The 1,153,433-nt window shown below is 48.8% G+C and overlaps 3 protein-coding genes across 4 annotated transcripts in view; 2 read left to right on the forward strand and 1 right to left on the reverse strand.

Annotated features, from left to right (window-relative positions):
• The first annotated feature begins 6,270 nt into the window (after nucleotides 1-6,270).
• On the forward strand, nucleotides 6,271-623,008 carry LOC146813699 (uncharacterized). Its single transcript, XM_085610187.1, has 19 exons — nucleotides 6,271-6,418; nucleotides 123,083-123,177; nucleotides 308,690-308,880; nucleotides 322,444-322,691; nucleotides 326,147-326,308; nucleotides 353,128-353,230; nucleotides 370,889-371,036; nucleotides 392,842-393,002; nucleotides 403,044-403,089; nucleotides 407,364-407,503; nucleotides 414,833-414,971; nucleotides 434,528-434,670; nucleotides 444,385-444,542; nucleotides 447,325-447,496; nucleotides 467,319-467,402; nucleotides 542,572-543,481; nucleotides 604,663-604,852; nucleotides 608,794-608,966; nucleotides 620,305-623,008. Exons 1-19 carry the CDS (start codon nucleotides 6,412-6,414, stop codon nucleotides 620,410-620,412), a joined length of 3,378 nt encoding a protein of 1,125 aa, XP_085466313.1. The 5' UTR covers nucleotides 6,271-6,411; the 3' UTR covers nucleotides 620,413-623,008.
• A 13,668-nt stretch (nucleotides 623,009-636,676) lies between these two features.
• Nucleotides 636,677-794,803, reverse strand: AARS2 (alanyl-tRNA synthetase 2, mitochondrial). 2 transcript variants are annotated; one of them, XM_085610188.1, is made up of 22 exons: nucleotides 794,572-794,803; nucleotides 783,219-783,407; nucleotides 779,257-779,402; nucleotides 773,387-773,578; nucleotides 754,032-754,176; nucleotides 753,711-753,856; nucleotides 751,509-751,617; nucleotides 750,797-750,835; nucleotides 739,214-739,325; nucleotides 728,547-728,674; nucleotides 726,455-726,602; nucleotides 725,330-725,499; nucleotides 724,718-724,831; nucleotides 721,812-721,952; nucleotides 718,624-718,761; nucleotides 705,590-705,699; nucleotides 704,726-704,834; nucleotides 699,529-699,651; nucleotides 697,865-697,975; nucleotides 693,997-694,080; nucleotides 661,039-661,149; nucleotides 636,677-637,444 (listed from the first exon to the last, which is right to left on the reverse strand). In XM_085610188.1, the coding sequence occupies exons 1-22, from the start codon at nucleotides 794,767-794,769 to the stop codon at nucleotides 637,265-637,267; spliced, it is 2,943 nt and encodes a 980-aa protein (XP_085466314.1). In that variant the 5' UTR covers nucleotides 794,770-794,803; the 3' UTR covers nucleotides 636,677-637,264. The 2 variants fall into 2 exon arrangements, 1 of the variants encoding a protein (XP_085466314.1); XR_014962889.1 differs by lacking the exon at nucleotides 636,677-637,444 and having other exon boundaries at nucleotides 697,860-697,975.
• Nucleotides 794,804-1,114,241: 319,438 nt separating this feature from the next.
• The window catches only part of NFKBIE (NFKB inhibitor epsilon), a 297,463-nt gene continuing 258,271 nt past the window's right edge, over nucleotides 1,114,242-1,153,433 (forward strand). The window contains exon 1 of the mRNA XM_085610189.1: nucleotides 1,114,242-1,116,823. Coding sequence (XP_085466315.1) covers nucleotides 1,116,441-1,116,823 — 383 coding nt within the window. The 5' untranslated portion in view covers nucleotides 1,114,242-1,116,440. The remainder of the gene's footprint in view (nucleotides 1,116,824-1,153,433) is intronic.

Raw genomic sequence — 1,153,433 nt, forward strand, 5'->3', positions numbered from 1 at the left:
TCGAACCCTGGTTTCCTGCACCAGAGGCGGCAGCGCAGCCGACGGACCTCATCCTCTCCCCTTGCAGTCAGATGGTGTGAAAGGCCGGCTCCTCCGAAGGTCTCCGCTGGACAGAGGGGGGAGGGGGGGGGGGAGGGAGCGCCTGCATGGCCCAGCCAGCCCCCACTGCTTGCAGGGCTCTCCCCAGAACAGTAGGACAGTGTCACTGCGACCCCTTGTGGCTGGTGAGTGCTGTTTGCTCCTCTGGGCGGCAGTGTCTTCGAGGTGCTTTACAAGTCACAGCGGTGGAATCAAACCCTGATTTCAAGTGCCCTGAGGTCAGAATCGGTGTGAGGTAAGACAAGTGAGGGCAGGCAGTGCACGCAGCCCCTGACCCCTCAGTGAGGGAGGAGAAGTGAGGGCAGGCAGTGCACGCAGCCCTGACCCCTCTGTGAGGTAAGACAAGTGAGGGCAGGCAGTGCACGCAGCCCCTGACCCCTCCACGAAGGCAGACAGTGCACGCTGCCTCTGACCCCTCCACGAAGGCAGACAGTGCACGCTGTCTCTGGCCCCTCAGTGAGGACAGAGAAGTGAGCACAAGGAGATGATGGATGGAGCGCTGACACTTTTCACACACTCACCCCCAGTCACAGATCTGGGTTGAATCCATCATCATTCTTTAGCTCACTCTGCCACCCCAGTTCAGACATGGCCATATGCAAATCAGTCTGACCCTGTGCCTCATGGGAACAGTCCAGCCCGAACTGCCAAGCCAAGTCTTTCCTGGACTGGAAACAATCATACTGGGACCGGTTTCGGGGTAACACTCCTCATTAAGGGTGGGCAAAATTTCGCGAAACGGCAAAAAATCTCTGCGAACACGCGAAATTTTGCGTGCTTGCGGAGATTTTGGGCTGATTACTGCGTTACTGAATTTGACCTTCAACTCGGGCAGCTGCTTTTATATCTGTAAGTGCTTCCTGTTGAGGTTTAATTTTTGGGACAGGAGCATGGTGCCAGAAGGAATCCTGCCCTGCATATTTACCCAAGAAGATGCCACCGTTTTGTGCAATACCTCTACTTAACTGGAGTACTTTCTACTGGCTAATCAGTAAGTGCTACCTCGGTGGGTAAATGTATAGTGCTTTCCCTACACTACAGCTGCGTAAAGGGCCAGAACAGTTGTCTCCAGTGACCATGTGTGTCTGTAACTTTTGCCACCGCGCCGATGGGCGCAGGGGTCCCTCGAGTGAGCTGTCCATCATAGTGAGGAAAGGGCGGGAAGCGCTGACACTTTTCAGACACTCACCCCCAGTCACAAATCTGGGTTTAATCCATCATCGTTCTTTAGCTCACTTTGCCACCTCAGTTGAGACCCAGCTATATGCAAATCAGTCTGGACCCTGCGCCTCATGGGAACAGTCCGGCCCGATCTGCCAAGCCAGGTCTTCCCTGAGCCAGAAACATCTTTGGACCAGTTTCAGGGTAACACCCCTCATCAGCCAGGCTAGCTTGAATCCAGTGGCAAAGCGAGCAAGGGACCCATGTCTGGGCATACCCTGCCAACTTAGGGTGAACAAAACAAACACAAGGAGATGATGGACGGAGCGCTGAAACTTTTCAGACACTCAAAAGAACAAAAAAACGATTGATTTAGGCCCAGATCTCTGTACTGGGGTGAATGTATGACATTGTTCAGCATTCTGCCCATCAATTGTTGTTTTTGCATTTGTCACCCCGAGTGGGACGGGTATGCCCAGACGTGGGTCCTAAAATAAGAAATGAAAATGTAAATCTGTATTTGTTTTTTTTTTTTTTTTTTTTTTTTTTTTTAAACCGTTTATTGCAGTTTGAAAAGTTACAGGTATGGGCCTACAACCACACGGCCATCAAAAAAACATATGACATGCATACAGCAAAAGGTCTCACAGCGGTGCAAAGTAGGTAAACAGGAGTAATCAATGGTGCAGGCCTCACGGCTCCATGCCCACAGTACGGTTCCATTTTCTTAAAACAAAACAACATAAACAAACCACAACCGCAAGGCAACCCTCGATCCAAAGTGGCAACACGTGCTCCATAAGTGGGGGATCCAAACCAGCAGCAAAATTCTGAAGAGGGGGACGGGAGTAGATCAGGGACTGGGGGACCGCGCGCCCGCGGCCAAGGGAGGGGGGCCATCTAGGGAGACGGAGCCGGCGAGGCAGCCGGTAGCAGCGGCGGCTCACAAATACCCCCGCGGTAGGCGTTCCAGGGGCCCCAGAGTTTCATCCACGCCCCAGGCTTACCCCTCGCCACATACACCACCTTTTCACGAAACATGCACCAATCCATATGCTCTTTCCAGGCCGACACCGCAGGGGGCCTCTGGGATCCCCACAATTGAGCAATATCGCGCTTAGCTATCATGTATCCCAGAGTCACCCACCGCGTCTGCGGTGCCGAATAGTCATTAGGTTCCCAGACATTCAGCAAGCATCTCCTCGCTTCAGGCAGTAGCGCGACACGCGTAACCACTCGTAGAACCCCATGCACACCACGCCAGAATCGCTCCACCTTCGGGCACTCCCACAGTATATGCATGAAAGTCGCCAACGCGCCACAGCCACGCTTACACATTCCGTCACTGGCAAAACCCATACGTAGAAGCCTTGGCCCCGTCACGTAGACCCGGTGAAGGATCTTGAGCTGGACGAAACGAAGGCGAGCCGGGATGGCCACCTCTTTCGGAGAGGCCACCGCGGAAATCCAATCCTCGTCGTCCAGCTCCAGCCCGTCGAAAATCTGTATTTGTTAAGCACAAACTACTCACCCATACGGGTCTCAAGTCGCCGGGGGCCGTCGTGGAAATTAACTGAACTAGTGCCAGAGTCACATGGTGCTGAGCTGAGATGCCGCTTGATCGAACCGTGAACCCTGTGCTCTGAAGTTAGCTGCCATGGCTGCTGCACCACACCTCTCCACTCTGTGCTCTCCATGCCACTGGAGTCAAGCTATCCTGGCTGATGAGGGGTGAAACCTCGAAACCGGTCCTAGGATGCTTGTTTCCAGTCCAGGGAGGACCTGGCTTGGCAGTTCGGGCTGGACTGTTCCCATTGGGCACAGGATCAAGACTGATTTGCATATGGCGTGATCCAAACTGAGGTGGCATGGTGAGCAAAGAAACACAATGGATTGGAGTGCTACCCCGAGCGATTGCCAGTGGTTGGACTTATTGCAAGCAGCTTCCCATCACCTTTGGTGTGTTTGATGGACTACTTAGAGTGGCCTGGGTATGCCCTGACGTGAGTCCTGTGCTCACTGTGACACTGGAACCAAGCTATACCCGGCGAATGAACTCATAACTAGGCCGAAACCCGCCCTGGGTCACTTAGTTCAGGGAGGACCTGGCCTGGCTGATGGGGCCAGACCGTTCCTATTGGAGGTAGGGTTGAGACTGATTTGCATATGGCGTGGGCCAAACTGAGGTGGAACAGTGGGCAAAATAACTATGGGTTGTAATATTACCCTTGACAATTGCCAGTGGTTTGACTTAGTGCAAGCATTCCTTCCATCACCTTCTGTGTGTTTGATCAAATTTAACTCGCAGGTTTCCGACCACCTCCATAGGAATCAGAGGTGGCCAGGTTCTTTCACCCACCGTGGATCACGCCACGTCTGACCTTTATTTCCAACTATAGGACGTTCAGTTCAAAACAGACGAATGACCATCGGATGACCTTGTAGGGCAGAGATCTTTCTACTCCATAAGCAGGATGATCAGTTGTGTATAATATGATCTCCTTTGAAAATCAAAAGTGGAGCTGAGGGATAGGATGTCCGAGGGATCATATAAATGCTGAAGAGTTTTGTACTCCTAGGACATCCTCAATGACAGCAATTCACGTGTAGGTGACTCCCTTGGGAAGCATCAGCAAGCTACGGCCATCTTTGATCCCACCTCGGCGAGTCTCCAGGGAGGGCGGAATGAGAGACCTGCCAACAGAGCCCGAAGGGTCGGGGCAGCTGGAACCCACTGTCCGGGATGTACTGATGCAGAAGAGAGCGCGCTCTGTACTGTGGGCTGCACGAAAACCATTGTGGGCTATATCTCGGACGTGAGTAGTTTCCAAGTGGGGTGAGGTGAGATACAGGCGTCTTCCTGCAGCCGGCATCAGTCTTTGATTGGCCAGGAAGCCGGAATCGGCTCTCGGTTTCCTGCTGATTGGGGCTTCCTGGGCTTGTGTCCAGTGCACCGGTCCATTCGCAGAGTCATTAGAAGACGGAGTAGTACTGGGGCGATGGTAAGGGCTCCTATGATAAGATTCTGGGGGAGAGCCCGACCTGCATCTCCTCATCAGCATAAACATCTCTCGAGAGTAGAGGGGGGTAGATTCATTTAAACTCTAAACAGGGCCAATGAATAACAAACCGATCATCATAGGGAGATGTAGGGGGACTTTACTCAGGGTCTGGACCGGGTGATCCTCAGAGGGAGACGTAGGGGGACTCTACTCAGGGTCTGGACCGGGTGATCATCAGAGGTAGACGGAGGAGGACTCTACTCAAGGTCTGGACCGGGTGATCATCAGAGGGAGACGGAGGAGGACTCACTCAGGGTCTGGACCGGGTGATCATCAGAGGGAGGCGTAGGAGGACTCTACTCAGGGTCTGGACCGGGTGATCCTCAGAGGGAGACGTAGGGGGACTCTACTCAGGGTCTGGACCGGGTGATCACCAGAGGGAGGCGTAGGAGGACTCTACTCAGGGTCTGGACCGGGTGATCATCAGAGGGAGACGGAGGAGGACTCTACTCAGGGTCTGGACCGGGTGATCACCAGAAGGAGACGGGGGAGGACTCTACTCAGGGTTTGGACTGGGTGATCATCAGAGGGAGATGTAGGGGGACTCTACTCAGGGTCTGGACCGGGTGATCATCAGAGGTACACGGAGGAGGACTCTACTCAGGGTCTGGACCGGGTGATCATCAGAGGGAGATGGAGGAGGACTCTACTCAGGGTCTGGACCGGGTGATCATCAGAAGGAGACGGAGGAGGACTCTACTCAGGGTCTGGACCGGGTGATCACCAGAGGGAGGCGTAGGAGGACTCTACTCAGGGTCTGGACCGGGTGATCATCAGAGGTAGACGGAGGAGGACTCTACTCAGGTTCTGGACCGGGTGATCATCAGAGGGAGACGGAGGAGGACTCTACTCAGGGTCTGGACCGGGTGATCACCAGAGGGAGACAGAGGAGGACTCTACTCAGGGTCTGGACCGGGTGATCATCAGAGGGAGGCGTAGGAGGATTCTACTCAGGGTCTGGACCGGGTGATCACCAGAGGAGTGCGTAGGAGGACTCTACACAGGGTCTGGACCAGGTGATCACCAGAGGGAGGCGTAGGAGGACTCTACTCAGGGTCTGGACCGGGTGATCATCAGAGGGAGACGGAGGAGGATTCTACTCAGGGTGTGGACCGGGAGATCCCGAGAGGGAGACAGAGGATGACTCTACTCAGGGTCTGGACCGGATGATCATCAGAGGGAGACGGAGGAGGACTCTACTCAGGGTCTGTACCGGGTGATCACCAGAGGGAGACGGAGGAGGACTCTACTCAGGGTCTGGACCGGGAGATCACTAGAGGGAGGCGCAGGAGGACTCTACTCAGGGTCTGGACCGGGAGATCACCAGAGGGAGGCGTAGGAGGACTCTGCTCAGGGTCTGGACCGGTGATCATCAGAGGGAGACGGAGGAGGATTCTACTCAGGGTCTGGACCGGGAGATCACCAGAGGGAGACGGAGGAGGACTCTACACAGGGTCTGGACCGGGTGATCACCAGAGGGAGGCGTAGGAGGACTCTACTCAGGGTCTGGACCGGGTTGCTCCTGGCACTGAGGACCTCTATGAGCCCATGTCCTGTGTGTGGACCTTCACACAATGCCGCTGTGTTATATATACCTGCGTAAGGGCGCTTTGTATCGTATCTCCTCAATTCCGTCTTTGGTGGGTACGATGGGAAGACGGGGAGGGTGTCAAGACACCCTCTTAAAAATTCTATCTCTGAACAATGCAAAGCTCCCCTTCGAGGCGCTGTGCATGGAGTGTGGACTGCCGCTCGTGCACGCACACAGCTAGGAAACGAGACCGTGCCCTGCCCTGGCAGGTGAGTGGCCGCGTGCACGGGGGCGTGTGCCAGTGCCCACTGGTGCCTCTATGCCCACTCTGTGAACCTGCTGCTCGTGCACGCGCACACCTTAGCAACGAGGCCGCGCCCTGCCCTGTACCTCAGTTACTGCACAGATGGACGCTCCTGGCTGTACACGCTGCCTCCACCTGCAGGGAAGCACGGCCTGCCGTCCGACATAGGGGGGCAGGGAGAAGGGCCTGCCTGCCTGACCCTATCACAAGGAATACTGGTGCAGGCTAGGGGCAGTGCGAGGGGACCCACAACCATGGCAGGTGAGTAAGTGGCCGCGTGCCAATGCCCACTGGTACCTCTGTCCTCTCTGTGCGGCTGTTGGCGCGAGTTCCCATCCCGGCTTTCACTCACCCAAGTGTGTGATCCTTGGCAAATGTCTGCATCTCTCTCTCTCTCTCTCCTTTAGAAGAGCCCTTCGGCTATGGCAGTAGGCGTTTACACACATTACACTCGGTTACATCCACAGACCTGGCAGCCGCATCGCAGTAACGCCAGAGAGCCGCTCCCTTCGCCTGGTTTTCGTTTTCCACTCACTCCGGACATGTGGTGGCACTGACTGCAAACGTGTGTATTCTCTCTCTCGCGCTCCTACCAACCCTCACCCCTTTCACTGTAAAGCTGTCTGAGGTGTCCCCCACACTCTCCTGTCTTCATCTCGCCTCTCCTTGTGGTATCTCTCGGGCTCTTACTGCCACACATGCACCTGAACTCATGCTCACTCGCAGCTTACCCTCTCTCACCTACAGCATACCCTCTCTCACTCACAGCTTACCCTCTCTCACTCACAGCTTACCCCCTCTCACTCACCGCTTACCCCCTGTCACTCACAGCATACCCTCTCTCACCTACAGCATACCCTCTCTCACTCACAGCTTACCTCCTCTCACTCACAGATTACCCTCTCTCTCACAGCTTGCCCCTTTTACTCACAGCGTACCCTCTCACTCACAGGTTACCCTCTGTTACTCACAGTATACCCTCTCTCACTCACCGCTTACCCCCTGTCACTCACAGCTTACCCACTCTCCTCTTTTTTGTTTTTGTTGTTGCATATTTATATAGCGCTAACTCGGCCCGAAGGTATTGGAGCGCTTTACATGAGCACCGTATTTACATTTCACATACCTCTCTCTTTCTCTTTCCCACGCTCTCCCTCCTGCACTGTCTTCTTTCTTTGATACACACTGTTGGCACTCTCTTCTTCCTGCACTCTCTTCTCTCTCACTCACACTGAGTGCCCATACCACTTCACATTCTTTCACACTTTCTCCATCCTGTACTCACTTCTCTCCACTCACACGGAGTGCCCATACCTCTTCACTCCCTTCAACACTTTCTCACACTGAGTGTTCATGACATCTTTCTCTCTCCCACACACTATCTTGCACACTGTCCTGCACTCTCTTTTCTCTCACTCACACTGAGTGGCCATACCTCTCCACTCTCTTCCACACTTTCTCCATCCTGTACTCACTTCTCTCACTCACACTGAGTGCTCATAACATCTCCAATCTCTTTCTCTCTCTCACACTTTATCATGCACTCTCTTCTATCTCACTCACACTGAGTGCCATATCTCTCCACTCTCTTCCACACTTTATCTGTCCTGAACTCTCTTCTCTCTCACTCAGACTGAGTGCTCATAACATCTCCACTCTCTTTCTCTCTCCCACACTCTGTCCTGCACTCTCTGTCCTGCACTCTCTTCTCTCTCACTCACAATGAGTGCTCATTGCATCTCCATTCTCTTTCTCTCTTCCACTTTCTCTCCATCTACACTCTTTTCTGCCTCCGCACTTGTGGCATATGCCCCGCAAACGTGGGGAATCCCTGCACTCATGGCATGGCCCCGCCGTCGTAGGAGAGTCTCCGCACTCCTGGTGGAGGCCCCTCAATCGTGAGGGAGTCTCTGTACTCGTGGTGGAGGCCCTGCAGTCATGGTGGAGTCTCTGCACTTTTGGCGGTGGCCCCGCAGTCGTGGGGGAGTTTATGCACTCGTGGTGGAGGCCCTGCAGTCATGGTGGAGTCTCTGCACTTTTGGCGGTGGCCCCGCAGTCGTGGGGGAGTTTATGCACTCGTGGTGGAGGCCCAGCAGTCATGGGGGAGTCTCTGCACTCGTGGCAGAGACCCGCAGTCGCGGGGGAGTCTTCGCCTTCCCGACAGAGGCCTTGCAGTTGTGGGGGAGTCTCCGCACTCCTGGTGTAGGCCCTGCTGTTGTGAGGGAGTCTCCGCACTTGTTGCATAGGTGCCACAGTCGTGGGGGAGTCTATTCACTCGGGCAGAGAGGGGACTCCCCCATCATAGAGGGGCCTCTGCCACAAGTGCAGGGTCACTTTTTGACTCAGGACTTGTGTCTACCTCTTACAGTGATTATCCTCCCGTACTCACACTCTTTCTCCTCGCATTCTCTATCACCTGCATTCGGTCTTGTCTATAAAGCATGTGAAGTCGGTGTTTCCGGGAGTTCATCATAGTAGCGGTTCTGTGTTTCCCTGTACCTGGGCAGTGCCTGTCGTGTTCCACAAGTCCCAGTGTTGTTGGATCTGGTCAGGCTCCGTCTTCCTTAAATTAAGGGGGACGTGGGGATGCGCAACCCCCCTCCCCAAGTCCTTTTCTGCCCCAGGGACCCCCTTCCCTGTGGCTCGCACTATTAAAGGTGGGTGCCTTGGTGCCCACCCAGGGCACCCACCATACACTTGGCGGGGGCCCACAGGGGAGCAACAGGACCCCGTGGCCCCAGCCAGCTCTACCTATGCTGCGGAAGCCGGCATTGCTCCCGCCCGCAGGGAGCAGCTACTTATGGAGCTCCCTCCTGACAGGAGCAATATTTTGATCTGTTTCCTTATCCGCTTCAGCGCCAACAAATCAAAAGTGTGCTCTCAGTCGACAGGAGCATTTTTAAAGCTCCCGCCAGCTGGCAGCAGACTTTGGGGCTCATTTACAAGCCTTGTGAGCCACCGGAATGTCCCTTTTTGGGATGTTCCGGTGGCTGACAAGGCTTAGCCATATCTACAAGGCCAGGTAAAGTCACCCTGTTTGGACTTGTAGATATGGAGTGAGGCAATTCAGCGCAAGTCGCTGCGATACCTCACCCGATGTTGGAGAGTTGTGCCAGGGGCGTTATGGTGGGTGTTGCAAATCTGAGAATGCGCCAAAAGCCTACGCCCCCCCATGGGTGGCGCAGGGGAGGCACAACGAGGAGAAATAACATTATTTCTCCTCTTTTTTTCCTCTTTCTATGTGTGCTGCATTCAGCAATTTTTGCGAATTTTATTTTGGTTTTGGCCCTGGGAGGGGGTTTCCCCTGGGCCACCCCATGAGGCCTAGGGGGTCAGAGTATCCCTACTCTGCCATCTTATATTATGTTTCTTTTTTTACTTCAGGACAGGGGGCTATGTCCCCAAGCCTGTAATGGCTGCTAGCAAACTTTTTCTCATGTTGCTGACAGCCACTCAAAGTGCTCACTTACTGGGGGCGTCTGACACTCACAGGAGCGAGAAGGGCAGTGGAAGCAAATCCCCCTGGGCCAATCAAAACTCTCTATTTGCAATTGGCGCTCCTGCTAGAGTCTTCCGCGCCTCTCGTGGACTCAAACCATACAGATAATAATTATTATTTAAATGTTAATTCCTCAAAAACGACTGAATGGATTTACACCAAATCACAAAAAGCACAGTGTGCTTACCAAAATCTAGCTTCCTGCCAAATTTGGTGTAATTCTGTTCTGCAGTTTTTGAAGTAGTCTTGTCTAAAGAAGTCTATGGAAAATGCATGGGGATTTTTGTGCTTTGGGACCTCCCATTTTTTCTCAGCCCGCTTGATGGATCACTCCGAAACTTTCCATGCACAATCTAGTCAAAAAGTAGAACATTTTTGGAAGGTTTTGTGGACAATCATCAAATGGGGCCAAATTTATTAGCAACACAACAAAACGATTTTCCTATGGAGCAGCTGACTTAACTATAATTACCAGTGGCAACAGCCACTGGGTAATATATTTATATACCAACTGCTGCCTAAAAGAACTGTGACATCAACTGTAGAAATAACGAGATTTATCATTTTAACAGCTCTAACATCAAAGTCAAACAAGTAAGAACTAAACATTGGAATATTTTAAAGAAAGACCAGGAACCTAAACATTTTATTCCAGAACATGTAAACATTATATACAGAAAGGTACCGTTGTTGGGCAATCTGTTGACCCAGAGTTATTTTACTAACAAAAATGCCCAAAAGGCTACCTGGCTCACACACAAGGGCTTCTTTAAATGCCCTAAATGCAAAGCATGCAACTTTGGCCGCAACCGAGTGGACATAATAACTCTACAAGGGATCAAGAAACCCATCAACGAGAGGATCACCTGTGAAACCACCTTTGTGGTGTATCTCCTAGAATGTGGGTGTGGTAAACAATATGTTGGAAGTACTGTGAATAAATTAAAATTATGCATTCTCCAGCATTTGCGGGTTGCAACCAACAAGGATTTTACATATGTGATGGCCAAGCATATTTGGAAAGAGCAGGATGGCATTTTAAATAACAACTTTTTTTACTCTGGGATCGAGCATATCCCTGTTAAGATCAGAGGAGGGGATAGAGAACTAGCCCTGAGGCGTGCAGAATCAAGATGGATAGTGACTCTGGGCACAGAATATCCTTGGGGCCTCAATACAGATGCCGAACTTTATACCTTTCTGTAGGGTCTCTTTGTTGTGACTTTTTGATGATTAGATTATAGATAGGATTATCATGATTTCTAATCCATGTCTGTGACAGTCTGATAGTAACATTTGGGAATCAACCTACAGCAGTGGTTGGTTCGTGACTTCTTGTCTATGAATTTGGTGTTTTACTTGTGATTTTTTTGGCTTTCAATTGATGGTGTGTGATAATATGAATTAGGCGTCTGAGTATATGCATGAGCCACTTTTTTCATAATAGGTTTAAAATTGCACATGGCACTTTAATATTGGATGTGCTAAATCTGGAGAGGAGGACGCAAAAACAACCTAGTGTTGACGTTTGCATTACAGCATGATTACTTCTAAATGCACTTTATTCCATATGTTTACAAAAGCATGGGCCACTTTTATCCTAAATAGGACCACAACTGCACCTAGCACTCTCACCTCTTAGATGGAACCCCGGAGAAATTGATAGAGAGGAATCGCTCTTTGAGGGTTCTCTGTACTTTACAGAAATTTCCACAGTGCTCTTTAGTGGATGGATTACAAACATACCTGTTTGTTTTCTAATAAACCTATGTGATATACTTTGAAGGTCAGCTTTGGAATTTAACTATGGACATTTAATACCGGGGCTTTATGCATGGTTGTCTCCCTTTTATGTATAGATTGAACCTTGGCTAATTGCAGTACCTGACAGCTCTTTATTTTCTTTTTATCCATATTGTTCTTTGAATGGAACATGGGTATGGAAACTGGTAGGTGAGGCCTGGTCCGAGTTGTAGGAGGTAATGGGACTTGGGGGCTCATTATGATGGTGGGCGGACTGATGTCCACCCGCCATCATATCGATGCTGGGACCACCCGCCAGACGTGCGGCGGTCCCACCAGTCCAATTAGGATGCGCCCGCCAGTATGGCAGGCGCATCCTGGCCTTTTAAGATTGCGGATGGTGCTGCTAGCTGTAGCACCGTTCGCAATGCCAAAATGCCACGATGTGCATTTCCATGCACAACGTAGCAGGCACCACGCAGGTGCCTGCCACCTTGTGCATGGAAATGTAGGGGGGTACCATGGTACCCCCCCAGGTGCACCTACACCCTCCCCCCAGACTGAGGGGGACCGCAACGGGCCCCCAAACCCAATCCCCGCCAGATTTGCATATGGCTGGGTCCAAACTGGAATGGCATGGTGAGCAAAACAACGATGGATTTAGGCCCAGATCTCTGTACTGGGGTGAATGTATGACATTGTTCTACATTCTGTCCATCAATAGTTCTTTTTGCATTTGTCACCCCAAGTGGGATGGGTATGCTCAGACGTGAGTCCCGTGCTTTCCATGCCACTGGAATCAAGCTATCCTGGCTGAAGAGGGTTGAAACCCCGAAACCGGTCCTAGGATGCTTGTTTCAAGTCCAGGGAGGACCTGGCCTGGCAGTTCGGGCTGGACTGTTCCCATTGGGCACAGGGTCAAGACTGATTTGCTTATGACTGGGTCCAAACTGAAATGGCATGGTGAGCAAAAAAAGGATGGATTTAGGCCCAGATCTCTGTACTGGGGTGAATGTATGACATTGTTCTGCATTCTGTCCATCAATAGTTCTATTTGCATTTGTCACCCCAAGTGGGACGGGTATGCTAAGACGTGAGTCCCGTGCTCTCCATGCCACTGGAATCAAGCTATCCTGGCTGAAGAGGGGTGAAACCCCGAAACCGGTCCTAGGATGCTTGTTTCCAGTCCAGGGAGGACCTGGCCTGGCAGTTCGGGCTGGACTGTTCCCATTGGGCACAGGGTCAAGACTGATTTGCATATGGCTGGTCCAAACTGAAATGGCCTGGTGAGCAAAAAAACGATGGATTTAGGCCCAGATCTCTGTACTGGGGTGAATGTATGACATTGTTCTGCATTCTGTCCATCAATAGTTCTTTTTGCATTTGCTTTTCCATGGCAGCATCGCCGCCATGGAAAGGCATCTTCCAGGACACATCCTAATATGGCGGACGGTGCCTGGTAGGTACCGCCACCGTATTAGGGGCCCTTTTCCGTCCGCCAAGCAATTGGTGCGGTTGCCACCGGAGGAAAAGTGGCGGACGGACTTTGCGCCTGCCGCGATACCCACCGCCATCCTAATTTGGCGGTGGGTAAATCTCAATGTGATGGTGGGAGGATCACCACCGCCAGCCTGTCGGTGGCAGTCCTTCCACCATCATAATGAGCCCCTTAGACCTTTGGTACCTTTACATTGCCCAGGAGGTATAATATAACATGTTGACACTCTATATTTTCCGACCCCACAGGGACAACATTGTATGCACTATATTGACACTTTAATGCTTGATACGGATCCATGGATCCCAGGAATTGGGTGGGCAATAGATAAGTCATCTTGTAAAGGATACCTTGTATTTGAAAGGGACATCTGCACTTAGTATATCATAATATAGTAATAGTTCGACAATTATGATTTTTTGACAACTGATTGTTAGAAATGTGCTCTTATCTTGATCCTCTAATCTCCGTGGTAATATTTCAAAATTTCAAACATTTCAACAACAACAAAAAAAGTTACAAAAAAATGTCAAATGTCAAAGACTCGTTGGAGTCTATCTGCAATTGGTCCTCTATAAACAGTTTTGCACATTTTTGTTTGTTTTGCACAATCTGTATGTCAGATGAATAATGGAAGTCTGAATGTTGTACTCATGGCCCTAAGTCCCCAAAACTTTGTGTACTTTTCAAGGACAAATTGAGAATGAATTGTATGCCAAATTACAGCGCTGCAATGACACTATTTATAATCAAAATGAAGAAAAAAATACTTTTGGTTGTGTCCCCTTTAAAACATATGTATGTTTTTAATTGGTGGTGGGAAAAGGGTAGTGATTTCCCTTTAAATTGACACTCTATGTATCACTCTATGACCCAGTAGAAGGCTCCGGCCAAAACGCGTAAGGTCAGCTTTGGATATTATGCACTCTGCACTTTGCTTGTTTATGGCTCCATGACGTTTGGTTGCTTATGAAACTTAAATAAAGCACCTAGTCGCAAAGGATTCTGTTGTGCCGTTCTTCTGTCCGCCCTTGGAACGCAGTGTGGATTGCAGGGCGTGGGCTGCAGAGGCTTGAAGCAATATATATGTGTATATATATATATATATAAACACACACACACTCACACACTCACACACACTTTTGACTTGCCTATAACTTTGGCGTTGTTAGACTAATCTGCGTGACATTTTCCCCCAGAAAAGTGTCAAAATAGGTTCTGTGTGTCATGGAAAGTTTGGGGGTGATTTGTGCGGTGGAGACCGAGAAATAGAGGCGGGAGGGCTAGAAAAAGTTTGTGACGAGGTGCAGTTTTGTTTCTTTTGTCTAGAGCAGGACTCTATGGAAAATGAAGAGTTGATAGGAGGAGGAGTTGCAGAACAGGACACAGGTATTATAGTTGATAGCTCTGAAGAAGAGATTACAAAATTTAACACAGTGTGCTTTTAACTATCCAGAGTATGTTTGTATATGCTGTTGACACACTCACTACAAGATTGAAACACGGACTGTTGACTTGTATTTAAAACTTGAAAAAAATAATAACTGATAAAAGTTTGCTGTGTACATATTTGTAGAGGAACGCTTTGTCTTGTCCATACAGCAAGTTATATGTAAGTACTGTTGCAATAAATTAGAGGATAATAAAATGCCAGCTAGAGCTGTGCACAACAAGTTAGTACTGATTCCCATTCCAGAACCACTTCAAGGTTTAAATGTTTATGAGTCAATTCTTATCCACAGTATACTTCCATTTCAAGCAATAGTCTGTATGGAGCCAAAGATGTGCAAAACATCACCAACAGAGCCGCAGAAATATTTAAAAAGTAGAGTACTGTACTGGATTACTAGTATTTTCTCAAAATGATCAGCAGGATGTTCAAGAATTTTTAATGGTAATATTAGGACTATTAGAGGAAGAGGATGTGAATATCAATGAATGATATGGTTTAAGTTGTAACTGGAACCATAACTGTGAACATTGTGAATTCACCTCTAGCACTAAAATTAATTTGGAACAATTCCTCTACTTGACGTTGCCAGATTGTAAAGCTGTGGCCTTTGAAAATGTACCCAAAATCGTCCATCAAGATATGACCTGTCCAAACTGCAGATAAGAAATTAGGTGTACATTGTTACTACAACTGTATGAGAAATATGTCAGTCGTGCTACAGCAATGCAGAGTTTATGGTACTAAATTAGAAACTGCAATTACAGTTTTCGTCTTCCGACCTGACCCGGAAGACGTAAGACGTTTGTAGCGAGCAGGGAGGCCGCAGTATTTTAATCAGATTTCTTCCTTTTACTTCGTTGCAATTTCAAGACAGCAACAAAATCAGTTCATTGATCGTTATATGAAACACATACCAAAATAGACTACAGGCACGATCACGGCTCACCTGTACTGTCCATTAAACCACATCGGTGGCTCCTACAAACGCAACTATTATGGAATAGTACCAATTAAGAAAGGATATATCTACCTATATTTTTCACAAGAAGAACGTTAACCTCCCAATTGATAAAGGGATTGGCGATATTTTCTGTCGTTGTGACTACAATAGAAAACTCTGTCTTGAAGAAGGTGGTCGATCCATGTCTCACTGAAACGCTGCGTCGACTGTTTTGTAGTTTTCTTTGTATTTACCCGCATAACGTGTTTTAACTTCATGAATTTGTGACTGTGCACTCAAGTCTATTTATCTGTCAATGTATGAATTTTAACAACAGCACGAAACTCTTAGAGTGAAATTTTAAAATTTTGAAATAAAAATGGAATTATTTTATTTGCTTTTCTGTTTTACTTTTGTTGATTCATGTTGATTCACCATTCTACTGTTTATTGTCTCTATATCATTGTTATTCCTTTGCATCCGGGGTTAAAACGATTGTTGGATTAGAATTAACATTGTGCACTTTAAAGTACAACACACCACAACATATGATCCACAAATAGTTCAAGGTAGAGACCTTTTCATTTTTTTGCTCTTTCTAAGCAGCTACACTGAAACTTTATGTAAAATATGCCTATATTTGTGTTTTACAGTTTGTCAAAAGCACGCATTATTCACGGTGTGTCCTTGGCAATCGCATCATCATCGTGAAAATGTAAAATATCTTGAAATAAAATGATTATTGTACTTTTAAATAAATAGATGGCAAATACAATAAGTGGTGCACCATGTTGATGTAATGGTCAATATCTAACTATAGAAAATAAAATACTGGGACGTTATAGTTACGAGGTAGAATTAAAAAAAATTAGAAATTCACTGAAATAAACCAAAGGTTACATGACAGGGGCAAAAAATGTCAAATGCTGTCGTCAATCCTTTTAATCATAGCATGAATTTGTGCAGGTGAGTACTGCAATACAGCCAACGCATTTCACCCTTGCGGGCTTCTTCAGGGCTAGTGATGGACCAGTACGTACTGCAGGGTATTAACCTGAGCATAAAAGGCAAGGTTTCATGTGAAGTCTTGATGTGTATCTCAAACGGTCAATGAGAACAGTAACAACGTTGAGGTTTAAGATTGGTAAAATCAAAAACCGAAGCGCATAATGTGTCGCGCTAGAAAGCAAGGCTATCTGTAGCTGGCAAAGAATCATTTCCGCGTTCTTTTCAAGTTGAGTTTCCAGACCTACCTGTTGTGCTCATGTTTTTCTGGTGGAGGAGGCACGCACTGGTTCTTGGGCCCCTACTATGGATACCTTCGGTATAGTGACCAGGGGGCCCCCGGCATGGACAAAGGGGGCTTTGACTTGGTCTTTGAGCTGCGATGTAGCTGAAGTGGGTTCTTGAGGTTGCTGGCTGTGGGCTAAGCTGATTTCTGGAAGCAAGGTTGCTGCACGGTTCTTCTTAGGTCGTCGAATCTGAATTCTTGGGTTCAAGGCAGCCCCCTAAATACTGTATTTAGGGAGTGTTTTAGGGTTCTCGAGGTATTAGCCAATGGGCTACTGGCCTTACGGTGACCACACCCTTGGTGCTCTCACCCTAGGTGGGGGAGTGAGCACACTCTCTAACCCTGATTGGGGGATGCCGCCCATCAGCAAGATGGCAAGCACTGAGGAGTGGAATTCACCTCATCTCCCCCACCTGAGGAGTGGAGTTGGCAGAGGTGGGCACACCTCCTGGGTGTGCTAAAGTTTCCCACCTTCTTCCTGCAAAAAGGGGGTGAGAAGGGAAGGGCCTGCTCCTGATAGCAGTAGAGGCTGGGGGTCGTGCTATAAAGGTGGCAAGGCTTTGAAGCTCCCCTGACACAGATGGCTCTTCCTGAACTGGGGGAGGTGTGAACACCTCTGCCCAGGAGAGGCCTTGTTTCTGCTAGCACAGGCTACCACCCCAGGGGTCCAGAAACCTGTCTTGTAGGGGCAGGCTGGGGTTCACTAGTCCGGAATCCACTAGTGGTTGGTTTGGTTCAAGGGTCCCCTCTAGAAGGGACCCCTGAGTGCATGGAATATTGAATCTGACACTGGAGGTTTATTATTCTGAGATATTTGATGCCAAACATCCCAGGATTCAGTAAAGCCATTATTAAACTTGTGAGCAGTTTCTAGACCATATACTCAGTATGGCTTTACTGGGCACTTATAATATCTAAGAATGGCCTTACATGTTATAGGGGCATGTCTACTCATGCAGATAGACCCTCACATGAGGTATAGTGCACTCTTGCCATAAGGGTGACTTATCAATGCCTCATGCAGAGTTGGGCAGGCATGGCACACAGGGATATGTGCCATTGTCGACTCTTCACTTTAAGCTGCATCAAAAACACAGGCTGCAGTGGCAGTGGTGCATGTTTGTAATGAGAGGTCTCTGAGGGTGGCATAATACATGCTGCAGCCCTCAGAGGGCTTTCCCTGGCTACCATGCCCTTGGCACCATAGGTGCCCATTACAAGGGACTTACAGGTAGGCCAGATTCGTGCCAATTGTGGAAACAATGGTACAGCTTAGGGAAAATACACAGGCCCTGGGAACCTGATTGGCAGGGACCCAGGGCACACTCTATCAAAGTGCATCAGAAATGTGGCAAAAAGTGTGTGGTTACTGCAACAGATCCCACTTTCCTACAGCAGGTCTCAGCCCAACTCTTCAGACACCACCAGGCACTACAGGTTGGTTCCTGGAAGGCAAGCTTACTCCTGGGCCTGCCACCACCTGCCTCTAGTTCTATTTACTCTGCCTCATTGTGAATCTTACCTTTCAGGAAATTGAAAGATTGATGGTGCTGCTTGGATACTGAAGCTACAGGCTTGGCAGGGGCTGGGCTGTACGCAGGGCCAGGCCCTGCCTTTTAAAAAAAATGTAAACTGGGGTAAGAAACGGCCAAGATGATGTCTGAGGTCATCTTCAGCAAGGTGCACGCACTGGGTGGAAGCTGCTAACCACTGTTGTCACTCCTCACCCGAGGCCGACATCGAGTTATATGAATATCTCAGTACAACAATCCCGCTGATGTACAAAAACCATCAATCGAAGATTGCAAGCAAAACAATCATTAACCCAGCATTACAAAAGCTAATAAGTCTGGTTTCAATGTTGTTAATATGGATATCGATGCGTTTGTCGACAAAATGAACTATCATCCATATTAATAGAATCACACGTTCTGAACTTCACATCTACCTCAACACACAAGTATGTGGTCAGGCAGGCCTTGCGTCCTAGGCCCGGCATTACTGATTGATGGGTCACAGGTGGGAGGGTGCATAGCTGGCAGACAAATACTTGGGCAGGGAACTCTTGATCAATTCCACAGATAGGCGCAGTGACATTACAATGGTCAGTGGAGATTGCCCCACTAAAGCACACATGGCTGCGGGGAGTACGCACTCTTAAAAACATGATAAAGTTTGATGCCACATGAGCTAGGAAAATATAGCCAATCAGGGCCTAGCACATGTAGAGAAAATGCCCTCCCATGCCCGACATCTGGACATATTCACCACTGGACACACTATGTCCACGCAGGTCAAGACACACCTATAGTAACCATTGACCATTAATTTATGACACTAAAGGCAGCAACCAGTATACCTCACCATATATGGTACACAGGAAACCTTTTATTTCTGTTGTAATATTGTATTTAAAGAAACCTTAAACTCGATGTAAATTGAGGCAGTCCTCAGATCTAGTGCCTGTAACTGTTCTTCCGGCCGAACTGTTTAATTAAGAACTGTTCATGTTTTGCCAAATACCTCTTGCCTTCTGTTTTTAAGGAAATCTGATTCGAGCAACAATGTGACAGTGCCTGCAAACACAGGCAAGCAAACACGTTTTCATGGGATAACACAGTAAAGTCAGACCTTTTTGTGATCGTTTCATTGGTGTTAATGTTATTAGTGGTGATTTTAGTGATGAGGGCGTAACGTTGCTGGTGGTAGTCGTGGTATTGTGGAGGTGGTATTGGTGTTACTAGTAGTGGTTTTGGTGGTGAGGATATAATGTTGCTGGTGATATTGTGGAGGTGGTATTGGTGTCGGTGTTACTAGTAGGGGTTTTGGTGGTGAGGATTTAACGTTGCTGGTGGTATTGTGGAGGTGGTTTTGATGTTGGTGTTATTAGTGGTGGTTTTGGTGTTGAGGACATACCGTTGCTGGTGATATTGGTGTTGGTGTGCTAATTGTTGTTACAATATTCTGGTGATGTGGTTTGGAGTGCTATTGGTGGTGGTGATACTGATGATGGTATTGGTAAGGGTGTTGGTATTACTATTAGAGGTATTACTATTGGTGGTGATGGTACTTGTGCTGGTGGTATTAGCGATGGTGATGTGGTGTTGGTGGTGCTGCGGTATTAATGAAGGTGGTGGTGTTATTAGTGGTTGTATATCATTGGTTGTGGTGTTGCTGGGAGTAGTGTTAGTAGTCACGTGGTGTTGGTGGTAGTATTTACGGAGGTATTGGTGTAGTGGTGGCATTGGTGGTATCTGTATTGGTGTTGATGTTATTGGTGATGTTATCGGTTGAATTGTTAGTAGTATTACATGCAATCAACTAAGAATTGCAGGTGATGATTAAGTGTGCTTTTTAGATGTAAACCAGTCCCTCATGCAATACAATACCAACACTGCCGAGTGAGAGAGAAATACTCCTTTGGGCAGAGCCAAAGCCTTTTAATGTACACTTCAAATAACTGTCAACAAAAGGGCAAGGCGGGCAAGTAACGCTGTCTATAGCCAGACATACAAGATCACAATATGATACAGAGGGAATCCTTTACAAAGGAATAAACACAGTGGAGACGTAAAGTGTTGTTATGCATACTTTTACTTGTGAATCCATGTACCATGTGACTAGCACCCACCTGCTCTCCACTCCAGGACGGAGACAGCGTGACCTGGCCTGGCCACTTCAAGGCATTTAATAAAAGCCTTTCCCACCCCTCTCTGTGTGACGTGCAGTGCAGCAAGACCCATGGAAGGTGGCTCAGTCCATGACACATCTCATCCAGACCCTTGGCATCCCATTCTGTCTTATGTGTATATCTAAATATCTGACAAAGATCCAGCCCTCCTGGGCCCAAGCTGGACACCACTGCTGAGAAGGAACCTTAAAGTCAAGGGAACCATAGGACATCAAATAGTTCTTCAATAAAAAATATGTCAAGATTCGAGCCCCCAAAATATAAATTCACCGTGCAGTGTACCTGGGGAGCTGTGCAACATGCCTAAAGCAGATGTGTGTGTGAAGGTGGCCTGATATATGCTCTTCACTAGTTCTAGTGGGCACCTTGTATCAGTCCAAACAACCCCTTATGGTGATAGGTTAAAGACAACCTTATATGAAAGCTATCTGTTGGAAGGCGTTCCCCGGGGAGGCTGCGGAATGCGTTCCCGACCACCCTGAGGCCCACCTTTCCCAGAATTTAGGCCGAGCAAGAGCAGGGAGGCCCTTCCTGGAAGGGTCTCGCACCTAGGATCGCACGCGCTGCGCTTACTCTCTCTTCGGATAGAGGGACACCACACAGTAGGCAATAAACTTTTATCGGTAGTTGTCAGGGATCTTTATGATCCGGCAGGCAGGTGCAATATTAATGCCACAAGTGGCAGCGATCTCGTGATGGAGGGATAGGGGTAGCGGGACAGTCTTTTCAATCAGTGTCTCTGCGAGGTATCCGGCGCACAGCTCTCAATCCTCGAGCTGAGGGGATGTTGCTTCTCTTGGCAATCTCTGCCGATTCTCTTGGAGGAGCGGGCCGCGAGTCACTCAGCAGGCACCGGAGGTCCGTAGTTCGGGGAGCCGCGACGGCGTCAGCAGGGCTCAGATGGTTCAGATTTCGGGGAGCCGCGACGGCGTCAGCAGGGCTCAGATGGTTCAGAGTTCGGGGAGCCGCGACGGCGTCGGCAGGGCTCAGATGGTTCAGCGTTCGGGGAGCCGCGACGGCGTCAGCAGGGCTCGGATGGTTCAGAGTTCGGGTAGCGTTCTTCTGTTCAGTGAGCGATCGAGCCGCGACCAGGTCAGCAGGCTCTCGTCAGTCCAGGTCTTCTCTGCCTCTCGTCCCTTCAGCACCCCTTGTTATACTCCCCCTCCTCTTTGAAGTCCGGAGTCCTCGCGGAGAGGGGTCTGGTGCCTGGGGGGCGGTGTGTCGGGGTTTCCTGTCGCTCAGCCCCTTGATCTGTTCAGATGTGTCCGGGAGGGACTCCAGACACCCAGCAGGAGAGGCGCCCGCTCACCGGGGGCCTGGTGGCCGATTGAAACCTCCCTCGGGGAAGAGACCAGAGGTGTGACAGAGTCGGCGCCTCTCGGTCTGGTTTGGGGGGGGGTCTCGTTCTCCCTCGGCCTGGCATGCGTGTTGGGGATCTGGTCGGCCCTCGGGATGTTGGTCCACGGAAGCCGGAAGGCCGTGCCCACGAGGTTGGGCGTGTTTGTAGTGTGACTTGCTGGTCGGGAGGGCCCACGCCACGAGGCCGGTCTCACACGTGCCCCCCCCAGCTGAAAGGCGGGGAGAACTACCCATCCACTTGGGAGTTCTCCTCGCTGAAGCGGAAGAATCGGGACAGGCCGTCCGCGTTGGCGTGGTCAGTCCCGGGGCGATGTTCCACAGTGAAATCCATCCCCTGGAGAGAGATGGACCAGCGTAGCAGCTTGGGGTTTTCCCCTCGCATCTGCATCAACCACCGCAGGGGTCGATGATCTGTTTGCACTTGGAAGTGTGTTCCGAACAGGTAAGGCCGTAACTTTTTGAGGGCCCAGACTACGGCAAACGTTTCTCGTTCAATTGTGCTCCACCGCTGTTCCCGGGGCAGCAACCTTCGGCTGATGAAGGCTATGGGCTGATCTATGCCTTTGTCGTCGTATTGTGAGAGGACTGCCCCGATGCCGTGTTCCGAGGCGTCCGTCTGGACCACAAACTCCTGGGCGTAGTCGGGTGCTTTGAGTACTGGAGCCGCGCACATTGCGGCCTTTAGGGTGTCGAACGCCTTCTGGCAGGCGGGAGTCCAGTGTATTTTCTTGGGGTGTTTTTTGGAGGTTAGTTCTGTGAGAGGGCCTGCGATGCTGCCATAGTTTTTAATAAACCTGCGGTAGTAGCCGGTGAGGCTCAGGAAGGCTCGGACTTCCGTTTGGGTTGTAGGGGGTTCCCAGGACAGGATGGCGTCGATCTTCGGCTGGAGGGGGGCGACCTGCCCACTCCCCACCTGGTGCCCCAGATAAGTTACGGAGCCGTGCCCAATTTGACATTTGCTAGCTTTGAGGGTGAGGCCGGCCCGGCGTAGAGCCAGCAGGACTTGACGGAGGTGCTGGAGGTGCTCGGTCCATTGGGAGCTGAAGACTGCTATGTCGTCAAGGTATGCTGTGCTGAACCCCTCTAGTCCGGCCAGGACTCTGTTCACCAGCCGCTGGAAGGTGGCCGGGGCATTTTTCATTCCGAATGGCATCACTCTAAAGCGGTAGTGCCCATCCGGGGTGGAGAAGGCGGAGCGCTCCTTGGCTCCCTCGGTGAGGGCAATCTGCCAGTACCCACTGGTCAGTTCGAAGGTGCTGAGGTAGCAGGCGGCCCCAAGGCGGTCAATGAGTTCGTCGGCACGGGGGATAGGGTGAGCGTCTGCTCGGGTGACCGCATTGAGGCCTCTGTAGTCCACGCAGAATCTCAGCTCGGGGGCAACCCCCGGGGTAGTCGCTTTCGGAACTAGGACTACCAGGCTGGCCCAGGGGCTGTCGGAGGGTTCAATCACCCCAAGGTCTAACATCTTTGCCACTTCGGTCTGGATGCAGGTCCGGACCCGATCAGGGACCCAGTAGGCCCGATGTCTCACTGGCGGGCTGTCTCCGGTGTCCACGTCGTGGACACACCAGCTGGTGACCCCGGGGGTCAGGGAGAAGAGATCCGCGAACTGCCCTAGTAGCTGGCGGCAGTCGTCGGTCTGTTGGGCTGTGAGGGCGGTCGACAGTCTCACCCCCTCCACGGATCCATCGGTTTCCTTCGCCCCCAGGGGGTCTGGGAGGGGCTCGGTGTCTTCTTCGGCCCCATCGTCGGTGGCCAGGAGTAGACTTAATTCGGTCCGCACAAAGTGGGGCTTGAGGCGGTTCACGTGGAGAATCCGGAGGGGGTTCCGCGGGGACTGCACATCGATGAGATAGGTGACTTGGCTCTTCCGCTCGATCACCTTGAAGGGCCCAGTCCATTTATCTTGGAGAGCGCAGGGTCTCACTGGGGCCATGACCCAGACTTGTTGGCCTGGCTGAAACTCGACTAGCGTAGCATTCTGGTCATACCAGCGCTTCATTTCTTCTTGACTGGCCTCGAGGTTTGCTTCTGCGAGTTCCCTGAATTTTCGGGTCTGGTTGCGGAGCGCCAAGATATATCGGAACACGTCCGGAGGGGTCCCCCGGGGGGTGGCTTCCCACCCCTCCTTGACCAGGCTCAGGGGTCCTCGGACGGGGTGTCCATATAACAGTTCGAATGGGCTGAATCCCAGGGATTTTTGGGGAACCTCCCGGTAGGCGAACAGGAGACATGGGAGGAGGACATCCCACCTCCGGCGTAGGGGTTCCTCGAGGCCCATGATCATCCCTTTCAGTGTCTTGTTAAAGCGCTCGACTAGGCCGTTTCCTTGGGGGTGGTACGGGGTGGTGAATTTGTACGATACTCCGCACTGCTGCCAGAGGGACCTCATATATCGGGAGATAAAGTTCGTGCCCCGGTCACTCACGACTTCGCGGGGGAACCCCATGCGGGAGAAGATCCCCATCAAGGCCCGGCCCACCACGGGGGCCGTCACGGTGCGGAGAGGGATGGCTTCGGGGTAACGGGTGGCATGGTCCACCAGGACGAGGATGAACCGGTGGACCTGGGCGGTCTTAGGGTCCAGTGGTCCGACAATGTCGATTCCTACCCGCTCAAAAGGGGTACTGACGACGGGGAAGGGTTGGAGCGGAGCCTTGCGCTTGCCCCCACTCTTTCCGCTGGCCTGGCACGTGGGGCAGGACTTGCAGTGGGCCTCCACATTTGCTCGCATCTTGGGCCAATAGAAGTGGGTGACGAGTCGCTGGTAGGTCTTATCCTGGCCTAAGTGTCTGGCCAGGGGTACATCATGGGCCAGGCCCAGGAGAAGACTTCGGAAGCGTAGGGGTACTACTAGTACTCGGGCCGATCCCAACTCGGCCAACTTCTGTTCACTGTACAGCAGTCCGTTCTCCCAGTATACCCAGTGGGTGCCAGTCCGGTCGCCTGCTGCTTGGGCTTCGGCCTGTTGTCGGGGTCCAATGAGGGACGGGCAGGTGGATTGTTCTTGGCAGAACTCTTCACGGGAGGGGCCCCCTTCGCAGGGCCACGGTGCCAGTTCTGGCAAGTCCCCAAGTGTGGTCAGGTTTTCGGGGTCGGAAGGCCCGGATTCTCCGCCGGGAGCGGTTGGTTCGTCCAGAAGGGGGTCGTTGGCCTCTGGTGGTGTATCCTGGCTCTCGGGGTGGTGGCGGTGTTCAGGGGCATGGCCTCTCCCCCCTCGGAGGAAGGCGCCCGGAGAGTCATCGAGCGTGTGGTGGCGCATACCCACTCCGGTAGGCCCATCATCTCGAGGTGGGCCATCCGTTCCACTTGTCCCCACGGGGAGTTCTCCAGGTCGTTGCCCAGGAGGCAGTCCATGGGCTGGGAGGTTCGGACCGCTACTTTTAACTTGCCGGTGACTCCCCCCCATTCGAAGGGGACTAGGGCCATTCGGCAGAGGCTCTCGGAATTGTCTGATGATATGACGGGGCAAAAGGCGCCAGGCAGGATCTGATCCTCGGAAATCAGGTGACAATGGACCGCCGTGACACTCGCCCCGTGTCCCGGAGCCCCTCGATGCGGTGACCGTTGACCGTTACCTGCTGTCGGTACTTCTTCGTGTTGGCGGGCAGGGGCATTCCGGGGACCATCTCTCGGTCCCCTAGGGAGACCAAAGCCATGGCGGCTGGTTCCCATTCTTCGGAGTCTTCCATCTCTTCTCCCAGGGCTACAGAGGCCATCTGTCGAGCCGGCGGGGTGGTGGTGGCGGTCCGCTGGTACAGGGGACACTGGGGGTTGCTGGCATAGTGTCCGGTCTGTTGGCAGCGGAAGCAGGTGATCCTCACGCGGGGACCCGGCCTCCCTGGTGGCCCGGTGCTGGCTGGAGGCGGAGCTGGAAAGGGCGGAGATTGTCCTCTGGGAGGGCTGAGCGGGGATCCCCCCGGGAGCTCCCTTTGCCGTCCTTGGTTCCCTCCGCCCCTCTGGCGGGGGGGTCCCTGACTGTGGCGACCGTAGTCTCCCACGGGGCCCCGGGAGGTCCGGGTGTTCACCCACCGGTCAGCCTCGACGGCTAGTTTCCGAGGGTCTGTGAGTTTGCTGTCCAGGAGGTGCTGGCACAGCTCTACGAAGCAATTAGCGGCCAAGTGTTCCCATGCGATTAGGTCGAACAGCTCCTCAAAGGTGGAGACCTTGCTGCCCTTGATCCATCCGTCCAAGGCCCGGCTGTAAAAGTTCACGTACTCCACCCAGGTGGTACCGGGTATCTTTTTGCAGTCTCTAAACCGTTGCCGGTACATTTCAGGGGTGAGCCCATATCTGGCTACCAGGGCCTCTTTCATGTGACTGTAGGAGTTCATCACGGTGGAGGGCAGGTCCAGCAGGGTATCTCTCCCCTCACTCAGGAACCGGCCCCACAGCCCAGCCCCCCAGTCTTTCTGCGGGACTCGGTGGGAGGTCATGGCGACTTCGTAGGCCTTGAACCATTGCTGAATGTCGTCGTTCTTATAGTACTCTTTCACCACATCTTTGGGGATGTGGACCTTCGGTTCCACAGTGGAGGAGATGGGTTGGGTTTCTGAGGGTCGGGCTTCCGCCCTCTTGGCCTTAAGCTCGATCTCTTTTAGGCTACGTTCATGCTCCAGTTGGAGTTTCTTTTCTTCGTGCTCTCTCTGTCGTTTCTTTTCTTCTAGTTCTCCTTGTAGGCGTAATTGTTCCACCGCCAGTTTTTTCTCAGCTAGTTTTATCTCTCCTTCGATTTTTAATTTTGCTAGTTCCAGTTCGTGGTTGCGACCTCTTTCTCGGTCCGCTAGTTCCTCTGGAGATAGGCCCCCCTCGGGGGTGCCGCTCCTCCCCGGGCTGCTTCGTGGTTCGTTGGGGTGCTCTCCTTCTGTTTGTGTCCGGGGGGCTTCTGTCTCGACCCAGGTTTTTAATGCCCCCTGGAAGTCCTCTTTCGTGCTTAGTCCAATGGTAGCGATTCCAAAGTCTTTGCAAAATTGTTTCAGTTCTCGGTGCGTATAAGATTCTAACTGGTCTTTTTGAAATGCCGTGCTTGGGTTGGTGCCTGCGGCACCTAGGGAAGTTTCTCCTTCCATTTCTTCTTGGTAGTGCGTAAGCCGTCTACTGCACGATCTCTAGGTGTTGGCTCGGATCCCGTCGCCTGCCACCAAATGTTGGAAGGCGTTCCCCGGGGAGGCTGCGGAATGCGTTCCCGACCACCCTGAGGCCCACCTTTCCCAGAATTTAGGCCGAGCAAGAGCAGGGAGGCCTTTCCTGGAAGGGTCTCGCACCTAGGATCGCACGCGCTGCGCTTACTCTCTCTTCGGATAGAGGGACACCACACAGTAGGTCGTTATAAGGCAATAAACTTTTATCGGTAGTTGTCAGGGATCTTTATGATCCGGCAGGCAGGTGCAATATTAATGCCACAAGTGGCAGCGATCTCGTGATGGAGGGATAGGGGTAGCGGGACAGTCTTTTCAATCAGTGTCTCTGCGAGGTATCCGGCGCACAGCTCTCAATCCTCGAGCTGAGGGGATGTTGCTTCTCTTGGCAATCTCTGCCGATTCTCTTGGAGGAGCGGGCCGCGAGTCACTCAGCAGGCACCGGAGGTCCGTAGTTCAAGGAGCCGCGACGGCGTCAGCAGGGCTCAGATGGTTCAGATTTCGGGGAGCCGCGACGGCGTCAGCAGGGCTCAGATGGTTCAGAGTTCGGGGAGCCACGACGGCGTCAGCAGGGCTCAGATGGTTCAGCGTTCGGGGAGCCGCGACGGTGTCAGCAGGGCTCGGATGGTTCAGAGTTCGGGTAGCGTTCTTCTGTTCGGTGAGCGATCGAGCCGCGACCAGGTCAGCAGGCTCTCGTCAGTCCAGGTCTTCTCTGCCTCTCGTCCCTTCAGCACCCCTTGTTATACTCCCCCTCCTCTTTGAAGTCCGGAGTCCTCGCGGAGAGGGGTCTGGTGCCTGGGGGGCGGTGTGTCGGGGTTTCCTGTCGCTCAGCCCCTTGATCTGTTCAGATGTGTCCGGGAGGGACTCCAGACGCCCAGCAGGAGAGGCGCCCGCTCACCGGGGGCCTGGTGGCCGATCGAAACCTCCCTCGGGGAAGAGACCAGAGGTGTGACAGAGTCGGCGCCTCTCGGTCTGGTTTGGGGGGGGGGTCTCGTTCTCCCTCGGCCGGGCATGCGTGTTGGGGATCTGGTCGGCCCTCGGGATGTTGGTCCACGGAAGCCGGAAGGCCGTGCCCACGAGGTTCGGCGTGTTTGTAGTGTGACTTGCTGGTCGGGAGGGCCCACGCCACGAGGCCGGTCTCACACTATCCTAGTGGTAGCTATGGAGAGCAGCCTTCAGGCTAAGTCTTGAAGGAATGTAAAGCAGCTTGTTTTACCAGTCTATAATCTCTTGAATGATCAAATGAAAAGACAACCACACCAGGTATATATTCAAAATATATGTATTTAAGATAACACACTCCCCTTTAGTCTCTTTATGAGACTGGAGTTCGAAGTACTTTAGTTACAAGTGTTTAAGCATCAGTAAAAGCACAAATACACATTTGGGCCTTGGGGGCGTACCAAACCATATACTAAAATAGTGGTATAAGAACCACAACTGAAATAGGTAGTATGCCTATTGCCTCTAGAATCGCTGGGACCCCAAGGAACCACCCAAGGTAGTGACACAGGGGACCCACGGGAGCCGTATGCAGTGTGGAAACATAACCGCGGGTTCCTATTACTTTCTATGGGGAATGTCGCGGTTGGAATTTTAAAGAATAGGGACACTTCTAATCGAACTAGGACCAAACCCTTTTGGACTTAGACAGTTCTAGGGTTAGCACCCTCGAGAGTACCGGAGTACTTGAGTTACCTCACCCAAGGAAGCCGGGTGCATAGGTGTCTTTTGGTGTCGGGTCGCGTCATCGATTCCAATGGAAGCCTGCAAAGAACTGCTGCTACTGTGAAGAGAAGAGTCCGGAGAGATCCAAGCCTGGATCTTGGATGTAAGGAACCTGAAAGCAGGGGGGACAGAGTCTGGGTCACTTGCCAGTGACCTAGGGCAGGATGGACCAATGCCCACAGACGTTGGGTGCTTCAGATGAGTTGATGGGTGACTTGACTCTTCAGCCACGAGGTCCAGGAGGTGTCGACGAAGTCCATGAGCCGGATTTGAGCTGTCCCACAAAGTCTGTCGAGTGCTGCGGTGTTGGTGACCAGAAAGGACCCTACAAGCCTTGGCAACGGCAAGTCTCAGGAAATCACCTTCATGGGGACCTGCTAGCCTACGGGCTAGTGATCGCGAAGGAGCCTCGAGCGGACGCACTTGGAGCTGGCCCACGGGTCACTCGTGGAGTGGACGCCAACAATCTTCTGTGCAGGAGGTGCTCAAGGCTGGGGATACTCAGAGCCCAAAGCACAACTTCAAGGATGACCAGGAAGGTGTTGTTGCTGCAAAAGTTCATGGTGTCCAGGGGTCACTGTTCCACGTTACCCATGATAGCCACGGGCCTCAGCTCTGCTTTGGACTCAGGGTAGCCTCGGGGAAGTCTGGAAATCTACCTCTGGGGATGCAGAGACTTTGGCGTCCGGCGGGAGCTTCAGTAATGCAGACCGGTCAGTTGCTTCTTTGATGCCTGCCAAGCAGGGTAATCACTCCTTGAGTGGAGAAGTGTGGCTCAATGGTTAGAGTGGCAGACCTCGATGCAGAGCACTGGTCCGGGACCAGGGTTCGGTTCCCGACGCGGCAGGGTCTCGGGCTATAAATTCCGCGGACCTGATATTCTCGCATCAGTGCCTATTCTAATCATGGGTCCCACGCTGCAACTCTGGGCAATAGCTTGCTTAGTCTCCACAACGGCCCCAACAGCGCTGGGATGCCTGGCTTCACCATGGGGGTGCCCAGGAGTGGACACTTCACACGGATAGCCAGGAAGGGTTCCTACAGCGGTATGAGTACAGCGCGGAGATACCCCCAGGGGTGATTCGGCGCTATATAAGCACATACACATTTACATTTACACATTTTACCCCAAGGGAGATTTCTTCCATCTTCTAGTCGTGATAGAAAGTCGAAGGTCCAGGATATAGGTTTCAGAGGTTCGTCCAGGGTTATCTAAAGTCCTTGGGACTGGATTCCTATACTTATACTAAGTTTAGGGGATGGACTAACTCTAAGGCCCCACCTATGGGTGGGCATGGGGTGGGGGTGGTTACACCCATTCCCCTTTGTCCAGTTTCATGCCAGAGCAGGGGCTGAGTGCCCCTGCAACCGGTTTGAACTGGGCTATTCACAGGGACACCTTGTGTGTCCCAGGCAGTGTCTCAAAAGCATTCTCTGAATGCACCCACCCTGCCCCAATACACATCAGCCTGTCTGGGGAGGTGGTTACACCTCCCTGTGTCAGGAAACCTATTGTCCAGGCCTCCCCTGCCGGAGTTTCCCCCAGCTGCAGGAGGCCAGACCCGTGTCTGTAGCAGGGGCATCCATTTTGTAATTCTAGGGCTTTGAAAAGATTTAACCGGGTTAAGCAAGTGTGAACATGTCTCTCCCTCTAGAACGGTGGAATGCTACCCCCGCCACCAGAACTGGTGGGGGGGGGGGGGTAGTATTCCAGAGCGGTTGACACCAAACACAACATGTTTTGATGCAGCCATCCCAAAGTTAGCATTTACCGCGAGGTTATAACGCACTTAAGAGTATATGGCATGGCTGTATCACAGAACAGCCATAAGGAAGTATTTCCGAAAGCTGCAGAGGGGCTCAGCTCATGCTTGGGCACCCTCTCACATAAAACCAAACACTCTGCCTTCAGGATTGTCAAGGCCTGCCATAGGAGTGGCTTATAGGTTTATATGTGTCCATATAAGGTAGTGAAATAGGTAGCCTATACCACAGTAAGGGGTGCAAGCACACCCTTACCCAGGCTGCAGTAGCAGACCTGTGGTGTCATTTTGGAGTGCTTTCCAGGGGTGGCATAATACATGCTGCAGCCCCTGGTAGGCCTCTGAGGTACCTATGCCCTAGGTACATAGTATACCATATACTAGGGGTTTATAAGGCACTCCAGAATCGAATTAGATATGTACCTAATGTACATGGAAACCATTTTAGAGAGGAAGCAGCTAGGCTGGGGTCCTGATTAGCAGGGCCACAGCCAGACTAAGGTCGAAAAACAGTGAAACACCAGCAAAAAGTGGGGGTACCCATGTGAAGCAGATCCTACTCTCCTACAATGTGTATATTTGAGATCACTTGCATTTTGTCTGGTATTACTCATCTCTCATCTTTAGGAACCGTAGAAGGTGATGCACGTCACCATTTTGGTGCTGCTTCTCGTTTTCATTATCTCCTGAGGCTTGAGCCGGCAGAAGGTATTTTTGCACTGCTTGTTTTGCACATATTTATGTCTCCTTGATAGGACTGAACTGAAGCTTCGTTTTTTAGCTTTGATGTTTTATTTTCATTGCTGTTTTTAACCACAACTATTGCTGCTAGCTGAATATGTTTCGTTGTTTTTAAATATAATTTAACGTTTGGGGGACTCTTTTTAGAACTTACCGAAGTCCTGTGAAGCGACGGTGCTCAGCTCGATACCGGATCGCTCCTGGGTTATTCACTGTGGCTGTTGCCTGCATTCGGGTTGGGTGAGGGAGTTGAACCGCCATTTTGGGAGGCAGGTTAGCGGGCTAGTCTTTCTGCTCGGGTTGCCTTGAAATGTGCCTGCAGAGGCGGCCGCGCAGCTGATGACGGCTGATAGCCAGAAACCGGTCCTAGGATGCTTGATTCCGGTCCAGGGAAGGCATGGCTTGGCAGTTCGGGCTGAACTGTTCCCATGAGGCACAGGGTCAAGACTGATTTGCATATGGCCATGTCTGAACTGGGGTGGCGTAGTGGGCAAAAGAACGATGGATTTAACCCAGATCTCTTGACTGGGGGAGAATGTCTGCATTGCCAGCATTCCGTCCATCATTTGTTTGTTGTAACGCTTTTCGCCCTAAGTGGGATGGGTATTCCCAGACGTGGGACCCGTGCTCACTACGCCACTGGTGTCAAACTATCCTGGCTGATGACGGCTGATAGCCAGAAACCGGTCCTAGGATGCTTGATTCCGGTCCAGGGAAGGCATGGCTTGGCAGTTCGGGCTGGACTGTTCCCATGAGGCACAGGATCAAGACTGATTTGCATATGGCCATGTCTGAACTGGGGTGGCGTAGTGGGCAAAAGAACAATGGATTTAACCCAGATCTCTTGACTGGGGGAGAATGTCTGCATTTCCAGCATTCCGTCCATCATTTGTTTGTTGTAACGCTGGCGCGCAAAAGGCACACCTCAGGCAAGCCCGTCTGCGCCCATCCGCGCTCAGACCGAGCTCAGTGTCAGCCCCTATGCTCCTCTCAAACCAGGATCGCCTTGTGTGCAAACCTACACTAAAGAACAATTACTTATGGTAAGATCCACGCTGACATCTTCTGCTTGTCTGTGCCTTAGGTGTGATTCATGTTCTTTCACACCCAAGACTATATGCCCAAATTGTAATTGTACCATACCCAAAATCCTCAACCAAAGCATCAGCCCCTCTATTTTTAAGAGGGTGATCAACACAGCTCCAGAGACTGTAGTTGTTAACTGCATTTTATTGAACGCTAGATCCTTAGTTAAACACAGCACAGAATGTGCTGACTTGATGGTGGAAAAAGGCATTAAAATTGTCTTTATTACAGAAACTTGGACGGATGAAGCATCTGGGCCTGATATTGTTAAAGCAACCTCTCTGGGATATCTCTGTCATATTATGAGTAGATCAGCTAGAAAAGGTGAGGGTTTAGCAATAATCTTTCATAATTCTTTGAGGACAGGTTTCTGTGCGGTGGCAAATTCTTCTTGTGAGGCGCTTTCGTTTAGCCTCTCCATGTCGGACCATTACACTTTCAAGGGTATTTTACTTTACAGACCCCCTAGGCCTAGAAATATTTTTCTTGAATCGATTGTGAATATGCTTGAAGCGGGCTTATGCCTCAATTCCTTTACGATCCTAGGTGATTATAATTTCCATCTTGAGGCCTTGGAGGATCCCGATACTAGGACTCTCGTGGAAACAATGAAGAGCGGTGATCTGACCCAAAGAGTGATTAACCCTACTCACTTAGCAGGCCACACGTTGGCATGCTTCCTTTTACATGGACTGATCATTACGCTGTGTGTTTCGAACTCACCTGTCCAAATTATGGGTTCAAAAAGGGGGACTCCAAGAGACAATACGAGAGTAGATCTTGGAATAAAATTAAGGGGAAAGATCTAGAGGTAGAATTGGAAGCAACGTTGCGTCCGCTTCCCACAGGGGCAGAGGAGGCAACATCCTTTTATACGAATTGGTTAGCAGCAGCCTGTGAGAAATTAACCCCCAAAAAACTGTGTACTCCTAAAAGATTGCATCCTACAGCCCCCTGGTACACTGAAGATCTGAAAACCCAGAAACGTATTTGTAAATCTCTAGAACGCAGTTGGAGAACGAAATATGAGGAGGCAGACAGAAGAAGATACAAACAGAGTTTGGCATTATACAAGGGTTCAATTTTTAATGCCAAGAAATGTTTTTTCACAAATAAAATTGTTCAAGCAAAAAACTCGGCCAGAGAAATATTTCAAACAGTATCTGAGTTGATCTCCCCTCGTACTGGCAAAATTAAATCTACTCAGGAACTCTGCGAGGATATCGCAAGTTTTTTCCTGAACAAGGTGGAGGTTATTTTCTCCGCGTTCAATTGTAGTAATATAGATCATATTCCCCGTCAGGAGGGAGTAGAACTTTTAAAGTATTCCCCCCCCCCCCAGGTTTTTAATACATTTTATGATATTTCCTCAACTGACACTATTAAACTCCTTTTGACAGTGAGATCTGGCTCGCCTTTTGATCCATGTCCGGTCGCAGTAGTTAAGTCTGCCCCAAACCCGGTAGCTCAAGTCCTCACCCCTCTTATTAACAGCATTTTTGACTCAGGGCTCTTCCCAAAAATGTGGAAAATAGCTTCAGTGTTAGGACCCTAATAACTTTCGCCCGATTTCTCGCCTTCCTTTTCCAGCTAAAATGCTGGAGAAGGAAATGAATAGGCAACTAAGTGCCTTTCTATGGGATAACAAAGTGCTGGACTCCACGCAATACGGTTTTAGAGAGGGTCACAGCATGGAGTCAGCACTTATAAAATCAACAGAAGAGATTAGGGGGGCCTTAGATGGGGGAGGGAAGGCTGCCTTGGTTTTGCTGGACTTGTCGGCAGCTTTCGATATGGTCCACCATGGCTTATTGATGGACCGTCTGCCAGATTGTGGCATTCAAGGGAAAGCCTGGCTGCTTTTAAAGTCCTTTTTATCAGATCGTTCACAGACAGTAGCATTGGCCAATTTTCACTCTAAGCCTTTCTACTTGCCTTGTGGAGTGCCTCAGGGGTCGTCTCTTAGTCCCCTACTTTTTAATGTTTACGTTTCCTCTCTTGGCTCACTGATTAGTTCATTTGGTTTCAAACTGACCTCCTATGCCTATGATACACAGATTGTTGTGTCACTACAGCCAGGTCAGGATTTGGAAGTTGGGAAACAATTCCATGATTGCATTGAAGCGGTGGGAACGTGGATGTCTCGTAACTGCCTTAAATTGAATTCAGGTAAAACAGAGGTCATCCTGTTTGGAAATTATGTCAACTTCTGGACTCCTAATTTATGGCCTACCACCCTCGGTTCTCTTCCCACACCGTCTAAAAAGAGCATAAAAAACTTAGGAATCTTGATAGATGCCAAGCTTAATTTTGGTGACCAGATTAATTCTATCTCATCGGCAACCTTTTTTATCCTTAGGATGATCAAAAAGATCCTCCCCTTCTTACCGCCTGAGAGTCAACGTACAGTTGTTACTTCTCCCGTGATGGCCAAGATTGATTATTGTAATGGTCTATATTTGAGCCTACAGGAATGCCATATGAATAGACTGCAAACGCTTCAAAATGCGGCAGCTAGGCTACTGTCAGGTACAGCTAAGTTTGCGCCTATTTCCAAAGAAATTAGCAAACTGCACTGGCTTCCTGTGAGGAAGCGGGTCTGTTTTAAAGCCCTTTGTATTGTGTTTAAGGAACTTCAGGGCATGGACCCGGAGTTCCTGAAACAAAACATCCAATGGTATCATCCTAAAAGGACGTTACGGTCAATGGAAGCCAGGTTGGCGATAGTACCACGGATAAGGAAGGCTTCCTGGGGCGGAAGAAGCTTCATTCTGCGAGCCACCAAGGCATGGAAAGTCCTTCCGCCCTATCTTAGAATGTGCCCTGATCTTCTGGCCTTCAGGAAGAGCCTGAAGACCTGGTTGTTTAATAGGTAGTGTGAAAGCTTTTGTCCCCTCCTTTAGGAATAATGGGTAGCGCCAGGACACCCTTGGGTAATCGCGCGCTATATAAATCCCCGTAACATAACATAACATAAGGGTATATTGTAGGAACCCATATACCACATTCAGTAACACATCCTCTTAGACAGAGTGCAACAGCTGCTGTGGACTCCTAGTGAATGTGGCTGTGTAAATGGTCATAATATCGATTTTTAAATATCGACTGACAACAATATCACATTTTTTATATTGAAGATACCATTATATTGATGTAATTTATATCGATGACAAAAATATTGTTTAAAAAATATATATATATATTTATATATATATCAAAGTATGAAATCTCAAGTTTAAATTTAGTTAGAAGAATTATCGTTTGTTAGTGTTGTAAAAAACTATCGAAAAAAATAATATAGAATGTATAAAATATTGTTTTTTGAAAATGTCGAAATAGTATTTTTTAATATTAAAATATTGTTTTTTTCATTGTATTAATAGTTGTAGTAAATTGTAATAAAATAATAATTGTAATATACATTTTAGGAGCGAGATGTTGGGTTATTAGGGGATAAGGGTGGGGTGTGTTTTAAAAATATTAGTTAAAATTTTTTAATTAAAATTAAAATACAAAATTTAAAATGTTATTTTAGGAGCGGGATGTTGGGTTATTAGGTGATAAGGGTGGGAAATATTTAAAAAAAAATTTAATTTAATATTTAAATTTGAAAATTTGTTTTAGGAGTGAGGTGTTGCGTTGTTAAGGGATAATGGTGGGGAGTGTTTGAAAAATATTCGTTGAAAAGTTACAATTAAAAATAAATTTGAAATTTGAAATGTTGTTTTAGGAGCGGGATGTTGGGTTATTAGTGGATAAGGGTGGGGAGTGTTTTAAAAATATTAATTAAAAATATGAAAAAGTATTTATATTTACAATTGAATTTTTATATTTTGGTTTAGGAGTTGGATGTTGAGTTATTAGGGGATAAGGGTGGGGAATATTTTTAAAATGCAAAGAAATTTGAAAAAAATTGAAAATTGTCATTTTAAATTTGAAATGTTGTAGGTGTAAATTGTTTTATTGTGGGCTAAGTGTGTGGTACTACTTTTTTAAGTATAAAAAAAAATAAAAATTAAAAAAAAAAAAATTTGAAATGAAAATAATTATTGCATTTATGGAGTGGGATGCAGTGTTTTTGGACGATTTGTATGGGGAGTGTTTTTTAAAAAAACCTTCAGAATATAGAATTAAAAAATTAAAAAATGTTAAATATTTTTTTTTTAATTTGTATTTTTAGTGTTTATTATTGATAAATGTAATATTTATTACGGATTTATTTCATTCAATTAAATATTTTTGAAACTTAAATTAAAAATGTAATATAAAAACATTTATTTATATTAAAGATTAGTATTTTTCTAAGCTGTTCAAGTTCTATAAATGGTATAATAATTTATTTAACATTTTTAAAAATACTGTATTAATGCTTTATATTTTTTCTATTTTTTAATATTATGTAAAAGTTTTAATTTTAAATTAATTTAGATAATATAAAGTTTAAAGTCAAACATGTTCCCTGAATTGTTAATAATTGTAGTGGTAATATTGAATTAAATATTTTTTGTGTCCTTTGCCTTACCTCATATAATAGAAAGTAGAGGGTGAATAGTTAATCATATAAGTTTATTATCCAGTATGTTTCCTGAGTTAATAGTGACTGGAGTGGGAATAGTAAATTATATATCTTTACTGTCAAACACCTTCCCTGACTTAATACTGACTGGTGTGGGAATAGTAAATTATATATCTTTACTGTCCAGCACCTTCCCTGACTTAACACTGACTGGAGTGGGAATAGTAATTTATATACTGTTAGTGTCCAGCACTTTCCCCGACTTAGGGGTCTATTAGGATGGCGGTCAGATGGCCGCCGCCAGGCCTGCGGTGGCAACTGCCGGAACGGCGGTGGACATCCCCCCGCGAACGCATCGTTGAGAACCGCCGGTCCCATTAGCATGGCGGTGACGACCGCGGCGGTGATAATCTCCGCCCGCCACCTTTCCGCCGGTACCAGGCCGCATGCATGCCTAGCAGGCGGAACTGGAACTCTACAATGATGCCAGTGCAGGGCCAGGCTCCACCGGCATGACTATGATTCCGGCGGTAGCCAGTCTTTCTGCGGCGGGGGAACCACCATGGAAAGGCATACGGAGAATGTCTCCGGGGACCCATTGCGGGCCCCCAAGCATTGAGGGGTGTGTGGGTGCACTGGGGGTACCCCACTACATGTCCCTGTACCAGGTGGCAGGCACTATTTGGGGGCCGATTCCGATCCAGGTCAGAAAGCACTCTGACCGAGCCGGATCCGGAGTGTTTTCCAACCGAGCCGGACCCCTACAGTCCGACCGAGCGAGTACGATGCGCACGTATGCTGTCGGACTCGGTTCGGTCGGACTCCCATAGAAGTCAATAGGAGCCAGTTGTACGACGCGTACATGCGCTCCCATTGACTGAATGAGTGTGCCCCCCTACAGTGGGTACACGTCGGTGCCATCTGCACCATACATGCCTGTGTTGGGGAGACCCATAGGTCTCCCCCTGTATCCGAGTCGGAGGGCTGCGGGTGTTTGGGGGTCCGAAGCGGACCCCTGAAGTCCGACTCCGGGAGCTTTTGCAAACTGGAGACTCCGGCTCTCAAAGGCTGTCCGACACGTGCATCGTACTGGCTCGGTTGTAAATCACGTCCATTGCACACCACGGTTAGCTTCCGACCGAGACGTAAGGAGCGGTTCGGACCCAGAAACGACTCGGTCGGTGAATCTCACGTAGCTCGCATCGTACTTGCTCGCTCGTACAGCTGCACAAGTCGGCCGCAAAACACGCGTGTGGCTCGTAGTTTTTCCAGCCGGATCGCGTTCGGTGCCCTTCCGTCCCGGATCGGAATCAGCCCCTTAGTGTGCTCAAGTAAACATTCCACCATGGAATGTGTAATTTTGGTAGTCTTCTGTGCCCTGATCTGTGGAGTCTTCCCACCCAGGTATCCTCAAAGTAATCCAATAGTGGGCTTAGTTTTTCTTCATGTCTTTTGTAGTAGGGGCTTTCTATTAGGAGATTATAGTGCTCTGCTACCTCGGTTACTGGAACATAGGCTAGTGCAATAAATGTTTTAACTTGGTATGCAAAAGTACTGTCAGTTGCATACTCAACACTTAGGGGCCCATTAGGATGGCACCGTGGAAAATCCGGCATTCAAATTAGAATCAACCGCCAAAAAACACCGACCGTGGCAGAACGAGGCCAAGAAAAAACACCCGTAGCGGGCGGAGATGGCCAAAACCCGTCCGCGGCAGATGCATTCACAGCGGAAAACAAACAAACCGCCGCCAGGACAGCAGAGACACTGCACGGAAAATTAGGATAAGCCAGATGCCCACGCTGTACGTTCCACATTTTCTGACCGGCGCAGTCGCTAACAGTGATGAATGGGAGAGCCTGCGGAAGAGCTGCAGCACACCCACCGCTGCGGACGATCCGTGACAAATATGGCGGACCAAAAAAAAAAACACAACAAGGCTACAAAGTGCATACAGCAAACTAGCCATGCCCCCCCAAACACAGAACACACCCCAATGACACAACCACATATGAAATACAAAAATAGAAATCCCAGGACAACCCACACAACACACCTGACAGAAATAACCCATTTGGACACACCCACATAGCTGCCTATAAAACCAGCCCCTTCCCAGACCACAATCCTTTGCAAAACTCCAGAAGAGAAGGGCTTAAACCATGTCAGAAAGGAGAGGCAAAACATTACACCACACACACATACATCACCACCACTTCCACACCTGCACCTCCAACCCCACAGCACATCACCCACCATACACCTCACTCCCTCCACCACCCACACCCCTGCACCCACAACCCCTTTGCACATCACACACCATGGCAACACACAAAATGCCAAAATTCACAGACAGTGAGTTGAAGGTAATGATAGATGAGATAGTCAGAGTGGAACCACAACTGTTTGGTGGCCTGGTCCAATAGACACCATTAGCCACAAGAGCCCAAATGTGGGCAAGGATTGTCGAAAGGGTCATTGCAGGAGGGACCACCGAGCGATCCAAAAATGAAATCATGAATCGGTGGCATGACCTGAAGAGGGTTGTCAAACAGAATAGGAGCAAGAACTGTGAGCTGGCTCAGAGGACTGGCGGTGGCCCTCCTATCCCACCAAAAACCTTCACTGCATGCGAGGAGAAGGTGCTCTCCATACTGTATCCAGAGAGTCTCACAGGAGTAGCTGGGGGTGTGGAGGCTGGTAAGTACAAACAAATGTCTACCACCACTCTGATATGTACTGGCTTGCACAACTACAAAGCTACACCTCCTAGGCACAAGTACATTCACACACTCCCCAACCCATGTCTCACAGATCCAACATTCACTCACTCACATCCACCCCAAACGTAGCTAGCAACATTACCATGGGGGCATGTGCACAGGCAGCCAGCACAACAACTCCCACCATGCCCCCTGTCCCACCCCTGAGCAGGATGGAGAACTCCACCTCAACCCAAAAGCATTTGGAAGCCATGGTCCCACTACAAACAAACTAACAGGTAGGTAGCCATCTTGCCATGGAGGCTGTGTGGGGGTGGTAGGCCTACACTACAATTCCCATCTTGCCCCCTGTCCCACCCCTAAGCAGGATGTAGCACTCCACCCCAACCCAAAAGCATTTGGAAACTATTGCAATGTTCACCATCACCTAACAGGTAGGTAGCCTTCTTCTCATGGAGGGCTGCGTGGGGGTGGGAGGCCTGCACTAAAACTCCCACCATGCCCCCTGTCCCACCCCTGAGCAGGATGGGGCACTCCACCCCAACCCAGAAGCATTTGGAAGCCATGGTCCCACTACAAACAAACTAACAGGCAGGTAGCCATCTTGCCATGGAGGCTGTGTGGGGGTGGGAGGCCTGCACTACAACCCCCACCATGCCCCCTATCCCACCCCTGAGCAGGATGGAACACTCCACCCCAACCCAAAAGCATTTGGAAGCCATGGTCCCACTGCAAACAAACTAACAGGCAGGTAGCCATCTTGCCATTGAGGCTGTGTGGGGGTGGGAGGCCTGCACTACAACCCCCACCATGCCCCCTATCCCACCCCTGAGCAGGATGGAACACTCCACCCCAACCCAAAAGCATATGGAAGCCATGGTCCCACTGCAAACAAACTAACAGGTAGGTAGCCATCTTGCCATTGAGGCTGCGTGGGGGTGGGAGGCCTGCACTACAACTCCCACCATGCCCCTGTCCCACCCCTGAGCAGGATGGAGCACTCCACCCCCATTCAGAAGCATGTGGCAGCCACTGCAATGTTCACCATCACCTAACAGGTCGGCAGCCTTCTCATGGAGGGCTGTGTGGGGGTGGGAGGTCTGCACTACAACTCCCACCATACCCCCTGTCCCACCCCTGAGCAGGATGGAGCACCACACCCCAACCCATAAACATGTGGCAGCCATTGCAATGTTCACCATCACCTAACAGGTAGGTAGCCTTCTTCTCATGGAGGGCTGTGTGGGGGTGGGAGGCCTGCACTACAACTCCCACCATGCCCCCTGTCCCACCCCTGAGCAGGATGTAGCACTCTACCCCAACCTAAAAGCAATTAGAAGCCGTGGCCCTACTACAAACAAACTAACAGGTAGGCAGCCATCTTGCCATGGAGGCTGTGTGGGGATGGGAGGCCTGCACTAGAACTTCCACCATGCCCCCTGTCCCACCGCTGAGCAGGATGGAGCACTCCACCCCAACCCAAAAGCATTTGGAAGCCATGGTCCCACTACAAACAATCTAACAGGTAGGTAGCCATCTTGCCATGGAGGCTGTGTGGGGGTGGGAGGCCTGCACTACAACTCCCACCATGCCCCCTGTCCCACCCCTGAGCAGGATGGAGCACTCCACACCACCCAGAATAAATTCCAAGCCATTGGCTTGCTACAAACAAACTAACAGGTAGGCAGACATCTTCCCTGGGAGGTCTGTTTGGGGGTGAGGTGCCAGAACAACAACTCAACCCAGGCCAACTCGTCCCCCAGGCCATCACGATGGAGCCTCCCATCCCACCCAGATGCATGTGTCAGCCATTGTATCCCCACAAACAAACTAACAGGTAGGTTGACATATCATGCTTGCTAGTTACACCCTTGAGCAGGATGCAAGCCTCCACCACACACACACAGATGTGTCAAGCCAAAGCCAAATGGGAAAACAGTACAGGTAAGTAGCCAGTATGTGCACACAGCCAGTGTCCCCACAAAGCATGGTGCCACATGACAACACCAGCCCTCTCATTGCACACACATACACACAGATCCTATTGTCACTCACAGTGTGCACACAGCTAAGACAATGAGACTGTCACAGCAACCAAAGTGTGACACACCAAAGGACATGTAGAAGGAATTCTGGGCACAGTCATGCACAGCATTGAATTCCATATGTAAGTGCCATGGGGCCAGAGCAGCAAAGACCAAATGAGAAACAAGAAAGCATGGTTGGTGGTACAAATCCAGATATGCACATGACAAGAAAAAGGTATGCAGAAGATAACAATGGCCTTTTCATGGCCAGATGTAACGTCTGACAGGGCAGAGTGAGCAAAAAGGAGTCCTCACAGAAATTTTCTCCTGCGCTAGTCCCTAGATGGCAACATGTCCCTGTACTCAGAATTCATGCACGTTGCGCATGGTAGGTGTTGAAAACTCACACCATGGACAAGTAATGCATGTACCACAACACCATGTCAGGAGGCACAGTAGTCCACATTCAACAAAAAGTGATGATTAGTCAACTGTGTTGTGTACAAACAGTGAATGACATACAGCTAACACAAAGCTTTCGGGGTGCACTACAATGACCATCTCCCATCTGACCCAGGGGTGACCAAGAACTCCCTGCAGAGGACAACACCAGCAACCTGCAGAGCCAGTCTCCCCCCACGGTACATGGACTCTCGGATGTTGACTCCCGGGATTCTCTGGACGATGAGCTTGAAGCCGGCCCATCTGGTGTTTCAACATGTTCCAGGACCCCATTGTCCCCCCACCACATCTGCTGCAACAACGTCACTGCAGACCCCTGCTGTTATGGCCTGTGCGTCCTCCGCCACCACCAGCACCACCGCCACCACCACCAGTGCTGCCTGCAACACCCTCCCTGTCCCAGAGGATGACCACCCCACACCACCGACTGAGAAAGGCAGGGAGAGGAGGCGGGTGCCTACAGTGGTGAGGCAACACGTCCGTGGCAGCAGGGAAGGTGGGAGGGGCAAGGTCACCCACAGACAACAAGAGGCTGGGACCCAATCCCTGGACCACATCACCAGAGTCCTTGGGGTATATGAATAGGCCTAGGGACGAACGTTCCGTGAGCGCATCCTGCTGATGAGGTCCATCGACACCCGCATTGGCCAAATTGTGGACCTCTTGGGCCAGCAAGTGGCGGCACAGAGGGACAGGCCTGCGCCACAACCAACACCTCCACCTCCCTCTCCCTCTGGTTGGCCGCAGGATGACAGTTCACCATCCTCCCCTGCGCCCACAGAGAGGGATGAGTCCTCAGATCCCACTGGCCTTACAGCAGAGTCCCCCCAGCCAAGCGACGAAGGGGCCATCCTAAAAAAAACCTCGGAGTATCTGGAGGTAAAGCACCTGCCAAACACCAGTAACGGAGCCAGCCCTGATGGCAACCCTCTTCATCTCTGCATTGACTTTTTGGACTGTCCTTCCCCACACTGCCTCGTAAATGGCATCTGTCTGTTGGACTGGGTCACCACATCAATGTGGTGGCTACTCGATTATCTCATCTACCATAACTGACAACTCACTGCTCCACTAATCACCTCAATGTAAATGTTCACCCCCTCATGTCACCATTGTAAATAAAAAATCCTTACACACATGTTGTTGTGTCTGCTCCGTCTTTATTGCAGGATGTACTGTTTTCAACATGATTAGAAATGTACCAGGAGTATGGAATGTATGTAGGCAAGGAGAGGTTGCAGGCACCTAGGAAAACACAACAGAGCAACATTCACTAGTCTTGCTGTGGCATCACAGACATCACACAACAGCTACCATCAAGATAATCCAACATGCACACATCGCAATGGGCAAGAAGTGCCAACATACACATCCTGTTGAAGTACAAAACTGCCCTGTTCAAGAAACATTGTCAGCCACCACTGAGTTAACAACCAGCTGCAGTCACAAAGCCCACATACACCTTCACAATAACAGCAACATCATCAGACAATGGATCCGTTGTACATTGTCACTCACCTCCAAGTGAAGTAGCGGGTGATGAGCTGTTGACGCAGATCAACACCTTCCTCCTCTCCACTGTCCTCACCACTGGACACGGGTTGGTTTGCAGGCGGGGGCCTTTGCTGCTCATCAGCATCCAGGAGCAGGGGGATCTCCTTGCAAATGGCTAGGTTGTGGAGCATGCAGCATGCCACTACAATCTATCTGACACACCTTCCCGGGCGAGTACATCAGTGCACCTCCAGTCTTGTCCAGGCAGCGTAAACGTGACTTCTGCAGACCAAAGGTGCGCTCCTCCACACGACGTGTCCTCCCATGGGCATCATAGTAGTGGACATCAGCTGCTGTCCTGGGATTCTGCAGTGGGCTCAGCAACCAAGGAAGGTTGGGATATGCAGAGTCACCTATGTCTGACAAACACAGATACACAATGCGCTGTGGCTGGGTCTGAGGACAGCATGTCACACACACAGCATGCTATTTGACTAGGCATACTCGCCCACAATCCATGCCCGCTCGGGAAGCAGATTAGCCATCAGCTGTGGTACAATGCTGTTCCGCAGGGTGTTGGAGTCATGGGCTGAGCCTGGAAATTTGGCACACACTTGCGAGATGATCATGTCTGCCTGGCACACCACCTGCACATTTATGGAATGGAAATGTTTCCGATTCCGGTAGATGTGCTCACATGCCTGTGGTGGTACAAGCCCAACATGGGTGCAATCAATGGCACCAACCACATGGCGGTTGTGTCCAAGGGGAAAAAAATCTCCCTTCACAGCAGCCAATTCCTGCCCCCTGGGGAAATGGATATATGTGTTCTTGTATCTCATCATGGCGGACAGGACATCCCGTAGCACCATGCTGAACATGGGTTGCAACATCCCACCTGCGCTGGACACCGTGTGCTGGAACGATCCAGTGGCAAAAAAATTCAGGGCTGCCATCACCTTAGACGTGGGGGTGAATGCTATGGGATATGTTCATTGAGGCTGCAGGTGGGGCTCCAACTGAGCAAAAAGGGTCTGTAGGGTGGCTTTATCTAGACAGAATTTCCGGATGATCTCCTCATTCTCCATGTCTGCCAGCACCGTAAAGGGACGATGCAGATTTGGTCTCCTCCTAGTTGAGATGAAAGTGGACACATGTCGTCAATGCAATACATCATGAGATGGGCACAGCATCTCACGTTTTGGCGGACACAACGCCAACAGTGACTGTCATCTAAGTTGTGTTACAGAGCAGCTGACATGTAGGGACTCCGTCAGCTACACTGATCGTACCCCTGTCAACTGACACCCAGCAAGTACATACAAATCATACTTGCCATATGAGAATGCACATATGGATATGGCCACATTCACCATGGGCACGCCTGGGAGTATATCATCCAGCATTGGTGTAAAAATGTAACACCACTGTCTCACGCCTAGCTGCTGCACCTGACACACCTTCAGGCGTTAGTCGAACCTGGCACACTTCAACAACACAATGACCACAGGCTCAGCGTACATGACGAGTGTGTGTATGGTCAAACATAAGTGAATAGGCTCATACAGACAATCTTCAACTTGTAACACATCACTGTGATAATCCCTGCACTTTTACACCTTGACATGTGTACACATTGGGGAGTCCATAACAACACTGTCCTGTGTACAGGCACATCAATATCACTAATGACATGTGAGGGAGTACATGCTAATCTAAGAAATCACATACACAAACATGGCATGTGTGCTCGGCAGTGGGGTACATGGCACATTGGCATTGTGTGCACTGTGACGTGTAATCATCCATGGGGACACTGTGCAATGTGGATGACTGACAGATGGCCATTGGCACAGCATGATGTGTCCATTGGTGCTGTCAGTCACCCGCCACCCAAATCCCGGTCGCCCATGTCACTGTATGGCACCCAACTCACGGTAGCTACCTCCTGGTCCCTGTTATGTGTCACTGCCAATGCCAGGGACACAATCGCTGTAGTCAGAGATATATATGTGTGGCCAAATGGCGATTGGCATGCTCTGCCACCCAAATCCCAGTCACCCATGTCACTGTATGGCACCCAACTCGCGTTAGCTACCATCTGGCCCCTGTGGTGTCACCGCCATGGACCATGCCCTTACAGACAATGGGATCCCCCATCGCAGTAGCGTGAAGCAATTTTGAAAATCGCGGTAGGCGTGCTCCACCACCGTGGAGCTGGTCATTGGATGCAATTGAAATATGCACCACCGCGGTAGCGCCTGCCTGGCCCCTGCGGTGTGTCACCACCATGGACCATGCCCTTACAGCCAATGGGATCCGCCATCGTGGTAGCATGATGCAATTTTGAAAATTGCGGTAGGGGTGCCCACCACCGCGGAGCCTGTCATTGGATGCAATTGAAAGATGCACCACTGCGGTAGAGCCCGCCTGGCCCCTGCGGTGTGTCACCACCATGGACCATGCCCTTACAGCCAAGGGGATCCGCCATTGCAGTAGCATGATGCAATTTTGAAAATCGCGGTAGGCGTGCTCTGCCACCATAGAGGCGGTCATTGGATGCATTTGAAAAAGGCTAACCTGGAACACCAATTGCAGCAGCTTAGAACCACAGAAACGACACCATGGGCCTATATATGTGTGGGAGAGAGCCCCACATTTCCACTGCTCATAGAGCCTGCTGCCTGAGACCCCTCACCTGCTGCTGCCTTCAGGGACTGCTGCCTGAGACCCCTCACCTGCTGCTGCCTCCAGGGACTGCTGCCTGAGACCCCTCACCTGCTGCTGCCTTCAGGGGCTGCTGCCTGAGACCCCTCACCACCCACTGCCGCTGCTGCTGTCTCATGTCCACAGTGATGGCAAGGACTGAGAAGATCCGTGCCAGTCCCTTCACAAGCGAGGAGCTGGAGATACTGGTGGACGAGGTGCTCACAGAGTACCCAAGGCTATATGGTGACCCAAATATCGTGGTGAGACTTCAACAATGAGGGTGAGAGTGCAGGGGGGCACAAATGTAGTCGGTCTGATGTAGTATGTGCCCGAGTGTGTGGGGTTGGGTCATGCACTGCCTAACATGCTGTCTCCATGGGTAAGGGGTGTGTAGCCTATTTCACACATTTCTCTGCCTGCACATCAAGCTTGGAGGGCCATGTCTTGTCTTGTCAGCCATACAGTGACGCAGCAAGTTGGTAATGCAGAAGTCAGGACAGTGTTTGCTGGTGTGAATGGCTGTGTGGGTCCCTGTTGTCCATCTCAGTGTGAGCCCACCTGGCCTTCACAGTCACCGCCCAATCTGACAAGGACCCATCACTGAATGTACAGTGTTACATGTGTATTTTTCGCTTGACTCGCCATCAATGAGCTATATCAGCCCTGTAGATTGCACACAACTGGCACTGTGATAAGGGTGTGTGTTTGTGAGATCATGTCCCTCAATGGAACATCCATGACACAGTGAGCTATTCCCAGAGCAAGGCCTGCACATTGTTGGACACAGTGAGTCTCCCCCCAAACACATTTTGACATGTGACGTATGTTTCGCTCTACGTGGAAATGGACAGTAGATGTGGGCAGACTGCACATGGCTTTCTGTGCTAGCATCCTGTTCGTATGTGAGATGTGCAGGTACTGTGTCCCCCCCTCACACCTGCATGCATTTACGTGTGCTTCTCACATGCTGATGTACCCTCTGAGATGCATTCCTTTCTCTGCAAGACATATCTGTGGACTTGGGATGAGTCGATATAATGCTACTGTACTGAGTGATTTTGTTACAGGCTTTATGACGCTGTGTCACTGATGTTTTCCCCCTCTTGTCTCCCATGCCTGCAGCTCAAAGTACACCAGAGTACAGTGTGGAGGGCTATTGTGACCAAGGTGCGGGCCCTGTGTGTGTCAAACCACCAGTGCACATACTGCCACAAGAGGTGGGACGACATTTCACGTCTGGCAAAGAACATTGCGGAGATGACACTGGGGCTGCTCCCTCACAGTGGCTGGTTGGCACAGCGCAGCATGACACCACTAATGTGCCGCATCTTGGCCATGACACACCCTGAGCTGGATGCGCGATTGAAGGAGCATCAGCAGCAAAGTGGGGGTGAGTATTCTGGGAAGGGTGACTTTGGCTGTGTGGGGCTGCATGTGTATCAAGCCTGTGCCAGCGCTGGGCTATGTGATGTTGGTAGTGTGACGCAGTGGCCTGTGAGTGGCCTCTGTGCTGGGTGCAGCTGTCATGCATTTGTCCTACCTATACTAGCTAAGGGAATTCGAGTCATGGGCATTTCAATAGTATTCTGTGCGGTGGGCTTCATGTCTGAGCTATTTCTGTTACTGTTTGAACAGAGCCACATGCATGATGTTGTGCTGTGTGGTCATCACATGGCTCACTTATGCCTGGTTTTCTTGTATAGACGCACTGTTTGAGTGACAGAAGTGTGTTTGCACAATGTTATTGCACAGGTTGGCGTGCAATATGTAGATTTAGTCATCCTCAGTGTTGCTTTGCTTGCATATGTTTGTCCTGTTGCTGCCGCTGAACTGACCCTACATCTCTCTCTGACATGCAGCATCTCCCGTGGTCATGGAGGGACAGGGGATGGACACCAGTGGTGGGGAAACAAGCACAACAGCTGCACAGGAACCCAGTGACACAGATGTGACCAGCGCCTCGGAGGGGGACTGGAGTCTGCTGGAGGAATCACAGGCCGAAATGCAAAGTTCTACCTCATCTGATGCCAATGGTACGCATCCATGTTGGCGGGCACAGGGAACGGGGACTCTGCATCATCTTCCACCACACAGCGAACAGTGCCCACCCTCCCAGCCACTTCCTCTGGTGCTGCACGTGTTCACACCAGGAAGAGGGGAAGAGTGTGCTTCACCCCAGGCACCGCTACCCCTGTCCCCCCTACTGTCATCAGTGTTGAGTCTGTGGACCTTTTGCGCCAGCTGTGTGTAGGCTAGACAGCTCTCCTCAATGCATTCATAGACCACGACACAAAATTGGCACAGGTGGTTGCTTTCATGGACGGCATACATTCAGACGTGGGTGGGCTGCACCGGACTGTCCATTCTTTGTCCTCCGCAGTACCAGCAGCCCTTCAACTGGCACAATCTCGTAGTCCAGCTCCTGTCCTTTTGTCCAGCCCCATGCCTGTGGCCACATCTGACGATAGTGACCACGCTCCACAGACCTCAAGGTCACGATACAACACACGTAGCACCCAGCAGCAGCCCAAGCACTCCAGGCCACAGACACCATCCCCACAGAAAACCAAAGCCAGCCCAGAGCACAAAGAGAAAACCCTGTCAAGCGACACCAAGTCCTAAAAAGCGAAGAAGCAGAACTCAGGGTCACATGCCTCCGAGGCATCCCCAGCCAAGGACTCTCCTGTCCCAAAAGCGTCTTGCAGAGACAAGCAGACAGTTTCCGTGCCCACTGAGAAGGTGGTGCCTGCCAAGGGTACACATAAGAAGGGCTCCAAGTCTGATTGACCTACTACCTCGACTCCCATTCCAAGCCCAGTGAAGCAGGGAAAGGAGGGTACTGTAGGGAGAACACCTGTTAAACAGGGGATGGAGGGGCAGAGGCAATGCCAGGCGAAGCGTTCCGCTGGATCCAGCACGTCCCCAGAGGGAGGGCCAGTGTCTGCACCTGCTTCAGCCTTGATGTTGAGTGTGCCTGTTGTGTCCACACCACTTCCCATTGATCCAAAGTCAGGCAAGCCATTTAGAATCCCCAAGAAGTGGAAAGGCACCGCTCAACAATCTCCCACCCACACTGTGTCTCACGTCAGCATGACTCCTCCTCCATGTGCCACTAAACCACCTGGTCCAAGCAGCCCTCCGGCTTCCCAAGCCACTCATAGCTCTACCTCAGCTGGGCCTCTCACTCCCCAGTCAAGTGCTCCAACTGTGCCCGACACACAGCCAGCTCCCAGTCCGACTGACAGCCAAGTCTGAATGTTGGTCAACCTCACACACCTGTCTCTCCCACAGCGGGGCCTGTGCTGCCCATCGTGACACCCCTGACTGTTGCTGACCATGTCAGGGTACAGTCACACACATTCCCTGTGCAGCTTCTCATGGACTCACTCTGCACTTCATTTCGACCACTGGCCTTGTTGCTCCTTGCTGTGTTAAACTGTTTCCTGTGCAGCTTCTCATGGACTCACTCTGCACTTTGTCCTGCCCACTGGCCTTGTCGTTCTCTGCTGTGTTGGACTATTCCCTGTGAAGCTTCTCATGTACCTCAGCTGCCCCTTGGACTGGCCACTGGCCTTGCTGTTTGCCCCCTGCCTGTGCAGCTTCTCATGGACTCACTCTGCACTTTGTTTTGGCCACTGGCCTTGTTGTTCCTTGCTGTGTTAAACTGTTCCCTGTGCAGCTTCTCATTGACTCACTCGGCACTTTGTCCTGCCCACTGGCCTTGTCGTTCACTGCGGTGTTAAACTGTTCCCTGTACAGCTTCTCATGGACTCACTCTGCACTTTGTATTGGCCACTGGCCTTGTCGTTCACTGCTGTGTGCCCCCTGCCTGTGCAGCTTCTCAGGTACAGGCTCTGCATTTTGTGACATGCTCTTGTCTAATATTGCTGCCTATCTGTGCAATTTGTGAATAAAGACAGTTGCTCCTGTTGTCTGTTTTGTCAGTGTACTTACTGAATAAAGTTTTTCCTGTGTGTATATGGTTTACTGTGCCACATGCCCTGTGTGCCACTTCAACATTGCTAATGGCTTGTCTGACTTGTTCAACTTTGTCCTGGGATGACAAGGACTTCCGTTCTTCCTGACTGTGATACTTGTGGGTGCAATTATGTTGTTTTTAGATGGTACACCGTTGTCATTTTCATTCTTTGTTCATGTTGGATATCTTGTACACATGTCAGGTTTGGGGGCACTGCCAGCACAGTGTGGAATTCTTTCCACAGTATTGCAGGCAGGCTGGTCAGGGTCATCATGTATGTGTGTTCTCACTTTCTGTGTGCCCAGCAGTGTAGGTGTATGGTCAAGTTGTGATGGGCAGTCATCCTAGTCACATGGGTTACTTTCAATGTGTGCACTTGGGTGGTGAAGAAGTGAGCAGTGTGAAAGGGGTGAGTTTGTCGTGGGTGTTGGTGTGTGTGTGCCCATGCAATGTCATCTACACACAGTTGCCTGTTTGGATTATTCAGGCCTGTGAATGTGATTGTTGTAGGAAGGTGGAATCTGACTATATGGTTGCCCCCACTTTTTGCCTGGTGTTTTGCAGGTTTATGACTTAGTTGGACTGGGATCCTGCTATCCAGGGCCCCAGTCTATCTGCTTTCTCTGTAAAATGGTTTCCATGTACATTAGGTACATTTCTAATTGGATTCTGGACTGCCTTATAAGCCCCTAGTATATGGTATACTATGTACCTAGGGCATAGGTACCTCAGAGGCCTACCAGGGGCTGAAGCATGTATTATGCCACACCTGGGAAGCACTCCAAAATGGCACCACAGGTCTGCTACTGCAGCCTGGGTGAGTGACCCGTGGGCCGGGTTCCAGTGCGACTGATCGAGGCTCCTTCGTGATCGCCAGCCAGTTGGCTAGTGGGTCCCCACGAAGGCAACTCCTCTTCTGCTTGGGCTTCCCTGGTTGCTCCAGACGTGCCCTGACATACCCTTGCTGGGTGAGTCCCTCAGACCTTGCTGGTCGGCACCGACGTCCTTCTCTTTCCACAAGACTTGTCGTTGCCGTGGCTTGTTGGATCCATTCTGGTCGCCGACACTGCAGTACTCAACAGATTTTGTGGGACAGCTCGAATCCGACTCGTGGACTTCGGCGACGCCTCCTGGACCTCGTGGCTGAAGAGTCAAGACATCCGTCAACTCACCTGAAGCACCCAACATCTGTGGGCATTGGTCCATCCTGCCCTCGGTCACTGGCAAGTGACCCAGACTCTGTCCCCTCTGCTTTCAGGTTCCTTCCATCCTAGATCCAGGCTTGGATCTCTGGCCCCGTTCACCTCTGATAAGTCTCAGGTACTCCATGGGGTGCCACAGGGCTCGGCAATCAGCCCTGTTCTTTTCAACATCTATTTGCACCCTCTATTCCCCATTATTAAATCGTATGGAATTGATCTGGTCAACTATGCGGATGACACCCAATTGGTGTTTTCCCTTGAGGGGAAACAAGCAATATCCATGGACACTTTCCAGGAGTGTATGCACCAAACCGTGGGTTGGCTCTGAAAAAATTCCTTGCAGTTCAATGGGGGAAAAACAGAGGTAGTGTACTGTCCGGCCACCAGAATATCTCGACCTATACCGGTGGAGTTTAGGCTCACCCCTGAGGATGAACCCCTGATCCCTGTTAAAACAGTGCGCAATTTGGGGATCATGGTGGACGACAATCTCCAAATGGAATCACAGGCCAATAAAACCGTGGGTGTCTGTTTTTCTTTACTATGCATGCTTCGGAAGGTCCTTCCGCTACTACCAGAGGATTCTCGCGCATTTGTAGTAAGGAGTACAATCTCGAGTAGACTGGACTACTGCAACTCCCTGTATTTGGGAGTACCGCAATATATTTTGCAGGGCCTGCAGAGAGTCCAGTCTACAGCAGCCAAGTTGGTACTAAATAGACAACGCAGGTCCTCAATGACTTCGGCCCTGAGAGACCTACATTGGCTGCCCATTAAGGAGAGAATTTGCCTCAAACCTCTCTGTAATGTACACAAAGCAGTACAAGACCTGGGTCCATCTTCCTTGCAGAAGATGTTCACTTGGTATACTCCTGGGAGGACTCTTCGATCCTCAAATACAAATTTGATTACAACCACCAAATTCAAAAAATCTAACATGGGGGGTAGAGCGTTTAGTGTGGCCGCTGCGCGTCTTTGGAATGATTTACCACAGAATCTTAGACAGGCTAGTTCTTTGACCTGTTTTAGGAAGGAGCTGAAAACCTGGTTATTTCCAAAGGGCGAATGATGGATCCCTTCATTGACAACTGGTCTCTATTGTTATAGTGAGTAATCCTTCATCCGAAGCGCCAGGATACCCATAGGGTGACAGTCGTGCTATACAAATTTTTATTCCATTCCATTTGTTGTCATGTGCATATGTTGTGTGTTTGATGTGGCTGTGTTGTTCTGTGATGTTGCACTTCTTGTCTGTGTTGTGGTATGTTGTCTGTGCATTGTTCCTGACTGATGAGGTTGTGTACGCCTGCTGTGTCTGTGCTCCCATTGCCTTCCCACAGTTTGGCTGCACAGGTCATGTGTTGGTCTTGTTGTGGTTCTGTGTGTGTTTCTGTTGAGTTATGTGCTTGGCTGTTGTTTTGGTGCAGACATTAGTTTTGGCATCCCTGTGTGTGAGTGATGTTTGTGGATACCCCCAGGGAGTGGGATTGTTTGTCTGTGTATTGACTGGACATTCTTGACACCCTGAAGGTGTGAGGGGGTATGTGTGGAGAATCCTACTTGTGTTTGACAGTAATGGAGTGTGTCAATGTGCCCTGTGTGTTGTGCTGCTGGCTTACTCATGTGGAATTGTTGTGTACATATGTGTGGCTGTTCATAGTTTGACTTCAGGGCCTTCCTTTCATCCCTGTGCCTATACATGTATTGCCTTGCTGACTCCCTGAATTGTTGCACTGGGGTGACTATGGTTTGTGTTCACTCACTGTGCCAGCCATGTGTGCTTTGATGGGGGGAGGGTGTTGTTCTCTGTTCCTTGTCTTGCATGTGATGTACACATGCTTCTTGGTTGTCTCATTGGCCTCCCATTTGTGTGCACCTCACTTTGGCTTTCCTATATGTTGTGCTCCGTTGCTGGCGGCATTTGGTCTGTGTTTGTGGCTCTGTCAGTGTGGGGTATGTCTGTGTGACTTGGCAGGCTGTGTGTCCAGTAGGATGTTTGTTTAGTGTGTGTGTGTTAATTGTGTGCTTGTACTCAGCTTTCTTGCCATGAATGTGGTGTTGTTGTAGTGTGTGGGTTGCCCTGGGCCTGTGCTTCTGTGCTGTGTGTTCCTTTGTAGCCACTCCTGCTGTGGCTGTCTCCCTAGTTGTTTGTTATGTGGTGCAGGGTGTGGATTCACCTAGCTTGCTGTTGTGCATGGAGGTGCACAGGGGGAGCACATGGGATGTCCCTTCATGTAGGAGGGGCTAGTGTGTGGAAGGTGGAGGTGTGGCCCTGTGTACTTTGTGCCCTGCCCATGCCTGGCGCTGGCCCTGCCTTCTGCATTGTGCGCATGTTTTCCCTTGTCTTGACCGCTTCGGTGACGTGACCAGGACATTACTTGGAGATCGTGGTGATGTGTGACCTAGCTGCGGAGGGGTGACTTGGTGGCAGGTAGGAACAGTGTGGGTACACTTGTGGATGTGTTCCTGTCCCCACCAGGGTGTCTAGTGTGGCCAGGGACCCTGTATCAGCCCATGAGTTGTGTGTTGTGGTCATGTGCGGGATTGTGTAATTGCGTACCTGCGGCGAAGTCCACGACGGTCCATGTCTTGCTGGTGATGTATCAGGTACAGCACTGGAAAGACGTGAAGAGCTGGATCCATACCTGGAAAACTATTGGAGGGGAGGGAAGTGAATAAGATGTATGCTATATTATTGATTGGAATTATAAACCTAATAAAGTTTGCTAAAAAAAAAAAAAGAGCTGGATCCATTGCGGTCTGGACCGGGAATCAGGTTTCGCGCTCTGCTGTCAAGCTTCCGCTGTCTCTAGTTGGGCGGGTTCTCCGCTGTGTTGAAACTGGCTTTTTGTATGGCATCCTGATTTGTACAGCGAACGGGACGTCATTCCGCACGGCGGTAAGTCTCCATTGGCTCCTAACGCCGCGGTGGCACTTTGATGGCGGTGCGTGTCGCACCGCGGCGGACGGGAAATGGGCTATGTTTGGCCATACTAATATGGTGGGCATGAGGCCAGCTGCTGGCGTGCGGAAAAAGGCACTTTCTGCCAGCGCAGGCACCATCCTCATAGACCCCTTAGGGTTGACTTTTGTAGATGTCTTCAGAGACATTGATTAAAGTGGTAATAGCAGCCCTGAATTGTTGTATGGGGGTAGCATTTTAGTATAGTATTGATCACGGCATGCTCAAAATCAATAATTATTTTCTGGGGAAAATAATTATTGGTTGTTGGAGGGAGGACCACCGGAGAGTCAGAGGGACTACTCCGGGCACCTTCCTACCGCTAAGTTATAGCCGAGCGCCGCTGAGAAGCCTCCTAGGAGAGGTCCTTCTCCTATAATCGTACTAGGCCCAGTAACACCACCACACAGGACTCCGTATCAGTTGCTTATCTTGGTTCTTTATATAAAAAAAGGAGCACGTTCAATATGTACAGTGGGATCGAGGGATCCAGTAAGAGTCTCAATGTCTTTGAGGGAATAGGGTAGCGGGACAGTCTTAGTACCAGCCAGGTACGGAAGGGCTCTCTGCCAGACCTTGAGTGCTGGTCTCAGAGCGGCTCGGACGTGGGGAGCCGCGACGGCGTCTGCAGGGCTCGGGTGGTAGTTCCGCTTGGGTCGAGCCGCGACACAGTCAGCAGGGCTCCGGTGATAGGTCCGCTTCGGTCAAGCCGCGACGAGGTCAGCTGGGCTCTGATGGTCTGTTGCAACAAGGTCGGGCCGCGACGGCGTCAGCAGGGCCCCAAAGGTTCGGGAAGGTCTTGTAAACACGATGGAGCCGCGACGTCGTCAGCAGGGCTCAGTAGGTAGGTTCAGGAAGAGTCTTTCTCCGTAGGGTCAGCCGCGATCCGATCAGCAGGGCTCTTGACTCCGGGATACAACTGTCATCTTGTTGTCGGGTCGCCCCAGATATAGGTCTTTAGCCCTTTGATGTCCGGACCCTTGCGCCCAGGAGGGCGGAGAGGCCGGGTAGGGCGCGGCCAGACACCCAGCAGGAGAGGCGCCAGGCCCCAGAGAGCTGTGGGGCGATCGCACCTAGGTGTGGAAGGACGGTTGGGGGTCCCATCGATACTGCCCTCCGCCGGGAGTGGGAAGGGCTCACGTGGTATCCCCCGTGCCAGGGGTTGGCGCCTCGATGTCGGGCCTCGCTGGGACCGAGGCCGGGTAGAGCAGGGTCACGTAGGTGGTCACGTGGAGTGACGTGTAATCCAAAATGGAGGAGCCCCGAGGTGCATGGGACCTCGTGCGGCTGAGCGAGGGGGAACAGGACCACGCCACGAGGCCGGCTCCAACACGCGTCCCCCCCAGCTGAAGGCAGGGAGAGTCACCCATCTCCTTGGGGGTTCTCCTCGCCGAGGCGGAAGAATCGGGACAGGCCGTCAGCATTGGCGTGGTCGTTGCCGGGCCGGTGTTCCACGGTGAAGTCCATCCCTTGCAGCGAGATGGACCATCGCAACAGCTTGGGGTTCTCGCCCCGCATTTGCATGAGCCACCGCAAGGGTCGGTGGTCAGTCTGGACCCTGAAGTGGGTGCCGAAAAGGTAGGGCCGGAGCTTCTTGAGAGCCCATACCACAGCGAAGGCCTCCCGCTCGATGGTGCTCCACCTCTGTTCTCGTGGCAACAGTCTGCGGCTGATAAAGGCCACAGGTCGGTCGAGGCCCTCGGCGTCCATCTGGGAGAGGACCGCCCCGACCCCGTATTCTGATGCGTCAGTCTGCACCACAAATTCCTTGTTGTAGTCAGGGGCCTGGAGCACCGGGGCAGCACACATGGCCGCCTTGAGGGCTTCAAAAGCGGTCTGACAGCGGGGCGTCCAGTGCACCACCTTGGGCTGTTTCTTGGAAGTGAGCTCCGTAAGGGGGCCCACGAGGCTGCCATAATCTTTAATAAATCGCCGGTAGTAGCCTGTGAGGCCTAAGAAGGCCCGGACAGCGGTCTGGGTGTCGGGGGGGCTCCCACGCCTGGATGGCATCGACCTTCAACTGGAGGGGCGCCACCTGGCCACTCCCCACCTGGTGGCCCAGATAGGTCACAGATCCTTGACCGATCTGGCACTTGCTGGCCTTAATTGTGAGCCCGGCCCTTTGGAGAGCGGCCAGGACTTCGCCGAGGTGTCCCAGGTGCGCGGCCCAATGGTCGCTGAAGACTGCAATGTCGTCGAGGTAGGCCGCGCTGAAGGCTTCTAGCCCGGCCAGGACCTTGTTTACCAGCCTCTGAAAGGTCGCTGGGGCGTTCTTCATACCGAAGGGCATCACCCGAAAGTGGTAGTGCCCATCGGGGGTGGAAAAGGCGGATCGTTCCTGGGCGCCAGGAGTGAGCTTGATCTGCCAGTACCCAGCGGTGAGATCAAAGGTGCTTAGGTAGCGGGTGGCCTCTAAGCGATCGATCAGCTCGTCTGCCCCGGGCAGGGGGTGGGCATCGGTCTTGGTGACTGCGTTCAGGCCCCGGTAGTCTACACAAAATCGGAGTTCCGGAGAAGTACCGGGGGCGGCGGCCTTCGGCACCAAGACCACCGGGCTGGCCCACAGGCTGTCTGAGGGCTCAATGACTCCGAGGGCGAGCATCTTGGCGACCTCGGTCTGTATGCAGGCCCGGACTCGGTCAGGTACTCGGTAGGCGCGATGTCGCACAGGGGGGCTGTCCCCGGTATCCACGTCGTGTACGCACCAGGGGGTCACCCCGGGCGTGAGAGAGAAGAGGGCAGCGAAGGGTTGCAGCAGCCTCCGGCAGTCATGGCGCTGTTCTGGGGTCAGCGTGTCAGAGAGGTGGACTCCCTCCAAGGAACCGTCTTGGCCCGAGGACCCCAGGAGGTCTGGCAGGGGCTCGGAGTCGCTTTCGCCCCCATCATCAGTAGCCAGCAGCAGGCTTAGTTCAGTTCGGGCAAAGTGGGGCTTGAGCCGGTTGGCGCGTCGGACCCGGAGGGGGTTCCTCGGGGACTCCATGTCGACTAGGTAGGTGACGGGGCTCTTCCTCTCAACCACCTTGAAGGGCCCGGTCCACTTGTCCTGCAGGGCGCAGGGGTCCACGGGTGACATGACCCAGACTTGCTGGCCTGGCTCGAACTCGATGGTCGAGGCATTTGCGTCATACCAGCGCTTCATGTCTTCTTGGCTGGCTTCGAGGTTGGCTTCTGCCAGGGCCCGGAACTTCCGAGTCTGGTTCCGCAGGGTCAGGAGGTACCGGTAGACGTCGGGGGGGGCACCTGGGACGTTCGCCTCCCAGCCCTCCTTGACCAGGCTGAGGGGCCCTCGGACGGGGTGTCCATACAATAGTTCGAAGCCCAGGGATTTCTGTGGCACCTCTCGATAGGCGAACAGGAGGCAGGGCAGCAGGACATCCCACCTCCTCCGCAGGGGCTCTTCCAGACCTTTGATCATCCCTTTTAGGGTCCTGTTGAACCGCTCGACCAGTCCGTTCCCCTGGGGGTGGTAAGGGGTAGTGAATCTGTAGGTGACCCCACATTGTTGCCAGAGGGATTTCATGTACTTTGAAATAAAGTTCGTACCCCTGTCGCTCACCACTTCTCGGGGGAACCCCACCCTGGAGAAGATGCCCATCAGGGCCCGGCCCACCACGGGAGCTGTCACAGTGCGGAGTGGGATGGCCTCAGGGTATCGGGTGGCGTGGTCAACCAGTACCAGGATGAAGCGGTGTCCTAGGGCGGTTCGGGGGTCGAGGGGCCCCACGATGTCGATCCCTACTCTTTTGAACGGGGTGTGGACGGCTGGAAAGGGTTGGAGGGGGGCTTTAACTCGACCCCCAGTTTTTCCGCTAGCTTGGCAGGTCTGGCAGGACCGGTAGTGGTGGTCCACGTCTCTCCGCATTCGGGGCCAATAGAAATGGGTCACTAGGCGGCTGTAAGTCTTGTCCCGCCCGAGGTGTCCGGCGAGGGGCACGTCATGCGCCAGGTTCAGGAGGAACTCCCGGAACCGGAGGGGAACCACCAACACCCGGCCGGCTCCCAGCTCGGCGACTTTCTGCTCGCTGTATAGTAAGTCATTGTCCCAATAGACCCAGTGGGTTCCCGTGGGGTCCCCCGAGGCCTGGGCGGCCGCTTGCTGTCGGGCCCCCTCGAGGGACGGGCAGGCCTTCTGTTCTTGCTGGAATTGTTCGCATGTGGGGCCCCCATCGTGGCGCCACTGAGCCAGCTCGGGGATCTCGCTGAGGGAGGCGGCCTCGTCGGGAGACAGTTCGGATGGCCCGGCCTCATCGTCGGGTTCCTCCGTGCCGGAGGAGGTTGATAGTTCTGGGCCCGTAGGCTGGTCGGTGGCCGCGGTAGCGGCGGGTTGGGCGGTCATGGACCGGGTGGTGGCGCAGGCCCACTCAGGCAGCCCTAGCATCCCCAGATGCTCTCGGCGCTCCACCTGGGCCCAGGGGGAGCTCTCTAGGTCATTCCCCAGGAGGCAGTCCACGGGGGCGTCGTCGCGGACAGTCACTTTTAGGGTGCCGGACACTCCTCCCTACTTGAAGGGGATCTTGGCCATCCGGCACATGCTTTCGGTGTTGTCCGCGGTCCGGACAGGGCATAGGACATGTGGCAGGATTTGTTCGGGGGTCACTAGGTGGCAGCGTACAGCGGTCACGCTAGCCCCAGTGTCCCGGAGGGCTTCGGCCCGTCGTCCGTTGATGGTGACCCACTGCTGGTACTTCTGGGTGTTGCTTGGGATGGCCGCTCGGGGCACCATTTCTCGGGAGCCCAGGCAGACGAGCGACATGGCAGCGGGTTCCCACTCGGGGGACCCGTCCTCGCTGCTTTCTTCCTCTTCTTCTCCTTCCCCCAGGGCAGCGGTGGCTATTTGTCGGGGAGGGGGCCCAGCGGTCCCGTTTCGTCGGTTCACGGGGCAGGCCGGGTCGCTCGCATAGTGGCCGGTCTGCTGGCAGCCGAAGCAGGTCACTGGTGGTCGGGGTCCCGGTCGGGCGATGGGGGTCCCCCTTCGGCCCAGGTTCGGGGACGTGTGGTTGGCGGCTTGGCCTCGTGGCGGGCTTCTGGGCGGTCCGGCCGGGAATTCTCGGCTGCGGTGGGACCCTCCTCCTCCGCCCCGCTGGCGAGGAGGTCCCATGGTACTCCGTTGGTAGTCCCCCACGGGGTTCCGGGGGACCCTTGTGTTGACCCATCGGTCTGCTTCGGCGGCGAGCTTCCGGGGCTCGGTCAACTTACTGTCCTGGAGGTGTTGCCTTAGTTCCACAAAGCAGTTGTTGGCGAGGTGCTCCCAGACAATGAGGTCGAACAGTTCATTGTACGAGGTGACCTTGCTCCCTTTTATCCATCCTTCAAAGGCCCGGCTGAAGAAGTCCACGTACTCGACCCAGGTGGTACCGGGGAGCTTCTTGCAATCCCGGAAGCGCTGTCGGTACATCTCGGCTGATAGTCCGTAGCGTGTGAGTAGGGCTTCCTTCATGTGATCGTAGGAGGTCATCACTGCGTCGGGGAGTTGCAGCAGGGTATCACGGCCCTCGCTGAGGAACCTCCCCCATAGGCCGGCACCCCAATCCTTCCGGGGTACCCGATGGGAGGTCATGGCTACCTCGTAGGCTCGGAACCACTGCTGGATGTCGTCGTTCTTGTAGTACTCTTTGACGACATCCTTGGGGATATGAACCTTTGGCTCGGTCAGTGGCAGAGCGTCCCGGGCCCTGGGGGTGCTGGTCTCCCCCGTTTTGGATTTTAGTTCGAGTTCTTTGAGGCTCCTCCTGTGCTCTAGGGTTAGCCGTCTCTCTTCGAGTTCTCGATGCCGTTTCTTTTCCTCGATTTCCTCTTGCAGCCGTAGTTGCTCCAGGGCTATTTTCTTCTCCGCCAGCTGGAGCTCGCCGTCCAGCCGGAGCCGTGCGAGGTCCATTTCGTGTGCCCGGACCCTCTCTCGTTCTCGTATTTCTTCGTGGGATAGGCTGGCTTCGGGAATGCCTCGCCCCCCATCTGTTGGGGTTGTGGTCGGCAGGTTTTCGTTCCGGGTCGAGGTCCCTTCGGTGCGGGGTGGAGTGGCCTCGGCTTCGGCCCAGGCTTTCAGGGCTTTCTGCATTTCTTCCTTGGTGCCCAATCCTGTGGTTGGGATCCCTTTGTCCTTGCAGAATTGTTTTAGTTCTTTGTGGGTGTATTCTTCCAGTTTTTCCAGCTGGAAGGTTGCGGCCACGGTTGCTTCTTGGCCGTCCATGGTTCCCTTTTCTTTTTCTGTCTGGTTCGGTGGTGGGTGCGTTACTTGCTTGTACGATTGCGTCTGGCTCGGATCCCGTCGCTGGCCACCAAATGTTGGAGGGAGGACCACCGGAGAGGCGAAGGGACTACTCCGGGCACCTTCCTACCGCTAAGTTATAGCCGAGCGCCGCTGAGAAGCCTCTTAGGAGAGGTCCTTCTCCTATAATCGTACTAGGCCCAGTAACACCACCACACAGGACTCCGTATCAGTTGCTTATCTTGGTTCTTTATATAAAAAAAGGAGCACGTTCAATATGTACAGTGGGATCGAGGGATCCAGTAAGAGTCTCAATGTCTTTGAGGGAATAGGGTAGCGGGACAGTCTTAGTACCAGCCAGGTACGGAAGGGCTCTGTGCCAGACCTTGAGTGCTGGTCTCAGAGCGGCTCAGACGTGGGGAGCCGCGACGGCGTCTGCAGGGCTCGGGTGGTAGTTCCGCTTGGGTCGAGCCGCGACACAGTCAGCAGGGCTCCGGTGATAGGGCCGCTTCAGTCAAGCCGCGACGAGGTCAGCTGGGCTCTGATGGTCTGTTGCAACAAGGTCGGGCCGCGACGGCGTCAGCAGGGCCCAAAAGGTTCGGGAAGGTCTTGTAAACACGATGGAGCCGCGACGTCGTCAGCAGGGCTCAGTAGGTAGGTTCAGGAAGAGTCTTTCTCCGTAGAGTCAGCCGCGATCCAATCAGCAGGGCTCTTGACTCCGGGATACAACTGTCATCTTGTTGTCGGGTCGCCCCAGATATAGGTCTTGAGCCCTTTGATGTCCGGACCCTTGCGCCCAGGAGGGCGTAGAGGCCGGGTAGGGCGCGGCCAGACGCCCAGCAGGAGAGGCGCCAGGCCCCAGAGAGCTGTGGGGCGATCGCACCTAGGTGTGGAAGGACGGTTGGGGGTCCCATCGATACTGCCCTCCGCCGGGAGTGGGAAGGGCTCATGTGAGAAGTTGGCCTGATGTATGATGTCACCAGTTATAGTGTACACCTTATATCAGTCCAAATACCCTTATGGTGATTGGTTGTAAAGTCAACCTTATAGACCAGCTATCCTAGTGGTAGCATGGACAAGAGCAGTCTTAGGCTAAACTCTGAATGGCATGTGAAGCCAGCTGTGATACCATATATAATCCCTTGAATACCAAATGAAAGGACACCACAACAGATATATATATAAAATAAAGTGTATTTATTCTAAGCAAACCCTCAGCACTCTTTATGAGATTAGAGGTAAGTACAACACAGTCTTATTTATGCATACATTAAGTCACACAGGTAAGTAATACAGTTAGGCCCTAGGGGCCACGCAAACCATATACTAAGTAAGTGGTATAAGAACCACTGTCACGGAAGTAGGATAGGCCTAGGCCTAGGGAATCGCTGGGGCTACACTACACTAGCGTTAGTTAGGAAGTGGGAGGCCCACGGGATTCGTGTGCAGAGTGGAAACACTCACGCGTAATGCGTAAAAGTCAATAGCAATAGTACAGTTTAGAAAACGGTAGATTTAGGACACTTCCGGAGTAGCTAGGAAGTTGAGACTTGAAAACTAGACACTAGGATAGTCACTATCCTGATGAGCACCGGAGTACCCAAGTTACCTAGCCCACAGGCTGCGGGTGCATAGGGGTGAAGATGCGTCGTTTTCGTCGTCGACTCCTATGGATGCCTGAAGAAAGGTGCTGACAGGCAGTCAGTGAAGAGTGTCCGGTGGATCCCAAGGCTGGGATCAAGAAGAGAAGAAACCTGCAAGCAGAAGGGACAGAGTCAAGGTCACTAGCCAGGGACCACGTGGAACCAGGAAGGAACCAGGCGATGTCGTGAAGATTGCAGGTGAAGGTGAAGCTTGTCGCTGCAGCCGGGAGGACCAGGAAGCGTCGAGGACGACCAGGACCAGGAGGCGAGCTGTCCCACGAAGGCTCTTGCTGTCGGCGGCGTCGAAGTTGGACTAGGACTCACCAAGCCTTGGCAAGCGGAACCCACGAAGAACGAAGGACTTGCTTCTGGTGCAGACCAGGAAGGTCTGGGGTACTTCTTCTTTGCAGAGAAGCGGGAGCCAGTCTGGAGGAGCCAAACCAGCGCAGAAGATTTCAGGGTGCGTCGTCACAAAGACCACTAGCCAGCGGGCAAGCAACCGGACAGACGCGGCAAGCAGGAAAATGCTGAATGGCCCCACGCAGGACTCGTGGAGTGTGGGGGGCTGATCTTCGGTGCAGATGGTGCTTGGGGTTGGGGCTTCTCAATCCCCGGTGCACAACTTCGAGGGTACCTCAGAAGCTGCGCTTTAAGTTACTAGCCACTTTTTCCAGGTAGCCGGTCCCACGTCGCTCGTCGCCTCCACGGATCTCAGCTCTGCTGTAGATGTGGATCAGGGTCGGAGAAGTCTGGAAGTCAAGGCTCTGGTCAGGCTCTGCAGTCGGTTCCTCGTAGAACGTGGGCAAAGCAAAGGGTAGTCTCTTGATGGTGCCTGTTTGCACAGGGTAGCCACTCCTTGGCTACAAGGGAGATTCTTCAGTCTTCTTCTTTCGTTGAATGTCGAAGGTCCAGAGTTTCTGTTCAGTTTTGCAGGTTCAGGATAATCTAAAGTCTTGAGGCCCAACTCCCACTCTTATACTAATCTGGGGGGCTGGGATACCTGCTAGGTCACGCCTTATGGGTGGGACCTGGGAGGGGGTGGTCACACCCACTTCCCTTTGTCCAGTTTCGCGCCAGAGCTGGGGCTGGAGTGCCCCAGCGCCGGTTTGAACTGGACTATGCAAGGAACACCTTGTGTGCCCCAGGCATGTCTCATTCCTTTCAGCCCACCCTGCCCCAATACACTAAAGGCTGTCTGGGGAGGTGCTAGCACCTCCCCAAGCAGGAAACCTATTGTCCAGGCCTCCCTGGCTGGGATCACTCCCAGCTGCAGGATGTCAGACTTGTGTCGTGGCAGCAGCATCCATTTTGTGATGCTGAGGCTTTGGTCAGAGGCTAACAGTTGAAGTATGATTTTAACAGGTCTTTCCCTCTAGAAGGGGGGACTAATATTCTCATGTCCAGAAATGGCATGGGGGTATTATTCCACAGTGTTAGACACCTTACACGACATGTTTCGATAAAGCCAAACCATAGTTACCATAACCGTCTAAGATTATAAGGCACTTTAAGAGTATATGGTAGGCTATATCATAGAACAGCTATAAGGACAAGGTTCCGAAAGCTGCAGACAGGCTCAGCTCATGCTAGAGCACCATCTCACATGTTACCAAGCACTCTGCCTCCAGGATTGTCAAGGCCTGCCATAGGAGTGACTGATAGGTACACATGTGTCTATATGCAAGTCAGGTATAGGAATACTACACCTAAGCAAGGGGTGATTACACGACCTTGCCCCAGCTGAGTGACCAGCCAGTTGTGTCAAAAATGGAAGGCCAGGCCAGGGGTGGCATAATACATGCTGCAGCCCCTGGTAGGCCTAGGGTACACCTATGCCCTGGGTACCTAGGGTACACTGTACAGGGGCCAATAAGGTGATCCTATCCAAATGGGTTATGCACCTAAAGTACATAGTATTAATTTAGAGAGAGAACAGCAGGGCTGTGGGTCTGATTAGCAGGCCCACAGCCACATCTAAGTCGAAAACCAGTAAAGAAAAAGCAAAAAGTGGGGGTGAACATAGAAAGCAGACCCTACTCTCCTACACAACCCCCCCCCCCCCCAAACTTAGGGACATTAAACTAACCTTGACCAGTTGAGTCTTCATGTTCTAAGTGGAAATATCTGGAGAGTCCATCTGCATTGGCATGGTCAGTCCCAGGTCTATGTTCCACTGTGAAGTCCATCCCCTGTAGGGAAATGGACCACCTAAGAAGTTTGGGATTTTCACCCTTCATCTGATTTAGCCACAAGAGGGGCTTATGGTCTGTCTGAATCTTGAAGTGAGTGCCAAACAAGTATGGCCTCAGCTTCTTCAGGGCCCAAACCACAGCAAAGGCCTCCCTCTCAATAGCTGACCAACGTTTCTCTCTAGGGGTCAGCCTTCTACTTATAAAAGCAATGGGCTGGTCTTGACCATCTACATTCAGTTGTGAAAGAACAGCTCCCACACCTAACTCAGAAGCATCTGTCTGGACAATGAACTCTTTGGAGTAGTCTGGACTTTTCAGAATAGGTGCACTGCACATGGCCTGCTTCAGGTCATCAAATGCTTTTTGACAGCTTACTGTCCACTGAACTTTCTTTGGCATCTTCTTGGAGGTCAAGTCATTAAGTGGTGTCACTATGGACCCATAATTCTTAACAAACTTTCTGTAGTACCCAGTCAGGCCCAAGAAAGCTCTGACCTGAGTCTGGGTAGTTGGAGGAGCCCAGTCCTTTATGGTCTGGATCTTGCTCTCCAGTGGTTGAACCTGACCCCCACCAACTAGGTGGCCCAGGTATACAACCTTGCTCTGCCCTATCTGGCACTTAGTGGCCTTGATAGTGAGGCCTGCCTTTTGCAGGGCCTCTAAAACATTCCTCAGGTGGACCAGGTGATCCTCCCAGGTGGAGCTAAAGACAGCAATATCATCAAGATAAGCTGCACAATAATCATCCAACCCAGTAAGGACTTGATTCACCAACCTTTGGAAAGTGGCAGGTGCATTCTTCAAACCAAAGGGCATTACCACAAATTGATAATGTCCTCCTGGGGTCGAGAAAGCAGTTTTGGCCTTTGCACTCTCAGCTAGTCTGATTTGCCAGTAGCCTGCTGTTAGGTCAAATGTGCTCAAAAACTTAGCAGCTGCCAGTCTGTCAATGAGCTCATCTGCCCTAGGTATTGGGTGGGCATCTGTCCTAGTGACAGCATTGAGACCTCTGTAATCCACGCAAAACCTCATCTCTCTCTTACCATCTTGGGTGTGAGGTTTTGGCACAAGAACTACAGGACTAGCCCAAGGGCTCTCTGAAGGTTCAATGACTCCCAGCTCCAACATCTTTTGTACCTCAACTTTTATGCAGTCCCTGACATGGTCAGGTTGCCTGTAGATTTTACTCTTCACAGGCAGACTGTCACCAGTGTCCACCTCATGGGTGCACCAGTTTGTCTGACTTGGGGTCAGAGAGAACATATGTCTGTAGGATTGCAGAACCTGTCTGCAGTCCTGTTGCTGATGGACAGTGAGGCTGTCAGAAAAGACCACACCATCAACTGAGCCATCATCAGGGTTCTGAGTCAACCGGTCTGGGAGAGGGTCACTCTCTTCCTCCTGCCCCTCATCTGTAGCCATGAGTAGCCCCATGTCTGCCCTGTCAACATATGCCTTCAATCTGTTGACATGAAGCACCCTGTGGGGGCTTCTGGGAGTCCCAAGGTCCACCAAGTAGGTGACTTCTCCCTTTTTCTCAACAATAGTGTGGGGTCCAGACCATTTGTCTTGGAGTGCTGCTGGGGCCACTGGCTCCAACACCCACACTTTCTGTCCTGGCTGGTAAACAGTCAGTACAGCCTTTTGGTCATGCCAAGCTTTTTGGAGTTCTTGGCTTGCCTCAAGGTTTTTAGAAGCCTTTTCATATACTCTGCCATCCTGAAGCGGAGACCAAGTACATAATCCACTATGTCTAGTTTGGGTTGTCTGAGAGGTCTCTCCCATCCTTCCTTCACCAAACACAGGGGTCCTCTTACAGGATGCCCAAACAAAAGCTCAAAAGGGCTGTAGCCAACCCCCTTTTGTGGGACCTCTCTGTAAGCAAACAGAAGGCAGGGTAAAAGGATGTCCCATCTTCGCCTAAGCTTGTCTGGTAATCCTTTTATCATTCCCTTTAGGGTCTTGTTGAATCTCTCAACAAGCCCATTGCACTGTGGGTGATAGGGTGTGGTGAACTTATAGTTAACACCACACTCCTTCCACATTGCAGTCAAGTATCCTGACATAAAGTTGGTACCTCTGTCAGAAATGACCTCCTTTGGAAAGCCCACTCTGGAGAATACTCCAAGCAGGGCCCTTGCCACAACAGGAGCTGTTGTGGTCCTCAGGGGAATTGCTTCTGGGTACCTGGTGGCATGGTCCACTATCACCAGTATGAATCTGTGCCCAGATGCTGTTTGTGGGTCCATTGGTCCTACAATATCTATGCCCACTCTTTCAAAGGGGACCCCCACCACAGGTAGTGGTATGAGGGGGGCCTTTGTGGTGCCACCTGATTTGCCACTGGCTTGGCAGGTGACACAGGAGCGACAAAACTCCTTAGTATCTTCTGACATATGGGGCCAGTGAAAGTGAGGGACAAGCCTGTCCCAAGTCTTGTTCTGGCCTAAATGTCCTGCAAGGGGAATATCATGGGCCAAGGTTAGAAGGAAGCCTCTGAACTTCAGTGGTATGACCAACCTCCTGGATGCACCAGGCTTGGGGTCTCTAGCCTCTGAATACAGTAGCCCTTCATCCCAATACACTCTATGGGTACCTTGAGCATTCCCTGCAGCCTCAGCAGCAGCCAGCTGTCTGAGGGGTTCAAGAGAGGGGCAGTCTAATTGAGCCTGCCTCAGATCTGCCCTTGAAGGTCCCCCTGTCCCAAGAAACTCAACCTGATCAGGTTCAAGTTCCTCTAGGACAGTTCCTTCAGGGCTCTCAGAATCATCCTCCTGGGAGGGCTGATCCACCACCTGAGGCAGGGGGAAGGCACAGCCTTAACCCTACTGCTCTTTCTCTTGGGTTGTGACTGGTCCATAGTTTCAGGATCCAGCACTTGTTCAGTGGTGCACTTTTTGGCCTGTGACCTGGTCACAGCAAGGACATGTGCATCTATCCCCAGCATTTCTGCATGGGTCCTATACTCCACTTCAGACCAAACTGAAGTTTCAAGATCATTGCCCAGTAAACACTCTACAGGAAGGTCTGAACTAACAACAACTTTCTTGAGGCCAGTTACCCCTCCCCAGGAGAAGTTAACAATAGCCACACTATGGGAGGTAGTGGCATTGCTAGCGTTGGTCACTAGGTAATTCTCACCTAGTATGATCTGTCCAGGGTCCACAAAAGCAGGTGTCACCATTGTGACACTAGCTCCAGTGTCCCTGTAGGCCTGAGCCATTCTTTGGTTGATAAAAGGTGTTTGTCTGTACTTGCCCAGGTTACTGGGGCCTACAGTAGAGGACAAAGCTAAGTCCCCATCACAGATCAGAACAGCCTGAGTAGGTACTCTGACTAGGCCAGAATCCTCCTCAGTTCCCAGGGTTAACCCTACTACACCCTTTTGCTGGGAACCACCACTTACAGCTGAACTAGGGGGTACAGTTGCCTTAGGGGCAATGGTGGCTGGGGGCTTATCCTTTTTGGTGCACTCAATAAACCAATGTCAGTTGGACTTACAATAGTTGCACCATGGTTTCTTTTGGCCATCTTTCTTTTTATCCTTTTTGGAACCACCCTCCCCCTGAGCCTTTTGGGGGCCTGGTGAAGACTTCTGGTCTTTTTGTTTCTGCTCATTACCCTTCTGGTCTGCCTTTTTCTGATCACCGCCCTGGTTCTGGTTTTTCTGCTTAACTCTAGTCCTGACCCATCTATCTGCCTTCTTTCCCAATTCTTGGGGAGAAGTCAGATCAGAATCAATCAGGTGTTGATGCAATAGCTGGTTTTGACAGTTGTTAAGTATTTGCTCTCTCATGATCAAATTATACAATCCTGTATAGTCCTTAACCTTACTTCCCATTAGCCAGCCTTCCAGAGCCTTAGTGGCACAATCTACAAAGTCAGTCCAGTCCTGAGTCTGTGTCTTCTGGGTATCCCTGAACAACAACCTGTATTGTTCAGTGGTTAGGCCAAACCCCTCAATCAGAGCACTCTTCAGGACAGTGTAATTATCTGCATCCTCATCACTAACTGTGAGGAGCTTGTCTCTTCCTTTCTCAGAGAAGGAGAGCCACAAGATAGCTGCCCACTGACTTTGGGGTACCTGCTGTACTTTGCAAGCTCTCTCCAAAGCAGTTATCCATTTGTGGATGTCATCCCCACACTTGTAGGGAGGGACAATCTTGCTCAGGTTTCTATTATCATAGTGCCTGTATCTATCTCTAGGAATGTTGCTGCCACCAGTGGGTTCTAACCCACTTAACTTTTGTTCTCTAGCCAGAGCAAGCTTCTCTTTGGCAAGGGCAAGTTCTTCCCTCTGAATCCTCAGATTAGCCTCCCTCATTCTGGCTGCATGCTCCTTTCTCTCAGGTGAAGTCATTCCCCTGTGAGAGGAAGCATTAGAGATGCTAGAGACATGGGAGTGGATGGATTCCCTTGAAGGGGATCTGTCCCTCCTGCTTCTCTGTGTAAGCCTACTTGTGGGTCTGTATGGGGGGACCCCATGCAAACTCCCATGTAAACTTAGGTTAGCCTGGCTAAGTCTTCCTACTTGGCCCTGGCTGTCTACCTCTCCATCTGACGCCCCATCTGACTCCTCTGTGGTGGGTAGACCCTCCTCTGTGCCTAGGGCACCTGCCTGAGATGCCCTAAGAGCATCATACTCCTCTAGGAGTTGTCTTAACTGAAGGAGGGTAGGGTTTGCACCCTGTTTTATTCCTCTGGAGGTACACAAGTGTCTCATCTCCTGGAATGTTAAGGTATCATATCTAGAGGGGATCTTTTGCAGACCTGATCCTCCTGAGAGAGCATCTACTTGATCTCCTCTCAGAGACATGATCTAGTGAGGGTGTGGTGTGTGCACCTACCTACACTAGTTGTATCTACTAAACCTCTCTAGTAGTTGTAGTCAGGGTGTGTTACTCCCTTCAACCTACAACTACAAAGTCCAGTAGGACTTAAGTATAATAATCTATGTTATATGTACCTAGACAATATCTGTGTGATCTTTCAATTCAGTATCTCAAGATTACAATGGTATTACAACAGCAAGCTCAGATCCCAACCGCTGCTCACCAATGTGAGAAGTTGGCCTGATGTATGATGTCACTAGTTATAGTGTACACCTTATATCAGTCCAAATACCCTTATGATGATTGGTTGTAAAGTCAACCTTATAGACCAGCTATCCTAGTGGTAGCATGGACAAGAGCAGTCTTAGGCTAAACTCTGAATGGCATGTGAAGCCAGCTGTGATACCATATATAATCCCTTGAATACCAAATGAAAGGACACCACAACAGATATATATATAAAATAAAGTGTATTTATTCTAAGCAAACCCTCAGCACTCTTTATGAGATTAGAGGTAAGTACAACACAGTCTTATTTATGCATACATTAAGTCACACAGGTAAGTAATACAGTTAGGCCCTAGGGGCCACGCAAACCATATACTAAGTAAGTGGTATAAGAACCACTGTCACGGAAGTAGGATAGGCCTAGGCCTAGGGAATCGCTGGGGCTACACTACACTAGCGTTAGTTAGGAAGTGGGAGGCCCACGGGATTCGTGTGCAGAGTGGAAACACTCACGCGTAATGCGTAAAAGTCAATAGCAATAGTACAGTTTAGAAAACGGTAGATTTAGGACACTTCCGGAGTAGCTAGGAAGTTGAGACTTGAAAACTAGACACTAGGATAGTCACTATCCTGATGAGCACCGGAGTACCCAAGTTACCTAGCCCACAGGCTGCGGGTGCATAGGGGTGAAGATGCGTCGTTTTCGTCGTCGACTCCTATGGATGCCTGAAGAAAGGTGCTGACAGGCAGTCAGTGAAGAGTGTCCGGTGGATCCCAAGGCTGGGATCAAGAAGAGAAGAAACCTGCAAGCAGAAGGGACAGAGTCAAGGTCACTAGCCAGGGACCACGTGGAACCAGGAAGGAACCAGGCGATGTCGTGAAGATTGCAGGTGAAGGTGAAGCTTGTCGCTGCAGCCGGGAGGACCAGGAAGCGTCGAGGACGACCAGGACCAGGAGGCGAGCTGTCCCACGAAGGCTCTTGCTGTCGGCGGCGTCGAAGTTGGACTAGGACTCACCAAGCCTTGGCAAGCGGAACCCACAAAGAACGAAGGACTTGCTTCTGGTGCAGACCAGGAAGGTCTGGGGTGCTTCTTCTTTGCAGAGAAGCGGGAGCCAGTCTGGAGGAGCCAAACCAGCGCAGAAGATTTCAGGGTGCGTCGTCACAAAGACCACTAGCCAGCGGGCAAGCAACCGGACAGACGCGGCAAGCAGGAAAATGCTGAAGGGCCCCACGCAGGACTCGTGGAGTGTGGGGGGCTGATCTTCGGTGCAGATGGTGCTTGGGGTTGGGGCTTCTCAATCCCCGGTGCACAACTTCGAGGGTACCTCAGAAGCTGCGCTTTAAGTTACTAGCCACTTTTTCCAGGTAGCCGGTCCCACGTCGCTCGTCGCCTCCACGGATCTTAGCTCTGCTGTAGATGTGGATCAGGGTCGGAGAAGTCTGGAAGTCAAGGCTCTGGTCAGGCTCTGCAGTCGGTTCCTCGTAGAACGTGGGCAAAGCAAAGGGTAGTCTCTTGATGGTGCCTGTTTGCACAGGGTAGCCACTCCTTGGCTACAAGGGAGATTCTTCAGTCTTCTTCTTTCGTCGAATGTCGAAGGTCCAGAGTTTCTGTTCAGTTTTGCAGGTTCAGGATAATCTAAAGTCTTGAGGCCCAACTCCCACTCTTATACTAATCTGGGGGGCTGGGATACCTGCTAGGTCACGCCTTATGGGTGGGACCTGGGAGGGGGTGGTCACACCCACTTCCCTTTGTCCAGTTTCGCGCCAGAGCTGGGGCTGGAGTGCCCCAGCGCCGGTTTGAACTGGACTATGCAAGGAACACCTTGTGTGCCCCAGGCATGTCTCATTCCTTTCAGCCCACCCTGCTCCAATACACTAAAGGCTGTCTGGGGAGGTGCTAGCACCTCCCCAAGCAGGAAACCTATTGTCCAGGCCTCCCTGGCTGAGATCACTCCCAGCTGCAGGAGGTCAGACTTGTGTCGTGGCAGCAGCATCCATTTTGTGATGCTGAGGCTTTGGTCAGAGGCTAACAGTTGAAGTATGATTTTAACATGTCTTTCCCTCTAGAAGGGGGGACTAATATTCTCATGTCCAGAAATGGCATGGGGGTATTATTCCACAGTGTTAGACACCTTACACGACATGTTTCGATAAAGCCAAACCATAGTTACCATAACCGTCTAAGATTATAAGGCACTTTAAGAGTATATGGTAGGCTATATCATAGAACAGCTATAATGACAAGGTTCCGAAAGCTGCAGACAGGCTCAGCTCATGCTAGAGCACCATCTCACATGTTACCAAGCACTCTGCCTCCAGGATTGTCAAGGCCTGCCATAGGAGTGACTGATAGGTACACATGTGTCTATATGCAAGTCAGGTATAGGAATACTACACCTAAGCAAGGGGTGATTACACGACCTTGCCCCAGCTGAGTGACCAGCCAGTTGTGTCAAAAATGGAAGGCCAGGCCAGGGGTGGCATAATACATGCTGCAGCCCCTGGTAGGCCTAGGGTACACCTATGCCCTGGGTACCTAGGGTACACTGTACAGGGGCCAATAAGGTGATCCTATCCAAATGGGTTATGCACCTAAAGTACATAGTATTAATTTAGAGAGAGAACAGCAGGGCTGTGGGTCTGATTAGCAGGCCCACAGCCACATCTAAGTCGAAAACCAGTAAAGAAAAAGCAAAAAGTGGGGGTGAACATAGAAAGCAGACCCTACTCTCCTACAGCTCACGTGGTATCCCCCGTGCCAGAGGTTGGCGCCTCGATGTCGGGCCTCGCTGGGACCGAGGCCGGGTAGAGCAGGGTCACGTAGGTGGTCACGTGGAGTGACGTGTAATCCAAAATGGAGGAGCCCCGAGGTGCATGGGACCTTGTGCGGCTGAGCGAGGGGGAACAGGACCACGCCACGAGGCCGGCTCCAACATTGGTTTTATCTTTCATTTGGTTTAAAATTTCAAGCCAGGTAGCTTGTTTATTGGGGAGTAGGGTATAGATAAATGGAATATTAGTATTTTGGGAAAAAAACATGTATTGTGTATAACTGATAAAATAGTTTGGGACAAATTTTGAATGTCCCATCCATCATCCAAATATTACATTGCTGTAATTTAAGTAAATTGTTTGCAGTAGCAAACATAATAATTCGTTTGACTTTGCATTCCTTGTCAAATAATATGAATGGTTCATTGCTGTGTGTTACACTTAGCTCAGGGGGAATCTCTACCTCTTGAAAGGTTTTAGGGGCAGGTGTAGTAGTTGTAGTGGCTTTCTTTTGTCTTGCTATTGTTCTTTTTAAGGAATCAATAGATGGTAATTGACTAGATGCATGTTGGGGTACTGTTAGTAACTGCTCCTTCAATATTTCTGTGGTAGGTCTATCTGTACTAGTGCTAGCTTCTTTTATTGTTTCAAGAGCACCTCTAATTTCAATCTCTGTTACATTTGGGGGGTGGTTATGTTCTTTAACGGATGTAATAGTCGTTTCCTGTGTAATAGCTCTTCCATCGCATTTATTAGAATAATATTTACTACATTTCCAAAACACTTTTAAACCACTTTGTTTTTCTTGTGTGTATACATAACACATAGATCACAATAACATCTAACCTGGGCTTCAATTGGAATTCCATAGAGCATATTATCAAGCCCATTATCGCCGTTTTAGCGGCAGTTTTCTGCCGCTAAAGCGGCGATAATTTTATCGCCTGTCTTGATAATATGCCCCCAAATGCGTAAATGTAACACTGAGTAATTACACAGGGTCTTCGAAGGAAAGGGAGTTTAGATGGAGCCCAGCAGCGTAAGAAGAGGAAAGTAGATGAGAAGAGATGGTATTTGCAGACATTATAGGGGACATCTATTAAGGTAGAAGGTAGAAGAGTCATTCTTACCAAACATTGTGGATATTCAATTATATCTGGCTCTAAGTATATGGAGACACAAAATCATCTTGATGACAGGAGAAAATAATCTTAAGAGGCAAGAGTCGCATGAGATGTGATCAAGACAGCGACAAAGGACAAAAGAGGGATATATTGCTCACGTGGGCATGGTTACATGAGGACCCAGGTAAGAGCAACAAGTCGCTGGTTAAAAGCGTTGTTATATATTACATATGCCCCCACTGGTCCCTCTTTCATTGCTGCTTTCCGTTGACCGGAGCATGCAGGCTTTTGTTTAGGGGTCCTCCCGTCCCCAGTTAGCCAGTAGCAAACTCCTGGCTCACCGATCTTTTGGGGGCCTGGGCCTTCCCTCGATTGAGCACTATGGTCTGGCCCTACACTTGGCACAGCTCACTTGCATGCCTTTCGGGAATCCGGATCTGCTGCAGAGGGAGCACGCCCTGCTGAGCTGGCCACAGGGAATGCACCCACTCTTCAAGAGTGGCTCACCTATGCCAAGTCCCAACAACCCAGTGCTGCAAGCCTTGGTCAAATCGGCGGGCCCACCGCTTCTTCAGGGTGGATTCTCTTCTTCCCAACCATGCACCATTATGGGGCAACTCTGGCATACATATAGGTGGTGAGATGTTGAACTGGGAGGCGTGGCATTCTGCAGGCATCTACAGCTTCTATCAAGTCCTCAAAAAGGGTACCCTTAAATCTTTTATTGCGCTTTGTAAAGAATTCGGTCTACCATACCATTTGTCCCGGCGATATTTGCAGCTCTGATCTCAATCGTCTTATGGGTGCGCGACCCTTGGTCCTCCAGTCCTCTCCTGTAATCTCCTACCTAGAATGGGGGATCACATCAATGGGGTGATATCTGTCTTCTACAGCATCATTAGCCATCATTTTTTCTCCCTGCCCCTTCTAAATAGGCTCCGTATCACATGGCAAGCCAGACTTCGAACAGAATATAAATCGGAAGCTTCTGGAGGCATTGGATCGTGGGGCCCGGTAGGCACGACTGAAATTTTGTCTCTTTAAGTAACTGCATAACTGGCACTGGACTCACGTAAAACTGAAGGCAGCGGGTCTGTTACCTCATGCAGATTGCTGGCTCTGCTCCCATGACTGATGTGACCTGATACACATCTTCTGTGATTGCCCCACTGTACAACCTTTTTGTGAGGTAGTTTGCACCATGCTGAGCAAGACCCTACCAATCATGTCACCCCTGCCTTGCCCCAATCCTTCAACATTATCTTGCGACCTCTCCGGATCTTTCCCACCTTCAGGGCCATTTGCTGTACATGGCTATCGCCATGACTAGGATCTGGATTCTCCCACTCCCCCTTCCCATGATGAATGGCTCTCAACGATGTACCAGACAGCCTCCTATGAGTGGGTCATATATTACCTACAGGATAAGATAGAAACCTTCCTTCTCACCTGAGAGCCTTTCCTCCTGGACAAAGCACACTAGCCCTTAATTAGGGGTGTCCCTGTCCCCAAAAGGAGAACCAGATATTATATCACACTGACTCTGCCCGAGTGATCCCATCTGATCATGATCGTTGAGGGTACGTGCCTACTTCCTCCACTTTCCTATCCCGATCCCGCTTTTTTCACTACTCTCTTCTACTTTGCCTCTCCTCTTTTGTCTTTTTCCTCTCCTCCCTATTCTCTCCCCTTTCTCTGCCACTTCCCCCCAAGCGTGTGGATGCGAGTATGGATCCCCTGTTTGCGTTCCCTCTATATGTTTCTTTTTGTCATGTTACAAGCCAGTGGAGCGTCTGGAGGAGCCTGGTGGCAGGAGAAGTGTGGCTCAATGGTTCGAGTGGCAGACCTCGATGCAGAGCACTGGTCCGGGACCAGGGTTCGATTCCCGACGCGGCAGGGTCTCGGGCTATAAATTCCTCGGACCTGATATTCTCGCATCAGTGCCTATCCTAATCATGGGTCCCACGCTGCAACTCTGGGCAATAGCTTGCTTAGTCTCCACAACGGCCCCAACAGCGCTGGGATGCCTGGCTTCACCATGGGGGTGCCCAGGAGTGGACACTTCACACGGATAGCCAGGAAGGGTTCCTACAGCGGTATGAGTACAGCGCGGAGATACCCCCAGGGGTGATTCGGCGCTATATAAGCACATACACATTTACAACAATATTTTGGGAGAGAGAAAAGCAGCTCTTTGTGGCATTCGGGGCTGTCTGAAGTCGTTTTGTCACTGCTTTGTAGGCTCCTAGGTGTAGGACATTGCAGTAGTCTAGGCAGGACAGGATTAGGGAATAACTATTTGGTCTGCCTAGTTTGGGGGTTGAAAAAGCCAATGGTGGGTTTAAGGCTTCTCAAACGACTAAAGCAGGTACCTGTCAGCCATTTGGCTTGGGCCTCGTAGGCAAGAGTGTCGTCCATCCATACTCCTAGGTTCTTAATGACTGGTTTGGGCTTGGGGGTGGTCTGAGACTGACTGGCCACCAATGATCTCCCCAAGTGTGAGTGTGTTTGCCTAACAGAAGTATTTCAGTTTTGTTGGCATTTCGTTTTAATCAATTCTAATTCATCCTCTTAGCATCAGTAATCATTCCTTTCTGTAAATTGGCCATGTCTTGCGTTGTGTTCTCTGAAAGTGAAAAAGTGACACGGCCTGAACTATAATCCCCAGGTGCCCCGGCGCTGGTCTGACGCTACCTACGCGCCCGGAGGCGCATTTAACATCGGCGCTCCCTTGGTGGAGCGGGAAGACGGAAATTTGAAATCCCTCCTGACCGGGTGTTACCTGGATGCTCTGCTGCTGCTGGCCCTGCTGGTGCTCCCTCGGCCCCCCTCGTAGCACTCGGGGCTGCCGCTACATCACGCACGGCCTGAACTATAATCCCCAGGTGCCCCGGCGCTGGTCTGACGCTACCTACGCGCCCGGAGGCGCATTTAACATCGGCGCTCCCTTGGTGGAGCGGGAAGACGGAAATTTGAAATCCCTCCTGACCGGGTGTTACCTGGACGCTCTGCTGCTGCTAGCCCTGCTGGTGCTCCCTCGGCCCCCCTCGTAGCACTCGGGGCTGCCGCTACATCACGCACGGCCTGAACTATAATCCCCAGGTGCCCCGGCGCTGGTCTGACGCTACCTACGCGCCCGGAGGCGCATTTAACATCGGCGCTCCCTTGGTGGAGCGGGAAGACGGAAATTTGAAATCCCTCCTGACCGGGTGTTACCTGGACGCTCTGCTGCTGCTGGCCCTGCTGGTGCTCCCTCGGCCCCCCTCGTAGCACTCGGGGCTGCCGCTACATCACGCACGGCCTGAACTATAATCCCCAGGTGCCCCGGCGCTGGTCTGACGCTACCTACGCGCCCGGAGGCGCATTTAACATCGGCACTCCCTCCGTGTTGCGGGACGCGCGCGGGTGGGCGCCGGGCTAAGCCCGGGCAAAGGGCGGGCCCTCTGTGGCCCTCAGAGGACCGCGTGAGGCCGGGACGGGCCACGTTATTTGGCCGTAAGGTATCTGTCTGACATTTATTGGACTCGGCTCACTGTGTATAACCCTGATTCAAGAGGTGGTACTGCATAGGCTATTGACTATAACCTTGTTGGTATAATTGACGCAGGTGGCCGATTTTTAACGGTCCTGTTGGCGTATGGTTCTTTGTCTTGGTTATTTTATAGCCTGAAATTGTTTAATAATATTTTCTAAATCTTGAGGTATTGATGAAATTGACAAAATCCACGCCAGGAGTCAAGCCCGCCACTGCCACAACATTAGACAACTATCTAGTCAAAGTAGTTTCCAAAATAAATAGTGATAGATGTAAATCACTAGGTCAGGCTTCTACCCCGACCACTATCTCTCCCTTACCGACTAGTACACCTACTACGTTATCCCTGCCATCTCATGGTATGAATTGTAGTAATGAAAATCAGGATCTGGTAACTGTGGGTGATCTAGTTCCCATTTCTTCTGAAACAGAATTGTCTGAAGCTAATAAGGACGTCGCATTAGACATAAATGAGACCCCACTAGAGGAGCCCTCGGTCCCATTAACACAGAGAGTTCTGAGACCCCGTAAACACACCCAGTTTAAACGGTGTGGCACACGAAGTGGCCACAAAAAATCAGGTCCCGTGCATCAAACTGGGGACTATCGGCAGGAAGATTCATCAGATAATCTAAAAACAATGTTTGATTCTGATCAACTTGATTGTCTGGTAGGCACTTTAGAGGCTAAAATCCTAAAGATTGTTGAACCCTTAGTAATTAAAATTGGTGAACTGTCGGCAGAAATTGAAAGCTTACGAAGTCTCTTAGACTCCCGCAGTAACCCATCCGTGAAGACTTGTGGTGCTGGGGGTTCTGGTGGAACTGTTGAGCCACAGAAGTCCCTGAAGGAAGTCTCAAGTTGTGCTGAACCCTCAGATGTTATACCCAGGGTAGAGGCGAACAAAACTACATCTTTAGATAGTGGCCCTAAGAATACGATGGAACCCAGGATCACACGCCCGGGAGGAGCACAACCAGATTTACCCCCTGAATGTGCCCCCTTTGTGGCCGTGTTGACAAATGTTCCACCCTTGATGAATGGTGACCTGTCAAACAAATCAGAATCCCATGAATCTCTCAAGAATAAAACAGTCTCATGGTTAAATAAACAGTGTGGGTTTCCTGTGCAATTATCACACCATATATTAACAACCAGAACAGATTCATGGATAGGGCACTCCCGTAAGATCGCAAAGGGGGATTGCGTTATAATAAACTTTAGTAATCCCTTTTTTGTTAACAATGCCCTTTTAAAAGCTACTTCACTCCCACATACTGACCAGGGGATTACCCTCCGACCACTAGGTTATTTTTACAGACAACTGACATATCAATCCATTAATGATCCTCTGAAGACCAGAGCATTTAGCTCTGTAGGACAGTCCTCTCATGGTATCGTCACTTCTAATCGTTTTCAACCCCTGAGTGATCTAGACTCTAATGATTGACTTCACCTCGTTTGGGTTCCTCCCACAATCATTAGGGCAGTTTCCACTCCGATACTGGAGGGGGAACAGGGGACAACTGAAATTCAGCCTAGTATGGAGGTGGAGGGCACCCTAAGCAATTTGATTATAACAAGGGATGTCAACAATGATAATGTGGACTGTTTAGATGTTGCCAAACCCCAGCCCGTAGGCACAAGGGTTCTTAGCTGGAATATAGCCGGCCTTAATAGTAAAGCGCACGATCACCTGTGGAGGGACTGTTTGTTAGGCTGTGAAATTATTGGGTTACAAGAAACCTGGGACACGGAATGTACTTTTTCCCTGGATGGTTATTGTGCTTTTTGGTTACCTGCAGTGGTCTCTAGTAGGGGGAGAGCAAAAGGTGGACTTTTAACCCTTATCTCTTTAACATTGGAGGGTTCTTATAGTAAGGTGGAGACAGCCTCACCTTATTGTCTTGCAGTGGAAATTCAAACCAATTCTAACGGGAAATGGCTCATTGTTAATTTTTATAATTCTTTTACAAAGACCACGCCAAATGAACATTTAGTCAGTCTATATGATTTTTTAGAATTGTATGATGATATAAATAAGAATCCTTATTCGGTCATAGTGCTTGGCGATTTTAATGTTCATCCTTGTTTAAGTAATTGTTCTATATGGGACAGCTTAGGTCCTTTTAACCAAGGCACCATACATTTTGAGCACACATCGCAGGGTATGTTTCTAGATGAGCTCTTAGTAGGAAATGACTTGGTTTATCCTGATAACCATTTAAATGATACCCCAACATATAAAGGATGTGGTTTGGGCTCCACCATTGATTATATTTTTGTAAGCACTACTTTAATAGGAAATGTAAGTCTGTACAACGTCAACTGGTCTATCTATGGTGACCATAATTCTGTCCAGATGACCCTGTCTGATGACTTAAGGAAAAGAGTTCCTGACAATCTCACTGTCGGAACACTAGATATTAGGCCAACCGATCAAATACGTCGCTTGAAATGGTGCCGAGTGGTACCAAAGGATTTTAATGAAAACCTGATGGAAAAGGTTGGGGAAGAAATGAATATGTGTTTACAAGATGGAATTATTGGTAAAGAGGTCCTGACAGCCTATGGGAAAGTTTGTTCACAGGTTAACAGTGACCTTAAAAAAGTTTGTAAGGCCAAACCCACAAATAGTGAGAAATGGTTTGACCATAGTTGTTCATTGGCCCAACGAAATTTAATGAGAGCTCTGAAAGCAATTCCACCCGATAAAGCAGAAATCACTGTACTTAGGAAAGCCTATAAAAAGGCCCAGATTAAACGTAAAAATGATATCAGGGAAGAGGCTTGGAATGAACTTTTATCTATAGATGTTATTAAAAATAGCGCCAAATTTTGGTCCGTGGTCAATAAGCCGTTTTTTAGCGATAAAAGTAATAATGAGCTTGACTGCGGTATTCAAGAGGAAAAATGGTTTACCCACTTCTCACAGGTATACGATGGAGAAGGTTCTGGGACGGCGCCTACATTGAATCTGGAGAACTACACCCTGTCTTTTACAGAATTAGAGGTAACGCAGGCTATCGTGCAAATGACAAGTAACAAGGCGCCGGGACCTGATGGAGTGCCGGCTGACCTTTTCAAATCAGATTTAATTATTTGGTCCAAAATTTTATTTAATGTTTTTGTCAATGCATGCCAACTGGGATTGCCTCCGACTTGGGCGAAATCAGTCATCATACCTATATACAAAAAAGGCGATAGAGGTGATCCGAGTTGTTATCGCCCTATATCTCTGATAGATTCCTCTGTGAAAGTGCTGGGGAGGGTGGTCCTCACTCAATTGACTGGATGGTTGGAGGAGACAGGAACACTCTCTAAGGCCCAGTACGGATTTAGAAAGGGGATGGGCACCATAGATCAATGCCTAAATTTACAACTATTAATAGGCAAATACACGGTGGCCAAAAAGGGAACTTTATTGATAGCCTTTATGGATCTGTCATCGGCCTTTGACCGTGTAAATAGGTCAAAACTTTGGTCCTTGCTCCTATCCCTTGGAGTAGATAAAAATATTGTCTACTTCCTAGCTGATCTACATAGGGATCTATCAGCTATGGTACGTTATGATCAATTGGGTAAATGTACAAAAGACATACCCATATCTAATGGAGTCAGACAGGGGTGCATTTTGGCACCCCTGCTTTTTACTCTTTATATAAATGACTTAGATAGCGCCTTAATCACCTCATGTAATGACATCCCGCGTGCAGGGAAATGCTTAATCCCAGCACTTTTATACGCCGATGATGCCGCCTTACTCGCTAGAACGGGAGTGGGCCTCCAGTTACTGTTAGATTCCTTTGCGGCCTTCATGAAGGAGCTGGACTTAACTGTTAATTTTGCCAAATCACATGTTATGGTTATTGGTCCGAAATCCTCAAAGACTAAAACCTTCACATGTGGGGGCCACCCTTTATCTAGGGTTTCTTCTTTCCCTTATCTTGGTGTTCTTTTTGATGATCAGGGTTCTTGGGTAACCCAATTAACTGCAAAAAAGATCGTTTTATCTAGAGCGACTGTGGCTGTCTTAGCCTTCGCTAGAAGGCTAGGTGCTAGGTGCTAGGCCAATGAAGGCCCTTATTCAAGTTTATAGAGCCAAGTGCTTCTCTTTGGCAATGTATGGAGCAGAGGTATGGGGCATTAAACATGCTAAAAGCATCCAGATTGTTGAGGATAGGTTTTTAAAAAACCTCCTCTCAGTCCCGACCTCAACTGCCAATTATAATGTCCATCAGGAGCTCGGAATTAGTTATGTAGAAGACAGCATTGCCCTGGCCCCTTTATTAAAATGGATTAGCACTTGGCTTAACCCGGACCTACAACTCAATCATACGATCATGAGAGATTGCACTTCATTAGATTATGGGTCACGTATACCCTGGCTGAAATATATTCAGAACCTGGCCATAAAGCTAGGTAGACCTGAATTATATCAGTCCCCAGAAACCCTAGTTAAGGGCGACATAAAATGGTGTAAAGATTCATTTATGCACATATCTACCATGGAAAGGGAAGGTAATGAGCTGGTAAAAGGTACCGTTAGGGCTCATCAGCTATGCAAAACAACACTGTCCATGGAACCATACTTAGGATATGTTACAAATGTAAATCACCGTTTTTTATTGACTAGGTTCAGACTCAACCAATTACATTTATTGCTTGGAGGAAGGAAAGGCTGGAAAAGGGTTGAGGATCCCGGCCCTTGTTCCTGTGATAATTTCTCACAACAAGATATAATACATTTTCTTTTCTTCTGTGAGCACTTTATTGATATCAGGAAACGTTTTCTATTCCCTATACTAAAAAACAAAGGCTTTGTGCAGGTGAGACCTGCTTTTCTGTATCTTCAGATGTTAAATGATGTATGGGAAACTTTTAACATTGCGAATTTTTCAACTGCTGTAATTAGATTTCTGAGGAAATGAATTGCATCTTTTTTAAACGTAATTTTAACTGATTCGTTGCTCTGTTTTATTAATTTGTATTAATGTTTCTTTTTTACCATTAGTGATCATTTTAAATGAAATTTGTATCTTTTTAAGTGTTTTTTTATTTTTTTTTATTGTAGTATGCTTTTATGGTTTGCACTTAAACTGAATAAAGACTTTTGACTGACTGACATGGGTATCATCTGTGTACGATACCAATGAGAGCCCGAAAGATTTTACAACATGGGCAAGGGGATGGATGTAAACATTGAATAAGGTAGGACTCAATGAAGAGCCCTGGGGGACTCCATATTGCTGGGACTGTTAGTAGGATGCAGATGTTGTTGAAATGACCTCAAATGAGCGCTAACTCAAAAAAGAGGAAAACCAGGTCAGGGCTAACCCTCTGTTCTGCTCGATTTTCCCGGCCTTCTTGTGAGGAACAATGATGGAATGTGACTTCAGTCTCTTATCATTCAAGTCTAAGGGTTAGAGTAGTGAATGGAGCCTATTTACTAGGCACTTCGACATGATTCTGTGCTCTTCCCCATAGATCAGGGCTTGCACACATAGCCTAGGGGATAGATTTGTTAGTATTAGGGATAACCTGTCCTGTAGTGAGGGTATTTCATGGAGCCGTGCTGAATTCAGGCCTGGTAGGCCTCAAACGGGAGAGACTCCATCTTTCTTTCTGCTCCGGCAGCTTGGGATGCTTCTAGGTCAAATGTAATGTTTTAGTTATGAGGTGTTATTCGCTTGGAGAGAACCGGTTCAGGCCGGCCCTTATCGAAGGATTGTATTTTTCTTCATGCCGAAGACACTACATCAGGCCGGCCGGCTGGGAACGTGTCCTTGGTACGGGGAGGTACAAGAATTTGGTGGGCGGCAGGTTACAGGCCGGAATTTTCCATGAGGAAACGCACCTCTATATTAGTGAAAGTCTGAGGCAGTTACATGTTCAGTCCGTAGGCGGCATCTAGCCGTTAGCAGTAAAGCTACTACTTTTTCCAGGGAAGACAGACGCCATCTTGAAGGCGGAGAAGAACCGAGGGACAGATGCTCTCCTAGCAGAATAGCCAGAGAGGAGAGAGTAGCCGATAAGGAAGAGGTCCCAGTGACTCGGAGAAGGGTGATTCCAGGCGAGCCGAGGCACAGACGAGAAGGGAACCTAGATGACCACTGAGTGCAGGCTACATACTACTAAGGTGATGTCGACCCTTTCTTATTAGAGTGTACAACTTAATCTTTCACTTTTCTTTGCAGGTTATGTGTTATATTGTAATGTTATGTGATTGCGTATGTAATGAGTAATAAAGTACCCAGTTTGTAGTGAACCAACATGTGCTGCGTGTTCTTGTATGAGAGGGTAGCCTATTCTTCTAGTCAGCTGCGGCTACATGAACAGATGTTAACCCTGATCAGGTAAGTGGTAACTGAATAAGGGAAAGAGGAGCCCCTCGAACCTGAGAACAGGCTATGCTCGAACTGGCAATCCTTGTGTGATCTGATGAATAGTGAGACTGATTCCCTTTTTGTATGTTATGGTGATCATAGGATGAACTGTCGTATGAGACTGCCGTCTAGGTAGAGAGGTCTGGATTCGTATAGGATCGCGAGGCCGCCACTTGTGATACTGTCGTATGGGCAGAGAGGTCTGGATTCGTAGGGGATTGCGAGGCCGCCGATTGTGCTGAGACTGCCGTCTGGGTAGAGAGGTCTGGATTCGTATGGGATCGCGAGGCCGCCACTTGTGCTGAGACTGCCGTCTGGGTAGAGAGGTCTGGATTCGTATGGGATCGCGAGGCCGCCACTTGTGATACTGTCGTATGGGCAGAGAGGTCTGGATTCGTATGGGATCGCGAGGCCGCCGATTGTGCTGAGACTGCCGTCTGGGTAGAGAGGTCTGGATTCGTGTGGGATCGCGAGGCCGCCACTGGTGATACTGTCGTATGGGCAGAGAGGTCTGGATTCGTATGGGATCGCGAGGCCGCCGATTGTGCTGGGACTGCCGTCTGGGTAGAGAGGTCTGGATTCGTATGGGATCGCGAGGCCGCCACTTGTGATACTGTCGTATGGGCAGAGAGGTCTGGATTCGTATGGGATCGCGAGGCCGCCGATTGTGCTGAGACTGCCGTCTAGGTAGAGAGGTCTGGATTCGTATGGGATCGCGAGGCCGCCACTTGTGATACTGTCGTATGGGCAGAGAGGTCTGGATCCGTATGGGATCGCGAGGCCGCCGATTATAAGAGGTCTTGGTATGTATAGTTGGAATCCCCTGTCCTTAGGTGGTAGATATATGTGGTTGCACTATTGTAAATAGGTTCTAGGGAGGGGGTAACGTTCTGGCTGGGTTAGAGAGGCTCTGATGAGCGGGTTCTATCTGATCCGAAAACCCAAGCAGAACATTTGGCGTCACGAACCGTTTACGAAACCTGTGTGTGTTGTGGTTGTATCGTGTTTGCTTTCGGCGTGTGCGTGGTTTCGTTTGTATATTATTTCTATATAATCGTGAGTGTAGTTTTTTTTTTCTTTTTCTTCTTTCTTCTTTCTCTTTTTCTCTTTTTCTTTCTTTTCCGAGATGTTTTCTAGAAAGTCGAAATCTACTTTTAAGTTGCCCGTTGATATTCCCGGCTGGGATTCAACGCCTTATGAAGCCTTAGCCCGTGAGTGGGCTGATTCTACTGGTTTGAGTGAGAATTGGAATTCTTTTTTGGAGCTGGCGGAGCCGGCTAATGTGATTACTTGTTTACAGAAGGCGCCGGTATCTAAGGGTGATGAGCTTCCCGTTTTGGGGCGCAGAGGTTGGATTGTTCTGTCTGCGTACAGGATTCTGCATGAGAGGTTGTTGAAGTTACAGAACTTGCATAAGGATTTGGAAGCGAACTTTGTTGAGATTCAGAATGCTCATACTTTGTTGCGATGTCAAAATAAGTTGCTTGCTGATAAACTTGAGACGTACCAAACTATTGCCGAGAGGGCGGCTGTGCGAATTGCTCGTTATAAATACAAGAATCGGCGTGGTCGGGTTTCGACGCGAAAGGTGCGTCTGGTCATGGCGAAAGCCGGACTGGATTGGAATCCTGATGAATGGGATGGTAATATCTGGAACTCGAGTGATTCTCCTTCCTCGGGTGAGGAGTCTGCCAAGCGCGAGTCCTCTCGCTCCGGCCGTGATTGTAAGTCTGCTTCTTGCGCCTCTGATGGTGCACCCTGTGGTAAATAATTTTCCTTTACCTGGACTGAATTTGATACAGAAACATAATAAAATAGCTCAGTAAAATGAGAGGCAGAATCCGTGGTATTAGAGGTTCGGAATGGGCTTTATTCCAATAATCGATTATAATCGGTTGCTCCAAGTTCCATCACCACGGGGGTTCAGGAAGTGAAGTACATACTTTATGGACATGAAGTAACCTTTATAGTACATACATTTACAATGAAGCGAATGCAATAGGCGTAACAATTGATAAGGAAAATGACGATTTGTCTGCGTAACCAAAAATGGGTGGAACAAGGAGTAAAAAGGAACATAATTGGTTATGATGTCACCTATAGGTGGATCTATAAGATAATACTTGACATAGATGCGCGCGCAGCAGCATGACGTGTAATTGACGTGTAACTAGGGGGTGAAGGGGACTTGACATTTAGCTCTACATGTGGAGACAAGAAGTCTGGGGGGTCAAGTCAACCTAGTCCCAAATCATATCTAACATCCTATGTTTAAAGAACTATGTTATCCATAAAAGAAGGACTCTCGGACAGAATCTGTTCTATACTGACTGTGTGTGCGTGTACAAGCGTCTAAGTGTCTACACTAAATGCGAGGGGGTAGAAATATTCCATGGTAACAGGACTATGAATTACTTGCATGAGGACAGAGAAGCCGGGCCTTTTGCTTGGTAACTGGAAGAATGTTTACTTAAACTACTAGGCAGGAATGCATCGGCTGAGGGAGAAGCAGATAATTCGAAGGTGAAATACAGTTCTTGGCAGAGAATAGGCTGATGTCAGGCTTCGTGAGCCGCGCAGAGAATGAGACAAAGTTCATGGTCACAGATGCAGGCTCAGACTGGAGCTTTCAGAGGCAGAAAGCAAGAAGAGTTTGATGACAGAATCTGGGCCTACTTGCCTGGACTGTAAAATGGCATAAGTGAACCATATAAAGCCGGTGGCCTTTCGTACTTAGGAATGGAATATCCGGCCTATTCATGGCGGATCTGACAGAGGACATGTTGACGGTGGACGCACATGTATTTGCGTCTTCATAACTGGAACTGGAGGGAACATACATGTACTTGTGACATGCACATAGAACCGTTGGGGTCCAAGATAGGGGACATAACTGACCAGAAAAATCCATATTTCCACATTCCCTCCTTGTCCCCTACTTGCCCGTTAAGAGATATCAATCTTCATCAATCCATTGATCTGTTAATATAACATCATTTGTTCTTCTTTCTTCTTCCGTGACGAATGAAATCTTGGTGGTGGAATACACGATGTGGCACACAGACCACAGATCGCTGGTCCACATTGTAGACATAGACAGCAACTGAATAGTATGAGAAGGCCAATACCTAGGAAGGATAGAACTCTCCATCCCCAGGCTGATATCACACTCCAAAACCAACTGGACCAAGTCCAAGTGCCTGGGTTCTGGTGTATCTGGTTTACAATCTTATGAAGGCGAGTTATGGCTTTATATACTGATGGCGAATTTTCTGGTATGAATACGCAGCAGCTTGATCCGATGACCCTACAAGCTCCGCCCCTATCAGCCAGGATGACGTCAAGGACAAGACGATTTTGAAGCACAACAATCCGCATAGCAGACTGTTCTTCTGTTAAATTGCCTAGGGCGGAAATAGTTTCATTCACTACTGCTTCAAGGGTTCTAGTTAATCTACGTATCAGTTTACTATTAGTAACAGTACCTATATAGGGAAAGATGCCTTTATTGAAATCTGTGTATTTTTCCCATGCTGTTTCAGTGTAATCGACAATTGGGAGATCTCTCCGCTCTCTGTTGTGTACTAAATGAATATTTCTGTAATAATCAGGAGGAGCTAGAAAAACAGGTGGCAGAAGGAATGCAATGTAGCAGGTACCATCCCAATCTAGAGGTAGACGCATATATGCAGTCTGACCACATATAAAGTAGGAGTGGTGATAAGCTCTAAATGAAGATTTGCCTTGATCACTGAATTCTACTATAGTAGTGCATTTACTATGGCCCATATGTATGGAACCAACCTTTCTTACACATAATTCCCCTTTTGCTGGGAATACTGACATGGTGGGTAAGACTAGTTCAACTTCGGATATGACATTTAGAATCATGGGATTAGGTGTAAAATTACCTAATCCATATACTTCATTTTCTAGATTAGTTCTTGTTCTTTTGGGGCGACCCTCCTTGTCAGGGTAGCAGACCTTGAGTAAAACTAGGTTCAGATTTCCCCATACCCACTGACCTTGGTAAACAGCTGTGTCTGAGTCTATGGAATTGATTAAACTAAACCATGCTCCACAGGAGCCGTTATGTGTAAATGGGTGTGGAAAGAATGGCAGGACTCCTTCATAATTCTGATAGGGAGGGAGCCGACCACACACCCAACAATTGGTGGCATTACTAGTCTGATGGGAATGATGTAACATACTAATGAAAGTGTTATTGCGCAGCGCAAGTCTATAAGATAATTCATGCGGAGGTAAGTCACTAAAAGAATGTTCAGCAGTAACATTATAAACATGTCTAGAAATAGGGTAATATATGTGCAACAATATGCTTGCAGTAATTATTAAAAGACTCAAGAAAAACAAGATTATTAATGTCACTATGCAATGGCTACGCAGTGATTTACAATACGCCTGTCGTTTCATCATTTTTCGCGACTGTCCATGATTCAGGTCTAGAGGATACATGTCAGAGACAGATTCAACCGCTTCACCTAGGAGAGGACTTAAACAATCAAATCGTCTGACGTTCTAGGCCTCAATTTAACTTTATAGAGTTCGTTTTCAGTTTTTTCAACCACAGGAAGTTTTGAATCAGTCTGTGAGGGAGTGCAGGGCACAATGTCTATATCCGAGGATTGTCCATGAAATTTCTTGATATGACTTGAATGAATCCAGCCCTTGCGGCCCTCGATCTTCACGGCTGTCCTTGTGGTTAGCAGAACCAACTTGGGTGTCTTCCACCTGGGCTCCAGCTGAGTCTTTCGGTCGAAATTTCTCACAAATACGATATCACCCGGAACTACGTCATGGGGTTTCACCTCAGTGTTGTCGGGAAATGCTGCAGCAACCTGTGAACGACAAGATTGTAGTGCAGACATCAAGGAAGCCAAGTAATCTGTCAGCATATTACAGTCAACATCAGTTATTTTGCGTGGTATGGGCGTCCCCCACATATTTGGTGGTCTGCCGAAGATCACCTCATACGGGGATAGCCCTGTTCGAGAGTGTGCTACCATTCTCATGTAAAAGAGTGCAACTGGTAACGCTACTACCCAGTCGACACCTTTCTCTCTGCATATTTTGGAAAATCTGATTTTCAGTATCTGGTTATGTCTTTCTACGAGACCTGCTGCCTCGGGGTGTCGGACACAGTGGAATTTCCACTGATATCCTAACAGAAGTGAAACATGTTTCATTAATTCGGATGAGAACGGCTGGCCGTTATCTGAGTAGACAACACGTGGTAAACCGTATCGTGGGAAGAATTCTCGAACCAACTGTTTGGCAGTAGTCGGGGCAGTGTAATCTGAAACCGGGTATGCCTCCGTCCAACGGGACAGAGCGCAGACAACTACGAGAACGTATTTGAATCCTCGACATCGTTCCATCTGGATATAATCCATCTGGAGCACTTCAAAAGGGTGATCAGGAGGATGAAATCCACCCTGTTCTACGGGAACGCTTTTTCCTGGGTTAAACTGACAACAGATCATACAGGTACGGACTTTTTGCTTTGCGGCTGCTCGTAAATGTTTATTGAACCAAATGTGTTGAATGCTGTCTAGCATAGCTTTTTCTCCGAGATGTGCTGGACTATGTGTAGTGTTAATTATAACTTGGACCATTGAATCAGGAAGGAACCATACAGACTTTTCCTTCATCATCCATCCCTGGTCCGTTTGGATCCCTCCTAATTCAGTCCATTTCTTTATTTCGTCTTGTGTAGCATGTGTCTGTATGTCAATTACGTCAAGAGTAGGATCTTTAACTGTCATACAATGTGTCGGCATCGGGACTATTGTCTTTGTCATGTCGGGGGTTTGAGTTTGAGCAGTCTGTTTAGCTGTTCTGTCGGCTAGATCATTGCCTTGGGAAATGATATCAGTAACCTTCGTATGAGCCTTACATTTCATAATTGATATTGCAGTGGGTCGATGTATTGCATCTAATAAAGCATGAATGAGGGGTCCGTGCTGAATGTGGGCACCGTGGGAAGTTAAATAACCTCTCTCCCGCCACAGCACGCCGAAGTCATGTACAACTCCGAATGCATAACGTGAATCAGTGTATATGTTGACTTTTTTATTCGTGGCTTGAATACAGGCTTGTGTCAGAGCGATGAGCTCTGCGGCTTGAGCTGACAAAGTATTTATACGATTAGTTTCAATGACTTCAGTATCTGTTGTGACTGCGTAAGCGGCCACTAACTCTCCTGTACTTGTTCTCATACATGAACCATCTACATACAACGTCAGGTCTGGATCTGACAATGGGACATCGGTTAAGTCTTGTCTAGGTTTCGTCGTTATAGTAATAACTTCAATACAGTCATGAGCTAGTGGGTCTGTTCCGGTTACTGGCAAAAGTGTGGCAGGATTCAATGTGTTACAGCGTCTGATTTCTATGTGTGGCTGAAACAATGTAAGTTCGTACCCTGTAAGTCGCGCTATAGTCAAGTGTTGTGTTTGCGTTCTATTTACAAGAACCTCTACTGCGTGTGGTACTTGAACTGTCAATGGATGTCCTAACACTATGGCATCGCTTTGTCTGATTGCTAAAGCTGTCGCTGCCACTGATTTCAGGCACGCAGGCAGAGCCTGAGCTACGGGATCTAATGTACTAGAAAAATAAGCACATGGTTTGTGTGCTCCTGCTTGTTCCTGTGTGAGTACTGACAAGGCAGTACCTTCGCGTTCTGTAACAAAGAGTGTAAACTGTTTTCTGTAACATGGCGTTGCTAAAACAGGTGCTTGACATAAAGCTTTCTTTAGGCTTTCAAAAGCTTGTGTATGTTCCTGAGTCCAAGGGAGAACAGTCGATGTGGCTGCCTCCTGTGTTGTCAACTGAATGAGTGGTTTTGCTAGAAATGCATACTGAGGGATCCACTGCCTACAGTATGAAGTGAGGCCTATGAAAGCCCGTACTTCCTTTTGTGTCTTGGGCATTGGCATGTTAGCTATTAACTGAATGCGGTCGGGTGTAAGCTGCCTTCCCTCCTTGGACAGCGAGTGTCCAAGATAAACAACTCGCTGGACACAGAATTGCAGCTTAGAAGGGGACACCTTGTGCCCCTTTTCGGCTAGAAATTTTAAAACTGTCAGTGATGCTTTTTCACATTCTGGTTCGCTTCTTGCGGTGATCAGCAAATCATCGACGTATTGGAGCAGAGCAGTGTTAACTGGCATGTGGATACTATCTAGTTCTCGTTTCAGTGCTTGGCTATAGATGCTGGGGCTTTCTGTAAATCCTTGAGGTGCGCGTGAGAATTTAAAGCCACGCCCATTTAAACTAAATCCGAACAAATATTGGCTTTCCGGATCTATTGGGACGCTGAAAAAAGCATTCTTGAGATCAATTACAGTAAAGAATGTCGCTTCGGAATCAATAGCTGTCAGTAATGACGAGATATCTGGGACCACAGGGAATTGTGGCACAATGCATTTGTTTAACTCGCGCAGATCAATAACCAATCGATAGACTGGCGGGGCCTTTGGATCTGTTCGTTTAAGAATCGGAATTATCGGTGAATTACATACATTGGAGTCTGTTTCCACAACTACTCCTTGGGCAATGAGCTCGTCAATGATTTGCAGTAAAGCCACTACAGCATCTGGTGGTAACTTGTATTGTCGCATTCGTGGTAGCACCACTCCTGCCTTTAATGTGACTCGATATGGTGTAATATTCATGCGTCCAACATCAGTAGGGCCTTGTGCCCATAGATGTGTAGGTAATGTCTGTAGTCGGGGATCCATGTCTCTAGACACATAATGGCCTTTAAAATCACGTAAAAACAACCTTACTCCTTCCGGGGAACAACATATTATGGCTCCTAGAGCTTTCAACGTTTTTATTCCTAGCAAGTTTTCTGGACATGATTTAGTAAGCAATAAATCTGTAGTTCGGGTCAGAGGTCCTATCGTAAGTGGCAGAGGTTGTGACACTTCATTAACAATAGGTTTTCCTGAAAAACCAAGGGAAATATTCTGTGAGCCTGAGAGGGGTGCCCCTGGAACTTCACTACGTTTTATGGTCGTTCGACTTGCCCCTGTATCGAGTAGAAATTTTCTATCTTGGCCTAATAATTCACTATGTACATAAGGTCCTTCTTGATCTACTGGGATTTCAATAAGGGGTAAGTCAACTTCCCTCTCTAGGCTAGTTCATGCGTAACGCTGATACTCAGGATATTCATACTGTGCGGTCTGATACATTTGTCGTGTTGTTGTCTGTGTGGCAGCAACAGGCAATGGTGGTGCAGCTGGCACAAACTGTACTGGCTGTTGTGCGGCTGGCATGGCCGGGGCATGCTGCGGAGCTCCTTGTTCATTCTGCTCTTGTCTAAATGGCCGTGATCTTTCTTGTGTTTTACCTATGCTGATATTATGTTTCAAAACTGGACAATCGTGTACGTAATGACCTGGCTTTTTACAATAATTGCATGTCCCTTTTACAGGTCCTGCTGAATCGGAATGTGTCATACCCTTTTTATGTCCTTCAGCTGGAACTGTCTGGGAAACTAGCATTTTCATTTTCGTGTCTTTCATGCGTCTGTGTTCATGTTCTTGTTCCTCTCTAATTCTATTGTGATGGTACTGTAACATTTGTATCATTTGTGATGGAGTGTTACCTTGCCAGGTACTCTCGAATTTTAATACTCTATTCTTTACTGGTGGCAGGGCATTTTCTACTAATTTTGTTACAAACAGATGTGGGTATGATTCGCTACTTGCTTTTATGCCACTATTTATACCAAAACATTTTTCAAATCGGGCATAGTAATCACTAGTGTCTTCATCTTGCTTCTGTTTACAGGCTGAAATTGTACCCCAATCTTCCTTTTTCGTAGTTAATAAACGTGGCAGTACCTGTACTAATAAACCTGGTAATGCCTTAGTTTTATCCCCAAGTCCTGCTCCTGCAGTTCGGGCCTTTTCTTCTGCTTCTAACACTGACCATTCTATCTTTTGGTCTCCTACCTCCCACTCTTTTTCCTTGAGTTTCTCATAAATACCAGCAGGCATCAATACCTTTAATATTGTCATAATGTCGGGATAGGTATACTCTCCCATGAGTAACATGTCCTTAATTTCTCGGTGAAAACCCGCTGGATCTTTGTCATGACTGGGTACCACTTTTTTCATTTGTAACAATTCTATTTTTGATATGGGCGTATATACAAATACGCGCTTAAACTCGTTGTCCTCGCCTTTTATTGGGTGCACTTCTCGTAAGGGATTCTGTCTATCCATGTGATACGTGGTTCTTTCCTTGACGGGCAATGAGACACGGTCTGAACATACAAAAAGAATATACTGCTTTCTTGATTCTAGAATTTCTTTAATTAATTTAGTACCTGAACCTCTCCATTTATTCATAAGCAATTCGGTCAATATGTCAGGTAAGGGACCAGGGTCCGAATGCTGACTCCGATATAGTATAATGAGTTGTTGAATCATATAAATCCCAGCTAACCTCTGTTCGTCTGGGGTGAGATTCAAAAATGTGCGTGCTACTGTATCATCACTATATTTTCCGGGACTGTCCACCCAGTGGACAGCTGCCCTGGCTAAATCTTGTTCATCCATAGAATCGAGAAAATGATAACCCCTTCGTTCTTGGAGTAGTTTGTCGGCGGTTTGGAACGAATGCTCGTTAGACCTTATATTAATTATAGGTATTTGGAAATTCCTATTATTATCTGGACATATCGGACGTATCGAGTCAGTAAGACATCTATTACTAGTACAAGATCTTCCTCTACCTACATAGGCTATGGTGTCCGACTGTCCTGTGGGCAGTCCTGACCCTTCTTCCTCGTTTTGTTCGAACTCGTCTACCTCTAATCTCTCTTCGTGTAGGCGTTCTATTTCTTTACGGATCTTTCGGCACATGGCTATTATACAATTCTGTTTATCATGTCTCCCTTCTGATATATTCTGGCTCCATCTTGTAAGAATTTGCATTGCTTCCGGGTCTACCCCCGGTCGGTCTTGATTTCTGATCACACAGTTTATGAGGAAACGTAACAGTTCCCCCTGTATCTCTACTTTCTGGTATTCCATAGCTCTGTTAATACATTCTGGATCTCGCCCTGTTTGGACAAAATGATATATTTTATCTAGATGTGCAGTCATTCCTGGTAACTTTCCTAAATACACTGCGGCTCGTCTGATACGCAATGATGCCAGGGTCATTTCGTCCTCTTTACCGGGCACAGGGTCATATCTGCAATCTATAAGAAGTTCCTTCAGCGTACGGGCACTTATGAGTTTCGGTGTACGTGAATGTGCTGACTCTTGAAAAGTAAGTTTATTTATTCTGGGTGGCGTAGAAAAAATGTTGCTAGCACCTCCCGTAGCCCCATCTGGGGTGTCGGGCGTGAAAGGATTCGTCGAACGTGACACAGCAACTACAGGTGTGGACACAGCTATAGAAGTAGTTGTAGGAGCGGATGCAGAAACAGATGTGCTTGCCGGAACTTGTGACTCGATTTGTTGCTGTAGGGATACGGGCACTGGATCTTGGCGTTGAACCTCCCTGATATGCGGTCTATGTGGGGCGGAATTTGCATACTCGGGAGCTGCGTCATCTAAATATGAGGAAAGAAAAACATCTTCTGCGGTTCTAGGATGCCCCTTAGGATGTACCTTTATTGGGAACAATGGGGGTGGCAAGTCTTTCGGTATTTCTGGAGTAGCCTTAGGTAATCCTTTGGCCAGAAGGGGATACATACCATTCATAAGGGCGTTTCTTTGTCTGTCTACTTGTTCTGATTTCACTCGGATACCTTCCTCAATTAATAGATTCTCTCGAACTTTATTTGAACTTTCTTTATTCTTTTCTTCCTGTCTACGTGCTTTTTCTGTGCGTCTATGAGATTCTTTACGCCATAACTCAACGGCGTCTTTCTGTGACTGTCTGACCTTCCTTTTCCATAACTCTTCCTCAACTTTCATGATGCACTCTGCATCCCAGGTTCCCGCTGTGGGCCACCTCTGACTTTCTGGTAATCCCTTGGTGTAGTCTACCCATAAATCAAGAAATAATATAGCGTCTAAGCCATGTTTGTGATACATAAAGTGCCCTGGAGTGTCCCTAGGAGGAATAGGAACGGCTTCTTCGAGAACCCCTTTTCTAGTAGTGATCTGTCTTAATTTCGAAAAGAGCGGCATATTGAGAACTGACCTTATACTTGATTTTGACCAACTGACCTGATACTTGATTTTGAACAGACTTAATACAATAAACACGATAATGAACAGTCATTCATACCACAATATGCAGGACGTTTTTAAACACATTAAACATTAAACATTAAACCTTTAACTGAAACAACAATGATGATCGTCTGCATAACTAATCACCAAGCTTAATTCTTGACAATAACTAGATACTTCGGAATACTTGATATACTGCTAAACAGTACAGATACACTGCTAAAACAGTGCAGACCGGATTTGTGTACCCAAACCCGTCTTGACCGGCACAACCTATGTGCACGTCAGAAATGCCTCCCCAGCAATGGTACTCACCGGGTAGCTTCGGAAACGGAAGGCCTCGGTAACTTGAACTTGAACCGGACTGGACTCGACTCGACTCGTCGGACACTGGACTTGACTTCGAACTGGTGGGTCTCTGTATACCTCGGATCTTGCTCTCTCAGCTAGGCTCTGGTCGGGATACTTCGCACTTCTCACCGCCTCGTCTGGGTGTTGATCGCAGTCTCAGTCGCCCCCGCTTGACCGGAGGGAGATACAGGAAATCCTGCTGGTACGCGTTATTGTCCGTCCAGCTGTGGCAGGAGACCGGGCCTGCAACTCACCGCCGGCGCGTGAGATGAGAAAGTGTCCCTGTTCGGGCGCCATTCATGTGGTAAATAATTTTCCTTTACCTGGACTGAATTTGATACAGAAACATAATAAAATAGCTCAGTAAAATGAGAGGCAGAATCCGTGGTATTAGAGGTTCGGAATGGGCTTTATTCCAATAATCGATTATAATCGGTTGCTCCAAGTTCCATCACCACGGGGGTTCAGGAAGTGAAGTACATACTTTATGGACATGAAGTAACCTTTATAGTACATACATTTACAATGAAGCGAATGCAATAGGCGTAACAATTGATAAGGAAAATGACGATTTGTCTGCGTAACCAAAAATGGGTGGAACAAGGAGTAAAAAGGAACATAATTGGTTATGATGTCACCTATAGGTGGATCTATAAGATAATACTTGACATAGATGCGCGCGCAGCAGCATGACGTGTAATTGACGTGTAACTAGGGGGTGAAGGGGACTTGACATTTAGCTCTACATGTGGAGACAAGAAGTCTGGGGGGTCAAGTCAACCTAGTCCCAAATCATATCTAACATCCTATGTTTAAAGAACTATGTTATTCATAAAAGAAGGACTCTCGGACAGAATCTGTTCTATACTGACTGTGTGTGCGTGTACAAGCGTCTAAGTGTCTACACTAAATGCGAGGGGGTAGAAATATTCCATGGTAACAGGACTATGAATTACTTGCATGAGGACAGAGAAGCCGGGCCTTTTGCTTGGTAACTGGAAGAATGTTTACTTAAACTACTAGGCAGGAATGCATCGGCTGAGGGAGAAGCAGATAATTCGAAGGTGAAATACAGTTCTTGGCAGAGAATAGGCTGATGTCAGGCTTCGTGAGCCGCGCAGAGAATGAGACAAAGTTCATGGTCACAGATGCAGGCTCAGACTGGAGCTTTCAGAGGCAGAAAGCAAGAAGAGTTTGATGACAGAATCTGGGCCTACTTGCCTGGACTGTAAAATGGCATAAGTGAACCATATAAAGCCGGTGGCCTTTCGTACTTAGGAATGGAATATCCGGCCTATTCATGGCGGATCTGACAGAGGACATGTTGACGGTGGACGCACATGTATTTGCGTCTTCATAACTGGAACTGGAGGGAACATACATGTACTTGTGACATGCACATAGAACCGTTGGGGTCCAAGATAGGGGACATAACTGACCAGAAAAATCCATATTTCCACAACCCCGTGATTGCGCTCGTCCTTCGAGCGGGGTCGATGCTTCTTACACTGATTGTTCCTCTACGTGTACTGGTCGAGCTCCTTGTGATGCTCGTCCCGCGGTCTCGGTGCATCCATTTTTTCGGCGGAAGTTGCAGCAGGCTCCCGGTGCTCCGAATGGTATTGCTTTAGACTCTTTGGAGGATTTTACTCAACAAGAAATTAGTGATATTTTGCAGCGATTTCGGCAGCGAGCTGGTGAGACCTTACTCACATGGATGGTGCGCCTTTATGAACTGGGCGCTGCTGGCATTATGTTGGATGCTGGCGATTGTTTGAAGTTTTGTTCCTTGAGTTCGGATTCTACTGTACAGGATCATTTTCGTAACTTTAATGTTGGTGGTCAAATTTCTTTGCTTCAATTGGCGACTGAGGGTTGTAATCAAAAATATCCTACTGAGTCTGATTGGCCTGTGAATGACAAACCGTGGTATACTTTGCGCGATGCTGCACAACGTCTCAAAGAGGAGGTGATGAAAACGGCAATTTTTCTAAATACTGCTGACAGGTTGCTTGATGGTTTCTTGACATCTTCTGTGCGGAATCGTATTATTCGTTCTTCCCCTGTTGCTTATAAGCAGGTCATGATGACTTTATTGATTAATCAGACTGGTAACATGTTATCTGTGGTGCTGGAATCGGTACGCCAACTCGGTGAGTTGGGTGAGTGGTTTAAACCTGAACGGCAGTCCCGGCCTGACACTCGTACTCCTGGTGACAATAAACTTGCTAGACGTGATATGTTTTTTGGTCTTATGGCCGATGGTGTGCGGAAGGAGGACATTGATGGTGAGACTACTTCTCGTTTGTGGGAAATGTTTCGCAAACGTGGCTTGGATCGAAAGGAGGGTGCCCGGCGTGTTCGGACAACTGAGTGTGATCGTGGTTTTTCTGACGGTAGCGGTGATGACGACCGCCGTGGGCGCTCTGATCGTCGTGATGATCGACGTTATGTACGTGATTTGTCCCCCCGTCGTGAGAGAGACAGGGAGAGAGAGGGGGAAAGAGAGAGGGGGAGAGATGATTATGTTAACAGCAGACGTAGAGATGATAGGGATCAATCCCCTGAGTTGAGAAGGAGAGAGGATCGACACATATTGGCCGATCGAAACCCGCAGTACAATGCAGAGAACAGGAATCCATTTCGTAATGGAGATGGATATGAACAGGAGGTATCGATACCTGGGAAACGTGAGAGTCTTTATCCTGATTTATCCTGGTACACAGAACGCAGTAAAGATGACTAGGAAATAGGTCAAGCTCCAGTACACAGATGGGCTCACAGAGATAATAGACCCTATGTAGATATTGATATTTATTGGAGATATCGTAATATCCAAAGGGCCCGAGCATTGGTAGATACAGGAGCGGAGGCCACTCTTATTTATGGAAAATCAAAGAAGTTTAAAGGTCAGCCTTTTACAATTACCGGATTAGGTGGAAAGGAAACTCCCGCAGTTCAAACTTTACTTGAAATGAGAATAGGTAGAATTCCTAGAAAAGAATACTCTGTATTAGTGGTGCCACTCTTAGAATTCATAATTGGAATTGATATTTTGAAAGGAATGACTTTGCACTTAGATGATGGATGTTACCAATTTGGAACTAAACATTATATATCGTCCAGGCCTGTACGGGTTGGTCGTTTAAGAATGCCCCCCATAAAAGTTCCCCAGGCGACAAAAGTGGTTCGTCAGAAGCAGTATCGTATTCCAGGTGGTCATGAAGAGATTAGTACCACTATTCAGGAGTTGGTGGATGCAGGAGTTATAACCCCAGTTACTTCTGCTTGGAATAATCCTGTTTGGCCTGTACGTAAGAGTGATAATTCTTGGCGCATGACTGTTGATTATCGAGAATTGAATAGACACACACCCTCTTTGACTGTTGCAGAACCGGATGTTATTACCCTAATTGAAAGAATCCAAAAACATCCAGGTACATGGTATGCGTCCATTGATATTGCTAATGCTTTCTTTTCGATTCCGATTGCCCCTGAGTGTCAGGAACAATTCAGTTTTACGTGGAACGGGCGTCAGATGACGTTTAGAAGTCTTCCCCAGGGCTATGTGCATAGTCCTACGATATGTCACCGGCTGGTGGCAGAGCATTTGGCTGAGGTACCGGTTCATCCGCAAATTCAGATATGTCACTATATTGATGATATTTTGATCCAAGGCGAAACACAAGAGGAAGTTCAGACCCAATTGGATAGAGTCATTGAGTGCTTGCGTGAGAAAGGTTGGGAAATCAACCCGGATAAATTACAAGGTCCGTCCCAGGCTGTGAAATTTTTGGGCATTAATTGGCATGAGGGGCACCGAGAAGTGATCCCTCAGGTTAAACAGAAAATTCTTGATTTTGCAGTTCCGAGGAATAGGAAAGAAGCCCAAAGCTTCATTGGCTTGTTTGGTTTTTGGCGCCAGCATATTCCTCATTTAAGTCAAATATTGGCCCCTTTGTACCAGGTCACTCGTAAAAAGAATGCATTTGAATGGGATAAACCACAGCAAGATGCGTTCAGTCTGGCAAAAGAAGCAATTCAGCATGCTCTGGATTTATGGCCTGTATGTGATGGTGATGTGGATTTGAATGTGTCTGTACAAGGCCTTTATGCGAATTGGAGTTTGTGGCAGAAACAAGGCAGGAGTAGAGTACCGTTAGGTTTCTGGACCAAAAAGTTACCTGATGCTGGTGAGCGTTATACACCTTTTGAGAAACAGTTACTTGCATGTTATTGGGCTCTGGTGGATACCGAGCAATTGACTTTGGGACATGATATAGTTTTGCGACCTGAAATTCCTATCATGCAGTGGGTTATGAGTTCGCCGAAAACTCACCGAATTGGACACGCTCAAGAGGCGAGTGTGATTAAATGGAAATGGTATATACAAGACAGTGCACGTGTGGGACAAAAAGGAGTTGCATCTTTGCATGAGCAGGTGGCACGGGAGCCATCGACTGAGACTGAGAGTGAATGTTCCGTACCTTTAGTACAGGAGTCTCCTGTTAAGTGGGGTAGACCTTTTGATGATTTGTCCGCAGAGGACAGAAACCATATCTGGTTTACGGATGGTTCAGCAAGGTTCATAGGGTCGAAACGGCATTGGAAGGCGGTGTCCTATAATCCGATCACACAAAAATTGCTGAGTACAACTGGTGAGGGTAAGAGCAGTCAATTTGCTGAACTCTATGCTGTTTATCAAGTTTTGAAACAAGAGTTACCTGGCACATGTCATATTTTCACCGATTCTTGGTCTACTGCCAATGGATTGGCAGTTTGGTTACCGACTTGGCATTCCCATAGTTGGAAAATCCATTCAAAAGAACTGTGGGGAAAAGAATTATGGCAGGAGATTTGGGAAATGCTCCCACAGAGTACTGTTACAATCTTCCATGTGGATGCTCATACCCCGATAGACTCTCTTGACAAATTCTTTCATAACATTGCAGATGAGAAATCTAAAATTGCTGAGGCAGTGGTGGACAGGCAAGATTCTGATATTGCGGGATTGGCGAAATGAGCCCACCCGAAAGCAGGACACTTTGGAGAGAAAGCCACTAGCAGGTGGGCTGCTGATCGAGGAATTTATATTCCCCTAGATTTAATCAAAAATGTTATTCTACATTGTCCCATTTGTCAGCATATCAGGCAGCGCAAAGTGCCCCAAACTGTTAAAGGTCATTTACATCGCGGGAAATTGCCCGCTCAAATTTGGCAGATTGATTACATCGGTCCACTTCCTATGAGTAGGAATTGTCAATATGTTTGCACTATTGTTGATACATACAGTGGCCTGTTGGTGGCCCTTCCCTGTAAGCAAGCTACCCAATTGAATACTATTAAAACATTGGAATTGATTATGATGTATTATGTATGGTGTGCCATTCCAAATTCAATCTGATAATACATCCCATTTTCGTGGAAGATTGGTACAGGAATTCTGTGTGGAAAACAATATTGAATGGGTGTTTCATATACCATATTATCCACAGGCCTCGGGTCTTGTGGAGAGGTTGAATGGCCTGCTGAAAGACCAGTTACGCAAATTAACAGATGACAAGTATAAGAATTGGCGAGACTTTTTGTCTCAAGCGCTATTAATTTTGAATAACCGTCCTTTTCTAAATGCTGAATCCCCACTTATGCGTTTGTTTCCTCCGAATGTTGATGCTAAGCCCAATGAAATCAGAGAGACTGTGATGTACTGGGAAATTACTCCCGGAGCTTTAGCTCCATGTAGAGCGACCCCAGGGTCGGCAGGTTTAGACTTGCATGCCATGGATGACACCGTTATAAAAAGTAAGGATCGAGTCATCATTGAAACTGGTGTTGGTGTTCATATACCAACTGGAAATTTCGGATTAATCGCCCCTAGATCGGGGCTGGCTGTAAAAGGCATTCAGGTGCTTGGAGGAATCATTGATAGTGATTATCAGGGAGAGATTAAGGTGCTCCTGCTGAATAGCAGTGAGGTTGACTTACTGATACATCAAACTGACCGAGTGGCTCAATTGCTAATAATGCCTGTTTTCAGTGGTGAGATCACAAAAGGCACTGCCCCAACGTTGCTAACTGTACGAGGCCAGAAAGGTTTTGGCTCCACAGATAATCCTGGGGCCAGAGTTTGGGTGCAGTCGCCTAAGAATCCCCCTGAACAAGCAGAAGTCATTGCAACCGGTCAAGACAACACCATTTTAGTTATGAGACCAGGGAAAGATAGCTGGGAAGCAGTCCCGGCTGACAAATGTTACTTACGAGAATGAATAATGCCTGTATTTGATTCTCTTTCAGATCATTCTTTGGACTGTTGCTGCAGGATGTGTCGGCGTTGGACTCCTTTTGGGCTGGTACGACGAGAGAGGAGGGATCCCATCAATCCGGGCTGAGTTGAGAACCCGAGTGTCGCGTTCCTTCGCTGCGTGGGATTCGTCGTCGAACTTTTGGATTACATTAGCCAAACAAGTGACTAAAGCCCCTCATTTCTGCTTGACACCGATGAGATCGGTGACGGACATTCTAGCGACTTGTTTAGTTGCTGTCCCTGCTTCATTGGAGAATTTGACTCATATTTTCAATTTATCAAATGCTCGCCCCAATGTTCTTCTGGGCGATTTTGCCACCCATGAGTATTGCCCCTTGTGTACTGTACTGTCAGACCCGATACCCCCCATCCAGTCCCAAATAGTTACCTATAATATCACACAGGGTGATTTGTGTTTTTTCCTTACTTGTGATCCTAGTGCGATTTCTGAATGTACGCGTTTAAGATTGAAAGGTGCCACTTCATTCACCGCTCATGAACGAACTTTGTGCCTTCAAAGGACACCGAAAACATGTACTTCTGTTCAGAATGACATGACTTGCAAGAGTATGGTAGTTACCCCCAGTCACTATCGCACGATGTTACTACCTGCCGGATGGCTTTTCTCATGTGGTAATACTTCCTGGCCATATATCCCCGCAAATATTTCTGGAGGCCCTTGTGCCATTACTAGACTGAGCTTGTTAATGTTTTCATCACATCCGAATGCCAACTCTCGTGTGATTCGAGATACAGTGAGGTTACAGGAGGATTGTGACTCATCTTTGCATTTATATTCCAAGTCTGAATACCTTAGCCTGGCTATTTCAATTGTTGGTGTTCCTGCTTTGGCAGTTTATAATGCCAAATCTATTGGGAAAATGGCCTGCTGGATGGTAAAATCCATCAATCATACTTCTACAGTCCTGTCTGACATGCTATTAGACGCCCAGGGTGAACGTAGGGCTATCTTGCAAAATCGAGCGGCCATTGATTATCTTTTGCTTAAACATGGACACGATTGTTCTGATTTTGAGGGTCTTTGTTGTTTTAACTTGTCGGATCATACAAAATCCATTCAAGCTCACATTGATAAACTACATGACTTGACAGAAGAAGTTAGAAAACACATTGACCAGGGCTGGTTTGACTGGCTCTTTAATTGGTTACCTGATTTGCATATGTTACGTCAGATATTAGGAGGTATTCTGATTACTATCGGCATTTTGATTTCTATCTGTTGCTTTATTCAGTGTATTCCTTCACTACTTCAATTCTGCACACCTGGTACTAGACATAGATCAGTTAGTCTTGTTTCATATTATTCTTCCACAGATATTAGTTCTGTTTAATGAATGTATAATAGACTGAAGTCAAGGGTGAAATGTTCTGCTCGATTTTCTCGGCCTTCTTGTGAGGAACAATGATGGAATGTGACTTCAGTCTCTTATCATTCAAGTCTAAGGGTTAGAGTAGTGAATGGAGCCTATTTACTAGGCACTTCGACATGATTCTGTGCTCTTCCCCATAGATCAGGGCTTGCACACATAGCCTAGGGGATAGATTCGTTAGTATTAGGGATAACCTGTCCTGTAGTGAGGGTATTTCATGGAGCCGTGCTGAATTCAGGCCTGGTAGGCCTCAAACGGGAGAGACTCCATCTTTCTTTCTGCTCCGGCAGCTTGGGATGCTTCTAGGTCAAATGTAATGTTTTAGTTATGAGGTGTTATTCGCTTGGAGAGAACCGGTTCAGGCCGGCCCTTATCGAAGGATTGTATTTTTCTTCATGCCGAAGACACTACATCAGGCCGGCCGGCTGGGAACGTGTCCTTGGTACGGGGAGGTACAAGAATTTGGTGGGCGGCAGGTTACAGGCCGGAATTTTCCATGAGGAAACGCACTTCTATATTAGTGAAAGTCTGAGGCAGTTACATGTTCAGTCCGTAGGCGGCATCTAGCCGTTAGCAGTAAAGCTACTACTTATTCCAGAGAAGACAGACGCCATCTTGAAGGCGGAGAAGAACCGAGCGACAGATGCTCTCCTAGCAGAATAGCCAGAGAGGAGAGAGTAGCCGATAAGGAAGAGGTCCCAGTGACTCGGAGAAGGGTGATTCCAGGCGAGCCGAGGCACAGACGAGAAGGGAACCTAGATGACCACTGAGTGCAGGCTACATACTACTAAGGTGATGTCGACCCTTTCTTATTAGAGTGTACAACTTAATCTTTCACTTTTCTTTGCAGGTTATGTGTTATATTGTAATGTTATGTGATTGCGTATGTAATGAGTAATAAAGTACCCAGTTTGTAGTGAACCAACATGTGCTGCGTGTTCTTGTATGAGAGGGTAGCCTATTCTTCTAGTCAGCTGCGGCTACATGAACAGATGTTAACCCTGATCAGGTAAGTGGTAACTGAATAAGGGAAAGAGGAGCCCCTCGAACCTGAGAACAGGCTGTGCTCGAACTGGTAATCCTTGTGTGATCTGATGAATAGTGAGACTGATTCCCTTTTTGTATGTTATGGTGATCATAGGATGAACTGTCGTATGAGACTGCCGACTAGGTAGAGAGGTCTGGATTCGTATAGGATCGCAAGGCCGCCACTTGTGATACTGTCGTATGGGCAGAGAGGTCTGGATTCGTAGGGGATCGCGAGGCCGCCGATTGTGCTGAGACTGCCGTCTGGGTAGAGAGGTCTGGATTCATATGGGATCGCGAGGCCGCCACTTGTGCTGAGACTGCCGTCTGGGTAGAGAGGTCTGGATTCGTATGGGATCGCGAGGCCGCCACTTGTGATACTGTTGTATGGGCAGAGAGGTCTGGATTCGTATGGGATCGCGAGGCCGCCGATTGTGCTGAGACTGCCGTCTGGGTAGAGAGGTCTGGATTCGTGTGGGATCGCGAGGCCGCCACTTGTGATACTGTCGTATGGGCAGAGAGGTCTGGATTCGTATGGGATCGCGAGGCCGCCAATTGTGCTGAGACTGCCGTCTGGGTAGAGAGGTCTGGATTCGTATGGGATCGCGAGGCCGCCACTTGTGATACTGTCGTATGGGCAGAGAGGTCTGGATTCGCATGGGATCGCGAGGCCGCCGATTGTGCTGAGACTGCCGTCTAGGTAGAGAGGTCTGGATTCATATGGGATCGCGAGGCCGCCACTTGTGATACTGTCGTATGGGCAGAGAGGTCTGGATCCGTATGGGATCGCGAGGCCGCCGATTATAAGAGGTCTTGGTATGTATAGTAGGAATCCCCTGTCCTTAGGTGGTAGATATATGTGGTTGCACTATTGTAAATAGGTTCTAGGGAGGGGTTAACGTTCTGGCTGGGTTAGTGAGGCTCTGATGAGCGGGTTCTATCTGATCCGAAAACCCAAGCAGAACACCCTCATTTCCCAAAATCATGTAGGCGCAGCAATAGTACTGTATGGGACACCGTGTCGAACTTGATGCTTAGATCCAGCGGGATTAGGGCCAATGAAATGCCCTCATCCAGGGCACTGCAGAGTTTTCTCTGATACTACCAGCAGTGCATATTTGGTTTGATGGGCAGGCCTAAAGTCATTTTGGGAAGAGGCAAAAATATGTTTTTTTCCAGGAACTCTGTCAATACACTGTTGAGAGGTTTCTCTGTTATCTTGGTAAAAAGAAAAGTAGAAGAGAGATGGGGCGATAATATTCAGGCTTTGCCGGGTCCAAGGAAGGTTTTTTCAGTAGAGGGATAACTTTGGCATGCTTCCAGGCACAAGGTACGAAGCAGAGGTTAGGGAGAGATTAATGATTTCTAGAAAGAATAGGAGTGAAAGATCCTGGGATTTTAGGATAAGGTCGGGTCTTATAGGGTCATCAGGACAGCCAGAACTGACTTGTATGCATCAGGCTTGCAGAGAGGTAGGACTGAGTATGGACAGAGCACTGAGTATGGTCCTAGGCCTAAGGGCCTCTTGCAAAGTGGTTATGTCAGTCAGATCGAAAGTCCTATTGAGGAGAAATGTGAGCGGATATCCTCGATTTTACTGATAAAGTAATCTGCTAGCTTGCCGCAGTGTTCTGCCGAAGCTTCCATAGGCTCAGCCCATAGAGGGGGCTTCATTAAGCTGTTGACTAAGTTAAAAATGTCTTTGGTGGTATTGGTACTAAGGGGTATTTTATTGGAGAAAAACTCGACCCTAGCCTTCATTATCAATTTGCGATACCATTTCACAGCTGACCTATAATGTGTGTTTGCATGATTTTAGCGTGTTATTAGTAGCCTGCATGTTTGACGCCAACTGAGGAGAGCTGACCAGAATAAATGTGCTAAGGTCCAGTAAATCTAATTTCTGTTGTGTCAGGGGCTGAGGTGCGGTCCTGGAGTGTCATGTGGATGGACATAGGGACCATGTAGTGGTCAGTCCAGGACATGGGCCAAGGGGTCAAGATATGTAAATGACTCAAATTTGAAAACACTGTGTCAAGAAGGTGGCCAACAGAGTGTGTTGCACCTGCGACTCCTTGAGATAGTTGCATGGCTGTAAGGTCATCCAGAAGGTTGCGAAGTTCAGTCAAGGGCTGAATCGAAGTGAAGGTTCAGGTGAGCAAGTCTGCTAAAACTAGCATGTTTTATAACATACGGGGCCAGGTAATTTGTAAGTGCTTTTCTGAAAGCTTTAGAGGGGCCTGGGAGATGTTAAATTCGCAGCCCAGTTAGAGTGACCTTGTTGTTGAAACCTATTTTGAAAAGGGCGCGTTGACAGTCTTGGAGAGGACACTGGGCCAGACTGCAGCCTGTCGGTGCTTTGTATACAATGGCTCCCGCCTCCCCTGACCGCGGCTCTATTGCAGTCCTTGAAGTTGTAACATGGAGGAGGGGCTAATGCAGGCTCTGCCCCTGCTGGCTGCCCCAGGCAGGTGTCAGGGAGAAACAGTAGATCAGGTGAGCGACCCTGGATAACATCACAATGCCAGTCTGGTGGCGAGCCAGAGAGCGGTAGTTGATTTTGAGTCGTTTGAAGGAGGTGGGGTGTGAGTGGATGTGCGTAGTTGGTGCTGCGGTAGCACCGAGGGCATTTGCTTCGAACCCGCAGATGTTGCATCTGAATGGTTCCTCCCCCGGATCCCATAAGTGCAGAGAGCTATTATGGGGAGACTGCTTTGGAGAGAGAAGCTTAAGTGGGGATTAGACTAACCTGTTTGAATTGGAAGGGGCAGGGCTCCTGGCGCCCTGGTGGCGTCCAGACGGGCTTGCCTTTGGTGCGCCTATGGCGGGCCAGCGGCGCGACCGCTGCACGAATCTGCTGTATCCATGCATCGTGTCTTATTGTATGCTCAATGCCTCGATTCCAAATGTACTTGTGGTGGCAACTGGACTACTAACCTTAGGTAAACTGATGGCTCCACTACAATGGCCAAGCGCGCGTCCACAAACCCAGCAATAAATGCACCGTAGATGAAGTTCGGTTCTTGTCCCAGCAAATCAGAAATAAGCTTATGTATTTTAAAAAATCTAAAAACTATGCAATTTATTGTGGTAAAGCTACAATGCAGAACAAACACACCCATCACCATTCTGCCTATCATTGGAGTAGTGTGGTTAATCTACAGTGTTGAGCCAACCCACTCATCACTGGTGCTGTGTGGTAAATCTACAGTTTAGATCCAACTAATCCTCCATCATTGTGTGCTAAATCCCCACCCATCACTGGGATAGTATAGTAAATCTACATTTTAGAGCCAACCCACCCATCATCGGGGCAGTGTGGTAAATCTACAGTGTAGAGCCAAACCACCCATCACAGCTGTAGTGTGGTAGATCTACAGTGTGGAGACAATCCACCCATCACGGCCGTAGTGTGGTAAATCTACAGTGTGGAGACAATCCACCCATCACAGCTGTAGTATGGTAAATCTACAGTGTAGAGCCAATCCACCCATCACAGCTGTAGTGTGGTAGATCTACAGTGTGGAGACAATCCACCCATCACGGCTGTAGTGTGGTAAAAATACAGTGTAGAGCCAAACCACCCATCACAGCTGTAGTGTGGTAGATCTACAGTGTGGAGACAATCCACCCATCACGGCCGTAGTGTGGTAAATCTACAGTGTGGAGACAATCCACCCATCACAGCTGTAGTATGGTAAATCTACAGTGTAGAGCCAATCCACCCATCACAGCTGTAGTGTGGTAGATCTACAGTGTGGAGACAATCCACCCATCACGGCTGTAGTGTGGTAAATCTACAGTGTGGAGACAATCCACCCATCACGGCTGTAGTGTGGTAGATCTAAAGTGTGGAGACAATCCACCCATCACGGCTATAGTGTGGTAGATCTACAGTGTGGAGACAATCCACCCATCACGGCTGTAGTGTGGTAAATCTACAGTGTTATGTTATGTTATGTTAAGTGTTGCTTATAAAGCGCACTGACACCGAAGCTTCCTGGCGCTGGTAGACAGAACAAAGTGAGGGGGAGGTAGAGGAACAGAGTCTACGTGGGGGTGGGAAAGAAGTACGTTTTTAGCATTTTCCTAAATTTGAGAGAAGAGGAGCAAGATTTAATAGAGGAAGGGAGGAGGTTCCAGAGCCCGGGGGCTAGGTGAGAGAACCGGCGTCCACCGAATCTCTTAGTTTTGCTCCTGGGGGTGATCAGCAAGTCGCGGTGGGCGGATCGAAGATTACGTGTGGGGCAGTAAGGGCGGATGGTAGATTTTAGGAAAGCAGGGGAAGGGCAATGAAGTGCCTTAAAGGTGAGACAAGCCACCTTAAAGGCAGCCCTTCGCTCAACCGGGAGCCAATGCAGGTTCGTAAGCAAAGGTTTAGCTGATTGCCATCTGGGTGTTCCATGGATCAGGCGGGCAGCCTGGTTTTGAACGATTTGAAGGCGTTGAGTCAGGTATTGTGGCAAACCGTGGTAGATGGCATTGGAAAAATCCAAGCGGGAGAGTACCAGCGAAATGACAGTTTGGGTGAGTGCTGCCGGGGGGAGAAGGTGGCGGATTTTGCGGATCCTCCGAAGTTGGAACATACAGGAGGAAACCACCGCTCCCACCTGAGCACTAAGAGAAAGCTCGGTGTCGATAATGACACCCAGACTTTTTACTGATTTTGCTGGGACGGGGGGGGAGCCAAACTCCGGAGGCCAGAACTGTGGACCCCAGTAGGTGGCACTGAGTCCGGGAAGTAGGAGCTCAGTTTTACCGGGGTTCAACTTTAATTGGTTCTGGTTCATCCAGAGTTGGATATGGGTCATGGCTCCATGAAAAGTTGTGATGGCATTAGGTGAATTAAGGGGGAAAATGATTTGGAGATCGTCAGCATAGTTATAGGTGACGATGTCCCATTTCAGAAGCGATTGAATGAGTGGCCGGAGGTAAAGATTAAAGAGGAGCGGGGAGAGGGAAGAGCCTTGGGGCACACCACAGCATGTGAGAGATTTTTTTGCAGTGTAAGGACCAAGGCGGACCGCCTGTGTTCTCCCTGTGAGGAAAGACCTGACCCACTCGAGAGCAACGCCCTGGATGCCCGCCTGTCCGACACGGTGGAGAAGGATGTCATGGTCCACCGTGTCGAACGCGGCCGATAAGTCCAGTAAGACGAGGGCTTGGGGGTTTCCCGCGTCCGCGTTGCCTCTGAGTGTGTAAAGGACTGCCAGAATAACAGCTTCTGTAGAATGGGCGGGTCTGAAGCCGGCCTGGGTAGGTACAAGATAGCCGGAGGATTCAATAAACCCGGACAGGCAGCGAGTGACATGGGCCTCCATGAGTTTAGAAAAATAGGGGAGAAGAGAGATGGGGCCGTAGTTCGATGGCTCCGTCATGTCGGCGCCAGGTTTTTTTAGTAAGGGTACAAGGATAGCTTCCTTGAGAGAAGTGGGGCAAATGCCGCTGCTGAGGGAGCTATTAAGTAGATGTAGAATACTGTCAGGTAGATTAAGACATATGTTCCGCAGAACGGACGGCGGGCAGCAGTCATTTGGGGAACCAGATTTTACGCGAGTGGCTAGTTCCGCCAAAGAAGAGGAGTCTAGAACCGGGAAAGAAGTGAAGGACAGGGGATTATTGAGGGAGTTATCCAGTAGTGGCAGTTGGTGGAGTGAGGAAATGGATTTTTTGATAGTGGAAATTTTTTCTAGAAAGTACGAGTTCAAGGTGTCACAGGCCTCCTGCGTGGGAGTCTGGGCTGGTAGGGTCCTATCATCTGTGGTTAACTCGTTCATAACTCTGAACACCTCCTTAGATTTATTGGCTGCCTGAGATATCCTACTGGCGAAGTGTTCGGTTTTGGCTAAACGAATAGCTATTTTAAATTCTTTGCGAGCGGTCAGATAAGATTGTTTGGCTAGGTCAGAATAATCGTGTCTCCAGATGTGTTCCAGCTGGCGTGTTTTAAGTTTCCGGGCTTTGAGGTCGTCGGAGAACCACCTGTGAGAGTTCCTGTGTTTGGTACAGGGAAATTTGACCAGAGGGGCAAACAAATCGCTGGCCGACTCGAGCCAGGTGGCCACTTTTTGTTCCAGCCCGTCCATGTCGGTGGAGTCAGAAATCACCGGGGAGGAGTCAGCCAGGGCAGTTAGAAATCCCTGGGAGTCATATGAACTCCATTTACGGGCATGGCCGCCGGCCATCAAGGGAGCGGGGGTCTGAGCAGCAACCTTGATGATAGTGTCTATCAAATGATGGTCAGACCAGGCACACGGACGTATGTCTGGTGGGGACAGCTCCAGGTTGCAGGTCCAGATCTGGTCCAAGACGTGTCCCTTGATATGAGTAGGTTGGGAGACGTGTTGGACAAGGTTCAGGCTTTTAAGCGTCTCAAAAAGCTCAGTGGCATGAGAGCCGCCGTGGCTGTCGCCGAACCAGTAATTCAGGTCGCCGAAAATGGCGAGATGGGAATGCAATATAAGAAGGGAGGATAGTTGTTCACTAAGAATGGCGGAAAAAGATGGCATAGGATATGGGGGCCGATATAGTAAAAGAAGAGTGAGGGGATCAACATCCGTCTGCACGTTAATAATTAGGTTCTCCACCTCAGGTAGAGGAAGAGAGTATGAAGATATGGATTTAAGGCGCTTAGAAATAATGGCCGCCACCCCACCACCAGGCCGGTCGCCAGGGTGGTCTGCGCAAAGGATGTAGTAATCGGGGGGGAGGGCTGCCAGGATATCCGGCATGGACTCTGATGTGAGCCATGTTTCTGTGAGTAAAAGCATATCGGGGGTCGAGCTAGTTAACAGGATAAAAATATCCTCAGAGTGCTTCACCAGTGAGCGGGTGTTAAGGTAAGATACCTTGAGGAATGTGGTGCTCGCTGGTGCCAATGCTCGGGGTGTGCAGCCTTTGAGGAGGGGTTGGTTGGGGCGCATGAGGCCCGCCGACATAATGCGATGTAAAGCCATAAGAGGTGGTGAAATTGCAGTGTGCTGAAAGTCCCCGAGTGCTTGGGGGGAATATGAAATAGGCAAAGCGGGATGGCATGCCCTCAGGCCCGTCCTGGCGCTGACGGGCGCAGACGGGCTTGCCTTTGGCGCGCCTGCTGCGCCCGTCCGCTGCGCGGCCGTGGGAGGCACATGGTTTATGTAAGTGAAGAGCAGGAAGAGGCGTGGCCCGTGATGAAGGGGGCGTGGCCTGACCAGGCTTCCCCAGAATGACGTGGCAGTGAATGGCGGCCCGCAACAGCGTTCAGATCGGCTGTGCGGGGGAGGGGAAGTAGCGAGAGTGTTGCCAAAGGTTTAATTTTTAAAAGTACACAAATAATACACCATAAAATACAGATTTCTGCGTGCTCGTTCGTTGCTCCCGGCTTTCCGCCTCAGGAGTTCGGGCTATCTGCCGGCGCCTGTGAATTGGCGCGTTATAAGGCGGGGGGGCGGGGCCCGTGATGAAGGGGGCGAGGCCTGACCAGGCTTCCCCAGAATGACGTGGCAGTGAATGGCGGCCCGCAACAGCATTCAGATCAGCTGTGCGGGGGAGGGGAAGTAGCGAGAGTGTTGCCAAAGGTTTAATTTTTAAAAGTACACAAATAATACACCATAAAATACAGATTTCTGCGTGCTCGTTCGTTGCTCCCGGCTTTCCGCCTCAGGAGTTCGGTCTATCACATTGTCTCCACACTGTAGATTTACCACAGCTGTAGTGTGGTAAATCTACAGTGTGGAGACAATCCACCCATCACAGCTGTAGTGTGGTAAATCTACAGTGTGGAGACAATCCACCCATCACAGCTGTAGTGTGGTAGATCTACAGTGTGGAGACAATCCACCCATTACGGCTGTAGTGTGGTAAATCTACAGTGTGGAGACAATCCACCCATCACAGCTGTAGTATGGTAAAAATACAGTGTAGAGCCAAACCACCCATCACAGCTGTAGTGTGGTAAATCTACAGTGTGGAGACAATCCACCCATTACGGCTGTAGTGTGGTAGATCTACAGTGTGGAGACAATCCACCCATCACGGCTGTAGTGTGGTAAATCTACAGTGTGGAGACAATCCACCCATCACAGCTGTAGTGTGGTAGATCTACAGTGTGGAGACAATCCACCCATCACAGCTGTAGTGTGGTAAATCTACAGTGTGGAGACAATCCACCCATCACAGCTGTAGTATGGTAAATCTACAGTGTAGAGCCAATCCACCCATCACAGCTGTAGTATGGTAAAAATACAGTGTAGAGCCAAACCACCTATCACAGCTGTAGTGTGGTAAATCTACAGTGTGGAGACAATCCACCCATCACAGCTGTAGTATGGTAAATCTACAGTGTAGAGCCAAACCACCCATCACAGCTGTAGTGTGGTAAATCGACAGTGTGGAGACAATCCACCCATCACAGCTGTAGTGTGGTAGATCTACAGTGTGGAGACAATCCACCCATCACAGCTGTAGTATGGTAAATCTACAGTGTAGAGCCACTCCACCCATCACAGCTGTAGCATGGAAAAAATACAGTGTAGAACCAAACCACCCATCACAGCTGTAGAGTGGTAAATCTACAGTGTGGAGACAATCCACCCATCACAGCTGTAGTGTGGTAAATCTACAGTGTGGAGACAATCCACCCATCACAGCTGTAGTGTGGTAAATCTACAGTGTGGAGACAATCCACCCATCACAGCTGTAGTATGGTTAATCTACAGTGTTGAGCATCACAGCTGTAGTGTGGTAAATCTACAGTTTAGATCCAAGTAATTCTCCATCATGTTGTGCTAAATCCACACCCATCACTGGGATAGTATAGTAAATCTACATTTTAGAGCCAACCCACACATCATCGGGGCAGTGTGGTAAATCTACAGTGTAGAGCCAAACCACCCATCACAGCTGTAGTGTAATAAATCTACAGTGTGGAGACAATCCACCCATCACAGCTGTAGTGTGGTAAATCTACAGTGTGGAGACAATCCACCCATCACAGCTGTAGTATGGTAAATCTACAGTGTAGAGGCAATCCACCCATCACAGCTGTAGTATGGTAAATCTACAGTGTAGAGGCAATCCACCCATCACAGCTGTAGTATGGTAAACATACAGTGTAGAGCCAAACCACCCATCACAGCTGTAGTGTGGTAAAAATACAGTGTAGAGCCAAACCACCCATCACAGCTGTAGTGTGGTAAATCTACAGTGTGGAGACAATCCACCCATCATGGCTGTAGTGTGGTAGATCTACAGTGTGGAGACAATCCACCCATCACAGCTGTAGTGTGGTAGATCTACAGTGTGGAGACAATCCGCCCATCACAGCTGTAGTGTGGTAAATCTACAGTGTGGAGACAATCCACCCATCACAGCTGTAGTGTGGTAGATCTACAGTGTGGAGACAATCCACCCATCACGGCTGTAGTGTGGTAAATCTACAGTGTGGAGACAATCCACCCATCACAGCTGTAGTGTGGTAAAAATACAGTATAGAGCCAAACCACCCATCACAGCTGTAGTGTGGTAAATCTACAGTGTGGAGACAATCCACCCATCATGGCTGTAGTGTGGTAGATCTACAGTGTGGAGACAATCCACCCATCACGGCTGTAGTGTGGTAAATCTACAGTGTGGAGACAATCCACCCATCACAGCTGTAGTGTGGTAGATCTACAGTGTGGAGACAATCCACCCATCACGGCTGTAGTGTGGTAAATCTACAGTGTGGAGACAATCCACCCATCACAGCTGTAGTATGGTAAATCTACATTGTAGAGCCAATCCACCCATCACAGCTGTAGTATGGTAAAAATACAGTGTAGAGCCAAACCACCCATCACAGCTGTAGTGTGGTAAATATACAGTGTGGAGGCAATCCACCCATCACAGCTGTAGTATGGTAAATCTACAGTGTAGAGCCACACCACCCATCACAGCTGTAGTGTGGTAAATCTACAGTGTGGAGACAATCCACCCATCACAGCTGTAGTGTGGTAGATCTACAGTGTGGAGACAATCCACCCATCACAGCTGTAGTATGGTAAATCTACAGTGTAGAGCCACTCCACCCATCACAGCTGTAGCATGGAAAAAATACAGTGTAGAACCAAACCACCCATCACAGCTGTAGTGTGGTAAATATACAGTGTGGAGACAATCCACCCATCACAGCTGTAGTGTGGTAAATCTACAGTGTGGAGACAATCCACCCATCACAGCTGTAGTGTGGTAAATCTACAGTGTGGAGACAATCCACCCATCACAGCTGTAGTATGGTTAATGGACAGTGTTGAGCCAATCCACCCATCACAGCTGTAGTGTGGTAAATCTACAGTTTAGATCCAAGTAATCCTCCATCATTTTGTGCTAAATCCACACCCATCACTGGGATAGTATAGTAAATCTACATTTTAGAGCCAACCCACACATCATCGGGGCAGTGTGGTAAATCTACAGTGTAGAGCCAAACCACCCATCACAGCTGTAGTGTAATAAATCTACAGTGTAGAGACAATCCACCCATCACAGCTGTAGTGTGGTAAATCTACAGTGTGGAGACAATCCACCCATCACAGCTGTAGTATGGTAAATCTACAGTGTAGAGGCAATCCACCCATCACAGCTGTAGTATGGTAAATCTACAGTGTAGAGGCAATCCACCCATCACAGTTGTAGTATGGTAAACATACAGTGTAGAGCCAAACCACCCATCACAGCTGTAGTGTGGTATATATACAGTGTAGAGGCAATGCACCCATCACAGCTGTAGTGTGGTATATATACAGTGTAGAGCCAAACCACCCATCACAGCTGTAGTGTGGTAAACATACAGTGTAGAGCCAAACCACCCATCACAGCTGTAGTATGGTAAATCTACAGTGTAGAACCAAACCACCCAACACAACTGTAGTGTGGTAAATCTACAGTGTGGAGACAAGCCACCCATCACATCTGTAGTGTGGTAAAAATACAGTGTAGAGCGAATCCACCCATCACTGGGTCAGTGTGTTAAATCTACAGAGTAGACACAACCCACCCATCACTGGGGTATTGTAGAAAGTCTATATCGTAGAGCCATTCCACCCATCACTGGGGTAGTTTACTAAATCTACAGTGTAGAGCAAATTCACTCATCAGTAGGGTAGTGTTGTAAGTCTACAGTGGCTAGTCAACTCACCCATCACCAGGGCAGTGTGGTAAATCTACAGTGTAAGGCAAACCCACCCACCACTGGGGTAGTGTGTTAAATCTTCAGTGTAGAGCCATCCCACCATGGGATAGTGTGATAAATCTACAGTATAGAGGCCACCCACACTTCAACGGGTCAGTGTGAAAAACCCACAGTTTAGATCTAACTCACCCTTCACCGGGGCAGTGTGGTAAATTTACAGTATAGAGCCAACCCACCCATCACTGGGATAGTGTGTAAAATCCTCAGTGTAGAGCCATCCCACCAATCACTGGGATAGTGTGATAAATTTACAGTATAGAGTCCACCCACGCTTCACAAGGACAGTGTGGAAAACCCACAGTTTAGATCTAGCTCACCCTTCACCGGGACAGTGTGGTAAATTCACAGTGTAGAGCCAACCCACCAATCACTGAAGTAGTGTGGTAAACCTACAGAGGGGAGCAAATCCACCCAGCTCCTGCCTACTGTCAGAGCCTGCACATTTACACAGTTCTACCACAGCACACTGACTGCTGTGTGGAGCCTGCACATTGACGCAGTTCTACTGAAGCACACAGACTGCTGTGTGGAGCCTGCACATTGACGCAGTTCTGCCACAGCACACTGACTGCTGTGTGGAGCCTGCACATTGACGCAGTTCTACTAAAGCACACAGACTGCTGTGTGGAGCCTGCACATTGACACAGTTCTACCACAGCACACTGACTGCTGTGTGAAGCCTGCACATTGACGCAGTTCTACTGAAGCACACTGACTGCTGTGCGGAGCCTGCACATTGACACAGTTCTATTACAGCACAGTGACTGCTGTGTGGAGCCTGCATATTGATGCAGTTCTACTGAAGCACACTGACTGCTGTGCAGAGCCTGCACATTGACACAGTTCTATTACAGCACAGTGACTGCTGTGTGGAGCCTGCACATTGATGCAGTTCTACCGCAGCACACTGACTGCTGTGCGGAGCATGCACATTGATGCAGTTCTACCGCAGCACACTGACTGCTGTGCGGAGCCTGCACATTGATGCAGTTCTACCACAGCCCACTGACTACTGTGTGGAGCCTGCACATTGACGCAGTTCTACTGAAGCAAACAGACTGCTGTGTGGAGCCTGCACATTGACGCACTTCTGCCACAGCACACTGACTGCTGTGTGGAGCCTGCACATTGATGCAGTTCTACTGAAGCACACTGACTGCTGTGCGGAGCCTGCACATTGACACAGTTCTATTACAGCACAGTGACTGCTTTGTGGAGCCTGCATATAGATGCAGTTCTACTGAAGCACACTGACTGCTGTGCAGAGCCTGAACATTGACACAGTTCTATTACAGCACAGTGACTGCTGTGTGGAGCCTGCACATTGATGCAGTTCTACTGCAGCACACTGACTGCTGTGTGGAGCCTGCACATTGACGCAGTTCTACCGCAGCACACTGACAGCTGTGTGGAGCCTGCACATTGACACAGTTCTACCGCAGCACACTGACTGCTGTGCGGAGCCTGCACATTGACACAGGTCTACCGCAGCACACTGACTGCTGTGCGGAGCCTGCATATTGATGCAGTTCTATTACAGCACAGTGACTGCTGTGTGGAGCATGCACATTGATGCAGTTCTACCGCAGCACACTGACTGCTGTGCGGAGCCTGCACATTGACGCAGTTCTGCCACAGCACACTGACTGCTGTGTGGAGCCTGCACATTGATGCAGTTCTACTGAAGCACACAGACTGCTGTGGGGAACCTGCACATTGACGCAGTTCTACGGCAGCACACTGACTGCTGTGTGGAGCCTGCACATTGACACAGTTCTACCACAGCACACTGACTGCTGTGTGGAGCCTGCACATTGATGCAGTTCTACTGAAGCACACTGACTGCTGTGTGGAGCCTGCACATTGACACAGTTCTATTACAGCACAGTGACTGCTGTGCGGAGCCTGCACATTGACACAGTTCTATTACAGCACAGTGACTGCTGTGTGGAGCCTGCACATTGATGTAGTTCTACCACAGCACACTGACTGCTGTGGGGAGCCTGCACATTGATGCAGTTCTACTGAAGCACACTGACTGCTGTGCGGAGCCTGCACATTGACACAGTTCTATTACAGCACAGTGACTGCTGTGTGGAGCCTGCATATTGATGCAGTTCTACTGAAGCACACTGACTGCTGTGCAGAGCCTGCACATTGACACAGTTCTATTACAGCACAGTGACTGCTGTGTGGAGCCTGCACATTGATGCAGTTCTACTGCAGCACACTGACTGCTGTGCGGAGCCTCCACATTGATGCAGTTCTACCGCAGCACACTGACTTCTGTGCGGAGCCTGCACATTGATGCAGTTCTACCACAGCCCAACGACTACTGTGTGGAGCCTGCACATTGACGCAGTTCTGCCACAGCACAGTGACTGCTGTGTGGAGTCCTGCACATTGACGCAGTTCTACCACAGCACATCGACTGCTGTGTGGAGCATGCACATTGACACAGTTCTACCACAGCACATCGACTGCTGTGTGGAGCATGCACATTGACGCACTTCTACCACAGCACACTGATTCTACCACAGCACACTGACAGCTGTGTGGAGCCTGCACATTGACACAGTTTTACCGCAGCACACTGACTGCTGCACGGAGACTGCACATTTGTGCAGTTCTATTACAGCTCACTGACTGCTGTGTGGGGCCTGCACATTGACACAGTTCTACCGCAGCACACTGACTGCTGTGTGGAGCCTGCACATTGACGCAGTTCTACCGCAGCACACTGACAGCTGTGTGGAGCCTGCACATTGACACAGTTCTACGGCAGCACACTGACTGCTGTGAGGAGCCTGCACATTGACACAGTTCTATTACAGCACAGTGACTGCTGTGTGGAGCCTGCACATTGATGCAGTTCTACCGCAGCACACTGACTGCTTCGCGGAGCCTGCACATTGATGCAGTTCTACCGCAGCACACTGACTGCTGTGCGGAGCCTGCATATTGATGCAGTTCTATTACAGCACAGTGACTGCTGTGCGGAGCCTGCACATTGACGCAGTTCTTTGAAGCCCAGTGACTGCTGTGTGGAGCCTGCACATTGATGCACTTCTACTGCAGCACACTGACTGCTGTGTGGAGCCTGCACATTGACGCAGTTCTACCGCAGCACTCTGACTGCTGTGTGGAGTCCTGCACATTGACGCAGTTCTTTTACAGCACAGTGACTGCTGTGTGGAGTCTGCACATTGACGCAGTTCTACCGCAGCGCACTGACTGCTGTGTGGAGCCTGCACATTGACACAGTTCTGCCGCAGCTCACTGACTGCTGTGGGGAGCCTGCACATTGTTGCAGTTCTTTTACACCACAGTGACTGCTGTGTGGAGCCTGCACATTGATGCAGTTCTACCGCAGCACACTGACTGCTGTGTGGAGCCTGCATATTGACGCAGTTCTACCGCAGCACACTGACTGCTGTGTGGAGTCCTGCACATTGACGCAGTTCTACCACAGCATATCGACTGCTGTGTGGCGCATGCACATTGACACACTTCTACCACAGCACACTGATTCTACCACAGCACACTGACAGCTGTGTGGAGCCTGCATATTGACACAGTTCTACCTCAGCACACTGACTGCTGTGTGGGGCCTGCACATTGACACAGTTCTACCGTAGCACACTGACTGCTGTGTGGAGCCTGCACATTGACGCAGTTCTACCGCAGCACACTGACTGCTGTGCAGAGCCTGCACATTGACGCAGTTCTATTACAGCACAGTGACTGCTGTGTGGAGCCTGCACATTGATGCAGTTCTACCGCAGCACACTGACTGCTGTGTGGAGCCTGCACATTGACGCAGTTCTACTGCAGCACACTGACTGCTGTGTGGAGTCCTGCACATTGATGCAGTTCTACCACAGCACATCGACTGCTGTGTGGAGCATGCACATTGACACACTTCTACCACAGAACACTGATTCTACCACAGCACACTGACAGCTGTGTGGAGCCTGCACATTGACACAGTTCTACCGCAGCACACTGACTGCTGTGGGGAGCCTGCACATTGACACAGTTCTTTTACAGCACAGTGACTGCTGTGTGGAGCCTGCACATTGACACAGTTCTATTACAGCACAGTGACTGCTGTGTGGAGCCTGCACATTGATGCACTTCTACCGCTGCACACTGACTGCTGTGGGGAGCCTGCACATTGACGCAGTTCTGCCACGCCACAGCTGAGCACCGCTGTGTGGAGCCTGCACATTGATGCAGTTCTACTGAAGCACACAGACTGCTGTGGGGAGCCTGCACATTGACGCAGTTCTGCCACAGCATACTGACTGCTATGTGGAGCCTGCACATTGACGCAGTTCTACCGCAGCACACTGACTGCTGTGTGGAGCCTGCACATTGACACAGTTCTGCCGCAGCACAGTGACTGCTGTGCGGAGCCTGCACATTGATGCAGTTTTTTGACAGCACAGTGACTGCTGTGTGGAGCCTGCACATTGATGCACTTCTACCGCAGCACACTGACTGCCGTGTGGGGCCTGCTCATTGACGCAGTTCTACCGCAGCACTCTGACTGCTGTGTGGAGTCCTGCACATTGACGCAGTTCTTTTACAGCACAGTGACTGCTGTGTGGAGCCTGCACATTGACGCAGTTCTACCGCAGCGCACTGACTGCTGTGTGGAGCCTGCACATTGACACAGTTCTGCTGCAGCACACTGACTGCTGTGGGGAGCCTGCACATTGACGCAGTTCTTTTACACCACAGTGACTGCTGTGTGGAGCCTGCACATTGATGCAGTTCTACCGCAGCACACTGACTGCTGTGTGGAGCCTGCACATTGACGCAGTTCTACCGCAGCACACTGACTGCTGTGTGGAGTCCTGCACATTGACGCAGTTCTACCACAGCACATCGACTGCTGTGTGGAGCATGCACATTGACACACTTCTACCACAGCACACTGATTCTACCACAGCACACTGACAGCTCTGTGGAGCCTGCACATTGACACTGTTCTACCGCAGCACACTGACTGCTGTGCAGAGCCTGCACATTGACACACTTCTATTACAGCACACTGACTGCTGTGTGGGGCCTGCACATTGACACAGTTCTACCATAGCACACTGACTGCTGTGTGGAGCCTGCACATTGACGCAGTTCTACCGCAGCACACTGACTGCTGTGCAGAGCCTGCACATTGACGCAGTTCTATTACAGCACACTGACTGCTGTGTGGGGCCTGCACATTGACACAGTTCCACCGCAGCACACTAACTGCTGTGTGGAGCCTGAACATTGACGCAGGTTTGCCACAGCACAGTGACTGCTGTGTGGAGCCTGCACATTGATGCAGTTCTACTGAAGCACACAGACTGCTGTGGGGAGCCTGCACATTGACGCAGTTCTGCCACAGCATACTGACTGCTATGTGGAGCCTGCACATTGACACAGTTCTACCGCAGCACACTGACTGCTGTGTGGAGCCTGCACATTGACACGGTTCTGCCGCAGCACAGTGACTGCTGTGCGGAGCCTGCACATTGACGCAGTTCTTTCACAGCCCAGAGACTGCTATGTGGAGCCTGCACATTGATGCACTTCTACCGCAGCACACTGACTGCTGTGTGGAGCCTGCACATTGACGCAGTTCTACCGCAGCACTCTGACTGCTGTGTGGAGTACTGCACATTGACGCAGTTCTTTTACAGCACAGTGACTGCTATGTGGAGTCTGCACATTGACGCAGTTCTACCGCAGCGCTCTGACTGCTGTGTGGAGCCTGCACATTGACACAGTTCTGCCGCAGCTCACTGACTGCTGTGGGGAGCCTGCACATTGTTGCAGTTCTTTTACACCACAGTGACTGCTGTGTGGAGCCTGCACATTGATGCAGTTCTACCGCAGCACACTGACTGCTGTGTGGAGCCTGCACATTGACGCAGTTCTACCGCAGCACACTGACTGCTGTGTGGAGTCCTGCACATTGACGCAGTTCTACCATAGCATATCGCCTGCTGTGTGGAGCATGCACATTGACACACTTCTACCACAGCACACTGATTCTACCACAGCACACTGACAGCTGTGTGGAGCCTGCATATTGACACAGTTCTACCGCAGCACACTGACTGCTGTGCAGAGCCTTCACATTGACATAGTTCTATTACAGCACACTGACTGCTGTGTGGGGCCTGCACATTGACACAGTTCTACCGTAGCACACTGACTGCTGTGTGGAGCCTGCACATTGACGCAGTTCTACCGCAGCACACTGACTGCTGTGCAGAGCCTGCACATTGACGCAGTTCTATTACAGCACTGTGACTGCTGTGTGGAGCCTGCACATTGATGCAGTTCTACCGCAGCACACTGACTGCTGTGTGGAGCCTGCACATTGACGCAGTTCTACCGCAGCACACTGACTGCTGTGTGGAGTCCTGCACATTGACGCAGTTCTACCACAGCACATCGACTGCTGTGTGGAGCATGCACATTGACACACTTCTACCACAGAACACTGATTCTACCACAGCACACTGACAGCTGTGTGGAGCCTGCACATTGACACAGTTCTACCGCAGCACACTGACTGTTGTGGGGAGCCTTCACATTGACACAGTTCTTTTACAGCACAGTGACTGCTGTGTAGAGCCTGCACATTGACACAGTTCTATTACAGCACAGTGACTGCTGTGTGGAGCCTGCACATTGATGCACTTCTACCGCAGCACACTAACAGCTGTGTGGAGCCTGCACATTGACACAGTTCTACCGCAGCACACTGACTGCTGTGTGGAGTCTGCACATTGACACAGTTCTACCGCAGCACACTGACTGCTGTGTGGAGCCTGCACATTGACACAGTTCTCATACATCACAGTGACTGCTGTGTGGAGCCTGCACATTGACACAGTTCTGCCGCAGCACAGTGACTGCTGTGCGGAGCCTGCACATTGACGCAGTTCTTTTACAGCACAGTGACTGCTGTGTGGAGCCTACACATTGACACAGTTCTACCGCAGCACACTGACTGCTGTGTGGAGCCTGCACATTGACACAGTTCTACCGTAGCACACTGACTGCTGTGCGGAGCCTGCACATTGACACAGTTCTATTACAGCACAGTGACTGCTTTGTGGAGCCTGCACATTGACACAGTTCTACCGCAGCACACTGACTGCTGTGTGGAGTCCTGCACATTGACGCAGTTCTTTTACAGCACAGTGACTGCTATGTGGAGCCTGCACATTGACACAGTTCTGCCGCAGCACACTGACTGCTGTGGGGAGCCTGCACATTGATGCACTTCTTTTACACCAGAGTGACTGCTGTGTGGAGCCTGCACATTGATGCAGTTCTACCGCAGCACACTGACTGCTGTGTGGAGCCTGCACATTGACGCAGTTCTACCACAGCACACTGACTGCTGTGCAGAGTCCTGCACATTGATGCAGTTCTACCACAGCACATCGACTGTTGTGTGGAGCATGCACATTGACACACTTCTACCACAGCACACTGATTCTACCACAGCACACTGACAGCTGTGTGGAGCCTGCACATTGACACAGTTCTACCGCAGCACACTGACTGCTGTGCGGAGCCTGCACATTGACGCAGTTCTATTACAGCACACTGACTGCTGTGTGGGGCCTGCACATTGACACAGTTCTACCGCAGCACACTGACTGCTGTGTGGAGCCTGCACATTGACGCAGTTCTACCGCAGCACACTGACTGCTGTGCAGAGCCTGCACATTGACGCAGTTCTATTACAGCACACTGACTGCTGTGTGGGGCCTGCACATTGAGACAGTTATACTGCAGCACACTGACTGCTCTGTGGAGCCTGAACATTGACGCAGTTCTACCGCAGCACACTGACAGCTGTGTGGAGCCTGCACATTGACACAGTTCTACCCCAGCAAACTGACTGCTGTGTGGAGCCTGCACATTGACACAGTTCTACCGCAGCACATTGACTGCTGTGTGGAGCCTGCACATTGACACAGTTCTTTTACAGCACAGTGACTGCTGTGTGGAGCCTGCACATTGACACAGTTCTGCCGCAGCACAGTGACTGCTCTGCGGAGCCTGCACATTGACGCAGTTCTTTTACAGCGCAGTGACTGCTGTGTGGAGACTGCATATTGATGCAGTTCTACCGCAGCACACTGACTGCTGTGTGGAACCTGCACATTGACACAGTTCTACCGCAGCACACTGACTGCTGTGCGGAGCCTGCACATTGACACAGTTCTATTACAGCACAGTGACTGCTGTGTGGAGCCTGCACATTGATGCAGTTCTACCGCAGCACACTGACTGCTGTGAGGAGCCTGCACATGGATACAGTTCTACCACAACTCTCCGTATTGACTTGGAATGTTCACTGCTTGAATGCGTCAATCTGTTTCATAAATGTCTTGTGGCTTCTTCTTGGCCGGGTGGAGCCTGTGATTGGAGCACTCCCACTGATACGTGTTCTGGTTCTCTCTCTGGCCAGGTGCAGGTGCTGCGGTGCAGGACAGCGGCCTAGAGGAGCTGCTCACCTTCGACGACCTCTTCCTGGAGTATTTCAACGCCTTCCTCGCTCTTCCGGTGAGTAACGCATTGTAAAACGGTCGCCATCTTGAACTTGTGAGTAACATGTTGTGAGACAGTTGCCATCTTGAACTGGCCATAGCAAGAGGAGTGTGTGACACGCATCCGCAGGCTCCAGCCTGACTGTAAGTCTGTGTGATGTGATTTTCATCTGCGTGGCAACAACTAATGTCACTGCATGAGTTTAAACCCCTTCCACTGGTGTTCCACCACATCATCGGGGTTGAAATATGAATATCATCGCAGCATAGTTAATTATGGAAAATCTACAATTACACGGATAATATTAGATCCGAATATATGCAGAGGTCGATAATTTGAACATTTGTAATGTGGCATTCAACCCTTGTATCACATCGATGGTGTTGACTGTCGATACAATACTTACATTGACAATGCTAAGGTAGTCGACACTCTAGGTGCAATATTTTTGCACTTCGATATGTTGACACAATATTTTGGCGGACAGCCCGTTCACTGAGGTTTTGGGGATGAACGACCCCTATGACGACGAAGACCAAGCCTTAGTGTTTTTGTGCATTGTTGTTGACGGCATAGAGAAGGCAGCCACTGAGTTCAAGATGTCACTAGCAGGCAGCATGTTCCACCTTTTTTGGTGTCAACAGCAGGGGTCTGGCCACACTAGACTACTTTGGCCTTTCTGTCAAGATCCTGAGCCTACATGTACCACCCAGAAGAGAGAAAGATTGGTTGTCTCTTCCAGTCCAACTGCTCGAATACCTTTAGAAAGAAGGCTCTTGTGCATTCTCCAGTTTTCTATGGTAGGAATTTATAGCACTTACGATCTGCAACCCAGCAATGTATCGACATTCAATGCAATATGTGTGCAAGCAGCATTACATGCCAGACGTAATACTGGTGCATGCAACATTACATGTCAGACCCATTACACACCAGACCTAACACTGGTAAATGCAACATTTCATGCCAGATATAATACTGGTGCATGCAACATTGCATACTAGACCTAATACTGGCGTAAGCAACTTTACAAGCCAGACCTAATATTGGTGCATTCAAAAATACATGTAAGACCCATTACACACCAGACCTAATCTTGGTGCATGCAACATTACATGCTAGATTTAATACTGGTGCATGCAACATTACACGGCAGACATATTACTGTTTCCATGCAACATTACACACCAGACCTAATACTAGTGCATGCAACATTACATCCCAGACCTAATACTGGTGCATGCAACATTACATACCAGACCAAAACTGATGCATGCAACATTACATTCCAGACCTAATACTGGTGCATGCAACATTACATACCAGACCAAAACTGGTACGTGCAACATTACACACCATACCTACTACGGGTGCATGCTACTTTACATGTCAGACCCAATACTGGTGCATGAAACATTACATGCCAGACCTAATACTGGTGCATGCAACATTACATGGCAGACCTAATACTGGTGGATGCAACATTTCATGACAGACCCAATACTGGTACATGCAACATTATACACCATACCAACTACGGGTGCATGCTACTTTACATGTCAGACCCAATACTGGTGCATGAAAAATGACATGCCAGACCTAATACTGGCGCATGCAACATTATATGCCAGACCTAATACCGGTGCATGCAACATTACACACCAGGTCTACTACGGGTGCATGCTACTTTATGTCAGACCCAATACTGGTGCATGCATTACATGCCAGACCTCATACTGGTGCATGTAACATTACATGCCAGACCTAATACTGGTGCATGCAACATTACATCCCGGACATAATACTGGTGCATGCAACATTACATGCCAGACTTAATATTGGTGCAAGCAACTTACAAACTAGACCTACTATGGGCGCATGCTACTCTACATGTCAGACCCAATACTGGTGCATGAAACATTACATGCCAGACTTAATACTGGTGCATGCAACATTTTCATGCCAGACGTAATACTGGTGCATGCAACATAACATACCAGACCTAATACTGGTGCATGCAATATAACATGTCACACCCAATACTGGTGGATGAACCTTTACATGTCAAACCCAATACTGGTGCATGAAACATTACATGCCAGACTTAATACTGGTGCATGCAACATTTTCATGCCAGACCTAATACTGGTACATGCAACATTACACACCAGATCTAATACTGGCGCATGCAACATTACACACCAGACATAATACTGATGCATGCAACATTACATTCCAGACCTAATACTGGCGCATGCAACATTACATGCCAGACGCAATACTGGTACATGCAACATTACAAACCATACCTACTACGGGTGCATGCTACTTTACATGTCAGACCCAATGCTGGTGCATGAAACATTACATGCCAGACCTAATACTGGTGCATGCAACATTACATGGCAGACCTAATACTGATGCATGCAACATTTCATGACAGACCCAATACTGGTACATGCAACATTATACACCATACCTACTTCGGGTGCATGCTACTTTACATGTCAGACCCAATACTGGTGCATGAAAAATTACATGCCAGACCTAATACTGGCGCATGCAACATTACATGCCAGACCTAATACTGGTGCATGCAACATTACACACCAGGTCTACTACGGGTGCATGCTACTTTACGTCAGACCCAATACTGGTGCATGCAACATAACATGCCAGACTTAATACTGATGCATGCAACATTACATGCCAGACCTAATACTGGGAGGGGCGTATTCGTATTTGAACATGAAAAAGTAGCTTAAATGTAGCATATGTCTCAATCAAAAGATAAACAATTGTTCACAAAGACACCACGATAAAACATTGAATACATTAACATAGATGATTTTCCACACAACGAAGACAAATTGACAGTAGAACTGAATCCATGTATCCTTTTAATTTAATCAATAAAGAAAAAAGGCTTGACAGAGCGTTGCTTTTTCTCAGCAAAAAGGTCTGTATTCCCAATTTCAGCGTTTGGGAGACCAGCATTTTGATATTTGGGTCTCGTTATTTTTAGAGTCAGAACGCTGATTACTACTGCAACTGCAGCTTTAAACTTGACGCGGGTTGCCGATTGTGATAACTAATGGAGACTTATTTGGATTATCTACACTACATTGAGATATAGTGTTGGTAAGTTTTTCTTACAATGATTGGATCGGTGTTCGTTTAATTGGGACGATGTTTTGAGGTTTCGGTTTTATTTATTTATTTTTTGCAGCGCAACTTCAGGATTGGTTCAGATACACCTAGTCCTTTGTTTTTGACATTCTAACCGTGTTCTATTCATCGTAGTTTCTTAAGGTACGAACTGTTTCTTTGTTGAGCACATATTGCTTTTTGTAATTAGCACATATTTTAGGCACATAGTGCTTTCACTTTTCGGTTTCTTTTCACAATTCTCGTGGTGGTGGCATTTCGCTTCTGTTGCAAAGACCAGAATGCTATTCCCCTGCCTTTCCTTGACCAGCAGCATTGTACATGTACTGATTATGACAATCTATGATGTTTTTGCCTCAATTGATACAATTATTGTTCGTTTTTATAGATTCCCCTGATGAAGGGCTGAATTGAAAGCCCGAAATGCATTGGGATTTGTTATATGAAATTGGGAATACAGACCTTTTTGCTGAGAAAAAGCAACGCTCTGTCAAGCCTTTTTTCTTTATTGATTAAATTAAAAGGATACATGGATTCAGTTCCACTGTCAATTTGTCTTCGTTGTGTGGAAAATCATCTATGTTAATGTATTCAATGTTTTATCGTGGTGTCTTTGTGAACAATTGTTTATCTTTTGATTGAGACATATGCTACATTTAAGCTACTTTTTCATGTTCAAATACGAATACGCCCCTCCTGGGCATTAGTAGTGCATTTGTTTTTCTAGACATTCGTCTAGATTCTCTCATCGTGTTGTTCTACTTAGGTGGCTGGCAGTGCCACTTCTCAGGTGCACACTAAATTAGTTGAAGTACGTATCACTTTTGAGTAAAATTGAGACAACAGTTGGAGTTTGGTTTAATTGAGTGCATACCTAGCTGCTTTTGTATAAATAGTATATTCGCTTTCACTGCCTTTGCAGCTTACTTTGCACCATTGTCATTAATTTTTCACGTAAAAATGTCGTTTGAAGAGATTGTACACTTAACTGATAATCGAGCTCATACGAAAGCATATTCATCAGCTGAAGCTAGTGACATTTATGGGCTGATCAAGGAAGTAAGGGCATTTGATACATCTTCAGGGTCAACTTTACAGCAACTTCGGCAACTTGAATATCTGATGCGCCGTGAAGTTAATCAACGCCTGCACGCGACGACTCTCGTTCAGTATCATAAAGCGAGTCGGATTCCAAGGGGTTTACGTCTAGCCATTAAGCCCATGCTATTTAACATGAATAAGAAATTCATGGAGAAATGGTACGCCATTCTTAATAATTGCTCCTTGGATTTAATCCTTTTGATAGTGGAAGAATTGTCTCAGGTTATTATTTATTTATTTTTTTTCTTTTTGTTTGAAACCGTTTATTGCAATCTCAAATATATACAAGTATGGGCCTACAACCTTCCGGCCGGCCGCTAGAGTGACAGGAGCATATGACATACATACAAAAAAAGCCTCTTGGCGTTGCAGAGAGGTAAATCAGGAGGTATCAACGACGTGGGCCACATGACTCCGAGCCCGCAATACGGTTTCATTTTATAAGAACACAACAACACAAAAAAACCACACCTGCAAGGCAACCCGCAATCCGAAGTGACAGCACGTGCTCCTTAAGTGGGGGACCCCAACCATCCACAAGAATCTAAAGAGGGGAACGGGAAGAGAACAGGGACTGGGGGACCCTGTGCCCGGGGCCGGGGGAGGGGGTCAACTAGGGGGACGGAGCTGGCGAGGCAGCCGGCAGCAGTGGTGGCTCACAAATACCCCCGCGGTAGGCGTTCCAGGGGCCCCAAACTTTCACCCACGCCCCAGGCTTACCTCTCGCCACGTACACCACCTTTTCTCGGAACATGCACCAATCCATGTGTTCTTTCCAGGCCGACACCGCCGGGGGCCTCTGGGACCCCCACAGCTGCGCGATGTCACGCTTAGCTATCATATATCCCAGAGTCACCCACAGTGTCTGCGGAACTGAGTAGTCAGTTGGTTCCCACACATTCAGCAAGAATCTCCTCGCTTCAGGCAACAGCGCGACACGCGTAACCACTCGCAGGACCTCATGCACACCACGCCAGAATCGCTCCGCCTTCGGGCATTCCCACAGAATATGCAAAAAGGTCACCAAAGCACCACACCCACGCTTACACAGCCCATCCTCGGCATAGCCCATACGCAGAAGCCTTGGCCCCGTCATGTAAACCCGGTGGAGGATCTTTAGCTGGACGAAGCGAAGGCGAGCCGGTATGGCCACCTCCTTCGGAGAGGCCACCGCGGAAATCCAGTCCTCGTCGTCCAACTCCAGCCCATCGGCAACCCAGGCCTCGCGGAGGCCAGTCAGCAGGCCCGAGCGATCATTAATCAGTTTTTTGTATATGAGGGAGATCGTGCTGTCCGGAACATGGCCATCCAGCACTCTATCCTCCAGGGGGGATGACTCCGGAATGGAGGCTACGTCTGGGAAGACGGAGCTCAGTGCGTGGCGGACCTGTAAGTACCGAAAGTATTCACTGCCCTGCAGCTGAAACTCCGTCCGCAGCATCTCGAATGTTTTAAATCCCCCCCTCGTCCAGAGGTCCCCCACTGTACTGATGCCGATCGTGTCCCACTTCTCGAAGCCCTTCGAGGTCCACAGGGAGCCCAACCTCTCAGACGCATATAGCGGTGACGCCCGGGTCAAACGGTCCTTCCACCCCATAGCTGCGTTAGCCGCGTGCCATACTCGCACCATGACACGCGTAGGTCCCGTCAGGCGGGGGTCGGGCGCGCCAGAGTAGAGCGCTCGATTGTAGTCGCCACCAGGCAGGAGCATCTTGTCCATTTCAAATGCCGGGTTTAAGGCGGGCCCGTAAAGGCCATGATTAATTGCAGCTAGCTGGGAGGCCCAGTAATACCGTTTAATATCCGGGAGGGCAACCCCCCCGTCGTACCACGGGAGCGTCAACTTCGCCAAGGCAATACGCGGCCTCCCGTCCCAGAACAAGCGACGCTGTAGACTCTCCACCTCACGGAAGTAGCGCGCCGGGACCAAGTCCATAGTATTCTGGAGAGCGTACAGGAAGCGTGGCAACGACATCATCTTAAACAATGCCGCCCGGCCGAGCGGCGAAAGCGGCAGGCGCCGCCAACGCGCGACGTCCTCCTTCAAGCGCTGGAGGGGGGGAAGCAAATTCCGCTCGTAGCGGGCCTCTGGGTCCAGAGTGATATAGATACCCAGGTACCGGAACCCCTGAGAGGCAATCTGGATCGGACAGTCCCGCGGGAGGACGGGAGCCTTCCCGGAAAGCAAATACACACATGATTTAGCCCAGTTGATGACAAGGCCTGAGTTGCGGCCGAATGAGCGCAAAACATCAACCAGGACAATCAGTGATTTACGCGGGGAGGCGAGGTACAAAAGGATATCGTCAGCGTATAGGGACACGCGGTCCTCATACTCGGGGGTCCAACGGAGACCACGGATGGAAGGGTGCCACCGCAGCCACTCCGCCAGGGGTTCCAAGGCCAGTGCAAACAGGAGAGGCGACAAGGGGCAACCCTGTCGCGTGCCTCGTCCCAGCGCGAATGGGGCCGAGACTCGTCCATTCACCACCACCTGCGCCAATGGGCCCGAATACAACAATTTGACCCAGCTGATGAATCCCATTCCAAATCCAAATTTCGCCAGCATCGCCCAAATGTATGGCCACTCGAGTGTATCAAATGCCATGGTGGCGTCTAAGGACGCCAAGATGGCCGGCTCCCGCACAAACGGAACACGCGCGAGCACCCCGTGCAGGCGCCGCAGATTAAGGGCCGTGTTGCGATGGGGTATAAAGCCGGACTGGTCTTGGTGGACCAGATCGCCCACCACGCCGACCAGCCGGTTGGCGAGCACCTTGGCGAGGATTTTGGGCTCCGCATTCAAGAGCGAGATAGGCCTATAGGATGTGACCCGTTCTCGGGGTCTCCCCTCCTTGTGGATCACTACGATTGTAGCCAGACGCTGGTCCGGCGGGAGGGAGCCCCGCGAGTGGGCCGCCAGGAACATCGCGCGAAGGTGGGGTGCCAGCACATCCGGTCGCAGCTTATACAGCTCGATAGGGATACCGTTTGGGCCCATGGCCTTGCCAGATGCGACCGAGCGTATTGCAAGGGCAATTTCATCCGAGGTGGGAGCAGCCTCCAACGACTCCCTGTCCTCCACCGAAAGGGAGGGCAGCGCGATGTCCCGAAGCAGGGCATGGGAATCCTCCTCCGAGCAGGGAGAAACCGGGGAATACACCTCGCGGAAATAATCCGCGAAGCAGGAGACAATGTCTTCTGGCTCGGTGACACGTACACCATCCATTCTCTCGATCAGCGGGACCACACGGTTCGCTCTCTCCTTTTTATCCAACCACGCAATCAATTTACCAGCCTTATCACCCACATCATACAGTCGCCCCTGTTGCTCTCTACTGAGGCCCCTGGCCGCCTCCGTGACGAGGGCCCTATAGGCCGCCTGCTTAAGGTGTAAAACATGTAGTGCGGCATCCGTCACCCCACTCCCCAGGTCACCCTCTAGTTCAGTAATTTCGGCTTCCACCCGGGTCACCTCCTCCTGTTCGCGCCTCCGGGCATGGGAGATAAAGGAGAGGGCCTCCCCTCTAAGAACTGTCTTGAAGGCTTCCCACAGGGAGATAGTCGAAGGGACAGACCCCACATTCTCCTCAAAATACCGCTGCAAGGATTTAATCAAGTCGGCACGAATAGTGGGGTCGCGCAGGTACCATGCATTGATTGGAGCTACCCTGCCCTCCCCCCTCGGGAAGACATCAAAATGCAACAGGAGCGGGGAGTGATCTGAAATACCCCGCGCCAGATGGCGCACCTCTCCCACTCTCCCAGCATAGGCCGCAGGGACAAGGACATGATCAAGCCGCGAGAGGCTACCATGGGCACCCGAATGAAAGGTGTACTGCAGCTGCGCGGGATGTTTTAGTCGCCAGCAGTCTACCAATCCCAATGTATCTAAGAGGCCGGGCAGCCACGCCTGTGCCCGGGGGAGGTCCCTAGGGGGGTAACGATCCATAGTCCCAGAAGCCACCGCATTGAAGTCTCCCCCAACCACCAGAAGCCCCCCCGGGAGGTCAAGGAGGAGGCGCCCCAGATCCGCAAAAGTGGTAGATTGTAACCCCGGTGGGACGTACACTGATACAAAAACGACTACTTTGCCCTCCATTCTCCCCACCAAGACCGTGTAACGTCCCCTCTCATCATGGCGCACCTCATCTATTTCCAGCGGGAGCGAGTTCTTAACCATGATGCCCACCCCCCGCGAGCCCGACTTGAAGCCCGAGTGGGCCACCAAGCGATAGCCCCGCCGATTCATGGCATAAAAGGAATTACCAATAAGGTGTGTCTCCTGCAGAAAGACCACATCTGGAGAAATTCGTTTCAGATACTGCAGGACCACACCTCGCTTGATCCTATCCCCCAGTCCATTAACGTTCCACGACAACAGAGTCAAATCCCTACCCCCCCATCACATACAGAAGCCATCATTTGTCCCCCCAAGAGCACCTCAAAAACACCAACACAGTAAAGGGTTTGCCTTGCGGTAAAAACGAACAACACCCCACCCCAACCCACCCGTCCCAACAGAACTCCCCCCTCCCTGCACCCCTGCATGAGCCCAGACAGCCCCCCCAAAGTGCAGTGTGCCTGTCGCCCCATAGATGAAAAAACTAACTAGTCCCCCAGAGGAGGAGGGAAAGCCCCCAAGAGACCCCGCACGACCTCCACAGGAGGGGAAAATACACGAGCAGTCAATGATAACAATAATATTGTCCTGAGCAAGGCCTACTATTTGTCCCTCAGTCCTGATCCGGCGGGCCCTCCCCACCAACCGCACCCCCCCCCACCCCCCCGGCCCCGATCCCCGGGCAAAGTGTCCAACCAGTCCCCGGCCGCCTCGGGACGATCAAAAAAGTGCGTGCGGCCATCCACCTCTACCCTCAGCTTAGCTGGAAAAAGCATTGCGTACTTAAGGTTCAGGTCCCGTAGACGACGTTTAACTCAGAGAAAGCTCAGTCTCTGCTTTTGGACCGCCGGAGTAAAGTCAGGATAGAAATTGACGTCCATGTTGTCGAGTCTGACCGGTCCTTGTAGCCTAGAAGTCTGCAGGATAGCGTCCCTGTCCCGAAAATTGAAAATCCGGGCAATGAGAGGCCTCGGCGGGGCTCCGGCCTTAGGTCTTCCTCCGGGGACCCTGTGGGCACGTTCCACCGCAAAGAGTTTACTCAGCCCCCGGGGCTGGAGATGGGTGAGAATCAAGTCCTCCACAAACAGATCCGCCGCCTCCTCCTCTCGTCCCTCCGGCACCCCAATAATGCGGACATTGTTCCTCCGGGCCCGACCCTCGGAATCCTCCAGTCGACGATCCATCAGGGCGCTCGCCTGGCCAAGCCGGCGCACCTCCTTTTGGAGGGCCGCCACGTCCGTAGTGAGGCCCGAGGTAGTGTGGGCCAAAGAGTCGACCCGGTCATTCGTTTTGGACAAATCGGCCCTTACCAGGCCCACATCCACGAGGACCGAGTCTATCTTCTGCGCCAGAGTGTCAAAGCGCTGGTCCACCGAGGCCTTCATTTCGGCGATGGCGCCCATGACGTCTCGGAGGGTCAGATCCGCGGGCAGAGCAGGAGCATCAGTCGGGCCCGCAGGGGACGTACGCGGCGCCTCAGGAGATCCCTTCTGGAGGGTGTAGCGGTCCATGTTGTTGGACTGATGGGCCGTGCCACGGCGGGTCGATTTCACCTTTGCCCGGTCGCCATCTTGTTTTGTGGACATGGTTGCAGTCCCCAAATCGTGCCAATCTCCTCGAAGGGGCCGACAAACCAGTTCACGGGCTCCGGGGGGGGGGCGACCACAGGTCCGCAGGCCGGATCACAGACGGCGGGTCGGCCGGGCACCCGGGCAAGGCCACACCACCGCACACCGCCCCGCAACCCTACCTCGCCCGTCAGCAAGGAGGGCGCAAAAGCGAAAGTGAAAGTGCGGGGTACGCGAGTCGCCCAGCCTTGCCCGCCGCTGTTGTTCACTTTGTCTCCGGATCGCCCCACTACTCCAATCCGGGGGGCCGGCGTGGAGAAGGCCGCAAACCTCAATCGGTGCTCCCGCCGGTGTCCGAGGTCCGATTTGGAAACGGAAAACGGGTGTCACCTCAGCTCGGGCTCACAGACACAGTCCCCTCATCTAGGACAGGATATAGTCAGGATTAATGCAGGAGGTCGCGGAGGTCCTCGGGAGCCTCGCACCTACGCGGCCATCTTGGTTGCGCGCTAGGCTCCTCCGTCTCAGGTTATTATTGAACTGGAATCTGAAATTAAAAATTTACAAGCCACTCTAACAGCACAAATGGCACCGGAGGTATGGTCTAAAACACTGGATGACATCAACCTTAAATTAGATAATTACGCAAAAGAAATTCATGAGCGTAAAATCAGAAAATTTCGTAGGGACACCATCGACTACAAATTAGATGAGGTTTACACCTGGGCGGAAGTGTACGCCCAGAAACGTAACTGGCAGAAACAGGGTACCACTTCATCAGAGGAGAGTCTCGCATCGGATACAGACACTCAGTTATCCCGTCCACCTGCCCCCACCAGTGTACAGCCACAAGAAAGTGAACCAGCCAATGCTGGGCCAAGTACATCAAAAGTGTCTTTTTTAGAGATAAGCCCAGCATCAAACCAACCCCCCGCACTGACAGTAACACCCTCAGCAAAACCCGTCGAGGGCAGAGATTCGACAAGAACAGGATCCACGAGAAGGGGGAAGAAACATTAGTGGTGAACATTTCTTCTAAATCTTTGACTTCCAAACAAATTGCTGTTCTAAACAAAGGCTGTTCCTTTGTTCCATCTTACACAGGAAAGGCTCTTGATTTGCAGGTTGATCTTTTTAAGTTTACTAGGAAGCTCCGCCTTCGATACTTTTTTTCCACTATTGAAACCACTCCCAATCTCACTGTGGATGAGGGTAATCTTGAATTCAAACCTACAAGCTCCTTTTTACCACCTTTCTCACATAAAACCATTGATTTGTTCGAGAATCTGGTCAAACAGGATTTAAAACATATTCCATGTTCAAAATCAGGGTCTTTTAATTTGTCAAAAGGTGAGAAAATGGCATTGAATTCCTTAAGATGCAACACCACTCTACACTTCACAAAAGCGGATAAGGGAGGGGCACTTGTTGTAATGGATCGTACTCACTATGAAAATAAAGTTGAAATAATGTTACAGGATCAGGATACTTACATCCCACTCACTGAATACCCTACGAGTTCTTTTGTGTCCCTATTGAATTCCATTCTACAGAACGCCGTGGACATGTGCTGGATCAACAATAAAACTAGGGAATTTTTGTACACGAGATTTCCGCGTAGACCTTCCCTGTACATGCTACCTAAGATCCACAAGAATGTCAATGACCCCCCGTTGAGACCCATTGTCTCCGGGTGTGGGTCAATCCATGATCCACTAGGACGATACTTAGACACCTTTTTCCAACCAATTGTGCAGTCTAGTCCATCTTACTTGCAGGACACCACGCATCTATTGAACATCATTGCTGGTATGAGTTTACCGCATTCAGCTGAAGTCTTTTTTTGTACTATTGACGTTGTGTCATTGTACACTTCGATTCCTCATATTGAGGGTATTGAAGCTGTTGAATGGTCTTTACTTAAACAGGATTCCATCAGAGCCAACAAAGTGTTTTTACTCGAACTTTTACACTTTTGTTTATTCCACAGTTACTTTCAGTGGAAGGGCGATTTTTTTCTTCAAGCCAATGGCACATCTATGGGCTTTTCTGGGGCACCTAGCTATGCCAACATTTTCATGCTTAAATATGAAACAGAGCATATTCTATCTAATCCATTGTGGTCATCTAATCTCCTTATGTATTGTCGATATATCGACGATATTTTAGTCGTATGGCAGGGGTCTAAAAATGAACTAGTGTCATGTATACAACAGCTGAATGCGATTAACCCTCGAATTCAATTCACATATTCTATTGATTCTCAAAGCATTTCATATCTTGATGTTATCCTAACAAGGATGGGTACCAACATTGAGACTGCGGTGTATAAGAAACAAACTGACCGTAATAATGCTTTGCATTACCAGAGTTTTCATCCTTGGTCTCTTAAAAGACATCTACCTTTTTCTCAACTGCTAAGAATTAGACGTATTTCCTCTGACCCTGAGTCCAGCGTGCAGACCATGCATGAATTCAAAGACAAATTTCTAGCTAGGGGTTATCCCCCCAAAGTGGTGAATGAGGCTGCAAGCCGAGCAATGACGAAGAGTCGTGAATCACTTTTACTTAAGCAGGATAAACCGGTTTCCTCTAGTCGTGAAGTATTTGTATCTACTTTCTCTAGCAATTCCAATTTCATCAAGAAAAGCATCTTACAACGATGGGATCTACTTCAAAATGAAGCTGATTTCCGAAATCTCTTCACTGAGCAACCGCTATTCGCGTACAAACGATCCAACAACTTAAAAGAGATGCTTAATCAGACCATAGTTAAACCAACTACGTCATTCAAAGGCATGACTACTTGCATGAACTGCTCACATTGTCACAATGCCATTACTGGCAGATATGTAACACACCCATGGACAGGCAAAAATATCATTCTTAATTTTGATGCTAATTGTAACAGTCACCATGTTATTTATTTCATTAAGTGTCCATGTGAGATGTTTTATGTTGGTAAAACTGAAAGGTCGATCCGTGTTCGAATTACCGAACACAAGAGCAGAATCCGGAGAAAAACCACAAGTTCACCGCTAGCAGCTCACTGGTCAGATAAAAAGCACTCTATAGCTCAATTACGTTTTGGTATTCTAGAGAAAGTAACATTACGTCCTGACAGAAATACCACTAAGTTTCTGTTACAGCGTGAAGCCTATTGGATCTGGTTCATGCAAAGCCTCTTGCCCAAGGGGCTTAATGATAAGTTCGAATTGGCTTGTTTTCTTTAAAGTTCACCCTTTGGTAAATGCACATCTACCAATGATTATTCATGCACTGTGTTGACTTCATTTTTTTAAATATACCCCTACTTGTTGTAAAGCATTACAGGTTTCTTGCATCAGTGGCTTTTCATCTTTTTCTTCTTTCATTTGCATCTTTTGTTTAATAAATCATGTTGGTTTTTTCCTCTTTTTCTCTTCTTTTTGTTGATTCTGGGTTTCCTATTTCATTAGTTTTTAGCTTTGGTTGAATTTTTAAAGATGGCGGCTTTGTGTCATCATATTAGGATAGTCTACACGCTAGTCCTGTTTCTATGACTATCTTTGTTTTAAACACGCCGACACGGACAGCTTTCTAGAAGCCAGTGTTGGTGGTTAGTTCGGGTGGAATACAGTTGGTTTAGGTAAGCGCTTTTTCCTTATTTCTGAAACCTAAATCTTAAATAGCGTTTGGGAGACCAGCATTTTGATATTTGGGTCTCGTTATTTTTAGAGTCAGAACGCTGATTACTACTGCAACTGCAGCTTTAAACTTGACGCGGGTTGCCGATTGTGATAACTAATGGAGACTTATTTGGATTATCTACACTACATTGAGATATAGTGTTGGTTTTTCTTACAATGATTGGATCGGTGTTCGTTTAATTGGGATGATGTTTTGAGGTTTCGGTTTTATTTAATTATTTATTTTTAGCAGCGCAACTTCAGGATTGGTTCAGATACACCTAGTCCTTTGTTTTTGACATTCTAACCGTGTTCTATTCATCGTAGTTTCTTAAGGTACGAACTGTTTCTTTGTTGAGCACATATTGCTTTTTGTAATTAGCACATATTTTAGGCACATAGTGCTTTCACTTTTCGGTTTCTTTTCACAATTCTCGTGGTGGTGGCATTTCGCTTCTGTTGCAAAGACCAGAATGCTATTCCCCTGCCTTTCCTTGACCAGCAGAATTGTACATGTACTGATTATGACAATCTATGATGTTTTTGCCTCAATTGATACAATTATTGTTCGTTTTTATAGATTCCCCTGATGAAGGGCTGAATTGAAAGCCCGAAATGCATTGGGATTTGTTATATGAAATTGGGAATACAGACCTTTTTGCTGAGAAAAAGCAACGCTCTGTCAAGCCTTTTTTCTTTATTGATTAAATTAAAAGGATACATGGATTCAGTTCCACTGTCAATTTGTCTTCGTTGTGTGGAAAATCATCTATGTTAATGTATTCAATGTTTTATCGTGGTGTCTTTGTGAACAATTGTTTATCTTTTGATTGAGACATATGCTACATTTAAGCTACTTTTTCATGTTCAAATACGAATACGCCCCTCCTGGGCATTAGTAGTGCATTTGTTTTTCTAGACATTCGTCTAGATTCTCTCATCGTGTTGTTCTACTTAGGTGGCTGGCAGTGCCACTTCTCAGGTGCACACTAAATTAGTTGAAGTACGTATCACTTTTGAGTAAAATTGAGACAACAGTTGGAGTTTGGTTTAATTGAGTGCATACCTAGCTGCTTTTGTATAAATAGACCTAATACTGGTGCATGCAACATTACATCCCGGACATAATGCTGGTGCAATCAACATTACACGCCAGACCTAATACAGGTGCATGCAACTTTACATGCCAGACGTAAAACTGGTGCATGCAACATTACATGCCAGACTTAATATTGGTGCAAGCAACTTACAAACTAGACCTACTATGGGCGCATGCTACTCTACATGTCAGACCCAATACTGGTGCATGAAACATTACATGTCAGACTTAATACTGGTGCATGCAACATTTTCATGCCAGACGTAATACTGGTGCATGCAACATACCATACCAGACCTAATACTGGTGCATGCAATATAACATGTCACACCCAATACTGGTGGATGAAACTTTGCATGTCAGACCCAATACTGGTGCATGAAACATTACATGCCAGACTTAATACTGGTGCATGCAACATTTTCATGCCAGACCTAATACTGGTGCATGCAACATTATACACCAGATCTAATACTGGCGCATGCAACATTACACGCCAGACATAATACTGGTCCATGTGACATTATATGCCAGACCTAATACTGGTGCATGTAACATTACACGGCAGACATAATACTGTTTCCATGCAACATTACACACCAGACCTAATACTAGTGCATGCAACATTACCCACCAGACCTAATACTGGTGCATGCAACATTACATGCCAGACCTAATGCTGGTGCATGTAACATTACAAGTCAGACCCATTACACACCAGACCTAATACTGGTGCATGTAACATTACATGCCAGACCTAATACTGGTGCATGCAACATTACATACCAGACCAATACTGATGCATGCAACAGTACACACCAGACCTAATACTAGTGCATGCAACATTACACAACACACATAATACTGGTGCATGCAACATTACCCACCAGACCTAATACTGGTGCATGCAACATTACATGCCAGACCTAATGCTGGTGCATGTAACATTACAAGTCACACCCATTACACACCAGATCTAATACCGGTGCATGTAACATTACATGCCAGACCTAATACTGGTGCATGCAATACTACATACCAGACCAAAACTGATGCATGCAACATTACATTCCAGACCTAATACTGGTGCATGCAACATTACATACCAGATCAAAACTGATGCGTGTAACATTACATGCCAGACCTAATACTGGTGCATGCAACTTTACACGCCAGACCTAATACTGGTATATGCAACATTACATGCCAGACTTAATACTGGTCCATGCAACATTACCCACCAGACCTGATACTGGTGCATGCAACATTACATGCCAGACCTAATACTGGTGCATGCACCATTACATCCCAGACTTAATAATGGTGCATGCAACATTACATCCCAGACCTAATAATGGTGCATGCAACATTACCTGCCAGACATAATGCTGGTCCATGCAACATTACACACCAGACCTAATACTGGTGCATGCAACATTACACACCAGACCTAATAATGGTGCATGTAACATTACATCCCAGACCTAATAATGGTGCATGCAACATTACCTGCCAGACATAATACTGGTCCATGCAACATTACACACCAGACCTAATACTGGTGCATGCAACATTACATGCCAGACCTAATACTGGTGCATGCAACATTACAGGTCAGACACATTACACACCAGACCTAATACTGGTGCACGTAACATTACATGTCAGACCTGATACTGGTACATGCACAGTGCTTAATTTGTAAAATATTAAGTGCAGGGGCTCACATTTTTTTAGGAGGCCACACCCACTTTACTGGCTCCTCCCACTTCCTCCAGATGCTCCACCCACTTCCTTTATTGGTTCCACCCACATCCACAAGCCCCAACACATCGTAGCCACCTCCTCACATCATGAGTTTCACAAGAACCTGAAGACCTGGCTCTTCACATAAGCACCTTGGTGACCTCCCACCTACACACCTGCCCAAGTGCCTGGATACCCTCTTGGATGATTAGTTTTCCTACAAATCAATATAACTTAACATAATGTAACATACGGGAAGCCTGCGACAACAACTTAAAAGTGAACTCAAATTGGAGAATGTGTGTAAATCTCAAAATGCAGCTTCAGGAACGGTCATTACAGGACTTTGAGGTAGATTTGCAAATTAAAGAGAATGTGCTTATACTTTGCTGTTTAAAAGAAAGGAAGAGGTGAAGGAAGGAATACATTAAAGAGGGCAGCAACAAATGCAGGCAGGAAGGGGAGTACTGGAGTGATGATATATATGAGCAATTGATGAAAGTAGGAGGGAATAACAAAAGAATGTGAAAGGAATAAATGAAGGAATAAAGGGAGAAAGGAAGTGAATGATTTGTGATGGATGAAAAGAAAGAAAAAATAAAGGAGCAATATAAGCATAAGGATTGGTTGATTTCAAGAAAGAAATAAAGTAAAGAAGAGGTGAAGAAAGGAGCAGGAAAAAAGTAAGGAAGAATGGAGGAAGAAGGATTAAATGTACCCAGGGAGAAAGTATGGGGAATGAATGAGGGTGTAAGGAAGCAAGAATGGAATGAGGGTGTAAGGAAGCAAGAAGCAAGAAGGGAAAGGGGGCATGGCTGGAGGTGCTGAGGAAGAGAAAAAGGGAAAAGAAGATGGGACGAAGGAAAGAAAGGAGGTCAGGGGAATGAATACGAGTATGAGAGGTACTGGGTCTAGGAGGGACATAGAGAATAATGTGTATGTAATATTGCATAGAAATTGAAAAACAAAAGATTGAAATACATTTGTGTCCTTTACATACCATGTATGTTTGTAAAGCACATATTCACCAAAGGGGGCCTTAACACTTAATTTAAAATGTTATCAAGCTCACTGGCTCACATTTTATCAACCTCAGATATATGAAAGACTGAGTTGCTGCGCCAAGATTTAAATTTATGACCCTGAGAACAAACACGGATTCCTGGAGTGGATGTAAAGAAATGCGCACGAAGGAAAAACACAAAAAGGGAAAGTGAGGAAGGAGGAGAGGCAAAGATAGATACGGTAGAAAACTAATGAGAAGAGAAGTGAGGAAAGCAGAGATAGGGAGTGAAAGATTGGAGTGGACCATGATGAGAATGAAAAAAGGAAAGAGGAAGAAGAGTATACAGCGGGGAGTGAGTGAAAAGAAAGTGGAAGGGAAAGATGAGAAGGTGAAAAATAAAAACGATTAATGAGGGGAGGTGGCGATTAAGAGGAAATGTGGACGTAGGGCAGAAAGTGAAAGAAGAATAGAGAGAAGGGAAGGAGTAAGTTGTGAAGGGGAGGAAGAAAAGCAGATACTGGGGAAGAGCAAGAAAAGAGTACACCATTGCTTTATTAAATATTGAGTAATTAATTATGTAAAGTTGAGGGGTGACAGGGCTGTATCATTCTTGGCCTGTCTCATCAATGCTCAGCTGTGCTGTCCAAGACACACAACAGCGATTTAGGACATCATATCTCTGAGTGGCAAGCTTGGGGGCCTGTCATTTGTGCATGCACTGTGAAAGCACGTACCATTGTTAGTTCATAGGCCTAGTTCTTTCATGTGAACATGGGGCTCCCTCCCACCTCCTCGAGCTTTCTGCATGCGCCGCCAAAAGAGATTTTTGCATCAGGTGCAAGGAGCGCTACAGCAGGCGCTGCCAACACGTTTACTTAGAAACTCATTAATTCAACCACTCACATTGACTTGAGAATAGAAAAATACATCACAAATGAACTAAGGCCGTGTGATGATAGAAACAATGTCATATTTTTAAATTACGGCTTCCCTTTACAATTTGTCCACTCCAGGCATGTTTGCACAGGTCTGTCTGTGTAGTGTATCCTAAACATTCAACATTTTAACAAGTGTGCACTGAATTCTTTGCACAACATGAATGACTCCTTAGTCCTCAAGAGGCAACAGTAGTGGCAGAATGAAAAAGTCATTTATGACTCTTTCAATTTAGCTCCTAAATGATAATTCTTTTTTCAAAACAGTTAACCCTTTCCATCCTATAATAAGCCAAGTACATACAGTGCAGTGGGTTAGGGGTGGCATTTTACCATAAGTGGATTTAATATAGGAGACGGGTAATGGTTTCTGCAGCATACTATTGCTCATTTTGCGTTTGGACACTTTAATTAACAGGCATGTATGTTTGCGTCAATCAGTTTCAGCTGTTGTGTTCATTCATCTAGTAATTGAATTAAAGGTAAATTAAATGAAAGGACACACTTGCAGAGACAATGGTCACACAATGTTTACATGCCAAGAAATCACATATGCCAGTGTTAGCCCCGATAGCGATCTAAACAGCTATGCTAATGTGCTCTTTTATAGCGTACCTATCTCCTGTCACAGCAAAAGCACACAGGTATTCAACATTCTCCCAGCATTGCAGACCCGTGTTCGCATCCTTAATGTATTAAAAAATAAAAAAGGTTAAAAGTGCGCCCATTACAATATGCTTATTTGCCAAACATAGCCTAAATCAATAAAACTGGAACATGATTATGCTCCTATGCCAGACGCACAGAGTAATTCGTGAATGTTCACAAAGATACCATAGGCTTGTCCATTTTTAACAGTTTTATTCAATTTGATCCAGTGTTTTTTTATCCATTCATTGCTCACTCCATTCACGTGTAAGGTTATATGTTTTCCAATTTCTTCTCGTGCAACAGATATGCCTATCCAGGCCTTTCTCTAGGGCACGCGGAAATACACAGTTCATCCTTGGCAGTTTTATCATCTTCTGCCCAATGCATTTCGGGCTCCAATAGCCCTTCTTCAGGGGTAACTATAAATTTTAAAAACTGCCATTCGTTTTGTGTTCAGACCAATATGCGTCGAAATTACTTTTAAACTTATTACGCTATGTGTAAACTCCTACCATAATTTAGACAACACCCTTTCATTGATCTACATTGTCCCCCTAAAGAACGTGTTTAAACTCATCCAAAATGTGCCCGTAAAAACATATTTTAAAACTCTCCCAAAGACTGCCCTCCTATCTTCTACATCCATGTTCATATGCACCCTGACTGAGTGCTTGGGCCGTGAGATCACATCCATTGTGCACAATCAACTGATTAAAAACTAACTCTATAGTAATAACAGACATAGCCACAACCAAAATGAACTGAGCTTTCTTGTGTACCTGCATTCTCCATTTCGCAGTGCATTAACTCCAACCGCTTTCCACATCTTCTGCGTGAAGGTGCTCAATTCACATCTATCACATGATCCTCCCCTTTGTAGCTCACTCAGCATGACCACACCCTGCTGATTAACCAAATGCTTCTACCTGCCCGTTCAGGTCCACGTGCTCTCAAGAAAAAGACAAGTCCCATAAATCACTACATCCTACCCCTCTGTGAACCTACCCACACCTACTAATTAACCCCTGGTTTCTAACTACACATTCAAGAACCCGTGTATTCAAAAATACCTGCCCCATCAAATCCTATGGCTCATCCTTCCAACAACTGGCTAATAGCTACGATTTCCACATTTTTCGATATACAACATAAAAAAAAATCAATTTAGATGTTCTACATAGTATTGATCGTTTGCTGATGAAAAAACATTTTTATACACGCAATGATGATCTGCAATGACAGTCTGTTAGTCCATAATTCTAAACGTGAATTAACACTTGTGGACGTGATGTTACCAAATCACCTTACATGTGACATCATATTGTTTATTCTGCTTAAACTTTCCTGGTGCAAACGATCCACGAGGCAGCTAAACTATCCAAACATTCCAGTTTTGTTGATATCATTCATTCGTGTTACAGGGGCAGAGCACGCAAGAGTCAAATTAGTTTCAAGCAACATAGAATAAATGAATTAGAATGGTGTGCAATGTGCGTTCGATCATCTTTGTTTGAATAAACTTAGCCTAAAGGCATAGAAATAAGCTTTCAACATTCGTAAGCCACCCAAAAAAACATTTTAAGCACTGACCAACAAAAACTGACTTAGGCTAATGAGTGCAGAGCAGCAAGTGCACACCATAGTTAGTGGTGAGCCTTCATGAGCACTTCAAATGCACCATTACAGGCAGCTCCAGGTCAGTGCTGATAAAAATGCAGCATGCTACGCGCTCTTTTTTAATTTCAGAAAGGCAGGGCAGCAAAATAAATCTACGAAGGATTTCCTTTACATGGAATCCTGCTAAATGCTAGCAAACCCAAACTAAAATGAATCTCAAGCAAAGCAGCCTCTGGCAACCATCCTCCGGATTTTAAAAGGCCCTAACTCTGAAGCACAAGCCCTCAGTGAGCACGGGATACAGTAGATTAAAAGAACGTGCCTCAATGCCGGATATTTATTTTTGGAGCAGCTCCTCTCTTGTCCTGTTTTTTTAAGCAAGTAAACTCTATGAATGAAAAATAAATTAAACCTGTATTGATAATGGGCGCTCGTAGATATTCACTTTTGCTGGACTTTGTAATATGTAAAACTTTTATTGGCAGTCCTGCACACTTCCAGCCTGCCTTGCCGTAAATAAACCAATGTTCAGTGAAAATCAGGTGCGACGTGACATCACTAACGTGATGACGACGCTCCTTCAATATGCCTGGACCAGGGTGGCACCTCCGAGGACATACCAGGTAGCCACAAAAGAAGAGCAGTGCAGAAATGTATTTTTAATAATTACTGGGACAGGACTCAGGGAATGATAGTGTAGACCCGGCCCTGTAAAATAAGTGCCGGTGCTGAGCACCGGAAAGCACCGGCACAAATTAAGCACTGTGCATGCAACATTACATGCCAGACCTAATACTGGTGCATTTAACATTGCACACCAGACCAAAACTGATGCATGCAACGTTACACACCAGACCTAATACTGGTGCATGCAACATTACATGCCAGACTTAATACTGGAGTATGTAACATTACACACCAGACCTAATACTGGTGCATGCAACGCTACACGCCAGAGCTAATACTGGTGCATGCAACATTACACGCCAGACGTAATACTGGTGCATGCAACATTACACGCCAGACCTAATACTGGTGCATGCAACATAACATGCCAGACTTAATACTGATGCATGCAACATTACACACCTGACCTAATACTGGTGTATGCAACATAACATGCCAGACTTAATACTGGTGCATGCAACATTACATACCAGACTTAATACTGGTGCATGCAACATTACACACCAGACCTAATCCTGTTGCATGAAACATTACAAGCCAGACTTAATACTGGTGCATGCAACTTTACACACCAGACATAATTCTGGTGCATGCAACATTACATGCCATACTTAATACTGGTACATGCAACATAACACGCCAGACTTAATACTGGTGCACACAGCATTTCACGCCAGACCTAATACTGGTGCATGCAAAATTTGATGCCAGACGTAATACTGGTGCATGCAACATTACATGCCCGACTTAATACTGGTACATGCAACATAACATGGCAGACTTAATACTGGTGAATGCAGCATTACACACCAGACCTAATACTGGTGCATACAACATTACACACCAGACCTAATAATGGTGCATGCAAAATTACACGCCAGACTTAATACTGTTGCATGCAACATTACATGCCAGACTTAATACCGGTGCATGCAACATAACACGCCAGACTTAATACTGGTGCATGCAGCATTACACGCCAGACGTAATAGTGCTGCATGCAATATTACACACCATACATAATACTGGTGCATGCAACATAACATGCCAGACCTAATACAGGTGCATGCAACATTACATACCAGACCAAAACTGATACATGCAACATTACACACCAGACTTAATACTGGTGCATGCAACATTACATGCCAGACAAAATACTGGTGCAAGCAACATTACACGCCAGACATAATACTGGTGCATGCAACATAACATGCCAGACCTAATACTGGTGCATGCAACATTACAAACCAGACCTAATGCTGGTGCATGCAAGATTGCATGCCAGACAAAATACTGATGCAAGCAACATTACATGCCAGACTTAATACTAGTGCAAGCAACATCACACACCAGACATAATACTGGTACATGCAACATAACATGACAGACCTAATACTAGTGCACGCAACATTACAAGCCAATCTTAATACTGGCGTAAGCAACTGTACATGCCAGACATCATACTGGTGCGTGCAACATTACATCCCAGACATAATACTGTGCATGCAACATAACATTCCAGACTGAGTACTGGTGCATGCAATATTATATGCAATACCTAATATTGGTGCATGCAACATAACATACTAGACCTAATGCTGGTGAATGCAACATTACAAGCCAGACTTAATACTGGGGTAAGCAACTGTACATGCCAGACATTATACTGGTGCATGCAACATTACTTCCCAGACATAATACTGGTGCATGCAACATAACATACCAGACCTAATACTGGTGCATGCAACACTATTCTCTAGACCTAATACTGATGCATGCAACATAACATACCAGACCGAACACTGGTGCATGCAACATTACAAGCCAGACTTAATACTGGTGCATGCAACATTACAAGCCAGACGTTATGCTGGTGCATGCAACATAACATACCAGACCTGATACTGATGCATGCAACATTACAAGCCAGACTTTATACTGGTGGATGCAACATTACATACTAGACATAGCACTGGTGCAAGCAACAATACATGCCAGCCCTTATACTGGTGCATGCAACATTACATGCCAGACCTAATATTGGTGCATGCAACATTACACGTGAAACCTGAAAACATATAAACATTCTCATTCTTTTATTACATTTATAATGCAGCACTATTGCTCTATAAAAGACAGACAAGGACAGACCAATTGACTTAGTCAATGATTGTTTTTTAATGCAGTCCTATATCTTAAAGGGTCGCGGACTGACTTTAAAAATAAACGTTGGCATTCAGTGAGTGGCACTGGTGGACAGTCTGCCCCTGGGAGATGGGGGTCTTTGTCCTCTGTGTTTAACCTTCATTGAATAAATACCTACAATCTAATCACATTGGGCCTTATTTAGATCAGGTTATTCAGTTACAACAGTAAGGGATATCCCATCTGCCAAAATATAAATCCCATAGGATACAATGGCGGATACTCTTGTGATGGAGTAACCTGTCCGTCGAGATCCAAGTCAGGCCCTAAGGCTGTTTTGTGATTGGCTGTTCAGGAGACTGGCCATAAAAGTCTCCTCCTTCTGTTGTATTCCGCTTTAGGTGTCCGTATATAGGTTTTCCTGAAACATGTCCTTATATAGGCACAAGATCCCAGTCCTTATTTAGGCATTAGCCATGCTATCCAAATACAGGCATGGTCACCTACATCTGTCCACCCCAACGTCACAAGTTCTTAGAAACCAGACCCTTAAGCTCTTGGGAGTTCCCCTAGCACATGATTATTGATTTCTCCAAGGACTCATTTATTATGCATGGACCGCTATTTCTTAAGGGTTCATTCCTGACGGCTTCCTCGGCCCAACTTTACATCAATGCTAACATTCCAAGGCACCTACCAGGTATAAATATACCTTCACTTGCCCAAGCAAGTTATGTTATGTTATGTTAGGGATATTTATATTGCGCGCAGCTGCCCCAGCTAAGGGGCGTCCTGGCGCATGACAAGGTAGACATAGCAACACCTAACAAAACAAGAAAAACAGCAGAGCATAACATCTAAGGGGGAAGTTAAAATAGAAAGGTTTTTATAGCTTTGCGAAACGGGAGGAGATCCTCCATCAGGCGTATCTCCAACGGGAGAGAGTTCCACAGCAGGGCTGCTTTTAACCGGAAAGACCGACCTCCCGCTCGACTAAGCTTAAACCTCGGAACCACCGCAAGCGCTTGGCCCAATGATCTCAGGGAGCGGGTGGGAACATAAGAGGACAAGAGGTTCGAAAGAATCCGAGGCGCTAGGCCCTTCAGAATCTTAAAGGCCACACATAAAACTTTGAAATTAATTCTAGTTTTAACCGGTAGCCAGTGCAAGGATCTAAGAGTACTGGAAACAGAGCAGGACCTGGGCAAGCCAACTATAGCTCTGGCTGCTGCATTTTGGACCCGTTGGAGTCGGCTAATTTCAGCCTGGTTCATCCCTACCAGGAGAGAGCTGGCATAGTCCAGGCGAGATATTATAGTTGCCTGAACCACCAGCTGCCTGGTAGGGGGGTCAAAGAACTTCAGGACGGGTCGTAGTCCTCGAAGAACACCAAAACAGCAGGCCGCAGTTTTCTTCGAATGCCCCACAAAGCTGAGAGTGGGCTCAAGCCACACTCCCAGATTTTTCAGCTCTGTGACCGGAGTTGGAGCAGGCCCAAGCTCCGATGGCCACCATCTATCCCCCCAGAGCTCCCTCCCCCTTCCGACAACCATAACCTCGGTCTTCTTGGCGTTGAGCTGGAGACAGTTTGCGTTCATCCAGCTCACCACTGCCCTCATTCCACTCTGGAACCTGGGGGTCTCAAGCTCGGCATCCCCGCTGATAGTAACCGCTAGCTGAGTGTCATCAGCATAGGAGACCATGGTCATGCCCCACTGCTTGATGACATAAGCGAGCGGCCTCACGTAAAGATTGAAAAGCGTGGGACTCAGCGAGGATCCCTGCGGCACCCCCAGGCCCAGAGGATGGAATTTGGACTGATGGGGTGGGATTGCAACGCAGAAGGAACGGTCGTCAAGAAAGGAATGGAACCACTGTAGGGCAAGACCGCTGATGCCTGTCTCCTCCAGGCGACGCAGGAGGATGCGGTGTGAGACAGTATCGAAGGCGGCGCTCAGATCTTATAATACTAGCGCCGACGTCTGTCCCTCATCTAGCACCCAACGCAGATGTTCAACCATGGCGAGGAGAGCTGTCTCCGTACTATGCCCAGCACGGAACCCATTCTGGGTATCGTCCAGGATGTTGGCTCGAGTGAGATGGTCCGAGAGCACCTGGTTGACATGGGCCTCCATAACTTTCGCCGGCCAGGGGAGCAGGGAAATAGGCCGGTAGTTCTCCGGTTTGGAACGGTCCAATGAGGGCTTTTTCAAAATCGGAGAAACCACCGCCCGCTTCCATTTAGCTGGAACCATACCCGTCGCCAGCGAGATGTTAATAAGAGAACGCACTATGGGGCGTCCCACAAAAGACTGATCTCTAAAAAGGACTGGTCTTAATGGATCTAGAGGTGACCCAGACTTGATATTGTGAGACACCTTATTAAAATTCCTCAGACGAAAACAAAGGAAGGGACTCCATAATAGGGAGGCCAGGAGTAATCTCCAAGGTCCCCGGAAGTAGCCCCGCGAGGGGAAAAGCCCGATAAATACCTTGCACTTTCTCCAAAAAGAAGGATGCCAAAGCTTCGCAATGAGAGGTAGAGGCCAGTGCAGGAGAGGAAGTTCTTTTGGCCAACAGATCTTTAAGGGCCTTAAAAATCGCTTTAGATGGATTAAAGCTAGTGCGGAATTCCTCCGCGTAGAACGCCGCACGCGCTCTACATATAGCACGATGGTAGGCCTTCACGGAGGCCAAATATACCGCTTTCTTAGTCTTATCATATTCCCTCCGCCACTCTCTCTCCGCCCGTCTACAAGTGCCCTTCAACACACGAAGGGCACTATCATACCAGGGGCTAGATTCTCGAGAGCGAGATTTACTCGCCATAATGGGTATCAATGAATCAAGCGCCCTGGTAATCCACTGACAAAACTGGTCATAGCCCAATTCAACATTGTCCAAGCATCCCAACGGATCAGCGGCCAGGACATTGTGAAGGTCTTCTAGTCTAAGTTTATTCCAGTGTCTTCTAAAAACTGGTTTAGAAGGAAGACTAGCAGGAGTCTCCCGTAGAGGAGCCCGAATGGCCACCAAAAAATGGTCCGTCCACCCCAAGGGTGTTATAGAGGAAACTGTAGCTTCCATGAGGTTCGTAAAAAAGGGGTCCAGCGTGTGCCCTCCTACATGGGTAGGAAGTACTACCTTTTGGGACAGTTGAAGGGCCTCAAGGTCAGCTAAGATATTGTAAACAGCCGGCACGCTCTTGTTGTCAAAATGGAGATTAAGGTCTCCCAAGATAGAAAAGTTGGCACAACCAATTGCCAACGAGCTGACAGCATCCGGGAAGGCTTCTCTGAATGCCACGTCACTACCTGGTGGTTGATAGACCACCATTCCCGAGATCGAAAACTGGGGGCTGATCAAAATCTTAAAAGAAGCACTTTCGCATCCCGCAATGTTCAGTACCTTCCAGCTACAAGGAAGACTAGATCTAACTGCAAGGGCGATACCCCCTCCTCTAGAAGAGTGATTTAGAGTAAAAACAGAATACTCAGGGGGGAAAGCCAAATTGATAATAGCTGCGTCATGTTCCCGCAGCCACGTTTCCGTGATCGCAAATACATCTGGAGACTCCTCCTGTATAAGATCAAAAACGGCAAGATGATGTTGAACCAAAGATCTCACATTCAGGTTAAATATGCGAAGTCCAGGCGTCATATCATCATCTCGGGGGGTTAGAAGAGGAGGCCTCTTAACAATAGATACCGGAGAGCCAAGTGCCCATCTCTGACACGCGCAGCGATAAGGTCCGCTTAACGGGTGAATAAGTGCCTGATCACAGGTGGGAATGGACAATGCGATCGACCGCAAAGTGTCGATGGAATACGTGATCATCCCCTAGCCAAATGCGCAGGGAGACTATATCAGTCCACGGCGCCCCGTGCTTCCTCAGCGCGGACGGGCGCAGACGGGCAGGACTCTGGCACGACTCCGGCTAAGCGACGGCGTCACACTGCGCGATCCCGCTGCGCGGGAAGAGCGACTTTAAATAGAAGTCCCGCGAGGCTGCCCGAGCGCAGGAACGCTCATAATGGCGCCCGTCGGGAAAATAGAAACGAACCCAACCAAAGATGGCGCCCAACCAGGACTACAGACCACCCATGACCCGGACCCACCAAAGCGGCGGTGCTACAAACAATTTTAAGTGCGGTAAGAGGGAGGGGGCACCCTACCTGATCCCAGATTAAAACCAGGGCTAACAAATTATTTTAAACCTAAATACAAAAACGGGAAAATTTGTTTTTAAAATATCACCGCTATCACAGCAGCGCGAGCGCAGCTATCGCAATACCTTGTCAGGAGACAAGTAGGAGGAGACCTCGACTTTAGAGGAGCCCGAGTCCCGTCCTGATGCACTGACAAGACGCTGTCATCCCTGCTCGCAGAGAATCCAGCTTCCAGTGTTCTGACTCCCTTCGCGGGGTGTTAGAGTTCGAGACCCGGAAAGAGATTTCCACCTCTCTCATTCTCAAGGTATGGAGCTGACTAGAACCTAGAGGGACTCTTGGCATACCAGACTTGGCATACCAAACTATAGAATACCATACTATAGAATACATCACCTACTTCTTACCTTGTACTACACTTAGGTTAGGTACACTGGGTTAGATCTAGTTTGAGAAGCATCTTATGAGAACTCGCATATTTAGCCTATGTTATTTATGTATATGAGTATATGTGTCATAGCTAAAGATATTGCTAGCGCAGTATTATTTCTTCCTACTGCTTACGCTGTACGTAATATATCTTGCATACTGTTTTACGATTGTAACAGCTCATATCTCTTACACGAGAAACAATAAATCCTTTTATTGAAACGCCTGTCTAGTCTTTCTGTGTAACTCTGCAGAAACTAAGCATACACGATTAGCTGAGTGAAACTGTTATCTATTGTTTCCATAATTCTGAGAGTGTCTGATTCTAAAGGGAAACAAAGTTGTCATGTTTGTGCGGTTGCCAGAAACTACTCCCTTATTGTTTACAAGGAGTTTCTATTTTCCTCTGAGTTAGCTGGTACAAAATAATTAAGTTTAATATACTTGATAGGGGCATACTGACCTCAGTCCTCTGCCAAATCTATAGGGTATATTATTCCAATGCACAGAGCCTATTAGGGAAATAGGAACTACACTACATGGCGCCCAACGTTTGGTAAGACACTAATTTAACACTAGATACTGAGTAACTCAGTCGTGCTTTTCTCAGAGATCCTTACTCACATACTCCATAAGACGTCTGGAGTGGGTAGGGTTAAGTATCCGCCTAAGCTGAATAGGACAAAAATCCTATATATTAGCTGTTTGATTTGTTCAACGTTGAAGGATACAGTATTCCAAAATATTGTGCACCTTATCTTTGTTTCCTTGAAACTTGTTCTACATTCTTTCTAAAACAATGTCCCTGAATGGGGATACTAACACCGAGAACAGTGTAGCTGCGGCTGACCCAGTCGTAACAGCTTTTAGTTTTACAGGTTTAAATGAAACCGATGAGGGTGTTAGAAACATCCCTCCAAACTTAAGGAGAGCCATCACTCTAAAACTTATAAAACACGGCCTAACACCAAGAGGTGGTAGAGCAGTTTTTGTGATAGAGGCAAACGAATCCTTTCAGACAGAGGTATTCTATTCATGGATTGTATTCCCAGAATCAAATCCAGTAACAAAAGTATTTCACTTCTTTAAAGAAGATGAACCACCGGAGGAATATATTCTTTTCGAGGATATTGAAATTCCACTCACATACCAGGAGCATAATCGCTGGTTTAAAGGCACCCTAAAACATCACAAAAACATTACCAGGCTCGGTCCACTAGGTAGACCAGGAGCAACATGGCCGATTTTAGCCGGCTACACACCTCATCCTGACATCGAAAAGATGTCAGACGAGGAATTACTTACTCAACTACAAGAGTTAATAAAAATTTACAGACAATTAGTCCAATATGTCATGCGGACTTTCACAGTCCAACCACCAATAACCATTCCAAATCAAACCCCTCAACAAGGGTATAAACTAAAAATCACTCCACAGACTCTGCACGCAGTCATGGGTAAAATGCCCACAAAACGTGAACAAATTCCATTCTGGATTGCTAAAAAAAATTACTCAAATTGAAGCAGTATTTCCAAATACTAGCCCTTATGCGAAACACAGAATCCTAACAATCTGTTTACCAATGAGGATCACACCACAACTGGAAGACTGCACCACTTGGGGCACAGTCTTTGCTGCCATCTATACTAAAACCCATGGTGTTCCGTAAATTGCAGTATTATTAGATGTCCTGAAACAAATTCAAAACTAATACGGGGCAGAGCCTGCTCTGAATTTAGATATGAAATTACTAAAAAACTTCGACCAGGTCTCAACAATAATATTATCTAATATTAAAGGGGAGGCAGTATCAGTGGCGATCCGCCAACGCTTAAGGGAATTTGATATGACAGAACATCAACATGAACTACCCAGAATAATAGAAAAATCTTATGCAGAATTAGGCAGAGACAGTTTGGGTGGAAAACCTTTGAAGCCAAAACAGTCTGAGGGTCCTGAGAAGGACTCTAATATTCAAAATCCTACATCTTCTAAAAAGAAGTGGGAAACTAATAAACAAAATCCAAAAGAGAAACGTTCTCAATCCCGAGGTAGGTCTACTCAAAAGGAGCCCTCTGAAAGGAGGTATAACCTCAGGATTAGGGATAATTTAGGAAAAGCTGACAGGTATCGGGATACTGATACACGTTCCTCTCGTACCTTTCAGATATCGTCACAGACATCAGAAAGAAAAGGACGGTCAGATCACAAAGAAGAACGCGTGTAGTCCAAAGACGATCAACACGTTCAGAAAAATAAATCAAAACCTCAATTCACAAAAGAAAAGGTAGCAGGTCTGAAGATCAGACATGTCGAGAATACTGAGAACACAGCTCAAGAACGGAGAATGGGCTCAAACAATGCTGGACAGTGCAGCAGAAGTAACAATAGCTCGCCAGAACCTGAAGTAACTGAGGGACTTGAATGAGTACATCACAGTAGAGACTGTAGACATCAGGGTTAGTACTCCACAAAAGTTATATGAAATAACACTCCGAATGGAGGGAGACATACCAAGAAAAGTGAAAGCACTGTTTTGGGAGAAACTTTCAAGGGGTTATGATATACTTCTAGCAGAACAGGACTGGCCACCAAAATGTGTTAGGAAGTGTCAACATGGCGAGGACATCATTATTCGTTTATTTATCCATCCGGCACTCTTATTAACGTTTTCTGGTAATTTCGTCTTATTTATGGTGTGCTGCTCCCTCTTTTAGTGTTTTGTCTAGGAACACTATTTATGAAACATGAAATCAGGGGAAAGTGACGTCTCTCACTTCCAAGTAGCAGGTGCGCACAATTATCCTTAGACCCGTTAAGGTCTAGTCATATTTAATCTGTTTTATAAAGAAATCCATTTAATCCATTGTGTTTATGTTCATTTCATTTATTATTCTTATTCTTCAAATTGTCACGTTTACTCATTTCTTTAGTAAAGCAACTAAATCTTTTTACATATTCACATGTTCACACTACCCAATGCATTTCGGGTCAATGAAAAAGACCCTTCTTCAGGGGTCTGTAACAGAAAAATAAAGGAAATATAATGAGCAATTCAGTCGTCTAATCATACTCTTTCAGTATTTGACTCTATCTAATATACAAAAATTGTCAATGTATCTCGTTTATAATAAGGTTTTCATTATTCTGTCAGTTGGCGAAGTCTAAAAATCTTTACAACTCTATACCTTGAAAATCCAGTGCCTGTATTACCCCTGTCAATGTTTAAATAAAACACCTGAAAAGATAATCCTAATGAAATAAAGTTCGTGCTAACTACAATTCATTAACATTCAAATTGCAAAAAATATATCTGAAAAATGAAGACTAAAAGCTAACATATCTAAAAGATGAAGGCTGAAAGCTAGCGTAACTATTCTTTGCAAGTCTGCCGGTTACTTACTTCCATGTGCAACACGAAGTTCCCAACTCTCCTTCAATGCGAGTTCAGTTTACAAAACAGCCCTAGTGTGTGATATTTATACATGACTTAATTGGTTGAAAGCATGATGACACATCGTGCCTACAGCCAATCATATGTAGTGGTTACCAGAACCTATCAGATTCTCTTATTCGTGTAGGTGAAGCTCCCGCCTAATTTCAACCTATCAAGAATCACTTGTCAATTACACAAATGTTGTTGTAACTCGGTAGAGGCGCGCTCATTGGTCGCTCCTTTACGAAGTCAAAAACAAATTATACCTATAGTAATGGTGATTCTACATAAAGAATAAATAAATAAATGTTGTGGAAAACGAACCATTATTATAAAAATTAGAATTTAAACATTCTTCAACAGATAATAATAAATTCGAACTACTGATATCTATAGTAAATGACCAGTTTTGTCAAACATCTTCAAAGGTGTTCTCTATGCAGGATGGCAAACAATATATCCTCACAGGTTTTACAAAAAACACGATAGTTCAATTCTGTCATTAATTCCTTCCGGTTGCATGCTCGCCATTTTTCTGATCCAAAAATATTCTGCTCTTAATCTCTGTTTGTGAGTGTCCATCGATGAGTTTGGTTTGATCACTTCTAATATGGTGAATTGTAATTGCGCAATGTTGTGTCCAGCCTCTATCCAATGCATAGCCAATGTGGACTTGCGGTTTTTATTTCTTATATTGCTTTTATGTTCTGTGATCCTGATTTTTATTTTTCGTTCCGTCTGCCCCACGTATAATTTACCACAGGGGCATTTTATTCCATAAATCACTCCTTTTGTGTCACACGTGCTTGAATGTAAGAGTGGAATCATTTGTCCAGTCATCGGATGTCTGAATTGTTGACCAGTTATCACATTATTGCAATGTGTACAGTTCTCGCATCTTTTCATGCCTTTGTGAATCGTCTTAACATCTTGATTTAATTGTTTCTTGATTAATTCTTTTAGATTTTTTGATCTCTTATATGCAAAAGTGATTTGATTGGCTACTATGGGTTGTAAGTCAGGTTCTTCAGTGATGAGTGACCAGTGTTTTCTCATGATGGTGGTGATCTGTTTTGATTGAGCTGAATATTTAAGTACACATACTGTAAGTTTTTTCTCCAATCTTTCTTTTTGATGAAGTAGCAATTCTCTGTCCATGGACTGAACTTTGTTTTTGGTGTGTTGTAATATACTTTCAGGATATCCTCGTTTTAAGTATTTCATGATCTGATTGTCGATGGTGGAGGATAAGTCATTCGGATCTGATGTTATTCTTTTAAATCGAATGAATTGGGATAGTGGTAGGTGTGTCTTTAATGAGTAGTGATGAAAGCTGTTGAAATGTAAACTACTGTTCCTGTCAGTTTCCTTTATGTGAACATTGGTTGTTATTTTGCCGTCTCTAATTGTTATCTTCACATCCAAAAATGCCAATTCATTGGAGTCAATTTGATAAGTGAACTTGATTCTGTCATGTACCTGGTTTAGTGTGTGAATGTTTTCAATAAGTTGATCTTTGGTGCCTTTCCAGATTACAAAGATGTCATCTATGTAACGTTTGAATATCATGATGCCATCCTTCCATTGTGAATTATTCAGTATGTGATCATGTTCAAATTTTGCCATGAAGGTATTAGCGTAGGACGGTGCCCCCGCAAAACCCATGGAAGTTCCGCTACATTGCTCATAGAAACCATTCTCCCATTCTAGATAGCTGTGGAATAACGCAAAATGTAATAGTTCCATCAAAAAGATTTTATCTGTTCCTATGATGTCATTTTCCAGTAATCTCCATTCCATTGCTTCTAAACCCTCATGATGGGGGATAGAGGTGTAAAGTGATGTCACATCAATAGAACATAACCATATTTGCTCATCTTTTGGGATTGTTATTTCATTTAGAAGGTTTAAGAAAGCAGTGGTGTCTTTGATATAGGTGCTCCAATTTTGAACCAATGGTTGTATGAACCAGTCTAAGTATTGACCTAGTGGTTCTGAGATTGATCCACAGGCTGACACAATGGGTCTAAAAGGTGGTATGGTGGCATGTTTATGGATTTTCGGGAGCATATAAAATTGAGGCCTCCGTGGATATTTGATGTTTAAAAAATGAAAAGTCTTTTCGGTTATCCACTTCAACTCTAGTGCTTTTTCCAAAATTGATTTTAATGTTTCTGCGAAGATATCAGTGGGATCCTGTTCAATTTTTCGGTACGTGTTGATGTCTTGTAGATGTGTACGTACACTTTCCATGTAAAAATCAGTGTTCATCACTACTATAGCTCCACCTTTGTCTGCTTTCTGTATTGTGATGTTTGTCATCTCTTTTAAAGATCTCAGAGTGTTCCAATCTTTTTTGGAGAAGTTGCTTTTGTTTCCACTCGAATAGTTAATTTTTTTCATTTCAGTGGTAATTACTCTTTCAAACGCATCAATGGTCTTATGTGATGTAGGTGCACAAAATGTACTCTTGACTTTAAATTCTTTCATCTCGCTTTCAGGCTTATCAATCGATTGAAAATTTGAAAAGAAATTCTTTAATCGCAGATTGCGTAAGAATTTAAAGATTGCAATTTCTGTTTCTTGGGCGTTTGATCTGTAGTGAGGTACGTAAGTGAAACCTTTATTTAGCAGTTTGGTTTGAGCATCTGTTAATTGAATTCCTGAGATATTTATGACAAGGTTGTCTTCTTTTTGGTCGACCGGAGTGCTCTTTCTGTCTCTGTTTCTTTTGTTTTTTCTTTTTCCCCTCCTTGTTTTTGGGGTTCTCCCGTTGTTGTTGAGCCTGAAGGAGCATTGTTGGCGGCCGGGCTGGTCTCTAAAAAAGTCACCTTATTTTGTTGATCTCTACGAGTTGTTTGTAAATTGCTTCCTAAAGGTTTCCTGCTTTGTGCAATTTCGGATTCTGAAATAACACTCTCTTGTGATGAGCTCATTTCTGTTTGTGGTCTCTTCCAATTTCTCTGATGATAAACCTCTGCCCAACTATAGACTTCTTCCAACTTATAATCTATAGTGTCTCTTTTATATTTTTTGATTTTCCTTTCTTCTATTTCTTTAGCATATTTCTCAAGTTTTGTATTGATGTCTTCCAGTGTTTTTGTCAAATCTTCATGAGTGTTTAATTCGCGTTTGATTGTTTCCAATTCTTCTTCCAAAGTCTTTAACTCTTTTGACAATTCCTCCACGATCAGTAAAATCAGATCTAGACTGCATTTGTTAAGTATTTGATACCATTTATTGAGGAAAGTTTTGTTGCTCCTGCATAGCATAGGTTTTAGAGCGATTCTTAGACCTCTGGGGATACGTTGATTTTTATGGTAATGAATTAGGGTTGTAGCATGTAAACGCTGGTTGATCTCTCGTTTACTGACATATTCCAATTGTTTCAGTAATTGACTGATGGTGTTCAACTGTGGGCTGAATGCTCTTGTTTCCTTTATTAATCCATAAATCTGTTCAGCTTCCTCTGTGCTATAAGCCAATGTCTCTGCCTTGTTTTTTGTGATTTGCGCTATTTCTTCAAGATTCATTTTTGATGGTGCTCCGATGGGGGGTAGACAAAAAATAGAATAATTCGTTTATTTATCCATCCGGCACTCTTATTAACGTTTTCTGGTAATTTCGTCTTATTTATGGTGTGCTGCTCCCTCTTTTAGTGTTTTGTCTAGGAACACTATTTATGAAACATGAAATCAGGGGAAAGTGACGTCTCTCACTTCCAAGTAGCAGGTGCGCACAATTATCCTTAGACCCGTTAAGGTCTAGTCATATTTAATCTGTTTTATAAAGAAATCCATTTAATCCATTGTGTTTATGTTCATTTCATTTATTATTCTTATTCTTCAAATTGTCACGTTTACTCATTTCTTTAGTAAAGCAACTAAATTTGTGTAATTGACATTTGTGTAATTGACAAGTGATTCTTGATAGGTTGAAATTAGGCGGGAGCTTCACCTACACGAATAAGAGAATCTGATAGGTTCTGGTAACCACTACATATGATTGGCTGTAGGCACGATGTGTCATCATGCTTTCAACCAATTAAGTCATGTATAAATATCACACACTAGGGCTGTTTTGTAAACTGAACTCGCATTGAAGGAGAGTTGGGAACTTCGTGTTGCACATGGAAGTAAGTAACCGGCAGACTTGCAAAGAATAGTTACGCTAGCTTTCAGCCTTCATCTTTTAGATATGTTAGCTTTTAGTCTTCATTTTTCAGATATATTTTTTGCAATTTGAATGTTAATGAATTGTAGTTAGCACGAACTTTATTTCATTAGGATTATCTTTTCAGGTGTTTTATTTAAACATTGACAGGGGTAATACAGGCACTGGATTTTCAAGGTATAGAGTTGTAAAGATTTTTAGACTTCGCCAACTGACAGAATAATGAAAACCTTATTATAAACGAGATACATTGACAATTTTTGTATATTAGATAGAGTCAAATACTGAAAGAGTATGATTAGACGACTGAATTGCTCATTATATTTCCTTTATTTTTCTGTTACAGACCCCTGAAGAAGGGTCTTTTTCATTGACCCGAAATGCATTGGGTAGTGTGAACATGTGAATATGTAAAAAGATTTAGTTGCTTTACTAAAGAAATGAGTAAACGTGACAATTTGAAGAATAAGAATAATAAATGAAATGAACATAAACACAATGGATTAAATGGATTTCTTTATAAAACAGATTAAATATGACTAGACCTTAACGGGTCTAAGGATAATTGTGCGCACCTGCTACTTGGAAGTGAGAGACGTCACTTTCCCCTGATTTCATGTTTCATAAATAGTGTTCCTAGACAAAACACTAAAAGAGGGAGCAGCACACCATAAATAAGACGAAATTACCAGAAAACGTTAATAAGAGTGCCGGATGGATAAATAAACGAATTATTCTATTTTTTGTCTACCCCCCATCGGAGCACCATCAAAAATGAATCTTGAAGAAATAGCGCAAATCACAAAAAACAAGGCAGAGACATTGGCTTATAGCACAGAGGAAGCTGAACAGATTTATGGATTAATAAAGGAAACAAGAGCATTCAGCCCACAGTTGAACACCATCAGTCAATTACTGAAACAATTGGAATATGTCAGTAAACGAGAGATCAACCAGCGTTTACATGCTAAAACCCTAATTCATTACCATAAAAATCAACGTATCCCCAGAGGTCTAAGAATCGCTCTAAAACCTATGCTATGCAGGAGCAACAAAACTTTCCTCAATAAATGGTATCAAATACTTAACAAATGCAGTCTAGATCTGATTTTACTGATCGTGGAGGAATTGTCAAAAGAGTTAAAGACTTTGGAAGAAGAATTGGAAACAATCAAACGCGAATTAAACACTCATGAAGATTTGACAAAAACACTGGAAGACATCAATACAAAACTTGAGAAATATGCTAAAGAAATAGAAGAAAGGAAAATCAAAAAATATAAAAGAGACACTATAGATTATAAGTTGGAAGAAGTCTATAGTTGGGCAGAGGTTTATCATCAGAGAAATTGGAAGAGACCACAAACAGAAATGAGCTCATCACAAGAGAGTGTTATTTCAGAATCCGAAATTGCACAAAGCAGGAAACCTTTAGGAAGCAATTTACAAACAACTCGTAGAGATCAACAAAATAAGGTGACTTTTTTAGAGACCAGCCCGGCCGCCAACAATGCTCCTTCAGGCTCAACAACAACGGGAGAACCCCAAAAACAAGGAGGGGAAAAAGAAAAAACAAAAGAAACAGAGACAGAAAGAGCACTCCGGTCGACCAAAAAGAAGACAACCTTGTCATAAATATCTCAGGAATTCAATTAACAGATGCTCAAACCAAACTGCTAAATAAAGGTTTCACTTACGTACCTCACTACAGATCAAACGCCCAAGAAACAGAAATTGCAATCTTTAAATTCTTACGCAATCTGCGATTAAAGAATTTCTTTTCAAATTTTCAATCGATTGATAAGCCTGAAAGCGAGATGAAAGAATTTAAAGTCAAGAGTACATTTTGTGCACCTACATCACATAAGACCATTGATGCGTTTGAAAGAGTAATTACCACTGAAATGAAAAAAATTAACTATTCGAGTGGAAACAAAAGCAACTTCTCCAAAAAAGATTGGAACACTCTGAGATCTTTAAAAGAGATGACAAACATCACAATACAGAAAGCAGACAAAGGTGGAGCTATAGTAGTGATGAACACTGATTTTTACATGGAAAGTGTACGTACACATCTACAAGACATCAACACGTACCGAAAAATTGAACAGGATCCCACTGATATCTTCGCAGAAACATTAAAATCAATTTTGGAAAAAGCACTAGAGTTGAAGTGGATAACCGAAAAGACTTTTCATTTTTTAAACATCAAATATCCACGGAGGCCTCAATTTTATATGCTCCCGAAAATCCATAAACATGCCACCATACCACCTTTTAGACCCATTGTGTCAGCCTGTGGATCAATCTCAGAACCACTAGGTCAATACTTAGACTGGTTCATACAACCATTGGTTCAAAATTGGAGCACCTATATCAAAGACACCACTGCTTTCTTAAACCTTCTAAATGAAATAACAATCCCAAAAGATGAGCAAATATGGTTATGTTCTATTGATGTGACATCACTTTACACCTCTATCCCCCATCATGAGGGTTTAGAAGCAATGGAATGGAGATTACTGGAAAATGACATCATAGGAACAGATAAAATCTTTTTGATGGAACTATTACATTTTGCGTTATTCCACAGCTATCTAGAATGGGAGAATGGTTTCTATGAGCAATGTAGCGGAACTTCCATGGGTTTTGCGGGGGCACCGTCCTACGCTAATACCTTCATGGCAAAATTTGAACATGATCACATACTGAATAATTCACAATGGAAGGATGGCATCATGATATTCAAACGTTACATAGATGACATCTTTGTAATCTGGAAAGGCACCAAAGATCAACTTATTGAAAACATTCACACACTAAACCAGGTACATGACAGAATCAAGTTCACTTATCAAATTGACTCCAATGAATTGGCATTTTTGGATGTGAAGATAACAATTAGAGACGGCAAAATAACAACCAATGTTCACATAAAGGAAACTGACAGGAACAGTAGTTTACATTTCAACAGCTTTCATCACTACTCATTAAAGACACACCTACCACTATCCCAATTCATTCGATTTAAAAGAATAACATCAGATCCGAATGACTTATCCTCCACCATCGACAATCAGATCATGAAATACTTAAAACGAGGATATCCTGAAAGTATATTACAACACACCAAAAACAAAGTTCAGTCCATGGACAGAGAATTGCTACTTCATCAAAAAGAAAGATTGGAGAAAAAACTTACAGTATGTGTACTTAAATATTCAGCTCAATCAAAACAGATCACCACCATCATGAGAAAACACTGGTCACTCATCACTGAAGAACCTGACTTACAACCCATAGTAGCCAATCAAATCACTTTTGCATATAAGAGATCAAAAAATCTAAAAGAATTAATCAAGAAACAATTAAATCAAGATGTTAAGACGATTCACAAAGGCATGAAAAGATGCGAGAACTGTACACATTGCAATAATGTGATAACTGGTCAACAATTCAGACATCCGATGACTGGACAAATGATTCCACTCTTACATTCAAGCACGTGTGACACAAAAGGAGTGATTTATGGAATAAAATGCCCCTGTGGTAAATTATACGTGGGGCAGACGGAACGAAAAATAAAAATCAGGATCACAGAACATAAAAGCAATATAAGAAATAAAAACCGCAAGTCCACATTGGCTATGCATTGGATAGAGGCTGGACACAACATTGCGCAATTACAATTCACCATATTAGAAGTGATCAAACCAAACTCATCGATGGACACTCACAAACAGAGATTAAGAGCAGAATATTTTTGGATCAGAAAAATGGCGAGCATGCAACCGGAAGGAATTAATGACAGAATTGAACTATCGTGTTTTTTGTAAAACCTGTGAGGATATATTGTTTGCCATCCTGCATAGAGAACACCTTTGAAGATGTTTGACAAAACTGGTCATTTACTATAGATATCAGTAGTTCGAATTTATTATTATCTGTTGAAGAATGTTTAAATTCTAATTTTTATAATAATGGTTCGTTTTCCACAACATTTATTTATTTATTCTTTATGTAGAATCACCATTACTATAGGTATAATTTGTTTTTGACTTCGTAAAGGAGCGACCAATGAGCGCGCCTCTACCGAGTTACAACAACATTTGTGTAATTGACAAGTGATTCTTGATAGGTTGAAATTAGGCGGGAGCTTCACCTACACGAATAAGAGAATCTGATAGGTTCTGGTAACCACTACATATGATTGGCTGTAGGCACGATGTGTCATCATGCTTTCAACCAATTAAGTCATGTATAAATATCACACACTAGGGCTGTTTTGTAAACTGAACTCGCATTGAAGGAGAGTTGGGAACTTCGTGTTGCACATGGAAGTAAGTAACCGGCAGACTTGCAAAGAATAGTTACGCTAGCTTTCAGCCTTCATCTTTTAGATATGTTAGCTTTTAGTCTTCATTTTTCAGATATATTTTTTGCAATTTGAATGTTAATGAATTGTAGTTAGCACGAACTTTATTTCATTAGGATTATCTTTTCAGGTGTTTTATTTAAACATTGACAGGGGTAATACAGGCACTGGATTTTCAAGGTATAGAGTTGTAAAGATTTTTAGACTTCGCCAACTGACAGAATAATGAAAACCTTATTATAAACGAGATACATTGACAATTTTTGTATATTAGATAGAGTCAAATACTGAAAGAGTATGATTAGACGACTGAATTGCTCATTATATTTCCTTTATTTTTCTGTTACAGACCCCTGAAGAAGGGTCTTTTTCATTGACCCGAAATGCATTGGGTAGTGTGAACATGTGAATATGTAAAAAGATTTAGTTGCTTTACTAAAGAAATGAGTAAACGTGACAATTTGAAGAATAAGAATAATAAATGAAATGAACATAAACACAATGGATTAAATGGATTTCTTTATAAAACAGATTAAATATGACTAGACCTTAACGGGTCTAAGGATAATTGTGCGCACCTGCTACTTGGAAGTGAGAGACGTCACTTTCCCCTGATTTCACGAGGACATCATTATGCCAGCCTTCTCCAACCATATTTCAATTCACCTAAAATGTACTTATGCCAGGAAATGGGTAGTTGCCCAGGCCCCAGCATTATACAAAAATCATGTAGGATGGGATGAGGACTCACCTCACCACAAAATACTGCCAAAAAATCAACGTCCTGCACAAAGGCAGTACCCAATAAAGCAAGAAGCTAAAAACAGGTCAGGGAGATCATAGATCAACTTGAATACCAAGGGGCGATTGAAACATGCACCTCCTCAATGAACAATCCTTTGTTTCCTGTATCCAAACCAGACAATACATATCGTTTTGGATTACAGACACTTAAACAATTGTTCCAAAACATTTGCAGTGCAAACTGCACATAGTACAGCATTAATTAATAACATTGTGCGTAAAACATATAAAACCAAATTGGACATTCAAATGGTTTCTTTTTTCAAAACATAGCACCTGAAAGCAGGTACTTAACAGCTTTCTCAATAATGGGATCCTAACGTAAATTTTGAAGACTCCCACAAGTGTTCAAAAATAGCCCGGGGTTATTCTCAGCAAGGGTAACAGAGTTACTACAAATTTATGATAACAAGGCAGTGTCATATGTCGATGATATCTATCATACAGACGATGACCTAGATAGGCACTTGAACAGGGTGAATACCATTATACTGCGCTTCGCCTCTGAGGGCTGTAAATTCAACTTTAAAAAATCCAGAATTGCCCATCTCAATGTCCTATTCCTAGGATATGACCTTTCAAGTGAAGGCAAAAGCCTGGCACTTAACTTTTTAGAATAATGTGCGCTGCTCCAACCTCCAAAAAATTGTGAAAAATGTACAATCCATCTTGGCTTTCTTAAATTTTGGAAGAACTTACATTCTAAATTACGCAGAAAGGGTTAAACCTCTCTACGAATTAATCAAACCCGATTTTTTAACAACACATTGGACACAGGAACACACAGACATCCTGCGTTCACTCCAAGCTAACATGTTAGCAACGAATCACTTACAAACAACTCGCAAATAAACGCAAGTTAGTGACCCGAATAATTTCGGGTCAATGCGGATTCACCTATTTAACATTTAATGAGGGTGAAAAAGTACCAATGGCATACAAATCGCATTTGTATACACAAGCAGAAATACGCTTCACTTCAACAGAAAACATACTGACAGCAGTTCAAACGGCTGTAGCAAAAGAAAGAGCACTAGCTCAGGGGAAACACATTATTGTCGTGACTCCAGTGCCAGCCTTGAGGCGGTTACAAAATTGAGCATTCCGAATGCAAAACCTTTACATCCTAGATGGATACAATGGGTTAATTCTCTTGCTGCAACAGATGTTGAATATGTTTTTGATCCTGATTTAAAAACACAAGTGTTCCTGCAATATGAACATGAATGTTCTCGGCCCACTGAAATTCTGCCTCTCGATCAGTACGAATTTATAATTTATACTGACGGATCAGCACAACCCGCTTCAGGGAGTAAGCAAGCTTACAGTGCAGAGGCGCAATCGTTAAAGGTTGCATGCGTGATGGTAATTTCCGACCAATGGTCACTAAAATTCAATCTCTAGGAGATTGTACGGGACAGCGAGCTGAACTACAAGCATTCAAACTGGCACTTGCAAAATACAGATCGTGAATTCCCCACACTTGTGCGATTCCTTTTAATGTGTCCAGTCATATAATGAATATTTACTGAATTGGCTTCAAAACGGATTCAAAGATTGAAAAGGTGGCACAATAAAGCATAAAACGCTTTGGGAACAAGTAGTTCAGTTGAGAAACAAACGATCACGTGATACACACACTGAGTCATCAGTGTGATGGCGTTCACGTTGCAGGGAATTCATTGGCTGATGATGCCGCAAAGGGGGATGTTCAGACGGCTTCCACAGCTGCGATCACATGTTCAAAAATAAGAATAGACAGTGAGATATTGTTGGCTGTCAATGCTTCAAGCAAAGGCAGTGGTGCAGCGTTACCAAAGAAATTTCCACTCAAGTACTCTTATGTAATTGATGCGAACAACATTACTTTTGCTCGAATCCCTGGAGTGGGGGATAGGGTAATTCCAAACATGGAACGTAGATTAGGACTGATCCTAGCAGCACATGAAGGGATAGCCTCTGCCCATGCAGGTGTTTCTGCAACAATATCTTTACGAAAGCAAAGATATTGGTGGCCTGGCATCAGGAAGCAGACCAAAAACTATTTTTGGAATGTGAAATTTGCCAACAGATGAAAGTCTCCACAGTGAAACGTCTTGAGCAGACACCCCTGTTCATTTCAGACAAACCATTAGCTTGTCTTTACCTGGACCACTGCGGTACCTTGCAAAGGGACCGTAACTATAAATATGTAATGGTCGTAGTGGATTTGTGCTCAAGGTTCATATGGATGTGGAATCAGTGCACGGCTGACGCTCGAACTGTTATAAAAGATTTGCAAGTCTTTATCAGCACATACGCAATTGGCACACTACATTCTGACCAAGGCCCTGCATTCAGCTCTCGGCCTTACAAAGAAGCCATGGCCAGTTTGGGCGGAGCATTGCGGTACTCATCTCTGTTTCATCCTGAGGGAAATTCTGTTGTGGAAAGGAAAAACTGGGACATAAAGCAGTCTATAACAGCTAGAGTTTTAGGTTCGCGTGATGGGTGGGTCAAACATCTTTATGGGGTCCAACGCTCATTAAATAATTTGCCAAGAAGTTCTCTAGGGTGGGGTCACTCCACATGAGGTCCTTTTTGGGACAAGAATGTGGGTTCCTGATCACGAATGTAAAGGCACAGTTGTGGAAAATAAAACCTCTGATATCAAAGATCGTTTGCCTATTTTACAGGATCTAAATGAACTAAGATCGAAACAAAGCAACATGTTCCTGAAGCCAACCACCACTGGGGAAAATCCGGCAGTCCCAGCAAGGCCTGTCTGGATCCCAAAAGTTGGGGATCTAGTCAGAGAGAAGATTGCAGACAAGAAGGAATTTGGACCTTCTTACAGAAAACCAGTGCCTGTCCTAGCCGTCCACGGAACAAGAACAGTACTTCTGCCGCCCATTGCTGGAAAAAAGGAGAAAAGATTTGTGTCAATCGACCTCATCAAACCACACTATGTGGCCGATACTAAATAGTAGGCCTCGTGGACTCCGACCTAGTAGCAGACGCCCTCCTCTCGCTACTATCCAAGAGGTTCAGATTGAAAGACTCATAACCATCGAGAATTCAGTAGTAATAGATGAAGGACTAAGCAACAATGCTATGGAACTCATCCCTCTTGAAACTCAAGTAACAGTTCGTCCAGATACACCTGTCTACACCAACGTAACACATGATCAACTGGTTCCAGCGATTTTGACGAATCCTGATGCAATTCCAACAATTGACCGAACTGCTTCTGGCTACTTCACTAACTTTGATACGTTTGCTGAGGATCCAAGTGAGCCTGAAACGACCCCAGCCCTAAAAACTTTCAAACAACAAGTACAAGAGTTTTTTCAACTTCTGAAAGAGACTTATATGGTTTCACCATGGATTGAACTATGGATTATTTCTGGAATATTTTTCTTTCTGCTTTGGCTAGCTTTGATAATGACTCTTAGCCTGCTTATGAATGGCAGATACATTCGTTTGGACACTAAAAGTAAAAATGGGAACTTACTGTTAAAGCCACACAAATCTTCCCATTGTGAAACAAGAGATTTGTCAGCAGTGAACATCACAGCTGTTCCCTATACACGATGGTATAGTTTGGGACAAAACCGATTTCAACATATTAGGCCCGACTGAACTTTTGAAGATTCCAAATTTATTAAAAATTGTATTAAGTGACTTTATTACCTCCAGTACCTATTCTGATGATTGGGACTTTGAGACTGTTAATAACATGATGTCGTTATCTAGAAAGATCTGCTGCATTCTCTAACAATGAAACTTAGAGGGTTCAGCAGACTACGAACAGCTTTATTGTTACAACCACTATGGTCATCATTTCTTGCCTAAATCTGCAACTCCAAGAAATGTATTTATGTTTAACCAATGGGAACATTGTCCTACACCACCAAAGGGTAGTTCAAAAACGTTTGCAAATAAGTTTCCATATTTTTCAGGGTACAATACATCTGATCCAGAAACATTTTTCCATAGAAATGTGAACACAACAGGACAGAAAAATATGTTAACTAATAGAAAACAGATTTATTCTGCAGGCTTTATTGCCCAACTGTCTAGACAAGGATTTGACTTTTGGAAAGACACAATCGAAATAAAATTTGTCTGGGGTTCTAAAGTTTGGCAAGTGCAGGGGATAGAAGCTTTGTTTAGAGCCTGTATCATCGCTCAGCAAATAATGTTTTTGAATGACACAGTGCAACAAACGTCTTGCCTTGAATTAGCTAAGATCAAAGACATGAACACACCTTCTGTACCAACTCCTGCTAGTAACTAGTACTAACTAGTACACTAATGTGTCCCTGGAAGTATTCAAATAAGTCTGTTCTATATGAATAGTTCTACTGTAAGCAGATTGATTTGCCATGTATTTTCAAATTTAGAAAAAAGTCAATTTTAGGAAGAGTTCCAAGTTCTGTTCTGTTATGAAAATATGGAGGCCGATTTCATTGCTTTCCTGGTACACTGTGAGCTGAATCAAAGTCAGTGTATGGGTCTGGAGAAAACATGAAATCATCAACTCTTGTAGACAAAAGATCATCTACCGATGTCGGTGACAGTTGGAACACATCGTTTAGAAGATTAACTGCACAGAGATTTGAAGCATCGACTTCAGCATGGGATGCCACAGCAATGTTCACGTCCATTGTTACCTGTGTGCTTGTTGATCTATCTCGTACCTCAACAGCAGCAGGAAGCATCTATGAGATCTCAACGAATGCCGTCATCAGGATTGGTAGCCTCTGGGGACAACACAGAGCATGGGCCGTTATAAGGGTCCAGCAGAATATCGATATCCGTTGGCATGACTGTTGGGGGTGTTAGACAGATGTCTAGCATGCATTCTTCACCGCAAGGCAGGCAGTGTAGAACAGGTAAGATGCAATCTTGTCGGATTGGTCTAAATGACAGAAACCATGTTGTATTAAGTTCCTGTAGACGAGGTAAGCCCAAAAGTTGCACTATGCGCTCACGGCATTTCTGTTCTAGGATAGCTTTCTCCAAGTTGCTGGGAGTGATGCCGTTGGATAGGCTTGCCATAGCGTAGCAGTAGGAATAGAAACAGGATTCCTGCAATGAGTGCTAGAAGTAATGGTAGACCACCAAACACCGAATGCACAAAGTTTGGAATGATTCTGAGGACTGCCTGAAAAGGTGTTAACAGTCCTTAACATATGATTTTAAATACATGTACAACCCCGCTCGTATCAGACATGTTTAAGATACATCCCATCATTTGTACAAAATGTATAGGTCAGTTTGTACGAATTAGAGCCTATATCTCAGCCGAAGTCCTTGCAATTTGTAGATCATAGGTTTTTTTGGCCGAGGTCAAAGGGACGGTCTGTTGCAAAAGCATGGCTTTCATTCTGCTTAAAGTATCAAAACATATAAAAGAAACATTCAATGAAGGCCATAGAGGCGACTCCCTGACTGTGTCTATTTGGGGGAACAATACTTGCATACAACAAGTAACCCTGGAGCTAACCGTTACCAGATATGGGATTCCTGGCAACATGCCACAGGAGCTCTGATCATTCAACATGAGGTAACTCCCGTTAGAAAGTTGGCCAAACGTTGGATTAGTCACAGCAGCTGGTGTACCCTGCAGGTGGCAAGACAAGTTTGCCACAGAACCATTACAAGCCCCATGTAAAGAAATGTCCTGACATATGAGTGAACTGCTCAGTGCATTTTCACAGTGTGAACCGCTTAGAAACACTTCATGATCCCCACTCCAACATCTTTATTTGTAAGGTAAAACCCAGGATGTCTTAATGTATTCTTTACCCAACCTTTCATATTTGCCTGCTTGCATTTGTTTGAGGCAATACTGAAAATGAAAAGTAGTGACAGGCAGAGTTATTTTGCCATGGATAAGCCATTCTGCAGCTGGTTTTTCTTCTACCGTAAATGGTAATTTTTCCAGTTTTTCAATGCTCAGCACTGTATACTTTGCTCCCCTTTGTGCCAGTTCGATCTGTTTATCCGTGAGATTGTATTCTGAAAACAGAGATGACATGTTGATAAAACGTCAAGACACATAGCCTGTATGCAACGATTGCAGCGTCCAGCCTAATAACATAATTGAACGTAACTGAGATTGGCCTTGTTGTAACATGGCTAAATCTTGTTCCAGTAAGTCAATAGCAGAGGATACAATGGTGTCCAGTGAATATATTCTGGATGACAAAGTTTTGAACCCATTGTCGACCACAGTGAGTGATTTCTATAAGGTAATACGATCAAGCTCACGTATTCTTTCTATGGCCTCTGCCTGTGAAACCTTCCATATTTCATTATAAGCAGCATAAATGCCGGCGTATATGAAACGTTTTTGATGCGGTTTTCTCGGTCCTAGCAAGAAATCCCTAAGGTCTGCGTCTTCTTTAAGTAAAGATAAGTGTTGTTTCACATCCTCGAGTGTAGATTTTGTAACCAGTCGAGGCACAATTTTCCTAGACTGTATGTTGTTACTACCCCCCAGATGTTGTCGTTGAACATAACGTGGGTCTGGCCTATGGATAGTAAAGCCCTGTTTTCTATTCAGGAATCTTTCTTGACAGATACTTGTGTCTGTGGGCCAGAGCAACCATTTTTCCCAATCAGGATCTGATCTGTTTTTTTGTAGTATTGTGTCTACTGTGACAGCTCCCTGCAGGAGCAAGTAGGAGGAGACCTCGACTTTAGAGGAGCCCGTGTCCCGGCCTGACGCACTGACAAGACGATGTCATCTCTACTCGCAGAGAATCCAGCTTCAAGTGTTCTGACTCCCCTTCGCGGGGTGTTAGAGTTCGAGATCCGGAAAGAGATTCCCACCTCTCTCATTCTCAAGGTATGGAGTTGACTAGAACATAGAGGGACACTTGGCATACCAGACTTGACATACCAAACTATAGAATACCATACTATAGAATACATCACCTACTTCTTACCTTGTACTACACTTAGGTTAGGTACACTGGGGTAGAACTAGTTTTAGAAGCATCTTATGAGCACTCGCATTTTAGCCTATGTTATTTATGTATATGAATATATGTGTCATAGCTAAAGATAATGCTAGCACAGTATTATTTCTTTCTACTGCTTACGCTGTACATAATATATCTCGCATACTGTCTTACGATTGTAACAGCTCATATCTCTTACACGAGAAACAAGACTGTTCAATAAATCCTTTTATTGAAACGCCCGTCTATTATTTCTGTGTAACTCTGCAAAAAATAAGCATGCACGATTAGCTGAGTGAAACTGCTATCTGTTGTTTCCACGATTCTGAGAGTGTTCCGATTCTAAAGGGAAACAAAGGGGCATATTATCAAGCCAGGCGATACAATTATCGCTGCTTTAGCGGCAGAAAACTGCCGCTAAAACAGCGATAATGGGCTTGATAATATACTCTATGGAATTCCAAATGAAGCCCATGTTACATGTCCTTCACATTTAACATGGGCTTCAATTGGAATTCCATAGAGCATATTATCAAGCCCATTATCGCCGTTTTAGCGGCAGTTTTCTGCCGCTAAAGCGGAGATAATTTTATCGCCTGGCTTGATAATATGCCCCAAAGTTGTCATGTTTATGCAGTTGCCAGTAACTACTCCCTTCTTGTTTACAAGGAGTTTCTAGCGGCCTCTGAGTTAGCTGGTACAAAATAATTAAGTTTAATATACTTGATAGAGGCATACTGACCTCAGTCCTATGCCAAATCTATTGGGTATATTATTCCAATGCGCAGAGCCTATTAGGGAAATAGGAACTACACTACACTTCCAGTGGAGCATCCTGTAACTTAGTTAACCCTCAACTCTCAGCCCAGCCCGTATGTGCTGTGTAAGGGGGTGCACTTTACCAGGCAGCAGTAAAGCCCCATTGGTGTAGAGACCCTTATTTAGATGAGATCTAAGGGAGCCCCTTGTCCTCCATGAGTGAGACCCATTCTGAGGGGTGCACCCACGAGTATATTCAGGGGTGCGTTATGACTCTCAGTAATGAAACCATGAAGTGACATCTTCAGGTGCAGGATTTCTATCTTCAGAAAATATTTGAAACCCTGGGGCAGTATTTATGAGAGTTTAATGCACTGGACGGCTGGACTACGGCAACACCCTCTATGCAGGAACCACAGCCAAAATCCAGAAAAGACTTCAACGCATACAACACACCTCCGGACGCCTCATCCTCGGAATCCCCCGCTGCAACAACAGCACTGCCCACTTGAGAGACCTGCACTGGCTTCCAGTCAACAAGAGGATCACCTTCAAGCTCCTTCCCCACACGCACAAGTCACTCCACAACACTGGACCAGCATACCTCAACAAACGACTCACCTTTCTACACCCCGAACCACCAGCTTCGCTCTGCTGACCTCGCCCTCGCCACCATCCCACGCATCCGCCGAACGACCACCGGCAGCAGATCATTCTCCCATCTTGCCGCCAAGGAAGGGAACACCCTCCCCACCCACCTGCGACAGACCCAGGACCTGCTGACCTTCAGGAGACTTCTCAAGACCTGGCTGTTCGATCAGTAGCTGCTTCCTCTTCCCCCTCCTCTCTAGCACCTTGAGACCCTCACGGGTGAGTAACGCACTTTACAAATGCTTGATTGATTGATTGATTGATTGAATGCACTCAGCACATTTTCGTTCACAATTTATATTGTGATATGATTCTGCCCCAAGTATTTTTGGCAAGAATATGAAAAATGGTGCAGTTTAAAACATGTTTAAAAAACTAATATAATTGTGGACAACCCTACAGGGAAGAAAGGAGTTCACTCTAGGTGTGTTTTGTCAAAAAGTGTGAGAAATGGTGAGCTACAAAGTACACTGGGGCAGCAGCAGTAGTCAAAAGTGGATAAAAGTTAAATACAATTTTACAGTGACTTAGCGATTCTCCCCAAAAAAAATTTGAGAAAGTTGGCTGATATATAGTCAGTAAGAGGTGAAACCTGGAACTGACTAAAATATAGTTTTGCCTGTGGGGAAACTGCCAACCAGTGTTTTGGAAAAACCCATGCAAGTGGGTATGGAGGAAATCCGCCTTTTCTGTGTGACCACCTTGGGTTTTTCACCTATAGCTGGACCCTATATTTCTTCTGGCTCTGGAACTCTGTGCACTTTAACCCAGCTAACCAGTAGTAAAGTGCCTGCGCTCCCTCTTCAAACATGGTTGAATTGGCATACTCCAAACTGATATGTTTAACTTGACTATAAGTTCCTAGCATAGGGTACAAAATGTACCCAAGGGCCTGGAAGCTAAATGCCACTTGTGGACTGCAGCATCTATTGTGCCATCCACTTTAGTGGGAGTGCAAACATGGCATCAGGACTGCCACTGTAGCCTGACTGTAACAGTGCAACACATGCACTGTGACCTGTAAAAATAAACAATTTTTGGCAGATAAAAACCTTCTGCTTAATTAGTTTCTGCTGGGCTTAGAGCCCTGTCCACTTTACAACTGCTAACCAGTGCTAAAGTGCTTGTGCTCTCTCCTTAAAACATGTTGGAATTGGCTTATACACAATTGGCATATGTAATTTAGTTGTAAGCCCATAGTAAAGTGGTATGATATGTATCCAGGGCCTGTAAGTGAAATGCTATTAGTGGGCCTGCAGCACTAATGGTGCCACCCACTTTAGTAGTCACTTAAAACTTGTCTCAGACCTGCCATTGCAGCCTGTGTGTCCAAACTAACATTTTGACCTAGCAAAATAAACCAGCCTCAAACATTCCTTTTTAATACATATATATCACTGTGAGAAAGTGGGTTTCTGTTGCAGTGACCCCCCCCCCTTTTTTTTTTGCCTAATAGCTGATGCACTTTTCCTTGTTGTGCCCTGGGCTCCTGCCAATCAGGTGCCCAGGGCCTATGTTCCTTCCTTAAAACACACAAACTCCCAATTGGCAAACCCTGGCCACATGTCAGCCCCTGGTAAATGGTACCCTAGGTACCCAGGGCCTTGTGACCAGGGAAGGCCTCTAAGGGCTGCAGCACTCACTGTGCCACCCTTAGAGGCCCTGTACCCTTACACACACACACTGCCTTTGCAGGCTGAGTGTCTGGGTGCAGGACAAAACAAAGAGTCGACATGGCACACATCTCTGTGTGCCATGCCCATCACCTACACTGCCAAGGCATATGTCAGCCACCCCTCTGGCTGGGTGCCTTATGCCTATGGTGTGGGCACAGGAGCAGGAGCCCTGTGCCCCTACAGTACCCAGGTCCATTCCTGGGCACTGTAAGTATAGTGCTGCCTCTTACAAGTACATGGTGCTGAGAGCTCGTCAAACACGAGCTCCACAGCACCATAATGGCAACACTGAAGACTGGGAAGTTTGGTATCAAACTTCTCAGCACATTAAACCCACACTGATGCCAGTGTGGGATTTAATGTACTAAGCACCCCAGAGGGCATCTTAGAGATGCCCCCTAACAGGTAACCTACAATCCACGTCTGCTCTGAGGCTGCCCAGGCTGCCACACAACAGACACATTGCTGGACCCCTGGGTGGGAGAGCCCCTGCTCTCCCGGGCCTGCAACAATGCACATCCTGGGTGAGGTGAGAAATCTCCTCCCCCAGGATGAGCAAAGGGAAGCTTCAAAGGCATGCCGCCAGTTGGAGTTTCCCCAGGCCACTGCAACCCCCCACTCTGGCAGGAAGCTTGGCCGGAAACCCCATACAAGGACAGGGGATGTGCCAGCCTGCCCACCCCACCCCTCTGGTGGGGGAGGCGAGGTGAAGCACATCTCCGGGCTCTCGCCATCTTGAAGATGGGAGGCCCTACCCTATCAGGATTAGGCTACTGCCCCCCTCCCACAGGAGAGAGGCAGGATAGGGGGTGTACCCACCCCAGGACAAGGACCCATTGGTCCCTGGCCTTCACCTACCTGTAACGCCCCTAAATCTAGTATTTAGGGGCCCCCTGAACCTTCCTTCCCCAGATCCCAGATTCGAAACTACAAGAAGAGCAAGAAGAACAAAGACCTGCCCTGCAGCTGCTAAAAAGAGGAAGACACCAACTGCTTTGGCCCCAGCCCTACCGGCCTGTCGACCCTCGAACCTGCTCCTGCTCCAGCGCGGCATCTCTTGTGGCCAGCAACCTCAAATACCCCGGAGGACCTGGCTACCTTTGAACTCTAAAGCCCCTGGGACTCCCATGAGTAGAGGCTCTACTCAGAAACCTATCTCTAACCCCTGGCAGCAGCCCGGAACCGCGAACCCAGCACACTCTGCACCAGCCAAGCCTGGCCAGTGCCGGAGTGAACAAAGACCCTGAGGACGACCCCACGGCGACTGTGACCCAGAGTCCGGCACCCAAGGACCCCCCTCGACATTCCGGAAGAAGCCTGCAGCCTCAGAACAGAGTGCCACCCCAACCGCGATCAACAAGAGGGTAAGATTCCCGACCTCAAAAGGCACCCCTGCACCCGGCGCCCTGCGGCCCCCTGTGCCCAATCCCGGGGTACCCACCTAACCTACAACTACCCAACTTACCTCTCGAAGTGGTGGTGGCATCTGAAGCATCCTCGTCCCCGAGCTTGCAGCCTTTTTCCAAACCGGAACATTCCCATTGACTTCCATTGAGCGCCCGAAGGCTCAAAAGCACCCTGCACCCAGCCGCCCGAGTGGCCCTGGCAGTGCACTCTCTACACTAACCTACGTCCCCACTTGCCCTGAGTAAGTGACCAGGAGCCCAGCTCCCACAGCCGCGTGGCTTGCCAGACAGCAGCCACCAACCAAGGCCCCCCTATCCCTCATAGGATAACATTGGGCCTAACTCTCTCTGCACCCGGCCGTCCTGAAACCGCTGAGGGTGAACCAACTGTACCTACCTGACACTGGGGGACCCCTGAGTCTATGCCCGGAATTTCAACTCTGCCAGTCGGGTACTTACCCTTAAACCGCTAACTTCATTTTCCTCATAGGGTAACATTGACTGGCTTTTTCTTGAAAAATCTTCTAAGTGTGAACTTTTCAAAACTGCAAATATTCACTAAAAATCAGCCAAGTGACAAAAACGAATTTACTCACCTGCTCTTATGTGAGCTCCCAGTGCTGGATCTTGGTGCCCAGCCCTGACTCTGAAAAGTGTCCACAACTGTACTTACCTCTAACTCATTTTTCTTCCATAGGAAACCATTGTCTGCTTTTCTGTGAAATTTCTTCTAAGTGTCTATTTTTGCAAAATTGAAATATTCTTTTAAAATCGTACCATTTCTGCAAACAAAATTACTTACCTGTTTCTGATAAGGACCCCAGTCCTGGGTCTAGGTACCCAGTCCTGGATTACTAAACTAACGATAAAGTACTCTACCTGCAATTTGAATTTCTTGCCATAGAGATCCATTGAATGTTTTCTTTGAAATATTTTCTAAGTGCTAACTTTTGAAATAGCTAAATATTATTTAAAAATCATTACAGTTATTAAGTCGACTTTCATCACTTGATTCTGAGTACTGACCCAGAGCTGGATCTAGGAGCCAGACCTGGAATTTCAAAAGTAATCTGAAAAGTAATTTATTACAAGATAACCTGAACTTACCATTGAGCTCAATGCATTGTTATGTTTAGGAAATAGGATTGTTTATTGCAACCAACTGTGACTGTTTACAAAAATCCATTGCTTATTGCAAAAGTATTTATATTCAATCTCTCATTCTGAGAAAAGTATATTTTTATTCCCTTTGTGGTTCTAAAAATAAAACAAGCATATATTTTATATATATAAACCATTGGCCTAGAGTTCAGTTATTGAGTGTGTGAAACCATTTGCTGACTGAGTGTGTACAATAAATGCTTTACACTGTCCTCAGGTACTGCCTTACTGCTCGACCAAGCTACCACTTTTGAGAGTAAGGTCATACCTAACTTTGACCTCTATCAGCCTCTGGGGGACTGTGGACTCTGTACACCCTGTACCCATTAGGGAACAGTATATACAGAGCCACTTTCTCACATTGGTGGATCAGCGGTGGGATACAAACTTGCATTTGTTGGACTACTTGGTTACCATCTGATCACACGACAGAACTCTTAAAAATTGCCTTTAGAATTCTGATTGGTTTTTCCAAAATTACTAAAAGTCTTGCTAGGGCCTTGGTTAAGTCCCATTAGAATTTTAGAAAAATAAGTCACTATAGTCAGGGTAGAGGGTTAGAACTGTTAGGTTAGAATGTCTCAAACAAACCCAGCTATTAGTGATAATAATAACATGGACCTGGTGGAGGAGCTCGACCTCACACCTTACTTACACTTGTCTTTCACAAACTGATATGTTTAACTTGACTATAAGTTCCTAGCATAGGGTACAAAATGTACCCAAGGGCCTGGAAGCTAAATGCCACTTGTGGACTGCAGCATCTATTGTGCCATCCACTTTAGTGGGAGTGCAAACATGGCATCAGGACTGCCACTGTAGCCTGACTGTAACAGTGCAACACATGCACTGTGACCTGTAAAAATAAACAATTTTTGGCAGATAAAAACCTTCTGCTTAATTAGTTTCTGCTGGGCTTAGAGCCCTGTCCACTTTACAACTGCTAACCAGTGCTAAAGTGCTTGTGCTCTCTCCTTAAAACATGTTGGAATTGGCTTATACCCAATTGGCATATGTAATTTAGTTGTAAGCCCATAGTAAAGTGGTATGATATGTATCCAGGGCCTGTAAGTGAAATGCTATTAGTGGGCCTGCAGCACTAATGGTGACCTCGCCCTCGCCACCATCCCACGCATCCGCCGAACGACCACCGGCAGCAGATCATTCTCCCATCTTGCCGCCAAGGAAGGGAACACCCTCCCCACCCACCTGCGACAGACCCAGGACCTGCTGACCTTCAGGAGACTTCTCAAGACCTGGCTGTTCGATCAGTAGCTGCTTCCTCTTCCCCCTCCTCTCTAGCACCTTGAGACCCTCACGGGTGAGTAACGCACTTTACAAATGCTTGATTGATTGATTGATTGATTGAATGCACTCAGCACATTTTCGTTCACAATTTATATTGTGGTATGATTCTGCCCCAAGTATTTTTGGCAAGAATATGAAAAATGGTGCAGTTTAAAACATGTTTAAAAAACTTAATATAATTGTGGACAACCCTACAGGGAAGAAAGGAGTTCACTCTAGGTGTGTTTTGTCAAAAAGTGTGAGAAATGGTGAGCTACAAAGTACACTGGGGCAGCAGCAGTAGTCAAAAGTGGATAAAAGTTAAATACAATTTTACAGTGACTTAGCGATTCTCCCCAAAAAAAATTTGAGAAAGTTGGCTGATATATAGTCAGTAAGAGGTGAAACCTGGAACTGACTAAAATATAGTTTTGCCTGTGGGGAAACTGCCAACCAGTGTTTTGGAAAAACCCATGCAAGTGGGTATGGAGGAAATCCGCCTTTTCTGTGTGACCACCTTGGGTTTTTCACCTATAGCTGGACCCTATATTTCTTCTGGCTCTGGAACTCTGTGCACTTTAACCCAGCTAACCAGTAGTAAAGTGCCTGCGCTCCCTCTTCAAACATGGTTGAATTGGCATACTCCAAACTGATATGTTTAACTTGACTATAAGTTCCTAGCATAGGGTACAAAATGTACCCAAGGGCCTGGAAGCTAAATGCCACTTGTGGACTGCAGCATCTATTGTGCCATCCACTTTAGTGGGAGTGCAAACATGGCATCAGGACTGCCACTGTAGCCTGACTGTAACAGTGCAACACATGCACTGTGACCTGTAAAAATAAACAATTTTTGGCAGATAAAAACCTTCTGCTTAATTAGTTTCTGCTGGGCTTAGAGCCCTGTCCACTTTACAACTGCTAACCAGTGCTAAAGTGCTTGTGCTCTCTCCTTAAATCATGTTGGAATTGGCTTATACCCAATTGGCATATGTAATTTAGTTGTAAGCCCATAGTAAAGTGGTATGATATGTATCCAGGGCCTGTAAGTGAAATGCTATTAGTGGGCCTGCAGCACTAATGGTGCCACCCACTTTAGTAGTCACTTAAAACTTGTCTCAGACCTGCCATTGCAGCCTGTGTGTCCAAACTAACATTTTGACCTAGCAAAATAAACCAGCCTCAAACATTCCTTTTTAATACATATATATCACCACTAAGGTAGGTCCTGTGCAGCCCAGTTGGCAGGGTGTAGTGTTTTAAAAAGTCGTCCATGTGCTTTTAAGGTTGCATGGTATTTGAACTACCTTGCTACATTTATTAACTGTAGGATGCTGGGTGTCTGTTGCAGTACCCCACCACCCTCCATCACACAGACACTTTTTGTCTGGTATTTTGTTGTAACCTTGACTGGAAGTGCACAGGGTCCCTGCCAATCAGATCACCTGTGCCAGAAGCTCCTTTCCTAAACTGTACCTTTTGTTTCCCAAGTGGCACAACTACAGTACCCCTTCTAAGTACCTAGTGGATGGTACCCTCCTGCAGTGGAGGATGAAGGGTGCCAGCAGTGGCAGTGTTGAGAGAATTCTCTGTCTTGCGGCAGTGGATGTTAAAGGCAGTCCCAGTGTTGTACTGTATGTGGGAGAGAGTCCTGCACTGGAGGTGACAGACAGTCCTGTAGTGGGGTGGGAAACAGGCCTGTCTTGCTGCATTGGAGGTTGAAGGCAGCCCCAGTCCTGCAGTGGAGGTGAGAGAGAGTCTTGGAGTGGAAGTGAAAGGTAGTGTATAGTGCAGCACTGGAGGTAAGAGCCGGTCCTGTCTTGCAGCAGTGGAGGGTAAATGCAGCCCCAGTGCTGCAGTGGAAATGAAAGAGAGTCCCGCATTGAAATTAAATTAAGCCACCAGTGCTGTAGTGTAGGTTAGACAGTTCTGCGATGATGCGGTGGAGCTGTGACGGAGTTCTGTAGTGGAGTTTGAAGGCAGCTCCAGGGCTCCATAGGGAATGAGAGAGTCCTAGAGGGCAAGTGCAAGCGAGCCCACAGTGCTGCAGTGGAGATAAGAGAAGGTGAGAGGGAACCCTGAGGTGGAGGTGAAGGCGAGACCACAGTGCTGCAGTGGAGATAAGAGAAGGTAAGATAGAGTCCTGAGGTGGAGGTTAGAGGGAGCTAGCAGTGCTGCAGTAGAGGTAAGAGTCCTGCAGTAGCCGTGAAAAACAGCTTTACCTTGCTGCAGTGAAGGCAGTCACTGTAATGCAGTGGAGGTGAGGGATAGAGTCCTGCGGTGGAGGTAAAAGCGAGCCCACAGTGCTGCAATGGAGGTAAGAGAAGGCGAGAGAGAGTCCTGAGGGGTAGGTCAAAGGGAACAAGCAGGGCTGCAGTGAAGATAACAGAAGGTGACATAGAGTCCTGAGGTGGAGATGAAAGGGAGCCCGCAGTGCTGCAGTGGAGATAAGAGAAGGTGCGAGAGGGTCCTGAGGTGGAGGTGAGAGTGAGCTAGTAGTGCCGCACTGAAGGTAAGAGACCTCAAGACCTGCTTCTTCGACTGAACTGCAGAACCCTCTTCCCCCAGAGCCTTGAGACCCTTATGGGTGATTAGTCGTGCTCTACAAGGACCCTGATTGATTGATCGATTGATTGATTAATTGATTGAAACTTCATGAAACAGAAGCATGTTACATTTTTGATTATCTGCAGCTGATTTCAACTTTCAAATGTTTACAGTCTGTCTAGTAATATTTACTAGTTAAAGTAGAGATGGTTTCTAAGTGATGGTGAACTTTGTACTGCCATCATGTATGACTAACACATGTCCATGGATTACATCAGAGATCCTGATAATGTGTCTCCACCACTGAGATGAGATGTTAGGATGTTCTCTATTTATGAGGCAAACAGGACGACGATTTATTGAGTGAAGTGTCCCCCAGATGATCACTATCACCTTGTGTGAGGCACCAGTGTGAACACTATGATAAGTGTGTTTTGACAAACTTGTGCATCTGGTTACCAAAAATCACCTTCACCTTTGACCCCGCACCGATTATCCGATCCATGGAATCCAAGACCATTTCTGCTAGATAGCCGACTACCCTGCGGGCTGTTAAACATTTTATAAATGAATTACTTTATCTTCTAAAGCCGAGAGGGTGCCCGCGTCCTGATGAAGGCCCCTACACCTCACTTGAGGATGTCACTCTGGCAGAAACATGTTGACTCTTGGCAGCGGGTTGGATTAATCCCCGCACTATTTTTTAACCTACCCTTGGGGACCCAATAAAACATCATTCAGTCCGCCAATAGGTGGTTTTCGTTTATGTCTATTTGCTTCCTACTCCCCTCCATAAATTGGTTCTCTCCCTGGAAATTTCACCACTCATAATTATTAATCCTATTACTCAACCTCCAAACACCTCATAAGATCCAATCAGTCAATCAATCTGTAGGAAGGTGGATATCTGACTATGGTTACCCCAAAATTTTTGCCTAGTGTCTAGCTGGTTTTTCGACTTAGTTGGCCTGAGATCCTGCCATTCAGGACCTCAGCCCATCTGCTCTCTCTTTAAAATGGACTCCATGTACCCTAGGTGCATAACCCATTGGAACTAGATCACCCTGTGAGCCCCTGTACCAGTGTACACTAGGTACCCAGGGCATTGGTGTATCTAAGGCCACCAAGGGCTGAAGCATGTATTATGCCACCCCTGGCCTGGCCTAACAAATTTGACACAACTGGCTTATCACTCAGCTGGGGTAAGTTGGTGTAACCACCTCTTACTTAGGTATAGTATACCTATACCTAACCTTAAATGGGACACATGTTAACCTATAAGTCACTCCTATGGCAGGCCTTAACAATCCTGAAGGCAGAGTGCTTGGTTCCATGTGAGATGGTGCTCTGGCATGAGCTGAGCCTGTCTGCAGTGGTCGGAACAACTTCCTTCTACTGTTTCCAGATATCGTCATACCATATACTCTTAAGTGCATTATGAACCTCGCGGTTAAATGCTATCTTTGGTTTGGCTTTATCAAAACATGTCGAGTAAGGTGTCATACGAATTGGAATACTAACCCCTCGCCAATTCTGGCGACGGGGTTAGCATTCCACCCTTCTAGAGGGACACGACATGTACAGTACCTGAAACCCGGGTAAAATCAGACATAGCCTCAGCTCCACAAAATGGATGCTGCCACCACAGACACAAGTCTGCCCTCCTGCTGCTGGGAGTCCTTCCAGCTTGGGAGGTGTGGACAAAGGGTTTCCTGCCAGGGGAGGTGCGTGCACCACCCCAGACAGGATTTTGTGTATTGGTCAGGTAGGGCTTGAAAGAAACCAGACATGCCGGAGGCTCACAAGGAGCCTCGGTGCATATGCCAGTTCAATCCGGTCCTGGGGCACACCAGTCCCGGGCCTGGGGCGAGCTGGACAAAGGATTGGGGGTGTAACCACCCCCCTTCCTGGTCCCACCCTTAGGGAGGGACCTAGCAGGTAGTCCGGCCCCTAGAATCCGCTTAAAGGTAGGAGCTGTGTCCTAAGACTTCAGACATCCTGGAATCAACTTGAAACTAAGAAGAAGACGGGAACTTCGACGCTCTGCCGCACAGAGGACTGAAGCCAATCTCCCCTGTGGTCAGGGAGTGACCACCTTGCTAACGCAAGCACCATCCAGCGAATCAACGTCTGCTTTGCCGCCGCCTCCCGCCGGAGCCCGAGCCCAGAGACTGACAAGACCTGGACCTCCAGACCTCTCACCGCCCGATCCACAGTCCCTGAGAAGAGGAGACCCGTGGAGGCACCGAGACACGTGGAGCCAGCCATCTTGAAAAGACCACGACAAGCTGCAAGCGCAACAACCGAGGCTCCCTCCAAGTTGTGCTTTGGGATCTGAGAAGCCCAACACCCGAGCAGCATCTGCACCAAAGGTGAGCCCTCCAGCATCTCCACGATCTGCGTGGGGCCCTTCTGCATTTTGCCACTTGACGCGCCTAACCGGTTGCTGGCCCGTTGGCTAGTGGCCATCTTGGCGACGAACTTCAAAAACTACACCACTGGTCTGGTTGCTCCAGACTGGCCCTTGCTCCCCTCCAAAGGAGCAATCCCTCTGACCTTGCTGGTCAGAACCATCAGCTTATTTCGTTTTCCACAACAATTGCTTTTGCCAAGGCTTGTTTGCTTCGATCAAGTCGCCGACACCGCCGACAGCGAGAGCATGCGTGGGACAGCTCGTGAACCGACTCCTGGACGTCGTCAACCTTCAGGGACCACGTGGCTGCAGAGACAAGCTACACCTTCCTTCCTGTTTGCACCCGACATCGCCTGGTACCCACCTGGTGCCACGCTGGTCACTGGCTAGTGACTGTGAACACTGTCCCCTCTGCTTACAGGTCTTCAACATCTCCGATCCACTCTTGGATCCACCGCATCTCTTCCGGACCGGTCGCCTGCAGCATCTTTGACTACAGGCTCCATTGAACAGATAGAAGAAACCCGACGCACTTCGACGCCTATGCACCCGCTTCCTGTGCGTGAGGTAAAGCTAGCACTCCGGTGCCCAAGTGTAGAGAATCATCTCTAGTGTCTGTGTTTCCAATCTTAAGTTCCTAGTCCATCCGGAAGATCCTCTTTGCAGTAACTTTGTACTTTTTACGCACCCATTGAAAACCTATGGGAGCTCGCGTGTGACTATTTGCTCTGCACACGCAACCCGTGGACCTCCTGGTCACTAACTGAAGTTAGCTCCTTGTAGGCCCAGCGATTCTAGAGGCCCTAGGCCTTTTCCCTTTTCTGTTCGTGGTACTTATACCACTATTTTAGTATATGGTTTGAGCGGCCACCAGGGCCTATCCATATAAAGTGCAACTTCTGTGTATTCTACTGTAATCTTGTTTGGCGATTTGTGCTCCAGTGCTCATAAAGAGACTAGGGGTTACTTTGAGAAATAAATACATATATATTTTGAATATATATCTGTGTGGTGTCCTTTCATTGGTATAAAAGGGGGTTGCATTTGGTAAAACAGCTGGCTTAACACGCTTCACGAGTTTAGCCTCAAAGACTGCTTAGCCTACGCTACCACTAGGGCAGCTAGTCCGAAAAGGTTGACTTACAACCACACCATAAGGGTTGCTTGGCATGGTACAAGGTGGTCACTTTAACTAGTGAACATCATATACCAGGCCAACTTCTCACACAATCAATCAGGTGTTTTTTAAGCGCCACTACTCACCTGTAAGGGTTTCAAGGTGCTGGGGGGTGGGGGGTGGTGGGGGTCACAGGTTCCAGTCCATCAAGTAGGGGGTCTGTCAAAGAGCCAGGTTTTGAGGTTTCTTGCGAACATGGGGAGCGATGTTATCTGTCTGAGGTGGAGCGGAAGGTCGATCCAGGCTCTGGCCGTGCGGAAGGAGAAGGAGCGTCCTCCCGATCTAGTCTTTCTGTTGCGGGGGATCACGGCGTAGGAGAGCTGGGCTGTTCGTAGGGTCCTTTGGGGTGCATGGAATTTGAGTCAGCTGTTCAGGTATGCTGGTCCGGTGTCGTGGAGGGCCTTGTGAGCGTGGGTTAGCATCTTGAAGGTGACTCTAGCTTCGATGGGGAGCCAGTGGAGAGTGCGCAGGTTCTGGGAGATGTGACGGTGTCTTGGCAGGTTGAGGACCAATCTTGCGGCGGCGTTTTAGATGTTCTGTAGCTTGTGGGTGAGGTTTTTGTTTATTCCGGCATAGAGTGCGTTGCCGTAGTTCAGCCTGCTGGTGACCAGGGCGTCACTGACGGTCTTTCTTATTCGAGGGGGATCCATTTGAAGGTCTTACGTAGGAGGCGGAGGGTGTGGAAGCAGGAGGACGAGACGGAGTTGATCTGGCGGTCCATTTTGAGCACGGAGTCCAGGATGATTCCCAGGTTGCATGCGTGGGCTGTGGGGGTGGGCGGACTTCCGAGGGCGGGGGGCCACCAGGTGTCGTTCCAGGCATTGGGGTTTGGGCCCATGATGAGTTCTTCCGTTTTGTTGGTGTTTAGTTGTAGGCAGCTGTTTTTCATCCATTTGGCGACGGCCTCCATGTCTTCCCGAAAGTTGTGTCTGGCGGTTTTTGGTTCGTTGGATAGGGAAGAGGATGAGTTGGGTGTCGTCTGAGTATGACACAATGTTGAGTCCGTAGGTTCTGACGATGTGGACGAGCGGAGCCATGTGGACGTTGAAGAGCGTAGGGCTGAGGGAGGACCTCTGGGGGACTCTGCCTGTGGTAGGTGTAGGGTCCGAGAGGCCCGCTGTGTTCTGCCGGAGAGGAAGGAGCGGATCCAGTTGAGGGCTTTGTCTTGGATCCCTGCGTCGTGGAGTCTGCATATTAGGGTGCGGTGAGAGACTGTGTCGAACGCCGCTGAGAGGTTGAGAAGGATGAGGGCTGCTGTTTCTCCTTTCTCCAGTAAGGTACGGATGTCGTCTGTTGCGGCGAGGAGGGCGGTTTCCGTACTGTGAAGCCGGATTGGGAGGAGTCGAGGATGTTGTGCTCTTCGATGCATGTGGCGAGTTGGCTGTTGATGGCTTCCTCGATGACTTTCGCTGGGAACGGGAGCAGGGAGATGGGTCTGTAGTTTTTGAGGTCGGTGGGGTCCGCCGAGGGTTTCTTCAGGAAGGGGTTGATCTCAGCGTGTTTTCAGTCGTCAGGGAACGAGGCGGTTGCCAGGGAGCGGTTGATGGTGTGGCAGAGCATGGGTGCGATGGTGTCGGCAGCTCTGTTGAAAATGTGGTGGGGGCAGGGGTCCGTGGGGGCCCCGGAGTGGATTGACTTCATCGTCTTCAGTGTGTCTTCGGTGGTGAGGGCTGTCCAGTTGTCGATCACTAGCTTCAGAGTGTCGGGGGTGGTTGGTGAGGGTTCAGTGTGTTGGTTGTCTTCGTCAAAGTTGTCATAGATGCTCTTGATTTTGTGGTGGAAAAAGGTGCTGAGTTTGTCACAGAGGTCTTGTGAGGGAGGGATGTCGGTGGTCTCGCTGGTGGGTTGGACGAACTCCTTGATGATGTTGAAGAGTTCTTTGCTGTTGTGTGCATGAGTGGAGATTCTGTCTTCAATCGCTTTTTTCCTCATTTTTCTGATGAGTTGGTGGTGGGCGTTGGTCGCAGCTCTGAAGTTGTTGTGGGCTTCTGTGGATCTGGTGTTACTCCAGGCCTTTTTGAGGCGGCGGCAAGTGCGTCTGGACTCTCGAAGTTCGGTGGTAAACCATCTAGCTTTCTTGGCGTGGGTGTTGGTTTTTTTCTTGAGGGGGGCTATGGTGTTGGCGCTGTCAGAGATCCATCTGTACAGGGTTCGGGCTGCAGTGTTGGGGTCGTCGTTTTACATAATGGTTGGGGTGGATTTGCTGAGTGAGGAGGTGAGCTGGTCTTCTGTGAATCTGGTCCAGTTTCTTCGTGGGAGCGGGTGCTGCTGTCTGTGGATGGTTGGTGTTCTGAAGGCGAAGTGGACGCATCGATGGTCAGTCCATGGGAGTTTGGTGGTGTAGCTGAAGGTGATGGAGTTTCCTGTTGTGAAGAGGGGGTCGAGGGTGTGTCCTGCTGAGTGTGTCTGAAGCATCGACGTTTCCTTAGGTTCAAGGTGGCAGGCTGCCATTACCAATTCAAAGTGCTACCCTTTGATTTAAAGTCGGCTCAAAGAGTCTTCACCAAGTGACCAGTGATCCGGTCACAATGTATTCCCTTACCTGGATGACTGGTTGGTCAAGGCTTCATCCTTCCAAGCCGCCAGGAGATCTACAAATGCCTGTGTTCTGCACTTTTGCTCCCTAGGTCTCAAATTCAGCGAGGAAAAGCCCTCTCTCATTCCTCCAGGTTGCTGGAGTTCCCAGGAGCAACTCTGGATACCACGCCTTCAAAAGCCTTCCACACAAAAGAAAGGATTTCATGCCTCCAGAAGACAGTGCAATCTCTATCAGCAAAAAAAAGTGCCTTTCACTAAGGATATGCAAATCAATGCTAGGGAGGATGTCATAGTGCATCTCGCTCATCCCACACTGTTGCCAAGAGATGAGACCTCTCCAGGAGCAGCTCGATGCTCAATGGACTCAATCTCGGGGCTCATTCTAAGACATAATTTCAATCAAATCAGAGATGACATCAACGATGTCCTGGTGGCAGTCAGAGATAACCTTTCTCAAGGTCTATCCTTCCTTACGACAAAACCGAAGTTGGTAATGATGTCGGACGTTTCCATGAATGGGCGGGGTGCCCACCTACAGGAGTTACAGATTCAGTAAAAAGTGGTCAGCTCAGGAAGCGCAGTGTCACGTAAATCTGTTGGAACTAAAAGCAGTCTTTCAGGGCCTCCAGCCTTTCTTGCCAAGGAAATTGTGGATCCTTGTTCGCACGGACAACACCATCACCATGTTTCTATCTGCTTAAACAAGGTGTTACAATATCTCATGCCCTCTCAGTCCTGGCTCAGCAGATCTGGGAATGGCTGAGAGCCCACAAGATAACAATACAAGTTCAACATGTTCCAGGAGTCCAAAACGAATGGGCTTACTCCCTCAGCAGAGACACCAAACAATGTCATGAGTGGGAGCTAAACAAGGATCAGCTGCAAGGGGTCTTTCGCCGTTGGGGGTATTCGACCCTAGACCTGTTTGCTACATCCATCAACAGAAAATGCAGGTTCTACACCAGCAGATTTCCTCAGTCAAGCTCTCTAGGAAATGCCTTTCATTTCTCTTGGAAGGAAACATTTTCTTATGCATTCCCTCTGTTTCCTCTCATTCCAAACATTCTGCAAAAGATCAAACATCAGCCTTGCCGTATCATCCCTATTGCCCCGGCATGGGCGTGGCAGTACTGGTTCACAGAACTGTATCACCTATCTGGGTCCTCTCTAATCCTGTTCCTGCCAAAGGAGAATCTCCTTTCCATGAACCAGGGCCAAGTGGTTCACCCACAAATCCTCACGCTTCAGTTGTCAGCTTGGCTCCTCGTCACACAGAATTCAGAGCACTAGCAGTTTCTGAAGAATGTTCAGCAATATTGCAGAAACCCCAATCTCCTTCTATGGTCAAGTGCTACTCGGCAAAATGGAAATGATTTTGCTCATGGTGTGTCGAGCACTCTTGTGATCCTCTCTCATCACCTCCTGAAGACGTTTTGCCCTATTTATTGTCTCTCGCCAAATCTGGCCTGGCACATAAGTCCATCAGGGTGCACTTATACAGCTACAGACGACGTTCTGATCACTTGTCCTTGTACTCTAACAGGCTGGTGAAAGAGTATATTATGAAGGGTCTCTTTAGGGCTTAACCTCCGATACGACCTCCTCCGGTGTTATGTCCACTAAACCTTGTCCTGTCACAGCTTATGAGGTCTCCTTTTGAACCGATATATAAATGAGATTTGAAAAACCTTTCATGGAAAGTTGCTTTCCTGTTGGCCATCACGTCAGCTAGACACATTAGTGATTTTCAGGCCTTTACCGCAACAGAGCCTTCCATGCAGTTTCATCAGGATGGAGTAATTCTTCGTACCAATCCTTCTTTTATTCCTAAGGTACCTTCGACTTTTCATCTAAATGAGCCAGTGATTCTGCCCTCCTTCTTCCCTGCTCCATCTTTACATTCTGAAAGAGCCCTCCATTCAATGGACATTAAACATTGTTTAATATTCTACTTGCAAAGGACTCAGTCTTTCCAAAAATCTAGTCATTTGCTCATCGCCTTCTGTGCCCCCAGGAAGGGCCAGCCTTTGACGCAGGTATTGATTGTTTGTTGGGTCTCATTGACTATACTCTTCTGTCATGAGAGGGGTGTCCCCCCTCTGGCTACCAAGGTAACAGCTCATTCCACGCGCAAGGTAGCGGCTTCCTCAACCCTGTTCGCCGGAGTGCCCTTGCCTGACATCTGCAGGGCCGCAACATGGAAGAATGTCCATAACTTCATAAAGCATTATACCTGGATGCATAGCAGAAGGCGGATGTATTAGTTGGGCAAGCTGCTCTGCGACATCTGTTCGCATAAGGTATGAACCTCTTAGTGTCTATTTTTCATATACTATTATTTTATGATTAGTGATTAATACTTTTCGAATACCTTCTGAATATATAGGTTTATAATGCCTGCACTTTATGACTGTTGTGTACATTTTCTGCTTTGGGTGGCATGGTGGGATGGTTCACCTTCCCTGCCACTGCTGACAGTTAAGAACTGCTTACTATTCTGACTCAAGCATGTGAATCTATAAAAGATACAATACAGGGAGAAAAAAGCAAGTTACTTACCTGTACACTGTGGTTCTCCAATATTGATAGCTTTTATAGATTTGCATGCAGCCCTCTTACCCTTTCAGGTTCACCTTCCATACCTCTATTGTTCCTCAAATTGTACTCATGCTTGAAATCTGAGGTATGGTGGCCCTGCAGGGGATGGAGACTCTATGGTCTATTGTAGGAAAATAGGATCCTTCTGCACGGTCACCCCCACCTAATGCTTGGTGCTATGCTGGTTTTTGACTAGTCTGACTGGGATCCTGATAATCAGGACCCCCGTCTATCTGCTTTCTCTCTAATTTCTTGTGCTGAGTACATAGGTACATTCCAAATTGGATACTGGGGCACCCTCATCAGTCCCTAGTATATGGTGTTAAAGTACTCAGGGCACAGGTACCCCAGAGATATTTAGTGGGCTGAAGCCTGCATTATGCCACCCATGAGAGACCAAGCAAAATTGAACTACAGGCCTGCCATTGCAGCCTGTGTAAGTTGGTGCTAGCACCACTTATTTAAGATATAGGTTTCCTATATCTGAGGGTCACAGCACTTAAAACCTATAAGTCACCTCCATAGCAGGCCTTTGCAATCCTGAAGGCAGGGTGCTTGGTTCTAAGTGAAAGGGTCCCCCTGCTGTTGTGTAGTTCCTATAAACCTATATAGGATCTGTGCGTTTAGACTACTTACACTATAGGACTGGTGTTAGACTGATTCTAGACACCCCTACCGGGTATGTTAGCCTGTACACCAGCTAGCTCACAGTGCACTAGAAACCCCTCTTACCAAGGAGAGCATTGCTCTTGGCGACTATCGAACATGATAACCCTGTCCCATCAGGGATCGTGGAAACAATGTACTACTTTTCGCTGAGTCACTCGTGCTCACTTTGACTCAGAGAGACACACGGAATAAACGGTGGGGACGTTTTTCAATAAGCATCTATTGAACCAGCATCATTCTAGTGTAAAATAGATGTGCTGAAAAAGCCACTAGACAGTAACAGATATAAACGATTTTCTGCACTAACAGAGTAAAAGGATGGTAGATTTCTACCATCGTGCTAAAACAACAAATACAGGCAAGTATATAAAATACATGAACGTAGGATGCGTACTCCTACGATGCGACCCTAACTAAATGTACCTATGTGTACCTAGCACGTATGTGGGTGTAAAAGCCAAGACTCCCTCTAGGATAAAGTCAACCCCATTACCTGAAGTGATAGACTGTGGGACCCCGCCTTGGTCTCGAAAAGGACACTCCGCAAAGGATGTCAGACCACTGCGAGCTGGAGCGTCTGCATGCAGGAACCTCAGCATCGCGCGTCAGTGTATCAGCATGGAAGTCCTTTTCTCCTCTGACTCCCTCAGCATGATATGGTGCATATATACCCAAAGTGGTACCCCCTGGGGATATACCTTGCTGTGTCAAGTCGGACTAGGATGACGGAAGGAATGACCCTTATACATAGTTAATATGGACAGTCAGTTGCTAAAACGCTGCCTATTCTTGAAACGCGCCATTAATTTTACCCTAATCTGTTCTTTCCTGCTAACGTAGTTTTTATTGTGACAAAGCTTTTAAAGGTTAATTGATTCTGTGTGTAAATGTCATTTGTTTTTACCTCCCACGTGTCTTTATCTGCACCCTCCGGTCCGCCACGGTCATTCCGATTGTGCGGCGAGGGCTGCCTTCAGGACATAATTGACTCGGGGCTCTCGCTGGAACGGCGCCATCTTGGTGGTGGTTAGCGTTACAGCTGGGGAAAGCCCTCACTTCCGGGTGGGGACCTATAAATCCAATGGAAGGGCGAGCGCGCAGCGGACGCACCGCCAGCGCGCCGCCAGGCGCGCTAAATGCAAACCCGTCTGCGCCCGCCGCGGCCGGCCGGGGCCAGGGGCCCCAAATCTTGCTCGCTCACGGGAATATTCCTCCTCTAATCTCAGGTCCCTTTGGGGAAACTGGGCTTTGGACCCTAATATTCAAAAGTGGTTAGACTCCCTGAGGATTTCTAGCACTACTCGCGCCGATTGTACATTATCCTACACTCCCTCTGTCTTGAATACCCCTAGTATGCCTAACGCACTTCCCATCCCCCTATCCAGTACTATACATACGGGACAGGAGCAGTTGTCTATTTGCTATCTCAATACCCAATCTATGGTGAAACACCAACTTGAGATTTTTAATTTTTTGGATTCCAATAAACTGGATATTCTTCTTTTATCTGAAACCTGGCTGACGGAAGAGTCTAGCCCTGATATTCTAGCATCACTTCCAGACAACTACTATATCCTCCAATCTAATAGGTTGGAGAATAGAACTGGAGGGGGTGTAGCAGCTATAATTTCTCATAAACATAAATGTAATTCTTTTCTTGCTCAGCGTATTCCTTTAGTTGATTATCTTTTGTTTAAATTTGAATCCGATTACTCCTCTTTTGCCTGTGCCGTATTTTATAGGCCTCCTGTACCTATGCCTACTTTTTCGCAAATATTGAGTGACGCAATTGCTGATCTGACCATTAATTATGCAACCATATTGATTGTTGGTGATTTCAATTACTGGCCCAACAATGCTCAGGAAGGCCCTCATTCGCGTGAGTTTACAGACTTGTTGACAGGAATGAACTACTCTCAGCATATCAAAGTCCCTACTCACGCCAAGGGTAATACTCTAGACCAGGTTTGGACTTCTAACTTAGAATTAGCCAACCTAAGTATCTTTCCCTGCTCTTGGTCAGACCATCTGTTTATTACCTTTACCATCTTAAGTTTCCCCGCCTCTAAACCTTCCCCTCCTGTCCCTTTTTCGGCTAGAAATTGGAGTCGGGCCAACACCAAAGAATACAGTACTATGTTAACCGCATCCCAACCTCCTAGCACAGTGGCCTCCCTTCACTCCCAGGCAGAAAATATCAATATCTGGTTAGAATCTGCCAGAGATATAATTGCCCCGCTACGGACAATTAAAAATAAAAGATCCCATGGAGAGCAGCGCTGGTTTTCGGATAATTTGAAGGCCACGAAACTGGCTCTACGTCAAACTGAGCGGAAGTGGAGACAGGATTACTGTCCCCACAAGCAGCTCACATTTACTGCCGCACTTAAAGACTACAAAAATGCTATTATCAAAACTAAATCTGAATACTTCTCTTCTAAAATCTTGGCATCCACTAACGGGGCCAAAGACATTTTCTCAATAGTGGATGAACTCGTCAAACCTGATCGTATTGCCGTCAAACCCACTCCCTCTCAATTTCTATGTGACTCACTCAATAACTATTTTATTGAGAAAATTGTCAACATTAAACTAAGCATTAGTCCACCTCCTGCTTCTGAGGTTTTTTGTGGCCCAATCCTCAATCCTCATTGCTTGGACTGTTTTCCTCTTATCACACAAGAAGCCTTCTTCTCCTTACTCAATAGGGTTAAGTCAGGATCTCCCTCCGATAGTTGCCCTCCTTCCATCCTTCGGGAAGTCTTTCTCTCCTGCCCTGTGCCCCCTATGACTCTCCTTAATAATTCCCTCTCTTTGGGCATTGTTCCCAATCTTTTCAAGTCTGCTGAAGTGGTCCCTATTCTAAAAAAACCAGGCTCTGACCCTTCCACTCTCAGCAATTTTCGCCCCATTTCACTGCTGCCTTTTCTGGGTAAAATTTTGGAAACCCATGTGGCTGACTGTCTCAGCACCTTTGTTGAGCAGTCACTCTACTTAGACCCTCATCAAGCGGGGTTTAGACCCAAACACTCCACGGAGTCTGTCATTTTGGCAGTCCTTGATGAATTGCGCAGAGGGGCTGACTTGAGTTCCACTCAAGCCCTGGTACTTCTAGATCTCTCGGCCGCTTTCGACACGGTCGACCACGATCTTTTGGTTGATCGGGTCGAGAGCAACGGCATTCGGGGCCCTTCGCTGGACTGGATCTCCTCATTTCTCTGTGGCCGCTTTCAAGCAGTCCGTCTCGCCAGTTTTCTGACTCAGAAAAAGAGACTGACGTGTGGGGTCCCTCAGGGTTCTGCACTCTCTCCTCTTCTTTTTAATTTATAAATTCTTCCTTTAATTTCGGCCCTTCAAAAGAGAGATGTGGTTATATTTAATTATGCCGATGATCTTCAGTTAGTTTTCCACATCGACTCCTCTCTCTCTTCTACTGAAAGCTTTCAGTCAACAATGTTATTTATCAGCAACTGGATGAGTGCCAACCATCTCAAGTTAAACCCAGACAAAACCGAGCTGATCCTTACGGGTGGCTTAGGGAATCCCTGGAATTCCAACATCTAGCCCCATTCTCTGGGACGCCCTCCATCCCCTGCGAAATCGGTTAAAAGTCTGGGAATTGTAATCAGTAACGATCTTACGATGAAAGCGCAGATTAATTCTGTGGTCTCTGCTTGTTTTTTTCACCTTCGAAGAATTCGTAAAATAAGCAGATACTTGACCTTTGAGGCTCGGATTCAAGCTGTTCTTGCACTGGTGATGTCGCGTATTGATTACGCTAACTCTCTGTACGCCGGTATCCCGGCCTACCAATTACATCGACTCCAACTGGTACAGAACCAAGTTGCAAGGCTTGTATATGGTCAACCTAAATCTCATCATGTGAAACCCCTACTAAAAAATCTTCATTGGCTCCCCGTATTTCAACGCAGCCTCTTTAAATTAGGCTGCACCGTCTTTAAAGCCCTCTCGGACCACGGCCCGGCTTTCATTATGTCTAGATTGTTACGCTATGTTCCTTTTCGAGTACTTCGCTCTTCAAACATGAATCTATTAACCCCTCGCCCGTTTAAGCGTAAAAAACACAGGGCTCTTTGCTTTTCATTTTTGGCTCCTCAGCTTTGGAATTCTTTTCCTCCTGATCTACGACTATCCTCTTCTTACGCCCAGTTTAGGTCCTCCGTTAAGACCTGGCTGTTCATCCAAGCACACAATTGAACTTTTCCTTTTCTCTTTCTGTGTTATGCAATTGTCTTACTCCACTTAGCGCCAAGAAACCGTCTGGTGAACGTGCGCTGTATAAGTACTTTTTAACATAACATAACATATGCAGGAGATGATAAGCCTGCTGGGATTCCAAGAATCCTCATGCTTAATAAATGAGGCTTAAGCTTTCAGAGAAAACCTCATGTCATCTTTGGACATTACCGTAGCTAGGTAAAAGGTCAGTACTAAGAACCGTTATGCAGTGTAATGGTAAGGGAGAATATAGGTGAAAGGTTAGGTGACCTGAGCCTATATTAAGGGTACCTACATGGAACATAACACTGCATGAGCAGGACAGCCCTGCAGCCTACGCAGTCCATTCTCTCGGGTTGTCAGTGAAGCAGCCATATACTATATAAAGGGGCACCGCATAATTACGCAATGACCATCTCGAAAAGGGCTGCAACGAATCCTATCATGTTTGGTATCAAACATGTTGGAATCATACCTCCACGATGTGGGAGGGATGATTCCAATCACTGCAAGAGCCCTCCGTTAGGCTCTCAGTGTTCCCGTGCCCACCTTCTAGACCCGGACAGCACAAAATGGTTGCTGCTGACCTGAGACACATTTCTGCCCTCCTGCTGCTGAGCCAAGCTCGAGCATAGGAAGGTAGAACAATAGGCATCCTATCACAGGGAGGTGTGACCAGCTCCCAGACAGGATTTAGTGTACTGGGACTAGGTGGGTGTGTAGGAGAGTAGGATCTGCTTCACATGGGTACCCCCACTTTTTGCTGGTGTTTCACTTTTTTTCGACCTTAGTCTGGCTGTGGCCCTGCTAATCAGGACCACAGCCTAGCTGCTTCCTCTCTAAAATGGTTTCCATGTACAATAGGTACATATCTAATAGGATTCTGGAGTGCCTTATAAGCCCCTAGTATATGGTATACTATGTACCTAGGACAGAGGTACCTCAGAGGCCTACCAGGGGCTGAAACATGTATAATGCCACCCCTGGGAAGCACTCCAAAATGGCACCACAGGTCTGCTATTGCAGCCTGGGTAAGGGTGTGCTTGCACCCCTTACAGTGGTATAGGCTACCTATATCACTACCATTGCACACACATATAAAACCTATAAGTCACTCCTATGGCAGGCCTTAACAATCCTGAAGGCAGAGTGCTTGATTTTTATGTGTGCGGGTGCCCCTGCATGAGCAGAACCCCTCTGCAGCATTCGGAGTACCTCCTCTGATGCGGTTTGTGGTGCAGCCTCACCATATACTCTTAAGTGCATTATAACCTCGTGGTAAATGCAAACTTTGGCCTGGTTGCACAGAAACATATCATGTTTGGTGTCAAACGCTTTTGAATACTCCCCCCCCCCCCGCCAGTTCTGACAGCGGGGGTAGCATTCCACCCTTCTAGAGGGAGAGACATGTTCACACTGGTCTAACCCGGTAGGACTTTCTACAGCCATGGCATCACAAAATGGATGCCTCTGCCACAGACACGGGTCTGGCCTCCTGCTGCTGACTAAAACTCCGGCAGGGGAGGCCTGGACAATAGGTTTCCTGTCCCAGGGAGGTGTAACCACCTCCCCAGACAGGCAGATGTGTATTGGGGCTGGGCGGGAGCACTCTCTGGTGCTTTGAAGTCCTGCACTGGGGGCACACTTGGTGTCCCGGTGCATCGTCCAGTTCAAACCGGTTACAGGAGCTACCTGCCCCTGCTCTGCCATGAAACTGGACAAAGGAAATGAGTGTAACCACCCCTCTTTCCAAACCCTCCCATAGGTGGGTCCCTAGAGTATGTCCAACCCCCAAACTTAGTATAAGTATGGGAACCCAGTCCTTGTGACTTCAGATTACCCTGGACGAAACTCTGCAATATATATCCTGGACCTTTGACTTTCTATCCTGACTAGAAGACTGAAGAAATCTCCCTTGGAGTCAAGGCGTGACTCCCCTGCTTGGCAGGCACCAAAGAAGCAACTGTCCGGTCTGCATATCCGAAGCTCCCGTTGGACGCTGAAGTCTCTGCATCACCAGAGGCAGATTTCCTGACTTCCCTGAGGCTACCCTGAGTCCACCGCAAAGCTGAGGCCCGTGGCTTTCGTGGGTGACGAGGAACAGTGACCCCTGGGCACCGCGTACTATTGCTGGTACATCGACTTCTTGTATATTCTTGAAGTTCTGCTTTGGGCTCCGAGTAGCCCCAGTTTTGAGCACTGACTGCACCAAAGATCTCTGGCGTCCACTCCACAAGTGACCCGTGGGCCAGTTTCCAGTGCGAACGCTCGAGGCTCCTTCGCGATCGCTAGCCCGTTGGATAGTGGGTCCCCACGATGTCAACTCCACATCTGCTTGGGCTTTCCTGGTTGCTCCAGACATGCCCTGACTGACCCTCGCTGAGTGAGTCCCTCAGACCTTGCTGGTCTGCACCGATGTCCTTCTTCTCTTTCCACAAGACTTCCCGCTGCCAAGGCATGTTGGGTCCATTCTGGTCGCCGACACCGCAGCACTTGACAGACTTCATGGAACAGTTCGAATCCGGCTTATGGACTTCATCAACGCCTCCTGGACCTTGTGGCTGAAGAGTCAAGGCACCTGTCAACTCACCTCAAGCACCCGACATCTGTGGGCATTGGTCCATCCTGCCCTCGGTCACTGGCAAGTGACCCAGACTCTGTCCCCTCTGCTTTCAGGTTCCTTCCATCCTAGATCCAGGCTTGGATCTCTTTGGACACTTCTCCTCTTCACGGCAGCAACACTTCTTCGCCAGCTTCCATTGAAATCGATGACGCGACCCGACACCAAAAGACACCTATGCACCCGGCTTCCCTGGGTGAGGTAACTCGAGTACTCCGGTGCTCCCGTGGGTGCTAGCCCTAGAACTTCCTAAGTCCAAAAGGGTTTGGTCCTAACTCGATTTTAAGTGTCCCTAATCTTTAAATTTCCAACCGCGACATTGCCCATAGAAGCTAACGGGAACCCGCGGTTGTGTTCACACACTGCACACGGCCCCCGTGGGTCTCCTGTGTCACTACCTTGGGTGGTTCCTTGGGGTCCCAGCGATTCTACAGGCTCTAGGCCCTGTGTCTAGTTCAGGCGTGGTTCTTATACCACTTTTTTGGTATATGGTCTTGGTATGCCCCCAGGGCCCAAACGTGTATTTATGCTAATATTGTTGATTACTAACTTGTAACCTAAGTACTTCAAACTCCAGTCTCATAAAGAGATCAGAGGGGTGTGTTTTATCCTAAATACATATATTTTAAATATATACCTGGTGTGCTTGTCCTTTCATTTGATCATTCAAGAGATTATAGACTGGTAAAACAAGCTGCTTTACATTCCTTCAAGACAGCCTGAAGGCTGCTCTCCATAGCTCCCACTAGGATAGCTTTCAATAAAGGTTGACTTTAACCAATCACCATAAGGGGTTGTTTGGACTGATACAAGGTGCCCACTAGAACTAGTGGACAGCATATATCAGGCCAACTTCTCACAGGGTGTGCTTGTCAGCCCCAGAAATTCTGCATGAGGGGCACACTTGGTGTCCCTGTGCATAGTCCAGTTTAAACTAGTTCTGGTCCCTCATGGGGGTTGCAATAACCAAACCCCTTTGACCCGCTTTCAACTTGCAGTTACAAAGGCTTGTTGGCTTTTTTGCAAGAAGATCCTCAGGCTCCAAGTAGCCCCAACCTCGAGCACCTTCAGTGACCAGAATCTTCAGCCACACCGCATTGTGTACATCGTGGCCTGCATCTTTTGGTGTGCTGCTTGAGAACCTCTCGCGACTCCTGTACCTCCGGCCTGTGGGTCCACTTGAGGGTCACACTAGTTTCTTTTGGGCTCCCCTGATTGCTCGGGGCCTGCCCTGACTCCCCTGCTTGTGGTGAGTCCCCTGGACTTTGCTGGTCCTGACATTAGTCCTTCTTTAATTCCAGCATTGGTTGCATTTGCCAAGGCTTGTTGGTGCTCCAGCCAGACACTGACCCCTCAGCACTTTACATCTTTCGTAGGACAGCGGGTGCATGGCTCCTGGTCTGCCTCAGTGTCACCTTGTCCTCACAGCTGCAGAGTCAAAGTCCTCGTCATCCTTCCTGCAACACCCGACATCGGAGGGCATTCGTCTTCCAATTCTCCTGGTCACTCCTGAGTGACATAGACTCTGTGCCTTCTGCTTCAGGTACCTCTCATCAAGAATCCATCCTCGGATTCCACTGGACACTTCTTCTTTCCTCCACAGCGGCACTTCCCTGAAATCCTCCTTTGGGTTCGACAGCAGTTTCCAACACCACTTCACACACATGCGCCCGGCTTCCCTGGTGTAGGTAACATGGACACTAGGGTATCCACAGGTGGGGTGGCTCTCCAACCTTCTGTCTCCCACAGGGTTTCTTCAGGGTCCACTGGGAAGGTTACTTAATCTTTAAAAATCCACCCGCGACTTGCACATAGAGTTGAACGGAGCACGCTGTCGTGTTTCCACACTGCACACGCTCTCGTGGGGTACCTATCTACTCACCTTGTATGGTTCTTTGGGGTCCCAGCACTTCTACGTCCTCTCGACCCTGTCTTGATCCGAGTCGTGGTTCTTATACCACTTTCTTGGTATATGGATTGTTTCCCCTCATTCCCGGGCCACTGTGCTATTTACTTTGTTTATTTGCTAACTTATTGTGTGCATTGTGTTTATCTCAATGTACGAGATATTGGAACGTACTAGAGAGTATTATACAATAAATACATATTTTTATAAATATTCAGTGTGGTTCTTTTTCACTTCATCTATACTATAAGATTGCATTCTGGTAAAACAAGCTGCTTTACACTCCTTCTGGACTAAGCCTGAAGGCAGCTCTCCACAGCTAACACTTAGAGAACTTTCCAAGTTTATCTAAAAGCTCTTAAATCACCATAAGGGTTGTCTGGACTGGTGCGAGGTGTCCACTTACATAAGTGTACATCCTATACCAGGCCAGCTTCTCAAATCTATGCTCTGATGGGCTGAAGTTTGGATGTTTTAAAATAATGATAATAGGTTACTAAAGGCTATTGAATTTCTATGGCAATTAAATGTTAAACTTTATTACTACTATTTTACTGGTACCGTGGGATGCCCACCATGACGACGGGGAAGATTCAAGCATGTGTATCTATAAAAGATATCAATACTGGAGAACCAAAGCGTACAGGTAAGAAACTTGTTTTTCACCCCTACTGCAGGCCTTTAGCCCCAAGGCAGGGTGCACTATATCCTATGTGTGGGCATATCAGAATGAGCAGACATACTCCTACAATGTCCAATCCATTCTGGGATTTTGTAAGTGCACAGGGAAGCCTTAAAGAGTACATGGGCTGGATACTTGTCAACACGCGTTTCCTAGCCTCATGATGGCTTCATTGATTTCTGTGATGTGTGCGTTGTCTTAATAAATCCTCACTGATGCCAGTGATGGATTTATTAATAAATTCACATAGGAGACCCTTTAAGAGGGTCTCCTGAAAACCTACCAAGCACTTTGTGGTTCCTGGCTTGTTTTCGCTAGCCTGTCACTACCAGACATGTTTCTGACCTCATGGGCTGGGAGCCATCACTCTCAGAGGACAGAGACAAAGTCTGCTCTGGGCAGAGGTGCTTCACACCTCCCCCAGGACAGGATGCCTTCCTGGGCGGGAAGCTTCAAAGGCAATGCTGGCTTTGGAATCCAACCCAGGAACCTCCAGATAGTGGGGGAAGCAAAGCTTGCTTTCCTGCTCCACATTTGGTGGGAGGAAAGACAGGAAAATTAGTTAGATAAGGAGGAGGGTCCCCACTTAGCTTACACCACCCCTAGGGTGGGGCAGGCGCTGTGAACCCCTCTCTTGACATTGCACCATTTTGGAATGGTAGAGAAACCTCCAATAAGGGCTAGGGTAGTGCCTCTTCCCACAGAAAGGCGTCATTAGAGGGTGTAGACACCCTAAAGGTAAGTAGCCCATTGACTGACACCTGTCTCGCCTTGTAATGTCCATAAATGCAGTATTTAGGTGGCACCCCAAGACCTGAACATCAGATTTGACGGACACGATAAGACCAGGACAAAGAAGACCCACTGCTCAAGAACTGAAGCCCTGCTGCAGAGAAAAAGGCACCAACCCCTGCCTGCTGCTCCTAGGACTCGGCGATCACTGCTGCTGTGTCGTTCTGAAACCTGAAAGCACTCCAAGAACCCCAAGCACCACCAGCCTTCAAGAAATCGCTACAAAGCTCCCTTGGAGTGAAAGTATCACTCCCCTGCACACCGCAAGCACCGATCCCGTGAAGTCTGGTTTGTCAACTTGCTGCTCTCCGACAACCTCGACACTGCACCAAAGCAAGAAGAGGTGCAACATCTCCAAAGGATCAGATCTGCCTCGCCACCATGTTTGAAAGCACCAGTACCTACCAGAGCCATGGCATACCAATACCTGGAATACCGGATTCCCAATGGTAAAACCCAAGAAGAAGAGTCCACACCAGACTTCCAAAGCACCAGAAGCAAACACTCATCGAGGGATGTCGAGACACCCGAGACCCACTTCCTGAGTGGCCGAGCTGTCCTGATATCGCCTCTCAAAGTTACCTGCTCCTGACCGTGAGGACCTCAAGACGCACATTGCCCAACTGACCTGTTTGCCCTGCACCCAGCCACCCTGGCCCCGGCATGACCAACCATCCCTGCTCCCATGGTCCCCAGGCCCTTGTGACCTTCTCCTTCCAAGGAGACCCACCTGACTTACCTGTAAGTCTCACTGTGCAGTGTTTTTTCAAGTGGCCCCCCTTCGTCTTTGCGCATCAGTTTCCAAGACCCTCAGCACCTCTGCTCCTGACTGATCCGTAATGCTCCTGAACTTCTCCTGCTGGAAGCTTGGACCTGGTCCCGACATTGACCTAAAACGAGAAGGTGAACTTCGCAAAAGCATTGCCTGAATTTCTAGGCATTTTTCTGCTTTTTCCCCATTGTTTCCTATGGTGGGTAATTGCACATAGAAGTGATATATTTTCTGAACTTTGAAAATCATAACTTTGAAACTACTTACAGTAGAACTGTGTTTATAGTCTTACAAATTAAACAAAAATGTATGTTATTTTTACAAATTGGTCTTAGATTTATTCTTGAGTGTGTGTCTCATTTATTGCCTCTGTGAGTACAACAAATGCTTAGCACAACCCCTCTGATAAGCCTGACTGCTCGCCCACACTACCTCAAAAAAGTGAGTTAGTACTATCTACTTTTGCCTCTACCTGCCTTTTGGGGATCTCTTGCACTCTCTACATAGTGTACATCATTTTAATACACTGTACAGCGAGGCAGTTTTGTATATACAGCCTTGCTTTGCTGCAGTGAGGACTGAAGGCATCCACAGTGCTGCAGTGGAGGTGAGAGATGAAGTCCTGAGGTGGAGGTGAAAGGGTGCCAACAGTGCTGCAATGGAGATAAGAGAAGGTGAGAGAGGATCCTGAGGTGGCGGTGAAAGGGAGCGCGCAGTGCTGCAGTGGAGGTAAGGGAAGGTGAGAGAGGGTCCTGAGGTGAAAGGGGGCCCGCAGTGCTGCAGTGGAGGTATGGGAAGGTGAGAGAGGGTCCTGAGGTGAAAGGGAGCCCGCAGTGCTGCAGTGGAGGTAAGGGAAGGTGAGAGAGGGTCCTGAGGTGGCGGTGAAAGGGAGCGCGCAGTGCTGCAGTGGAGGTAAGGGAAGGTGAGAGAGGGTCCTGAGGTGAAAGGGGGCCCGCAGTGCTGCAGTGGAGGTAAGGGAAGGTGAGAGAGGGTCCTGAGGTGGAGGTGAAAGGGGGCCAACAGTGCTGTAGTGGAGATAAGAGAAGGTGAGAGAGGGTACTGAGGTGGCGGTGAAAGGGAGCGATCAGTGCAGCAGTGGAGGTAAGGGAAGGTGAGAGAGGGTCCTGAGGTGGAGGTGAAAGGGAGGCCTCAGTGCAGCAGTGGAGGTAAGGGAAGGTGAGAGTGGGTCCTGAGGTGGAGGTGAAAGGGGGCCAACAGTGCTGCGGTGGAGATAAGAGAAGGTGAGAGAGGGTCCTGAGGTGGAGGTGAAAGGGAGGCCTCAGTGCTGCAGTGGCGGTAAGGGAAGGTGAGAGAGAGTCCTTACGTGGAGGTGAAAGGGGGCCAACAGTGCTGCAGTGGAGGTAAGGGAAGGTGAGAGAGAGTCCTGATGTGGAGGTGAAAGGGAGCCCGCAGTGCTTCAGTGGAGATAAGAGAAGGTGAGAGAGAGTCCTGACGTGGAGGTGAAAGGGAGCCCGCAGTGCTGCTGTGGTGTTAAGAGAAGGTGAGAGAGGGTCCTGAGGTGGAGGTGAAAGGGAGCGATCAGTGCAGAAGTGGAGGTAAGGGAAGGTGAGAGAGAGTCCTTATGTGGAGGTGAAAGGGAGCCCGCAGTGCTGCAGTGGAGATAAGAGAAGGTGAGAGAGGGTCCTGAGGTGGAGGAGAAAGGGAGCCCGCAGTACTGCAGTGGAGGTAATGGAAGGTGAGAGGGGGTCCTGAGGTGGAGGTCAAAGGGAGCCCGCAGTGCTGTAGTGGAGATAAGGGAAGGTGAGAGAGAGTCTTGAGGTGGAGGTCAAAGGGAGCCAGCAGTGCTGCAGTGGAACTGAAAGAGGATCATGCAGTGCTGCAGCGGAGGTGAAAGGTGGCAGGTGGTGAGGTTCCATGGTGGTGAAACCCCAGTGAGCAGGCTGCAGCAGGGAGCACATGTCTGAGGTTAACTGGCAACCGAGTTATACAGGAAACCCACGGATAGGAACTCATTGCTACCATGTGACAGTCACCATCCAAGGGCACTCAGCGAAACTCTTCCCAAAGGTCACTTTCTAGAGGTATATAGGAATTGTTTGAATATCTATTTTCACAAACATTCTGACACCCACAAAACATCTACAACAAAGGTTATGCCCTATGCACCTGACTAAGAAAGCTAAGAAAGGGGCCACAAATAACAGCACCAGACCCTCTTAGAAACACATCCCAAAGCCGCCTCTGATATGTTAGTGTGTGTTACTGCCATCTCATGCATCACCATCTACATAAATAAAACGACTGTAAAAAATTGGCACCTATTGAATTAAGGAAAATTATCCTTCAGTAAATCTGGAAACAGCGTCACAATCTGACGGTCATGCAGGTATTCACTCAGCCAAGGAATACCACTGCATCCTCATCATCACCAACTACAGTGTGGGGCCTACCGAACCTCACTGCCATCATCCATGCGGCTCTTGTACTGTGCACCGGTCACTGAACCTTGCGCACAAATACTGCTCAATCTGAAGACACCAGCGGACTGTGCCACTTGACACACTGCACCAGTGAAAGGGCTATCTACGTGATCACCTGTCTCCTGTGATATATAGGAATGACGACCAGAAAGGTCCGCATAAGCATTACTGAACACAGAAGAAATATTTGCTGTAAATGTTTTACAACATAACTCACCAGCCTTCCATGCAAGGAGCAGGACCTGGTGCCAGCTCCCCCGCGCAGCTGCATACCGCTCCCCTCCGTCTAATTGTTCTTTCCATGCCACGTTCTGTCAATAGCGTTCAGTCGCTAGCGTTACTATTTTCTTTGCATAGCCATTAGTTCTGCTACTGTTTTCTTTGATGTTTTATTGGTTACTTTGTATTTATTAGACACTAACTATTTTCCTCCTGTTTTTATTGGTAACATTGTATTCATTAACCACTCAATGTTTTCTTGCCGTTTTTATTGGTAACATTGTATTCATTAACCACTCAATGTTTTCTTGCCGTTTTTATTGGTAACATTGTATTCATTAGCCACCAACTGTTTACTTGCAGTATTCATAATATTATACTCATTAGCCACCAACTGTACTCTCTGTCCAACATTGTAATTACTTAGCCCCTCATAGTCCGCTTCATTTGCATTTACTTATCATATTTGCAACTCAACTCTATTGCTTTTTCGCCACATGCCCCACTGCCATTCGATTTTCCTGCAGTTTTCGTCCTCTCTTTTTTCTCCCGCTTCCTGCCTAACAGCTCCTCTCCCTCCTCCCAGGACCTACTTAATAGAGGACGGCGCTCAGTGATAGGAACCCTGGTTCTTCCACCCCACGTAGCCACACTGCAGCAGACCTCCGAGCCCCGGATCCTGGACACATCAACAACAACACCTGCAGCTTCACATCTCCACGCAGCTACAGAGGACCATTCTCCGGCCTGCACCGCCACTTCACCTGCAACACTGAAGCAACCAACAATGCCAGAGACACTGCAAACACAACCACACCCACCATGCCAACTGAGACCGCCACAGCTCAACTCCAGTGCATTCTACTCAATGCAAGACCACTCTGCCCCCAGGCCCCCTCACAACTCAAGCCACAATCACCATCATAAACTCCTTGCACTTGGAAGCACCCATGGACCCCTGTCTCCACCACCAACTTTAACCTTGGGAGCAAGACTATTGGCGACGAGCTCAAGAAAGTCCTGAACGCGTCCATCACCTTGGCCTTCTTTCCTGAAGACTGGAAACTTGAAGAAGTGACCAACCTTCACCTGCACTTCAGGACTGCTCTATAACTTCAGCAATGAAGGGACTCAAGAACTAGCTGTTTGAGTGAACTGATCACTACGAAGCTTTTTGCACCTCCAGTGCCTTGGGACCCTCACGGGTGACATGCCGCGCTTTACAAATACCGGATTGATACAACAAGGCCACAAAGAAGATCAGTTAAGCTGGACTCGATTTCAGTGGTCATCCCAATGACAAATCCAACTTCCTTTTTATTAAAGAGCAACGTTGGATTTTCAAATTGCACACAGGCATATCAGGGCTCAATGAAGCAATAGCTGTCCTTATCTCAGCTGAAAAATGATATTTGAGACCTTCAAGGCACTGAACTGTACGTACCCTGGGATGATGACATGACCTTGGCCTGGTCTAATATGATACTCATTTTAATCACTCAATCATGGGTTCATTAAGCGGGACTACTCACCCGTAAGGGTCTCAAGGCGCTCATTTGACCACTAGGAGTCCTGCAGCACCACAAAGACTACATCACTGATCCTGCCTAGTCAGTCAGATGTGGATCTGGCCAATACCTTGACATGGCCGTAATTCCCAGGTGCCAGATTTTATAACTTCGTAATAACATGATCATTAGGACCACACTACAATCGACTATAAGATGCGTCTGAGATACTCAACTAAGAACATTTAATCCTATACCAGTGGGCTGACTTCAGACTAAGAACTCTCAACATTTCTGTGATGCCTCATGACCTCTCCTGAACTATGAGGCACTTAAATCACTCTCAGTAGCCCCCATTCTTTAATCCCAACTCTAACGTTCACGACTTCCTGATATCTGTAGTACGCTGATATTCAAATTTACTACCTTGGTTGGGAATAATAGGCACTTCCTACTGTGCAATATCAACATGATTTGCTATATTCATATGGCATAAGAAGAATGAATGAGAGTCACACTGATGTTTTGACACAATATACAATCAGGAGCAATTTCATCGAACATGAATAGCAACTAACGAAACCCATACTAACTCACTAACCTGATGCGTTATATGTGGAACGTATGAGAATGTTCAGTGTTATGCCAATTAAAGCCAGTGTTATCACCAGGATGCTCACAACCTCAAGTCACCTGCACACACTACAGTACACATCCACCCCATGCACCCGCTGCCATGATTAGACGTGGATGTCATGAGATACCCACATAATAATAATAATCCACATTTAGATTCCTAGTGCATCCTCCACCTCACAATGCTGCCTTGTTTTAGTCGCAATAGAATAAAAAGACTTAAGTGATGTTCTAATTACTGACTGGCACTTATATTTACTTACCATACCACTTCCCAATAGAACCTGTCAGGACCTACATTATAACTATATACTGCTTACGGGGTCTCTGTTTCTCAGGGTAATTAGAAACCACTTCCAGATCCAGACCATCCCAAGTGACCCGCTACACTGCCCCCTCATCTACAGATCTCCCGGACTCTGTGCTCCCTTCAGCGATTTCATAGCTGACTTCATCGCTCACCACACTCTCGCCTCAACAGACTACATCCTCCTCAGCAACCTCAATTTCAACCTGGGCAACCTTGACAACCACAACACCTCATCCCCACTAGAAAACCTCTCCACCATCGGACTGAAACAACTGGTCTTCTCCCTAACCCACTAAGTAGGACACATGCTTGACTCCGTCTTCTCCACAGACAACAGCAGTCACACCTCCAAATAACATTGGACAGACCACCACTGCATCCATTTCTCCTTTATCAAACTCATTGAACACCACCGTGGCCACTGCACCCTACGTAGAAGCTGGAACAAGGTGTCCGAAGACCAACTCGCCACCTCTCTCAGCAAATCCCACCGCCGACCACCACAAATGGCAACTCCTCAGCACGCAACCTCCACCAATAGATCTCCGACTGCGCTGGCACCCTGGCCCCCCCTTAGGAAGCCCTCCAGCAAGCAACCCTTCTAGCAAAGCCAGCTGGTTCTTCCCTGCCCTCCAAGAGTCTAGGTGCACGTGCAGACGGCTCGAAAGAAGATGTAGGAGCAGCAAGACTGCCATCACCGCACACCATCACCTCATCAGAACCACCAAAAAACCTGCCATACACGAACGCATCAACGCCAATGCACACAACAGCAAAGAACTCTTCATCGTGATCAAAGAATTCGCCAAACCCTGCACAGACACCACAGACATCCCCTTCCCAAGATCTCTGTGACAACCTTGCCACCTTTTTCCACCGCAAGATCTTAGATATCTACGACAGCTTTGCAATACAGGACCCACCCACCCAACAGCAACTACCACACCTGAATGTCCTAGATCCCAGCTGCCACTGCTCAACTGGAGAACCCTAACAGCCGAGGACACCCTAAGGATCATGAGAACCATCCACACTGGGGCCCCCTTGCACCCCTGCCTCCAACAAAATTTCAACCGAGCAGGAGCTGCCATCACCCCCAAACTCTGCTGCACCATCAACTGCTTCAAGTCCACCAACTTCCCTGCAGACTGAAAACATGCGGAGATCAGCCCACTGCTGAAGAAACCCTCTGCCGAACCGACAGACCTCGAGAACTGCAGACCCATCTCTCTGCTCTCCTTCCCAGCCAAGGTCATCAAGAAGGCCATCAATGCCCAACTCACAGAATTCATCAAAGCACACCACACCCTAGACCCCTCCCAGTCTGGCTTCAGGAGCAACCACAGCACTGAGACTGCATTCCTCTCCGCAACTGACAACATACGCACTCTCCTTGATCGCGGCAACACCTTGCCCTCATCTTCCAGGGGCTCCCCGCTGCCTTCGCCATGGTCTCCCACCACACCCTCTGCACAAGACACCACAATGCCGATATCCGCGGCAAAGCGCTAGAGTGGATCCACTCCTTCCTCACTCGCCGAACCCATAGACTCAGGCTCCCACAGTTCTCCTTAGAACCTGCAGAGATCAGCTGTGGAGTCACCCAGGCAGTGGCATACCAGAGGCCCCCGCAGCCTCTGAGCTGCAGGGGGCCCCAAGTGCCAGGGAGCCCCCTCAGCACAGTACTGTAGCTAAGAGCTCCCGATTGATTCTGGAGAGAGCCGCTCCCTGTACCTTTCAGGGGTGACCCCTCAAGCTTCCTTATGCCAGTGCTCCCAGGGATCCTCTCTGAGCCCCACACTCTTCAACATCTACATGGCCCCGCTTGCACCCATCCTCAGAAACCGTGGATTCAACATTGTCTCTACTCCACCGACGGAACACAGCTGATTCTCTCTCTCACCGATGAACCTACAGCCTGTAAGAGTAACTTCTATGACAGCATGAAGGCAGTAGCCGTCTGGATGGAGGAGTGCTACCTCAAACTTAACTCCTACAAAACCAAAGTCCTCATCCCAGGTTGCACTCACTCCGCTTAGGATGACTCCTAGTGGCCAGCAGCACTCAGAACCCTCCCACACCCACTGGCTACGCTCTCAACCTCGACATCATCCTCGAGTCCTCGCTCTCTCAGAACTCCCATGTCAACGCCGTATCAGCCTCTTGCTTCAACACGTTCCCCCTGCTCCAGGAGATCTTCAATTGGATCACCACCGAGTCCAGGAGAATGGTCACCCAGGCAGTCGTTGTGAGAAGTTGGCCTGGTATATGCTGTCCACTAGTTTACAGTGGGCACCTTGCACCAGTCAAAACAATCCCTTATTGGTGATAGGTTCAAGACAACCTTTATTGAAAGCTATCCTAGTGGTAGCTATGGAGAGCAGCCTTCATGCTAAGTCTTGAAGGAATGTAAAGCAGCTTGTTTTACCAGTCTATAATCTCTTGAGTGGCTAAATGAAAGGAGACCACACCAGGTATATATATAAAATATATGTATTTATTCCTAAACACACCCCTCTAGCCTCTTTATGAGGCTAGAGGCAAAAGCACATAAGTTACACCTCAAATATTACAGTAAAATAGCACAATACACGTTAGGTCCTAGGAGCGGACCAAACCATATACTAAGAAAGTGGTATAAGAGCCACGACTTAACTAGACACAAGGCCTAGAGCCTGTAGAATCGCTGGGACCCCAACAAATCACCCACGGTAGTGATACAGGGGACCCACGGGGCTGTGTGCAGTGTGAGAACACAGCCGCGAGCTCCCGTTAGCTTCTATGGGGAAAGGTACTCGCGCTTTGCATCGCGCTATGCGCCTCAATACCGCGCTATCATTTTTAAAGCTACCCTTATAACTATTTGTGTTTTTCTTTGTTGTATTTTGCCCTGATTTTAATAGGATTTATTGTAACCCCCTCACCTGCACTCTAATCGGTTCCTTCACCGCTGTTTTGGCGGGTCCGGTCTCTGGGGTGGGATTGGCTTTGGGCGCCATCTTGGAGTGGTGGTCACTTTGGGCGCCATCTTGGAGTGGTGGTCACTCTGGGTGGGTGTTGCTGACGAGCGGTCTAGCGCTCCGGCTGAGTGGAGGGACGCCTATTTAAAGCTCCCTCCAACGCGCAGCGGTTACGCGCAGTGGGCGTGCCTTCGCTGTGCCTGAGTCGTGCCAGAGTCCTGCCCGTCTGCGCCCGTCTGCGCCCGTCCACGCTAAGGAGGAGCGGCTCGCGGCAGAACTCTGGACCTGGCCATCATGACTACACCTTTGAGAACTTATAGTAGGGCCGATCTACTGGCCCTTCGGGACCGATGTACACGCTGCGAGTTTTCGCCAGTAGTCCCGCTGTGTGGCCCATATCATTGTAGGTGTGGTGCTTGGTCATTGGAACCCCCCTCTCTTATACGCACCTTGGGGCCTGTTATAAAGAGGATAGGACAACGGGACCTGAGTATCTGGAGCTTAAACGTCAGATCTGTGGTAAAGCACCATCAGGAGGTTTACGACCTTCTTATTGATGGTTCGCCGGATGTGCTTTTTCTGACGGAAACGTGGCTCCAGGACTCTGACTCCTCGATAATTAACCTAGCCTTTCCCCCAGAGTATGCTATTTTCACTTTAAATCGTATGACTAGAGGTGGAGGTATTGCGATGGCCACCAAACGGTGTTATCCCTGCGAGTGGAAAGCCGCTGAACTTTTGGGGTGTGAGGGTGCCCTATTTAAATTAGCGTTTAGTCACCAGTTTACCTTCTCTGGATTATTAATTTACCGGCCTCCGGGCTGTGACTCTGTTTTTAGGGCTGCTCTTCCTGAGTATAATAGCATAGAGGCACTAGGATGCGACAATTTTAATGTTGTGGGAGATCTTAATCTCCATTTGGACTGCCCTTCTTTACCCTCTATTAGGAGCTTTCTGGCGGATCTTGAGGCCTTACTGCTCTCGCAGATGATTACTTTCCCCACACATAAAGGTGGGCATATTCTTGACCCGTTCTTCACAAATCTAGAAGGACTCAGAGTTCTTGGTTCCTCTCAGTTGGTCTGGACAGACCACATGCTGGTGAAAACGGCATGCTCTTTGTCTGACTCTCCTTTTCAATCTCAGGATAGACTTGTTCTTAAACGACACTGGAACAAATTAAGACTGGAGGATTTTTACCATCAGCTCGAGAAGGTTCCTTTAGGTCCGCTCACCGAGGTCGATTGTGGATACGACTCCTTCTGTGAGTGGATATCTGGTGCCCTCGATTCTCTGATTCCTATGTGTTGGTCCAAGTGTCACCGGAGGGAGCCGAGCCCTTGGTATGACACTTCCTTGGCATCTCTTAAGAGGGCCTGTAGACAGGCCGAAAGATTATGGAGGAAGTCGTACGACCCAGATCTGAAAATATGTTATCTGGCCAAGGTCAAGATTTATCACAGGGCAGTGTGTCAAACTCGCGCTTCCTTTTATGCTCAACAGTTTCAGAACTCTGCCAATCCATCAAAACTTATTTTTAAAGTATTAAAGGACTTGATGGCGAAGAGAGCAACTGCAGTGGAAATATGCTCGGACTCACATTGTGAGGGTTTGGCCTCTTTCTTCCATGAAAAAGTGCAAGCCATCTATCGCACTTTCCCAACGGGTTCCCTGATGCTAGAGCAGGTTGGTCGCACCTTAGGTGAGGGGGAATGCCTTTCCATCTTACCCCCCTTATCTCTGGAGGTGTTTGACTTTCTCAGCGCCAAAATCAAGTCTGGATCTCCGGCAGACCCGCTGAAACCGGCCCAACTCAAGACCCTGGCATCGGTTTGCCATACCCCGGTGCTGTCCTTGATCAACCTGTCTCTCTCTTCTGGAGTGGTTCCCGTTAGATGGAAGCAGGCAGTAGTCACGCCAATTCTGAAGAAGGCGACCCTTAACCCCCTTAAACCTGAAAGCTACCGCCCTATCTCCCTTCTCCCTTGGGCCACGAAAATAGCGGAGGCCCATGTGAATGCCACTCTTACAGACCATCTTGGTAGGCTTAACATTCTCGACCCTACCCAGAACGGGTTCCGTGCGGGTCATAGCACGGAGACGGCCCTTCTCTCGATGGTCGAGCATCTGCGTTCCGTGCTGGATTCCGGTCGGACGGCGGCACTACTATTATTAGATCTTAGTGCCGCCTTCGACACGGTCTCGCACGGGATTCTGATTCGGCGTCTTGAGGAGGTGGGCATTTCTGGCTCCGCCTTGCACTGGTTTCGTTCCTTCCTTACGGATAGGTCATTCCAGGTGGCGATCCCGCCCGGTAAGTCGTCATCCTACCCGCTAGACCAGGGAGTCCCACAGGGGTCTTCACTGAGTCCCACCCTTTTCAATCTGTATGTGAGACCGCTGGCTGCAGTCGTCAAGCGGTGGGGCCTGACCATGGTCTCCTACGCAGATGACACGCAGCTGGCGTCACACTGAGTGGGGACTCAGACCTGGAGGCTCCCAGGTTCTGTGATGGCCTGCGGGAAGTGGTTAACTGGATGAATTCCAACTGTCTCCAGTTAAACACCAAGAAGACGGAGATTATGGTGGTTGGTAAACAGGTGGCTTTGTGGGATGACAAATGGTGGCCTTCGGAGTTGGGTGTGACTCCCCTCCCAGCGGCAGAGATAAAAAACTTGGGGGTGTGGCTTGATCCTTCTCTGAGTTTCATCTGTCATACCAAGAAGGTGGCGGCTTCTTGTTATGGCATCATCAGAGGACTTCGACCCATCCTCAAGTTCTTTGAAGTTCTTTGATGCACCCACAAGACAGCTGTTGGTCCAAGCATCAGTGCTGTCCAGGCTGGACTATGCCAGCTCCCTACTGGCGGGGATAAACCAGTCAGAATCTCTGCGGTTCCAGCGGGTTCAAAACGCTGCGGCCCGACTGGTGACAGGTCTGCCTAGGCGATGCTCGGTGTCCAATACTCTGCGCTGTCTCCACTGTCTCCCTGTGCAGCAGAGGATTAGATTTAAGGTTCTCTGCTTTGCATTTAAAATCCTAAAGGGTACTCCCCCACACATTTTGGAGAATCTGCTGATCCCCTATGTCCCCTCTCGCACTCTTAGATCGCTAGGCCAGAACTTAGCAGTGGTCCCGCGTTTTAAGTTGAGCAGAATTGGTGGCCGCTCCTTTCGAGTCCTGGCAGCGAGTTGGTGGAATTCTCTTCCTCCACAAATCCGGGCCATTGATGAGCTCCTTCAGTTTAGACGGGCTATCAAGACCTTTTTATTTGTTTAGCTTATCTGTTGTGTCTCGTCTCCTTTTGTCCGCTTTTAGTGCTGTGTTGTGTTCACCTTCTCAAAGCGCCAGGACGCCCCTTTGCTGGGGCAGCTGTGCGCGGTACAAATAAAAATAACATAACATAACATAACATAACAAAGTCGTGGTTAGAATTTTAAAGTTTAAGGACACTTAGAGGTGGACTAGGAACAAACCCTTTTGGACTTAGGAAGTTCTAGGGCCAACACCCACGGGTGCACCAGAGCACTCGTGTTACCTCACCCAGGGAAGCCGGGTGCATAGGTGTCAAATGGTGTTGGGTCGCGTTGTCGTTTTCAATGGCAGCTTGCAGAAAAGTGCTGATGCCGGGAAGAGGAGAAGTGTCCGAAGAGATCCAAGCCTGGATCGAAGATGTGTAGAACCTGAAAGCAGAGGGGACAGAGTCTGGGTCACTTGCCAGTGACCAGGGGCACGATAGACGAATGCCCACCGATGTCGGGTGCTTCAGAATCAATGTGAAGAGGGGAAGCTTGACTCTTCAGCCACAAGGACCAGGAGGTGTCGAGGACAACCAGGAGCTGGATTAGCGCTGTCCCACGAAAGATGTCGAGTGTTGCAGCATCGGTGCCCGGATTGGACACAACAAGCCTGGGCAACAGCAACCCACGCAGGAAGAGAAGAAATACTTTGTTGCGGACCAGCAAGGTCCTGGGGACTCCCCAAGGGATGGAGAGTTAGGGCACATCTGGAGCAACAAGGGAAGCCCAATTGAAGACAGAGTTGCCTTCACAGGGACCCACCAGACGACGGACCAGGGATCGCGAAGGAGCCTCAGGCGAACAAACAAAGGGCGGGCTCACAGAACACTGGTGGAGTGTAGGCCAGCAATCTTCAGTGGAAAAGGTGCTCGGGGTCTGGGCTACAAGTAACCCAACGCACAGCCTCAAAGGACGTCGAGAAGTTGATGCACTTGCAAATGTGCGCAGTGACCAGGAAGTCTGCTTCCACGTTACCCACGACAGCTACGGGTCTCAGCTTTGCTGGGGACCTGGGTCAGCCTCGGGGAAGTCTGGAAATCCACCTCTTGTGATGCAATGAATCCGGAGTCTGGTGGGAGCTTCAGAGATGCAAATCGGTCAGATGCTTCGTTGGTGCCTGCCAAGCAGGGGAGTAACTCCTTTACTCCAAGTGAGATTCTTCAGTCATCTGGCGTCGTGCAGATAGTCGAAGTTCCAGGATTCAGTTTCAGAGTTTCATCCAGGGATATCTAAAGTTTTGGTTGCAGAGGTTCCTTCTTTATACCCAAGGAAGGGGTTGGACTAACTCAGGGGACCCAACTATGGGGGGTTTGGAAAGAGGGGTGGCTATACCCATTTCCTTTGTCCAGTTTCGCGCCAGAGCAGGGGCTGGTAGCCCCTGCAACCGGTTTGAGCTGGACTATGCACAGGGACACCAAATGTGCCCCCAGTGCAGGACTTCAAAGCACTCTCAGAGTGCACCCACCCAGCCCCAATACACTACAGCCTGTCTGGGAGGTGGTAACACCTCCCTGTGACAGGAAACCTATTGTTCAGGCCTCCGCTGCCGGAGTTTTGGTCAGCAGCAGGAGGCCAGACTCGTGTCTGTGGCTGCAGCATCCATTTTGTGATGCCAGGGCTCTTTTAAGCTAGTACCGGGTAACCAGTGCTGTCATGTCTCTCCCTCTAGAAGGGTGCGATCATACTCCCACACCAGTTACTGGTGTGGGGGTATGATTCCAAGGTGTTTGACACCAAACACGACATGTTTCCGTGCAGCTGGTCCAAAGTTAGCATTTACCGTTTGGTTATAATGCACTTAAGAGTATATGGTCAGGCTGCATCACAGACAACCCTGGAGAAGAGATTCCGGAGACTGCAGAGGGGCTCTGCTCATGCATCGGCACGCTCCCACACAGGACCAAGCACCCTGCCTTCAGGATTGATAAGGCCTGCCATAGGGGTGACTGATTTATATGTGCAGTGATAGGTGGGATATATAGTGAACCTATATCTCAGTAAGGGGTGCATGCACCACCTTACCCAGGCTGCAGTAGTAGACCTGTGGTGTCATTTTGGAAGGCTTCCCAGGGGTGGCATAATACATGCTGCAGACCCTAGTAAGCCTCTGGGGCACCTATGCCCTAGATACATAGTGTACCATATACTATGGACTTATAAGGGCACCTCAGAATCCAATCTGTTGTGTATTTAATGTACTAGGAATCCATTTAGAGAGGAAGCAGCTAGGCTGGGGTCCTGAATAGCAGGGCCCCAGCCACACTAGACTAAAGTCGAAAAACAGTGTTACATCAGCAAAAAGTGGGGGTAACCATGAGAAGCAGATCCTACTCTCCTACACTCGTCAGCAGCAAGCTCAACTACGGCAACACACTCTACGCCGGCACAACTCAAAAACTCGAAAAGAAATTGCAATGCATTCAGAACGCCTCCACCAGACTTATCCTGGACATCCCTCACTGAAACCACATCTCCGGTCACCTAAGAGACCTCCACTGGCTTCCGATCAATAAAATAATCACCTTCAAGCTCTTCACGCACGCCTACAAAGCCCACCACAACACCAGGCCTGCATACCTCAACCACTGCCTCTCCTTCTACACACCGACCAGACTTCTCTGCTCCGCCCAACTGGCCTGGCCACTATCCCACGGACCTGCAGGACCTTGGGCGGAGGAAGATCCTGCTCCTACCTCGCTGCGAAGACCTGGAACTCCTTGCCTCTGCACCTCAGGCAATCACCGTCACTGCCTCAATTCAGGAAGGACCTCAAGACCTGCCTCTTCGACTGAACTACAGAACCCTCTTCCCCCAGAGCCTTCAGACCCTTATGGGTGATTAGTCGTGCTCTACAAGGACCCTGATTGATTGATTGATTGATCGATTGATTAATTGATTGAAACTTCATGAAACAGAAGCATGTTACATTTTTGATTATCTGCAGCTGATTTCAACTTTGAAATGTTTACAGTCTGACTAGCAATATTTACCAGTTAAAGTAGAGATGGTTTCTAAGTGGTGGTGAACTTTGTACTGCCATCATGTATGACTAACACATGTCCATGGATTACATCAGAGAACCTGATAATGTGTCTCCACCACTGAGATGGGATGTTAGGATGTTCTCTATTTATGAGGCAAACAGGACGACGATTTATTGAGTGAAGTGTCCCCCAGATGATCACGATCACCTTGTGTGAGGCACCAGTGTGAACACTATGATAAGTGTGATTTTAAAAACTTGTGCACCTGTTTACCAAGAATCACCTTCACCCTTGACCCCGCACAGATTATCCGATCCATGGAATCCAAGACCATTTCTGCTGGATAGCCGACTCACCTGCGGGCTGTTAAACATTTTATAAATGAATTACTTTATCTTCTAAAGCCGAGAGGGTGCCCGCGTCCTGATGAAGACACCTACACCTCACTTGAGGATGCCACTCCGCCAGAAACATGTTGAATCTTGGCAGCGGGTTGGATTAATCCCTGCACTATTTTTTAACCTACCCTTGGGGACCCAATAAAACATCATTCAGTCCGCCAATAGGTGGTTTTCGTTTATGTCTATTTGCTTTCTACTCCCCTCCATAAATTGGTTCTCTCCCTGGAAATTTCACCACTCATAATTATTAATCCTATTACTCAACCTCCATACACCTCATAAGATTCAATAAATCAATCAGGTGATTTTTAAGCGCGACTACTCACCCGTAAGGGTCTCAAGGCACTGGGGAGTGGGGGGTGGGGGTCACAGGTTCCAGTCCATCAAGGAGGAGTCTGTCGAAGAGCCAGGTTTTGAGGTTTCTTGCGAAGATGGAGAGCGATGTTATCTGTCTGAGGTGGAGCGGAAGGTCGTTCCAGGCTCTGGCCGCGTGGAAGGAGAAGGAGCGTCCTCCCGATCAGGTCTTTCAGGTGCGGGGGATCATGGCGTAGGAGAACTGGGCTGATCGTAGGGTCCTTTGGGGTGCGTGGAATTTGAGTCAGTTGTTCAGGTATGCTGGTCCGGTGTTGTGGAGGGCCTTGTGAGCGTGGGTTAGCATCTTGAAGGTGACTCTAGCTTCGATGGGGAGCCAGTGGAGTGTGCGCAGGTGCTGGGAGATGTGACAGTGTCTTGGCAGGTTGAACACCAGTCTTGCGGCGGCGTTTTGGATGTTCTGTAGCTTGCGGGTGAGGTTTTTGTTTATTCCGGCATAGAGTGCGTTGCCGTAGTCGAGCCTGCTGGTGACCAGGGATTGAGTGACGGTCTTTCTGTGTTCAAGGGGGATCCATTTGCAGGTATTACGTAGGAGGCAGAGGGTGTGGATGCAGGAGGCCGAGACGGAGTTGATCTGGCGGTCCATTTTGAGCTCTGAGTCCAGGATGATTCCCAGGTTGCGTGCGTGGTCCGTGGGGGTAGGCGGGCTTCCGAGGGCGGGGGGCCACCAGGTGTCGTTCCAGGCATCGGGGTTTGGGCCCATGATGAGTACTTCCGTTTTGTTGGTGTTTAGTTATAGGCAGCTGTTTTTCATACATTTGGCGACGGCTTCCATGCCTTCCTGAAAGTTTTGTCTGGCGGTTTTGGGTTTGTTGGATAGGGAGAGGATGAGTTGGGTGTCGTCTGCGTATGACACAATGTTGAGTCGGTAGGTTCTGACGATGTGGGCGAGAGGAGCCATGTAGACGTTGAAGAGCGTAGGGCTGAGGGAGGACCCCTGGGGGACTCCGCAGGAGGTACGTGTAGGGTCCTAGGGGAAAGGGGGGAGTCTGACCCACTGCGTTCTGCCGGAGAGGAAGGAGCGGATCTAGTTGAGGGCCTTGTCTTGGATCCCTGTGTTGTGGAGTTTGCGTATTAGGGTGCGGTGAGAGACTGTGTTGAACGCCGCTGAGAGGTCGAGGAGGATGAGAGCTGCTGTTTCTCCTTTGTCCAGTAAGGTACGGATGTCGTATGTTGTGGCGAGGAGGGCAGTTTCCGTACTGTGGTTTTTTCTGAAGCCGGATTGGGAGGAGTCGAGGATGTTGTGCTCTTCGATGAATGTGGTGATTTGGCTGTTGATGGCTTTCTCGATTACTTTCGCTGGGAACGGGAGCAGGGAGATGGGTCTGTAGTTTTTGAGGTCGGTGGGGTCCACCGAGGGTTTCTTCAGGAGGGGGTTGATCTCAGCGTGTTTCCAGTCATCAGGGAACGAGGCGGTTACCAGGGAGCGGTTGATGGTGTGGCACAGCATGGGTGCGATGGTGTCGGCGGCTCTGTTGAAAATGTGGTGAGGGCAGGGGTCCGTGGGAGCCCCGGAGTGGATTGACTTCGTCTTCAGTGTGTCTTCGGTGGTGAGGGCTGTCCAGTTGTCGATCGCTGGCTTCAGGGTGTCGGGGGTGGTTGGTGAAGGTTCAGTGTGTTGGTTGTCTTCGTCGAAGTTGTCGTAGATGTTCTTGATTTTGTGGTGGAAAAAGGTGACAAGTTTGTCGCAGAGGTCTTGTGAGGGAGGGATGTCAGTGGACTCGCTGGTGGGTTGGGCGAACTCCTTGATGATGTTGAAAAGTTATTTGCTGTTGTGTGAATGAGTGGAGATTCTGTCTTCAATCACTTTCTTCCTCGTTTTTCTGATGAGTTTGTGGTGGGCATTGGTGGCGGATCTGAAGTTGTTGTGGGCTTCTGTGGATTTGGTGTTCCTCCAGGCCTTTTCGAGGTGGCGGCAAGTGCGTCTGGACTCTCGAAATTCGGTGGTGAACCATATAGCTTTCTTGGCGTGGGTGTTGTTTTTCTTGAGGTGGCCTATGGTGTTGGCGCTATCGGAGATCCATCTGTGCAGGGTTCGGGCTGCGGTGTTGGGGTTGTTGTTTTCTGCGATGGTTGGGATGGAGTTGCTGAGTGATGAGGTTAGCTGGTCGTCGGTGATTCTGGTCCAGTTTCTTCGTGGGAGCAGGTGCTGGTGTCTGTGGATGGTGGGTGTTCTGAAGGTGAATTGGACACATCGATGGTCAGTCCATGGGAGTTTGGTGGTGTGGCTGAAGGTGATGGAGTTTCCTGTTGTGAAGAGGAGGTCGAGGGTGTGTCCTGCTGAGTGCATGGGTTCGGTCACGATCTGGCAGAGTCCAATGTTGTGGAGGTTGTCCAGGAGGGATGTGGTGCTGGGGATCAGTTGGTTGTTGAGGTGGGAGTTGAGTTCTCCCAGTAGGGTGTAGTTGGTGGAAGCGATGGCATGCGGGGAGATAATGTCCGTGATGGAGTTGGCGGAAAGTCCACGGGGTCCTGGGGGTCGGTAGATGAGGGTTCCTCAGAGAGTGGAGGTAGGGCTGGCCAGTATCTTGAAGTGAAGGTGTTCCATCAGGTCTGTTGGCTCATCGGGGAGAGTGCTCAGGTGGATGGTGGATTTGTGGACGATGGCGATTCCTCCTCCCGGGTGGGTGGGGCGGTCCTTCCTGGAGATCTTGTATCCTTGGGGAATGGCGATGGCGATGTCGGTCCCGAGTTGGTGTTGGTCCAGGTTTCGGTAAAGAATGCTACATCCGGGGTGGTGCTGTCGAGGAGGTCCCAGATTTCGGTGGCGTGTTTGTGGAGGGATCGGACGTTGAGGAGGATGCATTGCAGGGTCTTCGGTTCGGTTGTGTTCTTGTGGGCGGGTTGCGCTGGGTCCATGGTCTTGGCGGTGCTGCAGCTGTGCCGGCAGCGGTGACAGCTGAAGGGTCTGTGGGTGTCGGCTGGTGATGGTAGCTTGCAGTTGTTGTTGCGGCCTGGGTTGAGAGCGTGGAGTACCGCTGGGACATAGTGTTGGCGGTGCAGAGATCGAGGGTTCCTGGCGCTGGTCGCAGTCGGGGCGCGGACGGGTGCAGACGGGCTTGCCTTTGGCGTGCCAGCGTGCGGCTGCGCAGCGGCCGCACAGCGGCCGCCATTAAGTAGGGATCGGGAGGGCTGGACAGCTGAGAGGCGGGGAGGGGAGCTGGATTGGGCCGGTCGCACTGGTCGTTCTGTGTGGAGGAGGGGCCACGGGGGCAGCAGCGGCTGGGAAAAACGGGCTGAAAAAGGCAAAAGGAGAAAAGCAAAAAGAGAGAGAAAAGTGCAAATAAGGCAGCAAAAGTTCAAGAAAGAGTGGAGGAAAGACACAGAGGACACAGCAGGAGAGTGAAAGGGGGAGATTGAGATGAGGGTAAAAAACGAGGGAAAAACGGAGGAAAGACACAGAAGGAGAGTAAAGGGGGGAGTTTGAAATAAGGGGAAAACGACGGAAAATGGAGGAAAGACCCAGAAGGAGAGTTAAGGGGGGAGTTTGAAATGAGGGGAAAACGACGGAAAATGGAGGAAAGACTAGGCCTGGGCTAAATTTTCGTTCCGCTCGCGGAAATTGCGATAATTTGACATTTTCGCGTTCCGCGGAGAGTGCGCAAATGTCAACATTTCCGCATTCCGCAGCTTGGCGATAATTTGGTTCTTGCTCGCACTGTAAAATAATACATTCTCGCGCGCGCGCGATCGCCTTACCTGAATCCCTGCGTTCGCCGACAAGTTTTCCCGATCCGGTCGCGTTCTCCACGAGATGTTGGATTGTTGGTAGCCATTTGCGCTGTCTCGCGACAGTTCGCGCCCGCAGTAACGTCATGCGTCGCGCGATCACGTCTTTCTTCTCGCGATCATGCACCGCGAGAAGAGTGAAAACAAGATGGCCGCGCCCGCAAGCAACCGCATGGGTAAGTTGGCGAGCCGCGAACACGCAGAAAATACCGCGAACGGGCGGGAAAAAAACTTCCGCATCTTCGCGATATTTCCGCGTGTTTGCGGAGATTTTAAACATTTTCGCGATAATTTGCGGAAGTCGCTTTCGCAAATTCCGCCCACCCCTAGGAAAGACCCAGAAGGAGAGTGAATGGGGGAGATAGAAGTGAGGGGGGAAAACGAGTGAAAAAGGAGAGAAAAAGCGGGGCGAGAGAATGGAGACAGAGGTCCACTGGACCACCAGGGATGAGGCGCAGGGAAACCTGCGGGTGGAGGAGGGCCTCGAATATTCGAGAGTGCAGGGCCTCGGGGGAAGGCCTCACTTAATAGTGGAGCTGCGAGGGAGGGAGAGCAATTTCACTGACAATGAGTCAGTGGTCTTGCTCGCCTGTCCTCGCAGCCGCCGCCATTAAGTAGGGGTCGGAGAGGGCTGGACGGCTGAGAGGCGGGAGGGGAGCTGGATTGGGCCACACTGTTCTTGCTGGGAAATCCATGTACAATTGCATGCCACCCGTCGTGTTGGTGAGGGCCTTCCGTACTCCGACCACCGAAGCATCGCTTCTGGCACTCAGGACTCTGCTGTGTGCAGACTGGGGTTCGGTAATGCCAGTGTACACCCTGCACGGGCCATTAACAGCCGCGACGCCGACGAGTGCGGTTTGTGCTCGGTTCTTGTTGACAGCCTTTGAATTCTTGGCCAGGCTCGAGGGCGGTGACTCTCAAATTAATCTCAGATAAGGAGGTCAGAATCTGCTAACAAGGGCCGAGCCTTTGAAGTCACAGACGCCGAAGAGAACACGGGAGATTAGCGCTGCCTCTTGACTCAGCAAACACGGATTGTGAAAGGCGCGCCGTGACAGCTTCCTCGCAGCGACGCTTAGCAACACCCGCCGACAACAAAAAGCGCCCAAAGACTGGGGATTCCATGTGCGGCGCTGTGGAGCCCAGGGCCGGAGGGCAGTGCAGTCCATCCCTGACACCTGATACAGGAACCCCGACATCTAGCGTCCTCCTCCAGTGGAGGACAGGAGAGGACCCTAGAGCCCTCAAGACACTGGCACTGAGCTGAGGGCCAAGCGTACAGGGACCTCACACTGAGCTCCTCCCCTCTAGGGCCCAGGGGTCACAGCCTTCCTGACTCTTGGCGCTGTCCCTGAGTGGAGAGCCAGGGGGCAGTGCCTTACTGACAGTGGGCATCTCTCCCCTGACACTGAGCATCTCTCCTCGAGGACCCAAGGAGCAGTGGCCCCCACACCTGACACTGGGCATCTCTCCTCTGACACTGAGCATCCCTCCACGAGGGCCCAAAGGGCAGTGCCCCCCACACCTGCCTCTGGGCATCTCTCCTCTGACACTGAACATTTCTCCTCAACGGCCCAGAGGGCAGTGCCCCCCACACCTGCCACTGGGCATCTCTCCTCTGACACTGAACATCTCTCCTCGACGGCCCAGAGGGCAGTGCCCCCACCCCTGACACTGGGCATCTCTCCCTTGACACTGAGCATCTCTCCTCGACGGCCCAGAGGGCAGTGCCCCCCACCCCTGACACTGGCCATCTCTCCCCTGACACTGAACATCTCTCCTCGACGGCACAGAGGGCAGTGCCCCCCACCCCTGACACTGGGCATCTCTCCTCTGACACTGAGCATCCCTCCACGAGGGCCCAGAGGGCAGTGCCCCCACACCTGCCACTGGGCATCTCTCCTCTGACACTGAACATCTCTCCTCGACGGCCCAGAGGGCAGTGCCCCCACCCCTGACACTGGGCATCTCTCCCTTGACACTGAGCATCTCTCCTCGACGGCCCAGAGGGCAGTGCCCCCCACCCCTGACACTGGGCATCTCTACCCTGACACTGAGCATCTCTCCTCGACGGCCCAGAGGGCAGTGCCCCCCACCCCTGACACTGGGCATCTCTCCTCTGATACTGAACATCTCTCCTCGAGGACCCAAGGAGCAGTGGCCCCCACACCTGACACTGGGCATCTCTCCTCTGACAATGAGCATCCCTCCACGAGGGCCCAAAGGGCAGTGCCCCCCACACCTGCCTCTGGGCATCTCTCCTCTGACACTGAACATTTCTCTTCAACGGCCCAGAGGGCAGTGCCCCCCACACCTGCCATTGGGCATCTCTCCTCTGACACTGAACATCTCTCCTCGACGGCCCAGAGGGCAGTGCCCCCACCCCTGACACTGGGCATCTCTCCCTTGACACTGAGCATCTCTCCTCGACGGCCCAGAGGGCAGTGCCCCCCACCCCTGACACTGGCCATCTCTCCCCTGACACTGAACATCTCTCCTCGACGGCCCAGAGGGCAGTGTCCCCCACCCCTGACACTGGGCATCTCTCCTCTGACACTGAGCATCCCTCCACGAGGGCCCAGAGGGCAGTGCCCCCACACCTGCCACTGGGCATCTCTCCTCTGACACTGAACATCTCTCCTCGACGGCCCAGAGGGCAGTGCCCCCACCCCTGACACTGGGCATCTCTCCCTTGACACTGAGCATCTCTCCTCGACGGCCCAGAGGGCAGTGCCCCCCACCCCTGACACTGGGCATCTCTACCCTGACACTGAGCATCTCTCCTCGACGGCCCAGAGGGCAGTGCCCCCCACCCCTGACACTGGGCATCTCTCCTCTGACACTGAGCATCCCTCCCCGAGGGCCCAGAGGGCAGTTCCCCCACACCTGCCACGGGGCATCTCTCCTCTGACACTGAACATCTCTCCTCGACGGCCCAGAGGGCAGTGCCCCCACCCCTGACACTGGGCATCTCTCCCTTGACACTGAGCATCTCTCCTCGATGGCCCAGAGGGCAGTGCCCCCCACCCCTGACACTGGGCATCTCTACCCTGACACTGAGCATCTCTCCTCGACGGCCCAGAGGGCAGTGCCCCCCACCCCTGACACTGGGCATCTCTCATCTGACACTGAGCATCCCTCCCCGAGGGCCCAGAGGGCAGTTCCCCCACACCTGCCACGGAGCATCTCTCCTCTGACACTGAACATCTCTCCTCGACGGCCCAGAGGGCAGTGCCCCCACCCCTGACACTGGGCATCTCTCCCTTGACACTGAGCATCTCTCCTCGACGGCCCAGAGGGCAGTGCCCCCCACACCTGCCACGGGGCATCTCTCCTCTGACACTGAACATCTCTCCTCGACGGCCCAGAGGGCAGTGCCCCCACACCTGCCACTGGGCATCTCTCCTCTGATACTGAACATCTCTCCTCGACGGCCCAGAGGGCAGTGCCCCCCACCCCTGGCACTGGGCATCTCTCCCCTGACACTGAGCATCTCTCCTCGAGGACCCAAGGGGCAGTGCACTCCTGACAGTGGGCATCTCATCCCTAACACTGATCATCTCTCCTCTGACACTGAACATCTCTCCTCGACGGCCCAGAGTGCAGTGCCACCACCCCTGACACTGGGCATCTCTCCCTTGACACTGAGCATCTCTCCTCGAGGACCCAGAGGGCAGTGACCCCCACACCTGACACTGGGCATCTCTCCCCTGACACTGGGCATTTCTCCCCTGACAGAGTATCTCTTCTCAAGGGCCTAGAGGAAAGTGCCCGCCTGATACTGAGCATCTCTCCCCGAGGGCCCAGGGGGCAGTTCCCTTCTGGCACTGAACATCTCACCCCTGACACTGAACATCTCTCTACGAGGGCCCAAGGGGCAGTGCACTCCTGGCACTGAGCATCTCATCCCTAACACTGAGCATCTCACCCCTGACACTGAACATCTTTCTATGAGGGCCCAAGGGGCAGTGCCCTCCTGGCACTGAGTATCTCACACCTGACACTGAACATCTCTCTCCTGACACTGAGCATCTCTCAACGAGGGCCCAGGGGGCAGTGCCCCCCAACCCTCACACCGGGCATATCTCCTCTGACACTGAGCATCTCTCCATGAGGGTACAGGGGGCACAGCCTTCCTGACTCTTGGCGCTGTCCCTGAGTGGAGAGCCGGGGGGCAGTGCCTTACTGGCACTGAGCATCTCATCCCTAACACTGATCATCGCTCTTCTGACACTGAACATCTCTCCTCGACGGCCCAGAGGGCAGTGCCCCCCACCCCTGACACTGGGCATCTCTCCCCTGACACAGAGCATCTCTCCTCGAGGACCCAGAGGGCAGTGCCCCCCCCCACACCTGACACTGGGCATCTCTCCCCTCACACTGAGCATCTCTCCTAGAGGACCCAGAGGGCAGTGCCCCCCACACCTGCACTGGGCATCTCTCCCTTGACACTGGGGATATCTCCCCTGACACTGAGCTCCTCCCCTCGCGGGCCCAGGGGTCACAGCCTTACTGGCTCTTGGCGCTGTTCCTGAGTAGAGAGCCAGGGTGCAGTGCCTTACTGACACTAAGCATCTCTCAACTGATCATCTCACCCCTGACACTGAGCATCTCTCCACGCGGGCCCAAGGGGCAGTGCCCTCCTAGCCCTGAACATCTCACCCCTGACACTGAGCATCTCTCCACGGGGGCCCAGAGGGCAGTGCCCCCCAACCCTGACACTGGGCATCCCTCCCCTGACACTGAACATCTGTCCTCGAGGGCTCAGGGTACACTGCCCTCCTGACACTGAGTGTAGGAGAGTAGGATCTGTTTCTTATGGTTACCCCAGCCTAGCTGCTTCCTCTCTAAATCGATTCCATGTACCTTAGGTACACCACAGATTTGATTCTGGGGTGCACTTGTGAGTCCCTAGTATATGGTATACTATGTACCCAGGGCATCGGTACTCCAGGGGGCTACCAAGGACTGTGGCATGTATTATGCCACCCCTGGAAAGCCCTAAAAAATGACACCACAGGTCTGCTACTGCAGCCTGGGTAAGGAGGTGCATGCACCCCTTACTGAGATATAGGTTCACTATATCTCACCCTATCACTGCACATATAAACCTATCAGTCACCCCTATGGCAGACCTTATCAATCCTGAAGGCAGGGTGCTTGGTTTTGTGTGAGAGGGTGCCCATGCATGAGCAGAGCCCCTCTGCAGCCTTCGGAATCTCTTCTCTGGGGTTGTCTGTGATGCAGCCTGACCATATACTCTTAAGTGCATTATAACCAAACGGTAAAAGCTAACTTTGGACTGGCTGCACGGAAACGTGTCGTGTTTGGTGTCGAACACCTTGGAATCATACCCCCACACCAGTAACTGGTGTGGGAGTATGATCCCACCCTTCTAGAGGGAGAGACATGACAGCACCGGTATACCCAGTACCAGCTAAACATATCCTGAAATCACAAAATGGATGCTGCCAGCCACAGACACAGGTCTCCTGCTGCTGACCGAAACTCCGGCAGGGGAGAGCTGGACAATAAGTTTCCTGTCACAGGGAGGTTTTTACCACCTCCCAGACAGGCCTTAATGGATTAGGGCTGGGTGGGAGCACTCCAGGAGTGCTTTGAAGTCTGCACTGGCGGCACATTTGGTGTCCCTGTGCATAGTCCAGCTCAAACCGGTTGCAGGGGCTACCAGGCCCTACTCTGGTGGAAACTGGACAAATGAAATGGGTGTAGCCACCCCTCTTGCCAAACCCTCCCATAGGTGGGTCCCCAGAGTAAGTGCAACTCCTTCCTTGGGTATAAAAAATGAACCCCTGACTACAGGACTTTAGATTACACCTGGATGAAACTCTGCTACAGACATCCTGGAACTTTGACGATCTACACGACTAGATGACTGAAGAATCTCCCTTGGAGTAAATTAGTTACTCCCCTGTTTGGCAGGCACCAAAGACGCATCTGCACGGTCTGCATCTCCGAAGCTCACAACGGACGCCAAAGAATTTGCAACACAGTATGTGGGTTTCCAGACTTTCCAGAGGCTCACCCGAGTCCCCAGCAAAGCTGAGACCCGTAGCCCTCATGGGTACCGTGGAACCGGAACCCCTGGACACCGTTCACATTTGCAAGTGCATCAGCTTCTCAACGTCCCTTGAGGCTGTGCATTGGGTTACTTGTAGCCCAGACCCCGAACGCCTTTTCCACCGGAGATTGCTGGCCAACACTCCACGAGTGTTCCTTGAGCCCGCCCTTTTGTGTGTTTGCTCAAGGTACCTTCGCGATCCCTGGTCTGTTTACTGATGGGTCCCTGTGAAGGAAACTTTGACTGTAGTTGAGCTTCCCTGGTTGCTCCAGATGAGCCCTGACTCTCCATCGCTTGGAGAGTCCCCAGGACCTTGCTGGTCCGCACCGAAGCATTTCTTCTCTTCCTGCATGGGTTGCTGTTGTCAAGGCTTGTTGTGTCCAATCCGGGCACCGACACTGCAGCACTCGACATCCTTCATGGGACAGCTTGAATCCAGCTCCTAGTCATTCTAGACGCTTCCTGGTCCTCGTGGCTGAAAAGTCAAGCTTCCCCTCTTCGCACCTGAAGCAACCGACATCGGTGGGCATTCATCTATCATGCCCTGGTCACTGGCAAGTGACCCAGACTCTGTCCCCTCAGCTTTCAGGTTCTTCACATCTTCGATCCAGGCTTGGATCTCTTCGGACACTTCTCCTCTTCCCGGCATCAGCACTTTTCTGCAAGCTGCCATTGAAAACGACGACGCGACCGACACCATTTGACACCTATGCACCCGGCTTCCCTGGGTGAGGTAACACGAGTACTCCGGTGCTCCCGTGGGTGTTGGCCCTAGAACCATCTAAGTCCAAAAGGGTTTGTTCCTAGTCCACCTCTAAGTGTCCTTAAGCTTAAAAATTCTAACCGCGACTTTCCCCATAGAAGCTAACGGGAGCTCGCGGCTGTGTTCTCACACTGTACACGTCCCCAGTGGGTACCCTGTGTCACTACCTTGGGTGGTTCCTTGTGGTCCCAGCGATTCTACAGGTTCTAGGCCTTGTGTCTAGTCTAGTCGTGGTTCTTATACCACTTTCTTAGGATATGGTTTGTTCCGCCCCTAGGGCCTAACGTGTATTGTGCTAATTTGCTGTAATATTTGAAGTGTAACATATGTGCTTTTACCTCTAGCCTCATAAAGAGGCTAGTATGGTGTGTTTAGGAATAAATACATATATTTTATATATATACCTGGTGTGGTCTCCTTTCATTTAGCCATTCAAGAGATTATAGACTGGTAAAACAAGCTGCTTTACATTCCTTCAAGACTTAGCCTGAAGGCTGCACTCCATAGCTACCACTAGGATAGCTTTCAAATAAGGTTGTCTTTAACCTATCATCAATAAGGGGTTGCTTGAACTGGTGCAAGGTGCCCACTATAACTAGTGGACAGCATATACCAGGACAACTTCTCACATTGGTGTGCAGTGGTTGGGATTCAAGCTTGCCATTGTTTTACCAGATAATCTCAAGTGAGTGACTAACTGAAAACCACTAAAGGTACCTAAGGTACATGTAATACAAGCTTAAACTACAGTACGTTCTACTGAACTTACAATTGTGTGTCAAGGGCTTAGCACACCCTTTCGACTACTCAAGAGAGTTTAGTAGGCCACACTAGAGTAGGTAGTGCATACACCACACCTCACTAGTGATGTCTTCAAGGCCAGGAACCAGTGGGTCCCTGCCAGAAGCCAGTGGGCTTCTAGCCTCCAAATATGATAAACTCCCATTCTTGGAATTGAGAGCATTGTGTAGTACTAGGAAGTTGAAGACAGGCAAAAGTGCAAACACCCAACACCTCATAGAGGTGCTGCTGTTGGATGATCTCAGAAAGACCTCAGAGTCTGAAGGGGTAGACAGAGTGGGTGGGGTAGATGATGAGGAAGGGCCCAGGGGTACAGACACCCCTGACCTGACCTCTGGAGCAGGCCAGGAGGATGACACTGATCCTAACCTGGACAATGCAACTCCTCCAGAAGATGAGGAAGATGGCCATGATGGCCCTCTCTTTACTTCACCTGGAAGAGTTGGGAGTGTGCCTAGAAGGTCCAGATCTCCTTCTCAGGAATCTAACCATTCTGACACCTCCATAGGGACCTCTGTTTCCTCTCATAGGAAGGAATCCTCTCATGAGAGGAAAGAGAGACTGCTCAAGTATGAGGCAGCTCAGTTTAGGATCAGAAGAGAGCAGATAGCCCTAGAAAGGGAGTCCCTAGATCTTCAGAAAACTAGAAAGAAGCTGGGGCTAGAGCCCCATGGTGTCAGTAACTTCCCTATTGTTAGGGAGAGGTCTCATGACGATAGAAACCTAAACAAGATTGTCCCTCCCTACCAGAGTGGGGATGACATCCACAAATGGATAATTGCCTTGGACAGGGCCTGTAAAGTACAGAAGGTCCCTCAAGGTCAGTGGGCAGCAATCTTGTGGCTCTCCTTTGCAGACAAAGGCAGAGATAAGCTCCTCACTGTAAGATAAGAGGATGCTGATGATTACCAAAGTTGAAAAGTGCACTGATTGATGGGTTTGGACTAACCACTGAACAATATAGGGTAAAGTTCAGGGATACCCAAAAGGCACAGAATCAAGATTGGTTGGGCTTTGTACATTGTGCTACTAAGGCTCTGGAGGGCTGGTTACTTGGCAGCAAGGTGTATGATTTCAAAGGATTGTACAACTTAATTATGAGGGAGCAGATCCTTAATAATTTTCAAAATCAGCTGTTGCATCATTACCTGGTGGACTCTGATATGACCTCTCCCCAAGAATTGAGAAAGAAGGCAGACAAATGGGTCAGAACCAGGGTGAAGCAGAAGGTTCAGAACCAAGGTAGTGACCCAAAGGAGCAAGATTCAAAGAACTCTGACAAGGGTAGGGAAAAGGGTAAAGACTACAAGTCTTCTCAAGGTCCCCAAAAATCTACATCTGGGGGGAAGCCCCAATCTAACAACGGTAAAGGCCAAAAGAAGCCATGGTGTAAAATCTGTAACCAGAAAACCCATTGGACTAGTGACTGTACAAAGTCCAAAGACTCAGCTCCAGCCACCATTGCCCCTAAGGCAACTGTTCCCCCTAGTGCAGCTACAATTGGTGGTACTCAGAATAAGGATGTAGCAGGGTTAACCCTGGGTTCTGAGATGGACTCTGGCCTAGTCAGACTTCCAACTCAGGCTGTCCTGATCTGTGATGGAGGCATGGATATGTCCTCCTTTGTGAGTCCCAGTAACTTGGGCAAATACAGACAACAGCCTTTGATAAATGGAAAAGAGGCTTTGAAATTCAGGGACACAGAAGCAAGTGTCACAATGGTGACAAAAGATCTTGTGGCTCTTGAGCAGATTATACTTGGTGAAATGTACCAAGTGACCAATGCTAGCAATGTCAGGACAGACCAGTCCTTGGCAATTGTTAATTTCTCCAGGGGAGGGGTACCTGGCCTAAAAAAGTGCAGACCTCCCTGTTGAATGCTTGCTTGGCAATGATCTAGAAACTTCAGCTTGGGCAGAAGTGGAGCTCAGGACACATGCAAAAATACTAAGAATCCCTGCACATGAATTTGCTGTGACTAGGTCACAGGCCAACATGTCAAACACTGAACAGGCCCTGGATTCTGGAAGAATGGACCAGCTGCCTCCCAAGAGGAGGAACAGTAGCATTAAGGCAGTGCCTTCCCCCATGACTCAGAATACAGATCAGCCTCCTGAGGGAGATGATCTTGGACCTGAAGAAGGAACTGTCCCAGAGGAGGTTGAGCCTGACCAGGTTGAGTTCTTGGGGACAGGGGATGCTTCCAGGGCAGATCTGAGCCAGGAGCAGTTAAGCTGCCCCTCATTTGAACCCCTCAGAAAGCAAGCTGCTGATGAGGCTGCTGGGAATGCTATTGGGTCCCATAAAGTATGTTGGGATGATGGACTCCAATATTCAGAGAGTAGAGACCCCAAGCCTGGTGCTTCCAGGAGGTTGGTAATACCTTTGAAGTTTAGGGGCTTCCTATTTGACACTAGCCCATGATATTCCCCTAGCAGGACACTTGGGCCAAAACAAGACTTGGGACAGAATGTTCTTCACTTTCATTGGCCCCACATGTCTGAAGACACCAAGGAGTTTCGTCGCTCCTGTGTCACATGTCAAGCCAGTGGCAAGGCAAGTGGAACCACAAAGGCCCCCCTAATACCACTACCTGTGGTGGGAGTTCCCTTTGAGAGGGTTGGGATTGATATAGTTGGTCCCATGGATCCTCAGACAGCATCTGGGCACGGATGTAGCCTGGTGGTGGTGGACCATGCCACTAGGTACCCAGAAGACATCCCACTTAGGACCACCACAGCACCTGTGGTGGCAAGGGCCCTCTTGGGTGTAATCTCAAGAGTGGGGTTTCCTAAGGAGGTAGTATCTGACAGGAGTGCAAACTTCGGGGCAGATTTATGTGGGACTTGCGCCCCTTTTACGCTGCCGTTGCGTCACTTTTGTGACGCAGCGGCGGCGTAAACCCTGCGCCACGTTGCGCCCGATTTACATTGTGACGCATCTATGGAGATGCGTCACGGTGTAAAGCCCTGCGCCACATGAAACCTGCGTCAGGTTTCATGTGGGCGTTGCGACACAGGGGGGGCGTTCCGTCGCAGGAACGCCCCTGAAAAGTGACTCAGTGAAATCTATAAGATTTCACGGAGTCACTTTCTAAACGCTGATGCGTCAAAACCCTGCGCCTGCTTGAAGCAGGTGTAAGGCTTGACGCACCATGTTAGGGATAGGGTAGGTTGGAACAGTGCTGGAGTTGCCTCGCACTTGCGACACAACTTCAGCACTGCGCCAACCTTACGCCGGCAGATACGTCATGCATCTGCTTGTCCTTGCGCCACGATGCACCGCATTGTAAATGCGGCACATCTGCGGTGGCGCAAGGGCAAACTTGCGTGACGCCTCTTCCCTGGCGCATCCATGCTGATTTGCAGGGATGCGCCAGGGAACAGAATTCTGCCCCTTCATGTTTAGTCACTTGACTTCAATGTGGAAGGAGTGTGGAGTGAATTACAAACCCACCACACCCTATCACCCACAATGCAATGGTTTAGTTGAAAGATTCAACAAAACCTTAAAGGGCATTATCACAGGACTCCCAGAAAAGCTTAGGCACAGATGGGACATCCTTTTGCCCTCCCTTTTATTTGCCTACAGGGAGGTGCCTCAAAAGGGGGTTGGTTATAGCCCTTTTGAACTTTTGTTTGGCCATCCTGTTAGGGGCCCATTGGGTCTGGTGAAGGAGGGATGGGAGTTACCTCTCAAACCCCCTAAACAGGACATAGTGGACTATGTACTTGGTCTCCGCTCCAGGATGGCTGAGTATATGAAAAAGGCAAATAAAAACCTTGAGGCTAGCCAGGAATTGCAAAAGACCTGGCATGACCAAAAGGTGGTGCTAACTGTTTACCAGCCAGGGCAAAAGGTGTGGGTGTTAGAGCCTGTGGCCCCAGCAGCCCTCCAAGATAAATGGAGTGGCCCCCATACAATTGTTGAACAGAAGGGAGAGGTAACCTACTTGGTAGACCTTGGAACTCCCAGGAGTCCCCATAGGGTACTCCATGTCAACAGACTGAAACCATATGTTGACAGGGCAGACATGGGCTTGCTCATGGCTACTGATGAGGGACATGAAGAAGAGAGTGGCCCAATCCCTGACCTGCTCTCTCAGAACCCTGATGATGGATCAGTAGATGGTGTAGCCTGGGCAGGCAGCCTCACCGTCCAACAGCAAACTGACTGCAGAAAAGTTTCCAGCCAGTTTAGACATATGCTCTCTCTGACTCCAAGTCAGACCACCTGGTGCACTGGTGCACTCATGAAGTGGACACCGGTGACAATCTGCCTGTTAAAAATAAGATTTACAGGCAACCTGATCATGTCAGAGACTGTATCAGGACAGAAGTCCAAAAGATGATGGATTTGGGAGTCATTGAACCCTCAGAGAGCCCTTGGGCTAGTCCAGTAGTCCTGGTGCCTAAGCCTCACACCAAAGATGGTAAGAGAGAGATGGGGTTTGTGTGGATTACAGGGGTCTCAATGCAGTCACTAGGACTGATGCCCATCCCATCCCAAGGGCAGATGAGCTGATAGATACTTTTGCCTCAGCCAAGTTTCTGAGCACATTTGACTTGACAGCTGGCTACTGGCAGATCAGACTAGTTGATGATGCAAAGCCAAAGACAGCATTTTCTACCCCTAGTGGGCATTATCAATTTGTGGTGATGCCCTTTTGGTTTGAAGAATGCACCTGCCACTTTCCAAAGGTTGGTGAATCAAGTCCTTACAGGTCTGGGAGAATACAGTGCAGCATATCTAGATGATATTGCTGTCTTTAGCTCCACCTGGGAGGATCACCTGGTCCACCTAAGGAATGTTTTGGAGGCCCTGCAAAAAGCAGGCAAAACTATCAAGGCTACTAAGTGCCAGATAGGACAGAGTCAGGTTGTGTACCTGGGCCACCCTGTAGGTGTAGGCCAGGTTCAACCATTGCAGAGCAAAATCCAGACCATAATGGACTGGGTTGCTCTCACTACCCAGACTCAGGTGAGAGCCTTCTTAGGCCTGACTGGATATTACAGAAGATTTGTAAAAGGTTATGGATCCATTGTGACTCCCATGAATGACCTTACTTCCAAGAAAATGCCCAAAAAGGTTCAGTGGACAGTTAACTGTCAAAAGGTATTTGATGACCTGAAGCAGGCCATGTGCACTGCTCCCATTCTGCAAAGTCCTGATTACTCCGAAAAGTTAATTGTGCAAACAGATGCATCTGAGTTGGGGGTAGGGGCTGTACTGTCACGGTTGAATGATGAAGGTCAGGATCAGCCAGTAGTTTTCCTAAGCAGAAGGCTGACCCCCAGAGAGAAACGTTGATCAGCCATTGAGAGGGAGGCCTTTGCTGTGGTTTGGGCTCTGAAGAAGTTGAGGCCATACTTGTTTGGCACTCACTTCATTGTTCAGACAGACAATAAGCCCCTCTTATGGCTAAAACAGATGAAGGGTGAAAACCCCAAACTTTTAAGGTGGTCCATTGCCCTACAGAGGATGGACTATACAGTGGAACATAGACCTGGGAGTAACCATGCCAATGCAGATGGACTCTCCAGATATTTCCACTTTGAACATGAAGACTCAACTGGTCAAGGTTAGTTTAATGTCCCTGCATTTGTGGGGGGGAGGGGGTTGTGTAGGAGAGTAGGATCTGCTTCTTATGGTTACCCCCACTTTTTGCTGATGTTTAACTGTTTTTCGACTTTAGTCGGCCTGGGACCCTGCTATTCAGGACCCCAGCCTAGCTGCTTCCTCTCTAAATTGATTCCATGTACCTTAGGTACACCACAGATTGGATTATGGGGTGCCCCTATAAGTCCCTAGTATATGGTATACTATGTACCCAGGGCATAGGTACCACAGGGGCCTACCAGGGGCTGCAGCATGTATTATGCCACCCCTGGAAAGCCCTCCTAAATTACACCACATATAAACCTATCAGTCACCCCTATGGCAGGCCTTATCAATACTGAAGGCAGGGTGCTTGGTTTTGTGTGAGAGGGTGCCCTTGCATGAGCAGAGCCCCTCTGCAGCCTTCGGAATCTCTTCTCCGGGGTTGCCTGTGATGCAGCCTGACCATATACTCTTAAGTGCATTATAACCAAGCGGTAAATGCTAACTTTGGACTGGCTGCATGGAAACATGTAGTGTTTGGTGTCAAAAACCTTGGAATCATGCCCCCACACCAGTAACTGGTGTGGGAGTATGATCCCACCCTTCTAGAGGGAGAGACATGACAGCACCGGTATACCCGGTTCCAGCTAATCAGAGCCTGGCATTACAAAATGGATGCTTCCAGCCACAGATACGGGTCTGGCCTCCTGCTGCTGACAGAAACTCTGGCAGGGGAGGCCTGGACAATAGGTTTACTGTCACAGGGAGGTTTTACTACCTCCCATAAAGGCCTTAGTGGATTAGGGCTGGGTGGGAGAACTCCAGGAGTGCTTTGAAGTCTGCACTGGGGGCACATTTGGTGTCCCTGTGCATAGTCCAGCTCAAACCGTTTGCAGGGGCTACCAGCCTCTGCTCTGGCGCAAAACTGGACAAAGGAAATGGGTGTAGCCACCCCTCTTTCCAAACCCTCCCATAGGTGGGTCCCCAGAGTGAGTCCAACCCCTTCCTTGGGTATGAAGAAGGAACCCCTGACTACAGGACTTTAGATTTCACCTGTACGAAACTCTGCTACAGAAATCCCGGAACTTCGACGATCTACACAACTAGATGACTGGAGAATCTCCCTTGGAGTAAAGGAGTTACTCCCCTGCTTGGCAGGTACCAAAGACGCATCTGTCCGGTCTGCATCTCCGAAGCTCCCGCCGGACGCCAAAGAGTTTGCAACACAGGAGGTGGGTTTCCAGACTTCCCAGAGGCTGACCCGAGTCCCCAGCAAAGCTGAGACCCTTAGCCCTCGTGGGTACCGTGGAACCGGAACCCCTGGACACCATGCACATTTGCAAGTGCATCAGCTTCTCGACGTTCCTTGAGGCTGTGCATTGGGTTTCTGGTAACCCAGACCTCGAGCACCTTTTCCACCGAAGATTGCAGGCCTACACTTCACGAGTGTTCCGTGAGCCCGCCCTTTGTGTGTTCGCTCAAGGTACCTTCGCGATCCCTGGTCTGTTGACTGGTGGGTCCCTGTGAAGGAAACTTTGACTTTATTTGAGCTCCCCTGGTTGCTCAAGACGTGCCCTGATTCTCCATCGCTTGAGGAGTCCCCAGGACCTTGCTGGTCAGCATCGAAGCGTTTCTTTTCTTCCTGTGTGGTTTACTGTTGCCAAGGCTTGTTGTGTCCAATCTGGGCACCAACACTGCAGCACTCGACATCCTTTGTGGGACAGCTCGAATCCAGTTCCTGGTCATCCTCAATGCCTCCTGGTCCTCGTGGCTGAAGACTCAAGCTTCTCCTCTTCGCACCTGAAGCACCCGACATCGGTGGGCATTCGTCTATCGTGCCCCTGGTCACGGGCAAGTGACCCAGACTCTGTCCCCTCTGCTTTCAGGTTCTTCACATCTTCGATCCAGGCTAGGATCTCTTCGGACACTTCTCCTCTTCCCGGCATCAGCACTTTTCTGCAAGCTGCCATTGAAAACGATGACGTGACCCGACACCATTTGACACTTATGCTCTGGGTGAGGTAACCCGAGTACTCCGGCGCTCCCGTGTGTGTTGGCCCTAGAACCATCTAAGTCCAAAAGGGTTTGTTCCTAGTCCACCTCTAAGTGGCCTTAAACTTTAAAATTCTAACCGCGACTTTCCCCATAGAAGCTAACGGGAGCTCGCGGCTGTGTTCTCTCACTGCACACGTCCCCCGTGGGTCCCTTGTGTCACTATCTTGGGTGGTTCCTTGGGGTCCCAGTGAATCTACAGGCTCTAGGCCTTGTGTCTAGTCAAGTCGTCGTTCCTATACCACTTTCTTAGTATATGGTTTGGTCCGCCCCTAGGGCCTAACGTGTATTGTGCTAATTTGCTGTAATATTTGAAGTGTAACATATGTGCTTTTACCTCTAGCATCAATAAGAGACTAGTATGGTGTGTTTAGGAATAAATACATATATTTTATATATATACCTGGTGTGGTCTCCTTTCATTTAGCCACTCAAGAGATTATAGACTGGTAAAACAAGTTGCTTTACATTCCTTCAAGACTTAGCCTGAAGGCTGCTCTCCATAGCTACCACTAGGATAGCTTTCAATAAAGGTTGTTTTTAAACTATAACCAATAAGGGGTTGTTTGGACTGGTGCAAGGTGCCCACTATAACTAGTGGACAGCATATATCAGGCCAACTTCTCACACTGACCATCTCTCCATGAGGGCCCAGGGGGCAGTGCCCTCCTGGCACTGAGCATCTATTCCCTGACACTGAGCATCTCTTTTCAGGGGCCTAGAGGGCAGTGCCCTCCTGAAACTGAACATCTCTCCCTGAGGGCCCAGAGGTCACAGCCTTCCTGACTCTTGGCGCTGTTCGTGAGTGGAGAGCCAGGGTGCAGTGCCTTACTGACAGTGGGCATCTCTCCACAAGGGCCCGGCGGACAGTGCTCTCCTGGCACTGAGCATCTCACCCCTGACACTGAGCATCTCACCCCTGACACTGAGCGTCTCTCCTCGAGGGCCCCAAAGGCAAGTGCCCTCCTGGCACTGAACATCTCACCCCTGACACTGGGCATCTCTTCCCTGACAATAAGCATCTCTCCAGAGGGCCCAGAGGACAGTGCCCTCCTGACACCGAGCATCTCTCCCCTGACACTGATCAACTCTCCCCTGACACTGATCATCTCTCTTTGAGGGCCATGGGGACAGTACACTCCTGACACTGATCATCTCTCCTCTGGCGCCCCGGGGGCAGTGCCATCCTGACACCGAGCATCTCTCCCTGAGCGCCTAGACTCATGTGACCTCCCAGACGAGCAGTGAGTCAATATTGCAGCGGGTGCAGTGGCACCAGGACCAAGTGTTGGGAGGGGTCCACTTCACCCTGATTGGTGACTGTTATTAAAGTCAAAGTCAAAGGTTTATTTAGATAAAAAATCATTATCATAAAAGCAGCTCAGTGTATAAAAAGTTACAGTTAAAAACAACAGTAATAAATTTAAAAAGATTTTATATCTCTGTTCCAACATTTAGGAAGGGCAATAGTTTCAAAAAATGTTTGTTCAGTTAAACTAGCCAACTAGTTGGTTAAATTTTAGAGGTTAAACAATTATGGCAGCATTTTCAGTTTAAGAAATTTTTCTAACAAAGAATTAAACAGATTGTTTTAGCTTTTTGGCTCGGATAGCCCAAGCCCAGGATAGAAACTTGGCTAGGGCGCAAGCATAGAGTACGCTACTGTCCGAAATAAGTATCCTGATTGCCACATCATGACTCCTAGTCCCCAGCTGGCGGCATAGGTTTTTGAGCCAGACCCTCCTTGGAGTAGCATATTCGCCGCACACAAACATAAAATGTGCTAATGTTTCCGGTTTAACAAGACACGATGGGCATAGCTCAGACATTTCCATACAGGATTTCCATCTTTTAGTAAAGGTATTAAGTGGTAAGGTTCCCATTCTAAATCTAAAATACAAGGCCCTATCAAAGGGTTTTCCAATTGCATCCAGGTACAGTTCCCGCCTGGGGCAGTCTTTGAACCTCAGAAAGTCCTCTGTTAGCCTGCCCAGGGAGGTGCTAGAGTTTCTTTGAGAACAAATCCAGTCCCAATAAAGTTTTTTAAGTGTTTGCTTTGGGGGTGAAGTTCTACTTAGCCATGATTCAAGTTGACCCAACTTAATTAATAAGTTTTTCATGTCTTTTAGCCATTTGATTTTATACCAGCTTGGTGATGACATGATTTCCTTGAGGCCTCTGGCATATCCGCTTAGTTCTTCTACCCGCCAAATACGGGCCCATAATAATAAAGGGCGAAATTTCGCGATTTCGCCAATCTGGGTACAGCCAAGGTCCATGAATAAAGGTAGTGTCGGGGTGCCTTGTGGAAGGGACATTATTTCTCTGCAGAATTTGTTCTCAGATCTCTGCAGAGCGTCAGTGGACGAAAAGCCCCAGAGTTCCGCCCCATAAAGGGCAGAGCTAACTCCTTTAGCTGTGTAAATCTCAAGGACTGTTCCTATAGGCCTTGTTGTACTGGAACGTTGCTCTCTTAATAGGGCACCTGTAATCCTTTTGTGGCTCAACAGCATTTTATCTAGGTGTGGCGTCCAGTCCATTTTATCCGAAAGGCGTATCCCAAGGTAATCAAAGACCTTTACCCTTTCCAGAAGCTCAGCGTTTAGGGTGGGAGAACGCACATGTTGTTTCGGTGGATTGAGGACAAGGTACTTCGTTTTGTTAGTATTTATTACCAGACCTCGTTTGGTACAAAATGATTGGAAATTGTCCAAAAGTCTCTGGAGTCCCATTGGGGTTTTGGAGATTAAAAGCGTATCATCCGCGAAGAGGAGGGTCGGTATGCGTTCGCCAGCCAGGGATGGCTCATCAGATGGATGTTTGAGGAGATGCTCAACCACCCCATTGATGTAGAGAGAGAAAAGGGTGGGAGCCAGAACACATCCCTGGCGGACTCCTCTCTCGACCGGAATACTGCCCGTTTTCTCCCCTCCAGGGCCCCACCTGACCTGGGCAAAGCTGTCCTGGTGTAGTCTGACTAATAGGGATAGTAGATAATGTGGCAGCCCCATGTCAGCAAGTACTTTCCATAATAGGTCCCTAGGTACAAGGTCAAAGGCAGTCTTTAAATCGATAAACGCGAGATAAAGACTGCCCTTGCCTATAACCACAACCTTCCAATATACCATCATGAGCCTGAATGCCTGCTCAATCGTTCCAGTACCCACTCTAAAACCTGCCTGGAAGTCGGAAAGGATTTTATTTTCTTCTACCCAATTTAGGATTCTAAGTAACAGGACTTTGCCGACAACTTTTTGGCTGGTATCTAGCAAGCTGATTGGCCTATAGTTAGATGGGTCATCCCTCGAACCTTTCTTATGGATGGGAACCACCTCCGCCCCTTTCCACGATGAGGGAATAGGGGCACCCCTACAGATGGCAACAAGAAGGGAGTGGATCAATTTGCCCCATTTGGTGCTATCGGATTTTAGCAGGTCCCCGGGAATCCCATCAGGTCCGGCCGCTTTTTGTGGAATGATAAAGCTTATTGCGTATTCCACTTCCTTTAGCGTAAAATCAAAGTCAGTGGGGCAGAGTGTATAGTTTGTGGTAGGCAGGGATATAGCAGACCCTCTCCCGTTGGAGCCGTCATGGCAGGAGTAGAGTTTGGAGAAGTGGTCCTCCCACACCTGGCTTGAGATGTTACAGGTTAGCAGATCACTGTCTGGTCTGTTACGTGCCCTTATAGTGTCCCAAAAATATTTAGAGTCTTTTTTCAGGCTGGCTTCTTTAAGGGTTAACCAGTAGGCATCTTCCCACTCCCTTTTGGCCAACCACAAGACCTTTTTATATTCTTTTCTAGCTATTTGAATTGATAAGGGGGACTTCCCTTTAACTGCCTCAATTAGACATGTCTTGGCCTTTCTGCATGATGCAGAATACCAGTCGTGTCTGCCTTTGGGTTTGGTTAGAGGTTTGGTTTTCCCTATAATCCCTTTTACCCAGAAAAGGTCCCCTATAGTTTTTATGGCTACTTCGTAGATAGTTGTTACCTTATCTGCTGCCATAAATAAATCTATGGAGCTGATTACATCTTGTGTGCCATTAATCACCTCTTCAATAGTGGACAATTTATTAGTATTACACAAGATCTTATTCCACTTAAGGCGTCTTCCACAAGAGGAGACAGTAATCTCCTGTGGACAGCTCGGTGGTGCTAGCGGCGCTCTGGTAGACCAAGAATTCATTAGGGTTAGGGAAAGTGAGTTATGATCACTCTCTATGGTAGGAATAACAACCATATCGATGACCGAACTCCAGAGCCCCCGGTCCAGCAGAATATAGTCTATCCTTGTGGAGTGACCAACTCTGTTGAACGTTGGGGCACCCATCTGATCAGAACGTGTGCGGCCATTGGCTGCTCTTAATCCAAACTCTAATGTAAGTGCGTTAAGCTGTATTGCACTGCGAGTCCAGCGCTTAATGGGTGGGATAGAGAGGATGGGAATACCCCACCTACTGTCCTCTTCTCCTAAATCGGGTATTCCTTCTAGGGGGAGTGGCTCATATGTGCAGTTGAAATCTCCTGCTATTATGATATGGCCAGGTTCGTTATGGTCCCCTAATTGTGCCTCAAGTTCCGCTACTGTTGGTGAGATGCACCCATTTTTGGAGCCTCTAACGTAGACATCGTAGAGATCTACAAGTAGTCCCCCACGTTGGCCCGATAGAGAGATACCAAGGATGTCTGGGTTTCCTGCCTTTTTTATGGTTATCCGACAGTTGAGCGAAATGCTTACCCAGATGATAAGCCCCCCTGATGGCCGCCCCTTCCCTGCCTTAGGTTTTACAGCTGGTGTATAAAATGTGACAAACCCGACACGGTGCAGTGGCTCAGTGATCCAGGTCTCTTGGAATACACATATCTTGTGGGCGTCAATCAGGACGTTCCACTCCGGGAGGCCTAATTTCCTAGAGATCCCCGCAAGGTTCCAACTAAGAATTTTTATCTCGCCATGTGTTGGATCACCGTCGGGGATGGTAATAATTTTAGAATTTGGTGGGTCTACACTGTCCCTAGTAAATATGTGGGCAAGTGGTATTAGGGGTGCCTCTGTTGGGGATTCGGAACATATAGGGAGAGATGTGGCTGGCGGAACATCCTCCATATCGTTATCGGTAATAGTGAGATTTATATCTGGACCTTCCATGAAGTTTAGTCAGTCTACCTCATCTAGCACACAGTATCTATTTGGATGAGCGAATTGTGAATACGAGGGGTCGAAAGAAGGGGGCAAGTCCTGCCATGGCTGTTGCCAATGATGGTTAGCGAATTGTGGAGGCTGAAGGGGTTGCTGCCACTGCTGAGCAGCCTGATATAGGGGTGGTAGATGTTGAAAAGGTTGTTGCCACTGAAGACTAGCATGATGTGGGAATAAAGATGAGGATTGTGGTGGTTGTTGCCAGTGTTTAGTGGTATGTTGCGGGGGATACACAGACACTCTGTTAGTTGGAAAAGTAGGCCGATGGGGATTTAGTCTTGGCGCATGGGAAGGAAATAAGACAAAGGGAGTGGATTGATTTGGGTAGCAGGACCACTATTAGGTGTATTGCATATGTAGCTGGCTGCCCCTATATCCCTAAAGTTAACTGTAATTACATCCCCTGCTATTGTTTTCTTACTCCTGCCCACCCAGTCCCCTCTACGCACTGTAAGAATTTCACCACTCATATTGCTAGGTAAAGGTTTGTGTAATTGAAGCCACTGAGCACATTTGTTTTTTAGCTCTACAAAGGTTTCTTTTACTCCCTCCTTCAGTGGGGGAACGGCTGTCAGCACAACCACAAAAGGAGAGACTTCCGGTGGCAGGCTAATTGACTTAAAGCGCGCCTGCTTTGGCTTAGAGCCTTCGGGCTTGTTTGTAGAATGAGGAGCTACAGGGTTAGTAGACTTTCCTGTGAGATCTTTTGCTTGTAAGTTGGTAGTTTTATTTCCACCAGCAGATTGTTGCAAAGCCGAAGTAGGACCCACCGCCTTCGGAGTAGATAGGGGTGGGGATTGAGCAGAAGTATTCCCTGTTTGGGACGGGTGTAATACAGCTGAATCCTTGGTAGCTGATGGTATTTTTGCCTTGTTAGATGCATCTTTAGGGGGCTTGACGCAAGGTGAAGGTTTGGGAAGCGTTTCTTTAATCCCTTGTGACTGAATAGACCCAGGCCCATTCATCTTATTAGGCCATTTCGAAGTTATTAGCGACGTGAGTCTGTCAAGTTTGGAGATTAAAGGCTTTATTTGCGCTGCTATTGTGGCCTCAAGGTCCAGTTTAAGATCTGTTACCATGTTTTCAACCCAGCAGGGTATGCCTGACGCCAGGTGCGGGGTAGGCGATATCAAGTTGTGATTCCTTGCTTTAGCTTTAGGTTTTTCCTTAGACTTGGTCTTGGACGCCACCTTTGTAGGAATAGTAACCCTGCCCCCAGTGTCGATAGGTACAGAAAGTGTTCCTTTGTCCATTTGCCCATCTAGGCTTGGCTTCGTCTTTTCAGATGTCTGGCAGACTTCTAGATCTGGGGTAGCCTCAAGATCAACATAAGACGGATCCGAGTCAGATTGGGTGACTGACAAATCGACAACGTTCGGAACTGTGAATTCGCCAGCGGTGGTCAAGGGTAGGGGTAAGGAACAATTAATCAAAGCTTGCTGGGAGGGTGAATTTGCGTTTGCAAGAGAGCCCAAGGAAGAGCGCTTAGCGTTCATGAGGTCCAAGGAAACTCTTTTTTCCAGCAATATAATACTTTTATCGATGGTCTCATTCACCCGTGAAATAAAAAGATCTATAGGTCCAGTCACTTGTGCTACCGCCATGGCTTTTTTAGTACAGCTTCTAGTTCTATTGCGCATAGTTGACATCTGTGGTGCTGGATCAGATGCAAGAAGGGGCCTCTCAAAAGCGGTAGATGATAGGGCTAGGAGGCGGGCACTATGTGTTTATAAAAGAGATGAAAATCACAGTTCCGCCTACCTTGCCAACGGATGAAGGGCGAGGATACAGGGGTTCAGGGCCAGGCCGTCCTCTGCCTTCCTTGAACGGCCTTAAACGCCCCGGCCTTTGCCCCGCACGCGTCCCGCGTGCGCGTTGCTGCCACAGCTTATCTAAGGAGAGGTCAAGTGGAGGGGGCGGGAAGAGGACCAGCTGTGACCAATCCGCGCCGCTAGGCACGCTGGTCCTCGCAGTCCCGCCTCTGACCTTGGTGACCAGCTGTTGGTTTCCAGGAAGCGCGTTGGTGTTCATGCACGTCGAGGGACAGGAGGCTAAGTCCACAGTAACCAAAATCTTTGCCTACGAGCGGCTCCCGCGAAGCGGGGGCCGCGAGGCGTGGCGAAGTGGCCGGAGTGGCCGAAGAGCAACAGGAATCAGGAGCAGCGCTCCAAACAGTAAGGGACCCTGGATGGCCAGCTGGAGGTGTCTGGGGATGATGCGGGTCTTCTTGTTGTCACGGGCAGCGTTGCCGGCCAGCTCCAGGATCTCAGCGGTCAGCGTAAATACCTATCCAACTCGCTGTTCGGGCGTCTGCTAGGTGCAACCTTCAACCTTCAACGCTGTAAACTGTAAACTGAGCCGAGGAGAGGACGGGGCTCACCCAGAAGGCTCTGCACTACTACTGGTGACTGTTATTACTCCAAAAGCAGTGCTTGAGCCCACGTTTTCTTACATTGCTTGCATTTGGGGCCCAAGCTTTGCTTGCTAGGCTCAGGTGTAGGAGGTGAGCGAACAATGGCACCTCAATGGTAGGGGTGGGCGGTATTTGCAAAATTAACTTTCGCAAACTATCGCGAAAATGCAGAAAATCTCCACAAACACGCCGGAAATATCGCGAAGACGCAGAAGTTTTTTTCCCGCCGTTTGCGGTATTTTTTGCGTGATCACGGCTCGCCAACTTACCCATGCGGTTGCTCACGGGCGCGGCCATCTTGTTTTCACTTGTCCTGCCCTCTCGCAATGCTTTCTTCCTGTTCCGGGTCGCGCAATGCATGTTCGCGCCCATTTGCGGTAGATATTTCCTGTTCGTGACCGCTTTTACTTGATCGCGTTGCTTTTTGCTTGCTCGGGGAAAAAATATCGCGCGAACTTGCGCACGTGGTCGCAATGGGCGCGGCCATCTTGTTTTTCACTCTATTGCATGATTCTGGGGCCTGATTTTGAATCCTCCCTACATCTTTTCAATCCTTTGTTTAAAGCCACTTTTTTTTGATCTTTCTTATTTATTATTTCTCTAACTATTTTCCTGCTTCTATATTTTTGTTTTTTGTCTACTTTTTTTGTGTTTTTTAGCTACTTTTTCTCTCTTTCTATTGCCTGCTATTTATTTCCTTTACTTCTTTAATTTTATTACCTTTTCTTTCCCGCCCCGTCCCAGAACCATGTCAAAGGGTAGGGCTGGTCGTCGCAGCCAGAGCCGCGACCGCCTTCCTTGCGGAAGGCGGTGCCCACAAGGGGTGCAGGCATGGGCCTTATTTGGGGAGGTGGAGTTGGCTGCACTCAACCCTGGCAGCAGGTGGCAGGCCTGGGTCCGGGTACGGCCTCCAGGAGCGTCGGCAGCGGTGGGGGAAGGTGCGCCGGGCAGTGTTGCACTTCTCTGGGGTCCGGCGCACCCAGGCGCAGCTGACGCACCGGTGGTCCGACATCCTGGACCGTGAGCAGGACCTGCTGGACCTGCTAGGAGTGGAGGTCCTGGGGCTTGGTGAGTAACTATTTAATTATTACTACTTTGTGTCTGTTCTTCTGCTCTGTGTTATGTATTGCGAATATTTTTTTTTTCTTCCAACCAGCTAGAATGTTGCTGCTTACATTCCACGTTAATTATGTTTAAAAGTCTTCTGTGATTATGACACAGGTGCTCTTCTGCACTACTACTAATCTTACTTGTTTGCAACTTTGCGTTTGCGCTCGCTTAGCGTGATTCTGTAAGAGTTTATTTTAGAGAAATTAAGTTACGTAATGCTACAGTGACTCTAGTCCACTCCTTACTTTGTCCTGTCACTAAGAGATAGGGGCGGATTGATACTTAGGTTTAGGTACTTTGTATGAGTTTGTAATTTGGTAGTGGTATGCGTGATGCCCCCTCAGTTACGTCACGTGCTGCTAGCACGCCAGTCTTTATTAGAACCTTTTCTAGTTTGTTCAATGAGTGGTGGTAATTGGCTTAGCACTAGCAGAACATCAGCATCCATCAATCAAACCAAAATTTGGTGTATACAAAAAATGTAGTCATGTGTCCTCCATTTGACCATATGCATTGTTGAGGAATAAAAGAAGTGGAAATGCATACTTAATGTACAATTGGCATGCCTGGAATAGGTGGGCTAGGTCGGGTGCTACGTCGTACTTAGGCTTAGTTGTAACTTGGTACTCTGGAATCAGAATGGAAGACTGGATTGCTGTTGATAAATAGTAACTTAAGTAGTCAATCCGCGAATCCCCCGATACTACTTGTTGACCAGATGAGATCGGTCAATTTAGTTATTGCAATTGTTGTTTACATAAGTATTTTTTTACCGTTCTTTAAAAATATTGTATTTGTTTGACACCATCCATCAATGTTTGTCTCTTTCTTATATCTTTCCTGTTCATCAGCACCCAGGGGCAGACAGACAGGGAGTGGGTAGTCGGCGGGAGAACACCACCACCAGGAGGACACCAATGAGGGCTCCTCTGCTGGGCCCAGTAAGTCTTCTTGTTTTTAATAATATTTCTTATTCCATAACTTTTACTGCACCATATTTTTCACGAACTATTGTTTCAGTTTCCCAACGCTATTTTTTACCAACAATTATCCTTCGATCTGTATGGTTTCAAAAATCTTGTTATCCCTGCCTCTGCTATGATGACTCTCAGTACTACTACTACCATCAGTCTGTCTGTACTGTAGTAGCTAAGCTTGCCCAGTTGGCCAGTGCCACTCTTTATGTGAAAGGTTGTAATAAAACTCAGATTCACCAGTAGCTCTAGCCATTGAGTCCAGTCCTTTGGGTCGTCCTCTTGTACTACTTCTAGTCTTATTGATCTTGAGTCTTTGTTAATCTTGAGGCTTTGACAATTCACAGCAACAAATGCCCAACCAGATTTATTACTATTTGGATATGATAGCCTATAGGACATACTACTACTGTTGTAGGGATCTTGCACATACAGACCTTTGCACAAGAAAATAGGATGTTGGTCATGGTAGGTTGGACCTTCCTCACACACCTCAATCAGAAATTCAGAACCCACCACAATCCCCTGCTCGACTATAGTACTGTCTTGTCATAACTATTAGGTCTCCGAACCCTCCCCCCAAGATACCCAACAAGTAGACAACCCAGAACATAACACACCCAACCTCTCAGTCGTGGAAGCAATGCACATACACACCCTTACTTTAATTTGCTCACTCGTGTAAGTTAGTCCACACCAAATACCACCAAGTCTATGTAAGTTCAAAATGTTTATTTTGAATTGAGAAGCTCTGTACATTGTTCTATTATAAAATGCAGCACCAACAGGAAAATCAATAACATTAAAACAATAAACATTGTTATACTTACTTACAGTTGGGAATTAAATCATGATAACTGACCAGTGGTGGAAGGCAGCACCACCAACCCCTAGGAATTTAGTTTATATAAATTTATACATGAAGATCTGAGTGAAGGGACCCCTCACCTTAGAAGAACCTAGTACTGGTAGTTGTTGCATCATTCAGAAGCTCTGCAAAGCTCTGGTTCGTAGAAGGGAATCTTCCGTCTGTAATGCGAAAAATGAAATGGTGCGCGTTAGTATATTGCAACTTGCAAGCATTTCTCAGCCGTGCCAAAAAGTGTAGCATTTATGGATAAGCAATATGGACTAACAGTACACCAGTACTTCATAAAAAAGTGGCTTGTTAATGTTTTTGTTGACCGCTTGTACGCAGCGCGTAGACAGTAGCAGTGTGAGGCAGGTCATGTGGGCTCAAAGGTGTCTTATACAAAAAGCTGCAAGGTAACGTCACATGTGCAAAAATAAAAGACACATAGGTAAAATGGTTGCATGGCTCGGGCTCACTAAGCAAAGGCTAGAATGACCATATATAACTATTAGTGTCTACTCTACTACTACCTGATTTGTACTAGTGATGTATGTTAGTATACTATTAACTCATTTTTCAACCTTGCTACTGATCAATAGGGGGAGGTGTATATGACGCCTAATAAATGTGTAATGTTTTCTAGGCGCACTACCAACCACCATTGCCGGGGCCAGCGAAGGCGACGCGGAGGGAGAGGATGCGGCAGTTGCTGCAGATAGCAACGGAGCGGTAGGGGGAGTGGCAGCACCAGTGGCGGGCGGTGGTAAGTTAGATTCATAATCCTTAACTATTGTTGAACTTGACAGTACACTCACTGCAAGGGTGTACTGTATGTATACTGTACTGTTGAGACTTAGGGCCCCATTAGGATGGCGGGCGTATTGCCCCCGCCGGGCCGGCGGTATTCACCGCCGACACCGCAGGGGCAAGCCTCCCGCCATCCCTAGAGAAAAGAGTCTGACCCCCCACATGTCGACCAGGCGGAAAAGGGTTCAATATGGTGGTGGTGTCTCTCTGAACACACCGCCAGCTAGATAATCTGCATTGCCGTCCGCCACGGAAAGGCATGCAGACATTGCAGAGTATGCTTGGGGGCCCCCATTGAGGGTACCTATGCTTTGGTACCCCCCCTGCCTTTCAAAGCAAAACGTGACACGCTCCGCGCGGGGCCTGTCATGTTGTGCTTGGAAAAGCAGCACAACATGTATTTTTAGCATTGCTTTCGGCACCGCCAACCAGAATGTAAAAAAAAACAGGATGCGCCCGCCACTGTGCCGGGCGCATCCTCCTAATTAATTGTCCCCACGGGACCCCCACCCTAAGGATGGGCGAGATTTAAAATGTTATGTACTACTGTGCTTTATAGTGCTACTCTACCATGCCACTATGTGTATAAATAATTCATTTGTCTTACTGTTTTTCTAAGAGTATATTTTACAATTGTCTTGTTTTTTTCTTTTTGATACACAGCTACTCCTAAACTCGATTGAAAGAGTTGGCCGCCAAGGCACGGCGCCGGAAGCTGGAGGCAATCCAGCGTGAATACCGGCGGCTGGTTGTCTTGGCAGAGGAGGAGGAGGAGACTGCAGCAGCAATTGAAGCCTCCTCTAGTGCCCCGGTCCCAGCACCCGCCCTCCAGCGGTACGGCGCCACCGTCTGGCGGCTGCCCGCCGCCACCGCAGTGCCATCTCTGGTGCCCCCCCACTGTGGCTGCAACTGCCGCACCCTCAGACGCCACATCGCCCGTTTAGAGGAGCAGATGCGTGTCCTCCTTCAGTCCTGCCCCACACCTTAGTCCCTGTCTTCAAGTTCTGCCCCTTTCTTGTTTGGGTGGGTGGGAACTAGTTTGGGCATTAGGTTTTTGCTTTTCGGACTACTATTTTCTCCTGGACTTTCCTATGGACATTGGTTGGGGTTAGGGAGGGGGGTGGGTCAGCTTTAGTGGGTTTTTAGTTTATTATTGTTAGGGTAAATTAAATATATTTTTCTTCGTTACATGCAATGTTGTTAATGTTTTATAGGTGGGGTTACTGTTCTACATCACACTGTTTCCTTGCTGGTGCAAGCCCGCCCATTGATTTAAATAATTGGCTGACTGTGTAAGACACAAACAGATAGATGCAACACACCTCACTGATTGACTTGTCCTACTAGTACTTTCAGTCTCTCCTCTAGTCTATGCATTCTTTATCTGGACTCAAAGGGGTGTGTGAAATTGAATTCATTGAAAACATGTCCATTATTAATTCTGCCCCCCCCAAACTTCTCTCTTACCTGTGCTTGATGTTTAACATAGGCACGGCAATGGCTGCATGGTGAAGATGGTTTCCCTTTTCTAACATGCCATGATTGGGGTGGTGGTGGTATTATAGTAGTAGTAGTAGACACTGGCAGGGCAGCAGCATTTGCAAAAAAAGAAAAGGTGACAGTCAATCGCCTTTGAGAGACTGTTAGAGGAGTAGTAGAATGAAGTACAGTATAGAACTTACCGAGCAACAATAATATGCTAAAATATTTTACAACAAAACATAATGGTGGTTGGGATAGCCTACTAGACAGAGTTACAAACTATAGTTGTGTTGAGTCACTTGACTAGGCCTACAGCCTCACAGTTAGTGCTGTGTATGAGGAATGACAACAAACAAATCCAATCAATGCCGGCAATTAATGCTGAGGTATATGTTCCTTTGTTAAATAAAATAACGTCTAAAATATCCTACTAATGGGTGGGCAAGCAGAAGAAGATCATCGCTCTGCCTTGAAATTGAAGTACTGTTGCTTTCGCCACATCCGCCCCAGCAAGCGTGTGATTAAGTATTGGTGTACATTTAATTTAGTCACACCTCGACAATAAGTCACACACCCCAGGGGAAGAGGGTTAGGGTTTGTTGAATGGATGGGAAGGGGGTTTTGGGAAAGGTTTGACATTGAAAAACAGTATGCATGGACAAACAAACGACAATCTTTGAAGACTACCATATCCATATGTTAAGGGACAAAAAGGAGATGCATGCATGATGATGAGAGACCCGGATTACATACACTTCTTGTTCTGTTGTTCCGGCCTTAATACTTTGACAGATAGCAAATAGAAATTTTAAATATTGGTAGGGAAGAATAGTAAACAGAGAACAAACCTAATGATGATAATAACAACATCAAGAACACACTGTTGTAAAGATTGTATACAAAAAAATTATTCAAATTATTTAAAAGAAGATAAAAGTTGATACTGTTACTGTGTTATCCTGGTAAAAAATGTGGACTGGATTTGCATCTCGGCATTCCTCTTGGTCCTCTCGTCCATCAATCTTGGGTGTGTCGCCACTCGCCACTGCCCGGCTGGAATTTTTTTGGGGATTTATTGGTAAGGTATGTGTGTATTGTTATGTTTTCCAAAGTATAGGGCAAGGCCCGGCCTGTAATTGTAGATGGAAAACCAAAGGGGATATTGAGAAACAAAGTTGAAACAAATGCACAAGTTATGGTGTAGTGCAACAAGAACACTTTCCGAGGTGGCATGTATGCATCATCTCTACTCTAGTCTGTTTCCAGCATTGACCTTCAACAATAATAGGAGAGAGCAGGCCCACAGTGACAGGCCTGACAGCACGTTGCTTAGCAGTAGCACATCCTATGTTTAGACTTTAGAGTACTTTTAAAAAAATTTTTTTTAAAGAGTTGGACAAAGGCAAAGCACATTATCCATTCCAAACATAGCATTTTACAGTTTAAGTTAGTAAAATCAATGCACTGCAGTCATCCCACCGCTACACTCTATTCCACTTCTACACAGACATTTGGGTCTGCTGTGGTTGTTGTTGACGTGTTTACCTTTAGGCTTTTATGTTTTATGCCACTCATGAAACGTCCTCCTGACTTCATCATCATCTCCGATACTTTTACTGACTGACTGTGAAGATCGGCGTGCAGTAGAAGTAAAACTGTTATTACACAACAAGAGTAGAAATATTATTGACTTGAGTCAGTCTTTCGTGTGTACAGAAAGATAGATTACTAGTACACTTTGACTTCACTTTGTGCACAACAAACAAACAACGAAAACACAAACACCAATCGCTCAGAGTCAGGTGTCCAATTCATGCCATTAATTGTCATTACCTGTTCCTTCTCATCTTAAGTTAACGGGCCGTCTATTTCGCCATCATCATCATGGACGGTGCTGTTGTGTCAATCATACTCATTGTGCAGATTGAGTGAGTCCCCTTCCTGTATTGAATTAAAAGCAATGTATCACCAAGCTGCAGGAGAAGTACAAATTTCTTATTTGCAAGAAGGGGAAAATTGAATTCACCTTGAGTTAAGTTTAGAGTGTTCTGTAGAAAGATGATTAGTGCACAATTACATAACTTCATGCACAACAAACACAACAAAATCATTCAGTCTGCGACTCTGCATCCAATGCATGGCATCAATCATTACCTGTTCCATCTTATTTTCAGTTAATGGGCAGTCTCTCTTGGCTCTGAAAGGAGGATAGCTATAGTAGTCATCTCATTCATGCTCGACTTCTTTTGGCAGGACTAGGAAAGTTTGAATTTGTTCTTCTAGTATTTACCATCATCCAATCATCATTCATAAGGGCAATGGATTTGGGCGGGAGATTCAATATGATGGAGCGGAGGAGCTGGATTCGGAGGACTGTACTGTCAAATTGCAGACACTTGAAACTTGTATATATTAAATAAGAAGAGTAGAAGACAGTGGTAATGGATTTGTTGTGATTCACAAGTTTGTAACCGGAACGACAGACACACAAATAAAGGGGGAAAAAAGGGAGGAAGACAGTAAGTGCAAGCCTAATTGTCAGGGAAGTATAGCTTGTCCTCAAACTCTGGGGGGTCAGCCAGTAGAAGGTAATCATCATGTGACACACTACTTATGTCACCTGAGCCGCTGTCCTCATCTTCCTCCATTGCTTCATGTATTGTGTAATTCGGTGGTATGAAGTGCTGATTCATTTTGATCATTGTTAACCTCTCCACGTTTTTGGGCGAGAGACTGGTCCTTCTCAATGTTACAATGGAACCAGCAGCACTGAAAACACGTTCGGAAGAGACACTTGCGACAGGGCAAGCCAGATAGCTTATCGCCAGCCTGCTGAGCAGTGGCCATTCAGACCTTTTCCTATACCAATACTGCAATGGGTTTTGATCAATGTACACCTCTGTTGGGTCGTCTAGATAGGCCTGGACCATCTGCTCAATGTTCAGGGGTGCTGCTGGTAAGCTTTTGTGCTCTTTTCTCTGTGCATCAGCACTGTGCTTAACTGTACATACCAATCGTCTAACGATTGTACTGGGCCTAATGATCCAGTTATTGTTGCTGTTGTCGATAGTGATGGTGAGTGTTGTGATCCAAACGCACTGCCCTCAGCCGACAAAGTTGCACTTGATCCTGCATGCCCTGCTGCAGTACTTCTTGTGGGTTGATCTTGTGGGCTTTTAATTAGCAGCCATTTATTTTCCAACTTACTGGCTGCTTCAGCTATACAAGTTTTGTAGCGGGCAACATCAATCTCGGAAAAAGCAAAGAATGTCTTCAGTCCAAATTTTGCATGTGGATCCAGAATTGTGGCACAAATGTAATGTTCTTGTGACAAAATTTTATTTTGTATCCTTACATTTTCAGCTAAGCGACGGGCTAAGCTCCCCACCAAGTCATAGGCTTCCCTTTTGTCCTCTACACCTTTGTATGATTCAGACACATTCTTCAGCTGATGCTCTAGCATTTTCAATAATGAGATGGCTTGGCCTATTGTACAGTCCCCCTTGCTGACTTCACGTGTGAAGACCTCAAAGGACAAAGCATCTCAGTCAGGCATTTAATTAGGCTCCATTGCTCCATCTCAAGGTTCATGCCTTTAACAGTGGCATCCCCTCTTCTTTTCCAGACATATTCATGGAGTGACCTGTACTGCTCATACAGACGATCAAGCATGTAATACGTTGAGTTCCAACGTGTTGCCACCTCCTGGATGAGTGCCTTGACTGGCATCCTATGTTCACATTGGATGATCCTCAGCTGCTTCCGAGCTTTAAAAGAATAGCTGAAATGAGTGCATATTCTTCGGCAGATGGCCAGTAAATTGCTGACTATGAGTTCTTTTTTCAGAAAGTCTTGAACTATAATGTTTATTTAGTGCGCCAAACACGGAACCCTGAAATAGGAACCAAGTTCCATGGCCTTAAGTACATTACTGCCAGTGTCTGTGGCAACAAAACCAATACTAAGCCCTCTTGGCTGCAGCCATTCCAAAACCTTGCTGCGAAACTCGTCTAAAATGTTTTCAGCCGTATGAGATTTCTCAATGGCGAACATGGCTACAGTTGCATGTTTCCGAGTACCTTTAAAAATGGAAGCTGTGTCAACAGTACCTCGTGCAGATAGCTTATCTCTAACCCCCACAAAAGAGACCCAGTGTGCAGTGATGTACATGTAATCTGTGGCTTGGCAACTGGTCCACATGTCTGTTGTCAGGTGGATATTGTGAACAGCACTCTGCTGCAAAGCTTGTCCAATCAATACCAGCACATCATGATGTAGTGCCGGAACAGCAATTCTTGCGAAATAGGACCGGCTGGGAACCTTCCATTTAGGGCAGATGGCAGACACAAATTCAAGGAAGCCCACCCCTTCCACAATTGAAAAAAGAAGAAGGTCCAGCGCTAACATTTTAGCCAGCTTCGCATTGTGCAACCGTGCCGTTGGGTGGTTGTGTTGGAACTGCCCCTCCAACCTAAACATGCTCTCAATGGTAGGCTGGATTAATTTCCTTTGTGGTGCTGTTTTCATTAACCCACTTAGGCTCAACGACACAGTTTGTCTCATTGCGGTACTCGGTCGCCTTGGTGTCTCAGCCTGACTCTGAGTATGGCTCTTACTGCGGTGCCACTCAGATGTTACTGAGGAGGATGTGGGCTGTACCACTGCACTACTGGGGACAGGGCTAGAAATGCCTCCCTCTTCTTCACCTTCCACCGCAATAATATCGCTCCCTGATTCTTCCTGACCAACTTCAATGGGTTGAGTTTTTCTACTTTCTTTTAACTGAAGTAGGTGATTCTCCCACACAATAGAGTGGTGTATTCTGAGATGACTTGCTTGGCCTCCGGTACCATAGTTTGTACCAAGCTTACCCCGCCGAACACCTTGCCGACAAATTGAGCATATAGCAACATTCTCCTCCTTGGTGCTAACAGAAAAGAAGTCCCAAACTGGGGAGGAGAACTTTCTGGCACTGCTGGATGTGCCACTTTCAATACCAGATGAACTGGAGGGTGTGCTTGAAATGTGACCCTGTGCACCTAGACTGTGACTTTTACTACCACTACCTACTGAGATGGTTGAGCTGGATGTAGGTCCCTGCCGGGCCTTGGAAAATATAGCAGCTGGAGGCAGTGGTGGTGTAACCTGTGTTGGTGATATCCGTGCTACATCCCGCTCAGTAGCAGCTTTTCTGGATAGGGTGAGAATGTTGGTCTCCAATCCCTTTGGGGCGGGAGTAATGTGCGTGATGACTGGCTCGTCTTCATCAACAACATCACCTCCCTCTTCTACATCTACCTCTGGGACCTTCCTTTTCAGAAGCATTGTCTTGTGGCGGATATCACTCTCAGACTGAGCTGGTGGGTGCCAAGTGGCATCACGATCATCAGAAGCGGGGCTTGAAGAAGGAGATGATGGACTAAGCCTCCTTTTCCTTGCTGGCGGTCTGGAAGACAATAGATCTTCTGAAACAGTGGTTTGACTTTACTCCACTTTGTCTGCAGGAAGCTCAATTTCCTGAAATGCCCCTACGTCAGGAGCAACAACTACTATGTTGCGGCTGCTGCTGTTCTTGTTGCGGCTGCTGCTGTTCTTGTTGTGGCCGCTGCTGTTCTTGTTGCGGCCACTGCTGTTCTTGTTGCGGCCGCTGCTGTTCTTGTTGCGGCTGCTGCTGTTCTTGTTGCGGCTTCTGCTGTTCTTGTTGCGGCTGCTGCTGTTCTTGTTGCGGCTGCACACTTATCTGCTGAGTTTGCGCCTGTGTTGACTATGTACTACTTTGCGATAATGACATTGCTAACATCGCTGCTCGTTAGTAGACTGGCTACCTCTGCGACACTAAAGGCCTTGGGCCTAGGTTGGTGGGGTTGGACCGCTGGTGCTGATGTGCTGCTCCCAGCTTGGTTCCCGGACAACGCTGCTGCAGGCATAACTTTTTTGGTGCCAAAAAAAACATTGGCCGGCACACCACCAGTCGTGGTTAATGGCACTTCCTTTTTCTGTTCCTTCTTCTCACCGGCAACTTTCTTGGTATTGGACCTGGTACCTTTCTTTGGGGCCATCTTCTTCAGATGTCAGGCAGGATGCAGATGCACAACAAGTTCTGGTCACACGTGGACGTGATGCGCAGCAGGACTTCTGTCTGGCTGGCAGTACAACGGGGAGCCGGGTGATGCTGATGACACCTCCTCCTCTGGTTTTTTGTGCACCTAAAAGCAAATAAGCCAGGAGAAGAACATCAGTGAAATGTTGCATTTGTTGTTGTGGTTCAGTTACTTACTACTGTACTAGTGCAAACAAAAGATATAGTCGAGCCATTTATGACTTTTTTTGAACAAGGGCTATGTTATACTACTGTGTATAGTCACACACTACACTCTCAGGAAGGATAGGAAAGTTAATAAGAACCACCAAAATAAAAATGTAATGGAAGTGGGGTGGACCCTATTTGCCATTAAATTATTTGAGCATCTCAGCATCCATGGAGCTGCTGCTGGCAAAGGGGGTGGATGGATGGATGCAGTAAGCCAATAGGAAAACCATGCAAATACGAACATTTACAGGCCCCAAAAAGGTCTGCAGGGTGCATGCATTGCACACCAACACACAGCAGACACACACAACAAAAGCATGACTTTAAGACAACCAACATCAGAAAGGCCACCCCAAAAAAACACACTTCCCCAACTCAATCCAATGCCATCCATGCCCTAAATGATGTCTAAATTCAACAGACCACACAGAAAACACTTGATTAATAAAGCTGTGGCTACCTGCTCTGATCCTAGTGGATGAAAAAGCAGGCCTGTTGGCAGACAAGGCCAGGCAAGCTTGCAGGCCTAGGCTTCAAAATGGCCACCAGCCACATGGCCAGGCCCAACAACATCAGAAAGGCCACCCCCAAAAAAACACATTTCCCAACTAATTCCAATGCCATCCAGGCCCTAAATGATGCTTGAAAATGAAATACATTCAAAAAACACCAAAGGAACAGTTGCTTCATCATGCACACACCCATGAGGCCTGCTACTGACTACTACTACCCACAAAATCCAAAGGCAGAATGAGCAGGAGATGGACAAAGCACTGGGAGGAGCCTGCTGCACAGGAACAGGAAGTTGGAGATTCTGTGGCACTTCCTCCCTCTCCCCACCTTTTTAAAAAAGAACTCCTTGCACAAAAAAGGACAGCCAAATGTCAATCTGAGGAGTTGTTTTAATCCAAAATCATCATTTGCAGAAGGTTTCATGCTGCTAGAGCTGATATTCTTCTCCAAATTGAAAATTTTACATGTTCGAGTTCTCGAGCTTCACATTACTTCCGCCGGATGTCGATGGCGTGTCCAAAATGACTTGATCGCGTTCTCTCGCTCCCTGTCGCGTTGGATATGACGTGTTCGGGGTCTCTTTCTCCTTTTCGCGTTCAATAAGACATGCCCGCGTCCTCACGCTCTCGCTCGCGGTAGAGAATGAAGTGTTCGAGATCTCAATCTTCTCATACTCTTGCGGTGCATAATCGCGAGAAGAAAGACGTGATCGCGCGACAAATTACGTGATCGCGCGACAAATGACGTTAATGCGGGCGCGAACTGTCGCGAGACAGCGCAAAATGGCTACCAACAATCCAACATCTCGTGGAGAACGCGACCGGGTCGGGAAAACTTGTCGGTGAACTCGGGTATTCAGGTAAGGCGATCGCGTGCACGCGAGAATGTATTTTTTTACAGCACGAGCAAGAAACAAATTACCGCTAAGATACGGATTGCGGAAATTTTGACATTTTCGCGCATTCCGCGGAACGCGAAAATGCCAAATTATCTCAATTTCCGTGAGCGGAACAGAATTTTGGCCCAGGCCTACTCAATGGGGCCATCTGCCCTGGACCGAGCAGGGACACATGCCACAAGCCATGGTTTGTGGGTTCAAGGACAGTTCACCTGCAGGATTTCCAGACACAAACATTGCAGAGAAGAGGAATCAGCAGACCCGGGCTCTGATGGGAAACAAGATGGCGGGAGACATGCTGCAGGAACATCTCTGTACCACTAGGGATCTGCGGGCTCGCCACGTCTTGCTGGCCTGAAACTGATGCCAACTGATAATATTAGATGCTTGTAATGTTCCCATCCGGTTACAGACTTCCAGAGTTACTCCTGCTTCAAAACTAAGTGACCTCCTCCCCAATGCTGCTAAACAACCTCCAACCCGATGCTACTAACTGAACCCTCCCCGATGCTGCAAAGTGACCCTCTCCCCACTGCTGCCAAGCGACCCTCTCCCCGACGCTGCCAAGCGACCCTCCCTCCGGTGCTGCTAAGCGACCCTCTCCCCAATGCTGCTAAGTGACCTTCTACCCAATGCTGCTAAGTGACCTTCTCCCCAATGCTGCTAAGCGACATTCTCCCCAATGCTGCTAAGTGACCCTCTCCCCAATGCTGCTAAGTGACCCTCTCCCCAATGCTGCTAAGTGACCCTCTCCCCAGTGATTCTAAGCGACCCTCACCCCGACGCTGGCAAGTGACCCTCTCTCCGGTGCTGCTAAGTGACCTCACCAATGCTGTTAAGTGACCTCCTCCCTGATGCTGCTAAGTGACCCTCTCCCCAATGATGCTAAATGACCTTCTCCCCAATGCTGCTAAGTGACCCTCTCCCCGACGCTGCCAAGCGACCCTGTCTCCGGTGCTGCTAAGTGACCCTCTCCCCAATGCTGCTAAGTGACCTTCTCCCCAATGCTGCTAAGTGACCTCCTCCCCAATGCTGATAAGTGACCTCCCACCCGATGCTACTAACTGAACCCCTCCCCGATGCTGCAAAGTGACCCTCCCCAATGCTGCTAAGTGACCTCACCAATGCTGTTAAGTGACCTCCTCCCCGATGCTGCTAAGTGACCCTCTCCCCAATGCTGCTAAATGACCCTCTCCCCAATGCTGCTAAGTGACCTCCTCCCCGACGCTTCTAAGTGACCTTCTCCCCAATGCTGCTAAGCAACCCTCTCCCCAATGCTGCTAAGTGACCTTCTCCCCAATGCTGCTAAGCGACCCTCTCCCCGATGCTACAAAGTGACCCTCTCCCCAATGCTGCTAAGTGACCTTCTCCCCAGTGCTGCTAAGCGACCCTCTTCCTGATGCTGCTAAGCGACCCTCTCTCCGGTGCTGCTAAGTGACCTTCTCCTCAATGCTGCTAAGTGACCTTCTCCCCAATGCCGCTAAGGGACCCTCTCCCCAATGCTACTAAGTGACATCCTCCCCAATGCTGCTTAGCGACCTCCCACCCGATGCTACTAACTGAACCCCTCCCCGATGCTGCAAAGTGACCCTCTCCCCACTGCTGCCATGGGACCTCTCCCCATTGCTGCAAAGTGACTCCATCCTGATGCTGCTAACGTACCCACTCCCCTTTGCTGCTAAGGGACCCTCTCCCAAAGCTGCTGAGTGACCCGCTCCCTGATGCTGCTAAGTGACCCTCTCCCCGATGCTGCTCAGTTACCCTCTCCCCAATGCTGTCAAGTGACCTTCTCCCCAATGCTGCTAAGTGACCCTCTCCCGATGCTGCTAAGTGACGCTCTCCCCAATGCTGCTAAACGACCCTCTCCCCGACGCTGCCAAGAGACCCTCTCTCCGGTGCTGCTAAGTGACCTTCTCTCTGATGCTGCTAAGTAAACTCCTCCCCGATGCTGCTAAGTAAACTCCTCCCCGATGCTGCTAAGTGATCCTCTCCTGATGCTGCTAAGTGACCCTCTCCCCGATGCTGCTAAGTGACCCTCTCCCCAATGCTGTCAAGTGACCTTCTCCCCAATGCTGCTAAGTGACCCTCTCCCCGATGCTGCTAAGTGACGCTCTCCCCAATGCTGCTAAGTGACCCTCTCCCCGACGCTGCCAAGCGACCCTCTCTCCGGTGCTGCTAAGTGACCTTCTCTCTGATGCTGCTAAGTAAACTCCTCCCCGATGCTGCTAAGTAAACTCCTCCCCGATGCTGGCAGGTAAACTCCTCCCGATGCTGCTAAGTGACCCCCTTCCTGATGCTGATAAGTAAACTCCTCCCCAATGCTGCTAAGTAAACTCCTCCCCGATGCTGCTAATAAAACTCCTCCCCTATGCTGCTAAGTGACCCTTTTCCCAATGCTGCTAAGCGACCCTCTCCCCAATGCTGCTAAGTGATCCTCTCCCGATGCTGCTAAGTGACCCTCTCCCCAATGCTTCTCAGCGACCCACTCCCCGATGTGGAAATTTGGCTTGTAACTGAACATTATCTGCGCCATCTTGCCTCTCCCCAGCGCCACGCACAGCGAACGCACGGCCGCCATTTTAGGCACCCCACTCTCTCCCCCGCTCATTGTCGATCGCCAGCGCGTTCCCCTGGCGCTGCAAGCATCCCCCGCGCGCCGACCACCCCCGCTCTCTCATACACGGGCCATAAACCCTCTCCTTCTGCGCGACCCTGCCATGGAATCACACCCCGCGCCTGACCGACATCCCATACATGGTCATGCATCTCTTTGATAACCCCCTTCCTCTGCGCCCCATTGTCTGAACCGATCCCAGGCCATCACCTAGCCCTACGGATGTAGTTCATTGCCCCTGCTGTAAGGAAAACACCCCACATCAAAGGGATTACAGTAGATCAAAGCCCCTACCCCCTGAGACCCGGCCGGTCGCACACACCCCCGGGAATTGGCGGAATGTCCAGCTGTGTGATAGCCATCTCCTACTGTGGATGGGGTGGGGACTTCCACTGTAGATATGTGTGGGAACGAGCTCGAAGTGGGGATTCCGAGGATGTTCTTTCATGTTCCAAGACAATCTCAAGAATGTGCCATGTGTGATAAACCTGCAATAAAGTCATAAACCTGTGTATAAGAGGCCAGGCCTCAGAGATGCAGTTAGAGCACCTCGTGACGATACCTTGCTGTCTGATCTGATGTGTTCTGCTCCGACGGAATAAAACTTTGTTTCCTGCCTTCCAGTCTCCGGCGCCTGCCTCTTTATTGGTTTAACATCGAATGGTATAAGAGGCGATTACCGCCGGGCAATACTTGAAAGGTTATCGACTGAAACTGCCGCTACCGTTTAACAATTGGCGTCCCAAGCGTGGGGCCCATCAGCGACACGTGGATCCAGTGGGAGAGGTCCTGACGACAGAGTGAACGACTGCAACGATCGGGAGAGCTCCTGCCCGATAGACCCTCATCTGGCAGCCGGTCATCCGAACTTCACTGGTTCCGAGCAGACCTCTCTCGAGTGATCTACGGTCCTGACTGGGAACCATCAAGAGTGCCGCGGCAAATACGGAGAGTAGAGGACGATCGGGCGCTGGAGGCGGAAGACGAGAAACTGTCCACGCGGTCCGGGTAAGGTCGTGAAACACGACAAATTGCGAAATAATTGATTGATTGACTGAAATACTAGTATTGCTCATTGATTGTTCTCTTTGAGATATTCGCTGTCTACAAACGGGGAGGAGTAGAAATACTCTCTCTCTCTCCCTTTGCAGATAGTGAAGGGTAGGTAACGCAGACTTTTGTCCCCGTTGTAACCCGTCGTGCCTATCTTTATCTACCCACTGATTGATTGTCCGAACATTGATTGTTTTGAAGAATAGTGCTCTTTGAGATATTCTCTGTTTGCAAATAACGTAGAATAGAAATATTCTGTCTAGTCTTTGCAAATAGTGAAGGGTAGGTAACGCAGACTTTTGTCCCCGTTGTAACCCGTCGTGCCTATCTTTATCTCCCCATTGATTGATTGATTGTCCGAACACTAGTTGTTCGATATTGGTTCTTTGGAGGTATTCTCTGCTTACAAATAACGAGGAATAGAGATATTCTGTCTAGTCTTTGCAAGCAGCGAAAAGATAGGTAGTGCTGACTTTTGTCCCCGTTGAAACCCGTCATGCCTATCTTCTCCCCACTGATTGGTAGTTGGTTCTGCCCGGACCGCTTATTAGAGGTGAACCATCCGGCTCCTCTGAAAGGCACCCCTAATAAGGACATGTTCACTAAAATACAAACTAATCGCCGTAGTTTATAGCAAGCTATGGCATAAAATATACAAAGGGGGACCCCGAGAGTCAGTGGCCACTGGTAGGATCCTTTTTGACCCTACAAAACTAAAGAAACGCTAGGAAATAGCCCTTTGTGGGATATATGGAACTAGGGGAAGGAACCAAGCTCACGGTCAAGACGGCCACGAGGTAGCCCGGCTCCATCGCTCTCGCTGCCTAAACATGTCTGCCCTACCACCCACCCCGCCCAGTAGACACGACCGAAAGCCTGTTGATACCCACCATCGACGTCACCCAACTTGACTAGGATCACGCACAATTGGACTATGCCATTTTCCGATTACACTGTAACTAGATTGCAAATATGTACAACACTCCAACAAAGTAGTATGATTAAACATTTTAATAACTTATAGGTATAACAACATTCCGACAAGATGAACAGGTTAAAACACGTTTTAAACAACTATTTACATGACAGTCTGCTGCGACCTGCATCCCAAAGCATTTACGTCCAAGTGACACCGTCCTCGCCTCTCCTCCCTCGAAGTTGCAACATTGACCTGCTTTGGGCGGTCCTTTTAGTCGGCTTTGGGCTATAAAAGCCATGCAAAATCCATCGACATCAGTGGCGGACGACTGTGCGAATAGGCCGGAGGCTACACGAAGCGCCGAAGCTCTGGCAGCGCCAAGGCGGAGTCTGCCACGCTGTGCGGATCTTCCCATTCTCTTCTTCCTTCAATAACGGAGGGTGCCCTGGCGGGGGGAAGCGACGCGGACGGGCCTCCCCCACCTCCCCAGGTGGAGGCTCGCCAGCAGATGAGGGCACCCCAACCGTCTCTTTCACCGGCCAGCCGAGTTGCACCCTGCCATTTTACTCGCCGGCCAGCTGAGTTGCACCCTGCCATTTTACTCGCCGGCCAGCTGAGTTGCACCCTGCCATTTTACTCGCCGGCCAGCCGAGTTGCGGCCTGCCATTTCACTCGCCGGCCAGCTGAGTTGCACCCTGCCACTTCATTCGCCGTTCAGCTGAGTAGGCGCCCCTGCACTCACCGACCAGCTGCAGCAAGACAGCCATTTACGCCTTGCCTGCCGGACAGCCGCCCAGGCGCGGGTTCCTTTCTGCACCAATATTGCCATTTACGTTCGACTCGAAAGGTGGGTCCCCGCATCAGAATGATCGGGGGACCCACCCCGGTGGCTGTACCGAAGAGCTGCTGCTGCTGCTGCCTTTGGACTCCGGCGGTCGGTTCTTCGGATCCAGGCCTAGCCCACCGTGAGACGGTTCTGGACTCGAAAGCTTGTCTGCTTGGGCGTGGGCCCCACCCTTGACAAAACGCCCCCTCAGCTTTGCAGAGTCTGCGGGAGTCATTGGCACTCGACTCCCGCGGACTTCCGGTGGGGGCAACCGCCGCTATTTGCTTGCTTATTCCACATTAACTCGTCTTTGCCCCGGGCGACAGCCATCTTGCCTCCGTTTGGTGTCGTAAAAGAAAGACTGATTCAAGGCGTCGGCGGAAGAACCCGCCTGCTGCCCCGCCCCAAGAACGGACCACGGCATTGCTACAAGATCGCAGTGACGCCATGCTGACGCAAGCTGACGCTAACGAAAGTTCTCGAACTACCGAAAGGGATTCTGGTCCAGCAGCTAGTTAGTGGAAAGACTTAGACTGTGCACTGGACCCACCCGACCTCGCCCCAAAATGGCGCCGATGTAGGAGAGGCCTACAACTCCTTGTGGCGTTCCAGTCACGTGGCATTTGTGTTAAAAGGATATGTATGTGATGTTTCCACACATGATGAGCAGAGGGACGGGAAGGGTACTGACCGAGCATACGTACAACCTTACTGATTGCTGACCTACCCATTTTTTTATTTAGCGTTTTTATTCTTTTATGCTAAGATAGTGTTGCTCATGATACTCGACGCCTCTCACGCCGTGGCCGGCCTGAACGGTTGTAGGCCCGTATTTGTATACTGACATTGTTTTAAATAAAGGGCTTCTTAAAGGGATTACGGAATCAGTGTCATGACAAATCATCTAGGTTGGTAAAGGTTTTTCTTTTGAATAAACGATTGTTACTCCCAATCAATAGAAAACAGATAATGCAGACCCCATTTGCCTGAATCTTTTTGATTAACGGAATTTGTACCCGTCACACCTGTCTTTTCCAAGAGTTGTCAGAAAATGGTCAACCATAGCTTAAGGTATATGCCGAATGCAAGGTATGGTATCTTGCACCATAATACACGACCGATTGAGAAATGCATGTACGACCAGGGAACCCGAATTTAGGAGATAAATGAAATAGAGCATCTTTGTCTCGGGAGAAAAGAAATAATAGGCCTGTGGTATTACCCACTCCTGCGGCTAGCCTGGTACGTGGTAAGTAGAACTTTTTCGTGTCTACGCGCGCTAAGGTACTTTGAATACTGCAATCCCCTCCCCTCTTTTCCCTCTCTATAGGTCACGACGAAGTTCCGACTGAAGAATGGAGTGGACATGGACCGCACCGTGTTCAATATCGGGAAAAACATAGACAAACGTTGTGGGATAGTGCGTAAAGTGCAGACCACCATTGGGAACATGAAAAACTGTATGGTATGATTGTGCGTGTGTGCTACGATTATACGGTATGAATGTGTATGCATTTCATGCTTGGGTCGCTTGAAGAGAGCGTCATCGTATGATTGAAGTGCTCGTCCATCGATCAAAGGGAGGAGAGTAAAAGGTCCGACACCCCCCCCCAAGATAAACTACAAAATACTGAAAATACGCAGCATGCATAGGAAAGAGGACAGGAAAGGAGAGGTCCCCATACTCAACGTAGCCCTTAGTCTCCGTCTTAAGTTTCTGCGCTTGATGCATGTACTGTCACACCCTATCCGGTATTCGTGTGTGCGTGATCACCAAATTTATGTCTTTCCCCCGCTTGTGTTTTCTTACATAGAACAGACCCATGCTACTCCATGTTGTGTGTGCACCAAGTGGCCTATTATCGTACACATGTCTCTCTCTCTCGTTTTGTGTCGTACATATGCCAAATAGCCTACTTGATGCACACGTCTCCGTCTCTCTCTCTCTCTCTCTCTCTCTCTCTCTCTCTCTCTCACTCTCACTCTCACTCTCTCTCACTCTCTCTCTCTCTCTCTCTCTCTCTCACTCTCTCTCCCTCCCTCACTAAAGGCTTTCTTGCCCTCTTTCTTTTTGAATAAATTAACGACACATACCTCTTCGGTAAGTGTATAATTGGCCTGAAACACGGCGGTGTTCGAACAAATTGGCAGAAACAAAAACCGACCGTACTTTACCACGTTACTACCTCTCCTTTCTGCAAATGTTGAACTTAATTGGCTGAGAAAGAAAGGACAGGTAAGACGACTGATGTCTCCCAATTTGGCCCTCATCACGGGGACTATATGTCAGTGTTTTTTTTTCGTTTTTAGAGCTTTAACAACACCATCTCCACCGCCCAGAATTGCCCCCGCCCAATTACCACGAAATAGAATGTCTAAAGCACCCCGTTCTCCCAAAATAACCCCAGCCCTGTACTAGCCGTCTCAGAGTATTTTGGACAAAACAGCCGATGACCTTATTCTCTAGAAAATACATCGCCTAAACTGATAAGGGTTACCTATTGTCTCCAGCAAGAATAATGTTTGGCTTATGTCCCTCCCCGAAATAGATACCTATGAACCCATGACAGTAGCACCTCGCACTTTTTTCATAAGCTTAGCAGTCCTCGGAGGAAAATGTGTATTAACAGAACTTGTGTTGAGATGAACGAGTCTCTACCGGAGAAGCCGGTTCGAATTTTTTTAATAGACCAGAAGGTTGACAGATGTCAGGCTTCCTGCAACGATTATAGGGCACAGGAATCGACACCTAGCAGGCCAGACGATGAACAGGAACACCCACAGAAACCTGCACCACAGCAATGATTAATAGACTAGTAACACACACCGACATAAGAGTTAATAGACATCAATCATACAGCAACCGATAAAAGCATTTCCGCAACTACTCGGTGGTTGGGAGAGAGTATGAAGTGTGTAAATGTCTTCCCTGCCAACTCTCTAAGATTTTGTTTCTTGTACTCATTTAAAGATAACGTGCAGCCACCGGAAGAGAGGGGTCGGACGTGACGCACAGCCTAGCTGCAGACCATGGAACATCTATGGCGTCGACCAAGGGGGAAGCAACGAAGCAAAAAGGGCGTGAGACAAGGCACCATTATCAGGATGATAAGCGATAGAACGAAGGGCTATATCGAGGCCCCCTGCTCACTGACCAGCGTGCCTGAAGTCCCAACCCGTCGGGCCCGATTGATGGGCCCAGTGCTGGAAGATTCTGCTCTCCTTGGTCCGCATTTTGATCCGATCCCACTCCACCCCCTCTTCCCTCGGCATCCCGAAGCACGTCACACCCTTCTCTCTTTCTCTCTCTCCCTCTTTTATATGGATTTTGAATTTGACTTAACTACCGAAGAACAAAAAGCGGGTACCCCGTCTCAAAGTACCTATGATGAACTGTGTTAGAGAACAGGACTGTGATCGGAGAACAACGAATGGTCACACCCTGCCACGTGAGAAATTGGATTTGAGCTGGACCTTAGCTCCACCGCCGGTGCTCAACAGTGCAAACAAAAGAAGAACAACAACAAGAGCTTACCAGTGATGGCTCTTTATAATAGGACACTGGAAAGAAGAACTCCCTCCCATGACTGTAACTAATGTTAAGTTGAATTCCTCCCCCAACCACCATTTTATATTAACTATCTTCCTATCGAGTTTTCATGATGTTGCGTCAGTCACTTCCGACTGTACACTGAGAAGTTAAGAAAATATAACTTTGTATAATGACATTCATACAACACCAGCCATGCACACGACTATACTGACTATTTTTGATCAACACGAAGTCTGGGCCTTAAGTAATGTACGAAATATCCCTTGTTTTGCCAGAAACGTCTCTCTCTCTCTCTTTTGATCCTGTTTGTGCTCAAACAAGCTCCCCTCCTCCTATCCCTGGGCCTGACATGCGGCGCAGCTGATGTAATTTTGTATGTACTACCTCCTCGCCTACTTTATCAACTGTATGTAACTATGTACAAATGTGTCAGATTGCTCCTGCCTGTCCTAAAAACTCTGTACTTTTAAGGAATGCATGAAAAACATTCACGATATTATAGCTAAAAGGTTAACGAAGGCGAATGTCGGCCAGGCAAGCTGGCGAGATATGTTAAAAGGGAGGACTGTGGAAATTTAGCTTGTAACTGAACATTATCTGCGCCATCTTGCCTCTCCCCAGCGCCACGCACAGCGAACGCACGGCCGCCATTTTAGGCACCCCACTCTCTCCCCCGCTCATTGTCGATCGCCAGCGCGTTCCCCTGGCGCTGCAAGCATCCCCCGCGCGCCGACCACCCCCGCTCTCTCATACACGGGCCATAAACCCTCTCCTTCTGCGCGACCCTGCCATGGAATCACACCCCGCGCCTGACCGACATCCCATACATGGTCATGCATCTCTTTGATAACCCCCTTCCTCTGCGCCCCATTGTCCGAACCGATCCCAGGCCATCACCTAGCCCTACGGATGCAGTTTATTGCCCCTGCTGTAAGGAAAACACCCCACATCAAAGGGATTACAGTAGATCAAAGCCCCTACCCCCTGAGACCCGGCCGGTCGCACACACCCCCGGGAATTGGCGGAATGTCCAGCTGTGTGATAGCCATCTCCTACTGTGGATGGGGTGGGGACTTCCACTGTAGATATGTGTGGGAACGAGCTCGAAGTGGGGATTCCGAGGATGTTCTTTCATGTTCCAAGACAATCTCAAGAATGTGCCATGTGTGATAAACCTGCAATAAAGTCATAAACCTGTGTATAAGAGGCCAGGCCTCAGAGATGCAGTTAGAGCACCTCGTGACGATACCTTGCTGTCTGATCTGATGTGTTCTGCTCCGACGGAATAAAACTTTGTTTCCTGCCTTCCAGTCTCCGGCGCCTGCCTCTTTATTGGTTTAACATCGAATGGTATAAGAGGCGATTACCGCCGGGCAATACTTGAAAGGTTATCGACTGAAACTGCCGCTACCGTTTAACACCGACGCTGCCAATCCACCCTCTCTCCGGTGCTGCTAAGTGACCTTCTCCCCAATGCTGCTAAGTGACCCTCTCCCCAATGCTGCTAAGTGACCATCTCCCCAGTGCGTCTAAGCGACCCTCACCCCGACGCTGCCAAGCGACCCTCTCTCCGGTGCTGCTAAGTGACCTCCCCAAAGCTGCTAATTGACCTCCTCCCCAATGCTGCTAAGTGACCCTCTCCCCAGTGCTGCTAAGTGACCTTCTCCCCAATGCTGCTAAGCGACCCTCTCCCCGACGCTGCCATGCGACTCTCTCTCCGTTGCTGTTAAGTGACCCTCTCCCCAGTGCTTCTAAGCGACCCTTGGTGCAGATCGAAGCTTCTGAATCCCCTCTACTTCCACGGACGAAGTGATCTCGCAGTCACACCCACATACACACATCACACGCTGGTGGGGCCCATTATACCAACATTCATTCCTAACCACTTTATCCGTGCCATGTACAAGGTGAAACACTTTCCTGTTTAACCAATCTGCATATCCTAGAGGTCAATGGCATCAACTTAGTTGCTTATAAATCTGGAAGAAAACTATCATAATATTCTTTACATTTCAATAAACATGACCATAAATACCCACCCGACACAGCGATTCAAACAGAATATTTGTTTATCTAAATTTTTATGAAAAACCAATTAAATGCAAGTTCATTTCTCTCATATTTACCTATTCTGGCTAAAAGTCAGATCCTAAGTCAGAACCGGTCCTCAGCAATTAGAGTTCTAGCCGTCATGTAGAGTCACCGTCCTCTCTCCGTCAGCATCGGGACCTCTGATCATCAGTTCGGGAAGAAGTGGCACTAGACCTCTCTAGTCTACTAATATTTATACGAAAATTACATTCCAGAATGTTGCAATCATATTGTACAAAATGGATAACTGGCGGAAATAAAATCGTCTTGTTACACTGAGTAACATTGGTAAATTTTCACACACATTGATCGTCTCAAATAATGAATAGAAATAAAGAGTCCATAACTAATTCATTACTTCTACGGATGTCTCTTTCAGATAATTTGTATCCTATTCCTGGGATCATGACAAGTTCATAAAGTCAGTGTTTGCGTTTGTATCCAATCTTCATGTTCAGGTGCTTTTGGCAGCCGTCCTAGATTTGTCGTCATGGTCATGGCTTTTCAGTTCATCAAGAAGGCAAGGTCACAGGCAGCACGAAGCCTTCTTGCAAAATTTCCATCAACTCGAATGCAGGCTGCGGGTGGCTGCCATTTTTTTAGCAGGCCACAATGGTCAACTTAAGCGAAAGAGAACACAAAACATAATTACTGCACGGAAATGATTATACAGTGTTATTCCCCAGCTAATACCCTTATGTGTATGTATTTATCTAGCCATTTGCGACATCAGAAGCCATGAATGCATATTAATTATAAGCGCAAATCACAATAACACCACATAAGCAACATCAATTTCTGTCAGTCTGCTCACCAACTTAATTCACTTATTATTTTAGCCATGCAATAGCATTCCCACGTGTAATTCTTCTGTTAATCAGGTTGGTTAGACACAATTTGACAAATCCTTAATGGTTAATAATTAATCAGTAGTACTTTTAATTATAACACACGAAAATGAAACAGGTATTCGGTTTTAAAGTAAAAAACCCTGCTCCATCAATCCCCCCTTTGGTGATATCTTATCACCACAAAATCAAAAACCCCAAAATCAATTTAATTTCCCCTTTTGAAGAAATTCAAAATGTCTTCTTGTTTTGTCTTTAAACCCTTGTTTCCATCTCGTCTTCTCTCTTTGTTTCTATATATATACTTTCTCTTAATTCTTCTAATTCTATTTCTTGTTTATCTCTTTCTTGTTTCTTTTGTCTCTTTTTAACATTTTCTTGTTTTGAAATTTTCTTTTTATTTCTTCTATATCTACAACACATGCACCCTAGTCTAAGAATCAATAATGCAACAATTACACATGTTAGTGGAAATAATATCTTACCAAAAATGGTACTACCTATTTTAGCTACATAATTCTTAATAGCAATCATCTTATTAGCCATTTTAGTCCAGATACTTTCAGCTTCCAGTGGTACTAATTCTTCATGCAAATCAGTAATATTTTTGATATAGACCTTTAGATCTTTGCTTTCGTCAGGAATGTAAGTGCAACAATGTTGAACTTTCAGCATTCCACAGACTCCACCCTCTTTTGCCAAAAGAATGTCAAGGGCAAGTCGATTTTGCATCGCCAGTGAGCGTAAAGCAGCCATTTCAGTATTTACCAAAAGAAAGCCTCCAGCGGTGCTTGTTGACAAGCGATCCACCACTGTTGATAGCTTCCAAATGCCATAGGCATTCAAAGAAATTCCCACTGCAGGAATTAAAGCTCCAAAAGTATCTCCTATAATTTCTGTCCATGTTTCTCTTCTATAGCGTGTTAATGTATTAGTTTGTTCAGCATTGTCTACTCTATCCATGTGAAAAATCTTTGGAAAGACCAGGCCAACATAACATGTACCAAACCAATGGTCAGGCAAACGGTAATAAGCCTTATTCCCACAAATATAATATACTCCCGGAAAAACTGGATCTTCTCCTCCTCTAAATCCCCATCCGGTTGCAATAAAGTATGTATCATGGCACTCACTAGTCCCTATGAAATAATAATCATATTGGGATCTCTTCCTGGTAATGCACAATTTGCCTTTCTGTGGAGCATCTATAGCCAAAGTTGGACTGGCTCCATTTTTCAACTCTTTTCCTTTTTCAATGTCCCACATTGTGTCACTCATTTTATGCCCTTCTGCTTTCTTGTGCATGTTCAACCTTCTTCTCTCAACCATGTCTAGAAAAGTTTTCTCTTCTTGTTTCAAACTGCAGGTTAAGTTATTTCTAAAAATATATTCTAATGTTAATTCTTTAATTTCTATAAAAATCTCACCTAAAGTGTTAGCTTCTTTTGCTGGATCCAATTCTTTATTCATAGGCAGTTGCCCAAGAATATTATCTATGTTAGACATATTATAATCTAATTTCCCTAATTGATAAAATATACTAATCAACACACTACATGAAATTCCATACGTAGCCGGAAGATGATGATAAGTCACTCCCTCCGAAACAGAGGCAGGTAATTGCATGCAAACATAGCAATCCCTTACTTCCATTGTCTTCACGTATTCATTCAACAATTTTGAAAAAACATTGCTAGAAAAATCATTAATTGACCTATCCTTATGAATGTGTACATTACTAGTTCTAGTTGGAACTATTTTCTGTGAACTTTTCCCTATATTAGTCTTGTTCTCAGTGTGTCCTTCTAAAGTGTCTATTGTTACTCTAAAAGAGATCGGTAGAGCAAGCACGCTCCAAAGCAACATTAATAATCCTGTACAGCAGCAGCACATCTTGCACCATTTTCAAAAAGGTACATCTACTTTGCTTATTCTCAGTGTTAGCCATCTTGTTAATTTGACCGTGTCTTTTGACTTAGCCTCTTCTACTCCACTACCGAACCTTTCAGGGCAGCAAGTACCCAACAGATTATTACAATCTATTAGTACTTAATTTACTTCTTCACTTTATTCTTCAAGTGACTTCTTTGGATTTACTCAATTTGGATTTTCATCACTTTTCACTGTTTTCTCATCATCATCGAACTGTATTAGGTCCTGAACATCCGTCTCTTCCCCAATGTCGGACAAGATAACTCTCAGGATTCCCACAGCCTCTTCTTCAGCAACCACTTTCAACAAAGCCTCCTCTGGACTTCCTTGACTGTCTGCCTCTTCTCCTTGTTCAGGCAGTGCCACATACGTCCATTCCGGTGACTTGTATCTTTGGTTTGGTTTTCTTATTCTTTTAGTTCTCTCAGGTATCTTTGTTTCTTCTTCTTTAGTGGGATTCTGACTTGACACTTCGTTCACTTGTTCAGCTTTCGAAGAGTTAACTCGTGTCAGTCTATACCTCAGTCTCTTTATCTTGTTGGGCCAAAGATCTCCTTTAGCATTTCTTTTTGGCCTTCCTTCTTTATTGTTTCTTTCTCCAAGCCAAGTTCTCTTTCTCAGAACTCGTCCTCCATGTATCTCATTGTCACTTTCATCTGATTCTGTCTCAGTTGCCTCTTGTTCATTAACAGTTTTCTTTTCTTCAACAGCTTCTTTTCCTTCAACAGTCTCCTTTACAACCACTTGTGATTTCCCTATCTCTGTCCCTCCTCGGGTCTCCAACACGCAATCTTCTTGCTGTCTACTTGTCCCTTCACCTAGCTTGTTGTTGATGTTCCCTACACCTCCTCGGGGTTTTTCCGCAATCTGTCCCTCTCTTTCTTCTTCTGTCCCTTCTTCTTCAAGGATTATCTCAGGTGGAAATTGTCCAATTGTCTCATTTGATTCAGGGTTTACTTCTGTTGGAATGTTCTTTTCTTTTCTTTCTTTCTTTTTGTGTTGGTCACTGTCAGTTGGAACTTCAGGCACTTCTTCAGAATCTGGACTTATCTCAGGTGTTTGCAATGTTCTCCTTAGAACTTCTTCTGGTGGAATGAAGATTTCTCTTGACTCACCTTCCCCACTTTCAGGATTCCTTTTCCTTCTCACTGCCTCACTGTCTGCATCATCACTGGAATCTGATTCTTCAAAGTATTCTTTCCCAGTGCCGTCTCTTGGATTTGGAACTCTCAGAGTGTGACTTGCATGTATCCAATTTTTCACACCGGCACACTTCACAGCAGTTGTTGTGGTCAGAATGACTTGTCTTGGCCTTCCCCCACCTTGGAACCAGGCAATTCCTTCTTCTGTGGACTTTTATCCTTACCCAGTCCCCTGGGCTCAGATCATGGGCTGGTTTCTTTTCAAGTGTGGTGGCGTCTTCTCCAACCTGGTGAAACACAGAATGAACTGCGTCAGCCAGGCCCTTTGCAGTAATCCAAAATCATGTCATCAGTTATAGTCATCAGTTTGTTGACTGGTACAAATGCATGTCTCATTGCACGTCCCATGATAATTTCATGTGGACTCAAACCTGTTGTTCTGTCTAGAGTAGACCTAATTGTCATCAGGACTAGAGGCAAGACATCGGGCCATTTCATTCCTGTGGCTAGGCACATTTTGCCAATTCTGTTTTTGATAGTACCATTCATTTGTTCAACCACACCAGAAGCCTCTGGTCGGTAAGCACAATGTAGCTTCTGCTGTACACTCAATGCTTCACAGATCAAACCCATGATTTCATTATAAAAATGTCCTCCTCTGTCTGATTCAATGGTCACTGTGAACCCATACCTTGGGATGAATTCTCTTAACAGGAGCTTGGCCACTGTTATCCCATCATTTCTTCTTGTTGGATATGCCTCCACCCACCTGGAGAACAAACAGCCCACCACCAGGACATACCTCAATCTGTTGACTTGGGGCATTTCGATGAAATCTATCTGCATTCTTGTGAATGGTCCTCCCTCTCTGCCTATTGTTCCTAGGCTCACCACTGTTTTCTTCCCAGGATTGAATTGCTGACATGTCAGACATCTCTGACAGAGACTCTCTGCTATCAGCCTGAATTTTGGACTATACCAGGTTTGCTTAAAGGCCCTTATCATAGCATCCCTCCCCAGGTGTCCTTGGCCATGATACATCCTTGCCATTGTTGATAGCATGCTGTTTGGCATGACTGGTCTTCCATCCCTATAGACCCACACATGATCTTTTTCTCTTGGTGCACAACCTGCTTTCACCCAATCTTTCATCTCCTCATCTCCTGCCTCATCCTGCAACTGCTTCACTTCCTCCCATGTTCCCACCGCATTAGTAAACATTAAGGAACAAGAAGACATTGCCCTCTCTTTACTCCGATTAATGGAATGATTATTTCTTGCACAATATTGTGCAATGTCATTTGCAAATTTGTTCCCAACGGTGACAAAATCATCACCTTGACCATGAGCAGCACATTTTACGACTGCTAGTTCTTTAGGCAGCTGTATCGCCTCTAGCAATTTTCCAACCACTTCAGCATTCTTTATGGGAGTTCCACTTGAGGTCAGGAAACCTCTTTGTAGCCATAGCTGGCCAAAATCATGGACAACTCCGAAGCCATACTGGCTGTCAGTCATCACAGTCACTCTCACATTTCTTCCAATCTTGCAGGCTTTTGTCAGTGCCACCAATTCTGCCACCTGAGCGGATTTAACTCCTTTCAAAGGTGATGCTTCTACAACTCCTGAAACTGTACACACAGCATATGCAGCACTCAGTGTTCCCTCATCCGTTCTCAAGCAAGATCCATCCACAAACAACACATGATCACTCTCAGGCAGTGGCAGATCTCTTATGTCTGGTCTTGGTTTTGTACAATAATCAAGCACATCCAGGCAGTCATGATCAACTTCATTTCTCACTCCCACACATTCAGCATCAGGCAATAGTGTCGCTGGATTCACATTCACGCATCTCTCCAGGCTCACATTGGTTGCACCAAGAATGACTTTCTCATATTTAGTCAGCCGACTATGGGACATGAACTGTGTCTGGCTCCTTGTTAAAAGGATAGCCACATCATGTGGTACGAATACCCGTACAGGGTATCCCATTATGATTCCCTCACTTTGTTCCAGACTTCTGCATGTAGCAGCTACTGCTTTCAGGCAACCTGGTAAACCCACAGCTACTGGGTCAAGTGTTGATGAGAAGTATGCAATTGGCCTTCTCAGACGTCCATGTTTCTGGATTAACACTGTTAGTGCACATGCATTTCTTTCACTAGAGTACAGCTCAAACTCTTTTTCGTAATCAGGCATTCCTAGGGCAGGAGCTTCACATAGCCTGTTCTTTAACTCTTTAAATGCAGCCATTTGTTCTGGGTTTAATTCTAATGGGTCTTTAACCTCACTTTTTGTCAATTTGATCAGGGGCTTGGCAATCAGGGAAAAATTACTTATCCACTGACGACAGTAACCAACCATCCCCAGGAACATTCTTACTTCTCTTTGTGTCATTGGGGCTCTCATCCCTCTGATGATTTTAATCCTGTCAATCGTCACTTTTCTCAGGCCTTTCTCAATGTTATGTCCCAAATACTGGACTTCTTTCTTGCAAAATTGCAATTTGGCTGGAGATACTTTTAATCCTCCATCTGCCAAGTGATTCAGTAAAGCAATGGTGTCTACTTCACAGGCTTCACGTGTTTTTGATGCCACAAGGAGGTCATCAATATACTGGACCAAAACTGAATTTTCAGGCATTGTTAGACTTTCCAGAGATTTCTTCAGCAATTGATTAAATATTGATGGGCTCTCTGTATACCCCTGTGGAATTCGGCACCATGCCAAAATCCTCTCTCCAAATCTAAATGAAAAAATTGGCTGGCTGTCATGATGCAACGGGGTTGAAAAGAAAGCATGGCACAAATCAATTACTGTATACCATTCTGCATCATGGGGTATCTGATACAAGATCACTGATGGGTTTGGCACAATGGGACAACATGGCACAACAATCTTATTAATTTTTTGCAAATCCTGTACTATTCTGAACTTTCCATTAGGTTTCTTCAGTCCCATTATTGGTGAATTACATGGGCTGCTCAGTATTTCCCTTAACACCCCCTGCTGGATCATTTTCTCAATTATGGGTGTTATTCCTTCAATTATTTCAGGTGGCAGTCTGTATTGTGGAATGTTTGGATAGACCACTCCCTCTTTTACAGTAATCTTTACTGGATCTACATTTCTCATCAGGCCCACATCTTCTCCAGTAAAATCCCAGACTGTTGCTTTCACTGTCTGTTTTAATTCTAGTGGCAATGCATCTGGATTAAACACAGCATATGTTCCCATGGCCTCACACTCCGTGTTATCCATGGTCATTCTGTATAGGACATCCTCATCTGGTGTTTCAAAGGTTATTCCATCTGGAGTACAGAAAATAGTGCAATTCATCTTGCACAGCAGATCCCTACCTAGTAAGTTCACAGGACTAGTGTCACACACCACAAATCGGTGCATTTCTGAAAATTTCCCTATTCTAACTCTCACTGGTTCAGTAAGATGGGTTTTGATCTGCGTGTTGGACACACCAACTACTTGGATTGCTTCATCCGAGAGAGGAAGATTCTTGATATCTGCTGACCTGACAGTTGATCTCGTAGCTCCTGTGTCAACTAAAAAAGTAACACTCTCACCATTGATTTTCCCATCTACAAATGGTCCTGCCTGGTCTACTTCTAGAGTTGCGCCAAGTACGCACTCTTCCTCCTCTCTTCGGCACCGTCAGAGTTCTCCCTCAGAATCACTTCCCTCGTTCTTTAGCCAATATTGTGACACAGCGCTTTGAGGTTCTGGACTTTTAAGAGTCCAGAGGTGTCAGGGAAACAACACCCAAAGACCCCTGAGTTCCTCCTGTCTCGGTGCACAAATAAACAGAGACACGGGCTTCTCGATGGTGGCGTCAAAGACCAAGGTTTATTTACTGCAGGGACACAGAAGTCATAGGAACCACACAGAGGCAGAATCTACGAGACTGTTCAAATTGCATTAAGTGGGTTGTTCTTTAAATACACGCAAAATGTCTTTAGGCTACATTACACGAATATTTCTCGTGCCCAACCCGGTATCCCAAACAAACAGTAAATAGACATCAAACAATAATTAGTCGTAGGATTTCGGTATTCGATCAGATTCTCTTGACAGTTTTCCATTCTTTGTCCGAACCTCCCCATCATAAAAATCGTAACCTCCCCATTGTAAAAGCCCAGAAGGAGAGGAGCAGAGCCAGGTGCAAAGGATTGAAGAGTAGGATAAGAGGTGTTTATGGATCATAAACGGGCATGGCTACCGTCTTCGGCCTTTCAGTCGGGACAACGGACACGAGAACCAGTATAGCAGGACTGGCCTCAGGCAGGGGAGGCAGCTTGATTCTGCCTAGTCATGTAGCGTCAGCCTTTCTCGGGGCTCGGGCTTACGTGTCCTTAACAAGGTGACTCTGCCGGGGTCATCGGCCGTTCATTGACTATGTGAGGGCAAGAAACAAAATGGATGCCCTAACTAAAATGGATGCCATGACTTTACAACAGAATGCCCTATTTCTCAGTGAATTCATGCTAGTTGCGCAGCGAAAACACTGTTATGCATATAATGGATCATTTGCGGTTCATTGGTACCAAAATCGTGTCAGTACTACGATACCGATTTCACGGGTTCGGATCGCTACAGAACCTCAGACCGTCCTTTTGCTCTTACATAGGCAATAACTCACTCTATGTCAGAATCCATTTCTATGTTCATCAGGTCACTGATATGTTGTTGAAGCATTACTCTATCCCGTGGCGTATCTCTAAAAACAGGTGGTCTTCTTACGCATGTTGAAATGCAGAGGTTACATAAGGCAGGACCACACTGAACAATGAGACAGCACGAAAATAAAAATACTAATGCAACACCAGTGACTATCAGAACCTTCCATCCCCACACAGACAACAGGCTCCAGAACCATCCCATTAATGACCAGTCACCTTCCTCTACATGAATAGAGTCAGAGATCTTATGTAACTTAGAGATGGCCTTGTACACCGTTGGCGCATTATCTGGAATGAAAACACAGCAACTCGATTGGATCATCTTACACACTCCACCTCGATCTGCAAGTAACACATCAAGAACCATACGGTTCTGTAACGTCATGAGGCGATCCGCTTGAAGCTCAGCTGTCAGGTTACTAAGGGCACCCGCAGTTTCGGTGATAGTGGATTCAACTACCCGTGTTAGTTGACGTAAGTTTCTACTGTTGGCCATAGGCCCCCAGAACGGAAGGAAACCTTTGAAGAAGTCTCCTGCTTCTTGGCCAGTAGTATCTTCCTTACTGAAAACACCTCTCACAACTCTAGTTTTGTGATAGTCCGGTGCAGCAGTGTATGTCGGAGGTAGCAGTTGAGCGATATAACATGAGCCTGAGAAGTCAGCAGGCAGCCATGTGTATGCTCTGTCTTGGCAAACAAAATAGGTACCCTTAGCAGCTAAGAATGCAGGGGAAGACTGTGACGGGAAAACATATGTTTCGATACAGTCACTCTTCCCTAGTCGAGCTTTTGGATTCCTCCCATTTCCTTGCAAACAGACCTGACCTTGGTGGGGTACGACCCAGATCGGAGTCGAGCTTTTACGTTTGTTCTCACCCAGAGTAATGCCATATTCCGTAACATTCCAACCCATGTAAACTCGCAATTCATCCTTGGGAATGAACGGAGTATTATTGACATCTCTAACCATGTCAGTGATTCCTTTTACCAAGGCTCTATTAGCAGAGTTATACCGAGTGGAACGCGGAGGTCGTGGAGGATAGGTCTCTAGGGCATAAGCGAACATGGTCTGAAATGCCCAGAATGATCCATTATAACTAAAGGGCAGAACCAGGTAAGGGATGCCCTTGTCCATGGTATGTGGTATCAAACCACACACCCAGCAGTTTGTTGTGTTAACCACTAGTTGATGTTGGTGCAAGAGCTGAATGAAAGTGTTATTTATAAACTCAGAGCGTCGAGCTTGCTCGTGGGCAGGAAAAGGATGGAAAGAATGAAGAGAAACAACAGTCGGAGAAACAGGAACATGGGGAGATACTGTAGATGTAACAGGTGTAAAGATCAACTGAATACCAAAAATAATTCCGCCTACCAAAGTTATCAAAACAATTAGAAGTGTCAGAGTACATTGCATTAGAAAACATTTACTATGTAATATGTCATATAGTTTTGTCTTGTGCACATTTATGACATTAACCCGTCGCAGTTCAGGAAGCTCCATCTTCTACAACCGTTCGCAACGGATGGTTTGTACCTGTTAAAAACTTGCCTCTGTTTACCCTGGGAGTTCCCAAGATAGACAGAAGAAACCGACCTTATGTCTGATTCCCTGCAAATTAAAACAAGGCACACGTTACGACCCTACAGTAACCCAGACGGCAAGGTGAGAGAAACAATAAAAACAAAAAGATAAAAATTTTGAGCAAACTTCCTGACTGAATGGAATGCAGTAAGATCAAAACAGTTTTCAAACAGAAAGGCAATTATGCAATGTCTTTAGTTCATAACATGAGAACGTAGATTATATCTGTACTTTCCGGGTCTTGTCTGATCTTGAAATAGCTGGTCTACAGGTGAGGAAATGTTCGATTCCACAGGTGGCAAATGTTCACTTTGTACAATACTCGGTCCAGGATTCAAAGGAGCGGTTCCTGCTGAGGTGTCAAAGTTCTGTGTTTCAGTTCGTGGGTGGTCCGTTATGTACTCTGCATCACTGAAAGGGATGTGCCTAGGAACAGGTTCTGTCTCGGATACACCAAATCCCTGTCTAACCCAATTGTCATAGGGGAGTGGGAGAGGGACACGCTTCGTATGGCTAGCGTGCACCCAATTTTTCCTTCCAGCTAGGCGTACAGCAGTTCTTGTTGTGAGGAGTACCTGGAACGGACCCACTAATCTTGGCTGGAGGTTCCGAGTTCGTTCGAAATTCCGAACTACAACTTGGTCGCCTGGTTTCAACGTGTGGCCTGGACTCTCTGGCAGTTTAGGCAAGGATTCGAATACCTGTTGATGAATAAGGCTTAATTTAGCAGTCAGATCATAAAGATAATCAATCAACATTGGGTATTCAATCTGTTTGAATTCCTTTGGCCTAGGGACTCCCCAAACATAAGCAGGACGACCGAACACAATCTCATATGGGCTAAGCCCTACTCGAGAGTGTACAGTCGCTCTGGTGGACAGTAGAGCTAAAGGCAGTGCGTCTGGCCAAGAGAGACCAGTGGAAGCTTGAATTTTACCAAGTTTCAGCTTCAGGGTGCCATTGTACCCTTCAACCAAACCCGCTGACTGTGGGTGATTCGCACTGTGGAATTTTTGGTTAATACCCAGACCCGCACACACACTCTTCATAACTTTCCCTACAAACTCACTTCCATTGTCCGACCAAACAATCCGTGGCATACCATACCTGGGGAAGTATTCTTTGAGGAGGATTTTGGCAGTGGACATAGCAGTGTTATCCTTCAACAGATATGCCTCAATCCATCTTGAAAAGGCACAAACTACCACTAGGACGTATTTAAGATTGTTACACCTGTCCATGTGGATGAAATCCAACTGAATCACTTCAAAGGGACAAGAAGGGGGAGCAAAGTGACCAGTTGGGGTTGGGGTTCCCTTGCCAGGATTATGCATGAGGCATATCATGCAGTTTTTCACCACTTTTTCCGCACACTTAGTAATTCCATCGTTCTTCCATACTGGAGCTAACATTTTACAGATCCCTTTCGAGCTGATGTGCGCCGCTCCATGCGCCATCGTGACTACCGCAAGTACATACGCATCAGGTAACATCCAACGTTGCTGCTCAGACAAATCAACCCAACATCCACTTGAATCCATTTTACCCGTTTTCTCCTTCCATTCATTCTTCTCATTTTCAGTTGCTTCATTCTGGATTGCCTTCACACTTTCAATCGTATTCTCACACATCCCTGATTCAGCAATCCATCTTGCAGACGTTGCAACATACATTCGGCTCGTCATGTTCTTGGCCGTCTCTTTGGCGACCTCATCAGCAAACGCATTTCCACGGCCAACATCATCCGTAATCTTCCGATGTGCACTGCACTTCACAATCGCAACTTCATTCGGTAGGGTCAGAGATTCCAATAGATCACTGACTAACTGTCCATGTTGGATCTTAGTTCCATGGGACGTGAGAAAACCTCTTTCTCTCCAGAGACGTCCAAAGTTATGTGATACGCCGAAGGCGTATTGGCTGTCAGTAAACACATTCACTCTCTTTCCCTCAGCTAAAACACACGCTCTTGTTAGTGCAATTATTTCTGCAGCTTGGGCAGAATTCTGACTTATTCTTGCAGTCTCAACAATCGTACTCAAAGTCGTAACTGCATACGCGGCCGTCACATCACCATTCTGTAACTTAAAGCACGACCCATCGACATATAAGGTGCCGTCTGGATCTAGTAACGGAGTATCTTTCAAATCAATCCTACCTTTTGTCTCTTCCTCAGTTCTGAAACAACAGTCATGGGGCTCTGAATCACTCGACTCCTGAGTAGTCGGCAACAGCGTTGCTGGATTCAATATGTTGCATCGCTTGATCTGAATGTGACTTGCCAAAAGCGTCAGCTCATAGCCTGATAGTCTAGCACTGGTGAGGTGCTGAGTTTTCGTTCGATTCATGAGTGTATCCACAGCATGTGGAACCATGACTACTAACATGTTGTTCATGACAAGTCCAGCAGACTGTCGAATAGACACTGCAGCTGCTGCTGTAGCTCTCAAACAACTTGGCAATGCTCTGGCTACCGGATCTAATGTGGATGAGAAATATGCACAAGGCCGCTGTTTGTCACCAAATTGCTGCGTTAAAACACTCAACGCACAACCTTCTCTTTCATGGACATATAGTGTAAACGGCTTACTGTAGTCAGGAGTACCCAACACAGGAGCTGAACACAGCGCATCACGTAAGTCGGAGAAGCTCTGTTGACATTCATCAGACCATGGCAAAGGGCTCGGAACACCTTTTCCAGTCAGGGCTACCAATGGTTTTGCCATGAGAGAAAAATTTGGGATCCATTGCCTGCAGTATGACGTAATACCCAAAAATGCACGCACTTCTCTTTGTGTGCTTGGTACAGTCATCTGCGAGATTGTTTTGATTCTCTCTGGGGTCAACCTTCTTCCCTGCTTTGACAAAAGATGACCTAAGTAGGTCACTTCTTGGCAACAATATTGCAGTTTAGAAGGTGACACCTTGTGATGTAAGTCTGACAAATGACGTAATAGAGAAATTGTAGCTGCTTTGCAAGTTTCCTTGTCATCGGCAGCCAGTAAAAGATCGTCTACGTATTGGATCAGAGCAACACCAGGAGGAAGTACAAGAGCATCTAATTGACTCTTCAATGCTTGGCTGTAAATTGAAGGGCTCTCACAATAACCTTGTGGAGCGCGCTTGAATCTGAAACAGCGACCTCCTAAGGAGAAACCAAAAATGTCTCTACTTTCCTCGGCTATGGGAATGCTGAAAAATGCATTTTTCAAGTCGATAACTGTAAACCATGAGGCTGAGGCAGGAATCAACGTCAATAATGCAGTGATATCTGGGACCACAGGAAACTGTGGAATCACTATTTTATTAACTTCTCTGAGGTCAATCACAAATCTGTAGATTGGAGGTTTGGAAGGGTCAGTACGTTTCAAAATCGGCAGAACAGGACTATTGCAGACATTTCCTCTAGTTTCCTCAATCACATCTTTCTGTATTAAGTCTTTCACAATCAGTAAGAGTGCTCGTTCACCTTCATTCGAAATCCGATACTGTGGTATTCGTGGGAATTTAACATTCGCTTTCAGACTTACCACATAAGGGGGAATTTCCAAGAGGCCTACGTCGTTAGGACCGGTTGCCCAAAGAGTATCAGGGAGAGAACGCAGCTCCGGTGGGAGCTTATCCATCGACATATACATTGGAGAGATGACTCTTTTGCCTAATGTGAGCTGTACTCCCGAAGGAGAACAATACAGTGTCGCATGTAGGCGTTTCAACAGATCTAAACCAAGCAGATTCTCATTACAACCGGTTGTTAGAATAAGGGGTGCTTCTAGTTCGCATGGCCCAACAGATATTGGCAAAGGATCAGAAACAGGGTTGTGAACAGGGGCGCCTGAGAATCCTACCGAAGTGTTCGTTAAGCCAGACAAAGGTGCGCCAGGGAGTTTCGCATGCATAATTGAACTTTTTGCCGCACCAGTATCCAACAGAAACGGTTTCGACCACGCCTGAGGTAACTACTGCGACATAAGGTCCACTCTGATGAACTGGAACTGATACTACTCCCTCTCTTTGCCTGTGGCTGTCCTAGTACTCGCTTCTCTGAATCTCCTCATTATGATCATAGTAATCTTCAACATGATACTGTGGAGATCTACCTGCTTGCGCAGATTGTGCATTTCGCTGATCGAAATAATTCGATTGGCGATCGGCCTGTGGTGTCATAGTACCACGTCCTCTACCTCTAGGAGTTTGCATAGATCCAACATTACCTCTCTGAGCTGGGACACCACTAGTCTGTGCGTGCAGTACCGGACACTCATTCTTATAATGGCCCTCCTTTTTACAATGGGCACACTGATTCCATGCTAACTGTTGTCGGGAAAAACCATAATTAAATCTTTGGGACGTCCCTTGCTGGAATTGTGGCTGTTGCTGAAACTGGGGTCGCTGCTGTGAATCTGACTGATTCGAACGAGGCGGATACGCCTGTTGCAAAAGAACTTTAGTCTTTAAATCTTTTGTTTTCTTTTCTGACTTTTCCTTCTCTTCTTTCTCTCTATTCTCGTAATACTGAGCAGTTGCAAGTATCTGTGCTGTCGTCGACACTGCCCATGCACTTTCAGAATCCTTTAACTTGTTACTAAGTTCAGGTAGTAAATTAAACACGAACTTGTCGACAAACAATCTCTGGCCTCCTTCAGTACTCATATCTTGCCCACTGTGGTCTACGAAGGTCTCTTCAAATCTAGTGAAAAAGTCAGAGACGCTTTCGTCCTTCTTTTGTTTGCATGCCGATAGTTTATCCCAATTGACTCGTAACGCTGGCATCAGCGTTTTCATCAGATTAATTATTCTGCCAGGCAAGGCAGCAATCAGAGGTTCAGGTTTAGCACCGCCAACTTGTTGCGCATCTGCTGCTACAATAACTGGCCAATCACCTCCTAAGGCGACTGGGTGGTTCTCTTGCCGAATCTTGGCCCATATAGGCTGTGGCACTACATTACCAAATAACATTTCAATGTCCGCCAAATTCATGATGCACGCTTGAACTGTCTGCGTTAACTCTTTGTAATAACCAGCAGGATTTTTACGTGGGTCTGGTAACGCTTGTTTTACTGCTAACACTTCGGCCCGTTTCCAAGGGATGTGTATCCACACTCTCTGGAAATGCGCCGGGGCAGCTACAATATTATTAGCCCCATCAGCTTGAACTGCATCACGCCATATCGGCGGAACTTCCCTCATCGGATATTGACCTCGTTTTTTCCTAGTAGTAATCGGTGAACCATCAGGGTCTCTTGTCGCTCGAAGAGGGGAATCATCTCTATGAGCTAAAATCAGTTCTATCGCTCCCCTTACTTCTGAACCTATCACCATTCCTGCGGCGAACTTCTGTTGAATATTTATCAAATCAGAGGGGACGGAATCTAAGTCATCATCTTCCCATTCTTCACGCACAAGAGAACACATCACGTCAAAAACATAACGTTGAGTAGGTTCATTCCATTGCATAAAAGTATCTAACACTCTTTGTGCATCATACTTCACAGCTTTCGACATCCACCTAAGAGCTGTCGAATCTAACATGTCTCGTTCCTGAGGACCAGGAAGCTGGCTACGTCTCTGTATAGAGTCAGAAACGGGGGTCCCAATTAAAGACCTGTAGAGAGGAGTTAAGATATTAGTTACAGAGTCGGTTATTTTCCGACGAACGGAAAGCGGAGTCAGAATGTTCACAGAGTTCGGGGATAGGGCAGCTGGAGCAGATGAAATAGTAAGGGTAGGAGTAGCAGGTAAAGCAGTTTGCGTAACGACAGGCAAAGGCGGAGCAGGCGACCCAGGAAGAGGGGGTGCCGAAGGAACATTAACCACGGGAAGGACAGGAGCCGGAATCACAGGAAGTGGAGCAACTATTCCAGGCTGACCAGCAGCTGGCTGTACAACAGGTAGTAACTGTGGTACTGTAATACCCTGTGCATACGGTGGAGGTGAATTCAACAGGTAAGACAACAGAGGATCCTTCTCATGATCCTCCATCGGCTTAGTAGGACAAGATGGCAATGCAGGGTAACATTTATCAATTGCCAAATTATATTTTCTATTCGCCATCTCCATTGCTTTCTCAGTCTCGTTGACATGCAGCTGCCTAGCGGACTCCATTAAAGTCAACCCTTTCTCTTTCTGTTCTTTCTTCGTCTTCCTAATTTCTCTCTGTTTGGCTTCTTTACGCCATACGCGAAAAGAATCAAACATTGCCGGCCGGGCTTTTCTCTTAAACAACTTCTTTTCTAGATTGTCTAGAATTTCGGTTTCAAAGCTACCATGCGGTGGCCAACTAAGGACACCATCTTTTCTGGTATAACGGACCCATACTTCATTATATGTAATAGGACCAACACCATGTTTACAATAGAGCTCATATGTAGGAGTTCCAATCGGAGGAACCGAACACGAATCCTCCAACCGGGAATCCTCGTTGCAACGTAACCAGGACAGGAAACAATTACTACTGGTAGTCATGACAAACAAAGACAAATTCCAACCAAAATGCGCAAAGAACTTAGGCCTACCAAAATGAACTAATACCAAAACAAAGATTATCTAAACAAGAGCAACCAATGATAATCTACGAATAAACCAGAGCAACAAGGAACAACCAAACTGAACGTAACCCACTTAATACTTAACTGAAATGTGGAAGACGTCACCAAGGAGAACCCGTCTACGTCTCGCCGTACTAAGGTCTGCACCTCAGGTCCAAGACAGGGCGACAGTCAGGGCAGCGGTCCTCTGTAGCCGTCTGGGAACGGGAACCCTCGTGGAAGAGATCGTCGGGCCACTTTTACGACATGCAGGGATCGATGAAGCGGGGTACCTCCCTCCGGAATCTTCACACGAAACTTCTCGAACTTTTCAGGCTTTGGACCGGTACCGGATGACGTCGCCCCACGTTGGGCGCCAATTTGAGGTTCTGGACTTTTAAGAGTCCAGAGGTGTCAGGGAAACAACACCCAAAGACCCCTGAGTTCCTCCTGTCTCGGTGCACAAATAAACAGAGACATGGGCTTCTCGATGGTGGCGTCAAAGACCAAGGTTTATTTACTGCAGGGACACAGAAGTCATAGGAACCACACAGAGGCAGAATCTACGAGACTGTTCAAATTGCATTAAGTGGGTTGTTCTTTAAATACACGCAAAATGTCTTTAGGCTACATTACATGAATATTTCTCGTGCCCAACCCGGTATCCCAAACAAACAGTAAATAGACATCAAACAATAATTAGTCGTAGGATTTCGGTATTCGATCAGATTCTCTTGACAGTTTTCCATTCTTTGTCCGAACCTCCCCATCATAAAAATCGTAACCTCCCCATTGTAAAAGCCCAGAAGGAGAGGAGCAGAGCCAGGTGCATAGGATTGAAGAGTAGGATAAGAGGTGTTTATGGATCATAAACGGGCATGGCTACCGTCTTCGGCCTTTCAGTCGGGACAACGGACACGAGAACCAGTATAGCAGGACTGGCCTCAGGCAGGGGAGGCAGCTTGATTCTGCCTAGTCATGTAGCGTCAGCCTTTCTCGGGGCTCGGGCTTACGTGTCCTTAACAAGGTGACTCTGCTGGGGTCATCGGCCGTTCATTGACTATGTGAGGGCAAGAAACAAAATGGATGCCGTAACTAAAATGGATGCCATGACTTTACAACAGAATGCCCTATTTCTCAGTGAATTCATGCTAGTTGCGTAGCGAAAACACTGTTATGCATATAATGGATCATTTGCGGTTCATTGGTACCAAAATCGTGTCAGTACTACGATACCGATTTCACGGGCTCAGATCGCTACAGAACCTCAGCTTGCGCGTTTTGGCTTGTTTACCTGCTCTTCATCGTAGAACCCCGAATCTTGACTGTACTTCTGGGATCCTCTTCTCTGTGGCAAGGGTGGTTTTGGCACCTGATTCTGCTGCTTAACAGCCTTCTGCTGTTGCGGATGCTGACCACAACCCTCACTCTGCACCTGTGAATTCAATGATGGATTGTCATCATTAGTAGACAGTGGATTCTTACACTCGGATTTCCAGTGCCCTAATTTTCCACAGTTGTGGCAGGGAAACCTTTTCTTGGCTTCCTCAATGTTACCTTTCCCTTTTCCTGGGCCAAACCTGGGTTTATTTCCTGGGTTATTTGCTTGTTCAACCAACTGAGCTTCCTGTCTTTCTGCAACTTTCACCTGTGCCCACATTGCCTTTTCCTTCAGTTTCCTTTGCTTCGCCTCAATTTCATCACTGAAGTATTTTGCATGTCTCAGAATCTCATCAATCTTTTTGCTCTGCCAGTCCACTGTATGCTGCCTTATCATTTCACTGATTTCAGGTCTCAAGCCATAAACAAATCTATATACAAAATGGCTCAGATCCTTGTCACCCAGATGTTCCTCTCCACTGAACTGTTTAAAAGCCAGTATTAGTCTTTCATAATAGGCATGGACTGATTCTTTCACTTCCTGATGTGTTCGATCTATTTTAACCCAGTCTGTTTCCTTGGGGGGTATCTTATTTTTCAGGAACGCCATAACCTGTTCATACTTTTTCATTACCTCCGGGTCTGGAGCTCCTGTCTTTGGATCTCTCGGGTATTCTTTAGTGGGCCAGTCTATGACTATTTTACATTCAGCCCATAGATCTGCTGGCACAATTATGTCAAACAGACTATTCAGGTCAATCCACAGCACTTTTGACAACTTCACAAATCTGTCGACCTGTCTATACCACTCGACGTGCTTCTCCCTTAGTCGAGGGAAGTCATTTGTAAATGACAAAATATCCTGTCTGGTCCATGGGACATGTACGTACCCTCCTCCTGGAATCTCCCTCATGGGATAAGCTGTCATTGCTTTTTCCTTTTCTTTCAGGGGGAATGTTGAATAAGTTCTGTCTGCGGTATCCTCTCGTTTTCTATACCATCTGTCTTTCCATCTCTCCACATCTCCCCATTTTCTCAGCAATGCAATCATCTCCTTAATCTGCCCTGTTCGGCCTGCATTGTTCAGATTCTCAATATCCTTATCTGTAAAATCCACTCTGTAAGGCTTTTGTAAAGATTTTACCTTGTCCATGTCAATCCCCATTTCACTGGCTATTCCTTTCAACCTGTCCTGTATGTTCTTTGCTCTCCATGTGATGCTCTTACATAGAAATAAAATCTCCCCTTCCTGATAATTTTTCAGAGTTTCTGTAGGGATTGTTCCTACAATCAGCTCATCCATTTCCATACGTATTCTAGCTACATCAATTCCCTGGGATTCTTTTTCCTTCTTCTGTAAGGCTTTCAGCCAATCATTCAAATCCTCAGCAGTTATTCCCATAGATTTTTCTGTACCCCCTGGTTCTACCACTCTTTGTGGTTCTAGGATTGATCCTCTGTTCCCTTCCACACATCCAGAGTTCAAACTTGAGTTAGTCTGCACATTCAACTATCCTCCACATATGGTATGTCTCCACTGATTTTCTCCCATTCTCATCTCTGTCTGCTCTGGAGGAACAATTGATCTATTGGCTACATAAGGAACTGTCAAACCATTTTCCCCAACCCTCTGCTTGTCGAACACAGGCATAACCGGACCTATGGTTACAGGCACCGTAACTGCTTCAAGATTTTTCGTCAGCTCCCTGATTTTCTCCGTCAACTCAAATGTGGTCCTTGCTAACTCTCTGGTCTTTTCATCCTCAATTTCATTCTCCCTTTCTCTTTCTCTCTCCTTCTCTCTCTCTCTCTCTATCGGCAAAGGGATTACTGCTTTTTAACTCAGGGGTCATAACCTCTGTTTTTATAATCCGCAGGGTGTCTCTCATTGGTGTAACTGCTGTTCCTACCTCTGGTTCTCGTCTATACGGGGGTGGTCTTTTGTAGAACATGTCATCTAGGACATCGTCATCAGACTCATTTGCCCCATACCTCCATGTTTCTACATTATGTTCTTTTTCTGGACACTTTCTCCCTTCTGTCTCTTCGGCTGTTCTCATAGGATATAATCCCTCAGTCATACTGGCATCTCGCCACCTTCTCATCCGGTCATGATGGGTTTCGCGTTCATGCTTCCGCCCAAACATGTACCTGTAATTCCCTCCACTCCTCTGCTTTTCTCGCTCGTGGATTTCATCTTCCCATTCAGTCAATGCCTCAAATTGCGTAGGCCTAGGCCGAGGCTCTAGGTCCATCATCCTCTCCCGTAAGTTCCTTATTATGGCCAGATTAAATGAGCCATGCTCTGGAAACGCTAACACTCCATCCTCTCTGGTATACTTTACCCAGTTGTCTAGCCAAATACAGGTATGATACCCATACCTCGCAGCCATGAAGGATGCTGGGGTTCTTATTGGCGGAAGTAACTGTCCTTCCCTAGTCACAATATCCTTATCCTTGTCAAACCAGTTCTTAACTTTACTAAACAAGGATTTCTTTTTCTTCTCCTCAGCGTGGTAATACATTTTGTTATTGTCCACAACCCTTCTGTCTATCTACAACTGTACGATCTTCTGTCCAATTGCAGTGCGACTCACACTAACGCACCAAACCTGGAGCGTCTACGTCACTACCTCAGTCCACGAATCCCAGCGCGACTCACACCAACGCACCAATCCTAGAGCGTCTACGTCACTAACTCAATCCGCGAATCCCAGCGTGACTCACACCAACGCACCAACCATGGAGCGTTCTACGTCACCCTGTATGTCTACCAATCCTTGCGCGGCGTACAGTAGCACACCAACCACAGTGCTTCCACTGTTCTAACCCACTGTCCAATCACAGCGCGGTCTTTCTGACGTCAGCAGTCGCTGCAGCAGCTTCTGCTCCTGTCTCCTGTCTCTCTCGTCTACCCCTCCTTTACAAGACTACTCGGTAGACTTTGTTTCAATCTCTACGAGTCTGTTAGTTACAACATACAAACATCTCCATTGTCTGCTTCGCTAGCCAGAGAACAGCAAAAGACCTTTCCCACGAGAATTCTGCCTTTCCCGAGAACAGCGCTCACCTCTGCCCTACTACAGAATTGTTACTTCCGTTGATAAAGTAGCACATCCCTCTACTCTACCCTTCTAGCAAGCACCAATTAACTGTTTTCTCCGGAATGCTCCTAAGAGTTTCACAATTAACCAGAATGCCTTCTCATTCACACACTTTTACACCAGAAAATGTAGTACATTCATACAGAATTCTGTCTTTCCCGAGAACAGCGAACAGTCTGTCCTACTACAGAATTATATCACATCACACGTCAACAAAACAGCGCTTACCTCTGCTCTGTCCTTCTAACAAGCTCAGAGAATACCTATTACCTTTCCAGTGATAAGTGTTAACAGAATGCCATAAGGATCCCTGATACCTAAGACCAGAATCTCACAGATAACCTTCGCTATCACACATACTTCTCTCACACAGAAAATACGTTTCTAATGGCAACACACGGCGATGCCACCTCATCGAACCCAGACAATGCGACGCGCAACTTCAATTGTCACACGTTTTCCCCTGTCTACATACAGGGCTAACAATGCCACTTCTTCCGAGAGCAGCGCTTCCCTTTGCCCTACTACGGAACTGTCACCGACTTCCTACGTCCCAGAAGCCGTTCACACTACACAAAACTCAATACGATTTCAACATATAGTGTTAGTACAAACATCAATATCAATCAATAATCAATAAGCTTATATACACGCAAATTCTCCAGATCAAGACAATAGTTAACCATCATTCTGCTACCATGAAACTGGTGCAGATCTGAGCTTCTGAATCCCCTCTACTTCCACGGACGAAGTGATCTCGCAGTCACACGCACATACACACATCACACGCTGGTGGGGCCCATTATACCAACATTCATTCCTAACCACTTTATCCGTGCCATGTACAAGGGGAAACACTTTCCTGTTTAACCAATCTGCATAACCTAGAGGTCAATGGCATCAACTTAGTTGCTTATAAATCTGGAAGAAAACTATCATAATATTCTTTACATTTCAATAAACATGACCATAAATAACCACCCGACACAGCGATTCAAACAGAATATTTGTTTATCTAAATTTTTATGAAAAACCAATTAAATGCAAGTTTATTTCTCTCATATTTACCTATTCTGGCTAAAAGTCAGATCCTAAGTCAGAACCGATCCTCAGCAATTAGAGTTCTAGCCGTCATCTAGAGTCACCGTCCTCTCTCTGTCAGCATCGGGACCTCTGATCATCAGTTCGGGAAGAAGTGGCACTAGACCTCTCTAGTCTACTAATATTTATACGAAAATTACATTCCAGAATGTTGCAATCATATTGTACAAAATGGATGACTGGCGGAAATAAAATCGTCTTGTTACACTGAGTAACATTGGTAAATTTTCACACTTATTGATCGTCTCAAATAATGAATAGAAATAAAGAGTCCATAACTAATTCATTACTTCTACGGATGTCTCTTTCAGATAATTTGTATCCTATTCCTGGGATCATGACAAGTTCATAAAGTCATTGTTTGCGTTTGTATCCAATCTTCATGTTCAGGGGCTTTTGGCAGCCGTCCTAGATTTGTCGTCATGGTCATGGCTTTTCAGTTCATCAAGAAGGCAAGGTCACAGGCAGCACGAAGCCTTCTTGCAAAATTTCCATCAACTCGAATGCAGGCTGCGGGTGGCGGCCATTTTTTTAGCAGGCCACAATGGTCAACTTAAGCGAAAGAGAACACAAAACATAATTACTGCACGGAAATGATTATACAGTGTTATTCCCCTGCTAATACCCTTATGTGTATGTATTTATCTAGCCATTTGCGACATCAGAAGCCATTAATGCATATTAATTATAAGCGCAAATCACAATAACACCACATAAGCAACATCAATTTCTGTCAGTCTGCTCACCAACTTAATTCACTTATTATTTTAGCCATGCAATAGCATTCCCACGTGTAATTCTTCTGTTAATCAGGTTGGTTAGACACAATTCGACAAATCCTTAATGGTTAATAATTAATCAGTAGTACTTTTAATTATAACACACGAAAATGAAACAGGTATTCGGTTTTAAAGTAAAAAACCCTGCTCCATCAATCCCCCCTTTGGTGATATCTTATCACCACAAAATCAAAAACCCCAAAATCAATTTAATTTCCCCTTTTGAAGAAATTCAAAATGTCTTCTTGTTTTGCCTTTAAACCCTTGTTTCCATCTCGTCTTCTCTCTTTGTTTCTATATATATACTTTCTCTTAATTCTTCTAATTCTATTTCTTGTTTATCTCTTTCTTGTTTCTTTTGTCTCTTTTTAACATTTTCTTGTTTTGAAATTTTCTTTTTATTTCTTCTATATCTACAACACATGCACCCTAGTCTAAGAATCAATAATGCAACAATTACACATGTTAGTGGAAATAATATCTTACCAAAAATGGTACTACCTATTTTAGCTACATAATTCTTAATAGCAATCATCTTATTAGCCATTTTAGTCCAGATACTTTCAGCTTCCAGTGGTACTAATTCTTCATGCAAATCAGTAATATTTTTGATATAGACCTTTAGATCTTTGCTTTCGTCAGGAATGTAAGTGCAACAATGTTGAACTTTCAGCATTCCACAGACTCCACCCTCTTTTGCCAAAAGAATGTCAAGGGCAAGTCGATTTTGCATCGCCATCGAGCGTAAAGCAGCCATTTCAGTATTTACCAAAAGAAAGCCTCACCAATGCTGTTAAGTGACCTCCTCCCCGATGCTGCAAAGTGACCCTCTCCCTGAGGCTACTAAGTGACCTTCTCCCAGATGCTGCTAAGTGATCCTCTCCCGATGCTGCTAAGTGACCCTCTCCCCTATGCTGCTAAGTGACCATCTCCCATGTGACACTTTCAGCTATTTTGAGCCCTTCGGCCATGAGTCAGCTGTATTCCGGGGCTTGTAGCTTCACCTTGTAAGTATTGGACCTTTGGCAGCCATGGCACAGTAGCTCACTCTCTCGCATTGGACTGGATTGCACACAGAAGGCATTGCCACCACTGATGCGCCCCTCAAAGTGCCTTGCGTCCCTTGGTTCTTCTCGCACAAGCGAGGCTTGAAGACATGGCGATGAGTTGTGCGCTCATTGTGTCACCTCTGGTGCTGTAGAGAAGAGCCCAAGGTGTGCATCAGCCCTCATCCTCGCTCAGTGCTTCATTTGTAAACAAACATAAGTGCCAGGGCTCTCGTCAAGAGGTCACTGCAGCGTGCACCACCCATTGCCCCTGGCAGCGCTGCCAATGACAGCACAAACACAACTGCAGCCACCACACTCACAAGTGTGACAACCGAGACCATTCCAGGCTGTAAGAATGGCTTGGGAAGCAGGTAGTTGTCTTTTTAAGGTGGCAGACTGTCATACCCGCCTGTGTTCGCAAATATGTGCCTGCGCAGAGCATCAGAACCCCCCGGTTCAAATTAAGCCCTGGGACTCCTTGGCACTGAGTGCCAGCAGGTCTGTGACGCAGAGGAGGGCCAGACTGATAGATGACCTTTTTACTAAATCCACTCTGTGGTCCATGAGCATGTGATTTCCAGGGTAGGCCCTTACTCTGCACAAGAGACGTGATTACCAGTCCTGGTGCCTTCCTGGAGCCCCAGTTATGACAAATCTCTGGCTTGTTTGTGGTGGTGAGGTGGTGCAGCAGGGGGACAGCCATGTCTTGCATGCTCTTTGTTGCTGGATGGGGCGCAAGAAGTGGGCATCTGAGGGCAATGCTGATGTGGAATGGAGGGATGACTGGGTCTGAGATGGAGGCAGAGCCAGCGAGAGAACGTGGGGGGAGGAGAAGGAGGGTGCTTGAACCTTGCAAAGACTGCTAGACGGAGTGTGACAAAGTGGGAGGAGGGAAGTCCATCTCAGCTTCTTATGTGGAAGGTTAAATTGTGATGGGTTGAGGGGCGGGGATTCTATCTGAGAAGAGGGCACGCATGCAAGATGGTTCACCTTTGGCCTGGACCTGAACGCACACCAGCATCTCATGAACTGCAGAAGCAGTGTTGCAAGCACAGAAGCTGGATACCTGGCAGGTGAGAAGAGCTCCTGAAACACTGTCATATTCCACTGGGAAATGTCTCCGCTGCTACTGCACAGTTCTTAGTTGTAAATCTCACTCCAAAAAGGGAAAAAGTACTTTATTTCCAAGAAACATATTCTTATATGAAATATTACACCCATGTCTAATTCATTAAAGGAAAAGTGTGAAAAAGAACACAAGTTAGTAGTCTAAAATACCAGTGCATGATTGGATCCTTCAACACTGCTTGTAGATTATGCAAATTCAACTATATAAACATAGACAAATCCTGACCCATTTCAATCTATAATCCAAGCCTCACATATATTTAAAATCTTTCACTAAAAATTGACAGCAAAACAATCACTATAAGAACAATGCATTCTGTCCCAATAGCATTTTAAAGTGCAATGAGCGTTTAGCCAATACCAAGTTGTATGTTTTCCCCAATCAGGGATTCCTAGGTGCAATGTGCGAAGCAGCTGTGCACGGCCTTCCTGTTCGGGATCCACCATTTTACTTAAGCTCACCGTGCAGAGTGTAATTACATCCATACAGACCTAGGGCCAGATTCACAGAACTAACTTAAGACAAAAACTTAAACTTACTACCATTTTGGTATTCACAGAAGGCACTTACTCATTTTGGTATTCACAGAAGACACTTACTCATTTTGGTATTCACAGAAGGACTCCTAAATGCCTTCTGTGAATACCAAAAGTCTTAAAATTAGGATTTTTCTCAGTTTAGGAGTAGTAAAGTTAGGACTCCTTCCTTACTTCAGTGAAGTCCACCCAATCCACAAGAAAATGTCTCACTGAATATTTCTCACCCCTCTTACAGGCGCACTGGCTATTGTTCTGGACAACCACGGTTTTTAATCCCTTAATGCGACACCCAGGGTCAGTTCCCACCCTCAAGAGCAAGACTTCTTTCCGCAAGCGCCTGGCTGGGATATGATATAGGTAGTGGAACATGTCCGTGCTCTCCCGTGAAACTAAGAAAGGAATGGATGAGCTCTTAATTTTAAGATAATTCAAATCCTCTACCCAACTTGTTTCTATGGCTCTTTGCCTGAGTGAATTCTTTATCTTCTTACTCAAAACCGCTTCCTCTCCTTCTATAAACCTCTCTGGAACATTCAAGCGCTTTTGCATTATTGTCACTGGATTCCGTTTCCCAGAGGAAATTATCACCATCTCCAGTCAAATTTTCTCCGACAATTTGTCGCATGGGGGCCCATCTTTAAGAGAAAAATAGAAGCGCGAGGCTCTGGCATCAGCCAGCACCCTCCAGGCTACAGTTCTCAACTCTCTCCTTTCAGCTTGGATCAAAGCATTTTTAGGAAGATCAAGAAGTGATTTTATGGATTTACTTTCTATCCCTTCCCATGTGACTCGCCTGTCCAAAGCCAACACCTCTGCTCCATATATGGCCTGCAGTATTAGCTTACCCTGAATAACATTTCCTAGCAGTTTCAAGGTGTGGCTGCCAAATTTACGGTCAAACTGTTTCACCCCATTCACTACAGCAGACAGAGCAAGCCTCCGAGCAGCCATTTGTTTATCCCACCTCAGATCATCCGAAAAGGTTAGACCTAGATATTTGTACTCTCCAACCTGCTCTAATCCTACATCACCAAGGAACCACACAAATGTCCTTTCCTCCTAGCAAAAAACATTGTTTTTTTCTTATCAACATGTATTGTTAGCTTGTCTTTCAGGCAGTAAACATTTAGAGCATTTAATGTCCATGGCAGCCCAATAGGTGTAAGATCCATCACCACCAGACCATCTGCGTACATGAGGCAACTAATGTGCCCACCTCCAACTTTTGAGGAAAAACTGTGTGCAGCACGCGGTATCTGGGGAAGGTCTATGATAAGCAGACTAAAACGCACCCCTGCCGCGAGCCCTTCTCCACTGGAATTCTCCTAGTCAGATTCCCCAGCCCATCAAGATTAATCTGAACCCAGTAACCACTATGGTGCTTCATCAGTCGGCCCGACAGGGCCCCTGGTATCTTCCACTGCTTTAATTTGCATTAAGGCGTATCTCTATCCACTTTGTCGAAAGCTGCTCGGATTTGAACGAAGCAGCAACAAAGGCCACCTACTGACTCCATTGACTTCCTTGTGATGCCCCAGAATGAAGATCAGTGATCCGTAGTAGAGTGCTTCGGCCAAAAGCCTCCTTGCTCCATCTGAATCAGACCAGTATCAAAAGCCCAGGCCGCTAAGTGCTTTAACAGAGTTTGGGCATACAATTTGGACGGATATCTAATAATGAGATCAGATGGTAGTTAGCTGATTGATCCATTTTGTTCTTTTTATGAATGGGCGTCACAATCGCCCCCTTCGAAGACTCTGGAAAGAAGCCCGTCAGCGTTACTTAGAAAAAATCTACTCAGGATGGATCCCCATTTCCTTGGATCTTTTTGGGATATCAAAGATGGGTGTCTAGCAGGGCCTCCTGCCCTAGAGGCTTTCATATTGCAGATTATATTTGAAAGAGTTACCGCCCTCTGAGCATTGACTACCATTTTGATGCCGCCTTCAGAACTATCCTGCATCACTAATCTACTCTCCGTACTTCCACCCCTGTATAAAGCGGAGAAAAACATAGCCCAATCTTCTTCACTTATTTGAGCCTCCAGAGAAGGAGGTGAAGAGAGGGTTACAGAGTTCACTAGCTGCCAGAACTGTTTACTATTCTTGTCAGCCAATGATGCGAACATTGCCTCCCAGCTTAGCCTACAGTACTCCCTCTTTTTATGAGCACATACGTTCCTATAGGCTGCTTTTGAGGCAATCATATCTGTTCTTTGATTATGATCATTGGGTTTTGCGTCCAATAGCCGCATCTCCTATTTACCACCCTACTACCTTCCCGACATTCATCATGAAACCAAGAATTCGTCTTATCCTGTGGTTTGTTACATAGTGTTGAATTCCTTTTACCAGCTTAAATTGAGCTAACAGTTTCTTAATTAACCTGCAATACCAATCCAGTGCATCTTGGCCTACCTTTAAGGGCAAGGGCTCAAAACCCACTGTAGACAGGCCTCGCACTGCATCTTCCGTAATCTGGACTCTAATTCTCGTTTGGTAAACAACCTCCAAACAGGTTGGATCATATGTACGAGGGGGAAGACCTTAAAGTTCAGGATAAGAACAAATTTCACACTTGCTAGCGCATGGCTTCGCTAGACTCCAGTTAAGTTCTAGGCCCTTGACAAAGTAAGAATGCCCAGTGGTGGTAGAGAGTCACTGCCTAACGCTCGCGTTCCTGGTGATGGCCTTGCAAAACTGAGGGGAAGGCGTTGAAACGCATATTTTTGAAATGGTGATATATTCAAAAAGATTATATAGAGATAACTTGGGAGGAGGGCTAGATGTTTTGTCTCCCAAGAGTGCTTTCTCATTGCTCTCCTGCACGCTAGTGACCACTAATGTAAAAGAACCGATTATTAGTCACTCTTTATCTTTTTTTTCACACGTTCTACAGAACATGTTAATTCTATTTCTAGAAAATTGGGTAACTGGTTGGGGGGTTGAAACCCTACTCAAGCAGCAACTACAATCTCTGTCAAGGGGAAACGCATGCAAACTCCTAATTAAACTCTTATTACCCCTCTGATAGTTTGGCACAGAGCAGTCAGGCTTAACTTAGAGGCAATGTGTAAAGTATTTATGCAGCACTTCAAACAGTAATAACGTGAAAACACAACACAAGAAAAGTCCCACACCAATTTAGAACAACAGAGTAAACTATAATAAATTATTTGAGACCAAACGGACAAAAATCCAATCAGGAGAACCTGAGATGTGCAATTTTAAAGATTTAAGTGAAAATAGTGCCTAAAAACACAAAGCACCAAAAGTGATGATCTGGTCCTGCCATACCGGGATAAAGTCACAGTTCAGGCAAACCCTGATGAAACATGGGCCGGCTACAGAGACCAAGTTAGGCGCGGTAAACAAAAGTTCCTCAAATCCTGGTGCGCCGTCCGTGAGGTGTTGTTTTTTCAAGGCTTCACAAAATCCAGAATCGCTTCTGATGAAGTTGTACGGCGATACTCTGCAGGGCTTTCTGTCACTTTGTGTCAGTTCCAGTGAGATGTGCTGCGTAGCTTGGTGGGGCTTTGCGTCGGTTCCGATGGAGCTGGCAGCTGTGCGACGGGGCTTTGCATCACCCGGCGTTCATATCATAGTCCTCTCCAGGTCCAGAGGAGTACTGAAGAGTTGAGTCTGAGGGTCCCTTTACTGCTGCCCACTTTGAAGTAGGAGAAGGTTCTTGAGGTATCCACCCCCAGGGGTGCTTGGTATTTCCTGCCTCCCTGTCCTGGCTCCAGATTGTCTGAGGTCACAATAGACAAGAATTAAACCCTTTGTGAGTGTGCTCAGGCAGACTCTTTGTGATGTGTAAGTGTGGTAGGTTGCAGCTCCTGTCCCTCATCAAGTCAAAGGTGGCCAATCCTGCCCACATCTATGCTTCTTTGTCTCACTGTCTGGGAGCAATATATAAAGAACCAACTGCCAGATACACTTAGTCATATGACCCAGGACACAGGCTGCAGGCATCAAAAGGTTGGAATAAGAAAATGCCAACTTTCTAAAAGTGGTTCCTGTGGAATAATACTATCTGTTTTGATAATAGGATGCGCAATCGCAATGTAGAGGGCTTGAGTAATGTCAGAGGGGGAAGAAACCACATACACCAATGGTTCAGTATATCACAGTTATATTTATATTTTTCAAAAAAGAGAAAAGGATATATACAATGAGAAAAATAAAGAACATTTATGCGAGGTGTCCCAAGTGAAAACAGGAACCTAAGACAATAGTGAAAGTTGTGACAATTTTTACAAGGTTTTCAAAGTTCTAGACAAGTCGACCATTATCACACATATATAGGGTGAACAGCAACTCTATACAATGATATGTGCTGAGTAATGGTTCGCTTTCTCTTTGTTGGTGACGTTTCGACCCTCTACGTGGTGTGGGTTCTCATCAGGCCCTAGGGATGTAGGGACATCTGATGGTTGGAATGCTCAGCCGTGTGAGGAGTGTGTGCCACACGTGAGTGAAAGAACAAATGGTACTCACAATGGGATCCAGCCGGGTACCCAAGTGTGAGTGGGGGAAGGGGCTTGCAGTAAATAGGTAATGCAGCGTTTGAGATGTAGTTGATGGCACACTATAGCGGTAGTAGGCTGATAGTGTTGCAGGGAACTCTGAATCACGGTGTTCATGAGCGATCTGTTGATTCAGTACCGTCTTAATGCAGATGTAGGTGAGGCCATGACCTAATAATCACTTTCAAAAGGGGTAGATGAAAGGTATATTTGCAGCCGTCAATGTTGTTGACAAGATCCCGGATTTCAGTTGTAGAGATCCCCACAGCGCGTGACGGGCCAACGCGGGGATGGTAAAGCAGCGTAAGCAGAAAGAACCAACAGAGGTGGGAAAAGATGCAAGAGGGATGCAGAAAGGGGTAGGAGAGGTGCAGACAGAGGCAAGAGGGGTACAGAAAGAGGCAGGAGGGGTGCAGAAAGAGGAAGAGAACAGCAGAAAGAAGCAACATAGGTGCTGAAAGAGGCACGAAGAGTGCAGAAAGAGTCAAGACAGGTGAAGAAAGAAGGAACAGAGGTACAGAAAGGGGCAAGAGTGGTGCAGAAAGAGCGAAGAGAGGTGTAGAAAGAAGCAAGAGAGTTGCACAAAGAGGGAAGAGGGGTGCAAAAAGAAGCAAGTGAGGTGCAGAAAGAGGCAAGAGTCTTGCACAAAGAGGCAAGAGAGTTACAGAAAGAGGCAAGTGAAGTGCAGAAGGGGGCAAGAGAACTGCAGAAAGAGGCAATAGAGGTGCAGAAAGAGGCAAGTGAGGTCCAGAAAGAAGCAAGATAAGTGCAGAAAGAAGCAACAGAAGTGCAGAAAGAGGGAAGAGGGGTGGAGAGAGAGGCAAGAGGGATGCAGAAAGAAGCAAGACAGAAGCAGAAAGAAACAAAAGAAGTGCAGAAAGAAGGAACAGAGGTACAGAAAGAGGCAAAAAGGGTGCAGAAAGACGTAAGAGGGGTTCAGAAAGAAGAAAATGAGGTGCAGAAAGAGGCAACACACGTGCAGAAAGAGAGAAGAGAGGTGCAGAAAGTGCAAGAGATTTTCAGAAAGAGGCAAGAGAAGTGCAGAGAAAGAAAGAAACGTGTAGAAAGAAGCAACAGAAATGCAGAAAGAGGTAAGGCAGGCGCAGAGAGAAGCAAGAGTGGCTTGCACACCATTAGTACCAATTTAACACCCACATTTAGCAATAAGTAACTGGTGACCATTCTAGGTTTGCAAAGGGCCTTCCACCACGCTGTAACACTTGTCGCTGCATTTTTGGTAAAGTTTGAGCCGTTTGAGCTAGAAACAAGGCTTTTTTTGTAACAATCTGGATATTTGGGAGCAGATGATGAATTATGTGGCTAATGCAGAAAATGTATAATTGTGTGAAAGTCGGTGCAGCCAAACAGTCACATAATTCCAGTGGCCCTGCTCATACCTCTGACTAGGTCCACAAGTGCTCCTCAGTGATTCCTTCTTTTTTTGTCTCACTGAGTTCATATTTGAGCTTCAATGGAAACGAGGAAGACTAAACCTGAGGTTACCACTCCACAACACAGACTACCATACCACATAATTACTCTCCATAACACATAATCCCACTCTACATAATTCCTATTCACTAAATACCACATACTTTCTATCCACATAATCACACTGCACAACATACCACATAATTCCACTACACACAACGTACATTCACTCCACTCCAAAAAACATGAGTAAAAAAGTTTACATTTACAATGCCAATAGCACTAATTCTCACAAATGCGAAACCTATTATATTGCAAACACTTCTTTAACTATTAGTCGCATTTGCAGAGTGGTGGAGAAAGGGTGCTGCACCTCCAACCAGCGCTCAGGAATTCCGCTGCTGTAGAACTTACAGGAGGTACCAGGAGGGCTTCTTGGCCCCCAAAGTCCCCCAGAAGCAAATTGGACTTCATCCCCCATCCCGTAGTCTGCCAGGAGGTGCATTTGCAGAGTGGTGGAGAAAGGGGGCCATGGCCTCAGAAGATGTCTTACCAATCCCACTGCGTGGGACTTACTGGAGGTAACAAGAGAGGTAGTTGGCCCCCAAGGACATCCTTGGGGGCCAACTACCCCTCCTATTGCCTGGTCAATCTTCAAACAATCAAGGTACTATTTTTGTGATGAGGCACAATGCGTTTCAAACTTTTCAGTCCTTGCTTACGGACAAATTAATGACAATCACAGCGTGCCGCGCTTTATATCCATTGATTTGCATAACAATTGGGTTCATGTGAGCGTCCCAATGACTTCCTCATTGCTGCATTCTGGGATTGCGTTGGGCCTCTCAATAGAGCATTTATTTAATTAGTGGAGCTTGATAAAAACCTGACTGTCCACCCAAAGGGGTCTGCTTCCTATAGTACAGCACTGCCTGGAAACTCTCCGCAGCCTATGGGGATGTTGTAGACCAGCAGCAGTAGAATTTTTCACCAGAGAATGAAATCTTCTTGCTGTGGTCTCCTTCCCAAGCAGAAAGCAGGCTTTAATGCACTTTGACATGCTGCTGAGGGGAGTCTCATTGCTGAAATATTGCTGAGGCCGGAGCCCCAAAGCCCCACAGCAGTTGACACCTGTGTTCCTTACCTCCCATCGTTTGCCTGCCTCCTCTTTCTGGAGTATAACCTACACTAAGGCACTTGCCCATCTCCCTTAATCTCTGTTGTTGTATTTGTTCAAATTAACCATTAATCTCAGGGGCTCTGAGTAGCGTGCTACTCACCACGAAGCACTTGAAGGCCTCATGTACAGTAGAAAGCACTATATGAACACAATACAATCCACACACCTCTGGTACCTGGTGCCACTGCTGCTGCTGGACTATTGACAGGTACGGCCCTGCGAACAAGGGTGATGGGTTCACAGTATCACTCACCACGTTGGGTGGAAGGATCTAATTATTGACCTGATATGGTCACAGATGTCGTCGCAGTTGTGCTAATATAGCCGAGCCCGTGACAACCAGGGCTTACAAATTACAAAGTTTGTTAGTCTACTACTAGCCACTGCATGACGTGGTATCTGCCCAAAGGTCTTGGAACAGGTGATACTAACCAATAATGGTGTGGAGAATCCAGTGATAGATCCTCTATGCATTTATCCACGGACCAGGTCATCCCAGGGGATAGGGTGACTATGAGAGGGATGTATGTCGTTACAACGCATACTTTTACAACGCATGCACTTACAACGCATTTTTTACAACGCAACATCCACTACAACGCATTCCATTACATCGCATGACACTACAACGCATTTTTAAAAACTACCTTTACAACACATTCCATTACATCGCATCCTACCTTTACAACGCATACCATTACAACGCATAATATTACATTGAATTTAAGGTAAGTATTGGATAGTATAGGGGTAAAAATTACTATTATTACTCCAGGGGGTGCAACAGTAGGGTAAGTGTTGGATAGTATAGGGGTAAAAAATACTATTCTAACTCCAGGGGGTGCAACAGTAGGGTAACTGTTGGATAGTATAGGGGTAAAAATTACTATTCTTACTCCAGGGGGTGCAACAGTAGGGTAAATGTTGGATAGTATAGGGGTAAAAATTACTATTCTAACTCCAGGGGGTGCAACAGTAGGGTAAATGTTGGATAGTATGGGGGTAAAAATTACTATTCTAACTCCAGGGGGTGCAACAGTAGGGTAAGTGTTGGATAGTATGGGGGTAAAAATTACTATTCTAACTCCAGGGGGTGCAACAGTAGGGTAAGTGTTGGATAGAATGGGGGTAAAAATTACTATTCTAACTCCAGGGGGTGCAACAGTAGGGTAAGTGTTGGATAGTATGGGGGTAAAAATTACTATTCTAACTCCAGGGGGTGCAACAGTAGGGTAAGTGTTGGATAGTATGGGGTAAAAATTACTATTCTAACTCCAGGGGGTGCAACAGTAGGGTAAGTGTTGGATAGTATGGGGGTAAAAATTACTATTCTAACTCCAGGGGGTGCAACAGTAGGGTAAGTGTTGGATAGTGTAGGGGTTTTAATGTAATATTATGCATTGTAATGGTATGCGTTGTAAAGGTAGTATGCGATGTAATGGAATGCGTTGTAAAGGTAGTTTTTAAAAATGCGTTGTAGTGTCATGCGATGTGTTGGAATGCGTTGTAGTGGATGTTGCGTTGTAAAAATTGCGTTGTAAGTGTAGTGCGTTGTAATAGTTGCGTTGTAAAGGTTGTTCCCCCTATGAGAGAGACTACATTCATCAAGTCTTGGGGTCAAGATCAGATGGGGGCTGTAGAGAGAGGGGGTGCTCCAGGACACATTCCTTTGAGGACTTGTACTTTTAGGGGGTTGTTTGAAAAGACTTTGGGACCTTTTGGCTGGGGTGAGTTACAGATGAACTTGCTTGGTTCACTGACACAGTTCTCAGAATGCCCATCACCTGTTCACTGGATCGAGAAACTAACACCACTTGAATATGTCCGCTTGATCTTGGCTCTACTCCTAGGGTGTCTCTTTATTGAGTGCAGTGGGTAATCGTTCAATGTGGGTGGCTCAGCTTAGTGTCCACACACGGTAGTACATTAATAATCCTAGAACATTCGCAACTCTTCACGATATCTTCAGTATTTTTGGACCTGCTTTGACCCTGTCACTTCAGAGGAGATGCCTGAAGAATTTGAGATTTGGTTTCCTCGGCTAATATTCCTTAGACTAGGTGAAAACACAAGAACACACTTGAGGACAGGGTGCACAGTATGGAAAGTAAAGAATCCAGAGAGGATCCAAAGTGATGTCCATCTGGGGAGGAGTAACAGAAACCTGGGAGAGAGAAGGTCACCATGCATAGAGAGGCCTGCAGAAATTAGAAGAAAGGAGAGAGAAGATAGGTGACAGGGCAGTCTTAGTTGTAAGCTCAGGTGTGTTGCTCGAATATGAATTTACCTTATATAAATGAAAAGACAATAAGCATTTGGCAAAACAGTAACATGTTGGTTTAATTAAACGCTGCAGCTCTGAGAGCCTGGAAAGAGTGTGTTGGCTTAAAATCTCTTGGTGTTCAAAGTTTTGGCTGCTGTTACATACAGTTGATGAGGTGCAATTAAACCATTTTCTACATTCAAAAAAACATTTCAGTTGTAAATCAACAAGCGAGGGCATCTGGGGCACAGATGGCTTTCGCCCTCATGGAAAGCTAGCCAGTGTGTATGGGGCCGATTCACAGAACTAACTCAAGGCAAAATCCTAAACTTACTACTTTTGGTATTCACAGAAGTTAGGATTTTGTCTTAAGTTTGTCTTAAGACAAACTTAAGACAGACTTAAGACAGACTTAAGACAGTCTTAAGACAGTCTTAAGACAGACTTAAGACAAACTTAAGACAAACTTAAGACAGACTTAAGACAGACTTAAGACAGACTTAAGACAAACTTAAGACAAAATCCTAACTTCTGTGAATACCAAAAGTAGTAAGTTTAGGATTTTGTCTTAAGTTAGTTCTGTGAATCGGGCCCTATGTGTCCAGATGTCCGGCATGAGGAGCTCATGATCACTACATGTGGTGTGCCTGTCGTGTCCTCATTGGTTGAGTGTACCTATCTATGGGCCCGATTCACAGAACTAACTTAAGACAAAATCCTAAACTTACTACCATTTAGGACTCCTACTTGCCTTCTGTGAATACCGAAAGTCTTAAAATTAGGATTTTTCTCAATTTAGGAGTCGGAAAGTTAGGACTCCTAACTTTAGGACTCCTAAATGCCTTCTGTGAATGCCGAAAGCCTTAAAATTAGTATTTTTCTCAGTTTAGTAGTAGTAAAGTTAGGAATCCTAACTTTACGACTACTAAATTGAGAAAAATTCTAATTTTAAGACTTTCGGCATTCACAGAAGGCATTTATGAGTCGTAAAGTTAGGACTCCTAACTTCTGTGAATACCGAAGTGAGTAAGTGTCTTCTGTGAATACCAAAATGAGTAAGTGCCTTCTGTGAATACGAAAATGGTAGCAAGTTTAGGATTTGTCTTAAGTTAGTTCTGTGAATCAGGCCCTATAAATTTTATGTGGCTTTGTAGTATTTCTGGCGAAAGCAAGCCTTTGGCCAAACGGGTTTTATTGAAGCCAATTATCTCAGACTTGTTTGTGGTACAACTATTTATCTGTAGAATCGATCAGGGTTTTCCCAGGGTGCGTGTTTGTCTTTGGTTTATGGGGGACCCCACCTGTGACCTGCTACTCGATAGGGATGGGCATCAGTTGCAGGACCTGCCTGACCACATATCTCTGGCTTTGGGTTGATGGAGATGTCACCTTGGTTGAATCTGACTGCAATGAAAGATAATATGGCAGCCACTGGTGTCATTGTTATCGACATTATCAACATTACACATACAGTGGTCATCTTGTACATTGCTTCGGTCCAAACGTACATTGTCATTTGTTTTATTGCCTACAATAATATTATCGTACGAGCATGGATTATTACATACAATGGTATCACTATTGTTGATGTCGGCACGGCTGTGCAGGCACTAGTTACGGTATACATTGACATTGCATTGACCGGGAATCTGTGGGCACAAGCTATGGCATGCATTCACATTGGATTTACTGATATTGCCATTGTCGGGCCTTCACATATCATGGTATCACTGTCATCGTATTCACCCAGTCCATCCTTCTCATTGATGGAAACCATTAAAGGGGCATGTGAGGGTGCTGTGCGGAGTGGTTCGGTGGGGTGAAACCATTGTCTTGGGATTTCAGGCTCATATGTTGCATGTTTTGCTGGAAGCCATTGTATAAGGTGTGGGGATCTGGTAAAGCATGTTTCAGTGGTGAACACCATTGAGTGTGGATGAAAGGTTCACACGCAGCTTGATTTATTGAGTGAAATACCTGCACCGGCATGTGTGGCACGGTTCAGTGGATAAAAACATTGCATGTAATTATAAGCCTTGTGTAGCTAAAGCCATTGATTCACCAGGCAATGGGGTTTCGGTAAATCTCGACATCGCCAGGGTTCACCCCTTCGCAGAGAAGGGGAGGTCCACCATTACCAGTGGGACGTGACACGACCATGTGAAAGACACGCTGTTTTCTTATCCTCGGACTCCATCCCCAGGTCCAATTACTGGAGCCTCTTCTGGGCACATGATTAACTTGCAAGGTCTACAGTTTTCTCATTTTCGGTTATTACTGGATAATGAATTGGCACATTTATCTTACTTGAGGCAAATGTGAAGAACTTACCAAATGTTGGGAGGTTACCATGTTGCACGATTATCTTAAAGTAGGAATGATTGTCCACAATCAGGAAATGGAGCCCAGCTCTGTAAGGCCACCTTTTAATATACTAGCAATAACAGCTGTTTCTTGAACTGGGAGATAGGATGCCGATCCTGTGGTTAATGTTATGTTATGTTATTTGGTTCTTGGTATAGCTCTCGACCCCGAAGGGACATTTCAGTGCTGTCACCGGCAGCTAGATGAACCAAGGCAGCATTAAAACAGCCAGGTCTTAAGAAGTTTTTTTTAAATCAGGCAGACTGGTGCATGACCTGTTTTTTTCAGGTGTGATGGTGGCGTGGGCCAGAGGCTGGTTACCCAGTGAAGTGATAGCAGGTACAAGAAGAGGAGATAGAGTTGCAATGATAGGTGGAGGGCACAGATCAGAGTGGTGCGGGAGGGCAGGTTTTGCTCTAGCTAGCACATTAAGCACCTGAGATTGAGAAATTGGCCTGAAACTTTCAAGTACTACCAAAGCAGTATTCATGGTGAGTCAGTTGAGCATGGGTAAGTTAAATAATCAGCCGTGGGAGGAAAGTTACGATAGATGTTCCCTATTTTGGTTTGGAAATGGCTAGCTAAGGTGTCGCAAGGTTAATGCAACCCGTGCCTTGCAACAGTCAGCAGAGAGGGGTTTTATCAAGAGAAAAACATACCATAGGTGCACATTTACTAGCTCTGAAAGTAAAGACTGGCTGATTGTTTTGGTAAAAAGGGATAACTGAGAAAGATGAGGAGATATTTGTGTGAACATAAAAATGGAAACGTTGCGTTTTTAGGTCTGGCACTAGCCGAGACCTTTTGTTTGCACCCCAAAGAATCCTATTAAAACATGTGCATAGAGGGGACTTCATTCACCTCTCTCCATCCATTGGTCTCTTGTATTGTCCTTCACATTTTAGTTCCTCGCACCTCAGTACACAGCATGAGGCAGTCGGCCAGCTACTTCGTCACTGACTCTCCTCAGTATGAGTGACAGCATTGCGTCTCCGCCTCCGCACTATGGGGGTGATTACGATGACGTAACAATCACCACCACCGCCACGGCGGTGGAGACCGTCATGCCATCGTAACGTGAATTACCCACCGCCACATTACGATGGCGGTGGGTATCGCAGCGGACGGAAAGTTCCTCTACCGCTTTTCTGCCGGTCGGCAATCGTTACGATTGCCGGCCGGGCGTAGCTGGGGATCATATATGGTGATGGTGCCTAGCAGGCACTGCCATCCATATTATGATGTGCGTGTTTTCAAAGCCTTTCCATGACGGCGATGCCGCCATGGAGAGGCTGGAGGAGATTTCCTTTGGGGGCCCGTTGCGAGCCCCCGGAGGTGTGGGGGGGTGCACTTGCCTGCCACGTTGTGCATGGAAATGCACAACATGGCAATTTACCATTGCGGCGGGTGCTGCAGCCAGCCGCACTCCACGCAATGTTGAAATGCCAGATGCGACCGCCACGGTGGCGGTCGCATCATAATCAGGGATGTGGGACTGCCGCGTGGCAGGCGAGCGGTCCCATTCCCGCTAGGATGGCGGGCAAACCCAGGTCTGCTTGCCATCCTAATAGGCCCCTATGTGATCTCCCCCGCATTAAGTAGTGCACTTCAGTGCCACTACTTCGAGACAGAGTTGCTCTTTATTAACATTTGTTTTAAAGTTTGTTTTTATGCGAGTGTGGGCACCTCCATGCAGACTGCAATAGAACACTCGTTCACTTTAATGTGCATGACATCCATTGCTTTACTCTTGCGAGAGCAGGTGACGCGCGTGCTCGCATTTGCAAATGTACACAAGTAAGTGAAAGTCACGGCACCAAGGAGGATGGCCTTTCCCAGAGTCCTCCAGGAGCCACTTTGCCCAACATCCCAGTGGTTTCTAGGGTCTCAGAAGTAGATACTGCAGCGGGACAGTTAAGTTGGTGTTTAGGAGCCGGGGTGGTCCTCAGAAGAGGGTCATCTTTTCAAAGGCTGCTACAGAATGGTTGTCGGCCCACATTTTCTTCCTGCTCAGAACTTGCTGAATGTTTTACAAGTATGAAAAAATATAAGCAAAAACTCTTTGTTTCTCTCTGCATTAATAGTGCATCACATGAAAAACATCTGCTTCTCACTAAACCTAAATTACAATTATTTCTTAGTTTTCGTCGTAGAGAAGCGCGTTTGTCCATATTCATTTAATGCCCCATTTGGTCAATATATTTTGAACATAGTATTTCCTGCATCCATTGTTTATTTGTTGAATATCCCAAATTGGTCACAAAATGATATTGCATAAAATGCAATTGACAGCTGCAGAAGACTGAACTAAAGAGGTAAAATATATTGACTTCCATGTTCACCCCCTCTATCCAAGAGCAAAATGATCTGAGCTGCTAATTTCTGACCAGAAGGACTCAGACAGTCAACCTATCTTCATGCTCATCAGAGGCCTGAGAATTCACCTGCAGAGTACATCAAGAACTGTCACTCATCCCCACCCTCTGCTACGTCTGCATGGCCTCACTGGCCAACATAATCCTTGCCCACAACATCAACATCCTCTCCTACGTAGATGACACACAACTCTGTCCCCTTTGGATAAATCCCCCAAAACAAGGAACAACTTCACCACCTGGGTGACCAAAGTGGCCACCTGGATGAAGGCCACCTGTCTCAAACTGTACATCAAGAAGACAGAATAGGCGCTCTCCAGAAAGGAGGCCTTGCTGCGGGACTCCACCTGCAACCTCAGACCAACTCCCACCCCCAGCCCCAACATCAGCATCATCATCGATAAGCTGGACATGACTGCCCAGGTGACACTGTCACTGTGTCCTATTTCCACTGCTGAACTGTCGCACTGCTGTCCACATTTTGAAGATGCTGACAAAAATCTACAAGTGGCTATCAGACAACACCAGAAAAACATCACCCAAGCCATCATCACCAGCTGGCTGGACTGTGACTTTCTTTATACAGAAATCTTCAAACGCCTCCCGAGAAGACGGCAAACTGTCCAGAAAACGGCTCCTGATACACAGACATGCACGGTTCAAGCTCCTCATCCACATATACCAGGCACCACACAACACAGGCCCAGCCTACATGACCAGCCGTATACACTTCATCAACCATCCAGGCATCTCCGCTCCACAGGACTCCTACAAGCACACATCCCATGCGTTCACAGCAGCAGAACCGGGGGTTGAGCCTTTTCTTACATTGCTGCAGGCCTGGCTCTCCACCCGGTCCTATAGGGACCCTCACCCACTTGCACAGTGCCAGCATACCCTCATGAGCTATACAAATACTCATCACATAACATGGATAACAGCGTTAGTTACAGGAGTTTATCAGCCAGTTCTCTTCCTCCATTGGTTGGTTGTTGTGTCATTCACATGTTTCTTTCGCCCACTGCAGCATGCATCATGAGGCAAAGGGTCAGCCCACTTCACCCATTGGCTGACTTCCCTGTGAGTTATGGCACGCTCCCCTTTCACAAGGAGCACTTCCTCACACAAAGTAGTTCCCTTCAGTGCCAGAGACCACTATGCTAATATGTGTTTTTTTAAGATCAAAAAGTATTTTTGCTTTTCAGCATATTTTATTTTTAACTAACGAGGGCGGGCTAATGCTCCAACAGTGAACTTTTGCAAAAACCTTGAGAGAACAAAATACAAATTGCCAAACCCAGACCTTTCGGCTTTGCCAATGCTTGTTTTGCTTTGCTCTCCCACTTCATCTACCTCCTCGACCAAGGTGGCAAGCATTCCTAATCTTCTCCCCTCCTCCCCCTTCTAGTGCAAGTATCCCTCACCTGAGCCTCCAGGTGCATGATGAAAATAAACACACTTCTCCTTCGGGGCAGAAATGGCGGAAGGTATTGTTTTCGAGTCTGACGTGTTATCTGTAGTTCCTCGTTAATGAGCTATCAGTGAGATCGGATGTCTGGTAATCAGGGCCTTTGTTCGCCTCTGCCTGGTGAGTGTGGGATGGAATGGTTGGTCAACATGTACATTTTAAAGGTTATGGCCAGTGCCTCCATTTGGAGTGCTGCTGGCGCCCTACACAGGCTCTACCACACCTAACTCTGAGGCCCTGAGGCTGCACCTCAGAGGTGGGGGCCACCCCTGCCCCTCGGGGATGTGGCCCTGAGTGCACAGTGCACGTGAGGCTCATGTCACATGTGGCACAGCATCACGGCACCAGATGATGCTTTCACTGAGTGGGTCTGGGCACAGCCCTCAACAGCCTGCAGCGATGCCATTGGTCCTACAGGCTTCCATGTTACTTTAAACGCCCACCGCATGTTCATTATATTAACGTGTGATGGAATAGCGCTTAGTGGCCTCTTTACGTCTTCCAATAGCTAACCTGAATATCTGAGGTGTGCAGATGGTCTGGTGCTTGCAGATTCTAACACATGGCTTTTGGTGTTTCAGGCCTTCCCAGTCAGACTGTGCTATGACCCCCTCTTGGGGAAAGTGAAGGAGCTGGACGGGTTCCTGCTAGAGCCGGCTTCTGGGCGCCAAGAGCAGAGGATCGGACTTTCCCATTACTATGGAGCGGGCGAGGTGGAGAGGGAGAGGACGTTGCATTGGCTGAAGAAGGAGCGGTTCCCTCCCTTTAAAAGGTCAGTACACTCATTTGAACAGGCTTTGGTAGCCAGGCAACCAGGTGCTGCACCACCCAATGTACTCACTGTGTTTTCACACCACACTTGCCCACCTCCAATGACTTGTCACCATTTAGTCAAACATTAGATATATTTACACATCAACGAGAGGTGACCAAAAAAGAATATCAGGAGTAATGACAGAAGTCAACATAAACAACACAAACCAATCCTATGCTTGTGTGTACTCTTTTATTTGTGCTTTATTCTTCACCAGTAGGCAGAAAGATGCAGCCAACGCGTTTCGCCAGCACAAGGCTTCATCAGGGCCATGTAAACCGGCAGTGGTCACCAATTTTGGGCCATACAATTGCTAAAACTAATCCTATAGTTTGAAGTAATCTGTTAATGTGACGTGTAGCTCTTGTGATCTGATAGACAGTTGTAGATTCCTTACCTTAGAATTTCCCCCAGACGTCAGTCTGGATCCGGAATATATCTCTTCCAGACACATTGTTACCGAAGTTAAGCAACTTTTGTTCAGCTATACCAGTAAAACGTCAAAATAAAAGTCCAAACAAAAATGTCTCTCAAAATAATCCCATTTTTGAAAAACATGAGATCAGTCAAAGAAGGGTAATTAGTCCAAACATTGAGCAGTAAAAACATTACACCGGGTTCGGCCTTGTAAGGCAGCCGCCAGCCAGGTCGGGCGTGCAGTCAAAGAATGACTCCTTTACTCTGGTTTCTCCTTTAAATTGGGAGGCTTGCGTTTATCATGCTTCTCTCCATTGAGGAGGCGATGCTGGTGCAGATCGGGGTGTACAAATTCTCCCTACTTCCACGGATAGAGTAATTTCACAGATACACGCACATACACTCATCATACACTTGGGCCCAATTTACTAACATACACTCAAATACTCTACCAGCATTGAACCTGTGGAAAAGAAACTCCTAAACACCCTGCATCTACACTGAGATCGATAAGACCTAATTGTAACTGTCCTGAGTCATGATCTAAACAATCTATACAACAATAATCAAAATAGAGTACTCAATAATTGACAAGAAATAACCACCAACACTGTATTTAAAATTATGATACTTTATCTAAAATTAGTCAAGAAATCAATCAGAGTAAATCATTATTCTCATAATTACCTATTCTAGCTAAATGTCAGAATGGGTCAGGACAGGTCTCTCAGTAGAAGTCTCCCGAGTCGCCGTCCTCACTGCATCGATCCTCACCAACGCAGATTTGGGAAGAAGTGGCATAAGACCCTCTCTAGGCTAACAATATTTATAATAAATTTAACAAAAGAAGGCAACATAAAATGTTTTAGATATCCGCTGAACCGCTGAGCAGAGCGAGCAGGAAAGGATGTAGCATCGCTACATTTGGAAAATCTCCGCTCAGAAAAATCACAAAAATAAAAAAGACGGAAGACGGAACTAAAATTTTCAAATGTATCTCTTCATGTTCATATTTCCTCGGAACCAGCATTGTGATCACAAAGTTCATTGTGGCTCCTTTGTCCTCCAAGGTTACTCAGATGCACTTGGATGTTCGCCCAGAGCTGCTGTCCTCACGGAAAACTTTTAAACCAGGCGAAGACTGTGGTCAGATGACTCTCGACCATGTTCAGCAAGGCCTTCTCATCAAAGTTCAGTTACTCGAATGCAGGCTTTAAACGGCAGCCATTTTTTTACTAGGCCAAAACGTACCATCTTAATTAAAAGAGACAAAAACAACGTTACCACAGCATAGTGATTAAACAGTGTTAACCCCACTAATACCCTTATGTGTATGTAATTATCTAGCCTTTGCAACACAGAAAAGCATTAGTACACGACATTTCAAAAGCGTTTTGTGCTTTAAAATAAACAGCACTCAGCAACGTTTATTTAATAAAACATGCACATTATTAGTAAGCAATACGAACGCATTCCCACGTCTCGTTTTCTTTTGTTAATTCGTATTGATTAGTCAGAACATTTACACGAAACGAATAATTAATAATTAAAAATTAATAATTTTATTTTCGACAAATAGACAAACCAGAGCTTAAAAACCCAATAGATTTTCAACGAAAAACTCTGCTCCAGCAATGCAACAAATAATTGTTCTTCCCTTTCTCTAAAAATGCAAATGCATGAACTTAACTCTATTCCCTGCCTTCAATACACGATGAATGTACGGCTGGTCCCTACCTTCATTAAACTTTGAGTGTACGTACCCTGTCCTTACCTTTAATTGAACAGTACCTGAATGTACAAAGAATGCAGAATAGTGGCGCACTCATCATGTATGACTTCCTTCACCCACATCTGTTTGGGTCCGTTTGGTATGTCCATTAACACATCATAGTATATGTAACACTCTTATTACTTACATGGATTAGAGCAGATGCCCCTGAAATCATTAACAACTTCAAACATTCAGGTGATCGATGTTTTATTTTTACTTCAAATCAATATCAGAAAGAATAACTCATCAAATCTTCAATCTACATACAGTCTTGTCAGTCCCTTGATTGCAAGTACAATTGTTTAGCGAGGAATTGTAGATATGTTGCTGATATTTCCTCATGGAGGGTCTCAGCCAACACGTTTCATCCCTTATGAGACTTCCTCAAGGCTAAATTTAGATAGAATATCTCCAGCCAGTAAGTAAGGGTTACGCACATGTTCAATGTTGAGAAATAAGATATCCAGGCTCATTGAAGCTTGTCAATACTGCACATTCAAAAAGAATGATGTAAATTAAACTTTACTAGCTGTGCAATCCAAAAGCACGTACGCAGCTTTTAATAGACTATGAATGTACGTCTGGTCCCTACTGTTAATAGACTACAAATGTACCCGTGTCCCTGCCACTGCAAGATAGTGCTTGACTGCTCCTCTGCTGCCTTTTTAAGCTTCAGACTGTTTGAACCCAGTACTGTGGTGGCAGTGAGAATCAAAGGATGTGATGGTTAGCTGACAGTACGAGATAAGATTGTTGATCTGGACTCAAACAGTCAAGGACCAATTTTTACACAGACTCTTCACAAATGCGTGGGTGCATTCACCCAAGACACCACCTCCATGGAAGCCTGTAGATCCTCTCAGTTGAGAAGCTGCCCTCACCGATCCACACCTTCCTGTATCACAGGGTTTGTGTTGCGTTTTGCTGTAACAATGAACTGGGATGGGGGCGTGGCTTGGCAGCTGACGGGCATGGACGCGTGAGCGACGAGCTCCGCATCCAGCCTAGCAACTGATCCTGAAACGAGTGTCCCCCCAGCGGTCTGACGCTCCCGGAGGGCTCCCCCTGCCACCTCGGGACCCCTGGAGCAGCCGGACGGAGTGGAACGCAGCGCAGTGGGCGGACGCGGCGCCAGAGAAGCGGCGGAGGCGGGCGGCCGCCGGCCATCTTGGGCGGCCTCTGAGAGGACGGGAAGCAGCGGTCCACAGTGCTGGAGGAGCGGGCCGGAAGTGAGGCTGCATCGGCCGTGGGCGCCGGAAGTGCCGGCCTGGCCCTGCTGGTCGGAGAGTGGCGGCGGGGCTCGCCCTCAGAGCGGAGCCCGGGGCTGGGATGCCAGCAGTAGAGTGACCCAGCGGCGGTGGCTGAGCTGCAGGGCAGCGGCGACACGGCGGACGGCACTGGGCTTGTGTCGGTAGAGGAGGGCCTGGAACTGGAGAGCCCGCAGTGAGACGCCACGTGTTTAGTGGGCCAACGCGGTGGGTGCAGTGACCCCTTGGAGGTAGCGGCTTGACTGGCCACAGGCAGCGGACGTGCAGTCCTGGCTTCTGGGTGGTGCGACAGTCCCGACGTCCCTCGGAGGACAGTGGAGAGGACCGGACAAGGCCCCGGACACAGCAGCTCTAGAGACGGCTGGTGGCCCCCCCCGCCGAGGCACCCGGTGAGAGGCAGGAGGGCGCTGGTTCCCTGGTGGACCGAAGGCTCGGTGGAGCAGGCCCAGGAGGCCGATGAGGGGGTGCACTGCCCGCAGGTCTGGTGAGCGGGCCTGGAGGCCGCCTGGGGGGGGCCTCTCGGAAGCACCGCCTGGCCGGGAGCATGGGCAAGCCGCGACTCAAGCCGGGAGGGCATTCGGTGGAGGCGGCGGGGGACCCTACCGATGGCGGCAAGGGTGGCACTGGCGCCGACTCTGCGGCGGGCCTACAGCAGCGACAGCTCGACCAAATCTTACAGGCCATAGCGGACACAAAAACGGCGCTACAGAATGATATCGCCCAGGTATCCTCGGACCTGGGGCTGCTCCGGGCGGATCACAGGAAGTTGGTGGACAGGGTCAAGACCACGGAGGACAGGATGGACCTGGTGGAGCCAGCGCAGAAGGTATTGGAGGATCAGACAGCGGATCTCCTACGGCGGGTGGTGACCCTGGAAAAGAGGGCCGAGGATGCTGAAGGGCGCAACCGCCGCAATAACATTCGCGTAGTCGGGCTGCCGGAAAAGATCGAAGGGGGAGATATGCTAACCTACCTGGAGACCTGGCTGCAAGAGGTGGTGGCGCCCGAGGGACTTACGCGGTTCTTTACTCTGGAGAGGGCGCATAGGGTTCCGGCCCGTCCCCCGGACCCGGGCAGGCCGCCCCGGCCGGTGGTGGCCCGTCTGCTGCATTATAAGGACCGGGATATTATCCTTCAGAGGGCCAGAACTTCGGGACCCTACCAGGTGGAGAACGCTCGGGTCTCTATTTACCCGGATTACCCCATGGAGGTTCAGCGCAGACGTACCTCATTCCTGGCGGTGAAGAGGGCACTGCGGGAAGAGGGGCTGCAATACTCTTTGTTGTTCCCGGCCCGTCTCCGAGTGGTGATGGATGGGGCGGCTTTCTTCTTCACTGACCCTGCGGCAGCCTGGAGTTGGCTGGAGTCGGCCAGACCCCGAGCGGCGGCGCATGCTGCTGGAGAGGGGCCGGGGGGTACCCCGACGAAGGCCCGTCGCAACAGACGCAACAGGATGAGGACGGCGGGGGCCCGATCTCCGGGTGCGTCCCAGACGGCTCTGGAGAGGCGAGCTGCGCTGCGGGCGGTCTCTGTGATTTCCGGGGCCACGGCCTCCCAGCCCAGCGAGGATTCGGGCTCTAGGAAGGGCACGGAGGACTCCCATTCGGATGGCGCTATCGACGAAGCGGAGGTGCTGCCAGATGTTACCCCGGGGACGGCGGATGGAATGGGAATGTTGGACGCCTGAAGGTTTGGGGAGTGCTCGGGCTCTGAACTAAGGGACTTGGGCAGGGAGGACTGGGTACGTGTGGAGAGGGACGCTGATTCGGGCTTGCTGGGGCTTAGGGAGGGCCGGGTACCAGGTGGTGCCCATGGATGGAAGGTCTGGAGATTCTTGGGGACCCCGGGGGTGGGGGTGGGGGAGCTTGCGGGGGGTGGACCGCTGGGGGGGAGTGACAATGACGGAGACTGGGCATGGATGCTTTGGGGAGGACTACCGTCAAACCCGTCAGGCGTAGAGTCACCACCTCGCCCTCACGGACATAGTGAGACCCTGGTGGCTACCAGAGTATTTGGTTTCTGTTTGGGGGAATATTTGGATGGGTGACTGCGGTTTAGAGCCTGTTCTGGGGAGGGGTGGGGAATCGGGGAGTTGGGATGTTTTAGGGTTTCAGGGGGTTGTCAGTGTGCCTTGGAGGGGTAGGAAGGGATGGTTGGTTCGACGATGGGATGGGGACCCCCCTTGAATTGAGAATTGTGACTTGGAATGTGAGAGGGCTCACCTCTATGGTGAAGAGACATAAAATCCATGCATACTTAGTGCGGTGAGGGGTTCAGGTAGCCTTCCTTCAAGAGACCCACTTAGATAGAGAGGAGGGGAAGGCATTGCAGCGGCGCTGGCGGGGCCAATTATACTACACCACCTTTTCGAGGTTTGCCCGGGGGGCTCTGATCTGGGTGAGAGCGGGTGTCCCTTTCCAACCCCTGATGACATTGGTAGACCCAGAGGGCAGGTTTGTAGCAGTGCAGGGGCGGCTGGATGGGAGGGATTTGAGCATGTGTAGCGTATATGCCCCTAATATGGACCAGGCGGCGTTTTTCTCCAGGCTGTCGGGGCAGTTGGCGGCGTATTTGACGGGGCCGGTGGTACTGGGAGGGGACTTTAATTCAGTGACGGATGTGGAGTTGGATAGGTCCCACCCTCCCCTGGCACAGTCGGCGGTGCGTCGGGTGGCCAATACTCGAAGCAGCTGGCAGGACACCTGGGGTCTGGTAGACACTTGGCGTACTCATCACCCGCTGGACAGGGATTACTCATTCTATTCTGCCCCCCATGAGCTGTATGTCAGATTGGATGGTATACTGTGTTCTTCGGACGTCCACTCGCTGATGCGACATAGTGAATATCTAGCGAAAACTCTCTCGGACCATAACCCCTGTATGGGGGTGTTGCAGTGGTCCAGGCAGCGGCAAGTTATTCCCACGTGGCGTCTTAACCCTCTGCTTCTGGAGGACCCGGTCTTCCGGGCTGAGGTTAGTGAATGCTTAACACAATATTTCGAGCGAAACTCGGGCACGACGGCAAGCCGGGCGACGGAATGGGACGCGCTCAAGGCGGTTGTTCGGGGGGTTTGTATCTCGTCCACAGCCGGAGTGAGGAAGTCGCTATTGAAGGAGGTGGATGGGGCGGAGGCTCGGCTGCGGGCGGCGGAACGGGCGCATCAGTCGGGAAGCGGTGAGTTGGCTGCGGTTGCTGAGGCACGTGAGGGTGTGGCGGTGCAGGTGGAGAGGCTCCGCTGCTTCGACCATAAAAGCTACCTAATGCGAGCGCACGCGGAGCGCGATAAGGTGGGATCCCTTTTGGCTTGGTTGGCGAACCCGGCGGCCCGGGGGGAACCGATACTTGCCCTGGCTGACGCGGGGGGTGCCCCGGTTTATTACCAGAAGGGGATAAATCAGCAGTTCGCCGGATACTACGCTGGGTTATACGACAGCACCATGGAGGGGGAGCCTGAGGGCCTAGCGGACTTCTTGCTGGAGGCCCGCCTACCTCGCCTGGACCCGGAGATTGGGAAAGAACTTGGCGGTGCCATATCGCTGGGCGAAATTCGGGCGGCGATTAGACACATGGCACGTCGGAAAACCCCGGGGGCAGATGGGTTGCCTGTCGAGTTCTATGCGGCGTTTCCGGATCTGTTGGCCCCGCAGCTGCAGGCCCTCTACAGCGAAGCCTGGCGACGTGGGTGCTTACCCGCCTCTGCTCGGGAGGCGATTGTGATACCCTTATTAAAGCCCGGAGGGAAGGCCGACGCGCGCACGGCGTATCGGCCGCTCTCCATGTTGACTGTGGACTATAAGATATTGAGTAAGGTACTGGCGTCGCGCCTCTTGGGTCATATGGCCGCCTTAGTCCACCCGGATCAGGCTGGCTTTATTCCTCGACGCAGCACTGCCACTTCCGTGAGAAGGTTACTGCGAGTGATGGAACTGGACCGGGAGGTCTTCCCGGAGGCCTGTACGCTGTCGGTCGACATAGAAAAGGCCTTCGATAGTGTGGAATGGCCTTATTTGTATCGAGTGTTGCGGGAGTTCGGCTTGGGGGAGGACTTTGTGCGCTGGACCACGTTGCTTTATAGCGAGGCTACAGCCCGGGTGAAGACGGGGGTCACCATATCGGCCTCCTACCATGTCCGGAGGGGGACGAGACAGGGGTGTTCCCTCTCCCCCTTGCTGTTCGCGCTGGCCATTGAACCATTGGCGGCTCATGCCCGACGAGGGGGTGCGTATGTAGGGGTTTCCTTGCGGGAAGATACGCATTATATCTCCCTCTATGCGGACGATCTACTGATGTTCTTGGAGGACGCGGCGGGTGCACTGGAGGGAGCGGTTGCCCTTTTGGAGGTGTTTGGTCGGCTGTCTGGGCTTAAGGTCAACTGGCGTAAAACATGTTTGTTCCCGTTGTCGCGAGGGGGACAGCCCCTGCAGGCGTTGGGTCACATCCGCTGGGAAGGCAGCTGTCTCCGTTATCTGGGGGTTAACATCTACCATACCCAGGCCGATTTGCTGGAAGGGAATGTGGGTAGAGCGCTTCGAGGCCTAAGGAGTAGTATGGGATTTTGGAAAACGCTCCCGCTCTCGTGTGCTGGGAGGGTGGCGCTGCTGAAAATGGTGGCGCTGCCGCGGCTCCTTTATTATTTTCGCACCCTTCCAATATGGATCCCAGCGTCGTTTTTTGCGCGGCTGCGGGTATTCACCACGAGCTTCATTTGGGGCTCGGGAAGGCGTCGAGTGGCGCTGACCACCTTGCGGCGGCCGTGGGCGGAGGGGGGCTTGGCGGCTCCGGATTTCGAATGGTACTATCTGGCGGCCCAGCTCCAGTGGCTCACGCAGGTGGTGGCCAGGGAGTACAGGGGCCCGGAAGGCCCCCAGGGCAGACTAATCCCGCGCCACGTGCTGGCCTTTATAGTCCTTCACCAGAGGTTAGACCTCGCCCAGCTCACCATGGAGGAACGTACCCTCCGGTTATGCTGGAACAGATGCCAGAGAAAGGCCGCCATAGTTCACCCCTATGCCCCGGAGATCCCCCTGGGGATGTGTACGGCGTTCCCGCATGGAGGAGATTGGTCGGGATTAGCGGTCTGGGAGGAACTGGGGGTACAGATGGTAGGGGACTTATTTCGAGAGGGAGTACTGCTGCCTTTTCAAGACTTGCAGGACTCTTATGGGCTTCCGCGGGGAGACTTCCTTCTTCATGCGGCCTTGGTGGCGAGCCTCCAGAGGCATTGGAACGTGGGGCTGTCGGAGCCCCCGACTGCCGCGGGTTGCCAATACGTAGTGATGGCGGCGGGGACGGCCAAGGCCATCACATGCCTTTATCGCCGGCTGTCGACGGAGAGCCTCCTCCCCTTGGGCGCCTTGAGGGAAAAGTGGGAGGCGGACCTGGGGAAAGAGATCCCTGAGTCTACATGGTCCACGCTGGTGCGGAGGGCATGGAAGGGGACGAGGAATGCCAGGTTCCAGTTAGTCCAGTTTTTTACATTACACAGAGCGTACCTGATACCGGCCAAGATACTACAATATTTCGGGGGAGCGCACTCTCAGTGCCCGCGGTGCGGGGTGGACGGTGCAGACTTTCGACACATGTTTTGGGCCTGTAGGCAGTTGGGTGACTACTGGGAAGCGGTGGTAGATTGCTTGAACCGGGTCACGGATCGCTCCATTGGTCCGGAGATGGGGACCTGCTTGCTGCTTTGGTTCCCCCACACTCGTCGCACGAAGGTCACAAGCAAATTTTATGATCTAGGGCTGATAATGGCCAAGAGGGAATTGACTCTGCACTGGAAATCCAGGGGGGGACCCAGCTTCCTGCGTTGGAGATCAGCCCTAGTGCGTTGGGCGGGGGCTGAGGGCACGCTCCGGGTGCAACTGGCCCTCCGGCGAGATGACGAAAAAGCGCTAGCGACAGCCCGGGCATGGGAAGCGTTGGTGGTAGAACTCCAGGGGTTGATGTCCGAGTCGGGGGAGGAAGGGAGTGGGTCTGAGGGGGAAGTGGTAGTGGGGAGTGGGGAGTAGTTGAGGCGGGACGGCGGGCCTTGACCGCCTACACTTTGGACTGGGCTAGGGGGAAGGTCCTGTTGATTTAGGGAACGGTGGGGCCCCTGTATTGCATTGACCAGGGGGAGGGGACGCATCGAGAGTGGGACCGGGGTAGCAGATGGGGGCGCACTGACAGAGGGTGGGGGAGGGGGGGGAGGGGCCGGGTGGGACGGTTGAGTGGAAATGCTGGTATATGTGGGGTATTTCCTGAATGGGCGGGGTTTGAGAGTTGATTGTTGTATCGATGTGTTGGAAAACAATAAAAAATGTTTCAACAAAAAAAAAAAACAATGAACTGGGATGCAGCCCGGGAATTACTAGTGTTTGAGATTAATTCAAGGTTTCCATCCATCACTTTTTTGTATACTTTAGTGAGTCATTCTAGGAGGGACGGATATGCCCAGGTCCATGCACACCGTGTCACTGGAGCCTAGCTACAACCTAGCTGATGAACCCTAGCTAGGGAGAAACTGGTTCTTGGTTGCTTATGTCCTGGCCAGGGAGGACCTAGCCTGGTTGTTCAGTCTGGACTGTTCCCATTGGAGCAGGGTAAAGACTGATTTGCATATTGCTGAGTCCAAACTGAGGTGGCATGGTATGGAAAATAATTGTGGACTGGGATGCGGCCTGAGTAATTACCAGGAGATGAGATAAATTCAAGCATTCCATCCATCACTTTTTTGTATCCCGTAGTAAACTGTGTTCTCAGCTCTAAATGGTCAGAGCAGCAAGAACTTAGAGTATTATTATAAATAAACTCTACAGGTAGGCACTTCCCCTCGCCCATTGCCAGACCCTCTGCTGCTGCCCACATAGCGCCATCGGTGTGAAAAAAGGAAATGTGCTCTGAGTCTGTCATCACTTGGAGATTTTTGATTGATTTTGACTTATTATTTTATATAGCGCATTGAATCATCCCCGGGAGGGTATCTCAGCGCTCGGAGGAGGCAGTGAAGCATAGGTCGAGGTTATCAGGCTGGGAACAGGGCGGTTTTCAGAGCTTTCCTAAACTTCCAGTGGTCGGGGCATTGTCTTAAGGCCAGCGGTAGCTGGTTCCAAATGCGAGGGGCCAGGTAGGAGAAACATTTTCCTCCTGTTCGTGCTTTCCTAATCTTGGGACTTGTAAGAGCGATTTGGATCTGGAGCGTCGAGATCGGAGGGGAGTGTAGAGGTGGAGTCTCTCCGCCAGATAGGGAGGGCTGTTTCCCCAGATCGCTTTGTGAGTGAGGCAGCATATCTTGAATTTTACGCGTAGTCGTATGGGCAGCCAATGGAGTTGATGGAGGAGGGGGAGAGAGGCAGATCTGTAAGGTGCATTTAAGATCAGACAAGCAGCGGTGTTCTGTACCACCTGCAATCGGTCAAGTGAAGACTCGTTGGCTGCGATCTGGAGAGCATTGCAATAATCTAACTTACTCAGCACTAGGGTCTTGGTAAGGGTCTTTCTGATGGAGTCGGGGAGATAGGGGAAGGCTTTCTTTAGAAGGCTCAGTATGTGGAAGCATGAGCCCACTGTGTGTGATACGTGTTTTTTCATAGTGAGGGACTGTTCGAGGAGCACCCGAGGTTTTTTACTGAAGTTGCCGGGGTGGGAGGGTGCCCAGTTCTGGAGGCCACCACTGCGGGGTCCACAGGAGAGGGGCATCACCGAAGAGCATGACTTCCGTCTTTCCGGCATTCAGCTGGAGGAAGTTGTTTTCCATCCAGCGAGATATGGCCATCATGCCGGAAGAGAATGTGCGTTGAGCTGTCTGGGAGGTTTTGTTGAAGGAGAATGTGAGCTGTGTATCATCCGCGTAGGATATTGGGACGGATCCATAGTGCCTCAATAAGGTGGCCAGGCGGGCAATGTATATGTTGAACATGGTCGGGCTTAGGCAAGAACCCTGTGGAACTCCCTTGGTAAGGTCTTGAGGATTAGACCAGAAAGGTCAGAGATTGATGGTCTGGGAGCGATTAGCAAGGAAGCTGTTCATCCATTTCAGGGCCGTCCCCCCGATTCCTGCCTCCCTGAATCTTGTGAGCAGAATCTGATGATCGACCGTATCTAACGCTGCCGAAAGGTCTAATAGCACGAGGAGGGTAGGTTGGTTTTGATCTACGGTGCGTCTGATGTTGTAGGTGACGGCTACGAGGGCAGATTCTGTGCTATAGTTTGGGCGGAAGCACGATTGGGTCGGGTCAAGGTAGCCGATTGCTTCTAAATGGTCGGATAGATGTTTATTCACATGTTTTTCTATGGTTTTGCTTAGATATGGCAGGAGGGAGATGGGGCGGAGGTTAGACAAGTTATCTGAGGGTAAGTTAGTGTTTTTCCTGATGGGGATGATTCGGGCCGCTTTCCAGGCAAGAGGTAGATGTCCTTCCTCCAGTGATTGGTTTAGAAGGGAGCAGACGGGGCGAGAGAGTTGTTTTGCTAAGGATGCCATGATCTTGGCCGGCATTGTGTCTAACGGAGAGCCGGAGGTGATTTTGGCCATATGGACTCGGTGTCTTCTTGTGTGAGTGGTGGGAATTTTAGGAGGGTAGTGAGGTTGGGTGGGGAGTGGGGGGGATATCAGGAGTAGTATCTGAATAGGGGAGGTTCTTTGAGGAGATGATTTTGTTATAGATGGTGTCTATTTTTTGTATGAAGTGGTTACTAATTTTATCGCAGAGTGTTTGAGAGGGGACTTCTGTAGTCTCACATACTATGGGATGAGTGAAAGTTTTCAGAATTTGTATATGGCTTTAGGGGTGTTTTTAGCTGTACTGAGTTGAAGAGCTATGTAAGATTTGCGAGTACGTTTAATATTTTTATGATAGAGAGACAAGGCGGCTCTGTACTTCTCGTTGTTGGCTTCAAGATTGGTGCGACGCCATTTCCTTTCAAGGTTTTTACAGCTGGTTTCTTCTACATGGAGTTCCGGGGAGAACCATGCTGCCTTGGGTGATGTGCTTTTGGATGAGCGGATTGATTGAGGTGTGCTAGGCTGTCTTCTAGTTTGTCATGGGGGAGTTTATTGGTGCGATAAAGGTAGCGGCAAAAGTGTCAGGATTGATTTTATACCATTGTCTGTATGAGGGTCGGTTTTGAGTAGTATAACGATGGGTCACATTAAGTTCCTGTAGCTGGAAATTAATGATGGCATGGTCAGACCAAGTGACTGGTTCAGGAGCGTTGCATGTGAGAAGGGGGGAGTTAGAAAAGATGATGTCCAGTGTGTGTCCGGCTGAGTGGGCAGGGCCATGGTTGATTTTATAAAGGTTGAGGGTGGAGAGATCGTTGAGGAAGGATGCGGTACCTGTATTGGCTAGGATTTCACTATGGATGTTGAATTTGTTGGAGGAGATCACATGGGGGGCAAGTAATTCCAGTAACAAGAGAGAGAAGTTAGCTAGGGGGCCCGGGGGGCGGTAGACCAGAGCTCCCTTCCAGTTTATTTGAGGGGAGAGGTCGAGCTTGAATATTAAGATCTCAATCGTGTCATTAGAGTGTTGTTCCAGAATGGACACTTTTGCCCGGTCGTTGTGGATTATAGCAATCCCACCACCGGTTCTGGGCTGTCTGTCGAGCCTAAGGTTTTTTTACCCTTCGGGTAAGGCAATGGTGATTGCTGGAGTGTTTGAGGGTTTTAGCCATGTCTCAGTGATGAGGCCAATGTCGGGTGAGTCGTTGTCCAGAAGATCCCAAAGCTCTACTGCGTGCTTAGGGAGAGATCTTACATTTCCCAGAAAGCCTTTCCAGCTACACCGAGGGGGGAGAGTTTTCCCAGTAAGTGGGTAAGTGCATGTTAAAAAACGCGAAATTTCTAATGAATTAAAAGGCGTAGGCTGCTTACATTATATCAAGCAAGCGCGATTTCAAAATTACCGCTGTGTTGCCCTCGCTGTGTTGCCCTCGATGATATTTCTTTGAGAGCAGGAGGAGGGGGAGGATCAGGGGAGTTTGTCAGCTAGCGCCTGCTGCTCTGCCTAAAATGCAGTCAAAGCATGCCCAATGCTTACGTAAATATGTGTTCTTTTTTTTCTCACATTAATTTCTAGGACCGTGTTGTACCTGGAGTACAAACTGGCCAAGTTACTTGTCCGCCCGCTGCAAGATCGACACCCGGCCACGCGGTTTGACATCCGTGGGTACAGCCGGCAAGCAGATAGTGCTGGTGTGTCCAGCATCCCGTCCACCGCTGGCCTCCCTGTGGCTACTCAGGGTCCAGGAACCCCCTTCCCGAAGCTCAGCGATCATCTGGTCATCAGGCTTCCCAGCCGGACCCGCAGCACCCCAGCCAATCTCGGTGAGACGTGAAGCCCCACTCAGGTTGTACAAATGCGCTTCTTCCAGGCACTCAAGGGTTCATGTCTACCCAGTGCCTGGAACGATCTGGATAGAAAGAAGAAGATACAGAGAGGAAGGATCCTATGGTACCTGAGTGCTAAGGCAAGGTGAAGTTTAGATAGAAGGAAGGACGCTGATCTTAAAGGTGTGTCCGAGGGAAAACGTATACACGTATAGCTACAGCTGGGATTGCCAACCCACCGAAGAGTAAAATCCATTCAGAATTGCAATGTATATGAGAAATATTTACATACAATCAGCACTATTCACACAGGTAACTTAGACTCATGAGTAATTTAAGTACCACTTACTCTTGCACCTTTGAGTAACTACTACTTTTGTCCATTCACAAAATCCAAAGTGTAAAGTTACTCAAAAGTGTAGACTTACATGTCTCAAACCCCTGAAAAAGTGGGTGGAGCCAGATTTATGAGTATGTTACTACTGCCAATAAAGAAACAGTAGTATGTCCATCACCACACATGGCCAACTACTGAGACGTTCTCCTGAACGGCCTCCCATTGAAAGTAATGCAAGTAGGGACTTACAATTGACCTCCATAGAACAGTGTTAAATTAAATTTATTTAAACTATTTTAAATTGTTCAAAACATAAATATAATTTAATGTAAAAAAGTATACAGAAATGTTACATATTTATTAATTATTTTTAAAATAGTTTATAACCTTACTTGAATTAAAAAGTAATGTAATATTATTTGTATTAAATATAATTATATTACGCAGAATTAATTCTATAAATAATTTTTAATATTTTTAATGAATAATATTTTTTAAAACTTTATGTGGACATTTATTAATTTAAACTTCAGAAAAATGTTTTTTATTTATTTAATGTATTTAAATTTAGGAAAGATGTACTTCAAAATTGAGTTAATAGCCCCATAGTATTTTTTATTTTGTTCAACATTTAAAGTAAATATGCAACGTTAATTTAATTTACAGTTATATTTAACACAAAAATATTTTACTAATTCATTATAAAGTTTAATATGCTTTTTTAATGTGACCTATGCTTTATGTTGGGGAAAAGCTCCACCCTGACTGTGGAGTCTCGCTATGGTAAAGTATAGGGAAAAGTAAAAAGGTTTAGTTAACTAAAAAAAATACATTTCTGAAGTGTGCATTTAAAAATAATTTTCCATCTAAAGTATTAAAATTATATTTTTTATCATGCAATTAATATTAAAAATGATGTACAGAAATAATTCAAATTTTTTTTCTATTATATTTTACTAAAAAAGAATGTTACATTCATTTCTAAATCAAAAACGGTTGGTAAAATATTTGTAATGAAATAATAAATATGGTTTTTTTAATAGTTTTTTAACATAAAATTATATTTATTTATGTTTTAAACTATTTTACATAATTTATTATAACTTTATTTCCTCTAGGGTTTCATTATAAGTCTTAATGGGCCATGTGTTTCAAAAAAGAGTTTTGAGATTCTCAAGTTGCGATTTTTAGCGAATCGCAATTAGAGAATCGCAAAATGCAATGTATGTAGGATTTGTTAACAAGTTTGAGAATCCTACATATTCCTTATTTGCGAATTGCAAATTGAGATTCGCGAATAAGGAATACCTTCCCATTCATTCCCATGGGCTAGGAGGCCCATAGGAATGAATGGGAAGACATTCTCAATTCGCGATTACCAATTAGAGAATCGTAAATTGAGAATGCAATTTCAAGGTTGCAAGGGTGCCAAAAGGACACCCTGTTGCACCCCTGAAATTTGCATGTGTGCACACTTTGCGCCCATACATGCCCTAAGGGCATGTCTGTGCGTCATACGGCACTTTTCAAAAATCAAAAAAGTGTTTTTTTAAAGAAAATCGCAAATTACCACCAACTTGAAGTTGGTGGTAATTTGCAAATCCTTTAGGCCAAATAGCAAATTTCTGGTGCTTCCAGATTTGCATTTAAGGTATCGCAATTTGCAATTCCTTAATTGCATTCGCAAAATAGAGAATTGCAAATTTTGCGATTCTCTATTTTGCGATAGCCTTTTGGGATGATACATCCCAAAAGGCTTTTCCAATTTGCAAACGGGCCGATGCTGAGAATCAGCCCGTTTGCAAATGGGAAAATGGCTTGATAAATATGACCCTACGTCTATTATTTTCTAAGGAAGGGTGTTGCAGTACCAGTGGTTGGCTATATGTGGTGCTAGACTTACTCAAGCTCTAAACTGGAGCAAACTACTACCGTTTTTGGCCCCTTTTTGGATGTTATAACTTTACAAGTACAGTTTGTGAATAGCAATGGGATTACTAAGAGTCCTTGTCCCTCCATAAACCCCTTCCTAAGCCCCCTAAGCCCCTTTACTCCTCCCTTAACCCCCCCCAATTTATAGGTAAGTATGTCTGTTTTCACAGCCACTCCCCTGGTCCGACCCACAGTTGCTACTAAGGGGCCGATTCCGATTTCGGCTGGTAGGGCTCCGAACGATGGTCGGAGCCCTTCCGACCGAATCGGAATGTGTCGGCCGGATTTCTTCCAGACCGAGCCATTCCGATGGGCTCGGTCGGAAAGGAATCCGACTCGGATTTCCGCACGGCGGACGGGCTCTCCGAGCCTGTCGCCAGCCATCCGGAAATGCCTTAGTACTCCCCCGGCCGCCTCTTTACGACCGAGGGAATACAATGGTTTTTCCCTGCCTTTTCGTGCCGGTCTTTCCGGCACGAAAAGGCAGTTGGAAACAGTCTTTGGTGGGCCCCAGTAGGGCCCCCAAGGGTGCGAGGCTGCCGAATGGCGGCCTGGGGGCAACTATGGTGCCCCTCTGTGGATCCCTGCACCCGGTGGCAGGTACCTTGGGGTGCCGGCCACAGGGTGCAGGGATGAACTGCACCCCTGCTTTTCACAGTGCTATCATGCATTCCGCTCGGAATGTATGCTTGTATTGTGAAGTATACGAGTGAGACCGAACCCTGTTCAGTCATATCACACTTGCAGGGCTGTAACCGACGACAGCAGGTCAGTCGGTTACGACTCCTGACCGATGTCGAACGGACCTGAGTCCGTCCAACATCGGAATCGGCCCCTAACAAGTAAGCACGACAGAGACCTCGCACCCCAGGGCCCAGATAACCCCACTTAAGGATCGCCCCAAAGGAAAGTTAGGAGAGGTGGGTGTTTGCATTCGTAGGGCTTGTGAGTAGGATGCTGTAGTACATTTATAGTGCTATTGTAAAACTACTAAAATGACTACAAATTGCAGTTTGTGAATAGGCCTCAATGAATTTGAGTGGAAAGTATGTGCACCATTGTTGGATATCCTTAAAGCCCAACTGGATTGCACCATGCAGTAGGTTGTCAAGCTCATCCCTGGTGATACTGTGATGGTGCTGGCTGGATTGTGATTGCTAACGTCTTTTGCTCGTCTCTGCAGGTAGAGGAGCGCGCCGCGTGGAGCTGTACTCACTAGAGTGTAATGGGGAGCTGATGCTAGGGTACTACACTCCATGGGAGGTCTCCGGACACATGATGCTTCCTTCCCTCACAGACCTCTCGCACCTGGCAATGGCAGATCCTGGACCTGGAGGCCACAAAGGTGAGTTTACCCTTTAATGGACTCCAGTGTCCTGGTCACCCCATCTCAGAGAGTCAGGATCCCTGCTGCCTTCTCTGTCATTGGTCAGGAAAGAGAGTGTCTATTTCATCTTCAATGTGCACTTCACTGTATGAATGATCATTTCATTTCCATCACTCACACTCGAGGCCAGTGTAGGAGAGTAGGATCTGCTTCACATGGGTACCCCCACTTTTTGCTTGTGTTTCACTGTTTTTCGACCTTAGTCTGGCTGTGGCCCTACTAATCAGGACCCCAGCCTAGCTGCTTCCTCTCTAAAATGGTTTCCATGTACATTAGGTACATATCTAATTGGATTTCGGAGTGCCTTAGAAGCCCCTGGTATATGGTATACTATGTACCTAGGACATAGGTACCTCAGAGGCCTACCAGGGGCTGCAGCATGTATTATGCCACCCCTGGGAAGCACTCCAAAATGACACCACAGGTCTGCTACTGCAACCTGGGTAAGGGTGTGCTTGCACTCCTTACTGTGGTATAGGCTACCTATATCACTACCTTATACAGACACATATAAACCTATAATCCATTCCTATGGCAGACCTTGACAATCCTGAAAGCAGAGTGCTTGGTTTTGTGTGAGAGGGTGCCCAAGCATGAGCTGAGCCCCTCTGCAGCATTCGGAAATGCTTCCTTATGACTGTTCTGTGATACAGCCAAACCATATAGTGCATTATAATCTCGCAGTAAATGCTAACTTTGGGATGGCTGCATCAGAACATGTTGTGTTCCGTGTCAAGCGCTTTGGAATACTACCCCACGCTAGTTCTGGCAGTGGGGGTAGCATTCCACCCTTCTAGAGGGAGAGACATGTTTACACTGGCTAAACCTGGTTAAATCCTTTCAAAGCCCTGGCATCACAAAATGGATGCCACTGCCACAGATACGGGTCTGGCCTCCTGCTGCTGGGGAAAACTCCGGCAGAGGAGGTCTGGACAATAGGTTTCTTGTCACAGGGAGGTGTTAGCACCTCCCCAGACAGGCAGATGTGTATTGGGGCAGGGTGGGTGCATTCAGAGAATGCTTTTGAGACACTGCCTGGGGCACACAAGGTGTCCCTGTGCATAGCCCAGTTCATCCTCGAATTTGTGCTTTGGGCTCTGAGTAGCCCCAGCCTTGAGCACCTCCTGCACCAAAGATTGTTGGCCTCCACGAATGACGCGTGGGCCAGCTTCCAGAGCGACCGCTCGAGGCTCCTTCGCGATCACTAGCCCATTGGCTAGCAGGTCCCCACGAAGGCAACTCCACTTCTGTTGGGGCTTTTCTGGTTGCTCCAGACTTGCTCTTACTTACCCTTGCTGGGTGAGTCCATCAGACCTTGCTGGTCTGCACCGCAGTCCTTTCTCTGATTTCCTGAGACTTGCCGTTGCCAAGGCTTGTTGGGTCCTTTCTGGTCGACGACACCGCAGCACTCGACAGAGTTCAGGGGACAGCTCAAATCCGGCTCATGGACTTCGTCGACGCCTCCTAAACCTCGTGGCTGAAGAGTCAGGACACCCATCAACTCACCTGAAGCACCTGACATCTGTGGACATTGGTCCATCCTGCCCTAGATCACTGGCAAGTGACCCAGACTCTGTCCCCACTGCTTTCAGGTTCCTTACATCCTAGATCCAGGCTTGGATCTCTCCGGACACTTCTCCTCTTCACGTCAGCAGCAGTTCTTTGCAGGCTTCCATTGAAATCGACAACGTGACCCGACACCAAAAGTCACCTATGCACCCGGCTTCCCTGGGTGAGGTAACTCGATTACTCAGGTACTCTCGTGGGTGCTAGCCCTAGAACTTCCTAATTCCAAGAAGGTTTGGTCCTGACTCGATTAGAAGTGTCCCTAATCTTTAAAATTCCAACCGCCAAATTTCCCATAGAAAGTAATGGGAACCCGCGGTTGTGTTTCCACACTGCATACAGTTCCCGTGGGTCCCCTGTGTTCCTACCTTGGGTGGTTCCTTGGGGTCCCAGCGATTCTAGAGGCAATAGGCCTAGTGCCTATTCCAGTCGTGGTTCTTATACCACTTTTTTAGTATATGGTTTGGTACGCCCCTAGGGCCCAAACGTGTATTTGTGCTTTTACTGATGCTTAATCACTTGTAACTTTAGTACTTTGAACTCCAGTCTCATAAAGAGACTAGAGGGTGTGTTTAACCTTAAATACATATATTTTAAATAAATACCTGGTGTGGTTGTCCTTTCATTTGATCATTCAAGAGATTATAGACTGGTGAAACAAGCTGCTTTACATTCCTTCAAGACTTAGCCTGAAGGCTGCTCTCCATAGCTACCACTAGGATAGCTTTCAATAAAGGTTGTCTTTAACCTATCACCATAGGGGGTTGTTTGGACTGATACAAGGTGCCCACTAGAACTAGTGGACAGCATATATCAGGCCACCTTCTCACAGCCAGGTTACTAATGGTTTAAACCAGGGGGCTCCTCTCTTAATTCCCTACTCTGATTAACATACATAATGCTGTTCTATTAAGATCACCTTGGGGGAAGCAAGTCTCATGTCATCATATTTCAACATAGTCACTTCCTATTTAGTTTTCTGTTCGGCAGAGGAAATAATTGTCACCTGAATGCTAACATAGCATTAGAGCCCCCAGCTGAAGGCTGAGCCTGTCTTGTAAGGGCTCTCTTCGAATTATAGAACCAAGATCAGACAAAGACGTCTAATTAGAGAGAGGGCCTTTAACAATAGATAATATCCTGGATCGAGGGGTTGTGCAGTATGTTGAGTGTTTCCAGCCCCTAAGAGTTGGTGCATGGATTGTTTATCGTATCTTTAAGGTATTTATTGAGTCCATTATCACTGAGGCTTCTTGGCACTAGTCAAGGTTAAGCCAACAATAGAAACCAGCTCTAATGCTAAAGGCAGGTAAAATATGGATTAGAAAAGCAAACTTTTACATTTCTTTTTAACTCTAGCCAGGGAAGATTGGGGGTGTAAGTCTATCCATAAAGGGTTCCTCTTGGTGGGCCCATTCACAAAGGAAAATTTACACCAGTTGTAACAGACAGCACCAGCACTTCGCTTCCGACTGCACTCTTTGCATTAGGACAACACCAGCACTTCACTGCCTACTGCACTCCTTGTAATAGAACAACCCCAGCACTTCACTGCCAACTGCACTCCTTGTAATAGGACAACACCAGTACTTCACCGCCTACTGCACTCCTTGTAATAGGACAACCCCAGCACTTTGCTGCCGACTGCACTCCTTGTAATAGAACAACCCCAGCACAACACTGCCGACTGCACTCCTTGTACTAGATAGACCCCAGCACTTCACTGCCGACTGCACTCTTTGTATTTGGACAACCCCAGCACTTCACTGCCGACTGCACTCCTTGTATTAGATAGACCCCAGCACTTCACTGCCGACTGCACTCTTTGTATTAGGACAACCCCAGCACTTCACTGCCGACTGCACTCCTTGTAATAGGAAGACCCCAGCACTTCACTGCCGACTGCACTCCTTGTAATAGGAAGACCCAGCACTTCACTGCCAACTGCACTCCTTGTAATAGGAAGACATCAGCACTTCACTGTCGACTGCACTGCTTGTAATAGGACAACCCCAGCGCTTTACTGCCGACTGCACTCCTTGTAATAGGAGAACACCAGCACTTCATTGCCGACTGCACTCCTTGTATTAGGACAACCCCAGCAATTCACTGCCTACTGCAATCCTTGTAATAGGACAACACCATCACTTCACTGCTGACTGCACTCCTTGTAATAGGACAACACCAGCACTTCTCTGCCGACTGCACTCTTTGTAACAGACAGCACCAGCCAGTGCTTCATTTGTAAATGAATGAGTGCCAGTGCCCAAACCCCTGCTCTGAAGACCGTGACTGGGGCTATTAAATGTCGGTGCAGAATGAGTGTTCTTGAATACATCTCGTGCATCTTTAAACCACTACCAGGCACACCCTGTCCCTTTATCTCACTCTTGCAGGTCCTGCTTTCTTCCTTTGTGACACTTTTTCTGTCGGTCTCTTCCTCCTTATTTGCACTTCCCTGCAGGACTGCTCTACTTATAATACGACAGCATCAACACTGCTCTGTTGGACTGCACTACTTTCACTATGACAGCATCGACACTTCTCTATAGGACTGCAGTACCTTTACTATGACAGCATCAACACTTCTCTGTAGGACTGCAGTACTTTCACTATGACAGCATCGACACTTCTCTGTAGGACTGCACTACTTTCACTATGACAGCATCAACACTTCTCTGTAGGACTGCACTACTTTTACTATGACAGCATCAACACTTCTCTGTAGGACTGCAGTACTTTCACTATGACAGCATCGACACTTCTCTGTAGGACTGCACTACTTTCACTATGACAGCATCAACACTTCTCTATAGGACTGCTCTACTTATAATACGACAGCATCAACACTGCTCTGTTGGACTGCAGTACTTGTAATAGACAACTCTGCACTTCTCTATAGGACTGCAGTACTTTCACTATGACAGCATCAACACTTCTCTGTAGGACTGCACTACTTTTACTATGACAGCATCAACACTTCTCTGTAGGACTGCAGTACTTTCACTATGACAGCATCGACACTTCTCTGTAGGACTGCACTACTTTCACTATGACAGCATCAACACTTCTCTGTAGGACTGCAGTACTTTCACTATGACAGCATCAACACTTCTCTGTAGGACTGCACTACTTTCACTATGACAGCATCAACACTTCTCTGTAGGACTGCAGTACTTTCACTATGACAGCATCAACACTTCTCTGTAGGACTGCAGTACTTTTACTATGACAGCATCAACACTTCTCTGTAGGACTGCAGTACTTTCACTATGACAGCATCGACACTTCTCTGTAGGACTGCACTACTTTCACTATGACAGCATCAACACTTCTCTGTAGGACTGCAGTACTTTCACTATGACAGCATCAACACTTCTCTGTAGGACTGCACTACTTTCACTATGACAGCATCAACACTTCTCTGTAGGACTGCAGTACTTTCACTATGACAGCATCAACACTTCTCTGTAGGACTGCAGTACTTTTACTATGACAGCATCAACACTTCTCTGTAGGACTGCACTACTTTTACTATGACAGCATCAACACTTCTCTGTAGGACTGCAGTACTTTCACTATGACAGCATCAACACTTCTCTGTAGGACTGCAGTACTTTTACTATGACAGCATCAACACTTCTCTATAGGACTGCAGTACCTTTACTATGACAGCATCGACACTTCTCTATAGGACTGCAGTACTTTTGCTATGACAGCATCAACACTTCTCTATAGGACTGCAGTACCTTTACTATGACAGCATCGACACTTCTCTGTAGGACTGCACTACTTTTACTATGACAGCATCAACACTTCTCTGTAGGACTGCACTACTTTTACTATGACAGCATCAACACTTCTCTGTAGGACTGCACTACTTTCACTATGACAGCATCAACACTTCTCTGTAGGACTGCAGTACTTTTACTATGACAGCATCAACACTTCTCTATAGGACTGCAGTACCTTTACTATGACAGCATCGACACTTCTCTATAGGACTGCAGTACTTTTGCTATGACAGCATCAACACTTCTCTATAGGACTGCAGTACCTTTACTATGACAGCATCGACACTTCTCTGTAGGACTGCACTACTTTTACTATGACAGCATCAACACTTCTCTGTAGGACTGCACTACTTTTACTATGACAGCATCAACACTTCTCTGTAGGACTGCAGTACTTTTACTATGACAGCATCAACACTTCTCTGTAGGACTGCAGTACCTTTACTATGACAGCATCAACACTTCTCTGTAGGACTACACTACTTTTACTACGACAGCATCAACACTTCTCTGTAGGACTGCAGTACTTTTACTATGACAGCATCAACACTTCTCTGTAGGACTGCACTACTTTTACTATGACAGCATCAACACTTCTCTGTAGGACTGCAGTACTTTTATTATGACAGCATCAATACTTCTCTGTAGGACTGCAGTACTTTTACTATGACAGCATCGACACTTCTCTGTGGGACTGCAGTACTTTTACTATGACAGCATCGACACTTCTCTGTAGGACTGCACTACTTTTACTATGACAGCATCGACACTTCTCTGTAGGACTGCAGTACTTTTACTATGACAGCATCAACACTTCTCTATAGGACTGCAGTACCTTTACTATGACAGCATCGACACTTCTCTATAGGACTGCAGTACTTTTGCTATGACAGCATCAACACTTCTCTATAGGACTGCAGTACCTTTACTATGACAGCATCGACACTTCTCTGTAGGACTGCACTACTTTTACTATGACAGCATCAACACTTCTCTGTAGGACTGCACTACTTTTACTATGACAGCATCAACACTTCTCTGTAGGACTGCACTACTTTCACTATGACAGCATCAACACTTCTCTGTAGGACTGCAGTACTTTTACTATGACAGCATCAACACTTCTCTATAGGACTGCAGTACCTTTACTATGACAGCATCGACACTTCTCTATAGGACTGCAGTACTTTTGCTATGACAGCATCAACACTTCTCTATAGGACTGCAGTACCTTTACTATGACAGCATCGACACTTCTCTGTAGGACTGCACTACTTTTACTATGACAGCATCAACACTTCTCTGTAGGACTGCACTACTTTTACTATGACAGCATCAACACTTCTCTGTAGGACTGCAGTACTTTTACTATGACAGCATCAACACTTCTCTGTAGGACTGCAGTACCTTTACTATGACAGCATCAACACTTCTCTGTAGGACTGCAGTACCTTTACTATGACAGCATCAACACTTCTCTGTAGGACTGCAGTACTTTTACTATGACAGCATCGACACTTCTCCGTAGGACTGCAGTACTTTTACTATGACAGCATCAACACTTCTCTGTAGGACTGCAGTACTTTTATTATGACAGCATCAATACTTCTCTGTAGGACTGCAGTACTTTTACTATGACAGCATCGACACTTCTCTGTGGGACTGCAGTACTTTTACTATGACAGCATCGACACTTCTCTGTAGGACTGCACTACTTTTACTATGACAGCATCGACACTTCTCTGTAGGACTGCAGTACTTTTACTATGACAGCATCAACACTTCTCTGTAGGACTGCAGTACTTTTACTATGACTGCATCAACACTTCTCTGCAGGACTGCAGTACTTTTACTATGACAGCATCAACACTTCTCTGTAGGACTGCAGTACTTTTACTATGACAGCATCAACACTTCTCTGTAGGACTGCACTACTTTCACTATGACAGCATCAACACTTCTTTGTAGGACTGCACTACTTTTACTATGACAGCATCAACACTTCTCTGTAGGACTACACTACTTTTACTATGACAGCATCAACACTTCTCTGTAGGACTGCAGTACTTGTACTATGACAGAATCAACACTTCTCTGTAGGACTGCAGTACTTTTTCTATGACAGCATCAACACTTCTCTGTAGGACTGCACTACTTTTACTATGACAGCATCAACACTTCTCTGTAGGACTGCAGTACCTTTACTATGACAGCATCAACACTTCTCTGTAGGACTGCACTACTTTTACTATGACAGCATCGACACTTCTCTGTAGGACTGCAGTACTTTTACTATGACAGCATCGACACTTCTCTGTAGGACTGCAGTACTTTTACTATGACAGCATCAACACTTCTCTGTAGGACTGCAGTACTTTTATTATGACAGCATCGACACTTCTCTGTAGGACTGCAGTACTTTTACTATGACAGCATCAACACTTCTCTGTGGGACTGCAGTACTTTTACTATGACAGCATCGACACTTCTCTGTAGGACTGCACTACTTTTACTATGACAGCATCAACACTTCTTTGTAGGACTGCACTACTTTTACTATGACAGCATCAACACTTATTTGTAGGACTGCACTACTTTTACTATGACAGCATCGACACTTCTCTGTAGGACTGCAGTACTTTTACTATGACAGAATCAACACTTCTCTGTAGGACTGCAGTACTTTTACTATGACAGCATCAACACATCTCTGTAGGACTGCAGTACTTTTACTATGACAGCATCAACACTTCTCTGTAGGACTGCAGTACTTTTACTATGACAACATCAACACTTCTCTATAGGACAGCAGTACTTTTACTATGACAGCATCAACACTTCTCTGTAGGACTGCACTACTTTCACTATGACAGCATCAACACTTCTTTGTAGGACTGCACTACTTTTACTATGACAGCATCAACACTTATTTGTAGGACTGGACTACTTTTACTATGACAGCATCGACACTTCTCTGTAGGACTGCAGTACTTGTACCAGAGAGTACCAACCCTTCTCTGCAGGACCAGATTGGTCGCACACTGCTACACCTACCAGGCGTGTTCCCCCAATGAAAATGGTCCCTGAAGGTCAGCGTCGGCGGATACACCTATGCTCGAGTGTGAATGCAAGTATGCGTGGCGTGTGCCATCCCTGGACACGTGTTTCGAGGTAGTTGCCTCTCGTCAGCAGGTAGTAGGAAAATGTGTGGGGTTGCTGTGTAAGCTGCTAAAATCGTTCAGGTTTAGTACCTCTCGTAGCGCGCAGGTGCGTAACCATGAGTCCGTCGACTCCACCGGCTCAAGGGAGCCTGAATATAAAGTTAAACCAGATTGGTCGCACACTGCTACACCTACCAGGCGTGTTCCCCCAATGAAAATGGTCCCTGAAGGTCAGCATCGGCGGATACACCTATGCTCGAGTGTGAATGCAAGTATGCGTGGCGTGTGCCATCCCTGGACACGTGTTTCGAGGTAGTTGCCTCTCGTCAGCAGGGAGTAGGAAAATGTGTGGGGTTGCTGTGTAAGCTGCTAAAATCGTTCAGGTTTAGTACCTCTCGTAGCGCGCAGGTGCGTAACCATGAGTCCGTCGACTCCACCGGCTCAAGGGAGCCTGAATATAAAGTTAAACCAGATTGGTCGCACACTGCTACACCTACCAGGCGTGTTCCCCCAATGAAAATGGTCCCTGAAGGTCAGCGTCGGCGGATACACCTATGCTCGAGTGTGAATGCAAGTATGCGTGGCGTGTGCCATCCCTGGACACGTGTTTCGAGGTAGTTGCCTCTCGTCAGCAGGGAGTAGGAAAATGTGTGGGGTTGCTGTGTAAGCTGCTAAAATCGTTCAGGTTTAGTACCTCTCGTAGCGCGCAGGTGCGTAACCATGAGTCCGTCGACTCCACCGGCTCAAGGGAGCCTGAATATAAAGTTAAACCAGATTGGTCGCACACTGCTACACCTACCAGGCGTGTTCCCCCAATGGAAATGGTCCCTGAAGGTCAGCGTCGGCGGATACACTACTTTTACTATGACAGCATCAACACTTCTCTGTAGGACTGCAGTACCTTTACTATGACAGCATCAACACTTCTCTGTAGGACTGCACTACTTTTACTATGACAGCATCGACACTTCTCTGTAGGACTGCAGTACTTTTACTATGACAGCATCGACACTTCTCTGTAGGACTGCAGTACTTTTACTATGACAGCATCAATACTTCTCTGTAGGACTGCAGTACTTTTATTATGACAGCATCAACACTTCTCTGTAGGACTGCAGTACTTTTACTATGACAGCATCAACACTTCTCTGTAGGACTGCACTACTTTTACTATGACAGCATCAACACTTATTTGTAGGACTGCACTACTTTTACTATGACAGCATCGACACTTCTCTGTAGGACTGCAGTACTTTTACTATGACAGAATCAACACTTCTCTGTAGGACTGCAGTACTTTTACTATGACAGCATCAACACATCTCTGTAGGACTGCAGTACTTTTACTATGACAGCATCAACACTTCTCTGTAGGACTGCAGTACTTTTACTATGACAGCATCAACACTTCTCTGTAGGACTACACTACTTTTACTATGACAGCATCGACACTTCTCTGTAGGACTGCAGTACTTGTACCAGAGAGTACCAACCCTTCTCTGCAGGACAGAAGACCATGGCTGCCTGACTGTAAGTCATGCTGCTCCCAGGCTCTAACCCTAAAACTCACTGATAAAGCCTAAATAGGGCGAAAGCAGTCTAGGGTTGCTTGAGTTCTTGTTCAGACAGAATCTGGTTGGCAGTTCCAACTGGACTGTTCCTGTTGGAGAAAGGATGATTTGCATATGGCTGGTCTCTGTCTGAAGTGGCACGTAGGGTGAATACCGATGCACTGGAATAATTGATTGTGGCTGAAACCTGTGCAAGCATTTCACCCCCCACCGTTGACATTATGTAATAATGCACCCCACAAGGACACCCTTGGTGCAGCCCAAAGTTCACTTGATGATGTATCAGAGTGGGAGGAGTTACTGCTGGCATTGCATTTCATCCGCTGCTGTTGCCAGCGCTGAGGAGGAAGGCGGTGGCCATCATGGTGAAGTTCCCTTGGTTTGCACGCTTCAAGCATGTTGGCATGTTGACCTTTCTTTCATCGCGCGCATTGCTGGACAGATTTAAATCCTATTAGTATATTCCTGGGCATATTACTTTTAAATTGCGCTGCTTGTAATCGCGCTGTTGTTTTCCTTGCCTAATCATCAGGCGCTTGTCAGTACAGCAACTAGGGGCATAGTTAGGCTTACCTGCATAATAATTGTGTCCTCACTCGCATTTTGCGGGACTTAGGTAGTAGGGTCGTGGTGCTCCGTCCGCCATCTTGGGTGGGTGTTGACGCTTCGGCCACTCTCAGGCGCCATATTGGTCGGGTCTAGAGGCTCTAGCAGCCGGAAGCCCGCGCATTGGAGAGCTTATTTAAGCTGCTCTCTCAACACGCTTTACAGACCTTTCTTTCATCGCGCGCATTGCTGGACAGATTTTAATCCTATTTGTATATTCCTGGGCATATTACTTTTAAATTGCGCTGCTTGTAATCACGCTGTTGTTTTCCTTGCCTAATCATCAGGCGCTTGTCAGTACAGCAACTAGGGGCATAGTTAGGCTTATCTGCATAATAATTGTGTCCTCACTCGCATTTTGCGGGACTTAGGTAGTAGGGTCGTGGTGCTCCGTCCGCCATCTTGGGTGGGTGTTGACGCTTGGGCCACTCTCAGGCGCCATATTGGTCGGGTCTAGAGGCTCTAGCAGCCGGAAGCCCGCGCGGCGTTATACTATAAATAGATATGGGCGAGCAGGCGCGCAGCGGATGCGCGCAGCGGACGCGTGCAGCGGACGCGCCGTAGACGCGCCGGAGGTGCGCCAGAGGTAAGCCCGTTTGCGCCCGTTCGCGTCCCGGGTGCTCCCGGCGTGCTTGCTACCTCTCATTTGGCAGATACTCGTGAGGACTCTTACGATTCATCGTGCCTTACTGCGGCTGGTATTCAATGTTTGTCTATCCCATCTTCCCATAGAACTTTTTCCTGTGGCCTGCTGAATGTTCGCTCTCTCGTTAAGCATTATGCTGAGATTGCTCTTCTAATAGAATCTTTACATCTGGACATATTATTCGTGACTGAAACTTGGGCTTCGGCAGACTGTGGGATGGAACTCGGTTGGGCTTGCCCACCGGGCTACCTCATAAGACACACTCCCCGAGCTTCTGGTAGGGGGGGTGGAGTAGGTTACATTTTCAGAGACTCAATCTCCCTTTCGGAACTGGTGGTAAAAGAGGTGTTAGGGTTCGAGCTCATGGGCTTCTCTATTACGGCCCAGGGCGGAACCTTGATAGCAGGCCTTTTATGCTACAGACCTCCCTCCTCGACCACAACAGCCCTTCAGTCATTGGTCGATTTGATCTATGACCTCTCAAACTCCCATGCTAAATTCTTAGTACTGGGTGATTTTAATCTCTGGCCCTCTGGCCCTCAAGATCCGGCCTATAGGGAACTTTGCCAAGCGTGTAGCAATATTCAACTTGCACAGCTGGTCTTGTCACCCACTCATGTCAAGTGGCACACTTTAGACCTGGTATTTGCTGAGAAGGAATTGGTTGTAGTGAAAGAGGTCGTGGATCAGTGTTGGACCGATCATTCACTGATCAATATGTCTATTGTTTTGCCTGCTTCGCTAAATTCAAGTAACTCGGGCGGCACTAAGTTTAATCGACAATGGTCTTGCCTTTTCAGGGAGCCGATTCGACCCACTCTATTGCCTAGGACTTTTCTGGTGGAGGATAGTGTGGACAAGAGCTATGCTGTCCTTTGCCAGCAAATTTTGACATCTCTGGACGAGTTGGCCCCTTTGCGAAGGGTGAGGGACAGACCTAGAGGAGCCAATGCTTGGTTCACTGATGATCTTGGACAGCACAAGCTCCGTTGCAAACAGGCGGAGCGTACCTGGAGGAGAGGGTATAAGGAGCTGGATAGGGCAGCATATAAAGCGGCCCTGCAGGTATATAAGACCCAGCTAAGAAGCGCTAAAGCAAAGTTCTTAGAAGATACCTTGGCGAAGGCCTCTAATAAATCGCAGACTCTATTCAAGCTGGTTAACAACCTATCTAACCCGTCTTGTATAGTACCAGCCATTCCGGCTTCCCAGGAACTTTGTGATTCTTTGGCCCTCGCATTAGAGGAGAAAATTAGGACCATTCGGAATGGACTTTCAGTACCCGGACAGTCTGTGCCGTCTTTATCCCTCCCCTTGGAATCCCCCTGCCATTCGGTACCCGCATGGGATAACAACAAGGTAGACTCCTTTCAGATGCCTTGTTTTCCTATTCCCTCGCTAGAGGAATTCTGTGTCTTGGCCATGGCGTATCCTCAGGTTCACCACTTGATCCAATGCCTCATAAGATCTGGAAGGCATTCCAAGATGAGTTGTTTCCTCCACTCTACTCCATCTGCTGCCAGTCATTGACTACAGCGCTAGTCCCAGACAGTTGGAAGTTGGCAATAGTAACTCCACTGCTAAAAAAGGCTTCTCTAGACCCTCTATGCTCGGCCAACTATAGACCCATCTCGCTGTTACCATTTGCGATAAAAATTCTCGAGAGGTGGGTCACGAGAGCCTTTTCCAACTTCCTGGAAACAAATTCCTGTCTGGATGCAGCCCAATTTGGCTTCAGACCGGCCCATGGCACTGAGACCGCACTGGTTACCGTGTTGGACGATCTACGAACGCGTCTCGACAGGGGTAAGTCAGCATTCTTAGTGCTGCTTGACATGTCGGCCGCGTTCGACACGGTGGACCATGAGGTTCTTCTGGGCCGTCTTCAAAGCGTGGGAGTAAACGGTCTGGCTCTAAGTTGGTTAACATCTTATCTCTGCAACAGACAGCGAGCTGTGGCGTTACCACCATTTCGATCAGCTACACGACAGGTGAACCATGGTGTCCCCCAAGGGTCGGCAGTCAGCCCGATCCTTTTTAACTTATATCTCCGACCCCTGGTAGACCTGATCAAGTCATTTGGCATATCAGTCATCAATTATGCCGATGACACTCAATTGATTTTTTCATTTGAGGGCACTGAGATAGTTTCGAGAGACACCTTTCACCGCTGTATGTCGGCTACAGCAGAATGGCTGCGAGCTAACTTACTCCAATTTAATGGGTCGAAAACGGAAGTACTCCATTGCTCCCTAGACCGTCTCCCTCGTGTGCTACCGGATGACTTTTGGCCAACCTCTATTCCGGGCTCGGTGGAAGCCGCAGAATCGGCTCGTAATTTAGGAGTTTGGTTTGAACCCAATTTACAGCTGGATGCCTCTGTAAATAGGACTGCAGCGACCTGTATGGGCCTGCTTCGTGCCCTACGTAAGATCCTACCAATGCTCCCCCGGGGAGCCAGAGCAGAGGTAGTGCGAAGTTCTATCCTCAGTAGGTTAGACTACTGCAACGCACTACTTCTGGGAGCTCCTAAGATCCTGATCCTAAAGTTGCAGAGGATCCAAAACATGGCTGCTAAATTGGCTCTATCTCGGCCACGTTCTGCTTCTTCATCTGCAGCACTAGCCGATCTGCACTGGCTACCGGTCCAGCAGAGGATTGCCTTCAAGGCTTCATGCCTTGTATTCAGAGCTCTGCATGGACTAGGACCAATACCCCTCCAAAATCTTTTTTCTTGGCATCAAGCTGCCAGACCTCTGAGATCCTCCTCGGCGTTCCTGGTGAGGATTCTCAGGATTAATAGAGTGAGGATGGGCGGCCGCGCTTTTAGTTTCACGGCCGCCACATTATGGAATACTTTACCTCTGGCATTGAGGAGTAGCCAAGATCTGCCCTTTTTCAAAAGGGATCTTAAGACCTACCTGTTCCCAAGAGCAATGCAATACACCTCACCTGATGGTTAGATACGGTCTCAGCGCCAGGATACCCTTTCGGGTGACAGTTGCGCTTAATAAGCATTAAATACATACATACATACATATTGGCGTGCCATTGTGAACAGTGCCGGGCAGGTGAAGCTGCTGTCCAGCTGTCCCCGCCTAGAAGGGGTCAGTATGGGAAGAGGTACTGAAGACAGAAAAGCAGGCAGAGAATCCTGGGAACAGGGGTGTAACAAAATCCCCTGCCCCCCTTCCAGTGCAAGAGAGCCCCCACTTCTTCAGGGGACCCCAACCCTTCAAGGTCAAATAATATATGGGAGATATGGGAGACTCAGGAGCCCGTGTCACATTCTGCAGGGGGCCCCATCATGTTGCGTTGCACCACAGCCTTGGAAGCTGCTACCTTACACAGGAAGTCATGCTCCCTTGCTTGTAACATTTCCGGTAGAGTGGGTACATCAGAGGCCTGACTGCTAAAAAAGGGCCACAATAAGGGGGTTTCTCTCCAAAAGACAGTGATCTGGCCGGTCCCACCACCCACTTACATAAACTTCCCACCCATGGTGCATTTGTGCGGACAAGAAGTACCACGAGACAAGAGCCCTTTCTCTTTGAAAAGGGGATCTGTTGGGTTACGAGGTCACTTTGAAATACAATTTGAATTGGCAGCATGCACCAATGACGTCATGCAGATTAGAAGTCAGCCGCCCAAAACTTTTTGTAGCAATCACGTTGAGAAAATGATCAACATAATCAAAAGGCAGAAGAACATGTGTACATATATATAGAAGAGAAAGAACATACTGGAGCCAACTGCAGCCTCTGATCAAGGACCGGGAGGGTCCGAAACGTGTTAGGCGAGGAGAAAAATAATTTAAAAAATGTAATGCCAGACCTCCTGCTAAATAACTATTGGAACCTGCTGAGGAGTGCGCCTTGGTTCTTTGGACGAACTCGGAGTGAGATACTACGGGGGTCCTGCCATTCAAGACTGCACCAACACAAAAGTGACAGTGTGGGTCCGCCTTGGCTCTGAGTCAACCGGAGCTGAACTGCGCAGAACAGCAGGTCAGAATGTAAAAAGAATTCTGACACGCCATTTTATGAGACCCACTGGAGGGTTTTAATTTTACAATAAATAGCATTTTGGCAACACACACCCACTTAGGGATAAGAATGAACCTTTCTGGCACTACAATTCCCAACATGCAGCGCAATACGAACACTTACTAAAAAGGATCACCGGAGGGCAATAATTGTAATGAGCCTGAGGAAAAGAGGGCCAGAGAAAGAACATGCTGGAGCCACGCTGCAGCCTGTGATCAAGGACCGGAAGTGTCCGAAACGCGTTAGGCGAGGAGAAAAATTGTTTTTAAAATGTAATGCCAGACCTCCTGTTAAATAAATATTGGAACCAGCTGAGGAGTGCGCCTTGGTTCTTTGGACGAACTCGGAGGGATATATATACACCCACACACTCATCACTAGCACACTTGACTACGGCAATGCACGCTATGCCGGCGTCACACAGAAACTCCTCAGAAAGGTCCATGGAAGAAAATAGAAAATAAAAAACAAAAAATAATAACAAGAAATAGAAATAAAAAACAAAAAAACAAAGCTGAATATATTGTTTTTAGATGCTCCTAAAGACAAGAGAAGCGATTGGCTACTGCAATGGCATAAGAACAATTTAGAGATTGTAGAGGACTGACTTTAATAGTAATGAGGGTGAAGAAGTGGACGCCCCCTATTTTTAGTCGCTCCACCATAACTATTATGTGCAACTTGAGGGACAAAGAGGGTCACCTCATTTTGTATGAAGATAATAATGATGGTACTTCACCAAGCACGCTTCTCTAGTCATCCTCTTGATCCATCTCTTGACTTATTGTTGGTCTAAGAAGAAATATTTGTGCACCATCATTTCCCATGTAAAGAAGCCACTATGTAGAATGTTTGCAATATATGCACTCTACAACATAAGATATAAAAAAAAAAACTGAAAATTAAAGAGCAAGGATGGATGATGAGTCCATAGCAAATGAGCTTGTGATTGGCTGCACTAAATAGGGGAAAATAATGGTGACACACATGCAAGAAAGCAACAAATGTATGTAAATAAATGTTTATATTGATGTTTTGCGCTGGAATAACTGTGGTACAGCTTGCCTATCGAGTAAAACAATGTAAATATGATATACACTTTAAAGGTTATGTTTTTGAAAAAGCATAGTATTTTTTAATGTGGTGAAGGTTGGGGTCTGAGGTCTCCTTTAAAAGGCCACTCGTCTCTATGGCCCTGTGAAAGGCTACGGCTGAAACGCATACGCTATTTCAAGCTGTTCTGATGCATTTGGTGGAATAAATTTAAATTAAGCTAAAGTTCAGATGTGCCGCGGTCTGTTTCTGAGCTAATTTGAATGGTATCAAAGTGCTATTGAAGTCTTGGCTCGAAGTAAACAACAGACTTACCGTGATATATATATATATATATATATATATATATATATATATATATATATATATATATGGGAACCAGCAGATTTAACTATGGCAACGTACTCTCCACTGGCATCGCCCAGAAACTGCTCAGGAAACTACAGAACATTCACAACACCACAGCCAGACTGGTCCTCAACATCCCCCACCACAGCCACATCACCGAACACCTTCAAGAACTCCACTGGCTCCCAGTCAACATAAGGATCACCTTCAAGTGCCTCACGCACGCCTACGAAGCCCTCCACGATGCAGGACCTGCATATCTGAACCACCGCCTCTCATTCCACATACCCGCCAGACACCTTCGCTCTGCCCAACTTGCCCTGGCCACCGTCCCACCGTCCCACGGATCCAAAAGACCACAGCCGGAGGAAGGTCCTTCTCCCACTTCGCCGCCAAGACCTGGAACACCCTCCTTCCCCACCCCAGGAAATCCCCGTCGCTGACCCAATGCAGGAAGGATCCCAAGACCTGGCTCTTCTACTGAACCCCTGCACCCAGATGGATCAGCAGCCCCACCCCCCCCCACCCTCAGCGCCTTGAGACCCTTATGGGTGAGAAGCTGAGCTTTATAAACCCCTGATTGATTGATTGATATATGTATGTATATGGTATTTTTATGGCACAAACCTAGACAAAAGTCAATGAGTGATAGGACAGCAAGCTCTACTGATCATGTATTATCATGATTTTGAGAGGTGCGTCTGCAACTCTTTCCTACATTGGAGCCGCGTCGGGCAGTCCTGGTGGATAGGGAGAGGTTGCTCCAGATCCTGGGTGCGGAGATGCTGCATTGGTCCTGATGGACAGGGAGATGTTGTTCCAGATCCTGGGTGCGGAGATGCTGCATTGGTCCTGATGGACAGGGAGATGTTGTTCCAGATCCTGGGTGCGGAGATGCTGCATTGGTCCTGATGGATAGGGAAATGTTGTTCCAGATCCTGGGTGCGGCGATGCTGCATTGGTCCTGATGGATAGGGAGCTGTTGTTCCAGATCCTGGGTGCGGAGATGCTGCATTGGTCCTGATGGATAGGGAGCTGTTGTTCCAGATCCTGGGTGCGGCGATGCTGCATTGCTCCTGATGGATAGCGAGATGTTGTTCCAGATCCTGAGTGCCGAGGTGCTGCATTCGTCCTGATGGACAGGGAGACGTTGTTCCAGATCCTGGGTGCGGCGATGCTGCATTGGTCCTGATGGATAGGGAGATGTTGTTCCAGATCCTGGGTGCGGCGATGCTGCATTGGTCCTGATGGATAGGGAGATGTTGTTCCAGATCCTGAGTGCGGAGATGCTGCATTGGTCCTGATGGACAGGGAGATGTTGTTCCAGATCCTGGGTGCGGCGATGCTGCATTGGTCCTGATGGACAGGGAGATGTTGTTCCAGATCCTGGGTGCGGCGATGCTGCATTGGTCCACTCCTGATGGATAGGGAGATGTTGTTCCAGATCCTGGGTGCGGCGATGCTGCATTGGTCCTGATGGAAAGGGAGATGTTGTTCCAGATCCTGGGTGCGGCGATGCTGCATTTGTCCTGATGGACAGGGAGATGTTGTTCCAGATCCAGGGTGCGGCGATGCTGCATTGCTCCTGATGGACAGGGAGATGTTGTTCCAGATCCTGGGTGCGGCGATGCTGCATTGGTCCTGATGGATAGGGAGATGTTGTTCCAGATCCTGGGTGCGGCGATGCTGCATTGGTCCTGATGGATAGGGGGATGTTGTTCCAGATCCTGGGTGCACAGATGCTGCATTGGTCCTGATGGATAGGGGGATGTTGTTCCAGATCCTGGGTGCACAGATGCTGCATTGGTCCTGATGGACAGGGAGATGTTGTTCCAGATCCTGGGTGCGGCGATGCTGCATTGGTCCTGATGGATAGGGAGATGTTGTTCCAGATCCTGGGCGCCGCGATGCTGCATTGGTCCTGATGGACAGGGAGATGTTGTTCCAGATCCTGGGTGCGGCGATGCTGCATTGGTCCTGATGGACAGGGAGATGTTGTTCCAGATCCTGGGTGCGGAAATGCTGCATTGGTCCTGATGGATAGGGAGATGTTGTACCAGATCCTGGGTGTGGAGATGCTGCATTGGTCCTGATGGATATGGAGATGTTGTTCCAGATCCTGGGTGCGGAGGTGCTGCATTGGTCCTGATGGATAGCGAGATGTTGTTCCAGATCCTGGGTGCGGAGGTGCTGCATTGGTCCTGATGGACTGGGAGATGTTGTTCCAGATCCTGGGTGCGGCAATGCTGCATTGGTCCTGATGGATAGGGAGATGTTGTTCCAGATCCTGGGTGCGGCGATGCTGCATTGGTCATTATGGATAGGGAGATGTTGTTCCAGATCCTGGGTGCAGAGATGCTGCATTGGTCCTGATGGACAGGGAGATGTTGTTCCAGATCCTGGGTGCGGCGATGCTGCAATGGTCCTGATGGACAGGGAGATGTTGTTCCAGATCCTGCGTGCGGCGATGCTGCATTGGTCCTGATGGACAGGGAGATGTTGTTCCAGATCCTGGGTGCGGCGATGCTGCATTGGTCCTTATGGATAGGGAGATGTTGTTCCAGATCCTGGGTGCGGCGATGCTGCATTGGTCCTGATGGATAGCGAGATGTTGTTCCAGATCCTGGGTGCGGAGGTGCTGCATTGGTCCTGATGGACTGGGAGATGTTGTTCCAGATCCTGGGTGCGGCAATGCTGCATTGGTCCTGATGGATAGGGAGATGTTGTTCCAGATCCTGGGTGCGGCGATGCTGCATTGGTCATTATGGATAGGGAGATGTTGTTCCAGATCCTGGGCGCCGCGATGCTGCATTGGTCCTGATGGACAGGGAGATGTTGTTCCAGATCCTGGGTGCGGCGATGCTGCATTGGTCCTGATGGACAGGGAGATGTTGTTCCAGATCCTGGGTGCGGAAATGCTGCATTGGTCCTGATGGATAGGGAGATGTTGTACCAGATCCTGGGTGTGGAGATGCTGCATTGGTCCTGATGGATATGGAGATGTTGTTCCAGATCCTGGGTGCGGAGGTGCTGCATTGGTCCTGATGGATAGCGAGATGTTGTTCCAGATCCTGGGTGCGGAGGTGCTGCATTGGTCCTGATGGACTGGGAGATGTTGTTCCAGATCCTGGGTGCGGCAATGCTGCATTGGTCCTGATGGATAGGGAGATGTTGTTCCAGATCCTGGGTGCGGCGATGCTGCATTGGTCATTATGGATAGGGAGATGTTGTTCCAGATCCTGGGTGCAGAGATGCTGCATTGGTCCTGATGGACAGGGAGATGTTGTTCCAGATCCTGGGTGCGGCGATGCTGCAATGGTCCTGATGGACAGGGAGATGTTGTTCCAGATCCTGGGTGCGGCGATGCTGCATTGGTCCTGATGGACAGGGAGATGTTGTTCCAGATCCTGGGTGCGGCGATGCTGCATTGGTCCTTATGGATAGGGAGATGTTGTTCCAGATCCTGGGTGCGGCGATGCTGCATTGGTCCTGATGGATAGCGAGATGTTGTTCCAGATCCTGGGTGCGGAGGTGCTGCATTGGTCCTGATGGACTGGGAGATGTTGTTCCAGATCCTGGGTGCGGCAATGCTGCATTGGTCCTGATGGATAGGGAGATGTTGTTCCAGATCCTGGGTGCGGCGATGCTGCATTGGTCATTATGGATAGGGAGATGTTGTTCCAGATCCTGGGTGCAGAGATGCTGCATTGGTCCTGATGGACAGGGAGATGTTGTTCCAGATCCTGGGTGCGGCGATGCTGCATTGGTCCTGATGGACAGGGAGATGTTGTTCCAGATCCTGGGTGCGGCGATGCTGCATTGGTCCTGATGGACAGGGAGATGTTGTTCCAGATCCTGGGTGCGGCGATGCTGCATTGGTCCTGATGGACAGGGAGATGTTGTTCCAGATCCTGGGTGCGGCGATGCTGCATTGGTCCTTATGGATAGGGAGATGTTGTTCCAGATCCTGGGTGCGGCGATGCTGCATTGGTCCTGATGGATAGGGAGATGTTGTTCCAGATCCTGGGTGCGGCGATGTTGCATTGGTCCTGATGGACAGGGAGATGTTGTTCCAGATCCTGGGTGCGGCGATGCTGCATTGGTCCTTATGGATAGGGAGATGTTGTTCCAGATCCTGGGTGTGGCGATGCTGCATTGGTCCTGATGGACAGGGAGATGTTGTTCCAGATCCTGGGTGCGGCGATGCTGCATTGGTCCTTATGGATAGGGAGATGTTGTTCCAGATCCTAGGTGCGGCGATGCTGCATTGGTCCTGATGGACAGGGAGATGTTGTTCCAGATCCTGGGTGCAGCGATGCTGCATTGGTCCTGATGGATAGGGAGATGTTGTTCCAGATCCTGGGTGCAGAGGTGCTGCATTGGTCCTGATGGACAGGGAGATGTTGTTCCAGATCCTGGGTGAGGCGATGCTGCATTGGTCCTGATGGATAGGGAGATGTTGTTCCAGATCCTGGGTGCGGCGATGCTGCATTGGTCCTGATGGACAGGGAGATGTTGTTCCAGATCCTGGGTGCGGCGATGCTGCATTGGTCCTGATGGATAGGGAGATGTTGTTCCAGATCCTGGGTGCGGCGATACTGCATTGGTCCTGATGGATAGGGAGATGTTGGTCCAGATCCTGGGTGCGGCGATGCTGCATTGGTCGTGATGGATAGGGAGATGTTTTTCCAGATTCTGGGTGTGGAGGTGCTGCATTGGTCCTGATGGATAGGGGGATGTTGTTCCAGATCCTGGGTGCGGTGATGCTGCATTGGTCCTGATGGATAGCGAGATGTTGTTCCAGATCCTGGGTGCGGAGGTGCTGCATTGGTCCTGATGGACTGGGAGATGTTGTTCCAGATCCTGGGTGCGGCGATGCTGCATTGGTCCTGATGGATAGGGAGATGTTGTTCCAGATCCTGGGTGCGGCGATGCTGCATTGGTCCTTATGGATAGGGAGATGTTGTTCCAGATCCTGGGTGCAGAGATACTGCATTGGTCCTGATGGACAGGGAGATGTTGTTCCAGATCCTGGGTGCGGCGATTCTGCATTGGTCCTGATGGACAGGGAGATGTTGTTCCAGATCCTGGGTGCGGCGATGCTGCATTGGTCCTGATTGACAGGGAGATGTTGTTCCAGATCCTGGGTGCGGCGATGCTGCATTGGTCCTGATGGATAGGGAGATGTTGTTCCAGATCCTGGGTGCGGCTATGCCGCATTGGTCCTGATGGATAGGGAGATGTTGTTCCAGATCCTGGGTGCGGAGATGCTGCATTGGTCCTGATGGATAGGGAGATGTTGTTCCAGATCCTGGGTGAGGCGATGCTGCATTGGTCCTGATGGATAGGGAGATGTTGTTCCAGATCCTGGGTGCGGCGATGCTGCATTGGTCCTGATGGATAGGGAGATGTTGTTCCAGATCCTGGGTGCGGCGATGCTGCATTGGTCCTGATGGACAGGGAGATGTTGTTCCAGATCCTGGGTGCGGCGATGCTGCATTGGTCCTGATGGATAGGGAGATGTTGTTCCAGATCCTGGGTGCGGCGATACTGCATTGGTCCTGATGGATAGGGAGATGTTGTTCTAGATCCTGGGTGTGGAGGTGCTGCATTGGTCCTGATGGATAGGGGGATGTTGTTCCAGATCCTGGGTGCGGTGATGCTGCATTGGTCCTGATGGATAGGGAGATGTTGTTCCAGATCCTGGGTGCGGCGATGCTGCATTGGTCCTGATGGACAGGGAGATGTTGTTCCAGATCCTGGGTGCGGAGATGCTGCATTGGTCCTGATGGACAGGGAGATGTTGTTCCAGATCCTGGGTGCGGCGATGCTGCATTGGTCCTGATGGATAGGAAGATGTTGTTCCAGATCCTGGGTGTGGAGATGCTGCATTGGTCCTGATGGATAGGGAGATGTTGTTCCAGATCCTGGGTGCGGCGATGCTGCATTGGTCCTGATGGATAGGAAGATGTTGTTCCAGATCCTGGGTGCGGCGATGCTGCATTTGTCCTGATGGACAGGGAGATGTTGTTCCAGATCCTGGGTGCGGCGATGCTGCATTGGTCCTGATGGATAGGGAGATGTTGTTCCAGATCCTGGGTGCAGTGGTGCTGCATTGGTCCTGATGGACAGGGAGATGTTGTTCCAGATCCTGGGTGCAGTGGTGCTGCATTGGTCCTGATGGACAGGGAGATGTTGTTCCAGATCCTGGGTGCGGCGATGCTGCATTGGTCCTGATGGATAGGAAGATGTTGTTCCAGATCCTGGGTGCGGCGATGCTGCATTTGTCCTGATGGACAGGGAGATGTTGTTCCAGATCCTGGGTGCGGCGATGCTGCATTTGTCCTGATGGACAGGGAGATGTTGTTCCAGATCCTGGGTGCGGCGATGCTGCATTTGTCCTGATGGACAGGGAGATGTTGTTCCAGATCCTGGGTGCGGCGATGTTGCATTGGTCCTGATGGACAGGGAGATGTTGTTCCAGATCCTGGGTGCGGCGATGCTGCATTGGTCCTTATGGATAGGGAGATGTTGTTCCAGATCCTGGGTGTGGCGATGCTGCATTGGTCCTGATGGACAGGGAGATGTTGTTCCAGATCCTGGGTGCGGCGATGCTGCATTGGTCCTTATGGATAGGGAGATGTTGTTCCAGATCCTAGGTGCGGCGATGCTGCATTGGTCCTGATGGACAGGGAGATGTTGTTCCAGATCCTGGGTGCAGCGATGCTGCATTGGTCCTGATGGATAGGGAGATGTTGTTCCAGATCCTGGGTGCAGAGGTGCTGCATTGGTCCTGATGGACAGGGAGATGTTGTTCCAGATCCTGGGTGAGGCGATGCTGCATTGGTCCTGATGGATAGGGAGATGTTGTTCCAGATCCTGGGTGCGGCGATGCTGCATTGGTCCTGATGGACAGGGAGATGTTGTTCCAGATCCTGGGTGCGGCGATGCTGCATTGGTCCTGATGGATAGGGAGATGTTGTTCCAGATCCTGGGTGCGGCGATACTGCATTGGTCCTGCTGGATAGGGAGATGTTGGTCCAGATCCTGGGTGCGGCGATGCTGCATTGGTCGTGATGGATAGGGAGATGTTGTTCCAGATCCTGGGTGTGGAGGTGCTGCATTGGTCCTGATGGATAGGGGGATGTTGTTCCAGATCCTGGGTGCGGTGATGCTGCATTGGTCCTGATGGATAGCGAGATGTTGTTCCAGATCCTGGGTGCGGAGTTGCTGCATTGGTCCTGATGGACTGGGAGATGTTGTTCCAGATCCTGGGTGCGGCGATGCTGCATTGGTCCTGATGGATAGGGAGATGTTGTTCCAGATCCTGGGTGCGGCGATGCTGCATTGGTCCTTATGGATAGGGAGATGTTGTTCCAGATCCTGGGTGCAGAGATACTGCATTGGTCCTGATGGACAGGGAGATGTTGTTCCAGATCCTGGGTGCGGCGATTCTGCATTGGTCCTGATGGACAGGGAGATGTTGTTCCAGATCCTGGGTGCGGCGATGCTGCATTGGTCCTGATTGACAGGGAGATGTTGTTCCAGATCCTGGGTGCGGCGATGCTGCATTGGTCCTGATGGATAGGGAGATGTTGTTCTAGATCCTGGGTGCGGCTATGTCGCATTGGTCCTGATGGATAGGGAGATGTTGTTCCAGATCCTGGGTGCGGAGATGCTGCATTGGTCCTGATGGATAGGGAGATGTTGTTCCAGATCCTGGGTGAGGCGATGCTGCATTGGTCCTGATGGATAGGGAGATGTTGTTCCAGATCCTGGGTGCGGCGATGCTGCATTGGTCCTGATGGATAGGGAGATGTTGTTCCAGATCCTGGGTGCGGCGATGCTGCATTGGTCCTGATGGACAGGGAGATGTTGTTCCAGATCCTGGGTGCGGCGATGCTGCATTGGTCCTGATGGATAGGGAGATGTTGTTCCAGATCCTGGGTGCGGCGATACTGCATTGGTCCTGATGGATAGGGAGATGTTGTTCTAGATCCTGGGTGTGGAGGTGCTGCATTGGTCCTGATGGATAGGGGGATGTTGTTCCAGATCCTGGGTGCGGTGATGCTGCATTGGTCCTGATGGATAGGGAGATGTTGTTCCAGATCCTGGGTGCGGCGATGCTGCATTGGTCCTGATGGACAGGGAGATGTTGTTCCAGATCCTGGGTGCGGAGATGCTGCATTGGTCCTGATGGACAGGGAGATGTTGTTCCAGATCCTGGGTGCGGCGATGCTGCATTGGTCCTGATGGATAGGAAGATGTTGTTCCAGATCCTGGGTGTGGAGATGCTGCATTGGTCCTGATGGATAGGGAGATGTTGTTCCAGATCCTGGGTGCGGCGATGCTGCATTGGTCCTGATGGATAGGAAGATGTTGTTCCAGATCCTGGGTGCGGCGATGCTGCATTTGTCCTGATGGACAGGGAGATGTTGTTCCAGATCCTGGGTGCGGCGATGCTGCATTGGTCCTGATGGATAGGGAGATGTTGTTCCAGATCCTGGGTGCAGTGGTGCTGCATTGGTCCTGATGGACAGGGAGATGTTGTTCCAGATCCTGGGTGCAGTGGTGCTGCATTGGTCCTGATGGACAGGGAGATGTTGTTCCAGATCCTGGGTGCGGCGATGCTGCATTGGTCCTGATGGATAGGAAGATGTTGTTCCAGATCCTGGGTGCGGCGATGCTGCATTTGTCCTGATGGACAGGGAGATGTTGTTCCAGATCCTGGGTGCGGCGATGCTGCATTTGTCCTGATGGACAGGGAGATGTTGTTCCAGATCCTGGGTGCGGCGATGCTGCATTTGTCCTGATGGACAGGGAGATGTTGTTCCAGATCCTGGGTGCGGCGATGCTGCATTGGTCCTGATGGACAGGGAGATGTTGTTCCAGATCCTGGGTGCGGCGATGCTGCATTGGTCCTTATGGATAGGGAGATGTTGTTCCAGATCCTGGGTGCGGCGATGCTGCATTGGTCCTGATGGATAGGGAGAAGTTGTTCCAGATCCTGGGTGCGGCGATGCTGCAATGGTCCTGATGGACAGGGAGATGTTGGTCCAGATCCTGGGTGCGGAAATGCTGCATTGGTCCTGATGGATAGGGAGATGTTGTTCCAGATCCTGGGTGCAGAGATGGAAAAAGGCCTGCTGGCTCCTTTTTTCTTTTATAAACTTCTTACGGCCTGATTAAACTCTATGTAGTGTTTATCGCAGCTGGTAAATAACAATAGTCTATGGTTCGGTGTGCGCTAAATAACACCGTTTACAAGTTATTGGGTAATAACATGCAGATTTTGGTGTTTAACACACCAGAATCTGCATGATACGGTAGATACGGTACATATTTCAGCACGTTTGACCTGCCAAAATAGAATGAATGTTAAGCTATTTAACTCATTCGATAATTATCAAATGCGTTAAATAAAACCAAACTAATAATTCCGTCCTGTGCGTAAACAGAGGTTTACGCACAGGACGGAATGAACCTCCCAGAGACGCTGAGCTTGTCTGCCGGGTAGGCGGGGATGCTGGTCGTGCTGGCTTTATAAATGATGCCGCTGGTTTTGAAGATGATGCGGCCTGCAAGGGGAGTCAGTAGTAGTCTCTCGTCTCCTGGTTCTTCTAGTTAGTGAGTAACCAGGTGTGAACCAGTTGTGCCGCTTTGTCTTGACTGGTTCAGAGTTTTGGTGGAGCCTTCGAGGCGCCTCCGCCTCCTCACAGATTATGGGAAGTGCTTGGTTTCAATGCGGACTGCTGAGTTCAGCCTCAGAGAAAGGGATAGGAACCGGTTAAAACCACTTGAATGAAAATGTCAGTTACTTACAGCGCCTAGAGGCGAGGCTCCTGCGTGATGCTGCGACTAACTAACAAGATGAGGCGTGAAGGCGCACCCAAGCCATTAACTGACCAGCTGCTAATGTTTGTGAAGTGCAGCAACCTTGTGTGATGCCTTAGAAATATTAACGCAAGATATTTTTATACTCACAGACGGACGGACCAGTTGGAAAAATGCAGCAAACTCAGGATATTCTGATCTGGAAAAAAATGATGTGTGGGAACACGGCCCCGAAGGAGGAAGCCATTCTAAAGGGTAAGATTGCCCCCGTCTCTGCATCCTTACTCGCCATCTTTGGAGTAGAATGGGTGAACCTTGTCTCTGGTACCCACATCCTGCATGACTGTCTCTGGTACCCATATCCGGCACGGCTGTCTCTGGTACACACACCCTGCACGGCTGTCTCTGGTACCCACATCCTGCATGACTGTCTCTGGTACCCACATTCTGCATGGCTGTCTCTGGTACCCACTACCCACATACTGCATGGCTGTCTCTGGTCCCCATATCCGGCATGGCTGTCTCTGGTACCCACTACCCACATCCTGCATGGCTGTCTCTGGTCCCCACATCCGGCATGGCTGTCTCTGGTACCCACATCCGGCATGGCTGTCTCTGGTACCCACATCCGGCATGGCTGTCTCTGGTACCCACATCCGGCATGGCTGTCTCTGGTACCCACTACCCACATACTGCATGGCTGTCTCTGGTCCCCACATCTTGCACGGTTGTCTCTGGAACACACACCCTGCACGGCTGTCTCTGGTGCCCAAATCCTGCATGGCTGTCTCTGGTACCCGCATTCTGCATGGCTGTCTCTGGTACCTACTTCCTGCACAGCTGTCTCTGGTACCCACATCCTGCACAGCTGTCTCTGGTACCCACATCCTGCATGACTGTCTCTGGTACCCACATCCGGCATGGTTGTCTCTTGTACCCACATCCTGCATGGCTGTCTCTGGTCCCCACATCTTGGACGGTTGTCTCTGGTACACACACCCTACACGGCTGTCTCTGGTACCCACATCCTACATGCTAACTCTGGAACCCACATCCTGCATTGCTGCCTCTGGAACCCACATTCTGCATGGCTATCTCTGGTACCCACATCCTGCATGGCTGTCTCTGGAACCCACATCCTGCATGACTGTCTCTGGAACCCACATCCTGCATGGCTGTCTCTGGTACCCACATCCTGCATGACTGTCTCTGGAACCCACATCCTGCATGGCTCTCTCTGGTACCCACATCCTGCATGGCTGTCTCTGGTCCCCACATCTTGCACGGTTGTCTCTGGTACAAACATCCTGCACGGCTGTCTCTGGTACCCACATCCTACATGCTGTCTCTGGAACCCACATCCTGCATGGCTGCCTCTGGAACCCACATTCTGCATGGCTATCTCGGGTACCCACATCCTGCATGACTGTCTCTGGAACCCACATCCTGCATGACTGTCTCTGGAACCCACATCCTGCATGGCTGTCTCTGGTACCCACATCCTGCATGGCTCTGGTCTCTACATCGTGCATGGCTGTGGCTGTGGTCCCCACATCCTGCACAGCTGTCTCTGGTACCTACATCCTGCACAGCTGTGTTTCTGGTCCCCCCCATCCTGCATGGCTGTCTCTGGTTGCTACATCCTTCACAGCAGTCTCTGGGACTCACATCCTGCACAACTGTGTTTCTGGTCCCCCCCATCCTGCATGGCTGTCTCTGGTAGCTACATCCTGCACAGCTGTCTCTGGTACCTACATCCCGTTCAACTGTGTTTCTGCCCCCCCCCCCCCATCCTGCATGACTTTCTCTGGGATTCACATCCTGCACAACTGTGTTTCTTGTCCCCCCCATCCTGCACGACTGACTCTGGTACCCACATTGTACAAGGCTGTCTCTGGTTCAAGAGAGGGGCCCTGCAGTTTGAGATGTGACCACCTGAATGCAAATGTTAGTGAATTTGCTTTAGTTCCAAAGATGCTTTTTGTTGTTTGAGGGAGCCTTGGCGGTCAAACGTAATGCCCAGATGTTTGCCCGAGTTTACTGTTTCAACTTTTCGCTTCCTAATGGACCCTGCTTGTTTTATTCTTTTTCGATCGATTATCAGGATATTGGATTTGTCCAAATATATTTGCAGGGTGTGGGTGTTCGTGTAAGTCCCCGGCTCGCCCAGTACCCGCTGTAGACTGGTCGCCATTGGGTATCTTCTGCGGATGGTAGAGCGAGTAAATGCAGCTGAGGTTCTTCTGGTGGATGGGAGTTCACTTCTTCTGGGGCCTCTCTCAGATCTGCTGTGAAAGGATCAGACAGGGCGGGGCCGGTTCCCAGTCCCGCTTCAGCCCCTTTGAAATGTGAGTTGTTTGGGGGCCAGCACGCTGGTCCCCAGTTTTTATCCTAACCCATGTGTTTGTGTAGAACAGTTGACCAGGCCTCAGACTCTGGGGAGAGATGGACCTTTGTGATCATGTGGACCATAGCACTAGTCTAGAGACTGTCTCAAGCCAATTTAAAATCGATGGAGCGGTCATACAATGCTGTTTTTATAGTTTTCGACCCCAATACCGATGGAGTGGTGATGCTCCCGCTCCAATCCCACCTCGAAAGCCAGTTTGGGTGGGAGGGATTATCCTCCAATGATGAATCCAATCTACATCTTGCAGGATAGAATTGAAAATATGTGGCCTCACTATGTAGTGAGGCGAGCAGCCTACAGTTTGAGGAGTTAGTAGGACCTCCCTTTCCATAAATAGACTGCGAGCTTCTGCCGCGCCAAGAATCCGGCATTGACTATAGAGGCATTCGCTGAAAGTTTGGCAATCAGGGCTGACCCCAAAAAGGGGTTTATTTTAAAGAGTGCTGCAGTCCTTCTCCCATCTTCTGTGATGGTTTTGATCTCTTTGCCTGGTTTCCATTCCTCTGGTGCTTCTGTCGCTTGATAATGTGTTCATTGGTTGTGGATGGGCGCTTCAGTTTTATTAGTGTTGTGAATGATTAAAGATATCTGATAACTGTCAGAATTAATAGTATATATATTTAGGAGAGTAGGATCTGCTTCACATGGGTACCCCCACTTTTTGCTGGTGTTTCACTGTTATTCGACCTTAGTCTGGCTGTGGCCCTGCTAATCAGGGTCCCAGCCTAGCTGCTTCTTGTGAGAAGTTGGCCTTATATATGCTGTCCACTAGTTCTAGTGGGCACCTTGTATCAGTCCAAACAACCTCTTATGGTGATTGGTTAAAGTCAACATTATGTGAAAGCTATCATTGTTCAAAATGATGCATCTGAATTGGGGGTTGGGGCTGTGTTATCACAACTGAATGATGAAGGTCAAGACCAGCCAGTAGCTTTCATAAGCAGAAGGCTGACCCCTAGAGAGAAACGTTGGTCAGCCATTGAGAGGGAGGCCTTTCCTGTGGTTTGGGCTCTGAAGAAGTTGAGGCCATACTTGTTTGGTACTCACTTCCTTGTTCAGACAGACCATAAGCCCCTCTTATGGCTAAAACAAATGAAGGGTGAAAACCCCAATCTGCTTAGGTGGTCCATTTCCCTACAGGGGATGGACTTTACAGTGGAACATAGACCTGGGAGTAGCCATGCCAATGCAGATGGACTCCCTAGGTATTTCAACTTAGAACATGAAGACTCAACTGGTCAAGGTTAGTTTAATGTCCCTGCGTTTTTTTTTTGGGGGGGGGGGTTGTGTAGGAGAGTAGGATCTGCTTCACATGGGTACCCCCACTTTTTGCTGGTGTTTCACTGTTTTTCGACCTTTGTCTGGCTGTGGCCCTACTAATCAGGGCCCCAGCCTAGCTGCTTCCTCTCTAAAATGGTTTCCATGTACATTAGGTACATATCTAATTGGAATCTGGAGTGCCTCCTTATAAGCCCCTAGTATATGGTCAGAGGCCTACCAGGGGCTGAAGCATGTATTATGCCACCCCTGGGAAGCACTCCAAAATGGCACCACAGGTCTGCTACTTCAGCCTGGGTAGGGTGGTGCATGCACCCCTTACAGGGGTATAGGCTACGTATATCACTACCATTGCACACACATATAAAACCTATAACTCACTCCTATGGCAAGCCTTAACAATCCTGAAGGCAGAGTGCTTGGTTTTTATGTGAGAGGGTGCCCCTGCATGAGCAGAGCCCCTCTGCAGCGTTCGGAGTACCTCCTCTGATGCTGTTTGTGGTGCAGCCTGACCATATACTCTTAAGTGCATTATAACCTTGCGGTAAATGCTAACTTTGGGCTGGCTGCACGGAAACATGAAGTGTTTGGTGTCAAATGCTTTGAAATACTACCCCCCGCCAGTTCTGGCAGCGGGGTAGCATTCCACCCTTCTAGAGGGAGAGACATGTTCACACTGGTCTACCAGGTAAAGACTTTCTAAAGCCCTGGCATCACAAAATGGATGCCACCGCCACAGACACGGGTCTGGCCTCCTGCTGCTGACCGAAACTCCGGCAGGGGATGCCTGGACAATAGGTTTCCTGTCAAAGGGAGGTGTAACCACCTCCCCAGACAGGCAGATGTGTATTGGGGCTGGGCGGGATCACTCTCTAGTGCTTTGAAGTCCTGCACTTGGGGCACACTTGGTGTTCCTGTGCATAGTCCAGTTCAAACCGGTTGCAGGGTCTACCTGCCCCAGCTCTGGCGCGAAACTGGACAAAGGAAATGGGTGTAACCACCCCTCTTTCCAAACCCTCCCATAGGTGGGTCCCTAGAGTATGTCCAACCCCCAAACTTAGTATAAATATGGGAACCCAGTCCTAGCGACTTTAGATTACCCTGGACGAAACTCTGCAACATATATCCTGGATCTTTGACGTTCTATTTCAACTAGAGGACTGAAGAAATCTCCCTTGGGGTCAAGGAGTGACTCCCCTGCTTGGCAGGCACCAAAGAAGCAACTGTCCGGTCTGCAATTCTGAAGCTCCCGCCAGATGCCGAAGTCTCTGCATCCCAAGAGGTGGATTTCCAGACTTCCCCAAGGCTACCCTGAGTCCACCGCAAAGCTGAGGCCCGTGGCTATCGTGGGTGATGTGGAACCGTGACCCCTGGACACCATGATCTTTTGCTGATCCATCATTTTCCTGGTCTTCCTCAAAGTTGTGCTTTGGGCTCCGAGTAGCCCCGGCCTTGAGCATCTCCTGCACCGAAGATATCTGGCCTCCACTCCACGAGTGACCTGTGGGCCAGTTTCAAGTGCGACCACTCGAGGCTCCTTCGTGTTTGCTAGCCCGTTGGCTAGTGGGTCCCCACGAAGGCGACTCCTCTTCTGATTGGGCTTTCCCGGTTGCTCCAGACGTGCACCGACCTACCCTCGCTGGGTGAGTCCCCCATACCTTGATGGTCTGCACCGACATCCTTTTTCTATTTCCTCGTGTCTGCAGTTGCCAAGGCTTGTTGGGTCCAATCCGGTCGCCGACACCGCAGCACTCAACAGATTTTGTGGGACAGCTCGAATCCAGCTCCTGGTTGCAGTCGACGCCTCCTGGACCTCGTGGCTGAAGAATCAAGACACCCGTCAACTCACCTGTAGCACCCGACATCTGTGGGCATTGGACTATCGTGCCCCTGGTCACTGGCAAGTGACCCAGACTCCGTCCCCTCTGCTTTCAGTTTCCTTCCATCCTCGATCCAGGCGTGGATCTCTCCGGACACTTCTCCTCTTCATGGCAGCAGTTCTTTGCCAGCTTCCATTGAAAACAGCGACCCGCCCGACACCAAAAGACACCTATGCACCCGGCTTCCCTGGGTGAGGTAACTCGAGTACTCCGGTGCTCCCGTGGGTGTTGGCCCTAGACACCTCTAAGTCCAAAAGGGTTCATTCGTAGTCATCCTCTAAGTGTCCTTAAACTCTTAATTTCCAACCGCGACTTTCCCCATAGACCTTAAGGGCGATTCGCGGCTGTGTTCTCACACTGCACGTGTCCCCCGTTGGTCCCCTGTGCCACTACCATGGGTGGTTCCTTGTGATCCAAGCACTTCTACAGGCTCTAGGCCTTGTGTCTAGTTCAGTCGTGGTTCTTATACCACTTTATTGGTATATGGTTTGGTACGCCCCTAGGGCCCAAACGTGTATTTGTGCTTTTACTGTTGAATACTGACTTGTAACTTAAGTACTTCGAACTCCAGCCTCATAAAGGGACTAGAGGGGTGTGTTTTATATTAAATACATATATTTTAAATATATACCTGGTGTGGTTGTCCTTTCATTTGATCATTCAAGAGATTATAGACTGGTAAAACAAGCTGGTTTACATTCCTTCAAGACTTAGCCTGAAGGCTGCTCTCCATAGCTACCACTAGGATAGCTTTCAATAAAGGTTGTCTTTAACCTATCACCATAAGGGATTGTTTGGACTGGTACAAGGTGCCCACTAGAACTAGTGGACAGCATATACCAGGCCAACTTCTCACAATATAGAGTGAACAAAGAGAATGCAGTTGTTTTCGTAATATTTTGCTTCCCTAGCGAGAAGTGCTACCGTGCCTCTCGGTCGGAGAGGCTTCGGAACAGATCTGAGTGCCTCACCTGCAGGCATCAAGCCACTGGTTCCAAAGCTTGTTGTGAGCATGTTTGCTTGCGGTCAGCGCTGCATGCTTATATTCTTTAGTAACATTTCTAGTTTTAAACAGCCGTGGTTGATCCCAGGGGCTTCTTGTTAATGATTTTGACTTCGCTTGAGTTACAGGAGTTTGTTGTGATTTTGTGTTACGTACCTTTCTCAAATTGTTTTTTACTTTTAGTCAAAGGTTGAAAAGATAAGTTCTGCACAAAGCAGCACACATTGAAGTTTCAAATCGCCATTTGTGATTGTTTATGTGCAGGAAGGGACACCTTCTGCACATAAACAATTATTTTCTCTATGCAGACACCCTTGACTATGCTGCAAGGGTGCCTCTGTTGGCGCTAGGCAGCTTAGTTTAGCGCCAGCACTGAGAGAACATAGGGATGTGCCGTATCTTTGTAAATACGGCTCATGCCCGTGTTTTGCGAATGGCGGAGCATGGCATTGGCATTTTGTGCTTAATGCCACGCCCTCCTATTCCCTTGTAAATATGCCCCTCAGTGCTTTACCTGATTTGTTGAATGAGGATTAAGGTAGGCCAGGGCGAGTGTGAAGTTTGTCACAATGATTAAAATACGATGCTTGATCCGTATTAGGACAGAATTGTGACTAATTCTCTGGACTTGATTTGACGTCTGTAGAAATGTAGGGCCAGTTGGGTTCATTCGATCGGGGTAGAGATCGTGTTGCCTTTATGTTCAGCTTGCAGCGTTGTGTTGGAAAATTCCTTTGCTTTTTCTGCTGTTGTCGGATTTGTGAGCGACGGGTCTGTCTTTGAGGCTCCAGTTGGAGAAGGCACGTTGCCTCTGGTTGCACCAAGTGGTCCTGGTGGGAGGATTCTTCTGCCGGGCTCAGGTAGAACTCATTCATCTTCCTTGAGCCTCGGTCAGTGACTGATGGTTTGACTATACTTCCTCCCCCAGCTGATCTGCTTGTAGCAATTGTGTTTCCTTTTGTTGCTGAGTAGAGGATTAAGCTCTCAGTTCAAGCGTCCTGAGCTCATTCTTGGTTTAGTAAATTGATAGCTGACTAGTTGTCTTTAAGAGAAGTTGTGAATTATTGGGTGCACAATTAGACACAGTGTTTGCAGCTTCTTTGATTTGCTGCTGAAGTGCGCTCTCTTTTGCTTTGGGCATTGTATGTTCCTCCCCGCCAGCCACCAACACTCCAAGTCCGCTTGTTTGTGCAACCCTCCCCTCGCAATCCTTGGCCACCCCTTGAATCGTCCAACTCACCAGGAGGGGTTAGAATGTTGGTCACGCGCCTATCTTCAAGCTGAGAATCATTGTCACTGCCACAACCTCCACTTCCAGTGAGGTGAACTCCAGTAACACCAGCGCCAATGGTGTGGGCTGCTATAGCATCAGCCTTCTCTTAGGAGTCCTAGCAGGGCCGCAGGGCTGCATGCCACACCAGGGCTGCCTTCCACAGGTGTCTGCTGCCACCACTGTGCAGGCCAGAGCACAATCTCCCCCCCCCCCCCGGAGCTTTGAGCCCAGGAAGTCACCTGACCATCCACCATGAACTCAGGCTGAGACATGGGGTAGGCCGACACCAGGCAGACTGTGGCAGTGTCCTCCCTGAGAACAAATGCACACCTGGCCCCTTCTGCAGCACGACCACACACCCACCACTCATCTGCTAAAGTCCACCTAAGGGTAAGATGACCAGACTCCTTGTGGCGGGCTGCCGACCAGCCGACCATGTATACAGGTCTTGCTCAATAGCACGCTCAGTTTCTCAGCCCCTTAGCGCCCTCTGTGACCATTGGATATTCTTGAGATCCCAAAAGTCAGAGACCATGCTAGAGAGCCGTGCACTGGGAGCTGACACCCCCTCCCCCCCCCCCACTCAACCACCAGGTAAGATGAGATGCAACCAAGCCTGGGTGTAGTGTTAGGCACTGGTCAGGCAGAAAGGTGGCCTCCTCACAGAGCCCCTTAAAAGAGCAGCCAAACCACCAAACTACTGAACTGCCATCACACTGCTTTGCATCCTGCCAAGCTGCTGTTGCACTGCATTGTGTCCTACCGAGCTGCTGTTGCACTGAGTTGCATCCTGCTGAGCTGCTGTTGCACTGAATTGCATTCCGCCAAGCTGCTGTTGCACTGAGTTGCATCCTGCAATCAATCAATCAATCAATCAATCATAACAATTGCAAAGCGCACTACTCACCCGTGAGGGTCTTAAGGCGCTGGGGGAGGAAGAAGCTACTGCTGGAATAGCCAGGTCTTGAGTAGTCTTCTGAAGGCTAGCAGGTCCTGGGTCTGCCGTAGGAGGATGGGGAGGGTGTTCCAGGTCTTGACGGCGAGGTGGGAGAATGATCTGCCGCCGAAGGTCGCTCTATGGATGCAGGGTACGGTGGCGAGGGCACGGTCGGTGGAGTGGAGCTCGTGGTTGGGGGTGTGGAAGGTGAGTCGTCTGTTGAGGTATGCTGGTCCAGAGTTGTGGAGAGCCTTGAGTCCGTGGGTGAGGAGCTTGAAGGTGATCCACTTGTTGACGGGAAGCCAGTGCAGGTCTCTCAGGTGGAGTGTGATGTGGCTGTGCCGGGGGCTGTCGAGGATCAGGCGTGCAGAGGCATTCTGAATACATTGTAGTCGTTTCAGGAGTTTGGGCCGAGGTTCCTGCGTAGAGGGTGTTACCGTAGTCCAACCTGTTGCTGACGAGTGCCTGGGTGACCGTTCTTGTCTCGGTGGGGATCCACCTATAGATCTTGCGGAGCATGCGGAGGGTGTTGAAGCAGAAGGACGAGACGACGTTGACCTGCTTTGCCATGGAGAGAGTAGAGTCAAGGATGAACCCCCGGTTGTGTGCATGGTCAGTGGGTGTTGAGGCTGCTCCCAGTGCGGTCGGCCACCAGGAGTCGTCCCAGGCTGAGGGGGTGGAGCTGAGGATGAGGACCTCTGTCATGTCCGAGTTCAGCTTCAGATAGCTGTTCTTCATCCACTCGGCGACGGCTTTTATTCCTTCGTGGAGGTTGGTTTTGGAGGTGAGGGGGTCTTTGGTCAGGGATAGGATCAGCTGGGTGTCGTCGGTGTAGGAGATGATGTTGAGGTCATGTAGTCGGGCGACGTGGGCAAGCGGTGCCATGTAGATGTTGAACAGTGTCGGGCTGAGGGATGAGCCCTGGGGTATGCAGCAGATGATCTCGGTGGCTTTGGAGCGGAAAGGGGGAGGCGGACGCTCTGGGTTCTGCCAGAGAGGAAGGAGGTGGTCCAGTCCAGGGCCTTGTCTCGGATCCCAGCGTCGTGTAGGCATGTGCGTAGGGTGCGGTGGCAGACAGAGTCGAAGGCGGCTGACAGGTCCGGGAGGATGAGGGCCGCGGTTTCGCCGTTGTCCAGCAGGGCCCTGATGTCATCGGTGGTGGTGATGAGTGCAATTTCGGTGCTGTGGTTGCTGCGGAACCTGGACTGGGACGGGTCCAGTATGCTGTTCTCCTCGAGGTAGCGAGTTAGTTGTCGGTTGACGGTCTTCTCGATGACCTTCGCCGGGAACAGGAGCAGGGAGATGGGCCGGAAGTTCTTGAGGTCCTTGGGGTCAGCTCTGGGTTTTTTGAGCAAGGCGTTGATCTCGGCGTGCTTCCAGCTCTCCGGGAAGGTCGCTGTTTCCAAGGAGATGTTGATGGCTTTACGGAGATGGGGTGTGATGGTGGCGCTGGCTTTGTTGAAGATGTGGTGTGGGCATGGGTCTGACGAGGATCCGGAGTGGATGGTGTTCATGATTTTGATGGTGTCGTCGTCGCTTATTTTGGTCCAGGAGAGCAGGTGATCGGTGCGGATGGTGGCCGTGGGGATGGAGGTCTCAGTGGTTGTCGGGGTGGTCGTGACGTTGAGGCTGTTGTGGATGTCTGCAATCTTGCGATGGAAGAAGGTGGCAAGGGAGTCGCACAGGTCTTGCGAGGGTGGGATGTCGTTGGTGTTGGAGCTGGGGTTGGAGAGTTCCTTCACGATGTTGAAGAGCTCTTTGCTGTTGTGTGCAGTGTTGTCTAGGCGGTCTATGAAGGGGGCCCTTTTGGTGGATCTGATGAGGTGATGGTGTCTGCGGGTGGCGTTCTTGTGGGCTGTGTAGTTGTCCGGTGTCGGTTCACGGTGCCATTTCCTCTCTAGTTTTCTGCATGTTTTCTTGGAGGCCTGGAGGTCCTCGTTGAACCAGCTGGCTTTCTTGCTGGTGTGTCTGTTGGAGGGTTTCTTGATCTAGGCGAGGGTGTTGGCGCAGTCGTCGATCCACTGTCTGAGGTTGCGGGCGGGGTCGGTGGGGTAGGTGGGTGGGCTCCTGGCGAGGGTGGTGGTTAGTTGGTCCTCGGTGACCTTGCTCCAGCAACGGCAGGTGATCTGTTGGGTGCGGTGGTGAGTGGTGGGTTTCCGGAAGGTGAAGTGAATGCAACGATGGTCTGTCCAGTGGAGTTTGGTGGTGTGGCTGAAGGAGACGTGGGAGCTTGCATAGAAGATGGGGTCAAGCGTGTGCCCTGCAGAGTGGGTGGGTGTTGTGACGAGCTGCCTGAGCCCGAGGTTGGTGAGTTTGTCGATCAGGGTGGTGGAGTTGCTGTTGTTGTTGTTCTCGAGGTGGAAGTTCAGGTCCCCGAGGAAGATGTAGTCTGTGGAGGCGAGGGCATGTGTGCTGACGAAGTCGGCGATGGAGTCACCGAACTGTGGCCGGGGTCCGGGGGGTCTGTAGATGAGGGTACCTCTGAGGGTGGTGTTGGGATCGTTGTGGATCTGGAAGTGCAGGTGTTTGGCAGTGCTGAGGGTGTCATCGGTGTTGGTCGAGACTCTGAGAGTGTTCCTGTGACTCCTCCTCCTGTTCCGTTGGTGCGGTCCCTGCGGGTGATCTTGTAGCCGTCCAGGATGGCTATGGCGATGTCGGGTGCCGAGGAGGGGTTCAGCCAGGTCTCTGTCAGGAAGGCGACATCTGGGGTGTTGGAGTCGAGTAGGTCCCAGAGCTCAACGCCATGTTTGCGGGCGGAGCGGGTGTTGAGAAGAATTCATCTGAGGTGGTTGCATTCTTCCCGGTGGGCGGGTTGGGGGGACGGATGCTGGTGAAGCTGCAGTTCCGGCAGGAGAAGGGTCCTTGGGTGCGCTTCGGGGCAGCCAGGAAGCAGGTGTGTGATCGTCCGGTGTTGAGCGCATGGAGGGTGCTGTCATCGTAGCGGAGACGGGCATCATGGCGTTTGCGGGGGCCAGGGGGTCTGGCGCTGGGCAAGGTCCAGGCGCGGACGGGCGCAGACAGGCACAGACGGGCTTGCCTTAGGCGCGACTTCGGCGTGCCAGCGGCGCGTCCGCTGCACGACCGCACAGTGGTCGCCATTTGAAGGGGAGGGGGGAGGGGGGAGGGGGGAAGGATGATCAGCTGGGAGGTGGGAGGGGAAGGGTCAGGGATAGCGGCGATAATGGCGGGAAATACGAGGGGGAGCAGAAGGGAAACAAGGAAAAGAAAAGTACAGTGGCAGACAGGTAGTTAGAATAAAGAATACAATAACCAGAACAGAAGCAGAGAACCAGAACAGAGGGTAAGCAGGCTCGAACCCTGCACAGGAGGGCTGGCTGGGCACGAGGCGGCGCAGATCACCGCTGAGCTGCTGGGGAGCTGGTGGGGGGAGTGAGATCCGTGGACCAAGGTCTGAGGACTGCTGCTGCTGTTGCACTAAATGGCATCCTGCCGAGCTGCCATCATACTGTGTCGCATCCTGCCGAGCTGCCATTGCACTGTGTTGCATCCTGCCGAGCTGCTGTTGCATTGAGTTGCATCCTGATGAGCTGTTGGTGTACTGCGTTGCGACGGCTGAGCTGCTGTTGTAGTGAGTTGCATCCTGCCGAGCTGCCGTCCCACTGCGTTGGGTCGAGCTGAGCTGCAGGCCCACTGCGTTGGGTCCTGTCGAGCTGCCATTGCACTGTGTTGCATCCTGCCGAGTTGTCCTGCCTGGATTCAGTGCACAGCGTACTATGAAAAAACCACAGAGATTCCCCTTGTGGAGCTAGCATTTGCTTGCCCTGCCTGGATCCAGCGCACAGTGTATTATGAAGAGACCACAGAGATTCCCCGGGTGGTGCTAGCATTCTCTTGTCCTGCCTGGATCCCGCGCACAGCGTACTATGAAGGGACCACAGAGATTCTCCGTGTGGTGCTAGCATTCGCTTGTCCTGCCTGGACCCAGCGCACAGCGTACTATGAAGAGACCTCAGAGATTCCCAGCTGGTGCTAGCATTCGCTTGTCCTGCCTGGATCCAGTGCACAGCGTACCAGGAAGAGACCACAGAGAATCCCCGGGTGGTGCTATCATTTGCTTGTTCTGCCTGGATCCAGCGCACAGCGTACTATGAAGGGACCACAGAGATTCCCTGTACAGTGCTAGCATTTGCTTGTCCTGCCTGGATCCAGCGCTCAGCGTACTATGAAGAGACCACAGAGAATCCCCGGGTGGTGCTAGCATTTGCTTGCCCTGCCTGGATCCAGCACACAGCGTACTATGAAGAGACCACAGAGAATCCCCGGGTGGTGCTAGCATTCTCTTGTCCTGTCTGGATCCAGTGCACAGAGTACTATGAAGAGACCACAGAAATTCCCGTGTGGTGCTAGCATTTGCTCGTCCTGCCTGCATAAATGCACAGCGTACCATGAAGAGACCACAGAGAATCCCGGGTGGTGCTAGCATTTGCTTGTACAGCCTGGATCCAGCGCACAGCGTTCTATGAAGAGACCACAGAGATTCCCGGGTGGTGCTAGCATTTGCTCGTCCTGCCTGGATAAACGCAAAGCGTACCATGAAGAGACCACAGAGAATCCCGGGTGGTGCTAGCATTTGCTTGTACTGCCTGGATCCAGCGCACAGCGTTCTATGAAGAGACCACAGAGATTCCCGGGTGGTGCTAGCATTCGCTTGTCCTGCCTGGATCCAGCGCACAGCGTTCTATGAAGAGACCACAGAGATTACCTGTGTAGTGATAGCATTTGCTCGTCCTGCCTGGATCCAGCACACAGTGTACTATGAAGAGACCACAGAGATTCCCGGGTGGTGCTAGCATTTGCTTGTCCTGCCTGCATCCAGCGCACATGTTGCCACTAGTGGTAAACCTGCAGGCGGGTCCCACAGAAGGCGCTGGATTACCCAGCTACCACTAATGTCACTTGAAGGTGAGGTTGAGATTCACCACAGACAGCACTGTCCAGGTCTTCTGATATTGTGCCAGTGCACCAGTAACAAGGTGAGATCTCTTGCAAGCACTTGGGGTTCTTTCACACAGCATCGCAGCAATCCTGCGCACAGGTTCAACAGCACTGTGTGCTGCTCCTAGCTTTTAAGTTAATGCATAAACTATGGATGCTAAAAGCGGTACATCATATGTGCCCAAGGACTGGGCCATTCTCCTGTTGGCACCCCGACAGTAGCTTCTAGACCAATGTGAAGTGAGAATCACCACTGAACCTCAGAGTGATTCAATCATTTACAATGACCTGAGATGTTAAACTCTGAGATTTGGACTTTCTCTGAGTATGAGTCTGTAAGGATGCCTTTAGTGCACGGCGAGGGTAAGTATGTTGTTTTACCTCATCCATTGGAGCCTGAACTCTCCCCTCTCTTCTCAGTCCTGCATCTACCCATGAATAGGTAAGACCAGCGGACACCTGGAGCCTCCCCTCTTTCCTCAGTCCTAGATCTACACAGGTAGGGCTGACAGGCACCTGGACACTCCCCTCTGTTTTGAGCCCTATCTACACACCAAGAGGTAGGACTGACCGGCACCTGGACACTCCCTTCTGTCCTCAGTCTTAGGTCTATACACCAAGATGCAGGACTGACAGGTGCCTGGAGCCTCCCCTCTTTCCTCAGCCCTAGATCTACACACCAAGAGGTAGGACTGACCGGCACCTGGACACTCCCTTCTGTCCTCAGTCTTAGGTCTACACACCAAGATGCAGGACTGACAGGTGCCTAGACCCTCCGCTCCGTCTTGAGTCCTATCTACACACCAAGAGGTAGGACTGACCGGCACCTGGACTCTCCCCTCTGTCCTCAGTCTTAGGTCTACACACCAAGATGCAGGACTGACAGGTGCCTGGAGCCTCCCCTCTTTCCTCAGCCCTAGATCTACACACCAAGAGGTAGGACTGACCGGCACCTGGACTCTCCCCTCTGTCCTCAGTCTTAGGTCTACACACCAAGATGCAGGACTGACAGGTGCCTGGAGCCTCCCCTCTTTCCTCAGCCCTAGATCTACACACCAAGAGGTAGGACTGACAGGCACCTGGACACTCCCTTCTGTCCTCAGTCTTAGGTCTACACACCAAGATGCAGGACTGACAGGTGCCTGGAGCCTCCCCTCTTTCATCAGCCCTAGATTTACACACCAACAGGTAGGACTGACATGCACCTGGACACTCCCCTCTGTCTTGAGTCCTATCTACACACCAAGAGGTAGGACTGACCGGCACCTGGACTCTCCCCTCTGTCCTCAGTCTTAGGTCTACACACCAAGATGCAGGAATGACAGGTGCCTGGAGTCTCCCCTCCGTCTTGAGTCCTTTCTACACACCAAGAGGTAGGACTGACAGGCACCTTGTCACTCCCCTCTGTACTCAGCCCTAGATCTACACATCAAGAGGTAGGACTGACCGGCACCTGGACACTCCCTTCTGTCCTCAGTCTTAGGTCTACACACCAAGATGCAGGAATGACAGGTGCCTAGACCCTCCCCTCCGTCTTGAGTCCTATCTACACACCAAGAGGTAGGACTGACAAGCACCTGGACACTCCCCTCTGTACTCAGTCCTAGATCTACACATCAAGAGGCAGGACTGACATCTCCTGAAGTTGTTTGTCTTCAATCCTTGATCTGGGGGTGCTGTTAGGAACCTTCCAATCTTAAAGGCCAGGCAGACTTGATTACCGGTCAGGACCACTGACTGCAGATTGGTTCATGGAAAACACCTCACATCCAACATCCATCTATTTACTCCATTCTTCAAAAGGGTTCAATGAAGATCAAAAACTGTAAGAATAAGAATGGCTTACTCTCATCCAGAAATATGCCTATTGCCCATCATGTATGAATGCAATACTACCTATGAGGTCTAGTAATGGCCACACTGCACGCAGTAGGGCTGACTAGTAAGTGACACACTGTACACAGTAAGGCTGGCTAGTAAGGGACACACTGCACACAATGAGGCTGGCTAGTAAGGGACACGCTGCACACAATGAGGCTGGCTAGTAAGGGACACACCCACACAGTAAGGCTGGCTATTAAGGGACACACCGTACACAGTAAGGGTGTCTAGTAAGGGCCACACTGCACAAAGTAAGTCTGGCTAGTAAGGTGCACACCGCATACAGTAAGGCTGGCTAGTAAGGGACACACTGCACACAGTAAGGCTGGCTAGTAAGGGACACACTGCACACAGTAAGGCTGACTAGTAATGGACACACTGCACACAGTGAGGCTGACTAGTAATGACCACATTGCACACAGTAATGCTGGCTAGTAAGGGACACACTGTACACAGTGATACTGGCTAGTAAGGGACACACTGCACACAATGAGGCTGGCTGGTAAGGGACACACTCCATACAGTGAGGCTGGCTAGTAAGGGACACACTGCACACAGTGAGGCTTACTAGTAATGACCACATTGCACACAGTTAGGCTAGCTAAGAAGGGTCACACTGCAGAACGTAAGTCTGGGTAGTAAGGAGAACACCGCATACAGTAAGTCTGGCTAGTAAGAACACACTGCACACAGTAAGGCTGACTAGTAATGACCACATTGCACACAAGAAAGAGCACTGATCGAAACAGCCTCCTACATTTCAATAGCCATCATCCCAAATCACTCAAAGAAAACTTACCTTTTGGACAATTCCTGAGGATAAGAAGGAATTGCAGCAGAGTGCATGATTTCAAAGTTGAATCCGAGATCCTTGCTACAAATTTGGCAGCTAGAAACTATCCACCTAAGAGTATTGCAACTGCAAAAAAACGTGCACGCAACAACAACAGAGATGCACTTTTGGAACCCAAAATCGCGAGGGTGGCTGAGACAGAGACACTCACTTGCGTCACTACCTTCACACCCATCTCCAATAAACTTACCAAAGTCCTGAAAAAACACTGGGGCATCCTCAATACAGGGTCTCTCAATCTAGCACAACTACGTTTTGCATTCAAACGTTCAAGAAATCTTAGAGATATGCTTATTAGGACGAGGCCTAAACCCCAACCTACCATTAGACAGACAACACTCTGGCAGCTACCAAAAGTCATTGGTCATTACCCCTGTGGTTCATGTACAGCCTGCGCTTTCACTTCTGTACAGAAGACAATCACACTAAACGGTACATTTTTCTGGGAAACCACACCAATTGCAATACAGCTAATTGTATTTACTTAATCACTTGCCCATGTGAGCTTTACTACGTGGGCATGACTACTCGACCTATCAAGTTACGTAGCTCAGAGCACCGCAGCAATTTTCGCTGCCACAGGAACAACACAAAAATGTGTGCTCATTTTTTGGAAAAAGAACATTCTCCTGATTCCTTGAAATGGGTGGTCCTGGAAACCTCACAGTATTCCGGAAGAAACTGCCTTTTCACCAAAGAACAAAGATGGATACATTGTTTATCCACAGACGACAGAGCGCTTAATGATAATATTCCCTGGAGCACCATCCAGACCTAGGTGTACACACCTGCATACAGTGAGGCTGGCTAGTAATGCCACACTGCATACAGTAATGCTGGCTAGTAAGGGGCACACTGTACACAGTGATACTGGCTAGTAAGGGACACACTGCGCACAATAAGGCTGGCTAGTAAGGGACACACTGCATACAGTGAGGCTGGCTAGTAAGGGACACACTGCACACAGTGAGGCTTACTAGTAATGACCACATTGCACACAGTTAGGCTAGCTAGTAAGGGTCACACTGCACAAAGTAAGTCTGGGTAGTAAGGAGAACACCGCATACAGTAAGTCTGGCTAGTAAGGAACACACTGCACACAGAAAGGCTGGCCAGTAAGGGACACACTGCATGCAGTAAGTTTGGCTAGTAAGGGACACACTGCATACATTAAGGCTAGTACAAGACTGGTAAGGGGCTATTAAGGGACCCACTGCACACAGTTCTGTAGTTCACAGACATCCTTCATGGAGGTAGAATGGATCCTGAGCAACAAACACATTTTTTTGTTGATTGCTTGTTGTAGGTGAGGTGGTCCCTAGTGTGGCCCCCTAAAGTCTTCTTAGGAAATGATTGTATGTGGCTGGACTGTGGGGAGATAAGATGGGTCTGAGTTTCTGTTCACAGACGGCATTCTAACCAGAGTTCACTTCTTCTGTCAGAGACCGGAGTCTCTTCCCTGAGGGCAATGATTCTCTTTTCTGCCTGGAGGAGGAGCTGGAAGAAGTCAGAGACTCCGGGGAGTTCCCGCCACACTACAGCCTCACGCGCTCTACACTACAGCGAATGAAAGAAGAAGTCCTTGGGACGGTGGGTAGTGTCAGCTCCGGGAGCACGTGTCATGGGGCATGGGGCGGCAGGGGATTGGGACACACCATGTGTGTGCTTCATTTGGGATGGGGCACTTTGGGATCCACATTAGATGTGATATGGGACAGTATCACACATGCCAATAGACTCCATCCAGATGGAGACTCTCAGGGGGATATGTACAATGAAGTGGTGGAGCGTGTCATTAGCTCCCTGGGCTTCACGACACGCTCTGCCACTTCAGAAACGAAGGGCTGCACCATATTTACAAGAATGTGGTGCAGCCTTGCGTTTCCCCCTGCGATGGCGCTAAGTTTAACAACTTAGCGCCAACGCAGGCAGCCTTGCACCAGAGTGCAAGGGTGTGTGTGCAGGGGAGGATTGGTTTTGTGTAGGAAGGTGTCCCTTCCTGCACATAACCAATCCTAAAATGTAATTTTGTAATTTTCATGTGTGCTGCTTCATGCAGCAACATGAAAGTTACAAAATTGCATTTTTTGAAGGCTTTGTTTACGTACTACCATGGCATTTTGCTTTCTCCATGTGTGGTGCACAAGGCAGCACACATGGAAAAAGCAAAAATGAGGAGAAATAATGCATTTCTCCTCATTTTGCCAACTTAAGACCAGGATTTTCCTGGTCTTAATTTTGGCACTGCCTCCTATGTACTCCACCCTTGTACATAGGGGGCAGCGTCAAATACAATGGGTGTTATGGTGTAACGCCCACCTACTGCACGCCCCTTTCACGCTAACCATAGCGTGAAATGGTGCCTTATGTACAAGGCTGCGTTAAGCCACGTGAAGTGGCTTAACGCTGCCTTGTACATAAGGCAAGGCCCCTATTGCCACGGGAACGTCACAAAAAGTGAAGTTTCCGTGGTGATAGGGGCTTGTACATATGCCCCTCAATTTTTGAAGCCAAAAAGAACTTTATTTTAGCCGCTTCCCATCTATATTGCCTCTGTTTCAATAGAAGTCAATGAGGGAAATACATTCTCCTGATTATGTTTTTGGAAATCTCCCACTTTTCACTTCTAAAATGTTAGCATGTATGCAGTAGAGCACACAGTAAATCTTGTGCTAGGCTAATTATGCCATGGGAGTGTGCGACGAGGAGTAGTGTGGTGTGACGCAGTTAAGAGCGCAGTAAAAGTTGCATTTTATCTTTTTATTTGTGGTTTTGCATAAAACAGACCAGACCCACTGGAGGTCCAGTACTCTTTAGAATTAAAATATGTACATACAGGTGAGTACATAAATATGAATCCGTTAAGAATACACACTAAACAGTGAGTGAAGATATACATGGGGGGGCGAGTACGGTCCACATAGGTGGTGACTCCTGGAGTTCAAAGAGGGCCGGCCACATGGCTTTTCATTCAGTGGTGTCTGTAGAGTCCCCCCAGCCCAGGAGTATGTAACAGACTACACCACACACGGAGCTCTGGTTTCGCACATCTTTATTCTCCAGCATGCAACTGTTAACTGAACTCACTAAGTCACAAACTTTATTAACCACACCCAGTCACACCCACCAGTTTACGTAATACTTCCAAAGAGTCTGCCAAGCACCACTAGAGGCCTCATACACACAAATACAGGACATGACATCACCCCTATGTTAAATTAAATGTACTAACAAAATACATACACATACACATTACAACTCCTCGATGAGTCGTCGAGGTGCTTGCACCAGTCTTCCAGATCTAGTAGTATGAGGTAGAGGAGGGACGCTTTCAACTGGAATCTCTGGAGCAGAGTCGGATGCTCGATTTGGGCACTCAGGCGGACTTGCCTCACTCATGAGGTCTGGAGATGATGAACATCGTGGCACAGGCTTAAAGTGTGATGAGCCTTTGGTTATGGATTTTCAAATTATACGAGCAGTTACCATATGTCCTTTGCTCGCCACAGCTCTTAGAGGTTCAGCATCAAACGGAGTACCCGTCTTAAGTGTCCGCTTTTGCTTGAAAAGAACTCTGTCTCCTTTCTCAAAGACCATGTCTTGAGTGCATCAGCGCTTGTCAGCGTAAGCCTTCATTTTGCATTTGCGAGAGGTATCAGTGACACGAATCTCATCAGGGTCGATTGACCGGCTAGTGGTCTATTGTGGTATCTTCGTTCCACAAGCTCTCCCCTGAACAGCAAGGTGGCAGGATTTTCTCCTGTCCTGGAATGAGGAATGGAACGATAGGCACGGAGGGCTGGGCGTAAAGCTGACTTGAGGTTGGTGCCTTCCAGCGCAGCACGCTGAACCACCCTTTTCAAAGTACTCATAAGTCGTTCAACAACGCCAGCTGCCTGTGGCCAGAGAGGTGTACTTTTCTCATGTTTGATGTTCAATCGATTAAGAAAATCTTTGAACACTCTGCTATAGAAGCGGGGATCGTAGTTAGATTTGAGAGTAGAGGGAACACACCATGTTGTGAAAATTCATCCAGCCTCTCAATGACTCTGTCATGTGTGGTTGATGATTAGTCTTCCACTAGAGGAAAGCTTGCGTACTCATCGATGACTATCATGAGATGATGTCCATTATTGAGGGGTCCGAAGAAGTCAACCACAATCCTCTCCCAGGCCTACTGAAGGAGATCAGGCATGTTCAGCGGGTGCTGAGTCGTTTTGGGAGATCGGCAGTCGCACAAATGACAAGCTTTAAATTCCCTTTCAACTCATACATCAAGGCGCGGGAACGACACTCAACCCCTGAGGGCTTTTTTAGTTGCCGCAGTGCTTGATGTCCTTCGTGTGCCAGTTCAATGACTTGTTGCCTCTGGCTTCCAGGTATAACTATTCTTGACCCTCTTAGTAAAACACCATCATGTGCAACAGAAAGTTCTTCCTGAACATTCTTCTATTTCTGGTACTCAACATCATCTGTAAGAGGTTGAGTATAATTCCTCCATAATTGCTTTGTGATGATTTCTTTGAGCTTAGGCATGTCTTTGTCAGTATTAGTAGCTGCTAGAATCTGTTCAATAGAAAGAGCTGCAGGTGCACTTGACTTTACTATGAAATTGATGTAGGCCTCAGCGCTTCGGACGTTGTACTATGACGCTGTAGAGGCACTTGTGAAAAGTAACCTGCAGGCTTCCCTGATTTATGCACGATAGTGTAGTCATACTCCTGCAGACGCAATCCCATCTCTCGATGTGAGGGGGCATCTTGGCATTCAGATTCCCAAAAATGTTGAGCAACGCCTAATGATCTGTGACAAGGGTGGTATCCATTCAGTATAGAAACACATTGAATGCATTAATGAATGAAGTAAAATTTGTAGAGCGCATGGCTACCAGGAGGCATCCCAGCGCTAAGGTTGAACCGCAATGGACTTCCTCACTCACTGTGGGAAAAGCCAAGTCTTGAGCCTTTTACGAAAAATGGAGTGATCAGATTATTTACGCAAGCACACACCGATGCAGCCAAGCTCTCTTTCTCAAGCTGAGAGTAGGCACGTTCAGTCTGAGATAGGCTCTGGCCAGCATAGGCCACAATGTGTCTCTGAGTATCTGGCTGTCCATTGTGTTGGGCAAGGATTGCGTCCAACCCCACCAGGCCTGCATCCACCACAATCTCTGTATGCAATTTTGCATCAAAGTAAGCCATTTCAGATGCATTTTAAATGACATGTTTTATTTTCTTGAAACTTCAGTCACCTTCAGATGACCATTCAAACGGAGCATCTTACTTTGTTAGTTCTATTAGAGGAGCGCTCACTATAGCAAAATCCTGACTGTACCTAGAGCGGTAGCTGGTCATGCTTAAGAAGGATCACAGCATGGTCACGTCTTCTGGAGGGCAAGTAGGCGACAATGCTTGTACCTTTTCAGGGTCATTCCCTTTTCCGAGAAAATATGCCAAAAGAATTTAAGTCTGATTTTGTGAAACTCACACTTCTCTGCATTTAGTGTGAGACCTGTATCAGCTAGCAGACGGCATGCTTGTGTAAGTGCTTTATCATGTTCCCTTTGTGCAGGTCCGAACACCAGTATATCATCTCTGTAGTGAAAAGTCTCTGTGACAGGCTGAATTATTCAACAAATGACTTCTAGAAAGAGTTCTGCAGCTGACGACACACCAAAACTGGGTCTTGTATATTTGAGCAAACCAACATTAGTTGCGAAAGTAGTAGTAGTTGATGGTAGCCTTTGTTCAAGTCAAAGCGGGAGAAAACTTTAGGGCCATTCAACTGCATGATCATGTCCACTATGTGAGGACCTGGATGTCTTTCTCTTTCGCTTGCTTTGTTGGCCTATTGCATATCAACACAAATGTGCACAGAACCACCACAGTCCTTTTTTGGCACCACTACAATGGGTGAAACCCACAGTGTTGGACCAGTACAGCGCTTGATGATGTCATGCTTTAATAGTGATTCAAGTTCTTGCTCAATGGCTTTCTGTAAGTGAAAATCAATTTCACAGTGTAGCTTTTCTTCATTTATGTGAAGCTGCACCGTTATTGTCTTAAGTTTCCCAAGTCCATGAAACAGTGTTCGAATTTGACTCACTATTTCAGAATGGGCATTCAAGTTGCAGTTAATAGAGATCAGTCACATGTCAGCAGCAGTATTGAAATGTAATAAGAATGCACTTGACGACCACAAAGGATCCTTTCCTCTGCAAAGGTGGAGAAGCTGCCCAGGTGTACACCTTTTTTCTCGACGGTGTGAGACGTGATTTCGGAGACAGTTCTTTGTACTCTTCTGCCGAGATGATGTTTATCGATTCAGCACTGTCTATAATAAAAGTTGTAGGGCAACTATTGACCTTAAGCGCAATTTTGCGACCATTTAAAAAAAAATATATTTTTATTGAACAAGTAACAATCTTCAGATAAACATCACACTGACATTATACAGTCGCTTAAGTTTACATGTGTTCCCTGTGCACCATGTTACAACATTCAATGTCCTTCACAGTTTTGCTGCTGTCGACAATGCTGTCCCACGGGGCATCGCTCAGCCGTTTAGTCTAAAGAGGCTTGTACGTGGCCCTCAATCCTCCGCCCATAGGCCCCTATATTGTGCTCATGCACCCCATATCTTCTTCCATTTTCCTGGGCAGGCCCTGCTTTGGTAAACTGATTGCTCTGCCCTGTAACACCAATCCATATCTTTTTCCCATGCTTTTACTGATGGGGCATCACCCGCCCCCCCCATGCACGGGCAATGTTTCGTTTGGCCACCCCCTTTGCCAGTGCAAACCAGGTCTTAGCCCATTGCGGCCATGTTGTCTCCCCAGTTACTCCTAAAATATTCCACCTGGGCTCCGTCAATACTGGTTCTTCCACTACTTCAGACATTACTCGGGACAAGCTCTCCCAGTAGTTTTAGATTATGGGGGAGTCCCACAAAATGTGGAAGAATGTTCCCTTTTCTCCACATCCCCTCGCACACTCCTCAGACATACAATTTCCAATACGGAATTGGACCATTGGTGAGGTGTAGGATCAATGGAGAATTTTGCGACGATTTTTAAACGACCTTTGTGTGTTGAACAGACCTTTGGAAGATGACTTTGACAATGATCGAATTCGTTTCCACTTGCCTTAATCGACGTTGCCGTTTGGCCCTATGGGAGTGGTTAGAGTGCTTCTGGAACTTCCTGGAGTCCATCTTCTCGTCTTTCTGTGACGCAGTTTCTCTTTCACTTTGCAAACCTTTACGAAAAGGTTTGCTTCCTTCAGTCTTTGCATATCTGTCCAATGGCAGACATTTACCTTTATGTGAAAAGGAGAATCCACAGCAGAAACACAATTTTCTTTTGGTCAGCGACTTCACTCTGTGGTCTTCTGTCTTGTGTTCCTGCTTACTTCTCATGTTCAATGCTGATTCATTTAGGGTTGTTCCAGCTTCGATATCAGCAGCTTCGATATCATGTTCCTCTGTTCTTGTCCAAACTGAGTGTTTCTCGCAGCATGCGTCATCGGAATTAAACGGAGAGTCAACCATCGATAACTCTAAAACACATGGCTTCTTCATAATTTAATTTATTCAACTTGTAGTGCTTTATAAGTGTATCAAGTCTCTCAGCAAACTCATCCATTGTCTCACTAGTTTGCTGTCTTGCTTGGTTGAAAGAGTACCTTTCATAGTCAACATTCGGCATTGGATTGAACTTGGCCTCCAATGTCTTCTTGATTTGACGGTATGATACTTCATCAGCCTGTGATAGCTTCTTTATCACTTCTTTCACTCCGTCACCTGCAAGGTGCTTTTTGGTGGTATTGAATGGAGGTGGTGGTTTCAGGAATGCAGCAGTGTTGTATATGGTCCTCTTTTCAATAGTCATTGGCGAGCTTCAAAGCTTGAAGATCTTTTGAGTTGTGCTGAGTGCCACCAGCCACCTCTGCGGCCGCTTCTGAGTCGACCATCATCTTTGTAAGCTCAGCCCCCATGTTTACACTTGTGTTGTTGTGGACGCCATGTACTACTTTGAGCGCACCTGCCCCAGACCATGTCTTGATATGAGATTGGGTGGCGCGTTTCTCGTTTGCTCCGGTGAGTACAGTTGTACTCTTTGTACCTGGTTGTCTATAACTTTAGCTTTTCTCTCTGCCTGGTCCTCTTTGCCTTTAGCGCTTTCCTGCACCTGGCTGTCACTGCCTTTAGTGCTTCTTCATACCTGGTTGACACTGCCTTTAGTGTTTCTCAATACTAACACAGGACTGAACGTGGAAAGTACAGCCAAGAAATGTCTATCCGTGGGAAGGGACACTCATGATGTTTCAGATTATAGTGGTCATGGGTGCTGTTTCAGAGACGCTCCTCTGATAAATCACAGGTAAGGCAAATAAAGCTCAGGGATCACCCATGATCTACATACAGGCTGGTGTGTCTCACACCCACTGACATGCACATCACGTACACATGTATCCCCACACAACACCCCTGTATACAGTGCCATACACACATACACCTTCGGAGGACGCTCCGTTGGGACTGTCCACTACCCACAATCCAGTCGGTCTCAAGCACATTGGCCAGGAAGACATTCAAACACCTGATGGTCATGCGAGTCGCACAGTCTGCTAATAACAGTATTCATCCAGCAACTTCCTACAGTGCCAAATGTCCAGAAAAAGGCATGTCACTGTGCTACACAGACACTATGTAACATAAGGAAAGTTAAAGGGTGTGAAACATCCTAAGAGTGTACTTGAGTGGTATTTGGACAAAATATCAGAAAAACAAATTTTGTGTGGACAGATTATCGTGTCAAAAATATTGAGGACAAGAATATTGTGCAGCTCGTTTTCTATGGGTAAGTAAAGGCTTACTATCTATAACTCCACATATATGTACCTTGACGATATATATATATCTTCAAGGTACATTGAGCTGGAGTTAAGAATAGTACATTTATACTTACCTATTTGCACTTACCTTCTCGATATTCGTGTCCTCCATATTTTTGATATGATATTCTGTCCTCACAATATTTGTGTTTCCGATATCCTGTCACTGATCCTAAAGTTAAGACACCTTTCCAAACCCAGGAAGGGACAAGGTTCTTCTTCTGACAATGTAGAAATTAAAAATAAAGGAATAAAGAAGCAAACTCATGTAACTACCAACCCACCAGTTTTTAGTTTTTTTGTAAATTGGAGGCAGGCCCATCTTGTTCATTTGTTTTCGGTCGGGTCTGCGACAGCGCATGGGCTGCACGCACTCTTGCTTGGGAAAGACCATTGTTTTGCTTGAAGCCCCCCCATTGCTGGTGTGTGACTGTCTGCATGGCCAGTGTACTTTAGACAGGTTGGATTGTGTGTAGTGGACAGTCCCAACGGAGGGTCCTCTGAAGGTGTATGTGTGTATTGCACTGTATATAGGGGTGTTGTGTGAGGATGCATGTGTATGTGATGTGCGTGTAAGTGTGTGTGAGACACAAGCCTGTATGCAGAACATAGGTGATCCCTGTGCTTTTTTGCCCATTTGTTGGCTTCTGTGTCACTCTTCTTTGCCGCCTCCTAATTGGCCAGCACGGGCCAAGTGTCACTTCTGTTTCTTTCTGTGGAGCATGAACCAGGCACATAATGAGTCAACTTAATTAGTGCCCACCCGCAGCTCGCACTGTGATTGAGGTACTATGTCTCCTTTTTTATAATTCGTTTATTCATGTTCGATGCTCTGCAGTTGTGTTTTTAAGCTGCTTACATATCAGTATTTTTGTTTAATCTTGCAACACTACTGTCTATTTAAGAACACACTTTTCACTTTGTTTGAATGTGCATTTATTTTTAGTTAAATGTGCATTTCATAATTTTTTCCACTATCTTCTTGGTTTTCTTGGTGGCCTTATGGTAGTCCGTCTTTTCCCGATCTCTAATTCGTCCTTTTCATTTTAGGGTGGTTTGTCGTTTCAGCAGAGCTTTTTTTTGTTTACATTTGTCAGTCTCCTCCACTAGCCTAGCCATAAGCTTGTCAATTTCCACTCCATTGTGCTGTTGAAGGCCTCCCTAACCCTGCCTATCTAGAGGCAGCTTCCCATGCTTTCTATTCTCTATAACCTCCCGACCTTATATGCGGTCTAAGTGTCAGTAATTGAAGCCAAAGGTGGAGGCATGTGTGTGAGCGCCATGCTGTTGATAAAGGGACTTCTTTCAAACACCTTTTGTTGCCATGTACCCAGGGCACCTGTGATGTGTAGAGTGCTTCTGTTTAAGCAGTATCCTAAACCTCAGCCAAGGTAGTACAATCTGGCTCTAGTTGATACCCAGGCACAAGCACTGACAGCTTAGTGCATGCGTGCAGAGGTGTGTAAACCCAGCGCTACGTTGTTGTCACCTCCAGTGAATACTTCAGGACCTGCAAAATGCAGGGCTGACCATCAAGGCCAGCCAGAGCCAGATAGGGCAGGCTTCTGAGGTGTACTTGACACCTTCGAAAGTGCAGCCCCTCCCAGCCAAAATACAGACTGTACTGGCCTGGCAGCCACCCGAAACCCAAACAGAAGTGAGTGCCTTCCTGGGCCTCACTTGATGTTACAGACGATTTGTTAAGGGATCTGGCTCCATTGTTGCCCTCTTACCTGAGCTGACTTCCAAGAAGGTTATCTGGCCAAAGGCCTGTCAGAAAACCTTTGACAACCTCAAACAGGACATGTGTATAGCTTCTGTACTCAAGGCTCTTGAGTTTTCCCAGGAATTCATTGTGCAAACTGATGTCTCAAAGCATGGAATAGGAGCAGTGTAACCACATTTGAATAAGGAGGGCCTAGACCAACCTATAGCCTTTATATGCCAGAGACTACTTCCCAGGAAAAAGAGGTGGAGTGCTATTGAAAGGGAAGCCTTTGCTGTGGTCTGGGCACTGAAGAAGCTGAGACCATACTTGTTTGGGACACACTTTCGGGTTCAGACATACTACAGGCCCCTCAGATGGCTCATGCAGATAAGGGGTGAGAATCTCAAACTGTTGAGGTGGTCAATCTCCCTACAGAGAATAGACTTTACAATGGAACAGAGCCCTGGGGCAGACCACGCCAATGCTGATGGTCCGTTCAGGTTCTTCTGCCTTAGTGATGAAAACTCCTAGTAGGTTGGGTGGTTCTTCCCTCTTTGGCCTGGGGGGGACACATGTTAGACCTTTCAGCCTTAGGCTGGTCTTCCCCCAAACATTTTGCCTCCATCCTCCTAATTTTCTAAATTGCTTTTTGCAGGCCTTAGGACTCTGTGCACTTTGCCACTGCTTACCTGTGCTAAAGTGCTTGTGTATATTCCCTAAAACATGGTAAAATTGGCTCACACCTGCTTGGCATATTTAATTTACTTATAAGTCCCTACTAGAGAGTTATAATATATACCCAGGGCTGGTAAATTAAATGCTACTAGTGGGCCTGAAGCACAAATTGTGCCACCCCCTTTAGTACGTTTTTGAAACATGTCACAGGCCTGCCATTGCAGCCTGTGTGGGCAGTTTTAAACTGCCATTTTAACCTGGCAAAATAAACCATGTGCCAGGCCTAAACCTTCCTTTTTAATACATATTAGTAACCCCTAGGGTAGGCCATAAGCAGCCCAGAGTGCAGTGTATTTAAAAAGTTGAACTAGTACCACTATCATATACATGTACTGGTAGTGAAAAACTCATAAATTCGTTTTTCACTGCTGCAGGGCCTGCCTCTCCTATAGGATAACATTGGATTGCCTTATTACATTAACTAAGTGCTAACGTTTGATTGGGAGAAGGTAGAAAATGTATGTTTGGTTTCTGAGAAATTGTAATTTAAAATCCTCTTTAATGGTAAAGTGGGATTTTAAGTCTCGATTTTGAAAAGGCCACTTTTAGAAAGTTTGTATTTTCCTGCCCTAACTATTTGGCGCCTGCAGCCTGTTCCAGGGTCACATGACTGGGTTTAGTTGGTAGTTGGACTTTGTATATTTTTCCCAGACAGCCACATGATAGAGGGATGAGGTGTGCCTTTATGGGCTATCATTGGCAGGCAGGGGCGGAGCTGGAAACAGCCCTACTTACAAGGTAATAGTCTGTGCCCTGCCTTCACACAAATAACTTTACACTAGCCATTGTGTCTGAAGCCAGTCCGGAGCCATGGTAGAGAAGCAGGAAATGAATTCCAAGCAATTCAAAGGGAATCTCTAGGAACGTAGTCAACTTCTGAGAAGGCACCAAGTATTAAAATAGGACCCTCAGTCCCACTTTTCAGTACACATCTTGACCTGTGGAAGACTCAGAAGAAGGACTGCTGTGCTGCAAGAAGGGTTGCTACTCTTCTGCCCTTCTATTCTCTTGCCTTGCTGCCTGAGTGAGAAGGACTGGACCTGCATCTTGAACCCAGGACCACAAGAGTGACTCCAAGGTTTAGTTGGCTGGCCTCCTGATCATAACCTCAAGGACATAAAAGGTTCCAACCATCTTGAAACCTGCACATGGACTCAAGTGGTGTACCCCAGTCCCGAGCCCTTGAAAGTGGGCCTTGAAAGTGGGCCTGAAGATGCTCTGCTAGCCCAGCTGTGGTCCTCACTGAACCGATGCAACATGATGCATCGCCTCGCAGCTCTGCATCAGAACGACCAGTGCACGACGCATCCCCGATGCACAACCTCACTTCTCAGACCACAGCCCCTTGGAACTGCTGCTATGCGACACATCCTCAGCACAGGACCTCGCATCACAGCCCACAGCTACTTTCAACCGCTGCTGCGTGCTTTATCCTCGATGCAGGACCTCACATCGCAGTTTGCAACACTCCGTAACCAGGATTCACAGGACCTTGTTTGGTGGGACTAACTTGGCCCCTGTGCCTGTGCTCCATCACAGTCAGTCTGAACTTATGACTTTGTCTCAGTCTGTCACAACCAGATAAGCATAGTTGGCGCTTTGTGCTTTTAGGCACTCTTTTTCCCTAAATATTTAAAAGTGCATATCTCCAGTTGTACTGAGTGTATTTTTGTCGTTTTGGTGTCAATTCATTTATTAAAATTTACTTTGATTCTTCTAAAATGGTGTGGGACTTTTCTTGTATTTTCACTTTATTACTGTTTGTGTGCGGCATGAATACTTTACACATTCCCTCTAAATTAAGCCTGACTGCTTTTGTACCAAGCTCCCAGAGTGTTAAGCACAGCTTAATTTAGTAATTTTAGTGGTTTACCTTTACAGGGATTGTGGCTGTTGCTTGAGCAGGGTTTCCACCCCACTTAACCAAAAACCCAATTTCCCAAAGAGAGGTTTAGAGGTGCAACACACAGAATAGAGTCAAAGCCTAGAATATACAGAGAAGTAAAGAATTGTCACATACAGGGCAGAGCCAAAGTGGAGAACAGATAGACAAGTATAGAAATTTCATGTACGGTACAGAGTCAATAGGGGCTATTAACAAAGATAAGCTTACACATGAGTAAATCTACACATGTAAGTTTACTCTGACATTGTGCAGTACATTTAGTACTCAGCACTTAAAAGTGTAAATGTACTACAAACTATAGACTTAAATGTCTCCACCCCTTGAATTCAGGGGGTGGAGACTAGGGGTCCAATTACGATGGTGGTGAGACCATCTGCCACGCATCCAACGGGCTCCTTGAGCCCTACGGACCGTCGGAGGGACTGCAGTCCCTACAACAGTGGGGGTGCCTGGTCAGGCACCGCCGTGGGGATTACATTGTCCCTTTCTGCTGACCGTTCATGGCTGTTAAACCCCAGTCCAGAGCACATGCCACAATACAAACTATACACATTGCGACCGCCGTGAAGGCGGTCGCATTTGTAATGCAGCCAGCAGCACCGCCGACTACTAGTCGGGTGGTCCAGCTTACGCCATGGTGCCAGTCGGACATAAGTCCGACCGGCATCGTAATGGGGCCCTAATTTATGAATGTAAAGTTACTTCTAGTAATATTTCACACTTAGGTGGCAGTCTCTGCCACAGGAGTAGAGATCTCACTATGGTAAAGTATAGGGAAGACTTATAGAGTTTATTGAAAATGTAAAAAATTTGAAAAAATATTTTGTTAAATAGTTATGGCTTATTTTATGTATTTATCCTAAATGTAGAACAATATAAAAAAGTTACAGCATTAATAACTTAATTTAAAATTAAAATTGTACATATTCTGATTATGTTTAATTAAAATAAAATTAGGTTTGAAGTATAAATTAAAATAAATACAACTAAAATAAAATAATTGTATTTTTTATTCTGCATTCAAATTATTAAAACCGATGTGTAGAATTGATTTAGAGGAATGTTAGATTATTTTTAATAAATATTAATCTTGCATTAATGTTTACACTTAGAAAAGGTTAATATAGTATTTTAAAATGAAATAAATATTATGTTTTATTTAAAGACTTTTTTAATATTTTAAATAGTTAAATTTATTTTAACATTAGTTCCTGTGGGGTTTTGTTTTAAGTTCCTACCTCTATTTTATTCTATGGGACGATGTAGTACCAGCTCTGTGCTGGAGTGCGTTTACCATTGTTTTGGGTTCCTATTTGGCTGTAGGAACTATAAAAGGCCAGTTGTGAATAGCTATGGGCTTACTCTTTTGTGGGTGCATTCCTCTTCCAAGCATTCTTACTCTTTTGTATGTATTCCCCCATTTCCAGCCACGCCCCTTTGTCACTTCCACATTTACTACTGAAATGTAGGCACATGTGTATGACGATCACAGCACTGAAAAGCTAGCAGTGGCAAAGGAGGAGACCAGCAAACATAGGTATGTGAATAGCATTTTGTAGTATGTTACTAGTACTGCTGCAGAACTACTAAGATAATAATAACTCCAGTTTGTGAATAGACCCCTTAGTGAAGAACAAATAGAGAGGTTGAGAGGTGTCACACAGAGCAGAGTCGCTGTGTAGCATAGACAGAGAAGTATAAAGCTGCCACATACTGCACAGAGATGACATGTCAAGTCAATATCAAGTCAAGTAAAAACGTGTTGATTAAGACCCCTACAGCGATCAACAATACAAAATAATATTACCACAATCATACTAAAAGTCAAATAGAACACTTACACAGCGATCAACAATACAAAATATTACCACAATCATACTAAAAGTTGAATAGAACATTTACACAGCGATCAACAATACAAAATATTACCACAATCATACTAAAAGTCAAATAGAACATTTACACAGCGATCAACAATACAAAATATTACCACAATCGTACTAAAAGTCAAATAGAACATTTACACAGCGATCAACAATACAAAATATTACCACAATCGTATTAAAAGTCGAATAGAACACTTACACAGCGATCAACAATACAAAATATTACCACAATCGTACTAAAAGTCAAATAGAACACTTACACAGCGATCAACAATACAAAATATTACCACAATCATACTAAAAGTCGAATAGAACACTTACACAGCGATCAACAATACAAAATATTACCACAATCGTATTAAAAGTCGAATAGAACACTTACACAGCGATCAACAATACAAAATATTACCACAATCGTACTAAAAGTCAAATAGAACACTAACACAGCGATCAACAATACAAAATATTACCACAATCATACTAAAAGTCGAATAGAACACTTACACAGCGATCAACAATACAAAATATTACCACAATCATACTAAAAGTCGAATAGAACATTTACACAGCGATCAACAATACAAAATATTACCACAATCGTACTAAAAGTCAAATAGAACATTTACACAGTGATCAACAATACAAAATATTACCACAATCGTATTAAAAGTCGAATAGAACACTTACACAGCGATCAACAATGCAAAATAATATTACCACAATCGTACTAAAAGTCAAATAGAACACTTACACAGCGATCAACAATACAAAATAATATTACCACAATCGTACTAAAAGTCAAATAGAACACTTACACAGCGATCAACAATGCAAAATAATATTACCACAATCGCACTAAAAGTCAAATAGAACACTTGCACAGTGATCAAAAATACAAACTTTTACCACAATCGTACTAAAAGTCAAATAGAACACTTATATATAATCTTTAAAGCAATTGAAAAAAAGATTTAAAACATTTAAATACATTATAAGACAGATATTCATTTGGTGGTGATATTTTAAACAGCGATCGCTGGGGAGATTCCTTGATTTGATACAAGTTCTGGTGGATAGAAAGCTCTGCATTCAATTTCGATATGGCACAGTTCCTCTGAATAAATTTACAAGTTCTTGGCCAGGCAATGCTGCTGCTAGTAAGGGTTGTCCATGCTGCCCTGCCGTAGAGAAAGTATAGGTCATGCATCATTTGGCTGCCCAGCATATACCGTCCCTAGGAGCAGGTGGCTTGTTCCCATATGCAAACAATTGGGTACTAGACATTATAGTGTGGCACTTTGCATCATGGCAACCGATGCAAGACCTTTGTGTGCCTGTGTGACTGCAAAGTTCTTAAGCCACATGTGGCGAATCAGAAGGAAGGTGCAATTGAAACCATCCACCCTGATAACCTGTACCAATGCGATTCCCCAACTCTGGTCAACGATTGGTAATTTCTATCGTTTTAAAGTATATAAGGCACAAATAGATAAAAGTTGAAGGCTCGGGGACAACACTGTACTGTTATATATGTAACTAGCATTACGTTTTGATCATGCATGTTGGCACTTTCTAGGAGTGATGGAAAGATACAGAAGGAAGCTATGAATGGCATTAGTTATTCTGATCAATGGTTCTATTATGTCGTTTTAACGCTGGCTAGTGAACAGTAGTCTGGACTGTACCTAGTGTGCATTGTATTAACTTATACCACTAGAAGGCCTGAGGCTTAAGAACGTATTGCTCTCTTTTATCTTTTTAACTAGAGGATTTTAAATGGATATTGTTTTTTACTATTTATTGTATTTTATATAAAAATTGTGCATGTGTATCAATGAGATTCATAAAACTTTATGTATGTCTCGGCACTTTTTATGGTCAGTTTGACTGAAATAAAGTTTACATTGTATTCTTGCATTTGGTGGTGACATTATAAGTTTAGAAATTTCATCTGTACTTGTTATGCTAAATTTAAAATATAAAGGAGTTATATATCAGCAAAGTGATACTGAAATTAGGAGGCAACTCTCGAGTATGTGTCTTAAGTCTTGAATCCCTCCCTGACACAGATCACAGAAGCATATAGCCTTGTAGGCATTTAGTGGTAGCACCCCTCACCTGATTAGCAGTATAGCTCGCCTAACACCAGGATCTAAATTGAAGGATAAATGCTTTTGCAGATATGTATCATCTAGAATAACCAGCAGTGATTTACATAACTTTAAATTCATACAGTGATTAACATCTTGGGATAGAGTCTTCTTTTTAAAGCTTGCGCCAGGGTCCAAGTGGATAAACATTCTACCTTACATTCCAGTTTATTTAAAAACCAATTGTAAAGTTTTTGTTAAAAGTGTTTTTTTTCAAGTCAAAAACTTTTATTGGTTCAGTTAATTAAAACCATAACAATACAATTACTAAAACAGTGAACTGCAATAAAAATTGTGTTACCTAAAAGTCATAAAAATCTTTTGTTTAACTATTATTACATGTATAGAAATATCATTGTTTAAAAAGAAAAAAAAACGCAGACCATTTCAACGTGCGTGGTTTACAGTAGTGAAACTGGAACGTTGTTGACAGCTAGACCACTATATAAAATTGAATAATGTTCCTCCCGGTGTTCTAATGTTCTTCTCCCTTATGTTCAGAAGTACGATCTGCCTCTGAGCAGTCCGTCTTCTTTGGTGTTGGCGAGCAAGGCACAGGGTTCCTTTTTAACACTTGCGCGTGAACGGAGAAGAACTTTATTAATTGGCAGTTCAATGAAGTATCTGTTGGATCCACGGCCACTATAATTGCCGATCTGCATATCCTTATGCCTCACATGCTCATGGCGTGTTTTAATAAGTTGGCTCGTGCTTGTGATAATTTGGGACAAATGCAGACAAGGTGGACAAGGTCTTCTTTGCTGCTCCCACATAGTCTACATTCTTTCGGCCCGTCGCGGACCCAAGTTGGCTGGTCCATAATAGACGGCAGTTTACCTAGACGCAAGGCCATTGGTTGTAGCTTTCTGTTGGCCGAGAAAGTGATGTTTAAATATGGTGCTGGGGTTAGTGTCTTGTAGTTGGTCATTACCATCCAGGCGTGTTTTCTCGTACTGAAAGTGTTTTTATCAACTAGCAGCGAGTGAAGCTTTGCTGATTTATTTATAATTTGCTTAAAGGCAGAGTAGGGCAGATTGGTTTCCCAAAGCTCTCCTGTGCAGGTATCTAGTAGTGCCTTTTTTAGGTATTGATTATATGGGGACTTTGCATCTTTCTCTAATTCGTCCCACAGAGTCTTGTTTATTTCCGTGACTACTATATTTTGTTTCTATCTGTACCATTGCTTGATGGTTGCGTACATTCTCCCCAGTGTTTCGTTGGTTACCCCAAATTCTAGTCTAGTCTGTGCTGGGGAAGCTCCCTTATGAATTTGAAAGACTCTTTTGTAGATTGTAACTTGTGCTTTGTTTAGCAGGTTAGCGTCTTTCCCGTGTAGAGCTGTACCGCCATATGATAGCGTTGGTAGCATTTTGGCTTTTATTACTGTTAGTAGGGGTTTGAATGATGGCCCCTTAAGATTTTTTGATGAAGACCTGAAGGCGAATGTTAAGGTCTTTGCTCTTTGAGTCATGTAGACTTTTTGCTCCTGATGGTTGTGCCTGTTGTCAAAGTAGAACCCCAGATACTTGTAGCTTGGTACTACTTCTAGCTTTATGCCCTCTAGGTGGAATTGTTGTTTGGATGTCAGACGTCTGCTAATGAGCATTGTTTTGCTTTTTGAAATGTTTATCTCTAGCTTGTTGTTGGCTATAAATTCCAACATTCCTACAAGCGATCTTTGTAGACCAATCTTGGTTAGGCTCATCAAGACAACATTGTCCGCGTATGATAAATGGGTTAATGGTAAGGTACCTAATTTAGGTGGGTGGGATATGAACTTGTTGAGTTTTGGTGCAAGGTCTGCCATAAAAAGATTGAAGAGATGGGAGGCCAGGACACATGTTTTTGTGGATATGTATCATCAAGAATAACCAGCAGTGATTTACATAACTTTAAATTCATACAGTGATTACCATCACTTAAGTGGCTTAATCTTGGGATAGAGTCTTCTTTTTAAAGCTTACGCCAGGGTCCTAGTGGATAAACATTCTACCTTACAATCCAGTTTATTTAAAAACTTTAATCAAATGCTGTCAAAATGTCAATAAAGGCGCTTATAGGATGTTTGATTTCTTTACCACATATTTATCTATTAAAGTCTGGACAATCTTATCCATCACAGAGTGGTTAGATCTAAATCCAGTGTGTTCTCACGGGATGATTCCTTTAGACAATGCCCAATCCTGTATGTGTTCTAATACGTTGACTTCAAAAATCTTTCCTCATGCATCCAGAAGAGCAATCTGGCGATTGTCGGCTGTTGATGTTCTTTTGTGTGGAGTGGTATTATAATACTCCACTTCCAAGCCTTTTATATACGCTATTTGTTTACTTGAAGGGGGCATTATGACTTCAGTATGATTTGCTGGGATATTTAATAGCCATTCATTCGGTTCTGAAGATTAATTTTCCGAATACAATGTGGATACATATTCAATCCAATTGGACAAAGGGATAGGAATAGTTGGTAGAGACTTTTTAGATCCACTGTGAGATAAGACTCCAAAATTGCCTTGGATTTTTATTTTTTGCTGCCTGCTGGAGATCAATACAAATTTTTATCAGCTACCTCCCTTTTCTGATTTTATTGAATCCATTTTCTTTTTTTCCGTAATTTTAAATTTTTATTTTTCCCAATGACAGAGTATTTGATACATTGAAGTTGAGTTAATTTATTTATGGCCACTGAAATTTCCGTTTCTGAGGGTTTTTTTAGCCTATTTTCCATTGTTTTATTTGGCCGATAACTGATCTTCGAGATCTCATTTGTTACTTCCATAATAACATACTCAAAGGTAAATTACTTGCCACATATTAGCTACACCGGTGCTTTAGAATTTCAGATCTCCAATGCCGAATTCGCAGTTTTTTAACCTGTAAATCAAGTACCATAAGTAAAGTTGCGTGGTCACTATCTTGACAAATGTTAACACAGACCTCCACAAATGCACTTTATAGATCATAGGTAGCTATTACACAGTTTATAATAGACGTTCCTACACTACCTTTCCTTGTTGGGGCAGCTGGTACGTCCAGTACCATCCTTCCATTCATTATTACCCAATTTATTACACTCAAAGATTCCAATAGCATTCTGCCTCTTCGGTCCGCCTTCTGTGAGCAGAGAGAAGGAATCGGGTATATTCCATATATCTTCCAGTGCCTTTTTTGAACACTGAGATACCGTAACATTAGAGATTTTGTCATTGAAATCCCACATTAACAACATGTTAACTTTATTTATGTGCGCCAGTATAATTTCAATCGATTCAATATCTTAATTAAGATTGAGTTATTCTGATGTCCGGCAGGTACATATATGTTCAATAGAAGAACAGTTGTATTTTATTGTATTGTATTTTTGGTATTTGTTAGGTGCATATATCACCCGTAGGTCTCATAGCGCCCGCAGATACTCAGAGGAACCACGGGAGGTGACTAGGCAGAGCTAGAAAAGCCAGGTCTTAAGGATTTTGCGGAATCCTTTATGATCAGGTTCCAGTCGGAGATATGGGGGCAGGGTGTTCCATGTTTCAAGGGCAATTTTGGAGAAGGATCTGTCCCCATTTCATACTGTACGGACCTTTGGTACAATTAGAAGTTGTTTACAGGTAGAGCGGAGGGTTGGTATTTTATCAGTTTATTAGCTAGATATTTTGGCCCTTTGCCATTAAGGGTTTTATGGACTAAACAGCATAGTTTAAATGTGATCCTTTTTTTGATGGGGAGCCAGTGAAGGGTCCTCAAAAGGGGTGCGGGGAGGGAGGTTCAGGACCTGCCTGGCCGCAGTGTTCTGTAACACCTGCAGTTTTGTCAGATACTCTTCATTTATGGAGGCAAGTAGTGCATTTCCATAATCCAGACGGCTAATGATTAGTCCCTGTACTAGGGGCATGCGCGAGGATAGAGGAATCCATTTGAAGATTTTCCTGAGATTACGCATAAGCCCATAGCTGGTGCGTACTACATTGTTGACGTGGTCCGCCATAGAGAGTTTATAATCTACGGTTATACCCAGGTTTCGGGCTGCAGTTTTTGGCGGAGGGCAGGGTCCCAAGGCAGGCGGCCACCAGTCATCTGTCCATAGTTTTTGTGCATCTCCGAAAAGGATGATTTCAGTTTTGCTGGCATTAAGTAATAGGTGGTTGTTTGTCATCCAATCGTTTATGGCCGTCATGCACAGCTTGAAACTGAGTTTAGTGTCGGTGGGATCTGGTCCAAGGGTTATCAGCAACTGCGTGTCATCAGCGTATGACACTTTTGCAAACCTGGGTGCTTTGATTATTTTTGCCAATGGGGACACATATAGATTGAAGAGTGTGGGGCTTAGTATGGATCCCTGGGCGGCTCCCTTGTCAATTTTCTGGCTCTTAGAGGAAAGTTTTCCTATTTGGACCTTGGAGAACCTATCTGTCAGGTAGCTCTTGATCCAGTTTAAGGCTGGGCCCTCGACACCAAACTCTGCTAGGCGCTCCAGGAGGATGCTATGGGAGATGTGTCGAAGGCAGCCGACAGGTCGAGTAAGATCAGGATGGCGGATTGTCTAGCGTCAAGAGAGAGCCGGATGTTGTCAACTATCTCAAGTAGGGCCGTTTCAGTGCTATAAAAGGCCCGAAACCCAGATTGGGATGGGTCCAATAGGTTGTTGTCTTCAAGATGTTTATATAATTACTTGTTGACCAGTGACTCCATGACTTTGCCAAATAGGGGCAGGAGAGAGATTGGTCGGTAGTTAGCCAACTGTTTTGGGTCTGCTGTCGGCTTTTTTAGTATTGGTCTAATTATAGCATCCTTCCAGTGGGATGGTACAGTGGATTGCGATAGTGAATGGTTAAAGATTTTGGTCAGATTTGGGAGAAGGGCAGGTGCAATTTTGGATAGAGTCTGAGAGGATGCCGGGTCGGCTGGGGATCCTGATTTATTCGTGTTTCGAGCAAGGCCTACTTCTTCCTCTGTGATGGTGTGAAATTCATTGAGGGCAGTAGTGTGCAAGGGAGGAGGTTTATTAACTGTCTGTTCAGGTGGTGTGTGGGTTGGTTGGGAAAACAGTTTGTGAATGTCGTTTATCTTGTTTACAAAAAAGGCTGAGAGGGAGTCGACCCACTCTTGGGTTGCAATAAATGGTTGCTGGCATGAAGGGGGATTGGTGAATTCCTTTACTATTGTATACAGTTCTTTGTGTGAGTTTGAGGCCTGGTTTATTCTACTTCCCAGATAGACTTTTTTGGCTGTGGCTATATGGTCCATACAGAGCCGATGTGTTGTTTTGTAGTGCTGTCTGTCTGTTACATTTTTTGTATGTTGCCATTTGCGTTCGGCTTTCCTGACGGCGAGTTTGGTGATTTTTAGATCAGCGGTATACCAAGGGGAGAGTTTATTAGTGCATCTTGTTATCTTCCTAGGGGCGATTGTGTCTAGGGTTGTGTTGATTGCAAGTTGACGTGTAGAACTGCTTTTTATTCATCTTGAACGTTTCTGTTCTTGGTTCCTCCTGGCAGCTGGATTTACTTAAAAAATTGAACATAGCATATATTTGTACAGCACATGTACACCTAAGGGTCTCTTGGTACTGAATAACAGATGCTTATTGTTACCCAACTCATTGGTACTCATTTTATCGACCTCAGAAGGAGGGACAGCTGAGTGGACCCACTGGGATTTGAACCTGTGACCATGAGGTCAACCACAGGCCCCTACAATGGGCACTTAGTCCACTAATCCACCACACCCAGCACTGAAGGAAGTGGTTGGGAATTTGATGCAAATAGGGTGCTGGCGAGGGGACTGAAAGAACACCTCAGAGTAGGGTTTTTTTTGGTGGCTGGGTGATGGTTCAAAGAACAAAACTTGGGAGCTGGTTAAGAAAAGAAGAAATAGCCGAGGAGAGGGAAATACATTCTGTTGGAAAGTATGACTTGTCCTTGGGGTGCAGGACGGGTAAACTTAAAGAGTTCAGAGAAACAAGGAGAACAAAAGTTTGTCAAACGTCAGTTTAAAATTGTATGGTCAAGAATAAGAGAGTTGGAAATTATGATATTCTAGCGGCTAGAAACATCCCTTCTTGACACGCAGAGCATCTTAGGCCTTCAGCTCACTGACACCCCTTTGTGTTTCAGCTGGAAGGGATGGAGGAGTTCCAGTCCTTCCTCCAGGGCACCCAAGGAGTACACCTGCTGAACTTCTGGATGGACTGTGAGGACTTCAAGGAGCGCTTCTTGGCGCTGGACGCGAATGAGGATCACCCAGAGGCCCGACACCTGTGCGCTCACCTCTTCAGGTACGTACTCGACACCGCAACAGATACAGCCTCTCAGTGGGCAAAATTCAGGTTCACCCAAAAATACTAAATTTAGGGGCGTTAAAAGGGGCATGCAGGGCAGGACCAATGGGTCCCTTCCTTGGGGTGGGTACACCCCCTATTCTGCTACCCTCCAGTGGGAGTGGGGCATGAGCCTCTTCCTAATTGGCTGGGTCCCCTCATCTTCAAGATGGAGGGGACTGAGATGTGTGCTTCACCTCGCCTCCCCCACCTGAAGCTTGGTTTTCCCACCGAATCTCCCACCCAAGGTAGGGGGCAGAACCAGTGGGAGCCAGTTGCTGGGGGCAGCTTAAGGAAAGGACAGCTTCCAAAGGCAGCAGGCCTTTGACTCTTCCTCTTGCATGAGGCATGACACCTCTGCCCAGGATGGCCTTTGTTTCTGGACCCAGAGAGCGCAGGCTCTGCACCTAGGGTCCAGAAACTTGTCTGGTGGTGTCAAATGGCAGGCAGCCATTCATGAACCACACCAGGGATGGTCGTTTTCAGGGGGCATCTCTAAGATGCCCTCTGAGTGCATTTTGCATGAAATCCCACACTGGCATCAGTGTGGGTTTAATGTGCTTAGAAGTTTGCTACCAAACCTCTCAGCTTTTAGTAAAGCCGTTCTGGAGCTGTGGAGTTCATAATGACCAACCCCCAAACCATATACTCTTTATGGCTTCACTACTCTTACAGTGTCTAAGAATGGACTTAGACACTCTAGGGGCACAGGGCTCATGCCACTGTGCCCTCACCGGGGGGATAGTGCACCCTGCTTCACTTTTTCTGCACCAAAACATGCAGCCTGCAAAAGCAGTGTGTGGGTTAAGGTGAAGGGCCTCTAAGGGTGGCACAATATGTGCTGCTGCCCTTAGAGGTCTTCTATGGCCACAGTGCCCTTGGTACCCATGGTACCTTTTACAAGGGGCTTACCTGTGGCCAGGGATGTGCCAATTGTGGATACAAAGGTCCAGTTTTGGGAAAGAACACAGGCCCTGGGATCCTTATTGTCAGGGTCTCAGGGCACATCAAGTCAGGTTGCATACAATGTCGGGCAAAATGTGGGGGGTAACCATGCAAAAAAAAGGTGCACTTTGCTACACTTTTCCTTATTTCCTGTTTCTGTGTTGTTTGAAGGTGCTTGCGATGGGTGTTGTGCAGAGAGTGAAGAGTTGTGTGTTCTACACAAACCGGGTACATCTTTCAGCAGATGTTAATCATCTATACTTTGGGGTGTACTCCATTGTTGTACCTTGTTACAGAGTAGTCCTTTACTTTCAGTTAGTTGTTAGGTGGGTGACTTTAGATTAATGCGCATCAACATTGCTTGAAGTGCAGTACATGTCACATGACTCCTCCTCATCTGATCTGCGTACGCCTTAAGCTAAATCAAATTTGGACCTTCAGTATGAGATCCATTGCATGCCATACCCTTTTTGCTGACTGGGTATTACCTACTACTGACATTATAATCCGATGATAAATCAAAACCCTAGAGACTACAAGACGGAGGAGTGTTTCTGAAACACCTGGAAGACTTTTTAGTCCTAGAGTTGGTGACCGGCGTGATTGCATCATTGGCGTTTGCTCAATTCAGAATTATGGGTTTTCTCTCAACAGTCCTGAAGATGATCCACCATATGTATTGTTGATAAGGATCGAAACGTTCAGTGTCTGGAGTAATATAATAATATAATTGTAATTTGTAAAAAGTACATTATAAACCCCTTTTTAATCAATGTGTAAGTAATATACTCGTGTCTTAATTTGCGCAGGTGGTGGGCAGCAACACTCGTTTTGGGTACCTGGACTTAGTGTTCATCAGCAGACTTTGTACAAAAGGAAGAGAAAAAAAGGCAGAAAAGAGGAAAAATAGGAGGGGGAGAAAGAAAGGAGAATAGTGGCAAAGAGAGAAAGCAGGAGTGAAAAAGAACCTGCAAGGGATAATTTAAGAGACAGGAAGTGTAGGGTGCTGGAAGTAAGAGGCATGAGGTGGAACTTGGATTTAAAGGGATTTTTTTCACCCCATTCTAAATAATTAGATACAAGGAATTGACCCTTGAGCATCACTCTATGGCCATATGATACCCAGATTCTATGAGGGATACCAGGTTCCCTATTTTATTTAATCATTCACTAGAGTGAGACCGGCCTCGTGGCGTGGGCCCTCCCGACCAGCAAGTCACACTACAACCACGCCGAACATCGTGGGCACGGCCTTCCGGCTTCCGTGGACCAACATCCCGAGGACCGACCAGATCCCCAACACGCATGCCCGGCCGAGGAAGAACGAAACCCCCCCCAAAACCAGACCGAGAGGCGCCGACCCTGTCACACCTCTGGTCTCTTCCCCGAGGGAGGTTTCGATCGACCACCAGGCCCCCGGTGATCGGGCGCCTCGCCTGCTGGGTGTCTGGAGTCCCTCCCAGACCCACCTGAACAGATCAAAGGGCCGAGCGACAGGATACCCCGACACACCGCCCCCCAGGCACCAGACCCCTCTCCGCGAGGACTCCGGACTTCAAAGAGGCGGGGGAGTATAACAAGGGGTGCTGAGGGGACGAGAGGCAGAGAAGACCTGGACTGGCAAGAGCCTGCGGACTTGGTCGCGGCTCGATCGCTCCCCGAACAGAAGAACGCTACCCGAACTCTGAACCACCTGAGCCCTGCTGACGCTGTCGCGGCTCCGCAAACTCCGAACCACCTGGGCCCTGCTGACGCTGTCGCGGCTCCTCGAACTCTGAACCATCTGAGCCCTGCTGACGCTGTCGCGGCTCCTCGAACTCTGAACCATCTGAGCCCTGCTGACGCTGTCGCGGCTCCTCGAACTCTGAACCATCTGAGCCCTGCTGATGCTGTCGCGGCTCCTCGACTCTGAACCATCTGAGCCCTGCTGACGCTGTCGCGGCTCCTCGAACTCTGAACCATCTGAGCCCTGCTGACGCTGTCGTGGCTCCTCGAACTCTGAACCATTTGAGCCCTGCTGACGCTGTTGCGGCTCCCCGAACTCTGAACCATCTGAGCCCTGCTGACGCCGTCGCGGCTCCCTGAACTACGACCCTCCGGTGCCTGCTGAGTGACTCGCGGCCCGCTCCTCCAAGAGAATCGGCAGAGATCGCCGAGAGAAGCAACATCCCCTCAGCTCGAGGATTGAGAGCTGGGCGCCGGATATCTCGCAGAGACACTGATCGAAAGACTGTCCCGCTACCCCTTTTCCCTCCATCACAAGATCGCTGCCGCTTGTGGCATTAATTCTGCACCTACCTGCCGGGTCATAAAGATCCCTGATAACCACCGATAAAAGCTTATTATCTTACAACGATTTACTGTGTGGTGTCCCTCTATCCGAAGAAGAGAGTAAGCGTAGCGGCTGCGATCCTAGGTGCGAGACCCTTCCAGGAAGGGCCTCCCTGCTCTTGCTCGGCCTAACTCTGGGAAAGGTGGGCCTCAGGGTGGTCAGGAACACATTCCGCAACCTCCCCGGGGAACGCCTTCCAACATTTGGTGGCAGGCGACGGGATCCGAGCCAACACCTAGAGATCGTGCAGTAGACGACGTACGCACTACCAAGAAGAATGGAAGGAGAAACTTCCCTAGGTGCCGCAGGCACCAACCCGAGCGCGGCATTCCAAAAAGACCAGTTAGAATCTTATACACACCGAGAACTGAAACAATTTTGCAAAGACTTTGGAATAGCTACCACCGGACTAAGCACGAAAGAGGACTTCCAGGGGGCATTAAAAACCTGGGTCGAGGCAGAAACTCTCCGAACACAAACAGAAGGAGAACCTCCCAACGAACCACGAAGCAGCCCGGGGAGGAACGGCGCCCCCGAGAGGGGCCTATCCCCGGAGGAACTAGCGGACCGAGAAAGAGATCGCAACCACGAACTAGAACTAGCAAAATTAAAAATCGAAGGAGAGCTAAAGCTGGCTGAGAAAAAACTGGCGGTGGAACAGTTACGCCTACTAGGAGAACTAGAGGAAAAGAAACGACAGAGAGAACACGACGAGAAAAAACTCCAACTAGAGCACGAACGTAGCCTAAAAGAAATCGAGCTCCAAGCTAAGAAGGCGGAGGCCCGACCCTCGGGAACCCAACCCATCTCCTCCACCGTGGAACCAAAGGTCCACATCCCCAAAGATGTGGTGAAAGAATATTATAAGAACGACGATATTCAGCAATTGTTCAAGGCCTACGAAGTCGCCATGACCTCCCACCGAGTCCCGCAGAAGGACTGGGGGGCTGGGCTGTGGGGCCGGTTCCTGAGCGAGGGGAGAGATACCCTGCTGGACCTGCCCTCCACCGTGATGAACTCCTACAGTCACATGAAAGAGGCTCTAGTAGCCAGATATGGGCTCACCCCTGAAATGTACCGGCAACGGTTTAGAGACTGCAAAAAGATACCCGGTACCACCTGGTTGGAGTACGTGAACTTCTACAGCCGGGCCCTGGACGGATGGATCAAGGGCAGCAAGGTCTCCACCTTCGAGGAGCTGTTCGACCTAATCGCATGGGAACACTTGTCCGCGAATTGCTTCGTAGAGCTGCGCCAGCACCTCCTGGACAGCAAACTCACAGACCCTCGAAAACTGGCCGTCGAGGCTGACCGGTGGGTGAACACCCGGGCCTCCCGGGGCCCCGTGGGGGACTACGGTCGCCACAGTCAGGGACCCCCCCGCCAGAGGGGCGGAGGGAATCAAGGCCGGCAAAGGGAGCTTCCGGGGGGATCCCCGCTCAGCCCTCCCAGAGGACAATCTCCGCCCTTTCCAGCTCCACCTCCGGCCAGCACCGGGCCACCAGGGAGGCCGGGGCCCCGAGTGAGGGTCACCTGCTTCCGCTGCCAACAGACCGGACACTATGCCAGCGACCCCCAGTGTCCCCTGTACCAGCGGTCCACCACAACAACCCCGCCGACTCGACAGATGGCCTCCGTAGCCCTGGGGGAAGAGATAGAAGACTCCGAAGAATGGGAACCAGCCGCCATGGCCTTGGTCTCCCTAGGGGATCGAGAGATGGTCCCCGGAACGTCCCTGCCCGCCAACACGAAGAAGTACCGACAGCAGGTGACGGTCAACGGTCACCGCATCGAGGGCCTCCGGGACACGGGGGCGAGTGTCACGGCGGTTCATTGTCACCTGATCTCCGAGGATCAGATCCTGCCTGGCGCCTTTTGCCCCGTCATCTCCTCAGACAATTCCGAGAGGCTCTGTCGGATGGCCCTAGTCCCCTTCGAATGGGGGGGAGTCACCGCCAAGTTAAAGGTGGCGGTCCGAACCTCCCAGCCCGTGGACTGCCTCCTGGGCAACGACCTTGAGAACTCCCCGTGGGGACAAGTGGAACGAAGAGCCCACCTCGAGATGATGGGCCTCCCCGAGTGGGTATGCGCCACCACGCGCTCAATGACTCTCCGGGCGCCTCCCTCCGAGGGGGAAGAGCCCCTGCCGCTAGACACCGCCACCTCCCCCGAGATCCAGAATACACCACCAGAGGCACACGACCCCCTTCTGGACGAGCCGACCACTCCCGACGAAGGGTCAGTGCCGTCCGACCCTGAAACCCTGACCCACCTCGAGGACCTGCCAGGACTGGCCCAGTGGCCTTGCGAAGGGGGCCCCTCCCGTGAAGAATTCTGCCAAGAACAATCCACCTGCCCGTCCCTCATCGGGCCCCGACAACAGGCCGAGGCCCAAGCAGCAGGCGACCAGACTGGCACCCACTGGGTATACTGGGAGGACGGCCTCCTGTACAGCGAACAGAAGTCGGCCGAGTTGGGATCGGCCCGGGTACTAGTGGTACCCCTACGCTTCCGAAGTCTCCTCCTGGGCCTGGCCCACGATGTACCCCTGGCCGGACACTTAGGCCAGGATAAGACCTACCAACGGCTCGTCACCCACTTCTATTGGCCCAAGATGCGAGCAAATGTGGAGGCCCACTGCAAGTCCTGCCCCACGTGCCAGGCCAGCGGAAAGAGTGGGGGCAAGCGCAAGGCTCCGCTACAGCCCTTCCCCGTCGTCAGTACCCCTTTTGAGCGGGTAGGAATCGACATTGTGGAACCGCTGGACCCCAAGACCGCCCAGGGCCACCGGTTCATCCTCGTCCTAGTGGATCATGCCACCCGTTACCCCGAGGCCATCCCTCTCCGCACCGTGACGGCCCCCGTGGTGGGCCGGGCCTTGATGGAGATATTCTCCCGCATGGGGTTCCCCCGCGAAGTCGTGAGTGACCGGGGTACGAACTTTATCTCCCGTTATATGAAATCCCTCTGGCAGCAGTGCGGAGTATCGTACAAATTCACCACCCCGTACCACCCCCAAGGAAACGGACTAGTCGAGCGCTTTAACAAGACGCTGAAAGGAATGATCCTGGGCCTCGAGGAACCCCTACGCCGGAGGTGGGATGTCCTCCTACCATGTCTCCTGTTCGCCTACCGGGAGGTTCCCCAAAAATCCCTGGGATTCAGCCCATTCGAACTATTATATGGACACCCCGTCCGAGGACCCCTGAGCCTGGTCAAGGAGGGGTGGGAAACAACCCCCCGGGGGACCCCTCCGGACGTGTTCCGATACATCTTGGCGCTCCGCAACCAGACCCGAAAATTCAGGGAACTCGCAGAAGCAAACCTCGAGGCCAGTCAAGAAGAAATGAAGCGCTGGTATGACCAGAATGCTACGCTGGTCGAGTTTCAGCCGGGCCAACAAGTCTGGGTCATGGCCCCGGTGAGACCCTGCGCTCTCCAAGATAAATGGACTGGGCCCTTCAAGGTGATCGAGCGGAAGAGCCAAGTCACATATCTCATCGATGTGCAGTCCCCGCGGAACCCCCTCCGGGTTCTCCACGTGAACCGCCTCAAGCCCCACTTTGTACGGACCGAATTAAGTCTACTCCTGGCCACCGACGATGGGGCCGAAGACGACACCGAGCCCCTTCCAGACCCCCTGGGGGCGAAGGAAACCGATGGATCCGTGGAGGGAGTGAGACTGTCGACCGCCCTCAGCCCAACAGACCGACGACTGCCGCCAGCTACTAGGGCAGTTCGCGGATCTCTTCTCCCTGACCCCCGGGGTCACCAGCTGGTGTGTCCACGACGTGGACACCGGAGACAGCCCGCCAGTGAGACATCGGGCCTACCGGGTCCCTGATCGGGTCCGGACCTGCATCCAGACCGAGGTGGCAAAGATGTTAGACCTCGGGGTGATTGAACCCTCCGACAGCCCCTGGGCCAGCCCGGTAGTCCTGGTGCCGAAAGCGACTACCCCGGGTGTTGCCCCCGAGCTGAGATTTTGCGTGGACTACCGAGGCCTCAATGCGGTCACCCGAGCAGACGCTCACCCTATCCCCCGTGCCGACGAACTCATTGACCGCCTTGGGGCCGCCTGTTACCTCAGCACCTTCGACCTGACCAGTGGGTACTGGCAGATTGCCCTCACCGAGGGAGCCAAGGAGCGCTCCGCCTTCTCCACCCCGGATGGACACTACCGCTTTAGGGTGATGCCGTTCGGAATGAAAAATGCCCCGGCCACCTTCCAGCGGCTGGTGAACAGGGTCCTGTCCGGACTAGAGGGGTTCAGAGCAGCATACCTCGACGACATAGCGGTCTTCAGCTCCCAATGGACCGAGCACCTCCAGCACCTCCGTCAAGTCCTGCTGGCTCTGCGCCGAGCCGGCCTCACCGTCAAAGCTAGCAAATGCCAAATTGGGCACGGCTCCGTAACCTATCTGGGGCACCAGGTGGGGAGTGGGCAGGTCGCCCCCCTCCAGCCGAAGATCGACGCCATCTTGTCCTGGGAACCCCCTGCAACCCAAACGGAAGTCCGAGCCTTCCTGGGCCTCACCGGCTACTACCGAAGGTTTATTAAAAACTATGGCAGCATCGCAGGCCCTCTCACAGAACTAACCTCCAAAAAACACCCCAAGAAAATACACTGGACTCCCTCCTGCCAGAAGGCGTTCGACACCCTAAAGGCCGCAATGTGCGCGGCTCCAGTGCTCAAAGCACCCGACTACGCCCAGGAGTTTGTGGTCCAGACGGACGCCTCGGAACACGGCATCGGGGCAGTCCTCTCACAATACGACGACAAAGGCATAGATCAGCCCATAGCCTTCATCAGCCGAAGGTTACTGCCCCGGGAACAGCGGTGGAGCACAATTGAACGAGAGACGTTCGCAGTAGTCTGGGCCCTCAAAAAGCTACGGCCCTACCTGTTCGGAACACACTTCCGAGTGCAAACAGATCATCGACCCCTGCGGTGGTTGATGCAGATGCGAGGGGAAAACCCCAAGTTGCTACGCTGGTCCATCTCCCTCCAAGGGATGGATTTCACTGTGGAACATCGCCCCGGGACGGACCACGCCAATGCGGACGGCCTGTCCCGATTCTTCCGCTTCAGCGAGGAGAACTCCCAAGTGGATGGGTAGTTCTCCCCGCCTTTCAGCTGGGGGGGGGGCACGTGTGAGACCGGCCTCATGGCGTGGGCCCTCCCGACCAGCAAGTCACACTACAACCACGCCGAACCTCGTGGGCACGGCCTTCCGGCTTCCGTGGACCAACATCCCGAGGACCGACCAGATCCCCAACACGCATGCCCGGCCGAGGAAGAACGAATTCCCCCCCCCAAACCAGACCGAGAGGCACCGACCCTGTCACACCTCTGGTCTCTTCCCCGAGGGAGGTTTCGATCGACCACCAGGCCCCCGGTGAGCGGGCGCCTCGCCTGCTGGGTGTCTGGAGTCCCTCCCAGACCCACCTGAACAGATCAAAGGGCCGAGCGACAGGAAACCCCGACACACCGCCCCCCAGGCACCAGACCCCTCTCCGCGAGGACTCCGGACTTCAAAGAGGCGGGGGAGTATAACAAGGGGTGCTGAGGGGACGAGAGGCAGAGAAGACCTGGACTGACAAGAGCCTGCGGACTTGGTCGCGGCTCGATCGCTCCCCGAACAGAAGAACGCTGCCCAAACTCCGAACCACCTGAGCCCTGCTGACGCTGTCGCGGCTCCTCGAACTCCGAACCACCTGGGCCCTGCTGATGCTGTCGTGGCTCCTCGAACTCTGAACCATCTGAGCCCTGCTGACGCTGTCGCGGCTCCTCGAACTCTGAACCATCTGAGCCCTGCTGACGCTGTCGCGGCTCCTCAAACTCTGAACCATCTGAGTCCTGCTGACGCTGTCGCGGCTCCTCGACTCTGAACCATCTGAGCCCTGCTGACGCTGTCACGGCTCCTCGAACTCTGAACCATCTGAGCCCTGCTGACGCTGTCGCGGCTCCTCGAACTCTGAACCATCTGAGCCCTGCTGACGCTGTCGCGGCTCCCCGAACTCTGAACCATCTGAGCCCTGCTGACGCCGTCGCGGCTCCCTGAACTACGGCCCTCCGGTGCCTGCTGAGTGACTCGCGGCCCGCTCCTCCAAGAGAATCGGCAGAGATCGCCGAGAGAAGCAACATCCCCTCAGCTCGAGGATTGAGAGCTGGGCGCCGGATATCTCGCAGAGACACTGACCGAAAGACTGTCCCGCTACCCCTTTTCCCTCCATCACAAGATCGCTGCCGCTTGTGGCATTAATTCTGCACCTACCTGCCGGGTCATAAAGATCCCTGATAACCACCGATAAAAGCTTATTATCTTACAACGATTTACTGTGTGGTGTCCCTCTATCCGAAGAAGAGAGTAAGCGTAGCGGGTGCGATCCTAGGTGCGAGACCCTTCCAGGAAGGGCCTCCCTGCTCTTGCTCGGCCTAACTCTGGGAAAGGTGGGCCTCAGGGTGGTCAGGAACACATTCCGCAACCTCCTCGGGGAACGCCTTCCAACAACTAGTGTTAGAAAGCATGCCGCAGACCACTCTAGGCACTTTATGTATCTTCCGTCTGCCAATAGTTCCCTTCATCAAGTAAATAAAGTGCACTGCTGTAAACCAGCACAGACAGTATAGCACACCAACGCCACCCACTACCAGAATGTGGTTCTTACTGATGGCAAAGAAATTAACACTCGTTCACTTTGTCATGTTCTCTTTGAAGGTGCATCCTGGATAAACACAAGCGCCACCTCACAGCCGAGTCTCAGGTGAGTGACACTCAGTGCATCAGTTGGGCAAAGTCCTGAGGCAACACACAGTGCGATCAATGCACCTCAACCTGACCTTCTCCATCACGACAGGTACAGTATTGACAGCAACACACGACTCTGTGAATGCACCTCAACCCTGACCTGCACCACCCCGACAATGAAAGTACTGACAGCAACACACAACTCTGCGAATGCACCTCAACCCTGACCTGCACCACCCCGACAATGAAAGTACTGAGAGCAACACACGACTCTGCGAATGCACCTCAACCCTGACCTGCACCACCCCGACAATGAAAGTACTGACAGCAACACACAACTCTGCAAATGCACCTCAACCCTGACCTGCACCACCCCGACAATGAAAGTACTGACAGCAACACACGACTCTGCAAATGCACCTCAACCCTGACCTGCACCACCCCGACAATGAAAGTACTGACAGCAACACACAGCTTTGCCAAAGCACATTGCTTATGATCTCAGTTTGGGCTGGACTGTTCCCATGAGGAACAGGCTAATGACTGATTTGCGTATGGCTGAGTCCAAGATGGGGTGGCATGGTGGGCAAAAAACGATGGATTGGGATGTGGTCCGAGTGATTGCCAGTGGATAAGATTAATTGAAGCATTCCAGCCATTACCTGGTTGTTGTTGCATTTGATGCCCTACGTGCACTGGGTAAGCTGAGATGGGGTCCCAGGTTCACTGTGTCACTGGAACCAGGTTATATCCAGCATAAGACCCCATAACAAGGGTGAAACAGGTCCTGGGTTGCTTGTGTTCTGGTTCAGGCTTGGAATGCTGCCTAAGTGATTGCCAGTGGCTGAGATTAATTCAAGCATTCCATTCATCACTTTTTTGTATACCTCAGTGCAACCGGTATAAGCAGACATGGGTCCTGTGCTCACTTTGTCACTGGAGCCAAGCTGCACCTCACTGATGAACCTCAATCAGGGCAAAACGGGCCCAGCGTAGTTTGTGTGCTTGTTCAGAAAGGACCTGGCCTGGCAGTTTCGGCTGGACTGTTCCCATTCGAGCAGGGTCAAGACTGATTTGCATTGGGCTGGGTCCAAGCTGAGGTGGCACGGTGGGCCAAAAACGATGGATTGGGATGCGGCCCGGAGCGATTTCCAGTGGCTGAGATTAGTTCCTGCATTCCATCCATCGCATTGTTGTTTTGGCATTCCCATATCAGGAGACACGCACAGCTCTGCCACTGCACCTTGATTCTGATCCCAGCTTTTCAAGTATCAGGGGGGACACACAGCTCTGCCACTGCACCTTGATTCTGATCCCAGCTTTTCAAGTATCAGGGGACACCCAGCTCTGTCAATGCACCATGATTCTGATCCCTGCTTCTCAAGTATCAGGGGACACACACAGCTCTGCCAATGCACCTTGATTCTGATCCCAGCTTTTCAAGTATCAGGGGACACACCCAGCTCTGCCACTGCACCTTGATTGGGACACGCACAGCTCTGCCACTGCACCTTGATTCTGATCCCAGCTTTCCAAGTATCAGGGGACACACACAGCTCTGCCACTGCACCTTGATTGGGACACGCACAGCTCTGCCACTGCACCTTGATTCTGATCTCTGTGTTTCAATTATCAGGGGACACACACAGCTCTGCCACTGCACCTTGATTCTGATCCCAGCTTTCCAAGTATCAGGGGACACACACAGCTCTGCCAATGCACCGTGATTGGGACACGCACAGCTCTGCCACTGCACCTTGATTCTGATCTCTGCGTTTCAATTATCAGGGGACACACACAGCTCTGCCACTGCACCTTGATTCTGATCCCTGCTTTTCAAGTATCAGGGGACACACACAGCTCTGCCAATGCACCTTGATTCTGATCCCTGCTTTTCAAGTATAAGGGGACACGCACAGCTCTGCCACTGCACCTTGATTCTGATCGCTGCTTTTCAAGTATCAGGGGACACGCACAGCTCTGCCACTGCACCTTGATTCTGATCCCTGCTTTTCAAGTATCAGGGGACACCCAGCTCTGCCAATGCACCTTGATTCTGATCCCTGCTTTTCTAGTATCAGGGAACACATGCAGCTCTGCCACTGCACCTAGATTCTGATCCCTGCTTTTCAAGTATCAGGGGACACACACAGCTCTGCCAATGCACCTTGATTCTGATCCCTGCTTTTCAAGTATCAGGGGACACACACAGCTCTGCCAATGCACCTTGATTCTGATCCCTGCTTTTCAAGTATCAGGTGACACACACAGCTCTGCCACTGCACCTTGATTCTGATCCCTGCTTTTCAAGTATAAGGGGACAGGCACAGCTCTGCCACTGCACCTTGATTCTGATCGCTGCTTTTCAAGTATCAGGGGACACACACAGCTCTGCCAATGCACCTTGATTCTGATCCCTGCTTTTCAAGTATAAGGGGACACGCACAGCTCTGCCACTGCACCTTGATTCTGATCGCTGCTTTTCAAGTATCAGGGGACACGCACAGCTCTGCCACTGCACCTTGATTCTGATCCCTGCTTTTCAAGTATCAGGGGACACCCAGCTCTGCCAATGCACCTTGATTCTGATCCCTGCTTTTCTAGTATCAGGGAACACATGCAGCTCTGCCACTGCACCTAGATTCTGATCCCTGCTTTTCAAGTATCAGGGGACACACACAGCTCTGCCAATGCACCTTGATTCTGATCCCTGCTTTTCAAGTATCAGGGGACACACACAGCTCTGCCAATGCACCTTGATTCTGATCCCTGCTTTTCAAGTATCAGGGGACACGCACAGCTCTGCCAATGCACCTTGATTCTTATCCCTGCTTTTCAAGTATCAGGGGGCACACGCAGCTCTGCCAATGCACCGTGATTCTGATCCCTGCTTTTCAAGTATCAGGACATGCACAGCTCTGCCACTGCACCTTGATTCTGATCCCTGCTTTTCAAGTATCAGGGGACACACACAGCTCTGCCAATGCACCTTGATTCTGATCCCTGCTTTTCATGTATCTGGGAACACACAGCTCTGCCAATGCACCTTGATTCTGATCCCTGCTTTTCAAGTATCAGGGGACACACACAGCTCTGCCACTGCACCTTGATTCTGATCCCTGTTTTTCAAGTATCAGGGAACACGCAGCTCTGCCTACGCACCTTGATTCTGATCCCTGCTCCTCAAGTATCAGGGGACACACACAGCTCTGCCTCTGCACCTTGATTCTGATCCCTGCTCCTCAAGTATCAGGGGACACACACCGCTCTGCCAATGCACCTTGATTCTGATCCCTGCTTTTCAAGTATCAGGGGACACGCAGCTCTGCCACTGCACCTTGATTGGGACACGCACAGCTCTGCCACTGCACCTTGATTCTGATCTCTGCGTTTCAATTATCAGGGGACACATGCAGCTCTGCCACTGCACCTTGATTCTGATCCCTGCTTTTCAAGTATCAGGGGACACACACAGCTCTGCCACTGCACCTTGATTCTGATCTCTGCTTTTCAATTATCAGGGGACACGCACAGCTCTGCCACTGCACCTTGATTCTGATCCCTGCTTCTCAAGTATCAGGGGACACACACAGCTCTGCCACTGCACCTTGATTCTGATCGCTGCTTCTCAAATATCAGGGAACACGCAGCTCTGCCACTGCACCTTGATTCTGATCACTGCTTCTCAAATATTAGGGGACACACAGCTCTGCCAATGCACCTTGATTCTGATCCCTGCTTTTCCAATATCAGGGGACACACACAGCTCTGCCGTTGCACCTCACTCCACGCTTCTGATGTCCCATGGAATGCACGCACTTTCACAAGCCCAAACGCACACAGACGCTCCACACAAATGCACAGATCCCTGCGGTGTACCTCAGCCTTGACCTGCTGTGCACTTTGCTGTTTCCAGCACTGAGGCACACACAGCTCTGCCAATGCCCCTCACTTCTGTTCCTGATTCTATCCCCAACACTATAGTTTCCCTGAGATTCCAGCACCGGGGTCCGCTCGCAGCTCTGCTGATGAACTTTAGTCCTTCCCACCTTTGGGCAGGTAATTTGCAAATAGTGGAGCAGGGCATGGACCTTAGGCACAGCCTAGCCACAGGGACCAGGCAGAGTGCGTTTGCAGTCTCCCTCTGGGGTAATGCATGGTCCAGTAACCTGCATTCACGGGGTGACTCCTGCGATGGTTGAAGAGGGCTTGTGCCAACAGTTTCTTGCCACAACTTGTAATCTGTGCCACCTCTGCCCCTTCTGTCTTCTTTCTCCCGTCCCTCTCTAGGTGCAGATCCGTGATGCCCAGGAGAATGTAGGGCTGACCTTCCGAGCCTTCAGCCGACCCCAGTATGACGCGCTGAGGCGCCTGCGTTCCTACTGGATCCCCAGGTTCCTGATCCACCGACACCGGGGCGGCCATCTTAGGTAGGTTGTGTTCAAATCTGCTGGGCAGCTGGTCCGGTCACTCTCTCACTCTGTATCTGCCTGGCCTCCTCTCGGGTTACAAAGCAGGAGCAGCAGTGCTTAATTTGAGTTGGTGGTTTCTGGTGCTCAGCACCAGCACTTAATTGTCACCAGGCGCGCAACGCCCATTGGGCTGAAAGGGCTTCAGAACCTGTCTCCCCCTACCCCATCGTGTGTGACAGCCCAGGCTGAAACAGCTTCCCGGGCACACACACAGCCGCCCCGAGTACTTCACAGGTCTTTAAAAGACCGTTTACTTGCTAATGAGGCTTTGTTGTTTTTCACCCCTTCTCAGAGCCTCTGCACCTCCACTCTGACTATCGCGGAAAGAATTACCCCCGCCCCCCCCCCCCCTCCAGAAATTGTTAGTAGTCTCCTCCCCCCACCCCCCTTCCCCCCAAATGTGGCTCTAGTTGCGCCTCTGATTGTCACCACCGGCACCCAGACAAACAGCGCCACCATGTGGCTGACTTCCCTAATTTAGAGACCAGCACAAAAACATTTGTTTAGTAATTCGAAATACATAAAAATAAATCCTAGTGCCTGTGGCTTTGGGGGCCTAGAATAGTCTGAATTGTCCTAGAATAGCCAGAATTGTCACACTGCTGGGTGTGTGATAGTTTGTAGTTGTGTTGGTACTGGTATTGGCGGTGCTGGTGGTGCAAGCTGCGGTGGCCTCCTGAGGTGGGCTCTGACACTTATTATTGTGAAAATGAAGCACTGAGGAGCAGTGGGCCCCAGTGAAAGAATGAACATCTGTGGAATGCACCTGTCAGAGACGCATCTGTGCCCCACTGCTAGGGTAAAGGACTGGGTCTAATGTATGCTTTTGATAGAGTGCAGAAGTCTTTTCGCTCCTCCTGGAGGCCCTGTGCTCACCTGTGGGTGTCACGTGCCCCACCGCTAGGGTAAAGGGCTGGGTCTAAAGTATGCTTTTCATAGAGTCAGAGTGCAGAAGTCTTTTCGCTCCTCCTGGAGGCCCTGTGCTCGCCTGTGGGTGCCACGTGCCCCACCGCCAGGGCAAAGGGCTGGGTCTAATGTATGCTTCAGATAGAGTCAGAGTGCGGAAGTCTTTTCGCTCCTCCTGGAGGGCCTGCGCTCACCTGTGGGTGTCACGTGCCCCACCGCTAGGGCAAAGGGCTGGGTTTAATGTATGCTTTTGATAGAGTCAGAGCACGGAAGTCTTTTCGCTCCTCCTGGAGGCTCTGTGCTCACCTGTGGGTGTCACGTGCCCCACCGCTAGGGCAAAGGGCTGGGTCTAATGTATGCTTTTGATAGAGTGCAGAAGTCTTTTCGCTCCTCCTGGAGGGCCTGTGCTCACCTGTGGGTGTCACGTGCCCCACCGCTAGGGCAAAGGGCTGGGTCTAATGTATGCTTTTGATAGAGTGCAGAAGTCTTTTCGCTCCTCCTGGAGGCCCTGTGCTCACCTGTGGGTGTCACGTGCCCCACCGCCAGGGCAAAGGGCTGGGTCTAATGTATGCTTTTGATAGAGTGCAGAAGTCTTTTCGCTCCTCCTGGAGGGCCTGTGCTCACCTGTGGGTGTCACGTGCCCCACCGCTAGGGCAAAGGGCTGGGTCTAATGTATGCTTTTGATAGAGTGCAGAAGTCTTTTCGCTCCTCCTGGAGGCCCTGTGCTCACCTGTGGGTGTCACGTGCCCCACCGCCAGGGCAAAGGGCTGGGTCTAATGTATGCTTTTGATAGAGTGCAGAAGTCTTTTCGCTCCTCCTGGAGGCCCTGTGCTCACCTGTGGGTGTCACGTGCCCCACCGCCAGTGCAAAGGGCTGGGTCTAATGTATGCTTTTGATAGATGTATGTCTTTTCGCTCCTCCTGGAGGGCCTGTGCTCACCTGTGGGTGTCACGTGCCCCACCGCTAGGGTAAAGGGCTGTCTCTAATGTATGCTTTTGATAGAGTCAGAGTGCGGAAGCCTTTTCGCTCCTCCTGGAGGCCCTGTGCTCACCTGTGGGTGTCACTTTCTCCAGTATTCTAGTATCATCTTGTTCTCTTCCAGGTCGGGGGTAGGGCTTTTCACCCCCTCCCTGACAAGACAACGAGAAGACAGGCTCTATGTCCAAAATGTTAGTTTTGCCGCCCCACACTGATGTACAGTACTTAAAGGCGATACTCCAAGAGAACTGATTTAACGGCAAGTGCGACGCAGCTCCAGCAAGGTTCGGGGGTGCTCTATCTTTAAAATGCTGCGTCAATCCTTATGCCTGCTTCAAGCAGGCGCAGGGTTTTGAAGCAGCATGGCCTTAAAAGTGGCTGAGTGAAATCTTGTTTCACTGCACCGGAACGCCCCCCCTGCGCCGGAACGCCTACATGTGGGGCAGGGCTTTGCAACGTGACACAGCTCCCAGATGCGTCACGTTGTAAGTACCCCGCACCATGGCGCTGGCTTTGCGCCACCACTGCGTCACAAAAGTGCCCCAAAGAACTTTCTTCAAATACACAGTAAGGGCCCTTACAGCATCCAAAGAAGCCACAGAAGGGTCAGTGGATCCCCCCTACCCCCCAGGGAAGGAAGGACATGTCCTCATTACAGTGAAAAGGAGAGTTAATCTTGGGGAGAAAATCAGGACCCAAAGACAAAACAACTCTATCCTCAAACAAGTAAGGATGGCGGCACTGAAGGCAACCCGACTCGCCCAGTCTCCTGCCCAAGTCACAGCCACCAAGAAGAAAACCTTAAATGAGAAAAATCTCTCTGAGGCCTTCCTCTAGTGGCTCAAAGGGGGACCTTCAAGAAAGGAAAGGACAAGAGGTAAGTCCCAAGGAGGAAAAACAACCTGGCTTTTAGTCGAAGGAGGGAGAATCCTGGAAAGAGCCTACTAACCAAGGCATCAGGAGGCTCCAGCTCACCCCAGGTAGATCTAAAAGCCCCGTTAGCCACCACTGCAGGCTTAAAAAATAAGCAGAAAATGTTTGTCATAACCCTCCTGAAGAAAAGCTTTGGCCTGACACTAAGAGGCCCAATGAAGTCTGCACTAATTCTTGGTAGATTCTCTCCTGGAGGCCTTCAGAGCCCAAGGAATAGACAAGGACAGGCCTTTCTTCAACAGACCCCTCCTTTCAACCTCCAAGCCGACAGCCAAAGAAGGCCCAGAGATGGGAGTGACAGGGCTAGACGAATGATAGAAATGGGGACTAGAGGAAGAATCCATTCGTTGGAGAGCACCAGGGATCGACGAAGGGGGAACCACAGCCTTCTTGGCCAACAAGGGACTAGTAAAATCACATCCGCCTTCTCTTTCTGGACTTTGAGAAGGACATTCAAGATGAGGGGTAAAGGAGGAAAGGAGTACACAAGAGCCTTGGGCCGGGGCTGGAGAAGGGCATCTACCCCTAGAGAATGAATCTCCTGCGTTTGAGAAAAAAACTGAGGAATCTGAGCATTTGAAAAGTCGGCAAACAGATCTATGACAGGAACGCCCCATCTGCTGCACAGATCCCGAAACGCAAGGGGATTAAGGGCAAACTCTAGAGAACAGGGAAAAACCAGACTCAATCTGTCTGGCTGAGGGTTGAGACTCCCCTCAATGTGAACCGCCCTGATTGATAAGAGATTTTTCTCCGACCAAGCCATTATCTGGAGAGCTAACTGATTCAGGGGCTGACTCTTCGTTCAAAACTGGCGGTTGATGCATGCTGTCACGATTGAGTTGTCCGTCTTGACCATCGCGGCTGAGCCCCTCAACTGAGGAAGGAAATACACCAATGCCTCCTGAACTGCCTTCAGTTCCTTCCAGCTCGAAGAATGAGCCCTCTCTCTTGAGGGCCACAGATCCTGAGTAGACATTTCTCCCCGGATCAACTCTCCATCCAGATTTGCTGGCGTCCGTGGTAAGAATCAGGGGTCCAGAGGGGCAAAGGGGACACCCTGCGCCAATGCCGGAGAATTTATCTACCAGCCCTGATGAGTTCTGTTCTCTGGATTGAGTGGAATGAGTCTCTCATAGTCTTCAAAAACTGGGAACCAATAGTGAAGAATATCGTCGAGGTACGGTTACATTTTGATCCCCCTGTCGTGAAAGTAAGCCATCACAGGAGCCAGGACTTTCGTGAACACAGGAGGCGCTTTTTATTTCCCCGAGAGGAGGACTCAAAACTGCCAATGCTCTGTCCCTATACGGAGATTGAGAAACCGTTGGCTCGCTGGTTCTTTGGGGACATGGGGGTTAGCGTCCTGCAGGTCAATTTTGGTTAGAACATCCTCCAGGGAGCTAAGAGGAATGATCTGTTGAATGGAACACATCTTGAAATGTTTTAAATCAATGATCATTCTGTACTACCCCGAAGGTTTCTGCACCAGGAATACCCATGAATACCACCCCTGCCCCTGATGACTTGGTGGGACCGGAACGATAGCCTTCTTCCTGAATACCGCTAACACACTGTAAAGTAAGGCTTACCTCATTGAGCTGTGTACTGGAAGAGGGGCAGGCAGAAAATGAGGGAGCCTCAGGCCAGGAGAAAAAGGAATGGTGCAACCCTTTTTTATAACCTTTAGAACCCACTTGTCCCGGACCCTGGGGACCCAAATGTCCTAAAAAAAAACAGGGACGAACTACAACCAGTTCCCGGCATAGGAACGCTGAGGATTGCCTTTGTTACCTGGAAGATGGCGAGGGACAGCACAATTCCCAGACCTAGGTTGGAATCTGGACCTATTGAAAGACAAAATGGGCCTCTTGTCTTTGTACTTCCCTGGGCCTTTCTTTTTTCTCGTCGAAGTCTATTTGCCTTTATTTCAAAGGCTGCGTATGTTGGTGGTTCTTGAAGGACTTCCACAGCACTTCTTCAAGCTCTTCTTCAAATAATGTTTACCCTGAAAAGGCCATGCGGAGGTGCAAGTCTTTTGAGAAGAATCCGCTTTCCAGCCCCTCAAGTGTAAATGACGTCTGGCCACCACAACCCCTGTGGAGGTCATAGCAGGGGCTCTAAGGCTGTCTGAAACCACATCTGAAAAGAATTTAGCCTGGACCTTCACCTGCGCAAGGAGCTGAGAACCACCTTCCCCCTCAAGAGTGGCAGAGGAGAGGGGTTAAAAGTCTTTCACCAATGACTAGGAAGTGTGTTCTGAATAGATTTCTGACCTTGTAGAAAGACTCAAACCAGCATGTGCCCGCTTCAGAGTCCCCTCAGCTTTTTTATCCACGAGGTCCACCCCCATCACTCTTCACTTAACAAGGCATTATGACTCTCTAAATTACCCACAATAAACTGCAATGTTTCTGAACCATTGTAGTTTATTGTATACATACCCAGGTTCTGAGGGACACAGGGTCGCCCCATTGTTGCCATACCACTAAATTACCCAGCGGGGGAGCAAGAGAGACCCAAAGGAAGTTCCAAACCCCGATACCAAGGGATACAGTCTACCCAGGACCCTGGGACCAGTAACTCTATTCGGACCCCTCCACTCTCTCTGTAACAAACTTTGGGCCACTGGGAAAAGAGGGAGCTTCGGAACCGCAGGTCTCTGGAATTGTCTGAACCAATCTCCCCTGGAGGACGGCTGCTCAGAATCAGCAGGAGCTGCAAGTTGGAACGCAAGTTATCCAGGATGGACTTCATTTCCTTTTAATGAACATGTTTACCTCTTGGAGCCGAAGAGTTATCTGGGAACCCCAAATCTTCTTCATCATATTCTGGAGAGGGCCAGGATGAAACCGAGGAAGGAGAGGACACTGAAAAACAAGAGGAATCAGAACCAGGATGGAGCGATGGCGGGTTTCATCCTACCCCTAAACAGACCATAAGCCTCTGACAAGGACTTCACCATCTCCTGTAAATTCTTGTACGGTTCTGGAGAAGAGCGACCCCCTCACCACGGACAACGGCGGGGAGGAGAAAGCCTCTGTTTCTGCACTGTTTGCCCATCTTGACAGTCAGACAGGAGATCACACAATGGGCCCAGAGGACAAAGACTCCTATATACATACTATATATATATATAGAGAGAACAAAGGACTCCTCACTGGGGAAGCGTTGGTTCATCTTTGGTCATCTCCCACATCAATTATGTCAACTCACTTTATTTCGGCGTTCCGCCATATTTAATCAAAAGACTGCAGCTGGTGCAGAGTCAGGCTGCCAGACTGATTTTCCATCAGCCCAGGTGGCAACACGGTTCCCTCTAATGAGGAAGCTACACTGCCCCCCCTTAACACAACGTTGCGTTTTCAAAATCGGGTGTTTCATCTTCAAATCTCTGCACGGCTCCTGTCCGAAATTCGATTTCAACATCATTCAGAGATATAGACCTGCTCGCAATCTACGCTGAACCCACCTGAACTTCCGGTCACACCTACCTACAAACCAAAGAGACTAGGTGATTGTAGATTCGCGGTTTTAGCCCCCCATTTTTGGAACGCCCTTCCCCCTAACATCAGATCCTGTACAGACTTCCAGATCTTCTGGAGACTTCTTAAGACCTTGCTGTTTATCCGGGCATATGAATAAACTACCAGGCTCCAGGCCACTCCTATAATTAGCGCCAAGAATCGACTGGTGAACGTGTGCTCTACAAATAATTTTAACATAACACAACATAACAAAGGACCCCACCAGGAGACCGCTGAACTGACCAACAGGAAGCAAAAAACGTTTGCTGAAGGCAGAACCCCCTATAACTCATATGTACTGTTACTCTAAAGTGACAGTGCCCTGTAAAGACTACTATGAGGAGGGAAACCAAAGTAAACATCCTTTTAATACCTCATTTGAGAACAGGCAGAGTGCAAGCCACCTTAGGAATGACATAAAAAGAGTCCCTCATTGCCGGTTCACCCCTTTTACCTGTGTGAGGCATAGCGACCATGCTGGGCAGACAGTGCCAAATGTGAGTGTCAAAAAACTTGGGGTCTCATTTGCAACATTTTGGCGCAGGGCAGCACCGCAAGGCTTCCCGCTGCGCTGCCCTAACAGGAAGTGCTGGGGAACAGGGAGGGATTTATGGGAGGAGCTTGGAGGGTTAATAGTAAGGGAAAACAGCTTTAAAGGAGTGTGGGGAAAGGGAGCAGAAGAGGTAAAACCTCATATAGTAAGTACTGGGATGAGGAAGAGGATGAGGATGGTAATCGAGCATCTCCTTGGTAGATTCTGGGGCGGGTGGCTCCTTACACTGCTGCCCTGCAGCTCTCAGACTTCAACTGTAATGTGGTGGCTTCAGGAAATACCTGAAAGAACAGGTCACTTTGTGGCCTGGACTCAATGTCAATCAGATATGTCACCAAGGGCCTGGGGCTGCCCTACCCCATTATTTAATGATATTTCTCCCTGTTGCAGAGGCGGGCTTGAATCGAGGCCCTGGTGGAAGGCACAGCCTGGTCTGAAGGTGGACTTCCTGCCTCAGGTCCTCACAGCCCTCCCCGTCACTGGTGATGGACGGACGAGTTGGAGGAAGGAACGAAAGGATGGCGGCGGCGTGAGTATCTTCATCTTTACCTTGTCTCACTACGAACGCTCAAGCGCATAGAAGGAAGCTGTAGCACATCCTACACACATGTTCATTTATTCACAAGAGCTAAAGATATATGTATGATGCTTGTTAAAACTGGAACCCCGCAGAGCCATGGTTCATTGATAATATCTGTCCCCCTTGGTTCCTTCTAGACCTGAGGGTTAGTCCTGAGTTACATAGCCTCTCAGTGTGTGGCATAGCTCTTTAGAGATGTGAGTCTTATCCTACAGAGGGACTCCTTCCAGCCCCCACAGAAACACAATCATGTGGTATTTTTGTCTGAGTAACATTTATTTTTGTTTAGCCCCCTTCTCGTGAATGAAACACTGGACAGAGTTGAGTTCTTTTATGACCCAATCAAGACATGGACCTATTGTTTAAACTTACTCTTTGCCTTTAATCAATTACCACAATAACTATTTTTGTTGTATTCATTATTTAGTAATGATGCCACCCTTCTGCTTTGTGAAAAGGTTGATTTGTTACACTATTCCTTGACACAGAGCTCCCTGTCTCTCATTCAGTCAATCAATCAGAGGGTCTTGTAGAGCGCAGCTTGCCACACCGGGGGTCTCCAGGTGCTGCGTGGTTGTGCGAGCCTTGGTGGAACAGATGGTGGTCGAAAGGCCAAGTCTTGAGCTGTTTCCTGAAGTCCGTTAGAGATTAGGAGGTGCGCAAGTGGAGCGGGAGGTCGTTCCAGGACTTGGCAGTGAAATAGACAGAGCGACCTCTGCAGCGGCTGCGCGGATGCGGGCCAAGGCGAGGGTGGGATATCGGCGCTCTCTGGTCGGTCAGTGGAATGTCAGGCGGTTATTGATTTAGGAGGGTCTGGTTTTTGTTGAGGGCTTTGTAGCCATGCGTGAGGAGTTTGAAGAGGCATCTCTTCTGGACTCAGAGCCAGTGGAGGGCCCTGACATGGGGGTGGGGCTATTTCTTCTGGGAAGGTCGAGGATGAGTCTTCCTGCTGAGTTCTGGATGGCTTGGAGTCAATTCAGGAGCTGCTTGGTGGTTCCGGTGTAGAGTTTTGCCATAGTCGATTCGGCTGGAGATGAGGACTTGGGTGACTGTCTTCTTGGTTGAGACGGGGATCCATCAGAAGATCTTGTGGAGCATGTATAGTGTGTGGAAACAGGCATAGGAGACGGTGTGTATCTGTTGCTTCATGGTAAGTTGGGTGTCAGGGTTGATTCTGAGGTTGCAAGTGTGGTCAGTAGGGGTGGGTGCTTGGCCGAGAGCAGGGGGCAACCAGGTGTCGTCCCAGATATAGGGCTTGTTCCCGAAGATGATGACCTCTGTTTTGTCAGAGTTGAGTTTCAGGCAGTTGATCCTCATCCAGGGGGCAATGTTGTTTATGGTGGTTTGGAAGTTGATTCATGTGGTGTCTGCGTCTTCTGTGAGGGATAGGATGAGCTGGATGTTGGCGGCGTAGGAGATGTTGTTGAGTCAGGGGGTGCGGGTGATGTGCACCAGAGGTGCCATGTAGGTATTGAAGAGGGTGGGGCTGAGGGAGGAGCCCTGAGGGCACTGTGTATGATGTCTTTAGGTGTGGAAAAGAAGGGTGGTAAGTGGATCCTCTGTGTTTGGCCGGAGAGGAAGGAGGATATCCAGATGAGTGTCTTGGCCTGGATGTCTACAGTGGAGTCTGGTGATGAGGGTGTGGTGGGAGATGGTGTCGAAGGCTGCCGAGAGGTTGAGGAGGAAGATGCTGGCTGGTCCGCCTAGGTCATGGAGGCTCCTGATGTCATCCGTTGCTGCGATCAGGGCGGTCTCGGTGCTGTGATTAAGCTGAAAGCCTGATTGGGAGAGGTGGAGCAGGTTGTTTTCTTCGAGGTATTTCGTGAACTGGCAGTTGATGGCTTCCTCCAAGACTTTGGTGGGGAAGGAGAGGAATGAGATGATTGGCATTAGCTGTAAGTTTCTTCAGGAGAGGTTTGACCTCAGCGTTCTTCCAAGCGTTGGGGACAGTGGCTGTGATGATGGAGGTGTTGAGGAGTCCTGCGAGGGAGCATCCGTTTGCTTCTCTTCCTAGGTTGTAGATGTCGTGGAGGCAGAGGTCCGGGGGAGATCCGGAGTGGATGGAGTTCATGATTGAGATGGTGTCTTTAGTTGAGAACTGATTCCAGTCAGTGATTCGGTTGGGGTGGTAGGCATTGGTTAGGGTGATATGGTGGTTGAGGGCGGTGTGTTGGGTGTAGAAGTTACCGTGGATGTGAGAGATCTTACGGTGAAAGTAGTCTGATAGCAAGTTACAGAGGGTTCTCAGTGGTGGAAGGGTAGGAGAATTCTCAGACGATGCAGAAGAGATCCTTGGTCTGGTCGTCGCTCGCCTCGATGCGGGTGGATAGGGCTTCTTTCTTGGTATTCTCTAAGTTGGTGGTGGTATTTAATGAGGTGAGTCCTGAAGGAGTTAAGGATGGTGGGGGTTTTGTTGAGGCACCAGTTTCTCTCCTGTTTCTTAAAGTGGCGCTTGAGGGTCAGTAGTTCTGGGGTGAACCAGCTGGTTTGCTTGGCGGGTCTTCTGCTGGTGGTGTTCTTCTGGGGGTAATGGTATGGGCGGCTGAGAACATCCAATTGGAGAAGTTTTGGACATCAAGTTCGATGGAATCAGTAGGAACAGGTCTTGCTTCATTGAGGGCGGCGGTCCAGAGGGGTTTGGTGACTTTGCTCCAGTTGCTTCGAGGGAGGGATTGGTGTTTCGTCAGGGGTTCCAGTGGGCTGTTGATGGAGGAGTGAACAATGCTGTGGTCTGTCCTGGTCAGCTCTGTGGTGTGGGAGAACTTGGTGTGGCTGTTGGTGGAGTAGATGGTGTCCAGGGTGTGTCTAGTGCTGTGCATGGGGGTGGTAACAAGTTGTGAGAGGCCAACGATGCTCATATTTTCAAGAAGCGTGGTGGAGTTGGTGTTGTTGTGGTCCTCTAGGTGGAAGTTCAGGTCTCCCGGGAAGATGTAATGGTTGGAGTCTATACCTAGGGGGGGGCGATGAAGTCTGGGATGGTGCTTAGGGAGCTGGAGGGGGGGCCTGGTGTTCTGTCGGCGAGCGTTCCTCTGATGGTGGTTTTGGCCCTGGGGTTTATCTGGAAGTTGAGGTGTTTCATGATTAGTGTTGATTTGTTGTCCAGGGCGTTGCAGCCGAGAGAGTCCTTGTGGATGACGGCGATGCCTCTGCCTGGTCTGTAGGAGTGGTCGTGGTGGATCATCCTGTTTCTGGGGGTGTAGCTGTAGCAATGTTGGGTGCAGACGAGGGGTGAGCCAGGTTTCAGTGATAAACATCACATCGGGGCGAGGGTGAATATTCTGTCCTAGATTTCTGTGGTGTTAGACGGACCGGGAGGGTCGGCCGAGGACAAGGGGAGAGGTCTCCGGGGAGAACCGTCTCCAGCGATCGTACAGCTGAGTAACTTCCCCCCCACAGATATACACCACACAAGGATAGGATTTAACGTTCTTTATAGGCGATTTCTTGAGGTACGATGAAATGGTACAAGGAGGTCTGGACTCAGGGGTCCCCTCGATTCTAGTCTCTTGGTTTGGGAAAAGGGGGTAGCGGGACAGTCTGGTTACCAATCTGGTAGCTGAGATGGTATGGTGGGTGGCTCACAATCCTCTAGCTCGGTGTTCTAGCTTGGACGGGCCGCGGCAGCGCCAGCAGGTCCCGGTGAAGGTGGTCGTTACACGGTCCGCGGCAGCGCCAGCAGGTCCCGGTGAAGGTGGTCGTTACACGGTCCGCGGCAACGCCAGCAGGTCCCGATGAAGGTGGTCGTTACAACGGTCCGCGGCAGCGCCAGCAGGTCCCGACGAGGATGGATGATGCAGAAGGCCACGGCAGCGCCAGCAGGCAGGACGATAATTCACAAGGCAGGGCTACGGCAGCGCCAGTAGTCCGTCAAGGCTGAGTTCTTCTCGGTGTCTCTCGACTCCAGGATACAACTGCCTTCCTGCTCTGGAGCTGCCCTAGTTATAGGTCTGGCGCCCTTTGATGTCCGGACCCTCGCACTGGGAGGTCGGGGGGGTCCGGGATGAGGGAGTCCAGACACCCAGCAGGGGGTGGAGCCAGCGCCCGGGGGAGATGGAGGGCGATCGGCACCTGGCAGGGGAGAGCCATCGACACTTCTTTCTCCCATTGACCTGCCAAGTGGTCCGTTCACCTCCTGGGTGGATGGTGGTGCCGGGATGTCGGGGCCGGGCCAGGCCCAGGGTTAGGGTCGAGCGGAGGCCACGCGGCCTCGTGGCGCAGTGTCCAAGATGGCGGCTGATCCGGCCGGGGGAGCTGGTAGTGGTTCGGCCCCATGATACATGGATGTCCGGGGGCAGGAGTTCCGTCGGGAGACGGGGTGCGGGTTGCCCTTGTGGGTAACACCTGGGAGTCCGGGGCTTGGGCCTTGTCATGCGGGGAGGGAGCAAGCCCTTCATGTGGCCTGTCCAACATGCGTCCCCCCCAGCTGAAGGCGGGGAGAGTCACCCATCCTCTTGGGGACTCTCCTCGTCGAGGCGGAAAAAGCGTGACAGGCCATCTGCGTTGGCGTGGTCTTGGCCCGGTCGATGTTCCACAGTGAAGTCCATCCCCTGCAGGGAGATGGACCAGCGCAATAGTTTTGGGTTTTCCCCCCGCATCTGCATTAGCCACTGCAGGGGTCGATGATCGGTTTGCACCCGGAAGTGGGTACCGAAGAGATAGGGCCGGAGCTTTTTGAGGGCCCACACTACTGCGAAGGCCTCCCTCTCGATTGTGCTCCAGCGCTGTTCTCGGGCCAGGAGGCGTCTGCTGATGAAGGCCACCGGCTGGTCAAGACCCTCGGGGTTCAGCTGGGAGAGAACCGCCCCGATGCCGTGGTCGGAGGCGTCCATTTGCACAATGAATTCCCGACTGTAATCGGGGGCCTGGAGCACAGGGGCGGTGCACAGGGCGGCTTTCAGCTTCTCGAAGGCCGCTTGACAGTCGGGGGTCCAGTTAATCTTTTTCGGGTGGTTTTTGGACGTGAGACCCGTGAGGGGCCCCACAATGCTGCCATAGTCCCTCACGAACCGCCGGTAGTAGCCGGTGAGTCCCAAGAAGGCTCGGACCTCGGTCTGCGTGACTGGGGGTTGCCAGGACTGGATGGCAGCGATTTTGAGTTGCAGAGGGGCCACCAGACCGCTTCCCACCTGGTGTCCGAGGTAGGTCACGGACCCCTGACCAATTTGGCACTTGCCGGCCTTGATTGTGAGGCCGGCCCGCTGGAGGGCTTGCAGGACCTCTCGGAGGTGGTGGAGGTGGTCGGACCAGTGGTGGCTGTATACAGCGATGTCGTCCAGGTAGGCGGCGCTGAACTCTTCGAGCCCCGCCAAGACCTGGTTCACTAGTCGCTGAAAAGTAGCTGGGGCATTCTTCATGCCGAAGGGCATGACCTTGAAGTGGTAGTGGCCATCGGGGGTAGAAAAGGCGGACCGTTCTTGGGCCCGGGGTGTGAGACCGATCTGCCAGTAGCCCGCTGTCAGGTCGAAGATGCTGAGGTAGCGGGCAGCCCCCATGCGGTCGATCAATTCATCCGCTCGGGGGATGGGATGAGCGTCGGTCCTGGTGACAGCATTCAAGCCCCGATAGTCGACGCAAAATCGGAGTTCAGGAGTGGTGCCGGGGGCAGCGGCTTTGGGGACCAGCACGACCGGGCTGGCCCAGGGGCTGTCCGAGGGCTCGATGACCCCGAGCGTGAGCATCTTGGACACTTCCTCTTGGATGCAGGCCCGCACCCGATCTGGTACGCGGTAGGCCCGGTGTCGGATAGGGGGACTGTCCCCAGTGTCCACGTCGTGCAAGCACCAGGGGGTGACCCCTGGGGTGAGGGAAAAACAGAGTAGCAAACTGCAGCAGGAGGTCCCGGCAGCCTTGGCGTTGCTCTGGGGTGAGGGCATCGGAGAGCCGGACCCCGTCCACGGAACCGTCTTTCTCCTGAGTCTTCAGGAGATCAGGGAGAGGCTCGGAGTCTTCTTCCGCCCCACTGTCTGTAGCCATCAGGAGGCTGAGTTCCGAGCGCACAAAGTGGGGTTTGAGTCTGTTGGTGTGGAGGACCCGGAGGGGGTTCCGGGGGGACTCCATATCGATGAGATAGGTGACGGGGCTCTTGCGTTCGACCACTTTGAAGGGCCCCGTCCACTTGTCCTGCAAGGCACATGGTTCGGTGGGGGACATCACCCACACTTGTTGACCAGGTTCGAATTCGACGGAGGAGGCATTTTGATCGTACCATTTTTTCATGTCCTCCTGACTGGCCTCAAGATTCGCTTTTGCCATTTCCCTGAATCGCCGGGTCTGATTGCGTAGTGCCAGGAGGTACTTGAAGATGTCTGGAGGGGTCTTTAGGGGGGCCATCTCCCAACCTTCTTTGACTAGGCTGAGGGGCCCTCGCACAGGGTGCCCGTACAGGAGTTCGAAAGGGCTAAAACCGAGGGACTTCTGGGGAACTTCTCGATAGGCGAAGAGGAGGCACGGAAGTAGTACATCCCACTGGCGACGGAAGGGCTCTTCCAATCCCCCAATCATTCCCTTGAGTGTGCGGTTGAATCGCTCAACTAGTCCGTTCCCTTGAGGATGATAGGGGGTCGTGACCCCGCACTGTTGCCAGAGGGACTTCATATATTTCGAGATAAAGTTTGTGCCTCGGTCGCTGACGACTTCTCGGGGGAAGCCCACCCGGGAGAAGATCCCCATTAAGGCCCGGCCGACCACCGGAGCTGTTACAGTTCGCAGGGGCACAGCCTCGGGGTAGCGGGTGGCGTGGTCCACCAGTACCAGGATGAACCGATGTCCTTGTGCTGTGCGGGGGTCCAGGGGCCCCACAATGTCTATTCCTACCCTCTCGAACGGGGTGGTGACAACTGGGAAGGGTTGCAGAGGTGCTTTGAGCTTGCGGCCGCTCTTCCCGCTGGCCTGGCACGTGGGGCAGGACCGGCAGTGGTTGAGGACGTCGTTTCGCATCCTCGGCCAGAAAAAGTGGGTCACCAGGCGACTGTAGGTTTTGTCCTGGCCCAGGTGTCCAGCCAGGGGGACATCGTGGGCCAAATTTAGCAGGAAGTCTCTGAAACGGAGGGGCACCACCAGCACTCGACTGGCCCCTAACTCCGCGATTCTCTGTTCACTGTATAACAGGTCGTTATCCCAATAGACCCAATGGGCTCCGGTGGAGTCCCCTGCGCTCTGGGCGATGGCTTGCTGGCGGAGTCCCTCGAGGGAGGGACAGGTCCTCTGCTCCTGGCGAAACTGTTCCTGGGTGGGCCCCCCTTCTTGACGCCACTGAGCCAGGCCGGGAAGGTCCTGGGGCTGGGCGACCCCTTCGGGGGTTTGCTCTGGGGGGTCGGTATAGTCGGTGTCCTCTACTGGAGCGATCGGGGGAGGAGGTGCAGGCCATTCTGGTTCTTCTGGTCGGGGGATGGCACGGGCGGCCATGGACCGGGTGGTTACGCACGCCCAGTCCGGGAGGCCCAGCATCCCCAGGTGCTCTCTTCTTTCGACGGCGGCCCACGGGGAACTCTCAAGATCATTCCCCAGGAGACAGTCCACGGGGGCATCATCCCGGACCGTCACCTTCAACATGCCGGAGACCCCTCCCCATTCGAAGGGGACGCAGGCCATCCGACATAGACTCTCGGAATTGTCGGCTGAGCAGACGGGGCAGAGAATGTTCGGCAGGATCTGCTCTGGTTTTACCAGGTGACAGCGGACGGCCGTCACACTGGCCCCTGTGTCCCGTAGGGCTTCGGCCCGGCGCCCATTAATGTTCACCCACTGGCTATATTTTCTGGTGTTGGCGGGTAGGGGAGCCCGCGGGACCATGTCTCTTCCCCCTAGGCACGCTAGAACCATGGCGGCCGGTTCCCACTCTTGTTGTACCTGCTCATATTCTTCTTGCTCCTCGGAGATTTGTTCTCCCCCCAGGGCGGCGGCAGCTACCTGGCGGGGTTTTGGCGTTTGGTTCTGCGGGCAGTTCGGGTCATTGGCGTAGTGGCCGACTCGCTGGCATCGGTGACACGTGACGTTGGCTCGGAACCCCGGGCGCATCGGGGGGTTGCCCCGGCCGGCCGGGGGCGGAGTGCTGGCAGCGGGAGTGGCCGGGACGGTGTCTCTCCCTCGCCCCTCGCCTCCTCCTCCTCCTCGGGGACGGTGCTGACCTTGGTTGTTCCGGTTTTGCTCGTGTGGCCCTCTCCGGCCCACTCGGGTGCTTTCCCACCGGTCATCTTCGGCGGCGAGTTGCCGTGGGTCAGTCAATTTACTGTCGAGGAGGTGTTGCCTGAGCTCGACGAAGCAGTTGTTAGACAGGTGCTCCCACACCATGAGATTAAAAAGTTGCTCGTAGGTCGTTACTTGGCTTCCCTTGATCCACCCCTCGAAGGCTCGGCTGAAATAGTTGACATATTCCACCCACGTTGTCCCCGGGATCCGGATGCAGTCCCGAAACCTCTGGCGGTACATTTCGGGTGTGAGCCCATATCGGGTGAGGAGGGCAGCCTTCATGTGGTCATAGGATGACATCTGATGGTCTGGGAGCTGCAGTAGGGCATCACGGCCTTCGTTGACGAACCTCCTCCATAGGCCGGCTCCCCAGTCACTTCGATCGATCCGGTGGGAGGTCATGGCGATCTCGTAGGCCTTGAACCACTGTTGTATGTCGTCCTCTCGGACATACTCTCGGACAACATCCTTGGGGATGTGGACTTTCTTTTCTGTCGCTCCCGGGGTGCGCGGTCGCTCGGGCACCTCCGGTTCTTTGTTCTGCTTCCGTAGTTCTATTTCCGCCAGTTTGCGCTCGTGTTCGAATGTTAGTCTTTTTTCTTCGAGCTCTCTCTGCCTCTGTTTTTCTTCCCGTTCTTCTCGGAGCCGCAGATGTTCTAGGTTCAGTTTCTGCTCGGCTAATTTTAGTTCACCGTCCATTTTGACTCGTGCCATTTCCAACTCATGTAATCTGTTTTTCTCTCTTTCTTGGATCTCTTCCTACGAGAGGCCCGTTCCTCGCTCCTCGGGAGCCGTGGCGTTCCTCTCCGATGCTGCACCGTTTTGGTCTGGGGATCCGGCGACCCCGGTTTCTGCCCACGACTCAATGGCGTGCTTAAAATCGTCTTTGGTACTCAGGCCGGTGGTAGCAATGCCTAGTTCCATGCAGAATTGTTTCAGTTCAAGATGGCTATACTCTTCCAATTTATCCATCTGGAATTTCTCGGTGGATCCGCTCTCTTTGGTTGACATCGTGGTTTTGTCGTGGGGTGAGCTACTCTCTGTACGATTACGCGTTGATTCGGATCGCGCCGCTGGCCACCAATGTTAGACGGACCGGGAGGGTCGGCCGAGGACAAGGGGAGAGGTCTCCGGGGAGAGCCGTCTCCAGCGATCGTACAGCTGAGTAACTTCCCCCCCACAGATACACACCACACAAGGATAGGATTTAACGTTCTTTATAGGCGATTTCTTGAGGTACGATGAAATGGTACAAGGAGGTCTGGACTCAGGGGTCCCCTCGATTCTAGTCTCTTGGTTTGGGAAAAGGGGGTAGCGGGACAGTCTGGTTACCAATCTGGTAGCTGAGATGGTATGGTGGGTGGCTCACAATCCTCGAGCTCGGTGTTCTAGCTTGGACGGGCCGCGGCAGCGCCAGCAGGTCCCGGTGAAGGTGGTCGTTACACGGTCCGCGGCAGCGCCAGCAGGTCCCGGTGAAGGTGGTCGTTACACGGTCCGCGGCAGCGCCAGCAGGTCCCGATGAAGGTGGTCGTTACACGGTCCGCGGCAGCGCCAGCAGGTCCCGATGAAGGTGGTCGTTACAAAGCAAATGTTCACCATTGCCCTTATCAATGTGCGCTCTCTAGCCAAGCATAGGCAAGAAATAGCAGATGTACTTACTGACAGGAACATAGACATAATGTTCCTGACGGAGACTTGGTTGGATAAAGCTTCCGACCCAGACCTCGTGATAGCCGTTCCTCAAGGATTCAAATGCTATAGACTAGACAGAATTGGTAAAAGAGGCGGTGGGATTGCTATAATTGCCCGTGACTCTTTTAAAATCCGTACTACTGCAATTCCTTCTGCGACATGCGAGGCACTTCAATTTGACATCTATTTATCTCCCTCATATAACTTCAAAGGTGTATTATTATATAGAAGACCAGAAGCCCGGTCGGATTTCCTTACAGAAATCCTCACCATTTTAGAAACCTCAGTCACGGATAAATCTATAACACTGTTAGGTGATTTTAATTTCCATTTGGACTGTAGTGAAGACAAGGACACCATATCTCTGCAATCAGAAATGGAGGTCTTTGGTCTATCGCAGTTGGTAAAAGGACCTACTCACATTGCAGGCCACACCTTAGATGGTATTTTCTCCAATTTGGAAAATATCTTAGTGACCGATGTCTTGCCAATGACCTGGTCCGACCATCACCTGGTATTGGCTACAATACAAATTAATAAAACACCTACCGCTACAACAACCCCCCCCAAGCGAGAATTGTTCAAGGTCTGGAAAGACATTAACATTCCCTGTTTTAAGGAGGCGTTGCACAATTCAATACCCAAATGGGCTACCGACCCGGAAACTGCTATTGAGCAATACTACACATGGGTGGGCCAGGCTGCTAATAAACTGGTACCAGTAAAAACAATGTCCAGGAACAGAAGCTCCCCCTCAGCACCATGGTACACTGAGGAGCTTAAGAAACTGAAACAGCAGTGCAGAAATAAAGAGAGAAACTGGAGGAAAAAGTATGATAATGAAAGTAGGGAAGTGTATAAGGAATTGTTAATTCAATATAAACTTTTAATCATAGAGACAAAAAAGAAGTATTACACTGAACAAATCGAAAGCGCAAAAAACTCGAATAAAAAGCTTTTTGAAATAACCAAACATCTTGCGGGATGTGTTCCAGACCTTAACCCCCCTTGCTCACAAGATGTCTGTGATTCACTGGCATCATTCTTTTTCACCAAGGTGAACGACATATTTTCTGCGTTCAACCTAGGTGATAAACAGGGCATGGATAAAACAAATAGATCATCTTCAAGCAATAATTTTTCCCGCTTCGCAGAGGTCACTGAGGATCAAATCCAAGACATCATTAACACTATTAAATCTGGATCAGCTCTTGATCCCTGTCCTCTGAATACCATTCGTTCATTAATGGACACTGTTATTCCAGTTATCACACAAATAAGTAATGTCATGTTTCGCACAGGCATCTTCCCTAACCAGTTAAAAAAGACCTTACTCAAACCCCTCCTGAAAAAACCCGGCTTAGATAAAGCAGAACTAAAAAATTATAGGCCTATTGCGAATTTACCCTTTCTGGCTAAGATAGTCGAAAAAGCCATGAACATCCAACTCGCGGAATTCATCGAGCAATATCATCTGCTCGATGAATCACAATTCGGATTCCGCAAGTTTCATGGAACGGAAACAGCGCTCATTAAAGCGGCGGACGACATCCGATTAATCAGAGACCAAGGCGGTACAGAACTTTTGGTGCTTCTAGATTTATCGGCTGCTTTCGACACGGTTGACCATAAGATCTTAGTCAACCGTGTCGAAAAAATGGGCGTGCAAGGCCTAGCAAAAGATCTACTGGCGTCTTTTCTGGCAGAGAGATCCCAGGCTGTCATACTGGGCCAGTTTGAATCCGCTGAGCTATCGCTGCCATGTGGGGTACCTCAAGGTTCATCCCTCAGTCCGACACTATTTAATATATATGTGTCGGACCTCGCAAAAACCATCAAAGCGCATGGGATGAACCTTACCTCATATGCAGATGATACACAGCTGATACTGGCTGTCAGAAATGATGGGGAAGCAGTGGCGGAGAGTTTCAGAACAGGTATGCTGGCCATAGGTAACTGGATGTCAGCAAACTGTCTGAAACTTAATTCCGATAAAACCGAGGTGGTCACTTTTGGCCATCTCAATCCTAGCTGGTCCCCAACCTGGTGGCCTTCCTCCTTTGGAGCGGTACCCAAACCGGTCACGAAGGTGAGAAATTTGGGAGTCATCTTTGATGACAATCTAAATTTCATGGCTCATGCCAATCAAACGGCCTCCACGGCATTCCATAAATTACGGCTGGTCAGGAAGATTCTTCCTTTTCTTCCAAAAAATGTGGGAAAGACATTGGTCAGCGCTTTGGTCTTGTCAGCATTGGATTACTGCAATGGCTTGTTCGGCAATGCGCAAGTCAGGATTATTAAGAAAATGCAGACAATCCAAAATGCAGCAGCCAGACTTCTTCTTAATATTCCTAAATTCAAGCCAATAGCTGAGACTTTGAGGAGTCTCCACTGGCTTCCCGTTAGGAACAGAATTAAATTCAAAACTTTATGCATTGTCTACAAGTCACTACACCATCAAGCGCCTCAATTCTTGTGCGACCATTTGGTTCCATATGTCCCCACTCGAACGCTACGATCAGCAAGACTGCATGACCTGGTAGTGCCACGGACTAGGCTGGTCAACTGGGGAGACAGACGCTTCCTAGTAGTCCCACAAAATCTCTACATGAGGGTCTATGGGGGACCAGTTTAACGACTATACTGCCTTCAGTCCCCAAAACACATCTACAAACACTAATAGAAGGCCCTAAGTCGAAAGATAAACAAAATGCCGCATGATGCTGTATGTACTGCCCCTTACGTCAAAGCATAAAACATTACTGCATCACTAGGCGGGAAGATTAAAGAGTCTTTCGGGCCACCCTTAATGGCGGAGCTTCGTCATGTAAGACCCTTAGGGATCAGAGTCAGGGCCCCTACTCTCTTGAGCCACCTGGCTCTACTGGGTACCCGTCCCAAAGATCCCCACCAAAGGAAATCTCCTGCCAAAAGTGTGCAACAATATTTCAAAAAAATATACAAAAAGTGCAGTGCGGTAATGAGATAGTGCTTTAAAAATGACTACGTGGTCAAAAAATCTGTTTAATATGGATTGGCCAGGTGTCATGTCTAAAAAACCAAATTAGTCAAAAACTAATGTATGACTATTTCCTGACTTGGTCTGTCTAGGTCGACATGTTTCAGCCGATCTGGTTGTTTCACCCGGCTTTCTTCAGGACCTAATAATGATGTAAAAAAAGGGGCTACTGCAGGATCAATTTGGTAAACAGTGGTGTAAATCATATAGAAAATTCTCGTAAAAAAGGTTGTGTGGCCATCGCCACCCTACCAGACTAGCATGATTTATGCTTGGATTAGGTGTAATCACCTCTTCTTCTTTCCCAGCGTTCTGTGGGAGAAAAGCCTCACCTCACCTGGCTTGTTCGGCAATGCGCAAGTCAGGATTATTAAGAAAATGCAGACAATCCAAAATGCAGCAGCCAGACTTCTTCTTAATATTCCTAAATTCAAGCCAATAGCTGAGACTTTGAGGAGTCTCCAAGGCTCCACTGACTGCTCAGGGTCCAGTTTGAGGTCTCGACGGATAGAGCGGTGCCTCCTATACTGAGCAATCTGCCGGGTGAGGTGAGGCTTTTCTCCCACAGAACGCTGGGAAAGAAGAAGAGGTGATTACACCTAATCCAAGCATAAATCATGCTAGTCTGGTAGGGTGGCGATGGCCACACAACCTTTTTTACGAGAATTTTCTATATGATTTACACCACTGTTTACCAAATTGATCCTGCAGTAGCCCCTTTTTTTACATCATTATTAGGTCCTGAAGAAAGCCGGGTGAAACAACCAGATCGGCTGAAACATGTCGACCTAGACAGACCAAGTCAGGAAATAGTCATACATTCGTTTTTGACTAATTTGGTTTTTTAGACATGACACCTGGCCAATCCATATTAAACAGATTTTTTGACCACGTAGTCATTTTTAAAGCACTATCTCATTACCGCACTGCACTTTTTGTATATTTTTTTGAAATATTGTTGCACACTTTTGGCAGGAGATTTCCTTTGGTGGGGATCTTTGGGACGGGTACCCAGTAGAGCCAGGTGGCTCAAGAGAGTAGGGGCCCTGACTCTGATCCCTAAGGGTCTTACATGACGAAGCTCCGCCATTAAGGGTGGCCCGAAAGACTCTTTAATCTTCCCGCCTAGTGATGCAGTAATGTTTTATGCTTTGACGTAAGGGGCAGTACATACAGCATCATGCGGCATTTTGTTTATCTTTCGACTTAGGGCCTTCTATTAGTGTTTGTAGCTTCCTAGTAGTCGCCCCAAGACTATGGAATACACTCCCGCAAACCATAAGATCCTGCCCAAATCTAATGTCCTTTAGGAAGAAACTGAAGACCTGGTTATTTAACCTCTAAAAACTCATAAGATCACTCGGGAGAGTAATAACAGTACAGCGCCGAGACGCCTGCGGGCATTTGTTCGCGCTTAATAAATGCTAAAAATAAATAAATAAATAAACGGTCCGCGGCAGCGCCAGCAGGTCCCGACGAGGATGGATGATGCAGAAGGCCGTGGCAGCGCCAGCAGGCAGGACGATAATTCACAAGGCAGGGCTACGGCAGCGCCAGTAGCCCGTCAAGGCTGAGTTCTTCTCGGTGTCTCTCGACTCCAGGATACAACTGCCTTCCTGCTCTGGAGCTGCCCTAGTTATAGGTCTGGCGCCCTTTGATGTCCGGACCCTCGCACTGGGAGGTCGGGGGGGTCCGGGATGAGGGAGTCCAGACACCCAGCAGGGGGTGGAGCCAGCGCCCGGGGGAGATGGAGGGCGATCGGCACCTGGCAGGGGAGAGCCATCGACACTTCTTTCTCCCATTGACCTGCCAAGTGGTCCTTTCACCTCCTGGGTGGATGGTGGTGCCGGGATGTCGGGGCCGGGCCAGGCCCAGGGTTAGGGTCGAGCGGAGGCCACGCGGTCTCGTGGCGCAGTGTCCAAGATGGCGGCTGATCCGGCCGGGGGAGCCGGTAGTGGTTCGGCCCCATGATACATGGATGTCCGGGGGCAGGAGTTCCGTCGGGAGACGGGGTGCGGGTTGCCCTTGTGGGTAACACCTGGGAGTCCGGGGCTTGGGCCTTGTCATGCGGGGAGGGAGCAAGCCCTTCATGTGGCCTGTCCAACATGTGGCATGCTTGCAGAGGGATCTGACGTTGAGTAACGCACAGTGGAGCTGTGGTCTCTGGTAGGGTGTGTGTTGCTGATTGGAGGTTGTGGGGATTCTTACATTGCAGGAGAAGCGGCAGCAGTGGCAGGCGAAAGGTCCTTCGGTTGAGCGTTGAGAGGCGTTGCTGCAATTGTTGCCTTGTGGCTTTGGTTCAAGTTTCAGATTTCTTCAGCATAATAATGGAGTCGGGATGAAGATCCAGGGGTCCTGGCGCTGGGAGTGGGCCAGGCATAGACGTACACAGACGGGTTTGTCTTTGACACACCTTCAGCATGCCGGCGGCACAGCCGCACAGCAGCCTCCATTATATAGCCCTGGAAGGTGGGAGGGGTAGTCCGGGAGGCAGGGGCTGGGCGGGGAGGCAGGCACCGGAGCAAACCAGTTGGCAGCAGGGAATGGAGTGTGGTGAGGGGGCAGGGGAGAAGAGGGGAGAGTGGTAAGGCTGGGGGTAGGAAGCAAGAGAGAATAGGGGGCATGGAGATAGAAAAGAGAAGAGGGCAGAAGTGAAAATAAAGGGCACAGAGAGAGATAGAAAATGGATCAGTAGTGTGAATAAAGGGCACAGAGAAAAATGAGAGAGATAAGAAAACGGAGCAGAAGTAAAATAGAGTGCAATGAGAGAGATAAGAAACAAAAGGTGCAAAGCGCTGCCAGAGGACTGGCGGGACAGGACTCGAACTGCTGCTGCTTAGCCGCCGCACTGGGAGCGGTCACACAGTGCTGTGGCAGGGCTGGGGGGTGGCTGACGAGATCAGGTAAGTGCAAGCACCTTTCCTTCTCCAACGAATGTCACTTGCAACATAAAAGAAACACGCCTCACAGCTCAGCTTCCCACAAGACAAAGTGCTCGGGACAGTTCAAAAGGAGGCACCTGCCAGGACACCAGCATCACCTTCCCACAAATCATTCAACTCCTTTCCTGTCTATGGAGCCACTGTGCACTACCCCTCTTCCCTTCAACGAAAGCACTGTGCACTAAAACACTTCCCTTCAATGTAACAACTCTACAATACCCCACTTCCCTTCAATGGGACTACTGCGAACTACCTCACTTCCCCTCAGCGGAACCACTCTACACTGCCGCACATCCCTTCAGTGGAGCCACTCTACAATAACCCCACATACCCTGAACAGAACCACTCTACAAACCCCGCTTCCCTTAAGTGGAAACACTCTGCACTAACCCCACATACCTTGAACAGAGCCACTCTACATACCCCACTTCCGTTCAATGGGACCACTGCGAACTACCTCACTTCCCCTCAGTGGAACCACTCTACTCTGTCGCACTTCCCTTCAGTGGAGCCACTCTACAATAACCCCACTTCCCTTCAGTGGACCCACTCTGCACTAACACCACATACCTTGAACAGAGCCACTCTACATACCTCACCTCCCTTCAATGGGACCACTGCGAACTACCTCACTTCCCCTCAGTGGAACCACTCTACACTGCTGCACTTCCCTTCGGTGGAGCCACCCTAGAATAACCCCACTTCCCTTTAGCGGAACCACTCTGCACTACCCCACATACCCTGAACAGAATCACTCTACATACCCCACTTCCCTTCAGTGGAACCACTCTACACTACCCCATATACCCTGAACAGAACCCCTCTACATACCCCACTTCCCTTCAGTGGAACCACTCTACACTACCCCACATACCCTGAACAGAACCACTCTACATACCCCACTTTCCTTCAGTGGAACCACTCTACACTACCCCACATACCCTGAACAGAACCACTCTACATACTCCACTTCCCTTCAATGGGACCACTGCGAACTACCTCACTTTCCCTCAGTGGAACCACTCTACACTGCCGCTCTTCCCTTCAGTGGAGCCACTCTACAATAACCCCACTTCCCTTTAGTGAACCACTCGGCACTACCCCACTTCCCTTCAGTGGAACTACTCTACACTACCCCACATACCCTGAACAGAGCCACTCTACAGACCCCGCTTCCCTTCAGTGGAAACACTCTGCACTAACCCCACATACCTTGAACAGAGCCACTCTACATACCCCACTTCCCTTCAATGGGACCACTGCGAACTACCTCACTTCCCCTCAGTGGAACCACTCTACACTGCCGCACTTCCCTTCATTGGAGCCACTCTACAATAACCCCACTTCCCCTCAGTGGAACCACTCTGCACTACCCCTCTTTCCTTCAATGAAATCTCTCTGCACTAAAACACTTCCCTTCAATGGAACAACTCTACAATACCCCACTTCCCTTCAATGGGACCACTGCGAACTACCTCACTTCCCCTCAGTGGAACCACTCTACACTGCTGCACTTCCCTTCAGTGGAGCCACTCTACAATAACCCCACTTCCCTTTAGTGGAACCACTCTGCACTACCGCACTTCCCTTCAGTGGAACCACTCTACACTACCCCAGATACCTTGAACAGAGCCACTCTACATACCCCACTTCCCTTCAGTGGAACCACTCTGCACTAACCCTACATACCTTGAACAGAGCCACTCTGCATACCCCTCTTCCCTTCAATGAAAGCACTCTGCACTAAAACACTTCCCTTCAATGGAACAACTCTACAATACCCCACTTCCCTTCAATGGGACCACTGCGAACTACCTCACTTCCCCTCAGTGGAACCACTCTACACTTCCCTTCAGTGGAGCCACTCTACAATAACCCCACTTCCCTTTAGTGAACCACTCGGCACTATCCCACTTCCCTTCAGTGGAGCCATTCTACACTACCCCACATACCCTGAACAGAGCCACTCTACATACCCCGCTTCCCTTCAGTGGAAACACTCTGCACTAACCCCACATACCTTGAACAGAGCCACCCTACATGCCCCACTTACGTTCAATGGGACCACTGCGAACTACCTCACTTCCCCTCAGTGGAACCACTCTACACTGCCGCACTTCCCTTCAGTGGAGCCACTCTACACTGCTGCACTTCCCTTCAGTTGAGCCACTCTACAATAACCCCACTTCCCTTTAGTGGAACCACTCGGCACTACCCCACTTCCCTTCAGTGGAACCACTCTACACTACCCCACATACCTTGAACAGAGCCACTCTACATACCCCACTTACCTTCAGTGGAACCACTCTGCACAAACCCCACATACCTTGAATAGAGCCACTCTACGTACCCCACTTCCCTTCAGTGGAGCCACTCTGCACAAACCCCACATACCTTGAACAGAGCCACTCTTCATAACTCTCTTCCCTTCAATGAAAGCACTCTGCACTACCCCACTTCCCTTCAGTGGAGCCACTCTACATACCCCACTTCCCTTTAGTGGAACCACTATACACTGCCACACTTCCCTTCAGTGGAGACACTCTACACTGCCCCACTTCCCTTCAGTGGAGCCACTCTACAATAACCCCACTTCCCTTTAGCGGAACCACTCTACACTGCCACACTTCCCTTCAGTGGAACCACTCTACAATAACCCCGCTTCCCTTTAGTGGAACCACTCTGCACTACCCCACTTCTGTTTAGTGGAACCACTCTGCTCTTCCCCACTTCTGTTTATTGGAACCATTTTGCACTACCCCACTTCCATTCAATGTAACCACTCTGCACTACCCGACTTCCCTTCAGTGGAACCACTCTACACTGCCCCACTTCCCTTCAGTGAAACCACTGCAAACTACCTAACCTCCCTTCAATAGAACCGCTCTATACTACCCCACTTTCCTTCAGTGGAACTACTCTATACTACCCCACTTTCCCTCAATGGAACTCTTCTGCACTACCTCACTTTCCTTCCGTGGAACCAGTCTACACTACCTCACTTCCCTTGAGTGGAAGCACTCTATACTACCCCACTTGCGTTCAATGGTAGCACTGCAAACTACTGAACCTCCCTTCAATGGGACCACTTTGCACTACCCCACTTCCCTTCAGTGGAACCACTCTACATACTCCACGTCCCTTCAGTGGAACCACTCTACATACCCCACATCCCTTCAGTGGAACCACTCTACATACCCCTCATCCCTTCAATGGAACTACTCTACATACCTCACTTCCCTTCAGTGGAACCAATCTACATACATCTCATCCCTTCAATGGAACCACTCTACATACCCTTCATCCCTTCAATGGAACTACTCTACATACCTCACTTCCCTTCAGTATAACCACTCTACACTACCCCACATACCTTGAACAGAGCCACTCTTTACTACCCATCTTCCCTTCCATGGAAGCACTCCGCAGTACTCTACTTGCCTTCAATAGAACCACTCTTCCCCCCAAAAAATGTATCTCCATTGACTTCAGTGGGATCGCCTGCCTTAAACACATGCTACGGGGTTCAGAAGTATCACCAAACTAAACATCCTACTTTGCTGTCTCTGTTACAGACACCTCACAGAGTTTTCCTAAATCCCACATTGGATGCTGAGGTAACGCACAAGCTTCCTTAACCTCACTCTTCGCTTCTGATCCAGGTGTTGACGCTGGGCCCAAAAACCCAAGCACTGTGTCCAGACCCCGGCCGATCCCTTCAGAAGACCCAGCTGCTGGAGAAGCTCCTTGTAGCTCTATCGAGAGACCGAGAAGCCGGCAGCCCCTTCCTGCACTACCTGACCAGGTGACCCCCCACTCAAGTTTTATTCCTACCTGTAAAGCCTAGATGGCACGCCAGAGCTGAGTAAATAGACACAAAGTTATGGTTCCACAGCAAAGCCAATAGGTCTGGTGTTGGCCGCCAGCTGTTTGGCGATTCTTGTTTTCTTTTGTCACAATTTTTTTCAAACTTTATTGTTTAGTAAGCTGCCAGGCCTTCACCAACTCCCCCACCCCCCAAAAAAACGATGACTAATGTTTTTCTGGTCTCAAAAAAGTACACATTGCATAATACTCCCTGGCACTGACGGGAGCTACTCTGAGTGAAGGATGCGCTCCTTGTGAAAGGGGAGCGTGCTGTAACTCGTAGTGGAATCAGTCAATGGCTGGAGTGGGCTGACACATCGCCCCTTGATGCGCTCTGGACTTGGTGGAAGAGAAATGTCAGTGACACAATCATGGACTAAGGGTCTGATTTAGATCTTGAGGACAGTGATGGACAGCTAATAATTACAAGATTAGGGAGTGTAGAGGAAAAAGCCCTACACGGGCACTGGAGGTGGATACGTCCTCCACTCAGAATTAGTTACCAAACATAAGGATCCACCTCAGGGAGGAAAACGATAATCCTGTGTTAAAAAAACTGGGGTAGATGAGTGTGCGTGTCCCACAATGGTTGGACACACTGAGTTGTTTAAATACCCCTCACACACCAAGAATGACCCATGGTGTCATGCTTCATCATAGGGGTCTTCCCGCCCCGCTGCGGGACGGGGCGTGCTACGACCTGCGACTACGCGGGAGCACTGACGATAAAGTGCTATGTGTAATGCAAATGGAGGGTCTGGGGTAAGTGTTAATGTGAGATTAAAAAGGACCTGGCCCCTTAAGACAAAGAAACTTTAATATGTCAAGGGGGGGGCTGGTACTAGTAAAAAGGTGGTGCGGAGATTCCCTACTCAATGTGTGGTTACTCCTAATACGTCGACATGTTTCGATGCAGAAGCATCTTCATCAGGACAGGGCTAAGATCCCTCCTATATGGAAAGCGTGTACTTATGAACCGCGGGATAGATGCACATTGAGCTAGTAGCAGTACAAGGGCACCATTGAGGCTCCTTGATTTCTCCACCCGTTCTCAAGGTTCATGAGGCGAAACCTCACATACACATAAAACATACATGTGTACTATTAGGTATCGTATATTTATGCATGACTAGTTGCATTTTCACTTATGTCTATAGTATTTTCATAAGTACACGCTTTCCATATAGGAGGGATCATAGCCCTGTCCTGATGAAGATGCTTCTGCATCGAAACATGTCGACGTATTAGGAGTAACCACACATTGAGTAGGGAATCTCCGCGCCACATTTTTACTAGTACCAGCCCCCCCCCCTTGACATATTAAAGTTTCTTTGTCTTAAGGGGCCAGGTCCTTTTTAATTTCATATTAACACTTACCCCAGACCCTCCCTTTGCATTACACATAGCACTTTATCGTCAGTGCTCCCGCGTAGTCGCAGGTCGTAGCACGCCCCGTCCCGCAGCGAGGCCGGAAGACCCCTATGATGAAGCATGACACCATGGGTCATTCTTGGTGTGTGAGGGGTATTTAAACAACTCAGTGTGTGTCCAACCATTGTGGGACACGCACACTCATCTACCCCAGTTTTTTTAACCCAGGATTATCGTTTTCCTCCCTGAGGTGGATCCTTATGTTTGGTAACTGACAGTGATGGATATCCCGTCCGCCAAAATATAGATCCCATTATATCCTGTGGTTTCTTGTGCCTTGTTAGTGTGTATAGTGCTTGCCTACTCCGTCCATGTAGATCTGTAGCACTTACCTGGTCATTAAGTGGCTTAAATTAGATTTAAGCACACAAAATATTCCATGTAACACAATCTTGTAGAATAGGCAGGGCAGGGCAGGCCAGCTAGGCATATGGCACCTGGATTGTGTCTCCATGTTGATGCATGACATCTTCTGTGATATGCTGCCTTCGGTGTAAAGCACCTAATGTCTTATACAATGGCTGCTAATTTGTTTCCGAGCATCCCTTACATGTAGCCCCGTAATTGTGCCAGATTTGTGTCTCCATATAGGTGTGTATCCCCTTGTATTGACTTTCAGTACATTTACATAAAATAAGTGAAAAACTAGCTGTGCATTGCACATTCATCTGTTTTATACAAGTTCCTGAGCATTGAAAACATCTGAAAATGTTATATTACGTTATGCAGATTTGTAGAGTGCACTGCCACCCGGGAGGGTATCCTGGCACTGAGCTGGTGCGAGTGTAGCCACACCTAGGGTCTAGTGGGACTACAAGAAAAGCAAGGTCTTCTTGAGGAATTCTAGAAGTGAGGAGGAGTCCCTTTTGTGTAGAGGCAGGTCATTCCAAGCTTTAGGAGCAATATAGGAAAATGCTCGACCGCCACATCTGGTTTTCCATATGCGTGGGATTTGTGAAAGCAAGAGTTTATATGAGAGGAGGTGTTTTGAAGGTTTGTGAAATTATATGCGATTGTTGAAGTTTGCTGAGCCGTTGTTATGTAGTGACTGGAAGGTATGTGTGATTGTTGGACCTGGCCCTTTCTACAGGGTTATCCCCAAACTTTTTGCTTTCCTCCACCTATTTTTCTGACCCTTCTTTTGTTAGCTTTAGGACTCTGGGCACTTTACCACATTAATCAGTGCTAAAGTGCAAGTGCTCCCTCCTCTAAACAAGGTATGATTGGTTTACACCTGTTTGGCATATTTGATTTACTTGGTAGCCCCTTGTAAAGTGGTATACCATATACCCAGGGCCTGTAAATTACATGTTTTAGTGGGCCTGGGGTACTGCTTGTGCCACCCATAGAAGTAGCCTTTTAAACCTGTCTCAGGCCTGCCACTGCAGGGCCTGTGTGCGCAGCTTACTGCCACTTGTTGCATTTAAAACTACTTGGCAAGCCTAAAACTCCGCTTTTATTACCCATAGGTCACCCCTAAGGCATCCCTATGGGCAGGGTGCTGTGTAAGTAAAAGGTAGGACATGTGCTTTATGTGTGGCATGTTCTGGTAGTGACAAACAGCCTATTTCGTTTTCTCACTGCTGTTAGGCCTACTCCTCTCATAGGCTACGGAATTCCCTTATATACGTTTGAAGTGGTAATTCCTGATCAGAAAGGAGCGGCGTTGCAATATTTGGTATGTTTAGAATAGTGGTGATAAATACTACTTACTGGTGTAGTTGGATTTTACATTACTATTTTAGTAATGCCACTATTAGAAAGTTAAAGAAACAACACAAATACCAGTACTGATATCTTTTCACACAATCATTCGCCACTGAGATCACACGCACATGTTATGATCATCAGGAATGTATTAATTGTTTTCTTTTTCTTTTAATCTTTAAAACCTTTTTTTAGGAGCATTTTCTATACTCAATTCACATAAACTAGATATACAAACTTATCACTACATAGAGAAAAAATCAATAATATGTAGAAGAAATGAAAAAACCCACGCGGGTAAAAATCCCCATCAGGTCCTTTCCCACTGTGGGTGCAGTGGTGGTCCTCAGAGGGATTGCTTCTGGGTACCTAGTGGCATGATCCACCAAACCAGGATATACCTGTTGCCTTGGGGATCCATAGGCCCTACAATGTCACTGCCCACCATCTCAAAGGGTGTGCCAATGACTGGCAGTGGGTGCAGGGTGGGGCCTTGGGCTTTTTTCCTGTCTTCCTGCTAGCCTGGCAGGTCGTACAAGTCCTACAGAAAGTGTCTGAGGAAGTCTTGATTCTCGGCCAATAAAAGTGTGGGACAAATGTTGCAAAGGTCTTGTCTTGGCCCAGGTGTCCTGTCAGGGGTCTCTTGTGAGCCAACTCCAGTAGGAAGGCCCTGTAGCATCGGGGGACAACTAGGGCCCTTGTCCCATGCACAGGAACCTTAGGCTAACTGTAAAGAAGGCTGTCCTCCCAGTACATATGGTCACTACCAGAGGCATCACCTGCTGCTTGGGCTTAGCCTGTTGCCTCATACCCACAAGGGTTGGGCACTCTGCTCCTTGGGTTTCAGCCTGTTGCTTTAATTCTTCAAGGGTTGGACACTCTCTTTGTACCCTACAGAAATCCTCCTTGGTTGGTCCTCCTTCTGCATGTCATCCAGCAATGCCCTCTTCAGTGGACTCCAGGGCGAACACCTCAGTTGCCCCATCCATTTCACTAGAGGTACATTCAGGGGCAGGTTTCCTACGCCCCCTACCTTTGCCCTTCTTAGCAGCTGCCTGGGCCATTTTTCCAGGCTCCAGCGCTTTTGACTCCAATCCTGGGCAGCCAGGGACCTTGTCATAGCACAGATCCAATCAGGTAATCCTAACATCTCCACATGTTAATAGCCGGAGAACTATATTGGACAACAAGATGGGCTATGGAAGCGGAGTTCCTCTGAAATGCATTCTATTTAATGCCAGATCCTTAGTGAAACACTCTATGGAATGTGCCCTCCTACTGGAGGATAATAATGTAAAATTGGCTTTTATCATGAAGACATGGTCAGAGAGTTCCTCTGGCCCGGACCTGGTTAAGGCAACACCGCCTAGTTTTCATTGTTATACACTTGACCGGCCACAGAAAAAAGGGGGAGGGCTTGCGGTTATTTATCACGAGTCACTCACCCCAAATTTTGTTCCAGTTTCTAATCAGGTATGTGAGGCTTTAACTTTTAATATATATTCTGGACTATATAAACCCTTTAAAGGTATTCTAGTCTACCGCCCACCCGGTTCCAAAAGTGTTTTTTTAGATTCCCTGAGTTCGTTGTTAGAAGAAGGGCTGTGTTTACAGTCCTTCACGATGTTGGGAGACTTTAATTTCCATTTGGAAAAACTCAGTGATCCTGACACGTCTAGATAAGAACAAATCATGGGTATAGGAGGCCTTAAACAATTGGTGATACCTCCTACACACGTAAAAGGTCATACCCTAGATGGCATATATTCTAACAATATTGATTTAGCTGATATTTCAGTTCTTCCAATCGCATGGTCTGATCACTCCGCGATCAAGTTTGAACTAAACAGTTCCCCTGCTCATTCCTCTGGCCCCAGACAGACCAAAGAGATTATTACTAGAGCTTGGGGCAAATTGGATGCCAATAGTCTTAAATCCCCTCTTACAAACTCAATGTATCAGCTTCTGCTGGACATTGAGGAGGCAACGACTCTTCACAACAGATGGCTTGCTAAGGCATGTGAACAATTAGTTCCGCCTAAAAAAAGGACCCCTAAACGAATCTCTCCCACTGCTCCTTGGTACTCAGGAAAGCTTAAGGCGAAGAAATTGATATGTAAACACGCTGAAAGGAAATGGCGTAAATACTATGCAGAGTCTGACAAGGCAGAGTTCAAAATCGCTATCTCCAACTACAAGCAATCTCTTTTGGCGGCAAAGAAAGAGTATTTCTCATTACAAATAACTAAGGCCGAATCCAATTCTAAAGAACTTTTTAAAACTGTTATTAAATTGTCTAGTCCCAATATAAAACATATCAAAAGAGGGGGGGCCAAGGAGCTAATAAAGGTCCTGTGTCCATGCTCCAAATGCTTATGTTTCGTTAACACAAGGGGCACTGTTCCTGTTTGCGGGGTGCAAAAGTCACTCACGCATGAGGGTGCAATTAGTCACCCGTGCAATGAAAAAAAGGGGTGGGGGGATAGAAGAAAGAAATTAAGATATCCTAGGTAAAAATGGGGGCCCATTCATGAAGTGGAACAACCACTTGTACTCTGTTGCCCTCACACACCCCAAGGGGTGTCATGCTTCATCATCGGGCTGTTGCTCCTCGTGGGGCCGGCGCTGCAATTCCCCACGGGTCCCCCGAAGGGTCTCTTTGTCGGAGATCTCTTTAGGCCTGCCGGATGGTGCATGAGGGTGTGTGGGGTATGGGTCCAATTGAGGGTGAAAGTGGTGCGTGCATAGTGGTGAGATGTTTAATAAAGGGTAAACATGCAGCAATGTAGGGATAGTAAACCCTTGGCAGATTGCCTGCTGATTAAAAACTTGCCCCAGAAACCCACTATGTCCGGGTGTCAAAAGGTCATAGGTCGACATGTTTCGCGCCTGTGTCGCCTTAAGGGTCGTTGGCGCTTCTTCAGGACAAGAGCAATGATATATAAAGTGCACGTGATAAAAATTCCAAAACCCTCTAAATCAGAAAAAGGGGCGGGGCAGTAACCTGATTACCATTAGTACGGTTACAGCTGCATGGTGAAAGAACGCTCCTGATAAAAACCTAGGAGAAGGAACAGAAAAAGCAGATAAGAGCATCAGTAACAACTTGATGTCTCATAACGTGACACATCTGTATTCACATCAATAAAAGCAATAAGCAAAGAAACAGGCACAGGGGGCATATAAGTACGTTCAATGGGGCAGTGGCCCAGTTTGGTATTATTAAAACACCATGCCATATGATAATGTCAATATCGGTACCACTCGTAACCCTCCCAAGTGGGGATTATGCCTTACAGTAACAGCAGCTGATAAAACGAATGTTGCTTCGCCTATTGGCGGTGCCGTGAGGTCATTGGTTATAAAAGGGGCTTACCTCATAATGCTATGAGGGTACCTCCGCCGGCAAGAGCAGGGAATGCCCGCAACATTACTGGGCTGTAAAAAAATGAAAATGGACACATAGATGCAGGAACAGAAACCCAGCACAGACTTTCCTGAGCCAAACGCTCACCATGTCTGAATTTTATGCCACGGGAATCTACTTACTGTTTCTCCGGGGGGGCTACCTCCTCTACACCTACCCCTTCCAAGTCACTGCCGGGAGTGAAACAGTGGCCGCGAAACTTGGTGCTAATAAAGAAGTGAGGTCAGGTGTGGGCGTATACAATTTCCTGGTTGTCCTCACAGATCAACATGGAGCGCGCATGCGCACAAGCAGGGGTAAACAGCGCATGTGTGTCACAAGGGAGAAGATCTCTCGAGCACATGCGCAGAAGCTAAATGGACAGCCGCATACCAAACTGGGCTAAGAAGTAGCAAAAAAATTCCTTTTGGCAAAAAAATCCATTTGGATCGTTGTAATAGCGATCACGAAATTGCCCACAAATTGAAGTGCCTGCTGACCACTGCCTTGTTACTCGCGCTAAATATCCTGCCGCAAGAACGCCGCTCCCACGTTGTTAATCCGGGAATACCCCGTGCTGAATAGAGTAAGAAGAAGGTCTGTGTCTAGTCCCAATATGCCCAAGAATCACGATGCTCCTGATTTCTGCAATAAAATTGCAGAATTTTTTAAGTAAAAAATTGAGACTATATTTTCATCTTGACGGGTTTGATTAACAAAAACCAGACCGATCTAAATACAAAAAAATTGGAAAGCCCATGTCCTTCAGACATGATATTTGATCATTTTACCCCTCTGGAGAGGTTAGATACATTGAAACTGTTGAAGTGCATCAAATCTGGTGCTTCAGTGACCCTTGTCCAGCGTGGATTATTAAGCAAATCCCTGATATTATCTGCACTGCACTTACTCCCCTGCTTAATGCTGTCTTCTCATCTGGAATTTTTCTAAAAATATGGAAAAAAGCCTCAGTTCTTCCATTATTGAAGAAACAGACATTGGATCCCAAGGACCCTAACAACTATCGACCGATCTCTAGACTTCCCCTGACAGCCAAACTGTTGGAAAAAGCAATGAACGGCCAACTCTGTGATTTTCTTCTCCTTAATAACTCTTTGGATCCGTCGCAATATGGGTTCAGGGCTTTTCATAGCACTGAGTTGGCTTTGTTAAAATCGACCGAGGAAATCAGAGAGGCCGTGGATAGAGGAGGGAACGCGATGTTGATCCTATTAGACCTATCCGCGGCCTTTGATTCGGTTCACCATGTGGTACTGCTTAACCGGCTATCTGAAATAGGTATAAGTGGTTCGGCCTGGAAATTGTTAAAATTGTTCTTGACGGACAGGTCACAAATGGTAGACCTAGATGGTAACATCTCAGAACCCTTTTCATTGCCATGTGGGGTGCCACAGGGCTCAGCTCTTAGCCCCATGCTTTTTAACATCTATGTGGCACCCCTGGCTGGCATCATTAGGTCCTTTGGGTTCCAGCCCACCTCCTATGCTGACGACACACAAATTGTGTTGTCACTGACGGAGGGAGCGGAAAAGGAAGCAGGCGATCGCTTCCATGACTGTATGGGATCCATTTCAACCTGGATGTCCGCCAACTGTTTAAAGCATAACTCAGCTAAGAGCGAGGTTTTAAAATTTGGCAACAATCCACGGGTGTGGACACCAGAGTGGTGGCCAGAGGATCTGGGCTTGTGTCCCGTACCATCAAGAAAAGCCAAGAATCTTGGTATTGTGGTGGATAATAAAGTCACCATGGGGGACCAAGTGACCATGGTGACGTCGGCATGCTTCATGAGATAATCAAGAAAATTAGGTTCTTCCTGTCTGAAGGGAGTCTGAGGACTGTGGTGACGGCACTCATAATGTTGCGTCTCAACTACTGCAACAGCTTCTATCTTAATGTTCAAAAACAACATCTGAACAGGTTGCAAGTGGCCCAGAATGCGGCAGCCAGATTGCTGACCGCAACACCCGGCTTTGTCTCTGTTAAGGGAGAACTCAAGAAATTGCACTGGCTTCCAGTTCTTTTGAGATCTCGCTTTAAAGCGCTTTGTATTGTCTTTAAAGCTGTGAATGGAACAGGTCCTGAGTTCCTTAAATCCAGGTTTTCGTGGTATATCCCAAACAGAACATTAAGGTCAACTGGCTCCAAACAAGTGAAAATGCCCCCTTTTAAGAAAACAAACTGGGGAGGCAGAAGCTTTGTTCACTGCGCCTCTACGGCTTGGAATGAACTGCCTTTCCAACTGAGAAATGCTCCAGATCTCATTTCTTTTCGGAAAGGTTTGAAGACATGGTTCTTTTCCCATTTTAAGGCCTTACGCTCCTCAGGTAATCAGTGCTTAGCGCCAGGACACCCTAGGGTAATCGAGCGCTCTATAAGCATAAATAACATAACATAACATAACATAACATGAGCCTTGAGCTCCACCTCCTTCCAGGTAGTGTGCTCCATTTTGGCAGCCTGGCACCAATGCAACCACTCTTGCACCGTTGTGCAAAGGGTGCCTGCGTTGTAGGGAGGATTGTTTTTGTGCAGGAAGAGGCACCTTCCTGCAGTAAAACAATCCTGAGAGGCTTTTTTCTCTTTCTATGTGTGCTACAGGATGCAGCTCACATAGAAGGAGGAAGAACCGAGGAGAAATGATATTTCTTCTTGTTACACCTCTCCTTGGGAGGGGTATCTTTTTGGTGAATTCCCAGGTTTGGTAAATCTGGGAATGTGTAAAAAACATGGGAATTGCTTGGGAACACCCAAGCAATGCTCACGGAACTCCTCCCTTGCGCAGAGTATTGCAGTGCAGCGATTTGCGTTGCATTATTCCATATTTGTGAAAAACCTTCAAAGCCACGCAAAGTGGCTTTGCGTGGCTTCAAAAATATTGCTTAGAGGGTTGTGTCACGCAAATAACACGTTGTGTGGTTCAAACATAACGCACATCTCTCAGAAATGTGCATCTGAGTGTTTGCATCAGCGCATTAATGAAGCTCTGAGCCAGCATCAGTCTAAGCACTGAGGCCAGTGAGATGTGCAAGCACTTTACGTCTCCATCTCCTAGTCTTATTTCTCTTTCTCTCATCCTCTATCAAGGTTTGAAAGTGCTCAGATGGTGCACAACTTCCTGCTGTGGAGAGAGCTGGAGGACTACTGGGCAGCTGAGGCCCAGCAGACAAACTGCCATCTCCTGCACCGGGCAGCCTGGGACATCCACCACAAGTACCTGCGGCCTGACGCGCCATGTGCGGCGGGTAAGTCTCAAGGCTGATGCGCCATGTGTGGCGGGTAAGTCTCAAGTCTGACACGCCATGTGTGGCGGGTAAGTCTCAAGTATGACCCAAGAATCCTTTTCCGACAATATGTAATTAGACTTATATTCTAAATAAAACGCTCTAACCTTCCCTCTAGAAAACCCTCTCTGAGTAAGAGGTAAATAAACATGGACAGGAGGCGTGGTCACTGCAGGTTACCTGGCCTTCAATTGGTAGGGCGCTCTAATTCAACCAAGTGGAATATCCAATACCGCGCAGCCTTAGAAAGCATGCTTTTGTCAGCCATGAAGATATTTTCAGGGCATTGAGTCCTGGGCAGTAAAATGGCATATCAACAGTCTTATTTTAGGGACGCGTTGGCTGGGCTGACCATGTATTTATGAAATCTTGTGAAGACGAATGAAGAATAAAACCAGACTATATAATAAATCGGTCATCTGGGATATGCTAATATATTGAATGCAGAATATTCTGTGATCAATCTTGATTGACTTTTCAAATATTGCAATTACTGTGGATGTATTGATAGTAGGACTCACGCAGTTTCTTTGAGTGCTTTTCCCTATGTATGTTGTTTACTAATGTCAGAAAGGAGGTCTTGGCGGTGCTTAATTTGAGCCAGTGCTTGCCGGTGGGGGGCACTGGCACTTATTTTTGGGAACTGGAACTTGTTTTTCTGCATCAGACATTTACAGACGGCAACAGACAGGAAAAAAATAAAAGTGCAGACAGACAGAAAAAGTGTCACTTAGGAAAAATGCAGGCCTGCAGGAGTGAGATGAAAGGGACGAGGGAATCTGGCAGTGGAGGACAGAGGCATGAGGTGGATTTAGGACGGCGCAGCCTTAGTATTCCGTGTGCACCCATTTAATGGCACTGGCCGTAGGTTTCAGAGCAGAGCTTTGGGCACCGGTGCTCTCTCATTTACAAATTAAGCACTGGTGTTTTGGACAGTAGAACCTCAGGGAGTGAGCACGTTTGTTAGCTTACTAGTGGATTTCAGCTGATTCTGTGGGGAAGGACCAGGCCTTTGAACTGGGTAAATGTTCCCTTTACTTAAAGGAATGTACCACACAGCCAAACGTTAACATAACATAACATTAGCATCACCTCACTGACATTGTTCAGCTTCTGATCAGATCCACCGGTTGTGCCTTCTTTATGGAGTGAATCATTTACATAGAGTTTGCATGTTATGTCTGCAGAGGTATCTTTCAGGCCATTTATTTATCTTAGTATTTTATTTAGCGCCTATATGCCATATTTTGGCTGTTTCAGGGTGCATTACATGGAGCCAGAAAGAGACAGGTGGAAAGGAGAGAAGGCGCCGATAGTAAAGTTGGGATCTACAGGACAAAGGGGCAAGCCGGGGTTTCAAAGCAAAGGGGCCGTGTTGGAAGCCTAGAATGGGGCAGGGGTCTCCAAGCAGGGGGCGGCGAGCAGGACGGTAGTGAAGGAGAGAGCAGGAGCAGGGTACAGGCAGAGATGTTTTAAGGCATGGGCATAGTGGGCTCTGGCCCAGGGCCCGGCCTTTCAGGGGCCCGGCCTTTCAGGGGCCCCCTGATAGAGACAGCTCTGGTCTGCAGAGAGTCTTCACCTGATGACCTTGAATAATTCTTACACAGATTGTTTTAAATACCGTTTTCTTTTAACCATTTTTTAATGTGGGTGATGTGTGAGAGTCGATTACAGTCATTTTTCAGAGAAATTTTGTGTTTATGTTTCATGCAACATCTATAAAAAGTTATTTTGGATCAAAGCAGGACCTCAGATATGAGACATGGGAGGGTGTCACAGAGATTATTTGCAGTGATGTTAGTGTGCGGCGGCTGCTGCTGCTGTGGTACAGTATTGAAAACACAGCTCCCTGTCTGTAAAGGCATTTAGGGCCGAATTCACAATGGTAAACATGCACTTTTGTGTAAGTTTACGATTTTTTGCAATTCACAAAGCAATTTCACAAGTAGTATCTTTATGACTGCTTATCTTGTATGTGCCGAGTCTCCACCACGAGTGCGGAGACTCTGCTTTCGTAAAATTCCTTTGAGAATTGAAAAAAATCATTAACTTACACAAAAAGGGTAATTTTACCCTTGTGAATCTGGACGAGTGTGCCTGTGCACTGTCACTGACCCGGCCATAGAGGGCATGAAAGACCTCAAATTGGATCATAAATTCAAAGCTGTTCTTAACAGGGGCCCCCAAAATATGTTTGGCCCAGGGACCCCAAAATACCTAAAACATCCCTGGGTTCAGGAAGCGGCCCTCCTTGACCACTCTCTGAGAAACAGAGAGCTGTGGAAATAGTTGCAGGGGGAGGGAGGTCGCTGCTGATTCACCAAACAACCCCTTATTTCTCTTCTTCTGAGTTCGTGGCATCACAGAGACACAGAAGTAGTGGGAAGACATCCTCTTGTCTGCTGATGGATAGTACCCAATGCTTCACTCTCACAGGTTGTGTCACCATAGGCCAAAGGAGCTCAAGGTTAGACACTAGGATTCTGGGGGCTCCTTCATTGAGGCTCGAGCGATGTTGCGCGCCAGTGAAAGACCGAATATAATAATGTGAATAAAAATGTGCATTAAACCGCATCCCCTCCAGTCTGAGCAATACCCTCTGGGTAAATCTCAGGTGTTGGCGCACACATAATGGTTATGTTGGCATGGATTGTGGGGCTGCATGTAGACCACTAGCTATTTGTGATGGTTGTTACAGTCTGCACTGTGACCCTCTTTATAGCGTGTGTTTCTCTGCGTGCAGGATTATTATTACCAGAAACAGCTCTACACGTTGGCGACCCCGAAGGGATGGACAGCTCCAGCCTTGGAAGTTCATACACATGGTCCTTTGAGGACGCTGCTCACCATGCCCTGGAGGTTCTCCGCATAGCCTGGCTGCGCTATCTCACCTATGATATATCCACATTTCTAGAGTGAGTTTTGGTTCTTTGTGTTTGCTTTAAAGCAGTAAGTTGTTATGATAGCTCATTGGGTTGAGGACCTGCTGCATAGACTAACAGTGTCCTGTAATTCATAGTTCAAGCCCCATCCTTTTATCTCTTCTGAGCTTAATTTGAACAGTTTTTGTTTTACTTCATCTGTCAATACAGCGCCTAAAGTCGTGTGCTTTAATAAACATAGGTTTATTAATTTCCTGAGTTAGTCATCTGATCACTAACACTGTGAATACTGAATGATGATGGGTTCTCCAACCTTACAGACCAGGGCTTCAATGGCTTGCGCAACAGGGGTCTGAAATTAAAAGCCTTTAAATTAGCTAAAAAATATAACTCCATGCTATCAGTGTCTCCATGTTCAAGGTCCTTTTTTACAGATCATCGCCTTCAGGTATGTGAGTTAAAAATTCATAATGTCTTTGCCACCCAGCTGGCAAATTGTGTCACCAATGACATGAAGTCATCTGGTAATCTTACTCTATAATTGTATCAATATTTCTGCCCACTTCGATCCCGTAAAACACTTGTAACTTGAATGGCAGAGGGCTGCGGCCTGCGGGCAGGAGCATACCTTAGTCAGTGAGATCAGGGGTTTTAAATCCCAAATTTCCCAAATAAAATAGCAGTGGGCAGCAGGGTGGAAGAGTGAGATGACCATGGGTTCACAATGGACTGTTTTCAGGAGGACCAGGGTCAGCACTGGACCTCTGCCGAGGTGGGCGAAAAACAGCGGGCTGGAATGCTACCCCGAGGGATGGGCACTGATTGGACTATATGCAGGTACTCATCTATCTCATCAGCTTTTAGGTGTTTGATTACCAGTAGTATGCCTGGAAATCTGAATCTGGCACAGCTTTCCAAGCCTACTGCTGCCAATGCTTTTTTGAATTTTAATAAGTAGTACATTTGCACCGATTCATGGAGTACTTCTATGGGTACAGATTTACAACTTTTTTTTCTAAAACCGGTCACTGTATATATTTAAGATCTTGATCCAAAAAAGGAACAAATTTAAACCTCATAGTCAAATGAGAATGTAGAGAAAAACTATTACAGACATAGCAGACCGGACTCAGGGCTACCAGAACCAGCTACCAAACCAGGAATGTGCTTGAGGGGTGTCATTCCACAAACACCCCTGCTGAAACTACACCTAGTTGGACCTTGTAGTTCTCCCTGGAAACCCATAACATTGGTTACGTACAACAGCCTGGAGTCCCTACCCTGGGATCACTTACTTTAAATGTATTTTCACTCGACACAATTCTCTCATCCGAGCTGAAGAAGCCTTGATGGTTGTCATATTGCTGTATGTGGGAAGAGCTGCATGTTTCTGGTCATCAGGCTTTCCGAATCATTTTATCAAGGGACTGATGGCCCCATGCACTAAGGCCGAGTCGCAAATAGAGAAGGGCGCAAAGGCAAATTAATAGGGTGAGCCGTGCTAGAACCGAACCATGGCTCTAGGAGTCCATGAGAGAGCTGAGCCATGAAAACGCTTAGCATGTATATCATGCAAAACATAATGTAAACATGATACAATCCCTTTAATATTCAGAAAAGTTTATTTTTTTAACATGTGGAAGCGTTTCACCTTACTACATCACATGATGTCACTGCATAGACAGACAACCAGAACTCCCTGATGCTTGGGCAGCAATAGAGCTATGAGCTTTGCCAGCATCTGAGGGACTCCTGCCTCCATCTCACTCGCCTAGAGGAAGCAAGACAGGGGCCATTGACCACAGAGATGGACACCAGCTCTGTAGGAGAATAAGAACGGTCTCTGCCCCCAGGCCCTCACTGGGTGGTGACATGGGTTTCTTCTGAGAGGGTCTCCTTCTCTCCAGAAGAGTTGTGAGCTTGGTCCAACAGGAGCCCAAGGGATTATTTGCAGGAGCAGCATTTCCAGGGGTTCCGGGTTCTCGACCCAACCGAGCAGAGGGTCCTTGGGGTCAGTGAGAGCTGAATAGCCTGCCAGGTCTACGGTCAGTCCCCTGGGGTCACCCCAGGCAGAGCTGCTGCTTTAAAAGGTAATGCACCTGGACCTGTATCAAGCTGGGTCAGAGTTCAGCGTGGTTAGCTCAGGGAGACATTTCATGGAGTTCGCTCACAGGAAGACTCTCTCACTCACTCCCACCAGAACTCCCTCACATCATCTCTGGCATCCAAGACAGTCTTGGTTCCCTAGAGGACGTGCTACACTATGCCGTACAATGGGCCTGAATATGATCTTGGTGGCCAGGGTTACTCCGTCACAAACGTGACTGATATCCTTTCCGTCATATTACAATTCCATTATATTCTATGGAACTCGTATTATGGCAGGCGGGATGTCAGTCACGTTTTTGATGGAGTAACCCTGTCCGCCAAACTTGTACTCAGGCCCTGTGTTTCTTCGCGCCCCCGACACTGCAGGTTCTGATGGCAGTAGAGGGACCAGGAAGCAATGAGGGCCAGGAGTAACTGACCATGATCGGAAGCACAAACAGCAGCAGTAACCAGCACTCACCACCCTCCCAAGGGACATGAGGACGACTTTCTGGGGGGACCCGAAGTCACAAACCTGCCACATTTTTGGGAACTACTTAAAATGGAAGAAGGGGCTTGGAGATATGTCTCTGTTTGTGATAATGTCATTAGATGTGGCTTTTGTGTCATGATTCTGAAATCATTTTAGTTGTTTACTTGTAAGGGAAACAGTCACCTGGGGGCATATGTATGAAACCAAATTTTAGTCGCAAACGCTGCGATTCGCAAAAAATAGCGTTTGCGACTACAATTTCGCTATTTCATATGTATGACACTCATTACCAGTCCAAAATAGGAAATCGCTAAATTAGCGATTTCTTAGGCTGCGAAACTCCAAAATTGCGAATAAGCTTGCAAATCCCTAATTTGCGATATTCTCAATTTACGAAATTCGTAAAAAGGATATCACAAATTAAGAAATCTCAAGCAAATGTATGAAAAAGTCGCTAATTGCGATATCACGAAATTCGCAAAATAAGAAATCGCAATTAACACCAAGTGCATGCAGGTGGTAAACAGGTGCAAGGTACTTAAACCACCCCACAATGCAACAGAACCTTCCACAATGGCAGCACTGTTTGTGATAGCCAGGAGGCTGCGTATTCGGGCTCTCGCACAGAGGAGAATGAGACAGGAACGTATATTCAGGCTGCGCATCACTCTGTTCCAGCAGACTGAAGAGGACATCCATGACAAGTACAGGCTGCACCCACAGGCCATATTGGACCTGATTGAGGAGCTGAAACCCTATTTGGAACACCCTACACGCAGGACACAAACAATTCCCACACATGTGCAGGTCCTGTGCTCCCTGCACCTCCTGGCGTCAGGGAGTTTTCAAGGGGTCATAGCGGAGGTTGGCGGGGTGTCACAGAGTGCACTTTCGCACTTTTTCCATGCCTTTCTAGATGCAATGCTACAGAGGCTTTCACATCACATTTGTGAGAAGTTGGCCTGGTATATGCTGCTCACTAATTCTAGTGATCACCCTGTACCATGCCAAGCAACCCTTATGGTGGTGGTTGAAGTCAACCTTGATAGACCAGCTATCCTAGTGGTAGCGTGGACAGTGCAGTCTGTAGACTAAACTCTTGAGGGCATGTGAAGCCAGCTGTTTTACCATATGTAACCTCCTTGAATACCAAATGAAAGGACACCACACAGATATATATTCAAAATATATATGTATTTATTTACTTAAAAGTATCCCCTATACTCTTTATGAGCACCGAGGCACATTCGTTTAAACAAGGCAGTGTTAAAATATACAAAAGTTGCACAATTATGGATGGGCCAGGTGGCCAGCTAAACCATATACTAAAATAGTGGTATAAGAACCACGAATAGAAAGGAAGGAAGGCCTAGGGCCTTGGGAATCGCTGGGACGACAAGGAGCTAACTGTAGTTAGTGACCAGGAGGCCCACAGGATGCGTGTGCAGCGTGAAAAGTTACACGCGTGCACCTATTGATTTCAATGGGTGCGTAAAAGTCACAAAGTTAAAGAAAAAAGGAGTCTTCCGGATGGACCAGAACCTTACAACTTGAAACCTAGACACTAGAGATGTTTCTCTACCCAGGAGCACCGGAGTGCCAGCGTTACCTCACCCACAGGAAGCGGGTGCATAGGGGTCAAAGTGCGTCGGGTTTCGTCGTACAGGTCTATGGAGCCTGAGGATGAAGATGCTGCAGGCGGCCAGGCAGGAAGAGTTCGGGTGGATCCAAGGGTGGATCTGAAGAGTAGACGACCTGTAAGCAGAGGGGACAATGTTCAAAGTCACTAGCCAGTGACCGGCGTGGAACCAGGAAGGAACCAGGCGATGTCGGGTGCCAACAGGTGAAGAAGGGAAGCTTGTCTCCGCAGCCACGTGGAAGTGAAGGGATCGACGATGACCAGGAGTCACTCATGAGCTGTCCCACAAAGGCTCTAGCTGATGGCAGTGTCTGCTTCTTGATCGGAGCAAACAGGCCTTGGCTAATGCAAGCCACGCAGGAATCAATGAAAGCTTGGTGCTCTAACCAGCAAGGTCAGAGGGGCTGCTCCTTTTCACAGGAGCAAGCGCCAGTCTGGAGCAACCAGACCAGTGGTGTTGTTTGTAGATTTCGTTGCCAAGATGGCCACTAGCCAATGGGCCAGTAATCGGGATGACGCGTCGAGTGGCAAAAAGCAAAAGGACCCCACGCAGATCTCGTGGATGCTGGAGGGCTGGTCTTTGGTGCAAATGCTGCTCGGTGTTGGGGCTTCTCAGGGCCCAAAGCACAGCGTTGAGGATGCCTCGGGTGCTGCGCAGTCAGCTTGTCGTTGATGTTCCAAGATGGCCGGTCCCACGTCTCTCGGTGCCTCCACGGGTCTCTTCCTTGCAGGGACTGTGGATCTGGCTCAGAGATGTCTGGGAGTCTGGGTCTTGTCGGGCTCTGGGCTTGGTCTCCGGCGGGAGGTGGCGGCAAAGCAGTCATTGAGTTGCTGGATGGTGCCTGTATTCACAGGGTGGTCACTCCTTGGCCACAAGGGAGATTCTCTTCAGTCTTCTGTGCAGCAGAATGTCGAAGTCCAGTAGTTCTTCTTGTTTAAGTCGAGTTTCAGGATGATCTGAAGTTTTGGGACACAGCTCCTACTCTTATTCCAAATCTAGGGGCCGGATTACCTGCTAGGTCCCTCCTCTGGGTGGGACCAGGAAGGGGGGTGGTTACACCCCCTTTTCTTTGTCCAGTTTCGCGCAAGGACTGGGGCTGGAGAGTCCCAGCTCCGGTTTGAACTGGCATATGCACAGGGACACCTTGTGTGCCCCAGGCATGTCTCAATCTATTCAGCCCTCCCTAACCCACTACACAAAATCCTGTCTGGGGTGGTGCACGCACCTCCCCTGACAGGAAACCCTTTGTCCACACCTCCCAAGCTGGAAGGACTCCCAGCAGCAGGAGGGCAGACTTGTGTCTGTGGTGGCAGCATCCATTTTGTGATGCTGAGGCTCTGTCTAACTTTACCCGGGTTTCAGGTTGGGTACATGTTGTGTCCCTCTAGAAGGGTGGAATGCTACCCCCGTTGCCAGAACTGGCGAGGGGGTAGTATTCCAAATCGTATGACACCTTACTCGACATGTTTTGATAAAGCCAAACCAAAGTTGGCATTTGACCGCGAGGTACATAATGCACTTAAGAGTATATGGTATGGCAATATCATGGAAACAGCTAAAGGACGTTGTTCCGAAAGCTGCAGACAGGCTCAGCTCATGCCAGAGCACCATCTCACATGAAACCAAGCACTCTGCCTCCAGGATTGTTAAGGCCTGCCATAGGAGTGGCTGATAGGTTACCATGTGTCCATATATGTTAGATATAGATATACTATATCTAAGTAAGAGGTGATTACACCAACTTACCCCAGCTGAGTAATCAGCCAGTTGTGTCAAATAGTGAGGCCAGGCCAGGGGTGGCATAATACATGCTGCAGCCCCTGGTAGGCCTTGGATACACCTATGCCCTGGGTACCTGGGGTACACTGTTACAGGGTTCAATAAGGTGAACCAGTTCCAATTGGTAATGCACCTAGGGTGCATTGGCATTAATTTAGAGAGAGAACAGCAGGGCTGTGGGTCTGATTAGCAGGCCCACAGCCACACTAAGTCATAAAACCAGTGACGCAAAAGCAAAAATTTGGGGTGACCATAGGATAGCAGACCCTACTCTCCTACAACATTCACTTCCCCACCACCCAACAGGCATTACAGTAAACAAAACTTGACTCCTACCAGATTGCACGTTTCCCCCACGTCATTGGCTGCATCGATGGGACCCATGTGGCCATCACACCCCCAGTAGAAACTGAATATGTCTACAGAAACCGTAAATGCTGCCATTCCCTGAATATACAGATTGTGTGCAACGCAAAGTATATCATCACTGACATTGTACCCAAATACCCTGGCAGTACACATGACTCTTTCATCTTTAGACACAGTGGAATACACAGACGTCTGAGTGCTGGAGAGTTTGGGGAGGGATACCTGCTAGGTAAATACATGGCACACATCCAAACATCCACTACATCACTGGAGGGTGGGGACATTGACTTACCTATTGTGTCTATCCCTGTAGGTGACAGTGCCTATGCAGTGCGGGACTTCATCCTGACCCCGTATCTGAATCCAGCCAATGCAAGTGAGAGGAGATACAAAAGGGCACACAGATCTACATGCTGCGTCATTGAGCGTACGTTTGGAATCCTAATGAGCCGGGTCCGGTGCCTGCATAAAAGTGGAGGTGCACTGCAATATAGCCCTGAGACCTGCTGTAAAATCGTGGCATGCTGTGCAATGCTCCATAACATGGCTATGAGGAAAGGCACCACAATTGATGTGACCGATACAGACACATCGGATGACGATTGCCCTGCCCCCCCTGGCAGACCAGCATCAGGAGTTGGGGCAGCTGCTGGACGCCAGAGACGGACTGAGATCACACAAAACTACTTCTAGGTGAGCAATGATGACATGAGACAAGAAATGATTCTAATGTGTGCTGTGTTTATTCACACTTCAAAATCATTAAGTGTTGCTGTACCCAGCACATGTTATGCACACAGTGCAGGTACGGCACAAGTAACTGTGCAATCTGCATTGTTAGGTTACATCACCCATTGATGCTAAATTGTCACTGAACAGTTCACCTCCTTCGGTGACGCATTGGTGCTGTTTGGGTTCCAGGTTGAGTGCCCTCCGTGGTGTTCCTGGGTCCTGCATCCTGTCTGGAACTGCGCCTTCTTTCTCCAGGCAATGTAGGTGTGAAGCTACTCCTACTTGAGGTTTCCTCACTCTCGCCAGAGACCATGAGAGCGGTGCCACCTGAGTTGGCCGTCTGCATTTGCTCCACTGCACTGGTGACCTGTTCTAGCCCTCTTGCTATGTCCTGACAGCAGTGCGACATTTCCAGCTGCATGGTAATGCTGCGACGTGTCAGATTGCTGGTGGTGCTGCAGAGGCGGTTCACGGCCTTAGTATAATTGTGCAGTCGTGCATTGGCACGTCGGGCTGCCCTGTCACTGGCGTCTTGGTTGTGCCTCAGGATGTCACAGAGGTCACGTATGGCACCTGCCATGGCCATGATGCCCTCCCCCATGTTGCGCTGATTTTTGTTCAGTCTGCATAGCTGCCTATTGATTGAGCGCAATGATTTACATTGCAGGCGCTGTACCTGCAGCATGCTGTGTTCCAGCCCTGAAAATATGGTGTTGTCCGCATCAGTGGCAGTGCTGCTCCTGGGCCTTGACCTGCGTCTTTCCAGTGCTGGAATGCTCAGACTTGGTGTTTCCTGACTCGGCATATGTGACACACCCTGACTCTCCTCTCTTCTGTCACTGTCCTCCCCTGTGGCCTGTATGTCATCCTCCAATGGAGGCAGTGGGGGCACATGTGTGCGCTTCCTGCGCAGGATTGTTGTGTGCTCCATATCATCACTGGAGTCCCCATCGTCATGCTGCTCCTCATGATGTTCAGCCTCATCTCCCTCTGCACTGTCATCACGTGCCCTGGATTGTGCTGTGGATGTAAAGGGGACTACATGAGATTGTGTCTTTGTCTGCAATTTGCACTCAATAAAGTTTCTACACTTTGTCTCGGCTAACTTCTGGCACTGTATTATTCCCTTATCCCCAACCCACATGTTGCATTAGATTTCCTATGTCTCATGGACACACTGTCAGACATATTACTACAAGTTCCATGATGCATTGCTGGGTGTGCTGCAAGACTTGGACTGGAATAACATTTGTTTTGTATATTTAACACATTTGGGGAAGTGTGCATGGGATGGGGATCAGTGCAGGTTTATTTGACATGCATCTTACCTTGGCTGCTGGATGCAGGGTCGGAGTTGTCAATGTCAGCCACACCACCGACGCTCTCAGGCAGGAGGGTGGACTACACAAGCTCCTCGTGGGGTGTTGGCTCTGCTGCTGTGGATGGTCCTCCCCCGGTCTTGTTTGCATCCTTGAGTCTGGCTGCCACCCTCTCCTTCGACCTCTGCCGCATATCATACCATCGCTTGCGCAATTCCTCGACAGTGCGATTTGTGACACCCACAGCATTCACTTTCTGCCGGTTCTTTCTTTTTCTTGCTTCTGGGACTCAGTGCCTTTTGCCAAAGAGGAGCTCATGGCTGCAAACCATCTCCTCTATGAGAACCTCCTGCTCCTTGTCAGAGAACTTGTGCTTCCTCTTTCTCTTCTCTGCCTCCTTGCCCTCATGTTGTTTGTGGGACTCCATTGGGGTTTGTTCTCTCCTGGGATGCCTCCTCACACTCTCCAAACAGCCTCTGGGTGTGGCTCAGGTGAGCAGGTGCAGGAAATCACTCCCACTTCCTGGTTGTGATGTCATCAGGCTGCACCTGTATTGCAGATTCCCGTTTTTGCGATTTCTTAATTTGCGAATTTCGCAATTAAGGAATCGCAAATGATGTTTCTGAGACTTTTTTGCGATTTTTAAGAAATCGCTAAACATTTGCGATTTTTTTTTACATCCCGATTTGCGAATCTCAAACTGCAAATCGCAAAATATCGCAATTTGAGATTCGCAAAACGGGAGTTTCATACATATGCCCCCTAGTCCCTTGTCTATTACCGGCCAGGCATGGTCTGTCTCATTCAATGAGTTAAATTCCCTCCTGTCTCCGAGTGCATGCTCTCTGCTTGAGGGAGATGGGAGTTTGTAGGGATATACATATGTGTAACTCAGTGGCCGTCACATATGTGTAGTTATAGTTAGGTCAGAGTTTGACAAGGGAAGAGACGTTTTTGCTTTGCCAATAACTTTGGCGCCAATCGACGATTCAGCATGAAGCATTCCAAAAAAAAGTCATCGATTTCAGTTACTTCAAGGAAAAGTTTGTGCAGATCTGTCAAGCGGTGCTCACGAAAAATGGGACGGGTTCCCAAAATTGAGATTTCCCATGTTAATTCCTACAGGAAACTTAGCTCTCCAATACAGAAATAAAGGGCCATATGTAGGAAGGCAAATTGCGATCGCAAATGCTGAAATTCGCCGAATTTCGGCGTTTGCGATCGCAATTTGGGCAGTGTGCTATGTAGCACACAAAAACCCACATGCAAAATAAGGAATCGCAAAATTTGCGATTCCTTATTTTGCTAATGCATTTAAGGAATCCCAAATTGCGATTCCTTAAATGCAATGTAGGAAGCACCCAAGTTGTGCAATTTTGGCTTAAGGAATCGCATATTACCACCAACCTCAGGTTGGTGGTAATTTGCGATTTCCTTGAAAAATGCACTTTTTTGCATTTTTCAAAGTGCCATGTGGCGCACATACATGCCCTTAGCGCATGTATGTGCGCCACATGTGCACACATGTTTATTTCAGGGGTGCAAAAGGGTGTCCTATTGACACCCTTGCAACCTTGAAATTACATTCTCAATTTGCGATTCTCTAATTGAGAATCGCAAATTGAGAATGTCTTCCTATTCATTCCTATGGGCCTTCTAGCCCATAGGAATGAATGGCAAGGTATTCCTTATTTGCGATTCTCAATTTGGGATTCGCAAATAAGGAATAGGTGGGAATCGCAAAATATATTTCTAATCCTACCTACATTCCGTTTTGCAATTCTCTAATTGCGATTCCCTAAAAATTGCAATTAGAGAATCGCAAAAGACGTTTTACCTACATATGGCCCAAAATGGCTAAACAAAAGTACCTTCAATGGGGCAAATGCATCAAGCTAATTACCGGTCGCAAAGGGGCCAATTCTGTGAACCGGCCCCTTTGCGACCGGTAATTAGCCATTTGGGTTGCATCAAGCCCAAACCCAATCGCACAATAGGTAATCGCAAAATTTGTGATTACCTATTTTGCGAATGCATTTAGGGATTCACAATGCAAGAAGCAATCTGAGATTGCGATTTGGCATTAAGGAATCGCAAATTACCACCAACTTCATGTTGGTGGTAATCTACAATCCCTTAGAAAAATGCTAAAAATGGCATTATTCTAAGTGCCATGTGGTGCACACAAGGGCATGTGTGTGCGCCACATGTGCACACATGCCAGTTTTGGGGGGGAATCAGGGTGGCCTTTTGGCCCCCTATCACCCTTGAAATTGCATGCGGAATTTGCGATTACCTTTTTGGTAATCGCAAACTGCGAGTGGTTTCCAATTCATTCCGATGGGCCTCTAGGCCCATAGGAATGAATGGGAAGGTATTCCCTATTAGCGAATCGCAATTTGCGATTCGCTAATAGGGAATGTGTAGGAATCGCAATTTATTTAGCAATTCCTACTTGCATAGGGAATTGCGAGTCCTTAATAGCGATTCCTTAAAAATCGCTATTAAGGAATCGTGACATCACAGGTCCTTTGATCTTCAATGTCACTCACTCACACATGCTTACACAGACATACATTCACACTTACACTCTCCCTCACGTAAACACACACTCACCTGCAACACGCGCAAAATATACATTTGAAAGCATTGCTTTTACGCACCTCACCTGCTAGGGAAGGCGTATCCCAGCAAACCTGACTCCATTTTTTATTGCACTAATAGTAAATAATGAAACATTATTCACTATTAGTGTCATAAAGAATTGAGAGAAAACAAAGAGTGGAGTTCCAACCGACATCCACAATCACGAGCTGCCACGGTGGTTCTAGCGCTAATTTTGCCACCTCTGAGGCCAGGGGTCGCAATGGGTAAGCCAGGGGTTGCGGCTGTGACCCTTGGCGACCCCTAAATGACGTCCTTGTGCATACTGTAAATTCCAATGTCACTTACCACCCACAAGTCACTTTGGTACATTACAGTTTGGGTTTTACAGCGGCTCGTCCTGCCAGTCTGACCATCAGGACTTATTGGGGTCCCCGGGGGTTCTGGTGTTTATGGCTGCTACGCAGTGACAGGAGAATAGGGTCGCTTTTCATCTTCGAAGACATTTCCTGCCAGACAACCCCAAAGTTTGTGAAACGGACACTTATGTAAAATGCATCAGATGTCTTAAAGGTGACACCAGCGGTGGGGGTGGGGGAGGAGGGGGAGCCTGCAGGGCGTCACCAGATGCTGACTCCTAGACCGGGTAAAGTCTGTCCGAGGAGCTCGGGAGCAGAGACAGGCAGCTCCTGCAGGAGCAGGAGGGGACGGCGAACCCCTGCAGACGAGCTCTCCATGAGGGGGTGAGGATTCCATGGAGGGGGCGCTTCCCCCAGCAGCACCCATGGACCGTTCCCTGCAGCACCCATGGACCGTTCCCTGCACCACCTTCTACTCCATGTCCTGCTGCACCTCCGACTCCATGTCCCGCACCACCTTCTGCTCCATTCCCTGCTGCACCTCCGACTCCATTCCCTGCTGCACCTCCGACTCCATTCCCTGTTGCACCTCCAACTCCATTCCCTGCTGCACCTCCGACTCCATGTCCTGCAGCACCTTCTGCATTCCCTGCTGCACCTCCGACTCCATGTCCTGCACCACCTTCTGCTCCATTCCCTGCAGCACCTCCGACTCCATGTCCTGCACCACCTTCTGCTCCATTCCCTGCAGCACCTCCGACTCCATGTCCTGCTGCACCTCCGACTCCATTCCCTGCAGCACCTCCAACTCCATTCCCTGCAGCACCTCCAACTCCATTCCCTGCAGCACCTCCAACTCCATTCCCTGCAGCACCTCCAACTCCATTCCCTGCAGCACCTCCAACTCCATTCCCTGCTGCACCTCCGACTCCATGTCCTGCAGCACCTTCTGCATTCCCTGCTGCACCTCCGACTCCATGTCCTGCTGCACCTCCGACTCCATGTCCTGCTGCACCACCTTCTACTCCATTCCCTGCAGCACCTCCTACTCCATTCCCTGCAGCACCTCCAACTCCATTCCCTGCAGCACCTCCAACTCCATTCCCTGCAGCACCTCCAACTCAATTCCCTGCAGCACCTCCAACTCCATTCCCTGCAGCACCTCCAACTCCATTCCCTGCTGCACCTCCAACTCCATTCCCTGCAGCACCTCCAACTCCATTCCCGGCTGCACCTCCAACTCCATTTCCTGCACCACCTTCTACTCCATTCCCTGCAGCACCTCCGACTACATGTCCTGCACCACCTTCGACGCCATTCCCTGCTGCACCTCCGACTCCATGTCCTGCACCACCTCCGACTCCATTCCCTGCTGCACCTCCAACTCCATTCTCTGCAGCACCGTCATCTCCATTCCCTGCTGCAGCTCCAACTCCATTCCCTGCAGCACCTCCAATTCCATGCCCTGCAGAACCTCCAACTCCATTCCCTTCTGCAGCTCCAACTCCATTCCCTGCAGCACCTCCAACTCCATGCCCTGCAGCACCTCCAACTCCATGCCCTGCAGCACCTCCAACTCCATTCCCTGCTGCACCTCCAACTCCATTCCCTGCTGCAGCTCCAACTCCATTCCCTGCTGCACCTCCAACTCCATTCCCTGCAGCACCTCCGACTCCATTCCCTGCAGCACCTCTGACTCCATTCCCTGCTGCACCTCCAACTCCATTCCCTGCTGCAGCTCCAACTCCATTCCCTGCTGCAGCTCCAACTCCATTCCCTGCTGCAGCTCCAACTCCATTCCCTGCTGCACCAGTGCAACATCCCTGGCTCCATTCTAGGCAGCAGTGCAGGCACCGTTCTCCAGAGCACCTCTTTGACAAATCGTGCTCCATTCCCTGCAGCACCCATGCACCATTCCCTGCAGCATCACCACTCTCTCCATTCCCTGCACCATCTTCTTCTCCATTCCCTGAGCACCACCACCTTCTCCGTTCCCTGCACCCCATTCTACTCCATTCCCTGAACCACCACCACCCTCTGTATTCCCTGCAGCACCCATGCACCCTTCATTGCAGCACAACCCTCTCCATCCCTGAGGCACCCATGCACCGTTCCCTACAGCACCACCACTCACTCAATTCCCTGCAGCACCACCACCCTCTCCATTTCCTGCAGCACCCATGCACCAATCCCTGCCGCACCCATGCGCTGTCCTTGCAGCACCACCCTCTTCATTCCCTGGAGCACCCATACGCCATTCTAGGCAGCACTGCATGCACCATTCTAAAGACCACCTCTGTGACAAACCTTGCTCCGTTCCCTGCAGCACCCACGCACCGTTCCCTGCAGTACCACACTCTCATTCCCTGCAGCACCCATGCACCGTTCCCTGCAGTACCACACTCTCATTCCCTGCAGCACCCATGCACCGTTCCCTGCAGTACCACACTCTCATTCCCTGCAGCACCCATGCACCGTTCCCTGCAGTACCACACCCTCATTCCCTGCAGCACCCATGCACCGTTCCCTGCAGTACCACACTCTCATTCCCTGCAGCACCCATGCGCCGTTCCCTGCATTACCACACTCTCATTCCCTGCAGCACCCATGCACCGTTCACTGTAGTACCACACTCTCATTCCCTGCAGCACCCATGCACCGTTCCCTGCAGTACCACTTTCTCATTCACTGCAGAACCCATTCAACATTCCCTACAACACTGATGCAACACCGCCTGCTTCATTCTAGGCAGCACTGCATGCACCGTTCTCCAGAGCACCTCTGTCACAAACCTTGCTCCATTCCCTGCAGCACCACCTTCCATTCCATGCGACACCCTCTCCATTCTCTGCAGCACCACCCTCTCCATTCCCTGCAGCACCTCCAACTCCATTCCCTGCAGCACCAGTGCAACATCCCTGGCTCCATTCTAGGCAGCAGTGCAGGCACCGTTCTCCAGAGCACCTCTTTGACAAATCGTGCTCCATTCCCTGCAGCACCCATGCACCGTTCCCTGCAGCATCACCACTCTCTCCATTCCCTGCACCATCTTCTTCTCCATTCCCTGAGCACCACCACCTTCTCCGTTCCCTGCACCCCATTCTACTCCATTCCCTGAACCACCACCACCCTCTGTATTCCCTGCAGCACCCATGCACCCTTCATTGCAGCACAACCCTCTCCATCCCTGAGGCACCCATGCACCGTTCCCTACAGCACCACCACTCACTCAATTCCCTGCAGCACCACCACCCTCTCCATTTCCTGCAGCACCCATGCACCATTCCCTGCAGCACCCATGCGCTGTCCTTGCAGCACCACCCTCTTCATTCCCTGGAGCACCCATACGCCATTCTAGGCAGCACTGCATGCACCATTCTAAAGACCACCTCTGTGACAAACCTTGCTCCGTTCTCTGCAGCACCCATGCACCGTTCCCTGCAGTACCACACTCTCATTCCCTGCAGCACCCATGCACCGTTCCCTGCAGAACTACACTCTCATTCCCTGCAGCACCCATGCACCGTTCCCTGCAGTACCACACTCTCATTCCCTGCAGCACCCATGCACCGGTTCCCTGCAGTACCACACTCTCATTCCCTGCAGCACCCATGCACTGTTCCCTGAAGTACCACACTCTCATTCCCTGCAGCACCCATGCACCGTTCCCTGCAGAACTACACTCTCATTCCCTGCAGCACCCATGCACCGTTCACTGTAGTACCACACTCTCATTCCCTGCAGCACCCATGCACCGTTCCCTGCAGTACCACTTTCTCATTCACTGCAGAACCCATTCAACATTCCCTACAACACTGATGCAACACCGCCTGCTTCATTCTAGGCAGCACTGCATGCACCGTTCTCCAGAGCACCTCTGTCACAAACCTTGCTCCATTCCCTGCAGCACCACCTTCCATTCCATGCGACACCCTCTCCATTCTCTGCAGCACCACCCTCTCCATTCCCTGCAGCACCTCCAACTCCATTCCCTGCAGCACCAGTGCAACATCCCTGGCTCCATTCTAGGCAGCAGTGCAGGCACCGTTCTCCAGAGCACCTCTTTGACAAATCGTGCTCCATTCCCTGCAGCACCCATGCACCATTCCCTGCAGCATCACAACTCTCTCCATTCCCTGCACCATCTTCTTCTCCATTCCCTGAGCACCACCACCTTCTCCGTTCCCTGCACCCCATTCTACTCCATTCCCTGAACCACCACCACCCTCTGTATTCCCTGCAGCACCCATGCACCCTTCATTGCAGCACAACCCTCTCCATCCCTGAGGCACCCATGCACCGTTCCCTACAGCACCACCACTCACTCAATTCCCTGCAGCACCACCACCCTCTCCATTTCCTGCAGCACCCATGCACCATTCCCTGCAGCACCCATGCGCTGTCCTTGCACCACCACCCTCTTCATTCCCTGGAGCACCCATACGCCATTCTAGGCAGCACTGCATGCACCATTCTAAAGACCACCTCTGTGACAAACCTTGCTCCGTTCCCTGCAGCACCCATGCACCGTTCCCTGCAGTACCACACTTTCATTACCTGCAGCACCCATGCACCGTTCCCTGCAGTACCACACTCTCATTCCCTGCAGCACCCATGCACCGTTCCCTGCAGTACCACACTCTCATTCCCTGCAGCACCCATGCACCGTTCCCTGCAGTACCACACCCTCATTCCCTGCAGCACCCATGCACCGTTCCCTGCAGTACCACACTCTCATTCCCTGCAGCACCCATGCGCCGTTCCCTGCATTACCACACTCTCATTCCCTGCAGCACCCATGCACCGTTCACTGTAGTACCACACTCTCATTCCCTGCAGCACCCATGCACCGTTCCCTGCAGTACCACTTTCTCATTCACTGCAGAACCCATTCAACATTCCCTACAACACTGATGCAACACCGCCTGCTTCATTCTAGGCAGCACTGCATGCACCGTTCTCCAGAGCACCTCTGTCACAAACCTTGCTCCATTCCCTGCAGCACCACCTTCCATTCCATGCGACACACTCTCCATTCTCTGCAGCACCACCCTCTCCATTCCCTGCAGCACCTCCAACTCCATTCCCTGCAGCACCAGTGCAACATCCCTGGCTCCATTCTAGGCAGCAGTGCAGGCACCGTTCTCCAGAGCACCTCTTTGACAAATCGTGCTCCATTCCCTGCAGCACCCATGCACCATTCCCTGCAGCATCACCACTCTCTCCATTCCCTGCACCATCTTCTTCTCCATTCCCTGAGCACCACCACCTTCTCCGTTCCCTGCACCCCATTCTACTCCATTCCCTGAACCACCACCACCCTCTGTATTCCCTGCAGCACCCATGCACCCTTCATTGCAGCACAACCCTCTCCATCCCTGAGGCACCCATGCACCGTTCCCTACAGCACCACCACTCACTCAATTCCCTGCAGCACCACCACCCTCTCCATTTCCTGCAGCACCCATGCACCATTCCCTGCAGCACCCATGCGCTGTCCTTGCAGCACCACCCTCTTCATTCCCTGGAGCACCCATACGCCATTCTAGGCAGCACTGCATGCACCATTCTAAAGACCACCTCTGTGACAAACCTTGCTCCGTTCCCTGCAGCACCCATGCACCGTTCCCTGCAGTACCACACTCTCATTCCCTGCAGCACCCATGCACCGTTCCCTGCAGTACCACACTCTCATTCCCTGCAGCACCCATGCACCGTTCCCTGCAGTACCACACCCTCATTCCCTGCAGCACCCATGCACCGTTCACTGTAGTACCACACTCTCATTCCCTGCAGCACCCATGCACCGTTCCCTGCAGTACCACTTTCTCATTCACTGCAGAACCCATTCAACATTCCCTGCAACACTGATGCAACACCGCCTGCTTCATTCTAGGCAGCACTGCATGCACCGTTCTCCAGAGCACCTCTGTCACAAACCTTGCTCCATTCCCTGCAGCACCACCTTCCATTCCATGCGACACCCTCTCCATTCTCTGCAGCACCACCCTCTCCATTCCATGCGGTACCCATGCACCATTCCCTGCAGCACCCCCACCCTCTCCATTCCATGCGACACCCTCTCCATTCTCTACAGCACCACCCTCTCCATTCCATGCGGTACCCATGCACCATTCCTTGCAGCACCACTACTCTCTCCATCCCCTGCAGCACCACCCTCTCCATTCCATGCGTACCCATGCACCACTCCCTGCAGCACCACCACCCTCTTCATTCCATGCAACACCCTCTCCATTCTCTGCAGCACCACCCCCTCCATTCCATGCAACACCCTCTCCATTCTCTGCACCACCACCCTCTCCATTCCATTCGACACCCTCTCCATTCTCTACAGCACCACCCTCTCCATTCCATGCGGTACCCATGCACCATTCCTTGCAGCACCACTACTCTCTCCATCCCCTGCAGCACCACCCTCTCCATTCCATGCGGTACCCATGCACCACTCCCTGCAGCACCACCACCCCCTCCATTCCATGCAACACCCTCTCCATTCTCTGCAGCACCACCCCCTCCATTCCATGCAACACCCTCTCCATTCTCTGCAGCACCACCTTCTCCATTCCATGCGACACCCTCTCCATTCTCTGCAGTACCACCCTCTCCATTCCCTGCAGCACCAACACTCTCTCCATTCCCTTCAACACCCTCTCCATTCTCTGCAGTACCACCCTCTCCATTCAGTGCAGCACCAACACTCTCTCCATTCCCTGCAACACCCTCTCCATTCTCTGCAGCACCACCCTCTCCATTCCATGCAACACCCTCTCCATTCCCTTCAACACCCTCTCCATTCCCTGCAGCACCAACACTCTCTCCATTCCCTTCAACACCCTCTCCATTCTCTGCAGTACCACCCTCACCATTCCCTGCAGCACCAACACTCTCTCCATTCCCTGCAACTCCCTCTCCATTCCCTGCAGCACCATCACCCTCTCCATTCCCTGCAGCACCACCACTCTCTCCATCCCTGCAGCCCCCATGCGCCGTTCCCTGCAGCACCCATACGCTGTCCTTGCAGCACCACCCTCTCCATCCCTGCAGCCCCCATGCACCGTTCCCTGCAGCACCACCACATTCTCTGTTCCCTTCACCACCTTCTTCTCTATTTCCTGCTGCACCTCCGATTCCATTCGCTGCAACACCACTTGCTCCATTCTAGGCAGCACTGCATGCACCATTCTAAAGACCACCTCTGTGACAAACCTTGCTCCGTTCCCTGCAGCACCCATGCACCGTTCCCTGCAGTACCACACTCTCATTCCCTGCAGCACCCATGCACCGTTCCCTGCAGTACCACACTCTCATTCCCTGCAGCACCCATGCACCGTTCCCTGCAGTACCACACTCTCATTCCCTGCAGCACCCATGCCCCGTTCCTGCAGCACTCATGCCCCGTTCCTGCAGCACCCATGCCCCGTTCCTGCAGCACCCATGCGCCATCCCTGCAGCACCCATGCCCCATTCCTGCAGCATCCCATGCCCCGTTCCTGCAGCACCCATGCCCCGTCCCTGCAGCACCCATGCCCCGTTCCTGCAGCACCCATGCCCCATCCCTGCAGCACCCATGCCCCGTTCCTGCAGCACCCATGCCCCGTTCCTGCAGCACCCATGCCCCGTCCCTGCAGCACCCATGCCCCGTTCCTGCAGCACCCATGCCCCGTTCCTGCAGCACCCATGCACCGTCCCTGCAGCACCCATGCCCCGTTCCTGCAGCAGGCATGCACCGTCCCTGCACCACCACCCTCCTCTCCACTCTCTGCAGCACCCATGCCCCGTTCCTGCAGCACCCATGCCCCGTTCCTGCAGCACCCCTGCAATGCTCCCTTCTCCATCACCTGCAGCGCCCTTAAACTGTGCTCCATACAATCGGAGGAGCTGGTTGCCCCCCACAGACAGCCTGACAGACACACTACACTGCCTTTGTAAGATGGACGTCTTGAGGGCTGGGGGAGAGTCAGCAGGGCGGGCTCCGCTCACAGTTTCATTACATATCACTCATTGTGCATTTCTTATTCTCGGCGTTTGTAGCTCTTTAAATGCAGGAGTTAACCGGGTTTTCTTGTGGAGGGTAAAGTTACTGTATATGTGTCTCAGATGGAGTTGTAATGTAGGTTGTCTTGAAGGTACAGTTTAAAATTAAAATAAATAGCACACAAAAAAACATGCTGGTCGCAGATTTTGTAATCGATGTACTGGGTTTGAAATCCACCCACTGGCCGGTGGATTACTGATGCTCAGAGGTCTCTACAGCAAGTGCACTAACCTTCCGAGCTGGATCTCTAGTAGAATTCGAGATTTAGCATTGGGTTTTCGTCCACGTGCTGAGTTTTCTTCCTGGGTTTAGAAAGGGACGCCCTGACCTCAAGATCCCCCCGAGATCCGTGCAGCAGGCGCGCAGCCCACTGAGCTGCCTTGCTACAATAACACCCGCTGTGCCCTCTCTTGCAGGTGCTGTGTGCCAGCCTCCTACTTCACACCCGAAGAAGATGTGGAGGGCGGTGAGGGCAGAGGGGGGAGGCGGAGAACTGACAGGTATGTACACCAGGGGGCGCGGTGGGGGAGTGGGGGCTGACAAGTATGTACAGCAGGGGGCGCAGCACAGGGGGTGGGGGCTGACAGGTATGTACAGCAGGGGGCACGGCTGGAGAGGGGGGCTGACAGGCATGTACAGCACGGGGCGCAGCGGGGGAGAGGGCTGACAGGTATGTCCACCAGGGGGCGCAGCGGGGAGGGTGGGGGGTGACAGGTATGTACAGCAGGCGGCGCAGCACAGGGAGCTGACAGGTATGAACAGCAGGGGGCACATCGGGGCTGACAGGTATGTACAGCGGGGGGAGGAGGCGCAGCGGGGGGAGTCTGACAGGTATGTACAGCAGGGGGCGCGGCGCGGAAGGGGGCTGTACAGCAGGGGGCTGTACAGCAGGGGGCGCACCGCAGGGGGCTGACAGGTATGAACAGCAGGGGGCGCAGCGGGGGGGGGGGCCTGACAGGTATGTAGAGCAGGGGGCGCAGGGGGGTGACAGGTATGTACAGGGGGGCACAGCCGGGGGGGGGCTGATAGGTATGTACAGCAGGGGGCGTAGGGGGGGGGGCTGACAGGTATGTACAGAACAGCAGGGAGCGCAGCGGGTGGGTGACAGGTATATACAGCGGGGCGGCAGGGGGGGCGCAGCCGGGGGTGGGGGTTTACGTATGTACAGCAGAGGGCGTGGGGGGGCTGACAGGTATGTACGGGGGCGCGCAGACGTGGGTCTGACAGGTTTGTACAGGAGGCGGCGCAGGAGGGGTGACAGGTATGTACGGGGGGCGCCGCCGGGGGGGGGGTCTAACAGGTATGTACAGCGGGGGGCGTAGGGGGGGGCTGACAGGTATGTACAGCACGGGGCGCAGCGGGCTGGTGACAGGTATTGTTGGACAGGCCACACGAAGGGCTTGCTCCCTCCCCGCACGACAGGGCCCGAGCTCCGGCCCACCAGGCATAACCCACGAAAAGCACCTGTACCCCGTCTCCCGACGGATCTTCTGCCCTCGGACCTCTACTCATCACGGGGCCCAGCCCCACCGGCTCCCCCGGCCGGTTCAAGCCGCCATCTTGGGCCCTGCACCACGAGGCCGCGTGGCCTCGCCCCGACCCTAACCCCGGGCCTGGCCGGCCCCGACATCCCGGCACCACCATCCACCCGGGAGGTGAGCGGACCACTTGGCAGGTCAATGGGAGGACGAAGTGTCAAGAGCTCTTCCCCCGCCAGGTGCCGATCGCCTCCAGCTCCCCCAGGCGCTGGCTCCACCCCCTGCTGGGTGTCTGGACACCTTCATCCCGGGCCCTCCGACCTCCAAGTGCGAGGGTCCGGACATCAAAGGGCGCCTGCCCTATAACTGGGGCAACTCCGGAGCAGGAAGGCAGTTGTATCCTGGAGTCGAGAGACACCGAGAGAACTCAGCCTTGACGGACTACTGGCGCTGCCGTAGCCCGCTCTTGTGAACCATCGTCCTGCCTGCTGGCGCTGCCGCGGCCTTCTACAACATCCATCCTAGTCGGGACCTGCTGGCGCTGCCGCGGCCCGTTGTAACGACCATCCTCACCGGGACCTGCTGGCGCTGCCGCGGACCGTACATCGACCATCTTTCCGGGACCTGCTGGTGCTACCGCGGCCCGTTGTAACGACCATCCTCACCGGGACCTGCTGGCGCTGCCGCGGACCGTACATCGACCATCTTTCCGGGACCTGCTGGTGCTACCGCGGACCGTGTACCGACCATCTCCACCGGGACCTGCTGGCGCTGCCGCGGCCCGTACCAACTAAGCTCGAGGATTGTGAGCTAACCATCATCTCATCCAAACTACCTGACTGGTAGACAGACTGTCCCGCTACCCCTTACCCTGCTTTGAGAGACTTGAATCGAGGGGACCCCTGAGTCCAGACCTCCTTGTACCATTCAACCGTACCCTAAGAAGTGCTTATAAAGAACCCTGAACCTTATCCGTGTGTGGTATCTGTCTGTGGGGGGGAAGTTACTTGTCTGTACGATCGCTGGAGACGGCTCTCCCCGGAGACCTCTCCTCCTGACCCCGGCCGACCCTTCCGGTCCGTCTACCCTTTCTAACATTGGTGGCCAGCGGCGCGATCCGAATCAACGCGTAATCGTACAGAGAGTAGCTCACCCCACGACAAAAACACGATGTCAGCCAAAGATAGCAACTCCACCGAGAAATTCCAAATGGATAAATTAGAAGAATACAACCACCGCGAACTGAGACAATTCTGCATAGAACTTGGCATTGCTACCACCGGCCTGAGTACCAAAGATGATCTAAAGCACGCCCTAGAGTCGTGGACAGAAACTGGGGTCGCCGGACCCTCCGACCAAAGCAGCATCACACCAGAGGGGAACGCCACGGCTCCCGAGGAGCGGGGAACGGGCCTCTCGCAGGAGGAGGTCCGAGAAAGAGAAAGAACCAGATTGCACGAGTTGGAAATGGCACGACTCAAGATGGATGGGGAACTCAAGTTAGCCGAGCAGAAACTCAACCTCGAGCACATGCGGCTCCGAGATGAACGAGAAGAGAAGCAGAGACAGAGAGAGCTGGAGGAGAAAAAAATAACGCTCGAGCACGAGCGCAAACTGGCGGAAATAGAACTCCGGAAACAGAATAAGGAACTGGGGGTGCCTGAGCGACCACACACCCCGGGGCCAATCGAGAAAAAAGTCCACATCCCCAAGGATGTTGTCCGCGAGTATGTCCGAGAAGACGACATACAACAGTGGTTTAAAGCCTACGAGATCGCCATGACCTCCCACCGGATCGACCGGAGTGATTGGGGAGCCGGACTTTGGGGGAGGTTTATCAACGAGGGTCGCGATGCCCTACTGCAGCTCCCAGATCACCAAATGTCGTCCTACGACCACATGAAGGCTGCCCTCCTCACCCGCTACGGCCTCACACCCGAGATGTACCGCCAGAGGTTCAGAGATTGCACCCGGATCCCAGGTACAACTTGGGTAGAATACATGAACTATTTCAGCCGTGCCTTCGAGGGTTGGATAAAGGGGAGCCAGGTCACCACCTACGAACAACTCTTTAACCTGATGGTATGGGAGCACCTGTCGAACAACTGCTTCGTCGAGCTCAGGCAGCACCTCCTCGACAGTAAGCTGACTGACCCCCGGCAGCTCGCCGCCGAAGCTGACCGATGGGAAAGCACCCGAGTGGGCCGGAGGGGGCCACACGAACAGAACAGAAACAACCAAGGCCAGCACCGTCCTCGGGGAGGAGGAGGGGGCCAGGGGCGAGGGAGAGACGCCTTGCCCGCAACACCCGTGGCCAGCACCCCGGCTCCGGCCGGTCGGGGCAACCCCCCGTGGCGTCCTGGGGTCCGAGCCAACGTCACGTGCCACCGATGCCAGCGAGTCGGCCACTACGCCAATGACCCGAGCTGCCCGCAGAACCAAACACCCAAGCCCCGCCAGGTAGCTGCCGCCGCCCTGGGGGAAGAGCGATCATTGGAGGAACCAGAGGAGTATGAGCCGGCCCAGCAAGAGTGGGAACCGGCCGCCATGGTCCTGGCGTGCTTAGGGGGGAGAGACATGGTCCCGCGGGCTCCCCTACCCGCTAACACCAGGAAATACGGTCAGTGGGTGACCATTAATGGACAGCGAGCCGAGGCCTTGCGTGACACAGGCGCCAGTGTGACGGCCGTCCGCTGTCACCTGGTGAAGCCCGAGCAGATCCTGCCGAACATTCTCTGCCCCGTCCGCTCGGCAGACAACTCTGAGAGTATGTGTCAAATGGCCTGCGTCCCATTCGAATGGGGAGGGGTCTCCGGCCTGTTGAAGGTGACGGTCCGGGACGATGCCCCCGTGGACTGCCTCCTGGGGAATGACCTCGAGAGTTCCCCGTGGGCCACCGTTGAGAGAAGAGAGCACCTGGGGATGCTGGGCCTCCCGGACTGGGCCTGCATAACCACCCGGTCCATGGCCGCCCGTGCCGTCCCTCGATCAGAAGAACCAGAATGGCCAGCACCTCCGCCCCCAGTCGCCCCAGTAGAAGACAACGACGAGGCCAGCCTCCCAGACCCGACGACCGAAGGGGACGCGCAACCCCAGGACCTTCCTGACCTGGCTCAGTGGCGTCAAGAAGGGGGGCCCACCCAAGAACAGTTCCGCCAGGAACAAAAGACCTGTCCCTCCCTCGAGGGACTCCGCCAACAAGCCAGCGCCTAGAACGCAGGGGACTCCACCGGAACTCACTGGGTCTACTGGGATAACAACCTGCTATACAGCGAGCAAAGAATCGCCGAGCTGGGGGCCGGTCGAGTACTGGTGGTACCTCTCCGCTTCAGAGACTTTCTGCTCAACCTGGCCCACGATGTCCCCCTGGCTGGACACCTGGGCCAGGAGAAAACGTACAGCCGCCTAGTGACCCACTTTTTCTGGCCGAAAATGAGGAACGACGTCCTGAACCACTGCCGATCTTGCCCCACATGCCAAGCCAGCGGGAAGAGTGGTCGGAAGCTGAAAGCCCCTCTGCAACCCTTCCCTGTGGTCACCACCCCGTTCGAGAGGGTGGGGATAGACATCGTGGGGCCTCTGGACCCCCGCACGGCACAAGGACACAGGTTCATCTTAGTACTGGTGGACCATGCCACCCGCTACCCCGAGGCGGTGCCCCTACGGACCGTGACAGCTCCGGTGGTTGGCCGGGCCCTAATGGGGATCTTCTCCCGGGTAGGCTTCCCCCGAGAAGTCGTCAGCGACCGAGGCACGAACTTTATATCCAAATACATGAAGTCCCTCTGGCAACAATGCGGGGTCACCTACAGATTCACGACCCCCTATCACCCCCAAGGGAACGGACTAGTGGAGCGTTTTAACCGCACCCCCAAGGGGATGATTGGGGGATTGGAAGAGCCCCTCCGTCGCCAGTGGGATGTACTACTCCCGTGCCTCCTCTTCGCTTACCGAGAAGTTCCCCAGAAGTCCCTCGGTTTTAGCCCTTTCGAACTCCTGTACGGGCACCCTGTGCGAGGGCCCCTCAGCCTAGTAAAAGAAGGTTGGGAGATGGCCCCCCTAAAGACCCCTCCAGACGTCTTCAAATACCTCCTGGCCCTACGCAATCAGACCCGGCGCTTCAGAGAGATGGCCAAGGCGAACCTCGAGGCCAGCCAGGAGGACATGAAGAAGTGGTATGATCACAATGCCTCCTCCGTTGAGTTCGAGCCTGGACAACAAGTATGGGTGATGTCCCCCACAGAACCATGTGCCTTGCAAGATAAGTGGACGGGGCCCTTCAAAGTGGTCGAGCGCAAAAGCCCCGTCACTTACCTCATCGACCTGGGGACCTCCCGGAACCCCCTTCGGGTCCTCCACACCAACCGACTCAAACCACACTTTGTGCGCTCAGAACTCAGCCTCCTGATGGCTACGGACAGTGGGGCAGAGGAAGACTCCGAACCCCTCCCGGATCTTCTGAAGACTCAGGAGAATGACGGCTCCGTGGACGGGGTCCGGCTCTCTGACGCCCTCACTTCGGAGCAACGCCAGGGCTGCCGGAACCTCCTGCTGCAGTTCGCTACCCTGTTCTCCCTCACCCCCGGGGTCACCCCTTGGTGTTTGCACGACATGGACACCGGGGACAGTCCCCCTGTCCGACACCGGGCCTACCGCGTACCAGATCGGGTACGGGCCTGCATACAGGAGGAGGTGGCCAAGATGCTCACAATCGGGGTCATCGAGCCCTCGGACAGTCCCTGGGCCAGTCCGGTTGTATTGGTCCCCAAAGCCGCTGCCCCCGGCACCGCACCTGAACTGAGATTCTGCGTCGACTACCGGGGCTTGAACGCTGTCACCCGGACCGACGCTCATCCGATTCCCCGAGCAGACGAGCTGATCGACCGGCTGGGGGCCGCCCGCTACCTCAGTATTGTTGGACAGGCCTCACAGACGGCTTGCTCCCTCCCCGCTCGACAGGGCCCGAACTCCGGCCCACCGGGCATATCCCCGCAACAAGCACCTGTACTCTGTCTCCCGACGGACCCTCTGCCCTCGGACCCCTACTCATCACGGGGTCCAGCCCCACCGGCTTTCCCGGCCGGGTCAAGCCGCCATCTTGGGCCCTGCACCACGCGGCCGCATGGCCTCCCCTCGACCCTAACCCCGGGCCTGGCCGGCCCCGACATCCCGGCACCACCATCCACCCAGGAGGTGAGCGGACCACTTGGCAGGTCAATGGGAGAACGAAGTGTCAAGGGCTCTCCCCCGCCAGGTGCCGATCGCCCCCAGCTCCCCCAGGCACTGGCTCCACCCCCTGCTGGGTGTCTGGACACCTTCATCCCGGACCCTCCGACCTCCAAGTGCGAGGGTCCGGACATCAAAGGGCACCAGCCCTATAACTGAGGCAGCTCCGGAGCAGGAAGGCAGTTGTATCCTGGAGTCGAGAGACACCGAGTGAACTCAACCCTGACGGTCTACTGGCGCTGCCGTAGCCCGCTCTTGTGAACCATCGTCCTGCCTGCTGGCGCTGCCGCGGCCTTCTGCAACCTTCATCTTCCTGGGACCTGCTGGCGCTGCCGCGGCCCGTTGTAACGACCATCCTCACCGGGACCTGCTGGCGCTGCCGCGGCCTTCTGCAACAGTCATCTTCCTGGGACCTGCTGGCGCTGCCGCGGCCCGTTGTAACGACCATCCTCACCGGGACCTGCTGGCGCTGCCGCGGACCGTATATCTTCCGGGGGCCTGCTGGCGCTGCCGCGGCCCGTTGTATCGACCATCCACACCGGGACCTGCTGGCGCTGCCGCGGCCCATACCACCTAACCACCAAGCTCGAGGATTGTGAGCTCATCATCATCTCATCCGAACTACCTGATTGGTAAATAGACTGTCCCGCTACCCCCTTCCCTACCTTGCGAGACTCTAATCGAGGGGACCCCTGAGTCCAGACCTCCTTGTACCATTTAACCGTACCTTAAATAAGTGCTTATAAAGAACACTGAACCTTATCCGTGTGTGATATCTGTCTGTGGGGGGGAAGTTACTCGTCTGTACGATCGCTGGAGACGGCTCTCCCCGGAGACCTCTCCTCCTGACCCCGGCCGACCCTCCCGGTCCATCTACCTTTTCTAACAAGTATCTTCGACCTAACAGCGGGCTACTGGCAGATCGGCCTCACACCCAGGGCTCAGGAACGGTCAGCCTTCTCTACCCCCGATGGCCACTACCAATTCAAGGTCATGCCCTTCGGCATGAAGAATGCCCCCGCCACGTTTCAACGCCTCGTGAACCAGGTCTTGGCGGGGCTCGAAGAGTTCAGCGCTGCCTACCTGGACGATATCGCTGTATACAGCCGCCACTGGTCCGACCACCTCCGTCACCTCCAAGAGGTCCTACAAGCCCTCCAGCAGGCCGGCCTCACCATTAAGGCCGGCAAGTGCCAAATTGGCCAAGGGTCTGTGACCTACCTTGGGCACCAAGTGGGAAGCGGACTGGTGGCCCCACTACAACTTAAGATTGCGGCCATCCAGTCCTGGCTGCCCCCCGTCACCCAGACCGAGGTCCGAGCCTTCTTGGGGCTCACCGGCTACTACCGGCGGTTCGTGAAGGACTACGGCAGCATCGTGGGGCCCCTCACGGGTCTCACGTCCAAGAACCAACCGAAGCGGATTAACTGGACCCCCGATTGTCAAGCGGCCTTCGAGAAGCTGAAGGCCGCCCTGTGCACCGCCCCTGTGCTCCAGGCCCCCGATTACAGTCGGGAATTCGTGGTACAGACCGACGCCTCCGACCACGGCATCGGAGCCGTCCTTTCTCAGTTAAACCCCGAAGGTCATGACCAGCCGGTGGCCTTCATCAGTCGACGTCTCCTGGCCCGAGAACAGCGCTGGAGCACCATCGCGAGGGAGGCCTTCACAGTGGTGTGGGCCCTCAAAAAGCTCCGGCCCTATCTCTTCGGTACCCACTTCCGGGTACAAACCGACCATCGACCCCTGCAGTGGCTGATGCAGATGCGGGGGGAGAACCCAAAACTCTTGCGCTGGTCCATTTCCCTGCAGGGAATGGACTTCACTGTGGAGCACCGACCAGGCCAAGACCACGCCAACGCGGATGGCCTGTCCCGCTTTTTCCGCCTCGACGAAGAGAGTCCCTGTTAGAAAAGGTAGACGGACCGGGAGGGCCGGCCGGGGTCAGGGGGAGAGGTCTCCGGGGAGAGCCGTCTCCAGCGATCGTACAGACAAGTAACTTCCCCCCCACAGACAGGTATCACACACGGATAAGGTTCAGTGTTCTTTATAAGCACTTATTTAAGATACGGTGGAATGGTACAAGGAGGTCTGGACTCAGGGGTCCCCTCGATTAGAGTCTCGCAAGGTAGGGAAGGGGGTAGCGTGACAGTCTATTTACCAATCAGGTAGTTCGGATGAGATGATGACGAGCTCACAATCCTCGAGCTTGGTGGTTAGGTGGTACGGACCGCGGCAGCGCCAGCAGGTCCCGGTGCGGGTGGTCGATACAACGGGCCGCGGCAGCGCCAGCAGGTCCCCGGAAGATGTACGGTCCGCGGCAGCGCCAGCAGGTCCCGGTGCGGATGGTCGTTACAACGGGCCGCGGCAGCGCCAGCAGGTCCCAGGAAAATGAAGGTTGCAGAAGGCCGCGGCAGCGCCAGCAGGTCCCGGTGAGGATGGTCGTTACAACGGGCCGCGGCAGCGCCAGCAGGTCCCAGGAAGATGAAGGTTGCAGAAGGCCGCGGCAGCGCCAGCAGGCAGGACGATGGTTCACAAGAGCGGCTACGGCAGCGCCAGTAGACCGTCAAGGTTGAGTTCACTCGGTGTCTCTCGACTCCAGGATACAACTGCCTTCCTGCTCCGGAGCTGCCTCAGTTATAGGGCTGGTGCCCTTTGATGTCCGGACCCTCGCACTGGGAGGTCGGAGGGTCCGGGATGAAGGTGTCCAGACACCCAGCAGGGGGTGGAGCCAGTGCCTGGGGGAGCTGGGGGCGATCGGCACCTGGCGGGGGAGAGTCCTTGATACTTCGTTCTCCCATTGACCTGCCAAGTGGTCCGCTCACCTCCTGGGTGGATGGTGGTGCCGGGATGTCGGGGCCGGCCAGGCCCGGGGTTAGGGTCGAGGTGAGGCCATGCGGCCGCGTGGTGCCGGGCCCAAGAGGGCGGCTTGACTCGGCCGGGGAAGCCGGTGGGGCTGGGCCCCGTGATGAGTAGGGGTCCGAGGGCAGAGGGTCCGTCGGGAGACGGAGTACGGGTGCTTGTCGCGGGGATATGCCAGGTGGGCCGGAGTTCGGGCCCTGTCGTGCGGGGGGGGAGCAAGCCGTCTGTGAGGCCTGTCCAACATGCGTCCCCCCCAGCTGAAGGCGGGGAGAGTCACCCATCTCCTTGGGGACTCTCTTCGTCGAGGCGGAAAAAGCGGGACAGGCCATCCGCGTTGGCGTGGTCTTAGCCTGGTCGGTGCTCCACGGTGAAGTCCATTCCCTGCAGGGAAATGGACCAGCGCAAGAGTTTCGGGTTCTCCCCCCGCATCTGCATCAGCCATTGCAGGGGTCGATGGTCGGTTTGTACCCGGAAGTGGGTACCGAAGAGATAGGGTCGGAGCTTTTTGAGGGCCCACACTACTGCAAATGCCTCCCTCTCGATGGTGCTCCAACGCTGCTCTCGGGCCAGGAGACGTCGACTGATGAAGGCCACCGGCTGGTCATGACCTTCGGGGTTCAACTGAGAGAGGACGGCTCCGATGCCGTGGTCGGAGGCGTCGGTCTGCACCACAAATTCCCGACTGTAATCGGGGGCCTGGAGCACAGGGGCGGTGCACAGGGCGGCCTTCAGCTCCTCGAAGGCCGCTTGACAATCAGGAGTCCAATTGACCCGCTTCGGTTGGTTCTTGGATGTGAGACCCGTGAGGGGCCCCACGATGCTGCCGTAGTCCTTCACGAACCGCCGGTAGTAGCCGGTGAGCCCCAAGAAGGCTCGGACCTCGGTCTGGGTGACGGGGGGCAGCCAGGACTGGATGGCCGCAATCTTAAGTTGTAGTGGGGCCACCAGTCCGCTTCCCACTTGGTGCCCAAGGTAGGTCACAGACCCTTGGCCAATTTGGCACTTGCCGGCCTTAATGGTGAGGCCGGCCTGCTGGAGGGCTTGTAGGACCTCTTGGAGGTGACGGAGGTGGTCGGACCAGTGGCGGCTGTATACAGCGATATCGTCCAGGTAGGCAGCGCTGAATTCTTCGAGCCCCGCCAAGACCTGGTTCACAAGGCGTTGGAACGTGGCGGGGGCATTCTTCATGCCAAAGGGCATGACCTTAAATTGATAGTGGCCATCGGGGGTGGAGAAGGCTGACCGTTCCTGAGCCCTGGGGGTGAGGCCGATCTGCCAGTAGCCCGCCGTTAGGTCGAAGATACTAAGGTAGCGGGCGGCCCCCAGCCGGTCGATCAGCTCGTCTGCTCGGGGGATGGGATGAGCGTCGGTCCGGGTGACGGCGTTCAAGCCCCGGTAGTCGACGCAGAATCTCAGTTCAGGTGCGGTGCCGGGGGCAGCGGCCTTGGGAACTAATACAACCGGACTGGCCCAGGGACTGTCTGAGGGCTCGATGACCCCGATCGTGAGCATCTTGGCCACTTCCTCCTGTATGCAGGCCCGTACCCGATCTGGTACGCGGTAGGCCCGGTGCCGGACAGGGGGACTGTCCCCAGTGTCTACGTCGTGCAAACACCAAGGGGTGACCCCGGGGGTGAGGGAGAACAGGGCAGCGAACTGCAGCAGGAGGTCCCGGCAGCCCTGGCGTTGCTCCGAAGTGAGGGCGTCAGAGAGCCGGACCCCGTCCACGGAGCCGTCCTTCTCCTGAGTCTTCAGGAGATCCGGGAGGGGCTCGGAGTCTTCTTCTGTACCACTGTCTGTGGCCATCAAGAGGCTTAGTTCGGAGCGCACAAAGTGTGGTTTGAGCCGGTTGGTGTGGAGGACCCGAAGGGGGTTCCGGGAGGACCCCATGTCGATGAGGTAAGTGACGGGGCTTTTACGCTCGACCACTTTGAAGGGCCCCGTCCACTTATCTTGCAGGGCACATGGTTCGGTGGGGGACATCACCCATACTTGCTGCCCAGGCTCGAATTCAACGGAGGAGGCATTGTGGTCATACCACCTCTTCATGTCCTCCTGGCTGGCCTCGAGGTTCGCCTTGGCCATCTCCCGGAAGCGCCGGGTCTGGTTTCGTAAGGCCAGGATGTATTTGAAGACGTCTGGAGGGGTCGTTAAGGGGGCCATCTCCCAACCTTCCTTGACTAGGCTGAGGGGCCCTCGCAAAGGGTGCCCGTACAGGAGTTCGAAGGGGCTAAAACCGAGGGACTTCTGGGGAACTTCCCGGTAGGCGAAGAGGAGGCACGGGAGCAGTACATCCCACTGGCGACGGAGAGGCTCTTCCAATCCCCCAATCATCCCCTTGAGAGTGCGGTTAAAACGCTCCACTAGTCCGTTCCCTTGGGGGTGATAGGGGGTCGTGAATCTGTAGGTGACCCCGCATTGTTGCCAGAGGGACTTCATGTATTTAGATATGAAATTCGTACCTCGGTCGCTGACGACTTCTCGGGGGAAGCCTACCCGGGAGAAGATCCCCATCAGGGCCCGGCCAACCACCGGAGCTGTCACTGTCCGTAGGGGCACCGCCTCGGGGTAGCGGGTGGCATGGTCCACTAGTACCAAGATGAACCTGTGTCCTTGTGCCGTGCGGGGGTCCAGAGGCCCCACAATGTCTATCCCCACCCTCTCGAACAGGGTGGTGACCACCGGGAAGGGTTGCAGAGGGGCCTTCAGCTTCCGACCACTCTTCCCGCTGGCTTGGCATGTGGGGCAAGATCGGCAGTGGTTCAGGACGTCATTCCTCATTTTCGGCCAGAAAAAGTGGGTCACCAGGCGACTGTACGTTTTGTCCTGGCCCAGGTGTCCAGCCAGGGGGACATCGTGGGCCAGGTGGAGCAGAAAGTCTCGGAAGCGGAGCGGTACCACCAGAACTCGACCGGCCCCCAGCTCGGCGATTCTTTGCTCGCTGTAGAGCAGGTCGTTATCCCAGTAGACCCAGTGGGTTCCGGTGGTGTCCCCGGCGTTTTGGGTACTGGCTTGTTGGCGGAGTCCCTCGAGGGAGGGACAGGTCTTTTGTTCCTGGCGGAACTGTTCTTGGGTGGGCCCCCCTTCTTGACGCCACTGGGCCAGATCCGGAAGGTCCTGGGGTTGCGCTTCTTCCTCGGTAGTCGGGTCCGGGAGGTCGGACTCGCCGTTGTCCTCTACGGGGGCAACCGGGGGCGGAGGTGCTGGCCATTCGGTTTCTTCTGATCGGGGGGCGGCCCGGGCGGCCATGGATCGGGTGGTTATGCAGGCCCAGTCCGGGAGGCCCAGCATCCCCAGGTGCTCTCTTTTCTCGACGGTGGCCCACGGGGAACTCTCGAGGTCATTCCCCAGGAGGCAGTCCACGGGGGCATCGTCCCGGACCGTCACCTTCAGTAGGCCGGAGACCCCTCCCCATTCAAACGGGACGCAGGCCATCTTACACATACTCTCAGAGTTATCTGCCGAGCGGACGGGGCAGAGAATGTTCGGCAGGATCTGCTCGGGCTTCACCAGATGACAGCGGACGGCCGTCACGCTGGCGCCGGTGTCACGCAAGGCCTCGGCTCTCTGTCCATTAATGGTCACCCACTGACCGTATTTTCTGGTGTTGGCGGGTAGGGGAGCCCGCGGAACCATGTCTCTTCCCCCTAAGCACGCCAGGACCATGGCGGCCGGTTCCCACCCTTGCTGGGCCGGCTCGTACTCTTCGGGTCCCTCCGATGATTGCTCTTCCCCTAGGGCAGCGGCAGCTACCTGGCGGGGCTTGGGTGTTTGGTTTAGCGGGCAGTTCGGGTCATTGGCGTAGTGGCCGAGTCGCTGGCATCGGTGGCACGTGACGTTGGCTCGGTAACCAGGCCGCAACGGGGGGTTGCCCCGGCCGGCCGGAGGCGGGGTGCTGGCCACGGGTGTTGCTGGTAAGGCGTCTCTCCCTCGCCCCTGGCCCCCTCCTCCTCCCCGAGGACGGTGCTGGCCTTGGTTGCTTCTGTTCTGGTCGTGTGGCCCTCTCCGGCCCACTCGGGTGCTTTCCCACCGGTCAGCTTCGGCGGCGAGCTGCCGGGGGTCAGTCAGCTTACTGTCGAGTAGGTGCTGCCTGAGCTCGACGAAACAGTTGTTTGACAGGTGCTCCCATACCATAAGGTTGAAGAGTTGTTCGTAGGTGGTGACCTGACTTCCCTTGATCCAACCCTCGAAGGCCCGGCTGAAATAGTTCACGTATTCTACCCAAGTTGTACCTGGGATCCGGGTGCAATCTCTGAACCTCTGGCGGTACATCTCGGGCGTGAGGCCGTAGCGGGTGAGGAGGGCAGCCTTCATGTGGTCGTAGGACGACATTTGGTGATCGGGGAGCTGCAGCAGGGCATCGCGACCCTCGTTGATAAATCTCCCCCAAAGTCCGGCTCCCCAATCACTCCGGTCGATCCGGTGGGAGGTCATTGCGATCTCATAGGCTTTAAACCACTGTTGTATGTCGTCTTCTCGGACATATTCGCGGACAACATCCTTGGGGATGTGAACTTTTTTCTCACTTGGCCCCGGGGTGTGTGGTCGCTCAGGCACCCCCAGTTCCTTATTCTGTTTGCGCAGTTCTATTTCCGCTAGTCGGCGCTCGTGCTCGAGCGTTATTTTCTTCTCTTCCAGCTCTCTCTGTCTCTGCTTTTCTTCTCGTTCCTCTCGAAGCCGCATATGCTCGAGGTTGAGTTTCTGTTCAGCTAACTTGAGTTCCCCATCCATCTTGAGTCGTGCCATCTCCAACTCGTGTAATCTGACTCTGTCTCTTTCTTGGATCTCCTCTTGCGAGAGGCCCGTTCCCCGCTCCTCGGGAGCCGTGGCGTTCCCTTCTGGTGTGCTGCTGTTTTGGTCTGGTGTGACGCTGCTTTGGTCGGAGGGCCCTGTGACCCCAGTTTCTGTCCATAACTCAAGAGCGCGCTTTAGATCATCCTTGGTACTCAGGCCGGTGGTAGCAATGCCAAGTTCTATGCAAAATTGTCTCAGTTCGCGGTGGTTGTATTCTTCTAATTTCTCCATTTGGAATTTCTCGGTGGAGCTGCTATCTTTGGTCGACATCGTGCTTATGTCGTGGGGTGAGCTACTCACTGTACGATTACGCGTTGATTCGGATCCCGCCGCTGGCCACCAATGTTAGAAAAGGTAGACGGACCGGGAGGGCCGGCCGGGGTCAGGGGGAGAGGTCTCCGGGGAGAGCCGTCTCCAGCGATCGTACAGACAAGTAACTTCCCCCCCACAGACAGGTATCACACACGGATAAGGTTCAGTGTTCTTTAGAAGCACTTATTTAAGATACGGTGGAATGGTACAAGGAGGTCTGGACTCAGGGGTCCCCTCGATTAGAGTCTCGCAAGGTAGGGAAGGGGGTAGCGTGACAGTCTATTTACCAATCAGGTAGTTCGGATGAGATGATGACGAGCTCACAATCCTCGAGCTTGGTGGTTAGGTGGTACGGACCGCGGCAGCGCCAGCAGGTCCCGGTGCGGGTGGTCGATACAACGGGCCGCGGCAGCGCCAGCAGGTCCCCGGAAGATGTACGGTCCGCGGCAGCGCCAGCAGGTCCCGGTGCGGATGGTCGTTACAACAGGCCGCGGCAGCGCCAGCAGGTCCCAGGAAAATGAAGGTTGCAGAAGGCCGCGGCAGCGCCAGCAGGTCCCGGTGAGGATGGTCGTTACAACGGGCCGCGGCAGCGCCAGCAGGTCCCAGGAAGATGAAGGTTGCAGAAGGCCGCGGCAGCGCCAGCAGGCAGGACGATGGTTCACAAGAGCGGCTACGGCAGCGCCAGTAGACCGTCAAGGTTGAGTTCACTCGGTGTCTCTCGACTCCAGGATACAACTGCCTTCCTGCTCCGGAGCTGCCTCAGTTATAGGGCTGGTGCCCTTTGATGTCCGGACCCTCGCACTGGGAGGTCGGAGGGTCCGGGATGAAGGTGTCCAGACACCCAGCAGGGGGTGGAGCCAGTGCCTGGGGGAGCTGGGGGCGATCGGCACCTGGCGGGGGAGAGTCCTTGATACTTCGTTCTCCCATTGACCTGCCAAGTGGTCCGCTCACCTCCCGGGTGGATGGTGGTGCCGGGATGTCGGGGCCGGCCAGGCCCGGGGTTAGGGTCGAGGTGAGGCCATGCGGCCGCGTGGTGCCGGGCCCAAGAGGGCGGCTTGACTCGGCCGGGGAAGCCGGTGGGGCTGGGCCCCGTGATGAGTAGGGGTCCGAGGGCAGAGGGTCCGTCGGGAGACGGAGTACGGGTGCTTGTCGCGGGGATATGCCAGGTGGGCCGGAGTTCGGGCCCTGTCGTGCGGGGGGGGGAGCAAGCCGTCTGTGAGGCCTGTCCAACAGTCCCCAAGGAGATGGGTGACTCTCCCCGCCTTCAGCTGGGGGGGACGCATGTTGGACAGGCCACACGAAGGGCTTGCTCCCTCCCCGCACGACAGGGCCCGAGCTCCGGCCCACCAGGCATAACCCACGAAAAGCACCTGTACCCCGTCTCCCGACGGATCTTCTGCCCTCGGACCTCTACTCATCACGGGGCCCAGCCCCACCGGCTCCCCCGGCCGGTTCAAGCCGCCATCTTGGGCCCTGCACCACGAGGCCGCGTGGCCTCGCCCCGACCCTAACCCCGGGCCTGGCCGGCCCCGACATCCCGGCACCACCATCCACCCGGGAGGTGAGCGGACCACTTGGCAGGTCAATGGGAGGACGAAGTGTCAAGAGCTCTTCCCCCGCCAGGTGCCGATCGCCTCCAGCTCCCCCAGGCGCTGGCTCCACCCCCTGCTGGGTGTCTGGACACCTTCATCCCGGGCCCTCCGACCTCCAAGTGCGAGGGTCCGGACATCAAAGGGCGCCTGCCCTATAACTGGGGCAACTCCGGAGCAGGAAGGCAGTTGTATCCTGGAGTCGAGAGACACCGAGAGAACTCAGCCTTGACGGACTACTGGCGCTGCCGTAGCCCGCTCTTGTGAACCATCGTCCTGCCTGCTGGCGCTGCCGCGGCCTTCTACAACATCCATCCTAGTCGGGACCTGCTGGCGCTGCCGCGGCCCGTTGTAACGACCATCCTCACCGGGACCTGCTGGCGCTGCCGCGGACCGTACATCGACCATCTTTCCGGGACCTGCTGGTGCTACCGCGGCCCGTTGTAACGACCATCCTCACCGGGACCTGCTGGCGCTGCCGCGGACCGTACATCGACCATCTTTCCGGGACCTGCTGGTGCTACCGCGGACCGTGTACCGACTAAGCTCGAGGATTGTGAGCTAACCATCATCTCATCCAAACTACCTGACTGGTAGACAGACTGTCCCGCTACCCCTTACCCTGCTTTGAGAGACTTGAATCGAGGGGACCCCTGAGTCCAGACCTCCTTGTACCATTCAACCGTACCCTAAGAAGTGCTTATAAAGAACCCTGAACCTTATCCGTGTGTGGTATCTGTCTGTGGGGGGGAAGTTACTTGTCTGTACGATCGCTGGAGACGGCTCTCCCCGGAGACCTCTCCTCCTGACCCCGGCCGACCCTTCCGGTCCGTCTACCCTTTCTAACAGGTATGTACAAGGGGGCGCTGGCATTGGCAGCGCAGGGGGGGGGCAGCAGGGGTTAGGGGGAGCGGAGAGCTGACAGATATGTACTGCAGGACAGGAATGGAGGCAGCGGGGGCGCAGACGGGGGGGCTGACAGGTATGTACAGCAGGGGGCGCAGCGGGCGGGGGGGGTGACAGGTTTGTACAGCAGGGGGCGCAGGAGGGGTGACAGGTATGTACGGGGGGCGCCTCTGGGAGGGGGGGGGGGGCTGACAGGTATTTAGCAACAGGGGGCGCCAGGCCTGGCATGGGTAGCACATGGGTGGGGGCAGCAGGGGCAGCTGGGCAGGAGTGAGCCTGGGGTAGTGCACGCTGTGTTTACCGTGGGGCACGTTCAGCCGCATCTGGAGAGGCCCCCCCAAAATCTTGTACATGCTGGGGGTCTGGACCCATGCCCAGAAAGCAATGTGTCCCCACAAGTCCCTGAGTGCAAAGACAGAGCCGCCGAGGGGGGCGGGGCTGTGAATAAATACATGAAAAAAGAATGGATGGGTTGATGAACGAATGCTGGGATGAGTGGACTGAATGAAAACAATTTAAAAAAGGCGGAAATAAGATAAAAAGCGGAAACTGAGTAAACACCAAAGGTGCGCTATAAAGGAGGGGCATATCTTAAGGGGGCGACGTAGTAACATGCAAACATCGAGTAGGCGAAAGAATGAATGGATGAATTAATGGAAGCAATACAAGCGCTTTAAGGGTGTGCACGTGCTACACGCGGGCGCTCCACTTCTATAAAGTTGCGGCTCCCGTAGGCCCCGGGGTCGGGGGCCCTGGACCCCTTCTTAGGGCCTCTCTCCCTCGGTGCCCTGACCCGAGGGAGGCCGCAGCTCGTCCCCATCAATAATTCAACACCGTCCTGTCTCCACTCATCGAATGACTTCTTAAAATTCCACCCCGGCCCCCTTGGCACAGAAGGGTATCGGGTTGCACGGTGAGCATTAGTCACCTGACGGGCCGCTCACGTCTTCACTTACAATCACAGCGCCTCCCTCCTTGCCTGTTTTATAACCACCCTGTGACCGTCGGCGGCTCTGTGGCACGAGGCCGCGCACACGAGATCTGCAGAGTGTCCAGTGTGGAGGAGGCGCTGGGCTCGAGACAGCTGTGTTTGGGGCAGGGGTCTTTCACGTGATAGCGTTTTATATACAACATAGTATAGCCAGGTCTGGTGGCTCAGTGGACTAATGCGTCTACTACAGGGGCCTGAGCTCGCCCTCATGGTCACAGGTTCAAATCCCGGCGGGCCTTTCATCTATTTGAGGTCGATAAAATGAGTACCGTTGGGTAACAACAAACATCTGTTATTCATCGCCAAGATACCTGTAGTGGTGAACGTGCGCTTTACAAATACTTATATTATAGTGCTTACTACTTCGGAGAGGTGCTTATCCGCTTGCGCGTGGGTGTGGTCGGGAGAGTGGGATCCGTGCACCCTCCCATGCTGGGAAGTGTTTATGTGTAGCGCCTGGTGAGCACTAGGGCGCTGTTATCGTGTTAATGGTCGCAGCTCGTATCATTGTATGAGGAAGTGTGAGAGACAGACGTGCTTTTTAGGTCTCGCCTGAGCCAGCGCTTTAGCGCTGCTCTGGCGAGACTTATAGTAAGTGAGTTTTGGAAGTGCAAACAGTGGCTTTTCAGGCCTCCAAATACAGTGCATGTGCGCCGTCCGGGCGCGCGCACCATTTGGAGGCCTGAAAGCACTAGTTTGCTTTCACTTTCGCCGTGATGTGATCGCGATCACTTTCAGCGCACCATTTGGCAGCCTGCGTGCCCGCCCCCACTTCCCCCTCCCACTCCCTCTTCGTCAGCTTCAGTGCGCGCTTGTTTTCCATTACGCCGCTGTTCTCTGCACAGTACAGCAAACATGACTCTGGAGCAGCAACCGCAGTCCAACAGGCTGTTAGGGACTTGGCTTTATTATATCAGAACAAAGCGTTTTTACGACTCTCCTAATACAGTATGCACCTCCCATCACTTCCTCCATAGGAGGATAATTCGATGTCTACTCCCGGTGTCCCACATACGAAGATTAACATCAGTATGTGCATTTCGCTACATCAGGGGACCAAGTTGCCACATCTGACATCTGACACCTTGATGGATGGTTCTTCTGTTTTTAGAAGAAAAAAAAAATTGCAGTTTTATATCGCACGAACTCGACCCCAAAGTATTGGAGGGCTTTACATGAGCAGCAGTTACGTTACACAATGACTCATTAATTGTTTTGTTAGAGCCCATGCCCAGACTCGAACTTGGCTCCCTCCCTCTGAAGACGGCAGCTCTGGACATTACGCCAGAAAAGCTCCACAAATGCCCCTCTCCTGACTCCGGGGCTTTATCTCGCCAGGCTGGACACCGCCCTGGGAGGGCAGTCTGCGGAGCTCATATCCTACAGCAGGCATGGTTTATCAGAAGACCCTGATAATTGGCAGTAATACACTCACTCGGCGACGAGCTGCCACCCGCAGCTTCTCTACCCCGTAGTCCCCTTTGAACTCCCAGATTTACATATTGAAGGTCTCATTAGCATCGGTTCACAGGACATTAGCAGGCAAAGCTTCGCTTCACCCGCTGGGGGTACACTTGAGTTTCTTAATCAAGGCTAGATTACATCTCCTCTGCCCCAGACTTTCAAACTACGGCCACACAGCTCTGGGGCGAAGAGGTGGGAGGGACTACTAGGAAGAGTAACCATTTACTTTATCAAGACCTTAGGTACTACCTTCGCTTTACAGTTCGCTACATTATATAAAAGAGCAGTAAGTAGGAGGCCTGTATGTTGGCTTCGGCGATATTTGTTTTCTGAAATACGTTCTTTCGAGATCGCTTCAAAATGTATGCCTTGGTACTTTGCAGAAGAGGTAATTGAAATATCCGCCACGTAGCAAACTTACTGACACATCTACATTGAGAGAAGGAGGTTGTGAGAATTAATTTCCATTGTAAAAGGAAAACATTGACTGGAAAAAATGAAACCTTTCTGCGAAGCTTCCTGGCTGCATTTTTGAAAAACAAGCATTGGCATAGCTAATAGGTCTTGCCTTTGGGACCTTATGAGTGTTAAGCAGGGCTTTAAGTGGGATGAAAAAACTGGGGGTCTCTCAAAGGGGAGTAGCCAATGTAATTAAGGGCGTGGCTTAAAACACTTAAGATAACAAGCATTTGCAATGCAATAGGTCTCGCAGTTACACGAGTTAAAGCTATTGGCATTGTAAATGACAATGCCAATAGGCATTGTTATTTGCAATGTCAATAACTCAAACTCGCGTAAATGCGAGACCTAATGCATTGCAAATGCTTGTTATCACTTGTGTTATGCTGGCAGCTCGGATGAACTCTTTTGGGACCCTTATTGTGTCGATACTAGTATATATTTGATGTTCTTGAGCGTGTTTCGTCTGCTGGCTTTGGCAGGAGGGCGCCTACTCTGTGTCCAGTGCGTCCGAATGAGGGGATAGGAGTGGGGAAAGAGTGAGGGGAGGAGGAGGTGGGGGGCAGAGATCTGCACAGACTGACTATGCTGCTGTTACCACCATGAGGCATCAGGTGCATACATGAGCCTCGAGGCGCTTCACTATCAGCATCTCTTGTGTCACTGTGGGATGTCAGTGCTCAGAGTGTGGGACTATCTGTAAACCTCATTGGTCAGTACCCAACTCCCATCACACAAGTATTTGTCAACTACATCGACATTAGTCAGCACTCAGCCTGCACTCACTCGGCTGTTTGCAAACCTCATTATTCAAGATTCAGCCTGCACTCACTCGGCTGTTTGCAAACCTCATTATTCAAGATTCAGCCTGCACTCACTCGGCTGTTTGCAGACCTCATTATTCAACATTCAGCCTGCACTCACTCAACTGTTTGCGAACCTCATTATTCAACACACAGCCTGCACTCACTCAGCTATTTGCAAACCTCATTAGCCATCACTCGGCCTGCACTCACTCAGCAGTTTGCAAACCTCATTGACCTACACTCAGCATGCTTTCACTCAGCTGTTTGCAAACCTCATTAATCAGCACTCAGCCTGCATGCACTAGGCTGTTTGCAAACCTCATTGGCCTACACTCAGCCTGCACTCACTCGGCTGTTTGCAGACCTCATTATTCAACATTCAGCCTGCACTCACTCGGCTGTTTGCAAACCTCATTATTCAACACTCAGCCTGCACTCACTCGGCTGTTTGCAAACCTAATTATTCAACACTCAGCCTGCCCTCACTCGGCTGTTTGCAAACCTCATTATACAACAATTAGCCTGCACTCACTCAGCTGTTTGCAAACCTCATTCTTCAACATTCAGACTGCACTCACTCAGCTGTTTGCAAACCTCATTATTCAACACACAGCCTGCAATCACTCAGCTATTTGCAAACCTCATTAGCCATCACTCACTCAGCAGTTTGCAAACCTAATTGGCCTACTCTCAGCATACCTTCACTCAGCTGTTTGCAAACCTCATTAATCAGCACTCAGCCTGCATGCACTCAGCTATTTGCAAACCTCATTAGCCATCACTCGGCCTGCACTCACTCAGCAGTTTGCAAACCTCATTGACCTACACTCAGCATGCTTTCACTCAGCTGTTTGCAAACCTCATTAATCAGCACTCAGCCTGCATGCACTAGGCTGTTTGCAAACCTCATTGGCCTACACTCAGCCTGCACTCACTCGGCTGTTTGCAGACCTCATTATTCAACATTCAGCCTGCACTCACTCGGCTGTTTGCAAACCTCATTATTCAACACTCAGCCTGCACTCACTCAGCTGTTTGCAAACCTAATTATTCAACACTCAGCCTGCCCTCACTCGGCTGTTTGCAAACCTCATTATTCAACATTCAGCCTGCACTCACTCAGCTGTTTGCGAACCTCATTCTTCAACATTCAGACTGCACTCACTCAGCTGTTTGCAAACCTCATTATTCAACACACAGCCTGCACTCACTCAGCTATTTGCAAACCTCATTAGCCATCACTCACTCAGCAGTATGCAAACCTCATTAATCAGCACTCAGCCTGCATGCACTCAGCTGTTTGCAAACCTCATTGGCCTACACTCAGCCTGCACTCACTCAGCTGTTTGAAAACCTCATAAGTCAGCACTCAGCCTGCACTCACTCAGCTGTTTTCAAACCCCAATTGGCCTATACTCAGCCTGCACTCACTCACCTGTTAGTCAGCTCTCAGCAGTGCTTAATTTGTAAAATATTAAGTCCAGGTGCTCAATTTTTTTAAGGGGCCCAACCCATTTCCCCCAGCTCCACCCACTTCCTGCACTGGCTCCACCCACTTATTATATCGGCCCCACCCACATCCTCAACTGACACTGCTGTAAGCCAGGTGTAATACCCAATCTGAATTCCAGCAAGGGAGACTTCCTCAAGTAAGTTTCCCGCCACCCCCAAGAAAATGTTGAAAAAAAGGAAAGCAAAAGGGCATTTAAAGCACAATTTTGTAATATATTACCTAGAAAAACTACTGCAACTGATGCAGCTCCTGCAACATAACACAGTGGTAAGGGTTGACTTAACTAATAACAATTTATTTCTACCCAAACAAACCCTTTTTAATAAAATTAGGATACTCAAAGACTGGGAAAAAACCATAACTTTCTAACCTGTACCATGCTGTGTGCATCTAGCGCTTTGATGGCAGTTCATAGCTCACTGTACTAGATCATGAGTGTAACGTATGAATTGCACAGTAATAAAAGGATCTCTGTGGCAAAAGCAGCATCCCACTGAGCTGGGCACTGAGCTGGGCACCTAAAATACTGTTCTGTAATCTGCATAGTACAGGTTCTTTGCAGCAGGCATATTAACCCTCTGCGCTACCTTAGATGAGTCAAAGCTGTCACTAGACAAAACTCCGCCCTCTCTCTGTCAGGTACATTAATCACCAGAGTTATCTTGCCACATTTAGTGTTGCCTGAAAACTGTTAGATATACAAAGAACTGTGCTGTGATTTTAAACCCTCTGTGCAGCTACAAATGTGCCCTCCCCCCCCACTCTTCCAGCTTTCTGATACGGCTTGGCCGGCCTGGATGTAGATCATGTATTAAGGACAGATGCAAGTCTGTGCTAAAGGGAGGTGGCACAGTCTTTGTTTTAAGGACAAGTAGCTCACTATGTGTAGCAAAGAGTCGTCTGCCACCATTTGGTGTTCTGGCAAAGAGGCACAATGTGTGCAGTAAGGACAGCTGACACTGTCTCTGCATTTGAGGAAGGTGGGTGGCCTCTGTGTTAAGGACAGGTAGCACATGCCTTTTTCCTAAGGCTCCTCTTATAACCCTCACCGTCCCAAGGTGTCTCACACGCCATCGTCCTCTGTAACCACAAGGTCCTCGGACCCCTGGCTTATCCACAGACCCAGACTTCTCTATTAGCCGCTTAACCGCGGCGGAAATTCCACCGCAGTGCGGCGCTTTGATCAAGTGGGCGGGGCCGTGTCGGCCAACGGACGTGCACAGCACTACGGAGGTAGTGCTCGCGACGACCATTGGCCGACAGAAGCAGCGAAGGGGTTAAAAGTTCATCAATTTTTTTAAACCTAACGATATTTTTTTATAACATTTTCTCGAACATTTAACGGCACGTGCACCCCCACTCTCTGACAATGCAGCTCCAGAGACCCTGTTATTCAGATATTGTTTACTTACAATTTTTAAAACAGTAAGTGCCAGGTCTCAAAGTTTTAATTAGAATAGAATGGCCAGTGCTACTGAATGCCGATGTGCAGAATGCCAAGGCTATAAACACAACACAAAGGTCCAGCACTCAAATTTCAATCAAGGTACATAGGAAATATTTAAATTCAAGTATGCATTTGTGAATCACATTTCATAAGAGCAAATAACAGTTCAGCAGAATTGTTTTCATCAGATTCTTTATTCAGAACTTCTTCCCAGCAAGCTAAAAAGACCGTAGCCAACACGTTTCATCCTCACAGACTTCTTCAGGGCTACAAATAACATATATATTTACAAAATTATTACACAATATATACATCCTTTGCAATACAAAACTTAACAAAATTGCAATTTAATCCCTATTATTTAAATGTGCTAAATTTCCACAAGATCATAACATTTTGATTTTTAACAGACTTGGTTTACAAAAAGCCACTTTTCCTCCTATAACGATTTATAATTTTTTTTTGTTATACATTTTTTTGAAAATTCTGCTGATTACAGCATTTCCTAATTAAGGTATATACAATTTGTGATCCAATTCCAATAACAAAAGTGTTTTTATTTTTTAACTCATGAGTCTTTATAAATTTGAAGTCCTGGTGGGCCAGAAGATAAGCATTTATAATGGTTTATTACTATGAGTTCATCCTATTCATATCCAGAAAGTTAGCATTTCTTACCAAAAGTTTCTTTTGCTTATCTTCTGGCCCACCAGGACTGCCATATATCGAAGATTACGTTAAGGCTCGCCCAGCATTATTTTGGCTGAGAGTTTGGAGAAATCCTGTGGCCCAACTAACCAGAGAGATAATATCAGACTGTTTGAAATGTGATAAGGGAATGAACATACCTTGGTTGGCAGCGGTACACAAAAGTTTAACCAGTGTAAATTGCGAACGACTTATTTTCAAATCCTTTAGACCTCGGCACTATTAGCAGTAAATCCCTTCAAATGGCTCTCTATGCATCCTATAGGGATGCCAGATTGGATAAAGAGCGCAAGAAAGTGTCAGTCGCTAGATATATGTGTATTGAGAACGTTTCACGTACACCTTCTAGCTATTTATTAAAACCAATTAGTAGCTGGGAAAGGGGGCTACTTTTCCGGCTGAGGACTGACACCATGAAATGTATGCTCTCCTTTCCCGCTGGGTTTACCTCTAACCTTGATCTACTGCCATGTCGATGCAATAGCCAACAGAAACAATCGATGTTGCACTTTTTATTTTTCTGCTGCTATTATTCAATACTCACTAAAAGGTTTTTACTTCCGTATTTTAAAGCCTCACTGGAGACTGACTATAAGGCTGCATATGGGAAGGTCATTGCTTTAAAAGATGATGAGCTAACCTTTCGGGTTTGCTCTTTCTTGAAGGTGGCGGTACGTACTCGTAACTCTATGTGCCCCTGCTGAATCCTTGTATTTTACCTTGATATTTTAACTTTTAAGTTATATGTCATTTTAATGGATTTTGCACTTTCTATCCTGTGTACTGTACTACTGGAGGACTAATTTTAATCTCAACTGGATTCTTTTTAACTGTTCTTTTGTTGCTGATATTTTTCGTTGAATATGCTGTGGAACTTTTATGGATATGTATTTGTATCCGAATAAAGTTTATATTGATTGCTTGATTAGTGATTGATGGGCTGGTCAGGCAAGTCAGTGTACGGGCCTTTTATTTTTGGCTGATTCTGGGAGTGTTTGTGGCCTACTGAGCTGGGTCTTTCCTGTTGATTTCCCTGGTACTGAAACAAAAACTATCTGCAGCAAGCTCAAATCCATGGCAACTTACATAGCTGGAAAAGTACTTATATACCTTTTTTTACAAGCTCAAAGGCTGAGGTTTAAGGCTGCATACTCTTGACTCCACCTCATGTCTTTTTAATCCACCCCAAAAGTCTCCCTGACACTTTATCTCACTCTTGCAGGTTCCTTCTCTGCCCTGATTTTGTTCCATTGTCACAGTTTTTCTGTCTTATTCGTTTTGATCTATCACTAAATCTTTCGATTTCCATGCAGGCTAGTCCACCTCTGGGATCACCTATTCAAGACAATAACATTTTAAAGTGCACTGTTAAATAAAAATGAAAGTGGTGAAATGTAGGAAAGTGGCTCTGTATATACTGTTCCCAAATAGGTACAGGGTGTACAGAGTCCACAGTCGCCAGAGGTTTGGCAGAGGCTAAAGTTAGATATAACCTTACTCTCTAAAGTGGTAGCTTGGTCGAGCAGTAAGGCAGTATCAGAAAACAGTGTAAAGCATTTGTTGCACACACTCAGTCAGAAAATGGTCTCACACACTCAAGAACTGAACTCTAGGCCAATGGTTTGTATAAAAAATATATGGTTGTTTTATTTTAGAACCAACAATAGGTATCAAAATATACTTCCTCAGAATGAGAGGCTTTAGTTAAATACTTTGCAATAGGCAATTGACTTTTGAATGCAACAGTTACAGTTTGTTGCAATAGGCAGCACAATGGAATAATACATTGAGCTCAATGGGAATTTTAAGTTATATGAAATAGATTACTTTCAGGATTACTTTTCTAACTCCGGGACTGGATCCTAGATTCAGTCCTGGGACAGTTCTTGGAAACAAGTGAGTAAATATATTTTAGTTACTGTTGTGATTTTTAAGCAATATTTTGCTATTTTAAAAGTTGACACTTCTACTGAAATCACCAATGTTATCCTATGGAAGGAAATTCACTTAGCAGGTAAGTGGGGTTATTGTTACTTTTTCTAGCACAGTGTTGGATCCTGGATCCAGCACTAGTGTACCACCTGTAAGCAGTTGAGAGAATGTGTTTAGGTTATACAGGCGATTTTTAAAGAATATTTAGAAGTTTGCAAAATCGACACAATCTTTTTCAGCAAAAACTAGGCAATGTTATCCTATGGAAGGAAATTCAAGTTGCAGGTAAAGTATGTTCTCGTTTCTTTTGTAATCCAGTGCTGGGTCCTAGGTTCAGTACTGGGACATCTATCTAAAACAGGTAAGTAATTACATTTTCACAGTTGGTACGATTTTTAAGGAATATTTGTAGTTTGCAAAAATAGACACAAGAAATTTCACAGAAAAACAGTCAATGGTTTCCTATGGGAGAAAATTGAGTTAGCGGTAAGTATGCTTGTAATTACTTTTCAGGGTCAATGCTGGGCACCAAGATCCAGCACTGGGATCTCTCCTAATAGCAGGTGAGTATTTTCGATTTTGTTACTTGGTTGATTTTAGGTGAATATTTTAAAGTTTAGAAACTCCACACTTTGAAGAAATTTCAAGTCAAACCAGCCAATGTTACCCTATGGAAGAAAAGTGAGTTATCAGCTTTTGGGTAAGTACTCGACTGGCAGAGTTAAGGTGCTGGGCATAGACTTAGGGGTCTCCCAGGGTCAGGTAAGTACAGTTGTTACACCCTCAGCGGCACAGGGGCAGCCGGGTGCAGAGTGAGTTAGGCTTAATGTTATCCTATGGGAGGCAGGGGGGCCTTGGTTGGTGGCTGCTGACTGGCAGGCCACGCAGCTGTGGGAGCTGGGCTCCTGGTCACTTGCTCAGGGCAAATGGGGAAGTAGGTAGGAGTAGAAGTTGCACTGCCAGGGCCACTCGGGTGGCTGGGTGCAGGGTGCTTTTTAGCCGTCAGGCGCTCAATGGATTGCAATGGAAAAGCTCAAGGACGAACAAAGGCTGCGAGCTCGGGGTCGGAGATTCCTCAGGTGCGACCACCACTTCAAGAGGCAAGTTGGGTAGTTGGAGGATAGGTAGGTATTCAGGAGTTGGGCACAGGGGGCCGCAGGGCTCCGAGTTCAGGGGTGCCTTTTGATGTCTAGAAATCTTACCCTCTATTGATCGCGGTTGGGGGGGTCCCTGGTTCTGAGGCTGCAGGCATCGTCAGGAGCGTCGAGGTGGATCCTTAGGTGCCAGATTCGGGGTCACAGTCGCCGGGGGGACGTCTTCGGGGTCTTTGTCCACTCCAGCACCAGCCAGGCTTGGCGGGTGCAGAGTGTGCAGGGTTCGTGGTTCCTGGCTGGTGCCAGGGGTCAGTTACTTGCTTTGAGCAGAGCCACTGCTCGTGGGAGTCCCAGATGCTCAGAGTCACAAGGTAGCCAGGTCCTCCGGGGTTTGTGAGGTTGCTGGCCATGGGAGATGCCGGGATTTAGCAGGTGCAAAAACAACAGTTGATGGACAGATGGTGAGCAAAATACCAATGGATTAAACCCAGATCTGTGACTGGGGGTGAATGTTTTGCCAATGTGCAACATTCTGTCCATCATCTTGTGTGTTTTGCTGTTCGCCCTATGTGGGAAGGGTACACCCAGACGTGGGTCCCATGCTCACTACGCCACTGGAGTCAAGCTATCCTGGCTGAAGAGGGGTGAAACCCTGAAACCGGTCCTAGGATGCTTGATTCCGGTCCTGGGAAGACATAGCTTGGCAGTTCGGGCAGGACTGTTCCCATGAGGCACAGGGTCAAGACTGATTTGCATATGGCCATGTCTGAACTGGGGTGGCGCGGCGAGCAAAATAACGATGGATTAAACCCAGATCTGTGACTGGGGGTGAATGTTTTGCCAATGTGAAACATTCCGTCCATCATCTTGTGTGTTTTGCTGTTTGCCCTATGTGGGAAGTGTATACCCAGACGTGGGTCCCGTGCTCACTACGCCACTGGAGTCAAGCTATCCTGGCCGAAGAGGGGTGAAACCCTGAAACCGGTCCTAGGATGCTTGATTCCGGTCCTGGGAAGACATAGCTTGGCAGTTCGGGCAGGACTGTTCCCATGAGGCACAGGGTCAAGACTGATTTGCATATGGCCATGCCTGAACTGGGGTGGCGCGGCGAGCAAAATAACGATGGATTAAACCCAGATCTGTGACTGGGGGTGAATGTTTTGCCAATGTGAAACATTCCGTCCATCATCTTGTGTGTTTTGCTGTTCGCCCTATGTGGGAAGGGTATACCCAGACGTGGGTCCCGTGCTCACTACGCCACTGGAGTCAAGCTATCCTGGCTGAAGAGGGGTGAAACCCTGAAACCGGTCCTAGGATGCTTGATTCCGGTCCAGGGAAGACATGGCTTGGCAGTTGGGGCTGGACTGTTCCCATGAGGCACAGGGTCAAGACTGATTTGCATATGGCCATGTCTAAACTGGGGTGGCGTGGTGAGCAAAATACCGATGGATTAAACCCAGATCTGTGACTGGGGGTGAATGTTTTGCCAATGTGCAACATTCCGTCCATCATCTTGTGTGTTTTGCTGTTCGCCCTATGTGGGAAGGGTATACCCAGACGTGGGTCCAGTGCTCACTACGCCACTGGAGTCAAGTTATCCTGGCTGAAGAGGGGTGAAACCCTGAAACCGGCCCTAGGATGCTTGATTCCGGTCCAGGGAAGACATGGCTTGGCAGTTCGGGCTGGACTGTTCCCATGAGGCACAGGGTCAAGACTGATTTGCATATGGCCATGTCTGAACTGGGGTGGTGTGGTGAGCAAAATAACGATGGCTTAAACCCAGATCTGTGACTGGGGGTGAATGTTTTGCCAATGTGCAACATTCCGTCCATCATCTTGTGTGTTTTGCTGGGATTTACCAGGAGCAGGTTTGAGGGTCGACTGTCCGGGAGGGCTGGGGCCAAAGCAGTTGGTGTCTTCCTCTTGTTAGCAGCTGCATGGCAGGTCTTCTTTCTTCTTGATCTTCTTTGCTGTTTCAGAATCTGAAATCTGAGGAAGGAAGGTTCAGGGTGCCCCTAAATACTAAATTTAAGGGCGTTACAGGTAGATAAAGAGCAGGGACCACTGGGTCCCTGCCCTGGGGTGGGTACACCCCCTATCCTGCCACTCTCATGTGGGAGGGGGGCAGTGGCCTAGTCCTGATTGGGCAGGGCTCCCCATCTTCAAGATGGCGAGAGCCCGGGGATGTGCTTTACCTCGCCTCCCCCACCTGAGGGGTGCGGTTGGCAGAGGTTGGCACACCCCCTGTCCTTCCTTGGGGTTTCCAGTCAGTCTTCCCGCCAGAGAGGGGGTTTAGAACTGGTAGGGGCCAGTTGCTGAGTACAGCAAGTGGCCTGGAGAAGCTCACAAAGGCGGCATGCCTTTGAAGCTTCCCCTGCCCATCCTGGTGGAGAAGACCTAGCACCTCGCCCAGGATGTGCATTATTGCAGGCCCAGGAGAACGGATGGCTCTCTACCCAGGGGTCCAGCAACATGTCTGCTGTGTGGCAGCCTAGGCAGCCCCTCAGACCAGACATGGATTGTAGGTTAGGTTCAGGGGGCATCTCTAAGGTGCCGTCTGTCGTGCATTATACATTAAATCCTGCACTGGCATCAGTGCGGGTTTAATGTGCTGAGAAGTTTGATACCAAACTTCTCAGTCTTCAGTGGAGCCATCATGGTGCTGTGGAGTTCGTGTTGATGATCTCCCACCACCATATACTCTTAAATGGCAGCACTGGGGCACAGGGCTCATGCTCCTGTACCCACACCACTGGCATATGGCACCCAGCTAGAGGGGTGGCTGATGTATGCCAGGGCAGTGTATGTTGTGGGCATGGCACACAGGGATGTGTGCCATGTCGACTCTCTGTTTTGTTCTATACCCAGACACTCAGCCTGCAAGGGCAGTGTGTTTATGTCAGGGTACAGGGCCTCTAAGGGTGGCACAATAAGTGCTGCAGCCCTTAGTGGCCTTCCCTGGTCACAAGGTCCTGGGTACCTAGTGTACCATTTACCAGGGGCTGACATGTAGCCAGGGTTTGCCAAATTGGGTTTTAGGTTTCAGCATAGTTTTTAGGGAAGGAACATAGGCCCTGGGCACCTGATTGGCAGGAGTCCGGGGCACACTCAGTCAAAGTACATTCAGCAATTCAGCAAAAAGTGGGGGCATACCATGCAAGAAAGATGGCACTTTCTCATATGAAACTTTGCAGATTAACTGTTCTCAGGACAGCTGACACTCTTGAGACCTCAATCACTAAGACATGCATGCGCTCAAGGTCAGGGGAGGTTTCAGGGGCCTGGCTTTCAGGGATAATACGACTTTTCAATCACAGAGCAAGGAGTTCACCATTACTAGGAGTTCACCATTGCTCCGTGGCTCCCGGTGCACTATCTACATCTGCTCATATAATGTAACATGTGTAACGTCTACATTCTAGGATTCAGGCTCCGGGTGTTTTCATGCCTTGAGTAGGGGCAGCGCTTTCACCATCTGTGTGCAGACAGAAAGGAGGGAGTTCTGAGCACATTAGCAACAAAATCGGCGCATGTCTCTTCACCCTAAAGAGAGGGGGCGAGCAGCTGGTGCCCGATTGCCGCGAGAGGAACATGTCAATGATGTCATGCCATCCTTCCTGGGCAGAGGTGATGTGCAAGGGGAGATTTGAAACAAAGAGAGGGCCAAATAAATAATGCAGACTGTTAGAGTCGGGGATCTCTGGTTGGCGCAAGGTTGCCCTTGTGTCAAGCAGGAACCCTCTCCTCCACGTCAGGGCGCAGGATAACCCCTCGCGAATGACCCTTGCTCACCCTCTAGGTGCGTGGCGTGAGCAGCCAAGGCGATTCCTCAGGCGTTGTTGGTTAAGCACTTACAATCGTACACACAGTAAATACATCAATCCCCCCAGAAATGGACACCAGACTTGGATATATATAAAAATACGATTCTTTATGTAAAAATAAGGTATATATATCTCAGCAGACTTATCACAAGACCAATAACGTTTTCGCTATGCCACCAGGTTGTACAGCGGGCAAATGTTCGTTGTTCGTAGCTTCAAATGGATACTTTGTAGTTCTCTTGCAAATGTTACTTGTGGTTCCAGTACTCACAGAGATCGGCTCCTGCGAACGGGGAAATAAGGCGTTGCGGGCCCCGAGCCCGATACTGGAACTTCTTTCGTGATGTGGAGAGCCGGCACAGGTCGGTGCGACTCTCAGCTTGGGAAGTGTTCTTGGGTCCTCAATCAGCAGGTGTGGGCACGTAGGCAGGCGCGGCCAGCGACCCTTTAGCACGGCGGTGCAGGAGGGTCTCCACAGCGGGGGCGGCGCGGCCTGAGATGTCCGGGGATAGCGAAGCGGGGTCGCAGGGCACGGTTAGTGCAGCTGGATGACCCGGCGTAGATCACAGTCGTCGGACGGCTTCCGGCGGGAGGGGTGATAGCGCGGTCAGCGCGCTCCAGTAGCAGGCGGTGACAGGGATGCAGGCGGCCTGGCCCGGGGACAGAGAGCGGCTCGGGACGGAGCGGGGCTCTCACGGGTTTGAGGCAGGCGAGCTTCTGAGTGTCACGGCCCTAGGAGGGGCGATGAGGGGCGCAGTCTCTTTTCCAGCGGGATGCCCACACGGCTCGAATTGGAGGATGAGCAAGAAGCACAGAGAACCCACTGTTCCTGGGGTTCAGTTCAGGGGGCAAGCTCAGTTCAAGCCCTTGGAGAATGTTCAAGCACAAAGTAGCAAAGTCTTTTCAGTAAGTCTCTTCCTCTCCTTTCTCAGCAAGGCAAGCAGCAGGCCAGCTCCTCCGGCGTCTTCTTCTCCTTCTAGTCGGGCAGAGGTTCTTTGTGGTAAACAGGATTCTGATTTCTTAGGAGCCAGGCTCCTACTTTTATACCATGATTCTTTTGTTCTTTAGCGCCAGGGGGCCTGGGCCTGGCTCAGTCCAGTTCTGGAGCACTTTGTTATGGTGACTCTGCTCTTTCCTTTCAGCAGCAGGGCAGAGACATCAGCCACCCCACAGGGGGTGGCGCCGGCTTTGTGGTGGCAGAGCACAGGTCTATTCAAGAGCCAAGGTGTACTCCTCCCACCCATCCAGGTGTAATCTCTCTACCCACCACCTGGCAGCCAACCTGTCTCTGGGGATTCCCCAACCCTGCTCCCTACTGTTGCCAGGCAGAACACACACACACACAGCAGAGGCAGACTGAGATGGTCAGGTCAGTAAATACTAACTTTCTAAAAGTAGTATTTACAAACCCAGGATATTAAAATAGACTTGACTACAAGAAGTATTTTATCATCCTGAGTTCAGGCATACTAAACTTGACACTCTACCATGCTCTCTGAGTCCACTGGGGTCACAGCGTTGGTGTGATCCCAGCAGCCCATTCTGGCCTATGGAGAGCAGGTAGCCTTCAATAGTGAAAAACGAAAATGGCTGTAATTCACTACTAAGACATGCCACTCACACCAGGGCATGTCTTACCTTATGCCTACAATGCACCCTGCCCTTGGGCCTACCAGAGGGGTGGCTAATATGTAGGTAAGGGAAGGTTTAGGGACTGGCAAGTGGGGGCACTTGCGCAGTCAGCGCGACGGTCCCGGACCGCGCACAGGGTCTGCGGTGGCAGACCCTAGACACACTTTATAAGGCCGCTTCCGTGGGTGGCGCAACCAGCGCTGCAAGCCCACCAGCAGCATTGGCATTCACAAGCCCTGGCACCCCTGGTGCACTTTACTGGGGACTGACAGTGAATCCAATAAACCAATCATGGACATCAATTACAGGTACACTTTACCTCGGGAGCACTTGCACTGCGGCACGGATTAGCCGTGGCGCAGTGCCCTGAGCGGACAACACCAGCAAAACAATCGAGGCACACCATCAAAAAGTGGAAGGGAAACTCACGCCAAGGTGCCAGGTCTAACACGTGTCCCCTCCAGCTGAAATGTGGGGAGAACTACCCTTGCCCAGGGGGTTCCTCGTCACTAAGGCGGAAATACCTGGACAGACCGTCAGCGTTGGCGTGATCTGTACCAGGACGGTGTTCCACCGTAAAGTCCATACCCTGTAGGGAGATGGACCACCTCAACAGCTTCGGGTTTTCACCCCTCATTTGCATCAACCATCTGAGGGGCCTGTGGTCCGTCTGAACCCGGAAGTGAGACCCAAACAAGTAGGGTCTTAGCTTCTTCAGCGCCCAGACCACAGCAAATGCTTCTCGCTCAATTGCACTCCACCTACTTTCCCGTGGAAGTAACCTCCTACTGATGAAGGCTACGGGTTGGTCCCAGCCCTCCTCAGTCATCTGTGAGAGAACAGCCCCTACACCATGCTCTGAAGCGTCTGTCTGAACTAGGAATTCCTTGGAGAAGTCAGGGGCCAAGAGCACGGGTGCCGTGCACATGGCAGTCTTCAGGGTGTCGAAAGCTTTCTGACAGGTGTCAGTCCAAATCACGTTCCTGGGCTGCTTCTTCGAAGTCAGCTCTGTCAAGGGGGCAACGATCGTTCCATAGCCCTTGACAAACCTCCTGTAGTACCCAGTGAGCCCCAGGAAGGCCCTCACTGCGGTCTGCGTCTTGGGGGGTTCCCAAGCCAGGATGGTTTCAATTTTGGGTTGCAAGGGTGCCACCTTGCCACTCCCCACTTGGTGTCCCAAGTACACCACGGAACCCTGCCCGATCTGGCACTTGCTTGCCTTGATCGTGAGGCCTGCTCGGCGCAGCGCCATCAACACTTCCCAGAGGTGGCGCAGGTGTTCAGGCCAGGTGGCACTGAACACTGCGATGTCCTCCAGGTAGGCGGCACTGAACGCATCCAGCCCAACCAGTACCTGGTTGACCAACCTCTGAAAGGTGGCAGGGGCATTCTTCATCCCAAATGGCATGACTCGGAACTGGAAGTGCCCATCTGGTGTAGAGAATGCTGACCTCTCTTTGGCCCCATCGGTCAAGGCGATCTGCCAGTACCCAGACGTTAGATCAAACGTACTGAGGAACCGGGCAGCCCCCAGCCGATCAATGAGCTCATCAGCTCTGGGGATGGGGTGCGCGTCAGTCTTCGTGACTGAATTGAGTCCTCTGTAGTCCACACAGAACCGGAGTTCAGGTGTGGCTCCCGGCGCAGCAGCCTTTGGGACCAAGACCACGGGGCTGGACCAAGGACTGCTGGAGGACTCAACCACCCCTAGCGCAAGCATTTTGGAGACCTCCTCCCTAATGCAAGCTCTGACCCTGTCAGTTACCCTGTAAGCCTTGTGCTTCACAGGTAAGCTGTCTCCTGTGTCCACGTCATGGACGCACCAATCTGTGACACCAGGAACCAGGGAGAATCGGTCGGAAAATTGTCCCAGCAAGTGGCGGCAGTCTTCCTGTTGTTCGGGCGTCAGGGTGGGTGAGAGGTTAACTCCATCCACTGACCCATCTTTCTCAGAGGCCACTAAGAGGTCAGGAAGAGGCTCGGTCTCCTCTTCCATTCCATCATCAGTGGCCAGCAGCATGCCCACTTCGGTCCTCTCTAAGTGGGGCTTAAGGCGGTTAACATGTAGGACCCTCAAAGGGTTCCTGGGAGTCTGCATGTCCACCAAGTAGGTGATAGGACTTTTGCGCTCCACAACCTCAAATGGACCTGTCCACTTATCCTGAAGTGCACACGGCTCCACTGGGGCCAAGACCCACACCTTTTGTCCAGGTTGAAGCTCTACCAGAGTGGCATTCCGGTCGTACCACCGCTTCATCTCCTCCTGGCTGGCTTCCAGATTTGCCTCAGCAAGTTGCCTGAAACGCCGAGTCTGGTTTCGGAAGGCCAGCATGTAACTATATACATTCTGGGGAGGTTTCCTGGGAGATTGCTCCCAGCCTTCCTTCACCAAACTCAGAGGTCCTCTTACCGGGTGACCATACAGAAGCTCAAAGGGGCTGAACCCTAGAGACTTCTGTGGCACCTCTCGGTAAGCGAAGAGCAGGCATGGCAAGAGGACGTCCCACTTACGCCTCATTGGACCGTCCAGGCCCATGATCATGCCTTTGAGGGTTCGGTTGAATCTCTCAACCAACCCATTTCCTTGGGGGTGGTAAGGAGTGGTGAACTTGTAAGTTACCCCACACTCCTTCCACAGGGATTTCATATACGTGGATATGAAATTGGTCCCCCTGTCGCTCACCACCTCTAGAGGGAATCCCACTCGGGAGAAAATTCCCATCAGTGCCCGTCCCACCACGGGGGCCGTCACTGTCCTCAGAGGGATGGCTTCAGGGTACCGGGTGGCATGGTCCACCAAGACCAGGATGAACCTGTTGCCCAGGGCTGTCTTGGGATCCAGAGGCCCCACAATATCAATACCCACTCGTTGGAATGGCGTACCGACCACAGGGAAAGGTTGCAGAGGAGCCTTGTGCTTCCCTCCGCTCTTACCACTTGCCTGGCAAGTCTGACAGGTTCTGCAGTAGGAATCTGAATTCTTATGCATTTGGGGCCAGTAAAAGTGGGTGACAAGCCTGTCATAGGTCTTGTCCATCCCCAAATGTCCTGCTAACGGCACATCGTGAGCCAGCCCCAGTAGGAAGGTTCTGAACTTCTGGGGTACCACCAGCACACGGGCTGACCCAGGTTCAGCAGCCTTAGGCTCGGAATACAGGAGGTCACTCTCCCAGTACACGTAGTGTGTTTTGGCCTGAACACCATTGGCCTGGTCTGCAGCCTGTTGCCGCATACCCACGAGAGAAGGGCATTCTTTCTGCTCCCTGCAGAATTCCTCCCTGGAGGGACCTCCTTCTTGCTGCCAATGGGTCAGCTCAGGCAGATCTCCCAGTTCGGCAATCTGTTCCCCGGTAGGCTCCAGAGTATCCCCCTCAGGGTCTACTTCCTCCTGGGCCGTGGGAACTTCGGGGGCCGGTTTCCCGCGCCTCCTGCGCCTTCTCCCTAAGGCCGGTTCCTGGACCTCTCCCTCAGGCTCCAGGACCCTCTCAACACCCCTACTGGCTGCCATGGACCGGGTGGTCACGCACGCCCAGTCGGGTAGACCCACCATCCGCAGATGCGTGGTCTTCTCCACCTTTTCCCAAGGGGAACTCTCCAGGTCGTTCCCTAGCAGACAATCTACAGGCATGTCAGTTCTCACAGCGACTTGTAGAGTACCAGAGACCTCCCCCCACTCAAAGGGAACTTGAGCCATTGGACAACGACTCTCTACGTTGTCAGCATTGACAACCCTACAGTAGGCATTGGGTACAATTTGCTCTTGAGACACCAGGTGTTGCCTCACCGAGGTCACGCTGGCTCCTGTATCTCTAAGAGCCTCAACCTTCTTTCCATTGATGGTCACCACCTGCCCATATTTCTTAGTGTTAGAGGGCAGGTAGGTTACAGGGACCATCTCACTGTCTCCTAGCGAGACTAGGGTCATCTGCCCGGGACCCCCACCCTCCTGGACTGCTACTTCCTCCCCAAAGTTAACACTAGCTACTTGCCGGGGTGGAGCACCAGTGGGTGCGGTCTTACCAAACAGGCGACACTTAGGATCAGAGGCAATGTGACCCGGGTCACCACACCTATAACAATTGAAGGGCCCCTTTGGAACAGGTCTACCTGTCGGGGCCCCGTTCTGCTGCGGGGTTGGGGGAGGCTGAGAACCCTTCTGCTGGTTCCCTTGGGAATTACTTTGGGGGCCTTTTTGGAACCCCTTCTGTTTACCCTTGTCCCCCCCACTCTTCTGCTGGGGACCCTGCCCACCTTTGGCGGAGTCTCCCACTTGACCCTTGTGGACCCTGGTGCTGAGCCAGCGGTCCGCCTCCTCAGCAAGCTTCCTCGGGTTGGACAGCTTGCTATCAATCAGGTGCTGGCGTAGCTCAGGAAAACATTGACTGGACAAGTGCTCCCATGCAATTAAATCAAGCAGCCCTTGATAATCATCCACTTTGCTACCCTTCACCCAACCATCCAGCGCTCTGCAGAAAAAGGTCACATATTCCACATACGTACTCTCAGGGATCTTCTTGGTCTCCCTGAACCTCTGTCTATATAGCTCAGGAGTTAACCCATACCTGGTCATTAAAGCTTCCTTCATATGGGGGTATGAGGTCTGGACTTCCAAGGGCAAATCTAACAGTGTGTCCCGCCCTTCCGCAAGGAACCTTCCCCACAAACCCGCTCCCCAGTCTTTCTCAGGGACCCGGTGTGAGGACATGGCCACCTCGTAGGCTCTAAACCACTGCCCTATGTCATCCTTTCTAAAATACTCCTTTACTACATCTTTGGGGATGTACACCTTGGACTCTACCTGCGCTGGTGGAGTGCTGCCACCAGAAGGAGCGGTGTCCAAACTTTTCGCCTTCAGCTCCAACTCCTTCAATCTGATATCATGATCCATTTGGCGTTGTTGTGCCTCCAGGGCCAACTTCTGCTTTTCCATTTCCATTTGTCCGGCCAACTTTGCCATCTCCATTGCATGCGCCCTGTCTGCTGCCCTGTCTGCCAGCTCCTCTGGCGACCGGACTCTGCTGGGCTCCTCAAGATTGTCGGGTGGAACGATGTCCCCCGCATTCCGTGGGTCTCGTGACTCCTTCCAGGCTCTCAGCGCCTTGAGGTACTGGTTCTTCTTCCTGAATCCAGCATGGGGAACTCTGAATTTTACACTGTAGCCTTTCAATTGCTCCGTTGTGTAACCTTCCAGTCTCTCCCAATCCACCTCATCGATTCCAGAAATCACAGAGAGTGCTCTCCCAGCGGAGTGTGAGCCAGGCATGGTTGCAGTAATGGCAGATGTCTCAACAAAGTTCAACAATTACAAACCTGTGGCTGCGTTATTTGGTCTGCTCTCACTATCTGGTGATTAATAATTCACTGTATGCAAATTACAAGTGCAAATCCGAAATCCCAACCGCTGCCACCAATGTTAGAGTCGGGGATCTCTGGTTGGCGCAAGGTTGCCCTTGTGTCAAGCAGGAACCCTCTCCTCCACGTCAGGGCGCAGGATAACCCCTCGCGAATGACCCTTGCTCACCCTCTAGGTGCGTGGCGTGAGCAGCCAAGGCGATTCCTCAGGCGTTGTTGGTTAAGCACTTACAATCGTACACACAGTAAATACATCAATCCCCCCAGAAACGGACACCAGACTTGGATATATATAAAAATACGATTCTTTATGTAAAAATAAGGTATATATATCTCAGCAGACTTATCACAAGACCAATAACGTTTTCGCTATGCCACCAGGTTGTACAGCGGGCAAATGTTCGTTGTTCGTAGCTTCAAATGGATACTTTGTAGTTCTCTTGCAAATGTTACTTGTGGTTCCAGTACTCACAGAGATCGGCTCCTGCGAACGGGGAAATAAGGCGTTGCGGGCCCCGAGCCCGATACTGGAACTTCTTTCGTGATGTGGAGAGCCGGCACAGGTCGGTGCGACTCTCAGCTTGGGAAGTGTTCTTGGGTCCTCAATCAGCAGGTGTGGGCACGTAGGCAGGCGCGGCCAGCGACCCTTTAGCACGGCGGTGCAGGAGGGTCTCCACAGCGGGGGCGGCGCGGCCTGAGATGTCCGGGGATAGCGAAGCGGGGTCGCAGGGCACGGTTAGTGCAGCTGGATGACCCGGCGTAGATCACAGTCGTCGGACGGCTTCCGGCGGGAGGGGTGATAGCGCGGTCAGCGCGCTCCAGTAGCAGGCGGTGACAGGGATGCAGGCGGCCTGGCCCGGGGACAGAGAGCGGCTCGGGACGGAGCGGGGCTCTCACGGGTTTGAGGCAGGCGAGCTTCTAAGTGTCACGGCCCTAGGAGGGGCGATGAGGGGCGCAGTCTCTTTTCCAGCGGGATGCCCACACGGCTCGAATTGGAGGATGAGCAAGAAGCACAGAGAACCCACTGTTCCTGGGGTTCAGTTCAGGGGGCAAGCTCAGTTCAAGCCCTTGGAGAATGTTCAAGCACAAAGTAGCAAAGTCTTTTCAGTAAGTCTCTTCCTCTCCTTTCTCAGCAAGGCAAGCAGCAGGCCAGCTCCTCCGGCGTCTTCTTCTCCTTCTAGTCGGGCAGAGGTTCTTTGTGGTAAACAGGATTCTGATTTCTTAGGAGCCAGGCTCCTACTTTTATACCATGATTCTTTTGTTCTTTAGCGCCAGGGGGCCTGGGCCTGGCTCAGTCCAGTTCTGGAGCACTTTGTTATGGTGACTCTGCTCTTTCCTTTCAGCAGCAGGGCAGAGACATCAGCCGCCCCACAGGGGGTGGCGCCGGCTTTGTGGTGGCAGAGCACAGGTCTATTCAAGAGCCAAGGTGTACTCCTCCCACCCATCCAGGTGTAATCTCTCTACCCACCACCTGGCAGCCAACCTGTCTCTGGGGATTCCCCAACCCTGCTCCCTACTGTTGCCAGGCAGAACACACGCACACACAGCAGAGGCAGACTGAGATGGTCAGGTCAGTAAATACTAACTTTCTAAAAGTAGTATTTACAAACCCAGGATATTAAAATAGACTTGACTACAAGAAGTATTTTATCATCCTGAGTTCAGGCATACTAAACTTGACACTCTACCATGCTCTCTGAGTCCACTGGGGTCACAGCGTTGGCGTGATCCCAGCAGCCCATTCTGGCCTATGGAGAGCAGGTAGCCTTCAATAGTGAAAAACGAAAATGGCTGTAATTCACTACTAAGACATGCCACTCACACCAGGGCATGTCTTACCTTATGCCTACAATGCACCCTGCCCTTGGGCCTACCAGAGGGGTGGCTAATATGTAGGTAAGGGAAGGTTTAGGGACTGGCAAGTGGGGGCACTTGCGCAGTCAGCGCGACGGTCCCGGACCGCGCACAGGGTCTGCGGTGGCAGACCCTAGACACACTTTACAAGGCCGCTTCCGTGGGTGGCGCAACCAGCGCTGCAAGCCCACCAGCAGCATTGGCATTCACAAGCCCTGGCACCCCTGGTGCACTTTACTGGGGACTGACAGTGAATCCAATAAACCAATCATGGACATCAATTACAGGTACACTTTACCTCGGGAGCACTTGCACTGCGGCACGGATTAGCCGTGGCGCAGTGCCCTGAGCGGACAACACCAGCAAAACAATCGAGGCACACCATCAAAAAGTGGAAGGGAAACTCACGCCAAGGTGCCAGGTCTAACACAGACAAAGTGCAAAAGAACATGGGGCTCTCTCTCCTGGCAAATTGCAAGTGAATGAATGGTGAGTCCCACCTACTGCACAATGATGCAACCTGTAACGTAGCGAACATTTGACATTCATTCCATACTTGCGTCACAAATCACACTCTACTAGCATCATGTTACAAAATCACTACTTACTCTGACTGCTGCCTTTCAGTTTTATTTAGTCTGAGGCCTGCTGCGCACCACGCTGCTTGCTTCTTGTGTCATCGGCTGAAAAGCGTTGCGGCTGCGCAGTATGCTAGGGCGGGCCGTTGTGAAAACCGTGATCTCATTGGTCGGACTCAGGACACACACCTGACGATTCCCAGGTAGGTATGAGCAGGTTTATAATAATTTTGTAAGCGGTCTTTATTGGTAGTGCAGTGTCTTTTGGTGTCGGGTCGCGTCATCGATTGCAGTGGGAGCTGGCGAAGAAGTGCTGCTGCTGGGAAGATGCGAAGTGTCCGAAGAGATCCAAGCCTGGATCAAAGATGAGAAGAACCTGAAAGCAGAGGGGACAGAGTCTGGGTCACTAGCCAGTGACCAGGAAGGCGATAGGCAGATGCCCACCGATGTCGGATGATTTCAGGTGAAGAAGGTAAAGCTTGACTCTTCAGCCACGAGGACAAGGAGGTGTCAAGGACAACCAGGAGCTGGATTCTAGCTGTCCCACGAAGGATGTCGAGTGCTGCAGCGTCGGTGCCCGGATTGGACACAACAAGCCTTGGCAACAGCAACCCACGCATAAAGGAGAAAGATGCTTTGGCGCAAAGTCTGTGGGACTCACCACTTGGTTGGGAGTCAGGGCACGTCTGGAGCATCCAGGAAAGCCCAAGGAAAAGCAAAGTTACCCCTCTGGGACCCACCAGTCGACGGGCCAGGGATCGCGAAGGGACCTCGAGAGGAAATACAAAATAGCGGCCCACGGGTCACTCGGGGTGACTAGGACAACAATCTTCGGTGGATCTTCTGCTCGAGGTGGGGGCTACAAGTAACCCTAAGCATGACTTCAGGAGACGTTGAAAAGTCAATGCAGTTGCAAAAGTGCACGGTGACCAGGAGTTCCGGTTCCACGCTACTCACAAGGGCTGCGGGTCTCAGCTTTGCTGGGAACTCGGGTCGGCCTCTGAGATGTCTGGACTGCAAATACTTTGGAGCCCGGCGGGAGCTTCGGAAATGCAGACCGGCAAAATTCTTCGTTGGTGCCTGCCAAGCAGGGTAGTCACTCCTTGACCCCAAGGGAGATTTCTTCAGTCCTCTAGTCTTAAGTAGAGCATTGAAGTTCCAGGATTCAGCTTCAGAGTTTCGTCCAGGGATATCTAAAGTTCTAGTTACAGAGGTTCCTTACTTATACCTAAAGAAGGAGTTGGACTAGCTCTGAGGACCCACCTATGGGAGGGTTTGGAAAGAGGGGTGGCTACACCCATTTCCTTTGTCCAGTTTCACACCAGAGCAGGAGCTGGAAGCCCCTGAACCGGTTTGAGCTGGACTATGCACAGGGACACCAAATGTGCCCCCAGTGCGGGACTTCAAAGCACTCTAAGAGAGTGCTCCCACCCATCCCCAATACACATAAGCCTGTCTGGGAGGTGGTTACACCTCCCTGTGACAGGAAACCTATTGTCCAGGCTTCCTCTGCCAGAGTTTCGGTCAGCAGCAGGAGGCCAGAGTTGCGTCTGTGGCTGCAGCACCCATTTTGTGATGCCATGGCTCTATTAAGTTTCTACCGGGTATACCAGTGCTGCCATATCTCTCCCTCTAGAAAGGTTAGATCATACGCCCACACCAGTTACTGGTGTGGGGGTATGATTCCAAGGGGTTTGACGCCAAACACAACATGTTTCCGTGCAGCCAGTCCAAAGTTAGCATTTACCGTTTGGTTATAATGCACTTAGAGTATATGGTCAGGCTGCACCACTGACAACCCCGGAGAAGAGATTCTGAAGGCTGCAGAGGGGCTCAGTCATGCCTGGGTACCCTCTCACATATAACCAAGCCCTCTGCCTTCAGGATTGTTAAGGCCTGCCATAGGAGTGACTGATAAGTTTGTATGTGCAGTGATAGGTGAGGTATAGGGAACCTATACCTCAGTAAGGGGTGCATGCACCACCTTATCCAGGCTGCAGTAGCAGAACTGTGGTGTCATTTTGGGTGGCTTTCCAGGGGTGGCATAATACATGCTTCAGCCCCTGGTTGGCCTCTGGGGTACCTATGCCCTGGGAACATAGTATACCATATACTAGGGACTCACAAGGGTACCTCAGGATCCAATCTGTGGTGTACCTAACGTACATGCAATCAATTTAGAGAGGAAGCAGCTAGGCTGGGGCCCTGAATAGGAGGGTCCCAGCCAGACTAAAGTCGAAAAACTGTGAAACTCCAGCAAAAAGTGGGGGTAAACATGTGAAGCAGATCCTACTCTCCTACACTCACTCAGCTATTTGCAAACCTCATTAGCCATCACTCAGCATGCACTCACTCAGCAGTTTGCAAACCTCATTGGCCTACTCTCAGCATGCCCTTACGCAGCTGTTGGCAAACCTCATTAATCAGCACTCAGTCTGCATTCACTCGGCTGTTTGCAAACCTCATTGGCCTACACTCAGCCTGTACCCACTCAGCTATTTGCAAACCTCATAAGTCAGCACTCAGCCTGCACTCACTCAGCTGTTTGCAAAGGTCATTAGTCAGCACTCAATCAGCTGTTTGCAAACCTCATTAGTCTGTACTCAGCCTGCACTCACCCAGCTGTGTGCATACCTCATTAGTCAGCACTCAGCCGCCTGCACTCACTCAGCTGTTTGCAAACCTTATTGGCCTATGCTTAGCCTGCACTCACTCAGCTGTCTGGAAACCTCATTAGTCAGCACTCACCCTGCACTCACTCAGCTGTTTGCAAACCTCATTAGTCAGCACTTGGTCTGCACTCACTCAGATGTTTGCAAACCTCATTAGCCAACACTCAGCCGCCTGCACTCACTCAGCTATTTTCAAACCTTATTAGCCAGCAGTCAGCCTACACTCACTCAGCTGTTTGCAAACCTCATTAATCAGCACTCAGACTGCTTTCACTCAGCTGTTTGCAAACCTCATTATCCTACACTCAGTCTGCAGTTTCTCAGCTATTTGCAAACCTTATTGGCCAATGCTCAACCTACACTCTCTCAGCTGTTTGCAAACCTCATTGGCCTACACTCACTCAGCTGCTGGTTGTAAACCTCAATTTCATACACTCAGCCTGCACTCACTCAGCTATTTGCAAACCTCATTGGCTTATACTCAGCAGCCTGCAATCAGCTGATCGTAAACCTCATTTGCCTACACTCAGCCTGCCCTCACTCAGCTGTTTGCAAACCTCATTAGTGAGCTCTCAACCTGCATTTACTCAGCTGTTTGCAAATCTCATTAGCCAGCACTCAGCCTGCACTCACCCAGCTCTTTGTAACCCTCATTAGTCAGCAGTCAGTCTGCACTCACTCAGCTGTTTGCAATCCTAATTGGTCAGTACTCAGACTGCACTCACTCAGCAGTTTGCAAACCTTATTGCCCTATACTTAGCCTGCACTCACTCAGCTGTTTGCAAACCACATTAGTCAGCACTCAGTCTGCACTCATGCAGCTGTATGTAAACCTCATTTGCCTACACTCAGCCTGCTGTTTGGAAACCTCATTAGTCAGCACTGAGCCTGAACTTACTCAAGTATTTGTGAGCCTCGTTGGTTAGCACTCACCCTTCACTTTCTCAACTGTTTGTGACAAGTAGGATCCGTCTATGCAACCTCTTGTGGACCTGAAATTTTAATGGATTTGCATGCTGCCGGCCCAGGACATTTACATTTGTAATATGAACGGAGAAGAGGAGACATGCAGGAGGATATAAAGTTACAATGTTGTAACCAGTGTGTCTGGATTTATCTAGTCAATCTAGATTCAAATATGGGGCAACCCTCTAACCTTGGGAACCCGGGTAATCAATAATATTTAAGAGAACAGTGGTTGTCTCCACGAACAGCCTCAAGTCTTTGTTTCCCTGCCGTAACAAACAACATGCACACAGATCGTATATTGACAGAATTTACTGTCCTTTGGGTGGATAAAACAAATTCCGACAAATATATAATTTATAGGTGCTCAAGTGAATGGCGCCGTGAGAGTGACATTTAGGAATAAATGTTTGCTAAAAATGTGAACAAAGTAGAAATATTGTAGACACATTTGCAATGCAATTTTCATTTTTGTCTCAAAATTAGAGTACCATTCGGACGAATATCGATAATTAGCAGTCTACATGTCTAAGGTGTTGATGTTTCGACCCCTCTCAGTCATTTAGGAGAAGTCTTCATCAGGACTAGTTGGAAACACCAAAACAATTCAGGGGGACTTAAGGGGAGTAACACCCAGTCTGTCGCTCACATACAGTATATTGTTCCTCACATCTGTATGAAGGGCAGACAATCCCCAACCATCCTCAGGCCGATCGGTGGCAAAATGTGACGTTGGCAGAAAAAAAGCAGCTGATTGGATCACAGACTCTAAGCAGTAGGTCATGTTTAATCTGAAAGGCTCTTTGTCTTTCTGAAGAGTTCAGAAGAACAAAACACTGGAGACCAGGGCTAACAGCACTGGCTGTGCTTGAACATTCAAGAGACCACAAGAAAAATTGTAAGTTATGGGCATTCTTAAAGTGCATCTACCTTGATGCACTGGGAGGACTGGGATAGGCTTGTGACCAGTGTACGACTTCACCCTCTTGCCTACTACTGTAATCTGAAATTCCATGTAAGAAACAAATACCTCCCTAATAGCACAATGTAAGAACAACCCAACCTTAGAAGCCTGATGCCTTAACATATGTTTTTTACAACAAACAAGCTAGGACTGTTGGCTTTGTCATAACGTTTCATAATAAAAGTTCAAAGCCATGGAAACTGACATACCTTTTGCATTGAACCAAGAGGGCGCTCTAGCTCTGACCAATGCCTTGTCAGCATTCCCAGCACAGGCCTCCTGAGTGGTACATAAGCTGGCACCCGTCATGCCTCCATTTTTCAAATACAAATATGCACAAAATGACAGTTGGCAAAACAATATACATCCTCTTTCAAGAGGCCCGACAAGGATTATCAAACTGAAAATCTCCTCCGCCCAGGGTATGTCAGAGGGGATGAAGAACATCAGAACCCTGCCATGGTAATTGGCGATATTTCATGTAACACAATATGTCCTGCTTGTATCTCGGAGTGATAACAATCCTCCGTTAAAGGCCTATTGGCTTTAGCATATGCTTTTCACTATAACTGGAGAGGCCTGGTGCCTTTGTCATAACCTTTCATGATCAACAGCTCTGCCCTATGGCATAGGACATAACGTTTCGTAATAACGCAGTCTGGCCTACAGCCTTTTAATTGGCTTATCACCATAACCAAGTCAGGCATACTGTATCGAGTGTAAACGTTCCCACAGCCAAAATCTGCTGTATGGAAGGGAAAGAGTATGAAACATCCCGCCGGCACACGAGAAGACAAAACAAAAACAAAACCCGCCGGCACACGAGAAGACAAAACAAAAACAAAACCCGCCGGCACACGAGAAGACAAAACAAAAACAAAACCCGCCGGCACACAAGAGGACAAAACAAAAACAAAACCCGCCGGCACACGAGAAGACAAAACAAAAACAAAACCCGCCGGCACACAAGAAGACAAAACAAAAACAAAACCCACCGGCACACGAGAAGACAAAACAAAAACAAAACTCGCCGGCACACGAGAAGACAAAACAAAAACAAAACCCGCCGGCACACGAGAAGACAAAACAAAAACAAAACCCGCCGGCACACGAGAAGACAAAACAAAAACAAAACCCGGCAAAATCTTACAAATATGTTATCCTCACTTTACCAGTAAAAACTGCTTCACAAGCATAAGGCTGAACATATTGAAGATGTGAACAGTCCCCTTGTTGCCTAAAGAAGGATATGATAACTTTAAAAGTTTTGTAGGAAGCTGGCTTTCAATATAGTGCACTAAAGCGAGGTACACTGTGCAGAGAGTCCAGTCAGTCCCTTATTGATTGACAGAGGCCAAAGTAGATCACACTAACGCTCTATTTGTGGTAGCGTGGGCGAGCAGTTAGGCTTATCAGAGGGTAGTGCTAAGCATTTGTTGTACTCACAGAGGCAATAAATGAGACGCTCACTTAGGAATAAATCGGAGACCAAGTTATAACAAGCATTTGCAATGCAATAGGTCTCGCATTTATAAGAGTTTGAGCTATTGGCATTGTAAAATTACAATGCCTTTTATTTATGTTTTGGTTTTAAAACAAATAAAAGGCATTGCCATTTACAATGTCAGTAGCATAAACTCGCATAAAAGCAGTGTGTGGAGTGCAGCAGTGTGCGGCGTGCAGCAGTGTGCGGCGTGCAGCAGTGTGAGGCGTGCAGCAGTGTGAGGCGTGCAGCAGTGTGCGGCGTGCAGCTGTGTGCGGCGTGCAGCAGTGTGCGGCGTGCAGCAGTGTGTGGCAGTGTGTGGCGTGCAGCAGTGTGAGGCGTGCAGCAGTGTGTGGCGTGCAGCGGCATGCAGCAGTGTGTGACGTGCAGCAGTGTGAGGCGTGCAGCAGTGTGAGGCGTGCAGCAGTGTGAGGCGTGCAGCAGTGTGTGGCATGCAGCAGTGTGAGGCGTGCAACAGAGACACGTGGAGGGTGAGGAGAGACACGTGGAGGGTGAGGAGAGACACATGGAGGGTGAGGAGAGACACGTGTGGAGGGTGAGGAGAGACACGTGTGGAGGGTGAGGAGAGACACGTGTGGAGGGTGAGGAGAGACACATGTGGAGGGTGAGGAGGAGACACCTGTGGAGGGTGAGGAGGAGACACATGTGGAGGGTGAGGAGGAGACACATGTGGAGGGTGAGGCGGATGGTGAGGAGACACGTGTGGAGGGTGAGGAGAGACACGTGTGAAGGGTGAGGAGAGACACGTGTGGAGGGTGAGGAGAGACACGTGTGGAGGGTGAGGAGAGACACGTGTGGAGGGTGAGGAGAGACACGTGTGGAGGGTGAGGAGAGACACGTGGAGGGTGAGGAGAGACATGGAGGGTGAGGAGAGACACGTGGAGGGTGAGGAGACACACGTGGAGGGTGAGGAGAGACACGTGGAGGGTGAGGAGAGACACGTGGAGGGTGAGAAGAGACACGGAGGGTGAGGAGAGAGACGTGTGGAGGGTGAGGAGAGACATGTGGAGGGTGAGGAGAGACGTGTGGAGGGTGAAGAGAGACGTGTGGAGGGTGAGGAGAGACGTGTGGAGGGTGAGCAGAGACACATGTGGAGGGTGAGGAGAGACATGGAGGGTGAGGAGAGACACGTGGAGGGTGAGGAGAGACACGTGGAGGGTGAGGGGAGACACGTGGAGGGTGAGGGGAGACACGTGGAGGGGGAGGGGAGACACGTGGAGGGTGAGGAGAGACGTGGAGGGTGAGGAGGAGACACATGTGGAGGGTGAGGCGGAGGGTGAGGAGACACGTGTGGAGGGTGAGGAGAGACACGTGTGAAGGGTGAGGAGAGACACATGTGGAGGGTGAGGAGAGACGTGTGGAGGGTGAGGAGAGACACGTGTGGAGGGTGAGGAGAGACGTGTGGAGGGTGAGGAGAGACGTGTGGAGGGTGAGGAGAGACACGTGGAGGGTGAGGAGAGACACGTGTGGAGGGTGAGGAGAGACGTGTGGAGGGTGAGGAGAGACATGTGGAGGGTGAGGAGAGACATGTGGAGGGTGAGGAGAGACATGGAGGGTGAGGAGAGACACGTGGAGGGTGAGGAGAGAGACGTGGAGGGTGAGGAGAGACACGTGGAGGGTGAGGAGAGACACGGAGGGTGAGGAGAGACAGGTGTGGAGGGTGAGGTGGAGGGTGAGGAGAGAGACGTGTGGAGGGTGAGGAGAGACGTGTGGAGGGTGAGGAGAGACGTGTGGAGGGTGAGGAGAGACGTGTGGAGGGTGAGGAGAGACACATGGAGGGTGAGCAGAGACACGTGTGGAGGGTGAGCAGAGACACGTCTGGAGGGTGAGCAGAGACACGTGTGGAGGGTAAGGAGAGACACGTGTGGAGGGTGAGGAGAGACACGTGTGGAGGGTGAAGAGAGACACGTGTGGAGGGTGAGGAGAGACACGTGTGGAGGGTGAGGAGAGATGTGTGGAGGGTGAGGAGAGACGTGTGGAGGGTGAGGAGAGACACATGGAGGGTGAGGAGAAACACGTGTGGAGGGTGAGGAGAGACACGTGGAGGGTGAGAAGAGACGTGGAGGGTGAGGAGAGACACGTGGAGGGTGAGGAGGGTGAGGTGGAGGGTGAGGAGAGACAAGTGGAGGGTGAGGTGGAGGGTGAGGAGAGACGGAGGTGGAGGGTGAGGAGAGACGGAGGTGGAGGGTGAGGAGAGACGGAGGTGGAGGGTGAGGAGAGACGGAGGTGGAGGGTGAGGAGAGACGGAGGTGGAGGGTGAGGAGAGACCGAGGTGGAGAGTGAGGAGAGACCGAGGTGGAGGGTGAGGAGAGACCGAGGTGGAGGGTAAGGAGAGACCGAGGTGGAGGGTAAGGAGAGACTGAGGTGGAGGGTAAGGAGAGACCGAGTTGGAAGGGAATCAGAAGTGGAGGAGAGAGAGAGGTGGAGTGTGAGGAGAGACAGTGGTGGAGTGGGGGGGAGGGGAGGATATCACTTTTACTTCCTCTCCTAGTGTAAGGTAACGCCCCCACCCCACAGGCCCTGCCGGGGCCGAGAGCAGATCACTGTTCGCATCAGCCGTCATCCGAGACCGCTCCGTACTTGTTGGTAAATAGAGGTTCACTATCTGTTGATAATGGGATTCACTTGGGGGGCTGACTTACCTCCTCCACCCCCAGGGCCAACACTGAGAAGGCATCAGAGACCTGGTGCTGCCTATGCTGCAGTACTGCGAGAGAGAGGGATGGGGGGTGCGGGCAGAGGAAGAGGAGTGGGGTTAGAGAAGGGACAGGTGGGGAGAGAAAGAGGAGAGAAGGGACAGAGACAGAAAAGGAGCAAAAAAAGAATTAGAGAGAGTAAAGAGGAGAGTTGGGGAAAATGAAAACATTACGAGAGAACATGTAGCAAAGAGGTGGAGAGAGAAGATGGGAGAGAGTAAGGACGCAGCCAAGAGATAGGGCAGAGACAAAAAGAATCGAAACAATACAAAAGTATTTTCCAAACTCGTAAATAACCACGGGCCAAACAACTGATCTGCAATGAAGCATCCGAATCCGGTATATCATGACGTTAACCATGCAATAAAAAATAAATTTTAAAAAAATAAAAAAACACGTATACACCATGTTGACCCTTTTCCATGCAACGTATTCTAAAACGCCATTCTCATTCATACATTCACAGCAAACCTGTTCACAAGAGTGACAGAAAATGTGGTATTTGTGTTACATTTTTGTTTACATCGATACCCGCTCACTTATGCAATTAAAGGATTCATGACCACACGATTAAACAAAACGTACTGATAGGCCTTGCCATGAAGGAGAAACACGTGTTGACACACACTCCCGATCTGTGAAACGTTCACCCCACTTTCTCGAAATTGAAACCAGTGCATGTGTCCGACGAACTTCCTGCCGCTTATCTGAATGCACCAGTGGCAGAAGATAGTCACCATCTTGCAACAACACAATTAAAGGGAGGCATGTCTGTCTCTCCCCACCGCCACATGTCTCTGAGTCTTACTGTCTCATGCGAGATCTCCCTCTAGGAGACAGCTGACACCGACTCTTCCCCTGAGACAGTACGGGAGATGCGTGTGTGTGTCTATATGTATATATCTGTGTGTGTATGCATGTGTGTGTGTTTGTATGTGTATATGTTTGTGTATGCATGTGTGTGTTGGTGTGCAAGTATGGGTGTGTCATTGTGTTCATTTGTCTTCATGGATGTGTACACATATGTTTGTGTGTATACCTATGTCTGTGTATGCATGTTTGTGTGTATGTATATGTGTTTGAGTATGTTGGTGTGCGTGCTTGTTTATATGTGTATGTGGGGTTGGTGTGTTGGTGTGCATGTGTATGCATATGTTTATGCATGTCTGTGTGTGTTTGTATATGTTCATATGTGTGTGTAGATGCATGTGTGTGTTTGTATGTGTGCATAGTTGTGTATGCATGTGATCAGAGGGAAGAGTGCACTTGAGGGCAAAGAGGAAAACATACAGGGAAGAGTATGTGAGGGCAGAGAGAAAAATACAGAGGGAAAAGCACGTGAGGGCAGTGAGAAAAATACAGAGGGAAGAGTCCATGTGAGGGAGGAGAGAAAAATAGAGAGGGTAGGGCGCATGTTAGACCGGAGATAAAAACATAGAGGGAAGAGAGCATGTGATAGCAGAGAGAAAAATATAGAGAGAAGAACACATGCGAGGGCAGAGAAAAAAATACAGAGCGAAGAGCACATGTGAGAGCATAGAGAAAAAAATGCAGAAGGAAGAGTACATGTGAGGGAAGAGAGACAAATACAGAGGGAATAGCATGTGTGAGGAAAGAGAGAAAAATGGAGAGGGAAAAGCACATGTGAGGGCAGAGTGAAAATACAGAGGGAATAGCACATGTGAGACCAGAGAGAAAAACATAGAGGGAAGAGCATATGTGAGGACAAAGAGAACAAGTACAGGCTATGCCAAGCGGAAGTGATCGCGTTTGCGATCAAACATCAAAGCGGCGAAAGTGAAAGTAATCGAGCAGAGCATCAAAGGGCTGGGTGAGAAGGGAGGGGGGAATGCAAGGGTCAAAGCGGCTAAAGTGAAAGTAATCGAGCAGAGCATCAAAGGGCTGGGTGAGAAGGGAGGGGGGAATGCAAGGGTCAAAGCAGCGAAAGTGAAAGTAATCGAGCAGAGCATCAAAGGGCTGGGTGAGAAGGGAGGGGGGAATGCAAGGAGCAGAGGAGCAGCTGTGCACGTGCACGCCATCGTGCACTCAAGCCCTAGGCCAGCAAAACCATGTGGGTAGCACTTTTGAAAGCCCACTTACAAAATGTCTCAAAGAGACAGCTTTCGCTGTCTCAACAAGACCTAAAAACAGCATCGATTTTTATGTAATTTTTAAAACTAAGAACATCAATCTACAGTAAGTACTTTCAGAGTTGTGATTATTAAGTGTTTGGAAAATATATCACTTTTGTGCGCAATTACGCACCATTGAAGTCAATGGGGAAATGCAGAAAAATGCATATAAAATCAGGCTATGCCATACCTGTATTTTTGAATCAGCAGCCATCAATCGAGGTAAAAATATATAATCTAGCCGAACACACTTGTTATGCGGGGATGAATAAAAAGTATACCCAAGGTCCCCTTCATCATGTTCCCCAACCCTCCAGCCATCAGCTAGTCCATAATTTTGTATCAATTGTTGCAAGGCCCTGAACACTTTGGGCTTACGCCCTCTATAGTCAATAAAGTAAGGCTCCCATGTCTGTACATCCCCATGTATATTAAAGTCCCCAGCTAGTATCAACGGAGTCCCCCAGAGAGACAGCTCAACATTCAAGAACTCCAAGATCTCGGCCTCATCCAGGTTAGAACCATATACAACGCAAATGACAATTTTAACTCCCCCCACGATGCATTCAGTCATAGCCCACCTCCCAAAATTGTCCACCCTCTCTTTACCCGTACTGACTATACCATGGCGTGCCATGATCGCCACTCCCCTGTTCATAGTAGATTGCTTAGAAGTTGATAGTAAATTGTAGCCCAACTCTAATAATATCCTACGGTTATCCCACGGGACATGCGTCTCTTGCAGACAAAGAATATCAGGATTAATCAACAGCAACTCAGCAGCAACTCGCTTCCTCTTTAAGCCATTATTTAGCCCACATATATTAAATGTACATATACGCAAACTCCTATCGGCCATTTCTATAGAAATGCCCCATGGCCATCAAATTTTCCAGAAAAATTAATTCTATAGCTTCTACTTCTCATGCTGCGAACTGAAATTTTACCATTTAACCCCTTCCCACCCAGAACACTACACCCCAAGTGCCCCTCTAAACCTCCCAAGCACCCTCCCTCTAATCCCACCTCCCCAACCCAACCGTGACCCACCCCAAGCAATAAGGCATTAGGGCCAATGGCCCTTATGATGTTTAGTGATTAGCCCATTGATGCTCGCACCCCCCCCTCATCATCCTATAGAACAGCCAAATAAGAAAAACAATGATTAAACACATAGAAGTTTGCAATAGCTACTCCAAAGAAAGACCATCATTCAACATAGTGATCTTAATCAACAAAGTTGATATTCTTTGGCTTCGACATCAGAAGTAAAGTACCGAGTCTGACCTCTATTAACAATCTTCAAAGTAGCTGGCTGTAATAGAAAAGCTTGTGCATTTTTAGCTTGAAAAAGATTAATCAGCTGCCGCAGCTGCCATCTCTTCTCAACAGTAGAATGACAGTAGTCTGGTCTCACAAAGAATTGTATTCCTTTACCAGCTCTCTGTTTGTTTGGCCTAGCCAAATCATATAAAGACTGTCTAGCCAAAAAATTATTAAGAGAAATCAGGATAGCCCTGGGTTGCTGCGGCGCTTGACCACTCCTACCAGGTCGCTGTCGAAAGGGAAACCTATGCGCCCGTTGTAGTTCTTGTGCCCAATTCCATTCTTTCAATTCTGGAAAAGCTTCCTGAAATAACTCAACTACAAATTTTCGGACATCCTGTCCCTCAAGTCCTTCAGGCACCCCCAAAATGCGAAGATTGTTGCGGCGCAGGCGATTTACCAAATCGGCTAGCTTGTCAAGTACATCATCTTTATTTGCTTTAATATCTGCCACTGCATCCTTTTGAGCCACCATCTGGTCTTCAAGCAATGAAATTCGAGTCTCAGCTTCCCCCATCCGGGCAGTAAAATCATTGAAGATTTTGCCAATCGTCTGACTGTATTTTGCAACTTTCGACATGCAGTGTGTGTTTTTAAATTCTCGGCTCGTGTTTCCAACCTATGTGATGAAATTAATCTATGGATCGACTCCAATGATGTATGGCCTTGGCCCTCGTCTGCGACACCCCCACTAGCGTGATCAGATATGTTAAGGCTTTCCAACACTTCACTTGAGGGTTCCCAGTCCAAAGTGTCTATCGTTGATAATCCAGTAGCTCCTTCCTTGACTTTCTTCCGCACAGTTTGTACTGCTATAGGGGCCCCCTCGAGAGAAGGGCTTTCAATGTGGCTTCTGCCGGTGGAAGTTATATCTCCAGGACCTTCGTCGTACAGTTGAATATTTTCTTCTAAGTCAGATTCTTCTGACTCTTCCGAGTGCTCCGAAAGTGAATAAAATTCACTGTCTTTGCTACTGATAATAGGCTCATCTCTGTCCTCCCTTATAGAACCAATCTCACCTAGGAATGCCGGGTCATTAGAGAGATTCGTAGCCCTCTCTGTTACAGCACCATGCTCCAAAAGAATTCCACTCTCAAGGACATAAGGGAGAAGATAAGGAGCCTGGGAGTCTCCCCATTGAGCAGCGTCTCACTAGGGGGAGTGGAAGTTTGCATTCCTGACCTGATACTGGAGTTAGATGTTTCCAACAGGACATAGATATCTGAGATTTTGGCTGACTGAAAGGCTGGATGAATAGATGATGGGGAATGGATAAGTGAAAGGAGGGATGACTGAGTAAAAGGATAGATATGTTTGATAGATAGGTTTGAAGATGATTGGATAGGTTTGGATATGGATGGGCGGACAGATGGATGGAATAATGACAGACTGAATGTTCGATGGGAGACTGAATGGATGACAGAATGTAAAATGAAATGGCTGGGGTGTTGTTAATCACCTACTTTAGCAGATACAGTGGGGTGGGGGCTTTGATGGGCCTCCTCTGTCTACAACTCAGCAGACAAAGGCTCATAATTAATGTGAAAGGGTGAGAAGGTGAGTGAGTGAGTGAGAGGATGGATGCATGGATGTGTGAGTAAGCAAAATGGTGGATGGGTGGGTGAGTGAAAGGGTGTATGGATAGATGGATAGATGCATGAACGAATTTGTGTAAGGGTGGATGTAAGGATGGATGAGTGAAAGGGAGAAAGAATGGATGGATGGATGTGTAAAAGGGGGATGGATGGATGATGAGAGAAAGGATAGATGGATAAGTGAGTGAAAGGATGGATGATGAGTGAAAGGATGGATGATGAGTGAAAGGGTGGTTGGATGGATTGGATGGAGTAAATGGCTATATGCATGGCTGGGTTGAAAGGGTGGAAGGATCTGTGAAAGGATGGATGAGTGGATGGATGGATGAGTGAAAGGGTAAATGGATGAATGAAAGAATGGATGAATGAGTGAGTAAGTGAATGAGAGGACAGAAGTATGGCTGGATGAAAGGGTGAGCAGATAGATGAGAGAAATGGTGAATGGATAGATAAGTGAGTGAAAGGATGGTCGATGAGTGAAAGGGCAAATGGATGGATGGATGTGTGAGTGAAAAGGTGGATGGATAGATGCATGGATAAATGAGTGAGAGGATGGATGTAAGGATGGATGAGTGAAAGGGAAGAAGGATGTATGTATGGGTGAAAGGGTGACTGAATGGGCAGATGAGCGAAAGAGTGGCTAGATGGATGGATGAACTGAATGAAAGGGTGGATGAATGGATGAGTGAAAGGGAGGATAAATGGATGCTGCATGTAAGATGAATGAGTGAAAGGGTGAATAGATGGATGAATGAGTGAAAGGATGGATGAGTGAGTGAAAGACTCAGTAGATGATTGAAAGGTTAAATGGATGGATGAGTGAAAGGATGGATGACTGAGTGAAAGGATGGATGATCGGATAGAGGGGTATGGCAAAGCAAAAGGATAGATATATTTAATGGATAGGTTTGAAGCTAGATGGGTAGGTTTGAATATGGATCGGCGGATGGAACGGTGACAGCCTGAATGTTGGATGAAAGACTAAATGGATGACAGAATGTAAAGGTGAAATAGTGATTGTCAGCATGTGGCTGGAAAGATGAAAAGATGAATGGGAAGATACTTGGATGGAAAAGACAATGTGGGAATGATTGTTGATGCACAGGAAGGTGTCCCTTTCTGCACTTAAACGAATCATTTCATAAATGATGAGTTGCATCTTCTATGTGTGCTGCACAGAGCAGCACATGTAGAAGTTACAAATCGCCATTTAAGACTGCTATGTGCAGGAAGGGGCACCTTCCTGCACATGAATAATCATGAATGGTGTTTTCCTTTTTATATGTGTGCTGCACAATGCAGAAACAGCAAAAACGAGAGGAAATAAAGCATTTCTCCTCATTGCGCCATGTTAAGACCAGATTTTTCTGGTCTTAATTTTGTCGCTGCCCCATATTTACGCCACCCTTGTAAATATGGGACAGCGTCAAAATCAATGGGTGTTTTGGGTTAACGCCAAACGCAAACCCATTGCCCATCCCTTTCAGTATAGCGTGAAAGGGAGCCTTATTTACAAGGCAGCGTTAAGGCACATTAAGTGGATTAATGCTGCCTTGTAAATAAGGTGAAGCTTGTAGTGCCACAGGAGTGTCAAACAAGTTATGTTTCTGTGGCGAAAGGGGCTCGTAAATATGCCCCTTAATGCAGGCTTTTCCTAACGCTTCTTCCATTTTTGCAGATGCACCAAGCACCTGTTTCTAAGTATTCAAATAAACCTAGTCCAGTTTTTGCAGATGCAACAAGCGCATTTTGTAAGTATTATAATAAACGAAGTCTGTGGAAATAAAAATCCTGGCTTCTGGCGCCATCTAGTGGTGTGGACTGGTAAACTGCTTCATCCTTAAAGATGGCAGGTGTCCTTTCATCTACATTTGAGGGAGGTGAACGGGGGCCCTGGATAGCTGAGGGCCTGGTACATAAGGGCCCCTTGCCCCTCCCTGGTGCCCAGAGGCGGCTCTTTAGGGGACAGCGGCCGGGGGAGAAATCATGGGATTGGATGGCACAGTGCTTAAATGGTTTGCCTCATTCCTCTCGGACAGATTCCAAATGATCAATATAGCGAACAGTCTTTCGTCTCCATTGGCTATAGGTCAAGGCGTCCCTCAAGGTTCTATCCTGGCACCAACTTTGCTTAATCTCTACCTGGAACCATTAGGGAACTGCCTAAGTAAATCTGGAATCCATTACCATCTTTATGCGGATGACACTCAAATCTACCTCAAGGTGTCTTCCGCACTACTCTCACTACTCAACTCTACTCTCAACTCTATTCACAACTGGATGTTAGCTCACCAACTCATTCTAAATCCCACCAAAACGTAATTCCTCCTCCTTTCTACCTCTCTCTCCCCTCCTCCTGTTCAATCTTGGATGGATCAGCTGAATTTACTCAACAACACACCCATCATCGTCGACAGCGCTATATCCCTAGGTGTCATACTTGACAAAAGACTCAACCTAATCTCCCACATCAACTCTATTGCTAAGAATGCACGGTACCAGTTGTGCCTTCTGTGGAGGATTCAGCAGTTCTTCCCGGAGAAAGACCTAAAAACTTTGGTACAATCGCTGGTTCTCTCTAGACTGGATTATTGCAATTCTCTTCTGACCGGCCTACCCAAATCCCACCTCTCCCCTCTCAAATCCATCCTCCATTCAGCAGCTTGCTTCATTTCAGGGTCTAAACGAAGCGAATACGTCACTCCTATGGGTTCTGTGAGGGGTTTAGTTGGAGAAGGAAGGATGGCGCTCAAACCTAATACACCAAACGGTTCAGTTCTGAAAAGTAAGTACGGTGCTGCGAGATCAGGGGAAAACAAACCCTGGCAAGAAAAAGAACCCCTGCAAATTGGAGTGTAGGAGACACTCGCTACAAAATAGAAACAAGTTCTGCGCACACGTTATAGCATAAACACAGTGTAGTGATACCATAGGGTATAGTCTGGAATGCACAATAGCAGTCAACACCAGAAATATCTTTGTAGAATTTAATAGTGCGTTTCTTCAAGTGAATTGAAAGGACAAGAAAAACAACCAGCCGACACGTGTTTCGTCACGAGGAAGAATAGTCTCGCGCTCAGGAGACTATTCTTCTTCTTTGCCCGGAGCTTACGATCCCACCGTGGTTTGATTTACCCGTCAACCACCCCTTTTCTTACGGATTACCCGCAATTTCCGTTTCACTTTGATCCTATGACGATCCGACTTTATTCTGCTCATACGATTGCCGTCACCATCAGTACGTTATCACCCCTTCACCGCCTGTGTGGCTGTGGCGTTCCCTTACGCTCCTTTCGGATTTTACCACCGTCCCTATTCTACTTTGCCACAGTCTTCGTCCGTACAGCCCTGAAGAGTCACGGGTTGTTTCCCGTTGATGAAACACATGTCGGCTGGTTGTTTTTCTTGTCCTTTCAATTCACTTGAAGAAACGCACTATTAAATTCTACAAAGACATTTCTGGTGTTGACTGCTATTGTGCATTCCAGACTATACCCTATGGTATCACTACACTGTGTTTATGCTATAACGTGTGCGCAGAACTTGTTTCACGTCAATCCTATCCTGTCCTCTCTTCGATGGCTTCCGATCGAGGCAAGATCTATTTACAAAACTGCCTGCATCACACACAAAGCCTTGCACACGTCCTCCCCTCGTTACCTTGTGAATAAATTGAAATTGTCCGGAGGCTCTCAACCTTCTCGCAATGCGGAAAAGTTTCTGCTTGAGCCCCCCTCCTTCAAAAGGGAAAGATCAATGGCGCAATCCTTCTCAGGCAATGCAGTGAGAATCTGGAACTCACTTCCCCCATTGCTCCGTGGCACCTCCTCTACCCGGATCTTCAAAGCTGACCTCAAATCTCTTCTCTTCCAAAGACACTTTCAGAACTAATACTTTCATTCTCAGGCGCCTTGAGGAAGTTTGCGCATCATTGTAAATTTGTATTTTTTCTTGTACATTCCTCACCCTTGTGTGCTGTGTTGGATTTTGTGTTTGTGTACTCTTCCTTTTAAGTCTCCTGTTTATCTTTGTAATGTTCTATTGTGTAACACTTTTCTCTTGTAACGTAACTGGTTCTATTGTACAGCGCTCTGACACCTTCGAGTAATGTCCGCGCTTTATAAAAATGCACTAAATAAATGTCGCCCTCAGTGAGTAGGTGATGACAATGTGCAGCGCCTGGCCTCTGAACACCTGCATCTCGGCACCTCCCATAACTCATCTGATTCACTCACAGCTTAGCTCCACCACCTGTGGTGCCAGGTGGGTGGTGGGGCTATTAGTGCGGGTCGGCAGGGGGTGAGAGTGTGATGGGAGGGGAAGCAGGGGGGTTAATGAGCTATACAAATGGCACCGAATCATTGGAGCCAATGGCGTGAGGCGCTGCTGTTTGCATGACCTTAATGCAGAGTCCGTTCTGCGCCCCTCTGACGATCGGCGCCCTGGGCCTGCGCCCAGCTCTTCCCTGCCAAGAGCCGGCCCTGCTTGTGACATCACTGGGTGGTGATAAACCCGGAACTCATAACCAGCTTCCTCCAGTAATCAAACACAAACTTAACGTCAAGTCAGAGCTAAATCTAGAAAGAAGAGGCCTTGTTACATTTAGGAAATCTAGGGTCAGAGACACGAAGTCTGTCTATGGTGTTTTATAACTAAGATGTGAATGTCAGTTGCCAGCAGTATTGTGCACATTAAATACCAAATTTTGCAAAAACAAAAACGGTTCGTGAGAGAAATCAGTGACCAGCACCGTTTCACACTAGTATGTAAGTGCCTCTGTTTAAAGGGTGTATTAGTTGTATAGGCTCATTAAGGGGCATATTAACAAGGAACAGGGAAAATTAACGCTAAGGGCGCTTAGCGTTCATTTTTTTAATGACCGCTATCGCTGGATAATATCGCCTGGTTATCGCGTTATTAACAACGCTAACCGCCTAGGCGATAAAAAATCCAGCGATAGCGGCATTTTGGGAGGTTATCGCTGGTAATGCAGCGATAAAACTACAAGGATACGGATATCCTTGTTGATAGCCCATGGTGGATTTAGCCATGTAATCCACCTCCCATTGGATTACATGGCTAAATCTGAAAATTAGCAGACGTAAAAAAGCAGCGTTAACCGTGGTTAGTGCTGCTTTTTTTGTCTCTAACAGGGTTAGCGTGAAGCTTGATAATAGGAGAAATGTCGCTTAGCGACATTTCTCCTATTATTTTGCTCTGGAATGCCCACTTTGCATCTCATTAGAGATGCAAAGGGAAGCGTAGTGAAAAAGGGTGCTAACATGCGATTTTGCATGTTAGCACCCTGTTGTTAATAGGGCAATATTTTTATCTCTGCTTCTTTGGCTTGTAGTGAGTTCTCTCTGAATACGTACAGGCATTGTTGGGTTAGCATGACCACGTTGGATGTTAGAAAGCCATCTTTTTGCTTTTGCACACGGCACTGCGTTTACATGTTATTTCTTAAAACAGACTGTTGACTCGAGACTTGCTTCACACAAGCGCGATCTGTTGTTACTATCCCAAGCTCTGCGCAGCGACCTTGGTCTGTACATGGTGTGACAAACAGTCTGGGGTATTACACAATGCATGTTTTTCACTCTAGGTTGATCGGCCCACTATTTAGCCATAACACACGCGCAGCTGCAAATGCCTGAAAATTAGTGCTTTTAGTATCACAGACATCATGTTTATTATTCAGACCGAAGACGAGCCTTCCTGCGAGAAGTCTCCTGATGCTCCTGTGATGTGATTTCACTAAGCTGATCTTTGAGGTATGGGGTCCCCTATTCAAGCCTAAGAGACCTTCTATTAGCATAATAATAATATTAGCTTCTTAGTAAAGGGAAGGTGGTAGTATCCACTGTCATTATAATATGATCACCCCTTTTATATTCTATGGTATTGTAACTATGTTGCTGGTTTTGATATTAATCATTTGTCTGCTTGTATTAGCCAAAGTACTGCATCTTAGGACACGTGGTCTATAAAAATAAACCCCTTTTATTTACAACGTGTCTCTGTTGATTATTGTTGTGGACTGATGTGAGAATAATATACGAACAGGTATTTCCGATTCCCACCATTCCTGAGTATGTACTGAGTCGCTTGTTCTGGGTTGTCTACACATTGGGACCGCCGAGCTAAATCTCGGATAACGAATGGGACACTTATGCTAGCCGGATACTGGGTTCTGGGTTCTGAGGTGAGTTTCTGGTACACCACAATTCACTGAGGTCCTGGGGTTCTTCGCATAGTTCTGTGTATCAGCAGAATCCCTGCAACATGGCGCACCTAACGTTTGGTCTATGAGTTGAAACGCCTTAGTAGTGCTTGCATTTAGTCCACAGCACCCTCATTCTTGTTTCCGGATAACAAGTCTGACGGATTTCAAACCTACCTAGTTCTATTGATATAGGTTCCTTCAAGCTTGATTATTAAAAAGGTTATTGAACCCTTGTGCTACTGAATACTTTAAGTGTAGCTTGTCCTTATGGCAATTAATATTGCGGCGCATAGCCGTGCAGCCCTGAAACGTCACTTGACGCAGTATGGGGTGCCGGACGCGGGCATGGACGTCATCTTTGTGGTGGGAGCCGATGCGGCTCACCCCTTTGAGTTGTTCTACTCTTGGGTGACGATACCGGCAGTCAGTGGTAATGATAATACATTTCATTCTTACACTGCCACTGCCGTCCCTGCCGCCTATGCGCCTTATAGGACACAGGAGATACCAATATCTGCTTGGCAACATCAGATTTGGTTTAATGGCGCCCTCCCCCATGTGGTTATACCGCCGAGAATGGGCCCTTTATCAATTGCGGGGGCCACTTGGCCGGTACTAGCCGGATTTACGCCTCATCCCCGTTACCTCACGGTGACGGTGGATGAATTGCGTGTACTACACACTGCCCTTATAACAGTATATAGGGCGTTGGTGCAGTATGTGTCGCGCACTGTACAGGCGGGGGCGCCTGTTAGTGCGGGACAACCTAGTGATCGTCACGCGGTGGTCATTAGTCCTGTTATGGTAAATTCTGTTGTGGGCAAGCGCCCCCTCACAAGGGATGATTATCCTTTTTGGCTTGCTGAAAAATTTGACCAAATAGAGGCGGTTTATCCGCATACAACTCCTGTGGAAAAACACAGGATCCTCACCATTAGTTTGCCTAAAGACTTAGTTCCCCATATAGATGACTGTGTATCCTGGGGTAAGATTTTTGCTGCGACGTACGCGCAGTGCTTCGGCACTCCGTCTATGTTACAGCTGCCCTCCATCATTAAACAGGTTCAAGAGGACCATGGAGCGGAATCTGCGATAGAATTGGGGATGCGGCTCCTCGGAGATTTTGGCCTGGTGGCTACCATGATAATGGGAAACCTTAAGGGTGATGCGTTGCACTTTCAGGTTCGTAATGAACTGAAGAAGGTTGCTGAAGAGGACAAGCCGCAGGAATTTGCTAAAATAATCGCAGAAGCATATCGTGATTTGGGTCGTAGCTCTTTAGGAGTTAAGCCTGTGATCAAGAATCCCGATTCTAAGCAGCAGGGTAAGGCAGGAACTTCTGGTAAGGATGAACGTCCCTTTTTTCCAAAACAAAAGTGGCCGTTTAAACAACAGGGCAAGCAGCAGCAGAAACAGGGCTCTCGGCCTGCCTCTCCCGTACAGTCAAGTAGTGAACGCACTTATGATCTGCGAGATCGTGCTACTATTAAGTCTCCTGATAGATTTCAGGTTTCTGAACCGCGCTCTCCTCGTTCTTCACAGGAAACATCGGCTACACAGTCTGGTGGCGGAGGCGGTGGCAAAGGTCGGGGTGCTCCACAACAGCGTGACCAACCCCGACAGACTGAGGGTAAAGGCAAGCAGGACGAGTTTGCTCGACAAAGACCCCCGTTTCAGAAGAAGAAAGTGGCGGCTCTGACGGCAAAATATGCCTCAGATAGTGCGGACACAGCTTCAGAACCGGACATGGGCGCTGACGCTACTAGACAGCGCGGCGGAAATTACCATAGTCCGTCAAGCTCTGCGTCCATTTCTGGCGGCGACAGCAACTGATGTATTGGTTACTGTTGAAACAGCTGACACCAGAGTGGCTCCCCCTGATAGACTTTTTGAAATAGTCTTATTAATAGAGGGTGACATACAACGTACTATAAAAGGGATTTTTTGGGATAATCTGACCACCACCTATGATATCCTCCTAGCGGAGGCAGATTGGCCCCCGGCCTTCATTTTGGAAGCTCCTAGAGGGGAGGAGAAAATCCTCCCGTCCTTTGCGCACACGGTGCCTAAGGACCAAGCTGAAATGTACGCTGGTGAGTGGGCGCTGGCGCTTGCGCCAGCGGTATATCGTACTCAGGTGGGTTGGGACCGGTTGTCCCCCTGCCATGAGATTCCATTGCGGTCTATGCCCCAGCCTCAGCCCCAATATCCCATGCGTCGTGAGGCTAGACCTCACGTCGCGGCGATCCTTGAACAATTGGAATATCAGGGTGTAATTGAAACATGTGTGTCCCCTATGAATAACCCTTTATTCACTGTGACGAAGCCTGACGGCTCGTACCGTTTAGTTTTGGATTACCGGCACCTAAACTCCCATTGCCGGACCTGCGCGGTACAAAATACACATAGTTCGGCTCTAGTCGACAGTCTCGTGCGTAAACGATTTAAAACGACACTTGACATTTCCAATGGCTTTTTTAGCCATAACCTGTCCACACTGAGTAGCCAGTGGACAGCGTTTACTTCGGGCGGTAAACAAAAACAGTTTACGAGATTAGCCATGGGCTACAAAAATAGCCCTGGCGTCTTTTCCGCTCGCGTGGTTTCCCTCTTAGAAAGAATAGACCCCGAGGCATACTCCTATGTTGACGATATCTACCTCACGGATGACGAGCTGTTGCCGCATCTGTCTCGAGTCGACAATATTGTAGTGAGTTTTGCTGACTATGGCTACAAATTCAATTTTGCGAAGTCTCACATCGCGGAATATACAGTGTTGTTTTTGGGCTACGAGCTCAATAATGAAGGAAAGGGGTTAGCTCCCCACTTTCTGGAGAAGTGCGCATGCTTGAGTGCGCCAACGACACTAAAGAAATTACAATCTCTACTGGGCTTTCTGAATTTCGGCCGTACGTACATTCCTGATTATGCCCAGCGTATCAAGCCGCTTTACGCCTTGGTACAACCCACATTTTCGAAGTCTAGCTGGCAGCTGGAACATTCTAAAATTTTACAGTCTTTACAGGCTGACCTTCTTGCTTCACAATATTTGCTGACACGTGATAACCGCACCAACTTGGTAATAAGAATAGTGCCAGGCGCCGTGGGTTTCACGTATTTGACGTTTAATGAGGGCGATACAGTCCCCATTGCGTACAAATCCCACTTGTACACCTCTGCTGAATTACGTTTTTCCGCGGTCGAAAAAGTTCTGACTGCTGTACAGATGGCGATCCTTAAAGAACGCGCACTGTCACATGGGAAACAGATTCTGGTTGTAACACCCTATCCCGCCTTAGAAGCGGTGACAAAGGCAAGTGTACCAAATTCTAAAGCTTTGCATCCTCGGTGGATACAATGGGCCACGACACTGACGTCGCCAGACGTCACCTACATCTTTGATGCCTCATTACAGACTCAAGAGTTCTTGCAGTATGAATTCGTTCATCCGGCTCCTCTGTCTTTGCGCCCGCTCGAAGAATACCATTGTGTCATATACACTGACGGGTCTGCGCAGCCCGCAATTGGATCAAAGCACGCCTACTCAGCGGCTTGCGCAATTGTCGTAGGTACTTTCGTAAATGGTGAATTCCAATCTGATGCAGTGCATACGCAGACATTGGGCGATTGTACCGCGCAATTGGCGGAGCTTCGGGCTCTAGTGCTTGCACTGGAGTTTGCTGATCCCCGAGTCACTACTCTAATAGTGAGTGATTCTTTCTACTGTGTCCAGTCCTATAATGACAATTTACACTTCTGGTCTCAGAATGATTATCGAGACACAAAAGGTGGCACAATTAAGCATAAAACGCTTTGGGTTCGAGTGGCAGACTTTAAAGAACGTCTCCCACTCGTGAATGTAATTCACACTCTTGGTCACCAACGACTTGGTGTCCATGCTGTCGGCAACGGCTTGGCTGACGAGGCAGCAAAAACAGCAGTGGCTACATACTTAGTGGCAGCAGTAACCAGATCAAAGAGTAAGATTGATGATGACATCTTGGCAGCTATTGCTGCTACAGAAAAGGGAGGCGATTACCCGAAGGGTTTTCCTTCTCGTTACATTTACCATTTAAGTCCTGACAATGTCCCATTAGTGAGGATTAACGACGTTGGTGACAGAATTATTCCCAACGCGGACTGCAGACCCGCACTGATTCTGGCTGCTCATGAGGGGTTGGCGTCAGCCCACGCCGGGGTGTCAGCCACTATATCTCTGCTACAACAACGTTACTGGTGGTTCGGTTTATATAAACAAGCGCGCGCTTATGTTCTCGATTGTGACATTTGCCAACAGATTAAACCTTCTACTGTTGCGCGCCCATCACAAACACAGTTGTACATATCCAATAAACCATTTGGTTGTGTTTATTTGGATCACTGCGGTCCTTTTTCTTCTGATACTGCGTACAAGTACATCTTGGTTGCAGTGGATTCGTGCACACGTTTTCTGTGGGTATGGCCACAAAGGAGTGCTGACTCGCGGACTGTCATCAGAGATTTGCGTGTCTTTGTGGGAACTTTTGCGTGTGGTACCTTCCATTCTGATCAGGGCCCTGCGTTTGCCTCTAAGGCTTACAAGGAGGCTATGAGAAATTTGGGGGTCCTAGTCAAATTTTCGTCCCCCTACCGGCCTGAGGGTAATAGTGTGGTGGAGCGAATGAACCGTGACTTAAAGCAATCATTGACCGCCCGTGTTTTAGGCACAGGCCGGAACTGGCTAGCCCATTTGTATAACGTTCAACGTGCACTTAATAATCTCCCTAGAAGGTCTCTGGGTGGGCGGACCCCGTACATGATGCTCTTCGGAATCAGAATGTTTGTACCAGACCTTGATGGTCTAGACATCGCGGCGTCGACCGCACCCTTTGACGTAGATGATCACTGTGCTGTTTTACAGACTCTGCAAGAAGCCAGAGACACTCTATCGAAGGAACACATGCCCTCCACATCTGAAGCTGAAGTTCAGATTCCGGTAGTCGGCTGGCTACCCCGAGTTGGTGATCTGGTCCGTGAGAAGGTGGAGAACAAAAAGGAGTTCGGCCCCTCTTATCGTGCACCAGTTCCAGTGCTTGGAGTGCAGGGTACAAGAACAGTCATTTTACCTCCACTTCCTGGTCGCAAAGAAAACAGGTACATCTCTATTGACAATGTCAAACTTCAGCGAGTGGCCGATACTTCTTAGTGTGACTCCAGCAGTTTCATGCCAGACGATGCAAAGAAATTCAATGTTGACTCTTGCTTCTAACACCTTGCCTGATGTTGCCATCGAGATGCAATCGGTTACTGATCCCTTGTTGATACCGTCGGCTGGTGGTTTGCCCGAAGAGACTGAGTATGCTTATCCTACACGTGGTCCCTCACCTGTTTTACAATCTACGGCGCTTGGACAGTCCCGTTTCTCCTTTGACACTGACTCATTGCCCTCAAGCCCCCCATCGAACATTGCAGTTTTTTTCAGCTGGTTTAAGAGACATTTTTTGATTGCCCCTTGGACATACATTTGGCTGTTGCTTTTCAGTGTTTTTTTGTTTATGTCCATTGGATTTGTAATAGTTTTTTTCCGTCTTGTGGATGGCCACTATCTGAGTGAGAGATCGACAATTAGACTTATCAATGGAACTTTGGCCCCCCACTCCTCGTCCCACATCATGAAGAGGGACCAGACTTTTGTGAATATTACTGCCTGGCCCGTCTTGGATGGAATCGCATGGGATGCTGTTAAATTCCAAATTCATGGGCCTACAGAGGTCATTAATGTACCTAATGTATTTCGTGTTTCTATGGGTGATGTGGTTAGGCAGAACATACGTTCTGATGATTGGGATGTACACGCCATTGAATCACTGTTTTCTGATTTGAAATATTATGCCGCTTTTGATGCTGAAGATTTATACGAAAATGCGGCTAATTATGCGGAACAGTATTGTTTTCAACATTATGGCAATCATTTCCTGCATAAAGCAAATACATTTAGAAATGTTGTAAATTTTACCCAATGGGAACACTGTCCTACTCCCGAATTCGGAAGTTCACAAACACTAGTTAACAAGTATTCATATTTTACCGATTTCAGTGTTTCCAACCCGGCAGCGTTTTATTTTAAGGTGCTGCCTGAGTCTGCCGCAAAGGTTAGACTGACACACACGAAGCTACTTTATTCTAAGTCCTTTATGGACGAGTTGTCAATCAAAGGTTATGATGTATGGAAGGCTACTATTGATCTAAAATCGGTTTGGGGTTCCAAGCCGTGGCAGGTACAGGGTACAGAGGCTTTACATCGTGCCTGTCTTATACCAAATCATATTTTATTTTTAAATTCATCCATCTTCCAAACCACCTGTTTTGGATTGGCTACTTCTAAACAATTAAAGTCACCTTCTGTGCCAGATCTGGGCGCTTACCCCAATTGGGATAACCACACAGATCTGTCCCTTGCTGCTTTGCAATCCTTAGTTTCAAATACATCTTTCAATATTTCGAAAGTTAATAGTGAGGGTTGGTTAATTTGGCAAAGCAGTTCAGATATCTGTCAACGACGTTTTCTGGGGCTGAAACCGGGGTATACTCAGGAACGCGTAGACCCTCGGTTTGAGTCGTCACATACTGTAACTACATACTCTGTGGGAAAGTTATGTCAATCTTGGCTGCGACATTCCACTTTGGCATCTGTCAAAGATCATTTATCACAATTACATGACAAAATAGATTTGAATGATTTTGTTAAGGGTCCTGTGGGTGGCAGAACAAAAAGGTGGGCGTATGCTATTTACAACGAAGTCTGGAAGTTGTCGCAGATTGAGGCAGCTTCCAGGTTGAGAGCTATTGACCAAGCAAACATGGAGAAGGTTTTAGCTGTTATCGATAATAGCATTAGCACTCTCTCTTCTAGGATTTATACATTAGATAATATTGTTTCTTCTGTGGTTGATATTGTGCATGATGATATGTCTGTGTTATATCATGGTCAAAACCAGTTACGTTCTGTTATGCAGTTTGCATGGACATTGCAGACGTTAAAGGCGGGGAGAGTCCCTTGGGACTATCTTAACACTACATCGTTATTTCTTCCCTTTAACCTTACTGACAAGCAGCGATTTATGTCCATGAAGGATGCTACATATTCATTGTTACATATTGAAAAATTAGAACCGTTGCCTTTTTCTGTAGCGGAGATCAATTCAGCTACGTGGTTAGTCCACGGATTGATAACTCTCCCTTTTGCGCTTTTTAAGTTCACTTCTTGTATGAAACATTATGCTTTGGGTAGATATGAACCGCTGGGCACCGCTTTCATACATGAGGTTTGGTCCCTCCCCTTTACGTATAGATGTACTAGGGACGGGACTGAGGTTTATTTGAAAGGCGAGGAATGTACCACGTCACCTGACCATTCCTTGGTATGTAGGCACATTCAATTACACGGCGCATGCAATGTACAAGCACCGAATTTAGCATGCGTCCTACGGGGTGTCCCAGTGCCTGTGATTACGCCTTCTTTCACACTGCTTGCTAACGGTAGTTATTTGATTTTGAATAGTGAAGCTTGCTGTGGGATGTTAGTGGGAATCCCGTATATTGTAACTGTCTCGCAGAAAGTGGTCTGCTGCAATAATGTTCTCTTTCCACCCCCGCATGGGCGGCTGGATGTTTCTATCTGGCCTTCGATTCCAACCTTGAAAGCAGAGTTCAACAAGTTGAGCAGAATAAGAGCCTTATTGTCCCAAAAAGAGGTGTCTTTGACTTCCTCTCGTGAAACATTCGACCTTCACGTTGCTAATACGCGCACAGAGGTACAGGCGCTTCTGAATACTGACCTCCCCCTACATTTCGGCTCTTTGATCCAAACTATTTTCAATGCCTCGTCCACGACCGGCCTGGCTCATTTTTTTAAACTTGTGGGCTCGGGTCTCGTGACCTCTTTCCAAACTATTTTTGGTGTGGTTCCGGGCTTTTTTCATTCCCTTTTCTCGAGCATCTTTGGAGGTGTTCCGCTACTTCTGGCGCTAGTGGCAGGTGTGCTGCTTTTCCTTTTCATACTACGAAATGGCTGCTCCATCTGTGCCACTCGTGCACCTGTCCCGCCTGCAGCTTCTTCGGGATAGGATGCTTGACTTTTATGGAACTCTGCCAATGGCGTCATTAAGCCTGGCGTATGGATTGTCCTTCCGGTATTGCTACTTCACCTGCGTACAGCCTGTGCTACACTGCCTGGATTGCCCCTTTGAATGGCCTTTGGATTTGTGCTTGACCAGCCTGGTGTCTCCGGTGCCGGATTTCGATCGACTAATGAGGCCCTTAGTGTCTCACGAGTTGACCTGTTCTGGTGTCCGGATAATGGCTTGTGGAGCAGCACATGGGATCCTGGGTAATTGGGACATCTCTACAGCTGCCTACAACTTCTTGGCTATGAGCTATTTGGAGGAACATTCCGGGTGCCCTCTGATCGTGCTGGAAGCTCCGCTGATTGAAGAACACGTGTGTTCCTTCTCGTTGATGGATTGGATGGCTGAGACTTTCGCTGGCCCTGCAAATGATTTTTTGTTGGAAGCGGTTGCCACATATGCTGCCTATACATTCATGGATTGACTGAACTATCGTCCTTGGCGCCTGTCGCTCCTGGACAGCACCCTGCCGCGGCATATACACTTTTTTATTTTCTCCCTGATGGTTGTTTTGAGTTTTTTTTTTTTTATTAATTGATTATATTTTTTTTCCGGACTCCACAGTTTCCCCTGTTGCTTTTCAATTTTTTTTCGTTTCAGACTTTAACTCATTCTGAACCTTTGAATTGGTTACGCCTTGTTCTGCTCTGACGAAACTGAACTCTGCGTTCTCTCTTTTCTTGCCTACTAAATAGTGCTTCGATCAAGGGGGCGTGTAGTGAGTTCTCTCTGAATACGTACAGGCATTGTTGGGTTAGCATGACCACGTTGGATGTTAGAAAGCCATCTTTTTGCTTTTGCACACGGCACTGCGTTTACATGTTATTTCTTAAAACAGACTGTTGACTCGAGACTTGCTTCACACAAGCGCGATCTGTTGTTACTATCCCAAGCTCTGCGCAGCGACCTTGGTCTGTACATGGTGTGACAAACAGTCTGGGGTATTACACAATGCATGTTTTTCACTCTAGGTTGATCGGCCCACTATTTAGCCATAACACACGCGCAGCTGCAAATGCCTGAAAATTAGTGCTTTTAGTATCACAGACATCATGTTTATTATTCAGACCGAAGACGAGCCTTCCTGCGAGAAGTCTCCTGATGCTCCTGTGATGTGATTTCACTAAGCTGATCTTTGAGGTATGGGGTCCCCTATTCAAGCCTAAGAGACCTTCTATTAGCATAATAATAATATTAGCTTCTTAGTAAAGGGAAGGTGGTAGTATCCACTGTCATTATAATATGATCACCCCTTTTATATTCTATGGTATTGTAACTATGTTGCTGGTTTTGATATTAATCATTTGTCTGCTTGTATTAGCCAAAGTACTGCATCTTAGGACACGTGGTCTATAAAAATAAACCCCTTTTATTTACAACGTGTCTCTGTTGATTATTGTTGTGGACTGATGTGAGAATAATATACGAACAGGTATTTCCGATTCCCACCATTCCTGAGTATGTACTGAGTCGCTTGTTCTGGGTTGTCTACACATTGGGACCGCCGAGCTAAATCTCGGATAACGAATGGGACACTTATGCTAGCCGGATACTGGGTTCTGGGTTCTGAGGTGAGTTTCTGGTACACCACAATTCACTGAGGTCCTGGGGTTCTTCGCATAGTTCTGTGTATCAGCAGAATCCCTGCAACAGGCTTTTAAAGCCAAAAAAGCAGAGATAAAGCCCTTGTTAATATGCCCCATAGTAACTTACATGAGGAAAAAGATAGGTGCAAGAATATGGCGACCTTGGGGGCATATTATCAAGAAAGACGTTAAAATTATCGCCGCTTTAGCGGCAAAAAACTGTCGCTAAAATATCGATAATGGGCTTGATAATATGCTCTATGGAATTCCAATTGAAGCTCAGGTTAGACGTCCTTCACATCTAACCTGGGCTTCAATTGGAATTCCATAGAGCATTTTATCAAGCCAATTATCGCCATTTTAGTGACAGTTTTCTGCCGCTAAAGCGGCGATAATTTTATCGCCTAGCTTGTAAATATGCCCCTTGGTGCGTTTTGAAACGGAATATATTTTACTGCTCGGCATGGATGGCACTGCACTAATCCAATGCTTAAAGACTTTGATGGAAAAGCAGACATTTGAGGTGAGCAGTTCTAGAGTGTCGCTGGGGTTGAGGGTGCTCCATACAGGAGCTGCATTCCACCTAAACTTGAGAACTACCCGGAGTTCTCTGCTTCTTTTTTTCATAATGTATGCGTCACTCTATGCCTGAAAGGGTTTCCTTTTGACTTATACTGGGTGCTCCCTTGTGTCTGGACAAAGCTAAACCTCTCTGAAGAGCTCTAATGAGAGCGAAACACGTGTCAGGGGTTGATTTTACTCATTTCAGGTTGGCTTGATTGATATTTTACCAACTCAAAGCTGTAGTACTGTGCCTGGAGTGGTAAAAGGCTTTTGTCATTTTGAAAATCGGCTTGGATAGCACTGGCTAATCCAATGCTTAAAGACTACTGTAGTAATGGAAAAGACCTTGTCCATTTCTATTTCCGCATGGATGGCACTGGGCTAATCCTACGCTTAAAGACTTTGATAGAAAAACAGACATTTTAGGTGAGCAAATTAGGAGTGTCTGGTGTTGAGGGTGCTCTACACAGGAGCTGCTCTCCACCTAAACTTGGGAACTACCCAGAGGTCTCTGTTTCTTTTTAGTATATATATATATAAACCAAGAAAGGTGCCTGCTGTAGAAAGACCCCACGACAGGTAAATATCAGCCAACGCTTATTTATTGGAGGGAACAGCATAGATGAAGACCTGCAGCATAAAAGGTACTGTCCAAAATGCCTGACGCGTTTCGTGGAGGAACCACTTCTTCAGAGGCAGCGGACTTCGTATTGCAGAGGCACGGCATTTTCAGACACCACCAATTAAATCAATGATCCTGCCTCTGTGGGCGTGGCCACTCCTGTGGCCCGATGGTACTTGTAGTGTCTTTGTATTTCTACTGTGAGCTGGCGTGCCTCTGTAATCACGATGTTCCAAATAATCCACAGTGGGTAATGCTGACGCCAAACGACGCTGCTGCCAAAGGGACAGGTGCCGGTTGATTGGAGATAATAGTGTCAGCAGTGTGTTGGAGCCTTTCAGCATTACCCACTGTGGATTATTTGGAACATTGTGGTTACAGAGGCACGCCAGCTCACGGTAGAAATACAAAGACACTACAAGTACCATCGGGCCACAGGAGTGGCCACGCCCACAGAGGCAGGATCATTGATTTAGTTGGTGGTGTCTGAAAATGCCGTGCCTCTGCAATACGAAGTCCGCTGCTTCTGAAGAAGTGGTTCCTCCACGAAACGCGTCAGGCATTTTGGACAGTACCTTTTATGCTGCAGGTCTTCACCTATGCTGTTCCCTCCAATAAATAAGCGTTGGCTGATATTTACCTGTCGTGGGGTCTTTCTACAGCAGGCACCTTTCTCGGTATATATATATATATATATATATATATATATATATATATATATATATATATATAATAACACAGAATGGTGGTAGCCCCTCTGCACTTATATTTATGGTTATCAGAGAAAGGAACTCCACAGAATTTTGCCCTCTAATAACTTTGTGTCCGTTTGACGAATCTCCACAAAACGTTGCAGGACTATTCTTCTTTCTATATTGGCAGACGATGTAAAGTTTCACGGTGATTGGTGAAGGGGGGGGGGCAAAGAAAGACGGGTGGGTTCAAAGCAGGTTTTGACCCCAATGCATTTTACATAGACTTCTTGTATTACACGTAGCAACAAAACAGCTGAACACATTTACATGAAATTTAGCAGGATTGCACATTATGGTGCTCAGATTAACCTCTCAGGCACTACAGTTAAAACGGGTAAGTATTTTTTAAGTTATAAGGCATTTTAACTTAGTGAGATCTGTTTTCTCTGTATTTTGCGAAAGTACCACGGTACATAGCGACGGCAAGTCATTAGGTGATTGGCTGATGACTGCCTTTACAAAAGTTAAAGGCAGCTATGTTTTTATTAGGTACAGTTTGGCTGTGTTCTGTGTTATGCCTTCAAATCTAGGTAAGTAGTGATTTTGGTATTTTTCCCCTATCTATTACCACTTCATTAAAGTGGTAATAGGCAGGGAAACATATGAATACATTCCTTTGTATTTTAAATGAAAATACTGAGTACCCCAGTCATACCTTTATGTGTTACCACTTAAAATAGTGTTAATAGGTAATAAACAACAATAGACCCCAATACTTAGCCATATATAAGACCTTAACTTAGAACGCAGTGAAATGCGGAACACAACAAAACTCTGATAAAAACTACATGGTGGCCTTTTGCCTTTGGTATCCCCACAGCCATTAGCCAATCACATACTGACTTCTCATCCATATATACTAAGGTATACCGCAAATGTACTGCTGTATACAATCGCACAATATATAACTACATTTTTTTCAAAATATATAACTTTACCACTACTTACACTATTCACACATGCAACCAAAAAGGGCCATTTACACCTCATAATGTTTATTCTTGCCACATTACGTATACATCCGTTCACACACTTTCACGCTACGTCAGTTTCAAATAACACACTCCACTCCACGCGACTCCATGCTATGCCACTTCACTCTACGCTATTACACTCTACGCCACTCCATGTCACTCCACTCAAAGCCACTTTACTCTACATTAATCAACTGTATGCCACTCCACACCGCTGTACTCTGTGCTATTATCCCAAACGCCACTTGATTCTATGACACTCTAGTCTACACCACTTCACTGTATGCCCCTCCACTGTAGGCTGCTCCACTGTACACAACTCCACACTACACTACACTGTACACTATCCTACTCTATGGCTCTCCACTGTGCACCACTTCAGTGTACACCACTGCACTCTACCCTATTTCACTGTATGCCACTGGACCATACACCACACCACGAAAATCCAGCGTACGCTATTACACTGTACAACACTACATTCTACACCACTCCACTATACGCCACTCCACACTTTGTCACTACTCTCTACGCCATTTCACTGTACAACACTGCACTCTACTCTATGCTATGCCACTATATGCCACTCCACCCTATTTCCCTAGACTGTATACCACTAAACTCAACGTTATTCTACACTACACCACTCCAGTGTACGTTACTCCACTAGATGCCTGTTCTCTCTACGCCATTCCTCTGTGCATAGCAACACTCTACGCTGTTCCACTGTACACCACTCCACTCTATGCTATTCCACTATACACCACTCTACTCTATGCTATTCCCCTGTACACCACTCCACTCTATGCTATTCCCCCGTACACCACTCGACCGTAGCACATTCCACTTTAAGCCACTCAAGGACACTATATTGTATGACAGTAAACTTTACAACACTCACTTCCACTCTACTGTACCACACTCCACTTAATGACAGTAAACGGCACGATTTAGAATATTTTTTAGGTAAAAATAAAAAAACATTAAATTCAATAACAAAACCAAAGGCTAAGGATAAATGTAGTTAGGAAAGCGTAATTTCTTCTTTCTGTGCAAACATAAACTACACAAATATTAAAGTTATATTTATAATTTACATTTATGATTTACGCACAACCTCAAATTACTATAAGTCGCACACTTCGGTGCATACTGTGGTCACCTCACCTCACCCGCTACACTACATTATCTATACCTCTAGGAGTGGAGTGCACTCTATAGGAACACCACTCATTCACTCACTCGCCCCTTCTCCATGTACTAGTTATACCATTGCATACTACATAACGTATAGCATGTGAAATAGCATTCATAACAACACTTATGACACTAACGTGACTTGTGAGAACACAGTGCATGCTAGAGTGGTGAGGTATAGTTAATGTAGGGTGGCGAGTGAGGTGACGACTGTGAACAGAGGTGCGCGAGCTGTAGTAATTTGAAGGTGGTGCGTACATTATAAACAGTGAATGTCTGTGCCAGAGAGTTGGTAAAACCACAGTGAAGGGTGTTGTGCGGCAGGCAGTTTGGCAAAGTACTGTTTGTTGGTAACGATTGCTAAGGGCATAGATCTTGAGATTAAGGGATGTTTTTGTCTTGGTAGTCGGGGGTAGATGTCTATAGTGCTTGCTGATTGGTGCACACATTCTTCCAACCACCAGCGAGTCCAATGACTCTGCGAAGTGACGAAGTGCCTCCACTCTATAGAAAGGGGCGGAGTCTACCACCAACATTTCCACACTATCATTTTTTTCATGCAAGATTGAACACTGAATTAACGTGATTTTCAAAAAGGATCAATAGTTAGTGGCAGAGACTAGCCCAATCTACAATAACGCTTTGGCTGACGTGATGGCGTGTCTCAGTGATGGCAACCGTAGTAATGGTATAGCTAGTGTGACAGCAGGGAAGTTATGGGGCGGGGACTTGGTAACTAAAATGATGGTGGGGTATGTACCTAATCAAATGACCTGTTAACCCTTTAACTTGTGCGTCTACTGGATGGTGGATTTGTTTACAAGGGACTCCATCAGTGCTGGAATACGCTTGGGGTTTCTAGTATCAGGTGAACAAGTTTCTAACCTTCTTCTATTCATTGCAGAGCCGGAAAGAGAAGAGGGACTGTCCGATTCAACATCGAAGGGGGCAGGAGCCCCCACAAAAAGAAGAAACAGAGAACAACTACCTCTTCCATCCAGTGTCCTCAGGTGCAGCCGGACTCTGAGACCCAAAGAGGTCCACCCTTTGAGCTGCTGCAGAGCACGACGGTGTTTAACATCTACCAGAAGGCAGTCCATGACACGGAGGGTGCGGAACTGCAGGAGGTGTTGGAGATGCTTCACCAACTGAACGTATGCAGAGCGGCCAAAGCTGGGAAGAGACGTCTTAGGCTTGTGGCGAAATTCCTGGCAATGGATTGTGCCCAGAGGGTTTGGCCCCTGAACCCAGTTCCAAAAACCCTTATCAAACAGCTAGAAGCTGAGGTGACCCATGGAAAAATCAGTGATGAATGTCTAGAGGCGATAGGGGGCTTTCTTTGCTCCTTGCTGGAAGAGTCGTTCGGCCGCTTTTGGAAGGACATAGCTGAAGGGCTTGTAGCGTGCGGGGTGCAGCCTTCCCAGGTAGGACCAGGAGGGTGGGCCAGGCTGGAGCCACTCCTGCACACACTGGTATCAAAGCTGATCCTCCGACGCTTGAAGAAGAGGAAGGCCAAGATGGTGCACAAGGTCCGGGCCCAGCCAACTTCAGAAGACAAGGACCTGCTGTCGAGATCACTGCAGCAGGCAGCTGAAGGGTGGCCCACACTAGAGATGCTGCATTTTCTGAAATATCTTCAGACCTATGGGCCTATGGAGGATCTCCCCCTGCTGGAGAACCATCTCCGCTTCTGCTTGGAGGTGCAGAAGTTCAAGAATGCCCACCACGACGTCCCCGACAGGGTCCTGCTGAAGAAGAAAACCTGGGTCATAAGAGACTGCTTCCTGGCCTCCCAGGTGGAGCCATCACTGCAGGTATGGCTGGAGCTGTGGACTTCTTAGACGGGAGAAGATAGGCTGCTTCTTGGTCTGATGTGCTTGGAGACGCAGTGGCTAGTGAGTGTGGTGTGACAGTTGTAAAAAGAACTGCAGAAGGATGGAGTTAGAAGGAGATGGAAGAAAGAGAAAAGTGGTGTAATGGGTAGGTGAGTAGACGGACTCAGAGATCGGGGTGGAAGAAGAGAAGGAGAGAGAGGAAGGTGGGGTAGGAGGTGTGAGGGTAAAAGTGTGAGCGGAGCACCAGTGATGGAGTAGTATTTAAGATAGGGAAATGGAAGAAAGGGCACAGGTGGGAAGTAAGGACAGAGAACACATGACTATGAGCACAAATATAATGTGGATCAGGAGGAGGCATAGACAAAAGAGTGAAAGTTAATATATATATTGGTGGTGCTAGTGGGTAGTTGTAGTTAGGACCCAGTTTCCATAGGAAAATAGTTTTTTTTGGTTTGCTTATAACTTTGGTGTCGTTTGACGAATCATCACCAAATTCTGTAAATAAAAGCACCCACCCGTGTCTTGTTGTGCATGGAAAGTTTCGGGGTGATTCGTCAAGCAGGGGGCAAGAAAAGGGGCCGTAAAAATGAACGGGTTTCCGATGTTAATTCCCATAGAGATTTTAGACACGACTACAGTCTGAACCGCTGAACGGAATGACACTAAATTTGGCAGAAGGCTGGATCTTGACCCAGAAAGATCTCTTTTTGTGATTTGGTGCAAATATGTTCAGTAGTTTTTGAAGTATTAAAGGAAAAAGAAATAAAGATATCCAGGGACGCCGATCCTCTGCGGATCTGACAGATCCCATGCTGAGAGCGGATTGGCTGCCAACAATGAATCCAGCACGTGTTGACAGGTATTAGGATATGAAAAGCTTCCTGGAGCGACTCATAGAGTTTTTAAATGAATTTATTGTGTCTACATCTGTTAGTTTGTTCCACGGTCGAAAGGTGGATGCATGTAAGGTGGCCTTAGGTGTGGTGAGTTGTGGTGTTTTGAGTTAGAAGGCTACCAGATGCTAGTCTGACCATGTGACTGGAGTAATCTTTTGAAAGGTAACTAGCTCTGGATTTACAAAAATGACATGTAGGATGTATCCAGCGATGTTTGTGGAAGTTCGTATGTAGGCTTAGTCTGTCTAGGCCAGTGATGATATAATGATAATAAATTAATTTGTACAGCGCAAAGCTACCTCGCTCCGAAGTGTCCCAGTGCTACATAAAGTGACCCAGATCCGCACACAAAAACTAGAGATGAAACCTGGCAGCTTGGGATTACCTAAACAGCCAAGTCTTCAACTTTTTGCGGAACAGTACTTCTGAAGATTCCTGTCTAATTAGCAAAGGCTGGGAGTTCCATCGCTGGGCTGCTAGAAAACGAAAGGAACAACCTCCAACCTACGCCTTTTTAACAATGGGAACCGATACTAGCAAAGACCCGGCAGATCTTAACCTTCTAGTAGGTACATAATGCTTAAAGAAAGGGTGCAAGTAGCCTTGAAATGACCAAGACCTGGACTACTGTCTTTCTGGCAGCCTCAGGGAGGAGTCCAAAAATCTTGCTAAAGGAATTTAAGATCATGAAGCCCCTGCCTGCAAGGGCTGTGATCTGACTATCCAAGGTAAGCGTGGCATTGAAACAGATGCAGAGGTTCTTGACTTTCAGCTTGAGAAGAGGGAAGAGGCTAAAGGCAAAAGGCAAGAGGCAGAGGGCCAAACACGTCAGGCCACCAGGCAGAGGACCAGATAGATGGCTGGTTACCCAAGATAAGGACCTCCATTTTCCAGCATTTCGCTTGAGACAACTGAGGTCCATGCACTGGGCCACCTCCGTCAAAGAGGCCCTTAACAGTGCAGCAGTGTCAGTTCCATTCTGTGACTGGGTGATAACCAATTGTGTATCATCGGCGTATGTAATGATATTAAGCCTGTATCACTCTACGATATTAGCCACGGGGCACAAATACAGATTGAATAATGTAGGGCTCAAGGAAGAATCCTGGGGCACCCCCGCTGCAGTGGGAAAACCTGAGATAGAAAAGGTTTCAATGGCACCTGAAAGGAACGGTCCTGCAGAAAGGAGGCTCACCGCTGCAAAGCAGAATTCCCAAGCCCGCATGCCCACAATCGTTCAAGCAGGAGGCTGTGGAACACGGTGTCAAAGGCTGCACTAAGATCTAACATCAGCACTGCTGCTGTATCACTCCAGTCCATGACTTGACGGATGGACTCCGACGCTAGAAGCAATGGCGACTCTGTGCTATACACGGAGCGAAAGCCCAACTGAGTCCAATGAAGAAGCTCTTTTAAAAATGGAAAGCTGCTGTTGTACCCCTTTTTCAGCCATCATAGAAGCAAAACAGATCAATGATATTGGCCTGAAAGTTTCAGGTTTGAGCGGAACAAGACCAGGTTTCTTTAGAAGAGGCCCACAGTGGCATGGTTCCAGCATTGAAGGACCCTACCTGCCCCTAAGCAGCTGTTCAAAAAGGCACAAAGCATAGGTGTGATCACTGGCATTCCTCCTTCCAGAACCCCTGGATCATCAGGGTCAGAGGGAGAACCCGACTTCACTGCTGCCATCAAAGAAGACTTCTCTTCAAGTTTAATGACTTCATACAAGGATAGCCGTGAGCTATCCGACAGTGGTTCAAACCACACACTGTGGCATGGGGTGTTCCTGGACACCTCAGGGAATGTAGAGTAAACATATGCAACCTTATTAGCACAAAACTGAGCAGTCGCATTACAGCCATCCTGTGATGGTGGAATAGCCGCCGACGCTCGATCCAAAGAGGATAAAGATTTGACAAATAGAAAAAATGTCTCAGTGGAATTTTGGGCCGACTTAACTTTGCTGGCATAAAAAGCAAGGCGAGTCACCGTAATATGTCTGTGGTATCCCTTCAAGGCTTCCCGATAGTTGGCCTTATCGGTGGGTTTAACATTCCTACACTAAGCGCCCTAGGCGTTTGCAGTTCTTTTTTAATGCAAGTAGTTCATCACTAAACCATCCTGCTGAGGGTTTAGACCTTTTAGCAGTATGGTCAACCCTTGGTGCAATTTAATCTAGTGCCCAGTTATCCAATCTTTGAGTTAGCTAAATAAACACCCTGATGCAGGGTAGGGCGAATCGAGACCAGAGCCTGAGTAAAGTGGGCCGTGGTCTCCTTTGCCCATTTCCGAGTCCTTACCGACTGACTTTGGACAGGTATAGATAAAAAGTTAGCAACAGGGACCTGGAGTGGTATAGCAAAATGGTCAGACCGTATAAGGGGCAAAGGGCAACCCAAAATTAAATTAGTTAAGAATTAAAAAACAGGATCTAGATCATGACCAATTGTGAGAGTTGAAGGGCTTCCAAGGCTGCAATTAGAGAACCCACCTCAGGACATGTAATGTCATCAAAGTGGAGATTAAGGTATCCAATAAACTTCAAATTAGAGAAGTGTAGGAAGGAAGATGGCAGGAGTTCTGTTAGAGATGACATAAAACTGGCCACCGAACCTAGAGGCCGATAGATAAAAAAACTGGGTAAGGAAAAATTGCTGGACAACTTAAGAGAGAAGAACCCTGCCTCACTTCCTGAGATGCCAAATCCTGTAACCGTACATCTAGTTGACTTTTCAAAGATAATAGTAATCCAACCCCCTTTCGACTGCCTATCTTGTCTAACAATTGCATAACTTTGGGGGATAGCAGGAAGTACGTCATGCGATGAATTCTCATTCAGCCTAGTTTCTGATAAGAAAATAGGTCTGGGAGATAATCCGTTAAGAAGTTAAACATTTCTAACTTGTGCTTAACAAGTGAGAGACAATTTAAGGAATACAAATGGGCCACCTGAGGGGGACCCGCTGTCACACACCCTTCAATGTCCAACGCCAGGATGGTCAACAGAGAGAATCCACATTGGCTGCAGCAGGGTCAAGTCCAATAAGTGTCTACACTTGATTAACACACTGGGATCCTTTGACCAAAGTTCCCTGGAGGAATAATGAAGCTGACTTGGATTGCCACGACCATGGGTCCTGGTCCCTTGGTGCCGTCCAGACGCGGATGGGCGCAGAGGAGCTCGAGCGGGCCAGTGGCGCATAGTGTGCCGGCATCGAGAGGTACAGCACAGCACTAGTCCACTTACTGGCCAAAATGGCGCCCGTTGCAGCAGAAAACAGCCAATACCCACTCACATAGTGTAAAGAGTGCATGCCACGCAATTCCCACAAGATAGTTCTTGTCAAACCATGGGCCCGATTTACAAAGGTAAATTTACACTTTTGTGTACGTTTACTACTTTTCGATAATCACAAAGGTAAACTTAGACCAAAAGTTTAACTTCACTACTTTTCAGTATTCAAACAGTAAGTTACTACTGGTAAAGTTAGACTTTTGGTCTAAGTTTACCTTTGTGAATACCAAAAGTAGTAAACTTACACTAATGTTTTCAAATGTTTTATTATTATGATTTGGAACTCCAGAGAGTTCCACATAAAAATACACAAAAAAGTAAAAACAACAAATCTTACAGTCATTAATAAACAAGATAAAATGCATTTCAGAAGCTCACAGTATAGGAATCGCACAACTGATTATGTACAAAACAGAATACATAGCAGCAACAATCAGGATAAAAACACACGCCACGTCTGATGGAAGTCCTTAACTTGTAAAGTGCCAGTGCGCTAAAGATATTTGGGATAGATATGAAACCTGACCGACATGCAAAATACAATGGGAACAATTGTGCAATTCTAATACAGTACATCAGAGTAATTCAGTGCAATCAGCTTTAAGCATTATTAACACTATAACAACTTCGACAATGTAATTCTTATAACCCTAAAGATCTACTTATATTATGCAAATTTTATTGCACTGAAGGACCATATTCAACATACCCAGAGATAAAAAACAGTATGGTAAACCTATCTAAAAAATGATTAAAATTGTTTTAAAAAAGTAAGAATTTTTAAACATGCTGATTTAGAGGATGAAGCCAAAAAACAATTCCGGGCCTCCGCTGCCGAAGTAATATTGTGCTGTAAGAACACTGGTCTGAACAGCCTGCGTGGTAGTGCCTGTAATTAGGTACAGACAACACATGAGTTAAATCTTGCACCTGGTTTCCACAAAGGCCACAGAGCCTATCTTTCCTAGCTCATCCTTCCCATGCTCCTGTTATAATTCGTAAGTGAAGCAAGTTCAGCCTTAATAGCAAGATGGTTCTACGCAGGGGCGGCTCCTCCGTTAGGGTGGAGGGGCGTTTTCCCACTGCTTTCTCGCTTTGCGAGAAGCAGAAACATAAAATGGTAAAACGACCAAATTCAAAATTGTTCCTTTCATCCCTATTTGTCTCCCTATCCACTTTTCAAATAGTGTTTTATCCCTTATGGCTCCATATGTCATCTCTGTACGCATGACCCAGTGCCTAAGCTGCATGTAATGCAATCTCTGTGTTTCCCCAGCTCAAATGTATTCTTACGTTGATTGAACGTTTTTATATTTGTACCTTGAAAGAGATCTGAGATTACCCGGCATCCTCGCTCCTCCCACTGTCTATATAGGTTTGGGGCAAATGATCCCTTGTGCTCTGCTTGACTGTTTTTTTGTTTCATTTTGGAACTTGCCTTTCTTTTTTTCCCTTGTGCCCTGCCAGATTGTTCTGCGCGTCACCCGTTCTTTCCCTGCTCTTTCTGCCGCTGCATCCCTATGGCCTGCCCCCTTGTTCACTCATTCGCCGCCCCGCTCCCGCCTCCCAGCTGGTCCTCCCTCCCAACTCCCGCGCTCAGCGGGCGCGCCGCTGGCGTGCCGAAGGCAAGCCAGTCTGCGCCTGGACCGCGCCCAGCGCCAGAAACCCTGGCTCCCGCTACCGCCACGACGCCCGTCTCCACTATGATGCCAGCACCCTCCACTCACTCAACACCGAACGACCACACACCTGCTTCCTGGCCGCCCCAAAGCGCACCCACGGACCTTTCACCTGCCAGAACTGCGGATTCGCCAGCATCCGCCCCGCCAAGCCGCCGACCTGGAAAGAACCCAACTACCTCAGATGCATCCTCCTCAACACCCGCTCCGCCCTCAAACACGCCGTTGAACTCTGGGACCTACTCGACTCAACCTCCCCAGAAGTCGCCTTCCTGACGGAGACCTGACTGAACCCCGCCTCAGCACCCAACATCGCCATAGCCATCCCGGAAGGCTACAAGATCACCTGCAGGGACCGCACCAACGGAGTAGGAGGAGGAATCGCCATCATCCACAGGAACACTCTCAGAGTCTCGACCAACACCAACGACACCCCCAGCACCGCCGAACACCTGCACTTCCAGATCCACACCGACCCCAACACCACACTCAGAGGAACCCTCGTCTACAGACCCCCCGGACTCCACCACATTTAAGCAAATCCATCGCCGACCTCGTCAGCACACACGCCCTCGCCTCCACGGACTACATCCTCCTTGGTGACCTGAACTTCCACCTCGAGAACAACAACGACACCAACTCCACCACCCTGATTGACAACCTAGCCAACCTCGGACTCAGACAACTCGTCACGGTACCCACCCACTCCGCCGGACTCAAGCTTGACCCCATCTTCTCCGCAAGCCCCCACGTCTCCTTCAACCACACCACCGAACTCCACTGGACCGACCATCACTGCATCCACTTCACCTTCAAGAAACCCACCACGCACCACCACACCCAACAGATGCCCCGCCGCTGCTGGAGCAAAGTCACCGAAGACCAGCTAACCACCTCCCTCGCCCAGAGCCCATCCGCCGACCCCACCGACCCAGACACCGCCACCCGTAGCCTCAGACAGTGGATCAATGACTGCACCAACTCCCTCGCCCCGCTCAAAAGACCCCCCAACAGTCGCACCAGCAACAAAGCCAGCTGGTTTACTGCAGACCTCCAGGCCTCCAAGCAAACTTGCCGAAAACTGGAAAAGAACTGGCTCCGGAACAAACAGGGGACAGCTACGCAGCCCACAAAAATGCCACCCGCAGACACCATCACCTCATCAGATCCGCCAAAAGGGCCTCCTTCAAAGACCGCCTAGACACCAACACACACAACAGCAAAGAGCTCTTCAACATCGTGAAGGAACTCTCCAACCCCAGCTCCAACACCAATGACGTCCCACCTTCGCAAGACCTGTGCGACTCGCTGGCCACCTTTTTCCACCGCAAGATCACAGACATTCATGACAGCTTCAATGCCACGACCGCCCCGACAATCACCGAGACCCCCGCCCCACGACCACCATCCGCACCAGCCGCCTGCTCGCCTGGACCAACATCACCGACGACGACACCATCAAGATCATCAACACCATCCACTCCGGAACTCCGTCAGACCCATGCCGACACCACATCTTCAACAAAGCCACCACAGCCATCGCACCCCATCTCCGGAAAGTCATCAACATCTCCTTCGAGTCAGCAACCTTCCCGGAGAGCTGGAAGCACGCCGAGATCAACGCCTTACTCAAGAAACCCAAGGCGGACCCCAAGGACCTCAAGAACTTCCGGCCCATCTCCCTGCTCCCGTTCCCGGAGAAGGTTATTGAGAAGACTGTCAACAAACAACTGACCCACTACCTCAAGGAGAACTGCATCCTGGACCCTTCCCAGTCCGGGTTCCGCAGCAACCACAGCACCGAAACCGCCCTCATCGCCGCCACCGATGACATCAGGACCCTGCTAGACAACGGAGAAACAGCGGCCCTCATCCTTCTAGACCTGTCCGCCGCCTTCGACACGGTCTGCCACCACACACTACAAACACACCTCCACGACACCGGGATCCAAGAGAAGGCATTGGACTGGACCACCTCCTTCCTCTCCGGCAGAACACAGAGCGTCCGCCTTCCCCCTTCCGCTCCGAAGCCACCGAGATCACCTGCAGCGTACCCCAGGGCTCATCCCTCAGTCCAACGCTGTTCAACATCTACATGGCACCACTCGCCCACGTCGCCCGACTGCACGACCTCAACATCATCTCCTATGCAGACGACACCCAGCTGATCCTCTCCCTCACCAAAGACCCCCACACTGCCAAAACCAACCTCCACGAAGGAATGAAGGCCGTTGCCGAATGGATGCGGAACAGCCGACTGAAGCTGAACTCGGACAAGACGGAGGTCCTCATCCTCGGATCTACCCCCTCGGCCTGTGACGACTCCTGGTGGCCAACCACACTGGGAACAGCCCCAACACCCACCGACCACGCACGCAACCTAGGGGTCATCCTCGACTTCACCCTCTCCATGACTAAACAGGTCAACGCCGTCTCTTTCTCATGCTTCAACACCCTTCGCATGCTACGCGGGATCTATAAGTGGATCCGCTCTGAAACGAGAACGGTCACCCAGGTCCTCGTCAGCAGCCGACTGGACTACGGAAAAGCCCTCTACACAGGAGCCTCAGCCAAACTCCTGAGACGGCTGCAACACATCCAGAACGCCACTGCATGCCTGATCCTCGACATCCCTCGCTGCAGCCACATCACACCCCACCTGAGAGACCTGCACTGGCTCCCCATCAACAAAAGGATAACCTTCAAGCTCCTCACCCACACACACAAAGCACTCCGCATCACCGGACCAGTGTACCTCAACAGACGACTCAGCTTCTACACTCCCACCCGCCAGCTCCGCCGACCTCGCCCTCGCCACAGTCCCCCGCATCCGAAGAGTGACCTCCGGTGGCAGATCGTTCTCCCACCTCGCCGCCAAGACCTGGAACACCCTCCCCGCCCACCTGCGGCAGACCCAAGACCTGCTGACCTTCAGAAGACTCCTCAAGATCTGGCTGTTCGAGCAGTAGCAGCATCCCCCAACCCCCAGCGTCTTGAGACCCTCACAGGTGTGTAGTGCGATTTACAAATGTCTTGATTAATTGATTGATTGAGATTATAATAGATAAGAGTATACTGGCGAGTGTATTTATAAGTGGATGTAATGGTGAGGGAAAAGTGGTGGTATTACGTTTCTTGGGTACAGAGTCACAGATTGTCTGGGATGTGCCCAGCAGGGTTGAGAGATTTGTGTTGGTCTGTCTCGTGTTTGAAGCAAAATCAGATCTCACAGGGGTCCACCAACTATTGCATGGCCCATAAAGGAACTGGAATTCTAGAAGTGGGGTAGCTGTATGGTGACATTACCATTGCTATAAATCGTTTGCCAAATTCAATTTTCTCCATGACCAGGTGCATAAACATTCAGATAGTTACATTTAGATCAAAACAGTGCCTCACATACATATGAGAAATGGGAGGGCGTCACAGAGATTGTTTGCATTAATATTAGTGAGCTGCTGTTGTGTTGCAATATTGAAAACACGTCATCACTATCCATGAATATTATAGATGCAAACACATTTAGAATTTTGGAGGAATGGCTGTGCACTGTCAGTGACCTGGTGAAAGAGGGCATGAAACAGCTGAAACTGGACCATATATTCAAAGCTGTTCCTAACAGGGGCCGGGGGCCCCCTAAATATGTTTGGCCCAGGGCCCCCAAAATCCTTAAGAAGTCCCAGTTTGCCCACTCTTTTTAAAAAGATTTCTCGGGGGAGAAGCCCCCGAATCCCCCTTAGGTTGCTCAGGCTCGCTCGCAGCAGTACACTCCCACATAAATTATACACATTACCACTTTCAAATGTCACCAGCCGCCACTAGTTCTACGCACTCCATGGGGAAGGTTCCATAAAACATATGATTGGGGTTTTTTGCGCATGCTATTCTCCACAATTACGTAATTCCTAGTGTGCTGGGAACACAGTACAATATCTCTTTTACGACTAATTTCTTAGATTGTTTTTTTATTTGAAGTTTTTAAAGCCTGCTTTGGAAGAGGGCCTGCTTCAACTTGCGCTATACCAAACATGGCTAATGCCTTCTCGTAGTTTTTAAAAGCAGCACGTTTTCCCTTCAAGCAAGAGAAGATTTCTTGTGTTAAGGCACCCGTATGGAACTCACATCACTATTCAATATACTATTACCCCACCTTAGGCTTACTGCCATAGCCAACAAGATCGAGAGAAGCCCAAATTCCAGCTGGGGGGCTGCTGGAAAAACTATGTGATTCAAGTTACATATTTGGCGCCAAATGCGCCCTTCCACCTTCTCAAAGAAATCCTAGTGCTGCTCATCCACTGTTTCGTAAGCGTAACTCAATGAGGGTGGAATTTTAATCTGATAAACTGCTAAAACATGAGCAAAGTGTCTTTGTCTGCAACATTTATATAGCCTGCCAGTTGCAGAGGCCAGAGATATTGCCTTACGTCTACACTGACTAACATGATCACTGCTAGAGTAGTTGCTTGCGAAACGTCTACCCAAATACGGTTACAACTTCACTGCTTCCAGCTTAGCTTTCTCCAAAAACCAGTGCAACTGTTTCCTGACCCTAACATCCATGAGACCTAAAAACCATGATTTCACTCTTGGAAATGTTTATTTTAAAGAAATGTTCATCAGCATAAGTGCCTAACTTGTTAAGACGCCTTTGTTAAGCCTATTGGAGTTAATTCTAACAGAATGGTGTCATCCGCATCCAGTAAACATCTAAGTTTCATTGTTCCTTGCTTTGATGGGTCCCCCTTGCAATGCCCCACCCTACTAGGCAAGTCATTGTTATAAAGCACCCTTGCTTCAACCCATTATGGGTTTCTACTTTGCTCGACAAACCCTGATTCCTTGCCATGAGTGCCTGAGCCCAAGTAGAAGAGTGCAATGTAATAACTAGCCTAAGCAAATGCGCAGGGATCCCCCTTGCAGTCAATTTCCTCCACAGCGTCCCTCGGTCAACCCTGTTGAACGCTGTGGAGAAATCTTTAAAGACAGCATTATAAAGACATACCCTTGCCTACTGGGTACTTTTCAATCAAGGTTTGCAAAGCTGTGATGTTATCTTAAGTACCACAGTCCTTATCAAAACCAGCATGCTCCGCAGGGACAAGGTCGTTGCCAAAACTCCAATTCTGAAGGTGTAAAAGTATACTCTTGGCAAATAATTTTCCAATCACGTCCAATAATGCGATCTGCCTAAAACTGGCGGGAGAGGTTTTATGACCCTTTTGATATTAAGGTACCACTATGTTTCCTTGCCAAGAGGACGGAATAGTCCCATGTACATAGCAGAATTGAAACATCGGATGGAGAGATATCTTGCTTAGTAAGGGATATCAGGAGATCGTCCGGGCCCATCGCCCGAGTACCTTGCTCCCTTAAGAAAACACGCGATCTCATGGAAGGTAGGGCCATGAACATTCCCTAAAGGGGACTCATCAATTGACTTCAATGGAAACCTGCCCCGAAAATGTAATGCATGTAACTGTGAAATATATTGAATCCATTCTGCTTAAGCCTTAATTCTGCAGTCACAGTATTCGGCTATTAAAGTCCAGTATTTCCGCAAGTCACCTGAAGGTGCAACCTCTTTCAAATTTAATCCATTGCTTGCCTCTTCTACTACATCGCCTGCCCCACCTACCCCTTCCTCCCCTTTGCATCGGGGGTGAGGGGAGTTCCCAGAGTTGCCTTTTTGTCATCTATTATATTTCAGAAAATGTTCTCCCTGCATTCATCGCACTTATCGCCTCACAAGGGAGTGAGTGTCTCATCCTTGGTGACTCTTTGTGTTTCTTTGCCCAATTGTTGAGCAAGGTTAAGCTGGCTGGCTGGTGGAGGGAGGAGAAGTTGACTGGCCTAGGCCACAGCCCCTCTCTGGTGGTGTGCATTGAAGTAGAGTGTGTGGGAGAGATTATGGACAGGGGTTATGAGTGTTTGTATGAGATTTGGTAGCAGGAAGAGGTGATATGTGTGGTGGAGTGTAAGAGTTGTTTGGCTGTGTGTTTTGGCAAAAAGAGGAGGATGGTGTTGTTGATGGATGATATTCAGAGAGAATTGAGTAAAAGTTTGCTAGAGTGAAGTGGAGTCTGTTAGGTGTAAGCAGAGGGTAGAGTTGTTTTTGTGTATGAAATGGGAGGGTGCGTGTGTGGAGATTAAAGTTATGTGTAATGTGGTTTTGTGTTGTGTTGGTGATATGTGGGTTTGATAGCGGTATAGGACAGAGTAGTGGTTTATGTGAAAGTGAAGGTACCATTGTGTGGCAGTCGGGGTAGAAGGGCGTATAGATGTTGTTTCTGTGGTTTAGTGGTTGTTGTTGAGACATCGAAATATGGATAAAGTTTGTTTGCTGTAAAAGAGTAGTGTACATTTGTTTGTATGTTTATATGTATTCCAAAATAAAGGGGAGAGGAGCCAATATGGGGGGAGGGGGTGGTTCTTGGCCCCCCTCCCTGAGGCTTCAAAGGCCCCTGGGACCCCATCCCCTGGCGTCGGTTCAGTATCCCAGGAGCCCACTTCTGGAACACCACAGTTTCCCTGCCTCCACCATCTCAGACCGGGAAACATGTTTGCTCTCGTCTGGCAGGAGCATTTTTTTATTTCCCGCCAAACGGGAGCAAACATGCAAGTCTGCTCCCAGCCAATGGGAGCTTTAAAACTTCTCCTGCTGGCTGGGAGCAGACTTGTGTTTTGTTTCCCTGCCCAAACCGACGTGGGCAACAACAGAACACATATTGCTACCACCTGGCAATAGCTGCTCTCTCCGGTGGAAGCAATGCCGGCTCCCGTACCATGCGGGGTGCCGGCTGGGGCAGCAGGGGCGCTGGGGCTCTCCCCATAGCCCCAAACATGTTGTATGTGGGTGACCTGGGTGGGCACCCGGGCAACCACCTCTGGAAGCGGTGGATGGGGTCCCCAGGGCCTAATGAGGCTTAGGCTGGGGGCTGTGTGGCCCCTCTGCTTTTTAAGTGTTTTTAGCCCCAGTGGATAGGGCCCGAGAAGGCTTGGAGGGGACCATGCCCCTTTTAAATGAGATACGGCCATTGGGAATCGGGACTCCAGGGCCTAATGTGGTTCGGGGAGGTGGCCAAGCAACCCCCTTCGCTTTTTAAGTGTATTTGACCCTGGGGCTTGAGAAGGCTCTTCGAGGGAGGCCATGCGGCCTTTATCAACTTGATAGTAACGTTCAGCCCAGGGGAATGGGTTCCCCAGGGCCTGATAAGGCTATAGGAGGGGGGCTGCGTGGCCCCTCCACTTTTTTATTGTATTCGGCCCAAGGGGATATTGTCCTTGGGGCCTATTAAGACTCAAAGAAGAAGGCTGTAAATTCTCTCCCCTTAATATATATGTTTTGGCCCCAGGCGATAGGGTCCCCGGCCCCGAAATCAACCATATGCCTCATTGCCAAAGGCTTTACGTGGCTTGAGGTTGGCAGCCTAAGGGGTAGTTGGTTGCCTTTGAGTGGGTTGGTCAAAGGGCCTGATCAATTTCTCGCCACCTGAGTTTGGCTGCCTGTGGTGGGGCGAGGGGCGGGTTGGCTACAGATCCTGCGGGTAATCTCACAGCATGGGGTGGGCTGCCTATGGATGGGCACGTTGAGGTTTTGGCTTTATGTATGGTAATAAAATATTACTTTATGTTAAGAAAAACCTAGAAAATTCACTGAAAATACAAAGTAACATTATTGTTAGGAGTATTGTTCAGTAACAATGTAATATTTTATACTAAAAAAACGAAAGAAATTCACCAGTTATAGTTCTAGCTGTATCCAACAACTATAACTTGTGCCCTAAGGTAACTATAACTTGCGCCCTTACCATACACACTTAATTACCCCACATATTACATCACTAATGACATCTTCTAGGACATCATTGATAATATCACTGCAGCATTTGCAATGGAATTTTTGATGAGAAAAGAGTGCATGGTGGGGGCGCGAGTTATAGGTTCCTTTGGGCGTGGATGTGGTTGTGATTTCTGGACGGGTACAACAGAGCTACGATGCAGCTGCAGCCCAAACAAATGACATGGGCACTGGACACATTTTCAGGTGCATCAGAAGCTGGAGGGTTTGGAGTCATTGGAAAGATCAATGGTGCGCTGGAAAATGGCTACAAGCATCGAGGGACAAGCGCCTCAGCATTGCATTACTTGAATTTTACCCCTTAATGCTGGCAGTATGATTGTGGGGAAATGGGTTGAGGAATAAGAAAGTGACATTTGTTTCTGACAGCCGTGCATGTGGTTAACCAGATGACGATGAAAGATGAGGATGTGCTGTGAGTACTGAGAGAGCTGGTATTGCAGTGTCTGGAGAGCAGCATTGTGTCCAGGGCTGAGCATATCATAGGACTTGACTACGGGGTGGCTGATGCGCCATCTTGTTTGTAGTGGGTGAGGTTCAGTGGTTTGGCCCCAGAGCAGTGAAGAAGGGATTGAATGTCCCGGACGGTCTGTGAGAGATGGGGATGTGAAGGCACGGCGGCTTGTGGAGAACTCATTGGCAGAGTCAATGAGAAGGACATGTAAATTGGACTGGAAAGAATTCTTAAAGTCCGGTGCAAGGTGTCGAAGGAACGATAAGGAAGGGCATGGAAGAGAGGAGAAACGATATGCTTCTTTTTTGCTGGGATTTGAGAAAGGCCTGTCTGCAGGGACAATATTGGGAAAGTTGGCAGGAATTGCCTTTTATGAGAATATTTATTGGGGGTAATACCCTTGCGGGGTTTGTTGGAGAAGAGAATATTGGAGGGGCTGGCAGAAAAAAAGGGTTGAGGAGAATGAAGAGGCAACTGGTGGCCCTGATGAGAGGTGTGCGCATCCACCAGAGAAGTGGTGTTCTTTGGGGCGGTCTTTACCTTGATGTTCTTTGGGACATTTCGGGTATCAGATCTGCTGGGGGGAAAAGGTGGCGGGGTCTGCGAGATGGGGGACCTAATTTGGGGGTTCAAGGGGTGGGGATACTGTTGCACAGAACAAAGATGGATCAGAAAGAGAGATGGTGCATGGACTGGTGAAAAGGAGGTTTTCACCACTCTACTGGCTGCGAGTTATCTTGAATGGAAGTGGGGCCGGTGTTTCATCATGAGGACAGGTCTCCAGGATTTTCCAGGCAGGTGCCTGGAGTTATGAGGAAATGCCTGAGACAAGCAGGTTATGGGGTGTGGGATTTTCAACAACAGGACTTTAGATTGGGCATGAGTGAGAAAAAGTTGAGAGGTTTGGGGAGCTAGAGAAGTGATTGTGTGGGGGGTTGTGTTCAGCAGAGGACAGCCAGGGAGTGGGAGGAGCTAATGGTGGTGCTTTAATCCTGCAGGTGTGTTAGAGGTTGCAGGTAAAAGAGCATGGATCTGTGGACATTCTATTGTAGAGCAGGCCAGGGTGCAGTCTCAAATGCAATTTGGTAAAGCTCAACTGGGTTTAGAGAACAGAAAGATGTTGGTGTGTTGGCATGGTATAGGGGGAATGAGATCGGGCTGGTTGGAGTCTGAACTGTGGGAATTTTTTAAAAAAAAATTCTTTTTTTATTCACAACTTGTTGGTCATTTCGATACATAATCACATTCACGTATATTTGCAGCAATTGCAGCCCAGCATACACACATTGCATGTAAGATACTATAGCCTATAACTTACTGATGTTACAAGGGTCATCACTGCGTTAAAGGTTCGTCAATTGAGGGAATTGCAGGGGGTTCACACAGGCGCCCACGATATTCGTTCCAGTTTGAACAAACCGCCACCCATTTCCGGGCACACCCCCGGGCCACATAGACTGTTTTCTCCTGCAGCATACACCAGTCCATGTCTCTTTTCCATTCACTGAGCGTCGGCGGTGTACCCGCTCCCTACCTGCGTGCTACATTACGCTTCGCGATCACCTGTCCGAGCGTAGCCCATAGTTTGCCCATTGCCGATAAGTCCGTGGGCTCCCAGATGTTCAGGAGGCATCTCTTAACCTCGGGCCGCAGGTCAACCTTCCATACCGTACGTATACAAGCATGCACCCGCTGGCAGTATGCCTGTATTACCGGGCATTCCCAAATGATGTGAAGATACGTCCCCACCTCCCCACACTGCCTCCTACACAGCCCATCTGCACTCCTACCCATCAACACCAACCGTGTACCAGAGATGTAGACTCTATGGAGTATATTTAGTTGTATCAGTCGCAGCTTAGCTGATATCTCTACTTCTTTGGGGGATGATAAGGCCTCCCTCCACTCGTCATCTTCAATCTCCAGACCGTCGGCCTCCCATTTCCTCCTAAGTGCCAGCAAGGGGTCTGGAGTGTGGTTGATGAGTTTTTTATATGTGAGTGAGATAGCTTTTTCGGGCAAATGACCATCGAGCAGCCTGTCTTCAAGGGGGGAGGACTCAGGAAGCGTCGTGCCGGGCGGGATATTGGACAGGAGTGAATGCCTGATCTGCACATATCTATAGTACTCAGTTTGCGCTAATTCGTAGGTCTGCTGTAGCGAGGCAAAAGTCACCACCCCCGTGGGCCCCCACAGATCCTTTATGTAGGAGATCCCTATCAGGTCCCATTCACGGAACCCTTTTGTATGTCCCAGCGCCCCCAGTTTTTCGGAGACCCAAAGTGGGGTGGCCAAAGTGAGTTTGTTAGCCCATCCCAGGTTATGGTTCACACTATGCCAGAGCTGGACCGAGTGTTTAGTAGGGCCCGTGAGTGGATATTTATTAGGCTTAGAATAGAGCGCCGCTTCAAAGTTCCCCCCCGGGAGGAGCCATCTGTCCATACTATAGCCAGGATCGTCTCCGCCACTATATGTTCCTTGGTTTATGGCTGCGAGATGTGCCGGCCAATAGTATTTCCGGATATCTGGAAGTGCTATACCCCCATCGTACCACCCCAGCGTCAGTTTCTGAAGCGATATGCGCGGCGTTCCAACCCATAGTAGGTCTCTCTGAGCGGCCTCGATGTCCGCAAAATACTTTTGCGGAACCTGGTCTGGGTAGTTTTGTAAAGCATATATAAAACGTGGCAGGGTCATCATTTTGAACAGGGCTGCCCGACCCAACAGGGACAATGGGAGCCCCTTCCAGTTAGCAGCATCCCTCTTAAACCTCTCCAGCGGCGGCCGGAGGTTCCGCTCGTATCGAGTCTGCACGTTAGAGGAAATATAGATGCCCAGGTACGGGAACCCCTCCTCGGCCCTTTTAATCGGACAGTCGCGGAGTATTAAGGGGGGGGCCCCCTGCAGGACATAAAAGAGTGATTTACCCCAGTTAATTCTGTAGCCCGAATACCTCCCGAAGCTTGCAAATATGTCTAATACGACTCGTAGGGATTTTGTGTGGGAGGCAAGATATAGGAGAATGTCGTCCGCATAAAGCGAAATCCAGTCCTCCCACCCCTCTGCCCATCTGAGCCCCCGGAGTGAAAGGTCTTGTCGTACCCAGGCCACAAGAGGCTCCAGTGAAAGGGCAAAGAGCAAGGGCGAGAGGGGACACCCCTGGCGCGTCCCCCTCTCCAGAGAAAAAACTCCCGAGATCTTGTTATTCACCACCACCTGGGCTAGCGGCTCAGTGTAGAGGAGGCGTACCCATCCGATGAAGTTAGGGCCAAAGCCCATACTTTTGAGGACCGCCATCATATAGGCCCACTCGAGAGTATCGAAGGCCATAGTGGCATCTAAGGATACCACCACAGCATCTTCCTGAATCGTATGGCAGCAGCTCACTACTCCATGGAGGCGTCGCAGGTTGAGCGCCGTATTACGGTGCGGCATGAAGCCCGACTGATCGGGGTGGATCAGCTTTGTGATGAGCGGTTTGATCCTGTTCGCCAGGAGCTTCGCCAGGATTTTGGGTTCAGCGTTGAGTAGCGATATAGGACTATAGGAGGTGCATAACTCTTTAGGTCTCCCTTCTTTAGGGATGGCCACCAGTGTGGCAATACGCTGGTCCCTCGGAAGCCTCCCCCGCGCCTTACTGTCCTCAAACATGTTCTTCAGATGCGTGCCCAGGCAGTCGGGTTTGAGCTTGTACAGCTCAATAGGGAGGCCATTAGGTCCTAGGGCTTTCCCGGGTGGGAGGTCCTTGATTGCTGTGGAGAGTTCTTCAAGGGTAAGGGCACCGTCCAGAGTCTCCCGGTCTTGCTCCGAGAGAGTGGGCAGCCCAATATCTTTAAGAAACTCGGCGGAGGCCTCCTCCGTCTGCATAGATCCCTTGCGGTATACAGTTTGAAAATGTGATGCGAATTCACTAATTATGTCCTGTGGCTCGGTGAGGATAGCGCCTCCATCAGTCCGGAGCTCCGCCACCACCCGCTGCACTTTATGCTTTTTGTCCAGCAAGGCTATCAATTTGCCCGCTTTGTCACCTTGATCATAGAGCCGGCCGGCCCTGTGTCTTGCTACGTTTTTTGCGGCGTCGGTGGCTAGCTTCTTGTACTCGGCCGCCTTGAGTTGCATCTTGTGCAACACTTCCGCCTGCCTGTCAATTTGCGCCTCCCCCTCCAGCACAAGGAGATCCCGTTCGATGTCAAGCATTTGGCTCTCCTTTTCTTTGCGCTGGCCAGAGATTATGGAGAGGGCCTCCCCCCTCAACACCGTCTTAAATGCTTCCCAAAGGACCGCCGGGGAGTCCACCATACCGGCTTTCTCCTGGAAGTATTGGTCAATCGAGCGGCCAATCTTCTTTTTGGTTTCAGGATTTCGAAAGTGCCAGGGGTTGCTGGGCGCCACACAGCCTGCCCTCTGTTCGCCTATGGTAAGGTGTGCCCATATGGGGGAGTGGTCACTAATACCCCTCGCCAGGTGATGAATCTCCCGAACCGTAGTATCGGGTTGCATCAATGCAAGGATATAATCTATCCTAGAGAAGGTGCGGTGTGGCCTGAGAAAAATGTGTACTGCTGTAGGTGAGGGTGGCGCATACGCCAAAGGTCAACCAGGCCGAACGTCTCCAGGAGGTTGGAGAGCCACATTTGTCCAGTCGTCATGTCTCAGGGTGGATGTCTGTCTAGTCCTCCCGACACCACTGCATTGAAGTCTCCGCCCACCAAAAGCTGACTCTCAGGGAGAGAAATGAGCAGCCTACCAAGTTTAGTGTATGACTGTGTTTGGAGACGTGGTGGTATATAAACCGTCACCAAGTTGAGTATGCGCCCCTCCCACCTCCCCGAGAGCACCGCGTAGCGCCCCAGTGGGTCTGTCTCCGAACGTTCAGCGACAAACGGGAGGGTTCGGGGCAACAGTATGCCCACCCCGCGGGACCCTGATGTGAAGCCCGCGTGTACCGCCAGTGTATAGCCCAGTCTATTGAGTGCGTGACAAGTGTTTCCAATGAGGTGGGTCTCTGCAGGAGGACAATATCCGGGCGATGCCTCTTAATAAATTGAAGCACTATACTCCTCTTAAGCTTGTCCCCCAGCCCGTTGACGTTCCAGCTAAGGATCTTAAGACTCTTATCCCACCCTGTAGCCATCCCTGGAGATTTTTTGAGTGTGTAGTACTGAACTCCTGCAACGCCACAAATCCACACCAGTGCGCATCTTACCAGACCAACGCGAACCCCACCCCCCCTAAACTGTGACCAAGCGTCAACAACAAACACGAATACCCCTTACCCCCCACCCTGCAACCCTGCCATGCAGGTTTACAACTACCCACATCCCCAACTAGCAGAGCGCCTTTCACCCTAAAAGGAAGGAGTGAATAACCCGTTCCCCCTCCCTCCCCCTCCCTCGGGAAAACTGTTAGGCGGGGAAATGTGTCGGCGCCAACTTCCTCCGCGACGCGCCCCTCCCCTTACCATCATTTTTTTTTGCCATAGGCACACATATTATGCATCAATTCCAACCCCACCCCAAGGCACAGCCGGTCACCCGATATATACCAGTACAAATGTCCTGGGGCCATGTTAAACGGTGCATACATCTCTCTTCCCCCGGATGACCGCCCTCTTATGGTTCCAGCACCCATTAACAGAATAAAAGTGTATACATTACGGCCCTTCGTGCAGTGGTCCACACATAGTTCCTTCAATCGACATGTCCCCTCTAACGTTCTCTAGCTGCGCCCATGTCTGGGCTGCGGGACCTTGAGCGCCATGAACGCTGGCTCAGTCTTTCAGTGTCCGACATGCCCTCCAGGGAGCCAGGTGAGTTGGCCCGTGCGCCTCTCCTCTCGCCCTCCTCGGCATGCTCCGGCGTCCGCGATGTACCTCCGTCCAGCCAGTCCTGCACCTCCGAAGGCGTGGTGAAGAAGAGGTACTTACACCCAGCAATTATTTTAAGCTTTGCAGGGAAGAACATCATGTATTGGATGCCTTTTTTACGGAGTACTGCTTTTACCCCATCGAAGGATCTCCGCTCCCGCTGCACCTTGAGTGTAAAAACAGGGAAAAACCTGACTGTGCGTTTTCGTATTGGAGGTCTCCCTGCTGTCTGGCGGCCTGTAGGATTGCGTCCCGATCCTTATAGTTGAGGATTCTGGCGATGATGGTCCTCGGTGGGGCTCCAGGTTTGGGCCTAGGGACCGGCGCCCGATGCGCCCTCTCCACCGTGAAGAGTTTGGAGAGTCGCCTCGGCTTGAGGCAGGTGAGGATCAAGTCCTCAATGAAAAGATCCATACTAGGCCCCTCCGAGCCCTCGGGGACCCCAACCAAGCGAATGTTGTTCCGTCGGGCCCTCCCTTCCTGATCCTTGAGCTTCAGGGCCACCTGACGGTGCTGGTAGACCAAGTCATTCACTCTTTGTTCAAGCTTCTTAGAGGAGGCCTGGAGCTCTTTGATATCTGCGTCATGTACCTTGACCTTCTCTGACGTGTTGTTGAGATCCGCACGTATGAGAGTCATTTCAATGGACATCTTGTCAATCTTGGTCTCAAGGGTGGTTCCTAGCGTTTGTATAGCCGCCATTGTAGAGGCCAATGAGGGCTCCGCCGGCGCCTGCGTGCCCCCAGCCTCTCCTTCGCCCTGCTGGGCCGACCTCGGAACCGCATATTTATCCAGTTTGTTCTTCTGGGCAGCTGCCGTACCCCTCGGCCTCATCTTGCAGTCACAGAAGGGGAGTGCGCCGTCCACAGGGCCTCCCAACGCGTCTCAGCGCAGGCGCCGGGTTAGAGTCGCGGCTGTTCCGCTGGCCCACGATGGGACCACCGCACTCTCCCCCACGTCCTCGGCCACCAAGCGGCAAGGCCGCCGCGTGCTCCAACCACAAGGTCCACACCCTCAGTCACGAGTGGTCGTCTCTGGCCAACTTGGACGGTAGCACCACACCACCCGCTCGGCTGCTATGTGGCCAGCAACCGGGGACGATGGATGCAACCAATTCGAGGCCTGATCCCTCCGCGCGAGGAACCGCTCCACCAGCGACGCCCACCCCGGGTTCACCAGGGCCTCCCCGGCACCTCCAAAAGTTGCAAGCTGTGTCTCACTGCCGCCCCGAGCCCAGCAGCAACGGGGACAAACGAACCCCTCTCAGGCCGTGTCCCAGCTATGATCCAGACGCCCAGGGGCCCCCGTCCCCCACGCCAAGTACTGGAGTTCAGCAGGTCCACTCCGCAACTCCCGCAGCCAGAACCAACTGCGCCTGAGGCTTCACTTCCGGCTGTGCCCCTTGAATGAGCCGGATTCATAACACAGCGCCACCTGCTGCCTCTGCCGTCAGAGTCCGCGGTGAGCTAGATGAAAGGGGGGGGGAAGGAAGGGGGCCGCCATGTCCAAGTCCCCCCGCAAGGGCAGGCACCCCCACACAGGCCCCAACTCCGCCGCCCCCGGAATATGGCCCCTGGGGTGTCTAGCAACAGTCCGATGCTCTCCGGCCGCGAGGCGTGGCCGCACTCACGTGCAGGGCGATCTCCAGTCCTTTCACCGCAGCCCGCGGCACAACAGCGGAAGCCGCCTGGGGGGGAAGAAGATTGAGAGAAGAGGAGGGGGGGGGGAGAGTCCCGGGCTCTCAGGAGCTCCGCCGCCCCCGCGATAGATCGACTCCCGCAGGCCCAAGCGCCCGGGAGTCACGTAAACCTCCGGCGGGAATCCCACCACTCGCTGACCTGGCTCCACAGCCACCGCCACCGGCCCCAGGTACCGCCGTGGATCCGAGGCGTCCCTGCACCTCTGCTCCTCGTGTTTCGGCGCCGCTCCCTCCTCAGGCCTCACACTCCCTGTCCGGTGTGCCGTCTGCCAGATTTCAGAAGGATTTCCTCTGGGACAGTTCCTTCTTCAGGTCCAAGATCATCTACCTCAGGAGGCTGATCTGTATTCTGAGTCAGGGGGAAGGCACTGCCTTAGCCCTACTGCTCCTTCTCTCGGGAGGCACCTGGTCCATTCTTCCAGAATCCAGGGCCTGTTCAGTTTTAGACATTTCGGTCACAGCAAATACATGTGCAGGGATCCCTAGCATTTCTGCATGTGTCCTGAGCTTCACTTCCGCCCAAGCTGAAGTTTCCAGATCATTGCCAAGCAAGCATTCAACAGGGAGGTCTGCACTTACCACAACATTTTTGAGGCCAGTTACCCCTCCCCAGGAGAAATTAACAACTGCCAAGGAATGGTCTGTCCTGACATTGCTAGCATTGGTAACTTGGTACATTTCACCAAGTATAATCTGCCCAGGATCCACAAGATCTTTTGTCACCATTGTGACACTTGCTCCTGTGTTCCTGAATGCCAAAGCCTCTTTTCCATTAATCAAAGGCTGCTGTCTGTATTTGCCCAAGTTACTGGGACTCACAAAGGAGGACATGTCCATGCCTCCATCACAGATCAGGACAGCCTGAGCTGGAACTCTGACTAGGCCAGAGTCCACCTCAGAACCCAGGGTTAACCCTCCTACGCCCTTATTCTGAGTATTACCATCACCAATTGTAGCTGCACTAGGGGGAACAGTTGCCTTAGGGGCAATGGTGCCCGGAGTTGAGTCTTTGGACTTGGTGCAATCACTAGTCCAGTGAGTTTTCTGCTTAGAGATCTTGCACCATGGTTTATTTTGGCCTTTTCCTTTATTAGATTGGGATTCCCCTCTGAAGAAGATTTTTGGGGACCTTGTGAAGACTTCTGGTCTTTACCCTTCTCCCCACCCTTGTCAGAGTTCTTTGAATCTTGCTTCTTCTGGTCACCACCTTCGTTCTGAACCTTCTGCCTCACCCTGGTTCTGACCCATTTGTCTGCCTTCTTTCCCAAATCTTGGGGAGAGGTCAGATCAGAGTCCACCAGGTACTGAATCAACAACTGATTTTGACAATTATTAAGGATCTGCCCCCTCATAATTAAACTGTACAATCCTTGAAAGTCATGCACCTTGCTGCCAAGTAACCAACCCTCCAGACCCTTAGTAGCACAATCTACAAAGTCCACCTAGTCTTGATTTTGTGCCTTTTGGGTATCTCTGAACTTTAACCTATATTGTTCAGTGGTTAGGCCAACCCCTTCAATCAATGCACTTTTCAGACTAGAATAATCATCAGCATCCTCCTCTCTAACAGTGAGGAGCTTATCTCTCCCTTTGTCTGCAAAGGAGAGCCACAAGATTGCTGCCCGCTGCTCCTGGGGGACCCATTGTACTTTACAGGCCCTTTCCAGTGCAGTAATCCATTTGTGGATGTCATCCCCACTCTGGTAGGGAGGGACAATCTTGTTTAGGTTTCTATGGTCATGAGACCTCTCCCTAACAATAGGGAAGTTGCTGCCACCATGAGACTCTAGTCCCATCTTTTTTCTAGCTCTCAGGAGCTCTAGGGATTCCCTATCTAAAGCCAGCTGCTGCTTTCTGATCTTAAGCTGAGCTTCCTCATACTTCAGCAGTCTCTCTCTCCTCTCCTGGGAGGTTTCCCTCCTATGAGCAGAGATAAAGGTCCCTATGGATGAACCAGAATTGTTAGACTCCACTGGGAGATCTGGACCTTCTAGACCCACCACCAACTCTCCCAGGAGGGACAAAGAGAGGACCATTGTGGCCCTCTTACTCATCTTCTAGGGGAGCTGGGTTTTCCAGGTCAAGATCATTGTAATCTTCCTGGTCAGCATCAGAGGTCTGGTCATGGGGAATTTCACCCCTACGCCCTTCCTCATCTGCTGCCCCACCCACTCTGCCTACCCCTTCAGACCCTATAGGTCTTCTGAGATCATCCAATAGAAGCACCTCTATGAGGCGTTGGGTGTTTGCACTTTTGCCTGTCTTCAGTCTCCTAGTACTGCATAATGCTCTCAATTCCAAGAATGGGAGATTATCATACTTGGTTGGAAGAAGCCCAGTGGGTTCTGGCAGGGACCCTCTGGTTCCTGGCCTTGAAGCCATCACTAGTGAGGTGTGGTGTATGCACTACCTACTCTAATGTGGCCTACTAAACTCTCTCGAGTTGTAGAAAGAGTGTGCTTAGCTCCTGACACACAACTCTAAGTTCAGTAGAACTTACTGTATTCTAAGCTTGTATTATATGTACCTTAGGTACCTTTAGTGGTTTTCAGTTAGTCACTCAATTGAGATTATCTGGTAAAACAATAGCAAGCTGGAATCCCACACGCGGCACACCAATGTGAGAAGTTGGCCTGGTATATGCTGTCCACTAGTTAGAGTGGGCACCTTGCACCAGTCCAAACAACCCCTTATTGATGATAGGTTAAAGACAACCTTTATTGAAAGCTATCCTAGTGGTAGCTAGGGAGAGTAGCCTTCAGGCTAAGTCTTGAAGGAATGTAAAGCAGCTTGTTTTACCAGTCTATAATCTCTTGAATGGCTAAATGAAAGGAAACCACACCAGGTATATATATCAAATATATGTATTTATTACTAAACACACCCCTCTAGTCTCTTTATGAGGCTAGATGCAAAATCGCATAAGTTACACTTCAAATAAACAGTAAAGTAGCACGAAATACACGTTAGGCCCTAGGGGCAAGCCAAACCATATACTAAAATAGTGGTATAAGAACCACAACTTAACTAGACACAAGGCCTAGAGCCTGTAAAATCGCTGGGACCCCAAGGAACCACCCAAGGTAGTGACACAGGGGACCCACGGGGGCCGTGTGCAGTGTGAGAACATAGCCTCGAGCTCCCGTTAGCTTCTATGGGGAAAGTCGTGGTTAGACTTTTAAAGATAAAGGACACTTAGAGATGGACTAGGACCAAACCCTCTTGGACTTAGACAGTTCTAGGGTCAACACCCTCGGGAGCACCGGAGAACTCGAGTTACCTCACCCAGGGAAGCCGGGTGCATAGGTGTCAAATGGTGTCGGGTCGCGTCGTCGTTTTCAGTGGAAGCTGGCGAAGAAGTGCTGCTGCCGGGAAGATGCGAAGTGTCCGAAGATGTGAAGAACCTGAAAGCAGAGGGGACAGAGTCTGGGTCACTTGCCAGTGACCAAGGGCACGATAGACGAATACCCACCAATGTCGGGTGTTTCAGGTGAAGAAGGTGAAGCTTGACTCTTCAGCCACGAGGACCAGGAGGTGTCGAGGACAACCAGGAGCTGGATTCGAGCTGTTCCACGAAGGATGTTGAGTGCTGCAGTGTTGGTGCCCTGATTGGACACAACAAGCCTTGGCAACAGCAACCCACGCAGAAAGGTTAAAGATGCTTCGGTGCGGACCAGCAAGGTCTGAGGGACTCCCCCAGCAAGGAGGAGTGAGGGCACATCTGGAGCAACCATGGAAGCCCAAAGGAAGTCAGTGTTACCTTCACAGGGATCCACCAGTCGATAGACCAGGGATCGCGAAGGGACCTCAAGAGGAATCACAAAAAGGCGGCCCACTTGGAGTGACTAGGCTGACAATCTTCAGTGGATTCTCTGCTCGGGAGTAACCCAATGCACAGTCTCAGGAGACGTCGAGAAGCTGATGCACTTGCAAATGTGCATGGTGTCCAGGGGTTCCGGTTCCACGGTACCCACGAGGGCTATGGTTCTCAGCTTTGGGGACTCGGTTTGGCCTCTGGAAAGTCTGGAAATCCACCTCTGGTGTTGCAAAGTCTTCGGCGTCCAGTGGGAGCTTCGGAGATGCAGACCGGACAGATGCGTCTTTGGTGCCTGCCAAGCAGGGGAGTAACTCCTTTACTCCAAGGGAGATTCTTCAGTCATCTGGCGTTGAACAGATCATCGAAGTTCCAGGATTCAGTTTCAGAGTTTCGTCCAGGGATATCTAAAGTTCTGGTTACAGAGGTTCCTTCTTTATACCCAAGGAAGGGGTTGGACTAACTCAGGGGACCCACCTATGGGAGGGTTTGGAAAGAGAGGTGGCTACACCCATTTCCTTTGTCCAGTTTTGCGCCAGAGCAGGGGCTGTTAGCCCGTGAACCGGTTTGAGCAGGACTATGCACAGGGACACCAAATGTGCCCCCAGTGCAGGACTTCAAAGCACTCTCAGAGTGCACCCACCCAGCCCCAATACACTAAAGCCTGTCTGGGAGGTGGTGACACCTCCCTGTGACAGGAAACCTATTGTCCAGGCCTCCCCTGCCGGAGTTTCGGTCAGCAGCAGGAGGCCAGACTCGTGTCTGTGGCTGCAGCATCCATTTTGTGATGCCAGGGCTCTTTTAAATTGGTACCAGGTATACCGGTGCTGTCATGTCTCTCCCTCTAGAAGGGTGGGATCATACTCCCACACCAGTTACTGGTGTGGGGGTATGATTCCAAGGTGTTTGACACCAAATACGACATGTTTCCGTGCAGTCAGTCCAAAGTTAGCATTTACCGTTGGGTTAAAATGCACCTAAGAGTATATGGTCAGGCTGCATCACAGACAACCCTGGAGAAGAGATTCCGAAGGCTGCAGAGGGGCTCTACTCATGCATGGGCACCCTCTCACACAAAACCAAGCACCCTGCCTTCAGGATTGATAAGGCCTGCCATAGTGGTGACTGATAGGTTTCTATGTGCAGTGATAGGTGAGATATAGTGAACCTATATCTCTGTAAGGGGTCGAAAAACAGTGTTACAGCAGCAAAAAGTGGGGGTAACCATTAGAAGCAGATCCTACTCTCCTACAGTCTGGACGGGGTGGTGATATACCTGTGAGAGAATGACCTGGTACAATTGACGGGATTGGAACTCCATTCTTGTCATACGTATCCTGAAGTGGGGCTTTGAACCTTCCCACATTACAAAGAGGCAGGTGCCTGCATAACTCTTCACCTGGGGCCACTAATCTGCACACAAAATTCATGTGACTAAGCAATTGTTGCATCATTCACAGCTCGCCTACATTTTCTCTCCCTTGTCTCTTCCTCCAGCAAGGTTTTCAAGTCAGCTTTTTCATCTGGCAGCCTTGATACCATTTCCACCTTGTCCAGTATATTGCCCATAAAAGTCAATCGGGGGACTGGCCCTTCAGAATTTTCAGTTGGCAGCGGTATCCCAAAAGACTCTGTTACGGTCTCCAGTGTTTCTCATCAGCATAGCGCATTTATCTGCAACACCCACCTTGTCTTCCATCAAAAGGTCATCCAAGTAATGCTACACTTGGGCATAGCTTCATGCCGGACCACCAATTCAATCAAACTATTGAAGATTTCAAAAAACGCTCATGCCACCGCTCACCCCGTTGGTATGCACTTCTTCACACATCATTGCCCCTGAAAACGTATCTCTAGCAACTGAAAGTCTGAAGGGTGTACTGGTAGGAGGCAAAAAGCTGACTTGATGTCCACCTTCCCTTTTGCCCTACCTTTCCCACAATTCCTGGCCAACTTCATGGCCGTGTGGACACTGACGTATAACACAGAACAATCTGCATGATTGATAAAGTCATTCACTGAATCGCCTTCCAGCCAAGATAGGTGATGGATAAGGTAGAACTCCCCTGCCTTCTTTTTAGGTACTTGCCCAGGAGGGACACTATGAGGTCCATGATCGGTGGGGAATCAAAAAGACCTGACATTCTTCCACTCACTACCTTCTTGCTAAGTTGGACTGTCACTACCCGTGGGACACCCCTGCATGATTGTAAATTCTGTACCTATCTTTCCCGGCTACTAGCGGATCATCAATGCCCGTCATCTGGAGAATCACCTCACTTAAAGTGGGCACCTGCCAGTCCCGCCGAGGACCCCTCATTCCCCATCTGTGTATCCCCCTGGATTGTCCTTCTGTCCTGTCTGTGAACAATCTTTCATCAAGGTATGCCCTCAGAAGTTTGTATCCCAGGAGGCGTGGCTCTTTCTTGTGACAACCCCTACCCGCTGAGCACTGCTGCTCTTTTGTGTTACGCTGCTGTGTCAGAAACCTTTCCAACCACTCCCACCATGCTTTCTGCAGCACTCAAACTCACTTGTGTAAAGTGTCTGGCCCTAGGCCCCATGCAGTAATAGGAACTATGCAGTGGTATAGTAGACGCAGTGGTATAGTATCTATAACTGGCCCGGGGCACGTGCGCCCGGCACCTTTTATTGGCAGGGTCTCATGACCTGTGACACCTGTGATGGATGGGTGTAAGGTGAGGGTGGAAACCAGCCTCCTGGGAGTGGCTGATGGAAGCACATCCCTTGTAACCACTAGAACGTGATCAGCTGGTCACTACATCCCTCCTAACCTTTATAAAAAACAGGGCAACAAGTCCAACCTGTGTGAGAGAACAAAATAACAAAACAAGACCAACACTCCTCTTTGCCGGGACATCTCAGTATGGGCACTCACAGGCCCCTCACTCACCATCCATATCTCCTTTGCCGGAATGAGGGGGGAAAATCCAGGTCTGCCTTCTCAATCCTGCCGGCTCGCGCTCTCAGCACCAGCGGGCGGGGCACAGTTTCTGAAGGCCACCACTTGGCTACACACGACATAAGACCTCTTGCAGGGCAGCAGCACCTTCTCCTGCTCCCAGGTAAGTCTCCTAATTTCATAACGACGGCTGCCGACCTCTGCCTCACTCTTTTGGAGTCGTAAGCAGCCTTTCTTACTTTCACCTTTAGCCCTTTTGGCCTTCTTATATTGGAGTCACCCCAAAAGAGGCGCTCCCCTCGGAGTAAAATCTGCTGGTGCTGCAGGCCATGCCTTATTTTGTTGTTACGGTGCCGGCAGCAAAACAAGCGGGTCTCTTCTCTTCACTGCAGGCAAGGGCAGCACCGACCTTGTGCAGCGACTGTGAGGTAGGGATTGGTACATGACCAGTTCTTACATTCGCCAGCCGTGTCACTTCACCAGTGTAACGGCCGCAGGAAGCGGGACGCTTTCAGGCTCTTCGCTCCCCTGCAGGCACTACAAGGATGGGGGAGGCTCCTGTCCCTTCAGTGAGGGTTGGCAACCTAAGGAGCACTACAGGCACGGTGCAGGCTGTGACCCCTCACCCTCTTTTCCATCATCTTGCTTGCAGCCTCCCGCTCCCATAACTGTGGCTCAAGCCCAATGAGTCAGCAGCCGCTTTGCCTGTAGGCTCAGTATTCCCAGAGCTCACCACATGCCCAGCAGGCAACCAAGCACTGCTTCCGACCACTGGAAGGGGGTGCACTTACCGCGGGCTACACTTTCCCTCTTGCAAAACTTCAGGGCTACCACTGCACACAAGGGTCCAACCCGCTCATCGCCAATGTAAAGTGTCCGGGCCTTGGGCCCCCATGCAGTAATAAGGTCTATGTAGACGCAGTGGTATTGTATCTGGAACTGGCCAAGGGCACGTGCGCCCAGCCCCTTTTATTGACAGGGTCACATGACTTGTGAGACCTGTAATGGATTGGTGTAGGGTGAGTGTGAAAACCAGCCCTCTGGGAGTGGCTGGTGGAAGCACATCATTTGTAATCACTAGAACGTGGCCAGCTGGTCACTACAACTTGCACCCCTCCTCCAATGGTAATCCGGTCTTCTACCCCACACTCGTCCTCTCTCCCCTCTCACATTCCGCTCTCCCATAGGCGTACAGCCAATCTTCACCATAATCCCATCTAGACTCCCCCATGATGCTTCTCCGGCTCTTTTCTCTTTTTGCCTGCTTCCCTTTGTCACACCTGTGCTCTTCGGCTTGCACTAGCTGGTTGTGCTGTTTCGACATGAACCAATTGTCCCCCACTATCGCTGAAATACTCACTTTGTTCCAATACTCCCCTCACCCCTGCAACACCAACTCAGGCACTTTGCCATCATGCTGCCTCTCAAGGGGAACAAACCCCCCCCAACTCTACACCGCTGGAGCATCTCTCTTTGAGACCCATGCCTTTACCTCACACAGTAACATGCACCAATGTCTCTAAGCGTGTTAATTAAATGTCACTTTCAAGCAGCACAATTAATTGCTGGGAGCAGAAGGAGAAACCAGGGAGACAAGAAAACATTTTGACAACATAGAATGTAGTTTAGTAAATGCATATATTTGTCATATTTGACTTCATATATTCAAACATATGTAAGGGTAGCACTGCGTTACATTAAATGGCATGTAACCTGTGGGATACTGTGCACAAGTGCTCGTGAAATGTTGTGACGGCGCAAGTGACACATGAGGAAGTATGTACAGTGACAGGAAGGGGCGCAACGAAAAACAAGTGATGGTGAAATTTACATAGTTGGGATACCCAAACAATAAATATTAATATATACCAAAGGAGTCAAGATGGGCATCCTTGAGGAAATAGCGCTGACATTTGTGCTGTAAAAGTCGACGGCGTTTCGGCCTGTTGAAGTGTTTAGGCCATCATCAGGACCAGGTTATTGTTATTTCGATAGCAGTGGCGACGTATTGCGACTGAAAGCCCAATCATGGATGGGGGAGTGTCCTGGAACAGTCCAGGACTACCCCCAGGGACCTCCCTTCGTCCCTTCCAGCAGAGGTGTCCCAGGTGAAACCTGGACTGTTCCAGGACATCCACGATTGGGCTTTCCTTTTTTTGTGTGGAAGATCGCCACAACTTAGCAAACCGGTAGTTTGTTGCAGGCCAAACACTTTTTTCCTTGGGCGGACAGGGCCCTTGATGTGAGTAGGAGCCACCACATACATAACACGCCTTAGGCTTTGAGTTGTATTTAGGGCGTGTTCTTTGTCAGTGCTCACAGTAGCCACTGTGTTGACAGGCTCAGTCTTCACCTGTCGTTGCCAAGCCGCTTCCATATGTGCTGTGTGTTGGAGAGTTCTTTGGATGGACCTATCATCAGAATATCAGCTATTTGCAGCCCTGTGACCTGAAGAATGTGTTCCCGGAGCTTGACTGAGAAACAGCCTTGAATAAACGTTGCTCAAATTTTATCATCAGCGTCTGACAAGGTGCAAGTACTGGCTAGGTCTTTAGGTCGAACATAATAGGTGTCCACCGACTTTTCAGGTAACTGACAAGCCTGGCGCAGCAAGAATCTCTCGTAATCAGGATTTGATAAGGGCTCGAAGTGGTCGGTCAAAGCCTGTGTCAATGTTGTATATGTGAAAAGTGGGCCAGCTTCCACTACAGACTTTCCCCAATTTATGGATAGCCGCATCCCTCAAACATAGTAGCTTGGAATGTCGCCTATCATTGTCCAGTACTACGGCTGCAAAATAGGTCACCAGCCGCTCAACCCAATCCTTCCATTTTGCCGCTATGGCCGGGAGAGGCCCATCTATCACAAATGGCTGTAGTGCAGGAATTGAGGCCATGATGGATCAGAGAAGGAATATTCACCACCAACACAGGGTTCTGAGCACTGACTCGGAGCAAAGTCACTTAGGTGTCTCCCCCAATGGTGCAGTAAAAAAAGGAACAGGTGTGAGATGGCGCCAAGGAGTAGTGGTCTGACCTGCAATCAAGTTCACGTGGCCCAGGTGCGCTGTATTGTTGGCTGTCGTCAGTCTATGCACTGCATGGGGGCCTGGTGAATTTTGTGCTGTCTGCTCACATGTCAAACATTCAGCTGGTGTGGCTTGCACACTTATCAGGCAAGCATGTGATGGGGGCACAGGAAACTCCACCTCAGGAAGCCGTAGTAGGCTGGATACCCCGCAGGACACACCTGGTAGCCACTTGTTAGGCTGAAGAATGGGCAGAAAGGCACTCCCTACCTCGAACCGCCACAGATATGGAGAGAATGTGGCCTCCATAGCAGATGGGCACAATGAGGCCACAGCTGCAATACAGGCACCCCTCTGGGCAGCACACAGTGGGGGATATTCTCAAGAACGTGTGATAATTATTGCAAAATTAGCTTCACGCAACTTTGCATATTGCAGTCTATCGCGGGAAAACAATGCCGTGTTAACGTAGTAATCTCAACCCGGTGGCACCATGCGATAGCCTCACGACAACGTGTCAAATGACCGCGTTAAAATCAATGCGACGCCGCAAAAATGCGAAACACGAACGCGAAAAAAGTTGCTATGAGGCCAATCGCGATACAAAAATCAGCGATAACCAGCGACAGGCCTGCAATCCTCACGCCTCATGCGGGTAAATGCACTATAAAAGCAGTTTAAAAAAAATACAAAAACAAATAAACTGCATAGCACCATGGATGCACCCGGACCGAGTGCAGAGGACAACGCGAACCCCACAAGCCCCACAGATAACCAGCAAGGAACCTCGGGGTCGGGGAAGGCCAAGGAGAAGAGGAAGAAGAAGACGCAGTTCAGTCCGCAGGAAAACAGGATCATTGTCACGGAGGTGATAGAACACTACCAACAACTGTTCGTCACCTCCAACGTGTCATTGGCAACAAAGACGCAAATATGGCAGACTATCTTGGACCATGTGAATGCAGATGCAGCGTTGAGGAGGACAATGGAAGAGGTCAAGAGGCACTGGAAGGATGTGAAGGCCAAAACCAAGAAGAAACCGGATGCCAACATGAAAGCAGCAACGCAGATTGGAGATGGGGGTCCAGCGGCACACCAGGAGCTGGATGACATTTAGAAAATGGTGGCCACAGTCATCAGTCGGGATACGGTGCCAGGAGTTGTGGCATTGGACACTGCTCAACATGACCTGACACAACAACAACAGGGTAGGTACCGACCAGTGACTGGGGGACGGGGGAGACGGGCACAATGGCACACATGCACAATTAAGCAGAGCACACTGCACACCCACAATGAGTCTGGATCATGTCTGTGACCCCCGTGGCTCACTGCAGCACACATGCAAACACCAAGTAGGCCCACTTCCACACCGTGCCCAAAGGGGTCCCACCCCACACATCACCAATATCACAACCAACACATTCACACGTGCGAAACACAGCAAAGAATCGTATTTGTGAGCCACACCGACAATGAAAGTGACACTACACGACTATTAGCATGGCTGCAGTCATGACATTGTGCACGCCACGACACTGAGGTGGCTCAGTGTGGACCACATCCGGAAAGGAGCAGGCCACACTCTGACATATCCACATGCACAAACCTCCCCTGACGCAACAAAACATCTGCGGACAAACCATGCCCAAGAGTCATAACTCGACCAAGAGCCCAATACACCCAAGTCCGAAACATCCCAGCACTGTCGAAGCACAGAAGTCAAAGGCACACCGCCTGAGAGGGGTAAGGGGCAGCCAAATCAGAGCTGCAGGGGTGACTCACCCACAATGCAGCACACACACATAGCAATAACAGCACATCAACCTTGATGACAATGTGGTACAAGGTGCAGCACTCCCACGACAGTACAGAGGACACAACTGGTTCCGCCTGGGCGTGGAAACTGGCCAATCACATCTGGCATAGCAGGAAACTGTGAGATGAAAATGTACATGTACAACCTCACATCTGTGATGTAGTTCAAATGTCCACTGTCCCGCATCGAATAGTCAGCTGCACCCAAACTGTCACAATGTACATTGTCATGCATTCCCGATGTAAACATGAACAATGCGTCAACATACATGTCAACACAATGTTAAAATGCATCTCCCCTTCACAAAGCAGAGGGACAATTAACACCACTGGCAGAGCAGATCAGACAACTCATCAGTGATGATGAAGGGGACCGCCACATCTTCGACACCGACGCCCTACAACAGCTCATGGACATCCTAGGCAACCAACCTCAAGGAGCAGGGCAGCCCAGCTGCATCCAGGAGACCCCACCCCCTGCACAGACCACACAGCAGGGAGCACACACCACCACGGATGGCTCCCATCACCTCACCGAAACACACATCGCATTCCACGGCCAGATGTTAGACTGCCAGAAGGAGGTGGCTGAACAGGTGCCGGTGGGTTCGAACTCATGGCAGCCGAACTCGATTACATACGTGGGTGTCTAATTCCTATCAGGGACCACTTACACTCACCAATGGACACACACACTGCGACATAGCCACACGCATTTGCAGTACTGAACCACGCCGAGAGCCCCGGGACAATCATTCACACCTCTACGCTGGACTTGCGTACACCGGCCCAGTCCACTCCTCTTACGTATGAAGTGGGGGACGACAGAGCTACATGTACAAGGTCTTACCCGCTTCCTGGGGTGACATGGTTGAGTCAGCTGTACAACGCACAATGTAATGTGGTAGGGCCCGGGGCCATCATGCATACGTATTGAGCACACGGACACACTTTGATAGTCAGTTTAACTGGCTACGGGCACGTGCGCACGGCAACTCTTTATTACCAGGGCCACCTGAGCAGTGATGCCTTTGCTGGATGGGTGTGGGGTGAGTGTGAGCCAGCCCTCAGGGAGTGGTTGGTGTTGGCAACAACTTGATTAGTGTCCACCATTAAAGCAGAAACAAAAAAAACACCAACATAACACAAACAACTGCGAAGCATCATGTAGGTAGCCGGAGCAAGTACAGAGGTCACCCAATATTCAATTAGAAGGGTCGGTGAGTCACAGTGCACTGAGGTAGGGGCACCAGAGCTGATCTTGCTCATGTGAAGAAATTGTCCAAGATCGTGTCCTTCGGGATATTCCTGCTGCAGCTGCAGTAGGGTGTGCTACACCTGCCACATCTTCCCCATCATCGTCCCAGCTCTTACCCACTGCCTGAGGTGACATAGTTGCGTCTGCAGTCCACAGCACGTTCTTCAATCATAGATCCTGGCGTGTAGCTGGACTACCACCTCCAGTCTGCCTTGCTGCCTTCTTCTTGTTTCCTCCTGCCCTCCCATTGTCTGTGCCTTCACCCCTCCGCACACCGGCCACATCTACCCCATCATCTTCCCAGGTCTTCCCCACTGCCTGAGGTGACATTGTTGAGTGAGCTGTCCACATCAAAAAAGATCTATTGGAAAGGGTCCATGAGTTGTGGTGCTGTGAGTTGGTGGCACCTGAAGAGCTGAGCAGGGTACCAAGCTGATTATGGCATCCAAGACATGTGTGAGCAACTCTGATAGTCTGGCTGTAAGACTCTTTCGACTCTGGCAGTTGTTGGGTGGAGGTGGTCCTGGCAGTGGTGGCGTGTGCATACTGTGGTGATGCGTTGTTCGGGCAGGTCAGGACTCGATTTGATGTGTAAGCCCTGGTGGACCGCAGTTGAGGCTAGAGGCAGCGAACAGTGCAGGGCCACAGACACATGGCGTTGATGACCCCAGGCCATCGACACAGATGCCATCCAATAGTCAATCAGACAGGGTCAACTACTTGAGCTGCACAGATTTAGTGGCCCTGGATGCACTGCGGCCGGCACAGGCACACCGCCACGGGACGGTGACTTGCGGTGCACTGAGGTAGGGCCACGCGAGCTGAGCGGGTCCTCGTTGATGTTCAAGGTGAATGTTGAGTGTTTCGGGGGACAGTGGAAGGTGTCCTCCCAGGGCATGATGCAGAGGGCAGAAGCAAGCCGAAACAGGCAAATGGAGGACTAGAATGCTACAGACTCATTTTTACCACCAAGTCAGTATCAGCTACATGATACTGAAGACAACCCCAGGCCATAGACTCAGACGCCACCAAAGTTCAACCAGAGTGTTGTGGTAAATAATTTAATTACCGGGACTTAATTTGATACAGAAACATAATAAAAATAGCTCAGTAAATAAGAGGCAGAATCCGTGGTATTAGAGGTTCGGAATGGGCTTTATTCCAATGGTCGATTCGAATCGGTTGCTCCAAGTTCCATCACCACGAAGGTTCAGGAAGTGAAGTACATACTTTATTGATAATCAATCACTTTTATACAATAGGCATTACAGTGAAGCAAATACAAGAGGCGTAACAATTGATAGTGTGGATAATATATTCATGCGTAGCAAAAATAGGCGTAACTGGGTGTGATTAAAGAACGTCATCAGATGTGATGTCATAATAGGGTGGTTCCATGAAAGAATTTCGCAATGTCAGCAGAAATACTTGGCAGAAATGCGCGCGCAGCAGCATGACGTGTGATTGACGTGCAACTAGGGGGTGAAGGGGACTTGACATTTAGCTCTACATGTGGCGACAGAAGTCTGGAGGGTCAAGTCAACCTAATCCCAAATCATATCTAACATCCTATGTTTAAAGAACTATGTTATACAAAAGAGAGGTCTCTTAGAGTAGAATCTTATTCTATACTGACTATACTGACTGTTAGTGCGTGTACAAGCGTCTAAGTGTTTACACTAGATGCGAGGGCGGAAATCTTCCATAGTAATAGGGCTATGAATTACTTGCATAAAGACAGAGAAGCCGAGCCTTTGCTCGGTAGCTGGAAGAATGTTTACTTAAACTACTGGACAGGAATGCATTGGATAGGGGGCGGAGCAGATAATTTCGAAGGTGAAATACAGTTTTTGGCAGGCAGCAGGCTGATGTCAGGCTTCGTGGGCCGCGCAGGGAATGAGACAAAGTTCATGGTCACAGATGCAGGCTCAGACTGGAGCTTTCAGAGGCAGAAGGCAAGAAGAGTTTGATGACAGAATCAGGGCCTACTTGCCTGGACTGTAAAAATGGCATAAGTGAACCATATAAAGCCGGTGGCCTTTCGTACTTAGGAATGGAATATCCGGCCCATTCATGGCGGATCTGAAAGAGGACATGTTAACGGTGGACGCACATGTATTTGCGTCTTCATAACTGGAACTGGAGGGAACATACATGTACTTGTGATTCATACATGAAACCGTTGGGGTCCAAGATAGGGGACATAACTGATCATAAAAATCCATATTTCCACATTCCCTCCTTGTCCCCTACTTGCCCGTCAAGAGATATCAATCTTCATCAATCCATTGATCTGTTCATATAGCATCATTTGTTCTTCTTTTTTCTTCTGGGACGAACGAAATCTTGGTGGTGGAATACACGATGTGGCACACAGACCACAAATCGCTGGTCCACATTGTAGGCATAAGCAGCAACTGAATAGTATGAGAAAGCCAATACCTAGGAAGGATAGGACCTTCCATCCAAAGGTAGATAATACACTCCAAAACCAACCGGACCAAGTCCAGGTGCCTGGATTCTGGTGTATCTGGCTTACAATCTTATGAAGGCGAGTTATGGCTTTATATACAGATGGCGAATTTTCTGGTATGAAAATGCAACAACTTGATCCGATGACCCTACAAGCTCCGCCCCTATCGGCCAGGATGACGTCAAGGACAAGACGATTTTGAAGCACAACAATCCGCATAGCAGACTGCTCTTCTGTTAAATTGCCTAAGGCGGAAATAGTTTCGTTCACTACTGCTTCAAGGGTTCTAGTTAATCTACGTATCAGTTTACTATTAGTAACGGTACCTATATAGGGAAAAAGACCTTTATTGAAATCTGTGTATTTTTCCCATGCTGTTTCAGTGTAATCGACTATTGGGAGATCTCTCCTTTCTCTATTGTGTACTAAATGAGTATTTCTGTGATAGTCAGGAGGAGCCAGGAAAACAGGTGGCAAAAGGAATCCAACGTAGCAAGTACCATCCCAATCTAGAGGCAAACGTACATATGCCGTCTGACCACATATGAAATAGGAATGGCGGGAAGCTCTAAATGTAGACTTGCCTTGATCACTAAATTCTACTACAGTGGTGCATCTACTATGGCCCATATGTATGGAACCATTCTTTCTCACACATAATTCACCTTTTACTGAAAATATTGACATAGCGGGCAAAATTGGAGTAGCTTCGGATTCGACATTTAGGATCATAAGATTAAGCGTAAAATTACCTAATCCATACACTTCATTTTCTAGATCACTTCCTGTTCTCTGGGGAAGTCCCTCCTTGTTAGGATAGCAGACTTTAAGTAAAACTAAGTTCAAATTTCCCCATACCCAGTTATCTTGATAAACTGCAGAATTCGAATCTAGGGAATTAATTAAACTAAACCATGCTCCACAGGAGCCGTTTTGTGTGAACGGGTATGGAAAGAGAGGTAGAATTCCTTTATAATTCTGATAGGGAGGGAGTCGGCCACATATCCAACAATTTGTAGCATTGCTAACCTGATGGGAATGATGTAACATACTAATAAACGTGTTATTGCGCAGCGCAAATCTATAAGACAACTCAAGCGGAGGTAATTCACTAAAAGAATGTTCAGCAGTAACATTGTAAACATGTCCAGAAATAGGATAATATATGTGCAACAATATACTTGCAGTAATTATTAAAAGACTTAAGAAAAACAAAATTAATAACGTCACTGTGCAATGACTACGCAGTGATTTACAGTACGCATGTCGTTTCAACATTTTTCGGGTTTTTTCTCTATTCAGGTCTAAGGGATACATGTCAGAGACAATTCAACCGCTTCACCTTGGAGAGGACTTAAACAATCAAATTGCTTGACTGATTAGACCTGAGTTTTAGTTTATAATGTTCGGAATTACTCGTTTCAACCAAAGGGAGTTTTGAGTCAATGGGTGAAGACACACGAGGTGTGGTATTCACATCCGATGGTAGTCCATGAAATTTCTTGATATGACTTGAATGTACCCAGCCTTTCCTGCCCTCGATCTTTACGGCTGTCCTTGTGGTGAGCAAGACAAGTTGCGGCGACTTCCACCTAGGATCCAGTTGAGTCTTTCGATCAAAGTTCCTCACTAGGACCAGGTCGCCCGGAATTACGTCATGGGGTTTCACCTCAGTGTTGTCGGGAAAGGCTGCAGCTACCTGTGAACGACAAGATTGTAGTGCAGACATCAAGGAAGCCAAATAATCTGTCAGCATATTACAGTCAACATCAGTTATTTTGCGTGGTATAGGCGTCCCCCACATATTTGGTGGTCTGCCAAAGATCACCTCATACGGGGATAGCCCTGTTCGAGAGTGTGCTACCATTCTCATGTAGAAGAGTGCAACTGGTAATGCTACTACCCAGTCGACGCCTTTCTCTCTGCATATTTTGGACAGTCTGATTTTCAGGATCTGATTATGTCTTTCTACGAGACCTGCTGCCTCGGGGTGTCGGACACAGTGGAATTTCCACTGATAGCCTAACAAAAGTGAAACGTGTTTCATTAATTCGGATGAGAACGGCTGGCCGTTATCTGAGTAGACAACACGTGGTAAACCGTACCGTGGGAAGAATTCTCGAACCAACTGTTTGGCAGTAGTCGGGGCAGTGTAATCTGAAACCGGGTATGCCTCTGTCCAACGGGAAAGAGCACAGACAACTACAAGAACATATTTGAATCCTCGACATCGTTCCATCTGGATATAATCCATCTGGAGGACTTCAAAAGGGTGATCAGGAGGCTGAAATCCACCCTGTTCTACAGGAACGCTTTTTCCTGGGTTGAACTGACAACAGATCATACAGGTACGAACTTTTTGTTTAGCTGCTGCTCGTAAATGTTTATTGAACCAAATGTGTTGAATGCTGTCTAGCATAGCTTTTTCTCCTAGATGCGCTGGACTATGTATAGTGTTAATTATAACTTGGACCATTGAATCAGGAAGGAACCACACAGATTTTTCCTTCGTCATCCATCCTTGATCCGTTTGGATCCCTCCTAATTCAGTCCATTTCCTTATTTCATCTGGTGTAGCATGTGTCTGTATGTCAATTACGTCAAGAGTAGGATCTTTAATCGTCATACAATGTGTTGGCGTCAGGACTATTGTCTTTGTCATGTCGGGTGTTTGAGTTTGAGCGGTCTGTTTAGCTGTTCTGTCAGCTAGATCATTGCCTTGAGAAATGATATCAATAACTTTCGTATGAGCTTTACATTTCATAATTGATATTGCAGTGGGTAGATGTATTGCATCTAATAAGGCATGAATGAGGGGTCCGTGCTGAATGTGGGCACCGTGAGAAGTTAAATAACCTCTCTCTCGCCACAGCACGCCGAAGTCATGTACAACTCCGAATGCATAACGTGAATCAGTGTATATGTTGACTTTTTTATTTGTGGCTTGAATACAGGCTTGTGTCAGAGCGATGAGCTCTGCGGCTTGAGCTGACAAGGTATTTATGTAATTTGTTTCAATGATTTCAGTGTCTGTTGTGACTGCGTAAGCGGCCACTAACTCTCCTGTATTTGTTCTCATACATGAACCATCTACATACAACGTCAGGTCTGGGTCTGGCAATGGGACATCTGTCAAGTCTTGTCTGGGTTTCGTCGTGATTGTAATAACTTCAATACAATCATGAGCTAGTGGGTCTGTTCCGATTACAGGTAAAAGTGTGGCAGGATTCAATGTGTTACAACGTCTGATTTCTATATGTGGCTGAAACAATGTTAATTCATACCCTGTAAGTCGCGCTATAGTCAAGTGTTGTGTTTGCGTTCGATTCACGAGAACCTCTACTGCATGTGGTACTTGAACTGTCAATGGATGTCCTAACACTATGGCATCGCTTTGTCTGATTGCCAAAGCTGTTGCTGCCACTGATTTTAGGCATGCAGGCAAAGCCTGAGCTACGGGATCTAATGTACTAGAAAAATAAGCACATGGTTTGTGTGATCCTGCTTGTTCCTGTGTGAGTACTGACAAGGCAGTACCTTCGCGCTCTGTAACAAAGAGTGTAAACTGCTTATGGTAACATGGTGTTGCTAAAACAGGTGCTTGGCATAAAGCTTTCTTTAGGCTTTCAAAAGCTTGTGTATGTTCCTGAGTCCAAGGGAGAACAGTCGATGTGGCTGCCTCCTGCGTTGTCAACTGAATGAGTGGTTTTGCTAGAAATGCATACTGAGGGATCCACTGCCTACAATATGAAGTGAGGCCTATGAAAGCCCGCACTTCCTTTTGTGTCTTGGGTATTGGCATGTTAGCTATTAACTGAATGCGGTCGGGTGTAAGCTGCCTTCCCTCCTTGGACAGCGAGTGTCCAAGATAAACAACTCGCTGGACGCAGAATTGCAGCTTAGAAGGGGACACCTTGTGCCCCTTTTCGGCTAGAAATTGTAAAACTGTCAGTGATGCTTTCTCACATTCACGTTCGCTTCTAGCGGTGATCAGCAGATCATCAACATATTGAAGCAAGGCAGTGTTAACTGGCATGTGGATACTGTCGAGTTCTCGTTTCAGTGCTTGGCTATAGATGCTGGGGCTTTCTGTAAATCCTTGAGGTGCGCGTGAGAATTTAAAGCTACGTCCATTTCAACTAAATCCGAACAAGTATTGGCTTTCCGGATCTATTGGGACGCTGAAAAAGGCATTCTTGAGATCAATTACAGTAAAGAATGTTGCTTCGGAATCAATAGCTGTCAGTAATGACGAGATATCTGGGACCACAGGAAATTGTGGCACAATGCATTTGTTCAATTCGCGCAGATCAATGACCAATCGATATACTGTGTCGTACTTTGCTCTTCGGAACCGCGTAGGGAACAGGGCCCTACCCCTGTCTATCTTGGTATTAGCGAACCGCAAATGGTAAATGCGGCACGTACGAGTGCTTTATGTGCCGTTCTAGCTACGAATGCACTGTGTACACGTTATTCTGCTCAACTACGCGGGTTCCATTTTGGAAGCAGTGGCCATCTTGTCATTGCCCTCACATAGGCTATGATGGAGTTAATACGGGCCTCACAGTACATGGGCTCTCCCTCTGACTTCTCTGTGACCTGGGCAGCTGGCTCTGCTGCCCCGGGTCAAACCGGTCTCACGAGCTCCCCTTCCTCTCTCTACCTGTGATTCGTATCAGGGCTTGACCCGTCATAAAACCCTTTCATTCTACACAATCCCCCGGCTAATCTCTTCCACACCTGCTTGTTCCTGCTTTATGACTTGTTTCCCAAAACAGGAGATGCTCATGTTTATTGGGGGGTCTATTTACTTCAAACATGGGATCTGAACCTTCCGGTGTAAATCATTGTGGGCTGGCCAACTGGAATGTGGGATGGTCATCATGACTCTGCTTTTTCGTTTGTAATGTATGCTTTTATATGACCATATCGTAAACCAAGGAATGTGTGCCTGGAGCATGATATTTTGTACTTAAGGAGAAGTCCGTTCCTATGATTTTCAGCAGTCTCCTGAGAACATACACGCTGGTGTACTTCTAGGATACCTGTCATTGGTCTGCAGCCAATAAACGATTCTTTGACTTCACCCAGAAGACTCTGTGTTTCTGTAGGTCCGGAACAGGGTGAAACCCCGAAGTCATAGGGTGTGTGCCCCTGCACCGCTGGGTCTGGAATACCCAGTACTTCAGTTTGGCGCCCAACGTGGGGCCGATTTCAGCGGTACCAGTCCAAGCCAGAGGTTCGTGAGGAGCTTCGTGTGGAAATTCCGGAGGAAGGCCGCCACTTCATCGACCCCTGCATGTCGACGTGGTCCGAAAGTCTTTTCTGCGAGGTTCTCCGCGTCCCGACGGCTACGAAGGACTGCTGCCCTGATTAATCGACCTGTTTTGGACCCTTGACGAGTTTGAGAGAGCGAAACAATCGAGAGAGTCTTCTGGTGACGTCATCGATCAGCAATATTCAGTTAAGTATAAGTGGAGCGTCTCCCATTTGTTTTGGTATCCCTCGGGATCGTTTGGTTTGATTTGGTAATTGGTGATTTGGTGTTTGCAAACCCCAAAGCCAGAGGACTCGTGTATTCACGAGGCTATCGTAATCGATAATCCTCTGACGTTTGGATCTAGACTAGTGAGCGAAGATGCCTGGTTCTAGACTATTTGGTAGATTATTCTGTTTGGGTTGTGGAAAAGATTTCCAGCTAGAGGAATCATGTCCGGTTCCTCCGGTTGGAACTCCAACTTATGAGCTCTATGTGAAACATGGCGTAGGCCCCATTGCATATAACGAAGTGTGGATCCACTACACCAGGAAAGACGGTGTTTTAAAATGGCCCCAAAATGGTAGTTTTGATACCGATATTCTAGATAATCTGGAAGTTAAATTGTTTAAGAAGAAAGCCCGGCCGGCGATGTTTGACTCTTTCCGCTTATGGCGAAAGGAAGCCAAACAGAAGGAAATTAAGCTAGCGAAGAAGAATAAGAGAGAGAGAGGTATGTCAGTAATGCAAGCAGCTGTACAATTTAAAGACAATGAAGAGGAGCAAATGAATGAGCAATTGCACAGGCAGCGTAAGTTAGGGATTGACAAATGTTACCCAGCTTTGCCATATTCTAAGCAGGATGAGTCAGAAGAAAAGGAGAAAGATCCCTTGATGTCACATTTATTGAGTTCGCCACCCCCGTATGCTCAAACTGCCACGGCGCCTCCCCAGCTTGTAAATATGCCGCCTCCAGTGCATATACTGCAAGCCTTGCCGCAACCGCCAGTTGCTTTGCAACCAGTTCCTATTCCTGTAGCGCAGTCTTCTCAAGCGCCTCCAGTAGTGCTCCCAACTACCCCCGCACTTCCTGCGACTTTGCCTAATCCAGTAACTGCCTCCCTTAACACTCTTCCTTCCACCACTCCAGTACCTGTCTCTACATCCTCTTTTCTTCCCTCTGTTTTTCCCCCTGTTCTCGCCTCAGCTTCTCCTTCAGCGCGACAGCGTTTAGCTAATGTGGTTACTACATTAATGTCGCCTCTTTTTGGGTCATCTGGTGCAACTCCTGGTTTACAGCGTAAGCAGTTGCGCAGCCAATTGCCTAACCCCGATGAGAAAAAGGTAATAGATCACATGGCGCGTAGATGGATCGTTTTCCCTTCACTGTATGATGTGGAATCGGTTGTTAACACTTTCCATCAATGGGATGCCCCGAAACAGAGATATGTGTTTGAGAAAATGTGCGAAATTCTCTGTGAAGAATTGGAGGATAGTGGTAGAAATCCAAATCCGCAGGAATTGTGTAGAGTGAGGTGCGATTTTGGAACTGGTATAATTGTGGACCGCGAAGTAGATAAAGCAGTTGCGATTGTATTGTCCTTAAGGAATGACGATTGCCAACAGTCATTGTTTGAACAAGAGGTCCTTGTGGGGAATAAGGCAAAAGCGCGACAATACCCTATGAGAGAAGTTCCCCCGGTATGGAAAGAAGCAGTTGCAGCTGTCGGCAATAATCCTGCTGTGCCAGCGCATTTCCAACGTGTTTGGGTGCATGTTCCATGGAAGCGCTCTGAGGTGTTAGCACTTAAGCAGACATTGCCTGATCCCCGTAAAAACCCAGCAGGTTATTATAAAGAGTTGTCACAGACGGCAGGGTCATGCGTTATGAATCTGGCCGACATAGATATGTTGTTTGGTAATGTTGTTCCACAGCCTCTATGGGGATCAATTCGTAATGTAGATCACAATGCAGAACTAGGGGATACATGGGCTAACATTGTTGCTGCTGATGCTAGACAAACGGGTGGTGCGAAACCAGAACCTTTAGTAGCTGAATTGCCTGGTAGAATCATCACGTATATGAAGACAATAATGCCTGCGATGCGCGTAAATTGGGACAAGTTATCGGCATGCAAGCAGAAGAAAGATGAGACAGTGTCAGACTTCTTTACTAGGTTTGAGGAAACGTTTATTGACCACAGTGGGCAAGATATGAGTACTGAGGGTGGCCAACGGTTGTTTGTGGATAAGTTTGTGCAGAATTTACTTCCTGACCTGTGTAAAAAGTTGAAAGATTCAGAGAGTTCTTGGGCCGTTTCCTCTTCAGCGCAAATACTGGCTACTGCACAGTATTATGAGAATAGAGATAAGGACGAGAAAGATAGGACGGAGAAGAAAACGAAGGAACTAAAGACAAAGGTCCTTTTACAGCAGGCCTATCCACCACGTGGCGGTGGTAATAATTATAGACAACCCCAAGGTGTCTATCACCAACCCCAACAATTTCAGACAAACCAGCAAATGAATGGGTATTATCAACCACGTGTCCCGGTAGGTCCCAACCAATGTTCATACTGCAAAGAGGAAGGTCATTTTAAGTACAGTTGCCCTAAATTAATGCAACGGAACGGTAACACGTATGGCGCCAGAGGTAGAGGTGGTCAGCAAGCTCCTAGAGGCAGAGGGCGTGGAAGTGTTCCCCAAAACGCGCGTCCTCTTCCGCCTCAAAGCGCAATTAATAGCTTTGATCAGCAAGCTAACGCGACTGGTAATACGGCACAGTATTACAATAATGATTATTATGTAGAGGATGGTGATGCAGAAAATAATGGTTACTAGGACAGCCATAGACAGAGAGAGGGAGTTGTTTTAGTGCCAGTGGATCAGAGTGGACCGTATGTTGAGGTGACTACAGCAAATGTAACGGAGCCTTTTCTGCTAGACACTGGTGCTGCAAAGAGTTCAATCATGCATTCAAAACTCCCTGGCGCACCTTTGTCTGGCGATATAAATGTTTCAGTAGGTTTTTCTGGCGCCCCAGTTAGGAACCCGATTTCCAGTCCCATGTCACTTTCTGTTGGACCTTGCGAGCTGAAAGCACCCCTAATCCTGACAACAGGTTGTGGTGAGAATTTGCTGGGATTAGATTTGTTGAAAAGATTGCACGCTACATTGTATTGTTCTCCTTCGGGAGTACAACTTACATTAGGCAAGAAAGTGGTTTCCCCAATGTATTTGTCTAAAAACACGATGCCACCTGAATTGTCATCCCTTCCGGATGCCCTTTGGGCTACTGGTCCCAATGATGTGGGCCTCTTGGAAATACCACCATATGTGGTGACTCTAAAGGCTAATGTCAGACTGCCACGTATTCCCCAGTACAAGATCTCTAATGAAGGGCAGACAGCATTGTTAGATATTGTCAGCGATTTGATTAATAAGGGTGTGATCGAAGAGACAAGAGGCAACGTTTGCAATAGCCCGATTTTACCTGTTTTAAAGCGAACTGACCCTTCACAGCCACCTGTTTACAGATTTGTGATTGATCTTAGAGAGGTTAATAAGATTGTTGTGCCTCAGTTTCCGGTTGTCCCCGATATAACTGCCTTGTTAACGATGATTCCAGCCTCTGCTGCATGGTTTTCAGTGATCGATTTAAAGAATGCTTTCTTTAGTATCCCAATTGCAGAAGAGAGCAGAGACATTTTTGGTTTTAGTTTGGGAGGCCGAAGCTTCCGCTTCAAACGCGCTCCCCAAGGCTACTGCGAGAGTCCATCCATATACAGTCAAGCTTTGAAAGCGCAGCTTGATGCACTTGTTTTACCTGGTGGCGCTATCCTGATCCAGTACGTGGACGATTTACTGATCGCCGCGGATACTGAGAAGATCTGTAAAGAAGCCACATTGTCACTGTTGCGCCATTTATCCGCTTTCCATCACAAAGTGTCTCTCTCTAAGCTGCAATATTGTCGACAAGAAGTGACCTACTTAGGTCATCTCTTATCGAAGGAGGGAAGGAGACTGACCCCAGAAAGAATTCAAGCCATTGCACAGTTGAGTGTGCCGAAGACACAGAGAGAAGTACGTGCTTTCTTGGGCATCACCTCATACTGTAGGCATTGGATCCCTAGTTTTTCTTTATTGGCAAAACCTTTGTTAGCTTTAACATGCAAGGACACACCGAATCCTATCCCATGGTCTGAAGAGTGCCAGAAAAGTTTTGTGGAATTGCGCAATGCGTTGTGTTCAGCTCCTGTGTTGGGCACTCCTGACTACAGTAAGCCTTTTACATTGTATGTTCACGAGAAAGATGGTTGTGCGTTGTCAGTGTTAACACAGCCTTTTGGCGACAGACCGCGCCCATGCGCATATTTTTCATCAACCTTGGACCCTGTAGCGAGGGCATTGCCAAGCTGTCTGAGAGCGACAGCTGCTGCAGCGATGTCTATCCGACAATCTGCTGGTCTGGTAATGGACAACACATTGATCGTTATGGTTCCACATGCTGTAGACACATTATTGAATAGAACCAAGACACAACACTTGACTAGTGCGCGATTATCAGGGTATGAACTCACACTGTTAGCGAATCACATACACATAAAAAGATGCAATACGCTGAATCCAGCCACAAGCCAGAATGTGTAGAATTGTCAAAAGTAAATGTTTTGTCTTTTTGTGCCTTTTTACACTGTGTAGTATCATGATGTTTATCGTAGGATGTGTGTTTTTCTCTGCTCCAAAGCCTATTGCACCCACTCAACAGCCTATACTTCTTTCTACTACCTCCTCTCACTCTTTTCACCCTTTGCCTGAGCACGAACAGACCAGACGATCAGAGTTCGTAAATAACTCGTTTATCCAACTCTTGCACCAGCACCAACTGGTAATGAATACGACCAATTGCTGGGTCTGTGGGTTAATGCCACATACCACTAACAAGGGTATTCCCTACCTGGTGCTACCGTACAGTTACAATGGATCGTCATGGGCATTCCAAACCATGTTTCTCTATGCTCTAGATACATACTCCCCTCGCCCACCGCGTTCCATCAGACCCATCACCAATAATAAGGCTTTGATGAAAGGAGTTGCCGATATGAGTAGAGACATTAATGCATACTCATCCATTCCCAAAGAAGAGCTGAGACCTTATGTAGGATGGAACGCGACGGGGTATAGTACTAGTCTGGGTGAAAGACAGCGAAAAATCTCATCTCCAATCTGGGTCGTACCCCACATGGGTCGGTTCTGCTTACAGGGTAATGGTAAGAACCCTAGGGCTCAACTGGGAAGAAGTGACTGTACTGAAACGTACACTTTCCCGTCACAGTTTTCCCCTGCGTTTTTGGCTGCTAAGGGCACATATTTCATCTGTCATGATCGAGCATATACATGGTTGCCCCCTGATTTCTCGGGCACATGTTATATTGCGAACTTGCTACCGCCGACATTTACTGCCGCCTCTGACTATCACAAGACCAGAGTTGTGAGAGGTGTGATTAGTAAGGAGGACACTGCCGGTCAGGAAGCAGGAGACTTCTTCTTGGGTTTCCTGCCGTTTTGGGGACCGATGGTCAATAGTAGGAACCTGAGACAGCTGACTCGTGTGGTTGAATCCACCGTCAATGTAACGGCTGGTGCCCTTAGTAATCTGACAGCTGAGCTCCAAGCGGATCGCCTTATGACTTTGCAGAACCGCATGGTCCTAGACGTTATTCTTGCAGACCGTGGTGGGGTATGCAAGGTCATCCAATCCAGTTGCTGCATTTTCATACCAGATAATGCTCCAACAGTGTATCAAGCCATCTCCAAACTCCATAAAATATCTGAAGCCATACACGTGGATAAGGGAGATTGGTCACTGATGGGATGGTTCTGGGAATTGATATCTGCCTGGGGTTGGAAAGTTCTGATGGTCATTGGAATGATCTTAGCCATTCTTTTCCTGTTCTGTCTATGCATACAGTGTGCTCCTGCGATATGTGGCCTCTGTACTACCTTATGTGTAAGGAAGCCTGTATCGAGGGACGAGCTAAGCAATAGGATGATGCTACAGCAACATCTCCATGACTTCGTGAACATTGACCTAGACTCGGATTAAGATGAGTATAGTGATTGCCTATGTAAGGGCAAAAGGAGGGTCTGTCGTACTTTGCTCTTCGGAACCGCGTAGGGAACAGGGCCCTACCCCTGTCTATCTTGGTATTAGCGAACCGCAAATGGTAAATGCGGCACATACGAGTGCTTTATGTGCCGTTCTAGCTACGAATGCACTGTGTACACGTTATTCTGCTCAACTACGCGGGTTCCATTTTGGAAGCAGTGGCCATCTTGTCATTGCCCTCACATAGGCTATGATGGAGTTAATACGGGCCTCACAGTACATGGGCTCTCCCTCTGACTTCTCTGTGACCTGGGCAGCTGGCTCTGCTGCCCCGGGTCAAACCGGTCTCACGAGCTCCCCTTCCTCTCTCTACCTGTGATTCGTATCAGGGCTTGACCCGTCATAAAACCCTTTCATTCTACACAATCCCCCGGCTAATCTCTTCCACACCTGCTTGTTCCTGCTTTATGACTTGTTTCCCAAAACAGGAGATGCTCATGTTTATTGGGGGGTCTATTTACTTCAAACATGGGATCTGAACCTTCCGGTGTAAATCATTGTGGGCTGGCCAACTGGAATGTGGGATGGTCATCATGACTCTGCTTTTTCGTTTGTAATGTATGCTTTTATATGACCATATCGTAAACCAAGGAATGTGTGCCTGGAGCATGATATTTTGTACTTAAGGAGAAGTCCGTTCCTATGATTTTCAGCAGTCTCCTGAGAACATACACGCTGGTGTACTTCTAGGATACCTGTCATTGGTCTGCAGCCAATAAACGATTCTTTGACTTCACCCAGAAGACTCTGTGTTTCTGTAGGTCCGGAACAGGGTGAAACCCCAAAGTCATAGGGTGTGTGCCCCTGCACCGCTGGGTCTGGAATACCCAGTACTTCAACTGGCGGGGCCTTAGGATCTGTTCGTTTAAGAATCGGAATTATCGGTGAATTACATACATTGGAGTCTGTTTCCATAACCACTCCTTGGGTAATGAGCTCGTCAATGATTTGCAGTAAAGCCACTACAGCATCTGGTGGTAACTTGTATTGTCGCATTCGTGGTAGTACCACTCCTGCCTTTAGTGTGACTCGATATGGTGTAATATTCATGCAACCAACATCAGTAGGGCCTTGTGCCCATAGATGTGTAGGTAAAGTCTGCAATCGGGAATCCATGTCTCTAGACACATAGTGACCTTTGAAATCACGTAAAAACAATCTTACTCCTTCCGGAGAACAACATATTATAGCTCCTAGAGCTTTCAGTGTTTTTATACCTAACAAGTTTTCTGGACATGATTTAGTAAGCAATAAATCTGTAGTTCGGGTCAAAGGTCCTATCGTAAGTGGGAGAGGCTGTGACACTTCATTAACAATAGGTTTTCCTGAAAAACCAAGGGAAATATTCTGTGAGCCTGAGAGGGGTGCCCCTGGGACTTCACTACGTTTTATGGTTGTTCGACTTGCCCCTGTATCGAATAAAAATTTTCTATCTTGGCCTAATAATTCACTATGTACATAAGGTCCTTCTTGGTCTACAGGGACCTCGATAAGGGGTAAGTCAACTTCCCTCTCTAGGCTGGTTCATGCGTATCGTTGATAATCAGGATAGTCGTACTGTGCGGTCTGGTACATTTGTCGTGTCGTGGTTTGTGTGGCAGCAACAGGCAGCGCTGGTGCAGCTGGCACAAACTGTATAGACTGTGGTGGAGCTGGCATGGACTGCGCATGCTGCGGGGCTCCTTGTTCATTCTGATCCTGTCTAGGTGGCCGTGGTCTTTCTTTTGTAATACCTGTGGCGATATTACGCTTCAGGACTGGGCAATCGTGTATGTAATGTCCTGGCTGTTTACAATAGTTGCATGTCCCTTTTACAGGTCCTGCTGAATCACCGGAATGTGTCGTACCCTTTTTATGTCCTTCAGCTGGAACTGTCTGGGAGACTAGCATTTTCATTTTCGTGTCTTTCATGCGTCTCTGTTCATGTTCTTGTTCCTCTCTAATTCTATTGTGATGATACTGTAACATTTGTAACATTTGTGATGGGGTGTTACCTTGCCAGGTACTCTCGAATTTTAATACTCTATTCTTCACTTGAGGCAAGGAATTTTCAACTAATTTTGTCACAAACAGATGTGGGTATGATTCGCTACTTGCTTTTATGCCACTATTTATACCAAAACATTTTTCAAATCGGGCATAGAAATCACTAGTGTCTTCATCTTGCTTTTGTTTACAGGCTGAAATTGTACCCCAGTCTTCCTTTTTCGTAGTTAATAAACGTGGCAGTACCTGTACTAGTAAACCTGGTAGTGCTTTAGTTTTATCCCCAAGTCCTGCTCCTGCAGTTCGGGCCTTTTCTTCTGCTTCTAATGCTGACCATTCTATCTTTTGGTCTCCCACCTCCCACTCTTTTTCCTTGAGTTTTTCATAAATGCCAGCAGGCATTAATACCTTTAATATTGTCATAATGTCGGGATAGGTATACTCTCCCATGAGTAACATGTCTTTAATTTCTCGGTGGAAACCCGCTGGGTCTTTGTCATGACTGGGTACCACTTTCTTCATTTGTAACAGTTCTATTTTCGATATAGGCGTATATACAAATACACGTTTAAACTCATTGTCCTCGCCTTTTATTGGGTGTACTTCTCGTAAGGGATTCTGTCTGTCCATGTAATACGTGGTTCTTTCCTTAATGGGCAGTGAGACATGTTCTGGGCATACAAAAAGAATGTACTGCTTTCTTGATTCTAGTATTTCTTTAATTAACTTAGTACCTGAACCTCTCCATCTATTCGTGAGTAATTCAGTCAGTATTTCAGGTAAAGGACCAGGATCTGAATGTTGACTTTTATATAGTATAAGGAGTTGTTGAATCATATAAATCCCAGCTAAACGCTGTTCATCTGGGGTGAGATTCAAAAATGTGTGTGCTACTGTATCATCACCATATTTTCCGGGACTGTCAACCCAATGAACGGCTGACCTGGCTAATTCTTGTTCATCCATAGAATCGAGGAAATGATAACCCCTTCGTTCTCGGAGTAATTTGTCAGCGGCTTGGAACGAATGTTCGTGAGACCTTATATTTATTATAGGTGTTTGGAAATTCCTGTTATTATCTGGACATATCGGACGTATCGGGTCAATAAAACATCGCTTACTATTACAGGATCTTCCTCTACCTACATAGGCTATGGTTTCTGACTGTCCTGTGGGCAGTCCTGATCCTTCCTCCTCGCTTTGTTCGAACTGGTCTACCGCTAATCTCTCTTCGTGTAGTCGTTCTATTTCTTTACGGATCTTTCGGCACATGGCTATTATACAATTTTGCTTATCATGTCTCCCTTCTGATATATTCTGGCTCCATCTGGTAAGAGTTTGCATTGCTTCCGGGTCTACCCCCGGTCGGTCTTGATTTCTGATCACACAATTTATGAGGAAACGTAACAGTTCCCCCTGTATCTCCACTTTCTGGTATTCCATAGCTCTGTTAATACATTCAGAATCTCGCCCTGTTTGGACAAAATGGTATATATTGTCTAGATGCACAGTCATTCCTGGTATCTTCCCTAGATACACCGCGGCTCGTCTGATACGTAATGATGCCATGATCATTTCGTCCTCTTTGCCGGGCACAGGGTCATATCTACAATCTATAAGAAGTTCTTTAAGCGTGCGGGCATTTATGAGTTTGGGGGTACGTGAATGTGCTGATTCTTGAAAGGTAAGTTTATTTACTCTGGGTGGCGTAGAAAAAGTGTTGGTAGCACCTCCCGTAGCCCCATCTGGGGTATCGGGCGTGAAAGGATTCGTTGAACGCGATACAGCAACTATAGGTGTGGACACACCTATAGAAGTAATAGAAGTAGCTGTCGGAACAGATGTGGGAACAGATGTGCTTGCCGGAACTTGTGTCAGGATTTGTTGCTGTAGAGATACAGTTACAGGATCTTGGCGTTGAACCTCCCTGGCAGGCGGTCTATGTGGGGCGGGGTTAGCATACTCGGGAGCTGCGTCATCTAAATATGAGGAAAGAAAAACATCCTCTGCGGTTCTAGGATGCCCCTTAGGATGTACTTTTATTGGAAATAATGGGGGTGGCAAGTCTTTTTGTATTTCCGGAGTAGCCTTAGGTAATCCCTCGGCCAGGAGGGGATACATACCATTCATAAGGGCATTTCTTTGTCTGTCTATTTGTTCTGATTTCACTCGTGTACCTTCTTCAATTAATAGATTTTCTCGGACTTTATTTGAATTCTCTTTATTTTTCTCTTCCTGTCGGAGTGCTTTTTCTGTACGTCTATGAGATTCTTTACGCCATAACTCAACGGCGTCTTTCTGTGACTGTCTGACTTTCCTTTTCCATAACTCTTCCTCTACTTTCATGATGCACTCTGCATCCCAGGTCCCAGCTGCGGGCCACCTCTGACTTTCTGGTAATTCCTTGGTGTAGTCTACCCATAAATCAAGAAATAATATAGCGTCTAAGCCGTGTTTGTGATACATGAAGTACCCTGGAGTGTCCCTAGGAGGAATAGGAACAGCTTCTTCGAGTACCCCTTTTCTAGTAGTGATCTGTCTTAATTTCGAAAAGAGCGGCATATTGAGAACTGATCTGATACTTGATCTTGAACAAACTTAATACAAATAAACACAATAATGAACAGTCATTCACACCACAATATGCAGAACGTATTTAAAACATTTAACGTTTAACATTTAACTGAGCAACAATGATGATGACGATCTAAGGAGAACTTAATCACTAAACATAATACTCGGCATTAACTGGATTATTCTGAATTTATATACTTGATATACTAGATATACTGCTAAACAGTACAGATACACTGCTGAAACAGTGCAGACCGGATTTGTGTACCCAAACCCGTCTTGACCGGCACAACCTATGTGCACGTCAGAACGCCTCCTCAGTAATGGTACTCACCGGGTAGCTCGGAACGGAAGGCCTCGGAACGGAACTGAACTGGACCGGACTGGACTGGACTCGACTCGAAAACTTCGGACACTTCGGGACTGCGGGACTTGATGGGCCTCTGTATACCTCGGATCTTGCTCTCTCAGCTAGGCTCTGGTCGGGATACTTCGCACTTCTCACCGCCTCGTCTGGGTGTTGATCGCAGCCTCAGTCGCCCCCGCTTGACCGGAGGGAGATACAGGAAATCCTGCTGGTACGCGTTGTTGTCCGTCCAGCTGTGGCAGGAGACCGGGCCTGCAACGCACCGCCGGCGCGTAAGATGAGAAAGTGTCCCTGTTCAGGCGCCATTCATGTGGTAAATAATTTAATTACCGGGACTTAATTTGATACAGAAACATAATAAAAATAGCTCAGTAAATAAGAGGCAGAATCCGTGGTATTAGAGGTTCGGAATGGGCTTTATTCCAATGGTCGATTCGAATCGGTTGCTCCAAGTTCCATCACCACGAAGGTTCAGGAAGTGAAGTACATACTTTATTGATAATCAATCACTTTTATACAATAGGCATTACAGTGAAGCAAATACAAGAGGCGTAACAATTGATAGTGTGGATAATATATTCATGCGTAGCAAAAATAGGCGTAACTGGGTGTGATTAAAGAACGTCATCAGATGTGATGTCATAATAGGGTGGTTCCATGAAAGAATTTCGCAATGTCAGCAGAAATACTTGGCAGAAATGCGCGCGCAGCAGCATGACGTGTGATTGACGTGCAACTAGGGGGTGAAGGGGACTTGACATTTAGCTCTACATGTGGCGACAGAAGTCTGGAGGGTCAAGTCAACCTAATCCCAAATCATATCTAACATCCTATGTTTAAAGAACTATGTTATCCAAAAGAGAGGTCTCTTAGAGTAGAATCTTATTCTATACTGACTATACTGACTGTTAGTGCGTGTACAAGCGTCTAAGTGTCTACACTAGATGCGAGGGCGGAAATCTTCCATAGTAATAGGGCTATGAATTACTTGCATAAAGACAGAGAAGCCGAGCCTTTGCTCGGTAGCTGGAAGAATGTTTACTTAAACTACTGGACAGGAATGCATTGGATAGGGGGCGGAGCAGATAATTTCGAAGGTGAAATACAGTTTTTGGCAGGCAGCAGGCTGATGTCAGGCTTCGTGGGCCGCGCAGGGAATGAGACAAAGTTCATGGTCACAGATGCAGGCTCAGACTGGAGCTTTCAGAGGCAGAAGGCAAGAAGAGTTTGATGACAGAATCAGGGCCTACTTGCCTGGACTGTAAAAATGGCATAAGTGAACCATATAAAGCCGGTGGCCTTTCGTACTTAGGAATGGAATATCCGGCCCATTCATGGCGGATCTGAAAGAGGACATGTTAACGGTGGACGCACATGTATTTGCGTCTTCATAACTGGAACTGGAGGGAACATACATGTACTTGTGATTCATACATGAAACCGTTGGGGTCCAAGATAGGGGACATAACTGATCATAAAAATCCATATTTCCACATTGTGTCTATGAATTTCAAGGCACAGAGTCAGTGGCACCAGGGCTGAAAGGGGATGCAGTCTGTGATGAGGCCTGTATAATGATATAAACTCTGCCATAAATAAATCAAGGCTCAGATCCAAATGTTTGACCTACTTGACCACAGTGTAGGCCGGAGGCAGCAGTACGCATGGGCCCACAGACACATGTCGCTGGGATGCTATGCACAGAGCTAGCTACTGGCACCAGATCGGAGGGAGTACAGTGAAATAAAGGCTGTCATAAATATATGACCTTGGACATCATGAAATCAAGACTCAGTTCCATATGTGTGACCTACTTGACCACAGTGTATGCCGGTGGAGTACGTCAACGTGAAAGGAGTGCTGGGTGCCTGTGTCGCGGAGGCCGTGATGGTCTGAGGAGGCTGCCAAGGTCACGGGCCTCTGGCTTGGAGCTTGCACAGGCACATGGTGGGCCCTGTTTGACACACGCCGGTGTCGGCAGGTGAGCAGTGTGGCCTGGTTGCGCAGGGGCAGCCAAGACGGGTCTGGGGACCTGGGGCTTGGGGTGCAGCAGGCACACATGATAGCAGGCCCCGCCGCTCATGACTTCGGCCTTGTGGTGGGCTGTGAGGCGCCGCCCTGGCAGACACATTGGCCATTCCGGAAGAGAACCACGCCCAGAGGTACGTGCTTTTTATTCACACCCCTTCGCTAGCCTGGCGTACGCCGGGCCAGCCCACTCCACTCAAGCTTCCTGGGGGCGACATAACAAGCTACTTTTCCGGGATCATCCCCACTGGCTGAGGTTACATGGTTACGTCCACTGTCCACTGCACTCCAGACACCAGCAGTATATGTCGATATGGACATGTCTGTGGTCTGCTTACTGCAGTCTGTCCAGCACATCCACGCCACACTTGGCATTGTGTACATTCTCATTCATGGGTCACTTGCCTCCTTCACACATGCCTGGTTCCCACCTCTCCCCACAATATGCTATTGTGTGGCTGAGGTGGCATGCCGTTGATGGCTCATGTACATGGCTCGCTCAGGTTACCACAGTCAGTTGTGCTGTCGTGTATGGTGGGTGGGCATGTTGTTTGGCATGTTGTATGCAAGTTTGTAACGTGTGCATTCTCATGTGAGTTGTATGATTGTGGAGTTGGAGTATGTGGTGTGTTTATTTGGTACTTACCAACGAGCAGTGCATTTCCGTAGGTGCCATCCTGGTAGCGCTGGTTGATGATGGACTGTCAGAAGATATAGGAATCATGCACACTGCCTGGGTAGTTTGCGACGATATTGGTGAAGAGTCCCCGGTGGTCCACTATTGCCTGCACATTGATGGAATGTGTGTGCTTTCTGTTGCGGTAATTGTGTGCAGTGTCGGCAGGGGGCACAAGTAGGACATGTGTGCAGTCAATTGCCCCAACACGTGCGGGAAGCCAGCTATGGCGTAGATGCCTTGCTTGGTCTCCCGCTGTTCCTGCGCAGTGTGGGGGAAGTGAAGGTGCTTGGGTACCGAGCTGATGATGTCATCCAAGACAGTTGTGATGAACTTTGATAGGGCTGGCTGTGAGACTCCTCCGACTCTGGCAGTTATTGGTTGGAAGGTACCAGAGGCCAACAGATGCAGCACAGCCAGCAGCTTTGTCTGAGGTGGGATGTTGGTTGTCCGCTGTGTTGGTACCATCAGCCTGTGGGCTATGATGTTCAGGATGCGGAGGATGGTTGTACTTTTGAGCCTATAGTGGGCAATGACATCCTCTGGTGTTAGGTCTGTGAGGCTGGTGCATTTTCTGAAGGTCCGCTGTCTTTGTCTGTGCTGCCTCTGTGGTAGTCTGGGGGAGTGGGGCAGGCGGAGTCCGGGGGGTTGCCGGGCCTGGGTGTGGTGGAGGTGGGTGTTGTGGCCCTCTTGGGGCTCCGAGCTGCATGATCAGTAGCTCCATGGCCTCTGTTGTTCTTCTGGTGTGACTCTGGGCTGGGCTCCCTTTTCTGGTGCAGGTTGTCATCCGACTTTACACCAGGTAAGAGCAGGTGTTAAATTCCTACTGCTCACGAGCCTTATTGCCTGTTTTATGATCTTATCGCCGATCTGGCTGGTCATTGAGAATGTTGCGGAGTGATGTTTTTGCTGCTTCACGGGAACGCCTACTCTGCATCTCATTAGCGTTAGTTGCCGGGGTCATCTGTCGCGATATTTTTTGCGGCTTCGATCACAAGGAAACTGGTGGTATTGGCTGTTAGCACCAGCTTGTGAATGGGGCGATAAATTTATCACCACTTTGGCTGCGATAAAGTGCCGATAACTCAGCGATAAGTCCTTGAGAATATGTCCCAGCGTCTTGAATAGGCAGGCAGGGCAACGCGACCTGGAAAAAGCTGCCCGTCGTAAAAAACAATCTCCGTAGGCACCAGAGCGCGCCGGAGATGACGAGGCGTCTCCTGCATGGATGCGGGAAGCAAGCTTGCACAGCTGTGAGCAGGCGCCTAGGAACAGGAGAGCTGGAGAAAATACAGGCCACAAGCATGAGGCGGAGCCACAGGATGCACACCGCAATCAGCAAACAGGAGCACCGGTCACTGCGAAGAGCAGAGGCAGCATGCATAAGGGTGAACAAGAGCCCGCCAGTTGTTACATTTGTGGTTGCACCTCGTGGGTACTAGGACTCACGGCTGGGAAAAGTAAAAGACACCAACACAGCAGTAGTATGGTACTTGAACTGAACCACGAGGCAGACTTCCCGGGCTCTTTTATTCACTATACCCTGACGTCACAACAGGGAACATTGTTGTCGACAGTGCCACAGTCCATTTGTTAAACCCCCTTCCACAAACGCATATCTTGGCATGTCCCATCCCCAACATAGGTGTGAGGCTGTTTCAGGATTGGTTTGTAGGTTTGAGGCGGTTTCAGCATATTAGGTAGCAGGCAGAGGCTGCTTCAGCATCGGGTAGCAGATATGAGGCTGCTCAGAATTGGGTAGCAGGTATGAGGCTGCTTCAGCACTGGGTAGCAGGTATGAGGCTGCTTCAGCATTGGGTTGCAGGTATGAGGCTGCTTCAGCATTGGGTAGCAGGTATGAGGCTGCTTCAGCATTGGGTAGCAGGTATGAGGCTACTTCAGCATTGGGTAGCAGGTATGAGGCTGCTTCAGCATTGGGTAGCAGGTGTGAGTCTGCTTCAGCATTGGGTAGCAGGTATGAGTCTGCTTCAGCATTGGTGTGAGAAGTTGGCCTGGTATATGCTGGTCACTAGTTAAAGTGGCCACCTTGCACCAGTACAATTCGACTCTTATGGTAGATAGGTTTAAGACAACCTTTTAAAGAAAGCTATCCTAGTGGTAGCTGTGGAGAGCAGCCTTCAGGCTAAGTCTCAGAGGAATGTAAAGCAGCTTGTTTTACCTTATAATCTCTTGAATCACTAAATGAAAGGACACCACACAGGTATATACATAAAATATATATGTATTTATTACTAGACACACTCTACTAATCTCTTTATGAGATTAGAAGTCAAGGACATATGCACAAATCAACATTTCACAACAAATTAAGCACTTATATGGCTGGGGCCCTAGGGGCGTACCAGACCATATACTAAAAAAGAGGTATAAGTAGAACGACTTGAGAAGGGAGAAGGCCTATGGTCTTCAGAAGCGCTGGGGCCTCACTAATCCACCCAAGGCAGGTAAGTAAAGGACCCACGGGACACGCATGCAGTGTGAGAACACAGCCGCGGATCCCAATAGACTTCAATGGAGCAAGTCGCGGTTGGAATTTTAAAGTTTTAGGATACTTCAGGAGAGTCTACAACCAATCAGTTACAGGGTAAGTGGTTCTAGAGCCAGCACACACAGGAGCACCGGAGTACTCGAGTTACCCTACCCAGGGAAGCCGGGTGCATAGGTGTCTTTTGGTGTCGGGTCGCAGCGTCGTTTTCAATGGGAGCCAAAGAAGACTTGCTGCTTCTGAAGACATGAGAAGTGTCCGGTGGAATCCAAGGCTGGATTCTGAAGAAAGAAGACCTGAAAGCAGTGGAGACAGTGTTCAAAGTCACTAGTCAGTGACCCGGGGCCAGGAAGCTGGATGCCCACAGATGTAGGGTGATTTCAGGTGATCACGGGTGTCTTGACTCTTCAGCCACGAGTTCCAGGAGGCATCGACGACGACCAGGAGCTGGATTCGGAGTGTCCCACGAAGTCTGCAGCTTAATGAGGTGTCGGCAACTGGATTGGAGTCAACAAGCCTTGGCAACAGCAAGTCTCGTGGAATGTGAAGAAAGTCAGCGGTGCAGACCAGCAAGGTCTGAGGGACTCACCCCGCGAGGGTAAGTCAGGGCAGGCCTGGAGCAACCAGGGGAGCCCTCTGGGTCTGTGGAAAAGCCAACCGGCAAGGGATCGCAAAGACGCCTCGTGAGGATTCACTTCACAGGAGCCCACGGTCACTCGGGACGAGGTAGGCCTCTGATTTTCAAGGGAAATCTTGCTGGAGGCTTGGGTCACACGTGGTCCAAAGCACAACTTCGTAGAACATCGTGAAGGGGTTGCACTTGACAATAGTGCACGGTACCCGGGTATTGCTGTTCCTCGTCACTCGTGGGCTCCACTCGCCTCAGCTTCGCTGGGGACTCACAATGGCCGTCGAGAAGTCAGGAAATCCACTTCCGGGGCTGCAGGGACTTCGGACTCCAGCGGGAGCGGGAAAGTTTGCGACCGTTGATGCAAAGTTTTGGTGCCTGCCAAGCAGGGGAGTCACTCCTTGACTCCAAGGGTGATTCTTCAGTCTTCCAAAGGTAGTGGAACGTCGAAGATCCAGGATTCTTCTTCAGAGCGTCGTCCAGGGATATCTAGTTTGCAATGGCAAGAGTTCCATAACTAATACTAGAAAGAAGGGAGGGACTAGCTCTATGACCACTCCTATGGGAGGGTCAGGGGAGTGGGTGGCTACACCCACTTCCCTTTGTCCAGTTTCGTGCCAGAGCTGGGGCTGGTAGCCCCTGAACCGGTTTGATCTGGCATATGCACAAAGGAGCCTACTGCTCCCCCAGTGCAGGACTTCAAAGCACTCTAGGAGAGCACCCACCCAGCCCCAATACACTAAATCCTGTCTGGAAGGTGGTTACACCTCCCTGTGACAGGATGCCTTTTGTTGGGCCTCCTCCACTGCGAGTTTCGGTCAGCAGCAGGAGGGCAGCCCAGTGTCTGTGCTGGTGGCATACATTTTGTGATGCCAGGGCTCTTCAGGATTCTACCGTGTTTCCACAATGGGTACATGTCTATCCCTCTAGAAGGGTGGGATCATACTCCCACACCAGTTACTGGTGTGGGGGTATGATTCCAAAGCGTTTGACACCAAACACGACATGTTTTGATGCAGCCATCACAAAGTTAGCATTTACTGTGAGGTTATAATGCACTTAAGAGTATATGGTTTGACCGCATTCACAAACAGCCCCAGATAATAGACTCTGAGAGCTGCAGAGGGGCCCTGCTCAGGCAGAGGCACCCCCTCACATGGAAACCAAGCACCCTGCCCTCAGGATTGTTAGGGCCTGCCTTAGGGGTGACTGATAGGTTTATATGTGTGTGTAAGGTGAGATATAGGGAACCTATACCTCAGTGAGGAGTGCTAACACTACCTCAGTAGCAGGCCTGTGCTGTCAGATTTAGTCTGCTTCCCAGGGGTGGCATAATACATGCTTCAGCCCCTGGTAGGTCTGTGAAGTACCTATGCCCTTGGTACCCATATACTAGGGGCTCATAAGGTACCACAGTATCCAATCACCAGTGCATCTAATATGCACTCCAAGTTGTTTAGAGAGAACAGAGAGGCTGGGGCCCTGATTAGCAGGGACCCAGCCAGACTATAGCCAGAAGCCAGTGTAAACATCAGAAAAACAGCGGGGGCAACATAAGTGCAGATCCTACTCTCCTACAATTGGGTAGCAGGTATGAGGCTGCTTCAGCATTGGGTAGCAGATATGAGGTTGTTTCAGCACTGGGTAGCAGGTATGAGGCTGCTTCAGCATTGGGTAGCAGGTATGAGGCTGCGTCAGCATTGGGAGCAGGTACAAGGTTGTTTCAGCAGTGGGAGCAGGTATGAGTCTGCGTCAGCATTGGGTAGCAGGTATGAGGTTGTTTCAGCACTGGGTAGCAGGTATGAGGTTGTTTCAGCACTGGGTAGCAGGTTTGGGGCTGCATATCAGGTATCCTCACTCTAGCAGAAGAGGTGACCATGTCTTCTTCTGCTTGCTCACCAGCTCGACATGGATGAGGACCTGCTGCAGAGAACCATGATGGCGGTAGAGGGCTTGCTGAATGTCGACCTCCCCGAGCCAGGCCTGTTTGATGAGCTCCATGCGGCTGTGTTTACCAGTCTGCTCCCATTCTGGGCAGGTTTCCGGAAGATGTGGGTAACGCGGTCTGCTGCCAGTGCCCAGAGGCCTCCAGGTAAGCATGACGCATGGCAGGTGGGCAACACAGTGAGTGACAAGTTCTCAGAGACCCCCAGGTAAGCATGAGGCAGGGTTAGTCGACAACACTTCAGCTGCAAGCACCCAGAGACATCAGGTAAGGACGCGGCTTGGCTAGTGGAGAATGTTAGCAGAAAATGGTGTCAGCTAGCAATGGCTAGAAGCTGTCATAGAAGGACACCACATGGCTAGGGCACATTGCAGCCAGCTGCAAGTGCCCATAAGCCACAAGGTAAGAACGTGGCAAGACTAGTGGACAGCACTGTTATCTGCAATCTCCCAGAGGCCTCTATATTGGGATGTGCGTGGCAAGTGGACAATGCTTGAGCTGCCAGCGCTCAGGCCTCTTGGTGAAAACGTAGGCGGGCTACTGGACAGGGCAGTCAGCTACAAGCACCCAGAGGGTTCTAGGTAAGGATGTTTCAGTGGGCAATGCAGTCAGATTTGTGAGCCTAGAGGCCTACAGTCAAAGATGATTTAGTATGGCTAGTGGGCAACAAAGTCATATGTATGCTCCTAGAGGCGTCCATGTAAGGATGTAGCAGGGCTAGTGGACAGCGCAGTCAGATGCATGCTCCTAGAGGCGTCCATGTAAGGATGTAGCAGGGCTAGTGGACAACGCAGTCAGATGCATGCTCCTAGAGGCATCCATGTAAGGATGTAGCAGGGCTAGTGGACAGCGCAGTCAGATGCATGCTCCTAGAGGCGTCCATGTAAGAATGTAGCTGGGTTAGTGGACAGCGCAGTCAGATGCATGCTCCTAGAGGCGTCCATGTAAGGATGTAGCAAGGCTAGTGGACAGCGCAGTCAGATGCATGCTTCTAGAGGCATCCATGTAAGGATGTAGCAGGGCTAGTGGACAACGCAGTCAGATGCATGCTCCTAGAGGCATCCATGTAAGGATGTAGCAGGGCTAGTGGACAGCGCAGTCAGATGCATGCTCCTAGAGGCGTCCATGTAAGAATGTAGCTGGGTTAGTGGACAGCGCAGTCAGATGCATGCTCCTAGAGGCGTCCATGTAAGGATGTAGCAGGGCTAGTGGACAGCGCAGTCAGATGCATGCTCCTAGAGGCGTCCATGTAAGGATGTAGCAGGGCTAGTGGACAGCGCAGTCAGATGCATGGTCCTAGAGGCATCCATGTAAGGATGTAGCAGGGCTAGTGGACAGCGCAGTCAGATGCATGCTCCTAGAGGCGTCCATGTGAGGATGCAGCAGGGCTAGTGGACAGCGCAGTCAGATGCATGCTCCTAGAGGCATCCATGTAAGGATGTAGCAGGGCTAGTTGACAGCCCAGTCAGATGCATGCTCCTAGAGGCGTCCATGTAAGGATGTAGCAGGGCTAGTGGACAGCGCAGTCAGATGCATGCTCCTAGAGGCATCCATGTAAGGATGTAGCAGGGCTAGTGGACAGCGCAGTCAGATGCATGCTCCTAGAGGCGTCCATGTAAGGATGTAGCAAGGCTAGTGGACAGCGCAGTCAGATGCATGCTCCTAGAGGCGTCCATGTAAGAATGTAGCTGGGTTAGTGGACAGCGCAGTCAGATGCATGCTCCTAGAGGCATCCATGTAAGGATGTAGCAAGGCTAGTGGACAGCGCAGTCAGATGCATGCTCCTAGAGGCGTCCATGTAAAGGATGTAGCAGGGCTAGTGGACAGCGCAGTCAGATGCATACTCCTAGAGGCGTCCATGTAAGAATGTAGCTGGGTTAGTGGACAGCGCAGTCAGCTTCAAGCACCCAGAGGCCTGCAGGTAAGGACGTAATCTGCTTGTGGGCAATGCTGTTACATGCATGTACCCAGAACCCGCAAGGTAAGGGCGCCGCATGGTTAATGACCACGAGGTTTGACTTGTTCACCAGCTTAACCCGTCCTGCCTGCGCACATCACATCCATGCTTCTCCCAACTTTCCTAACAGAAGGTAAGTCTGCACTTACTTAGACTTTTAATGAACACATCTGGAGAAGTCGGATTCCTGATGAATGGAGTGATAACCTATGAGATACCTCAGAAGGCTAATGCACACACTCCAGGTGTTAGTGTGTTCTGAAGGTCACAGGTTCAAAGTCCATCAGGTTGGCTCAGCCTCTAATTATTCCATAATAATAACTGTGAGAAAACAAGAAAAATGATAGATTGGATGGTTGAGTGAATCCCACCCATTGGTAATCTCTCTTAAGTGCATTCCATGCCATCATTTTTGTGCTACAAACTTATTTTCTGTATATTATTAGCCTGCATTACAAAAAGTATCCCATATCTGTCGTATTTTCTCTGTGGAGATTGGTTTGTCCTCTGGTTATCCCTCTGCTGGCAAAGAAAACAATTGTTTTTTCTTTGTTATCCCAGGGAGCAATCCAGTTGCGCCCATCCTGGTGTTTACGGACCAGGGTGAGACCCGATGATGAAGCATGACACTACCCGAGTGGTTGTGGGTCGTACAAGGAAAATTAATTGTTATCTTTGTGTTGATGTCACATTAATACTTTGCTGTAAAATAACCCTCCATCTTTGTGTTATAGAAATCACCCTTTGTGTAGCAATACTTCCCTATGATTGTGTTAAATCAATACGCCGGTATGCATGCCTTATATTTATAACCTCACATGGTTGTGATAAATGACCACCCTCATTGCTTGCTTTATATGAATACCTCATATTCTTCTGTTATATGATTGCCACCATATGTTTGCAGTACATTAAAAATCCCAAATGTTTGTACTATGTTAACAACCAGTTGAGTTTAAAAAAAACAGATTTACATATGTATGCAAGTGTAAATGCTTAGAAAACTTCGCATTTATACATGCTTATATTTTTGTTCTTCACGAGGAAAATATGTATTCCTTTAGATAAACCCTTCATCCTACACCCCAGTAATCCTGGGGTCATTCCCTCCATCCCTGCCCCCTCCTTGACACAGACTATCTCCACGTGTATCCAGAATGTGCATAGGTCTCACAAAGGCCTGCAAATACTCACCAGCTGGTTCGTCTTTATCTATTTTACTTCACCCTTTGTGTATTTGATGTAACACCCTAAGTGGCCAGGGCAGTGCCTAGATGTGGGTCCCTTGCTCGCTGTGCCAGAGGTTCCAGCTACACCTCAGCGACGAGGCTTAACAAGGCGGACACTGGTCTGAGGTTGCTTGTGTTCCTACCTAGAGGGGACCTCCCCAGACAGTCAGGGATAAACGGTTTTCATGAGGAGCCTGGTCGAGAACTGATTTGCATAAGGGAGGCATCTGTCTAGAGTGGCATAGTGGTGAAAAGAACCAGTGACTTACCTTTGGTAACGCTCTTTCTGGTGGATACTCTATCTAACGTCAGATTCATCACTCCATGCACGAGACTAGATCTGGAAGCCCACAGGGCCCCCTCTTTCCGTAAAAGGAAGACCCCGCACCTGGAGAGCCTTAAAAAAGTCTCTATGCTATATATTATAATCCCTTCTAAGATCTGCACATGAAGCAATCCCGTTAGTAAAAAATGCCCTAACCTTTTTAACCCCTTGGCATTCCATCCTTGATATACTATTGTCTTTAAAAATATCCAGTAATGCATTTTCCTTCCCCATGGGTGTACAATAGTTCAGTCTGCCGATCCCTGACAACTTGCGGACTGCTGACCAGACCTCGAACACACTCTCAAGAGTCTTGAACCGGACTCTTTTGCGTGTGATTACAATAACCAGATATGGATTCCATTAAATGGATTCGTGGATTAGATTAAAGATATCAGCTGTGCTTTCACTTACAGAAGCGTGATTACGGTAACTATATGTAGGGGTTTTACTGTTGTAATTACCATTACCATAACAACACGTGTGTATTTAGTGGCAGAGATCTGTTTTGTATAGAGGGTTCTTGTCCAGGTCTGGTCTATGACTGACGCTCTCTCCCTCTTTGCGTCTCTCGTAGTTCTAAGGGTCCAGCACCTTCTGAAGAGGCGGCTGGCCACCTTCCACCGTGAGGAGGAGCCGGAGAAGACATTCCACCTCCCTCCATTGCCGCCTCCTGCAGAGTTACAGAGAAGCCAGAAGCTGCCCCGGTTCACCTACACCTTCACCGTCAGCAAAGGGCTGATGCTTAAGGTGAGCCGCCAAGGATCCTGCTGACTGTACCCCGGATCCCTCAAAGTCTACAAACTGGCCAATAGAAGGGTTCTCCCGTGGCGGCATCAGTTGCGCTGGTGGTGTAGTAATGGTCTATCCTTGCCTCTTCTTCTCAAAATGAGATCCTATCAATGACGTCACAGGGAGGTGGCCATGCATGTGACCTCTTGAAAACTAAAACAGTTTTGTAAGATGCTATGACCTAATTACCTAGGCTGGGCAAGACCCTTAACAGGGGTTTCCCAGCCTGGCCGCTGATATTACCCTGTATTCCTTTGGCACCCTACACTGGCCTGTGCCTTGACCCAATAGCTTCCATTTGCAAGAGTGGTAAATTGCTCATCACTTGTAATGGATCAGTACAGTTCTCCCCCACCCTCCCCCGGATTGTGACATCACTAGTCCGAAGGGATCAAGGGGCTATCTAGCAGCGGTCAGAGGGGTAGGGGGGCTCCATGTCCTGTGGGTCATGGCAGTCAGCTAATGTCAGTGACTGGAGACCTAGTTGTACTAAGGGTTGCGTGGCCACTCACGCAACAGCTGTCAGTTTGCTCAGTGCATGCGGGCCTTTAAATGGTAAGTAAACCATCACAATGCTTTGCGTCACTTTGGGGCACACGCACAACTACACAACATTACTAAACAATCCACGAACATTTCCCACCTCCTTTGTTGGCCAGTGGTAGTGAGGATAAACTACAAGGCCAAAGCAAAGAGCCAAGGAGCAAGACCTCTGACCTCTGACCTCCTGGGTCAGTGTCACTGCTCTTCCCCGCGCAGCTCCACCATTAAGGCTCCGACCATGTACCCTGCCACAAACGTGTTCGAGCCCCTCCTCCACCCGCAGGCTCCTGCCTGCTCCTCATCCCTGGTGGTCCAGTGGGAGAGCAGCCTGCTGTTCTGCCCTGCTCTGAGTCCTTGTGCTTTTCTCTTTTGCCTGTCTTTCTCTGCCGTTTCTTTCTCTTTGCCCCTCACCTTCTATTCTCTTTTGCCTATCTTTTTGCCTCTTTCGTCTTCCGCCCCTCGCTCCCTTTCCTGTACTCCCCGCCACTGCTGCCCCTATGGCCCCTCCCTCCTAGCACGTCGCTCCCGCCTCCCAGATGTTCGCCCACCTCCGACACCTACTTAATGGCAGCTGGGTTGCTGGTGTGCCTTCGGCAAGCCTGTCTGTGAACCGACAAGCACCAGGGACTCTGGTCCTCCGACCCCCGCCGCAACAACCCCAGCACTCTCCACCCACTCAACCCAGGACGCAACAAAAACTGCCAGCTCTTGACACCGAGCAACACCCAAGGCCCGATCTCCTGCTGACACTGCCGCTGCACCTTCACCCACCTCCGGAACCCGGCAGCAACCCCGAGCCCACTGGATGCCACCACACACAAGGCACTGAGCTGCATCCTCCTCAAAGTACGCTCCCTGTACAGACACGCAGTAGAAATCTGGGACCTCCTCAACACTCACACGCCTGACGTCACCTTCCTCACAGACTTAGACCAACGCTAGCTCCTCACCCGACATCGCAATGCCATCCCTGACGGATACAAGATCCGGAGGAACGACAGCCCCAATCGAAGAGGAGTGGGTCACGCCATCGCCCACAAAAGCTCTCTCCGATTGACAACCACCAACTCGGACGACGCCTCACCCCCACTTGAACACATCCACTTCCAGATCCAGCCCAACCCCAGAATGACGCTCCGCGGAACACTCGCTTATTAACTGTTTTCACCCCGCACCCCCTTCACCAACGTCGTCGCCGACCACATCGCACTGACGCCCTCGCCACTATGGACTACATGCTACTTGGAGACCTGAACTACCACCTGGACAACCACAGCAACCCCAACACCTCCACCCTCCTGGAGAACCTCACCAAAATAGGACTGAAGCAACTTGTCTCCACCCCACGTACATAGCAGGACACACACTCAACCCCATCTTCGCTGGAGGAAACAACATTCACATCAGCCACACCACGGAACTACTCTGGACCGACCACCACTGAATCCACTTCTCCTTTATGAAACCCAATGCACACAAGCACCCATGCCACCTCCATGCAGAAACTGGAACAAAGTCTCCGAAGAACACCTCACTTCCGCCCTCACCTGCACTTCACCCCTACTACGACAGACACTGAACACAGCGGCAAGCAATCTCCACCAATGGATCGCCAACTGCGCCAACATTGTCGCCCCCCTCCAGAACACCACGAGACGACACACCAAGAAAGCCAACTGGATCACCATGGATCTCTAAGATTCTAAGCGCTCCTGCCGACGACTGGAGGAGACGTGGAGAAACAGCAAAACCCCGGAAGCACGCTCCGCCTAGAAAACAGCCATCACAGCACACCACCAACAGCAAAACCCCAGATGCATGCTCCGCCTAGAAAACAGTCATCACAGCACACCACCAACTCATCAAATCAACAAAGAAGGGACCTCAACACCTAGCTCTTCAAACGACCCTCATCAGAGCTGCTCACAGCCCCCCCAGCACCTTGAGACCCTCAAGGGGAGTAGTGCGCGCTACAAAACCCTGAATGATTGATTGATTGAAGGCTCATTAAAAATCTAGGAGAGCGACCAGGATACAGTAAAGCCTTTGTGTTTCCATCTCAATAAATTAATGGGTTTGTGAAGCAGTAGTAATTTAAAAATGTGAAGCACTTTTTGATAAGCAAATTTTTATTTTGTGAAAGAAAAAACTTAAAAACACATACAACAGTCCAATTGAACTGGCATCAAAGTGACATATCACGGAATCAGTGACAATCAATAGCAAACCCCCCCGCCCCCTCCCCCGACCCCCCGCTCCCCCCACCCGCACCGTCTCCCCTAGACTAGACCCCCTAGCCACTTCCCCCATATTCTGCTAAACTTTTTGGGGCAACCCCGAGCCGTATACCATTCGCTCCTGCGGCGCGCACCAGTCCACCCCCCTTCTCCATGCAGCGCATTTGGGTGGGTCGATCTGCTTCCAGGCGGCTGCGATATCTCTTTTAGCCACAACCAGAGCAGTAGTGAGAAAAAACTTTTCATTGCAGGATCCGTCCAATCCATCCGTTATTCCCAGCAAAGCCAATTTGGGGTCATGGGGGACTACCCACCCCAGGGTCTCAGTTAAATCAAGCTCAATCTCGCCCCAGTAGTTCCCCAGGCGCGGGCATGTCCAGACCATATGGAAGAAGTCCGCCGGGTCTACCCCACAACGTGCACATGAAGTGTCCGGAGAAAGGCCCGCACGGTAGAGGCGTTCCGGGGTCAGGTAGGCGGTATGCAGGTAATAAAGCTGGATGAGCCGCAGCCTGGCTGATGAGGTAATCGTCCTGGGTGCCATAAGGGCGTCCCTCCAATCAGCCTCGTCCAATGGTCCCACCCAAGTCTCCTATCGCTGCCTCATTCCGTCCCAATCCACCGGGGTGTTATTGACCAGGGTCCGATAAATACGGGAGATTCCTCCCTTCCCAAGACACCCCAACATCACCTGAGCTTCTGGCGGGTTATGGTCAGGGATCCCTGAGTCTAGAGGGACGTGAGACTGGATCGCATGGCGCAGCTGGAGATATTTATAGAATTGTGAGGGGTGCAGCGAAAACCAGTTCTGAAGCTCCTGGAAGGAGCACAAGTGGCTCCCCCGCCACACGTTACCCAAACGAGAGATCCCTAGAAGATCCCATGCTCGAAACCCTTCTAACCCCGCTACCTCTCGCAGCCAAGTGCCGTGCCAGAGCGGTGTAACTAGGGTCAGTTTCCCCGACCAACGGGTATGCCAAGAAGGGAGCCCGTATAACGTCTGGGAGCGACCGAGGAACCACCACCCCGTAGAGCATGTTTTGAATGGAGGGGAACCCCATGAGCTGCACCTCCAGCCTGTAGGCTGGGTCATCCCACCCGCCCGAGAACCAATCATGGACCACCAGAAGCAGAGTTGCAAGATAATATAAGTAAAGGTTAGTCATGCTCAGACCTCCGTCATAGGAAGGAATCCGACAACTGTCCAGGGCCAGACGGGGTCTGCCGCCCCCCCAGAGAAACTTAGTCGCCATCCTGTCCAAATCCCTGAACCAGGGGCGGGAGAAGGAGCAGGGCGTCTTCTGCAGCATGTAGAGGAACTTGGGGAGGATCATCATCTTATAGAGTGCAATCCTCCCCAGTGGATTCAATGGGAGCGACTGCCACCTCATCAGGTCTGATCTGGCCTTATTGACCACGGGGGCCACATTGAGAGCCCAGCAGAGCTCCGGAAGAAGGGTGACCCAGATCCCTAAATATTTAAAGGAGAGTCTCCGGAGGGGAATATCAGACTGCCAGTCGAAGCAATCCCTAGACGGGTGCAACGGAACCAGGACCGATTTCCTGGGGTTTAGAAGGAGACCGGATGCCTGACCGAACCGGCGAAGAATCCGGCGAACAAGAGGACCGGAGACAGCCGGGTCTGAGAGATAAAGAAGGACATCATCCGCGTACAGAGCTATCTTATCAGGAGCCATCCCCGGCCAGTCCCACCCACGGAGAGCAGGGTCCGACCGGACCAGAGCGGCCAGGGGCTCCATTGCCAGGGCAAAGAGGAGGGGCAAGAGCGGGCAACCCTGTCGCGTCCCCCGCCCAATGGGAAACGGGCGGGATAGAGCCCCATTCACCAACACTCGGGCTCGTGGAGCCGCATACAAGACCCGTACCATGGCGCGAAACTGGGGACCGGACCCCATCCTCTCTAGGACCTCTCCGAGATAAACCCACCCCACCGAGTCAAAGGCCTTTTCAAAGTCGACCAGCAGCAGGGCCAGGTAAGGAGAGAGGCGCCCCCGGTGAGCCATGGCAAGATGCAGACGCCGCAGGCAGTGCCGAGTCCCTCGGTTCGGTATAAATCCACATTGGTCCGGGTGGACCAGTGAAATAAGATGGGGGCGCAGCCTTTGCGCAAGGATGGTAGCGTATATCTTAATCTCGGTATTGATGAGAGATATCGGCCGATAGTCCGAGCAGGACTGTGAGGGGGGCTGTGTCTTGGGGATAACTACTATCGTAGCTGTGTCCGTCTCCGGTGGGAACGAACCTTTCTCCACCACCTCAGCATAGAGGTCCAGAAGCATCAGAGCAAGGGTTTCACGGTAGTGGGCGTAATATTCCTGTGGGAAGCCAGTCTTCCCGGATGCCAGGTGGCTGATCGCTTCATCGATTTCTTGCAGCGTGAAAGGCGAATCAAGGGTCTCACCAGACTCCTGTCCTGTCAAGAATTCCTGTCATACGAGGGGAGGAAAACGGTAACCAGCGAAAACGGACTACATCTCCCAGGATGCTTAGCGGTTGAGAGGTTATGTAAACAGGAGAGCTGTTACATAACTCAAGGGAAACACGCCCTTATGTAAACAGGAGAGCTGTTACATAACTCAAGGGAAACACGCCCTTATGTAAACAGGAGAGCTGTTACATAACTCAAGGGAAACACGCCCTTATGTAAACAGGAGAGCTGTTACATAGCTCAAGGGAAACACGCCCTTATGTAAACAGGAGAGCTGTTACATAACTCAAGGAAAACACGCCCTATAAAGGGAGGAACCGGGAGGTACAAGGCGGTCGGATATTGTGTTTACACCGACGTACCTGCTTCGTGAAGAGCAGTGTTCCGGAGTGGTGCTCCAGTAAGGCAAGAACGGAGGTAGGTCGAGTCGTTACTCCCTGGGCCGTGTCTTGCCCCATCGTCACCTGTGAAGGACCCGGAAGCTCTACCGGTCAACCATTGAGCTTCGCTTTTTGACTCGGCTGAGTCCAAGCGCAGTGGCGCTTTTGCTGGTTGGAGTCGTAACTCCCAGCCCGACCAGAGACACAGGGACTGCCAGCTGTAACGCACACCAGGAGGTGTTTGCCGCGTTACAGACTCGGAAGTCCACAGGATCGATCGAGCGGCTGCTCTCGGTTCAGTCTTCTTGCTTGTGATTGGGGTATCGGTGACGCATCACCAGGAGGTGACTCCGCGTCCCGGTGCAGTCTGAGGAAGAGGTTGAGCGGCTGCTCCCTTCAGGTAGAGACCCCGGCTGGGTGTTTCCCTGACTCCTCGATTCTCCCCAACACTCTTCGTGCCCCTCACAGCCTACCGATTGGCATTGTCGGCCATTTCATTTCTGCCCTCTGTTGGCATACGCCGGGATCGGCGTATATGCAGAGGACGGTTAGGACCATCCGTGCTGTGGGCTGGTAACGTACTTAGCCTGGAGGATTCCAGTGACTATAACTTTTGTTTGTTCTTTGTATTTTATTTGCCTTCATTAAAAGAACTAACCCTTCACAAGTGGTTGCGTCCTCATTGTCGTGTCTGTTAAACGATCCTGAGACGTTCAGGGCGTTACATGTCCCAAGTGCTCCAGGTCCACTCCACTCGCCCCCAACAGCTCAGCAAGGGAGATCCCCGGTGCCCGAGCCCGGTACAGTTGGGAGCAATAATCGGCAAAGGACTGTGCCACTGCTACGGAGACTGTGTGAGACTCGCCGGTAGGGCCCACAATGGCCGGAATAATCCAGTTTTCCCGGGGGTAAGTGGCTAGCCGGTGGAGAAGCGTACCGTTCTTATCCCCCCAAACGTATACCCGAGCCACTGAGGAGTGCCAAAGAGTTTTCACCGCCTCCATGGAGTGCATGCGTATCTCGTCCCGCAGAAAGGCCAACCGCCGCGCCCGCGTGGCGTCACCCAACGCCTCCTGGTCCCGCTCAAGCTCCAAGGCCTGTGCTTCGCATGCCGCGAGTTGCTGGAGGTGTCTCCGGCGCTGTTGCTGCACGTGCCCCCTGGCAGCCCCTCTAATAGTCGCCTTGCCGGCTTCCCAAAGGACGGCCGAGGAAGAAACAGAACCCACGTTGTGTGGTGGTAGTAGCTAGAAATCTCCTCTTCCACCGATTTCCGAAAGTCCTTGTCCTGAAGGAACCAGGCGTTCAGGCGCCACACCGGGCGGGCTGAAAAGGGAGGCGGGCCAAGAGCTAGAAGCAGTGGCGAGTGGTCCGAGGAAACACTTTTTAATGATGATTAAATGCAGATCTTTTAGAAGGAGAGGAGAAAAAAGCTACGATGATTGTTCGTTGGGACCCTCCGGCTCCAACTATTGTTAGTTATGCGAGGTGCAGACCCCAGAGACCGACTACAAGTGAAAGTCCCTTGTAGTCTTTGGCATGGGCAGTGCTGACCGAGGCAATCTGTGGCCCTGAGCTCCAGGGGTTGGACGCGTCATCGGTACTCACAGCCAGTGACCACCGGGCTCGAATCTGAAGTTCGAACTCTCTTTTAAGGGTCTTTGGGTCACTTGAGCCTGTGACTGGATTCACAGGCATGGTTTCTTGACCATTCGATGCATTACCCTACGATGATGGGGAGTAAGTGCAGACCAGGGACCCTGGCTGGGTGCACCTCAGCGATCCCTGGTGAGCGACAGGCGGCAGAGGGTTCCTGAGCAGGTCGCTCTCACTTACCATGTGGTATGCTCAGTCAGTGGACCCAGAAAGCATGGGGGTACTTGTCTCTTAGTGGTGCAGGCAGATGAAAGAGGATGACAGTTTAGTAGATCCACCTGTTCTTTTCTCAATGTGCACTCGACCAGTGGATAGTGGTGAAGGAACAGTTTTCATAGTGGTGGTTCTGGTTAGTGACCTCAAAACACTAAAATCATAGGGATTGAAAACCTTCTTCTGTTACTGAATAAACCAGTGTAGCACATAAGCAAAACTGATCTGACCAGTTTTCGCGTGGAACTCCCAAAAACATGTTTGCAAATAGCTGCTCTAATAGTGCAATTTGACACATATATTCTTTCATTTTATAGGTGAAAGGTGGTGTGATCTATAGCCAACAAAGCCGGGTCTCAATCTTGCCTGGTTTGATTGGGGCCATGTTAATTGAACTACTCTAATGCTTCACAGTTTGCAATAATACCATGATCGATTAGCCTTTGTAGCTCTAAAAATCATCAACGTGACCCAAGTCCAGGCTCAAGGAGTCCAGAGAGACAGCTCTAGTGATGCTCATGACAAACGCAAAGACTAGGTAAATACTGGCTGTTAGAAGTACTGTGCTGTTGTTGAACACACCATGAGGATTACTGCCATCACAGTTCTGTGTTCCAAGACTTTTAAATCCCCCTAAGAATATGTTTTTTATTTCAAACATTTATATAGCACAGCCAAGCTGTCAGAGGGAACAGTAAAACCAACAATGCAATAGTTAAATCTTAGAAAATATAGTCTGAAAATCTAAAAAGGTTATGGCAATAGCTACTGGTGATCACTGGTATTTATTTAATCTTGAAGAGACTTCTAGCCGCAGATTCCTTACCTTAGAATATTCCCAGGCATCAGACTGGACCCGGAAGATTTTCTAGGAAAACTCCTGCGCGCCATAAGGTGGCGTCATTCGGGTCGGCGTCACCTGCATCCTCTGCACCAGAAGTGACGAGTGCGGTACCTATATAGGTGCCACCTCAGCACGCTGATGTCAGTTCTTTCCTTTCACCACCAGATAGCACTGATCCGGTCTGATCTACCCCTCAGTTACTTTTTGACTAGTGCTTTTAAACATTTTGAAGACATTTTTGAGGTCTTTCTCCTGGTGTGAAAGATGTCACCTAAGAAACCGGTCCCACTTAGTCCGCTTGTGGTGCTCAGAGTGTGACCACAACTCCAAGGCCTGTGAGGATTGCTGCACCATGCATCCCAAGGCGCTGAAGGAGCTGTTGCTTAAGCACCTCGCCACCCGATGTAGGTTGACTCTGTGACGCTAGAGGCCCAGTTCGTGCAATGGGGTCCCAGGATCATTACAGAACCCTTCTCGGCACTCATTGTCACTCTCTAAGTCATCGGGAAAGTCCCACGGGCACAGAAATCCAAGAAGTTGAAAAGGTTTTAGACCATGCCGCATCCTTCGAAGTCTTCCAAAGAGATGCAGGAGCATTGCAGACCAGGCCCCCTGAGTCGGCGGAACATGAATCTGGGTCTGCTTTGCGCTTCCCCGATTTTCCTCAAGCGACCACCGCTCACCTGAAGGAGTTCTATGAGGCCATGAGTCTTATTTCTCACCAGCCCGGCCCCTTTGGACCCCAAAGATGCAGAGGGAGCGCTACTGGATCCATGCCGGTGGATTCGCCCTCGGCGTCAGTCAGGCTTCATGAATCCCTTGCTAGATCTGGAGCTGGGCTGTCAGCGAGACCTTCCTTGATGCCTGCTCCAGGACTGACGTCCCAGGCACCACTGACACCCATAGGCGGCATCTCCCCCATCGTTATTCCTCACCCCGACACAAAGCCAGAGCGGTGTCGCCCGATGTGGACTCCGGAGCTGACTGGATCCATGCTTCGCAGAGCAAAGCCAGTGCCTTATTTATTTGACAGGCCTGGAGAGGGAGATGAATGGAAGGTGTCTACAGACCTTTATGGTTACCAGTTCCCTGAAGAAGAGCATAACAGAACAACTGGTATGAGGAACCATCAAAGGTCAATGGGATAGACCCCTCACCCAACACTGGCCTGGTCTCTCCTCCTACTGCAGCAATGGAGGAGGGTGCCTCTTTTGTGATGGTGGTGCATAGGGTGGTTGAGGTCTTGTACTACAGCTGCCCACAGTGGCGGACAAGACGAACATCTTGATGGAGGTGTTACAGCTAGGAGTCCCCTATACTGAACCCCTTCTCCACTTCAATGAAGCTCTTACAGATGTCCGACTCTGGGCTGGTCCACGCCCTGCACAGGGGCTGCTGTGCACTGGATGATTGCTGCTGCCATCACCCCACTCCTGGGGATCTCACTTTCCTCACTCAGCACTCAACCCCAGACAGCTTAGTGGTCCAAGCCTCCACATCCAGGATTAACCCCAGCACGTTCCCTACCACCCCATCAGAGAGGGAATCCAAGAGGCTGGAAACTTAGGTTCTCTTCCACCAGCCTAGCACCGAGGCTGTTATTCCCATACGATATGGGACTTGGTTGCCCAAGTGCTGCCTATGGCCTTGGAGGAGGCTAGAGCCCTTCTCATCGAGGCTAATGCTGATGGATGAGACCCAGCAAAGTTCACCCTACGTTGTGGACTCGACATGACCGACTCGCTGGGCAGAGCTATTTCTTTGTCAGTGGCCTTACTGCACTACACCTGGCTGAGAACAATTTTTTCTGGGGACGTCCAGTCTTCTTTCATGGACATGTCCTTTGATGGCTCTCGCCTTTTTTGTAGAGAAGGCAGATTCAGTGCTGTGGCAGATTCAGTGCTGGAGCATTTTATAGACTGCAGAGCTATAGCCAGGTCCTTGGGCTTGACTACGGCCCCTCCTCAACCTCAATCCACCTTCCGTCCTTTTTGTGGCCACGGAGGTAGTCTTCAACCATGCCCATACCCTCCCGGCCACCACTGCCAACAGGCTTTCCAGCCTTTTCATGGCAGAGGGTGCGGGTCCCACAGACAGCGTGGAGCAGGTGGCCAGCGGTCACTCAGTCCACCACTCCCCGGGAGCCACCACCCCCAAACCTCTTTACTTGGCCACACAACTATCTTGGACACCCAGTGGGAGGCAGGATATGCCATCACCTCCCTCATTGGCAGTCAGAAACATCAGATCATTTGGTATTCCAGATAGTCCAAAGAGGCCACTCCTTCCCCTTTGTGATATTCTCCCATCACCAATGCCACCCACCGGCTGACAGAGGACCATCTCTCCTTGCTTTATCAAGAAGTGCAAGCTTCCTTTGGCTTTGATAGTCATAGAGAAGGTGTCTGCATCAGAAGTAGGTTTGGGTTGTTATTGCAAATGCTTGCTTTTAAGAGCAGGCAGTGGTCTCTGGGGCCCTTGGGGACTCCTTCCCATTTGCGAATGGGTTACCACCTACTTGAAGTAGGTGGTAAAATGGGAATATTTTGCAATTGCATTTGGGTCACAAAACTTTATTACATGCCACTGTGATTCGGTATTAGGTAGGGACGCCCTGAATACGGCACTTCCTAATACCAAATAGGTATGTATTCGGTATTCCTAATTGCGATTTGATAACATGTTACCGAATCGCAAATTGGAATTCATACACACCAAAATATATTTTACCGGTCACAAATGGCCCAATTTGTCCAGCAGTAGTATCTAGAGGAAGTGTAGGGGTGCTGATCACAGCTTTGGATGGAACCTGCTAGGTGCCTGAGTTCAATTGTAACAACAAACCAGATCTATATAAGTAGAATAAGGCTCAGTTCTGGCGTGGGGGGCTCTGCGACGTCTGTGTCCATGCTGTCACCTCTTTGGATCTTTGACTCCAGTTGACACCCACTGTTCTGTCTCCCTTCTTATGCCCCAGGATGATGACATGGAAGAAACCGAGCTGGATGCCGAAGGTGCTCCTGGAAGCCGGAAGATGTCAGAGGTCTGCTTGCTCCCTCCGATCCCTGAACTGACGCAAGCCTGAGACACATGACGCAAGCCTGAGACACATGACGCAAGCCTGAGACACATGACGCAAGCCTGAGACACATGACGCAAGCCTGAGACACATGACGCAAGCCTGAGACACACGACGCAAGCCTGAGACACACGACGCAAGCCTGAGACACATGACGCAAGCCTGAGACACATGACGCAAGCCTGAGACGCATGACGCAAGCCTGAGACGCATGCTAAAACAACACCTGCCTGTGTGCAAAGAATGACACCAGCCACAGAGAACACAAAACACTGAGGCAAACCAAATGAAAAACAAAGGCAACATACCTAGCAGTAAATGCCAAGTGCTCAACCCCCTCCTAACTGTGATGTATGCATCATTGTCCTTTTCACTCATATTATGTTTCCCAAATCATAAAACAATACTTTCTCTGTCCCCAGCCTCCAATGGTGATGCAGGGGCGAGGGTTGGTGGAATGCCCTCCCAGCACATCTGAGATTAGATACATCAGAAACAAATTTCAGAAAAAATCTGAAAACCCACTTATTCTAGCCCAATTCCAGCTACACAAGGTAGTAGAAAAGAGGTTGTTACCAGCACTGGGAGGCCCATCGGGTCGCTATGCGCTATATAAATCTAAGTGAATGTAATATGGCTGTCTGGCTACCTCCCTAGAATGAGGGTCAGTCAGATTATGGGAGGAAGAGTAGCCCATGCGACAGGAGGAAGTCTAGGTCAATCGATGGAAGGGCGGTCTTGATGACTTCTAGGGGGAGGGGCAGTCTGGCTCACTAGAATGAAAGTAGCCATGGTCACTCAAGGGAGAGTACTCCATGTCACTCGAGTGAAGAAATCCCGCATCACATTGAACTGACCTAGATAAAGCTCCAGGTGAGAACCAGAGAACACTCTTGCTTCCGCCACTATCGGGGGTCTCAGGGGCTTCCTAGGACTACAGAGACCTCCAGTCAAGCACAGCCTCTCGGCCATGAATCAGGGTGGACCTCTACAAGGCCACAAACAAGCTGAGACTGGACAGAAGACAGACACTGGGGAATGTCCTGAAGAGCCAGCCGTCCAGGTACAGGAACACGGGCGTGCCCTGAAACCACAGGACCGCGCCTGTGTGCTCACTGCCCTAGTGAAGCCCACCGGCACTGAGACGAGGTTGGGGAGCAGTGCCCTGTACCCTATATCCTAATACACAAAAAAGTCATAAATCCTTATAAGTCAGGCCTTCAAGAGTGGATTGTGGAAATTTGGGACTAACCATGGGGTTCACAGAACGTCCACACACGTGGGCAGAGTTTACAATGCGCTTCACTTTCTTGGCCTATGCCTGCTTTTCAACCTTATGCAGGTGCAGAATTAGGGAAATTTGAAAATTAAAGCATATCTTCTGAATCATTTTTTAATTCATAGAAATCAGTGGTTTGCCAAATGTATTTTTCTTCTAAACTCTCCTCTTCTTGAAAGAACTCTACACCTCATCCAGTAAATAGAGAATGTTCTCTCTCAGAACCCAGCAATCCCACATAAAGCCCCTCTCGGGCTACCCGTGACTCTGTGCAGCGCCTCACACCTGGGTTTGTACTTCACAGATAATGCAGGCATGCATGCATGGATAGACTTTCTAATATCACTTACATCTGCATCTCTCAGGTGTAAGATGTGTAGTAAAGGTAAGTGGATTGTTGCAACATCCCCTTGCATTGCATGGTCCTACCACTAGATCACCAGGGCATGATTAACATATTTGTACCATTGCATCATTTATCACTTCACTGAACCTACCCTTAATGTTTTAATTCTAACTGAATCATATTCTTAACCTGTTTATTGATCTCTAAATGTAATTTATTAATCTGCAATGTATTTATTTTTGTAACGTAAATCAAACTTGTTTTTAATTAATTTGTCATTATTTATTCTTCACATATCATTTTTCTTTAAATGTGTTAATGTCTATGGTCTCTTTTTCCATCCACTATAAAACCTTAGGGGTGGGAAAACAGACAAACTTCTTGAACAAAAAGCTGGACCTGTTTTTGACAGAGCCTCATTAGGAAACTGACTGAAGAATTTAAATATTTTAATTGCCAACAAATGACTTCGGTAGTAGCCTCAATAAAGTACCAATATGTCTTTTTATTCCGATGAATCCCATTATCAGGGATAGGGCAGGACTCTAAATGTAAAGTGAGTGAATTTTAATAGCATTTGCTGCGATAGCCAAGTCGCTATGAGACCCGCCTGAGTTGCGCAAAAGACAATGCGTTTCGGCCCAGCCGGGTCTTCTTCTGGTCTGTCCTCAGTCCATTTACAGTCTAAAGAAATATAGACCGAAAGTGGCCTTTGGGTCAGCCCACTTCGGATATTGGCTCTCCATGACTGCTGTTGCTTGGATGATCTGTTGACCAAGGGCAAGGCATGTTGAGGATGGTTCCCATTAGCCTTTGGTGAGGTCCTTTCATTAACCTGCAGATTCCACATGCGAGGTAGCTTACAGCTGAGGCTCGGTTTGTGTTTGATGTATTTACCAACATTTTCCTTTCTGATTTACTGGTTGAGTCCTTGCTGTTTGGATGCCTACCCCTGCCAGACAATAAAGCACTTTGCAATTCCCTATTTGCCTGTGAGCATCAATGTGTTTTAGTTTGATGTCGTGATAAAATGATTCTGGATGTGCAGTTGTTTTTGTTCATAAAATACAGATGTGTGGACTCACAGCCTTTCTTAAAGAGCAACAAGAATCATATCCCTTTGTCAAAAGTAGTTTCTACGTAGCATTTTGCTGTGTATGCTTTTAATATCAGCATTTACAACGCAAACATCATCTTTCTCAATTCATAGCACTCTTCTTTGAGGGAACACCTTAACTCTGCGAGGAAAGAAGTAAAACTTTTTGGAAACATGCCCTAACGGCGAGCTGAAGAAGGATGGCTGGTCGAGGAGGCGCACGAGGTTGGCAGGACAGCCAGATAGCCTTTTAAAGTAGCCACTGCCTGACCTTGGTGGGCAGGAGATAAAATGAACCACGTGACATCAGAAAGGAGGGATGGAAAAGGATTCAGGCCTTCTGACTAGCACCATTAACAAAATTTGTTCCGGCGACCATCATCAATGGATTTTGAAGCATGTTTTCTGGCAGACAAGAAAATGTCCAGAAGACCACCAGGAAGATAACACGCCCAATCTCCATGCATGAAGGCACAGCTTTTGGCGACTGTGGATGGAGGACCTGACCCTCCTGCTGTAACGGCGGATCCACCCTGTCTGGGAGAGTAAGAAGTGACTGAACGGTGAGAGCCCAGTGCTCGGTGATGAGAACCAACTTTCCTTGATCCTCCCACACCGTTCACGAGACCGTTGACAGTCGCAAAACTGGTGCAGCTGCCACTAAAACCAGATGAACCTGAAATCAACCCCAGGGAACCATACGGAGGGACGTTTTGGCACAAAAATGAGGACACTTCCTGTTCTGGTTTGTGGTGAAGACATCCATGCATGGACACCCTTGAGATGTTATGAGTCATGGTTCTCCATTGAGAGACGGCAAAGCATTTGCTCTCACACTGAGGAAATCCACATGGTAAGGCATTACTGGCAAAGTTTATGGATGCTGTACCTACTGCCACCGGTAATTCGCCTCCCAACACAGGGTCCATGACACCAAAACATTCTGTCTTGGATGGTGGTGGTGTTGTCTGACAGAGTCTTAATGCTGCTCCCAGATATACAAGTCAGAAATGCCTCCAAGGCAAGGCAGACCATTCACAGTTCCACCACGTTAATGTGCAGACGCTGCTCCGACACAGGCCGAAGGCCTTACGCATTCATATCATCCAGATGGGCGCCGCAGTTCAGCCAGGAGGCATCCGTGACCACGGTAGCCTGTGCATGTGGAGGTTTGAAGGGGCAGCTCAAACGTTTGGAGGGATGCACCCATCAGTACAGATCTGGAGGAACTGACTAACATAACATAACATGCACCCGAACCAAGAGCTCCCTTGAGGTGGGGGCCACTGTTTTCTCAGGCACAGATGAAGGGCCCTCGTCGGTAGTCTGTTGCGTGGCACTCACAGCATGCACAAGGCCCCGGGATCGAGCAGGCTCAGGAGTCCTGGACCGATCTCAGTGTCTGAGACATAAATATTGGAAGCCTCTGTAGAACACCCACACGCCTCTAAGGAGGAGTAAAAGCCTTCATGTGGTATGTCCAGTGCTGCCCGTATGAAGGTTAATCGTGTTAAGAGAGGTGGGCATTCTGGGCCTGGACTATAAGGTCCAGCTCATGCAGGAGAGTCATTGCGCGCTGAAGGTGTTTTTCAAACTGTGCTGGGGACTTTGCTTTCGCCAGCCAGTCATCCATATATGGAAAGACAGACTCACAATAAAGCTGCCACGAATGGCAGCACATTTGCAAAGCTATCTAGTGCAGTGCTCGGTCTGAAAGGCAGAACCATGAACTGATAGTTCTGGGACCCCCACAATGAAACTCAAGTAATGTCTGTGGTGAAGAAACCTGGCAGACGGGTGTCCTGGAGGTTCAGGGATGCCAGCTATTCCCTGTATTGAGGCCCAGCAAACCTCGGCTCAGGGGCAGCATCTTGAACCTCTCTTGCTGAAGTGCCCTGCTCAGGTGGTCACGGTTGAGGATGAGCCTCAAACCTCCACCCTTCTTGGTAACCAGGAAGTAATGGGAGTAAAATCCTGTTCCTCTTTCTTTCACAGGAACTACTTCTCCATCCCTTTTGTTCAGGGAAGTCTGAACTTCCACAACTAAAATACAGGACAACATGGTCTGGTGGAGGGAAGAGTACAAACAAGCATTGGCAAGGCACAGCCCTTGAGGATTAGTCATCTGGCCCAATGAGTCAGGGTGGTCATCTCTCAAAATATGAAAAAGTGGGATATTTTTGCCGCACCAGAAGATGGTGGTGTAAGAAGGGATTCAGATATGTTTAGGGGCAGTACAGCCAGCAGAGGAAGGCAGGATTGCACCTGCCTTTGCTGCTATTGATGGGGACTCCTAGATCCACCGCTGCCCTGGACGGAGCGGCACATCAGTTGAGGTGTATAGAGTGGCTGTGAGGGCTGGCACTGCCGTCATTGATATGTCCTATAGTAGCATCAAAAACACAGTTGATGGAACTGGCTCGCTTGGGAGGCCGGGCCCAGCGAGGGAGATGTAGGTCTCTTATTTTTTAAGCATTACATGGAGGGGAAAAGGTGGTCTTTTGAATTGGAACTAAACACCTACAATGTATAGAAAATCAGTGAGGGTGAAGAAACGGGTTGGTTTTGTATATCCGTGCTCGTAGCGGAAGGTTGTGATATATTGTCAATAAGTGTTTATGTCCAAAGGTTTTTAAGCAAAAGGCAGCTGTTTCTTAAATATTGTAAATATTTGACCCGTCTCTCACAATCAGGGATGCTCCGAAGGGGGTCATTATATCTAAGGAGACCACGACGTTGCCAATTATCGAGGCAACTGTAACGACCGCTAGTGGCCCCCCTGTAAGAGAATTGGAATTAGGATGGGAAGGGGGTGGCAATGCACCTTTGAAGGTAGTTAGCTGGAACATAGCAGGACTTGGACGAAATATAGGTATTCCAGATTGGAACAATATGATAGAATCGTTTGGGATTTGTCTGTTCCAGGAGACTTGGTCTCTGGAACCACAACACAAGATGGGTTACACCACCTACTTTGTCCCTGCTGTACGACCAAGGGGAGGGAAGGGCCGTCCCTCGGGAGGGCTGACAATTTGGGTGAATATCTCCCTGCGATATTCTATCAAATCTATAACTACGAAGTCACCTGATCTCCAAAGGTTAACAGTGAGAGGTCCTTGTGGAGGGAAAACATTTGAAATTTTCAACATTTATGTCAGAGGTGCACGGGGGGGTTCATCTACGCTGCCCTCAACTGGCATTGACTAGGAACTCTGAAACATAAAAGCCGATGCCTTTATCATGCTAGCTGGGGACCTTAATTGTACGTATGAACCCCTTGCTTTGGATGATGTGCTGGGCAATAGAGAAGATGACGCTAGGAGAGGTATCCCTTTGTTGCAAATTTCGCCAATCAGGATATGGAATCAAAACGCCATCAACCTCAACGCACTCTGTATGGAGTATGACCTCAGAGCCACTAATGGTAGATCCAACTCAGACAAAATGGGGGCCCACACGTTCAACAGAGTAGGACATTCCTCACGGATTGACTACATTCTGTTGAACTTTGGTTTGTGGGCTCATTTGTTGGATATGGCGTTTTTGCCGTCTACTGACAGCGACCACAATCCGTTGTCCCTATCCTTGTCCTCCCTATGGATGGATCATTCCCCACCCCGAATCACACATGTGTGGAGATCTACGCATGAAGTATGCCCTTCTAATTGTGGTAGGCGCCTAAAATGGAATAATTTTGCTGGCAAAGAGTGTAAGATCCGGGAGGTAAACTGTATAATGACTAACATTCCCCCACGCTTAGACTCTCCCTCTATTAGCGCACAGGAGGTCTCATTATTGTTTGACCAAACTACGCACGCATTAGGCGAACTATTTTTAGTTCACAATGTGGGAAAAAGATTTAACAAAAGAGGCGCCACAAAGGGCAATGCTGGGTGGTTTACACCTGCATGCCGAGATGCAAAAAGGGAACTAATCAAGGCGGTAAAATCTAAGAACAGAGCCTTGATTAGCATTGCAAGGGGCAACCAAAGGAGAGTTATAAATGAGGCTAAGTTAGCATGGGAGAACCAGTTCTGGTATGACCTAAAGGTCGCCAGCTTAAGGAAGGACCCTAAAGGTTTCTGGGACCTACTAAGAGCTAGGGATAAGCCCGTGGACTCATTAATAACATGCAATATACCAGAGGACGCATGGTTCAATCACTTCTCGCAGCTTTAGACTATGCCCCCAGGTGTGGGGTCAAGCTTGACAGAATGCCAGCCCATAGTATCTTGTGAATTTAATGACGAGCACCTGTTCACAGCCAAGGAAGTGGTAGGGGCGATTACATGTCTTGTCCCCAACAAAGCTGCAGGGCCGGACGGCCTACCAGGGGACTTGCTACGTATTAACCCAGTGGAGTGGAGGATACTCATCGCTGCCCAACTGAATGCTACCTTCAGCGGGGCAACTTTCCCGGGCTCATGGAAAGGTGCCGAAGTTGTACCCATCTTTAAAAAAGGGAGTCGGACCGATCCAGCCAATTACTGCCCTATAAGCCTTTTAGACTCCTCGCAGAAAGTGGCGGGAAAAGTGGTCCTAGGCAGAATATTACAATGGGTTGAGGAAAAAGGCATTCTCTCTGACTATCAGGCCGGTTTTAGATCGGGTATGGGGACGATAGAGCAATCTTTTCGGCTTTTGATGCTCTATTGGAAAGTAGTTGTGTTGGCCAAAGGCAGTCTGTATCTTGCTTTTATAGATTTGCGGACTGCCTTTGACCTAGTCCTGCGCAGCCAACTTTGGAGTGTGCTCAATGACCAGGGCATCCCACCCTACCTTCTAAGTTTACTGGTAGAATTGCATGCTGACAACTTTGCGCAGATCAGGTGGGGTAACCAGGGTCAAAAAACAAAACGAATTTCTGTAAATAGAGGAGTACGCCAGGGGTGCGTTCTAGCCCCCACTCTGTTCTCTTTGTATGCAAACTGAGTGGTGGAACACTTATCGAAAGTTCCATCAGATGCACCTTCCCTGGCCGGTAGAAGAATACCCACTCTCCTATTTGCAGACGACACCCTCCTGATCTCTAAAACCCCGGTAGGCCTGCAGAGCCTGTTAACTAGCTTCAAATCCTTTTGTGATGTAAGGGGGCTAGTTATTAATACAGCTAAAACCAAGTATCTAGTCCTCAATCCACCGAAAAAGACTATCAAACCGCCAACTCTAGATTCTGTTTCCCTAGAGAGGGTTAATGAGTTTGATTATCTTGGCATTCGCCTTTGTGACTCGATGAGTTGGAAATGTCACCTTCAAAAGATGTTGCTGACTCACAAAAGGGTAGTGGGTGCCCTTCTTAAGGAGCAACGCGCCTCATCCCTTAAACCCATTGCACCCATTCTTGATATTTATAGGGCACGGGGTGTTAATGCAGCTCTATATGGGGCTGAACTCTGGGGGGTACATAAGGCGGATCAGTTATCACGCTCAGAAAGCAAGTTCCTTAAAGATTTAATGGGGCTTCCTTATAGCACCCCAACCCTCCCATTGTTATTAGATATGGGTATGAGACCAATTAGTGACCAGGCTAGGCTCCGCCCTCTCCTCTTATGGGCGAGAATCTGGAGAGTCCCAGAAATGTCTAGCTTTGCGGATGGCCTAACCGATGTGCTAGATTCACCGGGATGGCCCAAGATTCAATGGCTGAGGGAAGTCAAGCGCCTTCTCTTCAACATGGGCCTTGGCGATGCCTGGGACAACAGATCAGCCCCCCCAAAGTCTGTGTTAAAGAAAATATACTGGAATTGGGTAGCTGATGGTAGATCTAGCAATCCCAATCTGTGTAGGACTACCCTGGACTTTCTTTTTGTAAAAGACATGCCCCTATGCGAACCATACTTGGATACCTTCACATAGCGCAGGGATAGGGCATTGTACTTTCAATTTAGGATAGGCCTACTTCCCGTCGGGGAACTAACCTCTAGGTGGAAGGCCCCGGCCCAAACAATCTCTTTGTGTCCATTTTGTGAGAACAGGATAGAGACAATCCCGCACCTGTTTTTTGAATGCCCGGCCTATGTACTACCCCGCAGTAGATGGTTAAAACCACTTTGTAGAGTTCTCGGAACAAGGCACTTTATGGAGGCATTACGTATATTAAAAAATGACCCCCGGCCCCTCTTCGCTTGTGGTATAGCCAAGTTTCTGGGTTGGGCTTGGCGCATTAGATCAACTAGGCTTTTGTATCTTGTTTAATCTGTTTTTTAAAATGATTTTACCTAATTTATTGGGACCATTTGCAGCATGAATTGTATGATTATGCACTGGCTCTTTTTACTGTTTTATTGTTCTATGCTAAATGTACTGCTTTTTAAGATATTTCTTATATCGAAATAAAGCCTATACTGGTAAAAAAAAATATTGTGAATATATGTTTATGACAAGTGACCTTGAAACAAAAACAGTTACAATTTTAGATAGATGTATTGGTTGCCACATCTAGTAAACTGAATGTCTGATTCCATCAAATTTCCAATGATAATTGATGTTTTCATTGTGAGAAATTACCACAGGTTATCACCGATCCCCACTATATACCTCTTTCTTGTTATTAACCTGACTTCAGCATAGAGACAACAACATTTCAAATCATAAATCACACCCTCCTGTCCACAGATAAAGATAACACCTGCTTCCTGATAGTACAGGCGCGGTCATATCCTTCAAGATGGTCAACTACCCCACCCCCATGCACACCCTGAAGTCTCAAATGGGGTTCACTGGTAACATCCTTTACTGTTTCTCCTTCTACCAATCCAGCCTACATGAGTTCGTCCACATGGGCTCCTCCAGGTCCCAGAAGAACTCAATAACCTGCAGAGTTCCCCAAGGTTCCACAGTGTCCTCCGTCACCTTTAACCTCTGCATAAAGCCCCTTGGGACTCTACTCACCAATAACAGTATCAAAATTCACCGAAGACCCACAACTCTCACTGAAAGTCTTCTCAGCTTCAGAAATCCAACACCTCAAACACTTACAGGACTGCACCCTTTCCTGGATACCCAGCACCTACCTGAAGCCCAACCCCACCAAAACAGAATTATTGTTGTTTGTCAGGAACAACAAGCAACAACCAGTCCAAATGTGGCTCAATGGACATGGACAGAACTGTACCCTCACTTCACCCAAGGTCAAATGTCCCAGATTCACCAAACTAAACCTCCAGGAACGCGCTGTCAAGAAACGAGAGATTACATAGTTCCAGGGCTTTCTTTACTACAGAAAGTTAAACCAATCCTTCCAGAAAATGACTTCAAAACTGCTGCATACTCTTGCATCTAGATGGTGGAAAAGCTCTGCTTCATGGCCTCCCACATGAAGAAGCATGCCTAAATCATGTCGTTCCAATCCTGTTCGATCTTAATTGGTTGCCCTTGGCACCCCCCCTCCACCAAATAAGCTGTGTCGTCTACAAAGCGATTATAATCTGCAGTGTGCCTAAATAACTGATAAGCTCACCATCGCCGGTGGCTCTTGGGACACACCCACAGCCAGAACACCACCAGAACAGGCCATCACCATCTATGCTGCCAGGATCTGCAACTGCAAAACCAACAGTTGATGGACAGAATGGATCTGCAACAACATCCCCATATCCAGCAGGACTGGTCAAAAACTGCTCCACTTTAGGAAGTGCTAACACTCAGAAACTAGCTGCCCCTCCAAACACATGTTGACCATCATTGCATGACCTGTACAGCGCTCTGCTACCTTTCAGCTAAGTTGGTATATAAATACCACATGCATACATGTATACACAGTTACAGCCGCTCACCATAGAAAGTCATGCCAATGAGGGGCTGCCTGGATATCTCTTGGATATCCCATGGAGGAGATCTGTGTGTAGAGGCTGTGCATGAGGCCGTGCCCTTGGATCGTGCCACGGTGCCAGCATAGTCCAGTTTACACTTAGGGATCTGTTGGAGGCATTCAAACTCTCACTGATCACATTGCAAAATGGCTTGTCCAATGGTCTTGTATATCGATGACTGTAATTTTTGCCACTTTCCACTGGAAGGGGAAATAGGAGCCCAGGAGACAGGTGGCATTCCCTGTACAAGAGCAGGACTGCCAGAGGCAGAGATCTTACGGCCGGTACAGTCTAGTGTTTTTGACTCTCGAACTGAAGGTACTGAGGGAAATTCAAATGGGTAAACTTTCAGGAAGACGCTTGCAGACAACTGCCCTTTCTGATGCAGTGAGAAGCAACAGGAAGTGTCCGTCACCCAAGGCAGCTCTACGTCCTCTGGCTATTTTGCTTTGGACTGCTGGGCTCCAAAAGGGTTTCTCCAGGCATCCAGAGCAGGTTCCAGAAGACAACCATTAAAAGGGAGCAAGAGCTCTCAAACTGGATAGATACAAAGTTTGCATCAACAGCTTATGCTCCCTTTGCTGAGGGCAGTGTCAAGTGCCAAACCTTCTGCTGCCTTTTCATACCACTGGAGTCAATGAAAAGACGTCTTCTGAAGGAGAGCCAGAGGGAGATAGGGTGTCCCCTTCTGGGGAAGCATCCAGGTCGCTTACATGTTGTTGTTTTTTAAAAATCTATCCAGCGGCAAAGACACACAAAACGCTCTTTTTCCCAAATTCTACTTCACATGGGTATAAAAAAGTGTTACGTGCATCGATGGACAGTTTTGTGGCCAGTAGTTTCTCCTCGACCCCGTGCACGTGTAGCCCAGCTTTAGGACTTCGCTTGATGGATGCAGGAGCAAGACTCCTTGATCCCAGTCTAATGTGACAAGGGGGACGCTGAGAGACGATGGCATCCGTTTACTGCATGGCGAAATAGAGACTTAATGGTCCAATGCTTACCGTACAGCTCTGCTGAGAGAACATTAGGATCCGATGGGGACATACCCACGTGCTGGAAACAGCATTGAGATCTCCCTCTCCTCCAGAGGTGCGTGGAAATTCTGGCGGTGCAAGGAGGACCGAAACAAAATACTGCAAGGACAGAGATTGATACCTGCGGACAATGTAAAAATACCAGCCGACCGCAACATGGCCCAAAGAACTCTTGGCCCCTTCAACAAAATCAAGAGACATCAGAAATCCAGGGATATCTACAGGTTGTGTCCTATCACTGATTCCACATTTTTAGCAATGTCATAAAAAGTGTTTACTACACAATGAAAAACTGTGTCGCATTTTCGACAACAGAAACCTAATGCCATTCTCACACTCAAAACCTTCAAGCCGGACTATGCCACTGCCTATACCTTGGTGCACCCAAACTCAAGACTTCTATGCACTCCCCCAAGAGAACGCACGATTCCAGTCCTGCAAATCATTCCACTGGCTACACATAACTAGTAAAGCAATGTTCAAGGCACTCTGCATTGTCCACAGCGTCTCCCAAGGAAAGGGACAACCTACAAGTGATACCTTGATACCTACAAGTTAAACTCAAGTGGTACAAACAAGGCTTGCACCACATATCATTATACCACCTTAGTATAAAAACCGTAGGAGGCAGCGCTCTCTCTGTAAAAGCAGCCAAGCTTTGGAACTTGCTACTAGCCTAGATTCAAGGTTTTCAGCAATATATACACTTAAGAAGAGAGGTGAAAACATGGCAACTTCCAAGATAACTACATCATCCCACAAACTGGTGATAGAACGCACAAGGATAATCGCACCTTTAAGTACAATCTACAGTTAACAGTCCACAGATATATAACATCCCAACCGCACACTACTTCCTATATCTGGTTACGTTATAAAGGGCTGACCTATGGGTAGCATGGATATTATATTGTAATGTAAATCCATATATAACGCTTCTGGCCTACACTAATACAGCCAACATTAGTTCACAGAAGCTGAATAACAACTTCTGGTCTTGTCCATCACCCAGTGCTGTACCAGCCCATAAGCAAGTCATTCCCTACTGAACAGGCAAGGAATACTTGAAGAAATCTGCCACGTACTGCTGGCCAATCTTCAGGTGTGTCTCCTCCGTTAAGGTGGAGGAGCGTCACCCCCCCAACCAAATTGCCCCCAGATATGGGAAATAAAATGGTAATAAACTTAATTTATTACCATTTTATTTTTCCAAACCCCATCCGGAGCCAAGCGTCAGGATGGGGGGAGAAGGGGGTGGGCTTTCTGGTTTCTGCGGCAACCAGTCAGGCTGCAGAAGAAAGCAGTGATAGGCAGGTCACGTAGGTTTAAACTACGCATGTCTTTTTGGCCATGTCTAGTTTGAACCTCTCTAACCCAGCTGTCTTAAGACAGCTGGGTTGGAGACTGCATAGGGCTCCAGTCCCTCGGGAGTAGCGAGAGAGGCCACGCCCTCCAATCCTGGCGGAACATTTTGTACATTTTGATACTTATAACTCCTGGTTTCAAGGATTGGAAACTTCTTTCTACAGCAGTTATTTCAAATCTTTGTTCATCAGAGCCACAAATGTACATGTGCCTTATATGTGGCATGCTACTTCCCGTGCACATCTGCATGGCCTCGCCAGATCCTGCTTTTCTCGTACTCAGCCATTTTCAACCCCATGTCTTGTTGCGTTCTCATATTGGATCCTACTATCGTAGTTTATTTTTTGTACAGTTTTTTCCTCCTTTCAGCTTGAATGGTTTATGCCTCAATTCTCTGCTTTTAAGCCATGCATACCGTGTCACTGAACATTTGCAGAAGCTCTACCAACGAGACACAGCCTCTTCCTCTCCTGTTTGGACACAAACTCCCGGGGTTCATTGAGCCAAGATGTCCCCCAGGCTAATCTTTGATCTGATTTTCTGGGGAATGTTTTTCTTGACGCTCTTTCAATCTATGATGAACCAATACTCTCCCTTGGTTCTATACGAACATCGATGTGTGCAAAAACCGACCTCCATTCATGTGCTCGAGTCAGGTCGAATGAAAGAACGAATTCCCATCGGTAACACTCTTTCTGGTGGATACTCTACCTACCTGCAGTTTCCTCAGCTCTGAATATCCCAGGCGCTTCTCTGGATCTCGATGTGTCCGGCATAGCTCCGCAGCGCCGGCGCTGTCTCGATGCCAGACACGGAGTCGTGGTGGCTGATGCCTTCGACATAGGTCCAGAGCTTCTCTCTCTTAAAACTTATATTTCAAAACTTACCAAAATCTATAAAAATCAAAAAGGTTTGTTTCTAAATTGTGGTCTACGAATACTCTACGGGCCCGATTCACAGATTTAATTTAAGACAAAATCCTAAACTTACTGCTTTTTGTATTCACAGAATGCGCTTACTACTTTTGGTATTCACAGAATGCACTTCCTACCTTTGGTATTCACAGAATGGATTTACGACTACTAACTTTACGTCCACACTCGGGCTGGAAATTCGGCCATGGCTAAATCTCCGCCACCGGCCGGAATCCCCACCTCTGGGCCAGAAGCTCCGCCTCCGGGCCAGAAGCTCCGCCTTCGGGCCAGAAGCTCTGCCTCCGGGCCAGAAGCTCTGCCTCCGGGCCAGAAGCTCCGCCTCCGGGCCGGAATTTCCGGCCCGAGTGTGGACGTAAAATTAGTAGTCGTAAATCCATTCTGTGAATACCAAAGGTAGGAAGTGCATTCTGTGAATACCAAAGTTTAGGATTTTGCCTTAAGTGAATTCTGTGAATCGGGCCAATATGTGCATTTGATGCAGGTCACAGGGATTGACAAAGACTGATTGCCCAGCTCTGTTTCACTGGCCAGCTGTGGCCGAGTCTATGAAATGGCATTCCCAGGGCTGTCTTTAGGGACGTGCAGCCGCAACTGATACAGAGCTGGGGGGGGGGGGGGGTGTTTAGATATAACTTATGGGTTTAAAAGACCCTGCTGCAGAGCTCCTTGTGTTTTCAGGCAACAACAAAAAAGCCAAGATAACTCTGGTGCCAAATGTTCATGCTGGAGAAAGATTAGAGTTTTGTCTACCGGCAGTTTAAACTCATTTAAGGTAGCGCAGAGGGTTAATGCACCTGCTGCAAAGAACTTGTATAATGCAGATCATAGAATTGTATTTCATGTGGATCGCTCAGTGGGTTACTGCTTTTGTCACAGATATCTTTTTTTTACTTCTTGTAGTTTGTAAGTTACAATCCTAATATAGCACAGTGACCTATGAACGGTCATTAAAGTGCTGCATGCAAACTGCATGGTATAACTTAGAACGCTATGTTTTTCCCCAAGGTCTTTCATTATCCTATTGTTGCTAAAATGGTTCTTTTGGGTAGAAATGCATCCTTATTAGTAAAATCAAACCCAACCACTGTGGTATGTCTAAAATCCTAGGTTTATCTTCTACAGACCAAACAACTCTTAAAATATACTGCCTACTAGTATGGATGGCACGTGACTCCTACACCTTGTAATCCTCATTGTCTTATGTAACATTTCCTATACATTACTCTGCATGTATTATTCATTGCCTCTGTAAAATGTGTGTCTGTGATGTAAAGTGCTCTGACACCTCACACCGTGCTATAAAACAAATGAAATGCATGTGCCAGAGGCTGTGGACAGTTGAGGGGCACTGGTGGAGGGTGATGGTGAGGGGGTCTGTGGACGAGGACATTATCACACCAGGCACCACCATCGCGACCGCCGGCCCTGGTCCTATCAGAGCATGTTTGGTAGCGGTCACACTGGGCATGAGTATACTTCTGTGAAAGAATAATAGAGGATATCAGAGAGAAAGACTCAATGCCTCTCCAAGGTGCCACTACTCATGGTACCAGTGGAGTAGAAATATTTACAAAATACCAGTCCCTGATTGTGGTTGCGTACAACGACCTCCACACCGCTTCAAGGATAGCAGTAAAGATGGTGCGGTGTGTGCGGGGTGCTCCACTGTGCCAGTGTGAACAGCCACGGCAGAGGACAACATATTGTTTGAGGAGGCGGCTCGAAACCTTCTCAGATCCCAAATCATAGCGCAGCACAGTAACATGGGAAGGAAACCATGTCTGACCGCCAGAGGCGCGACTCAGGACGCCTTATGCACAGCTACGGTCAACTTAGGTAAATAACATGCAAACTTTGTAGAGGGAAATTTCTATAATCATAATTCACAGAATCAGGGTTTGCTCTTTTTTTAGTGCATTATGAGAATTTTGTCAGGTTTCTGAAACTCCCACATTCACACATGTGGTTGTAAGAAAACAACACGCACAGCTCATAAGGTTGTGGGACTTCGAATGCAAAATGACTCTATTCCAGGGCAGGAGTAGGTGTGATTTCAAGCTGGAACTTGGGGCAAATAATAATTTCCCCACTCAGCAGAAAGAAAATAAAGTTGCACGACTTCCCACACATTTGCAGCAAATTTCAAAATAGTGTATTTTCCAACTAGTGGATAAACAGCATTTACAAATTTTATGTATGAGGGTGCCCAGTAGAAGCTACACCTGTCACAGTTTTTCACAAGGACTCCTCATGGACATTTGCTCCAGTTCTAGGAATAAACCACAGAAGCAAACTGCAACCCTTTTAACTTATCTATTATATGTAGGAAAATCAGGACGTTACATTGCAGGTCCTCAAAACATTGTTTGCTCTGGAGACATTGAAGAACAGATACTGAGCGTTCAAAATAAAAGGCGATGGGAAACATTTTATTATATTAATTAATACAAGACTTGGGAACACTCCTCCACCTTGAGGGTGACGAGACACAGCGCTTGACATACCTGCAGTGTCCTCATGGGTGTGACCCTTCATGTACCTTTGATTTCAGGAGAACAAGATGTTATGATCAGGTTCAGTGTAACAAAGTACAGTGCGACGATTGGAGAGCAGTGCCGAATGTTCGGCTTTCTCCATTTCAGAAGTTGCTTCCAAAGCATGCTAGTGCTGTTCTTTATTTATTTGTTTTTCTTACTGTGTACAGACTTTCTTGCTCGGAGGCAGGGCCAACGATGACATAGGCCAGAGAACGCAGAGCTCAAGAGTAAGTCCATTGATCCTTCCCTTTGTAGTCGAAACCTGTCAGTAAACCGGTTTTCCAGTTGAGGTCAGTGTTATGACGCAGCCTGGCAAAGGATGTGTGTCCCTTGATCTCCAAATGACAGGGTTTAGAAGCAGTGTCCTTTCTAGATACAAGAACGACCTCACAGTTGCTTCTCCAGGAGAAGGTTTCGACTTCCATTCGATTTTTTTCAGGCTTCTTCAGGGCTCATGAACCAGATTCCTGGAGCTTGGCCTTTGCGCACGCCAATGCAGCACACAGTACAGCGTCCAAGTTGCTGGTGCTACCTGTCCCCTTTGCCACAACGTCAGAGCCACCAGCGTTTCCTTCCATCAGACCGCAGACCTCCAGGGCCCAATCAGCTGCTGATAACCTGTGCACTGAGGCCTAGAACAGATATGAAGAGAAGAGATACTGCTTTAAAAATAATTGTGGATACCATGTGAACATACCTACTAATGCTGTCCTAAAGTGTGCATCTGATGCACTTTGCACTTGAGCACCCTGAGATCCCTGCATGGTTAAAGCAGCAGTACTAGCCTCATTTATACTGCTTGTTTATTACCTGTAAATAGTAGGTCAATCAGTGGGCTATTGGACCTATGCAGAGGTGTGTGTTTGTTACCTGCTTTTATTTGTCAATCATGGTGCAAGATAAAATAGTGGGTTAGAGCACCTATTGCTTTCAGTGAGTTACTTGACGTACAGCAGAGGTGTGTGTTGAATACACTATATTTGTCGGGGATCCACAGTGTGAGACAAGGCAGTGGGTTAGTGCGCCTGCTGCAGAGAAGTCAGTATAACCGGAGCCTATTATTCAGGTATCTGATGGAAAACATCAGGCTGGGGACGAAGAGGTGCAAAAAAAAAACAAGCCAGACAACAGGCCGCCTCCATCTCTGCACCCATCATTAAGGAGGACCATCCCAAAGCAGCTCCACATAAATAAAGAGTTAAAGCTACCTCTTTGAAGAACACTGCATCACAGTGCGGTAGTAGCAGACTCTTGCTTTCAGAGACCATCTACTCCTCCAATCATACAGTGAATGTATCTTTTACCTTTGACCTTGTGCAGTGCTCAGCTGCCTTTATGCTAGGTTCACGCAAACCCCACATACATACATCTACGATGAAATAACTGCGACCACACCCATCTGACCCTACAGCTCACATTGTGTTTGTGTGATGAACAAGACCTCAGGGTGTAAAGAGCCTGCCACACAGAGTTACACACAGACCGAGTGTATCAATCCATCAACTGCAGAGATATCTTTGGAAGCTTCAGCCATTCATCATGGGTGTAGTAGGCAAGATATTCTGGAGAGGTAAGGCACCTACGGTCAGATGCACAAAGGTTTTTTTGTTCACTAACGGCCAGATTTGCAAAATCGGTTCATTTGTGAATGAAAAAAGGCCTTTTCCAATGTACAGAGGCCCAATTTGTGATTTAGGAACCTATTACTGAATTGCAAATTGGGTTTGAGATTCTTTATCAGAAAAGGATGTGTTTAGGGCATCCCTTCCTAGTACCGAATCGCAGTGGTATGTGTGAATGTTTTGCGAACGAGATGCGGTTGCAAAACATTTGCATTTTACCACCTATTTCAAGTATTTGTTAACCCATTAGTAAACAGGAAGGGGTCACCAGGGGACCAGCTCTCTTTTGTGAATGGTAGTGAAAACATTTTTTAAGAGCAGGCAGTGGTCCCAGGTTTTCGCATTTGTGAAACTTAAAGCTCTTGGCGTTGAAAATGACGCTGTTTTTTACTTTCATCTTTTTATTTGCAATGGAGTGATTATATTTGCATAGCGCTATTACCATATGTATGACTTTGCGGTGCTGGAGAACATGGAAATAGTTTAGGATGGAGGGGAGACAAGAGTGATATGCTGCCTGAAAATAAAAAGTAACAAAATCTTTGAAAAACCAAACACTTACAGGTATTGCAGGATTAAGTAAAGCATGTGAAATGTAAGCAGAAATAACAAGCTCTCCACAAGGAACCAGTTTAGCCCATCAGATAGTTTCAAAGAAAAAAAAATCACGAGTCAAGCGATCAGGCCACCTTGTGTTCACGGCGGACATGCTGGTTGCAGAAGTGGACTATATCTAAGGGAAATAAAAAGATTTCCTAACAGTCCAGTCACACTGAATGGCTAAAAGAGCTAAGGAAGAATCAGTAAAAAGTGGATTTGTGCCTTCAAAGTAATAGGGCGGGAAAATCAAGGCGGCTCGTTTGTGTCCACTCGCAGTAGCTTCGAGATGGGCATAGTGGAGAGGAGAGACCCTCTGGCGTGAGGAAGGAGGTCAGGAAGAGCAGCGGATGGCTGCGGAAGAGGAATGAGGAAGCGTTGTCGCCTGTTTAAGAGAAAGATTGCATTTGTGTGCTCATAATGCGGAGCTGGAGGGGGGAAGCAAAAACAGCTTCAAGGAACGAGCCGCACCGTGCAAAACAAAAGAAAGGCGGCACCGGCTTCCAGAAAGTTTGTTTACACCTGCTGCTGTTGAAAAATGAAAATTGCCTACACACAATGTTGTTTTTAAAATAGAAATGCCGCTGGAATCATCAAGCAGGGCGTCTGTGAAGAGACCTCGGGGGGGGGCGAGAGAGGAAGGAGATAGGGCAGAGCAGCGAATGTCTGCGGTAGGAGGAATGAGGAAGCGTTGCCGCCTGTTTCAGGGAAAGGCTGCGTTTTTTGTGCGTAGCGGGAGGGGGGGGAAGCAAAAACAGCTTTAAGGAACACGCAGCGCAGTCCAACAGAAAGGCGGCGCGGCACCGATTCAAAAAAGTTTTTTTACACAGGCTACTGTTGAAAAATGTAAATGCCTACACATGCTACTGTTTTTAAAATACAAATACTGTTGGAAACATGAATAGCGGAAATGCTGTGTGTGGCAATGTAGGAGGGGGAAGTGCACCGAACAGGCTCCCTCGTAAGCATCTGATGAGTCAGGGTTGGGCGGAAGATTTTAACTGTGCCTGCAGAGTAACTGCAGACTTTAGCCCAGGGGAACCGGGTTCTAGTCTTGGCATGGACTGTAGAAAAAACATGTCTATGTTAGAAATGTAAATTAAACTTATAATACATATTGTTAAACAATGTTAAACAATGCTACTGAAAGAAAACGAGTGGGAAGTACACTGCGCCCTGAGATGTAAATGCGTGTGTGCCAATGCAAGAGGGGGAAGTGCACAGAACAGGCACCCTCAGAAGCATCTGATGAGTCAGGGTTGGGGCAAGTGCGTAGCTGTGCCTGCAACGCCATCTACCATGAAAAAGTGATTAACAAAAGAAACTGTAAATACAACTTACAGAGCAATGTTACATGTAAAAGGGCCTGTCCTCGTGGGAGGTAACAACAGAAGAGAGGGAGGTATTAAACAGGAGGAAGGAGATACTGCTAAAAAAAACAAAAACAACAAAATTACAAGAGTTCTGAAAGACACGCAAGAGGCAATAAAACGTATGGGCGGAACTTAATGCCCAAATGCTGCATACAGCATGTCTCGAAGCAATATTGCAAGTGTTGCCTAGGCGAGACCTAGAAATAAAAAGACAACTTTTCGTTTTTCTTTTTGAAATGCATCCCGTTTTCCTTTTAGGAAAACGGGCTGCATTAAAAAAAAGTGCTTTATTCAAAAGCAATCACAGACATGGTGGTCTGCTGACCCCAGCAGGCCACCATCCCTGTGATTTTTGCGATACCCAATGTATCGCAAACCGAGACCTACCTCATGAATATTAATGAGGTAGGTCTATTTGCGACCCACTGGGAACTGCAAAATGTGTTAAACACACAATGGTACATGGGTGTTTGCAATTACCAAAAAGTGAATTGCAAACATTCACAATTTGGTAATCACAAACTATACACTATCTCAGTGGTTAATTGGTATTAAAAAAAAGTGCTGGGGCTCTTGTCAGAAGGCAGCTTGTACCAACCCATATCTCCTGTTAATGCCGCCTAAAACAGAACCATGAAAGTGGGGAGAGGATGTGGCATAATGGCCATATCTGCTGACTTCGGAGCCTGGGAACCAGGTTAGAGTCTCAGCGTCAGCTCAACTTCCTGTTATTCTGGGCAAATCACTTAATCTCCCCGTGCAGACCAGGTGTCCTTAACTGGAGCTCATGAAAAACACCGGTGTTGATGATTAAATGCCGGTGCTTACCATTGGAAACCACGGGCTCAAATTAAGCGCTGCACTACGTACATCTGGCCCCTGGTGCGTAAATTTAGGGAGCATCAGAGATTAAAGTTTAGCTCTCTGTGCATCCATAGAAGCAGGTGATAGGTTCAGTCTGCAACACTGCAACAGGAAGGGGAGTGTGCTTCCTGCAGCCTTCATCTGATGCCAATCATTACAGCTAAGGTGCAAGATAACCTGTGAGTTCTGTGTACCGCAGGAGAATAGAAATAACGTTTCTACTGCATAATAAGAGTCAACAGGTTAATGCACCTGCTCTGCATGGGACACAGGAAGAGACCTGGTGTCTCCCTAGCAAACCTAAGTTCTGCCATTAATGGCGGTCGCACATTGCCTCATTAACCCTACACTTTGGCACACACCATTCCATTTTGCAATCCTTTTTATTTCCAATGGCATTGCTGAGGGAGATTGTGCACTTGCAGTGTCCCAGAGCCAGGTCGAGGCCAACTCTCATGCCACAGGGAAGGCAGTTGTGCTTGACAGAGGTACGCAGCCAAGGTGACGGAAGTGCAGATTCGCTGAATTTGGGGCTCCCAGGCACAGCGTTGAGTAAGTAGCACACTGGGCCAAATCTCTTGCAGCTCAAACAGATGTAGGGTATAAACCCTCCCCCATCCCCACCAGAATGGTCTCACTAGTTACAGATGCATCACCAGATCAGCATTTTTAATATTATTTACCTAAGAAAGATCATATGTCATCACCATGTCCACTAATACCTAAAAAAATAATTATATTTGTATGGGGTTCAGCAATCACAAAGCTTCTACAAATTCAGTAAGAAGTATCAGCCAAGATCATTCTAGACCAACCAGACCCACCCACATTACTGTGGCGGCACCAGACCCACCCACATTACTGTGGTAGTAACAGACTCTCCCACATTCCTGTGGTGGCACCAGACCCTCCCACATTACCATGCTGGCACAAGACCCTCGCATATTACCATGGTAGCACCAGACCCTCCCACATTACCATGGTGGCACCAGACCCACCCACATTACTGTGGCGGCACCAGACCCACCCACATTACTGTGGTAGCAACAGACATTCCCACATTCTTGTGGTGGCACCAGACCCTCCCACATTACCATGCTGGCACAAGACCCTCGCATATTACCATGGTAGCACCAGACCCTCCCACATTACTGTGTTGGCACCAGACCCACCCACATTACTGTGGCGGCACCAGATCCTCCCACATTACTGTGGCGTCACCAGACCCTCCCACATTACCATGGTGGCACCAGACCCTCCAACATTACTGTGGTGGCACCAGGCCCACCCACATTACTGTGGTGGCATCAGACCCACCCACATTACTGTGGCGGCACCAGACCCTCCTACATTACCGTGGTGGCACCAGACCCACCCATATGACTGTGATGGCACGAGACCCTCCCACATTACCAGACCCTCCCACATTACTGTGGTGGCACCAAACCCTCCCACATTGCTGTGGCGGCACGAGACCCTCCCACATTACCAGACCCTCCCACATTACTGTGGTAGCACCAGACCCACCCACATTCCTGTGGTGGCACCTGACCCTCCCACATTACCGTTGTGGCACCAGACCCTGACAAACATTACCGTGGTGGCACCAGACCCTCTCACATTACTGTGGTGGCACCAGGCCCACCCACATTACTGTGGTAGCACTAGAGCCACCCACATGACTGTGGTGGCACCAGACCCTCCTACATGACTGTGGTGGAACCAGACCCTCCCATATTACCATGGTGGCACCAGACCCTCCCACATTACCATGGTGGCACCAGGCCCACCCACAGTATACTGTGGTGGCACCAGACCCTCCCACATTATACTGTGGAGGCATCAGACACTCCCACATTACCATGGTGGCACCAGACACACCCACATTACCATGGTGGCACCAGGCCCACCCACAGTATACTGTGGTGGCACTGCACCATCCCACATTACTGTGGTGGCTTCTTCTTTGAGTGTAAGATGTTAGCGCTTTGGTAAACAGCAGGCATATCTTCTCTGTGGGCGCTGCCCCAGTACAGCTCCTTGGTGTAAGTTACCAAGCACCATCAACCAAGCACTGGAGGAGCCCAAACCACTGGTCTGGAAACAAGCCCTATTTACTATCAAAAGAAAACTCATCAGGTCTCTGACCCAAGCTTGCCTCGTTCTTGGCTAGTGATCCCTCCGTCTGCGCAGTAATTAGCATTATGGGTTTCAGCACTTTAGTTCATGCGTTCCAGTTTTAAAATGGCCTCTGCACTCCCTTGGTCATCATGCATGCTCTCTTCAAGGTTTAGTCTGTCAGTGCTCTGTTCTAGGCGTAGTCTGCCAGTGCTCTGTTCTAGGTGTAGTCTGTCAATGCTCTGTACTATATGTAGTCTGTCAGTGCTCTGTTCTAAGTGTGATCTGACAATGCTCTCTTCTAGGTTTAGTCTGCCAGTGCTCTGTTCTAGACGTAGTTTGCCAGTGCTCTGTTCTAGGTGTAGTCTGTCAATTCTCTGTACTATATGTAGTCTGTCAGTGCTATGATCTAGGCATAGTCTGGCAGTGCTCTGTTCTAGGCGTAGTCTGTCAGTGCTCTGTTCTAGGTGTGGTCTGTCAATGCTCGGTTCTAGGCGTAGTCTGCCAGTGCTCGGTTCTAGGCATAGTCTGCCAGTGCTCTGTTCTAGATGTAGTCTATCAGTGCTCTGTTCTAGATGTAGTCTGTCAGTGCTCTGTTCTAGGTGTGGTCTGTCAATGCTCGGTTCTAGGCGTAGTCTGCCAGTGCTCGGTTCTAGGCATAGTCTGCCAGTGCTCTGTTCTAGATGTAGTCTATCAGTGCTCTGTTCTAGATGTAGTCGGTCAGTGCTCTGTGCCAGGTGTGGTCTGCCAGTGCTCTGTTCTAGGTGTAGTTTGTCAGTGCTGCAGGTGTAGTCTGTCAGTGCTCTGTTCTAGGTGTGGTCTGTCAGTGCTCTGTTGTTCTAGGTGTGGTCTGTCAGTGCTCTTTTCTATGTGTAGTCTTTCAGTGCTCTATTCTAGGCGAAGTCTGGCAGTGCTCTGTCCTAAGTTTAGTCTGTCAGCGCTCTGTTCTAGGTGTAGTGTGCCAGTGCACTGTTCTAGGTGTGGTCTGCCGGTGCTCTGTTCTAGGTGTGGTCTGTCGGTGCTCTGTTTTAAGTGTGGTCTGCCAGTGCTCTGTTCTAGGTGTGGTCTGTAGTCCGCCAGTGCTCTGTTCTAGGTGTAGTCTGACAGTGCCCAGTTCTAGGTGTAGTCTGACAGTGCCCAGTTCTAGGTGTAGTCTGCCAGTGCCCAGTTCTAGGTGTAGTCGGTCAGTGCTCTGTTCCAGGTGTAGTCTGACAGTGCCCAGTTCTAGGTGTAGTCTGCCAGTGCTCTGTTCTAGGTGTAGTCTGCCAGTGCTCTATGCTAGGTGTAGTCTGCCAGTGCTCTGTTCTAGGTGTAGTCTGTCAGTGCTGTAGGTGTAGTCAGTCAGTGCTCTGTTCTAGGTGTAGTCTGCCAGTGCTCTATGCTAGGTGTAGTCTGGCAGTGCTCTGTTCTAGGTGTATGCAAGAAAAGCAGGAGCAAGCCCGTTAACCCAGTTGAGACCGGGTATATGTAATAACAAAAAACAATGTCTCAATAGGGAAAATGAGTATAGGGATCGATCAACACACGATTCAATCAAGGGAAGGGCAAAATTAAGAGAGATCCAAGGTAGAGAAGGAACAGATTTAATAATTAGATACACAAAAGGTATATACAATTGAAAATAACCATAACTAACACATATGCACTGACAAAAAAGTGACAAAGTGAACGGCGCAGTGACAAAAAGTGTGGAAGTGACAACACGGTACGGCGAAATGATTTAAATAAATTCAAGGTCAAGGAGAGTTATATACAGTCGGTAATTTACATATACACATGAAGGTCTCACAGGACCCTGTGGTTGGCCGCAAATAATGTTGTCTGGTCGACGACGTTTCAACCTCCATAAGTTGAGGTCATCATCAGGACTATGGTTATTGCAATATCCTAAATACCTATGTGTAAGAAGAAAGAGGGAGGATAATGAATAGAAAGGCCCAGAAAGAGAACAACTTACAACATAGAAAAGGAAGGTAAATGGCAAGTAAGAGGATAGTAGTACCTGTGTCCGTGGTCAAAAACCACTTCAAAGTTAATTGCAGGGAATGGTGGATCAATTACATAAGGTCCGTCACAGTTAAAACAGGATCATTGAATGTCTGAAAAAATGAAGAAAATATAAGGGTGGACAACTAATTCAACGCAAAAAATGGAGTAAAGCGCGATGTAAGGCGCTTACCTGTGGCTGACAACAGAGAAATGGAGGCCAATGGGAATGATAAATAGGTCCAGTATTGTTTAAAGGGCAGCCATCTATCGTGAGAGGAAAACGAGATGAAACTGATGTGCACGATAGAAAAAGGAATTAGTTAAAGGAAGAGATTATAATGGACAAGAACGCTTACCAACGGGGGCATTATGTTAAATAATGAAAGGGCATCCGGCGGTGGTTAATTCCGCGATATTAGGAAGTGGACTTAGAGTAGAATCATAAACTGCCAAACAGCGAGATAGGTTCTCAATGTAGGCGGGTTAGTTGCCAAACAACGGGATCAGTCCACGGGGCTCTATGAAAAAACAAGGAAACGGGCTTAGACAAGTGGGCGTGTAACGACTACGCCGAATCGGAGCAAGAGAACAAAGGGACAGTCATAGAGAAAACTTACTGGAATAGTTTCTTCAAGTTATCAAGAATCGGGATTAGTCCGAGAAGGGGCCACGGCGTCCAAGCAATGGAGACGTCAAGCGCGTATACGACGCGGACGTTACAAATAAACAATCCGGGTCATGTGACCCCGGCAGGGCCACAAAAGAGGGACTAGCAGGTACAGACGTAGTCAGGGAAAAAGGACTAAGGATAGAACGGGGAAAGTGAATAGAAACACCCGGTCAGTGTAAAGATCTACAATAGAAAATAATAATGGATAAAACCTACGAGGTCTATGAATTAAATATAATTATTGCCAACAACAATTAACAATTTCCAAAACAATTTGCGATTGAAGCAGTATTAGTATATACATTTAGACACCATAATAGCCAAATATCGATAAAACATATAGACATAAGTGGAAAAACATAAATGACAAATAAACAACAATGTTAATATTGCAACATCATTCAAGGAGCAGTATAAGATTGCAACATCATTCAAGGAACAGTATACGAGTTGAAACACAATTGGAAAAACAAGAAGACCGGGGAAGGGTGGGGACGGGGGAACGGAAAGGGAAGTGAGGGGGAGCAGGGACAATAGGGTGAATAATAAAGGAGAAAATCAAAGGGTGTGTATGAAGGCGCAGGGGGAGAGGGGCGAGTGGAGTGTCGGAGGAAGGAAGGGGAGGTAAGGAAAAGGCAGGGATAGGCAAAGGCCTATTATTGAGATGACAAAAAAATTTAAAAGGACTCAGACAGTGCCCAGTTCTAGGTGTAGTCGGTCAGTGCTCTGTTCCAGGTGTAGTCTGACAGTGCCCAGTTCTAGGTGTAGTCTGCCAGTGCTCTGTTCTAGGTGTAGTCTGCCAGTGCTCTATGCTAGGTGTAGTCTGCCAGTGCTCTGTTCTAGGTGTAGTCTGTCAGTGCTGTAGGTGTAGTCAGTCAGTGCTCTGTTCTAGGTGTAGTCTGCCAGTGCTCTGTTCTAGGTGTAGTCTGCCAGTGCTCTGTTCTAGGTGTATTCTGTCAGTGCTGTAGGTGTAGTCTGCCAGTGCTCTGTTCTAGGTGCAGTCTGCCAGTGCTCTGTTCTAGGTGTAGTCTGCCAGTGCTCTGTTCTAGGTGTAGTCTGTCAGTACTGTAGGTGTAGTCTGCCAGTGCTCTGTTCTAGGTGTAGTCTGCCAGTGCTCTGTTCTAGGTGCTGTCTGTCAGTGCTGTAGGTGTAGTCTGCCAGTGCTCTGTTCTAGGTGTAGTCTGCCAGTGCTCTGTTCTAGGTGTAGTCTGCCAGTGCTCTGTTCTAGGTGTATTCTGTCAGTGCTGTAGGGGTAGTCTGCCAGTGCTCTGTTCTAGGTGCAGTCTGCCAGTGCTCTGTTCTAGGTGTGGTCTGCCAATGCTCTGTTCTACTTGTAGTCTGCCAGTGCTCTGTTCTAGGTGTGGTCTGCCAATGCTCTGTTCTACTCGTAGTCTGTCAGTGATATGTTATAGGTGTGGTCTGTCAGTACCCTAGGTGTAGTCTGTCAGTGCTCTGTTCTAGGTGTGGTCTACCAGTGCTCTGTTCTAGGTGTGGTCTGTCAGTGCTCTGTTCTGGGTGTGGTCTTCTAGTGCTCTGTTCTAGGTGTAGTCTGTCAGTGATGTAGGTGTAGTCAGTCATTGCTCTGTTCTAGGTGTAGTCTGCCAGTGCTCTATGCTAGGTGTAGTCTGCCAGTGCTCTGTTCTAGGTGTAGTTTGTCAGTGCCCTGTTCTGGGTGTAGTCTGCCAGTGCTCTGTTCTAAGTGTGGTCTGCCAGTGCTCTGTTCTAGGTGTAGTCTGTCAGTGCTCTGTCCTAAGTGTAGTCTGTCAGTACTGTAGGTGTAGTCTGCCAGTGCTCTGTTCTAGGTGTAGTCTGCCAGTGCTCTGTTCTAGGTGCTGTCTGTCAGTGCTGTAGGTGTAGTCTGCCAGTGCTCTGTTCTAGGTGTAGTCTGCCAGTGCTCTGTTCTAGGTGTATTCTGTCAGTGCTGTAGGTGTAGTCTGCCAGTGCTCTGTTCTAGGTGCAGTCTGCCAGTGCTCTGTTCTAGGTGTAGTCTGCCAGTGCTCTGTTCTATGTGTAATCTGCCAGTGCTCTGTTCTAGGTGTGGTCTGTCAGTGCTCTGTTCTAGGTGTGGTCTGTCAGTGCCGTGTTCTAGGTGTGGTCTCTCAGTGCTCTTTTCTAGGTGTAGTCTGTCAGTGCTGTAGGAGTAGTCTGTCAGTGCTCTGTTCTAGGTGCAGTCTGCCAGTGCTCTGTTCTAGGTGTGGTCTGCCAATGCTCTGTTCTACTTGTAGTCTGCCAGTGCTCTGTTCTAGGTGTGGTCTGCCAATGCTCTGTTCTACTTGTAGTCTGTCAGTGATCTGTTATAGGTGTGGCCTGTCAGTGCTCTGTTCTAGGTGTGGTCTCTCTGTGCTCTGTTCTAGGTGTGGTCTGTCAATGCTCTGTTCTACTTGTAGTCTGCCAGTGCTCTGTTCTAGGTGTGGTCTGCCAATGCTCTGTTCTACTTGTTGTCTGGCAGTGCTCTGTTCTAGGTGTGGTCTACCAGTGCTCTGTTCTAGGTGTGGTCTGTCAGTGCTCTGTTCTGGGTGTGGTCTGCTAGTGCTCTGCTCTAGGTGTGATCTGTCAGTGTTGTGCTCTAGGTGTAGTCTGCCAGTGCTCTGTTCTAGGTGTGGTCTGCCAGTGCTCTGTTCTAGGTGTGGTCTGCCAGTGCTCTGTCCTAGGTGTGGTCTGCCAGTGCTCTGTTCTAGGTGTGGTCTGTCAGTGTGCTCTGTTCTAGGTGTTGTCTACCAGTGTTCTGTTCTAGGTGTCGTCTGTCAGTGCTCTGTTCTAGGTATGGTCTGTCAGTGCTCTGTTCTAGGTATGGTCTGCCAGTGCTCTGTTCTAGGTGTAGTCTGTCTGTTTTAGGTGTAGTCTGTCAGTGCTCTGTTCTAGGTGTGGTCTGCCCATGCTCTGTTCTAGGAGTATTCTATCAGTGCTCTGTTCTAGGTATGGTCTGCCAGTGCCCTGTTCTAGGTGTTGTCCGTCAGTGCTCTGTTCTAGGTGTGGTCTGCCAGTGCTCTGTTCTAGGTGTGGTCTGCCAGTGCTCTTTTGTAGGTGTGGTCTGCCAGTGCTCTTTTGTAGGTGTGGTCTATCAGTGCTCTGTTCTAGGTGTGGTCTGTCAGTGCTCTTTTGTGGGTGTGGTCTGCCAGTGCTCTGTTCTAGGTGTAGTCTCTCAGTGGACATCTTCATGTCTGCTGTTCTACGCTGTCCCCAGGTGACGTCTGAGGGGGAGAAGGTGTTCAACAGCCCATCGACTATTGATGGATAGCAAGAATGGTAGTATGTGAATGAAGCAGGGGTGGGCCACCCTACATGGGATCCTACAACAAGATGAAGGGGCTGCTCCTGCCCCAGCCTTCTCCAAACAGTCGCCCATCTTTGTGACGTCGATTATCCTGCTGTCTGCGCTGTCGCCTAGGTGGAGGAAGGCTCTGCTGTCGTCTTTAATACGAAGCTCCCCACTGTCTCCAGGGCTCCCCCTACATAAATATGGGAAACACCATCCCCAATGGGGACAGTAAGGGAAAGTGCTGTAGGGACTGTATTGCATCAGCTTTAATATGTTGGTTCTGTTGTGTGTGTTAATGAAACACGCTTGTCATACATCTATTGATGGAGCAGGTAAAACAAAATTGTTTATACCTCCCCTATTTTGCATGAAATTAATTACTTAACCATATTAAGTATTAACTTGTACTACCTAGTGTGGAATGGAACGACTAATCAACTTTTGCACCTTGATAAACATGAGATACACGTGGGACTAAAAAGCTAATTGCATGGCAAAACAATTAAAATAACTAACTATGGTATGCAAACTAACTTTAGAACGTGGCAAAATAGAGAATTGCATGATTCATGTCGCTTTTGTGATGGTTTGTGCTTTGAGCAATGCGGAATGGTGAGTATTATTGCTTTAAATGTTGCTATAAGCTAGGAAACACTAATATACATTGGGATTAGTCTGGGTTTAAACATTAGAATCTTCAATTCTATATTCTAATCGCTGTTATGTTTGTTTTTACTTAAGGTGGCATTCGGGCCTTCTAGGCCGCAGTACTTAAAATGCAGTTCCGAGAGTGCCTCCGTCATGTGAGCGCGATGTCTACTGCGCAGAATCGGATGGCTCTGGAGATCACCAAGTGACCTCAACCACTAACCAGAATGTTCTTTGTCCAGGATAGGAACGTGGAGGACTGCCAAACAATGAATGGTGTGAATGATCGAGGGGAATGTGAATTACCAAAAACATATACAATTAAGTGCTGCCATGCCAGGTCTCATGGGAAAACGGGTGACCCTGAGAACATTTGAAGAACTTACAAATTGAATTGGACTAGCCAATCAGAACACTTTCTACACCTAAAGTGTTGCACATTGACCTAAAGTTAAGAAGGAAAAGGGTATAAAAAACAGTGATCTGTCAGCGGGGGGGTTGGTTCGTTGGGAGGATCGTTTGGCGTTGGGTCTGTGTTGAACTGACGGAGATTTCCATGGTTTACCGGGGTATCTTGGAATACGAGAGAATGATTCTATCTGAAGGGTTTTGATCTTTGAAGTGGACTGAACAGTTTATCCTGGAGATTGTCGCAGAGACTTGAACCATCCTCTGTGTGATCGGAGGGTCTCCAATTTGCGAGATTTGGTAAATATAATGCCATGCAAACTTATGCGGATGTCATAAAGAGATATGTCTTCTTGAAATAAACAAATTATGTAATGAACTGTAGATCTTAAATGCTGAGGCAGAGTGAACTAAATTAGATAAACAAAATTTGGATTAATAAGAAGTGAGTTTGTGGTTCTTTAATTAGGTATTGATGATTAATCAAATGTTTCCGAGACTTTAATTGTGCTTTAGCTGGTTCTAAATCACCATCAACCAGTCCAACTAATTGGTCCATCGACCAAGTGGTGGAGTGCCTTGATGTCAAAGTTAGGATTCTATAGGTGCAGGTGTATATAATGTATATAATGTAAAGGAACTATTCCCGATAGGTAACAAGGTACCCCCACATGTCCAGCGCTTGTTCTCCTGTGCACAGATTCGGGTGAGACGTATGAGTGTTGGTGTTATGGGCCCCACCAATGAATGAATGAGTTAGGGTGATGATGAGTCTGTGACATAGGGAGATTATGTAATTTTGCCCTTTCCGCTGGATCAGTTTTCTGGTAGCAGATTGATGGTTTTATTGCATTGGTTTGGTGATTATTGATTTATGTTTAACACTTTGTGTTGAGTTGTGTTGCGTTTTACATTGTGAAAAGTTTTGAAGACTTCCGGGAAGTAGGAAGTTGGTTGCCCTGTATGTAGATGGGGGAAATGTGTGGCAAGTGAAGTTGCACAGTGCATTGTCTGGTTTCGAGGTGGTAACATCGTCATGCGTTATCTTTAGGGACATTTTCCGTATGAACGTGTGTGAGTGAAAATAGCAATAGGTACTCTTGTGAAACTCTGGCCTTAATTCTCAGGAGCATTGTAGTCTCCACATGTGTTTTATCCCCAGAGAAACAGTTTGCCTTTTTGCTTGTTAGAAGGGTATGGTAGAGGGAAGTGTTACTTTATCTGCGAAATAGAATAATTCTGTGGTAGGGTAGAGGTAAGCGCTGCCTACTGGAAATACAGAATTCTTGTGTAAATGGACAAAACTATCTCTTTGGTTTAGCGAAACAGGCAATGGAGATGTTTTATGTTGTTACTAACAGATGTTAATTAGAGAAAACGTATAAAAACGTTTGCCGAATACATTTTGTAAATGAGGGGTCAGTGGAAGCAGGAGTAGCGAGAAAGGCTGACGTCAGAAATTGGGATTGGTCAGCAGTACAGAGACGAAGTTTTCACTGATTGGTGCGTTACTTTGAGACGCGCTGGGAGTGGAGAATTACCAAAGTGACATAAACGCCCAGGATTGGTGCGTTAGTGTGAGTCGCACTAGGACTAGAGAGCTTCAGGAGTGACGTAGACGTGCTGGGATTGGACAGAATACGGAGAAGCCGCAAAGGAAGCGATTTGCAAAGCTTAGTGAAATAAGAACTTAGAAAAATAAAAAATTATGTATTACGATCCACCTGAAAAAGAGAAAAAGTCATGGTTTGGGAAAATTAAAAATGTATTTAAGAAGGATTAGCCGATTGTGACTAGGGAAGATCAGATACTTCCTCCACCAAAATCGCCTGCATCTTTTATGGTAGCGAAATATGGGTACCATACATGTATCTGGTTGGAGAATTGGGTAAAGTATACCAAAGATGATGGAGTACTAGCGTTTCCAGAAAGTGGCTCGTTTAGTTTGGCGGTATTACAAAATTTGAGAGAAAGAATGATGAGGTTAGAACCGAAACACAGACCTACTCAGTTTGAGGCTTCAACGGAGTGGGAAGAAGAGATGTATGACTGGGAAAGGCATTGGAGTGGAAGAAGGTATAATTACATGTTTGGTAGACATTGTGGTCAGGAAAGTCAGGATGACAGAATGAGGAGATGGCGGAATGCGAATATGACTGATGGTATGTTTCCTCTGAGAAATACTGAAGAGACAAGTGGCAGAAAATGTACAGAAAAGAGAAATAACACGTGGTCAGAAGGTTATAGATATGGAGTGAGTGAATCAGAAGATGAAGTGCTGGAGGACATATTTTATAAAAACCCTCCCCCGTATCAACCGAATTCTACGTTACTGACGCCGAGTGCGCCAGTAAAAGAAACCTTGATAAATATTAATCTTAAGCAAGCGCCACCTAATTTGGGAAAATGTAATTCATTTAAAGATTCTGAAATGCCACAACCTGTTAGAACCGGAAATGAAAATTCAGTTGAGTTAGCTAGAACAACTCTGGAATTAACTGAGAAAATTAGAGAATTAACTGAAAATATAGAAGCAGTGACCTTACCTGTAACTATAGGACCTGTGATGCCTGTCTTTGATAAACTGAAAGATAGTGAGCATTGTTCAACAGGTCCCTACAATTGCGGTAGACAAATAGAGACAGAAAGAAGTGGATATGGAGGGAATGCATGGAAAAATATGGCAGGAACATCAGGTTTAAGTACTCCTAAAAATTTGACTGTAAATCAAAGTCCAGCAAGTAAGACACTTATGACAACAGAATCAGCAACAGAAACCCTAGAGAGGAATACGGATAAAATAAGAAGCGAGACAACCCCTGTAGGTACCACTTCTGAAGAATTAAGTGATTGGTTAAGAAGTTTACAGCGAAAAGATACAGAACCACAACCTTTAGATGTAGCGAAATTAAATGTAACATTAGAAGAATTAATCGTAGGAACAATTCCAACTTAAAAATTAAAAGCATATCAGGATGAGAAGCTAATGTTCCTCTGCAAAAGTATAACTTGGAGAGCGAGAACTTTGCATGAAAAATTGGAAGAAACGAGTGAAATGGGTATTGACTTTAAGAAAATAAGATCATTACAGAAACCGTATAGGGTAGATTTTTCCGAAAGGGATATTGAAAATTTGAATACTACAGGGAGATTGACTTAAATTAAAGAACTGATTGCCATGCTAAGGAAATGGGGTGATGTAGATAGATGGAAAAGTAGATGGTTCTGAAAGAGAGAGGACATAACAGATAAGGCTTTTTCAGCATTTCAAGTGAGAGAAAAAGAGCCAGTGGTAACGAAATGTCCCATGAGGGAAATTCCAGGAGGAGGTTATGTACATGTTCCTTGGACTATAGAGGATATTTTGTCATTTACTAATGATTTTCCGAGGTTAAGAGAAAAACCAGTTGAATGGTACTGACAGGTAGAAAGATTTGTTAAAGTCTCAAAAGTACCGTGAATAGATCTGAATGGTATTTTTGATAAAATTGTACCTGCAGATTTATGGGCAGAATGTAAAATTACAATAGATTGGCCAACTCAAGAGTATCCTAGGGACTCTAAGACGGGAGCCCCTGATCCAGAAGTAATGAAAAAATATGATCAGGTAATAACTTTTTTGAAAAATAAAGTGCCTCCAAAGGAAAAGGACTGGGTAAAAATTGACAGAACTCACCATGAGGCTAAAGAATCGGTTCATGCATACTATGAAAGGTTGCTGTTGGCTTTTAAACAATATAGTATGATGAGAAAATAAGTGGGAAGGATCTGAGTCATTTTGTGTATAGATTTGTCTATGGTTTGAGGCCTGAGGTTAGTGAAATGATCAAACAACATACAGTGGATTAGCAGAATGAAAAGATAGATGAAGTGTTACAACATGCAAAATATTTTAGTGATGAAATTGAAGCTAAACAACGTAAACTGAAAGAAAAGGCAATGTGGGCACAAGTTAAGGTAGCCAAAAGACAAGAAACCCAGCTGATTGAGCAAGCTAATGGCATGGGCCAAGTTAAACAAAAACCTAATATTGGGAAAGGAAAGGGACAAATCAGCCTAGAGGAAGCTAAAAAGAAGTGGCCATGTCATAATTGCGGAAAAGTAGGGCATTGGAAATTCGAGTGTAAATTGCCACCGAGAGATAATGGTGATAATGCATCATTGAATCAACAGGTGCAGAATGAGGGGAGTTGTCAACCGCCGCAACAGCAAAGTTTGGGAACCATAGGACGGGAGGGAGGTCCTTTCACCAGAATGCAGATTGATTCAATTGAAATGCCCCCATGTAACTGGCTAAGATATGTCCTAGTAATTGTCTGCCTGTTTTCACGTTGGGTGGAGGCTTACCTGACCAGAAGGAGTGATGGAGTTACTGTAGCGAAACTTCTATTGAGAGAGTTCATTCCTAGGTTTGGTTTCCCAGTAACGATTGAATCAGATAGGGGAAAGCATTTCCAAAATGCGATTATAAAATTGATTTGTGAAGCATTGAATGTACAACAAAAACTACATTGTGCCACTACATTGTGACTATCGACCAGAGGCTTCTGGAGTGGTGGAACAAATGAATGGCACCATAAAGAACAGATTGGGGAAAATGTGTTTGGCCACAGGTCTAAAATGGCCGGATGTCTTGCCTCTTGTGCTCATGACTATTAGGTCAATTCCTGATAGGCGCACCGACCTGAGCCCCCATGAAATTATTATGGGTAGAGCAATGAGACATGTTTTCATTCCTGTCAACAAACTGCTGCCTATATCTGATGACTTCGTTTTGGATTATTGCAAGGGGTTGGCTGATACAGTTCATTCTGTGTTTCATCAGGTTGGACCAGATGCGACCACCCTTGAAAAGAAGCCAGCTCATGACTTGAGTCCTGGAGACTGGGTACGCATCAAAGTACACAGAAGGAGAAATTGTCTGGTTCCACGCTGGGGAAACCATGTCAATGGATTTTGACCACGACGACTGCTGTGAAGTGTGCCAAGGTAAAGAACTGGATTCATGCTAGTCACACTCTTCGATTACCTGGTCCTGTAAATCGATCTGAAGCAGAGCAGTTGGAAGAGTCTGACACGAGTTCTGAGTTAGAATCAGAAGAAACAAGAACAAGACAAACCCAAGAGCAGGAGAGACGGATTTGAGCCAAGTTGTGGGGCAGGAGAATATACCACTAAGGAGACGACTGGAAACTTCTGATACTAGCTCTGAATCAGAGACAGAACAAGGGGGAATACAAGACAGGATAAGAGAAAATACTGGAGAAACTGAACATGAAATCTTTGATAGAGAAGCACCAAGTACAAGCACAAGAGAAGTTCTGCCTGAAATCACAGAAATAGAAGGTGAGGAATTAGATACAGAGAGTGAGGGTAAGATCATTGTGGAAGACCCCCGAGGAGGTGTAGGGACGACACACATCCAGGTAGAGAAAGGGACAGTTAGTCAGCAGGAAGATTGCGTGGAAGAAACACGAGGAGGGATAAATGCAGATAGTGAACCTGATGTCCTGAGAACAGAATCCAAAGAAAGTAAAAGCAAGACCGATACTGAATCCGAAGAGAGTGAAGAAGAAAGTAAAGGAGAAAGAACTTTAAGGAAAAGAGCTTGGAAAACAGAGCGAGAAGAGAAAGGGACAAAGTTAAAGAGGCTGTCAAGAGAAGAAGTTTGGCCTAACAAACTTAAAAGATTGAGATACCGATTAACGAGAAGAAAATTTTCCAATGCTGAACAAGTGAATGAAGTGTCTAGTCAAGAAAAATCAGAAGACACTGATCAGACACACCTGCGAAGAGCAAAGAGGATAAAGAAACCGAACCAAAAGTACAAGTCACCGGAATGGACATATTTGGCACTTCCTGATATACAAGAGGAAGCAGATCGCCAAAAAAGTCTAGGAGTGACTGTGCATGAAGTGGTTGAAGAAGAAGAAGATTCGGAAATCCTGAGAGTTATCTTATCTGTTATCAGAGAAGAGACGGATGATCAGGAAGTTCTGAACCAAGATTGTGAAAACAGAGACAAAGATGATCCATGTATGGATTGAGATGACAAAGCAAGACATAAGGAATTAAAACTCTGGACAAGACAAGTGACCCGAAAGAACCGAGAAGGCAATTGAAGCCTTATGCTAGACAAAAGTAAATAGTGAAAGAAAAGAAGCTAAGTCAAAAGACACTGATCATTTCCGAAATGGCAAACACAGAAGGTATAAAACCTACATGTTGGTTTCTCCGAAGATGGTGTAAAATGTGTTTTTGTTGTACAGGATTACTAATGCTTGTTTAAATCATAATAGCAATAACCATTTCATTTAGAGAAACATTTGAAGACGTAGAAAAACACACCGAGAACAGGACTAATAAAGGAAAGAATGATGATATCCATGTTACTAAACTGGTAGATAGAACCGAATTTCACAGAGATAAGTCCATAAATGATTTTTCTAATAATGTTTTTTCAAAGTTACTGTACGAGTATGTAAAGACTATGGAAGTTAGAGATTGTTATGTTTGTATGCAGTTACCTGCATCCGTGTCAGAAGGTGTCACCTATCATCACCTTCCTTTGACATATGGGATAATTTGTAGTGTATTAGCCAGTTTGTTCTACAAAACAGGGAAATTAAAATACTATTATACGGATGTAGATAATGTTTTCTCACAGATACCTGTAGTTCCCGAACTAAACAAGGTGATTCCTGGTAGAATATTAGGTGAATTTTTCATGGAAACAAGGGAATTAACTTTAGAAGAAGTGTTTAAGAATAATCTTACTTGTAGTCTGAGAAAAGAAGAGAAAATATTCTTGAACATGGTAGAGGAGAGGAGAGCTAAGATGCAAAGAAAAGTGTCTAGGGAAAAGATGGAAACAACATTCTGGGATGCTGGGAAGGAAAACCATTTAAAGGGAGAAACACATTCCCCAATGGCTTTAGATTGGCCTCAGAGAGGGAAATTGTGCATCATGAGAGAACACTGGTTATGATAATTATTTTGTAGGTGCAAGTGAATGCCATGACTTATATAAAATCATGGGCAAATGGGGGTTTAAAGGAGGAAATGATCCGGTATTCCCTGGAATATATTACATCTGTGGGAAAAGGGCTTATTATAGGTTGCCGGACCATTGGTATGGCACATGCTACTTAGGCCTAGTCTTCCCGAAAATATTTCATGTAGGAAGGGGAGAGGACGGTTTGCACACAATAGGTAGACAACTAACACGTAGAAGACGGGAGAGTTGGTCAGAAATTATTGGGGATATTTTTGGAGCACTGATACCAGCCATTGGAATATCTCTGAACGCACACAAAATTAGAAAATTGTCCACAGTTGTAGATCGCTTATCGACAAGCACAGCTGGAGGGTTCTTAATGGTGAATACCAAAATGGTTACCATGAGAGCTATGATTATGAAAAATCGACTTGCCCTTGATATTATATTGGCCAAAGAGGGAGGAGTCTGTGGAATGCTGAAGGTACAACATTGCTGTACTTACATTCCTGACGAAAGTCAAAACTTAAAGAAATATATTAAAAATATAACTGAATTGTATGAGGAAATTGTTCCACTGGAGGTTGAAAGTGTTTGGGAGAAACTTGGTAAAAGTTTTTCTACTATAAAGAGTTTATTAACAAAATTAGGTAGCTCTTTTGTGGGTAAAATATTGATACCAGTGATTTGTGTGATAATAGTGGTATTGATTTTCAAACTAGGATATGTGTGTATAAAAAGAAGAAAATTACAAAATAAGATAAAAAAGAAATTAAGAAAAGAAAAGAGAATGAAATAAGAGAAAGAGAGGTAGAAGATATAGAACTAGAAGAATTGAAAGACAACAAGTACAAGAAAACGAGAGAGAATGAGATGGGAAACACTATGATGTAACATAACAAATGCAAGGGAATTGAGTAACCATTTCCATAGAAAATTTGACATTTTATTGTGATTTGTGGTGATGTTAAAAATCACCAAAGGGGGGATTGATGGAGCAGGTAAAACAAAAGTTTGTATACCTCCCCTATTTTGCATGAAATTAATTACTTAACCATATTAAGTATTAACTTGTACTAACTAGTGTGGAATGGAACGACTAATCAACTTTTGCACCTTGATAAACATGAGATACACGTGGGACAAAAAAGCTAATTGCATGGCAAAACAATTAAAATAACTAACTATGGTACGCAAACAAACTTTAGAACGTGGCAAAATAGAGAATTGCATGATTTATGTCGCTTTTGTGATGGTTTGTGCTTTGAGCAATGCAGAATGGTGAGTATTATTGCTTTAAATGTTGCTATAAGCTAGGAAACACTAATATACATTGGGATTAGTGTGGGTTTAACCGCTTGTGTGCTCATGACGAGCCCAGCTCGTCATGAGGCACAGTGGAGCTGTGCTCTTGACGAGCTGGACTCGTCATAACGGCCGCGGCCCGCCCACGCGTGATTGATTTCCCGCCTGTGCGGGAGAATCAATCAGTGGGCGGGGTCGTGACGAGCTCAGCTCGTCATGAGCACAGCTCCACTGTGCCTCATGACGAGCTGGGCTCGTCACGAGCAATGCGGCGCCGCATGCCCGCGCCGTGGGGAATTTGCCCCCGCGGCTAAGGGGTTAAACATTAGAATCTTTATTTCTATATTCTAATCGCTGTTAAGTTTGTTTTTACTTAAGTTGGCATTCGGGCCTACTAGGCCGCAGTACTTAAAATGGAGTTCCGAGAGTGCCTCCGTCATGTGAGCGCGATGTCTACTGCGCAGAATCGGATGGCTCTGGAGATCACCAAGTGACCTCAACCACAAACCAGAATGTTCCTTGACAAGGATAGAAACATGGGACTGCCAAACAATGAATGGTGTGAACGATCGAGGGGACAATGAAGAACCTGTATGAGGTGGCTTGCTTGTTATTACTTCTGAACTTTTGCCTGTGAATTACCAAAAAGATATACAATTAAGTGCTGCCATGACAGGTCACATGGGAAAACAGGCGAACCTGAGAACATTCGAAGAACTTACAAATTGAATTGGATTAGCCAATCAGAACACTTTCTACCCCTAAATTGTTGCATATTGACCTAAAGTTAAGAAGGAAAAGGGTATTAAAAAACAGTGATCTGTCAGAGGGGGGTTGGTTCGTTGGGAGGATCGTTTGGCGTTGGGTCTGTGTTGAACTGACGGAGATTTCCATGGTTTACCGGGGTATCTTGGAATACGAGAGAATGATTCTATCTGAAGGGTTTTGATCTTTGAAGTGGACTGAACAGTTTATCCTGGAGATTGTCGCAGAGACTTGAACCATCCTCTGTGTGATCGGAGGGTCTTCAATTTGCGAGATTTGGTAAATATAATGCCATGCAAACTTATGCGGATGTCCTAAAGAGATAGGTCTTCTTGAAATAAACAAATTATGTAATGAACTGTAGATCTTAAATGCTGAGGCAGAGTGAACTAAATTAGATAAACTAAATTTGGATTAATAAGAAGTGAGTTTGTGGTTCTTTAATTAGGTACTGATGATTAATCAAATGTTTCTGAGACTTTAATTGTGTTTTAGCTGGTTCTAAATCACCATCAACCAGTCCAACTAATTGGTCCATCGACCAAGTGGTGGAGTGCCTTGATGTCAAAGTTAGGATTCTATAGGTGCAGGTGTATATAATGTATATTATGTAAAGGAATTATTCCCGATAGGTAACAAGGTACCCCCACATGTCCAGTGCTTTTTCTCCTGTGCACAGATTCGGGTGAGATGTATGAGTGTTGGTGTTATGGGCCCCATCAATGAATGAATGAATGCGTTAGGGTGATGACGAGTCTGTGACATAGGGAGAATATGTAAATTTCCCCTTTCCGCTGGATCATCTGTGATGTCAGTAAGGCTGTCCCCACTGACGAGAATCAGGTTTACATTTAGATGAGTTTTACCTAATGTAGTTCAATATGTTTCATTGTATGATTTTATCTTTTGCACAAGCTTGGGACACAGCTGTCAGAAATATTACTTTTTATGTCAGTAATAGTGTCACCTGTAATAAGAATCTTGTTCACAGCTCCTCCCCCCCCCCCCCCCCACATCACATCTGTGGATGTACACAACAGTAATCTGTGAGCCAGGTGCAGAAACTCAGCCAGAAATAAACACCACGTCGCCATACGTAGTAAAATCAGTGGCACTATGCTAGGATTGGCTCTCTCTGGTGGGCCCGTACCATAACACCACAGTGGAGGGTAATCCAGAGGGTAGCCATTGTGGGGACAGTTTCTTGGAGCACTGTCTCTTTAAAGAGCTCTCTTGGACAGAGCCCAAGCCCTGCACAATTTCACTCCTCCTTCAACATTAATCTATAGATTTTAAAATAAGTCTGTGCTACATGTTTTTGTTCATATCCTGCTACAACTGTTAATGTCTGAAAAAAGAATGCCACCCATTTGTTGATCTCATCCTGTGCAACTGCTAATGTTAAAAGTTGAGAAAACCCTATAAAACGTGTTTAATAATTAATAAGACTTATTTATGTGAACACGTCCTTAGCATCTGATGGTGCCAGAGCTTGGAGCTGCCGTGCTGATCCGACAGGCCTGTGTGATTGGCTCCTCGACACTACGGCATGCATCGGCTTACAAAGCTTGAACAGGGTTGTAGGGTTCCACCACGCAAACAGCACCTTACCTTGGATACCTGGCATGCACAAAGGACCTTCCCAGAATCCTGCTGGCTGAGGAGCAGGACTGAGGCTGCCGGGACCTGCTCACACACCTGGTTCACCACCTTCATCAGCGCCTAGAAGTGGAGAAAGGGGTGGACAGGCGCTTGGTTACCAGAATCTGGGAACGGCATTCCTACAACTCTATTTCTTTCATATAGTGCGGACAAGGTCCAGACAATCATCAGAAAGCTTTAGAAAGAACTAAAGTTGGAAACAAAAGAATGCAACAAGCTGAAGACTGTTCTGAAACAGCCAATAAACATAGCATAAATCACGCTTTTTCAAATAAGTTTTTCAACACTTTGGGACTTGGATAAATGGAGATTCATCAACGTTAAGCAGTCAAACTAGTGGTCTTTTGTTTTCATTTTCACCAAAATGTGCCACATAATATTAGGTGGCCCTGCAATGGGCACCTGAGTACTGTAAGAGCCCCTGTCGCCCAGCAGGGGCCTCACACCAAGTTTACTCCTGTGATCTTAGGACACTCCTATCACCCAGCAGAGGCCTCACTACAAGTTTGCCCGTGCCGCCCAGCAGGGGCGTCACTACAAGTTTACTCCTGTGATCTTGGTACGCCACTGTCACCCGGCAGGGGCGTCACTACAAGTTTACTCCTGTGATCTTAGGACGCCCCTGTCACCCAACAGGAGCCTCAATACAAGTTTACTCCTGTGACCTTACGACGCCCCTGTCACCCAACAGAAGCCTCACTACAAGTTTGCTCCTGTGATCTTAGGACACTCCTGTCGCCAAGCAGGGGCCTCGCTACAAGTTTACTCCTGTGATCTTAGGACACTCCTGTCGCCCAGCAGGGGCCTCGCGACAAGTTTACTCCTGTGATCTTAGGACACTCCTGTCGCTCAGCAGGGGCGTCACTACAAGTATACTCCTGTGACCTTAAGACGCCCCTGTCACCCAACAGGAGTCTCACTACAACTTTACTCCTGTGATCTTAGGACGCTCCTGTTACCCAACAGGAGCCTCACTATAAGTTTACTCCTGTGATCCTAGGACGCCCCAGTCACCCAACACAGGCCTCACACCAAGTTTAGTCCTGTGATCTTAGGACACCCCTGTCACCCAGCAGAGGCGTCGCTAAAAGTTTACTCCTGTGATCTTAGGACACTCCTGTCACCCAGCAGAGGCGTCGCTAGAAGTTTACTCCTGTGATCTTAGGGTGCTCCGGTCGCCCAGCAGGGGCCTCAGTACAAGTTTACTCCTGTGATCTTAGGGCACCCCTGTCACCCAGCAGGGGCCTCAGTACAAGTTTACTCCTGTGATCTTAGGGTGCTCCGGTCGCCCAGCAAGGGCCTCAGTACAATTTTACTCCTGTGATCTTAGGGTGCTCCGGTCGCCCAGCAGGGGCCTCAGTACAAGTTTACTCCTGTGATCTTCGGGCGCTCATGTCGTCCAGCAGGGGCCTCAGTACAAGTTTACTCCTGTGATCTTAGGGCACCCCTGTCGCCCAGCAGGGGCCTCAGTACAAGTTTACTCCTGTGATCTTAGGACACCCCTGTCACCCAGCAGGGGCGTCACTACAAGTTTACTCCTGTGATCTTAGGACACCCCTGTCACCCGGCAGGGGCCTCACTGCAAGTTTACTCCTGTGATCTTAGGACACCCCTGTCACCCAGCAGGGGCGTCACTATAAGTTTACTCTTGTGATCTAAGGACACCAGTCACCCAGCAGGGGCGTCACTACAAGTTTACTCCTGTGATCTTAGGGTGCTCCATTCGCCCAGCAGGGGCCTCAGTACATGTTTACTCCTGTGATCTTCGGGCGCTCATGTCGTCCAGCAGGGGCCTCAGTACAAGTTTACTCCTGTGATCTTAGGGCGCCCCGGTCGCCCAGCAGGGGCCTCAGTACAAGTTTACTCCTGTGATCTTAGGACACCCCTGTCACCCAGCAGGGGCGTCACTACAAGTTTACTGCTGTGAATTTAGGACGCCCCTGTCACCCGGCAGGGGTCTCACTACAAGTTTACTCCTGTGATCTTAGGACACCCCTGTCACCCAGCAGGGGCCTCACTACAAGTCTACTTATTTGATCTTAGGACTCTCCTGTCGCCCAGCAGGGGCCTCGCTACAAGTTTACTCCTGTGATCTTAGGGCGCTCCTGTCGCCCAGCAGGGGCCTCACTACAAGTTTAGTCCTGTGATCTTAGGACACCCCTGTCACCCAGCAGAGGCGTCGCTAAACTAAAAGTTTACTCCTGTGATCTTAGGACACTCCTGTCACCCAGCAGAGGCGTCGCTAGAAGTTTACTCCTGTGATCTTAGGGTGCTCCGGTCGCCCAGCAGGGGCCTCAGTACAAGTTTACTCCTGTGATCTTAGGGCACCCCTGTCGCCCAACAGGGGCCTCAGTACAAGTTTACTCCTGTGATCTTAGGGTGCTCCGGTCGCCCAGCAAGGGCCTCAGTACAAGTTTACTCCTGTGATCTTAGGGTGCTCCGGTCTCCCAGCAGGGGCCTCAGTACAAGTTTACTCCCGTGATCTTTGGGCGCTCATGTCGTCCAGCAGGGGCCTCAGTACAAGTTTACTCCTGTGATCTTAGGGCACCCCTGTCGCCCAGCAGGGGCCTCAGTACAAGTTTACTCCTGTGATCTTAGGACACCCCTGTCACTCAGCAGGGGCGTCACTACAAGTTTACTCCTGTGATCTTAGGACACCCCGGTCACCCGGCAGGGGCCTCACTGCAAGTTTACTCCTGTGATCTTAGGACACCCCTGTCACCCAGCAGGGGCGTCACTATAAGTTTACTCCTGTGATCTAAGGACACCAGTCACCCAGCAGGGGCGTCACTACAAGTTTATTCCTGTGATCTTAGGGTGCTCCGGTCGCCCAGCAGGGGCCTCAGTACATGTTTACTCCTGTGATCTTCGGGCGCTCATGTCGCCCAGCAGGGGCCTCAGTACAAGTTTACTCCTGTGATCTTAGGGTGCTCCGGTCGCTCAGCAGGGGCCTCAGTACAAGTTTACTCCTGTGATCTTAGGACACCCCTGTCACCCAGCAGGGGCGTCACTACAAGTGTACTCCTGTGATCTAAGGACACCAGTCACCCAGCAGGGGCATCACTACAAGTATACTCCTGTGATCTTAGGGTGCTCCGGTCGCCCAGCAGGGGCCTCAGTACATGTTTACTCCTGTGATCTTCGGGCGCTCATGTCGCCCAGCAGGGGCCTCAGTACAAGTTTACTCCTGTGATCTTATGTTTATGTTTATGCAATTTTTAAAGCGCGCAAATACCCAGGGGTGTCTCGGCGCTCAAGAAACGGAGACCGTGCTACAGCAAGTAAATCAAGGTGAAAAAAGCCACGTTTTCAGAATCTTCCTAAAACTCAAAAGGGTAGGAGCAGTTTTGACATGAAAGGGCAATGTGTTCCAAAGTTTATCTGTGGAGACCGTAAAGCACCTGTCGCCCCAGTTAACCTTCCTGGTTCGCACAACTTTGAGTAAGTGAGCGGAGGAGGAGCGGAGTATTCTGGAGTGTTCAAGCGGGCGGAAAGCTCTTCTGAGGAACTGTGGACCAACGTTGTTAACTGCTTTGTACGCAATACATAGTGCCTTGAACTTAGTCCGGCTTCTGACTGGGAGCCAGTGTAGATGCCTAATGTAAGGTGAAATAGATGTAAACTTAGGAATTCCCAGTAAAATTCTGGCTGAAGCATTTTGGACTAGCTGTAGTCTGTTTAAGACCTTTTCCTGGGCATTCATAAGAAGGGCATTGCAATAATCAGTTTTAGAAAAAACCAGAGTACTGATTAGAGTTTTGCCGGCTGAGGGGGGAAGGTATGGCAGTAATTTTTTGATCTTCTTCAAAATGAAAAAGGATGAGGAGACCACAGAGTTGACGTGGTGGACAAAAGTCAATTTATCGTCAAAACGAACTCCAAGGTTGCGAACCTTAGTTACTGGTTGAGGAGGAGCTCCCATCTCAGGTGGCCACCATTGAGGGGACCAGACAGGCTCCAGTTTCCCGAATGTCATCACTTCAGTTTTATCGGAATTCAATTTGAGAGAATTTGATGACATCCAGGAACTGATAGCCCGCATTCCCTCTTGAAAGTTTGCAGCAACCGATGGGCCGTCACTATGTACCGATAACACCAGTTGTGTGTCGTCCGCGTATGTAGTAAGGGCGATTCCGTAGGATTTTATTACCCTCGCTAAGTCCGAAACATAAATGTTAAATAGTGTCGGACTTAGCGATGAGCCCTGTGGGACGCCACATGGAAGGGTGAAGGTGTGGGAGATGAAGTGGCCCATTTTTACTTTTTGTGAACGATCGGCAAGGAAGGCTGCGAGAAGTTGTTTCGCTTTATTTTGAATTCCTATGGCTGAGACACGGTCAATCAAAATTGAATGATTGACCGTGTCGAAGGCTGCAGAAAGATCCATCTTAGGGTGCTCCGGTCGCCCAGCAAGGGCCTCAGTACAAGTTTACTCCTGTGATCTTAGGGTGCTCCGGTCTCCCAGCAGGGGCCTCAGTACAAGTTTACTCCTGTGATCTTCAGGCGCTCATGTCGTCCAGCAGGGGCCTCAGTACAAGTTTACTCCTGTGATCTTAGGACACCCCTGTCACCCAGCAGGGGCGTCACTACAAGTTTACTCCTGTGATCTTAGGACACCCCTGTCACCCAGCAGGGGCGTCACTATAAGTTTACTCCTGTGATCTAAGGACACCAGTCACCCAGCAGGGGCGTCACTACAAGTTTACTCCTGTGATCTTAGGGTGCTCCGGTCGCCAAGCAGGGGCCTCAGTACATGTTTACTCCTGTGATCTTCGGGCGCTCATGTCGCCCAGCAGGGGCCTCAGTACAAGTTTACTCCTGTGATCTTAGGGTGCTCCGGTCGCCCAGCAGGGGCCTCAGTACAAGTTTACTCCTGTGATCTTAGGGTGCTCCGGTTGCCCAGCAGGGGCCTCAGTACAAATTTACTCCTGTGATCTTAGGGTGCTCCGGTCGCCCAGCAGGGGCCTCAGTACAAGTTTACTCCTGTGATCTTAGGGTGCTCCTGTCGCCCAGCAGGGGCCTTGCTAGAAGTTTACTCCTGTGATCTTAGGCCGCTCCTGTCACCCAGCTGGTATGCCACTGATCAAAGTATGGGGGCCCCCTGCACAACCGGGTGATTGCGCAATGCTCAGCCTCAGTCAAGGATGCCTGACCCTGGGCATCGTTTCCTGTTCCAGATGCTTGAGTGTCTGCTGATGGCAGAGAGCAGATGTGGGGCACTTCCAAACCTGTGCCCTCAATTTATTACACTAAGCAGAGGCAGCCTAGAACCCACCTGGAATCAGGGGCCTTGAAACAGATATATGACAAAGGTCCTGCTTGGAGAGATCAACTGGGGGTGAAAAATGATCAATCTCTGGGAAAAGCCATGTTAAATATGAGATTATCAAGAGTCACAATAGAAGCTTTTGAATACATGAATGAATGAACAGTTCCACTGCTTCATAATAGTGCTCAGGTGACCACACAGTGGATGAAGGTCTGAGAAGTGCACAGTGTGTGGTACAAGTAGAAATGGAACAGCGATAGTTTTACTAAAAATCCAATATTTGGCTCTTGAGGGCTCACACACCATATCAGTTCATTAACTGTTTGTTCCAATCGCATTAGTACTAGGCCTGGGCGGAGCTCGTGGGTTTTCTAAAAAACGCTGCGCGGTTCCGCGAGCTGGCAGAAATGGGTACGTTGTGCTACTCGCGCTGTAATATAGCTCCGGGAGCTTGTTCCGAGCTGAAAAATCAGCTAGAACGGCACCACGCGGCACACCCAAGGGAGCAGCTTCTCGAGTTGATTCTGTCGCAGTTTTCTGACCACGAACGGTTGCGACCTCCCACGACTGCATGTGTTGGAGGAATCTCGCCAGGTGCAATCGGAGGGCGGAAAGATCACACTAGGGGACGCCAAATCTCACTAGCCAACTTATCTTTGGCAAGCTGCACGCGAGAAAAAACTCTGTCACATGGAGGTGGGCGGGATTTGACTGGAACTCCGCCAGCAGAGCATCATATAACGCCCACCACTACATAGTATTTCCATTTGCAGAGGTGCTAAAGGCCATAAAAGGGTGTCTGGGAGCAGAACCAAGACATACAATGAATATAGAAATGCATCACAACTCTGAAAAAGCCTGCTTAGCTGGTGGAGCTGCATACAACAAAATAAAACAAAAAAAAAAACCCACAGAAAGATCATCCGTCTAATTACTACGAAAAACAAAACTAAAGGAAAAACCCTAGTATGGACAAACAGAACTACCTAATCTGAATGGTAAATAGTGACATCACTTACGAACTCTGAAAGGATTAATTTTCCTATGAAGTGCAATTGCGCAAGAATAAATCAAGTTTGCAAACAAAGGGCCTTTTAAGGGCTGGTTTCCTCAATCTGGGTTACAATCAATCAATCGTTTTATTCCGGATATTAACGACATCCATAAAAACATCAACAACAAAAAACATAAAAATACACAAAATACCATAAAAGAGAAAATATACATGTTACGATAAAGAATTAATTATCATAACATATCGCTTCGGGGGACTGCAGCGGATAAAAAACACGGCTTACAGAAAAACAAACAAATATTAAATCCAATAACTGTAAGAACAACAAAGCTGATTTACATTTTGGAACAAGCATCACTGTAAAAAAAACCCAGAAAAATAAGTGCAGTGATGAAAGGATAAGCTAAATGTGGGTAGGAGCCACCTGTCAGCCCTGGAGGAGAAACTTGTTAGAAAGGACTCCAGCCTAGAGAAGCCTAGAGAAGCCTTCAGCAGGACTAGATTTCTGGCATGGACTCTCTTAACTTCCTCTCGGTCCCTGTTCACACTGACGGGTGCCAGTGTTGTGAGGAGTGCCCCGGGTGGGAACAGGACACCCACAGTTTTATTTTTAATGATTTACCAGCTCCCGAGTGCTGCACCAGATGTGGGTGAGCGGGGAGGGGCTCAGGCACCCAGGAGTGGATCGCCTGCGCTGCCCCCTATCTTACCCTGCACCTGGGTGTCCAGTGTGCACGGCACCCAGGATTTAATAATTTTTAAAAAAATGCATCGCTAAGCAGCGGAAATAGAACAGTGGGCTTCTGCCGCTGCTCCAATGTCCAGTGCTCTGGGCTAGGGAGTACCCTATAGTGCCCAGCAAGAGCACATTTGGATATTCTGTAGCTTCCGTGGTGCCCCAAGGAGGGGCAGGGGCACCACCAATGAGGTAAAAGAGTATTGCGGAGGGCATGCAGGAGTCGCAGCTTCTCCCCGAGGTGTTTTCAAATACTTTCTGTTGGAAGGTGGATTATTAGTAGTGGTAAATGTGCATCTGCCACTGGCAATAAGGCCACTAATGCAGTCCGGGGCTCAGAATAGGTCTCAGAAAATGATTCCCATGCTCAACCCTTTGTAGCATGGCTGTGAGCAGGCAGGCTTAACCTCAGAGACAGGTATGTAAAGCATTTAAAAACTCAAATTCAGTAAATAATTAAGGCACAACACAGAATAAAAATCCAACACCAATTTAGAAAAATGGGAAATATTTTTATCTTTACAATGACACCAAAACGAAAGAATCTAATGTAGGAAACCTGATATAGGAATTTTTAAATAATAAAAACTTTCTAGCACTTAGTCGCCTTATAGAGTTTATTCCCAAAGTTGCTCCAAACTTTTCCAAATTTCTTAAACTTCTCCCTGAAGTTCCTCTAGAGGGTCCAAAGGGCCCAAAACACAATCCAAGGGTCTGGAAGCTCCAAGATGGTCCTGGAAGGATTGGACCACAATTCCCACAATGCACCTGGTCAAAAGCCTTAAAAGTCCACAGGATACACCCAGGCAGGTGACTCTTGGTGGAGTTGATGCAGGTGAGCTCTGTTAACCTGTAGCTTGCAGGGAGCCCACTCTTAATTCCTCTTGGAACAAGGTATATCCGAAAGACTGCAGTTCCAGATAATGCAGCAGGCACAGCCAGTCAGAATGCAGGGCCTGATGGTGCAAATCAAGTTTCCAGCTTGGCGTCCCCTGTTTACTCCTCTTGAAGCAAGGTACATCCAAAGTGCTGTAGTTCCAAATAATACAGCAGGCACAGTCAGTCAGAAGGCTGGGCCTGATGGTGCAAACCCAGTTTCCAGCTTGACAGTCCTTCTCCTTCTTTCAGTTTCAAGGAGCAGATCTGAGAGGCACCGCCCCTTTCAGATACTTATTCAGTGCTCTCTGGGGTCAAGCAGGGGGGCTCTCCTGTCCAATGAGGTGCAGGACTACACCCCAGAGCATGACCATTTCCTCCAGAGTGTGGCACTTTGGTCTCCCAGAAAGCACGAATTCTCACAAATCCAATATGGCTGAAGTTCCAGCAGAGAGGCAAGTGTTGGCTAAACCACCCTCCAGGATGGCTCATTTCCATAGCTTCCCTCTCCCGACATCTGCAAATCTCGCCCTTAAGCCTGCCATCTGGATGGGATAAAAGTGGAAGGGGGTAGATGGACCTGGCTGTCTCTCTCTACCTTTGAAGATGATGCTTTACGACCCTTCCCCCTGCTCTGGCACTCCTGTGGAGCAGGATCCCCTTACAAGAGAGAACCTTTTCTCCCTGGGTGCCACCTATCACTTCATCAAAGCAGCCTGGCTAATCACTCAACGCTGACCAATGAGGGCAGGCCCTCGGAAGGCTGAATTTTGGCTTAAAGACAAGAAAGTCGTATAACTTATTTTCTGTACATTTCAGGATAACTTCAACAATTGCATATTGTTGGATTTATCAATACCATTCTCCAAACTCCTTGAATGGTAGTTTTCTTTGATTCCTACCAAATGTTATGTGTTCATAAACTATTGCAATGTGAACCTATGTAGCTGGGGAAAATGAAATGTCCAATTTCTCCAATACCAGGGCCCAATAAACTGATTTTATAAGGACCCTGCTTATAGCTACATGACCCACCACCCCTGGCACACCTAGGGGAGATTTTAGGGGGACTGAATATGCAAACATAATGTAGATCCTCACTCCACAGTGCTCCTAGCACAAAAGTCGATTCTAGGAAGCCCTTTACTACAATGGAGGGGGGGGGGGGGAGTGAAATGTGCAATTTACCCACCCCATGGGCATATAAGACTCCTTTTACAAGGGTCCTCCTTATAAGTGTAACACTGAACAACCTGGGTCTAGTACTGGGTCAGCAGGGATAAACAAAAGGCAAAACCACTCATTCTAACATCTCTTGGTTAGAGAAGAACCCTTTAGGGAACAGAACCCATCAATCACCGAAGAATCAGTGTATTGTCATCATCTGGGTCTGTCTCTCCTGTCACACCACACCAGAGCTAGAGAGAACAGCCTGGTCGCGGGTCAGGGGAGAAGGCGTACAAGGGTTGTAAACAGTACCAGAAATGACAAGAAAACAGTGGGTTCTCCTTCGTGTGAAAAGGGGTTCAAAAAAAGTGCAGCGCTAAATCAAAAAATGTGAATAAAAATGGCTAGAGAAACTCAAAAGTGCTTTAATCGGTAGAGCACCTCTGCCAAAATTAAAAAGCAAAATGGCAATTTAGCATAAATACATCGTCATTATGCTCATTGTCCATAGTATGTGGTCGACATGTTTCTGCCCACTGGGATCTACAAAGTATCGAGGGCATTCATCAGGACCTTAATATTGCTGCTACTATGAATAAGTAAAATTGTAAAAGTATATTAAATTACAGACATTCCTACCACCGGTTGAACTCCATGGATGTAAAAACCGGATACCTAGGGAAGTGGAAAAACATAAATAAGGAGATGCGAAGAGCTATCCATGTTGATAAGACCAGCAAACAACAGTATAAATATACCGCCATACAAAACACAAATTTTTGTGTTAGTAACATCTAAAAGTGTATTAGATTGCACTTACCCTACAAATGTGGGTGATACCCTCACCTCAACCTGGCTCTACTCAGGGAAGGGGGCCCCGCTCTGATAAAGGGGAAAGGAAAAAAGAAACACGGCTGTTGTAAAACATGCCTAGATCTTTATGTTCCCCATACCAAATGACTAAGAAGTATAAAGTTTGTCCATGTCTCTAAAATAGGTGGAGGCACAAAGTATGGCAATAAAGTACTAGTCAGGGTAGAAGGCCTCTAACCAGATAGAAAGAAAGAGCCCAAATACTCCATCGAACAATGTAGTTAAAGGGCCATTGAAAAAATCCAGAGGGTTATTGTAAAAACACTAATGTTAAGGACTCTTTAAGTTGTTCTAGAAAGATTATAAGGCATTACAAGAGCAAAAGCCAAGCTTACCTCTCCGTCGGTACCCCAGGGCGGTCTATGAGTAAAGACCAGAGGTACCGACCCGAGCAGAGGGGGAGTGTTTTTATAATGTACTAGATTGTAAACAGGTGAAGCTGTTTAAGCAAGGTGGCTTGAGAAAAGCCTGCAATGTTTGCAGCAGCGCGAGGACCCCAAAGCCGATAATAGGCACCGCGCATGCGCTAGAAAGTGATGAAAACAGATGAATCAGTTGCAGCCAATCTGCTTCGGCAAAGCGCGTTGAACAGACTGATCAGCTGGGCGGCTTCGGCAAAGCCTGCAGTGTTTCCAACAGCATTAGGACCCCAAATGACAATGGCAGAGTACTGCGCATGCGCGGTGACCGCGACGTGGTGCGCATGTGCCGTGCTAGAGACATCGGTCTACCACATCTCCGATAAACACAGCGCATATACTGAATGTAAAATTGAATGCGCATGTGCCGTAATCGAGGCGCTACAGTGATACATCTCGAATATAGTGGGTTCCCATTCTAGATAAATGTAAAGGAATTACGGTAAGCTCCAGCACCAAAAGCGGCCAAAGAACATAACCGCTATGGTCGCTATGTAAACTATATACATGAAGGGAGTTCCCAAAGCATAACGTGAAGTCCCCCACGAGGATAACATCTCAATCAGACAACCTCTACAAGTGCGTGCCCTTCATTAAAGCGTGTTTAAAGTCGATGGGCATGCGCTCATATCTATTTCAACATAGAGAGAGATATATGTATGTGGTGTGTAAGGTTTTGTCAGGCCAACGAAAAAAGAAGAAGGGAACTATTATGACTGAGTTCCACGCGATAACCATGATGATACGTTCAGTATGTTAGTGAAATGGGGTTCAATAAAGAATTCACAAACATGGTGTATTAGTGTTGAAGACTCTCCAATTGAACGTATCACACTCTATTCACACCATATTCACAGACAAGGCAAAGATTAGGAGGTGTTGACCAGGGAGTACTGGATGAGAAACGTACTCCTGATTATCACTAAGTTTAAAGCAAAAGCCAGGGAATATCGTCATTAAGTCCTGTGGTATCTGAGTGTAAACGGTACACCCATCTCTGTTCTCTACAGAGGAGAAACCGTTGGATATCCATGATGTGTTGGGGAATATGGGGTTGCTCCAATATTACCCACCGAAGATCTGTTTCTCTATGGCCTGCCGAGATGAAATGGTTGGTAAGTTTGGTGGCACTCTTTTTGCACCGAATGGTGCTCTTATGTTCTGCTATTCTGAGTTTAATTTTCCTCGATGTCATTCCCACATAGTTCATTTCGCAGGGACACTTGATAAGGTAAATGACCCTCTCGCTGTTGCAATTAGTGTGTTTATCAAGCCGCCAGGGTCTACTTGTGCCAATGTCAACCTCGGTGGTATGTGATGTCTGGGGACACACCGAACAGTTCCCACATGGAAAGTGACCTTTAACAGGGGGTAGACCCCACAAGGACAGCTCCGCAGATCTCTGGGACGCTCGAGGGCGTGTGTGTATCAGCTGGTCTTTGATGTTCTGGCTCCTCTTGTAGGCAAATAGAGGAGGAGGTAAGGTCTTCCCTTCAATTTTGACCACTCTCCAGTTCTTAAGAATGCTCTTCTTAAGGGCGTTAGAATGGCTGGAAAAAGTGTTGACGCATGTTATCCGATTCTCTTCAGTGCTTGGATCACGAATCCGTTTTTCCAGGAGAGCCTCCCTGTGGTTGTTCAGAGCTCTCTTCATCGATGTTTTCACTGTACTCTTTGGATATTGCCTATCCAGTAATTGTGCAGAAAGTTGATTGGCATGTTCGTAATACTTGGAGTTTGTTGAACAATTGCGTCGAATGCGGAGAAATTGCCCGAAGGGCAAATTTTCTCGCAGAGCTCGTGGATGGAAACTCTGGAAATGTAACAAGGAGTTCCGAGCCATCGGTTTCTTATATAGTTCAGTCGTGAGTATGCCATCCTGAGAGCTGATCTTAAGATCCAAGAATGGTAGGTTCTTTTTTGAAGTTACACAGGTAAACTTAAGAAAGTCATTTTGAAGGTTTAGCCATGTGTGGAAATTCTCAATTGTGTCAATAGGGCCTCTCCAAATGACCAAAATGTCGTCTATATACCGTTTCCAGGACAAAATATGGCCTAGAAACGGATTATTGATAGACAAAACCTCAGCCTGCTCAAAATGGTGGACATAGAGGTTGGCCAAGGAAGGAGCAAAAATGCTCCCCATCGATGTTCCGGAGATCTGAAGGAATAGCTGGTCCTCAAATTGAAAGAAATTTTCTTTCATAGCCAGGGTCGCGCAGAACATGATGAACTCAACTGGTGTTGTGCTCTGCAGATCTTGTGTTTCAAGGAGTGTTTTGATGACAGATAAAGTCTCATCCTGTGGGATGCAGGTGTACAATGACTCCACATCGAAACTCACAAGGAAGTCTCGTGTGGAGTCAAAAGGCATTCCATCAAGGATGCGCAGAAGATCCTTGGTATCCTCCACATATGTCGGCATTGTTTTCACAAGAGGTTTTAGGAAAAAGTCTACGAAGGTAGACAAGGGTTCGAGGAGTGACCCTATCCCCGAGATAATGGGTCTACCTGGGGGGGGTGACACTCCTTTATGTATTTTTGGTAATACATAGAAATAGGGGACTACTGGAAAGTTGGTTATCAGAAACAATGCCTCATGGTTGGTGATCCAACCTCGCTCCAGAGCGTCATCTACTTTCTCCTTAATGATAGCAAGAAGCCTCTTGGTGGGATCCAATTTAAGAGGCTTGTAAAAGGTGCCGTTGGTAAGTTGTCTTTTACACTCGCTTCGGTATGCTGTTGTGTCCATGATCACTGTGGCGCCCCCCTTATCTGCGGGTTTGATGGTAATTGACTTGTCAGATGACAAAGTCTGTAGGGCAAGAGTTTCATGCTTAGACAGGTTCATGAATTGTTTTCTATCAAGTTGGAATAATACTTCAGCATCCCTCAGGACAGCCCTCTCGAAAGTAAGTACTTCAGGAGGAATTAGATGTGTCGGTGGGTTGAAGGTGGATTTCGGACGTAAACCAGTATTGGTGGTGTTCTCTTCATCGACCTCTTGTGGTTTATTGCCAAAGAAAGCACGTAGCCTCACTTTTCTGAAGAAAACAGCTAGTTCCTGCCGAGTTTGGAAAGAATCTCCCTTATATGTGGGGACGTAACCAAGACCTTTTTCTAGGACGGTAGTCTCATCCACAGTAAGCTGGCGGTCACTGAGATTAACAATCAAGCTGTCGTGTTGCTCGGGCCTGGTGCTGTTGGATCTCTCAGATTGCTCCGAGTCCGGGAGGATGGAGGGCTCCAATGGACGGTTGTTTGAGCGGGTCTTCTCTTGCCTCTGGAGCGGCGTTGGCCTTGTCCTAAAAAAGGCTGTTCTTGGAAATTTTCAGGAAAAAATGGACCCGGGTACATTGGCTGTTGGTAATAAGGTTGTTGAAAATTGAACGGGCCCGGCGGCCACCATTGTGGTTGGGGGGGACCTCCAAAGAAATTGCCTCTCCTGGGTCCTCTTTTCCTCCAGTTGCGGCCTCTTGAAGGTTGGTGCATGCCTGGATCTGAGTCGGAGGAGTTTCCATCACTCCCAGAAGTTGAGTAATTAGAACCGGTCCTGCCACTCTGTTGGTTATAAGCGGGAGGAACATAAGAATCACTCGTGTAGGGATACACTTTGGTCATAGAGAATTTGGCCAAATCCTTCTTGAATTTAATGATTTTATTGGCCAAGATGTTGTCTCTAAACTCTTTGCTGGTTTTGTCCGTTTCTTTTGACTGTTTGTTATAGGTAGCCGTCACTAGTACTGATTTAATTTGGGATTCTAGGTGTTGTATCTCAACCAGGATGTTATCCGCAATCCTCTTTGCTGTTGTAATTATGAGGATTAGCCAATCCCGTGTGCACCTCCATGCCACCAAAGACCAATCCTTGAGGAATGTCTTATCCTCTAGGAACAGTCTCGGTGCATTATTGACTATGAGGCCAGTGGGTGCACAATCAGCCCGTAAATACTCAGTCATAATAGCCCCATGTACCTGTGTCCGGGCATGCGAGCGCTTGAGAAAGAGGACTTTGCTCCAGTCATCATTATTGATAATAGTGGTATTAGTAGGTAAATCAATAATAGATGGTGTTTGGAGGATATCTAATGCTACTGCATCATCAAAAGCGAGACCCTGTCTCTCTGACATAGTTAGAAAAGATGCGGAGTTTACCAAGGGTAAAATTCTAATAAGAAAAGAAAAAGTTTTAGAGAACCATCAATACCATCCACCTAGACAAGACTGGACAAAAATCATACAAGGGAAGTCATGGAGCGTATTGAATCCTCTTAAGGGAGGACTCAGTAAAGAAATCAGGACCTACGGCCAAAAAGCCGTAGGTCCTGATTTCTTTACTGAGTCCTCCCTTAAGAGGATTCAATACGCTCCATGACTTCCCTTGTATGATTTTTGTCCAGTCTTGTCTAGGTGGATGGTATTGATGGTTCTCTAAAACTTTTTCTTTTCTTATTAGAATTTTACCCTTGGTAAACTCCGCATCTTTTCTAACTATGTCAGAGAGACAGGGTCTCGCTTTTGATGATGCAGTAGCATTAGATATCCTCCAAACACCATCTATTATTGATTTACCTACTAATACCACTATTATCAATAATGATGACTGGAGCAAAGTCCTCTTTCTCAAGCGCTCGCATGCCCGGACACAGGTACATGGGGCTATTATGACTGAGTATTTACGGGCTGATTGTGCACCCACTGGCCTCATAGTCAATAATGCACCGAGACTGTTCCTAGAGGATAAGACATTCCTCAAGGATTGGTCTTTGGTGGCATGGAGGTGCACACGGGATTGGCTAATCCTCATAATTACAACAGCAAAGAGGATTGCGGATAACATCCTGGTTGAGATACAACACCTAGAATCCCAAATTAAATCAGTACTAGTGACGGCTACCTATAACAAACAGTCAAAAGAAACGGACAAAACCAGCAAAGAGTTTAGAGACAACATCTTGGCCAATAAAATCATTAAATTCAAGAAGGATTTGGCCAAATTCTCTATGACCAAAGTGTATCCCTACACGAGTGATTCTTATGTTCCTCCCGCTTATAACCAACAGAGTGGCAGGACCGGTTCTAATTACTCAACTTCTGGGAGTGATGGAAACTCCTCCGACTCAGATCCAGGCATGCACCAACCTTCAAGAGGCCGCAACTGGAGGAAAAGAGGACCCAGGAGAGGCAATTTCTTTGGAGGTCCCCCCCAACCACAATGGTGGCCGCCGGGCCCGTTCAATTTTCAACAACCTTATTACCAACAGCCAATGTACCCGGGTCCATTTTTTCCTGAAAATTTCCAAGAACAGCCTTTTTTAGGACAAGGCCAACGCCGCTCCAGAGGCAAGAGAAGACCCGCTCAAACAACCGTCCATTGGAGCCCTCCATCCTCCCGGACTCGGAGCAATCTGAGAGATCCAACAGCACCAGGCCCGAGCAACACGACAGCTTGATTGTTAATCTCAGTGACCGCCAGCTTACTGTGGATGAGACTACCGTCCTAGAAAAAGGTCTTGGTTACGTCCCCACATATAAGGGAGATTCTTTCCAAACTCGGCAGGAACTAGCTGTTTTCTTCAGAAAAGTGAGGCTACGTGCTTTCTTTGGCAATAAACCACAAGAGGTCGATGAAGAGAACACCACCAATACTGGTTTACGTCCGAAATCCACCTTCAACCCACCGACACATCTAATTCCTCCTGAAGTACTTACTTTCGAGAGGGCTGTCCTGAGGGATGCTGAAGTATTATTCCAACTTGATAGAAAACAATTCATGAACCTGTCTAAGCATGAAACTCTTGCCCTACAGACTTTGTCATCTGACAAGTCAATTACCATCAAACCCGCAGATAAGGGGGGCGCCACAGTGATCATGGACACAACAGCATACCGAAGCGAGTGTAAAAGACAACTTACCAACGGCACCTTTTACAAGCCTCTTAAATTGGATCCCACCAAGAGGCTTCTTGCTATCATTAAGGAGAAAGTAGATGACGCTCTGGAGCGAGGTTGGATCACCAACCATGAGGCATTGTTTCTGATAACCAACTTTCCAGTAGTCCCCTATTTCTATGTATTACCAAAAATACATAAAGGAGTGTCACCCCCCCCAGGTAGACCCATTATCTCGGGGATAGGGTCACTCCTCGAACCCTTGTCTACCTTCGTAGACTTTTTCCTAAAACCTCTTGTGAAAACAATGCCGACATATGTGGAGGATACCAAGGATCTTCTGCGCATCCTTGATGGAATGCCTTTTGACTCCACACGAGACTTCCTTGTGAGTTTCGATGTGGAGTCATTGTACACCTGCATCCCACAGGATGAGACTTTATCTGTCATCAAAACACTCCTTGAAACACAAGATCTGCAGAGCACAACACCAGTTGAGTTCATCATGTTCTGCGCGACCCTGGCTATGAAAGAAAATTTCTTTCAATTTGAGGACCAGCTATTCCTTCAGATCTCCGGAACATCGATGGGGAGCATTTTTGCTCCTTCCTTGGCCAACCTCTATGTCCACCATTTTGAGCAGGCTGAGGTTTTGTCTATCAATAATCCGTTTCTAGGCCATATTTTGTCCTGGAAACGGTATATAGACGACATTTTGGTCATTTGGAGAGGCCCTATTGACACAATTGAGAATTTCCACACATGGCTAAACCTTCAAAATGACTTTCTTAAGTTTACCTGTGTAACTTCAAAAAAGAACCTACCATTCTTGGATCTTAAGATCAGCTCTCAGGATGGCATACTCACGACTGAACTATATAAGAAACCGATGGCTCGGAACTCCTTGTTACATTTCCAGAGTTTCCATCCACGAGCTCTGCGAGAAAATTTGCCCTTCGGGCAATTTCTCCGCATTCGACGCAATTGTTCAACAAACTCCAAGTATTACGAACATGCCAATCAACTTTCTGCACAATTACTGGATAGGCAATATCCAAAGAGTACAGTGAAAACATCGATGAAGAGAGCTCTGAACAACCACAGGGAGGCTCTCCTGGAAAAACGGATTCGTGATCCAAGCACTGAAGAGAATCGGATAACATGCGTCAACACTTTTTCCAGCCATTCTAACGCCCTTAAGAAGAGCATTCTTAAGAACTGGAGAGTGGTCAAAATTGAAGGGAAGACCTTACCTCCTCCTCTATTTGCCTACAAGAGGAGCCAGAACATCAAAGACCAGCTGATACACACACGCCCTCGAGCGTCCCAGAGATCTGCGGAGCTGTCCTTGTGGGGTCTACCCCCTGTTAAAGGTCACTTTCCATGTGGGAACTGTTCGGTGTGTCCCCAGACATCACATACCACCGAGGTTGACATTGGCACAAGTAGACCCTGGCGGCTTGATAAACACACTAATTGCAACAGCGAGAGGGTCATTTACCTTATCAAGTGTCCCTGCGAAATGAACTATGTGGGAATGACATCGAGGAAAATTAAACTCAGAATAGCAGAACATAAGAGCACCATTCGGTGCAAAAAGAGTGCCACCAAACTTACCAACCATTTCATCTCGGCAGGCCATAGAGAAACAGATCTTCGGTGGGTAATATTGGAGCAACCCCATATTCCCCAACACATCATGGATATCCAACGGTTTCTCCTCTGTAGAGAACAGAGATGGGTGTACCGTTTACACTCAGATACCACAGGACTTAATGACGATATTCCCTGGCTTTTGCTTTAAACTTAGTGATAATCAGGAGTACGTTTCTCATCCAGTACTCCCTGGTCAACACCTCCTAATCTTTGCCTTGTCTGTGAATATGGTGTGAATAGAGTGTGATACGTTCAATTGGAGAGTCTTCAACACTAATACACCATGTTTGTGAATTCTTTATTGAACCCCATTTCACTAACATACTGAACGTATCATCATGGTTATCGCGTGGAACTCAGTCATAATAGTTCCCTTCTTCTTTTTTCGTTGGCCTGACAAAACCTTACACACCACATACATATATCTCTCTCTATGTTGAAATAGATATGAGCGCATGCCCATCGACTTTAAACACGCTTTAATGAAGGGCACGCACTTGTAGAGGTTGTCTGATTGAGATGTTATCCTCGTGGGGGACTTCACGTTATGCTTTGGGAACTCCCTTCATGTATATAGTTTACATAGCGACCATAGCGGTTATGTTCTTTGGCCGCTTTTGGTGCTGGAGCTTACCGTAATTCCTTTACATTTATCTAGAATGGGAACCCACTATATTCGAGATGTATCACTGTAGCGCCTCGATTACGGCACATGCGCATTCAATTTTACATTCAGTATATGCGCTGTGTTTATCGGAGATGTGGTAGACCGATGTCTCTAGCACGGCACATGCGCACCACGTCGCGGTCACCGCGCATGCGCAGTACTCTGCCATTGTCATTTGGGGTCCTAATGCTGTTGGAAACACTGCAGGCTTTGCCGAAGCCGCCCAGCTGATCAGTCTGTTCAACGCGCTTTGCCGAAGCAGATTGGCTGCAACTGATTCATCTGTTTTCATCACTTTCTAGCGCATGCGCGGTGCCTATTATCGGCTTTGGGGTCCTCGCGCTGCTGCAAACATTGCAGGCTTTTCTCAAGCCACCTTGCTTAAACAGCTTCACCTGTTTACAATCTAGTACATTATAAAAACACTCCCCCTCTGCTCGGGTCGGTACCTCTGGTCTTTACTCATAGACCGCCCTGGGGTACCGACGGAGAGGTAAGCTTGGCTTTTGCTCTTGTAATGCCTTATAATCTTTCTAGAACAACTTAAAGAGTCCTTAACATTAGTGTTTTTACAATAACCCTCTGGATTTTTTCAATGGCCCTTTAACTACATTGTTCGATGGAGTATTTGGGCTCTTTCTTTCTATCTGGTTAGAGGCCTTCTACCCTGACTAGTACTTTATTGCCATACTTTGTGCCTCCACCTATTTTAGAGACATGGACAAACTTTATACTTCTTAGTCATTTGGTATGGGGAACATAAAGATCTAGGCATGTTTTACAACAGCCGTGTTTCTTTTTTCCTTTCCCCTTTATCAGAGCGGGGCCCCCTTCCCTGAGTAGAGCCAGGTTGAGGTGAGGGTATCACCCACATTTGTAGGGTAAGTGCAATCTAATACACTTTTAGATGTTACTAACACAAAAATTTGTGTTTTGTATGGCGGTATATTTATACTGTTGTTTGCTGGTCTTATCAACATGGATAGCTCTTCGCATCTCCTTATTTATGTTTTTCCACTTCCCTAGGTATCCGGTTTTTACATCCATGGAGTTCAACCGGTGGTAGGAATGTCTGTAATTTAATATACTTTTACAATTTTACTTATTCATAGTAGCAGCAATATTAAGGTCCTGATGAATGCCCTCGATACTTTGTAGATCCCAGTGGGCAGAAACATGTCGACCACATACTATGGACAATGAGCATAATGACGATGTATTTATGCTAAATTGCCATTTTGCTTTTTAATTTTGGCAGAGGTGCTCTACCGATTAAAGCACTTTTGAGTTTCTCTAGCCATTTTTATTCACATTTTTTGATTTAGCGCTGCACTTTTTTTGAACCCCTTTTCACACGAAGGAGAACCCACTGTTTTCTTGTCATTTCTGGTACTGTTTACAACCCTTGTACGCCTTCTCCCCTGACCCGCGACCAGGCTGTTCTCTCTAGCTCTGGTGTGGTGTGACAGGAGAGACAGACCCAGATGATGACAATACACTGATTCTTCGGTGATTGATGGGTTCTGTTCCCTAAAGGGTTCTTCTCTAACCAAGAGATGTTAGAATGAGTGGTTTTGCCTTTTGTTTATCCCTGCTGACCCAGTACTAGACCCAGGTTGTTCAGTGTTACAATATTTGGTTAAGGGGATTCACAACCTGCTGGTCTTTAAAACCTTTCCCTTGGACCTTCTCCCACGTTTTTTGTTGATATCCTCCTTATAAGTACCTGACCCCCCCACACTCCTGGGACACCTAGAAGAGACCCTGGGGGTATCTAATATGCCACAATATTGTAGTTTATCATGTTTTAAGTGCCCCTACCACTAAAGTCGAGTTTGGACACAATTGACATTTAAAAGCAGTCCTACAACCCAGGGATGCTTTTAATTTGACCTCAGGCCCCCAGCAGTGCAGAAAGGGCTGCTGGCCTCTAAACTACCATGCCCTATTACATACCAGGGACTTAAAGTTAGTTTTAATCCCCCTAACCTATTACATACTAGGGACTTATAGGGTAGGTCATGCCAATCATAGGGGTACCCTATGTGTGTGTGTATTTTCACTGTGTTTTCACCGAATCACTGGCCCTGGGCCTGGTTAAGCAGAGCCCAGAGACAGTCAGAGTCAGTTACCACCAGTGTCAGTCAGCAAAAAGTGGGGGTGCCCAGGGCACAAGGATGCCCTTGCACAACTTCCTATAAGTCATCTGGGGTACTGGATTCATGGTCCCAGGAGAACTTTTTTTGATATTCAAATCACAAAAGAGCTAGAGATTTCTCTCAGGAGTGCAGAGACCTCTTGTGGTTTGTCTTATGACTGCATTATGTGGGCCAAGCGTTATAAAAGAAAGACGGACACGTATGTTTATTGTTGCTTTAACTTGAAATACTTTTTGACAACTTTGTTGATTAATAGTACAATGCAGGTATTTTTAATTTTTACATTGACGTGTGATTATGGGGTCCATTTGTATTAATCAGGATTTTTAACATGTGGTTATGGTTTTGTAGGCGTGCGAGACCCTTTGTGGTTGGTCTTATGGCTGCATTATGTGGCCTAAGTTGTATAAAAGAAAGACTCAGAGGCACCTTGATCTACCGACCCCCGGGACCACGCACACAATTCAGCGAGGACATCGCCGACTTCATCAGCCCGCATGCCCTCCGCTCCGCCGACTACATCCTCCTGGGGGACCTCAACTTCCACCTGGAGAACAACAACGACCGCAACACCTCCACCCTGCTCGACAACCTCGCCAACCTCGGACTCAAGCAGCTGGTGAACACCCCCACCCACCTCGCCGGACACACACTCGACGCCATCTTCTCATCCAGCAAAGACATCACCTTCAGCCACGCCACAGGACTCCACTGGACGGACCACAGCTGCGTCCACTTCACCTTCAAAAGAACGACGATCCACCACCACCAGCAACAGGCTGCCCGAAGAAGCTGGAACAAGATCACAGCCGACCAGCTCGCCGCTTCCCTGAGCCAGCACCCTCCTGCCAGCTCAGCGAACCCCAGCCAGGCCGCCGACAACCTCACGAAGTGGATCAGCAACTGCGCGGACAAACTCGCCCCACTGAGGACCCCGCCCAGCAGACCCGGCAGCAAGAAGGCCCCATGGTTCACCGACGAACTCAAGAGCTCCAAGACGAATTGCCGAGCCCTCGAGAAAGCCTGGAGAAAGGAACCAACACTGGACAACATGACCACTCTCAAGCTTGCCACCCGGAAGCACCACCAACTGATCCGCGCCGCCAAGAAAACTGCATTCAAGGACCGGCTGGACAACAACGCACACAACTGCAAGGAACTCTTCAACATCGTGACAGAGCTCTCCAACCCCAACGCCGGAAACAACGACATCACCCCATCGCAAGACCTCTGCAACTCCCTCGCCTCCTACTTCCACAACAAGATCGCGGACATACACAACAGCTTCAACATTCAACCGACGCACCCCACGACCACAGCAACGCCGCCCACCACCACCCTCCGCGCCTGGACTCCAACCACCACCAAAGACACCATCCGCATGATGAACTCCGTCCACTCCGGATCTCCGACCGACCCCTGCCCTCACCACGTCTTCAACAAGGCCGACGCTGTCATCGCACCCCACCTGCGGGACATTATCAACACCTCCTTCAACACCGCCACCTTCCCTGAGAGCTGGAAGCACGCCGAACTCAGCGCTCTACTCAAGAAACCTACAGCGGACCCCACCGAACTCAAGAACTACCGCCCCATCTCACTCCTCCCGTTTCCTGCAAAAGTCATCGAGAAGACCGTCAACAGACAGCTTGCCGCCTTCCTCGAGACGAATGGATCCCTCGACCCCTCACAGTCGGGCTTCCGAGCCAACCACAGCACCGAGACCGCCCTCATCGCCGCCACCGACGACATCCGGGCCCTGATGGACAACGGAGAAACAGCGGCCCTCATCCTCCTAGACCTCTCCGCGGCATTCGACACTGTCTGCCACCGCACCCTTGTGCAGCGCCTCAGCATTGTCGGAATCCAGGAGAAGGCACTGGAATGGATCGTCTCCTTCCTCGACGGAAGAACACAGAGAGTCCGCCTACCACCGTACAAGTCAGAGGCCACCGAAGTCATCTGCGGCGTCCCTCAAGGATCCTCGCTGAGCCCCACCCTCTTCAACGTCTACATGAGCCCCCTCGCGGCCATCGCACGCCAGCACAACCTCAACATCATCTCCTACGCTGACGACACCCAGCTGATCCTCTCCCTGACCAACGACCCCGCCGCCGCCAGAGCCAACCTGCACGAAGGGATGAGAGGTGTAGCCGAGTGGATGACGACCAGCCGCCTGAAACTGAACTCAGACAAGACGGAGGTCCTCATCTTGGGGCCCTCGCCCTCCGCCTGGGACGACTCTTGGTGGCCCCCCGCCCTGGGCACCGCACCCAAACCGACGGACCATGCACGCAACCTGGGCTTCATCCTGGACTCCTCCCTCTCCAAGACCAGACAAGTCTACGCCGTCTCCTCGTCATGCTTCAACATCCTGCGCATGCTACGGAAGATCTTCTGGTGGATCCCCACGGAGACCAGGAAGACAGTCACCCAGGCCCTCGTCACCAGCCGACTGGACTACGGCAACGCCCTCTAAGCCGGAACCACCGCCAAGCTCCAGAAGAGACTCCAGCGGATCCAGAACGCCTCAGCCAGACTCATCCTCGACATCCCACGAAACAGCCACATCTCTGGACACCTGAGGAACCTGCACTGGCTCCCCGTCAACAAAAGAATCACCTTCCGGCTCCTCACCCACGCACACAAAGCCCTACACGATCAAGGCCCAAGCTTCCTCAACAACCGAATCAACTTCTACGCTCCCAAACGCCACCTCCGATCAGCCAGCCACGCCCTCGCCGCCGTCCCCCGCATCCGAAGAGCGACTACAGGAGGAAGGTCCTTCTCCTACCTGGCCGCCAAGACCTGGAACTCCCTCCCGACTGACCTGCGCTTGACCCAAGACCATCTCTCCTTCAGGAAGAAGCTCAAGACCTGGCTGTTCGAGCAGTAGCGGCACCCCCCCCCCCCCCCCCCCCCCAAGCGCCTTGAGACCCTACGGGTGAGTAGTGCACTCTATAAATGTCACTGATTGATTGATTGATTGATTGATTGATTGATTGATTGATTTATTGTTGTTTGACTTTAAAAAGCTTTATTGATAACTTTGTGGATTAATAGTGCAATTAATATATTTTTAATGAATGCTTATAAATGTAATTCTGATTGATGTAATATATGAGGACATAAGCAATACGAATGGTGGGGATGCAAGTTATAGTTAACCAGGTAACTGTAACCGGTTAATTTCAGTTTTTTGTGTGTTTAAATGGTATTTTTAACTGACATTTTCACCTAACTATAACATCACTTTAACTTTTGTTCTTTTTCAGTAAATTTCTGAGGTTTTGTTATAATGTAAACTAAGATATTCATACCATACTTATTTTGACTTCTCTGATTCCTTAACTTTGGTCTGCGCTTTTTGGCATATGTTCAGTTATTATACACAGATCTCTCGGCTTGTGTGCGGGTTGCTGGGTTTAGGTCAGCTCCCTTTCCTATATGCCGTGGTACAAGGCAGGGTTGCTCCCTGTCTCCACTGTTATTCGTGGTTGCCATAGAGCCCCTAGCCACATGAGTGTGGCAGGACCCATTGATCCGGGGGTTTGAATGGTCGCAGGCGCAATCAGACAGAATTGTGTTATACGCAGATGATGTTTTGGTCTTTATGACAGATCCTTGGTTTTCTGGGCCCCAAGTACTCCAGATACTCTGGGTGTTCGGGGAAACCTCGGACTTCGGAGCCAACCCATTGAAATCTGTGTTATTTCCAGTGTGCAGTGATCAGGGGCGGGGCGGCGTACCTGGGCCACACAATTATCTCATGCTACATGCGGCTTCAAATATTTGGGTGCCTATCTCGCCGTGTCCCACGACGTGGTCAGATAATATCAATGTGCTGCTTTCATGTATATGTGAGGAGACCAAGATATGGTCCTACCTACCGCTATCCCTGTATGGACGGTTTGCAATTTTTAAGATGTTCTCCCTGCCTCGGCTGCTCTATCGGTTGCAGAACTTCCCATACAATATTCCTCGCACATGGTTCGGCCAAGTAAATGCAATCCTGAACAAGTTCATGTGGGGTGGAAGGGCCATTCGCGTTGCATTGCGTCCCTGCACGCAGTCAACATATTGTGGTGGGATTGCAGCGGCTGATGTATACGCTTATTATGCAGCATCACACCTGCTGACCATCAATGAGTGATGGTACAGCTTGCACACAGACCCAGCATATGCAGTTGAGAGTTTGAGTTGAGTTAAGCATACCCCTCTTGAAACTTCTTTACAGCCGCATGAACCTTGACTTCTTGCCCCCAGCCAGTAGAACGGTTGTTCAGCTCTGACAATACATTGTTAAGAAAATGGGCTGGGAAGGGCTCCTGACACATACGACCCGCTGTGGCAGGATATCTACCTGCGCCCGTGGCTGAACTTTCAGGCTTCCATGCATGGGACCCCCTCGGAATCTCTATCCTTGGAGACACCATGCAGGGTTCCACTCTAAAATAATTTCAGCAACTACAAAATGAATTTCAACTGCACCGATCGAAGTTTTTTTTAATTTTTTTTATTTTTTTGAAACCTTTATTACAGAATTCAAAAGATATACAAAGATGGGCCTACAACCTTCGGGCCGGCCGCTAGTAGACAGTATGAGCATAGAATACAGTCAGTAAACAGTCGCTGCAACGTGAGAGAGGTCACAGGAGTTGAAAGAAGCGTTGGCGGCCACACCGTCCGGACCCCCCACATGGCGGTTCCATTTTTATATAAGAAACGACAAACAAACCCACAAGGCAGCCAAAAGTCAAAGCAACAGTATGAGCTCCCCTGGGGAGGACCCTGCCGATCCACAGGAATAGCGGGGGGGGGATAGGAGACAAAGTGGACTCAAGCCCAGAACCAAGGCGACAAGCAGACTAAGGAGACGGGGCCAGTGCCAGATCAGGCGTCAGCGGCGGGGTACAAATTCCGCCACGGTAGGTGTTCCAGGGGCCCCACACTTTCACCCACTTCCCAGGCTTACCTCTCGCAACATACACTACCTTTTCCCGAAACATACACCAATCCATGTTGTCCTTCCACGCCGAGACCGTTGGCAACCTCTGGGAACCCCACAATTGCGCAATGTCACGCTTGGCCACCATATATCCCAGAGTCACCCACCACGTCTGCGGCACTGAGTAGTCAGTCGGCTCCCACACATTTAGCAGACATCTCCTCGCCTCGGGAAGCAGCGTCACATGCGTGACTGCCTGCAACACCGCGTGCACATCACGCCAGAATCGTGCCACCTCCGGGCATTCCCACAAAATATGGAGGAAGGTCCCTAAAGAACCACACCCACGCTTACACAACCCATCCACGGCATATCCCATACGCATCAGACCCGGCCCCGTAACATAGACCCTATGGAGTATCTTGAGCTGGACGAAGCGAAGGCGAGCCGGTATGGCCACCTCTTTCGGGGAGGCCACCGCAGACACCCAATCCTCGTCATCCAGCTCCAATCCATCGGCCACCCACACCTCACGAAGGCTAGTCAGCAGTCCCGAGCGATCGTTGATGAGCTTTTTGTAAATCAATGAAATCGTGCCGTCCGGTACATGCCCATCTAGCACTCTATCTTCCAGAGGGGAATACTCCGGGATGGAGGCAACATCCGGGAATACGGAGCACAGCGCGTGACGGACCTGGATATATCGAAAGTACTCCCTGTCCTGCAACTGGAATTCAGTCTGCAGCACATCGAACGTTTTGAATCCCCCCCTCGTCCAGAGATCGCCCACCTTGCTGATGCCTATCATGTCCCACTTCTCAAAGCCCTTCGAGGTCCACAGAGAGCCCAGCCGCTCAGATGCATACAGCGGCGTCGCCCGGGTCAACCGATCCTTCCACCCCATCGCCGAGTTTGCCGCGTGCCACACCCGTACCGCGACCCGCGTAGGGCCCGTCAGACGTGCGTCGAGCGATCTAGAATAAAGCGCCCGATTATAGTCGCCACCCGGCAGTAATAGTTTATCCATTTCAAAGGCCGGGTTAAGAGCGGGCCCGTAAAGGCCGTGGTTTATAGCAGCCAGCTGGGAGGCCCAGTAATATCGTTTGATGTCTGGGAGGGCGACCCCCCCGTCGTACCACGGGAGCGTCAGCTTCGCAAGGGCGATACGCGGCCTACCCTCCCAGAACAGGCGTCGCTGCAGACTCTCCACCTCGTGAAAGTAGCGCGCCGGGACAACGTCCATCGTGTTCTGTAAAGCGTATAGGAAACGTGGCAGCGACATCATCTTAAACAATGCCGCACGGCCGAGCGGTGAGAGCGGCAAGCGCCTCCAACGCGCCACGTCCTCCTTCAGGCGCTGGAGGGGGGGGAGCAAGTTCTGTTTATATCGGGCCTCAGCGTCCAGGGTAATGAAGATACCCAGGTACTTAAATCCCTGCGGAGCGATCTGGATAGGACAACCCCGCGGAAGGATAGGAGCCTCCCCGGAAAGGACATACACACAGGATTTAGCCCAGTTGATGACTAAGCCGGAGTTGCGGCCAAATGAATGCAAAACATCCACAAGTACAATCAGCGATTTACGCGGGGAAGCAAGGTATAAGAGAATATCATCAGCGTAAAGGGATACGCGATCCTCATACTCGGGGGTCCATCGGAGACCACAGATAGAAGGGTGCCACCGCAGCCACTCCGCCAGGGGCTCCAAGGCAAGCGCGAAGAGGAGCGGCGATAGCGGGCAGCCCTGCCACGTGCCCCTGCCCAGCTCAAACGGAGCCGACACTCTACCGTTCACCGCCACCTGCGCCAGCGGTCCGGAGTATAACAGTTTCACCCAACCAATAAATCCCGGGCCAAAACCAAACTTAGCCAGCGTCGCCCAAATATATGGCCACTCAAGCGTGTCGAACACCATAGTGGCGTCCAGGGACGCCAAAATGGCCGGCTCTCGTATGAACGGGACCCGCGCGAGCACCCCATGCAAACGCCGCAGGTTGAGCGCGGTGTTGCGATGAGGGATAAAGCCGGACTGGTCCTGGTGAATCAGATCGCACACCACGCCAACCAGCCGATTAGCCAGTACCTTGGCGAGAATTTTGGGTTCCGCATTCAACAGCGAAATGGGCCTGTAAGACGTGACCCGATCCCGCGGCCTCCCCTCCTTATGAATAACCACGATAGTGGCCAGACGCTGGTCCAGCGGGAGGGAACCCGCCGAGCGGGCCGCGAGGAACATAGCACGGAGATGCGGCATCAGCGTATCCGGTCGTAGTTTGTACAATTCGATGGGAAGGCCATTAGGACCCATGGCCTTGCCGGAGGCGACCGAACGTATGGCGAGGGCAATCTCCTCAGATGTTGGGGTCGCGTCCAACAACACTTTATCCTCCTCCGAGCGGGAAGATGCCGGGGAATACACCCCACGGAAATATTCTGCAAAGCAATCAACAATTTCTCCTGGTTCAGTGACACACACACCATCCAATTTCTCAATCGACGGGACAACTCGACTCGCTCTCTCCTTTTTATCCAGCCACGCAATCAGTTTACCAGCCTTATCACCCACATCATACAGTCTCCCCTGTTGCTCTCTACTGAGGCCCCTGGCTGCCTCCGTGACGAGGGCCTTGTAGTCCGCCTGCTTGAGTCGGAGAGCATGCAGTTTGTCGTCCATCACCCCACACTCCAAATCACCCTCCAACTCGGTTATCTCAGTTTCAATACGGGTCACCTCCTCCCGCTCGCGCCTCCGGGAATGGGAAATAAGGGACAGGGCCTCCCCCCGGAGTACCGTCTTAAACGCCTCCCACAGAGAAACCGCGGACGACACAGACCCCACATTGTCTTCAAAATATCGCTTAAGAGATTTAACCAAATCTGCGCGAATTGTGGGGTCACGCAGGTACCAGGGATTAATCGGGGCCACCCTCCCCTCCCCCCTCGGGACAATGTCGAAGTGCAACAGGAGCGGGGAGTGGTCTGAAATACCCCGCGCCAAATGTCGTACCTCCCCAACCCGCCCCGCCTGTACCGCTGGCATCAGGACATAATCAAGTCTCGAAAGACTGCCATGAGCCCCGGAATGAAAGGTGTACTGTATCTGCGTAGGATGTTTCAACCGCCAACAATCCACCAGCCCCAAGGTATCCAAGAGGCCGGACAACCACGCTTGGGCACGGGGGAGATCCCTAGGAGGGTGACGATCCTCAGTCCCGGAAACCACAGCGTTGAAATCCCCCCCAACCACTAGAATCCCCTTCGGAAGGCCAACGAGGAGGCGCCCCAGATCCGCAAAAGTAGTCGTTTGCAACCCTGGCGGGACATAAACAGAAATGAAAACAATCACTCTACCCTCCAATCTACCCACCAGAACCGTTTATCGTCCCCTGTCATCATGGAGCACCTCATCAACTTCCAACGGGAGCGAGGTCTTAGCCATAATGCCCACACCCCTCGAACCAGACGTGAAGCCCGAGTGGGCCATAAGGCGATAGCCCCGTCTGTTCATGGCACGAAAGGAGTTTCCAATGAGGTGTGTTTCCTGCAGAAAGACTATATCTGGTGAAATTCGTTTTAGGAACTGCAGGACCACCCCCCGTTTTATCCTGTCCCCCAGTCCATTAACATTCCAGGACAAAAGACTCAGTCCCCTACCCCCCATCATAGCCGAAGTCGATCAATCGCCCCCCCAGAGAGCACTTTAGAAATAGCACAACAATACTTCTGCCTTGTGGTACAAATAAACAATACCCAACACCAACCCAACAACCCCAACAAAACTCCCCCCTCCCTGCACCCCTGCATGAGCCCAAACAGCCCCCCCAACTTGCAGTGTGCCTGTCGCCCCTATGTGATTTGAACTACTAAGACCCCTAGAGGAGGAAGGAGAACCCCCTCGAGACCCAGCACCTCCTCCAATGGAGGGGAGACAAGACACAACAGACAAAAGACCCTAAGCTTGGCCGAAAGTGGCATCATCCGGAGTGAGCCCCCGTGTCAGTACCTCAGACCCGGTCCGGTGGGCACTCTCCTCCCGACCCCCCCCCATCCCGACCATGACCCCCAGACAAAGTGTCCAGCCAGTCCCCGGCCGTTTCAGGACGATCAAAAAAGTGAGTGCGACCATCCGCCTCCACCCGCAGCCTGGCCGGGAAGAGCATGGCATATTTTAAGTTCATGCCTCGAAGCCGCCGCTTGACGGCCAGGAAACTCGGTCTCTGCTTCTGGACCGCCTGCGTGAAATCAGGATAAAAGTTCACTTCCATGTTCTCCAGCTTAATCGGCCCTTGCAGTCTGGAAGCTTGCAAAATCGCATCCCTGTCCCGAAAGTTGAAAATACGGGCAATAAGAGGCCGCGGATGGGCTCCGACCTTCGGTCTGCCTCCGGGAACTCTATGGGCCCTCTCCACAGCAAAGAATTTACTCAGTCCTCGAGGCTGGAGATGGGTAGAGATCAGGTCCTCCACAAAGAGATCCGCTGCCGACTCCTCCCGTCCCTCGGGTACTCCGATGATACGGATATTATTCCTCCGGGCCCGGCTCTCGGAGTCCTCCAGGCGCCGATCCATGAGCGCACTTGCCTGACGGAGCCGGTGCACCTCCGTTTGAAGGGCCGCTACCTCAGTCGTGAGGCCCGACGTGGTGTGGGCCAAGGAGTCGACCCGGTCATTCGTCTTGGAGAGATCAGCTCTCACAAGGTTGACATCAATGAGGACCGCGTCGAGTTTGTGTGCCAAAGTGTCGAATTGCTGGCCCACCGAGGTCTTCATCTCAGCAATGGCGCCCATGACGTCTTGCAAAGTCAGATCCGTAGGCAAATCCGGGGCATCCGGGGAGCACTCGGAGGACTTGTGCGATCCGCCGGGAGATCCCTTCGGGAGGGTGTAGCGGTCCATGACGTTGGCCTGATGTGCGGTGCCACGCCGGGTCGACTTGGCCTTCAACCGATCCCCATCCTGCTTCGTGGCCATCGTCGTGTATCTCGCACCCGCACCAGCCACGCAGTGGAGAGCAGGCAATCAAGGCCAAGAGCCTCGGGGGCCACCCCAGGACGGCAGAGCGGGCCACCGCAGGCAGGCAGGCAGGGTCTCCCAGCGAGGCCACCCCAACACAAAGAAGCGCTGCGATCCCACTTGCGATACTGGCAAGGGGACTCAAAAGCGAAAGTGAAAGTGTGGGGTACGCGACTCGCCAGACCCAGCCCGCCGTTGTTGTTCACTTCGCCACTGGGTCGCCCCCAAACTCGAATCTGGGGTCAGGAGAGAAGTAGGCCGCAAACTTCAGTCGGTACCCGGGGTCCAATTCGAAAACGGAAAACGGGTCAGGCTCACCGACACAGTCCCCTCAACCGATTCAGGATGAAGACAGGATAAACGTAGGAGGTTGCGGAGGTCCTCGGGAGCCTCGCACCTACGCGGCCATCTTGGTTGCGCGCTAGGCTCCTCCCTCCACCGATCGAAGTTTTATACATATTTGCAGTTGAGACTTGCTACTGACTTCCTTGTTCCGCTCACTGAGTGACTTGCCCTAATGCCACCCCCTTGAGAGTCTCTTACTAATGGGGGACCTAGGAGCCCATAAGATCCGACAGATCTATCAGACGTTAACCACACATACTCATACCTCACTACACAAAACCCGGGGGATGTGGGAAGCGGATATGCCTGACATGACGGATGATGACTGGACGGAGGCTCTCGGTAGTCCTCGTGGTGCCGCAATATCCACACGATATTGTCTCCTTCAGTTTAAATATCTCCAGCGTGTATACTTCAACCGCTCCCGTCTTTGGAAGATGGGTGTTATCCAGTCCCCTATGTGTCTTAGATGCGGGGAAGTGAAGGGAACCTCTTTCCACATTGTTTTGAGCACTGCAGCCGTTTTGGGGGACAATTTCGAAATGTCTGGGCTGGGTCCTGTCCCGGAGCCTCCCGCTTGACCCCGAGCTGTTCCTGCTACATAGCAGAGAGGGGATTGGAGGGAATTGCTACAAACAGCACCTCTTGTTCTTGGGCCTCATGCTTGCCAAGCGGGACATCGCTCAACGGTGGAAAGCGATCTCCCCACCAACTATGGGCGGGTGGAAGGCGGCCATGGACAGATGAATGGGAGCAGAAGTCGCAGTCTATCAAGCACGTAGCTGCCCACAGAAACATAGGAAAATATGGTCCCCTTGGGCGACATACCGGGGCATAGACTTATCCCCCCCCCCTGCCACCATCAGACTCCCTCGAAACCCGGTCCTTACATCTCCACGACCTTTAGATACCCTAGATGAGCAGCTCTGGTGTCATTATACGCACACTTAGACACACTTCGGTCAGTGAATTCTGGGGTAACCTGTGCCAAGTTTCAGTTTTAGTTTCAGTTTTCGGGCCAGCAGGTCCACAGGTTAGCTTGTTGTGGAAAAGTACTTGGCACTATCTCTTTCGAAATGTATCCATAATGTATACTTTAGGCTTTGTTCGCTATGTACCACTAAACTCAGTAAAATCTGTCATAAAAAAAAAAAAATTAATACTATAGCTAATTATGATGTTATTTTAACGTTTGTTTTTTTCAGTGAGTAAATATATTCTCTCTCTCTCTATATATATATATATATATATATATATATACCTGTTTCTTTGCTGATAAGGAGCGAGTCAGGAGCGCTTATCTTCATATATATAAATATATATATATATAGAGAGAGAGAGAGAGAGAGAGAGAGAGAGAGCGAGAGAGAGCGAGAGAGAGCGAGAGCGAGAGCGAGAGCGAGAGAGAGAGAGAGCGAGAGAGAGAGAGAAAGAGAGCGAGTGAGAGAGAGAGAGAGAGAGAAAGAGAGCGAGTGAGAGAGATAGATAGATAGCTAGATAGATAGATAGATAGATAGATAGATTGAGTGAGTGAGTCAGAAAGAGAGATCATGGCTGAGTAAACAAACTGGTGTTTCCCACATGAGGTACAGGCCCTGGGGACGGATCCCTCTCCAAGCAGGAGGCCCTGGTAGCTCGCTTTTAAAATGAAAATATTTAAAATATGATTTTCTGCCATTTTTAATGCTACCTTAAACCCAGAAATCACTGACGGCAATACTGAGAATGTAAACTTACATAATTTAAGGACAGCTTCAAAGTTTACCTCTGTGACCTTAGGTTTTACCAGAAGCCTGTCACCAGATGTGGCGCAGGCATCTTGCCAGCTCTGTCCAGTTGTTAGTGTGAGTGAACAACTACAGGAAGAACTTACAAACACTGAGTCAGCGGGAACCGTGTCGACGATCACGAGCTGGTCAGGATGTTTCTCTAGAAGAACCCGGGCCTTCTCAGCAGCCTGGAGATGAAACACAAAGCACAGAGAGCCTCAGCGTAGAGCAGAGCTCCAGGAAAAGCAAGGACGAACCACATTTAATAAGACTAATTCAACGAATTATGGACAGCGTGAACCCCTCTGTATGGCGGCATCAACACCCCCTGAAGCCATTTGCAAAACAGGAACAAACATTTGATTTGTTACAACAGTATACCTGGGAAGGAGGTTGAACCCCACATCACCCCAGAGTTAATACAACAGCAGTGTGTTGATTCTTCAAGGAGCAACACTATGTCATTGGCCGAAGGTTCACAACCCAGGCCAATCAGGTGATCATGTATTTTAGCCCAGGCACCTGGATATGCTGAGGCAGGAGGGTGTAGCATAGCGGAGGACTTCAGGGATTGGTCAGAAGTGGTCGGGGCTGGTTTTGGAGTGTGTTGGCTGAGTGACTGGCTGTATCATTTTGAGCATTGAGGGGTTGTATTTTTTAATGAATGGACGAGGGAAAAGTTGGAGAGGAGATCTGAGAATTTATCAGTGAAGTCTTCTTCTGCCCAGAACGCCTCTAGCGCAGATGGTGAGGGTTGTGAGGAGTGCCGTGTTAGTAGCTCCAGGGAGTTCAGTGTCACTTGCGTTTTTGGGGGTACAGGGCCAAGAGGACGTATTTATGACAGCGAGGTCTAATCCCTGCTTATGTGCGTGGTCCATACGATGGATGCAGTCGCCTATGAGAAGAAGGCCATCTGGGAGGTGTGAGGATGTGGAGTGAATGGTTTCCGGGATGAAGAGGCCCTCAGGCTCTGGGTACGTGACGAGGTCTGCAGTAACTGGTGCCTGGAGTATTGCAGCGCAAGCATTACTGAGCATGCGTTACACTTATCATATACTTTCTCTTCCATCTATCTCCCTTCTCGAATTACATATGCTGTTGGTTAAGATATAGGTTTTAAATATAAATGCAAGTTTATTTAAGTCATTATTATATGCAACATGATAATTTGGTCTGCTTGAATATATTCATGTTTTCTGTATGGATAAAATTCTCTTTTCCAGCGACTGGTCTTAAATACTGAACAAGCTTTCATAGAAGCGGATAATGTGACTTCTTGTTTATTCTTTTTAAAGAGTAGGCAAGGTTTACTGAATGTAAGAAAGTCAAAGGCTCCCAGGTACTTTCTGCTAATCGTTTATTCTGAAAATGTGACAATGTTCAGATACAATATATAAACTCAGAAAGAACAGAGTGTACTGAGGTAGAGAGGAACTTTGTGCCAGAGACTCGAGACAGCAGAGCCATAGAGAGCTGTAATTGCCTTCCTTCTCTGTAGGCTACAGGAGGGACATCTCGCCCACACTCGGCAGGCTTCTCTGCCTGCCTGCAGATGCAGACAAGGACGAATGATCTCTGAACCTCGAAGGAGGCTGCTTAAAGTGATAAGCTTGGTTTAGTAAACTGAAAGGAAGGTGGAGTGGGAAATATCAATATATCATATCAATAGTATTATACAACCACAACGTTACTATAGGTTTTATTGTTCCCCTCCTGGTAAGTATTGTTGCCACGAATTGACCTGTTTTTACTATTCATCTTGTATGCAGTGGGATAGGGTTTTGATTTCAAATAAATATTGAAAATATTTTTCTGGATTCCTAGTGTGCTTGAGTGGCCTATCCATGATAAAAGGGGGTACGGGTTCCACTAACTATCCCTGTGATACCTCACAGGATTCATTGTTACCTAAAATGCATCTCACTCAAGTAAAGCTTACTGGGTTGCAGGATGGCTGCAGTGCACCCGGGTTTCTGTCTCAGGTTCTTACATTTACAAAGTCCTCACTGCCAGAGGGTCTAAAAAGCCTATTACTGGCTGAGTTTTGAAACGAAATCCTGAAAAAATATCACGAGTGGAATGTGAGTTCCGTAGTTTAAAGGTGTGTGATACTTAGTATGAAATGTGTGAGATCGGGTCTATGTGTTATGAGGATACTATGTGTCCGTTTGTGTCGTATTGACCCGGGTATGATTGGGAGAATTGGTAGTACGGGGTGCTAGGTGATATAAATCTTACTGTGTTGGTTTCGGTGGAGCAGGTTCTGGCCCAAAGCACTTCCTGGCTCTAACTGGCCTAAAAAGGGAACTGCCCTAGCCCGCCGTCTGCTGCGGGAGACGTCCAGACAGTGTGACACCCCAAGGAGGCGACTGAATTAAGGGGAAGGCAGGAAGCAATGTCACTTTCTGTGAAGATGGATGATGGAATATGCTGTGATGTCACTTCCTGTGAAGGTGGGCGATGGGGAATAAAGTCGCCTTGCCTGCCTTCTTCTTTTGAAGATGTTTTGGTGGTAAACCAGTGCAAATGGTTGATCTGAAACTAAGAATACTGCTGTGTTTACTTGCAGCTATGCAGACCAAGCTTCTATCCATGGTCTTCTCACAGTTCTCTCTAGAAAATGCTCACTCTCTCACCACTCTTTTGGGGTCCTTTGAAGGTTCTAAAACGTGCTTTAGAAGAAGACAGATTTTCAGGGCCTGACCTGTCAGTCACCAGACTCCATCACATTTACTCTCTCATATGGGTAGTTAGTCTGCACAACCTTTCTGCTGCAGCTAGCAAAGACCTAAGTCATCCTGACGGCTCTTACCCTCAACGCATGCAACAGGGACTCCTCCAGTGACTAAATGCTTCTCAATGCGAGGTCCTTGCCAGTGCCCCTATCTCTGAACTGATGTGTCTTAACCACTTTTAACGGAGATGGAAAGACGTTGCACAGGAAGCCCCAGAAACAATCATTTTAAGAGCCCATCAGGAGGGTGGATCAGTCGATCCCCGCTCAAATCGCAGATTTCTGCATTCCCGATGAAGCCTCCGTTGTAATGTACAGCAGTTCGTAGGGAGCAGAAGACAAAGATTTTTCTTTTCTTGTCATCATTCAATACTTTGTGTAAATAGTTGAAGCCAGTTTTTCATTGCTTGAAATCTGTCTGTTGACAAAGATTAGAACCAGATCAAAATCCCAAACCATCCCAACCTTCAGCTTCGCTCCCAGACCCGAGCAGACTGCTCACACCTCTGTGATATTTATGCATAAGGGCCGGCGAGCTGGTCCTGCAGCTTCATTTCCCTTGAGTGAAAAGTGTTCAAGCCCTGAACATTTTCAAGGACCTTGATATACTTGACAATCATGAATTTAGTCTTGACGTCAAGTGTTGACATAATGGGAGTCTTCCTGCAGTGCACATCAAAGGTTTCCTTGCAAACGACGTAAGAGAGTGGACAACCCAGCTCAAAGTTCAGAATCCCTCCAAGGAGGACACCAGCCAGGGTTCAAGGGAGATGAGTGAACCCCATCAGAGCACGCTTGGAAACCGTGCAACGAGGATCATATTTGCTCCTGGTACTCCCTGATGCCGAATAACGGGTGGAATTCATGGGCATGGAATGACCTTGCGTGCTGTGCTCTACCAGATTAGAAGGAGAAAGGGGTAAAATAGAAAGTGCAGGCTGCAGTAAGAGCAGGAGCTTCTCAGTAGGCAGAGGACAATTAGCCAGGACAGATGCACTTGGATATAACTTTAGCTGGATATCTCCAAGCGGCAAACAGATGAGAGTCAGGAAGGAGAACAGAGAGAAGGAACTAATGAGCAGTGGGAAAAGCAGGCAGGAGCAGAAGAGGCAAAGTGCAGAGAGCAAGAAAAGCAGGCAGGAGAAGTGTCTGAGCTTCTCACAGAGGGCGAACACAGAGAACACAGATGCTTTGAAGAGGGCAGCGGGCATTGACGCTCACATTCTACCTCACCTTACCTGGCGCGTCTCCAGCTTCCGGATGGCTGTATTGGCGGTCCTCTGAAGAGACTTCAGTTCCATCTGCAGCTTCTTCCTCTGCCACTGCGGCATCGAGGCACTATCCACACTCTGATATCAGACCCATGCAATGTGAGAAGCACAAAAACGTCAAATGTGGTAAACAATGGGCATGATCGAAACTCCTGCCCTCCTGAAAGACATCTCTCACATTCTTCCATTGTAGCTACTTATTTCTCATACCACAGCTCTTGAACACAACCATCTCTTTATCATGGCCTCTATTTGACCTTTTCCTCCAGATGGGTTAGAGACATTGATCTGGTCACGGAGACAAAAGTTTCATGTATCCTCTCACCCACTTTATCAAGTAAACCCAAGACATAGGTGACTGACGAGACACTGTGGTCTGGATTTCAGGTAAAAGCATGAAGCAGAGCTGATCTCAAAGCTGTCTCGTTAAAGTGATGCCTCATGAAAGTTCAAGTGTTGCAAGGCTGATATCACTTTACAAGTTTCAAATGTAATAATGCACGGGTGGTCGGTTATGTTGCGCCTCACTCACGTTCAGTCTCCCATAGTAAAGAACTCTAAAGGTCGGAGTACTGGCAGCTGAAACGGGCACATGGGGTCGAACCCCCCCACGGATAATGGCGGCCACTGTTAACTATGCCCAAATAATGGTTCATCACGTATGTATACTGACTGTATGTGGGGAAAGCTGCTCTAAACCCGCAATCCTGATTTACATGTACAGTGTGTATAAAGGGGCAGAGGGAGACAGCAATGACTGTGCCCCCTCAGCACAGGTACAACCCTTCCCAGGTCCTCCATCTCCTCATTGGATCGCTGAAGTCTAACAGACAGCAACGTTCATCTAACAAATGGAAGGGCAGGCTCAACCCCTTTCCCTGATTGGATACCGGCTACCATTTGTAAGGCATCTGCCATCCCATAAAGGGAGGTGGAGATGGAGACCTGGGAGTGGTGACCAGAACCTGACAACGCCACTTTTCGCTCCATGCCTTTCCTGCACCCGGAGCTCCACCAACAGCCTCTTGTAACTTCCTCTTGCACGCGGGTGGAGCTGGGCTGCCATGGATGGCTGGAGACTATTGTGTGCTTGTAAGAAGGACCCTGAACGATAACAGGGACACTCCAAGGCAAACAGGCATTGCACAATGGATCTCAGATACCAACGAAGGACACACAGTTCACTGATGATGAACTGCACATAATGAGAGACGACCAGCATACCTTGAAGGAAGACAGGCAGATCAGGTAAAGCAGGCAGGTCTTAGTAGATGTCAGACAGAATCTCTTGTGCCCACTGGACGACAGGGACCGATAGAGGAGGTGATATAGATCACTGTGGTTGTGAGATGAGGCTGGCACCACTTTCAAACCAAACCTGCTAACCTCTGAACTATGACTTGTGTTCATTGCACACTCAGCACTCTCACAATCTTAGCTTGGCTGTGGCTGAGTTTGCCACTAAATTATGAAATAAAAAAATATATATCCACTAGATGATGATCCAAATAGTGTTTAACAAAACTGATAACACACAAGCTGTGCTGATCACCTCCTTCTATTACGAACTGAAAAATATGTCAGTGAGCAGACAGCTACCCCCAGTATCCTGTCTCCCCAGCCTTACTCACATCTGTCAGCACACCCACTTCCTTCGAGAGCCGGTGTGCCTCCAGCAGGGAGGGGCTTCTGGTCTTTAGTCGCTGGGAGATGGACTCCACTTCCACGGCCAACATTTGGCCATCTTCTCGAGCCTAGAGAAGGTGAAAGAAAAACTCAGCGCACCAAGTCAAAACAAGAAATCATGCCTTGTGCACAACAAGAAATGCAATGTTTACATTATTTAGAGAATTTCCAACTGAAATATGTCATCTGTAAAACTGCATGCCATCGCACATAGGTTTTGGTAACTTCTCTTCTTGGGGGCACAGCGGGAGCGGGAGCAGGAAAAGAGAAGATGGACAACCAAGACAGCGCCGGTCATCTTACTGTGAAGATGAGACATAGGTCAAGTTGGTGGAGCCGAAGGGGAATTAATGGGATTGTGCATCATTTTAGAGAAAGTTGTGAGATACATGTACGATAGAGAGGAGACATGGGAGTTGAATCCTTTATGGGGGCGAGGATATCCCAAGATGTGGAGGGAGGAGAGTGGATGTTAGAAAGTGCGACTTACCAAAGAATAATGCTTAGGGATAGGGGAAATTACAACAAGGACTCCTTAAGAGCTAGTTCAGGCGCCAGCAGATCATGGATGAAGGTGAAAACCAAGGTGCTGCAAAATGGCAGCCAGGCAGGTAGCACCATGACAAAAAGAAGGCTGCAGAGCCTGAGGGGTAACATAAGTCAGACATGTATCTGGAGTAGCCGATGAGGTTGGTTTCTGATGTCTTAATGAGGAAAAATAAAAACATACATGTTACACAGCTACAGTAAGCAGGATTCCCATGTGTAGCTTGTGAGATATAGATCTGGACAAAGTGGGTCTAGTGGAAATTCGTGGTCTGAGGAAAGATGCACCTGAGTGGTGGAGGGTAATGATTCTACATGGAAGGAAGTGGAATTTATGGAGTCGATTATAACTGAAGTTGGGGTAGGATTTTTCAAGAAATGGTTTCGCAGAGTGGGAGCGTGAAATTCACCGTCACTGGTAATGCAGTTTAACTAATGTCTTCCAAGATACACATGGGATCCAGGTTAAAATTATTTGTGGGGTCCCAGATCACATGACCCAACTCTGAATATATACGGGGAAGAACGGCAGGTGAGAGCAGAGCGCAGCAGGCTTTCACCCTTCTGATATGAAAAGAATGTCATCTACTTAAGGTTTGGATACTGCTTTTAATTTCTTTGCCAAATCTCAGCTCCTGCCCTTTTTGCACAAACATCTCACCTACCCCCCCTAAACCCCCGCTCAGACGCTGCCCTCTGTGCTCACTGACACTACTACTCACCAGTGGGGGCTAGGGGTCTTTGAAAGTGGTGGGCAAGAACACTGGCGCCTATTACCAAAGAGTAAAACGAGCCAGCCAGACATCTTCTAGAAAGGTTCAGGGGGTTCAACCTGCCTCCTTATCCCGAACATTTTCAAAAAGATGGAGGTAAAAGTGCATTTTAAAGCAACATTTTCACATAAGCTGGCCAAAGTCATGCTCAGAAAGGGCAGTCATGAAATGTCCCAGTTCTTTCCTAGTGTTTCTAGAAAGTCTAAGAGTTTTATGTGACCTCACAGGAGATGTTTTAGCAGAAAGAGCCAACAGAGCAATAGGAACTCAATTGGTGGCTGAAAGGAGTTTGGAAAAGGTTTTTTCCCAGACGATGTAAACTATAACGGAGAACACCGCTGATGAGCTGAGTCCTTTGGGGTCATGAAGTGAAGGACTGCAGGACTTGTGCTTATTCTTGGCTGGAAGGAGAAGGGATGGAAGGCAGAAGCTGATGAGAAAGATTATTTATATGAAGCGAGTTCAATGTCATGGAGTAAGATACACATGAAGAATTTGGTAATGCCTGTTTATAAAAGGAATGGAACAATGCACCATATGGGGACCAGGCACATCATTCTCACAGATGTCAAACAGTGGAAGGAGCGAAGTTTGAAGGATATTTCATTAGGAGGAGAGTACTGGTGCCTGTGAGGGAGAGAGATACAAAGAGTGTGTGTGTGTGTTGGCATGTGTGATACTGTGTATGTGTGTGTATGTTCAGTCAATATGTTCCACATGAGATGTGTTGCAATGTTGTGTGTGTGTTGTCATCACTACTGCAAATGTTGAACCCTCGGACAGTATTTAATGTTGTAGAATGCTTTAATTTAAAGAAGACACTGTGATCTTTGCTTCCCACAGGTTCCCTCAGTGATCAGCTCCTTTGTTTCCTTCCTTATTTTTGAACCTCACGATCTTTAAATGGACTCAGCCTCATTTTTATATATGTATCTGTTAAAATGTGTGCAGTGTAGCCCATGAGGTTGCCTGGCAAATCTCTATCATCAAGGTGGCATGATTTTGAAAGGACGGCTGCTGCCTGTTTCTTACTCCGTGTACAAGAACACCCTACTTGAAGGCGGACAACTGTTTAACAATCGAAGAACCGGGGACCACACAACAGGCATTCAACATGTTGGAAGCTCGTCTGTCATAGGACAAACACTTATACCAAAGGATGGATCTGTTCATGTGGAGCAATTATCCTTCATGTTGTGAATGTGAAATTTCTGGTATTTCATCCACCCAACAAATGCTGGCTCCTCTGCACATCAAAAGAAGGATTCAGAAAAAAAGAAAGTAAGAAACGGCTCCTGGTTAATGTGAAGCTATGAAAGGCCTGAAGAAAACTCAGAGGAGCTTTTGAGACAACATAGACAAGTAAGATCCCACACCAGAAGCTTAACTATGAGAAAGAACAAGAAGAAGTAATGACCAACAGAACAAGTCCAGAGAGTGTCCAACTTCAGAATGTTGCATGATAATCAGAACCGACAAGTCTGTGCAAAGAGTTGTCAATCATGATATAATGTGGGTTTTAGACCAGAAAGAGCCATTGGCTGGTAGTAGCCGAGTCATCGCCCTTACATTCAAGTTGGCTGATGGCTAGAAGAACGAACCATCAATGGCCGGACCAACCCATGAGACAACCACAGTGCAGTGTAGTTGCATCAGCCCAGATCTCCCTGAAGAATGAATGTCCCTTAAACACCAGGTGTACGCAGGGTTTACAAAAATATACAAAAACAACCTGCAAACATATTTTTCACCAGTAACCTAGGGCCACATGCACAAACCTTTTTGGGGGTCGCAAATGGGTCGATTAGCAGAATTGGCCTGTTTGTGAAAGCGAAAAGGCTTTTGGGGATGTAGAAAGCCCCATTTACGATTCGGTAACCTATTACCCAATTGTAAATTGGGTTGCTGATTTGGTATTAGGATGGGGCGTGTTTAGGGTGTCTCTTCCTAATACCTAATCGCAATGGTATGTGTGAATATTTTGCAACCAAAATGCGGTCGCAAAACATTAGCAAAATACCGCCAATTTCAAAATTTCAAACTGGTGGTCACCCACTCACAAACGACTTGCGATTCACTAATAAATGCGTTTAGGAAATTGCAATTCTGAAGTTTTGCACATGTGGCCTGTAGTATCTAGAATAGTTTTACAACCAGACCTTACCAGTGAGAAAGAAGACAGCTTAGTGGGCTCATCTCATGGAAAACCAAGGGCATCAAGGCAAAGGCAAATGCCCTGGACACAAGAAACACTCTAACTAGCTTTCCAATCACTGCAAAAGGCTATTTGGATCAACATTCTAAGGGCAGGCAAGGAATTCATTATAATGGATGCCAAGAAAGGCACGCCAAGAAGCAGGGACTGGAGTGGCGTACAAGGTAGCAGCGAGACCAGAAGTGAAGTTGTGTCCCCGAGCGTAACAGCTTCATCCCATGCAGAGAGTGGCCAAAATTATGGGGAAAACTTGCATCAGAACAATGCATGTGTATCACACAGGAAAGCTCAATATCTCAAAATGTGTACATAAATATCAAACTCATTCAGAAAGAAAGCCAAGCTGGCAAACGGATGCCCTGTGGTGATTTTAGTACAAAGGTGGGTGACTATGCAGGAGCAGAGCTAGAGTAACAGCAGGTTTGGAACGCAGTCAATATGCCCCGCGCCTTAGTCCTCACCAGGCACACTACGTGTTCTTCTCGAACCCTCACCCACATAGTAATAATCTGGCATGTATCATCATCGGGTACTCACCACCAGGTGGACTCAACCTGACACTTGGAGGAAGCACTTTGATATTCTCTATATTCTTAGTGAGATCTTGGGACAGAAAAGGTTAAACATATCTCCAGAGAACCCTAAACCAATTCTTTAATTGGACGGGCCCTGTGATATGGTTAATAACATGACACAAAGAGGCATTTACTGAGCCAGTGTGTCTATTCTAGGTTGTAAAAAAATAAAATCAGTGTAATCAAACAAATGATTATCACTTTTGGCATTTCCTTTTAATTTCCCAGGAGAGAATTTGACAAATTGAACACCCTGACACAGGGCGAGAGGCCCGACATGCATTGGGGATGGGCATGTTATTGATTTGTAAATTAAAAAAATAATTGTGGAAACATCATAACCAGAAAAGGAATAGAAAATGAAGGTCTAATTCATATTTGCACGGATTGGATTTATTTGATTAACAGTAATGAACATATGAAGATCTTGGAGTAACAGTGAGCACACCAATAAAAGTATTCATTTACAAAATAGAGGTATCATTATAGAAATCAGAGAAGTGAGGACAAGGGATGGACACTACCCAGATCTGGGGACATGCAGTTTGTTGTGCGTCAAGGGAATTTTGTACATTCCAACTCAGCGGTAGGGAGTTCTTAGGAGATCATCAATGCTGAGAAGATCAAAGCTCTGAAAGACAGTAGGGGCAGGATCTCATCAATGGTGGGGAGATCAATGCTCTGAAGAACATTAAGGGGCAGGGGGAAAAGATTATTATGGGAGTTAATGAAGCAGTTTTCTTGCACCTGCTTCAGAGATCTGTGTAATCTATAGGTAATTGTAATGTGTTTGCGATGTAAGCGGGTCGATGTGCTTGCCGCGGAGTTACATGTGTATCCTGAGGTTTTAGTCAATTGTCTAACATAGATCTGTGGGTGAATACACCTCCTTCACAGACGTGTATATACTGTACGCCACAGGTTACCGTTTTGCTTTCCGGCCACACTTCCCGCAAGTCTTTGTCTTCTCAGCGCTTAGTTCTGTCTAAAATCAAATGGGAAGTAGGGTGCTGGGAGAGCCCCCTCGCCTCACCTGCTTGGCCTGCTCTCCTGTAACAGCGATGAGGCGGCTCACTCCCTTCACCAACTGGCGCTCAGAAACGATGACCACGTCCCCCACGGTGCCCGTCCGCAGCAGGTGCCTGAAAAAGAGACAAAGTATAAAAGGCAGGGAGTCAGGCACAAAGAAACTGTGTATGACAACAGCCCAGGAGGTCAGATTCAAGCGCCCCACCTTGTACACATTGGCTGGGTTCGTAAGTGGGGTCAGGTGGGGATATGTGCGGTACCTTCTTGCGCGACTTAAGTCATCAAGGACATCCTCCGTAAGATAGCTCCCTCGTGTGATGGGGAACGGGAGGTAATACTTATGGATATGACGAGCATCAAATGCAAAAAGACTGTTTAGGATAAGATGTTTACACGTATATTTAGGTGATAATTAAGACTGGTAATTTAGACTGGGACACTAGTGCCTATTCCAAGAAGAGCATAATGAGGGCTTACTCATCCCAGCTGGTCATAGTTCGAGGTCACTGATTCCGCAACACAGTGCGCTGGCGATAATGCCTGGCACACAGTGAGCACAGACCCAGTGCCCCAATTGTAATAACTGGTGCAAAATAAAAACAGTGATTGCATACATTAGTCCCATACATTTGAGCTGATATAAAACTGGGTGCAAAGTCAGAGTCCGGCCATAAATGTTACTGAAATTGGGTGTGTTTTTGCTTTCAGTTAAGTGGAGTGTGAATATTTGTGGTAAAAGCACAAGAGAACATGCAAGAGCAGAAAGACTAAAGAACAGGCTTTGTTGAGAGCTTTGCAAACAAACCAGCAAAACTCGCAGGCTTCATATTTGATTTGTGAAGGTGTGATGGGACTGAACGGAACTTACGTGCCACAGCAGAGCTCCACAGACGTCCGAGTCCCAGCCTGGGAATTGTCCTCTAGCAGTCGGTCCACGGAGAGACCAACTGACACCACCCTGACGGGATCGGGGTACACCTGAGCAGGTGAAGGGGAGCAGAAATAGAGACAGAAAGTTGCTAGTGCACAGATTTTATTAAAAAACAACAAACAGTATTTATGTGTATTACCCACAAATCTTGATAACACAACCAGCTAAACCCTCATGAGACACAAACTGCAGAGAGCGTGAAGGGCCCCGGAATAAACTAGGTTCTACTCTGGAGGGAGCCAGAGACTTGAAAAGATTTTGCAAGGCAATCTCATACAATTTTATCGGCAAAGGGTAGAGTCAATTACTTCGCCATGCTTGTCACATCCTTGGTACCACCCTGGAGCTTACTATCCCTCCTGACACTTGAACGTCATCTAGCAATCAGGTAGGTGACTTTGCAGCTCGAAAGAGTCGAAAACAGTCTTTTTGTGTAATTGAAAACTGTTTGACCTAGAAAACATCGCTCATTTTGACGGCTACACTCCAAACCTGATAAGAATGTATACTGTTATTCCCAACTTTGGCTAACATGATTCAAGAGGGGAAACTTAGCGGGCAGGATTGAAGGAGTAAAGAAGTGATTTAAGATTCAAAATTGAATATGCTACTTACCAGTATGCATCTGTTCTTGGCATGTAGGGCTGCTGACATTCATATCTGTGCATAGATCGCCGCCTAGTGTTGGGTCCGGATGTTTGCACGTTGTTGTCCTGGAAGAGTCTTCGAGGTATCCTGGGATAGGTGACTCCTCCCCTGGACCACAGTGCACATGGGCATCCTCTCCATCCTCAGATTGTTTTTCGCCATTGTGGCAGTGATGGAGTAGATACAGAAAGTGATGACCATGCTTACAGTAATTCTGAGAGCTGCAGCTGCTACAGGCGCCGGGGAGGAGGGAGGGCGATATGAATGTCAGCAGCCCTACATGCCAAGAACAGATGCATACTGGTAAGTAGCATATTCAGTTCGAGGCATGTGGGCTGCTGAATTCATATCTGTGCATAGAATGTATAGCAGTGCCCTCTATTAGCGGCGGCTACCAGTGCCAGCTGCAGCGGTCTGAAAAAGGGTTTTGAGAACAGCCTGTCCTACAGCTGCCTGCTGTTTTGATTGCACATCTACACAATAGTGTTTGGTAAATGTGTGTGTGGTGGACCAGGTGGCTGCTCTACATATATCATGCAGGGGAATATTTCCTAGAAAAGCCATGGAGGCCCCTAACTTACGTGTTGAGTGGGCTCGTGGGGGAATAGTTAATGTGCGTTTTGCCTTTTGATAACAAATTTGAATACACTTAACTATCCATCAGGCTATCCCTGCTTTGGAGATGGCGTTACCCTTGTGGTGTGGGGCAAAGGCAACGAACAGTTGTTTTGTCTTCCTAAAGGGTTTAGTCCTGTCGATGTAGTACATGAGGGCCCTCCTTACGTCTAGTGTATGGAGTGCTCGTTCCGCGACAGTTTGTGGGTTTTGGAAGAAAACGGGCAGTTCAATAGTTTGATTCATGTGGAACTGCGAGATTACCTTGGGCATGAATTTGGGGTTGGTACGTAGTACGACCCTGTTGGCGTGAACCTGTATAAATGGCTCTTGAACTGTTAGTGCCTGGAGTTCACTAACCCTTCTTAAAGAAGTGATTGCTACCAGGAAAGCTACTTTCCAGGTGAGGAATTGAATCTCGCATGAGTGGAGAGGTTCAAAGGGTGGACCCATCAGGCGTGTGAGGACCAGGTTGAGGTTCCACATTGGAGCCGGTGGGTGGCTTGGTGGAATGACTCGTTTGAGTCCTTCCAAGAATGCTTTGATGGCAGGCACTCTGAATAGTGAGAGGTGCTGCCTGGTTTGCAGATAGGCTGATATTGCTGTCAAATGGACACGTATAGAGGTGTACGCCAGATTGCATCGGTATAGGTGTAAGAGGTAACAAATGATGTTTTGGATGGATGCGTCCAGCGGGTTAATGTCATTATTACTGCAATAAATTACGAACCTTTTCCATTTGGCTGCATAGCAAGCTCTTGTAGTGGGTCTCCTGGCCTCCTTGATGATGTCCATACAGTCAGGTGGCAGGTTGAGGTAGCCAAACTCTAGGACTTCAGGAGCCAGATTGCCAGGTTCAGCTGTTGTGGATCTGGGTGCTGAATCTCTCCATGGTTCTGCGTCAAATGCGCGGGTTTGATCCGCAGCCTTTGATGCGGCACCACGGAAAGTTCGAGGAAGGTGGTGTACCATGGCTGGCGTGCCCACGTAGGAGCAACTAGGACGAGTGTCAGGGAGTGTTGTTTGAGTTTGCGAGCCACCAGCGGTATCAACGGCGCTGGGGGAAAAGCGTACGCAAATCTGCCGGACCAGTTCATCCATATCGCATTGCCCTGCGACTGCGGATGTGGGAACCTGGCGGCAAAGCTTTGGCATTTTGCGTTTTCGCTTGTGGCGAAGAGGTCTATCTCTGGATGACCCCACTGCTGGAAGTACGGTTGGAGTACTGATGGGTGGAACTCCCACTCGTGCATCTGGTGGCTGTGTCTGCTGAGCAGATCCGCCATCTGGTTGTCCTTGCCCGGGAGGTGCTCTGCCATGAGGAACATGTTCCTCTGAATGGCCCACTTCCACATGCTCTGAGCCAGATGAGACAACTGTGGAGAGTGTGTTCCTCCCTGCTTCTGTATGTAGTACATGGCAGTCATGTTGTCCGTCCGGATCAACACGACTTTGTTGCACAGATGTACTTTGAATGCCTTCATGGCTAGGAAGATTGCCATCAGTTCCAGAAGGTTGATGTGCATCCTCTTCTGTTATGTCGTCCATAGTCCCTGCACTGTGTAGTGGAGTACATGAGCTCCCCATCCCTGGAGAGACGCGTCCGCTGTCAGTACTATTTGTGGAACAGGCTCTTGGAACGGTCGGCCCTTGCAAAGGTTTTGAGGATTCCACCAATGCAGAGAGTTGTATGCCCGACCGCTCACCAACACTAGGTCTTTCAACTGTCCTTGAGCCTGATTCCACTGACGTGCTAAGCACTCCTGAAGCGGGCGCATATGTAATCTCGCGTGTGGGACTATGAAAATGCAGGAGGCCATCATGCCTATCAACTGCATGAACACTCGTGCTGGAAGTGAGTGTTGGGGTTTGAACCTGGAGATCAGCATTTGCATGCTGTTGATCCTCACTAAATTTGGCTGAGCTGTGGCCGCCAGAGTGTCTATAGTCGCACCTAGGTACTGTTGTACGTGTGCGGGCTGGAGATGGGATTTTGGGTAATTTAGTGAGAACCCCAGACTGTGAAGGAGGTGAATGGTGCGGGACATGTGGCTGGCACATTGCTGGGCTGACTTCGCTTGAACGAGCCAGTCGTCCAGGTAAGGGTAGACGTGTATGTGCTGCCTCCGTAGATGTGCCGCCACAGTAGCTAGGCACTTTGTAAACACCCTTGGTGCCGTTGTCACGCCGAAGGGAAGGACTCTGAATTGGTAGTGCTGTCCTTGAACAGTGAACCTGAGGTATTTTTTGTGTGATGGGTGAATGGGTATGTGGAAATATGCGTCCTTGAGGTCCAGTGTGGCTAGAAAGTCTCCCTGCTTGAGCAGCGGGAGGACTTGCTGGAGAGTGAGCATGTGAAAATGCTCGGAAAGAATGTATCTGTTTAGGGGTCTCAGGTCCAATATAGGTCTGAGTGACCCGTCCTTCTTCGGTATTAAAAAGTACAGGGAGTACACCCCCGTACCTTGCTCGTGGACGGGTACGACCTCTATTGCGCCTTTTAGAAGCATGCTTTGCACCTCCTGCTGTAAGAGCGTTAAGTGCTCTGAGGACATAGGACGGTTTCTTGGAGGAATTGTGGGTGGAGTGGAGGTTAGCTCTAGACAGTAACCGTATTTGACAATATCTTTGACCCACCTGTCCGTGGTGATGGAGTTCCACGTGGACAGGAACCTTTGTAGCCTTCTCCCGACAGGTGTTATGTGGTCGGGAGGAAGGAAGAGGGCGTCACTGCTTGTTCTTGGGGGAGGACCTGGTGTTGCCGTAGCCGCGTCCTCTTCCCTTTGTACTGGAGCCACGATATCCACCCCGGGTGTTTTTATCGTAGGTGGTTTGTGTATTGCCCTTGTTGTATGTCTGCTGTGACCCCTGTCCTCTACCTGCTCCTCTATTTCCGGGGCGACGAAAGGAGCTGCTCCGAAAGGACTGAGTCTGGAGAGCCCCCATGGACTTTGCGGTGTCCGTGTCCTTTTTTATTTTCTCAAGGGTGGTGTCAACCTCCGGTCCGAATAAATAGTCGGGGTTGACAGGCTGGTTGAGTATATTATTTTGCACCTCAGGTTTGAATCCGGAGATTCGCAACCAGGCATGTCGTCGCAGCATGACGCTTGTGTTAATGGCCCTGGCAGCCGTGTCTGCGGCATCTAGTGCACACTTGATGGAAGCATTTGTGAGTAGCTGTCCCTCTCTGATAAGAATTTCTGCACCTTCTTTGTACTGGTCAGGGAGATGTTGGAGTAGTTGCTCCAATGTGTCATAGTGCGCTCTATCGTAGCGAGCGAGGAGCGCTTGAGTGTTGGCTATGCGCCATATGTTGGCAGCCTGGGCGGCAACTCGCTTGCCGGAGGTCTCTAGCACCTTGGACTCTTTGTCCGGGGGAGGAGCGTCACCTGTCGTCTGCGAGTGTGCCCTCTTGCGAGCATTCGCTACGACAATGGAGTCTAGTGGTAATTGGCCTCTGATGTAAGTAGGGTCCCCAGGCGCCGATCTGTATTTCTTATCGATCCTGGGGTTTATCACTCGTGCCCTGGTGGGTTCTTTGAAGAGGTCCTTGGCTGGTTTGAGGACCCCTTTCAACATGGGCAGAGTTTTTACATGTCTTTCTGAGGATGCGAAGGTGTCCATAAGAAAGTCGTCCTCGATGGTGTCAGAGTGAAGCTGCACTCCATGATTATTTGCGGCACGTTCGATAAGAGCGTTGAACGCTGCAGTGTTCTCTGTGGGAGATGTTTTCGCCCCATAGAGTTGTGGGTCCTGTGCATCTAGAGGTGCACCTGGATCTACAGGGTCGCCCCAAGTTTGATCAGGGTCCTGTTGGTAATCAGGGTCTATGTCTCCGTGGTAGGGGACTTGGTCATCCATGTAATCCCCCAACACATCCGTGTCGGAGTGTGTGGGAGAGTATGATTGTGGATCCTGGTAGGGCGAGTGGTAAGATTCGCTTAGGAGAGGTTCTGAGTCCACAGGCAGCTTCCTTTTTAGCGGGATCCGGAAAGGGTCCAAAGGTGGCTCCGAAGTTATCCTCTGTTCGTGGATAACCATCCTGCCGGTGTTGGCGTCGATGACATGTGACGGAGACGCCTCAGCAGGTGTAGTTGTGGTGTGGGTGACCCGTGTCCTGAGTTGGAATATTTTTGGGATCGTGGACGGAGGCAGGCCAAAAGTAATGTTGGCTGGCGCCGAAGAGGCTGCTGGAGCTTTTATTGGGCCGGAGCCCGACGTGTCCTGGAGGACCGTTTTGGTTTTGCTGCTTTGTGCTGCACCAGGTCGCACTTGGAGCGTCTTTGAGGCTTTCGCGCCGACCAGGTCTGTCGAGGCGGTCGTCGACTTTTTCGGCGCCAGCGGGTCATCGAGTCGAGGGGCGGGAATGGCCGTCGACGTCTTCGATGCATGAGGCTTCGGTGTTGCCGTGGAAGCGATGTGAGACGCAGCCGGCAGTGTGACCTTTGGTGTCGGAGTCGATGGCGTCGACGCCGGGAACCGATCAGGTTTGTTGGCACCGAAGGCCTTTTTCCGCATGCCGACTCCGACGTCGGCCGCTTCAAGTTCGGCACCGAAGTCTGGCTTGGTGCGCTCGGTGCCGACGCGCTTCGCTGGCGTCGAAGGTGTGGAAGGCCTCGATCCGACCAGCGCCACTTTTGGTTTCGGTTTCGATTGTACCAATGCAGCTTTCGGTTTCGGTTTGGAAGAAGGGAAACCAGCCGGTTTAGGTAATAATGGCTGCCGCTGAACGTCCGAGGCCGGGCCCGAGGGCGGGGCCGAAGAACTGCGGGATAGGTCTCGGGTAAGGCCCGAAGGCGATCCCTCGACCGGAGCCAAAGACTGTGGCACTGGGCTCTCTTCAGTCTGAACGGGCAGGCCTTGCTCGTCATTGGAGCTACTCTCTTCGGCCCCTAAGGCCTCATCGTAGTCTCCTACCTCGGTGTCGTCTTCATCTCTGCGAAAGAGTGATTCGTCGACGTCGTTCGATCCGGAGTCATGTTCGGAAACGGGACTGGAGGGTAGGATCTCCAATTCTTCGACATCCTCGGTCTCGGCGTTGAAGATGTCTGCCGGGGCCGGTGCCGCGTGCTGCGCTTCGAGTCTTGCCGCTCGTCGATTCCGTAGAGTCTTCTTGGAACGGAACCGGGCACAGGCCATGCATGTCGATTCGTCGTGATCCGGCGAAAGGCATTTGTTGCACACCGGATGGACGTCGATGTGGGGATATTTCGCATTGCATACCGGACATCTCTTGAACGGTGTCCTCGATTCCATCGTCGATGTCGTCGATGGGCAGGTAAGAAGCGAAAAGTCGGTGCTGAAAGTTGTTAAACTAACAAAGGAGTATCGAAACCGATCGAGAAAATAGTACCGACGCGAACTAAAGGCCTTTTGGCCTCGATAAAGTTTTTCCTAACTTGAGCTAAGATAGCACATCCGAACCCAATGGCGGAAAAAAACAATCTGAGGATGGAGAGGATGCCCATGCGCACTGTAGTCCAGGGGAGGAGTCACCTATCCCAGGATACCTCGAAGACTCTTCCAGGACAACAACGTGCACACATCCGGACCCAACACTAGGCGGCGATCTATGCACAGATATGAATTCAGCAGCCCACATGCCTCGAACTTAATAAAACTAGAATGTGGCCTTCTGCAAGACGGATAGGACCTTGGCCACATTAGGCCTCTCTTCAGAGCTTTCTATACTGTGGCACCCTCAATAGTATTTGTGATAAACAACTTTATTGTCTGCTCCTTGGCCCTAAATGTGAGAAGGTGGCCTAATATATGCTGTCCACTAGTTCTAGTGGGCACCTTGTATCAGTCCAAACAACCCCTTATGGTGATAGGTTAAAGACAACCTGATATGAAAGCTATCCTAGTGGTAGCTATGGAGGGCAGCCTTCAGGCTAAGACTTGAAGGAATGTAAAGCAGCTTGTTTTACCAGTCTATAATCTCTTGAATGATCAAATGAAAGCACAACCACACCAGGTATATATTTAAAATATATGTATTTAGGTTAACACACACCCCTCTAGTCTCTTTATGAGACTGGAGTTCGAAGTACTTAAGTTACAAGTGATCAAGCATCAGTAAAAGCACAAATACACGTTTGGGCCCTGGGGGCGTACCAAACCATATACCAGAGAAGTGGTATAAGAACCACGACTGGAACAGGCACTAGGCCTATTGCCTCTAGAATCGCTGGGACCCCAAGGAACTACCCAAGGTAGTGACACAGGGGACCCATGGGAGCTGTATGCAGTGTGAAAACACATCCGCGGGTTCCTATTATCTTCTATGGGCAATGTCGCGGTTGGAAATTTAAAGATTAGGGACACTTCTAATCGAGTCTGGTCCAAACCCTTTTGGACTTAAGAAGTTCTAGGGCTAGCACCCACGAGAGCATTGGAGTACTCGAGTTACCTCACCCAGGGAAGCCGGGTGCATAGGTGTCTTTTGGTGTCGGGTTGCGTCGTCGATTTCAATGGAAGCCTGCAAAGAACTGCTGCTGCTGGGAAGAGAAGTGTCCAAAGAGATCAAAGCCTGGATCTAGGATGTAAGGAACCTGAAAGCAGAGGGGACAGAGTCTGGGTCACCTGCCAGTGACCAAGGGCAGGATGGACCAATGCCCACAGATGTCCGGTGCTTCAGGTGAGATGATGGGTGTCTTGACTCTTCAGCCACGAGGTCCAGGAGGCGTCGACGAAGTCCACGAGCCGGATTCGAGCTGTCCCACGAAATCTGTTGAGTGCTGCAAGGTCTGGGGGACTCACCCAGCGAGGGTAAGTCAGGGCACATCTGGAGCAACCACGTAAGCCCAATCAGAAAAGGAGTCGCCTTTGTGGGGACCTGCTAGCCAATGGGCTAGTGATCGCAAAGGAGCCTCGAGCGGTCGCACTTGAAGCTGGCCCACGGGTCACTCGTGGAGTGGAGGCCAACAATCTTCGGTGCAGGAGGTGCTCAAGGCTGGGGCTACTCGGAGCCCAAAGCACAACTTCGAGGAGGACCAGGAAGATAGTGTTGCTGCAAAAGTTCACGGTGTCCAGGGGTCACGGTTCCACGTCACCCACGATAGCCACGGGCCTCAGCTTTGCTGTGGACTCAGGGTAGCCTCGGGGAAGTCTGGAAATCCACCTCTGGGGATGCAGAGACTTCCGCGTCTGGCGGGAGCTTCAGAATTGCAGACCAGTCAGTTGCTTCTTTGGTGCCTGCCAAGCAGGGGAGTCACTCCTTGACCCCAAGGGAGATTTCATCAGTCTTCTAGTCAGGATAGAACGTCGAAGGTCCAGGATGCTCATTGCAGAGTTTTGTCCAGGGTAATCTAAAGTCCTAGGGACTGGATTCCTATACTTATTCTAAGTTTAGGGGATGGACTAACTCTAAGGCCCCACCTATGGGTGGGCCAGGAAAGAGGGGTGGTTACACCCATTTCCTTTGTCCAGTTTCGCGCCAGAGCAGGGGCAGGTAGCCCCTGCAACCAGTTTGAACTGGAGTATGCACAGGGACACCAAATGTGCCCCCAGTGCAGGACTTCAAGCACCAGAGAGTGCTCCGGCCCAGCCCCAATACACATCAACCTGTCTGGGGAGGTGGGGTCACCTCCCCTCGACAGGAAGCCTATTGTCCAGGCCTCCCCTGCCGGAGTTTCGGTCAGCAGCAGGAGGCCAGACCTGTGTCTTTGGCAGAGGCATCCATTTTGTGATGCCAGGGCTCAGGAAAGTCCTACCGGGTTTAGCCAGTATGAACATGTCTCTCCCTCTAGAAGGGTGGAATGCTACCCCCGCCGCCAGAACTGGCGGGGTGAGGGGTGGTAGTATTCCAAGATGTTTGACACCAAACACGACATGTTTTGATGCAGCCATTCCAAAGTTAGCATTTACCGCGAGGTCATAATGCACTTAAGAGTATATGGTATGGCCGTATCACAGAACAGCCATAAGGAATTATTTCTGAATGCTGCAGAGGGGTTCAGCTCATGCTTGGGCACCCTCTCACATAAAACCAAGCACTCTGCCTTCAGGATTGTCAAGGCCTGCCATAGGAGTGGCTTATAGGTTTATATGTGTCTGCATAAGGTAGTGATATAGGTAGCCTATACCACTGTAAGGGGTGCAAGCACACCCTTACTCAGGCTGCAGTAGCAGACCTGTGGTGTCATTTTGGAGTGATTCCCAGGGGTGGCATAATACATGCTGCAGCCCCTGGTAGGCCTCTGAGGTACCTATGCCCTAGGTACATAGTATACCATATACTAGGAGCTTATAAGGCACTCCAGAATCCAATTAGATATGTACCTAATGTACATGGAAACCATTTTAGAGAGGAAGCAGCGAGGCTGTGGTCCTGATTAGCAGGGCCACACAGCGAGACTAAGGTCGAAAAACAGTGAAACACCAGCAAAAAGTGGGGGTACCCATGTGAAGCAGATCCTACTCTTCTACACTAAACACCCAGCCCAATCAAATGCGCACTTGCCACGTCTTGTCACTTTTCCATGGGTGCACATGACTGCAGTGGCGGAGTGCGAATTGATCATGTGGATGCTGTGGTTCTGAAGCCGAAGATCAGATTGTCTTCTGGTCTGGACACACCTGGGGAGGAAAGCATGCACTTGCTGGTGTAACACAATTTTCACTTTGCAACTAGACACCAGCTCATAGTTTTTAATCCTAATGCAGAATCCCTCAAGACTTGCTTTTCTGTCCCAGGAGTCTTATTTCGGAGATCCTTATCCAGTTATTACATGCTGAGGAGGCGCTTGCCAGAACACGCCTCGATATGGAAAAGCGACAAATGAATATAGTTTAATGTGGCAACGGGAGCCGAATGGGTTGAAAAGTAGGGTGTTATGTTTATAAATGAGGAGACTCTGGCAAGCGTGACACAGAGTTCACTGTGAGCTTCAAGATCACAATTCATAGATGAAAGCATACACTCCTTAGGCCAGACCTAAAGTGTTTGTAAAAGACGATATTCACACACAACCTTTAGCTACACTGACTGGCCACCCATCACCGTCTGCTGCATCAGGCTCCCTAGGAAAGGGCCAACGTTCCGCAGCACTGTGTCAACACCAGTGGATAAAGGGTCACTTTCCTAACATTTGCCGTCCACAAGGGGCAGAACAGGATAGTCTAATTAAATCCAGAGTTAAATCTGCTCCCATTGGGACTGCACAAGCTGCCCTCCTTACCTGGCTCTATCAGTAGAGGCTCCATGCCCCAAGGACATCATACTGCAAATTCCCAGTTTAGATAGCGCTTAGATCCAGAGCGAGTCGGTTTGTAAACAATCCACTGTTTCAGGTACGAGTAATAGATGTACAAAGAGAAACATCTTTCCAAGATATATTTCGTTTTGGTAGCAAACGAAAGACAACGAAATGAAATGAAATTACATGAAAAGGGGATTTATAAAGCACTCTTAACCTGCAGGTATCAAGGCGCTACAAGACAGGTTTTCTTATAGTTGCACATTCGGCGTTCAATCACAGCTCCTGCCCTTAAAACAGCTCCTGGTTAGAAATTCAAACCTCCGGAGCTACAAATGGAAAACAGACACACTGGTCATGGGTGAATCTGCTACTTACTGTTACTAGGCAACGGTTGTGGCGGAAAGCAGCCTGACCGCATCATAAGAAGACTAAGAGCCCTATTAAGAGTTTGGCGGATTGGAATTTCGATGGAATGGAACTCCCCCCTCTATCTCAACTTCATCGACTTTGAGAAAGCATTCAACAGTGTGGACAGAGGGACCATTTGGAAACTCCTCCTTAACTATTGTTGTGCCAGATACACTCATAGGAATCATCAGGAACTCTTACGAGGGAATGACCTGCGTGATAGTTCATGGAGGACAACTCACGGAAGTGTTTCAAGTGAGGACCACAGTCCGCCAGGGTTGTTTGCTCATGCCTTTTCCCTGGTGGCCACAGACTGGATCACAAAGACATCCACAGCAAGGAGAAGAAATGGGATCCGGTGGACACCTTGGACTTGACTCGATGACCTGGACTTTGCAGACAGCCTGGCCCTACTCTCCCATACCCATCTGCAGATGCAAGGGAAGACCAGCAACGGGGTAGCAACATCAGCACTCTTGGCCTCAACATCCACAGGGGAGAATCAAGATGCTGAAGGCTGACATGGCCAGCACAACCGCAGTCACACTTGCAGACGATGCCCTGGAAGAGATTGAGGCCTTCACCTACCTGGGCAGTGCCATAGACAAGCAAGGTGGCACAGACGCCGACGTCAAGGCAAGAATCAACAAATCAAGGGCTGCCTTCATTCAGATAAAGAAGATTTGGTGCTTCAAGGACATAACGCTGCAAACCAAGGTCACGCTTTTTAACACCAACGTACAATCGGTCCTTCTGTATGGAGCAGAAACTTGGAGGACAACAGTGACCACAACCAGCAAAGTCCAGACCTTCATCAACACCTTTCTAAGGAAAATCCTCTAAATCTGCTGTCAAAACACCATCAGCAACAACGACCTATGGCAGAAGACTGTCCAACTCCCTGCTCGAGAAGAAATCATGAACAGACGCTGGGACAGGATAGGTCACACCCTCCATAAGCCAGCATCAAACACCACGAGGTACGCCCTGATCTGGAAATCGGGAAAGAGCACGGCCAAGGAACACCTGGCGCTCAGGTCTCGAGGCTGACCGCAAGGAGATGGGTGACACTTGGGGTTAGATTGAAAACAAAACTGGGACAGAGATGGCTGGAGAGTCCTAGTTGATGACCTATACCCCTGAGGTAGAGCAGCTGGGACATACGCCAATTGTATGTCAAGAGTTTGTAACTTTGGTCTACAGTAGCCAAATCCATGCCAGAGTTTCTTAATACTTAGCAGGGAAACATTTCCATATGATGAGTCTGAAGTGGAATCATTTGCACAGTCATTGGTTATCCTAAGCATCTTTCATGCATGTCAACAGGAGCGGATCCATACTGGCCATCTCTTGACTGAGCCAACTCTGTTGATGCCAGGTGCCAGCTTTACTGAATTATACACCGGCTAGAGGGCACATCATCCAGTGCCCCTGGAAACCTTTCTGTACCCCAAAAAGACAGTGAAGTCTTGTGCAGTGTAGAGGAGACTCTAAAAAGATTCAAGTGGCATGCCTCAGCGTTCCATGTGCGTCGGACACATTTGTGACCACAGCTTCTCCTAAATCGATAAAGGCACATAATACAGTCCCATCAGAAAGCCTTCCCGCAGGCTTGAGCCGATTCTATAAGGGGACAGGACTTTAACAGGTGCAGATATGAACAATCCTGCTGCAGGGAGAGCGGCAATCTGTGTCTCGAAGCACAGCATATTAAAGAGTGCATTTATGAACACAAGTCACTTTGCTTGGTACATCTCACTCCAGTGCGTGTCTTTAGATTGCATATTATGAATAGAAGAGACTGGTATATTTCCAGCAGGGCCTACACTTCAAATCCTACACTTAGTTATCTATCAGGCCCCAACAAGTCCCTAGAAATACATCTGTTCCGGTTAAATCAGCAGTATCTCTCTGGTGGCATTAGCTTCTCCTCAGCACTTTCTCCACAACTCAAAAGATTTCCTGTTACTACCCAATTGTCGTAAGCCTCAGATGGTTTCGATTTGTTCTCCTATTAATACACAGTGGGCCTTCTCTGTGAACTGTAGAATAAACTAAACATCAATAAATGAGTGGGTGCCAGGACACTTTCCTTACCTCATCAATCTTCCGGAGTCCCGCAATGCTGTCCACCACCTTCACCGGCACCTCTGCGGTGTGGATAACCTCGTTCCTCTGAATCACTTCCTGGATTGCACGTTCCACTTCCTGAAGCTGCTGAGGGGTAACTGGTGCCTAGAAAAGAAATGAGGGTTCAGATCAAGCCTTTGGGACACATGCACTGGTTTGACATTTCGGAGGTTCCAAGGGGAAGAGATGAAGTGTTCGGCTGATGCCCAAGAGCACACAAACACAGAAATGATGGCAGCCAATAAAGCAACAACACTAGTAACAGAAAGTAACAGACGCGTGATGGGTCTACAGAGAAGACCAGCTCTCCTATGCTGCCCAGGCAGTGCACTTCTACCCGGCGTTGGCAGTCTCAGCGTCTGGCATTGTAGCAGAGTACAGCAAACACATGCGAGAAATGATGGTCTCTAACCTAAGACAAAGTCTAGTCGAAGCAGCAGGACAGGAAATAAATGTGCTTTGAAGATTCCGGGATCAGTATCTATGCACATATGTCGCCAGCGGAGGGAGCGTCTCTTGGAGACCTATACTACGACTATCTTAGAGGCGAAGGCCTGCTTTCTAGTGTTTCCTGCTCTAAAGTCTGTCATAGCAACATACATATGACCTGATGCAGGAAGCTACTAACTACTGCCTGCAAAATACAGCGCATACTGCAGAGCCTGACCGGGGTCGACCAGCACTCTAACCAGCCATGAGATGAAAAAAACAACAATAAAAACAATCATAATAATAACATTAATGCCAACACCAATATTCATACAATAACAATAGTGAAAAATATTATCAGTATTAATAGTTACAAATTAAATATAAGCAATTGTAAAAATAGCTGAAATAATAAAATTAACAGTCACAGGTGCAGTGATAATAATAAAAATAATTGCAGTAATACTGGCAATAATAAGAGTCTCTTGTTTATAACCAATGTGCTTTACATAAGACATGCTGATATACACACATTATGTGACCGAAATTGGTTCTCATGCAAGTACTATTTAAAAAAATTAAATGATAAAAGAATTGATAAATCGAACAAAATATAGACCCACTGACTGATTCAGGGAACAATTCTGGACACTGTCCTCATGAAAGCAATGAAATACACATTAAATATTCTCCTCTCTCTGCGCTTCATTTGACTGATCTGTGGCATATCCACATCCAACTGAGAATCTTTCCTACGGTTACATGTGAGAGCCCACACCAGGGCATAATGATTCTTCCAAACATAGGACCCACTTCAGAGCTTAGGAAACCCCCACACCGCTGCACCCTTCCCAGCCTCCACACCGCTAGACTCTTCTGAAACCCCATGCCACTGCACCCTTCCCAGCCTCCACACCTCTGCACCTTTCCCAAACCCCATGCCTCTGCACCCTTCACAGCCACCACACCATTGCACCAGTCAGCCCCCACACCTCTGCACCCTTCCCAGCCTCCACACCTCTGCACCTTTCCCAAACCCCATGCCTCTGCACCCTTCACAGCCACCACATTATTGCACCAGTCAGACCCCACACCTCTGCACCCTTCCCAGCCTCCACACCACTGCACCTTTCCCAAACCCCATGCCTCTGCACCCTTCACAGCCACCACACCATTGCACCAGTCAGCCCCCACACCTCTGCACCCTTCCCAGCCTCCACACCTCTGCACCTTTCCCAAACCCCATGCCTCTGCACCCTTCACAGCCACCACACCATTGCACCAGTCAGCCCCCACACCTCTGCACCCTTCCCAGCCTCCACACCTCTGCACCTTTCCCAAACCCCATGCCTCTGCACCCTTCACAGCCACCACACCATTGCACCAGTCAGACCCCACACCTCTGCACCCTTCCCAGCCTCCACACCACTGCACCTTTCCCAAACCCCATGCCTCTGCACCCTTCACAGCCACCACACCATTGCACCAGTCAGCCCCCACACCTCTGCACCCTTCCCAGCCTCCACACCTCTGCACCTTTCCCAAACCCCATGCCTCTGCACCCTTTACAGCCACCACACCATTGCACCAGTCAGACCCCACACCTCTGCACCCTTCCCAGCCTCCACACCACTGCACCTTTCCCAAACCCCATGCCTCTGCACCCTTCACAGCCACCACACCATTGCACCAGTCAGCCCCCACACCTCTGCACCCTTCCCAGCCTCCACACCACTGCGCCTTTCCCACACCCCATGCCTCTGCACCCTTCACAGCCACCACACCATTGCACCAGTCAGACCCCACACCTCTGCACCCTTCCCAGCTTCCACACCACTGCACCTTTCCCAAACCCCATGCCTCTGCACCCTTCACAGCCACCACACCATTGCACCAGTCAGACCCCACACCTCTGCACCCTTCCCAGCCTCCACACCACTGCACCTTTCCCAAACCCCATGCCTCTGCACCCTTCACAGCCACCACACCATTGCACCAGTCAGACCCCACACCTCTGCACCCTTCCCAGCCTCCACACCACTGCACCTTTCCCAAACCCCATGCCTCTGCACCCTTCACAGCCACCACACCATTGCACCAGTCAGCCCCCACACCTCTGCACCCTTCCCAGCCCTGCATCTCTGCACCCTTCTGAGCCCCAACACCTCTGCACCCTTCACAGCCCTCCTCGCTGTGTACCAGTTTTAGCCCCCACACCTCAGCATCCTTCCCACCTTCCTTAGTAAAAGCTGGAATGTGTTAATGATTATCTGGAATGTGTTAATGATTATCAATCATTAATTAATTATATAGTCGCATAAGAGAAGATTGACAACCTGGCCTAACCCCTCACCAGACTCATACCACGTCCACCATCTGCACTATGTGACAGAAGAGTTCCTTGTTTCTATTTAGTGTAAACCAACTTCATAAGCAAGTCTACCCAACTCATCATTTACCACAGTGGAATTTCCCAAGATCCGGCCACATTAAAGCAGTCAATGTGTAAGCATAAGAACATTAATAAATACTAGATCTTAATGGTTTTCAGTTGCTGGAAAATGCTGGCTTCAGCACACTGCTCGTGCAGATTGTAGTGTGGGACACGTAATGCAATGAACCTGTTTACATGTCCATCGGACCACTCGCCTCAAGAGCCACTCGTCTTCCATTCTGCAGGTGCGGTGCCATCACTAGTGCTCTGAAAACCCAAACACCCTTCTTACCTTGGTGCTGACATCAAACCGCAGCCGGTCAGCGGCTACATGTGACCCTCGCTGCTCGGTGCTCTCTCCCAGGACACGGCGAAGGGCAAAGTTTAGGAGGTGGGTAGCAGTATGTTTCACCATACAGGACAAGCGCTGATTCTGAAAACAAAGGAGTTTCGGTCAACTCACAGGGAAAGATTATTGGAGCAGGCACTGGAACAGAGAGAAAAGGAGAGGAGCTCGACAGGAAGTGTTTAGTAACAGGCACAGGAGAGACTCAGAGGCAAGGGACAAAGAGAGGTTAGCAACAACAGCCAGCGGGTTAGGAAAAAGAAGTTACACCTAGAGAGAAGACGTGGAGAGTGCATGAGTAATATAAGGAATGAGGAATCACGACTGGCACAGTGCATACATCGAGTGGTGCAACAAGAAGTCAAGAAAAGCAACAGTGAGAATATTGAAGGAGGACAGGCAGAGAGGTGAATGGAAGACAGGAAATAGAGCTGGCGTGACCAATACTGGAGAGTAAGCAAACACTGCCAAGCGTGAGACTAAGAAAAGAAAAGGAGAGGGTTTTAGCTACAGTGGAAGTGTGGAATGATGACTGAAACAGGTGGAGAGCTAGAGAAGGAAATGAGGGCCAGGATAAGCAACATAAACTGGGCAGAATAAGAACAGAACAGGTGGGACACGGGGAGAGCCACAAAGCACTGGACGTTATCTGGACACCGCAGAGAGTTGAATTAGGTACCTAGAGTCCAACTTCACTCATCCTGAAACAATGGAGACTATTTACGGCTCCACTATGGGAGACCTCAAAAGCCCAGTCCTGTGGACAAAACATCGGGGTGTTTTTCTTGTTGTTTTATATAGCGCGAACTAGACCCGAGACATCGGGTATCAGAGTGCTTTACATGAGCACTAGTTTAGTTAGAGATGGACACATTATTTTTTGTTAGGCACGGGGAGATTAAGTGATTTGCCCAGAATCACAGGATGTCGAGCGTCATTGCTGAGACTCGAACCCGGTTCCCCAGATTCGAGGTCGACCGCTCTAGCCGTAAGGCTACATCCTCTCCCCATGACATAAGTCTTCTATGGAGGGAACCTCAAAGGCCGAGTCCTGCAGACTGAGGGACAGAGAGCACTATGGAGGAGGACCTCGAAGACCCAGTCCTGTGTCCAGAACATTGGGTGAGAACATTGGCTATGTGGACGTTGTAGTTTTCTCTATGTTAGCCTAACTATGCACGTTGTAGGCCGCTTCTGCTGTGCACACGTTACCAAAGCACCCGTTTGTTTTTGTGCCACATTGCATTCTCACATATAGTTCGCACATGTTTTTTGCCCTCTTTCTGGGGTTTAGTCGGCACAGTCTAGGCAAGGTCAAACACCGCTGCTTCTTATTATTCTCTGTGGTCTGACACTAGCACCTAGACATTGTAGAGACACCCGGATGCGGTTTTTGAAAACACATGTTTTGTCATATAGCCCAGGACATGTTGTTCTAAACAGACAGAAAGCAGAGACTGGCAGACGGCACAAAGGTCCTGAAACAAGAGCTGTGCAGGCTGGGATGTAGAGCTATCTATGAATGCTAAGGTGTGGGGTCCACTGCCCAGTGATCTATAATCTATAATCATTTAGCTTTCGTAGTGAGGGTGGGCAGATAACATGACAGGGCTCGAATAGCAATGCTGATGACATTACTGACCTGCATTTGTTTGCTAGTCGCGGCACAACTACTGTACATTAGAGCACGATAGTTTCAATAAATATAATACATTTTCATGTCTCTTTTCTATTTATTGTGGACAAGAACGAGTGAGACAACGAAAGGGGGTGACCTGCTACCACGATCCTTAGAGGGTCTGGAGTGTTGTGTTTTTGGGGGTGCCAAATCCTTTGTCTCTCTGGAAAGGTTAGGAGGGCAAGTGAGGCACTATAGCTAGTCGGAGGTGATCTGGTGACTCAGTCCCTACATACTGATGTTCTATGGTCCCAAGCATTGTTCTGTTCTTGAGCAGAATCCCTGCAACATGGGAAGCACGCAAATCTTATATGGCTGGAACCTTAAAGGCCAGTCTCGCAGACACAGCGTCGGGAGCACCCAGGTTTTCTATGGAGGTGGAAACTGAGTGGTTTTAGTGTTGGCAGGTTGTGTCGAAGACAGCACACAAACACTAGGATTAGCTACAGAAAAACTCCTCGACTAGCGGATATAGTGACTCAAAGTAATTTTGAATCAGAATACATAGGTACCACTTAACCTAAAGTTAGCTGTTGAAAGCACTGCAAAGTAGGCAAAATACATGGTTACCACTTTTACGTAGAGGGTTCTATTACAGGCACTGCAAGGCATGTAAATTTGCATCTAACAAACTAACTGAATTAAACTATGATGGGAAAACCTGGAAATAGTAAATAATTACACACTTGTTTGTAAACCTCTGAGCGACAGTCCGCTGCCTGATGTACATATGATAACAGTGGACCCTCTGCAGCAGTGGTCTTCAAACTTCTTAATGCTGTACCTCATCCCACCCCGTAAAAAAAACAACAAAAAAAATCTATCATTGGGCCCCCTCCATTTTTTACAATTATTCTGCTAAATTGGCAATGTTTACATATGTCTAAACATTGCAGTTCCGCTCGGTTACTCCTTTTCACACATATAATGACAAAAGCGGTTAGTGACGGCCCATTACAAGGTGGCTTACTGACGCTCATGTTTTAACACTTGAAACAAAGCAAGATGCTTCTCTTGGTCAGAGACTGAAGCCCCCACCCTGAGATCACTTAAGGAGCCCCCAGGGGGGCCCTCCCCCCAGTTTGAAGACCTCTGCTCTACAGTGACCAGGACAGACAGAGATTATATCCCTAAGTGGCACTATCCACCGATTGCCTGTTGGTGACTTACCTACCTCGTCAATAAAGAGCATCACTCGGTCCCCAACCTGCAGGTCGTCTGATGCAGTCACTTCATGGACGACGTACCCTCCCGCCACATGAACGGCCTCCACCGGGAACAGAACATCCTAAGAAGGAGATCGAGGGGAAATTCAATCACAAATATTTCCTGCAGGACTCATGTTCACCACATATTACGTTTATAGATCCAAGTCTTGGGACTGGCTGAGCTAATCCTGACATTCAATAAAGAGCTGCAACTATAAACAATACCCAAGGTTAATAATATGTGAAATTAACGCTTAGCTCCTCCCAGACGGGATCTCAGAACCACATAATGTTCAAGAAATGTAAACTAGGATGAAAAGCTCTTGGAATCTCTGTATGATCAGTGCCACGATGCCTTTCAGGTGAAAGCAGCGCTTTGTAAGTGTATTAATAGTAATAATAAAAGAGACTTCGGGTCTGAAGCTAGAACAGTAATTCTGGCTTCACTGGATAACTAAATAACTATTGAAAAATGATGCAGTCAGTCTATATAAGAAGATCGGTGCTATTGAGGGGGCTCTCCAAGATGTAAGAGTGACACAGCCATCTCCCCTGCCTATGAAGAGAAGGAGCCTTACCTGCTGCTCCACCCGCATAAAGTATCCTGAATCATGCGCCTGCCCGCCCTGCTCTGGGTAGAAATTGGTTTGATCCAGGATTACTCCACAGCGCTTGCCTTCCTTCACCTTGGAGTGCAGCGCTTGGTCTTTGTAGAGGATGAGAACGGTGGCTTGGCAGGGGCTGAAAACTTAAGAGATGAGAAAAAACATGCATTTGTACCGAATTTAGAGAAGAGTTCTGAAGTTGGCTGCATTAGAAAGAGATTTCAATTAAATCAACCAATTGTGCTCTGCAAGGAGGAAACTTGAGAAGCTTAACTTAGTTTAAAAAACACAAAGCTATAAAGCAAAGCTATGCAGTAAATTTTCATTTATGTTGCTTGCCCATGGCAACAGCCGAATGTGGGCATCATTAATTGCCTTTCAAGAGAAGTAGCGATTGACCTTTACAAGACACCTGGCCTGCGGTAAAGACGTCTGCATCAGTCACCAGATAAAAACTTGAGATCAGGACTTTGGTATTGGTTGCACCATATTAAGACCACTGGAGTGAGACACCATGGCTCACAGTGGCTATTTTTTGTCAGGTGAGAATATATCCCCGGGATCATAATTTGTCCCACTGCAGGTGTGAGGAGCTTGTCCAGTCCAGAAATCTCACATAGACCCATTCTATGTGTCAAAGGTCATCCAGTGCTTAGAAGCCCAATTGTACCTTGTCAGGTGGGAGTAGATCACCAGCCCAGATATCTTAAACTGTCCCATGTCAGATGTCAAAAGTTAACCCATCCATGCTTTCCTCTCTGCGTTTTGATACTTATACATTTACTATTATGAATTCCCAATTGCAATAACCAGGATACAAAGTGCTGCAAGGTAAAAGAAAGGCCTTGAAGCTACAGACTCCTCACATGAGACACTTGTGGCTTCTTCCGTTCCTGGCAGCTCTTGAGAACACACACAGCAGTTTCAGGGGCACCAGTCCAAGTTCTTGTGGAACTCGGTGCCTTCAGCACTTTAGAAATTATCTAATTTTGTAGTTGGCTTAAAGATAAAGCCACACCCAACGGGGCTAAAGAAAACTGAACAGTACTCTACAAAACCTGTTTCAATGCTGTTATAAATTACAAAAAAGATATTCACCATATCGCCCGTCAGCACCCAGGACATAGGAATACTTTGGGGAGTCATCCGTGGTGGGCACACCTCTTCGTTGCAGTTCAGCCAAAGAGTGGACATCCAGCTGCATGCCACCTCCTTCCTCCTCCGCTTGCTGGGCCTGAGATTTACGCTGCACACATACAAATACATAATACTGAGCTTATGGCACACGCTACAAACAGAATCATCTTTCTTCAGTTTTTACAGTTGCAAATCGCTGTAGAATCAGACCAATGTGCCCGGCATTATTCATCCACAGCAGGATTCTCACACATTCACAGGCAAATATGAACCCCCTTCAGACAGGGGTCTCTTTACTAATCCATCCTTGTCTGGAGAGATGGCCAACCCCGGGTGCATAGGACCACAGGTTCCAATTGCTGCCTTTCCCGTTTCTGGCATTCAGTGTAATGACTGCATGCTCCCCGGGATTGAGCCCACTATACGGAGACCACCACCTCACTGCAAACACCCTTACCACTGGCTTCTGACCTCAACAAGAAGGGAAGGGGAATGACTCCAGATGATGTCAATGAGATGACAGAGTAGAGTGATAGGGATTCTGGGTGGAAGGCGAGTGTAGGAGACAGCCAATGGACAGAGATAAAGAAAACGGAGTCATCATAAAGTAACTCATCTTAATTTTCATCGCCGCTACTTCTAATGTTTAGTAATAGATCACCAAACAGCGTAACACTAGGAGGTGGCACTCAGTACCTGATAGCCAAAGAAGAGTGACCTAGGACTCAGTTCTATGCGTAGTCATCACTTCCAGCCTGGTAACAAGTATGTGTGCCCAGATGGTGTAGATGCAGGACACATTTACTCCAACATCTCAAAAAGGTCTTAGGTGGCACGGGTCTCCCAGGTGGACGTCAGTCATTTGAATATTTGACCCGTCGGTGCACCACTGGGTGGTTTTGGTGCTCCATGCGGAAGACAGATTCTGGTAAAGATCAGATCTACTTTAAACAATCAGCTGTCGATTAAATGTTTGGTAAAAGTATTGCAGTGGGGGGAGAAAGCTTGTGACATCAGGTGCAAAGGTGTCAGAATCATGTCTTGTTGAGTTTGAGGGTGAGAGCAGCTGCTGAGGATAAGGTTGTCAATGTTTGGTCTGTTTTTTTGTTTGCTTTATTATCGATGGCTCACCGTACACTGACTGGGAGGCTCTCCTTCCTTTCCGCCCTTTGCTTGGAATGCGTGGGATGAAATTTTGGGGTTGCAGACTAGCCTCGGATGGTTACTTGAGCCAACAGCCATGGAACTGGAGAGGACTGTCGGTGGACCATGTAGTGTCACTGGTAAGGCAGTTGCTACCCTGGCGTTTGGGTGCTCTGCCAGGAGTGATGAACCAGCTCAGGGCGCATGTTGCAGTTTATGGAGGTGGTTAGGAGCAGAGCATTCACCACGGAGTTTGCTATGTACCGAAATTGGTGGTGTGTCAGCAACAGGAGCTGGCAGCCCTTGCTGGTGCGTCCTCTCTTCAGCTCTTACACTCTTTGAATTTAATGCCGACAGTTAGGGCACCTTTCGTGTAAGGAGGTGATGAATTCTGTTATTTGAATGGTCCCCCATCTAGTGCCTCTCGTGACTTTGGTTCAACTGGCACTAGGCAGCGTGGACCCACAAGTGACCGTCCGTGGTAAAGAACTTTGTATGTTTTGTTGTATTAATAGGTGTTGTCCCCTCTTTAACTTTAACTCAAACCTACCGGGGGAAAAGCCCTCTGAACCTAGGGTGTAAGCCCATTTTGCTCCTCCTCTCTGGTCGGGAAGCCCTTCATGTGCCTGGATGGTCGCACAGATAGCAGCCAGGACCCTGGCCCGAGACAGTAGTGTGCATTAATGTGAGGATGGAAGCATAAAAGGGGAGCCACGGTTTCCCCATGCTGTGCGCTTCTACTGGATCACTACTTTCTTTGAAGAGGGATCTCCAGTGTGCACTCACCACCCAGGACTAAGGAAATCGCCATTTCTTGCAGAATTCTTGCATTCTGCATCACTGTTCGCAGCACTTTACAAGGTGAAATGAAGCTGTATTGAAACCCATTCTGGGGCTCCCCATCGCTTACCTGCGCCTCTGCCTGGGCGAGCTGCTCCAAAGCTGCTGAATCCAGGGTCACGCCCTTCTCCTCAAGCATCAGACCGATGAGATCCAACGGAAAGCCCAGGTCCCTGTAGAGCGACCAAGCCACACCGCCTGCAAGACAAAAGGCCATGTGCGAAAGACACCCACTGAGCTCAGAAAGTGAACAAGGTCAAGTGCATAACACCTCTGAGTATGGATAGGTCACATCAGTCCATCACAGGAACAACTCTAAAAGCTTTCCATGCAAAGGCATCTTCAAGGACTAACCAAACATACTCAGCTTATTCATTTATAGTACATGGGAGAGGAGTCTCCCTATAAACTCTTGTCTTTTATTTTCTTATTACAGGTGCTTTCTGGCAGGTGCGTTCTTGGCAGCCCCAGCACTTTCTCTGTGCACCGAATGTAGTGTGTAAAGCACTCTCTCTACTTTGCAGGCACAAAGATACTGTTCCTTTTGCATCAAACCAACTTCACTCCTTTTCGGTCTAGAAAAGTAGGTTCCGGCAGGCAGCCGGCGAGCAGCACTGGTACTAGTTTTCTAAAAACAATTCTAATAAAATACTATAAGAGGATGCGTGGAGAGATGTTCAGCTCCATGGCTACAGTAATGGTTGTAGGCATTGCAGATACCTCTCACTACTACTAGACTGTGCCCTCTAGAGGGGATTCAATATCATGCATGGTCTGCTCCAAATGGGTGCCCCACAGCAGAGCTTGGTCACCAGAAGCAGTTCCAACGTCTGCACCGATGCCTCTCAGCTGGATCTGGTTACCCAACGTGGGTTCTAGGTCCTGTAGTTATTTCTCCCAGTACTGACTGGGTTTGATTCTAGATCTTACAGAGCCAGCAGCTAGTACTGACTGGACTGAGCCCAGCAACATAGCGCCTGGATACTCTTGCGGGTGAGTAGCCACTCTCTACAAATTCATGTTGATTCATTCCTCTCACGCCACAGTACAACAGACCAGCGCCCTGCCTTTCAACCTGAGGCACCTGGCACCTCACGGTCAGGATTAACCTTTCTGGGACAGTTGTGTTTTTTAACAAAAATCCTAGGTACTATTTTTGTTGACATAAAGAAAATGCTGCTCCCAAGAGATCCCTCCTACTGCAAGCTGTGAATCGCATCGGTTTGGAGCCTGTTGGTGACCAGAGACTGCCCGGGTGACATCGTAGCTCTAGATCTATCGGTCGGATGGATCCAACTCCATCATCCCCAGTGCAATTCAGTTCCTTTTAGTTTCTTAAGTAGTTTCTTTCCTATAATTTTGTCACGCGTAGTTTCGTTTCTCCAATCGTCGCCAGTGTCAGCTGCCCTGCTGCTCAGCCTCCAAGATAACTGACAAAACCACATAAACTTACACAGATAGAACAGTACATGACATCGCAGAGACTGGCTGAGTAGCAGAGAACAAGACACTAAGAAAGGACAAAGAGGAGGGAAAGAAGAATGCAACAAGAACACCAAACACACACACAAATAACCTTCTTCACAATAGTAAGGAGAAGAGGTTAAACACACCAGAAAACAGCAAATGAATAAGTGAGCGTGTATAATGTGCTCCGCATGACAAACCCACTCATTCATCACTAACACAAAGAAACTGAACACCTCAATAATAATGGTTCGGTACTGCAAAATTTAAATGAAACTTGAAAATGAAATTTGAACACCTCTAATAAAATAGAGCACTAAGTGGTTTATAACAAATAGTCACCAATAAAACTGAGCACCTCCACAAATGTTGAGCAAATAAATGGCTCCAGCAAGCATAACAGAATTGAACACTTCTACTTTTCATATATGTAGAAAACAATGGTCCTGAGCAGACACTAAATTTTACATAAAATTAAATATAGACCACAATGGGTTACTATACACATCCGATGTCCAGCCGGACAGGGGATTTTTATTTTTCAGATACTAAAGGATATGGTCAAGGATAATGAAAACACTACATTTATCGTGGGGCACAATCCTGCACCCTACAGCATGGGGAATGTGCGGGGGGAAAAAGGGAATAACAATGCAGACAGTTTAGGACAAACAACAGTTACAGGCAAAGACTGAGAGCCGTTGCAACTTGCAGGCATAAATGGAGTTGTAGCAAGTTTGACAAAATAGAGACCACAACGAGTAAGCACAATGGATATTTGTGGCACTATTTTTAAAAAGTCGACTTTTCGATCCCAAGCTCATTGATTAACGGGATCATCTTCAGGACTAAATTTATATAAGTTTTTAACGCCCCAATTGAGGACATAGGGGTATCACATATGGCAGGTCAGAGTGGAAACTGACAATGAAGAACAGCGTTGTTGCTTTTGGTTTGGTCGCTTGCAGTTAAGGTTTCTATAAAACTTAGTGGGCGCTGGAGCGTGCTGCTCCTTGCCTGGATCGGCTGTTGGATAGTTAGACTGTGGTGCAGATGGGCCACATTTCAATGCGCCAAGGTATTGCTTCAATATACTAATATGTTACAGTCCAAGCTGTGGAGAGATACAGCAATGGAGATCTCTGTCCTCAGCAACAATGTGCTGTGTAGTAACCGGCTCAATGGCAGGCACTTTTTAAAAATAGTGCCACAAATATCCATTGTGCTTACTCGTTGTGGTCTCTATTTTGTCAAACTTGCTACAACTTCATTTATGCCTGCAAGTTGCAACAGCTCTCAGTCTTTGCCTGTAACTGTTGTTTGTCCTAAACTGTCTGCATTGTTATTCCCTTTTTTCCCCCCGCACGTTCCCCATGCTGTAGGGTGCAGGATTGTGCCCCACGATAAATTTAGTGTTTTCATTATCCTTGATCATATCCTTGAGTATCTGATGAATAAAAAATCCCCTGTCCGGCTGGACATCGGATGTGTATAGTAACCCATTGTGGTCTATATTTAATTTTATGTAAAATTTAGTGTCTGCTCAGGACCATTGTTTTCTACATATATAATTGATACCCGTGGTCCTTAGCCATTTTTCGGGTTCCCTTGTTTGTATAAAATACTTCTACTTTTCATGGCAAGAATAAATTTAAATGAGCACCTCAATAAAAAGTGAGCACAAGGGTGGCTCCGCACACGTACACTTCAGTTACTTAAAAAACCCATAAAATAGGAATAAACACCTCTAATAAACTAGAGCACTATTGTGGTTAAATTCGGTGAACAAATAGAATGAGCATTTGAATGAACACCTCAGAAAGGTCTAGCAAGAATAACAGCATAGAATACATCTATAAATCAACACCAGAAAGACAAACGTTGAGCATAAAGAAACACCATTACTAAAACACACACTATAACTCGCATAAAGTATCACAAAGCAGATCCCACACGCAAAATTGTAACGCAAACAGCACACTACATAACTTAGTAAATATGCAACAGAGCAGATCACAAAAGTTCAAAACAGAACAAGTTAAAATAACAAAAGTGGTCAACTTAGTCCAATCTTCAGAGGCAACATCCTCCCTGACTTGTAGAATGAAGCATGAATGAAAACGCCGGTAATCTATTCGTTATACAGGCAGTTATCAACTCCAGCACGATGGAGCAGAAGGCTCCGATCCCCAGATGACTCGAATCCAACGAAGTTCCGATGGAAGTTCATGAAATAAGAGTGAAGATGGATCTTTCAACACGGCAAGTCCAGTCACACCACAAACACTATGGTAGAAGTCCTAAAACGGAGTGCCTCAATTTGAAAAAACTGCAATTATCCTTCTAGAACGAGGTTGGCAGGAAACTCGGTTGGTGGAGCGGAAGGTGTGTCTCAAAAGAGAACAAACGTGCCAATCACAAAATGGCTGCACATTTTAGACGTCCGGTCGGATGGCTCACGGCACGTCTATGTTAGCACCGTATAGGAGCAGCCATCCAGCGCGGCATTCGGGACGTGAGAGGACTGTAAGACAACAATGCTGGTAAGAATGCGCGCGCTGTGGGGGGGAGGGGTGGCTCGTGCCAGCATAAAAAAAAAATACTGTTGAACTGTCACTGAGTGCGCAGCAACAATACATGGCCAAATTGGACAGAACAAAAACGTACTTGCTGCCAACATAGTGAAAGTACAAAAAACGCTGCAAGACATGCCAACTTCATTAGCGTGTGGCCTTTTCATGGGTATAGACAGGTTCCCCTCAGTTGCACTCCCAAACAGCCAAATTCCCAACAGTTTACGGTTCCACAGGTCTGATGGCAGCACCTTCCAAACAGAATTACGATCTCGCTCTGGTACGAGACCAATAAAAGTACTAAACACTTCAGCAGGACTTCAAGCTTCTAATATTGAATCCCCAAAAATCCAAATAGGTAATCTGTTTGTTATCTGCAGGAATCAAGTATCAGATCACATGAAGTTCAATAAACATCCGATGCGAAGGCAGACTTTTAACATGTTCCAAGCAACCTACAAACGCTCAACTTACTTCTGAAGGCTGTCTGATGTTATAGACACCGGTGGGGCATTGAAAACGTTGGCAACGGGTGCAATTCAGTTCCTCTTAGTTTCTTAAGTAGTTCCTTTTCTATAATGTTGTCACGCGTAGTTTCGTTTCTCCAATCGTCGCCAGTGTAACATCCCATAAACGAAAGATGACTCCTTAATTGATGTGTCAGGATGTATGTTTATTCTTGGTAATAAATAATAAGGTAAAGCATTATAGATAGGGTAGTAATCCAGGTTCCAGTAAAGGCTCCAATAAAGACCCCACCGGGAGCAGCTGCACTGCTGCTCAGCCTCCAAGATAACTCACAAATCCACATAAACTTACCCAGATAGAACAGTACATGACATCACAGAGACTGGCTGAGCAACAGAGAGCCAGACACTAAGAAAGGACAAAGAGGAGGGAAAGAAGGATGCAACACCACTCTCTACAAATTCATGTTGATTCATTCCTCTCACTCCACAGCACAATAGATCAGCTCCCTCCCTTTCAACCTGAGGCACCTGGCACCTCATGGTCAGGATTAACCTTTCAGGGACAGTTGTTTTTTTTAACAAAAATCCTAGGTACTATTTTTGTTGACATAAAAAAAAATGCTGCTACCAAGAGATGCCTTCTACTGCAAGCTGTGAATCGCATCGGTTTGGAGCCTGTTGGTGACCAGAGACGGCCCGGGTGACATCGGAGCTCTAGATCTATCAGTCGGATGAATCCAACACCATCATCCCCAGCGAGACCTTTCCTGAGCAGGTCTCAGCCTTCTCACTGTCAGGGGCTGGGGGTCGCTCCGCTTAGAGAGGCCTGACCTCTTGGAATGAGTCCCACCTTGTAAAAATCTGGTTTTGAAGACATCAGGGCAATTTGCATTTAATTTAGCCAAGGTATTCTGGATCCTCGATGTCCTTTGTATGGCACTTTCTGCCCCCACTCCTGGTTGGCTCGCTCTTCTAGTGACAGGTGGTTTTGCCATGGAGGGCTGTAACTTGGTACTGGTTCAGAAGTGGGTGAGGAGCACACTGTGCGCTCTACTCAGAGGCTGCAGATGAAGGCTGCAAGAGGGTACACTGCCTGTTACCCATTATATTAAAGGTGCAAGTGCTGCTACCCTGGAGGAGACCCTAATACAATTACTTGCCTCTCTTCCTCACTTTAATCACGTTCATTCTTCCCTTTGCCTCTTTAATCACAGAGAGTACCAACCCACTCTCATTTCACCAGTTTACCCTTCCTTTCACTTTGAAAACACAGGAAAACACACACTCAAAGCCTACGGTGCAGTGTGAGGCAAACAATTCAAGTGGATAATTTAGAGAAGAATTTAAGTAGATTCTGGAAAAGGATCACTCAGAACAGTTACACGAATCCCTCTACTCTGGAGAGCAGAGGTGAAAGCAGCAAAAACGTCACCACTTCTTCGCTGCTGTTGCTGCGCCTGTGGTTGTTGGTCTACTACAATTGGCACAACTAGACACTTTTATACAAAGCACATCTTGAACTGAACGTCCCTTGGTTTTAAAATATTGGGTCTATTCACCATCCAGTACATTAGTACTACATAACTGTCTTCAAAGGATGAAAGGCAGAGTTGGCCCTGCCACAGTCCAGTCCTCTGACCTGTAGTTTTCACAAAAGCACTGACCAATTTTAAAGACTAATACAATAGTTCAATCAGCCTGTACTGGGCCCCTGGTTTTACTCATGGGAAAGGTCTTGGAGTCTGAAGTAAAGTGCTTGTATGTATTGTTGTTCAGGGGCGGGCGGAATTTGCGTAGTTGCGCTACGCAAAGCTCAGCGAAACGGTAAAAAATCTCCGCAAGTACGCAGAGTTCCGCGAACACGCGGAATTGCTTGTTCCGCCCGTTCGCAATGCTTTTTTCCTGTTCACGAACGCGGTTTGTGCGCTCGCGGGGAAATATCTCGCAAACACGCATTTTGAAAGCGCGAACAAGCAAAGAATTCCGCAAATTTGTGGATCGTGGAATTTTTGGCAATTCCATGTTCTCCGCGGAATGCAAAATTACCCAAATTCCGCAAATTCTGCGAGCAGAACGGAATTTACCGCCCAGTCCTATTGTTGTTTGTGCAGCATACCCCATGTGCCCCAAGACCTGCTTCAGATCATACAATAGAGCTAAAGAAAATTTGGGTGGGAAGATGGCCTTCAAAGTCTTAGCCAGTCTCAGTGCACCACCGACTGGGGTCTTTGTTTTGAAAACCATCCTACTCTAGGCAGCCATGAAGAAGGGAGCTAGCCGAGCTTATAGCCCCCTTGGGCTAGGATAGAAAGGGTGAGATCTTGAAGCATTACTACATTTGGGGATGAACAGAAGTTATCCTTATTCGAAGAGGTCATGTGCGAGTCAAGATGTAGCAAGTGAGCAAAGGTAAACCTGGGCGCCATGTAGAATAAACTGGTAAGCAGGGATTTGGGGACCACCAGATAATTAGCAGGGGCTTTGGGAACTGAGAATGAGGCTGCAGCCAGGCAGACTTGAGTGTAAGTTGGAGTCTAGGAGAAAAACATTGAACGAGGCCATTGCTGCGAACTTAACAGTGAGAAGGAGCGTGTGGGGCTTAGGGACAAGCAGGGGTTTTGGAGATCTGGTGATGGGTGGGAATCTAAGGGCAGAGCACCAGGGGAGCAGACAGTAAACAGAATCCTCAGGGAACCTCCTGGTTAGGATGGACTTCACTTTCCTGAGTGCGTGCGAGGCTCTGGGTAATGGTGAGCAACAGACACGGGGCCTAATGGTGAACAGGGATATATAGGCACATGAGAGTGAACAGTAGCCTCAGGGATGAGTCTGTGTAAGAGCCTCAGGGCACCTGAGAGTGAACAGTAGCCTCAGGGATGAGTCTGTGTAAGAGACTCAGGGCACCTGAGAGTGAACAGTAGCCTCAGGGATGAGTCTGTGTAAGAGACTCAGGGCACCTGCGAGTGAACAGTAGCCTCAGGGATGAGTCTGTGTAAGAGACTCAGGGCACCTGCGAGTGAACAGTAGCCTCAGGGATGAGTCTGTGTAAGAGACTCCGGGCACCTGCGAGTGAACAGTAGCCTCAGGGATGAGTCTGTGTAAGAGACTCAGGGCACCTGCGAGTGAACAGTAGCCTCAGGGATGAGTCTGTGTAAGAGACTCCGGGCACCTGAGAGTGAACAGTAGCCTCAGGGAGGAGTCTGTGTAAGAGACTCAGGGCACCTGAGAGTGAACAGTAGCCTCAGGGATGAGTCTGTGTAAGAGACTCAGGGCACCTGAGAGTGAACAGTAGCCTCAGGGACGAGTCTGTGTAAGAGACTCAGGGCACCTGCGAGTGAACAGTAGCCTCAGGGACGAGTCTGTGTAAGAGACTCAGGGCACCTGCGAGTGAACAGTAGCCTCAGGGACGAGTCTGTGTAAGAGACTCAGGGCACCTGCGAGTGAACAGTAGCCTCAGGGATGAGTCTGTGTAAGAGACTCAGGGCACCTGAGAGTGAACAGTAGCCTCATGGAGATCTCAGTGTGAGCTTGAGCCTCAGGGATGCGTCTGTGTAAGAGACTCAGGGCACCTGAGAGTGAACAGTAGCCTCAGGGATGAGTCTGTGTAAGAGACTCAGGGCACCTGAGAGTGAACAGTAGCCTCAGGGATGAGTCTGTGTAAGAGACTCAGGGCACCTGAGAGTGAACAGTAGCCTCAGGGATGAGTATGTGTAAGAGACTCCGGGCACTTGAGAGTGAACAGTAGCCTCAGGGAGGAGTCTGTGTAAGAGACTCCGGGCACCTGAGAGTGAACAGTGGCCTCAGGGATGAGTCTGTGTAAGAGACTCAGGGCACCTGAGAGTGAACAGTAGCCTCGGGATGAGTCTGTGTAAGAGACTCAGGGCACCTGAGAGTGAACAGTAGCCTCGGGATGAGTCTGTGTAAGAGACTCAGGGCACCTGAGAGTGAACAGTAGCCTCGGGATGAGTCTTTGTAAGAGACTCCGGGCACCTGAGAGTGAACAGTAGCCTCAGGGATGAGTCTGTGTAAGAGACTCCGGGCACCTGAGAGTGAACAGTAGCCTCAGGGATGAGTCTGTGTAAGAGACTCCGGGCACCTGAGAGTGAACAGTAGCCTCAGGGATGAGTCTGTGTAAGAGACTCCGGGCACCTGAGAGTGAACAGTAGCCTCAGGGATGAGTCTGTGTAAGAGACTCCGGGCACCTGAGAGTGAACAGTAGCCTCAGGGATGAGTCTGTGTAAGAGACTCAGGTCACCTGAGAGTGAACAGTAGCCCCAGGGATGAGTCTGTGTAAGAGACTCAGGGCACCGGAGAGTGAACAGTAGCCTCAGGGATGAGTCTGTGTAAGAGACTCCGGGCACCGGAGAGTGAACAGTAGCCTCAGGGATGAGTCTGTGTAAGAGACTCAGGTCACCTGAGAGTGAACAGTAGCCTCAGGGATGAGTCTGTGTAAGAGACTCAGGGCACCGGAGAGTGAACAGTAGCCTCAGGGATGAGTCTGTGTAAGAGACTCAGGGCACCGGAGAGTGAACAGTAGCCTCAGGGATGAGTCTGTGTAAGAGACTCAGGGCACCGGAGAGTGAACAGTAGCCTCAGGGATGAGTCTGTGTAAGAGACTCAGGGCACCGGAGAGTGAACAGTAGCCTCAGGGATGAGTCTGTGTAAGAGACTCAGGGCACCTGCGAGTGAACAGTAGCCTCATGGAGATCTCAGTGTGAGCAGAAGACTCAGGGGACCTGGGAGTGGAAATGAGTGTAAGGGTTCTGAGGGAGAGTCAGTAGTTTGGGACCACCTCATGATGAGTAAGAGCCTCAATGTCTGAGGATGAGCAGGGCACTCAGTTCCTTGAGAGTAAATAGAAGCCAGACCGACAGGTAAACATGACCCTCTGAGGACCTGTCGGCCAATGGTGAGAATCCCCGTGAATGAGCAGAAGCTTCAGGGCCCACTGGCAGGGAGGGCGCTCAGAGATCTGAGGGTGAGCAGAGTTTTCGGTGATTCACAGACCTGAAGATGAGGAGCAGGAGACCTAGGAATGAGCTGCAGCGGATTAATGGGGTTTTCAGACTTGACCAGGATTACTGACCTCCACGAGCTGTAAACTGATTCATGTACCACGATTTTCCACAAACTTTAGCTCCGGTACTAACCAAACAATACTTCATGAAAGGTCGTGATCCACTGGCCATTTTTTCTATTTGGTGCCTGGCCCTATTTTTGGTCCAAATCTGATTCTGCACCTAGGATGGACTTCATTCATTCACCAAGAGGGTTTCAAATCCAGCCGGGCCGACCCTTAGAACGGGCAGGACTTAGTAACTCAATGGAGATTCTCATAGGAATGGCTAAACTGAGCGACCCATCGGAGGGTCCATGGTGATGATGATGGTGAGCAGAGTTACTGAACTGAGGCCGTCATCCAGCAGGGCATCCTGGGGCCAAGGGAACTACTCACGAGGGGTCAGCAGAGCACCTGCAAGCGCAGAGGGAAAGGTGGGTCTTGAGGGACTCCCTGAACGGAGGATGGTCACGAATAAGGCAGATTGTGAGAAGCAGCAAACTCACAATTGTAGCTGTAGAGTGGCCTCCTAATTCAGAATATTGGATTTTGAGATCAGATATGGGAAGCAGATAGGAAGAGTAGAGGAAGACGGGGAGGAGAGTAAGGAACAATTTTAGCTTGAAGAAAACGGGGACCAGATTGGAGGAAAGCTTTGTGAACAATGCACCGAGGTTTGACCCCAATACATTCAGACACCGGCAGCCAGTGAAGCTTGGCAAGATGCTCCTAAATGTGGGTGAATTTAGGAATATTGCGATGATTCTGGCTATTGTGTATTGAATACAGAGGAGCCCGATTAGGCCATGCGTGGTCCTAGGACGGGCTGCACTGTGCTATCGGGGGGCGGGGAGGGGCAACCAAGAGGGAGTTCCTAGATCCGGTCATGCTAGCTCCAAAGCCTAGCTGCATTGAGTTAAATTGAGTTATCTTGAGGGGTTCTGGTGTGCTGAGTCACCTAGGGCTCGCTGCATTGTGTTACCAAGACGGGGGTCACAGACTTCACTGATAAGCTTCTAACACTGACCGAGGGCCACTGGACCCCTTCCTCTGAGACCGCACTGCACTGAGCAGGGACCGTTCCATTTGCGCTCTAGCATGGACTGGGCGGGATTACAGGCTCACTCTAAAAGTGGGCTGGAGGCAGAGGGCACAGTAAGGTCCTCACCTGGAAAGATCTTTGAGTTCGTCGTCTGCTGGAGTGTCCGATCTATGATCCGCCGCCCACGCTGTAGAGATGACAAGAAGGCTGCCTCGTTGTCGCCAATGATATTCATGATCTAGGGCAGAAAGGGCAGACTCTGTCATGTGCTTTACCTCACTCCATCATCGACATCACATCCTCCCTCCATGCCAGACCCGGGGTCAGGTCTAGGAGGCGTGACACTGCATCACGCCGGTGGCCTGCTGTTACACATGTCTACCTGGGGTTTGCATCTTGTACTCGATATAAAAACACAGCATTGAGGGTAGGTGGGAATGCCCTACCTATGGTCATCACACACGTTTATATATTCATGATAGTATAAATCTCTTCACGATTTAAGAACCATGGTGAGTAGGGAGTGAGAGGAATGGGAAGAACTTTGGTCGGGGGGGGGGGTTATTTCGCAAGTCTGGAGAAATAAACGTTGAGAGAAAACTCTACTTCAAAGCGGGAAGGGATGATTAAGTTTGAAGATCGCTGGGGAAGGAGCTCCAATGGAGAGGTGTGAGCAGGTCAAACAGTAGTGGCCCGTGTTTGGAGCGAGTGGTGGAGGGGGACGGTGGGGGGGGGGTAATGGGGGCATAGGGGCCTCGAAGGGACGGGAAAAAATCAAAAATAATAATGAAAAAAACCTTACCTTCACCCGGCCACGTCCCGCTCTTCTGCACCTCTGCATTCGGCACAGGCTCCCAGCCTGCCCTGCGGCCAATCCTGCAGCTGCTCTCACATGACAGCAGCTCCAAGATTAGCCGGAGCGCCCTCGATTAGCGCTCCGGGATAGGCTGAGAGTCTGAGCCTGCTCTCTCCAATCCGCAACAGGGTTATACCCAATTGACCCTATATATACCTGGGTATGGAACAATTAAATATGAACAGAAAATGATATATAGGAATAAATATGCAAATTACTTTTCTCCACTGGGAGAAAGTCCACAATGTACGCTGCAACTCTATCAGGCGCCCGGAGGACCATCACCCTGGCGTGAGTGCCAGGGTCTAAGGTCGAGTTACACACTGTAGTTTAGTACTACATGCGGTGTGTGTACAGTCATGATTCTTACCCAGTCCTGAGGAGGCCAAGGAAAGAGCAAGGCCGAAACGCGATTGCGTAGACTTTTTCTGAAGGAGTCACAGAATTTAAGCCATGTTCGGAGATGCTATGTTGGTACGCTGAGAGTGGTCGACACTAACTGATAGAGTTGCAGCGTACATGGTGGACTTTCTCCCAGTGGTCCGTCCCAAACTATTTGGAGGACACTAGTAGGAACTATCTTTGTTCATTTAGGCGTTAGTTTGTACGCATTTTTTGTTTTCTTTCTTGTATATGTTAGGATTGCGCGTATGTACAATTTATGTGTATATTTGTATTTGTGTTTTGCTGTTTCCTTCCTGATCATATGTCATGCTTGATGTACAAATGTAAAAAATGTTTTGATAAAATCTTTCTAGATTAATACACTAGAGATAGAGTAATTAAGTGTGCTCTATCTAAAAGTAATTTGCATATTTATTCCTATATACCATTTTCTGTTCATATTTAATTGCTCTCTCCAATCCAGCAATGCAGCCGGGGTTGGAGAGAGGTTTGTTGCGCACAATGGTTTGGCCGCCTGAGACGGCCAGCCAAACCCACATGCGCAGTGAAGGCAGTGCACTACCACTCCCCTCAGTGCCGTCACCCCCCAGGCCCGGCCAAGACTCGGCAGGAAAGGAGAAATAAAATGAGTGTCTTTTTTTTTTTTTTTTTTTAACTTTCCTGACATTTTTTGGGGGGGCAACGCTCCTCCGCCATAGCGGAGGAGCCGCCGCAGAGGTCAAAGAACCTAAACTTACATAAAGGGCCGTGTGAAGTAGAGAAAGAGACGGAAAGCTGAATGATGTACAGAGTGCAGCACTCACGTTTCGATATATAAGGAGACACGCTAGGATAGACGGTGAAATGAGGCGTTATATACTGCCGTAAGGACAGGAACTGGACAATCCCCCGTATCTGGCGGACATCGGTGCAACCTGGGGGTGGTAGGGGGAAGTGGATGTGTTTCAAGGGGTTTAAAGGTGTGCAAGTCGCAGGAGTTGGATTCTCTGATCTACTACTCAGGCCTCCATCCCAGCATTCAAAGCTTGTGGCAACGAGTCACAAGCCGCAACCCTTCCAGTTAAAGTCACCGGGCAGTTTACAGCTTGTAGCAACATGTCCCGCTGTGCAGCAAGGAACCCGAGAATTCCTTGCACCATAACAGGTGAGGCCGGTCACAGTCCAGTGCGAAATACTGTGCAGCAGCTGCACCCCTGAACTGGATCCGAGATTGTTTGATGTGCTGTGTGATATGCTGTGCCCCAAGCTATGTCATACGGTGTATCCTCATGTGTGCACTGAGTTGTTTCCTAATTTGTGTCTCAAGCAGTGTGCCAAGTTATTTGCTAAGACTTTGTGCTAAACTGCGTCCTAAAGCAGTGGAATAGGTGGTGTCCCAAGATGTGTGCTATGCTCTGCCTTAAGGAATGAGCTACGGTGTGTCATGGGCTGTGACTAGGAGTGTGAGTTATACGGTGCCCTAAACTGTGTGCTACTCTGTGGGCTAAAATTTACTAATCTATGTGCTAAACCGTGTGCTAAGCTGTGTGCTGCACTATGGTCTATGCTTAGTGCTACACTGTATCCTACACTGTTGGCTAGGCCGTGTACGGCACTGTATCTTACACAGTATCCTACAGTACGAGCTAAGCTGTGTGCTACACTATATCCTACACTATGAGCTATGCTGTGTACTACACTGTATCCTACACTGCGAGCTAAACTGTGTGCTACACTGCATCCTACACTATGTGCTATGTTGTGTGCTACACTATATCCTACACTATGAGCTATGCTGTGTACTACACTGTATCCTACACTGCGAGCTAAACTGTGCGCTACACTGCATCCTACACTATGTGCTATGTTGTGTGCTACACTATATCCTACACTATGAGCTATGCTGTGTACTACACTGTATCCTACACTGCGAGCTAAACTGTGCGCTACACTGCATCCTACACTATGTGCTATGTTGTGTGCTACACTGTATCGTACACTGTGGGCGACGCTGTGTACTGCACTATATCTTACAATGTATCCTACACTGAGGAGTTCGCCATGTACTATGCTGTATCCTACACTGAGGGCTACGCCATTTACTACGCTGTATCCTACACTGTAGGCTACACTGTGTGCTACACTATGGTTTATGCTTAGTGCTACACTGTATCCTACACTGTAGGCGATGCTGTGTACTGCACTGTATCTTACACTGTATCCTACACTGAGGGCTACGCTATGTACTATGCTGTATCCTACACTGTGGGCTACACTGTGTCCTACACTATGTGTTATGTTGTGTGCTACACTATCTTACACTGTGGGCTATGCTGTGTGCTAGACTGTGGGCTACGCCGTGTACTACACTGTATCTTACAATGTATCTTACAGTATGATCTAAGCTGTGTGCTACACTGTATCCTACACTATGTGCTATGTTGTGTGCTACACTGTATCCTACAATGTGGCCTACGCTGTGTGCTAGACTGTGTAGCACACTGTATCCTACACTGTGGGCTAGGCCATGTACTACGCTGTGTACTACACTGCATCCTACACCGGGCTATGCTGTGTTCTACACTGTATCCTACACTGTGTACCATGGTTAGTGCTACACTGTATCTTACACTGTGAGTTACTCTGTATCCTACACTGGGCTAAGCCATGTACTACACTATGTACTATGCTGTGTGCTACACTGTATCCTACACTGTGTGATACACTATATCTTACACTGTGTGCTAAACTGTGTCCTACACTGTACGCTCCACTGCGTGCTAAACTGTGTGCTACATTGTGTGATAAGCCTTCTCCGGCCAGAGGGATATAGGTGAAAGGGCAGGATTAGGTGACCTGCAACTAACCAAGGCTAACCCCAGTCTCACAGTAGGTAGATTAAGAGCGAGGTATGAAGTCATTCTTTTACATCCTAGGGTCTCGAGCTCTGATCGAAGGCGGGCTGAGTAGGACTACAGTGGTGGCGTACATTGTAAATCCATATGTTTTTACTACTAAACTCAATATCATCAACTCCTTTGTAGCCTAAAAAGTCTGTTAACTGCGCCAGTGTCGGAGTCCGGCTTCATTTACTCCGGTATTCTCAACAGAGTCCGGCGACATTAGGAGGCCTCAGGCACACAGCCAATGTAGGAGAGTCCCATGGAACAACATTCACAAAGATCGACTGGGGATGTGTTCTCAGCGTGTAGTAGTCTGCCAGCACTACTACTCCAATGCTATTACTGGCGCTACTACTACAGCTACTGCTAATACTACTTACGCTGGCTCTCTACTAGTATTAACAGAACTACCATGCATGCCGCAACAACCACTAACAGCACTCCTAGGAATGAATGAATGAATAGAAGTGTTTATAAAGCGCATTGTTCACAAACAGGCATCACGGCGCTAATAGAAGTGTGCTAGAGAAAGAGTAACAGGACAAATAGAGATAGTAAACCAAGCTATGCAGGCAGAGGATATGAATTCAAGCCTGACTATGAGGCTAAATACGTTTTAAGCTTTCACAAAACATATAGTGGTCCTCGATACGATACACTGAAGATGAGCTATAACGACCACTACACCGGTTATCAGTATCACTAACGCAGGTATTACCAGTACTGTTACAACTACTGATAGTGGTAACAGTAATGGTAGCAGTGGTGCCGCAAGTACTGCTACAATGACTAGTACTAGAACTGGACCAATGACTCCATCTGGTGGTACAACTACTACCGACACTGCTATTTCTGGTAGTAAATACACTTGCTAGTACTACTACATGTACTATTAGTGTGACGTTTGCTTCCACAACTGCTGGTCCTACTACAGCCCCCTCGCATTTTACTGACACTTCAAGTACTACTACTGGGAACCTTACAACTACCTTTGCCCAGTAGAATACACCATTACACCTAGCAGCTTCTTTCGATCACTCCTTTCACCAGGCATGTTAGGTGGACCTCTGAGGTACCTTGAAATGAAATGTAGGTTTGTTTATGAAACTGACTTGATGTAAACAGTAGACGGGTAGATGAACCATCGCCTCGAAGCTAGGATGAGCTTCAGATGAGGCCAATGACAGTCTGCGTAGCTTCTAAAAGCAAACGCTTGCTTGAGGGTAACAGACTCCTCTTAGGGTCTCTGCAGAACCCTGAATCGCCGACCACAGCATTTGATGGTGACAAAAAGTTGACAGAGGTGAGATGCTGCATCTCCTTTGTGGATCACTGCACCCAGAACATGGCACCACTGCGCCCAGAACATGGCACCACTGCGCCCAGAACATGGCACCACTGCACCCAGAACATGGCACCACTGCACCCAGAACATGGCACCACTGCGCACAGAAAATGGAGCCACTGAACCCAGAACATGGCACCACTGAACCCAGAAAATGGAGCCACTGAACCCAGAACATGGCAGCCCTGCACCCAGAACATGGCACCACTGCACCCAGAACATGGGGCCACTGCACCCAGAACATGGGGCCACTGCACCCAGAACATGGCAGCCCTGCACCCGGAACATGGCAGCCCTGCACCCAGAACATGGCAGCCCTGCACCAAGAAAATGGGGCCACTGCACCAAGAAAATGGGGCCACTGCACCCAGAACATGGCAGCCCTGCTCTGGGCCAGTCCTGACACCTACTCTGTGGACTCACAATAGTGAGAGTTGGTAAGACAAGACCCACCAATAACCAAGCTTCAAAGGAACTTTAAAATCAGTATACAAAACAGTGATGGAGGGAATGCTGGAATTAATCTCAGCCAATGGTAATCACTTGAGCCACATCCCAACTCATTGTTACTTTGCTCACCATTCCACCTCAGTTTGGACCCAGCTATATGCATATCAGTGTTGACCCTGCTCCAAGAGTAACTGTCCAGCCTGAACTGACACACAAGGTCATCCCTGAACTGGAATATATGCATCCCAAGACCGGTTTCACCCTAGTTATGGGCACATCAGCCAGGTATAGCTTGGTTCCAGTGACATTGCGTGCACAGGACCCACAAACATTCCATCCATCAAAGTTTTGTGTACTAATTGTGGTTCTGGTTTGCTTGTGTTTCGGTCCAGAGAGGGTCTAGCCTGACAGTTTGGGATTGGACTGTTTCTATTGGAGCAGGGTCAAGGCCGATTTGCATATAGCTGGGTCCAAACTGAGGTGGCGTGGTGTGCAGAATGAAAGACGGATTTGGATGAGGCCCCTAATGAATACCAGTGACTGAGATTAATTCAAGCATTCCACTCATCACTGTTTTGTATACGAATTGAACAGGGCGCTAGATGCTGAAACCCCCAATATCACATCTTATGTTGATGTCACATGGGTTGGCAAAGCTGTAGGGGGCGCAGCACATTATTTATACTTTTGCATCGAGTAGAGGTCCCCCTCAGGGTCCAGTGGCGCAGTGGTTCACCAGTGAGGGGGTCTCTTTGACAATCATGAGTCAATAGAGTCTGTAAAGACGCCTACAGACAAAGCCTTTGCTCGTTGCAGAGATTCATGAACCCTTAAAAACAAAATGGTTCCTGGGCCACTGAGTCTTTTCTTTCTATGCAGATTGAGACTGTGGCCATACAGCACTTTCAAGCCATTCTGGGATTTGACTGGGCAGCCTTCTGGTGTGACTTTAAAGGTGCATATGTATGCTAGGAGCAACACAAACACATCCAATCCCTTCACTTGCTTGGGGAAACAGGCGCCAGATACCAGTGGGGCAACGCACCACTAGACACCCTGGCTGCATGGGGAGTTTAAAATCCTCTGAATTCTCTGATGGCAGTCTCAGTAAATCAGAGCGCTTTCTGACACTAAAATGCCAGAAGCGAGCAAGGAGCTGTGCCTGAGAATCAGCTAAGCAGCGATGTGTTTCCTCCGCATCACACATCACCTCCTAGAGCATGGAGAGCAACCATACCCAGAGCTTTAACTGGGGCAGGTCCCTCCAGGCGTCAAACCAGCAGTAATTAAAGACTGACAATGAAACAAGTCCCTATCGAGCCCTATATTCATGTTCTTAACTTTACCAGCAAAACCACTGATCGACTGCGAAACGATACAGAAGGTAATCCATGTCGGCGATGCAGCTCCTGTTTACATTTCACAGGTTTAGTTACTTTTGCATTCTCGAAGAGTGTTTTCTGCATGCTATGTTTTTGTAGTTTTTAGGTCTTGCCTGAGCCAGCGCATGCGCTGCCCTGGCGAGACATTTAGTCTGTGGGCTTTTAAAAGTGCTACCACAGCTTTTTGGCTGGCATTGAGTGTGCGGTTACGCGCACAATGACGAGCAGAGGCGCCATCTGGCTTTCCTCTCTTGTCATGGTGCGCGCACATCGCACACCACTTGCCAGCCTGATTTCACTTTTGCCGTAGCTTGCTTTTTAAAATTTGCTTTTAGCGTGCGCGCGCGCACACGCACGCACCACTCCTGGGCTTGTCTGCATGTTTCACATTGCATGCGTGCCACACCTCTCCATACTTGTATTTATAAAGGTACATTACTTGTAAATATTCTCCCTAAACAAAGCTCAATCTATTGTCATGTTGAGAAGAGGTACTTGATGATACAACCCTAGCACTGTTGGAGGTGATTTGTCCTGTAATATACATTGGTCTGGTGTCTGGGTAAGTGATGCCTTCTCGGGCTAAATCAGGGAAGTGCACATATCGTCAATAAAGTCGAAGTTTCCAGACTTTGCCTGGGGCGTAATTTCTTTTCTGCCTGTCCCATTCGCTGGTTCGTGTATTGCTACCGAGGCAGCAGTGAATTTTTTCGCTATCACTTTAGGCTGCCCAGACCTGGGCATCCTGTTCTCTTTTCGCCGCAACCGAAGTCCCGCCCCATAAATTCGGCTGCCGGAAGTCCCACCCCACGACACCAGCAGGGAAAGAAGTGTATGGGACCACTCGAAACCAGGGGTAAGCGGCTGATGAGCTGCACTGCGCCGTTCCTCTACAGTCAAAGGACATTTTTAAAACTATTTTTAGATATAAACATGGCCAGCTTGGGGAAGCTGCCTAAGTTGAAATAAAAGAAGTTAAAACTTGCGAAGGGCAAAACGTTTATACTTAAGGGCACGCGGCTGTACGTACCCAGACACAGCCGTACACATTTTCTATATGGAAAACACCAATGTTTTTTCCACAAGAGCTATCAAGGCCATTGCCCCCTAGTCCCTGAGTCGGGGTGCCCACAGACCGTGCTTGTACAGGTTACCTATCCCAGCAGTCTCTTGCTTGACGCTTGTAAAGCCTGTGATGTCAGAGGCTTACATTTGTGAGGTCTCAAAGCACAGGTGGGTGCGCTGTGAGACGGAGAAATGATTGCATTACTGGGCTCTAGAAAGAGGATTGATTAGCGCTGCTTGGACACGGTAATCCTAGCAAAGGAAATACAGTTCTGTATGTGACTAAATTTAAGTGGGGAATCCATTTATGTTATTGGTCAGAACGCCTAAGACACGCTGTCAGTTTATTTACTCACATCAGAATACTTTAATACGCATTTCTATTTATTAAGATTTCCTTTTGTGAAATGCTGTCAAAGTGGAGCACATGGCAACGCTTATTGCTTAAGTGCTGCACTCGTTCTATTTAAGGAAGCCGAACAAATGTGAGAATAAGCATTGGCATAGCCAATAGGTCTCGCCTTTGGGACCTTATAAGTGTTTAGCCATGCAACAGTTGATGTTGTTGCACCAAGGATATTGTGCTGCATAACTAAACACTTATAAGTTCCCAAAGGCGAGACCTATTGGCTATGCCAATGCTTGTTTTTCTTCTCGTGCAGCACATTACTCTTGTATAGTGCCTACTATAAACTGTGCCACCTCTAGGCGCCTGTGTGAGTTGAGACTACAATTCAGGGCTCTGGAACGGAGACCGAAGGCAGTGCAAGTTTCTCACAGCGCAAGTCAGTGGATCATAAAGTTGTTAAGAATACAAGCTCATCCAATCCTTGGCCTCTCACACAGTGCAATAATCATGCGTCCCTGTTGTAATTGTGATTCAATACAAAAGTGTGAGAAGGGGGTACACAGTTGGTGACACACTGAACGAAAATAAAGTGCACTGCTTACTGGTGAGTGGTTGAGGTTGGGGGTATGGTGAAGTGAAGAAGATGCTAAAAGTACATTTGGAAGAGAGTGAAAAGAGGGTGCTGAAGAGGAAAGAGGTGAAATATGAGATATGCAGATGGAGGATTTCAGAAAGATGTGGGGAGAAAAAAGGGCATAGTTGTCTATCCAGAGCTCCCAGGACATCGGAGTTAGGTTTGGCATATTTTGCGACCGCAAATTAAGAAAAATGCGGTCAGAAAAAGCTAAATTTGTGGCATTTTTGCGACCAGCATATTATGTGCCGGTCTCAAAAATACTCTGGAACAGCCAGCAAACCAGCACTGTGCAGCCAGCGTGAGCAAGGGAACAAGATGTCGGATGACAGAGAGAGTGCAGGGTGCACTTCAAAATCCGCGCTCTCTGGCACCCTGACATCTCGTTTTCCAGCCAGTGGCGTAACCATAGCCCTCGCAGTGCAGGGGCGGGGGCGCCCGAGCTCTAGGGCACTGGCACTGTGCACAGGCAGTGGGCCGAGGGCTCCTGACTGGGTCCAGAGTGTGGGGGACCACATCCATGTACTTTGCAGGGGGCCCCATCAAGTTTCGGTACGCCAATGTTTCCAGTGAGTCACACAGCATGTGTGACTCAGTGGAAACACAAACTCCCGCTGGCAGCATGCCAGAGGGAGTTGTTAATGTGTCCTCCTGCGGCACCCTTCTCCCACCTCAATGTAAGGTGAGGGGGCCCCTGTAACAGCCTTCTGGAGCCCCCTCCTCCCACCTCAATGTAAGATGGGGGTGGGAGGTGGCACTGTAACAGCCTCCTGCAGCCCCCTCCTCCCATCTCAATGTAGGGGGAGGGGGCCCCTGTAACAGCCTTCTGCAGCCCCCTCCTCCCACCTCAATGTAAGATGGGGGGATGGGAGGTGGCCCTGTAACAGCCTTCTGCAGCCCCCTCCTCCCACCTCAATGTAAGGTGGGGGGGGCACTGTAACAGCCTCCTGCAGCACCCTCCTCCCATCTCAATGTAAGGTGGGGGGCCTGTAACAGCCTCCTGCAGCACCCTCCTCCCATCTCAATGTAAGGTGGGGGATTGGAGGGGGCCCCTGTAACAGCCTCCTGCTGCACCCTCCTCCCACCTCAATGTAAGGTGGGGGGGAGGGGGCCCCTGTAACAGCCTCCTGCAGCCCCCTCCTCCCATCCCAATGTAAGGTGGGGGGGCCCTGTAACAGCCTTCTGCAGCCCCCTCCTCCCACCTCAATGTAAGGGGGGGACACTGTAACAGCCTCCTGCAGCACCCTCCTCCCATCTCAATGTAAGGTGGGGGATTGGAGGGGGCCCCTGTAACAGCCTCCTGCTGCACCCTCCTCCCACCTCAATGTAAGGTGGGGGGGGAGGGGGCCCCTGTAACAGCCTCCTGCAGCAGCATATGTTTAACTCCTTGATGCAGGAGGTTTGGGGGAGAAAGGTGTAAGAGGGGGGCAAAAATAAAAGGCCATTGTGGGAAGAGGGAGGGGGAGTAGAAATAAAGATTACTGGGTGGGGAAGGGGAGCAAAAAACGAGGACTGCCATAGGCAGGTGGGTGACAGCAGGATGACGCATGCAAGGCAGTGGGGCTGGGGCCGAGGAGAAAGACTGCCAAGGGAGGCCGAAACGCTCACTTTCTGTGTTCAGTACTACAGAAGCAGTGTTCTCCTTTTTAGCAGCTTCTTTTGGGGCACTTGGACGCAGGCTCTGCCCCCAGGAAGCTCAAAGTGTCGTCGAAGGCAGGAGAGAAGGAATGAAAACGCCTCTCTCCTGCTCGCCTCCTTTTAGTGACCCAGTGCAGGGTCAATAAAAGGAGGGGAAAATAGGCTTCCAAGTGTATTTTCAGTCATTTTGCTGAGCCTTTGCAAAAATCAGGGATTTTTACAAAAGTCCTAGTTTCGCAATATTTTTTGCAAATCCCAAATCCTGGAGGGTCTGCCTGACAGAGAGATTGCGAAGGAAGGTGACGTGAAGGGAAGAACAAGACTGCTGCCCTGTCCACGGACCTTAGCAATGTTCCATTCACAGCCTCATATTTCCAGAATTGAAACATTTTCAATTCCCATTATTCATAACTAATTCATTGCTGTTACTCATTTATCTGAAACTGTTAACAAGCATTGGCAACACCAATAAGTTTGGCTTGCTTTAGGTGCAGGTTTGTTACTCTATGATATGTCTGGGATGCAATAACACAACATTTCACAGAGAGGCAACAAAATATAGGATTTAAGTTTACATGTTTTAAGCCACGCCCTTGATTATATAGGCCACACCTCTTGGAAATAATTCCCAGTTGGGCCTCTAAGGCCACGCCCCTTTAGAGATCCCCCAGTTTTTTCGTCCCACTTAAAACTATGTCCATACCTGGCTCGTGTCTCGCCTCAGCTCCGGGTAGGCATCACCCTGGTAAGCAAGGAGAAAAACATGGTCAGGAACTGCATTGTTTGAATAAACCTACATTTCATATTCCTGAGACAGTAAAACATCTTCCTGCCAGCGACTCTCTCACAGTCCGGCTTTCACTGCCGCTCCTGGGACCTGGGATTGGCATCCCGGAGATCCTGTCCAATCGTCTAAGGTTTAAAATGTGCCTTCAACGACAGGTTGCTGTGGCTCAACTCATGGTCCAATCAGAGAATACTGGGAGTCCCGAGGTCTACACTTAGCGTTTTTGCTATGCTATGAGCATCTCATCTTATAGGAACAGCTTGATAACTCGTGCAGTGACACAGGGCTTCCCCTGTGTACACACATGGCAACGGGCGATGGGGACAGCATTGAGGTTCACATCTCATGTGAGCTATCACATGAAGGGTTGATAAATGTGGGGTGCTGGGAGCAAAGAAAGGTGCTTGGAGACTTCTGGGGAGCCATGACAAACTCGAATCCACTAAAGGTGCTGAGAAAGATTTGCTAGGATCTGTAACTTTCTCTTGAGGGTTCACCACAGGACTCGCAGAACATTATACAAGTCTTGTGCTGCTCCTCACACAGCAGTGGACGTGCACAGTTTCTGTGTCCCTGTTTTGGAAAATCCTTAAGTGCTCACACCGACATGTACTGGCTGCAGACGTACCAAAATGTCAACCACTGTGGGGACCAAGCTGGGCAGGAAACCAGGAGGAGCCCGAAGAGTCTCAGAGCAGAAGCGGACGGCCCTGCGGAGGATCCGGCGCAGCACCAGCCTGAAACCAAGACAAGAAACCAATCAGAAGTCACGCAGACCCAGCAAGAAACCAATCAGCAGACACGTAGACCCAGCAAGAAACCAATCAGGAGACAAGTAGACCCAGCAAGAAACCAATCAAGAGACACGTAGACCCAGGTCAGATACCTCAGGGCTTCTCTCAGACTCAGGCCAACATCTCACACAGGAAGACATTCTACAGAAGCTCATGTCATACATGGGCAGATGCCACACACATGGTGACCTCACAAGGGAACACATCTTAACATCAGGCAATCTAGCATACAGGCTCACAGCTGGAAACCACACACCAACCGATGTGACACCTTGATCTCACACAGAGAATGAGGTTACACCGGGATCTCACACAGAGAATGAGGTTACACCGGGATCTCACACAGAAACTGTCACACCGCAGTCCAGTGACCATTCCTTTTATCTGTGTGGGATTTCATGCGTTCGATGACCCCGGCCTTATTCCTAAACTCCTGTTTCTCTAAACTTGAGGTCACTGGTATTCTCTTCATAAGCCCTCCCCCGAATGCTGATTCGCATTCTGTAAGCCGAGAGCATTTGTTCCCATATTTACAATTTTCTTTCCCAATTGTCAAGCTGAGACCTGCCCCGCCCCCGTGTACCTTACCCTCTTTACACCCTCCCACATTCTCGCCCCTAAGAGGGTTAATCCATTTACTCCTTCTCCTCCCACACCTTGGTACTTCACATCCTTACACCTCCCAGATCCTCACCGATGAACCTTACACTGGCCTTCCTGCCTACTCCCCTGATGTCCATTCCCCTCACCCTACGCCACCTCTCCTCCCTTCAAGCTCTCCCATCCTGCTCCTACTGTGGCCCCCCTTGGTCCTAGAACACATGTGGACTGACATGAAGACAGTGGATGCATGACCACCTCCATCCACTAATGCAGAGTAACCAACGCCCAGCAGTTAATAACACAGGTTGTGGCAGCTACACATCGGGCCACCAGTTCCGACTACTTCTAGTAGGGTTTAATGCTTGTACATGGAAATTCAGGCTCCAGAGGAAGGCAACTGCCAATTAAAAACCACTGAGCTAGGCGACAGGGGGTCATCTGCTTGGAAAAACAATTGCAAGGAAACAAAAGAAATTGCATTTTTTTCTGAAATGATGTACGTGGTTTTTAGCAATTAGTTATTGTGATTATCAAACTCCAGCCTAGATACTGGCCACAGAGACAGGAAAAGATGCAAGTCCTTAGTTTAATATGTTAGGTCCCTTTCCAGGGTGCATAAACAGAATTTCACACAAGTTTCCAACAAGATCTTTACAAGGTTTGATCTGCGGTAAACATTTGAGCAAATAGAGCAAGGTAGTAACGTAACATGTACATGCACATGGGCAACTAGGCGGTATGCACTTTGCATATGGGCAAACACAGCCCATCCTGGAATATTATTTCATGGACAAACACGAGTTTGCGCCCAAAATGGAATATATCCTGCACTTGTAAACTAGGTCAAGGTGTTTGCATCACAATCCCAGCATGCATGTCTGACCCCCTCAAAGAACAGGATTGTTTATTAGGCGAGATCTCTGGACAACCCGCAGTACAGCCTTCGAGACAATGGGGCTGGCCTGTCATAGCCAGATTTTAAATTGTCTCATTACTGAAGGGACACATGTTACATGGACTGCCTGTCAATTCAATTCAAACCCTTTATTTTGTTTAATAGAACCTTAAAAGTTCATACATAATCACCAGATTAAAGTCCAAACAGTAAGATATAATACACTAAAATGCATGATAAAGATAAAAAACTAGAATTACTCAGCCATTTTCTAATATAAAACCCCACAGCATATATAAATATGGAATCTAAAAATATACGCTCTATCCTTTCCTCCAAGTAGAAGCGTAAATGAATTTCCACTGCAAAATTTCTATTGTACGCTGTTATAAGGACCATTGCCTTCCAACAACAGAAACCAGAAACCGACAGAGTTTTACAAGTTGTTACCAGGTTGGCGGCTAAATGACACTCCCCCTCTTCCCTTACATTAGTTTACCTTCTTACAGGGTATCAGCAGTAGCAATGTGTTACTCACTCAGCACCAGACATCCCCGGGTACACCCCGTCCGCGATGCACACCGAAAGTGTACGAATGTGGTCTGCTACCACGCGATACGCCATGTCCACATTGCCAAAATCGGCACTGCCCAGACGCCCCTGGTATGCAGGACACCGAGAACCCTGGAAAGACAAGAGCACGCAGAACTCGATCAGTTCTGAGACCACTCAGAGACACTTTGGTTCAGAAGGGGCTTGCTTTCCTGCTAAGAGTCTCCTTATACGAGTGGACCGGAGCCTATCCAATGGTGAATGGCACCACAACAAGTGCACTATTCTGCCATGGGCCCAGCCTCACCTGGTGGATTGCGTCCATCAATGGCGTGAAGAGGTCTGTGTCATAGTTGGAGCGCTTGTGCTGCAGGACGGTCACCAGCCTCTCGAGGCCCATTCCAGTGTCAACGTTGTGCTGGGGCAGGAGGCGCAAGCTTCCATCAGCCTCCCTATCAACAAACATACAGTAAGAGGGTTAGCAGCGATAATACTCTTCAAATCGCGACTAGAGCGTGTGCATACCTCCCATCTCTTGTACAACTGTAACAGAGGAGGTTTCATAATGCTCATGTAAAAGTACAACAGTGAGACACATATATCATCTTCATTCAAACATGCTTCATAAAATTCAGTAATTCCAGCCAAAGTTCAACCACAATGGACAGAGGACGAGCAGAGAAACAAGCTTAGATCACAGATAACTACATGAAAAGAGAAGGAGGGCTTCAGAAAACCAGTTGGGACTTTCCGCTTATCCACAAGTCCTCTCACCAAGTGTCCCCGACTCTGGAATAACCCCTTGTGTGACACTACATGGCAGACCAATATCTGGGGAGATCGGGAACTCTATGCTAAGTGTGGAAAACGTGTAATATTTTTGTTAGCATAAGCAACAGCCATTTTGGCTGTGGTGTCCATTTTGTTTCCTTTGTAATTCTTTCGTCTCCTGCTGTTTGCCTTTTCACTCTGCTTGTGTCATCTATTTTAGTTGACCTCCTGACATGGCTAAGCAATGTACATGCGCAGGGTTTGTAGCTGCCAGTGCACCTGGTCTTAGATGTTGTCTGTTTACTGCTGCCATAAGCATTCCTGCTCCCCCTCCCTATTTGCTGACCACGTAGTCATCAATCTGCCCTTGTTTACTGATAGCTATTCTTAAACTTGTTCTTTCCATTTCTGTCCACATGCTTATATTGCAACAAACCTGTATGAAAGGACAATGGTTTGTGAATCCAGTGTAATTTCTCCTGCAGCACTCGAGAGTGTTGTGTGGACGTGGTCCCACTCATGAGTGATAAATATACTTGTTATTTTATTTCAACTCCAGTGCCGATCTCGGTTTTGTTAGTCTTTAGACACGTGGATGAGAGGGTGACTCTGCACCAGTGTGCTCACTTTTGGGTACATTTCCACAGTTGGCGCCCAACATTGGGCCCCATCGGAGACGCGGCCGTCCGAAGGAGTGGTCTCAACGGAGGATCGAAATATTACTGAGGATGCGCACTGCATGAGGAGACCCTTGTCTTTGCAGGCTGATGTGACTTTTCCGGTTTTCCCGATTTGACCCTCCGGGTGGTGGCCGGTCTTGACTGGGGTTTTCTTTGGCATAAATCTGCAGTGACCATTAGGTCGACCAGAGATGGGCAGGTGGGAGTTGGAGACTTCTGTTTGGTAAGGCCACTGAAGCTGCACTCTTGATTTGTTTGGTTTGGTTTTTGGTTTGGTTTTAGTATTCATTCTTTGCAAAGACTGAAGGCAGGAAATGTGGAGATTTTTCTCCTTTTGGAATATTTGTTTGGTGTAGTAATATTTTACATATACTTGTGAAAACATACCTGTTCTCAGCACACTCTGTAAGTGGTAATTTTGAGCAAAGTCAGCCGGCTCCTCCAGAAGGGACGCCCAATAGAGAGATGTATATTAAAAATGGTATTTGTGCCATAATGTACAGTTCATTGTGGAACAAATACACAAAGAAAGAATCCGATTTACAATGGCCAGTGAATGGGTCATTCGATTCTAAAAAGGTTCAATATGTAGAGCAGTGTTTATTTAAAAGAAAGAGTAGACAGGATATGTTTGATTGTGCATGTATGTGGGATAAAGAAGTGCGAGAGAGAGCGAAGAGAGCAGAAGCTATAGCAGAGAAAGAGCAGCAGAAAACGATATATCAAAAAGCGGTGGAATTGAAAGACAAAGAAATGACGGAAAGAATAGAAAAGGAAGATAGGAAGCGTCGATTAAAGGTAAATGGCCAGTACCCTATTAGGCGCCCTATCTATCCCATACTTAATAAACCCCAGGATGATTGCATCCTATTAGAACGACCCCCTCCCCTGTATAAATTTGCCGCTCCAAGTGATCCTGAGATGAATGCCTCTGACAAGGAGGTCTCTTCCTCAGAGGATAAAGATAAAGACAAGCAAGCTGGGCGACAGACTCGCTCTACTTTGACTAAAGCAGAAAAAGATACAATGAAAACCGCTGCTAGAGAGGAAGTTCGCCGGACTACCACTGCACCGATCCTCGTAGCTATGGTTCAACATTGGAAAGATTTGGACCAATTTTATTTTGTAGAAAAATTGGGAGGTGATATATGGTTAGCGGCATATTTCTAATGAAACAGAGCCAGATAATATAAGTACTGATTATAAACAGCTAGTAGATGGGACTTTCCTTTTGTCTAACCTACCTGACATGATTAGACGAGTGGTTAAATTAAGAAATGACACATTGTTTTACGAAAGGAGCAAGAATTAGCTAGGAAAAATAAAGTTGTAGAAACAGTTCAATCCCAAGCACCGAAAGTAGATGCTCCGATGGATGAGAATGAACCCTGTAGTAGCGAAATTACTACGAAATCAATGCGTGAAGCTGCACCCCTGTATGTTCCTCCGAAGGGTGCGGGAACAAATGATGATAAAACTTCGGATGATGCAAAGGGATATTTTGTATTTAAATGGGTTTACACTCCTTGGAGTAGAGCAGATGTTATGGCTTTTAAGGCTGCTTTGCCCGACCCCCGGAAAAATCCCGCCACCTTTTATGAGGAGGTGGAAGGAGCCTGCACTATGACCTTGCCAGATATTGATATGTTCTTTGGGCTTATTTTTCCCCCTGATATGTGGAGAACAATACGTAAAATAGATGATAATGTGGCATATGGCGATACCTGGGAACATTTAGAAGAAATAGATGCGGAAAGGGAGCCTGCGCAGAAACCTCAGAAGGAGATATTAGACCTTCCTAAAGCTATTGTTACCAAGTTGAAGACTCTCATACCCCCTAAGAAAATAGATTGGACTATGTTAGCGTCCTGTAAACAAAAAAAGGATGAGTTCATTCTGATTTCTTTTTAAGATTTGAGGAGACATTCCATGATTTTAGCAGCCAGTCATTGGCCGATGATATGGGTAGCATTTGTTTGTCGACAAATTTGTCGCTAATATGTTACCGGAAATAGCTAGTCGCTTAAAGGCTAGTGAGAGTTCTTGGACCACTTCTTCCCCGGTTTCCCTTTTAACTATGGCCCAATATTATGAACGACAGGAACAGGAAGCGAAAGGCAGGGACGATAAGAAGGTTAAAGAGTTAAAGACAAAAGGTATGTTGGCTCAAGTATATGGCCCACCATTTAGGGGAGGTGGAAGAGGCAGACATGCAATGTATGCACCTGGAGTGCCCCCTCTTCCTCGGGCAAATTTGTCCCCTGATCAATGTGCTTATTGTAAAGAGACTGGGCATTGGCGTTCTGAGTGCCCTCTTTTGCGAGGTCAGCAGTACCAGCGGGGAAGGGGAAGTATGAGAGGATGCCCAGGGAATTCAGGAAACAGGGGAGGTACAGGAGCTCGTCCCAGGTTTGAGGCAGTTGAACAAGGACAAAATTACTCTAATACTTTTGATAGACGAAATCAATACCAAATGTCTGATTATTCTGCTGATGCCCTTGCAGATTCCGATTACGCATAGGGATGCCTAGGATGGTGTAAGGGACCGGTTGAGGTGCCAGTAGATCGAATGGGTCCTTATGTTGATGCAAATGTCTTGGGATCTACTGATCGGTTTCTGGTTGACACAGGAGCTACCTGTAGTGCTCTGTCTAAAAGATTGGTTCCTAGGGCACCCCTGTCCGGCACAGTGATAACATCAATAGTGTTTGATGGAACACCTACACCTAGCCCGCTTTCACAGCCACTTGAATTCGGACTTGACAAAATCACTGCAGCATGTCCATTTTTGCTTTCCCCTAATACACCGGCCAACATTGTGGGTATCGATATGCTTAAATATTTTCGTGCTACAATACGTTGTTATCCGGAAGGTGTGCGTGTTATAATGAATGACAATTATCTAATGGTTGAGAGATCTTGTCTTATCAATGAGGATGTCGCTCTGGCGTCCTTATCTGGTACTTTGTGGGCTACATCAGATACTGATGTGGGTAAAATGGTTATTCCATCTGTGCATATTCAAGTAAGAGAAGGTGTTTCATTGCCTCGACTGCAGCCAATACAAAATATGCCGAGAAGGTGAAGAAGCATTAGCACACATTGTTCAGGATTTGATCAACGTGGGGGTAGTGGAAGAAGTCCCCTATAACACTTGTAATAGCCCCATCCTTCCTATTTTAAAAAAAGACACTGCTACTAAAATTTACAGATTCATTATTGATTTGCGGGAGGTTAATAAAATTGTAGTGCCCCAATATCCGGTAGTTTCTGATATCACAACCCTTCTCACTATGGTCCCTCCCACTGCCACTACATTTTCGGTGATCGACTTAAAGAACGCATTTTTCTCAATACCCATTCACCCTGAAAGTCGCTATCTATTTGGATTTACACTAAAAAATAGATTCTTCGGGTTTTGCAGAGCTCAACAGGGCTATACAGAGTGTCCTAGTATTTACAGTCAGGCTTTGAAAAGACAACTTGATTCCTTTCCTGTACCAAAAGGGGTGGCCCTCATTCAGTATGTTGATGATATTTTGTTAGCTGCTGGCACTCCCGAGCAATGTGAAGAAGGTACATTGTTACTGTTATCATTTCTGGCTTCTCATAATCACAAAGTCTTGCAAAAGAAATTGCAATATTGTAGACAGCAGGTTACCTATTTAGGTCACCTCATGTCTAAGGAGGGACGTGCACTCAGACCAGACCGCATTCAGACCATTTTAGATACTACTGAGCCCCGTACTCAGAAGGATGACCGTGCACTGATTGGCCTCACTTTTTCTTGTGGGCGTTGGATCCCCAGTTTTTCACATATTATTAAACCTTTCTTGGCCCTTTTGACTAAAGACACTCCAAAGCCCCTCCCATGGACTGCTGAGAGCCAGAGCGCCTTCCAACAGTTACGCCAAGCCCTTTGCTCTGCACCAGTATTAGGAACTCCTGACTATACTAAAGCTTTCACACTCTATCTCAACGAAAGGGAACATAGAGCTTTTAACACAGACACACGTCAAACAACGCAGGAGCACATATTTTTCAGCTGTCCTTGATCCAGTCGCTCGTGCGCTGCCCGGATGTTTTCGAGCGGTGGCGGCAATGGCTGTATCTATACGCCAGAGTGAAGGAAAAGTTTTGTCACATAAATTGCTTGTGTTAGTACCCAATTCAGTTGAGGCTTTGCTAAATCAAACAAAGACGCAACATTTGACTAGTGCTCGTTTGACAGGATATGAATTGACACTTTTGGCCCCCCATATCACGTTAAAAAGATGCCTGATACTAAACCCTGCCACATTGTTGCCATTTACAGCTAATCAGCCACAGTCACAAGAGTCACATGATTGTATATTTCTCACTGAGGAGCAAACAAAGGGTCGTGTTGACCTACGAGATACACCTCTTTCTAGTGTTGATGGGGAGTTTTGGGTTAATGGCTCAGGTTTAAAATTACCTGATGGCACCATATCTGCTGCCTATGCTATTACGACACTTCAGACAGTAGTTGAGTAAGCTCGCATCCCACAGAAGTCGGCCCAAGCGGCAGAACTGATTGCACTGACGAGAGCATGTGAGCTTAGTACAGACTTACTTGTCAACATTTTTACCGACAGCCAATACACTTTCGGGGTGGCACATAATTTTGGTCGCTTGTGGAAAGAAAGGGGATTCCTCACCTCACATGGGACTCAGATAGTGCATGGAGAATTAGTGCATAATCTTCCTACTGCCCTAACCTATCCTAAGAAAGTGGCAATTGTTAAGTGTAGTGCACACAAGAAAGTGACTGATAAAATGGGAGCAGGTAATGCCTTTGCGGATCACACAGCCCGTGAGACCGCAATGCAGCGAAGTACCGCATCTATATATGTGGTGGAGTCACAAGCTGAACATTGGCATGATGCCAGGCAAGAGATGCTGGACATGCAACAAATTTGCCTCCACTGACAAACTAGACCAATGGTCTAAGGAGGGAACACTGGATGATGAGGGCTGCTGGGGGAATAAAGATATGACCAAATGGAAGTTACCCACAGCATACTTATACCCTTTGATTCACATGGCACATGGGCCGGCACATGTTGGTGCATCCTCAATGGCAAACCAACTTATGCAAGTTTGGGCTCATTCTGATATTACGGCACTGCTAAAAAGATAGTCCAGTCTCGTCTGGTCTGTCTCCAGTATAATCCTGGAAAGGGAACGCAAACTCCAACGGGAGGGTTTGCGACACCAACTGCACCTTTTGAGGTCCTGCAAATGGATTACATTTAGTTTGCGCGCTGTAATAATCTAAAATATGTCCTAGTAGTGGTTTGTGCCTTCAGTAAATGGGTGGAGGCGTATGCTACGAAGGATAATACATCTCTCACGACAGCAAAAGTTCTCCTAAAGGAGTTCTTTCCTTGATTCAGCATTTGTCGGATCCTGTGGAGTGACAACGGACCTCATTTAATTGGGCAAGTAGTAGAATATGTCATGAAAGGGTTGGGGATTAATCAGAAATTTCATGCCGCTTTTCACCCACAATCAGCAGGCCTGGTGGAGCGTTACAATTCCTCCCTGAAATTGAAATTGGCTAAAATACAGGCTTCCACGTCTTTGAAATGGCCTGATGCACTGCCCCTAGCCTTGCGTTCTATCAGATTGATACCACATACACAATCTGGCCTTAAGCCATATGAAATTGTCTTTGGAAGCCCCATGAATATATGGGGGTCCCTAAGCCTCGCCCTATACATGATGTTCCCCACATATTGATGAGCGACTATTTGTCCCGGCTAACTAACAGCTTGGCTTCTATTTATCAGCAGGTGCGGGAAGCTCTTCCAGACAGGTCGCAGAGTGAGTGCCACGATCTGCGGCCTGGCGATTTCATGCTGACAAATTCGTTTCAACTGACAAATTCTTTGCCACCTCGGTGGCGTGGCCCAGAGCAGGTCCTCCTTGCTGCCAGAACTGCAGTGCGAGTGACCAACCGGAAGAATTGGGTCCATGCCAGCCATTGCCAAAAAATTCCGCATGCCCTCCTGAGCCCAGCTGTGCTGACAGATCACCGCGACATCCTGGTCACCGAGAAAGGACGAGCAGCGTCACCTGAAGGGCCTGAGGAAGTCTTCCCGGACCACACGATTCCTGGTGCATCTAGATATCTGCTTCGATCCAGGAAGAAAGACATTTCATCGCAAAGAGAGACAGTTTGAGCCACTGTCCTCGGTGGTTAAAGACTGACTACAAAGGGGGGTAGCCTTTTAGTGACTACTCGTCTCAACGTTAGTGAAGAAACCAACGCCTGCCCAGGACCTTAGGGCACCATCTGTTTTGTTGTTTGCCGACGAGATGAACATGCCTGAGGAGAAGAAATCGAATGCTGCAAAAGTCTGTAGCAAATGCGCAATGTTCATCACTGGACTAACTTGAGTGCTGTCATTATTGCTGTGATAATGTGGCTTGTGGAGGAAGTAACTCCGGCTCGAAACTTACTGTCTGCTACTACTCCTGTCCCCACAGAACATTATTACTTCACTCTTCCCTATGATGAAAAGAAGCATTGAATGTCATATCTTAATAACACCTTCATACAAATGATGCATCATACTCATAATGCAGCAAACACTACCAACTGCTGGGTATGTGGAATGATGCCAGCCCATCAGAAGAAGGGATGAACACCTTTCATTCACTTACCATTCTCGCATAATGGCTCCTGTAGAGCCTGGATCGCGCTGTTGTGGGCCTCTGAAATTAGTAATATTACTCTAGCTGATGTAGGAGGACTTAATGCGCAGCTGAATAAGATTTGTTACCCCGATGAGGAAGGGGACCCACAAACCACAGGAACTGTATTGGAAATGGAGGAATATCGCAAAGGAAATTCCTCTACAAGATAAGTTTTCTCCAACACTCGAACAGCCAAAGGTAACGGGCCTCCTGTCATCGCTGTTACTAGAACCCAAGCAAATCTTTGTGTGAGCAGTTTTGGCAGTATCCCTGTGGGAAAAAGTGACTATCCTACAGTATTGAATATCACTGGAACGAACAATAGCAGTTTTCTATCCTCACACAACACTTATTTCATTTGTGGAAGTAAAGGTTACTATCATCTACCAATTGGATGGTCTGATATATGCTGTGTGTCCTTCTTGCTTCCTCCTGTGTTCTTAGCACCTGCATCTTATCATACAGATCAAAAATTGTTTAATGACATTTCCTTGAACCAATTCAAAAGAACTATAAATAATGATGAAGTGGATCAAACTGACACTGCGTTACAGCAATATGTTGACTTTAATTTGGGACTCTTTTTCTTTGTTGGTACGCCTTTGAACAATAGGAAAATTAGATGCTTGACCCGAGTGGTAGAGGCAGTGACTAATCAAACAGCAATGGCTCTTGGAAATATTACAGAAGAACTCCAAATGACGAGAATTGTGACTTTGCAAAATAGAAAGGGTCTAGATGTAATCTTAGCTGGTCGTGGTGGAGCATGTCACATTATCGGGAGTAGCTGCTGCGCGTTCATCCCTGACCATGCCCCTTCTGTCTAAAATGCAGAAAATAGCCACTGAGATACATCAAGACTCTGGAACGTGGATTTGAACTGGATGGTTCTGGAACATATTTTCTGTATGGGGTCTGAAAATATTGTCGGCCTTATTCATAATTATTGCAATTCTCTTCTCTTGTTGTTTATGTATTCAATGTGGGCCAATGCTCTGTTCCCTCTGTATTTCCACTTGTACTACTTGTTTACCATCTAAAACGAATGTCCAAAATGCAAATGTCCGTTTAGCAATAGAATGAGAAATCTGTGAAATTATGTTAATTGACATTCATGATGTGTATCCTACCCCTTTGAAGAAATAAGAAAATGTCTCAGCTTATGCTAAAAGGGTCGTCTGTGGAAAACTTGTAATATTTTCGTTAGCATAAGTAACAGCCATTTTGGCTGTGGTGTCCATTTCATTTCCTTCGTAATTCTTTCGTACCCTGCTGTTCACCTTTTCACTCTTCTTGTGTCATCTATTTTAGTTGACCTCCTGACATGGCTAAGCAATGTACATGCGTGGGTTTGTAGCTGCCAGTGCACCTGGTCTCAGATGTTATCTGTTGACTGTTTACTGCTGCCATAAGCATTCCTGCTCCCCCTCCCTATTTGCTGACCACGTAGTCCTCTATCTGCCCTTGTTTGCTGATAGCTATTTCTAAACTTGTTCTTTCCATTTCTGCCCACATGCTTACATTGCAACAAACCTGTATAAAAGGACGATTGTTTGTGAATCCAGTGTACTTCCTCCTACAGCACTCAAGAGTGTGGTGTGGACGTGGTCCCACTCATGAGTGATTAATAAACTTGTTATTTTATTTCAACTCCACTGCTGATCTCTGTTTTGTTAGTCTTTGGACCCGTGGACGAGAGGGTGACCCTGCACCAGTGTGCTCACTTCTGGGTACATTTCCACATAAGGAGATGCCTGCTAATCACCAGAGAAAAGACATGAGGCAGGACCCCTGTACTTCTTTACAAACTGACAGCACCTTGAACTGAGCGCACTCTGCAGGACAATGCAGGACAGACCATCTTTCAGATGACAAACAAAGCTGTGCCGGCCTACCTACACATTGACTTTTTAGGATCCCCCGAAGACTTTACACAGATCAGGTCAAGGATCGGAGTCCAACTCTGGTCAAGTGGGAGATCTAAAGAGTGCTCCTTCCCCCTCAGCAGAGTGTGGCTAGAAGTCCCTCAAAAGAAGCAAGACTGGACTTGGCTAGACAAGGAAAATGAGAGCTGGTTCTAGCTTGAGGGCACAGGCTTCTTCACATGAACTTCAGGGCAAGTTCCCAGATCTCACTGGGGTCCTTATGTCCTCCCAGTGTGTTCAAGGAAAATATCCTTGGATAGGAGGAGCAGTAAGACAGGAGAGAGAGAGTGTGAAAGAATGAAAGAGTGAGAGACTGGTTTAAAGCTGGAGCAAGATTGGGAGAGAGCTAGAGTAAGAGAGTTAGAGTGAGAGAGTGCTAGAGTGAGGGAGCGAGAGAGTGTGAGAGTGCTAGAGTTAAAGAGAGCTAGAGCGAAAGCGCAGAGAGGGTGCTAGAGTGAGAGAGAGTGCAAGAGTGAGAGAGAGCTAGAGTGCAGTGGACAGAGCTTCACTTCTCCTCTCGATCCAAACATCATCAAACTTCCTGTAGGAAGCTGGCTCTGTATATACTATACCAAAGTGAGGTATAATGTGCACAGAGTCCAGTGGAACCCCAAAGGTAGGCAGAGGTAAAGTTAGATAGCACCTCACTCTCTATTTGGGGTAGTGTGGTCAAGCAGTAAGGCTATATCAGAGGACAGTGTTAAGCATTTATTTGTACACACTCAGTCAGCAAATTAACCCCTTCCATGCTGGGCGGATTCCCCTGCTGTGCTGATCTTTTCCTGCGCGGGCGTGGTCATGACGGAACGGTTCCGTCATGAGCACAGCTCAACCGTGGCTCATGACGGAACCGTTCCGTCATGAGCACCGAAGGGGTTAATTCACACACTCCAAGACTGAACTTCAGACCAATTGTTTTTGTATTACAATATTCTTTTAGTTATTTTATTTTCTAGAACCAAGCAAGCCTGGCACAGGTAAGCAATAAATACTTTTCAATATTAATGCAGTTGTAACATAGTTTGGATTGCAATTGCAAATGTACTTTGATTTGATTACAGTAATGTTACTAATAATGCAATGCTTTTCAGAATGAATTACATATACTTTGTATAGGATTTCTTAGTAGAATGACCAGTAGATTGCTTTGCAGATTACTTTTCTTACATAGTGCAGTATACCTGGATACTACACTGAGACATTTCCTGTAAATAGGTAAGTAAAAGCGTTTTTGTTATTTTGTACAATTTTAAAAGGATTTCTTAGGTTTTCCAACTCCACACTTAGAAACTTTTCATAGAAAAACAGTCAATGTTAGCCTACGGAGGAAAGTAGTGTTATCAGTTTTAAGGTAAGTATCAGGTAGTGGGAGTTGAGGTTCTGGGGGTAGACTCAGGGGTACCCCAGGGTCAGGGATGCACTTTTGTTACACCCTCAGCGGCACTAGGGCGGCCGGATGCTGAGGCCCAATGTTATCCAATAGGGGATGGGGGCCTCTGGTTGGTGGCTGCTGGCAAGCATGCCACAAGGTTGTGGGAGCCAAGCTCCTCGTGTTAGGCTCAGGGCAAAGAGGGATCCTGTTTAGCACAAAAAGTTCACCCGCAGCGTAGGGGCGGCTGGGTGCAGGGTGCTGTTTTGGCGTCGGGTGCCTGTTGTTTTCAAAGGGGATTTTCGGTTTTCGTTTTTAGCTGCAGGCTCGGTTCAGGAAGACTTCTATGAGGAACCAACAGCTGGGCAGGTAAGTTGTGGAGGGCTCGGGGACGTAGGTGCACCTCAGGTTCTTTTCTCCAGGGCGCAGGACGGCTGGATGCAGGGGTGTCTTTTGAGGTCAGATTTCACCTTACCGGGCCACTTGCGGTTGGGGGGGGGGGGGGGTCTCCGTGCAGAGGCTACAGGCGACGTCGGGGAGTCCTGGAGGGGTCAACCCACGGTGGACTCGGAGTCTGGAGCGCTGGGGGACCTCGCTGGGACCGGTGGGCCACTCGAACTCAGGGAGTAGGCGACGGGTGCAATGGTATGGTGGTTCCAGGCGTTGGGTTTGTTTTTCCTCAGCAGGCTCAGATTCTTTCTTTGGGGTTTCTTCTGAAGAGAGCTGCTGTTCACAGGAGATCCGGTCTTTGTTGAAGGCAGTCAGTCCTCCCAAGGGTTCTGGAGGTCGCTGGCTGCAGGACAAGGTGACTTTTGGAGCCGGATCTCTGGAAACTGCAGACGGGCCGGTAGGGCTGGGGCCAAGTCAGTTGTTCTCTGCAGTCTCCTGTGCTGGGCGTCTTCTTTCGTCCTTTTTCTTGTTAGGTTACGGGAATCTGAGTTCTTGGTTCAGGGCTGCACCCTAAATACTGTATTTAGGGGCGTTTTAGGGGTCCCGAGGTCAGTAGCCAATGGGGTACTGACCTTAGGGTGACTACACCCTTGGTGTGCTCACCCCACGTGGGGGAGTGAGCACAATCCCTAATCCTGATTGGGGAGTGCCTGCCATCTATAAGTTGGCGGGCACTGAAGAGTGGGCTTCTCCTCGCCTCCCCCACCTGAGGAGTGGGGTTGGCAGAGGTGGGCACACCTTCTGGGCTGGCTAATTTTTCCCGCCTGTCTTACCGCCGAAAAGGAGGGGAGAGAGGAAGGGGGCCTGCTCCTGATAGCAGGAGAGGCTGGGGTCGCATTACAAAGGCTGCCAGGCCTTTGAAGCTCCCCTGCAACAGATGGCTCTTCCTGGCCTGGGGGAGGTGTGAACACCTCCACCCAGAAGATTTCTGGGCTCAGGGAGCGAAGGCTCCCACCCTAGGGGTCCAGAAACATGTCTTGTGGTGGCAGGCTGGTGTGTACCAGTCAGGGAACCCACCAGAGGCTGGTCGTGTTTAAGGGGGCATCTCTAAGATGCCCTCTTGAGTGCATTTTTCATTAAATGTCACACCAGGCATCAGTGTGGGTTTAATGTGCTGAGAAGTTTGATTATATCAACAAAAAGGAAGGGGGGGGGACCAGGAGCTAATTATGGTCCAGTGCCAGTGCTCCTAAATCGAGTCATCAAAAAGGGGGGGTCACTGTTCCGAAGTGATGATATACTATTGTTGTGGCGCGAGTGTACTGCTCTCATTCTGTGTCCTTCTCTCGCACTTTCCTTCCCATAGCCCGTTAAGGTGTGGGTCTACCCACGCGCTGGCCCATGAAGCAATTCTCCACCTTTACCATAAGCTCACTTTTTCCTTATGGCATCTATGGAGTTTGCCCCTCGTTTGTACACCACCTTCCTCCCTATGTACCTGCATCATGCCATTTTCCCTCTTGTGTTATCTACACAACGGGATCCTCTAACTGGCTGTACATCATATGACACTCTTTAGCACATTGTGCGTAGTGGACATCATTTAAAAAAAAAAATGTTATGCCTTAACTCCCTTTTTCGCATGCATTGCAGCGTCAGTTTGAGAGTAGGCATACCTCATCCCCCTGGCAACTGCAATAGGTAGCCTCTCCCGGGTCTCAACCACAACGCGCAGGTCTAAGGTAGAAGTTCTCTGACAACGCGCAGGCACAGTATGCAGGAACACCAACACTGCACCGCTGCGCATGCGCGCCTCTTCGTTCCATGACGAGGCATTCCGGAAGGAGGAGCCGCCCAACCGCCAGCACAGCTACTATATCTGTGCCACTCTCACCGCGGCCAAACAACATACGGTCCGGCGTCAGGACGGGTAGGTGCTGAAAACCAGCACTTTAGTGGAAACTGTAAGTAGATTCACGAGACAAATGCCACCCAGCTCGCACAGAAAGTCGCTGATATACTATTGTTGTGGCGCAAGTGTACTGCTCTCATTCTGTGTCCTTCTCTCGCACTTTCCTTCCCTTAGCTCTTTAGGGTGTGGGTCTACCTACGCCCTGGCCCATGGAGCAATTCTCCACATGACTCTAGGAAAGGGCATTTTCTCCCCTACTATCCACTAACAGCAACGCGGCAGTGCTTCAATTATTTTTGCATATGCAGTACCGCTGGCTCAGTACTTGACTAGCGTACGCTGGTCCTACGGGACGGGCATTCTTTCCACGGCATGATTCCACTACTAGTAACGCGACAGTGATTTTTTCATGTTATTTTGACTACTCTGCATCGCTGGATCAGTGCATAACTTGCGTGGTTTGACATTCTAGTCACAGCACTTTCTCACATAGGGGGGTTGCTTCTCAGGTGCCGGCATTACCGCACACGTGATGGCCAGCTCTCTGGCGTAACCTGCTGCCGGCCTGCTGTGCACACCTTGACAGCCACCACTGTGAGAACCAGTCCCATGGTATGAAGCACAGTCAGCCTCTTGTCTTTATGCGCCAGGTGCGCGCTTTTATGTACCTTGAGGAGACACACAATGACGCCTCCGATATATGTTGCATTTGTGTCCTTTGTTGTTTTTCTGTTTCCTTCTATTCCTAGGTCACATCAGGAGCGGTTCACTTATCCGGCTGTAGCCTCACTGTAGTGTTTGACAGTCCTGGCCCGCCCTGATCTCACAGAGGGTCTTACTCCCTTCACTCACTTGCACTTCCACACCACAGCTTGGTTTTCGGTCCTGATGAAGCGCCACGGATCCTCATGACCAAGCAGGCGCGAAACATATCGACTCTTTAGTTACCGGGGCACATTACGCCTAGTGGAGTAACGCACGACCTTCGGGTTTTTAGGTCTTGCCTGACCCAGCGCATGCGCTGGTCTGGCGAGACTTATTGAGAGGGCTCCAAAAAGTGCTACCAGGCCATCCTAGAGCTACAGTGCATGAGAGCGGGCGCGCGCGCCGCGCTTTACCGCAAATAATTTCACTTTCCGGCCGCACGGCCGCTTTGATGTTTGATGGTGATCCCGATCGCGATCACTATAACTTTCGCGGCTGCACGGCCGCTTTGCATAGCCAATAGGTCTCGCTTTTGGGACCTTATAAGTATTTAGTTTATGCAACTGTTGCATGGCTAAACACTTATAAGGTCCCAAAGGCGAGACCTATTGGCTATGCCAATGCTTGTTTACTCTGACAAGGGTACCATCACAATAAATATACCCTCTTTGGTAACCCTTAACCAGGTTTAACTTTCACTCACACTTTTACCCTTCATATAGGACTCACCCCACATACCCGCACTCATCTGAAGGCTGTTTTCAAAAGATCTCCGCCAAAGTGACCCTTCGGGGGACCCATAGGGCATTGCAGCGCCGGCCCGACGAGGAGAAAACACCCGATAATGAAGCAGGACATCCTTCGGGGTGTGTGAGGACAACGAGAGAAGACTTGCTCTTGCCTCAGAACAGTGGGTTCTAGACCTAGAATCACTGTTTTGCTTGTTTTCTTCCTTTTTTCCTTTTGGTAAGTGGGTGACTTTTGACCCCCCCTTTTTTGATTTGACACTGAGAAGTTTGATACAAAACTTCTCAGTTTTCAGTATAGCCATTATGGTGCTGTGGAATTTGTAATGACAAACTCCCAGCACCATATACTCCTAATGACACTGCAGGGGTACAGGGTTCATGCACCTGTACCCTCTCCACTGGTTTAGGGCACCAGCCAAAGGGGTGACTGATCAAAGCCGGGGCAGTGGGTTGTAGGCATGGCACACAGGGATGTGTGCCATGTCAACTACTCACTTTGTTTTGCACCAAATCATGGAGTCTGCAATAGCAGTGAGTGTGTGTAAAGGCACAGGGCCTCTAAGGGTGGCACAATAAGTGCTGCCGCCCTTAGAGGTCTTCGCTTGTCACAGTGCACTGGGTACCTGTGGTACTATTTACCAGGGGCTGACCTGTGGCCAGAGATGCCAAGTGGGTTTGGGTACAGTTTTGGGGGAAAGAACACAGGCTCTGGGAAACTGATTGGCTGGGACGCAGGGCACATCAAGTCAAAAGTGCATCAGTAGTCTGGCAAAAAGTGTGGTAGGTGGTACTGCAATAGAAACCCAGCTTCTCACACTTCCCATCCCCATACAGTGGCACCAGCACCGAGCTTATCTTTTCTCCATGCAAGCATCACCAAGCTTCCCACCCCTTGACAGTGGCACCAGCACCGAGCTTCTCTTCTCTCCATGCAAGCATTACCAAACTTCCAGTCCCCTGACTGTGGCACCAGCACCGAGATTCTCTTCTCTCCATGCAAGCATTACCAAACTTCCAGTCCCCTGACTGTGGCACCAGCACCAAGCTTCTCTTGTCTCCATGCAAACTTCACGAAACGTCCCATCCCCTGACAGTGGCACCAGCACTGAGCTTCCCTCCTCTCCTTGCAAACTTCACCAAACTTCCAGTCCCCTGACAGTGGCACCAGCACCAAGCTTCTCTTCTCTCCATGCAAGCATCACCAAACTTCCAGTCCCCCGACAGTGGCACCAGCACCGAGCTTCTCTTCTCCCCATGAAAGCATCACCAAACTCCCCATCCCCTGACAGTGGCACCAGCACCGAGCTACCGCCTCTCCATGAAAGCATTACCAAACTTCCAACACCCCTGACACTGCTACCAGCACCAAGCTTCCCTTCTCTCCATGCAAGCATCACCAAACTTCCCACCGCTTGACAGTGGCACCAGCACAGAGCTTCTCCTCTCTCCATGCAAGCACCACCAAACTTCCCCGTCCCCTGACAGTGGCACCAGCACCGAGCTTCTCTTCTCTCCATGCAAGCATCACCAAACTTCCCATCCCCTGACACTGGTACCAGAACCGAGTTTCCCTTCTCCTCTCCATACAAGCATCACCAAACTTCCCGTCTCCTGACAGTGGCGGCATCATCGCCCATCGCCCCAGAGAGACACCACCTCACATTGTGTCATGCTAAAGGTCACGGCTGCTGTCCTGGAAGAGGTGGGGCCAGACTCAGTTTAAGACACACACCTCTGTGTCCCCCACAGTTGCTGGAATAGATGTGATGTAATGCTCTTGATTGAAAGAAACAGAAGAAAGGTGAGGGTGGAGCAGGCAGAGATTGTAAGGAAGGGAGACCCACAGGAGAGAGACACCAAAAGGGAAAGAAATCAAGACAGGGACGCGGAGGGAGACAGAGAAGGGCAGAGTAAACACAATGGGGTCCGCCCTGCAAAAGCTGTGGATCAAAGGCAGTAAAGATGAGCTTGGATGGGGCTGACAGAGATTAAAAAGCTTGCAGTTTGGCTTTTCACCTGAGCCCACATTGTGGACTAAATACTGGCCTCGAAGGAATAGCTGCTATTTTGTCTAGAATTCAAAGAGTGGCTCTGCTGCACTGGCACTGCCAGACATGAGACTGAGCTCTGCAAATTGCTGCTTTTTGTGAGGCTGGAGACAGGCCTAGGATCTAGACAAGACATTCAGTGTCGACCTGGAACAGGAGAAGAGGAAGCTGAATTGCTCGGTGTGGAGAGATCTCTGATCAGAAGGAAGATTCACAAGAGTGAACCATGTGTGGAGGACACGTCAAGGGCATTCGCACCCATGCTGGCTTCGCAAAGGACCAAGAAGTGACCCAAAGACCTTTACACCACCAAGAGGAGTGACGACCTGCCAAGAGAAGTATGAGGACGTGCATGTGGAGAACATGCACCATCCCTGACCTGCCGTGTACTGCCCATGTTGAGGGAGCTTTATCATCCCATTTCTAACCCGAGAGGTACTCAAAATGCTGTGGTTAGCTTTAGACCTGATAGTAGGCTCATGTTGGCTGTGGCTACTCCGCGTCATTGTGGAACCACTGAGCTCCTGCTGCAGAGCACACAGTCCGTCTGTCAGTAACTCAGAATCCCCACTTCGCATGTCTAACTGGTGAGCCTCACAGCAGCCAGTAGGGTTCCTCACTGTCTGAAAATCATGTCTTCAACAGCACATTTTCAAGATAAGACTGGAAGGTCTGGGACTCCCTCTAGATATGCGTTTGGGTGCCAGCCAGCACCAGTTGCCCTCCTCCGTGAATATTGACACTACTGGTCTCCACTGCACTGTCCGTGGTGAACTGGGCATCAATCCCAAAAATCCACTCGCCATGGTGAAGTGCCCACCAAGGCTTCTGAAAAATTCTATTTCCATTTTAAATACATATTTTTACGTGGTGGGTTTCTCAGTCCAGTTGGGACAGTGGCCCTTTGGGCAATCTGACTTTTGGGGCACTTTGGCAGAATCTTAGCCTCTTGTGTTCGACCCTACCGAGTGGCTCTCCTTGTAGCATTCTGCCTCGCACCTTTGTTCCACTGACTTGTAGACACTGTCATAGTAAAGCTTCTGAGTGTCACAGATTTCTAAACCTAGCTGAATCTGCATAAACATTTCCCGCATGGCCTAGGGTGGGCACGTGCCCCCATGACTTTCCTAATAGTGCACTTTACCACAGAAGGCCTCTTAACGCTTCAGTGCTACCTGTCAGTTTGAGGCGTATCTTGGCCAAGAAAGTTACTAGGACTGTTTGTGGCTGGGCTCCCGATTGTAACCTTTCTAATTCCTCATAACTAAACAACAGCGCCCGACCTGGACAAAGCCCAGTCACAGGTGGACGGGCCAAGATCCAAGGAAAGCCACACGCACCGTACAAGGAGAGGTCAACAGAGAGTCTACTGTGCAGGACCAGGATAAGGGACATTCTGGTGAATGTGGAGGTTTTGGAAACAACTTTATCAGTAGATTATGTGAGATGAGAGAAGGAGTGAAAAATGCCTACATTCTAGTGATTAGTTGTGCCTCAAATAGCGGGACAGATGGCCCCCAAGAGCAGAGGCAATGGGTGAAGCAGCTCACAAGAGAAGACGGGTAGGTATAAGATTGGCGGCCCCCTATGTCCCCACGGGGGGATTTAACAACTGAAGGCAACCCATTGCCCAATATCCTGTATTGTTGTTTTATGTGGACCGCCCCTACAGACGCATTGATGAAGGTGCAGAAATGCTGTGAAGCGAATTCATCACAAGTCACCAGAGATGCCATGTGGAGAAGAAGCAGGAAGGGACTAGTGTACCCTCTGCCTCTCTGTATGATGCACTCACACAACAGGAGACAACATGGGCAGACGGATGCAGAAACAGGCCGGGTTGTTTCCTAAATCCTGTTGCTGCTTGGTACCACTAGCTAGGCCACCGCGTATGTTTTGGCAACCAAAGGAGGTTCTTGATCAACACTCACTAGCTGGGGAATGTATGGGAGAGGAGGCAGGAACCGGCTCCAAGCCCCTGATTACAGGGCACACTAGCATTCATCCCCTATCGTACAGCATTGTGTGGATCAGCACCAGCATCTCCCCCACACGTCTGTGCAGGCTACACGTGCTACATGGGTCACCCCTACTTGATCTCTCTGCAGGGCTCAGTGTCTATTGGTTCTTAGGCTTGCATTTTTCCAATCTGAGCTCAAGAAGAAGGGAGAAAGAAGGAAAGAGTTCAAGTGAGAAACAGCAAATGGCCAAACAGGACAAGACGATGAAAGGAAACAGAGAAAGTGGGAACATAATAGAGGGAGAAATATATTAAAAGAGCACACATCAGGGGGTAGAAACAAATAATAAGGCTGTCCTTGTCTGTTATCAAGCGCACACTGGATCTCTGCACACACATTCCCCATCACTGACCAGGTGACCACTCTTACCTGTTGTGCTGCATGAAGACCAGGTTCCAGATCTCCACCACCTCAGGGCTGTCACGGTTCACCAGGGCTGCGGCATCACGTCCACCGACGTGGTCGTAGTGAATCTCGGTACAGGGACCACAAGGGCCCGTCTCGCCCATTTCCCAGAAGTTCTCTCTTAACCCAAAGGGCAAGACGCGGTGAGGGGGGACTCTGGAAAGGAACAGTGAATCCATGAGGATAGTCACAGTCACAAGTTTTCAGGTGCCACAACTTTGCCAATGGTCCTTGAAACCCATGTTTCTGTGACAGGCAAACGTCTCTATGGCCTCTACGCTACAATAAGCCTAGAGGCCCCTCTAACGCTTCCTATGTGTCTGCGAGGTCGATGCAGCCACAGGAGCAGCAGAGTCATCTTAATACAGTGGCAGAACGTGGCCGTGGTTGTCTGATCCACACACTGTGAAACCAGGCGCTCTGAGTCACAGTCCGAGCTCCTCAAGTGGACAACGATGTCTGGTGCTTCTTCCTTCCTCATGCCTCCTTTATGGTATATGACGAAATTGATTCAGTATCGGAGCAATATAAAACGTGACATATACAGAAATAGGAAACGGAGACAGTAATACTTATATCAATCAATCAACCATTTGGGATTTGTAAAACACGGCTAATCCCCTGAGAGGGCATTCAGGTACTAGCACCTCTATGCAGCACAGTGCCTTGACACTCACTTCTAGTCTCGTTGGTGCTAAAAAGTCAATCTAACGCACAGACTAAGCGCGGCACTCAGCAGAGTGAACTGAAGAAGCATCGTCTATCAGCTACTTTGACGTAAGTTAGTTGTCTCTCAAACAAAGACAAGCAAAGCTAATAAAAACAGCTGGTGTTCAATTTCATACAATCAACTTTACTTTTTCAAAGTTGCACATTAATGAACAACGGTGTTCTTTAGTGAAGATTAATCATGTTTTGGTCTCTAAGCACAGATGTTGAGAACACCCACCTTAGGAGGCATTTATGCACAGAGCGGGCTGTCCAGTCTAGGATGCACACAGCTCCTTTCTCATCTCTGCCTGGGTCTAACATAAGCAGAGGGGAGGTCTCCTCTCGCCCATCACAGGCGATGCTCCATCAGAGGGAAAGAGGCACTCAATGCTTTTTCCGTCAGCAGGATTACTGCCATTTTGAAATACTTTTTAATACAAATGTCGTAATTTCACAAAAGGTGATGGTGTAGAATTGGTCAAACTGTTTTTCTACCTCTTCAGGGGGGTGAAAACTGAGCCATCTGATGTCACACAACACGCAAAAGGCCAACAATTTTTTGAAGTATTTTTGTTAGATTTTTTCAAACTCATAATAGGTCCAACAGTTGCTAAACAGAATTTCTTTGCATCGACCATTTAGAACTTCCGTCAAAGTGCTCATATGTGGATTTCATTAGCATTTTAATAATTTCATTATATGAGTCAATAGACATATAAACACTAACTTGTCTCTTAATAGCTTGCTTCTCCTTCATACAACACTTCTACCACTTGTAGGTGTTGTAAATAATAGGTGTTATATACAGCCCTTAGCTGTATTATTTGGCTAAGTTACACACAAACATACATGTGCATTTCATGACAGTACTTTCATGATTAATCGGGCTTATCGTACATGCAGTATTTTACTCACTTGGTTAGGTTTTATTTCTTTTGCTTTTACTTAGTGCTTTGTGCCCGGTGGGGTCTCAAAACTAAAGAAAAAGCTAAAAAACATAGGTTTCATAATTTGCATATTTCTAGTTCACTTTATTCAGGAAGTCTTTTTAGGTCGAGCCAAGCGCAGCGCGTATGCGCTGCACTAGGATAGGGCCTCTTGGACTTCCAAGATACTTCTCCGTGTGGGTCGGACTCCTCCCACACATTCCATCGGCCTTTGCGTGTGGCTTTCAAAAATGAAAGCATGCAAATAGCCAAAGGCAGGGGTATGTCCCGCCTTTTCTGTAAACGTTCACTCCCATGGCCTATGGGTCTCGGGAGCGAGCAGCAGCACGCAGTGCGCCAGCTGCATTCATGGATCAGGTTACTAATTAACCCAGCGCAGTCACTTTCACTTTTGCAACCGCGCTGGTTTTACTTTTTTTGCGAAGCGGGCCCAGGATTGGTAGATCACTAAGGCTACCCTTGTCCTTGGTGCCCTCTACTTTATCATGGCGTCCTGTTTTGATTTGCCATAGTCTTTGATTTGTTTGAATTATTATTTACCTCTGAAACATTGTTTACCTTTTTATCTGATTTTGTATCCATTAAAGCATTGTGTTCTCTTTTAAGGATGCGTGCATTATCCTAACATAAACTAATGCCTTGGCTAAGTGATTGGTTAAGGTCAGCCTTTTCTTAACTGAGAAATTCAGATGGAGAGCCCATGAGTCATTGTTGCCAAGGTGATGACAAAAGACTTCCAGGGTGGCCTCCTCAGAGCCTTCTCTGCCCAGAACTATATACCGTGAGCAGCCACCCTTTGCTCAGTTGATGATGCCATTAAATGGTTGTCTGCTCCGCCCGTGTGCCGCCACCACCTGGCCATCTGTTCCTCAATTTAGCTTTGGCCGTTCAGGCTGTCTGTCCTTAAATTAGCACTCCTAAAGCAAATCGTTGTAGGACGATTATCTGCACTAGTCTGGCAGGCGTCCTGCTGCGGCTACTTTGAGTCTTTCTTCTGTCTTGCTGTTGCTCACAGCAGGTACAGTATTGTCTTACACTGACTGTTCTGCAGCAGACACCATTCCCTTTTTTCACACCCGTCCACTTTCGCTCTGGCAATGTTTTTGTCTCTGCATTATTTTTAACAGGGCCCGACGATCATGGGGCCTTATAGTCAGATTTTCTCTTTGCTCCACCACGTTCACACCTCTACTTGTTGTTGAATATGTTCTACTTACCCCCACCCGAGAATGTGTATACTCTCTTTTTCTTCTTGTGTTAGAACCTTTGTGGCTTCGAGGTGCGACATCGGTGCACCCTGTTATTTACCACCGAAGTGCAGTGTGGACATGGTTCGAGTTTCATGGTGGATTGAAACGACCCGTAAACTCTGTGACGTGGGCAGAGTTTACGGGTCGTTTCACATCTGCCGCCACATCTGCTTGGTGTTTCCGCATTCCGTGTGTAGAAAGTATTTTCAGTAAATAGGCCATAATTATGTGAAAAACATTTACTTGTATTGTCTAATAATTATCGAACATTCTTGCAAAGCCCTCCACATTCAATAATGATGACCGAAAATGCTCTGTGTGCCTTGCCCCATGCGTGGCTCCAATCGCTGCAATGGCAATATAGATGAAATTTAAAATGAGGCCAGGGACGAAAATGTTCAGTTGTACAACAGCCCCCAAATGCCAGCAGCTATCAAGCCCAGCTCCCAGTGGACAATAAAATACCGGAAGTCAGTGGCTGTCATGTTTTATGGCTGGGCACCCCGGGACCCCATTGACTAGCCATGCACATTGGTTGCTTAATATGGGCCGACGAAACTGCATTGCTTCCCGACCCAACTTTATTTATGTCCTTTGCTGACGCGCCACATGGCTAAGACATACTGGCAAAGCCAATTGCTACTGGGTAGGCGAGACCTATTGGCTTTGCCAATGCTTGTTTCTTTTTAGAACTCTCAGAGTGCGATTTGTTCTTTTGTCTCTTTTAGCTACGCCATGGCAAGACTTCAGTCCTCTTCTCAGGTGTATCATGCATTGCATCATGGTTGAATGATTGTCATCCAGTATTTCCCGTCCTGCCCTGTCGCAGTAGTGCACAGCGCACAGAATGACGACGAGGGCGGCTGCTGGGTCCGCAACCGTTCCACTGCGAGGGCAGTCCCATGAAACTATCCCCCCGAAGCCAAGTGCTGTATCTTCAGCTGACTAACACCCGCCTTGAAACAGAGGGAGGGTACATCCAAGGACATACTCTAAGGAACAACCTTTGACACACCCTACTCCCTTCGATGCAGTCTCTGGCATCCACCTTTAGAGCCACAGAACCATTATCACAACAGTTATCATTACCAGCACAAAGTATTCTGGGCATTAATGAAAGTGGATCCGGGCATTAACCAAAGTGAACTCTGGCCTTTAGCAAGAGCGGAGTGAAATAAACAACCCTGCCAAGCGAATACTGCATTAGGGGAAGTTACAGTCTGAGCATCAATAAAAAATAAATGTGGCTATTAATGTAGCAAGACTGGGCTTCATCGAGAGCCGCGTGAGTCCGGCCAGGCATCTGAAGCGAGCCTGGAATCATCGAACAGAGTGGTGGAGCCATTAGCAAGAACCGGGAGAAACCGAACAAGCACTTCACGCCCACCCAGAACTAACAAAAACAGGTAGAATCCAAACTTTTATAAAAGCAGGTTTGGGGTCTCAGGCGTCGAAGTGAGTCTGGAGGTCTTTAGCCGAGTCTGGGGATTACTGGGACTGGAGAAGAATTCCAGCTCTGCCCAGACTAACAAAAGGGAGTGGTAACTAAGAATTATTGAGCAAATCTAAGCTTCATCGAGAAATGAGTGAATCCAGACAATTATTCTGAATGAATCCAGGATTACCAACAACCAAAAGCGGAAAGAGAGGGAGGGGTGTGGCAGCAATAGTCAGCCCTCTTATCCCCACTTGATATTTTGTTTTTAATATCCCTTTAGAATCTGTGATACATCTGTGCCACAGGCTTATTGAAAGAGATTTTAATCACTGTCTCAGGATCCCTTACCTCGTGATTCAGTGGGTTTTTCCCACTCACAACAATGTACTTCCTGAAGTATTAGGGAGTCTGTACTCCCCATCAAACAAATGTCGGGTGGATGAGACAACCCGGTGATGAAGCATGCCACCTAGGTGGGTGGGTGAGTGTTTGGCTTAATTTTTTATACGAACCTCCTTGATTGAGTTCCCCTGTTTAGGTAATTCCTTGGGGATACCCTCCAGCCTGGATATCCTTGTGTTTTTTCAATGTATCCAGAACTAAATTGGGTGTTTTCAAGATCTGTGCAGTCAAGAACTAAACAGGCCTGTGCGTTATCAAGAAGTCAGAGAGGCTGCAGTCTGGCCATTATCAAGAGGTGTGTGACCTGCAGCTTTAAGAACAATGGATGAGTGTGGAGGTGGGAGGGGTCAGGCGGGACTTACCAAGAGGGGTGTAGCTGCGCTGTACAGAGAGAGGGGTGTGCGGGGCTGTACCAAGAGGGGTGTAGCTGGGATTTACAAAGAGAGGGGTGTAGCTGGGATTTACAAATAGAGGGGTGTAGCTGCGCTGTACAGAGAGAGGGGTGTGCGGGGCTGTACCAAGAGGGGTGTAGCTGGGATTTACAAAGAGAGGGGTGTAGCTGGGCTGTACAAAGAGAGGGGAGAAGCTGGGCTGTACCAAGGGGTTGAAGCTAGGCTTACCAAGAGAGGGGGGAGGGTAGGGCATTATCTGGAACTAATTATCTCAGCTAAACCAGCCTGAATTTCTTCCATTTATTTCATTGGCTAGTGATGGATGTTATCTCATGGCACTGCTGTCACAAAGAGAGGCCGTGAGGACTGCTCCCGTCTACTTCCCACCTGAACCAGCAACAGGTTTCGGCAGGTCTGGGATCTTTTGAGGGTTAATTAAGGGGGGATGTTTGTCAGAAGTTCCTCTGTAATACCCAGATTCTGTCCCTAAGTCAGGGCGGGGCAGTCATGTCATTTAGTTGCAGGCTATGGAAGCCTCTCCCAACTTATGAATTTATTTATTGATCTCGAGTCTGTGTTTTATCCTTTTCTACGAGGTCTTCAGCATTTGGGCTGTAGGGCGTGATCCTCTGTTAGGTACCTGGATCAAGTACCCTCTGTCACAGCCCCCTGTCTCAGTCAATCCATTGCTCACCCCAAGCTCAGCCAGATATCTCTACTCTCCTCATCGGCTCCCAACCCCGAAGACGGGTCTCCTGCGAAGTAGGTGACGTAGAGTCGCTCTCTCGGGATCTCGTACACCTGCGTCAGCAGCTCCCAGGCCAAGCTGCAAGCTTCCTCCTGGGACAGTGAGACAGAAAAGAGAATCAGAGCGAAGAAACAACTAATGAAAGAAGAAAAGGAGAAATGTGTGTAAAAGAAAAATGTGTTGCGGGAAATGAAACAGAGAAATGGATAGAAGTATAACAAAGAAAAGCAAGTTATGGAAGAAGCAAAAAGAAAAAAGAAAAAATGAGGAGCAAAGTAAGAACAGAAACAGAAGAAAATAAATGAAATTGAGATCAAACATGGAGGTCAAAGAGAGGAAACAAAAATAAACAAGCATTGGTAAAGCCAATAGGTCTGGCACTGGCTGATAGCGTTTAGTTTTTCAATGCAGTGTTTTGTCCTGTCATGGTTTTTGCAAACCTTTATTGTTTGGAAAGCTTCTAGGCCCAGTTAATCTAAAATAAATATTGGTTAGAACAAAAACTTCTTGTCTTCAAAATGTGCACATTGCCACAGTAGTCTTTGCCACGGAAGCAGACTAACTTTGTGTGTTTATGTGCGTCCTCTGAAAGAACAGAATGCTATCACTCAGAGTGACGTTAGCCAATGGCAGAAGAGGGCTGGCCCATTTCTCCATGCTACATGGTATAGTGGGTGGAATGTAAGTGGGAATTTCACAATATCTGGCCAATGGATGAAGCTGCTGTCTGAAAGCCCCAATAGTAAGTATTTTATACACATTGTACATATCATTTACATAAAATTAAAAGGTTTCGGTTAATGCCAGACCTATCAATGGGCTGAAGAAGGTTGGAGAGAAAAAAGGGGAAAATAGTTCAACAAAATTTAAGAAACATCAGCCACAGCCTTCTTTAATTGCAGCCAATGGTGTCATCTTGGTGGAACGTCTGTTAGACATCACTAACCTATATCCATACTTTGGGAAATGCTGGTATAACCCACTAGCTCTCTTGCAACAACTGTATCTGTGGGTTTGAGGTCTTGGAATCGAAGACCTGCAAACCCCCCTCCAGGGTGATGGGCTCCCAGACCCTTTCTACCACCATGAAATGCTTCCAATAGTACCTCCATGTAAATAGAACTTTATAAATGTATACTTAGTTAAACGTTTGCAATCCTAAAGAATGGTTTCCTGAGAGCGCATTTAAAAAGATATATAAAATTACTTGTAGAACTATAGCACAAAAATCCACTGAAAGTCAATCTTAAACACATATGCTGCAGCCTCCTTTTGTAATTACAACAATTCTTGTTCCTTTCCAAAATACAAGGAGTGTTTTGTCTAAAAGCTGGAGCACCAGATCACAGGGACATTCCGCTGGGCGCTTGGTTTGTTCGTGATGCAAGAAAAGCACCTGTGAAGCGGTTTGTCCAATACCAAAACCAGAACAGGATGACTGTTACGTCAAAAGGTAGCTTATTATTCATTTGGCCCTAGTTACTGCTTTCCATGTAACTTGAGCACGTGTGTCAGTCACGTCTTCTCAACATTTCCTCTTTAATTTGTTGGTGCAGGCACTCCATAATGTCTCTTGCCGCTAAGTTAGTGGAAGTAGCAACAAGCAGCCGAGTTAGCAGAGTTCGCTCTCGATTAAAACTAGAAATTGGGAGATTTCGCAGTAAATAAATAAACACATTGGGGGGACGCATTTTCCAATTGACTCGTATAACAGTGGAGGCAATCTTACGCCGGGCACTGCTAAAATGAAGCTTTTTTGCCTTTAAAAATTGTGGGTCTCCAGCCTGATTGGGGTCTGTTGGCATGTATGTCCCTGTTCTCTTGAAGAGTGCATGTAGATAGGTAATAAGTGAGTTCCAATAAAGGGAACCCAGTATTTTTGAATGAGTGGAACCGTAAAGCCGTACAGGTAAGTCTGGAGGGAATGAGTAGATTTTCACTGATGGAGGGACGGTCAAGAGGATTACCTGGGTGCAAAAGATAGTTAGGTGCCATGCCATAGGCAGCAGACGCTTACTTGGGTGTGAGAGATAGTTGGGTGCCATGCCATAGCCAGCAGAGGCTTACCTGGGTGCGAGAGATAGTTCGGTGCCATGCCATAGCCAGCAGAGGCTTACCTGGGTGCGAGAGATAGTTGGGTGCCATGCCATAGGCAGCAGAGGCTTACCAGGGTGCGAGAGATAGTTGGGTGCCATGCCATAGGCAGCAGAGGCTTACCTGGGTGCGAGAGATAGTTGGGTGCCATGCCATAGGCAGCAGAGGCTTACCTGAGTGCGAGAGATAGTTGGGTGCCATGCCACAGCCAGCAGAGGCTTACCTGGGTGTGCACGATAGTTGGGTGCCATGCCATTGGCAGCCGAGGCTTAAATGGGTGTGAGAGATAGTTGGGTGCCATGCCATAGGCAGCCGAGGCTTAAATGGGTGCGAGAGATAGTTGGGTGCCATTCCATAGGCAGCATAGACTTACCTGGGTGCGAGAGATAGTTCTGTGCCCTGCCGTAAGCAGCAGAGGCTTACTTGAGTGTGAGAGATAGTTGGGTACCACGCCATAAGCAGCAGAGGCTTACCAGAGTGTGAGAGATAGTTGGGTGCCATGCCATAGGCAGCAGAGGCTTACCAGGGTGCGAGAGATAGTTGGGTGCCATGCCATAGGCAGCAGAGGCTTACCTGGGTGCGAGAGATAGTTGGGTGCCATGCCATAGGCAGCAGAGGCTTACCTGAGTGCGAGAGATAGTTGGGTGCCATGCCACAGCCAGCAGAGGCTTACCTGGGTGTGCACGATAGTTGGGTGCCATGCCATTGGCAGCCGAGGCTTAAATGGGTGTGAGAGATAGTTGGGTGCCATGCCATAGGCAGCCGAGGCTTAAATGGGTGCGAGAGATAGTTGGGTGCCATTCCATAGGCAGCATAGACTTACCTGGGTGCGAGAGATAGTTCTGTGCCCTGCCGTAAGCAGCAGAGGCTTACTTGAGTGTGAGAGATAGTTGGGTACCACGCCATAAGCAGCAGAGGCTTACCAGAGTGTGAGAGATAGTTGGGTGCCATGCCATAGGCAGCAGAGGTTTACCTGGGTGCAAGAGATAGTTGGGTGCCATGCCACAGCCAGCAGAGGCTTACCTGGGTGCAAGAGATAGTTAGGTGCCATGCCATAGGCAGCAGACGCTTACTTGGGTGTGAGAGATAGTTGGGTGCCATGCCATAGGCAGCAGAGGCTTACCTGGGTGTGAGAGATAGTTGGGTGCCATGCCATAGACAGCAGAGGTTTACCTGGGTGAGAGAGATAGTTGGATGCAATGCCACAGCCAGCAGAGGCTTACCTGGGTGCAAGAGATAGTTGGGTGCCATGCCATAGGCAGCAGAGGTTTACCTGGGTGCGAGAGATAGTTGGATGCCACGCCACAGCCAGCAGAGGCTTACCTGGGTGCGAGAGATAGTTGGGTGCCATACCATAGGCAGCAGAGGCTTACTTGGGTGCGAGCGATAGTTGGGTGCCATGCCATAAGCAGCAAAATCTTACTTGAGTGTGAGAGATAGTTGGGTGCCATGCCATAGCCAGCAGAGGCTTACCTGGGTGCAAGAGATAGTTGGGTGCCATGCCATAGGCAGGAGAGGCTCACCAGGGTGCGAGAGATAGTTGGGTGCCATGCCATAGCCAGCAGAGGCTTACCTGGGTGCGAGAGATAGTTGGGTGCCATGCCACAGCCAGCAGAGGCTTACCTGAGTGCGAGAGATAGTTGGGTGCCACGCCACAGCCAGCAGAGGCTTACCTGGGTGTGAGAGATAGTTGGGCTATAGGCAGCATGAAATAGCAGTATCGGCAATTTGTCCAAAGCCTTGGTTTTGGCTTATAACCAGCCACATTGACCACACTATGACAAGGGAATCTGGCGCACCCTACTTGTTGGTACCTTAAAGTAGTCGCCAAAAGACCAATTGCCCAGCATCTCAAAGAAGGTGTGATGGTACACATCGCGTCCCACGTCTTCCAGGTCATTGTGTTTGCCACCGGCGCGCACGCACTTCTGACTGTTCACCACACGCCGGTACTGGGCCATCTTGCTTCGAGGATCCACAGTGCCTAAAAAGATGGGCTTGAACTGCCAGGAAAGAGACAAAGCAGCAGTAAGAGGACCTGTGACAGCTGCAAATGGACATTTAATCAAGCAACAGGGGCATGGAGAACCACTGGGTGAAAATCAAATCAGTTGTAGTATAAAATTCCACACTTGCCTTGTTGTTTGTTGGGAAGCCTCATGTTTATGCAATCCAAATTTATCCTAATTTCTTCATTTTTTAATAACTATATTTAAAATGAACGTTTAGCGCTCACAACCTCTTGATTTTATGTCGACAGGAGGCTAGCATTATACATAAGCTTTTTATTTACCACTTATAGCTTCCACTAGAATAACATGAAGTGATAGAACATCCACTGAGTACATAAATCCCCAACTCTCCAATCTCATCCTCTTTTGTTTGCTGCTTCTGAGCAGATGAGTATATTTTGAACCTATTGCACATGTATGTAGTTGAATAAGTTTGAACAGTAATTTACAAAAATAGTTAGTATGGTTTGTGATTGGTATGCTTGTGAGTATGTATGAAGTACCCAATTTTCCAGTAAATTAAATGTGTTACATTTAGTATTGCATAGTGTTCGGTATTGATAGGTAACAAGTTTCTGGCCTTTACTAAGAAAAAAAAAACGAGGCGTCAGCTTCTCGAATTCTGATTCGATTTATGAAAGGATATGAAACGAGAGGAGGCGCTTCACAATCATAGCATATGCCAAGTTATCCAACTGTAGTTGTACCTGTCAAGCGAACAAGAACTGAACTCATCCAAAATGCCATTAAGTTCTCAGGTATGGACGCTTCCATATGAAATAAATCAATGGCAGCGATTCTGCATAAATCCAACTTCGGGGGGTGCCTAGACAGTTTCACCAATGATGATATTCACTACTACTTCCTTTTCACTGTCCTGTAATACTGCCTCAAATGCATGCATAAGTGGAAAGAGGAAGACACCTCCATGTTTATATCTCCTCAGTGAAGTGTCAACTTAACCATGTCCCGCTGTGAGCTTGCAACATTGTACAGTCATTACAGTGACTGACGCCCCAGTGTCAGCGAGTACTTATATTTCCCATCCTTTAATGGAATGTTGTATTTGGGAAGCGTTCAGGCTCGCTCTGACCCCTTCCCAGCTAAAGAAATGATAAACATCTCTTTGTGGTCCACCCCACTGGAGCTCAGTGACTGTTTCCTTTGCGCGTCTCCAGAATGCCTCACTCACACATCAGAGCTGGACTTGTACCCCTGCTTGCACCGTCAAGCGCATCTTGGCTTAATGGCCGAAAATGCCACACGAGAAGCGCTTGCACTCTTTGCTGATTCAAGCCACACAGGAGGCAGGTCCCGATCACAGTACACTCAGTTTGTGATACTCACTTCTGAATAAGATCTATGGTGTGTGCAGATCAGTGCTTGTTCTAGGTTAGAGAAATCACCAATTCAGTGTGATTGACCGTCACGTGGGACAGCATAGGAGTCCTTCCTGATCCCAGTACGCTGCCATGGGTAAGCAAGGTTTCCTCAGGACCTGTCAACACAATGTTGCAACCCTCTATTCCTGTATAATCTGAGCACCAACGTTCTCGTCAAGGTCTGACGATGCTTCTTTTAGTGCCGGTTTGACCAGCTAGACTGGAAGATGTCAGCAGACACGTGCTTAGTATCAGTGTGAGAGCTCCTTGTCCACTTACACTTGTCGACCGAACTGTGCATTTAAACGCACATATGGAAAATTGGAGTCACTGTGACGCTGACAAATCAAACCGCAGCAAATGTTGAATTGTCTGTGAAGGGCATGAGAATGACAAAGAAAAGAAATCGCACAACAAATTTGCATGAGAAGACATTTATAAACTGCACAATAGCTGCATGAGACAGCTTGACAACCTGAAGTAATTTGGCTGATGAGGGGTGTTACCCCGAAACCGGTCTCATGATGCTTGTTTCTGGTCCAGTGAAGACCTGGCTTGGCAGTTTGGGCTGGACTGTTCCCATGAGGAACAGAGTCAAGACTGATTTGCATATGGCTGTGTCTGAACTGGGGTGGCAAAGTGAGCTAAAGAACGATGATGGATTCAACCCAGATCTGTGACTGGGGGTGAGTGTCTGAAAAGTTTCAGCGCTCCGTCCATCATCTTCTTGTGTTTGATTTGCATGACTAAACACTGGGCTCCCAATGAGTTGCATGGGACCATCTGCAATGCGCTTCAGGATTACATCAGGGGTAGTATGCTCTATATAAATGGTCGTAACATATAGATGGTACGTTTTTGGCTGTCTTAGGGATGACGTTTCCATGTCGGCAGCAGGACTGCAGGACTTGTGTCATATTTCGATGGATAAGACAATTTATAGTGCATAGAACAAAGCAGTTATGTTGATGTAATGAGCTATAAGAAATGACTCCTTTAATGGACACTAATATTCTAGACATTGCCTTGAAACAGCTGCATTGCTCCTGAAATTCCCATGCAGGGTTCCTGACATCCCTTTTCTAACACTACACAGGAAGCCTGCGTACTGCCTGGTCTTTTGTTAGTGGGAGGTTTTGGCCCAGGACAGATAGAGTTTGACAGCCATGACCTGTCCAAAATAAACTGAACAGCATCAGTCACTGACTATGTTCTACAAAGGATTGCAAGAACTGTGGATGTAGACCGCCCCCCACAGACCTTCACAAACTTGTTGTACTTTTGCTAGGAGTGTCTTGAGCTCCACACACACACACACTTCAGAAGGTAGCCAGGGTTCTTGAACGGGAGAAGAATTCACTGGTGGTATTTTCATCACAATGCTATCCCTACAATGAAAGAAATTCCACCGATGGACTCTTCTACCCTGGTCCCTTGACCCTGGTTCCAGGCAGGTCGCTCTCCACGCCGCACAGCTCCACCAGATTGTGCCCGTGCTCCCGCCCTCGCTGCTGCCGCGAGTTCATGCCAGTCCTCTGCTCTGTCTTTCCCCTTCCGCCTGCCTGCCGCTTTTCCTTCACACTTCTCTTCTCACTGTATTTCACTTCTATTGCTTTAATTTGCTTCATTTGCTTATTGCCCCTATCTCTCTTGATCTTGGTATTCTGCAATGTTCCCCTTCCCGCCGCTGCGTCCCCTGGGGCCCCGCCCCCCTCGCTCACCCATTCGCTCCCCGTACTCGCCTCCCAGCTGCTCCTCTCTCCCACCTCCCCTTCTTAATGGCAGCCGCTGTGGGGCTGCGCGGAGCGGGCGTGCCTAAGGCAAGCCCATCTGCACACGTCCGCGCCTGGACAGCGCCCAGCGCCACACCCCCGCGAGAGCCACGATGCTGACGCCGCTACGACGCCAACACCCTCCACGAACTCAACGCCGGCGGATCATCCACCTGCTTCCAGGCCACTCCGAACCTCACTCACGGACCCTTCACCTGCCAAAGCTGCAGCTTCACCTGCCACCGAACACCTGCACGTCCTGCCCCCCCACCAGTGCAGATCCCAACCATCTCAGATGCATACTACTCAACACCTTCTCTGTACACAAGCACGCCGTCGAACTATGGGACCTACTCGACTCATCCTCCCCGGACGTCGCCATCCTGACAAAGAACTGGATGAACCCCTCATTGGCGCCCGACATTGCCATAGCCATCCCGGAGGGCTACAAGATCACCCGCAGGGACCGCACCAACAGACCAGGAGAAGGAATCGCCATTGTCCACAGGAATACCCTCAGAATCTCAACCAGCACCGAAGACACCCTCAGCACCACCAAACACCTGCACTTCCAGATCCACATTGATCCCAACACCACCCTCAGAGGAACCCTCGTCTACAGACCCCCCGGACCCCAGCCACAGTTCACAGACGTCATCAGCTCGCACGCCCTGGCCGCCACAGACTACATCCTCCTTGGAGACCTGAACTTCCACCTCGAGAACGCCAACGACAGCAACTCAACCACCCTGCTAGACAACCTCCCCAACCTCGGACTCAAACAGCTTGTCACGACACCCACCCACTACGCCGGACACATGCTCGACCCAGTCTTTTTCGCCAGCAACCACGTCACCTTCTGCCACACCACTGAACTCCACTGGACCGACCACCGCTGCATCCACTTCACCTTCGAGAAACACACCACGCAAAACCACCCTTAACAAATCCCCCACCGCAGCTGGAACAAGGTCACCGAAGACCAGCTAATCCCCACTCTCGCCCTAGACCCACCAACCGACCCCACTGACACCGACACAGCCGCCCGCAACCTCAGGCAATGGATTGACGACTGCGCCAACACTCTTGCCTCGATCAAGAAACCCTCCATCAGACACACCGACAGAAGGGCCAGCTGGTTCACTGCCATCCTCCAGGCATCAAAGCAGCCCTCGACATCCCCCGCCATAGCCACATCACTGCCCACCTGAGAGACCTGCACTGGCTCCCCGTCAACAAGAGGATCACCTTCAAGCTCCTCACCACGCTCATAAAGCACTCCACAACGCCGGACCAGCATACCGCAACAAACGACTCACCTTCTACACCCTGAGCCGCCAGCTTCGCTTCGCTGACCTCGCCCTCGTTCCACGCATCCACCGAGCGACCACCGGCGGCAGATCATTCTCCCACCTCGCCGCAAAGACATGGAACACCCTCCCCATCCACCTGCGACAGACCCAGGACCTGCTGACCTTCAGAAGACTTCTCAAGACCTAGCTGTTCGAGCAGTAGTAGCACTCGCCCACCCTCCACCTCAGCGCCTTGAGACCCTCACGGGTGAGTAGTGGGCTCTACAAATGCTCTGATTGATTGATTCTATAGAGCTGGCACTTCCATTGGGAATCAAATGATAATTCTTAATCATCCACCTCTAAATGAGGCCCCTAGACTGCTGGACTGCAAAGGAACTAAGCTTGTGTATGTGATATACTATCCATCCTTCCCTTGTTGTTATAGACCAGTGACCCTTGGAGACCCCCTCCATCGTTCCTCAAATCTTCACTTTGCCATTTGCTCTTCTGTTCCTTCGTTGGTTCTCTGGTGTAGAATTTTACTTCCCAGTCTGCTCTCTCGCACTTTAACATTCTCTTATTCTCTTCCTCCTCTCCACCTATTCTTTCTTATGTCCATGTTCTCCCTCCTTTCTTTTCTCCTGTCCTTCATCGATCTGCTTCTCTAGCTTTCTTTTAATTCTGTGCTCATTCTTCTTTTCCATGTATTGTCTCTCTTTTCTTTCCTCTCCCCATCTCGTCATGCTGTCATGTGTGCCCGTAGGAGCGTGGAGTATTAGCTTATTTGCAGTGTGCTCTTTATTGTATGTTGTCCCTTTCATCTGAGACAGTGCCCCTGGACTCTAAGCGACATTGTTAGCGTGCACAAAGTGTCACATGTTGGTGTTGAACAGCGCTGTGGGTGCCCGGTCAATAAGTGCTCTGAAGCTCATGGTGAATGTAATGTAGCGCCTAGTATACTTGGCAGCTTAAGGATGTGCTGGGGAAGGCGCAGGGGCTGGAGGCCCATGGGCATAGTGACTATGCATACCTGGCAACTCACCCTCATTTAACGAGTCACACCCTCTTTTAACTTCCATTCACCTGCTAGACCTAAACAAAATGGCTCTATGGGCTTTAATTGGGCCATTCCCTTTTCAAACCATTATCACCCTACAAAAAAGTGTTGACTCTCCATCCAGCTTAATAGGTACACCCACTTAAACACCTGGCTTCACCTGCATTTTTAGGTCTCGCCTAGGCAGCGTGCATGCGCTGCCCTAGGAGGGCCTTTAGCCATCGGTCTTCACTTTTCAAGCACTGCACTTGTGCTTGTGGCGGCATCCACCTTGCGGGAGCGAGGAGCGGCGTGCCACAAGCACGAGTGCAGTGAAGACTGCTCTCCCAAGCGTGCACGCACACCACTCGCCAGCTCACCTCCTGTCCCGCTCTCTCTCACAACCTCTTCCTCGTCCTAAATCACTCCCTCCTCCTGGCACCCGACTTGTATTGTTGAGTATTGCATGTTTGGCTTTTTTTGAATTGATGTTTATTTTTTACGCAAGGCACGGCAGCGTTAAAGCAACTTTATAGAAAATGTTATATTATTGAGCCACTAGAGGGCAGACAAACACCACAAGCGGACTTAAGATACTGCTGAAAGGGTGCATTCATTGGGGTATATTTGTTTCACGTTACTTCTGAACGTAGGTGCATTAGGATCACAGTCCCCATAACGCCCAAATGGATAGGAAACGACACCTCCCATCCTTCTGTGATCAGTAAACCGAGGACTATAATTGAACAGCTAAAATTAACGCCAGTTAATAATAGTGCTTAGAAATGTAGAAATGTGGTGTGACGAGCTATATAAAATTGTACCATTATTATTTATAGTCTTTTATAAACATACCCTCCTCCCCACATTCAAGAGTATACAGATTTCCTTTTTCGCCTCTCTTTATATGATTTCTGACACTGAGCCGTTCGTCGTCATGTTAGCTCTCCTCTGTTTCTCTATTTTTTAAAAGTTAATTAATTTGGTCGAATTAGTTCGGGATCAATAATCCACACGAAGCATTAGGTGGATTTAAAATTATGCTGTTCTATAAATATACTGTTTACATTAACAATGCCTTATCTATGTAAGGAGCCACAAGTTGGCAATGACCCCAAGGATTCCCATTCTTCAGCAACACCTCATTGGGGTACCCCTGATTTTTAGGTCTCGCCTGAGCCAGCACATGCGCTGCTCTGGCGAGACATTTAGTGAGTGGGCTTAAGCTTACCACAGCTTTTTGTGTGGCATACTGCCTGCGGTTACGCGCACAGGCACGAGCAGAGGCGCCATTTGGCTTTCCTCTCGCTCTCCAAAGCGCGCGCACCTCGCTCGCTCCTCCCCCACCACAGAGCGTGTCTCGCGGCCGCGCGTCTTGTTTCATGCCGCGCGTCTTTTACGGCCGCGCGGCCAATGCTTGTCTTTTATCTTCTCCGGTCGCGGATTCCCATCACCGTGTCTTTATAGCCTTCCGGCACCCTCCATCCGATTTGCCTGTGGCACATACCAACATTTTGGGACAGCGAAGATGATTTAGGGAAAAAACAAAGAAATCAGAGGTTTTTAATTTCTCAACTTCCATTTAAGTGGAGGACTTAGTAAACGAGAGTAAGCTGAAATAAAGCATTTAGCAATTTTTGGGTTACAAATCTCGAATCTTCCACCTAAGGCATAGATGCCATGTATCCTCCCACTCCCCCACTTTCTCTCGAGTTTCCGATCAGTGATTTCTTCTCACTTGTTTCCTCAACCCCTTATTCCCTCTCACTAGCATTTAATCATGTTTAAGCTCCTCGCTCCCATGTTTCTCCATCTCTCACACATCCCAGTCCTACTCGCAGGCCTTTACCCCCTCAGACCCCTCCTTCTCACCATCATTCGTTAACCCGTCAATTTTCATTTGTCTCCATTACGAGCTGGAGATAACGAGGATCGACTTGGCTCTTTGAGCCAAAACAGCAGAGCCGGAAAAAATTGTCATGCAAATGCTGTAAATTCACTCTCATTCTAGCTACCTGCCTCCTGTTTCTCCGTCTTTCTTTGGCTGGCTTTGCCTCTTCTGTTCCCTTTCTCTTCATCTCCACTTTCACTCTCTTCGCTTCCCCCCGCACCCTTTATATTTCTTTCTTGTCCACTTTATCTCACTATATTTCGTTCGCCCCTGTGCCCCATTGCCTCGCCCTCTCCTATCCTGTGCCTTACTCTCTGTTTGTAGCCCTGTGCTACCTTTGACAGTGATAATACCCCCAGTCAGCGGCTTTTGCCTACACAGAGCCCAACTTCCTTCCCTCATTACCCCTCATTTAGCACTTCCCAGGGTGCAACAGAATAGGGGCCGGGCAATTCCACTGGTCTTTTTCATTTTGATTGTAGAAATGTAAATAATCAGCAGCGCTGGCCATTCTCTCCTTTGCTGCCCCCAGAGGAGTTTGTATAATGTTGTGATAGCGCATGAGGGGGATGTAGAAGAGGCAGAAGCTGCACCTTCATGGCTCGGCTTGCTTTGGTTTGAGAGTCACAGAGGACCTTGAGCCCTTGAGCTGCTGAAGAGCCGGCCATCTGGCTCGAGCCTTCAAGGGCTTGCCCACCTTCATGTACAGCTGGATGAAGTTCTTCACAAAATCTGGAGAAACAGTACAAATTTCCACAGGGCATTCGTATAAAGTGCAAAAGGCTGCTTCATTAGAACAGGTCTATAAGCCATCACAGCCATACATATACATGAACATGAATACATTACCCTGCCCCACTAATCCAAATTCTCACACGTCTACTACCCTTAATCCACACTGTGCTCACTATATCCCCCAGCCGACAAATTGCATCAACATTCAAACTTCACAACTCTTCAGACCCTTGCCCGTCCTGACAAGCTGTTATTCTCTTGCTCCCCATCACGATGGTGTTACGGCTGGCCATCTTCCCTTCAGGTAATGCCAGCCGATACCTGTTCTTTCCACCTTCCCCAAGTTGGATATGCCCTCACGGTGATGTATTAGCCCTCTCCAAATAGTGCATCGTCATTGCCGTCTCCTGCAACCAGAGAAATACTTAACAAGGGTTTTTCCATCCCCACTCCCCATCTGAACTTTGTGCACAGTGCTGCAGTAGCTGCCCGTCCAACAGCCTCCATCCAACGTACACCTTAGCACTGGCTGTAACTGAACCCCCAAAGTCTTCAGCAGTAACTACATAGTCTTCAACAGGTAATACTCATTCCCCATTAACAATGACAATCCTTGCTTGTTGGATGACCTCTGCATCTCTCAGTTTACTTTCCTGTGTGCTTTCTTAATGGCATTATGTGTCACTGAATCTCACCATACCCATCTCTATACAAACTCTGCCCACACAACAAGTATCTGACCGTAAAGGCTGTATTCTCAACAAGTTCACTTTCATAACTTTTAACAATGACAAGCCTGATAACTGGACAAATTAAAATTCACCTCAGCTAATCAGCAGCCTTTCTTGACAAGCCCTACCTAGTGTCAACTCCACCAGCCACGGCAACAGCTCTTCCGATCTCATGCTGCTCTAGCCCCACCAGTACACCACATATACATCACTCTTGAAGCCCAGCCACTTTCCAACAGGACATAGCTGCCCATCGGCTTGGCTGCCCACTTCAACCAGTGAATGCCCAAATTATAGTAATAGCTGACAGAAGCCCAAGAACACAACCTACAACAAACAAAAACATGGATATTGCTAGATGGCTGCTAAAAAAATCTCTATCCTGCTCAATGTATCTCTTTTAACAATCTGAAACTTAACAGTTCATAACCCTAGAAACAATTCTGGTAAAAAAAAAACTACTCCTGGAAACTTACCTGAAAAACGTACGCAATTTAAATACAAGTTTATAGTAACAGTGCAGCTTCACTCAAAAGCACACACAGACTCTTAAAGAGACTTTCAAACATAACACCGAGGAGTATGAGCAGATACGAGGCAGACTATCAGTTTTTTCAGGTGCATACAATTTTTGCATAGGGCAACTCTTAAGAAAACAGCAGAGACAAGCCAACAGCATTACTATATCAAGGGTATACGTGTCACATACTATTCACAGGGAGAACAAATACCATGTCCTACTCTAATCTCATTCAATAATTACAATTCACACTGAACTAGATGCCTAGCAAAACCCCTCGGGTGTAGAACAGAATAAAGTTACCTACAAGGTGAAGGGATTCTGCAATAATGCATCTTTAAAGTGACCCTAACTGATACACTTCGAACTACAAATCAAGAGAATACAAATCCTAAAGTCACTTTACAACAGCGTTAAATCTGAAATTTTGCACCTTTGTATACTTGCAGGTGAGGTGATACGAGATTCATGAATTAAATCCAACACATTCACATGTGGAAACAAGCATTGGCATAGCCAATAGGTCTCGCCTTTGGGACCTTATAAGTTTTTAGCCATGCAACAGTTAATGTGCTGGATAACTAAACACTTATAAGGTCCCAAAGGCGAGACCTATTGGCTATGCCAATGCTTGTTTAAAACATGTTCCTGTCCTATTATAGTAACGCGCCGCCTTCTGTACCATTTTATCTTGTCACTTTCCAAGAGTGGTGTAATGTCTCATTTTCACAAGAAGCTGCAAAGTGGAGTGTGTTAGCAGCCTAGTTTTCTACAGTGTGACGCAGCCCGTTCACTTAGAAAATAAAGAGAATGGGTTTTTTTTTCTTTGAGAGGTTAATCATAATAGAGGGAAATTTAATTAAAAGTAGATCTTACTTTAACCAAATCCCACTTGGGAAAGTTAGATTACAGCATTTAAATTACAGGCATTGGCACAGCCAATAGGTCTCGCCTTTGGAACCTTATAAGTATATAGTTATGCAGTGCAATAGTCTTGGTGCAACAACATCATCTGTTGCATGGCTAAACACTTATAAGGGAATGTATGTCGTCATCCCGCAGTCTTTTGCCCCGCAGGGAATAACAACGCGGTCGTTACAACGACCGCGTTGTGATTCCGCATACCATTACTTCGCAAGTCGGAACAACGACTTGCGGAGGGGGGCGCTGGATGTTGGAATAGTATAATTTACTATTCCAACTCCAGTCTGTGCAGACACTAGGGAAGGTGTTGGATTTTAAATCCAACACCTTTCCCCACCCCCCTCCCCCCTTCCGGCCCCCCTCCGTAAGTCGTTGTTCCGGCTTGCGGAGTAATGCTATGCAGAATCACAACGTGGTCATTGTAACGACCGCGTTGTGATTCCCTGCGGAGAAAAAGTTTTGTGGTAAACGTGGTTTACCCTTATAAGGTCCCAAAGGCAAGACCTATTGGCTATGCATCCAGGACGTTACATGAGAACCAGACGTTACACTAAATACGTGGGCCAGAGCTTCGGATGCCTTAAGCTTATCGCGAGTTTAGTGTAGATGAAACGTATGTTGTAATTGTTGATCTTTTATATTTACGACTCAAAAAAGCAAAGCACCTTGCACTGACAGTGGGCGCTACACCCGGAAGTACTACTACCACCTGACTGCGTCACCCATTTTAGAGTCAGGCAAAATATTACGTCTCCTGCCAATCCAGTTTGAAAGTCAAACTACCGCTTGATAACTCCTCCCCTTCCTCGAAGTCCCACCCACTACCGCAGAAGCCACGCCCCAACTAAGCTGCACTGTTGCTCACTAACCTGGTTCATGCCCGCGTTGACGAAGAGCAGGCTGGGGTCGCCGCGCGGACGCACGGAGGAGGAAGGCACGCGCTGGTGCCCGCCACGCTCCTGGAAGAACTTCAGGAACGTCTCGCGCACCGCCGCGGCCGAGGAGCAGAGCGTGCGGCGCGTGGTGGCCAGGCTCCCCCTGGCCCGCCAGCAGAGCCGGGCCGCCATCTTACAGAGGGCACCGAAGTGACAGCAGAGGGGGCATCCTTTCCGCCGAGATAGAAAACGGACAAACGGCGTACTAGAAACAGAAAAGGGACGAGGGGATTAAGCGATGAAATTGAACGGGGACCACATTTGTACTCGAACCCTGAAAGAAACAGGAACTGTTAAGGTGTACCTCCTAATTTTGGGTCTTGTAGTTTTTTCCTATTATAAAATAGGGCTACAAGACCCAGATTTCAAAGGAAAAAGCCTGGCAGCACATCCCACTCACACATGGGTCTGGGAAACTTGGCAGCAGTGAACTGGAGTGGCAGACCAGGCAGGCACCAGTGTGCAATTTTACCAGTCTTCTGGTTTCAATGTCAATTAATGCACTTAAAATGAGCTTGAAGTTTACTCACTTTACCCAGCTCCCTTCGTGAGTAAGCCTTACAGGCCAGGCTTTTCTTTGCATTCTGGGACTTGCAGTGCTGTGTAGCCCATTATAAAACTAGGAAAGAATGCAAAGCAAAAAACCTGATTTATTCACTCCTAGGCCTGGTGCACCACTTCTAGAAAACCCAGGATTAGCACATGGTATCCTGACGGCAAGGAGTTTTTTTTGGGTGACCAACTTGCAAATGTCTTTTCAACCATACAGTCTGCGTGCCTAGACACTTAGTATGCACGGAAATACTGCATTTCCGGATACACTTTGCGCGCACAAGGCCACATAAAAAACGCTTGGGCATAGGGTTGCCACCTTTCTTACAAAAGAATATATATAGACCATATGTTTACAGTTTGCTATTCAGGATCATTCAAGAGTTTGTAGGTGAAAAATAATTTGTATGAAATTGTCATGATTCTTTTGTAGTATGCCAATTAGTCCTCTGCTTGCCCTAGCACTCATTTCGGAAACAATTTGAGCAGCTCTCAGATATTTTTCAACTGATTTCTTTGTGTGTTTCCTGTTTTAGGCTAATGCTTCAGACTGGGAAATATACTGAAGTTCACTGTTTTTCCTAAAATGTTTACGCCCTGGACTTAAAAATACTGTCCAGGATGTACCAGGGTGATTATGAGCCGTAGAGCACATTTTTGTTGGTTTAATTCAATCACATCGTAGTTTAAATCAGGCCCTTTTAAAAGAAATCAATTATCCGAACATGGAGCTCTTAAAGTTTGATAATTGTGTCATAAGCCTTTGTCCCATGACCTGACGAAAAGGTCTTAAAATCTACATCTGCCTTTTCCCATTGTATAATTGAGGGAAGGCGGGTTGCTTAGAAAGAGGCCCAGCACAGCTACTGAATGCTGTAAAGACCCTTACAGGGCCTCCAGCATGGTAGGATTTTTTTTTACACTTGTCCTGTGTAGGCAAATTGAATGTGTATGCGCCTGCCAGTAATAGTGGTTTCTGCGTAAGGAACCTGAGCACTGCCAGTTGGTCTCAAGGTGCCCATGCAGGCTACCTGCTAGGTAGATGTACGATGGAGTGATTTCATCTGTTGAAGCAAACCTGCTAAGTTTGCTTATGTGTGACATTTACACGTTTACTTTATATTTCTATGTGTTATTTCAATGTCCTTCATGTGACACTTTGAGTTACACTTTATCAAGAATGGAACAAGGCAGTTATGTTTCATTTCAATTGACTTCCTTTTCTGAAACGCACTGGCCCAGAAGGAGACCTTAAAATATCTGTCGTACTCCTGTAGTACTGATACGAACAATACAATCTGTTCAGTGGAACACACTCTCCTTATACACCCCCTGGGAGAATAAGATACGGGTGATGAGTACATTGACCTGTTAGAGCTACAAGACACAACAACTTGGATCCTGTGGGCTGCAGAAGGGCAGAGTATGAATAAAATAAAACTGTGAGTAGTAATGTCGACTTGTTGATTCATTACTGTTAGTCTCAGGAAGCCACTCATGAGGATTGTATGTGAACAATGAATTATTTGCATGTACATAGATTCATTCAATGTTCTGTATATTGATTTAATATTGTTTTAACTGTATATACGTGTACTCTTTTATGATGATTTTTAACCATCGAATAAAGAACTATTGAATTGAATTGAATTGATTCATTACTGTAAGTTCAGAGGAGCATGGACTTCTAGAGCACAGCATTCCATGTGTTTCCAATGGTTGTTCCAGTAATATGGGTCTATTAGGTTAGAGATGTAGCCATTGTATGTGGGTGCTCCAATAAACAGCTACTTGAAATCTGATTGTACTCGGAGATATCGTTACTGCGACTACAACAATTTGGCTACAAAGATGGAACCTGCCACCGCTACTGCAGGAGCCGCCTGCCTCAATCAAAATCCTTGCAGAGTAGAGCGACGGTTCCGCAGAACAAGGCTAGTCAGCCTGGCTCGTGGTGTGGTGAGCAATCAAGAAAATACCCTGCCAGCCTGTTGTAAGTGAAGCTGCTTCTGTGCACTTCCCTTATGTGTATGAGACTTTTAAATACACTGTAGAAGTGTGAGGCTGTGCTTATGAAATCTATTGTATTCAATATAAATCTTAGAAGGGGCTTACATCCCGCCACCCTGCTTTTCATTGGTTGGTTCCTTTGCTTTCCACTTACATTTCCTCCATTTTTATTGGCTGTAGTATACTGTTTCCTGCATGTACCAAAGCTTGTTCCTGTGCGGTTCTCTTATCAGTTTCCCGTCACCAAAGTACTGTTTCCATGCACTTTTGGGGCACTTTAAAAAAAAATATTTTGCCCACACAGAAATGATTTGCTTGCGCTGTGCTTGTTTACCTAATCTCCCCTGCACAGCGTGTTTACATAATAATTCTGACCCTAGCTGCATGCATCCAAAGCGTGCATGCCGGCCAGTTTTTTTTCATTTATTATTACACAAGGCTTGGAACGCATTGCGCTCCAAGCCTCACTTTCAGCCCATAGCCCTCCCTCCGTTAAGCCTCAAAGTTTTTTTACCTGCTTGTTCAGTTTCCTGTTTCTTTGCTTTGGTGCCCTATCATTTCGCTGTTCCGAGTTCCCTCAACACTATTACGTGTGTTCTCAGCAACCTCTAAATGCCTGTAAGTGTAAGTCAGCTCATTAACTTCTAAGATTGAAGTGCTCAGGTATACAGTATTCAGTAGGTTGGCTCAAAGTCCTGTCAGCAGGCAGAACTTACACTGCCAGCTTGTTGAGTATTCTTCCATCCATTCTTAGGCACATGGTGCAAGCCCATCCTCTCCACGTTGCTGCACTAGTGCAGACTGGGCTTTACCTTGCCTGTTCTTAGTGGAAAGGTTTTGCACAGGTTAAGTGTTTGAATGACGTTTGCTTTGATTATCCGCGTTAACCAAAGGTTTTTAAGCTAATGATAACTTTTTTGAATGGTTGACGCACTTGTACCTGCCGAATAGCAAATGTGAGTTTTTCATTTTGTTTCCCAGTATTTTGTTCTTTATTTTTATTTATTTTATGGTTTTCGGGGTTACATTGCATTGCACTAATGAGCACCACTACGTGTAGACTTCTAAAAAGGAACAGTGATGTACATCCATACAGAATCTTTGTGCATGGTCGGTGTGAGAAGTTGGCCTGGTATATGGGGCTCACTAGTTCTAGTGATCCCCTCGTACCATGCCAAGCAACCCTTATGGTGATTGGTTGTAAGTCAACCTGATAGACCAGCTATCCTAGTAGCGTGGACAAAAGCAGTCTTAGGCTAAACTCTAAAGGGCGTGTTAAGCCAGCTGTTTTACCAACATATAATCCCTTGAACACCAAGTGAAAGGACACCACACAGGTTGTTATAAAAATAAAGTAAGTATTTATTTCTTCACAAGACACCCCTGAACTCTTTATGAGATCAGGGAGCTAAGCACATAACATAACTCTTAGGAAAACACTTTAAGTTGCACAAATTACAACGGTGCCTTAGGGGCACGACAAACCATATATTAAGAAAATGGAATGGGAATCGCTAGAAGGTATGTAACTCGATCCAGAGGCTAGAGGACCGCTAGGACTACCCCACTAATACCTTAGGTTAGGAGCAGGAGGCCTAGGGGACATGCGTGCAGAGTGGGAACTCACACGCGGGATGCGGAACAAAGTCTATGGATACTACCGGTTACAAAGTTACGGTTTCTGGACGTCTCCGACCAGCTAGGACTACAACGAAAGTGGAACTGGGCACTTGGATAGTCAATCCCTACTGGAGCACCGAAATGCTCACGTTACCTAACCCACGGGCCGCGGGTGCATAGGTGTAGAAAGGTGTCGGGTTTCCTCGTTGAAGTCTATGGCGCTGGAAGGAAAGATGCTGCAGGCGAGCTGGATGGAGGTGTCCGGATGATTCCAAGGATGGAAGAAGAAAGAAAAAGACCTGAAAGCAGAGGGGACAGAGTTCACAGATGCCAGCCGGCAACTGGAGTGGAACCAGGAGGAACCAGAGGTCGTCGCGATGCTTCAGGTGTAGAGTCGACGCTCTACTCAGGAGCCACGTGGACCAGGCGGCGTCTTCGACGACCAGGGTGGAGGCACGAGCTGTCCCACGCAGGCTTCTCACTGTTGGCGTTGAGAGACCCCGGGTTGGAGTCAACAGGCCTTGGCAAAGGCAACCCACGCGGTGAGTGGAAACAGCGTCTGGAGTGGACCAGGAGGGTCCAGGTCACTTCTTGTTTGCAGAAGAGCAAGCACCAGTCTGGAGCAACCAGACCAGCGGTATGATGTCGCAGGTTCGTCGTCTAGGAGCCCACAGCCAGCCGGCAAGTGGACAGACAACGCGTGGAGCAGCAACAAATCAGACGGGCCACACGCAGATTTCGTGGAAGCTGGAGGGCGGATCTTTAGTGCAGGTGCTGCTCAGGAGTGGGGCTTCTCGGACCCCAAGCTTCTTCCTCGAGGATCCCTCGGAGGTTGGCTTCTCAGCAAAGTGCAGGTTTCTTCAGGATGTCCGGTCCCACGGGTCTCGTCGCACCCACGGAGCCCAGCTGTGCTGTGGTCGTAGGTAAAAGCTAGAGAGGTCTGGAAGTCCGGGTCCTGTCGGGCTCTGGAGTCTTGATCCGAAGATGGACAGCAAAGTGAACCGCAAGGTCGCTGGTAGTTGGTGCCCGCTTGCACGGGGTGGCTACTCCTTAGCCACAAGGGAGATTCTTCGTGTGAAGGTCAAGAGTTTCTTCCGGGGAAAATTGTCAAGAGTTATCTAATTTGGAAGGGGACCTGCTCCTACCTTTATTCAGGGAAAAGGGGCTGGCTCGCGACTAGGTCCTGCCCATGGGTGGGACCAGGAAGGGGGGTGGTTACACCCCCTATCCTTTGTCCGGTCTCGCGCCAGAACTGGGGCTGGAGTGCCCCAGGAACTGGTTTGAGCCGACATCTGCGCAGGAGCACCGGGGTGCCCCAGGCATGTCACCTTCCTTTCAGCCCTGCCTATCTGGGTACACAAAATCCTGTCTAGGGTGGTGCTGGCACCTCCCCGGACAGGAAACCCTTTGTCCAAGCCTCCCTCGCTGGAAGGACTCCCAGCAGCGGGAGGGCAGACTTGTGTCTCAGTGGCAGCATCCATTTTGTGGAGCTGAGGCTTCGTTTAACTTTAACCGGGGTTACAGCTACTAACATGTCTTCTCCCTCTAGAGGGGTGGAATGCTACCCCCGTCGCCAGAACTGGCGAGGGGGTAGTATTCCAAAGCGTATGACACCTTACACGACATGTTTAGATAATGCCAAGCCAAAGTTACCCTAACCGCAAGGATTATAAGGCACTTAAAAGTATATGGTGTGGCACTATCATGGAAACGGCTAAAGGGACGGATACCGAAAGCCGCAGACAGGCTCAGCTCATGCCAGAGCACCATCTCACACGGTTCCAAGCACTCTGCCTTCAGGATTGTTAAGGCCTGCCATAGGAGTGACTGATAGGAGATCTGTGTGTCCATTTTGGGTTAGATATAGGTATACTATATCTACAGCAAAGGGTGATTACACCACCTTGCCCCAGCTGTTTGTACAGCCAGTTGTGTCTGTTTAGATAGCCAGTCCAGGGGTGGCATAATACATGCTGCAGCCCCTGGTAGGCCTTGGGTACACCTCTGCCCTGGTTACAGGGACTCATGAGAGGGCCCAAATGTCAATCAAGTACATGGGTACAATTTAGAGAGAGAGAACAGCTAGGCTGTGGGTCTGATTAGCAGGCCCACAGCCAGGGAAAGTCGTAAACCAGTGAAGCAAAAAGCAAAAATCTGGGTGACCATAGGATTGCAGACCCTACTCTCCTACATGACCCCCCCCCCAAACTTTGGGACAATAAACTAACCTTGACCAGGTGAGTCTTCTTGCTCTAAGTGCAAATACCTGGAGAGCCCATCTGCATTGCCATGATCAGTACCAGGTCTATGCTCCACTGTAAAATCCATCCCCTGTAGGGAAATGGACCACCTAAGTAGTTTGGGGTTTTCACCCTTCATCTGATTTAGCCACAAGAGGGGCTTATGGTCTGTCTGAATTCTGAAGTGAGTGCCAAACAAGTATGGCCTCAGCTTCTTCAGGGCCCAAACCACAGCAAAGGCCTCCCTCTCAATAGCTGACCAATTTTTCTCTCTGGGGGTCAGCCTTCTGCTAATAAAAGCAATGGGCTGGTCATGACCATCAAAATTCAGTTGAGATAGAACAGCTCCCACACCCAACTCAGAAGCATCTGTTTGGACAATGAAGGTTTGGAGTAGTCTGGACTCTTTAGAATAGGTGCAGTGCACATGGCCTGCTTTAGGTCATCGAATGCCTTCTGACAGCTAGCTGTCCACTGAACTTTCTTTGGCATTTTCTTACTTGTCAGGTCATTAAGTGGAGTCACAATGGTTCCATAATTTCTGACAAACTTCCTGTAATAACCAGTCAGGCCCAAGAAAGCTCGAACCTGAGTCTGGGTGGTTGGAGGAGCCCAGTCCTTGATGGCCTGTATCTTGCTCTCCAATGGTTGAACCTGGCCTCCACCTACAAGGTGGCCCAGGTACACAACCTGACTCTGCCCTATCTGGCACTTAGTGGCCTTGATAGTGAGACCTGCTTTCTGCAGTGCCTCTAACACTTTCCTCAGGTGGACCAGGTGATCCTCCCGGGTGGAGCTAAAGACAGCTATATCATCCAGCTACGCTGCACAGAAGTCATCCAACCCAGAGAGAACTTGATTCACCAACCTTTGGAAGGCGGCAGGTGCATTTTTCAAGCCAAAGGGCATCACCACAAACTGATAATGCCCACCAGGGGTAGAAAATGCTGTCTTGGCTTTGGCTTCCTCAGCTAACCGGATTTGCCAATAGCCAGCTGTCAGGTCAAATGTACTTAAGAAGTTGGCAGAAGCCAACCTATCTATAAGTTCATCTGCCCTTGGTATTGGATGGGCATCAGTCTTAGTGACTGCATTGAGGCCACTGTAGTCTACGCAGAACCTCATCTCTTTCTTACCACCCTGGGTGTGAGGTTTCGGCACTGGAACTACTGGACTAGCTCAAGGGCTATCTGAGGGCTCAATGACTCCCAATTCCAACATTTTCTGCACCTCTGTCTTGATGCAGTCCCTGACATGGTCAGGCTGCCTGTAGATTTTACTCTTGACAGGCAGGCTATCACCAGTGTCCACCTCATGGATGCACCAGCTGGTCTGACTAGGGGTCAGAGAGAAGGATCGAAGAACCTGTTTGCAATCCTTCTGTTGATGTTCAGAGAGGCTGCCACAAAAGAAAACACCATCCACTGATCCATCATCAGGGTTCTGAGTGAGCAGGTCTGGGAGAGGGTCACTCTCCTCCTCCTGTCCCTCATCTGTGGCCATGAGCAAGCCCATGTCCTCCCTGTTGACATATGCCTTGAGCCTGTTACATGAAGCACCCTGTGAGGGCTCCTGGGAGTTCCAAGGTCTACCAAATAGGTGACCTCTCCCTTTTGCTCAATGATGGTGTGGGGCCCAGACCATTTGTCTGTGAGTGCTGCTGGGGCCACTGGCTCCAACACCCACACCTTCTGTCCAGGCTGATAAACAGTCAGGACAGCCTTTTGGTCATGCCAAGCTTTCTGTAATTCTTGGCTGGCCTCCAGGTTTTTAGATGCCTTTTCCATGTACTCAGCCATCCGGGAGCGGAGACCATATGCCTTGAGCCTGTTTACATGAATCACCCTGTGAGGGCTCCTGGGAGTTCCAAGGTCTACCAAATAGGTGACCTCTCTCTTTTGCTCAATGATGGTGTGGGGCTATAGGGGAAACATTGTTTGCTAGAGGTGTAGATTGTGATTATTAAAAAAGGCCCCTAACCTTGTTGGTTCACTTTATTAAATGCTCAAGGAAGGGACTTAATTAAAAACTGTGAGGCTACGTGTGATAATTAAAGGTATTCAGGTAGCCATTTGTGGATTAAGTCAGGTCAAATTGTTTCGTGTCAGGTGCTCTAGAGTAAAGCGACACTTCTTCAGGACCAGGATGACATGACCGCTTCGTGAACAGTCACGGGAGGAGAGTTCCCTTTCTGAGAGATAAGATCCTCAATTTAGGGTTCTTATTATGGCATTCTTCATGTATAGTAAAGGCTAAAGAAGAAAAGAAAGGGATACGGATACCATCAGAAACTCATGGGTATGAACTAGTCAACTGAGACAAGGATAGTATATCACCCAGACTGGGCCAAATATGGCCGGTATCTTATAATAACAAGGGTTTAATAAAATAGAGAACTAACGTTAAGTGAACATTAAAAAACTTGACATGAGAGTATTGACAGTATGATATGACTAGAGTGACACAACTGAGATGTCCACACACAAGGGGGAGGTAACGTTGTCAGGGAGAAGGAAGTAATCTTACCTCCTTAGGGTAGAATGAGGAGCCTCAGAGATGAGGGAAGACGACCCGACCACTTGAGCGGGTGTACTATATGACAGGGAGTAAAAGAGACATGAAGCCTACAACATGACACTAACAGTTGAGACATAGCCGAATCAAACATATGCATATACACTGATCCATGGGAGGAAAACTGTTAAGTGGTACTTTTCTGGTGTGTATCAGCATTCAACATGGAACAATAAAATTATTGAACAAAAACTTTAACAACAAAAGCTCCCAACAGAACATACTAATGTGTCGGTCTAGAGGGTTACTTAGAAGATAACGTGCGCGGTTGCGATAGTTAATCACCACAGGACAGGTCACCTTATCCCAGCTAGCCCTAGTGCCACGTTCATGCTTGTGGGGGCGTGAGTGGAAGCACTGTAGCTAAGGTGTCTCGAAGGCCAGAGAGAGGTGGGCAAAGTGCCGTGAGTGTAGCGTTAATACCACTGAGGATCGCCTGTGCGTACCGGCGGGGTGAACTACCCGTCCTCATGATGTAGATGGACCGCGTACTCGAGAGGCGAAGGGGGGTGTTGTGTGGGGGGGGTGGGTGGGGGTTGGGTTGTGATACCGAGGGAGTTGCAATGGACTCGCTGGGGACGGGCTAATAGTAAAAGCACTGGTGTCCTGTACCGGGGAGGTAAAATAATAGACCGTGCTCGCAAAATCCGCAGCCCGCGAATTAATGTATAGGCAGTGAATATTTACGAGTGCGACGGCGGAAGTGAGGTCTCAGAATAAGAGGCCGTGAACTTAAAAAGGACGTAAAGGTACAATAATCTAACCGTAGCCCGTGAGCTAGTGTATAGACAGTGAATATTTACGGGCTATACGTGATACTAACATTTGGAGTGCAACGGCGGATGTGAGGTCTCGGACTGAGAGGCCGTGAACATTAAAAAGAAATAGCGGGCCGACATGCTGCGGCTAAAGCTGCGTGCAGCTGGTGTCCTGGGGAAAGGGGGTGCGTGGGGGTGCCAGACTTACCCTGAGAAAGATGGGGGCTCGTCTTAGAACCTACTCGTCTCCATCTCACCTGGATGTAGGCGATCGGATCCAGATTATAACGTTTCACTCGGCGATCTAAATCTCGTGAGACTAGGCCGCCATATTGTCCCAAGAACGAGATGCCTGACCTTGAGTGATATGTGAGGTGATTGTCACGATGTTTGTTGACAAGCAGTAATTCCTGATAAACGGTAGTTACAGCAACATATTGTTTGATGCACAGGGGTCCCGAGGGTCCTCTTATAACTATGATAGATAGTTTTTTAGACACCAAGTGTTTCCTCCCCGTGGTTGTATCAACCCCGTGGTTGTATCGATTAATTATTATAATTAGGGCAATTGTTCAAATGTACATCGTCGTGGAGTGGGAATTCACCGTGTTGCTGTGGTATTAACTTCTGTCCATGGGATATCGTCGTTTAGACCTTGTTTATGTGTAGAAAGGCAGAAAATCCATCTTTGTTCAGTTTCGAATAGTTTGTGACTTGACCAAGCAGGGTTACTTTCAAGTACTGTCCAGTGTAGTTCGTTCGTTCCATGTCGGTTAGCAATGAAGTGAGTACTCATTTTTGTGGTGGTTCTCCCGCATCGTATATTGCTTCGATGTTCCATGAGCCTTGTTTTTACTTGACTTGAACATATGCCTGAAGGATCGAAGAACCTGTTTGCAATCCTTCTGTTGATGTTCAGAGAGGCTGCCACAAAAGACAACACCATTCACTGATCCATCATCAGGGTTCTGAGTGAGCAGGTCTGGGAGAGGGTCACTCTCCTCCTCCTGTCCCTCATCTGTGGCCCTGAGCAAGCCCATGTCCTCCCTGTTGACATATGCCTTGAGCCTGTTACATGAAGCACCCTGTGAGGGCTCCTGGGAGTTCCAAGGTCTACCAAATAGGTGACCTCTCCCTTTTGCTCAATGATGGTGTGGGGCCCAGACCATTTGTCTGTGAGTGCTGCTGGGGCCACTGGCTCCAACACCCACACCTTCTGTCCAGGCTGATAAACAGTCAGGACAGCCTTTTGGTCATGCCAAGCTTTCTGTAATTCTTGGCTGGCCTCCAGGTTTTTAGATGCCTTTTCCATGTACTCAGCCATCCGGGAGCGGAGACCAAGTACATAGTCCACTATGTTTGTTGCAGGCTTTTTGAGAGGTCTCTCCCAGCCTTCCTTTACCAAACACAGGGGTCCCCTTACAGGATGCCCAAATAGAAGTTCAAAAGGGCTGTAGCCAACCCCCTTCTGTGGGACCTCTCTGTAAGCAAACAAGAGGCAGGGAATCAGGATGTCCCATCTTCGCCTAAGCTTTTCAGGTAATCCATGTATCATCCCTTTTAGGGTCCTGTTAAATCTCTCAACAAGCCCATTGCACTGTGGGTGATAGGGTGTGGTGAATTTGTAATTTACACCACATTCCTTCCACATTGCAGTCAGATATCCTGACATGAAGTTGGCACCTCTGTCAGAGATGACCTCCTTAGGAAACCCCACTCTGGAGAACACTCCAAGCAGGGCCCTGGCCACCACAGTAGCTGTAGTGGTCCTAAGGGGAATAGCTTCAGGATACCTGGTGGCATGATCCACCACCACCAGTATAAACTTGTGCCCTGATGCTGTCTGGGGTTCCATTGGACCAACAATGTCAATCCCAACTCTTTCAAAGGGTACCCCCACCACAGGTAGTGGTATAAGGGGGGCCTTTGTTGTGCCACCCGACTTACCACTGGCTTGGCAAGTGACACAGGAGCGACAAAACTCCTTTGTATCTTCAGACATGTGTGGCCAGTGAAAGTGTGGAACAATTCTGTCCCAAGTCTTGTTCTGGCCTAAGTGTCCTGCAAGGGGAATCTCATGGGCCAAGGTAAGAAGGAAACCTCTCAGAGACAAGGGGATGACCAGCCTCCTGGTTGCACCAGGCTTGGGGTCTCTTGCCTCAGAGTATAGGAGTCCATCATCCCAGTACACCTTGTGGGTACCTGTGGCATTCCCTGCAGCCTCAGCAGCAGCTTGCTGTCTGAGGGGTTCAAGGGAAGGGCAGTCTAACTGTGCCTGACTCAAGTCTGCCCTGGAGGGTCCCCCTGAACCAAGAAACTCGACCTGATCAGGCTCCAGTTATTTAGGTTCAGTTCCCTCCAGTTCCTTTAGGTCAGCCTCCTCAGAGACCTGATCCTCAACCTGAGGCAGGGGGAAGGCACTGCCTTAACCCTACTGCTCCTACTCTTGGATGGTGACTGGTCCATTGTTCCAGGATCCAGTAACTGTTCAGCTGGGCATCTTTTGGCCTGTGACCTAGTCACAGCAAGGACATGTGCTGGCAACCCTAGCATTTCCATATGAGTCCTCTGCTCCACTTCTGACCACAGTGAGGATTCCAAATCATTGCCCAAAAGACATTCCACTGGGAGGTCTGAACTAACTACAACCTTCTTCAGGCCAGTTACCCCTCCCCAGGAGAAATTAACAACTGCCATACTGTGATTGGTAGTGACATTGCTAGCATTGGTCACTAGGTAGTCTGTACCTAGCATGATCTGTTCAGGGAGCACAAAGTTAGGTGTCACCATTGTGACACTAGCACAAGTGTCCCTGTAGGCCTGAGCCAATTTTCCATTGATCAAAGCCGTTTGTCTGTATTTGCCCAGATTACTGGGACTTGCATCAGGGGACATATCTATGTCCCCAGTACAGACAAATACAGCCTGAGTGAGAGTTCCAACTAGATTGTCATTCCCCTCAGATCCCAGGGTTAACCCAACTATGGCCTTGGGAGGTGCACTACCACTACTAACTGTACTAGGGGGTGCAGGTGCCTTAGGGGCAGTAGTGGTAGGAGCTGCAGGTTTCTTGGTGCACTCACTAAACCAGTGAGTTTTACTTTTACAGTATTGGCACCATGGTCACTTTTGGCCTTCTGGAGTCTTCTTCTTCTTCTTCTGGGAAGCCTGACCCCCACCCTCTTTGGTTTGTTGGGGACCTGTTGAAGACTTCTGGTCGTTTTGTTGACCCTGATTGCTACCCTTTTGGTCTGCTTTCTTCTGGCTACCACCCTGGTTCTGGTTCTGCTGCTTGACCCTTGTCCTGCCCCATTTGTCTGCCTTCTTTCCCAATTCTTGGGGAGAGGTCAGATCTGAGTCAATAAGGTGCTGATGCAACAACTGGTTCTGACAATTATTTAAAATCTGTTCTCTCATGATGAGATTGTACAACCCTGTGTAGTCAGTAACCTTGCTGCCCAGTAACCAGCCTTCCAAAGCCTTAGTGGCACAATCAACAAAATCAGTCCAATCCTGAGCCTGAGTTTTCTGGGTATCGCTGAACAGCAACCTGTACTGTTCAGTGGTTAGACCGAACCCATCAATCAGAGCAGTTTTCAGGACTTGGTAAGTGTTAGCATCCTCCTCCCTAACAGAAAGGAGCTTATCTCTGCCTTTGCCTTCAAAGGAGAGCCACAGTATAGCTGCCCACTGACTCTGGGGTACATGCTGAACTTTGCAGGCCCTCTCCAGAGCAGTCATCCACTTGTGGATGTCATTCCCTGTCTCGTAGGGGGGCACTATTTTGCTCAGGTTTCTACTATCAAAACCCCTGTCTCTAGTTTCTCTATCCCTAGGGATAGTGTTGCCACCAGTGGGCTCTAGCCCACATAATTTCTGCTCCCTGGCTAAAGCAAGCCTCTCTTTGGCAAGGGCTATTTCTTCCCTTTGGATCCTTAGATTGGCCTCCTTCATTTTAGCTTCATGCTCCCTTCTCTTTGGGGATGTCATCCTCCTAGGAGCAGGGTGCCTGGAACCATGGGAGCTTACCGAATGCCTAGACTCACCAGAGTGAGACCTATGGCTTCTGTTTCCAAGGTTAGACCTACTTGAGGGTAGGTATGGGGCTCTCCCATGTCTCCCCTCATGTAGATTTAAGTTGGCCTGACTAAGCCTGCTGACAGGTCTGGGGCCACTGTCTACCTCTTCCTCAGATTCTTCTTCCTCATCCTCATCACTCCCACCCTCTACATCTTCTGTATCTGGGGGAGTGGAATCAGGGATTTCCTCTGTGGAGGGTATGCCTCCATCGGCTGGGCCTGAGAGGCCTGGGTTAGAGGCCCTATTGGCATCATAGGCTTCTAGAAGTCCTAACAGCTGAATGGTGGTAGGGTTTGAACCCTGTTTCAGTTTCCTGGAGTTGGCCAATTGCCTCAACTCCTGAAAACTGAGGGATGCATATCTTGAAGGTGCCTGTGGAAGGTCACCAACAAGGGGAGTCACCGGAGAATCTCCTTGTCCAGACATGCTGTCTAGTGCAGTGTGGTGTACACTACCTACACTATGGGTTTACCTACTGATCCCTTGCTAGAGTTGTAGTCAGGGTGTGCTAGGCCCTGTGTTACTACAACAGCTGGTTCAGTAGAACTCAGAGTATTCTAAGCTACGTTATATGGACCTTGGTACCTAGGTGATCTTTCAAATGATCTTCTTAGAATATATATGGTAAAACAACAGCAAGCTCAAATCCCAACCGCTGCTCACCAATGTGAGAAGTTGGCCTGGTATATGGGGCTCACTAGTTCTAGTGATCCCCTCGTACTATGCCAAGCAACCCTTATGGTGATTGGTTGTAAGTCAACCTTATAGACCAGCTATCCTAGTAGCGTGGACAAAAGCAGTCTTAGGCTAAACTCTAAAGGGCGTGTTAAGCCAGCTGTTTTACCAACATATAATCCCTTGAACACCAAGTGAAAGGACACCACACAGGTTGTTATAAAAATAAAGTAAGTATTTATTTCTTCACAAGACACCCCTGAACTCTTTATGAGATCAGGGAGCTAAGCACATAACATAACTCTTAGGAAAACACTTTAAGTTGCACAAATTACAACGGTGCCTTAGGGGCACGACAAACCATATATTAAGAAAATGGAATGCGAATCGCTAGAAGGTATGTAACTCGATCCAGAGGCTAGAGGACCGCTAGGACTACCCCACTAATACCTTAGGTTAGGAGCAGGAGGCCTAGGGGACACGCGTGCAGAGTGGGAACTCACACGCGGGATGCGGAACAAAGTCTATGGATACTAGCGATTACAAAGTTACGGTGTCTGGACGTCTCCGACCAGCTAGGACTACAACGAAAGTGGAACTGGGCACTTGGATAGTCAATCCCCACCGAAATGCTCACGTTAACTAACCCACGGGCCGCGGGTGCATAGGTGTAGAAAGGTGTCGGGTTTCCTCGTTGAAGTCTATGGCGCCGGAAGGAAAGATGCTGCAGGCGAGCTGGATGGAGGTGTCTGGATGATTCCAAGGATGGAAGAAGAAAGAAAAAGACCTGAAAGCAGAGGGGACAGAGTTCACAGATGCCAGCCGGCAACTGGAGTGGAACCAGGAGGAACCAGAGGTCGTCGCGATGCTTCAGGTGTAGAGTCGACGCTCTACTCAGGAGCCACGTGGACCAGGCGGCGTCTTCGACGACCAGGGTGGAGGCACGAGCTGTCCCACGCAGGCTTCTCGCTGTTGGCGTTGAGAGACCCCGGGTTGGAGTCAACAGGCCTTGGCAAAGGCAACCCACGCGGTGAGTGGAAACAGCGTCTGGAGTGGACCAGGAGGGTCCAGGTCACTTCTTGTTTGCAGAAGAGCAAGCACCAGTCTGGAGCAACCAGACCAGCGGTATGATGTCACAGGTTCGTCGTCTAGGAGCCCACAGCCAGCCGGCAAGTGGACAGACAACGCGTGGAGCAGCAACAAAGCAGACGGGCCCCACGCAGATTTCGTGGAAGCTGGAGGGCGGATCTTTAGTGCAGGTGCTGCTCAGGAGTGGGGCTTCTCGGACCCCAAGCTTCTTCCTCGAGGATCCCTCGGAGGTTGGCTTCTCAGCGAAGTGCAGGTTTCTTCAGGATGTCCGGTCCCACGGGTCTCGTCGCACCCACGGAGCCCAGCTGTGCTGTGGTCGTAGGTAAAAGCTAGAGAGGTCTGGAAGTCCGGGTCCTGTCGGGCTCTGGAGTCTTGATCCGAAGATGGACAGCAAAGTGAACCGCAAGGTCGCTGCTAGTTGGTGCCCGCTTGCACGGGGTGGCTACTCCTTAGCCACAAGGGAGATTCTTCGTGTGAAGGTCAAGAGTTTCTTCCGGGGAAAATTGTCAAGAGTTATCTAATTTGGAAGGGGACCTGCTCCTACCTTTATTCAGGGAAAAGGGGCTGGCTCGCGACTAGGTCCTGCCCATGGGTGGGACCAGGAAGGGGGGTGGTTACACCCCCTATCCTTTGTCCGGTCTCGCGCCAGAACTGGGGCTGGAGTGCCCCAGCAACTGGTTTGAGCCGACATCTGCGCAGGAGCACCGGGGTGCCCCAGGCATGTCACCTTCCTTTCAGCCCTGCCTATCTGGGTACACAAAATCCTGTCTGGGGTCGTGCTGGCACCTCCCCGGACAGGAAACCCTTTGTCCAAGCCTCCCTCGCTGGAAGGACTCCCAGCAGCGGGAGGGCAGACTTGTGTCTCAGTGGCAGCATCCATTTTGTGGAGCTGAGGCTTCGTTTAACTTTAACCGGGGTTACAGCTATTAACATGTCTTCTCGCTCTAGAGGGGTGGAATGCTACCCCCGTCGCCAGAACTGGCAAGGGGGTAGTATTCCAAAGCGTATGACACCTTACACGACATGTTTAGATAATGCCAAGCCAAAGTTACCCTAACCGCGAGGATTATAAGGCACTTAAAAGTATATGGTGTGGCACTATCATGGAAACGGCTAAAGGGATGGATCCCGAAAGCCGCAGACAGGCTCAGCTCATGCCAGAGCACCATCTCACACGGTTCCAAGCACTCTGCCTTCAGGATTGTTAAGGCCTGCCATAGGAGTGACTGATAGGAGATCTGTGTGTCCATTTTGGGTTAGATATAGGTATACTATATCTACAGCAAAGGGTGATTACACCACCTTGCCCCAGCTGTTTGTACAGCCAGTTGTGTCTGTTTAGATAGCCAGTCCAGGGGTGGCATAATACATGCTGCAGCCCCTGGTAGGCCTTGGGTACACCTCTGCCCTGGTTACAGGGACTCATGAGAGGGCCCAAATGTCAATTAAGTACATGGGTACAGTTTAGAGAGAGAGAACAGCTAGGCTGTGGGTCTGATTAGCAGGCCCACAGCCAGGGAAAGTCGTAAACCAGTGAAGCAAAAAGCAAAAATCTGGGGTGACCATAGGATTGCAGACCCTACTCTCCTACAGTCGGGACTCTGTAATGCATGAGTACATAATTTGGTGTCATAGTTCAAGTGCTTTTTTGTAATTTATTTGATGAAAATAGTTTTTTATAGGAGGAAAACAATTCAGAACTCTACTTGGCGATGTGCAAATGATAAACCTTTTTGCTAAAACCTAATTCTCACAGATTATTGTTCATACAATATATAGTTTTATCAGTAAAACTGCCTGTTAGCGGGAAGATTTGTGGCATTTCAATGGAGAATGTGCTGTTTCTAAATGGCAAATCATGCTTTAGTAATACATTTATTAAAAGAGAGTTTTGAAACATGAGCTGTTGGAAACGGGTAGCGTGGTGCAGAGCGGGCGGGCCAAACTCCGGAGGAAATGTGCAAAGCATCCACGCAGTACACACAGGCGACACACAAGGCACACTACATAAAGAGACACTACACCAGTTGAGGTAAAAAGAACTTTTGTATTGTCCAAAACCACAAGGTGACAGGTAATCTCCACACTGCGCCAACTGGCGCTGGGTCAAATTTACAGGGGGGAATTATATACATGGCAGGGCCAATCGGGCCGCTGCCAGAACCATTGCGAAGCACAGGTAGAATAAATGTACGTGACAGGAATAAAGGTAACATCCATCCACATGAATCCTGCAATAAAATACATCAGGGCATGATGTTAGACATTAGGCCGGAACACCTGTAACGGAAACCTCACAGCATCACAATATACATGACCGGCCTGGGCATCCCCTGAGTCAGGAAATTAGGGTAGGCAGAGCATCACCACCTTAACCTGGCATCTAGACATAACCATTAACATAGCGCTTAAGAACATGACATTCGAAGATAGCGCTGCACCTTCCACGGCGAAAGCGCTTCAAAACATAGCCATTGACATAGCGCTTAAGAGCATGACATTTGAATATAGCGCTGCACATATCACGGCGAAAGCGCTTCAAAACATAGCCATTGACATAGCGCTTAAGAGCATGACATTTGAATATAGCGCTGCACATATCACGGCGAAAGCGCTTCAAAACATAGCCATTGACATAGCGCTTAAGAGCATGACATTTGAATATAGCGCTGCACATATAACGGCGAAAGCGCTTCAAAACATAGCCATTGACATAGCGCTTAAGAGCATGACATTTGAATATAGCGCTGCACAACTAGCATTGACCATAGCGCTTTAAATATGGCATTATAGCATAGTGCTACACCTGGCAGATCAATGGCGCTTCAGATAGGGCCCTCACTGGGAGCATTCAGCATAGCAAGCTCTTGGGGCAGTAGACTTGGCAAGCTCTGGGAGCATCAACCATGGCCAGCCACTGCAGCGCTAGGCATTGCATTTAGTCCGGGCAGGTCCGTGGGTGTCCACCCCCTCCAGCATCCCTCTAGGCCGTTGCAGCTGCCCACTGTCCTGTGGGGCAGCTGTGCAGGCTCCTGGCACTAGGGGCGGGCACCGGCAATGTACCCCGTTGCCCCCCCCTCCTCCACTACCAGTCCCACACGACGCCGGGGGCGGGCACCGACAATGTGCCCCGACACACCCTCCAAGTGCGCCCCCACAAGGTCCCAAAAATGTGAAGGGTCCCCGGGGCGGGCACCGATAATGTGCCCCGTTGCCCCCTCCACGCCACTGGTTCCCCCAATGCCCCACTCACCGGGCTCTCGGCTGCAGGCGTCTCGGCGGCCTCCCAGCAGCAGGCTGTCACTATGTCCGGCTGCAGGCACAGCCACTTCAAAGATAGCGCTCACCAAATCCAGCGCTCTCCTTCCAGGGGCAGCTTGGAAATAGCGCTCTCCTTTGTAAATAGCGCTCTCCTTCCAGGGGCAGCTTGGAAATAGCGCACTCCTTTGTAAATAGCGCTCTCCTTCCAGGGGCAGCTTGGAAATAGCGCTCCCCTTTGTAAATAGCGCTCTCCTTCCAGGGGCAGCTTGGAAATAGCGCTCTCCTTTGTAAATAGCGCTCTCCTTCCAGGGGCAGATTGGAAATAGCGCTCTCCTTTGTAAATAGCGCTCTCCTTCCAGGGGCAGCTTGGAAATAGCGCTCTCCTTTGTAAATAGCGCTCTCCTTCCAGGGGCAGCTTGGAAATAGCGCTCTCCTTCCAGGGGCAGCTTGTAAATAGCGCTCTCCTTTGTAAATAGCGCTCTTTGGTTCCTGCCCCTTGTTTGGGGGTTTCTTGAGGGGGGGAAATTGCGTTGGTGGTTGAAGGCGGACTAAGTAGTCTCTGCCTGTCGTCCCTGGGTTTTCCTCTCGCCGGGCCAGATCAGTGGGTAGTTCAGGATCCCTCACTCACTTGAAAGGCAGCACCTAAGCCCTGTCACTTTCAGAGGCATAGGTCCCTGACTAATCCTACCGCCTAAACTCCTGCGAAGGCTTTTCCAGGTCTGAATTGCCACCACTATATCTTTCCCTTGCCCTATGGACAGTAGGGGGGGGGTAGGTAGGCTCCGGGCCCAGCACACAGGCCTATGTGGCGGTGACCCCTGGCAGCAGGTCCCCTCTCTCCCTGGTCCACCCTCTGACTGAGCACATGGCAGCCCAGCTCCACCTACCAGACAGTGCCAGAAGCTTCTAGAAGCGTCTGGGGAGACTGGCTCTAACTGGCCTAGGGGGAGGGGTAGAGCACCCTGGGTGCCAGGCTTCCCTCCAAAAGCTGGGGCTGCTGGGAAATAACGCCTAGACTGTCAACCCAGCTCAGTCAACCGGCGCAACCACACAGCTTTGGCATCCATTTTAAGTTATATTTTTAAAATGGGGAAACTCAGTCTGCACACATTTATACAGCATTCATATATCATTTAGTTTCCCCGAAAAGCGAAACATTTCTGGGAAAAAGGGCCAAGTCCAACACAACCCCCTTCCAGCCAAAAGCCAGGGTAGACCGATCAATGCCTTGATGGGCTTCCCTGCTTCGGGCGAGAAAAGGTGGACGCAGGCCCGCAACTGCAGGAGCACCCGCAGGTTCTCCTCCACTCTGGAACCCGAAGGTTCCCTCTCTCAAACCTTCCTCGACCGACTGAGCCACCACCCGGGGGTCCCCTAGCTGGTTGTGGCCAGGACTGGCCCCTAGGCCACCCAGATGTCTCTGGCCCTTGCGGTCTCACAGAGTGGGGGGCAGTAACCCCAGGCCCGTAGTACCCGTTGACCACTCTCCTCCTCCTCCTTGCAGTTCCGAACTGCCACTGGTCCTCCCACCTGGGATCCGCACCCTCAGGCTGACCAGCCCTCAGGGGCGAGGCTCTCCTCCCCCTACCTCTCCTTCTGGGGTTCCTCACCCTACTCCCATGCGAGGCACCCTCAGACCACCACTCTCTCCCCAGTCCAGGGTCTTGACCCTTCAACTGGTTCCCCAGCCTAGGGTCTAAACCCTTAGGCTGCACCGGTGCCAGGGGCGAGTCCTCCCTCCCCCTGCACCCCCTCCCAGAGTTCCGCACCCTCCCAACGGGAGTAGCACCCCTGGAAGACAATTCTGGGGGGACACTGCTAACAGATGTCCCACCCGCCAGGTCAGGCAACCCCTGAACCTGGCATCCCAGCCCAGGATCTAAAACCTGCAACTGGGCCAACCCCAGGACCTCAGGAGCTCTGATTACAGATGCCCCGGGTCCTCCTGACACTAGGGGCTCCCCCTCACTGGGCGGCACATCAGGACAGCCTAGGCTCCCAACCTGGGGCTCCCTTACGGAACTCTCCAGGCCCTGAGACTGCGGTTGGGGCACCTCGGGACACCTCCCCGTCTCACTCCTTCCTATGGATAGGTCGTGAGGCCCTACAACCCTCTCTCTTCCCGGGGACCTAGCTGGGCTATTCGCCACCTCTCCCACCTCGCTGGGTTGGAAGATCCCTGCACCACCCTTTTCAGGGTCACTCCCCAATGCCTCCTCAGACACCGTGTCCCTCACCCAGAGGTCTGCCTCCTGTGCAAGCTCCCTGGGGTCGGAGAACCCACACTGTACTAGGTGGTGACGCAACCTGGGGGAACAATTTCTGAGCATGTGCTCCCGGATGAGTACCTGGCACAGCCCTTCCCACTCATTCACTGCACTCCTCACCACCCAATCCTCCAATGCAGTCCCACACACCTCCGCAAACTCCCCCCAGGACTGGTGGGACAGTTTTCCCCTGCCCCTGAACTCTAACCTGTCCCCCTCTTCCTGGGAATCAGGCACCGTCTCCTGGGCTCTGGGAGTGGGACACCCTACATTGGATCCACTCTCGCTGCCACCACTGGATCTCACCCTTACTGGTGAATCCAGACCACAAAAACCACTCTCAGGGGACAACCTACCCTCCCGAGCTGGTCTCTCCCTGGCAAAGGCCCTCTCTGCCTCCGCCATCCTCTCCTGCGCTAGGACCTTCTCCGTCTCTAGCCTCTTCTCCTGCACACTCAGCCGCGCTAGCTCCACCTTGAGCCTTCCCAGCGCCAGCTGATGCTCCCTCTCTTCCCTCCTATCTACCCACTCTTCTGGGGACAGGGAAAGGGACGGGGCGGCGCCCCCGGGACTGGACCCAGCGCGGGACTCCCTAACTCTGGTGTCCTCCCTCGCTACTGGCGTCTCCCCCCAATCATTTTCTTCCTCCTCGTCAGTGTCACCACCCTCCGGGGTTATGGACTGGGCTCCCTCACTCTCGGAGTCCTCCCCTCTCTGGAGGTCCTCCTCTGGGTCTCCGCTAAATCCACCCTTTAAATATGCGGAGGGGTAATCTGACAGGTCCCCGCCAATCTCTAAGGGTTCCCCCCTCTTGAGGGCCTCATAGAGAAATAACTTACTGCGTGTGTCGCCTACGGGGGGTATCCCTCTCTCCCGGCAGAAATACACTACTTCCTGCTCCGTGTACTCCATCAGGCAAACCTCCTCGTAGGTCAACCCCATCCTGGCAAGGTACACCCGGGACACACCACCCACAGTGCAACAAGGGGACACAATTTAAAAACACTTCCAGGAGGAAATCACAATCAAGGAAAAAAAACAATAATTCCCCATAACCTGAGATTACTTTTAATCCTCAGTTTGCAGTGCAACCCGTGGTCGCTGCGGTACTGCGCAAACACAAGTCCTATCCCATCGCTGAACACCAATGTTGGAAACGGGTAGCGTGGTGCAGAGCGGGCGGGCCAAACTCCGGAGGAAATGTGCAAAGCATCCACGCAGTACACACAGGCGACACACAAGGCACACTACATAAAGAGACACTACACCAGTTGAGGTAAAAATAACTTTTGTATTGTCCAAAACCACAAGGTGACAGGTAATCTCCACACTGCGCCAACTGGCGCTGGGTCAAATTTACAGGGGGGAATTATATACATGGCAGGGCCAATCGGGCCGCTGCCAGAACCATTGCGAAGCACAGGTAGAATAAATGTACGTGACAGGAATAAAGGTAACATCCATCCACATGAATCCTGCAATAAAATACATCAGGGCATGATGTTAGACATTAGGCCGGAACACCTGTAACGGAAACCTCACAGCATCACAATATACATGACCGGCCTGGGCATCCCCTGAGTCAGGAAATTAGGGTAGGCAGAGCATCACCACCTTAACCTGGCATCTAGACATAACCATTAACATAGCGCTTAAGAACATGACATTCGAAGATAGCGCTGCACCTTTCACGGCGAAAGCGCTTCAAAACATAGCCATTGACATAGCGCTTAAGAGCATGACATTTGAATATAGCGCTGCACATATCACGGCGAAAGCGCTTCAAAACATAGCCATTGACATAGCGCTTAAGAGCATGACATTTGAATATAGCGCTGCACATATCACGGCGAAAGCGCTTCAAAACATAGCCATTGACATAGCGCTTAAGAGCATGACATTTGAATATAGCGCTGCACATATAACGGCGAAAGCGCTTCAAAACATAGCCATTGACATAGCGCTTAAGAGCATGACATTTGAATATAGCGCTGCACAACTAGCATTGACCATAGCGCTTTAAATATGGCATTATAGCATAGTGCTACACCTGGCAGATCAATGGCGCTTCAGATAGGGCCCTCACTGGGAGCATTCAGCATAGCAAGCTCTTGGGGCAGTAGACTTGGCAAGCTCTGGGAGCATCAACCATGGCCAGCCACTGCAGCGCTAGGCATTGCATTTAGTCCGGGCAGGTCCGTGGGTGTCCACCCCCTCCAGCATCCCTCTAGGCCGTTGCAGCTGCCCACTGTCCTGTGGGGCAGCTGTGCAGGCTCCTGGCACCAGGGGCGGGCACCGGCAATGTACCCCGTTGCCCCCCCCTCCTCCACTACCAGTCCCACACGACGCCGGGGGCGGGCACCGACAATGTGCCCCGACACACCCTCCAAGTGCGCCCCCACAAGGTCCCAAAAATGTGAAGGGTCCCCGGGGCGGGCACCGATAATGTGCCCCGTTGCCCCCTCCACGCCACTGGTTCCCCCAATGCCCCACTCACCGGGCTCTCGGCTGCAGGCGTCTCGGTGGCCTCCCAGCAGCAGGCTGTCACTCTCTCCGGCTGCAGGCACAGCCACTTCAAAGATAGCGCTCACCAAATCCAGCGCTCTCCTTCCAGGGGCAGCTTGGAAATAGCGCTCTCCTTTGTAAATAGCGCTCTCCTTCCAGGGGCAGCTTGGAAATAGCGCACTCCTTTGTAAATAGCGCTCTCCTTCCAGGGGCAGCTTGGAAATAGCGCTCCCCTTTGTAAATAGCGCTCTCCTTCCAGGGGCAGCTTGGAAATAGCGCTCTCCTTTGTAAATAGCGCTCTCCTTCCAGGGGCAGATTGGAAATAGCGCTCTCCTTTGTAAATAGCGCTCTTTGGTTCCTGCCCCTTGTTTGGGGGTTTCTTGAGGGGGGGAAATTGCGTTGGTGGTTGAAGGCGGACTAAGTAGTCTCTGCCTGTCGTCCCTGGGTTTTCCTCTCGCCGGGCCAGATCAGTGGGTAGTTCAGGATCCCTCACTCACTTGAAAGGCAGCACCTAAGCCCTGTCACTTTCAGAGGCATAGGTCCCTGACTAATCCTACCGCCTAAACTCCTGCGAAGGCTTTTCCAGGTCTGAATTGCCACCACTATATCTTTCCCTTGCCCTGTGGACAGTAGGGGGGGGGTAGGTAGGCTCCGGGCCCAGCACACAGGCCTATGTGGCGGTGACCCCTGGCAGCAGGTCCCCTCTCTCCCTGGTCCACCCTCTGACTGAGCACATGGCAGCCCAGCTCCACCTACCAGACAGTGCCAGAAGCTTCTAGAAGCGTCTGGGGAGACTGGCTCTAACTGGCCTAGAGGGAGGGGTAGAGCACCCTGGGTGCCAGGCTTCCCTCCAAAAGCTGGGGCTGCTGGGAAATAACGCCTAGACTGTCAACCCAGCTCAGTCAACCGGCGCAACCACACAGCTTTGGCATCCATTTTAAGTTATATTTTTAAAATGGGGAAACTCAGTCTGCACACATTCATACAGCATTCATATATCATTTAGTTTCCCCGAAAAGCGAAACATTTCTGGGAAAAAGGGCCAAGTCCAACATGAGCTGAGAAACATTCCTATTGGTCAAGTACATCACAGTTAGGTCGAGTAGATTAATCTAGTCACTAGACCTGCATGTCTAGTAACATTTTAATGAATTTTCAAGGCCTGTGTAGCTATATAAAAATATCACACCAGTTAAGTCTACTACCCCTTTATCGTCAAAGTGAGTAGATGTGGAGTTAAGAGTATATTTACACTTTACTATATGTATTCTTACCATGACAACGTAGTTGGATTTGATGTAGCGGATGCAATATTTTTGTAGGTCGATATTGATGACCTCAATTTGGTGACATTTAACTATGCTTAGCAATAGTGTCTACATAACTAATATCAGAGTAGTTCCGAGCAGCTATTCTCTTTGAATTTATTGAGATGTGGACAAAAGCTACATAGGAATCAAAGGAACAAATCAGAACATAAGGGTTATACAGATTTTTACGGCAATACATAAAATAATGGATCATGTATCGGGTGAATAATGGCACAATTTTGAAAAATAGCGTTACAGAGTGCTTTTGTGAATGAACGAGTACAGATAATGTGCCATCATTTTTCAAACATGAATGTGGCCATCCCATTCATTTCATCTGAGAATTTTAGTTTATATTTTCACAAATTCACTTTTTTATTCAGTATTAGTAAATCATGGAAGACAATGTAAAGGACAATTACTCCAAGTAAAGGGCACACAGGATGGATGCTGGATGCAAGAGAAAGCCACATCGAGGGGCCTAATTATAACGTTTGAACACTTGACAGGGGCATTAGATGTACGTTATGGGCACCTTGCATTGGTGTACTATTGACAGAATCGCATCAATCAATCTATCAAGGATTTGTAAAGCGCAGCAAATAACCCGTGAGGGTCTCAGGGCGCTGGAGTTACTAACTGCTTAATGGTGATCTGTTCATACTAACAGCCGGGTCTTGAGTCCTTTTCTGACTTGCTGGAGCGATGAGGTGGTCCTGAGGTGCAGGAGAAGGTACTTCCAAGCACTCTGCGTGATAATGCTGAGGCATACATGATGCTTTGATAAGCCCTAGAGTCATTCAATTACTAGTAATACCTAAACTCACCCAGCTCTGGATAAAGCCCGCTCTTAATAGTTTCCAATGTTTCCTGATCTCAGTAACAGTCTACCAACTCTTCACAATGGTTAGATACTGTTGGAGCTCGTATGTATGCATATAGTATCCCCTACTGATAAGTACACTACACTACACTGGACTGGAGAGACACCAGACCCACTATCCTGTAGCAGAGCTCGAAACCACTTACCATCTAGGTGTTCCTGGAGGGCTGCAGCACAGCTAGTCACATATTATCCTGCATGCAATCCACTTCGCCCTGACCTCCCCAACTATTTAATGGCATTGACCAGTTTGTGAACATGGGAGATGATCCTAGGGACAGTCCAGTTCTTTCCCATATCGTTGAGCGATGCTCCTATGGGGCAGTCCAGTTCTATTCACCTCTATGTCCATGAGTGATGCTCCTGTAGGACATTCCAGTTCTGTTCATCCCCATGTCCGTTTATGTTGATCCTGGGGGCAGTCCCTGTCCGTTCACCCCAAGGTTTGTGAGTGCTGCTCCTGTGGGGCAGTCCAGTTCTATTCACCTCCATGTCCGTGAGTGATGGTTCTCTTGGGCTTTCCAGTTCTGCTCACCCACATGTCTGTAAGTGAAGACCCTGTGTGACAGTCAAGTTTTGTTTACTTCCATGTTAATGAGTGATGATCCGTGGTGGAAAGCCAGTTCAGTTCACCCCCATGTCCGTGAGTGATGCTCCAGTGGGACAGTCCAGTCCTGTTCACCCCCATGTCCGTAAGCAATGCTTCTGTGGGGCAGTCCAATTCTGTTCACACCCATGTCCATAATTGATGATCCTAGGGTCAATCCAAGCATCTTCACCCCCATGTTCAGGTAGCATTTCCAATGGGAAAGAATCCAGCTGTGTACAACCGACTCTTTCCATAAACATATTTCCCTACCTGTGAAACTGGCTAAGATCCAGCTCACAGACCTGGTGCTTGGGACACAGGTAATTTCTACGAAAGGATGCTCAATGTGTGTCGGTCCTCATGTCAGAACACAACAAAAATTAAATAAGATTTTGTTTTAGTTTTATCTAGCTGGGAAGACAGTCATGGCTAAAGAAGGCCAACAATGAAGATGAGCTGAGCACTTTAAATAACTGCTGAACTAGCCCGTGCCGCAGTCTCTACCGGATATACAGCCAGCTGACAAGGACTTAACAATCAGTTGCAGTAGACCAACCAAGGAAGAAATACAGCAAGCTATCAAACATCTGGGAAATGGGAAGGAAGCAGGACCTGACAACATTCCTGCAGAGGCACTGAAGGCGGACATTGAAACATCAATAGACATGCTCTACGCCATGTTTGGAAGGATCTGGGTAGAGGAAAAGGTGCCATCAGACTGGAAGGAGCGATATCTCATCAAGCTCCCCAAGAAAGGACCTGAGTAACTGCGCCAACTACATAGGGATAACTCGGCTATCAACCCCAAGCAAAGTGCTAAATGTCTTCCTGAACAGAATGAAGGAACAAGTCAATGTTCAGTTGTGAGACCAGCAAGCTAGCTCCTGCAAAGATAGATCGTGCATAGATCAGATTGCAACAGTGCACATCATCACTGAGCAAACGATGGAATGGAACTCCCCCTCTATGTCAACTTCATGGACCATGAGAAGGCTGTCGACAGTGTGGACATAGAGTCCCGTTGGAAACTCCTCCACCACTACGGTGTGCCAGATAAACTTGTAAGACTCATCAGGAGCTCTTACGGGGGAATGACCTGCAAGATAGTCCTTGGAGGACAACTCACGGAACCCTTCAAAGTGAGGACCGAAGTCCGCCAGGGTTGCTTACTCTTGCTTTTTCCTGCTGGCCATATACTGGATCATGAATACATCCACAGCAAGGAGAAGAAATTGGATCCAGTGAACACTTTGGATGCAGCTCGGTGACTTGGACTTTGCAAATTTCCTGGTCCTCCTCTCCCAGACCCATCTGCAGACACAAGAGAAGACAAACAATGTGGCAGCCATGTCAGCACAAAGTGGCCTCAACATCCCCACAGGGGAAGACGACAGTCCTGAAGGCTAACACAGCCAGCACAACTGGAGTCACTCTTGCAGGCGATGGACTGGAAGAGGTTGAGGCCTTCACCTTCCTGGGCAAGGTCATTGAGTAGCAGGACTGCCCAGGCACCAACGTCAAGCTAAGAATCGGCAAAACAGGGCTGCCTTCATTCAGTATTAAAGTCTCCACCAGAAACTGCCTTTCTGCTCCACCCAAAGCCCCACTCTGCTTTGGGTCATGATCACGTTTGGAAATGTGCATATCTTGTATTAAAGGGCTTCTGATAATAGTAGTTTGCTGGGAAGCGCTGAGTGCTTATTAAAATCTGCAACAAGTTGCTCCCTGGAAATGGAATTTATGAACCTTCTGGAAATGTCAATGTGCTTGGTGAAAATGTGCTCAGTGAAACATGGCAGGGATTTGCTGATTAGTGAAAACATGCTAATATTATGCTCACTGCAAAGTAGTAATGTAGTTAATGAAAATCCAATGTGCTCCTTGGAAACAGCAATAATGTCCTAGATAGAAAATGGCAATCTGAGCTCTGGGCAAGACTAGTTCAATGAGTCATAGCTCTCTCATTGTCTTGTAATTTTAATTTCATTTTTTAATATTGTAGATGCAAGATTACAAGTACCACACTGGAAATAAAAACTAGAGCTGGGTGAGCTACTTGTGACTGAAATGTGGCAACCAGTGAGCTCTGGGCAATGCTGGGCTGAGATTTTTTATTTAACTAAAAGTTCATTATTTGTCACTGAGTTTGTCTCCGTTAAGTGGGGTGAGCCACCAACCCCCCCAGTAATGAGGCCTTAAAAGCCTGTTCTTTATCAGGCAAGAATGGCAAAGGATGTTCCTATAGTTCCTCAAAAAAAAAAAAAAAAAGGAGAGAGAAAGAGTGGTATCACCGCGAAGGCTAAGGTGGATAAAAAGCACCGTATAATTATTGTGGAAAATCCTTATGTCGGATTTAAATGCCCTCACACACCCTTGCAGGTGTCATGCTTCATCATTTGGGCTGCTCCTCGTCGGGCCGGCGGTGCAATGCCCGACGGGCTCCCTAAAAAGGGGCTCTTTGGCGGAAGAGTGTGTGAGGGCATTTAAATCCGACATAAGGATTTTCCACAATAATTATGCTTTTTCTCTCCTTTTTTTTTTTTTTTTGAGGAACTATAGGAACATCCTTTGCCATTATTGTATTAGGGGCCCCTGTTCCTACTGGACTTCCCATTCCTCTGTGAGTGGAAAACGGCCTTCTCTGTCCCTCTTTTTGCTCTATACTTTATCAGGCAAGCACAGTGCCTCAATGTGTGTTCATACACGGAACGTGGTACTTGTTTCCGGGACAGGTGCTCTTTTTAGAACAGTCCTTAAACCCTGCTTAGTTTTAGACACTGATACTGGTCCAGTGTTTGTGCTTTCGAATGCACAAATAGTCATGTATGTGCCCAAATATTTCTATTTCGGTGCATCCCTTCTATTGTGTAGTCCACAATCATATACCATTTTGTGGTATCAATTTACCACAATGTTACTTGCCCAGTAAACTTTAAGTGCATCATCTGAGACTTCTAAATATTATGTGGTAAACCAGCTCCATACTTCCCAAAAAGAAGCCTTTGCAGGCCACCGCGTGTTCTCCAATATCACTGGCCCACAATATCTTGTAAAAAGCATAGCTTGCCACAAATATTTCTTGAGAGACTCCCTTCACCACCGAGCCTCTTCCCAAACTACAGTGTGATGAGAGAGACCTTTGCCTTAAATCCTAGTTTGTACTGAGCAAATGCTTTGGCATTAAAATATATCATTAGCGGCTAGGACCTGTTCATCTAATAAATCCCCAGGGAAAACCCCCTGTGACCCAAACTCACCTGATAATTACTTTAAATCCTATCAAGTCATTGATGCTTTGCTTGGCTAAACTGCACTACATGTCAAGAAGGAGCATTCAGCAAATCCACAGGTAAGAAACTACCTGGATTCCTCACTTAATCTGAAGTGTTGATGCAGTGCGCAAAAGTAACAGAATGTCTGTATGTCCAGATGAGTAGGCAGAGAGACATCTAACAAACCCAGGGGTCCTAGAACATCTTCTGGTCTTATCAGGAGCAGAATGGCCTGAAGAGACACCATCTTGAAAGATTGATGAAGAATGTATGTATTCACCGTTTGAAGTCCCAAACAGGTTTAAATTCGCCTGATGTTTTTTGTACCAGAAAAACAATTGACCCTTGAACCGAAATAATTGCTGCTGTGTCCAGAAAATCCTGGATGCCTTCCAGAAGGAGATTGTTCACAAGGGATTGAGCGAGGCATTGAACTTTGAATAACCAACTCTTTTCGAAGTTACCAACACTAGATGTAATATTCTAGTATCTTCAGAGCCCAGGCTCTGAAATCAAAACTCCAAGGGACGGAGAAACAACCAGACCGGCCTCCCACCTGAATGAAAATAAGCATAGTCATGTTTTTGGTGGAGAAGGGGGTGCTGGGGTGGAGGCAGGGTAGAAAGGGATTTTTTTTTCTTCTGAGTTTTATAGAGCACAAATGTGACCCAAATGTATCAGGTATGAGAGCTCTTTACATGAGCACCAGTTGCTTACACAAGGACACATTCATGTTTGTTAGGCACAGGGAGATTAAGTGATTTGTCCAGAATCACAGGATTTTAGTGTCATTACTGAGACTCAAACCCAGTTCCCCAGATTTGAGATCTACCGCCCTTGCCGTTAAGCTACATCTTAAAGGCCTTCCTCCATGGCCCATTTCTCAATGGTGCTGATTAGGAACTCCAGAAGCTAAAAAGAGACCAAAGAATCTCCTGGCAACCAGGAAATCAGCCAAATTCTTGACTGACCACTCCAACTGGGGTCCAAAAGGCTTGGTTACAGTGAAAGGGAGATGCATGAACAGTGACTTCTGATCTGCATCCACCCCCCAAGAACGTATCCAAAAATATCTCCATGATGGAGCACGAAGGACATCAAAGGAAACGCCTGGAAGAAATCAAACTTGTTGCTCCATCACGGTGAGTTGAACAGTCCACCTCCATCTGCTCTTACAGTGAATGAAAGTCTCTTGATAATGAACGGATCATAAAAGTAGTGTAAGTGCCAAATTACAAAATTGAATGCTGAAAAATAATTTATTTAGCAGATTTCCATAGCACATGAACACCCAAGGTCCAGATGTGCTTTAAAAGTCAATAATAAAAGCACCACAAGGTCTTCTATAGAACTGATAATTGTTAAACAGGAAGTGCAAGAGGAGGAAGAGAGCATGGGGCAAGTAGGACAGGAGTGAGTAAAGGAGTAAAGATGAGGGTAGAGCGAGGGAGTACCATTAGCAGGAGTAGCGAGCATAAGGGGTTGAAGGATGAGGAGGGAGTTACCTGGGATCAGGAGAGGAGGAACTCAGAGAAAGGTGCAGACAGATGCAAAGAGCACAGAGGGATGGAGGGTGAGGTTCTATCACCTCAATCAGCTCTGCAGTGAATGCTTTACCACCGCTTCTAACTTTGTGTCAACAGCATCCACTGGGGACCCATCATGTGAAATGATAGCACCCTGGGACAAGAAGCATGTCATCAAGAAGCCCACTGTAACAACTGAGGGGAATTCCACCCAAAATGTTCCAAGGTATGGGGTTTTGTCAAAAGCCTTTGAAAAGGATGCCATCCGCTTCTTCCATTCATGTGAGAGAACTTGGCAGACAGCACCATGCAGAGGGAGGCATTCAGGTTTGTTCCTATGAAACTCCCTTAAACTGAATGGGGACAAGACAGATTTTGGGGGCCTCATCGGTGGCCTGAGGTTCTTGAGGCATGGCCAGTCCCAGCGCCGGCTGGTAAGAATCTTGGTGTTGAGCTAGATAATAAGCTCTCTATGAACACTCAGATTACACAGGTAGTGCCTACCTGCTTTGGAATGGTCAGATGGTTACGGCAGATCCTTCGTTGCCTTCCTGGATCAGCGCAAAGAACGGTCATGCAGGCTTTGATCATCTCCAGACTGGATTATTGCAGCATTCTTTATCTGGGTGTCTCAAAGGCTGGATGCAAGCGACAACAGTTAGTCCAAAATGCTACCACCAGACATCCCTTAAAACCACCCAGACTGACCTCCACATCCAAGCTTTTGCACAGGCTCCACTGGCGACAAGTTTAAAGCACTATGCTATATGCACAAACTACTATCAAACACGGGTCCTCACTGCCTCAGGCTTTTGGTATCACCTTATAAGTCACATCGCTCTCTACGCTGCAGTAGCTCCAATTTTTCCACTGTCTCCAAAGTGAGGAGAGCTCGTCAAGGAGGCCGGGCGTTGTCCTACCTAGGCCCCAAACTGTGGAACTCGCGGCCACCTTTGTTGAGATCCTGTCATTCTTTTTCTATTTTTCGTAAACAACTAAAACCTTGGCTGTTCTGACCATGTGTCTCAGAGCCATATTTAGGGAGGTATCTAGAAGGGTTTAGTGCTGGGAAATTTTTTTAGGGTAGCCATGTGCTTTAGAAAACTTTCTAATAATAATGATTATTACTACAAAAGAGGTTCTCCTCTTCTTCTTCCAAAGCAGATGAGGAAAAAACGAATTATCCTGCAGATACTGAATAACTTCAGCCAGGTCAGCACCCGCAATTAACTCTCCCCAAAGATCATCTTTTTCAATCTCCAGTTCTGCTAGTTCGTTTGGTATTATAAATGTACATACCAGTTTACACCTGTTAGATTCCCGCTTTAATATCAGCCATGTTGTCCTTAAGCTGCATCTATAGTTTATTCCTCTGCTATGCCAAGGTGTACAGGCCTTCTCGCCTGTTAGGACCGAAGCCTTGTTTTTACCTTATTTATTTAGCAGATTTTTATTAAATGCACAAAAAAGCAAGAATAAACATATATATCACCTATGCAGTCTCGGACACCCGAGGATGCAACACAATACAAATAGTTCACACCAACCACGTGAATCTGCAACATGGTGCAACAGGCAGTATCCAGAAGTGGTCCACAACTTATTGCTGCCCGCCACTGTGCCTGGCACCCACATATAACACCTCCAATGCCAACCTGATGACCACAGGGCCCAGTGTCCCCATAGTATGAGGTCACCTCACATCCACTCAGTGGCTTACACCAGGGCTCGGAGTTGTTGCCTATTTCCTATAGGCCCACTGTTTTCTCCCTTATGTTAGCCTAACTCCACACAATAGCTGCTATTTGCTTTGCACATGCTACAAAAGAACAAGCTTCCTTTGTGCTACACATGTATTTTCCAAATAGGCTGCACATGTTTTGTTATTTCGTTCATCTGATGGGATTTAGAAGGAACAATTCATACAAGGGCGAAAAACACTGTGCTCTGCTTTCTCTGTGGTCGGACACTAACACCTAGACATAATAGAAAAATCCAGCTGCTATTTTGGATAAGCAATTCTTATCGTATAAGCTGAAACTTGTTGTTTTGAAAACAGAGAGGACAAATTCTCGCAGAGCAAAGGTCCCGGGATGAAAGAGAGCTCCGCTGCCTGAGATGCAGAACAACTACGTATGTATGCAAGGTATGGTGTCCCACTAATAACAAAGATCCATAAATCAACACTGTGTTTCTATAGTGAGGGGAGGCTTAGGCAGACCTGTCTTTCAATATGACAGAACTTTTCATTGTGTACCGTCTGTTGATTATGATAATCACATTTTTGACCTGGATATGTTTTTAATTGCAGCTCAGTTATTACCAAATAGAGCACAATAGTTTCAGTAAATATTGTAATCATTCTTCGTGTCTTTTGTCAGTTTATTGTGGATACGTATGAATGAGAATGAAAGGTGGTGGCCTGCTACCGCGATCCCTAAGATGGTTTAGGGGGTAAACAACGTTTACCACAAAACTTTTTCCCCGCAGGGAATCACAACGCAGTCGTTACAACGACCGCGTTGTGATTCCGCATACCATTACCGCGCAAGTCAGAACAACGACTTGCGGAGGGGGGGGGGAAGGTGTTGGATTTAAAATCCAACACCTTCCCTAGTGTCCGCACAGACTGGAGTTGGAATAGTAAATTATACTATTCCAACATACAGCGCCCCCCTCCGTAGTAATGGTATGCGGAATCACAACGCGGTCGTTGAAACGACCGCGTTGTGATTCCCTGCGGGGAAAAAGAATGCGGGATGACAAGATACATTTGGTCTAAGGTGTTGTGTTATGGGGTACCAATTTACTTGTTTCTCTGGAAAGGTGAGGGTAGCAAGTAAGGCACTATGAACTAGCGTGGATTTGGGCCCATAGGTACTGTGTGGTATTTGGGTCTCAGTGCCTACATACTGATGTTCTGTGGTCCCAGGCCTAGTTCTGTTTCTAAGCAATTTCTTGCAACAGAGGGCGATGGCATGATGGTTGTCTTGGTTGAGAAGGTTGATACAAAGTGGTGCCTAAATGCTGGCCAGTTAAGCTGATCCCAGAAAACTTTCTGCGTACATTCGTACGGGTTATATATTTACCATCCAACATACCCTGCACAATAAAGTGTGTCTCCTACCAGAGTGTAGTGATGAACTTAATACCTTTGTGAATAAGTATCACTTCACCTCTAGAGTACATCGACTAGGAGGACGATGATACGTGAGCTGCTCACCTACTGTTTAGCAACTTCTCCATGGGCTTGAAGAGGTAAGTCTCTTGCAGAAACACCATCACATTTCATCTAGACAGGTATGCAAAAACCTAGCTTGCCTTGCTTGTAGTTTTTCAGACCTCTGATGTTCAAAGTTAGAAACCTTAGTGTGGTTATTTTCATGTGTTGTAAGCTACGGAGTCAGGCAAGCATAAATAAAAGAGCAGCACTCAAAAATATGTAAGTCCACAATTTCTCAATCTAATATCGCTATATTTTTATCCATTCTTGCGGTCATGGTCAGACGGCATTTTATGCATGTATTGATCAGCATTTAGAAATATTTTTAAAGATTCCCTTAATTTCTCTCCAGCAACAATTTAACAATTGAGTGTGACAACAGGCTTCCCCTCCCCCCCTCCCCGCCCGGAGAAACCATGGTGCGACATTGAAGCATCTTGTATGTATGTGTTTTTTGCTATTATTTTGATTTTAATATATACGTTTGTCCTTACCTGAGTATATGTGTGTGTGAGTGTTCTGAAACCACATTTAGATAGCCAATGAGGGGTACGGCTTGAAACATGTGGACCTTTTAGGAAAGCGGACCCATAATAACCACTTTTCATAATTCCCCCCCCCCCTAGTATAACCATACTGACTAGAGGTAGAAATAAATTAGGATACACCGACTAGCCAGGTATTTTTAAACTACACCCCAGCACTATATAACCCCACTCCCTCTTTTCAACACCTTCTTTATCCTTGTATTGAATAAAAAAGTGCCCCCACGTAGTCCGTAGGTCGCAGCATGCCCCGATCCATAGCGGAACAGGATGGACCAGATGATGAAGCGTGCCACCAAGGGTTAACCCTGGTGGGTGAGGGTTTTACAAGAAAACGTTGCTTTTCTTCAGAGCAGAGATATTGTTCTTGACCGAACTGGGTTTCTTTCGTGGAATAACTTACTAGTAGCAGAGGTCAAACCTAGTATATCCTCTTACTCACCCCCCTCTTTGTTTGATACTACATGTCAAGCCCACAATGCTAGTAAAGAGATTAAGACCACTCTGTCGCGATCATCGGCCCACGGCCGAGACATAGAACTACACTACCCAGACGCCCCACGCAAATCCCAACAGGAAACAGGAAGGCGACCCCCGACCTCAGGAACTACAAAGACTCGCCGCTCCCACAGGAGGGGGCTTGTCAATCAACTGAGTTCCGGACCCGAGAGCGAGAGCCTGTACTCCTTTGATGTCCGCTGCAGTCGTCCTGCCCAGTGCTGCGCTGCCTTCACCAACGCATCTTTCTCCCCCGAGCCCGACTTTACGGAGTAAATTCAGCCGCCCGCGAGAATCGGTTGGCGGAAGGTGTTGTCCCCGCGGGACGACCAAGTCTCAAGCTAACCGTTGAACCCCTCTTCCTGGGAAGCGTTCGTAGACGGGTTCCCACCCTCAGCTGAACTTCGCGTTTCCGCCGGTGAAGTAACCGGAGGGGATACACACTCCAGAACTACCCCGACTGACTACAGCAACGGTCAGGTATTTGAGCTCAGACGTGGGCTAGAGTGTCCTGCCAATTCAAGGGGCTTGCTGACGGCAGTCCCGGCTTATCTTTGATGATTTTGCTTTTTATGCTTGTTAGTTTGTTTTGTTTTAGGAGTACTTACGGGCCACTGCCACGTGTTCTACTTCTGGTGTGTGCATTTACCATTTGCTGATTTTGAGTCGTGACTGTTACAACCTCTCAATCCTACTCTAGTGTGATCCTACTCCTACGACCCCCAGAATGCATCTGGGATAACTTTTCCACGATTCGTAGTCTAGCCCACCTCCTTTCCAAGTCCCCATGTACCAGTCGAGTCTTGCAGGTACGGAAACCCCCGTACAGCTACAGAAGCGGGGGGAAACTGGGGTGGGTTAGCATTCCCTGTTAACATCAGACCTTCTTTCTCTTTCCCTGTGCAGTTTCCCCTGTTGGCCTGACCGGACTATCTGGAGACCTGGAACTCAAGAGAGACGCTGTGGTGTTTATTCTTTGTCCCCTTTTCTTTTCTTCCCGATAGGGCAGTTCCCATAGCGGTGTTTTTATTACCCTGTGTGGTGCTGCGCCCTGGGGAATTTGGGGAATTATCCATCGATCCTCGTTCCTGCTGATGATCTACCGAGGTTAGTGGCTATCCTAGTTCCCAAGCTGCTGGCATCGTGACAGATTGACAAGCCCATGTACACCATCAGCCTGAGCGATGGATACTAACGCCGTGTTAGCCTCACTGGTGGAGAGCCTGGCGGCTTTGCAGCAGGAGGTTCACACCTCTAGACAGGAATCCCAAGAGCTAAGAGCCGAGATAGGGACCCTACGTAGAGAAGTAGCAGGTATCTCCCGGAATGGCAAAACCCCGGTAGCAGGGAGAAGTCCGTACATCAAGGACTGGACACTGCCCCCACCGACCACCTCTACGGGGGTGGGTGCCCAGGCCCCGGGATTCTTTTCCGCGCACACAATCAGTCCTCCTACCTTAGGGGCTACTCCCACAGTGCAGGTGATACATAACCCGGGTATACCTCTGGCCTCACCAGAACGATTCTATGGGGACCCGAAGAAATTCGAGACCTTCCTTAATCAAAGTCGTCTACATTTTCTCTGCAAACCCGCCATCTTTCAGGAAGACGCGGCGAAGACTTCATTTATGATGTCCTATATGGGAGGAAATGCTGCCAACTGGACAATCCCTTTAATGGAGCGGAATGATCCCGTCCTGCATGATTTTAAGGCCTTTTGTTTAGAGATGAGGAAACTCTTCGACAGGAAAACGCATATGCTGACCTTGGACAAAGAACTCCTCACACTCCGTCAGGGATCACAAGACCTGTTGACATACATAACGGCGTTCAATCGCCTGTTGGTAGAAACCGACTGGCCACCCGAGAAAAGAGCTACTCTGTTTTACCAAGGGCTCCGGAGCGAACTCAAGGACGTCCTTTCCCAAGTGGTACAACTTCCCCAGTCCTGTGAGGAATTAATCGAACTTACAGTGCAATTGGACCATAGAGTGCAAGAGCGAAAAGGGGACAGAAGCCGAGGCGAGATGCGCCCCATCACTGTTCGACCACGACTCGCTCAGGGAGAACCACTCAAGTCCTCCGACAGACCCGAACCCATGCAGATAGGAGGAATCAGAGGGCCCTTGACAGCTGACGAGAGGGAAAAAAGAAGACAACAGAAGCTGTGTTTGTATTGCGGGAAAGGAGGCCATTTTATTAGAGAATGCCGAGCCCGGGAGAGAGGTCCGGATAGAGGCAATCTCCCAAGAACACAGGCCGCTACCCAACAGGAGTCGGAAAACTAAGGAACCCAAGGACAGACGGGACCAACGCCTTGGGTTTGGGTTCATCTACGGTCCCAGCGCTACTGGCAAACACTATCCAACCGGCAGTAGCCCATATCTCTGTGAATGTCGAGTTGTGGGTCTCAATCTCCTCTCCTCTCAGTACCTCAGCCCTGTTGGATTCCGGAGCCACAGGAAACTACATAGACCAGCAGTACGCAAAACATATCGGAGTGCCCTGCGAACGCAAAAAAGCCCCAGAAGCCGTGAAAGCTGTCGATGGGAAGGCCTTGACCTCCGGTCCAGTCACACATCATACCCTGCCACTTACCTTACAAATTGGGACGGATCATTACGAAACCATACAATTTGACCTTATTGACGCTCCACATTTCCGCCTCATCCTGGGTATGCCCTGGCTTACGTTACATGACCCGGTTATCCGATGGACAGAACGTACCGTCTCCCTGACGTCCACATTTTGCCAAGAACATTGTACCCAGAAACAGGTCATGCCAGAACAACGGACTAACACACAAGCGGAGTTGCTAGCGAAGGGTTGCAGTACCGTTGGATACTGCTGTTCTACCTTCTTGCCCGAAGATTACCAGGAATACGGAGAGGTCTTTGACAAACAGAAAGCTACTCAGTTGCCACCCCATCGACCCTACGATTGTCGAATAGAACTCGTTCCCGGAGCAGACATCCCCTGCAGTAGAGTGTACGCCCTTACTGAACCAGAGACACAGCACCTCCAGAAGTACCTTGAAGAACATCTAGCTTCAGGATTCATACGACACTCAACGTCGCCTGCGTCTTCTCCTCTCTTTTTCATTTTGAAGAAGGACTGTGATGAGCTCCGAATCTGTATCGATTACCGGGCACTGAACAAAGTAACGATAAAAAATCAATACCCGTTACCTCTGATACCTGTCTTACTGGACCAACTACGAGGGGCTCGTATCTTTACCAAGCTGGATCTGCGGGGGGCCTATCACCTGGTGCGAGTAAAGGTTGGAGATGAGTGGAAAACCACCTTTCGTACCAAATACGGCCTTTACGAGTACCAGGTGATGCCTTTCGGATTGTGCAACGCCCCCGCAGCCTTCCAGTACTTTATGGATGAAGTCTTACGCGGCCTATTGGACACCCACTGTATAGTATACATTGACGACATCTTGGTATACTCGGACAACCTTCCAGAACACATAATCCACGTCAAAAAGGTGCTAGACAGACTCCGGGCTCATTCATTGTACGCCAAACTCAAAAAATGTTTGTTCCATGTAGAAGAGGTTACCTTCCTGGGGTATGTTATCAACTCTAGAGGCTTTCAAATGGACACTGGGAAGGTAGAGGCCATAACAGGATGGAAGCCACCCCGTACCGTAAAGGCAGTGCAAAGCTTTCTGGCGTTCGCAAACTACTACAGGTGTTTTATCAAGGACTTCTCTAAGGTGATACACCCCATCTCCAGCCTCCTGAGAAAAAACGCCCTGTTCCAGTGGAACGCCGAAGCCAACCAGGCCTTCGAGACATTGAAAAGTCGTTTCACCCATGCCCCTATACTTCCCTGCGATTTGTGGTGGAAACAGATGCGTCACAATACGCCCTAGGGGGTATACTATCCCAAAGACACCCTGAGACCGGACAGCTCCATCCTGTTGCGTACTTTTCCAAGAAACTGGCCCCTAGCGAGATCAACTATTCGGTGTCCGATAAAGAATTACTTGCCATCAAACGGGCCTGTGAGGAGTGGAGGCATTACCTGCTGGGTGCGCGGCATACGGTGGAAATCTACACCGACCACCGAAACCTCCTCTTTTTGAAAACTGCACGAGCCCTAACTCCCCGCCAGCTGCGTTGGTCCCTGTTCTTTTCTGACTATGATTTACTGATTAAATACAAACCCGGACCCCAGAATGGGAAAGCAGATGCTCTGTCCCGACAAGAAGACAAAACATGTCCTTCCCCGGATGAAACCCAAGAGCCTCCTCCCATAATCCCGGCGGCAGCATTTCAGGATAACACCTTCGCCTTCGTAATTTCCCAGGATTTCATCGAAGATGTGAAAGTCGCCCTAACCAACATAGATAGCTAAACTTTGCTGAAGGAAGTACCAGAACACAGAACCACCACAGGGGACTTGTTATACCATCAACATGCTCTGTACATACCTCATGCAGAACTACAGCAACAAGTATTAACCTGGGCTCACGACTCCAAGTTGGGAGGACATTTAGGGGAATATAAAACCATAGCTAACATTGAAAGGTCATTCTGGTGGCCTACGCTGCGCAAAGATACAAGGGAGTACTTAAAACACTGTGCAGTGTGTGCTCAGGGTAAAACCAGCAATTCTAAACCTGTGGGGTTGTTACGACCCATACCGATCCCTCCAGTTCCCTGGCACACGGTCTCCATGGACTTTGTAGTTGAAATGCCCCCCAGTGAAAGATACACTACCATTCTCGTTGTTGTTGACCATCTAACAAAGATGGGACGTTTCATTCCCCTCAAGAGACTGCCCTCATCAGCTGAGTTTGCCTTGATATTTCTACAACACATTGTGAGAGCACATGGGATACCCCGAATTCTCATCACCGACCGGGGATCCCAGTTCACTTCCCGGTTTTGGAGGGCGCTGTGTACAGCCATGGACCTTGACGGCCGGTTATCCACAAGCTACCATCCCCAAACAGATGGGCAAACCGAGCGGCTCAATCAAACGTTAGAGCAGTACTTACGATGTTTCACCCTCCAAAACAGTGCTGACAGGTATTCCTTGATATGGACAGCTGAATTCGTGTGCAACAACGCAGAACACTCCACGTTAGGGTGCTCCCCCTTCTTTTGTTTACACGGGTTTCACCCAAATATGCTACCGTTCGACTGGCCGGTGGAGTCCAAACACCCCTCGATACAGGAACATCACGCTCACTTGAGAGCGGTGCTCATAGATGCCAAACAGCATTTAGCCCACGCCCAAACCACACAGAAAAAGGCAGCAGACACAAAAAGAGCGCCAGAACCCGCATAGCAGGTCGGTGACAAAGTGTGGCTGTCCACTAAGAACCTCCACTTAAAAGGGGTGGGAAAATTAGCACCTAAATACATTGGGCCCTATGTGATTGAGGAAATCATCAACCCTGTAGCCGTATGGCTCACCTTACCCCCTGCATGGCGTATTCACCCAGTATTTCATGTTTCCTTGCTTCGACCATGCCCAGGGAACATGAGGTTGCCAGTCAAACCCACATCACTGGAGATAGACGGACAGGAAGAATATGAAGTCAGAGACATTCTAGATTCTCGTCTCCTGCGAGGCAGGGTACAGTATCTAATTGATTGGGAAGGCTATGGGGTTGAGGATAGAACCTGGGAACCAGCCAGCAACCTACATTGCCCCCAGCTGTTGAAGCGTTTCCACACAAGACACCCCGGTAAACCTGGGCAACCGCCGAGACGGCGGTCCGTAAGGGGAGGTTCTGTCGCGATCATCGGCCCACGGCCGAGACATAGAACTACACTACCCAGACGCCCCACGCAAATCCCAACAGGAAACAGGAAGGCGACCCCCGACCTCAGGAACTACAAAGACTCGCCGCTCCCACAGGAGGGGGCTTGTCAATCAACTGAGTTCCGGACCCGAGAGTGAGAGCCTGTACTCCTTTGATGTCTGCTGCGGGCGTCCTGCCCAGTGCTGCGCTGCCTTCACCAACGCATCTTTCTCCCCCGAGCCTGACTTTACGGAGTAAATTCAGCCGCCCGCGAGACTCGGTCGGCGGAAGGTGTTGTCCCCGTGGGACGACCGAGTCTCAAGCTAACCGTTGAACCCCTCTTCCTGGGAAGCGTTCGTAGACGCGTTCCCACCCTCAGCTGAACTTCGCGTTTCCGCTGGTGAAGTAACCGGAGGGGATACGCACTCCAGAACTACCCCGACGGACTACAGCAACGGTCAGGTATTTGAGCTCAGACGTGGGCTAGAGTGTCCTGCCAATTCAAGGGGTTTGCTGACGGCAGTCCCGGCTTATCTTTGATGATTTTGCTTTTCATGCTTGTTAGTTTGTTTTGTTTTAGGAGTATTCACGGGCCACTGCCACGTGTTCTACTTCTGGTGTGTGCATTTACCATTTGCTGATTTTGAGTCGTGACTGTTACAACCTCTCAATCCTACTCTATTGTGATCCTACTCCTACGACCCCCAGAATGCATCTGGGATAACTTTTCCACGATTCGTAGTCTCGCCCACCTCCTTTCCAAGTCCCCGTGTACCAGTCGAGTCTTGCAGGTACGGAAACCCCCGTACAGCTACAGAAGCGGGGGGAAACTGGGGTGGGTTAGCATTCCCTGTTAACATCAGACCTTCTGTCTCTTTCCCTGTGCAGTTTCCCCTGTTGGCCTGACCGGACTATCTGGAGACCTGGAAGTCAAGAGAGACGCTGTGTTGTTTATTCTTTGTCCCCTTTTTTTTTCTTCCCGAGAGGGCAGTTCCCATAGCAGTGTTTTCATTACCCTGTGTGGTGCTGCGCCCTGGGGAATTTGGGGAATTATCCATCGATCCTCGTTCCTGCTGATGATCTACCGAGGTTAGTGGCTATCCTAGTTCCCAAGCTGCTGGCATCGTGACACACTCCCAACCCTGCTCCATGAGGCCTTTTATCTGTCATAAAATGCACTTTATGCAAGTTCCCAAATATGGGCCTTACTCCTGTGTGCAAGTAATTTTTTTATGTTCTCCAGTTAGGAGGAGACCTATCCCTGCACCTGCACTCTTACAGGGATCAAGAAGTTGTTGCAATACTTTTTCCTCATTTCAGAGTTCCCCAGCAAATGTCTAGCAACCAGGGCCAACATTTAATTTAATTAATAGTTCAGGGAGTCTGTAAGGCCTTAGGAATAAGCCAACACTTACACTGTGCATACCATCCCTAATCTGCAGGCAAAGTAGAATGCAACAACACCACGATTAAAATAAATTAGCGAAAATATATTCCCAGACTCAGCTCAAGTGGCCTGATGCCCTACTGTTGGCACTTTGGTCAATCTGTTCTACTCATTCTTAGCAAATTAGATTTAGACCGTTTAAAATAAACAAGCTACCAATGATGCTGCCTGCCAACCTGCCTATCCCACCATCAGCTCTGAGCTTATAGTTAAATGATGTCTCTGCAGTTTCCGTTTCCAGGTCTGAGCTTCCCTTCAGTTCTGATCCTAGTCACAGCTTGGAGCCGGGCAACTGCGTGTACATGAAGGTTCATCACTGAAGATTCTCTGCAGTCGAGCTGGAAGGGATCTCACTAAGTCCCGCTGATCATCAACACCACCATCCAGTGTCCTACTTGGATCGACTCTTTGCACTGCAAGCATGCACCTGCCCCACTGGACACTGCTCCTGCTGCTCCAGGACATGCTCTTGTTTCTGGAACTGGCACTTCAAGAGAATCATCTGCTTTTGTGGGAGATCTTCAGGACGCCCCTCCTTTTCAGTATTACCACCTCCATCCGAGGTGAACAACCGGCGTCCCAACATTGAATCCCATTGTGGGTCTGGCCAGTTCTCTTTGCTAACGCTCTTGTTCTCTGGCTTCTTGTGGGTTACGGCTTGTAAACTGTGTGGGGCATCGATGTAAAGCCAAACCACTCTGCAACTGCCCTTGAGAGGAGCCGCTGGGCTCTCTGCCAGAGGAACTCCTACTTGCTGTTGCTATAAAAATATTACCAGATATTAAATCTTTCTACAAGCTGGATTTGAAATCACTTGCCCACCGATATCTGGGGGATGTGCCTTTCATCGGGGTACTTCTCAGCACAGACAAGATACATTTTTATCTGTTCACCATCTGCCAGAGTGTGCAGATACTCCCCTGGAAGCGGCACATACTATGGTTAACTTCTACCACACTAAAAATTACTTCTTGGCAGACACTATTCATCTTGCTTACTCCGAGCATGGCCTGTTTTGTGAACATCAAGATCCAAGTAACTGGAGCATCTTTGTGGGTGACAGTGAGTTGGACACCATTCTGCAGAATATACCTGACTACGTTACCCCTATTTGAATACCGCTTTCTTACAAGCCTGTTGTTTCATAAGCCTTGTTTCTGAGACAAATGCGCCCATCTCATTTGTGACAAGTATGCTTTCAACGGTTGCCCCGAAACTGGATTTGAGTTTGGTATCCTGAATAGATGGTCTATCTGAACACGCCCTTCAATGACTATGAAAGCACAGTGAAGTGTCAGGGACAAACAGATTCTTCTCCATTATGTTCCCCTTATACGGTGTTCGTTACGCTATCTGTGAGATGAGACAGAATGCTAAAATATGAAAATGGCCAATGCCACATATGTTTCTTTGCGTTTGGTAAAGGATCAGCTAGATTTGCAAAGCACTGTGATCTTGTAGAATAGAATGGCCCTAGATCTGGTCCTTGCTGCCAAGAGAGGTGTTTGTGCTTTTATCGGCTACAAATGCTGCTGTTTTATCCCCAATACCTCTCTTAGCATTCATAAGCAGATAAATCCCATTATGCACAGCTTCAAGGAGCTCCATGTTACCCAGGAGAGTTAAGGTTGAAAACTGGAGATTTGTAATATCTGCTTATCAGCTCCTTTGGAAAGTTGGGAATGCAGATCTTTAGAATATTTCTTGGGATAACAAACATCATACTAACCCTTTACCTTTTGATACAAATAATAACATATATCATTTGTTTTATTGGTTCTAATAAAGGCACTCCCTATGCTTAACCACTAACCACTATAGATCATACAAATGTGAAATATGGGGATGAAAACATTTAACGAAATTGCAATGGAGCCATAAATTAAAGGATTGAATACCATTCATCTGCTCTAGATTCAATCCACAAGGTGCAAAGGGGGGTGGGTTGTAAATGCATGCAGCATTTACCGGCGTTTAGACAGCCACTTTTACATCAACCATCTTGTTTTTAAATCACATTTATGCATTTTAATCTTGGCATCCACAAGTAAGAAGGTTAGCAGAGACGCCTGTGTTGCATATCTCTTATTCTTATTCAAGGTCCTTTCAACGGTAAACAGCCATTAGTATGCGATGTTATTCCGCGTACCATTACAACGCATGCGATGTTACAACGCGTAGCCTTTACTACGCAAGTTGTAACATCGCATGCGTTGTAATGCTTGCGAAGCAAAGGCTATCAAAATCGTTGTGTGGAAACAGACACGCTTCCGTTTCCACACAGTGACGTGCACAACTGACGCTGGAAGCCCGGAGAAGAGGAACCACGGCTGAAGGAGAAGAGATGAACCGAGGATGGAGATGTAAGAGGGGCTGTGTAGTATTTAAGGTTTAAGGAGAGGGGGAGGGTTGTGCAAGGGGTAGTCTTTTTGGTTTCAGGGTAGTGTAGTTCTGTTTTTGTAATGTAGAGTAGTGTATTTTGGTTTAGGGTAGTGTTTGGGAGTAGGGACATGACTGGGGGTAGGGGCAGGGTCATGCTGGGGGTAGTGTTTTAGGGTTTAGGGTAGTGTTGTGGTGTTTGTGTAGTGTAGAGTAGTGTTTTAGGGTTTAGGGTAGTGTCGGGGGGTAGTGAAGTGCAGTGTTAGAGTGTAGGGTCCAGGAAGGGGGAAGGTCATGTAGGGAGTAGTGTATTAGGTTTTAGGGTACTGATGTGGTGTTAGTGTAGGGTAGTTTTTTAGGGTTTAGGGTAGTGTTGTTGTGTTTGTTTAGTGTAGGCTAGTGTTTTAGTGTAGGGACCGGCTTGGGGGTAGGGGCAGGGTTGTGCTGGGGGTAGTGTTTTAGGGTTTAGGGTAGTATTGTGGTGTTTGTGTAGTGTAGGGTAGTGCTTTAGGGTTTAGGGTAGTGTCGGGGGGGTCGTGCAGTGTAGTGTTAGAGTGTAGGGTCCAGGCAGGGGAAAGGAGTAAGGTCATGTAGGGGGTAGTGTATTAGGTTTTAGGGTAGTGATGTGGTGTTAGTGTAGTGTGGGGTAGTGTTTTAGGGTTTAAGGTAGTGTTGTGGTGTTTGTGTAGTGTAGGCTAGTGTTTTAGTGTAGGGACCAGCTTGGGGGTAGGGGCAGGGTTGTGCTGGGGGTAGTGTTTTAGGGTTTAGGGTAGTATTGTGGTGTTTGTGTAGTGTAGGGTAGTGCTTTAGGGCAGTGGTTCCCAAACTTTTGACTCCTGAGGACCCCCATTGAGTCACCACTGGAAGCCGGGGACCCCCAAGCAATTCGTAGGATTTAAATTTCAAACATTAAAACAGTAATTCGAAAAACATTCATTAACACAAGTGTGCACACAAAACAAATACTCCAATTACTAATGATTTTAGGTGCATATTTACAAGCCCCTATCACCATGGGAACATCACTTTTTGAGACGTTCCCGTGGCGATATTGGTTTTGCCTTATTTACAAGGCAGCGTTAAGCCACTTAACGTGCCCTAACGCTGCCTTGTAAATAAGACCCCCTTTCACCCAATGTTTAGCGTGAAAGGGGTGGGCAGTGGGTGTTGCGGTGGGTATTTCTTCTGCAACACCCATTGATTTTGACGCGGCCCCCTATTTACAAGGGCAGCGTAAATGGGAGGCAGCGCCAAAATTAAGACCAGGGAAAACCTGGTCTTAACTTGGCGAAACAAGGAGAAATGCTTCATTTCTCCTCGTTTTTGCAAAACGCCTTGATTATTTATGTTCAGCCCTGCATTTCCCCTGCGCTGGCGCTACACTTAACAGGGGAAGATTGTTTATGTACAGGAAGGTCCCCCTTCCTGCACATCAACAATCTTTAAAAAAAAGAAACAAATGACATTTTGTAACTTCCACATGTGCTGCATTAAGCAGCACACATAGAAGTGACAAAATGACATTTCAAGATTTTTTATGTGCAGAAAGGGGGACCTTCCGGTACATAAACAAATCTTCCCCTGTTAAGTGTAGCGCCAGCGCAGGGGAAACACAGGGCTGCACCATATTCTTGTAAAAATGGTGCAGCCCTGCGTTTCTGAAGTGGCGGAGTGTGTTGTTAATCCAAGGAGGCTAACGACGCTCTCCGCCACTTCTGTTGTATTTTATATTGAAAGCATTTGCAAGAAAACGAAAAACGTTAATGGGAAGGTTGGTGCTGCATCTCCGTGACTAACTTTTCAATGGTTGGTTTTATTTCGCAGTACGAGGCTCCTGCCAGGGCCAGACTGGAAATCCAAAGCAGCCCTGGCAAATGATTTCAGACCAGTCCCCATACGGTGCACACCAAGTGCAGTGAGTGAACCTGACCACTACAAAGGGGGCTTTGGGAGGCTCTACCCCCAAAACATTTAGGAAACAATGGTGCAGTCTACAACACATTTATCATTATATAATGAATTGTATTAGCTTTTAAAGAATAGTTAGTAAATGAAGACCTGACCATGCACCAGAATACGACAATCTTTCTGGGGAGTCTTCAATAATTCCCCCACTATCACCCTCCAACAGTGCTTCTCATCTCCCCATAGTCCCTCTGTCACCTGTATTTCATTTTATATAGCATCTCTCACACCATTGTAGGATTTCTGAGCACTTTACATCACACACATATAGAGACAGTGAATCATACGTGTAAATCAGTGTATAGAAATTGTTACATAAGGCAAGGGGGACTACAAGGTGATGAATTCACATGTCATTCATACTGGTAGGCATTTTTAAAGAGTGCGTGGTCCGGAGAAGCACAAACGCAGGATTCAGAACATAACACAGTGGTTAGCATTGACTTTAACAATAAAAATGTATTTCCACCCAAATAAACCTTTTTAGCAGCATCAGGATAATGAAAGACTGGGAAAAAACATAAGTCACTTGCAGTTTGCAAGCAGCTGTTTGATGACAGTTTATAGGTCACTCTGCTAGATTACGATTGTCACTTATGAACTGCACAGTAACAAAAGAATCTCTCTGACAAAAGCAGTAACCCACTGACCTATGCATATAAAATACTGTTTTTTAAAATGCATGGTACACATTCTTTGCAGTAGGCATTTTAACCCTCTGCGCTAAGTCAAAGCTGCCACTGGACAAAACTCTCATCTCTCTCCAGCAGGGACATTAATCTCTGGCGTTATCTTGACACTTTTATTGTTCTTTGAAAACTGCTAATTAAACAAGATACTTTGCAGTGCTTTCAAAACTGCTGCCTGCGGACCCCCTAGGAATGTGTCAGGGACCCCTGGGGGTCCGCGGACCACAGTTTGGGAAACACTGCTTTAGGGTTTAGGGTAGTGTCAGGGGGGTCGTGAAGTGTAGTGTTAGAGTGTAGGGTCCAGGCAGGGGAAAGGGGTAAGGTCGTGTAGGGGGTAGTGTATTAGGTTTTAGGGTAGTGATGTGGTGTTAGTGTAGTGTAGGGTAGTGTTTTAGTGAAGGGACCGGCTTGGGGGTAGGGGCAGGGTTTTGTTGGGGGGAGTGTTGTAGGGTTTAGGGCAGTGGTGTGGTGTTTGTGTAGTGTAGGGTAGTGTTTAAGAGTTGTAGGGTAGTGTGGGGGGGTCGTGAAGTGTAGTGTTAGAGTGTAGGGGCCAGGCAGGGGGAAGGGGGAAGGTCGTGTAGGTGGTAGTGTATTAGGGTTTAGGGTAGTGTAGTGGTGTTTAAGTAGTGTAAGATAGTGTAAGGTAGTGTAGTGTAAGCATGATTTTAGTGCGATGTTTTTAATTAGCATAACCCATAGTACATTTATAACCATTTGCGTTATAAATGCATGCGCAGTTAAAACTTGTGAAGTAATAATTTATGCTAAGTATAAAAATCGCACTAAAAGCATGGGAAGTAATGGTATGCGAAGTATCAACATACATTCCCTTTCAACTGTTTTCTAATGACAACCAGGGGCACTAGTCTTAGCTCCTGTCCTTTGCAGTTTCACTCTGAACCATGTGAAGTTTCCTCGACTTTGTGAAGAAAATTTATAAAAGTAATGCCATTTTACACACATCACCATTAGATGGTCAATCACTTTGTGAAAGCTATCAATTAATCAATCGCTATTTATAAAGCGCACAGCTATCTCATCAGAGGTGTCCCGGTGCTAGACACAGACTAAAGACAGATCAGCCAGTAATACTACTCATGCTTAAACAGCCAGGTTTTTAAGCACCTCCTAAACTTATGTTCTGTTTCTATCTGGTGCAAGTGGCTAGGTAGTGTGTTCCACAGTTTGGCTGTCCTTACCATGAAGGACCTGCCTTCTTGTTAAGTCTTGGCATAACGAAGGACACAGAGGAGTCGCAGGTGATTGGATCTCAGGGTCTGGTCATGTTAATATGTGCTGAGCCTCTGCCTGAGGTGGCCAGGGACCCTGCCGCTCGTGGCTTGGAAGGCGAAAGTCATCACCTTAAGCTCTATCCTCCTGGCCACTGAGAGCCAGTGTAGCTATCTCAAGTGCGGAGAAATATGATGACGAAAGGGGACACGATGGATTAGCCTCAGCGCTGCATTCTGGACCATCTGTAATCTGCAAATCTGATAGGCAGGCAACCCCATTTGAGGCTGTTGGCATAATCTAACAGAGGTTGCCAACACATGGGCCATAATCCTGCGGCTCTCATCCTTCAAAAAACGTAAAAGTTTCCTAATGGTTCTTAGTTTCCCAAAGCGAGACAGAAGAAATTGCTTTATTGACGCCGTAAAGGAGAGATCCTTCACCCACCTAATTCCAAGATTTCTAGCTGAGTTTGTAGGCACAGGCGGGGGACCCAGCTCTCCCAGCCACCAAAGGCATGAAGGGTGGGGGTGATACTTGACTAAAAAACAGGATGTCTTTTAAGCCTTCCTTAAATTTATGGAGGGCTGCAGTAAACTGTTCTTTAAAAGAGAACACCAACTGGTTGTCATCTGCATATGAGACTGACTTCTCCCCCCATGAGGCAATAAGAGAGCCAGAAGGGCAAGGTAGATATTGAAAAGTAGCGGGCTCAAGGCGGAACCCTGAGGCACTCCGCACAATAGTGGTTTTAGTGAGGAAGAGAATGGATGGAGAAAAACCCGTTTGGAGCGGTCTTCAAGATGCGACCGGATCCAGGTGAAAGTGATGATGGATTTGTTTGGCAAGTACTAACTCCTTTGCTTTTGTTAATAAACCTGTCCCTGCATTCGAGGCGGCTGAAAGAGTGATTTTTATTTACCAGCTTCCCTCTAATAACCTTGGGATCTGGAGGTTGCCCTTTCTTGCCTTGAACGCTGCAGCCAGAGCCTGCTCGATCCTCTGCATGGACAGAGTCGGTTCTAGAACAGCTGCATATTCCACCTTTGTAGGAGGGAAGGATGCAGAAGAGCTGGCCCGTGGTAGTTGTGGTGCTACCTGGAACATTTACAAGTTTGCCTTATTGCCCAGCAGGAAAAACTGGTAGCTCAACTGTGACAGGCTAATCTAAGGCTTCCGCGTAATGGACCAAGAGTGCCTGTTTTTGGCCAGTTACTGGGGGAACAAACTATGGCAGCTCCCCAAGCACACATAACTCTGAAGCCATGTTTAAAACAGGCAAAGGCTGCAGATGTGGAGCTCTGGAGAACATGAACTGTGCAGCCGGCCGCCTATTTTTATCCTCCTGCTGCCCTACTCAGACAGGGCAGCTCGAATGGCCCCTCCCTGTATTCCCGTGAGGCACAGGGTCAGACTGATTTGCATATGGCCATGTCTGAACTGGGGTGGCAGAGTGGGCTAAAGAACGGTGATGGATCAAGCCCAGATCTGTTGACTGGGTGTGAGTGTTTGATTGGTTCTGATACTCCGTCCATCACCACCCCCTTTTGTACCCTCCCTGTATTCAGGCATCTAATGTTTTTTAAGCCTGCATGTTGCTCACTCGAAGCCGCTTGCTTCTCTTGCACAATGTGCCCGTAGCTATGTTCAGCTTCATCCTTGATCTTTCCAATGTGCTGTGATTCTCTGCCCCCTCCATTCGAACCTGGGTATCAGCTCTGACCGTGTTATCACAGTCTTTCCTAGAATCCTGGCTAGTTTTGAGGTCCTCATTCATGTTGTCAATGAACCCTTTTCTACCTGTGGTTGCCAGGTCGTTGCCCCCAAGGTGGACCACAATTTTGAAGAAAGGTCCTGTCCACTAAGAAGTTTTTTAACCTCTGGTATGAGCTAGGCCCACTGCTTGCAGGGGTCCCCAAACCCCTTAACCACTGTGTTTTAATTTCAGAATTTTACACCACCTCTCATTCCCAGTATGACTGCATAAACCCCGAGGGGAAACATCCATTACAACGCAGTCATTACAATGACCTACCTTTACAACACAACTTTTACAACGCAAATGCCTTTACATTGTATGGCATTACAATGCATGCCATTACAACACATTATAAGGTAAGTAATGGAGATCTTTTTAGTATTAGTGTGGGTATGGGTGTTGGGGTACATGGGAATAGTAATTTTTTTCCCCTACACTATCCAACACTTACCTTACTGTTGCACTCACTGGAGTAGGAATAGTACTTTTTACCCCTACACTATCCAACACCTAGTAATCTTTACCCCCGAAGAACTCTTGTATCCAACCCTGCATATGTTCCCGGTAGTTGTTGTCATATAAGAGAGCTTTTTTAAAACTCCAGTTTGAGCTTGGTCCTCTGTACCCCCGTCCTTCTAAGTTTAAAATGAGTGGGTTGTGATCTGACAAGAATCGGGGTGCGGTATCAATACAGCAGTCTTGGGCCAGAGAAGAAGAAACCAAGAAGTAAACTAGCCTTGCCAGATGGGGGACTGAAAAAAAAGTAAAACCATCCTGTTCGGGTTTTAAGCTGGCCCATACATCCTTTCAACCGTGGGTGTTCATTAGGTTGTGCATAGCCTGGAAAACCTTTGGTTTCCTGCCTCTGTACTTCCAAATTTCATCGGATTTCCAGGTGCTAGGCAGGTTTAGGTTTAAATCGCCACAAAGGATTATAGGGAGCGGCCAATGTACTAATTCCCCATTTACCCAATTGATTATCCCCGGGTCGTCTAGGTTGGTTCCGTAAATAGAGCATATTGTGAAAGCAGAGTTTGGGGGTAGAGAGCATCCTGCAATCACCCACCTCTTAAGAGAGTCAGATTTTACTCTATTCATTTTTATAGGGAGTTTCTTTGAAGCTATGATCCCAACTCATTTAACCCTGGCACCTTGTGAAGTTGCTCCAATAACTTTATACCCCAATGAGTTCATCAAATGTTTCTGTGCTCCTTCGATATGTGACTCCTGGAGGCAAACAATGTCGGCCCCCAGTGATCGTAGGCCCTGTGCTACTTTTTGCTTTTTTGTGGAGTTATTTAGGCCACAGATGTTTACCGGTGCAATTCTGAGTTTGTTCAACATGCTCATTTTCTAGCCTGGTTAGCTTGACCCTGTGTAGTAATCCAAGCTTGTTTTGGCAGCAAGCTTACAGATTAAAGAGATCATACTTCTAAAATCAACAAAGCAATTCATTTTTTTTCCCCACCCCTCCTCCACCCTCCCCCTCTCTCTCTCTTCACACCTTTTCGTGCGCTCTTGATTTCCTCCTTACTCCCTATTACTTTTGCGTCATTTGTGCTAGATGTCCCGTGTCACGATCCAAAAAGAAAACCGCACATAAATTCAGAAAAAAAATCACCTTTTCTTCCACTGCTAGCCTTTTGCACCCTCTTCCCTCCCTATCCCCCTCCAAAAAAAACGAGCAGTCAGGGAATCCCTGTGTGATGGTGAGCATGTGTGAGTTCCAATCTCCAGGCCACATGGATCCTAAATGCAAGTCGGCATATCTCTTGAAGTCTGACCGGCCTGCGTATAAAAATATAGGAAAAAGAGAGTCTTGCTTTCGTGGCCTTGCAACATAAAAATTAGTAAGTGAATACAAATGTGAAAAAAAAGAGAGTAACAGCCACAGGAAAAAAAGAGGAACTACTGCGGCCTCTGCAAGACTTAACATATTGGCCTAAGATTGAAGTCTCTGTTTAGATATCTTTTAAATGCTCTCCGGCCTTGATTTCCGACCAAAAGAAACATCAAATATGACTTTCAGTCTAGCTGGATTCATTAGGTACACTTGGGCGCCTTGCTGTTGAAAAGGAGATATCAGTTGGCGGAGTCTCCATTTGCACTCTACAGTTGCGTGGCAAAAATCAGGCTTGGCAAAGAATTTTATTCCATCTGCTTCTTTTTGGGAGTTCGGCCTGGCCTGATCATAGACCATCTGCCTCAAAAGGAAGTTCCCAAAAAAGACTAAAAAAAACCTGGCTTTCGCACTGCCATAGCTACTGCCATCTTGCCTCTGCTTTAAATTAAAGGGAAAGCGATGTGCCCTTTGAACCTCTTGGTCACAGTTTCAGTTGGCCTGCATGGGGAAGGCAGCTCGAAGAAGTCTGACGATGAACCCTCTGGGATCATCACCTTCAACACCTTCGGGGATCCCCAAAAGCTGTAGATTATTCCTCTGTTGCCTGTTTTCTTGTTCCTCCATTTTGGCCATTAGATCTGTTAGGAATGCCGCATGAGAGGCGCCCTGGTCTTTCACATTGGCTACTTCTGACTCCACAGTCTCTGTCCGTGCTTCAACCATTGAGACCCGATCGCCGATATCTGTATAAATCTTGTTTAGCTTCCTGATGCCGCCTTGGAGCTTTTTGGCGGCCCCTTTATCCGTGAGGTTATCGGATCGAACTTCCTCTTGGAACTGCTTTATAGAGTTCAGTATAGAGGCTAAAGAGGGTTCGGACAAATGTTCAGCAGTAGACTGCGGGCTCTCCTCATGATGAAGATTGGAGGACTCCCCAAAGGGGAAACTAATTTAGGGAATCTGAATAGTCCCATTTAAGCTGGCTGCGATGTTTGCTTTGTGATTTTTTTTCTGCTGAATGGTTCTCATGGTAGACGTGGGGTCAGATTCATTATCAATTGACATGCTGCCTTCACTTGAACTGATAATTTTGTTTTCCGTGCCGGACATAGACCCATCGGATACAGAAAAGAAGTTTTCACCAGCGGGATCCGAAGTCTGGGGAGATGTGGGCCAGGGTTCTCTTCAAGATCATTGTTGGCCTCCTTATCCCTGCCACCCTGGGGGTCTTTTCCTGTTCCATCAATGACGACAGCGACGTCCGAGGCACAGGTGAGAGTCTCTAGGGTCAAAGCTGGAGATGTTATGCCATCTGTCCCTGTATCACTCGAGACTGTCTGTGATACAATAAGGGTGTTACTCTGGTGTGCAACTCTCTGCTCTGGGGCCCCCTGCCTCGGTGTAAGTAGATTATTATGATCGATCTCTGACGGTGAATTTAGTTCCGTGGTTTTGGAGGGTGGCTTAACTACAGAGAAGTGTTTGTACCCCCAACAATGGTTGTGTGGGATACATTAAAGGCAGGAATTAGGGGGGAGACACTGCAATTCACCATTAGGAGGAACAAAAGACAGAAAGTGCAGGTCATTTGTTTGCAAGACAAAATGATAAAAGCAGAAAAAGAAACTAATACAGGCCGTTCAGTTAGGAGTAGAAATTGAAGCCGCACAAACGGTGGTAGTTGCTGCCAAAGCCGAGATGGGGACTACATTCACGGAGAGAGTAGCTGCAAAATGGGCCTCGGCTCGAGAGCAGCTATATGAGTGCAGTGAGCTTATCGGCCATCATCTCACCATTTCTACTAGACAATAGGCAACTGCTAATGTAATATCTTCAAGTCAAACAAATTCAGAAGGGGTTACCAACGACCCAGATAAAATACAGGAGGCTTTCTGGTAATTTTATGAAAAATTCTATACAGAAGAGAAAACTAGGCCCCCAGACATCAGAGGAATAGAAATTGCTGAATACTTTAAGACAATATCGGTGGCCGAACTTAACAACGAGAGTCATGACCAAATGGAAAACCCTCCAACTTGGGAAGAGATCGCAATTGCACTTGTAAGCCTGCCGGATGGCAAAGCCGCTGGCATGGATTGCATTCCAGTTGAGTTCTATAAAATCTTCTCCCAGCAAATTAAAGATCTTTTCATGGAAGTGGTTATTTCCATCTTTAATGGGGCTCCCCCACCTCCCTCTTGGTCCACAGCATAAATTGTAATATTTCCTAAAAAAAGACAAATCACCACTAGAGATGTCTTCTTATAGGCCAATAATCCTTATAAACACGGACTCTAAAATATTTACCAAATGATCGAATCCAGATTATCTACAAGTATTGAGTCTCTTGTTTCCAAATTGCAGCACGGGTTCATTCCTAAAAAGGGCATTACAGAGCATATCCGCCGGACCATCACTCTATTTGAAGCCGCTAAGGTGTCGGGAGACCCGATCTCATTAATCCTACTCGACGCTGAAAAAGCCTTTTATCGGGTCTCCTGGCAATTCCTATGGGATGTCATGAGGCGGATGGGCTTTGGTCCTAAGATAGTGCAGGCCCTTCAAGCTTTATATCAGAATCCCACAGCCAGAGCCTCAATCAATGGGCACTTGACGGAGCAAATAGAGATCTCACGAGGGAAGAGGCAGGGGTGTCCTTGTTCCCCGCTGCTCTTCGCCCTATATATCGACTCTCTTATTAAAAAAATTGAACTTAATCCTGAAATAATGGCAGTGAGCAGGTTCGGCATGGACAAAAAGTTATCATGGCCTATGCCGACGACCTTGCTGTAGTGACTGTAGGAGAGTATGATCTGCTTTACATGTTTACCCCACTTTTTGCTGGTGTTTCACTGTTTTTCGACTTTAGTCTGGCTGGGACCCTGCTATTCAGGGCCCCAGCCTAGCTGCTTCCTCTCTAAAATGATTCCATGTACTTTAGGTACATTACAAATTGGATCTGAAGTGCCCTTGTAAGCCCCTAGTATATGGTATACTATGTACCCAGGGCATAGGTACCCCAGAGGCCTACCAGGGGCTGGAGCATGTATTATGCCACCCCTGTAAAGCCACCCAAAATGACACCACAGGTCTGCTACTGCAGCCTGGGTAAGGTGGTGCATGCACCCCTTACTGAGATATAGGTTCACTATATCTCACCATATACACACATATAAACCTATAAGTCACTCCTATGGCAGGTCTTATCAATCCTGAAGGCAGAGTGCTTGGTTCTTATGTGAGAGGGTGCCCCTGCATGAGCAGAGCCCCTCTGCAGCGTTCGGAGACCGTTCTCTAATGCTGTTTGAAGTGCAGCCTGGCCATATACTCTTAAGTGCATTATAACCAAACGGTAAATGCTAACTTTGGACTGGCTGCACAGAAACATGTTGTGTTTGGTGTCAAACACCTTGGAATCATACCCCCACACCAGTAACTGGTATGGGAGTATGATCCCACCCTTCTAGAGGGAGAGACATGACAGCACTGGTATACCTGGTAGAAACTTAATAGAGCCCTGGCATCACAAAATGCATGCTGCAGCCACAGACACAAGTCTGGCCTCATACTGCTGACCAAAACTCCGACAGGGGGGCCTGGACAATAGGTTTCTTGTCACAGGGAGGTGTAATCACCTCCCAGACAGGATGATGTGTATTGGTGCTGGGTGGGAGCACTCTCTGAGTGCTTTGAAGTCCTGCACTGGGGGCACATTTGGTGTCCCTGTGCAAAGTCCATCTCAGACCGGTTCAGGGGCTTCCAGCCCCTGCTCTGGCGCATAGGTGGGTCCCCAGAGTATGTCCAACCCCCTACCTTAGTATAAGTATGGGACCCCAGTCCTTAGGACTTTAGATTACCCTGGACGAAACTCTGAAGCTGAATCCTGGACCTTTGACACTCTGCTCAAGACCAGAGGACTGAAGAAATCTCCCTTGGGGTCAAGGAGTGACTCCCCTGCTTGGCAGGCACCAACAAAGCAATTTGCTGGTCTGCATCATCGAAGCTCCCGACGGACTCCGAAGTATTTGCATCCCAGGAAGAGGATTTCCAGACATCTCAGAGGCCGACCCGAGTCCCCAGCAAAGCTGAGACCTGCAGCCCTCGTGAGTAGCGTGGAACCGGAACTCCTGGTCACCATGCATTTCTGCAAGTGCATTGACTTCTGGACGTCTCTGGAAGTCGTGCGTGGGCTAACTTGTAGTCCCCATCTCGAGCACTGAATCCATCGAAGATTGTCGGCCTGGTAATTCCGAATGACCCGTGGGCCACCATTTTGTGTTTCATCTTGAGGCCCCTTCGCGATCCCTGGTCCGTCGACTGGTGGGTCCCTGTGGGGGTAACTTTGTATTTCCTTGGGCTTTCCTGGTTTCTCTAGACGTGCCCTGACTCCCATCCAAGTGGTGAGTCCCACAGACCTTGCTGGTCTGCACCGAAGCATCTTCCTCGTTTCTGCGTGGGTTGCTTTTGCCAAGGCTTGTTGTGTCCCATCCGTGCACCGACGCTGCAGCACTCGACATCCTTCATGGGACAGCTCGACCCAGCTCCTGGTTGTCCTCGACACCTCCTGGACCTCGTGGCTGAAGAGTCAAGCTTCACCTTCTTCACCTGAAATCACCCGACATCGGTGGGCATCTCCTCATCGCCTTCCTGGTCACTGGCAAGTGACCCAGACTCTGTCCCCTCTGCTCTCAGGTTCTTCTAATCCTCGATCCAGGCTTGGATCTCTCCGGACACTTGGCATCTTCACGGCAGCAGCACTTCTTCGCCAGCTCTCATTGAAATCGACGACGCGACCGGACACTATTTGACACCTATGCACCCGGCTTCCCTGGGTGAGGTAACATGAGTACTCCGGTGCTCCTGTGGGTGCTAGCCCTAGAGCTTCCTAAGTCCAAAAGGGTTTGGTCCTGACTCATTTCTAAGGGTCCCTAATCTTTAAAATCTAACCGTGACTTTCCCCATAGAAGCTAACGGGAGCTCGCGGCTGTGCTCTCACACTGCACACGGTCCCCGTGGGTCCCCTGTGTCACTACCTTGGGTGGTTCCTTGGGGTCCCAGCGATTCTACAGGCTCTAGGCCTTGTTTCTGGTTAAGTCGTGGTTCTTATACCACTATTTTAGTATATGGTTTGGCTCGCCCCTAGGGCCTGACGTGTATTTGTGCTATTTTACTGTGATTATTGAAGTGTAACTTATGTGTTTTGACCTCTAGTCTCATAAAGAGACTAGGAGGGTGTGTTTAGTAATAAATACATATATTTTATATATATACCTGGTGTGGATATCTTTCATTTAGTGACTCAAGAGATTATAGACTGGTAAAACAAGCTGCTTTACATTCCTTCAAGACTTAGCCTGAAGGCAGCTCTCCATAGCTACCACTAGGATAGCTTTCAATAAAGGTTGTCTTTAACCTATAACCAATAAGGGGTTGTTTGGACTGATACAAGGTGCCCACTATAACTAGTGTACAGCATATATCAGGTCAACTTCTCACAGTGACCCCGGAACCCAAAGCCGCCATCAAGGCCCTGGAGCAAGAGGCTCAAGAGGTTGGGAAGTTATCTGGATATGCGCTTAATAAAAAAAAAACACAGATTATCTTAAATGAAAAAATAAATTGGGTGGATAATAGAGTAGTCCAAAAAGCCAAATATCTAGGGGTCGATATGGTCTCTGACCTAGACTTAAAAGTAAAGGAAAATCTTATCCCGTTAGCAGCTGATACTAAGAAGTCACTCAACAGAATTAACAATTTACACTTGACTATAGTAGGGAGATGTAATGTTTTAAAATTGATTTTTTTCCCTAAATTACTTTATTTTTTTTAGAACAATTCCTTTAGAGTTTAATAACAGCATGCTCCATAAGTTTGAACAAATCTTCTCCCAATTCATCTGGGCCCACTCACAGCCGAGAAGGGCTTTTAAACTGCTTTCTTTTCCTAGAGTTAGAGGTGGGCGGGCTCTCCCTAATCTAAAAGTATACTATTGGGCAGCAGTTTTGTAATACTGCTCTGAATTACTCCACGAACAATCTGATGCGAGCCCCATGGAATTCATCTCCCTATATGTCACTACTAGGGGAGGCTGCTAGGGGTTGTCTCTGGAGGCAATTGGAATTTGGCTACTACAAGCGGGTCAGATTTAAGACTGACGAACGCATACAGGGTTTTCTCCAACATACGCAGACTACTTGGACAGGGCAGACTAAACCACTATACACCCATTAATAATAATACTAATCTACCACTTATCTTTGAAAAAACGCACCTCCAAAAGTGGTATAGAGCTGGTATTTCAAAATTGAGGGATTTGGTGACTCCCAAAGGTGTTCAGCCTTTTAGCGATCTCAAAGCCTGCTACAATTTGAATAATAATCAGACCTTCTTGTATCATGCCTATTAAAGACTTCCTGACACGCAAATCTGGAGGACTAGCAGGTTTTGCAAAGCTCGATCTCATAGATAAACTGCAGGGGTTAGGCCCACCACGGATCGGATACATCTACACAATAATAAACAATCAAATGCCCGACGATCTAGGAAAGATAGATGAAAAGTGGCGGCAGAAACTGAATGCCTCACCAACACCTTCTGTCTTGCACTAAGCTTCGCACAGAGCAATCTGCTGTCAGCCACACTACAGGCGCAGTTTTATAAGACAGGATTCTTCCTGTATGTAACTCCCAGCAAGATCGCTAAATGGGGAACTGGTAGTGGAACAATGTGTCCTAGATGCTCCGAGTTTAGTGCAGACTCGGTGCACATGTTCGCTACATGCTCAAAGTTAGAACCTCTATTGGACAAAGTGCAGCAGTTCCTGGGTGGAGTTTTATTACTAGACATCCAACTCACCTCGACTACTATCCTGCTGGGGTTATATGATACGATTAATAGGAAGAATGGGGGAGCTCTAATTCTCATCGCAATGACTAGTCTCAGGATTTGTGTTGCCTCGCACTGGAAAGACCCGAAACCTCCAACGTTTGCCCAATGGCAGGCCCGGCTGTTAGCAGATTGGAGAGCGCTATCGATGCCAGAAAAGGCAGGCGTGCTAAAAGAAAAGGTTCAGAGATATGGGAACCTTGAACCAGGTGGCTCAGCATAATGAACTCATAGGACACGCAGAAGGTTTTTACTGCTGCTTCTCCTTTTCTTCTTTCACTTCCCCTTTATTTCTTTTTTCTTTCTCCTGTTCTTGCGATCTTGGATTTGCAGAGCTAAGACTTTTTTAACCAGATATGCTTTTCTCTTTGTAGGGTTTAACGTTTATGTATTGTCAAACTGGTTTTTTCACGCTTGAATTCTCACTGCTTGTAATACTCACTGGCAGCGTCGAGGGACTTGGAGAGGGGGGTGGGGGGCATCATAATGAACAACTCTGATTTTGTATTCTAACATATTGCATATATATAATTTAAAAAAAAATTTAAAGTAATCTTTACCCCTACACTATCCAACACTTACCCTACGGTTTGTCCTAAGAGTATTATGCATTGTAATGGTATGCGATGTAATGGTATGCGATGTAATGGCATGCGATGTAATGGTATGCGATGTAATGGCATGCGATGTAATGGCATGCGATGTAATGGTATGCGATGTAATGGTATGCGGTGTAACGGTATGCGTTGTAATGGTATGCGATGTAATGGTATGCGATGTAATGGAATGCGGTGTAATGGTAGTTTTAAAATATGCGTTGTAATGGTATGCGTTGTAATGGTATGCGATGTAATGGTATGCGTTGTAATGGAATGCAGTGTAATGGTAGTTTTAAAATATGCGTTGTAATGGCATGCACTGTAAAATCATGCAATGTAATGGTAGTTGCGATGTAAGGACTGTGTTGTAAAAGCATACATTGTAATTGCATGTGTTGTAACATCATATATTCCCCCCGAGCTATGCTTGGTGAACTGCACCAACACAGACAACAGTAATGAACTCCCTCAACCTAATGTAAATGTTTGAAGATTCGTTTTGTTTCCCTCGTCTGGAGGCATCGAACCCTCTGAGCTGCATTGAAGGGTTGTTTCAGGGTGGTTGGCAAAGGAAAACAAGTTCTGCACCAGCTGACCTGCAAACAGCAGTGCGACTGGTGAGAGAGTGAGACCGAATGCAATTACTTGCTTCCTACAGTATACACTTGAAGACTTTTGGGGTGGGGGGAGAGGGAGTGGAAGAGAAAATGGATAGATGTAGGGAAATGGCCAGGTAAATGGAATATAGCAGCAACCCCCTCCTGACTGCATGCCCGCCACCCACCTGTGGTACTATATGGTGAGATACTAGCGATAAGCATCGCCATAATTATCCACAAGAAAATGCGTATTTTAACAGCGTCATTTGGGTGGAAAACATTTAAAGCTTCAGTAACTTAAAAACGATAACAATGCTTCTCACCAGAGATGGCTGATGCATCATGATTTTGACACCGGGCCATATTCAATGTAGATAATCCCGCCCTCACCCCATAGGATTAGCTCGGGTAGTGAGCGTTCTTTATAGAAAAGAATGCCGCGCTGAGATGGCCCTTCTGCAGCTGGCTCACCCAGATTGGGGAACATAAAAGAGGACTGGCCCTAGCATTCCCCTATGTCTTCATGTTTTAAGTTTATGGCCATGTGAGGTGAAGGGAAGCTTGCCCCCATCCAATTAGAATGCAATATAAGGACTCTTTTAGTGGAAGCACACAACGTCTGCCCAATCAATGCTCTAGTCAAGGGACCCAACATCTGGGTGAAGCCAAACCGCTCTCAACAGTACCACTTTAACCTTTTCTATTGATCACATAGGGTCACGTTGCCATTGCACTGTCAAGCGAGAGCCTGTGTGTTTGTACGCTTGAAGGAGAGTCAGCTCGTTGGGTTTTGGTCTCTCGGGACGATGATACGTTTACTGGATCGTTCAGAACACAGCCCAGGAATACGCTTTCTAGACGCCCATAACTAAGGACTTTGTCAATGTGCCAGTGGAGACAAGAAGTCAGAAGAACTGTAAACACCCCACTAAGCAGTACTGGGGTGAGAAGCATTTCAGGCAATGATCAATTCTGTGGAATATCACGGGGATGACTAGTGGATCCCAACCCCTCTTTCATGATAGAAAGGCACACTCAAGAATAAAGAGGAAACAATGGGTTTATTGTACGGATTGCTTTTTAGAATGAAAATCCCATCCACATGTGCACACTATGAGTAGGAACTATAATAAAATCAAAGAGAGCAGCAGCCACGATGGATACAAGAGGCGTGAAGAGCAGAGAATATTGCAACATATTGAATGTCATTTTATGTCAATCCCACATTCACATCTTTATTTTACGAAGCCAAACTCAGCACCAAAAGAAAAGCCAAACTCGAGTAACTGGGATGGTTCACACCCGCATTCCCGCTTTGAACAACGAGAATACTCTTCAATACAATAGTGCTGTCTGCTGTTCTCATCTGTGCTGAAGGCAGAGGGATGGGCATAGAACAGTGCTGTCTGCTGTTCTTATCTGTGCTGAAGGCAGAGGGATGGGCATAGAATAGTGCTGTCTGCTGTTCTCATCTGTGCTGAAGGCAGAGGGATGGGCATAGAACAGTGCTGTCTGCTGTTCTTATCTGTGCTGAAGGCAGAGGGATGGGCATAGAATAGTGCTGTCTGCTGTTCTCATCTGTGCTGGAGGCAGAGTGATGAGCATAGAACAGGGCTGTCTGCTGTTCTCACTTGTGCTGGAGGCAGAGTGATGAGCATAGAATAGTGCTGTCTGCTGTTCTGTTCTCACTTGTGCTGGAGGCAGAGTGATGAGCATAGAATAGTCCTGTCTGCTGCTCTCATCGGCGCTGAAGGCAGAGTGATAGGCATAGAACAGTGCAGTCTGCTGTTCTCATCTGTGCTTGAGGCAGAGTGATGGGCATAGGATAGTGCTGTCTGCTGTTCTCATCTGTGCTGAAGGCAGAGTGATAAGCATAGAATAGTGCTGTCTGCTGTTCTCATCTGTGCTGGAGGCAGGCGGATGGGCATAGGATAGTGCTGTCTGCTGTTCTCATCTGTGCTGAAGGCAGAGTGATGAGCATAGAATAGTGCTGTCTGCCTCTCTCATCTGTGCTGAAGGCAGAGTGATAGGCATAGAATTGTGCTGTCTGCTGTTCTCATCTGTGCTGAAGGCAGAGGGATGGGCATAGAATAGTGCTGTCTGCTGTTCTTATCTGTGCTGAAGGCAGAGGGATGGGCATAGAATAGTGCTGTCTGCTGTTCTCATCTGTGCTGAAGGCAGAGTGATGAGCATAGAATAGTGTTGTCTTCTGTTCTCCTCTGTGCTGAAGGCAGAGTGATGGGCATAGAATAGTGCTGTCTGCTGTTCTCATCTGTGCTGAAGGCAGAGGGATGGGCATAGAATAGTGCTGTCTGCTGTTCTCATCTGTGCTGAAGGCAGAGGGATGGGCATAGAATAGTGCTGTCTGCTGTTCTCATCTGTGCTGAAGGCAGAGGGATGGGCATAGAATAGTGCTGTCTGCTGTTCTCATCTGTGCTGAAGGCAGAGGGATGGGCATAGAATAGTGCTGTCTGCTGTTCTCATCTGTGCTGAAGGCAGAGTGATGGGCATAGAACAGTGCTGTCTGCTGTTCTCATCTGTGCTGAAGGCAGAGCGATGGGCATAGAACAGTGCTGTCTGCTGTTCTCATCGGTGCTGAAGGCAGAGGGATGGGCATAGAATAGTGCTGTCTGCTGTTCTCATCTGTGCTGAAGACAGAGGGATGGGCATAGAATAGTGCTGTCTGCTGTTCTCATCTTTACTGAAGGCAGAGTGATAGGCATAGAATAGTGCTGTCTGCTGTTCTCATCTGTGCTGAAGGCAGAGGGATGGGCATAGAATAGTGCTGTCTGCTGTTCTCATCTGTGCTGAAGGCAGAGCGATGAGCATAGAACAGTGCTGTCTGCTGTTCTCATTGGTGCTGAAGGCAGAGGGATGGGCATAGAAAAGTGCTGTCTGCTGTTCTCATCGGTGCTGAAGGCAGAGGGATGGGCATAGAATAGTGCTGTCTGCTGTTCTCATCTGTGCTGAAGGCAGAGCGATGAGCATAGAACAGTGCTGTCTGCTGTTCTCATTGGTGCTGAAGGCAGAGGGATGGGCATAGAACAGTGCTGTCTGCTGTTCTCATTGGTGCTGAAGGCAGAGGGATGGGCATAGAACAGTGCTGTCTGCTGTTCTCATCGGTGCTGAAGGCAGAGGGATGGGCATAGAACAGTGCTGTCTCCTGTTCTCATTGGTGCTGAAGGCAGAGGGATGGGCATAGAACAGTGCTGTCTGCTGTTCTCATCGGTGCTGAAGGCAGAGTGATAGGCATAGAATAGTGCTGTCTGCTGTTCTCATCTGTGCTGAAGGCAGAGGGATGGGCATAGAATAGTGCTGTCTGCTGTTCTCATCTGTGCTGAAGGCAGAGTGATAAGCATATAATAGTGCTGTCTGCTGTTCTCATCTGTGCTGAAGGCAGGCGGATAGGCCCACCAAGCGAGGGTTGAGTCCGCCTCGGCTAAGCCTTCAGCAGTTATAGGTGATCTGTTCATGCGTGGTCTGTCTCCTCTCAGCCTCACAACAAACAAATGATGGACGGAATGCTGACAATGCATACATTCTCCCCCAGTCAAGAGATCTGGGTTAAATCCATCGTTCATTTGCCCACTACGCCACCCCAGTTTAGACATGGCCATATGCAAATCAGTCTTGACCCTGTGCCTCATGGGAACAGTCCAGCCCGAACTGCCAAGCCATGTCTTCCCTGGACCGGAATCAAGCATCCTAGGACCGGTTTCTGGCTATCAGCCGTCATCAGCCAGGATAGCTTGACTCCAGTGGCGTAGTGAGCACGGGTTCCACGTCTGGGAATACCCATCCCACTTAGGGCGAAAAGCGTTACAACAAACAAATGATGGACGGAATGCTGACAATGCATACATTCTCCCCCAGTCAAGAGATCTGGGTTAAATCCATTGTTCTTTTGCCCACTACGCCACCCCAGTTCAGACATGGCCATATGCAAATCAGTCTTAACCCTGTGCCTAAACTGGGGTGGCGTAGTGGGCAAAAGAACGATGGATTTAACCCAGATCTCTTGACTGGGGGAGAATGTCTGCATCGTCAGCATTCCGTCCATCATTTGTTTGTTGTAACTTCTCTCAGCCTCAGGCACAGAGTTCCTCTCTACCCCTTCACACTCTGTTTCCAACGTACATATTATCATGTCATTGTTACATCTCTCAGAATAAACATTCTGTTGAGAAAAAAACAGGTACTTTAAATGATTTTCATCAAACCTTGTTCATGACTCAATAGTAATTGTTTGGAGCAGAAAGTTCAATTTGGATCAAATACTGTACATGTTTGAACAGACTTGATTGTATAAAATATTGACATTAAATATACTTGTCATCTATCGTTGCCACTTGTGTCTAAATACTCAACCTATGCAGCTTCAAAAGGGAATACCTGAGAGGGACAAACATGACCATTATAACAAAGAGGAACACAGATGACATGTTTTCTCTTCTCTAAAAGGGTTCCTGTTATTTTTCTCTTGTAGAGACAGAGCAGCTCTTCTCGTCTCCAGGCTGTTGTGGGAATGGACCGAGCAGAGAGCTGGGCTGGAGCTTGGGGGGCTCCGGGTGCTGCAGCCACCCCACATCACCAGGAGGCGTTTAGATGAAAAAGAAACATTAATGAGCGCTTTTAAAGTGCTCGTTACTCGCTTTGTTATCTGTGTTTTAAAGACAGTCAAATATAAGTAAGCAGGGCATAGAGATAGCGTTGTTTAAACTTGTCTTCACGTAGAACACGTTCAAATTCAACTTAAGTGTCAGAGTTGTATGGATCTGAGAGAAGTGAACATGAGACATAAACGCCAGGCACATATTTAACAATAAAACATCCTCCAGGCGCTTTCTACTATTTATATATCTACAGACATAAGGTACTCTGAACTCCTTAAGGCATGATAGAGACACAGAATGTAACGAGCGTCAATAAAAAGACAAATAAGTATTCATTTAATTTTTTTGTGTGACGCACTCACGGCTTCAGCTGCTCCAGTGGATTATTGAATGTTTTCCAGTAAAAAATAATGCAATTGCAAACTCACAAATCCGTACACTAGTAACACAAAGGGCAAAAACTGAGACACGAAGCACTATATAAAGAGAGCAATGATTTATCATTATTTGCATACAGTTTCAGTGACATGCACTCTTAGACTGTACTGGGTTTAAATGGGCGACCCTCAGACCTCGGTATTCATCTGTTTTGTTTTGGAGAACGACACTACCTACTAGCACCCCCCTACCCTCTTAACCCCCTGCTCCCTCCCGGGCCTCCCCCCTCCAAACATTGTCCCAGCACCTCCGGGAGCAGAGGGAGAGCCTCGAGGCAGGAGAATCCTTCCGGCTGCTTCTGAAATGGTTGGCTCTTCTCAGTCTGAGTATAATACATAATAGCCACAAGGTGGCGCTAGCCGTTTGCTGGTTAGAACTTAGATTATAACCTTTCTGTTTCGCGGCACACGTCCAGTGCATCCAGGGCAGTAACCCACCCCTGCTGGAGCATGCAGAGACCTTCACCCCTTCCATGCATGGCTGGGGGCAGCCCCCGCTCTCTGCTCCTGTGGCGCTCGACGCAGGGGGTCATGGAATTCAGTACAAGGCCCTGGGGGCTGGAAGGGGCTGACTGGGTCCTGCTGGGTTAGTTCTCGTCTTGCGTGCCCGATGGTAAAAAGTGGGGGGCGCCAGCCCAGATGCATTATACCATACCTGATCCACAGAAAAAAAGAGATTTAAAACAAAGACAGCAGGTCTGGCTTATTTTTTGTGAAAGACCAATCGGCCTTTAAGGGTGGATTGTTATTACACTGTATTAGGGCCGGTAAAGAAGTGTTTTTTCCCCCAGGGCATCTCACAGGCGGCCTCAGGAGGCACGGGTGTCTGTGTTTCCTCCAGCATCTGAAGAACCCTTGTAGAAGGTTTACACTCTGATAATTCTTGTTCGGACCTGTAGGACCTGGGGTCTCCAGGCCCTATGGGGCGGTAACGTGACACGAGCGATCGGGCCACCAAAGGTCTGTGTGTAAAGCAACCATACAACACGCACCTCACATGCGACGGGGAACACACACAATAAGTGACGCCACACTGTAGGAGTTATGTAAATACTCAAGTTTATCCAGGTAGATCACGTTAGATGCAGTTCATGAGGTAGCAGTACATTTCATATGAGGATAATACAATAGCTAGCGATGTACATATCAGTCAGGAGCTATAAAGGCTGTTTCTACCACATATGCAATTCATGAAATAACAGTACTGCCTGGGGCACAACTACCACTCACGTAGCTGCACACGCGCGTTGGGCGCGCTAACCGGTGACGACCTCAGAACGGGGCACCTAGCATGGAGAACTACTCGTGATCTCTGGCACATAGCACTGTAATAGGGAATATAAATAACAGAGCGCTACTCGTAATCAATAGCGTTTAACACTTCAATATGGCACATGAATGATAGCGCGCTACTCGGAATCAATAGCACGTAACACTTCAACCTGGCACATGAATAACAGCACGCTACTCGGACTTGATAGCACGTAACACTTCAACATGGCACATGAATAACAGCGCGCTACTCGGACTTGATAGCACGTAACACTTCAACATGGCATATGAATCACAGTGCGCTATTCGGAATCAAGCGCACGTAAGACTCTAAAGCAGGGCATGTAAAGACAAAGCGCCACTCGTAATCGATGACTCTCGGTACTTTGGAGCGGAGCGTATAACATAAGGCGCCACTCGTAATCAATGACTCTCAGTACCTTGGGACGGGGCATATAACATAAAGCGCCACTCGTAATCAATGACTCTCAGTACCTTGGGACGGGGCATATAACATAAAGCGCCACTCGTAATCAATGACTCTCAGTACCTTGGGACGGGGCATATAACATAAAGCGCCACTCGTAATCAATGACTCTCAGTACCTTGGGACGGGGCATATAACATAAAGCGCCACTCGTAATCAATGACTCTCAGTACTTTGCAGCGGAGCTTCCAGCGGGGAGCGCACGGGACCTGAGGAGCAAGTCTCTGGGCTCCGGTGCAGTTCGTCGGGCACCGCGCTTCAGTACCGCTCGAGGGGGCACACGGAAAGGATCCCTCGGCGGGGTCTCTTCCGTCTCGAAGACAGGGGGGGGGGGGTCCCACGGAGAGGAAACCCGGCGAAGGGTGCGGTGTGGCTCCCAACCCACAGGGGGCGCACCGGGGGCGATCTCAGCCTCCGGGCTTACCTCGATCTCGGCGTCAGCAGGCGTCCGCTCCCACGATGATGGGGGAACTCGGCCCCGGCCTCGCACACCTCCTCACGCAGCTGCGACGGCAGTGACGGGGCCCCGGGCTTCTCCGCGGGCCTCGTGACATGGCAGGGCACTTCTCCAGGCCTCCAGGCCACGGCGGTGAGCGCGCTGGCTTCGTCGTCACCAGGGGGGGCTCAAATTAAGGATGGGGTTCTGTGCTCAGCGGAGCACGCTGCCGGGTGTCCCAGACCAGGGCAGGGAGCGCAGGGGTCACAGCGCTAATACCTGGTCGATCCCCGGTGGTTCTCCAGTCAGCTTTGCATCAGGGTTCAGGGGTCAGTCTGGACACGCAGTCTCAGTGCTTGGTGAATAGGTTTTAGAGTTCAGTCTGGACACGCAGTCTCAGTGCTTGGTGAATAGGTTCTCAGCTGTTCGATGAAGTCTTATTGGCGCAGATGTATCTGGCGCCCTTAAGGGGTTCTGTTACAGGGGGTTAGGAATGGAGAGGGCGACTAGATCCTTCCTAGTCAGGTTGGGCAGAGAGTCTCTGGGTCCTCCTACTGCTGGGCAAGATCAGTGGGTTTCACAGGGTCCCTCACTCACTTAAGAGGCAGCACCTAAATCCTGTCACTCTCAGAGGCATAGGTCCCTGGCTAGGCCCTACTGCCTACACTCCTGGTGGATTCTTCCAGCTCTGCTTCACCCCAATGGCCAACTCACCACAAAAGTTTCCCTCCCTCTCTTAAGTAGCCCTAGGTCAGGTGACCTCTGGCCAAGGTGGCAAAAGAAAAAACACACCTCCCTTCTAGAAGGTTCCAGCACATTCCAGGAGCTTCCCCACTCTACCTATGGGACAAAAAAGGCGGGCTGGAGTCGCAACATTGTTGTGGGGTTCCAGCCAGCTCCTGGCAGCTAGGGTGCTACTAGAACAGGCCACTCTGCAGTAGCAGGGGCCTGTGGCAGCCATCTTGGGTGAAGGGAGCACCTGCACCTTAACACTACAAAAACGAAAAAATTCAGGGAAAAAGAGCCAAGATCAACAGGACCTCTTTGGAGGGATCACATATTGTTTTGCAAACTTTTATTTTGCGTCGTTCAGTAGGCTTAGGCTGACTGTGGTAACGAAACATCGATAAAGACTATAGGCCTGAGTGCTTCATTGTAAAAATGTATATCAGATGCCGCAGGTCTGAGCTGTTGATTATGAAAAGTTACAATAAAAGCTGTAGGCCTGAGGTATTTATTGTGAAATCATACATAAACCAATAGGCCTCTAGGGGGCAGTTGCTATTGCACTGGGTTGAAGCCTGGAGTCTGGTGTTTCAATAAATAGAATCTCACAGGTTACCAGAGGTAAGTCCCTCTGACAAAATGTAAGTTTTGAAGATTGTGCAAGGAGCATTGGGCCAGCCCACTTCAGCCATTGGCTATATTGCCCTGTGAGTGATGCCCTGTGAGTGACGGGTGCTTCCCTTGATTACATGCACACACCTCCTGAAAATGAGTGTGCTTCAGTGTCATGGCTGTAGGGCCAGTCCTTTAGTTTTCCATTTTCACATTTTATAGGTCTGCTTTCATTCTGTTTGCTTGCATTCATTTCTGGTGCAGTGTGCAACACAGAATGGTATGGCTTGTAGTGCAACATTGTGTTACCATTCCAAGATGGCCTCCACATCTAAAAGCAACATGTCATTCATCTTGGATCAATACAACGATACATTGATTACAATAGCATTCAAAGATAGCCACCCAATTGGAATTTTATTGATTGGCCATTTTTAAAAGGTATTGTGTATAATTTATTCGTTTTAACCGTTACAAGATTAGCAACATGTTGCTTCTAAACATGGAGGCCATGTTGGGACTTTTATGCTACCATATACAGAATAACACTGCAAGATGGCTGTCCACTGCTATCATTCATTTTGTACTTTTATATTATTGCCAGCGTATGCCCTTCTCATTTAGGCAGCAGCCTGGTTCAATTTTTCTACTTTTATTTTTTAATTATCTGGCACATGCTTGTTCAGATTATGTGTATTTTTATTATGGATTGGTGAGTGGTGAATGCAAGAAGGAAACAGTGAGTGAATGTATAAATGTATGAGTTCAACACTGGCCTATAGAATGCATCTATCATGAGTCATTGAGTGGCTAAAGTCAGCAGTGGCTAAAGAAGCATTTCAGTGAAGTCAGACCTATTGCCATTGCCAATGTTTGTTGATAAAATTGTTTATCAAGGTGCCCAGAGTCATTTTCGGCTTCATGACGTGCAGGTCCACATGTTTACAGCTTCACACTCAATTGTCTCAGTAGTATGTTGAAGGTGTTGTGGGAGATGTTTGTGTATTTATAAAATTGTGCATTATTGATCACATGCAAAATATCGATCTATGTTCTAATTTACATGTGGGCACCTATCTAATACTATTGCCTTTGAAGCAATTTTTCTATATATTAAAGTTTATTTTCCTGGCTTATGCTAACTAGGCCTCAGTCAGACCTCAATGCCATCTTGCTTAAAATGGATGTCCCACCCTGCATGTTCAGTGTTTACTATTTCAACTTCACGTAGTCAAGTAAAGTCATGTATGTTCATTTCCATTCATGTTGTTCTCGAAGAAAACATTTCCAACATGGACGCAGTACTGTTGCAATCCCTCACGGTCTCGTCCGTCCGCTCGCAGTACCGCAGTCATTCACAATAGTTCACTGTTGTTTTGTAACTAGTTTGTCCTGCCATCTCCGAGTGGCATTAGATTGGAGTGAGCTAAATCAATATTCACGCAGTGGGATAGCGCTAAGATGGTAAGGCAGTGTGACATTTGAAAATTCTCTGCTCTGATTTGTCAAAATTGTATTTCTTTTGCTTACACCAAATTGGCAATTTTAGTCATGTTCGATGAGATGATTCCCATATAAACTCTCAAATCTGGGAGCGAGCCAGGACTCTCTAGAGACCTTTCCGATGCTTCTAGTGATGTTGTCCAATTTCTTACTGATTTTGCTGCACATTTTGGAGTTAGGAAATTTTGGATTTTGCCCACTTTTCTGTATTACCCTAGTATTGACAGCCTTCATGTTAATGACTGCATGTATCATCACAATTTCTGCATTGTATATTCAGAATTATTGTAACAAATCCTTCTAACTGTCCTAATTCCACCCTAGAATTCAAGGATTGAGTCTGTCCTTACACCACAGAACCTCTTCAGCAAAATACAGTTGAGTTGTTATTATTTTTTATAATTAAAAACTACAAACATTGGATCTTAAAAAAAATTTGCAACTGTCTATTTATTCTGTATAAAACGATTCCCTTTGATTTGAGATCATTTTATATATCACTCCACTAACTTTTCTTAGTCTAAAAAAATTGCATCATGGGATTTGCAGTCCAATTACGTTTTTGACGTTTTAGGAGTCAAAAAGAACGCAAAGCTTACTACTGTGTTATAAGAGAATTACTTTAATTAATAGATTAACTTAAATGTTTGCAGCCATGAAATAAAAGCGTCTACATCAGCTATGTGCCATAGTATAGAAAATACATATAAATTAAACTTATAAATCACATTTTGTACACAGAAAACATAATATGCCGCAGAGAATTCCAATAGAATCCCATGTTGACACCAGAACATGGGCTTCTATGGGAATTCTCATGGGCATATTATCAAACCCATTATTGCCGCTTAAGCGGCAGTTTTCTACCGCTAAAGCGCCGATAATTTTAACGCCGTTTCTTGATAATATGCCCCCAAGAGTCTAACAACAATGAGATGCTTCAAGCAAAGGACTTCACACCAAAATTGTCTCAAATAACTTTAACTACAAGAAGACGCACAGCTAGATTTACTAGAAATGTAGGGGCAACTACACAACATAGAATTAACTTTGATATCCAGAGACTCGGGAGTCAAAGATTCATCTTACCACCACGACCGCGGCTTCCAAGCAGACCCGCTGGTACAGATACCACAACTGTGGAGCTGACCATGTCCACGCCTTGCTTTCTTTTCCTCTGTGAAACGGTAGTGCATAGCGTCAGTTTTTAGGTGTTTAGACCACCCAGTCTCTGGGTAGGGTTGGGGCTTGAGAATCTTATATCCATTTAGAATTGTCCATACATGTGATCTCTTAGGATTGCTTCGTCTGTTACCACAGAAGTTTTTTTCCTCAAGCCATTAACCAGTTTTTTTAATGCGATTGGTGATGGAGGGTTTTCTCATATGGCTTGAATGCCTAAATCATGAATGGTTGGTTCGAGGTAGAGGCGGGCTGGAGCAGTTTCATCTGTTTGCAGTTCTTGCCAAAGAGCTTGGCGCGGTTGGCTCTCCGCGGCGCTCCTAGTTTAACGTCGTTTCCCTCCTTGTAGCCGCAGTACCGTTTTACCCCAATGGGGGCAGCACTTGGTGCACCCCTCCTGGTCTAACCAGACTGCAGATCCCGGAGACAGGCCTAGGTCATGGCACACATGCATGATCCGTGTTCACATATGGTCAAAAATCTGCACCATGGTTCCAGGTATCCATGCAGCGGGGGCACTCAAGGCAGGGGGGCACATCCGTCACCACGGAGGGCCGAGGGAGACCTGCCTGTCGAAAGAGACGGTCCGTAATCCAGGCAGGACCATCAGTGTTGATGAGTGGTTGTGTCCTGCGAAGCGGAGTACTGTGTTCTGATCTCCACAGGGTCACATCCTGTTTTTTATCCGATAGTACACATGAGATATCCCTGTATCTGACTGGATGCTGTCTGAAAGCATGATATATATCCTTTAATTTGATTGGATGCTGTCAGAGAGCACAAGAAAGATATACCTGAGATGTATCTGAGTGTGCGCTGTCTGGCTCAGTGCCTGAGAGTAGGGGATCCCACCAGATCCCGGCTCAGCAGCTATTTTTGGGCTGAATCTAGGATCCGGCCTACTCAGGGAAATATGCTTAATTTGTCCGTATGATATTTTCTGACACTAGGAGACGATTAGAGCAGCAGCGCATGTGTCTGCTTTTCATTTGGAGTATCAATGTGCAGGCGGCAAGGGGTCTTTCTTATTTTCACTTCAAGCTGGACCAAAAACAAAGGCTTTATTTAAAGAGCCATCAGCCTGTCTTTTTTGAAGTATCATCCTGGCTTAGAGCCATCTGGAGCCTAACACCTAGACACCAATGCAATGGATGGAACCAAAGGCACACGGCTCATCCCTGCCCAACACTTTAGAGAAACTATGGCTTGGAGATAGGGTTTTCACCTTTTTCAACCCCCTTACGTAAGAGATGTGCATGCACTGTTAAAATGGCAGATATAGTTTCACTATTCATAATGTAAATGGCATCTACCAATTTTTTTTAATGTAATTCTTTTATAGTGCTACTCATCCCTGTGTAGGGTGTCAGAGCACTTTACATCACACATAGACACAATAAATCCTATGTGTGTACATCAACGTACAGAAAATGTTACATACGGCAATGAGGGTTGTACGGTGTAGGAATCACATTTCTTCCATAATTGTAGACATTATATATTATCAGTGAACAGTCGGGAGAAGCAGAGAGTCTGGATATAAAACATAACGCAGTGATCGCAGTTGTCTGTACTAACAAGACTTTACGAAGAAGCAAAAGTCACACAATTGATGGACGGAATGCAGAACATATCAAAACATTCACCCCCAGTCAAGAGATCTGGGTTAAATTCATCATTCTTTTGCCTCCCATGCCACCCCAATTTAGACCTGGCCATATGCAAATCAGTCTTGACCCTGTGCCTCATGGGAACAGTTCAGCCCGAACTGCCAAGCCTTTACTACTTCTCAGAGACACCCTTCTTTGCAATCGTAGAATAACAACACATTGAGACAAGCATTGAAAATGCAATAGGTCTCTCCTTTGATTAAGTTAAAGCCATTTGCTTTGTTAATGGTATTGTATAGCAAAGCAAATGGCTTTAACTTAATCATTGGCGCGACCTACAGCATTTTTAATGCTTGTTTTGTTTTTAGTAAAAAACTTTATTTTTGTTTTTGGTGTATACTATTAAGTGGTAAACTTTTGAAAATTCCAAGAGCTCCGTTAAACTTCAGTGGTGACAAATGGCCATTCGGGGTAAAAGAATGAGGCCATAAGCACACAGTAACATTTCATTTCCAGTTTGTCGGGAGATTAAGGAGTCCCTGTCCATGCGCAAGAGACCATCAACCAAATATACCGTAAACGGAAGAGTGGCTAAAAGCCAGACTTGCTTCAATCTATTTTCTGTTAGAATAGCTTTGTTAATGTTAAATGTATTCTACCTACTGTCATCATTTTGAAGGAGAGTGTTAAAAAGGATTTAATTGTTAGAAGACAAAACATTTATTTAAATCCCGTCCCTTTGTTTGGGATTACTTGTTTCTCTTCTACCTGACAAGAAGAGAAACTCTGAAATGTTTGAATGTTGACAAGTAAATTCCCCATCCCATCAAGTGGTGAAATCAGAGGGCAGTTTGCAGGATGATGCTTGGCCCCTTTTTGGTGGATTCGAAGACTCTGTCACTAGGGAAGATCTGAACACATTTTTATACAGTCCTCACAATTTTTTATCCAAACACTTGGAGGTCTTGAGCGTATAGTTCATGTCAGATATGGTGTCCACTGTTGTCAGACCTTGCAAGAAGCCATGCAAAAAGCAAAGCGTTTGAATCACCAGGGGGCATATTAACAAAGAACAGGGAAAATTAACGCTAAGGGCGCTTAGCGTTAATTTTTTTAACGCCCGCTATCGCTGCATAATATCGCCTGGTTATCGCGTTATTAACAAACCTAACCGCCTAGGAGATAAAAAATCCAGCGATAGCTGCATTTTGGGAGGTTATCGCTGGTAATGCAGCGATAACACTACAAGGATAGGGATATCCTTGTTGATAGCCCATGGTGGACTCAGCCATGTAATCCACCTCCCATTGTATTACATAGCTAAGTCTGAAAATTAGCAGAAGTAAAAAAGCAGCATTAATTGTGGTTAGCACTGCTTTTTTTGTCTCTAACAGGGTTAGCGTGAAGCTTGATAAAGCGACATTTCTCCTATAATTTTGCTCTGGAACGCCCACTTTGCATCTCATTAGAGATGCAAAGGGAAGCGTAGTGAAAAAGGGTGCTAACGTGTGATTTTGCATGTTAGCACCCTGTTGTTGATAGGGCGATATTTTTTATCTCTGCTTCTTTTGCTTTTAAAGCCAAAAAAGCGGCGATAAAGCCCTTGTTGATATGCCCCCAGGTTCTTCTGTGCATAGTTGTATCTTCCTCCTGACTTGACTATGGCAACTACTGATTTAGCAGTAAAGATATGGTTCTGACAGAATCTGAGCTTGGAGCTGCCAAGGAACATCACATTGCTGGGTTGTTTTCCTTGCACACATATTACCAGGAAAAAATCTGGCAAAATGGACATGGGGAATGTGCCTGAAATGTGGAAGCACCGTATGGCAATCCATGCACAAACCTGGTTTGCATCGCTTATCCTGCATTCCGCAAGGGCAAGCCTGTAATGGTGTGGTAATACCACAGCTCGGAGGTACCGCACGCTCCAATGTTCTAATCCACTGAGCCACCAGACCCGGCGTTATAGTCCACTGAGCCACCAGACCCGGCGTTCGAATTCACTGAGCCACCAGACCCGGCGTTCTAATCCAATGAGCCACCAGACCCGGCGTTCTAATCCACTGAGCCACCAGACCTGGCGTTCTAGTCCACTGAGCCACCAGACCCAGCGTTCTAGTCCACTGAGTCACCAGACCCAGTGTTCTAATCCACTGAGCCACCAGACCCGGCGTTCTAATCCACTGAGCCACCAGACCTGGCTTTCTAGTCCACTGAGCCACCAGACCCGGCGTTCTAGTCCACTAAGCCACCAGATCCGGCGTTCTAGTCCACTGAGCCCCCAGACCCGGCGTTCTAATCCACTGAGCCACCAGACCCGGCGTTCTAGTCCACTGAGCCACCAGACCCGGCGTTCTAGTCCACTGAGCCACCAGACCCGGCTTTCTAGTCCACTGAGCCACCAGACCCGGCGTTCTAATCCACTGAGCCACCAGACCCGGCGTTCTAGTCCACTGAGCCACCAGATCCGGCGTTCTAGTCCACTGAGCCACCAGACCCGGCGTTCTAGTCCACTGAGCCACCAGACCCGGCGTTCTAATCCACTGAGCGACCAGACCAGGCGTTCTAGTCCACTGAGCCACCAGATCCGGCGTTCTAGTCCACTGAGCCACCAGACCCGGCTTTCTAGTCCACTGAGCTACCAGACCCGGTGTTCTAATCCACTGAGCCACCAGACCCGGCGTTCGAATCCACTGTGCCACCAGACCCGGCGTTCTAATCCACTGAGCCACCAGATCCGGCGTTCTAATCCACTGAGTCACCAGACCCAGCGTTCTAGTCCACTGAGCCACCAGACCCGGCGTTCTAATCCACTGAGCCACCAGACCCGGCGTTCTAGTCCACTGAGCCACCAGACCCAGCGTTCTAGTCCACTGAGCCACTAGACCCGGCGTTGTAATCCACTGAGCAACGAGACCCGGCGTTCTAATCCAGTGAGCCACCAGACCCGGCGTTCTAGTCTACTGAGCCACCAGACCCGGCGTTCTAGTCCACTGAGCCACCAGACCAGGCGTTCTAATCCACTGAGCCACCAGACCCGGCGTTCTAGTCCACTGAGCCACCAGACCCGGCGTTCTAGTCCACTGAGCCACCAGACCCGGTGTTCTAATCCACTGAGCCACCAGACCAGGCGTTCTAATCCACTGAGCCACCAGACCTTGCGTTCTCTAGTAGGCAATACAAATCTAGACAAAATTTGCACTGACTTGCTGTTTTATCTCTCGTACTGACTTGAGGTTTTATCTCCATGCACAAATTTAACCTGGGATTTACTACCTGACCGCATTTGTGCACGGAAAAAGATTTTAAAAATCAGCGTTCTGCAGAATGGAAATCTGCAGTATTGTTGCACTTTCGCCCATTTTTGAGTTGTATATAGGGGGAACTCGAACCCATGGTATCAGAGCGCTTAACATAAGCACCAATACGTTACAGACAACATTGGTTAGTAGGCACAATCTGTTTATATACTTTCTCCATGATTTTCAAATAGACATTAGTCAGGATTTTAGAATATCTCCATTTATGTTTCATAATTAAATGTGAAACTCTTAATGCACTCGTTGTTCAGTTTATTTAGTTGGTCATTAAAACGTGTGGAACCAAGTAAAGCATTGGCAATAGTTAGCAGCGTTTTCCATGGTTAAGGTTAAGAGGTCGTTCTGCCCACTTATTTCAGTGGACTCAATGCATAAGGGATCTGCTGCTGCTCAGCTGCGTGTAATGCTGTTTATGCTGTCATTGAAGCCGCGTGCTGTTTCACTGCACATGCTAGTGCGTGCCTGCGCTTTTTAGGTCTCGCCTAGCGAATGCAGCGCATGGGCTGCTTTCGCCTTGGCGAGACTATTGCTGTCGGTTTGGTTCGGAAGGGAGACAAACCATATGCGCGCACCGACAGGCGATGTGCACGCGCATGGCGTCTCCTCTCTCACACGCTCCCACCCGCGCGCTCACACACTCCTACAAGACTATGAAAGTGAGCCCCGATCAGACTTTGCACTGACCGCCGAGTGCACCTCTACATGCCAGTGAGTGTTGCGCACCCTTGATTTTCTTTACCTGTGGGCCGAGGGATTCTGTAATACTGGACTAGTTTCACTATTGACTTCGAGTTCCCGTTCGTAAAAGTACTGAATCCCCAGTTCTCACCATCACGTGGCTCATTTTGTTATTGCTTTTAGACTGTATTGGCAGCGCGCGCGCCTTCGGCATTGTCATCTGGTTGTGTATAGTGTGGCCAGCACACTCGGGAACCCCCTGAGTGCAGGAGGGGTAGACCACACCGGAACTGAGCTGGAGAACTTTCAGACCCAAAGAGAAGAACATTTGCTTCAGAGTGTCAGAGCCTCCGGGCTGTGCGAGAGCCGGAGTGAGCGCGACACCTCTGGGTGCGGCTCGTTTTAGGGCTGAGGGCTTCAAACGTTTTTATGTCTCGCCTGAGCAAGCGCTGTAGCGCTGCTCTCGCGAGAGCTTTTGTAAAAGGGGGATTTGGAAGTGCAAACCAGTGCTTTCAGGCCCCCAACTACAGTGCATGTGCGTCGCCAACTACAGTGCATGTGCGCCGGGCGCGCGCACCATTTGGCGGCCGCTTTGATGTTCTCAGTGAGCCGCGCGGCCACTGAGAACATCAAAGCGGCCACGAAAATGCACACCATTTGCCACCCCCTCCCTTATCCCACTTCCGGCTTGTTATCACATCCTTGTTTTTAGGTCTCGCCTGAGCCAGCGCTTTAGCGCTGCTCTCGCGAGAGCTTTTGTAAAAGGGGGATCTGGAAGTGCATACTAGTGCTTCTCAGGCCTCCAAATACAGTGCATGTGCACCGGGCAGCCTGAAAAGCACTGCCTGATCACTTTCGCGGACACAGCCACCATCTGTCTCCTCCGTCACAGGTCATTAAGTTGCATTCTCCTCTGCCTCCGCCCGATCACTTTAACTTTCACTTTCGTGGCTTGGCTTGTTATTATTTCATGTCGCGGCCGCCGCGCAGTCAATGCTTGTTATTTGCTTCACCACTCACGTTTTTTTTTTTATTATTTCATTTCGCGGCCGCCACGCAGTCAATGCTTGTTATTTGTTGAGACCCCAGAAAGGGGAGCTTTCTCTCAGGTTTCAGAATACTTACAGGATCAGCTGCCCTATTCCTCTGATTAACCATATTTCAATGTCCCCGGTTCGTGACTCGGACATCAGAGCTGTCACCTAGGTTACACGTGTGCCTGCATGTGTTGGCTAGTGTTGACTACCTCTAGGATTACCAGTTCAGGCCAGGGCGTGTAATGCAAACTGCTTTCAGTGGTTAATAGATTTAAAAACCTGCACAGCCAGCCCTCAGATTCTTACACTTTCCGACAGCGTGCCCTTCCCAGCATTCCAGGCTCAGGCCGGCCTCCCAGCACAGACAGCAAAGCTTTCATCTCTTCTCAGAATTTAGGGTTTCCTGAGGCGCTGCACTCCTGAACCACGCTGGTTGAAAGGGCACTGTGTGTTCAAAGATTCAGAAGAGGAGTGGGGCGCCCCTAGCCCCCTCTCTTCCCGCTCGCCGTACTCTCATCCCGCTCGCCGTCCTCTCAGTGCAAATTATCATGTCCAATCCGTCAGTTTGTCAGCACATTAATCATCCCGAAGAGCGCCTGAGGTCTACTGGTGAAACCGGACCACTTAGCACAGTTAGAGCCTCGCGCTCCCCTGCGTGGAAACTTCCCAGCATGCGGACTTTTCCAGCTGCTTCTCAGAAGCCTCGTTGCCCTATCACTAGTGACCCCTGTTTCGCATCCAGCTAGAGTGGCCTGCATTGCGTCTCACTGTGAAATTATCTTTCAAATGCTATAATACGCACCAGGACTGGAGCCGTGTGATAGGACGTAGCAAGGATGCTCTGGGATCGAATGCAAGCTAGGGACAGCAGAGAGTCCTGATTAGTGGTAAAGGCCTCACTGCATATGGCTCCTTAGGCCCCTCACACCTCTGTGCCCTTCTGCACTAATGATATCTAGGCCTCTAGTTGTGTGAAAATGGCTTGGCTTCCATTTTGGAGGATCTACCCTTATCAAAGACCACTAGTCACGGCGGGCTGAGTTGCACGAAAATTGAGTGATTTTCAGACAGCCTGATGGTTCTGAAAGGCTGGTGGACTGGGGAAGAGTTCATAACATCAGATCAATACTTGTGAAATGTTGGCAAAAATATGGTAAGGCTGAAAGTGTACCAAGTGAGCAATCTCTCTCACCTCAAAGGGCCTACTTGCTTCCATTTTGTGGTTTCTGAGACCTATTTTTAACAAGTATTTGCAATGCACTAGGTCTCGCATTTATGCGAGTTTGAGCTATTGACATTGCAAATGACAATGCCTTTTATTTTTTAACATAAATAAAAGGCATTGTCGTTTACAATGCCAATTGCTTAAACTCGTGTAAATGCGAGACCTATTGCATTGCAAATGCTTGTTATGCCAAGCCCCCTGACAACATTTCTTTTAGGAATCAGCCCCCCCCCTTTAATGACATTTCTGTAAGATGGTAGTTAGGATGGTCGACGACCATTCCCACCACCAAATCCTATGTGGGAAATCATATTTTTCTGATGGAGGCGACTGCAACATAGAAAGAAGACGGGGGCTTGCACTGGCCCTGAGTATGTACTGCAGCATTATTATAGCGCTTCACACCGGACTCTGGACTGTCAAAGCACATTTGTGGATGTGAAGCATGCTACACCGTTGGCTTTGGACCTGGTGGGCACTGGCCCTGGGTGGTTGCCTGCGTGAGTGACCAGAGGGGAGCTCTCGTCTTGGGGGACAGCGCACAGCATAGCTGAGGTGTGAGAGGCACTCGGCAGGTGTGAAAAACATTGTTGTAATTCACTGGTGGTTGTGATTGACTGACTGTGCAGCTGCATGTTTCAATGGCGGTAAATACAGAGCTCGGGCCTATGCCCTTGCTAATGCGCTGTATAGAGCTTCTATGCACACAGAGATGCCTGAATGGGTCAGAAAGCGCCCGAACACCTTGGAATGTCCGTAGGGATTCTCCGGGGCCTGAGACCTTCGGTCCCACCTCAGTGTTTGTTGCCTACGTCCCAGCATTGCATGTGTGCGCTTTCTGTTCCTCATTATGATTGTGTAATCTGTGTGCCTTATGTACCACTACCGTGCCATTGTAAAGCGCTTTAGCACCTTGGAATGGCCGTAGCGCTCCTCAATGGCCTGAGACCTTTGGTCCTACCTCAGTGTTATGTGGCACCTTCCCAGCCTTGCATGATTGTGTAATCTGTGTGCCTTATGTACCAGTACAGTACCAGTGTAAAGCGCTCTAACACCTTTGGGTAATGTTGGCTATATACATAAGTATGTATATACCTGGCGGTGGGCAATCGTTCACTCTTTGATAGTGAAATCAGGTGAAGTCGGGAAACTTTCCCGAGGCGAAGGTAGGTCGAGTTGCCCAGAGCTACCCAGTGTGAAGTTAAACCTCCCCGGCCACTGCCAGAGAGCACTTCCGGCCTCAGGATGTCCTGTGGGCTGCTGGGCTAAACTCGCTTTGTAACTCATAGGGTATTTCCCCACTGGATAGGGGCCTTTGGAGGCCGCTTTTATAAATGCCAGCGCCACTGGTGGGGCCCCTGTCACTGCATTACAGCAGGCACCGAGGGAGGCACGGGCCATGATTACATGTGCATAACTCACCACAGTAATAATATAAGCTGTCGCCTGACTTCAGGGTTAGGAACAGGGACGGACCCCAGGACGCTGAACAACCCCATCCCCTGTCTCCACCTCCTATCAACCCTCCCCCGCAGTACAGGGCGCTCCAACACTTTAGGGGCCCCCAGACGTTTCAGCTCAAGGCCAATGAATATCTGTGATCTATCATTGACTCAGGGGCCCCCCGTCACATTCTGCAGGAGGCCCCATCGTTTTGCGTTATGCCACTGGTAAGGAGCCAGGCTAACCGTTCACCCTCTCCACTGTGAAGGCAACAAGCATTTGCAATGCAATAGGTCTCACATTTGCAAGACTTTGGGCTATGGCATTGCAAATGACAATGTCTTTTATTTATGTGTTTTGAAAACCTGCAAGAGGACCGTAAAACACACTTTGCACTTATAGTCATTGCTTATGAGAAGCAAGGCTAGCAGTAACTGCGCCTCTTTTATTGCCATCCTTGCTTCTTGTAAGCCAGGACTATAAGAACAAAGTCGGTGTTTATGGTCCGCTTGCAGGTTTTCAAAACACAAAAATTAAAGGCAGTGTCGTTTACTATGCCAACAGCTCAAACTCTCTCTAACGCGAGACCTATTGCATTGCAAATTCTTTTTTTGTTTTACTGGAGTTCTCGTGTTTCTGCAGCTCAGAAACTTTGTGTGAGTGTCTGAAATGGTAATACAAAGGCCAGTAGTGTCCAGAGGAGGTGCTGTCATTTCTGTCCATATCTTCTAAAAACCTTTGCTTGCATAGAAGCGCAGAAGGGTCAGTAGTAATAGGGCAGGTCCAGTTCTGACCATCGTGACGACCATGTTTGTTGGAATTCATACAGGCATCACCGCGGGCATAGCATGTGTCCCTGCAGCCCCAGCGCTGCGAGGCGCTACCCTGAACAGGGTGGAGGCTTGGCAGCCCCCCAGTGGCCCTACCAGGCAGTGTTATTGCAACTTGTGGTCCTATTGTGGCTGGTAGAGTAGGTAGCATCAAGGGCGTAGCTATCAATAGTGCAGCAGGTGCAGCGACACCGGAGCACAGCTGGGGGTCCACTGCACCTCCAGTTATAGCTATTGTTCTTAGGTCATCTCCTTACCTGGGACTTCCAACATTTCAAGTTACATTGATGGCACACGTTCACCAGGGAATGATATGCTTTTTATGGTCTTCACAGTTTATATAGTTAAGAAACGTCGATCTTGGTAATCCCAGCTCACGCAGTTGACAAATAGTGTGGCCCTGGACAAATGACTTTGTCTTAAGAAGTCCCATTTAGTTTATCCAAAATTGGGTGTTCTTCGAAACGTGCCAATCTCCAATGTAAAGTATAGAAAAAAATGGATTATTATTTTAGTAAAGCACACACTGTTACGTGTATTGCTACACTTTAATGCTATGACACGTACATGGGTAAGGGTGCCATGAAGCAGAAAACCTCACGCTACCACCACTATCTTTGTTTGTCATCACACTGAAATATGGTTTTATTTCACCCCATGTCATTATTTCACACAGGTGTTTTTTCAAAGGCCTCTTGCGTTCGTATCGAGCTTAGTAAAAAACAAGCATTGGCATAGCCAATAGGTCTCGCCTTTCGGACCTTATAAATATTTAGTTATGCAACACAATATCATTGGTACAACAACATCAACTGTTGCATGGCTAAACAATTATAAGGTCCCAAAGGCGAGACCTATTGGCTATGCCAATGCTTGTTATCATCAGAAATGACGTAGAGATGCAAAAGGGCAGAAAAGGGACAAGGAAAAGAGAAGGAAAAGATTACAAACAGTGGGAAAGGGAGAGAGAAGAAATGAAAAGGACCCTTCGAAATTTGGACGAACAGGAAGGTTAAGGTGTTCAGGTAAAGAGGCATCAGATGGCGTCATGGCCAAGCATTCTTTGATATTCAGCGGCGCAAGCTTCCAAGAAAAAAACGTTGACCCCCTCCACGTATTTTATTTCGTTGTTTTTTACAAATTAAGGTGCAGATTTACAAGCCCCATGCGCCCCCTTTGCCTAACTTTTCCCATGTTTAAAATGATGCAAAAGTGGCGCAAGGGCCTTGTAAATAAGCCCCTAAGTCCGCATGGGAAAAAGAAAATGTCAAAGATAGGCTGCTGTGCCTACTTCTCTGTTATAATCGCTAGGTATATGTGAGAGTTGGTGCTGTGAAACCCAGGAGCTTGGCACTCAGCGCAGGCCGCGGAGACGGGCCGTATCCTCCAGGCCCCCGTGCGGTGCGGCTTGGCAGGAATGCGGCCCGGGAGCTGAAGAAGACATCTCAGGGCGGCCCCTCCACCTCTCCTGCTCACACCTGGCTGTGCCCCTGGGGGCTCGTGGCGGTAAGAATAGATGCTCTCGCGCAGTCTAACCGGCTCCTCCAAGGCGTCGTTCCGCCCCGCTGCCTCCTTCAGATGAAAAAAAAAAGATTTTTTGCTTTCTTGAAAATATGAAAATGTCCCCTGACTCCAGAAGGCAAACAAAGTCGGCATCTGAAGCAGATTGTGGTGCCGCAGGCCGCATCAGGGCGGTGTACTTTGGTAGGACGGGCAAGGAAAGAGGGGAGGTAGTATGTTTGTTTATATATTGTGTTGTAATTACATTTTTAAAATGCTTGCATTTTACTTGGACCGCTGTATTGCTCAATGGCCGTAGGGGCTGCTCAGAGTCAGTCGCATGTCAGCTTCAGATACACTTGACAGCACCAGGGTCTCAGGGATGGACTCAAAGGTGAAAGTTGTGAGACCCTGTGTTATTGCTTTAAAGCCTGCATAAGAAGGGAGTGAGGAAGCCAGACCCAACACGGAGTGTCGAGGTTTCGGACTTTTTTTTGGCAGTATTGATCCAAATTTATTGGAATGCTTTATATGAGCATCAGTTACATCACACAAGCTCGCATTCATGTTTTTTGAGGCGCGGAGATATTAGGTGATTTGCCCAGAATCACAGAATACTGAGCCACGCCCGGACTCGAACGTTTTTCACTAGTTACAATGTCGTAAGCTCTGGCCATAGAGCCACACTAATGTGGTAAGGACAACAGAGGTGTGAGACTGCGGTCTTGTAACACTTGCAAATGCCGCCATTAATCAAGCCGGATGGCTCTGTCTGGCTTCGAGCCCAGTGGCGCCTGTTGTCTGTTGTCTCACGAAACTCTTCCGTGCAGTAAGGGAGGTGGAGGAGCGGGTGAGAGAGGGGGAGGAAAGCCGGCCATGCGAGGAAAGGAATGCTAGAAACCAGGATAGCAGCTGTGCGCGTGCACGACATCGCGAACGCAAGCTGGAGGCCTGAATAAAGCCACTAGGTTAGCACTTCCAAAACCCGCTTACTAAAACTCTCGCCAGAGCAGCGCTATAAGTGCTGGCTCAGACGAGACCTAAAAAGGGTGGGCATGTATGGAATGGGTGGTGTTTTTGTCTGCTTTATACAGGAAATTAGAAGTGTCTGCTCTGGGAGAAGTGTCGCACTTTGTTTACGAAAAACTTGAGTGTTTCATCAAGCCTGGATAAATAAATAATGTTCCTGCTCGAAGGCAGATAAATGGGTGAGGACACCAAGGAGCCACCAGTGACCCCAGGAGAGTCCAGGAAGACGGATGTCCTCCACCCCTGCCTGACACCTGGCCCGGCCTCCGAATGTTAGCAGCGGTTTATGTCCCCTCCTTCTGTGTGGAGACTTTCCCTGATTAATTGCTTTCTGGTAATTTGTGCTGCTAACTACTGTCAGAGTGAATTACCCCACAGACTCTCTCAAGCTGTGGCCCGGGACGCAGGGGTCAGCGGCACCGCTGAGCCCTCCGACGGCCACCCTCTGTCCAGCCCTTTGTTTGCTTTCGAGCATGTTTGCTGTTCTTGCAGCTTGGCCTGGCGACAGCCTGCTCGAGCTCCCAGCTCCCCTATTTGGCCTGCTGCAGCAGCAGCGAGCACACGATTTAGCAATGTTTGGTTTAAAAACTTCTGCTACACTTTGAGATCGGGTTTCCGGCAGCTTAAATCACACCGTCGTCCCTGCAACTTCCCTGAGAAATGCTGTAAGAAAGTACTAACCAGTCATTGCTTCCGGAAATTGCTGGCAGTAGTGGGTTGAAGCAGGTGTGTGACTTAAGTTCGGAGTGTTGGAGCACCTCTTCGGAGAACAAGCACGGGTTGGCTAATAAAGTAAATATCCAAGCGGAGCCGGACCGCGCTACAAAATATTTAAATAAATAGCCCGGCGTCAAGTGTGGTGGAAAAGAGTGCATAGGGACCAGTTAAAGGAGACAGTATCACGCCGCATGTGAAAGATCCAATCCTGGTGGGCGGGGCCAAAAGGAGACAAGGCGGCAACAAGGAGGGACTAAGAAGCCTCCTTTACAATGAGAAGCCTGCATTTAGCCTAAGCTATGACGCCAGCCAATGGGAAGAGGGGGCGGGGCCTCAACGCCCCTTCCTCGACCGTATTGATTCCAAGAAGCTCTCGGATGCCGAGGGCAGCGCATTCGCGCTGCTTTCGCCAGCCGGGACCAAAAAACAGATTAAGGCCAACCGCATGACTTACGGTATGCATGCAGTTCCTTGATGCAGGTACATAGATCAGAGCGCTATATTCGAAGGGTTACAACTTATGAACTGGAACTAACAAAATGATCTCAGCGTCAAAAGCAGAAGCCCACTTACCTGTCTACATAAAATACAAATCTGCAGTTGCGGCTGGCATTGCTCGTAGGTGGGAGGGCAAGGGGTCACGTGGGCAGGGGGGTCGTGGGAAAAGTCACGTGGGGGGTCATAATTAAAGGGAAAAAAAGTCAAACCTACCTTTCCGTCGGGTCCCGCTTCTTCTCTGCTCCTGCTCTCCTGCTCTTCTGCCTCCGACAGGAACTGGAAGCAGACAGCCAGGCTCCATCCCCTAAGCCAATTACAATGAATGCTGCAGTGCAGTGTTGTGATTGGTCTGGAGCACCTACTCAGCTAAGGGCTGAAGGGGTGGGCATTCTTTTCATGCAGGCTGTATTGCAGCCTGCATGGAGAAGGGCAAAGTGTGCATGACTGGTTTGGGCGGCCCAAGATGGCCGAGCTTCACGGGGCGAGGGAGATCAGGGAGGATGATGGACATACGGTGGACTGGTGGAGCGTGACATCCCCTGATTCCCCTCTTGTTTCCCAACAGCAGAGTGACTGGAATCGGCCCACTGAGAACACTCAGGCAGGAGACGATGGAAATTGGTATGGCTCCTTTAACTGGGAGGCAGAACCCGAGGAGCGCACCTCCAGCGATGATGTCACGGAGTTCCTCCCAACAAGAACGCAGGGAATCTGAAAGGAGACGTGTGGTATCACCGGAGTAGGAGCGGAAGGCGAGTTGGAGGAGGACGTATGAGGAGAGGTGTGGACGCGGTCGAGCCAAGAAGGAGAAGCGGAGTCGCAGAAAGGAGCACGAAAGCCAGGAGGCCAACGGCACCTCAAGTCGCCTAGCCACGCTCCTGGAGGAGCGTGGCTCTCGCAGGTACGTGAGCAGTTTACGGGTTGGGTGGGGAGGAGGCAGAGACCTGACGCTTAGGAGTTGTGCAGCTTGCTGGGACCCCCCTGGTTACCCTTTCCAGAGCACCTCACTCTTGTAAATAGACGCTGCACCTTTTTGAGTGGTCCTTCACCCCCTTCCTGATTCTGTGTGCTGATTCCCCACACTGACACCGCCCTTTCTTTTTCTTTGTTGTTTCACGGCCATTGTTTCGCCGAAACCACCAACCCTCCCCCCGAGACCCAACCGAAAATGGATGAGAAGGTGAAGATTGCCAGAGGACGCGAAGGGCGGGGATAAACAGACATTTTCCCCATCGTATCTCAAAGGACTGGCTACAAGGCGAAGACGTGTTTTGCACCTAATAAAACAATCCATATCACAACCTACTCTCTTGCCCCGTCATCCCACCCCGCAACACCGACCAAACAGTCTTTGCGCACTCAGGAGTGGGCAAACCACTCCTCCCCTTCCCTGCTTCTTAGGCAAAGCAGCCCCGCCAACCCACCCACCCACAAAGCAAACATAAAATGGTAATAACAAAGTGTTAGAAGGTGGTTCTGACACTATGGGCCGCCCAGATTTTACGCTTTTTGAGCACCTAATTGTTGAGCTTTTACTGTGGGGGAGCCTCATAAGTTGGGACTCACCCACAGTGAACTCAGGATGTAAGAGACTGCACGGGGATTTTACTGGTGTTCCCCTGGCTTGACCAGGACACTGTTCAGCAGCTGGAGAAAGGGGCACCGGGCTGGTTACATGCAGACACCTGTGGACATGCGTGTGCACACGTGTACGGGCTGCGCAGGGGAGATTCCTAGCGTGCGCAGTCCAGGAGCAGCTACAAAGTGAATGGTGTGGCAGGACTTATGCAGTATTGGGTGGTGACATGGAATAGGCTTTATACCCTGGAAACAAACATGCCAGGGGAAGTCAGTGTGCCTTACTGTTTCTTTACTTCATTATTCCCCTATGGGAATGTGGAGCCAGGGGCTAGATTAACTTCCATTAGGCCTACAGATTCCAGACACGCACTTAAGTCCAATGTAGAAAATGTGAAAAGAAGTATTCTGCAGAGTCCAAAGTCATATTTGTACTGCTTTTGGGTCATCCAGAACTGTCATATTTCTCTGAGCCAGCCATGCCCTGACCCAGGCTGAGGGCTGACCTCAGCTGGATGGATTGATAACCTTTCTTCCACAAGCTAGGGCCGCCTCTGCACGAAGAGAAGATGGGAGGGGCTACAGGCTCATCCATTAGCAGCTGTCACTGGGTGCCAGGCACCAGGCTGCACCAAGGAGGGAAGGCAGCGTGGGCGGAAGGGGCTTCAGACATGTGGCCAGAGACACTGGACGACGCCATTTTGAACAAACCCTGAGGCTGGACAAGAAGGAGGGAGCAGGGGCAGGGACGTGATGTGTCGCTGTTTGATAGGACCAACAGAGGCTTCCTGCCAGCCCCCTACTCAACTTTTAAAAAGTGCTTGCACAGGAAGAGAAGCTCTCTCTGGGGTGTGGTCTGCTGAGGCTGAAGGTGCTGGAGCCTGGCGCAATGGGCAGTTGGAAGGAGAGACCCCCTGACTGCCCCCAGGACCCTATCAGCACCAGAAGAAGAGCCCAGGACTGGTGCACAGAAGCAGGGGCCTCTGCGCAGGGAGAAGAGAGGCCCAGAAGGAGAGTCAGGCGAAAGGCTGGCGCAGGGAGCCAGTGAAGACAGCACCCTGCTGAATCAGAGACCCTGAGGGAAGAGGAGAGTGTTTCCAGTGGCGGGGGCTGGTGAGTCCCAGAAGGAGAGCCTGGCGAGAGGCTGGCGCAGGGAGCCAGTGAAGACAGCACCCTGCTGAATCAGAGACCCCGAGGGTGGAGGAAAGTGTTCCCAGTGGCTGGGGCTGGTAAAGAGGAGCATGAAGAGCCCCATAATGCCTCGCCAGGCATTTGGAAATCTGCCGTTTTGGTGCTTTGTGGCCCCCAGAGGAGGGGGGTCACCCTCACTTGTGAAAAGGTGCTGGGTGAGCTGCTGGAGAAGCGCAGTCTCCCGCCCTCGCCCCCCCCCCAGCACGAAGAAAAGTCCCACCCTCAGTGTCATGGGGACCTAAAGGAAACTACCCCTCAAGGGCTCAGCTAGCATTTAAACACATTCTAGGCTGGAACTTTTGTTCTACAGCTGAGGGTGTGTGGAGAAGTGCATCATGAAGTGAAGGGCTGAGTTGGGGATGTCTGGAGAAGGGCATCCCCTGGAGGTGAAGTGTTGTAATTGCACCGAAATGCATTTACTATTGGTTATTTCTTCTTAGGTGGACTGAAAGTCACATGTGTAAAGTGAAGTACCCGTGTAAGGTGATGTTAAGCTAAATGGAGTTATGTTGCTGGACCTTCCTGCTAGGGGGTCTGGCTGTATTTACGTAATCCCATGCTTTTACCTGTGATTCCTTTTAAAGTGAAGAGGCGCACTGCAGGAGAAGTGTAGTTGCCAAGAGTATTTCTTTTGAAGGGACTGTAAGTCACATGTGTAAGGTGATGTTAAGCTAAATGGAGTTATGTTGCTGGACCTTCCTGCTAGGGGGTCTGACTGTATTTACGTAATCCCATGCTTTTACCTGTGATTCCTTTTAAAGTGAAGAGGCGCACTGCAGAAGAAGTGTAGTTGCCAGGAGTACTTCTTTTGAAGGGACTGTAAGTCACATGTGTAAGGAGATGTCATAAGCCAAGTGGGGTTATGTTGCCAGACAGTCCTGCTAGGGTGTCTGGCTGTATATGCGTAATCCTGTGATTTCATCTGTGATGCCTTTAGGGGCTGTAATTGCAATGCATTCAAATGATCAACCAAGGTGATGAATACTGACATTCTAAAGTGTGCGTAAACATGGATTCTTACTGCTGCGCTTAGGTGAAGACCCCAGACTGCTCGCCCTTAAGATATAGAGGTGCATACTTTATGGTCAGTAGGAGATGCTCAGTCAGGGTCATGTGTCACCAAGGCAGGTTTACCCCTTTTTAATGCTTTTTGAGGTAATGGGGTAGGTCGCCACTGGGATGGTGCCAGTGCGCAGGGCCCTCGCTCCAGGTTATCTTCAACTAACTGCATTGGGGGCAGTTGATGTGCATACATGGGAGTGTTGGTACTAGACCCCACACCCCCTGCAGGAGGGGTGGAGATGTTATGAAATGTCACAAAGTAATTCCAACAGCTTATGTATATTTGTAAATTGGTGCATAGTATTGAGTAGTGTGTGTGTGTTTAATAAATGTACTCTTACTTTTATAAAGCAAAGTACAGACTGGACAATAAATTATTGAGTGTTATTTTTGCGCACCTGCAAATGGCGATTACTAGCCCACACCACCTCCCTTGAGTAAGCCTCAGACTGCTCTGCAACTCTACCCTCTTGAGAGTCAGGCGCTACAATTGGGTGTTTGGTTCCCAGTGAAGGACAAATGTAGTCATGTTATTTGTGCAGGCCTCACAGATGCTGCCTCGTTTTCCAACACAAAGTTATAACCATTTTATGTTTTTACTTCTCGCACTGCAAGAAAGCAGTGGGGTGACGCTCCTCCGCCATAGAGGAGGAGCCGACCCTGCAAATCTGTGAACACAATGGGCTGTGCAGCAGGCACATTAACCCTCTATGATACTTTATGAGTCAAAACACAGAGGTTTCTGAGAACTGCATTAGTGACCAGAGTTATCTTACCGTTATTATAATCCCCTCAAAATATCTGGGCACACAAAGATCACTGCAGACGGTGCCTTATCCCTGTAATATATTTTACAGTGCTGCCTTGTTCTGACCATTAAGTAAGCCAGAACAGATTTACTGTCACAAGTTGACTGTGAGATTCTGCTCATCAAGCCCCACCCCCTCGTGACTCCACCCATTTTCCTCTGCCACAGCTTTACCCCCAATGTTAGGGTGACCAGCCGTCCGTAAATTTCACAGACCGTCCGTAATTTGGATCTCACGTCCGTTGTCCGTGAGAATCCCTTTTACGGATGCCTTTGGTCCGTAATTTTGGGCATTGGGGAACATCACTGTTCCCTGCCAGAAGCCTCAGCTCCCTGATGGGGCCGCTGCGGACTCCTCCTTGGAGCACAAGAGCAGCCCCACCCGCCCATTGTCATTCTGGATGTGGCTGATTGCCACATACAGAGTGACAACGGGCCAGTCTGGGGTGTTACTGCATGTGGTGGCCTCCTCCTGCCTCGGTCTAGGGCAGGGCATTCAGTTAGTGGGAAGAAATGAACAAAAAGTCCCATGATGCTAGGTGGTGAAGAAAAGTTAAAAAAGGGTTATGGGTCTTTCACTGCCTCATCATTTTAAAACTGACACATTTTTACTGTTATATTCAACAAAGCCATGGTTGCTGCTTTTTTTTATTTTATGCTACTAGCAACCATGGACAAAGCCAATAGTTCTGGCTTGTAGGTGCAACACTACTTGTGTTATATATCTGAATGCAATGACAGATGCAGCAAATTACCAGTCGGGCAGCACACTATGCTAAGCACAGATTTTTAGTTTAGGTGTTTTAAGCCATGCGCTTAATTACATTGAACCCCTTCCCCTTTGGAGAGACCCCCCAGTTTTTTTTTTCCATTTAAAGCCCTGGAAACTACACCATGTCACGGTGGCACTGTGCTTCATGAATGACTCATGACTTCCACTTTTTCGGATTGTCTATGCAGAGGGGCATAGTGAGCCCTCCCCCGCCTCACCCCTTGCTTTAGAAACTATAGCAGGGGGAAGTCCTTGATAGGCCTTTTCTGTCTGCAACTCTGCAAAGGCTCAGCTCATAATTAATGTGAAAAGTGAGTAAGTGAAGGGATGCATGGATGGCTGGAAGGATTAGTGAGAGGGTGAATGGATGAATGAAAGGGTGAATGGGTGAATAATGAGAGAAAGGATGGACAGATGAGTGAGTGGAAAGGATGGATGAGAGAAAAGGTAAATAGATGGATGTATGGGCGGAAGGGTAGATAGACAGGTAAAAGGATGGATGGGTGAAAGGGTGGATGACAGGTGAGTGAATGGGTGGATGGATGAGTGAACTGATGGATGGATTGATGAGCTGATAAGTGAAAGGGTGAATGGATGGATGGATGAGTGAAAGGGTGGATGTAAGGCTGGATGAGTGAGTGAAAGGGAGGGTGGATGGACAGACAGAAGGGTGGATAGATGAGTGAAGGAGTGAAAGTGTGGATGGGTGAGAGAACGGATGGATGGGTGAATGAAGGAGTGAAAGGGTGGATGGATGAGAGAAAGGATGGGTGGATGAGCGAAGGCGTGAAATGGTGGATGGATGAGAGAAAGGATGGATGGATGAGTGAAAGGATGGATGAGTGATCAGGTCAATGGATGGATTCATGAATGGATGGGTAGATGGATGCGTGGGTGGAAGGATGGATGGCTAAATGAAAGAGGGATGGAGAGAGGGAGGGAGGATGGATGGATGACTGAAAGGGTGGATGGGTGGAAGAATGAGTGACTGGGTGGATGAATGAGTAAGTGAAAGGATGGCTGGATGCGTGATAGGGTAGATGGCTGGATGGATGAGTGAATGGATGGATGAGTGGAAGAGTGGATGGATGAGTGTCCAGATGGATAAGGTGAAAGGATGAATGGAGGGATGGATGAGTGAAAGGGTGACTAGAGGGATGGATGAGTGGAATGATGGATGGATGGATTGGAAGGATAGATGATGGATAGGTTTGCAAATGATTGAATATTGATAAGGATGGGCACATAGATGTAAGGACAGAATGAATGGTGAAAGACTGAATGATGGATGAATGAATGATTACACCTTGTAAGCCCCATTATCTTAAGTACATTTATATGTGTCATTGTCTCTATATATTATGTGTGTGTTGTAACGCACTCCGACACTCTGCCCCACATACTTGGGATGAATAGCGCTATAGAAGAAATTAAATACACATGAGAGAGGGTCTAGGTGCAGAGGAGGGTCACCATCGGAGGGTGGAAGCAAGGCTGGACTGGCGGGACCGGGCATCGGGTGTTTCCCTGGGAGCCTGCAAAGGTGAGGGTGGGGTGGGGGCGGTTTTGTTACCACAAAAAGACCTGCACATTTGCTAATAGCTGCGCGCAAACTGAAAAACCATTAAGTGCACAATTGTCTCAACCTAATACAAACTTCTTTTCACTTGTACTTAAGTGGTTGTCTATTTATTACTTATATACTTTTGTCCTAAATTTTGACCTCCTGTCCTGAATTTTTGTCCTGAATTCTGACCCTTTGTCCTGAATTTTTACACTCACCGTCCTGAATTTGCGCCCATGCCTGTTGCTCGCCCTACCCAACGTATGGACCCTCAGCCAGAGTAATGTTTTTCAACTCCAGCACTGGTCTGGCTGGTGACAGGGCCTCCCTTCTTCCAGCTGTAAACATGTTGTGCTGAGGAGGGACCCAAAGTCCACCTCTGCCCTCCCTGGGGAAGTCCCGAGGCTGGCTGGGCGTGGCCCTGTCGGAGCTGGACTTTCCCTCCTCCGGTCCCAGAGAGGCCAGGTCAGAAAGAGAACAAAAACAGGGCACCAGTCCAGGTGCGGGCCCTTCCCCCTGGGTAGAGAGCGCACACGGGCCTGCTGGGCTGGGGCCTGGCACGGAGGGGAGTCAGTCACAGGCCTCCCTGGATGCTTTCCCAGGGCACTTCAGCTGGGGCTGGCAGCGTCTTGAAGGCTGTTGGCACAGGGCCCAGAGCAGGGCTGGCCTCGGCCTCGGATTGCACAACATCTGTATCGTGCAGGCAGTGCACGCTGCAGGGGTTGTCAGAAGTGTGTGCTCTCCACGTCCCAGTTAACTGGGAGCTGCACGAGGAGCGCAGGCAGAGCTTAATTTGTAAAAATAAATAAGTGCCAGGGCTCTGGTCAGGAGGCCACTACAGCTTGCACCACACATTGCCCCTGCCAGCGCTGCCAATGATACTAACAACACAACTACTAACCATCACACTCCTACAAGTGGGACAGTTCCGACTGTTCGAGGCCCACAAAGCTGTACAAATGGCTTGGGTGGCAAATAATAGTCATTTATAATGTATATTGGAATAATAATTGCCTGGTGTTCAGGTCATTTCTAAATTAGCCATACAGCACCCCCTTGTGGCAGACTGTCACAAACGCCGATGTTGACAATTAAGTGTCAGTGCCAGCACCAGAAACCACCGGTTCAAATTAAGCACTGCAGGTCTTTAGATGTTTATTTTATTTATTTATTTATTTAGACGGTTTTGTATAGCGCGGACAAGACCCTTGCGGGTATCAGAGCACTTCACATATCTGACATAGGAAAAGGTGTGTACATAAAAATACAGTGTTACAGTGCATACAAGGTACATAATACAGAGAAATGCAGATAGCTATAGTTCAGGTAAATTTGGACATGAGAATCGATTTCACTTCTTTTTTTTAAAAAAACGTAGATGTTACTTGCGTTCTCTTGAGGGGTGTTGGGGGCAGGCCTCTACATGGGGTTTGGCTGCTGATAGGATGGTCCACTGATCCTTCTGTGAGTCCTGACTGCACAGCGTCGGCGTCTAATGAGTTTCACACTAGGGTTCCCTTTTGGCACCAGGATGTGGTAGACGCCTAAACTCCATGGGGGCACTTACTGCACGGGAGCGGGTACATTCTGTGCCCCTGTCCATTGTGTATGCGAGGGCAGCTGAGGGGCTACATTCTAATTAACAATGGGAAAAGGGACCCAAACCTGATAATAAAAGCTTTACACCTGCGTCACGGATGGAAAAAGAGGACCCCAGACAGCCACCGAAGACAGAATAAAATGAGACTTCTTAATAGAAGACGTCATCATAAAAGCTAAGTACTGAATGCCAAAAAACAATTCTTTAAAACGAAAAGGATGGACACTGCTAAGAATGGAGCTGACGAGGTCTTCAGAGCTCTTCATGCATCCCTCCCTCTGGTCTAGTTATGAGGCCTCCTCGTCCCCCATTCTTTTACCTCCTCTCCACGCTCTTGTAAATAGACTTGTCGGCCTTGCTCTCTATGGGTTTCCCTCCCCCAGCTTGGCGCTGTGACTTCCTGTATCCCTCTTGAACATCATGTTGTTTCACCCTACTTGTCTCCTCTCCTTGGCCATTTGTAAAGCGCTCTGATACCCTCCTGGGTCATGTTCGCGCTATAAAAAACTCTATAAATAAATAAATAAATATCATCATCATCATTTATCTTTATTTCGGTCACTAGGACCATAAAAGAATATAAAATAGTACAAATCGTTATAGACAATAAAATACAGACAAAATTCTGGCAATTATAAACAAAACACAGTTAAGCTAAGATCGTCACGGTAGTTCATTCAGTTGAGAGGACTTAAGGCAGTGCATACGAATGATCCACATTGATGTTAAAAATTTGGCAACAGCAAATACAGTTGGGGCAGAAAGATCTGTTTTCAGTATTCTGAAAGCTGGAACATGCTGTCTAAAACCCAGGTTTCTAAGGAGAGGGCGAAGCCAATAGTTCCTTGGTCTTTGGTATGCTGGGCAAAAAAATATAACATGGAGATCCGTCTCACACGTATGCGCACAAGCGGGACAATGAGCTGTGTGATGGGAGTGTGGCCAAAGAACCGTGTGCGCCCTAAGGGGGAGAGTGCTATAACGCCATTCCATATATAGCTTCCTGGTTAATGGCGGGCCCATGTCATCAAAGATAAGCTCTAGGTGGTATGAGTCTTTGAAACCCAAAAAGTAACCAATTTGGGACCCCTCCCGCCGTCTCGTGATAGCAGCACTTAGGTTGTATTCATAGTAAGCCATTGCTATGGATTTTCTTGAGACCCTGGGGCAAGCAGACGCTGGGTCGTACCACAATTCTGGTCTACCCAATGACTCGCAAATATGCTTGATGTATCTTAGCCATGGGATTTGTATATTTTTGCAAAGACGCAGGATCTCTGTCAACTCAGCTCTATATTTGGAAAGATCAGGCGAAGACCATATTTTACACCAGAAGGTTAAGGGTCTAAGACCCAGCTCCTCTGAGATCGGTATCAGACCCAGATCCAATCTGAGTGGCAAGAGTGGGGTACTAGTTGGTAGAGCTGCCATTTGCCTGACGAAATTATTTTCCGTTACCTGCAGCTTCTGCCCAGACGTGTGCCCCCATATTTCAGCTCCGTAGGTCGCTGCCCCTCTAGCCTGGATTTTGTAAATTTGTAGACGGGGGCGAATGGCTTATATGTCAATCCTTTGGTCATCCTGGCAATACCACCCACCGACTGAGTCAATTTCATGTTTGCCTTGATTGTATGCGAATCCCACGTCATAAACTGATTAATTACTACCCCCAGATACTCAAACGTGTGAACCCGCTCCAATCTGGAGGACCCTATAGAGGAGCACGCACGCGTTGTGGAGGGCGGGTTGAAGATCATGTACTTGGTTTTTGTGGCATTAATCTCCAATCCGCGATCCACACAAAAACAAGCGAACCCGTCCAAAATTCGTTGTAAGCCCATGGGGGATTTGGAGAGCAGCAGGGTATCATCCGCAAACATATTAGCGGGGACCCTGCTGCCATCCAACTTGGGGGCATCAGTATTGCTCACCTCATTGAGATGGTTTATAACCCCGTTGACAAAGAGGCAGAACAGGGTCGGTGCAAGGACACAGCCCTGTCTAACCCCCCTGTCAACGGTGAAGGGGTCCGAAAGGGTCCCTCCTCTTCCACATCTTACCCGGGCGAAGTTTCCCTGATGTAATCTCTTCAAGATTGATAAGATGTCAGCGGGAACCTCAAGGTCTGATAGAACAGCCCATAATTTATCCCTGGGGACTAGGTCGAAGGCGGCACGCAAATCCACGAAAACCGTGTATAAGCTGCCGCCCTCAATCAACACAGTCTTCCAATATAGAAGAATCAAGCGGAAGATTTGGTCGATAGTAGAAATGCCTCTGCAGAACCCTGCTTGGTATGGACTCATAATCGCACTCTCCTCTATCCAATCCTGAAGGCGATTTAACATAAGTCTACCAAAGATCTTCTGGGGGACATCAATAAGGCTAATAGGTCTGTAGTTGGCTGGGAGCAGAGGGGAACCCTTTTTGAAAATTGGGACAATCTCTGCGCCCAGCCAAGTACCCGGCACAGCCATGCCTCCCAGGATGGCATTAAAGAGAGTCATAAGGTAGGGCGCCCAAACATCCGGTTTTTGCTTGAATAGGTCACCCGGCATACCATCCAAGCCTGGTGCCTTTCCAGATGCCAGCCCAGCAACAGCCGCTCGCACCTCTTCCATTATGAACAGCTCCCCATTCCCAGTGGGGCAAGACAGTTGGGTAGAACTTACCCTGTCGTCCTCCGGTAATTTGTAAAGGGACTGGAAGTGCTCCTGCCATACCATAGCTGAAATGTTGGGTTGTATGGCGGAGGCCAGCTCCTCCGAGCCTGTGTTAACACATCGCCAAAATTTGCGCGAGTCCCCCCTAGCCAGGAAGGTGGTGAGTTTTGCCCATTTTTCGTGTTCCCATTCGCTTTTGGCATTGGAAATCAAAGATTTGTAAGCTGATCTCCTTGCCCTAATTTCCACATTTCCCTTTCCCTCTTTGATTGAGATCATAAGGTCGGTCTTTGCCTTGCGGGAAGCACTGTTATACCAGAGGGGGCCGGCGGTTTTACCAGCAGGCCTGCGTGGTTTGTTGGTTAAGCATTCGGCAAGGGACTTGACAAGGTCACCGTGTATCTGGCCTAGCTGCGTGTGTACGTCCTGGGTGATGTCTTTCAGCTTGAGTGCCTGGACCTTTTCGAATATGGGGATTACCTGCGCATAGAGCTTAGGTATCTTCTCGGGGTGGGAGACTATTAGCTCCCATTTCACTCTACGCCTGTTGTTCTCAAGGACCAGGCTCTCCACAGGAGACACCCTTTGGTTCCCCCTGGCCTCAGGCCCAGGATGAACATAAACTAGTTCCAGGGCTTTATGGTCACTATCATCCCTAACTGATACCCAAAAGTCTCTAATATGCGACCATGAGGTCAGGGGAACCAGGACATAATCAAGTCGAGATTCTCTGCCCACTCTATTGAAAGTGCATTTGGAAGGAATGTCGGAATTAAACCTTCCATTGCAGGCCCGGAGGCCATATTTCAAAGTTAGGGAAGTAATTTGTAGGGCCAGAGAAATATCACCCTTTGGTATCTGTGGAAAGTAATGTCACCAATGCGACCAGGAATAGGCTATTGTACCTCAAGGACGTTGCAAAACACTCAATCGGAAACTTTTAAAGTGCACTGAAACTCAAGAACTGATGTAAGGTCTCTGTCCATCTAAATTTACACAAGGACGCTCACAAGACCTCCATTGGTGAGAACCAGTCTGGTAGCACCTGGTTTAGGAAGAGCCCTCCTCCAGACACACTACACTGGAAAAGGGCCTGGTAACGAAGCCGCCGTAGGCCCTGGTCACCTCTGAGGTATCTGCTCACCTCGAAGGTTCCTCTGCTCCTCCAGGGTGGAAAGAAGGTGGAAGCTGTTGGAAAGGCGTTCGCCGGAGGGGGGTTCGATACACGTCTTGCCCACCCCTTTGACCCACCTCTCCCAAGTAAGCCGAACCAGGCGCGCACACCCTGAGATGCACTACGAACAGAGTGACACCACACGTGCTCTTTGTAGGACGATAGGTTCTTTTATCGATGATTTCAAGGGATCTTTATGATCCAAAAGGCAAGTAGTACAGCAGTGGCACAACGTACCACAAATCAGTGGTGGGGAATGGGGGTAGCGGGACAGTCTTTCAAGATAGTGTCTCTGCGAAATACCCTGCGGAAGCTCACAATCCTCGAGCTGGAGGGTGTCGTGTCTCTGGGCGATCTCTTACCGAGTCGTCCTCAAGGGGAGCGCCGCGAGTCTCTCAGCAGGCACAGGTGGTCGGAGTTCGGGAGCCGCGATTCCGTCAGCAGGGCTCAGATGGTTCAATAGCTGGGGGCCGCGAGTCACTCAGCAGGCCTAGGTGGTTCAGTGTTCGGGAGCCGCGACCTCGTCCGCAGGGCTCAGATGGTTCAATAGCAAGAGGCCGCGAGTCACTCAGCAGGCCCAGGTGACTTCGGCGTTCAGGAGCCGCGACAGCGTCAGCAGGCTCAGATAGTTCCAGGTCTTCTCTGTCCTTGTTTCTCCGGCACCCCTTGTTATACTCCGCTGGTTCTTTGAAGTCCGGAGTGCTCGCAGAGGGGGGACTGGGGTGACGGAGGGGGTTCGGCGGGATTTCCTGCCGCTCACTTCTTTGGTCTTTTCAGGTGGGTCTGGGAGGGACCCCAGACGCTCGGTAGGGGAGGCGCCTGCTCCCCAGGGGCCTGGTGGCCGATTGAGTCCTCCCGGGGAAGGCAACCCGAGGTGTGACTGGGCTGGCGCCTCTGGGTCTGGCTCGAGGGTTCCCGCTCCCTCGGTTGGGCATACGTGGTAGGGTGTTGAGTCTGTCAGGCCTCTGGCCGGCCCGCGGATCGGGGGTGGCTGGGGCGGCCGGAGTCGGAGATGTCGTGTCTTGAGGGTGGTTGCAGGTTGACTGGATGATGGAGAGGGCAACGCCGTGAGGCCGGTCTCACACGCGTCCCCCCCAGCTGAAAGGCGTGGAGAACTACCCATCCACTGGGGGGTTCTCCTCGCCGAAGCGGAAGAACCGGGACAGGCCGTCGGCGTTGGCATGATCCGTCCCGGGGCGATGTTCGACAGTGAAATCCATCCCTTGGAGAGAGATGGACCATCGTAGTAGCTTGGGGTTCTCCCCCCTCATCCGCATTAGCCACTGCAAGGGCCGGTGGTCCGTCTGTACTCGAAAATGGGTTCCGAACAAGTAGGGCCGCAGTTTCTTGAGGGCCCAGACTACGGCAAAGGTCTCTCGCTCTATAGTACTCCAACGCTGCTCTCTCGGCAGCAGCCTTCGGCTGATGAAGGCTATGGGCTGATCAATGCCCTTGTCGTCGAACTGCGAGAGCACGGCCCCGATGCCGTGTTCGGATGCGTCGGTCTGGACCACAAACTCTTGGGAGTAGTCGGGGGCCTTGAGTACGGGAGCGGTGCACATGGCGGTTTTCAAGGCGTCGAACGCCTGCTGGCACGGGGTGGTCCACTGCACCTTCTGCGGAAGCTTTTTGGAGGTCAACTCTGTGAGGGGCCCTGCGATACTACCATAATTTTTAATGAACCTCCGGTAGTACCCCGTAAGGCCCAGGAAGGCCCGAACCTCTGTCTGCGTGGTGGGGGGCTCCCAGGACTTGATGGCGTCGATCTTCGGCTGGAGAGGGGCGACCTGGCCGCTGCCCACCTGATGCCCCAGGTAGACCACGGAGCCTTGCCCGAGCTGGCATTTGCCGGCCTTCACGGTTAGTCCGGCTTGGCGCAGGGCCATTAGTACTTGTCGGAGGTGCTGGAGATGCTCGTGCCATTGAGAGCTGAAAACAGCGATGTCGTCAAGGTACGCTGCGCTGAACTCCTCGAGTCCGGCCAGGACCTTGTTCACCAACCGCTGGAACGTGGCTGGGGCGTTTCTCATCCCGAACGGCATGACCCTGAAGCGGTAGTGGCCATCTGGCGTGGAGAAGGCAGAGCGCTCTTTCGCTCCTTCCGTGAGAGCAATCTGCCAGTATCCGCAGGTCAGGTCGAAAGTGCTGAGGAACCGGGCGGCCCCCAGGCGGTCGATGAGCTCGTCGGCTCGGGGAATAGGGTGAGCGTCTGCGCGGGTGACCGCATTGAGCCCCCGATAGTCCACACAGAATCTTAGTTCGGGGGCGACCCCTGGGGAAGCCGCCTTCGGGACCAGAACCACCGGGCTGGCCCAGGGGCTGTCGGAGGGTTCGATTACTCCCAGGGTGAGCATCTTCTGTACCTCGGTCTTGATGCAGGTGCGGACCCGGTCAGGCACCCGGTAGGCTCGGTGTCTCACAGGCGGGCTGTCGCCGGTGTCCACGTCGTGGACACACCAGTCGGTAACCCTTGGAATGAGAGAGAAGAGGTCTGCGAATTGTCTGAGCAGCTGGCGGCAGTCGTCGGCCTGCTGGGGAGTGAGGGTGGTCGACAGTTTCACTCCCTCCACGGAACCGTCCAGTTCTTTCGTGCACAGGAGATCGGGCAGGGGTTCGATGTCTTCTTCTGCCCCATCATCGGTGGCCAGTAGCAAACTTAATTCCGTCCTTACAAAGTGGGGCTTGAGACGGTTCACGTGGAGGACCCGGAGGGGGTTCCGTGGGGACTGCTCGTTGACCAGATATGTGACCTGGCTCTTCCGCTCGACCACCTTGAAGGGACCAGTCCATTTGTCTTGTAGGGCGCAGGGTTTCACCGGAGCCATGACCCAAACCTGCTGGCCCGGCTGGAACTCGACCAGGGTTGCGTTCTGGTCATACCAGTGCTTCATTTCTTCTTGGCTGGCCTCGAGGTTAGCCTCTGCAAGTTCTCTAAACTTCCTCGTCTGGTTGCGGAGCGCCAGGATGTAGCGGAACACATCAGGGGGTGTCCCCCGGGGGCTTGTCTCCCAGCCCTCTTTGACCAGGCTCAGGGGCCCGCGGACGGGATGTCCGTACAGCAGTTCGAAGGGGCTGAACCCCAGAGATTTTTGGGGGACTTCTCGGTATGCGAACAGGAGGCAAGGGAGGAGGACGTCCCATTTCCGGCGCAGGGGCTCTTCGAGGCCCAGGATCATTCCCTTCAGGGTTCGGTTGCAGCGTTCCACTAGGCCGTTGCCCTGGGGGTGGTAGGGGGTCGTGAACTTATACGTGACTCCGCACTGCTGCCACAGGGACTTCATGTAGCGGGATATAAAGTTAGTGCCGCGATCACTCACAACCTCGCGGGGAAATCCGACACGGGAGAAGATCCCCATGAGAGCCCGGCCCACCACGGGAGCCGTCACGGTGCGGAGGGGGATGGCCTCGGGGTAGCGGGTGGCATGGTCCACCAGGACAAGGATGAATCTGTGGCCCTGGGCGGTCTTCGGATCCAGGGGTCCCACGATGTCGATGCCGACCCGCTCGAACGGGGTACTCACAACGGGGAACGGTTGTAAGGGAGCTTTGTGTTTTCCGCCACTCTTCCCACTGCCCTGGCACGTGAGGCAGGACTTGCAGTGTGCTTCTACATTCGCTCGCATCTTGGGCCAATAGAAGTGGGTCACCAATCGCTGGTATGTCTTGTCTTGGCCTAAGTGTCCTGCCAAGGGTACATCGTGGGCCAGGCCCAGGAGGAGGCTCCGGAACCGCAGGGGTACCACCAGTACTCGTGCTGCGCCTAGCTCGGTGGACTTTTGCTCGCTGTATAGGAGGCCATTGTCCCAATAGACCCAATGGGTTCCGGTTCGGTCACCGGCAGCCTGGGCTTCGGCTTGTTGTCTAAGTCCCTCGAGGGAGGGGCAGGTGGTCTGTTCCTGGCAGAACTCTTCGCGGGAGGGCCCCCCTTCGCAGCGCCACTGGGCCAACTCGGCCAGTTCTTCGAGTTCCGTCAGGGCCTCTAGGGCGGAAGGTTCCGATCCTTCCCCTGGGTTAGTGTCTCCTTCTCCCTCGGAAGGAGGGTTGTCTGCTTCTGGGAGGGGGTCCCGTCTCTCGGGGATAGTGTTCGGTAAGAGGGCTTCACCGCCCTTGGAGGGAGGCACTCGTGCGGTCATGGAGCGCGTGGTGGCGCAGACCCATTCTGGTAGGCCCATCATCTCCAGGTGGGCTCTTCGTTCTACTTGCCCCCACGGGGAACTCTCCAGGTCGTTGCCCAGGAGGCAGTCTACGGGCTGCGAGGTCCGGACCGCTACCTTCAGTTCTCCGGAGACCCCTCCCCACTCGAAGGGCACCAGCGCCATCTGGCAGAGGCTCTCAGAATTGTCGGAGGATACGACCGGACAGAGGGCCCCGGTTAGGATCTGGTCTTCTGAAATTAGGCTGCGGTGGACCGCGGTGACACTCGCCCCGGTGTCGCGAAGGCCCTCGACTCGGTGGCCGTTGATGGTCACCCGCTGTCGGTATTTTTCTGTGTTGGCGGGCAAGGGTGTCCCGGAGACCATTTCTCGATCACCAAGGGAGACCAGAGCCATGGCCGCCGGTTCCCATTCCTCGGAGTCTTCCATCTCTTCCCCCAGAGCCACGGAGGCCATCTGCCGGGCCGTGGGGTTGGTCGTTGTGGTTCGCTGATACTGGGGACACTGTGGGTCATTGGCGTAGTGTCCGGGCTGCTGGCAGCGGAAGCAGGTGATCCTAGCTCATGGACCTGGTCGTCCTGGGGCTCCGGTGCTTGCTGGGGACTGTGCCGAACCCGCCGCTGGTGGGCTGCTGGTGGGGCTGGTTGAGGACCCCCCGGGGAAGTCTCTGGGTCGGCCGTGGTTCCCTCCGCCCCTCTGGCGGGGGGGACCCTGACTGTGGCGGCCGTAGTCCCCCACGGGGCCCCGGGTGGCCCGGGTGTTCACCCAATGATCAGCCTCAGCGGCCAGCTTCCGAGGGTCGGTGAGTTTACTGTCCAGGAGATGCTGGCGCAGTTCTATAAAGCAATTGGCCGCTAAATGTTCCCAGGCAATCAGATCGAACAGTTCTTCGAAGGTGGAGACCTTGCTGCCCTTGATCCACCCGTCCAAGGCTCGGCTGTAAAAGTTCACGTATTCTACCCACGTGGTGCCCGGTATCTTCTTGCAATCTCGGAACCGTTGTCGGTACATTTCGGGGGTGAGTCCGTACCGGCCTACGAGGGCTTCCTTCATGTGGCTGTAGGAGTTCATGACCATGGAGGGCAGATCTAGCAGAGTGTCTCTTCCTTCGCTTAAGAACCGGCCCCATAGGCCAGCCCCCTAATCCTTTTGCGGGACTCGGTGAGAGGTCATGGCGACTTCGTAGGCCTTAAACCACTGCTGGATATCATCGTTCTTATAATACTCCTTTACCACATCCTTGGGGATGTGAACTTTGGTTTCCCCGGTGGGAGCGGACGGTGGATTCCCGGGTGGCTGTGACTTTTCGTTTCTAGCCCGCCACTCAATCTCCTTCAGGCCGCGTTCATGTTCTAGCTGGAGTTTCTTTTCGTCGTGCTCCCTTTGGAGTCTCTTCTCTTTGAGTTCCCCTTGTAGCTGTAACTGCTCGACGGCTAACTTCTTCTCTGCCAGTTTTATCTCTCCCTCGATTTTTAGTTTTGCAAGTTCAAGTTCGTGGTTTCGGCTTCTCTCTCGGTCCGCTAGTTCCTCGGGGGACAGGTTCCCCTCTGGCCCGTTGTTTCTTGCCGGGATGCTTGGTGGTTCATGGGTAGAATCCCCTTCCGTTTGGGTCGGGGGCGCCCCCGTCTCGACCCAGGCTTTCAGTACTTTCTGGAAGTCTTCCTTTGTGCTTAGTCCGGTGGTAGCGATGCCAAGGTCTTTGCAAAACTGTTTTAATTCTCTATGCGTGTAATAGTCCAATTGATCCTCTCGGAACGGTGAGCTTACTTCGGTACCTGCGGCACCCAGGGAGGTTTCTCCTTCCATCTCTGTTTGGTAGTGCGTCAGTCTTTCGGTGTCGGCTCGGATCCCGTCGTCTGCCACCAAATGTTGGAAAGGCGTTCGCCGGAGGGGGGTTCGATACACGTCTTGCCCACCCCTTTGACCCACCTCTCCCAAGTAAGCCGAACCAGGCGCGCACACCCTGAGATGCACTACGAACAGAGTGACACCACACGTACTCTTTGTAGGACGATAGGTTCTTTTATCGATGATTTCAAGGGATCTTTATGATCCAAAAGGCAAGTAGTACAGCAGTGGCACAACGTACCACAAATCAGTCGTGGGGAATGGGGGTAGCGGGACAGTCTTTCAAGATAGTGTCTCTGCGAAATACCCTGCGGAAGCTCACAATCCTCGAGCTGGAGGGTGTCGTGTCTCTGGGCGATCTCTTACCGAGTCGTCCTCAAGGGGAGCGCCGCGAGTCTCTCAGCAGGCACAGGTGGTCGGAGTTCGGGAGCCGCGATTCCGTCAGCAGGGCTCAGATGGTTCAATAGCTGGGGGCCGCGAGTCACTCAGCAGGCCTAGGTGGTTCAGTGTTCGGGAGCCGCGACCTCGTCCGCAGGGCTCAGATGGTTCAATAGCAAGAGGCCGCAAGTCACTCAGCAGGCCCAGGTGACTTCGGCGTTCAGGAGCCGCGACAGCGTCAGCAGGCTCAGATGGTTCCAGGTCTTCTCTGTCCTTGTTTCTCCGGCACCCCTTGTTATACTCCGCTGGTTCTTTGAAGTCCGGAGTGCTCGCAGAGGGGGGACTGGGGTGACGGAGGGGGTTCGGCGGGATTTCCTGCCGCTAACTTTTTTGGTCTTTTCAGGTGGGTCTGGGAGGGACCCCAGATGCTCGGTAGGGGAGGCGCCTGCTCCCCAGGGGCCTGGTGGCCGATTGAGTCCTCCCGGGGAAGGCGACCCGAGGTGTGACTGGGCTGGCGCGTCTGGGTCGGGCTCGAGGGTTCCCGCTCCCTCGGTTGGGCATGCGTGGTAGGGTGTTGAGTCTGTCAGGCCTCTGGCCGGCCCGCGGATCGGGGGTGGCTGGGGCGGCCGGAGTCGGAGATGTCGTGTCTTGAGGGTGGTTGCAGGTTGACTGGATGATGGAGAGGGCAACGCCGTGAGGCCGGTCTCACAGAAGCCATCCAGATGCTGGAGTTCATGAAGCTGTGTCATGTGCCGGGAGATTGGTGGCCAGGCTCGCACCGATGCCGCTGGAATTATCAACGTGATTTGACCCCGCACACCACTCCCGCCCATTATGAGGAATTGTGGAGGCAGTTGTGGCAGCTCTGTTGAGGACAGTGCCCCCAAGCCATGTCTGTGGTCAAATGTGCTGTGCAGGACCAGGGCAATAAAAGCCCATACATTTCCCCCGCATGAGAGAGAAAATTCCCTGCATGAGGGATTTTAATTATGTCTTTTCCAAAGACAGATTCTGTCTTTGGGCTCTATCTTTGGTAAAAGCAGAAGTGTTGACAAGTCCGCCATAAACGTAGTACGACTGGTGCTGTCCGTTTATTGTCTCCTACTATTCAACAGCTATACTCTATGAGTTAAGTTAAGACTTCACGGCACAGTCCTCTTTTGTTTAATATTTTGCAAAGATGAAAGTCCACATCTAAGATGTCCTGAAGAAGGCCTTGGGATCCGAATGTTCCTTGGCCGAAACATACATCTCTCAGAAGTATACATGGTATAACCATTTCCCCCCTGCCCTTACAAACAAAAAGCGGTCACTGTTACATGATGTGTGCACACACTGCTGCCTTTATGCTACCACATAAACACTTTTTGTTGCACACCAGTGCTACCCACTCCTTGTCCTACTACTCCTCTTCCTACACTATTGTTTTCTCTTACTGAACATGGCAATAATTTGCTGTTGAAAACAAACATCCATTTAAAGACATTTCTGTATAAAGTGTTTGCTTACCCTGAACACATTTTAAAGTATGCTTCCCAAGGACTCCAAGTCAGTAATAAAGATACAACTCTGTCTCTTTCAGAGCCCCCACGCTCACCAGCGCACTCCTTTATCGTGGACGGAGACATCCCATATGAAGCAGTGTCGGTCACTTTACAGCACAATAACAAAGGAAAAAGATATCACAATAGCAAATACTCAATTCCAATGCACAGGATGGAACCTAGATTAGGCATTTAACCATGATTTCATGAAGGTATTATGTTCAACTTAATATATATATATATATATATATATATATTACCTACTGGCGGTCGCCAGTAGGTAGTTATAGTTAGGACCACGTTTCCATAGGAAAACCTCAACATTCTATTTTGAATAACTTTGGCGCCGGTCGACGAATCCTCGCGAATTTCTCAAAATAGGTGGGGCGCTACGCTCCGCTCCTACCCTGAAAGTCTCGGGGGGATCCGTCAAGCGGGGGCTGAGATAAAAGGGGGGTCCCAAAACGCGTTTTTCCCATGCATTTTTCCATAGGACCTTTAGAACGACCTACAGCCCGAAAGGCTGAACAGAATTACTAGAAATTTGGCAGAGAGGTAGTCCCTAGGTCAAGGAAGTGCCTTTTGTAGGTTTGGTGTAAATCTGTTCAGTAGATTCTGAGAAAATAGCCTTTAAATCAATATATATATCTGAGCCCGCTTACGGTACGCTTACCGTACGCTTACGGTAAGCGTACGGTGGCGTGCGCGAGCGCGATTCTGATTGGCTCTTAGATCTTAGTAAACATTCGAATCGGCCGAAACCAGGAAGCGGCGGCCGCCATTTTCTGTGTTTCACTCTGAAAAAAAAAGAGTGAAAACAAGAAAAGGGGGCAATGAGGAGAGTTACAGACCCCCTTACATTTGTGAGGGGGTCAAAGAAGGACTGTAAAGTACAAAACAAACATTTATTGATTTTTTAAAAAAATCACGGGGTACGCGTACGGTAAGCTTACGGTAAGCGTACGGAAGAAACATGGCGTGCGCGAAGGAGATTCTGATTGGCCCATAGATCTTAGTAAACATTCGAATCGGCCGAAACCAGGAAGCGGCGGCCGCCATTTTGTGTGTTTCACTCAGAAAAAAAACAGAGAAAACAAAGAAAGGGGGCAATGAGGAGAGTTACAGACCCCCTAACATTTGTAAGGGGGTCAAAGAAGGACAGAAAAGTACAAAAAAAACATTTATTGATTTAAAAAAAAATCACGGGGTACGCGTACCGTAAGCTTACGGTAAGCATACGGTAAAAAAAATAAAAATAAATAAATGAAAAGCAGATTTAAGAGTTTAGAAATTAGGGAGCTCTAAAAAGAGCTGTTGTGTTTATGAAGTCATTTTTTTAGTGGTACCTACAAGTAAGTACCGATGCAGAGTCTAAGGTTCAAGAGGAAGACTCTGTTCCCTTCATCATTGAAGTGCACACCATCTCCTCTATAAATGTCTTGCATGTCATAACGCAAGTTGTTGTGGTAAATGGCACCCATACCATAGTCACGGAGGAAAGCAGAAACAGATTTGTTGACGTGCTTTCTTGCTTTGTCAATCTGCGGACAGAAATGATTGGACCAGTTCCATTTTTGCCTTTGGCATATGTTGGAAAACACAAAGGCAGTTTTAGGGAAAAGTGTAAACAGTTGTGCAAAGGTGTCCTTCATAAGCATTTCCAGACCTACCCCAGTCAAAGTGCCTAGGTCATTGCCACCACAGTGCACTATTATGAGGTCAGGGTGTTGGATTTGAATGAAGGATTTCACCAATGGCATCAATTGGTGCCACTTTAACCCTCTCTGACCAATCCATTTAATGTCTACATTTGGCAAAGCAAGGTCTCTCACCATACCTGTTTTCTCTGCAAACTTTTCACTCCAGAAGACATAGCTGTGCCCTACAATCCACACTGTGAACATCTTCAAAGGAGAACTGGATGCACTCAGGAGGTGTCTTTCAGTAGAATGGCAATATGAAAAGAAAGACAGTTTGGAAATGGAGGCATACATATTTTTTTCAAAACAAAAAGAACTGATTGGCTGTTTCATACCATTCTAGAATAAAAACTAGGCTGTATGTGTAAATTAATAGAAGCATGTTTTGTATTGGTACAGAAAAATGTGTAACCAAAGAACAGTACTATGGATTTGCTGTAAGGTTTGAAAAGTCAAGCACTCTTGCTCTGTGGAATTGAAACATTGTGTGTCGAACTTCTGACCTAACTCTACACAGCAGTGTTCCATGAGCTGTTGCTATGGTAGCAGGCAGAAGTCAAGTTGGGGGAAGGGTACTAGGCAGAAGTCAAGTTGGGGGAAGGGTACTTTTGGAAAAGGGTTGGTTTTCAACCAATAGAAATGTGTGATTACATTTGAAAAAAAGGGGGAAGGACTGAGATTTGAAACTTACATGTATATGTGTGGAAAAATAGAGGGAAAGTTTGCCATTATCTGGTTCTGCTGAGAGGAGAGAGGTGAACACAACAGAGATCCTGGCTCTGATAATCTGCTGTTTGAGTGTCACATTTCTTTCACAACTAACTAATTTTAAAGGTGAGTTTACAGTTTGAGAGGGGATGTATGTGGTAACTTAAGAAATGAATAATAGAAATGGGAATTGTTTTTGTTGTAGTTACACATGGTGGTTTCATAATGTGTCAGTCTGTAAAAGTGATTTACACTTGCCCCGAAAAAAAAAAGAGCAGTAAGTGTGCTTTCAAATTGGCAAAGAAATTTCGTTTTGGGACTAATGTGAAAACATGACTCTGTGTGCATAGAAGAATTATAGGCAGAGATTTATTGCGTCTTGCTCTGGTGATTTCACAGTTGCATTAGATGGAAAGGGGGAGCGAATTTTTGGGGGAAGAAGCAGAGTCTTAGCACACACCCATGTGCTTGCCATGTATAGTCATGCACAGTATTTAGAAGCGAGTGGGGTTTTCAGGTTTAAGTCTGTAATGCAAATACATTCAGCATCACTAAGGCTGGTTGCCCTTGCTGGAGTGTAGGCAGTCACAGAGAATACACATGGTGGTGGTCTGAAAAAACAGCTTGGACATGTGCATTTAAATAAATCAAAAAAAGTGGTTTTATAATGTGTCAGTCTGTAAAAGTGATTTCCAATTGTAAAAAGTGATTTTCACTTGGCCCGAAAAAAAAAGAGCAGTAAGTGTGCTTTCAAAATGGCAAAGAAATTTCGTTTTGGGACTAATGTGAAAAAATGACTCTGTGTGTATAGAGGAATTATAGGCAGAGATTTATTGCGTCTTGCTCTGGTGATTTCACAGTTGCATTAGATGGAAAGGGGGAGCGAATTTTTGGGGGAAGAAGCAGAGTCTTAGCACACACCCATGTGCTTGCCATGTATAGTCATGCACAGTATTTACAAGCGAGTGGGGTTTTTAGGTTTAAGTCTGTAATGCAAATACATTCAGCATCACTAAGGCTGGTTGCCCTTGCTGGAGTGTAGGCAGTCACCGCGAATACACATGGTGGTGGTCTGAAAAAAACAGCTTGGACAAGTGCAATTAAATAAATAAATAAAAAAGGTTTCATAATGTGTCAGTCTGTAAAAGTGATTTTCACTTGCCCCGAAAAAAAAAAAGAGCAGTAAGTGTGCTTTAAAAATGGCAAAGAAATTTCGTTTTGGGACTAATGTGAAAACATGACTCTGTGTGCATAGAGGAATTATAGGCAGAGATTTATTGCGTCTTGCTCTGGTGATTTCACAGTTGCATTAGATGGAAAGGGGGAGTGAATTTTTGGGGGAAGAAGCAGAGTCTTAGCACACACCCATGTGCTTGCCGTGTATAGTCATGCACAGTATTTAGAAGCGAGTGGGGTTTTCAGGTTTCAGTCTGTAATGCAAATACATTGAGCTTCACTAAGGCTGGTTGCCCTTGCTGGAGTGTAGCACTCTGGACATGGGCTTTTTAAAAAATCTGAAAAGTGGTTTCATAATGTGACAGTTTGTAAAAGAGATTTTCACTTGCCCAAAAAAAAGAGCAGTTTGTGTGCATTCAAATTGGCAAAGAAATTTTGTTTTGTGACTATTGTGAAAAGAAATGTAGTAATATATTTAAATACAATAAAGGATTTTTTTTTAGTTTTTTTCAGGTATTGCTGAAGAACAGTGAACAAAATTTAAGATGCCTACAAAATCTCGAGTTCAAAAAACGCTAAAAAAAAAACTATATTTGAAGACAACTGGAGGACCAAAGTTAGTAGAAGATGCTCATGTTGGGAAAAAGAAAAAATCTTCTGGTAAGCAGAAAAAAGAATTTCTTAAAAAAATATTCAAAACAAAGAAAAATGTACAAAATGTCTGTCCAGGGAAGAATGTAACAATACGAAGAGAACAGCAAAAAATTGAGAATTTAGTTAATGCAAATATACCTTCTGCAACTGAAAAGTTTTACATAAACAGAAAAACAGCGTTTAAAGAGATACGTAGAAAAATGTTTCAGAGAAGAGTTATGTCCAATTTGATAAAGGATGTGAAGAAATATAAGCAAAAGGCAAAATATTACAAGAGAAAAAAAGAAATTGAAGCCATTGCAGCAAAAGCATTAGAATTAAAAAGGAAACTATTCATATTAATTTTGAATAGGATGCGTACATTAGATAAAATGGTTAATGTACTGAAATCACAAAGCAAAAGCAAAAGAGTAGTGAACAGAACAAACTTTTGTAAAGTGTTTTTAGGAAAGTGGATGCATAGTTCAAGTAGTGAACCTTTTTTTAATGAAGAGAGCTATTTTCAAAGTAATAGTTTGCTGCATGCAGTTGACACCAGAGGTCGTTCATACGAAGTAAAAAATGGTTGCATAATGGAGAAGGAGATAATGGTTCCAAGAGATGAGGTACAAGTGATGGCAGATGAGGCAATGGGGAGACGTCCTAAAGCCCCAGTGTACACTTGGAATTGTAGTAGTATTTGCACTGTGCGTCAGGAATCTATTGACAGATTTCGAGAGTTTCTAAGAGAATATAGTAAAAAAAGTGTAAAACAGAAGATTAAGGTGCTTCAAAGTCTGGATCCATGCAGAGTGAGAGAGAATACTGGTTTGCAGGGTCATTCTCTGGCTTGTCTATCTAGAAAAGTGTGCAATAGTGTTTTCCATCATTTTAGGATGCTGGCTGTTCATCATACTGAAATGAGAAAGTTTGTGAGACGGTTGTATTTTGCCAAAAGTCCAGCAATAAAGTTAAATGAATTGAATAGGGCTCTGTTCCGAGGAACGGTATCAGATGTAGAGAAGGTTGTTGATGAAATTCAGTTTTGTTACTTTGGTCCTGAACAAAACAGTGCAGAGAAGGACACAGTAAATGAGGAAGAAGTGGAAGAGAATGTAGAACCTTCTGTAAGTAAGACATTTAATGATCACATAACAAAATTTGCAATAGTCTCTAATGAAAGACCAAATGTTACTTGTATTTGTTGCCGCAGAACTCATTATAGAAAACAAACTAGGAATGTTGATCTCTACAGAAAGAGTGAAAATGAAGATAATTATAAGTGGATGGATTTTGCCACATATATATTTCTTGAAAATTGTTTTGAATTGGGTGAAGATCAGCGTATTTGTAAATACTGTTACAACAAGTTAGAGGAAAATAGAATGCCGACCAGAGCTGTACATAATAATTTAGAATTGGATGCTATTCCTGCTGAACTTTCTGAATTAAATACATATGAGTCTATACTCATTCAATGTGTTCATCCGTTCCAGACCATAGTACGTATGGAGCCCAAAACTGGTAAATTACCTCCTTCAGATTTACTGAGAGGTTTAAAAGGTAGAGTGGTGTATTTGCCCTTGGATTTGAAAAAAAATATGGAAACTATTGATGCGGATACTTTGGAAACTGAACCATTAATTATTCTGGTTAATGGTGTACCTACAAAGAATAAGAAGATTTGGCAGGAGCTGGTAGATGTGCGGAAAGTACAAAGAGCAAATTTGTATTTGAAAAAAAATAACAAATGGTATGAATCAATTTATATAGAAGAAGAAGAAGACGAAGATTTTCAAGAAGACACAGAAACACCAACTGGACAAATTGAAAAAGTGGACAAGACAAAGGAAGAAGAAATTTATGAACATTTTAGCATACATCCTCTTCATTCGAAAGAAGTTATGGGAGACAATATTGATCTCTTTCAGATGAAGAAAGCAAAAGGAACTCCCGTGAGTGTATGGGAGGAGAGCTTGGAAGCTCGATGTTTTCCCCAGCTGTTTCCTACGGGAAAAGGAGGACGATACGATGAACGTCCAGAACAGATTCCAGTTTCAGAGTATCGGACTACAAGACTATATGCTGAAGATCCCAGATTTCGACAAAGTATTCCTTATTTGTTTCATCTTTTATTTGAAAGCGACTTGTCTGCACTGTCTTATGCAGTAAATCACATTTTAAAAAGTGGAGTACATTTACAAAATGTGTCTGCTAAGGATTTTATGGAGAAAGTGCAGCACCGAGATGATCATTTGGAAACACAACTGATCAATCTGATGGCTTGTCAGCGTGGGACAAATGAATATTGGTACCGACGCCATGGTGAACTAAAATGCATGTTACGCAATTTAGGAACACCAACATGGTTCCTTACCCTAAGCTGTGCCGAGTACGCTTGGGATGATTTACTGGATTTTCTACGAGAGGCCAATTCAAACATTAAAAACATCGAATACAAGACAGCAGGAGAACTGTGCTCATTGGATCCGGTTAATGTTTGCAGATATTTCAATCATAGATTTGAGGCTATGATGTCCTTCATCTGCAATAAAAAAAATCCACCCCTTGGAGAAGTAGTGGATTTCTTTTGGAGAAAAGAGTACCAGGCAAGAGGTGCTCCTCATATTCATATGCTGTTGTGGATCAAGGATGCCCCAAAGTTTGGAACAGATACTGATGAAGCAGTGTTATCTTACATTGAAGAATATGCAACATGTGGTATACCAAAAAGCACAGAAGAGAACAAGTTAAAGGAGCAAGTTTTACGTTTCCAAAGTCATCGGTGTGGAAAATACTGTCGACGGAAATACAAGAGCAAAGAAAAATACTACACTAAATGTCGATTTGGATTTCCTAGACCTGTTCTTTCAAATGGAAGAGTAAACAGTTTTATGTCAGCTGTGAGACATACTATCACAAGAAAATCACCTAAGAATACCTACAACCTTAAAAGAAAAGAAGAATCAAAAAATATAAATGACTACAACCCAGTCATTTTATCCATGTGGAACGCTAACATGGATATACAGTATGTAGCTGACAATTCCATTGCTGTTGCACGATATGTAACGTCTTACATTACGAAATCAGAAAAAACAGAATTGAAGGAAATGTGGGAAGAGATTTCTCACGAGAAGACTGTCAGTAAGAAGCTGTACAGTTTCAGTTTGAAGATGTTATCGCATCGAGAAATTGGATCCTACGAATGTTCAGATAGGTTATCTTCTGCAAGTCTCTACTCGAAGTCAAGAAGAATAATTTGGGCAAGTTTAGGCCTTGCAGCAATGAGAAATCGGGTACTGAAATCTGTTGGAGAAATTGAATATTTGGCCGAGAATGACCCAGAAAGTACAGATATATTGAAAACAAACATGTTGGACACATATTATCCCAAGAGAAGTCATCATCTGGAGAACATGTGTCTCTATGAAGTGTTGCAGAACTACATTTATTCACGGAAAGCTGCAGAAGACATTAATAATGGAAAATATAAAGTTGTTGGTGAAGAAGGATGTTTGGTGAAGCAAACCAAAGGAAGTTTGATAAATCACCGGAAGCTGAGTTGCGACACTACCGACAAGAAAGAATTTTACTACTTGGCTCTTTTACAGTTGTTCAAACCATGGCGTACAGAGGATGAACTACTGGGAGAATTTCAAAGCTATGAGGATTCATTTAATGCTTGCAAAGACAGCATACAATGCAATACATTCACAACTTATCTGCAAATGTTAAATGAAGAAATTGAACAGGAAACTACAATTGCAGCAGAAATAGCTAGAGACAGTTCTCAGGACAGCCAAAGTTCAGGAACACACAGTCAAGATCCCCTAGGACAACCAATCGTTGAAAATGAAGCATCAATAGCCATGAATGAAGTGGAAACAGCTATGAATCAAGCTCAAGAAGAATTTATAGACTTAGAAAATTTGGAAAGACAACTGAATCAAGAGCAGCAACAAATTTATGAAGAGATCAAAAACAAAATTGATCACGGATTTCTACATGTAAAAAAAGAGTGCTCATGCACATCATTTCATCCAATCAGGATGTATGTAAGCAGAGAAGCTGGCACTGGAAAAAGTTTCCTAATTAAAGTCATCAGAAGCTACCTAAAGCAAAAAACGGATTCTACTTTGTCTTGTGTGGTTACTGCTCCAACTGGGTTAGCTGCATATAACATAAAAGGAATCACCTTACATCGTTTGCTAATGTTACCAGTGGAGCATGAGAACAAAATACAATTCAACAAGCTAACTGGAGAAGCATCCTTGGAAGTTTCACGAGTATTGAAGAAGATGCAAGTTCTCATTATTGATGAGGTGAGCATGGTATCAAACTTAATGCTTGCCTTTGTGCATTTAAGAATGCAGCAAATTTTGAAGACAGACTATGACGTGTTATTTGGTGGAAAACACGTCATAGTTTTTGGAGATCTTTTGCAACTTACTCCAGTTAAAGGACAACCAGTGTTTAATACTGTGACACATGAAGACACGAAGAAGTCATTGGGAAGTATCGGTAATACAAATATTTGGTCCTTCTTTGAGTACAAGGAACTTACAACTAATATGAGGCAAGCAAACGATGAAGAATATGGAAGTATTCTGAAAGATATCAGGATTGGACTACTCACAGAAGCTGGCAAAAAAGCATTACAGACTCGGCTGCTACATAATTTATTTCCAAAGGAAGAAATAGTTGCAGAGAAGATATACAAGAACATTGCAGAAAACAAAAGTGTCATCTGCTTAATGCCTACTCTACGTGAATGCTCAATATTCAATGAGGAGCTTTTGAAATTGGAAAAGGAAGAGATCAGGAAATTGGAAGCAGTGGACAAAATTGAGGATGGAAGAATTACTGTCACAGTAACAGGCAAACTGAAAAATAAATTGGACTCACTAGAGAAGAACATCTCCAAAACAGCTGGATTAGAAAAAAATCTATATGTTTGCATGAACTGTAGAGTGTTTTTAAGGAGAAATTTGGATGTTGAGAAAGGTTTAGTTAATGGAGCGATGGGAAGAGTTGTGGGTTTTATTAATTATCAGAAAAAAGAAGGAATTGAATGTTTAAAAATAAAATTTGATCAGATAGATGAAGTAAAAGATATTTGTCGTTGTACAGTTCGTTTTATGCTTGTGAAAGACTTATATGTACGTAGGAAGCAGTTTCCGTTTTCTCTAGCATATGCTGTAACTATTCACAAGTCTCAAGGATTGACTGTAGATTGTGCATTTGTGAACATTGGTTCAACTGTGTTCAAAGAAGGTATGGCATATGTTGCTTTGTCACGAGTCAAAACATTATCAGGTTTATTCATGATAGACTTTGAAGAATCAAAAGTTAGTGCTGATACAAATTGTGTAAAGGAGTATAATAGATTAAGAAGAAGCTATGCTCCTCATTTGGGTCAGTATCCTGTGTTGGAGAAACGTGTAGTTTCTCGTAAAAGAAAAAATGAGAATATCTGTAGTGAAGATGTAGAGAAGAGGAAAAAAAAGAGGAGTGATGTAATTGCAAGCAAAAAGAAAAAGGAAAATGAAGAACAGGTTGTAGGATGTCATTTTGAAAATAGCTCTGGTGTCAACTGCTACGCAAATGTAGTGCTGAATGTTGCATTTTATCTGGAAAGTTTGCAAGAGCAGATAATAGTAAATCAGGGAAAAAGATTCTGTTCAGAGCTGAGTCTCCTTTTTCAAAAGCTGAGTAAAGATAAAACTCAAATAGAAAGTGCTACTGACATTAGAAAACTTTTAGATGTATGTTCAGGACGAACACAGTTTTCTCAAAATGAACAGCAAGATGCACATGAATTTTTGATGTATTTTCTTCAGGTAGTGGAAGAAGAAGGAGTTCCCATTGACATTTTTTTTGGTCTCTCTTATAAATGGGAACATAGTTGTGATAATTGTTATAATATATGTGGCTCTATTGTTGATAATGAAAGGTTTATTTATTTGACATTGCCAGAGAGTAAAACAGTCACTTTTGCAAAATTAGTTAAAGATGCTAATCATAGCATGAAATGTGGTGAGTGTAATTCTGACATGTTTTCAACATTAATTTTAAAGGAATACGGACAGTATGTAATTTTAATGATGCAACGATGTAGAGCTGATGGTTCAAAATTGGATACTTTAATAAAGAAGTTTATAGGACAGCAATTATCAATTTCAGGAAAAACTTTTGTAACTGTTGCAATAATTTTCCATGATGGACCTACTGTTACTTCTGGACATTACACAGTTTATCTAAAATGTGAAAAAGGCTGGACACTGTGTAATGATTCCCAATTGATTTTCAAACAACGTTTGCCTTTTGATTTAGCAAATTCCTATCTAATCTTCCTGAAACCTAAATTTTAGAGAGACTTGGCAAGATCTGGACAAAATAATTTTACCATTTTACTGGATTACCATTGCAATTTTGTAAAAAAAAGATTTTTAAAATTATCATTTGGCCTAATGGAAAGATAACCAATTGTAATGTGGACTTTTTTAATTTTTAATGCAATTTTGAAAAACCAATAATTTAGAGATTATCGGTAACTTCTGCACATTTTAAATTTTGGAATGTTATTGGACTGCCATTGGAATTTTTTTCAAAAATGATTTAAAAAATTACTATTTGGCCATGTGGAAAAGTAACCAATTCTATTGTGGACTAAATAAATTATTCAAAAAATTTTCGTGAACCAAAATGTTACAGAGAATCGGTGAGATCTGGACAAATTAAACATTAGAATTTTATTGGATTTCCGTTGGAAATTTATTCCAAAAAAAAAATTAAAATTAGTATTTGGCCTAAAGGAAATGAAATCAGATGTATTTTGGAGTTATTTGAGATATAATATTGTGATTATAGTTCTGAAACAAACATATCAGACGGTATTTAAAACAAATAAGTATTGGTATTAGATGATATTTTTTTACAATATTATGCATTTCTATAATGTTAAGTTTAATTAAAAAAAGAATCAGGGCTTTTTTAATACAATCTTTGTGATTGGTATTTTTTTTTGCCCGCTGTAAAATGATGAATGCAATTGCTTTCACAATTTATAGTGAAATGCAATATATTCTGAAAACAGCAAAAATAAGGCAAAAAGATTTTTTGGTAAAAAATGTAAATATGTGTACTGTATTATAAAATGTTTAAAAAATATTAATACTTTTTTCTTTTTTTCCAGATAGATATAGAAAATTTTCGAAAACTACAAACATTTTTAAAACTATTTTTTATAAAAAGAAATGAATAAATATTTTTTCAGTGAGTATGGTAAGTCAATAATAATAATTGTAGTCTCTCAAGGACAATGTAATGTGATAAATGATTTTTAGTGTTTTTTTTAAAAAATAAAAAAAAAGTACGCGCACCGTACGCGTACGGTAAAAAAAAATACAAAAAAGTTTTTAAAAACATATGTAAAAAAAAGATGAAAGATAAGGTTGGCTCTTAAAAGAACCGTTGTGTTCATGCAGGGACAGAGGAAAGAAAGATTGGGAATATTAGACGGTACGACAAGTGTGCTGATCTATTTTACTGTTCACCAGGGAAACACTGGTCTCCCTATAAGTAATTAGATCGTGACAAGTGGCGCACCGTACTTCAACCCTCGCAAACCGAGGGTTAATTTCCAGAGGGCCAGCAAAAGGAGATTCTCCCCCCACAGATGAAGGGCTCACCTGACCTGCAGAAGAAGGAGTCAGCCCTGCAGATGATGGTCCAGGCTGAGCTGCTGTGGATGTACTGGCTCGTCTTTCTGAAGAGTTACCTCCAAAAAGATGACCATGTGTCCTTCTGTGTACATCCTGGAGGTGTCTCTTCATGGTGTGATTCCCAAAGGAATACTTCCTGTCAGGATTACCTCTAGAAAGTACACGCTTACACAGCCTGCAAGTAACTAAGGGTGCATTCACCTTTTGCTGGCCTTCAGGAAAAGTAAAATAATCCCATACATAAGAGGGCTTTTGTTTCCTCGCTCTCTGCCTCAAGACAGTGCTGCTGGTGCTAGCCTCACTCTCAGAAGGGCTCTGCTGTTCTGCCATCGTATCCCAAAGACAAACCAGCTCCTTCTCCCAAGGGATCACAAGCAGAAATGAGGGGAATGGGTGTGGTGTAGGAGAGTTCTAGAACTGAAAGTAGTTTCAACCAATCAAAAGTTGTGTTTCAAGATCACATGACCTACCGTACGCTTACGGTACGCTTACGGTACGCTTACGGCAAAAGTGCGCATGCGCGTAAAAAAGACACGCGCTTGCGCGCATGCGCATAACAGTCATTTCCCGGCACTTCCGCGTAACGTGCGCGTGTGGCGTAAGCGCGCACGCGTCCCACGCGCAGTACGCGCGGCTACGCAAAGTGCGTAACTATACGCAAGCAGCGTAGATAGATTACGGACGTTGCGTAAACCGTACGCTTACCGTGAGCTTACGGTACGCGTACCAAAAAAAAAAAAAAAAAAAAAAAAAAAAGAACTGGAAATAAATTTTACATGTTTATTTTAAAAAATATATTAAAAAAAAATATTTAAGGATTTTAAAAATTAAAGCATAGTCTTTATAAAAGGTAAGTAAATTAAATTAAAAATATGTTTGAAAAAATTGAAGAATAAAAAAAAAATTAGCATTTAAAAAACCTTGCAAATTCACTGAAAAAACCATGGGTTTCACACACGTTATAGTTAGGAATTAGCATTTTAAAAACCTTTGAAATTCAGTGAAAAAACCATAGGTTTCACACACGTTATAGTTAGGAATTCGCATTTAAAAAACCTTAGAAATTCAGTGAAAAAACCATAGGTTTCACACATGTTATAGTTAGCTGGACATTTTACTCGTAAAAAACCAATGAAATTGCCCCGTTATAGTTAGTTCAGCTAATTATAACTCGCGCGCCCGCAATGCACTGCTGATGACGTCACATATTACATCACTCATGACATGGTCAGTGACATCACTCATGACATCACTGATGACATCTCAAATGACATCACTGATGACATCACTGATGACATCATCCTTGTGATAGAGTGGCAGACCTCCTCTTCCCCTAATATAACCTTTGACACACACATTCAAAAATAGAAACTACAATGTTCAAAACAATGGACATACCAATACCAGATAAAACAACCTTTTCAGTAATTCTAAGACCCACATACACATCCACTCATTCACCAACAGTCCAATTCAGTCACTCATACATGTACTCACTCATCATATGTACTCATACACATATACATCCTGTTACACAATGCCACTCATCCATAGAGTTACTCACACACATAGTCACTCATGCTAACAAAGAATCAAACATACATTTACTTGCATATACAGTTATACACACACCACCACACTTACTTCTACGGAAACTTACACATACTTAGTCTTTTAAACAATCACTTATAGAAACACATACTTATTCATACAAGAACTCTTTCAATCTCTCACTCTCACATATACTCACATATATACACAAATAGTCACATATACTAGTTTAAAACATATGTAGTTACTCATAAAGACACTATTGAGACAGTCATTCACTCACTAACACATCCATGCACACACTCATCCACCCATACAGTCCTGCACACATGCTGTGTTCAACACATACAAACAGTGAGTCACTCATTCATACACCTATGCACTACGTAATACCCCCCACCGAACCATGCAGACACTCAGACTGATACTCAAAAAACCAACTAATAACCTATATAGACACCCATGTATCTACTCACCAACCCATGCAGCCACTTATACACAAAGTGAGAGACTGATACAGATATATACATATTTAAACATTACTCACTAAAACATGTATTCACTATGATACACTTAATCAGTCAGTTAAACAATCAATTTTTCAAAAACAAATCATCAATTTAGACACTTATATACCCATTTATTCTTCCATCGACCTTGAGATTTACATATATAAAACATAATTAATTTTCAGAAAAATCCACATTCACTGGATGATGTCATCAGTGATGTCATCAGTGATGTCATTTGAGATGTCATCAGTGATGTCATGAGTGATGTCACTGACCATGTCATGAGTGATGTAATATGTGACGTCATCAGCAGTGCATTGCGGGCGCGCGAGTTATAGTTAGCTGAACTAACTATAACGGGGCAATTTCATTGGTTTTTTACGAGTAAAATGTCCAGCTAACTATAACATGTGTGAAACCTATGGTTTTTTCACTGATATATATATATATATATATATATATATATATATATATATATATATATATATATATATATATATTTTTTTTTCAATTTAAGTTGTCGTGCGTTTTCTCAATTTCAAGTGACAAGCTTTCATTGGGAGGCTGTGTGTTTGGGGCGGGGGAAGTGGGGAGGGGACGTTCAAATGGTTCAGATCCTGCCCAAACCCCAAAGATTTTCCAACACACTTTAGTCTCTCAAAGTAACCTCTTGTATCAAGTGCCCGACCAGGAGCACAGGTTTGTGAGTTTATTATATTCACATTACTTTATTTGAAAAGTATCCTCAGTCTCAGAGAGCTAGCCCTCATCTCAGCTAGACCCCAAAGACACATGCTCTCTGTTTGAGTGTTGTACTCGAAACGTCTCACCAAGACCTGGCTTTTCAATTTTAAAGAAGACCAGAGCCGCGTGCTCTGACAGTAAAATCAAGTCTAGGTGACTGGAAGGCTATTTGCATCATACTTCAATCAGGAAACCCCCATGGTCCCAGCAGACATTCACAGAATTTGTCATAGTTTTGTAAAGTGTAATCAATGCCGTGAGGGGTGTCAGAGCACTGGAGAGGTGTGGAAGAAAAAGCCATTGGCTACATAACACATGGTCTTATTCAAGTCCTGCACCAATAGGAAGCAGCATCACCGCCATGGGTGCCCTGCGATTGGACACTCTAGACTGTCACTAGTGGGCTCAGAGGTACAGGCCCGCCCCCTTTTGCTTCACTCGAAGATATCAGGGTGTACAGGCAGCATGACCTGCAATTACCATCCGAACCTACGCCTAGACACTAGGCAATGGTAGCAACCACCCCGGCGTCCTCTCTAAGGAAGGGTGGGCACTTCTGTTCCTTTGGGTGGGGGACAGGAATATTCGACTTTATATCACTGCGGAAGTCCAGTCGCTGTGATGCAAGTGTGGGTACAGTTGCCACAGCTTTGAAGAGTAACCCTGTGCAACATGGTGTAAATGTTCCAATATCAAGAGTTTTAAGTTAAGCATCTAGGCACTATAATACTGTCTGGGGTCAGAACTCTGACTCATAGGGTCGTACAGGTGTCTAGTTTTCACTGTATATCTCAGTGTTACATGTAGTATGTTTTTCATGTGTGTATTAAAGTAATTTTATTTTAGAAAGAATATCACCTGATCTTATTGGCTGGTAGTTCAGTGGTGTGTGATGTTAGTTAGATCAATGTTATGTATGGATTTGTATTTATTTGCACATGGCGTGACTCACAGCTCTCTCCTTGTTTAGGGAGTGGGGGAGGAGGGATGGGACAAGTTAATGAATTGTAATGTTATATTGTTTTTAAAATCAATCATTTCATTTCATTTCATAAGGCTTTATTCGGAGCTTAAACACAAAGTCCATAAAAGCACATACATTGCATTATAAAACAACATCATTTTAACAAAATCGATCAAACAGTTAAAATACGTTAAAAAACGATTTAAAATATCATACTGGGCCTTGCTTTGATGGCCCGAAGAAGAAAAGTGGCAGTAAAGAAACAGACATCGGGTGTTGGGTTAAATAACAATTTCATGGTATCTTTTACAATCCTAACTCCATACTTCTTAAAAACAGGTTTTAAAAAAGCTGAACGAAAATTGCCATAAAGCGGACAAAACAATAAAAAATGCATGGTGCTTTGTGCGGTAGTATTATCACATGGGCAAGGACCAATCGGGTGTTTTTTGATACTTGGAAATGCCACCAAATGGTGAACAATCCCAAAACGCAATCTTGTCAGTACAAACCTATGGGAGGGTCTGGAAACAAAACTCAAATACGGTTGGAACCCTGTCGTCTCACAGAAGCTTCCGTAGAACAAACAGGTAGTTAAGTTACCACTGGCCCTCCCACGCCTCTCAGTCTTATGGCTCATAAAAACAGATTTCATCTCATTTTTGGTCAAACTAGAGGCTGCATAGTAATCCTCTATTATATTAAGACCATAGATCTCCAAGAACCTACCCGAAACAAATTTGACCCATGGAATCTTTAGATAATTATCAATAGAGAAACAGTCTTTAATGATAGCTCTATTTAGGGAGGTCTCTTCCTTTACCCAGATTGCACGCCACAACATAAGTGGTCTGAGGGTGACAGAATCTGAAAGATGTTGAATTCCAAACTCCCTGTGCACCAAATCGGTGGAAACCGATGTGGGTAAACTTAGGAGTCTTTTTAGGAAGAGGTTTTCCTCCACTAGTAGACTTCCACTCGGAGCATGCCCCCAAATACCAGCACCATAAAGAGCAATAGAAAGACACCTCATTTGATAAATTTTCAGCATGTCTTTAAGCCGTTTATCCCCTATTTTAGATGCGAACTGAAACACCCCGTGGGCACATTTCGCCATTCTAGCCCTGACATGGTTGATCTCGCTGGACCAGCTACCTGACTTGGAAAAGGTAATACCTAGGTAGTTAAAAGAGTCCACCGTTTGGACCTTATGCCCTTCAATAAAAAACGAATGGGGTTTTTTACAGCTCTTACCGCACTCCATAACAAAAGTTTTTGTTTTATTAATCTTCAACTTCCTTTCCTTAATGAACAGAGAAAACCTGTCCATTAGGCGTTGAAGGCCAATAGGGGTCCTAGATAAAATAACGGCATCGTCCGCATAAAGTAAAACTGGGACGTGGAAATCAAGAGTTTTTGGGGCGTCAGCCACAACAGTCTTTAAAACAGAATCGACCTCATTAATAAAAAGTGTAAAAAGTAGAGGGGCAAGCACACACCCTTGTCTAATACCGTGTCTGATAGGGAACTTAGGGGTGCACTCCCCTCCCGGGCCGTAACGAACACTAGATCGAAGGTTAGCGTATAACCGGGCCAAGAAATAAACAATGCCCTCCGGTGCCCCCATTTCTAGTAATTTCTCCCATAAAATCTTATGGTTCACCATATCGAAGGCACTGCTCAAGTCTGCAAAGCAGAGGAAAAGAGAACCTTTCTTGGCCTTCGTATACTTCCCTATAAGAAGTTCTAGGTTGAGGCACTGTTCTACTGTCCCTCGTCCCTTCCTAAAACCATATTGGGAATTTGCCAATATGTTGTTTGAGTCGGCCCATTCTTCTAGTCTAACCAGAAGCACCCTACTCATGATTTTCACAGAGGAATCTAGAAGGGAGATTGGACGGTAGTTCTTAGCGTCCCTCCTCTCACCCTTCTTATAGATAGGGATTATAATAGATTCCTCCCAGGTGTGTGGGACACCATAACAGACAGCTGCATTGAACACATTAGTTAATAACGGGCCCCATATCTCTGGTTCTTTTTTGTAGACATCTATGGGCACCCCGTCAGGCCCCTGGGCCTTCCCTCCCTTACTAACAGAAATACAATCCTGAACCTCGGAAGTGGATATATCTAAAGGAATGACTGGCCAGTCACCTCCACCTACGTCCATAGATTTATCCGAGTCAAAAATCATGGAGAAGTGGGAAACCCAACATTCTGCGTTAACGTTAGCCGTCAGTTCAGGCATCTCCTCGTTCTTAAGAAAGGGACAATTAACTGTTGCCCAGAATAGGGAGGAATCCGAAGTTTCAGCCGCCTGGTCTAGCTTGTCCCATGCCTCTTGTCTTAGTTCGGCCTTCCTATTTTTAACTGCTGCCTGATAGGTGGCTCTGAGCTCCCTGACCAAAATTATATCCCTTGGTTTGGCTACAAGTGCCTCTTTGAGACCCTTAAGGGCAATAGTGCTAGCGTGGTCGAACCCCCCCCTTTGCCCGCACGACTTACCCTTAAGAAGCTTGGTAAATTTAGCATCAATAATAAGAAAAATGTTTATAAACTTGGGTATAATTACATCCGTTAATTCTTTGCTCTCTAAAATAACAGCAATTTCGTTTACGCATTTAATAATAATGGCGTTGGACAAAATATCAGCTTTATCCCCCTTCCACCTAATTCTGGTTCCATTTGGTCGGTGGCGTTCAATATTAGCTATAATGTTTAAATTGGGGCCTTGTTTCGCCTTCCAGAGGACGGCCTCCATAGTTAGGCAGTTATGATCGCTAATTAAATTATCAACTACCAAAGGGGCTGTACACCACGGGTTAAGGCTAGATGAAATGCAAATAAAATCAATCACCGTATTTGCATTTCGGCCCGTGAATGTAGGGATGGTTTCACCAGAGGCACCTTTCAAATTCTCCAACAATTCCATATCATAAGTCATCAGGATTTTGTTTAATGAATCTCCATAAGGATTATGGGGAAAATGAGAGACGCCTTCCCCCCAACAATTTACAAAACCACAAACCCTGTGGGCGGGGGATGGACACACAGCAGTATTAAAATCCCCTAGCCAAATGAAATCAAACACTATATTGTTTCCCGTAACTATTTCTGCCAAAGCGGACTCTAAAGCAAACACTACCTGCTGCCTAGTATTATCAAATACATTATTATAAAAATTAATTAAAAGGATATTTCTACCCAGCTCCTGATATAGCAATAAAATCTGGGAATGAGCCCCAATGGGTACGTATTTCTTAACAATAAGTGGCACTTCCACTGAGATCAGAGTCAAAAGCCCACCCTTTGCTCTGCCCGAAGTGGAAGCCACAGCCGGCAGATGGTAAGAAACAAAACCCATATAATTAATGGGGTCCAGACTCCAGGTTTCCTGAAAGCAAATGATATTAAAATTATTAATAAAATCAAACCATCCTAAACAAACATCCTTTTGTGAGAGACCAGCAACATTCCAACAGGCAATAGAACACCGGCCCCAATTGTCTGGTACAGTGTGCTTAGTTGATACAACCCTATCCCTATCGCCAGTGGTCGGTCTTACAATTCCACAAACGACTGGGACATCAATATGATTGACACTGGAACCACTTATACCAATAGCCTCCACTGATTCTGGAGCCCCGGGGACCACACTACGCCTCCCCTCACCCAAGGGAACAACCACAGTCCCTGGGTCCACCAAAGGTAATACCAGTCAGTCGTTACAATCAAGCCCGCTCAGGGGCTGGAATCTATTAGACGTGGGAATGGTAGGACCAGCACACATGTTCAAATCTCTGGACCTCCCTCGGTGACGCTCTACATCAGGTTGAATATCATAGTCTCTATAAAAGAACCCAAGGGGACGTAGAGAAATTCCTTGATCTCGTATAGGAAGAGATGCGGCTTTGATCAACACCGTGGAGGTAAGTTGTGGGTTTCGAAAATTAATAACGATACAGTCCCCTCCACAGGTCTTGCGGAATTTCCCCACCCAATTAGTTCTTCTAGTGCTTAAGATATCCCCTGATAGAGCTACGGGGAAGCCACACTGCCGGTGGAGCCAATCCACAGTTTTATTCTTTAGTGATGAATGGGATTCATCAGAGCCGTGGTTGCTTCCGGACACTCTTAATGGAGGAACATTGGTTAAAACTGCCACAAAAGGTGCACAGATTGGTGGTAAATCCGGCTGAGGGCTACTAGAACTATTAAAGTTTGCGTTGGGACCCACCTGCTTCCTTAGAACAGAGCTAAAGGAGGGTTTAGTTTGGGCCGACAACTGCGGGAGAGGGTTGGGGACAGCAGGAACAGCTTCGCAAACATTCCCAGAACTAAAATTGCTGCTCACGGCCGACGTTAAAACTAAATTAGGAGTATTAAAGGGAACCTCAACAGGTCCAAGTTCATTTTCGTTAGTTTTTACTCCCGTGGCGGCATTGATAAATGCATCCACTAAACCTCCAAATCTAACTACTTCATCTGATATTGTAGCAAGTTTGGTCAATAGGGGTTTAACAAGTAAATCAAACTTGGCATCAATAGCATTAATTAAAAAATCAAGTTGCTCATTGTCTAAGCTGATCGTGGTACCATCCAGTACCATTTTTTGGTCACATTGAGTGTTAGACAATGAAGGGTCAGCTCTTTTGGCGGGGCGATTCCCCCCTCGTTTAGGCTGATTAATCTTGCTATTGTTCCTGCATGAACGTATTAATCTTTGTGGCCTCGGAGCCTGCACATTTGGAACTATTGGATCAATAAAAGTTTCTGGACCAGATTCCACATCGTTAGGGGGCCCGGAAATGATAATAGCCTCGCTTATGGTATCATTTGAATCAACCAAGATGGGACTATCCATTGGATCTAAGGAAACACTAACATCAGGATTGGTAATTGACTGGGTGGCCGATCGGTTAAGAGAGGAGGGGCATGAGCATTGAGGCCCCGGCCGTCCTAAGGACTTCCTCCGTTCTTGGTTGATTTTATCCACCATCTTAACTAAATAGTTATCCATAGTGGTCGTCACAACCGCTGGTTTGGCTTTAGACATTATAAGCCGGGCTAGACCAATACCAATGCTCAAGAACAGATTAGCACCACAAAATGCAACAACCTATAAACCTGTGCTGTATATGGCTGCCTAGCACAAATAATAACTTCCCGTTATACCACCATATAACTCACTGCCCTACCCTGATAGCAGTGACGTTGCGGCGGATCACACAACAGGTGAGGCAGGTTAACAACATACAAAAAAAAAGCCTGTATATGGCCCCCTCCTAACCCCTCCTGTCCCGGACTGTCACAGACTGTCCGCCCTTTGTCCGGGCTTCGTCCTGGGCGTCCCGCGGCGCGTCCCGCGCTGCGGAATCGAATGAAATGAAGGGATACTGGAGCCAATAGGCGGGTGGGCGGGCCGCGACTCAGGTGCGGTCAGGCACGGGCTCCTGGGAGCTGTAGTCCATCCAGCAGTCCCTTACACCCTCAGCGGCTCCAAGCACAGCCCCTCCAGATACGACAGAACACAGGTATGCAAATGCCCCCAGCAGCGATGCGGGACCCGCGCCAGCGGGTTCCGCGAGCGTTTTTAAATGATAGTGGGCGGGTGGGCGGGCCGCGACTCAGGTGCGGTCAGGCACGGGCTCCTGGGAGCTGTAGTCCATTCAGCAGCCCCTTACACCCTCAGCGGCGGCCAGCGGCTCCAAGCACAGCCCCTCCAGATACGACAGAACACAGGTATGCAAATGCCCCCAGCAGCGATGCGGGACCAATCATTTTTTTAAAACCTAATGTTAGACTTGGCATCTTTTGGCTTGTTTCCCCTGTCTTTTTTGCTTTCTGACCTCCCTGTTTTGACTCTGTCTTTGCTGGTTTAGTGTCTCTGTGCAGGTTCTCACTGCTGTTCAGTGTTAAAGTGCAAGTGCTCCTGTTGTAAATTGTTATTATGGATCGGTGTTTCCATTAATGGCTGATTTGATTTACTAGTCAGTCCCTAGTACATTACAATGTGTGTGCCCAGGGCCTGTAAATCAAATGATGCTAGTGGACTGCAGCACTGATTGTGCCACCCACACAAGCAGCCTGTAAATGTAACTCTGGCCTGCCATCGCAGAGCCTGTGTGCAGTCTGGTACTGCCATGTCAACTTGGCAAGCGTACCCACTTGCCAGGCCCTAACCTTCCCTTTTCTTACATATCAGTCAGCCCTAAGGTAGGCTCAAGGTACCCTTGTGGGCAGGGTGCAGTGTATGTGAAAGGTAGGACATGCCCTGGTGTGTGTGGCATGTCCTGATAGTGAATTACTGCCAATTTTGTTTTTCACTATTGCAAGGGTACCTGTTCCCATTGGACAGGATGGGGAGATTGTTTATCACATCTTATAAATATAACTACCTCTGGGAACAAGGTAGAAAAATAAAGTTTAGTATGCCTGAACTCAGAATCTAAAGATGTATCTTTTAGTAAAGGTGATTTTTACATTCTGTGTTTGAAAATACCACTTTTAGAAAGTAGGTATTTTCTTGCTTAGCCATCCAGGGTGCCTCTGCTGGGTTTGTGGATTGACTGTCTGGCTTTGGATGACAGGGGCTGGGGAGGAGCAGTGGCTCCAAAGAGTCGAGATGGGTCAGGGATGGCCTGAATAGACCTGGGCTGCATTTAGAGTAGGGGGAGGAGATTTCCTTTCACCTGAATGGGCCTGGTCTGGCTCTGACATGGCTGACTCCACCTCCTGCCAGGAAGCTGCACCAGAGAGGACAGAACTGGTTCTGGCTCGGCACAGACACTCTCTGTCCCCAGAGAACAAAGGATATTGGGCTATGAAAAGTGGGCCCCAAACCCCTAAACTTTAGAACTCTATTGGAACCAAGAAGATTGCCAAGAAGAAGAGCTGGAGAAGCTGTGAGGAGAGACTACCACTTTGCTGTGTGCTTTGCTGTGTTGGACTGCAGTGGCTGCTTCTGTCTTGGGCAGTGAAAGGACTGGACTGAACTTTCTACAACTTCTTTATTGAGTTTGTCCAAGGGCTTGAGGTAGAGCTTGCCCCCTGTTCAAGAAGTCTCAGAAACAGCAAAGACTTCAAGCTCTTCTGCCATCAGCACTGGGGACTGTGTGTTTTGTGCTTCAACAGAAGAAAAGCAACCCGACGCCGTCTATGATGCCGCTGTTGACTCCGTGTCCTGAAGGCACCGCAGAGGACACCGCCGCAATGCCACACCGCACTACAATCCTGGTTTTACGACGACGCCATCTGACGCTGCCACGGAGCCACTGCTTGCACCATGACCTGTGGGCACCGCACTTCATACCGCCTTGCTTCATGATGCCGCCTTGGTATCCCTGATGACGATGCTCCACGCCGACATCCACGCCGCTGCTTGCACCGTGGTTCGAGTGCACCCATCGTAAGTTACACAATGCACCATCTTCATCCCGCACCACAGCCTTGACCTACCGATACCGGCACCATCAACTCCAGTTCGTCAGCCGACGACAGTGCTTTAGCAACGATGACACCCCTGCCTGCACTGTGACCTGCCAGCACTGTGACGAGTACCGCATCACTTTGCACCGCAGCCCTGATCTCAACGACGCTGCTGAAGGACCATCACTGAGCCGTTGTCTGCACCGCGAGCTGAGGGCACCGCACACCGCACCGCTGCACTACACACCGCAGCCCCGATGCTTGCCAACGCCGGCGCTCGAGACTTCAACTGCGAGGAGTTCGATCTGCAACGCGTGTGACGTCAAGGCCCACGATTCCTGCACCGACCTCCGGAACCAATGCCTGCGGACAACGTGCTTTCAGAGCTCAACAGGAGGTTGCAGACACCCTACATTTCTAAAGGTAATGTTTTGCGAAGAAGGACACCCCCTTGAAGCACTTCTGGGAGTTTTGCCAGGCCTGTTTGAAAACCATCTGTCGGAGTAGAAAGTTTCCAAAAAACACCAAGAAGGCTCGGGGTTTCTCTCCACCGTTAGCATGTTGTTTCCTCATTGTGATGGGGAAGCGGTGGGCCTCGTTGAATCTCGTGCTCCCAGTTCCACTCTGTGTTCTGGAAAGGCCCCCCTTCAGGAGTTTCACGATGTAGCACCAAGGATCTTCGCCCTCCACCCCTTCGGAGATCCCTGGTAGGCAGAGGTTATTTTGGTGCTGTCTATTCTCTAGATCCTCCATCATCCACATGACATCTGTCATGCAAGCGCCTTGGGTGGAGCACTGATCTTTCAAGGTGGTGAGTTCAGTTTCCAAATTTTCAGCAGGGCCCTCAATCATGGTGACCCGCTGCCCGATATCTGAGCAGATTGTGTTCAGCTTCCTAAGCCTCCCTTGCAGTTTTTTCGCGGCACCCTTGGCTTGTCTGCTGTCGGTGCGAGCTTCTTCCTGGAGTTGTTTAATAGATGATAATATGACTGTCAAAGAGGGTTCCTCTGATTGATCCGGTGTAGCTCTGGTGCTGCCTACTCCTGAGATCTTACCGGGTTCTTCGCCATAGGGGAACGTGAGTTGTGATCCGGAGTAGTCGCTTGCCAGATGCAGTTTTTTGGTGTTGGACCGTGCCGGTTTCTTTGGAGAAATTGCTACAGTTAGTTTCAGAAAGGTCCCCATCGCTGGATGTAGGTGAGCTTTCTTCAGCCGTGGAGTCGGATCCACCAGACACCGAGAAGAAGTGTTTGCCGGCTGGTTCGGGGGACATTGCAGCCTGGGACCACTGGACGCTGGCAGTGCTTTGATTGATGGAAAAAAAATCCCAGGTTACTTGCTCCTTTTCCTTGGATGAGGAGCCATCCGAGGCCTGATTATTCTCACCAGAAACTATGAAAGGAAGAACTACGATTTCAAGATCTTCAATACGGCTAATCATGGCCGCCATTAAAGTCTCTTGTCTGTGGGGTTCCAGCCTGTTCCGACCCAAGCTTTTCCACCTGCTGCAAGATTGTCTGTTTTGCATTAGGTTGCCCCTGATTGCCGGTAACAAAGTCTGCATAACCATTGTCATTGCCACCCTCGGGGCTAATCATAGTTTTTTCCCTCTTAGAGACCAGTGAGCTAGCCTGAGAGTTAGCCACGCGGAACATTTTAGCAATTGAAGGTTGGGAACTCCCCCCTTCTTTGGGTGCTGTCCCCACAGCAAGTTTGTTTGCAGCCCTTTTATTGCCCCCAGCCTCCCATTTACCTCTCGGCATCAGATCCGTTTCCAAAGTCGAGGGCGCTGCGTTGGAAGGTCCCGTGCTACCGCTGGAGGCAATCTTAGCCTTTGACCCCTGACACCACGGGCCGCCATGCTCTGCCCGACCCAGTGTAGAGCCCACTTTCGAGCCCACAGTGACTCCGCAGGAGACACCAAGATCAAGAGAAAAGCAGCGAACCGGAGCGTAACGCAATCCCAGGCTGATGACAACGCACCAATAGTTTGTGCGCTGTTATTCCCAATACCAGCACTCGTCCTAGGCAAAAAACGGCAGCGGTAGCAGCTTCTGTCAAACAAACACGGAGCCCGCGGGCGGCGGTGAGGCCGGGAATTACACAGGTACCATCTTGCTTGACTAACAAACCAGGTGCATAAGCGCTTATTACAACCCACTCAAACTAAATCTAATCCTCTAGGGAGATGGGTTCTAGCAGAATGCTGGTTAACTCCAGCATATTCTTTCACCCTATGCTCCATATATGGGAGTATAGTGGACGACCCCGCAGTGATTAACTGGGTTTCCGAGGAAATAGCCCACTGGCCTCTCCCAGTTATTGTATGTGGGGACCTCAGTATCAATTTGTCCAGTAACTGGGGAACGAACGATCAACGGGGGTATACAGGTCAAAAACCAAAGGTTTTACAAGCCTTAAAAAACCTCCTACACATACATGGCCTTTGGATGCCTGGTCCCGTCTAAAACCGAATCTGCCAGGGTATACTTTTTATTCTGCACCTCATCACTCTTTTGCAAGATTAGATTATTTTTTGGTTTCACCTTCTTTGATTCACAAAAGTAGTATTGATATTATTCCTCGATTTTTGTCGGACCACAATCCTCTAATTTTTAATATAAGGGGTCTGGCTACCTGTAAAGAAGTCTTGTCCTGGAGTTTTGAGAGAACACTGCTATTTGATGCAGGATATCAAACTCACATGAAAAGTTGGATTCAGGATTTCCTAGATACCAACATTGTCTCTGCCCCAATTATGGCTGTGTTGGACACTTTAAAAGCTTGCATTCGAGGGGAGACTTTCCAATTTTCACTTAGGAAGAATAAACAGGAGAAAGCCCAGATTACAGAACTCAAAGAAAAATTAGCAAAGGCTGAGGAAAACCTTATTGGTGCTGTCAGCACAATTCGAAACAGCAGCCATCAAAGTAGAAATTGGCTCTATATTGGCTGGGAAAGCTGTCAAGTGGGCTGCGGCAAACGAAAAAATATAAGAATGTAGCGAGCAGATTGGCCACCAGCTTGCTTTAAGAACTAGACAACAACTTACCATCAATGTGATACATTTCATTAGGACTCCTGCAGGAATGTTCACTAATGACCCGGAGGAAATTCGAACAGCCTTCCGTGAATTTTATCAAGGCCTATACACCGAAGAGGGTATTGGATCACTAGACAATAAGCAGTTAGAGATTGACAATTTTCTCGATTCTGCTTCTCAGTCATGCCTTTGACATGGAGAATTGTGATCAGCTGGAGGACCCTCCCTCTTGGGATAAAATTGCCATGGCTATGGCAAACTTACCAGATGGCAAGGCGGCAGTTACTGACTGTATACCTGTCATATAAAGTTTTCTCCTCCCAAATTAAAGATATTTTTAAACCCCTGATGACCCACATTTTTAATGGGCCAACCCCACTTTCATCATGGGCAACAGCCAAGATTATTGTCTTTCCTAAAAAAGACAACTCTCCTTTAGAAATGGGCTCTTATCATCCAATCACACTCATCAACGGAGACTCCAAAATGTATTACAAAATCCTTGCGTCCCGACTCTCAGTTAAAATCGAAAATCTTGTTTCTAGGTGGCAGCACGGGTTTATCCCCCAAAAAAGTCCAACAGACCATATCCGGAGGACTATTACTCTGTTTGATGCGGCACAGACCACAGGAGACCCGATGACCCTAATACTTCTCGATGCTGGGAAAGCATTCGATCGGGTCTCCTGGATGTTTCTATGGTGCGTTATGCAGAGAATGAATTTCGGGCCCAGAGCTATCCAGGCCATTAAGGCTTTATACCTCAATCCTACAGCTAGGGTTTCTATTAACGGGCTATTAACCGAGCAATTTGAAATCACACATGCGACCCGTGCTCCCCGTTGCTTTTTGCAATGTATAGGATCCCTTCATAAAAAAGCAGGAAAATAAAACAGGAAATCCTGGCTTTTCATAGACATGGCCTAGAAACTAAAATCAAGGCATATGCGGATGATTTAGCCTTCGTGACCACGGAACCTGAGAAAGCTATAGGAGCAATAGAACAAGAGGCTCAGCGTTTCGGTGCGGTTTTGAGATATGCACTAAATAAAGGAAAGACCCAGATTATAGTGAACAAAAAAATTAACTGGACGGATAATCAAGAGTGGTAGTCCCTTAGACTCCATTCCTGCTCTACTATGTGTACCCAGAGTAAAAAGAACAAGACAGGGAGCCAGAGCCCTTTCAGCTGCTGGGCCTATTCTTTGGAATAGCCTCCCATTATCCTTAAGACTCTGCGATCATCACCTCCCTTTTAGGAAACAATTAAAAACATATTTATTTCAGAACTAATTAATATGACATATTGCTTAGTCCTCTTTTTCTGTAAGATGGTCGACCAATGGCGCGGAGATACTCCTTCGGGAGTTGATTCCAGCGCGATATAAACCCACAAATAAATAAATAAATAAATAAATAAATAAAAGAGTTGTCTCTAAGGCAAAATTCTTAGGGGTGAACATCTTGGCCGAAACCTAGTCAATAGTTAACGAAACTTTGGACCCTCTTGCTGCAGAGACAAAGAGGGCTATGAGCCGTCTGAATAACTTACATCTATCTATGGTGGGCCGGTGCAATGTCCTCAAAATGATTTTTTTCCCCAAAATTATGTATTTGTTTAGAACTATCCATCTTGAATTTTCTAATATAATGTTGCTGAAATTCGATTGACTATTTTCTCAGTTTATATGGGCACACTCTCAACCAAGGAGAGCGTTCAAATTTGTATCTCTTCCCCGGGAAAGAGGGGGCTGGGCACCTCCAAAATTAAGGCTATATTACTGGGCTACGGTCTTACAGATATGCCCAATGTTGATGTAAGATCAACCTTTAACATCGACGACGGGACTCCTGTCACCTTTCAAACTTTTACTTGGGTCTGATGCATGGGGGTGCTTGTGGCGTCAACTCGAATTTGGGTTCTACAATAAGGTAAAATTCCTGACCCTCATGGGAACCTTTAAGGTATTTTTACCACTGTGCGTAAACTCAAAGGAATTGGAAGACTGAACTGCTATACCCCTACTAATAAGAACGCTAATCTACCAGGCATTGTTTGGGGAATATACTTTAAAAATTGGTTTAATTCCGGCATACACAAACTGGGGGTCCTGTATTCGACCGAAAGGGTCCTGTCCTGGCCTTTGAGGATCTTAAAACCCAATTCAACTTGAATAATAGGGAGGCCTTTAAATATTATGCTATCGGGGCCTTTTTATCACGCAAGGCCGGCGGATTCCCACGGGATTCCCTAAATGGGAATTAATTGAGAGACTATGCGAACCCACCGTCCCATGAATCGAACCGATATATGATTCTTTAAACAGCCTAATGCCTGTTGACTTGAGAAAAAAGTTCAAACAAATGGCAACAAAAACTGAACATTACCAACAACGTTTTTTGCCTAGCTCTTAAATTCGCCCAAAGGGATTTACTATCAGCCAATTTGCAGGCACAATTTTATAAAACTTTTTTTTCCCTAAACCTTACACCAAGCAGAATTACAAAGTGGGGGACTGGTAAAGGTGCGCACTGTCCATGATGCGCTGAATGTAGTGCAGATTCAGTTCATATGTTTGCTACTTACATAGAGCTTGGGCCTTTATTAACTAAGATACAAGACTTTATTGGACTGGTTTTATCTCGAGACATTTTGGTAACCCCCACGACAATTCTGCTGGAGATACAAGATACGGTTGATAGGAAGAGCGGCGGGGCCTCAATATTCATTGCTCTGGCAATCTATAGACCCTAACCCTCCTTTATTCTCACAGTGGCTGGCCCGCCCATACTCAATATGCAGCCTTGGAAAAGCTATCTACTCTAAAAAGGGCATCCGTGCCAAAAAGAAAGGGTTAGTTATCTGGGAACCCCTATCTTGTTGGCTCCACCAAACAAATCCTCAACAAAGTTAGGGAAAGCGGGAAACTTCCTTGATTTTTTGTGCATGGGTAGCATAAATATGAGAGTGCAACCTTGCCCACAGCACTGACACCACTGAGATGGGATTGGTTTGGTATGGTAGCTCTTTATATGGTAATTTATATGTTTTAAGTATCATTTTTCATGCATATCGCACTTTGCACTTTATCGCACGGAATACTTTTTTCGCAAGGAGCGATTCTTAGGAATACTTTAAAAGAGAACCGTATGTACTTTTGCTAGTAAGTGTTAAAGAATGGGTGAACTAACATTAACCAATATGTTACCTTTATGGATCAAGCTCGGAAGGACATTCTAAGTTGGCGTATTAACTATTTGTATCTTTTGCACACATTCTTATTGACACTTTTATGTTGCACTTTTGCACAGGTCACTTTACTTCCTCGGGACTTATTTTATGAAATATGATGAAATTCAATGTTCCATTGCACTGCACTTCATGTCGTGTTTTTTGCTCAAAGATCAAAAGCATATTCGTAGTAGTTTGACTCTCTTGCTTTTTGTGGCCAGAAATAATGAATTCAGCTAAAGTGCCAATTGAGATTGTCTGTTTTTAGCACTGGCACATTAAGGCTCGGGGTGAGGGGGGTGGGGGGTTGCTGTACTGTGTTGTTTTGTTTTCTTTGTTAATGGCATATTTAAAACACAATAAAAAGAAAAAAGAAAAAAAGTTTTAAAAAAAGGGGTGAGCACTTGCATTGTAAGAGACCCTCTGGATTCGAGGTCAGGCTGTGGGAAGAGCAGAGGCTTCTGGGTAACATTAGAAAGGGCAGTGAATCCAAAAGGAATGGACCAGACCTCACTTGGTGGTGGGGGGGGTGGGGGGGTTGAGAAGGGAGGGAAGGGACAGCAACTAGCACACAAGGCCGCCACCTAGGACTTCAAGGTAAGCGAAAGTCGAGAGAAAATGTCAAATATAAAAAATGAAAGAAAATAGCTGTGGCAGAGCCGGTTTCAATGCCCCCCTGGGGTGCAGGGGCGCCAGTTGCTGCCAGCCAGCCTAAGGCTAACACAGGACTGAATGTGACGGGGTAAGGCCGGGCACTGTGCTGGTGGCAAGCTGAAACAAGTCAGGAAGCAGGTGCCCCTCCCGGCCCGTTATCACCGTATCTAAAGTCTGGTGATAAGCGCCTTCTTGGAAACCCACATCACCTGCCTGCGCAGTTCCTAGAAATCAATGTTAGATAGAAAGAGGAAGTAATGAGGAGAAATAAAGATATTTCTCCTGCTTTCTATGAAGCATGAATGAAATGGCAGGATAGAAATAGGGCCGCGCTGACACTTGGAAGAGAAAAACATTCTGGGGCAGATTTATCAAAATATCATGCAACGCAGTGCAGCAGGACACCTTGCTGCTCTGCGTTGCGTGACAGGGAGAGGGCAGGGATGTGCCATATTTAAAATTATATGGTGCATTTCCTGCAGCGTGGAGTACAAATCCCTCCCTCCGTCACAGACCAAAGATCTCACAAACATACACTATCCATACATTCACTAGTGGGGCCCATAACACCAACATTCACTCACCATCAATCTGTGTTTCTCGGGAGGCGATTATCTTCCAAACGCTGACATGAAAGGAATTTCCTCTTTACCCTAATGAGCAACAAATCTACGCAACCTTCTGATACTCATTAGGCCCTGAACTTCACCTTTAGTATTCCTCTCATAAATCGGGATTGATCAGCTAGTTGCTGGTTTAGGTTAACTTCCAATTCTCTAATTTACCTTTAAATTAATACATTTTCAATGAATAAAAAACCCAACTCATTCTGTAGTTAATCAATTTAATCTTTATCTAATTAATGCAAATTAAATCATTCGTTTATTCAAGCCGCCAATCATCATATTTACCTATTCTGGCTAATTGTCGTCCTCTAAGTCAAATCCGGTAGTCTCGCAAATCTATGCCCATCAAATTTAGTAATTTCAGTTCATCAGGAGTTTGGGCATTTATTCAGTCCGTCAAAGATTCAGGGAAACAGCTGTCCTGCAGCGTCTCCGTCCTCTCCGTCAGCATAACGTCAGGAAATCGAGAAAAGCCAAAAACGAACCAGCACCCACCTCTCTATTCTACCATAATTTATAGTAAAATCATTGACAAAATGTAACAAATATTGGTTTCCAGCTCCTCTGATTGGACAATCGGAGATCGTCTGACAGGGTTCTCATGAAATAATGTCTCTTAGATCATCAGTTTTGCTTGTTCCGGTTTTAAGAGGCGTCTTATTGTTCTTCTGAAAAGCTGGCTTGCTTCCCAGGGCGACCTTGGTGGGTACAGTCTGGTTAGGGTCATGACGAGGCCACTGTAGCTGGCGTTAGCGCAGGCGCACTTCACCCAAAACCTCGTGTAGCGTCGACAGTCAAGTTAGGAACCGGAGGCAGCCATTTTGTGGAAGACCCAAATGGTCAACTTAAGCAAAAGAAACACAAAACGCAATTAATACATAGAAATAACTAATACAATGTTATTCCCTCGCTAATACCCATATGTGTATGTATTTATCTAGCAATAAGCAACACTCAAGCGGTTTATACTTACTGAATAAAGCACAAATCACAAATACATCACAAAAGCAACATATATCATGCAATATTCTAATTGTCTATCATTAGTATGCGTACATAATTTAGTTTACGAATTAATTAAATCATGCAAAGCAATCCCACGTGTATTTCAGTTATTAATAAGATTGATTAATAATTTCCACTTCAATCCATTAGTTCGATTATAATTAATTAATTAATTTAATTAGCATAAACACGCAAAATGGGGAGGGTATACAAAAAATTTTGAATTACCCGCTCCAGCACATTCCTGTTCTTTCTTTGCACTGGCTCACCATGCACTGGCATAACAAAGACCCCCGCATCCCCTGCAGTGAGGGGGTGCCCCGAGCTCCAGGAGGGGGGCCCTCAGCACAGTACCCTGACCTGATTGCTCCTGAGTGAGTCCCTAGGCGGGCACCTCGACGTACTTTGCAGGGTGCCCCCTCAAGTTTCGTTACACCATTGTCACTTTATGCTGCCTCTTGTCAATCAGTTTATCAATATGGATTTGTAAAGCGTGGCTAATCACCCAACAGGGTATCCATGCGCTTTCAGGTCCCAGAGGATTATTCGAGCAGCCATGTCTTGATAGGAAAGCAAGGAGAAAGCAGTTAAAATGAGGGAAAAGGAAGAGAAGGTACTGAAAACGAGGGAATAGGAAGAAGAACGCACTCAAAAAGCAGAGGAAAAAGCAAGGAGATAGCAATGAAAACGAGGGAAAAGTGAGGAGAAGGCTCTCATAAAACAGGAGAAGAGGCAAGGGGAAAGCAGTAAAAATGAGGGGAAAACAAGGAGAATGCAGCCCAAAGAATGGTGGAAAAAGCATGGAGAAAGCAGTGAAAACGATGGAAAAGCAAGAAGAGGGCACTCAAAAGCGGGAGAGAAAACCAAGGAGAAGAGAGGAGCAAGAGCGGTGTGGCAGCACGGGGAGCGCTGGGCCTGGGGCAATGGAGGCAGGATTGTTTTTGTGCAGGAAGGGCCACCTTTCTGCACAAATACAATTCCCTGAGGCTTTAATCTCTTTCTACGAGGGCTGCAAAATGTAGCACACGTAGAAAGAGGAAGTAATCAGGAGAAATAAATATATTTCTCCCTGTTACTCCTGCTTTGGGAAGGTGTAGCTTTTTGACTCATTCCCAGATCTTCCACTCATGGTAAATCTAGGAATGTGCCAAAATCCATGGGCGGATGCGTGGAACACCCCCGCTCCACGTATGGAATGCCTCCCTGGGGCAGAGTAACTCAAGGCAGAAACTTGCGCTGACTTGCGAGTCTCCAGGTTTACCAAGTCACGTTAACAATTAAAAAGGGTAATGGAAACCAAAGGAGGAGCAGGTACTAGTGCAGCAGTTCTCCTGTCCAGCTTACCCGCAGTCCGCTACCCTCTGCTGCCTCTCTACCTGCTGCACTCTGTTTTCGGACCCTCTTCTCGTATCTTGCTCTGTTTTGCCTTTTCTGCTCGTTTTTCTGCTCACCACTTTGTCTTCTCTGCTCAATGTTCTGCCCTCTGTTCACCCTAGCGCAAAGATACCCCCCGGGGTGACAGTGCCACACTCTGCATCGTGTGCTGATTGGTTGATTAATATAATATCACCAAAGCAAGGAGTGTAGATGAAGAAAAGAGGAGAACCAAGATTGACCCTTCGGGAACTCAAAAAGGCAGAGGATTGAATGGGAACCAATGAATAAGTTAATTCGATATTGTTCATTTTTTAACCCTCCCCTTATTTTGTCCCCACCTGTAGGATATGCACAAAGCATGGTTTACCAAACCCTAGCCACTTTTGCCATTTTATTGTAATGTTTCTTGCAGATTTGTCAAACGGGGCCAAAGTTCTAACCAAAGCAAAAATCACTTTTTTGAGTGGAAGAGACGTAACCATAACTACAGAGATGCCGTTGCTGATATATATATATATATACATACAGTGGCTTTCTTTTAGGCCGGCTTCAATCATTGACTGTCTTCATTGTGAGTAGCAACATTTTGCTTATGGGCACCTACCTAAAGAATAGTCCACTTCATTGTTAAAGCCGGATGGCCAATCTCTGTTTTCATTTTATGGGGGGTTTTTTACATTTATTTTTGTGATTTTTTCCAAAGACTGTGGCATTTTAAAAAACATACATTTACTTTTGAATTTCTAAAGACATTTGCATATGTTTCCCAAAAAAGATAAAATGCAAATGTGTGATGGCCAAATGCATTGGCTTTTCTATTAAAAGTATTGATACTCAGAACACACATAAATGTGTAAACCATATGTTCACGATATTGACACTGCAATGTGTGTACGGCTTGCTGTCTCATTTTGTGACCTACCACATCATTTACATTTAAAGACGGCACAGAGGAGACCAGTGCAATTCCCTCTTTCCAGAACCACCAGACTGCTTCATTCTGACTTCCATCCCTTCCCAGACCTCCTCATGAGTCACTGAATCTCTCTGCTCCTTTCCTGACTCCTGTTGATGTTCACAAAGTCTCCCTTTCATTCATTTTCTGACCCTACTGCTTTCTGTCTCTCTGTTACTGCATGTCATTCTCTGCGTCTCTCTGTCCCAATGCGTCTTTTTGCTTCTGACCCTGATTTGTATTCATATGTCCTTTTTGCCCCTCTTTGTTCTGTCACTTCCACAATCCTTTTCTAATCTGGACACATTTGCCACCATGTAATTCATCCCCCATTATTTCTGTCCTCCAAATTGTCCTTTTTAGGTCGAGCCTGGCCAGCGTACGCGCTGTCTGTGAGGCATGCTGTATTGAGGTAGGGACTTGAAGCCCCGCCCACTCTCTGATCATTGGCTTGTGTGATTGTCCACTGTAAACTGTGGCTGTTCATTGGTCAAAAGACTAAGTAGTCCCTCCTTGTCTCCTTTTGTAACCTCTCATGGGGACACCCCCCTGTTACGTGTGTTGTTGCTCGGTAGTCTTTTATTACAGCCTCCGAGCTCCATTTTCTCAAAATAGCTTTGTCGCAGGGCACGCTTTCTCCTAAAGCTGTTTTTGTACTTTTATAGCACACATTTCCAATGCATTAGGTCTCGCATTTGTGAGAGTTTAAGCTACTGGCATTGTAAATGACGATGTCTTCTATTTATCTGTTTTAATAACAGCACATAAATAAAAGGCATTGTCATTTACAAAGCCAATAGCTCAAACGCTCATAAATGCGAGACCTATTGCATTGAAAATGCTTGTTTTGTACTTCAGCAGGCTAAGAAGGACCTCGCCATAGCCGTGGCCTGCAGTTCTCTGGGGTCTCAAAAGACCACCCACTTATGACGCACACCAGCATCACATTTTACAGCAACCCTGGGTGTTTAGAGCATCAGCTCTCTATTTCCCAGGGCTGCTTGTCAATTATTAACCAGGCGGGAACAGCCACCTTTTTCCAAGTTGTCACAATGTGGGGTGGGGTCAGCAACCATCATTGACCCCACTCCACCCTGTGTTGAGCTGGGAGAGGTGGGGTTACCGCATGGTGCCAGTGTATGACTGAGAGCATGGTACCTGGTGTCAGAGAGTTCTGAAACTCACAGCTCATGGCTGTGAGCTCGGGTTGCATGCACGCTGTACACAGAAGCACTGCACATGCTTCGGCGTGCACAGAGTATCTGTTTACAGCATGACTCCTCATCGTGTCACTCAGACGCGGAGGGGGCAACCACGCTTGGCATTGAAGCGTGCCCTCCTCCTGACTGGCACAGCAGATACTATTATGGCCCCTGCATGCTTTTAATTGAGCAGCACAAGTACAGGACCTGCCTGGTAAGCCAGCGACCAGAGGCCTCACAGGGCCGGCCTGGGAACCCAAAGCAGCCCTGGCAGTTTTGTCAGACCAGCACCCAGGTGGGGTGGGGGGGGAGGAGGGGTGCGAGTGTGAAGCACTGCTGCTTTTGTTACTGGGAGCCGATATATCAGCACCACATGAAAAACCGCTGGGCATCTTTCCAGCCTCCCGGGGAAACGCCCAATGCCCGCTATGCCAGTCCAGCTCTGGCCCGCGCCTCGTGCCTGGCAGACAGTGCTGTGTGCTTGTTTCCAGCCTCAAGGCTGGACCCTGGCATCTTCTGATCCAGCACTGAGGCTGAGAGTAAACACAGGGAAGCGTCATTCCTTCCAGCATGCAGCTAATGAAGACACTAGCACATGTGAGAGCGCCTTGAAACATGTGAACCCAGGATAAGCGCTGTATAGCTATTCTAGGCGGTGTCAATCAGTTTTGCGAAGGGATAGCGATTGATAAAATAGCAACTTCCTTTTACGCTAGCAATATACAGTAGAGAATTTCTCAACTTGTGCATGTCAGTCACTTGTAAATGTGTAAGGACACAGAAGTCCACATTCATGTGTGCCCTACTGATGCCAGGCGCATGATTGCATTGTCTGAAGGGCATAGGCCCACCTAGTGTAATGTTTCACACACTCAGTGGTGTGGCTCACACTTTTGTGCAGGAATGGAACAAGAGTGATGACAGATGGTAGCCTGACACAGTGCAGGAGGAGAATGACTGCCCTTTCCACAGTTTACTCAATACACTGAAGGATAGAAGGCCGGATACATTAATGACATTTCTCCTACTCAGCCTTTTTGTGATAAAACATGGTCCAGAAAAAGAGCTCTTCTCAAGGAATTCTAAATGTCCATTCCAGGTGTAAATTATGGATGAGTAAAGAGATCTGAGGTTGTGTAACATCAGATGCCCCTGTATCACAAACACCCGCATTTTGTTTACCACACCCCACTTCCAGCGCCTGTGCAAGGCTCTCTCATATGCCAATTACTTCATGAGCACATATGAGAGCGTCTTGAAAAAGGTTTCCTTTTTGTACAGTGCACATCCTGAAATCGCGTATTTCAATTTCCCCTCATTTGTGCTAATGTAGTAAATTAATGAACACATGAGAGTCATAGGTAATCCCATTAGAGTGAATGGAAAACTGTCCACACCTGAAGTGTGTAGAAGTATTTCAAGGCTAAAACCCTATTGGATGGTGTCACAATGATTGTATGATGTCATCAGTTATGTTATCTCAATGGTGCTCCTTGAGAAGTTGCCACTGATGTCACCAATGATGTCATTCAACATGTCATGAGTGATGCAATATGTAAGGTTATAAGCAGTGCATGGGTGTTATAGCTCAATAAACTATAACTGGTGAATTTCAGTGTTTGTTTTTTAAACAACAGTTATTACAAGCTCTAACTATAACACCGCTTTAACTTTTGTTTTTTTCAGTGAATTTCTAGGGTTTTTTGAAACATAAAGTTACATATGATCACCATACCTAACTATAACGTCAGTTTACCATTCAATTTTTCAGTAAATTACTGGGCACGACTACCATTTTCAGAATACAAGACTGTGACGCAAATGGATCATTATTTCACATGGCGATGACCTAATTGCGATTCATTGCGAAACGCAATTAGGTAATCACTATTTGAATATATGAAGCTCCCTGAGTTTCATTTAGCGTTTCCTACTGGATCGCAAATCGACCTACCTCATTAATATTAATGCGGCATGTTGCAATTTGCGACCCATTAGGAATTGCTAAAATCACAGGGATAGTGGCCTGCTGGGGTCACCAGACCACCATGCCTGTGACTGCTTTTAAATAAAGCAATATATATATTTTTTAATGCAACCCATTTTCCCTAAAGGAAAACAGGTTGCGTTGACAAAAGAGAAATTCAAAGTTTTCTTGTAATTATCCAAGAGCAGGCAGTGGTCCTTGGAACCACTGCCTGCTCTTTAAAAACATTTTTACGAGCATTCACAAAGGGGAAGGTTCCCTTTAGCACCCCTTCCCGTTTGCGAATGAGTTACCACCTACTCGAAGTAGGTGGTAAAATGCTAATGTTTTGCAACCACATTTTGGTCGCAAAACATTCCTACATACCGCTGCAATTCGGTATTAGGAAGGGACACCGTGAACACACCCCTTACTAATACCTAATCGGTATGTATTCACAATTCCAAATTGTGATTCTGTAATATGTCACAGAATTCAAAGTTTTCCAGCATTCACGACAATAATTTTTTATTCTTTTAAGAGGCGAGGATTATGCTTCTCTATTTCTTCACTACTCCAAACAGCAACCCATGAAAACACAGTAAAAAAGAAAAAACATGTAAGCACACTACAAATCCCATGAGGCTTTGAACCACGTCTCCCATAACAACCAATGAACAGAGCCCACAGTATACAAATTAACAAGGCACCAACTTGACTGCCCCCTTCTTTGCGAAACGCAGCTGAAAAGTCCAAAGTTAAATAGATAAATAACAGTACAAACTCTCAGCGGAGAGGATCTCGAACAAGGTTCCAACAGGAAACCGGCATCCAAGGCGAAGACCTCCTAGTCCTGCCGCAACACAGAATTAAATCTGTTTCGAATCCACTCCTGAAAATCAGAAACAAGTTTGAGCACAGAGCACAAAAAACCTGTAATAACAGGGAGGGAAAAACATACAACTTATGCATAATAAATCCACTTGACAGTGAAAATCTTACCTGTCCCAACGGGTGGGATAATCCTCGCCTTCGTGTCCTTAATAGAATCAAAAATTCTTGTTGCGAATGCTGGAAAATGTTGCATTCTATGGCAGGACCGGAGGCTCAGATTACGCTGGTTCAAAGCTGACCAACAACAACAGAAGAAGAAACTTGAGTAATTGCCTTATAATAAAACACCTTGATAAAAAGTGCCAACTCGGTTGAATGAGTCAATACAGTATCAAAGTGGACCTATCAAGGTCCCCCTTAAACACATCAGCGACAGAATAGATTCAAGTGAGATTTAAATCTGTGGAACAATAGAAAGAAGATGATTAAAAAAAGTTTTTTATGGATGGATTATCTCCTCATTCGACCGAGTTGGCACTAAATTCATTTTATATGCGGAGTTACTTCTTATCACGGAAGCCTGTGCAAATAAAACAGATTCTAGAGGATTCGGTCTTGCCTACTATTCGATTAGAGCCTTGATAAAGCCCAGGGGGCGAAACGTACGTCGGCTGCTGCTGTTCTGCGTTTTATGAAAAGTGAAAATAAATATAACAAAAGGACCTGATTTGAGACTGTGCTTGGCTCCTAATTGAAAGGACAATCTATTATTGGTTTAATTGGACTACTTTTGTGTGGGAAACAGAAAAAGATTTCCTTTTTTTTCTTGTTTATTGCTACTCATTTTTGACTTTTGTATTGGATTAGAGACATAATGATTGAGTGTGCTCTGGTGTTTTATGGTTGAAAACCTTTTAAAAGTTTACAAACTAACGGATGAACACTAACAGGTTTCCCCTCAATATGATCATGCCCTGCTGAGAGCGCGGATCTGAAACTAGTCACCGTCCGGTAGGACAACCCTTGACTTGCACACCCTGACAGGAAATTAAGAACATCTTTTAAATCAGATCCCACAGGATCCACCTGTCGTTGAAGGCACCAACCCACCCATCGTTTTCATGATGTAGAATATCGTTTGCTGGTGGATGGAGCCAAAGCCTGTGGTATAAAATCAGCAACCGCCGATGAAAGGCCTTAAATGCAGTCTTGTCGCCGGAGAGCATCCAGACCATGCGAGGTAACTGGTTCAGAAGGACCAGAGGATGCGGGGAGCCCGCTGGTTCCTGGAGAATCATCGGAAAAGAGGGTAACTGAAACGGAAGAACCACCGACAGCTCTAGAAGCGTTGGAAACCACGACTGTCTTCCACAATGGTGTGACTAGGATCACTGAGGCTCCTTGACGCCTGATCTGAGCAGCTACTCTGGGAATCAATGCAAACGCGTAATTCCCCAGAGGACCCCAATGATGTAAGAAGGCATCCGTGCCCATCGCCATCGGATCCGGCCTCCAGCTGTAAAACAGGGGAAGCTGAGCATTCAGGCGAGAGGCAAAGAGGTCTATCTGACACGGGCCTCAAATAGTCTGATCTGCAAGAACACTGAAGGATGCAACCTCCAGTCACTGAAGTTCCTGAGGAAGATGGAGTTCCAATCCGCTACCAGATTGCTCTTGCCTGGGATATATTCCGCCACTACTCTGATCTTCTGGGAGAGGCAGAAGTGCCAAAACTCCCTCGCAATGTTGATGAGGAGTCGAGACTTTGTTCCACCCAGGTGATTTATGTACCGCACTGCTGACACATTGTCCATCCTGAGAAGGATGCAACAATTGCTCTTCTGAGGTGAGATCGATCTTATGGCAAACGAGCCGGCTAACAACTCTAGACAATTTATGTGAAGTTGTAATTCTTCCGCTGACCATCTGCCGCCAGTGGCAAACTCTCCACATCTTGCACCCCAGCCTCAGCGACTGGCGTCCGATTCTATGATAATATCAGGAGAAGCTCCGAAAATGGCCTTGCCATTTCACATTTCCATGTGGTCTAGCCACCATTGCAGCTCGTCTTGAGCGTCTGGTGATTGTGCAATGAGATGATCGTAAGAGAACCGCTTCTGTAGATAATGAATCTTCAGGCATTGCAATGCTCTGAAATGCAGAGGGCCCGGAAAGATGGCCTGAATTGACGACGCCAGAAGACCCAAAATCCTCGCTAGGGATCTTAAGGATATCATCTGCTTCGACAGAGTCTAGAGAATTTCTCTCTTGATTGATTTTATTTTGGAAGGCAGAAGAAGCAATTGCGCCGACACCGAGTTTATCTGAAAACCCAGAAAATCCATCAGTTGGGACGGGGATGTCATAGACTTTTTTAGATTTATAAGAAAGCCTAGGTCTTCTAGGAGAGACATTGTCCACTTTAAATGTGTGAGACAGAGCACAGGATCCTGCGCTAGAAGGAGCATGTCGTCTAGATAGATGATCATGCAAACTTCCATTTCTTTGAGCCGATTGACCACTGGCTTCATGAGTTTGGTGAAGACCCAAGGGGCCGAGGAAAGGCCGGAGGGAAGAGACAGATACCGGAACCATTGCCCTTTCCAGCGGAATTGGAGACATTTCTGATGGGAGGGGCAAATGGGAACCGTGAGGTAAGCATCTTTTAAGTCCAACCGGACCATCCAATCGTTCTCCAACAACAGGTCTCTCAGCAGGTGAATCCCTTCCATTTTGAAATGTCGATAGACCACAAAGGGATTGAATTCTCTGAGGTTTAACACCAACCTCTGACCTCCTCCTTTCTTTTCCACCAAGAAAACGTTGCTGCAAAACCCTTCTGCCTTGAAGGGCCCCGCAGCAATGGCCTGCTTGGTCAAAAGTTCTCGAAGCTCTAAGTCTATAAAAGTTTGCTCTTAAAGGGAAAAAAGGAGAGGGGGAGGGGGAATCGCCTGAACAGGCACATCAACCAACTCTATTTGATAACCCTGCACCGTGTGTAAAACCCACGCATCTGACGTGAGCTTGCGCCAATTGCTCAGAAAATGCAACAATCTGCCCCCCAGAAGAACTGTAGGAAAAGGCGGGAGAATTACCGGAGGCTTGGGCATCGTTATTTTTGAAGCCCCTATTGATTCCACAATTGTATCTGCCTCTGAAACCACGGGATCTGGAGGGATAAAACCCGGCTTGATCCGGCTCCTGTGTGTAACCTCTATGCTTGGGGGCGTAGCCACGTCGAGGACCTTGTGGGGAGAAGTGGCCAGCCGAGCGTTCTCTGCCATGACCGGCCCTGCCAGAGAGGGGATGTAGCACCCTTTTTAGGGAAGATTGAGATTTCTCCAATGAAGTAAAGGTATTTACAAACTTGGCAATGTCCTTTACAAATCGGTCACCAAATAATTGCCCTTCAGCCAAAGGGCCCGGTTCCGCTGAGGCTAGCTCCACCAATTGTGGTTCTATGCAAAGGAGGACTGATTTACGCCTCTCTGATGACAAAGCGCAATTAGCATTGCCTAAAATACAGATCACTCGATGCGTCCACCCTGCCAGGACCTCCGGGTGGATCGCAGCTCCAGTCTCTTGCGCATCCAGCGCTAACTCCAAACTCTTTGCCAAAGGGCCGGACACATCTAGGAGTTTATCCTGGCATGCCTTAAGGGCTCGATCAATGCCTTTCTTAGGATCTTTTTTGTATTTTTTTAGGAAGGTTTTGCATTGAAGAGTCTATTTTGGGTGTAAGAGCCGTCTTATTGGTGAGATCGAGGCGAGGGCAAGCTGAACAGAGGCAGGCTCGAACCTCCTTGTCAAAAGTCTTACGCAGGTTATTCTGTATATAATCCGCCACAGCTGGGGTGGGAGCCCAATCAGAGGAGCGGGGTTGAACAATGGCAGAGGGACCGAAAGTGAAGGGGGAAGACTGGATGGGGGAGTGCTTGCGCTTCTTGCGCGTTTGCGTGGGCGTGACTCCTGGGAAGTATCTGTATCAGTGTCCGTGACTGTAAGTGAAATGGGCAGAGAGGGGGAAGGGTGGGGGCAGGAAGACCTGGGTCCGTCTCAACCGGGATATCTCTAGCCTTCTTTAGTTTAGAATAAATCTGGACATGGGGCCAAGGGAGGCCAGGCGGCTCGGGGGGGGGGGGAAGAGGGGAGGAGTTCGGGTTCCCTGAGGGGGGCAGGGAGGGAGGACCCAATAACTTATGAAGGCGTTGAGAGATAGGTAGTAAGGCTGAGGAGAGAACCTTATCCAATTTTTTATCTAGAGATTTGTCAATTAAAGTCTCTAAAGATTCATCATAATAATAGTCTTCGTCCTCATCAGGACCATAGGCTGCCAATTCCTCCTCGAGGACCTCGGAGTCCGACATCATGCAGAGAATATCAATATATTCAGCTCAAAAACACTCCCCAGGGAGAAGCTCAATTATTTTCCAACCCTAACTCTCACTGAGAAAGGGTGTCGGCCGGGAGTCAAATAGCTGGAGCAGTGAGAGCCTCAGAGTACCAAAAGGTCCCTGCAACTAGGACTAATGGAGGGCAAGAAACCCTACCAGCCTGTGGAGGTAGGACACCCAAAAATTAACTTTCTGCACAGCAGTCCTCTGAGAGAGGTTTAAAACATGTAAATGTGCCAAGCGCTCTGAAAAGATCCTTTAAAAAAGGCCCGGTACTGGCTGACCTCACTGCGCTGCCTTCCCTCAATTATTCAGCCCAGGGAAGGCTTCACCAGCGTGACGGAGGAACCTGCAGTACAGTCACGTGCAGGTTCCCGAGACGCACGTAGAAGCCCGGGCAGACTTCTCCCTGAGTGGGGGAGGGGCCAGTCCCCTTTCGCACGCACGCATCTCGTGCAGGCACAAACACAGGCCAGCGAAGGGAGCGCTGAAATGTGCTTGGATGATCAAGTGAAATGAATATAAACAAAACAAGCATTGGCATAGCCAATAGGTCTCGCTTTTGGGACCTTATAAGTGTTTAACTATGCAACAGTTGCATAACTAAATACTTATAAGGTCCCAAAAGCAAGACCTATTGGCTATGCCAATGCTTGTTTTTTGGTAGGCACGAAGAGCCACCCTCCCCCGTGTAATGCCAGCTGCTGCAACAGGGGGAGGGACGGACTCTGAGGAGAGAGAGCAGAGGAGGAAAGAGCAACAGAGAACCAGTCTACCAAGTAGGTGCGAACGTTAAAGTGAAAGTAATCATTTCGCGGGCGCTTTGATGTTCGCAGTGGCCGCGCGGCTCACTGAGAACATCAAAGCGCCCGCGAAATGTACGCGCAGGCTGCCAAATGGTGCGCGCGCCCGGCGCACATGCACTGTAGTTGGGGGCTTGAAAAGCACTCGTTTGCACTTCCAAATCCCTGTTTTCTATAGCTCTCGCCAGAGCAGCACTAAAGCGCTGGCTCAGGCGAGACCTAAAAACGGGGCAATAAATCCTTCAAATGGCACTCGGAACAGCGCAACATGTACTGCCAGAGATAAAGAACCATCATGACCGCGCGGGCAGCACAGCGCAAGCGAGGCACGTCAAACTAAGCCTGCAAATGCACAATAATCGACATTAAGCTTATAACGAGCATTAAATTCCAAAAACGTGAAGTAATGAAGACAAAATTAACAAGGCACTAATCTTGACTGCGGAGCAGCAAAGAAAGAGGAAGTCAAGTTGTTGCCTTGTTAATTTGTATACTGTGGACTCTGTTGTTATTGGAGGCGTGGTTCAAAGCCACATGGGATATGTAGTGTGCTTACATGTTTTTTCTTTTTTACTGTGTTTTCATTGGCTGCTGTTTGGAGTAGTAAAGAAATAGAGAAGCATAATCTGAGCCTCTGGTCCTGCCATAGAATCACAAAATGGAATTCATACATACAAAAATGCATTTTACCAGTCGCAAACAGCCCAATTCTGCAAATCGGGCCGTTTGCGACCGGTGAAATGCATGATACGTGTGGCCCATTGTGTAGACCTGTAATTAATGAACTGTTGCATAGATTAGTTTGCAATGTATTCTGGAGTAATTATTGTTAGCCTGACTAACGTTCCTGAAATGTGATAATAATGTGAGTGATGAGTTAAGAGTGATCGCCCAGGTGGGCTGCGGTTGCAATCTACGGAAAGAACAGAAGAGGAGCTGGTAGTGGATGTGTTCAACTCCACATAGGGTGACATGCTTAAAGAAGCAAGAGGCATGGCTGGAGGGTCTTGCTAGTCACACAGATAGGGCTCGACTCTTCCTGTGAAATGTTTTTGTACTTTAGAGATACAAAGCATGATAGGCCCATCAACGATGGTATGCACCGGACATACGGGGGGTACGCACCGTACATACGGGGGGTGGTGGTATGCACCGTACATACGGGGGGTACGCACCGTACATACGGGGGGTGGTGGTACGCACCGTACATACGGGGGGTATGCACCGTACATATGGGGGGTGCTGGGGTAAGGAGCGGACATGGGGGGGCTGGGGTATGGCGCGGACATGGGGGGGGGTGCTGGGGTACGGCACGGACATGGGGGGGGCTGGGGGTTCGGCGCATAGCGCTGGGGGTACGCACCGTACATACTGGAGGTACGCACCGTACATACGGGGGTGGTGGTACGCACCGTACATACGGGGGGTGGTGGTACGCACCGTACATACGGGGGGTGGTGGTACGCACCGTACATACGGGGGGTGGGGGTACGGCGCGGACATGGGGGGGTGCTGGGGTATGGCGTGGACATGGGGGGGTGCTGGGGTACAGCATGGACATGGGGGGTGCTGGGGTATGGCGCGGACATGGGGGGGGGTGCTGGGGTACGGCGCGGACATGGGGGGGTGCTGGGGTATGGCGCGGACATGGGGGGGTGCTGGGGTACGGCGCGGACACGGGGGGTGCCGGGGTACAACGTGGACATGGGGGGGGTGCTGGGGTACGGTGCGGACATGTAGGGATGGGGGTAAGGTGCGTACCGGGCCCCCTTTTCGCCGTGCATCGTGGCGTACTTCGCTTTTCCGGCACTTTTTGGGTCCCGTAAAAATATTGCCGTGCGAAGGGCTGTGGGTACGAATCGTACTTGCTGGTCCGTAGAACGCTGCCTGACTCCGTCCGGACGTCGCGTATGCGCCGTCCAGATTCAGATTTGTATGTATTTTTTTGCCGGTGGATGTTTTTTACGACTCGTACGGAAATGGTATTTCTGTGTGAATCGTACTTGCGAGTTTGTAAGCTGTTTTTCCCGGGTACGAGTCGGGTGGAAAAAACGCTCCGTACGACCATTCGTACCCGGGTTTTACCAGATCGAAATCGGCACCTAAATGTCTGTAAATGAACTGCGCCTATATTTAAGAATATATCAGAATTAGGGAAGCACAAATGAAGCACTTTTTTTGTAATTCAGAAGTGTGGTGAAAAGAAATATTTTAATATGATCAAAACAAATTAGTACACTAGGATATGCCATTTCCACTCATTATCGTTTGTGTGCTGTATAGTTGTATCAGTAAAATTGTATGTGCAAATGTAATGGTCATTTCAATTGAAAATGTGTTGTCTGTAATGGCAGTGCGCTATCACACCACGCATATTCCACACTATGCCACTCCACTCTGTGCCCCTCCATTCTACGACACCTTACACCTCTCTATGACACTCCACTCTACCACACTCCACTCTACCACACTCCACTCTATACCACTCTATACCACTTCACTCCAGGCCTCTCTATTCTACTGTATAATACACTACTGTACGACACTCCAAGCCACCTCACACTATGACACTCCTCTCTACAGCACTCCACGATGCTCTATGCCACTCTACTCCGCTCTGACACTCCATGACACTTTACTCCACTTTACGCCACTCAACTCTATGCCATCTACCTCTATGGCACTTTTCTCCATTCTACGCTATGCCACCTATACTCTACACCACTCTACTCCACTCCACTCCACAGCATTCCACTCTACAACCCTTTACTCCAATATATGTCCCTCCACTCCACACCCCTCCACTCTGATACTCCATTTTACTCCACTCTACAACACTCTACTTTACTCCACTCTACGATACTCCATACCACTCTACTCTAATAAACTGCACCTTATGACACTCTACTCCCCTTTATGACAGTATATGCCACTCCACTCTACTCCACTTCACTCTAGGCTGCTCTACGGCACTCTAATATACTCTTCGACTGTACTTCACTCCACTCTATGATTCTGCCTCACTGTAAGTCACTCCACACTTCACTATGACACTTTACTCCACTCTACGCACCTCCACTATGACTACACTCTACTTCACTCAATTCTCCAACACTCTACAACACGCCACTCCATTCCACTCTACTCCATTCTACTCCACTCTCCTCCATTCTATTACACTGCACTTCACTCAATGCCACTATACGCCACTTCACTCCATGCCATTCTACTCCACTCAACACCACTTCACTTCAATCTATGATTCTACCCCACTGTACGCAACTCGACTCCACGCTACGCCACTCCATTCTACAACTCTACGACACTCTACACTTTTCTACTCTACGTAACTACTGTTTACAACACTTTATTTCAGTCTAAGCACTCCACTTTATGCCCCTCCACAACACTCCACTCCACGACACTCGAGTCCATGACACTCCACAATACTCCACGCCACTCTTCACCACTCTACTCCACGCGTTGCCACTCTATGACATTTCACACTACACCATTCTCCTCTACGCCACCAACTTTTAACCATGATAAACAGCAGCTACACTGGTGTCTAACACGGCTAAATCACATTGACAAATGCAATACAATTGTGTGTAGATTTAGATTCCGTATATAGGTTTCCTGATTTATGCCCTTATATAGGTACAATTGAAATTGCCCTTATTTAGGCATAGAAAATCCAGCCCTTATTTAGGCAATGTCCATGCTAACCAAATACAGGCATGGTCTCCTACATCCGACAATCCATGTCACAACGAGTTCTTGGAAAACCAGACTCTTAAGCCTTTAGGAATTTCCCTTGCTTGGATATTGATTTCTCCAAGAACTCATTTAGTATGCATGAACATCTATTCCTCAGGGGTTCATTCATGACGTTCCGATGCCCGACTTTTACGTCAATACAGGCATTCCTAAATACTTTCAAAGTATAAATATACCTGCACTTGCCCTGGCAAACCACGGTTCCGGCACAATCCAGCTCGACTGCCTACTTGCGGTTCGCCACGGCAAGTTCGGAAGGAAATCGAGTTCCAGCCTGACGCACTGACCAGACGCAGAGAATCCAGCTCCAGTGTTTCTGACTCCCCTTGCGGGGTGTTAGATATCAAGTCCCGGAAAAGAGATTCCAACCTCGCACATTCTAAGGTATGGAGCAGACTAGAACTTAGAGAAACTTTTGGCAACTCTTGGCAAAACTAAAACTATAGCTATAGCTAGCTATACTTTAGAAAACAGCACCTACTTCTTACCTCGTACTACACTTAGGTTAGGTATACTGGGGTAGAACTATTTAGAAGCATCAGATGAGTATTCACATTTTAGCATGTGTTATTTATGTATGTATTTTAATTAATATATGTCATAGCTACAAACCATGCTTTTGCAGTATTATTTCATCTTACTGCTAACTCTGTACATATTTTACTTCTCAGCCTGTCTTACTATTGTAGCAATTCATATCTCTTGCATGAGAAATGGTCTGTCCAATAAACCCTTTTTATTTCTATTTCTGTGCAACTCTGTAGAAACTAAGCATGCACGATTGACTGAGTGAAACTGTTATCTATTGTTTCCACGGTTCTGAGATTGTTCCGACTCTAAGGGAAACAAAGTTGTCATGTTTATTCGGTTGTCAGAAACTAATCCCTTCTTGTTTATTCGAGAAGTTTCTAGTGACCTCTGAGTTAGCTGGCACACACAAGTAATTACGTTTAATGTACTCGATAGAGACATACTGACCTCAGTCCTATGTCAAATCTATAGTGTATATTATTCCAATGTGCAGAGCCTATCAGGGATATAGGAACTACACTACAATATCTCTTGCATAGGAGAGACCTATTGGCTGTGTCAATGCTTGTTTGGTTTTTGGAGTCTTTTAAAAGCTGACATCCATTATGGGGCGGAAAAACACACCAGAACATTGGCGCCAGCCTCAGCAGGTTTGTTTTTAGAGGAGGGAGTTAGCTGGGTGAGGGCCCAAAAGTGCCGCCTGCAAAAAGAACAATTAATGGACAGAATGCAGAACAATGTCATACATTCACCCCAGTACAGAGATCTGGGCCTAAATCCATCGATTTTTTGTGCACCATGCCATTCCAGTTTGGACCCAGCCATATGCAAATTTGTCTTGACCCTGTGCCTCATGGGAACAGTCCAGCCCGAACTGCCAAGCCAGGTCCTACCTGGACTGGAAACAAGCATCCTAGGACCGGTTTCAGGATTTCAGCCCTCATCAGCCAGGATAGCTTGACTCAAGTGGCATGGAGAGCACGGGTCCCACGTCTGGGCATACCCGTCCCACTCAGGGTGACAAATGCAAAAAGAACAATTTATTTTATTTATTTATAAAGTTTTATATAGCGCGAACATGACCCAAGCGGGTATCAGAGCGCTTTACAGCTGTACCGAGGTGAAAACAGAGTTGCAGGTAAAACAACAACAACAATGATAAGCAGGGTACTGTAAACGATAGAGGAACAGTAAAATATGCAGGAGGAAATAATGTAGCATATACGAGCAACAAACCAACAGCAGTTGAGCACAAGCCAATGGAGTGGGAATAGTCAATGGAGGTAGGTGCCGTCAAACAAGGGCATTCATCCACAGGGCTTATGCAAATCAGTCTTGACCCTGCGCCCAATGGGAACAGTCCAGCCCGAATTGCCAGTCCAGGTCCTGCCTGGACTAGAAACAAGCATCCTATGACCAGTTTCTGGCTTTCAGCCCTCATCTGCCAGGATAGCTTGACTCCAGTGGCATGGAGAGCACGGGACCCACATATGGGCGTACCCGTCCCACTCAGGGTGCCAGATGCAAAAAGAACAATTGATGTACTGAATACACAACAATGTCATACATTAACACCAGTACAAAGATCTGGGCCTAAATCCATTGTTTTTTTGCTCCCCCTGCCATTCCAGTTTGAACCCAGCCGTATGCACATCAGTCTTGACCCTGCACCCAATAGGAGCAGTCTAGCCCGAACTGCCAGGCGAGGTCCTTTCTGGACTGGAAACAAGCATCCTAGGACTTGTTTCGGGACTTCACCCCTCATCAGCCAGGATAGCTTGACTCCAGTGGCATGGAGAGCATGAGACCACGTCTGGGCATACCAGTCCCAGTCGGGTGACAAATGTAAAAAAAAAAATTGATCGACAGAATGCAGAACAATGTCATACATTCACCCCAGTACAGAGATCTGGGCCTAAATCCATCATTTTTTTGCTCACCACGCCATTCCAGTTTGGACCCAGCCATATGCAAATCAGTCTTGACCCTGCGCCCAATGGGAACAGTCCAACCCGAACTGCCAGGCCTGATCCTCCCTGGACTGGAAACAAGCATTCTAGGAATGGTTTCGGGCTTTATGCCCTCATCAGCCAGGATAGCTTGACTCCAGTGGCATGGAGAGCATGGGACCCATGTCCGGGCATTCCAGTCCCACTCGAGGGGACAAATGCAAAAAGAACTATTGATGGACAGAATGCACAACAATGTCATAAATTCACCTCAGTACCGAGATCTGGGCCTAAATCCATTGTTTTTTTGCTCACCATGTGTGAGAAGTTGGTCTGATGTATGATGTCACTAGTTCTAGTGTACACCTTATATCAGTCCAAATACCCTTATGGTGATTGGTTGTAAAGTCAACCTTATAGACCAGCTATCCTAGTGGTAGCATGGACAAGAGCAGTCTTAGGCTAAACTCTGAATGGCATGTGAAGCCAGCTGTGATACCATATATAATCCCTTGAATACCAAATGAAAGGACACCACAACAGATATATATATAAAATAAAGTGTATTTATTCTAAGCAAACCCTCAGCACTCTTTATGAGATTAGAGGTAAGTACAACACAGTCTTATTTATGCATACATTAAGTCACACAGGTAAGTAATACAGTTAGGCCCTAGGGGCCACGCAAACCATATACTAAGTAAGTGGTATAAGGACCACTGTCACGGAAATAGAATAGGCCTAGGCCTAGGGAATCGCTGGGGCTACACTACACTAGCGTTAGTTAGGAAGTGGGAGGCCCACGGGATTCGTGTGCAGAGTGGAAACACTCACGCGTAATGCGTAAAAGTCAATAGCAATAGTACAGTTTAGAAAACGGTAGATTTAGGACACTTCCGGAGTAGCTAGGAAGTTGAGACTTGAAAACTAGACACTAGGATAGTCACTATCCTGATGAGCACCGGAGTACCCAAGTTACCTAGCCCACAGGCTGCGGGTGCATAGGGGTGAAGATGCGTCGTTTCGTCGTCGACTCCTATGGATGCCTGAAGAAAGATGCTGACAGGCAGTCAGTGAAGAGTGTCCGGTGGATCCTAAGGCTGGGATCAAGAAGAGAAGAAACCTGCAAGCAGAAGGGACAGAGTCAAGGTCACTAGCCAGTGACCACGTGGAACCAGGAAGGAACCAGGCGATGTCGTGAAGACTTGCAGGTGAAGGTGAAGCTTGTCGCTGCAGCCAGGAGGACCAGGAAGCGTCGAGGATGACCAGGACCAGGAGGCGATCTGTCCCACGAAGGCTCTTGCTGTCGGCGGCGTCGAAGTTGGACTAGGACTCACCAAGCCTTGGCAAGCGGAACCCACGAAGAACGAAGGACTTGCTTCTGGTGCAGACCAGGAAGGTCTGGGGTGCTTCTTCTTTGCAGAGAAGCGGGAGCCAGTCTGGAGGAGCCAAACCAGCGCAGAAGATTTCAGGGTGCGTCGTCACAGAGGCCACTAGCCAGCAGGCAAGCAACCGGACAGACGCGGCAAGCTGGAAAATGCTGAAGGGCCCCACGCAGGACTCGTGGAGTGTGGGGGGCTGGTCTTCGGTGCAGATGGTGCTTGGGGTTGGGGCTTCTCAATCCCCGGTGCACAACTTCGAGGGTACCTCAGAAGCTGCGCTGTAAGTTACTAGCCACTTTTTCCAGGTAGCCGGTCCCACATCGCTCGTCGCCTCCACGGATCTCAGCTCTGCTGCAGATGTGGATGAGGGTCGGAGAAGTCTGGAAGTCAAGGCTCTGGTCGGGCTCTGCAGTCGGTTCCTCGTAGAACGGTCGCAAAGCAAAGGGTAGTCTCTTGATGGTGCCTGTTTGCACAGGGTAGCCACTCCTTGGCTACAAGGGAGATTCTTCAGTCTTCTTCTTTCGTCGAATGTCGAAGGTCCAGAGTTTCTGTTCAGTTTTGCAGGTTCAGGATAATCTAAAGTCTTGAGGCCCAACTCCCACTCTTATACTAATCTGGGGGGCTGGGATACCTGCTAGGTCACGCCTTATGGGTGGGACCTGGGAGGGGGTGGTTACACCCACTTCCCTTTGTCCAGTTTCACGCCAGAGCTGGGGCTGGAGTGCCCCAGCGCCGGTTTGAACTGGACTATGCAAGGAACACCTTGTGTGCCCCAGGCATGTCTCATTCCTTTCAGCCCACCCTGCCCCAATACACTAAAGGCTGTCTGGGGAGGTGCTAGCACCTCCCCAAGCAGGAAACCTATTGTCCAGGCCTCCCTGGCTGGGATCACTCCCAGCTGCAGGAGGTCAGACTGGTGTCGTGGCAGCAGCATCCATTTTGTGATGCTGAGGCTTTGGTCAGAGGCTAACAGTTGAAGTATGATTTTAACATGTCTTTCCCTCTAGAAGGGGGGGATAATATTCTCATGTCCAGAAATGGCATGGGGGTATTATTCCCTAGTGTTAGACACCTTACACGACATGTTTTGATAAAGCCAAACCATAGTTTCCATAACCGTCTAAGATTATAAGGCACTTTAAGAGTATATGGTAGGCTATATCATAGAACAGCTATAAGGACAAGGTTCCGAAAGCTGCAGACAGGCTCAGCTCATGCTAGGGCACCATCTCACATGTTACCAAGCACTCTGCCTCCAGGATTGTCAAGGCCTGCCATAGGAGTGACTGATAGGTACACATGTGTCTATATGTAAGTTAGGTATAGGAATACTACACCTAAGCAAGGGGTGATTACACGACCTTGCCCCAGCTGAGTGATCAGCCAGTTGTGTCAAAATGGAAGGCCAGGCCAGGGGTGGCATAATACATGCTGCAGCCCCTGGTAGGCCTAGGGTACACCTATGCCCTGGGTACCTAGGGTACACTGTACAGGGTCCAATAAGGTGATCCTTACCAATTGGGAATGTACCTAGGGTACATGGAGTCCGTTTTAAAGAGAGAGCAGACAGCCTGAGACCCTGAATGGCAGGATCTCAGGCCAACTAAGTCGAAAAACCAGCTAGACACTAGGCAAAAAGTTGGGGGTAACCATAGTCAGATATCCACCTTCCTACACCATGCCATTCCAGTTTGGACCCAGCCATATGCAAATCAGTCTTGACCCTGCACCTAGTGGGAACAATCCAGCCCGAACAGCCAGGCCAGGTCCTCCCTGGACTAGAAACAAGCATCCTAGGACTCGTTTCGGGCTTTCAGCCCTCATCAGCCAGGATAGCTTGACTCCAGTTGCATGGAGAGCACGAGACCCAAGTCTGGGCAAACCCGTCCCACTCGGGGTGACAGATGCAAAAAGAACAATTGATGGACAGAATACAGAACAATGTCATACATTAACCCCAGTATAGAGATCTGGGCCTAAATCCATTGTTTTCTGCTCCCCATGCCATTCCAGTTTGAACCCAGCCATATGTAAATCAGTATTGACCCTGCGCCCAATGGGAACAGTCCAGTCCAAACTGCGAGGCCAGGTCCTCCCTGTGTTTGCTTTGTTCGCCCTAAGTTGGTACGGTATGCCCAGACACGGGTCCCTTGCTCACTTTGCCACTGAATTCAAGCTAGCCTGGCTGATGAAGGGTGTTACCCAGAAACCAGTCCCAGGATGCTTGTTACCGGTTTAGGGAAGACCTGGCTTGGCAGTTCAGGCCGGACTGTTCCCATGAGGCACAGGGTCAAGACTGATTTGCATATAGTTGGGTCTGAATTGAGGTGGCGAAGCGAGCTAAAGAATGATGATAGATTCAACCCAGATCTGTGACTGGGGGTGAGCGTCTGAAAAGTTTTAGCGCTCCGTCCATCATCTCCTTGTGTTTGCCTAGGTAGTTCTGGGCACAAGCCCCCCCCCCCTCCAAGGCAACCCCCCTCCCCACTCAGTGATTTTTAGGTAGAGCCTAGGCAGCGTATGCGCTGTCTCAAGAGACATGCTGTATTCAGTCAATGGGCTTAAAGCCTGCCTCCTGCTTCTGAATGGTTTTTGTCAGTGTCGTAAAAAAATGGTTGCCTCTAAGTGGTTAAAGGTTGCTGTGTGTCTAATAACTTTTTTCCCAAAAGTTAACTCCCACGGAGTATCCCCACAGGACCTGTAGGCTTCCACCTCTGTCATTGAATTTTATGTCTGTAGCACTTTTTTTCTATGTAGAATGAGCACTTCTTCAAAGTGTTCATGTTTTGTTATTTCTCTCTCCGCGCTGTGCCCGGTTGAGTCGCACCACGCTTTGTCTACTTGCTTTGTCACTGGATGTAGTATTATTTTTAACCGGACCAACGTATTTTCCTGTCTCAGATGCATGGACAACGCAGCACCTTCCGCTCAGTATTTCAGTATTGATGTTCTGTTGGACAGGCCACGTGAAGGGCTTGCTCCCTCCCCGCATGACAGGGCCCGAGCCCCGGCCCTCCAGGTGTTACCCACAGAAACAACCCGCACCCCGTCCCCAGACGGGACTCCTGCCCCCGGACCTCTCTGTATCATGGGGCTGAACCCCTACCGGCTCCCTCGCCCGGCCCGGCCGCCATCTTGGACACTGCACCACGAGGCCGCGTGGCCTCAGCTCGACCCTAACCCTGGGCCTGGCCAGGCCCCGACATCCCGGCACCACCATCCACCCAGGAGGTGAACGGACCACTTGGCAGGTCGATGGGAGAAAGAAGTGTCGATGGCTCTCCCCCGCCAGGTGCCGATCGCCCCCCAGCTCCCCCGGGCGCTGGCTCCACCCCCCTGCTGGGTGTCTGGACTCCCTCATCCCGGACCTCCCGACCTCCAAGTGCGAGGGTCCGGACATCAAAGGGCGCCAGACCTATAACTGGGGCAGCTCCAGAGCAGGAAGGCAGTTGTATCCTGGAGTCGAGAGACACCGTGAAGAACTCATCCCTGACGGACTACTGGCGCTGCCGTAGCATTGCCTTGCGAACTATCGTCCTGCCTGCTGGCGCTGCCGCGGCCTTCTGCATCCTCCATCCTCGTTGGGACCTGCTGGCGCTGCCGCGGACCGTTGTAACTACCACCTTCACTGGGACCTGCTGGCGCTGCCGCGGACCGTTGTAACTACCACCTTCACTGGGACCTGCTGGCGCTGCCGCGGACCGTTGTACTTACCACCTTCACTGGGACCTGCTGGCGCTGCCGCGGACCGTTGTAACTACCACCTTCACCGGGACCTGCTGGCGCCGCCGCGGTTCGTCCATCTAGAAAGCCGAGCTCGAGGATTGTGAGCTATCCATCATACCATCTCAGCTACCAGATTGGTAACAAGACTGTCCCGCTACCCCCTTTCCCAACCAAGAGACTAGAATCGAGGGGACCCCTGAGTCCTGACCTCCTTGTACCATTCTATCGTACCTAAAGATTGCTTATAAAGAACGTTGAAACCTTATCTTTGTGTGGTGTACATCTGTGGGGGGGAAGTTACTCGTCTGTACGATCACTGGAGACGGCTCTCCCCGGAGACCTCTCCCCTTGTCCTCGGCCGACCCTCCCGGTCCGTCTAACGTTGGTGGCCAGCGGCGCGATCCGAATCAATGCATAATCGTACAGAGAGTAGCTCACCCCACGACGAAACCACAATGTCAACCAAAGAGAGCGGATCCACCGAGAAATTCCAGATGGAGACATTGGAAGAGTACAGCCATCGTGAATTGAAACAATTCTGCATTGAACTAGGCATTGCTACCACCGGCCTGAGTACCAAAGACGATTTCAAGCACGCCATTGAGTCGTGGGCAGAAACCGGGGCCGCCAGATCCCCGGACCAAAACATTGCAGCATCAGAGAGGAACACCACGGCTCCCGAGGAGCGAAGAACGGGTCTCTCGCAGGAAGAGATCCAAGAGAGAGAAAAAAGCAGACTACATGAGCTAGAAATGGCACGGCTCAAAATGGACGGTGAACTAAAATTAGCCGAACAAAAACTGAACCTAGAACATCTGCGGCTCCGAGAAGAACGGGAAGAAAAACAGAGGCAGAGAGAGCTCGAAGAAAAGAGATTAGCGTACGAACACGAGCGCAAACTGGCAGAAATAGACCTACGGAAGCAGAACAAAGAACTGGAGGTGCCCGAGGGACCGCGCACCCCGGGAGCGACAGAAAAGAAAGTCCACATCCCCAAGGATGTCGTTCGAGAGTATGTCCGAGAGGACGACATACAACAGTGGTTCAAGGCCTACGAGATCGCCATGACCTCCCACCGGATCGATCGAAGTGACTGGGGAGCCGGACTATGGGGGAGGTTCGTCAATGAAGGCCGCGATGCCCTGTTACAGCTCCCAGACCATCTGATGTCATCCTATGACCACATGAAGGCTGCCCTTCTCACCCGATATGGGCTCACACCCGAAATGTACCGCCAGAGGTTCCGAGACTGCACCCGGATCCCGGGTACAACTTGGGTGGAATATGTCAACTATTTCAGCCGAGCCTTCGAGGGTTGGATCAAGGGAAGCCACGTAACGACCTACGAGCAACTTTTTAATCTCATGGTGTGGGAGCACCTCTCTAACAACTGCTTCGTCAAGCTCAGGCAGCACCTCCTCGACAGTAAATTGACTGACCCACGGCAACTCGCCGCCGAAGCTGACCGGTGGGAAAGCACCCGAGTGGGCCGGAGAGGGCCGCACGAACAGAACCGGAATAACCAAGGTCAGCACCGTCCCCGAGGAGGAGGAGGAGGCCAGGGACGAGGAAGAGACACCGTCCCGGCCGCTCCCGCTGCCAGCACCCCGCCCCCGGCCAGCCGGGGCAACCCCCCGATGCGCCCGGGGTTCCGAGCCAATGTCACGTGTCACCGATGCCAGCGAGTCGGCCACTACGCCAATGACCCGAACTGTCCACAGAACCAAACTCCGAGACCCCGCCAGGTAGCTGCCGCCGCCCTGGGGGGAGAACAAATCTCCGAAGAACAGGAAGAATACGAGCAGGAACAACAAGAGTGGGAACCGGCCGCCATGGTTCTAGCGTGCCTAGGGGGAAGAGACATGGTCCCGCGGGCTCCCCTACCCGCCAACACCAGAAAATATAGTCAGTGGGTGAACATTAATGGACGCCGGGCCGAAGCACTACGTGACACGGGGGCCAGTGTGACGGCCGTCCGCTGTCACCTGGTAAAACCAGAGCAGATCCTGCCGAACATTCTCTGCCCCGTCCGTTCAGCCGACAATTCGGAGAGTCTATGTCGGATGGCGTGCGTCCCCTTCGAATGGGGAGGAGTCTCCGGCATGTTGAAGGTGACGGTCCGAGATGATGCCCCCGTGGACTGTCTCCTGGGGAATGATCTTGAGAGTTCCCCGTGGGCCGCCGTAGAAAGAAGAGAGCACCTGGGGATGTTGGGCCTCCCGGACTGGGCGTGCGTAACCACCCGGTCCATGGCCGGGATTCGTGTGCAGAGTGGAAACACTCACGCGTAATGCGTAAAAGTCAATAGCAATAGTACAGTTTAGAAAACGGTAGATTTAGGACACTTCCGGAGTAGCTAGGAAGTTGAGACTTGAAAACTAGACACTAGGATAGTCACTATCCTGATGAGCACCGGAGTACCCAAGTTACCTAGCCCACAGGCTGCGGGTGCATAGGGGTGAAGATGCGTCGTTTCGTCGTCGACTCCTATGGATGCCTGAAGAAAGATGCTGACAGGCAGTCAGTGAAGAGTGTCCGGTGGATCCTAAGGCTGGGATCAAGAAGAGAAGAAACCTGCAAGCAGAAGGGACAGAGTCAAGGTCACTAGCCAGTGACCACGTGGAACCAGGAAGGAACCAGGCGATGTCGTGAAGACTTGCAGGTGAAGGTGAAGCTTGTCGCTGCAGCCAGGAGGACCAGGAAGCGTCGAGGATGACCAGGACCAGGAGGCGATCTGTCCCACGAAGGCTCTTGCTGTCGGCGGCGTCGAAGTTGGACTAGGACTCACCAAGCCTTGGCAAGCGGAACCCACGAAGAACGAAGGACTTGCTTCTGGTGCAGACCAGGAAGGTCTGGGGTGCTTCTTCTTTGCAGAGAAGCGGGAGCCAGTCTGGAGGAGCCAAACCAGCGCAGAAGATTTCAGGGTGCGTCGTCACAGAGGCCACTAGCCAGCAGGCAAGCAACCGGACAGACGCGGCAAGCTGGAAAATGCTGAAGGGCCCCACGCAGGACTCGTGGAGTGTGGGGGGCTGGTCTTCGGTGCAGATGGTGCTTGGGGTTGGGGCTTCTCAATCCCCGGTGCACAACTTCGAGGGTACCTCAGAAGCTGCGCTGTAAGTTACTAGCCACTTTTTCCAGGTAGCCGGTCCCACATCGCTCGTCGCCTCCACGGATCTCAGCTCTGCTGCAGATGTGGATGAGGGTCGGAGAAGTCTGGAAGTCAAGGCTCTGGTCGGGCTCTGCAGTCGGTTCCTCGTAGAACGGTCGCAAAGCAAAGGGTAGTCTCTTGATGGTGCCTGTTTGCACAGGGTAGCCACTCCTTGGCTACAAGGGAGATTCTTCAGTCTTCTTCTTTCGTCGAATGTCGAAGGTCCAGAGTTTCTGTTCAGTTTTGCAGGTTCAGGATAATCTAAAGTCTTGAGGCCCAACTCCCACTCTTATACTAATCTGGGGGGCTGGGATACCTGCTAGGTCACGCCTTATGGGTGGGACCTGGGAGGGGGTGGTTACACCCACTTCCCTTTGTCCAGTTTCACGCCAGAGCTGGGGCTGGAGTGCCCCAGCGCCGGTTTGAACTGGACTATGCAAGGAACACCTTGTGTGCCCCAGGCATGTCTCATTCCTTTCAGCCCACCCTGCCCCAATACACTAAAGGCTGTCTGGGGAGGTGCTAGCACCTCCCCAAGCAGGAAACCTATTGTCCAGGCCTCCCTGGCTGGGATCACTCCCAGCTGCAGGAGGTCAGACTTGTGTCGTGGCAGCAGCATCCATTTTGTGATGCTGAGGCTTTGGTCAGAGGCTAACAGTTGAAGTATGATTTTAACATGTCTTTCCCTCTAGAAGGGGGGGATAATATTCTCATGTCCAGAAATGGCATGGGGGTATTATTCCCTAGTGTTAGACACCTTACACGACATGTTTTGATAAAGCCAAACCATAGTTTCCATAACCGTCTAAGATTATAAGGCACTTTAAGAGTATATGGTAGGCTATATCATAGAACAGCTATAAGGACAAGGTTCCGAAAGCTGCAGACAGGCTCAGCTCATGCTAGGGCACCATCTCACATGTTACCAAGCACTCTGCCTCCAGGATTGTCAAGGCCTGCCATAGGAGTGACTGATAGGTACACATGTGTCTATATGTAAGTTAGGTATAGGAATACTACACCTAAGCAAGGGGTGATTACACGACCTTGCCCCAGCTGAGTGATCAGCCAGTTGTGTCAAAATGGAAGGCCAGGCCAGGGGTGGCATAATACATGCTGCAGCCCCTGGTAGGCCTAGGGTACACCTATGCCCTGGGTACCTAGGGTACACTGTACAGGGTCCAATAAGGTGATCCTTACCAATTGGGAATGTACCTAGGGTACATGGAGTCCGTTTTAAAGAGAGAGCAGACAGCCTGAGACCCTGAATGGCAGGATCTCAGGCCAACTAAGTCGAAAAACCAGCTAGACACTAGGCAAAAAGTTGGGGGTAACCATAGTCAGATATCCACCTTCCTACACCATGCCATTCCAGTTTGGACCCAGCCATATGCAAATCAGTCTTGACCCTGCACCTAGTGGGAACAATCCAGCCCGAACAGCCAGGCCAGGTCCTCCCTGGACTAGAAACAAGCATCCTAGGACTCGTTTCGGGCTTTCAGCCCTCATCAGCCAGGATAGCTTGACTCCAGTTGCATGGAGAGCACGAGACCCAAGTCTGGGCAAACCCGTCCCACTCGGGGTGACAGATGCAAAAAGAACAATTGATGGACAGAATACAGAACAATGTCATACATTAACCCCAGTATAGAGATCTGGGCCTAAATCCATTGTTTTCTGCTCCCCATGCCATTCCAGTTTGAACCCAGCCATATGTAAATCAGTATTGACCCTGCGCCCAATGGGAACAGTCCAGTCCAAACTGCGAGGCCAGGTCCTCCCTGTGTTTGCTTTGTTCGCCCTAAGTTGGTACGGTATGCCCAGACACGGGTCCCTTGCTCACTTTGCCACTGAATTCAAGCTAGCCTGGCTGATGAAGGGTGTTACCCAGAAACCAGTCCCAGGATGCTTGTTACCGGTTTAGGGAAGACCTGGCTTGGCAGTTCAGGCCGGACTGTTCCCATGAGGCACAGGGTCAAGACTGATTTGCATATAGTTGGGTCTGAATTGAGGTGGCGAAGCGAGCTAAAGAATGATGATAGATTCAACCCAGATCTGTGACTGGGGGTGAGCGTCTGAAAAGTTTTAGCGCTCCGTCCATCATCTCCTTGTGTTTGCCTAGGTAGTTCTGGGCACAAGCCCCCCCCCCCTCCAAGGCAACCCCCCTCCCCACTCAGTGATTTTTAGGTAGAGCCTAGGCAGCGTATGCGCTGTCTCAAGAGACATGCTGTATTCAGTCAATGGGCTTAAAGCCTGCCTCCTGCTTCTGAATGGTTTTTGTCAGTGTCGTAAAAAAATGGTTGCCTCTAAGTGGTTAAAGGTTGCTGTGTGTCTAATAACTTTTTTCCCAAAAGTTAACTCCCACGGAGTATCCCCACAGGACCTGTAGGCTTCCACCTCTGTCATTGAATTTTATGTCTGTAGCACTTTTTTTCTATGTAGAATGAGCACTTCTTCAAAGTGTTCATGTTTTGTTATTTCTCTCTCCGCGCTGTGCCCGGTTGAGTCGCACCACGCTTTGTCTACTTGCTTTGTCACTGGATGTAGTATTATTTTTAACCGGACCAACGTATTTTCCTGTCTCAGATGCATGGACAACGCAGCACCTTCCGCTCAGTATTTCAGTATTGATGTTCTGTTGGACAGGCCACGTGAAGGGCTTGCTCCCTCCCCGCATGACAGGGCCCGAGCCCCGGCCCTCCAGGTGTTACCCACAGAAACAACCCGCACCCCGTCCCCAGACGGGACTCCTGCCCCCGGACCTCTCTGTATCATGGGGCTGAACCCCTACCGGCTCCCTCGCCCGGCCCGGCCGCCATCTTGGACACTGCACCACGAGGCCGCGTGGCCTCAGCTCGACCCTAACCCTGGGCCTGGCCAGGCCCCGACATCCCGGCACCACCATCCACCCAGGAGGTGAACGGACCACTTGGCAGGTCGATGGGAGAAAGAAGTGTCGATGGCTCTCCCCCGCCAGGTGCCGATCGCCCCCCAGCTCCCCCGGGCGCTGGCTCCACCCCCCTGCTGGGTGTCTGGACTCCCTCATCCCGGACCTCCCGACCTCCAAGTGCGAGGGTCCGGACATCAAAGGGCGCCAGACCTATAACTGGGGCAGCTCCAGAGCAGGAAGGCAGTTGTATCCTGGAGTCGAGAGACACCGTGAAGAACTCATCCCTGACGGACTACTGGCGCTGCCGTAGCATTGCCTTGCGAACTATCGTCCTGCCTGCTGGCGCTGCCGCGGCCTTCTGCATCCTCCATCCTCGTTGGGACCTGCTGGCGCTGCCGCGGACCGTTGTAACTACCACCTTCACTGGGACCTGCTGGCGCTGCCGCGGACCGTTGTAACTACCACCTTCACTGGGACCTGCTGGCGCTGCCGCGGACCGTTGTACTTACCACCTTCACTGGGACCTGCTGGCGCTGCCGCGGACCGTTGTAACTACCACCTTCACCGGGACCTGCTGGCGCCGCCGCGGTTCGTCCATCTAGAAAGCCGAGCTCGAGGATTGTGAGCTATCCATCATACCATCTCAGCTACCAGATTGGTAACAAGACTGTCCCGCTACCCCCTTTCCCAACCAAGAGACTAGAATCGAGGGGACCCCTGAGTCCTGACCTCCTTGTACCATTCTATCGTACCTAAAGATTGCTTATAAAGAACGTTGAAACCTTATCTTTGTGTGGTGTACATCTGTGGGGGGGAAGTTACTCGTCTGTACGATCACTGGAGACGGCTCTCCCCGGAGACCTCTCCCCTTGTCCTCGGCCGACCCTCCCGGTCCGTCTAACGTTGGTGGCCAGCGGCGCGATCCGAATCAATGCATAATCGTACAGAGAGTAGCTCACCCCACGACGAAACCACAATGTCAACCAAAGAGAGCGGATCCACCGAGAAATTCCAGATGGAGACATTGGAAGAGTACAGCCATCGTGAATTGAAACAATTCTGCATTGAACTAGGCATTGCTACCACCGGCCTGAGTACCAAAGACGATTTCAAGCACGCCATTGAGTCGTGGGCAGAAACCGGGGCCGCCAGATCCCCGGACCAAAACATTGCAGCATCAGAGAGGAACACCACGGCTCCCGAGGAGCGAAGAACGGGTCTCTCGCAGGAAGAGATCCAAGAGAGAGAAAAAAGCAGACTACATGAGCTAGAAATGGCACGGCTCAAAATGGACGGTGAACTAAAATTAGCCGAACAAAAACTGAACCTAGAACATCTGCGGCTCCGAGAAGAACGGGAAGAAAAACAGAGGCAGAGAGAGCTCGAAGAAAAGAGATTAGCGTACGAACATGAGCGCAAACTGGCAGAAATAGACCTACGGAAGCAGAACAAAGAACTGGAGGTGCCCGAGGGACCGCGCACCCCGGGAGCGACAGAAAAGAAAGTCCACATCCCCAAGGATGTCGTTCGAGAGTATGTCCGAGAGGACGACATACAACAGTGGTTCAAGGCCTACGAGATCGCCATGACCTCCCACCGGATCGATCGAAGTGACTGGGGAGCCGGACTATGGGGGAGGTTCGTCAATGAAGGCCGCGATGCCCTGTTACAGCTCCCAGACCATCTGATGTCATCCTATGACCACATGAAGGCTGCCCTTCTCACCCGATATGGGCTCACACCCGAAATGTACCGCCAGAGGTTCCGAGACTGCACCCGGATCCCGGGTACAACTTGGGTGGAATATGTCAACTATTTCAGCCGAGCCTTCGAGGGTTGGATCAAGGGAAGCCACGTAACGACCTACGAGCAACTTTTTAATCTCATGGTGTGGGAGCACCTCTCTAACAACTGCTTCGTCAAGCTCAGGCAGCACCTCCTCGACAGTAAATTGACTGACCCACGGCAACTCGCCGCCGAAGCTGACCGGTGGGAAAGCACCCGAGTGGGCCGGAGAGGGCCGCACGAACAGAACCGGAATAACCAAGGTCAGCACCGTCCCCGAGGAGGAGGAGGAGGCCAGGGACGAGGAAGAGACACCGTCCCGGCCGCTCCCGCTGCCAGCACCCCGCCCCCGGCCAGCCGGGGCAACCCCCCGATGCGCCCGGGGTTCCGAGCCAATGTCACGTGTCACCGATGCCAGCGAGTCGGCCACTACGCCAATGACCCGAACTGTCCACAGAACCAAACTCCGAGACCCCGCCAGGTAGCTGCCGCCGCCCTGGGGGGAGAACAAATCTCCGAAGAACAGGAAGAATACGAGCAGGAACAACAAGAGTGGGAACCGGCCGCCATGGTTCTAGCGTGCCTAGGGGGAAGAGACATGGTCCCGCGGGCTCCCCTACCCGCCAACACCAGAAAATATAGTCAGTGGGTGAACATTAATGGACGCCGGGCCGAAGCACTACGTGACACGGGGGCCAGTGTGACGGCCGTCCGCTGTCACCTGGTAAAACCAGAGCAGATCCTGCCGAACATTCTCTGCCCCGTCCGTTCAGCCGACAATTCGGAGAGTCTATGTCGGATGGCGTGCGTCCCCTTCGAATGGGGAGGAGTCTCCGGCATGTTGAAGGTGACGGTCCGAGATGATGCCCCCGTGGACTGTCTCCTGGGGAATGATCTTGAGAGTTCCCCGTGGGCCGCCGTAGAAAGAAGAGAGCACCTGGGGATGTTGGGCCTCCCGGACTGGGCGTGCGTAACCACCCGGTCCATGGCCGCCCGTGCCATCCCCCGACCAGAAGAACCAGAATGACCAGCACCTCCTCCCCCGATCGCTCCAGTAGATGACACCGACCATACCGACCCCCCAGAGCAAACCCCTGAAGGGCTCGCTCAGCCCCAGGACCTTCCCAACCTGGCTCAGTGGCGTCAAGAAGGGGGGCCCACCCAGGAACAGTTCCGTCAAGAACAGAAGACCTGTCCCTCCCTCGAGGGACTCCGCCAGCAAGCCCTCGCCCAGAGCGCAGGGGACACCACCGGAGCCCATTGGATCTATTGGGACAACGACCTATTGTACAGTGAACAGAGAATCGCGGAGTTAGGGGCCAGTCGAGTGCTGGTGGTGCCCCTCCGTTTTAGAGACTTCCTGTTAAATTTGGCCCACGATGTCCCTCTGGCTGGACACCTGGGCCAGGACAAAACCTACAGTCGCCTGGTGACCCACTTTTTCTGGCCAAAGATGAGAAACGACGTCCTCAACCACTGCCGGTCCTGCCCCACGTGCCAGGCCAGCGGGAAGAGCGGCCGCAAACTCAAAGCACCTCTGCAACCCTTCCCAGTTGTCACCACCCCGTTCGAGAGGGTGGGAATAGACATTGTGGGGCCCCTGGACCCCCGTACAGCACAAGGACATCGGTTCATCCTGGTACTGGTGGACCACGCCACCCGCTACCCCGAGGCTGTGCCCCTGCGAACTGTAACAGCCCCGGTGGTTGGCCGGGCCTTAATGGGGATCTTCTCCCGGGTGGGCTTCCCCCGAGAAGTCGTCAGCGACAGAGGCACAAACTTTATTTCGAAGTATATGAAGTCCCTCTGGCAACAGTGCGGGGTCACCTACCGATTCACGACCCCCTATCACCCTCAAGGAAACGGACTAGTCGAGCGGTTCAACCGCACGCTCAAGGGAATGATTGGGGGATTGGAAGAGCCCCTCCGTCGCCAATGGGATGTACTACTTCCGTGCCTCCTCTTCGCCTATCGAGAAGTTCCCCAGAAGTCCCTCGGCTTTAGCCCTTTCGAACTCTTGTACGGCCACCCTGTGCGAGGGCCCCTCAGCCTAGTCAAAGAAGGTTGGGAGATGGCCCCCCTAAAGACCCCTCCAGACGTCTTCAAGTACCTCCTGACCCTACGCAATCAGACCAGGCGATTCAGAGAAATGGCGAAAGCGAACCTTGAGGCCAGTCAGGAGGACATGAAAAAATGGTACGATCAAAATGCCTCCTCCATCGAATTCGAACCTGGCCAACAAGTGTGGGTGATGTCCCCCACCGAACCATGTGCCTTGCAGGACAAGTGGACGGGGCCCTTCAAAGTGGTCGAACGCAAGAGCCCCGTCACCTATCTCATCGATATGGAATCTCCACGGAACCCCCTCCGGGTCCTCCACACCAACAGACTCAAACCCCACTTTGTGCGCTCGGAGCTCAGCCTCCTGATGGCTACAGACAGTGGAGCGGAAGAAGACTCCGAGCCTCTCCCTGATCTCCTGAAGACTCGTGAGGAAGATGGTTCCGTGGACGGGGTCCGGCTCTCCGATGCCCTCACCCCGGAACAGCGCCAAGGCTGCCGGGACCTCCTGCTGCAGTTTGCTACCTTGTTTTCCCTCACCCCAGGGGTCATCCCCTGGTGCTTGCACGACGTGGACACTGGGGACAGTCCCCCTATCAGACACCGGGCGTACCGCGTACCAGATCGGGTACGGGCCTGCATCCAAGAGGAGGTATCAAAGATGCTCACGCTCGGGGTCATCGAGCCCTTGGACAGCCCCTGGGCCAGCCCGGTCGTGCTGGTCCCCAAAGCTGCTGCCCCCGGCACCACTCCTGAGCTCCGATTCTGCGTCGACTATCGGGGCTTGAATGCTGTCACCAGAACCGACGCTCATCCCATCCCCCGAGCGGATGAACTGATCGACCGCATGGGGGCTGCCCGCTACCTCAGCATCTTCGACCTGACAGCGGGCTACTGGCAGATCGGTCTCACACCCCGGGCCCAAGAACGATCCGCCTTTTCTACCCCCGATGGCCACTACCGCTTCAAAGTCATGCCCTTCGGCATGAAGAATGCCCCAGTTACCTTTCAGCGACTGGTGAACCAGGTCTTGGCGGGGCTCGAGGAGTTCAGCGCCGCCTACCTGGACGATATCGCTGTGTACAGCCGCCACTGGTCCGACCACCTCCACCACCTCCGAGAGGTCCTGCAGGCCCTCCAACGGGCCGGCCTCACAATCAAAGCCAGCAAGTGCCAAATTGGTCAGGGGTCCGTGACCTATCTCGGACACCAGGTGGGAAGCGGTCTGGTGGCCCCTCTGCAACTCAAAATCGCTGCCATCCAGTCCTGGCAGCCTCCAGTCACGCAGACCGAGGTCCGAGCCTTCTTGGGGCTCACCGGCTACTACCGGCGGTTCGTGAGGGACTATGGCAGCATTGTGGGGCCCCTCACGGGACTCACATCCAAAAACCACCCGAAGAAGGTCAACTGGACCCCAGACTGTCAAGCGGCCTTCGAGAAGCTGAAAGCCGCCATGTGCACTGCCCCTGTGCTCCAGGCCGCCGACTACAGTCGGGAATTCATCGTACAAACAGATGCCTCCGACCATGGCATCGGGGCGGTCCTCTCCCAGCTGAACTCCGAGGGACTTGACCAACCGGTGGCCTTCATCAGCAGACGCCTCCTGGCCCGAGAACAGCGCTGGAGCACCATCGAGAGGGAGGCCTTTGCAGTGGTGTGGGCCCTCAAAAAGCTCCGGCCCTATCTCTTCGGTACCCACTTCCGGGTGCAAACAGATCATCGACCCCTGCAGTGGCTAATGCAGATGCGGGGGGAAAACCCCAAACTATTGCGTTGGTCCATCTCCCTGCAGGGGATGGACTTCACTGTGGAACATCGACCGGGCCAAGACCACGCCAACGCAGATGGCCTGTCACGCTTTTTCCGCCTCGACGAGGAGAGTCCCCAAGAGGGTGGGTGACTCTCCCCGCCTTCAGCTGGGGGGGACGCATGTTGGACAGGCCACGTGAAGGGCTTGCTCCCTCCCCGCATGACAGGGCCCGAGCCCCGGCCCTCCAGGTGTTACCCACAGAAACAACCCGCACCCCGTCCCCAGACGGGACTCCTGCCCCCGGACCTCTCTGTATCATGGGGCCGAACCCCTACCGGCTCCCTCGCCCGGCCCGGCCGCCATCTTGGACACTGCACCACGAGGCCGCGTGTCCTCAGCTCGACCCTAACCCTGGGCCTGGCCAGGCCCCGACATCCCGGCACCACCATCCACCCAGGAGGTGAACGGACCACTTGGCAGGTCGATGGGAGAAAGAAGTGTCGATGGCTCTCCCCCGCCAGGTGCCGATCGCCCCCCAGCTCCCCCGGGCGCTGGCTCCACCCCCTGCTGGGTGTCTGGACTCCCTCATCCCGGACCTCCCGACCTCCAAGTGCGAGGGTCCGGACATCAAAGGGCGCCAGACCTATAACTGGGGCAGCTCCAGAGCAGGAAGGCAGTTGTATCCTGGAGTCGAGAGACACCGTGAAGAACTCATCCCTGACGGACTACTGGCGCTGCCGTAGCCCTGCCTTGCGAACTATCGTCCTGCCTGCTGGCGCTGCCGCGGCCTTCTGCATCCTCAATCCTCGTTTGGACCTGCTGGCGCTGCCGCGGACCGTTGTAACTACCACCTTCACTGGGACCTGCTGGCGCTGCCGCGGACCGTTGTAACTACCACCTTCACTGGGACCTGCTGGCGCTGCCGCGGACCGTTGTACTTACCACCTTCACTGGGACCTGCTGGCGCTGCCGCAGACCGTTGTAACGACCACCTTCACCGGGACCTGCTGGCGCCGCCGCGGCCCGTCCATCTAGAACGCCGAGCTCGAGGATTGTGAGCTATCCATCATACCATCTCAGCTACCAGATTGGTAACAAGACTGTCCCGCTACCCCCTTTCCCAACCAAGAGACTAGAATCGAGGGGACCCCTGAGTCCTGACCTCCTTGTACCATTCTATCGTACCTAAAGATTGCTTATAAAGAACGTCGAAACCTTATCTTTGTGTGGTGTACATCTGTAGGGGGGAAGTTACTCGTCTGTACGATCACTGGAGACGGCTCTCCCCGGAGACCTCTCCCCTTGTCCTCGGCCGACCCTCCCGGTCCGTCTAACATGTTCTAATTCATGTTTAATTCACTCTGTTTCATACGTTACAAAAGCGTGGTTAACAACTACAACCGCGAATAAAAAGCATGGAGCGGAAAGTGCAGAGAGCATGGGCGTCTGTGCTTATTATAACGCTTTTGATGTGACACACCAGGAAAAGCTGGGTGTTTTTAATGACATGACTGTTGACATCTGCGATTGCTTGGTCTGGAGTTGAGAAAAAACTCTGTAGGCACAATGTGCTGCTGAACAAATGGGAAACTGGCAGTAGGAGTTTACAGTTAAAAAAAACATACCTTGTCTTAGCTGCAGCCGACTTACGTTTGGGGTGGGAGAGGATGTGGGAGTAAGGGGTGTAGGGTACTGGCAGCTGCACGTCTCACTTGTGCACCATGTATGTGATCTAGACCAGCTTGCAGAACTACACCCATTGTAGTTCCAATCGCAGATAGTAATTGCTGTTTAATGGATATGCCTGGCTAGTGGATGGGACTGGCCCACCGTTTGTGCCAACAATAACGTGCTCTGGTCTCTTGGGGTGCACCTGTTTCGGGAGGGTCAGCCTGTAGCTGGGTCACGTGGTGTGCATTACAGCCTCCCGGTCATTTTACTGCCCTTCCCTGCAAGCCCTTTGGAGGGTGAATTAAAGGAAACCCTCTACAGATCAGCAGGCTGCATGGTTTACATCCAGTCTGGGAAGCTTTCTCAGCTCCAGCTCCAGAAAGGCACGCAAGCACCCTGTGCCCTGGGGTATCCTGAGTGTGGGATAGCAGACAGCTCCAGAAAGGCACGCAAGCACCCTGTGCCCTGGGGTATCCTGAGGGTGGGATAGCAGACAGCTCCAGAAAGGCACACAAGCACCCTGTGCCCTGGGGTATCCTGAGTATGAGATGGCAGACAGCTCCAGAAAGGCACGCAAGCACCCTGTGCCCTGGGGTATCCTGAGGGTGGGATAGCAGACAGCTCCAGAAAGGCACACAAGCACCCTGTGCCCTGGGGTATCCTGAGGGTGGGATAGCAGACAGCTCCAGAAAGGCACACAAGCACCCTGTGCCCTGGGGTATCCTGAGGGTGGGATAGCAGACAGCTCCAGAAAGGCACGCAAGCACCCTGTGCCCTAGGGTATCCTGAGTGTGGGATGGCAGACAGCTCCAGAAAGGCACACAAGCACCCTGTGCCCTGGGGTATCCTGAGGGTGGGATAGCAGACAGCTCCAGAAAGGCACGCAAGCACCCTGTGCCCTGGGGTATCCTGAGGGTGGGATAGCAGACAGCTCCAGAAAGGCACACAAGCACCCTGTGCCCTGGGGTATCCTGAGTATGAGATGGCAGACAGCTCCAGAAAGGCACGCAAGCACCCTGTGCCCTGGGGTATCCTGAGGGTGGGATAGCAGACAGCTCCAGAAAGGCACACAAGCACCCTGTGCCCTGGGGTATCCTGAGGGTGGGATAGCAGACAGCTCCAGAAAGGCACACAAGCACCCTGTGCCCTGGGGTATCCTGAGGGTGGGATAGCAGACAGCTCCAGAAAGGCACACAAACACCCTGTGCCCTGGGGTATCCTGAGTGTGGGATGGCAGACAGCTCCAGAAAGGCACGCAAGCACCCTGTGCCCTGGGGTATCCTGAGTGTGGGATGGCAGACAGCTCCAGAAAGGCACGCAAGCACCCTGTGCCCTGGGGTATCCTGAGGGTGGGATAGCAGACAGCTCCAGAAAGGCACGCAAGCACCCTGTGCCCTGGGGTATCCTGAGTGTGGGATAGCAGACAGCTCCAGAAAGGCACACAAGCACCCTGTGCCCTGGGGTATCCTGAGTATGGGATAGCAGACAGCTCCAGAAAGGCACACAAACACCCTGTGCCCTGGGGTATCCTGAGTGTGGGATGGCAGACAGCTCCAGAAAGGCACGCAAGCACCCTGTGCCCTGGGGTATCCTGAGGGTGGGATAGCAGACAGCTCCAGAAAGGCACGCAAGCACCCTGTGCCCTGGGGTATCCTGAGTATGGGATAGCAGACAGCTCCAGAAAGGCACACAAACACCCTGTGCCCTGGGGTATCCTGAGTGTGGGATGGCAGACAGCTCCAGAAAGGCACGCAAGCACCCTGTGCCCTGGGGTATCCTGAGGGTGGGATAGCAGACAGCTCCAGAAAGGCACGCAAGCACCCTGTGCCCTGGGGTATCCTGAGTATGGGATAGCAGACGGGGTCACACTGTAGGTGTCAGTAACTGCACAGCTGTCTGCGGTGTGCAGCAGGTTTGCGGCACCCTCTCCACTGGAAGAGGAGGGCTTGACTGTGCTGTGTTCCGTACGTAATTGGGAGCCTACAGTTTGTGCCGACTACCCTTCGTCGGTGGGTGGCGAGACTGTCAGTGCTGCACAAAGCCTCATCGGTTCTTAGAGTGCTCCGGGTGCTTTGTAACCTTTAAGGTTGGGCTGTTAGTTCCAGACGCTATTCCTTGTCACATGCAGTTGTTCCTGTGGTACCCGAGGTTGAAAAGATTGTCTTCAGGCTGGCAGCCAGCGTATGCTCACAAGTGGGCATAAAATTAGTGGAGTTATCAGTAGCCGCTAGCGCCATTTTGTGATCTCCGTCTTCAGAGACGGCTCCTTTGTTATGGCGGAGGAATGTCGCCCACCTGCTGACAATCAGCAGAGGCAAACGAGTACAATAAAATGATAATAAAACTAATGTATTATCATTGTATTTTTCCCTGAGCCACAGCCAGCCTGGTCGGTGGTCCATCCTCAGCTGTTGGAGGAGTAATGGGCACTGCTAAGTGCGCGTGTCGGTTTGGATGGGCGTCTTAGGCTGGCCAGATGGACATGCTCGCTTAGCCTTTCTCTAACCCGAGCTGTGTTGCACACCCAAATGGGAACAGTCCAAGGCTCGCATGCTCTGTTTGAGCAGTAAACCAGGCTGCTCTGACCAATCCTAGGGCTCCTCTCATGCTGAAAATAGTATTCCCAGCATGAGAGAAGCGCTGGGATTGGCATCTGGGAGCCTGTGCAGTGTGCACCAGCCCTGGACTACCGGAGTCGAGGATCAGGAGAGAGAAGCAAGGTTGCGGCCGGCGGAGCGACGGGTAAGTAAAATTGTATATTTTTGATTATGTCTGATGTGATTTTTTTGTTTGCATTTCCCTCTCACCCCACCATTTCGCAATACGAGCAGCCTTTACTGTCCATCTTGCTTCTGTTTTCCCACTCGCACACGTTCTCATCTAAGGGCCCTATCCCGATCTCATTCAGAAAGCATACAGACCAAATCGATTCCGGAATGCTTTCCATACGACTAGGATAGGGGGAGTCCGACCGAACGAGCACGATGCATCCGTATGAATACTGATCCGATTTGGTCAGACTCCCGTTGACTTCAATGGGAGCCTGTGTTCCGAACATAAACACAGGCTCCTATTGAAGAAAGGGTTGGTTAGGGAAAACCTTGCACCCTGTGTCAGGCACCCATGGTGCCTGCCACTCTGTGCATGGTTGTAAAGGGGGACCCATGGGTACCCCCATGGGCCCGATTCGGAGGGATTCGGGTGAAGGGAGGCCTGCTACGGGCCCCCAAAGACTGATTTCGGCAGCCGCTTCGTTCCAGAGAAACCAAATCGGAAAGGTTGTCCGAATCGGTCATCGTGCTCGCTCGCTCGGAATCTGAGTCCATAGAGTTGTACGAATCGGCTCCGGAAAGGCTCGACCTGTCCAAATTCCTTTTGAAACCGATGTGGTCATCCCTAACGGTTTCCAGGCATCGTTCTTGGTCGTTCGGGAACTGGGGATGAATCGGTTGGAGACAAGGGCTCCGGATCAGATCCGGCAAACCCAAATCCGATTCTAGGCCCTTCCGACCGACATCGGAATCGACCCCTTAGCAGTGAATCCGCTGCCCATGCTATAGGCCGCAAGTAGTGACTGGTTTCAACTTATAGCTCTTGTTTTACTTTCAATAAAACAGTAACCTTAGTTCACACAGTGTATAGCTTGCCTAGATAAATCCACCTCCACTCTCTCTCTCTCCTTTGCACAGATCGAGCCTCCCTCTATTCTATGATGTTTCTAGGTCTGTTGCTGCTTGTTGTACTTTGTGCAGGGCCCGTGCCAGGAAGCACTGTGAGGGTTCTTCCCTGTTGCACTCCAGTCCCGGAAGATGCAGGAAATGTTCCCTTCCTCCTGTAGAAAGAACGGAAGAGGCTTCCAGTATTCTCGATTCGAGGCATAGTTCAGACACCCCTGTAGAGGGCATTTGGCAATGAAGAGTCAGTCTTACGCTTGTAGTGCACTCATTCACTGTGAAGTACATCAGTGTTGTGAATGGATTTCAGTCCAAGAGATACCCTAATCGCAGAGCGTTAGGTGGACATTCCGGGCCCCTTTCGGACTGGTGGCCCTTGGGTAAAGGGCACACCGACACTCGCATTTCCAAATTTGTTTTCCTTCTCCGCACGAACAACAGTTGCCTGTGTCACGCTGACGTGGAATTTGAGGGCGTGAACTGCATAAACTTGTAAAGTTGAACCCTCAGCCAGCAGTAGCTTTTGTGTGTTTGAAGCGGAGTTTGCAAGTGGCTTCCAGCGCAAATTTCGCGGAGTCAGAAGGGCCACGAATATTTGGATGACTTTAAAATAAAACGTTGCCCTCAGTTAGGTTTTCAAGTGTGTGCCCTGAGAGGCAGAAATGCTTGGGCGTGCTGCCTTTTGTTGACAGGTATGACTTTGGTTCGCTGATGAAAGGTGCACTCTGCAGCCGTCTGTTTGTTATCATTGCATGTATATAGCGCCTCCGAACAGTCCTCTTTTCGCGGGTGAGGGTCACGTGGGTTCAGTCGCCGCGTGTAGTGATGTTTGGTGATGATGAACGAAGAAAAACAGGAGCAAACCCGTTAACCCAGTTGAGACCGGGTAGATATGATATCAAAAAACAATGTCTCAACTAGAACAATATGTAAGGGGACCATTAAACATAGGAACTAATCAAAACGACCAAAAAAGGGAAACAAGGGAGACCAAAGGATAATGAAAATTGTTATTTATAATTAGAGGCACAGTAGGTATGTCCAATTTACAGTAACCATAACAATCATATGTGCACTGACAGTGAAGTCAAAAAGTGAACGGCGCAGTGACATAAGTGTTAAAATGACAACGCGATACGGCGAGAGAACAATTAAATCATAAGGGTTAAACAGAAGTATTCACATAGAATTTGCAATTATAACAATATTAATCCAATCTTAATTGGCCCTTCAAAAAGCCGCAATTAACGTTGTCAGGTCGACGACGTTTCAACCTCCTTTCGTTGAGGTCATCATCAGGACTATGGTTACGAAGGTCTTTAAAATACCTCTGTGCAGAGAGAAGAGAATGGTAGGATATATTATAGGACCCATAGATATCAATTAAAGGAAGTGGAGGAAAAAGGAAGGGAAAAATTACCTGTATTACAAAAATGACAGAGATAATTTCTTTAATGACAGGGGCGTTACAGGAAACTGTGTGACTTTAGAAGCGTTAGAAATCTAGTCAGGGAAAGAAAGGGAAACTATTGAAGGACTGTGGACAAGAGAGAACACGCTAATTAAGTAAAGATGGGGGATAGTCGAGCTTACTGAAGGTGAAGACTAAGGAGTTTAGTCAAATTTGCATTGAATGCAACTAGATTTCTAACGCTTATAAAGTCACACTTTTTCCTTTTTCCTCCACTTCCTTTAATTGATATCTATGGGTCCTATAATATATCCTACCTTTCTCTTCTCTTTGCACAGAGGTATTTTAAAAACCTTCGTAACCATAGTCCTGATGATGACCTCAACGAAAGGAGGTTGAAACGTCGTCGACCTGACAACGTTAATTGCGGCTTTTTGAAGGGCCAATTAAGATTGGATTAATATTGTTAAAATTGCAAATTCTATGTGAATACTTCTGTTTGACCCTTATGATTTAATTGTTCTCTCGCCGTATCGCGTTGTCATTTCAACACTTATGTCACTGCGCCGTTCACTTTTTCACTTCACTATCAGTGCACATATGACTGTTATGGTTACTGTAAATTGGACATACCTACTGTGCCTCTAATTACAAATAACAATTTTCATTATCCTTTGGTCTCCCTTGTTTCCCTTTTTTGGTCGTTTTGATTAGTTCCTATGTTTAACGGTCCCCTTACATAATGTTCTTGGTGATGATGAACAGCACAGGAGCGTCCTGATGTGTATAATGTCGCAGAAGGGTTCCCACACTACGCCTACAGTCGTGCTTTGAATGCTGGTGAGTGACTACATGTTTCCGCGCTCCTCGCTTTAATGTCTCTTACAGGGTAACCCTGCAGAGTGCGAAAGACGGTCTCAAACCGTCAACAAAAGTTACAACCTACTCACACTCACACTTCCTTCTGAAACTTTCTTTGGGCTCGGTCGTTCAGCCACAGTGTTGCTTTGCATAATAGACACAATGCTGCCAGGTTTGTGGCCAAGGCCGCTCCTGCGCACTGGACAGACGTGTGTTGGGATTTGAAAGGCTCGACTTCTCACACACCCAGACCCTGTGTTTTTACACATGCGCTGGTCTGGCGAGACTTATTGAGAGGGCTCCAAAAAGTGCTACCAGGCCAGCCTAGAGCTCAGGCCCGGTTCTAGCGGGTAGGCCGGGTGGGCCAGGCCCACCCAAACATGAGCCGGGCCCACCCAAACATGAGCCTTGGCCCTCACAGTGAGGGCTTGAAGGCAGGCGCGCAACGCCATGTTGCTCAAAGGGCTTCAAACCCCGTTGTGTGTGTCAGCCCAGCTGAGACAGCTTCCCGGGCGCGCACACACACAGAGACAGACAGTTTTCGAGCTTATCGCAGCCACACCAGAGTACATCACAGGTCTGAAAAAGACCATTTACATGTTAAAGAGGCTTTGTTTATTTTTTCACCCCTTCATCTCCACTAGGGGCATGGCGAAAGGTGACAAATCCTTTCTTTGGCACTGGTAAACTTTCCTGCTGCTTGGATATTTCTTTTTCTATGCAGCGCAGGAGAAAATAAGTTTGTTTATTCTGATTCACCTTTCCTAACCCCTGCACCTGCTTATCACATCAGGCTGTGACACAAAGTTTGAGTAGTGGAGTAGGTAAGAGAATATGTCACTATTTGTTTTTCTTTTTAAAATCTGCTCAGGCCCAGCAGGACACATCCTTCGTGTGTGCTTCATTTAAACAGTTTTTATCATTATCATGGCCGATGCAAGACAACAATAAGACAATACAAAATGCCCAGATAATGCTGGTGATAAATGATCCTGCTGTAGAGCAATCATGTGTCTGTTAGTTTTTAAATGCAGATGAACTTTATTTTATGTGGAAGCTTAGTGGGTTACTGCCTTTGTCACAGAGATCCTTGTGTTACCTGCAGTTCAGAAGTTACAATCCTAACATAGGACAGTGACCAATGAACTGTCTCCAAAGAGCTGCATACAAACATGAATGATATAGTTAGAACTTCGCTTTTTTTGTTTTGAGATATAGTTAGAACTTCCTCAGTCTTTCATTCTAATGTTGCTAAAATGAGTATGTTTGGGCAGATATACATTTTTATCAGTAAAGCCAACCCCTAACCACTGGAGTACTCTTTAAATCCTGAGTTTGTGCTTCTCCAAACCAAACCCTCTTAAAATATACTGCCCACCAGTATGGATGACATGTGATTCATACACCTTGTAATCCTCATTGGCTTATGTGACACTCCCTGCAGACGGATTTACATATTTGTATGATTCGTTGTCTCTATATAATGTGTGCGTGGTGTAAAGTACTGAGACACACTACACTGATATGAGTAGCGCTGTACAACAAATGAAATGCATATGAGAGAGGGGCTTTGTAAAGACGAGGGGCACTGTTGGAGGGTGGCAGTGAGGGAATCCGAGAAGGAGGTCAATAGGGGGAGGGGCTATGGAGCGATGAGGGGCGCTGTTGAAGGGTGGCAGTGAGGGAATCTGAGGAAGAGGTCATTGGGTGGAGGGGGGAGATAGGGAGAGATGAGGGACACTGGTGGAGGTTGGTATGGAGGGAGTCTGAGGAGGAGGTCATGAGGGGAAGGGGCTACGGAGAGATGAGGGGAACTGGTGGAGGGTGGCAGTGAGGGAATCTGAGGAGGAGGTCATGAGTGGGAGGCGCTACGGGGAGATGAGGGGCACTTGTGGTGTGTGGCAGTGAGGGGACCCGAGGAGGAGGTTAATAGGGGGGTCATGGAGGGATGAGGGGCACTGTTGGAAGGTGATAGTAAAGGTATATACGGAGAAAGAGGTTATTGGTGCGGTGCCAAAAAAGACTTTCGCATCAGCGCTAAAGCCGGCCCTGTCATGGCCTTTCTGTTTTTGTTTATTTAATTAGCAGTCGGGTCATAAGGGCTACTTTAAAGTGCGTGCTAATTATATTTACTGCTATATTCAATGTTTTAAGTTTGAAGGTGATTTTACTAATGTTTTTACCGGGAAAAATGAAAGTGGAGCCCAATGGTACCTGATATGGGGCTGGGGCCCAAGGTCAGCTGTTAGATAAGGTGCACTGGAGAAGAGCAGTAGATAATCAAGCCTGTAAGGGAGTGCGTTGCAGAGTCCGGGGTCAGGTGGAGGTAGTATTGAAGAGGGATTCTTCCTGAAGGCTCACACAGAGGGAGCCCGAGAGCTCTCACTTGCCTGATACTCCCACCTCAGAAACCTCCTCTCCCCATGAAAGGAACATTACATGGAAAAAACACTTTTGAGAGTGATAATATTTAGAAAGAGATTTGGAAAAGAGTGTGTTTTAGTGGGCTTTGTAAGACTAAGGAGTGATAAAGGAGGGCCCTGAAGCAGGCTTGCCTAGACATATATGCGATAAATCTAGCCCACAGTGGCCCACCCAAATGCACTCTTGGCCCACCCAAATAAAAAATCCTGGAGCCGGGCCTGCTAGAGCTACAGTGCATGTGCCGTGCTTTACTGCGATTACTTTCACTTTCGCGGCCGCTTTGCATAGCCAATAGGTCTCGCTTTTAGGACCTTATAAGTATTTAGTTATGCAACTGTTGCATGGCTAAACACTTATAAGGTCCCAAAGGCGAGACCTATTGGCTATGCCAATGCTTGTTTAGCCTTGCTTGCTTCTCCTGAGCGGTTTCAAATATGGCCTCCAAACCGTGTATGTGTATATGGGTCAAGGAATGAGTATATATCAAGACTCACATGCATGTGTATAGTGAGTCTGTGGGGAAAGTTGGCTAGTATGTATGTCTCTATGGAGATGTTTCGATGAGTTGCACAGCAGAGTCCCAGATAAACGCGAATGAAGTTCAGACACTGAGTGCCACCTGCCCTCCTTCATTCACATGTTGTAATTACAACAGCGGCAGTATGATGACGTGCAGTATGTCTGTGTCATATTACATTTGCTCTCTGATTCGGCTGCATATCATTCTCACTATATGATGACTGATGGACCTTTCAAAATATCCTTCGTAGATGGCCGAGCAAGGGGAGCTTTGCGGCCCTTTGTAGCCTCATCTTGTTGGCTTAGTGTGACTACCATCTACGGGTTCGATTCACAAGGGTAAGATAAGACGAAAGTTTAACTTTGCGACTGTCGGTATTCACAAAAGGCATTTACTACTCGTAAAGTACCTTTAAAAAACCGACAGTCGTGAAGTTCAACTTTCGTCTCAGTTTACTTTTGTGAATCGTGCCCTACGTACCTATGTGTTGATGCCCACACAGTCACCACAGAACAGGAAAACCCTTTTCACTCCTCATTTTAGATGCGGGCATATATTAGAAACGTTACTGTTTCTATCCTTGTTCCTCCACATGACGTGTCCACATCCGGACCAGCTATGACATCTCCTGATTACAGTGACAAGCCTGCTGAGAGCACTCCCTTTGCCCCCATGATGCACATTGGTGACTGTATTGCGTACGGTCTTGGTGTTTCATTCAATGAGGCTTTCCTGATGAAGGCGCTATGTTCGCCGAAACGTGTGTAGACATAGTGAAGACCCATCATCGAATTTAAAAGCAATCATATTATATAGTCAAATTTTATGTATGTTCTTTATATGTATTCTCTAGTTGTTTATTGTCTTTATTGCACGTAGTTAATCCATTGATTGATGATACAGCCTTTCCTATACCGACCATTTTTATAAGACACACAGCTTTGCCTGTTGTATGAGGTATTGGAATAACAAATATCTATTTTTAAACTGTTGTTTGTTTTTGTGATGTTGATGTCTATAATATGTTGATTCAAAGAGGATAAAAGAATCTTCTGTAGTTTTTGATCTGATTATGTAGGAATAAAATGACTTTTTAATGAGAATTGCGGTACACTGAGTCTTTTCCTACCTTGGGAGAATAATTGTCTTGTATATTTATCAGACCAATTGTTGCCATGGGAATCTTTCTTGAACAATTGACTAATAGACTACCTTCATGACAGGCAGGGAGTAGCCCTCTGATGCTTCTGCGGCGTGTTCTTGTTCTTAGCGGATCCGCTCTATCGTTATGGTGCTGTTTCCAATTCTGATGGTGAGTAGGGCAGCAGCACCCTGATTCATCTTTGCAGAGCTCTTCTTGTGTTCACCCTACTTAGCTTTCTATGTTTAAATACACATAGGTGCTTCTAATACTGAGTAGTAACGCAGCATCAGCAGATACTTGTGAGCTGCTTTCTAGCCCTGCATAGAGGGGCGGCGTCCACTCAGGAGCAGAGGAGCGCCACCCTGCCTGCTGCGAGCGCAGCAGGCAAACACAAATAAATAAAATGTCATGTCAATGGCATTTTATTTATTTGCCACCACACCGGCTCACGCTGTGTACAGCGCGAGGGTGTGGGTGGGCCTGAATACTGTAAATGCAGGATTACAGCACTGGTATACAGTGCACATGACGGATTGACTGGCCGTCGCACATGCGCACTGTAGACCCAGCAACCCAAAGGCTGTGAAACAGCGAGGGGTTGGCTGGCACAGACCCCCAGCCTCAAAATGAGCCTGCTCCAACCAATCCTGGAGCTGCTTTCACAGCATGAGAGCAGCTCCAGGACTGGTTGGAGTTGCGTTCCACGAGCAGGAAGGAAGTCCTTCCTTTTCCTGCTCATGGACAGCAAACAGACGTTCTGCACCGGTGGAACTCCTGAATTAATGGTGAGTTGTGCGCATTCCCTTCTCACCATTTTTTTTTAAAGCTAGCTGCCATTGGGCATTGTTAGACGGCGACCTCAGAGGAGCCCGGAAAGGGGTCCTGACTACCCTGAGACCCACCCTCAAAGTATCGTAGCCGGGCACTGGCGGGAGATTCCCCAGGGGGAGGAAGCTCGCAACTAGGATCGTACTCCTGGCACCACACGACACAGAGTGACCACACTGGGTATTCTCAGAAAACAAGCTTTCTCAAATAGTTATCACTGCAAATATGTACAAGGTGAGCACGGGCTCGAGAGTCTCGGAAAGGTAGGGGGTAGCGGGACAGTCTCTGGTAACGGTTCAAAGCGGGGACGTATCCGGCGCACAGCTCACAATCCTCGAGCTGGGGGATACGTGGACGGAGTCGGGGTCCGGCGGGACCGTGAGAGGCTGGGGGAGCCGCGAGTCACTCAGCGGGCTCAGGTACAAGTTCGGAGGTCTTACGATCTTCAAGGAGCCGCGAGTCACTCAGCAGGGCTCAGGTACAAGTTCGGAGGTCTTACGATCTTCAGGGAGCCGCGAGTCACTCAGCAGGGCTCAGGTACAAGTTCGGAGGTCTTACGATCTTCAGGGAGCCGCGAGTCACTCAGCAGGGCTCAGGTACAAGTTCGGAGGTCTTACGATCTTCAGGGAGCCGCGAGTCACTCAGCAGGGCTCAGGTACAAGTTCGGAGGTCTTACGATCTTCAGGGAGCCGCGAGTCACTCAGCAGGGCTCAGGTGGGTTCAGGTTCCAGGAGCCGCGACCACGTCGGCAGGCTCTCGTTGTTCCAGCGTCGATTCTGCCGGACAGTCTCAGAGCACCCCTTGTTATAGGTCGACCCCTCTTTGATGTCCGGAGTCTGTGCAGGCAGGGGTCTTGTCACCTGGGGGCCGCTCGTCGGGGTTTCCTGCCATTGTCTTTTGATCCTTTCAGGGCCGGGTCGGGAGGAGTCCCAGACACCCAGCAGGCACGGAGCCAGCCCGCAGGGAGGCCGGAGGGCCGATCGAAACCCATCGTCCCAGGGGAGTTCAGAGGTGCGATAGAAACTGCTCCTCCCTCTCGCATCCCCTGGAAGCGTGATGTCCTCCAGCCGGAGTGGCGCCTCGAGGCCCGGGTCGCGCTGGGGCCGGCCGGTCATCTTGTTGCATGGAGTGGGCACGCGGGCCCGGGGTGGCCGAAAGGAGGGAGGCCCTGGACGGGGATGTCCGGGGTTGGTGCTGGTGTCCGGGTGGGAAGAGTCGGCTGGGCCGTGTGCTTGGGCTGCCGGTACCAGGTTTCGGTGGTGCGGGGGCACGGAGGGCCATTCTACGAGGCCGGGTCCAACACGCGTCCCCCCCAGCTGAAAGCCGGAGAGAACTGCCCATCACCTTGGGGGGTTCTCTTCGCTGAGGCGGAAGAACCGGGAGAGGCCGTCCGCGTTGGCGTGGTCCGTACCAGGGCGGTGTTCTACGGTGAAGTCCATTCCCTGGAGGGAGATTGACCACCGCAGTAGCTTGGGGTTTTCTCCTCGCATCTGCATGAGCCATCGCAAGGGCCAATGGTCAGTTTGGACTCTGAAATGAGTGCCGAACAGGTAGGGTCGTAGTTTTTTGAGTGCCCAGACCACGGCAAAGGCTTCGCGCTCTATGGTGCTCCACCTCTGTTCTCGGGGCAGCAGCCGCCGACTGAGGAAGGCGACGGGCTGGTCTAGGCCTTGATCATTCACTTGGGACAAGACGGCCCCAATACCATGCTCGGAGGCATCGGTCTGGACTATGAACTCCTTGGTGTAGTCGGGAGCCTGGAGGACGGGGGCAGTGCACATGGCCTTTTTCAGAGCATCGAAAGCTTCCTGGCAGGCAGCCGTCCACTGCACCTTCTTTGGCTGCTTTTTAGACGTGAGTTCAGTGAGAGGGCCGACCAGGCTGCCATACCCCCGAATGAATCGGCGGTAGTAGCCCGTGAGCCCCAGAAAGGCTCGGACCTCTGTTTGGGTGATGGGTGGTTCCCATGCCAGGATGGCGTCGATCTTTGGCTGTAGAGGGGCGACCTGGCCACTCCCGACTTGATGCCCCAGGTAGACTACGGATCCTTGCCCGATCTGGCACTTGCTGGCTTTTACGGTGAGGCCTGCCTGGCGCAGGGCTGTTAGCACCCTCCGGAGGTGCTGGAGGTGCTCACTCCACTCTGAACTGAAGACAGCGATGTCGTCCAGATAGGCCGCGCTGAACTGTTCTAGCCCGGCCAGGACCCTATTCACCAGTCTCTGGAAAGTGGCCGGGGCATTTTTCATCCCGAAGGGCATCACGCGGAAGCGGTAGTGCCCATCGGGGGTGGAGAAAGCAGACCGCTCCTTGGCCCCTTCGGTGAGCGCAATCTGCCAGTATCCGCAGGTGAGGTCGAAAGTGCTGAGGAACCGGGCGGCCCCTAGGCGGTCAATGAGTTCGTCGGCTCGCGGAATGGGGTGGGCATCGGCTCGGGTAATGTCATTGAGCCCCCGGTAATCCACGCAGAACCGGAGCTCGGGGGCGACACCGGGGGCCGCTGCCTTCGGAACTAGGACCACGGGGCTGGCCCAGGGACTGTCAGAGGGCTCGATCACCCCCAGGGTTAACATCTTCGAGACTTCAGCTTGAATGCAGGACCGGACCCGGTCAGGAACCCGGTAGGCTCGGTGTCTCACCGGCGGGCTGTCCCCGGTGTCCACATCGTGAACACACCAGTTGGTGACCCGGGGGGTCAGGGAGAAGAGGTCGGAAAATTGTCTGAGGAGCTGGCGGCAGTCCGCTTGTTGCTGGGTAGTGAGGGCTGGGGAGAGGTTCACCCCCTCCATGGAGCCATCCTGCTCCTTGACACACAGGAGGTCCGGGAGGGGATCCGACTCATCTTCGGCCCCGTCATCGGTGGCCAGCAGGAGGCTCAGTTCTGTCCGCACGAAGTGAGGCTTGAGGCGGTTCACGTGCAGGACCCGGAGGGGATCCCGAGGCGACTGGACGTCCACCAAGTAGGTGACTTGACTCTTCCTCTCAACCACTTTGTAGGGCCCAGTCCATCGGTCCTGGAGGGCGCCAGGCTTCACGGGGGCCATGACCCACACCTGCTGGCCCGGCTGGAACTCGACCAGAGTAGCATTCTGGTCGTACCAGCGCTTCATTTCTTCTTGACTCGCCTCCAGGTTGGCCTCGGCCAGTTCTCGGAACCTCCTGGTCTGGTTCCGGAGGGCCAGGACATATTGGAACACATCTCGGGGGGTGGTCTGGGGCGCTGCCTCCCACCCTTCCTTAACCAAACTGAGGGGACCTCGGACGGGGTGCCCATAGAGTAATTCAAAGGGGCTGAACCCTAAGGACTTCTGGGGGACCTCCCGGTAAGCGAACAAGAGGCAGGGGAGCAGGACGTCCCACTTACGCCGGAGGGGCTCTTCTAGGCCAGCGATCATCCCTTTCAAAGTCCTATTAAACCTTTCTACTAGGCCGTTCCCTTGGGGATGGTACGGGGTGGTGAACTTATAGGACACCCCACATTGTTGCCACAGGGACGTCATATACCTTGATATAAAATTAGTGCCGCGATCGCTCACGACCTCGCGGGGGAAACCCACCCTGGAAAAGATCCCCATCAGGGCCCGGCCCACCACGGGGGCCGTAATGGTGCGTAGGGGAATAGCCTCCGGATAGCGGGTGGCGTGGTCTACTAGGACCAAGATGAAACGGTGACCTTGGGAGGTGGGGGGGTCCAGTGGCCCCACGATATCGATTCCGACTCGTTCGAAGGGGGTACTGACGACCGGGAAGGGTTGGAGGGGAGCATTGCGCTTCCCCCCACTCTTCCCACTGGCCTGGCACGTGGGGCAGGACTTGCAGTGTGCCTCTACCGCTGCTTTCATCTTAGGCCAATAAAAATGGGTCACGAGACGGCTGTAGGTCTTGTCCTGACCCAGGTGGCCGGCGAGGGGGACGTCGTGGGCTAAGCCCAGGAGGAAATCTCGGAAGCGGAGGGGTACCACCAGTACCCGTCCGGACCCCAGCTCCACCGACTTCTGCTCACTATACAGGATGTTATTCTCCCAATAGATTCGGTGCGTTCCAGTCTGGTCACCTGCGGCTTGGCCCTCGGCCTGGCGCCGCAGCCCAACCAGGGAGGGACAGGTGGCTTGCTCCTGGCAAAATTCTTCCCGGGTGGGCCCGCCCTCGTGGCGCCAATGGGCCAACTCGGGTAGATCCCCCAACTCGGGGACCGGGGCGGGGTCGGATGGTGCGGGTTCGTCGCTGGCGACGGACCCTTCCGATGGGGGAACGGGAGGACCCTCAGCGGGGACGGTACTGGTTTCTTCGACCGGGGGGCTCTCGACTTCTCTCCGGGGAGTGAGTCGGGCTGTCATAGATCGGGTGGTGGCACACACCCACTCGGGGAGTCCCATCATTCCTAGGTGGGCCTTGCGCTCTACGTGCTTCCAGGGAGAACTCTCCAGGTCGTTCCCTAGGAGGCAGTCGACCGGCTGGGAGGTTCTTACGGCCACCTTGAGTTTACCTATCACCCCTCCCCACTCAAATGGCACCAGGGCTACCTGACACATACTTTCTCTATTGTCTGCGGATATTACGGGGCAAAAGACATTGGGGAGGATCTGCTCCTCGGGGACTAGGTGCCTGAGGACACCGGTGATACTGGCCCCGGTGTCCCGCAGGGCCTCTACCTGGTGGCCATTGATCTTGACGAGCTGCCCATATTTCTGTGTGTTGGAGGGTAGGAGGCTACCAGGGATCATTTCCCTATCTCCCAGGGATACTAGGGCCATCGCGGCGGGTTCCCACTCCTCGGCTTCCCCCACCTCCTCCCCCAGGGCTACGTTTGCTATCTGTCTTGCAGGGGGGACTTGGGTGGCCATGGGACACTCTGGGTCATTGGCGTAGTGCCCGGGTTTCTGGCAACGGAAGCATGTGACGGTCACCCGGTGTCCCCGTCTCCCAGGGGGCCCGGTCACTGGTGGAGGGGGCGCCGGGAAAGGTGGAGGTGGTGTCTTCGGGGGGCTAGGCTGGGACTCTCTCGGCCCTCCCTGGTTCCCTCCTCCTCTCTGGCGGGGTGGTCCCTGACTGGCTCGGGGGTACTCTCCTACCATGCCCCGGGAGACCCGGGTGTTGGTCCAGCGGTCGGCCTCCACAGCCAGCTTCCGGGGATCTGTGAGCTTGCTATCCAGCAGATGTTGACGTAGCTCTATGAAGCAGTTCGCAGCCAGATGTTCCCATAACATGAGATCAGTGAGTTCGGCAAGGGTGGTGACTTTGCTGCCCTTGACCCACCCATCGAAGGCCCGACTAAAAAAGTTTACATACTCCACCCAGGTGGTGCCCGGGATCTTCCTGCAGTCCCGGAACCGTTGGCGGTACATTTCTGGGGTGAGGCCGTATCTTGTGAGGAGAGCCTCTTTCATGTGGCTGTAGGAGGTCTGGAGGGAGAGGGGTAGGTCGAGCAGGGTGTCCCTTCCTTCGCTCAGAAACCGCCCCCACAACCCCGCCCCCCAGTCCTTCTGTGGGATCCGATGGGAGGTCATGGCGACCTCGTAGGCCCGAAACCATTGCTGAATGTCATCGTTCTTATAATATTCCTTGACCACATCCTTGGGGATGTGGACCTTCTGTTCCGCTGGGGGGGCCGTCTCTCGGTTTCCCGATGGCCTCCCGTCCTCATTTCGGGCCTTGAGCTCGAGTTCCTTTAAGCTGCGTTCGTGCTCCAGTTGGAGCTTCCTTCCTTCGTGCTCCCGTTGGAGCTTCTTTTCTTCCAGTTCGCCTTGTACGCGCATTTGCTCTACCGCTAGCTTTTTCTCCGCTAGCTTCAATTCGCCCTCGATTTTGAGTTTGGCTAACTCGAGTTCATGACTGCGGCTTCTCTCTCTGTCCGCGAGTTCTTCCGGGGATAGGCCCCCGTCTGGTACTATGCCTCGCACCTGATTGTCGTTGCTTTCACTTGGAGGGGGTTCGGCTTCGTCGGGGCGCTCTCCCGTGCCTTCCGGGCGGGAGGCCCCGGTCTCCACCCAAGTTTTCAGTGCTTTCTGCAAGTCTTCCTTAGTGTTGAGGCCAGTGGTAGCGATTTTAAGTTCTTTGCAAAATTGCTTTAGCTCTTTGTGTGTGTATTCTTCCAGATGCTCCACCTGGAACACTCTGTTGGCGTTGGTTTCTGCGGAGCTCATGGCGCTTCCTTCTGCCATCTTCGTTGGTCGTGCGTCCGTTGTTCACTGTACGATCTCTAGGTGATGGGCCCGAATCCCGTCGCTTGCCACCAATGTTAGACGGCGACCTCAGAGGAGCCCGGAAAGGGGTCCTGACTACCCTGAGACCCACCCTCAAAGTATCGTAGCCGGGCACTGGCGGGAGATTCCCCAGGGGGAGGAAGCTCGCAACTAGGATCGTACTCCTGGCACCACACGACACAGAGTGACCACACTGGGTATTCTCAGAAAACAAGCTTTATCAAATAGTTATCACTGCAAATATGTACAAGGTGAGCACGGGCTCGAGAGTCTCGGAAAGGTAGGGGGTAGCGGGACAGTCTCTGGTAACGGTTCAAAGCGGGGACGTATCCGGCGCACAGCTCACAATCCTCGAGCTGGGGGATACGTGGACGGAGTCGGGGTCCGGCGGGACCGTGAGAGGCTGGGGGAGCCACGAGTCACTCAGCGGGCTCAGGTACAAGTTCGGAGGTCTTACGATCTTCAAGGAGCCGCGAGTCACTCAGCAGGGCTCAGGTACAAGTTCGGAGGTCTTACGATCTTCAGGGAGCCGCGAGTCACTCAGCAGGGCTCAGGTACAAGTTCGGAGGTCTTACGATCTTCAGGGAGCCGCGAGTCACTCAGCAGGGCTCAGGTACAAGTTCGGAGGTCTTACGATCTTCAGGGAGCCGCGAGTCACTCAGCAGGGCTCAGGTACAAGTTCGGAGGTCTTACGATCTTCAGGGAGCCGCGAGTCACTCAGCAGGGCTCAGGTGGGTTCAGGTTCCAGGAGCCGCGACCACGTCGGCAGGCTCTCGTTGTTCCAGCGTCGATTCTGCCGGACAGTCTCAGAGCACCCCTTGTTATAGGTCGACCCCTCTTTGATGTCCGGAGTCTGTGCAGGCAGGGGTCTTGTCACCTGGGGGCCGCTCGTCGGGGTTTCCTGCCATTGTCTTTTGATCCTTTCAGGGCCGGGTCGGGAGGAGTCCCAGACACCCAGCAGGCACGGAGCCAGCCCGCAGGGAGGCCGGAGGGCCGATCGAAACCCATCGTCCCAGGGGAGTTCAGAGGTGCGATAGAAACTGCTCCTCCCTCTCGCATCCCCTGGAAGCGTGATGTCCTCCAGCCGGAGTGGCGCCTCGAGGCCCGGGTCGCGCTGGGGCCGGCCGGTCATCTAGTTGCATGGAGTGGGCACGCGGGCCCGGGGTGGCCGAAAGGAGGGAGGCCCTGGACGGGGATGTCCGGGGTTGGTGCTGGTGTCCGGGTGGGAAGAGTCGGCTGGGCCGTGTGCTTGGGCTGCCGGTACCAGGTTTCTGTGGTGCGGGGGCACGGAGGGCCATTCTACGAGGCCGGGTCCAACAGGCATGAATAGGTTTGTGGCCTGAGTTCCATCGGTGAATAAGTCAGCGGCACCATGATATATAATAGAAATGAGCTTAGAAAACTTGTGCACATGAAGGGTGTTTCAGGCTCGTCATGCTCCCTAATCATGAACCTGCTATCAGAACACATGTTGAAGGTGACATGTAAGCCAATTTAACATAGTGAGCTTTGAAAGTAAAGCTAGAAGGCATTTTCAAGCATAGTTTTGCAACATTATTGTGTTGGAGGAGCAGATTAAGCAGCTTTCTCCCAAAGCTGTGCATTTGGCTGTATGATGGCCCAAAATGGACCCTGTCTGCATCCCTTCATATCGCTCCCAGTGGAAAGTTTTACTTTTGTGAGTCCCTGGGGAGTTGCTGAAGGCAGAGTCTAGGCCCATGAGACTTATTTGAAGCTGCTGTTCGCCAAATGGAGGTTATCTGCTTCCAGCCCAGAGTGGAATCTGAAACATGTGAGGCCACTAAGAGAAAAAGATCTTTGCCCTCTCCAAAACATTTGGAGGGCTTCTGATCTCATTACCCTTCTCATGGCCCCAACCGGGCCTCCAGCCAATGGAAGCTCCCACTATTGTCAGACTACTTTTTAGGTTTCGCCTGCACAGCACTTGCGCTGTGCTTGTGAAATTTATTGTATTTAATATAAATCTCAAAAGGGGCTTACATTCCACCCCTTGCTTTATTTGCTTTTCATTTGTTCTGGTGCTTGCCACTTACTTCCCCCCCATTTCTATTGGCTGTAACATACTGTTTTCTGTTGTTCCTCTAGTTTTTCTCGTGTGCTTCTCTTATCAGTTTCCCAGGGACTAAGTACTGTTTCCATCCGCTTTTGTGGAACTATTTCTTAAAGTTTTTTCATGCACAGCACTTGTTTTTAGTATTTCTTCTGAGCATGCACTGAGAGCACTGCATGTGTCTGAACTCTCTCGCTTGCACCAACCCCCGTCCTTCCCACCACTTTCCTCCCAGCAATACTTGGCCCCTCCCCACCCATTTACTTTCCCAAGCAGTCCAGACGTTCAATAATCTTCAAAGTTTCCCCTTTGTTCTCTTCCAACATTTTCTCTGTGACTAGCTCCTGCACTTTCACATAGACGCTGGCAAAAAGTTGGTGATCCAGCCTACGTACAGCAGGCAGATAATGTTAGTCTTGCCGCTGATGATCACACAAGTGAACACCAAGGTTTCGGTTTTCCTGGTGCAGACCATTCTGATATTCCTCTATATAGCTCCAAAATCCGCAATCCAAAATCAAAGGCGCTAGATATACCAATCCTCCCGGTCAGCCCATTTCCATTTAAAGAGCTCACATTCCACCGACTAAAATACCTCTGCCCGTTCTCGGATCCTGCGTTACAACAAACAAATGATGGACGGAATGCTGACAATGCATACATTCTCCCCCAGTCAAGAGATCTGGGTTAAATCCATTGTTCTTTTGCCCACTACACCACCCCAGTTCAGACATGGCCATATGCAAATCAGTCTTGACCCTGTGCCTCATGGGAACAGTCCAGCCCGAACTGCCAAGCCATGTCTTCCCTGGACCGGAATCAAGCATCCTAGGACCGGTTTCTGGCTACCAGCCGTCATCAGCCAGGATAGCTTGACTCCAGTGGCGTAGTGAGCACGGGTCCCACGTCTGGGAAACCCATCCCACTTAGGGCGAAAAGCGTTACAACAAACAAATGATGGACGGAATGCTGACAATGCATACATTCTCCCCCAGTCAAGAGATCTGGGTTAAATCCATCGTTCGTTTGAGCACTACACCACCCCAGTTTAGACATGGCCATATGCAAATCAGTCTTGACCCTGTGCCTCATGGGAACAGTCCAGCCCGAACTGCCAAGCCATGTCTTCCCTGGACCGGAATCAAGCATCCTAGGACCGGTTTCTGGCTATCAGCCGTCATCAGCCAGGATAGCTTGACTCCAGTGGCGTAGTGAGCACGGGTCCCACGTCTGGGAATACCCATCCCACTTAGGGCGAAAAGCGTTACAACAAACAAATGATGGACGGAATGCTGACAATGCATACATTCTCCCCCAGTCAAGAGATCTGGGTTAAATCCATCGTTCTTTTGCCCACTACACCACCCCAGTTTAGACATGGCCATATGCAAATCAGTCTTGACCCTGTGCCTCATGGGAACAGTCCAGCCCAAACTGCCAAGCCATGTCTTCCCTGGACCGGAATCAAGCATCCTAGGACCGGTTTCTGGCTATCAGCCGTCATCAGCCAGGATAGCTTGACTCCAGTGGCGTAGTGAGCACGGGTCCCACGTCTGGGAATACCCATCCCACTTAGGGCGAAAAGCGTTACAACAAACAAATGATGGACGGAATGCTGACAATGCAGACATTCTCCCCCAGTCAAGAGATCTGGGTTAAATCCATCGTTCTTTTGCCCACTACACCACCCCAGTTTAGACATGGCCATATGCAAATCAGTCTTGACCCTGTGCCTCATGGGAACAGTCCAGCCCGAACTGCCAAGCCATGTCTTCCCTGGACCGGAATCAAGCATCCTAGGACCGGTTTCTGGCTATCAGCCGTCATCAGCCAGGATAGCTTGACTCCAGTGGCGTAGTGAGACACTAGCCCGAACTGTGGGAGGGAAGAAAACACACTGCACGGCTGACTGCTTCATGAGAGCCAGTTCCTGTCAAGCCTGGGAAACAAGCCAGCTGCGAAGTGGTCAAGTGTTGTTAACTTAGTTTGACAGCTTGCGCTGCTTCCCAATGCAGCTAATCACGGTGATTATCATGTCCATGGCAGAAGCAGCATTCAGGGAAACCGGGCCGCACCGACTTCAGTTGACAGCTCTACGGCCCAATGAGGGCCTGGCTGCAGTGGTTGTGTTCACAGCGCCGCCTGGGCAACCAGAGAGGCGTGGGTTTCTTGGCGCGAGGCATGTGCAGCATGTGGCACGTCTGTGAGTGCATGTCTGAGCAGGGATTCCAGTGAACACATCATGCATGGCAGGAGACACATGTGCAGTTGTGCTGTGGCATGTGAGTCTGTCAAGCTGCAGCTTGTACAAATACCACTTTTGTTTAGATTCCACTTTCATGCTTAACTTTTCACGCTATGTACTTTGGAGAACCCCACTCATGTTCACGATATCACAATACTCAACATATTCTTATTTCAGGTGAAGTTCAAACAAGGAGTGAGAAAGGATATTTTATTACAATCAGACAGTAACCAAGATAACCATGACTATAATGTACATGTTCAGGTGTAAAGATATGATTCTGTTCTCTTTTGGCACAACTGCCCCAGATATACACGTGTGTCTTAGGCATGCAACGGAGACCTAAAAGACACGAGAGCTATTGGTGTTATGGTCCTACGCCTACTTACTAAATTGTTCAGTTTACAAGTCAGCATTGTTCAATTCAATTTGGTACCGGAAGCACAAACCCACACGCCTAATATGTTTATGCAAGAACACAAACATTTCTGAAAGCCCTGCTCCTACATTGTCATGACATTTGTGGTACTCTGGGTCAGTGCTTAATGCGCAAAAAACATAAGTATCAGGGCTCTCATCAGGAGGCCACTGAGGTTGCACCACACATTGCCCGTGCCACGCTGCCAATGATAGCAACAACACAACTACTAACCATCACACTTCTTCATTTGTGACAATTCAATTACACGTCCCTGTTTCTGAACACATAAAAATGCATTAATATGTCTTGGAATATTTATACGAAATAGGCAGATAGGCAAAACCTAATGCATTTATCAATGCTTGTTAAGAGTGCAGTGCTATAATGTGCCTATCACTGTCAAAGCTTCTTTGTTGCCGAAATACTTTTTTGAATTTTGAAGAGACGTTATTATATTTTCATTAAATAGCACGGAAGCCCATCATTGAGTGTGTGGGTGGCTGTTACCAGTGGCACGTGAAGCAACAGAAAACATAGTAGCACCCAGGATAATGTGCTGCATGGATAAATACTTATAAGGTCCAAAAGGCGAGACCTGTTGGCTATGCCAGTGCTTGTTTTTCTTAGGTTTGTCCGGTCTGAAGGAGCATGTGATGGGCAAGGGCTGTGCAGTCGTGCATACCACAGCAGAAGAAACACAAAGGGTACCTTAGAAGTGCTTTTAAGAACGTTGAAAGAAATCTCATATTATGCGTTACACGCCCTACTCACGGCATATAAAAACAAGCATTGGCATAGCCAATAGGTCTCGCCTTTGGGACCTTATAAGTGTTTAGCCATGCAACAGTTACATAACTAAACACTTATAAGGTCCCAAAAACAAGACCTATTGGCTATGCCAATGCTTGTTTTAACTGATGCAATCTATTGAAGCCTCACGGAGAACATCAAAGAGGCCGTGCGGCCGCGAAAGTGAAAGTAATCGCGGTAAAGCGCGACGCGCGCGCCCGCGCAAATGCACTGTGGGTCTAGGCAGGCCTGGTAGCACTTTTTGGAGCCCTCACAAAATGTCTCGCCAGACCAGCGCATGCGCTGGGTCAGGCGAGATCTAACAATGCATCGCTATTTCAGGATTTTGCTTTCTTTGCTGCTTAGCTTGCAGGGGTTTCTTAATCTGGGTTTTCCGAACCAGGCCAAATCTCACAACACATTGAAAAGGTAATTGCCTACAAAAATGCAGCAAGACGGAACAACAGCATGAAAGGGGCGTGTCCAAGAGCCCTGTGGCACGGTGGGAGCCTTGGAAAACTGTACACACTCACAGGGCCGTCGTGTAAATTTCTTTGAGGCTTCCGGTATGAGATCATTGTAACTTAAAGATGGTTTCTTGGGCCGCCTCCGCGCAGAAGGCTTTGAATGGGTAAGTATAGAGCATGAATATAATACATGGGATTCTGTAATCCCTCTGTGAATGCCAATCTCTAATTTCTTCATAATCAATGACCTGTGACGCACCCATTCGCCGATTATAAAGAAAAGACGTCAGAACTCGACTGTTGTAAGTTGTTACACTCAGTTCTGTCCTCGCATTCCCTGCTGCCGGAGCCAGCAGCTGAAGTGAATGGCAGGTCATGGAGCATATTTGAAGCAGCTGTTTAAAGCAAGGAAAACAGAATATTGCTTTTCTTTCTTCTGCTCTATTTTTTAAGCTTATAATGACAAGCAGATGGAACCTTTGTTTTTTGCATTCATTATATAGTTAGAGAAAAGCTGGAATCTTTCTAGCCAGTGCAGCTTTTTCTTTTTAATTGAGTTTTATTGAACTTTTTCTAATATCTGTTTACAACAAATAAGTAGCAGATTTTAGGTGCATCTAATTTGGCACCATAGGTTTTATTTTTATTCATGTTTGCAAACATACTAGCTCTTTCATATGAAAGAGCGACGCACCAAAGTTTGAAATGGTTTGTGGGAAAGGTGAGGATGTGACCATGTATTAAATGGGAGAAAGTACCCCGTGGCGTACATGAAAAGGATATTGCAAGTCACCAGGGAGTTCCACACCCTTCAGCCTCGTTCCACTATATGGGTATGGAACCCCTCTGTGGGGCGCAATATCCTTATAATTAGGGCTTTCAGTTTTCTGTTTTTACACATTTTTACAGATAAATACAGACAGAAAAAAATGTATTTCCTGTGTGTATTTATTTTTAAGAGCGGAAAAATACTGAAAATACTGCGTCTTGTGAGAGGCTCTCCATGCGGTCCTTCATGAAGTCCAGGAAGCAGCTGAGCTGATGGCAAGGAGAGGTAAATACAGGATGAGATGTCCTTAAATACAGGCATATGTTAAGATATGTTTTTATTAAACCTATGAGTGTAGTGTTTTGTTATGCGCGGCTGCTTGATTTGCTAGAATGTGACAGGCATCAAGGTTTCGAGTGCATGGACAATAGTTAAATAAACATGGAAATATACCATTGCACAGCTCCAATTATCTTCAAAACACAAAATAAATAAGGATAAATGCCAATAAGGTGGCCAAAAAATAAATATGGATAAATACAGACGGAAATGTTAAAAAAATAAATACCACGACACAAGGAGCCTTACTTATAATGTACGACATGGAGTACATTTTCCATTTTATGAATATAGATCTCCACTGAGGTCAGCAATGCAAGGTACAGAGTAAATAAGTGTTGAATTTATTAAAATTATTTTTAGAAGGCAATAAGCACCAATACTTGTACAGGGGACTGTGACATCATTTGTAGGGTGAACTGTAAATGCTTCAGCTGCTCCCAAATTCGACGTTCTTGGTTCCACTGGTGCAGGAAGTTGGACAGCACCTATAGTGGCCCTTTCACGTTCCGCGACTACTACACTACTCTGCACTCCGCTCGTCCAGGGCCCGGCCCACAGGAATCGCATGATTTTATCATGGCCGCCGGGACTCAATGATTACAGCGGGCTATGGCTGTACAACTTCCGGTGATATGGAGGTTCAGGAACTGAGAGGTGCTATTAAGTCCCTGGCCTGGGGAAAGGTACCAGGAACAGATGGACTGCTGATCGAGTCTTGCGCAACCTTTGCGGGAACTCTGGCTCCTCTGATAACCAAGCTTTATAACTTTGCAAGGGAGAGTCCCGCCCCCCGCTAAGCGAGAGGCTCTGGTTGTCCCTCTCCTTAAACAGGGCAAGGAGGTGGATCAGCTCTCCTCATCCAGGCCACTATTGATATTGAATATGGATTACAAAATATTAAGTAAGACCCTAGTCACTCGCTACCTCGACTCTCGACCCTGATACACCCCGACCAGTCTGGATTTATCTCGACTCGTAGTGCCATCTCTAATATTAGAGGACTTGTTCATATACTGCACTGTCCACTTAGAGACTATCCCAAGGCCACCGCCCTCGCTGTCGACATAGAGAAAGCTTTCGATTCCACTAGTTGGGACTTTCTCTACACAACCACGACTGAGATCGGCATTGGTACTGGATTCTGTTCGTGGATTAAGTATTGTGCACTTTCCCCACTGCACAAGTTAGGACGAGTAGATTCAAATCTGACTCTTGCGGTGCAGAGAGGGGTGCCAGGCAGGGTTGTCAGCTGTAAATGGTACCATTTGCCATGGTGATTGAGGCATTGACCACAGCGCTCCGTCGGGGCATCGCTTACCAAGGGCTGCAACTGGGGGGTATGCTGTGTTATATTTCGCTATATGCGGATGATATGTTGTTATCAGTGGTCGAAGTGGGCAGGATCGGCAGGGCACAGCGTGCCCCTACTTCTTTAATTCTAAAGATTCCGTTCCCCAACTTTTTTATTTTGAAAATGCGTCCCAGGACGCAAGAAATCGCCATTGCCTATAGATAAAGCTCTGCGTTTCTGGCGTCCATGACGGGCGGGGCGGCAGAGAAGTAACAGGACTCTGTCTTTTCCTCCTTGCCCAGAGAAGACTAAGACAGTGTCCACTTCTGCTCTGCCGCTTCAGCTGCCACCACTCTTTCGTTCTTCAGTCACTCTCTCTGTCTAGCAGACAGTTCTTCTCCTACTGAAAACAGTGACTTCAAGACGGGGTTCTCACTCTCTTTCCTCACCTTTCTTTTATTTGCTCCCCTGTGAAATGGATCCAAAAAAGAAAAACACTTTTTGCTGGAAATGTCGTATTTTTCTGACATTTTAATTCCAAAGTGCAGCATCAGGAATAAAAGGTAAAAAAAAAAATGAAAATTAGATAAATAACAAAATAAAGTAAGACAGAGTGGTAGCAAACTGGCCAGATTGGTTTCATTCCCACCCAAACACATTAGCGCCACTTCTACAGAGTTTGCCAGTGAAGCGCTATTTTTGTTTTCTTGTCTTTGTTTTCCCTGGGCTTGCAACTAGTGCACCAATCCTGGAGGTACTGCAAAGTGTGGATTGGAAAACAAAATGTGTACTGCGGCTCTGCGTCCAGGGATGTGGTCTTTTTACCATACTGCTTACGTTTTGTAAGGATATAAACAATGGACATTGAAATGGGTCCATTCAGGGCCCTGTAGTCATGTCTTTAACTTTTCAGGCAAAAGCACTCACTGATTTCGGAATAGTGAGTGTAAAAGCGTTAAAGTAACCATGTTGTTCCTGCTTGCATTTCACATGGTTTGCTAAATTTTGCATTCCCTATGAGCGTTTGCTTTCGCCAGGATGTTGTTACTTTTTTTTTGTAGGCCGCATATTGCTCTTGTCTAGTGTTTAATTTAAATTGATTCGCATCCAGGTGTTTATAGCCGGCAACAATTGGGATGTAGTTGAAGACAGTGTGAGTTTTTCTCAGTGGGGCATTATGGTGTTCAGTGGGGGAGAGGATGTGGCACTATGGCCAGAATTTGGAACTGGGGAACCAGGTTCAGCCTTAATAACCAGTCCACCAGACCACTCTCCTGAGGGAGCACATTCATATGCTAGACCTTAGAAGGCTTCGCAAGACCTTAGAAGCCCTGGTGTCTTAGCACCAGCAGGTGGACCCTAGCATGACAAGTGTAGGTTAACCTTCAAGGCTTGTCCACCACTATTCATACTGAAGTTCACCTCTAGTCTTGCGGGCAGGTCTATGAAGCAGTACACCCTAGAACAACAGTGACCCTGTCACTGAGGTCACAGAACCCTTGAGAAGGGCCAGCTCTAGGGCGGTGCAACCGGTGTGACCGCACTGGGTGCTGACTTTAGGTGGAGGCATCATGTTTGCAAGTATATTATGGTTTTATAAGCGCTTGCTGCCTCGTTCCTGGCCTCCAGAAATTTTCAGCAACAATAAAAATGTCATGATGACTCTGGTGATTAATGTTCTTCCTAGAGAGAGATCAGAATTTTGTCTAGTGGAAGTTTTGATTCGTGGAAAGGTGGCTCAGAGGGTTAATGTGCCTGCTGCAAAGAACATGTACCATGCAGATCACAAAGTGCACATAATGTCAATAGGTCAGTGGGCTACTGCTTTTGTCAGAGAGATCCTTTTGTTACTTGCAGTTTATACGTTAAAATCCTAACATAGAACAGTGAGCTATTAACTGTCATCTAAGAGCTGCATACAAACTGCAAGGTATAAATTAGAGTGTTATGTTTTTCCCCCAGTCTTTGATTATCCTAATGTTGCAAAAAGTGTTCTTTTGGACAGAAATCAATTCTGATTATTAAAGAGAACCCCCAACCATGGTATTACATTTTAAATTCCCGGTATTGTGTTTCTTCAGACCAATCACTATAAAACTATGCGGCCTACTAGTATGGTTGTCATGTGACTCCTTCACCTTGTAGTACTTAGTCTTATGTAACATTTTCTATACAGTGATTTACACACATATTGATTGTCTCTGAGTAATGTGTGGGATGTAACGTGCTCTGACACCCTACACTGGTATGAGTTGTGCTGTAAATCAAATTAAATGCATCTGAGAGAGTGTGGTTATGGAGACTTGAGGGGCACTGTTAAAGGGTGGTAGTGAGGGAATCCATGGCAGAGGTGGTCATTGGGGGACACTAACAAACATTAATGCACAGGGCACCACCAGTGCTAAGACCGGCCCTGCCCTTGAGGCCAGTCTGCCTCACCCATAGTTAGCTCCATTGGCCTTGTTTCAGAAGTAGTAGCTGCAACTCACCAGGCATTGGCAATGCATAATTTGTACGCACAGCAAACTAAGTTTGCAAACTTTACAGTCTCTCTGCTTCACTTACAAGCACTTTTAACATGTGCTGCTTGCTGTGAAGCCACTGGAATTAATTATGCAGCAAAGGAGGACAAAACTATGCCGCAGTGTTGACTAAATTATGCATTTTAAAAAAGGCTGCAGCGTAATGCAGTATATTTTCTGATATTTTATTATTTTGACATGTGTACACATGCTAACAGCCCCTGGAAAGATTTTGCCTTATTAGTACCAGTGTAACATACACATGCAGCAGTGAGAAAGGGGATCGGTCAACCTTTGCAATAAGCCATCCACTCTGCAGCAACACAAGTCACATTTTTTATTACCGTTGATACGTTTGAGCTACAAACAATTTATTACTTTAAATGGTCAGATCATGCAGCAGATCTTGCATTATGAGGCAAATATGGCAGAGCCATAATTATATAGAAAACATTTGCAAACTAGAATATTTTGCCATTCATGTTTGAACTGCTGTTGTGGAAAAAGAGAGAAGTGCTGATGACAAACTACATGGCTCGGAAACAAATGGCTTGTGCTTCCACATTTTATAGTATTTGGGACATTCTGTGATTAGAAGCATATCCCACTTTGTGAATGTATTTTAATGTCAATAACTCATTATAACCTTAAATAATCATGTGTATCCATTGGTTGATTAAACTGGGCAGTGAAATGCCAAACAAATACAAAAAATTGGGATGTTTGTGCATTCTGGCCACATCTCTGGCTCCGCCCAATGATCCAATCCTTGGGTTATTCCCGCCCTCTGATTCTCCGCCCACAGTTCCCCTACTTTTTTTCCCCCACTTCGACCACTGGTTGTTATAGCTCCAAAGGAAGAGCACGGATGTACAGAGGACTTGCACATCCCTTGCTGGGATCACCGCTGTTTCAGGGCCTTGGGTAAATTGGGGCAAATCTAATGCTTATTATCTGAAACACCCTGTTTCCGAGCATAGACGCCCCGAGATTCGAGAGGAGATCAGGTGGGAGCCACAGACCTTTCTCTACTTAGGGGTGCAGATCTATCACGCCGAAACTCAACTGATCAAGTTTAACATCCGGACGGCGCTTGAATCCCTGCATCACTAGGTCACCATTTGGCACACTCTGCCACTCTCTGTCATGGACCGGCTGCGCTTGAATCCCTGCATCACTAGGTCACCTTTTGGCACACTCTGCCACTCTGTCATGGGCGGCTGCACTTGAATCCCTGTATCACTAGGTCCCCTTTTGGCACACTCTGCCACTCCGTCATGGGCGGGCTGCGCTTGAATCCCTGCATCACTAGGTCCCCTTTTGGCACACTCTGCCACTCTCTGTCATGGGCGGACTGTGCTTGAATCCCTGCATCACTAGGTCCCCTTTTGGCACACTCTGCCACTCTCTGTCATGGGCGGGCTGTGCTTGAATCCCTGCATCACTAGGTCCCCTTTTGGCACACTCTGCCACTCCGTCATGGGCGGGCTGCGCTTGAATCCCTGCATCACTAGGTCCCCTTTTGGCACACTCTGTCACTCTCTGTCATGGACGGGCTGCGCTTGAATCCCTGCATCACTAGGTCACCTTTTGGCACACTCTGCCACTCCGTCATGAGCGGGCTGCGCTTGAATCCCTGCATCACTAGGTCCCCTTTTGGCACACTCTGCCACTCTCTGTCATGGGCGGGCTGTGCTTGAATCCCTGCATCACTAGGTCCCCTTTTCGCACACTCTGCCACTCTCTGTCATGGGCGGACTGGGCTTGAATCCCTGCATCACTAGGTCCCCTTTTGGCACACTCTGCCACTCTCTGTCATGGACGGGCTGCGCTTGAATCCCTGCATCACTAGGTCACCTTTAGACACACTCTGCCACTCTCTGTCATGGACGGGCTGTGCTTGAATCCCTGCATCACTAGGTCACCTTTTGGCACACTCTGCCACTCTCTGTCATGGACGGGCTGCTCTTGAATCCCTGCATCACTAGGTCACCTTTTGGCACACTCTGCCACTCTCTGTCTTGGGCGGGCTGCGCTTGAATCCCTGCATCACTAGGTCACCTTTTGGCACACTCTGCCACTCTCTGTTATGGGCGGGCTGCACTTGAATCTCTGCATCACTAGGTCACCTTTTGGCACACTCTGCCACTTTCTGTCATGGGCGGGCTGCGCTTGAAGCCCTGCATCACTAGGTCACCTTTTGGCACACTCTGCCACTCTCTGTCATGGGCCCCTTTTGGCACACTCTGCCACTCTCTGTCATGGACGGGCTGCGCTTGAATCCCTGCATCACTAGGTCACCTTTTGGCACACTCTGCCACTGTCTGTCATGGGGGGGGCTGCGCTTGAATCCCTGCATTACTAGGTCACCTTTTGGCACACTCTGCCACTCTCTGTCATGGGCGGACTGTGCTTGAATCCCTGCATCACTAGGTCCCCTTTTGGCACACTCTGCCACTCTCTGTCATGGGCGGGCTGCGCTTGAATCCCTGCATCACTAGGACACCTTTTGACACACTCTGCCACTCTCTGTCACAGGTGGGCTGCGCTTGAATCCCTGCATCACTAGGTCACCTTTTGACACATTCTGCCACTCTCTGTCATGGATGGGCTGCGCTTGAATCCCTGCATCACTAGGTCACCTTTTGGCACACTCTGCCACTCTCTGTCATGGGCGGGCTGCACTTGAATCCCTGCATCATTAGGTCACCTTTTGGCACACTCTGCACTCTCTGTCATGGGTGGGCTGCGCATGAAGCCCTGCATCACTAGGTCACCTTTTGGCACACTCTGCCACTCTCTGTCATGGACAGGCTGCGCTTGAATCCCTGCATCACTAGGTCACCTTTTGGCACACTCTGCCACTCTCTGTCATGGGCGGGCTGCACTTGAATCCCTGCATCATTAGGTCACCTTTTGGCACACTCTGCCACTCTCTGTCATGGGCCCCTTTTGGCACACTCTGCCACTCTCTGTCATGGACGGGCTGCGCTTGAATCCCTGCATCACTAGGTCACCTGTTGGCACACTCTGCCACTCTCTGTCATGGGCGGGCTGCGCTTAAATCCCTGCATCACTAGGCCACCTTTTGACACACTCTGCCACTCTCTGTCATGGGTGGGCTGCGCTTGAAGCCCTGCATCACTAGGTCACCTTTTGGCACACTCTGCCACTCTCTGTCATGGGCCCCTTTTGGCACACTCTGCCGCTCTCTGTCATGGACGGGCTGCGCTTGAATCCCTGCATCACTAGGTCACCTTTTGGCACACTCTGCCACTCTCTGTTATGGGCGGGCTGCGCTTGAATCCCTGCATCACTAGGTCGCCTTTTGGCACACTCTGCCACTCTCTGTCATGGGTGGGCTGCACTTGAAGCCCTGCATCACAAGGTCACCTTTTGGCACACTCTGCCACTCTCTGTCATGGGCCCCTTTTGGCACACTCTGCCACTCTCTGTCATGGACGGGCTGCGCTTGAATCCCTGCATCACTAGGTCACCTTTTGGCACACTCTGCCACTCTCTGTAATGGGTGGGCTGCGCTTGAATCTCCGCATCACTAGGTCACCTTTTGACACACTCTGCCACTCTCTGTCATAGATGGGCTGCGCTTGAATCCCTGCATCACTAGGTCACCTTTTGGCACACTCTGCCACTCTCTGTCATGGGCGGGCTGCGCTTGAATCTCCGCATCACTAGGTCACCTTTTGACACACTCTGCCACTCTCTGTCATGGATGGGCTGCGCTTGAATCCCTGCATCACTAGGTCACCTTTTGGCATACTCTGCCACTCTCTGTCATGGGCGGACTGGGCTTGAATCCCTGCATCACTAGGTCCCCTTTTGGCACACTCTGCCACTCTCTGTCATGGATGGGCTGCGCTTGAATCTCAGCATCACTAGGTCAACTTTTGGCACACTCTGCCACTCTCTGTCATGGGCGGACTGGGCTTGAATCCCTGCATCACTAGGTCACCTTTTGGCACACTCTGCCACTCTCTGTCATGGACGGGCTGTGCTTGAATCCCTGCATCACTAGGTCACCTTTTGGCACACTCTGCCACTCTCTGTCATGGGTGGGCTGCGCTTGAAGCCCTGCATCACTAGGTCACCTTTTGGCACACTCTGCCACTCTCTGTCATGGGCCCCTTTTGGCACATTCTGCCACTCTCTGTCATGGGTGGGCTGCGCTTGAAGCCCTGCATCACTAGGTCACCTTTTGGCACACTTTGCCACTCTCTGTCATGGGCCCCTTTTGGCACACTCTGCCTCTCTCTGTCAAGGACAGGCTGCGCTTGAATCCCTGCATCACTAGGTCACCTTTTGGCACACTCTGCCACTCTCTGTCATGGGCAGGCTGCGCTTGAATCCGTGCATCACTAGGTCCCTTTGGGCACACTCTGCCACTCTCTGTCATGGGCGGGCTGCGCTTGAATCCCTGCATCACTAGGTCACCTTTTGGCACACTCTGCCACTCTCTGTCATGGACGGGCTGCTCTTGAATCCCTGCATCACTAGGTCACCTTTTGGCACACTCTGCCACTCTCTGTCATGGGCGGGCTGCGCTTGAATCCGTGCATCACTAGGTCCCTTTGGGCACACTCTGCCACTCTCTGTCATGGGCGGGCTGCGCTTGAATCCCTGCATCACTAGGTCACCTTTTGGCACACTCTGCCACTCTGTCATGGGCGGGCTGCACTTGAATCCCTGCATCACTAGGTCACCTTTTGGCACACTCTGCCACTCTCTGTCATGGACGGGCTGCGTTTGAATCCCTGCATCACTAGGTCCCGTTTTGGCACACTCCGCCACTCTCTGTCATGGACGGGCTGCGCTTGCAAAGATGGTAGTCCTTCCACACCTGTTATATTTCTTCACGGCTTTGACTGTGTACGTGCCTAGGGCTGTCTTTTGAGAAATTGATGGATTAGTATTGACTTTGCTGTGGGGCGGAGGCCGACGCAGGGTCTGTTGGTCAAGCTCAGGCTCCCTTCTACTGAAGCCGGTTATAGCCTCCCGGACAAACGCCCGGTGCCTGCTACGGCCAGTCCGGCCCTGGTGGGACATTAAAGACCCCTTGAGGGCTGCAGTGATCACACAACTCGCACACTCAGGTGGTGTGGTTGTTCCGAATGGAAATGGCCAACTCTTCCCGGTAGGCCCCAGTGGGGCCCCCTTTCCTCACAGGCGGCTCAGCAGCTCTTCCTACAAGCAGGGTACACCAGCAGGCCTTCTCTCATCATGTCGGGCTCACCAGAGGTCTCAACTGGGATCTCAGGCCTTCAGCTTGCGACCCCTGGCTGGCTCCTTGCGACCTCTTTGTTTGTTAATGAATCCTGCTGGGCTGCATAATGGAGCTTGTACACTCAGAATCCAGCTTTCCTTTACATTTTGCTGGTTTCCAGGCGGGATTTTATGTCTAGAGACTGTTTTATGTCCATAGGAATATTAAAAACAATTACACATTTTTCTTACTGAAATCCTGAGATATCTTTTCAAGTATTTGCATCATTTGGGACCAGAGCAAGAGAATTGTTATTTTCCTGATGAGCAGCGCCATCAAGTTATGTTTGCGTTGTTGGTGCAGTCTTGTCATTCAGTGACAGCCCCTCAGCAGGATGCCCGTCACACATGCCAGTGGTAGCCAGTCTTCGCACAGGGCACCCATTGTGCCATCATTAAGGTATCTCAGCGCTCTCGGGAGCCTGGGATTTGACTTTTCTCTGGCTGACTGGAGTCTGCTTTAGTTTTGAGGAGTTTTGAGGCCACTATGAAAACACCAGTGACAGAAACTGGCCCCTGTTACAAATACACATGTACCCTCAATCCTAATATGAAACTGACAGGGTCTCCAGCCCTCTGCAGAGAAGAAGGGCCAAGAAATCGAACCGCTGTGTACTGCAAACGGGAGCCAGGGGTCGCAAGCAAAGTGGCACGGGTTGCAACAGATGACAGGGTCATACTTGTGAACCCTGACAACCCCTATTTGATGTCTACATTTTACAGTGTGGCAATGTTTACTGGAACGTTTGCTGAGACCTGAAAAGTAATCTGTTTATTGCTAAAACCAACAACTGAGCCTCGTTTTTTGGGCACATTTGAATCTCCATGGGGCACCCCGCAGAGCGGGGAGCACTGTGTCCATTAACAATGATACTGAGCGGCATTCACCTCACCATCTCCACATGGGCCACTGTGGTCTACCCCTGGAACTGCACAACGCATACGATTCCCACTCCCCCCACTCAGGCACCGCCGGTGCCAATCAGTCGCAGTGGTTGAAAACTGGGAAAATCATTATTAATCATTATAGGATTTTGATAAAACTGGTGCTCTGCTGGAAACTGTGCATTTTATTTTTCATATTTTTCTGCATCATAGGAGCCACTGGTAGGTGGGAGAGGTGTGGCGCAGCGGCCAGAGCAGCTGACTCAGACGCACAGGGTTCGCGGTTCGATCCCCGGCGACAGGGCAGCTCAGCATCATGTGACTCTGGGCAATACTCACTCAATCTGTCTGACGCCCCCAGTGCCTAGATACCCTTAGGGGGGATAAGTCGCGCTGTACAAATCTGGAATTATCATATTCACATTGAATTGCATCCGGTTCTGCACAGAAGTCAGTTTGGCGGCGGCCACTGCCCCGGGTGTCTGTCCCCTCCCATTCCCTGATATCTGATTTAGAGACTGCTGCATTTGGGGAACAAAATCATTTTGAATTCAATCTGGATTCTGTCTACATTCCTGTGGGGGCACTGGTAGGAGGGGTGCAGGGAGTACTGAAGCACCCCCAAATTACCCATGCTGGAGTTCAACAGGTAAATGAGCAATAAAGATGCATTTAAATGTTGTTTTTGTCACATTTGCTGCGCTTCAAAGTCAGGTCAAATGCCAGCAGGGCCTGACTGGGAACCGAAACCGGCCCTGGCACACTGCTCGGCCGGCGCCCAGGAGGGTGGGAGGGGGTGCGCCTGAGCTGTTTGCTACGGCCAGTTTCGGCCGACTTTGTTACTGGGGGCCAATATTGCCGGCCCACAGTTACAAAGACAGCCCCCAGGGGGCCCAATGCCGGCCCCCACCCTAGCGGCCCACCGGGGAGATGCCCGATGCCCGCTACGGTCACTCCGACCCTGAATGCCAGCCCGTGTCTTCTGACAAACGACTGCTTATTCTTTTAACACGGAGATAGCTGCGTATTGTTCTCTCTTTGACTGAAAAGTGACAGGACGTTGTGAAGTGAACTTTGTGACAATCTTGTTGGGATAGACGGAGTGTGAAAGGAAAGACGGTATGATATCATTTTTGTCTAACTCACAACAAAACAATATCTGTAAAGGAACTGTATGAATATTTCATAATATATCAGCAGTTAGAAAAGCACAAATCAAGAAAATTTGTCATAATTTTGACGTGTGATGGAAATAAAGACATTGGTTATGTGCTTTTTTAGTTTTATCAAGTAAAACTGTATATCTGCGCACATTTAGTGGCCGTTTCAACAGAAAATGTCCTGTCTGTGAAGGACAGTGCGCTACCACACTATGGGGCAGAGTTATGAGGCCCGTTGCGCCATTGGAACGTCACTTTTTGTGACGTTCCGTGGCGCAGAAGCCTGCGTGATATTTATCAGGCAGCACTGAGCCCCTTTTTTTGGCTTAATGCTGCCTCATAAATATCAGTCCCTTTAACGCAGTGTTCTGCGTTAAAGGGGCGTGCAATGGGTGTTGCTGGGGGCGTTCCCAGCAACATCCATGGCCTTTTCACACTGCCCCGGATTTACGAGAAATCGTAAATCTGAGGCAGCGCCAAAAGCTTCCGCCTCCCCAGGGGAGGCGTAAGGGAGGCGCAACGCGGAGAAATATCTTTATTTCTCCTTGTTTTTCCTATTTCTATGTGTGCTGCATTCTGCAGCACCCATACAAAGAGGAAAAACCTCTCGTAATTATTTTTGTACAGAAAGGTTTCCCTTCCTGTATAAAAATATTCATCTCCGCAACGCAGGCACCCTTGCACCATGGTGCAGAGGTGCCTGCGTTGGCGCAGGCAGCCCATTGCGCACCGGCGCAGGGGAAAAGGACAGGAATGCGCCGCATTTTATAGATACGGCGCATCCCTGCCCTTTTCTTTTGCCGTAGGGAAGCGCAGCAGGAAGGCCTGCTGCGCTTCCCTACGGCAAAACCTCATAAATCTGCCCCTATGCTTTTTATTTGTGACAATGTGCTCCAAAATTCACCACCAGCTGCAAAATACACTCGAACCACTCTCAGGCCACGTGCATTTGGTAACAAATTCTTTGCTGAGGCTTCGATTTTTCACACTCCTAGGACTTCAGTGATGTAACATTGACGGCAGCCCCCCCCCCCCCCCCCCCCCACTCTGAAGCTGGTCCCAGCATCGCGGGCTTCCAGTGTCCAAGTGGACCACAACAGAGACAAAGGATTGCTTTTCTTCAACTTGCTAATGTTCGCATTCATTGCAGTTGAATTATTCGCAAACGTTTTATCTCCTCCCTGAAGAACCATATTCTACACACTCTTTCCTGGACACTTACTCCCTGCATGTTCAGATTTGAGCCATCATTTGAAACGGTGTGCAGGCTGAGTATCGGAGAAAGAATATTGTGTGGACAAAATATTGTATCAAGAATATCAATGCCAAAATGATTGTGTAGGCAAGTTTCAAAAGGTAAGCAAAGTTTTATCATATATAACTCCACATATACATACCTTGATGAGATATATATATGCCAGAAGGCTTCACCCAATCGTAGCGAGGCCAGCTGGGTTTAAAAGGTGGACACTTCAAGCATTTCTAATCTTCTGGGCATTTGATAAAGTCATTAGACGAAACGCGTCATGCCTGGAATGCTGAATAAAGCGCGTTTTTGACTTGTTGGACTGGTGTGGCTCGCTCTTTTCCTTTGGAGGGGAACTTGGTTCTGATATATATATATATATAACTTCAGGGTACGTAAATCCGGAGTTCAGAATAGTAAATCTATACTTACCTATTTGAACTTACCTTCTCGATATTTTCATCCTCAATGTTTTTGACACGATCTTCTGTCCACACGATATTTGTGTTTCCAATATTCTGTCAGTGATCCTTGGCACCATCATTAGAAGCAGGATCGAAACCTGAATCCATCATGTGACTCTTACCATTCCTTTGAAATGCTTCGACGGTGCAATCTCCCTGCTTCGTGTCAAAGCAATCACCGCAGTACTTTGCATATTTCACAATGTCATCAGTACTCTTATTCTGCCCACACATCACACTCTGCTGTATATGAGTGCTAAGCTCCAGACAAAACACAACCCGAATGCCTTCTTTTGTCGCTCGTTCGACTCTACTATACTTTCTATAAATCTGCATTAGTCTCTCGTAAGAGGCTGCACTGACAAAAGAACCAGTGCAGCCTCTTACAAGAGACAAAAGAACCAGTGCAGCCTCTTACGAGAGACTAAACAACCAGTGCAGCCTCTTACGAGAGACTAAAGAACCAGTGCAGCCTCTCTCGTAAGAGGCTGCACTGGTTCTTTAGTCTCTCGTAAGAGGCTGCACTGGTTCTTTAGTCTCTCGTAAGAGGCTGCACTGGTTCTCTTTTGTCTCTCGTAAGAGGCTGCACTGGTTCTTTAGTCTCTCGTAAGAGGCTGCACTGGTTCTTTTGTCTCTTGTAAGAGGCTGCACTGGTTCTTTAGCCTCTCGTAAGAGGCTGCACTGGTTCTTTAGTCTCTCGTAAGAGGCTGCACTGGTCCTTTTGTCTCTAGTAAGAGGCTGTACTGGTTCTTTTGTCTCTCGTAAGAGGCTGCACTGGTTCTTTAGTCACTCGTAAGAGGCTGCACTGGTTCTTTAGTCTCTTGTAAGAGGCTGCACTGGTTCTTTTGTTTCTCGTAAGAAGCTGCACTGGTTCTTTTGTTTCTCGTAAGAGGCTGCACTGGTTCTTTAGTCTCTCGTAAGAGGCTGCACTGGTTCTTTAGTCTCTCGTAAGAGGCTGCACTGGTTCTTTAGTCTCTCGTAAGAGGCTGCACTGGTTCTTTAGTCTCTCGTAAGAGGCTGCACTGGTTCTCTTTTGTCTCTCGTAAGAGGCTGCACTGGTTCTTTAGTCTCTCGTAAGAGGCTGCACTGGTTCTTTAGTCTCTCGTAAGAGGCTGCACTGGTTCTTTTGTCTCTTGTAAGAGGCTGCACTGGTTTTTTAGCCTCTCGTAAGAGGCTGCACTGGTTCTTTAGTCTCTCGTAAGAGGCTGCACTGGTCCTTTTGTCTCTAGTAAGAGGCTGTACTGGTTCTTTTGTCTCTCGTAAGAGGCTGCACTGGTTCTTTAGTCTCTCGTAAGAGGCTGCACTGGTTCTTTAGTCTCTCGTAAGAGGCTGCACTGGTTCTTTAGTCTCTTGTAAGAGGCTGCATTGGTTCTTTAGTCTCCCGTAAGAGGCTGCACTGGTTCTTTAGTCTCTCGTAAGAGGCTGCACTGGTTCTTTTGTCTCTTGTAAGAGGCTGCACTGGTTCTTTTGTTTCTCGTAAGAGGCTGCACTGGTTCTTTTGTCTCTCGTAAGAGGCTGCACTTGTTCTTTTGTCTCTCGTAAGAGGCTGCACTGGTTCTTTCGTCTCTCGTAAGAGGCTGCCCTGGTTCTTTTGTCTCTCGTAAGAGGCTGCACTGGTTCTTTAGTCTCTCGTTCGACTCTACTATACTTTCTATAAATCTGCATTAGTCTCTCGTAAGAGGCTGCACTGACAAAAGAACCAGTGCAGCCTCTTACAAGAGACAAAAGAACCAGTGCAGCCTCTTACGAGAGACTAAACAACCAGTGCAGCCTCTTACGAGAGACTAAAGAACCAGTGCAGCCTCTCTCGTAAGAGGCTGCACTGGTTCTTTAGTCTCTCGTAAGAGGCTGCACTGGTTCTTTAGTCTCTCGTAAGAGGCTGCACTGGTTCTCTTTTGTCTCTCGTAAGAGGCTGCACTGGTTCTTTAGTCTCTCGTAAGAGGCTGCACTGGTTCTTTTGTCTCTTGTAAGAGGCTGCACTGGTTCTTTAGCCTCTCGTAAGAGGCTGCACTGGTTCTTTAGTCTCTCGTAAGAGGCTGCACTGGTCCTTTTGTCTCTAGTAAGAGGCTGTACTGGTTCTTTTGTCTCTCGTAAGAGGCTGCACTGGTTCTTTAGTCACTCGTAAGAGGCTGCACTGGTTCTTTAGTCTCTTGTAAGAGGCTGCACTGGTTCTTTTGTTTCTCGTAAGAAGCTGCACTGGTTCTTTTGTTTCTCGTAAGAGGCTGCACTGGTTCTTTAGTCTCTCGTAAGAGGCTGCACTGGTTCTTTAGTCTCTCGTAAGAGGCTGCACTGGTTCTTTAGTCTCTCGTAAGAGGCTGCACTGGTTCTTTAGTCTCTCGTAAGAGGCTGCACTGGTTCTCTTTTGTCTCTCGTAAGAGGCTGCACTGGTTCTTTAGTCTCTCGTAAGAGGCTGCACTGGTTCTTTAGTCTCTCGTAAGAGGCTGCACTGGTTCTTTTGTCTCTTGTAAGAGGCTGCACTGGTTTTTTAGCCTCTCGTAAGAGGCTGCACTGGTTCTTTAGTCTCTCGTAAGAGGCTGCACTGGTCCTTTTGTCTCTAGTAAGAGGCTGTACTGGTTCTTTTGTCTCTCGTAAGAGGCTGCACTGGTTCTTTAGTCTCTCGTAAGAGGCTGCACTGGTTCTTTAGTCTCTTGTAAGAGGCTGCACTGGTTCTTTTGTTTCTCGTAAGAAGCTGCACTGGTTCTTTTGTTTCTCGTAAGAGGCTGCACTGGTTCTTTTGTCTCTCGTAAGAGGCTGCACTGGTTCTTTTGTCTCTCGTAAGAGGCTGCACTGGTTCTTTCGTCTCTCGTAAGAGGCTGCCCTGGTTCTTTTGTCTCTCGTAAGAGGCTGCACTGGTTCTTTAGTCTCTCGTAAGAGGCTGCACTGGTCCTTTTGTCTCTAGTAAGAGGCTGTACTGGTTCTTTTGTCTCTCGTAAGAGGCTGCACTGGTTCTTTAGTCTCTTGTAAGAGGCTGCACTGGTTCTTTTGTTTCTCGTAAGAAGCTGCACTGGTTCTTTTGTTTCTCGTAAGAGGCTGCACTGGTTCTTTAGTCTCTCGTAAGAGGCTGCACTGGTTCTTTAGTCTCTTGTAAGAGGCTGCATTGGTTCTTTAGTCTCCCGTAAGAGGCTGCACTGGTTCTTTAGTCTCTCGTAAGAGGCTGCACTGGTTCTTTTGTCTCTTGTAAGAGGCTGCACTGGTTCTTTTGTTTCTCGTAAGAGGCTGCACTGGTTCTTTTGTCTCTCGTAAGAGGCTGCACTTGTTCTTTTGTCTCTCGTAAGAGGCTGCACTGGTTCTTTCGTCTCTCGTAAGAGGCTGCCCTGGTTCTTTTGTCTCTCGTAAGAGGCTGCACTGGTTCTTTAGTCTCTCGTAAGAGGCTGCACTGGTCCTTTTGTCTCTAGTAAGAGGCTGTACTGGTTCTTTTGTCTCTCGTAAGAGGCTGCACTGGTTCTTTAGTCTCTCGTAAGAGGCTGCACTGGTTCTTTAGTCTCTTGTAAGAGGCTGCATTGGTTCTTTAGTCTCCCGTAAGAGGCTGCACTGGTTCTTTAGTCTCTCGTAAGAGGCTGCACTGGTTCTTTTGTCTCTCGTAAGAGGCTGCACTGGTTCTTTTGTTTCTCGTAAGAAGCTGCACTGGTTCTTTTGTCTCTCGTAAGAGGCTGCACTGGTTCTTTAGTCTCTCGTAAGAGGCTGCACTGGTTCTTTTGTCTCTTGTAAGAGGCTGCACTGGTTCTTTAGCCTCTCGTAAGAGGCTGCACTGGTTCTTTAGTCTCTCGTAAGAGGCTGCACTGGTCCTTTTGTCTCTAGTAAGAGGCTGTACTGGTTCTTTTGTCTCTCGTAAGAGGCTGCACTGGTTCTTTAGTCTCTCGTAAGAGGCTGCACTGGTTCTTTCGTCTCTCGTAAGAGGCTGTACTGGTTCTTTAGTCTCTCGTAAGAGGCTGCACTGGTTCTTTAGTCTCTTGTAAGAGGCAGCACTGGTTCTTTTGTTTCTCGTAAGAAGCTGCACTGGTTCTTTTGTTTCTCGTAAGAGGCTGCACTGGTTCTTTACTCTCTCGTAAGAGGCTGCACTGGTTCTTTAGTCTCTCGTAAGAGGCTGCACTGGTTCTTTTGTCTCTCGTAAGAGGCTGCACTGGTTCTTTACTCTCTCGTAAGAGGCTGCACTGGTTCTTTAGCCTCTCGTAAGAGGCTGCACTGGTTCTTTAGTCTCTCGTAAGAGGCTGCACTGGTCCTTTTGTCTCTAGTAAGAGGCTGTACTGGTTCTTTTGTCTCTCGTAAGAGGCTGCACTGGTTCTTTAGTCTCTTGTAAGAGGCTGCACTGGTTCTTTTGTTTCTCGTAAGAAGCTGCACTGGTTCTTTTGTTTCTCGTAAGAGGCTGCACTGGTTCTTTAGTCTCTCGTAAGAGGCTGCACTGGTTCTTTAGTCTCTCGTAAGAGGCTGCACTGGTTCTTTAGTCTCTCGTAAGAGGCTGCACTGGTTCTTTAGTCTCTCGTAAGAGGCTGCACTGGTTCTCTTTTGTCTCTCGTAAGAGGCTGCACTGGTTCTTTAGTCTCTCGTAAGAGGCTGCACTGGTTCTTTTGTCTCTTGTAAGAGGCTGCACTGGTTCTTTAGCCTCTCGTAAGAGGCTGCACTGGTTCTTTAGTCTCTCGTAAGAGGCTGCACTGGTCCTTTTGTCTCTAGTAAGAGGCTGTACTGGTTCTTTTGTCTCTCGTAAGAGGCTGCACTGGTTCTTTAGTCTCTCGTAAGAGGCTGCACTGGTTCTTTAGTCTCTTGTAAGAGGCTACACTGGTTCTTTTGTTTCTCGTAAGAAGCTGCACTGGTTCTTTTGTTTCTTGTAAGAGGCTGCACTGGTTCTTTAGTTTTTGACTTGTTGGACTGGTGTGGCTCGCTCTTTTCCTTTGGAGGGGAACTTGGTTCTGATATATATATATATATAACTTCAGGGTACGTAAATCCGGAGTTCAGAATAGTAAATCTATACTTACCTATTTGAACTTACCTTCTCGATATTTTCATCCTCAATGTTTTTGACACGATCTTCTGTCCACACGATATTTGTGTTTCCAATATTCTGTCAGTGATCCTTGGCACCATCATTAGAAGCAGGATCGAAACCTGAATCCATCATGTGACTCTTACCATTCCTTTGAAATGCTTCGACGGTGCAATCTCCCTGCTTCGTGTCAAAGCAATCACCGCAGTACTTTGCATATTTCACAATGTCATCAGTACTCTTATTCTGCCCACACATCACACTCTGCTGTATATGAGTGCTAAGCTCCAGACAAAACACAACCCGAATGCCTTCTTTTGTCGCTCGTTCGACTCTACTATACTTTCTATAAATCTGCATTAGTCTCTCGTAAGAGGCTGCACTGACAAAAGAACCAGTGCAGCCTCTTACAAGAGACAAAAGAACCAGTGCAGCCTCTTACGAGAGACTAAACAACCAGTGCAGCCTCTTACGAGAGACTAAAGAACCAGTGCAGCCTCTCTCGTAAGAGGCTGCACTGGTTCTTTAGTCTCTCGTAAGAGGCTGCACTGGTTCTTTAGTCTCTCGTAAGAGGCTGCACTGGTTCTCTTTTGTCTCTCGTAAGAGGCTGCACTGGTTCTTTAGTCTCTCGTAAGAGGCTGCACTGGTTCTTTTGTCTCTTGTAAGAGGCTGCACTGGTTCTTTAGCCTCTCGTAAGAGGCTGCACTGGTTCTTTAGTCTCTCGTAAGAGGCTGCACTGGTCCTTTTGTCTCTAGTAAGAGGCTGTACTGGTTCTTTTGTCTCTCGTAAGAGGCTGCACTGGTTCTTTAGTCACTCGTAAGAGGCTGCACTGGTTCTTTAGTCTCTTGTAAGAGGCTGCACTGGTTCTTTTGTTTCTCGTAAGAAGCTGCACTGGTTCTTTTGTTTCTCGTAAGAGGCTGCACTGGTTCTTTAGTCTCTCGTAAGAGGCTGCACTGGTTCTTTAGTCTCTCGTAAGAGGCTGCACTGGTTCTTTAGTCTCTCGTAAGAGGCTGCACTGGTTCTTTAGTCTCTCGTAAGAGGCTGCACTGGTTCTCTTTTGTCTCTCGTAAGAGGCTGCACTGGTTCTTTAGTCTCTCGTAAGAGGCTGCACTGGTTCTTTAGTCTCTCGTAAGAGGCTGCACTGGTTCTTTTGTCTCTTGTAAGAGGCTGCACTGGTTTTTTAGCCTCTCGTAAGAGGCTGCACTGGTTCTTTAGTCTCTCGTAAGAGGCTGCACTGGTCCTTTTGTCTCTAGTAAGAGGCTGTACTGGTTCTTTTGTCTCTCGTAAGAGGCTGCACTGGTTCTTTAGTCTCTCGTAAGAGGCTGCACTGGTTCTTTAGTCTCTTGTAAGAGGCTGCACTGGTTCTTTTGTTTCTCGTAAGAAGCTGCACTGGTTCTTTTGTTTCTCGTAAGAGGCTGCACTGGTTCTTTTGTCTCTCGTAAGAGGCTGCACTGGTTCTTTTGTCTCTCGTAAGAGGCTGCACTGGTTCTTTCGTCTCTCGTAAGAGGCTGCCCTGGTTCTTTTGTCTCTCGTAAGAGGCTGCACTGGTTCTTTAGTCTCTCGTAAGAGGCTGCACTGGTCCTTTTGTCTCTAGTAAGAGGCTGTACTGGTTCTTTTGTCTCTCGTAAGAGGCTGCACTGGTTCTTTAGTCTCTTGTAAGAGGCTGCACTGGTTCTTTTGTTTCTCGTAAGAAGCTGCACTGGTTCTTTAGCCTCTCGTAAGAGGCTGCACTGGTTCTTTAGTCTCTCGTAAGAGGCTGCACTGGTCCTTTTGTCTCTAGTAAGAGGCTGTACTGGTTCTTTTGTCTCTCGTAAGAGGCTGCACTGGTTCTTTAGTCACTCGTAAGAGGCTGCACTGGTTCTTTAGTCTCTTGTAAGAGGCTGCACTGGTTCTTTTGTTTCTCGTAAGAAGCTGCACTGGTTCTTTTGTTTCTCGTAAGAGGCTGCACTGGTTCTTTAGTCTCTCGTAAGAGGCTGCACTGGTTCTTTAGTCTCTCGTAAGAGGCTGCACTGGTTCTTTAGTCTCTCGTAAGAGGCTGCACTGGTTCTTTAGTCTCTCGTAAGAGGCTGCACTGGTTCTCTTTTGTCTCTCGTAAGAGGCTGCACTGGTTCTTTAGTCTCTCGTAAGAGGCTGCACTGGTTCTTTAGTCTCTCGTAAGAGGCTGCACTGGTTCTTTTGTCTCTTGTAAGAGGCTGCACTGGTTTTTTAGCCTCTCGTAAGAGGCTGCACTGGTTCTTTAGTCTCTCGTAAGAGGCTGCACTGGTCCTTTTGTCTCTAGTAAGAGGCTGTACTGGTTCTTTTGTCTCTCGTAAGAGGCTGCACTGGTTCTTTAGTCTCTCGTAAGAGGCTGCACTGGTTCTTTAGTCTCTTGTAAGAGGCTGCACTGGTTCTTTTGTTTCTCGTAAGAAGCTGCACTGGTTCTTTTGTTTCTCGTAAGAGGCTGCACTGGTTCTTTTGTCTCTCGTAAGAGGCTGCACTGGTTCTTTTGTCTCTCGTAAGAGGCTGCACTGGTTCTTTCGTCTCTCGTAAGAGGCTGCCCTGGTTCTTTTGTCTCTCGTAAGAGGCTGCACTGGTTCTTTAGTCTCTCGTAAGAGGCTGCACTGGTCCTTTTGTCTCTAGTAAGAGGCTGTACTGGTTCTTTTGTCTCTCGTAAGAGGCTGCACTGGTTCTTTAGTCTCTTGTAAGAGGCTGCACTGGTTCTTTTGTTTCTCGTAAGAAGCTGCACTGGTTCTTTTGTTTCTCGTAAGAGGCTGCACTGGTTCTTTAGTCTCTCGTAAGAGGCTGCACTGGTTCTTTAGTCTCTTGTAAGAGGCTGCATTGGTTCTTTAGTCTCCCGTAAGAGGCTGCACTGGTTCTTTAGTCTCTCGTAAGAGGCTGCACTGGTTCTTTTGTCTCTTGTAAGAGGCTGCACTGGTTCTTTTGTTTCTCGTAAGAGGCTGCACTGGTTCTTTTGTCTCTCGTAAGAGGCTGCACTTGTTCTTTTGTCTCTCGTAAGAGGCTGCACTGGTTCTTTCGTCTCTCGTAAGAGGCTGCCCTGGTTCTTTTGTCTCTCGTAAGAGGCTGCACTGGTTCTTTAGTCTCTCGTAAGAGGCTGCACTGGTCCTTTTGTCTCTAGTAAGAGGCTGTACTGGTTCTTTTGTCTCTCGTAAGAGGCTGCACTGGTTCTTTAGTCTCTCGTAAGAGGCTGCACTGGTTCTTTAGTCTCTTGTAAGAGGCTGCATTGGTTCTTTAGTCTCCCGTAAGAGGCTGCACTGGTTCTTTAGTCTCTCGTAAGAGGCTGCACTGGTTCTTTTGTCTCTCGTAAGAGGCTGCACTGGTTCTTTTGTTTCTCGTAAGAAGCTGCACTGGTTCTTTTGTCTCTCGTAAGAGGCTGCACTGGTTCTTTAGTCTCTCGTAAGAGGCTGCACTGGTTCTTTTGTCTCTTGTAAGAGGCTGCACTGGTTCTTTAGCCTCTCGTAAGAGGCTGCACTGGTTCTTTAGTCTCTCGTAAGAGGCTGCACTGGTCCTTTTGTCTCTAGTAAGAGGCTGTACTGGTTCTTTTGTCTCTCGTAAGAGGCTGCACTGGTTCTTTAGTCTCTCGTAAGAGGCTGCACTGGTTCTTTCGTCTCTCGTAAGAGGCTGTACTGGTTCTTTAGTCTCTCGTAAGAGGCTGCACTGGTTCTTTAGTCTCTTGTAAGAGGCAGCACTGGTTCTTTTGTTTCTCGTAAGAAGCTGCACTGGTTCTTTTGTTTCTCGTAAGAGGCTGCACTGGTTCTTTACTCTCTCGTAAGAGGCTGCACTGGTTCTTTAGTCTCTCGTAAGAGGCTGCACTGGTTCTTTTGTCTCTCGTAAGAGGCTGCACTGGTTCTTTACTCTCTCGTAAGAGGCTGCACTGGTTCTTTAGCCTCTCGTAAGAGGCTGCACTGGTTCTTTAGTCTCTCGTAAGAGGCTGCACTGGTCCTTTTGTCTCTAGTAAGAGGCTGTACTGGTTCTTTTGTCTCTCGTAAGAGGCTGCACTGGTTCTTTAGTCTCTTGTAAGAGGCTGCACTGGTTCTTTTGTTTCTCGTAAGAAGCTGCACTGGTTCTTTTGTTTCTCGTAAGAGGCTGCACTGGTTCTTTAGTCTCTCGTAAGAGGCTGCACTGGTTCTTTAGTCTCTCGTAAGAGGCTGCACTGGTTCTTTAGTCTCTCGTAAGAGGCTGCACTGGTTCTTTAGTCTCTCGTAAGAGGCTGCACTGGTTCTCTTTTGTCTCTCGTAAGAGGCTGCACTGGTTCTTTAGTCTCTCGTAAGAGGCTGCACTGGTTCTTTAGTCTCTCGTAAGAGGCTGCACTGGTTCTTTTGTCTCTTGTAAGAGGCTGCACTGGTTCTTTAGCCTCTCGTAAGAGGCTGCACTGGTTCTTTAGTCTCTCGTAAGAGGCTGCACTGGTCCTTTTGTCTCTAGTAAGAGGCTGTACTGGTTCTTTTGTCTCTCGTAAGAGGCTGCACTGGTTCTTTAGTCTCTCGTAAGAGGCTGCACTGGTTCTTTAGTCTCTTGTAAGAGGCTGCACTGGTTCTTTTGTTTCTCGTAAGAAGCTGCACTGGTTCTTTTGTTTCTTGTAAGAGGCTGCACTGGTTCTTTTGTCTCTCGTAAGAGGCTGCACTGGTTCTTTTGTCTCTCGTAAGAGGCTGCACTGGTTCTTTCGTCTCTCGTAAGAGGCTGCCCTGGTTCTTTTGTCTCTCGTAAGAGGCTGCACTGGTTCTTTAGTCTCTCGTAAGAGGCTGCACTGGTCCTTTTGTCTCTAGTAAGAGGCTGTACTGGTTCTTTTGTCTCTCGTAAGAGGCTGCACTGGTTCTTTAGTCTCTTGTAAGAGGCTGCACTGGTTCTTTTGTTTCTCGTAAGAAGCTGCACTGGTTCTTTTGTTTCTCGTAAGAGGCTGCACTGGTTCTTTAGTCTCTTGTAAGAGGCTGCACTGGTTCTTTTGTTTCTCGTAAGAAGCTGCACTGGTTCTTACGTTTCTCGTAAGAGGCTGCACTGGTTCTTTTGTCTCTCGTAAGAGGCTGCACTGGTTCTTTTGTCTCTCGTAAGAGGCTGCACTGGTTCTTTCGTCTCTCGTAAGAGGCTGCCCTGGTTCTTTTGTCTCTCGTAAGAGGCTGCACTGGTTCTTTAGTCTCTCGTAAGAGGCTGCACTGGTCCTTTTGTCTCTAGTAAGAGGCTGTACTGGTTCTTTTGTCTCTCGTAAGAGGCTGCACTGGTTCTTTAGTCTCTCGTAAGAGGCTGCACTGGTTCTTTAGTCTCTTGTAAGAGGCTGCATTGGTTCTTTAGTCTCCCGTAAGAGGCTGCACTGGTTCTTTAGTCTCTCGTAAGAGGCTGCACTGGTTCTTTTGTTTCTCGTAAGAAGCTGCACTGGTTCTTTCGTTTCTCGTAAGAGGCTGCACTGGTTCTTTTGTCTCTCGTAAGAGGCTGCACTGGTTCTTTTGTTTCTCGTAAGAAGCTGCACTGGTTCTTTTGTCTCTCGTAAGAGGCTGCACTGGTTCTTTAGTCTCTCGTAAGAGGCTGCACTGGTTCTTTTGTCTCTTGTAAGAGGCTGCACTGGTTCTTTAGCCTCTCGTAAGAGGCTGCACTGGTTCTTTAGTCTCTCGTAAGAGGCTGCACTGGTCCTTTTGTCTCTAGTAAGAGGCTGTACTGGTTCTTTTGTCTCTCGTAAGAGGCTGCACTGGTTCTTTAGTCTCTCGTAAGAGGCTGCATTGGTTCTTTCGTCTCTCGTAAGAGGCTGTACTGGTTCTTTAGTCTCTCGTAAGAGGCTGCACTGGTTCTTTAGTCTCTTGTAAGAGGCTGCACTGGTTCTTTTGTTTCTCGTAAGAAGCTGCACTGGTTCTTTTGTTTCTCGTAAGAGGCTGCACTGGTTCTTTACTCTCTCGTAAGAGGCTGCACTGGTTCTTTAGTCTCTCGTAAGAGGCTGCACTGGTTCTTTTGTCTCTCGTAAGAGGCTGCACTGGTTCTTTTGTCTCTCGTAAGAGGCTGCACTGGTTCTTTAGTCTCTCGTAAGAGGCTGCACTGGTTCTTTAGTCTCTCGTAAGAGGCTGCACTGGTTCTTTTGTCTCTCGTAAGAGGCTGCACTGGTTCTTTTGTCTCTCCTAAGAGGCTGCACTGGTTCTTTTGTCTCTCGTAAGAGGCTGCACTGGTTCTTTTGTCTCCTGCGTAGCGCTCTTGATCTTCGACCAATTCACTTCTTTCTCTGGAGCTTTCGCTTTGAAAAGTGCAAACACTTGCTTGTGCTTTTCTATAACCACAAGAGCTGGGCCACGAGGAGGAAGTGTTCTTGGAGGCTCCACCGTTGGCCATATTACAGCCACTTTAATATTCAAATCTACCCAAAGCACCTTTGACCAGTTGCGTAGCTGGGGGTGGGGGGAGGGCGGTGGGGGTGGTCCGCCCCAGGCGGCACTATTTTGGGGGCGGACAAAGGCATTCAGATAAAGCTCAGCCGCTCAGCTTGCTTTCGTGAACATTCGGGGACGGGCAGAGAAGGAATAGGACTCGGGCAATGTCCTCTTCTTTTTTGTGCTGGCAGCTGTCCCCCCCTCTCTTCCTATTATTCCCTCTCATTCTGTCTTGCTCCTCACTTACTGAAAACCGTACCTTGAAGAAAATGTTCACAACCTCTTTCCTTCTTTCATTTAGTTGCTTCCCTGTGAAATGAATCCAAATAAGAAAAACACTCTTGCGGGAAATGCCCTTTTTCTGACATTTTTCTATTCCAAAGTGCAGCGGCATGGAGAGAAATAGAAGGTTTTAAATATGAAATATAAATACAAAACTAAATAAAGCAAGACAGAGTGGTTGCAAAGTGGCCAGGTTGGTTTTATTCACATCCAAACACTTCAGCCTCACTTTACAGAGTTTGCCAGTGAAGCGCTACTTTTGTTTTCTCGTCTTTCTTTGAACAGCATTGTTGTCCCCAGGTGGGGAAGTGCACCATTCCTGGAGGGACTGCAATACCTGGTTGATGGGTGGATTGGAAAACAAAATGTGTACCATGGCTCTGTGTTTATGGATGTGGTCTTTTTATACCATACTGCTTACGTTTTGTAAGGATATAAGCAATGGACATTGAAACGGTTCCCTTCAGGGCCCTGTAGTCATGTCCTTAACTTTTCAGGTAAAACCACTCGCTGATTTCTGAATAGTGAGTGAGAGATCGTTAAGGTAACCATGTTGTTTCTGCTTACATTTCACATGCTTTACTTAAACTTGCATTCCCTATGAGGGATTGCTTTTACTTTTGTGTTTAGGCAGCATATTACTCTTATCAAGTGCATAATTTGAATTGAGCCACATCCAAGTGTTTATAGCGGGCACAATTAGGTTGTAGCTGAAGGCAGTGCGAGTTTCTCTCAGTGGGGCAAAATGGTGTTCAGTGGGGGAGAGGATGTGGAACTATGGCCAGAGCTGTCGAATTTGGAACTGGAGAACCGGGTTCAGCCTTCATGACCAGTCCACCAGACCACTCTACTGAGGGAGCATATTCCCATGCTAGACCTTACAAGGCCCCACTAGACCTTAGAAGGCTTGATGTCTTAACACAAACAGGTGTACCCTAGTGGTGTCAATTGTGAGTTAACCTTGAAGGCCTGTCCACCACAATCCATACTGAAGTTCATCTCCAGTCTTGCGGGCAGGCCTACGAAGCAGCACACCCTAGAGCAACAGTGATCCGGTCACTGTGACTCTGTCACTGAGGTCACATGAACCTTGAGCAGGTTAGGGCGGTGCGAACGGTGTGACCGCACTGGGTACCTATTTCAGGTGGGTGCGTAGTGTTTGCAAGTATATTATAGTTTAAAAAAACTTGCTGCCTCCTTCCTGGCCTCCAGCAATTTTCAGAAACAATAAAAATGTCATGATAACTTCGGTGATTAATGTTCTTCCTAGAGAGAGATCCGAGTTTTGTCTAGTGGAAGGGTTGACTCCTGGAAAGGTAGCACAGAGGGTTAATGTGCATGCTGCAAAGAACATGTACCATGCAGATCACAAAGTGCACTGGTTTAATCGGGGGACCATGATGAATGGTCATTTAATATCAGCTGTAGATGATGGATCCCTGAACAGTGTCATGTATGTGCATGTTTGCATTGTGCTGAGGGGATTACCAGGTAATTGTTCACGCAGCTCTCTGATGGATGTCACATGCGGTTTTTCTGAGTCCCCAGATAGACCATGCAGTCTGTGTGTTCTCTTTTGTACTGCCAGTCACCGGTGTACTCAACTGTGTAGCTTTGGACCGTGTCATGTATGTGCATGTAACTTGCATGATCAAGGTAACTATTAGCGGCGATACTACGTGTCTCTCGGTCCTCTTTCAAGTGCTTGCCATCCTTTTTCCCCAGCACCCCTCCCCCAGGGGCGGCACTCTGAGGGATAGCCCCGGGCGCCACAAGCTCTAGTTACGCCTCTGCCGTTGACATTGTCACTAGTCTCTCCACTTCCATGTACCATTTATCCTAAGTTTTGGAAAGTTTCTGGTAAATGCAAGGAGATCAGATCTCTGCCGAGCCACGTGCACACACTCGCCTCCTTGCACTTCTCTCAGAGTAAACCCAGACGCAACCAATTCTTTTCAAGCTCACTCACGCTCCCTTTTGCTTTTTGTTCTACCTCGGTCTTTTTCTTCTTTCATTTGCCACCCCCTTTCTTATTGGATTTATACTTATGGGGTCTTAATTTTGACCTCTTTTTAATGCTGTCAATTAATTTTCTAATATGTGCAAGAATTTCAACAAACACATTCCATTCACTCCTTCATCACCCAGGGACATTCTATAATGTCTGTGCCATGTTTTCTTTCATGCAGATAAACGTTATGCTTTTTCACCAACTCTTCAAACATAGCATATGCCTCATACACACAGCTCACTGTGCCTCACTCACACAGCTCGCTGTGCCTCACACACACAGCTCGCTGTGCCTCACTGACACAGCTCACTGTGCCTCACTCACACAGCTCGCTGTGCCTCACTCACACAGCTCGCTGTGCCTCACACACACAGCTCGCTGTGCCTCACTCACACAGCTCGCTGTGCCTCACTCACACAGCTCGCTGTGCCTCACACACACAGCTCGCTGTGCCGCACTCACACAGCTCGCTGTGCCTCACTCACACAGCTCGCTGTGCCTCACACACACAGCTCGCTGTGCCTCACTCACACAGCTCGCTGTGCCTCACACACACAGCCCGCTGTGCCTCACTCACACAGCTCACTGTGACTCACTCACACAGCTCGCTGTGCCTCACTGAAACAGCTCGCTGTGCCTCACTCACACAGCTCGCTGTGCCTCACTCACACAGCTCGCTGTGCCTCACATACACAGCTTGCTGTACCTCACTCACACAGCTCGCTGTACCTCACTCACACAGCTCGCTATGCCTCACTCACACAGCTCGCTGTGCCTCACACACACACAGCCCGCTGTGCCTCACTCACACAGCTCACTGTGCCTCACTCACACAGCTCGCAGTTTCTTGCTCAGACATCTCACCTCATCTTCATTTCAAATAATCAGTTTTCTACACCAATTATACCCTGCATGATTTCTGCAAATTCAGCTTTTAATTGGTGAACATTCATTTCTCTCCTGGTCGGTTCACTGGCTGTACTGTAGTCAGAGTGGTAACTATGGCATTAGTGGGGTCGGCTGTGTTAACAGTTGATTTAGCAGCATTATTGCTAACACTCCTATTGTTACCGGCTTGATTCTAGGGTGATGGGTGGTACAGCTGCCACTCGCAGTGTACGTGTCCCCGCACTCGTCTCTCCTGCCCTCATACCTCCAGTGTTCACAAAATGCAGACGATGCCATCATATTTGATCACACAGCTGTTGGCTTGCAAAGCGCGTCGAATATCAAATATTACAGTGCAAATACGATCTCCATTAACATCTCTAAACAAAAATATTGATCTGTGGAAAGAAGAAAAACAAGAAAGCTAAATATTGTCTGGATCAGTTTATTATAGAGCAGGTCTCTAGTTTGAAATATCTTGTCATTCATTTCAAGGAGCCTGGCTCATAGCTCGCACAGCTGGCTTTGAGAGGAATGTCTCTAGCCATGATTATTAGCTCTCAAAAATTACTAAAACAATTGAGAGGCCCGACCTATGCCCAATGTGTCGTGTCATTGATGCCAAATGCTTTCCAAGCCTGTGATATGTCTCGCTGATATTCAAGGACTGTGTAGGAGCCGGACCAGGAGCAGTGCCACCATCATTCCAGCTGCCTGATGCCACTCGTCATCTCGAATCCGCCTTGAAATTAATGTACATAAGCAAGTGACCATGGGGAAGGAGGGGTCTTATGTGGAGCTCCCGGCTGCCCCGACGGGCTCAGAGAGGGGGCCAGCGGGGCCAAGTCCAACGGATGGTTAATTCACATGGGAATCATATGGAAAGATTCAGTCGATGATCCGGGTGCCAGGACATCCTAGACCAGGCACGAGTCGGGGTACCACATGGGTGTACGACGTACCCCCACTTATTTTACTGGGTGGACGCTGCCCCCCCCGCTCAAAAGCTGGGCGTTCTATGATGGCGTCACTTGCCCAGGCAGCCGTTGACTTACCCGTCGATCTCCCAACGACAGGGCTGGCTACCGCATAGTTTCAACACTCCCGGCTACGGGACTTTAATCCTGGTAAAGGTATCCTCGCTCCGAGTACAGGGCTCACAGTTGCTCTCGGCACACATCCGGCTTACTTCACACCCTTTCTCCCCAGATTCTTGTGTAGCCCACGAATGCACTAACTATCAAAATTATGCTTTGACCTCTAACCCTGCCCCATCAGTTCTAAACTTGATTAGTGAACGCCTTCTTTGTTCATTCATCAGTCTCTGTGAGTGGCACAGGAAATGCGGCTGCCCACGGCCCCTGCAGGGGGCCACCCTAAAAGGGCGGCCCCGTTAGTGGCATTTGGGCGTAGTGCCAATATCGGCCACACTCACCAGCCCTCCCGCAGCAACATACGGGTAGCATAAATAAGCAGACAAGACAACTTTCTGGTGGAGAAAATTGCTGCAGGTTTATTAGCATACCAAATATGCCAACATGGTGGGTTATCTTACAGGCGATCCAAAGGCACGGCGCACTTCGCGGCCTACCACCTGATGGGCCAACTTGCATCGTGGCCTTAGCCAATCGGTGCTTAGCGGTTGTGGTGAGGGAATAGCCCCTCCCACTTCCGGTGAACCATTGGTCCACCATATAACTCACGCCCCCCCCTACGAGGGGCAGAGCGTTCAAGCGACCCCCGGTTGTATAGGTTTCCAACCGCCGGTAGGACAGATGGGGCGCTGTCGCACCCCAGGGTCCACCGCAGAGACTTCCTGGGGATATTCGGCCTCAGCACCCTTTGTGCTCCTGAAGAGGGTACCCCTGAGTACCTTTCCGCCTCTGGATCGCCATGTAACACCGCCCTAGCCCTGGGTGTGGCGACTGTCGCAGCCAGGCCCCCCACCAAGGCCAGCGCACTTACTTACATCCCGCTATTTCCAGGGCCTCCCCTAGGTCCAGGAGGAACAAGTCCATGCCTATTCTGCAGAGATGTATCCCATCGTCCTCGAAACACCCTGTGGATTTAGCATGAAGCAAACCATGTCTTATGAATCCAAACCCCATTTGTTCGGTGAATTTACGCATTGCCCAATTGACTCCTGCGCGCAGCCTCCATTGCTTCCCCTGATCGGGCTCCCTGCCATGGGAGCCGGGGAGTGATCTCTGACCACCACAGTTCACATGTCCCTAACTGATTGCTTAATTTGCAAATTGTGGCTTTCATGTTTTGACGCAATGTCCTTCTGCTCAGGGCCATCAGGTCGTTACCCCCCAGGTGTATAACTAGCACGTTGGGGGGACTGGTGACTCCCCCCAGTCTCTGCTGTAGTTTGTCCAACAACCCATTGCATCACATGCCCGGGTACCCCAGCCAAGATTTCTCGGTGTTGGGAAAGCCATGCCTCCACTTCCTGCTCGCAGGCCACTGTGCCAATCTGCTGACGCCAGAGTGGCCAATCACCCAGACCTTTGTTCCTGGTAAATAAAGAAATGTGATGTTGCAAAACGTTTATTAACAACACAGCACGCAAAATGAAACAGTAAAATTACACTACACAACACACTGCCGCCAGTACCTGGCAAACCGGTTCCTGCGAGCAAATCAAATTACATGGCTCATGGCCATACAAAATTGTAAACAGGAAATTAACTTCACGCCACACATCCATCAGTCGCCATGACCCGGATACTGAACGGCCATTAAAGTTCATGGGCTCATGGCCGTATGTATCTCTTGAAACAGTGGGATTGCCAACGCCCCACCTGTTTGATGCCCTCTGCTGGCAAGCCTTCCTTAAACGCTGTAGTTGCTGCCCCTATGCGGAAAGAGTGGCTGCAGAAACTCTTGCTAGGGTTTCTGTTGCCAGACAGTGCCAGGCACGCGTGCAAATGTGTTCCACCTGGTACTTTGTAAGGGGCATGCTGTCTGCGTGAAGAAAAATGCAACCGTCTGCAGCCAGGCGCAGGGCCAGATAGGCGGTGAACAGACTGACTGGGCAATACCTGCCATCCCCCAGACTGCGCAGCCAGAAAACCCTTCCCTCCCCGCTCTGATCAGTCTTAGACCTTCTTAGCGTTATTTTGAGGGAGTCCCTTGAGAGCACCACATCTTGTATTTTCAGTGCCACCCCAGACTTATCATTCTTCGCTCTGGCCACCAACTCACTAATTCGAAGTGCCCCAAAGAAAGCCAGGCTGAACGTGGCAGCAAACAATGCAGCCTCAAACGCCGAGTGAGTGGCCTTGTGCATCCAATCTAGCATCCCCTGCAGTGTCTCAAACTCTATGGGGGACCTATTGTCCGATGCCTTTGGTGCACTCCTGGCCCACCCTTTTAATGCAGCTCTGATCACAAAGGATCTTGTTGGATCTGACTGGCCCTTTAGTCTAGCGTGGTGGCTGATTGCTGCAAGATGGCCCGATATCCACAAATGACTCTTCCTATTGTCTTTAGCCCACAATATGAAGGACTGCACTCTGCTTTCTAAAGATAGTTTGCCTTCATCCCATGCCCCCAACACTGAACAACATTTTTGCACGCAGGACTTATATTTCTTATTTGTTCCAGGCACTGGGGATAGCTCACCCAGCCCCCTCAGTCGCTTTTCCACTTCAACAGCTCATCAGCCCCTGCGGAAATCACCTGCCTGTGCGAGCAGACCAAGATTCATCGCTCCCCACTCCATCACCATCTTTCTTGCTTCCCAACGTTGGTGTTATGCCGTCTATGGTGTTTAGCTTCCCTTTGCACCAGGGGAGAGCAGCCCTGTCTGGCGGTGTGTGTACTGAAGGAGATGTGTCCTGGAAGAACCATTGATATGAGTTCAAATGTCACTACTTCGCAGTACTTGGTGTGTTTAATAAAACTAATAACAGGTCCAACCAATCACTCGGGCATTCCTCGCTTACTTAGGCATGCTGGATTGACGGAATTCCGTGAAATATGTAAGCTATCTCCCCTGGCATACACTCCATTTAACACAGGTTTTTCCTCTTTAGGCATGTCACTAATTGTCTCCATCATGCGTTTCAGGCCAGTTTGAGTTCTGCTTAGGCAACATCCCTTCTAACACACCGTGTTGAGTAACTACTCATGTTTATCTCTTGTACAAGTCATCCCCGTTTGCCTGGCACTCGTTGGACCCAAAGAAGCGTTTAACAAGCACCCTATACAAATGTATATACATGTTGCGCAACTAGGGAACTATTACTTCTTCACTACGTACTTCCGGGCATGTAAATACTGCAAAAGGTATCCCTACCTGAGTACCTGAATAACCACTAAATAAGTACAGTCTATGTAAAAGATTACCAGTGCACTTAGCCAAGGGCCCTACACTGCGTGTCAACCCCTGTTGTTGAGTTTTCGACTGATGATTTGGCCTGCCCACATCCGGACCCTTCAAGTAAAACCAGCCAAACCAATCGCCTACATGGCCATTAACGTGCCAACATGTGTCCAATGAGATTAAACAAGTTAGAGGCTTTATTGTATCAGCCAGACCCAAAGTGCCTGCCAGGACCCGCATTGCCTGACCTATATAATCATGCCTACAGTACCAATTGGCACCATGTCAGATCATAATTTGTAAAGGAATAAGTGCCTGAGCCCTTCAGATGAGGCCATCCCATTTGCACCCCACATTGCCACTGCCAGCGCTGTCAATGTCAGAGTGTACCCCTTACTAACCATCACACTCTCACCAGTGTGACAATTCAGACTGGTGGAACCCCCCAAGCTTTAAGAACTGTCTGGGTGGCAGGTATTAGTTGTTTTGAACATGTGTTGAAATATCAAACAACTAATTGTCTGCTCATTTTAAATGCGCAGCTGTGCTAAGTGCCGGCGCCCACTTGTAAGTGTTGGTGCCGAGCCCTGGAAAGCACCTGCTCAAATTAGGAACTGCCCCATATAGGCTTTAAAATTACTATGGACTCGGTGCATAACTGGAGCGTACAATGCGCCATCGCCAACAAATTATTTCTCCTCACGTCATCGGGCACACGCCACATGGCAATGTATTACCACTGTTCAGAAGTTGGTGAAACTGGTGTCACCTTCGCTGAAGAGCCCCCGGTGGGGGGTAGCACAATGAACGCCATGCTTACATTAGAGGCGAAGGCAGGGCACGCTGAGTGAGTCGTCCCAAGAGCGCATGACCAGGTACTACCCTTCGCTCTAGAGCAGGGGTCTTCAAACTGTGGGGCGCGACCCCCAGGGGGGCCGTGGAGTGATGCAAAGGGGGTCGCGCCTTCCCAGTCACACTTCTGCCCGGCCCAAGGGCTTCAGCCCCCCCACCCACACTTCCCCCGTCCTGTGTCTCAGCCCGGCTGCTGCAGTGAAACTTGAGCTGCTGGGGGCTCAGCTGGGCAGTGTCTGGATTCCTATCTCCGGCACCCCCGTGTTTTTTCACAGGTCTTTAAAGACCATTTAACATGCCTTTGTAAACTGCTTACAGAGGCTTAGGTTTTTTTGCTGGTTCCAGTACCCCCTGGGTCCCCACTGTGCCTATTCCTTACATTTGGATTTTACATTCACTGCCGTAGTGTGAGAATGCATTTCATGGAAAGGAATACAAAGTTGGCTTCCTGGGGGTGCCGTGTGTGAAAGTTTATTGTGCTTTTGAAGCACCTGCTGCAGCGTTTCTTTCCCGGCAATTACCAGGCCTCACATAAATGTCAAGATAACTCGTGTGATTAATTATCTTCCTGGAGAGAGATCAGAATTTTGTATAGTTGAGGTTTTGACTTAGGTGAAGTTAGTGCAGAGGGTTAATATGCCTGCTGCAAAGAACGTGTACCAAGTAGATTACAGAGTGGGTATGATGTGAAGAGATCAGCAGGTTACTGCTTTCAAAAGAGACATCCTTTTGTTACTTGCAATTTATAACTTAAAGTCCTGATATAGAATAGTGAGCTATTAACTTTCATCCTAGAACAGCATGCACACTACAAAGAATACCTTATTAGACCATTGATTAATGTTGCAAAAAGGATTCATTTGGCTAGAAATCAATTCTTATTATTAAAGGAAACTCCCAACTATGCTGTTTCTTTTTCGACTCTGCGTTTGTGCTTCTCCACACCAAGCACTATACTGCCTACCAGTATGGATGACATGTGACTCCTATACTTTTAGTCCTTTGGCTTATGTAACATTTCCTATACACTGATTTACACACTTACGATTGTCTCTGTGTAATGTGTGTGTGATGCAAAGTGCTCGGACACCCTACACTGGTATGAGTGGCACTATATAACTAATTCAATGCATCTGAGAGTGTGGGGTTATGGAGACTTGGTCACTGTTAAAGGGTGCTAGTGAGAGAATCCGTGGTGGGGGTGGTCATTGTGGGGGGCACCAACAAACATTGTCGCACAGGGCACCACCAGCACTAAAGCCGGCCCTGGGAAGTATGCACAGATAAGCGCTGAAAATACCGCTTTAGGTGACTGCTTTTTTTTGTACCGACTGGGCCATCAAAATAATCTGCTGGTAACCCTAACCATAGGACTGGAAGTTTGTTGCAGGATCAGCACATTATTTATTTCCTTCACCCTCGATCCCCGATTAATGCCGCAATAGTTTAACTTAGATCTTAAAGTCTACGCCCCGTCAATAACATGCTGAGTTACTTCATGGGTCTGGGAATGCACCCTGCATTCAGACAACTCATTCCTCATTCTCGCCCTTTATTGTCACGCTCACCTTGCACTCGCAGTGATCACAATGCACTCACACTGATCACCATGCACTTACACCATTCACCCGCTCACCTTGCGCTCACAGTGATCACTCTGCACTCAAAATGCACTTGTCCTGCTCACACTATACCTCAACCTGCAGTCACACGAGTACACTACTCATCCTGCACTCATGTGACACTTCACTCACCTGTCCCCCTCACTACTCAATATGCAACTCACTCAAACAAGCCCATCAGTAATCATACATTCATTCATCCCATTCTGAACTTGCATCCGCACCCAAAATGAGAGAGGACAGCAAGGGAGTGAGAGAATTTGATTGAAGAGGTCAGGGATGAGGAGAAATGTGAATTGCCGAAGAGAAGTGTGGACACGCAAGAAGTGAGTGTGATCCAAAGGTGAGGGCTTCTGTTAGAACAAAGGGGAGATGTGAAAGAGGAATGGGGCGACTGGAGAGGTGTAAGATACAAATAGACAAACATTTGAATGAAGAGACGAGGTGAATGAGAAGTGCTGAGGGGCACGGGAGGTGACAGGGCCAGAGAGGCCATGAGATAAATGTGAGAGACTGTTAGAGATGAGGGCAGTGAAAGGACAGAATGGCAAGAGGTGATTAAAGGTGAAGTGAGAGGTTGAATGGGGAGGGTTCAGAAGTTGTAAAAAGGGGTGAAAGAAAATGACCTGCAAAGTGAGAGAGGGATCCGGGGTTAGGAGAGGAGAGAGGGATGGAAGGGAGGGGGTGAGAGGAAAGCTGCATGGGTAAACGGCTTAACTCTACACAAAACCGCCAGGGTTTTAAGGGACCCCTGCTTCTTCCGGTCAGGGCCAGGTGAGCTTCTAATGTGGCAGCACGTATTGCTGCAGAGTGGAAGGCCCTTCACAAAGGTTGACTTGAAATCTTTCTGATGATAATTGCTGTATTTTGGTTATAAATGGGTACTGATTGGGTGAAATCTTTCCTCAGCGTTACTGTGAGTAACAAATATCAAAATAATGAAGCAATGCTATCCCAAAATACGCGGCATCACATAACCTCATTTACATTTTCATCCCACGCAATTTAGTCAACCGGTTTAGACATTTTTGTCAGGAGGGGGTCCTTACGCCTCAAAATGTTGACAGGGGGGTCTCGGTATCCAAAAGTTTGAAGACCTCTGCTCTAGAGTAAGTCTGCCCATGTCCCGAGTTGCCCAGTGAGCGTGGCACCCATGCTTTGTGTCCCCCACACCAGATGTCCCGGGACCGAACTGCGGCTGGAACGCACTCACATTGACAGTTGACACGGCCTGACTGTCCACCAAAACACTCCTGCGCAAACCCCGAGTTTCGTGCCTCAGTTTCTGCCACTGGCCGGTATCCTGCTGCTTGGAATTAGAAGTGTAAGACAACACAATAAATCTGTATTGGTGCCTCGCACTCCGGGCCAGTGTTGCTGCTGAAGACATTCTTGCGTGCTCAGATCAGCGAGACCCTATGATCGCCTAACCCTGGCCCACTTTGTACCCCTCGACAAAACCAGGGGTCCCGAGTTCGATAACTCTTTCCTGCAGCCACATCCATAATTTTATAACACGCGGCCTTTCCCAAAGCAAGCCCGAATGAATTAATTAATAGAAACGCCCCTTCGCCTCTACTGAAAATACAGTGCTATTCACAAAATGTTGCAGGAAAGAGAGAAACCCAACCACAATCAACATTCTATATAACGTTAATAAGAGACACCCCCTTCCAACAACAACTACCACATACAACGAAATGTTAATAGCGATGCATCACCGCGAATCATCTAATCCGGTCACAAATCCGTTAGTCCCAGGGCCACCACAAACTGCTCTCTTGACCCCCATCAGCCAGGGAAGTATGCGGCACACAGATGCCACAGCACTCTCGCATACATGGGTTAGGGAACCCCGGCAGCCTCAACACCCGACCGCCCTTAAAAGGAGGCTGGTCGGCCCCCACAAAGGCCCCTCCTGTCCCGCCTTCCTTTGCTTAAAACGTTTGATGCTAGGGTGCTCCGCATCTTTCATCCCCTTAGCACGTGGCAAACCACAACCCCACGGTGCCTGGAAGCAGGAGCCACTGGCGGGCTTAATAGGTCGCACATGAAGCCAACGCACGCTAAAGTTTCCACTAAGCAATAATCACGCCCCATAGAGACCACAGTGGCTACGATACTGCCCCAAGCTACACCCAAGTCGCAATGGCGGGGTCTCGGTGGTCCAGACGATCGGAGCCCCCTCCGGGCTCAACGCATGACACAACGGACTCGGACCCGGCTCCACTGGTGCGCAGCCAGCAGCTCTGGACACAGAGGTGCACCACCAACAACACGGGCAGCCTAACCACAGGGGCCACCCTCATTCTGCCCGACTAATTCCCGCTCATGAAAGAAACCAGGGATCGATTTCCCCTCTCCCAAAAGCCCAGGGGGTGGACGTTAGCTTATGGGCCTCCTCTCGCGGCCGGTGCCTTTCTGCAAACCCGGTCAACCAAGCTACTGCCTCACGCCGACCGACTTTGTGTCACAGCGGGTGCCCGGTAAGTCCCTGCCTTGCATGGGGTAGGAGGGGGAGCGAAGGCGAGCCACACCGCCTGCCCCCCTATAACTTTGAGGGCACCGCCATTCCCACCACTCGACCACCACAGCTAGGGAAAGCCGTAGTGTTATCCCTTGCTGAAACCCCACCTGGGAGGGCTCCTGCGTGAACTTGCACACTTCAGCTGTTCAGAGTGAGCGGCACAGGAGAGCAACCGCATGCTGTGGCCCGACAGGCCAAAAGTCACTCTCATGGTGGGACAAGATGCGCAATGGGGTCGAGGGGGTATCCGGCCAGACTCACCGCAAATCTAAGACAACGCCCGCAGACCAACTCGCGACCACGGAACGCACGCAACCAAACGGCGTCAGGGCGAGGGGACAAAGAGGCCGCCAGGTGGGCAGGGGAGGAATTTATACCTCTCTACCTCTCCCCGAACCCCACCCCGGCTGGAAGTGACGAGCGGGTCCCCAAAGGGGTCTCTGGACACTAGGCTGCCCAGTGTGCCAATCTGTGGCACTAAAGGGGCCGCCCTCTTATGAGGGTCCCCTGCGGTGACTTTGACGGTCAGCCCGCACTTCCCCACCCCCTCCTTACTACTGCGGGACTCCAGGAGGAGTCCCCTTACCAGGCGCTCCAACCACCTCATTTCCGGTGCGCCGTGGGGTGTGGGGTATTTAGGCTCCCCCCCTCCATTTTGGGTCCTCTTTGGTGCCTGGCACGCAGTCGAGAAGGGTCGTTGGTCGTCGTTTTCATTGTTGCAGGCCCGGTCGTGCCTCATGCGTTCCACGCGAAATCAGTCAGGGTAAGTGCTCCATAGTCACCACCTCCCCCCCCCGCACCCTGTCCCTGGGACATTCTTGGGTTGTACAGGGGCCATGGCATGGACAGCCATGGTGGGGGGTGCGAGCTCTTCCAAGCACGTTGGCCGACTGTGGCCTTGGGGCGGGAACCGGTGCAGCAGTCTTCTCCCCTGCACCCATACCTTTCCCCCGGGGTCACCACCAGGCATAGTGCCAATATCGGCAACAGTTATCACAACACACATAAGTACATAAATAAAACACACGACACTGGATGTAAGTGGAGAAATATTGCTGCAGGTTTATTAGCATAAGCAATATGCAAACATGGTGGGTTATCTTACGGGCGATCCCAGGGCAGGCCAGCCCCTATGCCGCCTGCCCGTCTGATAAGCCTAGAGTCACCATGGCAACGCCAATTGGTGTATACCTAATGTTGGGAGGGTCCCCCCCTCCCACCCGTGGACCACCAGTCCACTTGCTTCACACGCCCCCCCGTGATGGGTGGGCGGAGCATACATGGCAGCCCCCGGTTGCTCAGACCCACAACCGCCTGTCGGATAGCGGGGCGCCGTCGGTCTTCCAGTGGACACGCTAAACATCCCTGGGTATCCTGGCTTAGCACCACGCGGTGCTGCTGCATGCTATACCCCTTGGTATGTGCAGACCCTGGAGACAGAATATGTACCCCCCTGGCTCCTCCCCGCCGGAAGCAGCTATCTGCTGGGGTCTCCCTTGGTCTATCCCAGGGACATGACCTCCCACCCCTGTGCCTTCCTGTGGCACTAAGGCGGCCGCCCTCAAAGGGGCGGGCCGCTGCGCAACCCCCCCCCCCCCCCGGGCAGCCTTACAGGACAGGGTCCTGGGAGATCATACCCACTGTAGGTTCCCGGGTCAGGCCCCCGCAGGAAGCCGAATGGCCAATGTTGCGACCAGCGTCGTGTCGGGGACGGGGGCAAGTAAGGGGAGGGGAAATGCTGATCAGCCGTTGCCTGCACCGGCCTAACGAGCCAGCCGCAACTGAGGAGCGCTTTTTGTTGTCCCAGGGTCCGCCAGGCACGCCCCGGTTCTTCACCGGCATGGGCAAGTTGCATCGCGGTGAGATTCTAGGCGAGTGGTCAGCCTCCAGCGGGTAGCTCATGTGGGTAGAGACCAACTGACCCCGGCATCAGCGCCGACGGTCGGGGTATCTTAGCGGAGCTTGGCAGGGGGTCAGCCGATGCGGCGTAGAGCCGTGCTATCCCCCACATGTGTGCAGTAGCCCCCCGACATCAGCGCCGAGGGGCGGGGAGTGCAACATTGCAGGGGAGGAGGGAGAGCGACGAGCCTTGCTTGTCCTCCTCCCCTGGAGACAGCCTTCATAGGTAAAGTTTCCTTCATCTTAAAGATGCATGAATGTGTGTGGGGGGTGTCGAAATCTCGCTAGCGTGGTGCTTGAAAAGCACAGTGCGTTGGGGCAGTCCTGCCATCACGGTCCTTAAGGGTAGATGCCGGCTGCCCTGGCCGTCGTATATGGCCGGCCATCAACCCTCGACCGTGGTCCCTTGGGTCGTCCACGATGGGGGCAACTTGGGTCTGGGGATAGGTGTGGCAGATGCGGGTCCTGGATGACTCGCTTTCACTCAGTGGCCGTCGTGTGGTCAGTGACCATGAGGGGGGCCTGCGGGGCGGGTCTCACCTTGTCACCGCGCGCACTCGGATGGTGTTAGCAGCGTCGGTGGTTGGGAGGCGTGCCCGGGGCCTGCCAGGCCTAGTCCTATGGTCCTTTGTATGCAAGGCCCGCACCTTGGCACTTTGATTTCAATGGGTTCTGCCCATGGGAGTTGCGTCCTGTTCAGCTGTTCGGACGAGTCTGTCCTGTAGGAAGAAGGTCCGTCCTTGAAGCCCTTGCAGTCCGCCATCCTCAATAGTTAAGTAGTAGAGCAGTTTAGGTGCATGTTACCTGGGTGACTGTGCAAAACAGGGGGGTGTGGGTGCGAAACCCAACGTACATCTGAACCCGTCCTCGTCTGAGAGTATGGCGCGGGGGAGCAGGGGTGCGCATGCGACCAGGTGGATTTCATCGCACCATGGGTTCAATTGGATGGGCATCGCTCCCAGCAGGGGACCTGAGCAGTTCATTATGTTCTTTTGTTGTGTCGTGGGCAACACATTTACGGCCTACTTAGCGTAGCCAGTAACAGTAGCACAGGCGCAAGGTCTACAGCTTTTCGCGTGACAAGCCCCTCAAAGGCAAGGGTTCAACTCCCAGCAGTGGAGCCAAGGTTTTTTTCCTGATGGTGCCCTGTCTATTGCAAACTGGTTTTGTGCTATTTTATTATTATTATAATTTTCATTTAGTATTAATTACGGGGGCTGCTTACGGAATGCCATAGCCGTTGGAATGCCGGCTAGGGTCCGATATTCATGATCCTTTATCTCTGCAGGACCCGCATAGAGGTTTCTGCACTACAAACCAGAGGCATGGATAGCCAAGGATCCCTGCCCCCTCTGTTCTCACAGATCACCACAGTGGAAGAGTCCCAGCCCGGCACGTCGCAGGAGGCAATCTGGGCAGACTTTGGGAAATGGCGAAGGCTAGACACGTCTCTTGGGCCAAAGGGATGCTGGACGCCCGTGAACAAGCAGACTCTGGTGTAGTTGAAGATGCGCCAGCTGCCTCGACAGCAGCGCCAATTGAGGCAGCACCCGGGAGGTCGAAACGTGCTCGCCGGCCGATGAACAAAGAATTTCCAGCAGGGCCTCCAGCGCAGAAGGTCAGGACGACTTCCCCGCCATGAGCAGCGGTGCCTGCGGTCATCCCGGCTGGCCCGCCACCCCCTATCACAGTTAGCGACACGAACTCTGATAAATTCGGTAAGATGATGGACTCTATGTTGAGCATCTTGGATTACTTTAAATCACATTTTTGTAATACTGTTCAAACACCCACGCCTGTGGCCGCTGCACCTAGCGGGGAGGGTCCACCATCCGTGGTGCAGGTGTGGGGGGAAATGGCTGGCAGCATTAACGCACAAACACCCCCGGGCGCAGCAGCCACCGGGGTTATGGCAGGGGCTCAGCAGGGACTCACAGCACAAGCTTCAGCGGAACTTAGGGGCACCCTGGCCAGAAGCGGCCATACAGCAGACAGCGGACAGCGGGCATTCGCTGGCTGCACCCAGTACACAGGCAATTGCAGCCCACCCCCTCCCCAGCACCAGTACGGCAGACAAGGCTGCCCCCCCGGTTTGTGGTTCCCCGGATGCCCCCCAGCCCACCACACCAGCAGAGGCAGCTAAGGCGGGAACGGCGGCAGCAACACTGCCGCCTCTTGTCACAATTGCGCCGCTAGCATCAGGTCACTGCTCTCTCGCTTGGGAAGTACCAATGGCGGCTAAGGAAGGGATCTGGAGACGGGAATTTGTGGACATCTTTACCTTGCTAATGCATGGGGTGGATGGACAGGACACTAGAAAGATGGGGGGAAGAACGATGAGAATAAGGTAAAATTCCACGAATGGCCAGAAAAGACCATTAAAAAATGGGGTAACGCGTTTGCGATATTAGCAGCGGTGGTGTTGGAGAAATTCCCGGAACAGTGGGCAGTATTCTCGTTTAATCCATGATGAGGCGGAAAAGACAGGGGGCATTGGGTGGTATAACTATGACCGTGAATTCAGGAAGAAAATGGCAATTTGTCCAGATCTGACTTGGGATCAAAAAGAGATCCAGCTCTGGGTAGAGCATATAGGGTAAGTTTACTGCATACACCAAAGGTACCACAAAAGGGCAGAAGGGCAGGGCTTCTCCAAAGTGTGGGAAGGTGGCCTGATATATGCTGTCCACTAATTATAGTGGGCACCTTGTATCAGTCCAAACAACCCCTTATGTTGAATGGTTAAAGACCACCTTTATTGAAAGCTATCCTAGTGGTAGCTATGGAGAGCAGCCTTCAGGCTTAGTCTTGAAGGAATGTAAAGCAGCTTGTTTTACCTGTCTATAATCTCTTGAATGATCAAATGAAAGGACAACCACACCAGGTATATATTTAAAATATATGTATTTAAGACAAAACACACCCCTCTAGTCTCTTTATGAGACTGGAGTTTGAAGTACTTTATTTACAAGTTAGCAATCAACAATAATAGCACAAATACACGTTTGGGCCCTAGGGGCGTACCAAACCATATACCAATAAAGTGTTATAAGAACCACGACTGAACTAGACACAAGGCCTAGAGCCTGTAGAATCACTGGGACCCCAAGGAACTACCCAAGGTAGTGACACAGGGGACCCACGGGGCCATGTGCAGTGTGTGAACACAGCCGCGGGTTCCCGTTAGCTTCATTGGGCAATGTTGCGGTTGGAAATTTAAAGATTAGGGACACTTAGAATCGAGTTAGGATCAAACCCTTTTGGACTTAGGAAGTTCTACGGCTAGCACCCACGGGAGCACCGGAGTACTCGTGTTACCTCACCCAGGGAAGCCGGGTGCATAGGTGTCTTTTGGTGTCGGGTCGCGTCGTCAATTTCAATGGAAGCTGGCGAAGAAGTGCTGCTGCCGTGAAGATGAGAAGTGTCCGAAGTGATCCAACCCTGTATCTAGGATGGAAGGAACCTGAAAGCAGAGGGGACAGAGTCTGGGTCACCTGTCAGTGACCAGGGGCACGATGGACCAATGCCCACAGATGTCGGGTGCTTCAGTTGAGTTGACGGGTGTCTTGACTCTTCAGCCACGAGGTTCAGGAGGCGCCGATGACAACTAAGAGCTGGATTCGATCTGGCCCACGAAGTCTGTCGAGTGCTGCGGTATCGGCGACCAGATTGAACCCAACAAGCCTTGGCAACGGCAAGTCTCTTGGAATCAGAGAAAGGATGGCGGTGCAGACCAGCAAGGTCTGGGGGACTCACCCACCAAGGACAAGTTGGGGCACATCTGGAGCAACCAGGAAAGCCCAATCAGAAGAGGAGCTGCCATTGTGGGGACCCCCTAGCCAACGGGCTAGCGATCGTGAAGGAGCCTCGAGCGGTCGCACTGGAAACTGGCCCACGGGTCACTTGTGGAGTGGAGGCCAGAAATCTTCACTGCAGGAGATGCTCAAGGCTGGGGCTACTCGAAGCCCAAAGCACAACTTCGAGGAAGACCAGGAAGATGATGTTGCTTCAAAAGTTCATGGTGTCCAGGGGCCACAGTTCCACGTCACCCACGATAGCCATGGGCCTCAGTTTGCTGTGGACTCAGGGTAGCCTCGGGGAAGTCTGGAAATCCACCTCTGGTGATGCAAAGACTTCGGCGTCCGGCGGGAGCTTCAGCGATGCAGACCGGTCAGTTGCTTTTTTGGTGCCTGCCAAGCAGGGGAGTCACTCCTTGACCCCAAGGGAGATTTCTTCCGTCTTCTAGCTGAAATAGAAAGTCGAAGGTCCAGGATATATGTTGCAGAGTTTCGTCCAGGGTAATCTGAAGTCACAAGGACTGGGTTCCCATACTTATACAAAGTTTGGGGGTTGGACATACTCTAGGGACCCACCTATGGGAGGGTTTGTAAAGAGGGGTGGTTACACCCAATTCCTTTGTCCAGTTTCGCGCCAGAGCAGGGGCAGGTAGCCCCTGCAACCGGTTTGAACTGCACTATGCACAGGGACACCAATTGTGCCCTCAGTGCAGGACTTCAAAGCACCAGAGAGGGCTCCTGCCCAGCTCCAATACACATCTGCCTGTCTGGGGAGGTGGTTACACCTCCCTGGGACTGAAAACCTATTGTCCAGGCCTCCCCTGCCAGGGTTTCGGTCAGCAGCAAGAGGCCAGACCTGTGTCTGTGGCAGAGGCATCCATTTTGTGATGCCAGGGCTGTAGAAAGTCCTACCGGGTTAGACCAGTGTGAACATGTCTCTCCCTCTAGAAGGGTGGAATGCTACCCCTGCCACCAGAACTGACAGGGGGGGTAGTATTCTAAAGCATTTGACACCAAACATGACATGTTTCTGTGCAGCCATCCCAAAGTTAGCATTTACTGCAAGGTTATAATGCACTTCAGAGTATGTGGTCAGGCAGCACCACAAACAGCATCAGAGGAGGTACTCCGAACGCTGCAGAGGGTCTCTGCTCATGCAGGGGCACCCTCTCACATAAAAACCAAGCACTCTGCCTTCAGGATTGTTGAGGCCTGCCATAGGAGTGACTTATAGGTTTTATATATGTGTGCAATGGTAGTGATATAGGTAGCCTATACCACTGTAAGGGGTGTAAGCACCACCTTACCCAGGCTGCAGTAGCAGACCTGTGGTGTCATTTTGGAGTGCTTCCCAGGGGTGGCATAATACATGCTTCAGCCCCTGGTAGGCCTCTGAGGTACCGATGCCCTAGGTACATCGTATACCATATACTAGGGGCTTATAAGGCACTCCAGAATCCAATTAGAAATGTACCTAATGTACATGGAAACCATTTTAGAGAGGAAGCAGCTAGGCTGGGGTCCTGATTAGCAGGGCCACTCCCAGACTAAGTCGAAAAACAGTGAAACACCAGCAAAAAGTGGGGGTACCCATGTGAAGCAGATCCTACTCTTCTACACAAAGGGCAAAAGCAATCAGGGAAGCATCCTTTCAAGCAGTCCTTTCGGGGTGGCCGGGGAGGCAGCAATCAGGGAAGAGGGCGCAAGCGATTTAACTCAGGCTCATGCAGATTGTACAACGCAGGGTCCTGCACATGGGAAAAAGCTTGCAAGTTTGGGCACATCTGCAGCAAGTGCGTGGTCGGTCACCCGGCAGTGTCTTGCAGCAGCAAGCGGGAGGGCCATTCCACAGCTGCCAGCACGCAAGACAGCTAACATGAGTATGAGAATGGAACCCCTCCCTCGCACCTGCCTGCCTCAGCCTCTCCGCGCTCCAGCGGCCCAGTCCCCTTCCCCTCATCGGCCAGTACCCAAGTCAAAGTTTGCTCAGTAAAAGGACCCTCACCGATCGTTATCGATAACCTCCTCCCTTTGCTCAGGGCCTACCCCAACACAAAAGACAGTGAGATCCTGGCGGAGGGTTTCATAGAGGGTTTCAAGATCCCTTGCCAAGGCCCATTGGCTAGCAGGGATGCAGACAACCTGAAGTCAGCGAGAGAGCTCCCGAACGTGGTGCAGGATAAGCTGAGGATAGAGACTGTGCTGGGGAGAGTAGCTGGACCATTTGACCACCCTCCCCTAAAACATTTTTGGGTGTCTCCTCTGGGGGTTGTACCCAAAAAAGAACCGGGGTCCTTCCGCCTGATACACCACCTGTCTTACCCAGAGGCAATTCAGTCAACCAATGGTTGGAGGACGGAACGTGCTCTGTCTCGTACTGTTCATTCGATATGGCAGTGGATATGGTCAGAAGAGCAGGGAGAGGGGCATGGCTGGCAAAGGCGGACATCGAATCAGCCTTCCGCCTTCTTCCAGTCCACCCAGAGAGTCACCACCTGTTGGGGTTCAAGTGGCAGAGCAAGTTTTTCTTTGATAAGTGCATGCCGATGGGTTGCGCAGTGTCCTGTGCTTACTTTGAGGCTTTCAGCAGTTATTTGCAGTGGGCACTCACCTGGTCATACGACACAAGGGGAGTGACGCATTACCTGGACGATTTCCTCTTCATAGGTGAAGCAGGGACACCAGACTGCAGTAGAGCTCTGAGTCACTTCCAGGAGCTGGCAGGACACTTGGGGGTTCCGTTGGCGCCGGGGAAGACCGAGGGTCCGGCGCAGGTCCTCACTTTTCTAGGTATTGAGATGGACACCGTCAATGGGGTGCCCAGGCTCCCGGCCGAGAAGGTGCAGGCATTGCGGACGAATATCCAGGCCCTCCTGGGCAAGGGCAAGGCCCCCCTGGGTGTCATTCAGTGCCTCTTGGGGAAGCTGAATTTCGCTGCCAGGGTAATTCCAGTGGGCAGAGTCTTCGCCAGGAGACTAGCGAGGGCCACATCCAATGTGCACACAAAAATTTCACATTGTCAGAATAGGGAAGGGCCTGAAGGAAGACCTCCTGATGTGAACAGTCATTTGGAGATCCCCCTGGGTGTATAGCACAGAAATCTGTCTCTTCACCGATGCGTCAGGCAGGGAGGGCTTTGGCACGATAATGGACTGCGAAGGGTGTGCACAAAAGTGGCCGAATTCTTGGCGTAAAAAGAACATAACAGCAAAAATAACGGTACTAGAGCTGTTCCCCATAGTGGTTGCCCTACATTTGTGGCCTGAGACGTTGTCAGACAGAAGGGTGGTATTCTGGTCAGACAATATGGCAGTGGTACAAGCCATCAACGGGCAGCCAGCCAAATGCCCCCTGGTGCTGTGTTTGCTGAGGGAACTAATCAGGGCCTGCATGCGCTGCAATGTAGAGTTTAATGCAAGACACATTGAAGGGGTCAAGAATGTAGCTGCTGACGCTCTCTCTCGATTTCAGTGGCTCTGTTTCCGGAAGGCCTGGCCACGAGCGAGAGCAGCGATGACCCCTTTCCCAGCGCATCTATGGCGACTTCTGAAATGGAACAGCAACTGAGAGTGATGGGGGAACGTTCTCTAGCACGGGGGACCAGGAAAAGATACAAAACTCAGCTCACCACCTTTCAGAACATTTCAAGGATGCTGGGCCAAGCATCCCATCCCCTAGAGCAGAGGGTGCAAGGCTTCATGTAATGGGCAAAAAAAGCAGGGGAGGAGTCATTCCTGGGTGCGTGGGCATTTGGCGGCAGTAAGCCATGATGTCAAGCTGAGAGGAGAGCTAGATCCGGCTAGGGCTTTCTTGATCAGGGCGGTCCTCAAAGGGTGGGCCAGGGAGGAAGTCAGACTTCCGGATAACAGGGCGCCCATCGAGTTCCACACACTCCAGGGCATGCTCGAACTTATTATCGTTTGGAAGAGTACAGTCAGACACACTCGCTATGCCAACTCCAGTGTCTGGACATGCATCACAATTAGCTGCTGGCTGCAGGCTCCAGCTTCTTAGAGCCAACTTCCCTTCAAGGTCCTCGGGCAAACATGAGCCCTTGCTTTCCCTCCTGAAAAACAGCGCTTATAGGAATTCTGTATCATCCAAGGATGAGCAAACTCCATGCCCATCTCAAGCACAAATGCATCCTTTCCCCCAAGAAAGCAATATTTTCAGAGTTGCTTAAAACACACAGCACAATCAGAAAACGCAAAATTAACTGACAAACCGATTCAATGCGTTTTAGGTAGAGAACTATTTTAAATGTACACTTTATACACAATTATATGTTCTAATTCTATCCTCACAAGCAACTCGTTGCCCTCCATGAGACGGGAGGATTCTCCAAGTATAGAATGGGATCCCCAGGGATGTTTCCATGAAGGGCGCCCCAGCATGAAGAAATATAAGTTTACAGATTGTGTCATACTTTAATAAAGGTATGGCAGGATATTGCTATTTAATTATGAAAGGCAGTACAGTAGCTACAGCTACCTAAAATGGACAGTTCAGTCGGCGTGATAGTAGGCGGCTCACTGTCACACCATTTACCATGCATGGGAGCACGAAAATGAAATACCCAAGCTTTGGCCCCGCACGCTGGAACTACCTAAACCCTTCCCAAAGACAGAGTCTCCTGCTACACCTTCAACCAGGTGGGCAACTAGAGCCAAATTTCGGGGGGGGGGAGCTTAAAAAGATTTCGGGGGGGGGGGGGGCTAATTCTTCCAGCCATAGGCAGAGTGGCTCTAAGAAGGGGTGAAAACACAACAAAAGCCTCATTAAGAAGTAAATGGTCTTTTAAAGGCCTGTGAAGTACTCGGGTGCGGCTGCGATAAGACGGTCGCCAAGGTAGGTGCCTGCCTTCAACATACCTCTGTCTCCGAATCACAAGCACAACTTTATCTCCGGTCTCTAGTACCATTATAGGCACAACACCCCACCCACACCACTACAGAGTAGGCATGCGTGAATAAATACACAACACAACTTTTGTTTGTAGAAATTATTGCTGCAGGTTTATTCCATACAAAAGTATGCAAATATGATGGGTTATCTTACGGGCGATCCAAGGGCAGGCAGCTGTACCAACCTATGCTGCCCTGCCCGCCTGGTGAGCCAAGCACTGTGGAGAAACCAATCAGCGCTACCCTTATGGGGGTGATCCCCTTACTGGATCACGTGACACATTGGTCCCTTATTACTCATGCCCCTTTCAGGGCGGAGCGTAGCAAGGCAAGCCCCCAGTTGTTCAGGCCCACAACCGCCCGAAGGACTAATGGGGCGCCAACGTAACGGTTCCAGGACCCTCCCCCGAGGTTCCTGGGATTTGGCTCTGGCACCCCTCTTGTGCTCTTGCAGAGATACTCTTCTGTACCCATATTGCTTCCAGATCGCCCTGTAACTCCGCCTGCAACGACAAAGAAAACATTACAACGTCCTCTGTACCTCGCCTGGCAGTTCTACGTCGGGTAAGCGGTAGGGTGGGAGACGGCGTGTCAGGCACCAAAGAGGACCCAAAATGGAGGGGGGGAGCCTAAATACCCCCCCACCCCACGGCGCGCCAGAAATGACGTGCTTGGAACGCCAGGTAAGGGGACTCCTCCTGGAGTCCCGCAGTAGTAAGGAGGGGGTGGGGAAGTGCCCAAATGCCACTAACGGGGCTGCCCTTTTAGGGTGGCCCCCAGCAGGGGCTGCGGGCAGCCGCATAGTACCATTATAGGCACAACACCCACCCACACCACTACAGAGTAGGCATGCATGAATAAATACACAGCACAACTTTTGTTTGGAGAAATTATTGCTGCAGGTTTATTTCATACAAAAGTATGCAAATATGGTGTGTTATCTTACGGGCGATCCAAGGGCAGGCAGCTGTACCAGCCTATGTTGCCCTGCCCGCCTTATGAGCCAAGCACTGTGGAGAAACCAATCAGCGCTACCCTTATGGGGGTGATCCCCTTACTTGATCACGTGACACATTGGTCCCTTATTACTCAAGCCCCTTTCAGGGCGGTGCGTAGCAAGGCAAGCCCCCCGATTGTTCAGGCCCACAACCGCCCGTTGGCATAGCGAGTGTGTCTGACTGTACTCTTCCAAACGCATAGACTAAACGTGAGATGGGTGTTGTAGTCCTTTACTGTATTGCACCCAGTACTCAGCGGGATTTGCACCTTTGAGCCTTTAACGAAACCTTGGTGTAATCGAGGCCAATAACACTCAGTTTGGATGTCAGCGAGCCCCCTGCGAAGTACCAGTTTGTTATTTTGAAATGTAAACGGAGCCTCTATTAACACACAGGACCTCTGCGCCTAAGGAACCTGGTTTTTGATTGAGCACTCCGTGTCGACGCTCTCTTACTAAGGGCTGTAAATAGTACGTATCATTATTTTTACCCAAGTGATCGGTACTCAGTTTACCGTATAAATGAAGCTGTCAAACTGCACATTTCCATATCTATTTAACTGATAAATGCGCACTCATACTTTGATGTCTGGCGTGTTTTAGCCATTTAAGCTGCCAAATATTACATAACAATACATCCACTGTAAATACTAGCATTATACCATAAATGTATGTTGACATAGGCCATTATTTGAAGAAATGTCATCCTGTTTTTTAATTTCCATGCTGTCCAGCTGCTGGCCTCTGATTCATGAAAGACAGCGCAGAGAGTCCCTTAAAAGTAGGACAATTTTCTGTATTTATCCACTTTTAAAAATAAATGCAGACAGAAAACACATTGTTTTCTGTCTGTATTTATCTGTAAAAATTCCATAAAATCGGAAGACGGGGAGCCGTACACATAAGCACCCTGAAAACGTGGCAGCTATTTGTATTAATTCGAGTTATAAACTAGTATCCCATCACTTTGCAACACGGAAGACCATCCTAACTGAGATACACCATACCTACCTTACATGGGAATCATTTCAACCCGTTCTGTGCAGCTGCACTTTACAAGCGCGTAGCATCGCTTGAGGAACTGCATCTTGACCAATTCTCCTCCGCACACCATGCATGACCTTTCCAATTGGATTTCCTCTTAGTTCCCTAGGTACTCAAGATTGATGGAAATCTATGGAATGCCTCAGAATCGTTTCTTAGGAATGAATGACCATGGTAGCAGATTGCCACCATTCCTTCAAGTATGCAGCACATCTGATGTCACTTCCTGTCATGATGTCACTTCCTGTAACACCACCTAACTTTAACTTGGAGTGTCCCCCCACTTCTTTTTTTAGGACTTGTGTCCTGATCCTATGTCTAAATGTGTACAAAAAGTGCGGGATTAAAGTCTGATGAGAGTGACCGGCAGGAGCGTCCTCGAAGCCCCCTGCGGATGTGTGTGTCACCTCCTACCGGTCCATTGGGGGGGCCCCACAATTCCAGCCATATGAGTTTGGAGCAGAAAAAGAGCCAAGCAGGCTGAAATGCGGAATAACACCTCTGAAGGCGCCTGAAGGGAGCGGGCCTTGAATCGCAGAGTGTGGCATCATAAACTCGAATGCTGCAGAGTCTAGTGTGCCTCTGTGGTGGACTGAAGGCCTCAAGGCGCTATTGGCTAAAACCAGCATTCTGCCATTTAGAAATCAGGCGGCGTCTGGGCGGGACTAGTGTACCTGCAGCATCGAGACATTTGAAATCCCGCAGGACGCTTACAAAGCCGTGAATAGGAGCGCTTTGCCTGGATAGAATCCCAGAGACCGTCCTTATGGTATTTAAATATAGCATTATACCCCCATCCAGCTTTTATTTTCGCTGTAATAACAGAGGTGTGATTAGGGGGGTTTATTTCAGGCAATCTTCAACTTTACTTTATGTAAACTCTGCATTATAACTCCATTCTGTTTCTATTTCTGTTACACTATTTGAATGTTTCTCTGGGGGGATTATGCGGTGTCACCACATGGGATGGGAAAGGGATCGAAGGACCCGTATCACACTGGTGGTAAGACGTAAGAGTACTTACTCCTGTAGAACAGAGCTCTTGCCTCCTTACTCCTGCACGTGGCACATCACACTTTATATATCTGAGTCCAGTTGAACCTGGTAATCGATCAGGGCCGCAGCATTGGGAATATTGCGGCGCCTGGAGGATGAGACTCCATGTCAGCTCTGTGCACCCTTATATTCATAAATCCGCAGCTCGGGGGTTATTTTGAACACCGATACTTTACCACAATGTTGGAAGGAATTGGTTTTACAGTGAAAAGTTCAATTATGCTTTTCTGCCAATAATGTGTGTGCCATGTTGAATATTTTATGCTGTTTTCAATATGCTAAAATGTTATGGTTTTAAATAATTAAAAACGAATGTATTGCCTATTGTTTTGATTAGTTGAGGCTGTCTGGGTGTTTGTAAAATAAATCTCATATGGAGGAGTCCGATAAATATATGGAGGAGTCTAATAAATATCATATGGAGGAGTCTGATAAATATATGGAGGAGTCTAATAAATGTCATATGGAGGAGTCTAATAAATATCATATGGAGGAGTCTAATAAATATCATATGGAGGAGTCTGATAAATATCATATGAAGGAGTCTGATAAATATATGGAGGAGTCTAATAAATATCATATGGAGGAGTCTAATAAATATATGCAGGAGTCTAATAAATATCATATGGAGGAGTCTGATCAATATATGGAGGAGTCTAATAAATATCATATGGAGGAGTCTAATAAATATCATATGGAGGAGTCTGATAAATATATGGAGGAGTCTAATAAATATCATATGGAGGAGTCTAATAAATATATGCAGGAGTCTAATAAATATCATATGGAGGAGTCTGATCAATATATGGAGGAGTCTAATAAATATCATATGGAGGAGTCTAATAAATATCATATGGAGGAGTCTAATAAATATATGCAGGAGTCTAATAAATATAATATGGAGGAGTCTGATCAATATATGGAGGAGTCTAATAAATATCATATGCAGGAGTCTAATAAATATCATATGGAGGAGTCTGATAAATATATGGAGGAGTCTAATAAATATCATATGGAGGAGTCTAATAAATATCATATGGAGGAGTCTAATAAATATCATATGGAGGAGTCTGATAAATATATGGAGGAGTCTGATAAATATATGGAGGAGTCTAATAAATATCATACGGAGGAGTCTCATAAATATATGGAGGAGTCTAACACACCATCTAAAAAGTTACTCTCATTATCTTCATCATTCCGTAAAATGTTAATTTTTCTTTCTCTATTTAAATGTCATCATTCCCTTGTGTTAAAGTGAATTTAAGACCAGAAAGATTAAATTCAGAGAATGAAGGTATTAGGTACAGCACAGTACCCTTCACAGCAATCAAAAATCGAAGTACTGTTGTCTTCTTCCGCTGCCCCTCCCCCTCACATTCCATTCTAGACCCTTCTACCTCCTGCCATCTGATCTACTAATGCGGGTGCAAAGATCACCGATCCATACTGGTCCATAAGACAAATCCAACACCAGGGTCTAATTTCTACCAATTAGTTTCGTTGACAATTGCAGAAAACACGCCCACTCGCAGCACTGTGTCCTCTCTCCGGGCTCTTTTCTGCATTCCCTTCCAGAATCCAGCAACATCTTTTACTTGCCTTTTCATTTTCTTTTGCTCTTTCTCAATTGCAACACAATCCCATTCATGCAAAGCTTCGACTGTAGGTCGAGGTTGTGCTTTTCTCCTGTACACCGCAGACCTCAAGCTTTCCCACATTGAAAGTTCCCTCTCAAGGACACTGCATGTTCTTGGCATTAGACGCGCTCTCATTCCATCTGTTTAACCACATATAGTTATGGAGGCCTGAACTCAACATCATTTCATACACGGGAGAATCTTCTAAAAGAACATTTTCTCCCTCAATCATAAGATCTTTTAGACTTTTTCAGTGCAGCACCCATTTTCGCTCCATCTGATCCTACGCAAAGTCATGTGATATAAACAACGATAATCAACCACTCACAGCCATGGTTCCCCTCAGGGCCGGACTGGCCATAGCGCACACCGGACGTTTCCCCGGTAGGCCACCAGGGCGAGACTGGTTTTAGGCCCTGGGGGGGCCGTTTTTGTTACCAGGAGCCAGCAATATCGGCCCCCTGTAAGAAAATCGGCCGAAATAGGCCGTAGCACACACCTCGGCCGCACCCCCCTCCTCACCCACATGGGGGCCGGCCGAGCAGTTTGCCAGGTACGGTTTCAGTTCCAAGTCCGGTCCTGGTTCCTCTTAAACTGCGCACCTGAGCGGGCACACAAAACTAGGATTCCCTTCACGCACAGACCCAGGGGCGGCTCCTCCACTAGGGTGGAGGGGCGTCGCCCCACTGCTTTCTCGCAGCTTGAGAAGCAGAAACAAACAAACATTGGCATAGCCATTAGGTCTCGCTTTTGGGACCTTATAAGTGTTTAGCCATGCAACTATAAACATAACTAAATACTTACAAGGTCCCAAAAGCAAGACCTATTGGCTATGCCAATGCTAGTTTCTGTTTATTACTGCTCTGTAGTAATGGCGGCGCACGGGTGCCACCATTACTACATAGAAGTAATAAACAAGAGAAAAAAAACCTGGCTCACGGAGAACATCAAAGCGGCCGTGAAAGTGATCGCGATCAAACATCAAAGCGGCCGTGCGGCCGCGAAAGTGAGCCGTGCGCGCCCGCACACATGCACTGGTAGCACTTTTTTGAGCCCTCACAAAAAGTCTCGCCAGACCAGCGCAAGCGCTGAGTCAAGCGAGACCTAAAAATGGTAATAACTACCATTTCATGTTTCTACTTCTCGCACTGCAAGAAAGCAGAAGGGTTTGGTTGCAGGCGGGCGGGTGGGCGGGCTGGTCTGCGAGCAGGGCTGGGCATGGGAGGAGTAGTGTGGTGTGTTGTGCCCACTCCTGAGGGCGCACTGACTATTTGGTTGGCCGCCCAAACCATTCATGCGTACTCTGCCCTTTCTCCATGCAGGCTGCAATGCATTTTTAAAGACGGTGTGTTTGTCTTAAGAAATGCTCATAGCGGGCAGTCCTGAAGCAGCAGGAAGGAATCACCAAAGCTGTCCCTGCAGCTGAGGCCACTCTGCCACATCCCTCTGCTCGCCCTAGAGAAGAGCAAGGTGAAATGTGGCAATTTCATCACCCACACAGGTGTGTTTTTGTAGTGCCTGCCTAGGCCTCGGCTTCATGTGTTTTTTGTGGACTGAAGGGTGTGTAAGGAGTGAGTTCGGTGTGCACCAAGTTTGAGATGATACAGAGTAGTCTTGCAAGCTACCTGTGCATGAGCTTCCACAGTCTCCCTTGTGTCGCGATAAAGTGAGATAGGAGTTTTTTGAGTTTCTTAATTTAACGAGGCAGAGCACAGCCATAGTGTGTGCTGCTCAAGGCAGAGCACAGCCGTTGTGTCTGTGCTGCTCCAGGCACAGCACAGCCATTGTGTCTGTGCTGCTCCAGGCACAGCACAGCCATTGTGTCTGTGCTGCTCCAGGCACAGCACAGCCATTGTGTCTGTGCTGCTCCAGGCACAGCACAGCCATTGTGTCTGTGCTGCTCCAGGCACAGCACAGCCATTGTGTCTGTGCTGCTCCAGGCACAGTACAGCCATTGTGTCTGTGCTGCCCGAAGCAGAGCAAAGCCATTGTGTCTGTGCTGCTCCAGGCACAGCACAGCCATTGTGTCTGTGCTGCTCCAGGCACAGCACAGCCATTGTGTCTGTGCTGCCCGAAGCAGAGCAAAGCCATTGTGTCTGTGCTGCTCAAGGCAGAGCACAGCTGTTGTGTCATTGCATCTTTGATTCAGAGCACAGCTGTTGTGTCTGTGCTGCTTGAGGCAGGGCACAGCCGCTGTGTCTGTGTCATGTTGCTCGAGGCAGGGCACAGTCGTTGAATCTGTGCTTCTCGATGCAGAGCACAGCCATAGTGTCTATGTTGCTCAAGGCAGGGCACAGCCGATGTCTCTGTGCTTCTCGATGCAGAGCACCGCCATTATGTCTGTGCTCCTCCATGCAGAGCACAGCTGCCGTATCTGTGCTGCTCGAGGCAGAGCACAACCATTTTATCTGTCCTGCTCGAATCAGAGTACATCCGTTGTGTCTGTGCTGCTCAAAGCAGAGCATAGCCTTTGTGTCTGTGCCTCTTGAGGCAGAGTACAGCCTTTGTGTCTGTGCTTCTCGAAGCAGAGCACCGCCATTGTGTCTGTGCTGCTTGAGGCAGAGCACTGACATTGTGTCTGTGATGCTTGAGACAGAGCAACGCCGTTGTGTCTGTGCTGCTAAAGGCAGAGCACCGCCGATGTGTCTCTGCTTCTTGATGCAGAGCACAGGCGTTGTGTCTGTGCTGCTCGAGGAAGAGCACAGACGTTGTGTGTCTGTTTCTCGAGGCAGAGCACAGACGCTGTGTCTCTGCTTCTCGAGGCAGAGCACAGCCGTTGTGTCTCTGCTTCTTGATGCAAAACACAGCCGTTCTGTCTGTGTTGCTCGAGACAGGGCACAGCCATAGTGTCTGTGTTGCTGGAGGCAGGGCACAGCCACTGTATCTGTGTTGCTCGAGACAGGGCACAGCCATAGTGTCTGTGTTGTTCAAGGCAGAGCACAGCCGCTGTGTCTGTGTTGATCGAGGCAGAGTACAGCCTTTGTGTCTGTGCTGTTCGAGGCTGAGCAACGCCGTTGTGTCTGTGTTGCTCGAGGCAGAGCACAGCCGTTGTGTCTGTGCTGCTCGAGGCAGGGCACAGCTGCTGTGTCTGTGCTGCTCGAGGCAGAGCACAGCAGTTGTGTCTGTGCTGTCCGAGGCAGAGCACAGCCGCTGTGTCTGTGCTGCTCGAGGCAGAACACAGCCGTTCTGTCTGTGTTGCTCGAGACAGGGCACAGCCATAGTGTCTGTGTTGCTCGAGGCAGGGCACAGCCACTGTATCTGTGTTGCTCGAGACAGAGCACAGCCATAGTGTCTGTGTTGCTCGAGGCAGACCACAGCCGCTGTGTCTGTGTTGATCGAGGCAGAGCACAGCCTTTGTGTCTGTGCTGTTCGAGGCTGAGCAACGCCGTTGTGTCTGTGTTGCTCGAGGCAGAGCACAGCCTTTGTGTCTGTGCTGCTCGAGGCAGGGCACAGCCGCTGTGTCTGTGCTGCTCGAGGCAGAGCACAGCAGTTGTGTCTGTGCTGTCCGAGGCAGAGCACAGCCGCTGTGTCTGTGCTGCTCGAGGCAGAGCACAGCAGTTTTGTCTGTGTTGCTCAAGACAGAGCACATCCACTGTGTCTGTGTTGCTCAAGACAGGGCACAGCCGCTGTGTCTGTGTTGCTCGAGACAGGGCACAGCCGCTGTGTCTGTGATGCTCGAGGCAGGGCACAGCCACTGTGTCTGTGTTGCTCCAGGCAGGGCACAGCCGCTGTGTCTGTGTTGCTCGAGGAAGGGCACAGCCGCTGTGTCTGTGTTGCTCGAGGCAGGGCACAGCCGCTGTGTCTGTGTTGCTTGAGGCAGAGCTCAACTGCCGTATCTGTGCTGCTCGAAGCAGAGCACATCCGCTGTGTCTGTGTTGCTCGAGGCAGGGCACAGCCGCTGTGTCTGTGCTGCTCGAGGCAGAGCACAGCAGTTGTGTCTGTGCTGTCCGAGGCAGAGCACAGCCACTGTGTCTGTGCTGCTCGAGGCAGAGCACAGCAGTTTTGTCTGTGTTGCTCGAGACAGAGCACATCCGCTGTGTCTGTGTTGCTCAAGACAGGGCACAGCCATAGTGTCTGTGTTGCTTGAGGCAGGGCACAGCCGCTGTGTCTGTGTTGCTCGAGGCAGGGCACAGCCACTGTGTCTGTGTTGCTCGAGGCAGAGCACCGCCGTTGTGTCTGTGCTGCTCGTGGCAGGGTACAGCCCCTGTGTCTGTGCTGCTCGAGGCAGAGCACAGCAGTTGTATTGGTGCTGTCCGAGGCAGAGCACAGCCGCTGTGTCTGTGCTGCTCGAGGCAGACCACAGCAGTTGTGTCTGTGCTGCTCGAGACAGAGCACAGCCATAGTGTCTGTGTTGCTCGAGACAGAGCACAGCCTCTGTGTGTGTGTGGTCAACACAGGGCATAGCCGCTGTGTCTGTGTTGCTCGAGACAGAGCACAGTCGCTGTGTCTGTGTTGCTCGAGACAGGGCACAGCCATAGTGTCTGTGTTGCTCGAGGCAGGGCACAGCCGCTGTGTCTGTGTTGCTCGAGGCAGGGCACAGCCGCTGTGTCTGTGTTGCTCGAGACAGAGCTCAGCTGCCGTATCTGTGCTGCTCGAGGCAGGGCACAGCCGCTGTGTCTGTGCTGCTCGAGGCAGAGCACAGCCGTAGTGTCTGTGTTGCTTGAGGCAGAGCACAGCTACTGTGTCTATGCTGCTCGAGACAGAGCACAGCCATAGTGTCTGTGTTGCTCGAGACAGAGCACAGCCTCTGTGTCTGTGTTGCTCAAGACAGGGCATAGCCGCTGTGTCTGTGTTGCTCGAGACAGAGCACAGCCGCTGTGTCTGTGTTGCTCGAGACAGGGCACAGCCATAGTGTCTGTGTTGCTCGAGGCAGGGCACAGCCGCTGTGTCTGTGTTGCTCTAGGCAGGGCACAGCCGCTGTGTCTGTGTTGCTCGAGACAGAGCTCAGCTGCTGTTCTGTGCTGCTCGAGGCAGGGCACAGCCACTGTGTCTGTGCTGCTCGAGGCAGGGCACAGCCATAGTGTCTGTGTTGCTCGAGGCAGGGCACAACCACTGTCTCTGTGCTGCTCGAGGCAGGGCCCAGCTGCTGTGTCTGTGTTGCTCGAGGCAGGGCACAGCCGCTGTGTCTGTGTTTCTCGAGGCAGGGCACAGCCACTGTCACTGTGTTGCTCGAGGCAGGGCCCAGCTGCTGTGTCTGTGTTGCTCGAGGCAGGGCACAGCCGCTGTGTCTGTGTTGCTTGAGGCAGGGCACAGCCGCTGTCTCTGTGTTGCTCGAGGCAGGGCCCAGCTGCTGTGTCTGTGTTGCTTGAGGCAGGTCACAGCCGCTGTGTCTGTGTTGTTCGAGGCAGGGCACAGCCGCTGTCTCTGTGTTGCTTGAGGCAGGGCCCAGCTGCTGTGTCTGTGTTGCTCGAGACAGGGCACAGCCATAGTGTCTGTGTTGCTTGAGGCAGGGCACAGCCGCTGTGTCTGTGTTGCTCGAGGCAGAGCACAGCCGCTGTGTCTGTGTTGCTCGAGACAGAGCTCAGCTGCCGTATCTGTGCTGCTCGAGGCAGGGCACAGCCGCTGTGTCTGTGCTGCTCGAGGCAGAGCACAGCCATAGTGTCTGTGCTGCTCGAGACAGAGCACAGCCATAGTGTCTGTGGTGCTCGAGACAGAGCACAGCCTCTGTGTCTGTGTTACTCAAGACAGGGCACAGCCGCTCTGTCTGTGTTGCTCGAGGCAGGGCACAGCCACTGTGTCTGTGTTGCTCGAGGCAGGGCACAGCCGCTGTGTCTGTGTTGCTCGAGGCAGGGCACAGCCGCTGTGTCTGTGTTGCTTGAGGCAGAGCTCAACTGCCGTATCTGTGCTGCTCGAAGCAGAGCACATCCGCTGTGTCTGTGTTGCTCGAGGCAGGGCACAGCCATAGTGTCTGTGTTGCTCGAGGCAGGGCACAGCCGCTGTCTCTGTGTTGCTCGAGGCAGGGCCCAGCTGCTGAGTCTGTGTTGCTCGAGGCAGGGCTCAGCTGCTGTGTCTGTGTTGCTCGAGGCAGAGCACAACAGTTTTGTCTGTGTTGCTCGAGGCAGAACACAGCCGTTCTGTCTGTGTTGCTCGAGACAGGGCACAGCCATAGTGTCTGTGTTGCTCGAGGCAGGGCACAGCCACTGTATCTGTGTTGCTCGAGACAGGGCACAGCCATAGTGTCTGTGTTGCTCGAGGCAGACCACAGCCGCTGTGTCTGTGTTGATTGAGGCAGAGCACAGCCTTTGTGTCTGTGCTGTTCGAGGCTGAGCAACGCCGTTGTGTCTGTGTTGCTCGAGGCAGAGCACAGCCGTTGTGTCTGTGCTGCTCGAGGCAGGGCACAGCCGCTGTGTCTGTGCTGCTCGAGGCAGAGCACAGCAGTTGTGTCTGTGCTGTCGGAGGCAGAGCACAGTCGCTGTGTCTGTGCTGCTCGAAGCAGAGCACAGCAGTTTTGTCTGTGTTGCTCGAGACAGAGCACATCCGCTGTGTCTGTGTTGCTCAAGACAGGGCACAGCCATAGTGTCTGTGTTGCTCGAGGCAGAGCACAGCCGCTGTGTCTGTGTTGATCGAGGCAGAGCACAGCCTTTGTGTCTGTGCTGTTCGAGGCTGAGCAACGCCGTTGTGTCTGTGTTGCTCGAGGCAGAGCACAGCCGTTGTGTCTGTGCTGCTCCAGGCAGGGCACAGCCGCTGTGTCTGTGCTGCTCGAGGCAGAGCACAGCAGTTGTGTCTGTGCTGTCCGAGGCAGAGCACAGCCGCTGTGTCTGTGCTGCTCGAGGCAGAGCACAGCAGTTGTGTCTGTGTTGCTCGAGACAGAGCACATCCGCTGTGTCTGTGTTGCTCAAGACAGGGCACAGCCGCTGTGTCTGTGTTGCTCGAGACAGGGCACAGCCGCTGTGTCTGTGTTGCTCGAGGCAGGGCACAGCCACTGTGTCTGTGTTGCTCGAGGCAGGGCACAGCCGCTGTGTCTGTGTTGCTCAAGGCAGGGCACAGCCGCTGTGTCTGTGTTGCTCGAGGCAGGGCACAGCCGCTGTGTCTGTGTTGCTTGAGGCAGAGCTCAACTGTCGTATCTGTGCTGCTCGAAGCAGAGCACATCCGCTGTGTCTGTGTTGCTCGAGGCAGGGCACAGCCGCTGTGTCTGTGCTGCTCGAGGCAGAGCACAGCAGTTGTGTCTGTGCTGTCCGAGGCAGAGCACAGCCACTGTGTCTGTGCTGCTCGAGGCAGAGCACAGCAGTTTTGTCTGTGTTGCTCGAGACAGAGCACATCCACTGTGTCTGTGTTGCTCAAGACAGGGCACAGCCATAGTGTCTGTGTTGCTTGAGGCAGGGCACAGCCGCTGTGTCTGTGTTGCTCGAGGCAGGGCACAGCCACTGTGTCTGTGTTGCTCGAGGCAGAGCACCGCCGTTGTGTCTGTGCTGCTCATGGCAGGGTACAGCCACTGTGTCTGTGCTGCTCGAGGCAAAGCACAGCAGTTGCATTGGTGCTGTCCGAGGCAGAGCACAGCCGCTGTGTCTGTGCTGCTCGAGGCAGACCACAGCAGTTGTGTCTGTGCTGCTCAAGACAGAGCACAGCCATAGTGTCTGTGTTGCTCGAGACAGAGCACAGCCTCTGTGTCTGTGTGGTCAACACAGGGCATAGCCGCTGTGTCTGTGTTGCTCGAGACAGAGCACAGCCGCTGTGTCTGTGTTGCTCGAGACAGGGCACAGCCATAGTGTCTGTGTTGCTCGAGGCAGGGCACAGCCGCTGTGTCTGTGTTGCTCAAGGCAGGGCACAGCCGCTGTGTCTGTGTTGCTCGAGACAGAGCTCAGCTGCCGTATCTGTGCTGCTCGAGGCAGGGCACAGCCGCTGTGTCTGTGCTGCTCGAGGCAGAGCACAGCCGTAGTGTCTGTGTTGCTTGAGGCAGAGCACAGCTACTGTGTCTGTGCTGCTCGAGACAGAGCACAGCCATAGTGTCTGTGTTGCTCAAGACAGAGCACAGCCTCTGTGTCGGTGTTGCTCAAGACAGGGCATAGCCGCTGTGTCTGTGTTGCTCGAGACAGAGCACAGCCGCTGTGTCTGTGTTGCTCAAGACAGGGCACAGCCATAGTGTCTGTGTTGCTCGAGGCAGGACACAGCCGCTGTGTCTGTGTTGCTCGAGGCAGGGCACAGCCGCTGTGTCTGTGTTGCTCGAGACAGAGCTCAGCTGCCGTTCTGTGCTGCTCGAGGCAGGGCACAGCCGCTGTGTCTGTGCTGCTCGAGGCAGGGCACAGCCATAGTGTCTGTGTTGCTCGAGGCAGGGCACAGCCGCTGTCTCTGTGTTGTTCGAGGCAGGGCCCAGCTGCTGAGTCTGTGTTGCTCGAGGCAGGTCACAGCCGCTGTCTCTGTGTTGCTCGAGGAAGGGCCCAGCTGCTGTGTCTGTGTTGCTCGAGGCAGGGCTCAGCTGCTGTGTCTGTGTTGCTCGAGGCAGAGCACAACAGTTTTGTCTGTGTTGCTCGAGGCAGAACACAGCCGTTCTGTCTGTGTTGCTCGAGACAGAGCACAGCCATAGTGTCTGTGTTGCTCGAGGCAGGGCACAGCCACTGTATCTGTGTTGCTCGAGACAGGGCACAGCCATAGTGTCTGTGTTGCTCGAGGCAGACCACAGCCGCTGTGTCTGTGTTGATTGAGGCAGAGCACAGCCTTTGTGTCTGTGCTGTTCGAGGCTGAGCAACGCCGTTGTGTCTGTGTTGCTCGAGGCAGAGCACAGCCGTTGTGTCTGTGCTGCTCGAGGCAGGGCACAGCCGCTGTGTCTGTGCTGCTCGAGGCAGAGCACAGCAGTTGTGTCTGTGCTGTCCGAGGCAGAGCACAGTCGCTGTGTCTGTGCTGCTCGAAGCAGAGCACAGCAGTTTTGTCTGTGTTGCTCGAGACAGAGCACATCCGCTGTGTCTGTGTTGCTCAAGACAGGGCACAGCCATAGTGTCTGTGTTGCTCGAGGCAGAGCACAGCCGCTGTGTCTGTGTTGATCGAGGCAGAGCACCGCCGTTGTGTCTGTGCTGCTCATGGCAGGGTACAGCCACTGTGTCTGTGCTGCTCGAGGCAGAGCACAGCAGTTGTATTGGTGCTGTCCGAGGCAGAGCACAGCCGCTGTGTCTGTGCTGCTCGAGGCAGACCACAGCAGTTGTGTCTGTGCTGCTCAAGACAGAGCACAGCCATAGTGTCTGTGTTGCTCGAGACAGAGCACAGCCTCTGTGTCTGTGTGGTCAACACAGGGCATAGCCGCTGTGTCTGTGTTGCTCGAGACAGAGCACAGCCGCTGTGTCTGTGTTGCTCGAGACAGGGCACAGCCGCTGTGTCTGTGCTGCTCGAGGCAGAGCACAGCAGTTGTGTCTGTGCTGTCCGAGGCAGAGCACAGCCGCTGTGTCTGTGCTGCTCGAGGCAGAGCACAGCAGTTTTGTCTGTGTTGCTCGACACAGAGCACATCCGCTGTGTCTGTGTTGCTCAAGACAGGGCACAGCCGCTGTGTCTGTGTTGCTCGAGACAGGGCACAGCCGCTGTGTCTGTGTTGCTCGAGGCAGGGCACAGCCGCTGTGTCTGTGTTGCTCGAGGCAGGGCACAGCTGCTGTGTCTGTGTTGCTCGAGGCAGGGCACAGCCGCTGTGTCTGTGTTGCTCGAGGCAGGGCACAGCCGCTGTGTCTGTGTTGCTTGAGGCAGAGCTCAACTGTCGTATCTGTGCTGCTCGAAGCAGAGCACATCCGCTGTGTCTGTGTTGCTCGAGGCAGGGCACAGCCGCTGTGTCTGTGCTGCTCGAGGCAGAGCACAGCAGTTGTGTCTGTGCTGTCCGAGGCAGAGCACAGCCACTGTGTCTGTGCTGCTCGAGGCAGAGCTCAGCAGTTTTGTCTGTGTTGCTCGAGACAGAGCACATCCACTGTGTCTGTGTTGCTCAAGACAGGGCACAGCCATAGTGTCTGTGTTGCTTGAGGCAGGGCACAGCCGCTGTGTCTGTGTTGCTCGAGGCAGGGCACAGCCACTGTGTCTGTTTTGCTCGAGGCAGAGCACCGCCGTTGTGTCTGTGCTGCTCGTGGCAGGGTACAGCCACTGTGTCTGTGCTGCTCGAGGCAGAGCACAGCAGTTGTATTGGTGCTGTCCGAGGCAGAGCACAGCCGCTGTGTCTGTGCTGCTCGAGGCAGACCACAGCAGTTGTGTCTGTGCTGCTCGAGACAGAGCACAGCCATAGTGTCTGTGTTGCTCGAGACAGAGCACAGCCTCTGTGTCTGTGTGGTCAACACAGGGCATAGCCGCTGTGTCTGTGTTGCTCGAGACAGAGCACAGCCGCTGTGTCTGTGTTGCTCGAGACAGAGCTCAGCTGCCGTATCTGTGCTGCTCGAGGCAGGGCACAGCCGCTGTGTCTGTGCTGCTCGAGGCAGAGCACAGCCGTAGTGTCTGTGTTGCTTGAGGCAGAGCACAGCTACTGTGTCTGTGCTGCTCGAGACAGAGCACAGCCATAGTGTCTGTGTTGCTCAAGACAGAGCACAGCTTCTGTGTCTGTGTTGCTCAAGACAGGGCATAGCCGCTGTGTCTGTGTTGCTCGAGACAGAGCACAGCCGCTGTGTCTGTGTTGCTCGAGACAGGGCACAGCCATAGTGTCTGTGTTGCTCGAGGCAGGACACAGCCGCTGTGTCTGTGTTGCTCGAGGCAGGGCACAGCCGCTGTGTCTGTGTTGCTCGAGACAGAGCTCAGCTGCCGTTCTGTGCTGCTAGAGGCAGGGCACAGGCGCTGTGTCTGTGCTGCTCGAGGCAGGGCACAGCCATAGTGTCTGTGTTGCTCGAGGCAGGGCATAGCCGCTGTCTCTGTGTTGCTCGAGGCAGGGCCCAGCTGCTGAGTCTGTGTTGCTCGAGGCAGGGCACAGCCGCTGCCTCTGTGTTGCTCGAGGCAGGGCCCAGCTGCTGTGTCTGTGTTGCTCGAGGCAGGGCTCAGCTGCTGTGTCTGTGTTGCTCGAGGCAGAGCACAACAGTTTTGTCTGTGTTGCTCGAGGCAGAACACAGCCGTTCTGTCTGTGTTGCTCGAGACAGGGCACAGCCATAGTGTCTGTGTTGCTCGAGGCAGACCACAGCTGCTGTGTCTGTGTTGATTGAGGCAGAGCACAGCCTTTGTGTCTGTGCTGTTCGAGGCTGAGCAACGCCGTTGTGTCTGTGTTGCTCGAGGCAGAGCACAGCCGTTGTGTCTGTGCTGCTCGAGGCAGGGCACAGCCGCTGTGTCTGTGCTGCTCGAGGCAGAGCACAGCAGTTTTGTCTGTGTTGCTCGAGACAGAGCACATCCGCTGTGTCTGTGTTGCTCAAGACAGGGCACAGCCATAGTGTCTGTGTTGCTCGAGGCAGAGCACAGCCGCTGTGTCTGTGTTGATCGAGGCAGAGCACAGCCTTTGTGTCTGTGCTGTTCGAGGCTGAGCAACGCCGTTGTGTCTGTGTTGCTCGAGGCAGAGCACAGCCGTTGTGTCTGTGCTGCTCGAGGCAGGGCACAGCCGCTGTGTCTGTGCTGCTCGAGGCAGAGCACAGCAGTTGTGTCTGTGCTGTCCGAGGCAGAGCACAGCCGCTGTGTCTGTGCTGCTCGAGGCAGAGCACAGCAGTTTTGTCTGTGTTGCTCGAGACAGAGCACATCCGCTGTGTTTGTGTTGCTCAAGACAGGGCACAGCCGCTGTGTCTGTGTTGCTCGAGACAGGGCACAGCCACTGTGTCTGTGTTGCTTGAGGCAGGGCACAGCCGCTGTGTCTGTGTTGCTCGAGGCAGGGCACAGCCGCTGTGTCTGTGTTGCTCGAGGCAGGGCACAGCCGCTGTGTCTGTGTTGCTCGAGGCAGGGCACAGCCGCTGTGTCTGTGTTGCTTGAGGCAGAGCTCAACTGTCGTATCTGTGCTGCTCGAAGCAGAGCACATCCGCTGTGTCTGTGTTGCTCGAGGCAGGGCACAGCCGCTGTGTCTGTGCTGCTCGAGGCAGAGCACAGCAGTTGTGTCTGTGCTGTCCGAGGCAGAGCACAGCCACTGTGTCTGTGCTGCTCGAGGCAGAGCTCAGCAGTTTTGTCTGTGTTGCTCGAGACAGAGCACATCCACTGTGTCTGTGTTGCTCAAGACAGGGCACAGCCATAGTGTCTGTGTTGCTTGAGGCAGGGCACAGCCGCTGTGTCTGTGTTGCTCGAGGCAGGGCACAGCCACTGTGTCTGTTTTGCTCGAGGCAGAGCACCGCCGTTGTGTCTGTGCTGCTCGTGGCAGGGTACACCCACTGTGTCTGTGCTGCTCGAGGCAGAGCACAGCAGTTGTATTGGTGCTGTCCGAGGCAGAGCACAGCCGCTGTGTCTGTGCTGCTCGAGGCAGACCACAGCAGTTGTGTCTGTGCTGCTCGAGACAGAGCACAGCCATAGTGTCTGTGTTGCTCGAGACAGAGCACAGCCTCTGTGTCTGTGTGGTCAACACAGGGCATAGCCGCTGTGTCTGTGTGGCTCGAGACAGAGCACAGCCGCTGTGTCTGTGTTGCTCGAGACAGGGCACAGCCATAGTGTCTGTGTTGGTCGAGGCAGGGCAGAGCCGCTGTGTCTGTGTTGCTCGAGGCAGGGCACAGCCGCTGTGTCTGTGTTGCTCGAGACAGAGTTCAGCTGCCGTATCTGTGCTGCTCGAGGCAGTGCACAGCCGCTGTGTCTGTGCTGCTCGAGGCAGAGCACAGCCGTAGTGTCTGTGTTGCTTGAGGCAGAGCACAGCTACTGTGTCTGTGCTGCTCGAGACAGAGCACAGCCATAGTGTCTGTGTTGCTCAAGACAGAGCACAGCCTCTGTGTCTGTGTTGCTCAAGACAGGGCATAGCCGCTGTGTCTGTGTTGCTCGAGACAGGGCACAGCCATAGTGTCTGTGTTGCTCGAGGCAGGGCACAGCCGCTGTGTCTGTGTTGCTCGAGGCAGGGCACAGCCGCTGTGTCTGTGTTGCTCGAGACAGAGCTCAGCTGCCGTTCTGTGCTGCTCGAGGCAGGGCACAGCCACTGGGTCTGTGCTGCTCGAGGCAGGGCACAGCCATAGTGTCTGTGTTGCTCGAGGCAGGGCACAACCGCTGTCTCTGTGCTGCTCGAGGCAGGGCCCAGCTGCTGTGTCTGTGTTGCTCGAGGCAGGGCACAGCCGCTGTGTCTGTGTTGCTCGAGGCAGGGCACAGCCACTGTCTCTGTGTTGCTCGAGGCAGGGCCCAGCTGCTGTGTCTTTGTTGCTCGAGGCAGGGCACAGCCGCTGTGTCTGTGTTGCTCGAGGCAGGGCACAGCCGCTGTCTCTGTGTTGCTCGAGGCAGGGCCCAGCTGCTGTGTCTGTGTTTCTCGAGGCAGGGCACAGCCGCTGTGTCTGTGTTGCTCGAGGCAGGGCACAGCTGTTGTGTCTGTGTTGCTCGAGGCAGGGCACAGCCGCTGTGTCTGTGTTGCTCGAGGCAGGGCACAGCCGCTGTGTCTGTGTTGCTCGAGGCATGGCACAACCACTGTCTCTGTGTTGCTCGAGGCAGGGCCCAGCTGCTGTGTCTTTGTTGCTCGAGGCAGGGCACAGTCGCTGTGTCTGTGTTGCTCGAGGCAGAGCGCAGCCGCTGTGTCTGTGTTGCTTGAGGCAGGGCACAGCCGCTGTGTCTGTGCTGCTCGAGGCAGGGCACAGCCGCTGTGTCTGTGTTGCTCGAGGCATGGCACAGCCACTGTCTCTGTGTTGCTCGAGGCAGGGCCCAGCTGCTGTGTCTTTGTTGCTCGAGGCAGGGCACAGTCGCTGTGTCTGTGTTGCTCGAGGCAGAGCGCAGCCGCTGTGTCTGTGTTGCTCGAGGCAGGGCCCAGCCGCTGTATTGTATTGTATTTATTTCTTATTAAGCACATCTGTCACCCAAAGGGTATCCTGGCGCTGAGACCTCATTAAACCATCGGAAGAGTGTTTACATTGCCCTTGGGAACAGATAGGTCTTAAGGTCCCTTTTAAAGAAGAGCAGATCTTGATTACCCCTCAGCGCCAGAGGAAGGGAGTTCCATAGTGAGGCGGCCGCATAGCTAAAAGCGCGGCCACCTATCCTTGCTCTAGTGATCCTTGGAATCCGCACCAGAAACGCCGATGAGGATGTCAGAGGCCGAGCAGCTTGGTACCATGAAAACAGGCCCTGGAGTGGAATTGGTCCGAGTCCATGCAACGCCTTAAATACAAGACATGACGCCTTGAACGCGATCCTCTGTTGTATCGGCAACCAGTGTAAATCAGCTAGAGCTGCAGAAGAGGAAGCAGAGCGTGGGCGCGATAAAGCCAGTTTCGCCGCCATGTTCTGGATCCTCTGCAACTTAAGGATCAGTTTTTTAGGAGCTCCTAGAAGTAGTGCGTTGCAGTAGTCTAATCTACTGAGTATAATACTACGCACCACTTCTGCTCTGACACCTGGGGGGAGTATTGGCAAAATTTTGCGTAAGGCACGAAGCAGGCCCATGCAAGTCGCTGCGGTCTTATTTACTGAACCATCCAGCCGTAGGTCCGGTTCAAATACCACTCCTAAATTACGAGCCGATATAGCTCCTGCCACAGAACCCGGAATAGAAGGTGGCCAGAAATCATCAGGCAGCGCACGAGGGAGGCGATCAGGAGAGCAATGGAGAACCTCCGTTTTGGACCCGTTGAACTGGAGTGAGTTAGTTCGCAGCCATTCGGCTGTGGCCGACATACAGCGATGAAAGGTGTCTTTCGAAACCGACTCACTACCCTCAAATGAAAAAATCAGTTGAGTGTCATCGGCATAATTGATGACTGATATGCCGAATGACTTAATCAGTTCTATAAGGGGTCGAAGATATAAATTAAACAGGATCGGACTAATCGCCGACCCTTGAGGAACCCCCTGATTCACCTGTCGAGTGGCTGATCGAAATGGTGGTAAAGCCACCGCTTGCTGTCTGTCACTGAGATAAGACGTTAACCAACTTAAGGCTAAATTGGTTACTCCCGCACTATGGAGACTGTGTCTGTGTCTGTGTTGCTCGAGGCAGGGCCCAGCCGCTGTGTCTGTGTTGCTCGAGGCAGGGCCCAGCCGCTGTGTCTGTGTTGCTCGAGGCAGGGCACAGCCGCTGTGTCTGTGTTGCTCGAGGCAGGGCACAGCCGCTGTGTCTGTGCTGCTCGTGCATCGCGTTAGTTTAAAGTTGCTGATTGGTCTCTCCGCAGCAGGTGCTTCTGATTGTAGTGACAGAGGGCGCTTTAAGTGGCGACTGAAAATTCATGGCCAGGGACGTAGTATTTGAAAGGCCATCAGGAATGTTGGGGCATTTAGGGATTGAGTGAACCATATTAATTATCTGATTATAAAAACAATACTGCAAATACCGTGTAATTTGAGCAAGAAAGCCGATCCCCCCCCCTTTACAATACTCTCACGCCAGTTGAGTAGGGAAGTTCAGAGCTAAAGATGAACGCGTACTGTATTCACCCTTTAGAAACTTTACAAACCAAAATACTTCAAATAATCATAGTTGCGATGTAGTAACATAAGGGCTTTGAGTGGGCCGGGTCCTGCCGGTGCTCAGCACCAGCAGTTCTGAAAAGCAAGTGCCAAAACGGGTCCCTATTGGGCTCTCCAATGTTGCCCTCACCCTCAGGGTGGAAAAAACAACTTTAACTCTGCAGCAGTGTCACCTTCACTGCCTTTGATGTAACTTTGAAGAGAGTCCTTATAGCTCTTCACAGTCTCATAATTTCAAAACTGAAGCATTTTCATCATTACATACAACGAAGCCATAGTTACTTATTTATCTTATGCAACTAACAACCATTGACAAAGCCAATAGCCCTGGCTTGTTGTATGTTTAATGTTATTTGGTGTATTATATAGCTGGATGCTATGTCAGAAGCAGCAACATACAAGTGGGAGGGTACACTGTGCTCAAAACAGATATTTAGCATAAGTGTTTTAAGCCACGCCCTTAATTACACCAGCCACGCCCCTTCGAGAGACACACACCCCCCCAGATTTTTCATCCCACTTAAAGCTCTGAGTAACATGATTTGAATAAATGAAATAGTGAGTATGCAAGTGAAACAGCGAGTGGGCGAAATAAAAATAAATGGAATGAATGAATGAGTGAACGGAGAAGTTAATTAATTTGTGGGTTTTTGTATGAGTGTGTGAATGTCCAACTGAGAACGGGAATGAACAAGTGAGTAGGTAAGTGAAGCTGGTTGAGTGGGTTAATGAGTGAAGAGTGAATGTCACCAAAATGAGTGAGTGGATAAACAGTTGAATGTGGGAATGAGTGAGCAGATGGTGGAAGCACTCGGTGATTGAATGGCAAGTGTGTACATTATTGAGTGAATAAGCAAGGAGAAAACAGTGAAAGTGTGACCAGCAAGTACATGAGTGGGAAAGCAAGTGAAAGAGAGTGAATGTCAGAAAGTGATTGAATGATTATACAAGGGATTGAGGCAGTGAAGGAGTGAGTCAGTGACTAAGTATATGATAGTTGCTTGGTGCAGGTGAGTTTAGAAGCGTGTGAGTAAGTGAGCGAGTGAGTGAAGCATGAAGTGAGTAAACAAGTGATGACCAAGAGCTTGAAGCAGTGGCTGAGAAAATGAGCAAGTGAGAGAATGAGAAGGTAAGTGAGTGCGTTAGTGTAGAAGTGTTTGAGTGATTCCTTGATTCAGTGAGTGACAATAAAGTATTGTGCAGAAGGGCGTCTAAGCAGCGTAGCACAGTGAATATCTTAGCCAGACTGCCTCTTCCTCTCCCCCAACCACAAGACATGACTCAGCATATTCTTTAGAGAAGAAGAATACATAATTGTTTAGAAACCCCCTCCCTATAATCGTTATTTGACACCATCTCATGGCTTGGGAAGTTTGGTTAATACATTCTGCAGAAAACTCCCTAAAAGCGAAATACAAAAACATGCCAAACTGAAACATAATGCAGTTACATTTCGGCTGTGCAAGATTCACATACCTACTCAAAATGTGGGGATAATTATGCAGAATGAATGCATAAGTACACAAAAGGCAAATCTAGCATTTGTTTAGACAACTATAATTGTTTACATATTTGTAATTTTATTGCAGTAAACCTGATGGTGACTTGTAGGAAGGTTACACTCAGTGCAGCTGGCCTGGCTTGGTTACAGTGACGAGCCCATGACAGACGCGATGGACATGATCGGATCATTGGGAAGAGTCATTTCAGAAGCCATTGGTCTGAACTGTCTCATATGAAAAGTCTGACAAAGGCAGTCCAGCTGATTTATTTATTTTGAGATGTCTGTAAACTCCAAGAGGCCTTTATGGATGGATTGTTATTGCACCCTGTTAAAGCCTGCAGATGTGTGTTATTACCTAAAATCTCACAGATTACGGATTAATGTATTGATTACAAAATCTCACAGATTACTGTTTTATGTATTGATTACCCCTTTTAATAAACCTTAGGGGTTCAAGATTTGAACTGTAATAATTCTTGCAACAATCTCTTCAAAGGCCCGACAGGTTAAATTATCTGTCAGGCTTTTGTAAAACAAAAACAACATTATTTTTTAAATATATATATATATATATATATATATAAATATATATATATTCACTTAAAAACCATAGGTTTCACACATGTTATAGTTAGCTGGACATTTCACTCGTAAAAAACCAATGAAATTCCCCCGTTATAGTTAGTTCAGCTAACTATAACTCGCGCGCCCGCAATCCACTGCTCATGACGTCACATATTACATCACTCATGACATGGTCAGTGGCATCACTCATGACATCACTGATGACATCATCCTTGTGATAGAGTGGCGGTCGCGCGAGTTATAGTTATCTGAACTAACTATAACAGGGGAATTTCATTGGTTTTTTACGAGTGAAATATCCACCTAACTATAACATGTGTGAAACCTATGGTTTTTTAAGTGAATTTGTAAGGTTTTTTAAATGCTAATTCCTAACTATAACGTGTGTGAAACCTATGGTTTTTTCAGTGTTTTTTTACGGTTTTTTAAATGCTAATTTATTTATGTATTATTATTTTTTTTATATATTTATTTTACAATCAACTACGTATTAAAAAGTATTTTTTGTTGTTTGTTTTTTCACCGTGCGCGCACGGTGCGCGCACCCCCGCGATTTTTTTTTTAAATTTTTTTTTTTTTTTTTTCTGCCTTCGGGGTCATTCAGGGACCCCCTGACAAAGGCTAGGGGGTCAGGAACTCTCTACCCTGTCCTCTTTTCACGTTCGCCACCTTCCTTTTTCACTCTCGCACTGAAAACAAACAAAATGGCGGCCGACACTTCCTGATTTCGACCGATTCGAACGTTGACTAACATGTAACCACCAATCAGAATTACGCTCGCGCACGTTAGGGTGCTCGCACGGTGCGCGCACGGTGCGCGCTTATAGATATTTATATGCTTTTAAATGCTATTTTCTCAGGAACTACTGAACAGATTGACACCGGCACTTCCCTGACCTGAGGACTACCTCTCTGCCAAATTTCAAGTAATTCTGTTCAGCCGTTCAGGCTGTACCTTCGACTAAAGGTCCTATGGAAAAATGCATGGGGAAAATGTGTTTTGGGACCCCCCTTTTTTCTCGGCCCCCGCTTGACGAATCACCCTGAGACTTTCAGGGTAGAAGCTGAACGGAGCGCCCCATTAGTTTTGAAAATTTCTCGAGGATTCGTTAATCGGCGCCAAAGTTATTCAAAATAGAATTTTCAGATTTCCTATGGAAACTCGGTCCTAACTATAACTATCTACTGGCGACCGCCAGTAGATAATATATATATTCCACAAGTCAAATCTTCTCCAAGGTAAAGAAAATCCATGGGCCGCTCTGATCAGCATAGAAAGAATTTGTTTCCTGGTAGAAAGAAGACACGTTTCGACAACGGCCGTGGTCTTGATCACATGATCCTAACACATATATATCCCTCAACGTTAGGCCATGTAATGACAGCGTTTGAGATAGCCCTGATCACCCCCTTAGTAGCTTGCCACGAGCAGCCAGGCCTATCTCCAAGGCACGGGTGTTCAGTAGGTGCAACCACACCCACAGCAATCCCCTGGTGACACCACAAATGGACTCCACACAATTTTGATGAATACGAGTATAAACTTTATATAAAAAGATATTCGATCAGACTACACGATACAAAAACCAACATATAATAAAGGGTAATATTTGTTCCGGCCGACTGGTAGGTTCAAATCCCAACCACCGCTTTCAAAATGCTATGCTGGTCGTAATGCTAGAATCGCACACGTTGCAATGGACAAACAATAGTGCACTGCGTAACGATACAATCCTGTGCTGGGCAAAGGAGATATAATACAATGCGTAACAATACATCCTGGTACCTTGCAATGGGAGATCTAATGCAATGCGTACTGCTACAATCATGTACTGCACAATGAAGGAATAATGCAATGCGTCACACCCCAATCACGTACTTTGCAATGCAGAAATAATGCAATGTGAGCCGCTACAATCATGTACTCTGCAATTAAGGAATAATGCAAGGCGTAACCACAATCATGTACTTTGCAATGAAGAAATAATGCAATGCGGGCCGCTACAATCATGTACTTTGCAATTAAGGAATAATGCAATGCGTAACCACAATCATGTACTTTGCAATGGAGAAATAATGCAATGCATAGCGCTACAATCGTGTACTTTGTTATGCAGAAATAATATTAGGTGTCATAAGACAGTCCAGCAGTTCATTAGCAGCAATATTGGCAATGTGTATTACGACAATCAGCCTCTTAGATAACAGTTGCCCCCCACACATATCAACGATGACAAAGTACAGCTTCTCACTCTGGCCCCAGTACTGCCAACCCTTTGGTCAGTACGGGCCCCAATCTGAGCCGAAGCAAAGGCTCACGTCTCCAGAAGGAATGAGAGGCCGAGAGAGTGTCCCTCTGAGCCCGCACCCTACTTGGGGGCATGACCCCACTCTCCTCTCCTCCTTCAGCGAACTGGGCCTTCCGTGCAGAACTTTCTCAATGGGCCTCAGCGGCTCGACCTGGCAGCTCAGCTCCTCCGGGGCTGCCAGTCCAGGCTGCAACTGTTAGGAAGGTCGCAGGTGGCCGCAGGGCACACGTACCCCACGCCCCTGAGATTACTTTACTCCGGGTGTATGTTCACTACAGCACCCTCTGGGTCTCTTCTGCACAAAACCACACACACAACACTGATGGGCTCCATGTCATCTCCGAGTGCATGCGCACCAGGCACTCCCTCCAGCGGTCTCAGTTGGCACCTAGACACGCACACCGCGCTGCAGAAACTCACTTTTTTCCAGTGCACACGATGATCAGCCGATCCCCTCCACAGTCCCAGGATGCACCAAAGCACGCACACTGCTTCACTGAGACTTACTCCAACTCCGGTGCCCCGATATCCAGGCGCTCTTCGCCAACGCCTTTGGCCGCACCATGACACGCTCACCGTGTCCGAGCCTCACTTCTCCTCCAGTGCACTCGATGACCAGGCGCTCTTCACCAACGCCTCTGGTGCACCACGACATGCGCCCTGCGTGTCCGAGACTCACTCCACTTCCGATGCACACGTTGATCAAGCGCTCCTCACCAACGCCTCCTGTGCACCACGTCACACACCATGCACGTCTGAGACTCACTCCATTGGAGAGATGCACACGCCAACCAAGCGTTCCTTACCAGCGCCTGCGGTGCACCACGACACGCTCCCAGGGCGTCTGAGTCTCACTCCAGGTTCAGTGCACACACTAACCAGGCGCTCTTCACTAGCGCCTGCGGTGCACCACAACACCCATCCAGCACGTCCGAGATTCACTTCACCTTCGATGCGCACGTTGACCAGGCACTTTTCACCAGCGCCTCCTGTGCACTACACCACGCAGCCAGTGCGTCCGAGTCTCACTCTTCCTCCGTGTGTCCAAGATCACAGGGCACACCTTCCGAGGGTCTCAAGCTGCCACAACACACGCCTACCGCATCGCTTGAAACTTCTCCGGAAACTTTTATGTACCTGTGTTTCCAAACAGGGAGCCAGCTCACCTCGGGCCCTTGGGGTAGCAAGACACAGCACAAAGCACAGTCTTCATCAAGCAGGGGGACCCAGCACACAAAGCACAGTCCCAACAGCCTCTTCCTTGGTTAAAACTGCAAACTGCAGACCAGCCCCAGATCACGAAGCAAGGGTTGGTCCTTCCAAGCAGTCTCTTCAGTTGTTCCTTCCTTAGCAGAGGTTCCTCTTGACCACATAAACGGGTACAAGCCTTTTCAGTCTCAATCCATTTCTGTTTCATTCCAACTCAGCTCTCGTAGTTATACCCCTAAATGTCTTTGAAGTTCGTTGTGCTCAGGGGTCCCTGACCCCTGCCTCAATCAGCTCTGGGTGTCTCCCTCCCGGATCCAGGATCCAGACTGGGGGTCTGGATCCTTAATCACTCAGCAGGAGATGGGTCAATTGGTTCATTCCACCAGCGCAGGCCTCTTCACCTCCAGGGGCTTCTCCTCACCTACTCTCCAGATGCAGGTCAGCCTGGTGCCATCTCAACCCCTCTCTTGGGTCAAGACCTCTCCCAGCTCCTCTCACCTCTCAGATCCAGACAGTCAATCCACATTCAGCAGAGACACAGAAATGCTTAAAGCACAAAACTCAGCCACTTTCTAAAAAAGAGTTGTTTCTGAACACACAGTGACAACACCACTTTCATAGAAAGATGTGTTATGACACTGTGAGTTCATACACACTAAACTTCACCTCTCCATTTTAAACCTATGGGAAACTAGGCTATCAAGCACAATACCCATCCTCCCCCATTCTGTCCTATGGGCAGGATGGCCTTTCACCAGTGAAAAACGAAATGGAGTGTTTTTCACTGTCAGGGCATAGCACACACCTCAGTATATGTCCTGCCTTATACCTCCACTGCACCCTGCCCAGGGGTTACCACAGACCTACCACAGGGGAGCCCATTGTGTACGCAAAAGGGAAAGTAAGGCCTGACAAGTGGTTGCACTTGTCAGGACAACATGCAGTGGAGAAGTGTAGCTCACTGGTTAGAGGAGGCATACCCTGAAGCAGAGGTCAGACCCGGGACCAGGGTTCGATTCCTGACGCGGCAGGGTCTGGAGCCCAATTGTCCACGGACTTGATAATTCTCGCTTCGGTGCCTACTCTAAGCACGAGTTCACACTATGCAGCTCTGGGCAACAAGCTTGCTTAATCTCCACAACGGCCCCCCGCGGCGGGATGCCTGGCTTTCACCTTGGGGATGCCCAGTATGGGTTATCTTACAGGGAAAAACCAGCACGGGTTCCCAATGCAAGCGCCGAGATGCCCAAGGGTAATTTGAGCGCTATATAAGACCGCACATACATACATACATGCTAACTTAGCAAACTGCGCGCAGGCCCTACACTGCAGGCCTGAGTTCCCTTCTCCGCGTGCTTTCGTATTACTAGCCCTAGCGCACACAGTGCACATCACTAGGGACTTTAATAGTAAGGCAAACATATAGCCAACCAATCACCATTACACTTTACACAGGGAACCCTTGTACTTTGACACTGATCAGCAGTGGCAAAGTACCCAAAGCATCTAATTTGGCAACTCTAGGTCAGGAAAACGGTCTAGAGGAAAGCAAAAAGTTCTGGGAACTTTAGCCAAATATATACACACACACACACACACACACACACATAACTGGGATCCTCGCGTGTGTGCTCCCTTTTCTTTGGAGGAGTTGGGATTTTGGTTCGATATCATAGGTGGCTGCGGTGATACCCCTGCACGTAACAGCAGCGAAAATTTGGGCTTGCCTCTGTGACCGCGAGGCTTGGAGTGTTTAACCGGACACCGTATTTTGGTGACCCCCCCCAGGGACAGCCGTGGATGAGCACTATGAGGTGGGAGCCTGTGTGGAGATCACGACCGAGCGCGAGGAAATCCGAGATGTTTTCAGCCTGGGGTTTCTGCCTCACTCATATGGCCTAGTTTGACCCGGTGCTGGGCACCGCGCAACAGTTGTTGCACTGCGCTGAGGATCTGTGGCTTCCTTGTTCGGAGTGTGGAAGTCTCCATGCCCAGCACGGGAAAGGATGTTTAAATGCGCCTCTTTCCGGCTGACTGCGCGCTGCACGACGAGGTCTGTTTCTTATTTTAGACTGCCACTGGGCAAGGTCCGAGTCTCGAACATTTCACTGTGAACAGAGACATCAACATCGGGACGATGACACTGGGTTTGTTGTCAGCAGATGGTTTTTGAGCAGCCCACACTGGGAGCCACGGTGAAGTGCTGCACGGAAAACATTTCCATTGTGAAAGAGGAGACCCTTTCACCAGATTGATTGAACACTTTTAAATAAGCGCAAAGCCCCGAACATACAGATCGTGATGTGACATTTCCCCGTTTCTTTTGCTGTTCGCCATTTAATATTTGCAGGTTGAACGATGTTGATTCTGTGTAGCGGGATTAATACACATACTGTAGTTAAGGGTCCCTTCGTCCCATATCTGCATAGACGTGTCTACAATTTCTAATTGATACTGCGCGCCCGGTTGAGATGAGTATGTTTGTTTATTCATTTATTTAGCCTTGCTTTTAAACTTTTGAATAATCGGGGTTAGTATTACTTCTATATCGGCACAAAACAGTCTTCTGGAGCGAACTGCCCAATATGTAGACTATTTTCTTCAAGACTTTGTACAACAACTACCCTCATACATCCGGGACACTGGAGACTTTCTATCAAAAATCCAGAACTGTGAGCGGAGTAAGGATTATTTTTTAATCACTTTAGATGTGTCTTCTCTTTACACATCCATAAACCACCAGGATGGCATGAGGGCTTTGACATTTTATCTTGACCAAAGATCGCCAAGGTTAGCACGTCACTGCAAGCTGCTCCGGGAGATGGTTGAATTCTGTTTAGATAACGACATCTTCATATTCCAGAAGACACTGTTCCAACAACTGCGCGGTGCAGCCATGGGGGCCAGCTGCTCCCCCAGTTATGCCTGCCTTCCCATGGGATGGTGGGAGGAGCTGGTCCTACACAAAGAACATGAGACAGTTGTCACAAATAACATAAGGGTTTGGCTGAGGTATATCGATGATCTTTTCATCGTCTGGCAGGGGACCCAGCCGGCGGCAGAAAAGTTCATTAAAAACTTAAACATCAACAACCTCAATTTACAGTTTACAGGCGCTGCAAGCGATCAAATCATCAACTTTCTGGATGTACAGATCTACATCAGGGAAGGGAAACTTACCACTAGATTACACCGCAAAAAACTGCTGGAAATGCAGTTTTACATGCCAGGAGCTCTCACCCGCATCACCTTATACACAGCATACCGTATGGTGAGATGCTCCGATGAAAACACATTTGCAGTAATGATGATGACTTACTGACAGCCCAGTCAGCTAGCCAAAGGAGATTTCCGGAAAGAGGTTATTCTAAAAAGACGATCTCTGCTGCTATAGCCAAAAATAACACGATAAAAAGAGAACGTTTATTGACACCTCAGTCAGGGTCAAAGAAAATCAGACCTAGCAAAACGAATACTCAGCACAAGAACCCCGAAGCTTTTAGAATTATTCTTAGCTACAGCAAACAAGCGAAAGCCATTAACAACATTATAGTTGCAAGGATAAGCATGTTAGTCGTGCATAAATAAGACCGCACTATGCCCCCTTTTATAACCATCACAGTTCACTCAATAGGCCGTAGCTTTTTTTGCACAGGGGTGAACTGTACACACTACACTTTGGTGCCGATCAGGATCCTGGAAAAAATTTCCCCGTACGACTCGTATCCGTTCTTTTAACCGTACGAATCATACAAGTGCCTTACAAACTGCCAAGTACGATTCGCATGGGAAAAAGTCCATACGAATCGCATTGGGAATAATTCCCCACACGTCCTCGGGTCGGAAAATGTGTCCGACACGTCCCCGGACGATTTACCGTACAAATGTGAAAAGTGAAGTCCGACCGCGTAAGTACGATCCATCGCGTGCGTCCGATGTTACAACCGTATGGAAAAAACACCGTCCGCACCGAACTCCCATAGCAACCATGGAGACATGTGCCCGCATACGTGCCGAAACCCCCCCCCAGCCCTCGTATGTACGCGCCGAACCCCCACCCGTGCATGTACACCCCCGTACGTACGGACCGTACACCCACCCGTGTATATACACCCGTGTACGTACGGCCCGTACCCCCACCCATGTATGTATGGAGCGTACCCCCACCCCAACAGTGTATGTACGGACCGTACCCTCACCCGCGTATGTACACCAGTGTACGTACGAACCATACCCCCACCCGCGTATGTATGGAGCGTACCCCCACCCCAACAGTGTATGTACGGACCGTGCCCTCACCCGCGTATGTATGGAGCGTACCCCCACCCCAACAGTGAATGTACGGACCGTACCCCCACCCACGAATGTACACCAGTGTATGTACGAACCATACCCCCACCCGCGTATGTATGGAGCGGACCCCCACCCCAACAGTGTATGTACGGACCGTACCCTCACCCGCATATGTATGGAGCGTACCCCCACCCCAACAGTGAATGTACGGACCCTACCCCCACCCACGAATGTACACCAGTGTATGTACGAAGCATACCCCCACCCGCGTATGTATGGAGCGTACCCCCACCCCAACAGTGAATGTACGGACCGTACCCCCACCCACGAATGTACACCAGTGTATGTACGAACCATACCCCCACCCGCGTATGTATGGAGCGTACCCCCACCCCAACAGTGTATGTACGGACCGTACCCCCACCCGTGTATGTACGGAGCGAACACACACCCCACCAGTCTAAGTACGGAGCGCACCCCACGCCCCAACACCAGCACCCTCACCCAAAATCGCGCATGTACGAGTCGTACCAAGCCAGAGACAAGGACAGCACTGTACAACAAAATGGCCGACGTACGCACCGTACAGACGCTAAAAACACACGTACACAACCAGGACAAAGCAAAACAACACAAGAAGACTCCATTCGAATCGCACAAAGCCACAAAACATGTCCAACAAGCACAAATACAACCTATTCACTGACCTGCAACTGCCAAACTCCCAAACAGAGGCCCAAAACACAACCACTCCTTATAACACACCCACCCAAAGTTCAAACACAGCCACACCCACCAATGGACCAATAAAAAGGCCCAACACACACAAACCATGAGCCTTTGCAACAGACCCACTGCTGCCAGACCACACAGAGAAACAACTGCACCATACTACAACCTCCACTACACCTTACACCTGCACACCTTCACACAACCACCTTCACAAACACCCCCTCATCACATTCACACACACACCTGCACAACCACACCCACACACCCACAACCATCCACACCCACACCCCCCACAACCATCCACACCCACACCCCTCACCATGCCCACTAACAAGAATCCAAAGTTCACTAGCCAAGAGTTGGAGGTCCTTGTCGACGAAATCATCAGAGTCGAGCCACACCTCTTTGGAACATTGGTCAGACAGACCAGCATTTCCGAAAAAACAGCCATGTGGCAGAGGATTGTCGATGCTGTGAATGCTGTTGCGTCCACCAGAAGGACCAGGCATGAATGCCAAGCCAGGTGGTACGATCTGCGGAGGACGGTCGGCCGCAAAATGACCGACGACCACAACCAGGCCAACATCACTGGAGGAGGGCCGGCCCGCAGACGCCGTACAATACCATCACTGGGAGGAGAGGGTGATGGCCATACTGCCGGTGGTGGCAGTGGAGGGAGTAGAAGGACTCCGAGAGCCTGGTGAGTACACAAACAACTCACCTCACATGGGGGGAACGTCATCCACAACCAAACTCACAATCATGCACGCAACCACCCCACAGCTATCGCATGACTCAACCACACTCCATAAACACGCACATGCCACTAGCGCCACCATGCCCCATGCACCCAGCTAGACAATGCCAAGTCACAGGCCACAGAAAACACCAACACAAGACACGGTAACCCGGATGGCGGGAGTGTGGGCCTCAAAAATCACATAGTGCAACTCAGAAGCAGACAACAATGCCCCCTGCCCATATGGCCTAGGTCACAGCCAGACAAACAGTGTGTCCCCACACAGGAAAGACTTGCCAGCAAATGGCGGACGCCTTGCATGAAGACATGGGGGGGAAGGCACTCTTTGCACATGACAGCAGCCAATGAAAAGCCAACACTGTGAAAGAGTGGCAGCACACACCACCACAGCAGCAGCGCATACACAGACACTACACCCAATGGGTGCCAGGAGATCAGAAACAAACTCACATGAACAAGCCAAGGGCCATTCAAAGATCAGCAAAAAGCGTGTGCCTAGGAAGCTGGGCTGAGGTGACAGAGGGTGACACACAGAGGGAGGGAGAGGGGGAGAGAGAGGGAGGGAGACACAGGGAGACGGACAGAGGGAGGAGGCAGACACAGGGAGGGAGGGAGAGGGGGACAGAGAGGGAGTGAGAAAGGGAGACACAGGGAGACCAATTCAGCCTGGGTGGTGTGGGAATGTCTGCTCGTCAGCAGGTGGACTGCGTGCATGTAGACAAGGGTGGCCAGTGCCTGAATCCCCCTCTCTTCTCCTTGGCAAAACACTGGGCCATGTCTCAACCTGTGCACGAGCACAACGCCAGCTACCTGCATCATATAAGTGTGTGGAACAACTCCATGTGCCCACGCACAGTGCAACACGGAAGGCGCCAATGCATGGCTCGCCACACCTGCTCACTCCACTGCTGACTGCAGTCACAATTGACGCAGCAAGTAAGACTGTGTCACACATAGGTAAAGTCTCAAAAGCTGTGGCCAAGGGACATACCCATGCACAAGTGCACTGTCAGTGGAATGCAAGACATATCCAAATACCCAGAGGAAATGTGCCAACTGTGAAACGAATGAAACATGGATGTTGCATGGAACAAAAATAACATTGTCTCTCTCACACACAGGTCAACGTCGTGGATCACCCCCCAACACTGGGGGGGAAGACTCACAGGACCTGGCTCTGCGGGATGACGATCCCACCGGCAGCGACGACTCTCACCACTCTGTGGACGACCCCGACGAACCTGGCCCCTCTGGTGTCCAACCACCTGCAGCACCTGCGTCAGGTACAACTGGGCCAACCACCACCCCCACTCCTGCCATATCCCAGGAGACACCCAGGATCCCTGCCCCACCACCACAACGCAGCCAGGCTGACCAGGAGGGACACGGTGTACCGGGCACCCAGGAGGAGGCAGGCGACAACGCAAATGCCACCCCTCAGGGGTCCCGGAGACCCGATGTGCCCACAAGGGCAGGCCAGGTGCAAGTGGGAAGGGGTGGTGGGAGTGGAGGACGGCGGAGGCGTGAGCCTGACCAGTTGGCTGCAGAACCGGTATATTCCCATGTCAGAAACATCCTGGACACATACCGGCAGGACACCACGGGCATGAGCCAGGTTGTGTCCACCCTCAACGAGATGAAGGGGACCCTCGAGGAGATCAAGACCCAGCAGGCCCAGCAACACGCGGAGCAACATGCCTGTCAACTGCGACACCAAGGATGGATGGAGGACAGACAGGCTGAGCTCGTGACGGTGCTCACGGGAATTGACCGTTCACTCAGTCGGATAGCCGACAACATGTGCAACCCTCCCTGTGCCACCAGGCGAAGAACATCACCACCCACAGGGAGGGATCAGGAGGAGGAGGATATATCCGACGGAGCATCCCAAACATCGTCACAGCCTGCTTCTGAGGGTTCCCGCAGGAGGGCGGGTCGTCCACGGAAAAGACCGTGAGGGTCGGCGCAACAGCACCATCTCCCAGGACACCTGGCCTGGCACCTGGCCCACTGGCCCAACAGCAGCACATCAGCAAATGACATTCTCTGCCACATGGACTTGCTGGTCACTGTCTGACCAATGTTGACAAAGACTGTGGCATGGACTCTGATGGTTTCCAATGGCAAGGATACCAACTCCCCCAGTGAACTTGGGATTCCACACACCCGGAAAGCCCCTCTTGTCATACCCCCACCCCAACACGTACCCCAACACAAATAAAAACTTACACGATCAAGAGATGATGCCTACATTTTGCATTATTACCTTACATGTGTCTTGTAAAGTCTAACCATGCCTGAGTTCTCATATGACTTCAACCATCCATACCCTGGGGCCTGAGTCTGGCACAGGACACACATGGGTCACAATGTATTAGGCAAGACAGACATGGAGCACCATACACACCCGTGATGGCCCAACCAGCTGAGGGGGTGGCCGCACAACCGTGGCGACAGATAGATTGAGTACAGCAACAGTCATGCGTAGAGGTCAGGGATCATGTGGAGTGTCCTGGGGGGCACGCAGGTATGTGTAGACAGGTGGCAGAACCATGTCCTGCAAGCTTGAGTCAGGTGGATGCAGAGAATGGTGGCCTGGCCAACGTTGGATACATGGGGATGGCACATGTCACAATACCCACACAGTCATGGACATCATGCACAATACCGAGTCTAATCCCAGACAAACAGCTTGCATCTTGCTACTCTACACATAGACTCATATGCACCATCTCTGAGAACAATGCCAGACATGCCACATGCACAGTGGCAACAGACCACCATTGACAGAGATGAGGCACCTTGGAGGCAGAGGGACACCTTTATTACTCATGTGTGTCAGAATGCTAATGCAACTCTGTCAACACATACACAGGTCATGTGGATGAACATGTGGGAACAACACTGGCACCCCCCTTACCACCACCGATGCTGGTAATCCATGGCACTGGCACACAAGTGACGGGTTACAGCTAAACACCCCCTGCTGCTCACGGAGAGCCTGCTATACACCATTGAGCCCCTAATGGGGAATTCACACACCATGTCAACCCGGTGCAACCCGTATGTTTCCGAGGCCAGTGTCACACACATTGATGGCTCCATCACAATCCCATTACAGATGACTGTCACCAAGTCTGACCATCAATTCAGGTGAATTCTGCTCCAGGTCATGTGCCCCATGGTGAATCTACATGTATGTGAAGTATCCAAACATGAACAGGAGCAGTGCACACACATTCAAAACAAATACCACTCCCAATAAGCCGTGCAGCATCCCTTACCCGAAGGAGTTTTTCAAATTGTCCGTGCATGTCACGCTGATTCAGCACATGTTGCTGTGTTCATGAGGAATAGCAGGAGCACAACAATGCCACCAGCAGACAGCATGCGCAAGTAGCTGTGGATGAGAGACACACCAGAAGTCAGACAAAAGAAGCACAGTCGCATGCATGTGCATGTACTCGACATGTATTAGGTTGTCAACATGCGAGGTGACTATGATGACTCTGGAAAAACATTCTTCTATTGCACCATCACTCGAGTGACACATCCAAACACACCTCAGACTCACTTGGAAGACATGCAGATGGACACACACATTGCAACACATGCCACACACAGCCCAATGCGTGCACACTCAGACACTGGTACTCACCACTAAGCAAAGAAGTCGCGTATGAGCCGACTCCGGATGTCCTCCTGTGGAACCACATCCTCCACATCACTAGCCCCATTGCCAAGCCCTTCGTCCTCCACGGGTGGATGGTCCTGGTCATGTTCATCCAGGATGAGTGGCACAGCTCTCTCAACTGCCATGTTGTGCAGCTTGCAGCAGACCATGAAGATTTTGCAGACCTTCGCCGGGGCATATGGGAGGGTGCCGCCGGTCTTGTGTAGGCACCTGAATCGGCTCTTCAGGAGGCCAAATGTCCTCTCTATCACTCGCGGTGTCCGGCCATGGGCGGTGTTGTAGCGGAGCTGGGCCGGCGTGCTGGGGTTGCGGAGAGGTGTGATCAGCCATGGCATGTTGGGATAGCCAGCGTCCCCTACATGGAAAACACATGGACATAAGTAGGACAGGAGAAGCAGTTGGGCTGGGAGTCTACGCAAAATACAGGACAGACAGAGTGTACCCACCAACAACACATGCTCGTTTGTTGCGCAGCTGCGTCATCATTTCAGGCACCCTGCTACGCCTCATGATGTAGGCATCGTATGCTGATCCTGGAAAACGAGCACAGACATGTGAAATCACCATGTTGGCAAGACACACCACAAGGGCATTGATGGAGTGGTAGTGCTTGCGATTCCTGTACGCTACCTCCTGTGCCTGTGGTGGTACCAAAGCCACATGTGTCCCATCTATGGACCCAATGACATGGGGCATCCCTCCCAGGGCATAGAATCCACGCTTGACACCTGTTAACTGTTCAGGTGTTGGGAAATGGATGATCTCATCCAGGTGAAGCAACATGGCCGCTAAAAAATCATGCAGCACACGGCTGAACATGCTCTGGGACATGCCACCAACATGGGCTATGGTATATTGAAAGGTACCCGTGGCAAGAAAATGTAGGGCTGCCATTACCTTCAGCTTGGGTGTCAGTACCGTAGGATACCTGTGCAGCGGTTGCAGGTGTGGTGCCAGCCTTGCCGTCAACTCCTCAATCAACGATTGGGGGAAGCGGTAGCAGTGTATACAGTCATTCTCCCGCATGTCAGCCAAGTCCGGAATTGCTCGGGGAAGAGGCGGCGCTCTGCAGTAATTTGGAAGTGACAAGGAAGAGTGAGTGCACTACAACAACAATTCATATGTACTGAGCACATGTTAATCTGTCAATACACATATGCTACATACGGAGACTGGTATGTGCCACATGCCCTGGACACGTATGGCTGACAGGTGACACTCCTACCAAGACCCAGCTACACACGGAGATTGTGAACCTCCACATCCCATGGCATGGGACTAGCTGTGTCCCAGTGTAAGTGAACAGCCAGACGCAATACATGAGTGACATACATCAACATATCAGCAGAAGTAGGATGTTGATTGCAGAGACAGGTAGCGGAACACTAGAGCCACAGGTCACATGACATTACACCAGGACAGCCCAAACACCTTGCCATGAAGGTGTACATGTCATGACTGACCACACATACATTGAGAGGATGCAGACAGATCCTTGTTACGCTACTCCGTGTCCCATGCATACATACACACCTTACATCCGATACCATATGTGGCCTGGTGTGCGTAACAGTGTGCCATGGCCATCTACACACAGACACATGTTGGTTGCAGCAACTGCAGATGCATTTGAGGGAACACCAACATCAAGCTAATGGGAACACACCACACATACATGACATAGTCACATCGTGCAACGTGGGTAGTCACATGTCAGGTGTGGTAACCCCTGTAGCGGCCATCAGGGGACACTTGCGTGTGTTGTTGACTGTGCCATGCCAGTGACGCTCATCTCAAGTGTTCTGTACGACATGCACACATGTCAAAGGAGTGAAGGGCATGTCTGGCACATAGTGCACCATCACACATAACATCTGTACACATCTCATCATACATCTATTGCCTTCACAACTCAGGAGTCATGTGCCACATCACAGCCTCTCACACCTGTGCCACACACATGTATTACTGCCCAGACAATGCCTTGATGTCCATCCATGGACAAGTATGTCAGCTCTATTCCTTTCTGTGTGCTGCCTGTCACCACTGTTATGTGTGAAAGGCACCGTACATTCGCTCTGAGGGCGTGTGTACGTTCCCTATCACTATGGGAGTGCTGCCGTAGGCCTACCCATAGTGATAGTGAGCGTACACACGTGTGTACGGTCCGTATCACAATGGGTACGCATACGCGAGCACACCCATAGTGATAGTGAGCGTACACGCGTGTGTATGGTCCGTATCACTATGGGTACGCATACGCGAGCACACCCATAGTGATAGTGAGCGTACACGCGTGTGTACGGTCCGTATCACTATGGGTACGCATACGCGAGCACACCCATAGTGATAGTGAGCGTACAGGCGTGTGTACGGTCCGTATCACAATGGGTACGCATACGCGAGCACACCCATAGTGATAGTGAGCGTACACGCGTGTGTACGGTCCGTTTCACTATGGGTTTGCTCGCGTATGCGTACCCATAGTGATACGGACTGTACACACGCCTGTACGACCCGTTACTATGCATTTGGGGTGCCCTAGGGCCCCGGAATGCACCGTACCTGTGTGTGAATCTACAAATTACATAGGGGACACATGAGGGACAAGTGCAAAGCCCTACATGCATGCCGGTTGTCATGGAGACCAAGTTTGATTTTTTTTCATCAGGTGCCCAGCAAAAGTCGGTTTGAAATAATCTACTTTGTTGCAAAGTTGTTGTTGAAATTACATCATGCTGAATTCTAAAAAAATCTAACCCCCTCACAGGGGTAGGTTTAAATGGATTGGAGGAAACATAGGATGCAAATGTGAGTGACCAATCACTCTGTACTCCTGTGCATGGAATAGGCCAGCAAGGCAGATATAAGGCAGCCAGGTCCCATGAGAGAGCACTTGCCTGCACATCCTTGCAATCCACAACACTGCTGCTGCTCGTGATTCCTCTGGCAGCATGTCCAGGTCTGTGGAGAGGGCCCAGCCTTTCACCCTGGAGGAGATCCAAGCCCTGCTGGATGTGATCCTCCCACAGTACACCATGCTGTATGGTCGACCAGGGGTTCAGGTGAGTGCAGACTCCACTAGCACAGACTGTGCCCCTTTTTTGTGACTGTGACTTCTGGCATTGTGTCCAGGTGTGACACACATGCATTGTACTGTAGAGTGGGTCCCTGGGGGGGGAATCCCTGATGTCTCCCAGCAAGAGCATGCTGTGGTGCATGTCTGCCGTCCTCACTTGCATTGTGTTTACTGTGACAATCACTGCATGGTGCATGCCACATTCTGCCTGTCTAATCCTCCTGGGAATGTTGCTTCTACAGTCCTCATGTGATACTGTGGTCACCCTAGTGTGACAGGTGACTGTACCCACAGATGTGTGTCAGTGCAGTGTACTTGTGCTGAGAGTGTCCACATGATGTGGGCGTACCCTGGACATCGGTGTGTGTGTAAGTCCCCGGTCATGTGGGTGGGTGCATATGTGGAGTGTAGGACCCCAGCTGCATGAGGGATGGATATACCCTGCCCATCTGATGCGAGCAGGGAGCAGTGCTGTGTGTCTGACGTGCAGAGCCAGCACCACACCTGTGAGCCCCCCCAGTCTAGTGGCACATGTGCAGAGTGAGGTTTGTAGCTGCAGTTGGCAATGGCAGGTGAATGTCCTGTGTGTGTCTGTGTACTCTGCTGAGGTAGCGTCAGTGGCCTGTGGCATGTGACTGCACATAATCCTGGTGTACCTTCTGATGCACAGTGTGAGTCTGGATCATTTATTGTGTCGTACCCCTCATGCCACCTGTGTACTTTCAATGGCACGTGGTGCATTTGCCCTTACACAGAGAAAAATGTCCCTATGACAAAGGTGCATTGTTTTGGCTGCATACTATGGCTTGTTGAAACCAGCTAAATTGTTGTAATGTGTGTCTCTGTGACATGTGGCAGGTGTATTGATGTAGTCTCACTTTTTCAACCCCACAGGTAGGCGCCTCTGCCAAGGAGCTGATCTGGAGGGACGCCGTCAGTGCCGTGAGGAGGACGGAGGGTCGCAAGCGGCGCCTGGCCCAGGTGAGAAAACGCTGGCAGGATATCCGGTGCTGGACGCGGAGGATCGCACGGGTCCTGCTGGGGGACTCACCTGTGGGCTTTAAGAACCATGGGCGTCGCCGTCTGACCCACAACCACAAGCGTGTGCTGGCGGTGGTCTTTCCAGACATGGACAGGCGCTTACGGGAGAAGTAGCAGCAGGAAGGGGGTAGGTACATGTGTGTTTGTTGTGTGTCACCAGCATTTGTAAGTGCGCAGTTGCATGGATACACTGCCAGTGTTTAAATGTGCGGTGCAGGTCCTGTCACCCACAGTATAGCAGTGCTGTCCTTCCTTCCTTCCCCTCCTTGCCATGTGTTCCCTGGTCTGTGTGTAGTCACTCTTTCACAAGGTCATCTGGGCTGGCAGTTTCTCCACGTGACCAATGCTTGCAGCATCATGTGTGGGGGTGGTGTGTAACAGGTTTTGGGACCTTGCCTGTGCCCTGTCCAGTTCAGTACTTGTGGGGTCCATGTCAATTGGCACTGATGCTGAGTCCAGACATAGGAGTATGTCTCTGAAGTGTAATGCCTTACAGCAAGCATGTCCTATGTTGCGGCCTGTGACATGATGTGCATGAGTGTGCGATACGCAGAGTGCAGGGATGGTGGCCTGTGTTGCAGTCATTTCCATTCAGGACCATGGAATATTGTGGCCACTACTGTCCCCTGGGCCATATTTTGCTAGGTATCAGGTGTGTCATCACAATATGCGGACACTCTCAGTGTCTACAGCATAGGATGTGCTCTGTGCCATTGTCCCCTGGCACCATGTATATTTACGTAACGTGTTCTACAAGTGTCCACTGAGCAGCCTGACCTAATTTTCCTCGTTCACACTCACGGTGGCCAGTGCCTGTGTGTCTTGTTACAATTATCTGATGATGGCCATTTGTAAATGAGATCGTTGTACAGGCGCACATGGGGTATTTTTGGTCCAATATGGGTTTCTTGCAGCCCATGTGTATTTCTCCCAGACTAAGAGATGCAAGTGCTTCCTGTGTCTCATCAAATTGTCTCATGTAGGGGGTGGTTGGTGCGGGCAAGGCCTACATGTCGACACCTGAAATCTCATTGCTCAGTCTGGCCAGTGTGTGATGCTTGTCTGGACATACACTCAAGGTGCAGTGTCCCATTCATGTTGGGCATGTCTTTAAGTCGTACCTTTGCAGCATGTGCCTCAAGTTCATGGAGATGGTCCCTGCTCATCCCTAGTTACGGCAACGCTGTGTGGTGCAGATGCAGTGCTGGATTGTCCCCAGAGCCTGGCTCCTCTGTCCAAATCCATATCATGTCATTTGCAAATGTGTTATGCTCTCCATAGTTTCTCAGTGGCATGGTGAGTGAACCAACTGTGTGTTGCAGGGCCTATATATGTACATTGTATTGTAGATGTTACTCATTTTCTTTTCAGGCTATGCACTGTGACCTATGTAGATTTGACTCATGTGACATATGTATACAGGTGTCTGATTAATTCCTGTTTATTCACCTTGCCCACAGCATCGTCGGGGGACACGGATGGAGACACCGGCACGGACCGTGCGGAGGGACCGGGCACCAGTGCCAGCAGTAACACCTTAGCTGGCACATCGAGTGGAACTGAGGCCGAGGGGAGTGAGCCGGAGGACCTGTCCACTGCCACCACAGATTATGAAGCTGACAGGTCCGAGGCTGAGCACTCTGAGGGGGCGGAGGCTGCTCCAAAAGCTGACAGCAGCACAACATCTCTCCCCGCCCCCTCCATTGCCATCGCCGGCCTCCCACTTGCTCGTGTCCCTTCCTGGCGTGCTAGGTCACCACGTGTCTCCTTCCTGCCAGGCACCGCACCCCCTGCCCCTGTCTCCACTGCTGCCGCCAATGCCGAGTCTGTGGACATCCTGCGGCAGTTGCAGGTTGGTCAGGCTGCGATGCTTAATGTCCTCCATGGCCACAGCCAAGTGCTCACAACATGGAGGCATACTTGGAGGGCATTTCATCATTGCAGTCTGACCAACGCAACTTGCTGCGGTCTATTGACTCAACACTGACTGCCGCAGTGGGTCTCCTGCAGCACTTCGTCCCACCCCCTACCTATGCCCCATCCACACTTCCCACTCCCATGCCTGTCCCATGTACACCCAGACGTCAGCATGCACACACCCCACCAGACACAGGCACCACACCAGCAGGGAAGGACAAGCGCACACCTCCTGGCACGCACACACAGGGTGAAGTAGGCACACCCACTGGGTCGGGGGGCAAACGTAAGACACGCAGCCAGAGTGGGAGTCCGCATTCTGCAAAGTCCACTCCCTCCAAATCCACTCCCCTCAGCTCTCCTGGCCACAAATCCAGCAAGGACTCCTTCATGGCCGCTCTGTCCCTGAGCCCCACAGTGACACCACCCCGCAAGCGGTCAAAGGAGTCCCCGCTCAGGGTGGTCGAGTCCCCCCCCCTGACCACACCCTCCCCGGGTAGCGCTGCGACCCATCCCTGTGACCCCCCCCCTCCTTGGGGCCTGTGGTTCCTTCGGGTGCAGGGGAGATGCTGGGAGACCTGGCAGTAGTGTGCAGCGCCGTGCTCGAATCCACCTTTGGCGCTGCCCCACCCCCTGTGTTGGAGTCGTCCGTCCCTGCACCCACAACACCTCCCCTTGCCCCTCCTGTCCCTGAGGTGCCTGGTCCTTCCCCCCAACATGATGCCCCCCCCCCCTGTGGAAGACAAAGGAGTCTGACTGTGCAGGCAAGCTAGGGGACACACGTCCCACTGTGTCCCCCATCCGGATTGGAGTCATGGACTGCCCTATGGGGCTTGTATATATTGACATTTATGATGCTTATAACTTACATCCTGCTGAATAAAGCACTTTTTTGTTTCCTTTGAACACTACTGTTCATCTGGTATTGCTGTTGGTGGACCTGCTCCATGATTTTGGGTGGTGATAATGTGTTGGGTGTGTGGGAAATGTAGTCTTGTGCTGGTCATAGGGTGGACCCTGGTATCTGTGTGCCATCACAAGCTGTTGGCTACATTACTTTGTTCATGTGAACAGTTACTGCATGGTGACATCGTCCCAAGGTGTGTTCCTTCTCTGTGAAACCTGACATCTTCCCTGCAGGGTGTTTCTACTATGTGGTGCTGAGCTGTGTCTACATCAGCTGGGGGTGTGACGGACTCCTTCAACTTTGCACATGCATGCTGAGAGATGTCTCCACCTGCATCATTCGTGGGATCCTTGGTGGTCACTGTACTTGTGTATGTAGACTGTTGACATGACTTCATGTGGACATGTTCTCTTTTAGGCGCTATGCATGTGTGTACTCCCAGCCTCGCACCCATGTGGTACATGTACTGCAGGGTCTTTGTGCACCTGACTGACATTTGTGGGCATTGTATCTGTGGGTACTCCACCATTTCCGTTCCATGGGCACTGCTGGGAGGACTCTGCACCCACCCCTCCTGCGTCTGGGCACTGCTGGGAGGACTCTACACCCACCCCTCCTGTGTCTGGGCACTGCTGGGAGTGATAGGCTCCCACCCCTCCTGCGTCTGGGCACTGCTGGGAGGACTCTACACCCACCCCTCCTGCGTCTGGGCACTGCTGGGAGGACTCTACACCCACCCCTCCTGTGTCTGGGCACTGCTGGGAGTGATAGGCCCCCACCCCTCCTGTGTCTGGGCACTGCTGGGAGGACTCTACACCCGCCCCTCCTGTGTCTGGGCACTGCTGGGAGGACTCTACACCCACCCCTCCTGCGTCTGGGCACTGCTGGGAGGACTCTACACCCACCCCTCCTGTGTCTGGGCACTGCTGGGAGGACTCTACACCCACCCCTCCTGCGTCTGGGCACTGCTGGGAGGTCTCTACACCCACCCCTCCTGTGTCTGGGCACTGCTGGGAGGACTCTACACCCACCCCTCCTGTGTCTGGGCACTGCTGGGAGGACTCTACACCCACCCCTCCTGCGTCTGGGCACTGCTGGGAGGACTGGAGTGATAGGCCCCCACCCCTCCTGCGTCTGGGCACTGCTGGGAGGACTCTACACCCACCCCTCCTGTGTCTGGGCACTGCTGGGAGCACTCTACACCCACCCCTCCTGCGTCTGGGCACTGCTGGGAGGACTCTACACCCACCCCTCCTGCGTCTGGGCACTGCTGGGAGGACTCTACACCCACCCCTCCTGTGTCTGGGCACTGCTGGGAGGACTCTACACCCACCCTTCCTGCGTCTGGGCACTGCTGGGAGGACTCTACACCCACCCCTCCTGCGTCTGGGCACTGCTGGGAGGACTCTACACCCACCCCTCCTGTGTCTGGGCACTGCTGGGAGTGATAGGCACCCACCCCTCCTACGTCTGGGCACTGCTGGGAGGACTCTACACCCATCCCTCCTGTGTCTGGGCACTGCTGGGAGTGATAGGCCCCCACCCCTCCTGCGTCTGGGCACTGCTGGGAGGACTCTACACCCACCCCTCCTGTGTCTGGGCACTGCTGGGAGGACTCTACACCCACCCCTCCTGTGTCTGGGCACTGCTGGGAGGACTCTACACCCACCCCTCCTGCGTCTGGGCACTGCTGGGAGGACTCTACACCCACCCCTCCTGTGTCTGGGCACTGCTGGGAGGACTCTACACCCACCCCTCCTGCGTCTGAGCACTGCTGGGAGGACTCTACACCCACCCCTCCTGCGTCTGGGCACTGCTGGGAGGACTCTACATCCACCCCTCCTGTGTCTGGGCACTGCTGGGAGTGATAAGCCCCCACCCCTCCTGCGTCTGGGCACTGCTGGGAGGACTCTACACCCACCCCTCCTGTGTCAGGGCACTGCTGGGAGTGATAGGCCCCCACCCCTCCTGCGTCTGGGCACTGCTGGGAGGACTCTACACCCACCCCTCCTGTGTCTGGGCACTGCTTGGAGGACTCTACACCCACCCCTCCTGTGTCTGGGCACTGCTGGGAGGACTCTACACCCACCCCTCCTGCGTCTGGGCACTGCTGGGAGGACTCTACACCCACCCCTCCTGTGTCTGGGCACTGCTGGGAAGACTCTACACCCACCCCTCCTGCGTCTGGGCACTGCTGGGAGGACTCTACACCCACCCCTCCTGCGTCTGGGCACTGCTGGGAGGACTCTACACCCACCCCTCCTGTGTCTGGGCACTGCTGGGAGTGATAGGCCCCCACCCCTCCTGCGTCTGGGCACTGCTGGGAGGACTCTACACCCACCCCTCCTGTGTCTGGGCACTGCTGGGAGGACTCTACAACCACCCCTCCTGCGTCTGGGCACTGCTGGGAGGACTCTACACCCACCCCTCCTGTGTCTGGGCACTGCTGGGAGGACTCTACACCCACCCCTCCTGCGTCTGGGCACTGCTGGGAGGTCTTTACACCCACCCCTCCTGTGTCTGGGCACTGCTGGGAGGACTCTACACCCACCCCTCCTGCGTCTGGGCACTGCTGGGAGGACTCTACACCCACCCCTCCTGTGTCTGGGCACTGCTGGGAGGACTCTACACCCACCCCTCCTGCGTCTGGGCACTGCTGGGAGGACTCTACACCCACCCCTCCTGTGTCTGGGCACTGCTGGGAGGACTCTACACCCACCCCTCCTGCGTCTGGGCACTGCTGGGAGTGATAGGCCCCCACCCCTCCTGCGTCTGGGCACTGATTGGAGGACTCTACACCCACCCCTCCTGTGTCTGGGCACTGCTGGGAGGACTCTACACCCACCCCTCCTGTGTCTGGGCACTGCTGGGAGGACTCTACACCCACCCCTCCTGTGTCTGGGCACTGCTGGGAGGACTCTACACCCACCTCTCCTGTGTCTGGGCACTGCTGGGAGGACTCTACACCCACCCCTCCTGTGTCTGGGCACTGCTGGGAGGACTCTACACCCACCCCTCCTGCGTCTGGGCACTGCTGGGAGGACTCTACACCCACCCCTCCTGCGTCTGGGCACTGCTGGGAGGACTCTACACCCACCCCTCCTGTGTCTGGGCACTGCTGGGAGTGATAGGCCCCCACCCCTCCTGCGTCTGGGCACTGCTGGGAGGACTCTACACCCACCCCTCCTGTGTCTGGGCACTGCTGGGAGTGATAGGCCCCCACCCCTCCTGCGTCTGGGCACTGCTGGGAGGACTCTACACCCACCCCTCCTGTGTCTGGGCACTGCTGGGAGGACTCTACACCCACCCCTCCTGCGTCTGGGCACTGCTGGGAGGACTCTACACCCACCCCTCCTGTGTCTGGGCACTGCTGGGAGGACTCTACACCCACCCCTCCTGTGTCTGGGCACTGCTGGGAGGACTCTACACCCACACCTCCTGTGTCTGGGCACTGCTGGGAGGACTCTACACCCACCCCTCCTTCGTCTGGGCACTGCTGGGAGGACTCTACACCCACCCCTCCTGCGTCTGGGCACTGCTGGGAGGACTCTACACCCACCCCTCCTGTGTCTGGGCACTGCTGGGAGTGATAGGCCCCCACCCCTCCTTCGTCTGGGCACTGCTGGGAGGACTCTACACCCACCCCTCCTGTGTCTGGGCACTGCTGGGAGTGATAGGCCCCCACCCCTCCTGCGTCTGGGCACTGCTGGGAGGATTCTACACCCACCCCTCCTGTGTCTGGGCACTGCTGGGAGGACTCTACACCCACCCCTCCTGCGTCTGGGCACTGCTGGAAGGACTCTACACCCACCCCTCCTGTGTCTGGGCACTGCTGGGAGGACTCTACACCCACCCCTCCTGCGTCTGGGCACTGCTGGGAGGACTCTACACCCACCCCTCCTGTGTCTGGGCACTGCTGGGAGGACTCTACACCCACCCCTCCTGCGTCTGGGCACTGCTGGGAGGACTCTACACCCACCCCTCCTGTGTCTGGGCATGTACGCTTCATGCATACACTGTTGGGGTGCGGGTACGCTCCATACATACGCGGGTGAAGGTACGGTCCAATAATACACGGGTGGGGGTACGCTCCATATGTACACTGTTGGGGTGGGGGTACGCTCCATACATACGCGGGTGAGGGTACGGTCCGTACATACACTGTTGGGGTGGGGGTACGCTCCATACATACGCAGGTGGGGGTACGGTCCGTACATACACTGTTGGGGTGGGGGTATGCTCCATACATACGCGGGTGGGGGTACGGTCCATACATACACTGTTGGGGTGGGGGTACACTCCATACATACGCGGGTGGGGGTACGGTCCGTACATACACTGTTGGGGTGGGGGTACGCTCCATACATACGCGGGTGGGGGTACGGTCCGTACATACACTGTTGGGGTGGGGGGTACGCTCCATACATACACGGGTGAAGGTACGGTCCATTCATACACGGGTGGGGGTACGGCCTGTACATACACGGGTAGGGGTACACTCCATATGTACACTGTTGGGGTGGGGGTACGCTCCATCCAAACGCGGGTGTGGGTACGGTCCGTACATACACTGTTGGGGTGGGGGTACGCTCCATACATTCGCGGGTGGGGTTACGGTCCATTCATACACGGGTGGGGGTACGGTCCGTACATACACGGGTGGGGGTACGCTCCATATGTACACTGTTGGGGTGGGGGTACGCTCCATACATACGCGGGTGGGGGTACGGTCCGTACATACACTGTTGGGGTGGGGGTACGCTCCATACATACGCGGTTGGGGGTACGGTACGTACGTACCCGTGGCCACGCTGTGGAGTGCTTGTGCGGCCCGTACCCAGGCCTTTGGCACATGGGTACGGGCCGTGCCGCCATTGTTGGGGTGACGTGGGTGTGGGCGTGGTACGACTCGTACCCACGCTCTTAAGGCGTGGGTACGGTACGTACCGGTATTGTTGTGCTGCCGGTTCGCGTCGTCGCTCACTTCTGTTGTGGCGGACGCTGGCGTTGCTGGACACGCCCCACCCCCTCGAAGTGACCAGGGCCTGGAGGTCAGGTATGTCCAGGGCATGTGTGCTGTGTGACTTGGGTGGGGGTTTTGTGTCCTGCACCTGCCCCCCCCCCTTTGCCACTGGGTGTTGTTCTGACCTTCTGCGGCGTCTGCTGCGGTACCTGTAGAGGAGGTCGACTGCTATGAGGGCCGGGATGACACGTAGGTTCGGGTCCATGTCTGTCCGTCACGTACAGGTGCTCCTTGTGCGCGTCGTCCTGATTTCCCGGCAGTTTTTGGCTGCCGGAAAATATTCTCCGTGCGGGATGACGTCGGTGCGAATCGTACTTCCTGGTTCGTGGAACGCAGGCTGCATACGTCCCGACGTCACGTCGGAGCTTTTCCGGATGTCATTTGTGTGTTTATTTTCCTCGGTTGGTGTTTTGTACGAATCGTACGGAAATAGCGTTTCCGTGCGAATCGTACTTGCATGTTTGTATAGTTTTACAACCGGGTATGAGTCAGACGGAGAAAAGCCTCCGTCCGACGGTTCGTACCCGGTTTCTCCAGGATCCTGATCGGCACCTTTGTCTTTAGGATCTTTGCACCTGCACTTTTTCAGAAAATCACAAGATTTTCATAGCCAATCGTTAACATTTGTATAAGGAATGTACAGGCACTGGCAATGTACATCTAGTCTGAAAAATAATGCGACAACTAATTTTATCCAAAAATGCATTTATAATATTGTATATAAGTGTATGGTTTTACAACTTCATATTCCCTATTGAGGTGGTTTTAGGTATTTATACCAGGATGTTGTTTTAACTAGTCTTGCTTTTAGTTTATAAATACTATTTTAGACTATAAGCAGTGAGTTGTATACCAATACATATACATATAGGGTTTTACAACAGAAGCACTCTTTTAGATCTATATATTTTTTCTTTTACAGAATATTTATTTTTGAAGGAACTCAATCAACTATTAAGTGGTATTTTTAACATCTATGCAAAGAACATTGTTTCTGACTTCTAATCAGCTGCTTCTGTAAATGTATTTTTACTATGTTTATGAACCTTGCGTTTATTTAGCACCTGTCACTTTAAAATGTAAGCAAAAAATGGTTTAAAAGCTAGCCATTAACTGTGAAACGCGTCAGGTGATCAAGGCCCCACAGGGCTGAAACGCGTCATGGCTGGGGTTTGTGAGAGCTGCCAATAAACTACTCACTGCGCATAATGGTGGTCCGGGCTACTGTTCATCGTCATTATCGTCAATACGAGTGGAGTTGTTCATATATATATATATATTCACTGAAAAAACCATAGGTGTGTGAAACCTATGGTTTTTTCAGTGAATTTGTACGGTTTTTTAAATGCTAAGTTATGTATTTATTAATTATTTTTTTTCAGGTTTTTCACTGTGCGTGCACCGTGCGCGCTCTGTGGACGCTCGGTGCGCTTTGCGCACCGAGCACCCACGGGGCGCAGTGCGTGCCGTGCGCGCACGGTGCGCGCACCCCGCGATTTAAAAAAAAAAAAAAAATTGTTTTTTTCTCCCTTGGGGGTCCTTCTGTGACCACCTGACCAAGGCTAGGGGGTCAGGAACTGTCCACCCTGCCCCCTTTTCACGTTCTCCACCTTTGTTTTTCACCCCCTCAGACTGCGAGAGACAAAATGGCGGCCGACACTTCCTGGTTTCGAACGATTCGAATGTTTACTGACATCTAACAACCAATCAGAATTGCGCTCGCGCACGGCAGGGTGAGCGCACAGTGCGCGCACGGTGCGCGCATATAGATATGGATATGGTTTTAAATGCTATTTTCTCAGGAAATACTGAACAGATTTACACGAGACCTTCAAAAGGCACTTCCTTGCCAAATTTCACGTAATTCTGTTCAGCCGTTCGGGCTGTACCTTCGACTAAAGGTCCTATGGAAAAATGCATGGGGAAAATGTGTTTTGGGACCCCCCCTTTTTCTCGGCCCCCGCTTGACGAATCACCCCGAGACTTTCAGGGTAGGAGCTGAACGGAGCGCCCCATTTGTTTTGAAAATTTCGCGAGGATTCGTCAACCGGCGCCAAAGTTATTCAAAATAGAATTTTGATATTTCCTATGGAAACTAGGTTGTAACTATAACTATCTACTGGTGAACGCCAGTAGATAATATATGTATATATATATATATATATACACACAAATATGCATCCATATAAATACAGGAAGGGGCATTTGGTCAGCTTTTTTCTGCCGCTGGTCTGTATGGGTATCATTTTTACTGTCCTTCCAGCCATACCAGCCTAAAGCAAGGGCAATTGGTCAGCCCACTTCAGTCACTGGCTCGCTTGTCATCAGATCACACGTGCGCATCCATCTGAAAGTGAGTGTGCTTCAATGTCATAGCTGCTAGGCCAGTCTTTCAGATTTCCATTTTCCACTTATTGGAGCTCTTTTATTTCTTTCCTCCTCTTTGTTTTTCATTTTTAAAGCATGCTACGGCGCAAAAGACAGTGGTAAACGGCTACTTGCGTGATGCTCACTTCATGCGTAGTGTACTGAACCTGTTGTATCTAAATTAGCTGACCATCATGCAATGGTATCACCCATGCGGTTTTACTATTGCAGGAGGGCCAGCACGGTTCAAAAATGGATTCTGCTGGAACTATACACAGTTTACAGCGCTATGACAAGACATTCAGCACTATGCCGTTGCGGGATTTCCACCTGCTGCGTTGTCTAAATGTGTTATTGCATGCATACGTCTGCCAGTTTCAGATTATAGAATGTTTTTTTTTGCTTCTTTTCTTCTTTTAATTTGTCTCGCGTGAGTGACTGAATTTGTGTCTGCTTTCTATTGTGGTTTTGTAAGTGGGTGAATGCAAGAATGAGAAAGTGATTAATGGATGCACAAATGCAAGGATGAGTGACAGAGTGCATGTATGAGGAACTTAGTCCACGCTGGTATGATGTAATCCAAGTAGGTTTATTCAGGTAAGTAAGCAGGTAGCATAAATCCTTATTAGCAGGTGTATAAGGGCTGTAGGGCAGCCCCACCAGGAGCAGCCTGCTAGCTGCTCAGCCCCATCCACAAAGTGTCCTCACACATCCAGTCACACAGGCATTCCACTCATGGCCCATTCACCAACATTCCATACAGAACACACACACACAGGCTGAGCAGCTAGGACATGGTGACATACAGCATGAATCATAGTGCAGGAATACTACATTATTCAGTGCCTATAAACCAATCATTGACTAAGGAGTAACCTTAATTTAAATACCAGAACCATTGGCACTGCCAGTGCTTGTTACCTACCTTGAAGTGATAACTGGTTGATTTGCCTAGTTGCACATCTCACCACTTGGTTGCGCAGACAAGCAAGAAGAGTGTGCACGCAAACATTCTATTGCCGCACATCACGATGAATAATTCGAGGGAACATTGCTCACAGCGCACTTTCAGTAATACTAACAAATCACAGCACGATCCACAGCAAAACTGGCCAATCACAGCGTGACTCACTGTGACCATTCACCAAGAGTATTCCAGACTCCAAGCACCTACACTTCTAGTGTTGGAAAGGGCGCCTCCCGGTGCTTTTAAGCAGACTCGACTTACCTCCACAGACAGGGTACCTCTTCCCAGCAGGCAGCATGTACTCTGGCATAATGAGCACCCAGGCTTCTAGCTTTCATGCAGTTACCTGTCTCATTTGGACACAAGGACCCTGCACGGTCTCCAGCTTTGCCCATACCAAGTTTGACTGCTGCCCTGTGTCTGTCTGAGCCAGTGTCATCCGGTTACTAATTCTTTTCCACCACTTCTGCTAAGAGCTCTGATTTCACTCGATTACCTACTAATTGGTGGATATGACCTGGATCTTATACCGGTGTGTAGTCGTTCACATATTTAAACATGCAGTTGGAGAGGAAAATAGATGTGCTGAGTTTGTATAGTGTGTCTTTTAGGGCATCATTGTCAAAGTTCAAATCCTAGAAATGGCTTGGGGAGCTTCCTGGCTTCCAGTTGTGATTTAGTGGGCTGTGCAGAATTCAAAAGGTTAAGAGCTACTGGTATAAAATATTGGTAAGATGAGGTCTACCTCACAATTGAAACTGGCTGTAGCAAGACCTAAAAACTATTCACACTAACCAGAAAAGTTGTGCAATCTACAGAACCTGTCCAAACCTTGCTAAGTGTAAAGACCTGCAAAGATTTGAAAAATATGTTACTTAAAATATTTCCAGGTGAAGACAAAAGTTGGATTGAACGAGGGTGTTGCTGTGACGAGACTGTTCTCACCCTTTGCTCACAGATCCTTCCATCAGTGCAGTAGGGAATACTATACTACCTCACCGCCAAGTCTTGGAACGACCTTCCCCTCCAGCTCCGAACAGCATCCTCTCTCATGGAATTCTGAAAAGGACTCAAGACCTGGCTCTTCAACTGACCTCAGAAGGATCCCAGCACCTGGATAACCTCACGGGTGATCAGCCGAGCTCTACAAATCCTGAATGATTGATTGATTGAGTCGGTTGTAAGAGCTGCTTGCTTTGTGTAGATTTGATACGAGTGTCCCACAACGACCTTTCATTCTCGGAACCTTCTGCCATATAGATTACGTGACAAGATAATCCAATCTTCCTCTGCAAATACAGAGTTGGCCCCTCGCCCAGCCTATATCTCCCATGATTCAGAGTAACTGGAAATCTTAAGCGGTCACTGATTTCCCATCACCCGATCCTTGTCTTCTGACGTTGAACTGCGGCTGCTGAGCCAGGGTTCTGGACCCGGAGGACAGATGGAAGGACACGTTCTGTGCAAGGCCCTCTCAACAGAAACACTCACCCTCACTGACTAGTGGGACATAATATCGGAAACACAAATATCGCGGGACAGAAAACCCTGTCAAGAATATCGAGCACAAGAATATCGCGTGGGTCATTTTCTATGGATAAGTACAGTTTTACTATCTATAACTCCACACATATGTACCTTGACAATATATATAGATCTGTCTTCGATGTGTGTAGATGTGGAGTTAAGAATAGTAAATTTATACTTACCTATTTGCACTTACTTTCTCTGTCTTTTCTTGTACTCGATGTGTTTGACACGAGCTTCTGTCCACACGATATTTGTGGTTCCAATGTTCTGTCACTGAGCCTGACTACTGAGACTCGACGATAACCTCGGGCTCGGAGAGGCTTCAGAGACACAATGTTATAGGGCACTGTGTGGAATCCAGGGGGGTCCACATACGTACCGTGCGAGCCGGAACCCGCTCGTTCCTGGGCAGACCAGGAGTCACTGCCACCGTAGAACACTAGAACTATCCACAACACACCATGATGGTCTCTTGTTTTCTAAATCTTATCGAAGGAAGGTCTGATGGGTCAAAGGGCTCTTCCCATTCTGTGTCTATTGGAAAATGTGTTAGTACATATATGGTACAACACTTCCTCTACACAGCCATAGAAATGACCCAAGATCACACGATTGCTGATGGTGAGGCCTCAGACGTAATGTTGGTGATGAGGCTGAACCCACACAGGTTCTTGACTTCACTCTGCTGGTTCTAGATGGGTGGGTTATACCAGGTGAGGGTACTTCTGTGATGTCCACAGGACACCCCTCCATCCTCCCTGGACTGAAACAGGGTGCCATGAGGTTCTAAGCTAGGATGCTGAGTGATGCAGAGGGCGCAAGAGGGAGGCTCGGAGGCAGCCTCACCCAGGGATGTGCTAGGCAGAGACCATCAGGGCTGAGCAGGGAGTCTGCAGGAGGCAGGGCAGCATCTGGTTAAACAGATCCAGCCAGTTACACCGTTCGCCATTGCCGGATTAAACCCTGCGGAGGCCCCTAGGCAGTCGAATTTTCGCACCCCCCCCCTCGCAAATTATCTCCTAATACCCAATGCACTGGATTTTTTTCCCAAGCTGACATCTGCCAGAAGATGAGCTTTTAAGAGACAAACAGTTATGTGAATCTAATGTCTCTGGTTTATGTACTTTAAATTGTGCTTTGATCCGTTGTCGCGGGCCCCTTAAAGGAGGGGGGCCCATTGGCCGGTGCCTACTTTGCCTGTTTGTTAATCCAGAACTGCCATTTGCAGTACCCTAGGATATCCATGAACCCAAACTTCACAACTGCGAATGTGACATAAAAAGGCTGCAAGAACAAACATTATGACTCTACACAAAACTACGAACACAAAAACGTAAACATGAAACACTGTAAGCTGGGAGGAAACCCTGCTGCGCCTTCTTTTACAATAAAACCAGCAGCATTCAAAGCTCACATCTTTGGGCTAAAGGGCCTGGACCGTTCTGTCATATTAAGAAACAATATTTAGAAGAATAGCATGAAATAGGATTTCAACCATTTGAAAAGTACACTTAAGCTTCATCAAACAGGGGGCGCTAGAGGGCACACGGCAAGATGGCTGCGCCTTAGTGCAGCTCCTCCTGGCGAACACACTATCCGATCATAATCCTGCTCTATTTTCGACATCCATACGCCCATATCCAGTGGTTGATGTTGACGTGACATGGTTGGTGACACAGGAGAGGCATCGAGACGGCGCTCTGCCTGAAATCCGGTGCTTCCACATTGCCGCCATTGCAGGCTCTGATTAAAGCACGGTAGGCAGATCTGCTGGGGAGATCTCGCACAGACCCTGCCGGAGCTGTGAGTCCGTAGCAAAGCCTGGCTACTGATCCCAGCTGCGGGGTCTGACGTGTGCTGCAACGATCAACTAGAGGAGGACCGGTAGCAGAGACAGCGGAGTGAGGAGGCCTGAACACTTTGAGTCGGCCGCATGGCCCTAAGCGCTTTCTTCATTGGGGACTGGACACAGATGCTGCTGGGAGAGGAGTGAGGTGGCCCCAGAGCCTTGGGGCCTAAGATAAGTGTGTGCGGCCTTGGGGTAGCAGCTGGGCTGTGTGGCCTGCTAGGTTCTAGAGGCCCCGATGAAGTGGTACCCCCGCGCAGAGACTGGTGATTCCATCTTGGTACTCGAGGTGTTGGGGTGCTGTCTGAATTAAACGTTGTGCCACATGACCGCCCCAATTCTTGTGTGCTGTTTTAAGTTACTAATAGCCATAACATCATTGCGGGCTGCTCTGGTCTCTGTGAGGTTAGAGTTGGAGGCCCATACCGCTGAGGTCGCACCTAGAGATCCACACTATTCTTCAGGGAGTGTCTGAGTTGAGCGCAGGATCCACGGCACGGCACGCTCAGTCCTGGTCTAGTGGACACTGTGGTAATTCCGGATACAGCAGGCTGACCTGGTCCAAGAAGAAGTGGTGAGTAGGCCACCCAATGACAATGATGTGCATCGCGGTGCGGGTGGGAGGCCTGATTGGTTGGTCGTGTTTCCTTGTTGTGTATGGCTGCTCTCCAGACCACCAGATAGCGGGCCACTGGGTTAACTCCTGATACCTGCTATCAGGACACTGTTGTAATACACACAGAGGTTCAGAATGGGCAAATCGGACAAAAATCAACCCCGCCTCACCTTTGAGTCCCATAATTCAGGCAAATTGCAGCACAGGGCCACTTTTGACTCTGAACTTGATGCCCCTTCGGAGAGCTTGCCATGCAGAGCAGTCTGCAATCCATAGATGGAAAATCTGATGCGCTAAACCTCAGGATGAACCATATGTCTGCGAAGTTGAATAAGCATGGTGCCAGATTGGGGGAAGCTGAAAAGTGGATCTCTGACGCGGAAGACAGTCTACAAAATGTTGCATCTAAAACCCTTGACATGGTGACAGTGATTCAAGTGAAAAATGAAGACTTGGAGGCCAGGTCTCGACGTAATAATCTAAGAATTACTGGTCTGCTGGAATCAACCAACACTGGGAAACTGGAGACCTATGTTGAGGAAATGTTCCTGGAAATCTTCGGACCTGAGAATCTATCTGCGATGCTGATTGTTGAAAGAGCCCACCTCCGGTAGCCCAGCCGAGGCCAATCATTGGCCGATTGTTAAATTACAGGGACCGAGACTCGGTACTGAGGCTCTCTCAGGAGAAAGGCGCCATAACTTTTCAGGGGAATATCTTGGAGTCCTATCCGGACTTCACTGCATCGGTTCAGGCGGCTTTGAGGGAGTTTCAACCTGTGAAGAAACTACTGATGGCCGAGAATATTCCATATGCAATGCTGTACCCGGTCCGGTTACGCATCGGCACTGAGGGCAAAGCCAGAATCTACACTACTCCCAAATCGACTATGGAATATGCAAAGTCGCTTAAACGATCCAGGCGGGAAACCATCGGAACGCCAGAAGAGGAGGAGGACTGATAGGTCAACAGCCTTTATGGAGTCCTATGTCTGCTGGATCTTATTTGGTATTTAGGAATGGTGGTGACCACTAGCCGAGATCTGCCTATGGGTCTGAGTGCATGCACAGATTTTTCAAACACTACTAACTCTGTCTGCCTTATCAGCGAGTAACTGTACATAAATATGCAAGTACGGTATTATATTGTTGATATATGTTACATTTACAATTGCGCCCATATGCATGGATATGTAATAGTTGAGCGAGATCTCCATGCTGTTTGGCCACCTCTCTTTACACCTGGGAGGCTACTTGCACTCTAGTGTCCCCACATGGGTGTACCCCGCATTTATTTCTGGATCATGTTTCTTAAATGGGATTTGTATTTTTGTTTCAGGGATGGCTTTAGCAAGTTGTGGGTGCTTAAGTGGGTGGGGGAGGGTTAATTGTGTTTGTTTTGAGGCAGGTGCAGTGCAGATTGCATGTATCACTAGATCTAATGTTCAGCAATGTTAAAATCTTCTGCAAACATTAGATACGCTAAAGTTCTGGTGGTTCTCATAAATTGTTAACTTGGAATGTGCGGGGTTAAATAACCCTAAAAAGATCCGCACGTTATTAGCATACTTAGATCAACATGATATCCAGGTTGTTTTTTTACAGGAAACACACCTCACCAAGCACACAGAACAGAATGTGGGAACATGTTGGGCGGCGATCAGGGTTTCATCATCATATTGGGCATAGTCGAGAGGTGTGTTAATATTGATAAGGCGGAGAACTCCATTTACGCTGACTCACTCTGAGACAGGCGATCAGGGGAGGGTGCTCCTTCTACAGGGCTGCCTTGGTGGCACGAGGCTTCTATTTGTAAACGTATATGGCCCTAATGTGGATGATCCCGCATTTTACAATGACATCTGGCGGCGAATAGCGGGATTGCTCTCTTCTGTGGTAATTTGGGGCGGTGATTTCAATGTTTACTTGGACCCACAGCTGGATAGAGCTGCCAGTACTCTATGGCATGGTAAACTTGCTGCACAGATGATTAATGAAATAATGGGGGCGGAAGGCCTAGTAGATGTATGGCAGAGCCGCAATCCTGCTGGCAGGGAGGGTACATTCGTGTCTACAGTGCACGGCTCGTGGTCTAAATTGGTTTAAACCAATAAATTGGTTTATTGGTTAGTATCTCAGGAGGTTAGTGCATGGATCATAATGGTCCGGCATCTTGCTAGGACACTCTCTGACCACTCCCCTGTACTACTGGGACTGACTGTGCCGTCCTTCTAGAAACCGGCTTTCCAGTCGCGGCTTCAGCTGACTGATTTGCTAGATCAAGTGTTCTGTGTCAAGATTGGGGAGGCTATTGCTGAAATAAAATCTGAAAATGAGGGCACAGTTGAGGGCTCTGGGACATTGTGGGAGGCCTTCAAAGTTACAATTCGTGGGGAATGCATTGGGGCCCAGTTGAGGGTCTTAAAGTCATTATGGTCCAGATTGTGCACATTAGAAGATAAGATAAGCTGGAATGCGCATACGCAAGAAATCCGGATCCCGTACTGCTGACCCAAACTAGGGATTTCATTTCTGAATATGACGAAACTGCTGGTCAAGAGTCACAGCATAGAGCTAGGGGGTGGGTAGCGAGGCAGTATGGCGAGGGAGGTAGGCCTAGATGCTCTCTGGAAGAAGAACTCTGATCGTTGACAAGTCAAATTCATATTGTAGAAATGCTATATAACAATTCAGAGACACAATATACCACCCAGGACATTAGTCAATGAGGTTTTATTCTGAACTATATGGGCCCGTAGCACCGGTGGAGGAATCTGACATTACACGATATTTAGATGACATTGCACTGGGCTGGCTATCTCCTGGACAACGTGAATACCTCACACAACCTGTAACGGTTGAGGATGTCAGAGGCCATATTGTAGCTTCCCAATGGTAAAGGGGCCGGCCTTGATGTCCTGCCAAGCGAATTTTATAAGGCATATGTAGACCTGCTGACCCCCTGGCTACTGGAGGTATATGCCGAAGCTTATGAGGCAGGTATTCTCCACCCCTCTCTCCGGGTCACATTGTTAAAACCAGATAGAGTAGCTAGCAGATGTGAGTCATATCGGCCCCTCCTTATGATAAATATAGACACTAAAATACTTGCCAAAATTATTGCTAATAGATTGCAACCTCTACTTCCCAATCTGGTGCTACTTGATCAATCAGGGTTTATACCCAAAAGACCCACAACACATAATCTGTGCACGATATTTGCTGCATTAAACCACCTGGACCCCGAGTTTCCGGCGGCGGCTGTACTTACACACGCGGCCAAAGCCTTTGATTCTTTACGATGGGATTTTATGTTTGTGGTGCTGAGGCATATGGGAATGCCATTGTTTTTTCAGAATGGGTGTATTTATTGTATAAAGGCCCTGCTGCCAGGATACGTGTTAACGGAGGGGTCTCTGATCCAATAACTATTCACAGAGGCACTAGGCAGGGATGCCCTCTATCCCCGATGGGGATAGAGGACCATGCCGCGGCGGCACTGGGTGTCAGGCAGCGCCCGCTAGCAATATCATTGCATGCGGATGACATGTTGTTAAATGTCAGGGAACCTGCGCTGCATGTGGCGCCTTTGCTAAGGGCGCATGTGTGCTTCGAGAGATTTTCTGGACTGGGCATAAATTGGAGTAAATCTACAGTGTTCCCCCTTACAGATAGCACTAGGCAAGTAGAGCTGGAGTTTCCGCTGAGTTGGTCCCATGAACCTGTACGTTACTTGGGTGAACAGAGTCCCTGACACCGTGGTCAGTATGAACTATGGCCATTCAAACTGAGTAAACAGGTCTCTAGATGGACCCGCCTCCCCCTGTCATTAGCTGACAGAATAGCTATCACCAAGATGATTGTTCTTCCTAAACTGTTATATCTACTTATGAATATCCCCTTAACGCTTAACAGGGCTACTTTCAGGCCCTACAGTCTTGTCTCTTGGGGTTGGTGTGGGCAGGAAAGAAACCCAGATGTAGCTGGTAAAAGCTAGTGCTGCCATTTGAACCGGGGGGGTTTGAAGCCCCAAGCATGCGCTTATATTACCTCTGTGCACAAGCTCACTTTGTGCATTATTGGTACTTTCCCCAGCGATATCTCCCACACCTTGCAGTAGAGGCTGATAATGCATATCCGACCCCACTAAAGGCCATGGTGTTACACCATAAAGCATTGAGGAACAAGAAGGAGTTTGACACACTTGCATGCACTGTTAGTGCGTGGAGAGCTCTGGGAACTTGCGCTGGAGTTGAGAACCTATATGCACCAGCTATGCTGATAGTTACACACCCGGGCATCTCGGTGACACACAAGAATGGGGCATTAAGAAAAATGTAGGGTGCAGGGATTACAAAAATGGGGGATATGTACCCTGGTGGTAATTTTTTTTTATTAATTGCCTTTACGACCGGAAATCGGTGTAGGGCTTTGTCTATACCAGGCTGCGTATGGCTGTCAGGGCACTTGACCCAGGATTCCCGGAGGAGCCAAAAATGTTGAAAGCCTTACAAATAGCGAGGGGGGATTCAACTGGTCCTATTACTTGACTATACAGTCCCTCTCAAAGGGAAACGGAGGTACAGGGCTCTACCTCTTTTGCTAACTGGAATGAGTGGTTGGACAAGCCATTGACCTAGGAGGACTGGGTGGAATGCTGCACGCTGACTGGTCGCCTCGCGGCGAATTGCAATCTTCGTTTAATTCATTTCAAGTTTTTGCACCAAATGTATTATACGTCAATGAGGTTGAAGAGATATGGTTTACGTGAAGATGCTAAGTGCGCAAGATGCGGGGTGGATGAGGCAGACTTTGCTGTGGAATGCTCGCCTGGGGTTTGCCTACTAGGGTTAGTAAAGAAAATGAAGGCCCTGTAACAGGCGTATTGTCACAGTCACCGTGCTACTGGCAAAACGTTTAGTTGCCATACATTGGGGTGGGAAGACCATGCCAAAAATTACGCAATGGTTGAAAGAACTTGTTTGTTGTAAAGAACAGTTAGACACATATGCAGAAGGCCTCTAGGCCAAAAGACTTTTGGGCCCCGCTTACATGCTATTTGCTGGCAAATCCAAATGTGATATAGAATTCTAATCTGTGTATGAATAAGGCTGGATGAAATATATTGTTTTACTATTGATATCACATATATCAGATGGTAGGATGGGATTCAATGTGTAATGATGACCTGCACTGGGTCTGCAATGTTCTTTTTTGTGGGAGTTATGGTTCTCTTTTGTTTTCATAAATAGTTGTCTCGTCATATTCGCGATTAAAAAGATGTTGTTTTTCGCACAAGTGTATATTGGATAACGCCTATCGCTGTAACCGGATTGTAATTTGTATTCAGAAAACTTAAATTTACAAAATAAAAAAAGTGCTGCTTATCAAATGGTTAAGCATCACAATGTAACTATTTACTGAAACGCCGCAAGGATCGTTCCCTTCCTCCCCAAGGCATGAGTAGTCTTTAAGGAACTTTAACTACTGTAGCAGCTGCTTGCTGCCTTCCAGGGTAGGCTTGTTGGCCAACGCCCGCTCATTAGACGGTGCTGACGATTCTGCTGAAAAGTAAGATGTCACCGTAATTGATTTTGTTTCTGTTCCTTTGTGTTTTACAGAAAATTAAAGCGCACTCTTGTGGAGATGGGGTAGAGGGAGCACGCCTTCTAATGAAAGCGGCAAGGTCTGGAAATGAAACCTGACCCAAAACAGATGGCAGCCTGCGCGTCGCCGCTGCTGGCTCCTATTATATAATGCCAGTATCAAATCAGAAAGCGAGCACAGTAGAGAAAATCAGGAGCCGAACTGAAAGGAGGCGAAAGTGAGTTATCCCAAAGTGAGTTATCCCAGTGTGCAAGTAAAGGCGGGGCTGGAGTATGCTGCATTTTGGTGCCGAGTAACAGATGTTTATTGCCAACCAAATGAATGTTAATTAGTCCGTCGGCCTCTAGTAGGATGAAAGGCTGAGCAGATGCGCTGGGGTTCGAACCTGCGGTTCTGAGGTAAAACATAAGATTAATAGGGTGCTTGCCTTAAAGTTGAGATTCCATTATATAATGCCAGTACCAAATCAGAAAGCGAGTACTGTAGAGAAAATCAGGAGCCGTGTGTGTAAGCAGAGGCCTCGCTACCTCTGCCGCCACTGTCAAAACACGATTCTGCTGCCTTCCTCCATCTACAAGTCAACAGCAATGGGCCTAGCATGACAGCGAATGCACAAGTTTCTCATTGCAAACAGAGCATTGGCAGGGGTGTGCGTGTGCATGAGGCATGTGAAGGGAGGGTTGGTTAAAAAGAATGGTGGGAGAGAGAAGCGGGGGCGAGTGAGCACGGCAGCTCGCCGAACGCGCTAATTAAAAACAGATAGTGACATGACCCCGAACAGATGGCGCCCCTGCTCATAACTGCAAGCCGTAGGCCGTGGGCAGATACATTTCCTGGGAGAGGTGGGACATGCACCCGCTTTTGCCCAATTGCATGCTGTCTTTTTAGAAAGACGTACGTAAAGCCCAATAGAAAAAATGCTAAATGTGAAAAGTACAGGGTGATTCCAAGAGGTCGTTTTCCTAGGGCAGCGCATGCGCGCTGCGCTAGTCTCAACCTAAAAAGGAGTGCGATGCGGCATGCTTTGACCACATCACAGTGCTCTTTTTTAAGCCATGTTACAAGGGAGGTGTGGGGGAGGGAGAACCAGACAAGGGCAAAGGGAGCAGGGGGAGAAGAAATAGTACCTCAATCACAGCTTGAGCAGTGGACAGGAACTAATTAGGTGGAATCAGTCTGTGCTTCGTCCAAGTGCCACAGAAAGCAATGAAAGTGACGATTCTACTATGCTGGCCAATTAGGAGGCAGCAAAGAAGAGTGATACTGGAGCCAACAAATGGTAAGCAATGAACAGGCTCCATGTCCTTTCCTGTAAACAGTATCTTGCAAGTGAGAGCTCATGCAGTGCATGCGCTGTCGCCGAATTGACCTCAAAAGTGTCTACTGTAGTTTGGGTGGAATGCTATAGGAGCGTCGCGCTCTCAAGGATATCCGCATGAAGTATTTAATGCAGTCTGAATTGTATGCGGTGCTAAAGAGGTAGGGAGAACCGCCCTAGTCCCTGATATGCGGTCAACGACCACATAAATTGTGCACAGTATTCCCCTGCACAAGCTCAAAGTGTATAGTTAAGTGACATTAACATAAATCAACAGTCGTCTTCTTTGGTTCTGTAATTTTAATATTCTCTTTCTTCAGTAGATGACGTCTTTTTAAAGCCCAAAATTAATCTCTCGCAGCCTTAGCCAACACGTGTTTCGTTGCCTTGTTGGGATATGATCCTGCGACTTCTTCAGGGCTAGTGAACTACTTTATGGAGCCCTTCACTTCGGTGATACTTCCTACCCAAAAGTCAGCCAACGTCGGCGTACTCGCGGACTGTGGGATCGCACGTAGCTTTGAACTTTCGATCAGACACAAGGATAAAGCTCTCCGTATTCGAGGCTCACTTTAAGATGACAACCCGAACATAAAATGTGCAATATGGAAGTAAGGATATATTTGGACGACTCTTACCCTCCCCTTTGAGGGCCGTGGGTAATAGCCAGAGACCCTCGCTGTGGGCTCATGGCTCTTTCTTCCTTCCATTTGCGAGAGTTCAGTAAATGTTCTTTTGTTTTGGGTCATGGGTGTTGAAGACAAGTTGGCGTTGGTGCACATTGTTGTCTTTGCTGCTACCTGTTGTCAATACTAACTGTGGGATTGATCAAGAGTTTCCTGCCCGAGTGTTTGCCTGACGGCTACACACCCTCCCACCTGTAACCTGTCAATCAGCAATCCCCAGGCCTAGGTCTCAGGGCCTCCCTAACTACATAATTGCAAGACGAAGTTTATGTAGAGTTCACAACGGTCGATTTTTTTTAATAAAGACGGAATTTCACTTTCATTGATGTATGCATCGATTTCCAAATTAACATCACCTGGGGAAACAAATTGTTTGTAGGCTGGGTTCACTAGCAGTTTGACGTATGTTTCGAGAGCTGCTACAGATGTGGAATAGGTGTGTGGCGACCCAGCTTCAGGGAGAGTCTTTAACAGCTTATATATTTCGGCCCCTCTTAGGTGCAGCAGAAGTAGGTGTTTCTTGTTGTTGTCCACACCAGTCACTGCAAAGTATGGGTGCAGACGTTTGACTCATGGCTTCCATTTTGGGGCCTGCTCTGATGGGGGGCTGGAAACAACAAAAGGTTCTATGCCTGGTATACTCGCCACTGCCAGCTGTGTTCGTTCTCAGTCACTGTGGTCCTCTGTGAAAATTGTTTATTTCCTATGGTCTGAGTGTTTCTTTCTACTGTGCCTACTCAGCGGGTGCTTGGTAATGGTGGTCATGCTTGTTTCCAGTTTGTTTGTTTTCCTTGGGAGTGCCCCCTGGTGTTGATCTCAGCTCACTGCGCTCTGCACCATCAGTGTGTGCTCTCAGGGCCCATATCTACTCTCCACTTCCTCTGGATGGTGCAGCCGGATAGTGAGTGCTCTCTCTGCTGCTCTTGGGGCCTGCCTGTGGTTTTTGCTGTCGTGTGGTTGCATCGTGTGGATGTTTTTACTTTCTGATGCTGGTGGCGAGCGAGTGAGCAGTTGGCCTCTTCTCTTGATGCCTGTGGTGGTGGTGCTCAGATAAGCATGTGGATGCTTTACCTGCTGCTTGGTCTCGCTCTTCGCCGTGGTGGGCACTCGGTCCCTCTTGTGATAGCAGCAAAGGAGGCCCCTTCTGCAAGGTGGGACGTTGAATCCTGTAGTGTGGTGTGATCATGTGCAGGAGGACCCCTGTGGTCCTCCGCAGACTCCTTACCAGTTATGTAATCAGTTGGGGGGTGTGGGTGTGGTCAATAAAGTTTATGATGCAATGCATTCAGTTAACGGTTGCATGCTGAAGAATAATGATGCGTGGTGCCGAGCTCCGTGTGTGGCATAGTCATTTATGTGCTCCAAAGCTGTCGTGGATGCGACAAATCCCATCCTATGGTACCAATTGTTGTGACTTGTGGCCTAACTGGGCCATATGGACTAGCAAAAATAGGCGGCATGCACGTCTGGCGTGAACTGCGTTTCAATCAATCAACCAGCCTGTACTTTTAAAGCGCTGCTTATCACCCGTGAGGGTATCCAGGCTCTGGATTGCTGGGCTCAGCCGAAAAGCCAGGTCTGCAGTCTTTTCCTGAAGTCCGACAGCGAGGCTGATGTTCGGGGGGAGGCGTTCCAGGACTGTTACTACTTCCAATCTCTACTACCCTAGCCAGCCCAACACACACCCCTAAACAGACCCTGTTGCATCACAGGGCGCTAACCACTACTGCCAGTGCTTAACTTGTGAAACAAGAAGTGCCAGTGCCCAAAGAGCTGGCGGAATACCAAGGTTGTTAGTCTTGAATCTGCATCTGTCCTCTTGCATCCGCCACCAGACACTCCCTGCCCCTATTCTCACTCTTGCAGGTTCCTGCTTTCTCCCTTTGTGTTGCTTCTCCCATCTTCCTCTGCCTCCATCCTTTGGATGTATGTGTCTTCTGTGCCTTCTCTTGCTCTCTGTAAATATCCAATGCAGAAAAATAGTCCCGTGGGCTTCACTGGCAACACCGGCTCAAATTAAGAACTGCCGACTGATGTCTAGTAAAGGATTGAGGAACCCCAGGACACAAGAGACGCGGCCCAAACACCCCTTGCCCCCAAACATACTGAGGCCTCTGGACTGCAGCCAACAACGCCAACCCCAGCTAGAAAGCAAGTGTTTGTCTGCGCGATTGTAACCTACACAACTCTGCAACTCATCAAACTTAGACGTCTCCACGACGCACAAAAATGGTTCTCTGAGGACCTAAAAGCCCTAAAACTCGGCCTTAGGCAAGCCGAGCGCCAGTGGCGTAAAAATTACTCCCCCGTAGCAAGGGCAGAGTTCTTGTCCCTTCTTAAAGGCTATAAAGCCGCCATTGCGTCCGCAAAAACTTCACACTTCTCCAATAAAATCATGGAGTCAGCCAATAAAGCTAAAAACATCTTTGCGATCGTCGAGGAACTATCCCATCCTGACAGAGTGTCCATTAAACCCTTCCCTTCCCAGACGCTCTGCGATTCCCTCAACCACTTCTTCATTGAGAAGGTTGCAAAAATTAAAAACGGTATCCAGGCACCGCCCATCCCGTTCCCCTGCCTGTCTCCAGCTCCCCCCTGTGTAGACCCCTCTCTTTCTCCGCACCTTTCACGGATCCCTGTCATCACGGAATTGGAGTTTCCTGCCCTCCTCAGCAAAGTCTCCTCTGGATCCCCCACTGACTGCTGCCCCCCCAAGATCTTATGCAAGGCCTTCTTGGCCTGCCCCGCTCCCCCTTTGGCTCTCCTGAATTCCTCCCTCACCTCTGGCCAAGTTCCCTGCATCTTCAAGACAGCAGAAGTGGTACCTATTTTGAAAAAACCGACTGCGGACCCAACAGTTATGAGTAATTTTCGCCCCATCTCCCTCCTCCCCTATCTTGGAAAGGTTCTCGAGACCCACGTCACTAACATTCTGAGCTCCCATGTCGAGCGTTCCCATTTTCTTGACCCCCAACAAGCCGGATTTAGGCCTGCTCACTCCACCGAGATGGTCATACTCTCCGTTATGGAAGAACTACGAAGAGGAGCCGACTCTAACATCTGCCAGGCCCTGGTTCTCCTGGACTTGTCGGCCGCCTTTGACACGGTCGACCATGCGATCTTGGTCGACCGTGTCAGACAGGCCGGGATCGAGGGTACTGCCCTTGATTGGGTTCGCTCGTTTCTCTCCCGCCGCCAACAAGCGGTTCGTCTGTCACAGTTCTCCGCAGACAAGGTCGATTTGACCTGTGGTGTGCCTCAGGGATCCTCCTTGTCCCCTCTACTTTTCAATCTTTACCTCACTCCCCTGATCAGCTCTCTCCGAGACAAAAATGTATCTGCATTTAATTATGCAGACGACATTCAATTAGTTTTCAATATCGACTCCTCGGACCAGTCAATTACCGATTTTCAAACCACCCTCTGTCACATCAGAAACTGGATGGGGGCTAACCATTTGAAACTGAATCCCGACAAGACCGAACTGGTTCTTGTCGGAGGCCCTTCCAATCCTTGGAACTCTAACTTCTGGCCCATCAGTCTGGGTTCGCCTCCCCGTCCTTCCACCTCGGCAAAAAGTCTGGGAGTCATCATCAGTAATGACCTCTCAATGAAACCTCAGATTAACGCCACTGTCTCTGCCTGTTTTTTTCAGCTGCGTAAAATCCGCAAAATTGCTCGCTTTCTTACTACGGAAGCCCTCACTCTGGCCCTCTTAGCTCTAGTGATTTCCAGAATCGACTACGCCAATTCCCTATATGTAGGCATCCCTGACTATCAGCAAAAGCGCTTGCAACTCGTCCAGAATCAGGCAGCCCGCCTCATTTTCCATCAACCTAGGCACTGTCACACTCGCCCTTTGTTAAAATCCTTGCATTGGCTCCCTGTCTCAGAACGTTGCAAATTCAAGCTGGGGTGCCTCATCTTCAAATCCTTGGCTGGTCTCAGCCCTGTGTTTATTTCTTCTCTCATCCACCCCTATGTTCCTACTCGCAATCTGCGCTCGGCCCATCTGGCCCTCCTCAAAGTTCCCAGAATTAAGCGCAAGAAATGGGGCGGTCTTAGATTTTCGTTTCTCGCCCCGTCTTTTTGGAACATTCTCCCCTTGGATATAAGATTGGCCCCATCTTATCCCCACTTTAGATCTCTTCTCAAGACTCACTTCTTCCGTTTCGCTTATAACTAACTTCTCCCCCTTCTTTTTCTCCCACCCCTTCCTCCCCAGGTAGCTGCTTACCCTAGCGCCAAGAAACCGCATGGTGAACGTCGCGCTTTACAAGTTTCTTTTACATTACATTACATTACATTACATTACATTACATTACATTACATTACATCCCATACCTACACAACATGCACCACTGCCCTGTATAGATACCCTAAGTAAAACAACCGCCGGAATACTTCTGGTCGCTTTATAAGCGTCGTTATGCAAGCGAATCGTTTTGAATGAAACGCTGAACCTCTCCTTGGCAAGACCTAAAGTTCCCGCACTAGGGCTGGGTGCAGCCGGCTCTAGGGCCACCGCACTGGGCGCCACATTCTGGGGGCGCCATTTGTGCATGCTCCTCCGGGAGTTCAGAGTGCGTGCACGAACAGTGTTGCCTGATTGGGCTTTGCTTATTCCCACTCCAATGGGCCGCATTTTCCCATTTGTACATTGAAAAGTGTCTTTGCCGGTTTGTCACATTTGGGATGATACTTTCCCCCCCGCCCCCCCTCCTCCCCAGGTGTCTCTGCCCACTGTAAATTCAGTGAGTGCTGGCCTGGTGCTGCTGCTGAGGTGAATCGCCAGTGCTGGGAGGGGCAAGGGCATGCGAAATATGCAGCTAACAAGGGAATTGTGGGAAGCTTTGTTTACCCATAATTCCTGCCCACCGTTCACTGGCCCCCAAAATTCCCCAGTTCCTTAAGTTAACTTTCATGCTGCGTGCTGGGAAATGGTGCAGCGTGCAGAGCTGGCCTGCTGCTTTCCGCTTTACGACCCAAGGGGCTTTCGGGAGTTATTCGTCACTGGTGGGTCGGTTTCCGTGCTACCTTCGTACCTGGAACTTACTTCATTCTGCCAGGGTGCAAAAGAGTAGAGCTGCTGCCGGAGCTTCGAAACTCGCAGGTAAGCATGGGCCACTGGCGTGACGAAAATTGAGGGGGCCTCCCTGCACGTTATGAAGAGGGCCCCCCTCCAGGCTCAATCAGGAGCTCTGTGGCCAGAGTGCAGGGCCCCCCTGGAGCTTGCCCCTGCGAAGTCTTAAAGGGCCTAATTAGCATGGCTGCGCCGTCGATGGCTGGGTGGGCCTCCAGGGCACTTGCAGTGTTCCTCACCAGGCCTCACAGCAGGCTCAGCCGGGTCACCGGGAGGGGGCCTGCACACACAGGCTCAGGACACATGGGTGGCCAAAATGGACACTGTGGGGCATAAAACAGCACATCAGGGCTCAATAGACCCTCGTCGCCAGTGTGAAGTCTTAAAGGGCCTAATTAGCATGGCTGCGCATAGGCGCTGAATAAGACACGGGAGCCGATCTTTGGTTAACACACATGCGGCTCCGACTGACTCGCCGAGGCCACGCCTCTTTATTTAACGAGCTAGCGTCTGACGTCACGCGTCCGCGCTAGCGCACCCCGGCAGCGCGGAAGTCTAGAACGCCTCGCACGCGCCGGACACTACACTCCTTCCAACCTTTATAAAACATTAAGCAAAACATAAAACCAACGATGAGTCTGTTACCAGTCTGCCAGTCCTTACAGGTTACACCATATAGTCCGCCAGCTGGGATGACGGTGCCGGGTTCTTCCTCAGGTTGTAGCGGGACGGGCCGCCTCTGGCAAGGGCCACCTCGGGGGTTCTGCACCTTGGGGTGTTCGGCTCTACCCGGGCTGGGGAGCTGCCAGGCGGATTGCCCCCCGGGGTGGCTGGGGGGGACTGGGAACCACCATTCTCGCTCCGACCGTCCTCCACCTCCTGATCTCCGCTTGGCTGGTCGGGATCCGGCCCCTCGGGCTCGGCCCCGGGGCGGGAGGGTGTTCCTGGGTGGACTTTTGGGAAGAAGGACACATCTCGCGTGACCGTTTCAGCACCTCTTTGAGCGGTCACCATCGTGCCTGTCCGGCGAGTGACAACCCATGGTTGTGGTTCGAAAGGAAGTCTGAACTTGCTGCCTGGGTAGCAGTCCTTCACGTGCACTCGATCTTGCTGTTGTATCGTGGACTCCTTAGCTCCCCTTCGCCGGCTGGCGTGGTCGTTCGAGCGCATCCGATTGGCTAAAGTCTTTTCGTTGGTGGCTTGTGCCGGAACCCATGTAGGGTGGTGTGGGATCGTGTGACTTACGATTCTCCCCATGGTGGCTGTTCCTGGCGCTGCCTCGGTTGTGACATGGGGGTCAGCCGGTATTCCCACAGAAAACTGTAGATCGCTCTCTCCAGTGGAGATCCGTCAGCCATGGCGATGCGAATGGTTTTGTTGAGTGTCCTCATAAACCTCTCCACCTCTCCATTGGCTTGGGGCCACCGTGGTGTTATTTTGCGGTGATGGATCCCCCAGCTCTTGAGATACTCTGCGAACTCCTGCCCTTGGAAAGGCGGTCCATTGTCGGTCTTGACCACCCCGAATATGCCATGAGTGGCGATGGTTTTTTTGAACTTCGCGATCACTTCAATGGCTGTCTGGCTCCCCACAATCTCGACCTCTGGGTATTTGGTGAAGTCATCGATAATGACCAGCGCGTACCGTCCATCGGGGAGATGTCCGAAGTCGGCACTCACGCACTCCCATGGTTGCAGAGGATTGTCTTCGGTCGCCACCGGGTGAGGGCGTTCCGGCTGTCCTGCGGCTTGGCACCACGTGCAGGTTCTCACCGTCTGTTCCACCATCGCGTCCATGCCTGGGAACCATACTTTGGCTCGGAGCCTGCCCTTTGTCTTTACCATTCCTTGATGTCCCCTGTGGGCGAGGTCCACCACCTGTTGAGCGAGGCTGGCCGGCATGACTAGTCTTGGACCCCGCAGAAGACATCCTTGGGCGTCAACGGACAGCTCACTTTTTACTTTCAAGAATGATTACAGTGTCAGCTTGGCTTGGGGCGTCCTTCTGTTGAGCGAGGCTTGGATTGTCCTCCAGTCTCCCGACCTGACAGCCTCCGCTGCTGCTCTCACGCATTCATCACCTTCTGAGGCCTCTATTATTGCGGCCAGGCTCATTGGGAGGGGTCGTGACCGCTCTGTCACATACCGGACGTACTCCTCTGTGTCCTCGGCCTCCTCCTTCTCTTCTGTTGTGGCTTTCCGCTGGTGCCGTGACAGATAGTCCGCCGGGTTCGTGGCCCCTAGTTTGTACTCCACCCGGTAGTCGTACCCTTGTAGTTGGAGTATCCATTTTTCAATCCGGGGTGGCGGCTTCGAGGACGACCCTTGGAATAGAGGAATGAGTGGCTTGTGATCGGTTGTCACCGTGAAGTGATGTCCATACACGTACACGTGAAAATGCCGGCATGCCCAGTGGATGGCGTTGGCTTCTCTCTCGATTTGCGAGTACCGCTGCTCTGTTTCGGTCAGGGACCGGCTGGCGTAGGCGATGGGTGCCCACTCCTCGTTGTCCTGGAGTTGTGTCAGGACCGCTCCCAGCCCAAACGGGCTCGCGTCGACCGCCACGTTGGTGGGCTTTGCCGAGTCGAAGTATGAGAGGGTAGTGTCCGCGGACAGGGCCGCCTTCGTTGCTTGGAACGCCTGTTCCTGTTCCGGGCCCCACTGCCACGTGGTGGACGACTTGGTCAGCTCCCTGAGGGGTTTGGTGAGGTTGGAGAGGTCCGGAATGAAGCGGCCGCAGAAGTTGACCATGCCCAGGAAACTCCGGGCCTCCGAGATGTTCGTCGGAGCTGGGGCATCTTGGACATCCTTCACCTTGTCTGGGTCTGGGGCCACCCCTTGGTCCGAGAAGGTGTACCCAAAGAAACTGATCTTGTTCTGCAGGAACTGACACTTCTCCCGGTGCAGGGTCAAGCCTGACTCCTGAATCCTCTTGAGGACCCCTCTCAACCGCTGGTGGTGTTCCTCTATGGTTGACGCGTATATGAGCAGGTCGTCGCTCACATTGAGCACGCCGGGGAGCCCACTGAGCACTTCTCTGATGGTATTTTGGAATACCTCGGCGGCACTTGAGATGCCGAAGTTCAGGCGCCGATACCGTCTGAGGCCCACATGGGTGGAAAATGTGGTGATGTACCTCGAGTCCGGATGAAGTGGTAGCTGGTGGTAGCCTGACCGTAGGTCCATCTTCGAAAACCACCTGGCCCCGTTCAGCTCCCCCAGGATGTCATCAATGGTGGGCGTCAGGTGTCGCTCTCTTTTGACCGCGGCGTTAGGGAGGCGCATGTCCACACAGATGCGGACTTGTCCTGGCTGCTTCGGCTTCCTGGCGATGACGATCGGGGATACCCACGGGGTTGGCCCACTGACCTTTTCGATGATGCCTTGTCTCTCCAGGGCCTCCAGCTCCTCCTCAACCTTCTGCCGCAGGTGGAAAGCAATTCTCCGGTGCCTCAACGCCACTGGTTGGACCGATGGGTCGAGGTGTAAGGATACTTCCTTTCCTTTCCGGCACCCGATGCCGTTAAAGACTTCTCCAAACTCTTCCATGATGGTATCCAGTTCTTCCTCCAGGACTGCCATGGCAAACGAGATCAGTCTCAATTCTTCGGCCGACTGCCCGCTCAGCAGCATCCCGCTGCCCTCTCCCGTGACATAGACGGTGGTGTTGATGCTCCTCTCACCATGTTGTAGCTCTGTTTTGAAGCACCCGATGAGGGGAATGGGCGTCTTCTGGCCATATGCGAACACCCGAATCTTCGCCTCTCTCAGCGGGGGTTTGACCCGCAGTTGGTGGTAGACATTGGCGGCCATCAGCTCGATGGAGGCCCCAGTGTCAATTGTCGCCTTTACCTCTTGTTGTTGTACTAGGATGCGAAATTTCGGAAGTCTGCGCTTCTTCTTCTGTGGTTGATGGATTGCAAACACGTAATGGACTGGGTACTCTTCGGTGTCGTCGTCCATGTCTTCACTGTCTGCTTCTTCGCGTACCGCATGGGCCGCCTCCTTCTTGACTCTGGTGGACCGGCACACCGCCGCAAAGTGGTTCATCCACCCGCAGGCGCCGTACTTTTTCCCTCTGGCCGGGCAGTCTTGCATGCGGTGGGGTTGGCCGCCACAGTACCCACAGTCTTTCTTCTTTACCTCCGGCTGCCGTTTCCCTCCGGCTTGCCTTCCTTTTGGCCGCACTACGTTCACCGCTTCCGCCACTTGCACTTGCTCCGTCTTGACAGGGCGATGTAGGGCTGCCTCCATATGCGAGGTTCTCACTTGCGATAGCTCCTTCGACCGTCCGAGAGTGAGGATGTCCGCCAGGGGCTTTCCTTCTTCCTGGAGGACCGTGACACGAAGCTTAGACGAGTAACAACCCTGTATAATCTGCCCTCGGATCTCCTCTTGTTCGTCGCGGAACCCACACGTGCTGGCTAACTCCTTCAGCCTGCCATGGAACGCATCCAGGGACTCATCCGCCTCTTGTTTGGCCTAACGGAAGATGAACCTTTCATAGTCTCTGTTCACCATGGGCTCGAAGTGGGCGTTGAGCGCGTTCAGCAGTGTGTGGTACGTTTTCGGCGTGGCTTCCACAAGAGTTTTGTAGATGCGGTGGATGTCTTTGCCTCCCAGGTGGAGCAGCAACGCTCTGCGCCTTTCCCTCACGATGCCAGCCCCTTCGAAGTAAATTTGTAGGCGGTCTGTCCAATCCCTCCAGCGCGGTGCAAGGGATGACGGGGCACCGTCAACGGCAAACGGCTCAATGGCGGGAATCGACGCCATCTTGGCACGTGCGCAGCACGCGGTGGAAGCTGGCTTCCTCTCCTCTGCGTCGACGCCACCAGGCGTGCACCCCCTCCGGGCGTTGCGCGTAGACTCCCCTCGCGCTTCTACACCAAGCGGCGGGCGCGCCTACCTCCAGACGTCATCCGCGGGACCCCTTAGGCGCTTCTGGGTTGAGGTGAGCACACCCGGCGTAGGCCTGAACCGTAGGAGGGCGCGGTCGGCGTCAGGCACCTCGTGGGGCAGGTGCGGCACCACCTGGGGGAGACATACCCCTTACCGGCTGTGGATTGGGGCACCAGGGCGCACACAGCGTCGCCGTCGATGGCTGGGTGGGCCTCCAGGGCACTTGCAGTGTTCCTCACCAGGCCTCACAGCAGGCTCAGCCGGGTCACCGGGAGGGGGCCTGCACACACAGGCTCAGGACACATGGGTGGCCAAAATGGACACTGTGGGGCATAAAACAGCACATCAGGGCTCAATAGACCCTCGTCGCCAGTGTGAAGTCTTAAAGGGCCTAATTAGCATGGCTGCGCATAGGCGCTGAATAAGACACGGGAGCCGATCTTTGGTTAACACACACGCGGCTCCGACGGACTCGCCGAGGCCACGCCTCTTTATTTAACGAGCTAGCGTCTGATGTCACGCGTCAGCGCTAGCGCACCTCGGCAGCGCGGAAGGCTAGAAAGCTTCGCGCGTGCCGAATACTACAGCCCCCATCCCCCCGCACCGCAGGGGCTGCGGGGGCCTGTGTTACGCCCCTGGCACGGGCTTCTGCTTGGCACCGGTGGCATTTACATGCTGTGCAACAAAAGTAATCGCCCGCTCCCCAAAGCAGTATTTTACTCTAGGCTCTTGTGTTTTTTTTATGTCCAAACTTCCTCTCAAATGATTGTTTTGTTTGTCTATTTGTGCCACACTTTATGGGTGCTTGTAAAATACCATAGCATCCACCAATCATTGGCTGGCAGGGGTCCTCAACATGTTTATCAGGCACGTGCTCCATGTTCCAACAAACTAGAGTTTTATGGTGCATCAGTCCAGTTTGTTCAGTGGAAGTGAACTAAAACTACCAGTTCCAGCATGCACGTGTTAAAAGAAAGATGCGGACTGGAACAGCCTTTGGGCTCAGAGTTTAGTGTGGATGAGTGCTAAGCGGGAATGTTTGAATTGTTGGGGCCGGACTGGCAAATTTAAGGAACACTGGGGAGACACAACTAAACCCTGCACAAACACCAAGGTCATACATGTGTATTCTTTGCAGAAAGCTCAGGGGGTTACTGCTTTTGACATAGACATCTTTTTGCTACTTGCTTTCGTGCATTACAATCCTTCTAAGAGCTACAGGCAAACTGCAAGGCAAAGGATTAGAACTTGTTTCCTCCAACTTTTGTTAATCTAAGTTTGTTAAAAAGGGTTCCTTTGGGTAGTGAAACATTCTCATCAGTATAGATAGCACCGGCCACTGAATTGTGTTTTAAAGCCTGAGTCTGTGTTTCTCCAGATGAAGCACTCTTATAATACACTGCCCCGCAGCAGGGGGGCACACCTTGTAGGCCTTTTTGTCTAATGTAACATATCCTATACATTGATTTACTAACTTGTATGATTGACTGTCTCTGCATAGCATGTGTGTGGTGTTAAGCACTCTGACAGCCTACATTAGGATGAGAGTGGTGCTATAAATGAAATAAATGTGAAAGATAGGCCATGGAAGGGTGAGGGGCACTGTTGTTTGGTGGCAGTGAGGGCATCTGTGGAGGAGGTCCTGGGGGCCCAACAAAGGCTTTCGCACCGGGCGCCACCAATGCGTAATTACACGAATGTGTAACGTAAATACGGTGCTCATGTAAAGCGCTCCAATACCTTCGGGTCGAGTTCGCGCTATATAAATATGCACAAAAAAAACACACAAAAAATGCAGAAGCCGGCCCTGGGTGTGTCAAAGAACACATTCTGTCTATGGGAGATTCATGGTAAATAAGGCACCGAGTTTCGAACTCTCTAGCCCCGCCCCCCGAGGGAGGGGCGAGGCCTATGCCTGACCTTGGACAGCAGGGCCTGTGACTGTCCCTGCTGCAGGCCCCGCCTCCCGGCTCCGGGGATTCCCTGCCTGGGGGGCAGGGACTTCCCTCTGCAGAGCAGGTGGGGCAGTGCAGCCAGGGGGCGGGCACGGGAGGGGCAGCTCGGTGTGACTCACCCTGGCAGCAGAGACAGCCTGTCCTCACTGTGCCTTCAGAGAGCAGGGTGGCCAGACTGCATCTTGAGCCGTCGCTCTAGCGCCTAGTGCCGACCACCCGGCGCTGCACAGGGTCTGCAGCTGGATTTCTCCTACCAAGCGACCCGGATAAAAGGCGGAGCGGCGCCTGTGACGATCACCCTGACCAAGGACCTCTGCAGCAGGCGCACCAGCCAGCGGAGCAACTGCTGGTTTCAGAGGACTTTCGGGTAGCGCCTCGATCTGCATGCCTGTGAGTGGCACTTGATTGACACACTCGCCCTCGGACACCAGCTCACTGAGCCATCTTTGGCTGTGAAAGTCTCGGCCTCGGATTGTTAGGCGGATCTCCGCAGCAGGAGCACGAACCCCAAGAGCCGTGTTATATTGCAGGTTTCCGGATCTATATATTTAGTATATTGTTTATTGAGTTGTTTTACTGGGAACCTCACGCTCTGCAGAAGCTGCACTAACACACTGAGCTATCCCACGTGCATTGCACCCAGTGGCTAGGTCTCTGGAGAGGGCGCGTGGACCCGTTGAGCTGCCTTTCTGGGACTGGAACCTTCATACTGCTGGTCACATGCACGCTCTGCAGCAGGTGCATGACTCATCTGAGCAGTCTCACTCGATTAGGGACCCGATCCCTGACTGTCGCATCTGCATCTCTGCACAGAGGTCTTTAAAACATTGAGCTGTTTCACTGGGGTTGGAACCGCCGCTCTGCTTCATGCACACGAGCTCCGCGGAAGCTGAAGCATTAACCCACCGAGCTATCTTACCTAGACCCCTTGCTGCACGTGCACACAAACCTCAGAGGGTGCATCCGAGCTGTCTTCATTGGTTTGCAACCTCTCATGGTAGCTGCCCCGAGATCTCTGCACGGGGTGCATTAACCCACCGAGCTGCGTGCCAGGGAGGTGCCCGGAGCCGCCCTGTGAAGCCTGTTTTGGCTGCCGTGTTTTCTTCTTGCACAACTTGGGATTTTCTGCTGCTTCGCCTGGTGTGTGCTCCCCTTCTAGGACTTGTGTAACCCACTGGCAGGTGCCTGGCTCCTGTTACTGATCGAAGCGTCAAGTTTCACTCACTGGAACCGACTATCACTCACTAGAAGCGCATCCAACTCACTGGAGCCTAGTCTCACTCACTGGAGCCTAGTCTCACTCACTGGAACCGAGTCTCACTCACTGGAGCCGAGTATCACTCACTAGAAGCGCATCTCACTCACTGGAACCGAGTCTCACTCACTAGAAGCTCATCCAACTCACTGGAGCCTAGTCTCACTCACTGGAACTGAGTATCACTCACTAGAAGCGCATCTCACTCACTGGAACCGAGTCTCACTCACTGGAACTGAGTATCACTCACTAGAAGCGCATCTAACTCACTGGAGCCTAGTCTCACTCACCGGAAGCGCATCTCACTCACTGGTAGCGAGTCTCACTCATTGGAAGTGAGTCTCACACGCTGAAGCATCGTCTCACTCACTGGAAGCGATTCTCACACACTGGAAGCGCATCTCACTCACTGGAAGTGAGTCTCACTCATAGGAAGAGTCTCAGTCATCGGGAGAGTCTCACGCTGGAGTATAGTCTCACTGACTGGATCACACTCCTTCACTGGAAGCGCATCTCACTCACTGGAAGAGTGTCACTCATCGGAAGAGTCTCACACACGGGATCACACTCCATCACTGGAAGCGCGTCTCACTCTTTTTGGAACCGTGGGATGCATTGTGTTTAAGTTTCACTGGATGCTAGTTTCGTTTCCTGGAGCAGGGTGTCACTCATTTGATGAGGGTCTCACTGACTGGAACGAATCCCACACACTGATGCACACTCCCCAGGGTGGGAGTCTGATTCTTTTTGGGAACAGTCAGGCTCGTTGTGTGTGTGTCACTTCTTGGAGCAGGGTGTCACGCACTGGGTGACATTGTCACGCATCGTACCATTGCCTCACTCCTGGCCACCCTCAATGGTCCCATTGACTTTCATGGAGTCTCACACCTGGGAGCTCTCCTTCCATTGACACCTTATCTTTCTGTCTGCAGCCCCACCTGACCCACGAGCCTCTAGTCCAGTATGTCGGTCCCGGGTCCCCTGAAGAAGGGCCAAAAGAACGAGCTGCCCTTTGACCCCGAGGACGGGCCATATGACTCGGGTGTGCTGGTCTCGGTGACCTCCCCCACACACTCCCTGCCCTCCAGCCCGTCGGTGGGCTCTGGACCCTCCCAGCGAGGGGCCCCCTCTGAGAGGGAGGATGGGGCCCCCGGGGAAAAGAGGGTCGAGGGCCTGGAACAGGAGAGGGTGGACTCTGCCTACGGGTCGTCCTCCATCACAGACTCCCTGCTGGTGGGGTGTGCAGGTGAGAATCCCGGAGGGAAGACATCGGCTCCAGAACCAGATTCTGAACCGACCCAGGACCCCTGGCAGGCCCTGGCCTACATCTCCGAGGATGGAGACACGTGAGTACTCGCCGGGGATTTATTACAATCATGGAGCACTGAAAGTAGGGCTTGCAACTTTCACCCAAGGCTTCCCTTCCACTGTGGGCTCTGTAGGCACCACACATGACCACTAGAGGGCGCCAGGCTTCATCAAACGGCCTAAAATAGCTTTACTGCTAGGGTCAAGGTACCCCCATAGAGGGATAGATTCATTCTGCAGGATGTTCAACAACTTTACACTAAAGATGGCTCCGTCTTCATGCCGTGTTACTACAGTGGCGACCCGGGCTGCGAACTGGCCCTGGTTATTCACAAAAATATGACGGTTGCATCCAAACCGCCTCTTCGCCAGATCTCATGACCACGTGCTCCTAGGTTTATGAGCATCCACACTACTGGTGAATCGCCTTCGCTGGCCCATCTTCCTAGAATAAACAAGCATTGGCAAAGCCAAATAGGCTAAACAGGTGAAATGGTTATTTTTGTTTTTGTTTTTTGGGCAACACAAGCTATCAAAAAAAGAAACAGGGGGATGCAGAGAAAACGGTCAGCTATACGGAGAGGCTGGGGACAGAGAAGCACATGGCAGAAAGAGCAGCAGATAGCACAGGGAGAGAGAGAAGCATTCGATGAGAGATCAACACGGAGAGCAAGCGGGGTGAGCACTGAGCAACACACAGAAAAGAGAGAGCAGCACAGAGCGTTGGGAGGAGGACAAAAGCGCACAAGCAAGGCATCTGGAAAACACATGCTCTCTGATGGAGTGTTTAGGCATAAAGAGAAAAGTAGTTCCCTAAAAGTGAGCCGTGGAAGGAAAAAAGTACATGCTCCAGCAGTGGTGGCTCCTCCACTATGGCGGAGGAGCGCCGCCCCACAGAACAAAAGGAAAACTAAAATGATAATAACTATCGTTATTCTCATTTTAGTTTTCTTTTGCCGTCAGCGGCTCACGGGGCAGAGCTGGGCAAAGCAAGGGTGAGGAGTGCTTTGCACTCCTTGAGTGGGCATGACTGCTTGACTGGCCCTCTCAGGTGGCCAAAGAGTAATGCGCACATTGTATCTTCGCCACCAGGCTGCATTACGCAGCTTTTTGAGGAACATGCAAAGCCTCCCATTCCTATCTAAGTGCCGATCCACGGCGCTTAGACCAATCACAATGCTGCATTGCAACGTTATGATTGGCTCAGGGGAACCTGGGAGCCGGGTGCTTCCTGCTGCTGCAGGAAGAAGGAAGAGGACAGAAAACGAAGGGAGAGGCGGCGGCTGAGCGTTTCAGGTAAATGTTTTTTTCTTTTTCTTTGTCGTTGTCCCCCGTCTCACCCCTTCCCCCTGCCCCACTACCCGAATCCAGTAGCAGCCGCTACTGTGCTCCGGAGGAGGGGCGAACAAAAGATGGACAAGAATAGCCATCAAATGAGAAGCAAGCAATGAGAGTGACAATAAAGTTAGCCAATGGTAAGCAATGGGCAGGCTCTAAACCCAATGTAAGGTCCTGGAAGCTAATAATATGTATCTCTGATAGGGTGTGTCTAAAAAGTGAAGGTATAAGACCAGTTCCAGGTTATGCAACAGCCCCCCCCCCCCCCCTCACCATCACCACTGAGAGCTCCAGCTGCTGATTCCTTACAGCAGCCGGACAACCATTGCCAAAAGAAACTCTGCAGCAAGGCCTAGAGGCATGCCCTGCTTGCCACCTTCTACAAGCACGAGCTAACTCAATCTAGTCTCACGTGAGTGGCACGATAAATATCACATTTCAGGTCTTTGGTGCGCCTTTGGGGGGGGTTCGTGGAGCTAGCTAATCAATCCATCAACCAGCATATGTAAACCTGGAAAATGTTGTCTCCATTGACATGGAATCAGGATTCCCGTACGGGGTCCCAGCGCCTACGGATACTCAGGCAGTGCTTGAAATGGAAAAATAAAAGTGCACATACTCTGTAGCAGAGTACCTGCTTGTTTTTGAGAAGTGCTGGTACTCTCCAATTAAAGGTATTGCATTTTTCTTGAGAAGTGCCGGTACTCTCCTCCTCAAAATAAAAAAGTGCCAGTACTCCGTACCGGACAGTACCGGCCCATTTAAAGCACTGTACTCGGGGTGTCTCGTCATCGGGGAAACAGGACTCCCACCTCTGATTTTCATTAACTAACTAGTGCAGTGGTTACCAGACTTTTTAGAACCACGCCCACTTTTTAGAACAACAAACTTTCACGGCCCACCTACCTTGAATGAACATGAGGCGGGCGATTTTTGAGCGTAATTGAAGCATCGTGGTAGCGCGCTGTCGTTACAGACGCCATATTTTCCAATGCAATGGTCGTTACATTTGCTCAGTTTTACTGGTCAGACTATAGTGCACAGAAATGATAATGAGCGGAAATCGGGTTTCTTTGAATATTTATAATTTGTGCACCAACGAGCAAAGTGTCTTGATTAGGTTTGACCCGGTTAAAAACTTTGTTTCCAGCACATTTCAAAATTACAAAAAATGTCTTCCATTTTTCTTTCCTTACTGCTGAATGTGTACAGTCATTTACAGGTGCTTAAACTACATCTAACATTGTTACTTAATTCACTTCACACCCTCCTCTCGCTTTGGAGTCGGAGAAAGAAAAGTAAACACCAATCCCCATGTTCAAAGAAGAAGCAGCCAGACATTTTAAACCTCTGTCTTCCAGTAAATGTGACAAGTTACACATTGAATTTAAAGGCATTTTTATTTATTGCTCTGACTCTTGCGGTCCTGACCTGACCCCCAGTTTGGGAAACACTGAACTAGTGCATTGTGGGAGTTGTGGCCTCTGATCCCAGCACAGCAACGCCGGACAATCTTCGTATAGAAGAAAAGTCCCGACCAGACCTAGGTGCCCCTGTGTGCACAGAAGTATTTATAAACTTGTGCAGGTACTCCCATATTAAATATACTTTAAAAGTGCTGAAAAGTGCAGGTACTCCCCCTTTCAGATTAAAGAAGTGCAGGTACACTGTACCGGAGCGCACCCGCCCACTTAAAGCCCCGTTCTCCGTGTTATCTCTCAGGGAAAGCGGGAAGATGCTGCTGCGCGGAAGAATCCCTTTGATGCGTCAATCGGTTTGATGACACTGGACCGCTGACTTTCATCTGCGAGCGGCCATCTTGGGAGGATCATTTGTGTGCCGGCATTAGTCTCCAAGCCCCTTTCTTACTTTATTTAAATGGTCTGTTCCTAGTTTTCTAAATGGCCTGCATGATCCATAAACAGTTCATATGAATCCGGGGAAAGTGTAGTCATGTGAGTTCCCTGCCTGCGCTGTACTTCCTGTAAAGTTATGGAACATAAAAACCAGTCATCACCGCCAGTATCTCTGTCTGATCAGCTTGTTAATGAATAGCATTCTATGTGCTATATCCATACAGGCCAACATTTTAGGAGAGGAAAGTGGGAGATTTAAACAAATGTGATCAGGAGCATGTATTCCCCATTGATTGCTAAAGAAGCAGAGGCAGTTTCAGCCAAAATAACGCAATTTTTGCATAAAATATCAGGAGTCTGCCGTCTGAATCAGGTCTGTTGGCAAGTATACCTTGGGGCGAGGATGTAGCATTATGGCTAGAGCGGTCCACGTCAAAGCTGGGGAGCCGGGTCGAGTCTCGGCAATGACGCTTAACTTCCTGTGATTCTGGGCAAATCACCGAATCTCCCTGTGCCTAACAAAAATTAATGTGTCCTTATGTAACGTAACCCGTGCTATGTACAGCACCCTGACACCCGATATCTTGGGGTCTAGTTCATGCCATATAAAACTCTAAAAAATAAATTAAAAAAAAGTATGTATGTCTTCATGTCGAGGAGTTAATAACTTACACATTCCTACTTCTTCAACGTTTCCGAGGGTTGTCCTTGATATGTCTATTGTTAAGTTGTGAGCATATTCTAACTAGGACATTCACAATCTTATGCAGTCATCTGTAGCAAGGTCGTGTTGCGGGTCACCCACCCTTCATATGCTGCCCGTGCAACCAATTCTACACTTCCGTACTGTAGTGTATTTCAGCATTTATATAGAGCTTACGACCCACCAATTTTATATTGAGCCTCCCACGCCCGAAGAAAATAGGTGCCACCAGAGCTATTTAAATTTTTTTTAAATTACAGTGCATTCCTGTAGCCACGTATGGGGCTGAGGTCTGGGGTTCGGGGAGAAATCCAGGGATTCAGCGTGAGGAAAATCGTTTTTGCAGGAAAATATTGGGCGCACCTTTCTCCGCTTCTGAATTCATTTGTCAAAAAGAATTAAATCTCCCCTATGTCTGTGACTTTATTAGAGCTAGACCAGCCCTATTCTGGATTAGGATCTGGATAAATAATTCAGCGATCTTAACAAAAAGCATTATAAAAGATTGCCTAAAATGTGACCACGGCATGCTAATACCTTGGTTAGCTGAAGTCTCTAATACATTGTGCGCCGTGGATAAAGGCGATCTTTTTTCAGAACCAACTAGAATCGAGGCTAAAGATAAGGTTGTGGTCAAACAAGCACTTTATGCACTTTTTAACTCAGAAAGAATGGGGAGGGAGTCACTCAAATCTTCTGTCATCACATACATGGGGAATGATTTGTGTAGGTATCCACTACCACCCTACCTCACTCTCCCCATGTCTAACTGGGAACGATCCTTGCTCTTTCGTTTAAGGGCAGGTTCTGTAAAATTCTTGTTGGCTTTCCCCCTGGGGTATCATCATACAGTGCAATATAACCCATGCCCATGTGACGGCACTAGCAAACAGAATGATATCCACTTCCTATTCTTCTGTAAATTTTATTTAAAATATATTAATTGGTTTTTAACTCCCTATTTTAGAAAATTAAGACCCCTTTCCTTGGGGGAATCCTGTTCATTATTATTCTCCCTGGACACAGATAAATTAATCTTCCGCACTAGCACTTTTCTGAGATTAATAGTACGTGCACGCAAAATGATGGAAAATCCCTGAAAATTGTCTTAAGAGAGTTGCATTTCTGAAAATGAATTGTCTAGATTGTGGTGTTTTTATGGATTGTACTATTGTGTAAATGAATTGTTTTTGTTGTACTTTTATGGATTTTATGAAACCCGAATAAAGGTCTTTTGAATTGAATAGAGCTTACGACCCTAATGTGGGGTGTTGAAGCGCTAGGCTACATAAGTAGCATGCTGCACAGTGTAGAGTGCGCGGTTGGAAGGATGCTTTTGTTTTGATCCTATGCGGGAAGTGTTTCCATGGCGTGTGTGATGACCACCGAGGTGCGGTTATTGTGTTATGGGACACAGCGTGTGACAGTGTGGCGGATGATGACGTACGAGAGACAGACGCACAGTCCCCTGGTACCTATGAACAGCCCTGCGGGTCCCTTTATGGTAGGCTGTGGTGTCACTTAGGCTACGGCGGTGTGGGGTGGCCCAAGCTGCAGGGGGCTCCCTCAGTACAGCACCCTGGCCTGAGAGCTCCCGATTGATTCTGAAGTGGGGGGCGGGGCCTCCATGTATCTTGCAGGGAAGCCCCCTCAAGTTTCGTTACGCCACTGATGGTAGGTTTCACACATACTGGTATAATGTGCAAACAAATATTGTGAGTCGTTTATATAACATTCATACCGCCCTCTTTACACCCAAATATTATGCGTTGTTTGGACTCCATATATACAGTCCATTCCCCCCACACATACATTTAGAAATCTCACAGATTGGAGCACTGCCCCGTCTGCACTCTGATTTTTGTTTGTTTCAGTGAGGTGCCTCTCACTGAAAGGTCAGGGAAGGCCTCTCTTGTACCGTGACATAATAACATATGTTGTTCACCCAAGAGTATCCTGGCGCTGAATAACAGATTATTATTGTTATCCAACTCAATGGTACTCATTTTATCGACCTCAGAATGATGAATGGCTGAGTGTACCCGCCAGGGCTTGAACCTGTGACCCCCAGGTTGAACACAGCCCCCTGCAGTGGACGCATTAGTTCACTGACCCACCAGACTGGGCTGTAGCGTGAAGACATGGAAGGACAGTCAGCTAAAGGACGGCAAGCCTCGTCGCCAGGGTGCCTGGAACCCGGAAGACATGTCCATGAGGGCAGTTAGTTAATCAGCAAACCTAGAGGCTGCCTGAGAAACGCTTTGACAATGAGTTGCGTATTCACAGTGCTTTCTGTAGCAGGATGGGACTTCCTAGCACTATAAATACACAGGTCACTATTCCCCCCTGCAGCGAGCAGGAGTTAATTCTGCGACTGTCTGGTGAAAAAGACAGACACCCCGCAGTGATCACATTAAACAGCTGAACTTTCATAATGTGATAGGGTGCATTTCCAACAGATGATATTAACTTGCATTACACTTTTGTTTACGGTGTGTGTTTTATTTTTATATGCATTTACCTGAAGGTGAAAGGCCAATAAAAATAGTTGCAGAATATTTTGTTACTGTTCGCCACGTCTCTGGCCCTGACCCTAAACATGTTGACCCCTCCCCCACTGCCCCGGGGTCACAGTTTCCATACTTTTTATGCACTTCAATGCGGATGCCACAGGACGCATAACATTGTTACCTATGTCCCCTGGGAAGTCTGTAAGGCCAGGCTGTGCTGGTGACAGTGTGTGCCGGGGGGAGGGGCCTGGTTTAGAAACATAAACCTCGATAACAAAAACGGAAGTAGTGACAGGAAGCTGAGTGAAGGTTGGAGTCCAGGCTGTGGAAATCCCCTCCCAGGCCGCAGGGCTGGGTGCAGACGCCTGGAGGTTAAGAAGGTACACGCAGCCTGGAGACTAGGAACCGGCCTAGGGGCGGCTCTGGTAACCGGCCATGGGGACGGCTCTGGTAACCAGCCTAGGGGCGGCTCTGGTAACCGGCCATGGGGACGGCTCTGGTAACCGGCCTAGGGGCGGCTCTGGTAACAGGCCATGGGGACGGCTCTGGTAACCAGCCTAGGGGCGGCTCTGGTAACCGGCCATGGGGACGTCTCTGGTAACCGGCCTAGGGGCGGCTCTGGTAACTGGCCATGGGGACGGCTCTGGTAACCTGCCACGGGGACGGCTCTGGTAACCGGCCATGGGGACGGCTCTGGTAACCTGCCACGGGGACGGCTCTGGTAACTGGCCATGGGGACGGCTCTGGTAACCAGCCTAGGGGCGGCTCTGGTAACCGGCCATGGGGACGTCTCTGGTAACCTGCCACGGGGACGGCTCTGGTAACTGGCCATGGGGACGGCTCTGGTAACCGGCCTAGGGGCGGCTCTGGTAACCGGCCATGGGGACGGCTCTGGTAACAGGCCATGGGGACGGCTCTGGTAACTAGCCTAGGGGCGGCTCTGGTAACCGGCCATGGGGACGGCTCTGGTAACCGGCCTAGGGGCGGCTCTGGTAACAGGCCATGGGGACGGCTCTGGTAACCAGCCTAGGGGCGGCTCTGGTAACCGGCCATGGGGACGTCTCTGGTAACCTGCCACGGGGACGGCTCTGGTAACCAGCCATGGGGACGGCTCTGGTAACCGGCCTAGGGGCGGCTCTGGTAACAGGCCATGGGGACGGCTCTGGTAACCGGCCTAGGGGCGACTCTGGTAACCGGCCAGGGGGACGGCTCTGGTAACCGGCCTAGGGGCGACTCTGGTAACCGGCCATGGGGACGGCTCTGGTAACCGGCCATGGGGAGGCTCTGGTAACCGGCCATGGGGACGGCTCTGGTAACCGGCCATGGGGACAGCTCTGGTAACTGGCCTAGAGGCGGCTCTGGTAACCAGCCTATGGGCGGCTCTGGTAACCGGCCTAGGGGACGGCTCTGGTAACCTGCCTAGGGGAACGGCTCTGGTAACCAGCCAGGGGGACAGCTCTGGTAACCGGTCTAGGGACGGCTCTGGTAACCGGCCTAGGGACGGCTCTGGTAATCGGCCTAGGGGGCCGGCTCTGGTAATCAGCCTAGGGGGCCGGCTCTGGTAACTGGCCAAGAGTGACGGCTCTAGTAACCAGCCTGGGGGGATGACTCTGGTAACAGGCCTAGGGGACATCTCTGGTAATAGTCCACGGGGAAGGCTCTGGTAGCCTGTTTAGGGGGACGGCTCTGGTAACCAGCCTAGGGGGACGGCTCTGGTAACCGGCCTAGGGACGGCTCTGGTAACCTGTCTAGGAGATGGCTCTGGTAACCTGCCTATGGGACGGCTTTGGTAACCCCTTTGAACTGGTGTGACTTTGATGGTGTTACCCTTGAAAGAAACCGGAATGAACTTTTGTGAACCGAAATTTTAATAAATAGGACCCTCGATAGGAGAATACAATAGTCTTACCCATATATCTTGTGGAATTATCTGTTCCATCTATATAGATGGAACCATAACATCCTCGCAGACAGGGAGTATATATAATAACTTTAAAACAGTAAAAGACTGGATGCTAATCATATGAGATACATCGCTCCCTCAATAGACAAATTAAATAGAGGAAACACATCTTTTAACAGAAATTCTACTGGATTACACCTATCTAGAAAACGGAATACTTCTCTTTTGAGCCAGAGAGAATCCTACGTTACACACTATATATAGAACCCCCAGGTTGCTATACAGATGATAAAGAAATATATACTTTTGGTCCTGAAGAAGGAGAAACCAATCTGCATTTGTCTCCGAAACGTGCGTAGACCAGTGATCACACATCTGGGAGTCCTACTGAAGAACTAATTGCCAACACATTGAATAAGAATTTTCTTTGAATGTTCATTTTAGATCCGTAAATCTATGGGCTAAAATTTGCTAGTAAGATCCCACTATAGATGTGTTTTTTATTGTATTTTTTTATGTGGTTTGATTGATGGTATGTATGAGTAGAATTATAGGTGAGAATGAAGGGATGACGGTGTTGTCTATGGGGGTATTTTAAAATTGATTTTGTCAAAACTGAGCTTTTCAAAATTGTTTTTCTAAACTAAGAAGCAGAGTCAATTCTTTTGTTTCTTAATCCAATTGTCCGTTTGAATTAGTCTCTGTGTAAATACTTTTATGAAAATACATAAAAATGATATACATCTAATATTAAAAAAATATAAATGTTTTGTTAAATGACCAAAAAGAAATCTGGTTTTGTAATGTAATTTTGTCTATGGGGAATGTCTATTTGTGAGTAATTACCAATGTGAGATTGGAAAGGTCAGATAAGAGGTCTCTTTATATGTATTTATCATTTTCCCCTCCAATTAGCCCTAAAATTAATTGGGGGATACCTTTTTGCGCATTTACGGCTCTGGTTACCCGCCTAGGGGACGCCTCTGGTAACCTGCCTAAGGGACGGCTCTGGTAACCTGCCTAGGGGGTGGCTCTGGTAACTGGCCTAGGGGGATGGCTCTGGAAACTGGCCTAGGGGGATGGCTCTGGAAACTGGCCCAGCAGACAGCTCTGATAACTGGCCTAGGGGGACGGTTCTGGTAACCGGCATAGAAGGACGGCTCTGGTAACCGGCCTAGGGTGATGGCTCTGGGAACCGGCCTAGGAGATGGCTCTGGTAACCGGCCTAGGGGGATGGCTCTGGAAACCGGTGTAGGGTAACGGCTCTGGTAACCGGCCTAGGGGACGGCTCTGGTTACCGGTCTAGGGGCTGCTCAGGTAACCGATCTAGGGACGGCTCTGGTAACCGGCCTAGGGGGATGGCTTTGGTAACCTGCCTAGGGGACGGCTCTGGTAACCCGCCTATGGGGACGGCTCTGGTAACCCACCTAGGGGAGGGTTCCAGTAACCAGCCTAGGGGAGGGCTCCGGTAACTGGCCTAGGGTGACGGCTTTGGTAAACGGCATGGGGGCGGCTCTGGTAACCGGCCTAGGGTGTTGGCTCTGCAAACCAGCTTAGGGGATGGCTCTGGTAACCAGCCTAGGGGACGGCTCTGGGAACCGGCTTAGAGGGACGGCTCTGGTAACTGGCCATGGGGACGGCTCTGGTAAGAGGCCTAGTGGACGGCTCTGGTAACCGGCCTAGGGGGACGGCTCTGATAACCGGCCTAGGGGGACGGCTCTGATAACTGGCCTAAGGGGACGGCTCTGATAACCGGCCTAGGGGGACGGCTCTGATAACTGGCCTAGGGGGACGGCTCTGGTAACCGGCCTAGGGGATGGCTCTGGAAACCGGCCTAGGGGGACGGCTCTGGTAACCGGCTTAGGGGGACGGCTATGCTAACCGGCCAAGGGGGACGGCTCTGCTAACCAGTCTAGGGTGGCAGCTCTGGTAACCGGCCTGGGGGGATGACTCTGGTAACAGGCCTAGAAAATTGCTCCGGTAACAGGCCTAGGGGACGGCTCTGGTAACAGGCCATGGGGACGGCTGTGGTAACTAGACTAGGGTCGGCTCTGTTAACCGGCCTAGGGATCGGCTCTGGTAACCTGCCTAGGGGACGGCTCTGGTAACCTGCCTAGGGGACGGCTCTGGTAACCTGCCTAGGGGACGGCTCTGGGAACCGGCTTAGGAATGGCTCTGGGAACCGGCCTAGGGACGGGCCTGGTAACTTGCCTAGGGGACGGCTCTGGGAACCGGCCTAGGGGGAGGGCTCTGGTAACTAGCCTAGGGGTTGGCTCTGGTAACTGGCCTAGAGGGATGGCTCTAGGAACCGGCCTAGCGGACAGCTCTGATAACTGGCCTAGGGCGGTGATTTTGGTAACCGGCATAGAGGGATGGCTCTGGTAAGCGGCCTAGGGTGATGGCTCCAGGAACTGGCCTAGGGGACGGCTCTGGTAACCGGCCTAGGGGATGGCTCTGGTAACCGGCGTAGGGCACCGGCTCTGTTAACCCACCTAGGGTGCGGCTCTGGTAACCGGCCTAGGGGATGGCTCTGGTAACCAGCCTAGGGGGACGGCTCTGGTAACCGGCCTAGGGGATGGCTCTGGTAACCGGCCTAGGGGAACGGCTCTGGTAACCAGCATAGGGGGACGGCTCTGTTAACCGGCCTAGAGGGATGGCTCCGGTAACTGGCATAGGGGAACGGCTCTGGTAACTGGCCTAGGGGATGGCACTGGTAACCGGTCTAGGGACGGCTCTGGTAACCAGCCTAGGGGGACGGCTCTGGTAACCCACCTAGGGGGACGGCTCTGGAAACCCACCTAGGTGGACGGCTCTGGTAATCCGCCTAGGGGGACGGCTCTGGTAACAGGCCTAAGGGCCGGCTCCGGTAACCGGCCTAGAGGGGCGGCTCCGGTAACTGGCCTAGGGGGGCGGCTCTGGTGACCAGGCTAGGGGGAGGGCCCTGATTACTGGCCTAGGGGGATGGCTCTGGTGACCAGGCTAGGGGGATGGCTGTGGTAACCGGGCTAGGGGGACGGCTCCTGTAACAGGCCTAGGGGTAGGCTCTGGTGACCAGGCTAGGGGGACAGTTCTGGTAACCGACATAGGGGGACAGCTCTGATAACCGAGCTAGGTGGATTGCTCTGGTAACCGGGCTAGGGGGACAGCTCCGGTAATAGGCCTAGGGTACGGATCTGGTGACCGGCTCTGATAACCGGTCAAGTGTGACGGCTCTGGTAACAGGCTTTAGGGGATGGTTGCAAGCCTGGCATTGCTTCTTTGCGACCAGTCTGGTCAGTGCTTTAAATGGGAATAAGAAGTGCTGGTACAGAGGTACTCCCCAAATTCAGGGTCCGATTGACAAAGGCAAACTTACACCTTTGTGTAACTTTACAGCTTTTCGGTATTCACAAAGGTAAACTTAGACCAAAGTTCAACTTTATTCGTAGTAACCTATCTTTGTGAATAACTGAAAGTAGTAAAGTTAGACTTTTGGTCTACCTTTACCATTGCGCATTCAAAAAGTAGTAAAGTTACACAAAAGTGGGTAGGGCCTTGAGGGCCCGCTCGGGGCGTGGCCTCGAGGCAGGCATTTAACCGCTTCAGCATTTTCTTGGGGTGCATCAAAGGCTGGTCATCTTTGAGATAAAAAAAATGCAGTTTTCAGCAACTTTTCATGCAAATTTGCAGAAGCAGCCATTGATGCTGTACAAGCATCTCATAGCACACACGGGTGATAAAGATGTAGTTGGAAACTATGGAAAGCCTAAATCTCAAACAATTAGTCGTAGGTCCCACTCATGTGGCTGGTCACACCTTGGACCTCATATTCGCCAATTTCTCGAATATTACTGTCCTCCCACCCCTCCCTCTCACCTGGACTGACCATTACCTCATCCCCTTCTCTCTTGCTCTCGGACGAAAAACTGCCCCCCTGGCCCCTAGGAAGGAGTTGGGAAGAAAGTGGCACAAGGTTACATGTGCCACCTTGGACCCGGTGTTCCACTTTCAGACGGAGTACCTCCCCTCTGATATAGATGAAAATGTCTCTAGGCTGAATGCTGCTGTCGTCAATGCGATTGACTCCATTGCTCCTCAGAAAATCATCACCTCCGCCAGATCGCGACCCTCCGCTCCCTGGTTTTCTACCCCCCTCCGTGAGGAGAAAAGCAGATGTAAAGCTCTCGAACGCAAGTGGAGACTAAACTACGACCCTGAAGCCAAACTTTTATACAGATCTGCCCTGAAAAAATTCCTCAAACTAAAAAAAATCGCTATGAAAGATCACTTTTCCTCTCAAATTACCAAGGCCAAAAACTCATCTAAAACCCTTTTTAACATTGTTAAAGACTTTATTAATCCTCCGGCCAGGGCTCCTCAGAACACCGCGAGTCAGGCTCTATGCGAGGGACTTTCAGACTACTTCCTCGAAAAGATAAATAAACTTTGTGTCTCCTTTCCCATAGGGCCAGCCCCCCTGCCTTCCCCCACTAGTCCCCCAGACTCTCCGTCCTTTCTCTCTTTTAATAAACTCAACCGGGATGATGCTATTAGGTTACTCACCCATTGCAAATCCGGCGCCCCCTCCGATCCTGTCCCTGCGAAACTCATGGGAGAACTGGCGCCTTCGCTGGCCTGCTCCTTCCTTTCCATCTGGAATTCCTCCCTCCACCATGGCTTCTTCCCTACCACCTGGAAGGAGGCCTTGGTGATTCCCATACTAAAAAAAGCGGATGCAGATCCCACTGTTTTTGCTAACTATCGCCCCATCTCCCTTCTCCCTAAACCCGCCATAGTCCTGGAAAAAGCCGTGCAGCTGCAACTCACGGAATATTTGGAAAACCACTCTCTACTGCACGAATCACAATCCGGATTCAGAGCTGGATTCAGCACTGAGACGGCATTGTTGGAAGTATCCGAAACCATTCGGGAATGCGTGGACAGGGGCGAGGAGGCCATGCTGGTCCTCCTCGACCTGTCCGCAGCATTCGATACGGTCTCCCACCCCATCCTCCTTGACCGACTTAAACAGATAGGCATTGGCGGCACTGCCTTCAGCTGGATCGAGTCCTTCCTCTCGACAAGAAGTCAGAGGGTTTTGCTGCGGCCCTTCAAGTCAGAGAAAAAACCCCTGTCATGCGGGGTGCCACAAGGTTCCGCCCTCAGCCCCCTGTTCTTCAACGTCTATCTTGCCCCACTGGCCGACGTTGTGGAGTCCTACGGAGTCAGGGTGGTCTCTTATGCTGACGACACTCAGCTGGTGTTTTCCTTCAGGGACCACTCGGACTCCGCATTCGCCAACTTCCGCCAGTGCCTCAACAACATCAGTGTCTGGATGACCGCTAACCACCTCAGACTAAATGCAGACAAAACGGAGGTTCTGTTTTTCAATCAGAAAGCTTCCATCCCCTCTTCTTGGTGGTGGCCCACGGCGCTTGATCCCACCCCCTCTCCCGTTCACTCGGCTCGGAATCTGGGTTTCCAGTTTGATGACTCCCTTTCATGCAAAACTCAGGTTAATAAAGTGACCTCTGCCTGTTTCATGAAGTTGCGCATGATCAGAAAAATTCTTCCCTATCTCCCCCTGGATTCCCGCCGTACAGTTACCCAAGCCCTCATCACGTCCCACCTGGACTATGCTAACAGCCTCTATGCTGGTGCCCCCCAGTATCTGGTAGGCCGGCTGCAGATTGTCCAGAATGCTGCGGCCAGACTGATTGGTAATATCCGCTACCGCCAATCTGTTTCTGCGTATCGTAAGGAACTCCACTGGCTCCCAGTGGCTAGACGCATCCAGTTCAAGGTCCTTACCCTCACCTATCGAGCCGTCAACGACCGCGGACCCCACTACCTGAAAAAACGTGTCTCGATATCCCGCTCCACCAGATCCTTGAGATCCAATGACCTCCGCCTCCTGATCTCGCCCCGTTTTAGATTATCTAGAATGGGTGGCAGAGGGTTCAGTGTCATTGCTGCTAAACTGTGGAACTCTTTACCAATCGAGTTGAGATTCTGTCCCTCCGAACCCATCTTCCGAGCCAAACTCAAAACCTGGCTCTTCTCCGAACTCTGAGTCACCCTACTGTTTCTCCTTGCTCTATGCTCCCTCTTCTCCCTTGGAGGCTCTGGTTTTTAGCGCCGGGACACCCCTTCGGGGGTAGCTGTGCGCTCTATAAACTACATAAAATAAATAAAAATAAATACGGTAGGGTTGTTATCCAGACGGTAAATTATAAACTGTGTCACTGGGAGAGCACATTCTAATGTCGATTACACAACTAGACACACCTGTGTGGTCTTGGCCAAATCAGCTCCTCTCACGCTCTGCAATTCCCGTTTCTGCCCTAAATGACGCAGGTAGGGACTTGCCAGGAGGCAGTAATAGGGGCCACGTGGTCCCCAGCACATGTCAACACAGCCTTACCACACGCACGCGCCGACGCCGCTGCCACTACACGTGGAAGGCCGCGTGCCTCGCTGTGTTTCATTATTGGGGCTTCCGGTTTTAGGGTAGTTATTTTAGAAACCATTCCGTCTGCATTCATCTATATTTTTTTTTTACCCATCTTATTGGTATTTATGCATATTTAGTTTGTGTTTTATGAACAAATGGAGTGATAACCAGTTAAATAAACGTAGAAATATAACATTTTAACTAACATGCACTCATACTGTGATGCCTGTGGTGTTTTAGCAAATTAAGCAGCCAATATAGCAAAACGCTACACCCACGGGGTGAATATTTATAGCATTATACACAAATCTATGTAAACGTATGCCCGTATTTAAGAAATCTCCTCTTGTGTTTAACTCCCCATGCTGCCTGTCTGCTCAGCTGCTGGCCTGGAATTCACGATGGGCAGCATAAAAAGTCACTCACAAGCAGCACCATTTCCATTATTTTTCCGCTTTTAAAAATAAATACAGACAGGAAACACATAGTTTTTTAACTGCATTAATCTGTAAAAAACAGTAAAAATGGAAAACTGCGAGCCCTATTCATAATGTACGTTAACTATCGGTCTGTAGTGGTGGTTAGTTCTGGACTGACTTTTTGGGTGGTCTTGCGTTAAGGCGCGGTCAGGTGGGCCATCGCTCATGGACCCGACATGGCCCACGGGAGCAAACAAGCGGCCACACATTGGCCCTTTCAAGGTGGCGATGCCAGACCGACTTGTTGGCCAGCCAACACTGGGGGGGGGTGATCCATTATTTCTAATTCCTGATGCAAACAAAAGTGCTAGAGAATGCCCCACACCCACGCCTCGGGCCCTTGGACTGTGGCCCTGTGCATCATCTGGCTGCTAAGGTAAGCTGATTACCTGCTTCAGAGAGCTCTGCAAGGGATGGAAGGGGAGATTCAGCCTTTCATCCTCCTGAGGCTGATAGATGACTTATCAGTGATTTGTTTATAGGTAACTGTTTATTGATGGGCTTATAAATATCCAATATTCTACGCAGAATGCTATGTTGCTGTGGAGAGCCGCTCACCACTGCGATCGGCGTGAAAGACATTGGCCAACTTTTACGTGCATTTTATTGATCTGTCGTTGCCTTATTTTGAAAAGCTGTTCCTTAGTCGCATCAATGGACATGACATGAGCCCCACAGTGTATGTGAAGAGCAATCACTCAAAAGCACATTTGCAAAAGCCTTGCAGCTTCGCAGCGCTGCTAATGAGCACCATACTTCACTGTAAGCGAACTCAGTGGGAAAGATTTTATCAGCATCGGGTGAATGAAAGGCTGACTCTGCTCCACCTGGATTCTAAATCAGTGGCTGGAAGTAGATTTCTGCAGCAAGTATGCAGATGAGATGCCCTTTCATGGCAGTAATAATGGAACTTGATCACTCAATCCTCGGCAGGTTTGAACATGCATGTAGACAGACTTTGAGACCTACTCGTTTCCCCCTGCCAGAGTCTAGGCCTGGTCGGTCAACTCCGCTCCGTTTTGCAGTGTTTTCGACACTCCGTGCTCCGCAGAGCATGCGGAGTTCCCAAAAACTCAGCTCTGCTGAGTTTTTTCCACACTAACGCTCACCAACGTCAAGTTGCCGAGCAAGGAAAATCCTCCAGGTGAGATTTCTCAATGCCGGCAGTTGGATTTCCCAGCGAGGGCTGTCACGGATGATCGCAACCACTCGCGTTGAAAAACCTTACGTTTGATTTGAGAAAGCTGCCGCTCGGGTAGAAAATCTACTCGAGCCACAAGAAAAGAAGCAGCACCCTCTCGCACTGTGCGTGGTGCCGTTCACACCGACACTGAAAATCAACATGAACGGCATGACCAAACGCACTCTGCTGCTGGCAGAACTCCGCGTAGCGTGGCTGTGTTCTTTGCTCACATCCCGAAGTTCGGTGTAGCGGAACTCCGTGAACTCTGTCCAGGCCAACCAAGGTCCCACCTACTTAGTAGGGGTCGGGAGACTCTGAGACCTGGTAAAAGGTGGGATTGGACCTGATAAAATTCTGTCTGCTGTATCAATTACAATTTAAGCTTGAGCTGGGGCCTGAAGTCACTGTAAGCCCATCATGGCTGTGCTGCTTTGTGTAGTAAGCATTTACAGCAAGCATTGGCAAAGCAAATAGATCTGGCATTAGCCTTCAGCCGTTTTGTCTTTGGCAATGCTTGTTTTTTTCTGTCATTGTTTTTTAAAATGTAATTGCTGAGAAAGCTGCCGGGCCCTCTTCCATCTAAAAAAAACCCATTGACTATAGGCAAAAATATTGTTTTGATCTAAAAAAGCATGCCTTACCCTTTTTGTCCCTGACACTGAAGGGAACTATTTTGTGTGTGGAAGTGCTCCTTGTGAAAGGGCAGCGTGCCATAACTCACAGGGAAGTCAGCCAATGGCTGAAGTGGGCTGACTCATTGCACCATGAAGCACAAGAGACTAATGGACGAAGAGAGCTGTCTGAAAACCTCTTCAAGGAACTATACAATGTACACCATAATACCATAATAACATCAAAAGATCTTGGCTAACACCAGATCCCAAAAAGTCAGTTGTTCTGACGTTGCCCGCCACCCTCTTGCTAATGTTTTTTTTAATGTTTTTGCAAATCTTTATTACAAATAGACAGAGAGAATTGAAAAGATAGTTAAATAGAGTCTTGCAAAGGCAGATAGAGAGGGTTGTATACAAAGAGGGTTGTATAGATAGATGGTGTTGCGTAGATAGATAGATAGATAGATAGATAGATAGATAGATAGACAGACAGACGGACAGATAGATAGATCTGTAACTTGGAATAAATGGCAGAGCGCCACTGAGTAATAGTTAAATGCACAAATAAGCACACCAAACAAGAGCATTGACAGCAAACCAGTAAGCCACACAAGCAAGCCATACAGGCACATTTGGTTTATAAGTAATACCGCAGCACTCCATTAGAATCCATACCAGCAGGGCACACGGTGCGGTTATAAATGCTCCTCATTGCATGCATTCTAGCAAGAGGATAACGTCATGAGTGACAGTTGCAAGTGGACATAGTCTTAGTCTTGTATGCTGTGAAACAGCAGCAGATAAACACAGGACACTTCAAAGGAATTTACAACAGCATTAGCAGGAGACAGGAACTCTCAAAGATTTGAATGTGGCCTGTGATCTGGCGCAAAGCTCCTGCTCTCGCCTCGGGCTGTAAACAGAAAGGCAACTCTAAAGTACTAATAGAGTAAAAAACAAAACTCTGGCACTGAAGGGAACTACCTTGTGTGCAGAGGTGCTCATTGTGAAAGGGCTAAATGTAGTGCGAGGTTAGCCAGTGACTGAAGCAGGCTGACCCAATGCCCCATGCTGTATGCTCTAGTGGGTGGAAGCAAAATGTGAGTGACACAACAACAGACCAATGGATGAAAAGAGGTGTCTGAAAACCCCTGTATGTAAGTATATCATACATATAATTTTAGTAAACTCTAAAGGTTTTGGCTAATGACAGAGTGATGGCAGGTAGCAAAGGGCTCTGGGCTTCTGAAAGGGAGGCCGAGGGAACGACTGACATGTTCCCCCCCCAGCTTTGCCACTGCTTGTGTGTGTTGGGCAGCAGGGGACAGACACATGCTCAAGATGAACACTCAGATCGGCACTTCGTGCAGCGTGCGGTTGGGGTCCCACTTCTATCCGTGAGGCTCTTGTTGCCTCACCATCTCCTGACTCACCTGGCCAGAGAACACGTGCTTCCACCTTGAGATGCAGACGTTGTGCATCTCCAGACATGAAAGGCGTCAGCCCTTTGCCATTTGTGCCCGGCCTGCTTGGCACCTGCGCTGTCCATTGGACAGGACTCCAGTGCTGGCCTACCCTGGCTATTGACTGTGACCGAGGCGCACGTTCACGCTGCACTCTGAAAGCCTCGCCGCCAGCAACGTCTGCACTGCTCACACCAATACCCCTGAGCCTGCCAGTCTGCCCTAATGAGTACCTGTAGTCTTCACTCCAAAAGAGAAGTTCTAGTACTCAAGGGGAGAAAATGAAGAAGTGCTGGTACTCAGTACCGGCGAGTACAGGCCCATTTAAAGCACTGAGTCTATCGGACACTGGTTACCTGCCGTAGGAACTTCTTGTCCGGCCTAGGATAGGCGGCCTAGGGGCTCTCGGAGCTGTCGAACTCGCCTCACACACTGCAGAGCCCCCCCCCGGCACATGGTGACCAGGATGTGTTCATGGGACCTAGAAGCTGACATTGGCCTAGGTATTCTGAGAACTGGCCTTTGGTACCCTGAGAAGCTGTAAGTACCTGAGAACAGTCATAGAGTACCCACAGAGTTGGTGATACTCTGTGAATGGACGTACTCTACCCCGTCAACCAGCGTTGGTACTCTGGGAACACACATTAGGAGCCCTGCATCGATTAACCCGGGAACAGCCCTTGGATACTCTGGGAACCGGCCTTAGGGAACCGGGAGAAGAATAAAGCAGGCTTGAAACTTGTCTAGGCCTCTGGGCATCAGATATTGTGAGAAGTGGAAGCAGACCTACAGCTTTCTGGGTAGCATATTTGGATACTACATGGAACGCACACTGTGCGATTTGACCTTTAGTACTCCTAGGACAGGGCTTGGGGTCTTTGGGACTGGGGGCCAGTCTGTAGTGTAAACCTGCCAGAGGCACTGGACCATTGGAAGTCTGTGAACTGGTCTGGCTATCCTGGAAATAGGCCTTAGGGACTTGGGCGGTAAATACGAAGCATATACGGGCTCTGGCCTCTTTGGGAACCGTCTCTGGGTGCTCTGGGGAAAGGACCTTAAGTGCCCAGGGAGTATCTCACTGCAAGAATAGAGCTCGGTACTCTGGGAACTAGCCCTGGGTCCTCTGGGAACAAACCTTGCATACTACGAGACTGGGAGAACTGACCTTTGCTACACTGAGAACTGTCCTAGGGTACCCTACTAACCATTAAGTGGTACTTTGGGACTCTACATGGGACTATGGGGAACAGGCCATGGTACTTAGGGAACTAGAAGTGATACCCTGGGAACTGGCCTTGGGTTCACAGAGAACGGCCTATCCTGGGAGTCCGCCTTTGCTTCTCTCTGAACCGGCTACAGTTCAACGCGGACTGCCATTGGTGTTCTGAGGAAAGACCTTAATTCACCCGGGAACCTGCCTTTTGTACTCCAGAAAAATTAATTTAACTACTGTTTAAGCTGCCCTAGATACCCTAGGAACTGGCCTTTGGTACTCTGAGAACCTAATGACCCTCCACTCTGCTGGTAATTCCCTGCACTCTGCTGGTAGTTCCCTGCACTCTGATGGTAGTACCCTGCGCTCTGCTGGTTGTACCCTTCACTCTGCCGGTAATTCCCTGCACTCTGCCGGTAGTACCCTCCACTCTGCCAGTAGTACCCTGCACTCTGCCAGTAGTACCTTCCACTCTGCTGGTAGTTCCCTGCACTCTGCCGGTAGTACCCTGCACTCTGCCAGTAGTACCCTGCACTCTGCCGGTAGTACCCTCCACTCTGCCGGTAGTACCCTTCACTCTGCCGATAATTCCCTGCACTCTGCCGGTAATACCCACCACTCTGCCGGTAGTACCCTGCACTCTGCCAGTTGTACCCTCCACTCTGCCGGTAGTACCCTTCACTCTGCTGGTAGCTCCCTGCACTCTGCCGGTAGTACCCTCCACTCTGCCGGTAATACCCTCCACTCTGCCGGTAGTACCCTCCACTCTGCCGGTAGTACCCATCACTCTGCCGGTAGTACCCATCACTCTGCTGGTAGTTCCCTGCACTCTGCCGGTAGTTCCATGCACTCTGCCAGTAGTACCCTTCACTCTGCCGGTTGTTCCCTGTACTCTGCTGGTAGTTCCCTGCACTCTGCCAGTAGTACCCTGCAACTCTGCTGGTAGTACCCTTCACTCTGCTGGTAGTACACTGCACTCTGCTGGTAGTTCCCTCCACTCTGATGGTAGTACACTGCACTCTGCTGGTAGTTCCCTGCACTCTGCCGGTAGTTCCCTGCACTCTGCCGGTAGTACCCTGCACTCTGCCGGTAGTTCCCTGCACTCTGCTGGTAGTACCTTCCACTCTGCCGGTAGTACCCTGCACTCTGCCGGTAGTACCCTGCACTCTGCTTGTAGTTCCCTGCACTCTGCCGGTAGTACCCTGCACTCTGCCGGTAGTACCCTGCACTCTGCCGGTTTACCCCGCATAACGACCCTAAATGTTCTAAATGTTCAATTAAGTCCTCTGTAAATGGGCCTTGGGTACCCTGGGAACTGACATAGAATGCTCTAGAAACCTCCCAGGTCTTAGATGGTCTTAGAAGTGTGACTGGACCTTTTTTTGTGAAAAGCCAACCCGCCACCGGTAGGGGTAAAGAGTTGAGACCACGTACATGGTTCAACAAGGATTGCAGAATGGCTCAAAGTGCCCTGAAAGAGGCCATTAAATCAGGCTCTCTTTCTATCATCCAAAAGTGTAGACTTGTTTACAAAAACGCCCAACACAAGGCCAAGCAAAATTGGGATGAGGAGCGTTGGAGGGATTTATATCAGGCTTGTCATGATCGCAACATGGTCCAATTCTGGCATCTCCTTAAATGGGGTAACTCCCCCTCGGATATTCGCCCCTCTAATCAAGTAGAACCACAACAATGGGTAGCGTATTTTGAGGAACAATTTAAGGTTGGTGCTTTAACAGACAGGCAGTTCTCTTGTCCTCTAGTTGTTGAAAATACATTAAAATTTACCACTGATGAAACCAAGTTAGTCCTACGCTCGATTAAGAGTGGTAAAGCCCCAGGACCTGACTGTATCCCTCCTGACCTATTTATTCAGGAACAAGATGTATGGATTCCCTACTTGACCCTCCTGGCTAACGCCCTTGCGGGTGGTGCTGTAGTCCCTGACTCGTGGCTCGGGGCAGAGATACTGCCGATATATAAGAAAGGCGATCGCTCTGCCCCGGGCAACTACAGACCCATTAGTCTAATAGACGCAGTACAAAAAATTATTGCCCGCCTCGTACTCGGTCGTATCCAAATTTGGATGTCTGACTTTGACGTGCTGTCTCCACTTCAGGCAGGGTTTCGGTCCCACACTGGGACCCTGGACCAAGTATTCAGGGTAGTACTTCTGTATTGGAAGGTTGTCTTTCTGGGGGGAGGTAAATTGTATGCAGCCTTTGTAGACTTAAGGTCTGCGTTTGACCTTGTGCCGAGGGACAAGCTATGGAAAGTTCTCTTGGACATGGGCATGCCAAAAGATCTGGTTTCTTTTTTGGTCACCATACATGAAAATACGTACGCCCGTGTCCGATGGGGTAAACCCGGGGAACTGACCGATAGATTTAAAGTATCCAAAGGTGTACGACAAGGGTGTGTACTCGCACCCACCCTGTTTTCTTTATTTATCAATGGGGTTGTAAACTACTTCTTAAATAGCCCTACAGATGCACCTACATTGGCAGGAATGAAGATTCCCCTGCTCATGTTCGCGGATGACACTCTTTTGATCTCGAGGACGAGACAGGGACTGCAGCTGGCCCTGTCTCGCTTCGAGATCTTTTGCCGCGAGCATGAGTTGGAAATAAACGTTGGGAAGACCAAGTTTATGGTTTTTCGTGGCCCTCGGCGGGTTAAGGCGGAGGTGTGTTTGGGTGGAGTCAACTTATCCCAAACGGCTGTATTTACTTATCTTGGAGTCACTTTTAGCGAGACGTGCAGCTGGTCTCACCAGCTGGATCTTCTCGCACTCAAGCATGCCCAATTGGGAGGAGCTTTGTTGAAAGAGCACAAACACTCTTTAACAAAACCAATAGCCCCACTCATGAAGATCTACGGCTCCAAGATTTTACCTGCAATTTTATATGGAGCTGAGATTTGGGGCTTTAATAATTTGTCCAAATTGATAACTGCCCAGAATAAATTCCTCCGGTCAGCTATTGGGCTTCCCCAATCCACTCCACGCATCCCTCTCTTGTTTGACCTGGGAATTCAGCCTATAGAGGACTGCGCAGGGTATAGACCCCTGGCGTTCTGGCGCCGCTTGTGGACAACCCCCGAACTATCTAACTATGCAAAAGCCCTTCTGGAGATCAAAGGGTTGGAGGGGTCTCATAGGATTCCCTGGTTGTCTAGCATCAAAACCCTGCTATATGATCTCGGGATGCGTGATCTATGGGTTAACCCTGATACAGAAGTCTTCCCGGCAAAAAAGGTGCTTAAGGTTGCGTATTGGAATTACATTAAGAATAGGAGATGTGTTTCCCTTACAGGTTCCACAATGACTGCTTCTTTCCTAGTTTTTAAGGAGGACTCTGTCTATGAAAGTTACTGGGATACCATCTTGAAGTTTTTAGATCGTAAGTTGTATCACCAGTTCAGAGTGGGCGCTCTACCACTGCGAGGACTCACCAAAAGTTGGAGTCCTCTTGGTAGTGATAAATGCCCATTCTGTGTTGACAAGATTGAAACCATGGACCACTTCCTTTTTTGTTGCCCAACTTATCAACTTCCTAGACGTATCTGGCTTCGACCTGCATGCAGACTAATGAGCACTCGTTCTGCACAGGTCGCTAGTAGAATTTTGAAAACCGATACTTCCACTCCTATAGTAATTGGTGTTGCTAAATTTATTAGTTGGGCATGGATCCTTAGGGCCAAGAAATTGAAGCCATAACCTGTGTTCTCTGCTGCCGCACAATAGTATCTACTTTGGTCCATGGCATAAACGGCACGTCTCTCTTTTTGCACTTTATTGTATTTTTTAACATGATGTGATCATTTTTACCTACTATTTTATTTACTATTTTAAAGGTTTTACAGTCTATTTTTGTATTGTACATGAATTGTCTTATAGTCGAATTGTCTAATATGTGTAGTATGTCTTTTATGATGCAAATCGAATAAAGACTTTTTTGACTGACTGACTGACTGACTGGACCTTGGTCTCTAGGGTCTACAAGAACAGAACCTGAGGTCTGGCACTTGGCGCTCTGAGGTCAGGCAGGGGGTTCTTTGGGGCTGAGTGTTGGATTCAAGTATTCTGTGACGCTGCCTGAGGTACCTGCCGTTAGCAGACGGTGACCCAGGCTGCGGTTTCGGGGAACAGACCCCAAGTATTCTGTGATGCTGCCTGAGGTACCTGCCGTTAGCAGACTGTGACCCAGGCTGGGGTATCGGGGAACAGACCCCAAGTATTCTGTGAAGCTGCCTGAGGTACCTGCCATTAGCAGACGGTGACCCAGGCTGGGGTATCGGGGAACAGACCCCAAGTATTCTGTGACGCTGCCCGAGGTACCTGCCGTTAGCAGACTGTGACCCAGGCTGGGGTATCGGGGAACAGACCCCAAGTATTCTGTGACGCTGCCTGAGGTACCTGCCGTTAGCAGACGGTGACCCAGGCTGGGGTTTCGGGGAACAGACCCCAAGTATTCTGTGACGCTGCCTGAGGTACCTGCCGTTAGCAGACGGTGACCCAGGCTGCGGTTTCGGGGAACAGACCCCAAGTATTCTGTGACGCTGCCTGAGGTACCTGCCGTTAGCAGACTGTGACCCAGACTGGGGTATCGGGGAACAGACCCCATGGATTCTGTGAAGCTGCCTGAGGTACCTGCCGTTAGCAGACTGTGGCCTAGGCTGGGGTATCGGGGAACAGACCCCAAGTATTCTGTGAAGCTGCCTGAGGTACCTGCCATTAGCAGACGGTGACCCAGGCTGGGGTATCGGGGAACAGACCCCAAGTATTCTGTGACGCTGCCTGAGGTACCTGCCGTTAGCAGACTGTGACCCAGGCTGGGGTATCGGGGAACAGACCCCAAGTATTCTGTGACGCTGCCTGAGGTACCTGCCGTTAGCAGACGGTGACCCAGGCTGGGGTTTCGGGGAACAGACCCCAAGTATTCTGTGACGCTGCCTGAGGTACCTGCCATTAGCAGACGGTGACCCAGGCTGGGGTTTCGGGGAACAGACCCCAAGTATTCTGTGACGCTGCCTGAGGTACCTGCCGTTAGCAGACGGTGACCCAGGCTGCGGTTTCGGGGAACAGACCCCAAGTATTCTGTGACGCTGCCTGAGGTACCTGCCGTTAGCAGACGGTGACCCAGGCTGGGGTTTCGGGGAACAGACCCCAAGTATTCTGTGACGCTGCCTGAGGTACCTGCCGTTAGCAGACGTTGACCCAGGCTGGGGTATCGGGAAACAGACCCCAAGTATTCTGTGACGCTGCCTGAGGAACCTGCCGTTAGCAGACGTTGACCCAGGCTGGGGTATCGGGGAACAGACCCCATGGATTCTGTGAAGCAGCCGTAAGTACTCGGAGATGTACCTTCTAACCCAAAGATGTTCTTTTAAGAAGGGCACGTGGTAACACCATGAAGAAATAGCCGACACACCCACAGCCGTGCATCCTGGAGTGATTTAGATGGTATCTGCAGTCATGTAATTAATGCAGAACGAGGCTAGAAGCACGGGCGGTGTTACATGGTGTGCCTTGGCAGATGTTATGCAGAGGATAAACATCCCTGGGCAGACGCTCTGACGTCCCTGGGAGGGGGGGAGACGCCTCCCTGGCGTCCTCCCACGCGGCCGACACTTCCGGCCTGGGCAGTGAGTTGCTCTGTCACTGATCTCACACATGATCACTTGGCGATCTCATGGATTCAATGTGTAGACTCAGAAAGGATCCTTCTGCGAGCTGCATCAGCTCCAACCAGGGGTGTGATACTCCCGTGAGTCTAAATCATGTCCCACTCACCCTCTTCTTGTCCTGAGAGACCAGGTGGACCCCAGGCACCCTAACAGCCACGGAGAGGCCCCGTCCTCATCTGGGCCTGTGTCCATGCTGGTACCCAGGCAGGGGTGTAGCTTGGTCAGTAAGATTAGGGGTGTGATACTCCCGTTGCACACTCAGGCCTCAGTGCTCGTCCGGTCTGCTTCCGCTGTGTGTCTTCACCCACACTGTGCATCCTTGCACACTCAGGCCTCAGTGCTCGTCCGGTCTGTTTCCACTGTGTGACTTCTGTGTCTTCACCCACACTGTGCATCGTTGCATACTCAGGCCTCAGTGCTCGCCCGGTCTGCTTCCGCTGTGTGTCTTCACCCACACTGTGCATCGTTGCACACTCAGGCCTCAGTGCTCCTCCGGTCTGCTTCCGCTGTGTGTCTTCACCCACACTGTGCATCGTTGCACACTCAGGCCTCAGTGCTCGCCCGGTCTGCTACCGCTGTGTGACTTGTGTGTCTTCACCCACACTGTGAATCGTTGCATACTCAGGCCTCAGTGCTCCTCCGGTCTGCTTCCGCTGTGTGTCTTGTGTGTCTTCACCCACACTGTGCATCGTTGCACACTCAGGCCTCAATGCTGCTCCAGTCTGCAACTGTTGTGTGACTTGTGTGTCTTCACCCACACTGTGCATCGTTGCACACCCAGGCCTCAGTGCTCGCCCGGTCTGCTACCGCTGTGTGACTTGTGTGTCTTCACCCACACTGTGCATCGTTGCACACTCAGGCCTCAGTGCTCGCCCGGTCTGCTACCGCTGTGTGACTTGTGTGTCTTCACCCACACTGTGCATCGTTGCACACTCAGGCCTCAGTGCTCGCCCGGTCTGCTACCGCTGTGTGACTTGTGTGTCTTCACCCACACTGTGCATCGTTGCACACTCAGGCCTCAGTGCTCGCCCGGTCTGCTACCGCTGTGTGACTTGTGTGTCTTCACCCACACTGTGCATCGTTGCACACTCAGGCCTCAGTGCTCGCCCGGTCTGCTACCGCTGTGTGACTTGTGTGTCTTCACCCACACTGTGCATCGTTGTGCACCCAGGCCTCAGTGCTCGCCCGGTCTGCTACCGCTGTGTGACTTGTGTGTCTTCACCCACACTGTGCATCGTTGCACACTCGGGCCTCAGTGCTCGTCCGGTCGCCTTCCGCCATGTGTCTTCACTCACACTGTGCATCGTTGCACACTCAGGCCTCAGTGCTCGTCCGGTCTGCTTCCGCTGTGTGTCTTCACCCACACTGTGCATCGTTGCGCACTCAGGCCTCAGTGCTAGTCCAGTCTGCATCCGCTGTGTGACTTGTGTGTCCTCACCCACACTGTGCATCGTTGCACACTCAGGCCTCAGTGCTAGTCCAGTCTGCATCCGCTGTGTGACTTGTGTGTCATCACCTACAGTGTGGGTCGTTGCGCACCCAGGCCTCCGTGCGTGTCCAGTCTGCTTCCGCTGTGTGACTTTTAACAAAGCGAAGCATGAGTGACATCGCCAACGTGTTTAGAAACCCGCCCCCCCCCCCTCGGAGACACTGCGGGGGCACTGATTCTGTCTCAGTCTCTGGCTCTCAGTCAGGTGTGCAGACCCTCAGTGCTCGGCCCAGCGTGCCGGAATCAGTGGGACATGTTACTTCTTTTCTACACTTTCATTGTGCTCGCACATTTTCATTTGCCCTATTTATTTCACTCACTCTTAGCTATTTTCAGTCATCCTTTTTCACTTTCATATGTTCAGAAGCATTAGCGTCCGCTCTGGTGTCTCACACGTATCCCTGCTGTTGTCTAACAGTTGCACAAACAACAGTTGATGGACAGAATGCAGAACAATGTCATACATTCACCCCAGTACAGAGATCTGGGCCTAAATCCATCGTTTTTTTGTTCACCATGCCATTCCAGTTTGGACCCAGCCATATGCAAATCAGTCTTGACCCTGTGCCTCATGGGAACAGTGCAGCCCGAACTGCCAAGCCAGGTCCTCCGTGGACCGGAAACAAGCTTCCTAGGACCGGTTTCGGGGTTTCACCCCTCTTCAGACAGGCTAACTTGACTTCCAGTGGCATGGAGAGCATGGGACCCACGTCTGGGCATACCCGTCTGACTCGGGGTGACAAATGCAAAAAGAACTATTGATGGAGAGAATGCAGAACAACGTCATATATTCACCCCAGTACAGAGATCTGGGCCTAAATCCATCGTTTCTTTGCTCACCATGCCCTTCCAGTTTGGACCCATCCATATGCAAATCAGTCAGTTCCCATCCGGGCTGGACTGGCCCTATCGAGCACCGGGCAATCCCCCGGTGGGCCGCACGGGTGGGGGGCGGTTTTGGGACCCTGGGGGCCGGTTTTGTTACAGGGCCGTTTTTGCAGCATAAAAATCGGCCCTGTAACAAAATCGGACGGAAACCGGCCCTGGCAAAGAGTTCGGCGACACCCCTAACCCCCCCCCCCCCCCGGGAGGCCGGCCGAGCACTTTGCCACGGCCGGTTTTGGTACCCAGTCCGGCCCTGGTTCCCATGCCTCGTTTGTGAATCCTAGTGCGTCCTCCCACCTCACACTCTACCCAGAGAGCACATGTCCAGCCCTTTCCACTTACTGGCCCGTTCACCCATGTGTGGCTGTCTCTCTTCAGCTTTCTTATCACACCTATTCCTTGTAACTTTCACACTCAGCCTGTCCCATGTCTTGAAATCTCACTCACACGTGTGCACCAACGCCCTTATTACAATGCTGCGTGTTTCTCGTGTGTGGCTGCATTTCCACCTGGTCCCTCCCAGCTGCAGCACGTTTCACTATTGTTCACCTGTTCACCACTGTCCTCAGTTCAAAGTGTCATTGGATGTAACAACCCCCCCCTCCCAGGGTGATCCACCTAGTTCCTGAAGTTATATCTCGTTACCTTGCAGCCATCTTTTTCATCATGTTTAAAACTGATGTTTTTCCAACCATTTGCATCCGTACTTCCCCAGCTGAAGAAACCCACTCTCGATCCGCTTGAACCTACTAGCTATCGCTCCATTGCTCAGCTTCCCTTTCCGGCTAAGTTAGCAGAAAAAGTGATGAACACCCAACTTTCCTTCTATCTGGAGATCAATCGTCTTCTAGAAGACACACAGTTCAGCTTCAGAGAAATTCACAGCACCGAATCTGCGCTGCTTACAGCTACGGAGGACATTAGATCATCCCTGGATAAGGGAGGTAACGCAGTACTGAATTTGCTCGATCTATCATCGGCCTTCGACACAGTCAATCATGAGGTACTTATTGACCGTTTGCAGAATTTGGGCTTTCCCGATTCGGCATCGATGTTGATCAAATCCTATCTGTTGGAACGCCATCAAGTGGTGTCAAATGGTATCTTCAACTCAGAAGCTTTCTGTCGGCCTTGTGGGGTACCTCAGGGATCTTCTCTTTCCCCAACCCTATTTAATTTTTACGTCACCCCACTGGCCATTCTGATTAGATCTTTCGGGCTCTCCCTGGCATTATATGCAGACGATACTCAAATTATTGTATCCGTGGTGAAGGACGAGAGTTTAACTAATGTATGAGTTCAGTGAACAGCTGGATGGCCATCAACTGTTTAAAGTTGAATTCCACAAAAACTGAGGTCATTGAGTTTGGTAACAATCTATCAATATGGTCCCCTCACTGGTGGCCATCAGATCTAGGTCAGGCACACACTCCTACCTCCAAAGTCAAAAACATTGATTCCACCTCTTGCCTCTTCCTTCCACTGCCCCACACTTCCTGGCTCCTTATCTCAGGAGTACTAAGGCTGTCTCGCATTGATTCCACCTCTTGCCTCTTCCTTCCACTGCCCCACACTTCCTGGCTCCTTATCTCAGGAGTACTAAGGCTGTCTCGCATTGATTCCACCTCTTGCCTCTTCCTTCCACTGCCCCACACTTCCTGGCTCCTTATCTCAGGAGTACTAAGGCTGTCTCGCATTGATTCCACCTCTTGCCTCTTCCTTCCACTGCCCCACACTTCCTGGCTCTTTATCTCATGATTACTGTTAGACTTGGCATCTTTTCGCGTGTTTCCCCTGTCTTTTTGCTTTCTGACCTCCTGGTTTTGACTCTGTTTTTGCTGGTTTAGTGTCTCTGCGCACTTTTTTTATTGCTGTTCAATGTTAAAGTGCAAGGGCTCCTGTTGTAAATTGTTATTATGGATTGGTGTTTCCATGATTGGCATATTTGATTTACTGGTAAACCCCTAGTAAAGTGCCAGGGCCTGTAAATCAAATGCTGCTAGTGGGCAAGGGAAGTGGGCCTGCAGGACTGGTTGTGCCACCCACACAAGCAGGCCTGTAAAGCGTTCTCAAACCTGCCACTGCAGGGTCTGCGCACAGTTTGTAACTGCCATGTTGACCTGGCATGTGCACCCACTTGCCAGGCCCTAAACTTCCCTTTTCTTACATATAAGTCACCCCTAAGGTAGGCCCATGGTATCCCTGTGGGCAGGGTGCTGTGTGTGCTAAAGGTAGAACATGTACTGGTGTGTGTGGCATGTAGGCCTGGGCGGAAATCTACGCTACACACCCATAGTGTGCGTAGTTTGTGCAACTACGCGCTTCGCAAATTGCACCTAGCACAGTGCAAAAACGCATAGCGGGCATTTTTTGCTCGCTCGTGGTCCTCAACGTCAAGTTGGGGACAGCGAGCGAGCAAAATCAACATCCCGGCGAGACTTTTTCCCCGTTCGCGATCAGCAACATCAAGTTGCTGATTGCAAGCATGGAAAATAAACCTCCTGGTGAGATTCTCAACGCAGGGAGGTCAGGTTTCTCATTGCGAGTGGTCGCGTATGCTCGCGACCTCTCGCGGTGAGAAACTACCAGTCCGCGTTGAGAAAGCTGCCGATCGATTACAAATCTACTTGAGCGGCAGAAAACGACCACTCACCCTGTTAATGATGCCGTTAGCAATGATTGCACAGTGCGGACAAGCATCCGGCACTGTGCAATCATTGCGAACAGCATTTCCCTACCGCACTACGCAGTTCGCGTAGCTATGCATAGCGTGGGTAGTGCAAAGTGCACTTCGAGTAGCTACGCGTAACGTGACTACGTGAACTACGCCCAGGGTTAGTGGCATATCCTGGTAGTGAATTACAGTGCATGTCGTTTTTCACTATGGAAAGGCTATATGTCCCATAGGATAGAATGGGAGTTTTACTTATAACATCTTATAAGTATAACTTCCCGTTGGGACAAGATAGGGAGATGGAGATTAGTATGTCTGGACTCAGAATGTAAAAATGCACCTTTTAGTAAAGATGATTTTTATGTTCCCCTGTTTGAAAACACCACTTTTAGAAAGTGTGTATTTTCTTGTTTAGCCATCCTGTGTGCCTCTGCTGGGTTTGTGGATTGACTGCCTGGCTTTGGAGTGATGGGCTGGGGATGTGCATTCTCTCAGACAACCACTGGGGGAAGGGGAAAGAGAAGGGGGGGATGATGCGTGTCCTGCCTTTCCTGAATGAGTCAGGGCTGGGCTGAATAGACCTGGGCTGTATTCAGAGTAGTTGGAGGAGTTTTCACTAGCACCTGAATAGGCCTGGTCTGCATTTAGAGTGGGGGGAGGAGATTTCCCTTGAACCTGAATAGGCCCTGTCTGCCTTGGACAATGCTGTCTCCACCTCTTGCTGGGAAGCTGGGCCAGAGAAGACCAAACTGGTTTGGACTAAGCACAGACACTCTCTGCCTGAGAGAACAAAGGAATTTTGAGTATAAACAGGGGCGGCTCCTCCATTAGGGCAGAGGAGCGTCGCCCCACTGATTTCTCACAGTGCGAGAAGCAGAAACATAAAATGGTATTTTAAATACCATTTTATTTTTCTGCTTCTCGCACTACGTGAAAGCAGAAGGCAGAATATGCCTGGTTGGGGGCGGGCAGGAGGGTGGGTCAGGGACGAGTGACTTGCACCACTCTGAGTACCCTTTCTGTTTGGTCTCTGAGGCCGACCAAACCACTCATGCCACCTGTACATTTTCTCTATGTAGGCTGCATGCAGCCTACATAGATAAAATGGCCTCCCTACAGGCGCCCGGCTGGGAGCTGTCCGCACCAATCACAACGCTGCCATTGCAGCGTTGTGTTGGCTTACGGGAGGGGAGGGAGCATGCCTGTTCCTGTTCAGAGGCAGGAAAATGCCAAACGCGGGACCTGGCCCAGGAGCAGAGGCGGCGCAGGACCCGTTCAGGTAAGTTAAAAAAAAAAATCTTTTACCCCCCCCCCGTTTGACCCACCCTCCTTGCCCCCCCCCCCCCACCCGCGAATATTGCGAGCCGCAACTAATTATAAATATTGAGGCCCAGAACTTTAGAACTTGCAGGAATCAAGCAACCTGCCAAGAACAAGAGCTGGAAGAGCAGGGAAGAGTACTGCCCCTTTGCTGTGTTGTTGCTGTGTTGGGTTGGCCTGCAGTTGCTGCTTCTGCCTTGGACAGTGAAAGGACTGGATTGACCTTTCTTTACTTGTGCTGAGTTCCTCCAAGGGCTTGAAGTAGAGCTTGCCTCCTGTCCTGAAGTCTCTGGGACTGCAAAGACTTCACCAACCTCTGAGTACCGCTTCTGGAACCGCTGTTTCAGTTGCCACAGAGAAGGGAAAAGCAACTGACTCCATCACCGACACCATCGCTGGCTCTGTGTCCTGAGGGCACGCAAAGGGCACCACTGCATCTCGCACCACAACCCTGGTCTCACCGACGACGATGAACTCCGCCACTGAGCTGCTGATTGCACCGTGACCTGTGGGCATTGCACTCCTCACCGCCTCGCTTCACTTCGCCACCCTGGTCTTACTGACACCTTCGCTGCCTGCTGACTTTGAACACCCATGACTGCATCGTGGCTGGGGGCACTGCTCGTAAGTTTCACGACGCACCACCTCGTCCCACACCGCAGTCTGGGCCGACCAACGCCAGCTCCCGCTAACCGGCTCCCGCTTACCGGCTCTGTTGCCTTCACTGCAACCTGCCAGCACCGCATGGAGCACCACCTCGCCTCGCACCATATGCCTTGGTCTCACCAACGCCGTCTGGATGATCATCACCGATCCGCTGCCTGCACTGCCTCGTGAGGGCACCGCACCCTGTGCCTCTTCCATTCTGAAACGCAACCACAGCGGTTGCCAAGACCGGCTCGCACCAATGTGTCAGCAGCAACGAGAAAGGTACTGTTCACGAGTCTGTCCAAGCTTTGGCTGGCCCGTACTGACTCGGTCGACTGGAACTGTTAGACTCTGTTGTTTTCAGCATGGCGGCAGCCCTGGACACAGCTACCGACTCGTACGATATTTCTGTAAAGTATATATTTTGAAGTACTGTATGTTGGATTCATATTGTTTTGGTCTTGTTCTGGATATATAAAAATATTGGCTGTTTTGTTAAACTGGTGTGGTGTCCTTTTGTAGTGTTTTCACTTTATTACTGTTGGTTATGTACAAATGCTTTATACACTGCCTCTGAGTTAGGCCTGACTGCTCATGCAAAGCTACCAAGGGGGTGAGCAGGGGTTATTTTCGGATTGTAACTCCCTTATCCTAACTAGGAAGAAGGGTCCCTACTTGGACAAAGGTGCAAGCCCTTGCCAACTGGAGACCCCAGTTTCTAATAATTACAAAGGCTGCCTAGCATTGACTCCACCTCCTGCCTCTTTCTTCCCCAGCCCCACTCTTCATGTCTTTTATCTCCTGAATACAACAGCTCCCTAGCATTGATCCCACCTCTTGACTCTTTCTTCCACAACCCCACACTTCCTGTCCCTTTATCTCCTGAATACAAAGGCTGCCTGGCAGTTATTTCACCTCTTGCCCCTTTCTTCCACAGCCCCACACTTTGTCTTTCTTTATCTTTCTCCCCATTTCTGCTTTTGTTTCTCTTGCTCTCAGTCAAAACCTAATCATGAAAAATAAGCACCTGACTACAAAAAGCATTGGCAAAGCCAATACGTCACACCTTTTGAACCTACTGGCTTTCCCGATGTTGTTTGCCACAACTGTGCCGCATCAGCAAAAACAAAACGAAAAACAAAGAGGCAATGACTCGGCTGCAGTTGCCATTTCGTGTCTTTCTGTCAGCACCTGCGTGCATCACCACCCTTGCACGTGCCTGTGTTACCACCAAAGAATGCGCCTACAGAATGATGCGGGCAATATTTTCATTTTTGGATGACTGATCTAAATTGTTTGATGCCTTTTAGAATAGTAAATTAAAAAAGAAATGTTAAGTAGTTTTTTGGGGGTTTTTTTGTAGTCAAGTGCTTGGCAGTAAATGGCCTTGGATGCCTCCAAAAATGGGAAAAAATGTAAATGCCACGGAGGGTGGGGGAGCAACAGAGCACAGGTGGGTAGGAAGGAACAAGGCAGAGGGGGCAGGCAATTAAAAAGGCTGGTTGGGAAAGGGTGAGCAGGGGTAAACAGCACACAAGCAGAAGAGTCACATGGAGTGCGGGGGAGAAGGACACGAGCAAGAGAGCCGCCCATGATGGCGATAGCAAGAGAGAGTAACAGCTCCTAAAAGGAAGCAGTGGAGAAAACAAGTCAGCCAAGCAAACTCATGGTAAAGAGGACATGTTCCATGGGCTGGATGAACCCACGATGGACAAGGCAAGCCATCAAATCAGAATCAAGCAAATGAGAGTGACAATAAAATCAACCAATGGTAAGCGATGGTAAGCAATGCGCGGGCTGTATCCCCTGTAAGCTTTGGTAAGCTTGGTAGGTCTTTTGCAACCAGAGAGATTGCTCTGTCAGGTAGGGGAGACCCGAGAGGATGCTTACCTGAAGGTACCATCTGAGCACCGAAGTGCAAGCTCTGAGGGATGGTCTTATGAGTGTCGATACCTTTTGACTTGTTGAAATCCCGCGCTCCCACACGTCATGCTGCTCACAAACTTTGCCCACCTGCACATTTGTCGCTTTGCACTCGTGAGTGTAATTGTATAGTAAGCAAGGTATACCAGCCGTCTCCCTTATTAGTATACCTAAAACAAATACATGGATATGTGGACTTGTTTTCTTATTGGCCAGCTGGGTGGAAACATCTGGGAATGGGTGATAGCACGCTGGTGGTGTAGTGAGAAGTGAGTGCCCTGCACCATGCCCACCGGGCTGTCATCAAACATGTGGGCGTGGGAAGATTCGGGTGCACTGAGCCCCATTGCTTTCTAGGTATAGATGCAAGGGTAGGTGTACCCACAGAGCATGCTTACTAGGGTAGAGCTGGCCGTTCGGAAGAACTGGAAAGACATGGTTGTTCGGTGGGGGGTGAAACCTTGGGCCTCAGTTAGATTCTGGTGTACGGGTTACTTCATCACAACAGTGACGGATATCTCATCCGCTGAAATATAAATCCCATAATATCCTGTAGGAGTTAAATTTTGGCATCAGGATACCCATCACCGTTGTGACGGGGTAACACGCCTGCCGAAATCTAAATCAGGCCCTTTGTTTCTATGTGTATATCATCTGACCCTCCCTGGAGTAATTCTGTGACTACACACCTTAAAATAAAAATGCTCAGAATAGGGGCGGGAGGGGTGGCTCAGTACCAGTACGAAAGGGCAGCGTGTGCGGCCCCGCACTAGAGACCGAAAGGACAGAGTGGGAGGTGTGGTGCTGGGAGGGGCCAATTTTACATAGCGCTGCTTTTCTGAGAACTGGGAAGGAAGTGATGTGGCGATGTGCTGTGTGTAATTAGGTTTGCCCCCTTTCACAGGGAGAAATAACGGCCATTTTTTCACATATGAATAGAACTTTACAGAAAATCATCTGTATTCATTTTTAACATGGCCTTTCTGTCTTTGTTTACTTTAATTATCAGCCAAGGATCATTAAGACAGTTCTGGAACAATTTTTAAATTGCTTTCTTTTTATATATTGTCCTGATGTTTGTACCGGCCGGGAGGATATTAAAATACTGGCCATGCTAGTAAAAAACACAGCCAGGTGGTGAGGAATGTTCTCTGGGCGCGAAATTCAAATTACCCCGCTCTCAACTTTCCCGAAAAAAAAGTTGCTTCGCCAGGACCTCTCCAAGTGGCTCTCCGACGACGTGGAGCCCTATTCAATCACAGCCTGCTGCCAAGCCCCGCGGAGGGTTTTTTACTTCCATTTCAGAGCCCATGTGCCTGATTCACAAAGGTAACTTACACTTTTGCGTAAGTTCACGCCTTTGAGTAAGTTGACTACTTTTTAGTGTTCGCAAGCTGCACTTTTGTAGTAAGTCCAGCACTATATATGGCCAACCAATGGTACTACAACACCCGCCCATAAAACGCAATGGAGGTAGTGACTTATTACAAAAGTGTAAGTTACTTCAGAAGGGATGTTTGGGAATACGGGAAAGTAGTAAACTTACTCAAAACTGTGAGTCACTACAAAAGTGCGAATAGCACTTTCTAGTAAGTTTTGTTGTGCTACTGCGGTCAGCCTTAACTTGTACCTAAGAAGCAGTCAAGCACAACGAGATGACCTTGGTTGGCGCTTAACGCTTTTTGGTGCTATTTTTAAATGTAAACATTAAAAATTCCTTACTCCGGTTTCCCTCATTATATTTTTGGTGTGATTTTATTTATTAAAATTTACTCTATTTTTCCAAATTGGTTTGGGATTTTACTTGTGGTTTTTCTGACTCTATTACTGTTTTTATATTGCAGAAATACTATAAACGTGGCCTCGAAGTTATCCACTGAAATTCGACAATCATGGTTAGCTCTGCAATCCATAACTTGCTCCACAGAGTCAATGTTTATAGCCTCACACTGTTTAACCTGGTAACTAAACCCAAAAGTACGTCATTCCCTAACACATTCTCAATCCAGTCAATAATATTATATTACCACAAATGTGAGAGAGGTTTGACCGCTGGCCTATCTTCATGCCATTGTTTTGGCTGTTTCTATCAATGGAACTCTCTGCCCTTCCTTTGGGTATTTTTAGGTCTGGTTTGACTGTGCAGCCGGACCTTATGTCATCAACAGAAAGAGAATTTTCAGAGGTCCTTGCGGGAGATGGGCTTTGACTCCGCCCACATGTTACATTTCTTGAAGAGAGCATTAGATTGGACAGAATTCCTACACACTCCCCATGAAGGGTTTATTTACTCCTCACAGGGCCAGGGCCCTGTATTACTACATGT

Source organism: Triturus cristatus, chromosome 6 (assembly GCF_964204655.1).
Source record: "Triturus cristatus chromosome 6, aTriCri1.1, whole genome shotgun sequence".
Classification (NCBI taxonomy): domain Eukaryota; kingdom Metazoa; phylum Chordata; class Amphibia; order Caudata; family Salamandridae; genus Triturus; species Triturus cristatus.

Bases quoted from the DNA above. Each gene is read 5' to 3' on its own strand.
- LOC146813699 (XM_085610187.1), top strand. The intron at 308,881-322,443 runs GTCAGTACACTC...ATTAATTTCTAG, and splicing joins CGGTTCCCTCCCTTTAAAAG to GACCGTGTTGTACCTGGAGT. The intron at 322,692-326,146 runs GTGAGACGTGAA...TCGTCTCTGCAG, and splicing joins CAGCACCCCAGCCAATCTCG to GTAGAGGAGCGCGCCGCGTG.
- AARS2 (XM_085610188.1), bottom strand. From the start codon at position 794,769: ATGGCGGCCCGGCTCTGCTGGCGGGCCAGGGGGAGCCTGGCCACCACG. The intron at 728,675-739,213 runs GTGAGGACCTTA...TTTGTCTTGCAG, and splicing joins GAACTCAAAGATCTTTCCAG to GCGGTGTGGCTTGGTCGCTC. The intron at 704,835-705,589 runs GTAAGTTCCGTT...TCTCTTTTTCAG, and splicing joins GTGGAGCTCTGCTGTGGCAC to GCACCTGCTGCGGACGGGCA.